This window comes from Sceloporus occidentalis, unplaced genomic scaffold (assembly GCF_023333645.1).
Source record: "Sceloporus occidentalis isolate IW3139 unplaced genomic scaffold, rSceOcc1.0.p SCAF_5, whole genome shotgun sequence".
In the NCBI taxonomy this organism is placed as follows: Eukaryota; Metazoa; Chordata; class Lepidosauria; order Squamata; family Phrynosomatidae; genus Sceloporus; species Sceloporus occidentalis.
Window position 1 is genome coordinate 9,490,311 of NW_028316985.1, and position 1,153,433 is coordinate 10,643,743.

The 1,153,433-nt window shown below is 41.2% G+C and overlaps 4 protein-coding genes and 1 non-coding gene across 31 annotated transcripts; 4 read left to right on the plus strand and 1 right to left on the minus strand.

The window, feature by feature from the left end:
- Positions 1-145,838: 145,838 nt before the first annotated feature.
- Positions 145,839-774,714, plus strand: LOC149311644 (CUGBP Elav-like family member 2). Of its 21 annotated transcripts, none has more exons than XM_089527529.1 (17): positions 145,839-146,011; positions 266,729-266,764; positions 571,731-571,927; positions 628,414-628,496; positions 671,360-671,408; positions 685,149-685,283; positions 704,578-704,607; positions 709,964-710,043; positions 717,234-717,392; positions 722,425-722,508; positions 722,621-722,684; positions 733,930-734,064; positions 753,360-753,491; positions 759,630-759,710; positions 762,563-762,760; positions 765,033-765,176; positions 771,162-774,714. In XM_089527529.1, the coding sequence occupies exons 1-17, from the start codon at positions 145,959-145,961 to the stop codon at positions 771,287-771,289; spliced, it is 1,788 nt and encodes a 595-aa protein (XP_089383655.1). In that variant the 5' UTR covers positions 145,839-145,958; the 3' UTR covers positions 771,290-774,714. The 21 variants fall into 21 exon arrangements, with proteins under 21 accessions (XP_089383655.1, XP_089383654.1, XP_089383653.1 ...); XM_089527528.1 differs by lacking the exons at positions 145,839-146,011; positions 266,729-266,764 and adding an exon at positions 356,198-356,336 and having other exon boundaries at positions 771,162-771,333; positions 772,800-774,714; XM_089527527.1 differs by lacking the exons at positions 145,839-146,011; positions 266,729-266,764 and adding an exon at positions 356,198-356,336.
- Positions 774,715-847,971: 73,257 nt separating this feature from the next.
- USP6NL (USP6 N-terminal like) lies at positions 847,972-1,019,007 on the minus strand. 7 transcript variants are annotated; one of them, XM_089527551.1, is made up of 16 exons: positions 1,018,914-1,019,007; positions 1,004,076-1,004,162; positions 989,298-989,333; positions 919,478-919,551; positions 918,423-918,505; positions 898,623-898,662; positions 887,793-887,873; positions 879,392-879,499; positions 876,909-877,018; positions 875,247-875,295; positions 873,755-873,875; positions 871,939-872,033; positions 870,405-870,470; positions 870,190-870,289; positions 868,321-868,473; positions 847,972-853,831 (listed from the first exon to the last, which is right to left on the minus strand). In XM_089527551.1, the coding sequence occupies exons 3-16, from the start codon at positions 989,320-989,322 to the stop codon at positions 852,351-852,353; spliced, it is 2,586 nt and encodes an 861-aa protein (XP_089383677.1). In that variant the 5' UTR covers positions 989,323-989,333; positions 1,004,076-1,004,162; positions 1,018,914-1,019,007; the 3' UTR covers positions 847,972-852,350. The 7 variants fall into 7 exon arrangements, with proteins under 7 accessions (XP_089383677.1, XP_089383680.1, XP_089383678.1 ...); XM_089527554.1 differs by lacking the exon at positions 1,018,914-1,019,007 and adding an exon at positions 1,018,492-1,018,530; XM_089527552.1 differs by lacking the exon at positions 1,018,914-1,019,007 and adding an exon at positions 1,004,386-1,005,053.
- On the plus strand, positions 982,192-982,347 carry LOC149311646 (U1 spliceosomal RNA). The gene has a single exon (XR_016281539.1). It is a non-coding gene; the product is annotated as a U1 spliceosomal RNA (small nuclear RNA).
- A 6,194-nt stretch (positions 1,019,008-1,025,201) lies between the features above and the next one.
- LOC149311647 (enoyl-CoA hydratase domain-containing protein 3, mitochondrial-like) lies at positions 1,025,202-1,036,899 on the plus strand. The gene is made up of 5 exons (XM_089527557.1): positions 1,025,202-1,025,401; positions 1,028,273-1,028,394; positions 1,030,986-1,031,083; positions 1,034,111-1,034,311; positions 1,035,515-1,036,899. The coding sequence occupies exons 1-5, from the start codon at positions 1,025,208-1,025,210 to the stop codon at positions 1,035,827-1,035,829; spliced, it is 930 nt and encodes a 309-aa protein (XP_089383683.1). The 5' UTR covers positions 1,025,202-1,025,207; the 3' UTR covers positions 1,035,830-1,036,899.
- Positions 1,036,900-1,062,449: 25,550 nt separating this feature from the next.
- Positions 1,062,450-1,105,540, plus strand: LOC149311648 (proline and serine-rich protein 2-like). The gene is made up of 4 exons (XM_089527558.1): positions 1,062,450-1,062,482; positions 1,083,475-1,083,713; positions 1,098,542-1,098,791; positions 1,099,935-1,105,540. Exons 2-4 carry the CDS (start codon positions 1,083,579-1,083,581, stop codon positions 1,100,954-1,100,956), a joined length of 1,407 nt encoding a protein of 468 aa, XP_089383684.1. The 5' UTR covers positions 1,062,450-1,062,482; positions 1,083,475-1,083,578; the 3' UTR covers positions 1,100,957-1,105,540.
- Positions 1,105,541-1,153,433: the final 47,893 nt, after the last annotated feature.

Here is a 1,153,433-nt window from a genome sequence, read left to right on the forward strand (position 1 = left end):
TGGGGAAACCTGACTGTGGAAATTCATATGTAGTGACAGATGAGAATTTTGTTGGGTCTGCATTTTGATGCAAATTTGCCTAGGGTGCACTTCACAAACAAAATTACGACTGTGCAGTTGTAATTCCAAAACTACATGTTCCCAAACATTTTAAAATTTACACACTAAAACACACACTTATTAAGTGATAATACACACAATACTAGTTCATGGTAGGGATAGAAAGAATATTCAGGATATTCAGGATATTCAAAGTATGGTTGAAAAATGTGCTTCTCAATTGTTAGTAAATCCTAACAAATCCTGATGACAATTTTCACAGTTCAGGACTCATTCTGTGCAAGATTTACACATGGATTTTTGCACGTGAGAGGCCTGTTGTCCACTAATGATATGATGCAGATAACAAAGTTATTGTGTCCAAGAGACTCGACAGATGGGCAGCTCTACACCGCCTGTCTTTGCTCCAAGTTGGTGCTGCAACGGCCGTGCTGCCAAAAGCGGCTTCTTTTTGGCAGTGCTACAAACCGGAAAGGGCGCCACTTCCTGTCTGTGATGTGCGGAAGCTGTGCCATCATGGTGGCCCCTGTGTGGACTGGAGGCCACCATGCTAGGGTTCAGGAGCATGCGGTTGCTGCGCACTCTTGAACCCTAGAATCGGCCCGGTTATGGTGCTCCCACCCATGTGTACCAGACCCAAGTCAGTAGTCAAAGTCCATAGAAAATCATTATCTGAGACAGCCCCAATAAGTACCATGTTCTCTTAACTTCTAGGGCTCAGCTGAGGCCCTTTATAGCTTTTGGTCAAGATTTGATTCTCTATAATCAGATCCAGAAAGAGTGAAGTTAAAGAACACTAAACCAACAATCATGCAAAAATACAAACTGAGGAATATCCCTTTAGAATTAAAAAAAAATGTACAAAAATAGATTTGCACTAATTGACCAGGTGTCAAAAGGACACTGGACTGAAGTTAGGGATATGAGAGAAGACATTACAAACCAATAAGAAAGACAAGCCTCACTGGATAACAGATTAAACCTTTCCTGCAATTAAGGACAGACAAGAAGGAAAAGGGAAAGGGAACAGAAATAGAATAAGGACCCCGAAGGCAGCTTTTCAATGACTTGTGCACAGGGACAAAGAGAACTACTGTAACAACCAACGCAGAGAAATAGAACACAGCAAGAAAAAAGGAGTAGAACAAGAGATCTCTTCCACAAGGTCTGAAAAATGAAAGGGAAATTTAAACCAAGAATGGGAATGCTCAGTGAACAACAAGGGGACACAGTGCATGATCAAGAAGAAATAAAAAGACAGTGTGCACAATACACTGAAGAACTATATAAAAGAGATGAAAGGATGACAGATTCATTCAAGGAAGAATCATTTCAAGACAAACCTACAATTTTAGAAAGTGAAGTGGAAGTTGCACTCAAAACACTTTGGAGAAATAAATCAACAGGGACAGCTATCATACCAACAGAAATGTTCCAAGCAACAGAGACAGAATCTGATCAAATTCTAACTAAAATCTGTCAACAAATATGTAAAACAAAACAATGGCTCACAGATTGGAAATGTTCAATATACATTTTGAGCCCAAAGAAACAGGACACCAGGGATTGCAGTAACCACAGGACCACTGCATTAATGTCCCAAACTAGCAAAGTGATGCACAAAATTCTACAATAAAGACTTTTACCATATATGGAATGAGAAACGGGTAATAGTGCAAACATTCATTGGTTACATTACAGAATTTCAGAAGAAAATCACTCTGTGGTTTATAGATTATAATAAAGTCTTTGATTGTGTACATGAAAAACTAAGGATCACTTGTAAAGAAATGGGTATGCCATAACATTTGATTATTCTAATTCACACTCTATACTAAGAATAAGAGACTACTGTTAGGAGAGAATACGGTTAAAATATAGTGGTTTCTAATTTAGAATGGGGTCAGACAAGGCTGCATTTTATAACCCTGTCTGTTTAACCTGTGCAGATGACAACATACTACTAGCAGAAAATAGCAAAGATTTGAAATGACTACTGAAGAAAGTCAGTCAAGAAAGTCCAAGGGCAGGTTTACAGTTGAACATTAAGAAAACACAAATAATGACCGAAAATGATTTACAGTGGATATAGACTCTATCACCTTCCGAGGAAGTGCATTCCACTGTCGAACAGCCCTTACTGTCAGGAAGTTCCTCCTAATGTTCAGGTGGAATCTCTTTTCCTGTAGCTTGCATCCATTGTTCCGGGTCCTGTTCTCTGGAGCAGCAGAAAACAAGCTTGCTCCCTCCTCAATATGACATCCTTTCAAATATTTAAACAGGGATATCATATCACCTCTTAACCTTCTTTTCTCCAGGCTAAACATCCCCAGCTCCCTAAGTCGTTCCTCATAGGGCATGGTTTCCAGACCCTTCACCATTTTTGTCGCCCTCCTTTGGACACGCTCCAGTTTCTCAATGTCCTTTCTGAATTGTGGCGCCCAGAACTGAACACAATATTCTAGGTGGGGCCTGACCAAAGCAGAATACAGTGGCACTATTACTTCTCTTGATCTAGACACTATACTTCTATTGATGCAGCCTAAAATAGCATTGGCCTTTTTAGCTGCCGCATCACACTGTTCACTCATGTTCAACTTGTGGTCTACTTGGACTCCTAGATCCCTTTCACACGTAGTTTCATTCAGCCAGGTGTCACCCATCCTATATCTGTGCATTTTATTTTTCCGCCCTAAGTGCAATACCTTACATTTCTCTGTGTTGAATTTCATTTTGTTAGCTTTGGCCCAGCTTTCTAGTCTATTCAGGTCATTTTGAATCTTGATCCTGTCCTCTGGGGTATTAGCTATTTCCCCTAATTTGGTGTCATCTGCAAATTTGATAAGTATGCTCCCAATTCTGTCATCCAGGTCATTGATAAAGATGTTGAATAGCACTGGGCCCAGGACAGAGCCCTGTGGGACCCCACTGGTCACTTCTCTCCAGGATGAAAAGAAGCCATTGTTGAGCACCCTTTGGCTTCGGCCGGTCAACCAGTTACAAATCCATTAACAGTTACCTTGTCTAGCCCACATTTTACAAGCTTGTTTGCAAGAATGTCATGGGAAACCTTGTCAAAGGCCTTACTGAAATCAAGATATACTATATCCAGAGCATTCCCTTCATCTACCAAGCTGGTAATTTTATCAAAGAAAGAGATTAGATTTGTCTGGCATGACTTGTTTCTCTGAAACCCATGTTGACTTTTTGTGATTATGGCATTGCCTTCTAGATGTTCACAGACTCTCTGCTTAATGATCTGCTCCAGAATCTTTCCTAGAACTGATGTCAGACTAACTGGACGATAATTGTTGGGATTCTCTTTTTTCCCCTTTTTGAAGATGGGGACAACGTTTGCCCTCCTCCAGTCAGCTGGGATCTCTCCTGTTCTCCAGGAGTTTTCAAATATGATTGCCAATGGCTCCGATATTACTTTTGCCAGTTCTTTTAATACCCCTGGATGGAGTTCATCTGGTCCCGGAGACTTACATTCATTTAGATTAACAAGGTGTTCCTCTACTATCTCTTTACTTATTCTGTGCTGAAATTCCCCTATTCTGTCCTCTGCTCCATTATCCTCATGTTGAGCACCCTTTGCCTTTTCTGAGAAGACTGAGGCAAAGAAGGTGTTGAGTAATTCTGCCTTTTCTCTATCTCCTGTTAGCATTTTGCCATCTTCTCCACGCAGTGGCCCTACCATTTCCTTCTTCTTCCTCTTGCTGTGGACATATCCAAAAAAGCCCTTTTTATTGTTCTTAACCTCTCTAGCAAGCCTGAGTTCATTCTGCGCTTTAGCTTTTCTGACTTTACCCCTACACATGCCTGCTATTTCTTTGAATTCCTTTTTCGTGATTTCCCCCTTTTTCCATTTCTTATACATGTTCCATTTCAAACTTAGCTCGGTTGAAAGTTCCTTAGTCATCCATCCTGGTTTCTTGAGACACCTCCTGTTTTTCTTTCTCACTGGAACTGTTTGAAATTGTGCCTTCAGTATCTCCCTTTTGAGAAAGTCCCATCCGTCCTGAACTCCTTTATCATTTAGTATTTCTGACCATGGAATCGCCCTCAATACTTCTCTAAGTTTACTGAAATCCGCTCTCCTAACGTCTAGGATGCGTGTCTGACTATGCCTGGCTTCTCCTTTCCACTGTATTACAAACTCTAGGAGAACATGGTCACTTCCACCTAATGATCCCACCACTTGCACCCCATTAACCAAGTCATCCTTGTTGGTTAGGATCAGATCTAAAATAGCTGACCCCCTTGTTGCCTCTTCCACCTTTTGGACCATGAAATTGTCTTCCAGGCAAGTGAGGAATTTGCTAGACCTTGAGGATTTTGCTGAGTTTGACTTCCAGCAAATATCAGGATAGTTGAAGTCGCCCATCACTACTACATCTCTCTTTTCTGACTGTGTGGTCATCTGTTCTAGAAAGATATCATCCAATTCCTCAGTCTGACTTGGGGGTCTGTAGTAGACTCCCACCGTAACACCCTTGTTGTTTCCCTCCCCTTTGATTCTTATCCAGATGCTCTCCACCTGGCTTCCATGATTGATGTCCAGGATCTCTTCACTGGTGTAAATATCTCTGACATATAGTGCTATTCCTCCTCCTTTCCTGTTTGGCCTATTTCTCTTAATAAGGTTATACCCCTCTATTTCCACATTCCAATCATGAGACTCATCCCACCAGGTTTCAGTGATGCCTATTATATCATATTTGCTTTGTTGTACTAGGAGTTCGAGTTCATCTTGCTTATTTCCCATGCTCTGTGCATTAGTGTAGAGACATCGCAGACCATGGTTCCCTTTTACTTGCTGCCTGTGCAAGTTTTTTGCCTCCCACTGTTGGGTCTTTGCACTGTTTGCCTTGTTTCCTCCATGTCAGTTTGACTATTTTCGCCATCCCTTTCGCCTTCCTTAATATTGTCTCCCTTCCCCTCGGAACTCAGTTTAAAGCTCTCCTGATCAAGTTCTTGAGACTGTTGGCAAAAACATTTCTTCCAACTGGCATGAGATGCAACCCGTCTGTTGCAAGAAGTCCCTCCTCATGGAACCGCAGCCCATGATCGAAGAATCCAAATCCTTCTCGGCAGCACCATCTGCGAAGCCAGTTGTTCACATCTGCTATTTTCCTCTCCCTTCCTGGACCATGCCCTTCAACTGGCAGAAGAGACGAGATGACAACCTGTACATCCATTCCTTTCAGCTTCCTACCAAGCGCCTCGTAATCCCTTTTGATATTCTGAATGCTGTGTCTTGCAGTATCATTAGTTCCCACGTGGACCAAAAGGAAGGGGTATTGGTTAGTAGGCTTGACCAGTCTTGTCAGCCTCTCTGTCACATCACGGATCTTTGCACCTGGAAGACAACACACCTCTCGAGACATCTTGTCAGGCCTACAAATCACTGCTTCTGTACCCCTCAGCAAGGAGTCCCCCACTACGACCACACGCCTCCTCTGAGGCTTAGCAGCGACTGTTCCCTCGGTTGGGACTCTCAGGCTCCCTTGCTCTGTCCCTGAAGTCTGTCCATGCTGCTCTTCTTCATCCTCCTTGATAAGGGAAAGAGCTTCGAATCGATTCTCTAGCTGCAAGCTCCCCGAACAATTCCTTCTTGGCTTACTTCTCTTTGTGACATTCCTCCAGCTGTCTGCCTCCTCTGTTTGGCAAGTGACCTCTTCCACCCTAGCATCTTCCTCTGCATGGTACTCATCCAAGATGGTTAGTTCTATTGTGTCCAGGAAATCCTCTTGCTCCCTAATATGCTGAAGTGTAGCTACTCTGGACTCCAGCTGCTGCACTTTCTCCTCCAAGAGTGCTACCAACTTGCACTTGGTGCATGTGAAGTTCTCCATATGCTGGGGTTTGGTTCCAAGATTCCCTGTGGATAACAAAATCTGTGGATGCTCAAGTCCCATTAAATAGAATGACATAGCAAAATGGTGTCCCTTATAAAAAATTGAAAATCAATGATTGATATTTAAAATTTATACTTTTTTGAACATTTTCAAACTGTGGATGCTTGAATCCATGTATAAAAAAATCTGTGTATAAGAAGGGCTGACTGTACGTAATTTTAAAGGAGACAATGAAGACTCTCTGATAGTGAAAGATTTCCAATACTTTGACTCAGTCATTACTCAAAATGGGGACCTCAGTCAAGAAATCAGAAGAAGACTAGAACTTGGAAGGGCAGTTATGATGGCACTAAACAAGATCCTCAAGTGTAAAGTTGTATCATTGAATACCAAAGTCAAGATTGTCCATGCCATTATATTTCCAGTTTCTATATATGAGTGTGAAAGAAGGACAGCGAGGAAAGCTGACAGGAAGAGAACTCATTTGAAATGTGGTGCTGGAGGAGGGTTCTGCAGATATCATGGACTGCCAAAAAGACAAATAAATGGGTCCTAATGCAAATCAAGCCTGAACTTTCCCTAGAAGCCAAGATGACTAAACTGAGACTGTTGTACTTTGGCCATATCTTGAAAAGAAATGACTAACTAGAAAAGACAATGATGCTTGGCAAGGTGGAAGGCAGTAGCAAAACAGGAACACCTATTACAGAAAGACAGATTCAATCAAGGAAGCTAATGCCATGAGTTTGGGAGACCTAAGCAGGGCTGTTGGTGACAGGGTGATCTGGAGGTCTGTCATTCACAGGGTCACCATAAAATTGAAGTCAAATTGAAACAGTTTGCAACAACAAAACTGCAGGAATGGTTGCCATAATCAGTGAACAACAGGAAAGAGCAACCCAAAAATGATCTATGTCCAACTTGTCTGATAAACAAGGATGACAATGACAAAATGTCTCTGGCAGATATTTTCTAATGACACAAAGTACCCCATGATATATATTTCTTTGCTCTCTTCATTTCACCTTCCTTTATTCCCTCTCCTTTCCCCTAAAGTGTTTTATAAAAAGTAAGGGAAGTCCAATGTCTCTAAAACAGATACCTCATTAAAATCCCAACAATAGTCCAGGACAGGCCATATGTAATTTTGTGAAGCAGGATTGATTGGTTCTCTAATCAATATTATATATATATATATATATATATATATATATATATATCCCTAAACCCACCAGCAAATGCCTGGAATGTTGACAAGGAGCGATATGACTTCAGCTTTATCTCTCCATGTTATTGCTCATGTCACTCAGCATCTTACTATTAAGATAAAGCAAGCAAGATATCCCGGTGGTGTGAACCACTGATTGAAAGCTGGATAATGATTTCTAGGTTTATTTATTTATATGCTTACTTACTTCTTTATGTATTAGGGGACGGAGCTATATTAGACAGAAGGAATGGAAGAAGATGGATTGGTGAATTGGAAAACTTGGTTGTATATAAAAGATAGAAAAGGAGAATGACAGGATAAATATTTATTATGGTCACAGACCAGCATAAAAACAGGGAATGAAAAAACAATTGAATATGTTTAGATACCTGTCCACACCAACTACTTTCTTCTTGTCCTATGAATATAATTAAAAGAATCCCCTCTGTCCTTCAATCTATCTACCCATCTATCTATCATCTCTCCTAGGAACATGAAGACTACTCACACACTTTATCATCTTCAGAGAGAAAGGATTTATCAATACATGGAGACTCCCTATCAAGAAAATGTTCAATGGTAACTGAGTGAAGAGAACTAGAGAGGCTGCTCAGGGAAAAGGGTAGCCAAGCAAGTGACATGAAGAGACATGCAGAAAGCACTGGACTGAAAAACTGGGAACTAAGGAAACAATTGGTAGCAGTGACAAGATAATCAAACAAGGAGGAGTTACAGAAATAGTAGAACTGAAATAAGGTTACGGAAGAATTACAGGACAGTAAAGTTGGAAGCGACCCCAAGGGCCACCTTGAGAGGTAGCCATCTTGCATGTTCCAATAGAGGAGCATCCATCAGCTTCTCAACTGGCGCTTCCAATTGCACTTTCAAACAGCCCTTACCATCAAGCTGCAGAGTTTTCAAAGAATATTCACAGTTTGGGACTTATTGTACACAAAATGTGAATATTATTTTGCATAAGAAGCAGTGTTTTCTGCATGGAAAATACATCAGTAAACGATTTGTGCCTAATTATTTAATATATTTATATATTTTAAAATAAATAGCTAGCAATAAATAACTAAATAATCTCGCAAAGATTCTCATCAGTCAAGGGTTTTCTGACACTAAAAAAACACAATTTTCAACCATTTTGGAAATATCTTTGAATATTCTTTCCATTCCTATCCTGATGTGTACTCAAAACCTCCTTTCTTGTAGTTTGAGTCCTATAGTATCCCATTTAACCTATATTTTTGAAGAACAAGTAAGAAACATAAAATGTTCCTATTGAGCATTGTTTATTGGTGTCCTTTGACCCTTTGCAATAAGGATAGGGCTGGTGGAAATGTGGTCACTGCAGGTGTTGTTGGACTCCATCTCTGTCCATGTCCATGTCAGTTGAGGGTGATGGAGGTTAGAATCCAGCAATATTTGGAAGATCATAGGTCCCTAACACTGTTTTGTAATACAGAATTCCCCTCTGCTATTTATGATACCTGAACAAGCTTGGTATAGTAGTTTGAGAGTTGGACTAGAACATTGGGAGACCACGGTTTGAATCCCCACTCAGTCATGGAAATTCACTAGAAAGCCACACTCTCTCAGCCTAAGAGAAAGGAAAAGGCAAATCCCAGTGAATAAATTCCTCCAAGAAAATCCTGTGATAGGTTTGCCTTAGGGTCGCCATATACCATAGGTCACATGCCGGCATACAGCGACAAAATTAATGACACCTATGGAAGTTAGAATGCCATTGGATAATATCCCACATCTCTTCAGCATTCTCTAAATATCTGGCAGCTGAGTTACACTATGAAAATCTTACACTAAATGCCAACACAGTGCAACACACATAGATTAACGGTCAACATGCATGGCTAACAAAGCACTGTATTCTTGCAAAGTGGCTTGCAGAAAGGCAATATCCATTCACATTCTATTCTGTGTATTTAAATGTGCTACCACACCAATAGGGATTCCAAATGAGCAATTCTTCTCATGCTATCAAGTGGATGCAACCATTGTGCATTGTCCAAAATTTGTTTCATCACTCTGCCTTTTATTGTTGTGTGCCTTCAAGTAATTTCTGACTTATGGCAACCCTAGCACAGGGTTCTATAAGGAAGATTTTTTCAGAGAGAGGTTGTAATGGCCTTCCTCTGAGGATGACAGAGTATGGTTTGCCAAAGGTCACCCAGTGGGTTTCCATTGTCAAGCCGGAATTTGAACCCTGTTCTCCTGTCATCCTAGTCCAGTATTCAAACTACTGCACCATCCTGTCGCTCCACCATGATGGCACAACTAATGCCTGTGTTTATCACTGTCAGGATGCCAGTTCTAATCAATTCTATTCAGTGGGGTATGTCTCATTGAACTCAATGGGTCTTACACCTGGCAAACATGCCCAAGACTTCAATATATATGTCTCACTGCATTGTAATGACATCTTTAGCTCCAGTTTAAAAAAATCAGCCCATTTTTATACAAAGTATTAGCAGAACGAATATCGCCAATAGAAGCAAGGAATGGATTTCATTTTTCTTGTACAAACTCTGGATTGACTTTTAAAATGGAGACAGAGAAATGTTAATATATACAGCAGAAGGAGTTTTAAATAAATATCTGTCATACAGAGTTAGACCATTGTCTCCCTCATGTTAATTATGGAGCAATCTGAAGATGACAAGGAGAAGAATATTTATCACAGGTTGAAAAGTCAATTATTTGGACTGTATCTCAGAAAACCACGTGGCACTGTATTCGGAATCCATCTTCTCAGACCAGGAAGTGAAGAATTTATGAATAATTGTGTCTCCTTTCTCCCCCTCCCATTCCCCCTTCATTCCATGTGCACACACATTTTAATTGGCAATTTTGATCAACCGACAAGAAATATCATGAAGTATTAGCAAAGAGATTTTACAGAGGACAAAATAACACTCAGTGTTAAACGAAGACTGACACAGCCTGAAGCCCTTCTGCTAAGATAAGCTCTTGTCAAGTGAAGGCAAGTTGTATTCATTGCAAAAAATGCCTTCTTCTTGAAAGCCTCCCTGTTGTTGTTGTTGTTATTATTATTGATGATGTTGTTGTTGTTCTATTTATTTATATCCCGCTTTCCTTCCCGTACAGGGACTCAAGGTAGCTAGTTTTACTAGTGGTGGAGCAAGAACGTGAAGGAAGGATCAAGCCGGGATGGAGAGCTGGGATGCATGAGGCAGCATAAGAAACATTGCCCCCTCTTTCCATGGGAGACCACTGTGGCCTGCCAATCCCAAACCTTCTAACATTTCATAGATTAAAACTGGGGTGCAGGGGGCCAACCATCATCACAGTATGGTCAAGATGGCAAACAATATTAAATGAGAAAAACATATAGGGTAGAACTGCAGTAGTTTGTGTTTGCCTGATCCTACAGGGAAGGACAAGATTTCACTGTCTTTTGTCCTCTCCTTCCTGCTGAGTTCATTGAGTGGAAGCTTTGCAGCAATTGAAGTACGCTGAAGACAAAGGTGGGACACAGAAGGAGGAAAGAGAAACTGAGATATTTTGAAAGATAGGAAAATATTAATTGGGACTGTCCTTGCCAAATTGGGACAACTGGAGGGCATGTGGCCCTAAACAGTTGTCCATCTCTATGGTGGTCCTATAAAGTGACTTTCCCCCTGTTCTTCCATAGTACCACTCTATTCTGCTTCCATCAGCCTCTACTGGAATACTGTGTTCAGTTCTAGGCACCAGAAAGGATATTGAGAAGCTAGAGTATGTCCAAAGAAGGGCAACCAAAACGGTGAAGAGTCTAGAAAACATGAAGCCGTATGAGGAGCAAGTTAGGGAGCTGGGCATGTTTAGCCTGGAGAAGTTCAAGAGGTGGTATGATAGCCTTGTTTAAATATTTGAAGGGAGGATAATATTGTGGATAGAGCAAGCTTGTTTTCTGCTGCTCCAGAGAATAGGACTCAGAGCAAGAAAAAGAGGAAAAGAGACTCCACCTCAACATTCGAAAGAACTTCCTGACAATAAGAACTGTTTAACAGTGGAACATACTCCTTCAGAGTGTGGTGAAGTCTCCTTCTTTGGAGGTTTTTAAACAGAGGCTGGATGGTCATCTGTTGGGGGTGCTTTGATTCTGTGTTCCTGCATGGCAAGGGGTTGGACTGGATGGCCCTTGGGGTCTCTTCCAACACTATGATCCTATGATTCTCCCCTTGCAGTACTGTATGTAGCCTTAAAACCTTGGGCTTTTTCATACAGTTATAGGACTATTAATCCATTTTAACTGCCATGGTTCTGTCCTACAAATATTAAAAGAAGGAGAAAGGCGGAGCAGGGAAAGCACAGGGAACTAAATATTCTTCCCCTACCCCCCTCAAAATACTGCTTTTGGAGAAGAAAGCAATTTTCTTCTGCAAAGTTTCTCATGTTTTCTGCACAGAAAATACACATGTATTTTTGCAAAAGAAGTCCATCTTGAGGTTGATGTTCTTTTGCTCAGAGAGATCTTGAAACACCCTTTTTCCCACTCAATATGAGAAAATTACTAGGTGTTCTTTACATCTCTATTTCCTTGTGATATGTTGGTACTCTTACCTATCACATCTCCCATTATGGTGTGTATACTTTGCTTCCAGATGCAACCAGTGGAGTAAAAAAAAAAGTGGAAACATAATTGGTAAATGCACATCTTAGGGAAAGAAGAGAGCTTGCTACCATGTTTAGAGCTAGCCCCATGTATGGTGTAACATGCAGTTCTGCAATAAACAAGATAGATACTTCAGTGTCTTGTTATTTGGCTATTGAAAAGGCCCTTCCAGCTATATCTGTAAATTTATTCTGGATGACACTTGTCTTGCTTGCCTGGAAATGTTATCATAATTTATTGCCATTTAACTACTGAATAGTTTGCTCTGTAATATATGCACAGGCAGGGATAGCTGCCTTGGCTACCAAAAAGCCCACATGGAGATCTAAAGGCATCATATCTCAAAGAATAGTTGACATATGGGTGGAATGAGTTATATTTCTTCCATTAATAAAGCAGGACATTGAATGCCAGGTGTGCTTGGAAGTGATGGGGTGAAGGCATCTTGGAAAGATTTTCAAGCCCACAGTACTTATATGGCCTAGACAGCTCAGTGCCATGTTGAATGAGCCTCTTCTCCTCCTGCCCCTCACAGCCCCACTACTCAATAGCTGCAACTCCAACACAGTAAGAGTAACTTTGGTGTGGGGAGGAACCAGCTCACATGGTCTCCCCACATATCTGAAGAGTTCTGATATTACTTTTCAGGCACAGACAGCATCCACATTTCAATACTTTCACACTGCAAAAGTAACATCAGAAAGTAGGTACAGGTTGAGTCATGGCAACCAGTAGCTTCCATGTGAGGAGCATGGTTAATCCACAAAGAATTTTATTCTAATGACAGTTCAAGGTGCTGAACCTATTTTTGGAAGCCACCAAGCACAACTGATTTCAGTCAAAATCACTTTTGTGATGATCACAGAATATTGGACATAGCTGCAGTTTTTTTTAACAGATTTTTTTATTTTCAATATCATTTACAACATATACAAGTTGCTTTGCTCATACAGATGTCTCCAATCATTTATGTTTTACGTAGCTGCAGTTTTAAAGCGTATGAAATCCTATCCCCTTCTCACTGAAAGAGTCAGAGCATCCACAACAGATATCTGGCCAACACATGTATGAAGACCTCCAGTGCACAAGAACCCACTATGCCTCTAGATAATCAGAAATATTTCTTGGTGTTCTCCAAGCGTCAAGAAGAGAGCCAACATGGTGTAGTGGTTTGAGTATTGGACAATGACTTTGGAGACCAGAGTTTGGATTCTCGCTTGGCCATGGAAATCCACTGGGTGGCTTTGGGCAAGTCACAGCCTTGGTAGAGGAAGGACAAAGACAAAGCCCCTCTGAACAAATATTGACAAGAAAACCCTGTGATAGAGTCACCTCAGGAACATCATAGGTTGGAAATGACTTGAAGGAAAACAACAAGGAAAAAGTATCAAGATGTAAAGTTGAAGGCTTTCATGGCCGGCATCCATATTTTTTTGTGGCTTTTTCGGGCTATGTGGCCATGTTCTAGCAGAGTTTCTTTCTGATGTTTCATCAGCATCTCTGAAGATGCCAGCCACAGATGCTGGTGAAACGTCAGAAAGAAACTCTGCTAGAACATAGCCCTAAAAACCCACAAAAAACTATAGTATCAAGATGTTTATCCTAACATTCCACCAATGTCTTCAGTAACTTAAACCCATTAGATCCTAGCCAGACAATACCTGAGCTCAGACAATACTTGAAATACTGAAGGCTGACCCATTCAAAAGGCAAAATGAAGTGACTGTTTCAAATGGTGAAGTGTTATAACTAGTGAATTGTGTTGGTTCTGCCACAACTTGGTGGGTCACTTCTGGGAAGAACCTTGATCTCCACAGTCAGCCAGGCAGAAGAGAATGACCAGGTCACCTGTGTACTTGCTGCTCAACCTGTTGCCCAGGTGCTAACAGTTGATGAATAAACTTAAGGCCCCTGCTAGGAATGTGAAGAATACACAGAAAATAAGTTGTTTTCTGTTAGACAGTCTGTCTTGACACATTGTGACAACCTGTCAAGGAATCACTGGCCCCTGCAGAAGAACAAGAAAAGGAGCACTTCTTGTTGCTGTTGAGAGTTGCACAACATGCCCCAAAATGGCTGTGCAAAGCTAGTGTTATTTTCCCTTTGTGAAGCAAAACACACACACACATATAAACACATGTGCATTGGGTACACACTGAAAGACTGACAGCTTGATCAAAACAATGCAAACTCATTCAGTGTTTCTAAAAGTGGATGAAATAAGTGCATAACAACTTTAAAAGGTTTACAGTAAGGTGGTGACAATCCTGGGCCAGAATCTTGTTGGTGACAGATGTGTATCTGGTGTCCCAATGCACAAACAACATCAATCCTGATGTGTATTGGTCCTGTTGTGGATCAGTCCCATTGTACATTGCACACCACTATCCTGTTATACAGGAAAACAGTACTAGCATTGCATCACCAATATTTCACTGAAGTAGACATTAGAGGGAGAGCCAGTGTGGTGGTTTGAGTGTTGGACTACAACTCTGGAGATCAGGATTTGATTCTCCACTCCAGCATAAAAACCCACTAGTAACTTTGGACAAGTCACACTCTCTCAGCCTCAGAAGATGGCAAATGGCAAACCTATTCTGCAGAAACTTGACAAGAAATAGACACACAAGAGGAATCTGAATTCAGTGTGCTATTAATAATGTTCAGGGCAAACAAATGCATTTTACCCATAATTATGTTTCTCCACAGTGTTATTGTTTATTGTTTTTGTTTTTCAAAAGAGAATCAAAAATACGACTTCCTTTCTCATAACAAGTAGAAGCTGTATTGTGTGATGACACCTGTGAACAATGGGTGAAATGAATATTAGCAAAATCGCATTTATCTTTTGCGATACTTCCTGATAGAGGTCCTTGTCATCAGGGTTATTAAGTGACCAGGTCTAAACAGACCATCCCATTAGTTCCTTTTATCAAGATTGCAAGGTCCCTTTATCAAGATTGCAAGGTCTCTCTTGCAAGTGATAACACATTTTAGATTCAATTAAACTTCCGTGTGTGTATATGATTATACCTCTCTTTCTGCTCTCATTTCTGCTTGGAAAGAAAGAGTGGATGGTTTGGAATTTTAACTGCCTCTGTTCCTTAACTGCTGCGAACAGGAATGTTAAAACTAACACCTACACTTTGTGGCTATGTATAGAACTAGTTATATTTGTATACATCCACTCCATTGCTTCACCATTCTCAAGCTGCAATATTGTGATAAACTATGAAGGGGCCCATCATGACAGTTCCCAAAGCCATGGTATCAAGTCCAAATATCAGATAGATCATAACTAGGTTTATTTGGTCCAACCTCTCCTACAGTGGAAATCTATAGTGACAGGATCCTTGTGAGGTGGTTACCCAACCTCTGTTTTGTATCTTCAATAAAAGGAAGTCCACTACTGTCCAGACTAATCTGTTCTTTCTTCACACTGTTCTTAATGCCAAGATTTTTTTTTCCCTAATGGTAAGCACACCAGGACCCCATTCACACTAAGAAATTATACTGCTGTTATTTTACTATAACTGCCATGGTTCCATGACATTTAACTGTCATGGGTGGGTTATAAACTGCCATAAAGTACGCGCTCTGCGCGTACTAGGGTTAGGAAGGGCCGTATTAGGGTTAGGAAGGTTCTTACCTTCCTGACGGCCCTTCCTCCCAGTATATGCGGAGCGCGGACTTTATAGCAGCGCCCATCCACATGGGCGCCGCCATTTTGACGTCCTGGACGCTGTGCGTCCAGACATGTCATGGCGGAAGTGACGCCGCAAGGGCACGCTCTGCCCCTCGTGGCGCCACTTATGCATTCCAAAAAGGAGCGCCATTTCGGCGCTCCTTTTTCGCTGTGCGGGGAAGCCTCACGGTCTGGCCGCTGGGGCTTCCCTATGCAGCAAATGGTGGCGGCGGGAAAATGGCCCCTTGAGGGCTGTTTGTAACCCGCCATGGTTCCACTGCAAGGAAAGTGACACAGAATCAGAGAGTTGAACTAGACTACAAGGACCATCCAGTCCAAACCCCCCCCCCCCAGCCATGCACAAGACACAGTCAAAGCTAACTTATGGCCATCCAGCCTCTGCTTTGTTTAAAGATCTCCAAAGGAGGGGAGTCCACTGCTTTCTGAAGGAGTGTGTTCCACTGTCGAACAGCCCTTATTGTCAGTAAGGTCTTCCTAATGTTGAGGTGGAATCTCTTTTTCTGTAGTTTGAACCCATTACTCCAGGTCCTAGTCTCTGGAACTGTGGAACACAAACTTGCTCCATCTTCAATATGACTTCCTTTTAAATATTTAAACAGGGCTATCATATAACCGCTTAACCTTCTCTCCTCCGGGCTAAACATACTCAGCTCCCTAAGTCTCTCCTCACAAAGCATGGTTTCCATATTCTTCATCATTTTTGTTATCCTCTTCTGGACGTGTTCCAGCTTGCCAACATCCTTTTTGACTAATGGTGTCCATAACTGGACATAATATTCCAGATGAGGTCTGACCAAAGCGGAACAGAGTGGCACTATTACTTCCCTCAGTCTATACATTATGGGTCTACTGATGCAGCCTAGAATTGCATTGGCTTTTTTGGTTGCCGCATTACACTGTTGACTCATGTTCAATGTGTTGTCTACTAGGACTCCTGGATCCCTTTCACGTGTATTGTAGTTAAGCCAGGTGTCCCCCATCCTGTATCTTTCATTATAGAAAAATACATTGTGAAGTCAAAGGCTTTCATGGCCAGCATCCATAGTTTTTGTGGGTTTTTCAGGCTATGTGGCCATGTTCTAGAAGAGTTTCTTCCCGATGTATCACCAGCATCTGTGGCTGGCATCTTCAGAGACGCTGGTGAAACGTTGGGAAGAAACTTCTAGAACATGGCCACATAGCCCGAAAAACCCACAAAAAACTATGAAAGATACATTATTGCTCATTAAGTTACAATCATAATAAGACTTATATCTTGCCTAGTGCAAAATGGAATTATGAATATCTCATTGTTTTGTTTATGGTTTTGTTACCAAAGCCAGCACAGTGCAGTGATCTGAGTGTTGGACTAGGACTCTGAGAAACCACGGTTTCAATCCTATTCATCCACAGAAACCCAGTGGTTGATCTTGAGCAAGTCACACTCTCCCAGCCTAAGTGGATGGTAATGGCAAACGTCTGAATAAATCTTGCCAAGAAAACCATGTGTGATGGGGTTGTCATAAGACAGAGCTGACTTGAAGGCACATAAAAATTGCTACCAGAAAACACCCAATATTACGTTCTTACTGGGGACATTTTGTTTGTGTCTCTTTTCCTTTATTCTTTCCCTTTTTTAAATAACAACTCTTTCTGAATACAGTTTGATGAGTGTTTCATGATGTTTCTTGTGTGAAAACTCTATATGAAATTCATTTGCATTAGTGCTGTCAAATTCGTAATTCTAGGGATCTTCTCCCACTTTGGGCAGGATTCTAAACACAGTGGAATGCTGGTAAGCAACAAGGTTTATGGCTATAAAAATAAGGAAAATGCAGGTCTGTTGCACCAACACATGGTATACATTATATCCATATTCCAAAATCAGTCTTCACTAGCATAATCTTTTGATCCCCACCAAGGTAAATTTTCCGATATGAGGTAGAAAAAATAATTTATAAGCTATAAAATCTTAACACGAATGACTAAAAATAGCACAATGTTTAGAATCAAATATGTGTCCATGCAAAAAAGGAAAAACATGCAGCCTGATTACTTGCAGATATGGTTACTTTAAAAACCTACACACACATACAGAACAAAGCAATTTTCTGTCTGGCAGTGTTGAATATATTTCTTCCTTTGTCTATCCCATTCCCAAGAATCTTCTCCACTTCTCTGACAACTGCTTTGAAACATTCCTTCTGTTGCCACCAAGGCAACGGGTGTGAGTGTCAACAAATCGGTAATGATTTAGAGCATGTCAAACAAAATTCAGCATCCTGGCTTCCATTCAAGAAATCATAGCGGCAGCTCGATTAAGATGGACAATGCTACTTTCTCATCTTAAATGTAACCTTTCTCTCCCCTCCACTCTTCCTTTCCTTAAAGACAGACTTGTGGAATTTAGATGCCAGAAGAACTGATGAGAAATAACAAATTGCAGCATCAATTGGGCCAAATGATTAGAAACCTCAGCCACATGTTGTATAATTACAAAACTGTTTCCAAGAGGGTGGAACAGAAGATCAGTCATTACAAAATACTGCATTGTTAACTCTCAGTGTGATTGTGAATTATGGCATTACAAGAGATCAGCTTTGATAAAATAACTAAAAGGTTTTGATGAAAATCCAAATGAATGGCTAGTCTGAGGACAGACAATGGCAGACAAGGATCTCTGATATGAGAAAACACAAGGAGGTATTTTGCAACATGGTTATCTCAGATTGTAAATCACTCGGGTTTCATTCATGATGTTTTAAAAGGAAAAACAGATAAACCTCACTTTCTTCTCTGAATTGCTTTGCACGTATGCAGATGCAGATGTGTATAAAATAAAGCATTCTTTTTTGGATCCAGATCACCTCAAGAGAATTGTATGCCTTTGAAAGGACTATTGTTAATTGCCGTCAAGTCAGTTCCAACTTACGATGATCCTATGAATGAGAAAACACAAAGCATCCATTATCAACAGCTCTGCTTGGGTCTTTCAAACTCAGTGCTGGGGTTCCTTGATTGAGTCTATCAACCAGCTGGAAATTTGTTGGGTAGTTATCATAAACTGACTTTTGTCATCATAAACTATTTTATGATCATATAAATTTGAATTTCACTGTTGCACAAGATTTCTTTTCTCAGGAGGGGAGCAGAGATGCAACTAGGTCTTAGTGGCCATTGTCCAAGTCACCATAACACCATGGGTCCTGTTGCACAATTTCATATTAGGGTTTCTTGCACTATGACATTTTGCACAGCAGGGACTATGCTTGTGTAATGAGACACTTCACAGAACACTAGGGATGCATCCACACTGGAGGAATAACCCGCTTTGGCACTGCTTTAACTGCCCTGGCTCAAGGCTATGGAATTCTGGGAGCTGGAATTTGTTGGGGGGCCCATAGCAGAGCTATGGGATATGCGTTTACAAAGGAGTGTAGAAGAGAGCAGAAGATGGCAGAAGCAGCCCCAGTCACAATTGCAGAGACATGCAATAATGGTTGCTCTGAAACTAGTATGTTTCCATTTTCATTAACTAATGTGATTGTGGTGAGAATGGGGCTCATGTGATAATGAACTAAGCTGTAGCATCATGATGAAACAAAGCCTCTGATGGAGGATCTTGACCTAAGCTAAGATCCTAAATCACTCTGTCTATAGTCAATCATTGCATGTGGATGTATGCATAGATTCTGCTATTCAAACCTTGTGTTGAATAACAACATTGCACAACTGAATGCACAACTAAAACCACACTAATGGTTAACTGCATGTACATCAACACTTCATGTGCAACTTTGCTTCTGCAAATTTGAACTGGATGAGGACACTTCACCTCCAATGAAATTACTCCATTGGTAAATGTAAGCATGGATATGTTACCAACATGATTATATATTAAATAATATAATAAATAGTTGATATTTTATGTTGGATTTTACAAAGGGATCTAGGGAACATAAAGCATCACTGCTGTCCAGATGAAAAAGATTGCCTGCTGCATACTTCTAAGTTGCATCAACAGGAGTAAAGTGTCCAAACTGGGGCAGGTAACAGTGCCACTCTATTCAGCTTTGGACAGACCTCACCTGGAACACTGATGGTGCAGTTGTTAAATGCCTGCAGTCACTCACTCGAAACCACGAGGTTGCAAGTGCAATACCAGCAAAAGGGCTCAAGCTTGACTCAGGCTTGCATACTTCTGAGGTTGCTAAAATGAGTACCCAGTTTGTTGAGGTAATTAGCTTACAGTTGTAAACCACTTAGACACTGTTAGTTCAGTATGAAGCGGTATATAAATGAAGCTGTTTGTTTTGTTTTGTTTTGTCTCTATTTCTGGGCACCCAATTTCAAGAGGCATATTGTCAAGTTGGAATGTGTCCAGGAGAGGGAAACCAAAAAGGTAGAAGTTGTGGAAACCATGCCCTATGAGGAATCATCTAGGGAGCTGGTTGTGTTTAGCTTGGAGAACAGAAGGCTGTGAAGGAACATGACAGCCATCTTTAAATATCTGAAGGGATGTCATGTAGAAGATAGTGAGCAGTGTCCTGCTCTAAAAACTAGGACATGGACCTATGAATCCAAACTATAGTGGACTCTTCCCATCTGTGGGGGGGTTTGGTTTCAGGATCTCCCCCACTCCCCACATAGATGGCAAAAATGAGGACATGTAAGTCCCATATTATTGAATCAGCAGTGACAAGCATGTGTCCACATCAGCACATCTGAATGTACATGCCTCCATTGAATAATATGGGGCATGACAATCTGCACTTGGTCAAATCCATGGATTGCTAGCTCTCCAATATGGCACCAATCTGATGAGCTCACTGTACAAGAAAAAGGTATTCCGTCTAAACCTTGGGAAGAATTTCCTTATGGTAGGATGAAAGACATCTGATGTATGGTCCCTAGGTAAAATCACTGTAGCCAGTTTCTGAAGTTTCTTATCTTGGCCTCAGAAATATTGGCAATCCCTGCTTGAAATAACATCTGAAAACTATTTATGGTTGGGTTTTGTTTTTAAAGAAAGAAATTCCATATTTTCACATGCTAATAATGGAATCAGTACAATGGAAATCATTACAATGATGTCAAAGGAAATGGTTGTTATTCATTGCACGTGGCAACTTTCATGTCAGTAATGTAGTATGTCTGCTCTGAGTTTGCATCCAAATTTTAAAGGAATTAAGAGCTTCAACATCTTAAGTTAGCACCTCTAAAGTTGGGTCTAAAATCCAGATTCACACCCACTGGCATGAAAGCCACTAGCTGCCATGTTGCTTTTGTTTTTGCTTTGGAATAATGATGAAACCCAGACCCATGAAGCAGTTTCATGCAAAGACCTCCCTGCCCCCAGCTCAGTCCATAGAGGTTATTCAGGAGCTGCAACATTAAGTTTTCATGTGATGTCTTTGTATGCCAATGGCCCTAATAAAAGAAAATCAAACTGATAGGAAACATCTGCTGCCAAATTCTAAGAGCATGCTGCACATAACAAATCTTTATCTATTTACCTTTTGGAACATTGGATTGATCTGTGACAAACTTTGGTCTTTTTGTGATGATAACAATTATTGTCTCCTATTCATTACGAGTGCCAAAATAACAGAGGGCCTGCTGATAGAAAGACCATGACCTTACTTATTACACCACCTGTGTCCCCTTGAGAGGCCTATAATTGAAATGTTACATATTGACTCACCTCTTATGATGTATTGTAACTTCTCAAGGCTAGAGCTTTCAGTGAAGGGTTTTTGTTTTGCTTTTTTTTCCTGAGTTGAATGGCTGGAACTGATTTCAAATCCTTTTTATTTTCTTATGAAAAGAGGTATTCTGGCTGAAGAAATGCAACCTCTCCCAGGTGCTATGATTCCTTTGGAAAGAAAACTCCTGGAAACTCAGTACTTTAAAATCCTATTTATTTTTGGATGAATAAATCCTCTTCTATGTTTGAAACAGAACCACTCTAGGGGACTAGATCCAGTTATAGCACAATAAACGCCTAGCATTTGCTTCGCAGTTAATAGACTCCAGATGTCTTCCTCTAAGGTAGACATTTTGATGTGCCATCATTAGATTTTTCTCAAGCACTCCTGTGTTGGGAGCAATTTCTTGTTATGCTCTTTCAAGTGAACCCCAGCTTATGGTAGCCCTGTCACAGGGTTATCTTGGCCAGACGTTCTTTGTTATTGCCTCCCTCTAAGACTGAGAAAGTTTGACTTGTTCAAGGTCACCCAGGGAGATTCCATAACTGAATGGAAATTCGAACCCTGGTCTCCAGTCCTAGTCTAACAATCAAACTACTGCTGAATTAATACTAGAAAACAATTGAAAGGACAAGTGGAGACTGGTGGCTTCCATGCGAGTAAGATGCGAGTAAGATAGGGTAATTTCTATCTTTAAGACCGTTTCCCATGATTTTAAAGAATTATATGCTGTTTTAAACTACTATTGTTTTGTTATGGTGCCTTAGAAGATTATTACATTAGCTTTGCTGCCAGGATAAACCCAGGATGTAACTTTCTTAAGGCAGATCTTATCGCATTCACCTATCACCAGGCAGTGTGCAGCCCTTTTGCAACTTGGGCTCCTCTCACAGCTTTTCAAGAATGGGATTTTCCCATTCTTAAAAAGATGTGGGACAAGCCTCATTCCACTGTGGTTCCAGAAGCCAATCCGGGTCTATCCTAGTAGCAAAGCTAATGCAATAATCTCCTTAGTTGATTGCATTTGCAATTTTTTACTACTAATTTCTAATTGATGCATCATGTTTTAATTTATGCATGAGATGGTCTAGATCCCATTGGGAAGAAAATCAGGATCTAAATTAATTAAATAAATAAATCTGCTCTGGGTTCTAGTTTGAATTTTAAAGGCAAGGTGCTGAGCATATTTATCCAAGGTGCTTATCCACGGTGGTGAGCATGTTTCAGAGATAGTGGTCAGCATCTTGGATAGTTTATTTAAAGTTTGATCAAAAAGCCAGAGAGGAATCAAAAGGGAAGCTTTTGGCAGTTTCTAGAACTGTGGAGCCCAGAAGGCTTGTTCATCACGATTTTGGATTCGCCTGGAGCTCCAGAGGACCCCATTCTGTAGTGGCTGCCATTTTGGCAGACCAGAGGTGATGTTTTGTCAATATCAGCCACCATTTTCAGTCATTTTAAGGCTGTTAATAAATAAATAAATAAATAAACTTTATTTGTATACTGCCCTTCGAAGCATCAGGGCGGTTCACAGCAAATATCACACAATTGTTAAAACAGCATTATTAAAACCATCAATACAATAAAATAATCTGTGCCAAATCACAGATGACTCACCAATGGCTAACAGGGGAACTAACAAAGGGGAATTAACAAAGGGACTTAACAGAGGGGGGGAAGGACTCTCAAGGCAGAGGCTTAGGGATAAGCCTGCCTAAAGAGAAGCGTCTTTAGCTCCTTCTTGAATTGGGCCAGGGAGGTTGCTGAACAGAGCTCAATAGGCAGCGTGTTCCAGAGGATGGGGGCCGAGGTGGAAAAGGCCCTTCTAGTAGTGTTGTTCAATCTAACCTCTGGAACTCTCAGTAATTGCTGCCTACTGGATCTGAGTGTGCGGGGCGGATTGTACGGAGAGAGGCGGTCCTTCAAGTACCCTGGGCCCAAGCCATTTAGGGCTTTATAGGTTATAACCAACACCTTGTATTGCGCCCGGAAGCGAATAGGCAGCCAATGTAGGTCCTTTAAGACCGGTGTTATATGACTGGTCCTAGGTGTATTAGTGACCAGTCTTGCTGCCAGGTTCTGCACTAATTGCAGCTTCCGGGTTTGGTACAAGGGTTGCCCCATGTAGAGCGCATTGCAGAAATCCAACCGAGAGGTTACCAGAGCGTGTACCACTGTTTCTAGGTCCCCCTAAGCTGATAACAGGTGCTCCTGACCGTCGCATCCACCTGAGATGTAAGGTGGAGTGACGAGTCATGGAGCACCCCCAGACTGCGTACGGAGTCCCTCACGGGAAGCGTGATCCCGTTCAGGACAGGTGGAACCACCACCATCCCCGGGCCAGGAGAACCTATCACGAGTACTTCCGTTTTCTCTGGATTCAAGCTGAGCCTGTTTTCCCTCATCCAGCCCATTACCGACTCCAGACAGGCCACAAGCGGAGAGATGCCATCCCCGGTCACTGCATCAGTTAAAATCGCCCTCCTCCAAACAAAACAAAACAAAACACCCAGCTTCTAATTCTGCAAACTGACCAACATGTGTTTCCCCCCCAGCAAAAAAACATGAAGGGGGATCGAAGATCTGGGGTTCAGGCTCCCAAGGGCTGCATAGTATCCCCAAAGGAAGATACAGGAGTAAAACAGACAGCCCCAAAGGGGTGGCTTGACACTGCCCTGTTCAGTGCCAGATCAGGCCCACAGCAATCACATACTGTGGGCCTGATCTGGTGCTTTTCTGCAGCAAAAAGAACCACTAAAATGCTGCTCCTTTTGAGAGCGGCAAAAGGGTGCCCTTGCCACCATGGCGGTGCAGTTGGGTGGGTGGCATGATGCTGGCATTGGGGTGAAGTTAGGGCATGTGTGTATGGTCACCACACCCCCATTCTGCCCAAATGCCACTGTTTTATGCCGGTCTCTTTAGCCCCACAGTTACCACTGTGGGTCTAGAAGCTAATGCAAAAAACATATGTCAAGATCTTACATCAAGGCTATGTACCATAAATCTCCATATGTGAAGTCATGAAGTCTAAGCAGTGAATTTGGAAATGTATATGGAGATCTTATGGATGAAATATCTAAAGGCATCCTTGTATTAGACCACTAACCACTGAAGGCTAAGGATGGTTGGGAATTGTTTTTGTATTAAGAATGTTCAGAACTCCACATGTTTCTTCATATTTGAGATGAACAGAATCTGGGTGTTGTTTATTGTAAAACAGAACATGTAAGAAACCAAAGCTTGAATATTTGAATTTTTAATACCTCAAAAATGAGGGAAAATTGCAAATTTTGGGTAGGTTTTTCCCGCCAAACACAGTGAAATAAAATTGTGCTTCATCTGCATTTGTACATCCAACTGTTAAAGAGTTAAACACTGAAAGCTCCAGAGCCATTTGAGTTTTATTTTCTAACAGGTTTAGTCTTTGTTTAAAAAACAAACACCTTCTACATTTCTTCTCAGAGCCAGCATGGCATAGTGGTCTGAGTAGTCCTGACTAGGACTCTGGAGACCAGGGTTTGATTTCCAGCTCAGCCATGAAATCCACTGGGTGACCTTACATGCTCTCAGCCGCAGGTGAAGGCAATGGCAAACCTGCTCTGACCCAATGCTGCCAAGAAAACACCACGACAGGTTTGCTTAGGGTTGCCATAAGTCAGAAACAACTTGAAGGCACACAACAACAACAACGTTTTCTGGCCAAAAAAATTCATGAAGTTTTCTCAGTCTGATAAAGTCCCAAACTGTAAATCTCATCACACAAGCTTCTCCTCATCAGATTTCCTCAAACCCATAAGCCCCTTTTTCATTTTTAGTAATCTTCTTTTCATCCTTACTGTCAAGTTAAACATCTCTCTTGACACCCCCCCCCCCCACCCCACCTCTGTTTTAGATACCCATCAAGTGCTAGGTAGTCTCAGGCTATTACATGATTTTTGTTTTTCATTTAGAATGTGATAAATGAGGGCAATTGCGGGGGAAAGGAGGGGAATATACTTGTGGATACATTGCATGACTGTACTGTGCAACTTCAAAAGAATTCCCCCTTCCTCCCACACTACAAATCAAACATTATTTGGCCAAATAACAATACCAGCAAATGAAGACTGTGTGGTGCCACTTAGGGCACAACATTCTGCATTAATCGCATTGCCTTCTCAGAGCCAAAAGCTCTCAATGATGCAGGACTTGTGGCAGTTTGGGGTGAAAATTTAAAAGGATTAGCAAGCATTACCTTGGTTACTGGAGCGCTGACGCTGAAATTCAACAAAATGAATTTGAGAGATTGACGTCTAAAAGGAACCACCCCATTTTAAATAATGGCTGTGAAGTTCAATAGCCTGGAGCAAGACCCATACATGGGCAATTTTATGACAGTTGTATTTCATTCACTGTGCATTTTTGGAGTATTTGACAAAAAAAGAAAAAAAAAACATAATAATTTCAAGGACCAGGATTCTTAGAGACTTGGGCCACGTATTTCTTCATGGTGAGGTGTTAAACCAGCATTCAGGGCATTTTCTTCTACACAAAGATTCAAAGAGAAGGTTAATGTATGCATAATAACATGATTGTGTCCCTGTGAACAAAGGCAAATGGAGTCAAGTAGTGTTCCTACAGTGGTTATTGGGAGAAAAGCCAGAATCTTTACTCTATCCGGTCAAGCAATGTCAGCTGAGTTTGTAATTCTCTATATCGTAGATAGCAAGGGTCCTGCTGTCCCCATACCCTATTTCTGTAGTTCATTTAATTTCATTTTGAATCATAGAATCATAGAACTGGAAGAGACCACAAGGACAATCCAGTCCAACCCCCTGCCATGCAGGAACTCTCAGTCAAAGCATCCCCAACAGAAGGCCATCCAGCCTCTGTTTAAAGACCTCCAAACGAGGAGAGTCCACCATACTCTAAGGGAGCCTGTTCCAGTGTCGAACAGCCCTTACTGTCAGGAAGTTCGTCCTAATGTTGAGATGGAATCTCTTTTCCTGCAGTTTACAGCCATTGTTCCGCATTCTAGTCACTGGAGCAGCAGAAAACAAGCTTGCTCCCTCTTCAACATGACATGCCTTCAAATATTTAAACAGGGTTATCATATCACCTCTTAACCTTCTCTTCTCCAGACTAAATATCCCCAGCTCCCTAAGGTGTTCCTCATAAGGCATGGTTTCAGACTCTTCACCATTTTAGTCGCCCTCCTTTGGACATGCTCCAGTTTCTCAACATCCTTTTTGAATTGTGGTGCCCAGAACTGGACACAATATTCCAGGTGGGGCCTGACCAAAGCAGAATACAGTGGCACTATTACTTCTCTTGATCTAGACACTATACTTCTATTGATGCAGCCTAAAATTGCATTGGCCTTTTTAGCTGCTGATTGAACTGTTGACTCATGTTAATCTTGTGGTCTATTTGGACTCCTAGATCCATTTCACATGTAGTCTTGTTCAGCCAGGTGTCCCCCGAATATTTATACCCCACTCTTCAGCCACGAAGTCTCCCAGAACGCTGTAAAGATTGTTAATTAGACAGTTCCCTGTCCACAGGCTTACAATCTAAAAAAAATGACAGGAGATGAGAAGAGAATGACAGTAGGGAAGAGGATCAAGTCCAGCACATACTGCCAGTTGTTCTCTTCTTCCAAGGCCAGGGTGGTGGCAATTGGAATGGAGGAAGGGCCTTTCATCTGTTTCTGGGGCTAGGCGTGGTGGTGCTGTGCCTCCCTCTTTTTGTCCTCTGCGGCCAAGGTGGTGGTAATTAAGATGGAGGGAAGTTTAGGAAGTCAACTAAATCTCTGGGTGAGCCCATATAATGAATAAGAAGTCTGAGCATTGGGTTCCAACTTGGAATGTATCAGCTCCCCCAGTTCCACAGTCACCTTAGAAGATGAGGTGTTTTCTGCAGTACAGCTTTGGATTGTTCATCAGACAATGACAAATATTGTGCCCAGTCTATGCTAGGATGAGTATTGGAATTGTGTTTCTTCTGTTCTTTGAAGTAGATGCCATCTGGTCCCAGGACCAGGCATAGCATTGCCCCGTCAGGTGAACATGGAAAATATTTGCTATCCTTGGGGCCATATTGTAGGACAGATGATCTTGTGACCCTTCAGATGTTTTTGAACTATAATTCACATAACCTCTGGCCATTGCTAGCTGATGCTTTCGGGATTTGTCCAAAACCAGGAGCTCACCAAGTTATGTACCACCATCATATACTGGGCACCAGATCCCAGTTGCCAAGCTATGTCACACAACTGCAACACCGAGAAGTAAGCATCCCAATAGGTATCTTAACTCCTGTGTGGTAGCCTTGTGAGAATTCTCAGACTCTCTTCACTTTGTTACAACAGATGTAGCTTGATGATAACTCTGATTATTTCTGACATTTCAATTTGTAGTGAGAATGAGGCAGTGTAGGTGGTTTAACATTAGAATTTTTTAAGTTGGAGAAAGATTTTGAAAAAAAAAATCTTGAACTTGCTGCTTGAACAAAAGGTTGGGTTAAATCCACCCAATATCTGAAATTTATCAGAGATTAACAGTCTGAGTAATCTTTAAAAGCAATGCCCTTTATGCTGTCAACATATACAGTTATTCCAGCCATGAAAAGTTTTTAAATTGTTTCTTGGGAGCATTGGAATCTACAATCACATACTTAAGTGTTTTGCCATTTTCAGCTGCATTCAAAAACAAAATGTGAAGACATTTCAATAATGTCAAGTTGACAACATGTCCTGTATTCTGTTCAGATCTTGGAAAGTTTCTTTGGGGGAACTACAGCTCCCAGAATCCCTGAACCACTGTTATCCATGTTGTCTGGGGGATAATGGAACTTGAGTCCTAGACATGTTTCCCTCCCCCTCCCTTTTCTGCTTACATTTTGTTCTATGCCATTATATATATATACATTCACAGTTTTGACTTATGGTAAAACTGTGAATGAGAGAACTCCAACAGCCCTGGTCCTCAGCTGCTCTTCTCAGGTCTTGCAAAAATGTGGTGCTTCCAAAGCTAAATCAATCCACCTACAGTGTGGTCTCTCTATTTTTCTGCTGTTTTCCACTTTACCAAACATTTTTGTCTCTTCCAGTGAGTCATGTCATCTCATGATATGAACAAAGTATGAAAGCCTCTGTTTAGTAATCGGCGGGGTACAGACCACCGCTTTGCGGCGCTCTGCCGCCGCCGCCAGTTGGTCCGCGGGGGAGCCGGAGCCTTCACACGGCCCGACTCCCGCGCGGACCGAAAAAGAAGCTCCAAAATGGAGCTTCTTTTTTCGTCGTGTTTGCGACGTAGCGAGGCGCCAGGGGCGCGCTCGCTACGTCACAAGCGGCGCGACGCGTATGGACGCTCAGCGTCCGATACGCAAAGATGGCGGCGCCCATGTGGAAGGGGCGCCACCATCTTGTACGGACACAGTCCGTACTAGACTCAGGGGCGTCTATAAGAGACGCCCCTTTTTTAAAATGGGACGTCCAGAGGACGTCCCAACTGCCTGTTTGTAACTGGCCAATATTTCTATTGAGAATTCAGTCCTGACTTGCTCTAATACCCCATTCATTTGTCTTTTTAACAGTCCGTAATATCTGTAGAACTCTCCTGCAGCACTATGTTTCAAATGAATTGATTTTCTTCCTGTCTGTTCTCATTGTCAAACTTTTGCAACCTTACGTAGAAATTGGAAATACTATGGATTGGACAATTCTGACTTTGGTAATTAAAAGCCAAGTCTAGAGTAAATCTAGAGATATACACCAAGGTATTTAAATGGGACAGGTGATTCAGTTTTCAATTCTAGTTTTGCCCCAAAATGAAATGTACGTGATACTGAATAAATCTTCTGTCAACTCATTCCACTCATCTGAATGAAGTGTAAATTCCCCTGCCTTGGAAGTATAAATTCTTCCAAACACAGCCAACAGTCATTCTGCAAAGTGAAACAACCTTGTGCCAGCAGCAGAGAAGATAAATGAACATAGTAACTGCTTGCTTAATAGAGAAGGAAATATTTTATATAGTAGGGATTTTAGATTCCACTTCTGATAGATTCTTGTTTGCTTGGTTTCTGTTCATGTACAAGGAAATTTTAGACAGATTTAGTTTTCTGCTCTGGGGAGTTCATCATTATTTATTTATCTTATTGAAAGCCTGACTTTCTCCTACCATGGGAACCAAGGCAGTTTTGAACAAAATCATCAACATCATCATCCTTATCATTGTTAAAGAAAATAAAAGAATAGTAGTAAGATTAACACCTTACTAAATTTCAAGTGTTTAGTCATACTTCTCCTCAACTGAAGAAGATCTCCTCAATCTCTTTGGAAATCTGAGGAAAAGATTGAGGCTGTAGAAACAGGGCCTTTAAGTGGTGACTCACCCAGAGCATGCTATTTATTAGCTTGAGGGGGAGTGATGGTAGGATGCCACTTCTGGCTGAAGGAGAGTGGTTAGACATCAGGACATTCCCAGGAAGCACCTGGCTGTACTTCCGTAGCTGAGAGAGAGGAGCTGCTATCATCTTCTTGGCTCTGCAGCAACTCATTCTTGTAAGGTGCCTGAATGACCTCCTTTGCAAGATCCAAAGAAGGATATATAATGTATCTGTATGTCACCCTAAGGATTCCAGACCATATCTGTGGGATTCCCTCCCATGGAAACTTATTCTGTTGTTATTCAAAGATGCTCAACTAGGTTTCAAAATGCTATACTGAAGGATTTATTTTACACAAAATTTACACGTGTTTTTGTTTGTTTGTTTTGTTGTTGTTGATGGTGGTGGTGTTTGCACAGGAAACAGCATTTTCTCCAATCACGTGTTAATTTTATTCAGAATAAGTCCCCAGCTGTGTGGAATCTCAACCATCCAGGATTCTCCTAATTGGGATTTTAAGACACTGGAGAAATAAGCACCAAGATCTGCAGCAGTTACTGATAGCAATAGAGGTCTGTTCTCTTATCAGTCTGGACATAGCAGATTGATGTTTCTACCTCCTTCACCAATGAGCTCCAGTGGGACAATCAGAAGCAGGCGTCTCAATTCCTCCTCGCACCAGAGATCACTTGCAGGTGGAGGATGAAAACATCAGCCTGCTGTATCTCGATGAACAAAACAGACCTTCTTTGCTCACAATGGCTGATGTCCAGTAAGGCAGGACTGGGAGACTTTTACCATCCTAAGTATTTCTTACAGTATTATCACAGCTGTGAATATGTTGGGATAATGAATACCAATCAGTTATGGATGTCTAACTTTTGGTTCTGCTTTTGTAGCTGTGATCATTTGTAAATGTAATCAATTCCAGCCATGTTTTCCAACCATGATTTGAATATTTTTGACTAGTATTTCCATTCCTAAACTTGGGACCTTTTCTACTTAATGTTTGTGTTCTATCAATGGGATATGAGGCTGTTCTTCAGCAACAGCAGCACATGGGATAACTGCTCTCTGAAGGCAGGAGTAAGGACGTCTTGGCCTATAGAATGCATCTGGGCCCCCAGGTGAGACCTCCAGGTGAGGTCTTTCTTGGGTTTAAAATGGTTCAAGGGGGGAAATATGGCAATGCTGCTTACTTTGCCTGGAAACCATGGGTCCCAAAGTTTGGGGATGAGGCACAGAGAGTATGTGTGCAGGCTTCTATGATTCCATAATGGGCCAATTACAACCTCCTGTTTCTGACAACTGCCCAATACAAAGACATGCAACATTTAAGACTCCTTCAATCTTGGCTGGTGCTGATCAGTTCTATGTTGTTTCAATTACAGTGCACCTGCATCATACGTGGGTGCCTTTTACACAGCTTTCAGCCTATGCTGAAAGCCACGCAATGGGAGAGAAATGGCATGTGTGCCATGCACGAATCCCATTATTTTCAATGGGGCTTACATGCAATTTGCCTTATGCAGAGGGGTCTGGAATGAATCTTCACGTAAGGTAAAGGTGCACTGTAATAACCAGGAGGTTGACAGCAACAAGTCCATGTTTCATAACTTTAATCAGGGGAACAATTAGAGGTTAAGCAAGTAGGGTTACAGCAAGTCAGTCCTTTCTATTTTCTTGCCTAATTATAAGACATTAATTAACACTTCCTATATCAAATGAACCTCCTTGCAAAATTAAATGGAAATGACTGCTACAAAGAATTCTTATGCCAGGTATCCCATGGCGGGATACAAACGGCCCTCAAGGGGCCGTTTTCCCGCCGCCGCCATTCGCTGCGTAGGGAAGCCCCAGCTGCCAGACCGCGAGGCTTCCCTGCGCAGCAAAAAAGGAGCGGCGAAATGCCGCTCCTTTTTGGAACGCGGAAGTGGCGCTGCGAGGGGTGGAGTGCGTCCTCGCGACGTCACTTCCACCGCGACACGTCTGGACGCACAGCGTCCAGTACGTCAACATGGCGGCGCCCATGTGGATGGGCACCGCAAAAAAGTACGCGCTCCGCGCGTACTGGGAGGAAGGGCTGTCAGGAAGGTAAGAACCTTCCTAACCCTAATACGGCCCTTCCTAACCCTAGTACGCGCGGAGCGCGTACTTTATGGCGGTTTGTATCCCGCCTAAGTCTGACATGTATAAAGTATATGGGAAGCTTTGCATTCGGCAGGCTTTAAATCACTTACTTCCTCACCTGCAATGAGAAAAAAAAAGATATCCTCCAGATGATGAGGCAAACATCCATTTCAGTTTGATTGAAGATCTAGCAGTCTATAGTCTGTTCAGCAGTTTTTCAATAAGGATAGGAAACAAAACAAAGGGCATTTGAATGTATGGTTGGGAAAGCTTCCTATTTACAAGTCTGCCATGTAGGTAACACCAGGCTAGATGGACCAGTGATCTCATGACACACAAAATCAGGGATCTGTGGAACCCTCTCTTGGGGGTGAAACAGATTGGCCAACAAAGCCGGATGCCAGCTGACTTGGAAGCATGGCATGCAGATGATACACCCCCCCCCCCCAAGATGCCTGATATATGGCCTCATGCTGCCCTAGATGTGAGCCAGCTTTGGGGCATTTAGACACCACATGCCACAGGAGCACTGTAAAGCGAAGGCAAGGAGGGAAACTATTCCCTATGAGGAACAACTTAGGGAACTGGGTATGTTTAGCCTGGAAAAGAGACAGTTAAGAGGTGATATGATAGCCCTGTTTAAATATTTGAAGGAATGTCATATTGAGGAGGGAGCAAGCTTTTCTCCTGCTCCAGAGAACAGGACCCAGAAAAATGGATGCAAGCTACAGGAAAAGAAATTCCACCTAAACATTAGGAGGAACTTCCTGACAGTAAGGGCTGTTCGACAGTGGAACACACTCCCTCAGAGTGTAGTGGAGTCTCCTTCCTTGGAGGTCTTTAAACAGAGGCTGGATAGCCATCTGTTGGGGATGCTTTGATTGTGAGCTCCTGCATTGCAGGGGGTTGGACTGGATGGCCCTTGTGGTCTCTTCCAACTCTATGATTTTCTGCTTCTTTTTGGGCTGGCAAAAAAGGATGATCGGGGCCATGGCATGCAGTTGTGGTCGTATGAATGAATGTGGCGTGCATCTTGGCTTTAGTGGGACTCGAGCATAAGTGGAAGTTCCCTTACCCATGGGGGGGGAGAACAGATCTCCTGAGTAAGTGAAGGGACCACTATATTTGGATGATATTCTGGAAAGTGACTCTTGCAATGTACTATATTGTGTTATGATACAGAACAATAGAGCCATTTCTGCTCACCCAGAGTTCCACATATACACCAGAGCCACATGGTGATTGGATTAAGGTCAGATATTCTGACTGAGCTAATGTATATTTTGGATTAAGGTCAGATATTCTGACTGAGCTAATGTATAGTTATTTATGTATATATGCAGGCAGAACTAGTCTTTCTTGTGTGTACTTGTACTTGACAGAGGAAGTGATTTAGTCAACATGGCTACTAGTTTTGATGGTTGTGTTACTTCTAGTGTCAGAGGCATTGTATTGTTGGGAAAGATGCACTATTGGATTCATGTCTTGCTTACAGGTTCCATATAGGCATCAGTTTGACTTCTGTGGGAATAACTAGACTAGTTAGGCCCTTGATCTGATGAAGAAAAGTAACTATGTTACTCTATTCTTCTTCATTCAGATGTCACTTGGAGTACTATGTTATTTCTTGGAATCATGGAAACATGTCCAGAAGACAACTAATATTATGAAGGGTGTGAAACTGCAATGTGAGCAACTTAATATTTGAAGAAGTTGGGCATGTTTAGCCTGTGGAAGACAAGACTGAGTGAAGATTTAATAGTTACCTGTAGACACCAGAAGGGCTAGAAGATGGGGCAAACTTGTATTCTGTGGCTTCAGAGGGTATGGCATTAACCAATTCATTCGATTTATAAGAAAAAAAGATTCTAACTAAGAATGGAGACTTTCAACAATAAAGCAGACTCCCTTGGAAGGTGGTGGACACTCCTTCATTGGAGATATGTCTCAACTGGTAGGGCATTGGGTTAGATGTTCCTCAGTGTCCCTTCAGAGTCTATGATTTTATGATCTTATATACTTATGTATATGTAGTCTCTCACCTGAAATCAAATCCAAAGTGTATATATGTGGAGCCCTTTCTAGAAAAACATTCCAAGGGTGTGGTATTCATTTCTCTGGTTCTCTTCTGTATTTTGACATCAAATGGCAGAACTGAATGGCATAATTTGTACTTTTTTGTGCATATTCACAGATGATGTGTGCAGGCACTGTGTGCCACATTGAGATCAAGGCCAAGTGTTTAGGACTGGACTATAAACTGCATGTAGTCAAGCTCCATTTAAAATTTACAAGACCTAGAAGATCAGTTAATGCCACAATGAATAGCTTACCTGGCTATGAACTTGTAAATACATAAATCTTTCTCTCCTGCCTTCAGTGACACAAGAAGCTCTAGGTAAGCCACAATGAAAAATGATTCCTTAAATACAGTAGGCTATTTATAGCATTTTCATTCATTAGAGTTTTTAATTTGCTTTGGTCTTTGTCAGTTTTCACGCTGTTTGTATTTCATCTTTTTTATAAAAAAAATCATTATAGTTCAGATTTCTCTTTGCAATATTTTAATCCAATTACTTCTCTCCGTAAACAAGCGTTCTCCCCATATCTGGGTAATGAGCTATGAGAAGAAGTGATTTCTGATTAGTCAAGCTAATTTCTGAAAAGGACAGAAGGAACAAAGTGGCAAACGGGATGGGAAAGATAATAGTGATGAATCCAGATATGCTGTGAGATGACAAAAGTGGAACAGATTCAGAACACAGGGAGAACACTTCATGCTAAGGTGTACAAAAGAACTGTTCTTCAGCTATTTGTTGCTCTACATTGATTTTTAAAGTAACTTATTCTGTACTATCTTCCTGTGCACGCTGACAGCTTATACAAACATCTGTTTTTATTACCATTTTACTCTTGGGAATCCTAATCTTCTGCTGCATCTGCCTCAAATGGGACTGTCTTCCAAGCATTTAAGTGCTATCTAATACAAAGCATAAGGTTAAGGCTGCCAGATTGGGACTCCCAGGACCAAATCCTGAAATTGAAAGACAACCCCATCTGACATCACAGGAAGTGGGCCCTGGTGATGTCACTAAGCATAATACATTGAGCATCACCAAAAGTTGCATGAAATATGCCCTGAAATAAAATAAAATAAAAAGATCAAGATAAACCTCTAACAAATGATGTTGTCACACTGCAGAATTAATGCAGATTGGCATTGCTTTGACTGTGGTGGCTCAATGCTATGGAATCTGGGATTCGTGGATTGTTGTGGCACCAGAGCTTTCTGACAGAGAAGGCTAAAGAGCTCACAAAATTACAAATCCCAGCATTCCATAGCATTGAGCCATAACAATTAAAGTGGTTCCAAGCTGCATTAATTCTGCAGTGTAAATGAAGCCTTTGAAATACGTACATACACACACACTTGGGCAATGATCAAAGGTCTTCAAAGCAAGCCTTATAAAGAATGACTAAGGGATTTTGGTGTTAGAATTCAAAGATATAGCCATGTTAGTCTGTAGAATCAGTACGAAAAAAGATCTTGTAGCACCTTTCAGACTAACTGAAAGAAAGAAATTGGCAGGATGAGTTTTTGTAGACTTCAGTCTACTTCCTCAGATGCATGTGGTGGTGTTGAAGCCAGGTACAGACATATATAAGCCATTGGTATGTGAGGATGTCAATTCCAATTACAAATCCTTTGTTTTTGGAAATGAAGTTGCAGGTCCAACTTTAACGATGGCCATTAGTGCACAAAGATATAGGAAGCTGGTCTTTGTGCATGGAGATGAACTGGCAGATCCAGTTTTGCAATGGGACTAGCTTGTGGTGAGGGGAATAGATGAATGAAGGGCACCCCCATGAAGATGGGGTCAGATAGTGTTGAAGTGCATGTAGTGTGTCAGGAAACCATTGACTTTGTTCAATCCATTGCTGAGGGACTGTAGTTTATGAACGAAATCCAGTTCTGCTGTTTCTCTTTCCAATCTATCTTTGTCATTCTTTTGTTGAATGACCACTGTTCTGATGTCTGAGATGAAATGCCCAGGGAGACTGAAATGTTCTGCCACCGTTTTTTCTGTATTCCCATTCCTAATATCTGATTTGTGTCCATTTAAATTTACAGCGCTTTATAAATAAAGGATAATAATAATAATAATAATAATTATTATTATTATTATTATTATTATTTATCCTCTGGCACAGGGATTGGCCTGTTTGCCCAATATAAAGTGCTGAAGAGCATTGCTGACACAGTATAGCATAGATCACATTGGAGGATGAGCACATGAAGCCCCCCCCCCGCCAATATTGTGGGTGATACCATTAGGTCTTGAGATTAGATTTCCTGGATAAATGTGTGGGCAGAGTTGGCATCTTTGTTTGTGCCAAGGCTTAGTACCTATATCACCATCTGTGTCGTGTGGTGTTCTGTAGCTGAGTACCTGTTTGATGTTTGGAGGTTGTCTGTAAGCGAGTAAAGGTCTCTCACCTTGAAAAAGTGGCATTATTGTCCAGCATAGATTGCAGTTCATTGCACCTGAGTGGTCCCATTTGGGAGCTGTATGTGACCATTAGTGGGGCTCTGTCATTTTCCCTCTTCATTTTGTTCTGTAATAGATCAGTTCTGGGTGCACATCTTGCCTTGTTTATTTGTTTTTGTTTTTGTTTTTTCACATCATGTGGAGGGTACTGTAGTTTAAGAAATGCTTGTTGTAATTCCTTGAGTTTGGCATCCCTGTCTTGTGGGTCTGATCAGATGTGATTGTATCAGAGAGCTTGGCTGTAGATTATGGATCTAGTGGCATGTTCATCATGGAAGCTGGAGGCATGTAAGTATGTGTAGCGGTCTGTTGGTTTGTGATATAGTGTGGTGCTTATCTGTCCGTTTTGCAGCTGTACTATGGTGTCTAGAAAGTGAACTTGTTCAGTAGATAGTTACAGGCAGAGGTTGATGGTGGGGTAGAAGTTGTTGAAACTCTGGTGGAATGTCTTGAGTGAGTCCTCTCCATGAGTCCAATTTATGAAGATGTCATCAATGTACCTCAGGTAGAGGAGCAGTTTCTTGGTGGAGGTGTTAAGGAATTGTTGTTCTAGGATGGCCATGAAGATACTGGCATTTTCAGGAGTGCTTTCTTGCATGTCAGGGCTTTGGATTAGGTGCCCGTTATGGTCTGTTCCAATTATATGGGTAGAAGATGAAGTATGGTGAAAAAAAGGATGATGAGTTTTAGGGAAGTGAAAATCGGTAAGGAAATACTGCTCCAATCAAGCATTCTTTCCAACTGCCCCAATTTTCTATTAGGGCCCTGTCTGAATGGGCTAAGTAAAATGGCCTCTTCCCCATCTGCTCAGTGGAGAATCTGGATGGCCTGTTGCCCAAACCTCAGTGCTGGTGCAAAAAGACCAGATGACGTCCAGCTCATTCAGCACCAAAGCCAGGGTAAACATCTCTTAAAATGGAGTAAAATAAGTTACTGTTTTCTCCGGAGTTTCCCAGAGAATCGACAGTCCTACATTCTGATGTGAGGCAGTTGTTCACCCACATGTGCCACTGTGCCACTGGGCGCCACTACCACTATGATGAGTCACTCACTATGAGGTCAGGTGTTCACCCATATGATTGAGACTGGATGCCTTGTTTTGACTTCAAAGTGAAGCTACTTATCATGGCAGTGCCCAGTGGCACAGCGAGACATGTGTGCAAACAGCCACCTGGCATCACAGTGGAGCACCCCAGGTAATGAGGAAGGGTCAAGGCACCTCTAGGGCCAGGATATTGTGGGCTGCTCCTTGAGTATCTTAACCTATGCAAATACCGCCTAAATCAATGGGGGCTCTAAGCAGTATAAGGCTTTCCTGCATGCCTTGGTTTTAGTCATACTTCTTTCAAGTTTTCCACATTTCCACAGTTACAGATTACAATGGATGGTCATTGGTAATCAACGTATTGAGGCAACCAGATCATGGGGCTCCAGAACCATCCAGACATCTGTGATGACATACAAAATCCTTCCCCTTCCCTTCTTCTTTCAAGATTATGAATGCCAACTCTGCTGAGCGCCTCCTCTACTTGAAATTTTCCTTTAATTAGTAAAGACTTAAGAAATCCAGATATACATGTTTAGAATGTGTTCTAAGGTATCAAGTGACTCTTTCATCTATATAACTTGAATATTGTTTGATTGCCTTATTTTGCTGAAGTTCGTTTCAGAGATTATTCAAGAGGTCAGCCCATTTCTCTGCAAACTCTGCTAAAGGAGACTGCCTTTCAATTGAACCAGTCTTCATCTTTCTCAAAAAGGGGCTAACACTCTGAGAAAGTACCCCCGATCCGATAAAATCTCTCAGCCTCAATTTGACAGCCTTTCCCTGAATGCCACCTGGCTTTTCTTCCCATCTTTTTTTTCTTTCTCATCTGGTTGCAGGATCTTGATTGTCTTCTTATGTGAAAACATGTGCATATGTTGGTACACACTTTTTAGTGTACATATTTTGTTTCACATTTTCATTCACCTATGTGTTTGCATATGCACTGTTCTTACTGACTAGGACATGTGTATGCACATTTGGCAAAGTTGCACAGTTTGTAGAGTGCATATTTATTTGTATATAATACAGAAAGAAAAGAAAATGAATCTACCACTTTCCCCCATCCTACCCTCAATGATGAGGACATGGTAGATATTGTTCTGATTTTGTTAATAGTCTTTTAGACCTCACATAGGATTTTAAAAATACAAAACCCTTTTCCATCTGTACGGAGTAACACAGGTGTGAGATGTTGTAATTTCACACTATAGTATGGCAACAATTGTGCAGTCCTCAGCATTGTGGGATGCTGTGAAAAATAAGATAAGTGACCATTTCATATGAGAGTATATTAAGATTATCTTCAGAGGCCCTACTTAGAGAATTCTACTTCCTAAGATAATATGGGCAACACTGGCAGAGAGGACCTTTTCAACTATGGTTCTACATCCACGGAATACTTCTATGGTGATCCTTAGATGTTGGCTACTAATACTGGTAAGTACAGAGGCTTATAACTGGACAAAGTATCCACCAAGTATGTCAAACTGCTTCTCAGTTTGACTGTTTGCCAAAAGTACATAGAGAAGATTCATTGAATCGATGGGAATTAGTAAATCAACAGTTAGGTGAGTTCTGTTGATTCACAACGTCTAGTGCAGCTGGGATTGCCAATTTAAGCTTGCAAGTGTTTGCATACTGACAACTCGGTAGCTTTGCATTCCGATACTGCCTTCTGGTGCTTGTGGTATATTTCTATGTGTATCACTATTGTAGTTTTAAGCTCCATTAGAAAGCAAGAAAGATACACAAATTGTGATGTTTTTTTTCCTCATTCAGGTCAAAGCTTTCAGCATAACATTTTCTACACTAGTTACTCCAATTAATCTTCACGCTAGTTATGATGTAGACTAGGAGTGAATAGTAACAGATTGAGATTTATAAGTAGATCTCTGGGTGAAAAAATGGACCAGATTTCCAACAATAACAAGAAAGAAGCTTCCCCTTTGAGTCCCTATGTTAGGACAAAGGCGGGAGGGCCTGAGGAGGGCACAATTCCTAGGCCACCAGTTTGCTGAATGCCTGCCCTCCACTACCAGTCCCCATCATGGAAAAAAAGAGGAGGAGTGAATGAGAAGCATGGTGGAGGAGGAGGCAAATCATCCACTAATGATCTCACTTGCATACAATCAAGAGAGAACTCAGATCAAACTCCATGATTTTGAATGAGGTGAGAATGGCATGGGGACCAGCTATCCTTGTAGAGCAATGGCACTATGGGATGGTGGAGCAAGGGGGAAAAATACACTCCACAGTTGTTTGGCTCTAGCAGGCATCCAAAACAATAGCCAGGCTCTACGTGGCCCTGCCTTGATCTCTCAGTGCTGCATGCAAGCAGTGTTGCTACCGTATTTTGCCTTCTCCTATGGCAGGGAAGGATGCAGTCAGAAATAGGTTGTGTGTGTGTGGTGAGGACACCAACACTGAGCACCAGCCCAATGCTGACTCTTAAAAAGAAAAAAAAAGTCGACCATCCTGAGTTGACAACAGAGGGGCAAGGGGGCATTTCATGCCTCTTAGTTAGCACTCCCAGTGCTCCTCCTCATTAAATTAGGTTGTGTGGAAAAGGAAAAACAGGACTGTATGAAAGGGTCTGCAGGTTTGGTTTTTGGACAAAGAACCAGTTCTTGGACTTCCCCAAGGAAAACAGACAGAAATGGTAATAGAAATTGCTTCTGGTTTGGTGTGACAGCATGGATGTGTATTCAAATGGGACAGTAAACATGGCCCCTGCCCCTAGCACAGTTGCCCATTCTTGGGAAAGGGCCACAAGATGATTTTAAGCAGCTTTTTTCATATTCACATAAGACCAGATAGTTCACAGGCCGGTCTCATTTATCAGTCACACTCTGCAATGAGCAGCTTACTTTCTTAAATGCCTCTCTCTTCCCTGACTTACTTTACTTTTGTTTCCTTTCTGGGTCTCTTTTCTATTTGCCACCTCTCAAGGCATTCACCCTCCATACCAGCTAACTGAGAGCTTCTTAATAACTTCAGCAGGGGACGGGGAACTAATCTAATTTAATTATAAATTATAAATTCTCATAATTTAATACATGAGATGGCAATGGCAGAATTCATTGTACCGTGTTTCAGACACATTCTAGCCCTGCGGAAACACTGAGAAGCATTTTCCTATGCAGGGAAAGAAGAGAAAAAAGGTTGTCAGAATGCATAAACATTTGGGGCTTTTGCAGGTGAGGGAGTATGTGTCTGCCACACACTTGGCTTTCAGATGTGACTATGCATCAAGGTTGTGGCTTTGGTGGGGGGGGGGGTTTCAAACCATATATATCTCCACCATTAATTCTGACTCCTTCTAAATGATATTTTCCTCCCGTCTCCAAATTTCTAGTCTTGCAGTAATTTCATCTGAGCATTTAGAAACTGAGTTTGGCTCCCAAAGGAAGAGGGCAGGCAAAGTGACCAAAGCAATGCAAACCCAACAAATGTAAGAGTTCTGGGTATTTATGATTATCAATTATAATCAAAATACCTTACATTTCAAGGCATTCAGTGTAATCAATGTTACTATCATTGTGCAATGCTGGAAATTTGGGGACTTGAAGGAAAATTGTATTTGGTAGGGCAGAATTCTTATTGAGGGAGCAAAGCCCTTCTTTTGTCCCCTCCTGCAGCTGTATACATACTTTAAGGTAGTGTTAATCAAAGTGATGGCCTATGGGCCAGTGCCAGTCCACCAGCCATCAGTTACCAGTCGCTAGAGTTTCTGGGAAAGGAAGAAACAATTGTAGTCAGAGAGTTCAAATATGGTCCCTGGCACATGATGGATGGACTCTGGCTCCCATATCTGATAGTTTGAGAAGCACTGTTCTAAGGGATCCCTATCAAAATAACTTTGGCTTTGTTCTTGGAGTTTATACCTTAATGGGAGGATAAGATTGATGTCATTGGAGGGCTTTTATTTTGATATAATGGAGTGGGCAACGTGCAGCTCTTGACCTACTTGTGGCCTTCCAACCCTCTTTTTGTCACCACTGACCACTCCTGATTCCCCAGGCTGCCCTTTTCCCAGAAGGAACAAAAAAGAGGAATTGCCTCTCCTACAAACTTCCAGAACTGGAAATCAACTTTGCAAATAGGTTGTAATGCAGATGTCTCTGTGTGTGACCTGTTGAAGAAATAGAAATTATTTTTCCAAACCAGAAACAGATTTGGGAACAAGGTAGGCAGTCTTGCTCAATATGAGATCTGGCACAGATTGAGACATATGAAATATGTGCTTGGTTGACGGGCCAATGGAGAAATGTAGGATTTGGGGCTTGTCTACATGGGCCACAATACTTGGGAGCAGCCTGGAGTCTTCTGGCCCTGAAGCTGCCCCGATGTCACCCTGTTACATGGGCACTCTGAAGCAACAGGGCATCTATTCACTGCACAAGCACAGTGCAAAATATATGTTTGTCTGCAAAACTTTGTTTTTTGTGCAAAAAATGTGCATTGTGCAATAAATCCCCAAGGTATTTTGCAAAAACAAATTTTGTGTAGCAAAGCCCCATAACGCAAAAAATAATTGAAGAATCCATAACGCTTCTTCCAGTCTCATCCAGTGGGGGAAAACATGAAATTATTCATTCTTGCATGTGAGAGTTGTATAAATAAATAGTGAAGTGAGTCCAGATCAAAGGTCAAGGTGTATCCCCAGGCAATGGAGAAGGCGGCTTTCATTAAATGAAGGGCAGTGAATCAGCATCAAACAAAGATGACTATTCAGTGATGTGAGGGTTTTCACCCTTATAATTTATTTGGCTGCATTAAATGTGCTACTTTGAAGTGAGAGTCAAAATGAAAGAAAATTAATTTTTTTCTGATTATGCACAACTAAGGCTTAGTTAATGTTGCAAGCCATGTTACTTCTTTCAAACTCAACATTTCTTCCCTTGAATGAGAACTTTGAGCTAATGATACTGACACCATATATATCTCAAGCAATATAGTGAGCAACTGAATGAAAATCTTAAAGAAATAATCAGTATAAATTAAGGAGTTGCTCTACTGACAACAGAAGCCTCTGTAAACCTGATATTGTCCTTATGTAAACTCATGAATGGAGACTTTTCTCAAATAAATTACTTAATAACATCAGAGAGCCATCGGCTGTGTAAATATATCCCAGAGCGCACTCAAAAGAGTTATGCATTTAAATGTTCATTCAATAGAATTTCATATTTATCACCTTTGCTAACGAGTTTTTTTTCCATTATAAAACTGTTATTAGCATGAAAAAGTTAAAATTCAGTATCTAATTTCTTGAATTAACACTCTTCAAAAGACCCAGAGGGTTTGAAAGTTCTTTAATGGGAATGCCTAATTTCCATAATTCCCATGGCCTCAACACTTTGATGCTACCAACTATGACTCTCAGATTGTCATTTTTAAAAAGAAATGCTTCCAGCAAAGTATGTCTGTTTATTCTTTCCCACTATGTTTCAAAACAATTGAAGAAACAATAATGGGAGAAAAAAAATTGCAGTCCCTGACTAAAGCAGACATACTGACTCTGTGGGATTATTCTGTCCACTTCATCCAAACACACACACAAAAGGAAAAGGTCTTGGCAGAACAAGCAAAAAGTGATGCATCCTGATTTAAAGCACATTTTAAATATTATTCATCACATGTAGTGCAGTCCATGTTATTTCTGTGGTTTGGGCTTCATTGCTCCTCCATGCTCAACTACATCATTTGCTAGTGGATAGTCTGGGCTGAGAGCTTTTATCAAAGCCTGGATTGATAGCAGAACTGTATAGATCTGCAAAGCTGGACACCATTCCCCTCCCCCCCCAAAAAAAAAATATCTAAAAATATTGGCCAGTATTCTCTATCAGCTTCATTGGTCTCCCATGCTCAGCCTGGCCAATAATGGTCTGCAGTCGACATAGGCCTGGCCTGTCTCACACCATATTTCATGGGTATCTGCAAATCTCATGGTATTTGAGCAAAATCTGGTGCAGGATCTTGTCCAGATATCACCGGAAATCTTGCGATGGCTGGGGCCACCACAAGACTTCCCCTGATTACTCCAACCAGCCACTTGAAATAATGCAACGATCCCATAACCAGCACCTATACTGTCCGAGCAGAAAAGAAACTCCTCTGGGAGTCATCAGATTTTGCTAGTGGACCATCTATGTTAAGAGAATATACAGAGAGATCTTGTAACAACTTTGAGACTAACTGAAAGAAAAAAGTTGGCAGCATGAGCTTTCATAGACTTAAGTGGCACATTGGCACACTGCACACATTTCAACACTATCTAACCCCATCCTCATGAGGGCACCCTTGACTTGTTCATCACATCACTCTCCTACATTCATCCATTCTTCTCACCTACAGGCTAAAGCGTCCACTGCCTTTGTTCACCATCAGGCATCAACAAAACTGGACTTGCCATTTCATTTCCATACACAAAGGATTTTGAATTTAAAATGCATCTGAGGAAGTACACTTAAGATTACAAAAGCTCATGCTGCCAACTTCTTTCTTTCAATTAGTCTCAAATGTGCTACAAGATCTCTCTACATACTGATTTCACAGACCAATACAGCTACATCTTTGTGCTAAGAGAATTTAACAAAGCCTGGATTGACACAGAACTGTATGGATCTGCTAAACTTGGAGATCACTTATTTTTTAAATATCTAAACATAATGGGCATTGTTCTCTAGCATCTATTTCTTGACCTGACACTCCCACCCCCACCCAAAACCTGATTAAAATGTCATTCACCTGTACTCTGGTAGCCACCATTAAAAAAAATGAACTGAGAGAAAGCATTATTATCTTTTCTAATGAATCATGCCTTCTCATGATGTAGCCAAAGTAAGACATCCTCAGTTTGATCATCTTGGCTTCCAGGGAGATTTCAGGTTTGATGTGTTCAAGGAGCCATTTGTTTCTCTTTTGAGTTATCCATAGTATCCTTAGCACCACATTTCAAATGAACTGATTTTCTTCTTATCTGTTTTCTTCACTGTCCAGCACCCACATCCATACATAGTGATGGGGAATACAATGGCTTGGATGATTCTAACTTTAGTGCTCAGTTGTAAACATTTACCCTTTGGGATTCTGTCTAGTTCTTTCATAGTTGCCCTTAACATTCCTAGTCTTCTTCTGATTTTTTGACTGCAGTCTCCATTCTGATCGATGTTTGATACAAAATATAGATTCTATTAAGTTTCAATCCCTGGCATTTCCAAGTAGGTCCAGAAAAGACTTCAGTGTGAAAATCTGCTGTTGCCTGTCAAAGAACCTTATTGCACACTAATTTTTAAGCATTTGGGGAACTGAAGGAGGACGCTCGTGTGTGCGCGCGTCCGGCAGAAAATGGAGTTTACCGCACACGAATATGTCCTCCAACAGGCCCCGTTCCGTCCCCCGGTGCACACCCGTTCCCATCCAGTCCTGACGGGCACCATTTTTGCCTGACGGAAGGTAGTCTGTCAGGCAAAAATCGCTCCCTTCAGGACTGGATGGGAACAGGTGTGTGCCGGGGAACGGGACGGGGCCTGTCGGAGGACATATTCGTGTGCGGTGAACTCCGTTTTCTGCCGGATGCGTGCACACACGAGCATCCTCCTTCAGTTCCCCAAACGTTTAAAAATTAGTGTGCGATAAAGTCCAAAGTCGTCTTGGTTGCTGCTCCCAGGATATGGAATCCTTTTCCAAGGGAGGCTAAGCTGTGCTTGTTTCTGCCGTTCTTCCATCAGTAAGTAAAGACTTTTATTTATTCAAGTATGCTTTTGGAAACTGACTGATCATTGAGGAAGAGACTTTTAACAAAGAACTGTACTTTTTCTTTGTCTTCCCCACAATTTGTTGTAAAATTGCTTTAAATTTGGTTGTTTTCATATGATAATCTGTTGATTGGAATTTAATAGTATAACCACTTGGCAGAGTTCCTATATTATGCCTCCATAGTGTAAATCTACTCTCACCACATTGTCTCTTAGGCCCGGTACAGACGGGCGGGAAGCACCATAACCGGGCCGAAACTAGGGTTCAGAAGCGTGCACCAACTGCATGCTCCCGAACCCTAGTGTGTGGCGGCGGCACCATCATGGCAGCCTCCGGTCCACACGGGGGCTGCCATGATGGCGCAGTGTCCGCACATCGCAGATAGGAAGTGGCATCATGGCGGTGCTCTTTCCTGTGGTTCTTTTTAGAAGCACATCGGTGCCACGTGGTGTGGCTGCTGCAGCACTGACAAGGGGGAAAGTCGGGCGGCATGGAGCCGCCCATCTGTTGAGCCCCTTAGTTGTGCTACAGCACCCTTCTCTTGACTACTGATACTGTACAACTAAGTGTGTACCTGCCAGTGTACCTGCTTATCATTTGCCTTTACATTGAAGACACTGTTGACTAGTTATGCACCATTCAAAAATGAGCAACTGCATGGCTGTGTTCTTGTTGGTTGGTTCAAATAAGAGCAGAGCCACTGAATCAGCAGTTTAAATGGTAAGTTGACACACAGGTAAATTGATCCAATTCTGTAGCCCATATAAAATGGTTTACACTTGAGGAGTTCCATATGAGCTGTATACACCCATTGTAGAATGGCCAAAAATGTACAACCACAATCTGACACCAAAAGGCTAAGGGGCTAAGCAGACCATGTGGTGCAGCACGCAGCATCACACCACCATGAGGGCGGAGTCAGGGTGTGTGTCATGTAGATGCCACACCCCAGCTCCACTCCCAGGTAGGCCTTAATGGCAGGTCTACACAGGCTGTAAGACAGCTTCTTATGTTCCTGTTAGCTTGATGGACAAATACTCTGATTTGGTATAAATCACTTTCTTTATGTTCCTCTGCAATGATAGAATCTTAGAGTTGGAAGAGACCACAAGGACTATCCAGTCCAACCCCCTGCCATGTAGGAATACACAACACAAATGGTCATCCAGCCCCTATTTAAAAACCTCCAAAGAAGGAGACTTCATCACTCTTCAAGGCATCATATTCCACTGTTGAACAGCTCTTACTGTCAAGAAGTTCTTCCTAATGTTGAGGCGGAATCTCTTCAGACAGTTTTCCTTAACACGTGGTTTTGGGGATTACTTGACATGGCTAACAATGCAATTTTCTTTGGAGAAAGTATAGCACTCCTGAAATTAGCACCACAGAATTATCATAGAATTGTAGAGCTGGAAGGGATCCTAAGGGCCATCCAATCCAACCCCCTGCTAATGAAATAATCACCTGTTAAAACAATCTTGTGAGATGGCCATCAAGCCTCTACTTAAAACCTTTTATCAAAGGAAGCTGATAACTTTCAACGAAGCCAGTGTATCTTCCACCCGTCCAGGCGGATGTGCGTGCATGTGAATCTTGGACATATATTGAACAATCCGTTCCAGGGACCTGACAGTTCCAGCTCAAGCGCTGAAAACAAGAACGGCATGTGTGACTAATTAAACGGCAGCCGAAATTAGCATATGGGTCTACTGTACTAGGAAGATCAAGGCTATTGCAAAATGCCAAGCTCTAACAGATGAGAAATTGACTGCATGTTTTTGCTCCCCACCGCATGCCAATATTAATGATCAGATATTGACTCCCTTCACCTAATTGGATGCTTAATGATAATAGAGGTTGACATTTCCACAGCAACACGGTTGGCTGGCTGGCTGGCGGCAGGCCGTATTGGTTTCCATTACATTATAAAAAGGGAGCATCGACAAGGACATGTTTGTACACAGCAGGCAGGGGTGTAAATTAGAAACCTGGAGGAAGATGCAGAGGGATGACAGCCTAGCTCTCCTCTATAGTGGATGAGACAGTCACAGAGCCTGGGAAGTTACTGTTCAAAAATGATGGGAATTACAGTAGGCCTTTGGTATTCACTTGCATTTGGTTCCAGGACCCACTGTGGATATCAAAATCTGTGGATGCTCAATTCCATTGTATCCAAAGGCATAGTTAAATTGTGTCCCTTATATAAAATGGCAAAATCAAGATTTGCTTTTTGGATATTTTTATTTTTTGGGGGGTAGGGTATTTTCAGGCCATGTACACTGAAATCCATAAATCCAGAATCTAATGGATATGGAGGATCAACTGTTTTTTTTCCAACCAAGCATTCTCTTCATGCCCCTTCAGCCATTTGTTTTTAGAGCAACAAGACTTTTGATACTAGGAGCTCCCTACATGCTCTACCGTATACATACTATCTCTCTAGAATTTTTCCCACTTGCTCTATCACTAATTGTAACACACAGTCATCAGTGTATCCATGCATCTAAGCAACCACAATGTTTGACCACAGACCCTTCCAGGCATCTCTCTGGCTACCTAAAAGACTTCTCTTTGTGTCTTCATCTCTCCCCTGCTCTTCTTCCTCCCTCAAAATGGTGAGTGCAAGCAATACTGAGCTGCTCTGTGTCTTGAAACTTTCCTCTAGTTACCCAGGGCTTAGGCACATGATGTACCTCTGTTTTGAATCTACATTTAAATGTAACTAGTAAGGTTTTAGTGAAGTAATTTGCAAGTGGCATGTCTACCTTATTTTGCTGAACCTCATCTTGGGGATAATCTGCACTGCAGAATTAATGCAACCTGACATCGCTTTGATTTCCACGACTCAGTGCTACAGAATTATGGAATTTGAAGTTTGGTGCAGAACTAGAGCTCTCTGACATAGAAAGCTGAAGATCTCACAAAACTACATATCCAAGAATTCTTTAGCACTGAGCCATGGCAGTTAAAGAAGTGTCAAACAGCACCAATTTTGCAGTGCAGATTAGACCTCTGAGAGACCCAAGAGATTCAGCTCCTTCACTTGAACAAGTCTTCTTCTTTCCCAGTAAAGGAACTAACACTCCAAAAATCTACCCCCTAATCTAACAAATGTAATTAATTCTTGTTACTTGTTAGCAGAAATGCTGGCAAACCATGGAAGCTGTTGGTGCCAGATGTTCCTCTTCAGAAGGGGTGGACTCTTGGAATGCTAGACTATTTCAGTGAAATCTGTGGCCAATTGGAGAGGATTCTTTATCTTCAAAACTTACAGGTATATTCAAGTATATGGTTGTGAAAATTGCCTGGCATCCAGTTAGTGGATTATAATGTTAAGTGCTTCTAAGTAATTTCTGATTTATGGTGATTCTAGGACAAACCTATCACAAGGTTTTCTTGGCAAGATTTGTTTGTTTCTTTTGCCTTCCTCTGAAGCTGAGAGAGTGTGACTTGCCAAAGGTCACCCAGTGTGTTTCCATAGCTAAGCAGAGATTCAAACTCTGATCTCCAGAGTCATAGTCCAACACTCAAACCACTACACTACATTGCCTTTCAAATTATAATGACAATCCCTCAATAATGGCTTAGTCCTGTCACATTTATGGAGGGGGGCATGTTGCACTGAGCCTTGGGCCGGCATTATTACTTCCAGGCCTGACCGAGTAGTTGCTGAATTTATTGGAATATACAAAGACCAGACTAATTACAACTTCCCATAAAGCGTTCACAGCCACGGCCCCCACACTCTGGAACAACTTACCGGAAGAGATCCGTCTCATCACCACCTTAGAAGCCTTTAAGAAGGCACTTAAGACAGATCTCTTTCCGGCGGGCCTATCCACTTGATCTTTTATAGTGGATCTTATAGAATTTTTTACACCTGATTCAACAGTACAGAAACAGACGACGATTTGGCTTCGTTGATTGTATTGCATCTTGGCGTGTTTTAATTGATTGTTTTATGCAGTATGGGTTGTGTAATTGTTTCATTTGTAATCGCGCCTCGATCCACAGGGAGAGGCGGGAAATATAAATTATTATTATTATTATTATTATTATTATTATTATTATTATTATTATCCTGGACAAGGCTTCATGATGGTTGAGACTTTGTGAGACTTCAGCATGAATCATATTCCAAAGCTTGTGTAAAGTCTTTGTGTAAAGTCATTGGGGGATGTAGTTACAGAGACATACTGTAGCTATAGGATGCATATATGTCTCCTGATTCAGGCTCTTTGCCACTGTGTTATTTTTGAAAGTTGTGGATGATGATGAAAGATGTGTCAATAAAAGGGGAGGCAGAAGAAGCACATTTTGACATATACGAATATATATGGGTGAATTTGTATTAGCACGTCTTTTAATATATTTAAGCAGGCATTCAACGTATTATTTAAGTAGACATTCAACATATAATCATTCCAGGGTGGTTTTATGAAATACATATGTTTTAGTTATGCTTTTAACATTTGTGTATTTTAATGTAATTTTATACTGTTTTAGATTATTTTAATCATTTCATATTTCATAGTAGTAGTTGTAGTTGTTCTTGTTACCATTTAATATTTTTATCTTTGAGTCACCTTGAGTCCCTTTTGGGAGAAAAGTGGTATACAAATGAAACAAATAAATAGATAAATAGATAAACTTTTAGAAAAAACGTATATGAAATGCCACCCAAGATTCACCACCATCAAAATAATCTAGAAAAAACACTCCATGAATAACAAGGCAGGCAAAAGTGCTTGCCTATCTGAAATACATGCAAGGAGTATTATATTTGATTTCATCACTACTCCTTAGTATTTGAAAACTAGCTGATTGTCATGCAAAGGGATCTTGTGGCATCTTTGAGACTAACTGAACAAAAGAAGTAGACCAAGGTCCAAAACACACTGCAGAAATAATCCAGTTTGAGACTGCTTTAACTGTCCTGGCTCAGTGCTAGGGAATCCTGGAAATTGTAGTTTATTCTGGCACCAGAGCTCTCTCACAGAGAGGCTAAATGTCTCACAACACTACCACTCCCACAATCCCATAGCATTGACCCAGGGCAGTTAAAGCAGTGTCAAACTGGATTATTTCTGCAGTGTGTTTTGGACAATAGTTTTTGAAAGCTTATACTACTTCTTTTTCTCAGCTCATCTCAAAGGTGCTACACGATCCCTTTGCATGCTGACAATCCAGCCTCTGTCTTTGAATTCAACCCCAATGATTGACATTAGCCATTACACTGTCATCAGAGTTACTTGTCATGCTACTTGTTGCACTGAGTGGCAGGTGGTGGTTTCCTTGAGAGCAGGCAATGAATTTGTGCTGGTTTTGGGTCTGAATTTTAAAGGAACTATTCAAGGTGTTAGACTGACACAGAAGACACTATTCAACATGTAGAAGGGTAAATTTCAATATTTCCAGTTCTGAACTGATGTCTGGAATAATGAAGCAGTATCTCATCCCATAGGTTTGGGACACAAAGGAATTTTTTGGCCCTGCAATGATGGAAAACTGTGCCCCTTTTCTATGAAAGTTGCACAGCTGGCCCAGAAAGCTGTGTAGTTTTCTGGAAATTATGCAGCTTTCTTTAAAAAAAAAAACATAATTTTTTTGCAATATAAAACAATATAACAGAAAAACTGTACCCACAAAGTATTAGTACAAATAGCTTTCAGGCTATGTGGTCATGTTCTGGAAGAGTTTATTCCTGACATTTCGCCAGCATCTGTGGCTGGCATCTTCAGAGTTGGTACAAAGTAGCTTGGAGGTGTAGAAATTATACAGCTTTCAATATGGAAAATGAAAGTCACAGTTTTTTCTTGTGAAAGGAAATGGTGCAACATTTAAACTGGCCAAGGTTGCAGCTTCATTCAGCCTGAGTTTCTTTTCCTGCCACATTACATTTGGTTTAAGCAACATTCAAACTGGGAAAGGCTACAGCCACAACGTTGTTGTTTTTTCCTTCATTATTATTATTATTATTATTAACCTTTATTTATGAAGCGCTGTAAATTTACACAGCGCTGTACATGCAATCTTTTTAGTTAGACGGTTCCCTGCCCTCGGGCTTACAATCTAAAAAGACATGACACAGAAGGAGAAGGGAGTGGTGGCGGGAAAGGGTAAGAGGTCCAGCAGTTCCTCTCTACCTCCAAGGCCTGGACCAAGGCGGATGGACTGGAGGGAGGGCTTGGCTTCAAAATGGAAGGTTAATCTTCATCCAGGGAAAATACATACTCTCAAGTAGGATAATACATATACAATACATAGCAATATAGGAAATGGTTCGATAAACAGGCAACAAAAGAACATCAGATAGTAAGCGACAATTATGCAATGCCTGGGAAGGCTTCTCTGAACAGGATCGTTTTCAACTCCGTTTTGAAGCTAGTTAAAGAAGTGATGGCTCTTGCTTGTGGGGGAAGAAGGTTCCTTCACTGCATTGTTTTCCTCTTTCCCAAGTACCTAGAGAAAAGGAATGTACGTGGAAGGGGAGGTCAGAAAGTTGTGCAGTCCTCTTTACATTGGAAAAAGACTGCAAAGATAGGATTTTATGGCAAAGATGTGCAGTTTCTCTGACTCCTCCATGGTTTTCAAAATTGCAACTTGCACGGGTGTATGACATCAAGAAGATTCCAGCCCAGTAAGTGTGTGTGTTTTTGTGTGTGTGCACATGAACACACACATGTACATGTTCTTTCTTTTCTCTCCTAACAAAACCACTAACGCCAATCAATGGATGTGTTATCCTGCAAATCACGGCACACACAAAAAAATGAGTGAGACTATATTGCTATCTCTTCTCTCAGATGGGGATTTCACATCTAGTATTAAGCTGAAGCCATCTCAGAATACCAAAGAGCACAATAAATTATACCAGTTAACTGCTGCCTATAAAATCAAATCTTAAACATAATAGATCTTGGTGGATGATAAATTAAGTCGATTAAGCTTTTACTTGGTAAAGATGAGCCAGGGAATAGAGAGTTCTCATTCGAGTCTGTTACATGAGCTTAGCAATGTTTGCCTTCTATGTAATCCATTGAAGAGGCAGTTAAAGGACTGGAATTTTCAAAAGGGTCTCAAATGCCTACGAAGTACTCCAAAGAAAGAAATCAGCTAACAAAAAGCTAACCCAATGGACGTGTGAAGAAAAAAGTTCATGAATCCACTTTCTCTGCATATTGTACAAAGAAGGCAGTCAGATATTCAGACACTGAACTGTCCCCCTTGAGAGACAAAACAGACCTTTAGAAAGTGTCATAGTTGAAGGAGGCAGATCCAGAAGATAAGATATGAAAGCAAATAATTTTATGTTGATTGTTTATTAAAAATCCTGAATGACCCCTTTCATGATCCATAAAATAAGAGGTGCAATCCACCACCAGTCCCATCTAGAATAGATTCATTTAAACTAACAGGGCTGTTAAAGGCGATGGAGAGAATATTCAAAGACAGGTTTTAAAAAATGGAAAAGCAGCTTTTTGAGTGTCAGGAAACTACAATGATCAGAATCCTAATGGAGGCCCTTTCCATCTCACACACCTAGTTTTTGACTGGACTTAAGGAATACACTCTTCTCCGCTCCAGAGTATTTTTCCCTGCTTGCTTGACACAGCCATCTAGTGGAAGGCAGGAGGGAAGAGTAAAGAGGATCACTACTGGCTATGTACTGATAGTACACAAAGACAGCTTCATCATCCAGGACTTCTGAAGAACACCAGGGAAGTCCTGGACTGGATACATGTGTCACTCCTGTGAGTGTTGGTCTGGCCTAGTGGGTGGAGAAACCCTTAAAAAGCAGCTGTATTTGCTGAATGAGTTCAGAAGCAGAGGGAGAGCCAGAGCCAGGGCTAAGGAGTAGGCTTTTTCCACCTTGAATAAGGTAGTGGGATTTTCACTTATGCATTTAGGAGGAAACAAAAGAGTAAATTCTTTGTGGTGCAATTTCTATATGGCATTGCTTCTATTTTATTTTATTTTGGGCTTTAAAATTGCACCAAATGTTGCAGTAACAGGCAAAATATTCCTGCACTCAGGATCTGCACTGGCAGCTCATTGGATGCATGGAACCTTCGGAAGAGTACACATGTGTCAAATTTAATATATGATTTGTATTGTTGTTAAATATATACACAGTCAGCCTCAGTATCAGCAGGCTAGCCATCCATCAATTGGAGCATCCATGGATGGTCCCACTTCATTACCATCAATGGCAGCACGTGCATACAGCTATGCTGATGCAGCCACATGTATGTCAGCATCGATTGATGTTAATGGGACTTGAAGTACCATTCTTTTTAGTATACATGGGGGGGGGGAGGCAGAACCTAACCCCCACCAATATGGAGGGCTGACTACCAAGAAAGAGAGATTTAAAGTGCATTTGTGATTGCAATATTCAATTATAGTTGGCCCCATAGAACCCAGAAAGAAGTGCACGTGCATTGTCATGTGCCAACTGTGAGAACATAGTCAGCAATGATCCGAGGTTTTCCCCTCCTCCTTCTAAGTACTACAGAAATGTGCCAGCAGAAGGGGCAGGAGGTAGCTGAGCAAGCCTTATCTATCTCCAACTATGATAGCCAGCAATAGGTGATCCACCATGCTCAGAAGAAGAAAAAAATAAGTCTGGACAGGAAATTTTCTTTCCTCTGTGAAAAAGTCTTTGAAAACTGTAGATTTTAAAGATGTTCCCACAGTGGGGAGAAAATTGCTGAAATAAGTCATTCTTCCCTGCTGGGATGAATAATTTAAGCAAGCTCTTCCCTCTTTGTTTGTCACAGTGCAGTTGATTTCAATGAGTATATTCGAGGCAGGATTAGTACTGAATTTAGCACACTATAAGCAGGGGATGGTGGATGCTGTATGGCACATCCTAGCAAGATGGCACTGAAATGGGAGAGGCATAACAATAGGAGAAGGCTTTAGCAGCCAGTAAACAGGGGTGGGCAGAGGTATAGATGTTAAAGCCAAAGAGCTGGGAAGAGATATCATTCCATGGTGGAATTGAGGACAAGGTGTCATTTCACCTTTCTGTTCTGTGAAAGTGGGAAGGTACAATCTGTGTCAGTGTTCCCACACTACTTAGTGCTCTCTACATGTGTTGGCTACACTACAACATCCATCATTCCTAACCCACACCATTTCTTTGCATGCTAAAACTGAGGACGATCTATTCACCCTCCCTACTTAAAGACAAATATCATAGAATCAAAGAATCCAAGTCAAAGAATTGTAGTATTGTATTGGAAAGGACTACAAGGGCTATCTACACGAACTCCCTGGCATACAAGAATGCACAATTACAGCACCCCTGAAAGATGCCCAATTACTTTTTCAGTCTTTAATCTTCCATAATTTCACTTCAGTCGGGTGATACCAGATTCTAGCATCATAAGAAGGGGAGAAAAATGTGACTCAGTCTATTTTCCCAGCAAGAATCATCAGATGTTTAGGATTTAAAAGTTCACTTGAAAGCCCTGACCTATCTTCAGGAAGTTGTGGCCATACTGCCTGCATGATTTTGAAAGCTGCAGCCCAAAGAAGAATTTGGCAGGCTGTGGTTATAAACACCCAGGACTCTAACTAAGCCTTGACCACTGGGAACAGAATCAGTGGTGGCTTGGAGTTGTCCTATCATCAGAGCATTGGACTCTATTTAGAATTTTAATTCAAAATTTTGGAAGCCACCATCTATGATGCTAAGCCCTCTCCCCAAAAGGAGGTTCAGCACCTTGCATAGTCTTTTAAAGTTTAGATCAGAAGCTGGAATGGATTGACATACAACCCTACTGACATGGAATGCACCAGCCATCCACTAGACACAAGTCACAAACTGACTGAACTGAGCATTTTCATGTTGGGCATGCTTTCTGCTCATCTTGGCTTGCATTTCTAAGGTCTCCATCATATATTCACTTCAAACTGTTTGCAGCGTCTGTTTCAGTCACATCAAAAGACTCTATCAACATTGTGGAACATAAAAAGCTGACACCCTAAATATGGGACACAGGCATCCAGAGTGTGTTTTTAATAATACATCTGTGCCACATAGTGAAAAAAATGAGCTGCTTTCATCATTTAGTAACGAAGTGGGTACATCTAGAATTTTGAACAGGTGAGGAGGATAAAGCATGCTTGTCTGAGAATAACAGTTTTTAGGCTGTTTTTTTCTTTTAAAAAATCAGAGCTCGGTGGGATTATAATGTATTTTTTCAATCTACACCAAATGTAGTAGCAGGAAACTGTTTTATAGATTTCTTGGTAATCTGAGCTGATGTTAAACCTGTTACAGGACATTTCCAGTAAAATAGAAACACAGCGGGATGAACAAAAAAAATGTGAGAGGGGATACAAATGATGTTTTTATACCAGTCAATAAAAGCACGGCACTCTAGTAATAGAAAAATGTGTTCATGAATTGTGAAGTATCAGTAACTCCGCTAGTAAAGCATTAAAATAATTCATGTCCTGTCATTGCGACTTTTGATACCATTATGTGAGCGTGTGTCATTAATTTCCTGTCTCTCCATTATTATGAGACAGGGACATGGTGAAAGGCTTTGAATTCACACAAACCTTTAAGAAACCTTATTGGCTTGTCAAAGGCATAAAAGCCCTGGAACGTATTGAGTAATTTTAATTATAAGCTTTATACAATTGTTGGTAGCAACTAGTGGGACCAATGTCAGGGGGATGCTGTCTTAGGGTTTAGTCATAAATTTAAGGGAACTATCCAACTACCCTGTGCCCACAAATGGGTTCAGTACATTGGACAGCACCCTTAAAATTAATAATAAAACCAAGAGTGCATTCATTGATCCACTGTCATGAAAGCCACGAGCCACCAATGGTCACTGTGCAAAATCTTTCATAGCAGATGGATTGGGGGAATGCTTTTGAGTGTGAATTTTGCACTTCTATTGTGTTATAAGTGTAGGCATATCCAGTGCACTAGTGTTTGTTTGGCTTTTCTGGAAATTTTTAAAATTAATTTTTCAACACTACAAAATAACCTAACTTTAAAACAAAACAAACAAAAAAAAAACAAAAACTACTCATGTCCAAAACACCCTGCAGAAATAATCCAGTTTGAGACCACTTTAACTGCCCTGGCTCAGTGCTAGAGAATACTGGAAATTGTAATTTCTTGTGGCACCAGAGCTCTGTGACATAGAAGGCTGAATGTCTCACAAAACTACAGTTCTCACCATTCTTCAGCATTGAGCCAGAGTAGTTAAAGCGGTCTCAAACTGGATTATTTCTGCAATGTGTTTTGGACCTCACTTACACAAAGTGCAATCTTATGTTAAGCTAAAAATATATATAATATGCTAAAAATGACATTGCCCACACTCTTCCCACCCACTCAATTCCCTTATATAAAACTAAAACATATAACACCTATAATAACACTTCACTAACTATAACTAACATAAACTACACTACACTTCACTTCTTACTTCCCATGCCTGAAAAAGTTAAAATTCAGTATATGTAACTTTTCAGTAATATAATTTCTCACAAAGTCAGCATGGAGAAGTGGTTTGGATGTTTGACTATGACTCTGGAAACCAGGATTTTATTCCCAGCTTGGCCATGAAACCCACTGGGTGACCTTGGGCAAGTCACACTGTCTCATCCTCAGGGGAAGGCAATGGCAAGCCTCCTCTGAACAAATCTTGCCAAGAAAACCACATGATAGGTTTGCCTTAGGGTTGCCATAAGTTGGGAGAGACTTGGAGGCAGAAAGCAACAACAATAACAACATATATAATTTCTCAGAAATACTATCTAATCTTTATGTTACTTCTGACCTAAATAGATAAACAAAATTGCTGCATGGCTCAGTTTCTACAACCAAAATTTTCCCTTCTATTTTTCTTCATATAAGACAGAAACAGTTCCTAGTCTTTTTTTTTTTAAATAATCCACTGATTTGCTTTATCAAAGTCAACCTTTTGTCCATCTTGACCAACACAAAAACATTAATACTCCACTCTTCTTCTGTAGGAAAATGATATTCTTTTTCAATTCAGAATTAGTTTTTGGATTAGCTGTGTGAAGGATTCTGATCCCCGACATGAGAGATTTCAAATGAATGTCTGAGAGGATGGTGTTCAAGAAGTACAGAAGGATGACTCTTTGTCCATGTCGTTACAGTTCTAACATATACAACATTATTTATTCTGGGGGCTTTACAGCTGGGATGTCTAGCTGTTTTCATGGAATGTATTTTTACCCAACTCAATAACTTGCACAATTTTCTTAAGTTGGCAAATAAAAGGATTTAAAAATAAAAAATAGCCATTGAAGGCACTGTTGATATTACCATATCTTGGGGAACTCTCTGCTTCAAATAAATAAAGCCTTGGGTTAAATATTGTTTTGTTTACTCCATCCTGAATACACCAGAGACTGGAAAGTTTACCTTTTTCACTTCAATTCCTAGAATTCCCAACATTCTGGGAGCCACAGTAGAAAAATATCAGTTGATCTCATTAAATAATTCCAAATTCTGGCAATATAAGGCAAGGAGATGAAAAGGAGAACTCTTTAAATTAAATTTCAGTTACATCACAGGAAAAATCTCTGGCTGGAACTTTGTTATTGTCTTCTGCACATGTAAATTCCACAGTGGAAGCGGTTGGACATTTTGGTCCAATGTCAAACTTCTATATTCCATTCAACATCATAGAAGCAGTGCCATTTTGCATACTTGCACACTGACATGCCTCTCACTCTCACTACTATCAGAAGCAAGGCTGGTGAGGATGTGAAACAGACTATGGAACTCACTTCCCAGGGAGGCCTGAATGGCCCCCTCCCCGCTGTACTTCCATCACCAGGCAAAGACTTTTATATTCTGACAGATATTTAAAATGGACAGTTCTTAAAGAATGGGCTGAGAGTGCTGTACTGTTTCAGACTGAACTGTTTTAATTGATTTTTATCTCTTAATGATATTCATCTTTTAAAATGTTGCCTTCAATCTTATTGATATCATCAGAATTTTAATCCCATTTCAATGTTCTTCTTCTTGCATGGTTTTACCTGATTTTTTTTGGGGGGGATGGGCTGTTGTTGATGTTGTTTGCCTTCACGTTGTTTCCAATTTATGGCAATTCTAAGGCAAAGCTATCAGGGCTTTCTTGGCAAGATTTGTTTGGAGGATGTTTGCCATTGCCTTCTCCTAGGGCTGAGAAAGTGTGGTTCTAGGATTCTGTGTGCTTAGAGAAATCTGTGGGTGGCCAAGTCCCATCATATACAATGGTGTAGTAAAATTATGTCCCTTCTATAAAATGGTAAAATCAAAGATTGATTTTTGGATAATTGTTTCTGGGGGGGGGGGAGGGGGATATTTTCAAACCACAGATGGTTGAATCCTTGGGTACAGAAGCCATGTAACTTGATGGATAACTGTCCCATCTTCAGTCACTAGGTGCCAGACTTCCTCAACATTCCCTAGCCAGCAGAGAGAAAACTGTAGTGAAGCCTGTTATATCCATTCAGACAGACAAATGTTTGTGGTGATTCTTTCTGCAGGGCGCTGAAACTTTCAAATAGTGGTGGGGGGGAGTCTTCCTGTCTCATATCCATGAGACAAACAGGCAGGTTCCACACCGCCAAAAAGTACGTGCTTGGCATGTACTAGGGTTAAGAAGGGGCATCCTTTCTGGACGCCACTAACCCTAGTACGTGTCAAGCATGTACAAAATGGTGGCGTCCATTCTACATGGGCGCTGCCATTTTGACATAGCGGATGCTTAGCTTCCGCACATCACGGTGCAGAAATGATGCCACAAGTGTGCCATTGGCGCCTTGCGGTGTCATTACCACACCACAAAAAGAAGACGCTTTTTGCGGCTTCTTTTTGTTGCGCCGGGGAACCATGCGGTTTGTCCGCTGCAGTTCCCTGGCACAGCAAACACCGGTGCCGGCAGACTCCTTTTGGGCAGTCTGTAAAGTGCCATAGTTTCTGCAGCAGAAATCAAGGCTAAATGAGCCCTGCGGTGGAAGGAAAGAAAAATCAGTGAGAAAGAAAGGGCATGGAGGTGGCCAAGAGAAAAGAAAGAGAAGAGTGAAATAGAAAGAGCACATGGGTAGGTAAGGGTTCTAACCACTGTCAAGCTGGGTACTCCTACTAGTAACTCTATAACCAAAATAGAAATGCAGCATGTCTTACCATTGTGAGGGAGTTTGTAATCAAGTGACTTGAGGATTTCCTTAGTAACATAAGACTATGCCCAGATTGTCACTGTTGGGGGCCAAAGCAAGACCTTCTTCCTTCTAATGTTATTATTTTTTTAAAAAAAATTTTTTTTGAATTAGACACAATGACAGCCTTTCCAGCAGAGTATTTCACCATCACCACTATCATCATCATCATCATCATCATCGTCATCATCATCATCATCATCATCCATTCATTTTTATCCCACTTTTCTCCTGATAATGGGACTTAGGTGGCTAACACCTAGTTTACTTCAGAGTAAAAGGGATTTATTTTACTCTCTTATTAAGAGGGGGGGGGGTATACCCGTGATTCGGTGCTAAACTGACTGGATGTTGTTTGGACTGTTTTCACCAGAACCGGGGTTTGAGACACACATCATCCAGACTGCTTGCTGTGAGGACAAGGAGAGAATGGTTTGTTTGGCCCATGCTGACAGGGTCTAGGACACAGTGCTCAAGAAGTAGATGGCAGCTGGAAGAAGAGTAGTAGCAGCGATGGCAAGGAAGAGATGGAGGAGGAGGAGTGCCAAAAATTGTTAGCTGAGATGGCACAGGCAATTTTCTAAGCTACTCTTCATTACTTTCTGTGTTCCAGGGACCTCAAAGCAAGGAATTTATAAAATAGGCAGCTTGGAGCCATCTACGCCTTCCTTGCTCCACCACTGATACTCCAGCAGGTCCTCCATGTCCAGACAGTAACTTATCAGGCAGTGAATCCTAAGTAAAAAAATTACTCATGGACACATACAGTCCCTTTGTAATTTGCACCAGATGCTTCTTGTGCCTGCAGAGCTTCATGAATCATTGGTAGCCAGCCACTGCCTCCATATTTGAAAAACATCTTGTCATGAAAAGAGACATAACTGGGGTGGGAGATGGGAGCTTTCTGTTTGTCTCTTTTCCCTTTTTTGTCCTTTCAAACCAGGCCTCTTCTCGTGTGTGTGTGTAGTGCATGGACATGTGTTTGAAATCTGTAAGAAATCTATTAAGTTATGTACTGTTACAGCACCATAACGCAGCATACTTTAATGATCATTTACAATATATAGCATCAAGGAGAACCACTCTATCTCTGTTACGATATCCCCAGGCTAGAAGAGGCAGCTGTTCAGCTACATCCAACAAAGCGGCACTATAGAACATATATCACAAAGTACATAAATGAACAAAACCCTGCTGGTGAATGTTTCAGACTATTGTGGGGTTTTCTTCCTCCCTCCTCACTGCCATTCTTATGTCATATATCAAAGCACTTGTACTCAAATACTTTCAGCTTGATCCATAAGCCACTTAAACTGGAATAAATGAAGTTAAACCTAAGGATATCAAAAAGGTCTGACAGCCCAATCCTGTGCTCTGTTGCACTGAGCCAGAGGTATATATAGTGCAGGGTGCCAAATAGCTACACTACAAATCTATATCCATTTTAGACCAATATGACAGCCATGCCTCCCCCACTCCCCAGAGAATTACAGGAATTGTAACAACAAAGTGGGTAAGAATGATCTTTTAGATGTAGTCATGAAGGCACACAACAAAAACAAAAATACCCTGCCAAAAAATAAACACTACAGGGCTTTATCTGTGTCATGATGAGCCTTCAGACATATCTCCATGGGCCAAATAACATCCCCCCCCCAGTCCTCATAGTGATCAGTTTGGATGATGGAGGGTCCAAACTCTGGTTCTGGTGCAAACTGTCTGGACAATGTTCAGCCAGTTCAGCACCAAACCCACTGTATACCATCCTTTGTTGTTGTGTGTCTTCAAGTCATTTCCAACTTATGGTGACCCTAAGGCAAACCTATCATGTGCCTTTCTTGGCAAGACTTGTTTATAGGAGGTTTGCCTTTGACTTCCCCTGAGTCAGAGAATATGTGACTTGCCCAAGTTCATGGCCAAGCAGAGAATTAAAACCTCATGTCTAGAGTCGCAGCCCAACACTTGAGCATAGTTATGCCACACTGGTTCTACCCTTAGAAGAGATTTTAAAACCTCATCTTTTACTCCAGGTCTTCCCAGAAGAGTGATGCCAAGCAGATGTTTACAATGGAGAATTTCACATAGTAGGCTTACCCTGTGTTAATCGCCATTAAATCATCAGAAATCATGCAAAATCCATGATCAGTGTTCACACCACCGTTTACTTCTCCCACCAGTAAATAGTAGTGGAAGTGTTGTCACTCGCTCATCCCATGAACAAAGTGTCCTTGGAGCCACCATTTGGCAATAATGGCATCTTCTGTTATTGCCAAATGGCAGCTCCAAGGATATTTTACTGAAGGGACTAGCGATCAATGATGCCCCCACTATGATTTATTGATGGGAGAAGTGTGAGGGGATGTGAACTCTGATCTTTGGTTTTGCATGATTTGTGATGATTTAATGGCCTCCCATGTGATATTCTCCCCAGTGTCCTGCTGTGCCACCCACTGCCACCATCACCAGTTCCTTTGAGCTCAAAATAAGATGCTCAAACATCTGATCAATGCTGGGTGACTTGTATTTGGCCTCAAAAGGAGAGTCCTACACTAACAGTGGGCAGCACATTGTGACGCACATGTAAACCCACCCCACACCATTTCAGAGTGTCCAGGTAACAAGGAAAAGATGGGACAATTTTAGGACCAGAATACTGTAGGCTGCTCCTAGAGTATTATTACTCATCCAAATACCACCTCAAATACAGCCTTTTGAGCTACGTCTGAGAGAGACACAAAGGAAGAGGAAAGACAAGTTGTTCCATTTGGGAGAGGAATTCTCAATAATTCTTCTGTGTCCATCTGAGTCCAAGATCACAACCCATTCAACATTATTATCAGAAGGAAGCTGACTCCTTCCAAATATCCCCATCCTAGAAGTCAGCTCTTGCAGAATCAGATAAAGGCACTTGAATACAACTCAGTTTCTCCACTGTGGTGAAGTCAGCTACAGCAGAAGCTTCCCAACCTCTGTATGTCTCAGTAACAGGAGTGCATGGGGAGCAGTCTGTGGTTCTTACTTCTACTTGGAGAGACTTGCCTTTGCTTGACTTTGCCTGGACCAGTTGCTGCTCTCACATCTCCTATGAGCCCCATACTCCAGCAGAATAGGATACATTTTATTCCTCCCGTTAAAAGATAAATCTTCCAGCCCTTCACCCTTATCCCCCTCATAGCCATGGAATACATTGCAGTAGGGAATGGAATAGAATTCTGATAAATACAAAAAATAGAACTCATATTTATATAACTCATCTCTTTACTTTAGAGGTTGATGTGTCTGAGTAAAGGATTCAAAAGTCCATACTATACATCATAGTCAAAGAAAGGTACAATGCCCATTCCCAAAGAACATCATTCATTATTTGAACCTACTTACAAGAAATCTAATGCCCACAGTAAACATTTAATTTTTCTTCAATGAGCTTCTGTCCATTTATGGATCTATCTATCTATGCACCCATCAGTCCTCCATCTGGCTTTCTCTCATCACCTTCCATATGGGAACATCCAGTTCAACTATTGGGGAGCATGGGAAATTTAAAAAAAAGGTTTCATTTTTCTGGAAACCCTGTAAGGCAGATATAATGCAGAGCTTTTGCACTGTCTGCTGGTATGCCTAGAACTCTATTTTGTTTTTGTTTTTATATACCTTTGCTCTTTGGAGAGACCAGTTTTATTCACTTTCAGACTGCAACCTTTACTCAGGACTCTGGGGTCTGCTTCCAGATGGACTAGAGTCTGAGCATGCATCTGCACTATAGAAATAATTCAGTTTGATGCCACTTGAACTGCCAGGGCACCATCCTACAGATTCCTTGGATTTATAGCTTTTTAAGGCAACAGCACTCTTTGGCAGAGAAGGCTAAATACCTTGTGAAACCATAAATTCCACAATTCCATAGGACAGAGCTACATCACTTAAAGTGGTCATCAAACTGCATCATTTCTACAGTGCAGATGCACCTTAACTTTTTTTTTTTAATGAAATCTTAGCATCAGGGCCAGCTAATGATCCCGACTGGTACCAGTACTGGACAGAATGTCAAGAATCTGGATTTAATTTGGTCAGTCTGGTCATATGGGAACTCTACAATATAAGCCTTGGATACCCCACCCCATCAACCTTTAAAAATCTCCATTGGACTCATCATTCTGCAGAGAAGTAAAGGCACTAAGAAGGAATATTAGAATTCATGTTTGAGGACCAGTAAAAAAAAAAAGGGGGGGGGAGGGGAGAGGGGGAAGTGGACTGATATCCACAAATGCCCACATAAAAATATCAATCCGTTCAAGGAGCTGCTGCATTTCTTTTTTTCCCCTCCCCTCCTTTTTGCTAGCAGGACTAGTTCTTTGAGAACAAGTAGTTTCATTTTCAAAAGGAAGAGGCACCTTATCCCAATCTGCTCCCTTGTTTTCTGCCTTACTGCCTCAGGGAAAGGCAATGGCAAGCCTCCACTGAACAAATCTTGCTAAGATAATCCCATGATAGGTTCACCTTAGAGTCCCTATAAGTCAGAAATGACTTGGAGGCTCACAACAACAACAAAAGAGGGAGTGAGGAATGGAAGAAGGAAGATAGACTACTCTTGATGCAGATTGTGTATTTTGCTCAGTTCATGTTCCTCACAGGTGATCCCTTTTGCCCTTTTCCTGAGCTGCAGTGAGGGAAAGGGAAATAAGGATCATCCTTTCCTTATTTTTGTCCTGCACCCCTTTATTCTTGAGTGCCCCCAACCTCCCATTAGAACATCACTAGTCATTTTTCAGGGGTGCTAGAGCAATGGATTTCTACATTATCCAGAGTTGGAATAGATGACTTTGGAGCTCCTTTCCATCTCCATGATTCTGTGATAACAGATTGTAGGACAGCTGTGTGTATTTTTTCCCCTTGCATATCTTTAACCAAAATTATGTATAATTACAGCGCTATAGAAATAAAGTTTAATAATAATAATAATAATAATAATAATAATAGATCAATGGCCTTCCTGGTTTTGAAAACAGTGTAAGAGGAGAGAGGGGAATTACAGAATAGGCTAAGAACAGATGGACTCAAGCTTTCAACAATCCATAACAGAGCAGGTGGGGTGGAATACCCAAAGGGCAGGTTTTGATTTAGCAGAAATGGTTGTCATCTGTGTAAGCAGTCAATGACAACTTTGTAGATTTCCTAGGGTTTCCTTGCAGGTCCCCCATGTGTGTCTCCATCAGACAGCTTCTACTCCAAAGCTTGTGATAATGGACTGTAGAACAGCCTGAGGTGCCATGGCTGCAGGTGGTAGGATATTGTTGAGTACAAAGAGAAAGAGAGATTAGAATGTCAAAACCTTAATTGTGAATCAAAACTGTGTACCACTCACTCAGAATATTAACTCCTAGCAGTGGGGTTCTTTTTTACCCCTAAGGATATTTTGGATTCTGTACTGACAAAGATCATTAGCCAGTCATTGCAGTTGATCCAGAGTTACTGCCTTGCCTTTGATCACCATTCTTAGCACAGAGCACATTATTAGCCATGGAACCAGATGCCTTTGTGCTCTCCATAATGATGGCAGACTAAAGGTTTTCTATTGCAAAAGACCTCCTGCAAAGTTATCCAATGCATCGATTACAAAAGTAACCTGGAACTGGCATGCTGAACTTTTATGGTCTCCAATTTCTTCTTTCCCACATTCCACAATTATTTCTTGAGGTTTTGTTTTGTTTTGTTTTGTTTTGTTTTGTTTTTTAAAAAAATAAATCCAAAGATTCCACAATTTGTTGGCAAGATTTCTGATCAAACTAATCACACAGAATGAACAATCTGTTGAAGTCCAGACCAAGTTTTATTACCTATGGCCAAGGGCCTTTGCAATAACCATGTATTCCTATGTGTGTCTGCTCAGACCTAAGCCCTAAGGACTTCAGAGAAATGTATTCCAAGATTTGTGAGTTAAAACTGCAGCAACTTTAGGCAAGGTGAGTCTTTTTTAAAAAGCCATTATATGTCCTAAACATTGATTGCTTATGACATCAGTTGAGCTAATAAGTACAAATTTGGTATCAATGATCTACTTTATGAGGTCAACAAATGTGCCAAATTTCAAATTCATCTAATCAAAATTACCAGGAGTAAAAGAGAAAAATTAAGAAATGCTGGAATTCAAACAGTAAGTTGCCTCCAGTTTTGGAAAGGTATTATGATGTATTTCTATATAATGTTGACCAAACCTACTGAAGTCCTTTATTCAGGTCTGTCCTGAAAGGAAACCCTTCATTGTTGAACTTCTAAGCAGTGGTTCAAAAGCTATTAGGGTTTTCATGCTCCATTAAACCCAATAGTAGCCACTGCTGGCAACGTTATTCTAGATGCATTCAGTCTCATTCTGCAGTAAGAATGCTGCCAATACTCTGATGTTTTGGAGGTATTTATGCCTTCCATTGACTATCACAGGAAATTAACAAATGAGTATAATATGTTTCCCTGTTTGTTAAAACTGGAGGAAATTTGGACAAAGAATGGCCTCTTCTAAGGGGTCAATCTGTCTAGATTTTTTTTCATTTGTGCCAAACATGCATCCACAAGAAAGATGGGAAAACTTCATAACAACAAAGTGAAAGCCTCATAAACTTGTGTATGTTTTAAATATTGGGGACAATGATGGTGCTGTGAACCTGGACAAGTTGTTGGGCTGGAAGAAAACAAAATGTACACCACAGATTTTCCTGAAATGTGTATTTCAGTGGGAACTGAAAAAGCTACCCATACTCACATGTCCCCATCTTCAATGAAGGGGCACATTTCCCAGCCATATGGGAAGCAGGAGCTGATGGCATATGTTAGCAACATAACAGATCAAGAGTGTTGCTGGTCAAAAAATTGTCACACAGCAAGCAGCATGCATCTTTCCAAACTTTATGCTTCCACAGAAGAAATTTTTAAATAGAAGCAAGTGGTAAAGGTTTTTTATTTTATTTTTTTTTGGGGGGGGGGATTGTGCCACTTAAAGTGGTGCTACAATTACTTTGCTACATGAGCTGAAGTGTTCAAACAAAGCCCTCTCTCACTCCCTCTAAGCCATCTGAATGCAGTGTTGATGATGACCCCTCTCTTGGATGGATTGAAAGGGAAATTAGACAAATGGATGGAGGATAATACTAACTGCAGCTATTTGTCTAGATCTGCCTTGCTTATGTATTATACACGATTCAATAAAGGAAGCCACAGCCCTGAATTTGCAAGACCTGAGCAGGGCTGTTAATAACAAGAGCTGTTAATAACAACCATAGTGTATGAGTTGAAGCTGACTTTACAGCACACAACAACAACAACAACAACAACAACAACAGCAGCAACAATGGCAGGTCGTTCCTGTGGACCTCCCCAGACAGTTTCCTAAAAGAAAGACACATGTTGTAGGTTAGCCCCAAAGATTAACTCTTTGGGGTAAGCCATCCCACACTCTTACAGCTTGGATGCTATTTTACTACATGTTTTGCAATATTTAAGCCCCTGAAGCTGTAATATTAAGGACATAAGTGTGTTTGTGTAGAGTCAAAAGTCTAAAATCTGCACAGGCTTACCAGCTAGTTCTGAGCAAGAAGCCACCTAATGCAGAACAAAGGAAAGAAGGAGAAAATAATAAACAAGTGACCAGCATGTAGAGAAAAAATTGAAAAGGCATACCACATTGGTATGCTGTTGGCAAATAGTTATCAACAGTCATCTGTTGGAATATGGCCAGAAGAGGGATACTTAAAGATGATTATCCCAAACCAGGGATTGGGCTGCAACCTCCAGTCCTAGAGGGGCTCACGCTCCCCTCAAATGACCATGTTTGCAGTCTGGGGGTGCTTCTTGACCCGTCGCTTCAGATGAGGAATCAGGTGAATGTGACAGTCAAGAGCGCCTGTTATCAGCTTCGACTGATATGCCAGCTGCGCCCTCGAAACTGTAATACATGCGCTGATAACCTCAAGACTTGATTTTTGCAATGCTCTCTACATGGGGCTACCCTTGTGCCTAGTCCGGAAACTCCAGTTGGTATAGAATATGGCAGCCAGGTTGGTCACAGGAACAGCAAGGAGTGACCATATAACACCAATATTGAACTCACTCCACTGGCTGCCTATCAGTTTCCGGGCACAGTACAAGGTGTTGGTTATCACCTTTAAAGCCCTACATGGCTTGGGCCCAACCTATCTAAGGGATCGCCTGCTTCCATATAATCTGTCCCGTACACTCAGGTCCTCTGGGAGGAATTTATTACAGCCCTTAAAGACCAGGTTGACAGCGACCACCCAGAGGACATTCTCTGCAGCTGCTCCCAATTTATGGAATGGCCTGCCGGATGAGATCCGTCAAATCACCAATCTGGAGAGCTTTAAAAAGGCCATTAAGACAGATCTCTTCCGGCAAGCCTTCCCAGAATAAAATGCTCGGCCACAAATAAGACTTCCCATCCAGTGAACTCTGCCCATGATGATTTTTATTTAGCAAAGTCAGTTTTAATGAGTAGTTTTTAATCTTACATTGTTTAATCTTGTTTTAAGGGGGGTATTATGTATATATGGATGTATTTTAACCTGTTGTACGCCGCTTTGATTGCCTGGCAAAAAGCGGGATAGAAATAAAAATATTATTATTATTATTATTATTATTATTATTATTATTATTATCCCTTTAGGGGCTTCATACAGATAGCCAGTGAAATCTTATGTCCCATTGGAGACGGAGATGTAGAAATATTAATATCAGTGCAGAAATTGTAAAAATGCTCTTTTCTGTGCAGAAAGGTCTGCCTACTGCACAAAATAACCCCATGCAAATTTTTCACAGAATAACACCTTAACTGTGAATATTCTCATCAGTTTAGGATTCTTTTTATCAAAGTTTCTCAACATAAAATGGGGGTTTCTTTTACTATTTTTTGAATATTTTCAAATATCTATCCATCCCTTATGTACATACATAAACCAGTCTATTTATTAGTGTGTGTGTGTGTGTGTGTGTGTGTGTGTGTGTGTGTGTAAAATTAGCCAGCGTGGTGTAGTGGTTTGAGTACTGGATTAGAACACTGAGACACCAAGATTCAAATCCCCACTCAGCCATGGAAACCCACTGGGTGACTTTGGGCAAGTCCCATTCTCTCAGAGGAAGACCAAGGCAAACCACTTCTGAAGAAATCATGCCATGAAAATTTCTATGATACAGTCGCCATACGCTGGAAATGACTTCAAGGCACACAGCAGCAGCAGCAGCAGCAGCAGCAAGAACAAATGTATAAAAACAATTCAAATTTTCTCATATTATGAGAAATATGAATAAACCCCAAGGGCCAACTGCACAATGAAAAAATCAAAATGATAAAAATTTAAATTTAAAACACTGCAACACACTTAGTCAATAATAAAAAAAAAACTTTCCATTTTAAAAGCCTGTTCGAATAAATAAGTTTTTGTCTGGCAACAGAAGGCCAGCAGAGAGAGGGCCATTTTGGCCTCCTTGGGAATGGAGTTCCAGAGTCAATAAGGCAATCAATAAATAAATAAATAAATAAATAAATAAATAAATAAATAAAAATTTTATTTGTATACCGCCCTTCTTTCAATCAGGGCGGTGAACAGCATCTATCAAAGACAATACAACACAGTGCAAATATTCAACACAATAGATACAATTAAAATCACAGTTAAAACCAATTCTGGCCAGCATAACAACTGCTGTCGGAGGGGGGAGATTAGCTGGAGCCTGAATCTGGGAATGCACACTTAAACAAGAAGGTTTTTAATTCCTTCTTGAAATGGGTTAGGGAGGTGGCCGAGCGGAGCTCTCTGGGCAGCGAGTTCCAGAGGGTTGGGGCCAAGATGGTAAAGGTCCTCCTGGCTGTGGAGGCCAATGTAGCTCCAGAGACCCTCAGTAGTTGCTGCCCAGAAGTTCTGAGTGTGCGGGGCGGATTGTATGGGGAGAGGCGGTCCTCTAGGTATCCTGGGCCCAAGCCATTTAGGGCTTTATAGGTTATAACCAACACCTTGTATTGCGCCCGGAAGCGAATAGGCAGCCAGTGCAGAACTTTAAGCACTGGTGTTATATGGCTGGTCCTGGATATGCCAGTGACCAGTCTGGCTGCCATGTTTTGTGCCAATTGTAGCTTCCGGGTTTGGTACAAGGGTTGCCCCATGTAGAGCGCGTTGCAGAAATCCAATCGAGAGGTTACCAGAGCATGTACTACCGTTTCAAGGTCCCTCTGGCCCAGGTAGGGACGCAGCTGGCGTATCAGCCAAAGCTGGTAACAGGTGCTCCTGACCGTCGCATCCACCTGAGATGTAAGGTGAAGCGACGAGTCAAGGAGCACCCCCAGGCTGCGTACAGAGTCCTTCACGGGAAGCATAACCCCATTCAGGACTGGTGGAACCACCGCCATCCCTGGACCAGGAGAACCTATCACGAGTACCTCCGTTTTCTCTGGATTCAGACTGAGTCGGTTTTCCCTCATCCAGCCCATTACCAACTCCAGACAGGTCACGAGAGGAGAGACGCCATCCTCAGTCACTGCATCAGTCGGAGACATAGAAAAAACTATTTGGGTGTCATCAGCGTACTGATAACCCCGCGCCCCATGTCTCCGGATGATCTCTCCCAGCGGTTTCATGTAAATGTTGAAAAGCATGGGAGACAGAATGGCTCCTTGAGGGACCCCAGATGTAAGGGCCCTCTTATCGGAGCACACGTCTCCCAGCTGCACCATCTGGAACCTCCCAGAGAGGTAGGACCGGAACCACTGGAGCGCAGTGCCCCCGATTCCCACCTCTACCAGGCGCTCCAGAAGGATACCATGGTCTATGGTATCGAAAGCCAATGAGATGTCCAAGAGCACCAACAGGGACACGCTACCCCTGTCGATGCCCAGACGGAGATCATCGACCAAGGCAACCATGGCCGTCTCAACCCCGTAGCCCGCCCAAAAGCCGGTTTGAAATGGGTCCAGATAATCCGTTTCATCCAAGATCGATTGAAGCTGGATAGCAACCGCCCTCTCGATCACCTTCCCTAGAAATGGCAATAGCGATACAGGCCGATAATTATTATGCATCAGGGGGTCGAGGGAGGGCTTTTTTAGCAGCGGTTTTACGATGGCCAATTTTAAGCTGGATGGAAATTGCCCATCCCTCAAAGATGTATTTATAATCCGGTGTAACAACGAGGTTACCACCGGTCCCCCCTGAGCCGCTAGCCATGAGGGACAGGGATCGAGGGAGCAGGTTGTCTTCCGTACGCTTCCAAGGATCTTGTCTACATCATCGGTACTAACCGACTCAAACTGATCCAGTTTAATGGAGTCCACGGAGGCCCTGGACGCCTCTACCCTAGGTTCTGCCCTAATGCCGGCGTTAAGACCCTCCCTTATCCGAGAGATTTTATCCGCGAAGAAGTTGTTAAACTGGTCACAGCAGGCCTTAGAAGGTTCAAGGATCTGGTTCGGGGCAGGAGGGAGTTGAGTTAACTCCCTGACTACCCTGAACAACTCTGCTGGACGCGACTCCGTGGATGCGACACGAGCACCAAATCCCAGCAGATACCATGGGCCTATTGTAGACTGCATAAACATGATGACAGTTCCTCACCATTCTAAATATACACAATTGGCTTACTTGGTGGCTATATTCATGTGATGATAAACTGGTCAATGGCATTTTACCAGCCTTGGACTAGAATTATGGAAGGGGTAGCTTGGCACTGAATAATACCAGCGCTTTCAGTAAATGGATATTGTTTTGTGTTCAAAATCCCTTTTTTTCTTTTGCTCTCTATTTGAAAATGTGTTCCCAACAAAGTTTCCCAGATGACTTGAGGACCATATACGACCAACCTCCCCCACCCCCTGAAAAAAATTGGCAATGTGAAATATTAATGCTATGTTTGCTTGCATTCAATATGATTTATCTTTGTTAAATGCTTAGGAGTCTGTACACAAACATCAAATATTCAGAAGTTGTTTAGGAAAATGGTAATTAGTAAAAAATAGAAACTGCTGTTTACACTCTTGGATTAATGTTTGCTAGTGAATGTTTGGAGAACAATATAATGCTATCATGTCTGCATTTTCTTGTCTTATAATACAAAGAAGGGAGGGGGGAAATGGCTCATCCCAGCTCCCATAAAGCTCCATAACCAGTTGCTTGGGGATTCTTGGGCTGTAGGGTCAGATTAACCATGAGGCTAAGCATATTCTTGAGTAGGCCTCCTGTGATCTCATAATTTTCTAAGAAACTCTCTGGATGGTTGGAACACCTCCTCTGTTTCTTATGACATCTCCTTAGCAGCTCCTGACGATTCAGAACATGTTGGGTTTTTTTTATTGTCATAATTTTAAATTTAATACCTTCTGTAGGATGCAGATTTGGATGCTGATGAATGGGCCAAAGCCTGTCCATCACATCAGATGCTAAGGCTACTATGAGGCCACCCTTTGGCTTCTCACATATCTCTGAAAGGCTGCCAGGTAAACATAAAACAGTTCAATTATTTGTGTGTGTGCACGTGCGCGTGTACGTGTATGTATAAATCCTAGGGATAAGTCACTTCAAGCTAAGGGATAATTTAGCTGTTTGCAAAAAGGAGGGGGAATTCCATGTGAAACAGGAAAAGAATACACCTACCTCTTCTTAAAGTGTGTGTGTGTGTGGGGGGGGTGTGTGTGGAATTTTAATGTCGCATTCTGGAAAGCTGCCTCCAGCACAACCTCTTATCAGCACTTTGAAGAAATGTGTTGGAAACTTGGGGGCATAATCTTCAAAGAGTGATGCGTATATATCCTGTTTGTACAGTTTTAGCAAATAAACAGCAATCCCATTAAGGCATTTTTCTACTTCCTGTAGAAATTGATGTTCTGTGAAAAGGAGCTTAAGCAAAGGAGCGCATTAACTGCTTCCAGAATTGGAGAGAGTTGCTTGATAAATTGACAATTTGTTGTACATCCTGGTCTATAGGCCTCCCAAAAAGGGGAGTAGCATTGGTTGTGTCACATGGGGAAGGACTGTGCCAATGAAGCACCATATGCATTGGTCCTTCCCACCAAATCATTACACTCAAAGGAGAACCAAATTAGGTAAGAAAGGGCAAGTACAGCTCACTGAGAAATGGTGGTCTGCAGGTGCCTGCTTTTACTCCGGAGGGACAGCACAACCCCCAAACCACATGCCATCACTCCAGAGTAAAAAGAACCCGGAAAAATTGGATTCTTTTTGCACCACCATTTTTACATCGTGAGTGTGCCAATGGTGCACTCATGATATAATGGACGCTATGTGTCCATTACATCAAAATGGCAGCACCTGTATACACAGGAAGACACCGTTATTGTGCCGCTGACACGTACTAGGGTTAGAGACCATGCAGTTGGTGCACGGTCCCTAACCCTAAAATTGGCACCAGCACGGCGCATTTGAATCTTCTCTTCCAGGTCAAAAACTCATATGATTAAGTGGCTGCCAATATATCTCTGGTCTGAATTCAAGGTGCTTGTGATGACATCTAATGTCCTAAATGTCTTAGGATCTCAATACTTGAAGGAGTGCCTGTCCCATATATACCTATCCAATTATTAAGGTCTGCTTCTGGAGGTTCTTCCATGTCCTACCAGTGAGATCAATATATTGTTTTGAGGCATGAGAGAGCACCTTCCCAGCTATGGTACCATAACTTTGGAATGTCCTCCTCCTGGAGGCTTGATTGGCACGAATATCTATGTTCTTTAGAGGGCAAATTAAAACTGAACTCTTCATCAAAGTCTTTGGGACTCATTAATTCATCTCAAATACAGTTGTACGTGGGTTTAAATGTGTTTAAATGATTTAAATCTGTTTTTAACTCAGTATTACTGGGAGATGCCTACTCACACACCAATGTGCCGCCCCAAACATGAGATTCAGTTATTGGACTAAATCCAATAGTTAGTCCCAGTCAATAGGAAACTGGTAAATCTACTCATATGTAAATTCCATTGTTTTAATTGGTCTTCTCTAGCTGAAACTAATGGATTTAGGTCATGGTGTCAAGAACCACTTCCTTCAAAAACCACCTGAGGAAGTTCATTTACAATTTTCAGTTTTTGTTACCCATCACCTCAGCTTAGGGATGTGACACCTAAGAAATTTTGTAAGTTTTATATTATACAGAAGGTTTGTCTTGAATCTCTAGATTTTCCCTGAATCATGTTTTAAGAATAATTTCAATGACCACTCCAATAATTGTAACTGTTGATTTTACTATTGTTACTATAATGATCTTTCTGTATAGACCACTTTTCTTCTCAGTGGCCAAAGCAGATTAATATGCATAATACAAAAACCATCAGCCAGTGGATAGAGATGTTTTCATCACTTTCACATTAAAAACTGAGCTCATCCAATGAAACTGATTGGCAGCCAGCTCATGAGAGACAAAAAGAAGCACTAACTCATACAATTCATAAGTAAAATTATGTGCTTTGGTCAATGACTATGCATTATCCATGATGACTCATTGAGCCCCACATTCAAGACAATAAGCTACTGAATATCTGCTGCTGAGAAAAATAATAAGGAAGATTAGTAGAAGTCTGCCCTGTTTGCAGACTTTTCAAAAGCATCCAGTTGGTCTAGGAAAGCAGTAATGGATGAGTATGACACTTTTAAGTCCATGTAAAGTCTCATGTGAGAAGGGCTGCTTACCAGGTTTCAGCATTCCTACAAGGTTGGAAATCTGACAAGACCCCCCCCAAAAAAAACAAAACAACCCGGGGGTGTTACACCAAGTGACACTATCGCAAGGGGTGACACCAAAATAACTCCCTATAAAATTTTAATGCAGTTATAACCAATGAATCACAGGAAAACAATTGTGTACAACTGGATGGATTTCATACTGTAGTTTAAGCAGATTCCAAGGGAGGTAATTCTTTGTGTTTTCAAAATTAATAGTTGCATAAAACATCTAATAATAGCATACAACTTTACCATCACAGTGGTAATGATTATTATGTTCTGGGAGAAAGTACTTTGTGTGGGTGCTTAGGATGATAGGACCAACTATCTAGGGAAACCAAGATGACATTACAGCTAAGTACAAGAGCCTGGACTGGTCATCTTTGTTTCCTATAAGGGACTGTACAGGTTTGGAGATGCAGTAAAGTCTCCAAATGTTTCTTTTTTGACTTCTAAAGGGGTAATTTTACATTTGAAGTGGTGGTAGTGACTTATCTATAGCAGAAGATTTATATACATTGGAGAACTCAACCCCAACTTCTGAAAACAAAAATTGGGATTTATAAAGCCTATTCTCCTATAGGACTCTACCGTCTGCACACAAACAGCAGAGTGCTGAATCAGTCCTGACAACAAAGTTAATAACAATGGGCTTGAAAGTAAATGCCAATTGATAAATCTGTCAAGGAAAAGCAAAGCTTCATTGCTTGATTCTGCAAATTTATACCTTAGTTTAATGTTCAGCCACAGCTTTGAAAGATCTTACGAAAGGATCAGGAAGTAACATTGATCCCAATTCTTCACATTATTAGCAATGTCCAGAGCCACTGAGAAGTTCAAACTAGAGCAGTGTGTAACTTGCCCCTCAGAATTGTTTTAATTTATTAATCAATTTATACCTCACTTTTCTCCCAGCACAGGAACCAGAATGACTGACAATGGCAGGATACAGACCTCCGCTTTGCGGCGGTCTCCCGCCGGCGCCATTTGCTCCGTGTGGGAGCTGCAGCAGCCAAACCATGCGGCTCCCGTGCGGAGCAAAAAGAAGCTCCATTTCGGAGCTTCTTTTTGCGGCGCCTTTATGATGTCGTGAGGCGCCGCTGGCGCATTCGCAACGTCATAGGCGCCACGACACATCTGGACGCTATGCGTCGAGTATGTAAACATGGCGGCCCCCATGTGGAAGGGGCGCCGCCATGTTGTACGTATTCTATACATACTAGGGTTAGGGGGCTGCAGAAGCACCGCCCCTTCCTAACCCTAGTACGTATAGAATACGTACTATATGGCGGTTTGTATCCCGCCAATAACATAAAAGAAACTTCAGCTAAAATCTTATTCTACAAAAGTTTTTAAAAACCAATTAAGCAAATTAAAAATAATCTCTATTAAAATAAACTCTTTTAAAATTAATTCTATTTTTAAATATATATATGTTTTTAAAAATAAACTCACCATGAAACATACTTTAAAAAAATACAAGATAAGAACACAGCACACCCCTTGCAAAACACTCATGATTTAGGAGTCAAGGGCTGTTTCCCAATTTTTTTGCCCAGCAACAAAGTGGAGGCCTTCATAAAGGCCTCCACTTGATTCCTAAAGGCCTCCACTTTGTTGATGGGCAAAGAATTTGGGAAACAGCATTTTCCACAGTTATTCCAAGGGGAGGATGGGATTTGCTACTGGTCCCAAGTAACAGTAATGGTGGGGTATGGTTAGACTAGTGGCCAATATCTTTCATATTGCCCTAGATCTAACAACATTCTGAAACATGGTGAGATAGGGATGGTATAGACTATTCAGGTCTTTTCCCAAGGGAAAAGAAAAGAAAAACCTCTGACTCTGAATCTTGCCCATTCACTCTCAGGATTGCTCCCTAGATTTGAGCCTTGGAGTGACATCTGCCTTGGGTCCTGTCTGCATTGATGACAAAAACTGGATCACCATCAAAGCTTCAAAATCTGTAAGGAGCATGAGCAGTCTGGACATCTGGCACCCACAATGGGCCAATATCGGTAGCACAATCCACACACATTGGATATGTGCTTGTGCAACTGATTTGAATTGGTGCACTGAACCAATGGTATCTTTATGCTAATGAGTGCTTCGGCAATCAGTTGGCCTATCTACAAAAAGAATAGGGCCAGAGGAACCACGTGAGCTCAAAACTGAAAGTGCTGTGGCTGGGAAACTGGAAATCCTCAGAGGGTAGAGGTCAGCAACTTCTCCACCATCACTGATGCTTCTCCTCCCATTCCCACAGTGTGGGCCATAGTCTGAATGCCCAGGGGATTCTCCAGAGTATGCTGCCTGATCCAGTGCAAATGGGAACTCTTTTTACTCCAGACATTTACCTTGGAGTGTGGATTAGACCCATGCTCCACCCATTGTGGCCCATGCATTGTTGAAACAAATGGGTGAAAGAACAGGGTGAGGACTCTTCTTTTTGCCCACACAGAGAAGACCATGGACAAGTGGATGCATTGATTAGTGGGCTCAATGCGGTAAAGCATGACCAGTCTTCCCTTTCAATTCTTACATGGAACCACTCAGCCACAGTTGCAGACAATAAAGACTGGTAAAGGTTTATTCTATAACATGTAAGTTAAATGTGAACTCCCTGAATGCTTTCCACATCGATTCCCACCATACCAACATCTCTTTCAGATCTTATCCATTCCTCTCTTGCTAACTCTCCCAGTCTCTATTTCTAACTGGCCCTATCTGATCATTTTAACAGACTAGCTTCTAGATTATATCATTTCCCTCATAGCCCTCCTCTCCAACATCCTGAAGTTTGTGAACAGCTGGCTCTTCACTTCTTGATTTACATCTTTTTCTCAGTACTGGGATATGGGAGATTTACAAATGATTAAAATCATTACAGATTGAGAACATACAAAAACATCACACATATCAGATAGATAGATAGATAGATAGATAGATAGATAGATAGATAGATAGATAGATCTACAGAGATAAAATTCATTAAATACAAATGCATTTTTTATAATCAACAAAACAGCACACCATTAAAAGCTGATCACAGCCAATTCCTGAAAGCTTGATGGAATATAAAACTTTTCACTTGCTGGTGGAAGATGAGCAAAAAGGGAGCCATTTTGATTATGCTGCTTAGAAATTCCCAAGCATTCCCAGCTTTCCTCAGTTCTATACTGGTTGTGAGACTCCCCCGCCCCCCTTTTCTCACAAAATTCATATGCATTTTGTGCATATTGTTTTAAAAATGTATGCATTTTTGTGCATATCTTGCTAATGTATATGTTTTGTGCCTTCTCCCCACTGACAGAAGCAGTTGTGCCCATTTTCCAAATGCAGTTTTATGCTAATTTTTCCATGGTAAAATCCGCCACAATCCTCAAAAACATATGGGTTTCCACATCTGGGCATGCTTTGTCCTGTTGTCAATCTCAAGGGAGGCAAATTGAATATTTTCATCAAGAAAAGAAAAGCCAACATCTCCCCCCATGTCCAATTCCTTGTGTTTCTAAGGCCAACACAATAGCAAAATCACGCAGCCCAAGAAACCGTGTATTTATTAGGTATTTAAGCAGTTAATGTTTCAGTGACTTCCAAACACAGATTATATGTGAGTTGGGGGAAGGGGAGAGAAGAATTATTACCATAAGAAGGTTTACTCCTCAACTGAACATATGTTCCTCATAATGTCACTTTCTAAATCAATGAAATTATCATTATGGAACATGTCGACAAATTAGACATGTAAAATGCTGCCTGTATGGAGGAATGAGATGTAATTTAGCTCCATAAAACGAAATTAAACAATAAAATATCAATGACAGATGTAGTTAAGAGAAAGACTCTTTTTTTGAGGTTTAAATACCAATTTGCAGGGGAATAAAATTATGCAGACCCAATCAAGGTGCAAGATAAAAATATCAGCCTTCGTGAAATGAGATGATTAAGTGTTTGGACCAGATGTTTGGAGACCTTCGCAGTGCCCTTTATTTAACTGACAGGCTGGCGGGAAGGTCTGTAAATGCATAAAATCCAAGTAGCTAAGGTCAGCACGGATGGAAAAGCTAAAACAATCAAATATCTGTACTTGTTTATGTTTGTTCATATTGGATCAAGTTGTAGTTTAGCAAAGCTGTTTTTCCTGTCACTGGTGCCAAAATTCTTCCAGAGGAAATGTTGGTTTTTAGGGACTCTTTTTAATTGAAAAGTAATCTATGCATGTAGAATGCACACACATGAAACCTGGTTTATCAGCTGTTTGTCTTCTTTCTTTACCATCCCTGTCCCCTTAAGGTTGACAGGTTACAATGCCATTAAGAGAAGAGAAGGCACAAATGATAGAGTTTCTTTAAAGGTAAAGGTAGTCCCTTGACATGAACGTCTAGTCATAACTGACTGTAGGGGACAGTGTTCATTTCCATTACTAAGCCATTACTGCTAGGCTAGTGGGACTAGTGACAGGAGCTCACCCCATCATGTAGGCCTTGGGCCTCGAACTGCCAACTTTCGATCATCAGAATTGGCATCTTAACCACTAAGCCACTGCACCCATCCAGAATGTCTGTATCAGAGTCCATTTCTAGAAGTCCTCCCCACTCTTGGCCCAACCCATATACTCAAGCAAGCAAACAAAAAATGTCAGAGAACTCAAAGGACATCTAAGGTGCATCTGCACTGTAGAAATAATGTTGACACCACTTTAACTGTCATGGCTCCATCCTACAGACTCTTGGGATTAGTAGTTTTGTGAGGCACCAGCATTCTTTAGCAGATGAAGGGAATGCTGTGGATATAATATATCTTGATTTCAGTAAGGCCTTTCACAAAGTTCCCCATGACATTCTTGCAAACAAGCTTGTAAAATGTGGGCTAGACAAGGCAACTGTTATGTGGATTTGTAATTGGTTGACCGGACGAACCCAAAGGGTGCTCAAAAATGGCACCTTTTCATCCTGAAGAGAAGTGACCAGTGGAGTCCGACAGGGCTCTGTCCTGGGCCCAGTGCTATTCAACATCTTTATCAATGACTTGGAGGAAAAAATTGGGGGAATACTTATCAAATTTGCAGATGACACCAAATTATGAGGAATAGCTAATACTCCAGAGGACAGGATCAAAATTCAAAATGACCTGAATAGACTAGAAAGCTGGGCCACAGCTAACAAAATGAAATTCAACACGGAGAAATGTAAGGTACTGCACTTAGGGCGAAAAAATGAAATGCAGATATAGGATGGGGGACACCTGGCTTAAGGAGACAACATGTGAAAGGGATCTAGGAGTCCAAGTAGACCACAAGTTGAACATGTGTCAACAGTGCGATGTGGCAGCTAACAAGGCGATTTTAGGCTGCATCAATAGAAGTATAGTGTCTAGATCAAGGGAAGTAACAGTGCTACTATATTCTGCTCTGGTCAGGCCCCACCTGGAATATTGCGTCCAGTTCTGGGCGCCACAATTCAAAAAGGACATGAGAAACTGGAGTGTGTCCAAAGGAGGGCGACTAAAATGGTGAAGAGTCTGGAAACCATGCCCTATGAGGAACGCCTTAGGGAGCTGGGTATGTTTAGCCTGAAGAAAAGAAGATTAACCGGTGATATGATAGCCCTGTTTAAATATTTGAAGGGATGTCATATTGAGGAGGGAGCAAGCTTGTTTTCTGCTGCTCCAGAGACTAGGACTCGGAGCAATGGATGCAAGCTGCAGGAAAAGAGATTCCACCTCAACATTAGGAGGAACTTCCTGACAGTAAGGGCTGTTCGACAGTGGAACAAACTCCCTCGGAGTGTAGTGGAGTCTCCTTCCTTAGAGGTCTTTAAACAGAAGCTGGGTGGCCATCTGTTGGGGATGCTTTGATTGAGATTTCCTGTATGGCAGGGGGTTGGACTGGACGGCCCTTGTGGTCTCTTCCAGCTCTATGAGTCTATGATTCTATGATTCTCCTGTAAGAGAAAGCTAAAGAACTTGTCAAGCTAAAAATCCCAGGATTCCATAGCATGGAGCTGCAACATTTACCGTGGCATCAAACTGCATTATTTCTGCAGTGTATATTCACCCATACTAGTTGAACCTTCTATCATTGGAGGAATCTATTGCTAATGCACTCCTGATAAGTGGGCATCTAACCTCGGTTGAAAAGCCTCTAGTAAAGGAGAGTCTACCACTTTTCAAGGGAGTGTATTCCACCATTAAACAAGTCCTAGTGCCAGGAAGTTCTTTCTAATGTTTAGTCAGAATCTCCTTTTTTGTCATTTGAATCCACTGGTTCAGGTCCTATCTTCTGGAGGTGTGAAATCTTGCTTCATCTTCTGCATAACAGTCTCACAGCTATTTTAAAATTGCTATCGTTATCATGCTTTTCTTCTGCAGACTGGATATATCCACCTGCCTCACCCATTATTCATAGGGTTGCATTTCCTATTTGGCAATTGTGCACAGTTCCTCCTATCTCTTTCTGTTGCTTTGCCCCAGTTTTTCTTGGCTTCTTTTATCTTCAACACTTTGTCTCCATCTAGTCTTTTCTCAGGTCCTTCTTCTGTAGGTTTCTGCCTAATTTATCCCTATACCAATCCTGCTTCATTTTAGCCACCTACCCTAGGAGTGATATGAAGGTCTCCTTACTTCTGGCTCTGCAAACTTTCTTCATTCAGTTGTTGAGAAGAGATACTGAAAGCAAAGGAACAAACCCTTCCTTCAGTTTTCTCTTTCACAGCTCATCATCTTTCTTCCTCCCTGGTCACTTATACCCCTGACCTTTAGCTCCTCAAACTCTCAAGATGGTTCCTACCTCTTAGCCATCCAATCTGAAGTTTTCATGCCAATCAAACTGACAAGTTTCCTTCCCTCCCAGAAAGAGGAATGCAGTCTTTTTTGTTCCTTGAGAAACTGAGTATCGCAAGCCAAACCACCAGTGTTGCCAATTTCTGGGGCATTCCCTGTTTTCCAGGTAATTTAAAAGCTTTCCATTTGATTTCCATCATGAGAAATTTCAGGGTAAATTCCAGGGAATCAGCCCTTCTCGCCAACCCCCCCAAAACAGCCTGAAAATACCTCCCATCCCAGAAGTCCCATCCCCTTTCGCCTTCCCATAGTGCCTTGCAGCAACCCCTGATCCAGATGTCCTGCCCCTGATCTGGAAGTCCCACCCACTTCTGGGGAATTTGGAGGCATTCTGGGAAGCCAGTCATGGGATTTCCTTCGAGGGTGATGGACAACACTGCAAACCACCAGCTTAGCAAATCTAAAATCCAAAATCCACAAAATAGTGATATTTTTTATCAGGCCTACAAAAATGCACAATATACATGTTGCAAGCTTTTGAAGCTCCACTGGCTTCATCAAGCAAAATTGTTAAAAGTCATACCGGAGAGAGGAAAATGATGATGTTAGTCACAGGCTTGCATTTTGTCAAGATCCGTCTAACTAAAAAGATTGCATGTACAGCGCTGTGTAAATTTACAGCGCTTCATATATAAAGGTTAATAATAATAATAATAATAATGTTGTGGCTATTGTCCTCAGTTCAGATGGTATGGAGGGGTATTCATGCAGGCAGGCTCATTCTCCTTCTGGCCATGTGGGTACTGGGAGATTTTTGAAGTCCAGAAAATAAAATGTAAATTTAAATAGCAAGACAAAAAGCTACTGCCTTTGAGATCCAGTTTGTGTGAAATTCTCTGTGAGGTTACAAGCCCATTTGTTAGGCAGAGAACACTGAATTTCTCAGGTAGCCTTGATGCTTTTGCATCAGAAAAACTTTTAGGTGTTGTTGAGGTAAAACATGGCAATGCAATCACCATTTGAAAAAAAATGTATTACCTTTGTTGAAGGTAGAAATCCAGTTCATTGATTTAGCAGCGTCTCCATTTGGGTACCAAAACTCCTTCATTTAGACTCCTATTTTTTATTCCTTTTTACATCTATTCATCCTAGATAGAGGCACTTAGAGAGCCTTGTCCCAAACGAAAGGTCACAGATTATTTTAACTAAGAACCTTTGGCTCATAACAATGAAGTGATTAAGGAGAAGCAGGCTTGCAGAAACATACACTCCATAATCACTAATTATAGATGGCATAGCCATATATATTTAAATATCTGAAGAGCTGTTGTATAGCATTTGGAGAAAGCTTTTCTTCTGCTTCACAGGACAGGAACTAAACCAATGGATTCAAATTTCAAGAAAGAAGATCCAACAAAACTAATGAAGAACATCCTGACGGGAAAATAGACATCCTTGGAAATTGATGGACTCTCTTTCATTGGAAGTTTTTAAACAGAGGTTAGACAGCCACCTCTCAGAAGTGCTTTTGAGGTGGATTCCTCACTGGCAGGGATTTGAATTAGTCACAGAATCATAAAGCTGGAAGAGAACTCAAGGGCCATCCAGTCCAACCCCCTGCCATGCAGGAATACACAGTCAAAGCACTCCTACATATGTCTATCTAACCTCTGTTTAACAAACCTCAAAGAAGGAGCCTCCACCACTCCCTGAGGCAGGGTATTCCACTGTTGAACAGCCCTTACCATCACAAAGTTCTTCCTACAGTTTAGGTGGAATCTCTTTTCTTGTAGTTTGAATACATGACTCTGTGTCCTAGTCTCTGGAGCAGCAGAAAAAAAAGCTTGCTCCACCCTCAATATGACATCCCTTCAAATAATTAAATAGGGCTCTCATGTCACACCTTAACCACTTCTTCTCCAGGCTAAACATACCCAGCTCTTCAGAGGGCATGGTTTCTAGACCTTTCGCCATTTTTGTTGCCCTCCTCTGGATTCACTAATTTGGTGTCATCTGCAAATTTGATAAACATGCCCTTTATTCCATCACCCGAGTCATTGATAAAGAAGTTGAATAGCACTGGACCCAGGACGGAAACCTGTCCCCCAACCCCACTAGTCCCTTCTCTCCAGGATGAAGAGGAGCACCATTTGTGTTTGGTCAGTTCTAGGAGATGATCCTTAGTCTATTTCACAGTTGAGTAGCTTTTACTGTTGAGAGTCCTTCCTAATATTAAGTACAAACCTCCTTCTTCATGATTTAAATCTACTGGCCTGGATCCCATTTGTTGGAAGAACAGAAAATAAACTTTCTTAATCTTCCACCTTGCAGACCTTCAGGTACCTCAGGACTGGTACTTTATCACTTCTCCATCTTGTCTTTTCCAGGCTAAATGTACCCAATTCCCTCAACTGTAGGGCTTGGTTTCTATGCCTTTTACCATTTTAGTTATAACCCTCTAGTGTACCCATGGGTCTTGGACACATTCCTGCCTATTGGTATCTTTCCTCAATGGTGGTGTGATGGAGCATGCTATCTTGTTTCACCACTGTTCAACAACCACTTCAGTTGGCTTCTGTATATGAAATGAAAGGGAATCTTGATTTTTACCTCAGGCACCAACACTGGAATCTTGTTTATATATAATACTAATCAATCTTCTTGGTCACTCCAGTGAAGATTTTTCTTACTTAGCAAGTACTTGTCATAACAGTGCACCTGCCTGCCTGGAAGCATCTCATTTCCTTGGCATATGGTATAAAGGTTTGGCTTTTGGCTGTCCAAGCCAAGGAGCTAGCTACCTTTGAAAGTAGTGAAAGCAGCAGCTTGGTTTCTTTGCAGATGATGACAAATGGCCATTTTAATTCAGCGAAACATAGTTGCATGGAAGACTCATGACTCCATTGCCTTGGCCAAATAGTTCTATAGCCCCTGGACTCCCCTTTTATCTCCTCTCTTTTCTAGCCTGGTTTGTGTAATTGAGACTGAGAAGAAATTCTATGCCAGAGTTTATCTCTGTTATATTTCCCTTCGTTATCTATAACTTTTGAATCCAGAGCTCACTGAAGTAGCCTGGAGTATAGAAGTCTGTGTACTTTCTCTTCAGTTAAATGGATGAATTAATATGTGATTAAAGACCAGTTCTCACATTAAGCAGAGCAGCTCTGTGAAACCAAACACACATCTCCTTCCACATTCTAGAGTAGGAGCCTTTCACTCTGAACAAGGCAAGAGAGAGACTGGAATACTGTTGGGCATTGCCCCAGTTTAACCTCTGGTTTTGCCACTATTTGTACCTGTTACATACCTAAGCAAGGAACATATTTTTTTAAATAAAAGGATATATTTCAATTGCACAAATTTCCCCATGCTTAAAAAAAAAGGCCAAGCAAACACAAATTCTGCTTCTTCCTTTTATTTGTTCCCAGTATGTTCACGGAAATATCACACCTCAAAGATTTCACAAACTGGGACACATGTCACAAACTGGGACACATGTTGCCAAGCAACATCAGAGTATAGTCAAGATGCCAAAAGTTGCCACTGAGGAAGAACACACCAGCTAGGAGAGGCTGCAGCAGGTTACATTTGCTTGAGGCTACAAGGAAGTGCAGGAGTCTGTCCTGCAACTTGGTTTCCATTTCAGTGGGAAGGAACTTTCCAGGTTGCTGAACCTTATCCCCAAAATAGGTACAGCACCTTGGGCGTGTTCTGCACATGCCAAAAGTATGTGCTCGGCACATGCTAGGCTTAGGAAGGGGCGTCCTTTCCGGACGCCCCTAACCCTAGTTCGCGCCGAGCACGTACAAAATGGCAGCACCCATTCTACATGGGTGCCGCCATCTTGACTTAGCGGATGCTTAGCGTCCGCATGTCTCGGTGCCATTATGATGTCGCAAGTGCGCCAATGGCGCTTTGCGGCATCATAATGGTGCCGCATAAAGAAGCTGCTTTTGGCGGCTTCTTTTTGCTGCTCGGAGGAGTTGTGCAGTTTGTCCGCTGCAGCTCCTTCCTGCAGCAAAGACTGACACTGGCAGACCATTCTTTTGGGCGGTCTGTAAAGCACCTTAGATAGCTCACATAGTTTGGACTAAAAGCTACATTGACAACATGCCCAGCCATTGCTTCACTCTGAGGTCTTACACCAACATGTAGCGTTAGATCCTTTTTGCCAAACTGGACAATTCAACTTTAGTACTCTTCTTGAGATTTTCTTGAAGAAATCTGCTCTTTGGTGATGCTCTCACAAAAGTACTCACTCAGATTAGAGCTGTGAAGATGGTGACATTGAGATCATGCTTTCAAAGCAGGGTCCAAGTGATGAAACAAAACATGGTGGACTCATTTGTAAAAATCATATCCCTTTAGGTGTGCTGACTGTACAGTGAAGGAGAACATTTCTATTCTTAGCATCACACTGGCTTAATTTTAATTGCTTTTGCCTGGACATGATTAAGAAGACATTAGTTATTTCTCTGAGGTGCCTTTAAAAAATAAAAGCTTCTGATGCTTCCTGGTCAATTCTGCAATTCACAGGAGAGGTGCATTTTATTCAAAGATATATTAAGTAGGGCAAGATTATTAATTATTTCATGCTTTGAAGAGAGGATGTCTGTGGCCTACTAATTTTCAGTAACTCACCTTTTGATTTTAACATTAGAAAAATTGTGAGGCGAACTTTACAAGAGACAGATGAATCAGTTTAGTTTTGGTTGATCTCAGTTTCAAATGCTGCCATAAGTCTGGGTTATCAAATTTCCACATCATTTTTTTCAAGCATCAACATGTATACTTATTCCTGTACACAGTGTTCCAAAGCATACACATTTTGCACACAACATGCAGAGGAAAAGGCAGTTTTGTCCACCATATTCCTTAATATGAACCTTCCCAAGCTCTCAGATCTTCAGAAAAAGCTCCTCTCTCAATCCCACCACCTTCACAGTCACATTTAGTGGAAACATCAGAAAGCCTTGTCTGTGGTGCTCTGAGCCTCTGGAACTTCCTTCCAAAGGAGACAAAGGGCCCGTACAGATAGGCTAAAATAAAGCTGCTTCAGGTCACTTTGGAGGTACGCTGTTTAAATGACGCACACATCTTAAGAGGCCAGAAGCCACACCAAAGCCGCGCTCCGATCCTTAGGAATGGAGTGTGGCTTTGGTGCGGCTTCTGGCCTCTTAAGATGTGTGCATCATTTAAACAGCGTACCTCCAAAGTGACCTGAAGCAGCTTTATTTTGGCCTGTCTGTTTGGGCCCAAAGTTACCTGCTATTTTGCTGTCCCCTTCTTGGCAGGTAAGGACTTTCTGAATTCTAGAAAGTTTTGGGAAACTGACGGGAAACATGTTTCCTGAGCATAAAACAGCATTTCCTATGCAGAACATAACATTTCCATACAGAAATAGCATTTTGCAGAAAACATATTAGCTGCACAGAAGGTAACATTAGTGCACATAAAATATTCCTTTCCACATGGGAAACTTTTTTTCTGCATGGAAAATAATATTCTATGGATAAAGAAACCATGGAAACGGAAGGCTGACTGCACTGTAAAGTCCACCCATAACTCTTCTCCAGAACATCATCCAACAATCCTAAAAGAAAGTCTCTGGCTTCTGCTGAATTTTTGTTTTAAAGTTATCTTCCAATGTTTTGTGTCTCAGAGTCTTATATTTCTGTACTATACCACAAATGCATCATGTCTGGGCTGTCTGCTATAGGACACAGGCTTTCAAGTAGTCTGCAACCAAGCCATATTGACCTTTATGGGTCATAACCAGTGCTTTGAATTGTGTCCAGAAATGGATCAGTAGCCAGTGAAGCTCTTTCAACAAGAGAGTTACAGTATGTGTTCCCTAGAACTATCTCCAATCAACAGAATAACCACAGCATTGCAGACTTGAAGATATTTCAAAATACTTTTGAAAGACAACTCCACGGAGTGTATTACAGTAATCCAAACAAGATTTGATTACAGCCAAACCTCATTATAGGATCGCCATAAGTCAGGATCTACTTGAAAAGTACACAACAACAACAACAGTAACTACCCTTTGTTTTATGTATGTAGTCTGGACTCAGGCAAAATAACTATCTCACTTCCATACTGGCAAGCAGGAATTTCTCAGACAATTGCCCTTGGGCTGAAGTCTACCTGGTGGAGGATGCAGTTTGCCACATGACAATGTAGTTGGAAGCAATGTTGCAAATCCCATCAAGCCTTTCAGGTTACCCACAGATCCCATAAGTATATGTATTCAAAGGTAATGACATACAATTTCCCCCCTTCAGCAATGGGTAAGATAAAAACATCGGTAAGGGTTTATTTTAACAGTGCTCTCTCTTTTTTATTTCTTCAGCTTTCAGGATTTGAATTTCAGAAAACAGCACCTTATAAATCATATATTGTTCACCATGGCATATTTCTCTCTCAGACTGTTCCCTGCTGTGTACCCGCCACTGAATTGTCCAGTCCAATTTTTAAATGACCAAACAGCAAAGCTCTCACTTCTTCTCTTGGGAGTCTATTCCAGCCTCAAATAGACCTGACCGAGCCGTCAGCCAAAGCTCCTTTTTTCTCTCTTTAATTCCATCCCATTACTCTTAACAGCTGCCTGCTACAACCTTTAAAACATCAGTTAAACTTGTGCTTTTTGTGTGTGTTGATTTATATGAATTTAACTCCCTCTTACACCTATCCTGTGCTGACCTTTCATCTTGACAAGATTCTGAATGGAGTGTCTGTTATGTGACAGAGAAACAGAACGTGTGGGCACAATAAAGTTTACTTAAAATAGTTATTGCCAAGTTTAACAATTGATTCCATAAACCCCTTCCCATATAACATCTGTTCTTCCTCACTCTTCCCCCTTTTCTTAACCAGAAAACCCAGGACAATGCACAGCTATACTCAACATGACTTTTCAATGGCTGCTGTCATATTGACGAAAGAAAACAATTTGACACCACTTGGCTCAATGCTATGGAATTCTGGGATATGTAGTTTGCTGGGGCACCAGAGCTTTCTGATGGGGAAGGCCAAGTATCTCACAAAATTACAAATCCCTGAATTCCATAGCATTGAGTCATGGTGATTAAAGTGAAGTCAAACTGCCTCATTTCTGTAGTGTAGACACACCCTACATATATGGCTAAAGCCAGGAAGGAGAACTTCTCCTGATCTAGATGGTTGGGTAGAGGATTTGAGAACTATTGCTCTCTCATGAGGGGGAAAAATTATGTGTTATCTCCAGTCAGTGATCAGAGATGACAAAAAGATCCCACTAAGTCAAGCTTGCAAGATTTGCAAGACTAGCTGAAAACTCATAATGCCTTCCTCCCAATTACTGCAGACTGGAGGAAGAAGAGGATGAAGAGTGTCATTCCTTGGCCAGTACTTCCAAAGGTTCCTGGAAATGCAGCCCAAGGAAGCACCAGACATAGCTTCCCTGTGAAGGGAAGGAAGATATCAGTTCCCACCATACCACGCCGAATACCATCATAGCACCCTGATACACCATCAGGAAAGAGTTTGTGAAATCTGAATTCACAAGCAAACCATGATCAGGCTTGGATAGTACTTGGAAGGGAGAGTCCTAGGGAACAACAACAAAACAACTTTTCTACAAACATTGCTATTCCTCACATATTTCATGCTATCATCATCATCATCATCATCATCATCATCATCATCATCATTTATATCTCCTCCTCCTCCTCCTCCTCCTCAAGGAGGCTATTTGTTTATCAGTGAGATGTAAAAATAGGATATTTACATCACTATTTGCACCAGCCTTTTCAGGTTTATGTTCCAACTGGTTCTTTGCAGATGGAAAAGCATTATTAAAAAAAAAATTATTTTTTTTTAAATCAAAAGGGTCCAGCCACGGAGGGTCCAAGGCTACACTTACTCCCATTATCCACTCCTTGAGCTCCCATAGTTTCTGATGAAACTGGAAACAACCAGTTATATATAAAGCAGTTTGATAAATGAAATTAGGTAAAGTTAAAGAGAAGATATGCAATGTTTTATCAGAGGATTGTACACCCTGGACACTTCTGGAGACAGGGTTCCGTTTTCTTTTGTCTTTTTAAAAAGTTGCAATGGCAGCTCAGGTAGGATACCTGGTGGGGGAGACTGGTATGGCTTTTGTGGGTCACACCACTTCAGATTCCATTTTACTTTATTATTACAATGCTCTCCAAAAATAAAACCCTTTAAAAATTCTCACAGGGTTCCCCATCACCAAGGCAGAGGGTTCTTAATTTAGCCCTTAAACATCTGCTGCTCTTTATCTATTATCGCTGATGCATCTCTACTGTAGAAATAATGCAGCTTGACACCACTTTAAGTGCTGTAGCTTCATCCTATGGAATCCTGGGATTTGTAGTTTTACAAGGTCTTTAGAAACTTCTATGCCAAAAAGTGCTGGTGTCTCACAAAACTACAAACTCCAGGATTCTGTAGGATGGAGCCATGACAGTCAAAGTGGTATCAACTTGCATTATTTGTGTAGTGCAGATTCACTCTTTATCAATTCAGGGAGCTGGAAGATGGGACTTAACCCTGGCTTGCAGCCCAGGCAACTCTTCCATTCAACTAAGTTGTTATGTGCAGCGCAAGAAGATGTTCCATGGAATGGCGCTCTGGTTTGCAGTCCACAATACTCTTCCGCAGCACTGAACTCAAGTCTGCAACTTGGGAGATTGTTGCATGGTACTGAGTTCTGGTTTGCAGCCCAGGATGTGGTCTATGGGACTGAGCTCTTGCTTGGAGTTTAGGATGTTGCTGCATGGAACTGAAATCAAGTTTTGGAGCTGTAGAACTTGGTACATGGGTTCTGGTTTGCAGCCCAGGAACTTGGAACATGGAACTGAGCTCTGGTTTGCAGCCCAGGAAGTTTGCATCACCATCTCTTGTTTAAGACTTCCAGTTGACACTGTAACTTGCAGAAACCACCTGTCTTTTTCAAAATTATTTCATGATGATTCTTGAATCGATAGCTGTGGCACCAGAGGCTGGATACTTTACTCCTTCCACTGCCAAAGCAAGCTGTTAGGAAAATGAACTGCTGGCTGGGTCTCTGCTGCTCTATAGCTCCATCTTGCTGGTGGTCAGAGAAACTTCTGTATCTTTGGCCTGTTACAGACAGCCAAAATAAAGCTGCTTCGAGTCACAGTGGAGATATGGTGTTTCAATGATGCATGCGTCCTAAGAGTCCAGAAGCCACACCAAAGCCATGCTCCAGTCCTTAGGGCTGGAGCATGGCTTTGGTGTGAGTTCTGGACTCTTAGGACGCATGCATCATTGAAACACCATATCTCCACTGTGACTCGAAGCAGCTTTATTTTGGCTGTCTGTAACAGGCCATAATGAGATCCTCCTGACCATGCATCCACAGAAAACAGTTAGATCCCATGTGATCATAACGAAGCACTCTGCCATTCTCTCTCACTCTCTATATGACTCAAGAGTCAAGCTGTTGCATAGTTCACATAAGTCCTCCTTAATCCTGTTGAAGTATTGAATACTGACCTATATGTCTGCTGCAATACTGATGGATTGTGACAATCTCAGAAGTCTTTTTGACAAGGACAAACATATTCCCGGTTATCCTCTAGCCATTCTTTATAGGCTACAACTATTGTCTGTATAAAAAGAAAGAGTTTCTGGCTTGTTATGGATCCTTCATGTGAGATTAGCTAGCCACATCAGTGTAAGGAACAACACAGCAGATAATCTAGACCATACCTCCATAGCCTGCTTTTTAAAAATTAAAAATGATTAAGCTCACAATGCACCCCACAGCCTCTAGGGAACATGAGAGAATTTTTCCATTTTAGACCTGGGCATTTTAAGGCAGGGGAGCCCTTCTTTTTTGCTATTTTGGGCAAGGGCATTTTTAGAATGGGGAGGAAGTAAAGCAGAACTTTGATTTGGGGGTGTTGTGAGGCCCTTGTCAAACTAAAATGGAAGAATACTCTTGGTTGGTTGTCAAAAGAATACTTCTGGCAGAATGATGTATGATGTTCCCCACTTAATGACTGCATCACTTAACAGGGATAACCAGTGAAGGAATTCTCTAGACTTGGCCTGCTAGACATTTAGGTTTGCAACACAATCCAATAATACTAATACTAACACTAATACTACTAACATTGGGGCGAAATAGATGGGCAGGAAAAAGTGTCTTGAAGCTGCCTTTTCTGAAGCCACATTGAAACCTCACCAACCACACCACCGGCTCCCAAGGCAGCTGGAGCGCTCATGTCATAGCCACATGATATGGCTTCAAGCCAGGAAGAAGCAGATATAAGCTGCTTCTTTTTGAAACAGCTTTTCTCTGCATAAGGAGCACTTTCCTGCTGGCTTCAAGGCATGTGTCATCTAAACGCCACACCTTCAAGTCAGCCTGAAAGCACCTCTTTTTGCCTGTCTGTTTAGCCCCAATAATTTCTTATCTGCCTTATCTCCATCTGCCCATGGACTGAAGCAAGGAAAAACAAAAATGAACAGATAAACAACATCAGTTAAAAGGGATCAATTAACACGTTTCAGCTTGTCAACATCCTTCTTGAATTGAGGTGCCCAACTGGACACAATATTCCAGCTGAGGCCTAACAAATCAGAATACAGTGGTACTATCACACACACACCCTGATCTAGACACTAAAGAACATCCATACTTTTCAGAATCACATCACTTCTCCTGTCAAGCAGCCAGTGATGAGAAGTCGAGAATCCACACACATGTGAACCACAGCCAGGCTGTTTTGTCTCTATTGTATGCAATCAGAAAAGTAACTTGTACTGTGATTGTATAATATTAGTCTAATTAAGGTCAATTAATCAGTCAGTCAAGCAAGTCACCAGTCACTTTGATCCAGTAGAGATGGAATCATAGAATCACAGAGATGGAAGGGGTACAATCATGTCACCCATCAGTCTACTCTTCACCAAGCTGAACATGCCCAGCTCCTTCAACCTCTCCTCGTATTTTGTTCTCCATACCTCTGATCATCCTCCTCGTTGTCCTCTGAATTCACTTCATCTTGTCTATATCATTCTTAAAATGGAGCTCCCAAAACTGCATGCTGTATTCAAGACGAGGCCAGACAAGTGTAGAATACACGCAAAAAAATTCCCCCTGTGAAATGCTGCATTGACTTTCCTCAAATTCTTTTGACTTTCCTCCAATTTGCTTTTTTCCATAACATCCACTTAACTGTGGTCCAATCTATGATTGGCTCTTTGTCCGTTTTCCCATCATCGTTATGTCTGAATTTGAAGAGGACCAAGGTGCTTAAATTCCAGCACAAGAAAAGAAGAATTTTCTCATCCAATCATTTTTTCATTATTGTGATGTTATCCATGCCATTACTACCTTATGACCTTGATTGGAATCAGCACATTTTTAAACAAAGACATAATTTATTGTACCTGCTCAATAAGGCCTATCATTTGGAAATGGCAAGGCAGATGGCATTCTGGGCAATTTTATGTTAATTGTCATAAAGGCAAGATCAATAATTCTGACTTTTTAAGCAATATCAATGGGCAACTTTCCATCCATTTGCATGACATTACACATAACCATCTGTAATTTTACTTTTAAATTATAATTTACCATGCAGAGCAATCACATTACAATACTATTTTTTTATGTAAAGCACATTTTGTTAGAGGCTCATTTGATTTCATAGAGGGCATGATGAAATCAAAGTGACAAGTCATACAAAAAGGTGCTACATATTTTCTTTGGTATAGTTTTTTGAGGTTTTTTGGGGCTATGTGGCCATGTTCTAGAAGAGTTTCTTCCTGACGTTTTGCCTGGCGTCAGGAAGAAACTCTTCTAGAATATGGCCACATAGCCCCCCAAAAAACCAAAAAAAAAAAAAAAAAAATGGATGCCAGACATGGAATCCTTCGATTTCTTTGGTATATTAAATAAATAAATAAATAAATAAATAAATAAATAAATAAATTGAATACTAAATGGCATGAAAAGACATTTTACCCAGGTGTTTTTTTTAGTTCAGAGGAAGGCAGTGGCAAATTCCCTCTGCATAAATCCTGCAAAGAACAACCTGTGATACAGTCATCTTAGGATCTCCTTATGTAGGAGTCAGTCTGAAGGCACCCAGCAACACAGCTGCTTGACATTCTCTGTACACCCATGGCCTAAATGTTATGTTAGTAACTGAAGTAGGATACAATGTCTCCTTAAAGGGAAGAATCAATGAGGAACATGTCTCAGAATTCACAGATTCAGTCAACCTGACAATGGGATAGTGGTGATGGGGAAATCGAAGCGCTGCATGAAGGTATGATCCTTTACATATCTGAGACATTAATGAAGTGCATGTGACACAGGCAACCTTTCTATTTTGGTGCTATGCTTGGGGGAAGACCCAAAGCTTAGTGGTGAAGAACAAGGAGCAAGTTCTGGTTTGATCCTACATATGGAGATCCTAAGATGACCATATCAATTGGGGCATTTTGTTGTTTTTTGTTTGTTTGTTTGTTTGTTTTGGGGGGGCAGGATTTATGCACACTGAGGCTTTGTCTACATGGGCAAATTACTCCAAATTACTCATAGCATCCTCTTTACACCTGAATCAGGCCTGGACTATCTTCATGACACCCACATCTGATTGGGAGATTCCTCCCCCTGACCTGCATTTAAATAATTCACCTTTGCTGTAGGTTTTCAGCTCATTTTTAGGGGCAGCAGTGGCTGCCATCAACAGTGGCACTGTTGGGTGAGTTGCAATGCCATTGGTACAGCTGTGAGTCACTTAGATGTCAGAAGAAAGTGCCCAGCATTGATGGCATGGCTAGGCACCTTGTGCTGACCTCAACACTAGTGCCAGGGGACAAACAGGGAACCATGTAAGAAGAGATCATTCACTGTGAGAGCTGAACACCTGCACCAAAGGAGAGCACACAAGGGGAAATATTTGGGGCCAGAATACTGTGGGGTAGCTAGGAATATTCTGACCAGTGAAGATCCACTTGGACACTCTGAATGACTTCGCCAGTATACAGAATACAGACTAAACAAAAAGGAGAGTGCTTTGTACAATGCTTTTGTAAAAATATGTTGCTTTTTCCCGCCCCAACTTGGCATCATCTTTTTGTTCAGTCTGTATACTGTACACTGTAGAAGCCATTTGTAGTGTTGCCATTTGCTTATAATACAGGTATTCATGCTTATATGTATGCTTATATAGTGGTATAATATACAGTGATATGGGTTTCACATTTCAATTTTTTGACAGTGCTCTGCACCATACCTGTCACATAAGTATGGGACTATTGTACTCTGGAAAGCTGCCACTCACAGACTCTTTACTGCTATTTATTCTAGGAGATGCATTATGGTAGGAAAGAAGATAGGGCTCTCAGAGGGAGCCATCAGGCAGACCCAGCAACATCAGGGACTGCCTGAAGGAAGAGGCCCCTCCCTCCTCAACTGTCATCTCGGCCTCAGAGGGAGCCATCAGGCAGACCCAGCAACATCAGGGACTGCCTGAAGGACAAGACTTCTCCCTCCTTTAACTGTATTTTGTATTGTATTACGATTTTACTGTACACCGCTATGATCATCGCGGAATAGCAGTCTATAAATAAAACATATTATTATTATTATTATTATTATTATTATTATTATTATTATTATCTTCCTCTAAAGTGGGAATATTGGTACCCAGGGTTGCCCAGAACACCTCAGATAGAAACATGAGTGCTTTCCCTCTAAGGAGGACAGCTCAGGTGTAGAGAATGAGGAATAAGTGATATCAACAAGACCTAGGGCCAAACCAGACTGGCAAAAAAATGCCAGCTTCAGGGTGGCATGTGAGCGTGGTGTATGCATGACACACACACCCAAGCCAGGGTCATGCTGCCCCACTGACCACACAGTGAACGTCATCGGCATTTGTGCACCATGGTGTTTACATGGGCTGCACTATAGAAACGCCAAAAAGCTGGCACCACAGCAAAGGTGCCCTTTTCCCAGTGCAAAAAGGCACAGCTTTCTGCCACTTCTTTTTGTGCTGGGAAAATGCTGGGTTGGAAGCATGGTGTGTGATTGCTGTTCCCCCAACTTGTTGATCAAGGGGGTGGTGTTAATCTGCCCCTTTACAGCCATCTGTTTCGGCTCCTAGTTTCACTTTAGAATAGAAGGAAGGTGAGCAGATGTTAGAGCAGGTCTTGAATAGCCTAAGATATGTGTGTGGGGGGGAGGGGGGACTGTGGAAGCCTAGGGATCTCCATTACTTGCAGAACATCTTGGAGGACCATATCCCCTGCCAAAAAAAAATATTGATGTCAAATGTCTTTTAGAGCAGTGGTCCTTAACCTGTGGTCTGCAAACTTCTGTAGGACCACAATGTCATAACAGGTAATCTATAGAGCCCCAGGGGGTTCACTCTCTCATCCTCTTTGCTTCTTTTTCCCATGGCTGCCATGCACATGGAAGTGGTGGGCACAGTGGAGAGAAGAAGCACAAGAGAGTGGTCCAGGTGATGGCAGGAAGTGGAGCCCCTTTCCTCCCTTCTCTTCCAGGCACTGCTGCCGTGCTCCCTAAGGCGCACGCTTGTCCACTCTGCCACTTTGTCCCACAGCTGGGGAATATATGGAGGCACCAAGTGCAAGAGAGAAGGAGTCTGAGACAGCAGCCCAGGTGAGTATCCAGGAGCAGAGTCTTCTCTGCCGGGTACCACTGATATGGTCATCATGTGCATGCTCAGCCTTCCCTGCCTCTTTCTCCTGCTTCACTATGTCTTGCAAAAAAGGCTGCCGCCCGACTCACAAGGCAGGCAGCGTTGCTGCCGGGGGCCTGGCGCCAAGGAGGTCTGGCGTGCCCCAGCATGCTTTGCTGGGGCATGCTGGCCTCTAATTGGCCGGCCGAGGGGGGAAAAGGAGGGACTTCCGCCTCCTGAGCGACGCTCTAGGAGGCGGATGGTCCCTCTCTACGGTTGCCCCAGTCCTCCAGGGCAGCCGATTGGCTGGCTGCTCCTGGGGGCAGGGCGACTCCCCTCCCAGCCCCCATCTTTGGAATAGGCCTATATATAGGCCATGCAGCGTCCTGCTCGGTGCCATTTCTGCTTGGCTCTGCTGTGGAGCAGAGCCGAGTTTCGGGGAGGCGAGCACAAGGGGCTTGCCCCCTCCTCCCTGCTTTGGAATTAGGTTCCCTGCGGCCCTGCACAAGACAGGTGGGGGCTTCCTTCCCCTCCCCCACCCTTACTGCGATCTTGGGAGATAGAGAGCTGCGACGGCTGCCATTTTGGGCTGGGCTCCCTGCCATGGGGCCCAGCTAGTGAGTAGTTTTGGCTGTTTTCCCTCCCCTCCTGTATTTGGATAGGGCTTTTGGTTTTGGAGAGTGTGTGGCTTACCCAAGGACACCCTGTGTTGGGCTTGCTTGTTTTTCTCTGTTCAAGATGTTTCAGCCTGGTCATACTCTCTCAGCCACCTGTTTTGTTTTTTGCTCTTTCTAACTGGCAATTGCTGACTGTTTATTCATCATGCCCGACAAAGCGGGGCACAAAAAGACATCCTCGGCAGTAGCTATGCAAATTACGTCTGGTCAATCTGGGGGACTTCAGCGTATGCCGGCCTTGAATTTTAATGTCACTTCCTCCTCTGATACAATGTTGGGCTCAAGTTCCAGAATTGTTTCTACAACAGGATCTTCATGTGTTGGGCCATCACCAGCTGTTCATTGTTTGTCTCAATCGGCAATGTCGCAGCTGTCACGTTCCATTGCTGAGCTGATTGCAAAAGCCACTTCACCTTGCCAGCTAAGTGATCTAGAATCTCCTTCACTTCCAACAGTTGCCAGATCTCCTGGAGCCTCATATTCCAGCCAAGTACCTTTGGCAGACCGTAACAAGACCCCTGTGGCAGCGAAGCATTCTATTGTCTTGTTGTCATCCAGCTCCAGTTCGACGTCGTCATCATCTTCCAGTTCAGACAGTGAGGCGTTCGGCAATGTTGATGGTGACAACAGACGTAGACGGCGCAAGAAAGGTTACAGAGCCAAGAAAAGACACCAACAAGCTTGATCCTCACAAGCTGCTCAAGATGCTTTCAATGCTGTTAACTCACCTTTACCTTCTGGCAGAGATTGCTTTTGGGTTGAGCATGCCTTGGCCCCAGGCCTGCTGCGCTGGGCCATCAAGTGTCGTAACTGGTGACCCGGTCTTCAGGGGGTTTGGGTCGACCAGGAAGCACAAGGGTTTCCAGTTTGCACACCTGGAGAGCACCCTCCTGCCTCTCATCTACCTCGCAAAACCAGGAAGCTGATTCTCAGAGGCTGTTTCGTTGATGTCTTTGGTTTGGTTCCTCCGACAGGTTGAACAGCTTTGGCGGGTACCTCGTCCAAGGGAAAAAAGAAGGCCCCCTTTTCCCCTCCAGTTGACCGCAATTTTGACAATTGGCTAGAAGGTTTCATCGTTTTTAGGGCTGTGGTTTCCATGGCCTTCCCTGAACGGGCTTGGCAGCTTGACAGCCATTTGCTGCATGTCCTTAAGGCCAGAGAGTTTGCTGGCGAGGCAGCGGCCATCGCTTACGATACGGCATTCCGCCAGCATGCTTCCCAGAATTCTAGAGAGCGATGGGATCACCTTCATTCCGAAATTTGGCTATTGGAAGTTGGAACTAAGGTTGTGCCGCCTGCATCTTCCTCTTGCTCTGCTCCTTCCAGTAGTCCGGGCCTTGTTTGCTGAGATTTCAATGTTGGCAAGTGTTCTCGCATGCAGTGCAAATTTGATCGCCTTTGTGCCTCTTGCAGAGGTCCTCATGCTAGGCTGTCCTGCCCTTTAACCCTTCCCAAATCTCTGGCCTCGCAGATTCCTTGCTCTGCCTCTCTGCACAGCGGGGGAGCTGGCCCTGCTCCTAAATAGCCATGCTTGAACTGTGATTGGTTCACCTGGTTCATGTGGGTGTTCCTATCCCTTACCTTTCTCATGGCATGTTTGATCACTGGATCTTTGTACTGTTTTGTTTGCTGTTTTGTACATTGTTCAGTTCTTTCACTTTCAGGTTTGGACCGAGCACTATCATTGCGGTTTTAGGCTGAGCCTCTGCCCAGGTGGATGACTGCGATTACTGGTTTCCACTCTGATGGCGTTGAGGTTGAACCTGGCTATTCATTGGTGGACATTATGCGTTTCTTCAATGTACATCCGCTAGGCTGAATGCATTGATTTGTTTGCAGCTTCAGCCAATTTGGACTTATAATTTTTGCATAGGTCAGGCCAGCTTGGCAGCTTCTCTGAAACTGGTTGGTGTTGCGTTCAGGGTAGGGTTGGCGGTGGCCTTTGTGGTGGCAGCAGAATCGGGTAGGCTTGGTCTAGAAGGTTGCATAGCACTGTATCGGGAGTCCCTATGGGACACGGGAGCGATGAGGGCATACGTTGTGGTCATTGCGGGGGCCATAATGTGACACCGCTTCCTGGTGACTAGGGGCTTTAGTTAAATGCAATCTGCAGGTTGCATGAATACGAGAGGGCGTTAATCTAGCCCCTAGCTCATCCCAATGCCTTGCTTTATATGACATGCCATTTATCCTACAATGGCGGGTTGTAAGATGATCCAGAACTCATGCTTTTGGCCAACCCTACCTTTTGCTGATGCTTGCGTTAATAAAGTTGTGGCCTTTCCTCCACATGCGGCTTTGCGTATTATTGTGGCGACGCCCTCACAGGCAAAGCCCTCTCCTGGGCTTAAATTGGTGGTGGTAGGAAAACATGGAAAACTTTCCCCTAGAGCAGTGGTTCCCAAATTTTGGTCTTCTAAATATTTTGGACTTTGGCTCCCAGAATTCCTGACAGTTGGCCAATCTGGCTGGGGCTTCTGGGAGTTGAAGTCCAAAACACCTGGAGGACCAAAGTTTGGTAATCCCTGCCATAGAAGGCTTTTCTGTGGGGCAAAAAATTGGAGAGGGAACACAAATGAACTTTGCCCATCCCTGATCTAGGAGGGCTGAGCAGTCTACCTACCTATCTGCTCATCTGCATGCATTGCTTGCATCTTCATTGCAAATTAAATCATAGCCTTTCAGTTCTAAGAGGGAAAGAGAGGTGAATCATTGTTTTGGCTGATTCCTGTCCTGGGAATGGGATGGACTGGCGTGGATGAATAAACTCTTGTTTTTCTCCCATTTCAGGATCTAAGGCAGTTTACAACACAAGTTGTAACACCAAATTCTGCAAAAGCCAAACCGCTATATAGAACTACTTAGATGCAATTAAATAAACTATGATGTTTAAAAACAAACAATGAAAAACACTTCAAAAATTCTTTATAAAATAGCAAGAAAGGGGAAAAGAGTACAACACAGAGACTCAAAAAGACTTTCACATTTCAATTAACTTTTCAAGTGTGTGCGTGTGTGTATTTCTTTAAGTCCCATCAAAAGCCCTCATTCTAGCTACATCCGCACTGCAGAAAAAAATCCAGTTTGACACCACTTTAACTGCCATTGCTTAATGCTATGGATTTCTGGGAATTGTAATTTTGTGAGATATTTAGCCTTCCCTCTCGGAGAGCTCTGGTGCTACAATACCTACTAATCCAAGAATTATATAGCACCAAGCCATGACAGTTATAGTGGTGTCAAACTAGATTATTTCTGCAGTGCACATACAACCTCTATGTAGCAGTAAGAATTTCCAGGGTGGTGGTGGTAGTAGTAGTAGTAGTAGCAGTAGCAGTAGTAGTAGCAGTAATCGTAATAGGCAGATATTGGCCTGTTACAGACTGCCAAAATAAAGCTGCTTCGGGTCTCTTTGGAGGTATGCTGTTTGAATGATGCATGCACCCTAAGAATCCGAAAGTTGCACCAAAGCTGCACTTCAGTGCTTAGGAATGGAGTGTGGCTTTGGCGCGACCTCTGGACTCTTAGGACCCATGCATCATTTAAATAGCATACCTCCAAAGAGACCTAAAGCAGCTTTATTTTGGCAGTCTGTAACAGGCCATTTTCTCTCATATCTTTTATTTCCAGATTGCAAGCAATTCTCATTTGCCACAAGGAAAGAAATGTATTGTCAGTGCCTAGTACAGTTGTGTGTGCCTCTCTGCATGTGTGTTTTAATTCCATTCTCGATCCTTTCTGACTAAACCCATGCTTTAAGTGAGCAAATATATTCAAATATTCAAAGATATGTGAGAAGTAATAACACTCTTGCTTAGTCTAATTCCAGAATCATCGCAGTGCAATAAACAGAACTCCCCTTAAAAACCTGGAGAGAATGAAACAAGATCAGACAGAAATGCATATAAATGAATAATAACCACTGATACATTCAGCTCTCAATCTCATATAAATATGGAGTGGGGAGGGGAAAAACTGAAATTGTCACACTAGACATTGGAAGACAGAAAACAACTGTTTGGAAAGTGGCCTGGATAAACAATTAGTCAGAGTGTAGTCCCCTTGGACAAAATGAGTATGGTCAGTGCATTTGTATCTCTGTCTCTTGTAGTTGTATCATCACATTTGGGGGCAGGGACAAAAACAGAAGAAAAACCTTAGCCACCAAAGCTGGTCCACACTCAGCCACAGCAAACTTAAGATATTAGTGATGGAAATGATGGCTTGAAGACAGAGGTGAAAATCCTATGACCCATGGGCCACAGGCAGTACTTCAAAACCCCCAGTTTGACCCCCAATGTACTAAAAAAAATTAATAATACAGATTTTGAACAAAAATGCATAAATGCTTTAAAAACTTCAAATTCTATTGGGGAGTCCCCTTGCAACTGGAAACTTTTCTCAAATACCCCAAGGTGCCTGGGAATGATGCAGTATCATTTCCATTTACACAAAATGGTGACGGCAGTGTCATGCCACAGCCCTGCAGAAAACACTGAAATAAGGGTGTGAAAACTAAGGGGCAGTACAGACAAGTGGCTAAACACTGCCCCTGTATGCCCCGGGTTGCTGCTGTAGCACCTGCACAGCATCACAGGTGCTCTGCCATCCCATGATGACACCCCTTCTAACCAGTGCCATTTGGGTGCTGCGCCACACGTGCGTATCATGGCATGCCCCATATGGACGGGCGCACGCCAAGATGGCACCCGCACATCGACAGAAGGACTTTGGGTGTGTGCACACTTAGCCCTATTTGAACCCTAATTAGGGCCCAGGCCAGCATAAAAGTACCAGTCTGTATTGGCCCTAAGAACCTTAGAAGTCAGTAAAGCTTGCAGACATCTGCAAAATGCTGTGCTTGAAAGTGCAACAAGACTGAGGGTGCTATCTACCTTGTACAAATAATGCAGTTGGACACCACTAACTACCATGGCTCCATCCCACAGAAGTTTGGTATTTGTAGTTTTGTTTTGTGAGGCACCAGCACTTTTTGGCTGAGAAGGCAAAAGACCTTGTAAAACTACAAATCCCAGTATTCCATAGGCTGGAGTTACAGTACTTAAAGTGATATCAAACTGCAGTATTTCTACCCTGAGCTTTTAACTTGCAGCATTTTTCCAATGTTTCAGGCAGGTTTCTTTCCTAGCCCTATTTTGATAATGTGATTAATGGGCTGCTCTAGCTCTGGATTTCCTGCAAGAAATCCTTGAGGATATCCTGGGCCTTTGAGAGAATGAGGCCAGAAATACCCCTGGAGGCCAAGATAATTAAATTGAGGCTGTCATACTTTGGCCACATCATGAAAAGGCATGACTCATTGGAAAAGACAATAATGCTGGGAAAGGTTGAGGGTAGAAGGAGGAGAAGAAGACTGTATGGCAAATGGATGAGTCAATTAGGGAGGTCATGGGCCTGAAATTACAAGACATAAACAGAACAGGGGGTCTTGGAGATGTCTCATTCACAGGGCCACCATGACTCAAAGTCAAGTTGAGGGTGGCTAACTACAACAAAAGCAAGCCAGATTAGGTAACCTACAAGTTTCCACTGCAGCTTTATTGTTTTATGAAACTGTGGGCATCATTTTGCTGCCTCCTGTATCTCTTGTTGATGGTAAAGTCTCTGAGAACTCACTCTCAAATGCAGAAAGAGTGAAAAAGGAGCTAGAAATTAGCTGGAAACTGGGGCTGGGTGAGGAACCCCAAATTTGCTTTGCCATTTGATCAAGTGATTTTCATTGGGTCTCAGTTTCATTCGGCTTGATTCAAACCCATGTCAAACCACTTTAGATCCTGAATCTGAATCCAGCTTTGTTGTTGTTGCTGTTGTTGTTATCTGCCCTTGAGTTGACTTTAACTCATGGACACCCCATGAATGAGGCATCTCCATGACCCCCTGTCCTCCATTGCTCTGCTTAGGTCCTGTAAACTCAGGCTTCCCTGACTGAATCTATCCATCTGGTATGTGATCGTCCTCTTTTCCCACTATTCTCTACCTTTCCTAGCATTATTGTCTTTTCTAATGAATCTTGCCCTCTCATGGATTTGTAATTGATTGACCAGCCGAACCCAAAGGGTGTTCAACAATGGCTCCTTTTCATCCTAGAGAGAAGTGACCAGTGGGGTCCCACAGGGTTCTGTCCTGGGCCCAGTGCTATTCAACATCTTTATCAATGACTTGGATGACAGACTAGGGGGTATACTTATCAAATTTGCAGATGACACGAAACTAGGAGTAGCAGCTAATATGATAGCCCTGTTTAAATATTTGAAGGGATGTCATATTGAGAAGGAAGCTAACTTGTTTTCTGTTGCTCCATAGACTAGGACCCGGAACAATGGATGCAAGCTCCAAGAAAAGAGATTCCACCTCAACAGTAAGGGCTGTTTGACAGTGGAACAAACTCCCTCACAGTGTAGTGGATTCTCCTTCCTTGGAGGTCTTTAAACAGAGGCTGGATGGCCATCTGTCTGGATGCTTTGATTTAGATTTCCTGCATGGCAGGGGTTTGGACTGGATGGCCCTTGCGGTCTCTTCCAATTCTATGATTCTATGATTCTATGATGTGGCTCATCATGTGGAATCAAGATTTGGAAATCCCTGATCTATGGAGCTCCTGTTGATGTACCCTGGGAAACTGCAATACATTTCTGAAGGTGGGAACTGTGGAAATAATCAAATTTAATAGGTTGAAGAGTAGAAGCCCCACATTTGGACACAGTGAGTGGGATTGCTTGAGAGGAATCCTCATGGTCAGCAGCAATGTGGCAGGTGGGTTTCCATCTTTATTCTGCCACATTGATACTGACTGTGAGGATTCCTCTCAGGCAATCCCACCCACTGTGTCCAAATGGAACCTACCGAAAGTGTCGTTTTTGTCCCCTTTACATTTGCTTTATTTTCACATTATTTCAGGTTTGCATAAACGTTGTATGATAAACCTTCCACATTTGCTGTTTTTTCAACTTTAAGTCTACTTTAAATCCCATTTCTGAGCTAGTGTGATAAGGTCCTGAGACTGAAATAAGAGTGTGACTTGCCTAAGGTCACCCAGTGTGGTTCCATGGCCAAGCAGGGATCTAAACCCTGCTTTCCAGAGACATAGTCCAACCCTCAAGCCGCTACACCATACTGGCTCTTTTCTAACTTCTTTCTGCTCAAATCCTAGGCTAACAAACTCCCCACTCAAACATGTTTTGCTCTGCAGAATAATTCCACATAGATATGGGGATCGTACTATAATTAAAAATATTCATTCCATCTATATTTGGATCTGACCTGAATCCATCAGAATTGGCCCAAATCACTCCAGAATTCAGGGCGTGTCCAAAGTGGTTGCAGATTTGTACAAGAAACCCTTAACTTGGGGAAAACCTGCTTTCTCAAACCCTCTTTTAAAACTGTAGCAGGTGTGCTGTTCTTTAGCCTTCCTTTCTTCAGTCCTTTCTTCATTTATTGGTGCTTCTGCCCTTTGTTTTATCTTCTTGTCAGGAGAAGAGCAGGGCTGTGGAGAATCCTGTTCATCAATTTGAATTTTGTTTTAGATGAAATTCAATGATAACTGTGGTTTTTTTTTTCTAAAAAGAAAAAAGAAAAAGAAAGAAAGAAACCAACCCTTGCTTCCTTCAAGTTGAATGAACATTTATTTATTTTTTACTGATGGCTCTGAATTACTGGTTCTTGGAGAAATCTGTATTCCCTTCAGCAGCTAAAGGGGTCGGCCCAGTGAGAAGGGTTATGCTGCCCACTGTTTGGTTTAATTGGTGTTAAGTAGATCTATTATGTGTGTGAGCATTCCCTATAGACTAACTGCTTATTTTGATTAATGCATCCAGCGTAAGGAGGGGATGGCCTTTTCTTTCTTTCCCTACTTCATGAATCATGGTTTAATTAAATATAAAAAATCAGTAGGAAATTTGTTAAAACTGACTCTCCTTCCCCCTCCCACACCCAAAAACATTACTACATTGGTGGATGTTACTTATGTTTAGAGTTGAGTTGAATTGAGTTGAGTTCCAGTTTTTATTCTTTGAAAAATATACAATAGAAAATAACTTTCTGGATATATTGCAACTTTTCAAAGATAGGTTAGCTGAGCCTATGTTTCTGGCAGTTTTGCTGGTAAAGATGTGCTAACACTACCCTTTCCATATTGAATTTCCCCCTCTAGCCTTATTTAAATTCTTTTCACTTTCTTTGATACCTCCTCTTCACAGGTTTTGCCCAAGGAAAATCCACCAAATCCATATCATAATTCATTGGAGGCAAAAAAAATAAAAATAAAAAAAAAATGGATAGCACTCTGGAGATATGTTGTTGCCCATTGAGAATTGTTGCTGTTTCATTAAAAAAATCCTTTGGGTTCTCTTGATGTTCCTTAGATGTTCTGCCTGAAGATACTCCCCTCTCTCAAAGTTACTTTAAATGTAATTCCATGTGAACATAAGAGTCATGCTGGATCAGGCCAAAGGCCTATCTAGTTCAACATCATGTTCTTACTGCAGCCAACAAGGTGTCTCTGGAAATCCCATGGGCTAGACATGACAACAATAGCACCATATTTGTGTTCCCCAGAAGCTGGTATTGTGGAGATGTATATTTTCACTGGAACTGGTGGTAAGGGGTGTATTTATCATCCGGCATCAGAAGGAAAGAAAGGCCGAGCCAGCTGTATCAGGCCTGGCCTAAAGTAAGAAGATGAGCCCTCCTTCCAGTCCATCTGCCATGGTGCAGGCCTCGGAGGGAGAGGAAAACTGCTGAATGTATTCCCCTTCCCCAATGCCATTCCCTTCTCCTTTTGTGTCATGTCTTTTTAGATTGTAAACTTGAGGGTAGGAAAATGTGTAATTAACTATCTGTAAGCCACTCTGAGAGCCTTTCTGGCTAAAGAACGGGGTATGGATACAAGAAATAAATGAATAAATAAATACTCAATAGGAGTGGGAGAAAAATTAAGGTGTTATTCCTCAAAATAAGAATTCTGCCCTCCATGAAATTTTTGTACACTCCCCAAATTACTAGCATTGCAGTAAAATATAAATGCAGGAGCTATACAGATGGGTGGCTAAATGCTGCCCCTGTATGCTCTGGATCAGTGCTGCCACAGCCCCATACTCAGGCACCAATCCACTCCCAAAAAGAAGCTGCTCTGAGCAGCTTCCTGGAAGGGGTGTTATTAGCACGCTTGCATGTCATGATGACACCCCTATCGACCAGTACTGTTTGGGTGCTGTGTGCCACGGATGCCATCATGGTGCACACCGTATGGATGGGCACGTGTCATGATGGCGGCTGACTGGTGGAACTAGGGTTGGGGGGGTATGGACCCAGCTTGTTGGATGCAATTAGCTTACACTTTGTAAACCACTTAAGGAGTGCTTAAGTGCACTGATAAGCAGTACATGAGAGGAGATGGCCACAATGATGGGTCCCAATTGGAGCCAGAGGAGGCTGGCAATCTTGCCATTGCACTAACAAGGATAGAATTGAGTCAATTCCACATGGAAACTTCAGATCAAAAGGAGGAGGAAGAAACACTTCGGCGAGATACAAACCGCCATATAGTACGTATAGGATACGTACTAGGGTTAGGAAGGGGCGGTGCTTCCGCACCCCCCTAACCCTAGTACGTATCCTATACGTACAAGATGGCGGCGCCCCTTCTACATGGGCGCCGCCATCTTTATGTACTGGACGCATAGCATCCAGACGTGTCGCGGTGCCTATGACGTCGCGAGTCCGCGCCAGGCGCCTCGCGACGTCATAGAGGCGCCGCAAAAAGAAGCTCCGAAATGGAGCTTCTTTTTTGCTCCGCGCGGGAGCCGTGCGGTTTGGCAGCGGTGGGGAAGCGCCGCAAAGCGGCGGTTTGTATCCCGCCTTCATTTTCCAAAGTGATGTAAATTAAAGCACTGAGAGGAAAACGTCAGGCTGTACTCTGCTCCACTTTAAATACAGTAAGCTGAGCTAATGAGGCCAGCTGTGCTAATTAATAGCTAGCTACAAACTAGCTTAGCCCAGACCATTCTGTTGGTGTAGAACAATGGCTATAGAAGAGTGGTCCCCAAACTGTGCCCTTTAAGATATTTTGGACTTCAGCTCTCAGAAGCCTCAGTCATGCTGAACAATAATGTGAAATTCTGGGAGCTGAAGTCCAAAATCTCTTAAAGAGCACAGTTTGGGGATCACCGCTATAGAATCTCTATGACATTCTACAGCAGTGGTTACCAAACTTTGGTCCTCTGGATGTTTTCAACTGCAGCTCCTGGAAGCCCTGGCTAACTTGGCCAACTGTCAGGAATTCTGGGAGCTGAGGCTCAAAACATCTGGAAGAGAAAAGCTTGGGAATTCCTGCTCTACAGAAAAAGAGATTCCACTTCAATATTAAGAAGATCTTCCTGTCAGTAAGAGCTGTTCGACAGTGGAACACACTCCCTTGGATTGTGGTGGAGTCTCCTTATTTGGAGGTTTCTATACAGAGGCTAAATGGCCATCTGTCAAGAGTACTTTGATTCTGTGTTCCTGCATTGCAGGGGGTTGGACTGGATAGTCCTTGGGGTCTCTTCCAACTCCATGATTCTTGCCTGATATAGTGGATATTCAGTATGTTCTTTTGGACTATTTTTTTTTCTGGGAGTTGCCCTCTCAGTTTTGGTTTCTACCCAGGATTGCTTTCTCCTGAAACCTTTCTGGTCTATGCTTCTGTTTGTTACTGCATTTGAGCATTGGGAATGGCCATGATATTTCCTGCCAGTTCTTGTGGACAGTTGATGTGCTCATCTGGATGCTCACTGGCTTTAAACAGGACATAGTGATAGGCTTTTGACCAGAATGTAAATTTACTATGGTAATTCAGGGTTGAATGATACATCTGTATTCTGTTGTGGTTAGTGTAAAATAAAGCTTGGCTGAGATGAAATAAGAAGATGAAGTAAACTCATCAAAGCAAAATATAGGATCAGAACAAGTAACTATTCAAAAACAAAACTTCCAGTTCAAGACATATTGCTCACTTTATGCCATTTCCCCTTTCTGTATGGCTCTCCTCCTGAAGAATGTGGGCACATATTCAACAAGCTGCATAGAGAAGTTTGGGCATTATGAAGCACATCTGAACCCCTGTTTAGTATGAGGAGGGTAATCAACACATTTCTATTGAAATCAATGAGACTGAGAAGTGTTTAAATTACAGGAGTACAAGTCTGTGTGAGGTGGGGACAAGGGGAATGGCTCAAGAGAAACAAAGAAGGAAGCCTTTATTATATACCCTCCAACATTTTACAAATGAAAGGTGGATGTGTGTTGCTATGCAACATCAGAGTGTGGTCAAGGTGGCAAAAGTTATTACTGAGGAAGAATACACAAACTAGGAGAGCCTGCAGCAGTTTGCTTTTGCCTGAGTCTACTGGGAAGGGCAAGAAATTCCATCTCCTTCTCTCCTCTTCTTCCTGTCCAGTTGAATACTAGCTATCTTTGCACTTTAAACTCAGTTTGTAGCACTATGAAGCAAGCTGTGGGCAAAGGGGGAAAATGAGAAAAATAAAGAAACCGTGGCGCTTTACAGAGTGCCCGAAAAGGGCGCTCTGCCAGCACCCGTGTTTGCTGCACCAGGGAACCACAGTGGACAAACCGCGCAATTCCCTGACACAGAAAAAAGAGCCCGAAAAAGCGGGTTCTTTTTGCGGTGCAGTTATGACGCCACATGGCACCAATGGCACACTTGTGGCATCATTACTGTCCGTGATGTCAACAAACAAACAAAAAACAAAACAACATGGCGGCGCCCATGTGTATAGGGCACTGCCATTTTGACATACCCAGTACATCCTAGGGGTGAGGCCTGATTGGACGCTGCATCCTCAGCCAACCCCTAGAACGTACTGGGGGTGTGGCAAAGACCCGTGTAGAATGGGCCCAGGATATGTTAAAAGAAGCTGAGTGAGATGACAGATGATTAACCAGGACTGTCCCTGCCAAATCAGGAAGCTGGAGGATATGTTGTTATTGCTGGAGGTTAGGACAGTGTCTTAGGATGTTAGACCAGTCTATATACTAAGGAGAGGATTGAAAAAGGATTGATTGGGGAAAGAAATGAAATATCTGGCAAGAAGCCATGGGAGTCATGCACATCCAATGTGCATCTCTCTTTCCCCAGCCCCTGTTCTTTTCAGACAAAGTAAACTCACTGGTCAACAGCATATATTGCTTCCATAAAGCATAAATAGTGGTAGAGTTCTAGAAGTCAGTGTGGTGTAGTGGTTTGAGGATTGGACAATAACTACACAGGCCAGGATCCAATTACCTACTCAGCCATGGAAACCGTTTGAATGACACACTCTTAGCCCCAGAAAACTCTGTGATAGGTTTGAGAAAACCCTGTAATAAGTTCACCTGAGGGTTGCCATGGTTTAGAAATGACTTGAAGGCACACACTGCAACGAGTTCTGTTATGAAATCTCTGTTGTGAATACCACTATAATGCAATGTATGTGGACTAAATGTTAATGTACTTGGCTGACTACCCATTCTCCAATTACAATGCACATTGTACCAAGGCAATGCAGATAAGCAATGTACATTTCTCACGCTGATATGTATCCTTGCATGTGTTACCACATATGCAGATGCTGCCATCTGTTGGACATGACCATGCAGGTTGTCTAAAAACATATCTAGCACAACATACACTCACATTTGTCTCTAACAGGATCTTACCCTTCTGTCTCTAGGGATTGATAGATTTAGAAAGCAGTTGAGAATGACATACATTACTTCCAATTCACCAAACTGGCACCCACCATGGGGTATTATGCCCCATTGAAGCTTCACTGGCTCTGGGGCTTTCTGTGATGTAGAACAGGCCATAAAGGTATTATTCTAAATAAGGAAGCATATCTAATGGTAGTTGCGTTGGCCATATAGCAAAATACAGTGCGCCCGTGCCATACGCGGGCGCGCCATACGCGGCCTTGAGCATAGGCGCTCAAGCCGTGGGGCACGTGCGGGGTGGAAGGGGCGGTGCGTCCCATTCAATTGAATGGGCGCACGCGCCCATTGCGCCCCGCGCGCGCCCACGCCACCGCGCACGAGCCCCATTGTTTCCAATGGGGCTCGAGCATAGGCGGAATTCGCCTTACGCGGAGGGATCCGGAACGGATCCCCCGCATAAGGTGAGGACGGACTGTACAACAACTTCCAAAATCCACAAAACAGTAAAACCTTTATTGCGCCAACCAAAAATGTACAAAATATATCATGTGTCATTCTACATCAGTGTTACTCAGAGTGGTGGTCCTGATGCCATTCCACAACTTACTGGTTTCAGGTCTGCTGTGACTAGCAATTCTAGTCAATAGGCACAAATAGAGTTCTGGTTCTTGGTAGATTGGAGGGGGAAAAGAATGCTGCCTCCACATCACATAGCTTAAGAAGCATTGGTCTATATGACAGAAGAGGCAGGTGAGAAAATTTGTTTATTTATATTTCATTTGTATGCTGCCTTTCTCCCAAAAGGGACCAAGTGGGAAATACCAAATTCTCCTTAACGGTCTGACTCCACCACTACTGCCTGTGCAGGATTCCTTGGTTCTTTGTAGTGCACTGTTGCACCATTTTTTCACTCCCAACAATAATTGAATTGAACTGTGTCATAATATTGAAGGTTCAGTTCAAAAGAGCATTTAGTGGCAGTTGGTGGTGCCCATATCAGTGGAGATGTGAATCCACTATGGGCTTCAGTCTGAAGATTAAAGGATGTAGCTAGGTGCTAAATCTTCTGTGGATATAGCGAAGAGATGCAAGTAGCTCAGTAGGGCCATGAGTTGCACAAACCTGGTCTAGACTGAGGCACAGGTCTCAAATTTTCAACAACTGCTATTTACTCAACTTATCATAATGCATGGCCAGAATACTCTGGGTTGTTCCTGGAGTATTCTGGCCCCGAATTCCCCATTATCTGGGCACTGCTCAGGAGCTCAGGGCAGCTGTCCATACATGCATCCTGTGCCACTTGTCACAAACCATTCTTTTTGAGGAAAAATAAATAAATGAGATGCCCACTGTAAATGACATAGATGGGAACCTTGTCACTCAAGGGAGTGACCCACACCAGCAACAGTGGTGGGCAGCACAGTGGGATGCTGTGTAAGCAGCCGAACAGTGTCCTTGCAAAGTGCTCTGGATATTATTGGAAGATCCAAAGCAAATTGTGAGTTTTTATAATCCACATTAATGTAGGTATGGCCTGAATTCACTATGGAACAGTCCTTTCCATGTGAAGATAGTCTGCAGTTGAATCAGGCCCAGCATCATGGAGACAGGTGGAACTAGTTCTTTTGGCCCATGTAGACATGCCCACAGTTTACTTGCTATTCATAGAAGTGACTAAGATTTTAGCTCCAAATCAGGCCAAAGCAACTGCAGGAAGCAAAAGGGAGCGGCAAAACACAACTCCTTCATGTGCCCTCTAAAGGGCTCCATTTCTGCCATGGCATGGCGTGGATGCCCTTTTGGTGCTGCATCGTGTACATGCAGCACCAGAGTGGCATCATCATGGTGCATGCTGTGTAAATGGGCGCGTGCCAAAATGGCACCCTGGGGGAGGAGTCATGGCATCAAGCTTGTGGACACTCTACTGTGACTCCACCCACAGGCCAGCACAAAATGCCAGTCTATATCCCTCCTAAAAATATGTGACTCCCTGGTGCAAGCAGATTTTTCAATATATCAATGCAAACTTGGATTTGCGGGGGGGGGGGGGGGGCTAATTCACAATATGCAGGGAAATGAATTGAGACATTTTGTCTGCCACAGCTTAACATAGGAGCTTAATTTGTATTTTCTATGTTTATTTATAGGTAGAGAGTTTATTATTATGTACAGGATGTTCATCTGATCCGATGCAGCGATGCAATTAAATTGCTGCTTGTTGAGACAGGTTTTTATGGTGCTTATTAAAAGTAAACATAAATAAATGTTTGGAGACTGGTAGATTTCTGTTCTGAAGCCATTTTCCAATGTTAGGTTGAAGTATGTTGAAAGATAAAAGATGTTAACCCCTCGAACCTATCCAAACAATAGCCTAATCCCCAACTGAGTGGATTAGCAAAGGACTGGTTGACATAATTTATTAGGATTCTTCTTCTTTTTTCTTTTTTTTTTAAAAGAGCTTCTGTCAAAAGTCCTTCACAAGAGGCTATTAAAGAAACAAAGCAAGTCACGGATGAGAAGGAAAGCACTGAAATGGATTAGGAGCTGGGAAGCAGATGCTGAAAGAGAAAGCCAAGCAATAAAAATATAAAACTGGTGAAGAGAGCAAGAGAGAGAAACCTAGCTCAGAAGTGACTAGAATGAGATGCATGGTTCAATTATTTTAAAAAGAAATTGGTAAAAAAGAAGAGATTGAAATCTTCTGGAAAGTTCTCAGATATACTGCTGTAGTAGTTGTTGAGAGTCATAGTATCTTACAGAGACCCAGTGTGGGGTAGTGGCTTAAGAACTAGACTAGAGATGCAGCTACTTTGAAGAATTAATACAGTTTAACACCACTTTAACTGCCAAGTTCCATCCTATGGCACCTTAGGATTTGTAGTTTTATGTCATCTTCAGCCTCCTATGTCAAAGAATATTGGTGCCTCACACAACTACAAATCCCAGGATGCTGTAGGATGGAGCCATGGCAGTTGAAGTGGTGTCAAAGTGAATTATGTCTACAGTGTAGATGCATCCTAGGATCCTGGGAAATGAGAATACAAATCTCCACTTGGCCATGGAAACTCACTGGCTGGCTTTGGACAAGTCACACTCTCTCAGCCTCAGAGGAAACCCACTCTGAAGAAATCTTGCTAAGAAAACCCCATGATAATTCTTCTTAGCATCTCTGTAAGTTGGAAATGAAGAAGAATATGTTAGAGGCTAAAAATATCTTAAGGCTAAGAATGAGCCAACTTCTCCCACTCCATTTTGCTGCCAGCTGGGGTTTCTTCTTACTAGTCTTCCTGATATTCTCTTGGAGGGTTTTAAAATTAATTTTTTAAAAAACCAACTCCATTTATGGGTTATTGGTTTGGGGCGGGGGAGAGATTTGTTCAGGGGGTTACCGTTACCTTCCTCTGAAACTGAGAGTGTGTGATTTGTGGGGCAAAGTGGGTCAGTCCTAGTGGTTCAATGGGTCTCCTCTGGATGGGACTACCAATTAGTATTCAGGCTCCAGGATTATGAGAAAATAAGAAAATATTTATTCATGCAGTCCCATTCTAAGGGCTGTTGTGTTTGTGTCATCAAAAAAGCCATCTAGTTTGTTTGCTTTAAATCAAGATGGATCTTGATGCCTTCTGTACTGCTGCTCATTCTTGCTTTGATAACCTCAGTTTTCCTGGGTTAATATGTATGCATATCAGCAGTGATTCTTTTTTAAAGCCTTCTGCACCATCACATTATTGACGCGGCTATTGGCAATGTGCAAATTTTTTGTTTTGAAGTCTGACAGGTGGAATAAAAAGTTGGAGCTGTTGCACTTTCAAGTCTGAAAAGATATAAAAGTTCTTCTTACTGATAACAGATAAACACCTGTGATTGAAGAATGCAGACGTTTATGTACCACCGCAAAAGAAAAGACCCCCCCCCCAAAAAAAAAAGTCAGACAGGATGACTTATTTTTGTTGAAAGAAAGAACATATCACAATTTTTGTATTCTGTATTCGCATAGATCCTTTAAAAATTTGGGAGTGAAAGGACAGGCCCAATGCTATCGGGCTTGAAGAGGAAGAGCCCTCCCCTCCCTCCTTCCAACTGTCATCTTCTGGCCTGGGAAGGAGTGAAAGGAGAGGCCCAACGGCATCGGACCTGAAGAGGAGGACCCCTCCCCTCCCCTCCCTCATTCCAACTGTCATCTTCTGGCCTGGGAAGGAGTGAAAGGACAGGCCCAATGCCATCGGACCTGAAGAGGAGGACCCCTCCCCTCCCCTCCCCTCCCTCATTCCAACTGTCATCTTCTGGCCTGGGAAGGAGTGAAAGGAGAGGCCCAACGCCATCGGACCTGAAGAGGAGGACCCCTCCCCTCCCCTCCCTCCTTCCAACTGTCATCTTCTGGCCTGGGAAGGAGTGAAAGGACAGGCCCAATGCCATCGGACCTGAAGAGGAGGACCCCTCCCCTCCCCTCCCTCCTTCCAACTGTCATCTTCTGGCCTGGGAAGGAGTGAAAGGACAGGCCCAACGCCATCGGGCCCGACCTCGATTAAGAAAAAGAGCCCTCCCTCTAGTCTATCTGCCTTGGTCCAGGCTTCAGGGGGAAATAAGAACTGCTGGAACAGATTCCCCCCCCCCCCCCACACACACCATTCCCTTATCCTTTTGTGTCATGTCTTTTTAGATTGTAAGCCCCCCGGATTCCCAGTGATTGGGCGGCATATAAATAAATCCTATTATTATTATTATTATTATTATTATTATTATTATTATTAACCCATTTATCCTTCCTCACCTATAGGAAGTTTTGGTTTTAAAAAAGGTACAAAGTTCAGATTGTGTCGCCTTTATTTTGGAATGCGCCCCATTTTTAAAAAAATAAATAAATAAATACATCCTCAGACTTCTTACCTTTCATAATGCAGTTTTACAAGGTCTTCAGCCTTCTCTGCCAAAGAGTACTGAGTGGGTCTTTAGAGTTGCTGGCCTCCATTGTCCAGTGCTCCAACCACTATAATAAACAGGCTCTAAGTTGGTATATGGCAACCCTAAAATGGGGAGGAGAATTACAAGGCATACTTATCAGGCAGTCTGTCAAACAATATTGGACTGAAAATTAATGCTCCTTTCATCATTGACTTACACCACATACAAGAAGGTCTTGATGATTCCTCACTTGGCCTCACATGTATTCATTGTTCTGATTCAGCCTGGATATGTGACATGTAAATGGCAGTTACGAGTTTCATCCAATCTTGCTGAAGTCACTCTGCTTATCAGTAAGAGTTGAACAGTTTATGTTTTCAATCTGTAAAACTCATTCTCCGGGAGTCTTGGGGACATCGTACAAGACTCCTATTTAACAAGGCATAATGATTTTCTTATCTGATTGCAGTTAACAACTGCAGAGACCCTCGCTGACCTAAATCTTTTGTTATAGGCCTGTAATCTGAAGTTATGGCCTCTCTAAACCCAGTGTTTTGTTTTGTTTTTCTGTTGTTGTCATGGTTGTTCTTCCACTTCTGCTTGCAAAAAAGAAAAGAAAAGAAAAGAAAAAGAAACGAAACAAGCAAAGAAAGATTTGACTATTCCACAAAGGGTAGAAACATCACAGACGAGGAATTTTCAACTTCTTATAGCACTGCGGGATGGAAAACTGAAGAGGGCTTTTGGACCTTTAATGGTTGCATAAATGGGAGAACCAGCATAATGTACTGGTTTGAGATTTGTACTATGACTCTGCAGGTCTGAGTTCAATACCCCACTTGGCCACGGAAACCATGGGCAAGTCACACTCCCTCAGCCTTAGAGGAAAACCTGCTCTGAATAAATCGTTCCAAGAAAACCCCATGATAGGTCAGTCTTTGGATCTCCATAAGTCAGGAATGACTTGAAGGCACAGAGTTACAACAAGAGGCAATTTCAGCAGGTGATGCTTGTTCCTGATTGTGTATTGCGCACAACCATATTCTGCACAGTCATTAAATGTGCAGGATCCCTCTCCAGTTTTTATTTGATAACCCCAACTTCTTAGATTCCTGCTTCAGAATTCTTGTCTTGCCCTATATGGCTTAGGCCCAGGCTAATCTGACAGACCATATCTTCTTATATGAACCCACTCGCACCATAAGATCATCAGTAGAGGCCCTTGTCTCAGACCCACTGTCATCACAACCACAGTTGGTGGGGACACAAGAGAAGGCCTTCTCAGTTTCTGTCCCTAGACTCCCAGGGAGGCCAGAATGCCCCCCCCCCATTCTCCTGTCTCATCACCAAGCAAAATCCTTATTGCATGTTTTTAGACAGATGATTTTTTTTTACACTTTGTTTTTAATAATTGTTACTGGAATTATTTGTAATTGCATTTGTATCTGTATTGTTGTATTATATACCCTGATGTAATCCCGCTTCAATCCATTGGGAGAAGCGGGAAAATACAAATAAAACGTATTATTATTATTATTATTATTATTATTCAGGCATGCTTTTAAATCCAGACGTTTTAAAAGAATGGGCTGAGGGTGCTGTGTTGTTTTATACTGAACTGTTGTAATTGCTTTTGAATGATCTCTTTGGAATATATTTTCTCTTTTAAATTATGGCTTTAAATCAGTTTAATACTGTCAATAATTTAATCCCATTTTAATATTCACTTAGCTGTATTGTGTTTTTAAATAGTAAGCTGCCTTGCATTCCAATTTTGGAAGAATCGTGGGATATGGATATAACAACAATAACAGCAATAGTCTAATTGTCAGCTATTCATGAAATGTCTAGAAACTACTGCTACTGGCTTCATCCATACTATAGAGATAATGCAGTTTGACATTGCTTTAGCTGTCATGACTATAGAATTCTAGGATTTGTAGCTTTATGAGCTATTTAGTCTTCTCTTTCAGAGAATTCTGGTGCCAGAACAAACTACAAATCCCAGGATTCCACAGAGTGGGCCCATGCTATTAAAGCAGTGTTAAACTGCCTTATTTCTGCAATGCCGATATAGCCATTGTAACTCTAAAAGCTATATTTGTGATAAATCAACTGTTCAAAGGAAAGAGAGGGAGGAAGAAAAATCTATTATCAAGGGAGTCATGAGAAGTTAACTTTAGACCAGAGTAATGTTGTTTTCCATTTATATACAATACCTTACAATATTTTGTGGAATAATGGCACACAAATAATGTTTTATTAAAATGCATATCTTTACAACTTTATTTCCAGGCGCTTGAAGTTGGCAGCATTTAAAAAACACCAGTGACTTAACAGCTTTGACACATGCTGATTTAGCATTTAGATAGCATACAGTATTTGTTGCTTTGTGTTGGAAATGGGACTTCTTTTGCTGTGCAATCAGTGCAAAGTATTTAGGGGGGGAAATGGAGAACAGGAATCTCGAAAGAGCAAAACGATAATCCTGAGCTATTTAAAATGCTCTGTGTGTGTGCAGGTGTGTCAGCATTTGGGTGTGAGCATTGTTCCAGGGCATAAGAGAGTATCGCTTTTCTTTAACAGCAATAATTGATCTTCTAGAGGGTTGTTGTTCTTGTTGTTTTGCAACATTTTGTCTGATTAAGTAACCTGGAGGTGTTGAAAACTTTTACCATTTTTAAAGTATTTTGGGTTGGCCTAATAAAAATGTCCCACATGCAACAAAGAAGGAGCAGCTAACATTAAGGTTTGGTAATGGAAAAGCTCAGAGCAGTTCAATCTGTAGATTAAGGATGAAAAGTATATTTAAAAATATTCCTCCAAAGGTCAACAAAGCGTTTCTTCAGTACTTAGAAATTTTGATGAGTAGAATCCTGCACTGATGAGAACAGTCAGAGTTCAGAACTTATTCTGGCAGATTGAACTAGAGCTTGGAAAAGTTAGTTGGGGACTGTCATGCTCAGAATCAGCCAGCTGCTATGGCTATTAGCCATGCTGGCTAGTGGATTGTAGTGGCTACTGTACCAAAGGTAACCTTTCCAAGTGCCATACAAATTTGTAAGACACTGCTCCATTACCAGCTACCTTGAATATTGATTAGGTTCTGGGCTCAACAAAGTGCCTATTTCAATACCCCAAGACTGGACAATACCAAGAAACTCATCATTTCAAGTAAAACTGAATATTTCATTCCACCTTCAAAACCCTTCTCCAGCACTGGAGAAGATCTGATGCTCTCTCATTTTCCAAACCCCAACTTTAATCCATAGCCCCTCTAGACATAGCTATAAACTCAGTAGTGGAGAGCAAGGAAAGGGATGCAGAGATGCACCTAGATCTGTTATTGTGCCTCTGCTCTTCTGGCAAGGCAATAGCCAAGTTGGGAGAGAATGGTTGCAACTTGTTCAAAAACGTTGGAGCTTGGAAGGAGAGGGGGGATAGGTACCTTCATCCCACTTGACAGAGTTTTGTGGTATTTCATCTTACTCAAAGCTCTCTTAAGGATTAAAGTTACAGGAATTTTGTCCCAGATCCAATCTGGCAACCCTAGGTGAGACGTACTGGTAGGACATGTTCCTTCTTATGCCAAAGTAATTCGGCAAGCTTTGAGTTTTATACATCTTAATTTGTCTTGGTCATGAGGGTTGTCCTTTGCTGCTCCATCAGAAGAACCCTCCATTCAGGCTGTAATCTTATACACCAGGAGTGGGACATATGTGAGCCTCATGGTGTCATTGAACTGCAACTCTCAGCAACCTTGGGCAGTGCAGCCAATTGTAAAGAACATTGGGAGCTGCAGTTCAAAACATCAGGGACATATTCTTTGTACTTCTGCTATCTGTACTTACTAGGAGTAAGCCCCACTTCAGTTAAGGGAGTTCTATTTATGTATGGGGCTGCTGTAGTGAGAATCTGCACAAGATGATTGTCAAAAAATGGTTGCTGACATGAAACGCCTGGTTTTAGAAAAAACCTCTTGGGGGTTTCATCTTTCTTAAAAGCAGTCCTACTCTTGGGGACTTGTTTAACAGCACTGTTATTATCTCAACACTGTTTAGATACTCATAGATAAATTGGCACCATTCTCTGGCAGACAGAGATAAAGGAGGAATGGAGGAGAAGAACCAAGGAAGGGCCCAATACCGCACTGACAGTTTTTGATAAAGCAGAAAGTTACAACCCTGACTTCCACCTATCTATGAGGATCACCCTGCATTTAGAGATGAAGCAAGACTTGGCCTTTCAAACCAGAAGGGAAGGATTTTTGTAGTGGTGGGGCTTTTGACTTCCTGCACTTAAATCAGGAGAAAAGACCTTCTTCAAAATATACAGCTGTTGAAAGGCTGTCTATTTCTTTGCCAGTCCAACATTCAGCCAAACCTTATCTATATCTTCTCTCTTGGAATTCCTCCCTTTGGAGTTCACCTGATGGTCAAATTTTAACCTCTACAGAACTTAATTCAGATGTTCCTTATAAAACAAAAAAACCTGTGCCCATTTTTGCCCATAAATTGACAACTGCTTCAGCACCCATAATTCAAAGTACTACCTTTGAAGACTGTTCATAAAATGGAGCTAACTTAGAATGAAGTAACCAGATCTGGCACAGGAACCAGAACATCTGGATGTAGGATACCAAGATCTCAGGGCCTGGAACTGAATACCATAGCCAGGTCCTCTTCTCTGATCCTCAGGGTTAAAGGGAAGAATCTCGGGGTGAGAGCACTGTTTTGTGAATTACATACATCTTGCTTTTCTTCAGCTCTTGTTACAATCTACTCTGAAATGGATACAGTACATGATAGCCATGTTTAAATATTTGAAAGAATGCCATATTGAGGATGGAGCAGGCTTGTTTACTGTTGCAGCAAAGACTCAGATACAGAGCAGTGGATTCAAACCACAGCAAAAGAGATTCCAGCTCAACATTAGGAAGAACTTCATAAAAGTAAGAACTGTATGACAGTGGAACATGCTGTCACAGTGTATGATGAAGACTCTTTGGAGGTTTTTAAACAGAGGCTGGCTAGCTATCTGTTGGGAGTGCTTTGATTGTGTGTTTTGCATGGCAGAATGGAGTGGGACTGGATGGCCCTTGAAATGTCTTCTAACTCTAGGGCTATACAGCCCAGCTTGAAGCACCGGTGTGGGGGTGGCATGGGGATGTGGTGTTTGGAGTACGTACACCTCAATGTCACCTCCAGGCAGGCATTACACGGCCTGCCCAACCGCATGGTGGATGGCATCACAGCACTCCTTTGGCCCAATGTTTGTGCCATTCATGCTGAAAGGAGCACTGAAATGTGACACAGCAGCATAAGGGTGCCTTTTTGCCAGTTCTAAAAGATGTGACATTTTGTCGTTTCTTTCAGAACCAGCAAAGCACCAGATCGAGGCCATGGCGTGTGGTTGCCACGGCCCTGATCCGGGGCTGAAAGGGGCGAATAAGACAGCACTCTATTGGGGTGATATGTAGAGCCCCTCTATGATTCTGTTCGGGCTTCACTGTGCTAGTTGCCAATCTGTTTCTGGCCCCAATTGAAAGCTAGTTTTAACCCATAAAGCCTTATGTGGTCCAGGACTCCCAATACTCTTTGGATGTAACTATTGCCTGAGATCATTATTTGAGGCCTTTCTTTGGGTGCCTATCATGAGATAGGCTTGGAGGGCACTGACAAGGGAAGATGTTCTCCCTGTCCATTCCTAGCATTCTCACCTTTTCAATGTTACATTTGGCATTTGCTAGGATATGATTGATTAATCTATCAGCCTTCAGCCAATTGATTACCCCTAATACTAATTCTTGCTTTTATTCTTCTTGTTGTTGCCTTGCTTGTTTTCAAGCACACTGTTTTCAGACACAGCCTGGATTCCAGAAGGATACTATAAATCTGAAGCTGATTTAATAACAATAACATTATTAAAAGCAGCTGTTTATAAAAAGCATCACACATTTCAGCTTTTCCTTTCCTGAGTGGTGTGAACTGGAGCAGGAGAACTAAACAGTGTCCATGGCACAGGCAAGAGGAGACCATTAAATTATCCTCTAAATTAAGGTCATACAGCATCAAGTTGCCAAGTCTGTAGATCCAGGAGTTTTCTCTTTTCTCAAGGATGCCTTGATCAGTAAGTTTCGCTGATGGAAATATAGCCATGCTGGAAAGTCTTTGTCCTTAAGAATTAAAATGTTTAGGGCAGAGCACATTGCAGATGTAGTGATTTGTAGATGTGGGACAAGAATATAGAGATTGGCTTTTGTAGCATGAAAGATTCATGCAGCTAAAGTAGTATAGAACTTTGGAGAATTACATAGAGCAGGGGCTGGCATTATGTTGTCCAGGGTCCAGAATGGCTCTGCTTTTGCAGCCCCTTCTCAAAGGCCCCTATGCCATGGCCATATTTTTTCAAGTTCGCAACATAAATGCTTTAGTCCTCCAAGTGTTTTGGACTTCAACTCCCAGAAACCCCAGCCAGGTTGGCCTAGAGTCAGGAATTCTAGGAGCAGAAAGGTTTTGCTTACTTTTATGCGCGCGTGCACACACACACGCACACATCAGCCCCTTTGCCATGGCTGTATTTTTGCAATTTGGCAGCAGCATAAATGCTCCATTTTTCTTTAGAATATAACATGCATCTTATTTGAAAATAGAACAATACTTCCAGGAAGTTTCAGGTAGCATATTCTACTTCTGTAAAAGGTACACTGCTCCCATGTACCTTGTACAGGTTGAGTCTTTGTTGTTTGTTGTTATGTTCCTTCAAGTCATTTCAAACTTATGGCAACTCTAAGGCCATGGGCTTTTCTTGGCAAGATTTTTTCAGAGGAGGTTTGCCATTGCCTTCCTCTGAGGATGAGAGCATGTGTCTTGCCCAACGTCTGACAATTGGTCTCCTGGCCAAGTGGCGAATCGAAACTTCGTCTCTCGAGTTGTAGTCCAACACTTATATCATTGCACCACCTTTATCTGAAATGCCTGGGACTAGAAGTATTTTGGATTGTGGAACATTTGCATATACATAATGAGATAGCTTGGAGATGGGACCCAAGTCTAAACATGAAATTCATTTATGTTTCATGCATCTTATACACATAGCCTAGAGCTAATTTTATACCCAATATTTTAATAAATAATATTTTTTCATTTCTTAAATAATTTTATGCATGCAACAGAGTGAGTACAGTAAACCATCAAAAAGCAAATATGTCACTATCTCAGCTACCCATGAAAATGTTTTGGATTTCAGAATTCTGGATAAGGGAGACTCAACCTATACTTACAAATTTGGCCCCTTTTGCTGCAACACAACCAAATTGTATCAGGATAGCTACAACAGTGGTGTGTGTGTGTGTGTCCCAGTGATTGTAATGTACAAATGGAAAGAATATTCAGAAAATTTGGGAAATGATCAAAAATTCATGTTTCTCGGGTGTTGAGAAACCCTGATAAGATGAACACTGGACTAACAAGATTCTTCACACAAAATTCACATGTGCTTATTTTGTACAGAAAATTGTTAGTTTCTGTGCAATAAATACTTTACTGTCCCCTTCATGGAAAATGCTGTTTTCTGTACAAATCAACTGTGTGCATTGAATAGAATAAGTCCTGAATTGAGAATTGTGTGGTTTTCAATGCCTTTCTTGTAGTGGGAAGAAAACTGCAAAAACTACTCACTGCTTTCTTCAGAATAAATGAGTGAATAGTTTCATCCCTGCTCTAATGAGGGGAACCCAAGTAGCCCATATATGAAATATAGAATCAGCATTCTGAAAGCAGAGCTCAGATAGGCCTTATTGAAATGGTTCCAACCAACTTTTGACGTGCCTCTTCGTCTTCAGCAAAAGGTTGGTATGAAAGCTTGAGAAAGTTCCTTTTTTTTTTTTTTTGATTTCCATTTCTGGAATCCACTGGTTAATATGGCCACTGTATTCCAACATTTGGAGTTATATTTCAAAAAGAAACCTTCTTAAGTTGTGGCAGTTACTCACCATGGTCTCCTATTGACTGGAGCTGACTCAGCTACAGAGGCCAAGTTCCTCAGGCACTGGAATGAAATCAACATCCTTCCCCTTGGCAAACTGGAGAAAAATTCCCCATAGGCTGATGAGTTTGCCAAGCTACCCTCCTACCATGATGGGGAAAAAAATCCCCCCGGAAGCTATTTCTTTCATTGAAGGAAAATAGGATGGTTTTACTTAACTCTTATTTAATTCAGTCTTATTGCCTTAAAAAAATCAGTAAAGGCCAAAGGAACAGTTAATGCCAATTTATTTTGAGCATGTTTTTGTTCGGTTTTTGTGCTTCCTAGATTACATGCAGAAAGTTGGGAAAGCAAGAGAGATATCTCCCACATAAAGAAATGGATGTCCATTGAAACAGCTATGGTTCTTCATTCCTTTCTGTGGGGTTTGGGGTCCTTTGTCAGCTAATCTGTATACTTTTCTTGGGTCCCATCATCACCTTTGTCCACTTAGACATCCAATTTGTAATCTGGTGAAAACTGGACAGGCAGAGTTAGCATCAAAACTTAATTCTTAAGAACTGAAACAAAATGATATTTATATAAGAAAATGAACAGGCTCTTTGGTAATCTTTTCAGTTATTTTTAATATGCAGTCACAGATATACATTCCTCCTAGGAAGAAACACAGATATGTCAATTCTGGCTGCTTTGTTTCATCACAGTACATTACATTGTATGTAAGGCATCATAAGGGTAAAGGTAGTCCCTTAACATGAATGTTTAGTCATAATCAACTGTAGGGGGCGGTGCTCATCTCCATTACTAAGCCAAAGAACCAGTGTAGTCCGAGGACTGCTCTAGTGGTCATATGGTCAGCATGATTGCACTGAACGCTCTTACCTTCCCACCAAAGTGGTACCTATTTATCTACTTGCATTTGTGTGTACTGCTAGGTTGGCATGTACTGCTAGGTTGACAGAAGCTCGGACTAATGACAGGAGCTCATCTCATCATGCAGCATTCGGGCCTCAAACTATCGGCCTTCTGATCTTCTGATCATCAGAATTGGCATCTTAACCACTAAACCACCATATCCCTATAAGGCATCATCTATTCATTATATTATAGGATATGGCGAGAAAGGCATTGAATATAATGAGTCTTGGGCACACCATTCATTGTATTGCAGTGTGGCCTACTCTCATAAGGACTGAAGCTCTGTCTCTCTGCATCTCTTTGACCGGCTTTTGTATTATGATCACATAGAACATTGGTTACCAGCCTTTGGTCCTCCAGATGATTTGGACTTCAATTTGGACTTCAGTTCCCATAGTTCCTGACTATTGGCCAAGCTGGCTGGGGCTTCTGGTAGTTAATGTCCAAAACCAAAGGCTGGGGAGGACTGACATAGAAGAACTTTAGCATCTTAAACAATCATGCTCAGCCTTTTAGTTATTAAGAATACTGGATTTTCTGTTGAGGAATGATACATCTCTAAACCGGCTTATATGAACTCACATGCATCCAAGGATTAACCTCCTTGAGCACTGTTAAGTCTAACAGTATGTACTGTGTATCTAAAAGTATCTTAATGGCCATCCCTTACAATCATAATGGGACATATATCTATTTTATCATGGCCTAGATGTTTCTCTTACAAGTATCAGCATGTCTGGGTTGTCTAGCAAATTATCTGCTTAAAACAGAACCTCAAAGGCTACATCATAGCTTTGTCTTCATCTGATTCAAAGTTTGACTTTAGCCTCTTCTTGGCTTCTTTTATTTCCCCTCTACCCTCTGCACAGCTATTAGTTGTCCTATCAAAACAAAGGCATTCACAGTACCTCATTTATGTTATCCAATCAATATGTTTATCCAATCAAAACAGAAATCTTAAATATGGCAATACTCTGGACCTTATTGGAGATGATAAACAAATCATGTAGAGCTGGCTTTTGGTTGCCTTCTATCAGATTACACCAGCCATTGCACCAGCTAGGAGGGTTACCAACAATCAGATCTGCTCATACAGTGAGTCTTTGGTATCTGCTGGGGTTTGGTTCCAGGACACACACACATCCCGCCCCCCGGATACCAAAATCTATGGATGCTGAAATCTCATGAAATACAATGGTGTAATAAATTTGCAGTTTTAGAAAATAGACAGACAGACAGACACACACACACACACAGATAGATTCAAGCTGAATCAAGCAAATGGCTAAACCCATGGACACGGAAACTGTGAATACAGCAGGTCAACTGTTTCTCAGTGGTGGTAGAAATTCAGGTGTTTTCATCTCTTTGTTCACATTTGAGTAGGCATTCTGCCTGGAATTAATCTGTTGTTAGCTCACAGTAATACACACACATGAACACACATATACACACACGCTAATATATAAAGCTTTCTGGTTTAGACCTTATGTTTTATCTATCTCCTAAACTCTTTATTTATATTTTTGGGGCTTAATTTTAACAAATTTCAACCTGAATTAGTACTCAGTCTGTACCACCATCAAATGGATGGATGGGGAGGTAAAACCAGACAAAAATCAGTGACCTCAGCAGTATCTGTTTTCCACAGATGCAGGAGAGTTAAAAGCCTCTTTTGTTTCCTCTTTATGTTGTATCCCATTTGACCCATGACTCCCCTAAATGGTAAGAAAGAGAACAAATTGTGTTTGTCCGATTAAGTTTAAGAAAGGCTGAGAAGACATAAAACATTTCTTTGTTTGCCTTTTCCCCTTTTTATATGGGAAGGCAGACCAGGGCAGTTACTAGCACATGAGAGTTTCTGGCTTCATCACAAATGATTTGAAAAGAATCCCATCTTTCAGATCCATCAGTGTTAAAAATGCTTTGGCCTGTATTCAGGGCTTTAGAGAAGCTCTTGGCATGGCAAAACCAGTGTCTGGGACTTCACATTTTATAAATATAAAAGATTAGTGATAACATAATCATGACTTGTCATAACTTGACTGAATCCTTGATTGATTGAATCATAACTTGATTGATTTCATTGTTATTTTAAAAAGAGAAAACCCCAGAAGACCCCCAGTTTTCCCTAACAACCCTCCCAATGCTTGTTACACCAGAGACGAAGTAATGACATTACCTATTATTTTATGCATAGAATAATGGGTAATGGACTGGAGTTTGCACTTGGTGTCCCTTGAGGTTTCTTCTATGATTCTTTGAGATGGAATCTTGGCCTTCCCAATCTGTTCAGGCAAAAGCAAACTGCTGCAGTCTCTCCTAGCTTGTGAGATCTTCCTTGGTCATAAACTTTGCCATCTTGACCACATTCTCATGTTCTTTGATCACATATGTCCCAGTTTTCATCCAGGAAATTTTGGAGAGTGGATTCATTTTCACAACAGCACTGTAAAATAGATTAGGCTGAAAACAGCATTTGTCTCAAGGTTACCAATGAACTTCAGGGCTAAACCGGGATATTAACTAGGGTTCTCTCTATGAATTAATTTGGTGGAGAAAAGCCCACTCTTTTGAACTGCAGTCCTAAGCATATGTACTCAGAAGTTAAATGGCATTCCTTCCCAGGTAAATGTGTATACGATATTTTGCAGACTTAGGCCTTGTACAGACCGGCACTTTGGGCTAGCTGGTGGCAGAGTAGGGGCATAGCGTGTCCATGACACATGCTCTGGCTCCACTCCCAGGTTGCCATGATGCCATGTGCCACTCCACATGGTGCATGGTGTCATGGAGCACCTCTGGCGCTGTGTCCATACGATGCAGCATTGAAGGAGCACTGTATAGATGCGGCGCCACTGCTATCATGCCCTTTTCAGGGTGCTTTTTGTGGGTCCTTTTTGCACCCTGGAAAGTTGGGTCTGTGGAGTACAGTTGCCACGGCTCCAATCCAGCAGAAGAAGGGGCAGCTGGAGGTTGCTTCTTTGGGGTGGTGTGTACAGCCCCTTAATTTCTGTTAAAGATACAACTAGTGTGGTGTAGTGGTTTCAGCACTGAATAACTATTGTGGCATAGTGGTTTGAGCAATGGACTACAACTCTGGAGATTCAAGTTCCCACTCGGCCATGGAATCCACTCGGCGATCTTGGGCAAGTCACACACTCTCAGCTTTAGAAAACCCAGGAAAGGTCACCTTAGGTTCGCCATAAGTCAGAAATTATTTGAAGACACACAACAATGGTACACGTGCAGAAAAAATGATGTGTGTTTTTAATGGGAGTGTAGTTTTAAAACTGAGCCTGAGATACATAAGAGGTTGGAAACCATAAAGTCCAAATTTTGATTCTTTTCCCCCTTTCCTATCCAGAGCAGGCTGAAGATTTCATTCTGGTGGATGGATCCCTTGCTGTAAAGTTTCTAATCAATTTGAACTTCTGTGCTATAGCAGCCGCAGCCATTAAAGATGTTCTGTTTTGACTGCAAGCTAGTGATTAAGCTAGGCAGGATTTTATCACCATTCCAGCCAGCCACGAAACAAGTTCCCAAGTTCCAGCGGTGCCTTGCCAACTACATTTGGCCAGCCCTCAGGAAAGGCAAAGCAGCTTTTCAAAGCATCGGAATGCATTTTTCAATTAGTCATTGCATGGCTTAAAGGGGCAGGCAGCATGGAGGGGGGAGAGCGAAGGGGTCGAGGATGTGAGAGGCAAAATGCCAGCCTGGGACAGTTGATGGAAGGAGAAGAAGAAGAAGAAGAGTTGTTATCTGGCAAGAACAGGCCAGAGGACAGATAGGTTTAAGACCACACTTTAGTTAGATAAGCTTTGTTTAACCAAGGGTTCCCTGGGGGAGAAAGAGGCCTCATTGGAAAGCAGAGACCTTTCTTTTCTTGCTCTTGCCAATGGCTTAATCTTTTCCCAAAATTAGGATGCAACTTCCGGAAGATGACTTCAGCAGCAGGATAGACGGCACTTCTGCACCAGCCTCCTGTTAGTGTGTTTAGAGGTCATCTTGGCTAGAAGTTATTCTCTCTCTTTCTCTCTCCCTCTATCTGGAGGAGGGAGGAATGAACACTGCTAAGTAACACATGACTTAATTGTATTTCTTGTATTTGAAGGTATTTTGGAGGCTGCAGCTTTCCCCTGAGTTTACAGGGAAGAGCAAGGACTTTATCGCACCACCTCTGCTGCCTGACTTATCTCTTCCAAATTGGGCTCAAATTCAGAAGTTACGCTGATTTTATCACATGGACATTTTCCTCAAAACGGCTTCCCATGGTCTCCAGTGTTGAATTTGGGCCCTGTAAGTCGTTCGGCAGCCATTTTTTTCCAATTCTGAAGCATCTGATTTGGAAAAAATGGCCACTAAAGCAACTTAGTGTAGGAAATGGGAAGCTGTTTTGAGGGAATTATCAGTGCAATAAAATCAGCATAACTTCTGAATTTGAGCCCAATTTGGAAGAGGTAAGTTGGGCACTGGAGGCGGTGTGATAAAGTCCCAAGTTTCTTCTCTGCTAAATTGAGTGCAAACTACTTTTCCATTTGGAACGTAGTTTGCAGTGGCTGAAGTAAACCAAGGATGAAGGAGGAAAGTGGGGGGAGGAGGGGAACAAACTGGGCCAGTTTAGAAACAGCTGAAAAAGTGGTATGCAATGGTGTCACTCGAGAGGTGGGGTGGGGTCCAGACTGCACAAAGTGACACCCTAAAAGAGAATGACCCCACTGCTCATGAAACATCTGCCTTTGGGCAGACATGGGCTACGGGGTTTGCCTGTGTCCCTTTAAAGTGCTGAAGAGAGGGCATGAGTGGGACGAGGCTTAGTGGGAGGCCCCAGTTTTTAAATTTTAATTTTTTAAAAAAAAAATCTTTAAAAACATCACATTTTCCCAAATTTTCACTTCAAGCACATGAACCTGTGTATATTTAAATGTATTTAGGCTGTGAGTCTGATATTGTAATTCCAAGGTATAATTTTAACTTTGCTAATTGTTTAGAGAGCCAATGTGGTTTTAGTATTGGACTGCAACTCTGGAGACCTGGGTTCAATCCCCAGCTTGGGTATGGAACCCACTGGGGGATCTGGAAGAAGTCACATTCTCTCAGCCTCAGTGGAAGCCAATGGCAAACCTCCTCTAAACAAATCTTGCCAAGAAAACCATGATCACCTTAAGTCAGAAATGATTTGAAGGCATACAACAAACGTTTACCATTGCATTCAATAAGATACAGGAATGATGATTAATGAATGACATTAGCACAAAAAGCATTACTAAGGATTCTGTATGTAGTAGTAGGGGAGGATGTCAGTGGGGTGTGACACTATGAGTGATGCCAAACCTAGTGATGCCACTGGTGGAATGAAAGAGAATTGGAACTGTTCCTCTGTTGGAGGGTATGTTCTGGATGAAGACTGTGAAATAAATCTCAGGGAGTGTGTCCAGCCTCTGAAAACACTCAAAGAGTCTCAGGGAAATACTTCAGGGTTTCATTTGGCATATAGTTTATTTCAAAGTAAGTGTAGGAATTATGGGGTATCCAGGCATTGCTGAATTGCAACTCTAGCATTCTACCCTATTGGCAATGGTGACTACAACTGCTGGGGATTGTTATCAAATAGGACCTGGAGGGGAACATGATTCACTCTTGTTTTTGAGTGCATTTGCACCATTATAGATGTTTGAAGCCATTTTAACAGGCATGGCTTTATCCTACAGAATCCTGGGATTTGTAGTCTGGGGAGATATTTAGTAGAATATTTATATCCTGCTTTTTATTGTGGGATTTCAGCGTGGCAGACAGAAAAATAAATGAGCAATTTAAAACAATTTAACATCAAAACAATAACATTGCTTTAAAAGGGAGAAAAGTATGTTCACCACCACAACAGTTAAAACATCTTAAAATCCTACAGCAATTTAACTTCTCCATTAAAGAACCCCAGTGCTCTTTCCCAAATACTTAAAAAAAAAAACCCTAGAAATTCCTAGATTTTGTATGGTGGAACAATGACAGCTAAAAGGTATCAAATCTGTTGCAGCTGTGCAATGTAGCTACACAGGGCTTGTCCCCAATACAAGGAGTCCAACTCTTTTTTCTTGTTTTACCTTGGGAGATGTAATTTAGGAAAGGGGTAGGGAAATTTACAGCATACTCAACTCATTGTAATTCTGTGTGCTAGCAATGTTACGCAGGCCACAGACTTATCATTGTGGGTCTCTGCTACAATTTGCCACATATGGGATCTGCAACAAAATGTTGCAGTGTTTCCTCATTTTGTGCTCAGAATTCATTTCAGCCAACAAACCATGCTCTCTTCCAGGATGTTATCAGGAGCTCAAGCATGCATTCCATTCCCCTCCCTTTCTATTTTACTTTTCCAGCTGACACTCAGCCTTCTGTGACTTCCCACTGTGCCAAGCTAGCTGTGTAATGTTCTTTATCTGAAAACTAAAACCCCACAGTGTCTTTTCAAAAGTTGCTTTATTGCATTGCCTCCACCAGTTTCCAAAAGTGAAATCAGAAAGTTAGAACTACAAGTAATACATACTCTTTAAGCCTGACTGTTTTAATTCTGTGGTTTGCATTTTTTAAAGGAATACACACTAGCTAATCAACTTACATATATGAAATAGTTTGTTTTGTTTCCTAAAGTGGAAAAGTACCAATTTAGGTTTTCTTTAAGATTTAGAATCCTGCCCTTCCCATCGTGCCAACATACTTTTGGTTCAAAATCATAGTCCGTTTGGTTCAGTGTCTGTTGGCACTCACCTCTAAAATGTTAGGTTTTGCTATACCCAACATAAAATTTGTTAAAATGCTGGGTGAGCATTTCTTAGAACCTCAGTACTTTGAAAGTGTGCCTCTCCCTATATTTGCCAGACTAAAACCCAAATACACAGGTGGGATACATGGCTCTACAATATTACATGTGAAAAAGACCCTAGTCTGCAACAAAGAAGGCAAATGCTATTTTGGCCTGGACTAATAGAAGCATAGTTTCTAGGTCAATGGTGCCAGTCAGACCTCATCTAGAGTACTCCATTCAGTTCTGGGCACCTACTTTTAAGAAGGATTTATAAACTGGAGCAGATTCACCAAAGGTCAACAAGGATGATAAGAGTTATGGAGAACAAAACCTATGAGGAAGGGTTGAAGGAGCTGGGCCAGTTCAGCTTGGTGAGAAGACTGAGGGAGTGATGTGATTGCACTCTTGAAATCCCTCACATGCTCTCACAGAAAGGAGGGGGGTAGACCTCTGCTAAACCCTAGAAGGTAGGACCAGATCTAATGGTTTGAAGTTATAGGAAGGTAGAATTTGAAGGATCTTCTTGGCAGTAAGAGTGGTTTGGGAATAGAACTAATTGCCTAGAGAGATGGGATCTTCTCTGGATGCTTTCAATACAGTCTGACAGCAACTTTCTGGAGATGGTTTTCATGGAGATCCTACATTAGACTCCATGGCCCATGAGGCCCCTTCCAACTCCATGAGTCTATGATAAACAGAAAATTCTTATATGCTGAATCCTGTTGACTTCATAATCTCTGCCAATCTCAGATTTAAACATGTGATAGATAATAGTTTCATGTATCCTACAATAGTTCAATGTATCCTACACTGAAATGAATGTGATACAGTACCACAAAGTTGCTTTATTGAACTTTTCACACAGTGGTGGTCACCAAAAGAGGAGTCGAAACTTGAAACTTGAGACTCTTACTGGACTGAGATATCTCACTGGACAATGATGGTTGAAAAAAAACCTTTGTTTAGGAGCTTACAAACTTAGATTATTGACTTCTTCAAACAGTATTGCCAATGCGGAGTGGACACGGTACCTAGACATAGGGCTATGCCAAGCATTCTTCAGTTTTGACTGTGAGCTGAAAATAGCAATTTTATGGAAGGTGAAATAGTTTTCATGTACATTTTAAAATTCACTTTTGAAAAATGAAATCATGCTGAGCTGAATGTTATTATTTCCCAAGCTACTGTTGCCGATCGTGACTGTTTCTTCCTCTTGCTTGACTTAGTCACCTAGATAATCGCAACCATCCCAAATTCACATGGTGAGCACAATGTGACATAGCCAATTAGGACTGGTTACATATTGATGACACAGGAGGGAAATGAAGTCATCTGAAAGTTTAAGCAATGCTTCCTGGATTAAGCACATGGGTGATTCCAGTCAATTAGCAATGCTACAGTGAGCACTATATATCGCCAGTCAGATTTGATGACAAGGAGAGATCCATAAATGCAGATACAATCAAACAGGAGTGGCTAATGCCGAGAAAGAGGTTAACAGATTTGCAAGTAGTGCCAAGAAAGTGTAAAATGGGGAAGGAGAGAAAGGTTTGACACTACAAAAATGTTCCTGGAAAATTTATTTTTTAAAAACTCCATCATACTTAGAAGTAATATCCATAAAAAAAACCCTCTATAGACTATCACATCAGACTCATGACACACCACAGTCATGTTGGTCTAGGAAATGTGAATGTCCTGGGTTGACGCACAGTTCTTCTAAATCACCATGGTGCTACTTCTGTCCTGGACTCTATCGTCTGCACACTGGCCTCCATAGTTCCAGCTCGCTGCCCTACGCCCTTCTTAGCATTGGTCTGTACAGTGGATCCTTGGTATCTGCTGGGGTTTCTTTCCTTGATTTTGGCATTTTATATAAAGGACACCATTTCACTAGGCCACTATATTTAATGGAACTTTAGTATCCACAGATTTTGGTATCCAAGGTGTCAAATATAACTAATAACAAATAAAAATAAACATATTTTTCCTTTAAAAATAATAAAATAAAATAAAATAAATTCATGCAAGAAGTCAATACTGAATTGTAGTTTTCAGTGTTTGAAGTTGTACAGAAATGTACAAAATCAGTCCTAAAAATGTGCACAATCTTTCTGAGACCATTTGAAAAACAAAAAAACAAAACACCACCCCTGGTTTTAATTCGATTAATTTATTTGGCGTTTTTCTCATTTCTCATACGATGATAAAGAAATTCCAGATTTATATCCCTTGCAAAGGACCCTCACACACCAGAGAACTACATCAAAATTTGCTTCTCCTTTCAAAAGTTTTCCAAACAGCCATTTGTTTGCCCTCAAATGGAGTGAGAATTCCTGGGAGGAAATGCAACATAAATTTCAGCTCAACACTAGCAGGGTCTCTGGCACTTAGATGTGGAATCTTTGGACCTGGCTGATGTTTTGAATTGAAGCTTCCACAATCTCATACCTTTGGCCATGCTGGGTAGGAGCTATGGGAGTTGTAGGCCAAACACCTGGAGGAGCAAACGTTCTCCACTCCTTCCCTCTAAGTGTTTATAGCTAATGTTCCATACTGGGCCTGTTAGATTTATAACAAATGTCTCTGGAGCCTGTCTGCTTTCACTATATGCAGCTGTCTAAATCAAGAGAGTAAAATCCTCTGACTACCTCTTTCCACTGGCCCCTTTGCTATAACTGAATGAGGGTGGGGATTCTGGCTTGTTTTCTTCTTCTTTCCTAAATGCTTTCTACATCTTGGACAACTTCCTTCTGCATCTGCAAGAAAATCTGTGACACCTTAATGACTGCTGTTCTTTGGGAATGCATTGTGGCCAAATAGAGGATGCATTTTTAAAAATTTGGTGGCCTTTAGTCCTTCCAGCCGGGAGTGGAACTTGCACAATTATTATCCCTTGGCCTGTTGGTAGTAAATCTATTCAGTAATGGGTTACAGATGTGTACATCTGTATCTTGGCATAGAAGCAGCAGTTGTGCAAAATTTCATCATCTATGCACATATTTTAATAAGGACTTTTAATAAGGACTGCAAGGAGAAACTAAACATTAAAATCTGGTTGCCAGCATGCATAGATACTCAAGGTTACAATGTAGGGTAGTTTTTGTCTGCTGGTACCCTCCAGGGGCTTTGGACTTATAATCATAGAATAGGAACATAGAGTTGAAAGAGATCTCAAGAGGGATCCAGTCCAACTCCTTGTCATACAGGAATATACAATGTACCCCCCAACAGATGGCCATTCAGCTTCTGTTTATAAACCTCCAAAGAAGGAGACTCCACCACACTTTGAAGCAGCATGTTCCACTGTTGAACATTTCTTATTGGCAGGAAGCTCTTCCTAATGTTGAGGTGGAATCTCTTTTCCTGTGGTTTGAATCCATTGCTCCATGTCCTAGTTTCTGGAGCAGATGAAAACAAGCTTGCTCCATCTTCACTATGATACACTTTTAAATTTTTAAACATGGGATACCATGCCACCCGTTAACCTTCTCTTCCCTAGGCCAAACATATCCATCTCCCTAAATTGTTCCTCATAATGCATGGTTTCCAAAGCTTTTACCATTATGGTTGCCCTTTTCTGGACATGGTTCAGCTTGTCAATATCTCTCTAGAATTGTGGTGTCCAAAACTGTACACAGTATTCCGATCAGCCTGGTTCCATCTCTTTTTGAGTTTCTGATAGACAAATAAAACTGTGTTTTGAATGGCTTTCACTTGTTGAACATGCTCTGGCTGTTTTAGCTGTGTGGTTTTAAATTATTTTTAAGAAGTGCTTTTAGTTTCCTGCTATGTCTCTTTTGGAAAGTTTTTTTTTTTAAATTCAAGTATGGTATAGTAGTTGGAGTATTGGACTAGGACTCAGATACTCACTCAAGCATAAAAACTCACTAGATGACCTTGGGCAAGTCACTCTCTCTCAGCTTCAGAGGTTGGCAATGGCAAACCCCCTCTGAAGAAACTTGCCAAAAAAAAAACTATGATAGGTTTGCACATCTATACACATATTTTAATAAGAACTTTTAATAAGGACTGCAAGGGGAAAGTAAACATGAAAGTTTGGTTGCCAGCATGCATAGATAGGGTTGCCATAAGTAAAGAAATGACACCACCACAACAACTTTTAGCATTTTGTTGCTTTTGTTTGATATACCTTGTCTTGAGGCCTGGTAGGTGAGAGATGACAAGAGAAATAAATTCAAATGGTTTGATAAACAGGCACCAAAAGAACATCAAATAGTATGCATAATTGTTGCTTACTATTTGATGTTCTTTTGGTGCCTGTTTATCAAACCATTTCCTGTATTGCTATGTACTGTATATACATTATCCTACTTGAGAGTATGTATTTTCCCTGAAAGATTAACCATCCATTATGAAACCAAGCCCTCCCTCCAGTCCATCTGCCTTGGTCCAGGCCTCGGAGGTAGAGAGGAACTGCTGGACCTCTTACCCTTTCCCGCCACCACTCCCTTCTCCTTCTGTGTCATGTCTTTTTAGATTGTAAGCCTGAGGGCAGGGATCCATCTAGCTAAAAAGATTGCATGTACAGCGCTGTGTAAATTTACAGCGCTTCATAAATAAAGGTTAATAATAATAATAATAATAATACAAACAAACAAACGCACTCCATAAAGAAGCCCAATAAGAACTAAATGTGCTTTGTGGTGATGGAATACTGGCAAGATCTTTCAGAGGGGAACATAAATCTGGATTAGAAAAGGATTGGAATGGAGAATCAAGGAGAAGGGCACAGATGATTAGCTGGCTAGAAAAGTGAACAGGAATACTCCACACTGTAACATGTGATTCTACCACTGTCTTCCTGGTAAATAAATGAGATCCTTTTAAGCTGGAGACCCTTCAACATGTGGATTCTCCTCCACAGGTTGGGAAAGTGACTTATTTGGTCTACACACCCACAACCCTGCTCCCCACCCAACAAAAATCTGGCATGTCCAACCATATCTGGAGGATGTTGAAAATTCTGGGAGTTATGTGGATGGGGAATGCTAGAAGATGTAGACCCAGAAAATAGTGCCCCTAAGGCCCATCTTCTCCCTGCAATGCATGCACTCTAGCAATGTGGCATGCCCCAACATCTAACTTCAACTTTTGCTGTTGTTAGCTGCCTTCAAGTTGACCTCGACTCATGACAACCCTGTGAATGAGACATCTCCAAGCCCCCTATCCTATACCTCTCAGCTCAGGTCATGTAGGCTCAGGCCCATAGTCTTCCTGATTAAATCTGCCCATCTGGCATGGGGTCTTACTCTCGTTCTATTGCCCTATATCTTCTTCAACATCAATGTCTTTTCTAATGAGCCATGCCTTCTCATGATGTGGCCAAAGTATAACAGACTCAATTTAATCATCCTGGCTTCCAGAGAGATTTCAGGCTTGATTTGTTCTAGAACTCAACTGTTTGTCCTTCTGGTCATGCATGGTATCCTCAGTACCCTTCTTCAGTATCACATCTCAAATTAATTCATTTTTTCCTATCTCCTTTTTTTCACCATTCAACTCTCACATCTGTACATGGTAATGGAGAACACAATGGCTTGGACAATTCTAACTTTAACCTAGTTTTAATTTTAACTTTAACTTCAACCTAGTTCTCAACTAAAGTGAAAAAGGATGCTGCAGCTTAAAACATACTGGCTTCCAAATAAATGTTTCCTCCACCATCTAATGACATTCCCACTAGAAAGAAAACAGGCATGCCAAGGCAAAAGACTCTTGCTGTCTTCTTGACAAACTGACTTTCTCCTTCTGTTTTCATGTTTTGTATGAAGAGACATTTCTTCCCCCACATGCACTATAATGTGGTACAGCCCAGATGCAGAATGACCAACTTGAGCAAGAACTAATTTGAAGTTGGTCACTGCCTTATGGCAACCCTAAAGTGAACCTATCACAAAGATTTATTGGCAAGAGTTATTCACAGGGGGGGCTACCTTTGCCTTCTATTGAGGCTGAGAGAGTGTGGCTTAACCAAAGTCAGTGGTTTCGATGGCTAAGCAGGGTGTGAACTCTGGTCTCCTGAGCCCTAGCCTAATGCTCAAACCAGTTCACCACATTGGTTTTCTTAGTAATAACTAAGCCAAGATGGAAATCTTGTGGCCTTTCAGATGTTCTTCAGTGCCAGTTCCCAGTTACCCATGATAAGGAAGGCTGGGAGTTCTAGTTCAGCAGCGTGACTCCTATCCTTGAAATAGTCAACTTTTCCAAGCTTTGGAACTAGACATCAGCAAGAGAATGATTTGCCCAACCACACTAGACATTTGTTTGGAAACTTGACTGTAGAGCATCTAACATGCCTTGAAAACTCCCTCCCCAGTTGCAAGTATCCATGTGCTACTCTTACCCTTTCTACTTTTATTTTTAGAACACTTGTACTCTGGTTTATTTTTTTTTTTTAATGTTTATTTTTATTTCCTCACTGTGGAGGAGTAGGCGAAATGTCAGGTAGGGTCAGGAGGAAAAAAAGGATAATAAAAATAAACACAGAGAAATGGGACAGAAATGTTGGGAAGGTGGTTTCATCATGGGAGAGAGGAGGAAATGAACAGAGAGAAGGAGCAGTATGTAAAAGTAGGGTTGTTTCTTTACTGGGTGAGAAGCTGAGAGCTGTGGAATGTGGGACTTTCAGGAAAGAAAAAGCTAAATATTAATATGCATGTTAATAGGAAACTATTTCCTGGAAAATATGTGGTATCTCCACTCCCACCATTTACTTGTTTAAATTATTATAGGCAAGACCCTGCATCACTTCCGTAGCCACATAGGCAGACTACATTATGCAGTCAACCCTCCATATGCATGGATTCTGCATCCATGGATTCAACTATCCATGGCTTGAAAATATTCAAAACTAAAAATTCTAAAAAGCAAATCTTGATTTTGCCATTTTGTACAATCTAAAAGCAATCCTGAAATCAATTTTTAAAACAGTAATTACAGAGCCAATGTGGTGTAATGGGTTGGGTGCTGGACTAAGATTCTGTAACAGTGAACAGTGACCAAATTATCAATGGGGAATTTAATTAGCTCAAGGTCACGAGAGGAGGCCTGTTACCACACCTCAGGGATCGCCCCTTCGATCTTTATACCAGGAACTAGAAATCCAGAAATGAGGGAGAGGCTCTAAGTACAATCAATGTCTCTTTTATTGGAAACAAAGATTCAAACATACAGGCACATACATTCATACAAGACTCAGGAAATAACGTGGTAAATGTGGAATAGATATTAGGCTTTCTAATGGAAATACTCACCTTATGTAGAAGTTCTATCTTCCAATTTGTGTGTGTGGGTTTGCAGGTCTGGTTAAGCAGACAAGTCAGAGAGAAAGACTGACTTTTAAACTGACATAGATAGCTGTGCTGCCAGCAGCAGAGAGAGGCTATCAGCAGCTAGAGGTACCAGCAGTGAATGACTGGCCCCAGCGAGTGGCTAACTGGCCCCAGTGAATGGCTAGCCGGCCCCAGCGAGTGGCTGGCAGCAGCGAGTGGCTGGCCGCAGCCCCTCTCTAAATTTAGGAGACCTTTTTAAGGGTTTAACAGGGTCTCTAGACAAAGGGTAATCAAAGGAAACTGTTTGAAGTGTATATCACATCCTAACCAAATGTTTTGATCTAACCCAAATGTTTCTGCCAGAATAGGGACCTGAATGGCTACAAATGCCATTCCTTTGATTCAAATGGTTCCCCCTCAATCACAAAGAGAGACACTTCCTTAAGACATTAGATAGCATCTTTCCTGATAGCACTTAGCAGCTCCTTGCATAATCTCATCCAAGCTGGGAAAGGAAATTCGTTTACATATCAAAAACTCATGGCTTCCCTTGTTTCAGTGGGAGATCACATGCTAGGGCCATTTGGCTACTCAGGTCAAGATGCACTTTTTGATATCAAGATGCAGGTCAGAGATTATCATTTAGATATATTAAAAAGGTGTAGATCAATGCCTATCATTTCGTAGATCAATGCCTAACAATTCGTAGATCAATGCCTATCAATTCTGAGGACCAGGGTTTGATTCCTTGCTCAGTCATGAAACCCACTGAGTGATCTTGTGCAAGTCACACTCTCTCAGCCCCACAGGATGGCAATGGCAAACTCCCTCTGAAAAAAAACTTGACAAGAAAACCCCATGATAGATTTGCCTTAAAGTCACCATAAGAAATGATTTCAAGACACACAACAACAACAACTGAACATTTTCATGACATGTGGAACAGCACTGTTTAGGCTGTGTGCTAGAAGGTTAAAAAAGCTGGAGCCAGCCTAACTTCCTTGGGCAGGGAGTTTCAAAGGTGGGGCACTACTACAGAGAAAGCCCTGTAACTTGTGCCCACAAACTAACTTCATGTGGAAGTTATGCTCATGAAGATCTGAAATTTCTGAGAGCTCTGAAGATCTCAAATTTCTTTCAGGTTCAAATGGAAATAATTGTGGCAGGACCCAAGAAGTCTCTCTGTGAGTGTCTCTGCAGAGACCATTTCTCCATGCCCTGACCTCCAGCACCTCAGAAATCCTTTGGTAAGGGTGCTTACCAGAGTCTGAAGAAAGGTTTTGGGGTTCATATTTGGTTGATCATGACCAGGACCATGAATCCCCAGCAGTTAGGATATTCTAAGTCCACTTTACAATATCATAACGGTTGAACAGGGTGCCAGACTATGTTTTTAATCCCGTTTCAGGCTTGGGGTGGCATGCACACCAACAGATCATACTCTACCAAAAGGTGACATGAGGCATTTGCCTCATTCCACCAATTCTTCATTCAGTCATGTGGCTGGAACTTGGGAATCTTCCTAGAGTGGGCACAGAACCTCCATGAAAGTGGAAAAACCACAAATAAATAACCCACTATTTTTTTAACATGAGAGAACACCTCTCTAGGAATCTCTGGGTCTTCTAGCACAACTCCCTGGTCAACATCTGCTGGACGTTGACCATAGACCCATGCTGGATGACCTATCAATGCTTAGAAAAGTGTTTTCTTTTGGAATCTCTAGGTCCTCCAGTGTGACTCTACAGTCAACTCCAGGAAGAGTCACGCTGGAGGATCCACCTATTAATCAAATCTGGGGATAATGAAAGCCACACAAGTCAAAGCCACAAATGTGAAGGGTTGACTGTATTTAGAACTACACTCCAGAATTCCACAGTAGGACCATGCTGTAGGGTTCTGGGAGATAGAGCCCAAATACACATTTATAGATAGATAGATAGATAGATAGATAGATAGATAGATAGATAGATAGATAGATCTAGGTCTAGGACAGACGTATGGGAAACAAATAGCTCTGATGAGGTGAAATCTGCTGGACCTTGTTCAGCACAGGCCATATTAAAAGGAATGGTAGCTGTGTAGGGGCTGAACAGAAACCTGAAAGAAAAGGAACATGACACTATATAAGGCAGGGGTCAGCAACCTACAGCCTGCGGGCCGCATCCGGCCCGCGGGCACTGTAGGAGCGGACCCAGGCCAGCCCTGCCGCTGATTGCCACCGCCGGCGCGCCCGTTCCCCTCCCCTCAGGACCGGCCTCTGCCCACTCTGAGGGGCGGGGAAAGCGCTGGGGCGGCCGGCGCTGGCCTTCCCCCGCCCCTCAGGGCTGGCCTCTGCCCTCCCTGAGGGGCGGGGAAAGCGCTGGGGCGGCCGGCGCTGGCCTTCCCCCGCCCCTCAGGGCTGGCCTCTGCCTGCTCTGAGGGGCGGGGAAAGCGCTGGGGCGGCCGGCGCTGGCCTTTCCCCGCCCCTCAGGGCTGGCCTCTGCCCGCTCTGAGGGGCGGGGAAAGCGCTGGGGCGGCCGGCGCTGGCCTTCCCCCGCCCCTCAGGGCTGGCTTCTGCCCGCTCTGAGGGGCGGGGAAAGCGCTGGGGCAGCCGGCGCTGGCCTTCCCCCTGCCCTGTGGGGAAGCCTTGGCCCTCCCAGAGCGCGGGGAGAGGCAGTGGCGCCGGGGGCCTGGGGAGAGGGAGGCGGGGGTCTGCAGGAGGAGGAGGAGGAGCAGGGAGGAAGGATGGAAGGAGCAGGAGGAGGAAGGAGGGAGGGAGGGAGGGAGGGAGGGAGCGAGGGAGGGAGGGAGGAGGAAGAAGAAGAGGAGGAAGAAGTAGGAAGGAAGGAGCAGGAGGAGAAGGGAGGGAGGGAGAAGGAATGAGGAAGAAGAGAAGGAAGGAGGAAGGAAGGAGCAGGAGGAGGAATAGGAAGAAGACACGCAGTCTTTCTGAAGGTGAGACAGTGTGACTTTCCAAAGTGCATTTCTATGTATTTTCAGTGCTTTCAATGCTAAAAGGCCTGTTTTTACAATGAGAGTGGTAGTGATGATATGTCAGTTTGTGGGACATGCAGTCTTTCTGAAGGGGAGACAGTGTGACTTTCCAAAGTGCATTTCTGTGTATTTTCAGTGCTTTCAATGCTAAAAGACCTGTTTTTACAATGAGAGTGGTAGTGATGATATGTCAGTTTGTGGGACATGCAGTCTTTCTGAAGGGGAGACAGTGTGACTTTCCAAAGTGCATTTCTGTGTATTTTCAGTGCTTTCAATGCTAAAAGGTCTGCTTTAACAGCGAGAGTGGTTTCGGCCTTCCCCTTCGGCCGAAAGGGCCCCTTGAAGCCTGTTCGGCTGAAGGAAGAGGCCAAGGAGGAGAGGGCAGGCACATGCCTCCTCCTCCCCATGGGGCTTTGGCAGCCCTGAGGTGTCCTTCAGAGGACACCTCAGGCCTGGCAAAGCCCCGAGGACAGGAGCAGGGGTCGTGCACCTCTTGTTCCTGCCCCTCATGGGCCCCTACTGGTTCTCTGGGAGGCAGCTGGGGGCCAAGGAAGGGCAGGAGGAGCAGGCGCCCGCCTGTCACCCCCTCTCCCAATCCCCCCCACTTCTAGCTGTCTCTCAGACAGCTGGAGGTTGGGAAAGGGAGCAGAGAAAGCCCCGCCCCAGAGGGTGGAAGCTCCGCCCCCAGCATGTGGCCCCGCCTCCAGAGGGTGGAAGCTCCACCCCTGGTACGCAGCCCTGCCCCCGGTGGAATCTCTCCCCCCCCGCTTCGGCCCCCCAGTTGTTTGAGGGAAAGCAACCCGGCCCCCGGCTCAAAAAGGTTGCCTACCCCTGATATAAGGCCACAGGTTCAATCTGTGGTGGCTGGTTGTTCCTGTGTCAGTAGGGCAATGAATCTGTTCCAGGTTTTAGCCTAGGTTTAAAGGGAGCTGTCCAACATGCTGAACATATTCCTAAATAGGTTCTGGAGCAGTTAAAATCTGGAATAGATTCATTGACCCCCTGACATGGGAACCAGCAGCCATCACCATTACCTGTTATCTCCATGTGGGGCTGGGAAAGACTCCTGCGTGAAACCTTGGAAAACCACTGAAAATCAATACCGACAACAGTGAGCTACATAGATCTATGGTATAAAGTAGCTTTACGTGATACAGTGCACTGCATTATACACGGGCGTGTTTTACATGGATTCCAGTATACGCTGGAAGCTGTGATGAAAGTGAGGGAGGTGCACGCTGGAAGAAAACAATGGTGTGTGCTCCCACGACGTGCACCCTGCATGCCGCCACGCCTCCATGGGCACGAGCCCCATTCATTTGAATGGGGCTTGAGCATCCGCATTTTTTCCTTTATGCAGGGGGATCCAGAACGGATCCCCCGTGTAAGGGAAGGGCGGACTGTATAAGGGTGTAGTAGGAGCCCTGGTGGCGCAGCGGTTAAATACCTGTACTGCAGCCATTCACTCACAAACCACAAAGTTGTGAGTTCAATACCAGCAAAAGGGCTCAAGCTTGACTCAGATTTGCATCCTTCCGAGGTTGCTAAAATTAGTACCTAAAATTAGACTGTTGTGGGCAATTAGCTTACAGTTTGTAAACCCCTTAGGGAATTCTTGAGTGCACTGGTAAGTGGTATAGAAATGTACTTGCTATTGCTATTGCTATATAGTAGATAGAATGATTGTGTGGATATACTCTTCTGTTTTCTAAATGTGGATTGAGGTGGCAGTGGTGGCAGCTGCTATACTGAAAAATTATTGCAGTTTGACACAGTTTAACTGTCACAACTCCATCATGTAGAACTTCGGGATTTTTAGTTTGTTGTGGCACCAGAAATGGCTGTCAGAGAAGGCTAAATATCACACCAAACTACAGATCCCAGGATTCCATAGCCTTGAGCCATGCCAGGTAAATCAGTGTCAAATTGCATTGTCTGCAGTGTAGATGTAGCCTGAGTCTTCAGCCTGTTAAACGTGATGACCTTTTTGTATCAGACTTTGCTGTCATGCGGGCATCATGTTTTCATTTAGCACACAGAGGCTTTCAAAGTTAGACATCTTGGGTCTCAAAAGGCAGAACTACATGTTACACTCACATTCTGTCTAGCAAGGTACCTGCTTCATAATGTGAGCAAAGGAAAGCCATATGGGGAAGGATGGTAGACTGATAATTTAAGTATTACCATGGACTGACAATAAGAAAAAAGTTGGGTTTGGAGCTAAACTAAGTCCTGTCATGTTTGTGTTACACATTTTTGTATATCTCAAGTGCCTCTTTTATGGGGTTCAAAGTTGTTGTTGTTGTTGTTGTGTGCCTTCAAGTTGTTTCCAGCTTATGGCAGCCCTAAGGCAAGCCTATCACAGGGATTTCTTGACAGGATTTGTTCAGTGAGGTTTTGGCCAGTGCCTCCCTCTGAGGCTGAGAAAGTGTGGCTTCCTAAGGTCACCCAATGGATTTCTGTGGCTGAGTGGGGATTCGAACCCTGGTCTCCAAGATCATAGTCCAACACTCAAAATACTACATCATGCTGGCTCTGTGGAGTTGAGGAAAAAAAGGGTTTCTTTCTTTTCTTTTCACTACTGCATGGAAAAATGCAAAGGTGCAATTGCTGCCACATTATAAATTGGAACAGAAGCAATTCAAAAAAAATCAAGCATCAAGTCATATCTCAGAACCTGCTTGGAAAAGTGAAGGAATCTTGTGGTTTGGCTGGGTGATCCTAGCCAGTTTCAAGAAATAAATAAACTATAACAGATATATGTATGATTATGACTCCTTTTCTCCTCCTGTTTTAAAATTTCCATGGTTTGGTTTAAAGCCTTCGGACCCCTTTTCTTGCCAATTAACTTGAATTATGCAGTGACAGGTTTGTGTAAGAGAGATGTGAATTTGGCTTTAAAGTGAGTGGTCCTCCTAGAGCCAAAGTGAAGTGAGCTGAAATCAAGGTGACAGGTCTATTTTCGTTGGTTTCAAGTGGCTGGAATTTATAGTGTGTTTTATTCTCTTGGGCTTCTGGAAAGGAAGCAACCATTTTGCCTGGTTCACAAACAATTATACTCAAGAGTTAGGTAGCCTTTGCTCATGGAGACATTCCTGAGAAAATAATGTGAAACCCTTTTAATGTTGCCCTATAAATGCTTGGTGGTAGTTAATGCATACCTTTTCACCATGAGCTCATGGCAACAAGAAGTGGTGACTTGCATGGGTGAATGTGCCATGACAGATCTAACACCATAGAAAGAAGAAGCTGATTTTACAAGGGAATCAGGAAAAAACATGTTCCATTTACCTTTTTAGATTCTATGCCATTGGCAGGTTTTAATGTTGAATTGATGATATCTGTAAAGTGCCATGTAAATTCATGGTGCTGTACAAGGAAATACTAATAGCAATAGCAAGTACATTTCCGTACTGCTTACCAAAGAACTAAGCGGTTTACAAAGTGTAAGCTAATTGCTCCCAACAAGCTGAGTACTCATTTTAGCGACCTATAGAAGGATGCCAGGCTAAGTCTACCTGGAGCCCCTGGCTGGTATTGAACTCACAACCTTGTGGTTTGTGACTGAGTGGCTGCAATACAGGCATTTAACCACTGTATCACCACGGCTCAATAATAATAATAATAATAATAATAATAATAATACCCATTATTATCTTCTCAATCAAATATAGAAACAGATGCAAGTAATGGTTGTGAATCCATAAATTTCCAAACTTGACATATGATCTATAAAGGAAAGAAAAATACATTTGTTCACATGAACACAAGCATGACCTAGTGATATGAGTGTTGAACTATGACTCGGGGCAGCAGGGTTCAGTTCTCATCTTAGACATGAAACTCACTTGGTGAAGTCACATGCTCTCAACCTCAGGGGAAAGCAATGGCAAATCTCCTCTGAACAAATCTTGCCAAGAAAGACCCATGGTAGGTTCACCTTAGGGTCACCATAAATTGGAAATGACTTGAAGGCACACAACAGGAACACCACACTTTAGTCAATTGGGACATGCACCCAATTGATACATTAATCTGTATCAAAGCAGAAGTACATACAATTTTTTCTTACTATGACAAACACTATGCATACTAGTTTTTTATAGCAGTACCAGAGTCTCCAAAGGAAATGCTACATTTCAATATTTTTTATATATATATTCTGTGAATTTTACATTCTTTTGGAGTGTATCTACACTGTACAAATAATGCAGTTTGATATCATTCAGACTGCCATGGCTGTATCCTACAGAAGCCTGGGATTTGTAGTTTTGTGAGGCACCAGCAGTCTTTGGCAGGGAAGGTTAAAGAACTTGTAAAACAACAAACCCCAGAATTATATAGGATGGAGCCATGGCAGTTAGTGGTGTCACACTGTATTATGTCTACTAGTGTAGATGCACCTCTTATCAGTTCTAAAACATGACCAGAGAATGGATGAGGAGGGAGGATGATCAGACTCAAAACATGGAATGGAGTTGTGTATATATATGCTGATGCTGAATCCATGTATTTTACCTGAAACACTTTCTAGACTTAAATCAAAGATGGATGCAGAATGTGTATCAGTATTCCTTCTCAAATAAAAATTGTACACTGAATGTATATACTGAAGGTGGGAATAACATGACCATAAAGATGTTGTTGAACTAAAATTCCTAATCATTATCTATCCTGCCTAGGACTAGTGGAACTTGAAGTTGAACATCATCTGGAAGACCTCATGGTTCCTTCCTTGATGTTACACCATATTTTGTGCCAATATATTTCTCTAAATTCAGTGACTTTGGCTGCAAATTAATGCCATTTGACATGGCTTTAACAGCCCTGGCTCACTGCTGTGGAATCCAAGAATTTGTAGTTTGTTGTGGCATCAGAGCTCTCTGACAGAGAAGGCTTAATATCTCACAAAACTACATATCCCAGGATCCCATAGCCTTTAGCCATGACAGTTAAAGCGGTGTCAAAGTGCATTATTTCTGGAGTGCAGATGCAGCTTTTATCAGATAGAAACCAACCAATTTACAAACAGGATGCCAAGTAGGTAAGTGAAACCAAAGGCCGCCCTTTCCTAGCCAATAATTAGACACAAAACACTCTTGAGTTTGTTGGTCCAGAAAATATTGTTTGCAGCCGCAAATGGCAACTGCGCCAATACCTTTTTTAAAGTGACGGCTAAGAGTAAAATGTCCTTTTCCCCTCCCAAATTAAACAGACACCTTTCACCTCCTGAGATTTTGAAGGCAAACAAGGCTTTTAGAATCAAGTGCTGCAAGTCATTAAGCACTTTCTCCCTTGTGCTTATTCTCTCTCTCTCATTCTCTTTGCATCCCCCTCCGCCTTCTCATTTCCAGAATAATAGCAATACGCTGCCAGAATCCGGGCTGTTTTGAATTGTGACTCTGAAATTAACAAATCTGTTACACATTGCAGAGAGAGAGAGAGAGAGACCAGAGTGAGTTTGGTTGGGTCAATTGTGCGGGGGGGGGGGGGGGGGAGAAGGAGGAGGAAAAGCCTCCAAAAAGAATAAAGGGTGGGAAGTTTGGGAAGAAAAGAAAATGCATTTTGCTTTCAGAGTGTCATAAAATCTTAACTATGGGGAAAAGGGAGGTGGGAATCTTAAACTCTGGGCTAAGTCTGAGAAAGCTGGAGGGGGAGGGAGAATAGCCAGCAGTAAAATAATCCCTCCACCCCCCCAGCCAGTGGATGATAATCTGTGTCTGCTTTGCAAACAGAGTCAGGAGGCATGAAAATTGTGATCTCTGCTTGTTTCTTTACGAAAGCAGAGGCGGACAGTGTTCAGCAAGCCAGATTTGGACTGCTTGGCTGCACAGTGGACCGCAGATGCAGGAAAGGTCAACACCGAGCCCCTTGCAAGAGATGATAAGAGTTTTCTGACTTCTTTTGTGTGTTTCTTTGTGTGTTCAAGGAGGGAGCGGGGAAGGTATTGGTGGTGGAGACATCAAGCTAGAAGTTTGCCAAGAGGTAGAACATAACCAGATTGACTTAGAGAAGGGAGAAACACAGAGACTCTCAAGTTCTTATCAGCTGGAGAAGGAGGAAGAGCTGGGAGGATATACTCCCCCCCCCCCACCACCTTTTTTCTTGTCTATCTGTTGTCATTCCTACACAGTAAGCCGAGAAGAGAGCTGGCTGTTTTTTCAGAGGCTGCAGTTTAGTTGCTTTTGCATTTCTCCTTTCTTTGGAAAGAGGGAAAAGACAGAAAAGAAAAGAGATTACAATGGTTTCTATCATCTCTGATCTGGACCCACTGAAAAGCTGGAAAGTTTTAAGGTAGGTAGGCCTGTTTCTTTCCTCCCCCACTTGCCTTAAACCACAATCCTATTTTTTTTCTTTATTGGGAACAGCCTCCTCTCTTTGCAATGCCAATGGGGCTTACTCTGGAGTAAACATCTGTACAATATTAGGATGGGAAAATCTGGGTTTAAGGTTCACTGGGGAAGACTTCACCCTACCTGAACTGTCATTTGAGAACCTTAGCCTCCCTGTGAAGTTGTGAGTTTAAGAGGCAAGAGGAGTTTGCAGTAAAAAAAAAAATCCTTTTTAAAAGATATACAGAAGGAGGGAGAAAGGGAAACTTTGAACAGATGTTTTAGCAGCGGCTCCAGGGAGAGCTTAAAATATATTCCTTAATGCAGGAAGGAACAGTTGATTGTCTTATTATTTTAAAGTGGGATTTATCTTAGAGGTTGACGCTGTAATAAGTTTAGCACCGGTGGATGCTGCTGGAGAGTTAAAATTTTGTGGCTTTCCTTCATTGGAGCGAGACTCTTGAAGGCAACTTTTGCATTACTGCTGGCTTAGCAGAGGGTGTATCATTAATTTTATTGGAAAGGGGAGCTATTTTTTTCACATTTTGAGCTTTGTGGCATGCTTTCTGGCTGTTAATTGTGTAAGATATTCTCTTTTGATTCTGAAGAGCAGTAAGTTCCTTACTATATGTATGTATATTTAATATAGTAGTTGGACAAGGGAAGAATACATCTGGTATCCAGTCCAAAAGGACACAGGCTGTTGCAGGAATATTAGAAATATCAGTTAACTTTGTGACAGTAACCAGCAAATTGGGGGGGGGGGGGGGAGGGGAATTTTCCAAAGTTTTGAGAGAACAAGAGATTTAAGAAACTGTTTGAGTAACTTACCAAGAAATTGAATGTGGTTAGATGTCAACTTCAAAATGCTTGCACTTTTAAGTACCCTAAAAAATTCATATATGTTCCTGTGATTAAATATTATTGTTTGGTGGTCTTTAAAAGAGGTCTTACTAAACTATTCCCTAACAGCACTTTGTAGGTGTGTGTTGTGAACATGGAACTAAAAGAGTACAGCCTTCTCTCCCACGCTTACACATAGTGTGTGCGTGTGTGTGTCAGTCTCACTGTCTCTGAGTTGCATTAGGTGGATGAGTACTATTTGTGGAATGTTAGTTTACTTGATAAAGGAATTCTGAACACTGAAACTCCCCATCCATGCTTTTAGTGATACAATGCATTCAGTATCAGGGCTGATGGTTTGAAGGTCTTCTGTATCTGCTGGGTTCTTTTATCTTGCATTGCAGAGACCACAGTGCCAAAGCTTAAGTGAAACTTTGGAGTAGTGCTGTGCTTCTACATGTTTCTTTCCATATGTGCAGACCTGCACATTCATGGCTTTCATCAGTGGGTAAATGTGAAACTCAATTTAGGCTTGACTCAGGGTGCATCTGCACTGTAGAAATAATGCAGTTTGACACCACTTGAACTGTGAGGCCACCATCCTACAGAATCCTGGGATTTGTAGGTTTGTGAGGCACCAGCACTCTTTGGCAGAGAAGGCTAAATACCTTGTAAAACTACAAATACCAGAATCTCATAGCATGGAGCTGCAGCACTTAAAGTGGTCTTCAGCTGTAGTATTTCTACAGTGTGGATTCAGCCTAGATTCATAGCCCTTTAAATCCTCATTTTTCCCCTGATGGGCCTGCACACAATCCTTCCGTAGCCTGCAATGTATTCCAAGAAGCTAATGAGCTTTTTTTTCTTGCAAAAGGTGTAAAAGCACAACCAGGGAAAGAAGTAGCAACCACATCACTTTCTCACTGACATAAGCCTAAAAACATTTATGGGGCTGACTTGCATTTGGTCAAGGGATTAAAGTTGCCTGAACACAAGAAAGGGAACTGTGCCCCTTAAACCTTCTAGATTTAAACACTAAGGTTGCATATGCACTGCAGAAATAAAGCAGTTTGACACCACTTTAACTGTCTTGGTTCAGTGCTGTGGCATTCTAGGGGCTGTAATTTTCTGAGATATTTAGTCTTTTCTGTCAAAGAGCTCTGGTGGCACAACTAACTATAAATCCTAGAATTCCATAGGATGGAGCCATGCAAGTTAAAGTGATGTTAACCTGCATTATTTCTGAAGTTCAGATGGGGCCTAAAATGCATCATGAGATGAGTCCTTATGAGAGCTTTTGGAAGCAACAGACTGTTGGAAAATGTGGTTGAGATTCTGAATCAGATCATAACATAAAAGTTCCACAGGTGTAACTATGCTACAGTTCTCTTCTCAACTCCACCAAGATAACATTTTAGCTCTGCAGGTGTGGTTTGGACTTAGACTATGGAGATTATTGCATGGACAAATAACCTGACTGCTCCCTAATGGGATGCAGCCGGGGTGCAGGATGCAGTTGAGTATTACTGCTTGTAATTTGTTGCTGCCGCCACTGGGTAAATACAACCTAACTGCATCCTGGGTCCCAGGCATGTTTCCGAGGCCACTTTTCAAAGATGGCAGGCTCCCAGCTTTGAAAAGCAGCCTCCAAATTGCATCTGAGACCTGAGATGCAGCCGGGTTGCACTCGCCAGGTGGAGTGGCAGCGAATTACAAGTAAAATACCCGCCTGCATCCCGCACCCTGGCTCCGTTAGGGAGCAGTCGGGTTATTTTTGTCCATGCGATAATCTCCTCACATATGTCACTAATAGGGTGTCAGCTAGTGAACATTTATGGATTAGTAAACTTGTTATGTGTGTCTTTGTCTACAGTGTGTAACTAGGTGCTTCTGAGAAGCCTACAAGCCAACCATGAGAGCAATAGCCATGTCCCATCCTGGTATTCAGCAATATCTTTCTGAATCTGATCACTTCTAGACACCATGACTACTAGCCCCTGGATAGACATATCTTCCATGAACTTGGCTAATCACTATCCACAGCTGTCCTGTTAGTGCCACATCTTGTGGCAATGAATCCATAAATTAATGTTGCTACACATTAGGTCATAAGCACCTGTACTAGTGCCTTGTTCCCATGGGATTTGGTGAAACCTCTGACTTTGTCTTCGTGGTTAGGTTTCCATTTTGTAGATCACTGGAGGCATTTTTACTGTGGCCCATGGAGATCAGCCACTGTATATGCATAGTGGGTATGTACAGCCAACCCTACATCTTTCTGTATAGTAATATATCTTTGCGTATTATGGCCAGTATTACAGCACTGTTTATGGATAAACACAGGCTATATCATCTTCCTCCCATTGCCAGAGTTGCGTACCCTCCAATATTTCAAGAGTGAAAACTCGATGAGTGTGGGGAACCAACAGAATGATTAAGATGGTAAACATTATTTATTTATGTATTTATTTAAAGTATTTCTGTTTCACCTCCCAGCCCACAAGGGCTCCAGGGGAAGAATTTACAAGCTAGGAGATGCTGCAGTATTTTACTTTTGCCTAAGCCTACTGGGAATGGCAAGATTCCTCCTCTTTCTTCTCTCCTCTCACCCCTGCTGAGTTAACTGAGTGCAAACTAATTTTGCAAAGTAAACAGCCATTGAAGTAAATTGAAGACTTCGGTGGGAGGAGGAGGGAGAAACTGGGACATTTTAAAAGCAACTGAAAAAGTGGGACAGTATAGAATTAATCAGGACAGTCCCCGACAGTTAAGGGGTGTGGAGTTTCAGTTTCATAGATTACTTTTGCTTTAGGCATGGTAGACATTAGCCATAGTGGAAAGTTTTTTTGAGAAAGGAAAAGACTAAATGTGGCCCCAGGGTAACCAGCTACTAATGTCTCATGTATAGACTTACATATAATCAGCACAGTCTTATAGGATCTCATCAAAGCCCATCCAGTCCACTGTGCTTCTTCCAGTAATAAGCAAGCAGATACCTCTGTATGCGCCCATTATCTTTCTCCTAAAAACTGTGCTCAGGACACAGCATTCAGAGATACACTGGTTCTGTATAGGGAGGGTCAATTTACTGACTGCGGCTAAACATTATAGCTAGCCAGGTGCAAGATTAATTTGTCTGAACTTCTGCAAAGGCTTCAGAAGCAACAAAAGGCAATACCTGGGTCATTCCAAATTAGGGAATACATGTTGAGCAAGAGTAGATAGGATTATAGAAGTATCCCCTTCTCTTGACTATAATGTGTGGACAAACTCCACTGGGGATGCAGTTCTTTGCTAACTTAACTCTCGAATGAAACAATGAGTAATTTAAACTTTTTTCTTCCTGCTTTCATTGAACATTTTTTCAGATTTCAAAGAATATTTGCAGTTTAGGATTTACTCTGCACAAAATTTGCCCATGGTTCTTTGACACAGAAAAATACCATATTCCACATTAGAAGTATTGTTTTTGTGCAGAAAAACAATTATTCTGTAGAAAATGAAGACTTCCTCCCAAAAATGCAGGACTATTGCACAGAATAAGTCTTGAACTGCAAAGATTCTTGTCATGGTTCTCATAAGTGTTTTCCAGCACTTGAGAAACACTTTTTTAAACCATTTTTTTCCCATTTTAAGGGGGAAAGAAATCTTTTCATCCCTAATCTAGATAAATACCAACTTTATGTTTGTCATCTGTCTATGTGTAACCCTGAACTTTGCAGAAAGTTTTCAGATAGTGAGAGATCTGTAAATATCTCTCAGTTTAGGAGCATTTAAATAATTCACCCCATTAAAATATTTTTTGTTTGTTTGTTTAGCAGATTTAATAAATCTTGAGTAAATACAGAAACAAGTTATAGTCATAAATCTACACATTTCTTTGCACTGTATTCTCTGCAAGAAAATGTAAAAGCCCACACATCTGAAAAATGTGCACATGTCATTGTGTACACTCCAACAATATTTACAACCATACTTTATCAATGTGTCTGCTTACAAAATGTACATAGAAATACGTGCATTTTTCCATTTAAAAATGGAAGCAGTGAAGAAAGGAAAGGTGGGAAATTTAAGCCCACTGATAAAAGCCCAATTTCTTCCTGAAGGAAGCAAAGAGTAATTTTAACAGTTTTCTTGCCACTGCAAGAACGCCTTCAAAAAACCACATAGTTTTCTAAGCCTATTTGCAGTTCAGGACTTATTCTCCACAAGATTCAAATATGGTTGTTTTGCATAGGAAACAGGATTTTCTGTGCAGAAAATAGTATTTCTACATATAAGAATTATTGCATGTACAGAAAATGCTACTTTCTGTGCAGAAATGTTTTTAATTTGTAAATCAATCATTTATGACTTTTACACCGCACAAGTTCTAGGCTGTGAAAATTCTCCTCAGTCCAGGATCCTACTCATCATGGATCTTGATACTTGGGGAAAATGTTTTTAACCATTTTCTGAATATTTTGCATATTCTTCCCATCCCTAAGAAACACAGAATGCCCTGTAAATGTGTATTTGGGTGATTCTGTGTCACACTTTTACATATGATTTGTGGCTTGCTTGTCACTAAGCCTCTGCTGTTCTCTAAAGCCATTCTTGTTTATTAAATAAATCCAAGATTGCCACCTGTTATTTTTCAGGCAGTTTTGGAGAGAATCCTCTGGGTGCTTCTATGATTCGTGCCTTTTCCTACGAGCTGTTCTCAGCATCCCATTTTCAGAGATATGCTGGTCTACTTCCTTCTGAGTTCTATGGAGCTAACTATAATTAGTAGTAGTAGTAGTAGGAGGAGGAGGAGGATTTATTTATATCCCGCCCAATCACTGGGAATCCAGGCGGCTTACAACAGTAGGGATAATACAAAGCAATAGCAATAAACAATAACAATAAACATAATAAACAAATGTAACATAGCAATATATAGCAAAAACATCATGATAATAATAATAATAATAATGTAACAATTCAATAATGACAAAAGCCTAACACAGAAGATTACATTCAAATCAATCATTATCAAAAATAAATCCCCATTTCCAACCCTTCATTCCAAAAAAAATAAAAAATAAAGCAGATGCCAATAAACAATGAAATAATAAAGGAAATATAGCACAACAAGTTACATTACAGTTAAGAAATTACAATAAAAAATTACAATCTAACACCCTGAAAAAAGGGGAGACAAATTAGCGACAAGATAATGTTCTCCTTAGTATCGCCGAGGCTTTATGGGTCGATGCCCACACTGAGTTGGTCCAGGGCTGGAGGGGGAGCAGGATGTTAAAGGGGCCTCCCTTTAACACAATTGCACCTTAAATCTCAACACACATATTTTTCCAACAATATAACAAATTGCAAATATTAACTTTGACACATATGCAGTGTCCCAAAAGTTTCATATATCCAAGGAGATGTCAGTGAAGGACTTGATTGTAGGACTTTTCTGCCTGTGCTACTCAGTATGTTATAATGTTTGGTGCAACCTTAAAGCCCTAAACAAACAAACAAACAAACAAACAAAGCAAATGTAATATAGGCTCTATCTGCACAAGGCAGGGTATTACAGGGACAGCCTGGACTATCCTGGCCCCAGAGCTGCCCTGACCTCTCTCCATTATTTGGCCCTCTCTTTCCATGCCAGGGCAGCTGTTTACATGTGCATCCTGCTGTTTGCACATCCAGCAGTGTGAACACCTCTGGATCCCTCATTCTGACCTCAAAAATGAGAAGCCCATGGTGGCTTTGTACACTCTGGAAAATCTATTGCCATCATGTGTGTCCACAGCCACCATGGGTCTCTTGTTTCTGAGATAAGAATGAGGCACGCAGAGCCCAGAGGTGATCACATGGCTGAGCACTTTGTTCTGACCTCAGAGCAAGCTACCAGTGGCAGTTGGAGATGCATAGGACAGCTCAGCAAGATGCCAGTGCAGACAGTCACCCCGGTGCAGGAACAGAGGACTCAGAATCTTCCCCGAAGATTCCATGGCAAAAAGTAGGAGGTTTAAACTAGTGTAAGGGTGTTATACCCTGGTCCTGGTGCTGAACAGCCTGAATATTGTCCAGATTTTTTGCACCAGAACCAAGGTATGGGCTGTGCGTTGTTCAAACAGGACACTGCTGGAACAGGGCGGGGTTGGGAACGGGCCTTTGGGCCCATGCAGACAAGCACATAGAAATCACACTACAAATAATTTACCCTTTTGTTCCCTCCCAAATTGTTGTTGTTGTTAGTTACACTTGAGTTGACTCCAACTCATGGCAACCCTGTGCATGAGACTTCTCCAAGACTCCCTGTCCTCCACTGTCTTGCTCAGGCCCTGAAGACCGATGCCTGTGACCCTTGATTGAGTCCATACATTTGGCATGCAGTCTTCCCCTTCTTCTTCTACCCTCTACCTTTCCTAGTATTATTGTTTTTTCTAGTGATGCATGCCTTCTCATTATGTGGCCAAATCTCAACATCCTCAGTTTGATCATCTTGGCTTCCAACGAGATTTCTGGTTTGATCTCTCCAAGGACCCTTTTTTTTTTTTTTTTTTTTTTTTTTGTCTTTTTGGCTGTTCTCTGTCTTCTTCAGCACCACATCTCAAATGCATTGATTTCTTACTGTCTGCTTCCTTTATTTTCCAGCTCTTTCATCCATGCGTGGTGATGGGGAATACAATTCTGATCTTAGTGCACAGTTGTATATCTTTACTCTTAACTACACAACTAAAAATGCCACTAATCTGATTCAAGAAGCAAAGGACCTACTTATGGCAACTCAATGACAGACTTTTCTTGGCAGAATTTGGTCAGGAGGTTGACCTTGTCCTCCTTTGAGGCTGTGAGAGTGTGACTTGCTATAAGAGTGTGCCTATTGCTAGAAGGGTCAATGCAAGGAATCTGAAGTATAGGTGTAAAGTTCAGTGTCTCCAATGCTTGTCAGTATCAGCATACACACACACATTAAGCTGCTGGTAAAAGCATAGAAACATCTTTTGCTTTTATTTATTATTTTAAAAAAATAATGGTTCTCTTTCTTTAAAAAAATATTTCTAAATTCAGTTGACTTTTTTTCTTTTTTAAAAAATGCAGTTTACGGAAATGATGACAACAACATAGGATGACATGCTAAGGGTTTTTTATTTTTGTGCTGAAAGGTTGGAACATAACTCAAGAGCATTTTTATCCAGTGATTTAAACAGGTCATCTTCAACATCATGATGCTAGGCAACAATATATATATATATATATATATATATATATATATATATATATGCAGCACGTGTTACAGAACTGCTATTCTGGGAACACTGCAGAGAATATATAAAAGCTTCTTCTTTTTTTAAATGGGACTGCATCTGTATCCAACTCTGTTAAGAAAATCAGGTTAATGCCCCGCTTCAGATGAACAGGAGGAAGAAAGAGAAGATTTCACAGCCCAAATATTTTTAACATTAGAAAAAGCCCCTCCTGTTCCAAGAGCTGAGTCACACCTCTCCTGGAACACAAAACAGGTATAAAATCCCACTTTAAAAACTGGAAGAAACAGTGGGTGTGTATTTTGAGAGCTTGAACATTAGCACATTACAAATAAATAGTTACTTCACAATTGTCCTCTCTTTCTTGTAATGAAAGTACAACTAAATTTACATTGCAGCTGCACTTAATGATGGAAAAGATTTCCTGTGTTGTAAGCAGCTTTAGTAAATTTTACAGTCAGGGAGTGTGTGTGGCCTTAGTAACATTTCTAACACAGCCACCAACTCATAGCAGTTGTTGTTGTTGTTGCTGTTGTGTGTCTTCCAGTCATTTCCAACTTATGGCAACCCTGAGGCAAACCTATCATGGAGTTTTCTTGGAAAGATTTGTTCAGAGGAGGTTTGCCATTGCCTTCCCCTGAGGCTGAAAGCATGCGACCAATGAAAGCAGGACAAATGTGGCTAAGCCAGTGTTACATAAACTTTTTACCTTTGAGACCCTCTCCCTTTATATCTACTTGTGGACATCGTGCCCCCCCTTCACTTGACATAGGATACAAATAAAAATATTTTATTGATTGATTGATTTGCGCATTCATGTGTATTCCTATTTTTACACTTTATAAGGAAACAACATTGTTCAAAATAGAACAATATTATTTAAGTAAATTTAATATTTTTCTCAACATACGTTTAAATTTAACACATAAAAAAGTTTGGGAGAAGGAGGGGGGACGGATAAGGGTTTCCAAGTCTCACAACCCTCCCCCCCCCTTTGAGCCCCCCAGAGACCCCCTGCCGCCCTCGGAGCCCTCCTGGAGGGCCCCAGGGACGGCAAAGGGCCCCCCAGAGGCCCCTGCTGCCCTCGGAGCCCTCCTGGAGGGCCCCAGGGACGGCAAAGGGCCCCCCAGAGGACCCCTGCCGCCCTCGGAGCCCTCCTGGAGGGCCCCAGGGATGGCATAGGGTCCCCCAGAGGCCCCCTGCCGCCCTCGGAGCCCTCCTGGAGGGCCCCAGGGACGGCAGCGGGCCCCCCAGAGGCCCCCTGCCGCCCCCGGAGCCCTGCTGGAGGGCCCCAGGGACGGCAGCGGGCCCCCCAGAGGCCCCCTGCTGCCCCCGGAGCCCTCCTGGAGGGCCCCAGGGATGGCAGCGGGCCCCCCACAGGCCCCCTGCCGCCCCCGGAGCCCTCCTGGAGGGCCCCAGGGATGGCAGCGGGCCCCCACAGGCCCCATGCCGCCCCCGGAGCCCTCCTGGAGGGCCCCAGGGATGGCAGCGGGCCTCCCAGAGGCCCCCTGCCGACCCCGGAGCCCTGCTGGAGGGCCCCAGGGACGGCAGCGGGCCTCCCAGAGGCCCCCTGCCGACCCCGGAGCCCTGCTGGAGGGCCCCAGAGACGGCAGCGGGCCTCTTAAAGGCCCGCCGCCGCTGCCGCCGCGGCCGCCCATCATGGCTTTTCGCCGCTCTGGGTGCCGCCATTTTGGGAGAAAAAATGGCGGCGCCCATAGCCCCAGAGGCCGCTCTGGGCGCCGCCATTTTTTCACCCAAAATGGCGGCGAAGTCTCGCGCGACCTCGCCGCCATTTTGCCGACCAAAATGGCAGCGCCCAGAGCGGCGAAAAGCCGCGACGGGCGGCCGTGGTGGCGGCGGCAACAGGAGGTAGGGGCCAGCCGCCAGGCCTCCACGGGCCGCATCCGGCCCGCGGGCCGGAGGTTGCCGACCCCTGTGTTAGGAGATGCTGCTGCAGATTGCTTTTGACTGAGTCTACATGGAAGGACAAGATTTTACACCCTCCTCTCCTCTTACCCTGCTGAATTAATTGAATGAAAACTACTTTGATCAAATGTTTGCATCAAAATGGGGGAATGTAGGAGGGGGAGAAAGAAAATTGAACATTTTAAAAGGAACTGAAAAAGTGGGTTGAGAGATAATTAATCAGTAGTATCCCTGCCAAACTGAGACAGTGGAGAGTCATCTTTTTATTGTCGCTTGCCCAGCTTTACCATTAAGTAGAGTGGTTTCAGGTAGCAGATACTGGGAGGAGTCAGTTAAATGTCAGAGAAGATATCTCTTTGCCACACTGTCTGTCCTGTGATTGTTTCACTAGCCTTCTCTGTTTAGGCACAGTTGAAAATGTTGTCCCATGACTATTGCTGAAGAATGACAGAGCTGCCAATTCATTTGCCTCTGATACATGGAAACCAGCAAAATGTCTTGTTTTGAACTATTTTATTTATTCCCTCTTCTCTCCTGCTTGGACTCAAGGTGGCTTACAAGAGAAAACTAATTATTTTTTTTAAAAAAGTTGTTTGTTGTTCTATGCCCTCAAGAAGTTTCCTAATTATGGAGGCCCTACGTTTTATTAGGAAAATTTGTTCAGAGGGGATTTGCCATTGACTTCCTCTGAGACTGAGAGAGTATGACTTATCCAAGGTCATTCAGTGAATTTTCATGGCTGAGTGGGGATTCAAGCATTATAGTCGATACTCAGATAACTACGGCGCTGTACAGATGGTGTGTCATCGTTACGTGCAAGGGGCGGCACTTCCAGACATGATTCACCCCTCACACATGACGAGGGCATCAAAATGGCGGCACCCTGTACATACGGGTGCTGCCATTTTGACTTGATGGATGTCCCGGCGCCTTTGTGATACTGCAAGTGCACCATTGGCAACTTGCAGTGTCACAAAGGTGCCACAAGAAGAATCCACATTTTGCAGGTTCTTTTTGCTCCATGACAGAGCCACTTGGTTTGTCCGTTGCGGCTCCCTCGCAGAGCAAACCAGGGTGGCGGGAGATCGCCCTTTTTGGGCAGTCTGTATCCCGCCTATGACACACTGGCTCAAAGTAAAAATACATGTAGCTAAAAAATTAAGACATTATGTTTACAAAAGCATTCAACTATCTATAGAACTGGATTATGGTTGCCAATTTAGGATCGTCCCAAGCCCTGAGGTTTCTGGGCCAAAACCTGAGACCTATGGACAGTCTGTAATAATGTCATTTAGCATTTGGCATTAACTGCAAACACAGTTCTTACAGTTTGTCATTCAAACACACACAGAGATAACATATTTTCCTGTTTGGAAATTAACAGGGAAATCTTAGCTAAAGGGGATGTTTCCAGAACAAGTATAATGAGGGGATTTCAGTTAGGTAGGTGCCAGCCCTCTAGCTTCTATCTGGAAGATGGATTCAGAGCAGAGTAGAGAATAAGACATGGCACCATGACAACTAATGAAGGAAGCTACGTAAAGACATAGACTTTCTAGGCAGCTTTTGCAAGTTGCAGCAACAAATGAATTAAGCCTTTCTGATTATAGCAAGGAAGTGACCCACGAAAACTGGAGACTCAGAACCAGACCCTGAGATCTGGCAGCCATAAATTAAAACAAATGAAAATATGCATTTAAAAGCAAAGCAAAGGATAAAAGAAGTATAACTCATTATTAAAGTTTTGGTGTTGTTGTAAAATTAAAAAGTCCCCCAAAGTCCATCAGGTGTTCCCTTGCTTTAAAAATGCCAGGAGTGAGCCCTAGAAAAAGAGTTCTGAAGCCTGGGAGCAGCCACCAAGAAGACCTTCTCTTGCATTTCCACTAAATGTGCCTGTAAGGATGGGAGGTTTTCGCTTCCCCCAAACATTTCTCCACCAGAACAAGCTAGCTCTGTATCACTCTCACTAGTAAGATAATCCCATTGGAAGAGGGCAGTACTATCTGGGGAAAAGATCACACATTGTCTTAGAACTTTCCATTTCTTCTTGCCTCCGCTTTGTAACATCCTATCCTTTTTGTAAGGATGAAGTTAGAGTGAGGGTGAGAAGACAGGCTTCTGAGCAACTCAGAAACTACTAGAAGTAACAATAGCGTTATCATATTTGTCTTCTGTCTCTTTTGTTTCCCCACCATTTAGAGTTCCATGAATGGAGTTCTGTGTTTTGTATTATATAAAATTGTTTGCTCATGTATGGTAAGAAAGTTTCTTGAGGGATTGTAGAAGGTCATTCAAGTCAAAACCAGTTACTGAGACAAAATGGGGATGGGAAGAGACTGTGTAAGAAGTTGCACCAAGTCCACATATCACTTTTTAAAGAGAGCTGGGGATTAGCAGTTGCTGAACTGCTTCTTACCATTCATGCGTTTCATTTGGATGAAAATGAATTATGCATTGAAGGATATGAGAGTTATTGAGCCATTTGTCAACAACAGAGGTGTCTTACTAATGCCTTCAGTTCTATTTTTGGCTTTCATCTCAGAAGGGTTCTTGCAGCACTAGGATCCCCCAATGAGTTAAGCCAGTATTGTTCTACAAGGTGTCTTACTCCAGATCTATCAAGCTTACTGTCTTGTTAAATAATACTCCTAACCAAAATGATGATCTGGATTTTGTCCAGATGCTTTTTTCAGAAGAGACTGGCTGACATTCAATAATGCAGTGATAGATGTGTAATCTAGAGTTAAATCATGTTAAAAGTATGATCAAAGGAAAGATTATCACACCCTCATGTGCTTATCCCATTCTTGTCCCATATGTAAAAAGCAATGGACACGGCATTTGGTATTAACGGGAGTACTGTTAATACCAAATAACTCCTCCATTACTGTACAGACTGGACAAGAACGGGATAAGTGCACGGGGATGTGATAATCTTTCCTCCCAATCATGCTATTAACATAATTTAATGGACATTTAATGATGGGAGGAGGATGCTTTCCTCCCGTGTGATAAAGTCCCTTGTCTAAGCCTCACTGCTGGCTCCTAAGGTGGGTTTGGGTGGTCAGGCCAGACGATGCTACTTAGTGACATAACACAGCATAACAGTATACATAACTAAGTAATCAGCGTAAACTATCAATGACTGCAATGTGAACATCTTGTTTTCTCATGGTGTTATAGAAGAGAGATTATATCTTGTTGGGTTTTTTTTGGGGGGTGGAGTTTGGAATATTTGCATATATAAGATGAGATATTTGCATATATAAGATGAGATATCTTGGAGATGGGATCCAAGCCTAAAACACGAATTTCATTTATGGTTCATGTACATCTTATACACATAGCCTGGTTGTAATTTTATACAATGCTTTTAATATTGCTGTACACTGAACCAACAGAAAACAAAGGTGTCACTATTTTATGTTAAGGAAAAAGCAACATGGGACATACAATGATTGAAATAAAACATGTATGTGAGAGTCAGGGTGACTCAGCAGAAGCAAGTAGCAACCACACAGGTGTATAAGGTAATACAATTAACAAGTCCTGAATGCCAAGGACAGAAATGTAAAGTGGATAATTGGAAACACCTGAGAATTGTTAAGTGGTCAAGGCTGAGATGATGAAATCATCAAATCTGGGTAGAAACAAGAGAGCCAATGAGAGTGGTTGTACACGCCCACTGGGTGGATACTGACAAGAGTGGGTGGTATGATCCAAGGACTATATTAATGACTATGAATCCCAATGTGTTTTGTGGGTAGTAGTTGGGAGTATTTGAGTAGTGTTGTATTGGATAGTTTTGGAGCTGTATATAGTAGAATAAAGTAGATCTTTTATATAAGACTACTGAGTTGTCTGGTGTCTTGACTGAAGATACAAGAACCAGCAGGATCCTGAAGAAGTGGGAAGACTGCTGTGGAAGCAAGAGTGAGAAGGCTTGGAGAGTTTGTCAGGGTCTTCAGCCTATTCTCTGTAACTCTGCTGCTTTAGAGCAAAGCTTTATCCACTGGCCAAAACTGGTCAGCGTCGGTGAGTTCGAGCCAGAGCCAGAGGTGAAGAGCTACAACTCCCATCATCCCTGACATTTTAGACACCCATGAAAAAAGTTTCAGATTTTGGAATATTTCACATTTTCAGATCAGGGCTACTTAATCTATCCAGGGTTGTCATAAGTCCGAATCAACTTGAAGGCAATAACAATTTAAAAGAGGACATAAGGCCATTTTATGTAGGACTCTGCACAAATTAATGTTGAAGCAAAGGAGGATGAATATTGTATGCCTTCCAATTACATCAGGAGCCCAGGTGGCACAGTGATTAAATGTCTGTACTGCAACCACTCACTCACAAACCACAAAGTTGTGAGTTCAGTACCAGCCAGGGACTCAGGGCCTACTCAGCCTTGCATCTTTCCAAGGTCATTAAAAAGAGTACCCAGCTTGTTGGTGGCAATTGGTTTACACATTGTAAACTGCTTAGGCAGTGCTTAAGTGCACTGATAAGTGGTATAGAAATGTACTTGCTATTGCTACTTGCTATTGCAACATCACACTAAGGAAATGTAAGACAGACTTATTGAAAAGAGTTGATCATTTGTTGATTTACTACATCCAATTTGATCTACCTGCTAAATCATAAGAGCGTTAATACAAGAAACTGTATAGTTACAGCATGTATTTAACACATTTCCCTTTCAGAAATGCCTCATTTTATTTTATTTTATGCATTTTTGAACCTGCATGCTTTAATTGGATTAATCTGTAGATTAATCTGTGAAAGCATTAGCTGTTTGAAGGACACCTTTGAATCAAGAAGGGCAGATTTTATTCTATGGGGCTTTGAGTTCAGGACCCACTTTAAACTTTTAAAGCTCCCCCCACCGCTCTCACTTTGGTGTCTTAATATCATGTTGAAGGTATTAAAATAGAAAGTAGACCTTGATTCTCAGATCAGGGGAAATTATGTTGATGAATATTGCAATAGAAAACTCACTGGATTCCTGGAATACAAAGAAGAGATTGCTAGAAAACATTAAAAGAGAACACTGACCCATTTTGGTACTTCTATTCATTTATTTTACCTAATTAATTTACCATCCTTCTGGAGAGCTTCCTGGCTGGATTAAATTAGTCACTCAGCAAGGTCTCTCAAGAAGCCAAGGTTAATAATTTGCTTTCCCATTTTCTCAGCTGGTCTTAAAATGTCCCAGTTTCTCTTTCCTCCCCCCTTCATCCTCAGCTTATCTCAGATGGTGAAAGCTGAATTCAAAGTGTTAAACTGCTTTTAAACGTGTAAAAGTTAAAAGTGTAAAAGTACTTTTAAAAAGGAACTCAGGGCCAAAACTGACCAGCAAAAAATGCCAGCTTCGGGGTGACGTGGTGTTGTGGCATACACACGGTGCATGCCCTGATGCTGGCCCCAAGCTGGTGTCACGCCGCCCCACTGACCATAGAGTGTGTGGCATCATGGTGTTTCTGCAGCATGTTGTTTACACTTGCTGCACCACAAAAATGCTGAAAAGCTGTCGCCGTGGAGTTAAAGGCACCTTTTTTGCCCCCAAAAGGAGCAGCATTTTGTCACTATTTTTTGGCCCAGAAAAGCACCAGATCTGTTTTGGCCCTCAGTTAATTCAGCAGGAGTTAACTCCAAGGAGAAGGAGGAGCTCTGGACTTCCCGGTAAGCTCATTTTAGTCCCCCCCCCTCCTTTTGAGGTTTTCCTAAACCCAGTGCACAAATTCCAGGGGTTTTCTGCTTAAAATAATAGTTCTCTGTGTGTTTTTGCGTGTTCTTAATAACTGTTGCCTTCTTGTTTCCTGGCCACAACCTTTTGCCCAAGCTCTGATGTTGACTGTTTACATGTGATCCAGTTTTCATCTATGAAATGCTGGAAGGTATGCAGTTGTCATCAGCAGACTTCCAGTATTTAGTGCTTCCCTTTCATACTGCCTATTTCTATAATCTCAGAAATACACCTATTGTGTATGCTGACCTATCCTGTGATTATTAGCTTTTATTCATTTTCTAGCTCTAAACAAATACATTGTGGCAGATTGGACTGTGATAGATACCACAAGGGATGAGGTGAGGAGGGTGTTTCTAACTGGCCACTGGGTCATCCCCAAGGACAAGTGGAAACCTGGCATTCTATTCTGTGCCTGAGTTTATTTTAAAATGTTACTTGCAGTTACTTACTCATGTGTGTGAAAATACAACAAGGAGATTCTCGTGGTTTTTTCCCCTTTTTCGGCTATAGCAGACTAGAGTAAGCAAGCTGAAATAATTGCTCAATTTGGAGTTGGGCCAGGGTAAATTCCAAATTTAGGCAATCATAATATTCCTGTATTGACATTGCAATCCAATGAAGTTAGTGTTAGTGATTATGAGACAGCAGTCTTGTTCTTCATCCAAACTGTTGGCCTCATAGTCCATGTAATAAAGTGTGTGTGTATGTGCATGTGTGCGCAGTATCCAGAGAGCTGATCTCATGTAGAGGGTGAGAGCATGAACTGTGAACAGCAAAGTCACTGGCTGAAAGCTTAGATCAACCATTTCTTGGTAGTACTTTTCATCATGAAAATTCAGCCTAAGTGGACTTACTTAGTAGCTTGGTTAATTGGCTTTGGCAATCCTTGAGCAAATAGGACTCCTTCATCTTAGCTCCTTTAATGTAGCATCTCAAGTTGCTTGTAGTCTCATGACACGGCTACATGTTTTCTCTTGCCATCTTCTTGCCCTCTCTAGCTGATCTTGTGTCAAGGGTCAGCAATACTGGATGCTTGTCAGAAAAATTTGTGCCTCATGGTTTTGACCCCAAAGGCCCTATGACCCACAGGTGCTTCTCTTTCCCATTACTCTCTCTTGTACTTCCCTCTCCAACTAGATAAGAAATAACACTTCTTTCAACTGGCCTCAGCCACTTTCTGGACAGGGATGTGAACTGGGCCCAAAATATGTTTCAATTTCTAAGTCTTCCCCTCTGTAGATCACCTTTAAAGCCCTAAATGGCTTGGGTCCAAGCTATCTCAGGGACTGCCTCCTCCCGTACAATCCTCCCCGCGCTCTCCAGTCCTCTGGGAGGAACTTACTGCAGCCTCTAAAATCTAGGCTTGCGGCGACCTCCCAGAGGGCATTCTCTGCTGTTGCCCCCAAACTCTGGAACGACCTGCTGGATGAGATCCGTCAGATAACATCATTAGACAGCTTTAAAAAAGCGGTCAAGACGGATCTCTTCCAGCAGGCCTTTCCAGATTAACCATCCCGGCCCAGATTCCCTGATTCCCTCATTCCTCCCGTGGCCCCATTTTAGTGATGGTTGAGGATCAACAGAGGGATATCAGAGTTTTTAGTTTTTAATTGTTGTTTTTATGCTTTGATATTGTGTTTTTAATATGTTATACTGTTTAATACTGTCTTAAGGGGGGGGAGGGATAAAGTGTTTTAATTGTTATATTTTATATTTTACTGTTGTCAACCGCCCGGATTGGTTTGCCATAGGGCGGTACACAAATAAATATTATTATTATTATTATTATTATTATTATTATTAGATAAACTGATCATTTTTCCCCTGAATGACATCAATATTGTATTTCCCTTTTGTGCTATTACTGTTGAACAACATTTTGAAATCATCAGATGTAAATATTTTGTAGAGAGCCAGCATGATGTAGTGCTTTGAGTGTTGGACTACAACTGTGGAGATTTGTGTCCTATTCCCCTCTCAGCCATGGAAACCTACACACTCTTAGCCCCAGAAACACCTAGAATCTTATAATCATAGAGTTGAAAGAGACCACAAGGGCTATCCAGTCCAAACCATGCAGGAAATCTCAATCAAAGCATCCCTGACAGATGGCCATCCAGCCTCTGTTTAAAGACCTCTAAGGAAGGAGACTCCACTACACTCCGAGGAAGAAGTGTGTTCCACTTTCAAACAGCCCTTACTGTCAGGAAGTTCCTCCTAATGTCAAGGTGGAATCTCCTGTGATAGTTTTCATCGTATGGTCGCCATATGTTGGAAATGACTTGAAGGCACACACAACAACAGCAGCACAGGAGCAGTGTGTATATGCCATGTAAGAAGTAAATAAGCAAAGCAAATAGGAAATGGTGATAGTGATAATAAGTTGGGCCCACTAAGGAAGAAAAGCTGTAGGGATGGGGAAAATATTCCAAAATATTTTTTAAAAAGTAATTTCTTTTCTCCTTGAGGGTGAAGAAACCCTGAAAAGAAGACTCCTGCACTGAAAGAGTATTATCACGAAAAAAGCATTTTTTCTGAGCTGAAATATTTTCTGTGTAGATAACCATCTGCAATGTTTGTGCAGCATAAGATTCAGAGTGTGAATAGTCTTCAAAAACTACATTGTTTTTGAAGAACATTGCTCATTGCTTGCTCATTACTCATTGCTTCCTTTGAGAAGAAAATGAGCAAAGTATTACTTCCCCCAAAATCTGCCAGATGTTTTGAGGGGGGAGGTATTTAGTTTTCATTTGTTGTAAGACCTGGAGATCATTTGGTTGAAGGGCAGGTTATAAATCTTTTAGATAAATAACTTCAACTTCTCCTGCTCATGATTTGTGCCTTTCCCATCCCCTTTGTTGTCAAACAGATTGCAAGATCCTCCGGGCAAGGATCCACCCATCATGTCAGGCTTATATAACTTTGAAAAGGTGCCATGGACCCTTTATTAGGCTGTAATCCTAAACACACATATTAGGGCTTAAGGCCCATTGGAGAGAGTGATATTTATGTCCAAATAAGAGTGTGTAGGAGTGTGTTGTTAATAATACCTCCATACAAATTATGACAATGCAGCAAATTTTTTGCTGAAGTATTTGTCATTCTCCTGTGAAGAACTTGTTCCTGGCTTTCTCTCTGGTGGATTGTTTTTGCTGCTAAGCAAGGGAGTCCTTTTGTGGGAAAGGAAAGACAGATTTGGCTCAAGTTCAACAGCTGCCAACGTTTCCCCCCCGATACCAAGTTCATCATTACATAAGGAAGAAGAGGCTTGTTGCCATCTTTGAGCATGTGCTTAAAATAGCCACCGCAAGGGTCAATTGATCTTCCATGCTTCCTCACACTGAATCTCTCTGCTGTCAGGATGGGTTATGGAGGAATTCAACCTCTACACTGAAAAAAGTGTGCAAAAATTACATGGAAATGATGAAGACATGAGTGCCGGCTTTGCTAACAATAGGCTTTGACAAGACAACTCTTGCCTTGTTTTCTTGAACAAAAATGAAATATGTGCATGGTTGTTCCTACTGCATTTTAATCCCAGGAATTACTTAAGGAACTTGGTTGTTTTCTTGATCTTTTTTGAACTAGGCTAGAATAATACTATGCATTTTGTGGCTGGAATCCTGTTAGTGTCATATGCATGTGTCATTCCCCTGACTTATTCAGTTCATGGTTGCATAAGTGGAGTTCTGCAAGTGTAACTCTTTCATAGTTCTGACTACAGTAGAGACATTGAACCAATTGGATTTAACTTTTGAATCACCCTTCAATAGATGATTGAATAGGTCTACTCAAGTTGGGACTAACCAAAAGGATCCCTGCCATTCAATTGGGCACTCCTGGCTGGTGCATAATTATTTGACAATGCCTTCAACTTACTATTTTATTTACTAGGACTGTACAAGCAGCAGGTGTACACTTTCTGTTGTGCAATGAGACAATGTAATGGCAGGGACATTGGCATATTATGGGTCCTGAGTAGAACCATGTAACTGCACAAGTATAGATTAATACTACAAAAGCATGATGTAGAAGCATAACTACTTATTGGGTGCAACTACACAGCAGAAATAATGCAGTTTGACACTACATAGGATGGAGTGATGTAGCGCCATTCTATGGAATCCTGAAATTTGTAGCTTTCCAAGATTTTAAGCCTTCTCTGCCAAAGAACTTTGACACCTTAGAAAACTACAAATGCCAGAATTCTGCAGCAGCCACAACACTGGATGGCATAGCAGGACATGTGTGTGAATAGCTACCCAATTATCCACCCAGCTATCAGAATGGAGGGACTCAGGTAACAGGGGGAGTTGGGGGCCACGTCAGGACTTGGATACTCCAGGAGTCTTCTGGCTCAGTCAGACACCACCTGAGAGCCTGACTGGCCATTTTCATGGTGAATTTCTTCTTAGCTGTAGGTGGGGGGGGGGGGCAGAGGCATGGGTGCAGCCTGCTAAGATCTAAAGGGGGACAAAAATTGTTCCCAATAAAACAGATATACAGGCCTGGTGAGTTATGTTCAATGTGTTGCATGCAGTGCTAGCAGGGGTTTCTCCCTATTAAACTTACCTACAGGGTTTTTCCTTCTTCGTTGTCATAGGACCTTCCACCTCCCACCACCAACACAAACTGTAGTATAGGTATGTTTAGCAATTCCTGATGGATACAGGTTTAACCTCCTCTCCTAGCCTACTATCAACCCAGTTGCAATTGTTGGGGTCCCAATAATAATAATAATAATAATAATATTTATACCCCGCCTCTCCCTTCCAGGATCTAGGCGGGTAACAACAGTCCAATAAAACAGATATACAGACAATAATAAAATTTCCCTAATTCCCTTAACCTTCCCTCCTTCTGCTAAAATTACACATGAACATCAAAACAATATAATATCCCCAGTACAGTGTACTTAGTTACAAATTTGGTAACTAAGGATCGACACAAGTCAAATTATTCCAAGAGACCATCAGGAGAGCCGGTGAAAGAGTAAATGGATCAATTTGGTTAATTCAGCTGGAGGTTAGTCTGGAAAGGGCCCCAGGAAGAGATCCATCTTTATCACCTTTTTAAACTCCTCCAAAGATGTCATATGTTGGATCTTTTCCGGCAGGGCATTCCATATTTTAGGAGCGGCAGCTGAAAAGATCCTAGAACTATTATAAAGTGGGCTCAATATTGGCAGACAGGTTGTTATTAATTTTGCCTACTCACTGGTACTTACATTGTTACTGAAACATTCTTAAACGTAAAGATGCTTAGATGCACAGTATATACTTAGAGGTATTCTGCATGCATTCAGTTTAGCTTTTTCCCAAGTAAATGTACCCAGTGTTAATTGCAACCAGTCATGATTATTCCTTGGAGGTCTTGATGACAGTTTTTGTGTTAATATTTCTTAGTGTGTAATCATTTGGTACATTTCTGAGGACTAATGTTGGAGAAGTCTCAGTTCCATAGGAGTCCTCATGGTCCACTTTTTGCCAGATCATTGAAGGAGAGCTCCAATTTTGGGAATTGCGCCTCTCAAAACCTAGCCTTGAAAAAGGCGGTGTACAGACTTCCCCTTTGGGTCGGCCTGTACCCGCCCCTTTTCCTGACGGATCGGGGCCTCAGCTGCCACAGCGGCAGCCCAGAGGCCCCGATTCGTCGCTTTTCCAGATCGTGGGGAAGTGGCAAAAGACCGCTTCCCCGTGGCCTGGAAAAGGGTGTCCTTGGGTATTCATGCCCCAAGGACACCCAACAGTGGCGGGGAACAAGAGAAAGGGGCTGCTCGGCCCCTTTCTCCTTTGTGTTGCTGGCGCAGCCATGTAAAGGCTGCATCAGCGACACAAACCCAGGAAGGAGCTCCAAAATGGAACTCCTTCTGGCACCGCAGAAAGGGTGCCACAGGCGCCCTTCAGCGGCACCAGGACGTCATATCCGTGCTGCTCCATTTGGAGGCGGCACGGCCGTGATGTCGTAATGGTGGTGGACATGTAGACAGGGCGCCACCATTTTGTATGTACTCTGTACATACTAGAGTTGCGGGCGTCTAAAAGTTTGTACAGGGCCAATGATTCCATTGACACCTCTCTAAGTGGTACATGTCATGTAACATCCAGTTCATCCTTGTTGTTGTTGTGTTCCTTCAAGTAGTTTCTGATTTATGGTGACCCTCGAGCAAATCTATCAGGGCTTTCTGGGGCTGGAGTGTGTGACTTGCTGAAGCTCACCCAGTGGGTTTCCATGGCGGAGTGGGGATTCAGATCCTGATCTCCAGAGTCGTAATCCAACTATCAGTCTACTACACCATACTGGCTCTCAGTTCATTCCTAAGTATCTGAAATATATGTTAGGTTTTGGTTTTATTAAAAAAAAGTATTTTCAATGTTTTCTTCAGGATGAAAAAATATGTTATTTCCTTTCCTTAAAAAAAGATACAATTACTTATCTTTATTAATATCACAATGTAGTTATAACAGGGTCTGTTGTTGCAGGATGTAGTCCAATAATCAGAGGGAAAAATGCTGAGAGTGGGATATGGCACCTCAAGGGCTGAGTAATAGGAACACATGAAAAATGTAAGAGAATGCATCTTTGAATGTAAAATGTGTATTCCCAGGCACAAGAGAATAAAACTTGAAAGAAGAGATGCTTTCCAAAGACCTCCAGAGTTTCAGACTGTGGCATGCCCCCCAGAGGGATTTTGGATGTGAATCCCAAAGGTGACATGATGTGGCTTCAAGGTGAATTAGAGATTATAACAAGCATCTCCCTGCCCGCACCCCCCCCCAACACACTCACATAGTTGGGCTCAGGTTGTTTAAAGATTAGTTTCCCACTAGTGATCATGTTGTGTGGCATTAAGTCAGTGCACCCTGATACATTTGCACAAGATGCATCCACATTAGAACACAAAAGTGAAATCATTTGGCTTTTACCCAGGGATTTACTAGCAGAATGAGTATTTGGGATTACCATATGGGATGGGGAGAGGATTGTCCGCATCCCCAAACTATGTCTAAAGTATATTTTTTGGGTTGTCTTGAAATTATAAAACATACAGGCTGAGATCCTGCATTGGGAGACATACGTGCATCCTGTAGTTAACATAGCTGTGTAGCTATATTCCTCAACACTACCCCTGCCTCCATTTAGCTTTTAAGTAGAGCAGTTTTCCCTCTGCTAACATGACCATTTCCATGTTACCAGAGAGCAGCATTTAAAAAAAGCACACAGCCAGTGGCATGGCTAAGCTAACTTACATCAACATTTTCATTTGTTATTTAGGTAGAACGCCAATTTGATTGTCAGCCCTGTGTATCGTGAATTTTGACTGTTCCTAACTGTGTGAGAATCTAGCACACCAAATGAGAGTCAGTTTACACAATCTAATTTGATTAAGAGATTGAGGTTTGTTGGCAGGGACACCTTTTTGTCCCATGAGTGGAAGCAATATGGTGTGGAGAGCATGAGACCCCATTTGTGGAATGCCATTCCTCTGGACACCCATTTAGCACCAACAATGGCTTTATACTGGCACCAAGTGAAATCATGACCTTTTAGTTAAGCCATTGGTCTTATTTGATTTCTTCCAAAATGCACATAGTTTAAAATCATTTTAGCTTTTTAAAACTGTTTCAGATTGTTAAATTGTTTAATGGGCTTTTTGCTTGTTTACATTATTTTTCTCGCTTTCTGGTTTTATTGTTATTGTTTACATTTCAAATTCTTTCAAACGGTTTTGGTGATTTTCTGTGTATGCTATCCTGAGAGCCTAGGATACAGGACTTGATATGCCTATTTTAATAAATTAAATAATTTCAATCAATTTTTAAAATATGCTATAAATAATTTAACAGCAGTTTATGGAGAGGGAGTTAACTTAATTAATCAAATTAATCCTGTTCTGCTGGAAGTATACATGAAGTACATACTCTCTTTTGGTCTTGCATCTCTTTAAGTTCAAAGATAGAAAAGATCAATGAATAGAGAAACTGGGGAGGTGGAGGAGAACTGGACAAGACGGAAGACTCTAGATGTAAAAATCCCTTTTGTTGATGAACTGAGAATAAATCTGAAAGCAGTTTTTAAGAAATTTCTTTATGTGTAGCTACTTTCTGATGACACCGGCACTCCTGAATATGCATCAAGGTTGTATGAAACAAGTATGATCTCTGTGAAAAAATGATGATTAAATTAAATCTTCCTCACTAGTGTGATTTAAGTCATTAAAGCTGAGTCCTTCAGAGAAGTGATTAAAATAATGATTGAGATCAATTTGATTTGAATCGAATCAGCTCTGATTGTCAGCAGGTAAAGGAAGGGGGAAATATAAATATTTTAACATAACTTATTCTTTCTGTCTCCCTTTCCATCTCAGCCTGTCTCATAACTTTATATTTCTCCTCTCCCTCACATATCCTAAACAAAAAGGGCAGCAGAGGGTCCTCCTCATGAGAAAATGTATCAAAGTGTATTATCTGCATCTGCAAATCATGATGTTTTGATTTATTCCAATGAGGCTTTTGTTTCCAAAAGTCAGAGAATTTTCAGGGCTTTTTTTTTAATCCAGGAAGTTTCTCTCTCAAAGGAGAGAAACCTAACTCTCTTCACTTCCATTCAGAGCTCTTGGTCACATAAAGGACTTTGAGCCTCTCCTGTGAGAAAGAAGGACATCATCTCGAATCTGTGGTTTGAATACTGTTTGCAGTATCCAGGTTGTAATGACAGTTTAACTGTTTTTGTCTTGAGAATGCAGCAGGTGAGGCAAACACCCTGCTTGGGATTGAATTCTTGCCATAAATGTTCACATGAAAGGGAGGAATATCTAGTGTGGCTTGAGGAGACACATTATCACTCTCTCTTGCTTTTGTTCTCATCTACACACAGTGGAAAAATCTAGGACTTCTCTTTCTTTACCTACACTGTGATAAGCTGGTCCATGTGTGTATGTTCCTTCAGGTTGCATGCCAGCTAAGGATGACCTCATGAATTTCACACGATTTTCTTAGGCAAGAAATATTCAGAGATGGAATGTTATCTACAGCAACTAGTATTACTTGCTGGTCTGCCATCCAAATATTAACCAAGGATGGACCTGCTTAGCTTCCAAGATCAAATAGGCTCTGGTGTCTTCAGGGTGTTTAGGTGACCAAACAGCCATTTGTGGACTGAAACCCATTCCCTGTCATGTCCAGGCTTCCTGATAGGATTTGAAAAATCTTCCATCTCAGAAATGGAGTGATATATCTCTTCCTGTCAGTTGACTTACACTTTTAAGACCTCATTCCCACTACCATTTAAATTGGATCGTGATTCCATACTGAAGCAATTTGGAAAGGGGGGCCATGCTTTTGAGCTATTTAACCTATGTCAAAAAGACACTGTTTTTTTCCACTTAAATAAATCGATTCAGTCCAAGTGGGAACCATGTGGATTCGAATCCACTCCTGAGGGGGGACAGCTGCAATGGCCCTGGCCTTCTCCTGTCACCGGCCTTTCCGTTCCTTGCCTCTTTGTGTCTGGCCAGTCCATCCACGGCTTCTGTGTCCCTGGCCTTCTCCCGTCCCTTGCCTCCTTCCCTTCTTCAGCTTCTCTGCTGCCTCCTTCCCTTCCCCGGCTCCCCTGGGTTCTGTGTTTCATCCAGAGTGGCTTCAATTGGCGCAAACATGGTGTGAACCATGTTCAGAGCTGAACTGAATCATGGATTTGGTTCAGAAACAGAAGTAACTGGTAAGTGGGAATGAGGCCTAAATAGACCTGTTTGTCATTCTGGTGTCAAGGTAGTCAAGATAATTGTTGAGCCACCTGGCTTTGTGTGTAGGCTCTTGTGGTCCCCACCCTAATTGGAGTGGAAGTGAGTGATTCAAGATATCCCTTGAAGCAATCTGGACTCGGGCTCTTTTAGGACTTTACAGGGGGAAGCCAAAATTAAAACCTTGTTGTTGTTAACAGTCTTCAAGTTGACCTCAACTCATGGCAACCCTGTAGATAAGGCATCTCCATGTCCCTCTTTCTTCAACTAAACTGCTCAGGTCCTGCAAGTTCAGGCCCGTAACCTCCCCAATTGCATCTATCCATCTGGCATAAGGTCTTCCTTTCTACAGTGTTCTATCTTTCCTAGCACTATTGCCTTTTCTGATGAGTCGTGCCTTAGAAGTAGTAACCAAACATTATGGGTTCACACTGTACAGAACAATGAATGGATCAAACTTTCCTCTCCTGTAATTTTACGTCCTTCTTGAATAATATGATTAGGCATAGAAAGAAAACCTTCCAAATATGGTAGAAAAACATGCTTTTCTAGTATTGAGAAATGCTCACAAGAAGAATCCTGGGCTGATGAGAATCTTCTGTGCAGAATAAGTCCCAAGTTGTGAATAGCCTTTGAAACCTGTGTGGTTTTTGAAGACTTTCCTGCAGTGGGAAGAAAATTGCTGAAATTACTCATTGCTACCTTCAAGAAGAAACTTAGTGGAGAATTACATCCTTACCTATAATGCAATTTTAGAACTGCACACATGTACAATAGATGCAATTATTTGAGAATATATATGTTTATGGATTGTCAAAATAAGTTTGTTTAGAACACTCTGATAAGACCTGCAACAACTGGATTAAGCCCATAGATAACCTAGCAGCATAGCATACCATTCAACACTTCATAGTGAAAACTGTGACACGTGTGGCCAAGAAACATTGGAGTATGGACAGGATGAACAAAACCCACAAAAAACTAAGGACGAACAAAGTTATTAAGGAGGAAGAGCACAAAAATAGGTGAAGCTGTAGCAGTTTGTTCTTGCCTGGACCTACTAGGAAGGGTAAGATTCTTATTCTCTTCTCCTCTCCCTGCCCTTGAGTTAATAGAGTTCAAATTACTTTTACGCTTTGAACTCATTTTGCAGCAACTAAAATAAACTATGGGCAAAGGGGGAGCATGGGGGGAGGAGAAAGAAACTAGGATGTTTTAAAGAGATTTTAAAAATTGGGATGACAGAGGATTAATCGTGACTGTCCCTGGCAAATTAGGAGACTTGGGGAAGATGCATCTGACCAGGCAGATAGAAAGTAGAAAGGAGTCCAAGTAAGTTAAAACTAATGTCATCCAAAATGTGAATATATGACTGTGCTTTCACCCTAATGTTCCTCTTTTTTTATTAATCCCATTCAGTTTGACAAACAATAAATGAATTTTGAGGGGGAACCACCAATGAATAAAAATGCTAATGAAAATTCTAATAGGTTGAGGATATGGGGGGTCTGATGCCTACCTTAGTTGACAGAGTGTCTTTGAAGGTCTTCTTTTTCACTGCACAATAATCTCACTGACAGTCTGCTGCCTTCCCAGCTGCAGTAAAAGCCCTGGCTGGGGAGGCATCAGATAATTTATCCCTTGTGGCTTTTGGAGGTCAGGAAGTGTGGTCAGATAAGAACGCTGCAGAGCAAGTGTGTGAAAGATAATGGGAAGAACAGGGGGAAAATACAAAGGTCTAAATATCTTGAAGACATCAGATTTCATTCAATCTTGGAAGCTAAGTAGGGTCAGGCTTACTCAATACTTGGAAGGGGGAGCATCAAGGAATACCAGGTGCTGTAGCCTCTCTTTCAGAAGAAGGCAATAGCAAACCACCTCTGAGTATTCCTTGCCCAAGAATACACTAACTGTTTCATGGGTTCAGGATAACTTGATATGTGACTTCAAAACATTTGCACAGGTGCACACCGAGAGAAATGATTTGTTGTTACCCTGCAACAATAAAGCAAGTTCAAATGCAACAAAAGAAAATCTAAAGTAACCTGAGAATGAGGCAGGACACCTGAAACCTATTTTTCATACTTGAGGTATTGTGGGCCCTTCCATACTATGCAATTAAAGCACTAAGATTCCACTTTAACTGCCATGACAACATCCTCTGGAATAATGGGATTTGTAGTTTAAACTTTAGAGTAAGGTATTTAGAATTCTCAGCCAGAGAACTCTAGTGCCGCCCAAACTACAAACCCCAATCCACAAGATATAACTATGGAAGTTGAAGTGGAATCATAATGCCAGTTTTATAAGGACAATTGCCACCAGATGATTACCCTTCTTTTAACTCAATTTTCAGGAGACTGATTTTATTTTATTTTTAATTACGCTATCTGTTGAATAATCAGAAGCAAATTTTTATACTTACAGTAGCAAAATTTTGCTACATTATCTGTACAATACATCTTCAAATGGTTAATAGTCACTGATGTTAAATGACAGAGGTTAACCTTGCACCTTGTTTTAATGATTGTACTCATTATTTATATACAGGTCAATGAATAAATTGTTGTTGCTGCTGTTGTTGGAATCATAAATCTATAACTGTACAGTGTGAACAGACCTCTGGTATGACAATGTTTGGGCCCATCACTAGTCTGATTGTCCACAGTGGGACAAAATATCTGTTGAGGCTAACTTGATACTGTTCTGATAGAAATCTTTATGAGCATAGTGGTTCTGAGTCTCCAACCTCCTTATCCCTTAGTCATGAATTTGGATCTGCTATCATTCCAAATGCATTATTTCACTGCTGTAGAATCATATTTTAATGAGACATTAGACATTCATGGAGCAGCTTTAAAAATAACAGAACTTGAGGCGTGTTGTGAAATGTCTTGATGTTGTCCTAGGCCTCTGTGCCGTGTCTCTCCTATGTCCTCCTTTGAATTGTTTCCATGCCTTTCAGTAAAATAATCTCTGGCTCTTCAGATATGTTGTAGTATAGCTAAATGGCTACAAATCAGAGAAACACATATATCCCCAGCTTGAAGAGTTCTCCGTGCAAACATAACAACGGCAATTAAAATGTTTCTACGGTTACGGTGATGTTTGGCAAAGCAGATTATTCCTAGTAATGTCATACTTGTGTGTCCTTCCCATTTTCCTTTCCTACAATTGTTTTCCTCCTCCCCTCTTCCATGCAAGCTTTGTGCAGCCAACAAAGATCAGCATACAAAAACAAAAAACAGCCATGTTTTCATACCTTAGGCTTTTTTAAAAAAAAAAAATCCAACAACAACATTTTTGCAAGACCTTGAAAGGGAAAGGAGTAAGTACAGTACAGTGAATGCAATGCATGTCAATTATAGATGTCTATAAAAGGGTTCGGGTAGTTCAGAAAATTTTCAAAGGTAACATGAATCTGAATTCTTCCTCCTCACTTCCAGATGCACACAAAATTCTGAATGCTAAATAACACATTTTCTTCTTTTATTTTAAAGAATATAAGATTTACTGATGTGGGCTGGAATTCACAAGGGCAGTTACAAATGAGTAACCTAGAGTTATGCATTCATAACCAATTCATATTCATGATCCCTGCATATTCATTAATGTATAGAATACTTTGGGATCATAAAAGCCCCCTAGTCCTGACTTACTGAGCAGCAGCTGTGAGCAATGGAGGTCTCTTCTCTTATACATTGAAATGCAACAGACTGACATTTCCATCCCATCCCATAAGCAATATCCAGAATATTCAGAAGCAGAAGTCCTGTTGCAATTCCTTCCCACACCAGAGATAGCTTATGGAAGGAGGGTGGTAACACCAGTCTTCTGCAACCCAATCGAAAAGAGGCTAGATCCCTGTTTTTCACAGCAGCTGCAGCACTGTGTCAGGATTGGGTTGGGTTGGCCCAGAGCTATGTAACATGGGCGGGTTACAGACGGGCAAAAAGGGGTGTGTTCATGACGTCATGAAGGTATAGCCTTCAGACGGCCCTTACCTGAATGCCGCCATGAACACGCCGCCCGCACGCCCCAAGCGGGAAGAAGCAGCATTAAAAAGGTGCTGCTTTTCCCCGCTTCTTTTCTATATACTGTGCAGCTGCGCAGCTCCATCTATAAGCTGCTGCATCGGTACGCCAGAATTGTTACGCTGCTAATTTAAGTTGCCCATTTAAAAGCTCCGTGTCTGCTGCGTCGCATAATGAGTCGGGGTCCTGGAACATGCACAGTTTGCACCGAGGCTCTAATTAGAGCGTCAGATGCCATGCAAATGTGGAAGCTGCAGCACAGCTGCACTCTATTTTAATGCTCGTAACCCTAACCCTAACCCTAGAGCAACATGTACGCATGCGCTGCTAGAATTGGGGAAAGTTTGGAATTTAAAGTGAACCCCTACACACATTCCTGTGCCATTTTCACCTAACAATAAAAAAAACCTAAAACTTTAAATATTTACATATGTACAAGGGAGGTGATGGGGGATGGCAGGGGGACAGAGGTGGCAGCGGCGACAGCTGTGGCTGTGCATTGCAGATTCAGCAAGAGCATGGGGACCAAAGGAGAGGAGGCATCCATGATGCTGGTGACACTACCAACGTGCAAGCGGACAAGGATGCCAACACCAGCTGATCACCAGCTGGCAGGAGACCACCATTGTTCTTGGGCAGGGCGAGGGAAAAAGTTTAAAGGGGCCTGGGCGCTTTAAATGTGCACATAGGCTTTCTGCCGCCGGTGCTGAGCGCCGCAGCTGCGCATCCGCCAGCCGGCAAAAGAAAAAAAAAAAAGCCCCGTTTTTGGCCGCCCGTGCAGAAGCTGCCTCTCTCTTTGCAGCGTCCTCCGAGGCGGTGGTATGGAAACTGCGGGTCAGAAACGGCCCCAGGTGAGGCGTCTTCACTGCCCCCCATGTGGAAGCCCCATACACCTGAGCCACGCCCCCGGGGCGGGCGGTCTGGAGGCTCCGTATTCAGCAGAATACACCTCCAAGACGTCTTACCCTGCCCGTCTGTACCCCGCCTAAGGTACTTATGTAACTAAACACTTGACCTAGAACCTCAGTCATTCTTTAAATTAGCTCTTCCTAAGGTATCTGATGTGTTGGACTGGCATATTTTTTCCCTCCAGTGGGACAGGGACTGACACCCTAATTTTGCCCATTGTCTACAACATTTTCTTTCTTTCTTTCTTAGAAATTTGTAGATCAACAGCTAATGGATCAGTATTGATCCATGGATGACCACTTTGAATAGCCCTGCTTTAAGTTATGTTCTGGAGTAACTTATATTTGGTTCTCTCTATGTTGAAAAATTCATTTAAAATGCAATGATGCCTTGAGTCACATTTTAGGGACAAAGTTAGGATTTACCTCTATTAAACAAACACATTTGGTTTGTTTATGTGCCACTCTGTTGGGACTTGGTATTGAATTCAAAGATATAGCCATGTTTGCCTGTAAAATCAGTATGTAGAGACATCTTGTAACACCTTTGAAACTGAAAGAAAGAAGTTGGCAGCATGAACTTTCATAGACTTCATTCTACTTCCTCAGATGCATTTGGACTTGTTACTGTTTGCTGCCAAATGGACTTCTCCTTATGATGACCCTATGGATGGGAGATCTCAACAAGACTCAGTCATCAACTGCCCTGCTCAGGTTTCGGGAACAGGGCCATGGCTTCCTTGATTGAGTCAATCCAACCATAGTATGGTCTCCTTTTCTTACTGCTGTCCGCTTTACAAGACATTATCTTCTCCAATGAGTCACATGTCAAAAATATGATGGCCTCAGCTAAGTTATCTTGACTTCTAATGAGAGTTTGGGACTTGATTTGCTGTAAGACCCATTCATTTGTCTGTCAATACTAGAGGGAACTTATAAAATGCAAAGCTCAGGTGAAATTCCTTCCCAATGATCATGTGCAATAGCCACTGGTGATATCTATTTTGAAAGGAAGAATTCCAAGAAGCAATGGCAGGCAAGAAGGGCTTAGTTATTTTTGGTACTTTCCTGATTGAAGGCAGCTGGTAGGGCCCATCTAAAGATGGGAAGGAGGACACTGAACGCTAAAAGCTAGGTTATGAATAATTTCTCCTGTTACATTGGTTTGTAAAAGATTCTACATGGCTTACCCATACAAAAGTTTTATGATGGACTGTCTACATACCTTTTTCAAATGTGATCTCTGTTAATGCCCTGGAGTTCATATTTGATCTTTTTTCTTGTGATTTTCCCTCTAAAAACCTATAAAGGCAGAAAAATTCTATGAGAGGTTTGCACTGGTAGGGTAGCTTTGAAATGCTGTAACATCTTTTCATTGGTGGATGGCATGGTCTGATGCAACATTAGTGTTGTCAGATCTCTAGCCCCAATTCTCCAATTTTCATATATCATCTGCAGGTGGGAAATGAAAATCTCCAGCTTTGGGGGGCACAGCTCTGGGCAACAGAAAATGGCTGTGTGCCAGTCTCCAACCCAGTTAGTAGGGAGAGTAGTTTGCTATAATTTTCCAAGACTTGATGGATTTGTTGTGAGGTTTATGTATTTACTTAGGGCCTGAACAGACAGGCCAAAATAAAGCTGCTTCAGGTCACTTTGGAGGTATGCTCTTTAAATGATGCATGCGTCCAAAGAGGCCAGAAGCTATTCCAAAGCTGGAGTGCAGCTTTGGTGCAGCCTCTGGCCTCTTAAGATGCATGCATCATTTAAACAGCATACCTCCAAAGTGACCCAAAGCAGCTTTATTTTGGCATGTCTGTTCAGGCCTTTTTGTTAGCTTTCTCCTTCCCTCCTAGTCATTGTGGTTCCAGGGCTCACCCTCCACTTTGTTCTACATCCACCTTCTGCCTAGACAAAAGTAAATTAGATTAAAGAGCCCTTACCTCATCTTCCTAAGTAAATGAGGAAGAAGAATCCCCTTTTTACCTTGATCTTGGAATACTTCCTTTATCTAAGTTTCTTTTAATTTCCAGGCAAGAAAATATGTTCTCTCTCTGTGTTGTGTGTGTGTTTCTATTTCAATGACAAGCTGTGAGCAAATGTGGTTGGTATTTAATGCTGAATGATATATCCAAGGAACATCCTTAGGCGTCAGGTTTTAGCCCAGGAAACTCAGGGCCTAGGACAATCCTGAATGAGCAACCTTATGCAGCATAAAAGTAATAGTCAGCCTTGTAGTCTGACACTCACAAGAGAAGAAAAATGGTTCTCTCTAGGCAAGATACATACCTGCATCCACTCCTCGCGAAAGCGGATGATATGTAGGTCACTGGTTGCTGAGCGCAAAGACCTTGGCCCATGCAGAAAAAGTAGGAAGTGAAGGGTTTGCTGTAAGAATGTTGCTTACTTCTCATCATTGTTTGAAAAACACTTGGGTGGGTTACAGACCGCCATAAGGGATGTCCTCAGGACGTCCTAGGTTTAAAAAGGGGCGTCACTTCTTGAAGCCCCCAAACCTAATACGTCCTGAGGACGTACAAGATGGCGGCGCCCCATCTACATGGGGACTGCCATGATGGCATCATGAACACACTGCCTCCAAATGAGGCGGCGCAGATGTGATGCTGTCGTGGCATGCGAGGGCGCTTAGTGCACCCTTTTGTGGGTGCAGGAAGGAGCTCCGAAACGGTTTCAAAATGGTTTTGCATTGCTGTCGCAGCCTTTAGATGGCTGCGCCCAGCAACACAGAGGAGAAAGGGGCCAAGTGGCCCCTTTCTCCTTCTCCCCGCCACCGCAGGGTGTCCTTGGGGCTTGAAGCCCCAAGGACACCCCTTTCCAGGCCTTGGGGAAGTGGCCTTTTGCCGCTTCCCCGCGGCCTGGAAAGCGGCGTATTGGGGCCTCAGCGGCTGCCGCTCTGGCTGCTGAGGCCCCAATCTGGCAGGGAAAGGGTGGGTGCAAGCCGCCGCTTTTCGGCGGTCTGTAACACGCCTTGGATTCACAATACTTCAAGGAAAAGCCCTCCAGTACCTCAGCTTCCTAAATACCTATGTCATAAAGCCACTCTTAGTTCCTCTGAAAAAAATGGTTAAAAATTGGTAATGCATTAGAAATCTGTACTGGAGAACTATTTCTTCCTCACTTGCTCCTTTTTCTTTGGAACCATGCTCAGACCACCCAACAAGCACCTTTGAATCTACCAAAGCAATGAAAGAAATTAAGAACATAAAATTAAATGGGAGACATTAACAGAAACAACTGGCTTGTGCAAAAGCTCCTCCTCAAAACTCACATGCACTGGCTTATTAGGATATAAGACTTTGTTTGCTGTTCTATGTTTGCTGAAGCATCTGCTTTCTGATAAGGTTTCCATGCAGATGCTTTACAAAGATAGCAGAACTCTGTTTTAAATAATGGCTGTCCCAAATACAGTTGACTGAACCCAAAAAGCATGGGAAATTGGCTTCATGGTCAGAGAGCTGGATGAGAGTCGCTGGATTTTTCCTTTTTTATTATTATTAGGAGAAAATGAAATCCAGTGAAATTTCTGGAAAGGAGAGTGTAGAAGTTTCCCTGTTTATATTCTGACCTATGGTGTGATCCTCATGGTAGCTACCTTTGACTTAAATAAACAACAATTCTCCATCTTCTGTTGTTACGTGGAACTAAAGTTACCTTTAAAGTGAAAGAGGATGCTTTTACTCTCCTTTCACATGGAAAGGGAGAGGATTCGAGATGCTTAAAGTTGATTCTCCACTTGGCCCTGAAAACCTACTGGGTGACCTTCAGTGAGTTACTCAATCTCAGCCCCAGAAAACACCAGGATATGTTCACCTTAGGGTCACCATAAGTCAAAAATTACTTGAATGCACCCAATAGCAATAACTACTTCTGATCCAGAAACAGACATCCAGCCAACTTATAGCTTGTCATGGATTTCTTTATCTCCATTGTTCAAGGTGATTTCTGGAGTCATCTGGTTGAACTTAAAGAATATGACTAGCATCCTGTTCAGTATATATATTGTTATAAGTTAGACATGTGATCTCATAAATTGGGGTATTCAGATATACAATTGTGGCACTGTAGATATGAGCTCAGATGCCCTGCTCAAGCCCACCTTGAAAACCAGCCAACTACACCAGCCAAAGGAATTCTATGGCACAGATGAATAGACCACTGATGGATGATGCACCCAACCAATCGGGGACCCCCAATGGTTTTAATAAAAGGTCTTCATTTGATTTGGCATTAGAATGACACCAAAATGGTGCTAATCAGGCTTCCAAGAGAAGAGTATTCTTCTTGGAGTTTTAGCAGAGACATAACATAACAGAGACATCACATAGTCTTTTGGGGAATTTGGGGGGTATAATAAGAGAGAATGTGCACTATCATCTCCTTCCACAAGGTATTGTCCCCACTGGTACACCCTCCAACAGACTTGAATTCTCAGATGATGTCTGGTCAGGCCAGAATACTCTAGGACTAGCTCAGAATATTCTAGCCCTGGAACTACCCTGACCTCCCCCCATTATCTGGGGCCCCCATTGCAACACCAGGTGGCTGTTTGCATGCAAGACCTGTTGTGCCAGCTGGTGTGGCTGCTGTGACAACTTGCTCACTCTGAGGTGAGAATGAGGTGCCCAGCATCAATTACATGGCCGGCTCTGACCTCAGAGTGAGTGATTTGCCATTGACATTAGCCGCACCAACTGGCACAGAAGGACACATGTGTGAACAGTTGCCCAGCAGCAGAGGGCTTCAGATCTCCAGGAAAATCCAGAGCAGCTAGTGACTTCATTTAATCCATCAAACAGGGACGTTTGGTGCTAAACTGGCTGGACGTCATTTGAACTGTGTGCACCAGTGGTGTCATGGGTGTCTGTGGTGGGCAGCCCGCACCAGATGACAACCCAGAAATGGGGTGACACTCAGTCATCACCTCCCTCCGCGCTCCCCCATGTGCTGTCCCTGTATGATGGATTATATGAAGTCACTAGCTGCTCTGGATTTTCCTGGAGATCTGAAGCCCTCTGCTGCTGGGCAACTGTTTACACATGTATTCTTCCATGCCTGTGCCATAACATCCCTGTGTGCTCTCTGCATATGCTCCCCTGTTAACTGTCCCAGCACTCCCTCATTATTTTCCTCATCAGGAAAAGGATGGGGCGCAGTAGTGGGAGGGAGCACACACCATCCCTGGAAGCCCCACCCCCAGAGGTCCTGCCTCCAAAAGCCCCACCCCACACACCAGGTGACACCCACTGCAGGGGTGCCACTGGTTTGTACCAGACTCAAGGATTAGGCCCTGTGTCCTCTGAACCCCCTAAAAGGGAGGATGTTTTATTTGGCCTGTGCAGAATGGCCTCAGTCATCTTTAGGCATTTCCTCAGGCATTGGGGTCCCAAGCCATTTAGCTATTCCAGGCATTGGTTCCCTCAGAGGAAGATCATCAGGACTAACAAAGCCAACTATAACTTAACTCCTCTCCTTCCAGAATATTCTCTTCTGAAACCTAAATTTTGACTCCTTTTCATTTCCCTCCCTTTCCATATCATGTCTGTTTTAAAACATAGACCATTAGTCCCTGAACTGTTTTCAGTGCCTTGGCAAAATAAATGTAATAAACAAGATTTGTGTTTTTCTGTCCACGTCATGCATCTCCTCAGCCCCAATGCCATAACATCTTCTCTGCACTGGAGCAATATTTATTTTGGGAAATGTCAGTGCTTGCTTTTGCTTTTGAACCTTATTTTAGTGGTAACAATACCGATGGCATTCCAATAAAGTCCCACTCTTGAGTTATGAGGTCCGGCAATGTTTACGCACTCGTTAGTTTATGAGCTCCAGTTTTGCCTCAGAAGAATGAGGAGGTCAGCTTTAAAACTAATACATTAATTTGTGCAAACATTAAAAAGTTGGTGTTTTTAGACTGACATAGCGGAAGATTTATTGTTCTGAAATATTTCTGGGGTGAGCAATTATCGCGTGCTTTCAGACTGCATGCAAAGATGTCTGTTTGTTCCTTTTGTTTGTCATAGTAATGCTGTAGCCAAACTAAAGACCTGTGTAATCCTCAAGGGTGGAGGGGAAAGAGAAGGGAACTCTCTGTTTAGCCTTTGTCATGGCTACGTTGCCATGCAAAATTGTGTGTCTTTAAAAAGAGAATAAGAAAGCGAAAAAAGGGGGAAAGTCATTGCTGCTTTAGGCCAGGTGTTTAAATACCACTTACCAGACAACTGTAGTCATCTGGCTGATGTCAAAGCTCATATTAAATGAATCCAAAGGCAGAGGGATCCATCCCTGCTCAACATTTAAAATACTTGAAATATTCTTGGTCTCCTAGCCTTCTTGCTTCATCTTGTCTTGTTGTTGTGTGCCTTCAAGTTGTTTTCAATTTATGGCAACTCCAAGGTGAACCTATCACAGGGGTTTCTTGTCAAGTTTCTTTCGAGGGGGTTTGCCACTGCCATCCTCTGAGGCTGAAACAGTGTGATTTTCATGGCTAAGTGGGGATACAGACCTGTTCTTCAAAGTCCTAGTCTGATGCTCCAACTACTATGCCACAGAGTCCATCTCAGCATATGTGACAGATCCCTTCTCCCAGGCTGGCCCCCAAAACCCCCAGGCCCTAGAAATCATGCCACCCTACCCTTGGTCTCCCAATTATTTCCTTTCTGTATTGGGTTACTGGACCTCAGAGGGATCCCTTAAATAAGTAGACTTGTGGTTGTGTGGTTTTGTGGGTTCCTTTGTTTGTTATGCATGATCTGATTCCAATTCAGTCTTGATAGCCAGCCAGAGACAAGTTCGAAACACCAACAAAAAGAGAAATTTGAGTTTTGGACTGCAATTCTGGAGAACAGGGTTATATTACAACCATGAAACCCATTGGGTGACTTTGGGCAAGTCACATGTTCTCAGACTCTGGGGAGGACCATGGAAAATCCCCCCTGAACCAATCTTACCAAGAAAACTCCATGATAGCTACACCTTAGGGTCACCATAAGTTGGAAAAGACTTGAAGGGACACAACAACATAAGAATATACTGTAGGCCCTTCATATCTACAGATTCTTTATCCACAGATCCATCCATCCATGGCTTGAAAATGTTCCAAAAATATAAAGTCCATAAAGCAAACCTAAACTTTGTCATTTTATATAAGAGAGACTATTTTACCATTGCATTGAATATAAAGGGATTTGAGCATCCTGGAACCAAACCTCAGCAGAAACCAAGGGCCCCCTGTGATAAATTCTAATATTCTATTCTTTAGGCTGCCCAATATAATAGACAGTTCTTTGTCCTCAAATCCACAACTCTGTCTGTCTCAGCTCAACACAGTGCCAGCTTCAGACCTTGACTCAAATCCAAACCCTGTCTCTCTCAACATCCAACCCTGTCTGAGAGGCCCCGTATTTGAGAGTTTGCCAGATCTTGATGATTATTTTTATGGATCACTAGGAGCAATATCCTGCAGCAAACAAAAGTTCATTATGGACACTGTCCTTATTTCTCCACCCCATGTCATGACTTATTTTTCATAAAATTGGGGGTGAAATGTGAATGCCATTTCTAAAGGAAAATTCCCGGGCAAACAAAAAAGTTTAGTTTCTTTCCACTGTTGCTGTCAGCTTTGGGAGCTATGCCAGTTGTGCTAACATAGACATGTGGTTCAGTGCGCTTTCATTGTTGGATCTACTCTGAGGAACTGGTTAACTCTGCTGTCCTGCACCTCTTGCACACCTCAAAAATAAATCAATTTGATGCCACTTTGATTGTCATGGCTCCACCCCATTGAATCCTGGGATTTGTAGTGTGCAGTGGTATTCAGCCTGGTCTGTCAGAAAGCTTTAGTGCCTCACCAAATTACAAATCCCAGGATTCTGTAGGATAGAGTCATGGCAGATAAAGTGACGTCAAACTACTTTACTTCTGCAATGTGGATATATACTTGCTCATGCTCAAGAAGCAAAGTATTCTAATAGGGTTTCATTAGAAGACACAAGGATATTTGAATTATAAATTATAGTGCTACTGAGGCCTTCCTCTTTAAATATTAGCCAGTTTGGTTGTCTTTCTGGTAGGTTATAAATGATAGAATTATAGAATAAATTGAGCTATAGTATGTGTACACATGCATTTGGGAGGGGAAAACTGAACCCTGCTTGTTTGTCCATCTTATTAAGTAACGTTGGAGCGAATTAACCTACCTCACAAAGTCAGTATTAAATAATAATAAAAATAGAGGGGCCATGGCAAATTATTGTAATTTCTTTGGAGAAAGAATGAATTTCTTTTTTAATGTAATAAATATTTAGATGTGGAGGGAATTGTCTTGGGCACTTTGCAAGGTGAAGGCTAGTGATGCAAATCTTTATTTATTTTGTTCCCATACAGAAGAATGAAACACATGAAAGGGTTTTTCTCTGCTAGCTGACATATTTTTGTGTATTTATGTGTGTGTGTGTGTTTTTTCACATTTCAGGAGTATTTCTATGGAAAATGTGCAATTTTTTTGTTTTGTTAACTCAGTATCTTGGCATGAATCCTAATGGTTAGTCCCAGTTAAAGCAGCCCTGCTGAATCCATTGTTAAATGGTGATTCAACTCATAGGTAAATGAGTCCTATGAGGAACGACTTAGGGAGCTGGGGATGTATAGCCTGGAGAAAAGGAGGTTAAGAGGTGATATGATAGCCCTGTTTAAATATTTGAAGGGATGTCATGTTGAGGAAGGAGCAAGCTTATTTTCTGCTGCTCCAGAGAACAGGACCGGGAACAATGGATGCAAGCTACAGGAAAAGAGATTCCACCTCAACATTAGGAAGAACTTCCTGATAGTAAGGGCTGTTCGACAGTGGAACAAACTCCCTCGGAGGGTGATAGAGTCTCCTTCCTTGGAGGTCTTTAAACAGAGGCTGGATGGCCATCTGTCGGGGATGCTTTGATTTGGATTCCTGCATGGCAGGGGGTTGGACTGGATGGCCCTAGTGGTCTCTTCCAACTCTACGATTCTATGATTCTATGGTTCTATGATTCTATAAATCCCATTGGCTTTATGAGTGTGATCGAGCTGGGAATAAGAATAACATTCAGACCATTATTTTTGGGAGGAAAGAATTATAAAAACAAAGAAACGAACAAAAGCTCTGGTCTTTTCACTCCCTTGAAGAAGCAAAATGTTCTCATAGTCATTGACAATGTTTCAACAGGATATCACAATGTATTTTGACATCTTTTCTCCCTGAAAACTAGAAAAAAATCCAAATATTTTTCATGCCTTTAGCAAATAAAGAACCTCCTCCCATAGTTTCTTCTTTAGGTAAACCCATTAGGTGAGCTTGGACCATCCTAACTTGCCTCATAGTTGTTGCTGTGACAAAAGTGCACCACGTATGCTCCTTGTAATGGTAAAAATGAGAGCCATTGTGGTGTAGAGGTTAAGGATTGATTCTGGAGCCCAGTGTTTGAGTTCCTGGTTGACCATGGAAACCTGTGGATAGTCTTGGGCAAGTTGCACTCTCTCAGCCTCAAAAGAAGTTAAAGGCAACCTGCTTCTGTACAAATCTTGCCAAGAAAACCCCTGAAAAGTTCGCCTTAGGGTTGCCCTAAGTTAGAAATGACTTGAAGGCACACATCAACCAAATGATTAAAATGAATGGTGGACACTATACCCTCCAACATCTCACAGATAAAAATTGGGACATGTGGGGCAAAGTGACATCAAAGTGTAGTCAGGATTGCAAAAGTTGTTATTGGGGAAGAACATGTAATCTAGGAGAGGCTGCAGCAGTTTGCTTTTGCCTGAATCTACTGGGAAAGACAAGATTTTGCCCCCTCTTCCCCACTATTCCCTACCGAGTTGAGTCCAAACTACTTGTGCACTTTGATTCTGTTTGGAGCAAATGAAATAATCTGATGACCAAGTTGAAAAGTGGGAGGAAGAGAAAGAAGAGACAGAAGACATTCTAAAACCAGCTGGAAAAGTGGGACAAAATTTTAAATTGGGACTGTCTCTGACAAATCAGAACAGTTGGATGGTATGACATGCTACCTTTATCATTTTATTTTTTAAGTAACAAACATTTGGGTGTGTAATGACTCCTCCCAGATTTCTGTCTAAATCATAGTCTCACTTTTCTCTGCAAAGCCAGAAACCTGCCCTTCTATTGTTACTAATGTTTTGCTAACATTAAACATGACCTCACTGTTTCATAAGCGATCTGACTTAGTTCCTTGAAACTGACCACTTTTGAATGGCTGCCTTCCCTTTTCCTCTCCAGGAAAGCAATGGTTTACCTGGGAAACGTGCCAACGTTTCTCAACCTCTTAATTGTGATAGAAAGATTTTGTGCTTTTACTAAAGATTAATGCTAATATTTACAAGCATGATTGCATGTGTTTGGTTTTTGAGGGTTTTTTGTGTGCGAGGGAGAGATGTTACTGAGAGAGGGAGAGCTGGGTGGAATAACTAGCTTATGAATAATACTCCTGTCCAACTGGGACTTTTTAATGAAATGTAGCAGGAACTCAACTGATTATCAAGCAAAGGGAATTGAAACAACCTAAAGCGCTCCCCCCCCCCCCCAATCAGTGGACCACTTCCAAGGATTGTTTTTTAATACATTACTTCTTTCATTAGAAGCAATAGGATACTTTCAAAGAAGGGCAAAGAAGAAGAAGGAGATATGATTCTGCATTGGACAGTGGCAAGAATCATTAATGTATTTGCATTAGAGATGGTCAGAACCGACTTGATTTGGGTGCATTTCATATTTCACCACTTAAGTCCATTCCATCTAGTTTTCACATGGATTTCCTGGGAAGGGCACTTTTAAAAATTCTGCACAGTTTATTCAGATCAGTTTCTTTAAACACTAACAAGATCTTAGTGTTATTTCCTTCCCACCCACCCCTTTTCATTTTCTAATTCAAGTTGGTTGATACAGGAAGAAAATGATTGTGGAAAGGTTCAAGAAAGTACCCGTATCACTTTCTGGATTATTGTATGGCATGGAAGATTTGTATGATGTACTGCTGTTGGCTTCCATTTGTTTTTCCAGATATGATTTGCATGACCACAATTATGGATGAGAGCTGAGGTATTAAGTTCCACCTAGGCAGAACTGTGTCTCATCCATCCCTATAACTCTCAACAGTCATCTGTCTCTTATTGTCCCCTTCTTTAACATGGCCATGTTATCGAGATTAGAAAGTAAAACAGGGGCTGTTGCCACACTGCAGAATGAGTGCAGTTTCAACTGTAATGGTTCCATTCAAGGCATCCTGGGATTTGTAGTTTGTTGTGGCACCAAAGCTCTGTCAGAGAAGGCTAAATATCTCACAAAACTACAAATCCCAGAATCCCATAGCATTGAGCCATGACAGTTAAAGTGATGTCAAACTACATTAACTTTACAGTGTAGATGCAGCCAGGGAGGTGGAGAAGCATCTGCCTTTGTCCCTATAGACAGACATGATGATGACATTGTCCTCCAAGATCCCTGGAGAACACCAGGGAGGTCAAGGACATTGGCTTCATCATCATGCATCTGGCTCAAGCACCGTTTTCCAACCAATATTGCTATAGGTTCTGTTAGAATTTTAAAAAAATCATGTGGATATAATAATTTTAAAGCAGGGATTCCTCGAGACCTGAACATTATATCAAAAAGCTGAAAAAAGCTAGGCTAAAGAGATACAACCAGGCACATGTAGGTCACTCCCCACACTCCACTACATGACTGTTTAATGGCAAACCAGCAAGAGATCAGTGGTTTTGAGAGGATGCAATTTGTTGAATGAGGGTGGTGTTGCATTCCACCCTCCACAATGACAACAAAGTTTACATTATGGGAACATCATGTTAGCATATGTCACTAACAGAATGCCAGCCAGAGGAAGGAAGGAAGGAGGACCATTGCCCATTAGAAAAAGTACATACACACTGACTTGCAACAGGGCAGGAAGAAAAAGGAGATTGGCTTCAGAGAAATTCAACATCGTCAAGTTGGAGAGATGTTCACATCCCTGTCTGTATCTATTTACTTTCAAGTTCTTTGAGCCCAGCCATGGATACAGACATTTATCATCCATCATTTAAATTGATGGCAATTTAAAACTTGAATCATGGAAAGTTGTCTTTTCACTATAGAATAACTCTGCTGGATTTCATGATGGTAAACTGCTGTGAAGGTTAGTGAGGGTAATAGGTTAAGCCAAGCTTGTACCACTGAAATATGTCAATGACCTAGTGCCTGCAGCAAACATTCATCCACTGGGTACTGATGGTGGAGTGAAGAACATCCAAGTTAGGTGGCAATGAACAGAACCGACTAATAGACATTTTCTTTGGTTAGCAGTGATTGGTACCAGTCTATCTAAACAGTGAGAATGTGGATTTTCAGCAACTGTACCTTTTAAACAAAAAGGATTGGGAGCCAATCTCAAATTTCTTCCATGCTGCTTCTTGGGTCAGAACATAAAACTAAAAAGTTTGGCTTGAACTGAGAAGCTTGGAAACTTTCCCGTTTAAAGAACTGAAAACTGTTTCCAGCGGTCCACTAAATAACTACAGAAACTTAAGAGAGGGAATGATTACCATTAGAAGAAAGAAATTCTGGGCCTTGGTATATATTACAGATTGTCCATAAATCTCTTTTCATCCAGCTGTGTTTGAGACCTTTCTACTTCTGTACATGTAGTGGTCTTTTTTCTTTTTCTTTTTTACCTCTTTCCCTATAAAAATCATTTTATGGAATCTTTGTTTCAATCTGATAACCAGGACATATCTTAAGAATCACTTCTTTATTGCTCTTGTCTTAATCTGTGCAAGCTGTGATTTCTTTTTAATAGCGCCGTGAGCATTGCAAAAGATCAGTTTATCTCTCCAAATGTCAAAAATCCTCGTACCGTGGAATTATATTTCCTGATAATAATGTGCTAGACCCTATTGTGAAACAGGACTGGAGAGTTTGCATATGTGCTTTGTAGTGATTCATCATTTAACCTAGGGGTCCAGAATCACTCTCCCCCTCTCTCTTTCACACCGGTGGTGGAATGTTTTTAAAGCATGTCTGTGGGCTATATTGGATTATGCATGTTTTAAAAGCTAAGTTCTTTTTTTTTAATGTGTATATTGTAATAAGATTAGAAGCAGAGATGCTTCCAGCTGTAAGTTTCTCTGAGTAATAGTCTACTGGAGAGGCAATAACTATGGATATAAAAGAATGCTAACAAATTTTGATCAGAGAAGAAGTCTAAGGCCTGTCGAGGTACCTTGTTGCAAAAATTGTGAACCAATTTGCAAAAATGGCAAATCATTGTGCAAATGGGAACTCATTGCAAAAATGGCAACTCATTGCTAGGCAGAATGAAGCCATGGTGGTTAAATTCACTGGTTGTCATCCTGTTGGGAAGTTATATCATCACAAACCAATCTATGATTGTGCAAATTCAAATTATACTATTATGCAATGTTTGTATTCTCAAGAGGGAAATATAGCCATGCCCTCAGAAACACAACACAAGTAGAGACAAGAACATGACCATTGTGCAACAATTTTAATCCACAAAATGTCCTGATGTGTCCTGTTGCACAATGATCCTAATGTCAAACATGTCCCAAAGTGCAATGTGTCCCATTATGCAATGAGAGATTCTGCCAGAGGAGTATAATGGGACATCTTGTATGGTGCTCTGTGGTTCATTGTTGCAGTTGACTAACATGGTTGTGTATTGTGTCAGGAACATCAGAAATGCAAAGTTACATATTGTAGCGCTTAATGCAAGATCTTAACCAAAATGTTACTATCCTTTATGTAAGTCACCACATGACCAAGAAAAGGGTAGCCTCCAACTACATTGAGATCCCTCCACCTAAACTACAGCAGAGACATCAATACAAAATTTAAGCCTGTAACTCCAATACCATCATTTTTCTTCAACCTGTATGATTTTTTTAAACATTTTTTTACCTGATGAAGAAACCAGAAAAGCTTTAAAAGCTTGTGTGATGTGTTTTCTGCATTTTAGTTTGCCAATAAAGATATCACTCCTTCAGAGATTTTGGATTTTTCAGTACTGAATGCCAGCCATGGCTTTTTACTGGGGCCTTTGGAGACAACTGATTTAATACAAACCTGCCCTTGCATGCAGTCTTAAACTATCAGTTAAATAATTGTTAGAGTAGATATTATTTATATGAAAGAAATAGTGCTTGAAATTATCCATTACAACACATTCATGCCATACGAGGACTTAGTGTACATGGATTTGAGCTTATACATATGGCAAGCCCAGGAGGAAAAAATGGCATGCGCGCTGGAGTGCACCACCATAGAAACCAATGGGATTTCAGCATACACATTTTTTCCATACATGGTGGTGGGGGGTCTAGAATGGCCCCCTGTACATTATTTTAGCCGAGTTTCAACTGTTTTGTTTTTACTTGCTGTTTAATATGTTTTAGCCCTTTTAAATTACACTTGGTGTTTTAAAACACACTTAGGTGCGTTACAGGTGCGCCAAAGTGGCGTGCTAGGGTTAGGAAGGGGCGTGGTAGGGTTGAGAAGGGGCGTCACTTCCTGACGCCCCTCAACCCTAGTACGGACCGAGTCCGTACAAAATGGTGGTGCCCGTCCACACGGGGGGCTCCATTTTGATGTTGCAGACGCGTAGCGTCCGGACGTCATGCAGCAGAAGTGACACCGCAAGTGCATGACTAGCGCCTTGCGGCGCCACTTCCGGGGTCCTGAAAGAAGCGCCATTTCGGCGCTTCTTTCTGGCTGCGCCCGGGAACCACGTGGTTTGGCCACTGCGGTTCTCAGATGCAGCAACCTGTGGCGGTGGCAGACCGCCCGTTTTGGGCGGTCTGTAACGTGCCTCAGTGTTTTAATTATTTGAAACTGTTAAAGTTTATTTTATTATACCCTGCCTTGAGAACTTTGAATATAACATATAAGTTGATCTCATGTTTAAGTCAAGGGCAGGTTTTTGGGGCCAATATTATGGATTTTGATATGACCTGTGGATGAGTCAGGGTAACACTTAGGGACATGTACCAAAGTATGCAAAGGATGAAGCAAAGGAAAATGATGCCAAGGAACTTGTGGCTTTATGCTCACCCTAAAGGCTGAATGGATGAAGAAGGAACTACAGTAACTTCTGGCTGTGCAGTCGGTGAGGGAGGTGACCAGGTAAAGGGCTAAGCATACATAAACATGACAAAAAGGATGAAAAGGCAAAGCAAAATAGTGGCAACTATGATAGTGATTATAGACTTTAACTGTAATGTAGTGATTTTGCCTGATTTCAACCCTGAAAAGCTGATAAACATTCACAGATGTCTTATTCAAATCATTTAAAGCCTGATTCCTCTTGACACTCCTTGATTCCTCCTAAGAGCAGCCACCATTGCCATTTTCTCACCCAGGCACACAAAAGGTCTAGAAGTGGCACTGTGGGGGAGAGAGTAGAGGGGGTTAGATTTTACCATTCTACCCAGAGAAGGGGGTGGTTCCTTTTTAGAAAACATGTAAAGTACAATATTAGCATTGACACAAGGATAAATCAACCCAGGTTTTGGGGGTCAATTTTTCAATAAAATGTCTTGACTTATACATGAGTGTATATATAGATAGAATTCAAAGATATAGCCATGTTAGTTTATGGTATTGTATGTAGAGAGATCTTGTAGTACCTTTGAGACTAACTGATAGAGAGATGTTGGCAGCATGAGCTTTCGTAGACTTAAGTCTACTTCTTCAGCTGCATTCAGTTGAATGCATCTGAGGAAGTAGACTGAAGTCTACAAAAGCTCATGCTGCCAACTTCTTTCTTTAGTTAGTCTCAAAGGTGCTACAAGATCTCTCTACATGAGTATATGCAGTAGGTTGTATTTCAAATAAATATACTTATATTTCAGATATGTAAATATATAAAAGTGTGTGTGTGTCTGCATTTTTATGTGTATGACAGCTTTAGGACAGTCTCTTAGGAGATGTAAACTCCCTTTCCTATGTACTTACAGGGAATAGGAACTGCCTCCACACCAGCATTAATGGGGGGAAATACCCCTTGGTGTGCATCCAAGCATAACATTTTGTTTGGTCATAACTCATTTAATGAAGGTGCTTGGCTTAAACATATGTCAAACATCTTTAATAAAGGCTGGCGTAGAAAGCTTGTGTGTGAAGGTTTGTTCAAGATGGTAATAAACAGACCAAACATGTCTCTTTTTTTGGGGGGGGGGGGGGTTGTGTGTTGGGTGTTGATTATCTTTTGCATACAAAATATTTAATCTTTTTCAGCACTGAATTTGGCAAAATGATTGAGGAGGAAAGAAAATAATGCTTGATCCCAGTCCAGTTTTGGAAGCGCTTTCTTAGGAGAATCCACAGCCGACTGGCTCTGTTAATGAGCAGGCAGTCCATGAGAGCGACTCAAAATTGATTAGGCAGGGATAATCTGGCTTCCTTGTATGTGACTTGGGTCTCTTAGGTCTGTTTGCCTGCTTCTTCTCCCAGCGCTATTTGGTGGCACAAAGAAGAGAGAATACAGTAAGAAGTTGAGACAGGGAAGAAAGTAATGATGTCTTTTGAGAACAGCTGGACTTTGATCAGTAGATTTTATGTTTCCCCCTTCAAAGTTGCATGGAGAAAGATAACTGTTTTCCTCTTCCTCCTCTTCCTCTTCGCCTTGTGGAATCACTGGTGCCTTTGTGACATTGGTCTTGCACAATTAATTGGAAAAGCAAAACAAAACAGGAAATTGTTGAGATGTTTGTCACTTCCCTGTTCTTCTGAACTGTGAATGGGTAAATAATGGGAGCCTTTCTATTGTTGCTATGGTTCCCTGATCTCAGGGCCTGAACCCTTTTCTCTGCTTCTCAAGGTAAAAGGAGGAAACTCGGGCAGAGTGCACTGTCTTGAAATGGAGTGTTTCTGTGTGCATTTTCCTGTAGACATGATCTTTTATAATTTGAATGGTGCATTCTGTGCTTCTAGTTGATACTTAATGTATCATGGGTATTGTCTGCATGGGCCAGGATACTCCCAGGAGAGGATGCAGACACTTCGCCCTGTTACCTGGCCCCTCCATTCCTGTGCCATTATAATTGTCTACACAGGCATCCCATTGAGCCAACAGTACATCTGCTGCCACTGAGGGTCACCAACTTCAGCAGTCAGAATGAGGTGTCCAGTGCTGATCACATAGCTGGGTACCTTCTTCTGACTTCAGGACAAGCATCCTCTGGCAGAAGTGGGTGTGCTGGGCAGCTCAGCAAAACACCCACACAAACAGCCATTGTGGCACAGGAACAGGGACCTCAGATCTTTCTGGAAGATCCAGAGCAAAGAGCAAGTGCATTATACTCTACGTCTGGTGCTTTACATACAGGATGTAATCCAGACTACTTGCACCAGAACAGATTTGGATACTTGCCTTGCCTGACAGGACAATGCCAGAAAAGTGGGAAGGGGAAGTGGGCCTTTTGGCCCATGTAGATAGAGCCATGCTTAATAAAATTCCTGGGGTTCTTTTTTTAACATCAGCCTTGCAAAATCACCAAATCCTGTGACCTGTGATGGGCTTGGCCCTATATCTCAAGGTTTCATCCTCAAATCTCAAAATTGTGGATAATCCTGACCTAGCATCCTTATGATTATGATTATCTTTGTGTCCCACCTTTAAGCCAACAAGTGGGACTCCAGTTGGCTTGCAAATTATAACATATGCAATGGCTGGTATCCTCTTCAATATATATGATCTCATAACTGTTTTGGATTCACATTTATGGTAATTATCAACCACACATGACCTCCAAAACCTACCTCCTTTCCCAGGCAGTGCCCTAACCAAAGGTTTTTCCAAGGAGCTGCAGATCAGGGCTCTGGAAGATGATGTCTCCAGTATTTTCCAGGTTGCAGGGTCCATTGAGAGAGAAAAAAATGCAGCAGAACCCCAAAGGGTCTCTTCATCTGCCTGTTTCAATGGGCCCTACAACCAGGAGCACTAGAGTTATTTTTTCCCCAGTGCTCTTATCTCTAGCACTTCAGAAACCCTTTGGTTGGGGCATACAATAATACAATAACCTTGTAGTATTGATATATATTTTAATCATGTTTTATTATGTCAATTTTGGGAGGGAGGGTTGGGTCAGGGATTTGTGGGTTTTATTGTATACTGCATAAATTCTGTTGTTACCCTCCTTGATCCCCAAATGGAGGAGGTGGGATATAAATATATTATTATTATTATTATTATTATTATTAGACATTTGAATGACTTAGGGAGCTGGGGATGTTTAGCCTGGAGAAGATAAGGTTAAGAGGTGATATGATAGCCCTGTTTAAATATTTGAAAGGATGTCATGTTGAGGAGGGAGCAAACTTGTTTTCTGCTGCTCCAGAGAACAGGACCGGGAACAATGGATGCAAGCTACAGGAAAAGAGATTCCACCTCAACATTAGGAAGAACTTCCTGATAGTAAGGGCTGTTCGACAGTGGAACAAACTCCCCCAGAGTGTAGTGGAGTCTCCTTCCTTGGAGGTCTTTAAGCAGAGGCTAGATGGCCATCTGTCGGGAATGCTTTGATTTGGATTTCCTGCATGGCAGGGGGTTGGACTGGATGGCCCTTGTGGTCTCTTCCATCTCTACAATTCTATGATTCTATGATTTAAAAGTAATAAAATGCTGTTTCAAAATAGTACAATTATAAACAGTAGCTCACCCAGTGAAAAGGTATTTCTTTAAAGACATTCAGTTTTCTAAAAGCCTGTTGGAATCTTTTTTTTTTTTTTTTTAAGTCTTTGCTTGCCAATGGAAATCCAGCTAAGAAGGAACGATTCTTTCCTCCCTAGGGCAGCATCTACACTGCAGAATTAATGCAATTCTTTAACTGTCATGGCTCCATACTATGGGATTCTTGGATTTGTAGTTTTGTGAGATATTTAGCATTCGCTATCAGAGAGCTCTGATGCCATAACAAACTATAAATGGATGAAGCCATGACAGTTAAAGCAGTGTGTCAGCAGTCAAGGAAAGGAGCTCCAAAGCCTATGAGAAAAATCTTCATCTTGTGGTCCCATCAGACATGCCTATATATATGGTGGAAATAACAAAAGATCTTCTTCTCAGAATCGCAGGACCTTGGCCTTTCTTTTAAAAAGAAGAAGAAAATCATGACTTAAATTAAAGATGGTGGCGAACTTACAAATTGCTTGTCGATCCATTGCTTTTAACAACCTCACTTGCTGCTGCTTATCCTAGACACAATCTTAATTTGAACTATGCCCCATGTGGGAAAATATCAAGAAGCTCTTTGGCCAATGGAAGATGAAATATTCAGTTGACTTCTGTTTATCCAAACAAACTTTGTCCACCTTTGCACTGGGTGATAAAACTATAGTTGAAATAATCCATAATTTTCATTCACCTTCTGATACTGTACTACAGATATTAAATGAATTGAAGCCGAAGCATTACACATACCAACAGATTTACTCTAAATCTGTCCCCAACCAGAAAAGAAGAAGAAAAAGTAAACCTTTATGGCTTTACTGTTTTCAGAGCAATAGAAGTAGTTGGGTGGTAGGGGAGAAATCATAAAAAAATGCTTTTATCCATGATGTGCTTGTTTAAAAGGGCAATTTTCTACAGAGGGAAGGAAATGAAATTTGCTCAAAGGGGATTTAATCTGTACAGATATGCGCAATACAGGACAGGAAATTGCAATCCTCACTTATCTGATAGACCTATATACCTCAAGGCTGTGGGGTGAATAAGCTGATAAAGTTTGGGCTGCATATTTTGGAATATTTCTATTTTAGACCCTTCCAAATGTTTACTTTAAACGAGAATGCCTAGTGCATAAGGCTAGGTTGTCCATAAGTCTTTATGCTAAAGGAAAATAAGAATGGCACATGTAGAACCCAATGGAGAATTGTAGCTTCCTTCGGAAATCCCTCATGTTGTTATAACTTTTCCTGCAAAGCATGGTGTACATTGATCAGTCATCACTATTAACAATTGCCTTGCTCTTGGTCAATTTATGTGATGTCATAACCTCCAACTGTAATGACAATGCCAATTGCTCCTCTGCCATTCCACATTTTCAACTGCTTTTAAAGTGTCCCATTTTCTCTCCTTCTCCCACCTCCTCCCTTCATCCTCGACTTATGTCAGTTGCTGCAACCTGAGTTTTGCATTCAAAAGTAGTTTGTACTCAGTTGATTCACTGAGAGGAGAGAGAAGTGGAGATGATGAAGCAGAATCTTGCCCTACCTTGTAAACTAAGGCAAAAGCAAACTGCTAAGCCTTTCCTGGCTTGTGTGTTGTTCGTCATCATTAATAAGTTTTGCTTATTAATGAACAGATGTGGTAGCTCAGCAGCAGATGGAGTTAAATAAATAAAATAAATGAAAACCCGCTGGCTGACCTTGGGAAGGCACAGTCTCTCAACCTCAGAGGAAAGCGATGGCTAACCTTTTCCAAACAAATCTTCTCAAGAAACCCCCATGATATATTGGGGTCATCATAAGTCCTACATGACTTGAATGCACGCCACAGTATTTATATGGTGATTATTTCTTTTCCCTTCGCATTGCCAGAATTAGCTTTGTGAGATGTTTCACCATCAAAAGTGGGCTAGAACCTTATACAGTCAATATAATTATTCCCATGCCTTTCTCCTCATTGCTTTTTGTAGAATTATGCTTAGAAGTACAGGTTGCTTCACATGCAAATAACATTGTAGGCTTTATGGCTGCTTGCCAAGGCCATAGCTATGAAGGGGGTGTGGGAAGCAGGGAACTGGCACAGTGCTCTCCAGAAAAACCTCTCAGAAATTTAGTTCACACAAGCCATTATTTCCCATACACCCCTGCCCCCAAACTCCCTGAAACCACTATGCCCTTGGAAGGGAACTGTTACTTCTGCCTTTCTTTTAAAACATCCAGTTTACTGTGATCAGATCAGGAGACTACCAGTAGTTCTCCCAGGAATTTCTGCCTGATACTTCCAGCAGAGATGTTGAACACACTCTCTTTGTTGTTATCCACTTTTGTTTTGACATTCTCATATCTTCTCGGTTCAGCTTACATTTGAATTCTTCTTATGAGAATGTATGATTTTAGACTTTTAAAGTTGGGATGCAACTTGATGCAAATAATGCATTGTGCTGTCTCCCTCCCTCCTCCTCCTTCTTCATATACATCCGCAGATTTGTTATCTATGGATTCAACCATCCACCATTTGAAAATATATTTTAAAAAATATTCCAAAAAAAGCAAAGCTTGATTTTGCTATTTTATATAAGGGGTGCCATTTTATTATGTCACTGTAGATACCTGAGCATCCACAGATTTTGGTATTTATGGTGGTCCTGGAACCAAACCCCAGCAGATATCAAGGGCCCAACATGGTACCATCAAAAAGCTGCTTGTTCTCATGCCCTCAAGAAAGCTATTGGGGGCTCCAGGAAAAAAGACAGCATGCTTCTTCCCAGGAGCCCACAACCCATAAACAAGCCCACACGTAAGTCTCTGATCCCAACATCTGATCCCAAACTCCTGCCTTCTAACAAAATCCTTGGATGTTTTATAGTGCATTTACTTTTATTTATTTTCATGATAAAAGGAAGTACAACTGTATTTGTCCAATAAATGTTCTATGTCTCCCACGTTTACAGCTGGGCCAGCTACCATTAATTCTATAACTGTAACAGTTTTGAAGAATGAAAGTTGTAGGTCATGCTAGTTGAAAGGATCATAGTAGTATCATAGTATCATAGAGTTGGAAGAGACCACAAGGGCCATCCAGTCCAACCCCCTGCCATGCAGGAAATCCAAATCAAAGCATCCCCAACAGATGGCCATCTAGCCTCTGCTTAAAGACCTCCAAGGAAGGAGACTCCACTACACTCTGGGGGAGTTTGTTCCACTGTCGAACAGCCCTTACTGTCAGGAAGTTCCTCCTAATGTTGAGGTGGAATCTCTTTTCCTGTAGCTTGCATCCATTGCTCCGGGTCCTAGTCTCTGGAGCAGCAGAAAACAAGCTTGCTCCCTCCTCAATGTGACATCCTTTCAAATATTTAAACAGGGCTATCATACCACCTCTTAACCCTCTCTTCTCCAGGCTAAACATCCCCAGCTCCCTGAGTCGTTCCTCATAGGGCAAGGTTTCCAGACCTTTCACCATTTTAGTCGCCCTCCTCTGGACACACTCCAGTTTCTCAATGTCCTTTTTGAATTGTGGTGCCCAGAACTGGACACAATATTCCAGGTAGGGCCTGACCAGAGCAGAATACAGTGGTACTATTACTTCTCTTGATCTAGACACTATACTTTTATTGATGCAGCCTAGAATTGCATTGGCCTTTTTAGCTGCCGCATCACACTGTTGACTCATGTTCAACTTATGGTCTACTTGGACTCCTAGATCTCTTTCACATGTACTTTCATTCAGCAATGTGTCTCCCATCCTATATCTGTGCATTTCATTTTTCTGCCCTAAGTGCAGTACCTTACATTTCTCTGTGTTGAATTTCATTTTGTTAGCTTTGGCCCAGCTTTCTAGTCTATTCAGATCATTTTGAATGTTGGTCCTGTCCTCTGGAGTATTAACTATTCCTCCTAATTTGGTGTCATCTGCAAATTTGATAAGTGTGCTCCCAATTCTGTCATCCAGGTCAGTAAAGCAGGTGAGAGAGCATTGCTACTGAATGCTATGGATTTATTCTGACCAAATATCCTCGCTGCTGCCACAACATGCCCTCATTACCTTAGCCTCCATTTCTGTGCTACTGCAGCTGTCAACATGGGAGTCTTACTAGGTCTCCTGGTGCTTCTGAGGTCAGAATGAGGCACCCAGTGATGCCCATACAGACAGCCACTGTAGGCAAGATAAAGCAACAGATATGTTATTATACTCTCTTTTTAAGGCTGTTAAACTGTGGTTGTAGCATGGAACATGTCTGATGTTGTCCAGACTGCCTGCACCAGTACTGGGTTTGTGATGTGCTTCTGAATGGGACTCTGCCAGAATTGGTGTGTGAGGGGGGGAGGAATGGGACTTTTGGTCCAAGCAGACAAGGTCTGTATTCCCCAAAGTTAATTTTAATGAGAATCTTTAACCAAAAGGGATTTTGGTTAAGATGTCAGATATTGGAAACACCTTTTCCTCCCAATAAACATCTTGTAAGATTCATTGTAAGTACCCTTGCTTGGTTTCAATCTGATTAAAGGCTCATCTTTGCTCAGAAGCTGGCATGCTATGGAGTGTCAAATCTTTCCACACATCAGTAGGTCAAAACAAATAAGATATCAATGAAATTATTTTAAAATCATTTGCTCTTCTTTTAAGAAGTATATTAGCTACGAAACCAGCCTAGTAATAGGCTCCATGGTGGTTCACTGTACAAAATCAAATCTTGCATACAATGACATAAGCCCATCTAAAAACATGATAAAATCACCAAGTTGAAACAACCTCAAAATGATGAATCGTGTCAGCACCAAGCAACAATGTCTTGCTCCCATATCCATGATATGTTTCTAATAGGGTTGGAAAATTCAGATTCCTGTTTCTCAACAGTTTTTTTTTTTTTAAGAAATCTGTGATCTTTGAGACTGTTAACAAAAGTGTGCATGTATTTCTGGATCCCCATCTTTGGGAGGAAACTAGAACTCTCAGATACATTGTTCATTCTCCCAATTTCTTGCAAATGAATATGTATGACTAAAAAATACATACACTTTTTAAAAAAGTGCATAAACCCTTTAGTCAGTGGAGAGAACACTGGAAAATGTTTGTACAGATACACCATAAAAAGAAGGCACTTCAATGCATTTCAACAAATTTTATTCAGGACTAACAACATGCCAATGTGAGATGAAACCGCCATGTCAAATAAGCCTTGCATAAGTAAATAAAGACATTTTAAAATCTTTTCCACACAACTGAAAAGCTTCTTCCAAAATGCATCCAGGGTGATAGTCAGTGGCATCACTGGGGGGGGGGGGGGTTCATGGGGTTCAGACCACACTGAGTGACACCTCAGAAGAGGGGTGAACCTGGCTGAGCACCCTGCACACCTCCCTGCCATGCACCAGGGCACGCAGCAGGGAGGAAGAGTGCACCCCTTCCTCCCTGCCCAGAGTGCCTTTACTTACATGTAAAGCCACACTGGATAGGGAAAGAGAGGCCCAGGGCACTCCCTGCCAGGCAGGGAGGTGAGGGTGTGCCCTTTTGGCCTGCCCCCAAAGCCCCAGCCCAATACCAGGTGACACCCTGGTGTGGGATACAATGTCTTTTAGCACATAATAGTTAGAATCATAGAATCATAGAGTTGGAAGAGACCACAAGGGCCATCCAGTCCAACCCCCTGCCATGCAGGAAATCCAAGTCAAAGCATCCCCGACAGATGGCCATCCAACCTCCGTTTGAAGACCTCCAAGGAGGGGGACTCCACTACACTCCGATGGAGTGTGTTCCACTGTCGAACAGCCCTTACTGTAAGGAAGTTCCTCCTAATGTTGAGGTGGAATCTCTTTTCCTGGAGCTTGCATCCATTGCTCCGGGTCCTAGTCTCTGGAGCAGCTGAAAACAAGCTTGCTCCCTCCTCAATATGACATCCCTTCAAATATTTAAACAGGGCTATCATATCACCTCTTAACCTTCTCTTCTCCAGGCTAAACATCCCCAGCTCCCTAAGGCGTTCCTCATAGGGCAAGGTTTCCAGACCTTTCACCATTTTAGTCACCCTCCTTTGGACATGCTCCAGTTTCTCAATGTCCTTTTTTAATTGTGGTGCCCAGAACTGGACACTATATTCCAAGTGGGGCCTGACCAGAGCAGAATACAGTGGCACTATTACTTCCCTTGATCTAGACACTATACTTCTATTGATGCAGCCTAAAATCGCATTGGCCTTTTTAGCTGCCGCATCGCACTGTTGACTCATCTTCAACTTGTGGTCTACTTGGACTCCTAGATCCTTTTCACATGTTGTCTCCTTAAGCCAGGTGTCCCCTATCCTATATCTGTGCATTTCATTTTTTCACCCTAAGTGCAGTACCTTACATTTCTCCCTGTTGAAGTTCATTTTGTTCACTGTAACAGTCTAAAGGTCTGAGCTCAGATCTCCTCACCATGTATCTTTGAGGCTGTCTGCACAAGCCAAAAGGCCTGTATTCCCTCCCCCTAGCCTCACATTGTCACACTGGATGATGTAGGCCAAAACCCTGGGGCCAGGATTGGGCTGGATCCTGGCAGACCAGATGCAAATCCGGTGTATCCAGTCCAATCCTGGGGTAAATGAGGTTTCACGTACATCAAAGAACTACTGTTTGCCATAGAGTTTCCGGAAACTCTATGGCAAACCCCAAATGATTAGGTGGCCCCATGACACACTTCTTACCTTATTCTCCAGTTGCCACTACTGGAAAGATCCCCATTGCCACCACATTCCTCATACTCCCTATTCCAGTGACTCTCCCAGCAAACCTGAGGAGATGTCTGCCTCCACTGTATTTGTGGGGTTGTTTTTCACTTTTGTGGGGGTCCTGTGCCCCTAACTTGTGCGAATCTGGAGGGTTGACTGTATTTCAATTTATCTTGATTGCATCTGTACTCTTATTCTGTCACATGGTGGGATTCTCGAGGCAGTCATACTGATGCATAGTAACTATTTCACAGCAGAGAGCTGGCACTCGCTCCTTTAATTTTAAAGCATAGCTTTAAAAGGGTGGAGGATTTTTTTCCCCTCACTGTTTGTTTGTTTGTTTTGTTTTCTTAATCATCTCTTTTCCATGTGTCCATTCAAGATGCAAGGGTGCACAAGGAAATAAATTGAATTTGCATGTGGGTTTTCATGCATGCAGCTCTTGCTGTGAATCAGAGAGAGAGAGAGAAAGAAACAGAGTTTCATCAGCATTCCAGGAAGGGAGAAAAATTAGAACCTGCCAGTGGCTAGCTTTAACACCTGTAAACCCGCCTGGATGTTAACCAAATGCTGAGTAGTTGAGTAGATAAAGCAGTTCTATTTCAAAGGCAGTAAATTCAAATCAAACAGTTGGGAGTTTCCTTTCCATTTTATCTCCCATGTCCAATCCATTATGGTGTTTTTCTACACTTGATATCTTTTATCGTCCTCAATAAGAGCAAATCTCACTAAAACACAGACAGACATCACTCGGATAGCGTGATACAACGAAAATATGCATACGCTATATTGAGCCTGTGATCAAACATAGCTATATATGATGAGCTAGGGTATTAATGGAATATGTTACTACTAAAATTTAAATATTTTTTAACATTTTGTTGTAAACTTTCTTTCTCTTTTTATATTATTTTATATGAATGTGTGGCTCAATGAGCTTTTTTTATTTAGAGCCATCCCTTAACTGATACTGTCTTATAGGCTTCAGACAGTTCCTCATTGCTTTGCTTTAGTATATTTTAATTTCTAAGATGCTAAAAACACTTTTTATTTGAAACAAGCACCAAAGTCTGACTCACATTTCATAGACACCCATTCTTAGGCTGCATCTACATTGCAGAATGCACTTTCACACCATTTTAACTGCCATGGTTCAATGCTATGGAAATCTGGGATTTGTAGTTTTGTGAGATATTTAGCCTTTGAGAGTTCTGGTGCCACAACAGACAACAAATCTCAGAATTCCACAAGATGACACCATGAAATTTAGAGCAGTGTCAAACTGCATTAATTCTGCAGTGTGGCAGCAGCCTGAGTTTGTTTCATATATTAAGAATAGATAACATACAGTTTCTGGTCCATAGCACTTTTGCACATGTCTATTTTTAAGCCTATTCTGTCCCATTTCAACATCATCTGCAATTTAACAGAAGGAAAACTGTATAATTTTAAACACGTTTTTCTTTGATTTGCTTCATGTTAATACTACAGATTTATAGTATATGCATTTCACTTCCATTCAATGATTTGTTATGCATTTTGATAGGTTCTTTGAGCTGCAAACTATGACCAAACAATTCTAAAATTAGTTTGCATATTAGTCCAGGAAATGTGAATCAGGTCTACTTAAATCTAGACTGGATGAAATCTCCAAACATCCTTATTGCATGCACAAACGTTTCTCACTTGATGGCCACAGACATGAAATTGTTTCTTGTCTTTTCAAGGTATGTACAAAGTTGGACAGCAGTTCAGTTTAAGTTATCTTAGCTACTAGGAAGAGTTGAGGCTTAATTTTTTTCTTGGATCTATTCATTTTTTGTTTTGCATTCCATAGTATCTGTAGAACTCTTCTCCAGCACCATATTTGAAATAAGTTGATTTTCTTCCTGCCAGCTTTCTTCACTGCCCAACTTTCACAACCATATGTAGAAATTGGAAATATGATGGCATGGACCATCCTAACTTTAGTATTCAATGAGACACCTTTACACTTGAGAATCCTTCATATTTATCCTTCCAAACCCTAGCCTTCTTCTGATTTCTTGACTTCAGTCTCCATTCTGATTTATAAGCCCACATATAAAACGCCTGTAACTATTATAATATCATAACTGTCCTCTTTCAAATGACATAAATCATCTGTGTTCATTATTTGTGTCTTCCTAATATGCAACTATAATCTTGCCTATGCACTTTCCTCCTTGACTTTATTCAATATTTGTGCCAAGCCTTTACATATTAGACTGTGCTTAAGACAGAGTTCCAGACACAGCTCTTGGTTTCTAAAGGTAGGTAGACTGTTCAGAGAAAGTAGATGAACTTTACGTGTTGACCAAGGCCTGGAGGACAGACCCACATGAAGATGTATTATCTTATTGTATTAAGGTATGTCAGAGCGCGTAACATATCTTAAAGAGCATGGGTAGGCTTAAAATTAAGGGAAATGAATGATTCGAAGTCCCATGAATCAAAGGAAGAATTGATTTGGGTCATTGAAGACAAGAAGATTGGTACAACGGGGTTACAAATACTGCATTGTATATATATTTGTACTTCTTTTTATGTTTGAAATAATAATAAAGAATATTTATGGAAGAAGATGTATTATCTTGTCTCAGTGTTAGGAAAGGAATAGGAGAAGCCTTGAAGGGCTTGCGGAGATGGTGACCAGTATATTTTTGAAATACATCTTGGTTGCCTCGGTCCATCTTTTCCTTTTTTAGAAAGTTGCATAGTAGCTGCCCCCCTCCAAAGAGCACCAACTCAGTTATTGCCCTGTAAATAATTGAATAACCTCTTCCAGGCAACATGGCTGAGATGCCGATTTAATTTACTCACAGGCCAGGGCTTAAAGGTGGCTACGTCAGGCCCCTTTGCTCTCTAGGGTTGGAAAGTCTGGCTAGCTGGACGAAAATGTTTTCTGAAGTTCTAGCTTGATCGTAAGGAGGGAATACACACATACTGTGTGGTTGGTTGCTTGTTATATAAAAATGGTTCCCCTCCAGCTCTCAAGCAGTGGGAAGCAATATATTTTCCCCATATTTCTATAGAAACAGGAGAGGTGGCATAATGAATCATATCTCGTAGCTAAAAACATTCTCTTCCTTCTGTTCCCCCACTGCCAACTCCCCCCCCCAAAAAAAAAAATTCAGGCAGGTTTTTCATATGTTCCACTTGAGCCTATGTTATCAGGTCAGCTTTGATTTCTTGACCCTCTTTCTTTCTAAACCTGTGTGTGTGTGTGTGTGTGTGTGTGTGTGTGTGTGTGTGTGTATATATATATAGTTTGTATCCCATGCTTCACCAAAAATATTTCTGCTCCTGGGGCAAATCAGGAATGATTTCCTTTTTAAAGAAAAAAAATCAGTCAACATAACATAAAATCAACACACAATAAAATTTAAGCACTAAAAAAAATAAGGAAAAGAAAGTAAGATGAGCATGACAAAGGGAACCTGAATGCCTTTTTGTTTTGTTTTTTACAGCTGTAAGGGAAAATTCATTCTATTCTATCTATTATGATATTTATATTTCACTATGCGTTACAGAACCTTAGGATGGCAATCATTTTAAACACTTCCTTATTAAAACCATCAGTTGTTTCAACAAAATGCAACAAATTAAACAAGACAGCCAGTAAAACAGCTTTAAAAACTACTACAGATTACAACCATGCAAATGCTAGCTTTGAAGTAAGTTCATCCCCCAAAATCTTTAATTAAAAGGCAATGTTTTGACTTGGCACTGGAAAGAAAACAGTGTTAATGCCCATCAAATCTTGAAAGGGAGAGCATTCCACAATCAGGGTGCCATAGACAAGAAGACCCTCCTCTGTATCATCCCACATGATGGCGGGATACAAACCGCCATATAGTACATATAGGATACGTACTAGGGTTAGGAAGGGGCGGTGCTTCCTTCCACATGGGCGCCGCCATCTTTACGTACTGGACGCATAATGTCCAGACGTGTCGCGTCATTTGTGACGTAGTGAGTGCGCCCCTGGCGCCTTGCTACGTCGCAAACGCGACTCCAAAAGAAGCTCCATTTTGGAGCTTCTTTTTTGCTCCGTGCGGGAGCCGCGCGGTTTGGCTGCTGCAGCTCCCGCGCGGAGCAAACAGCGGCGGCGGGGAAGCGCCGCAAAGCGGCGGTTTGTATCCCGCCGATATTTCTGCCCCACTGGACTTCAGTTATTGGGCAGGATGTCCTTCAGCTATCAAGGCCTAAAGCCAAATTCATCACCAGCATCTTGAATCTAAATGAGAAGAAAATTGTAGCATTTCATTTTATGCTATGTTATTCTTATAATCCCCCCCCCACACACACACACCGTCCAACATTTCACAGATGAAAACCAGGACCCACGTGACCAAACAATATCAGAGAGTGGGCAAAATGGGGAAGGTTATTAATGAGGAAGAGCACACAAGCTAGGAGAGGCTGCAGCAGTTTGATTTTGCCTGAGTCTACTGGGAAGGGAAAGAGTCCACCTTCTCTTCTCCTCACCCCCCACTGAGGGTGGGGTGGGGGGGTCTACACTTGCCAGAATACTCCAAGCTGCTCCTGGAGAATTCTGGTCCCGGAGCTTGTCTGAATTTTTTGTTATCTCTGTATTCTGGAGCAAAGTCTGGCAATTGTCTATTAACCTACGGCCATAAGACCAATCATAGGTTTTTCTTGCCAAGGTTTGTTCAGAGGAGGTTGCCATTCTTCTCCCTTGAGGTTGAGAGCATGTGACTTGCCAAAGATCACCCAGTGGGTTTGCATGTTCAAGCTGTGAATCGAATTCTGGTCTCCAGACTCAGGGTCCAACACTCAAACCACTACACCATGTTGCACCTACTCCACAAGAAATTGCAGCAACTATAAGACCATAGCACTAATCTCCCATGCAAGAAAAATCATGCTCAAAGTTTTGCAACATAGAGTCCAGCCATACATGGAGAGAGAAATCCCAGAGGTTCAAGTGGAATTCAGGAAAGGAAGATGCACTAGGGGCCACATAGCAAACATAAGATGACTAATGAAGCACACTAGGGAATTTCAAAAGAAAATCAGCATGTGCTTTATAGACTACAGCAAAGGCTTTGATTGCATAGATCATGAAAGGCTATGGAATGCCCATAAAGACATGGACATGCCAACACATCTAATAGTCCTGATGAGGAATCTGTACTCAGGACAAGAGGCTACTGTCAGAACAGGACACGGAGAAACAGAATGGTTCCTAATTGGCAAAGGAGTCAGATAAGGCTGTATGCAGAGCATATTATGAAAAAAACAGGCTTGGACACAGAAGAAGGAGGAGTGAAAATAGGAGGAAGGAATATCAACAATCTAAGATATGCAGATGATACCATAGTACTAGCAGAAAACCTCACAAATCTGGAATGCCTACCAAGGAAGATCAAACAAGAAAGTGCAAAGGCAGGCTTAATATTGAACATAAAGAAAACAAAAATAATGACCACCTTCACAAGTTCTACCTAGATAATGAAGAAATAGAAATAGTAAAAGAATTCCTATACCTGCGATCAAACATTGATGGAAATGGGGACTGCAGTCTGGAAATCAGAAGACAATTAAGATTGGGGAGGATGGCTATGAAAGAACTAGAAAAGATTCTAAAATGGAAAGACATACAACTGAGCACAAAAGTTAGAATCATACAAGCCATTATATTCCCTATTACCGTGTATGGATGCGAGAGCTGGACAGTTAAGAAAGATGATAGGAAGAAAATAAATTCATTTGAGATGTGGTCCTGGAGAAGAGTGCTGAGGATTTCATGGACAGCCAAAAGGACAAACAAATGGGTCCTAGAGCAGAACAAGTCGGAAACCTCCCTGGAAGTCAAGATGACCAAACTGAGGCTATCGTACTTTGGACATATCGTAAGAAGGAAGGACTCATTGGAAAAGACAATAATGCTGGGAAAGGTGGAGGGAAGTAGGAAGAGAGGAAGGGCACATGCCAGATGGATGGACTCTATTAAGGAGATCACAGATATGGCGTTGCAGGAAGTAAGCAGAGCAGTGGAGGACAGAGGGTTTTAGACATGTCTCCTCCATAGGATTGCCATGAGTCAAAATCGACTCAAGGACAGTTAACAACAAAGTGACACCTCTCCCCTTAGGGTGTCATCTGATGTGGCTCACACACACACACACACACACACACAAGTGATGCTCCAGGCCACACATGGCCTCTTTTTGTGTTCCTTAGGCATGCTACCACCTATGCAGCTAGTTATAGAACCAGTTGCACAGCTGAATATTGTTAGAATCCTCACTTGTACATAGTCATGAACTCCATATCTGTGAGCATAGTGCCGATTTTACTAGCAGAATCACAGTATTATAGACATCGATCTGAATTTCCAGTGGGAATTGCTTCTCTCTGGAACAGTTATGCTTCAAGTGTTATTTGTTGTGATATTGTGAATGTGTGTACAAATTTGTGTACATTTGATTGCGTGGGATTAAATGTGTTTGGTTTTATTTATGGATACAGTCTGGGGTGTGTTAACAGAGTCACAGGCACTCATGTTTGCAGGCTTACATAAAATCCACCGCAGCTGCAGGGCAGAAATATCAAACTTTCATGAGACACATAAAATATACAAAATCTTATTAATATTTAATAAAATTTGCAGCAGTCAATGAGCACAATCAATGTTTATTAATTAAGATATTGTGGTGTAATAGGAGCTGCTGTTTTTTTAAAAGTGCTTTGTATCAGAATTATGATAAGCTTCTTATGTTGCAGAAAAATTGTGATGCCTAAAGCAATTATATTGGTTGTGCCTCAATTAATTGGGACTTTTTCACTGAGTAAATAGGAGTGCTTTGTGGTGTGGGGACTGCAGGTATTTTGAATTATGTGTGAATAAAAGAATGAACCAACATTTTATTCTCCAGATTTTGGAATTGTTAAACAGTCTTTGTTATTTTGGCAAGAAATTTAGATATGTGCCATCGAAGGACACAGGCCAGTTGTGACCTGTATCTTAATGTAGATGAGCACTGGTTGCAATAGGATAAGACTTGTCCAAGTTTCTGATGCATGACTAACAAGAAGAAAGTCTAGACAGCAAGATATCCTCCCAGATGTATCATTCCCCTATTTGCATTATGCATAATCCTAAAAGAGGAAACAGATGGACCCCTTCATGGACCCCTTCACACTACTCAGTTATAGCACTGTATTCCATTTTAACTGTCATGGCAACAACCTGTGGAATCCTGGGATTTGCAGTTTTCAGATGGGTATTTGGAATTCTCAGTCAGAAAGCTATGTTTCCTCACCAAACAACAAACCCCAGGATTCCATAGAATGCAAACATGGCAATTAAAGTGGCATCATAGAACTATAGTTGTGTAACATGAAAAGCCCTTGTAACTCAGTGCCTTCTTGGCAAAAGGTTGTCAAAGGTCCGGTCCAGACGGGCATGATAGGAAGCCCTCGTCACGTGCGAGGGGCGGTGCTTCTAGACACCCCTCGCACATGATGAGGGCGTCAAAATGGCGGTGCCCTGTACAGATGGGCGCCACCATTATTACGTGATGGACACCTAATGTCCGCACGTTGCGGCACCATTATGACATCACGAGTGCGCCATTGATGCACTGCAGCGTTATAATCACACCGCAAGAAGAACCTGCTTTTTGCGGGTTCCTTTTGGTCCACAGGGAAGTCCCGCAGTCTGGAGGCTGCAGCTTCCTCGCAGACCAAAGCTAGGCTCTAGGAGACCGTGCTTTTTGGACAGTCTGTCCCGTGCCTAACCTGCCAAAAATGATGCCTTCATGCAGCCTGAGGTGGATAAATCTGCCATTTCCTCCTGTATTTGAACTCTTAAAACAGCACATTTTTACATCCCAAAATAGGACATTTAGAAAGATTGGATAAATTCTTCCAAAGCAAATGGGAGAAAAATCCTTTGTAATTTGTACTCACCAAATGCAATGGCTATTTACATATGGAGAACCATTTTCTATCTGTCTATCATATAGGGGTATTCAGAGATATACTGTATATACTCAACTATAAGTCAACCTCATGTATAGGTCAAGGGCAGGTTTTGGAGCCAAAATAAGGGATTTTGACATGGCCTATGGATAAGCTGAAGCTGAAACTTAGAGGCAGGTAACAAAAGATGTAAAGGATGAATTTTTACAGGCAAAACTGTTTGTGTTTCACCCTAAGGGCTGGATGGATGAGGAAGGAATTACCACCACCTTCTTTCCATCCAGGCATTCAAAAAGATCAGATGAGGCACTATGGCAGAGAGAATAGAGGGGAACAATATTTCTTTTCCATTCTGTAGGGACAGATTAAACTCTTGCATTTCACCAATCTTCTCAGAGAAGGGAATGGTTTTTTTTTTTCTGATAAGAGTTAAAGTACAGCACTTACATTGGTTCATCAACAAGCATTGGCATCTCTAGGAGGTGTGGGGGTGTGGGCCACACCAGGTGACACCCTAGAAGAGGGATGAAATATGGTGCCCATCTGCACCTTGTTCATCATTCTCTGGTAGCCCTGCTTCCTGCACCAGAAGCCCTGCCCCCCCCCCCCCCCCGCATCAAGTTACACCAGGGGCAAGGACACCACTGCAATAGATCAACCCGGGTTTTCTGTGCTGATTTTTAAACTATACAACTTATACATGAGTATATACAGTAGCTACCAGTGAGCAAAATAAGCTCATTGACCCTATATAAGAATTCTGTACTCTCTAGAAATTTTCTGCAGTGCTCCAATTTCTGGAATTCAAGTTCCTTAAAATTTAGTTGCAGATTCAGAGATACAGTTTTGGCATCCAAAGAAAATGGGCTGGCCAAATTTCCAAAGAAATTGAACACAGCAAATAGAAGAGTTCTAGATATGAATGATTTCCAATGTTTCACTCTCTGCAATGCTAGAAATTGGGAGACACAAGGCCAAGGGCAAGCAGGGATTCAAACCCTGATTTCTCAGAGTCATAGTTCAACACTCAAACCACTATACCATGCTGGATGAGAGTCTGCCAACAAATACCAGGTGCTGTAGGTATATTTTAGAGGAAGGAACTGGCAAAACCACCTTTCAATATTTATTACCTCTACAAACTCTTTGAAATCCATGGGGTCACCATAAGTCAAAAATCGACCTGAAGGCACATGCACACACACAATCAGTCCTAGCCAACCAAATTCCAGCCATGAGCTAAATAAATAAACAAATAAATCTGTTCTATTAAATTAAAATTGCAGCATTTTTTTTAAAAAATCTAGTGGAAAGCACCCATGCCTTCAGTGAACCTTCTGCTAAATAAGCATATGTAGAATGGCAGCTTTAGTAATGATCCACATTTACTGTGTTGTGCCTTAGAATAGCATTACAAAAGCATTGTTCTGTCAAGGCAAAAACCAAACTTCCCCAGGGGTAATCTGTTGGGGAGAGAACAAGTGTGCTATAGTGGTTCTAATGTTGGACTAGGGTTGCATCTGCATGCTAGAAGTAATGCAGTTTGACACCACTTGAATTGCCATGGCTTCATTCTACAGAATCCTGAGATCTGTCATTTGGTGAGGCACCAGCACTCTTTGGCAGAGAAGGCTAAAGACACTGTAAAATGACAAATAAATCAAGAACAGCCAACAGAAGTTACAGGTTATCTCTTCTCTACTGAAAATAGGATGGAGCTGCAACACTTAAATTGGTGCCAAACTGCATTATTTCTGCCATGTAGATGCACCCCCAGACTCTGGGAGATCAGGGTTTTAATTCCTGCTTGTACATGGAAATGCACTGGGTGAGTTTGGGCAATTCACACTCTCTCAGCCTCAAAGGAAAACAATGGCAAACTTCCACTGAACATGTCTTGCCAAGAAAACTCCATGATGGGTTCACCATAAGATGAAGGTAACTTGAAAGCATTCAGAGTATGGCGAGATATTCAGCCTGGTCTGTCAGAGAGTTCTAGTGCCTCACTGAATTACAAATCCCAGGAGTCTGCAATATAAAATCATGGCAGTTAAAGTGGTGTTGAACTGAGTTATAGAACACTTCTCCAATTGTTTCAAAAATTATGGGTTGCTCACCCCATCTTAGCAGTGGTGGCTGCAGTGTTTATTCCCTTTCTTCCCATAAGTGAGATGTGGTTGTTTCAGGGGGAAATGGACTCATTTGTGTCATTTCCATAAAGCACTATCCATAAATCTTACTTAAAAATCATTCACAAACTTAACATTCAAGAGCCTTGGTGAGTATTTGGTATGCTTTTTGAGTCCTAAATGACTTATGATTGCAATGGATTTGAGTTTTAATAACTTTTGGGGGCAAATTAAGCATATTCGCTGCTGCCTTTTTGGGGGAAGGTGATCGAGAGGGCAGTCGCTTTCCAGCTACAATCGATCTTGGATGATACGGATTTTCTAGACCCATTTCAAACTGGCTTCCGGGTGGGCTATGGAGTTGAGACCGCCATGGTTGCCTTAGTCGATTATCTCCATCTGGGCATGGACAGGGGTAGCGTGTCCCTGTTAGTGGTTTTGGACATCTCAGCGGCTTTCGATACCATTGACCATGGTATCCTTCTGGAACGCCTGAGAGAGTTAGGTATCGGGGGCACTGAGCTCCAGTGGTTCCGTTCCTACCTCTCGGGTAGATTCCAGATGGTGCAGCTGGGGGACGTTTGCTCCGATAAGAGGGCACTTACATCTGGTGTCCCTCAAGGAGCTATTCTGTCCCCCATGCTATTTAACATTTACATGAAACCGCTGGGAGAGATCATCCGGAGACACGGGGCGCGGTGTTATCAGTACGCTGATGACACCCAAATATGTTTCTCTGTGTCTCCGACCGATGCAGTGACTAGGGATGGCATCTCTCCTCTCAATGCCTGTCTGGAGTTAGTAATGGGCTGGATGAGGGAAAACAAACTCAGTTTGAATCCAGAGAAAACGGAAGTACTCGTGATAGGTTCTCCTGGTCCGGGAAAGGATATTTGTCCACCGGTCCTGAATGGGGTCACGCTCCCCTTGAAGGACTCAGTTCGCAGTCTGGGGGTGCTTCTGGACTTGTCGCTCCACCTTACTTTGCCTATTAGTTTCCGGGCAAAGTACAAGGTGTTGGTGATTACCTTTAAAGCCCTACATGGCTTGGGCCCAGAGTACTTGAGGGAACGCCTTCTTCCCTATTGTCCGTCCCGCACACTAAGGTCCTCTGGAAGAAATCTACTACAGCCAAAAAAATCTAGGCTAACATCAGTTTCTAAGAGGGCCTTTTCTATAACTGCTCCTAAACTATGGAATGACCTGCCGGAGGAGATCAGTCACATTCCCACTCTGACAGCTTTTAAGAAAGCACTCAAGATGGATCTCTTCCGGCAGGCCTTTCCAACCTAGTTATCCTCCCCAGAGATAGAGATATTTGTCCCCTCATCTGTCTATTTCTGCCTATTTTTTGGTTGTTCAATGTTTTTAATGTTTTTAATGTTTTTAATGTTTTTAATGTTTTAATATTATTACTGTTTAATTCTGTTTTAGTACTGGGAATGGGGGGTGGTGGTAGGTCTAGGGTTTGATTTTTTAACTCTATTGTAATTTGTTGTATTTTATTGTTGTAACCCGCCCAGATTCTTCGTGATTGGGCGGGCTAGAAATAAATCTATTATTATTATTATTATTATTATTATTATTATTATTATTAGCTTCAGCTGATACGCCAGCTGCGACCCTTCCTGGGCCGGGGGGACCTTGAAACGGTGGTACATGCTCTGGTAACCTCTCGGTTGGATTTCTGTAATGCGCTCTACATGGGGCTACCCTTGTACCAAACCCGGAAGCTTCAATTAGTACAGAATATGGCAGCAAGGCTGGTCACTGGTAGCTGCAGGACCAGCCATATAACACCTATTTTGCAAGATCTACATTGGCTGCCCATTCTCTTCTGGGTGCAATACAAGGTGTTGGTTATTACCTATAAAGCCCTAAATGGCTTGGGCCCAGGGTACTTGGAGGACTGCCTCTCCCCATATAATCCGCCCTGCACTCTTAGATCGGTTGGGAAGCAATTGCTAAGGGTTCCCAAGACGAGATATATCTCGTCTTCTCAAAGGGCATTTTCTGCCCCGCAGACCTGGAACTCCCTTCCCGACAATCTCCACTCTGTCACCTCCCTTGACCAGTTCAGAAAGGAACTTAAGACCTATCTCTTCCAACAAGCTTTCCCCCATGTGTCTTGACATCTGTTTTCTCCCTCGTTATACAGTTGCTATTCAGCTAGTTTGTTTCTCTGGTTTTATTTTTGGAATTTGTAAATGTTTTATTGGAATGTTTTTTATGATGTTTTTAACTTGGTATGTTTTATATTGTATACTGTTTGATGTATCCATGTTGTAACCCGCTTTGATCTTTGGAAAAGTGGGCTAGAAATAAACAGTATTATTATTATTATTATTATTATTATTATTATTATTATTCTATTTGGCATAACTGTGCTTACCAAACAGCAGCTTTTATTGAAGTATATCAGCCTTACCAGTAATATTTCAGACGGTTCTTTATTTGAGCAATATGGAATTCAATTTACCTGAAACCTGATATCCCTCTTGAAATGTTGAATTCCCAACAGCTATATAATTCAATTAAGCCCACAAGATTTAAAACAAAACAAAACAAAACCCTCTGCTGTTATTCTATATACATGATCTCTCTGTTATATTCCAAAATAAATGTTGGGAGAGGAATGCAGCTATTTGGTTCAGGTTCATCTATCACTTTATGCAGCTTATATGGTTTATACATGGAATTATATTTGCAGGGATTTTTTTTTTAGCTGCTCCCTTTTTGCTCAATTATCTGTCTATCTGTGAAGTAGAGAGAAAATTGACAATGTGCTCTTCTTTCTTCTCCCCCCAAAAATCTGGAATGTAGATCTTATTCATAACTGGTGTTCACTGTCATCTACTGGTGAGGTTCACTCAGGGTAAAAATGGGGAGCAATGAAACCTCTTCATTTGGAGAAAGGAAATGTCATTTTACCCCTACTGGAACTTGAAAGTTGCATCCTTCCAAATTTGATGTCTTTGGCCCCAAATGCTCCTTAGTGCTTGTCAGGTTCATGAAGTAATTCCACATTTTTTGGCACTTTCTGGTCAATTTCGAACCCATGAAAGCTTTTTTCCCAATAGGAGGTGAGCTCAAAGTCAACATCTAGAACCCTAGAGTTGGAAGGGACTCCAAGGGCCATACAGTCCAACCGTTGCCATGCAGGAAGACGCAATCAAAGCATGCCCAATGGATGGCCATCCATCCTCTGTTTCAAAATATCCAAAGAAGGAGACCCCACCACTGTCTGGGGGAGCATGTTTCACTGTCAAACAGTTCTTACTATCAGGAAGTTCTCCCTAATATTTAGTTGGAATCTCTTTTCCTATAATTTGAATCCATTGCTCCATGTCCTAGTCTCTGGAACAGCAGGAAAAAAGCTTGCTTCTTCTTTCATATAGCACCCCTTCAAATATTTAAATATGGCTCTTCATGTTACCCCTTAATCTTCTCTTCCCCAGGCTGAACATACCCAGCTTTCTTGGCTGGTCCTCACAGGGCATGGTTTCCAGACCTCTCTTTTTAACTTCCTATTGGAAAAATGGTCTCTTCTGGACTAAAACATCTGGAGAGGGGGAAAACCATGCCAAACTTTTGTCTGGCAACCCCTAGGGGTGTTTGGGATATTAGGGGGCAAAATAATTGGAAGGGGGCTTGGGGACACTTTGGGGTGCCAAACCAACCTTGGAAGATGAATGTGTCTCCTCAGTTTCATTTTCCCACCCATGCCTTAGTTGCTTCAAGCCCCAAGGACACCCCGACAGTGGCGGGGAAAGGGAGAAAGGGGCTGCCCGGTCCCTTTCTCTTTGTATCACCGGCGCGGCCATTTAAAACCTGCGCCAGTGATACACACAGCCAAAGGAGCTCCAAAACGGAGCTCCTTCTGGTGCCTCTGAAAGGGCGCCACAAGCGCCGTTCAGTGGCACCATCACATCTGCGCCACCCCATTTGGAGGCGGCACGGCCATGACATCATAATGGTGGCACCCATGTAGAAAGGGTGCCACCATTACAACATCGCGGCAATGTACCAGGGTTGCGGGGCATCTGGAAAGGACGCCCCGTGGCATCCCTAGTACGTGTGCAGGCCGGCGCTTTGTGCCGGTCTGTACAGTACCGATGCTGTGTAGTACTTGCAGGGGGAAGGTAACAGTGGCCTAACAACATTATTATTTGAAAGTGTCACAAGAACCTGTAACATCTGTACTATTATAATGCAATGAGTACCATTTTCTTGAATGGTAGCCAGAGTTCTGCCTGTTGGACAGCAACTCCTATTAGTCTTAGCTAGTTTTGACAGTGGTGAGGAATTATAATTACAGCACTCTAGAAATAAAGTTTAATAATAATAATAATAATGAGAGTTGCTGTTCAGCACTTGCAGCCCTGGTTTGCAAGTGAATTCTAAAACAATGTGGGAGGAAGGATTTGGGGAGATTTTTGCTCATTTTGTCTTTTTAAAATATTTTCAGTATCTTTGGCCCAGTACAGACCTCCCAAAAAGGGAGGTCTGCTGATGCCTCCCCTCTCCCCAGCAGGGAAGCCGCAGCCGCCAAACCATGTGGCTTCCCTGCAGAGAAAAAAGAACCAGTGAAAAACAGGTTCTTTTTGTGCTGCACCACTTATGCCCGAGTGCACCAATGGCGCACTTGTGACATAACTGGCATGGCGCAATGTGCGGACGCTATGCATCCATCACGTCACAATGGTGGCACCTGTATACATGGGGCGCCGCCATTGGTATAGCACTGCACCGTACTAGGTTTAGGGATCATGAGGTTGCCGTGTGGTCCCTTAACCCTAGTATGCCGCCATCATGGCGCCATCATGGCGCATTTGGCCCATCTGGATCAGGCCTTTGACAAGATCCTATATCAGTGATAGTGAAACTTTTAGAGACCGAATATCCAAACTCAAAGGTGTTCCTGCACTGAGTGTTACCCAGTGCCGGGGTGGTGGGACTTGGGGGTGGGGGGACTTCTGCCTTCCAGGGGAAGACTTTAGGCAGTGGGATTTCCCCAGAGACAACTGAAGGCCTGGTAGGGCAGAGAGAAGAAAAGGAACAGACATAGACCTGTTCGTCTTCTTCCTCCTGCCCTCTTGTGCCTTTAGCTGTCTCCGGGAAGGCAGCTGGAGGCCTGGGAGGGTGTGCACCTGTTGCTTCTCTTCCCCCGCCCTCCAGCTCTCTGCATGACCACAGAAATGGCTTCATGTACTAGAGAGGGCACACATGCCATAGGTTTGCCACCACACTCCTACATCATGTATGTAGTTACAAATGAATAACTATGGCTCATCTCCCAACCAGACTTCCCAAACCTGCCTTAACAGCCAGTCACTTCAGATCTGTTCTGCTGGTGACTGGGACACAGCAGGACAAAGTTTCCAACTCTTTCCCACCTGTGATCTCCTGTATAATGAGGACCTGCAACAAGATTCCTGCTACTGATTGTCCCACCAGAGTTTTCTGGCAGGAGAGGATTGGAAAATCATCCTGCTGAACCCTCATCTCCAACCGAACAGACATCCATAATTCCTTGTGGCTGTTAAGGTTTGTAACTGAGGCAATAGTGCCACTATTGTAAATATGGAGCTTGGCTGAATACTGAGTAATTACAGATCCATAAGTGCAATGTAAAATGCTGGCCATTTTTTAAAAAGAGAAATCCTCATATTTTATCTAATTTTTTAAAAGATTGTTTTCAAATGTAGATGCTGGTGCTATTCTGAAGATATTATAAGCCATCTTGAGTGTTTTCCTTCAGTAGAAACATGAGAAACAAATACTATAAATAAAGAAATGTTCCATAGTCAGAAATGTGAAATGTGTAGACTTCTCTGGTGAAGCTTGAAGAGTTATTTGTATGGAGCTTTGTTCAGCTGTAGCAGAAGTCTTTTTGCACCAAGTTGTTATATGAAATCCAAGCTCTGGATATGCTTTTGACAATTCTAAGCTGAAGCAACCATTTACACAGTGGAATTGTGTCCAACCTTTTAGTGGCAATGTGTGAAAAATGGAACTGTTGACCTTTCGGAAGGCTGGCTTCCAGTTCCACATTTGTGTAGTGGTGTGATGTCTGTGGGTGCATACCTACTTTCACAACACACACTCACAATGTCAAATCAAGAATTTGGCGTGTGCTACTTCATTTCAAGAATATGCCAAAGATATAGCCATGTTAGTCTGGGAAATCAATATATAAAGGGATCTTGTAGTACCTCTGAGACTAATGGAAAGAAAGAAGCTATAGCATGGGCTTTCATCTGAGGAAGCTGGCTCAAGTCTACAAAAGGTCATTCTACCAGCTTCTTCCTTTCAATCTCAAAGGTGCTACAGGATCCCTTTGTATCTGTAACTTATTTATATTCATGGTTCTTACATATTCATGATCTGGACATTATTGGCACAGTCGTAAAAGTATCCCAAGCCTACTTTATAGGACAGGAGTTGCTGTAAGCAACTGAGATGTATTCTATTGATCAGGGTGTAGCAGACTGATATTTCTAACCCTGTTCTCCCAGCAATCTCTGGTGAAAGGAGGAATTGTGGCAGGGAATCTGCTTCTAATTGTCACATCAGAGAGGGCTGGAGGAAGCGGATTGAAATATCAGTCTGCTGCACCCTGATTGACAGAAAAAACAGACCTCCATTGCTTGCAGTGGCTGCTGCTCAGTAAAACAAGGTTATTGGGGTCAGGATAGGAGATGCTGATCTATGATCTCGGTCATTATCAATCTGTATAATATAAAATAAAAGGATGCAAATATACACACACTACATTCACCATTTTAAAAGGATACAGCGGAGAGAATTATGCTTAACATACACATGTGTGCTATTATACAGTGGGTCCTTGATATCCATTGGGGTTTGGTTCCAAGCCCCCCTATGGATACCAAAATCCATGGATGCACAAGTCCCATTAAATACAATGGCGTAGCAAAATGATATCCCTTATATGAAATAGCAAAATCACGTTTTGCTTTTTGGACTTTATATTTTTTAAAAACATTTTCAAGCCATGGATAGCTGAATCTGTGGGCAAAGAATCCATGGATATGGAGATCCAATTGTATACTACATAGAGGATAAAATAATCTTCACTATATAACAGCAACACAGGATTCTCTGCACTTTATCTCCAGACCTTAGTTGACATCAATAGCTGGAAGGTAAGCCTCTTTAAATACTAAGTAGAAATCAACATTTTTGTGGCATCTCCATGCTAAATATCCCACCTTCATTTATGTCTGTGTTTAGGCCCAGAGCAGGAGAATCAAGTAGAAACATTTTTGCTAGATCTTCAGTCAGCATGATTGGGCTTTGGTGTCAGAAGTGTCCTCTGTTGTGGGAAGAACCTCCCTATAGAAAGCCAGCTTACTGAGAAGAAGGCATTGACCAAGACAGCTCTCTGACATGCTATTTTACCTTGTCTTTTCTCTGGTATGCAACCGACCAAGCAGCATCAGCTATCATCTCCTGAAGCTGCATTTCCCACTAAGATGAACAGGGGTCAACTTTTGGTGTCTTCATGCTTGCAGGCTACCCCTCTGTGCTTCATTTATATTCCACACAACCACATCTTGTGGAGGCAAAGATGGTTTTTAAAAATATCATAAATACTATTTCTGATGTACTGTGATACAACAATTTCACATGGTGCACAGTGTTCACCTGGTCAGTCCACTGAGATGTCATTAAACAGGGCTGTATTACCCAACTGCCTTGCAGTACAAGATATAATAATTATTATTTTGGCTCAGTTTGTGGGTCAGTTTTTAACCTCTGTCTGAACAGAATGACACTTTGTTATATAGAAGCTACAGAAAAGGGAACAACCAAAGCAAGCAAGAAAAGATACTGAGAAGAGAATAGAAACATTATGCCCAGTTAAATGGAACTGGACTCCACTTACCCTTGCGTAAGAGCACTTTTCCATTTTAATCTGGCTTCAGACCTGGCTATGACATGGAGACAGCTTTGGTCGCCTTGATAATAATAATAATATTTATGTTTTCCCGCCTCTCCCGACGGATCAAAGCAGGATTACAGTCAAATTATGCCATTCAACAATAATTCTAATAACAATTATTTAAAATCACAATATAAAACCATATACTATCTAGAAACAATTGATACAAGATAAAGATCTCATTATCATCCTGAGGTAGACTCCTATTTGAGAGGTAGAATCAAGATCGTTGACCTATGCAGGTAGTTGGACAAGGGGAGTGTGTCCCTGTTGGTTTCACTGGATCTCTCAGTGGTATTCAGTACCATCGACCATCCTTCTGGGTGGCCTCTCTGAAATGGGACTTGGTGGCACTGTTATGTAGTGGTTCTGGACTTTGTTGGAGACGTGTACTCAGAAGGTGGTGTTGGGGACACCCATTCGGCCTCCTGACTATTGGCCTGTGGGGTCCCTCAGGGTTCTGTTCTGTCCTCCATTTTGGGGTGAGATGTCACTAGTGTGCGGATGACACTCAGCTCTATCTCTCCTTTCCATTTGATTCCGAGGAAGCTATCTCTGTACTGAACCAGTGTCTGCTGTCAATAATGGATTGGATGAGGGCAAACAAATTGAAGCTTAATCCAGACAAGACTGAGGTGCTTGACCAGGGAATAGGGACCTTGCCTGTACTTGATGGAATACACTCCCCTTGAAATCTCAGGCTCACAGTTTGGGTGTCCTCCTGGACTCCAATCTGAACCTGGATGTCCAGGTCTTAGCAGTGGGCAGGAGTACACATGCACAGTTAAAACTTGTGCGCCAACTGCACCAATTCCTTGAGATGTCAGATTTGTCTATGGTGGTACATGTCTTTATTACATCCCATTTCGACTACTGTAATGCATTCTATGTGGGGCTGCCTTTGGAAACTGTTCAGAAACTTCAGCAGGTTCAAAACACTGCAGCCAGAATGCTGACTGGATCCAGTTACAGGGAGCATATAACCCCTGTATTAAAGCAGCTTCACTGGCTACTGGTTTGTTTCCAGGCACAATTCAAAGTGCTATAAAGCACTTCATGGCTTGGGTCTAGGCTATTTGAAAGACCATATCTCCCCATACAAACCAGCTAGAACTATAAAATCTTCCAGGGAAGGCTTTCTCCCAGTCCCACCACCATCTCAGGCTCATTTGGTGAGATCACAAGAGAGAGCTTTTTCAGTGGCTGTTCCCACCCTGTGGAACTCCCTTCCAAGGGAGGCTAGGCTGGCCCCCTCCCTGCTTGCTTCTATTCAAGCAAGCTTTTTAAGTGTTATCAAGAGAGGTGGTTTATATGGGTATGTATTTTAGTGTCATTTTTAACTTGGTATGTTTGCTGTGAAATTTGTTTTGTTTTAAATAGTGGATTTTAACTGTTTTAAATTTTTATTGTGAAGTTTTGTTTTTAGATTTTTTAGATTTGGGTCCCTTTCTGGGAGAAAGGCAGCATAGAAATTAAGCCAATAAATAAATAAATAAATAAATTTTGCACTTGGGGAATGCATAGAACAAAAAGGAATCTGGATATATACTGTACATTTCTCCATATATTCTGTGATTCATCAGCATTACGATGCAAAGACGATTTGAAAATATTTGAATAATGGGTTTCTCAGGTGTAGGGAATCTCTGACAAAGAGAATCCCAGAGGGGCAAGAAGATTTGCATTTCAGGATGTTTTCTGCATGAAAAAATAATGTGTGTGTGTGTGTGTGTGTGTGTGTAGAAAGCAACATTTCTGCACATCAAAGGATTTTCCAACACAGAAAGCAGCATTTTCCAAACATTTTCTATGCAGAAATGTTATTTTCTGTAGAATATTATTTTGCATTCAATACAGAAAATGTTATTTTCCACAAAAAAAGTGTTGTTTTCTGTGCAGAAATTATTAGACAGGGATTGTCTCAATGAATCCTCTGTTGTTGCACTTTTTCAAATGCTTTTAAAATGTCCCAGTTTCTATCTCTTCTTCTCATTTTCCCCCTTGGTCCTGAGCTTACGTGCATTGCTGCAAACTGAGTTCAAAATGCAAAAGTCATCTGTGTTCAGTTAGCTCACCTGTGGAGAAAGGTAAGGTGTGGGCAGAATCTTGTCCTTTCCAGTAAGCTCAGACAAAAGCAAACTGCTACACCCTGTCCTGCATTCACAACTTTTGCCATCTTGACCACACTCAGATGTTGCTTGGCTAAACATGTCCTAGGGCCCAAACAGACATGCCAAAATAAAGCTGCTTCAAGTCACTTTGGAGGTATGTTATTTAAGTGACACATGCATCTTAAGAGGCCTGAAGTTGCGCCACTGCACTCCAGTCCTGAGGACTGGAGCGTGGCTTTGGCTCAGCTTCCAGCCTTTTAGGACACATACGTCATTTAAACAGCAAAAGGAAAGCATGAACAGTATTGACTGCAGAGTGCTCAAGTGATGATATTTCATTTGTCCAACTGATAGCTGGGCATCCTAACCCTATTTTTGCTTCATTTCATCTGAGTTCATATAAAGCGGAAGTAACCAAATTATCAGTGTGCTTCTTGCCTTCCATTTCTTTTTCCACTCTGCATTTCCCCTCCTCATTCTATAGATATTCTTCTTGATAAAATGTCTCCCTCCCCCTTTCACATCTCCATCTTTATGGAGCTCCTAGCAGATCGTGATTGACAGAACATGTGTAGGAGGAAAATTGCTCACAATATGGTCCTTAACTGCACTCTTTGTCTTTCTCCTCTTCCTCAAGGTGGAGGTGGAGTTGTCACTTCTTGTTTTGACTGATTTCAGTTCACAGAATTGAGAGATGAATAGAAGGAAAGTGAGGAGAAAGATTTACCGGAAAGCACTTTTATATAACACAGGGTACTAATTGTCCAATGATGGGACCTAATCCAGTTTCAGCCCAAGGTACTCTGGATATGTATGCTTGCTTTGATTTGGAGGCATAGTTCAGTTCCAAAACAAATTCAAGTTGATTCTCCCTGTCCCAAGCTTTCACTACAAATGCAGAATGAAAATCAGTTTGCCAACCTCAAAGATTATGAAGGTTGACTTGGTGCAGTGACTAGATTGTTATATGCACAGAATAAAAGAATCCTACAGTTAGAAGAGACCACAAGGGCTACCCCATTTTGTCATGCTGGAATACACAATCTAAGGTGGTTTACAGACCGCCCTTTTGGGGCGGCCTGTTCCCGCCCCTTTCCCCGCCGGATCGGGGCCTCAGCTGCAACAGCAGAAGCCTCTGAGGCCCTGATCTGCCACTTTCCAGGCCGCAGGGAAGTGGCAAAAGGCTGCTTCCCCATGGCCTGGAAAGGGGTGTCCTTGGGGCTTCATGCCCAAGGACACCCGACAGCGGTGGGGACAAAGAGAAAGGGGCTGCTCAGGCCCTTTCTCATTTGTGTCTCTGGCACAGCCATGTAAAGGCTGCGCCAGCAACACAAACCTGAAAGGAGCTCCGTTTCAGAGATCCTTCTGGCGCCGCAGAAAAGGCGCCCCAGGCACCCTTGCACGGTGCCAGGACATCACTTCCCTGCCACTCCGTTTGGAGGCGGCGCGGTCGTGACATCCCAATGGCGGCACCCATGTAGAATGGGCACCGCCATTTTGTACATACTAGATACGTACTAGGGTTAGGGCATCCGCCAAGGACGCCCTTTCCTAACCTTAGTACGTACCTAGTACGTACATTTTGCCCATCTGTAATGCGCCTTTTTATTCCCTAGATATAGCCATCCAGCATCTATTTAAAAACCTCCAAAGAAGGAGATTCTACCATTCTCTGAGGCAGCATATTCCACTGTTGAACAGCTCTTACCAATCAGGAAGTCCTTCCTAATGTTTAGGTAGAATCTCTTTTCCTGCAGTTTGAATCCACTGCTCTGTCTCACTATGATGGACTAAGAGGCATGCTTTTCAAATTTGTATTTGGCACTAATCTAGGAGGGGTAGCTAGTATCCCAGAAGACAGGATCAGAATTCAAAATGACCAAAACAGATTAGAAAGTGGGACCAAAACTATCAAAATGATTTTCATCAGAGAAAAATGTAGGGTACTGCACTTGGGCTGTAAAAATGAAATGCCCAGATACAGGATGGGTGACACCTGTCTTGACAGCAATACATACCAAAGGGATCTAGAAGCCTTAGTGGACCATAGGCTGAACATGAGTCAACAATTTAAGGATATATCCATGTTAGTCTGTGGAATCAGTATGTAGAAAATCTTGTAGCACCTTTGAGACTAACTGAAAGAAGGAAGTTGGTAGCATGAGCTTTCATAGACTTTAATCTTCTTCCTGAGATGCTTTTGGTTGAGTGGAAGCCAGGGAACACACAGGCTGCATCCAAAGTGTAGAAATAATCCAGTTTGACACCACTTTAACTGCCATAGTTCCATTTTTGTGGCATCAGAGCCCTCTGACAGAGAAGGTCAAATGTCTCGCAAAACTAAAATTCCCAGAATTCCACAGCATTGAGCTATGACAGTTAAACTGGTGTCAAACTGGATTGTTTCTGCAGTGCAGATGTGGCCACCATATTCAAATAGTGTGTACCTGAGCCATATAGGACTTTACAGGTCATAACCAGCATTTTGGATTAGGGAGGTTGAAAGGAGCATAAGAAGACACATTCCTCTTCTGTCTAAATGCTGAATTTTGCCTGCTCAAATTTTCATCAGTGGAAAACTGTATAAATATTTATGCTTTATGAAAAAATGTGTACTATTTGGGGAGGATGTCACAAAAATAAAAGAAATTTTCACAACCCCATACAGAAGTGGGACGGATTGGGAATGCTAGTGGGAAAATGAGAAATCCAGAGGAATTGAAGCATGCAAATTTTCACATTCCTAGATAAGTCTCTTGAGCAGTCTTTCCTAGATTAGTATCTTGATCTTGCATGGAATAATTCTGGGTCTGTTTGGTTATTTAATTTTACTGTTGTTGTTTTCTGTCAGTCCAGTTTTGATTTTGGTAGCAACTTGTTTAGCATTCCCTGGCAGGAAATGCTAGAAACAGTGCTTTCCCTCCTTAGAACTGCTGCCAAGATTTGTACACTATTTAGTTGTTTATTCCTTCTGATGGTAATTCCTGGTCAATAATTTATCCACTTACTACAGCAACTGGGATAATAGGCACCATTAGAGGAAATGAGCGGGATTGCTTGATCTTATCTGGGTCTCCATAGAGATGGCACCGCAATGGTAAACATGTGTTTAGCTTTAGTATTATATAAGCACACTGTAAATTAATATATTTGTTCATCAGAGAATTTGAGTGGGGAATCTGGAACAAAATGGTATATGAGCAATACAAGAGTTCAGGGCTCTGTACAAGCCTTTATTTTGCTATCTCTCACTTCTCTTCTCTAACTGTCATATCTCTTTCTCTCTCCTGGCTCCCTCCTGGGTCTCCTGTTTCCTGCCTCTCTTTTTTTAAAAAATATTTTATTTATTAAAGCATACCCAGCCTGCCTTTTATCAGAGGATCTCAGGATAGCGTACAATATACACAATTTGAAGCATTTCCAGTTTTAAAACCTCAGCTGGAACCCTTTCTCATGTTGTATATTACATAATTTTATACTTACCTACGTAGCATAAGAAACTCTGAGTGAATTGCAATAATGCAAAAATGTGTAACAGCACACCAAGAGTGTCCCAATACACATTGGCAATCCCTAGTCCGTGTCCGAATGTGTCCTGTTCTTAACAATGAAAAAGGTTCAGAGTTTCCAAGTCAGTAAGCTATGAAAGCAAGAGATATCTGGTATAAACAGTCCAGGGTCAAGAAAGCCAGAAATCAAAGTCAGAATTCCAGGGAGTCACAGTAGTGGAGAACTTAAACAGTCAAAGGGTCGTAAATCTGATAGACACACTTTCACAGCTGAACTGTCAAGAGGAAGCCTGAAGTTGTACTCAGCAAGGTAGCTGGTGGTCCTAACTTCTTTTTATAGGTAGCATGTTCAGCCAACACCCAGGACTCGTGTCAGTAATTAAAGAGAGTGTTCAATTGTGGTGCTCCTCCCAATGTTTTGACTTTATTCTCTCACTTCATCTGCAGGGAAAGACCTGGACAATGGCATCTGGTGTAACCCAGAGCAAGGAGTGGGTGAACTGCCTTACTCTCCCCTCCCCACCTGGCCAGACCACTGTTGCCCCCCCCCTCCACAAGCCTTCAGAGTCCTGTGTGACTGCTGCCACATGGGACTCCAAAGGCTCTTCTGCTCCCTCCCCCCCAAGACTTCAGAAGGCTCCTCCTCCACCACCACCCACCAACCTTTACTACTAGCACTGTAGACTCTGGAGAGCCCACTTAGGGTCTGGTACAACTGTCTTCCCCTCCTTCTACTGCCTTCTACCTTTCCAAGCATTATTGTTTTTTCTAATGAGTGAGGTTTTCTGATGATGTAGCCAAATACAACACCCTCAATTTGATCATCGGCTTGTCTTCCAGGAAGAGTTCAGGCTCAATCTATTCAAGGACACATTTGTTCATCCTTTTGGCTGTCCACGGTATCCTCAGCCCTCTTCTCCAGCACCACATACCTCCTCCTATTTCCTACTCATAGACCTACCATAAGTCAAGAGTGAAGGGGCCCTATCAAGTCAAAGATGATGGAGAAGGGTCCTAGCACTGGCAGCTCCCCAGCTTTTCCTCTGAGCCTCCTAGTCATTCACCTCTTTTGGAAGACAATGCTCTATGTTTGTGAAGGAGGCCATAGAGAGGTGTAGCTACAAGGGAGGAGTGAGATATTGTCCCCATCTACGAATTCTGCCCTGTAAAATGAAATATTAGCCCAAAACCTAAGTAACACATTGAAAATTGTTCACACTTAGGAATCCAATATTTGTTGTTTTTGCTTTCTCTTGGAAACATGTCCTGCTCCTTTTCTTTTGATGCCTAACCTGTATCTCTAAATGTTCAAATGAAAATTTAAGATATTGCAATTCTAGAAATGTGGGTGGCTGATAGAAAATTTCATATTGGGCATGATTCTAATGGCAATTGTCTGCTTAACTTGGCCTCCATAAGTAGCTACATCTCTGGGGCCAATTTGGCTCAACACTACAACCAAAAGTCTGATATTTATGCCTTTTAAGGTTCTTTCTGCATTTTTTGTCAAATAATTGGTTCACTATCCCAACAAGTAAAGACTAACCTTGCAACTTAATGAATCAGTGCACATGATTTTGAGCCTCTATTTACATATTATGTTTTCTCTCCTGGACAATTTCTGGAAAGCATCCAGAAGCATATCTTGAATTCCTATGTTTATCCCCTTGATTTTCTCAACATGAGAAAGAAAGCTGGAAGGGGGGGGGGATTATAGAATTGGGGAGACCTTGGTGGTATCTACACAGGCCAGAATACTTCAGAAGCAGCCAGGAGAATTCTGACCCAGAGATACCCAGTATCTCCCTTTACTTGAGCACTCCTGAGTGATGCCAGGCAGCTGTTCATATGTGCATGCTGCTGTCTGCCCACCTCTGCCAGCATGGGTCACTCCCTCTGAGTTGAGAACGAGGTACCCAGTGTTATTCACATAGTTGGGCATCTTGTTCTGACCTCAGAGGCAGCAATTCATACCAGTGGCAGCAGGCAGAACAGCAGGACCTGGCATCACTCCAGGAGGCTCTGAATCTTCTGGAAAGATCCTAAGGAAAAACTGAGTTTATATAATCCATGTTAAGGTTCCACAGGTTAAGTACTGAACTGGCCATAGATGGTCCAGACAGTTTGCACCAGAACTGGGGATGTGGTCATGTGTCATCTGAACTGATCACTATGGGGACAGGGGCAGGAAGTGTTATTTGGCCCATGAGGACACAGCCCTTGACCAAGATAATCCTAGCTCTATGAAACTGCAGTACTCCTATCTGGTCATTCTATGGATAGTAATCTGGAACAACCTGTTCCATAATATCCTATGATAGAAAGCTGTTCTAGTAGAGAAAGGACGCAGCTGGGTTGGAGTCACCCACCATCCATGGTGCGAGGAACAAGTACACAAACCCAAGTTTCACTTCCAATATCATCAGGAAAATAGTCCCGGATGAGAGGCAATACCAGAACAGTCCTGTTTAAAAAGAAAGGCTATCTTAAATATTTCCTTTCTCATTTCTTATTAGAAGCACATATCAGCACAGCTTCAAAACCAAACAATGGTGCCCTTTAACTCACAGTCCTGCCAATTCAAGTTGTCCACCCTCAGCTTAATTAACTAAAGCTTTAGCAATTGATCTAACATTTAAACCTTGCAGTCCTTGAAGCAACATATAAGCATCTACCATTTTTAACCTGAAGCTTTTCTGATAATTCCAAATTATGATATTCTTCTCTTTCATGAGAGAGATCAAAGTCAGCGGGGATGCCATTTGGAATACCTTAAATCTACCTATCTCGGGTTTTTATCTTGCTCTCCCTTCAAGAAGCATTAGACAATGTGTGGAGGTGTAACTGTGAAGAAAAATAATGTTATAAGGGGTTTTCTTTATTTTTGCAAGGAGTCTCGATATTATGTAAAAAGTTAACACATATATATATAAAACACTTAATTTGTTCAAAATGACTGCTTCTGCAACAGTATATTTTACTAAAAGTTTGGTGCAAAAATGAAGGGAAAAAAAGGCTGGTCCTTTTCCTCTCACTAAAGGACAAAAGCCTCAGAGTGGCTGACAGGTTTTTCAGTCTTTATGTGTTGAGAAAGGCTTGTTTCTTGACAGTGATAATATTTGTGAATATTCTTTATATCAAGAGTTGTCTATGATCCCACCTTCAGACTCCATTCACATATACTCCAGACTTTCCAACCTGTCAGAGTATGTTAGTATGTTTGTCTGTGAAATAAAGACAAGCCCATTCTGCAATCCCCACATGTTCCTAATTCTATATTTAAAAACATAGTAAAGATGGAGCAGATGCTGTGCGGTCAACCAAAAATGCTGATACAACTTCAACCATCACTTCCTTGGAATATGTAGCCTTTCTCTGAAGGCTTCTTTCCAAGTAACAACCAAGATTTACCCTATTTAGTTTATGAGATTTGACTATCCCATGGCCGGAGGTTTTATGCCTGCTTTAAAGATCTCCCTATATACGTTGAAGAGGACAGATTGGGGTCATATTGATGAGATTAGAGCTGACTGGTATTTCCAGAAACTCAAAGGTCAAGTTGTAATGATCCACATTGGTGGTGTATCTCATAGATATGTTTCTGGCATCTTTTGAGTTTAGTAGTTCTGAGCCTAGGCCTGAAAACTTATTGTAGGTTAAAATGCTCACCATAAAGTCTACTGTTTTTTGGATATTCCATCAATTAGGGTTGCCAGTTCAGGGTTGTATCGGGCCCTGGGGTTTCTGATCCACGACCTTGCAATGGCTGTGGTGATCACACTGAGAAGCTTGTTGCACACATTATTTTTCCCGTTGTGGGAATGGGAAGGGGATGCTCGGGGCCTCGTGCGACTGAGAAAAAACAGATCTTATCGCACAGCAAATCATCCTCAAAATGGCCCCATTCCATCCCCCAGTGCCAAGCCATCCCATTCAGTGCTGAGGAGCGTCATTTTGCTCAGCCGGAAGTCTTCCAACTTAAAAATCTGATGCACCTCAGCACTGAATGGGGATGGCTTGGTGCCGGGGGATGGAACGGGGTCTTTATGGGGATGATTTGCTGTGCGATAAAATCCATTTTTTCTTGGTAACGCACAGCCCTGAGTACCATATTTCTAATGGTACTCAAAGCTTCTGTAATGTCCCCTCCCATTCCCATAACGGGGAAAATAATGTGTGCGACAAGCTTCTTAGTATTATGCATTAAGTACAGTTGTTCACATGTTGTCATTCAAATACACACACACACACACACACACACACAGAGAGAGAATGAACTGAGCAAAAGGGGGTTATTCTCAGATCAAGATGAATCGAAAGGATCATTCCTTGACCTCATCTACATGGGCCAAATAAAACAGTCTCATCCCATCCTCATAGAGAGCTGTCTTCACAGTACAGGGCTAAACCATCCATTCATGAGCTGACTATCTTCATGATGTACTGAATCTATGTCATACCAGACTTGCATCAGTTTAAGATAACGTACCTTTTGCTCCAGATTGTGGAGTAAAACCCAGTGATGCCAACTGGGTGTCTACATATTCATCTCCCTGTCACCTGACACAGCCACCACTGCCTTAAATTGCTCCATCTTAGGTCACAATGAGGTGCCCAGCCATGTGATCAACACTGGGCACCTCATTTCTAAACTCAGAGAGAGCAACTAGTGCCAACAGTGCTGGACATCAGTGACAGTAGTCATGCATAGCTGTCCTGTGTCACTGTGGTGTGCAGTGGTAATGGAGGAATCCAGGGCAGTTCTGGGGCCAGAATACTCCAGGAGTAGCCCAGAGTATTCTGATCAATGTAGATGAGCCCCTTCTCAATTCTTTAGGGAGACAGGATAAAGAACATTTAATCTGGCCTATTTGCTTTTGGCCAGAGGTGGATGCTGAATGTAGGGTAAGCCTGGGCACCACAATGACTAGAAGGGAAGGAGGAAGCTACCCTAGGTTGTATCCACACTACAGAAATAATCCATTTTGACACTGCATTTACCACCATGGCTCAATGGTATCAGAATTGTAGTTTGTTGTGGCACCAGAGCTCTCTGACAGAGAAGGCTAAATGTCTCACAAAACTACAAATCCCAGAATGCCATAACATTGATACATGGCAGTTAAAGTGGCACCAAACGCCGTTTCCACTCCTAAGGGCCCACGGGATCAGCTCAGAGGTCAAGATGCGGAGCTTCCGGGCGTTTAGACGGACGGGACCAAACACTGCTCCCAGAATGCACATGGGCAGGCCTGTCTGGATTGCCTCAAACCACTTTACCGTGACCTCCCCAAGCATATTGGTGGGCATCCCGAGGAGGGTATGCATCAGATCATGGACCTCTCGGTACCTCTGGATAATGTAAGCCAGTTCTTCGTCGTCAACAAATCTGGCAGGCATCCTTGTGTCTGGAGAAACCCTATTATCATCCAAAAAGCATCTGTGGTGCAGATGCTGCCTAAGTAAATACATAGGCCCCTGGACTTTCTACATGCCATCAAGAAATCGTGGCATCCAAACTGTATCAAGGTGCTGCTCTACTAGTTAAGCTGGAGATCTGCACACCATCCTTTCTTCTTGTCTTGAGCCAACTGCCCCAAGACATGAACTCTGCACCCTCATCTACTCCATGAAGATGACCCACAAAACTGGAAACTCAGGGCTGGGGTCTGAGATCTAGCAAGCATATTTCTAATGGTACTCAAAGCTTCTGAAATGTCCTAAAACAATTGATCCATCTTTCTTTCCCTTCTTGACCTCTGTATCCTTGGCCAAGGCTAATGTGGTGACAAATGTGGCTCCCTAGAGAGTTTGACTTACTTGTCCTTTTTATTAGCAAGAATATGTAACCTTTTGAGCTCTATATTCTGAGTCTGTGTTCTAAAAAAAAACCTACAAAAACAAATGATGCCCCAAGCCTGGGGTTGGTTACTTGGATCAATCTGCAAGTTTGGAATATAAAGAACTAAAGGGGCAATAGCAAACTAAACTAATGAGATCATGTAGGTCTAGTTCAGAGGTCTCTGGGTTTACGGTCCTTTTGCCAATAAAGGTGTGGTTGAAACAAGCTGGAGCATGACAAATAATCACATAATTCCAGAAGTTGGGTCATGCTGATAAACCTTCAGTTCAAGCCAAACAGACAAGCAAACAAAATACTACTTCACACAATCCAGAGCTTTTTAAAACAGGAAAAAACTTGCTTTGGATTCTAGTATATGTATTTGACTGCAATGCATTGACTTCTGAATTCTTTGTCAAAGTAGACACAATGTATTTTTTTTAAAAAAAAACTTTAAATTTTAAATAATTAATAATAATAATAATAATAATAATTCACATATAAATCAACAAAATTGCAACATGAAGTCAAAAAGTTGACAAAGTAAGTCTACAAAACTACAGAGCAATACAAACAAAATTTCATCTACAGATATAATGCAATCCCTCCATCCCAATTATTTGATACAACCACAACAACACATATTTGATTTAAAAGTTTATTTAATTTTTTAAAAAATAAATAAATTTTAATCTGAGCTAATGTTTCAGCTGAAACACCACCTCCTTGCTCCTTTTTATGTACGTGCGGAAACATGAGGCAACCTTTCCTCCATAATATTGATAGGACCTGACTCATGAATGCTTTCAAATCCAGATATAGCTCTACCCATTGAACGGTGCTGTCTGTCTGCATGGGTAGATGCCTGTGCTCTCATAAAGATGTAAGTCTGCATCCCATTGCTGTCCCTTTGTGGGTGATTTATGCTTTCCCGTATTTTAATAAATATCTAGAGAAAATGCTGCTTGGAAATTGAATCTTGGTTGATTTCTCTCTCTCTTTCTTTGGATAACAAAGGTAAAGGAGGGAGAACTTGTTTGATATAGTAGTACATATGTATGTTTATATCACACACATCTGCTGAAAGGAATTTCTGAAGGGCTTCCCTAGTTGCTTCTGCTTTTATCAGTGAATAATAGTTATCTCTGGAGTCTTTGAAACAGTGAACTCACATGCTTGGTTGCACTGAATGAACCACAATCACCACCTCACAAAGACTGATTTCTGCCAGGCATTTTAATGATAAGGTGGGTTGGCCAGGTTATAATTGCCTTTAATTTGCACTTCTAAAAGCTGCTGCATTTACCTGCCTTGAAAGGCTTTTGTAAAAGTGTGGATTTCTTGTTCCACGTGTTTGAAAAATATCAAGGAAAATGTTTCCTGTCCAATATTTGCACAAATAGCCTATTGGCAAATTAAATGGACGAATGCTGGAGACGGGTATTATCATTATTAATAGCACTTGAAACATAAGAACACTGTTGTTGTTCTCATTTATGTCTAAATATTTTTTATTTATGTTCAAAAGGGGTCTCGGATACAGACAATAAGGTTCCAGTATAAGAAAAGCAGGAAAACAGAGATGAAAACGGAGGCTAAATAACCACAGTAAAGTTTCTGTGAAAGCTGATCAAATGTCCAAATATAGTATATGTGTAAATTTCCTCTATACATCATTCTTTCAAATGTTGTAAGTGTTGTTAGAGCTTGAATCCACTGAAACACAGGAGGAGAGAAATTATTGTTCCAGTAACCAAGTACCAGTCCTTTTGCAGTCAAAAAATTGTTCTTCAATGTGTGTGCCTTCAAATTGTTTCTGACTTTTGGTGATTCTAAGGGTTTTCTTGGCAAGATTTCTTCTGAGGAGATTAGTCATTGTCTTCTTTTGAGAATGAGACGGTGCACCTTGTCCAGGATCACAAAGTGGGTTTCCATAGCTAGAGTTTCAAAGCTTGGACTTCCAGAATGCTAACAGTGTATAATATTCAAACTACTATGCTACACTCACTCTTAAAAGAAGATAGGAACCAAGGAAGTCCTCAGGATCTCTATATACCCTCCAACTGTTTAACTTTGGCAGGTACCTTCCTGATTAATCGTGTGTTGGCCCACTTTTCCAGCTGCTTATAAATGGAGTTTATCAGACTAGAGGAATTGGAAATATAATCCAATGGCAATCTGAACGCAATCATGTAGTTTCATGTTATTGCGTGATAGACTGCCACATGCAAATTTGGGCAATGGCATGCTATTTTCGGGCAGTGAGGAGCCAGTTCAAATGCAATGTGTATTCATGTAATTGAGCAAAACTAGTGACTTTAAGTGAATGCGTTTTGGCCCCACGTTCTTTTCATTTGAATTTAAGAGAAATTCCTCCCGTTTGATAAACTCCAATGTCTTAAAAGGCTACATCCACACTGTAGAAATCATTCAGTTTCACGCTACATTAACTGCCATAGCTCAGTGCTATGGAATTCTGTTATTTGCAGCTTGTTCTGGAATGAGAGTGCTCAGATAGAGAAGGCTAAATGTCTCACAAAAGTATAAATCCCAGAATTCCATAGCATTGAGACATGGCAGTTAAAGTGATGTCAAACTTGATTATTTCTGCAGTGTGGATGCAGCCTAAGTTTTTCTTTCTTCCGCTTTGTCCTCAGCTTATTTCAGTTGCTGCAAACTGAGTTCATAATGCAAATGTAGTTTGCCCTCAATCAACCCAAAAGGGATGGAGTCTTGCCTTTCCTGGGAGGCTTAAGGAAAAGCAAATTTCTACTTCCTCTCCTAATGTATGTGTTCTTTCTCATAATTTTTTGCCATTTTGACCACACTTGGGGATTGTCTGGCCACATGTGTCCCAATTTTCATCTGTGAAATGTTTAAGGGAGGGGGGTGGTATGCACCTAGCCTAACATTGTCAACTGTTACTGTCCACAATTCTCTGGGAATCTTTCCCTAACCCTATATGGAAATTCCTGCTTTGTCCTGGCAGTAGTCCATCCAGTACTAACTAGGACCAGCCTGCACTTGGCTTCTCAAATCAGGTAAGATTTGGTTACTTGAGGAGATGATGGTCATTATATTCAGGAGGAGGAGGATTCCTATTTTAATGTAATATTTTATTTTTAAACTGCATGGACTCAAAAAGACTGTTTAGGAGATATTGCTAAATTCATATTTGATGGTTCAAGGGTTTTGTTTTTGTTTGGGGTTTTTTCTGCCTGAGCAATATGTTGCAAGGAACATAAGGTTGCCACCAAAATGGCAGCTGGGTTGTCTTCTCCAGCTGTAAGATCTGAAATGAACTTGCCCTCTGTAATTAGAGAGTCATTTTATTTGATCACCTCTGCTCCCCACTGCTAGAGATGGATGCAATGATGTCTGACCACTAGCCAAGTTGGACTAGAGTTATGTTGGGAAATCTGGTTCTAGGATAAACAGTTGTGGCATTTTCTGTTGTACCCTTTCTTGGTTTACTGGTTTGGCATTACCTCTTATTTTCAAGATTGTTGAATGAGTTGTGCTATGAAACCTTGCCACATTCATGGAAGATGAAAGTATAGGTCTGTGTTTTAGAAACCAATGCCAGTGCACTGGATATATGATCTTTCTTCAGACTGATAGACTTCATCTTCCTACTTTCAAAGGCAGGGTTGTGTAATCTTTGTCCAGGATCATTGGCTATTCTGACCGGGGTTTGGGAAATTGAGGATCAGTGAAATCTGGAGGGATATGAATTGTTCATCCCTGGTTTAAAGTACCCAGTTTTCTGGCATAGTTAAAGGGAAGTTTGAATAGACCTACAGGATTCTGAAACTGAAGTTGACATCCTTTTCATACCAGTAAATTATCCATCATGATCTACTACCGTGATCAATCACTATTCTCTGTTCTTTGTTTTACCTTCCTGTTTTGGGCAGCAATGCCTGTTCGGTAGAGTGAGACATCTGCCTTAGATGGTGTAGCATGAGGGCAAGCAACATCAAAGTGTGGTCAAGATGGTAACAGTTATTAATAAACAAGAATGCACAAGCTTGGAGAAGCTGCTGCAGTTTGCTTTTGTGTGAGCCTACTAGGAAGAACAAGATTCCACCCTTTTCTCTCCCTTCCCTTTCTGAGCTGAGTGGGAACTGAAGTCCAAAATATCTGTAGAACCAAAATGACCGCTATTCTATGGCATTGTGGGTGGTGTGCCCTGGGAGATCATGTGTGCTGAGTCTAGGAAAGAACTGATCAGAAAACTGCATTGTATAATCTGGGGAAGGTCAGAAATCAAATGATATTCCTGTTCATATACTGATTCCGGAGGTGCTAATTAGGCCATTTTAAATTAAAATAGAACCAAATTCAGCCCTTACTACTGAAATGTGTAAATCACCATTCCTTCTTATATATATATCACATTAAAATTAACAAGTTGTTTTGGAATCATTTGGAATCGTGAGGCTTGCCAGCATCCAGGCCTGAGTTCCAAAATGGCTTTCTATAAAAGCAGGCAGCCCAATAAAAGTTTCACCTCCAATTGCTTGGTGAAATTTTTATGGAAAGTTGTATTGCAAGGCTAGCCCATTTAAAATGCAAACACCATATTACAAAGGTATAAATACCTTTTTGTATAACGCTTAATTTAATGACAAGAAAGCAATTTCACTGCAGGGCATGAAACAATAATGTTTTGTACTTTTTAAAGCATAGGGAAGGGGGCATAGGTTATAAAAATTTGCCTAGTTCATTATAAACCTTATTTGGGCCTTAAAATGCTTTTTTTTCTATTAAGTGACAAAACCTTCCATTTTGTTCAGGTTTCTTTGCAGATTTATGAGGTGACAAAGGTTAATGATGGGAATTTTATAGTGTGTTCTGTTGAAGGTGGATGGTGGCGGCGTTGACAGATAAAATGAAAATGGTTCTGGTGATACTAGAGTCAAACTAATTATTGGCAATGTTATAGCGATGTATAATTACATTCACCTTTTTTTAAAAAAACAGACTGAGGAAAGGAGGGAGGGAGAGAAGTGGTGAGTTTTATTACAAATGTGCTTTTTAAAGAACAAGCAGGCAAATAAAAGCTGTAATTGTTCTTAATTATAGCTAACTGTAATTGCACACAATTGCAATATGCCAAGTATCAGCAGTAGATTAAGAAACGCTGGCACATAATGCATACCGGTAGGTTGTGTTTTTAACTTTCTTCCTTCAAAAAGAGTGGTAGACCTCTATGGATATTATCTATAATTTAGCTCCTTTGCATATTTAAAATATTCTCTTTGATTTTTTTATTGTTCTTCCACAAAAAGTAATTTTCAATGGAGAAGTACTTTTAAATCTCTTTCTCTCTTTTTTAGTATGTGTGTGTTTGTGTGAATCAGCCCAATACAATCACAGAATCATAAAATCTTAAGAGTTCGAAGGGACCCAAAGGGTCATTTAATCCAACCCTGGCCTTGCAGGAATAAATAAATAAAGCACTCCTGCAAGATGGCCATCCAATCTTAGATTAAACACACACACACACCCCAAAAAAGATGGAGAGTCTATTACCCTCTCAGGTAATCTATTCCACTCTCAAACATCTCTTGCAATAAAAAAAGTTCTTTTAAATATTTAGGTGGAATCCCTTTTCCTGTCATTTGAATCCACTGTCACCTCTCAGTCTTCCTTTCTCTATATTAAACATATCCAGCTTCCAACAGTTGCTGTTACAGCTCCAGAAGTGTTTAACAAAACATACCAACCTCTTTTGAGGTGGGTTATTGATCAGTTCTCCATTCTAAATTATCACTATATCTAAAAGATCATGAGATCAAAGGATATGCGCTCAAGGTTTCTAACAACACTCTATTTTGTAATGCTCATGGAATCAACTAGCTCCATTTCATACCCCCCCCCCAAAAAAAAAAAAAAAACCCACAACAGTATCTTCTGGAAACATGACACTATCAGAAATGATAAATTTTATTCTGGTACAGCTTTCATTTACAAGATTATTCTTCACTGAATACCTCCATGGAGGCTCATGTCAGAGTAAGAATACATTCCAGATGTCTCAATTTGCCAGGAACAGTCTTCATTAATTCTCTGTTGTCCCACTTTTTCAGCTGCTTTTGAAATGTTCCAGTTTATCTTTCCCATTCCCACTTTCACCCTTTGCCTTCAGCTTATTTCAGTTGCTACACACTGAGTTCAAAGTGGGAAGGTATTTTGCATTCCACTTAGCAGGGTAGAAATTAAAGGAGAGGGTAGAATCTTGCTCTTCCCAGTAGGCTCAGGCAAAAGCAAACTACTGCATACCTTCCAATTCTGTAAGTCTCTATGTCAGTTTGTCTGACTATGGCTGGTTAGTGACATATGCAAACAGAAGTCCACTTTATGACTGACTCCTTTTGGTCAATGTGGAAGGTATGTTCTTTTCCACCCTCCACAGTCACCAAAGCATATCTCAAGACTTACAGTTTTTCCATGACAGCAACCCTGAACATCCATTCAATGGAATCAGAGAAGTGTCTGGCTATGTCACATAGCCAGATGCAGATTGATGAAATCATCAACCATGATCTCAGAAGAAGATGCCACTGTTTTGCATCTGGCTATGAGCAATAGCTAAACCTCTCTCCAGACCCCCAGTCCACCAACTATGGAATGGATGTTCAGCAGGGGTGGCTATGGCAGTAAAACTGTAACACCTGGGAGTGAAAAGAAGAGAACCATAGCAGAATTCCATCAGCAGAATTCTGACACTATGCTAGGCAGTGTTGGATCTCAGCTCATGGGTCCATACCAACCTCCAAACTCCCCACCCAAAAAAACCCCCACAAATAGTTGAAAATTGGTTGAAGATAAACCCAAGGTAAAGTCAGATGTGATGGTTTGTGTCTAGCTTTATTTATAGGGTTGATGGACTGCAGCCAAGAAATCAGAAGAAGATTGGGAATGGAGAGAGCAGCTATGAAAGAATGAGAAAATATCCTAAAATTTACATTTTAGGATCTTTTCTCATTCTTTCATAGTGAGCACGAAATTTAGAATCGTACAAGTCATTGTCTTTCCAATTGCCATATATAGTTATGAGAGCTGGACATGGAAGAAAGCAAATAGGAGGAAAATCAATTCACTTTTGCTGTGGTGCTGGAGAAGAGTGCTTAACATATTAAAGTCTTAACTTTCAGTTCTAATAACAGGAACAGCAGCCCCTTTTAAGTCAGCATGGCATTAGGTATATTCTATCTGAACATATCCAGAGGAGTTTCCTTTAGGGACCTTGAGGGGTCTGAATATGGGTTAGCCCACCATTACTACAATCCACAGGTGGCCAGATAGTGACATTTCTTAGAGCGGTTGTTAGCTGTCGACAGCTAAATCTTTCTTCCACCTTCTCAAGCCCATGCTGCTCAAGATTACCCACATATTGCTAACAAAACAGCCAAAGACACTAAAAATGGGTTCTAGAACAGATCAAACCTGAAATTTCCCTGGAAGCCAGATGATAAAGTTGAGGTAGTGGCATCACTAGGTGGTAGAGGGGGTGCTGACCTCACCAGGTGACTCCTTAGAAGAAGGGTGACACCTGGCTGAATGTCCCCACACACCATGGCACATGGCAGGGAGGGAAAGGCCCAGAGCACCCCTTCCTGCCTGTTTGACATGGCTTTACTCACATGTAAAGCTGCCAGGAGGGAAAGAGAGGCCCAGGGCACCCCTTCCTTCCTGCCTGGTGTGGCTTTACTCATGTGTAAAGCCACACCAGGTAGGGAAGTGAGAGAGTGCCCTTTTGGTCCTGCCCCCAAAGCCCCCTCTTCACTAAGTGACACCCTGTTGTGGGACACCACCAAGCTGATGTTGTTGTATTTTGGTCACATCATGAAAAAAAAAAAAACTTACTGAAAAAGATAATAATGCTAGGAAAGGTGGAGGGAAGTAGAAAGAGAGGAAGGCTTCATGCTAGATGGGTGGACTCTATTAAGAAAATCATAAGTGTGAGTTTTGGGGAACTAAGGAAAGCATTGAAAAATTGGAAGTCTTGGAGATGTCTCATCCACAGGGTCACCATAAGTTGGGATCTACTCGAGGGCAGTTAACAACAACAAAAGCCTACTGTAGAGTGTGTGTGCAGGGGTAAAAATTGGGCCCCACTCCAGTTGGGAGTAAGTATAGCTGAACTTAGTGGAATTTATTCCTGCTTAGGTGTGTGCATGACCTCTCAGTATAGCATCATCACAGATTTCTGTCCAGGACAACTTAACACTTTTGGAAATTGTAACATTAAATCTCGATATATGGTTAGAGTTACATAATCTGAAAGGTACACTGCAGTTGAGGAGAGGCAAGGTCTAATGTTGCTGTATGCCTATGCATATTTTAGATGTGAGACTTACAAGATAAGACAGGCTCCCTGTCGAAATAACTGATAAATTTTTGCACAATGTGGCATCTTTTTCTGTTCTACCTGCATTCTTCCCACTCAACTTCTGTGCTGGGAATAATATTCACATCCCAAACTTTCCAAACTGATATCAAGCAGCTGCCATTATTTAAAACAATCTGTCACCAAAAATGTTATTTGCCTTCCCCCTAGATTATGTTTCTGTCATAGAGGCAATATTTGGTCCAGGGAGGTAGAACAGGTTTACAATCTATTGTGTCATACAGATTTGAGTGGAGACACAAATGGTTGAGATCACCAGAGCAGCAGAAATGAAAACTGGGTTATATTTATTGCAGGCTATCCATTTCTTTCCGTGGTGTACAAAAATTGGATGATTGGGCTGCTTGTAACTTGAGCTGGCAAAATAACCCCAAATGCATCATTTTGAATAAATTCACATGTATAAAGAGTTCCAGATGGGCTGGCCAATATTCAGAAGATTGTTTTAAATAAAGAAAGAAAAGGAATGGAAATGTGTGTATTCATGTATTGAGAGGATTTTGATGAGAAATGGTATAAAGATTTAGGATAAGGACTTGATAACCCAGAATTCAGATGCCTATTCATTTATGGAAATCACTGATTGATGCCAAGAAAATCACCAGGGCTGCAATCTTTACAAGGGAGTAAGACCACTGAATACATTGGGATTTATTTCCAAGAAAACATAGCTGAACACATGTCTTGCTTTTTTTATTTCCCATGATCCTCTGGTTGAGCAATCCAGAAAGAGAATGCTGGACCAGGTAGACCTTTGGTGTGACCCATCACTTTTCTTTCATATGTGTACTCCTCAGTGTAGATCCTGTGTCAAGCCATGACTTGTGAGAAGTTATTTTCCCCAATGCTCAGAGGAAACATGACCAGTCTATGATGGGAGGGATGTTGTCAGCTGCTTTTTTGAGGGGTGCTCTGTTGTAGGACTTCTGCTCTAGAATTGGTCACACACTTCTTTTTGTCCATTATAATAATCTCAACATTTATGCATGGCAGGACTTAATAATAATAATAATAATAATAATAATTATTATTATTATTATTATTATTATTTATGTTTCCCCTCCTCTCCCGGTGGATTGAAGCGGGGTTACAGACTAAAAAAGCACAAAATGTTTACATAAAAATTCGATTAAAAGCAGCTAAAAACAATAAAATATACAACATGATACAGTAACAACAGCATCAACAAACAAGGCAGGGATCATACACAGATAGGACAAGTCATTCATATTGTTTTGATAGGGCTACAACTTCCTTTATATTCGTGTGGCATCCTACCCTGCCTCTAGTAAGTATTTCTTGGTAGCCCCCCAATCTTTGTGATTCACTGAGGCCATGAAGAAGATGTTGCTATGGTTCCTCAAGATCACACAAACCTCTATCCTCTCCACTAGAGTGGCCAAGCTTAGTTTTTTGTATTGTTTGTTTGTTGTGTGCCTTCAAATCACTTCTTTCTCATGGTGACCTGAAGGCAAACCTATTATGAGGTTTTCTTGGTAATGTTTGTTCAGAGGAAATTTGCCATTGCAAACAGAGTGAGAATGTGTGACTTGCTCAAGGTTGCCCAATTGGTTTCCATGGCCAAGTGGAGATTCAAACTCTGTTCTCCAGAGGTGTAGTCCAGTGCTCACACCACTACACCACACTGGATTATTTATGTATTACACGTATATCCCACTTTTCTCTCAAAATGAGATCCATGGTGTCCAATCCATTCTTTCATTTCCTCTCAGTTTGCTCCAAAGCAGCAGAAGGGATGGTGGGTTCTCTGGTTTAATGTGTGCATTGAATAAGTGTGATTCCTGCTGAAAATACCACTACCTTCAGCTAGTGGTGTCATTCAGATAGTTCGCATTGAAATTTGAAATATATGTTGAAATTTGTTGTGTTCATCAAACCCCTTGTTGTGAGGGCAGGACGTGAAGTTTTATCGTGCCCCCACCCCTCCAGTCGGTGTATACTTTGATCCATTCCCAGCCATCCTCTCAGGCTACAGCAGCACCAGCAAACAAAAAACTTTCCAATCCAGTCCCATCTCTGTCAAAGTGGCACATGCCACCAGGGAAGGGTAAGGAAGAGGAGAAAGGGGAATTCACCACCACCTTGCAGGTAGCCTCCATTGCAAAAGGAAAGGCAGGCAGTGCCAGAATTGACTCTCATAGCTCCCTCTGCCATGTTAAAGTTCGCCTTGCTTAGTCATGTTGGGAGCATCTGTAAGGGGTGAGCAACTGCTGGGGATTGTTGCCTGTGAACCAAGGTCATATAGCTGGCTGGCACTCTGTGGGAAAGGAATGGGAAAGGGAGGAGGGTGGATCCAAAATGGGTGTAGAAGTGAAACTTACGGTAGCTTGCTAACTCAGATCTGGCAAAGATGTGTTGCTGTGCTGATCTTTCTAATGAACTCTTTCTGGTTCCATCCATGAAGTGAGTTCATTGAGTTAAATAGAGACACAGTATTGCAGGCAGGGAAGAAGAAAGGAGAGAGGGAGAACAACAGAGAGAGAAGGAGGGAGAGTCATCTAGAGAGTGCCCAGCCTTGATCCCCCTCCTTTCTGCTGTAGGCAAGGGTGAATCCACACACATTATTCCAGTTATGGATCATAAAACAATTGAACTACTTTGGTTAGTATGTACACCCTTTGAGGAAAAAAAATAAACAAATAAAAATGTAGAAGGAACCTGTTGCTAATCATTTTCAAATGACTCTGCCGCATCCAACTCTACAAAGTTCCATTCAACTCTAGGCTAGTGCAGAACAACCATATATGTGTCAGTTCACTGATGACCACTCAAGGAGCTACAGTGATATAGGTGCATCTACACTGTAGAAATAATGCAGTATGACAACAATTTGGCCCTGAGCAGGCAGGACAGGAAAGCATGTGCTGAGCCCTTGCTATTCTGGTGCAGGTGCTCACCCAGTTCGGTTCCCAAGTTGGCACAGGGATGGGCAAGTGTTTATATGCCTGTTCCAGTGCAGGCCCAGGGTCCTGCTATGAGCACAGGCTCCGTACCTTTCTGCACCATTGATACTACTGAGAATGTGGGGTGCCTGGCTGCACCCATGTGGCCAGTCACCTCATTTCTACATCAGATGCAGTGATAGGGCTTCCTAGTAGGAGCAATGGCACAGAAAGGTAAGGATTGCATGGGGACAATTTAAACAGCCAGGGTTTGCTGTGGAATTTGCAGGAAACCCCACAGCAAACCACAGATCATTTTGACCAGCATTAACAATCTTGTACCCAAAGATTGGGCCAGGTCACAGGATCATGACCATTTTGTCAGAATCTGGCCCGATCCTGGCCCCAAGCTTTTGGCCTGCATCCTCTAAACACGATGACTCAAGACCAGGGGGAACACTGGCATTGGGGCTCATGCATTTATTTATTTATTTATTATTATTATTATTATTAACCTTTATTTATAAAGCGCTGTAAATTTACACAGCGCTGTACATACAATCTTTTTAATTGGACAGTTCCCTGCCCTCAGGCTTACAATCTAGAAAGACACGACACAGAGGGAGTGGTGGTGGGGAAGGGGCATCTCTAGTAGGATAATACATATAAAATACATAGCAATACAGGAAATGATTCAATAAAACAGACAACAAAAGAACATCAAATAGCAAGTGACAATTATGCAATGCCTGGGAACACTGCCCTGAACAGAATGGTCTTCAACTCCGTTTTGAAGCTGGTTAAAGAAGTGATGGCTCTTGCTCACGGGAGAAGAAGGTTCCAGGAGTGAGGAGCAGCGAGTGAAAAGGGGCGAATCCGGGATGGGGCAGAGGAAATCCTGGGCTGTGACAGCAGGCCTTGACTACCAGAACGGAGGGCCCTAGTGGGAAGGTGAGGAGACGGCCTCTTTAAATACCATGCTTCTATACTACCGAATCATGGGATTTATAGTTTTGCGAGGCACCAGCACTCTTTGGCAGAGAAGGCTAAAGATCTTGTAAAACTACAAATCCATAGGCTGGAGCTACGGCACTTAAAGTATCATCAAACTGCATTATTTCTACAGTGTAGATGCACCCTCCAAAACAACCTTTTCTTCTTGGGCATGACCATATTAGAAACTGTGTGTTTAAATGCTGTCCTTAATGTTAAATTGACAATTTTAAAGTTAATAATTCAAGGTGGAGGTATTTGTGCTAGTCTGGTGCAGGAAAAAAATAAACAAGGAGTCTTGCAGCACATTTGGAAAATGACAAATATTATTTAGCATAATGTTTTGCAGAGTCCAGCCTGCCTCATTAGATACAAGAAGGCTCCTTGTTGTTCTTAATGCTAATTAAGTAACTACTTTGTTAATTAAGTAACTTCCTAATTAAGGGCACCCTTCATGCAGAAAGTGGGCAAATATCAAAACACATAAATGCAAATACTACTGTATTATTGTGTGTATTTCATGCCATTTGTGTTCATTTTTATTGTACTGTCATTTCTCAAAACCAATACAACTTAAAGGTGCTTCAAGTGTTTGAAGAGTAGAGGACAGAAATGAATAATCCAAAAAACACCCACCATGAGATCCATTTCCTCATTACTTCATTATAACCAGACAAAATCCCTTGCACTAAATATCATTAATAGCATTGCTCACTGAGAAAACCTCTTTTTTGGTCTGAGTTTTTTAAAATCTGGAATTATTGATCTCCACATCCCTGTGCAGCATGCCCTCTGATACAAATAACTGCTGGCCAAGACCCTACGCAATTTTACATTCATGGTGTTATGTGGTAATTGTGTGATTCCTCCTCTGTGCATCTGAAGAAGTAGGCTGAAATCTACAAAAGCTCATGCTACCAACTTCTTTCTTTCAGCTAGTCTGAAAGGTGATACAAGATCCTTTTGCATACTGATTTTCAACACGACTATATCTCTGAATGCCTCCTTGTTAGTGAGTTTTGATGTTGGACCATCATAATTAATCAGTTATAATGTTGTGCATGCACATAGAACATCTACACAATGTACACCTGCATGTGTAAGGTGTGGAAGTGTATGTACCAGGGAACCACATGCACAACTACACTTCAGACTGTATGTGGATACAGTTACATACATATACAAACTGTTTATGGATTTTCTGGATCAGAAATGAAAATGTCCATCTGTTTCCATTAGGAAACTTAACACATATACGGATGCGACGGTCAGGAGCTCCTGTTATCAGCTTTCGCTGATACGCCAGCCGCGTCCCTTCCTGGAGCAGGGAGACCTTGAAACAGTAGTACTTGCGCTGGAAACCTCTCGGCTTGACTTCTGCAACACTCTGTACATGGGGCTACCTCATGCCAAGTTCGGAAACTTCAATTGGTACAAAATATGGCAGCCAGGTTGGTCACAGGCACATGTAGAATCACCCATATCACACCCATGCTAAAATCTCTCCACTGGCTGCTTATTAGTTTCCAGGCGAGGTACAACGTGTTGGTTATAATCTTTAAAGCCCTACATGGCCTGGGTCCAGACTACTTGTGGGAGTGCCTGCTTCTACATAATCCACCTCACACACTTCAGTCCTCTGAGAAGAACCTGCTGCAACCCAAGAAGACGAGATTGTCTGAAGTGACCCAGAGAACCTTCTCATCAGCCACTTGTAGGCTCTAGAATGACCTGCTGGACAAGATCCATCATATTACCACCTTGGAAGCCTTTTAAAGGGCTGTCAACACGGAACTCTTCTGGTAGGTCTTTCCAGATTTGCCTTCCTAGACTAGCCTCCCCTTACCGAAATTTTCGGCCATCCCCTATAAGAAGACTTTTTTGTGCCCAAATCTAACTGCACTTTTAGTGAATTTGTAATTGGTATGTTTTTAAATTATCCTGTTGTTTAATTTGCTTTTATGGTTTTTGATTACTATTTTTATGATTGGGGGAGGGTTGGGATATAGGGTTGTTCTTTTAGTTGTAATTTTTAACTGTATAATGTTTTATTGTTATACCTGTTGTAATCTGCTTTGATTCCTTGTGAAAAAGCAGAATATATTATTATTATTATTATTATTATTATTATTATTATTATTATTATTGCTGTCCAACCAAATAAGAGACCAGACACATATATGGGTTGTAAAATGGGCCACTTTATTCAATTAACCTGTTTAACTGTCTTCTTGAAAACCTGTAAAATTTTAAGGGAGCAACCTGGTGCGGGAGCAGCTGTGCCAGGTGGTCTATTCCTCAGACCTCCTGCTCGGCTTCCCCTGGGTGAAACACCTGAGCTCCATAGAAAAACCCATGACTGGGTTGCTCCCCAGCCAGCTCGCATCTGGAACGCCAACCTGAGATTTCCTCACTCAGCTCATAGGACTTGATTGAGGGTTACATCCCAGGTCAGCCCTAAGGAAGGTCTCTTTCCCTCTCTCCTTAGTCACAATAATAATAATAATAATAATAATAATAATAAATTTTATTTCTATACCGCTATTCCAGCGATCACAGCGGTTTACATCAAAGAGTAAGACAATTGAAACATTAGCATGAAATAATACAAAGTTAATAATTAAGAACAGTTAAAAAACAAACAAAAAAACCCTAACAACACGCTATACAAGTGGCTGTGTAGAATGGAATACACAAAAACATTGCCACGGGGAAAAGAATGACCACAAGGCTCACGGGGGGAAAGCCTGGCGGAACAAAAAAGTCTTCAAGTTCTTCTTGAAAGCATCGAGGGAGGTGGAAGTACGGAGCTCATTGGGGAGGGAGTTCCAGAGCTGAGGGGCTGAAATAGAGAAAGCCCTCTGAGCTGATACATATCGAGCGTCTGGAACTCTTAAAAGATGTCTTTCACCCGACCTGAGAGTGCGGGGCGGATTGTATGGGGAGAGGCGGTCCTCCAAGTACCCTGGGCCCAAGCCATTTAGGGCTTTATAGGTGATAACCGACACCTTGTATTCGGCCCGGAAGCGAATAGGCAGCCAATGGAGATCTTTTAGGACTGATGTTATATGGTTGGCCCTGGAACATCCAGTAACCAGCCGAGCAGCCATATTCTGCACTAATTGAAGCTTCCAGGTTTGGTACAAGGGTTGCCCCATGTAAAGCGCATTACAGAAATCTAATCGAGAGGTTACCAGAGCATGTATAACGGTTTCAAGGTCCCCCCGGCCAAGGAAGGGTCGCAGTTGGCGTATCAGCCGAAGCTGATAACAGGTGCTCCTGACCGCTGCATCCACCTGAGCAGTATTTTTATTTTATTTATATTTCCCGCTTCTCCCAGAGATCACAAGCCCTAAAGAGAAAGTTTAAGAGACCTAACCTTCACCCCAAGCGGTTACAAAAAAACCTGAGTTATATTTATTAAATATGACATGAACTTTAAAAGCAGAAGATGAGAAAAAACTGTGGCGAGTAATACAATACCTCATTACATTGGCTAGATTAATAATAGCTAAAAATTGGAAATCTGAGGATGAGCTAAATATCGATGAATGGTTAATAAAACTTAATGAAATCAGAGAAATGGACAGACTTTCATTCATGATTGTAGCTGGGAGATTAGACAAAGTGGAAGAAGAATGGTTCCCTATCGTAATGTACTGGGGGGAAATTTGGGGTATTGATAGAAACTTATTGCAATAAATTCCTGGAAAGTGATTTAATCATAATTATTAATTAGACAAATTTGTAATAAAATAAAAAATAGTAACAATAATAACAATAATAAAGAATAGATAATTAACCAGGAGGAAGTAAATAGTTGCAGGAAAATCAAAGTTGTTGGAAGGAAAAATAAAATAAGGAGAATACATGGTGAATACATTCTATTACAGATGAAAAAAACTGGATAAAAGATTTTTTAAGTTTGGACAAGATATAAAGATGTACTGATGAAAGATATAGGTGATATCGGAAAATACAGGTGTAGATCTTGTATATATATATATATATGTGTGTGTGTGTGTGTGTGTGTGTGTGTGTATATATATATATATATATATATATAATATTTTGAAATGATATATTGAGATCTGCTTTAAGAATATATATAAGAGTAAGGACCTAAATATTCTAGGCATGGATAATGGAATAAACAAAAGAAATGATAATGAAAATATAGTAAGACACAGTAGGATGTATATAATTACAGCAGGAATCAAGAAGAAAAGGAGATAAGTAACATATAAAGAACATTTGACATGGGAAGTACAAGGGAAAAGAAGAAGAGGAGAATGAAGAAAGAAAATTTAGTATGTATTATTATTATGAATTAGTACAATATATATTATTAATAAAGATATATTATAAAAAGAAAAGAAAAGGGTGACCAAAGTCTAGAAAACAAGGCTTACTATCCCTGTTTATTTAAACACATTCATGATGAGCTAGGCTTTTCTTTTTAAAAGCTCTCATCTTTAATGGGAATATGGCACGCAAGTGTAATATGGTCCACTCTGTTTTGGAAATTTGTTGTTGAGTTCCTCCAAGTTGTTTCTGACCTATGACAACTTTAAGGCAAACCTATAATGGGGTTTTCTTGGCAACATTTCTACAGAGGATGTTTTCCATTGCCTTCCCATGAGCCTGAGAGAGTGTGACTTGCCCAGAGTCACCCAGTGAGTTTCATAGCTGATCTGGGAACTGAACCCTAGTCCCCAAAGGTGTAGTCCAACGCTCAGACCACTAAACCATGCTGGCTGTACCTATTTGATGTGGCTGCTGCAGCCTGGGAAAAGATATTTGTATTTGGTTTTTTTGTTTTTTTTAAAATTATCTGAATGTACAAATTGCTTCATATTGGGGAAAGAAAGTACCTGAGAGCTACAAAATTCAAAAACAGAAAAATGCAAAACTGGAACATTTCTCTCTTGCTTCTTTAATTTTTTTAAAAACAAATCACCACTGGCATAAGCAGGCCTTTGCTACAATTTACATTTGAAAAGCATTGTAAGTTTTGTTTTGATTGTTTGTTTTAATCACCTAAAGGAAATTGATCTGTTCCTACAGTAAGGTAGAAAGAAAGGTCTCAGGAGAATGAGTCGGCAGACAGTAGCTCTGATGTTGGGCTGCTGCCGTAAGGCAGAGCTAATGCAGTTTGACACTACTTTATCTGTCATGGTTCTTTCCTATGGAACTCTGGCATCGGTAGTTTGTTGTGGAATCAGAGCTCTCTAACAGAGAAGGCTGAATATCTCACAAAACTACAAATCCCAGAATTCCACAGCATTGACAATGGCAGTTAAAGTAGTGTCAAAGTGCATTAATTCTGCAGTGTAGATGCAGCCTCAGTGGGACAGTGAATCAATTCTGAATTTATTTTGTAGATCCATTTTGACACTTTTGAGATAGGGTTAGGAGACAGCATTCAGCAGTTGAAGTTCAGACTAAACTCTGCAGTGGATTTGCTACCCAACCGACTTGGAGCCATGAGCCATCACTGGAAGCAGATGCTGGAGGCTGGAGAGCGGAGCTAGGCTAATGTTTGCATGGGCCCAGAATATCCTGGCCCTGGAGCTGCCCTGACCTCCTGCTATTATCTTGGGCCCTTAGTTCCAATGTTGAACAGCTGCTTGCATGCACATCTGGCACCGTTTCCACTATGGCATGTCACTTTGTCCTAAAATCAGAATAAGGTGCCCAGCCTCAGTCACATAGCTGGGCATTCTGACCTCACATTGAGTGAGGGACATGGTTTCAACAGCCACCTGGCATTGGAACAAAAGGCTCTGGATCTTCTGGGAAGATTCAGAGCAACTAGTGACTTGTAAAACTCAGTTTTAAAAGGGGTATACCCCAGGTTTGGCACTGATTGGGCCAGAGGTTATCTGGACTGTTCATGCCAAATTCAGGGATTGGGCTTGCATCATCTGGATCCCCTGCTGAAAGGACATTGGGAGGGCATTTTATTTGGCCCATGCTGGAGTCCCACATACCTTGCCTTGGGCCTCCTGAGTTAGCCTTCTACCCTGGGGTGCAGTGGTAGATACTGCTTGTCATAATGTTGAACTAAAATTCAACTCTCAGTCTCATTGGCATTTACACATATAATGCAGGAGGTGATATCTTGGCCTTTGCCTCAGGCACCAAACTGTCTTGGGCTGACCCTGGCTGGAAACTGCTCCTGAGTGAGTCTTGGTGGGTATTACTTTCCCCTGTATCTCTCTTCCCTTTTCGCTCCCCAACTTGCTTTTCACTTCTCCTTGCTTTTTTCTGTCTTCCAATATTTCTTGGTAAATGAAGCTTAATGTGTCATTTTCTTGAGCTCTCTGTGACACTCCTCCAGGGCTGGTTACATTCGCCATTTCTGAAGCCCAAGTAAGTGAGCTTCTAATGAGCACGGAGGCTCATTTAATAGTTGATTCAGGTACTTAGTAGTCCATGTTATTTAACGGTGGCAGCAGAATTACAGCACATAAATGGTGGCGTGATTAATAGACATACTGTGCTATCTATGCAGCGGCATTCTAAACGTTCTTTAATGGTGCAAACTATCTTAAGAATTTATTGTTGTTTGGGGAGAGTGGGCGGGGGGAGGTCTAGCTGAGTTGTGATGCATTGCTTTTGAAATAACCCATTGTGCCAGAGAATAGTGCTTTATTCTTGTGATTGGTGACTTCTCTCAGCTAAACTCAGAATCAGCACGGTGTGTTTGTAAGCTTTGTTGGAGAATTCTCAGGGGGAAAACCTCAGCTTCTGTTTGGAAGATGTTGTTCTGGCAAACAACAATGCTACACACATGCTAGTGGGGCTGCCGGCATGTCATCTTGCCCTCTGGGAGTCATAGTTTGGTTTCATCTGCACTTCATAGGGAAAGAAAGAATATTTGAAAATATTGGGGAAGGTAACTAGCTTTACTGAATGTCAAGAAACCTTGATGAGAAGAATCCTGGACCAATGACAATCACAGTTTTGGACTGGTTTGAAATTAAACTAGTGATGTAGATTCAAGTTAAGTGACTTGAACTTAAGCCAGACTCAACTTGCTTCCTTGTTTTGACCTAGGCTCAACTTGACAATAAATGATGTGCCGACTGAACTTGTGATCTTTATATTTCTAGCAACTGAATTGTTGGCAAACCTTTGAGCCTCAGGCAAGACCCCTCCCCCCCAAGAACATGGGGTATGTTTCTCAGAATATTCAGCCAAGGTTATCAGAGCGGCTTACAAATTGTATCCTTCTATCCTTGAGCTAGAAGGATCCTTCTAAACTTTTTGAAAAGCTTTAGAAGTCTCCTCTGATGTGCAGCAGGGACAGGCTGCCAAGCAGACCTGAGCTGATCCCTCAAGCCCATTACTTAATGGAATATGCTGTTCCCCTCTGAGAAAATGTGGCACACCTTTTTTTTCTGTTAAAAGTTGGCTCCTAGACTTGAAACTTAACTTGAGACTTGACTTAAAAGTATCCTCTAAGGACCTGAGACCTGATTTGAGAACTGAAGATAGAGTTGACTTGAAACTTGCAGTAAAAGTTATGAATATATCATTGGGTTAATCAATGTCAAATTAACCTTATAAAGATGTCAATGATCTTCAAAGTGATGCCAACCGAGTTGGTATATAACTGCAGTACTTAAGATCATCGATTGTGAAGCCCCTTAAAAATCTCTTCTCTCAGTTGTGTCCTTTCCTGTAAGCAGTCTTCTCCACCATCCACTCCTCCTTCTATTCATTTCAAGCTTTTGAAGGCTGATGGAGAACTCAAAAATAAATAAATAATGAAAGTGATCCAAAGTGATAGCGAGGCTGACAGTCATGGAGCCCTAGAAACAACAGAGCTCAGAGTTGTTTCTTTAAAATAATTTGCTGCTTATAATACATTTTAGCCTACATTAATTATTAGTGACAACTAGAGTTGGCCTGTTGAATAAAAGGGTTTTATATAAGTGTTACCATTTAGCCACTGATTGAATGAGTCAACACTAATTTAGACTAGGAATTGGATTGGGTCCTGTAATTCTTAACAACAACAACCCCCACATATTGTCATTATTATTGTTTTAATATCAACAGCATTAAAAGTGTGGATGGCTTAGTGGCTGGTGATTAACATGAAACATTATTTTTTTAAAGTAACCTATGGGGCCTTTGGATCCATTTTTGATCATTTTAATTGATTTTTTTTTTCATTCCAAAGTAATGCATCACTAACTCATTATGAATGATAAACTAAACTAACTGATTTTATAATGAGCAAGAAAATGATTAATGCTAACAAATTAATTTTAGAATTAACATTAACAGGAGTGTGTTTACTTTTAACATTAATGTGTTGAAATGGACAGAAGAAGAAGTGGATGGAGAAGATGGTTTAAGGGGAAAACCCAAAGTGAAAGGAGAAATTTTGAAAGAACTTTACAACTGATGATGTTACATTTTGCAGTTTAATTCTGACTTAATCGTGCTTAGAGTAGATCCATTGAATTTGCTGTTGGTGGTGTATGCCTTCATGTTGTTATCAACTTATGGGGGCCCTAAGGCAAATCTATTGCAGGCTTTCTTGGCCCGATTTGTTCAGAGAGGGTTTGCCATTGCCTTCCTCTGAGGCTAAGAGAGTATGACTTGCCCAAGGTCAGTGGGTGGCTATGGCCAAGTGAGAATTTGAAACCTAGTCTCCAGGGTCAGGGCCCAACACTCAAACCACTACTCCTTGCTGGGTCTTTACTTAATTTAGTCATGACTAATTTCCATCTCATTGATTTCAGTAGGCCTACTGTACAAACAATTTCTGCACTGAACACGTTGTTGTTGTTGTTGTTGTTATCCACTCCCATGTTGATCTTAACCCATGGCAACCGTGTAGATGAGACATCTCCAAGACTCCCTGTCCTTCACTGCTCTGCTCAGTTCCTGTAAATTCATACCCATGACCTCTTTTACACTGTCACCATGTGTTAATTGATTTTAACTTGTTATTGTGATCTATATTACTATGTGGTTTTATTGTGGTAATTTTATTCAAGGAGGGAGGGTGAGGGTTGGGGGGATTCGGGGGTTTGTTTTGTTTGATTATTTTGTATTGTATTCACCTCTGTTGTTACCCACCTCAATCCCCAAAAGAGAAGAGGCGGGATATAAATAAATACATTATTATTATTATTATTATTATTATTATTATTATTATTACACAGTCCATTCATCTAGCATATGGCCTCCCCATCTTTCCCTCCACCTTTCCTAGCATTATTGTTTTTTTCCAATGAGTCGTGCCTTCTCATGATGTGGCCAAAGTACGACAGACTTATTAGTCATCTTGACTTCCAGAGACATTTCTGGTTTGATCAGTTCTAGCAATGATTGGTTTGACTTCTTGGCTATCCATGATGTCCTCAGCACTCTTCTTCAGCACCACATTTTAAATGAATTTATTTTCTTCCTATTCACTTTCTTAACAGTCCAGCTCTCATATCCATACATGGTAACAGGGAATACAATGGCTTGTACAATTCTAAACTTCGTGCTTAGTTATATATCTTTGCATTTTAGGATCTTTCCTAGTTCTTTGACCTTTTGCTTTGAACTTTTCAGAAAAATCTGGAATACTCCATAGTGGTGTTAGGAGGCTATTTACACACACATCCTGCTGTGCCACCCATTGCTGCCACCGCTGGTGAGTCACTCCCTCTAAAGTCACAACAAGGTGCTCAGCTTTGTGATCAACTCTGGGCACCTTGTTTCTGACCTTATTGGGAATGACTCAGTGAGTTCTGGGCAGCAAAGCAGGATGCATGTGTAGACAGCTGGCCAGAGTCACTATAGAGTGTGGAGGTAACAAGGGAAATCCAGGACAGCTTGGGGCCAGAATACTCTGGAACCCTGCATTTCAAAATTGGCAAGAGTAGGATGTAATCCCCAGCAACACTTCTATCCTTCCCTTTGTATTCTCATTTGCCATGCTACTTCTTACATTTTAGAACTTTTTTCATTTCTTTATATGCTCTTTTTGTGTATGTGGAGATAGAAAAGAAAGTGGGTGCATGCTGAGAAAAGAAAAGATCATTCTCTGAGGAGCTTTACTTTGGGTACACTCTGGTGTAAAGGAGATAGGGAATAGCTACTGCAGCTAGAGGACAGATGGTTTTAAGAAAATGCAAGCAGATGTTAGAAGAATGCACTGGATGTGGAAAGCAGTATTTTACTATGAAATCTGATTTGCTGAATCTATAGAAGTGGGCCTGATATACTCCTCATAGAAAAGAGCTGGTGGTTTGCATAATGTGGTGTATGATAGGAAATCCGCTATAGGAAAGAGACTTTGGCACTTTCTCACTGGGAGTTGCCATAGAAAACATGAGACAGCAGCAAAAATGGAAGAGCTACATTAATTTAAAAGTTAAGCATCCATATTGAAGACAAGTGACTGGTTCTGTGTGGGGGATAAATATGTAACTAAAGTACACTTTCAGTTGCCTATAATGTGCATAGTATTTTCAGTACTGCATTTATTTTCAAAATGATTCTTGTTCTCAAATTATTATTCTCCAGATGTATCCATCTCAGTCAGCCATTGAGGGGGAAATGCTGATTACACTAGACATCTGCAACCAAATTGTTCCTTGGAACAATTTAATAAGTAAAATCCAGCATCTTCAGCTCTCTTTCCTCCATCACCATACATTCCTCTTGTCACTTGGCACTTATTCTCTAGAATTCATCTGTTTTATCATGCCCTATTTATGTCATGTCCTTAATATCTCAGCTTGGCGCCTCATTCCCCCCCCCGCCCCCCAGAGAACCCCTCTGGCTTCTTTCTTTATCAACGTATCTCTGCTCTATACCAATATGTGATATATAGGCATTCTCTGAGGCCAAATGGGCCCCAGCTAAACCATAATAATATTGTTTTTCAGCACCCCATGACTAGACTGATCCATCCCCCACTACTGTGACATCAAAACACAACAGCCAATGCTGATGCAGCACCTATTACAAATGAAAACATATTTAGGTCTTCACATATTATTGTGTGTCTTCAAGTCATTTTCAACCTGCAGCAACCCTCAGGTGAACCTATCATGGGGCTTTGCTGGTAAGATTTGTTCAGAGAAGGTTTGTCATTGTCTTCCCCTGAGGATGAGAGCATATCATTTGCCGAAGGTCACCCAGTGGATTTCATGGCCAAGCTGGGAATCAAATGTTGGTCTCCAGAATTGTAGTTCAGCACTCAAACCACACTGACTCTGAGCTCCACCTGCTTAGCACCTATAAATGTACCCAGAGAGTCTTCACCAATGGTTGCTCTTCATCCTAGAGAGAAGTGATTAGTAGGGTGCCTCAGAGTTCAGTCCCCAACCCTGCATTAATCAATGTCTTTATAAATGGATTAGATGATGTAATAGCAGCCATGGTTATCAGATTTGCAGATGAGACTCATTTTGGGGGGCAAGGAGGATGGAATAGTGAAAACCCCAAAGGATAGTATCACAATTCAAAATGATCTTGACAGATAAGAGAGCCAGGCTAAAATTAAGAAAAACAGTTTCAACAAGGATAAATGTTAGGTACTACATCTAGGCAAGAGAATGTAGCAGTCTTACTAGACCATAAGCAAAACATGAGTCAACAGTTTGATGTGGTGGCCAAAAAAGCCAATGCAATTCTAGGTTGCATCAACAGGAGCATAGTGCCACTATGGTCAAATAGTAGTGCCACTTTATCCTGATTTGGTCAGACTTCACCTGGAATACTGTGTCTAGTCCTGGGTATCAAAGTTCAAGAAGGATATCGACAACTTGGAATGTACCCAGAAAAGAGTGACCAAAGTCTGGAAAACAAGGCTTATGAAGAATGACTTCAGGAGTTGGGTATGTTTGGCTTGGAAAAGAGAAGATTGGGAGGTGTCATGATAGCCATCTTTAAATATCTGAAGGGAAGTCATGTAGAAGATGGAGTGAAATTGTTTTTTGTTGTTTTGCTGCTCCAGTAACTAAAACACAAACCAATGGATTCAAGTACCAGAAAAGATATTCCACTTAAACAGAAGGAAGAATATCTTTACTGCAGTAACCGTTAGACAGTGGAATAGAATGCCTTGGAAGGAGGTGGACTCACAGTCTTTAGAGATTTTTAACAAGAGGTTGGATGAGCATCTTTCAGGAGAGCTGTAGGCAGGTTACAGACCGCTGAAAAGTGGTGGTCTGCTGCCGCCGCCGGTTGCAGCGTCCGGGAACCGCAGCAGCCAAACGGCGCGGTTCCCGGACTCTGCAAAGAAGGAGCATGAAAATCGCGCTCCTTCTTGCACCCTGGAAGAGATGCCACAAGTGCCGAAGCGTGCACTCGCGGCGTCATTTCTGGGGTGTGACGTGCGGATGCAGTGCGTCCACTACGGAACGGCCGCCGCCATTTTGTACGGACTGGGTCCAGATTAGGGTTAGGGGCATAAGGAAGTGACGCCCCTTTCTAACCCTAATTCGGACCCAGTCCATATTTTCAGGCCTGTCTGTAACGGGCTGTAGTTGTGCATTCCTGCATGGCAAGAGGTTGGACAAGATGACCCTTGCGGCCTCTTCCATTTCTAAGATTCTATGATTCTGCACCTACCCAAGGAATCAAAATGTCCTCTGAATCTCACCAGTGGGAGCAATGTACTGTTTGAAGGCATGGGACTTTTACTGCAACAGTGCCCCAATTTTTGGAATGCCTTCCTTTAGGGGTCAGTTTGGTGCTGATGCTGGCTTCTTTCCAGTGCTGAATTTAAATGATTTTGAATTGTTTTTGAGCGGTAGTAACTGTGTCCAAATTTGTGCATGGCTGTGAACAGTTTTAATTTGTTTAAACCTGTTAAATTGTTTAATGCATTTCAGATGATTTCAACTATCTTTACTGCTTAAAATGTTCAAAATTGTTTAAATTGCTTATATTGAATGTTTGTGTATGCCTGATATAGGGGAGGATCTAAGTATAAGGAGGAGGAGGACAATTAGTGTCCTGCAGTGGTTAAGAGAGTGTATAATGGCCTCTTCTACTGTTGAATGTGGCCCTTGGAAGTTTACCGATGAAAGAATGTGGCCCTTGGGCTCAAAAAGTTTCCCTACCATTCTGTAAAGCATCTCCATTTTTATCTCCTCGGCTAAATCAGTGAACACATATACTGCTGGTTTCTTATTCTTTATATTAAAATGATATGCAATACTGTGTCTTATCTATTGATTGTACCTATTTTCTGGGGAGACTAACAATTCTCCAATTTTAGTGGCCAGTCTCCAAGACTTTGCAGTAATGAAAATTATAGCTTTGGGAACCTGCATTTTTGAATAGCTGCACACACACAGAGAGAGGTTTGTCTTGAAATACACACACACACACACACACACACACACACATATATATAAATCTGTTTTAAGATTAAGGTTTCCAATATTGTTGAACAAAGTATTTCAGCCAGAAAATAGGTTTTAGTTTCCTCTCATGAATTGCTCAGTTGTTGGCTTATTGTCAAAACCACTAGCAGCAAGTGAATAAGATGCACAGGTCAGATGTCAGGGACTCAGCTCTTGCATATCCTCCAACTGTCCTGATTTAACAGGGACAGTCCTGATCAATTCTCTGCTCCATTTTTTCAGCTGCTTTTAAAACATCCCTGTTTCTTTCTCCTCCCTCTGCTTTCCCCTTTTGCCCTGAAATTACTTCAACTGCTGCATACTGAGTCCAAAGTGTAAAGGTATTTTCTGTTAACAGAACAGGGAGAGAGCTAAGAAGAGGAGCTGGATCCTTGCCCTTACCTGTAGACTCAGGAAAAAGCAAACTGCTGCTTCTTCTTCTAACCTCTCCTAGCTTGTGCGTTCTTCCTTATTAATAACTTTTGCCATCTTGATCACAACCATGTTGCTTGGCCACATGTGTCCCAGTTTTTGTTGGCGCAGTGTTGGAATGTATTGGGATGGGAAGCTATGAAGGAACAAACATGCTTCTTGAAAGCCTAGACTGATTAACCTTGTTTGCCTTGAGAATAAAATAACACATGAGATACATGTATCAAGACTTATTGCTACTATTTCTGTTAGGTGCAGCCATGAGTAGTACTCAAGAACTGCTGATCATTTTTCCTTCTGGTGGACTGTGGTATTGTAGTTTCTCAGTTAAGAACTTCCACCTTGGGCCTTTTCACACTACACAGATATAGCAGTATGATTCCTTTTTAAATGCCATGGTTACATGCTTTGGAAGTCTGGGATTTTTTAGTTTAGAGATGGGTCAGAGGCATCACTAGGGGAGTGGGAGGAGTGCAGGCTGCATCAGGTGAAACCCTAAAGGGGAGGTGACATGACTGTTCCCCAAATGTCTACCTTTGGGCAGGAATGGTCTGTGGAGCATCCCTTTAAAACCCTGGAGCTCAATGGAAGAGAAACCATGAATGGGGCAAGGCTCAGTGGGCAGAAAAACGAGAAGCCTCAGGATTTTTTTAAAGTACTCTTTTAAAATTTTCTTTAAAAATCTTATCAAATTTTCACTTTAGCCACATGAAACTGTGTAAATGTAAATATATTTAGGATGTGTATGTGATATTGTAATCTGAAGGTAACCTTTTTTTAAATTTTGCTACAGTTGTTTATGCCACAATTATTGCCATTTCATTCATTGATATATGGGATTTACAACTTAAATGCGACATTAATATAAAAAATATGACTAAGGATTCTCCATGGTGTGGTATGGGAGGAGGTAAATTGGGGGAGGTAACATTAGAAGTTACCGTAATGGGTGACACCAGCCCTAGTGATACCACTTGGGAGGGGCATTTAGAATTCTCAGCAAAAGAGCTGTAGTATCTCAACATACTACAGATCTCAGGATGACAAAGCATACAGACATGGCAGTTGAAGTGGAATGTGTGCTATAATTGTATAGCTTAAAAGGATCACCTAACTGACCATTGGCTCTTCCTAAATTGAAAGTAATATAAAAGGACTTTCTCTGCCAGTGTGACTTGGTTTGCTCTCTGATCTTGCTCCTTGGTTCAAACTTGTTACCTTTTCTGCTTTACCCTGAGGTCTTTACTGCTCTTTAGTATTTACTCATTCCAGACTGCTTCCCACAGCCCAGCCTTGATAGCACCATTGTTACCACATCTTTAATGAAATGTGTTAGAGGCAAATTTGGCCTATGGACCAAATTATTTGGGACATCACCCCTCTAGAGGATAATGGATTCAATGAAAAATGTTTCCATATATATTTTTGTCTACGAGAGAGGCAATGTGGATGAAATATTATTTATTTGTATACACTTCAATGGCCGCCCTCTTCATAAGACCCAGATATTTTAGTGCTGATGTTATCCTTAAAATCAAGCAATAATAATGCCATGGACTTTTTGTGCAGTAGCTGTTAAGTAGATTTTCCTCTTGTAAATATTGAACTAATTTCTGGTTGTTATTGAAAAGTGGAAAGGAAAATAATGGCACTTTGGGGCATTCCATTACTCACCTAAGATATAAAATCAATATCTTCGGTCATTTGTGGTCATTAAAGATCCCACAGCAGTTCAGAAGGATTAACTTTGGTTCTCTGGTTAAAATCCATGGAAGTAATTGTGTGCTTAATTTCTTTCTTAAATGACATCACTTAATTGTAATTGTGTGACACTCAGTTTCCTAGAAAGAACTTTCAGTTGTGAAGGGAGAAGCCGAAGTAGGAAAGTACCAAGCTTTTAAAGTTATGCAAAGTAGATTACAAAAAGAAAAGAAGGATTTCATTTGCTATTTGATGTTCTTTTTTGTTGCCTGTTTTACTGAACCATTTCCTGTATTGCTATGTATTTTATATGTATTATCCTATTATTTCTTAGATTGTATGCCATAGGCATGTTTACTCCTATCTATTTATTGTTTGTATGTACAGCGCTGTGCAAATCTACAGCGCTATATAAATAATAATAATAATAATAATAATAATTTCAAACTAAAGATACAGGTTATACGTTTTAAGATCAACAGAAGGAGGAGAAGATTCAGTAACTAGTGACACCAAGTGCATGGAGACAGATAAAACTTGGTGTATAGTACATCTGCAGGTTAGTGACCTCATATATGAGAGGATGGTGACTTCTAATCATTAAAACAATCTAGATTTAAATTCAAGGGGGGGGGAGTGTGTACATGGACCAGATTTGGCAAACTGGCCAAAGATAGCCTGCTCCCAGCAAACCCCAAGGCACTTTGATGCGGGAGCTAAAAAGGCCAATGCAATTTTAGGCTGCATCAATAGAAGTATAGTGTCTAGACCAAGAGAAGTAATAGTACCACTGTATTCTGACTTGGTCAGGCACCAACTGGAATATTGTGTCCAGTTCTGGGCACCACAATTTAAAAGGATATTGAGAAACTGGAGTGTGTCCAAAGGAGGACGACTAAAATGGTGAAGGTTCTGGAAACCATGTCCTGTGAGGAACGACTTAGGGAGCTGGGGATGTTCAGCCTGGAGAAGAGAAGGTTAAGAGGTAATATGATATGTTTAAATACTTGAAAGGGTGTTGTATTGAGGAGGGAGCAAGCTTGTTTTCTGCTGCTCCAGAGAACAGGACCCAGAACAATGGATGCAAGCTACAGGAAAAGAGATTCCACCTCAACATTAGGAGGAACTTCCTGACAGTAAGGGCTGTTTGACAGTGGAACACACTCCCTTGGAGTGGAGTCTCCTTTCTTGGAGGTCTTTAAGCAGAGGCTGGATGGCCATCTGTCGGGGATGCTTTGAAGGAGGGTTCTTGCATGGCAGAGATTGGACTGGATGGCCCTTGTGGTCTTTTCGAACTCTACAATTCTATGATTCTATGTTTCTGTGAACAAATCTTGCCAAGAAAACCCCATGATAGGGTTGCCGTTAGTCAGAAATGACTTGAAGGCACTATTTTTCACTTATGCAAAGGAGGGGTTTAACTTTCTATCCCCTGAGCTTTTCTGCAATGACCCGAGGGAGGGGAATACCATTGGTATCTTACATCTCCTTTGAATTTTCAACAGTTGATGGGGATATCTCACTTTTAGGGCAGTCAGCAAAGGAATTCCTTGCCTCTGCCATGAATAACCATCACCAGGAGAGAAGTTCTGGTTGTCGTCAGTTGACGAGATTCATGGACCAGTGGTGCTACTGTCACTGTTCAAGCATCGTTGAACATTTTGTCTCAATGTAGTGGCTGATAAAAATGGACTGCTGCTGAACCAGTCCTTTATTCATGTGCAAACAGAGTGACACAGAGTGCTCTGGGTGTTTGGATTCATCATACTTACCTGAAGGTTGAACTTTTTTGAATAGCTGGCATTAAAAGCAAAAGAGAAGATACACTAGCCTTTTCATCTCTCGCTCTTTGCTTGTTTGATACAACACTTTGCTAGCTTGTGAACAGTGCTTTTGAATGTGACCATGATGTCCAAAGTCATTACCTGTCTACCAGATATAAAGTGAGAATTTGATCTACTAAAATGGTGACATTTTGATTTGTATGCAATTAAGCATATGAAAGGTTGCCACTAAAGCCTGTGAGTCAGCATCTCCCTTTATCACAGCAGCAGGTATGTGTCTTCATGCACACATGCAAGTTTTAATGAAATATCTATCTGGATAGCAGCCACTGAGACCCACATGGTTCCACAGAAGTTGCAGCACCACTTAGCTGGGAGTGATGGTGACAGAATTTTTCCTATCTTGGAACAGATGAAAGATGTATTTAATGGGTTTCCAGATGTAAAATCACATCTGTCCAGTTTCCAGACTGAGTTTATAAAGACAGGGCTTATAAAGTTATATTTAAGAGGAATGGTTATAATAACATGCCATCCACAGGTGCATTTACAATGTAGAAATAAGGCATTTTGACACCACTAGAACTACCATGACACCATCCTACAGAATCTTGTGATATGTAATTTTGAGAGGCATTAACATGCTTTAGGTGAGAATGCTAAAGACCTTGTAAAGCTACAAATCCCATGATTCCATAGGAAGGAGCTACAGGACTTAAAGTTAAACTGCATTATTTCTACAGTGTAGATGCACCCTATAAATGAGTAAAGGAGGAAATATGCTCTGGGTTCCAGAGCATCATCCTATCACTACTCAGGTTTGGATGGCTTCAAAACGTTCTACTACTGAATCTTCTTAAAATGTACAAGCTCTGTTTCCAAAATCCCTCACCACAGCACATGCTGGCTGTGGCTTCTGGAGGTTGAAATCCAAAAGCATCAGAGGAGTCAAAAATGGGAATCACCAATCAAATCCAGCAACCTTTCTCCACCAGAGGCCAAATAGCTATTCCTACAAAGCTTGGAGGCAGAACATAATGGTAATGGTTGTCCTGGTTAATTTTCAAGAAGTGTCAATTGTTACTGGTTTAGATTATAGATTTTTAAGACTGCAGATGTTCATGGAGGATCAATTTTGTTTTGTTTTTCAGCAATAGCTAAAAGTTGAACCTCTGTATTTAATAAGTATAGATCACAAACTACTAGAAGGTAGATGATGGCTATTATCATGATGTTGCTTAGATCACATCTGTTTAAGTGGCATCTCTGTGGTTGGTTTCACTTGGTGTGGAGGGGCAGCAGGGAGGCAGCAGCAGGATGGACTGCCCCACTACCCTCTCCCACTTACTCCCTCCCCCCCCATGCCTTGCTTGCCTTTCCTCTGACTAAGCTGCCACCATCTTGCAAGACTGCTTCTTGTGTGTGTGTGGGGGGGCGGAGTTGTTGCAGCCTCTGGAGGGCTGTTTTGTGTCTGGAATGGTTTCCCAGGGGAGCAGACACACTGGACCCCAGATGAAAGGCACTGGCCCTCCCAGCATTGGTACTTGAGGGTCGTGCTACAGCCTCTGGAGGGCCATTTAGAGCCCTGTGCAGTTGCAAGAGATTCATTCCCTTTGTGGCTTGCCCAGCAATCATGCCAGCCTTCCCAGTTAGGGTTGCCATACGTCAGGACCTCCAAACCGAGACAAATGTAGGATAAAATTTTCAAATGTAAGACACTGCGGTGGCGGCGGCGGCGGAGCCCAAGCGGGCAGGGAATCCTCCCCTCAGCCCGGGGGCGGGGGCAAACCGGGGCGGGACCGTGCGGACCCGCCCAAAAACAGAAAAGTCCCGCCCACAGGCGGGATATGGCAACCTTATCCCCAGTGTACCGGGACAGCAGGTGTACATGCACACACCCCAGGGTGTCATCCAGTGCAGTCTGCACTCCATGCATGTCTGTAATGACGCCAGTGAACTGAACTGATCTTTCTTAGGGAGAGGGCTTTTGACTAGATTAGTATTAGCCTGCTGGAGAGAAGTTTACAGAGGTGTTACCACACAATGCCATCTCATCATACATGATTGTTAAAAGAGATGCTAGAATCAGATAATCAGAGTACCATAGAGTTGGAAGAGACCACAAAGGCCATCCAATCCAATCCCTACCATACAGGAACTCACAATCAAAGCACCCCTGACAGATGGCCATCTAGCCTCTGTTTAAAGACCTCCAAGGAGGGAGACTCCATCACTCTCCGAGGAATTGTGTTCCACTGTCAAACAGCTCTTAAGGTCAGGAGGTTCCTCCTAATGTTTAGGTGGAATCTCTTTTCCTATTTCTTGCTTCCATTGCTCCATGTTCTAGACTCTGGAGCAGCACAAAACAAGCTTGTGACATCCTTAATATGACACCCCTTCAGGGTTATTGCATCATCTCTTAACCATCTCTTCTTCAGGCAAAGCATACCCAGCTCTTTCCTCATCAGGCTTGGTTTCCAGACCCTTCACCATTTTAGTTGCTCTCCTCTGGACATGCTCCAGCTTGTCCACATCCTTTTTGAATTGTGTTGTCCAGAACAGGACATAGTATTCCACGTGAGGCCTGACCAAAGCAGAATAGAATGGCACTATTACTTCCCTTGGTCTAGACACTATACTTCTATTGATGCAGCCTAGAATTGCATTGCATTGGCATTTTTAGTGGAATTTGATCCTTATGCATTTTCATCTCCCAGGCTAATTAAGGATTTGAAATTTCCAATTATCCTTAGGATTTTCACATCTCCAATTTTTGGAATATAGTTTTCAACTCCAGAAAATGTCCCTTTTAAAACATGTGCTGAAATATGTTTAAGAACCAGTGCACCTAGATAAAATACATTTATAAATGCAGGATTTGTGGAAAAGAATATTCAAAGCTGTGTCTTTCAAAAAGTATTTATATACAACATTTCATGGGCATCAGAAAAATAATGATGAGAAAATAGGATGAAACAAATTTCTGCATGACTGAATATAGGCAAAATTGACATGGATTAATCTGCACATGTAGTTGAGTCTGTATTAAAATCAATGTGTTATTTATTTATTTACCTATTTATTTATTTTAATAATCCCACATTTTTCCCAGTGTAGTTTACGGATCAAAATATGGATCAAAAGAAAACATAGCTAAAATCAATCATCATATTAAAAGTAATTTAAAATCAATTAAATCTATAAACTATCATATTTAACAGGGCTGTGAATCAAAAACTTTTTAAAAAAACATTTAAAATATAACAGGCAAATGTGAGATTAAAAACTACAACACACTCTTAAAAAAAACCTTTCCCTGTAACCATCCGAAATTGCATAAAAATGTTGCCTTGTGTCCTGTTCGGAAGCTACACTAATCTAAACTGATTTATGATCACATAAAGTTGAATTGTGCCATTGTGCAATGTTTGTATTCTCAGAAGGGGAGCAGAGGTATAGCTATCCTATCGAGACCATTGTGCAAACAGATTCAGCAATGTGGTTGTTGTGTAACATGTCCCAATGCACAATATGTCCAGTGGCATCACTAGGGTTGGTGTCACCCAGTGTGGCAACTCATGGTGTCACATGCCATGTACCTCCTCCCATGCCACACCATACAGAATTGTTAGGAATGGTTTGTATGAATGTTACTCATAAATTGTAATTCCCTTATATCGCTGAATGTAATGGCAATAGTTGTGATATAAACAACTAAAATTATATCTCTACATTACAATACACACAGCCTAAAATGTATTTGCATGTACATAGTTTTATTTGGTTAAAGTGAAAGTTTGGCAAGGTGTGATGTTTTTACAGGAAATTTAAAACTATAAAAATACATTTTTAATTTTAATTTTTTAAAAAACCTGAGGCTTTCCTTTCTTGTCCCATTGAGCCTAGCTCCACTCGCACCATCTCTTCTGCTGAGTTCCAGTGTTTTAAATGAACAAAAGCAAATACCACAGCTTGCTTCTGCCCAAAGGAAGATGTTTGGGGAGCAATGGTGTCATCCCCTCCCTAGGATGTCACCAGGTCTAGTCTGCATCCCCTGCACCTGCTTAGTGATACCTCTGAGTGTTTCCCACTGTACAGTGAGTCTTGTCCACAGTAGGAATGTCCATTAAATTAAAGGCCATCCTGGCTCAGTTATATAAACTCACTGGGTGACCTTGGGCAAGTCACACTCTCTCAGCCTCAGAGGATAGCAATGGCAACTGCCCTCTGAAGAAATCTACCAAGAAAAACAACTGATAGGTTCACCTTATTGTCACCATGTAAATGACTTGAAGGCACACAACAACCACAACAACATCTTGTGTGGTGCCCTGTTTTACATTGTCACAGTTCACTAACATAGTTGTATATCATGCTGGTCTCTTTGTAAAGTTACTCGTGGTAGCCTTGGAACCAAGTTCTTAAAAAAAATTCATGTGTTCTCAAACATTTCATGGTAAAAATTTTGCAGCACTAATGTGCAGAATTTCAGGTTGTTTAAAATGTGGAGTAATGTAGAATAGGTCCCAATTTTTATTGCTCTGCTAGTTGGGTGATGGGAGGAACTATAGTTCTATGGCACGACTATGCTTTCCATTTAAAGGTAAAGGTAAAGGTGTTCCCTTGACATGAATGTCTAGTTGTAACTGACTGTAGGGGGTGGTGCTCATCTCTGTCATTAAGCCAAACAGCCAGTGTTGTCTGAGGACTGCTCTGGTGGTCATATGGCCAGCTCGACTGTACTGAAGGCTTTCCATGTAGGAGGTCCTTAAAACCTAATTAAAAAGAATATATAGGAGGAGATGAGAATGAGTTTGCTCTTTTTGAGACCCTCAAGAATCGCTGCCATTCAAAGTAGATTGTACTTGGGTAGACGGATAAATATCCTGACTTCCTTTGTTCTGTTTTGAGTTTCTGTTCTATTGCTGAAGTGCAGGCATTTTAAAAATTAATACCAGAATGGCAGCATGCAAAGAGGGAGCTCACTAAATTTAACCTGGAGAAGACTGAGAGGTGATAAGATAGCTGGCTGACATGCTGCACAGAAGAGATGTAACATGACTTTATGCTCACAGAGGCATGCCCTGGTTGCATTTTACCACATCGTTACAGAATTACAATATTTCCCGAAGGTTCTTTCTGTGTAGTTTAAAAACAAAACAAAACATGGGAGGGCAGAGCAAAAGAAATTAGACAATTTTTTGGCTCGCTGTTTGGAACTGGATTAATAAATAGTTTCTCTCTTTCTTTCTTGGTGTTTTATCCAGGCAGATCACCAGCGATATTCATAGCAAAAACACAGGACAAAAAGAATCGATCCTTGGCCATGTGTACAGTTGCATTTAGAATAATAGTTATTCTTTAAAAAAAACACCTAAAAGCTGCAGTAAACTGCATGTGCACAATTTGGAAATTTTTTGAAACATGAAAGATTTCCTAATGTATCTGTTCCACTTTGGTACGTCAAAAATCTGGGGAGACATTTGAATGCAGAGAAGTTTGGAAGTGTCCCTAATTAAAACTGGCTGTTTTTTAAATATATGTCTTAAGTTCTTGTTAACCTTCCCAAAGTCATTAGGATTAAGCTTTTTCAAATACTAACGAAGTTTCCCTTCTGTGTATCTTCTCTCTTTTTTTTTCTGCAGAGAGACTGCCACAGAGTTGTCTGGAACATTACCAAGGTAAGCAAGCTGTTCTGCTAAAACCAAATCTGTGTGTTGGCTTTGGGGAGCTGCTGAAGGGAAGTACAGCTTCTCTAACTGAAGCATCCAAGACAGCTTGTCAGAGGTTTAAAGGAGGGGGGGGGGGGGAGGCCATTTGTATAAGAAACAATAGTTACAAAATATGTGTTAAAGAAAGAGAGAGAACGTTTGCCATGCCAGACAGAAGCAGCTGTGGTGTGGGTTCTTGGAATAGTACATGATTTTTAAAAAAATGTTTTTAATTGATGGTGCATTGCTGAAGGAAGAACATCCTTGATGTATTCTTGCCAGGTTAGGATTTGGAATGGTTAACTTGCAACTTCTGTTTGTTTTTGGATTTGCGTCTGTGGGTTTTTGTGCATTGTTTGAGCTGTTGAAAGAAGAGTGTTCCAAGATTCCTTTGTAATGAATCTTCTTCTAGTAGGTTGAAGGTGGAAGGATAGATTCATCACTGTTGGTTGTAGGTGTATACTGGGTCTACCCTACCATCAGATAGAATAAACCAGTCTCCTTTAAGGAAAAAATGCTGGAAAGCAGAGCAAGATGTAAAGAACTTGTACCATATGGCTTGCTGTCCACTGTCTAAACTATCCTCTTGCCCTTAGGTACAGGCATTCTATAGACTGTCTTATTGCTGTGCTGAAGAAATATCCCACTGTTAGACCAATTCAGTTGGTTCATGGAATGGGAGGGGAGAGGATCGTATCTTATGAAGTAAATTGTCTTGGCCTGGCCAAGACAATTTACTTGGCCTGATATACAGAAGGATTTTCCTGTCATCTCTGTTGCTTCTGCAGAGGTTATTTCCCCAGTGCTTAAAAAAATGAGTAAAATCTCTTTGACAGTGGATAAACCACAAAGAAATATGTGTGTGTTCACCGTTTGAATAATGACACTTGGATCATACCTCTATCTCTTTGAGGAACTATCATGGGTAGCCATCCTGGCAAAGTATTATTATTTTTTTATCAATATCACTGAGTGCTGTGCTAAGTGAGACCAACTTGATTTGATGGTTCTAAGACAGTCTACTCAAGGGAGCCACAAATGGAATTTAGCCATTATTTGGGTTCATTTCTCCTTTTTAAAAAATCAGGTTCTTATTATTCTTGATTTTTCTGTGTCTCAAACTGTTAAGGGGCTGACTAAAGAAAGAATTACTTTAGATGTAATTTAAGATGTCTTGCAGCAGAACACGTGAGGCCTTCTGTATTCAGTTTTTCATTTTACGATTCCTCTAACCAGCCCACGTACGATTATTCCAATGTAGGCATAGGCTGTAACTGGTGAAGGTGAGAGGTACTGGCACTGAATGAATAATTTCTGGTGGACTGATTCAGATCATCGCCGAGAAGGCCTTCTCCCATGTTCCAAGGCAAAGTACTGACCTCATCAGTGGGACAAAGGGGACCCCCACCCCAGCAGACTTGAATCCTTGGGCAGGCACACATAAGGAAAGGAATTCCCTCAAGTATCAAGGCCTCAAGCTCTTTAAAGCTTTAAATGCCATTACAAGCCATTCTGGCCAGAAGCAAAATTGTGTGTCTTCCTACTTGAGCGTGATAAGATATGCCATGCTTAAAGTAGAAGTTTGGCACATTTGGCAGGCTGGTTAGTACTTTTTAAAAGCATTGGATGAAGCCACTAAAACAGCAAGACACCTTCAGGCAACTATTCTGTTCATTTTTATTTCACAACATTCTTTTTCTGAAAGATGCAATTGGACAGAAATAAGTATAAATAAAGTAAAACACTGTGGCATTCTGGGAACTGTTTTTAACCAATGTTCATCAGTTGACTCAGATGAGTACCGGCAAAATCAGGAATCAGTTTTCTTCACTATAGAGGGAATGTGTAGGGTTCCATAAAATCAATCACATCCAATTATCACATTCATGTTGTCAGACTACTTTTTCTCCAAAAGAAAATCCTCCATCTTCTAGCTTTCTGTGGGTGTTTTATATTTTTTTTAGTAGTGGAATTTTATTCTTTAAAAAAATATGTTGCCCCCTTTTAAGAAGAATGATTTTAAATAGAAATTTAAAAGATTAAGAGGAGCCAGATATTTTATCTCCTCTAATTCACTGGTTCTGCATGATTCCTGAAACATATGGATTGTACCTCTTGGTAGTCCACTAGAAAGACTTCAATGATCTATTGATAAGTTTCTTCCATATCAGAATCCTTCGTGTACATCTTGTTGCTGTTCTAAAATAGCCTTCCACATCCTGCTACCCTCCAGGATTATTGAATGAACTAGAAATCCTATAATTCACCCCTATCATAGCTAATGATCAGGAAAGGCTATTGTAAATGACATCCTAGGAAGATGGATGAAGCTTTCTGAACTATGTTGACTTTTCTCTAGCTCTATCTATCTCACTTGATAAAATAAACTCACTGTTTACAGCCTAGGAAACAATATGAAATGTTTTAAAAGAAATTCTAAAAGGTAATAAATACTTAAAACACTCCAATATGTAACACAAATCAGATAGTAATCAACCCAATAAGGCCTATTTTGGATTTTTTCGGCAAAGGTTTAAAATGTACTACAGTCTCTGTTGCCTTGACCATGCAGAGGAAACTATTCCCAATAGTGGGTGCCACCACTGAGAAGACCTGCATTTGTGTTGTCATGTGATGGCATTCCATTGGTTGCAGAATGACCCATGAGTCACTGAAGATCTCAGCATTAAATGTGGAATATATAGGGGAAAGTAGATGTCTTGGTTACAGGGTGCATAGGGCTGGTCTTAAACATGGTTCAGAGGGTATTAGACAGCCAGTGCAATTCTTTCAGCATAGATGTAACTTGGTTCTTCATTAAGCATTCCATCTGCTTTTTTCTGTACTACTTGCCACTTCTGAACAAGATGCAACGGCAGTCCCATGCACAGAATTCTCCAGAAGTCTAACCCTTATTTTACATGAATCACAGTGGCAAGTATATCCCTATCCAGGAATGAGCACCAACCAAAGCTGATCTTGGACATTCAAGGCTACTGAGATTATCTGGATGCTCATGCTGGAGATGAAGCAACACTAGACAGGCTTACATGCCATGTTTTGCAATGTATAACCCTCCTCTTGTTCCAAAGTTCATATTATTTGTGTAATATCACTGTGTCAAGTATACACTGCACTTTATAAGCAGTAAATCATGATTGTCCAGCAGATCTGCAGCTTATAAATGCTCAAGTCTCCCATTGCCAAAGCAACCAATGATTTTTTTAAAAAATCATAGAATCACAGAAGCATTGGAAAGGACTGCAAAGCCCATCTAGTTCAACCACCTTTCCATGCAAGAATACACAGGGCAGTGATGGCACTCCTAAGAGATGATCATCAAACCTCTGCTCAGAGATCTCCACAGTAGGAAAGCTCACCAGCCTCCAAGACAGTACAGTGGTCCCTCCACATCTCCTGAGGTTAGGAGGACAGGATCCCCACGAAAGTGGAAATCTGCAAATAAAAACAAAACAAAACACACTTCTTCTTCTTCTTCTTCTTCTTCTTCTTCTTCTTCTTCTTCTTCTTCTTCTTCTTCTTCTTCATGAGAGAACCCCTCTCTTGGAATCTGTAGGCCTTCCAGTGCAATTCTATGGTCAATGTCCAGCAGAAGTTGATCATAGAATCATGCTGGAGAACCTACAGATGCCTAGAGAAGTGTTTTTTCTAGGAATCTCTAGGTCCTTCAGCATGGTCAACTTCCACTAGAGTCATGCTGAGTCGTGCAGAGTTGAGATTCCTAGAGAGAACATGTTAATCAATCCTGCGAATAATTAAATCTGCAAAAATCAAAGTTGCAAACGTGGAAGACTGACTGTATATTCTACTGTTGAATAGCTCTTATAGTTTAAAAAAATTAGTTATTCCCAATGTTCAATTTAAAAAAAAACATTTGTATGAACTAATATTTTTCTCTGTATCTGTTTTAACATTTGTAAGGCACCTTGAGTCCTAGATGAAGAAAAAGAGAGACTATACATATAGGAATAATAGTGATGGTGGTGGTGGTGATGATGTTTGCATGAATCTCTCCTTTTGTAATTTGAATCCATTGGTTCATGCTGTAGTCCCAGAAAAACAGAAAACACATATAAAAGTTTTTTATTTAAAAAAAAGATGTTTCATTTTGTGGCAGCTTAATAATTATGACTCCATCGGGCTATTTTTAATTAGCTTTGTGGATGTTGTGAGGGTAGGGGAAAGGGTGTCTGGTGAATATTGTATTTCAGATTAATATTTATTCAGAATGAAAATGTGTAACATGAAAACAATGATATCCTCATTGCAATTATACTACAACCTGTTTAACAAACATTTAGCAAGAATACTGATTAACCATCTTAGGTCCCCCCCCCCCCCCCGCTTCTCTTTATGCTGCAGTTCGGAGGAGTAGAACAAATCAAGCTTTTGATTAAAAGTTTGGTCTTGCTTTTGCTTTTGCTGAACATTTTGATTTTACCTGTCCTTTTTTTGTTTTGTTTTTTACTGCAGTTTTTTTTCCTCGAGAGCAGCTTGCTAGGCAAAGTCTTATTGCATACAAATTGTCTTTCTTGCCCTGGTTTTTCAACTTCTGAGTCTTTTGATAGCTTCATCTGTATCACAAAGCACTCTAGCGCAATTGGAAACAAGGCGTCTGAAGTTATTTCTGTTTATTCACCAGTTAATGATTGTCTGTGCATGACACCTCTCTGGTTTATTATTTTTTAAAATATATATATTTTGAGTCACAAAGGTGTGCTTACTCTTTTTCATCTAAAGGGGAGGATGGAGAGGGGAGTAAAGAAGATAATACAAAGCAGAAACAGTCTTTGGCTTGAACACAGCCGTATTTCTCCAGCACCATTTCATAAACATTTAGCAGTCTATCGGCTGATCTACTGTGTTGTGGGATAAAGCTTTTGAGATCTGTAGCTGATGATTCTTAATTACACAGGATATTGTTAATCTAATTTTGGCTGGCAATTAACTGGTGATAGATACAGTAAAATACACGCACGTACAGACACACAAACTGTCCTTTTTACATTAGAAATCAATTAGGAATAAAGTTCTCAAAGCCTTCATAAAAATGACATCTTCAAGCATTTCTTCAATATGTTCCAGTTTTCTACCTTTCATTTAATAAATTTAATCTCATTCTAAAGTCTTTCCTCAGTTTAAAATTAAAAGCTAGACACATGTTGCTAGGAATAAAAATGGATTTTGCAAGCACATATCTTCCAATTGTCCTGATTTTATTGCTTGTAAAATGTCCCAGTTTCTTTCTCCTCCTCCCACCTTTCTTTTTTCTCCTTGACTTATTTCAATTGCTGCAAACTTTCAAAGTGCAAAACTATTTTCTAACTTATGGGGCTGTACAGATGAGAAGAAAAGGGCGGCCAGAGGCCGGCCAGTTCTCCTTTGGATTGTTGCCAGTGCAATCGCATGGGCACGGCAACGATCCGCTCCCAAAAGGAACTGTGAAACAAAGCTCATTTCCATGCTACTGCCAAGGTGCCATTAGCACCCTCGAGTGGCGTGGTGACGTCTCTTGTGCGCCATACCATTTGGACATGGTGCACAAGGCATGCCATTGGTGCATGCAGCATGTGAACATGCACGTGCCAAAATAGTACCGGCTGAGTGAAGGATATGCGGACGCTCTGCTCTCCTGAGCCCTATTTTTGGCCCCAGGCTGCTGCAAAGTGGCAGTCTGTACTGGGCCTAACTCAACAAGGGGGAGGTGGAATTAGGGGGCTAAATCTTGTCTTTCCCTGTAGATTCAGGCAAAAGCTGACTGCTGCAGCATCTCCTACCTTGTGTGTTCTTCCTCATTAATAACATTTGTCATCATGACCATACTCTAATGTTGACTGGCCATATGTGTCCCAGTTTTCATCTGACAAATGTTGGAGAAGGTATGCAAGCAACATGTGATTCAGTGCCTTGAAATGTGAACCAAATAACCACCAGAGATTTATACAAACATTTTGCAGATTTGTACCTTTTGGCAGTATGCAGTAAGCCTTATCTGATGTGACTTGTCAGTTCCATTGCTTAAAGAGACAGTATTATTTCTCTGTGCTTGTGTTTCTGCTTAGTTGGTCATTCACTTTCTGCCTGGATAGATGCAACAGTGATTTTCGGATTATTAAAAATCCATTAGTATTGTGTTTCTCCTCAACCTCAAATTAACTGAATCTTGGAAGGACTGGTTCTTGAGAGAAAAAGAGCTGCTAGGAAGGTCTCTGTGTGTCAGCTTTGTGTTCATGATGTATACAACTTTCACAGTATTCTTCTGTATTTACCTCATGTTCTCTTTTTGCCATATTAAGTGTCCCTAACAGAGGTGTAAAGTTTTTTTGCAGTTTCCCTCCTCTTTGCTAAGAAAGTGATTCTCAACATTTTACAAGATTTTTTTTTTGTGTATTTCTGATTGTTTTCCATATTTTGAAACCTTTTTTTGCAAGAAAAGCTTTGAGAAGCACAAAACACTGTACCTTGCAAAAAAGATTACATTTTTGGACCAAAAAAAAGCCCCACGACACTGTACTGGCACACAGAGTTTGTATTTGGTACAAAACAACTTTTACACAAATGAAATGAGCCCTGTTTGGCTCAGGTCCCGGGACTGTAATTTCCCATGTCAGTCTGCCCATATATTGAGATCTTCTAAGGAAACCTTTCCTTCCATCACACCACCTTCACTGGTACCTCTGGGGGGAATATGGGAGAGGACCTTCTCAGTGGCTGCACCTAGGCTCTGGAACTCCCTTCCTAGAGACCTTAGACTGGTGCCCTCTTTGCTGCTTTTATACAGGCTGATGAAATCCTTTTTTACATTTGTAACTCTCATATGGTAACTTTTTAAACTACTTTTGTTTTTCCTGTTGTAAGTCACCTCAAATCCTGGACTGGAAAAATGATGATGATGATGATGATGATGATGATTGCTTTTGAAATGCATTTTTTTCCAAAATTACATAAATACTGTCAGAATCTTGCTCAGCATAGAGTAAATGTTCGCAATTGTTCATGTTAGTGAGAATTGAATAAGTGAATATTTACATCCTTAGACCCACTATGTGATGAAAATATGCATCTGTTTCAGCCTTCCGAGATGTAATTAGCAATGGATGACTAAGATAGTCTGTGGGAGGCAGGATGGTGTAATGCTTTCAATTTTGGACTAGGAATGAAATCCCACTAGGTGACCTTGGGCAAGTCATATCTCAGAGGAAGGCAAACGCAAACCATCTCTAAAAAAATATTGCCAACAAAACTGTAAGGTTGCCATAAATTGAAGTTGATTTGAAGGCACATTACAGCAACAACAAAATAGCCTATACTCATGTTTCTTTTTCTAGTCCACATTGTGAAAGCAAGGGATGGTACCAAGGAGCCCTATATAGTGGTGGTAGGACTAAACTAGAGTAACTCATTTATATTAGAATCATAGAATCATAGAGCTGGAAGAGACCGCAAGGGCCATCCAGTCCAACCCCCTGCCATGCAGGAAATCCAGATCAAAGCATCCCCGACAGATGGCCATCCAGCCTCCATTTGAAGACTTCCAAGGAGGGAGACTCCACTACACTCCGAGGGAGTTTGTTGCACTGTCGAACAGCCCTTACTGTCAGGAGGTTCCTCCTAATGTTGAGGTGGAATCTCTTTTCCTGCAGCTTGCATCCATTGTTCCAGGTCCTAGTCTCTGGAGCAGCAGAAAACAAGCTTGCTCCCTCCTCAATATGACATCCCTTCAAATATTTAAACAGGGCTATCATATCACCTCTTAACCTTCTTTTCTCCAGGCTAAACATACCCAGCTCCCTAAGGCGTTCCTCATAGGACATGGTTTCCAGACCCTTCACCATTTTAGTCGCCCTCCTTTGGACGCGCTTCAGTTTCTCAATGTCCTTTTGGAATTGTGGCACCCAGAACTGGACACAATATTCCAGGTGGGGCCTGACCAGAGCAGAATACAGTGGCACTATTACTTCCCTTGATCTAGACACTATACTTCTATTGATGCAGCCTAAAATCGCATTGGCCTTTTTAGCTGCCGCATCGCACTGTTGACTCATGTTCAACTTGTGGTCTACTTGGACTCCTAGATCCCTTTCACATGTTGTCTCCTTAAGCCAGGTGTCCCCCATCCTATATCTGTGCATTTCATTTTTTCGCCCTAAGTGCAGTACCTTACATTTCTCCATGTTGAAGTTCATTTTGTTAGCTGTGGCCCAGCTTTCTAGTCTATTCAGGTCATTTTGAATCTTGATCCTGTCCTCTGGAGTATTAGCTATTCCTCCTAATTTGGTGTCATCTGCAAATTTGATAAGTATTCCCCCAATTTTTTCCTCCAAGTCATTGATAAAGATGTTGAACAGTACTGGGCCCAGGACAGAGCCCTGTGGGACTCCACTGGTCACTTCTCTCCAGGATGAAAAGGTGCCATTGTTGAGCACCCTTTGGGTTCGTCCGGTGAACCAATTACAAATCCATGTAACAGTTGCCTTGTCTGGCCCACATTTTACAAGCTTGTTTGCAAGAATGTCATAGGGAACTTTGTCAAAGGCCTTACTGAAATCAAGATATATGATATCCACAGCATTCCCTTCATCTAACAAGGTGGTAACTTTATCAAAGAATGAGATAAGATTTGTCTGGCATGACTTCTTTCTCTGAAACCCGTGTTGATTTTTTGTGATTATGGCATTGCTTTCTAGATGTTCACAGACTCTCTTTTTAATGAACTGCTCCAGATTCTTTCCTGGTATCGATGTCAGACTAATGGATGATAATTGTTTGGATCCTCTTTCTTCCCCTTTTTGAAGATAGGGACAACGTTTGCCCTCCTCCAGTCTACTGAGACTTCTCCCGTTCTCCTGGAGTTTTCAAAGATCATTGCCAATGGCTCCGATATTACATTTGCCAGTTCTTTTAATACCCTTGAACATCTTGCAGAGACAGTGGAGGATACTTGTGCATGTGCAAATACTACTACACTCAGATTTTTGTGGGTTTTCTGGGCTATGTAGCCATGTTCTAGAAGAGTTTCTTCCTGATGTTTCGCCAGCATCTGTGGCTGGCATCTTGATTTCATCCCCAATTTTTCTTCGTTGCTTATATTTTGATATTTCAGCCCATAAATGGTAATAAACCTGTTATGGATAGAGTTTGTCCATTTCTTTGGTGGCCATGAATTCTGGGTTCAGCTAATTTATATTCTTGATAACTGCCAGAATATCTTGCCAAAAAGCAAAATTAATCAGCTATCCATTTTGAATGCCATGCAGACCATGCTGTTGGACATTTTTGTCTAACTTCAGTATAATGCTGCTTGACAAAGAAGCCCCTCTATCTTTGAAACAATGACTGCGTATATTTTGGTTGTGAAAACACTATTGGCATCCTATGACAGAATATTCCAATGTTTTATTCTCATTTGCTATCAAGTCAACTTTGATTTATGGCAGCCCTATGAATAAGAGACCTCCAAGTGCCCCAGTCATCAATAGTTCTGCTCAGATCTTCCAGGTTCAGGGCTGTAGCTTCCTTGATCAAGTCTATCCATTTGTAATTCAGTCTCCCTCTTTTCCTACTGCCTTCCACTTTACCAAGCATTATCATCTTTTCTAATGAGTCACATCATCTCATGATTGATGTAAAGTATGGGAGGTACAGTTTAGCCAATTTTGCTTTATATTATTATTAATTGTCATCAAATTGTTGTTGGGTGCCTTCAAGTCATTTCCAATTTATAGCAACCCTAAGGTAAACCTATCACTGGGTTTTCTGAGGGATCAGAGGGTGTGTCACCTACTGGGTTTCCGTGGTTGAGCAGGGATTTGAAATCTGGTCTCCAGAGTCATAGTTCAACACTCAAACCAATTTTTCCATGCTGGTTTATTTATGTATGTATTTATTTAAAGTATTTATACCTTGCTCTTCAGCCTCAAAGGCTCTCGGACAATCTTATCAATGGTTAATTTGACAGTTATCTGCCATCAGGCTTACAATCTAAATAAAACACAACATGCAAGGAAAAAGAAATGACAGTGGGGTTGGGATTATGTTCAGTAGATTACTCCACTTCTTCTCTTCCTCTGACCAGGGCAGCAACAAGTAGGATGGATGGAGGGCCTTTCATCTGCTTCTGGGACTAGCTGGGCTTGCCTTTTCTTCTCTCCTCCTGAGTTCAGGACAGTGGCAGCTGGGATGGAAGGAGGGACTTTCATTTGCTTCTGGTTTGAGATATGTTGAAGCTGTCGCTGCCTCTTCTCTCTCACCAAGGCCAGGGCAGTGGCAGTTGGGATGGAGGGAGGGCATTTCATCTTTTTCTGGACCTGGGTATGATAGAGCTGTGCCTGACTCTTTTTCTCTCCCTCTGAGGACAGGGCAGAGGCAGTGGGGATGCAGGAATGCCTAACACACGTAGTTAACAACTTTGGGATAGTAACTGTGGACCCAGAACAGATGGCTCAAAAGAAGTGGCTTTGGGGATGTGATGTTTACATGACACATACACCCAGTGTCCTGAAGCCACCGTGACGCCATGCTCTGGTCCTTTTGACCAGAGCAAAAAAGAGCCAGGATAATCTGGCTCCTGGTGGCATGGGTTGGGGCCAGTGGTGGAAACCTGCTTTGCCACAGTCCCCACCCATTTGTGGCTGGAGTGGCCTCAGGCTGCTCCTTCCTGCCTGTCTTCTCCAGGCCAAAGTTTCAAGGCTACAAACCATGGACTATTTCCTTAAACACATACTGAAAAATCATAGATCAGTTTGATAAGCCAAAGCTCAAGGAAGTAGATAGGGGGACTTCAGTAAGCGTTGCTTGATATGTGGCAAAACAGAAAATCTGAAACAGCAAATAAACTACCAACTATAGTTTATGTAGTGAAAATAGTTCTAGGCATGATTAATACAAATCATAATTTGTGAACTTACTCCAAGTGCTTAACCATGGTTAAGAAAAGTAAAGTATAGTCAACTTTGGTGTTGACAGAGAGCAAATGAATTGCTGGGCTGTCAGATTAAAGGATGGCAAACTTCCCTCCTTGATACTGATTCCTTTCTAGGGAAAACTTGTGACTTAGTCCATCTCATATGAGGGGGAGATTGGATAAAAACATTTTCTTGAAACTCTTTTTCTTTAATACCATGGATACCTCTCCCTGAGAACTCAGGGTCTACCATAGGTATGCCTAAATCTCATCTCTCCCTTCTCTGTTCTGCTTTAAATATTTTTTTGTATGCAAAGTAACAAACAGATTTCCTTTCCCCTTGCTGTTTTGACATGCTAAATAAGGTGAGTATTTTCCCCCACACAGGCATTTGCCTTTTCATATTGAAAAACTACTCCAGAGTCCTCATTGTAATTGTACAGGCCTATTTCATTTAGCTGGCACTGAGAATCGAACAGTGCCTGGGGTAAAGTGTCTATATATGTATGTGAGGAGACTGTGTACCTTTTGTAAAGTCTCATTTAAAAAGAGTTTCATTAGGTAAAGCATGACTTTTATTGTGAATTTGGAATAAGTATCAAATAATTGATGAAACTTAAAACTAACAGATTTAATGCATCTGCTTCACCTATGCTTGAGGGGGAAGCTTTATTATTATTATTATTATTATTATTATTATTATTGGAGATGGTGGAGATTCCCCTCCATTTCTTTCTTTCTTTCTTTCTTTCTTTCTTTCTTTCTTTCTTTTTTGAGGAAAGAAGAAAGATAAGCCACTGCTGTAAATGATGGCTATGGATGGATTAGAATTTTGTTTGATCTGTATGCCATGGCATTTTATTCTGATACACAATCTGTACTCAGGACAAGAGGCTACTCTCAGGACAGAATATGGAGGAATTGAATGGTTTCTCATTGACAAGGGGTCAGGCAAAGCTGCATTTTATTACCTTACTGTATCTGTTTAACTTGTACCTGACCATATCATAGATTAGACTTGGAGGAAGTAGAAGTGAAAATTGGAGGAAGGAATATCAACAATTTAATATATGCAGATAACACTCTACTACTAGCAAAAAATAGCAGAGTCCTGGAATGATTACTGAAGAAAGCCAAGGAAGAAAGTACAAAGGCAGATTTACATTAAGAAAACAACAGTAATACCCACAGATTATTTACACAACTTTAAAGTAGATAATGAAGACATTGCAAGTGTTCCTGCAAGTTTTCACAAGGAATCCAAGCACTAGGAACAGCTAGGGGAGCTGGGCATATTTAGAATGGAAAATAGAAGACTGAGAGCCAATATGACAGCCATCTTTAAGTATCTGAAAGGATATCACATGGAAGATAAGGTGAGATTGCTTTCTGCTACTCCAAAGACTCGAACCAAAACCAGTGGGTTCGAACTAGAATAAAATAGAGTCTATCAAAACATTAGGAAGAACATCTTGGTGGTAGAAGCTGTTCAACAGTGGAATAAACTGCCTTGGAAATTGGTGAACTCTGCTTCTTTGGAGGCTTTTAAGTAGAGTTTGGGTGGCTGTCTCTTAGAGATGGTTTAGTTGTGTATTCCTGGATGGTAGAGACTGGACTAGTTGATCCTTTTGCTCCTTTCCTGCTCTATGATTCTTTGATTATATGATTCATGTCCTCAATTAAAAAGGGTTTCTGTGTCCTGGACTGCGGCCAGCACACACAAACAACACCAATAAGGATGGCTCAGCTAGGTAATTAGCAAGCAACTGGGAACAGTCCACAAACCTACAAGGAGTGATAGTTAAGGAGCAAGCCGAAAGCCAGAGCCGAAGTCAGGAAAACAGAGGTCAGAGTAGTCAGTTCAGTCCAGGGTCAGGACAGCCAAAAGTAGCAAGAGTCCAGTCCGTTTCAAGGTCAAGAGTCAAGGCAACAAGGAGTCAAGATAGAGGGAGCCAGTGCAGGCAGCAATCACACCAAAGGATCATGCAATAAACTCTAGGATTGAATTGGTGTCTCCCTGCTTCTTAAGTAGGAGATTCTCTCCTCGGTGCCAGCTGAGGCTTGTTTGCCAATTGTCTCTCAACAATCCTCCTGGACCTGCATCTGCCAGCACTCTCAGCCCTGCATTGTTTAAAGGAGGGAACCTCCAGGCCTGGTTGCTCCCCACAGTCACCACTAGACTACTGTGCCACCAGAGGAATCCCACCAGCACTAGGACCTGGCTGAGCCTCCTCGTCTGGGAGATCAGGGCTGGATTCTGGCAGATCAGGATTAACACCTGGTGTAGCCTCAATTACCTCTTGCACTGGAGCAGGAAGAACACCTGGTGTAGCCTCAATTACCTCTTGCACTGGAGCAGGATGAGCACCTGGTGTAGCCTCAATTACCTCTTGCTATGGAGGAGTCCCATTCTCCTCCTCATCCTCTGAGACCTGCTCTTGGCTGGCCATGACATTCTGGAAGAAAATGGACCTACCATCACAAAAGACTTATTTTGTTCCCCTTTTCTTTACTTTCTTTTTTCTTTTTTTCTTTTTTGCATTTTGGGATCTCTTTTGCAATCATCACCATCACCATCACCACCACCGCCACCACTTCTGCAAAAGAACCTTGGGTATTTATGCAAGGAAGAAGAGGGAAGGGACCCACTCCACCTTATAAAAATGCAGTCTGCATACTTTCAAAAGTGTTGTGGCTTTCATGATCTTGTAAAGTTGCATAAATTTTCTCTACTACTTTTCTAAGAGACAAAGATCCTGTGGCCACAGGATACATGAAAGAGTCTGCACATTTTTGCACAATAGCCACTGTCTTTGGACCAAAACCTTGCTTTTTGTAAGCAAATGAATTTTTAACAAAGTCCAGAATTGCTGAAAAATGCCCCTAAACACTAACCTCACCCAACAAGGTCCTGGAATGATTCTTCAGTCTTTCATGCAAGAAGAAAATCAGCAAAAATCTGCTCAGTTTGGATCTAACTCAGCTCTTCCATTGTCCTGCTCTCTCTAATCCCTTTTGGCCTCTGCTGACCAAAGATCTTTGTTGGCAGAACAGTTCTCTTAGTAGATTGCTCTATTGGCAGATCTCTGAGATCAGTCAGCAAAAAAGGCTTCTGTGGTCAGAAGGGAATTTCTGTTGGCAGATGAAGCTTATGCCAACCCTCCTAACTCCCTACAGTTGTTGTATCTTTGAATTAGGAAACTCTCATGTCAGTGACCATACGTTGATCCCTATATAGGGATTTTAGTTTGCACCATTCATTTTTTTTTTCATTCCAGCCTCAGTGGAAGTTGGGGAAAGGGACAAGAGATGGCATTCATTCAAGGAAAGAAGATTTTAGATTTTATTTTTTACCTTTATACGTTTATGCCTGAAGGCCTGTTTTGTGTCTCTCCCTTTATCCCCACTTCTACAAAATACGTTTTCCTGCAGATACCAGAACATCAAAGGAAACATCTTGATGCAGCAAACCTTTATAGCATTGTGAAGATGTTCATTGCCTGCCCTATTTTGAGTACTCCGAATCTTCTCATTGTAGACTACATAATTAAATTTTAAATGGAACATGATAAAGAAATTACACTGGTGATCTCTAGAGATCTGTGTACCCCATTTCGCTCTTTGCAAGAGTGTAACAAAGGCATACTTTGAAGTTTCATACTGATCTGGCCTATTTTTTTTCATCCCCCTTCCTTCCCTCCTTCCATTTTCTATCACCAATGTTTTTCTGTTCCAAGCCTTTTATTGCAATGCTGAAGTACTTGCATCATCATCAACAACAACAACAATCAAATGCGTAAAAATGACAATAGGAATTTAAAAACCCATTATAGCCTTGACTATTGGTTATAGCCAACTTGTATAACAATACAGTAGTTATACATTTGGAAATTTGGAAACCTAAATCCTGTTGTTAGCACTATCCCAAGAAAAGGGCACTGATTTGAATCCAGAGAAAGAATTGTTACTGTGTGAAGTGATCAAAGTGTCCTAGAAATTGCCCTCTTGCTTCTTTTGATGACATCCACCATTGTTTCTAGGTGCAATTAGCCATTGCCCTGGTACCTGTAAAAAAAAAAAAGGAACTGGTCTTCAACTTCCCAGCAAACAGATTGCCTATGTGTGTTTAAATGTGTGTCTATATTGTGCCTAAATACCCTAAAGGCACCAGATCCTGTCTGAATTTGGAAGCTTTCATAGACTTCAATCTACTTCCTGAGATGCATCTGAGGGATTTTCACATCCTGAATTACAACCAGTTTCACCAGATGCTTTGGATGAAGTGAGCAAAAATCTGTACACACTTTTACCAAATAGATAATAGAAATAGGCTCAAGCAAAAGCAAACTGCTGTAGCCTCTCCTAGCTTGTGTGCCCTTCCTCATTAATTACTTTTGTCATCTCAACCATACTCTGCCCTTGCTTTACCACATGTATTCCAGTTTCTATCTATGAAATGTTGGAGGGTATGGTACACCTGTTGAATCAATAGGTACATAGTAAATTCCATGGATATGTAAATTCTATATATTTAGTAAGTCTTCTCTAGTTGGAACTAGCAACTGGATTTGGGCTTAACATGTCGCAGATCAGCTTCTTGTCAAGCAGGAGAACATTCAAATATACAGTCGCCCACCAACACCCTGCAGTGCTATTTGAAACAGTGCAGCTGAGGAACAGATTTACCACGTGGCACACTCTTTATGAAGACCAGCCGAGTTCTTAGAATGTTTCCTACTTTATCTTTTCAGCACATGGTAGAGTAAAGGGAATAATCTGGTATCACTTACTAACAGGATTTTAATTTTTTTCTTTTGCAACCATGGCTGTAAAGTTTTATCCCTGTTTGCTCTGCAGAGAAAAGCCATATTCCATAATTGTTAAAATTCACCTGTTGGTGAATTACCTTCTGAAGCTCTATTTATAATATTTAAGGAATATGAGAAAGAGAGAGAGAATTGCCTCTTAGAATTTAAAACATCTGGAGATGGCTAACTATATCCTTACTGTTCATTTCTCAGTCTTCAGATGTCTCTTGGCGAAGAGCCTCTAATTTTAGTACGCCATATAATTATCCTATCAAATTACCTGGCATTCAAATTGGCAGCCATTTTTACCACCTGCTGATGACTATTAGAACATTTTAGAAACACTAATGAATTTAGCCTCATGCCATCTATGTGAAGCCGGATAGTTTGGTTCTTCTTCTTCTACAATTGGAGTTACTAACAATGTATGGGTGGAGGCACACACAAAAGCAATCTTTAAAAAACCTAAAAAGAAAATCTGCAAAATAATTCTTTAAATATTACTGATTAAGAGAGACATCTGTATCCTACACCAATTTCACAAGGGGTCTTGTAACATGTATAGGCCTATGCACAATCTGAGATATGTATAAGAGATTTTTATTTCTTGACAGTAGTAAACCTTATCAGATATGTCACTTCGATATGTATCAACATAAATGTTCTCTCTCTTTTTTAGAGATTGAGTGCACTTTTGACAATCAGTTTCCCCATACTTTCCTCCGGTATCTGAATGTCTACTGTGTGCATCTGATTTCTGTATTATGTGTTTACTATGTATACATACCCACCAACATTTCATATATGAAAACTGGACACTTGTACCCAAGCAGCATCACAATGTGGTCAAGATGACAAAAGTTATTGATCAGAAAGAATACAAAAGTTAGGAGAATCAGCAGCTGTTTGCTTTTGCCTGAGCCTACTAGGAAGGATGAGTTTATATTCCCTCCTTTTCTCCCCCCCCCCCTTGCTGATTTTGTGCAAACTACTTTTACACTTTGTACCAATGGAAGTTAGATGAGGACAAAGGGAGAAAATGGGAAGAGAAGAAGAAAATAGAAATTTTAAAAGCAGCTGAAAAATTACATCAACAGAAGATTAATCATAAAATCATAGCATTGGAAGTGACCAGAAGGGCATCCAGTCCAAATCTCTGCCATGCAGGAATACAAAATGAAAGCATTCCCAATAGTAAGCCATCCTTAAAAACCTCCAAAGAAGGAGACCCCCACACACTTCGAGGCAGCACATTCCTGAAGTGTTCTGGGGAATTTGTGTTTTTACCACAAAAAAAGAGGGGATCATATGATAATTGGTATTTTCTGCACAAAAAACCCCCACCACTATTAATACTATTTACTGTGATGAAAACATTATTTTCTGTCGAGAAAATAGGTTGAGTATCCCTTACCTGAAATGCTTAGGACCAGAAGAGTTTTGGATTTGGGATTTTCTTGGATTTTGGAATATTTGCATATGACATCTTGGAGATGAGACCCAAGTCTAAACTTGAAATTCATTAATGTTTCATATACATTTAGCCTGAAGATAATTTTATACATAACATTTTAAAATAATTTTGTGCAGGGAACAAAGTTTGTGTGCACTGAATCATCAGAAAGAAAAGGTGTCAGTAACTCAGCCACCCATATAGGCAATGTAGGAATCTGGGGTATTTTGGAATTTAAGAAAATGGAGACTTAAACTGTACATTACTGTGCAGAATAATCCCCAGAGACACTTCAGGATGTTTAAATACAGAGCGACAACTGTGTAGAGATATCCATGGATTTCTGCAGCAAGGAGAAAAATATTGAAATTATTTATCCTTGCATGCAAGGATTTACTTCCCTGGGATGCACATTTATTTGCTAGTATGTCATCTTGGAAGCTAAGCAGGGTCATCATTGGTTAGTACTTGGATAGAAGACCACCCGTGAATAATACATGCTATAGACTATATTTCAGAGGAAGGAACTGCCAAAACCTCCTCTGAGGTGAAGTCGAAGACTTTCACGGCTGACATCCATAGTTTTTTGTGGGGTTTTTGGGGCTATGAGGCTGTGTTCTAGAAGAGTTAATTCCTGGCGTTTTGCCAGCAGCTGTGGCTGGCACCTTCACAGAATGCTGGCATGGAAGAGTGTGGGTTATATATACTGTTGGTTGAGAGGAAGCGATTTACATCTTAATTTGTGTATTGTTATGTTGTTGAATGGCCTCTACCTCTGAGGATTCCTTGCCTAAGAAACCCCTATGAAATTCATGGGATTGCCATAAGTCAGCATGCGTCTTGAAGGAAGGCACATGCACACACTGTCCCATACACACACACGCACGCACACACAAACACACACACACACACACACACACACACACACACACACACACACTATTCCAGTGAGTAGGCAGGCTGCATTCACTACCTTCAATTTCTGATTCATCTTCAAGGGCAGCCCCACATACAGCAGATTAAAGTAGTATATTCAGGAGGCCACCAGTGCATATACTGTGGCTAGGTGAACATGTCTAAATGAACAAATACTCACAGATCTAAACTGATTTCATCTGGCTCCTGTCCTGGAATACTCTTTAATCTTATGTCCAAGTAGTGTAGCTGTTGTTGTGTGCCTTCAAATCACTTCTGATATATGAGGATTCTATGGCAAACCAATCATGGGGTTTTATTGCCAAAGATTTGTTCAGAGGGCCTTTGCCATTGCCTTCCCCTGAGAGTGAGTGACTTGCCCAAGATCACCCAGTCAGTTGCCATACCCAAGTGGGACTACAAACTCTAGGAGACCTAGCTCAACACATAAATCACTACACCATGCTGGCTACTTATCCAATTCACCAGATTCCAAGCATTTTTGAAATCAAAGGATGGCAGCTAGCTCTCTTTGCTAGGTCCATTAAATCTGATTGCATTTCAAGCCTGGGCTGCAGATAGCAAGCTCAGTGAAAAATAAACAGACATTTTCCAAAGAGAGAGAGTTTTATTGAGCAAAGATGGATTATTTTTATTCATGCAATGAATAATCGAATCTCCAGATGTCCTCATTCAATATCAATGAGTGTGAACAATATCACTTGGTGGAGAGCAATGACATGAATTGATTGTATATGCATGTTCTCTCCTGACTTGGGTAAAGGTAAACATTGGATTTTTTTTCTTTTTTCTTTTATTTGTGTCTTTATTTAGAAAGCTGAATTACTAGGAACTGACATTACTAGCTATGCATCTCTAAACAGTGCCTCTTTTATTTTCCTCACTGAATACATAACACCTTACACAAAAATCTATATTGCTTTTGCTCTGCCATGATCGTGGTGGTGGGAAAACAAGCAAAGATATTCTGGGAAATATACAACTATCAAATTTGGAAAAACTATTTTTTCAGAGAGGTATTTTCCATTATCATCAAAGATGCTGAATAAAATGATAAAAAATTATATCTTTTAGTAAACATCCAGCAGTTACCAGCCCTGGGTGTCCTCTCTTCCTTCCACTTGTGTTTGGAATTTCCTCCAAGAGTAGCTGTGGAATTAAATGTGTATCCCCCCAGTTCAAAAACTTACACTTTCAACAAAGCTTTAGTTCTCACTTCCAGCCCAAATGAAGCTTTAAGCATAAAACTGGTTGTGTTACTGCAACCAGATCTATTGTCTCTAGAAACAGGTACACCTGGCAAACAGTAAATGCACTCTTATACAGCTTCCAGATTAAGGGTTGAATCCAGAAGTACACCAAAATTGTGAAGCTGTATCTTCAGAGACATTGGACCTTACTGCATTGCCCCCGGGACGTGATGGGGCTTGATGAACAGGAGCGGGATGAGAACAGAACGGGTGCTACCAACCATTCTATCGCACAGCAGAATGCCGCCGCTGCCACCGGAAGTTCCCATTGCATTTCACATCCATCCCAGAAGAGGCGATTTTCAGGAACTGTTTTCTTTCCATCCCTAGTGTGTGTATATATGCTTTCAAATTGCCTATCATCCTATGGTGACCCCATGAATTTCATAGGGTTTTGCTAGTAAAGGAATTGTCAGATGTGGTTTTGCCAGTTCCTTCCTCCGAAATATAGCCTACTGCCCTGGTATTAGGAGTCTCCCATCCTATTACTAATCAGGGCTGACTCTGCTTAGTTTTCAAGATCAGACAGGATTTGGTGCCTTTAGGGTGTCTGGGCCTTTCCATCCCTAGTACTGTTGCAAAAAGAAGTATGGTCATAAGTTGGGAAAATAATACTTAATTGTCTTTGTTTTCACTAAATCCTGTCTGCATTTTGGATCATCCTTTCAGCAAAGCTGGGAGGTGTGAAATGAGTAACTTTTACAACTTACAAAAAAAAATTCTCTGCATAGATGTAATCCCCTCTCTGTGAACCCTGGTCTCCCCTATGACTGATATCTGTAGGATATATAAGCATTTCCTGCTAAATGAAATTACATAGTTGGTTTCTTTTTCATATTCATCTAATGTTGGATAAATCAGTCTATTTCTGGGCTGTATTACTCTTGCATGTGTTCACTCGTAAGTCTGTTCCATCCTCATTAATTTCAGATTTTATTTTTTTACAAATAGGGCATCCAGTTCAGCAGTTAAGAGACATAAAAGGGACTTATATTTTTATAATTGCTAGGGATTAACATTTATGATTGTTAATGACTGAATGTGACACCAAAGGCCTACCTTTGAAACCTAGTTTTCCAAGTGCTTCCAGGGTGCTACAGACTGGAGCACCAAGAAAAAGGATGTCAGCAGAACTATCCTGGTCCCAGGGGATGTTGAGAGCTGTTCAACACACTGAAGGTCTCTCCAGTTGCCTGTTCTCAATGCACCCTGAAAATGAGAAAAGGCTACAGATGACATTTCCCAAATGTCCCAGTCTCCAGCACTTTAAAATGCTTTAGCTGGAGTGGTACCAGGCTGAAACATTAGGGATTTTGTTGTTGTTGTTGTTATTTTAAGGGGGTGGTCATCAGATGTAACTATGATGATGGAGCTCTGTTGTTGTTATGATGTTGATGATGAAGGGTGTATGCCTATGGCCATGTTCACATAGACCAAATAAAATGTCATTCCGCAACCTCACAGCAATCAGTCTGGACACTGCAGGGCCCAATCCCCAATGTGAATTATCTGGACAATGTATGGCTAGTTTGGCACTGAACCTGAAGTATACTACCCTTTATTGTTGTTATTTTGTCCCTTCAGGTTGTTTCCAGTTTATGGCAAACCCTATCATGGGGCTGCCTTGCCAAGATTTATTCAGAGGAGGTTTGTCATTGCCTTTCCCTGAGGCTGAGAGCATGTGACTTGCCCAAGGTCACCCAGTGGGTTTCATGGCCAAGCAGAAAATCAAACCATGGCCTTCAGAGTCATAGTCCAACATTCAAACCACTACACCACACAGGCTCCCTTACTACCATTACAAAAGATTTATAAAATTCACTTTTTGCTTCAGATCTCCCCAGGAGATCCAGAACACCCTAGAGCAACATTGGGTTGCTGTTTAGTATGTATCCATCTGTGCTACCCATTGCTGCCACCAGTGGCACAAGTTGCTCCCTCTGAGGTCAGACCATGGTGCCCAGCCATGAGATCTATATTGGTTGCCTCCTTTTTGATCTCAAAGAAAGTGACTTGTGCTGCCTCTGCCACCACTGACAGGTGGCATAGGGGGACACATGCACAAACAGCCAACCAGCATCACTTCAGAGTGCCCAAGTAATGTGGGGACATCCAGGCAGCTTCAGGGCTAGAATACTCCAGGATGCTCCTGAAGTATTCTGGTCCATGCAGACACAGCCTATGTTTACTCATAATTTCTCTTTAAATTATGACTGAGACCTTGGTATGGGGGACATACCATTCTGCACAGCTGAAATTACAAAATATCTCCACTCTCACTTCCATCAGACTCACCTTTTAGTTGATGTGCCCCCTCTCAATGACCAGTGCACAATAACCAATGCCAATTTACTGACCAGTGGGGAGCAAGAGAGAAGCAGGGAAGCATCCAGCTATGTTCCAACAGCTAGACACACAATAACAGGTCTCCTTCAGGACCTCCTGGAGATCCTTTGGAGGTCAAACACAGCTAGACCTAGAGGCCAACAGCTGGACACATGTGTTTCAACAATTGGACACATCTCTGCCACTCCCCTGCTCTGTACCAACCATAGGAATGTGACAAGATGTTTGATAAAATTGCCTTAAATTAACTCTTGTTTGGAATCCATCATTTGCCCAAACCTAAATTTGCAAAATGAGTGGGCAAGTGAGTGACACAATACCACACCCACACTTTAAACATCTTCCTTCCTCCAGAGGAGTGATTGAATGTAATAACACTGGCACAGAAGATCTTGTTAAACCAAACCAATCTGATGTGCTTATTGTTACATGTGTTCTAATTTTAGCCCTTAAATAAATGACATTTTATTAATTTGTCACACATAACACTGCCAAGCTTGCCAGGTATTTTGCAACAGATGTTTCACAGTGTGAAATATATGGCAGGAGCTGCAGGTATCATCCAGGACTGTCAGACTGGATCGGTCCAGGGTGCATCTTTGCTTCCTTGTATCCTGTTTCTAACCAGGGTGGGCTCCAGCTGTCTGGGATGACATGTGCAAAACCCTGCTGTTGTGAACCTTTGCTGGATGATTTCTCTGTAGGGAGAGGACTGGTTTGTTCTAATATACCATTCTCCTGAAGATCTTTAATTGAATACATTGTCAGTCTGGAAATGCCACTCAGGTCACAGATGTTATGACTGACCCCTTGTAAGTCTGCTTGTAATCTTCTTGTCTGAGAGAAAAGTCCAACCATCCTGGTTTAAAATGTATTCTCATGGATCCCAGCTAACTGATTCTTAGGGCTCATTCAGCCTGGGCAAAAGCCTTGGGCTTTTGTAGGATCTGTACCTGTAGCTACCAGAATATCCCCCCCCCCCCAGTACCCAGACATCATACCTCCTGTCCTGGTTTATTTCCTGTGAATTTCCAGGATGAGCCATGACTATTTAAAACCAATACGTCCTATATTAAAGTCCTATATTTGCCTCCATTGTCTCAGTTCCTCCTTTATTTCCTGAGCGGTCCCACTAATGATGTGTTGCATGGGGATGTGACCTTTCCCATGGGGATTGTCCTCTGAACTTCCAGGTCATTAATAATAATAATAATAATAATAATAATAATAATAGGATTTATTTATATGCCACCCAATCACTGGGAATCTGGGCGGCTTACAACAGAAGGGATAATAGACAGTTCCCTGCCGTCAGGTTTACAATCTAAAAAGACATGACACAAAAGGAGAAGGGAATAATGACGGGGGAAGGGGATCAGGTCCAGCAGTTCTTCTCTCCCTCTGAGGCCTGGACCAAGGCAGATGGACTGGAGGGAGGGCTCTTCTTCTTCAGGCTAGCCCTGATGGGGCTGGGCCTGCCTGGTCATCTCCCTCGCAGGCCAGAAAATGACAGGTCATTGCATTTCTGGGGAGGAGAAGAAATCCCACCCACATCACACTTCATCCAGGAGGTAAAAGGACACAAGCCCAGTGTATTTTGAACATGACTGGATGTAGAGCAGAAGCAACTATGCAACACATAGTTTGCAAGTAATTTCAAAATCAATGAATTGAGTCTTCTATCAATTTTATTTTTTTAAAAAATCCATGCGCCCATAGGTCACACCACAAGCACAAAGTCAATGTTGAGAGGAAGGGGTGGATCTACCAAAAACTGAGGCTGGACAGTAAATACCCCTCTGCCATTAGTCCCTCCCTTCCAGAATGATGCGATTCAGATCTATCGTTCCCACTTGTTGAACAAGCTCTGGAACTGATTCTTTCCAAAAGAACTGCAAGAAAACTATTGTCTGGAAAAACAGGTTTTTTGCATTTGCCTCACTTTATTGTGACAGAAATCGAACAAAGTAGGTTCGGAACCAGTCTCAAATGGTAATGACAGACATATAAACTGATAAGCAATTCACTTTAAAACTTAGTGGGAATGAGCCCTTAGAAGGCTTTTTTAAAGTATGGACTTGCAATTTGGAACTGAACATCTTACTGACACTGGTACCATCAGCCACCAGTGAGTGAAACAGCAGCTGTATAGCCAAGAAACCTGGGGGTCTGCATGTCTAGGTGAGAGAACACCAGAATCTTAAAATATCAGTGGGCTATGGCCATGTTACATCCTGGATTATACAAATTTTAGCTCTGCTGAACTTCTCTTTTTGTGTGTTCCAAATGTCACTTTGAGGGTCTTCTTGTGCAAATGTCTAGACAGTGTAGGTCATTTCTCAGAATTCTTCTTTTGAACAAATAGTATGTTTAAAATTGGTAGTGCATCAGTGGAGAAATGCACTGTTGGGTGTTGGAACTGGCTCTCAAAATAAGAGACAAATTTTTCTCCATCTGAGCTTTAGTTCTCACAGGTGTTGCACTGAATTTTTCAGCTATTTGTTTTTCAGCATGAAACCAAACCACTAAAACTGTGTCAAAAGAGCCCACAAAAAAGTAATCATCTTCAACCCTTTTGTTTTTGCTTCAAAGATAACTTTCACTTTAGCTTTTCTGACCCTGAGCCACAGTTGTTTAAATGCCACTTTTTGAGGGGAGGGAATTGACACTGCCTCTAAAAGAAGGAGTTCTCTCAACATTGTTTCTATAAGCTTATTCACAACCCACTGGGAAACTTGTATTAAAACTTTGTTCACTTGATGTCTATATGTGGAAAGACCAAGCAGAAAATCAATGACAGAATGAAGACTTTTTAAAAGACACTGTTTGATGTAACATACATGATGAAGGACATTCAAAGTCTAAAATTCTCGACAATACAATTATGAAGTACATTAACAAGGTAGACATAAAACTAGTACCTTCCACTTTTTCCTCTGTGCTTCAAGTGGTGGGTTACAATTTACATCATAATTATTAAGGCATTCTTCTAGTGCTTCTGTGTTCCTTGTATTCAGGGAGAAGGGGACATACAATGCAGGTAAACATTGGCTGGAATCTTATCAAAATAAATAAATAAATAAATAAAAATAAACTTTATTTGTATACCGCCCTTCGAAACACGGTTCACAGCAGACATCCATACAATTATTAAAACAACATATTAAAACCATCAATACAGTAAAAATAGTCTGTGCCAAATCACAGATGACTCACCAATGGCTAACAGGGGAACTAACAAAGGGACTTAATAGGTACTTAACAGAGGGGGGAAGGGCTCACAAGGCAAAGGCTTAGGGATAAGCCTGCCTAAAGAGAAGTGTCTTTAGCTCCTTCTTGAATTGGGCCAGGGAGGTTGCTGAACGGAGCTCAGTAGGCAGCGCGTTCCAGAGGATGGGGGTCGAGGTCGAAAAGGCCCTTCTGGTGGTGTTGTTCAATCTAGGCATTGCTTGTTCATAAGTGGGCTTGCATCTGTGGGAAACAAAACTATGAAGATGTATAGTATAAGATAATCATCTTTGCAAAAAGCGGTTGCCCGACTCGGCGGGCTGACCGCTTTGCCGCTAGACGCAGCGAACGACTACAAGCCCCAGAGTGCTCTGGGGCTTGCCTCAGCTCCCTATTGGTGCGTGGGGTGAAAGGGAGTCCCTTCTACCCCGCGACGCTCTGGGAGCTGGGCTCGGTGATCGGGAGTTCCGGTCCTCCAGGGCAGATGATTGGTTCAGCTGCCCTGGAGGAGGAGTCTCCTGGTCAGGTGGTACTGAGGGCGGGGCTTAGGCCTATATAGGCCGTGCTGCCAGCCCCAGCCCTCAGTCGGCGCTTGGCTCCGGATGGTTAGGAGCCAAGCAGGAAGGGAGGAGGAGCTGAGCCTTCTCCCACCCACCCACCGCTTGGGTTTGGGTTTTTTGTCACAACTTTGGGGCGGCAGCATAGGCCAGGATCTGCACGGTGTGGTACCAGGGCTACGGAGCTCTGGTTTGGGAGTCAGTCGGGACCCGGGGGCGAATAGGGCAGGCGTATGGCCATTGCGGGGGCCATAACGCGAGAGCGCCTCCCGGTGACTAGGGGCTTAGCAAATATGTGAACGCATGGCAGAGATGCGGTCATACGGTGTTCATTAGCCCCTAGGTCATCCCAATGCCTGGTGGGTGCCAGGTTGTGGTTAATCAGACAAACGTGGGGTTGTTTGATTTCGCAGATCCTGACCTCATGCTTTGTGCCAACCCTACCAATGGTTTGCTTAATAAAGTTGTGGCCTTTCCTCCAACACGGTCTCCTGTGGTTATTCGGCAGCAGCATCTGAGGCAAAAAGCCAGTGATTGCTGGTGCCAGTGAGAAAGGCTTAAATGCCCATTTCATAATGTAAAACCAGGCTTCCTCCACCTTCAGCATGGCCTGCCTTGAGATGCATCTTCCTGCTTGGGGAACCAGAGAAGCATAAGAATTCTCTGAAACTTTGGCACTTCCTAGCAGCCTGGTAAACCTGGTTCTCCCCAGTGCTCCTCCATTCATACATCCTGCCCTGGTCTCCCTACTACAGGGAAGTGAAAAGGATAAATAAATAGGTCTTGCCAATCTTATTTTAATTACATTGATTGATTGATTTTTATATTTCCTGCCTTTATGTCCCACCTTTCTCCTCAATACTGGAACTCAAATGTTAAAACAAATACATTTTCAGATTTGCATAAAGACATCCATAAAAACATGTAAAAGTTATTTTATTGCAATCAAACCATCTATATCACGGAATTCTCAAACTTTGGCTTTCCCAGTGTTTTGAACATTGGGTCCCAGAAGCCCAGCCAGCTTGGTCAACAGTCAGGAATTTTGGAAGTTGAAGTCCAGAGGATCTACAGGACCAAAGTTTGGGAATCACTGATTTATAGAATTAAAGCCATTAAAATATAAGTCAAAGGCCGGAAGACAAAAATCTACAAAATAGTACACCATTAAAAGCCTATTGGAGACAATCCCTAAAGCCTATAGGAGTAGCAAAGGTTCTACTTCTGACAGAAGGGCATGGAAGGAGTCATCCTAGTGACCCTAGCAAAGGGGTTCCAAAGCCAAGTGGTAACTGTCTTCTTTGTTTTCACTAAATATGCCTTTGATATTGGTCAGACTTTGAGAAGGGCCTCCTCTAAACATCTTAAGAGCCCAAGCAAACTCATATTGTATGATACCGTCCTTGAGACACCCTGGAGCCAAGCCATATGGTACTTTGTAGGTCATAACAAGGACATTGAACTGTGCCCAAAAACAGACACTGTGCCCAAGAACAGACCAGCAGCCACTGGAGCTGTTGCAACAGAAAAGTGGTATACTCCTGCAGATAGCCCCAGTTAACCATTTGGTCATAGCTCTTAATGCAAACTGAAAGTTCTGATCATTTTTCAAAGACAGCTCCATAGAGAATACTGTGTGTGTGTGTGTGTGTGTGTGTTGTGCTCTGTTATGCTGTGCTGTGCTGTGTTGTGTTGTGAGCCTTCAAGTTGCTTCTGGTTTCTGGCAACCCTAAGGCAAAAATTCAAATGGGCAAAACCAGAGTCCAAGAGCTAATCAAGCATTAACAGTCATTTGAAACCAGAATGATTAAACTGACCCTATTGTTCTTTGGATATATCCAATGAGTCATCACATGACTTACTGTATAAGATGTAATGCTAGGAAAAGCTGAAGACCTTAGTAAAAGAGGAAGATTATTTAATAGGTGGGTTGGTTTAATAGAGCTGTGGTTCCCAACTTTTGGTCCTCCATTTCTTTTGGACCTCAGATCCCAGAAGCCTCAGCCAACTTGGCCAACAGCCAGGAATTATGGGGGCTGAAGTCCAAAGCATTTGGAGGACCAAAGTTTGGGAACCACCAGAACAAGCCATGGCCCTGACATTGCAAGAACTAAGCAGTGCTGTCAAGAACAGAATTTCTTGGTGGTCTCTTATTTATAGGAGCACCGTAAGTGGAAGATGGTAGATAACAACAGGATGAAACTGGGAAGGAAACACTTCTTCCTGGCATCTAGTTTTCTATGTGAAGGTAATTTTATTCATGGTGGCATAGTCTATCGTGTGATCTCCAAACAGTATTGTTAAATTATATAATCAAAACAGCGGTTTAACACAACATCTGTGATTTGTGAGAGCTAAGCTGTTTGTAGAACTAGTTCCATGAATCTTTGGATCCCCTCCATAAACTTTAAACCTCTCTTTCTGTTGTATTCATAACTTCCTCCATTTAACATTTGGCATGTTTTCAATATTAACTTAGGGTGTTATTTCTAAGAGCCACGTATCTGGCTCAGGGGGCTCTTTTGCTATTATTGTCAAAAATTTAACATTGTTTTCTCTTGAACGAAAGAAAGTGTTAATATGCTACCTGGGGACAAAGAACAATATGTCAGTATGTTTTTACAGTACATCTGAATGTTCCCCTTGGGGAGTTTTCATTATAAAATCATATCTCAGCTTATCAAGTTTTCATAATCATGGGATGTGTACTGAATAGCTCAAAAATGGAATATTTTAGCTGCCACCAGAAAATATTACGACATGGGCTATGCAGAAGTCTCCCACAAAAGGTTTTGGTTTTTATCAAAACTGATTTTCTTTTTAAGCTTAGCTCCAACAGAGGTTAGATACCCACCTCTTATGGGTACTTTCATGGTAGATTCCATCACCAGTGAGGCATTGGACTGGCTGTTCCTTGGGATCCTTCCAATCCTGTAATTCTAGATATCTCTAAAAAAATTCCTACCCAACTCTTGTAATGAATATGGTAGTCATGTAGGAGGACAAAGGCAGATGCCTAACTAGCCTAACATCTGAGCAATTGATGGATATCACAGGCTGTGCTCTTCTTGATCTTGTAAAGCACCCCTGCCCCTTTTCCTACCCCAACCCCAACCAAAAAAAATGTGTTGCTGCATTCCTTCAAGTTGTTTACAACTAATGGTGATTCAATCACAGGGGGTTCTGAGCACAATTTGTTCAAAGGGGCTTTTGCCATTGCCTTCCCCTGTGTCTGAGTGTGTGTGATTTGCCCAAGGTTTCCATGGCCAAAGAGGGATTGAACCCTGCTCTCCCAAAGTCCAGCATTCAAACTACTATGTTGCACTGGCTCTCAGATTTGATTAGAGAGCCAATCCCTACTCTATTGTGAAAACCCACTGGGTGACCTTGAGGAAGTCACACTCTTTCTGCCTCAGAGGAAGGCAATGGCAAACCCCTCTGAAGAAATCTTTCCAAGAAATGCTTGTGATGGGTTCATCTTAGGGTCACCATACTCTGGAATTAGTCATTTTTGGACCATTAAAAATTACACTATAGTTCTCCTTGAAGTGAAAATTTAGCAGCAACTCTAGGAACGAGGTCTAGCTTGGGGCAGGAAACTTGGGGAAATCTTTCACCCAAGTTTGTAGGGTGCTCTAGATATTTGAAACATGAAGACATTCAGTACTGGTTCCCAAATAAGTTAACAAAACATGTTATTTTTCCTAACCTTAGATTTATGAGCAAAGGACTTTGATAAATGTTATCTTTAAATAACCAGGAAGCAAGAGATTATAGGACTTGACCCTCACAGCGTCACAACTGACAAATATATTTTCAGGCTGCCTCCTGAAAGACCTTATGCAGACAAAAACTTTGTTTTCCAAGTGTGTGCAGTTTTTCCTTTGTAAGATGAAGTCATAATAAATAAAGGATTTCCCTTAAATTTCTGACACTATCTCATTTTTTTAAAGGAATTTAACATGCAAGTCAAGCTGGCAGTGCTAGGAGAAAGGGGCCTAAGAACAACTGTCAAAAGTTATTTTTCTTTATTTCCAAATATTCAGCATTCTTGGATGATATTTCATCTCAGAAATCTTCATCACAGCCCTGAAAGGTAGATATTCACTCTTGTGAATGAGGAATTGAAGCTGAGAGAAAGAAAGGTGCTGTCTGTCCTATCCAAGTTACTTCAGAGGGCAGCCCAGAGTATCTTGGTCCCAGAGCTTCCCCAACCTCCCTCCGTTACCTCAGCTCACCATTCTGATGCCAGGCAGCTGTTTTCATGGTTGTCCCACTGTGCCACAGCCACCATCATGGCGAGTCATCCACCATAAGGTCAGAACAAGGTACCCAGCTTCGAGTATATGGCTGAGCATGTCATTCTGACCTCAGAGCAAAGTGATCTGAAGTTGTGGTAGTTGCACCAAGCAGCATGGCAGGATGGCCATGTCAACAGCCTCCCATCACAAGAACAGAGGGAAGATCTGGAGCAAAAAAGTTTTTTTAAAAAAAATCTGATGTACGGGGAATGTATTCCAGGTTTGGCTCTGAATGGGCCAGAATTGTCCACTCTGTACATGCCAGACTACAGAATTGGGTCCTGCATCATCCAGTCTCCCTGCCAAGAGGATGTAGGGAGGCTGGTCTATTTGACCCATGCAGGCAGGGCCAGAAAATCATGTGACTTAAGCCTTGCCTGTAAGAGAACTTTCTTCCTCTTGAAATCCTTTAGATGTTTCGTATTACAGTGCGCCCACACCATATGTGGGTGCACTATACACAGTTTCCTGCTTACGCGGAAGCCGTGCGATAATGTAAACAATGACGCACACACTACCTTGCCGCCGCATGGACATGCCCCATTGTTTCCTATGGGTCATGGGCATACATGGATTTTTCCTTACGCAGGGGGTCCAGAATGGATCCCCCGCATAAGGGAAGGGCCCGCTGTACTTCTCCCAGAATTCTTGACTATTTCCTATTTCTTTTAACAGCCATTACACAGAATTATTTTCCAGCCATGCAACAACCTAAAGTGTCTCCCCTAAACTCAGTGCAGCTCCTCAACCATTTCTGAAGAGCAGGGGGAGTGGGGGGGGGGGGAGTGAGGATGCACTCTCCATCAATATGGAAATGGTTGTATTTGGCAGGAGGCCCTGTGCTGCTTATAAGATAGGTTTGGGGTGGGGGAGTTGCATCGGGGAAAGGGCCTAAATACCCTAAAGGAAGCAGATCCCATCTGATCATGTAAATTAAGAGAGTCTGCCCTGGTTAATATTTGGAGACCGACAAGAAATACCAGGTGCTGTATGCTATATTTCAGAGAAAGGAACTGCTGAAAGGAACTGAGACTTCCTTGCCTAAGAAAACCCTATGAAATTCATGAGGTCTCAATAAACTGACAGAGGACTTGAAGGCACATACATATATCAGAGATGAAGTTATGCCTCCAGATACAGTTTTTAGTATGGTTTGTTTTACCTTTTGTACCAGCTATTGTTTTAACTGTCTTTTGTACTAATTCAAATTGTTACCCAACTTTGGGGGCCATACTGGGACAAAACCAACACATAAATAAGTAGGTATGGGTAGAGTGGGGTACCTAGAGGGGTGAAAGGCAACAAAGTAACCTTGGTGGCCTCATTGGCTACAAGCATAGTCATACTTGTATCACATTGCAGCAGGGGTGAACAAGAGCATGGGCAACAAGGCCAATCCCTCCCTGTGAGCCCCACCGTTCCCCATGAGGGTGACCAAACATATTTGATGTCATGTCACTTCTGGCCACCACTTTGTCCAGGAGATGGAGTATGGGTACTTGGGGGTTGAGGAGTGTTGATGTCCTTTTCATGATGTATTTGGAAGAGCAATTAGGATTTATTCATTTCTTCCTCCTCCTCCTCCTCCTCCTCCTCCTCTCTTTCTCCCTTCCTCTCTCTCTCTCTCTTTTTGAGTAAAAGCTGCCTGGAAAATCATGTGGGGAAACATCTAAAGATTGCAAAGTTGGAGAGATCTGACATGGCAAAAATGTCCCCATAGCCCCTAGAGGGTATTTGTTTTGAGGGGAGAGATTACAGTAGGGGTGCAGCTTTCCAAGGTCTCTTGGTGGGTTAATGCAACCTCCTAGCCTGCCTTCCGCAGTTGCCCATCCTTGTTCCAGGACATCAAGCAGGAATTTTTCCCAGCTGTCCTGCCAAAACTGTGGATGAGCTAAAGCTTGAACACAGGACCTTTGCAAGTTCTCTGCCACTAATCTATGATCTCTCCCTAAATTAAACTGACTCCATTTTTTTAAAAAAAAATGCTTTTCAAAAGGCAGTCGTTTATGACCCATGATGTTTTTTTTCTTATTTTACTTTTCATTTTCCCATCTCCCTGCCTTTCCTTTTCTTTTTGAAGTATCACCACTGATACATTACCAGCTGTTTTCACCACTTCAGCATAGTTCAGAGAGAAAAGAAACAGTTACTTGTAAAGGAAAACTGAGATCAAAGTGAAAAATGGATCATTTGGGTTGACTTAGAAGATCTCATGTGGGGATCAAAAGAACCTCAGAGCAATGCTGCTGGATAATATGAGAATTTCGGGGCTAAAGGGGAATGATGTTCATCTGAGGACCAGGACAATCTTTAGTGGCCCAAACATTGTTGACACACACTGACCAATTTTAGAAGGAAATATGGGAAGACTGCAAATAGAAGAATGGACAGAGCATAATTTATCAGCCCAGAGTGTTTCTCACTCTGGACTTCTACAATGTCTATTGCAACATGGTCAAGAGATACTTTTTAATTAGGGATGTGGAAGAAATTTGCTCCATTTTTAAAAAATGAATTTCTCCAATTCTTCATCTCCCACAAAGAATTTCCGATTTGCATTTAGAAATCTATATATAACTGGCCTTCTAATTCATTGCATGAAAGAAAACATACATTTATCTACATGTATATACAGTGGGCCCTTGGTATCCTCTGGGGTTTGGTTCCATTACATACAGTGGCATAGTAAAATGATGTCCCTTTTACAAAATGGCAAAATCAGGGTTTCCTTTTTGGAATTTATATGATTGTTAATGTCCTCAAGCTGTAGATGGTTGAATACATGAATAAACAAACAACGTATTTCTAAAATAGTCCCAAACATGCAACAGTCAATGGGATCATAAACCTATTAATGCATTCATTAATATATCCATTCCGTTTTTTAAAATGAACAAAAAATACATACAGATTCACTTTATTTTGCTATTTAATTTTTTTTATAGAAAGGATGAGATACTGTCTGTTCTGGGAAGCTGAGCAGGGTCAGACGTGGTTATCACTTGCAAGGGAATACCACATGCTGTGTAGGTTGTAATCAGAGGAAGGTCATGGCAAACCTCTTTTGAATAAATCTCACCAAGAAAACCCTATGATAGGGTTACCATATGGGATGTACTGTAGCTATGGAGGGAGCAAAGGGAGGGCTGGTCAAAATAAGAATACTGCAACCCTGCATGACATTTTCCTTCTGTTCCCAAATTTCTAGCATTGTAGAAATGTAAAACGTCAGTTTAGGCATCCAATGAAAAAGGGCAAATAAAGTTACCGAGGGACTTGGAACACAGCAAATGGAAGAACAATTTTCAACATCTCACTCTCTGCAGTGCTAGGAATCTGGGGACAGAAATAAAAAAAATCATTTGGGGGCAGAGTTCTTATTTGTATGTGGGAAAGCCCTCACTTTGCCCCTGTGCTACACCCCTGGCTTTCACACATAAAGTCAACCTGAAGGAACATAACAACAACATAAGCAGCAACAGAGTCTTTTAAATGAACAAAACTATGCAGAATTAGCATGGCTTAAACTGGGAAAAGAGGGAGGTCCAGAGAAACAAGTTTTGACAGATCTGTTCACCTTTTGTTTTATCTTCCTTTTGAAATTACAGAATATTAGTTGACTCTGAGGGGTGCATGCTCTGAGTTTGGGATTAAAGAATGTTGAATCATTCACACCAACCCTGTCCATCCTGAAATACCCTACCTGCCAATCTTATGTACTGTGTATTTTTATTTTCACTTTAACCCGCCTTGATCCATAGGGAGAGGCGGGATATAAATTATTGTTATTATTATTATTATTATTATTATTATTACCACTGCATAATTCCTCTTTAATCTAAAAGTGGTGGTGTGAATCTTCAAAAATAAATGCATCTGAGAAAGTAGACTTAAGTCTATGAAAGCTCATGCTGCCAATTTCCAACCAACCAAAATGATGTGCCTCAGCACTGCATGGGAATGGCTTGGCGCCAGGGGATGGAACGCGGCCATTTTCAGGATGATTTGCTGTGCAATAAAATCTGTTTTTTCCCCAGTCACACACAGCCCAAAGAGTCCCCTTCCTGTTCCCATAACGGGGGAAATAATGTGTGTGATAAGCTTCTCAGTTAAGTTGGGTTTGATAGTACACTGCCCTGAGATCTTCTGATATAGAACGGATATAAATATTTTAACAAATAGATAATAAAAATATAAAGCTATATAAATTAAAGTAATATAAAATAATATTAAAAAATAGATGTAAACTATTATAGAATCCTTGGTTTCATTAGGATTCTTCCTCCGATGACAAGAGAAGCTTAGATAGATCATGGTGTTCCTTAAGGTTGCTTGAGGGTTTCCTTGAGATAATATCAACATTGTTCTGTTTGGGAAACTCCTTTTCCTTTCCTCTTGTGAACTTCCACAACTGACAACAACTTTGGAACAAATTAATGGACATAACTGACCCAAGATCAACAAGAGGAATAATTCTCAAGTACAATATTTCTGGTAGATTTTATTTTTAAAGATCTGTGTGAGTGTGTGTGTGTGTGTGTGTGTGTTGAGTTTATATTATGACGAGAGTACAGGAATATCCCAGGCCCTGAGAATTCAAGGCCAAGATGCTAGACCTAAGAATTGCTTAGATGTTCCAACATTTCACAGATGAAAAGCAGGAGACATATTGCCAAGCAAAAGCAGAATGGGAGCAAGATGGCAAACAATATTAATGAGTAAGAACACATAGGCTAGGAAAAGCTGCTGATGTTTCCTTTTGCCTCAACCTACTAGGAAGAGCAAGCTTCTGCACCCTTCTCTCCTATCTTCCCAGCTAAGTTAATTACAGGCAAACTACTTTTGCATTTTGAACTCAGTTTGCAGCAGTTGAAGTAAACAGAGGACAAGGGGGAAAGTGGGAGGATGAAAGAGAAACCAGGCCCTTTTAAAAGCAGTTGAAAAAAGTGGGATGGAAAGTTAATCAGAACTGTTCCTGCTCAACTTAAATAGTTGAAAGATATGTACTTCTTAACCTCTGTATCTTGCTTCTCATCAGGAACCTCACTTGTGGGCAAATGTGTAAGAGAAAGAAATACTTTGTTCTTCCATCTCCCTCCCTCTGCCCAACAATATGAAAACAAGATAAAGGCCTGGGACAGACTGCCCCAAAAGGGCTGGCTGGTGGTGGCCTGTTTCCCTCCGGAGGGACAGCACAGCCAACAAACCGTGCGGTGTCCCTCCGGAGTAAAAAGAACTGAGAAAAAATGGATTCTTTTTTGGTTGCCAGACGGACATCACAAGTGTGCCAATGGCACATTCGTGATGTAATGAACATGCAACGCCATGCGGATGCTGTGCATCCCTTATGTCACAATGGCGGCACCGTGTGGATGGGACGCCACCATCAGGCCGCCGCCATTACATACTAGGGTCCATGCGGTTGCTGTGCAGTCAGGAACCTAGTAACGCCGCCACCATGCCCCTTTTGGTCCATCTGTCTTGGGCCAAAGTTAATGCACAGAGAATACACTCCATCCATGACCTTTATGTGCAAAAGGTTTATGTGCAGGGCCAGCCCATAATATTTTTCTGGCTGAAGTTGTACAGGGGGAAAAATACCCCTCTCCCCTGACCTCAAAGTTATGATACAAATTCTGCTGGGATAGAAAATCCTTTAAGAACCTCATGCCATCTCTTTGATAGTGAAAAAGACAACTACAGTATAATAGAATCATAGAGCTGGAAGAGACCACATCCAGTCCAGCCCTTTGACATGCAGGAACTCACAATCAAAGCACCCTCGAGAGGTGGCCATCCAGTTTCTCTTTAACATTCTCCAAAGAAGGTTTATCTGAAGATGCCAGTGACAGATGCTGGTAAATCGTCAGGAAGAAACTCTTCTAGAACATGGCCACATAGTCTGAAAAACTCACAAAAAAACTAAGGAATAAATAAATAGGAATAATTTATTAATAAATAAATAACCATTTGAACTTGCTGCTTTTTCATGACATCCCCAAATCTGCTACCAGAAGTAGAAACTACAAGAAAGGGGGATGGGGGCATTGTTCTTTATTCCCATAATTTCAAACATGGCAGTAACTTAAAGCTTTAGTTGAGCATTTAGAAATCCCCCCCAAAAGGGGGGGGGGACAGACAAAGTTATCAACGGAAGGTGAACATAGGAAATAAAAGAGTTCTAGGTAAGAACAGTTTTTAATATCTCAGTCTTTGCAATGCTGGAGATTTGGGGCTGAAGAAAACATTTATTGGTGAAGCAGACTTTTCAGTTGGAGAGGGAATGCCATCATTGTGCATCCCTCCCCCCGCCTCCCCCGCATCTAGCAATATGCCTGTTTAAACCCAGTGGTAGTGTGTAGGACTGGGAAGGGCAGCTATAAAAGAACTAGACAAAATCCTAAGAGCAGATATATACAGTTGAACACTAAAGTAAGGATAGTTCAAGCCATTGTATTCCCCATCATCATGTAGAGAACTGGACAGTGAAGAAAGCAGATAGGGAAAAAATTAACTAATTTGAGACATGATGGTGGAGACCAGTGCTACTGTAGGCAGCCACAAAGTCAAACAAATAGGTCCTTGAACAGAACAAGCCTGAACTCTCATTGGAAGCCAAAAATGATTAACTTGAGGCCATCGTATTTTGGCCACATAATGAGAAGACATGACTCACTGGAACAGACAATAATGCTAGGAAAGATGGAGGTTAACAGAAAGAGAGGAAGGCCACATACTAGATGGATAGATTTAATCAATGAAGCCACAGCCCCGAGTCTACAGGACCCGAACAGAGCACTTGTGGACAGGCGGCTTGGAGGTGTCTTACTCACAGAGTCACCATGAGTCAAGGCCAACTCCAGGGCAGTTAACAACAATAACAATGAGTCTGTAGTCTCTGTACAGAAGAACCAATCCATGTGCAAGGGGCAATCTCTTATTTTTTCTTGACCTTATTATATTATTAACTTCCTGGAACATCAGCGAGTCAGCATCCTTTACTAATGTTCATTACACTGTTGTACATTTGTGCCTCCATTCCAGGGTCTGGCAGAATCTTTGCTTATTTGTTGTAAGCATGTGAACCTCACTGCAAATTCCCAAATGGGTTTAGAGAAGGAAGGTTATTAGTATCAGATGCTAGAGAAATCTTGAAAATTGATAGCTGGCAATGACAGCTTTATCATCAAAAGAACTCCATGAAAATGTCATTGCTGTTTTGTGTTGTTACATACCATACGGGAGCCTGAAATGCAGCATTTATGATAGGTGGAAGAGTTAACTGTGTTACCGTAGCCTCCAGGTATAAGCAGTTTCTCATTATTAACATAAAGCTAATTAGTAAAGATCTGCTGTGATCAAATAGCTACCATGAGAGTCATTTTTAAAGCTGTCAGATTAAACTCAATGTGGTTAGGCAAGGGGGAATTACAGAAATAATTTTCTAAGGGCCTAGGTCATTGTCTCAAGTTAAGGCAAAATCATCTATTATGTCTGAAAAGGTAACTATATCTAAAAAGAAGGATGGAAGGAAAGTAGAAAGAAAAGCTTTGATTGTCCACTGAAATGCTCTATTCAGAGATTTAATTCTTGAAGACTTAAGGTTAAATACAATGTTGGCCCTAAAGGGAGCAGACCTATCAAAATCAATGAAGCTTACAGTGTTTGTGGATGCCCTGTTCATTTCAATGGATCTACTATCGATGTAATTCTGAGTTTATTTTGTTCTTGCATGGAAAAATTAAGAATTTCAAACCTCTCCTCCCTTTCTGCTAGGTGAGATTACTGGAAGATTTATTCATACATTTTTGGCACAATGTTTTGCACAAGCCTCTTGATGCTCCATACATATTTTTCACCAGGAGACAAAATGGCATCCTGGCCCATTTCCATGTACAGAAGCAAACAGTATCAGATGAAGGGGCAGCTTTCTTCATGACAGCTGGTGGTATGGAGAGGAAAGAGAGTTTCTCTGTGGATGACCACTGAACATAGATAAAACAGAGAGCCTGGTGTTTCAGCCTATTTGCCCAGTAGTCCCATTTTCATGGACTTTGCTGTGTTTACAGGGTTACATACCAGCTCCTGTCTCAGTTGCCAGAAACCTTGGAGTCCTGCTATAACTTCCATCTTTTGAACATTCATAGGGCCCATAGGTTTTAGCATTTTATAATGTTGTGTTTTATAGTCTGTTTTTGATTATATATCTTTGATGTTTCACCCTTTCATGGAAAGGGTGTTATATATTATTATTATTATTATTATATTATTATTATTATTATTATTATTATTATTATTATTATTATTATTATTAGGCACTTGGTTAGTATGGGGTGAAGTGGAGCCCTTGTGGCATGGTGTGTCAACAAAGTTATTTGGAGAGTTTTCGCTGCTATTCCCCAGTATCTCTCACCTGAAGCAGTTGACATACTTTGCATAACAATAGGACTAGCCTTTGAGCAAGATTCATGTTCATCTTGAGTGTGAAACCTGTATGATCCAGTGTATTTTGCTATGATGTGAGTCTTATGAACCATATATCAGCAGGGCCTTGTCTTACTAGTAGGCTTTGTGGGACAGTGTTTTCCTAGAGACTGATTTAATATTGGATGGAAAATTAATGTTTCTTCTAGTCTCATAAAAGCCATTGGTGAGAGAGCCAAAGAAGGCAGGTCCTGATTTGGTGTGAGTATTTTTTTTCTGTCCATACAGAGTGCCATGTTTTTAATCAAATGTGAAATATAGTCTTGGCAGGTTGAAATGGATTAGCCTCCTTTGCAAGTACCTTTGTCTGCTTTAGTCAACAGAGTAGCAATTTTTCCTGATGTTTCACACTTAAAGTTGTCGTTTTTAACTTCATCAGTTTAATGGGCCCATGGAAGTTTGGTTTGCCGAAAACAGCAGCTGTTTTTAAACAACACAGTGACACAACACAGAGAAAATGCTGTGCTGGTTGGGTTTTAAATGAAACATGTGGGAATCTCTAGGGACTCATTTTAGATTAGGACAAGCAAGGTGTGAAACATTGGGGAAAGAATGATATGCCACTGTTACAAGAGAGAATCAGTGAATGTCACTTTTTAACTGCTCCCTTAATCCACCATCAGTTGTACCAAGAATTCTGGTAGCAAAGGATCTTTGAGCGAAAAATGTAATACATAGTTATTACACAGTGGCAGATATTAGCTTTAGAATAATATTAGATTTATATTACAAGATTTAGAGTGAGGAAGCAACTTCAAGGAAGAGACAGTAGGAGCAAGTATTTGCAGAATGCATCTACACTGTAAAAAAATGCAGTTTGACACCACTTTAACTACCATGGCTCTATCCTGTAGAATCCTAGGATTTGTAGTTTTGTGGGGCACTAGCACTCTTTGGCAGAGAAGGCTAAAGATCTTGTAAAGCTACAAATCCCAGGATTCCATAGGGTGTGGTGACATCACATAAAATGGTGTCAAACTGCATTATTTTTAAGTGTAGAGGCACCTACAGAGGGAAGTGTAGGTTGGCATGAGAATGGCAAAGAATCTAAGGCTCGTGACCCTAGTGTTGGACTGTATTTGATTAGGCTATCTTGCCCACAGTAGAGGACAAGGGTATGCAAGACAGGGTTCTGTGCGTTGTGGACAATGGTATTTATTTATTTAAATATTAAAGAATTTGGGATATCCAGAATATAGGCGTATAAAGTCAGATGTTCGGTCAGTTTAGCTCATTATTACTAACTCTAAGCTGGCAGTAGCTATCTGGGGTTCCAGACACTCTAGACCTACCTGAAGATCCCCAGTAATATTCTCTGGCAGCCTCCCATCCAAATAATAATCTCACCCAACCTTGCTTAGTTTTGAAAATAATAATAATAATTATAATTATTATTATTATTATTATTAGTATTATTATTATTTGTATACCACCCTCTGGCAGACCAATCCGGGCGGTTAACAACAGTAAAATATAAAATATGACAATTAAAAACCCTTTATCCCTCCCCCCCTTAAGACAGTATTAAATAGTATAACATATTAAAAACACAATATCAAGCATAAAAAATCAGACAGTATTTGTGAATTGAGAGTGAAATCGTAGTGTCTAATCCTAAATTCACCACCCAATAGTACCACATTTATGATCTCGTTCTCCTGAATGCATGGGTGAAAAGGCACATTGTAACTTGGCAATGAAAAGAGGCCAAAGCACCAATTTGACCTCCAATGGGAGAGCATTCCACAATAAGGTGCCACAATAAGAAAGGCCCTGTCATATGTCTTTATGCAATACATTGTTCCTGGTGATGGGAAACAGAAGACAACATCCTTGTGCAGAGTCTTCTTCAGCTATCAATGATAAGGAGCCCAACTGTCCACCTTTACACCAGAATAGGAATCATGTAACTAATGTGCCACACACAGAGTGGGGAACAGCTCCAGTGTTAACCTTGCGATTTCTATTAACTCACTCATTAAAAGATCCTGTGTGTGCTGCTTGTCGCATCCTGAAAGGGCAAGATCTTCTCCATCCCCTGCCAAAAAAACCCAATCGGGAGTAGTAAGCATCCCTTCCTTTTTCCAAAATGGCAGCTGTAATGAGTTGCTGCAGCCCTCCATACTAGCCAAAATGTGTAGTGCATCACTGCAGGTTCTGTGAGCCCATTTCCACCAGTAGAACTATGGCTCTCTATGCTGCCATTCTTATAGCCTGCCAGTCAAGAAGACTAGTGTCACATACCTATTTTCCTTTTCGTACCCATAAAAAGACCCATTGTGTTCAAGGAAGGGATTTGTGCAGCTATTTGATTGCTTCCTGGCACAGTGCAGAATACAAACAGTACAATTCTCTCTCTCCCCCCCCCCCCCACCTTACTTTTTACTAGCCTTTGAAACTCCTGGCATGCCTCAGCTGAGCACCCACTAGCAGAATAACTCCTGCATGCTTGCTCTGTGATGATGTTTAGTCATTCCCAGGGCACTGCAAAGGGAAAGAACACTGACTACATTTTCAGCCAGGGTGGATGAACAAATCCATAGCTGGAGTAAAATCGGGGGCTTTTACCTTTGGGTAATAAATTGTGCATGCAGGCCCCAGGCATTGCAGAAATTAGGAAGGGAAAGACAACTCATTGAGTTTGACAGTCTTGATGGAAAGTAACATTTTTGCACCTGCTGAGGTTTGTTGTAAGAAAATGTACACCTTACCTTTAATATTTGTATACTTGTGTGGCTTGCAGGATGTTTTTCAGAATGTCCAAAATAATGTACACATGTGAAAGTGCTAACAGCTAATAAGTGCACAGCTGTACAAAAGAAATACATACAAAATCTTTAGTCACCATGGAATGTTGCATATATTAGATAAATTGTGCAAATCAATGCAGATATTAGGAAAATTCATTAAATATGTGTGGCAGTTTCAGTGCAAGAAGAAAGCACAAGTCTTATAATTCAATGCAAAACAAAGAGGGGAAAGAAATGCAGGTGAGATTCAGAGAAACTGAGAGATTCTCACATCCATTGTATGTATAATCTGAAATACATATGCCGGTGCATCCGAAGAGGACAGTTATATTCTCTAATGTTGAAAGGAATAGAGGCATAAATGAGGATAATGGAGATATGACAAATTTAAAGAGGAGAAATCTATCAGCATCTCCTGGCCATGACAGCTCACTTGAACATCTAGGTTCAGAACAGTTTTCCTCTGCATAGCTGCTGAGGATAGGCTAAGGGGGCACACTGTTGCATTCACACCCTCATCTTCTACATCATGAAAGCATCCAGTTGGCCACTGAGAGACAATAGCCTAATTCTCACATAATAGTAAGGCAGAATTCTGGCTTATTATGAATAAGCATGTGTGCTGGTACACACTGTCTAATCATTTTTACTAGGTTCTTCCTACCAATAGAGGTGGTTAAACAAACCAGAAACTACACCTGAGAGGTGTTTAATGTTATCTCCAAACTAGGATCTCGAGTTCCTGTCTCCTTACAGGAAAACATGATAAACCTAAGTTGGCCCTCCACATATACAGTTACTTTACCCACGGATTCAACTATCCATTGCTTGAAAATATTCCAAAAATATATAAAGTCCGGAAAGCAAATCTTGATTTTGCTATTTTATATAAGGAACACCATTGCACTCTACCATTGTATACAATGGGACTTGAGCATCCATGGATTTTGGTATCCATGGAGGGTCCTGGAACCAAACCCCAGCAGATAGCAAGGGCCCACTACTGTATATGTTTGGGCTTCACTTGTCACTTTGGCTTACTGGGAAAACAATAAGGTGGAGGTCTTGGTATGGTGTAGTGGTTTGAGTCTTGAATTAAGGCAGCCTTTCTCAAATAGTGGGGCGGGCCCCCCAGGGGGGGCGCGAGGCTCTGTTATGCAGAGGTGTACTTATAACAATTTTATAGACAATTGATACTATTTACAGTCGCACGGGGGGCGCGAAATGTTTTCTTCTTCCTAGGAGGGCATGACAGAAAATAATTGAGAAGCACTGAATTAAGGGGACCTCTACATGGGCCAAGTATGCAAGTATGAGGGATGCAGTGGCTTAGTAGTTAAGACTCCGATTCTGATGATCAGCAGATCAGAAGGTTGGCCGCTGCATGATGGGGTGAGCTCCTGCCACTAGTCCCAGCTTCTGTCAACTTAGCAGTTTGAAAGTATGCAAATGGAAGTAGATAAATAGGTACCACTTCGGTGGGAAGGTAACAGCGTTCGGTGCAATCATGCTGGCCACATGATTACCGAATTTGTCTTCAGACAGTGCTGGCTCTTTGGCTTAGTAATGGAGATTAACACTGGCCCCTATAGTCAGTTACAACTAGACATTCATGTCAAGGGACTACCTTTACCATTACCTTTACCTTTACACGGGCCAATTAAACTTGTTCCCCCCCCACACACACACACACCCTTTATACAACCTGTCTATATGGCACAGCAGGGCCAAATCCCTGGTTCGTGATTGGGCTGTCTTTACAGGGAAGGCCAGTTCCATACCAAATCTGCCCCATCTCTTCCTACATTGCTTTTTAAAAGCTCATCTTTTGTTCCTGATTTTGCAGGAAAACCCAGAGCACTCCATAGCGACGCTGGGCAGCTGTTTACACACAAGTCCCACTGTGCCACCTCATGCTGCCTCCACTGGCACAAGTCACTATGTTTGTGGTCACAACGAAGTGTCCAGCCATGTGATTGATGCTAGGTGCCTTATTTCTGACCTCGGAGGAAGTGACTCACACCAGTAGTGGCAGCAGCAGGTAGCACAGTGGAAAGCATGTTTAAATAGCCATCCAGCATCACTCAAGAGTGTGGAGGTAACGAGGGGAATCCTGAGCAGCTCAAGGGCCACAATACTCTGGAACCATCCTAGACTATTCTGGCCATATAGCCGAGCCTTAAGACTCTGGAAGATGAGGGTTCAAAACTCTGTTCAGCCATGGAAACCCAGTGGGTGACCTTGGGCAAGTCACATTCTCTCAGCCTCAGCAAACCTCTTCTGAACAAACCTTGCCAAGAAAACCTTTTGATAAGTTCACCTTAAGATCTAAAGCAGAATAAGAATTACTGAGCAGTGTGCATCAGCACATTTTGCCGTGGCTGATAAACAATCATTCTATATAACTGAGGCTGATAACTACATGGAAACTGGCCCATATAATGATGGACTAATATAGGTGTTTGATTCTGCACTATGAGGGTTGCTCTTAAATACTGAATGCTTCCCACACCAGTCTGCACTTCTGGCATCCCCTCTAATAATATCCTAAGGAATTGATTGGAGCTGACTGTGAAGACCCTTATCTCCTGTGGAGATGCAAACAATACATATCAACTTTTCATCACTAACTCGCAAAATCCCAAAACCACAAGTAGCAATACCATTTTGGGTCCAACATAAAGCGTAAAGCTTACATAATGTATTATATGCTTTGGAATTGGCCCAAAAATGGTATCGCTGCTTGTGGTTTTTGGATTTTGTTGGATTTTTCAGCATAGCCAACACAGTTACCCATGAATACATCTTGTTCCTGACTTTCAAGATATCAAATTCAGTTGCAACGGGGGAATCCTAAACTAGGGGGAAACAAAGGATTGGAATGTAACTCTTTGAGGCTTTCAACTTCCAACAAAGCTAAAACTCTTGCATTGGACTACAATTTTGGGAGTACAATTTGACAAGTTTATTTTTTTTTTATTTATTTCACTTCTATGCTGCCTTTACAAAGAAGGTATATAAAGATTTACAAAGGTTTTTCCAGATGTAACATTATAGAGTATCATTGAGAAATTCAGTGTTCTCTGCCTAAGGAGCAGTTAGTGTCACACAGGACAAGGACAGCTGGATCTCAAGAACAGTTACTTTACTGATGGAAGCTGAAATTTTATTGCCTCCTTTATTGCTCTTTTTTAGATAGTCCTCATATGGCTAATAAGGGTGTGGCCCCTGCCTGCATTGAAATCTCTCAAACAGCATCTTAACTGACAACTGAATTCCACAATCTTACTAGGATCATCAGTCCATCTAATCCAGCAGTTATTAGCAGATCTGGGCAAATTTTATGTGCTCATATAGCTCAAAACAGTATCTCTGTGTTCTTGTTGCTGTTGTTTTTCTCCAGGCGTCAGATCTGAGCATTCATATCTGAGCTTTACTTCTGGACAAGCCTGCCTCTCTCCCACCCCACTTTCTTTAGAAAAGAAATTGCTACATACCGAAAGCTGGGGATAATATTGCCAATGATTGGTGGTTACTATTAGTCACGGGTAATGATTCAGCCGCTTGATGTCTGGAACTTGGATAAAAATGAGATATTGATGACTTTTGGACTCAAAGCCTGGATTGCAATTAGTAGTGATGTTGGAGTGAGATTTTAACATGCGGAAAAGGGTTGTTTCTAGCTCTCCATCACTACAAGGGGGAGAGAGTAGAAGAAGGTCTAGTGAAGGAAGCTAATGGCTATTGACATCCCAGCAAGATACTGAGGGGTTTTACAAATGGAAGCAGCCATTTTCTAATGGGACATCTTGTGTGTACAGATTTTTTAAAAAAAAATCAGATAGCAGTCAGCAAGGACTTTTGCATCATCTACCAGGAGACAGTGCTTTCCTCTGAGCTGTGTTGAAACTCCCAAGCAAGTCACAGCATTGGTTTTCTCTTTCCAAATTCTGAGCAGGTTTTGAGTTTTACGTCGAGCCTGAGATAATTTACTGATAGTAATTGCTCTGCAGTGTCTCTGATGTACAGCATCTAGAAAAATTAACATAGCTACAAACAAGAGTTTGGGGAATCATCTACTGGTTTCATTTACCAAACAGTGAGTATGGAGTACCAAACTCGCAATCAAATCTTTGGATTTAAGAGGCTCTAATAATTACTGAGATGAAAGATAACAACAGGAGCTAAACAAAAGAGATACTCAAACAGAGTGAGAGAAAAAATATTCTCCAGTTTTGAGAGATTCAGTCATGTTTCAAGAAAAAGCACCTATGAAGTCCCTCAAACTCCAGGTGACTGTAATTGAGTTTGGCTTGAATTGACTCTCTGCTTATTATAATTTCCAGGTTAAGTTCTGACTTTGCTAAGTTAATGGCAGTACAGCCTTGCCTTATCTATTATAGGCTCACCATACTTTTGAAGGGGAAGTTTGGTAGGGTAAGAACATCAGAAAGGTCCCCCAGATCCCATGTCAATCCAGTCCAGCATTTCAGATAGCCTATAAATTTCCATTAGAGCCAGCATGATGTAGATTTAAGCACGGGACTACAATTCTGGCGAACAGTGTTGGATTCCCTGTTCAGCCCTTGAAACTCATTGGGTGAGTCACATATACTCAGCTCCAGAAAACCCCATGATAGGTTCACCTTAGGGTCACCATAAGTCAGAAATTATTTGAAGGCACACAACAACAAGGTGTTTCTATATGTTGCTAAGACTTGCTAATACCTTATTTAGTTTCACAGATCCAACATCCAGTAAAGGAGACCAGACACTAGGGAGCATTAATGACCTCCCATCCTTTGGAGAAAAGAGAAGCACTGGCTTCATTCCTGATGTCTGGACACCAATTGAGTCTACTAAACAGAAACTATGGAGCAGAAGTTATATCCAAACGATAGAAATTGGGGATAGGGCCTGCATTTACAATCTATAATAAGAGTTGGAAGAAATCTATAAGTCATCCAGTCCAATCCACTATTCAAGGCAGGAACTCCAGCTAGAACATCCCTAACAGGCAACTGTCCAGCCTCTTTGTTGAAGATGCTCCAAGAAAGATAGTACACCAACTTTCAAGATGATGAACCACTCTTACTGTCAAAAAGTTGCTTCTAATGTTCATTAGAAAATCTGTGCTCTTTTAACTATGGAGCTGATCTTATCCTGGAGAGACCAAAATTCACTAGTGGCATCACTACAGAGGTGCAATTGTGCGGTCCATATTTGGTGACACCCCAGAAGAGGAATGACACCCAATCAGACCATCCTTCCACTGGGAGGAGGGGCAAGTGCCTCTGGCCCTCTTCCCTACAACAGTGGTGGCAGTTCCTCACAAGGACCCACTGCCACTGCAGGGAACAAGAAGGACAATTGCCCCCAGCCCTGTTTTCCCATGGTGGTGGCAGTATCCTCATGAGGAAGCCACCATGGCGAAGGAGAAAAGGTGAGCTCAGCTTTTCTGGGCATGTCCCCTGGCAGCCCCACCACACCAGGTGCCACTGTAGTGGCAACACCACTACTCTTCACCAAGCTGAACATGCCCAGCTCCTTTAACCTTTCCTTATATACTTTGTTTTCCATGGCTCTTATCTCCAAACCCACTCCAATGTATCTATATCCTTAAAATGAGGCACCTAGAACTTAATTATTTCCTATCATCTGCATTGGTTATCCCCAGACATGATATCCCCTACATTAAAATCAATGAACCACTTCACAGTATGGATGGAGGTTTCACAAGTTTGGGAGTGCCCGTCAAGCTCCCAAATGCCATTTGATTCATCTGCGATTTTTTTAATTTCTTGATGTGTTTTTCTAATGTGTATACCAGGGAAAGAGGCAACAGCACAAAATACAAGTATTAAGAGCAAGGTCACCACTGAAAAATGTATGGGATTTGAAAGGAACAAGTAGCTGTCAGCAGGATATTTTTCCTGTAATGACAAAGAAATGACTTAGACACAAGAGCAGAAGTACTTTTATTTACTTTCACAGCAGTAATAGACTGCTGCAGACCATGGCAAGTATTCTTTCTTGCAGTTCTGAATATTACTCAGAGAAAGAGGCCCATGTAAATAATGCCAGCATGATCCATGCACCTTTCATTTGTTTCTGCTTTTAAAAAAAAAACCTGTGAGTGTCCCATCAGTGACATTAATCTGTAGTTAAAACCAAAATGGATACTGGCTAGGAGAATAGAGCAGAGACTCTGTTACTATCAACAATCTAATGTTGAAGTCATCTTTCTAGGGTGCAGAGGGATATTGAATCTCCCTTGGCACTATCCCCACCAAGATGGCTACATTGCCACTGTTGAAATTTGGCAACAACTGAGACAGATCTCTTTGGTGCCAAAAGGGTGTCCACTCCATGGACAGACCATCTGTTCAACAGAAGGCAGGAGAAGATTTTAAAAGTATTAATAAAAGTATTATTTTGCAGCAGCAAGAATTTTCAATAGGGTAAAGGAGACACAAAAATGACTTTTGAAGCCATGGTCACATTTTGATTACTCTGGATTGAATACCTAGGCCCCACTATTGTGTTAAATATGGAATGAGTGGTGAAATCACATTGATTCTGTTGTGCCCAGGATATTGTGAGGAATCGAGTTGTGATTCTTGACTACAGAACTGGTGCCATTGCCCCATTTTAGTTTTCTGATGGTAGGGAGCATACCCTGGGGTGACTCTTAAACTTTTGTCCCTCAGATGTGTTTAATTTTATTTCTCAGAAGCTCAATTCAGCATAGGATTCTGGATTCTAGTAAATTAAACCCAAAACATCTGGAGGGCCAAAGCCCAAGAATCATTGCTAAAGTTTGAACTTACTTATACTGACCTTCTGAATAGAGCCCAAAAAAGGCACCATATAAACAGCATCATATATATATACTGTTTCATACTGACCTAGCAGTGTCTAAGCACTTTATAACTGTAAGCTAGTTGCCCCCAACAAGCTGGGTACTCATTTTAGTGACCTCAGAAGGATGCAAGGCTGAGTCGACCCTGAGCCCCTGACTGGGATTGACTTCACAACCTTGTGGTTTGTGAGTGAGTGGCTGCAGTACTGGCATTTAACCACTGCAACACTAGGGCTCCTGATAGTTTCCCCTACCTGGTGCAATTGTCCAGTCCAGCAATTCTGTATGTAGATCTTGTAAAAGTTAATTTTGGGGACTACTACTTTCAACCCCCCATCCATTGTGTTGGCTGGGGGATTCTGGGTTACATTCCAAGGGGTTACTTTTCTAATCCCTGATTATATACTTTAAAGTGTCTGAAATCAACAGCTTAGGCCTAGAAGTAGGTTTGTTGCTTTGGTGCATTGGGACCTGGGATCAGTCTTTTTAAAACATGGTTTTCATGATGCTTTGTTTTCATTATCATGAAATATTGATTTTGATGCCTTTAGGTTTAAACAAACATAACACTGTTTTCCCTCCTTTTACAAAAAGAAAAGTGGGGGAGAGAGAAGGTAAGTTGCTTTTCTGAACGTGGAACATTAATTCAAAAGGGTTTTTTCCCATTAAATATGTAATAGTTTGGTGTTTACTAGAATGAAATTTATACAGTTGTTTACATCACATTTGTCTTCTCTTGTTGGTCAGGACTAAACTCGGCATTCCTCTATTGTGTGTGTGTGTGTGTCATTACATCAGCTTCAAGTAATGGCGATCCTCTGTTCTTGAAACAAAATGTGTCAAATATAGAATTAAAAAGTCTAAAGATGGGTTTTTTAAAGAAAAAGTGGGTCTGATGACATAAGGATCAACTTTATGAATGTGGTATCAAGTCACAATTATTCTCTTTTGACATTGTTGTTTTCTATAGAATAGAGAACAACTCTGACCTGATACCACTTTCATTCATTAGATACACTCTTTGTTTGTGTACATGGCCCTTCAATACATTTGTTGACTTATGGTAACCTTACAGATTTTATATGGTTTTCTTAGGCAAGGAATGTTCAGAGGTGCTTTACTAATTTCATCTGAAATATAGCTTACAGCACCTTATATTTGCAGGTGGTATCCCATCCAAGTACTAACTGGGTGATCCTGCTTAGCTTCTGAGATTTAATTCACCTCAAAAAACAACAACAAAAAAGCTTTTTAAAAAAAACCCTCATGTCCCATTAATGGTTGTGTAGAAAGGAGATTTCAGCAGGTGTTGTCTCTTCTACACAATTGCTACAGGGACAGGTGCTCTGTCCCTTAGTTCACCTTGCATCCCTACTGCGGATACACAAGACTCAGGAATGGTAAGATAATATTATATGACAAAGGCATTTTCAAACCTCATGAGACTGTTTGTGTCTGCCTTCTGCTCCAAAACATGGCGAATAATGGCGTGTTACAGACCGCCCATTTGGGGCAGCCTGTAAGCGGCCCTTTCCCCGCTGTATCGGGGCCTCAGCTGCCACAATGGCAGCCTCTGAGGCCCCGATCCGCCGTTTTCCAGGCCGCGGGGAAGTGGCAAAAGGCCGCTTCCCCACGGCCTGGAAAGGGGTGTCCTTGGGGCTTCATGCCCCAAGGACACCCGATGGCGGCGGGGAGGAGGAGAAAGGGGCCGCTCGGCCCCTTTCTCCCTTGCGTCCCTGGTGCACTCGTCTAAAGGCTGCGCCAGGGACACAAACCTCAGAAGGAGCTCCGTTTCGGAGCTCCTTCTCGCACCACGGAAAGGGCGCTGTAGGCGCCCTTGTGCAGCGCGACGACGTCACATCTTCGCTGCCTCATTTGGAGGCAGCGCTTTCATGACATTGTAATGGCGGCCCTCATGTGGAACGGGCGCCGCCATTTTGTATGGACTGGGTCTGTACTAGGGTTAGGGGCGTCAGGAAGTGACGCCCCTTTCTAACCCTAGTACGTCCCCAGGACGTACTTTTATGCCCGTTTGTAATGGGCCAATGTGTGTTAGAAAACTTTACAGGAGGGAGAAATAGCAGGTGGTAGAAAGAGTTTTTAACACTCACCCGTTCTTCCTGGTTTTTAATGGGAAACCTTTGCTTTGAACCCTATTGTTACTCCTGACTAAATTGAATTAACTGGATTTACCTATGGGTTGCTTCATCATTCAAGAATTGATTCATCCGGTCTGTTCAAGTTGGGACAAACCAACAAGATTCCAGCCTTTAGTGTTACCAGCTGCCAAGTGAGAGTTAGACTCTGTATTTTATTGAGTGGGTTTTATTTAATATGGTTAAAATGACGTGTCATTCTCATGTTTCTTCTTTTTGTTAAAACAAAATAATCCTTTAAGGTTGTGATCTTCAAAGATGATTTATGGTTAAATAAGTTGTTGTTATGTGCCTTCAAGTCATTTCCAATCCATGGTGACCCTAAGGGGTTAGGGTTTTAAGTGGTTTTACCTGCAAGCTACTTTAGGGGGGGGGGGGGTTGTCATTGCCATCCTCTGAGGCTGAGAGAGTGTGACTTGCCCAAGGTCACCCAGTGGGTTTCATGGCTGAGCAGGGAATCAAACCCTGGTTCTCAAAGTCACAGTGCAACACAGGTGGACCAGCTACAGTTAATTCTATAACTGTGAGAGTTTTTTAAGAGGGAAAGTTACAATTTATATCAGTTGAAAGTAAGGCAGGTGAGAGAGCACTGAGTTGGGATTTGAAGTCTAGTCTCCAGAGTCAATCGTCCAACCCTCAAGCCACTACACCATGCTGGCTCTCTAAATAAACAAGTTGGCTAATTAATTAATTAATATAAACAATGCTTGGCATCATGTTCAAATGTAAAATTTTTCTAAATTGGCTTACAAATATCAATAATAAGATAAAATTACCCTGTGTTTGGAGAACCTGTGACTAGTGGTGGTAGGTGATTTCCAAGCCACTGTGGCAATGAATGACTTTCATATTTTAAGCTAGATTTCAAAGGTTCTGATGCTGTTTTGGGGAATAATAATAATAATAATCAGTCTTACAAGTTCCAACTAAAACCCAGAGCAGATCTGGACTGACCACCAGTGCTGGGAACTCCTCATTCAGAACTCCCTGGTTAAGGTTACTGAAAAGAATAGCATTACTCTTGCTTGAAGTGCATCTCAATGCCCTTTTGACACCAGCAGCTGTTGCGGCAGTCTCCAATCTTATCTCAGATTTATTTGCATGCTTAGCAACCCACACAATTGCACAGAAGGTGAGGAACAGGTCAGTTGCCTTCAAAATGTGAGCTGATGAAACTTTGCAGGAATTCCTACCCTCTCTTCAAATGCAGTGGAACAGGGGGAGAGGTTATCTGCTGATGTCTTCCCCTTGCCACAAAACCTTCTTCTGTTTAGGCCAAGTAGGAAATGTATCATCCTCAGTCCCTGCAGATGTATATACAAAAAAGACATTTAAAAATGAAGCCCATTTGATGGCATGCACAGGCTCCTTAACAGAAACCACAGAATCTATGACGCTGAGATAGTGTTGTCTAAATAGGATGAGACAGGACTAACATCCCGCTCCTGGATTTCATCTTCTGGGGAACCGGTTACTGAAGTATGTGTATATGTGCAATAAACCTAAAATATTTGTTCAAGCTGTTCAACAGTGGGACATGATGCCTTGGAGAGTGGGGGACCCTCCTTCTTTGCAGGTTTTTCAACAGAAGCTGGGTGGCCATCTGGTGGGAGTAATTTAAACGTGTCTTTTTGCAAGGCAGGAGGTTGGACTGCATGACCCTTGGGGTCTCCTCCAACTCTGTGATTTTAGGATTTTTTTTAAAAAAAAACACTACCCTTTTCTTTCAAAAGGATTTTATTACAGAGTTTAAAGAGTTTAGGATTGCCTTGGTATAATTTATTCTCATTCATTTTTTTCATTAATGCATCTCCCAATCTGTGCCAAGGTGCAGTCCCCAATAGGAGTTAAAACAAAATGCAGTTAAAACAATGGACCAAGCAAAAGTTAAAAACAAGTAAACAAGTAAACATATTGAAACATTAATTTGAAACTGTTTGAAAAGGCTCTTAAAACAGAGCATGAACAGTAAAAAGTGCAAGGCACTTAGAGGGATGGGGAAACAGAAATGTCTTTGCCTTCTTCTGGAAGGAATTCCACAGCCCCAGAGCAACCATTGAAAATTCTCTCTCCTATGTCTTCACCAAACATACTTCTGGCACACTGTGCAGGAAATAATATTTCTGTATAAAAATATTTTCTGTCAGGTGCACATTTTGTTAAGAAAGAGGTTGTATCTACAAAGCAAAATTAATGCAGTTTGACCCCACTTTCAATTCCATGGCTTAATGCTATAGGATTTGTAATTTTGACTTCTCTGTCAGTGAGCACTGGTGCCACAACAAAGTACAAATCCCATGATTCCATAGGATGCTGCCATGACAATTAAAGCGGTGTCAAATTGCATTAATTCTGCAGTGTGCCAGCAGCCACAGCCCCAAACTGTTTCTCGTCAGTCCAGGATTCTTCTCATCAGGGTTTCTCTGTACTCAGCCCCCCCCCCCAAAAAAAAAAAATCCCCAAAGCAAGGTTTTGAATAATTTTTCAAAGTTTTTCAAATATTCATGCCATACAAAATCAGTGCCTCGTTGTGGGGTGAAACAGATGGGCAGGAAAAAGTGATTTGAAGCTGCCTTTTCTGAAGCCACATTGAAACCCCACCAACCGCACCACCAGCTCCCAAGGCAGCTGGAGTGTTCATGTCATGACCACATGATATGGCTTCAAGCCAGGAAGAAGCGGAAAAAAGCTGCTTCTTTTTGAAACGGCTTTTCTCTGCATAAGGTGTCTAGAGGGCACTTTCCTGCTGATTTCAAGGCATGTGTTGTCTAAACGCCACACCCTCAAGTCATCCTGAAAACACCTCTTTTTGCATGTCTGTTTAGCCCCTATGTTGTTAATTGCTATGAGGTCAGCTTCGACGTTTTAAGACTTTATGTAATAGAAACCTTAGAGACAACTTGTTGTTCTTGTTGTTAAATAATAGCCCTGCTAAGATCTTACAAACACAGGTGGCTTTCTTGATTGAATCTATCTCCCTGTATGATCTAATGCTTTTCCTATTGCCTTCTACCTTAGCAGGCATTATTATATGCAATTTCTGTTGTTGTGTGCCTTCAAGTCATTTCTGACTTATGCAAACCTTTCACAGCATTTTCTTGACATGATTTGTTCAGAGCGGATTTTCCATTGCCATGCTCTGAGGCTGAGAGATTGTGACTTGCCCAGGTTTACCCATGGGTTTCCATGGCTGAGCCAGGATATGTATGTAATATGTGCTTATAAATACTAACCTACCTTATGCTGTTTGGGATTATTAAAATAATATATGGGAAGCACTGTGAACATTTTGAAGTACTATATATCCAGTATCATTATTAGGTTTCACCAACAATACACTATTATGGTGTAGTGGTTTGTGCATGGGACTACTACTCTGGAGACAAACGTCTGAATCCCCAATTGGCCATGGAAGCCCTCTGGTGACTGTGGAAAAGTCACACACACTCAGCCTCAGAGTGAGCCAAAGGTAAACCCTCTCTGAACAAATCTTGCCAAGGAAATCCCATTATAGGTTTGCCTTAGGGTCACCATAAACTGGAAATGACTTGAAGGCACCCAGCAACAACTGTGAACATTTTAAAGTACCATATGTTCAGTATTGTGATTAAGTTTTACCAACAATATATGAATTGAAAATATATGTTTATCGACATTGTAGTTCCTGTTTAGAGGATATGGATAGGGATGCAGTGGCTCAAGTGGTTAAGATGGGGGCGGGTTATAGACCGCCGCTTTGAGGCGGTCTGCCGCCGCCGCCGTTTGCTCCGTAAGGAAGCCGTCGCAGCCACACCGTGCAGCTCCCTTACGGAGCAAAAAAGAAGCTCCAAAATGGAGCTTCTTTCTGCGGCGCCCTAATGACGTCGCAAGGTGCCGCTGGCGCACTCGCAACGTCATTAGTGCTGCGACACGTTCGGACGCACAGCGTCCGATACATAAAGATGGCGCTGGCCATGTGGAACGGCCGGCGCCATATTGTACGGACAGAGTCCGTACTAGAGCCAGGGGCGTCTAGAAGAGACGCCCCTTTTTTAAAATGGGACGTCCTGCGGACGTCCCAAGTGGTGGTCTATAACCTGCCACTGACTCTGTTGACTGCAAGATCGGCAGGTTTGCAGTTTGAGGCCCAGGTGCTGCATGATGAGGTGAGCTCCTGTCACTATTCCCAGCTTCTGCCAGCCTAGCAGATCGAAAACATGCAAATCCAAATAGATAAATAGGTACCACTTCTCAGTGGGAAGGTAACAGCATTCGGTGGAGTCATGCTGGCTACATGACCGCCAGAGCAGTCCTTGGACAACACTGGCTTTTCGGCTTAGTAACAGAGAAGAGCACTGCCCCCTACAGTTGGTTATGACTAGACATTCATGTCAAGGGACTACCTTTAGCTTTTTAGAGGATATGGACATCTAAAATCCTTACAAGTCAATCCTGTACATGTCTATTCATGTCTACTGTTAGCACGTTCAATGAACCTATATATCCAAAATATGGTTATAGAACTGCAGCCTTAATAGGTTACAATAACATTGCATGTCAGTATATTAAAACCACAAATGTTCTTGTTCTCTAACAAGGAAAGGTTTGATTATTTTTAGAACTTTGTGCACTTACTGAGATCCACTTTAAGTGTGGAAAATTGGTTTCGTTCCCCCCTCCCTTTCCATCCATTAATAACAATTAAGGTTTAAAATAAATGCCTGCACATATCATTAAACCACACTTAAGTAACTTAGAATTGACAATTAGCTCAGCATGGTAATACATTATCATAAGATTTTCTCATGATGAGTTTGTCTCTCCTTATTTAAAAGAAAAGAAAAGATAAAAGATTTTCTTGTGCAGAGCCTGTATTAACTTATGAGTTTTTTGTTGTTTGAAACATTGGTGGCTTTTATTACCACACCTTGGCAAAAGGTTGCTTGATGGAAACATAATTTGATGGTACATGAAAATTTTGACATTCAGTTCTAATGACAGAAAGCTGTTAAATTTGGGACAGAGAAACTGAAGGGGTTTTTAAAAGCAGAAGCAAGAAATCAAATTGCAACCACTAACTTTGTTAGCTGATCTCTTTGGTTAAAAAATAATAATCTCCCGTCACTTATGAAGAGTAGAACATTTATTTATGGCACGAGGAGTGTGTTCCTCTCTAAAGTGCCAGAAGACCTGTTGTTGTTGTGTTTTGATGAAGAGGACACCCAAGGCTGGCCTCTCCTATCGAGATAGGAGAATGTAAGGAAAATTTCAAATTGGGGCTTGAAGGATCCTTGAAGCTCTCAAGAATGTGTAGATCCAATATTTCAGGCCTGATGAGGACTCTGCAAAATATGCCACTTGAAACGAGAATGTTGGGAGGGAACTTTCTGTGACAGTTTTTCATCCTCTTGGAATTGTAATAAAATACAGTAGCATTTGAAGAGGTTAGAAACTGTTTAGTGTGTATATGGGTGTGTACATGTGTGTATACTCACACATGTGGAGTAAAAATGCAGATAAAGTCTGGGATCCTGGGGCCCATTCACACTGCACAATTATAACTCTATTATTCCACTTTAAATGTCATGGAATTCAAGACTGACAGTGTAGGAGGGGGCATTTACAATTAGAAAACTCTAGTCCATTACCAAACTAAAAAGCTCAGGATTGCTTAGGATGGAATAACAGCACTATAATTCTGTAATGTGCATGACCTTCCAATAGTGTCATATGCATCTTTGGCGCTCTGTAGACAGGGCCTTTTGGCCGCCATCGGTACGCGTGAGGGGTGGCACTTCCTGACACGCCTTGCCCCTCACACATATCGAGGGTACAAAAATGGTGGCGCCCTATACACATCGGCACCGCCATTTTGACGTGATGGACGCCTAGCATGCACACATCGCAGCTCCTTGATGATGATGCAAGTGCGCCATTGGTGCCTTGCGGCATCATAATGGCACCGGAAAAAGAAGCCACTTTTTGCGGCTTCTTTTTGCTGCATGGGGAAGCCGTGAGGTTTGTCCGCTGTGGCTCCCTCGCACAGCAAACAAGGGTGGCGGCAGACCGCCCTTTTGGGCGGTCTGTAAAGCACCTTTCTTACACATGTGACTCTACCTGTTTGGCCCTTGTGCAACAAATGCATTGTTTTATAAGCAGAGTTCCAAATATGCAACCGTATTAAATGGGCCTTCATCCTATTGTTAGGCCATCCTAGAATAGAGCCAATGTGGCGTAGTGGTTTGAGTGTTGGACCACAACTCTGGAGACTAGAGTTCAATATCCAGCTTAGCCATGAAACCCAGTGGGTGACCTTGGCTAAGTTATACGCTCTCAGCCTCAGGGGGGAAACCTTGCCAATAAAATCCTGTGATAACCTTAGCATTGCCAAAAGTAGGAAATGACTTGAAAGCACACAACACACACACACACACACACATAGAGTAGAGGCACTAAGTTAACTGGATTTGTCTATGTATTGACTCACTGTTCAACAATTGATAGAATGCATCTACTCTAGCTCAAACAAACCAACAAGATTTTAGCCATGCAGTTGTGACTTCTTGAATGATATATAACTATTTTATATAAGGATATACAACGTGTTTTCTGCTGCTCCAGAGAATAGGATCTGGAGCAATGGATTCAAACTACCTCAGTATTAAGAAGAACTTCCTGACAATAAGAGCTGTTCAGCAGTGGGACACATTCCATTGGAGAATCTTCTTTGGAAGATTTTAAGTAGAGGCTGGATGGCCAACTGTCAGTGCTTTGATTCTGTGTTCCTGCATGGCAGGGGTTGGACTGAATGTTCCCTTGTGGTCTCTTCCAACTCTATGACTCCAAGATTCTAGAGTTGGAAGAGGTACCACTCAATTCCCTGGGATTGCATTCCCCATGGCACAGTGGGGCAATACACAGGGACATTGGCAGATACATAATCAATTACACAATGGTACTCAGCAGAAGGGTGGTGCAGCACAACTGCAATAAATGTATCTGAATATAGATTTACACTATGGAACCATAATGCAGAAACTTATCCATGAAGTTGTAATTTAGAATGTAGGGAAATCCACTACTCTCCTTCCCCAATGTGACTCTTATTTCATATTGACCAATGGCTGTCAAGCAGAGAAGAGAGACTTTAAATATTACTATGAGAATATGAGCTGACACATACACAGACACACACTCATGTGCCCAGTGGGAATTAACTTTACACTGAGCAGGTCAGCAATGATGCAAGCACTACTGTCCTACAAAGTGGGAAAGGGAAACACTTTTTATCTGTAGCATTTCATTTGATTGAATTTCCATATATTGACTTATTTGAGCTGTAGTTAACACAGGGAGTAGATTTATCACTCTTCTTTAGAAATGAAAGCAGAAAGGCAGCTGTGGTCTGAAGGAATGCCAAAGCAATACTTTAGTGATGAAAAGAAGGAATGCACCGGGTGACACTCCAGAGGTAGGTGTCATCCAGTGGGGTGGTACACCCAGAGGGACTGGCATGACTACTGGATAAGCAAAAAAAGGTTGTTTCCACCCGCATTGGACCCTAAATGGACTCTCCAGAAGCTGCACTGCCAACACCCTCAGTAGCAGTGGCTGCTGGGAGTGGTGATGACTTGCAGGACTCTGAATGCCTTGGGGAGGGGGTCTGGCCAGGTGGGGTGAAGAAGTGACTTCACTGATATGGGAGATGGTCCATAAGATATAAATAATTTGTTGAGGCTGACCAGATTATTCATACAAAACTAAGCCAACTCATTTTGACTCATAGTCTTCATCAGTGACCAATGGGTTGTGTTACCTAATGTGTCCTCCAAACAAAAAGGCAACCCTAAAGTAAATATTTTTACAAAATAAAAATGCTTCTTCTCCTTTATTGCATCTACTTGCACACGAATGCATGGGCGCGTGCACACGCACACACATCCAGTCACACATTTTATATTGATACCCTAAAGGCATAAGATCCTGTGTGATCTTGGAGGCTAAGAAGGGTCAGCCCAGGTTAGTACTTGGATGGGAGACAATGAATGCATACCAGGTGCTGTGGGCTCTATTTCAGGGGAAGGTACTGGTAAAGCCACCTCTGAGTATTCCTTTTCTATGAAAACCTTATGAAATTCATATGCTTGCCATAAGTCAACAGGCAACCTGAAGGCAAATACACACATAAATAATTATTGAGATTAATGCTTTGAACGGTAACACAATATGTTTTAGAAAAGGGAAGAGTAGTTGTTCATCCCTCCTGGTATTTGTCTACTCTGACTAGCATTGACTCTCCAGAAATTTGATCAGGTTTGGTCTGGTGGTGAACATGTTGCTTTATTGGTTGGTTGCATGGGCAAGAAAACCAATGGCTTCTGGTACAACTACATGGAGTTACAATAGTTCTACCTAGAGTGTACTGGCTAGACCAGTTGTTGTATTCTGGGAGATGTTATCAAAAATTGTAGCATTACTAAAGTGTGGTCTAGCAAATGGCATTCCCCCGCTCTCTTCAACATGGGCACCAGGAGCCTGTGCTCCATTCTTGAGAGTAATTATTCCCCTATTATGTCTTGTCTGGTCTTTCTGCTCTGACATGAATGTGCAAGGCATCCAGACCTTAGCAAGGCTTACTTTCCACTCACCCATCCTTCCACTTTTAATTACTAATGACACGGATCCTTGCAGAGATGAAACGCAAACTCATTTAAGGATTCTGCCTGTGTGTGGAGGGCCTAGGTAAATGTAATGTATTGAATGTGCATAAAACAATTATGAGTCTTATTAACAAAATTAGCGTGAGCAAATTTACCAGAAAGAAACTGTTGCTGTTTAGCTCTCTAATTACATGTCAGTATTCTTTGAGCCCGGAAGACTTAATGAAAGTAATTTCATTTACTTGTTCTGTATATATAGAGAGAAACACAGAGAAGTTTCTGGGAGTAGCCGAATATCATGTTGTTTTATCTCCAGTGCAACTGCATCGACAGAAGCTGAAGGGTTCAGAAACCTTTTGGAAATAATTTTAAATGGTCAGCTGGAAAGAAGGTGTGATGCCAGAATATATATATTTACCTCAGATGCTGAGTGTAGCCCATAAGTAGAAAAGAAATAAAATGTTATTTTACAGTGCTGTAAATGCAATCTAACAGTTTGCTTTTGTGAATGCCAAGAGCCCTGGTGCTGTAGTGGTTAAATGCCTGTATTGCAGCCACTCACTCACAAACCGCAGAGTTATGAGTTCAATACCAGTCAGGGACTGAGAGTTGATTCAGCCTGGCATCCTTTAGCTGGGTACTAAAATGAATACCGACCTTGTTGGGGGCAATTCACTTACACATTGTAAACTGCTTAGGGAGTGCTTAAGCACACTGATAAGAGATATAGAAATATACTTGCTATATTGCTATTTGGGTGTGTCCTCCACTTTTCATTTTTTCCTAACTAGAGTAGGTCCACTGAATCAATTGTTGAATGACAAGTCAAAAGATAGGTAAATTCAGTTGATCTAATGGCTCTACTCAACTTGGGACCAACAATAGGCTTGAGGTCCATGTGAAATGATTACACTTATGGAATTTTAAGCAATCATAAACTGAATATATATGTGTACCAAGGCCAAAAGGTAGAACTGCATGTGGAAGGGAACTGAATATATATGTGTACCAAGGCCAAAAAGTAGAACTGCATGTGGTGCATGACTCTAACAGGATTCAAGATTGCTTGTACTTTTTGTATTCAATTTCATTTGGACATACTTCACAGTCCCTTCCTCACATGCAGATGGATTCACACAATGCCCATATTTATGATGACAAAGTGAACTGTAGTCAATGAAAGCTTGTGCTATAATCTTTTAGCCTTTTAGGTGCCACAGAATACTTGGTTATGGCTGCTTCAGCAGCAAACTGACACAGCTATCCCTCTGGAAGGTTTCTGAAAAAAGATCTTCCCACCCCACATCCCAGCCTTGAAAATCCTGTTGATAAATTCTGAAAAACCGCTGGACAGGCACAAATTTCAGGAAAGGTTGGTTGTAGAAGTCGAGAACATTAAACATGTGAGTTAGCACTCCCTTAAAACTCTTAGCTCAGCAGGTCTTAAGCCTCTTTGTAGTAGTGAATTCATTTAACTAAGAGATTATCTCATTGGCTTCATTATCTGCTTCTCACAAAGAGCACATCTTTTCCAAATGGGATTAGATGCATCTTGCTGAACCTGCCCAAAGTTGGACAATGTACAAAGTAATGTTCCTGAACTGGTTTTGTACATTTCCCTTGGAAGAGTCTGTGAGCAGAAATCCTGGATTTCATTCCAGGAAAGTCTAAACTAAAACCAAGGATTTTGATCACTATGCTTTCATTGTTACTGGCTAGCATAGGAAACCACAGTTAATGCAAACTAAGATCACAAATCCTAGGCTGAGCTGAGATTTTATTTTATTTTTTAAAATTGTTTCCATGTTTCCTGTCTTGGCTTAGAGTTTCAGACTTCCTCCAGATAATTTTTCTTTGTTTATTGTGGATTATTAAGTTGAACATGACCCAGTATTGTGATGCTGCAGCAAAGAAGGCAAATAATACTTCAGCCTGCATTTATAGAGCCATTGCCTCCACAACAAGGCAAGTAATAGTGCCACTATATTCTGCATTAGTCAGGCCCCATTTGGACTAGTGTGTTTAATTATGGGCACCTTATTTTAGAAAGGATAGTGGTGCTGAGTAGGTAGAGTAGGAAGATACAGACTCATACCGTGCTTTCCTGAACTAGGTGCTAATCTGGAATGGTCCCCAGGCTGGCACAGAGACAGGTGGATGTGTACATGCCCACCCGTACCCATGCCATAGACCTGGTACTGCCACATGCCTCTTACCTTATTCTCCCATTGCTGCTACTAAAAAGATGCCTGTTGCTGCATCTGACATGGAAGAGGGAATACCTGGCTACAGCTATGTGGCCAAGTGCCCTGTTTATACATCAGATGCAGTGATGGGGCTCTTTTCAGTAGTGACATTGGGAGAGTAAGGTAAGAAGTTCATGAGACTGTCCCATCTTCCATGGTTTACCACAAAGCTTCTAGGAAACCCGGCAACAAATCAGGGGTCAACTTGACCCATGTTAAGCCCCATTTACCCTGGGATCAGGCCAGATCCACTGGATCCACATGTGGTCTGCCAGGATCCAGCTCGATCCTGGCCCTGGGGTATTGGCCTGAATCATCCAAAGAACAATGATATAATACTGGGGGTGGACATGTCCTTTAGGTTCATGTGGACAACCTCATAGACAAGTTATAGCAGCTTCAGAGTAGGGCATGGATAACAGGCATAGAGAACAAAACATACAAGGAAAGCTTGAGGGAGTTGGGCCTGTTCAGCTTGGTGAGGGTTGACATGATTGTACTCTTTAAATATCTAAAGATCTGTTACAGAGAGGAAGATGCAGCTTTGTTCTCTGTGGCCCCAGAAAGTAGGATTCAAACCACTGCACCATGCTGGTTCCTGTATGCTTTTATTCTTGCTAAAAGACTTACATTCCAAGGCTGGAAAGAGAAACATTCACCATTTGTTACTCAATGATCAGAGGATCTTACTGTTTTAGCTATGTATAACTGGATATTGTATCGATGGCAACATCAACAAATTGTCATTGTTGGAAATATAATAAACTTATATTAAATTATATGTTCATATCCTATAAACTTTTCCACTGTTCTGTTTGTTCTTTTTTCCTCTTTCTTTTTCTCTGTTCTTTCCCCACTTCTAAAAATCCACTTTTAAAAAAATCCTTGTGAATTGACTACTACAGTAAGAGAATCAAATGAAATTTTCACCCATTTGAATTTGTATGGGTAGCTTTGGTCACCAATAGAAGCTAGATAACAGTGAGACATCACATCTGTGCTGCTATTTTATGTTTGTAATATTGTTATTAATAATATCCTGCTCCCCCCCCACCCAAAAAAAAAAAAATTAGGGCACAAAACTGTTTACAAAATTAAAAATACAATTAAAACATAGAGAAGTGGGAATTAAAGTGGAATTAAACCAGTGTGGTATTAAAAATGCTTGCTAAGGCTTGCTCTAGGGGTGAAAATATGGAAACTGTCAGAGCACTGGTGTGTATCCTATTGAGAAAGCATTTATTCTTTCCTTCCTTCCTTCAGTTGAATAAAGGGACCATGCCAAGGTACCCAGAGTGGTTTGTTGTTATTGTCATTATGTCCCTTCAAGTCATTACCAACCTATGGTGATAGTCTATGACCATAATGAAGATTCTATTCTATTTTATGGTGACCCAAAGTGAACCTATCATGGGGTTTTCTTAGCAAAATTTGTTCAAAGAAAGTTTGTCGTTGCCTTTCCCTGTGGCTGAGAGCATGTGACTTACCCAAGATCACCCAGTGTGTTTCACGGCCAAGTCCAACACTCAAACCACTATGCCACACTGTTTTACAGAATTTGAAATGAAAATTTAGCTTTAAATTGCACTATTACAAAAAAAATTAGAAAAATTAAACAGTTCTCTTAAAAACACATCATTTAAAATATACAAAATAAACAGAATGCACCATTTGAACATTGTTCTGCTTCATAGTTAAAATCGGTCAAAGGGCTGTTTAAATAAAAAGGTCTTAACCTGATGCCAAAAAGAGAGCAAGGAGGGGGTTAATTGGACCTCCCATGGGAGGGAGATCCGTAGTCTGGGAGCAGCTGCTGAGAAGGCTTTCTCCCATGTCTTCAAGAACTGCATCTGTCAAGGTGATGGGACTGAGGGAAAGCTTGTCCCCAAAGATCTTAGTGCACAAGTGGCAGATATGGGGAGATACGGTCTTTTAGCTAGTCTGACCCCAAGCTGAGTAAGGCTTTAAAGATCACAACCAGCCCTTTCTAACTAGACACAGGCCAGTGATAATATTATTGGCTTACAAGATTCTCTTGCTAACCTTGGTTGAAATCATATTGGTTATGCTCAATTAACATACGCTGCATCCACACTTTGGAAATAATCCAGTTTGACATCACTTTAATTGCCATGGCTCAGTGCTATGGAAATCTGGGAACTCTAGTTTTGAGAGACATTTAGCTTTCTCTGTCAGGGAACTCTGGTGCTACAACTAACTATAAATTCCAGAATCCCATAGCATTAAGCCATGGCCATTAAAGTGGTGTCAAACTGGATTATTTCTGGATTATTGACTCAATTGTTGAATGTTGAATCAATAAATGGATAAATCCCATTGATTTTATTGTTCTGTTCTAGTGGAAACTTTGAACCCTATCTCATGGGGCTAAAAGAGTGGCTTACCTTTCCCAAATTCAGCATTAATTTGGGAGGCAGCTGGTTCCTATCACACCTAAATCACCCCTGAATTGCCACCCAGGTCCATCCTGGATGCAACCAGGGTCATCTAACCCCCTTCCATGGCCATTTTTAGAAGCTGGAAGCTTCCGACTTCTAAAAATGGCCGTGGAAGCAGCTTAGACGACCCTGGCAGCGATTTGGCGGCGTGATAGGAACTGGCTGCCTCCCAAATTAACACTGAATTTGGGAAAGGTAAGTCACTCTTTTAACCCTTGCGATAGGGTCCTAAGAATCAGATTTAGGGCCCCTTTAACAGTTTCTCTGAAAAAACATCTCCAACCCATTAACCTGTGGCTTTTGCTGCATCTTCTTGAATTGCCAGAGAACCTCTGTTTTGGCAATTTGTGGGGCTCACTATGCATTTTAAAAGAAAATTTGAGCTATCACCTAAGCAAACAGCACCCTGATCTTCAGAGCTTGAAGAAGAAGCACATGTTTGGTTAAACAACAGTGTTCAAACAGCTAGTGCAGCAAATCTTACCCTATCCAAAGACATGTAATAGAATTATTAGTTCAAAGACTAAACAATACACTATTTATTTGGGCTGCTAGCCAGAAAGAAGCTTTAAGGCTTGTGTTATTTAATCTTAAGTGTATTAACACTGTGGTAATATTCAAAAGTACCTAGTTTTTCACATTTACTGTAACAGGGATGGATGGAAAATCAACTGGCTTCACAAAAAGCAAACATGAATGCTACAACTACTGTTAAATGTAACTAAGCCTGCTGCCACACTGCAGAATTAATGCAGTTTAACTCTGCCTTAACTGTCATGCTGTGAAATTGTGGGATTTGTTGTTTGTTGTGATGCCAGAGCTCTCTAACAGAGAGAGCTAAATATCTCTCAAAACTGCAAATCCCAGAATTGCATAGCAAGGAGCCATGGCAAAGCAGTGTCAAACTAAATTAATTATATCATTTAAATGCCACCTACCACTTTCTGGCATTTCTTCTAAGCTGAAACTTTGCTTCAGGAGAGATTGCAGATCATAATTTGGGAAGGGAGAGATCAAATGGTGCTCTCATGGGCAATTCTTTCCAATTTTTTTTGTTTTGAAGAGTGACTTCCTGGCTATGATCTGTGATCTGAGACCAAGCTATCTGAGTCTACTCATTGTCCTGATTTGGCATGAAGCCTGGAAAGGCACACTTGCCCTTCTTTGCCATGGCAAAGCTCACCCTCTTCTTTCAATATGGCAGCAGCCTCCTCCTGAGAAGGGAGCCACCACCACTACAAAACCTGGAAAGGTGCACTCACCCTTCTCCTTTGCCACTGCTACAGCTTCCTCCTGAAGAGGGAGCCACCAGTATCGCAGAGTCTGGAAGGGTGAACTCAACCTTCTCCACTGCTGGCATGGCTTCCTCCTGAGGAGAGAGCACCACCAAATAACCTGGAAAGGTTCATTCACCCTTCTCCTTCTTTGCTGCCATGACTTCTTCCTAAGGAAGGAGCCACCACTGCAAAACTTGGAAAGGTGTGCTCACCCTTCCCCTTTTCTTCCGGCACAGCTTCCTCCTGAGGAGGGAGCTGCCACCTCTGCTAAGCTTGGAAGGGTGTGCTCACTCTTCTCCTTCACCACTGCCATGGCTTCCTCCTGAGGAGAAAGCTGCTGCTGCAAAGCCTGGAACACTGTACTCACCCTTCCAGGCTTTGCGACAGCAACGGCTTCCTTCTCAGGAGGAGGCTGTCAACCCAGCAAAGCCTGGAGTGGTGTGCTTGCCTTTATCTTTTACCACAGCAGTGGTTGCCTCCTCAGGAGGGAGCCACCACCACAGAGAAGCCTAGAAGGGAACATTCAGCCTTCTCATTCGCTACAGCGGTGGCCTCCTCCTCAGCAGGAAGCAGCAGCGGTGAAGCCTGGAGAGGCATGCTCACCCCTTATCACACCGTCAGCAGGAGGGGGGTCCAACAGGTGGTTACCTCTTCTGGGGTATCACCTGGTATGGTTCACATGCCTCACACCCTTCTAGTGATGCCACTTAGTCCAACCTTCTGCCCTGTGTAGAAACTTCAGTTAAAGGATCCCCTACAGGGAGCTGTCCATCCGGTTTTAGAGGATGTGCAGCAAAAGAGAGCCAGCCTGATATTGTGGCTTGACCATTGGACTACAACTCTGGAGATCAGGGTTTGATTCCCTGCTCAGCCATAAAAACCCACTGGATAACCTTGGGCAAATCACAATCACTCAGCTTCAGAGGATGGCAATGTCAAACTCCTTTGGAGGAAATTTGCCTAGAAAACCCTATGATCGGGATGTCTTGGAGGCACATAACAACATCAACAATAAGAAAAAGAGACCCCCACTACCTCACTTGGTAATTGAGTGTGCTGCCAAACTGCTTTACCACCATATAATGCAAAACCAAAATCTATCATCCTATAACTTCAAACCATTAGATCCTACCCTCTGGGAAAGCAGAGAACAAACCTGCACCATGCTCTCTGTGATAATCCTCTAGAATCCTGTAGAATAGATAATCCTTTAGAAGCTGTAACTTCTTAGTTCATTTTAGTTACAGTTGGTGTGGCTTTGCTAAACTGTGAGGAGGAATATCCCATGTTGGTTTCTGCTGAGCCTCCTTCTGCTCTGCTGGGAGTGTAGAAGCCCCAGCAGGAGAGTTTGTTTTGTACTGCAGGCATCCAACCAGCTTGTAAGATTCAGATTTTTAAGAAGCCTTGATAATCCCACCTGCAGATCTCTGATATTTCCAGATGGGGGTCTGTCCAGGTACAAATGAGGCCTCCTTTAAAAAAAAACCTGAAAGCAACTATTAGCTTTGGAAGTCTAAATATAATTGATTACTTTGAAAAAATAGATTTCTAGTCTCTGGTCCTTCTACTGGAAGGCAACAACCCTCTTATTCTTGTAGGAGGTTGGCTATTAAAGTATGTTTCTAGAGAAGTAGTCTTTAACCAGGTGGATACAAGTTTTAACTGAATATTTGAATTTCTTTTTAACTGTCTCAAGTTTTAATCAAGATGTTTCTTGTTATAATTGTCCTTGTCTTCCTTGATTTCATGGATAACAGCCCCAAGCCTCACATTTGAGGTAGAAATGGGGGGGGGGGGTCAAATAATATATATCTGTACCTATAAATTAGCATGTGTCTCTTTCATGCAGATCTTTATCTTCTTTGTCACTGGTGCTTCTTCTCCCTTTTCTTCTCTTCTTTTTTCTTTCTTTCCTTTTCTTGTATTTGTTATGAAGCTACTCTAATTATTCAGCCCTCTACCTTGTTTGAGTCTGGCATTCCTAGTAACATTCTGGATCCATGGGGAAAGACCTATGTCTGACAGTTTTCATCCTAACGACCTTAAAAGAAATTTACTATGCTCTTTAATGCTCAGATTGTGTAGGAACGGAAACCATATAAATGACTTCTGGAAACAAGCCTGCATATTGATGACATAAAGAGATAAATTTTCTAGGATTATCCTAGAAAACCAACACACTCTATTCTGGGGATGGACTCCTTGATTTATATCATCCTTGCATGCAAAGATGAAGAATTGCTGTAGTTTTCTCCTTGCTGCAGGAGAAAATAGTTTTCAAGAATCCTGAACTGTCCCACAAAATATTTCTGCTCAGAAAAACAAGTGAGAAGGTTTTTGTACCCAAAAAATAAAATGTTTTCCTGTAGATAACTCTTGTGGCTTTTTGCACAACTAACCTATGCTGGAAATGTGATGGGTGTTTCTCCACCCAGTAAAATCCTCCAGAAGACTTTGGGATGTTCAGATAGTGGGAGAAAATTATGCAAAAGTCTTTTTTTTATTATTTCCCAACATGATTTCCTAAGTGGGATGTAAATAATGGAATATTGCCTCCTTACAAAAGTCTGTTGTTGTTAACTGCCTTTGAGTCAATCACTACTCATGGCAACCCCTTGGCTAAGACATTTCCAAGACTCCTTGTTTTCCACTGCTCCATTTAGGTCCTGCAGATTTAGGTCTGTGGCCTCCTTGGTTGAGTCTTGCCATTTGGCATGCAGTCTTCCTCTTTTTCTGCTGCCTTCTATCTTTCTAGGATTATTGTATTTTCTAATGAGTCATGCCCTCTCATGATGTGGCCAAAATATAACAACTTCAGTTTTGTCATCTTGGTTTCTAGCCAAGGCTTCAGATGCATCTGAGGAAGTTGGCTCATGTTTACAAAAACTCATGCTACTAACTTCTTTCTTTCAGTTAACCTCAACAGTGTGACAAGATCCCTTAAGATCTTTGTTTGTCCTGTTTCTTAGTTATCCAATTAAAAAACTAGTTCACATAGAGAAGGAAATGGGCACAGGAAGTCTGGGTGTACTTCCAAAGTGTACAGACACAAATTTATTGGCCCAAGATATTTCAAGCCAGTATTTGAAATATACTGAACCTCCCCAACAACAACAACAACAACAATAATAATAATAATAATAAAATTTTATTTATATACCGCTTTTCCATTGATCAAAGCGGTTTAACAGCATATATAACATACAATATAAATATTAAAACATGAATATATTAAAAATCCCTCCATATACAAATAACAAAACCATATCTCATGCCAGCTCAGCAGTGCTGTCAGGAGGGGAAGGAGAGCATACAGAAGTCAGGAGTCAGGGGTATGCCTGCTCGAAAAAGTGTGTTTTCAACCCCTTCTTAAATTGGTCTAAGGAGGTGGCCGAGCGGAGCTCGCTGGGGAGCGAGTTCCAGAGCTTGGGGGCCGAAATAGAAAAGGCCCTCCTGGTGGTGGTAGCCAATCTAGCCTCCGGAACTCTTAGCATTTGCTTCCCGGCTGATCTGAGTGTGCGGGGCAGATTATATGGAGAGAGGCGGTCCTCCAAGTACCCTGGGCCCACGCCATTTAGGGCTTTATAGGTAATAACCAACACCTTGTATTGCGCCCGGAAGCGAATGAGCAGCCAATGAAGGTCTTTTAAGACCGGTGTTATGTGACTGGTCCTAGATGTATTAGTGACCAGTCTAGCCACCATATTCTGCACCAATTGCAGCTTCCAGGTATGGTACAAGGGTTGCCCCATGTAGAGCGCATTGCAGAAATCCAAGCGAGAGGTTACCAGAGCATGTACTACTGTTTCAAGGTCCCCCCGGCCCAGGTAGGGACACAGCTGGCGTATCAGCCGAAGCTGATAACAGGTGCTCCTGACCGTCACATCCACATGTGAAGTAAGGTGGAGCGATGAATCAAGAAGCACCCCCAGACTGCATACCGAGTCCTTCACAGGAAGCGTGATCCCATTCAGGACAGGTGGAAATACCGCCATCCCTGGGCCATCACCTATCACGAGCACTTCTGTTTTCTCTGGATTCAGACTGAGTCTGTTTTCCCTCATCCAGCCCATTACCGACTCCAGACAGACAACAAGAGGAGAGATGCCATCCTTGGTCACTGAATCAGTCGGAGACATAGAGAAGACTATTTGGGTGTCATCAGCGTACTGATAACCCCACGCCCCATGCCTCCAGATGATCTCTCCCAGCGGTTTCATGTAAATGTTAAAAAGCATGGGGGACAAAATGGTTCCTTGAGGGACTCCAGATGTCAGGGCCCTCTTATCGGAGCACACATCCCCCAGCTGCACCATCTGGAACCTCCCGGAGAGGTAGGATCAGAACCACTGGAGTGCAGTGCCCCCGATTCCCAACTCTGCCAGGCGCTCCAGAAGGATACCATGGTCTATGGTATCGAAAGCCGCTGAGATGTCCAAGAGCACGAACAGGGACACGCTACCACTGTCCATGCCCAGACGGAGATCATCGACCAGGGTGACCATGGCAGTCTCAACCCCGTAGCCCACCCGAAAGCCGGTTTGAAATGGGTCCAAATAATCCATTTCATCCAAGATCGATTGAAGCTGGATTGCAACCGCCCTCTTGATCACCTTACCCAAAAATGGCAATAGCGATACTGGCCGATAATTATTATGCATCAGGGGGTCGAGGGAGGGCTTTTTTTAGCAATGGTTTTACAATGGCCAATTTTAAGCTAGCTGGAAATTGCCCATCCCTCAATAATGTATTAATTATATGGTGTAACATGGATGTTACTACCGGTCCCCCCTGAGCCGCTAGCCATGAGGGACAGGGATCAAGGGAGCAAGTTGTCTTCCTAACACTTCTAAGGATCTTGTCCACATCCTCAGTACTTACAGACTCAAAGTGATCCAGTATAACCGAGTCCACGGAAGCTCTGGATGCCTCTACTCCGGGTTCTGCACCAATGCTAGCGTCAAGACCTTCCCTTATCCGAGAGGTTTTATCTGCGAAGAAGTTGTTAAATTGGTCACAGCAGGCCTTAGATGGTTCAAGGATAGGGTTCAGAGCAGGAGGGAGCTGAGTTAGCTCCCTCACCACCCTGAACAGCTCTGCTGGACGCGACTCTGCGGACGCGATACGTGCACCAAAGAACAAGTTCTTTGCTGCATCTATCGCCTCTCCATAGTCCTCCAAAAGTCGGTCTAGGAGAGCCTTGTCGGATAAGCGCTGGTATCTCCGCCAGGCACGCTCTAGCTGTCACAGCACCCGCTTCCTTGCCCGGAGATCTTCCGTATACCAGGGCTTCTTTTTGGAAGCAGGCCTGAGAGGGCGCTTGGGAGCGATACTGTGTATAGCCCTGGAGAGATCAATGTCCCAGGTGTTAGTCAGGGCATCAAAAGAATCACCATCATTTCCAACCATAAACCTCTCTAGGGCTTCTTGGAACCTTTTGGGTTCCATCAGCCTTCGAGACTGGACCATTCTAATCGGTCCACCACCCCCGGGAGGGATCTGGGTAGATGCCTTGATTTTTGCCTCCACCAGGAAATGATCCATCCATGACAGGGCGGAAATATTAGTTTTTTCCGCCCACGGAATTTCCATGTCCGTACAAAAAAACATATCGAGTGTATTACCCGCAGAATGCGTAGGCCCCGAGACTAGTTGTGACAGGCCCATGGCTGTCATGGTATCCATGAATTCCCGAGCCGCACCAGATGGAATATAGTTGGCTGCAAAGGGGATGTTGAGATCCCCCAGGACCAAGAGCCTGGGGGATTCCAGCACCAGCTCCGAAACCAACTGTGTCAGCTCGTTAAGGGAATCTGTTAGCGCACAGGGTGGCCGGTAGACCAACAGAATCCCTAGACTGTCCCTGGCCTTCAGGGTCAAGTAAATACACTCAGTAAAGGAAGTTTGACGAGCGTGGTTCCTGGATAGAGTCAAGGTGTTCTTATGAACCAAGGCAACACCCCCCCTCCCCCGCCCACCTAACCTGGTCTGATCCTTCACTGAGTACCCGGCAGGTAGGGCCTGAGCCCACACAGCTTCCCCTTCAGGCCCAAGCCAGGTCTCAGTAATGCAAGCCAGGTCACAGTTGGTATCTTCGAGCAGGTCGTAGATAATGTGGGTCTTGTTCTTGATAGACCTGGCATTGCACAGGAGCAGAGACAGGGTTTGTGGTACGGTTGGAATGACCCTCAGATCTCTTTGGATAGAAGAGGGATAGGAAGGGGAGATAGATATTAAGCATCGATCTCGCCTTCCCCTGTAACGCTGATCCACTCTCCTACCGCCATACCTCCCCCTGCCTCACACTACCTGAATAGGAGCCCCGCTCATACCGAGAGAACTACCCTCTGCCTCCCCAGCCAAAACACTCCCCACATCCATACCCTCCACCTCCCCCCACAGTACAACAATGAAGGCAGAGAGAAGATACTGCAATCATTCTCTGCCGGGTAGCTGGCGCGGGTTTGTCTCCCCTGCCTTCCCCGCAGTCACAGATGTACGCAACTGCGCAGCTGCGCAAGTGCGCTGAGGTGGAGTCCGGAAAGCAGTCCGTGGGTGGCTCCTGGGCCAGTGCGCAGTTGCGCACCTCTCACAACCCAGGAAACTGCCCGGCAGCAAAACAAACAGCTCCACACAGCAGTCCAGGAGGCAAGGGCACTCCCCAAGTGCAAAGGAAGCAACAGAGAGAAGATACCCCAATCATGATGCTGGTAGCTAGAAGGGGTTGACCCCTTTCACCCACACAAAAGAAAAAAAAAACCTCTGGGGCTGCTGCTGGCGACGGCTCAGGATGCCGGGAAGCCGGCTTTTCAGAGGGGCCGCTCCCACCAGCCCCTCCCCCCTGGAAAAAGCCGCAGCAGTGGTGGAAACAGTCCTACGCCACAGGTGGAGCTGCTTGCCCAGTAGACAGGGGCCTTCCTGGAGCTGGCTGCCCGGTAGACTGGGGCGTCCCTGGAGCTGTTTGCCCGGTGGACTGGGGCTCTCCTGGAGGCTCTAGGGCTGCTGCTGGCGACGGCTCAGGGTGCCGGGAAGCCCATGTAGACCTCTTTCCTTTGTTCTTGTGATTGGTACTTATGTTTGTTGCCCACCTATCTTTCCTTCTCTGGTTTCTATTTTAAGAAAAAGTATGACACATTATACAGTTGGTTTTGAAGTATTTCTTTGGGCAGAAACATTGTATTAGCATTATTTATCGAAAGTGGCTTTGAGTCTCTGTGAGAAAATATATTCTAAACAATAGCCGTCATAAACCTTGAAAAACTGTTAAACTACTCTTGGCTTCAAAGGCACTGCAATATATACTAGGTACATGACGAATCCTTCAGTTCAGTTTAGGGAGGGATTGATCAATCGTTATTGTTGTGTGTCTTCAAGTTGTTTCCAACTTATGGCAACCCTAAGGCGACCGTATCACAGAATTTTCTGGTGCTCAGAGAGTATGACTCAGTCAAGTTACCCAGCGGATTTCCATGGTCAAGCAGGGAATCAAACCCCAATCTCCAGAGTCCAAGTCCCACACACAAACCACTACAGTGACTTGACCAATCATATCCCATGGTAATTTCACCTGTGTTCATCCATAAACTATTCATCCTATTTCTGCAGCGCTCTGCTGTTCTTTTAAATACCTGCATAAGTATCCACATTCCATACCCTCCAACTGTCTCAGTTTGGCAAGGACAGTACTGGTTAATCTTCTGTCATATCATTTTTAATCTTCTTTTGAAATGTGCCATTTACTCTCTCTTCCTGCCACTTTCCCTTTTTGTCATCAGCAGTTGCTGTCAACTGAGTTCAAAGTACATAGTAGTTTGTACTCAATTAACTCAGCAGTGGGGAGGGGGTCCAGAATGGTGCCTTTCCCAGTAGACCCAGGCAAAAGCAAATTGCTGCAGCCTCTCTTAGCCTGTCTGCCCTTATTAATAAGTTTTGCCATTTTGACCACACTCCAATGTTCCTAAGCCAGAGATGTCCTAGTTTTCATTTGTGAATCTTGGAAGGGATGACATTTCAATGTGTTTTACTCTAAAAAAATCTCAGGATAACTACATCCTGGTCCATATACAAGAGTCATAAGTGCAAATCAGGTCAAGCCACTTAAAATGTGAGCTGAGTAGAATCATCAGGCATCCCTAGTCTGCTGTTCAAAATTTGGTAAATGTGGATAATCTCAGACAAATTAGTGCATCTCGGAAGTTGGATCTATTACATTTCTGATTTATGTACATACAACTGTCTCATTTAGCTGCCATCAATATTCACAGATGTGTCTCTTGCGTTTTCTTCTTTCTTAAAATCGACCCTCCATATCCATAGATTATACATCAACGTATTCAACCATCCATGGCTTCAAACTATTCAAAAAGAAAACCTTGATTTCACACACACACCTCCATCATTTTACTTCACCATTTTACTATATCATTGTATGAATATAATGGGACTGGAATATCCACTGATTTTGCAATCCTATGGTGGTCCTGGAACTAAACCCCAGTGGATACCAAGGGCCCAATGTATTTTTTTTAAGGGGGTGGATAAAAGTGAGTTCCCCAAGATTGGCTTTTGCAACCTTCAAATCCTCCACACACCCGTTTCTACCCCTTCCCCAACAACAAAGCTCCAGAAAGGGGAATTCTCCTTTCTAATACATCCCAGCAACCTCCTTCAAAAAAATCAACACAAAATAGAATTCACTACTTGGGGGGTGCTCTTAGTTTGGGGAGATTTTGGGCCATCTGTGCAGCTCCTATAGGGTTCTAGACCCACCACAATTGCCCACTTCTGGTTTTAAATATTCAGAATTTTTTTAAAAGGCAATCAAATACAGTAATCCCTTGGTATCTACTTTGGCTCCAGGACCCCCAGTGGGTACCAAAATCCATGGATGTTCAAGTCTCATTAACTCTCTCTCTGGCTTTTCTTCATGAACGAAGATTCAGGAAGGACTCATCCCGTGCTTTCTACAAGCGTGTTGATGACTAAAAAGGCCAATCCGAGATAAACAAGTCCGGTTGCAGAAAGCACAGCAGAAAGTCTCCTTGGGTGATGTTTCCGGGTTGCGGTTCTTTCTGCATTGTCGTTTCTCTTCAAGACCCGTTTTTGAAAGTGTGAGCTTTCAAAAAAGGTTGCAGCATCGTGGATAGTGCATATCCATGCCTCCCGATACAAGGCCAGGGCGGGCCATTGTTGGTGATCACTTTGGCCAAGCCTGAGGTGTTGTTTCAGGGAGTCCTTGTATCTCTTCTTTGGGGCACCCCTCTTACGCTGACCTGTGGCAAGTAAGTCCCATTAAATACAATGGATAGTAAGATGGTATTCTTTATATCAAATGCAAAATCATGTTTGCTTTTCAGAATTCATATATATTTTTGAATATTTTCAAGTCATGGATGCTTGAATATGTAGATAAGGAATATATGGATGTAGAGGGCTGATTGTACTTTGGAGACAATGGCAAATGAGAAATCTTTGCATTGTCACAGATGTTAGCCAATTGGTACTGTCTACAACTTTGTACAAGCAACCCCACCCCCAGAGCTCAATCCTAGAGAGGAAAAGCTTCATTCATTCATTCATTCATTCATTCATTCATTCATTCATTTTCATTCATTCCTTTACTGTATAACAATTAAACCACCCTTCATCTCTATAAGTAAGAAGGCAATATGCCCATGCAATCTAAAAAATACAATAGTTAAATTGATAAAATAGTTAAAATGATATTTAAAAATGCAAATGTGCTTTTCAAAAATTGCAAGGGGACTTCCAAACACACATCACTGCTGTCACAAATGTTATCTGTGTATTTGCTCAAGTCTTGGTTTTTAAAATGGTACAAGCTATCCTATGCCTTCAGGATAGATCTGGATAAAAATACAGATAATTAAAACCATAGTTGGGTACCTCCAACCTATTTTTTTTTTAATGCTGGTGGGGTTTTTTTTAAGAGTACACCTTTTGAAGTGCATAGTGAAGCTTCGAAAAGGCAGATCAGGGGTGGAGGGCAGGAGGAAGAAGAATCTATGAATACATAAAACAGCAGCTTTAATCTTGAGTGTGATTGACATCAAACAAAAGTGAGAATAACTCCCTTTGTTCTCAACCATAAAGGCTGTGTGTGTTTGTTTGTTCAGTGTGAATGAATGCCTCCATGAAGTCCAAGGGAAGATTTTTAATGAAGTTGGCAGGCATGGAGTTGTCCCCTCTATGGAATAATTCTAACGACAGAGTCATCACGTACAATTTAACTGAGAATGACATGAGAATTTCTGCTCTGGAGAGAATGGAGTGTGGGAAGGGAGGACATGATGATTACTGTACTAAATGAACCACCCTTTTATGGTGCACAAAGCAGTGGGAGGGAGGTTTATATAGGAATGGGTGAGAATTTTATTTCAGTCATTTTTAATAAGAATTCATCCATCTAGAGTTGGGGTCTGGGCTAGACTCCATATGAATTCAGGTTTGGTCTGAATAAAGGTTACTAACTTCCCCCACCCTAGAGGCTGGTTGTCTTTAATAGTTTTATGTTAGGCAGGTATATCAGGGTTCTCTCTAGGGAAAATTTCTGTTCTCATGGGCAACAAAGAGTAATTTCACCATTTTCTCCCTTCCTCACTCATTTTTCCCCCTTTGGATGCCTAAACTCTATTTCTAAATGCCTGAGCTGAAGGGTTAAGATAATGCAGTCCTAGAAATTTCAGGATGGAAAGAGGGAAAATCATTTTTTTTTTTTTTTGAGAGAGTGCAAAGTTCTTACTAGGGAGAAATGCTCTTATTCTCCCTGCCCGTCCCCACTACACCTCTGCTCCCCCTAAATCACTCATGTGCTTGTTGTATCTTCTAATTTCCATGGGCAACACTTTTTCATATGGTTTACAATTCATTTGTCCTATATATTCTTTTGCCAGTCTCTGCCTTTATCTACATTCACCTTGTGTGAGCTCTCTGTTATCTTCTTCAATATATTACATGAACTTGGTGGAGAGAGAGGACAAACATAGATGGATTAGATAATGAGAGGCCCAAAATGGCAGTATCTTGTTCATGGCTCTGAAAGCTCTTGACATCCTTTCAGAAAAACATCAATGTGTTGCTTGGTACTGAGAGGCAAAACTCCTGCAGGGATGCTGAAAGCTATGTCGATCTTATTGCGCATGGGATGACTTAAAATCTATGAAGCATGTCAGCCTCTAGTCATGCCTCCTCCATGTGTTATTCTTGCTCAACCGTTAGAGGAATTCAGCAATGTTTGCTCTGTAAAGAGATCTATCCAGGCACCAGCAGTCCATATGAGATTGTGTCTCCTTGGAGTCAAACATTAATTGCTTATGACGGTCCAGAGAGCCAGATATGCTTCTAATTGAGTCATTTGCCAGAGGAAGAGACCCTACTTAAAGGTTTGTCCTATGCATTGGAGAGTTTTGCACCCTGAGCAGAATGTCAGAAGGGTAAACCTAAGTGTATCAGCTGAATGAGTGTAAACCAGGGGCAGGGAGTCTCTGAGGTCAAACCTAGCTATCCTGGTTTAGACTGCTATGGTTCATGAGAGGGGCATATCCTTTGCTCATGATATCATCATTGGTGGTTTTCCAGATTTTCTACCATTTTTTTCTCCTTCCAAAATGGTCAAAATAGACACACATAAAGATCAGTATACAGACTGGGCAGATTTAAATTCCTTCCTTCTGTCCCCTGTTCTCAGGGCAGGAGAGGTGAAAGCTCTTCTCCCATCAGCAGCCAGTTATATTCATTGCCAATAGAAGCTATTTGCAGTTACTTATGATGATGAAAATAAATGACCTTGGAAACCAGAAGACAGCATGGCAAGTCGATTGGCTAGAGCATGGGGGAAATGGGCTGGTCTCTCCAGTTTTGGAGCTTTCATAGACTTGTAGCTTCAGAACTGCAGGTTATGACTCCCTGACACAGACTACTTCTGCAGATTGTATTTTTAGTATCATTTACGAGGGGTTTGTATCCCCCTCCCCCGATGCTGAATGTTAACGCAAAAATGCATTTTCAGTTTAAATGTCAGCCACTCTGGAGCCTTCCCAAAGGCTGAGCAATCCCTGCCATTCTCTTTGATACCAAACTGATAGCCAAACAGAGCCCTGGTGAGCCATTAGAGCCTGGCCTGATGATTGAAGTTCTGACTTAATGGTGTGTATGATGCTGAAATAGTGTCTCGAGTGTGCTTTTTTGTTGTTGTTGATACTTGGCTTTCTGCCAGATTTGTCTTCCCAAATAAAGCTAGATGAAATGATTCTTTGTTCTATCTCTTTGGCTGCTGTGATTTAGGGGTTGAGCCCTGCTAGCTGTGTTTCTCAGTCAAGTGAAAGAGAGACACAATGAACCACCTGCATATGATTCCAGCTAGTGTCAGGGAGCTGCAGAGTGCAGGCTTTCATATCACTAGCTTAGTCCTGAAACAATACTTCTGGTTGTGGTGTTCGTTATGGCAGGGACTCCAGGACTTCAGAAGAAATGTCAAGTCTGGGCTTTAAACAGAAGCCTAAGGTGAGCCAGAAGGCATGGGATCACCCCATGGAGAAGGTGAAAGTACAAATCAGAGGTCAGTGTCAAGGAACAAACCAGAGCGTAAGACCAAAGAATCAAGACGATAGTAGCAAAGGAAGCAGATCTGAGAAACCTTCTGGCTGAGCTGGATTAACAATGCAAATTTTTCATGGATTTCATTGTTTCAGACAACAGCAAATAATTTTGCTCTTTTTCTCTCTTCTGCAAGAAAGTCCTCAGAAATTGTCATTTTCAAGAATTATTCATAATCCAGGACTTAAATGCACATGCAAAAAAAGTGGATGGGTTTTGTTTTTGTTTTTTTAACAGATTATTGTATTTTCTTCTCAGAAATATATTTACAATGAAAAACTGTTGGTGTTTTTTTTTTTTTTTTTGCACAGATAATATTTTTTTGCATAGCAAACTTGCTTTCTCTTTAGAAAATGCTGTCTTCTTTTGCTCAAAGTAGCCGCATGAATATTTAAAGCAGAATATATCCTGAATTGTGAAGATTCTTATTCATTCCACATTCCCCTCATCTGAGTTTCCCAACACATGGGATATTTCCCCCCCCCCCCTTTCACCCTGTCACTCAAATATCTTTGTATATTATTTCCACTCATGGGCTGGATGAACCTGTCAGTTTCGGCTGCCCCCTATTTCTCAGTTTTGCAGTCTTTTGTTAACTCTGTCCTATTTCTGCAGTAGTTTGTGACTTTAAAAAAATACATGAAATATCTATAAATTTTTCTGTTTATTTCTTCTAATAAACTTTTTGCATCTCTTCTCCATAGCATATGCATTTTAGAAAACACTTTTTCTTATATACTGTTTTTTTCTTCAACTGATATACACATTTTTGTATGTTCTTGTCCCTATAATACAAAATTTTGTATGCATTTATTTTGTTTGGAGAATAGCATTGCAACATTCTATTGAGAAATGCAAGTACTATAGGGAAACTGTGTCCCAATTCATATAGTGAGGGGAGATATTTTTTTAATATCAAAATGCAAACTTGAATGAAATTTTCCATGATCGCTAGCTTGAAGTAGGGAGGTAAAACTTAGCATGCAAGAACAAATAATTTCCAATGTTTTCTTCCCATTTGGTGAGATTATATGAGTTTTTGAGCATTTTTCATTTACTTTTTCACTTTGGGATTTTGGGCTGGAAAAATGTTTCTGTATTTTAAAAAATCTTGCTTTGAACCAAAACCACAAAATTGTGTGCAGAAAACAAAATCTTTTGCACAGTGATACTGTTTTCTCCACAAAATATCATTTCATCCCAACTACCCAGATTGTTTCTCCAAACAAAAACCCAATTTGCTCCAATTGGAATTTTAAAAAAAAATCTCATGCTAGTTAACTGTTTTCTATCTTTGAGATGAGATACCCTTTTTTCATAAAGAATGACAAATTTGCAAATATTCTTTGTACATCCTCAGACTAATGTCAGAATAAAAGAGAAACCAAGCATACACAAAGCATTGAAGACATTACTGCTCAAGCAAAGTTCAATTGGAAAGAAAATACTTTTATATTCCTTCTTCTTCAAGAAGATCCAATGGCTAGGCTGGGTATATAGTATGAATCCAAAGCCTGAATATATTGAGAAGTTACTGCCTGAAGTTCAGTGGTTTACCAGAAGAGGAAGCTATATTGAGAGCCGCTCCTGGAGCTCAATGATATTGCCCGGAACTAAAACCTCATCTAGTAACCTACCATGGGCTAGGTGTCCTTTGGTCTGAATATCATTCTTCAAGCCTTCATAAAATAAAGGTGTTCACAATTTTTAAGTACAGCAAGCACACCCCCACCACAAGCTTGCCCATCCGTGGATTTGAGCATCCATGGATGGTAAGCCCCATTGCATTTAATGGCTGCATGTGCATGCCATCCTGACAGAGCAGCTGTGCATGCTGCCATTGAAAACCACAGGAATTAAGGTCCCATAGTTGTTGTCATCTAGAGGTGAGGTCTGCAACAGAACCCTTGCAGATAAGAAAGGCCCACTGTAGTACACAATCTTTAAATTGGTTAGGCCAAGTGTGAATGCTAGGAGACTAACGTTTTACCCTTCTATGGTAAAACAGTACTTTCCGCATGTCAGGCTCTTTGAGTAACTGATTTTAGGAACCCTGGCCTGGAGAGCACAAATTCCAATCTGAATTCATCAATGTAGCCCTCAAAAAGCTTGTGCTAAAATTAAAGTTGTAAAAAAACATTTTCAAATTGTCTTGTCTTCATGGGGGGCTGGGGGAGTGTCTTGCCAAATCCAAACATAACCCAAGAGGTTTGGAACCTTTTTGGTGATTTTTCACATTTTAGGACTTTTTATGACAATTTTATTTGTGCAAATGACATTGCACTTTGTACAAAATGTATTTTGTGCAAAACATAAAGGTCAGGATCCTGTTAGTGATATACACGTTACCGTGGCTTATCCACAGATATGTCTCTTTTCTGAGAGGGTGCAGGCATTATTCTTTATCCCTTGAACTTGATCCAAACATCACTCTCAACAGCTATCAAGCCCTGGGAGGGCTGCTGGTCCTTCCTGGTAGATACAGGAGGGGAGAGGAGGCAAATACAAAGAACAAGGATGTAGCTGGCCTGGGCTCCAAGGAAAAGGGAAAAGGAGACCTCTATAGCATGCCCTTCTTTCTTCCCCCTTCCAAGCCAAGACAATCTGTTTCTGCACAGAGTGTGAAGTAGGATCTCAGCATTTAAAAAAAAATTCACACAAAAACATATGTTTATCTCAGTAATTTGTTGCACAAAAAGCTCTGAACTGCTTAAGATATTTGAATTTTTTCAGAAATTTTGCAAAAAGTCTTACAAACAAGCTTTTGCAAAAAAAAAAAAAAAATCACACGTGCAAGAATAAAATAAGTGAAGTTTTACAATTCCAGCTCAAATGTTTGCATGCCCAAATCTTTTATGCCAGGGAATTCAGCAGAAATAACAAAACAATAGGAATTTTCTGACCTCATTTCCGAACTCTCCAAAGTCCCCATGAGACATTCAGATGAGACATACCTAGTTATGGCAGTTCCAAAACAATTTTTTCCTCACACTCCTAAGTTTTGTTTCTCCTATTTTATCAGCAAGGATATAAAACATATATTAGGTTTTTTTCCATTTTAATCTTTATTTATTTATTTATCTCCTCCCCCCCCCCCCCCCCTGAGGGCAAAACAGCTATCTTCGTGGCAAATGATAGCACTTTCTTAAATGTAATTGCCTTGCTGTAGTGAGAGAACCTGTGTCATGAGCAGAAGGAGCAAGAAATGAGTTAATCTGGACAATGTGTGGTTAGAATCATCTCCCTTCTCCACAGATGGCAGCAGCCACCCTTAAGATACTCTGGGTAGCCACCAAATAATTTCTTTTACCTGCCCAACCAAGCCCTGAACAAGAAAATTAACTTATGAAAGGAAATCACTGCCAGTCAATGGTAAGCATGGCCTCAGAAACATCACTAGTAGGATTAGGTGAAAGTAACACGTCAGGAGAGCTAGATTTGGTTCTGCAGTAGGAGGAATGATGTTCTGGTTGTTAAGGAAGGATTATTGCCAGTCAAAAGAGGCTTAAGAGAAGCATGTGGCTTCTTTTTTATTTTACTTTAACGCACACACACACACACACACACAAACACACACACACACACACGTAAACCCAGCTACCAGATTTTGACAGGAGAGGATGCTGTAAAATTCTGGATGCTTTGCTTTCCCTTTGTCTTCCCTATCTGACATCAGGTGCTGAATGTGTTTTTACAAGCATGCCCAAAAACTAATAACAATTTATATTCAACTTATTGAGCAAATAGCAGGAGTATCTTTTTAACACCGTTAGCGAAAATAACCAATTTCGGGTTTGCATGCAAAGCTGCTCAGGCCAATTAGCGTGAAATTTAATTTGCATTAATCACCATGAGGTCAGCAAGAAATTAACTTGAGGTGTCTGAATTTCACAAGGATGTAGGGTAATGCTAGGGGTGGGGGAAGGTTATTTCTACTGAACATTTTGTCTATTCCATCCCCATGTTCAGGGTGCTCAGCAAGTTCATCTTGATGGTAGTAAACATGCTTTCTAGGAATATGTTTCCACTGGTAATTCTCAGCACTGGATTGTATGTGAAAAGGATCTGAATTGGTACAACTGATAAAGTCTTCTCCACTTGATACATTAGAGCCACTGCCTTAGACATCAATATAATATCTGCCTTAGACATGAATATAATATATCCATAGATCAGCACAAAGAGCTACCTTCATGAAGATTCTTATCAGCTTAGAGAAAAAGTCAATATATATTATGAACCTGAAACATATACCAATCTTGTTCAGTCATGATCATGAAATTAGTTAGCTATGTTAGCTGGAGACCTAAGTGTGAACATCTATATTTTTGCAATAGGACTTGGATTTGATTGCTGTATATTTTGCTGGGGCCTGCCTCTAAGACTCCATAATATCAAAGAGGAAAATACTAGACCTCATTCTGATTCTAGGTATGGGGCTAGAGTCTTGATGCTGTCATAAACATGGGTAAGTTTACTTGCATATGTTGTTTTACTTTTTTGTCCATTAAGCAACAGTCATAGTTTCATAATTTTTGTGAGTGAAGTTCTAAAAGTGTAACAATTTCACATGGGTCTAAATCCTATTGTTAGTGCTCACTGGAGTAAAGACAATAAATCATTTGGATTTACCTATGTGTTGACTCATCATTCAATTGTTGATTCAATGAGTTTATTTTGGTTGGGACTTACCAACAGGATTTCAGCCATGCAATTGTCTATTCTTTGAGGATGTATAACTATTGATCAAGCCCTTAAATGTACTATTTGATTCACTGGGAGTACAGATTCAATGAGCTTATTCTAGGTGGAGCTTACCAACATGATTCCAACCATGCAACTGCACATTCTTAGATGGTGTATAAATATTGGCCAGGGCCTTAAATATATACCATTTGATTCACTGGGAGAACAGATGTAGTCCCTGTGCATTGTCCCATTGCAGGATAGGGCAATAAAGAATTATATTAGGAGTTATACACACAATTGCACAACATCAAAATTCATCAGAAGAGTAGTGTAGCCCAACCACTATGTAATTACATATAGATTTATTCTACACAAATACACTGTAGGATCTCAGCAGTTGCATTCATGCTTGCTTTTCTTGGGTCATAGACATTTGTGGATATTCATGAAACACTCCACAAGGAAGACATTTCAAATAATCCAATAAGAAGCAGAAGGAAAAAAGACATAGGAGTTAATTGTCATTTTGTTTTATTTTTAATGCTGTGAAGTCAAGAATTTCTAAGGAGTTTCTATTACAGTTGCAATGTAAGTGCAAAGCTGATGGAAGATTTTCCACTCTTAGTTTCTCTGAACTCTCCCAACAGAAGTTCCATTCATCTCTTGAAGGATCCCCAAAGGTCTCTGCAGAAGTCACTTTTTACTCCATTCTAAAAGAAAGCCATTGTGCTCCTTGATGGCAATGCTGATGGAGTTTCACTCAATTTTTGGAGAAGAGAAGCAGCCCTGTAGCCAGAGCTCTGCATTCTTTCTCACACTTCTATATATTTTCAAATTGAACTATTCATGGGTGGGAGAGAAGAGAGCCTAAGTCTGACCCCTCAAATTGAATAGACTCTTATGCCCTAAAGTAAGGATGGTTGAAGAATAACTAGTGTGATAGAGTTTGGCCTTGAAACAGTTTTGCCATGAGGTGGGAATCCTTATCAAATGTTAACTGAGATTTAAGAAGAAAATCTCTGTTAGATCAGGCCAAGGGACTATCTATTCTGGCATTCTGCCACCACAAGTAGCCAACCAAATGTCTATGGGAAGGCCAGAGGCAAACAAATAAAAAACTAACACATGCACGCAAAGAAAGAAACAATAGCTGAAAATGGTGAGCAATTTCAAAAATAGCTTTCAAAATTTATACATAACAAAATGAATTTTAAAAAATCACAAAATAAGATCAATAGGCTTAAACCTATATTAAACTATTTCCTCTCTAAAAGTACTTGATGTTGAAATATATATGTGGGGGGGGGGGTCTTTAACACATCTTTCTAAACATTATTCCATTTGGGGGTATACAGTAATTCTGAATGGAAATTCTCAACTAAGATGGAGATCTGAATTTATAGAAGGGAGGCACTTTGTTTCAGATAGCCTGGATCCAAGCCAGATAGGTGAAGGGGAGGAGAAAGCGCCCAACAAATTTCAGGAGTTGGACAAGTGAACTGTTTCATGGGTACTTCCTATCTTTTCTCAGCAGGCACTCTTTTTGATAATTCCTGACAAGTCAACTTTAACTTAAGGTGACCCTGTGAAGGTCACTTCCAAGTCACCCTGTTATTGACAGACCAGGTCAGATCTTGCAAATTGACAGCCATAGCTTTACATGTGGGCCCATTTACTTATCTTTTTGTAACTCCACAATACCCACAAAACTCTCTTCTAGCACCATATTTCAATTGGGTTGATTCTCTTCCTTTCAGCTTTTTTTCACTGTGTCCAGCTTTCACAGCCATACATAGAAATGGGAAATATGATCCTATGGATAGTCCTGACTTTGTTATTAAATTTTATGTCTTTACACTTAAGGATCTTGTCCAGTTCCGTCACTTCAGCATCTTAATCTGATTTCTTGACTACAGTTTCTATTCTGATTAATGACTGAGTGAAGTCACGGAGAATCTTTAACTTTTTCATTGTCTTCATCACCTATTTTAAAGTTATATAAATAATCTGTGGTAATAATTTTTGTTTTATCTATCCTCAACTGTAAACCTTCTCCTTTGCACTTCTCCCTTGACTTTCTTCAACAGATATTCCAGATCTTTGCTTCCTCTTCTTTTTTTTCTAAATAGTATGGCATCATCTCTGGATCTTACATTGTTAATGTTACTTCCTCCACTTTTAACCCCTCCTTCCTCTGAGTCTAATCCAGCAGGCACTCTGTTAGGTTGCATTTTTTAAAAAATGTTCCCAAAGGAGGGTTGCATTGTGAGATGCCACCACTCTGTGGGACTTCTGAATGGACTTAGAACAGTCAGTCAAAAAGCAATGGTTCGTGGACACATCATTGTCTTTGACCTAATCAATTTATCTTGGATATGGCTTTCCCCTAACCTACTTTGTAGGATAGTAGAGAAAAATGGCATAAAATTAGGATGGCATAAATCTGCATTAACTATTAAATGTGTATTATTTCCATGCAGCCTTGATACACTGATTGTAAACTGAAGAGGGCACTCTTGAATACACTCGGAGATTTTGATTGCCTGTACTGAAATGTCATCATTGTAAAAATTTTAAAAGCTTTTAGATATCACCTTTCATAACTTGGTATGGACATCAAATTCGGATAAGCCCCAGTTCTTGAGACAAATTGGATAGATTTCCAAAGATCTAGGATTAAGGAAAGTCTGAATTGCTCCAAAAAGAACCTACCACCTCCTGAAGCAGGAGCAGGCATAGTGCAGCCTATGAGCCATACATGTGACCCCTATACTCAACCTTTGACACTCCCAGAAGCTTCTCACAAATCCTTCAAAGATCTCATTCCCCCCTTTTAAAAGTTGCAATATTCAGACTATTTGTGCCTTCAAACTATGCACAAAGCCCCCAAACATGTAAAAACACATGAATATACCCTACCCCACCTACACAAGCACCCTAGAACTCTGTACTACCCCCCCCCGCCTGAGTTTTTTTCCCCTTTGGTTCTTGTCAAAATGGAGACAGGAAGTGATGCAATGTCACGTCTTGTCATCATCTTTAGAACTGAAAAGGAAAATGGGCATTAGGTCTTGCAGGGGGTGAAGCCTATGGGAATGTAGGGGAAAGATTGCCCCCTGTGACCCTTGCAGTTGTCCCAGCCTTTTGGTTAAGCTTTGAGGGCCCTCTGCAGGTTGGGAAAACACAGACACTTGAACACTGAGTGCCTCAAAATGGATATATTTCCAACTAGCCCTCCATGTCTGAAAAATGCAAGAAGGTGAAGAAGGGAATGGCTGTGTGACTGACAGTTCTCGTTTTCTACCAGGGCTCTCCCTTTTCCTTCCAATCTTTGCATGGTTTTGTAAAGGGATATAGAAGGAACTAATAATTGGCACTTGGCATGTTTTCATGTTATGTTGTATGTCTCTGGCACCAAAGGGACCTGCTGGTATCCGTGTCCATGTGGTGATGAATCTGCTCCCTATTTTTGTTGGAACTGTAAGGGATCTAATTTTGAACTGCAAGATCCTGTTTTGAGGATAAGGTTCAGCACCCTGGATAGCTCTCTTAAGATGCAAACTAAGACTTGATACTTGTTTTATTTTATTTATTCAAAAATTTTCATTCCACCTTTTATGTTGAGATCTCAGAAGAGCAAAGAGAAAAACCGATTTGATCAATCCCTGAATAATATCAATGAACGTTGTTAGAAACATTTTTAAAAAAAAAAATATGAAAACTCGGCAAGTTAAAGAAGTATCAAAAGATTACAATCATTTAAAAAAAAACATGTGCAAATTTAGAAATAGATTAAGCCCCAAAGGTCTTCATAAAAAGCCATGTCTTAACATGTAATTGAAAAGAAATCAGTGTTGGCACCAATCAGGTCTCCAAGGAGAGGGCATTCCACAAGAGTCTCACAACCAAGAAGGCACTCTTCTGTGTCCCCAAACATCATATATCTCCCACTGGTAGAACAAAGGGGGACCCCTCTTTTCAGTTCTCTGGGAGACATATATAGGGAGGGGAGCTCTTTCAAGTATTGAGGTACAAAGCCATTTAGTGATTTGAATGTTATCATTGTCACCTTGAATTCAGACAGGAAGTTAATTGGCAGCCAATACAGTTCCTTTTGGACTGGTTTTGCCTGTATGGCATTCCAGTCTTGCTGCTGTATTTTGCATTTGCTTTAGGTTATGAATCATCTTCAAGGGTAGCCTCACACAGAACACCTTACCATGGTCTAATGAGGAAGTTACTAGTGTATGAACCAATGTTGCTAAATCCTCACTTTCCAGAAAAGACCATAGTTTGTACACCAGTCAGAGCTGGTGCCAAGTGCTCCAAGCCATAGAGTCTACTTCAGCCTGTAGTGACAAAGGTGGTTCTAAAACTACTCCCAAGCTATATATCTGCCCTATTCAGGGCAGGTTGCTTTCCCAGTTGCCAGACTCAAGGACTATCCAACCATAGAAGCTTTATCTTATAGGATTCAGCTTCAGTTTATTGGCCTACATCAAACCCACTGCAGCTTCAAGGCATTGGTCTACAATTCTAATGACAATGAGAAATGGCAAGGAGCTCAGTGTCATCAGCATAGTGATAGCACCCCTATCTCTCCAAGCACAGAAGCTTTCAGTACAGGGAAAGCAGAGTACCTCCTCCCTTCTCACTGTGAACAGGGCAAAACATAAACTTTGGACAGCCAGACTGCAGCTATATCATGAGATTGTCTTATCTCTGTTTGAAAATGACACTTCCTTTCTACCTGAAAATCACAGAGGTGGAAAGGACTCAAAAGGCTTTGCACACAGGCACTGTTGGCCGTTGGCTTCCATGCTGGAGGGACAGTGAATCTGCTTTAAGTTTTAGTATTTAAAGGAGCTATCCAAGATATGCTGCATTCTGTCTCCCAAAATAGTCCACAGAGGCTACGTCAAGTACAACTCTAACCATGTGTATTGCACTGTTGAGATTGCATTGGTGATGCTTGTTATGTGTTTTTTTGACTAGTGTCAATGTCATAGAACAATTTCTTGAGAGGAATAAAGCAGCGGAAGGTCTCTTCATAGAACTGTCTCATATGTGTGATGGGGGCAGGGAAAGAAGAACACGCCTCATGAAGGAGTAGACTAGGGATTTAATTCATGACAAATTTTCTTCTCAACAGAAGCAACAAGTAATGAGAGCAAATTGTTTCTGATTCTGAGAAAGACTGAAAACCACCATTTTCAAAAAATTATTCACAACTTAGGACTATTCAATGCAAATTGTGCACATGGTTGTTCAGCACTGAAAATAGCTTTTTCTGCGGAGAAAATTCTCTGCACAGAAAAAGCTATTTCCACTACAGGAAATGCTGTTTTCTATGCAAAACAAGTATGTGCAAATTTCCAAAGTTCCAAAGTGCAAAGATTTTCATCAGGGTTTCTTGATTTCCAAAACAAAACAAAACATTTTCAATATTATTCCAAAAAAAAAATAAAAATAAAGAAATCAATCATTTTTCCCTATCCCTAGAACAGACTCCTCTATTTGGCTCAGTGTGTGGCTGGATAGGTTTATAATATTACCAAAGTTCATAGTGTTCCTTTTGTGGGTCATGGAGGTCTGTAGTAGTAGTAATAATAGTTTCTCTCTCTCTCTCTCTCTTTTGTCTTAGAAAAGCAACATGCATCTGATACATGTGCCTTTTTTTCCTGTTCTTGGAGAAGATTTGTCCATTGTTGAGTTGAGTAGAAGACTGGTTTACTACATGAGGCTCTAAATTAGAGATTTCTTTCTTGATATTTCCTTCTTTGTTGTACAGAATACACAACATCCAGTAGTTCCTTGGAGAGAGTGCTACACCGTTTGTGGCTGTACTGAGTGTAGTACTTCATTATCCATTGTTGATCTTTCACCATGTGTCCTTTGAGAAAGATGTCCTTGCTGTTTGTATTTCTTAAGAATGGTGGTGTCTGTCTGTAGCTGGGCAAGTATCTTGAAGAGATGGATGGATTTCTACTCCATTTGGTTGAATTTGGTGCTTTCGGTTTTAGTAGCATTCATCTGTTTCAGCATTAAAAGATATAAAGAAGTCCTGCTTCATCTGAAGAAGTGGACTGTTGTCTATGTACAAAAATTTTTGCTAGAAATTTCTTTTTCTCCCTCATTTTATTTATCTGTTTATTTATTAGCCACCTTTCTGCCAGGCCAGGACTCAAGGCACCTTCCCTAACACATGAAAAACATTTACCAAAGGTTTAAGGCCAGTTTAAAAGCACCACATTAAAACACTTTAAAACTGATTAAAAATCATGCAAAAGTTAAAAAGAAATAAAACATACATCAGTTCATCTCACAGGTGCTTCTGGATTAATTTCCATCTTGTTATGCTAAAACAGAAAACACTACATATGTGTGAAAGACAAAGATAGACAGATGGTAATCATCATGATTGATCTTATTATTATTTCTTACTTCTCCCCTCAAAGTGTACAGCAAACAGTATACATAAAAATAATTACTTTCAAAAGGGAAAGCAAGAAGTTTCTTTTTTAAATATCCAATCATTACAGGTTGCTTTATACAATACATACTAAATGTGGGAAACGTATTTGTTACTGTTTGTTTTTTGGCAGAACAATGGCTTTTACAATACTTGAGAAAACCTTTCACAGTCTGTAAAGTCTACTCCTAAATATGCGGTAAAGCTTTGGGGCCGAGCTTTATTAAGGAGTAATGCTTGATCTTGTTTCAAAAAGAAAAAAAGGACAGCTATTTCCTTTTACAAACCTGTAGTGTTTCCATTGAACTAATTGCCATCCTAGCATACCAATGGAGTGTTTTATTAAAACAGAAAATGACAAGCTAAAAATGGCAAAAGGAGAATAACTTTAATCCCCTAAATCAAACTTTTGCTCTTTTTTCTTGATTTGTGTGGGTGCATCCCAAAAAAGCTATTCTTCAGTGTGCAGAAAATCCTCACGCAGGGAATCTCCAGCTTCAGAAAAAGAGTTTAGCCTCCAGTTTCTTGAAGTGTGCAAAACTTCTGTCTGGCTGTAAACATTCAAAATACTTGTGAAATCGCCAGTGGTTTCTCAGCCTAGGCAAATGAGACAAAAGAAAGAATGGCTCCTTGAGCTATTTTCTATCCTCTGTGTTTCCCCCTTCTCTGTGTGAGTGTTCCCTCCCTACCCATCTTTGAAAGATACTACATATCCTTTCTTTCATTTTCCTTAATGGCAATTAGAAGAAGAACCTCACACCAGCCAAGGAAGAGTGAACACAAACAAGACCCCTATAGGCAGCCTTGTGCATTAATGTAAAATATGCCCAGACAACATAACTTGTCAGAGAGGATTATTTCTGTTCAGTGAATCTGCAGGGGCCCCCTTGCTCTGCCACTCAGCATCTGGCAAGAGACAGAAGGAGAGAGAGAGAGAGAGAGAGAGAGAGAGTAGCCATTAGTGAGTAGCGACTGTGGCATTGATGTTTGAGCGCACTTCTGAACCAGCTTTTGTTGCAAAGATCGGTGTAGAAAGCATGCGCTGTCCCAAATCTGCTGTTACTATGAGAAATGAGGAGCTGCTTTTAAGGTAGGTTGATTCCTCCTTTGTTTTATAAGGGTCGTTCCCAGTCACCTGGGCCCATTATGGCTCAGAGGTGCACTTGCTACCAAGTGCTCTGCTCCCGCCTCAATCCTTTTTTGGAGGGGGAGGCGAGGGAAGGCTGCTTTTTGGATCATGCAAGGACCGTGCTTTTGTATGATGAATGGTGTTTATGAACCACTAGCCTCCAGCTCTGCACAAGCTAAAGCAGGACTGGCAAACAAGAAGTTAACCAAAAATAATCCCCACAAACCCAAACAACTGGTTTGTGGGGGCTCTTCTATTGTCTCCTTCGTTATTATCCATTTGGGCTTGGAATATGCATGGGGGGAAGTAGCTGAGCAAGACACCATATTAGCACCAGTGCCCTAAATACCACTTTAATTTGGACTTGTGTTATATAAATAATCATTCCACTTCTGCATTTAACCACTGGATGCTGTTTTGGGGGAGGAAGCAAGAGAGGAGAGGGAGATAAATGTGCTTAATAGGGGAAAACACATATTGCATAGATGAATGGATTTTTAATATTCTGGGGGTCTGGTGAAGAGCCAACCATGAAGAGAAGCTTTTCAGAGCAAGGAAAGGAGGCGGGGAAGAGCAAGCGAACAAGAGTGGCTGAATTCTGCTGAAACTGGCACTCTGCTTCAGGGCGGGGAGGGGGAACAAGCCTTTTGTCTATTTTCTAGCAGACAGTCAAGCGTGTGAATATATCTTTTTGACCAACAATGGGACAACCGAACAATAGAGCTGTCAAGCTAGCTTAATGTATGTCTGGGGTTCGGGTTGCTTTTTGTTTATTTGCAATGATTGTTTGCAATTATTTCCAATCTCTTTTTAAAATGCCTGTCGGTTTTTAATTTCCTCTTACCTTGTTTGCATAGACTGTGATATGAACTATGCTACTATTGTTTGTTTCTTTAAAAAATGGAAGTTGGGGGGAGAATAATGATATCCACTATTATTATTTTTTTGTTTCCCTCAGTGTATTGGGACATTGTCTACCGGGGAAACAAAGCTTGTGGAGACTTCTTCCTCAGTTTGAAAAAGGAAACGTATTGATTTCCTGTCTTTAAACATTTCAGCAGGACATGCATCTTGTTAATACATCTTGTTAATGCCTTCCTTGTACTTTTATTTTTGGATTATTTCACCTTTCTTGATTGTTTTGCAGGGATTCATTTTGGTTTGGGGAATATAATATCCAACAATTTAACATTTCAGGATACTTAAGGGGCAATGACAATAAAAATGCTTTCATGTTATTAATTCAGTGTCATTTTAAGAGGTTAGTTAACTTCATATCTTTTCATCTAGACACTTTGTTTTACTGTTCTGACTGATTTTGGCTGTTCCCTGCTTTAAGCGGAAAGATGCTGGAAGAAAGATGGAATACTAATTAATTAATTAAAATAACAAATAGTAAATATTCCACTGTCAGAGGTACAGCAAAATCCTATATGCATTCGCTCAGAAGTAAGTCTCATTTAGGTCATCAAGGACTTATTCCCAAAAAACTGAGTCTACCATTGAAGCCTCATGAACACAATCTTGAAGATTGCCCTGGTTCTAACCATTGTTCAAGAGTCATACAAAATACACAGCTCTGTAAAGATGCATCTGATTTGCAAGAATTTAAAAATCTGGGCATGCTTTGCTAGGTCTGTGAAATGGAAGATGCTGCTGCTGCTGCTTTTATTAACCTATGGGAGAACTTTGTATATATTTGTATTAAAAAGTTAGAGGATTTTCTATTAGTTAGAAAAATACAATGTTTTGTTTTGCTTTTCAGCTGCATGTTAAAACAAGCTTTCCTGCAAAGATTTGTCCATGTTAAGTGTAGAATTATTCTGTATTTCAACCCAGTTGGATTGTATGCTTCTGTCAACATACTGCTGAGCACAGAGGATGCCATAAGAATAGATGCAACAGTCCTTGAACAGCTTTGCAAAATCTTGAACACATAACATTTGATGGTGAGAGAATAATTCATTTTGACCTTAGTAGATTCTCAATCTTGAGCTCTCAAATAGGACCCTCTTCATTAGTGCTTCAGAATAAGTTATTATTTTCCAGACAAATGTTGACAAATTCTCTTCAACCATATTCCATAAAACCAGTTTTCTTTAGCTTCTGGCTTTTTCTGCCTTTATTGAGGGTGCGTTGTACTGGCTACTGTTACTCATGTTTGGCTGTGAATAGGCAACCTCAGTGTATAGGCCAACACAGTTTAACAATGGCCTCCTCTGCTAAGGTGGATGTGTCATTTCTTATGCCTGTCCAACTATGGTTTGTGATGAAAATGGGGCACTGTATCTTCCTTATAGTCCCCTCCCCTGACAGATGAATTTCTGCTGAGCTACCTGGGTCTATGTCTCTGTGTGTACAGAGAAAGTGTGGTGTTGTTGTTGTTGTTGTTGTTGTTAAATGCCTACAGGTTGCCCCTGACTCATGGTGACCCTGTGGATGCAAAATCTCCAAGACCCCCTCTCCTCCACTGCTGTGCTTAGGTCTTGTAAATTCATACCCGTGATTTCCCTAATGGGGGTCTATGCATCTAGCATGAAAATTTGGATTGCACTTGTGTTGTTTTCACGAAGAATTGCTCAGCCTACATCTAGTTACCTTGTTAGGTTCTTGAAGGGTTCTCAAAATCATACCTGTATTTCTGAATGTTATTCTATCTATGTTTTACAAAAGAAAGGCCCCCTCTTTGTGACCTTTTCTTCTGGAAGCAAAAGTCCTTAAATAGGTTTCTTCAAAGTCTTCAGGCATAAGAGGTTCCTGGTCTCTTTAGTTATAAACAGCTAAATGCATGCTATGCTTTTATGCTTCAACAGGTAGTTTTGTTTTGCACTGAACCATTAATTGATTGTTTGGATAATAATCAATGGAAGCCATCAACCACAGGTTGCAAATGTGGATTTTAAATCAGAATTTAATCAGATCTGTCAGTGGTTTTCAACAGTAATTGGGTTATTTCAGACAAACCTGTGTGCATGTGTTGATCAGATTAATGAGGATAATCTAACGTGAGTGTTGCATTTGTAAGTTTCTTTAATTGTTGGGGGAAATCTATTCATTCCAGTTGTGCTTGGGCTGAGTACAAATCTCTCTGCTTCTTTTGTTGAGAGAAACAAATGCATCCCTTGCCTGTGTTAGTGAAAATAGACAAAGTAATTTTTCTGTCCCATAATACTCAACCCAGAGTCAGCCAATAAAACCAATTGGTAATAGATTCAAGATTACTAACACAGTACTTATTCACACAATAAGCAATTTACTTGTGGAATCCACATCCACCAGACTTGCTGAATGGCCATTAATTTACAATTCTCAAACAAGAAGAGAATATAAATAAATATAAGATCGACCCATCAATATTTTTTCATATGGCAGGTAAATGGAACAGCTATGCAGAAAAGGCACTATACCTGTGAATGTCAACCAATGGGGAGGTGTCAATCTCCTCCAGAGTTTATGTTTTGCTCAAGATCATCCAGTGGGTTTCCATGGCCAAGTAGAGAATGGAACCCTAGTTTCCACAAGTGCAGTCCAAAGTTCAAACCACTACACCATGCTGGCTCTCTCTTGTTCTATCTTTATTCTGTTTTTAGTGCTAGAGAGGATGAAAGACACTCAGGGGAAACAAAATAAATTGGCAGGCTTTCATTACTTTGGCTAGTGTTGACTAGGGTTGATGGAGCACCATTTTTTGCTCTGTTTCAGGAAGGAAAATGGTTGGAGCAGCCCTGTATTATGTTTCAAAGTGCTGGAGGAATTTTGAAGTGAGCTCACCTGATCTACACTGTCCAAACAAATGTGCATGTGAATTAAAAAGTGGGTCTCTTTTGGATTCACATGTGAATGAATTCTGAAAGATGGTTTCTAAGAATGGAAGAATATTGAAAAAAATTAAATCAGCAGAAAGCATGTTTCTCACATGGGAAACCAAGGCAAGGACAATCTTGGACTGACAACAGTCTTCAGAGTGTGGAACCTGTTCCGCACAAAATTTGACTGTGGTATTTTTTTGCCAAAAACACAATTTTCTGCACAGAAAATGCTGTCTCCTATGTTTTTGAGCCAAAATATTAATTTTGCACAAATAAGTTCCAAGCTACAAATGGTCTCTTGATTTCAATGCCTTCATTTTGCCTCCCATACCCCTGACTCTTCTAATGAGCAAGGTCAATGAACACATAGAGCTAGACTTATTCTTACCAGGCACCAAACCCAAAAGTAGTTCAGATTTCAGCAGAATTTGGCTCCTCCTGAACTTTCCAGGTTAAACACTAAGAAGTGATCTGTGTTTCGTTTGCTTTACAAGTTTCTTTCCCACATCATGCAAAACATCTTTCTCTCCTAGCATATTAAAGTTCCTCTTGTGATATTTGAATGCCAGTGAAGTGAGCTTTACCCCCTCTTCTGGCACCCTCCCCTTATCAAATTGAAGTATATATAAAATTGTAAGCTATACCTCAGGGACTGAATGGGGCTGAGAGGTGGGAAAGAGAACATAAACAAAAGGAAATGGCTGGATTAATATTCATATGTGGGTCTTTACTTTCAAGCATAACTTGCACTTGGCTACTTAAGAAGTCATTCAGGAGTGAATCAATAGTAATTACTGTAATCAGGAAGGCTAATTAGCTGACGATGCGACTGATGGAAAGTTCATTGCTTTGCAGCCCTGAAAACACCTAAGTTGATGAAGTCTGGAAGCAGGGAGGGTACTGTAAATGGAGAGGTTTAGATTTTTGATTTGTTTTCTGAACAACCTGCAGTTTTCAAGAAAAAGGACTGAGTGAGATGACATTAGGAAAGGCTGTATCTAGGAATGGACAGATCAGTTAATATATATATATATTAAATAGCATTGCTGAAAATTTTGCCAGAAGTTTTTTTTTTTTTTACCACTGGTTTTGCATCTACAGTGCGCCCACATCATACACGAACACACCTTATGCACCTTCCAGCATACACTGGAATGCGTACCGGAAGGAGCAGCACCATGTGCCAAAAAAGACAATGGTGTGCACGCCCGTAGCACACTCACCATCACACATCACACGCCGATGTAGTGATAGTTGTGAAGTGTCATGGGGACAAAAACACTAATGTGACCTTTTAGGCTACATGGACACTAAAATAGTACAATTGCCCCAGAGCAGTTCCCTATCCTTATGATAATCTTTACAGTTTAGTACAGTGCGCCCGCACCAAACACGAGCACACTATACGTGGCTTCCTGCTTATGCAGAAGCCATGTGACAATATAAACAATGGTGCATGCTCCCCATTGTTTCCTATGGGGCGTGAGCATATGAGGAATTTCCCTTACGCAGCGGGGGGGGGGGGGCAGAACTGATCCCCCGTGTAAGGAGAAGGCAAACTGTATATATTTCCTAAACAGAGATTTGCATCATGCAGTACAGGGAATTGTGGAATCCAAAGGATTACTGGGAATTTATCCATACATTCATCTGGAAAATGTGAATTAGACTAGCTCACTTGAAAATGTGGGAGGTTCGATGCCTTCATCCATTTGATTCAAAGCATTTCTACATTTTTTTTTCTGGTGGTGGTTAAACAACAGTGGTTTTGTGGATTCCAGTTCCCAGGTTGACAAATAGGTTTGCTGACAGCCGGGAAGGCCCACCAGGACAAATGAAAGATCAGCTAGAATTTTCACCAATTTTATTTTGTTACTCAGTCATCCAAACAACAAAAACAGTCTGCTTTCTGTCTAGAAAATGGATCTCCTGTGCAGAAAACATTTTTTTGCACACACAAAAACCCCCATGTGCTATTCTGGTTTTGCACCTACAGTGCACCCGCATCATACGCGAGCACACCTTATGCGCCTTCCAGCATACACTGGAACGCGTGCCGGAAGGATGCTCCAATATGAGAAAACACTGGAGAGGAAGTATTTTGTTCTCTCTCACAATTGTTTTCTCCCACAATTATTTTTTCCTTTCATGTGAGCATGAAACAGTCCAGGATTTACCTCCCTAAGTTGCAGGGTAGCCACAGCACTTTTGAGTGTCTATTAGGAGGAGACAATGGAATTTGTGGGAGGAGAAAGTAGAATGGGAACGGATGTGATAACTGGGACTCTGAACAGGAACCCTTGAAATAGTGAAAGGTCTACCAAAAGAGTCAGGATAGAAATATATAATATAAATATATGTGTACTGTTGGCCCGTATCCATGGATTCAAGCATCAACAGCTTAGAAATACTATATACAGTATTTATTTTATACACACACACACACACACACACACACACATTTAAAAAAGCAAACTTGATTTCATCATTTCATATGAGGATACCACTTTATTCTGCCATTGTATTTAATGGGACATTGGGCTTCCACAGATTGTGGTATCCACAGGGGAACCTGGAACCAAACTGCAGTGGTTACCAAGGGGCCACTGCATATACAGTCCCCCTTCCCTACACTGGATCCACATATTCTGCATTCATGTATTAACCACCCATGGCTTGATAATATTGTTTAAAAAATAAATTCCCGTAAACAATCCTTGATATTGTATTTTATATAAAGAACACCATTTTACTATACCAATGTATATAATAGGACTTAAGCATCCACAGATTCTAGTATCCATGGAGGGTCCTGGAACCAAAACCCAACAGATACCAATGGCCTACTGTATATGTATATATGTAAAGGTATATAACAAATATTATGAAACATACAATAATCAGTAATTCAGATTAACACTACATGGTCCACACTATACATAGCAGTATGGGGAAAGGTCCATAAAACATAAATCATTTGTTGAAGGGGAAAAGTGGCCAAAAGTCTCAGCCAGTTGTTCATTTAAATGAATGTTAGATGCATTTTGACTATCACTTTTCATCAGGGTCCAATGTGAATTTTTTGTTGTCCATTACTTCCTCCAAATAAGAGGCAACACCAGAGTATAGACTTATATAAAATAAGAATGCCTCCTCTCCTTCATGCCCCACACAGTACAGTGTTAACTTGAATAACTGATTAATAATCATAAATAAATAAATAATTTTTTTATTTCTATCCCACTTTTTGCCAGGCAATCAAAGCAGCGTACATCAGGTTAAAATACATCCATATATACATAATACCCCCTTAAAACAAGATTAAACAATGTAAGATTAAAAACTACATATTAAAACTGACTAAGCTAAATGAAAATCATCATGGGCAGAGTTCGCTGGATGGGAAGTCTTATTTGTGGCCGAGCATTTTATTCTGGGAAGGCTTGCCAGAAGAGATCCGTCTTAATGGCCTTTTTAAAACTCTCTAGATTGGTAATTTGACAGATCTCGTCCGGCAGGCCATTCCATAAATTGGGAGCGGCTGCAGAGAATGTCCTCTGGAAGGTCACCGTCAACCTGGTCTTTAAGGGCTGTAATAAATTCCTCCCAGAGGACCTGAGTGTACTGGGCGGATTATATGGAAGCAGGCGATCCCTTAGATAGGTTGGGCCCAAGCCATGTAGGGCTTTAAAGGTGATAACCAACACCTTGTACTGTGCCCGGAAACTGATAGGCAGCCAGTGGAGTGACTTCAGTATTGGTGTTATATGGTCACTCCTTGCTGTTCCTGTGACCAACCTGGCTGCCATATTCTGTACCAACTGGAGTTTCCGGACTAGGCACAAGGGTAGCCCCATGTAGAGCGCATTGCAAAAATCAAGTCTTGAGGTTATCAGTGCATGTACTACAGTTTCGAGGTCACCCTGTTCCAGGAAAGGGCGCAGCTGACATATCAGCCAAAGATAGCAGGCACTCCTGACCGTCGCATTCACCTGATTCCTCATCTGAAGCGACGGGTCAAGAAGCACCCCCAGACTGCGAACACAGTCCTTTGAGGGGAGTGTGAGCCCTCTAGGACTGGAGGTTGCAGCCCAATCCCTGGTTTGGGGGCCCCTATCATGAGTACCTCTGTTTTGTCTGGATTCAACTTGAGCTTGTTTTCCCTCATCCAGTCCATTACTGCCTGAAGACACTGGTTGAGGGGAGAGATACCATCTGTCATTGTCGCTGATGACCGAGACATGGAGAAATATATTTGGGTGTCATCAGCATATTGATAACACCCGGCCCCATATGCACGGATGATTTCTCCCAGCGGCTTCATATAGATGTTAAATAGCATCGGGGACAGGATGGCGCCTTGAGGGACACCACAATTAAGCTCTGTTTTTGAAGAGAGACTGTCACCGAGCATCACCCTCTGAAACCTGCCCAAGAGGAAGGAGCGGAACCACTGCAAAGCAGTGCCTCCAATTCCTAACTCTCTCAGGCGTTCCAGAAGGATTATTGTGATCTACTGTATCAAATGCCGCTGAGAGGTCCAGCAACACCAACAGGGTCATGCTCCCTCTGTCGATGCCTAGACGAAGGTCATCAGTTAAAGAGACCATGGTAGTCTCCACCCCATACCCAGTCCTGAAGCCTGTTTGAAATGGATCAAGAAAATCGGCTTCATCCAAAACCGCTTGGAGCTGAAGAGCAACTGCCCTCTCGATCACCTTGCTCAGAAATGGCAGATGAGAAACAGGCCTATAATTTTTCATCTCCAGGGGGTCCAGGGAGGGTTTTTTCAAGAGCGGTCTAACGATCGCTTCTTTCAAAGTGGATGGTATATGACCCTCCCCAAGGGAAGCATTGATGATATGTCTAAGAAGTGCCATCAATGCCTCACCCCCCTGGACGGCCAGCCATGATGGGCAGGGATCAAGAGGGCAGGTTGTCTTTTTTACCTTTCCAAGGATTTTGTCCACGTCATCAGTACTCACAAGCTCAAACTGATCCAGTTTAATCTCACAAATGGGTTTACTGGACACCTTCAGTAGTCGGTTTTGCTTCAACATTGGCATCCAAATGGGCTCTTATCTGAGAGATTTTGTCTGCAAAGTAGTTGTTAAAAGCGTCACAGCAGGCCATTGTTGGGTTAAGTAGAGGGTTCTGGGTAGATGGTATCACCGTCAGTTCCCTCACCACCCTAAACAGCTCTGCTGGACGAGACTTTGCAGACGCAATACGAGCAGACGAGGAGGATCTCTTTGCTGCTTTAATTGCCTCTCCATAAGAATAAAGGAATTTCCTATGGTGAGCTCTGTCAGATAAGAGTCCAGATTTTCGCCAATCGCGCTCTAGTCGTTGTCCCACCTGCTTCATATTCTTCAGCTCTCCGGTGTACCAGGGCTTGCGATTTGAGGCGGGTCAGAAAGGACGCTCAGGAGCGATTGTGTTGATAGCCTTAGTAACATCGGTGTTCCACATATTCACCAAGGCTTCAACAGAATCACTGGCACTATCAACCAGCAAACCCTCTAGAGCTTTCTGGAATCCGATCGGTTCCATTAGCTTTCGAGGGCAGACCATTCTAATGGGTCCTCCACCCCCGAGGGAGCAGACAGTGGCCCTAAGTTCTGCCCTAACCAGGAAATGATCCGTCCATGACAATGCAGAGGTATTAACTACCTCTGCCCATGGATATTCCTGCCCCGTACTGAAGACTGCATCAAGAGTATGACCCGCACAAAGTGTGGGCCCAATGACCAATTGGGAAAGGCCCATGGTTGTCATGGCTTCCATGGACTCCCGAGCCGCACCTGTTAGATTGGACTCGAGTGGGATGTTGAAGTCGCCCAGGACTAAGAGTCTAGGTGACTCCAACAACAACTCCGAGACCAGCTGTGTCAGCTCGGATAGGGAGTCTGTTAAGCAACGGGGTGGACGGTATACCAACAGAATCCCTATACTATCCCTGGTCTTCAGGCACAGGTACATACACTCGAAGCGGTCCATCTTCTGGACAGGTATCCTGGTCAAGGTGAGATTGTCTCTATAAACCAGGGCCACTCTGCCCACTCGCCCAGTTTCCCTTACCTGCTCCATGACAGCATACCCAGCTGGGAGAGCTTGATTCCAAGTGATGACACTATTTTATCCCAGCCATTATTTTAGTGTTTTATTATATGTGTTATATACCTATACCTATATACATATACATACCCTGTCTTTTTTTTTTTTTGTTTACCTTTTATTCTGTGCACCGCAACATATGGGCAGTGATGATGCAAGGGGGGATAGATAACTTTACAAATGATACTCCTGAATGTAATATGGATAACCCATGCAGCATTTAATACAGATAAGCCATGCAGCATCCACACAATTAAAAGGTGTGGTCTATCTTCAGGAAGACTAGAGCCACAGAAAGTTTTTTTAATGCAACTGTCTATGGAGAGGTATGAATGGTTTGTTTGGTTTTCCTTGATGGTCATTTTACTGAGAATTATAGTGCAAAAGGCTTTGCCTGGTTTTACGTGAGAGCACAACCCAAAGGCAGTGGAAGACCATTTCAAGAAATGAGACATTTTCTTTTTTCTCAAAGTGTCATTCTTTGCGCTTTAATAGCATTAAGGATGATCAAGCGCCCGGTTGCTATTTATCTCTGCAATGGCTTCCCTGTGACGGTTTTACTGCTTCCAACACATTGACACATTATGTCAGCTGTATAAAAGGTAACTGGAAATGGCAGCTGGTGAGAGGGGATGTCGCCATGCCTGGAATGAAATGGATTATCAGGGCAGCAGGAGCTGCTGGCACCATAGCCCATTTCGACTTGACCTGCCGAATGATTGGCTGCCGGGGGGAGCAAGGAATCGCTCAACTTCATGAAAGATGGCTCCTGGCTCCCTCATAGAGGGAAGTCAAATTGGAATTTCCCCTCCTTAACACAATCAAAGGTGAAAAACATGGACCCTGCTTTCTGTTTGTTTGTGTTCATATCTTTTTCTTGGAACTCCTCCCTTCCTCCCGCTTCACCACATTGTTCCATTTTTTCTTCTTCCCAAAATACCTTTTTAACTTGGAGTTTTTACTGCCACCAGCTGTGGCAATGCCTCCGGGTGAAGACAGACATAATACTTAAGTTACAGTCTATTCTCCACCTGCAGTGTCAACCCAGCTTCCTTCCAACTTCCTAGGCAGCAGCAGTACTACTGCTTTTCCAAGCAGTGGCACAGATGCATTTATTAAGAACATTTGTTTCTTTGGAGAAAGGACAAGAGGCCTCCCCCAAGGAGGTGTAAGGAGTCTGCTCCAGCAAACATTTTGTGCATACTATTCTGTATCTGCAGTTTTTACTAGGCATGGGTCAGTTGCACCATGAGTCACAGGATCCACATCTTATCAGACAGCTAATGATTAGGGATATAAATCTTTACTCAGGTTGCAGCTACACTGTAGTAATAATGCAGTTGGACACAATTTTAACTGCCATGGCTCCATCCTATAGAACCCAGGGGGTTCTAGTTTTGTGAGGCATTAGCACTCTTTGGCAGAGAAAGCTAAAGATCTTGTAAAACTACAAATGCCAAGATTCCATAGGATGGAGCGACAGCACTTAAAGTGGTGTCAAACTACATTATTTCTACAATGTAGATGCACCCTATGTTTCCTCTCAAAGAAAGCAATGATTAATTTTGGCAATTTTCATCCCACTATGAGAAAGTCTTAGAAAGCCACAGTTTTTAAAGCCCATTTGCAATGTAAAACTCAGGACTTATCCAGTGTAAAATTCACACATGGTTGTTTTGCATGCACAGAAATGGCATTTTTCATTGCAAGAATCATTTTTCTGTTTCTAGGCATTTTAACACTCATAAAATATTCACTTCAAGGCAGAAAGTTTGTTAGGGGTAGTGGGAAGAATAAGACTTGTGGCACATAAGCACCATCCTTCAACATCTTGCCATCATTTTCTACCCCAGACCCATCTACCCAACTGCTGCCCGAGGAAGCCCCCTAACATTGCCTAAACCTGGATCTGTTTGTAGGGTTGTAGCTTTTTTGTGTACGTTTATGATAACAGCTGTATTTATTTTATTTTTTGTGGTTTTGGCAGCATTTTCTTCATCTTAATTTTATCCTAACTTTCTAATTTTATTTCCCCTAATATCCATATTTATACACATGATTGGACAAGAGAACCACAATGCACAATTCAGAGGAATGGGAATTCTGAAGGAGAGCTGCATTTCCATTTCCATATTTATTTGGGAAGTGCAAATTCAGTAGCGATTTCTCTCACTTTCTTAAGTAGCCACTGCTTAACATTACAGCCCAAAGGACTGATGGTAACAGAGTTTGGGGAGACATTTTTTTTTTTTTAACTTTTCTTGCTTGAGAAAGTATAGAGAACAGTTGGGAAAATACTTTCTGGACAACCACCAGCCATGTTGGCTGAGAAATTCTGGAAGCTCAAACTCATGCTGATAGAAACAAAATGTCTGGGTTAGCCAAAAATGGTCTTGTAAATGTAAAAACCTCTATGGAGAAAAACCAAAGAACCATATATTTAAAGGCAGAACAGGAGGTGAGAAATGTATTGAGCAGTCTAAGATATCTGAATCCTGGGGCAGGGAGATAGCTTTTTCCAGAGCATTTCTGTATCTGACAGGAGAAGGAGTAAGAATGTCTTATTTCTGAGTAGCATGTGAGAGTGCATCTTCAGTTTGAGAAGCAAAGGAGAAGCAAAGTCAACCCAGGGTCATAAAGAGAAGATCCAGAACATGCATTCAAAACAATTCAGGATCTACATACAAAAGACAGTCAAAATCCTGTCATAGAATGGGGGGAAACCCCAAAAGCAAACCAAAGTTCATGAAACATGAAAACAGGGACTGCCAAAGATAGTGGAGCTATTGTTCTGCAGCACAGACACAGTATTGGCTGTGCTAATTTATAGCCAGATGTACTAATTATTCCAATATTTCCTTTTAAGGTAGCACATACACTTGCCTATGCTGTTGTTTTAATCTGCAGTGCTCCAGAGGATACTCCAATACATTTTCTTCAAAGTCAACATCGGATGATCCAGGCTCTGCTTCCAGAGTAGGTCTACCAGCCTTTCCTAGCTCCAAGGCAGGGCTGCCAGCTTCCTGTGGTTCTGGCTGGAGTTTGTTATCTGAGTTTATTACTTCCCCTTCCACATCTGAAGAGGACTCCTCTAGGCAGGACATGACATCTCATGGTTCTTGATTAAGAGCCAAATGGGCCTGTAATTCTGTGCAGTTAATTGGGAACAGCTGTCAGTAAACTCCATTTATGCATTTATTTATTCATTTATCACATTGATTACATAGTAATATACAGAATATATGAGACTAGGTCCCTTGACCTAAGACTTTTGCAATGTAACATCACACAGCAAATAGCAGGGGAGAGGGAAGATAGAAAAGGTGGAGGTAAACAGGGAAGCAACCTGTGATTTTGCATCTAGCAGGGCCTCAGTAGAGCAAGGGAATTGCCAATGGTGCCAGACACTTTATGAGAATGGTGACTTTTGTGGCAGGATTTGAATGAAGCAAGAGAGATGGCATCACAAGCACCATGGGACTTGGCTGTTTATATCTCTGTACTTCCTACTTTGAATAGCGGTGTCACTCAAAAGCAAAGGACCTTCTGATCCATGTCTGCTGAGTTCTTTGTAGACGAAGATGCCTAGGATTGAACATGAGACCTTATGCATGCGAAACATGCACTCTATCACTATGCTCTGAGCCCACTTAGAAAATGCCAGCTTCTTTTGCCCAGTTGCATTGGCTTATCCAGGATGTGATCACAGCCCTTTTCATCATGCTCATAAATTTCTATCTGAGAGGGGCTGGAGGGAAGGCTTTTTCTCTCTCTCCACACAATGAGTGTGTAATGGATGTGTTGACCTGAGGGGCACCATCAAGATGACAGACAAACATTGCTGACACCTTGAGCAGATTCCCAGGTGAGCAGATCAGCAGGTTATCTTTGGTAAGCAGCCAGGGGGAAGGATGGCTGGGAAATGTTGCATAGCCTAAACAAGACAGAGATAATAAATGAGAAGGTGAGGAAATCAAAGGAAGGAATAGAGCTCTTCCTCAGCCACTGGGGGAAGGAAGAGAAAATTACATTCTTTTTAAAAAGAAGGAGCTCCTATTTATCTCTGCATAGGGTCTCTATGCCAAGTGGGAGCCAATATCCTTCACTCAAGAAGTAGCCCATGCACAATCTTGGGAGTCTGGCATGCCAGTGGAGGTATAGACATTGAAGCTTGCACCTGCCAGTTCTTAGAGCTGACATAGTCGCAACCGATAAAAGCTGAAATGTTCATTATGCTGATGTTGTTCTGGATTCTGTGGCATTTCTGGCATGATCTGATGATGTGCCAGGCCACTTTTCTTACCCAGTTCCTTCTACATGAACAGGTGAAGGCCTAGAAGTCGCTCTTGAGAAGGAAAAACAGACATGAACTGTGTGTTCAAAACTGTGAGGGAAGAGATCTGCAGAAATGAACACTTCCTTTTATGTAGACTTTGAATTTAAATTGATTTTCTCTACATAGGCTTGTCTTAGGTCAGCTAGTGGAGCCCTCATTTGTCTTAGGTCAGCTAGTGGGGCCCTCAGTCAGGACAATATGCTTCAGAGGACATGAAAGAGGGCCTTCTCTAATGTGACAACCTGGTTATGGAACATCCTTTCTTTAGAGGCCCAGTTGGCACCATGAATGGAAGAGCTGGGCAAACCTGGTTGGTGCCACCCAGAACTTTACCACACAGGACCTAAGGGACATCCTCAGAACAGCCCGGCAGGGGATGGAATGAGTGGGGGATGGATTTTACCGCACACCAGTCCCTCACTCGTTCCGTTCCCCCTCTCTTCCATTATCAAACCATTCCAGAAGAGGAGGATTTTTGAGAACTGTTCTGAACAGCTCTCAAAAATCACCCCCTCTGGAACGGTTTGAGAACAGAAGAGAGGGGGAACGGAATGAGTGAGGGACTGGTGTGTGCGGTAAAATCTATCCCCCACTCATTCCACATTCGTTCCTGCTCCTCCCGGTCCATTCTGAGAACGTACCAAGGAGGAACAGTGTGATAAAGTTCCCAATCACAGCTCAGAGAATGCTGTGAAGGCTAGCTATAGAAGAGAAACTATCCCAAACTCAAGCTTGTTTCTGGCAGTAGGCAGATAGGAGACAGATGGCATAGAGACAGGGTAGGATTACAGGAAGATAGGAGAAATATGGCATGCAGATAGGGATAAGATTGCAGGAAGATAGGAGAAAGGAGGCATAGAGGTAGGAATAAGTTTGCAGGAAGATAGGGGAAGGGTGGCATAGAGCTGTGACAGAGACAAGAGACAGTTTCTCAGGGGGAGGAACTGAATAGGATTTTGGGAGCTGTGAATGTTTAAATGGTTCATGGGTTAATGTTTGATCTTGCTGTGTATTAATAAACTTTTGATTGTTTATTCTTTATTACAACTGTGTCTGGTTGTTCCCTGTTAAATTCTGACAGGAGGCTTACTGTGAGTAAATCGCCATTAAATCATTAGAAATCATGCAAAACCCACAATCGGCGTTCACACTGTCACACTCTTCCCCCATCAGTAAATTCTAGTGGAGGCATAATCGCTTTCTTATCCCATCAGTAAAGCTTCCTTGGAGCTGCCATTTGGCAGTAATGGGATCATCCTCCACTACGATTTACTGACAGGAGAAATGTGCAGCGGTGTAAACGCCGATCGTTGGTTTTGCATGATTTCTGATTATTTAATGGTGATTTACACAATGGTAAGCCTTCCATGTGATATTCTACAGAGCATCTGATCACATTTACCACAGTGAACTCACAGAACAACACATCCATCTGTCCATATAGGAATCACCTTGACACCCATGTACTTGATCCAGGGAGGGATTTTTAAGGGAAAGTGGGCAAGGTGACAGGAGCCCAAGGATTTGAAGCTGCAGGTCCAGTCTGGAGAGGGTATCCCTCAAAATACCTATCCTTCTGACAAGTGCAAACAATTTTTTTAATTTTTTTTTAGAAAAGCCATTGGTTTTTTGGGGTTTTTTACAAATCCACATATGTGCACAGTTTTGGGTTGTCTTAAAGTGATTTAACTGGTTTTAATCTGTCTTCTTTTAACTTGCAAATTGCTTAATATGTGTTTCGCTTTTTAAAATCATTTTGTTTAGTTGTTGTTTTAAAGTGATATTATGCTGTAGGATCTCTCACTAGAGGGCTGAATGTAAATATTTTAAGAAAGAAAGGAAGAAAGAAAGAAAGAAAGAAAGAAAGAAAGAAAGAAGCTAGTAAATCTTTTTTTTAAAAAAAATATTATTTCTGCACATTACTCCACTATGCACGCAAAACTGAAAATATATGAAATGTAGGTCATGTGCACTGTGACATATTCAAATGCCTGTGGAAATGCATAGTTACAAAGTCCACATCCTCTTGCATTATCTCATTCCTACTTCCATGTCCTTTCAAATTCTGTTGGGTTTTTAATCTGGTATTTTGAGGGACGATATCCAGCCCTTTTGTGAATCTTTTCAATCTGTACATGCTTGCGCACATTTGAAAAACTGAACACATTCCTACCATTCAGGTAAGTGTGTTTAAACAGTGTTTTAGGCTTGAAATGTACACTTTGTTCAGTTCACACTTTCAAAATGTCTGTATTTAATCAATTAGATTTACTCAAGTGTTGACACCCATTCACAAGTTGATTTATTGGGTCTACTCTAGTTTGGACTTATCAAGACGCATCAAACTACAGATTCATCCATCGCTACGTCTGAATACAGCTACTATTATATTACTATTACTGTTTTATTGATTGTAGAAGGCATGAGAGCCTAGAATATTTTCAGCAAAATCAAAGTATATCTTTAAAAAGAAGAATGGATGGTTACAACTGAAAAGAAGCAAGCAAAAAGGGCATTGGGAAAATTGGCACTATAACTCAGAAGGGGTGCAAATATCATCACAGAATGATCATTTTAGATTTTATATATATATTTGTCTGCTCAACAATATGGTCGTAATTTCCTATTGGTAGTGGTTTTTAACCACTGAAAGCTTGGGTAGAAAATTGGCTTTTAATGGCTGGTTTTTGTTTTGTTTTTTATCTACTGGCCCTTTTCATACACTTCTCATAGCAATTAAAATTGTATAATAAACTTGATTGTTTTATTGCTGTATAATATGCTAAGCAACTTGTGGTCATTATAGTTAATGAAACTGTTTGTGATGATTAATTTGGAGTGGATGGAATTAAGGAGAAGAGGGAAAAAGGAAAAAAGCAGCCAAGAAAAAAAATGGGGAAGCCATCTTTGATTGGCTAATTATGCACACACACACACACACACACACCCCAGTATTGCTGGATAAGATTTATCCAATGTTAATTATCATGAAATTCTTCTTTTTTCAACAAGAGAGATCTAACCCTCATTCAAGCAAATGGGGCATTTGCCTAGCCCAGAGTTAAACTGTGTTGCAAAATTTACACAGAATTAGACCTACAAGGTAAGTGTTGTGTGACGCCATCACTGGAACAGATGTAAACCATGCCCCCAGATTTCAGCCACTTGCCATCTACCGTAGATATAGACCAAAAACACACAATAACAGGAAACAGTTTTTTCTGCATAGAAAATAATATTTCCACTCAGAACGCATGCCATTCTTATCATATTATGCTCAGTTTGCTCAGGTCTTGCAAACTGAAGATGAATAAGGAGCACCCATAAAAAGAATACAAAGGTATAGTTGTCTCCCATTGTTGTTCCCCAGAAACTGGTATTTGCTTTCTATAATGATGCATGATAGCCATCATGATCAGTAGTCACTGGTCTCCTAGTTGTTATTGTGTGCCTTTAAGTCATTTCCAATTTATAGCAACTCTAAGGCAAGCCTACCATTGGTTTTTAGGTTGTTTTTGTTTTGTTTGTTTCTCCCCAAGATTTGTTCATATGGAGTGTGTCATGGCCTCCTGAGGCTGAGAGAGTATCACTTGGCCAAGGTCACCCAGTAAATAACCCTGGTATCCTGAGGCCCTACTGGGCAAACTGTTGGAGAAATATGCCTTTAACCAACAGAGAAAATATTTTGAGTGATAGGTGACACATATTCTATGGGATAGTCATAACATGGTGAGTCAGAGCACATGGCATGAAGCAACCTTACTGCAAAGGTTGCATCATGCTGTGTGGCACCAGACAATGACTCATAGCCAACATATAAGAGGACCAAAAGACAGGTCAGTTGTTGGCTGCTTTGCTGGCTGGTTGGCTGGCTGGTTGGTTGGTTGGTTGTGTTGTTGTGATTTGGAGCTGTGCATTAGTGTAAAGCAGATGGAGAAGTTGATAATAAGTTGGAGAGGGGATTTTGTATATATTTGTATCATATTACAACTGAATGTTGTAATGACTTTGGATGAATCAACTGTGTTTGTGAGTTCTTCATTAAAAGGTGAAAGGTGGTCAATGCATTGCCAATACAAACAGATGGGAGTTTTTGTTTCCGTACTCTGCTATGATATTGTTTTGGCTGCGTCTGTACAGACTGTGCTATAAATTGGCTTAGTAAACTCCATGCCACACTGGCTTAACCTGCCTGAACCTATCTACTACCATTTTCTAGCCATGCAAGTTGATGGCCATCATTTATATGTGGTGGCAATACATTCCATGGTTTAGCTTAGGGCTATGTGAAGAAGCATGTCCATTTATCTGCCCTGAAACTCTCATATATCAGCTTTATTAGATGACCCTTAGGTTCCAGTATTATGAAAAAGAGGAAGGAACTCTCCTCCACCCATTTCCTCCACTATTTGATATCTCTATCATGACCCTTCTGGCCCCTAATGGTATAGTCTGGTGTAGTGTGGGCCACAGAGAGCAAATATAGCTAGTTTACCACAAATGTATTGCATGAATCAATTCCATGTGAGGGCATCTCTTGGTCCTCCAGATGTCATTGAACTCCAAGTGAATGTAATCAGTACTCAGGACCAATGGATGGGCCACAAGTTGCCCACTCCTGGTGTGATGAAAAACCAGGTGGAAAGGTCTTTCATAAAGGGCATAAATGCAATTGCTCATTCTAGTCAGAATAGACCAATGAAATCAATGAGATTTGCACAAAGGTTAATTTGCCATTCGACAGTTGATTCAGTAGTCTACTCTAGTTAGGACTAGGAATTGGATTAAATCCAGAGGTACTGAGTCATTCCAATTGAAAATATGCTATATGCTTGTGTCCAAAGGCAATGAGAATATACCTTCTTTCCCTTAAAAAAATACCAAACCCAAAAATGGTAAGGCAGCAGGAGGGATTTCCCTAAAGATGTGCTACACTGGTGACAAATTCCACAGTCCCACAGATGCCATGGAGAGCATGCAGCATTTCTAACTTTCATCAGGCTATTTCTCTGTCAGTCATTATCTATCGCCAAACCTCTGCCTCATTAAATGGGAAAGAGTAAATAAAAGAGAAAATTTAACAAGTACCAAGTGCTTGTGAAATGTAACTAAACACACATTTGACAAGCTTCAGAACTGCCATGCTTAGCACAAGCTATATGTATTTTCTGTTCATACTACTGACTCATAGCTTCCAATTAGTTAGATTTTCTCTATAGGATTGGGAATCCTTGTCCCCCCTCCCCCCAATAGTGTTTCCCTTTTTTTGTACTTTGGTGAAATGCAGTGTAGGTATTTATTCCTGTATTTGCAATATATAATAGAATCCTCATTTGCTTGACATACTGCACTTTTAAACCACTTAGCAGAGTTATATGAACTGTACACTATCTCTTAAAGATATAAAATATTTTATTTATTATTGTATCTATATAAGTCTGTATATCCCTTTTTACATTGAAAAAAATCTTGTGAGAAAAGCAGGATACCAATAAATCATCATCATCTTGGGGAAGGCATGCAAATAACGTCAGTTTAAATTATTGAAAACAGTTCAGTACATTTTAAAAACTGAGTACAACAATAATATATTAATGCATTAAAATAATAGGGATGGAAAATATATTCATAAATTTTGGAAAAATGATTGAAGTCATGTATCTCGAGTGGTGAGACATCCTGATGAGAAGAAACTTGAAATGTTGAGAATCTCTGCAATTTAGAACTGATTCTGTGCAAAAATTGCATTTGGTTGTTTTGCCCAGGAAACAGCATTTTCTTTGAAGAAAACTGCTTTTACAGATATTATTTTTCTGTGCAGAAAATGCTATTTTCAGTGCATAACAGCCACATCCTAATATTGCACAGAACAAGTCCTGCATTGCAAATTATGTTTTCAAACTCCTTCTCACAGTGGGAGGACAATTACTCATTACTTCCTTCAAGAAGAAAATTAATGATGAATTACATCCCTATGAAAACATTACCAAAGACACCAGAATATACAGCCAAGATAAAGCCAGCAACAGGGTAGGAGTGTAAAGATGTAGACGCATTTTACATTCATAGCAATGTAAATGATTCATAAGAATATTAATATTACTTTTGTGTTTGTTCAGATTCTTTGAGCTGTTCTCCCATGAAATATCATACCTTTCATTCCTTAGATCTTCCCACATCAATGCATGTCTTATCTGATTATCCTAAAGTTTTACATTGATTTATTCACTGAAGATATTGCTGGAACTTTTAAATAGCCCAAGTGTGCTCCCACTTATATGCTACTTTTCACAGCCACCTATCTGGGAAACTTAAGAATCATCACTACTTAAAGAAAAATAGAATGGTGGGATTAGGAAAGGGAAGATCAAATTTTTCCTCTGCTCAGCTTAAAAAAAAAACACTTAAGTTCTTTCTGCCTCAAAAATGCAACTTCATGTCCTCCCAACATTTTACAGAACACATGTGGCCAAATAAAATTCAAAGTGTGGTCAAGATGTCAAAAGGCATTAATGGGGGTGAACAAATAAGCTTTGAGAGAGTGCAACAGTTTGTTTTGGCCTTAGCCTACAGCGAAGGGCCAAATTCTGCCCCCTCTTCTCCCCATTGCTGAGTTAACTGAATGCAAACAACCTTTTCACTTTGAATTCAGTTTGCAGCAGTTGTGGTAAGAAAAAGGGGGAAGGTGACAAGAGGTGAGAGAAACGGGAACATTTTAAGAACAGCTTTAAAAGTGGGATGCTTGAGGATTAATCAGTGCTGTCTCTGACAAATCAGGACAGTCAGAAGATATGCAATGAGTGCATTTTATTGGGTTCTACAAAAATGAACAGAAGGAATATGCACAGACCAAAACCAGTCCCTAGCATGAAATACTTTTTTTAAAGCTGCCTACCGTAGTGGTTTTAAAGAAGATGAGCCTCTAGGAGAGAGGGGGGAAAACAAGAAAAGGGATGGCCTTCTTAATTCTGAGTCAACATGGTCACACTGTTATGAACACTGGCGGGTTACAGACCGCCAAAAAATACGTATGGAATACATATTAGGGTTAGGAAGGGGCGGTGTTTCCGCACCCCCCTAACCCTAGTACGTATTCCATACGTACAACATGGCGGTGGCCCTTCCACATGGAGACCGCCATGTTTACGTATCGGACGCATAGCGTCCAGATGTGTCGCAGTGCCTATGACATCGCGAATGCGCCAGCGGCGCTTCGCGACATCACAGAGGTGCCGCAAGAAGGAGCTCCATTTTGGAGCTCTTTTTTTGCTCTGTGCGGGAGCCGCACAGTGTGGCTGCTGCGGCTCCTGCACGGAGCAAACGGCAGCGGCGGCAGACCGCCTCAAAGCGGCGGTCTATGACCCGCCACTGTTAACAATGATTCAAGCCCAGACCTTAAAGAGTAAAGTTCTCAAGAGCCTGGGTGGATGAATGCATCAGTCTCGGTTTCTCCCTCATTCAGTTTTTTTTAAATGTCCTTCCCATCTTGAATATTTAAATGTTTTAAAGTAAGCTGAAACCAAATTCTTACCCCTAATGATGTAGGAGGCCATCTCACTTCTTTTCTGGGAGATGTAAAATCATCCCACCATCTTTTCAACAATTTTAATTGACTTTGGTTTTGTTTGAAATGAAAAATACTCTCATCGCATCCGCTCACTCCTCCTACGTTATGCTCAAAAAGTAACTGTGGGTATTTTGAAAAGACAGCAGCCAAAATGCTCTATTCTCAAACTCTTCTGAGGCTCCTGCCCATGTTCCCCACTGCCTGCTTCTCCACTATTCTCGGGTGGGACACATGCAGCCTACATCTCTAAGGCAGCCTTCTTGTTTCTATCAATGGAGAAGGAAACTTTATTTTCTTGCATTGGCTATTTCATCACCATCTACCTCATGTCTAACAAGGGGTCTGGCCTCTACTGGCATTCACCTGCCCTCTGAGATGATGTTCCACAACACTTTTAACGTTTCAGGAAGATGTAGCTCTGGCACTTTCCACCACCACATTTTTTGGCTAAAATTGAATTTTAACACCTGTGTCTGATGAAGCTTTCAAAGCTTGTGTAGTGTATTTTGTGCCTTTTGGTCAGCCTAATAAAGCTGTTCAGCCAGCATCATGTTGTGGTTTGAGTGTTGGATTAGGAACTCGGAGATGAGGGTTCAAATCCATGGAAACCCACTGGGTGACCTTAAGCGAGTCACATTCCCTCAGCCTCAGAAGAAAGCAAAGGCAACCCCCCTCTGAACAAATCTTGCCTAGGGAACCCATGATAGGTTTGCCTTAATTGCCATAAGTTGAAAATCACTTGAAGACATAAAAAGACAATGACAACAACAACAAATAAAGGTAACACCAGAAAGTATATTTTGGATTTTGTGATGGTTTGTTCATTGCCCAACTCAATCACCCTTGGATATGTATTCCTCTGAAGCTGTTTGTGATTTTATTTTTCATTTGCTACACATGATTGTTGAGTAAAAACATTGTTTTTCCTCCTGCCCTTCCACTAGCTATACTTTGAAACCATTCCAACAAATCTGCTACCATCACAGAGCCTCTTAGCAAAAGGTATCATTTGCTTATTCCATAGTTCTAAAAACACACATAATGTAGCATGATTTTTAGGGAACAGGACATCCACCTGTTAGACAAAACCTCTTGCAAAGTTTTGTTTCAAGTCCTGCAATGTATGGATAAGTCTTGGAATGACTTGTTTGTATGCAAGCCTCCCTTATTTGAATAGATGCCCCATTTCTACATGTCCAGGAATAGTGTACATTAATTGTAAAATGGCACTAGCCTGTGGAATCATGGGATATGTAGTTTCTTTGTTAGCAAGCTATGGTTCACACTCATTAACTGTACGTACCTCTATTAGACCTCTATAGCAGAGAATACTAATTCTAAGCACCACACCAACCTACAAATCCCAGGATTCTTTTAAGATGGAACCATGACATCTCGTCTGGCATCAATCTGCTATAACTGTTGGGTATATAATAATAATAATAATAATAATAATAATAATTTTTATTTATATACCGCTTTTCCACAGATCAAAGCGGTGTACAGACAATTAAAACCATACAATTACAGAACTCTAAGCACAATCATTCGCCTTCAAGGGTAAGCAGGGAATTGATGGCAACAGGGTAGGTAACTTCATTCTTCAGGGGGGAAGGCTTAACAAAAAAGAAGAGTTTTAAGCCTCTTTTTGAATGTTTCTATGGGGGTTGTCAGACGGAGGTCCTCAGGTAGATCATTCCACATCCGTGGGGCTACCACTGAAAAGGCCATCTGGGATGTGGCAACATATTTGGAAGGTGGAATTACCAGTAAGTTCTTACCAGATGTTCTGAGTGTGTGGGGCGGATCATATGGGGAGATGCGGTCCCTCAAGTAACTTGGGCCCAAGCCATGTAGGGCTTTATAGGTAGTGACCAACACCTTGTATTGCGCTCAGAAGCGAATGGGCAGCCAGTGAAGATCTTTCAAGATAGGTGTTATATGGTCAAACCTGGATGCACCAGTGACCAATATGGCTGCCATATTTTGTACTAACTGAAGCTTCCAGACTTGGTACAAGGGTAGCCCCATGTAGAGCGCATTATAGAAATCTAATAGAGATGTTACCAGAGCATGTACCACAGTTTCAAGGTTCCTTTGGCCCAGAAAGGGCTGCAGTTGGCGTATCAACCGAAGTTGATAGCAAGCACTTCTGACCGTTGCATCTACTTGAGATGTCAACTGCAGAGACGAGTCCAGAAGTACTACTAAACTGCGAACTTCATCCTTCAGGGGAAGTGTGACCCCATTCAGGACAGGTGGATAAATTTCCTTTCTAAGGCCTGGGGGACCTATCACCAGTACTTCTGTTTTCTCTGGATTCAGGTTGCCTATTTGGCACATGTACAACCCCTATATTAGTTTATTATGGTATTGTTTTCATTTCATTTATGCTGTAAAACATCTAGCAAGCTTGCAAGAATTTTAACTGTGATTTTTCATTTGTCTGTCCCCACAAGTTGTGGTTTGATGAACTTGACAACTTTTAATAACCAGTTTGGCTGAACCAATGCTAACCAGTGAATGGTACCACTTTTCCAAGTCAGAAATCTGATACTCTGTTAGTCATTTTTCATAAGACACCTATTGGGCATCCATGAATGTAATGTTTAATGAGTCTATGCATTTGTTAAAATGTATTTTCACCAACTGTTTCCCTATCTGAAAGCCAATGGAATTGGATTAAAATGCTAAGATGTGTTCCCTTCCTTAAAGACTTCCAAAAAGTTTCACCATCACCACAACTAAGGAGTCATGTAGAAGCATTCTGTTTCTCTTTCTGAAGAGCCTGTCTTCAGCATTTCAGCCCACATTTAATTTTAATGAGAATGTTACATAAATCCTTTTTAAAAAAAATCTGAAAGACTCATGGTTGATGAACTACAGCAGAACCATTAGGCACACTTCAGGTTTTTCTGGACCTAGATCAAGACAATTCCTTTGAATGCAGGCATATTGACTTCGTTTCTCTGCCCCTACTCCAGCACAGTTTGTAGTTTCATTTAAGGTGAAAGCTAAAGCCTAATTCAAACATGCATTGCTTGACTTCTCTGTACCAAAATTCTGTGCTTCAGTCTGGTTTATACATGTACGCTCCATCCATCCCTGAGTGACAGGTACCAGGTTTCCCTTATCGTCCCAAGTAAATCACTAGCCTTGTATCTTGTCCCTCTATTTTACCTTTCAGAATATTGTGATACACAGCATACCTCACCATTTAGTATACTGATTAAGACTGCTGGGACTTGTGATCCAGCTAGCTCTAGAAGTTTAATTTCTGATATGAGAACAGGATCATCTTGTCTTTAGTACACATGCATATAAATGGGTGCACATGAGCATAGCATGGGAAAAAGTGAGCAATGGGTATTGGCTCAAAAACTTCAAAGACACTATTGATAAATAACATAATTAGTTCATAATATTGCTATTCAACAGAGGTGTGGTGAAGTACAGTCACCATAGAACTATGTGCATGTAGTTTAACACTATACAACTACAACTACAATGCAAGAGCTAGATCTCTGGTGTGCTGACCTATACCAGTGAGACAAGAGATCCAAATACTGACCAGGTTTTTGGTTACTTATGTTCTTTTCCCCTCCATCTCTTGCAAATCCTAGAGTGCACTTGATAGTTGTGCCTTTAGCATTTTTTCTGTAGCCTGTTTTGAACTCGATGTTTAACCTATTCTGTGAAACTGTAATGGAATGTCCTTCAAGGATCCCCTTTGCCAAAAGAAAAAGAAAAAAAGTGGAGTATAAAGTGAAACAAATAAATGCTGAAAATTGCTTGTGATCGTAAGGCTTTCACAACTGAGAAACATATGTGGCTTCTGAGCCTCACCAGGCTTGGAAATCATGCCTGGTGACAACTTACACACGATAGTAATCTTTGTTTGTTTATTACATCCTGCCTTTCTGTGCCAAAGGCAAGCTCATGGTGGCATGCAGAATTATTTTTTTAAATGTGAATAAATCAAACTAAAGTACAATTTTAAAAACAAAAGCAGCTCAGGAGGACACACCAGAAATGACAAATAAAAATCCATCCTTTAAGCGCTCTAGGATTTGGTTTTTTTAAGCTACCTAAATAATATCATATTAAAAGTCTGTTTAAAAGTAGATAAAGAGAAGGCAAAATTGTTTTGTAAGGTAGGTGCCACAACTGTGATGTCCTTTTTCTTTATCCTTTCACCAGTGTACTTCTCTTCAGTGATGGACATCTCAATCTGCAGATCTGTAGCTTAAAGACTGTCTGGTGTAAAATTATTCAGAATCGCAGACAAATTAGGTTGAATCATAGAGCTTGACTGAAGACAGTGGATCAAAAGATGTGTAGGCATGTATTATGGTCCAATAGGTGCCCTGACTGTGAACAGACTGGCTCAGCTTAATGGTGAGATTCAAGTCTAGGGTCCAGATGCTAAATTTGCATCAGTGTATCCAGTGCTGACTGGTTACTCCTATGTTGGGTAGGGGCATGAATCGTCACCAATTTCATTCCCAAAGGAATCAACAAGAAATATTTAGCATTTTATTTCCCAGCTTGACAAAGTATTTGGAAATGTCACAGTTTTCAAAGACTATTCACAGTTCTGTGCAAACATGAAGTGCAAACTTCACACATGGGCCAAGAGCATGTGACTTGCACTGAATCCAAAAGCATGTGAGTTGTCCAAGGTCACCCAGTGGGTTTCATGGTTGATCACAGAAACGAATCCTGATCTCCAGATTCATAGTCCAGTACTCAAACCACTATGTCATGCTGGTACTACTAGATGCCTAAATCACATTGACAGTTCTGAACACAGTAGAGCCACTGCATCAAGGATTTGCCGATGTGTTGACATATCATTCAACAGTTGGCTCAATAGGCCTATTCTACTTTGGACTAGATACTAATAACAAACTAAATAACTTTTAGAAGCCTGAATATATGGATAGCAATAGCATTTTCATTTCTATACCATTTCATAGTGAACTCAGTACTCCCTAAGCAGTTTACAATCTATAAGCCAATTGCCCCCAACCAGGTGGGTATTCATTTTACCAACTTATGAAAGGATGGAAAGCTGAGATAACCTGGAGCCCCCTGGAATGGAACTCACAAAGTTTTGGCTCCAGTGCTGACATTTAACCTCAGCAACACCAGGGCTCCCTTGAAGGCAAGAGATCTTGATTCATGCCTTCAAATCTAAGTAGGATCAGATCTGGTGGTACCTAGAAGAGAGACCACAATGGAAAACCAGATGCTGTAGCGTATAGTTAGAGAAATACAATGGCAAACTACCTCCGAGTATTCCTTACCTAAGAAAAATCCTCTTAAATCAATGGGGTTGCTATAGATCAACAGACAACTTGAAGGCACTGTTACTACTACCAAGTAGTAACAGTACTGTTACTACTACTAATGGTAGGAACAGCGAGCACTGTTCCTGCTAAAATGGAGGAGGGCACAGCAAAGCCTTTGTCTGCTTCATTTTCTCTAAGCCCTATGAGAGGAACTTGCATAAGGATTCCAAACAAGAGAAATGAAACAACTGTGCGGGTTTTATCTGAGTCTGCCTTCCCATTAGCCTCTGAACAAGCCTAGCTGAAAAGCCAAGTACCTTTGGGGGGGATGTTTAAAGTTTTGAGTCAGCTATTGAAGAAGCCTGCATTTTGTCTCAGAATCTTGCCTAATTGTTTTTGGAAATGCTGAGTTATTACTCAGCAATCTCTCTGGAACATGAGGATGAAAACATCTTTTCATCTGTGCCTAAAACAGGAAGAGAGAGGAGTTAAAGTCCTCTATAGCAACCGAGATTGCAAACCTCTTCCTCTGTCATCCCCCCACTTTTGAAGCAGAACACAGCAGCAAATCTTTATTCTAGTCACCTTTTCTACTGTGCTAATTCTGAGCAACGTTTACTTCTGCCAATCATTAATTAAGATAACAGCCAACTCTAGAACTCAGGGAAATAAAATTATAAAAAAACCACCAGTGCATATATAAGCAGTTTCAATCAGCTTCTGAAAGAGATTGCCTAGGTCAGGGGTTTCTTAAACTGTCTACATAAAGGGATCAAGTACATTCAATGGAAGTAAACATGCTATGCTTGAGGCTCTGGAGAATCTGTACCAGTCAGGTCAGACAATACTGGATTAGGTGGGTGAAAAGACCGAAGTGGTATAAGATGGTATCCTGTGAAAAAGGTGGCATGCAGATGCCAGGTGAGCTGCCAACAGATTTATGCTTAAATGAGACCCATCAACAGAGCCAGCTGCAATTTCCTATGTCATTGCTGGTGAATCCACTCTGGGGTTTCATCTAAACCTTAAAAGGTCCATTTCTGTCTCTCATGTAGCCTCGGCACTTTGGACAGCTCCTTTAAAAATGAGTCCAAAACCCAAAAACAGAGTTGTCCTACTTTAACCACCATGGCTCAATCCTATGAAATTCTGGGGTTTGTAGTTTCGTGAGATATTTACCCTTCTCTGAGGTCCCACTAAACTACAAATCTGCCGGTACCATAGCATTGAGCCATGGCAGGTAAGTGGTGTCAAACTGCTTTATGTACGCAGTGCAGGTGCAGTCTGTTTCTCATATTCCTTTGGTTTACCGCAGTGACCATAGGTATGGTGCCCAGTGACACATCACCCAACAAGAGGACAGGCATCACTGAAAAAGAAGATTAAAATGTGCCTAGTCTAGTTTAAATTAAATGTATTAACATTATTTATGGAAATAATGATTTTTAAAAAATATAATAATATTTCATATTAGAGTAGTATAGCTAAACGCAGACCTTGTTAATTTAGGTATAAATGCAGTGCAATATGATAACATTCACCACAGTGGGAAAGACTAGGAGCAAGTGATTTGTATACTTACTCTGACCTAAATCCTAAATGAATGGGTTTTACCTACGTGTCAACATTTGATTCAATGAGCCTTCATTAGTTGAGATCCTAGCATCTGTTAGCTGTCCATGGACTGCTGATGTTAATGTGTTCATTTGTGCTAATGCAGGTCAAAGCATCAGTATATAAGACTCCCTGGATCAAATTAGGCATCACAGATAATAAATACAGCTGTCCAAAAGTAATCCAATGTACATTTCCTGACTAGAGTTGTTACGTTGAAGTTGTTGGAGGGAGTTAAAGGGAGAAGTTGGTGAAGATGGAGGGAATATTTATATAGGCCAGAATCCTGTATCATCTACTTAGTTAAGAATTGTTAACTAAGTAACATCTCCTGGGCTCACCTACAAAACCTGTCAAAAACTGCATTCAACCATGCAGCCATCACTGGCAGAAAGGATTATTATTATTATTATTATTATTATTATTAAACTATTTATATAGCACTGTAGATTTACAAAGCACTGTACATACAATAAAAATCAAAATAAATGAAAACTGCCAATGACATACATTCTACAGGATAACAACAAAATACATAGAAAACAATAGATAGTAATACAAGATAGCATTAGATAAAATAAGCACGCAACAAATTAAAAACATTGAATATCTCACATCAAGCAAATGTCAAATAACAGATAACACCCTTCTCTTCATGCAGCTGATGCCCAGTAAAGTAGGTTGACGTTGAGGTATGATCATAGCAATAGTGTCAAAAACATGATTATGTAGCAATTGTGAATACAGAACAGTTATTCAGACTGACTCATCCATAGCTCAGTTATAACATAATGAGTTCAACTTTACTGCTATGGCCACAGGTCTATAGAATTCTGGGATTTAGTAGTTCAGGTTGGAGTATCCTGGCTCAACCATGGAAACCCGCTAGTTGACTTTGGGCAAGTCACACACTCTCAGCCTCAGGGGAGGGCAATGGCAAACCACTTCTGAAGAAACGTGGCAAGCAACCTCCATGAAAGGTTCTCCTCCTTTTGGGAATGACTTGAAGGCACACAACAACACCAACTTTAGAATACTAAATACCAGCATGCCAGCATGATGCAGTAGTTTAAGCATTGGACTGTGACTCTGGAAAGCATGGTTCGAATGCCCGCTCGGCCATCGCAACCTACTGGGTGGCCTTGGGCAAGTCACACTCTCTCAGCCTTAGGCAATGGCAATGGCAAACCCCCCCTCCCCACGGAAGAAACCAGTAAAAAAAAACATGGTAAGATCACCTTAGGGTTGCCATAAGACAGTAAGGACTTGAAAGCACACAAGAACAAATTTAGAATTCTAAGCCAGAGCCTTCTAGTGCCTCCCCAAACTACAAAGGCCAGGATCCAATAGGATGCAGCCATGGCAGTTAAAGTGGTATCATAGTGCTATAATTGTGCAAAATTGTGCAAAATCTGCTGCCTGAGATGGATGCTTCACTATCCTAATGCTAGTGTCATCCCTGGCTTTCAGGGCATTTTAACCAGCAAGCAAGTTAGTGAGATATGGCAGTCCTTGGGATAGCTCCACATTTATGAATTATGGTCACCATAATAGTGATCTTTGGAGCAGTATTTTCCTTCTTTACCCAAGGCCTACGCCTTCCTTTCATTTTTCCAGGCCCTATTTGTTTTTTTGTATTTTTAAGAAATGGCGAAAGCAAACATGTTCCGAAGAGCACACCGCTCTGTGAGTTGTTAAATAAAGCAATAACCTATGCACTTGTAATGCTTTCACTATGACCTACTTACATACTACTTCACCCTCCTTATAGTATGATTAAAAGCTCCTTTGAATCCACTATTCCCTCAAGGGATTTGAGGCTAGAATTTAACAAACTGCTCAGAAGGCTTAAGTCGGTAAGAGGGCTTTCCCTACAGTTTCTCCTAGCTAATTCACATGTAATTAAACGGGGAAATAAATATTGCAAGAAAAAAGGGACCCTAGTTTGAAAACAAAACAAAACAGCCATTTCCCCCAACACTTTTGCTATGTGGGAAAAAGACAAAAGAACGGACAATGGGGGAGCTGATTTCTGTGAGTGTTTGTGTGTCTAAGGTTGCCCTCGGTTGTGTTCCTATGCTGATTCTATCTACATATGAGATGGCCTTTGTTGGCTCCAAAACCGACCTTTTCAAAATGAGGCCAAGAAGTTAGGTTTCTGGCCTATTTCTTGAGAGGAAAAATGGACTACAAAACTCTACTGTCTTCTGCCTTTCTCCTGCCCTATTTCTTCAGGGGAGAAAAAAATGAAATTTTAGAAGAAGATCCTGGCGGGTTAAAACCAGAGGATGGAGGCTTCTTATTTAAATGAATCTCTTCATTTCTCCTTCTTTATTGAGCTCTTGTCTCCTTCAGTGGAGTACTAAAAGCTGCCCTTTTCTTCAGTCACAAGATTTTTTTTTTAAATTGAAAGTTAATCCTCCTCTACTCTAGGCTGGATTAACCACCATGGAGGCCTCGGATCAAGAATCAGGTGGCAGCGTCCATCTGGAGAAAGTTGTAATGACTTTTCCCTCCCTCCCCCAGCTTCATTTTCCTCCTCTCACATTTCTCATAAATGTTTGCAGGTATCTTGCAGGGGAAGGGCACACAGAGATAAGAAAGCAATGCTGAGATATTTGTGTTAAAAGCATGTTCCAGAATGTTTGTGTCCACCTTATCTACCCCTTCCCCACTCAGACTGTGTCCATGCTACTAGTGGATCTTATTCCCTACCCATAGATTGAGTAAAGCGCCATAGGACTTTTCCCAAAGAATAAAAATAGTAGACTGAGTTGTAATGAAAGGTGGTTTAATTTTTAATGCATTAAACATTATGCAGCAATAAAAGAAATGCTAATTTATTTATTTTATGGGATTTCTATCCCACCTTTCTCCCAAGATGAAATTCAAGGCAGCTAATGATAATTAATAGATGAGACTGATAATCGTGGGCATATCCAGAGGAATTCCCCCCGCTCTAAATGGCAGAACCATCTCCATTAATAGATTCAGGGGCCTGCTCAGTTAGAATTATAGAGTTGGAAGGGACCTCAAGGACAATCTAGTCTAACCCCAGTCATAGAAAAAAAAGGCACTCCAAAAAGAAGCCTGTCCACCCTCTGTTTAAAGAGCTCCAAAAGAGGGTCCATCAACTTATTTCATTCATGAACAGCTCTTATAGTAAAAAAGGTCTTCATAACATTGAGCTGGAATCTCTTTTCCTGTAATTTGAATTCACTGGTTTCTCTTCTACTCTGTGAAGCAGCAGAAAACAAGCTTGTCCCATCTCCCTGATACCCTCTCATGTACATTACAGGGGAAGGGCACACGGAGATAAGAAACCAATGCTGAGAGATTTCTGTTAAAACCTTAGATCATCTTGGTCACTCTTCTCTGGACACATTCCAGTTCATCAAGATCCTTCTTGAATTGTGTTACCCAGAAATGGACACAATATTTCAGGTCTGACCAAAACACAACAGAGTGGCACTACTATTTCCCTTGATCTGGGCCCTATACTCTCGATGCCACAGTCTAAAATTTCATTCACTTTTTTGGCCACTGCATCACACTGTTGTCTCATGTTTAGCTTGTGGTCTACTAAGACCCCTAGATCCTTTTCACATGTACAGCTTTAAAGCCAAGTATCATTCATCCTACAATTGTGCATTTGGTTTTTCCTGCCTAGATGTAGTACTTTATAATTATTCATGATTAAATTAATTTTATTAGTTCTGGCCCAGTTCTACAACCTGTCAAGCCTATCTTGTAATAACCTAATTCAGTGTCAGGTTGCAAGATGTCTTCTTCCCCTCCCTTTATAATATTGAAATATATGCATATTTTGGTATGCATGTTTCCTAATATATGTATGTTTATGATTTGTTGTCATTGTTGTTCTGTACCTTCAAGTCATTTTCAACTTATGGCAATCCTAAGGCAAACCTATCACAAGGTTTTCTTGGCAAGGTTTATTTAGGAGGTGTCTTTGCCTTCCTCTGAGGCTGAGAAAGTGTGAAGTGCCTAAGGTCATCCAGTGGGTTTTCATCATTGACCAGGGACTGGAACCATGGTCTTTAGAGATATAGTCCAATTTTGAAATCACTATACCATGCTGGCTTTATGAATATATTTCCCCCCATTGACTAAAGCCTCTATGTCTAATTTTTTCAAATAGACATATTTATAGATGGGCACATTTACTGGTGCATTATTCTAAAGAGCATAATAATAATAATACATTGTTCATGGTTTGGTATGAATGACAGGAAACCAAAAGATATCCACATACATTTGTTAAGACTCTTGCAGACTATGGATTGGATAATTCAATCCATTGGGTAATGCAATTGGATAATGCAATCTCAGTTAATGAAAATGTCTTTCCCATCCCTAGGCATGACACCATGATAGGGTTATAATTCTTTGCTAATTTTGTTCTTGAAGGAAGCAATGAGTAATTTCAGCAATTTTCTTCCCACTGCAAAAACTATGCACTTTTTGAGGACTATTTGCAGTTCATAAATTATTCTGTGCAAAATTTGCACATGGAATCTTGGCGAAGAAGAAAATGCTGTAATTGGGGATTTATTAAGTGCAAAATCTGTGTGGTTGCTTTGTGCAGAAAACAGCAATTTCTGTGCAGGTAATAGGAGTTTCTGTGCAGTGATTTTTCTGTATAGAAGGTGCTATTACATGCCTAGAACATGCCATTTTCTGCTTAGAAAGTATGAATTTTGTACAGAATAAGTCCCAAACTGGTCCTGTATTCTGTTTGTCAGTGTTTCCCAATATTCAAGAACATGCTTTGCAAATGCTTTTTTGAATATTTTAAAATACTCTTTCCATCGCCTCAACCTGAGCACCTCTAACAAAGAACAGGACAGAGTTGCAAACTCAAAAATTTGCATGGTGCCATTTTCTCTTCTTGAATACTCTGTACAAACTGAAAATGGCAGCATTGTTACAATCTTGGCCCATCTGATGGTTTGTGAAGCCCAGGAGGGGAAAAAACCCAACCTTGCCTCCCTCCAGAGCTAATTTTGCCCATGCATCATATCCCAAACTGCTTTTGAAAGCCACCTCCATTTCAAAAGCAGCCTGGCAGATGGCTTGAGAATCACAAGCCCAAAGCTCCTCTTTGGTATGTGGGTCTAGTTTCACAGATCTTTGGATAACAGTAGTGACAGTAATTTTCACACGAACAGTTGCTGCTTTTGCTTCTATGTATCCAGCTTGTGCCTAATCAGTTAGCTGTCAAATTTATACCAAGTCTTCATGTGTAGTGTCATGATGACTATTTGAGATGCTTTTGGAAAGGGCTACATAAGAGCTAAGTCTTATGATGTTACTGTTGATTTAAAAATAGAAACTCCAATGTGCATATTTATCTAATGGAAGAACAGCTTGAGACTATGTTTCAGAACATTTCTTACTTACCTGTTTGGTAGTTGTCACCAGGGTCCAATGAAATAAAAGAAGAGCAGTGCTTGACAGGGAGGACTGCATATTTTTACTTCGGTTCCAGGATTCTTCATCCAGAATGGCTCCATCTGTCCAAAAATGCCACTTTTCCAAGTTCTGAAGAGTGTAAGAGCGGGAATGAAAGGTATTGCCTACTGCTTTCACTTTGGCCATACGGAAAGAATATTTGAAGATATTTGATAAGTGGCAATAATAATAATAATAATAATAATAATAAGAAGAAGAAGAAGAAGAAGAAGAAGAAGAAGAAGAAGATTTATTTATATGCTGCCCAATCACTGTGAATCTGGGCTTACAACAGAGGGGATAATAGATGGTTCCCTGCCCTCAGGCTTACAATCTAAAAGACACGACACAAAAAGAGAAGGGAATGGTGGTGGTGGGGGGAATCAGGTCCAGCATTCTTCTCTCCCTCTGAGGCCTGGACTAAGGCAGATGGGCTCTTTTTCTTCAGGCTAGCCCTGGTGGAGCTGGGCCAGCCTGTTCTCTCCCTCATAGGCCGGAGGATGGCAGTTATAGAGGGAGGAGTCTCTTCTTCCAGGCTAGCCCTGGAAGTTTTTGATTGTTGAGAAACTGTGACGTGAAGAATCCTGGACTGATGACACTCTTCACAGTTCAGGGCTTATTCACAAAATTTGTTGTGAAGTTAACAGCATTTTCTGTGCAGGTGAAATGGAAAATATTTCAACACACAAATATTAATTCCTGCACAGAAAATGAATGTTTTCAGCACAGACAATTTTGTTTTCTATGCAAATCAAACATGTGAATTTTATGCAGAACAGATCCCCAGTTACACAATTATTCCACACAAAACAGCAAAAAAAAAAAAAAAAAACTGCATAGGAAACTGAATTATTGTCTTCCATGCAGGAAAGACTCTTTCCTGCACATGAAATACTGATTTCTGTGCAAAGCAACCATATGGGTCTCCTCACCCACAAAATAAGTCCTGAGTTGCAAATAACCTTCAAAAACTGCATTGTTTTCAACAACTTTTTTTTTTTAACTGCCGCTAGGAAGTTGCTGGAATTGCTCATTGCTGCCTTCAAGAAGAAACTTGGTGAAGAATTACATCCTTTTGTGGGAACAAGCTGGACTTGCATAGAAGAAATATATAATTAAGAAGCAACAGAAATATTCGAAGGAGATCCAGTGTGGGTCATGCTTGGAGTGTTGGACTAGGACTCTGGAAGACCTGAGTTTAAAATTGTACTTAGCCAAGGAAACCCACTGGGTGATTTTGGGCAAGTCACAGTCTCTCAGCATTAGAGGATGGCAATGGCAAACTCCCTCTCAACAAATCGTGCTGAGAAAACCCAAAAATAGGTTCACCTTAGGCTCATCATAAGTCAGAGATGATGTGAAGTCACATAGCAAGAGCAGAAATGAAGGAAGTTGACATATAACCAGACAGCGTATCCTATATGGCTATATTAAACTTGTCCATCTAATTGATTATTTGCTATCCAGTGTTTTAAATACTAGCCCTGTTTGGAAATGGTGGGCTTTGGGGCCTTTTAGATGGAAAACATGTGCTCTACCATCATCTACTATGGTCATTACCACAAATACATTCCCCTCTTTTTACTCTGCTGGTCACACACCCATGTGCCAAAATATGCCCTTCTCCTATTTGCAGACTCTAAGCAGGGAAAATTCATTTTGAGTGTGCATTTTAGCTTTGCACTGGCTTTAAGAAACTGTTGTTTTATGGGATTACTGCTGACGGATCTTCTTGACTGCATAATAATGTGCGTGTTACTGTGTTTTTAATTTCAGAAACTCTTTGTGCCTTTTTAGCCTTTTAAAGAAAATAAATAGAAATCTTTCAGCTAGGCTCTCAAAGAAGCAGCTTATTTTGAATGCTTCTTGGTCTCCCACTACCAGGAACAATTACTCTTTCACATGAAATAAAACAAGAGTATACCTAATGGCATCTGACAAACGTTGGAGGGCATGTGCTAAGTTTAATGCAGCTGTACTCTGGCACATCCGCTAGGCATGCCGCTTCTCCTTGAAAAGATAGTAGCCTCCTTGTTCTGGAACCAAACTGAGTGACCTTTGTAGTATACACTGGACATTTTTTTTAAAAAAAATAAATTACATAGTATTTGGAAATGAGATTAATATGTCATAGTTTAAAAATTCAGATGGATGGTGAGTTTCTGTTGTTCTATGTTTTCTTAACAAAAAGTATTTTCCAGGGAACAGTGAATTGTTGAGGGATCCTGATATTTCATGAATGCTTCATCTGAAAGAGATATGGTGCCACTTTACGCCCCACAAATGTAACACTGTGATTCTACTTTAATCTCCATAGGTCCATCCTATAGAACCATGAAGTATGTAGTTTTGTGCTAGAGCTCTCTAGTGCCTCATCAAACTAAAGCTCCTAGGATTCCATAGGATAGAGCTAGGACAGTGCTGTACTGGTGTCTTATGAAAAAGCTCTTTGATGGATGAATAAGAGCTCCCTTAACCTAACTTTTGTTGTTGTTGTTGTTAACCACCTTCGAGGTGATCTCAACACATGATGACCCTGTGGTGAGACATCTCCAAGACACCCTGTCCTCCACTACTCTGCTTAGTTTCTGCAGATTTATACCCATAACCTCCTTAATAGAGTCCATCCATCTAGCAAACAGTTTTCTTCTCTTTCTACTTCTCTCCACCTTTCCCAGCATTGTTGTCCTTTCTAGTGAGCCATGCTTTCTTAGTATGTGGCCAAAGTACAATAGTCTCAGTTTGGTCATCTTGGCTTCCAGGGAGTTTACAGGAATGATTTGGTCAAGGACCCATTTGTTTGTTGTTGTTTGTTGTTGTTGTTTAAAATGGGGACATTTTAAAAGGAGATGAAAAAGTGGGGTGACACAGGATTAATCAGACTGTCCTTGCAAAATTGGGACAGTTGGGGGGTATGCTGGATCTGTGGCTCCATGCTATGCCAGGCAGGCCTTTCTCAGCTGTATCCAATAAGGTTGCGGCTATTTTCTTTCTACCTCTGATGCTATCTTTGTTTTGTGTATCCCTGTAGTGCCCAGAATGACATCTCAACTTTAGGACTGAAAATGCTTGCCTTGCTGTAAGCTTCATTGAATAATCTGAGTTATGAGTCCATGAAAACATGTACAGGATTGTGTCTCCTTCTTTGGAGGTTTTAAACAGAGGCTGGATGGCCATCTGTTGAGAAATAAGTGCTTTGACTGTGTATTCCTGCATGGATTTCCTCCCTTGAGGTCTTTTCCAACTCTATGATTCTATGATTCTCAGTGTTGGAAGGCTAATTCCTATTTGTAGAGCAAGACTCTGCCTGCTATACAAAAGAGATATCAGTCTGAGCCAGGGACTGGCTCTAACTCACCCTGACACCTGGTGCTCTCCACATGATTTAGACTATAATTGCCATTCAGTTCTGCTCACATAATGCCCATGTAGGCAACTAGAGCTCAAAACATTTGGTGGGCACCAATTTGGGGAAGGACACACTGAAAGCATATGGAACATGAGAGTTTAGAAAATGAAATGGGTTTTGGGGAAAGTGGGTGAGGAGTATATTAGGGTAAGCCAAGGGAAGTAGGTGAGTCATCCTTATCTTTATAAGAGTCGAGAACAAGGAAGCTATTCAAATGCCAGAGAGCAGCAGGTATCACTGTATATGAAGTGATTCTTAAGTCCAAGAAAAGGGCAGAATATGTTGGGTGCATTTCTTCTAAATTTTGTATTTCATTCTTTTCTTTTAAAAAAAAGTTTCTAGTTCTCTGGTGGTAAAAGGGTGGGCAATGTTTGCTGAAATATCAGAAGTCAGCTTCATATCTGAACCAGATTTTCAATGGACAGAGTGAACCGCCATCCTTTCAGCTCATAGTATCTGAGGTCCAAAACACACTGCAGAAATGATCCAATTTGAAACCACTTCAACTGCCCTGGCTCAATGCTAGGGATGTCTGGGAACTGTAGTTTTGTGAGACATTTATCCTTCTCTGTCAGAGAGATCTGGTATTATAATAAACTACAATTGCCAGCATTTCCTAGCATTGAGCCAAGCAGTTATAGTGGTCTCAAACTGGATTATTTCTGCTGGATGTTTTGGACCTTAGTTCATTGCTATTTCTTCCCTTGCAATAATCATCCCTTACCTAAAACTTTTCCAAAGGTATCTTGCTAGCAATTGATCTAAAGAGAAGGGTGCACTTATTGGAGAATTGGGCCAATCCAAGAGATCTTTTCTTAAATCCCTATTACAGCCAGAATTTAAAATAGTTCCTTCTAAATAGCAAAATTATGCAAAAGAATGATACCAGTAGTTTCTTTTAAAAAGCAAAATTATGCAAAATAAATATACTATATTTGCTCAATTTGGATAATTGGCCCCAGCTTTCTTTCTTCAGAATGGTAATACTAGCCAGGATGAATAATAATGTCATTGTTATTATTAACACTACAATAAATTTGAATAACTTAAAAATAAAATAACACAAGTAAAAATAATACCATAATAAATACAACCTTTTAATTCTAATGATTATATTCTTTTAAAAAGTTAAAATGCCAGCAAAAATGTTTTCTTCTTAATGTCTTTATATAGCTGCAGAATATACCTCAGTGCAGAAACTTTGATTCCTTTCTTATATTTTTCTTTAGCATGTACAGCCTTAGCAATGAGTTGTAACAGAAAAGTACAGCTTTTTGAAAGGAGCAGGGGAAGAATCAAAAACTAAAAATGCTTTGAAAACAGAAATTCCTAAAATGGGAAGGTTATAAGCTGGAGTATAGAAACATAAAAGAGAAGAAGAAACAATGATCTAAATATATTTGCCATATTTTCATTGGTAAGTCCTGTCAAGCTTAGCTCATGATTGTGGCAACATGCTGAGTGACTGGTTCTATCCACCATTTTAATATCTCACAATGTGCCCCAAATAGCACAATACCTCAAGCACTGTGGGAAATTGAAAATGGTGGCTACAGCCCATCCATTGTTTCTTGGAAAACACCAAGCAACCAGCATATCTCCCTGAATACAATGTATTTGCATTTGGAAGCTAAGTTTTGTTATGCCTGGCTAATAAATTTGGATGACAAACCAACAGATCAAACCAAGGGACAGTACACACTATAGAATTATAGCACTATGATTCCTGTTCAATTGCCATGTCTGCATCATATGGAATCCTGGGCTTTTTGCAGATGCAAGGACCAGTAAATATAGTGGTTTGACGGGCAAATTCCGTCTTTAAAAATTCGACCAGAAAAACCACATGATGACAATCTTAGCTTGCCATAATTCAGAAATGACTTGAAGGCACACAGCAATGAATACCCTAAAGGCACCAGCTCCCATTTGATCTTGGAAGCTAAGCATGGCCAGCCCTGGTTAGTACTTGGATGGGAAATTGCTGATGAATACCAGGTGCTGCAGGCTATATTTCATAGGAAGCAACTAGCAAAAACACCTCTGAGTATTCCTTGCTTTAAAATACCCTTTGAAATTCTTGGAGTCATCATAAGTGACTTGAAAGCATATACACACACATGTTAACACAATCAAGGATATATGTGTTTAGAGCACCTTCAACCGATCTCTAGATCAGAGCAACAGTGCCAAGAAATCTTAGGATATTGTATGTCCATCTCTAATAGTCATTCGTGTTATAGATTGTGAGGTTTTTCAAGCAATTGCAAGCAACTGAACAAAATTTGTTACAAGCGTTTAATAACCAGGAACAACAGCAATTGCAAGCATATGTGGAACTGCATATGAGGTCACCTCGAATGCAAATGAATCACAAATATGATGGTAAGAGAATTTAAAAATATGACCATAGCACTCTAGAGATTTGTGAGCTGGTACATGACGAGACTCTGTTAAGAATGGGCTTTTGCCAAGGACAGTTCCTCTATTTCTTGTTAAAGATGGGACTCTCCTTTGACCATAGTGGGATGGTTTTGAGGTAGAGGCCCTAATGACTAATGGGTTCCATTTCAGTGAGTCAGTGAATCAGCATTAGTTGTAGTCTGAACTTTGCAAAAGCTATTCGGGTGCTAAATCCTATCCCCAAAATAGGTTTTGAAAGTTCATGTAAAATTTGAATTAAAACCCTGTTATGAATTAACCATGTCCCACTGACATGAAAATTATAATCTCAGAAAAATGTGGCTTTTACTCTTCAGGTGTTGCATACATTCTTATAAATATTTTTCATAACCAGCTAGGATGGCCATGCTAGGGGATGATGATGAGAGTCATAGTTCAGCACATCTGGAGGAAACCCATTTGAGGAAGGGTGAATTATCCTGCCTTGGCTGTATGTCACTCTTCTAACATTGCTTACTTATTTTGATTGCTAGAATATAGCAATGATATATAAAATATTTGGAGTGGAATAGGTCTTATGAATGATAAAGGTAACCTGACTGTTCTTTAGAGTGTAATATCAATGTTAGGTTGCACATGTGTAATGCACATTGATTCAGTGGGTCTATTTAGTTAGAACAGACTATTGGATTTATATCAGTACCTAGCACCTGCCTTTAATCATGGGGGGGGGGGGGGGGCTTTGCTGGAAGTGACACTTCCTTTGGATCCCTAGTGGTGGGTTTTTTTCTATTGACATAAGCAGCCATTTAAATTGCCCAAAAAAGTGCCAGAGTGATGCTACATTGTTGGCATTTTGGACAATTAAAATGACACCCCCACCACTACTTCCCTCTTAATCTTGTGGCTCAATATGAAATGAATTCAAGAGCTCTCAAACCTACAGCTAGCCCATTTTATAATATTCCAAAGAAGTAAGAATGGATGAATCATCCCATTCCTGTTCCATGCCATTTTTGCCTATGTTCATTCACTTATTCATAAATAACTGCATTATCTAACAAATTACAGTGTGAATGATTTTTTTTCTTGAAATATCTTTGAAAGCAATTTTCACATAAAGGTTAAATATTTAAAATGTATTTTCTCCCCAAATATACATTTTTTACATAGACTTTCCCACAAAATATGCACTTTCAAATGCTTTTGGGTACATTTTTCAAGCTGACCACTGCATCAAGCTGAAGTGTTTCCAAAGAGGGTGACTAAAATTGAGAAGGGTCTGGAAACCCTTCAGAGGCTGGATGGCCATCTCTTGGGGATGCTTTGATTGTGAGTTCCTGCATGGCAGGGGATTGGACTGGATGGCCCTTGTGGTCTCTTCCAACTCTATGATTCTAGGATTCTAGGATGAATAATACCTTGCTTGATGGCAGTACATGCAAAATGGATTTAGGAGTCCTAGGCGCCTTGAAAGGGAGGGCTGGAGGCATCCATTTTTCTTCTGGAGGGATGCTGCAGCAGCCAAACCATGTGGCATCCCTACGCAGTAAAAAGAACCAGAAAAAACGGATTCTTTTTAAGGCACCCAGCATATGTCACACGTGCGCCATTGGTGCACTGGTGACATAAGCGACACACAGCAACATCTGTACGTTGCACATCGCTTATGTCATCATGGCGGCGTCCATGTGGATGGGATGGCACCATGATGCTGCCACCATTACACACTAGGATTTGGGAGCGTGCAGTTACTGTGCGCTCCTGAACCCTAGTATCTGCGACAGCACACCACTTTTGGTCCGTCTGTACCAGGCCTTAGTTGACCACAGCCTGAACATGCATTAGCAATGTAATGTAGTAGCTAAGAAAGCCAATGCAATTCTAGGCTGCATCAATAGAAGTATAATGTCTAGACTGAGGTAAGTAATAGTACCACTCTGTTCTGCTTTGGTCAGACTTCACCTGAAATATTGTGTCCCATTCTGGGCACCACAATTCAAGAAGGATGTTGAGAAGGTGGAGCCTGTTGAAAAGCTGGAGGGCAACCAAAATGGTGAAAGGTCAGGAAACCATGCCCTGTGAGGAGTGGCTTAGGGACCTGGGTGTGTTTAGCCTGGAAAAAGAAGATTAAGAGATGACATGTTAGCCATGTTTAAATATTTGAAGGGATGTCATATTGAGGAAGAAGCAAGCTTGTTTTCTGCTGCACCAGAGACTAGGAAATGGAGCAATGGATTCAAGCTAAAGGAAGAAAGATTCCACCTAAACATTAGGAAGACCTTTCTGATGGTAAGAGCTGTTTAACATTCAATACATTGCCTTGGAGAATGGTGGAGTCTCCTTCCTTGGAGGTCTTTAAACAGAGGCCATCTGTCAGGGATGCTTTGATTGTGCATAGCATGGCAGGGGGTTAGACTGGATGGCCCTTGTGGTCTCTTCCAACTCTATGATTATATGATATAAATGCATTAGCTAATCCAGATCTCCTGGAAACATTAACCACCATTCTTTCCTCTCAAATCCTCATGTTGCTTTCACCAGTTGCCAAAGGTCATTTGATAGATTCCTTGAGGAAGCCAATAACATGTTGTTTATTCTTAGGTAACTGAGTAAAGCCATGGGTTCATTGATGGTATGAGATAAATACACATATCACAGGATATAGCTAAAATGCAACATTTGATAAAAGCAACATGGTTCACATAGCCCTTTGTGTACTACTCAATATAAATTTTTAGAAAAGTGTGACAAAGAAGTGTAAAACAAAATTACATGTACAAATTTGTTTTGTATTGTTGTATTTAAGATTGAATAACTTCAAAAGATTTGACCCTCCTAGGTGAAATTATGAGATTTTAATGCTAGGGGTGCACATGGTAGGATCACTCTTTGTGTGTGTGCGTGCGTGTGAAAAAACTATTGTGCAACCATGCTTTTTGCACAAGAAGCACAATATTTTGCACTGAAATAAAAATCCTCTGTACAAAATACACTCTTTTCTTTGCAAAACATTGCTTGTGCACAAATGTTGTAGCTCCACCCTATGAAATCCTGGGATTTGTAGTCTTGCGAGGTCTCTAGCTTTCTCAGCTAGATATTGCCCATGCTTCACAAAGCTACAAATCCCTGGTAGGATGGGGCCATGGTACTTAAAGTGGTGTCAAACTGCATTATTTCTACAGTGTAGATGCACCCTATGTTGGTTTAGTATGTGATGAACAGATTCTTTCTATATCATTCTGTGCATTTTTCTCTTGTATATGTATGCTTCTGTATAAATCTATTCCTTTTCCATTCCTTTTTTCTATTCTGTTCAGTGTGATGGGCTGAGACAATGGGGCTGTACAGATCACCCCTGAAAGGCAGCCTGCAGCCATCCTTTTTAGCCCCAGATTGGGGCCGCAGCAACTGCACACCACAGCCCTGATCTTGCCTTTCCATGGCACAAAAAGGAGCAGCAAAAAGTGACTCCTTTCTGCATCACAAAAAGGGCACCATAGAGTGCTGTGGCATTTCTACACTTCTGTGGTGCTCCGTCATGTAGACATAACACCAGAGGAACACCGTGACTCTGCCCACCATGTGGTGTGGTGCACGACATCACGCTGGCCTGGGGACGGAGTCGGGGGATGCATAGTGTGGATGCCACACCCTGACTCTGCTCCAGGCCAGCCTTAATGGCCAATCTGTGCACCCTCATTGTTTTCAGGAATGTCATAAAGTGCTTTCTTTCACCATCTTTCTTCTTCTTCTGACATTCATGAAGATACTTGTTTGATGCTATTCACTGCCCTCCAGTTCACCTCACTTTTGCTTTTCTGTGTTCCATTCTCCCTTTCTTTGCTATCACTGTCCTCAGCCTCATTTGTCCTCACTGCTTCTAATCTGACTGGCTGTTGCAACCCACATGTTTTTCCATTTAGGCATCAGGGGTGACATGATGTCAGAGGTTGAGTGATCAAGTAAAAACAAAAGGGTGTCAAACGACACTCCGACAATGTGAATGCTTGGTAAGATGGGCAATTCTTCATTAATCTCTTCAACGATAACAGTCAGTGTACTCATTCCAGTAGGTATGTATAAATTAGGTGAATATTCTCTGTAAAACAAAATATATGTAAACCTCTGCTGGATGGGACAGGAAAAACAATGTGGGTGTTACATTGTGCTTTATCTCTGACTGAGAAAACATTTCTGGATATTGCTAGATGATGACAGCAGTGATGGTGATGGTGATGAGTTTACATCTGTACTCATAACATTTTATACTAATTGAAGAGATGAAAATATTTGGGAACACTTGCTTCTGCCACAAGTTCTTGCATAACCTAACAGTTTCTAAGTCCCTTCCCCAGACTACTGTGAGATCTCGATCCACACACAGCGTTTGATGGAAATGAGATATATGTTTTTATTTTATATAGCTTTCCTCAGCTGATGTGAATGAACAAGACATCTACCTTGAAATGATTACTGTCTTTTTGTAAAAGTGCCTCATTTATTATAATGACTGGCATAAGATTGCCTCATACTTCAAATTCCTAGGGAGTTGGTATCAGGTATCTGAATTGGCATTTAAGTCCCTTGGATACTGAGGCATAAATACATAAAACCTGAGAGGGTCTTTAATCATATTTTTCCTCTCGACCACTAAATCCTAACCACTTCAGTTTCATAGCCTGAATTTCTTCCCATAAGAACATGATCTTTCCTTCTCCCCTCCTGCACCCATTTTTTTACTCTATTGTGATTTTTTAAACAGCAATAAATATACTCAAATTTCAGAGAGGGGTTAATCCAAAAAAATGCAATATTGTTGACAGTTTCGCAGAAACCACAATTAACTGCCTTTTTGTGTCTGCATGTTTTATTATCTTGGGGAGGGGGCAGAAGAGAAGGAGACATTCATTACAGCAAGTTCAGCCACAAAAAAAGCATTACATCCAATTTTTATTAATTTGCTCCCTGATTGCCTCCTTGTCTTATCACGTCAAGGATCATTTGTTTCATTGGATTTGTTATTGCGATAGAAAGTGACGTCCCTCCCGAGAAATGGCATCTAGCTCAAATCACTCTTGGGTACAACAAGGGATGCATTGGCGGGTTGTTGTTCTATAGCTTGTAAAACTATATTTATCAACTTAAAAAACACTGTGACGGTCAATCTGAGCAGTCAAAGTGAGTTTGACAAAAGCCACATTGGAGCTGAGAAGGAGGAAGAGGATGTTGATAATTGCTCCATTTCCAACCAATCTGGGTGGCCAAACTCATGTGCTGAATTTAATTTTTTTTTTTTAAGAAAGTAAATATAATGATTGTCCATGTTGCTTCTGGCCATGCACGGTCCAGCATGTTGGAGAGGCTGCCTGGGACTGTAGGAGTTAAACACTAGCTGCAGTGGAAAAAAGAGAGAGCTCCGCCTCCAGTTTCAGCACCTGGCGCTCTATAGACAGTTGCCTCAGCAGTAGATTTCAGAGGGGATTGGAGGAAAACAAGAGGGGGAGAGAATGTGACAACTGCCGACTCGACTGCTGCCTTGGGGAGGCCTCCCGCACCTGTCCCTGCCTGTCTCTTGGCCAGCACAGTTGTTGAATCAGACAAGCAAGAGAAACATTCGTATTTGCCAGACCAGAACAGTGTGCAGAGGAGAGGGGGGCAGAAAAGCCAGTGAGTGAGAGAGAGAGCGAGAGAGAGAGAGAGAGAGAGCAAGAAAGAAAGCCAGAGCGAAGAGAGAGCAAGAGAGAATATGACTTCTTCATTCAAGCTGGATTTTCTGCCGGAGATGATGGTAGATAGCCGTTTGCTAGTTTCCGACAGAATGTAAGTATCAATTTGCTTGCCTGACACCATGGGAACCTCAGCCCCAGGTTTTGAATGGCTGATGGTTGATCATCGTACCATTATTATTATCATCATTCTTTTCCTAGAGGTTTTGCAATGGTCTAACAAAAGCGTTATGGGGTTGTGTGTCTTCTCTTTTGGAGAGCCGACTGAGTTGCTCCTTGGAGTGGCTGTGTGGCACAGCAAGGATTGATTCCCCCTCTCTTGTCACTTGCAAATTCTTCTGTGGTCTCGTGTGTGGTGTGTGTGTGTCCATTTCCTCACCCATCAAGAGGGCTGTTAGGTTTGATCGGTAACATTCTGTCTCAGGAATACTGCTTCAAAAGGTAGCTAGGGTGGAAAGCGGAGAATGATAAGTATGATTTATATTCTACTTAGATAATGTGGGGAAATGCATGCAGCGCCTTGCAGGGGGAAAAAAAGAATCATTTTTTAATGAAATGCACATTCTCAATATCCATTGGAAATTCCTCTACAGACATTTTTTGTCTTCTGCACAGAAATTTCCACTTGGTCAGGGAGTGTGTGGCATAACCTGGTGAGATTAAGAATGAAAATTCACTTAACAATAAATTAGTCACAGGGATGGACTGTATGCAAATAGAAATGCAGCCAGGTTTTGTTTTGTTTTTGTTATTGTTTTGGTCATGTCAAAAAGGAAGGAAATTTAATCAGGTGATTCCAGGCTGCTGAATGCATGGAAAATATAGCATTAATTATTATGAAGATGTTTATTCTACATTAGGATGAAAATGCTACTGAGGTTGATGGGGCAAAGCTGCATGCTGCTGTTTCAGGAAAAGAAACATTATTTGGTTAATTTTCCTGCTTTTCCCATGAATCTCCAAGTTTCTATTGCTATATCATCTCATGAGGTTAGGCACTTTCAAGAAAAGTACTCTATTTTGGGCTTTCCAGAAATGTGGGACAAATCTATGTTTTCAAAATTTTAAATCACGGCGGGGGGGAAAGATGTACAGTAGAGGCAAACTATAACATTGTGAGTAGAAAACTACTCAAGATTTCATGTTGTAATAATAATAATAATAATAATAATAATAATATCAAGCTGATTGTTATGAACAAAAAGGAGGAAAGGGGATTGCAATATTGGTATTTCACTTTAGAAGAAAGTATGCTTAAAGCGTAAGGATTGTTAGAAGTTTGTACATGGTTTTCAAAACTATGGTTTTAATGTCACTTTCCTCCCCTTTTGGTTTGGCATTGGTCACACCGCTAACTGTAAGTCCTAGCATCTCATTCCTCACCCCACCCCATCCCTTGTAAATGGTCTCTTGAGACGTTTGATTTCTTGTAGCTCATGAAAGTGACTGAGAAGAGCTATTCATGAAACAGCCATCTGTTTCAGCTGCTGTGGATTAATATATTATGGCAAGGGGGGGATCGTATTTAATATCAGCAACCCTTTTTGTTGTATATATTGTGTGTAACTGGCTCCTTGCAAGGCAGAATGTCATGTTTGTGGTTGGAAGAACAATAGACGCTATAGTTGCATACCCTCAACACACACTTTTAGGTAACACTTCCTTAGCTCATTAGAGTGTCAAGTACAAGGCTTATGCTCTCAAGCAGTTCATGGGATGTTCTTGGAGGGAGGGAGATGAGTGTTCACATCCCCCTCTCTTTGGGCTTATACAATCTCCCTCCTGGCCCTCCATTCAGTCAGAAAATATCTGGCTAATAAACATCTTGGAAGGCTGGGGCTCTGAATCTGGTGGTGACTTGGCTGTCACTTAAGCTTATTGGAAATGATTCCTGAAACCAAGCATTGCTGGACAAAAATCAAGGCAAATTGCTTCTTTCGAATTTTACTTACCGATCTTTCATGGGGTACCAAAGCTATGACGGGAGGCCAGCTTTGTGCTGTAACACACAGTTCTTCTACAACAGTTGTTGTCTTTTTTATTATTATTACTGATATGAGGAATACCCATTCTTTGCCTCTTGTCAAAAAATTATATTTAGAAAGGCTTTGATATATAGCTTCATATTGACTGTGACGGTCTTCCTCCCCCAGTAAAGAAACCTGAGGGGTAGCAGCAATAAGTCTTCTACATTGTCTGTCTAAATGATCATGTTAAGAGAGGTCATGACAATGCAGAAATACAGCTTTGCAAAGGGTCTAAATAACCGCAAAGGCTATTGCTTTCCAGGAATTGCGTATCATGTGTGCCCAATGGATGTAAAATACTTGGTTGCATTCCCAGGGGTACTCTGTGTGTGTGTATGTATGTGTGTGTGTGTGTGTGTGTGTTTGCATGTGCACGTGCTCGTGTGCGTGTGTGTGTATACCAGTGTATATCTATCTCCTTAAATGAGGTTGCTTGGTCTTGCAATTCCTCTGAAACAGAAAAAAATTGTGTCACTACTTCAACAGCACCCTCCTCCCTACCTGCAATACTGCAAATTTGCAAATGATCTTCTTCAGGAAGGCTTGGGAGTCATCAGAACTGATCAGCAAACAGTTCTATTGCTTCATTGAACTCAGTGGGCTGCGGGTCATGCCAGCTTGTTGCCCTTTTAGGTGACCCAACCCAGGCACCCAAGTATCTGAACCAGTTTAATTTTGCAGATATTCCCTTTTGAGTGAGCTGCTTAAAGGTTGTCGTGTTGTGTGGTTCTTACTTTTTTAAACAAAGGACACAATGATTGTGTAATTCTTGTGACAAAGGACCTATTGACAAGTATGAGAATGTGCTCAGAGGACAGACTATGGGTTGCATCTCCAACCTTTAAGGTTATCTCAAATAGCTAGAATATCATTGTCTTCTAATGTAACTTAATGTTTTTGAATGTGATATAATGGTGTCTGGGTGAAAATGAAAAAGGGGAAGGTTATGCACTTTTAGATCTTTTCTGATATTAGAAAATATATTCGCTGTGGTTCTCCTGCTTTTTATTTTGTCAATGTAAATTCTTTGCTCAGGGAAAAAGTATCATAGTATATGTCTGTCAAAAGTATTACATACATTTCTGGAGCAGCTTTATTGTTAAATGCTGTAGGTTGGAAATGTACATCATTTTTGTCAACACTTTTGGAGCTTTATTTACAACATAAATAATCAACAGGAAACCAGTGGATTCTTTCCCTGCTTCTCCTTAAGTGGACTAAGTTTTTATCATTTTCATATTAATAAAATTATAGTTGGGTGATACAGTTAATAAATACTGAGCAACATTTAAATAGAGTTGTTATGCTCTAGTACTTGATTTATTTGTCTGTCTCCGCTCATTTTAAAAGCATAGGCATTCAATTCTGTCACTCTTGCTGAAGTTGTTACTGCCCCAGCCTGGGCAAAATAAACAGGACAAGGCAATTTTATAATACAACCTGTTATGATACTGGTCATAAAACTTGCCAAATGTGAAGGAGGAGAATACCAGAACTGGGTGTTGAGGCTAAAATGGCAATAACAGCATGTATGAATCTTTTCTTTGCAACAACCTCTGTGGACTTTACTTAGCTTTTTCAATCCCAGTAACCTCAGATGTGATGCTTTGGCTTCCCATCCAGTGGTAGCTATCCATCTGGAGAAGCCTTTGGGCCCACCTCCAGAAGGTGGCACAAGTCAGAACACTAAAACTTGCAGAAGCTGCCACCATCACCTGAGATGACCATATATATTTTTTTTACTGTGCATGGAACACTTGGAAAGGTCAGCAGACTTTTAGTCTGCCTAACTGAGTTGGGGTAAGAAGATTCACTGAGGATGTCTTGACCAAAGGCTTCTAAATCTGTAGCTGATGGTAGAAGCACTACTTTGCCTTCTGTTTCTTCATTCTTGGACCAGCTTACAATATTAAGAGTTCAACACAAGTTATAATTGCATCTCCTACCATCCTGACCCGTTCTTTACTGGCACAGCCATCCCTAGGACCAGATGCCATCAACATATTTTCACCATAGTCTTAGCCATTTCTACCATTGTAGCTGAGTTTCAGATCAACCTATGCACAATTATCCTGATTGAAGAAGGCTCTTTCATGCCTCTTCGATTGTTGGATTGTGCATGAAGGAATATCTATGCGCAGCTTTCTCCTCGTTTAACGTGGATAGTCCTTAGCATCTGAAGAGCTCCATGTAGTCACTGGAGTTCAGATGGTGACAAAATGGTGATTCAGACTGAGCATGTTTTACTATAGTTTTTTTAAAAAAATACAAGCTGATGTTTGTAACACCATTAGTAATGACAACAGACTGACATCATTTTGCATATTAGAAAGCTCAGACTGATGGATGGAAAGCTAGGTCTAACTGCCCTGATTAAAGGAGCAATATGTTTCCAGGGAGTAAAAAAAAAGTTTGGACAATTCAAGTGATGAAATGAAACATATTTGTTTATTCATTCGTATATATGAATGCATGGACAATGACCTCTGCTATATGTTAAAGAAGCCTCATGGAAATCAATGGGAAGCATGATGCTTAGTGGATTTCACTCCTTCATCTATCTAGTGATTTCTCAGAAGTGTAACTCACTCACATCAATGGAGTCCAGAAGTCCATTTGTCGTTCTATATGTGGATCTACTGTTTCTTTTGAATGGAGGATAACATCTTGTGCTCCAGATGGATTTGAATGTGCATTGGAGCTTACATTTTGTTCTAGATTTCCCTTTCAACTAGTTGGATTACCATTGTCCATTTTGGTCAGTGAGCTCCAGTGTCTCAGTTTGTCAGCTTGGCAACTCTATATCCTAGCTTGGATCTCATGGGACAAGAATCACCCCACTCTGTTGGAATGACTTGAAAGTTAATGACCGGAGTTCTACAGACAATGAGTGGATGTTTCTGTGACTCAGAAAAAAAATCATTGAAGTTGGGCATTTCTTTGAGAGAATCACATGCAGCTGATTGGGTGCCACAGAAAAGTGCCATGAGTTATCCAGTAAAATTAGTCTTTGAATTATCTTTCTCATCTCTGTGATGAGTCAAATTCTCTCACATGTATGCACAATGTGTTAATTAAGTGGTGGTCAAAGATTTATTTGAAGTGATGGCATATTTTTCTCTTAATACAATCACTGCGCTGCAGAATTTAATCTATATAGAATTTGATTGTCTGTGAAGCAGATTTCTAAGGGTGGGATATGGAAGATCTTTCCAGACATTCCTGTGGAGAGGAACCCAGCTTTTATAGATTTCCCCCCCTCTTGTTCTGTAATCTACAAAAGACTACATTAAAATATATTAAAGCATGAAATATGCATTGCAAAAACACTTTGAGAATCCCCCACCTCCCAAAATGTCCCTCCGTCTATTGATAGTAAGAAACCACATTACCTTATTTCTTGGTTCTTCTTCCTTATCAGATATTTGTGTTTTGGCAGTTACTGTAGGTCTAACATTGATTTGCCTAGCTGCATCATCTTAAATTGTTGCACGCTAATAGTTGTGGGTTACTCTATTCATATTCCTTTGGCAGCCATTGATGGAAAGCATAAAAATGAAAGATTTTTTACAATGTGCTCAATGAAGATTAACAGCATCAAAACAGAATAAGGATTTTCAGTGGTATACACAGTAATTAACATGTCGAACAGGGGGCAATTTCCTTTTTTCCCCTCCCCTGCCCATTCTTAACAACTGTTATAAGATAATAAAGACCACAATGTTAATTTTCTATTGTATAATGCCCCAATTCACAGACAGTTATTATGATGATTACAAAGCCTGTGAAACGACATTGTACAAACCATTAAATAAACCGAATCAGTCCCCAGGTTTTAATCTGTTAGAAAATAAACAGTTTTCTGAAAACGGAAATGCCGGAGATTAGAGTATGATGTGACTCAGTCAATAAACTATTCCCATTTTATTATTAATAATCATAATATTACACTGTTTTTTCACCATATTGGCATCTGTTTGTTGGATTTGTCACTTTTTTGATTTAATCTCACATCTTACATTTGCTTGCTTCTCTTCATCCAAATTATAAACAAGTGGCTGATACGGTTTACTTCAATTTTTCCCTGTTATTGAAAAAAAAGTCTTCTAAATATTTTTAAATGGGTTTCAGTTATTTTTAATGGTTATTGTAAAGACCTTTGGCAAAGGCAGCCAGGTTTCATAATTAATCCCTTACGTTCTTGAAATAAATAAATGCCCATGAATGACAGACTAAGGGAAACTATGCAGGCATATCTTGGCTCTTTACAAATTCATGGAATGTTAGGAATGTATATCAGCAAGAAATGACCCTCTATAGCTTGAGTGAAGCCATTGATGCCCCTCAAAAAATGGATGTCACGCAGCTTACATTCTAACCTTTTCCCCCTGTATTATATTGTCTGTAAACCAATTATTGCTGTAGGTATTTTCCTGAGCGGGCTATCTTTATGTGATGGGTAAATTCATAGGAAAATTCTAAGGAGCAAACGCTTTAGTAAGACGCAACATAATTCCTCGCAATGTTGGTGGGGAACAGCTCTCGAAGAAAAAGAAGACACAGGGAAAAGTCTGTTTGGGAGAAAATATAAAATAGTAATTAGAGCAATAAAAGGCACACTCTAAAGTAATAGTGGAATAATTATTCCCATTTAAAATCATCAGCCTTTAATTGTTTTAACCTGCATTCCCTTGATCAATACGCTTATGTGAAAGAACAGCACTGTATTTCTTGCAAGATGAAAACCTTCTAATGTTCTATAAACCCTATATAACCCCATTATATTTTGCTTGCAAAAGGCCTGAGGTCCGATCTGTGCATCTCCAGATCCAGCTGGGAAAGACCCTTGTCTAAAATCAGTGTAAACAAATCGGATGGACAAATCAATCTGTTTCGATCTGTATAACCCTTGAGTCTATCTTTTCTATTTCTGCATTCATTTGATGATTTTTTTTTAAAAAAAAAACTCATTCAGGCATACATACCTCCCTGCATTTAGTGCCTTAAACAGAGGCATTTTATGACCCCAGTGAGAATTCCAATACATTTGTGGGTATTTAAAAAAAAATGTCCACAGACCTGTTTGTGGATTTGGAATCAAAGGTATTCCAGAATACACAAATACAGAGGGCCAGAAAACACATGTCCCTATAAAATGAAGCATTTGTTTCAACTTGCTGTCAGTCCTCATTGTTTTGGCAGGGAGGTAACAGAGACAAATATAAGTTGTTAAGACAGTTTTTGTCTTAGCTAGTTTCTATCCGTAACCCAAAAATTCCCCCGAACTCCCCTGTACTTGGCAAGTGGCTGAAACTCTGGGACATTTTCCTTTACCACTCTTCATGCAAAATACCTGTCATATAGGTCTCATTTGGTTTGAATTGTGCAACAAAATGCGACTCCAATGTAATAAAATGTTACTTCTCATGGATGAGAATTAAACATAGAAATATATACACCTAAATGTGAATTTAAAAGCATTTTTAAATGTAATTCCATGTACTTTGATATATATTTTCTTTTGAAGCAAAAAATCATCAAAATATTTATGGGAAAGCTGGAGGATACCTTGATTTCCCGATAACTAATTGGCCTGGCTGGTATAGATTAGATCAACTTGTATTGCAATTAGCAAAGACTGAATTCTAGATGAGCTAGATGGACTAATGATTTGACAAGACTAAAGCAGCTTCTATTGTTTCTATGAGAGTTTTTAAAGAATGTACTCACATGTTGTGGTTCAGATGGACATTTCCCCTTTGCATTGTTTGGGAAAGATGCTGACAGCTGAAGAGCATAGTCCACACATCGGCCTTGCTATTGCTGCGCCTAGATATTTGTGGTTCCTCTTTCGATCATTCTGTCTCCAGAGGATCCAGTCTGACAATCAATTTCTCCTCATAATACAAGCATATATCATAGAAATGTGACACTCCTCGGCAGCATAGCCTTTTGTTCGCAGCTTGATCAGATAATACCTTTAAAATTATAAGAGAGGCAATATGATTGTCTGGCATGTAAAACACCATTCCACAGTAGCTTCTGTTTTATGTGCAGCCTTAAATATACAGTCTTCTGGTGATGAACCAGGTGAATCCCTTGAGAAATTAATTGCCCTCACATATCCCAATCCAGGAGAGGTGTGTGGTAGCTCTTGGCTTGGTGACCTCTGAAATGTGGCTTCAACTGAGATAGCAGCACCAAGATTGGACTGATGGACAGAAAGGAAGCCAAAGAAACATTTTTGCAGCAATAGGTCACAGCAGGTCAAGTGTATCACTCACCTGCCCATCCTCAGTATAAAGACTGATTCCCCTAATCCTGTGGTTAGAAGATGGTTCTGTCAGCATGTCTTGAACAAAGCCTTCTGTAGCCCAATATTATCCAGACATGTGGGACTGCAAGTCTCCATCATTCCCAGTCAATGACCAAGGATCTGAAAAAGCCTTATGAGAAATGTTTCCTTATGACATCTTGCCCTAGACTTTATTTGAAGTGTAGGAAGGGGGATAGGCTTCACAGCACCAGGGAGATGGTTGTAAAATAAACATAGGCCATGCTAGGTGAAGATTATGAATCTTTTAGGTTCACACATCTGGGTCAAGGACAGATGTTTTGGATGGAGGAAATTACCTTCTGGTACTGAGTCTGACAATTTATTCATCTAACCCATTTCTATAAGTTAGTGGGAACTAGCAACAAATCATTTGCCTCATCCACAATCCTTTAATTGGTGATGTCAGGATATGGACCTGGATTGGGACCATACCTGTGTGAAGCTTTTGATTCACCACTGAGCACAAGGCTCTTCATGTTCTCCTCCCTTCCCAACCACGGACTTGTCTGAGAATTAGTACCAGGATTTCTATCTTATGTATAACCATAGTCCACAAGACACCTTCTCTTGTGCTTTGCACTTTAGCTTCACTGAGGACTACCTTGGCATGGACAGCTTAACAGAACCCAAGACTGTGTTCCTGGAACTGGCACTGCACTCACTGGACACTAGTGGCTTCTATATCAGTGAGAACAGTGAACCCACCATTTAAATCTGTACTCTATCGGAGCTCTCCAAGGTGATGAACTCTGTCCTGAAAATTGAGTTAGCACCTAGCATAGCTCTTTTAAAATTCAGAGTAAAACCCAGATTGACATTGCCATTTTACTGACATAGGAGCCACCACAGACTATCAACTGTCATGAAATGTGTTTTCAGTTTTTTTTTAAGTTTTCTTACCCCACAAAAGAGGATTCCACTTTCCTGGAGTGCTTTACAAATTGTTTTGAATTTGTTTTCATGGTGGTTTTGAGTTTATTGTATCACTCTGAAGCAGCCAAAAGTGTGTGTGTGTGCCCTTCTTCATCTCCTCCTCCTCCTCCGTTTCCTCCTTCTCAACATCTCTTCACACACACACACCAATGCCTATGTTTTCTGATCTAAAAAAATATCCATGGAAGGAATGACCTCATTCCTCCAGGGAATTAACTGAAGTGTAGGAAGCTGGAGAGACTGGAGATCACTGGAGAAATATTGGAACAATAAAAGACAGGACACTGGCAACCTCCTGCCAGCTCTTAAGTAAGGTAATCATAGGCATCTCACCTACATGAATTTCATCAGAATTTTTTCGCCATTGAAAAGATTATCGGAAATAATATTTCTTTTTTAACTGAAATGCTTGGAGATTGTTAGAAACAAGTAAAAATATCTCATGAGTAAAAGCAAAAATCAGGATGGAATATGAACTTTCTTAGATTGCTAATGGGTTGCAAATAAGGCAGGTTTTCAAATTCAACTGAATTCTTCTTCAGGTTTAGATAGTATTAAATTCAAAAAGTTCAAAATCTGGCCAAATTTACTGACCATGTAGAAACACTGACTTGCAAAATAAGGATTGGAGACTCATTGGAAAAGTAAATTGTTAAACTATCTGTTTGTGATTTCTCTTTGTCGATAAAATCCTATGCAACTCAAGAGTAATGACAACAAAATGTTGGTTCCACATCTCTAAGAAAATCAGCCATTTTCACATGAAAGCTATGGATTGTTTTACTCTAGAATAGAGAGTGTATGTTACTCTCAGTTTAAACTATGGAGTTCATTAAAGATGTATTATTTCTGGTCCCATGACAGAGATGAATGCTAAAAAGAGATGACCTAGTCCAAAGCAAACACAATAGAGGTAGATAAGGAAACGGAAGATGTAGTGTTTTGTAAATTGTACAAGTACTGATATTCTGTTTCCACAGATACCATGGCATTTCCAAAGCAAAGCAAGGGAACATAAATAAGGGAAAGATGAGTAGGAATGGATGAATCTCTGAATGTTAATTTCACTCACTTTTTCATTTTCTCAGTCTTAAATTCTTTCATCCTCTTTCTGCATCAGTTTGGGATTTCTTCTTTTTTAGAAGACCCCTTGAAACTTTGTACACCTTTTTCTTTGCATGCTTTCAAAATACTCATTTTTGTGCACAGTTTCCTCTAATATATCCATTTATCCAACCATTTCACCCTAATATATTATATTTTGTACATTTTCAGAAATGTACACATTTTTGTTGACATCCTTCCATTATGCATATTTTTAATACATGTGTGTCCATCTTGGATCCAATCCTGGGAGACAGGCAGGCTGTAAAATTCAATAAACAAACAGACAGTGTCACAAAATCTAGGGATCCATGAGCAGCAAAGTATTCTTTTAGTATGAATATCAGTTCAAGGAAGTATGAATCATGCAAATTCACCTTAAAGTACAAACTGAATACGTTTCTTCCCTAACTCAAAGAGCTAAATCATAATATTTGAGAAAGTGAGGTGCATCATCATTCTTGTTGCTGCTGTTGTTATCCTGCATTTCTATCAGACTGGGACTGAAGTGGCTTGCAACCATTTAAAAAAAATGTTCAAAATTTACAAGATACAAATGTTAAAACACTATTACACAATCAGAAAAAAAATTAAAACCTGGGTAAAACATATATCATTAAAGTGCACACACACACACACACAATACAACAATGAACAAGATCCAGGGTATTATGTGAGAAGTGCCTTATATAATCACTCATCAAATGCCTGTCAGAACAGAAAAATATTTACTTGCCTGCAAAAACAAAGCAGGAAGGGTGCCAGTTTAACTTCTCTAGGAAAGGAGTTGCAGAACCTGAGAAGGCCCTGTTTCCCTTCTTCCCACCTGATGCAAATCTCAGAGCATGGGCTGACTCATGATGGAGGATATATATAGTGTGTATCAAGAATTACTTGTTCTGATGACTAAAATTGTTCTAAAACTAAAATACACTCCTGGTGAAATGCACCCATCAGACGGGGCACATAATGGTGACGTCACAGCCGGGGTGGCGCAGCTGTGACATCACCGCGCCAGCTCTGGCGCTTTGTGGCATTGCAGCGGCACTACAAAAAGGAGCCGGTTCCAACAATTTGGTTGCTGCAGCACTTCTGCGAAGCAAATAGAGGCACCAGGGAGGCGCCTCTTTCTGGAGGTCTGTACACCGCCTTAGTTTCTTAGCCTCTCTCCCTTCCCCCTAATCTTTCATATTGGGATTAGAGCACCTGGTAGGATAGTTATAAGCATGATTGGAGTAATGCCTGTGAAGCATTTGGAGTCTTTAGAAATACACCTGTAAAAACAGAAATTGATTAATAATAAGGTTGGGAAGAATATTCAAAACTATTCTTTTTTTAAAAAAAAAATGGTTGAAAAATATAGTTCTTGAGCATCAAGAAACCCTGACCGACGTGAATCTTCGCAGTTGCGGACTTATTTGCTGCAAAATTTATACTGGGTTATTTTGCACAGAAAACAGCATTTTCTGAATAGAAAATAATATTTCTGCACAAAAAAAAATGATCTTCAAGTCCATAAAATGCTGTTTCTTGTTCAGAAAATGCTGCTTGCTGTGCAAAAAAAAAATATGCAGATTTTGCACAGAATAAGTCTCCAACTGTGGACAGCCTTTGAAATCTTCTGTTTTCAAAGCCTTTCTTGCAACCAGAAGGAAATTGCTGGAATTATTCATTTTCCCCCCCTTCAAGTAGAAAATTAGCAAAGATTTGCTTCCCTGGGTAGTACCTAAAATGATATCTGCTTAGAGATAGGGCTTTGGAATCACCTGTACAGAAAAGCTCTTCAACCTATTATAATTAATAATAATAATAATTTGTTTTATTTATATACCGCTATTCCAAAGATCATAGCGGTGAACAGCAAGTAAGCTAATTAGCAAGTAAGCTAATTTGCCCCCAACAGTCTGGGTACTCATTTTAGCGACCTCGGAAGGATGCAAGCCTGAGTCGAGCTTGGGCCCTTTTGCTGGTCTTCAACTCGCAACCTTGTGGTTTCGAGTGAATGGCTGCAGTACAGGCATTTAACCACTGCGCCACCAGGGCTACATTATGCCACCGCTTATGAGTCTACACATATTTTTCATCCCCAGTCTTCCTCTGTGAACTTTGAGATACAATCTATTTTGTGTGTTAGCATTACAGTTGCAGCTGCCATTTCACCCTAATTGCCCAGAGAGCTTTCCACTCGTGCTGGTTGAGGATGACTCACCATGTCAGTGGTAAGCCTGCACTTTATCAATTAATTGATATTAAAAAGCTCCAGCAAATAACCTGCCGATAGTATTTCAAAGGACGAGTGCTCCACACGTGTCCTGACACTGCATTAATAGCAGCAGTCTATCTTTAGATGCCATGCATTAGTTGCTGGTGTCCAGAGAGACGGCGGATCAATTCTTGTTCGACTCATCCATCTGCTCAGAAGTGGCGCTGTTAAACCGGGATGCTAACACATCCTTTTAGGCTGTTTTCCATTGGGAATGAGTACACACAGCAGCTGAATAGATCTGTTCTTTCAATCCCAGTTCTACCTGGAGGAATGCACGCATTGTTAGCTGCACTGAGAGTTGTCCTGAAAGGTGTGATAGAAATGCTTTAGTAAATATAAATCTGCTGTGTGCATATATATGTCTAGGGAAACTTGGGACAGGGCATCATAAATGGTCTATATATATCAGAGTTGCCATTATTGTTATTTTTTAAAGTAGAAGACCCTCCAAGCAGACTTGAATGGAAAAGAATGACTTGGAGGAAGGAAAGATTCACTTGCGTACTCCAAGTGCTGTAAGTTAGGATGATCCAGAAACACACATATGATCGTACACCTGAGCTACTGAAGATATGAGAATCTATCAGCCTTTTTTATTTTATTTTATTTTGACAAGAAAGTCTTTTTTTGTTGTTGTAGTTGTTAAGCAACTGGGAACCAATAATTTTTGCCACTCTGTCAGAGGATGCCCGGGGTTTATCAGCAGTGATGTAGACTCAAGTCGAACTCAAGTTGCTTCAGTGACTCAACTCGGACTTGACTTGGCCAATAAATGACACAGTGACTCAACTCGATTCGCAGCTTATATATTTTTAGCAACCGACTTGCTGACCTAACATTATCCAAAAACAGTAAACCCATTAGGCAATGTGCCTGAGGTTTGCTCAACAATCTGTCCTCACTACACATTGGAGGAAACTTCTAAAGATTTTGAAAAGTTTTAGGAAGATCCTTCTGTCTCAAATGGAACATGTTTGCTGTTCCTCTTCAAGAAATGTGCCCTTCTGCTCCGTGCTATGGAGGCAAGTCTTGTCAGGTGCTGCTCCTAGGAAACATTTTACAGTGGACCTTTGTTATACGCTGTGTATAACAAAATCTGTGTATGCTCAAGCCCCATTAAATATAATGACATAGCAAAATGGTGTCCCTTATAAAAAATGGAAAATCAAGGTTTGATATTTGAAATTTATACTTTTTTGGAACATTTTCAAACCATGGATGCTTGAATCCATGTATAAGAAGGGCCAACTGTACACGGCTCAATGTTCAGTGGGTACAGACTATCATTTTAAGACTGGTCTCATCAGTGGCAGCTGGTGACTTTCATGTCAGTGGGCCACTGAATCCACTCCAGGATTCAGTCTGTACTTTAAAGGAGATATCTGAAGCTCTTACCCTATTTGGAAGACATTCAAGATAACTATTAGAAAGTTCATGTTAAAGTTCAAAACAGATCCCACCAATATGGAAGCCACCAGCCACCATTGACTCTTGGAAATCACATGATTCCTTAAGATATTAGAAATTCCTAAAGTGTTTGGGAAGAAATTTGGGAAGGTCAAATACTGCAGCATGCTGGTTGTTTCTAGGGCTTTACATACTGTAACACTGAAGCCCAAAAAATATATGACATGAACTGAGGAACACTGCCTCAAATCTCTTGCAGCACAGTAAAGTTTCAAGGCACATATGAAAAAGGTTCCTGGAGAAACTGGTGGAGAAAATGTTATCTGGGACATAAAAATCTGAAACCTACTGGGTTTATTCATAGAATCAAAGAATTGGAAGTGACTGCCATGTAGGAATACAAACTTAAAATACTCCTGAAAAATGCCCATTCACAGTCTTTGTTTAAAGATCTCTAAAGGAGAGTCCACCATCCTGTGAGACAGTTTACTACACTGTTGACAATAAAGAATTTCTTTCTAATGTTTAGATAGAACATCCTTTTTTATATATAATTTGAATCCACTGATCTGTGCTCCCTGCAGCAGCAGAAAACAAGCTTGCTCTGTCTTCTGTGTCATACATCTTCAGATATTTAAAACTGGAGTTCATGCCACCACTCAGTGTTCTGTTCTCCAAACTAAACATACCCAGTTGTCTAAGTCATTACTCATAAGGCTTGTTTTCATTGCAGATAACAACCAATGTTCATCTTTACTCACCTATTTTTTTCTGTGGCTAAAGTGTACATTTTTTTTTATTTTTATAAAATAATTTATTGAATTAAAAAATACATATAAACATACATGCACACAATACGCAAAACCATGTATACACAGTTAGACCTGCACATTAACCTCCTTACATACTTACTTACACCTAGAAATTAATACTTTTCTTCATCTACTTCTACTAACTTCTTCCTATATCTTCTATGGTCTTCTATTTAGCTCTTAAACTTCACTCTATCTTCTCCTATCAGCTTGAATTATCTAACTTCTAATAACATTCAGTCTTCTTACTATCTTGCTAACATTCACACTACTTCCTTCTCCTCCTCACACTGTTTATATGGATAATAAGTAAAAGTGACTTTCTAAAGTGTACATTTATTGACCACCCCAAAGTGGATTGCCCCCACTTCTTCATCTTTTCCCTTTGGCAGCTTTCTAAGTAGCAAGCACAACACTGATCCACAAGTTTACTTGACCTGACCATTCAGTTCCCTCATCGACTTTAGACCTCACTGATGCATGGCAGAGCAGTGCTGAGACAGTGTGGCCTGGTTCCAGATAAGTGCACTTCATTTGTCTGAAATGGGTCCTGGTAATTGAGGGTTATTAACTTGTGGTGAAGGTTGAATGCTATTTGAAAATCTGCAAAATTGAGCCATTTTTCCAAATGTGTTTTCGTAACAGTCTAGTCTTGTCTGGCTGCTTGCCTCTAGATCTTTAAAAGCAATGGATTGTTTGACAACAATCACTTGCTAGTCCCCATACTCACCGTTGAATAGATCTAGGAAGTAGGTTGATGAGATGTTTGGCATTTCAGCTGGAATCATCACTAAGCAACAGTCTTTTTTCTCTGGTTACTCCCCCCACCTTATTTTTTTATCCAGACCTGTAGTTGAGAAGATAGATGTGTGTCTGTCCAATGCAAGGGAAACTGGCCAGCCCATGGATGAACATCTCCACATAACTAGGAATGCTATCCTTCAATATATATGGTTTGAACTTTTTGACTGTTCAGGGGTGCAAAATTCCATACTCAGTATCAGATTTGGGATCTAGCTGCTAAATCTGTTTGTGTTAGCTCAGTGGCTAGCACACAGGGGCAAAGCTAGTCCTCTTTAAAAATGTAATACACACCTGCATTCTGGGGAGAGGGGTGGCCCGATACTGTTCCTATTAAAATGGATACACTCAGAGTGCATTTAAATTACAGAAGGGGAACGTAATGAGGTGATTTGCAGGTGGAAAGAAGTGAGACTCATTCTCATAGCTGGGTGTGTGTAATGCATCGTTTCTTCTTCTGAGCTCTGAAGTAGGTCAGTGCTGAACATGCAAAATGAACAGAAGCTAAGCTTTATCTGTTTTGTAGCCCAGCAGGCTCTAGGTTTACTGATTTTCCCCCCTTGAATGAGAAGGAGCTAGGGCTGGGAAGTATAGCCTTTCTTAAGAAACTACATTACAGATGTTTAGAGGCTGTTTAGTGTGTACAATCTGGGGGTAATTTTTCATCTGAAAAGAAATCCAGTTTTGAGGGGCATGGGGCATTTGGTCAATATTGGGGGATTTAGGAGGCTCCAGTAGGGAGAGTTGCAGGCCATATGTGGCCTTCAGACTACCTGGTGCTCCCTCATGGTCTATAGATTCTCCATTGCATGTATACTAGTTGCACCATTTTGATAGCACTAGAGAAATCCATCTTGAAAATCCTACTTAACTATAAATCATTTGAATGATCCTAGTCTGGTCCCTATCACTTGGCCTAATGTAACTCACAGAGTAGTTATGCAGGTGCAATCCATCCTGGGAGTATGGGAATTGATGTACACTGGGTTGAGTTCTCTCAAAGAAAAATAGTCTATAAATGGAATCTATAAATGGAAACATTTACATTGTAATTTTATTACATCCCAATTTTGGAGGGAAAGCAGGATACACGTTGGTGTTGTTTTTATTGCTGTTGATCCAGTTTTAAGAGTGTCCCTCAGTGTTTTGGATAGATAAGTCAATTAGAGAAGGAAGGAATGAGACGATTATAGGCACAGGTTGGTATCTCAACACACCGGCTGGCTTCTGTCAAATGTTGGTAGAAGGCAGACATCATAACCTAAGAAGGACGTGGTTGGAGTGGCATTTTCATGCCCCATGTGCTCATTGTGTGCATGCCACTGATGCAAACATTATCTATAATTACATTTTCAAGAGACTCAAAATTGCAGCCCTTTGTTACACAAAATTACTGCTAAATAATGGAATGTATATCCTTTCCACCCTCTGTAAAAAGACTTCAAAGAGTAAGCATATAAGGCCCCCCAAAATGGCCCTAAGCTAGACAAAGCTGGGCTCAGCCAGCTATCTGGAAAAGATGTAGTAAAACAAATATTTTAAAATACATCTCAGCTTTTCTATGATAAGCATAAATTACAGCACTAATGACTGTATTGTATTGTTTAAACCGACAACAGTGGCAACGTTAACTCTTCTCCTAATGGCTAAATGAAGGTGGTAGGTTCCTTGGGGCAGAAACTTCTCTTTTGCTTAAGGTATTTCTTCAAGTACTGTGCTCATAGATGGCATACACACCTCCATAATAATGACCTCAGTGAGATTTCAGCAGCCTAGTTGGATGCAGGATTGCTGCCAATATCTTTAGTGATGCCAGTTGTACCAATTCTTTCTGAATACCCAGAGCTAGCACATGTACTGCTAATGCATTCTCTATCTCATAGAATAAGTTTTCCTGCTCTGGTAACAAGTCTGACAACTGTGGTAGAATATGCTGAGCTTAGAAAATCAGAAAACGTGGGAAGATTTATGCGACCTGCCAGGTGCATGAGAAGCTTACTGAAGCAGGGTTTTGCAGAGTCTGGTTTCTCACTGAAAGGATTCTTATCCCATGTTCAGGTTTCTGTTTGCATGCCAATGTAGCCTGGGTTTTTTAACCAGAGTTTGCTGGCATGAGAATGCCATGAAGGGGTGAAAACCTCTTTAAATAAGACACCAAGTCATATGGAACTGAGGAAGGACATGCCCCACAACACACACATATCCTCAAATTGTTTGACATTTTTATTGACTTATGAAAGCTACCAAGTAGCGGAACTCTGTAGCAGCAACTCCAAGTGGGAGAGCGGTAGTATTTTGAGATGTTTGCCATGTAGCTTCCCAAGTCACATGCCATCTCTTCACACCACTCTTGCACATTCCTAGAAGTGGGTGGTGCTGATGTGGTGACACTCCACGTGATCTAGGATTGGTACACAGAAGAGCCCATAAATACACTGTTGTGTAATCAGAAGCCTCCAAATGATTGTAGCAGTTCTAGATTTTGACAGCTAGTACAGGCACCCACAGTTGTTTTTTTCCAACTTGCTCTCACAAAATTTAAACTTAATACCTCCCTTGGAGAAACACGTATCTTTGAAAAATTCATGCAGATAACACATTTGCCAATGAGAAAATGGATACAAAAATGTGTACATTTGAAAAATGTGCATCAAAATGTGTTAATGGAGAGAGGGGGGGTTGCCTAAAAATACGTAGACATTTCTTCTGAACACAAAATTCACAATCCTATATGGACCCAGATGTAACAAGTCTGAGTTAGAATATAGAGTATTCAACCAATACTACCGTATTTAAAAGATGTAATTAAACTTGTATTATTTCGCAAATAGTAGACCTTGAGTAGTTGTCATAAACCTCCAGCTTCCTTTAAGCTTTTCGGGAGCAAAACTAGAAAATTCTGCTTTCAGTGTCACAAGTTTTTGGTATTAGATATAATAAGGCAGATGTATGGAAATGGAGATCCATGTGTAAAATTCATAATGAGTTATTTTTGAGAGTGGACCAATTGAAATATATGACTTCTTCTCCTTTGGATTTCTCCAGACATGGAAAACATATTTTTCAAATATTTTTCCCATGCATGTGCAACAATACAACAAAATCTAGAGGTCTCTCGGTTTCAGTTCATAAGCCAGGTGGAAAAATCATATCATATAAACCAGCTTCATATCGGCTAAATCCAATGTTTGTCCCAGCTAAAGTAGACCCACTGAAATATAAGGGACTTACTAAACACCATTTATGTACATCCCATTGATTTAAGTGGATCTATTTTATGTGAGATAAACACTGAATGTAGTTCTCAGTGATACTGTAGCAAGCTACATGTTTGTTAGTACTGTTTGAATGCCAGCAAAAGCAACAGATACACACTTGTTTGCTTGCGCATATCACAGTATAAATGCATCCTGTATGAACAAAAATATTGGGCTGTTTTATTCATGTCAGAGGTGCTACCACTGACAATATGGCTGGGTGTTGTTGTTTTTTCTTAGTCTGGAAGCTGAACTTGGCTCCTCAGGTTATGTTCTGAAATGCTAATGGTTCCTGATACACCATTTATTGTGTTGGAGGCTGCTGAGATACCACACAAGCATTTCCTTGTGATTTCCTGATCTTTGCATCTCTGCCCAGCTGTTTGTTATTCAGTTCAGCCATCAGCATCCGAGTCTCAATGGACCATGTAATATGCAGCTGTAGCCAGATGTAATGCTTCCACTTTCAAAGTGTTTCTTTTAGAAGCATGGAGTGGCAGGCTAAAGACGACTGCAATAACTGAGTTGCTTGTGCTAATTTAGACTCTGGAGTGATGCTGATTCTGTTTGGGCAAATTTATTCTATGGCCAACAAGTAAAGCATCTTTCCCTCATCTCTAGCGGCACTAGAAATGTTGACATTAAATACGCTGGCATAGGCCTGCACCAATACAGTTACATTGTTAATTCAAATAGCAGGATGATTGCAATCTACGTAAGTAAATACATTTTGAGCATAATGTTGAGATGAATGAGCAATGCATGTACATATGTGCAAGCAGAACTTAACAATATCCCGTGAAGCTGAAAAGCATCCTTATCTGGTAGTACCACCAACTGGAAACCAGTATTGTCTCTCACATGAGGGAACATTAGGGCTAGTGAGATGAAAGTTGTTGCATGCATGCTTGATTTTTTTTTCCTAATTTGAGAGAATATGTAGAGCAGGGGTTGTAAGTAAATAATTTCAAACAGGTTATTTGTGCAATGGGCCCTTGGTATCCACTGAGGTTTTGTTCCAGAACTCACATGGATACCAAAATCCATGGATGTGCAAGTCCCATTAAATACAATGATATAGAAATGGTACCCCTTATTTTAAAAAAAGACAAAATCAAAGTTTGCTTTTTTGGAATCAAGGTTTGCTTTCTTGGATTTAACTATGGATGGCTGAATCCATGGAGATGAAGGGCTGACAAAGGTGCGGTACACACCAGCCTTTTGTGCCGTACCGGTGCCGATTCTAGCATTAAGGACCACACGATCCCTAACCTTAGCACAGCGCAGCGGTGTAACAATGGCGGCGCCCTGTGTATATGGGCACCGCCATTGTTACGTAAGCTCCATGCTGCATTCGCACGTTGCCACATGGCGCTTATATCACAAGTGCGCCATTGGCGCACTCGCGACATCATTGCAGCACCAGAAAAAGAACACGCAGTGACGACGCGCCATTTGGGGGCTCCACTGTCCCTCTGGAGGAAACTAAGCCACCAGCAGGCTATCATTTCTCTGAAATTGCATTCTGATGATCAGTTCACTAAATATTACTTTACTCCTTTCGTAGTGCAGCTATAACTTTTTATTATTTTTCTAGCTATCAACATTTGGCCTCACTAAATGGTGGTAGAGGAATGTCACAGAGTTCAAGTCCTAGCTCATACTCTGTCTCATGCTACTAAATGAAAAGCTTTCAAATAGTTTCCTTTTTAAAATGTAATACAAAGTAACTCTTTTAATTAATTTTGGGAAACTTGAAGCTAAAAAGTTACCTTTTATAACAGGATTTCTGTTGTTATATTGAGTAATACACATATGTATGTGTGCACACCTTGGAACAATAATTAAAACTTTTTAAAAGTAGCTTTCCAAGCTTCAGTCGAGGGAAACATGCAACTTTTGACAGAAGGGGGATTTTTTCTTGCTGTTTGGTGTGTTCATCTCCCACTCACCCTTCTCAGAAGTTTTGCAGCTGGAAAAGAAGTGGGAAAGGAATGGTAGGCATGTGTGTAAGGGTGTGTTATGCTCTGCCTCCAGCCAAATTGGTCAGCCAGGGAAAAGCTAGACATCCTCTAGAAGTCTACAAATATGTTAACAGAAACTTTAGCTAAAATAGGTACAGGAGTGCTCGGGGTTCCACTGTTGACCTTTGGCACTGTTCAGTAAAACACAGGAAAGCAGCATACAAGGTAGATTGCATCATACAATAATAAAGTTGGAAGAGATCCCCAAGGGACATCCAATGCAACCCCCTGCCATGCATTCAGCCTCTGTTTAAAAACTTCAGAAAAAGGAGACTCCACCACTCTCCAAGGGAACATATTCCACTGTCAAACAGCTCTTACTGTCAGGAGGTTCCTCCTAATGTTGAGGTGGGATCTTTTTTCCTGTAGCTTGAATCCATTGCTCTGTGTCCTAGTCCCTTTAAATATTTCACTTCCCTCTGAGGTCCAAAAGAGGCCTTGGCAGTGTCAAGCTGCATTAATTGTGCAGTGTAGATACAGTCTTGTCTCAAAAGTGTCCACAAGAGCACTTTTACTTTAATTCTTCCTCCTCTTCTTTTTAAAGAACCATTTATTTATAAGTTTGGCAGTTCTTGGCTGTTGAATCACCATCCCTCTTTATGTCTGAATCTGCACTGCAGAATTAATGCAGATTGATGCTGCTTTTACTGTCATGGCTCCATGCTATGGAATTCTAGGATTTGTAGTTTTGTGAGCTATTTCATTTGGGTGTCATAACAAACTACGGATCCCAGGATTCCATAGCATGGAGCTATGGCAATTAAAGTGGTGCCAAACTGCAGATTCAGCCTATTCGTATTTAAGGGCTCCCCCCCCCCCCCCCAATCGCCTCCTATTTTGAATTATATATTCAAGTGTGAGCGTAGCACATCTATCAGAGTTCATTTGTCAGGCACACATTTTAGAAGTGTTTAGTAGAAAATGTTCTGTGCTACTTTCCCTTTTTTGCTCTGGTATTTATACAATCCACCAAGTAGGAGGGTTGTAACTTTTTGCACAGGGTGGTTGAGTGTTGGCGGGTTGTGGGCGGTATGTGTGTGTGTTTCTGCTGTTGCAATGAATTATATAAGAGAAATGGGGGTGGTTGGTTTTTTTTTAAAATCAGCACCATTAACTCCAAGGCTTAACCATTGCAAAGTCAACAGTTTTCCAATTGGCCGGCACCAAGCATCTCTTTCAGAGGAGAAGAGAAATACTTAATGGGCTGTTTAATTGGGTGGCAAAAATTGTTTACAGTCAGCAATCCCAAGGTTTGTCATTTTAATAATGGTTAAATTCACTCTTTACTTCTCTCTCTGCCTCTCTTCCCCTCCCAGCTCTGTCATTGTTTCATAACCGGCTTATGTCTAGTTTAATTTATTTGTGTGTATTAAAGCTGAATTTCCCTCGTGTTGGTTTAATTGTGATATTGCCATCATCTGAAATGGAGACTGACTGCTGGAAAATAAGAACTGTTATGTATTTCAGAGCTGGAAAAGGTACAAAGAAGAGATAGCTAATTCAGGAGCACCTCCCGATTTGAGGAGAGCCCTATACCGGATGCAGATACTCCAACTGAAGCCACGAGTAAGGGCAGTTAGTGGCAGTTACCATTTAAAATTCCCACCATGCCCTAGAAATATGTTCTATGACAGTCACTGTAGGAATTTTGGATGAAATACCCAAGGCATGCTTCAGTGGGAAGCTCTAACAGAATTCCTGTATCCTATCAATTTCCCTAGATTATTGCATTGCATGACCCTGAGCAAAGCCACCACAGTCTTTGCCATTATCAGAGTAAGCTGTTGTGGGTCTTAGGGTTGCCAATTCAAGATTGTCTAAGGCCCTGAGGTTCCAGACCAAATCCTGAGACGTAGGCACTGACGGAAAAATCGGACTTACCATCAGGGTTTCCAGGTCCACAGGGAGGACATGCTGTGTGCATAATGAATACCCACAACAAGCCAATAGAGGCAGCACTGCCTGCACACTACCCCCCCCCCCTTGCATCCTGGCCCCTATACACTAGAGGACCTATTTGATTTTGGAAGCAGCAGTGCTATGGCAGGAGCTGGAATTGCCAGGGGGAAAGAGGTCAGCGACTTACCTTGCCCACGACACCTACAGACTTCCTCTACCTGCTTGCCTGCTGATGGTCCTCCCCCCTCCCCATATCAGTGTGAAGTCCTTATGCTCAGGTGATTCCCCTGAGTTTCCAGCCTGATTCAGAGCAAATTAGGGTTCTTTTTACTCAGGAGAATCACCCTGGAGTGTGGATTGGACCTGTGTTTTGTCCATTTTGACCTCATGCATAGTGTTGCCAATTTCCAGGGAAATTGGGAACCCGGGGAATTTAATCACTTTCCATTTAATTCCTGTGTTTGCAAAATTTCCGGGGAATTTCCAGGAAATTCAACCTTCCCGCCCAAACAGTGGCCATTCTCTCTACCTGCAGCCAATAGAAAGTGATCAGGAAGTGCAGTTGAAAAAAATTCCTTACGTGTCCCAGAAGTCCCACCCCCTTTAGGCCTTCCCACACTGCCTTGCGTCCCCCTGTCCTAGAAGTCCCGCCCCTTCCAGGTAATTTGGGGGAATTGCGGGGAACCAATCTGGGGAATTCTCAAGGCTTGTTGGCAACACTGTTCATGCATAATCTAAACAGGTCAGTACAGGAACACAGTTGGAACATTTCTTTTCCTGTGTTCAGACACAACCTCAGGGATGGTGTCTGGTGATGCTATTAGATGTTGTGCATGCAGTACAAACCACAGTTGCACATAGCCTATCATTCAAATACACACACATACAGAGACAGACTAGATTTTCCTGTTTGGAAATGAATATACAAATCTTAGCTAAAGATTATTCATTCTCACAAAGAGAGATGGGATAAAGAGCATTTAATCTAGCCTGCTTGATTCTAGCAAGGAGGTAGATGCAGAACAGAAGATAGGGTGAACCCTGGTGTTACAATGACTGGGAGGGAAGGGGGGAGCTAAGTAAATACACAGAACCCCTGGAGAGAGTCTGCAAGTTGCAGCACATGATGAATTAAATCCTGCAAATTGCATGGAGATTTGCACCTGGAGTGAAGCCTACCAAAACTGGAGAGTTTGCATCCTTGTCTCCCACTTGGGGATAGACTATGAATACCGAAGACTCAAGGCCAAACCCTGAGATCTGGTAACCCTAATGATAGTTAGAATATCAGAGTAAGACTGCAGAGATTGGGGTACAAAAATCCTCACACTGCCGTAACTTGTCATCTTGAACAAGTAGGCCCCAACCTATATTAAAGGATTATTGTGTAGATTAAATGAAAGTGGGGAGTCTGAGAAGAATTATGTTATCCTCCCTAAAGTTCTTGTTGAGAGACTATGGCCCAGTACAGACGGGCCTTAGTAACGTCCTTGTCACATGCTAGGGTTGCCTCAGGGTGCTCCGCTCACATGCGGCCTAACCCTAGCACATGATGGGGGCGTAATCATGGTGGCCTCCCATCCACACGGGGGCCACCATGATTACATCACATGTGCACCACGTCCAAACGGCGCAGCGTGTGTGTGATGTCATCGTGCTGTCCCAGGCTGCTTACGGCAGCCTGGGCACGGCGCATGAAGGACCTCTGAAACGGAGCTCTTTCTGAGGGGGTGTCTCATTCCTGCAGCCACCAAACGGCTGCGGGAGCAACGCCAGGAGGAAAGGGGCCAAGCGGACCCTTTCTCCCCAGGCTGCGGCTCCTGGGGTGTCCTGGGGAATGAAGCACCAAGGAAACCCCTTTTCAGGACCAGGAAGAAGTGGAAGTTTGCCTCTTCTCCCTGGTCCCAAAAAGCACCGGATTGGGGCCTTTGGGCTGCCAGTGTGGCTGCCCTGGCTCTAATCCATGGAGTAAAGGGGCGTGTGCAGGCCACCCCAAAGGGGCGGTCTGTACCCCGCCTGAGTTCTTAGTGTAGAGTAACAAAAACACGTTTGTGTGTTTTCTCAACTGTTAAGAAGGCTAGCTATCCATGGTTATTTAAAGCAATCTACTCTTTCTAATCAGGCTTCTTATTGCTAACTATATGTTGCGATGACTTTACATGGTGAACTCCTTAGGGATGGATTGAAGATAGATGGACAAGTAGTGCAGAGGGGAGAGAGAGAGATTTAGCAAAATAAAATGATAGAAATAATTAATATTTGATAAAATAAATGTGAGATTAAACAAATAAGTCTTTTCTAGTTTGGAGTTTTAAATATTCTGCCTACCCCAGCAAATTATCTGGCAGAATCTTTTGATCCCAGAAACATGAATGGCATTCTAGACATGACTGGCATCAGCAAAGAGATCTCTTGTTCTGACATGTTCCAAAGATACAGTATCTTTGCAGCATACAAGATGAACCAAATACATTTTGTTGTCTGAAGTAAGATGATGCTTCCCAACTGCTCTGTTCCATGTACAAAAGGCAAATGGACCAACTGTTGAGCCATAGGGTAAAACCTTCCACTGACAGCAGAGCAGTTGGGGAAGGCATAGCATATCACACCCAGATTGTCTTTGTGTACCTTCCTATTTGCTTCCTGTCTTTTGGCACCCATTGCCTAATGTCCTTGCCCTATCTGCCTAATGACAAGGACCAAGGTTAACTGGACCATAATTCATCCAATGTGCTTGCTTTTGGTTTATAACTTTAGCTCTGACTGTGGTACTAGACAAATTATGAGACTGACACATAGAAGAGGTGGTGATGGTGATGACGATCCAACTTTATCTATATTCTGCTTTTCTCCCAAGATGGGGTCTCAAGGTGTCTTACAAACAAGAATAATTTGCAGTGTAAGTAAAAACATAACAAAATGCCAACATTAAACTAGAATCAAACTCTTTACTAGACTTGCAGAGTCAGACCATGCATCGGGTAACCATAAGTCAAAGTCGACAGTACAGCAATTCACAACAACAACAGCAACAGGACAGGGCTAAATCTAGACCATTTAAACAACAAGATAAGAATGGCCTCTGTCCATTGTTCAAAGCAGGCTTTTATGTGGAGATACAGTCTGTCAGATAACCTGTATAGGGCTTTATAGGTACAGTGGACCCTTGTTATACGCTGGGGTTTGGTTCCAAGATCTCCCATGTATAACAAAATCTGTGTATGCTCAAGTCCCATTACATATAATGACATAGCAAAATGGTGTCCCTCATAAAAAATGGAAAATCAAGGTAAATTTATACTTTTTTTGGTACATTTTCAAACCATGTATGCTTAAATCCATGTATAAAAAATCTGTCTACAGTATAAGACGGGCTGACTGTAATCAAGCACAAATCTACAACCAATGAAATTGTTACTACAAGGGAGTAGGTAGATACAAGTGCATCAGGTCATCCAGTAAATTCTATATGATTTGAACCCAGATCTTCATGGCCCAGGTCCAGAGTCATTTCCACTGCATCACATCTTTTATTTCTTTTGTAATGTTCAGTTGTTTCCAGTTCAGGAGTTGATGGGTCATAAATAGGGAAGGGATGATTTTACTTCCAACCAACTGCATCTATATTTGCCTTATAGCAAACAGATGAGCATAACTAGATTTATCCTATTGTAAGGGTAATGATATGTGTCCTGGATTACAGTGAAATTTGAATGCATGCTGCTTTTTCTGACATATTTCTTGTTCCTTTTTTATACAATAATTTTGTAGGAAATGGCTTTGCAATTGTATAAACAGAGATGATAAAACCCTCTTTAAATGTTATAATCCAGCATAACTATATTTTAAGAGAGCCACGTAATGGACCAGCTATAGATAACATTCTTTCAGTGTTTTCCTATAACCCTAGTTGTAATGGTATATTAAACAGCTATTAGACTTAATTCCTGCCTGAATTTGACATTACCCACTGTAATAAGTGCAGCAACAGAAAAAGAGGCAGAGGAAAGAGGGAGGGAGGGAGAAATACTTGGTGAGTGGAGGGAGGAACAAAATGTAGAATCAGATAATTGGATGGGACTTTCAAGGCCTGGTCAATATAAAATATCCAGAGGTAAAGCACCCCTAAAACATGCCTAACAGCCTCTACTGGAAAGACATCCTGCAAGGAAGACTCACCACCCTTGATAAATGGTTATGTTATCAAAGTGCTCTTATGTTCCCAGTGTTTCTCATAATGTTCAACTGAAATCTGCCCTCTTGTAGTTTAAGATTTCTAGATCCAGCCCTGCCCTTTTGTGCTGCCAATCCATTTCTGAGCAGAATTCAAGGTGCTGGTTATGATGTTGAAAGCCCAACACAGCTTGGATCAGGACTATTTGAAAAAAAATGTATCTCCCTATATGAGCCCGCTTGAGCTCTAAGGGGTCATTCAGACGTCACTTTTTTTTAGCACAACAATGCAAATCATATCACTCACGCATTCTGGGTTTATTACTCACACTATGGAACCACATCAATGCACATCTCTGGAACTTTGGTTGCTCACACATGCAAGCATTCAAATAAAGATGGAGTCGACAATGCAAATGCCTTTGGTACACGTTCGAGCATGAAGCGTTTTATCCCAGGTCTATTCAGGTCTATTCTCTTTGGTTATTCACACTACCGATGATATGGATCTTTTAAAAAAAAACAACTCAAGGGAAACCTGATACCGATTATTTTGGATTAAGTGGGTCTTTTGGTAGCTTAATTGGTTGCATTCAGGATGTGTGTGAATAACAGAGATTCAACCCAGATTCATCCTGGATTATTTTTACAGTGTGAATAACTCCTACAATCTGCAGTGGAAGTCTTTCTCTTAACCCCACTACCGTCACAGGCAGATCTTGTGAGGACACAGGAAAGAGCCTTCTGAATGGCTGCTCCAAGGCTGTGGAACTCTCTTCCTTGGGAGGTCCGATTGGACCGCTACCTGCTGTCTTTCCACCAGCAGAGAAAATACTTTTTTTATTTAAGGAGGTGTTCTGTTTTGAATATGTTGTGGCAGATGGCACATTTAATGAGGATGTGTGTTTCCATTTTATTATGTGGGGTTTTTTTAAAAAAAAACTGCTTTTAACCTATATTTTGAACATGTGCTTTTAAAATAGCAGTTTGTTTTTATTTCTGTATTTAATGCTTATCAGTTGTATCAAGTTTTTAAAGGTTGTATCCTGCCTTGGATCTCATGTTGGGAGAGAAAGGTGGGATGTTAAATAAATAAATAAATAAATAAATAAATAAATAGATAGATAGCTTGTACAATGGGACAAGAACCATGAATGTCAGTAGATGCACACAGTTGGTTTCACAATACATTTGGCAGAAGGGTGATGTAGTGCAATCACCATGATAAATATATCAGTGTATGTTTACACTCTGCAAGCATAATGTAGGACCTCAGCCAAAGCTAAAGGACAATATGGTAAAGATAGTTATTGCCAAAAATCTCTCTCTGTGCATCAAAACATCCTTTTAAGCTCTTCTCCTGTTCTGTCTGAAATAGAAGGTGCTTCTGAAATGAAAAGTCAGTTGCTGTGCCTTGAGAATCTATTTGTACTTTCCCAAAGAACACACAGTTGAAAATGTCTTGACTACCCAGCATCTTTCAGAGGGCACTGCTAATCCTGGACTGTTCTTTGTGAATGGTAACATCACAGGATTTATAAATCATGAAGTGTTCAGAGGGGGAGCTCTTTCACTCTGCTATTTTAAATCTGAATCAGTTGTTTGAAATAAGCCAAAAAAAAAAAAAAAAAAAAAAGAGTACACACACCAGCACTGCTCCTGAGAGGGTCAGAAGATGCTGGCCACACTCGAGTTCTACATCAGTCACTGTGGGCACAGCCTAGGAGTGTGAAGAAATCTCAGTGACTTAGACTGCATCCACACTGCAGAAATAATGCAGTTTGACACCATTGGAACTGTCATGGTTCAGTCCTATGGAATTCTGGGAATTACAGTTTTTGGAGATATTTAGCCTTCTCTGTCAGAGAGCTCTGGTGCCACAACACAACAGAAATCCCATTATTCCATAGCATTGAGCCATGGCAGTTAAAATGGTGTCAGACTAGATTATTTCTGCAGTGTGGATGCAGCCTTACTCACTCCAAACAGGGCAGATTTTTTGAGATTTCTTTTCTCCTGTGTGAGGGTGAGGCAGGGACCACTTCTTTATGTCAAAGGTCTGTGTGCAAAACTGTTTTGCATAACTCAAGGGTTATTCTCTACTAGCAATGGAAAGACTTTATTGCAGTGCAAAGGTGAGTCCGGGGATTATGAGAGGGGATCTGTAGCTGAGGTTCTATGCTACACTCAATTGTGTAGGATCTTGGCTGTTATTTGTCACTAAGGTGTTTGTCGCACAGCCATTTTTGCCTGATCTAGGGATGGGATGGGATTGGGCTGGAACGGGGGGAAATGGGTGTTATCACACAAGAAATTGCTTCTGCACACCCACCACCTGTCCCCGAGCTGGCTAATTTTGAAGGATGGAAAGTTTCCATACTACCAAAACCGGTGGGGTAAGGACAGCTTGGAGATGGGTGGTGGTCAGTGGGAAGTACAGTAATAATTTTATGTGCAGTAGTACCTGTTTTCCCCTCTTGCAGCCTGATGCCATCCTGTGCACAGATCGGGTAAAAAAATATGCATGCGATAAATTCCCAAGTCAGATTCCACCTTTTGGTGACCCTATGAATGACAGACCTACAAGAGCCCTGGTCATCACTAGCCCAGCAGACTCAGGACTGTGGCATCCTTTATTGAACCAATCCATCTGTAGTGTAGGCTTTCTCTTTTCCTACTGTCTTTCCACCTTACCAAGCATTATCATCATAGTCCAATAAATCACCTTTCTTTTACCATATAAGCTGTAAAAACATACAAAACTTAAAATAGAATGAAACATTCAGTAGAATTAAAAATAATTGCAAACACACTCTCAAAGGTGAAAGAAAAAAGTTTACTATAAAGTTTACCATTAATATCCTTTCCTCATGAACAGCCAAAGGCCTGTCAAAATTCAAAGTAAATATTTTTCACCCAATGATGGAAGACCACCAACGAAGACGCTGTCTGGCCTCCATAGGAAGAGAGTTCCAGAGCATGGTACTAGCCACTAAGAAGGGCCCATTCCCACATGTGCCTGTCTGTATGGTACAACTGAGGTTCAATTGAGCTGTGTCCTGGCTAACTGCCATGGCAAAACAGATATGAGGAGTGTTCACATGTTGATCTTCCTCCCACACTCAAAGAGAAGGCTGAGCATCCCTTGAGCTAAGAACCACATGCCCTACAGCGTAATTCATCAGGTAGTACATGCTAACACTGGGTAGGGCTGAAACCAGTGGTGAGCAGGGATAAAGATTCTAGCTATCTATTCCACTCTCTTTATTCCCCCCAATTTTCTCCCCTTTCTTCTTTTCCCTCCATACTCCACACCTAATGGGCTGTTAGGAAAGGACAGAAAAGGTCTTAGCTGATAGTTGTGTTATTGTTTTTGTGCACTTTCAAGACATTTCCAGCATATGGCAACTCTAAGGTGACCCTATAATGGGGTTTTCCTTGCAAAATTTGTTCAAAGGACATTTGCCATTGCTTACCCCTGAAGCTGAGAGCATGTGACTTGCCCATGTGGGTTTCATGGCCGAGTGAGGAATCGAATTCTGGTCTCCAGAGTTGTAGTCCATCACTCAAACCACTATGCCTTTAGCAGAGGGCTTTTGAGAGCACAGGTTGCTCCTAATCTGGCAGGCCTTACCCAAGGGGATAGCAACATATCTTCTAAGAGTCCTGATTTGGTGGGGACAGTCCTAATTGATCCTCTTTCATATCTCAGATGTTTTTAAAATGTCTCAGTTTATCTCTCTTTCTTCCACTGTCCCCATCTCCCTCTGCTTACTTCCATCACTGTAAACTATGCAGAAGTAATTTGCAGTGAACTAACAGTGGAGGAGAGGAGAGAGCTGAATATTGCCCTTCTCAGTAGGCCCAGGCAAAAGTAAAGTGCTGTAGCCTCTTAGCTTTCATATTTTTCTTCACTAATAGCTTATTTAATCTTGACCACATTCATGTCCCTGTTTTACCTGCAAAATGTTGGGGCATTTGTAGCAGAGCACTGGCTGATGTCTATTGGCTAATAACTGAAGCAACTGAGGACATGCTTATAAATAATGGAGTAGCCAGGATAGATAGGACCCCTGCACAAATGCTCCCAGAAATGGCAAAGTTTACAGCGGTGTTTTATTAGTAAAGCTTGAGGAACTCAGAATTCTGATACAAATTGAACTGATCTGTATTATGGAGAACTGTACAGATCAGCTCACCAGCAAAAGGATTTTCCATTTCTTCAAATGTTGTGCTGTTTAAAAATGCATATTTTGAAATGTAAGGCACTTAGTAAAGAGGGGTTTTTTTTTCATTTTTTTAAAAAAATTCCAATCAGATTAATATGGAAATAGTGCAGAATGACTATGAGAGAACACGTACTGTAGTTACATAGGGAGAAAGTGAGGTATAAATAAAGCAACACAGTGCAATACAGGCAGATCTATCCCAACCTTGCTTGGAAATGGCTTATACATAAGGAATTCCATCTATGTAATAGGGAAGAGACAGTCAGTGTGGTGTAGTGGTTTGAATGTTGGATTATGATGCTGGAGACCAGGGTTCAGTTCCCTGCTTGGTCATGGCAACCTATTGGATAAGTTTCATTTGTGTGAGTCACACACTCTCAGCTCTAGAAACTCCTGTGATGGGTTCACTTTAGGGTCTCCATAAGCCAGAAACAACTTGAAGGCATACAACAACAATAATATGTAAAAATCTTACATGCTTATGTGGCCACTGCATTTCTCACTTGAGCCAAAGGCATAAGTAGGAATGAAGATCCCTGCTCATCTCTTTCTCACACACAATAACAACAATATTTTGCTTTTCACCTGTGAGCCAATTTCTGTCTGAGATATTTTCTATGAGATATTTTCAGATAAGTGTTTTCACATTCGTGAGAACCACTTTTGCTCAAATTATATAATTTCACAAACTGTGCGGCTAAACTTTGGTGCATGAACATTTTGGTGCATGGACCTCATGGAGTGGTTTCCAGATCTTTCTGGCTTGGTTGTTTCTAGACCTTTCACCAGTTTGGTTGTCCTCCTCTGGACACATTCCGTCTTGTTAACATCCTCCTTGAATTGTGATGCCCAAAACTGGGCACAATATTCCAGGTGAGGTCTGAGCAAAGCAGAATAGACTGGTACTATTACTTCCCTCAGTCTAGACACTATATGTCTATTGAGGCAGCCTAGAATTGTATTGCATCTCCTTTGCCCTTTATCAGGCACATGGTAGGGCAGCTATACAGCACAATGATGAGTCCGGGGGCAAGGGGGCAGTCTGGTCATTGTGGAAGGAGGAAGAGAACACCATCTTCCACAACAACCCCTAAAATGCAGATGGCTTAAGATGGTCTTATGTCTCCAAATATCACTAACAGGATGGCAGCCAATATTTTTGGAGATGCATATTTTTATCTGCATCAGTTTTAATTTTCTTAAGCCCCCTTCAGTCCCAGTGCTGGGGACCAGGAAGGAAACAAAGATAAACACCAACAACTTTGTGTCAGAAGAAGTATAGTTTTAAATAGCAGATACTTGAATAGGAATTGAAACCATGAGTGGAAGCTATTATGTGCATGTGTCGGCTTTTTGGAAGCCTTTTGGCAGGCTGCTGAAGGCAGCTGGATGTGAGACAAGACGTGCCCTTCGTCTGAAGCAGTTGGGCTGCTTCTGTGTCCCTGAATTCACAATGTTCTTGTTTTGGAAGGTGTATTTCAACTGCTGACATTTTAATGCACTGGTGCTGTGAAAAGGTTTATTCTGAATACTGGGTTTTGGTTTATGTTTTGATTGTTATAGCTGTGGCTGTTGCTTTCACCATGACTGCTAGCTTGGTTTTAACTGTTGTTCTGTATGAGCAGTGATGATCCATGCCTTTAACTGTGGTTTGGACTGACTAGAGAAGTTTGAAGACTGGAAAATGCAATTATCACACCTTAATCATAATGATAACAACAACTGGGGCAGGGTGTTGCATCTCAACAGCTGCACAATGACCACTTGGTGCACAGGATTTAGTGGCCTCTGTCCAGCTCATAGTGAGAATGAGTCCACACTGAAAGAGCTCTCTGGTATTTGGTGGTATCCTGTCTCACTAGAAAGGCCAAAGACTGAATGGGCATAAAAGAGGAATGACAACTCCTCCCTGGAGGAATGTGGAATGACAGCCTTCATTGACACAGGCTATTTGTGGATTGGCCAGTCTTCAGCACAGCAAAACAGAGGTTTCCCTATTCTTAAGCTGATATAAACACAGACTTTGCCTACTTTATGAGAAACTGAGAAAATGCCATTTATTATGGGTCATCATGGACTCATCTGGCATGCATATGTGTCAACAGCCGTGTTCTGAATCACCCATTAGGGGCATGCAAGGAATTTTCTCTGGTGGACTTTAAATGCAATCTCCCAATCTTCACTGCTCAGACTGGACATGACTTGACCCAAATGGTTGACTATGAGGTGTACCTTTCTTTGAACTGCTGTTCTGGATCTCTCCATCTTCCCTCTCTGGTATCCAGAATGCAACAGAAATGCATTTGTAGAATGTTATAGTTTCTGCCAACTTCTTAGATAGCACTGCTCAGACTGGACACGAACCAAGTGTGCTTGAACATGGCTAAGATCCCAACTGTCTAAAAGATTGCAACTTTCTAAATGAGGCTGCCCAAATTTTAACTGCCTTGAGAGACGACTTTCATTTCTATCACCCTAATGGGCACAATTGGTAAAGACCCAGAAAAGATCATTCTTTGTGGCTAATGGCTATGGAATTCTCTCACATAAGTGCTAGAATTAATGGAGAATTAATTCACTGGAGAATTATTGCAGTTTGACAGTTGAGCACCAGTTTAACTGTCATGGCTTCATCTTATGGATTTCTGGGGTTTGTAGTTTGTTGTGGCACCAGAGCTCTCTGACAGAGGAGGTTAAATAGCCCAGAAAACTACAGATTCCAAGATTTCATATCATTGAGCCATGGCAGTTAAAGCAGTGTCAAACTGCAATAATTCTTCAGTGTAGATGGAGCCCCAATAAAGCTTTTCCTGGAGTTTACTTCTGGCAGTTTAGGTTGTCCCCTTTGTGCTCTCCTTCTGCTGGCACCTTTTTATTTGAAGAGGTTTTTGGCTGGACAAAAGGGTTTTTTAAGGGTGTGTGTGTGCTCTATTTTTACTGTTACTGTAATGTTTTTAGATGAGGTGACATCATTTCAATGTTCTACATTTCAATATGGCAATTTATGTAATTGTCTTTAACCTTTTTAGCATTAGGTTCCAGATGTGCCTTCTTTTTATGCACGTTGTGAGCTGCCTTGAGTCCCATGTCAGGAGAAAGGTGGGAAATAAATAAACAAATAAACAAAATCTCCATAGTGTAAGACAGCTGCAGGCAAATCTAAGAAAACAGGTACATTTCAAATGCATGTGCAGACATGCCTTATTGGGGGACGGGGTGCATGCAAGCAATGTATACCAGCTGAAAAATGTCCACATTCTTTTTTTAAAAAAAATATGGCAAGGAAAGGGACAGATTCAAATAAAATAAAAGCAAAAAGGGATGAAAATAGTAATTGCCCTGATGTGGAAGTGGAGAAGGGAGGAATTCTGCGGAGGTAGACCTTATAGATGCAATTTCCCTTTCTAGTCACACAAACTTCAGGACATTAGGACATTGTTGGAAATTAAAATCATGCCCGCCAGGCACCCAGCATATATTTGGAGTGAAAGGACAAAAGGGAAAGAGGCTGAGAAATGGTCATTGGTGAACAGTTGCAGCTGGAGAGGCCCATGTCAAGGGAAAGTGAGTCCACTCCAGGTTTTAGACCAGATATTAAAGGAGTTATTGGCATTCTCTTAGTGACATATACACATATAAGCTGAATTATGCATGCAAGGCACAACTATAGCACAACAGAAGAATTCTGCTCACAGCAGCAGAAGTGAAGTTGTGCATACAGCCAGTGGCATCACCTGGTGTGGTATCTCCCCCGCATTGACCTCCTCCCAAACCACGCCATACAGAATCTTTAGTACTAATGTTATTTATAAATCGTAATTCCCAGGACATAGAATTCTAAGACACATAATTGTGACAGAGAACTAGCAAAATTAAAATTATACTTTTAAATTACAATACTATACGCAAAGGCTAAACACATTTACATGCACATAGTTTCATGTGGTTAAAGTGAAAATTTGGTGAGATGTGATGTTTTTTAAAGAAAATTTTAAGATATAAAAATCCACTTTTTAAATTATTTTTAAATATATATATATATATATATATATATATATTAAAAACTGGCGCATCTCCTTTCTACTCCCTGGAAGCCTTGCCCCACTCACATAATCTCTTCAGTATTTTGAAGAGATGTAAGCAAACAAAAGTGGTGTCACACACCCCCTTGGGGTGTCACCTGATGCCATCTGTGATCATAGCACCCCAAAGTGACATCCCTGCATACAGCTACTTTGTGCATTGTGGCTCCATGTTGCAGTTGCACATAGCACATTGTACAGTGGCACCAATATGGTAATTGACATGTTTTGCAGTGTTACTGTTCTGCATGGGAGTTGCATAGTGCTGGTGCAGTGTATCTCTGCATGCTGTGCTGGGGGAATGTTGGATTTCAGCCATTCAGTTCAAGAAAAGCGCTAGGCAGTAAAAGGAACAGCTGGTGATACTGAAAGCAAGGCACTTCCACCTATCCAGTACCACCAGCACCATTCAGGGAACCACAATGTTAAGCAGCAGCAGCCATCCCCACCACCAATATCGCTGGGCCATGAACCATGGCAGTAGGTGTGTCTCCAATTCTTTTTACTATTTACTATTCTTTTAGGAAAATACCTCTCTAGGAATCCTCAGCTCAACTCTATGGTCAGCATTTATAAGAAGTTGATAAAAAACATTATGTTGAAGGACGCAGAAACAACTAGAGAAATGTTTTCCCTAGGAACTTCTAGGTTCTCCAGCACAACTCTATGGTCAACCTCTGTCAGAGGATAGTCCTCAAATGCACTGGACCTTTGGCTCCACATTGTAGACAGGGTGTTACGAGGATGGGGGGAAACCAAGTCCTGTGTAGACGTGGGAAAACACAGAGTTTAGGGGAAAATGAAGCTAAAAAATCTGTAATTTTATTAGAACAATATGTTAAAAACTAAACCAGAACTGAAACCTGCTGTGAGGCTTGTTCTAGCCTATAAGCTGCACTCTGTAAGTTGATAAGCAGAACTGGGCTTGAAAACTGCAATTCCCAAAATAATACAGAACTATGACAATTCCTCTGCGAGGATGGGGGGAAACCAAGTCCTGTGTAGACGTGCCCTAAAAGATAGAATGGAGTCACATCACCACTGATCATGAAGGCACCAACTGTCATTGGCCTCCAGCAGAATAAAAAACCAGAAGAAAGACCCAGGTACTGTGACAAGGAAGGTAATTGTAGTTATTGTTACCTGGCCTAAAATCTCATTTTAAAAATAATAATAAAAAAGTGGTGGAAGCCAGTGTTAAATGTGGTAATTTGCACCACGTTGGGTGCTAACATCAGACCAAGGAGGACATAGTTGCCTCCTTCTTTTGAGGCAACCAGACTCCTTCAGCATTGAGAGGTTCACCAACGGTCATCTGTGCAGGCTCAACAACCTCAAAAAATGACATTAAAATGATTAGCCTTTTTTGGACTTAGTCACATCAGAAGCAATTTCAAATACCTCTTAAGCATTTCATAATCATTCAAGGAAGCAGAAATTGCAGGACTCTTTCTCAGTTGGAACGTGAAGGAGTCTGTGGATTAATATAGGCTGCTACTCAGCGATTTGACCAGGAGCTACTGCTGAGCAAGAATCATGCTGCCTTCTAGAGTCTTTGGTGCTTCAGAAAATAATCACATTCTTTAACAACGCTGTAAATTTATATGGTGCCCTGAGGGGGTTGCTTTATTTGCATGACAGCATGACTCATTAACAACTCTGGTTTTAGCCTGAGAGACTATCAAGCAGAGTCAAGTGGTGCAGTCCTGGGCAAGCGACATAAGAAATTGGCCTGAAATACCAAAAAAAAAAAAAAAAAAAAGCAGGCACACTGAAAGAATAAAATAATATAAAATAAACTGTGGTGTCCTTGAGGCATCATTTAAAAACTGCCTTGAGATATAAAGCAAAGTTTGTTCTTATGGGCCTTGTAAATGCCTCTTAGCTGCCTTCATAACCTTCCCACTTGCAACTGTACAGTTTTGAAATGAGAATGTGAGACATCGAAGATTAGTTCCTTGGTGCAGGAGTCAATTCCCAAGACCTCAAGTTATTTGGGGTCACAATGGCCCACAAAGCTCATCAGCTACTTGAGCTTAAGTGCTGTGTACTAGAATGGGGAAAAAACCCAGGCCAAAATCCAATGGTGCACAATCAAGCTGATTAGCATTATTGGTCTCATGCCAACCAAGTGATGTACCCAGCATTCTGTTTAATTTGCTAGAAAGGGTAGAATTCAAAGATATAGCCATGGTAGTCTGTAAAATCAGTATGTAAAGAGATTTTTAGCACCTTTGAGACCACTTAAGTCTACTTCTTCAGATGCACCACTGTAGACATAAATCTATGAAAGCTCATCCTGCCAACTTCTTTCTTTCAGTTAGTCTCAAAGGTGCTGCAAGATCTCTCTACATTTTTCTAGAAAGGCTATACATTAAGGGGTAGCCAAAATTCTTAAGGAATGTGCATCAAGTTGGGCTGCAGAGCAGATTCTTCACAGATCTGGCAACCAAGAAGAGGCTCAGCCCATGCTTCTACTTTCCTCACGCCTGTAATCTACCTACTCCTCGGCACACACAGCCTTTCAGAGTTTCTTCCTTTCAACTAGATAACAAACAACAACTATACAATCATAGAATCCTAGAGTTGGAAGAGACCACAAGGACCATCCAGTTCTACCTCTTGCCATGCAGAAATACACTAAGGGGTGGTTTGATAGAGTATTCCTGCATGTCAGAGGATTGGACTTGATAGGCATGAGGTCTCTTCCATCTCTGTGATTCTATTAATACACAGTCAAAACACTCCAGACAGATGGCCATCTAGCCTAGTTTAAAAACCTTCAAAGAAGGGGACTCTGCCACTCTCCAGCATGTTCCACTGTTGAGCAGTTTTTACCATCAGGAAGTTATTCCTAATGTTCAGGTAGAATCTCTGCTGAAGCTCCCTGTTCCAAAATGAATAAAAGTTCAGAAGCCCTCTCCAGTTTTAACTTCAGCAACCTTTTCTCCTAGAGTCCTCATCCAATGCTCAAACCACTACATCAGGCTGGCTCTCATAACATTAGCTATGACTAGTATCTCATTGCAGGCCTTTATCATTTAAAAAGTTATATAATTCTCTCTAATGCAATTGCATTTGGCGTTTTACTCCTTAGAAAACCTTTCCTCTTAGCACCTCCACCCCTCCCTTTCTGGATCAGCTTGGCCAGATAATTTATTAAATGCTTGACCATTCCTTGACAATATTGAACTGGCCAATCAAACAAATGTTTTATACATTTTCTCAGGCTAAGTCAAGTCAACCTAAACTACTGGGCTTTCTTTAATTACCTCGGCTCTCTCTCTTTTCCTCTCTCACTTGCAAACTGCTGATTCATTTGGCTGCACAGGTGGCATGGAGAAGTTTGCTTTAATTGCAGCTCTCCAATCAAGCAATACAAATGGGTGCTTCTGCAGTAGGCACACACTGTTTTCACAACCAAGATTCAGAGAGTTTCTTTCTAAAATTAAGGTGACGAAGAAGCCCCCACCGCATCACATCGCATCGCATCGCATCATGGTTATAATCCTGCATCTTGTTCTCAGCAGTAACTAGCAAAGAAAAGAGGAAGCCTCAAAAGCTGCTTGAACCTCCAAGGGTTACTATACCAGATAGCATAAACAGAATTGCTTCAGCGGTCTTTGTGAAACTGGGTCAGCAGCCCTGAAGAAGAGTCATCTGAGTTGAAACACACCAGCCGTAATGCATTGTTTTGTGTACATCGGCTGTAATCCAATGCCCCCTCAGCGTAGTATAAAAATCCACATGTGGACCTATGCTAGGTGGAGCCACATACCCTTCCTCTGAGTTTCTAAAAAGCCCCTGAAGCTGCTTTGCATGACCATTCCTTGCTTTGTAAGAGCAGGCAAAATGTCAGGCTTGCGCATGATGTTTTTCACAGTGCATCTAATACAAAGAAAATAGCTTGATACTTCTTTCCTCCTCCCTCCCACTCTCCATCAACACAGCAATGGCTGTCTGAGGGGCTACCATACTGAAATGCTGGGACATGCACTGCCTATAAGACTGGGATACATCTCTCATGCAGGATCATGGCTTATGATTTTTCTGCTTCCAACCAAATTCAATTGGCAATAGCGCAGTATAATTCCCGGTGGGTTTGGATGGTCTGGTGTACCCCCTCTTCACTGCTGAGACATTGCTCACCCCATAGTAAGAGTTATGAGGTAGTTGGAAAGGATTTGTAGCACTTTTAGACTGCAGCTGGAAGAGCATATTTTTGAATGTTGCCTTGCACAGAACAAAGAAAAGCTCTCAGCAAGAAGACTAGTAGCCAAGCATTAATCTTTATTCTTGATCTGCTAGTTTTTAACCTTTCAAAAGTTCTTTTCACATGGGGACTCACTCAGAAGTGAGATTTCCTCCCCCAGTCTAAAATAGGAATGTCTAATTTGTGTGGGTATGTGTTTTCAAGTTCCCTGTGCCCCATGAATTTCATAGGGTTTTCTTAGGCTTGGAATACTCCAGAGGTGGTTTTGCCAGTTCCTTAAGCTGAAATATAGCCGGCAGGACCTGGTAGTCATTGATGGACTCTCATCCAAGTACTCACCAGAGCTAACACTGCTTAGCTTCCAAGATCAGACAGGATCTGGTGCTGTTAGGATATTTAGGCCAATGTCTAATTTATCCTACTAGTGTTCTGCCATTGCCTTCTGCTCTCCACGTGGTCTGGAACTAATTCATCCAGTGGTGACCTAATTCATTTGGTTCATGTAACCAAACGAAAGTTTTAATTTACTTCAAAGAGTTGTAATTCCAGGATTACAAACCATGCAAACATATAAGGATCACATGGTAAGTGGTTGCTGAGCTTCCTGGAGACAATTAATACACTCACAAAATCATAAATAAAAACATATCAAAAGTTATTCTCTAAATGCAATTAAATTAACCATAGAAATTGAAACCCATTAAAATGATGCTGTTAAAAACATCCAGATCCATTAAGAACAGCAAAACAGCACTCTAGTAAAAGCCATAATACTCAGTTTATGAAATCCTGTAAGGAAAGTAATGGTTTCATTTGTTGCAAGGGCATCACTAGGGGGGTGCAGGGGATTCAGGGCACAGCAGGTGACACCCTAAAAGGGGGGGGGCGTGACACAACTGCTCCCAAAAGATCTATCTTTTGGCAGAAAAGGGCTGTGATGTTTGCCTGTGTCCCTTTAAAATGCTGGAGCTCAGAGTAAGTGGTTTGTTTTTGTTTTTAAATAAGAGGACCCAGGGAGTTTTTTTTACATAAAAAAACATAAATTTAAATTTATTTATTTTTTTAATTTCATCTTTAAAAACATCACATCATACCAAATTTTCACTTAGCCTCATGAAACTATGTGCATGTAAATACGTTCGGGCTGTACATATGGTATTCTAAATTAAAGGTATACTGTAATTTTATAGGTAACAATTTCTTGTCTTCAGGGGGAAAAAGCGTGGAATGTCAGGACAAAAGGATTGTTCTGGAAAAGTGTGAGTGCATAGATATTTTCACAGCTTTAATTGCCATGGTTCCATGATATGGAATTCTGGGATTTGTAATTTTGTGAACAATTTAGCCTTCTCTGTCAGAGAGCTCTATTGCCAAAATCCCAGGATTCCACAGGATGGAGCCATGACAGTTAAAGCAGTGTCAAACTGCATTAATTCTGCAACAAGGCAGTAGCCTTGGTGTTTTTGGCTTGACTGGCAAACCCCATGCAGCTGAGGTTGATGCTTAATGCAGAATGCTTAATGAAATCATCAGGGGATGCCAGCTTGTAACGCTCTCATAGCATTGGCATTATTTTATTATTTTATTTTATTATTTTTGTACGCTTTTAATTGTACTTTTTTTTAATGTTGTGAGCCACTCTGAGTCCCAGTTTTGGGGAAGGGCAGGATATAAATAAATATAATAATAATAATAATAAGATAATAATCAGCATGGGCTGTTTTGTGTGACATCACAAATGGGGTCATCTCTAGGTCTCAAGAGTTTTGGCACCAGGCTGGGATAGTGTTGACCTGGCAACCCTACACATACATGTGTGATTGAAGATTGTAATATTAATGAATACAATCTAATCTTATTTAAAATGTACACCCGAAAATGCAAAATGTCAACACCAGAAGTAGATAGGGACAACAGGCATCATACATTCTAATTAGGGAGCTGTGGTTCTCTTCTCTAGTGTACGTTGAGAAAAAACATAGGTTTTTACTGTCTAATATGCAAAAAGAGTGTATCCAGATCATGTAGTCACCTGGGGGCCAATTAGGCATGACATTTAATGTGCCTGTGCATGCTCAACACCAAAGCAAGATTGCTTCCCAATACAAATAAAAGCTTCAAAGGAACCTTCTTTACTGATATATGAAAACAAACATCTACACAATATTAACATTTACAAACTATTGACTGACTGGCTTATTTATTTTCTTGCTAAATTTGTATAATCTTCCCCATAGCCCAGCTTGACTGGTTGGCTCACAAAATATCAACAGTTTTGAAAAACAAAATCATAGCAGCTATTGCAATTTTTAAAAAAAATACCCTCTTACAAATAGTTTATTTACTTTTATCATCTGATAAAACCAAGACCATGTGATAAGATCACTATTCACAATTCATTGAGTCGGAAGTAGTTGGCACTAACATATCCTCCAACTTTTCACAGATGAAAAGCAGGATATATGGGGTCAAGCAACATATGAATGAAGAAGAACACACAACCTATGCAGCATTTTTTTTCCCCTTAGTGTACAGGAATGGGTAGGATTCTGGCCACTCCTGTCCTTTTCCCCTTTCTGAATTAATAGAGTGCAGACTCTTTTTTGTATTTTGAACTCAGTTTGTAGCAACTGAAGTAGAGGGAACGTGGGTACCTTTTAAAAGCAGTTGGAAAAATGGGATGGCAGGATTAACTGGGGCTATCCCTAACAAATTGGGATAACTGGAAGGTATGGATTAAACAACCTAATTTCAGCCATATATACACCAAAATAGTAGATAGATAGATAGATGATAGATAGACAGACAGACAGACAGACAGACAGACAGACAGACAGATGATAGATAGACGGATAGATACTACATACAAACCATTTTGCATACTTTTGTTTACTGCTAAGAAGCTCATTTCTTATACATAGGGTTAAAACATTACAATGGAAATTTCAAATATCTTTTCTGGAATTAAACAAAATTACATTGCACACTTAAAAGATGCAGTGGGCCCTTAGTATCCATTGAGGTTTGGTTCCAGCCTCTCCTGTGGATACCAGAATCTGTGGATGCTCAAGTCCTGTTAAATACAATGGCATAGTAAAATGGCATTATATAAAATGGCAAAATCAAAATTTGCTTTTTGGATTTTGTAATTTTTTATATATATTTTCAAGCTGTGGATGGTTGAGTTTGTGGATATGGAATCCATGGATACGAAGGGCCAACTATATAACCTTTTACCTTATGATTCACCATGACAGGAAGAATTCTAAGTAACAGGTAGGAAATTAAAGCCAGCACTTTAAACTTGGCCTAGCAACCAAAATATATATTCAGTGTTAAGATCGACACTTCATATATAATTATTTTATGAAAGCACACAAAAATATTGTTAAACCTAATTGAACTATTAATTATGAAATAGTGTAGCATGAATACATATTGACTTCCCCCTTGTAATTTGTCCCCCAGTATTCAGTCAAATGATTTCTATAAATTCAGGGTTTCTCAGTCTCCCATCTGTTGATCTTGTTATCTCACAAAATTTTAATAAATGCACAAATTGCCAAAAATTATTTATCAATGATTTATATCTGTATACTTTTTTGCGTATTTCAGTTCCTTTTTAAAAAAGTGAACAGCCTTTCTGTTTTTAATATGCTACAACTCAATGGTTGGTGTATTTTTGGAACACGGGAATCAGAATGCTCCAGCTATAATGTTTTTTAGTCAAAGGTTAAAATCATATCCAGTTATTCTTGCAGCATCTCTTATAACTTGTTTCTGGAACAGCTTGGGTGCTTCCCAAATTGATGGTTCCTAGGTCTTCCAGTCAAGAGAGATCATACAGCTATTTTTCTTCCTCCTCAACAAATTGTTTTGTAGAATGTAATAAAAGATGGAAGAAGCATTGAAAAAAGATGGGAGGATTACATGTGAAAATTTACATTACCTGAGCCTTTAGACAGGGCATTTGGAAATGAAAGCTTCACCTGAAAACACTGCTTTGGTGGCATGATCACTACCAGCTCATATACTCAAGAGTCCTGTTGATGTAAGAATGCAGAACATGGGTAGATCAAGGAACAGGCCTGAGTATTCTTGTCCCAAAACTGCCTCAGAATCCCCCTGTTACCTGAGCACTTTGGATTGATGCTGGGCTGTTGTGTATACATGCATCCCACAATGCCACCTGTGCAAGTCACTCTCCCTGCAGCCAAAAATGAGGCACCCAATGTCAATCACATAGCTGGGTGTCTCACTGTGACCTCAGAGGGAGCAACTTGTGCCAGCAGTATCAAAGCCAGATGGCAGACTAGGACATGCATTTAAAGAGCCATCACTACAAAGTGTTTTGGATTTTCCTGCAAGATCTAGAGCAAAAGATGAGTTATTTAAAACCAGTACAAGGGATGGATGGGTTGGAATTGATGCAGAATTGGCCTTACACCCAAACTGGGGTTTAACCCTGCATCATGAAGATTAGGCAATTCAAGGCTGGGGAAAAACCATCTTAAATGGCCCGTGTAGACAAGCCCCAAGAATGGAATCCCAGTGGTATTATACACATGTGTTGTACCTGCTTGGACATTGTACCATGAATGAGGTCAGTTCATGGTTGTGTAAACAGAACCATTTCACATGGGCTGAAATACTGTTCTAATGGCAGCCTCTTGTCCTTCTTTTTATGTATTCCTAAAGGTGTCTAATACCTATAGGAAATCAATTAGTAGTAGTTCTTCCTTAAATTGACACAAATTGAATTTGCCATCTTTCCTGTAAATATTGAATTCCATTCATCTTCACTAATGTTTGACCCTTTCATTGTCCCTCAATATGTCTTATTTCCTGTTAAGAAATGTCTTCCAGCAACATGTGCTACACAGTACATCAAACAGATAATCTAGGCAGTCTTGATACTGTGTACTCTTAACAAGCTTTTAGAACATTTCTTTTCCATAACCAATTTTTAAAACATTGTAAACTGAGTTCTTAAAAGGCTGGGTTTTTCCCCCCCAGCGCTAATATAATTTCTCATCTGCAAACATTCAAGTCACTGGGGACTAGGATGTTCCATTTCTCATTCTTTACTCAGTCAAGGTTATATTTTGCCCATACCCTCCCAGTATACTCTAATTTCACGTTTTACTCACAAAATACACTAGCAATCCCCTTCAATCAGTGTAAATAAAAGGAGATAGAGGAGAAGTTCTCATAATTTGCCATCAAGTTAGCTTCAGTATATGGTGACCCTATGATAACAACAACAACAACGGTATCTGTATAACTCTCTTCTAGTAACAGATCTCAAATTAGCTGAATTTTTTTCCCTGTCACCTTTCTTCACTGGCCAGCTTTCACATCCATACAGAAAAGATGTAGTGCATCTTAAACCCATGTCTACTGTTAGACATATACACACACAATTGCAGTCCTGCAGAGAGAATGAATAATAATAATAATAATAATAATAATAATAATAATAGGTTTTATTTATGTTTTCCCACCTCTCCCAATGGATCGAAGCGGGATTACAATCAAAATGTACAAATCAGCAATACAACAGTAATTCTAATAACAATTATTTAAAATCATAATATAAAACAGTATGCTATTTAAAAACATTTAATACAATATACAAACATCCTGAAATAGATTTCTATTCAAGAGGTGGAATTCTTTATAGAAAATCAGAGCAGTATGCTTGCTGGAAGAGATAAGATTTCAGGGCCTTCTTAAAGGCATCCAAGGTAGAAATGAGTCGCTTCCAGGAGATTGTTCCAATGCGTGGAGGCCATAGCCGTATATGCTCTTTGGTGAGTAGATGTTAATCTCACCTTGGGATGCTCAAGTAGTCTCACTAGAAACCAAAATGACCAAACTGACAGTATTCTGCTTTGGACATATCATGATATTATCACATTTTTTTAAAGCTGAATTTTCTTCTGTATGCCTTAAATAATTTTGAAAGTATTTTCTGTGTGCATGTGCCTTCAAGTTGCCTGTCAACTTATAGTGACCCCATGAATTTCACAGGGTTTTGTTAGGCAAAGAATCCTGAATGATGATTTTTCCAGTTCCTTCCTTTGAAATATAGCCTACAGCACTAGGTATTCATTGGCAGTTTTCCATCTAAGTACTGACCAGGGCTGACCTTCTTAGCTCCCAAGATCACCTAGGATCTGATGCCTTTAGGTTATTTAGCAGAGGCTTACCCAAAAATGTCAAAGCCTCTGGCTTCTTCTACTTCCTAGATATGTTAAACACCAATGATTGTATAAACATTATTCCATTTCTCTTTAGCGAGTCATTGGATGTGGGATCTTTAGCTTTCTTATTCAGGGCCATTGCCAGCAGTTTGAACAAAAAGGAAAGTGCACAGAAAGTAGACAGGCCACAGGGAAAAGCTCAGTGCCAGACTACATGCTTTGCGTGCACAAGGTCAGACACAAGAGTCGGTGGAATAAGGCCTCAAATTTATTAATTTCTGGTGTGGCATTTGCTCAATGGCTGGGAGAGGGCAAAAACACTCCTGTCATATGGCTGGGAAGTGCAATTTTCATCTGTCCAGGATTCTTCTTGTCAGGGTTTTCCAACCCGCAAGAAGCACATTTTCACCCCTAACCAAACAGTCCTCTTAAGTAGGACATGTGGCCACCCTGTCTTACATCTTGAGATCCTTAGAAGAGGCTAGGAACATTCAAAATTACAAAAGTTACTGGACATACTGGGAATTCTGAGAGCTACAGCCCCCAAAATAGCATTTCCAAGCTTTGAATTTTGCACGTATTCTACTACTGAGCTACGGCCCTCCATGGTGTTTGAAGCTTTGAATTCCCTCTCCAAATAGCTTCACTTAGAGAACAGCTCTGTTTTCTCTCTTAAGTGAATCAGCTTATTTCCCACACCAGAGCCAGAAATTTCTGCAGCATGCTATCCCTTACTAATTACAAACAGAAGATGCTGAAAGACTCAAGCCTGATTCGTAGCCTTTATCTTCTGCCAAGGCCTTGGGTTAAAGCTTCTGCATATTTTCCCCCTGCTGCAGTGACATCGTAAACACCTGAGACAATGTGAGAAATGCAGAGCCTGTGTTTCTTTGGCCCATTTTAGTTGTTAGCCATGTCATTGTTGCTAGAGAAACCTAGGTACTTGGCCTGGGATGCTGGCAGGGAAAAGAAGAGAGGCAAGCCACATACCTTTAGGCTCCCTTTAGTGTTCCAAAGTATGTGTACATAGGTGGTTCTTACATGCAGATGTGCAAACACCTGGTTTGTCCAGTAGGGATAACAAATTCTTCATATTTTAAAGCTCATAATTGTGTCATAGGACACAGTTAGCTGGCTTTGCTTGTGAAATGTCCATTAAGGGCATTTTTCTTTGTTTTTTTCAAGGCATCAATCATTTTTTAAAAAAACCCTTTAGTGTCATTCCTGGAGGTGAAGATGTTGCATTGAGCAAATTGAAAACATGTTTGGACACAATTGAGAATGACCTGGCTGCACATATAGTTCAACAATCGGCGTGGTATAGTGATTTGTATACTGGGTTGGGACATTTAGGACATTCATAGAGGGCCCTTGGTATCTGCTGGGGTTTGTTTCCAGGACCCTTCATGGATACTAAAATCCTTGGAGGCTCAAGTCCCATTATATACAGTTGCATAGTAATACAGTTGGCCTTCTGTGTCCATGTATTCTTTATCCATGGATTCAACCACCCACGGGTTGAAAATATTAAATCTACATGTAACCCCCAAAAAGCAAACCTTGATGTTGCCATTTTATATAAGAGACACCATTTCAATAGGCCATTGTATTTAATGGCACTTGGGCATCAATGGATTTTGGTATCCACAGGTTGGTCCAAAACCAAACCCCAGCAGATATCAAGGGCCCACTGCATTCTGTCCCTTGTATAATAAAATGGCAAAATCGAAGTTCACATCAGTCTTTCTTATACATGGAGTTTTTATACATGGATTCAAGCATACATGGTATGAAAATGTTCAAATAAAGTATAAATTTCAAATATCAAACTTTGATTTTCCATTTTTTATAAGGGACACCATTTTGCTATGTCATTATATTTAATGGGACTTGAGCATCCATGGATTTTGTTTTACACGGGGGATCTTGGAACCAAACCCCAGCGTATAACAAGGGCCCACTGTATTTGGAAGCCATGCGTGGCTGAATCCATGGATGCAGAATCTGTGGACATGCAGGACCGACTGTACTGAAATCCCCTCTTCTACACAACCATTAAAGGTTCAAGAACCCTCTTTGTTTTTCAGCCTGGCAATTTCCAATGTGGAAGACTAAGGTTTGAATCCCTGGTCAGCCATAGAAACCCACTGGGTGACCTTGGACAAGGCACTCTCTCTCAAACTCCTGGAGGAATTTTGCCAAGAAACCCCAGGAGAGGGTCACAATAAGTTGGAATTGACTTGGGAAAGTTAGGGATGTAATTCTTCATAAAGTTTTCTCTTGAAGGAAACTGAATGAGTAATAAAATTTTCTTCCTGTTGCTAGAAAGTTAAAGAAAAATAACCACTTGCAATAGCCTTATGCATGCAAAAGTTCCCCTACAGATGCAGCTGGGCATTTTTGTCAGAAGCAGACTGTTTACATTCACTTCAAGGCTGGGGAAACAGAGCTGTGGATTCAGTGCCATTGTAGATTGATGTTCATTGTACTTTGTAGACACATGTGCATGGATGCACATTGCACATAAATGTACATGTGCCTTTGGGTGTGCATTTCATTGCATATTTGTTATCCAGTTTTAGTTGACATTCAGTACAAGGGCTGCATGTCGTAATTAATATACAATTGTGCCTGCAGAGTTGTATGCTACACAATTCCAAGATAAGATTACAGCCACTGTTTTCATATGGAAATTAGTGTGTATTTTGGTAGAAGTGTTTTCTTCTGCATTCTTCCCAGAGCATGCAGTTGAAAATACATTTTGATTGACTAAAACGTGTCTGTATAATTTTTCTTTAAAAAAAATGAACAAACCTAGTTTTAGTCATGTGCGTTGCTTGTGTAGAATTCAAAACACTACAAAGGAAAAAACACAGTCTGATGCTCCTTGTTTCCTCCTGGTGACATAAATCTGAAAGATAACTGTACAGTGTTGTTAACAGTCTTGCAGATTGGAAATTACAGTAACTTTTAAAGAATTTTGGTTAATGCAAATTTCTTTGCAATCCCTAACTCCAACAAGCTTCAATTAAGGATCTGTTTTTTTAAATATCTGGAACCAAGTTAGTTTCAGAATCATGAAAAACTGGAGTTTGAAATACCAGGTATGCTTTCTGTCTAAAGACCCTTGAACTTCATTCATTCCAGGAGTTATCAGAATCAAGGACCCTTTGTACCAGATAAAAAGCTGAAATTTGGTATATACATAATGCTCAGAATCCTGCTGTTGCTATGTATAGGTATAGATTCCTTTATACATAGTCATAAGTTTTTCACTTCTGTGCAATGGACATTTTTAGTTCAGGCTTCTGTAAACAGAATTGCAGAGGCTGTAGCTGTTTTTCATAGACTTCAGCCTTCTTGTTAGTCCCGACTAGAGTAGAACTATTAATTCAACTGTATTTAACTATGTATTGACTCATCATTCAATAAGTGATTGAACAGGCCTACTCATCAGAACTATCTTGTACCATATCCTTCAACATTTCACAGATAAAAACCCCGACATTTGCCCAAGCAAGCTCTGAGTGTGGTCAAGATGGCAAAAGTTATTAATGAAGAAGAACAGACCAACCAGGAGAGGCTGCAGCAATTTGCTTTGACTTGAGCCTACTGGGAAAGGCAAGATTCCCCCTCCTCTTCCCCCATTGCTAAATAAAGCCCTATCTGCATGGGCCAGCATACTCCGGTGCCAACCCTGAGCATTGTAGCCCTGGAGCTTCCCTGACATCCTCCCATTACAAGGCCCTCCATTATGGTGTGGGGTGGCTGTTCATACTTGTGCCCTACTGTGCCACCTGAGGTGCCAACTATCAATCACATGGCTTGGCACCTCATTCTGATCTCAGGGTGAGTGATGCACAGTGGTGGCCACCATGTCAAGAGGCACAGCTTGATGTTGATATGAACAGTAGCCCAGTGCCATAGTGTAAGGCTCCAGATCTTCTGGGAAGATCTAGAACAAAAGGTAAGGTTTTTAAATATGTTATAAGGAGTATACTCTGGTTCCAGTGCTGAACAAACTGAATCACGCCTGAAATGGATACTGGGCCATGCATGGACTCTCTGCCAGGAGGAGGGCACAGGACATTTTATTTGGCCCATGCAGACAGGGCCTGCATCAATTACTTTTGCACTTTGAATTCACTTTGCATTAGTGGAAGTCAGCTGAGGCAAAGGGGGAATGTGGGAGGAGGAGAGAGAAACTGGGACATTTTAAAAGGAGCTGAAAAAATGGGACAATAGAGGGTTAATCAGGACATTGAGTTGAGCATAACTATCACCATTGCTTTCAACATACTACCTGGTTCACAGAAACGGCAGAGACAGCTATTGTGCCTTCTCCATTCCACAATGGGACAATAAAGTGGCACATTGGCTTATAGAAAATTGGTTGCCAAAAGTCAGTATTCAGGAGAAGGGCAGTGTAATGAATGAGTGTAGATTTACATTATGCAAGAATAATGTAAGAGCTTGGCCATATTCTAGGAAATTTTTTCAGGGATCAGCCATGTTTCATACACACTTGCACACAGGTGTGTGGGAGTTCCCTGTCTTCATTGTTCATGACTGAGAGAGCATGGATTTATGGGAGGGAGGAGCCAAAAACAAATGTGCATGTGCAGAATGCAAAATGAGGAAATATATCTCAGTTCTAGTTTACAACACATTCATCCTTCCGCCTTCTCTGCCTGCCCTTTTTTTACATTCCATGGAAACGCGAGGCATTCAGATAAGCGTCATCCTATATCAATAAAATGTGACACAAGGTGGACCATAAATGAAAGGCTTAATGGCTTGTGTGATGCTATTTCTGCCAGTCATTTATGAAATGTGGCCCTGCTGTCTGTTATTTATGTGGCACTCCAGGAGTGCATTGAGATTTACAGGAGCCTTTGTGCCCTACCATCAGATTTCTCTAGAAAAGAACTGTGGCACTCAGGCAGACTTGTTGCATGCAGAATCAGACATGGTCACTTTACAGCTTCAGACTGGCAGCTTTTAGCATGTTTACGTAATGGAGCAAAGGGATTTTTGTTTTGTTGTGTTTTGGAATTTAGCCTTTCAAAATCAGCAGTCTACTACTCCCTTGTGAAAAGAAATTAATTGCCTTTTTCAGGGCCCTACCCTACACTACACAGTTTTAGCACTATTATTCCACATTAACCTCCATGGCTGCATTCTATGGAATATTGAAATTTGAGGAGGCACTAGAGCTCTCTAGAGAATTCTAAGTATCCCTCCTTAAACTGCAAATCCCAGAATTCCATAGGATATTGCCATGACAGTTAAAGTGAAATCATAATGTTATCATTGGGCCCCTAGAAGCTTCCCGGAATGGCAATTCACCTTTAAAATATATTGAGCTCTTTCCTCAATGTTCAATGCTATTCCCTCCTCCACGAAAACAGATGTAGACTTTTGAGCCATTTCTTGGGTTTTAAGGGGATTATTATTATTATTATTATTATTATTATTATTATTATTATCCCACCTTTCTCCCAAAGTGGGACCCAAGCCGGTTAACATACATAAAACACACTAATTAAAATTGTACAATTAAAATCAGCATGGCCTCTAGAGTCAGCATGGCCCCTAGAGAGCCCTAAGGACAGAATACTGCCAACCTGATAAACATGACTGAAAGACAGGAGCAAAAAGGCTTCTTGTTTCTTTCGTTCTAGGTCTGTCAGAATTTTTCACCTCTGTTACAAGTCAGATCATGAAGTCTATGCAAACCTGAGAACCAGCTGGTAAAGCTTTTCCTGGACTGTACTATTTCAGATTCCCTTTGCAGAGTGGGAGGAGATTCACATCACATGCTTGAACCCATACTTCTTCTACATGCAAGGAGCTATGTGGAGAGAGATAGTGGAGAGAGAAGGAATAATAGTCCATCTCCAATTTACAGTTCAAAATTATACAATCCAGGGGAATATTCACTATTCAGTTTAGCTAGCATTTACCCTGAGTCTCCAGTGTAACAGTGTGGAATTCATTTTAACAGCAAACAGATACATTAGCAATTTTTCCAGAAGATTAATTAGGTTAACGTCTTTAGTTCTTAACTGTTTCTGTAGTAGGCTTATATGTAAATAAATGGTGATAGATGAAACCCGGCATGTAAAATCAGATCTAAGGAAGCACAATGGGCCCAGTCACTTATGGGTAGCTTTTGTATTGTGATTTTGATTTATTTTTCGTTTTTGTAGTGTTGGCACCGTACGTATGTCAAGCAGATAAATCTCTATATCATATCATTTAGAAGTGGCAACATTAACTTCTGGGACTAATTAGTGCTCGTTCTTTTGACAGCACATTGAGACTGCTCAGATCCGCTGAGCTATAAACAGCACCATTAAACCATCTGACTTCAAGAATGCATTCCCTGCCCTCTTTCCCCCTTTTATTCAGGAACATCATTTAGTATCAAGAACTATCTTGATCAAAAAACATACCTAAATTAGCAGTGCAACCCAGCTTTGTAATTGTTCATTGACTCCAGGAACTGTTTTCTTTTAGAAGGGGTTAGAGGTCCCTAGATGAACAACCCCCCAAACTACACTTGTCATAAATTCTTTGAAAGATACTATAACTACTGAAGTCCTAATAAAGCATGGCCTAAATTCTTAGTTCCACCTAGAGCAGAGCCATTGAATCTGTTGGATTTACATATGTGGTGGTTCACTAGTCAACAACTGATTCAATGGATCTATTCAAGGGGGCAACTACACACCCTTCAACTGCCCCAGTTTGGAAAGGATGCTCCCTATTCATCCTTTTCTCATCCCACTTTTTTTTCAACTGCTTTTAAATTGTCCAAGTTTCTCTCTCTCCTCCTCCTTCCTTTGTCCTCAGCTTATTGCAATTTCTGCAAATGGAGTTCAAAACACAAAAGCAGATTTGCACTCAGTTAACTCAGCGGGGGTAGATGAGAGGAAAGAATCTTGCCCTTTCCATGAGGCTCAGGCAAAAGCAAACGGCTACGGCCTTTCCTAGCTTGGCATGCTCATCTTCATTAATAAATTCTCTGATATTGCTTAACCAGATGTGTCGCAGTTTTCATCTCTAAAATGGTGGTGAGTATGGCACTAAGCAACAGATTTTAGCTGATATACAGTGAGCTCTTGATATCTGCAGGCTTGCCATCCACAGATTTAAACATCCATGGAAAGCAAACCCCATTGAATTCAATGGGCACACGTGTCATGCTTACTATGGGACTCAAGGTCCCTCTTTTTTTACCCATAAAGGGGGTTTGGTACAGATCCCCTGCAGATACGAAGGGTGGACTGTATTATTATTATTATTATTATTTGTAATTTCCTGCCTCTCCCTGCGGATTGAGGTGGGATTAAATCAACACAGTACAGATATAAAATACAATCAATCAAACACTGACATTATTATTAATTAAGTAAAACAGCTAAAACATCTAGAACATCTAAAACATTTAGAAAACTTACATCATAACTATGTCTCTATTTCTATCATGCTTCCCAACTGACCATACTAGCTGGTGTTGAATTTGTTCTAACAACTTCTGGAATGTGGCACGTTCTCCAGCCTTGGGTTTCCATGGCCATGGGGGGAATCAAACCCTAGTTTACAGAGTTCTCATCCATTGCTCAAACCACTACACCACACTGGCTTTCACTAGTATCCTACACAACCTTAATAAATTAACCTCTCTCTGTGTCCTTGGATTTTGGGGGACACTATGCTCCCTCTAGAGGTTAATTTATTACAGAATTGTAGTTGATGGGGCTGAGGAGTAGGCCCCTGAATAAGGTAGCAGAATTTTTGGTTGCATTTAGGATAGAACAAAAAGGTAAATTCTTTGTAGAGGAACTACTACTGGCATCTATTCTATTTTTTTAGTATTATTATTTAGGACTTTAAGGTTGCACCCAAATGTTGTTAAGCTACTTAACAGCATAGGCAGAAGAGTCTGTAGTCAAGTCCTGCACTTGCACTTCATTGGAAATGTTTAAAAGTGCATATGTGTATTTAATATACAGTCTGTTGCACTGTTGTTAAATAATAGGCCTGGACTTATATTATGATTGTGTTTGTAATATTCAGTTATAGTTTGGCCCCATGGGACCCAGAAAGAGTTATATATGGATCTTCTTAGATGAGGAGTCAAGATAAAAATGTAATACATAAATGGACATTCTCAGAGATAATTATACCCATTCTCTCATCTGCAGATCCCACAAAATAAATGTCAATGGCTTAGTAGAAATCCATGTGTAAAATTTTATGTCTTTAACAGGGAGGGTTTCATGGCTTGAGTCATGTTCTTTTTCATCACTCAGCAAACAGTATGCAGTCTCCCCATCGCCTAGGATGAACGCATGTACAACAGCCCTGTTCAAAGTTTATAGCATAGGCTATAGATTTTGCATCGACAACAGGCTATGAGGAGAGCAATTGGCAACAGGTCTACATAGCCCTTAGAATGAAGCAACATTTCCCCAGCTGGCTGTTGCAATTGAGATAAATATGTAAGTGAGAAGAAGGCCCTGCCAATTACATAAACTCTTGAGGAGGCCATTGGGTGTAACCCCATTACCCTGCATTGCTGGCAATGAAAGAACACAGCCTGTTCACTTTGCCTGCCGTTTTCCCTGTAACGTGGTACAAATTGTCCTTTTGTAAGATGCTGAAGGTTCTCTTTTCCTTCCCTCCTCTTCCCTTCATTAGATAAGAGGCTCATGCATTGGGGATTAAGTGTCATTCCCTTACATTCTCAAGCAGCCAGATTTTTGGACACTTGAATATTAGCTCTTATTGAGCACTGCTCATCTTAAGTAGAAAGGTGTTGAAGCTTTGTGGTTGTCTTGTCCATGAGATAGTTTCAATTGCAGGGATAACTGATTTTTTGCCCTATGCACCTCTTGACCATAGATCTTCAGCAGTCTGAGAAGTCTCGCTTTGATGGACCTGGTTTGCATGTCATTACTACATGGCTTGGGCCCAGGATACCTGGAGGACCGCCTCTCCCCATACATTCCGCCCCGCACCCTCAGAACATCTGGGCAGCAACTACTGAGGGCCCCAGGGGCCAGACTAGCCTCCACAGCAAGGAGGTCATATACCATCGTCGCCCCGGCCCTCTGGAATACGCTGCCCATAGAGCTCCGCTCAGCTACCTCCCTGGCTCAGTTCAGGAGGGAGCTAAAAACCTTCCTGTTCCGGCTAGCGTTCCCTGAATCAAGCTCCAGCTAGTCTTCCCCCCCCCACCCTTCGACAGCGATGGTAGCTGGTTGATGGGGTTTTAATTTTGGTTTTAATATTGTTGTTTGATATATGTATGTGTATTTTTATTGTACTGAAATCTGTTGTTCACCGCCCTGATCATTGGAAGGGCGGTATACAAATAAAATTTTTATTTTATTATTATCATTATTTATTAGCATAGATGAGTTCAGGAAGACTGGCATGCAGCAGTGACTGTCCAAGTGGCTGTATTTAAATCAGGGTGGGCAACTGTGGAAGGCTTGGGGTGCACATTAACACAAAACCCAGTGTCCCCATAAGTAAGACAATTATGGGTTTCTTGGCCTTTAATTAAAAGCCTCCTGCTCCTAAGTTCAGACCATTTTCTTATTTCTTCTTGCACAAACCAGTAGGAAAGAAAAAGCTTGTCTTGATTACCTTTTATAGCCAGTTTCTGTTGACAAGAGAGTGGCATTGGTGATTCCCTATTTTTGTTTTACTTTTCATATAGCAAAATGGGCTACTTTGTTGTATTAAAGTGAAAAGAAAACTGGTAACTAATAGGTGGCTTTAATCCCCAAAATGCATTCAACAGAAAGTAATAAAATAGACACACAGAACAGTTTTAATAAACACTGCAAGAGAACTTTGCTGAATAGAATCCATCTATGAGTAAACACTATGGAAGGATCTTCATTGCTGTGAAGGGCTTGGATAGATAACACAGTAATGCATAAATGTTGTATGGAATCTCTCTTTACATTCTGCATCCAGCTGATTGCAGAAAAGCAATGGTTTCATTATCACTGCAAAAGGGCTCTAAAGTGGAAGTAACAAAATTCTGCTATAGCTTTACTCATTGGTAAGCTTGTTTTTAACCATGAGGTTCCACATTTTGCTTCCATGAGTTTCTCCCTCTGCATAGGTTCTTCTTTCTACATCCACCACCTTTTCTCATGGGAACTGGGAGCAGCTTCAGATGAGGAGGGTGGAAGTTGACCAAAAAGCCAATAATTTCAAAACACAGTGTGACTTGCTTTGGTTTTCCTGTATGGCTTCTGAAGCCTAAATCCAATTATTTGTTTCAACCCAATTTCAAATCAATAGGGACTTAGTAAATAAACACATATGTAAGCTCCACTGAGTCAGTGGATCTACTCTAGTTGGGACTAACAACTGGATCTAGACTTAAAATATTACAGTGTCCTGGAAAATATTTTCAAATAAATTTAGGTCAGGAATTGCAAGCCTGCACATATCTATGTCATCATATGTGGTCTAAAAGTGTGTGTGTGTGTGAGAGAGAGTGATAATCTACTATTATCGTGGAGACAGGGGGACATGCTCTTTCTCACTACTGACAGCCAGATTAGTTCTTTCCATGCTTCTTCTTCAGAGAGAGAGAGAGAGAGAGAGAGAGAGAGAGAGATTGATTTGTTAGAAACAAAACTGGGTATTATACAATTCACCAGTTCACACTCACCCTAGGTGCAAATGGCAGTTGGGTTGACAAGGGATGCTCACCTGGTGCCCACTCTCATTTTTTTTCCAAGCCTTTAGAAATGCAGACCTTTTTTCTTCTTCTTAAGTAGTGTTATACGTGTTACCTTTATGACTATTTTAATTTATTTTGGTTTCCTTTCTCATTTGAGTCCATAGGTTTGCATTGTATCTGATTAGAGCTACAACAGTGAAAACTGGCTTCTCTGCTTTTAATGTTTATAGCAAAGAAGAAATTTCATCAGGTGTTGGTGGTTATCTGGTTGTATTATATGCAACACCTGCTGAAATTCCCTTTTCTACAACCTTCTGCTGTTTTCAGTGTTGCAATCCTATAGAAGCTGATGGAGTGAGCTTGGATTCTGCTGTTTCAGAGTATAGGACCTAAGCCAATTCAAATCACAAGAATTGAGATTCCAACTAGAGATTAGGAGGACATCCTAGTTGTTGTAAGAGCAATTTATATCAATGGAATAGACTCCCTCAGAAAGTAATGGACTCCTCTTTGTTGTTGGTTTTCAGACAGGAATTAGATCCCCATTTCTGAGGACAGGATGACCAGATATCCTCCTTTTCCAGTACATATCTTACATTTGAACCCTCTGGCCAGGAGGAATTCCAAAATGTCCTCCATTCTGAGCATGAATTTACATTTCAAGTAATGTTTTTAGCTTTTATTTGGCAATGGCTTACATTTTTCTGTAGTGACTTGTCCTCCTTTGCGGTTATGACATCTGGTCACCCTGTCTAGGGCATACTTTAGCAGTGGATTCCTGCACTAACAGAGGCAGAGATCACATTTTCTACAGCATTGTGGTTCTATCATAATTGTTAGGGTTGCAAGCTGCCCTGAGGTGCATCTACACTGCAGAAATAATGCACTTTGACACCACTTGAAATGCTGTGGCTCCATCCTACAGAATCCTGGGATCTGTAGCTCTGTTCAACACCACCATTCTTTGACCAAGAAGGCTAAAGGCCTTGTAAAATGACAAATCTTAGCATTCGATTGGATGGAGCTACAGCACTTAAAGTGGTGCCAAACTGCATTCTTTCTACAGTGTAGGTGTATCCATGGACAAAAGATCAATAAGACAGGATAGTTAGAGAAGAAATAAAAAAGAAGAAAGGTTCTTGTTGTTTTGCATGTTTTGCAATAACAAGCTTTATAATATACCCAAAGCTGGCAGCCCTGAGCGCAGGACAGACAAATGGGGAAACAGCTGACAGAGAGGTTTTGGAGAAAGAAAGTTTCACTTCAGTACTCCGGATGTTGAATTGAGCCATTACAGCTTCTACACGCCATGCGAGCAGTGACCTTTACACAGGAAGTACCATTAACTGAACAGAAACACAGCTGAGTATGTTTACTGGAGGTGATGTTTCTCTTATTTGCTCTCTCACTTTTGGACTGAAAATACAGAAGAAGTGAAATGATATTTTTTTAATCAAGACGGGGGGATTGGGAGCAACTCAGGATCCTTATTCTCATCTGCAGCTGTACTGCGTTGTTTATATGTGTTTTTCTTTTTCATGGTTTGCTTTAAATGGCTTAATTTTCTTAGTCATTTAATTATATAGTCAACTTTGGGGGGTGGGGGTCAGGGTTAGTTATAAACTAAACTGTTTTAACTTTTGCAAGCTGCCTTGTGCCCCAGACTGGGGAAAAGGTGGGATACAAACAGATATAAATATAACAACAGCAACAACAAACAATATGTAGAGCTAGCATGACTTGATGGTTTGAGTGTTGGACTGGGACTTTAAAGACAAGGGTTTGGTTCCCCACTTGGTCACAGAACCCACTGAGTGACATTGGGCAAGTCACATGCTCTCAGCCTCAAGGGAAGGCAGTGACAAACCTCCTCTGAACAAATCTTGCCAAGAAAACCCAAAGGTCAGAAATGACTCAGAGTCACAGAACAACAACAGAAACCTAGAATGTTTAGCCTGGACCCAAATAGCCTTGCATTGGAGGAAAAGCTGGGAATTATTTTTCATTCCCTAATGTGACAGGTCTTCTATCTAGGTTCACTGCAGCAAATGCCTAATGTGTTCCCTAAAGTGCATACCATACATGCAATTTAGGAGAGTTATTTCCTAGAAACGAATGGTCTCTCCTCAGTCTTATGCGTCTGCTATGGGACATTTGCTGTAAATGATTGTAGTGTCTGATGCTAACACTTTGCAGTGCACTCACAGGTATTTTACTATATAATTAGTACAGTAGATGAAATTCTGTTGGGGTTTTACACTTGTGCAACAGGTAGTTGTGCAAATTGTTCAACTTTGTTTTTTATCAAGACCTCCTTACACAGTTGTTCCCCTGGTTAATGGAGATTTCCAGCTGCACCAGTAGCTTTACACTGTGCCACTCATCAACAGTATTCTGGAGAATCTGTAAACTTTACTCTAAAGATAAATGTAGCTGTTTTTTCTTTGCTTGTTTCTGTGCTTGTGTATATGCATTCACATGCACACACAACATATAGCTGTTCTTTTTTTAAAAAAAGAGAGACATGAATATATCTAACCCATGCATTTTTGCCTTGGTATCCTGCCACTTCTTTCAGGAAGCTTGTGAGAATGTACATGGAGCAGCATCAGCATGTGGTCAAGATGGTTAATGTTATTAATGCAGAAGGACACACAAGCTAAGAGAGCATCCAGTTTGCTTTTCCACGAGCTTCCTGGGAAGGGCAAGCAAATGCCTCTTACACTTTAAATTCAGTTTGCAGTAAATGAAGTAATCTGATGACAAAGGGAGAAAATGGGAGCAGGGAGAGAAACTGGGACATTTTAAAAGCAGTTGTGGTGCCTTATGAGCCTGGTGTGAGTAAGTCATTAGCCATTTTGCTATTTCTGCTACTAGGTTAATGATAGTCTCAGCATTAGATTGTTCCATTTTAGGTGAACAAGGAACTGTTTACTTTCTAAGAATGTATGGAGATACAGCACTTCTGAGATACAAAATTTCTTAACTAGAAGGCAGGAAGCTGTTTTACAACTATCAGCACCTCTATGCCTAGTCAACATCTTATCCTTGGATTGTGTCACCTTTGTATAGCTAGGATCTGTTAGATGAGGTGGGCAGCAGATCAATATCCTGTGTGTTGTGCCAGTGTCAGAGATATGCTTGATACCAAACACAACTTTCTTTTGAAGCACTGTACCATCAGAAAGGGGAACTGAATGTTCTTCTGCAGTTGTTCTGTTCAGGGATATAATTAATAGTCACTTCTTTTAAAAGATCCTCAATGAGAAACAGTGTTTGAAGGAGTCAAGACATCCTGGTGGAAAAATTGTCAACTGCTGTGATATAATGCATATCTTGTTTTGATTTGCTGTAATGTTGACTTAGGCTTAGGCATAGGTGACCCCAGATATGTGAGCCCTTCAAGAACCCCAGACATCAAGAATCCTCTTCAAGTCTTGCAAGCTCAGAGCCACAACTTCCTTTATTGGAACAATCCATCTGTAATAAGGTCTTCCTCTTTTCCTACTGTCTTCCACTTTACTGAGCATTATTGTATGACTCACCACACTTGATAGCAAAAGGACAAATGCTTGCTTCACTATCATCAGCTGTAGCAATGATCAAACCAAGAAGAAACCCCTTTTACAAAAAATATTGTGATTTCTGCAAAAAATATTTTTGCATCAAAAAAAACTTATTGGTTTGGTTTTTTTGAGGGCAGACTCTCTTGAAATGCTAAAAACCATTGAAAAATGGACAAAACATTTCATAATCTCACCCAGCAGGACAAAGAAATACTGTGACTTCTTGGATGAGACTGAAATAAGCAAAAGTTTATTTATATCTCTATTTGTGATGCAAGAAGCATGGGACAAGGTTCACAACAAGGTTTGAAGGCTTCTTTGTAAAAGGTTACCTGGCAAAATTGCAGGAGCAGGCACTGAAGTAGACTCAGCAAAATTGCAAAAGATCCTGACATGTCATTTTAGTGTGTCCTCTTTTCTTCCTTCCTTCCTTCCTTCCTTCCTTCCTTCCTTTCTTTCTTTCTTTCTTTGAGGACTGTGTGGCTCCTGTACACAAGTTTAGAACATTCTAGTCCATTGTGTCAATTTATTTATAACAATGATCAGCAAACTGGTAAAGTGATAAAAAAAAAATTGCCAGCAGCACCCAGCTCAGTATTTCGTTTGACCTGTTGTAGCTTGCTAAAGCAGGGACAGGAAAATCCAAGAACTGTTTTTCTACTCCAAAGACCTTCCAGAGTCCACCTTCCATGTGATACTGGAAGTGATTGGAAAGTCACTTCTATTTGGAGGAGGGGATGACAAAACAATTTGGGAGGAGGAGAAATCAAGTATGATGGCACAATTCATTTTAGAGGAGAATCTCACCAACAAAAGGCATAATTCTTCCCTTCTTTTAATTCATAAGATATTGAGGGTCTCAGGGGCTTTGGAGGCCACAAAAACAGCTTTTGAGGGCAAATGCAAACCACAGACTCTGCTGTTCAGCTTCAGACTGGAGGCTTTTCTAGCTATGTTTGAAGATGCCTGAAACTGCAATTTTGAGCTCCAGTTTTCAAAATCCTTGATTGACCACTGAAACCTGATTCCTTTGCTTACCTGTTCCATGCTATATGGTGTGCATTGATTCTCCTCTTCCTAGTTCAAATTCTGTTTTGTATGCATGTGTGTGCATCTACTGTGAGAAATTATGAAGCACAGTATAGATTGAAGGGGAAACTGTTGTTGTTCTTGTGGTTGTTGTGTACCTTCAAGTCATTTCTTACTTATGGCGACTTACTTATGGCGACTCTAAAGGGTTTTCTTCAGAGGGAATTCTCCATTGCCATCATCTGAGGTTGAATGAGTGTGACTTGCCCAAGCAGGGTTTACATGGCCAAACTGGGTTTCAAACTGATCTCCAGAGTCATGGTCTTACATTCAAACCGCTGCATCATGCTGGCTGCTTTAAGAGGAAGAGGTGTGTTCAAAAAGAAGTATAATTACAGAAAGCTTAGAAAAATATTGAAACTCCAATTGACAGCATCAGCAAAAGAGCACCAGATCGGTAGTTAACAGATCCTGAACCTTTTAAGGAAAATTGTTTTTCAGAATGGTTTTTTTTTTTTTAAAAAAATGATCACTGTTGTGTTGTTGTTGTGCCTTCCGGAGATTTTCAGCATACAGAAATTCTAAACCAAAACTATGACAGGATTTTGTTAGCAAGATTTGTTCAGAAGATGTTTGTCATGGCCTTCCTCAGAAGCTGTAAGAGTGTGACTAGCACAAAGTTACCTAATGGATTTCCACAGTTGAGTAGGGTTCTGAACTCTAGTCTCCCAGAATCCTAGTCAAAGCACCAGGAATGATGTAAGCTTAGATTTTCCAACCCTGTAAGCACTGGAGTATGCTCATGATTTGCAGGTGATGTGGTTTTCCCTCCAGTGAATAAGAATTAAAAAGAAATGACCTATATAGAAATCGTAAGACATCATGCAGAAGACTATTTTAATTAGTGACAGGTGAACTTACTCCATGAGAAATCATAATTAGTTCACCAAGCTATAAATCAATTGTCACAAATTCAGAGAAAAGTTGTTACCTGGAAACTTTGAAGATGTCTGTGATTTTTTTCCCCATGTGCATACACACCATCAACATGAATTATGGAAGCATGGCTTGAGCATTATATGTGTTCATCCACACATACTGCTTTCTGTATACTTTTTTTTCTACTATTTTGTTGTTAATCTTTGCCATCAAGTTAACTTTGACTTAATGGCAACCCAAGATACCTGCATAGCACCTGTTCTGCTCAGGTCTGGCAAATTCAGGGCTGTATCTTCCTTGGCTGAATCAATCCAGATATAGTGGGGTCCCCCATTTTTCCTACTGCCTTCCACTTTACCAGGTATTATTGTCTTTTGCAATAAGTCATGTCATCTCATAATGTGACCAAAATATGACAGCCTCAGTTGATTAATCTTTACTTTAGAGTGAGAGTTCTGGCTTAATTTGCCCTAAGACTGATTTATTAGTCTTTTTAGCAGTCTACAGTATCCATAGATTTCTTCTCCAGCACCATATGTCACATGATTTTCTAATATACCATTTTAATGGACAACCCTGCCCCCCCTCCAAAAGGAGACTTGAGCCATTCTTCTATGACAAAATCTAACAACAACAACAACATCAACATTTAGGTCTCTTGAGCTTTATAAAAAGGCAAGCAAAGGCTGTATAAAATTAGGCATTGCCTGAAAAAAGTGGATCATGGGAAAGTTTTCATTCCCTTTCACAAAACCTGTTCAAGCTGAATGGTTGGATATTCAGGACAAATGAAAAGGAGTAACTCCTGAAACAGCACCAAGTTAAATTGTGGAGTTCACTATCACAATCTCAACTTGGACCACTTGCAAAAGTCATGAGAAAAAGGTATGAGGATAAGACTGTTGTTATTTGTAATCTGTGTGTGCGTGTGTAGAATTTGGAAAAGTCAGGTTTTGGATTATAGCTCCCAGACTCCATGTATATATTTAAAGCTGACTGGGGAGGGGGGATTCTGAGAGCTGTAGTCCAAAAAAGCAACTTTTCTAAGCAGTGTGTGTGTATATATGTATACCAGTATGCATAAAGGCAGCCACTTTCTAGACACTTGGTACAGTAGAGATGGATAATATCAGGAGAGTGAGAATAACTGTCCAGCCATTTGCTGTTCACAGCTGGTTTTTAAGACAATAAATGGAGGTAAACTGATCAGTGAGGTTGAAAGGAGCAAGCAGCAGGCCTCCACTTTGAGCATCAAGAGGCTGTGAACTGATCTTGTCATTTTTTCTCTCCACCCCCTGTGAGCACTCAGAGATGGATCTTTGAGGAATATTTTAAGCTGACTGCAGTTCAGCCCGGGGTCTAGAAGCTTGAAACGGCACCTGTCCAAGAGCAGCTAAACACTAACCAAAGCTCTAGGTGACCTCACCGAGGTGAGAGGAAGGACAGGATGGCCAGCCTCCCATTTTCTTTCTACAGTATATACCTATAGAAACCCAACCATGGTGGAAAACAGATAGACAGAAGACAATAAGAAGCCACTGGAGTCTGAAGGAGAACCCCAAGAGCCAGGAGATAGAGGGTTGTTCTTTCCTTATTCTGTTTTCTTTGCACATAACAATATAAACCAGGGTGTGGTGGGCTTGTTTGTTCTGATATGACCCCCTCCCTCCCTCCCTTCGAGCAATAAATTAGTAAAATCTTCCTGACTTGAGAGAACCACTGTGATGTAATGTTGGACTAGGATGCTGTTTCCATGGGTTACAATACTCCAGAAGCAGCCAAGAATATTCTGGCCCCAAATCTGCCCCAACCTCCCCCAGATTATCCTATCAGCGGGGGTCCTCTATTCCAATGCTGGGCCAGTAGCATCCCCACCCAGGTGCCACTTGATGCTGGGGTAGGGTTGCCATAATTGGCTGCCACCAAACAAACAAATAAAATTAAACAATGCGAGGAGACCCAGGCCAAAGTGAGGAGTGTTGCCTCCGAGGCCTCCCTGGGGCTGGTGGAGGCCACACAACGCTCCGCACTTTGGCCTGGGCCTCCTCCAGCCACGGGGAGGCCCAGGCCAAAGCGCCGAGCCCAGCTCAGCAGCAAAGCCTTCTCAGAGGTGGAGGATGCTCCTCCGCCTCTGGAGAAAGCCTTGCTTGTCCTGGGAACTGAGGGAGAATGGGACAGGACCGTGCCCTCCTCCCAGAAAGCAGGGTAGTTCTGCCAGTTCCTGGGATTTGGTAAGCTTATGCTGGGGGGGGGGGGGGGTTGGGTGGCAGCAGCAGTCAAATGGACATGCTCAGCCCTCTCTTCCACTGCTGTGGCAAAGCCAAGAGAGGGGTGCTCAGCCCTCCCATCCACCACAGTGGTGGAAGTCTCCTTTGAGGAGGCCCCCACCACCGAGGCAAAGCTGGGAGAAGTGCACTCAAGTCTTTCTTTCACTGCTGTGGCAAAGCCAGCAGGTGCACAATAGGAGGAGGACCCAATTGAGTATCACCCCCCTTCTGGGGTGTCACCCAGTGTGGGCTGCACCTCCCACATCCCTCTATTGAAGCCACTGCACTGGACTGCTATTCACGTGCATGTTCCACTGTGCTGCCAGATATAGCCACTGCTGTGGCACATCACGTGCTCTCAGGGCAGACTGAGAGGTGCAGCATTGATTAAATGACTGTGCCAGGCAGTACAACAGGATGCACAAGTAGAACAGCTGCCCAACATCAGAACAAAGAGCTCTGGATCTTCTGGAAAGATCCAGAGCAAAAGGTAGGTTTTTAAAATCTGGTGTAAAGGGGTTACACCCTGCTTACAGTGCTAAAAAGACTGGATGCCATCCAGATGTTTGCACTGAAACCATGATTTGGACCATGAGTCAGCTGGACCCCCCACTGAGAGGATGGATGGGGCAAAACATGTTATTTCACCCATGCAGAAAGGGCCTAATAGTCAAGACCAGGGTTCAAATTCCCACTTGGAAGTGAAAAAAATGCTGACTGGCTTTGGGCAAGTCACACACTCTCAGCCTCAAAGGATGGCAATGTGAAATGACCTTTGAACAAACCATGCCAAGAAAAACCCATGATAGGGTCACCCTAAGTCAGAAACAACTTTGAAGGCACACAACAGCAAGAAGAATCTTGGGTTGGTTGAATTAAAGAGCAAACTCAGAGAGCAGAGCAAATAGAATTCATTTTCAAAGAGAAAGCAGTGGCTATTATAATATATCAAAGAAAGTATGTATTTGCTATATGGGGTATATTCCAGACTTACAGTACTTCCAAAGTAGTGATAATATCTTGCTGAACAAATCCAATTTCACCTAATTTCAGAAGCTAATCAGGGTCAATTAGTACTTAGATGGGAGACCTCCAGAGAATATCAGGAGTCTGTAGGTATGGCTAAGAAAGAATCCTGTTTAAAAACATACCAGTGATTGCCAGTCAGAATTGATAATACTGAGCTGAATGATAATACTGGTCTGACTCACTATAAACAAAACAAAACCCGAAACAAACAGCTTCATTTATATGCCGCTTCATACTGAACTAACAGTGTCTAAGTGGTTTACAACAGGGATATAAGCTTTTGCCTTCTTCATGCTCACAAAGATGAATAGTTTCCAGTAGTATTCCATTACTGCAAGAGGAAGGGGAAAGATTCCTCTTTGCAAACCTTTTGTGGGTATTTGGTCTTTGCAAAGCTTTGTAGGGAATTGTTTTGCACAAAAATACACTCTTTTCTATGCAGAAAACATATTAGAAAATTATAATTTTTGAGAATGGTAAAAGTTTGAGAATTATAATTTGAGAATGAGTCTGTGAAAAAAGAAAGACCACAAGATGGGAAACACAGCTTAGTCCTCAAACTAGACCAGGAGATGTTTGAGAAATACTATTGGATTTTGTACTATTTCATAACAAAAATCCAAATATGTATGTACTGCTGTTCTGAAACACGTTGACCTAACATTGCTGTGTCAGACTGCTGACCTGTATAGGGCAAGAAGAATGAAATGATGTGGCTGAGTGCAGAGGAGCTAACTGTGAAAGTATTTAGAGAAAGGTTGCGGAAAAGACTGTTTGCTCTCAGGAAAAATCCACCATCTTATTATGCTAGCTCCCAGGAAACTGCATCTCCACGAGTGCCTTTAAAGTGGAGCTGAGCTATTACCTACAGGAAATTTTTATTTCAGTAAGTATTATCAAGGAGAAAGGATGAATAAGAAGAGAAAACAAGCCTAGAAGAATAGTAAGGGGCTGACTCACCCAGAGGCCAAAGAGATCCAGCTGATGCGTGGTGGACAATGGACCATTCAGTTGAGGGTTAATTCTGCATTCTTTCTAGTGCATCTGAAGACCTTGAAACAGTGCTAGGTATGTCATGACACACTCATTCAGTTTCTAGCCATTTTTTTTTACTTCTTGAATAACATGGTTTTTTTGTAAATTGGTCATCAAATATATTTAATTTCCTCCAAGCTCAAAAAAAAAAAAAAAAAAAAAAAAAGGAGGGGGGGAGTTTCTACCAATGCTGAACCAAAACTAACTGCCTTGAGGTTCAGACTATTTTTATCAGGCTCTGGAAGTGCAATCCCAGTTGTTTGCAAAACTGGTTTCTCCTAATCATTTTTCTTTTTGCTTTTCTCCCAGCTTTCTTAGCCTGATTTTCTCACATCAAGGCTTAACTTCGTTAGCTTTTGATGCCCATACAATTTGATGGTTAAGGATATGACACAATGCCTTTGTGCTAGGGTGTGACTAGACTAGGACTCCACAATACTAATACTAATGCTGTCCCTAAGCATAGGATACCACCACACCACAAAGGGCTTCAAACAGTTCAACTCAAGCTTTGGATGGTTAACAATGAGGGCAGAGTGTGATTGAAGAAGATGCAAATTTGGACATACTTGTTTCAGATTGAAGCCTCTGGTCCTGATGTTCTACTCCAGTTGGGTGTAGGCAAAATAGCTGTTGTATTTGAACAGGGTGGCAGGGTGACCCCTATGAGTTATTCATTTGGTTCAGTGTGTGTAGAGTTGAGTTGAACCCTAAGCTAGTTGAGTTCAGAAAGAGAGGGGAGCTGGAACTGGAGCAACAGCAACCGGGGCTGCAGAGTAAGCCCTTTTCACCTCGTGGGACTTTTCAGTTATTCATTTAAGAGGGGACAAAAAGATAAATTCTTTACAGTGGAACTTCTGTATTGCATTAGCATCTATTTTGTGGTGGTGATGATAATGATGATGGTGATGATGGAGAATTTTAATCAAACTACAGGAAAAGAGTAGGAATACGAAGAACTTTCTGATGGTTGGAGCTGTTCAACAGTAGAATATGCTGCCTTGGAGAGTGGTGGAATCTCCTTCTCTGAAGGTTTTTAGCAGAGGCTGGATAGCCATATGTCAGGAGTGCTTTGATTGTGTCTTCCTGTATTTCAGGGAGGTGGATCAAATGGTCCTTTAGGTCTCTTCTATAATTCTATGATTTTGAGATTGTATACAAATATTGCAATAATAATAATATGATTTATTTATATTCTGCTTTTTCACAGAGGAATCAAAGCAGATTATAACAAGTATAACAATAAAACATCATACAGTTAAAAGTTACAATTAAAAAGAACAATCCCATATCCTAACCCTCCCCCGATCATAAAAGTAACAATCAAAAACCATAAAATGAAATTAAACACAAGGATCATTTAAAACCTTCCAATTACAAATTCACTAAAAATACAGTTGCATTTGGACAAAAAGGTGTCTTCTTTGAGGGGATGATGGGGCCAATGATACTATTGAGTGCACAGGCCCTACAATCCTATATTTAAGTCATGCACTTATACCTCATTGGATGCATGCAACTTTTGTGGCTGTGCATATGTGTCAAATTTTCATAGTTGTGCTCTCAGCCTAAGGAGAATGGCAAACCTCCTTTGAATAAATCTTACTAGGAATTCTCCATGATAGGTTCACCTTAGGGTTGGCATAAGTTAAATGTCGTGAAGGCACACACAACAACAAAGTGTTGATATATATATATATATATATATATATATATATATGAATGATCATCAAGCAAACCTATTGCAAACCTATTTTCTGTAGCTCAGAGTGTGTGACTCACCCAAGTTCACCCAGTGGGTTTCCATGGCTGGGTGGGGAATTGAATGCTGATCTCCTCAGATTCATAGCCCAATGCTCAAATCAGTACACCACAATAGCTCTCGTGTGTATGTGTATGTACACATGTGCATGCAAGTATGTGTGTGTATATGTGTGTGCGTGTGTGTGTGTGTATTTAAATTGTGACCATGTTTTTAAAGTGGGCCCTGTAGAGTCCAGGAAGAGTTATAGCAGGAATTCAGTTCATTTGATATTGCCAAACAAATTAACCTATATTGAGTTTTTGTAATACAGCAGTGTATTACAACACATCTAGTAAATCAGGAAAGTGGAGATGATGAATTAACCTTAATGGGTTAAATAACTAGATTCCAAGTATATCAACTAATAATTTGTTGACAACTGAATAAATAAAATGCCCCCAAATGGTAATATTTTGAATCGACATTAAATGACCTGCCTAGTCTGGAGGAGAACTTGCTTGGAAAGAAGGAAGTGAGATGAAAAGAGGGTAAAAGAACTGAATGTCAATGTTAAAGAAAATCATCCTAGCTTCTTCCTTCCTGTGGCTCCTTGATTTGCTATGCAAAAAAAGGAAAGAATATTATAATTCTCCACAATCAGTTTGAGAGGGAGGGTGGAATAGATGTCCTTATGTCTCTGCTTTACAAAACAACAACAACAACAATAGCTGGAATGACTGTACCCCCTTATTTCAGTTCTGAAACCACATTTGACATTATAGTATTCACGTTTAATGTATACAAGCATTGCTAATGTACTAGAATTAAGACACTGAATGCTGCCATACCCTTAGCGCAGCCATTAAAAATACATTAATGTTCTGTTTCCTGCAAATTGGCCCCCTTTGTCTGTAATTTATTCAGCAATAACGGCTATTTTTATACATATATTTCCCTGGAAAGTTAATAGGCCGCCTCTGAAAGCTTTTTGAGTTGTCGAACATCCACAGCATATGGTGGCATCGCCTAAGCTTTGCTTTTAGTGCTGGGTTGGGTTTTGTGCGGTGGTTGTTGTGGATTGCCATTCCTTCCCTTACCATCCAAGATACTGCAGCCTATCCCTTGGCTATGGACTCCCTGATCCCCCAATGTTCATCTAGTTATTTAACCCATTTTGTCAACACTGGAGAAGTAGGTTTATTTACCCTTCTCACGTAGGCATACATTTTTAATTAAGCCAATGACTATGGAGAGAAGGAACTGGCCTCTTCTCTGGGAGAAACTGTGAATAGTAGAGCAAGAGTGTCTTTGAAAGCTTAGCACTGCTGAAGGACGAGGATTATTTAGCCCCCTTGAAGAGGGGGCATTTCTCAAGCAAAGATGTCTCCATCCCTCTTTCTGTCCCCACCCCATACCCTCTTTTTTTTCTGGTGTGGATTTCTAAAGCTGGGTGGGGGTGGAGCTTACCAGGCTCAGAATTGACTAAACAGAGATGCTGCATCAAGGACAGGGATGTTTCTGCTGTACTCTTCAAGATAACAGCTGTTTCAGACACAGAGGATATGAAGATGCTGGGAAGCATAGAGGGCTCACCCCTGGGCAATATGCTTTTGTCTTTGGTGGCTGTAATTCCTCCAATCCAGGCAAGTGCTTTGAGGTGGGGGATAGAAGAGAGTATGTGGAGAAAGAGAGAAAGGCATGAAATCCCTTGGTGCATAGGTGGTAAACATTGCAAGTGTATCCTCTCCCCTTCCCTCTTTCCTGTGCTATGACTCTTTTATGCAAGCTTCATCTTTTGCAATCTCCATAGATGTTGTTCCATAGGTAGGTTGGGTTGTGTTCATTTCTTCTACAGCCTACACCTTGCCTTTGGAGCATCAGAAATGACCAGCACTAAAACCTCCTCTGAACAAATCTTGCCAAGAAAGCCCCATGATAGAGTCTCCTTAAGGTTGCTTTAAGTTGGGAATGGCTTGAAGGCACACGACAACAATAACAGAACAAAGTAAAGAGATTAGGTCTGTATCTGGCTGGATGCGAAAAACCCAGTTTACCATCAGGGCTTCCAGATCCATTGGTGGGGGGATACGTTGTCCACACAACCAGCATCCACAATGGGCTGATGTCCACAGCACTGTCCACACTCCCTGGGATACTTCTCTCCTTCTTTTCCCATGACTCATAGGGCATCAGCCATACTATTGCGCATCAGTGCACTGTACTGATGGTATTGTTGTGCTAATGTGTAGTTGTGCAATCAATTTGTACATCTGCAACAAGAATAGTGCTGGAGGAACTGTGTAAACTTGAAAGTGAAAATGCTGTGGTGGGGAATTGGATGTTCTGACTGGGAAGAAGACAGTGGTTCACTTGCTCACTGATGCTCCTTCTGCATCCCTGCACCAGTGTGCAGTTCACATGTTCTACCCTGATCTGGAGTAAAAGGGGACTCTTTTTACTCCAGAGAATCAGAGAAGCATGAATTAGGCCCTTGTTTCACCCATTTTGGCCCCATACATAATCTGAACAGGTTGGTGTGGGAACAGAGTGGGGACATTTCTTTTCTTCTGTGTGAACATCCAACTAGGTGGGTGCTTATGCAATTTGTTCTTTAAATAAAATTGCAAGAATTTCATATATTTTGAACAAAACTCTGTGTGCTATGACCAAAATGAATGCTTAATTGGTTGTGGACCTAGTCCAAGATATGTATCTATCAGTTACGAATGCAATGGGCTTCCATAACCAATGCCTGCTGCAGCCTTCCATGGCACCAACCTTCCCTACTCAAGTTGTCTGGTCTGTTCTCCCCTGTCTCTGCATCCATCACATGTGTACCCATGTTCAAATACGGCCATAGAATTCCTCTTTGTGATAAAATTACAGAGATGTACTAGCAGTATTCTACCCAATGGGTTGGTTTGTAGGTGATTTTATCTCTTTGTAGAAAATATTATTGGCTCAAATTATAGGAAATACTGAAGTTCTGATCAATGATTGCCAAGAGAGCAGAGAGACTGATGAACTTTTAGAGAGTTTTCACTTTGAAACAATCAAGCTATTTGTATTTGGTGTTTCCCTGTTTTCTGTTGCTTTATTGCCTGTCTGTTTCTATGTATCCTTAGCTCCTCCCACTACAAAATTTCTGGCTTTTGATCTTTCTCCTATTGTAGTAGGGTGGAATTCTTGGGAAGTTACTTTTAAGGGGATTGAATTGAATTACAAGCAGAAGCCATCTATAACTGAGCTAGTTTTAGGATGCAACTGGGGACCTGGAGCATCACTCTTCCTCAGCTGAATTCTGCATGTCATTCAATCCATTCATCCTGAAAAGTAACTTTCTAGGCTCTTGAGTTTGGCAGCGAACCTGTTCCAGTCAATCATCTCCCTCCTTTTCTGACCAAAGAAGATGATGTTTCCTTTAGCTCCAGACAGTCTGTTGTGCCAATTTCCTCTTGAAGTGCCTGGCATCTTAGCAAATTTGGGACTAGTTTAGTATGCAGTCAGCCAACTGTTAGAAATGGACTGGGCTAAGGAAACACACACGGACACAGACACACACACACAGAGGCAAAAGTCCCTGAGCTAGTGGAATTTGATTGCCTTAAGGAATTGAAAATCTTAGCTTTTAAAGTAATCCAGGCAGTCATTGTGGGGCTTCCTCCTTGCCAAGTGAAGCTAATTTAATTCACAATGTGTTTCCTTTCCACTGGGGAGCATCTTGACAACAGCACCATCACACACACACATATACAGACACACACTTGCAATCAAGCCAAATGACTCCAATTTAATCCCAGGTCTATACCTATCATCTTGATCCACCATAGATTTTCTTAGTGCTTTTAGATACAGATACTTCATTTTCAGAAGAAAGGAATTGGAATAATGGCATGTGTGCACATCAGTGAAAAGAGTAGGCACCTCTCAGACAAAAACAGTACCTTTCATATGGTGACAATCCTGATCATACATTAGCCAGGCAGTTGTAAGTTTGTGTCATGTATCAGAAATCATATTTCCCTATGATCTCTCCTTCAAAATAGCATATATTATCAGTTGGAACAACACTTGCTTGGCTATCCACAGAATTGATGGTTTGCTCTAAGTGTCCTGTGCTTTCCTTGCTTTTGGCTTTTCATCTGTTTTTTCCCCCTTTGCTTCTGAAACCTCATTCTTTTATTCCCCACCCCATTTGCAACTAAAACTGGAAAAACACATACCAGTAAATCAAAGAAACAAATATGAAGTAACACTATTCTGGGACTATAGGGCTTCAGACTATTGGTACATAAAAACAACAACAGTAGCATCTAAAAATTGGCCTACATAATGAAAATTTTATACTAAACATTCTAAGCTTCTGTTGCTGTTGCATGCCTTCCAGGTCTCCAGAGTTGTAATACAGTACTCAAACCACCATGCCACTCTGGTCCCAGGCTTCTACCATATTGGTAAATTTTATAGGGTAAAAGATTTGTGTTCCTCCTTCCTGCAACCTGAAATGATATAGTCCAGTATAGTTTATCATTTCATTTTTTGTTTGTTTGTTTTTTGTTGTTGTTATGTGCCTTCAAGTCATTCCCAACCTATCACAGGGTTTTCTTGGCAAGATTCATTCAAAGAGGGTTTACTTTTGCCTGCCTCTGAGGCTGAGAGAGTGTGACTTGCCCAAGGCCACCCAGTGGGTTTCCATGGCTGAGTGGTGATTTAAACTTTGATCTCAAGAGCTGTAGTCCAATGGTCAAGCCACTCTGGAAATTATTCATATAAACAAAGGCTCAGCTTTGTTTTGGTTTGTCTCTCAGATTGCTTCAGTACAGCCTAGCGTCCCCCTCCTGTCTCCCTAAGTAAATGAGAAGGAACAATACACACACACACATATGTCCAGTCTCCATCTCACCTTAATCTGGGAACAGCACTTTTGGCTAAGATTTCTGTCTTAATTTCCAGATGGGTAAATATGTGCTCTCACTGTATATGAGTGTATATTTCAGTGAAAATCTGTGATCATCCATGGTTGGTTCTTAATGCCTAATGACTTCACCAAGGGCCATCTCTAGGACTCCGATTTTGATCAGGAAGCCTCAGGGCCTGGGATTATCCTGAACTGGCACCCTCATGGTCAAGCACATGAAGGTTCACTTCCTAATATGTCTGATTAAAGGTTCAGATAGCAGGAGATGGGGAAGACTTCTGCCAGAGAATCTTGATCACTCTGAGTAGACTCTACTGAACCAGATTGGCAAATAGTCTGAGATGATATAAGGCAACTTCCAACGTTACTAATCTTTTTGGGTTTCCAGAATAATAAGATAGCAATCACAGAACACACGGATTTCCAAACAAGGATGAGAAAAATGGAAAATCTGTCTCCATCAGTGATCTACCAGATGCCTCCAAGAAGCCCCCAAGAAGGTCATGATACACTGACTCTGATCCTGGAGTCTCCATTTTGTTATGTTACAACTTACAAATCATTGTGAGCCCAGCTTTGCATGAGTTGTTAAATCCTTGGCCTGTTACAGGCGGGGTACATACCGCCGATTTGCGGCGGTCTGCCGCCGCCGCCAGTAGGTCCGCGGGGGAGCCGGAGCCTTCAGACGGCCTGACTCCCGCGCGGACCGAAAAAGAAGCTCCAAAATGGAGCTTCTTTTACCGTCGCGTTTGCGACGTAGCGAGGCGCCAGGGGCGCGCTCGCTACGTCACAAGCGGCGCAACGCGTACGGACGCTCAGCGTCCGATACGCAAAGATGGCGGCGCCCATGTGAAAGGGGCGCCGCCATCTTGTACGTATAGAATACGTACTAGGGTTAGGGGGGTGCGGAAGCACCGCCCCTTCCTAACCCTAGTACGTATTCTATACGTACTAAATGGCGGTGTGTATCCCGCCACAGACTGCCAAAATAAAGCTGCTTCAGGTCTCTTTGGAGGTATGCTATTTAAATGATGCATGGGTCCTAAGAGTCCGGAGGTCACGCCAAAGCCACACTCCATTCCTAAGCACTGGAGTGCAGCTTTGGTGCAGCTTCCGGATTCTTGGGACCCATGCATCATTTAAACAGCATACCTCCAAAGAGACCTGAAGCAGCTTTATTTTGGCAGTCTGTAACAGGCCCTTGTTTCAGTCAAGCCCTTTTGCACTGCTTGTCAACTTCTGCTGATATTAAGCACAAGAGCAGTTGCATGCTTTCCTTCTCTCTCGTAATTGTGACATTAAATCAACAAATGGCTAGTTAAGCATTTTGCAAACTATATGTGGAACACTCCCTAAAGGCTCAGCTCTGTAACATCATATAAATACAAGCATGACTCAGCCAGTTTGAGAATGAGACAGAAGCTAAGCCTTCATCTCTGTTTCTATTTCAGATCCAAGCCAGGGGTAAGCTGACCATGTCTATCCTGTATCCCATTATATTACGGACAAACACCAGAATTTTTGAATTTTGTTATTATAATTAAACTGCAAACATTAATGGGCTGAAAGTAAAAACTAAGACATTTTGAATTCAGATTTGTTCACTGTCAGTGACGTCAATGTCCAGTTATTATTGCTTTTAAAACATGTTCACAATTACATCTTTGATTCATATAATGAATTAGGGGTGTGACAATTCACTTATTTGACTCTTGCATGCAAGAATGAATAATTTCAACAATTTCTCCTGCCCCACTGCCTGAGAATAAGAAGGTTTCTGCACATTTTGTCATAACTTTGTTGTAGCATACCTTCAAGTCAACTCCATTTGGTTGACTTTTTCCTAACATTTTCTTAGCAAGATTTATTCAGAAGAGGTTTGCCACTGCCTTCCACTCAGGATGAGAGTGTATAACCTGCTCCAGACCATCTATTGGGTTAATAATAATAATAATAATAATAATAATAGTACTTTTATTTTTATCCCATTTTTCTGTATCTAGACAATCAAAGCAGCTCACAACATATTAAAATATCCACATTTATAACATTATATCCCAAATTCCCCTCCTTAAAACAGGATTAAACATGTTACAATTAAAATATCTATTAAAAACACAACTAAAAAACATAATAAAAATATAACAAGGACAGAGCGGTGGGCTAATACATGATGTGGGGGCAGTCATTCTGTGGCTGGGCACTTTAATCAGGAAAGGTTTCCATGGCTGATCAGATATTTGAACCTTGGTCTTCCAAAGTCTTAGGCTTCATCTACACTGCAGAAATCATCCAGGTTGACACTACCTTAACTGCCATGGATCAATGCTATGGAATTAAGGGAATTGTAGCTTTGTGAGACACTAGTCTTCTCTGTAAGAGAGCTCTGGTTCCACAACAAACTACCGTTCCCAGAATCCCATAGCATTAAGCCATGACAGTTAAAGTGATATCAGTCTGGTTTATTTCTGCATTGTGGATGCAACCCTCATCCAACATTATACCGCATTAGCTCTTTTCATAATATCCTCACTTTGGCCCGGTACACACAGAGAGGAAGCGGTGTAGCGGCACTGATTCTAGGGTTCTGAAGCACACAGCAGCCGCAGGATCCAGAACCCTAGAACATGCTGCCATACAGTGGCTGCCATGATTACATACGTGATGCGTAGCATCCACACATCACACACAGGAAGTGGCATCATAGGGCTGCATTACAGACCTTATGATGGGGCAAAGAAGAAGCTACTCTAGGAAGCTTCTTCCTGGCTGCGTATCGTTCCAGTGCAGTTTGACTGCTCTGGGAACAATCCGCAGCAAGGAGGGGTGGCATTTCCCTGCCCGTGTGTACCAGGATTTTATTTCAAGAATTTAATCTTTGCAAAGCAATCTTAAAATAAAACAAGATAAAATTTTTATAAAACAAGATTAGAATGATAGATATATTTATTAGAGGGGAAGGCCATTCAATACAGTATTATCTATCTGTGATATTAAGCTTGCACTGGTGTGTGCTGTACATTTTTACTCCCTAAGGACTTAATTATTTACTAATTTTGTTCTCAAAAGAAGCCATGGGCAAATTTCTTCCCACTATAAGAAAATTTACAGTTCAGCCCAAAATTTTTGCACGGTATATATATATATATATGTGTGTGTGTGTGTGTGTGTGTGCAGAAACAGTATTTTCTGTAAAGAAAATAATAGACTATGCGGAAAATTCTGTGTCCTTAGGAGAAAATGCTGTTCTTTTGCCAAAAGAGTGCATATTTTGTGAAGAATAAATTCTGAACTGCAAAGATTGTTGTCAGTCCAGGATCCTCTTCATCAGGGTTTCCCAACCACTTGAGAATAATGGTTTTGACCATCGTTCAAGTATTTCTGAATATTCTTTCCATCCCTGGTACCTACTCCATTCCAATAATTTGGGACATGAAGACTCTTAAAATGACCCAATAAATCTAGCTTCCAGTCCACATTGTCCCTTTCTTACTGCTCCCCTCTCCACCACCTTGCTTCTCACCCACCCCCCTTTTTATCATGAATGCTGATATCTAGGGCATGAATGCCATTGCTGAAACGTGCATTCAATTAGGAGACAGCTCTTAACTGACCTACATAACAGTTCATTCATGAGATAATATGACCTGCAGCCATAGAGATAAAAAAAAAAAGAGTCAGTTGATTGAGCTGGGCCGGGCCGTACGCGCTGCAAACTCTCTGGTGACCAGCGAATCATCTAAAATTAGAGCGTGCTACGCATTACCGAGAGGGGCTTTCAGCACTTAAGTTTCTTTTTGCAGTGATATTTCTTTTATGAGATGGGCATAATAATTTGTCACTTTGGCTCTCCCTGTAATCCTTAAAGGCTTAACTTTCATTAGCAGGATGCACTTAGGTAGCCAGCAAGATGAGCAATTACGTGCTTTACTGTTAAGGTTTAGCAGCCTGTCAGCCGTGGTGAAAGAGAGAAGGTATGTACAGTCAATAAGAGAATACCAGCTGAAGGTTTAATGGTTGTACAGGAGTGGATATAAAAAAAGGTCCATGGTTCAGTACCTGCTGTATTTGTAGAAGCTGAGGTATATTTGCAAGTTTGTCATTTCGTTTTTTTAGAATGGACTGGGATAGAGACTTAACTGTCAGACGCAGTAGCCTTTGCACAAACCCTCGGTGCAGTAAATGAATGTATGGAAAGGGAATAGAATTTGCTATCTAGCCTTTGGCACATGACGTGTGTCATACATTTGGTGAAATCAAGGGTGGTTATCATGTGGCCTCCCTTATCATTGGTTCTTCTGGATAAGGCTGTTGGAACGTGTAGTCCAACAATGTCTGATTCCCAACTCTGAACTAAACGCATGAAAAACACTCCTACATCTTTGCAGCTGTACACAATCACTAACCAAGACCATCATGAGAAAGGCCTATCAGTCCTCCCTCTCCTTGATCAAGCCATGGTGCACAGCATGCAAAATCTTCCAAATTATTTTATCTCATCAAGTAAAAATACCTAAGCAACTTTAGCCATCCCTCAAAAATATTACACACACACACACACACACTAACAACAAAGTAAGTAACTGAGAATTTGCTACTAGTTGTTATCAGATGCTGCTGCCTGAAGCCACTGCTTCACTCTGCCTTATAGGGTTGGTCCTGTCAACAGCTCTATATGATCAAGATTTCTGCTAGAGATGGACTAATCTCAATCTCAGAGGAAGCAATGAGTAATTTTAGCAATTTTATTCCTACTATGAGACAGTCTTCAAAAAAATGTGCAGACTTTTTCACAGTTCAGGACTTGTTCTGTGCAAAAATACATGTTATATTTTTTTTTTTACAAAGAGAGCAATATTTTCTGCAGAAGAAACAACATTGTAAATCAAACAGCATTTTCTGTACAAAGATATTGTTTCCATTGCGGAAAATGCTGTCGTTGAGGATTCCTTCTGTGCAAAATTCATACTTTTTTGTGTTTCTTGCACATACAAAAAAAACCCTCACATGCAACTTTTGTACAAAAATTGTCCTGAGTTGCAAAGATTCTTATCAGCCCAGGATTCTCTTTGATAGGCTTTCTGACATTCAAGAAATACATTTTTGACATTTTTCAAATATTTCTTCAAATACTCTTTCCATGCCAAATTTCTGATCACAGGATGCCTCCACATACCCCTTGTCATATGCACAAAAGAAGATTAGCCCAGTGCTTTATTTTTCCACAGTGGCATCTAATACCCATGGGAAGCTCAGAAGACTTTTTCTGCTCCCATTCTCTGGTGGCTAGTGTTCTGAGAGTTTGGCTTTCACACATTCAACCAAACATGGAGATGCTAAAGCCTGGGCATGTGTTGATCTCAGCGGTCCCACTCCTATCTCATGTGTTTCCTGACCATGAGATGTTTCTGTGAAGAGGGTGAATGAAGCAGCTGCATGCATCCAGAGGATTCTTGAAATATTTTAGACTCTATTTCTGTGAATGTTTTCAAAGGAGGGAGAGCAGTGTTTCTTTCTTAAATGGTGATGCTTAGGCCGGCATTATAGCCTTACCATTTGCCCTATAATGGAGTCCAGGTGTAAAGAGATACAACTAGATATTACCTTGGTGAATATTTGTAACCCCAGTGCTCAGCTTGCTGAGATATAATGTGGAGGATTTCTTCACCAGTTATGTGTGGGCAGGAGAGGAACATTCAACCTTCACCAGTGTTTTAATTCTCTCTTTCAAAGGGCAGCAACTCAGAGTCCTCCCTTTCCCTTGAGTTGGATTTCATACAGTGTTGGAGTCCTACATAGGTAAAAATAAAAGGTGGGGAGAGATAAACACAACCAAGGGGATATTCTGGGGAGAATCATCATGGAAGATTTAAGCACCTTCTTTATTCTTCTTTTCAGGGTTGATCTTCCCATTAGGCAGGGTGGAAGAGTTGCCTCAGGCAAGAACTATTATGAAAAGGTAGCAAATTATTCAGTATTTAATTTAATAGTACAATTTGGGTATCTTTTATCCAGAATTTTGAAATCCAGAATACTCCAAAATCATCCACATGAGTAGTGGAGGTAGTGACACCTTCACTTTCTGACGGTTGAGTGTACACAAACTTTGTTTCATGCACAAAATTATTTAAAGTAGCATATATAAAATTACCTTCAGACTATGCATATAAGGTGTATACAAAACATAAATGAATCTTACTGTATGTTTAGATTTTAGGGTCCCATCTCCCAAGATATCTCCTTATGTATATGTAAACATTCCAAAGACTCAAAAAATCTGAATTTCAAACTGCTTCTGTCCCAAGTATTTCAGAAAAAGGATAGTCAATCTGTGTTTTATTTTTACAGACATGGAGGGAGGAAAATGCTTATGCAGATTTCAGTCTCATGTATACACTTAACAGCTGGCATTGGATACTTTTCACCTTGCCTTGAGAGAGTGAGGAGTGCCAGCTGGAATTGTCCCTCATGCAACAAAATGGAGTCGGCCCTGCCTCCCGATTCTCCTTTGCAAAAAGTTCCCCATTCTTCTTAGCATAATTCCCTACTCATCTGACTGGCAGAAATTTCAAAGTGGCATCTCTCTCTCTCTCTCTCTCTCTCTCTCTCTCTCTCTCTGCCCACCTATTTGCTGTTTTTCAGAAGGCTCCCAATTCAAGAGGATGGCGCTCTGCAGATACTTTGCTGTTACTTGTAGTTGTTTCATTGTTGCATAAGATCCGTTTTAAAAAACTGAAGGAAAGTGACCACAGTTGGGAGAGAGTTAAATGAAATGGATGGGAGAAGTTACAGAGCTAAGACCCCCTCTTTATTTTATTTTATTCATCTAGTCTTCTGATATAGATGTGCACATGCTGCCCCCCCCCCTGTTTTCACAACAACTCTGTGAAGTAGGTCAGGAGGAGAGCGCGACTGGTCTAAGGTCATCTAATTTTCAAGATTCATGACTGAATGGGGGCTTAAACATAATTCTTAGTGAAATCTATCTGATGAACTAGAACCAGTCTGTAAAAATCTTATGCTTCAGACATCTTTCTTTCAGTTAGTGCTCCAAGATCTCTTTGCATACTGAGGCATACTAACACAGCTATTTCTTTGAATAGATATCTGTGGTCACCATAACCTGAAAGAGATACTTTTTTGCAACCCAGTGATTTCACTATCTATTCATAAATTAGCTTGGGCTGTATCCACACTGCAGAAATAATCCACTTTGACACCACTTTAACTGCCATGGTTCAATGCTGTGAAATGCTGGGAATTGTAGCTTTGTGAGATCTTTACCTTCTCTGTTAGAGAGCTCTGGTGCCACAGTTTCCAAAATTCCATAGTATTGAGCCATGGCAATTCAGCTGATGTCAGACTGGATTATTGGCGCAGTGCAGAGGCAGCCTTGGTGGCCTCATCTGAATAGATGACTGGGTGGGTAGATAAATAGTCTGATGTAGTAGACATCACCACACAAACTACATAGTAACTGGGACTGCAACTGAATGCAGAACTACTATATTGCATCTACCACTTTCTTTGAGATCTGCACAGTGTGCATGTAAACTAAAACTTGTTTGGAGTAATCAATGGGTATCTTTTAATGAAAAATTGTTTCATGTGGCTGTAATGAATTATGAGACAACCTGTCTTCCATCCTCTTCTGACCCGGTTGTACCTTAAACATAGTTATAAATTGCTAAAACACCAAAGTGTTTTCTTAGAGCAGAAATGGCAGTTGGGGGGGGAGAGAGAGGGTTTACTGCTAAACGGATGTATTAGCAAGTTGCCAAACCACAAAGGAAACTGAGAAATAGGCTTGAAGTCTGTTTTTTAAAAACAAAAAAAGCCCTACACAACTAGTTACAAAGCAGGAAGTGTTGCAGAGGATCAGCCATTGCTTTCAGGTCTACTTGGAGCCATGAGGTATTCTTTTAAAACTTTTGTTGTTGTTGTTAACCTGTTTTCCACCTTGTCCTAGGAGAAACTTCAACAGGAGGGCCCAAATGGTGATGCTGAATGGCTTTTCTTTCTGTGTGGATTTGAGGGCAGATGTAGCTTTGCCAAACCAGATTCTTTTGTAAACGTGACTCTTGTCAGGAAAGGAGGTCAGCGAAGGAACAGAGTTCCAGGGGAGAAATAAAAAGGGTTTCATTTGAACCGGCTTGCACAGAGTGTGGTGGAGATATTTGAAATGGACACAGAGAAGAGGTTTTTAAGCTACAGAAAAGAACCTATAGGTTCATAGCTTGGTTGGACATTGCTCTCTTTCTTTCTTATTTCTTCCTCCTCTCCCCCCCCCCCCAACACTACTGTCTTTTGTGGTATTTTGGAGGTATTGTACTGATTCTTCTTTTCAAGTTATTCCCTTGTGTGCAGAAAGTTTTCTGTGCATTTCCAACTCTTGTTCCAATAGAAAGATATAGCACATGAGCATAGGGCACCAACTGTAGACAGGATGCTGGGTTTTTTTGTGCTATGTGCTCCATGGTTGAAAGTGCTATAGAATTGCCGCTGCTATTATTTTTATCATCAATCATCATCATCATCATCGTCATCGTCATCATCATCACCATCACCATCATCCTGCCTTTTCCCCAAAGCCTGAACTGAAGGTTACTTTATTGTTGTGTGCCTCTATGTCATTTTTTACTTATGGCAACCCTACGTTTCTTCAGAGAGGGTTTACCATTGCCATCCGATGAGACTGAAAGAGTGAGACTTGCTAAAGATCATCCAGTGGGTTTTTATGCTTGAGCAGGGAATTGAACCCTGATGTCCAGAGTTGTAGTCCATCACTCAAACCATTAAACCAGTTGGCTCCATGAAGGTGACTTCCCTATTAAAATAAATTGAATGTGTCTGTGAGAGAGAGCGCACATGACTTCAAGTCGCCTGCTGACTTATGGTGACCCGATGAATTTCATAGGGTTTTCTTAGGCAAGAAATACTCAGAGGTAGTTTTGCAAGTTCCTTCCTTTGAAATAAAGCCTACAGCATGGGCTGTTCATTAGCAATCTCCCATCCGAGCACTGACCAGAGCAGTACTTCCAAGATCAGACAGGAACTGTTGCCTTTAGGGTACTGTTTTTAAAAATACAAAAGATCATCATCATCAACAACAACAACAAAAACATAATTAGTTTAAAGACTTTGAAAGCACCAGATCTTGTCTGACGCTAAGTGAGATCAGTTTTTTTCCCTCTGAAATAAAACTTTTAAGTATGTGAGTGCCTATAAAAGTAGAGCAAGGAGGGTCTCATTCTAGCTTACCTAGGAAAGAGTTGCAGACCCTCAAAAGCTTTTGCTTGAGATTTCTGGCTGATCACTGTTGTTCTGAGCCAGGAAAGGAATCTTTACCTCCAGCATCAATCTGCTGATAGTTATATTTGGTTCTCATTTTCCCTTCCCTTCTTCTTCCTATCCACCCTCTGTAGCCTTCTTTCCTGAGTTACATTTTAGATTGCAATCTCCTTAGGGCCCAGAGCTGTTTGATGGATACTATATGAAGTACTATGAACTGGTTGATGGTGTGCTACAAATCTTGATGATTGGTGTGCATCTTGCAAGTTTTTATTTACTCTTTCTTTTCTGTCTGTATTTGCAGTGGCTCATTGACTTGACAATGGACACATGGGAAGGCAGTTTGTCAGCAATTTTCTTACTAGGAATGGAAAGAAAGAAAGAAAGAAAGAAAGAAAGAAAGAAAGAAAGATTAATTGGGAATAAAAAGAGAACAGCTTGCTGTTTTCAACTGGTGTTAGGATCACGGTCCAGATATGGTCTCCCCATGCTTAATTGTTATAGTGCTTAATCTGACCACATGTAAATGTGGGATGATGGATTATGATGTCCTACAAGTGAATCTGGGAGAAGTGCAGATTGTGTATTAGGTGCACCCTGGAATAACAAGCAGATGTGTGAGGAGGAACTACTAATTGTCTGATCATTTCTTGTGGGAATCCATAGCTTGGTACAGAAGGGAAAATAAGCAGGGGCCAGATCTGGGGAAAGAGTATATTTTTAAATGCTGACAAATGGGATGAAGGCTTTTGTAATGGGTGACTTGAACTCTAAACATACTGGTGTAAGTGGGGGAAGTTCCTCAGTCCTGACAAAACTATGCACTATGATTTTCTCTGCTTACTAAATAAAAGTCTTATGAATCTACTGAAGGTTTCTGTTCCTGAAGCAGGGGTAGCCTGTACATTACAGCTGGAACTCAAACATCCCAAAGTGTTCTGTGCATAAATACGCATATTTATCTGTGTAAGAAAAGGCATGTTTTCTGAGCAGAAAATGTATTTCCCTGGAACACTCTGGGATGTTTGAATACAGGGAGATACTAGTCAGCAAGGAGAAAAATATAGATATTGTAAATCCTTACATGCAAGGTCAACTTTGGTCCAATCTGCACTGTGGAAATAATGCAGTTTGGCACTGTTTAAACTGCCATGGCTCAGTGTTGTGGAATTCTAAGATCTGTAGTTTGTTGTGGGACCAGAACTGACCAAGAAGGTGAAATATCTAACAAAACTACAAATCCCAAAATTCCATAGCATTCAGCTATGACAGTTAAAGCAGTGTGAAACAGCAACATTTCTGCAGTGCAGATTAGACCTCAGTCAAAGATTTGCACCCTTAGTTCTTAACCTACCAGTAACAATCTCCTTGAAGCAGAGGATCTGACCTCTGGTGTTAGAGGTTGAAATCTACACACCATCCAGATGGCCATACTAGCTCCAAGAGAAGATCCAGGAGCTTTACTGGAGTTTCTTAGGGATCTGTAGGAAGGCTGGTCTCACCCTTGAGCACACAGGCTTTATAACATACTTGCCTGGATGTTTTATTCAGCAGCTTAGAAAATTCAAGGAAGGAAGTGTGGAAGCCACAAAGCTGGAAACTGATAACATCTGGGAGTGAATGGGAGGTGCTTCCATGAGCTAGGAGAATCAATAAGATAAGACATGACATTACCAATCACTTTTTAAAAATGTGCCAGCTCTATTAAAATTGATGCCATTGTTGCATACCCTCCAACTATCCCAAACTGGCTGGTACAGTCCTGAAGAATCCTTTGTCATCCCATTTTTTCACCTGTTCTTTAAATGCCCCAGTTTCTCTCTCCTCCTCCCACTTTCCCCTTTCTCCTCAGCTTACTTCCATTGTTGCAGACTGAGTTCAAAGTGCAAAAATAGTTGGAGCATATTTAGAGGAGGGCAACCAAAATGGTGAAAGGTCTGGAAACCATTCCCTATGAGAGGAGCTTAGGGAGCTGGGTATGTTTAGCCTGGAGAAGAGATGGTGAAAAGGTGACATGATAACCATGTTCAAATATTTGTGTTATTCCAACATAAAAACATACATTTAATTAAAACATATACACATACATATACATTATGATTATTATCACAATCTTTTCATCATTTTCTTTTATCTCTTTTCTGATTTGACTTCTCTTCTATACAAAGTACTCTTAACCCACTCCCTTGTCATCTCAGTCCTTTAGTTTTGTCCATTCATAGCCATGTTTAAATACTTGAAGGGATGTCATATTGAGGATGGCGCAAGCTTGTTTTCTGGTGCTCCAGAGCCTAGGCCACAGACACATGGATTCAAACTGCAGGAGAAGAGATTCGACCCCAACATTGGGAAGAACCTCCTTACAGTAAGAGCTGTTTGACAGTTGAAGACACTGTCTCAGAAGGTGGTGGAGTCTCCTTTGGGAATTTTTAAACAGAGGCTGGATGGCTTTGACTGTGTCTTCTTGCATGGCAGGGGGAAAGACTGGATGACCATTGGGATCTCTCCCAACTCCAGGTTTCTATTATTCTAGTTTGCACTTAATTAATTCTATGATGGGGAGAGAAAAGCAGGGGGCGCAAATGTTGACATTCCCAGAAGGCTTAAGCAAAATCAAACTGCTTGCTTGTGTGTTCTTCCTAATTGATAACTTTTATCATCTTGACAACCTCTGATGTTCCTTGACTACATGTGTGCCTGTGTTCATTTGTGAGATGTTGGAGGCTTGAAGCCAGAATCTGAGGGCAAGGCTTCTCTGAGCAAGTGAAGGATTTCACTGAGAACTGTTCTAGCGAATCTTTAAAGAGTAATATGAAGTTCCATTACTTACTGTCCACACAGAATGAAAGGCAGACAGTTCCTATGTACTCTGGATACAACAGGCCTATGTTTAGAAAGAGAGAGAAAGCCACAGCCACAACTCTGAAAGTGCAAAAAGCTGGAGTAACTGTACATTTTCAATAACTCAAAGAGCTCATGTGTTTAAGAGTACCCACTTTACAGAGATTCTTAATGACAGTCTGGAGGGATTTTGGCAGCACACAGAGGGCCTAAGGGGTGGGAGGGGGGAACATCTTTAAAGTATCTCTTTCATTGCAACTGGATAACACCATGTTATAAGTTCCTTTCATTTCTGTAGGTGATAAAAAGCAATGTAGCAGGAAGAAGCCTCTTAAATATTACATGTGTCAAATGGTGAAATATTTTATCTTGGGATTATGGGTTTTAATATTTCCTGCATTTTATTGCCTGCTTTCTGTCTCATATTCTTAAATCTGTCCTCACTCTTCATTTCAGTCTAGAAAGATATTCTGAAAGGTTTTGCACATACAGTAGAGTTGATACTAGTATGAGTAGCAGGGTGGGTGCAATATATTTTGATGCTTGGAGGCCAACAATAGGCAGACATATTTTAAGATCCCTATGTACTGTGAACAAAGAACTCTGTCAGCAAAAGAAATAAAGTGGACCACCAACCTAATTCCAGACAGATGGCCAAAAAAAGCAAATGGCCAGTCTACAGTTATGCTCAATTGTACGTCCTGTACAGGTCACTCTCACTCTCTCTCTCTTCCAGTCCTCCATCCTACTGTCCACCTTCTAGTTGTCACCATTTAAAAACAACAACAACATCCAGGTAGCATTTTCTTTAGTAGTCATTTGCTCCATCCCAACCCAAATTTGATGGCCATAAAATTTGGAATCCCAGGTCCTTGGGACCTTTCACATTACCCAGTTAAAATGCTATGATTCCACTTTATCTGGCATGGCTACATCTTATGGATTTCTGGGGTTTGTAGTCTGATGAAGCACTCGGTCTCTCTGGTTGAGAATTCCAAATCCCCCAATATGTGTTGTGTGTTGTTTGCCTCCAGCTCTTTTCCAATTTATGGTAACCCTAAGGTGAATCCATTGTGGGGTTTTCTTGGCAAGATTTGTTCAGAGGAGGTTTGCCATTGCCTTCGTCTGAGGCTGAGAGCATAGCACTATAATTGTGTAGTGTGAAAGGGCCCCTTAGCAGAAGGGGGGGGGGGGAGAGAATGCTAAAGTGGAAAAATTAGATACTGTCCAGACTGAAATGGGACACCTGGCCATCCTACTCCAGAAGCCTCCCTGGGGCATCTGGAAAGCCTGAATGATGGACTAGGAGGATCATTGGTCTGATCAAGCCAGGCTCTTCTTTATGTCTTGAGCTGCATGATCAACTTGATCAGATTTGTGGGTGGCCATATCTGAATGCTGTCATGAGGACAGTGTTTTCCTGTTTCCATGGCTTGGTTTGGGGAAGTTTAAAACAGATGAAGGAAGCAGGCCAAGTTTCCAACAATAGCCTGGCTAATCCAGAGTCTCCGCCCTGTCCTCCAATCACATGTCAGTATGTTACACACACACACACACACACACACACACACACACACACACACACTCTTACTTCTGCAGAAAGCTCTGTGATCAAGATATGAATAAGACCTGTAAACCCAAGTTTACAGCAAACCCATGTTTACAAGGTATGTCTAGGGCTATGCCAAATAAACGTCTCCTCTAAGCTTCCAAAAGTTGTATCCCCTCTCTGTGCTCTGTGTGTGTGTGTGTGATTTTTCTATGTTGTTCTCAGAATTTTTTGGAAATCTTGTTGAATTCCTTTTGCTGGTGTTTTCTTTTTTTCCCCATCTTATCATTGTGAGATTGCTGGGTGTTCTAGGTGTGTATTCCTGTTACATATCTCTCCACTGCTTCCTGTTGCCTACACTTCCTTATTTCAAAAAGTACCATGGGAGGAGTTATCTTGCAATATCTTAGCTTGGTTTTTCTTGTCACAGTGACAGAGAAATAACAATATAAAGAAGGCAGGACACACACAGGGTGAAAGTAAATAGTAAAGAGAATACATATCCCCTGCTGTTAATTTGCTCCCCTCTCAACAATAGGATTTCCTCAGAGATATGTGCTTCAGCAATCAAACTTGCAAAGTAAACCTGTGTTGACCATCCATTGGTGAGCCAGCATGGCATAGTGGTTTGAGTGTTGGACAAGGACTCTGGAGAACAGGGCTTCATTCCCACCTCAGCCATGAAAACCCACTGGCGGACCTTGGGCAAGTCACATGCATGTGGCCTCAAGGGAAAGCAATGGCAAACCTCCCTTGAACAACTCTTGCCAAGAAAACCCCATGATACGTTTACCTTAGGGTCACCATGAGTCAGAAACAACCTGAAGGCATACAACAATGACCCTCCATTATTATACAACAAAGCAGGCGGAGTGCAAGATAAGTAGGTTTGGGGAAATCACATTGAATAGCAAACTGATGTCTTTCACTACTTCAGAGAGCACTGCTGAAAAAAAAGGGGGGGGAGCTTAACTCATACTTACAACTGACACACAAAGTGTTCTTATTCTTTGATTCCCCATCTCCCAAACAATTTCTTTTCTATTAATTGCATGAAAGTAGTCAAGAAACCATGTGGAAAAAATTTGCAGCCCATTCCTAATGGGGACATCAGCCTAAAACTTTTCCTGTTCCTCATCTCCTTAGTGGGATGGAGAAATTCCAGACCATAAGCACTTTCCCTTCTTTTCTTCCATTACAATACAGCCTTGTTTTCTTCCCACTCCCAAATAGTTTTCTACAGCCTCTCTTGAGACAACCTGGCCCAAATGTCAGCATTTCCCAGCCATCCGCAAGTAACATCTGCCTCATGCCGCAGCCTGACCACCTGCTTTTCTTCTAGTTACTCTAGGGCTTGAGTTGCAACAACATCCAGCATCCGTTGGCTTTCTTTTTTCTTTTTTTCACCCTTCCCAAAACAATCTCTTTTTGTTTGTATATTTATTCCTTGTATTCTAGGCTCTGAGAAAGTTTATAGGATCTCTTTGCAAATGTTTTCATGCATGGAAGATAACAGGTTCATTCTATGGTTCTACTCCTGGTTTATAGAAAGTGGGAGAAAACTGTCACCTTTAACACTTCTATTCCTTCCTGATAGAGTCTGATTCATTACTATGAAGTAGCCTTTCTGAAACCTGGTGCTCTCCCAGTTAGGCATGGAATGAACATTTGTGGAAAATATTGGGAAGAAAATGGTCAGAAATGTGTTTCTTGGGTGTCAAGAAACCTCGACAAGGAGAACTATGGACTATGGAGAATTTTCACAGTTTGATACTTATTCTGCACAAAATTTGTGCATTTTTAAAACATGCTAAAAACAGCATATATTCTGATTTCTGCACAAAAATGCCACATGTGAATTTTGTGCAGAAGAATCTTCAACTACAGTATTTTCGGTGCATTAGAAAATGCTTGTTTTCTGTGCAAAAATCCCATTCACAAATTTTGTGCAAAATAAATCCCAAACTGCAAATAGTTTTTGAAAACTGCAGTGTGTTCTCAGACTTTGTCAAAGTGGGAAGAAACTTGCTGAGATTATTCATAGCTTCTTTGGAGAACCAAATTTGTGAGAATTACATCCTTGCTCTAGATGTACTGGAGCACAGCTCCCATCAATCCTAGGCTTCATGGCCAGATGTTGGAAAAGATGGGAGTTATAATCCAAAATATCTGGATTTTCCTGGCCAGACTTGAGTCCTAAAAAGATACCTTTAAACTGGGCTAGTAAAGGAGTAATTTATTTATTTCTGTACAAGTTCCTGGATTTCCACAGAGAATTTAACTTCATTTTAAAATGCTGTAAAAAAAAGTCTGATTATGGTAAGTGCAGCATATGATCTTTAAAATTGCTTTATTCACAGCAGAATGCTCCATAGAAAAGTAACAGGACAAAACAACTCCGACATTAATAATAGTTTTCTCTTTCTTGGAGAATTTTTTTTAAAGTAATAATGGCCCTAGAAAACATGTAAACACTTCTAGTTAATACTTTCCCTCCTGTTTTAATACACTCTGAAAACAGGGAAAGGTAGAACCAGAGAGGAGATGTAATGGTTGTAACTGTTTGGCATCTGAGGTGTATATACATTTCCCCTTTGCTTATGTTGTCTGGGGTAACTGCTTTAATCCAGGGTAGTTTCGTTCCACACTTATTTTCAACACTGGACATTGGGCAAATGAGAAAAGAAGAATGCTAGATTTATTTAACTTTATTAGGAAACTGAGAAAATGGGGGAATGATTTGAAGTCGAAGGCTTTCATGGCCAGCATCCATAGTTTTTTGTGGTTTTTTCAGGCTAGCTGTCTAGATGATATAAGACAAGATGCCAGCCACAGATGCTGGCGAAACATCAGGAATAAACTCTTCTAGAACATGGCCATATCACCTGAAAAACCCACAAAAAACCAAGGGAATGATTACTTGTCTTTAAGCAACTCAGTCCAGGGAGAAACCAAGAGGATTTGATGCCTGTGGTAGGAAATCAAAGCTGTGTTTGCCTCTCGAGTTGGTAAAATATAATAATCATCTAAACAGCTAGCAAATTCTTACCTTTTGATAGTACTCCAAAATATTTCTCTTGAAGCAAACAACCTCATTCTTTCTAACAATCAGGCTAGTACTATCTTTAAAATGATACATCCTATTTGCTGCTGCTGCTTTCTGATAGGAATGTAAATATCCTCTTCTGTAAAATCTGCTGGGCAGGATTGTGAGAGTTTTTGTGCCTCCTGCCCTCATCTGGATACATGTTTTGTGAAAAATTCCATTTCTGCTGTCCCTCCTCTCCCTTCCAGAGAAATGTGCAGCATGTAGTGGTTGTTGTTGTGGTTGATATTGTTATATGACTTTAAGTGATTTCTGAGTTATGGTGACCCTAAAGGATTTCCTTTAGCAAAGTTTGCTCATAAAAGGTTTGCCATTGCCTTCCTCTGAGGTTGACAGAGCATGGTTTGCCCATGGGTTTCCATGGACAAGTGGAGATTTGAACCCTATTTTACATCAAAACCACATCTTTTTTAATATAAAACTGTTGGTTTCCATGAAGAAGATGATGAAGATGAAGACAAAGAAAAGGAAGAAAAAGTTAGTTTTGTGCGTACACACATGCACACACACAAACATCCCAGAACGAAAAAATGTCTCATGATAGTTGACCATTTTTCAACAGGATGTTTCAATATGTCAAGACACCTTTTCTTGTCAATGACAAGAAAATTTGCAAATATACTTCATATCAATACTTTCTGGCCTCTAAAGAATTAGCTTATCAGAACTCAATGCAACTGTTGACTTTAGGGAAAGCTATAGGGAAAGCAGCCAGCGTAGAGTAATGATTTGAGTGTTGGATTTGAATTCCCACTTGGATTTGAAAAAACACTGAATAACCTTGGGCAAGTCAATATCTCCCAGACTCAGAAGAAGGCAATGGCAAATCCCCTCTGAACAAACCTTGTCAAGAAAACCCTGCAATAGGGTCACCTTAGGGTCACCAGAAGTTAGAAATGACTTGAAGTCACACAACAACAACAATGGGGAAGCACCTCACCATAGTTTACTGTCACACTAGTGTCTAACATAGCTTAGGAAAGTTACTTTTCCAGATAACTTCCCAAATCTTTCATCCTGCATCGCCAGTAGATTTTTCAAAACTCCAGTTGCTGCACAGCTTCAAAACACAGAGTCAACTCAACGGATTATATTGGGTTGGGTAACGTTCAGGGAAAGGACTCTAGTTGGATAGATAGTTTGAGAACTGGCTGTATTTGTCGCCTGCCCGTCTTTTTAGAATGCTTCAGCTCGCCACATCTATTTTGGGTTGGGCATCTCCAGTCATATGCTGTATCGAGTTTGGGCTCTCAAATTGCAGCCTACCATTTAAGTTGTGCCACATCATCATAGGCTATGGCACCTGAATGACCTTACTGGTGACCTTTCATGCTTGCCAAGTTATGGACGCAAGCAGACCTGTTCATGTTCGCAGCTGACTTTCCTTTGACTGCCCCCTTCCTTCACTTTTATGGAAGATCTGATGCAGCTTCCACATTGCATCTGAAGTTGGTTTGGATGTAATCTCAATCAAGTTGGGCTCTTCAGCAGATACTCTACTCATTTGTTGTTGTTGTTGTGTCCTTTCAAGTCATTTGGGACTTATGACGACCCTGAGGTGAACCTATCACAGGGTTTTCTGGGCCTGAGAGTGTGTGACTTGTCCAAGGTCACACAGTGGGTTTTCATGGCTAAGCTGGAGAGTTGAACCTTGATCTCCAGAGTCATAGTTCAAATTGCATAGCTACATACTTGGACTCAATATAAAAACAAAGATGCTCTAAGAAGCATTACTTGCTTCCACCCACTAACCCTCCAGCTTCATTTCCTCAATATTATTTATTTGGTTGACTCAGATGGTGGTTATTGGAAGACCAAGTAGCAGTCGAAGTAGGAGAAGTAGTAGTTATCTTCCTATTTCCGAGTCCGGGACTCCAGGCAAACAGATATGGCTAAAAAAATGCATATCATACAAAAATTAAAAATATAGGTCAGAATATTGTATGGGAGTTAGGAATGCATAACCTGCAGTTACAAACTCATGGCTATTATGTATTCACAATCCTTTCTTAGCCACTAGTTTAGAATTTAAAACAGTTAAAAGAATGACTAATAAAAAGAAAAGTTGCAGTTCTTTTTATGGCACTCCCAAATGCAAATCATTAGGCTAGGTGTTGCTTAAAGTAACTGTTCTCATAATAAGACCCAGGAAAACACTGCTTCTTCAACTTTGTTTGTTACTGTAATGTTGGATACAACACAGTAACAGAAATGTATTGTAAAATTAGAAATCCTGCCTAATGATATAAAGAAAGCACAGTAAAAGCTATTAGCACAAAATATGCTTGTCAAGTCTTAGGTTGCACATTCTTATAAATCTAGTAGTAATGTTGCTTTTGGCTCCAGTCTTTTATTCAAATGCAATGGGACTTACTTCTGAGTATAAATGTACAGGGTTGATAAAAAGAACCAGTTGCTTGTGTGTAACATGCTCTTTTTATCTGTTATCTGTTCTTCATATGGTCATCTGTGAACTTTCACCAGTGTGTCTTGAGCATATGAAGAGCCACACATGGAACATTTTAGAGTTCTGTAACTTTAGACAAAAACTCCACTCCTGCACAACTCTAGTACTTATGCCTGGGTACACCAAGATAGTCTTCCTCAGTTTCAAAGTCCAGTGCCAAGGCACACCTCAACTGAGGGGTGGATGGTATGTTCTATGTCTTCAAAGATGACCACCTGATGAACCACAGTTAGGTGTAATCAGTCTGGTTGTCCTCTTCATGGCCTCTATGATTCAAAATTGGAATGCAGAGACATTACATCAACATGGAAGGAAAAATTGTCTTATTTTATCTTGAAGGACCCAAGAATAGTTTTTAAAGGGGGCTCAATATTTGGTGGGCAGGTCAAGGCCTCCCCAGTTCCTGTCTCTTTGAGCCTATGGAAAAACTACATTTCCCAAGGATGACTTGCAACTTTTTTCACCCTGGTGTCCTACAGCGAAGCAGGGCAGGAACTGGAAAATGGTGAGGAAACCATTCTTTTCCCCTTAGTTTGTCACCACTGCCACCTGAGTTCCACCTACACTAGTCAGGGCTGCATGTATACTGCAGCAGAATCAATACATTTTGATACCACTTTAGTTACTATGGCTCAATGCTATGGAATTATGGGATGTGTAGTTTTGTCAAATACTCTTTGCCAGAGATCTCTGGTCCATAACAAACTACAAATTCCAGGATTCATTGGGATGGATCCATGACAGTTAAAATCAAGTCAAATTGCAGTATGGCAGTATGAGTGAGATTCAAGAGGAGAGGAGAGGAGAGGAGAGGAGAGGAGAGGAGACTTGTGGGGCCAAACAGGAAGAAAATTGGTTGGTTGAAATGCCTTGAGAATTAGCGAGATTGGAAAGATAAGGATGAAAATAGTTCTCCATCTCAGATTAAAATCCAAGCAGGGGGGAAATCCAGGATTCCTTATGCTTGCCTTGGCCTTAGATTAAGCAGTACAAACCCTTTGTATTTTGAGCACCGGAATGAGAGTCTCAAGAGTTCCTACTTAAACTTTCTTTTTGTTTAAGTCAATCTTAGAAGTGAGGTTTGAATTGTGGTATTAAAAGGGGGTGAAAGACAGTATTGTGTCATTAATCTAGGTTTTGCCATCACATATCTCACTGTCAAAATAATAAGAAATTAACATTAAGGCACTACCTCATGAATTTCCTGATGTATGGAAGTCTGAATAGGTTTCTAAGTCATACTTTTGTGTCAGGAAACAACAAATGAGTGGCAGATTCTCAAAGCACAACATTTCTGTCCAGCAGAATTGTCTGTAAAGGATTTGCCAACCTTCCCAGTTTGTATCTGTTTTCTGTCCGCAGTCACAGTTAGACTGCCCACATGCACTTTAACTGTGATACTTCTGAAAGTGATAAGGTTATTGGAAAAATATTTTAGCCTTGTCAATGAGACTAGTTATCATTGGCTATCTTCTACTCTGGCATGTGTATTACTGACTCAGAGGTGCATGTCATTGTTGTACTATCTGTGTGTATGTGTGTATGTGTGTGTGTATGTGTAAAAAATTACAATTGATTGCTTCACTAGGTCTGATTTTATTCCTCCAAGCCCTCTTGGTCAAAGCTGAGTGCATAGCAAAGTTCTTGAAATGTACAGCATAATCTCTGGCAATGCCACTTCTGACCTATATTTTATTTCTTGGTGCATTTGTTTATTTTTAAAACCTAACACACTGCTTTATTTTCCGCCATGCTAGGTGGCTTAAAGAGACTACTAAAAGCCTAGTGTTCCACAGCTTTGGCACTGGGTGCAAATCTTTTACATCAGGTCATAAATCAGTTTGAGAGGTAGAAGTACTTTCACACATGAAAGACATTTGAGCTATGCCAGAGCTCCTTTGGCTCCAGTCAGTGGGTTCAAAAGGGAATGCATATTTTTATCATTATGACTTGCTTATGTGCCTACATTCCCTAGGAACAGGTTCACTAGTCCTCAAATAGCAGTATTTGGTGACATACAGTAGGAGAAATCCAAGATGGCAGCTTTCTTGATGCCAAGTGTCAGATTATTCCAGCTTCATGTAGCGTTAGTATGTTACGTGGTATGTCTCCAGTTGGCATGCATGCCTCAACTGCTTGGCTGTTAATTCAGCCCTCTTTCCTTCTCTCTTTCTCACACTGTTCTTTATACATAGGCTTTCATAGTGGGGATATTTAAATGATATTCCTTTCAAGAGGAATGTTGAGATTGTAGCATCAGAATTTTTGAATATCAAGAGACGTGGGATGTCATAGTCCAATGCCTTACTCAGTTTAGGATCTACCCATTTAGGACTTTGTGGCATTCTGATTTGTTGCAAATGCAACAAAAGCATCCCTGACAGATGGCCCATCCAGGCTTTGATTAAATACTTCCAGCAAGGGAGCCCATGACCTCCAAAGGCAGTCTGTTGTTCCATTGTTGAACAGCTCTTACCATCAGGACATTTTTTCCTGGACTTTACCTGATTCCCTGCCAGTTCCTCTGATAGGTTCTAATCCTGTTCTCCTGCAACAAAGCACAAGTCTGCTCCATCTTCTGTCTGACTGAAAATACCGTATCTCACCTCTATCATGTCCCTGCTTCTCTTGTTTACAGCTGAGTATTATCAGCTCATTCAACCACTCCTCTTAGGGTTTGGTTTTCAGACTCCTCACCATCCTCTGGACACTATTTAAAACTATGCTTTAATTTAAGGCCCACCTTTAGAGAGGCATTTTGATCTTTAGCACTGTAGATTTGGCTAGCAAGGCTTCCTACAGCTTCCAAAGTCTGTGTCTCATTCCAGTGTCCCATTTCACTGGTCAGTATTCCAGCGATAAGTTATAAATAGATAAATCCAGTGCTGCATCTAATACTGATACATTTTTTATTGGTCATGCCAGTGGAGAGGACCATAACATTGAGCAATGTTCCCTCTCATTTCTGTCTCCAGTATTTGTGTCAACCAAGGGTGGTGCAGATTAGGCTTGGTGCCACCTCCAGCCCCCAGAAGATATTTTTTTGGCATCCAGTCTCACCTAGTGTTGCCTAAACTACCCATCCATTAGAAGAAAAATGGTGAATTGCTTCTTCCTAAAGCCACTGAGGCCAGTGGTTCACTTTGTTAAAATTACTTGCCGACCCTTCCCAGCACTTTTAATGTTTAAAACAAAACAAAGCAGGTTTATTTTTCAGAACCAGAAGCTGATACCTAACTAGATTTGAGACTCCCCCCCCCTTCTCCTTCTTATCCTCCTTGTTGTTATGTGTCTTCAAGTTGTTTCTGACACATGACAACCACAAGGCTTAGGGTTTTCTTGGCAAGATTTGTTCAGCGAAGGTTTGTCATTGCCTTCTACTGAGGCTTAGAGAGTATGACTTGCTCAAGATCTCTCAGTAGACATCCATGGGAGAGCAGGGATTCAAACCCAGGTCTGCCAGAGATTCAGTTCAACAGTCATACTATTCCATCACCCTGGCTCATTTTCTTGTTAATTGCCAGCAAATCAACTTCAGGTTATGTTGACCCTATGAATGCGAGACCTCCAAGTATTCCTGTTATTAACAGCTTTTCGGAGGTCTTACAAATGCAGAGCCATGTCATCCCTGATTGAGTCTATCCACCTGTAATGTGGCCTTCCTCTTTTTCTAGTGCTTCCCAATTTACCAAGCATTATTATCTTTTCTAATGAATTTTCTTTTTGGGAGGCCTCCCGGGCAGTTTTGTAATCCCCAAAAAGTCCCAGAGAAATAAGTTACTTGCCCCAAATTTAGATCTAAGATGTTCTGCTGACACATTGTAGTGTTTCATCTTACCCCTGTTAGCACATTTCTCTGCTTTTGCCCATGATATGAAGGGCATGTCAACATGGGACAATTACACTGCTTTCTCCCTGCCCTAACCACAACCTGTCTGCATGACATATATCCAAATTACCAATTTGAGTGTAGGATCTCTTTATGAGAGAAGGACTGTTCCATGTCAAATCCAACATATCTCTGTCTAAATTGGATTTATGCTGGGTGCTTGGTTTCTGACCTCAGACGGAACAACACATAGCAGTGGTGGCAGTGTTGAATGACAACAATGGGATGCATGTGTAGACAGTCACCCAGAGTCATTACAGAGTGAAGATGTAAGAGAGAAAATTCAGGGCCAGAATACTTCAGGAGTAGCCTGGAGAATCCTAGTTGTTGTAGGTGAGTCCAAAGTCCTCTTTCTTTATTCCCTCAAATGATGGATCTGCACTTTACTGGGGTTTGTCGTCAAAGACAAAATAGCTCAGAAAAGTTCTCTGAAGATGCCAGCACAGCGTCAGGAAGAAAATCTTCTAGAACATGGCCACATAGCCCTTAAAACCCACAAAAAACCATGGATGCCGGCCATGAAAGCCTTCGACTTCACCTCAGAAAAGTTCCCTAGATTTTTTTTTAAAAAGGAAACAACATAGTTTCAGAAGATAACATCCTGTACAAATTCACATAGACTTCATCCGCACTGCAGAAATAATCCACCTGTTTAACTGCCATGGCTAAATGCTATGGAATTCTGGGAATTCTTGTTTGATGAGACATTTAGCCTTCTCTGTCAGAGAGCTCTCATACCACAACAAATTACAAATCCCAGAATTCCATAGCATTGAGCCATGGCAGTTAAACTGGCTTATTTTTGCAGTGCAGATGCAGCCAACACCAGAAACCTTTACATCTGTATATAGAATATTTGCTGTCAAATGCTCATATTTGTCCTACAAGGAGCTGTGCAGGGTGTGTGTGTGTGTGTGTGTGTGTGTGTGTGTGTGTGTGTGTGTGAAGAATGACATTCATTCCAGAAGAGTTTTTCTGAACTTTTTCTTTTCGGATGGTATATTACTTTATTCTAATCTGCCTGCTAGAAGGGGTCAAGGGTCACACTGACCCTTCTGTTCCTAACATTTAATCTGTTGACAGCTGACACCACAGTGGGAGAAGAAAAATGTGGCTTGCTAAAAGCACCATTATCAGCCTTGACAGCTGCTCATTGTGGTCGGCCATGGCAGGCTTCAAAACCCTTTAAAAAAGAAAGAAAGAAAGAAATCCTTGTATTGCTCAGGGGGAAAAAAACTTCATGTCGTTCAATCTTCCTGTGACTTTGTGGTGGGGGAGAGCATTTCTCCTTTGTGATGCAATTTATGTAGAGAGTGAATATCAGCATAATACTGTATTGCTATTTTCAACTCCTCGCTTCACAGTGGAATAGGAATGAGAAATGTCAGGGAAACATCGGTTTGGATTTTGCAAAGAACAGGTTGGAATTTCATATCCTCCAACATTTCACTGATGACAGCCAAGACGTGTGTGGCCAAAACATCAGAGTGTGGTTAAGAGGGCAAAAGTTATTAATGTGGAAGAACACACAAGTGAAAAGAGAATGAAGCAATTTGCTTTCACTTGAATGTACAGGGAAGGCCAAGGTTCTGCCACCTCTTCTCCCCCTTTTTTTTCTGCTGAGTTAATTGTGTTCAGACTTCTTTGCAACTTTGAACTCAGTCTGCAGCAATTGAAATAAGATGAAAACAAAGGGGGGGGGAGAAAGAGAGTGAAACAGGGACATTTTAACAGCAGGTAAAAAGTGGGATTGTATGGGATTAATTAGGTCTTTCCTGACAAATTGTGAAAGTTGAAGGGTTTGGAGTTTATTCTCACTGGCAAGGCCTTTGGACACATCGTCGTCGTCGTCATCGTCATCATCATTCCTCCTCCTCTTTATTGACATTGTTGTGTCTTCGAACTATTTCTAACTTATGGAGACCCTAGGGTAAAGTGTCATGGGGCTTTCTCAACAAGATTGGTTCAGAGGACATTTGCCATTGCTCCTGTTAAATGTTGAATAATGTCGTTTATTATGCCTAAGTAAATAAAGTTTGTTTCTTTATTGTATTTATATGACATTCCTTACTCATAAAAGTGCCAGCCCATAGCAATATTGAATAAAACGTACAATTTTGCAAGATGTCCCATGTCTATTTTCCCATATAGTGGACCCTTGGTATCTGTTGGGGTTTGGTTCCACACACACACACACCGTGGATATAAAAATCCATGGATGCTCGAGCCCCATTAAATACAATGGCATAGTAAAAGGGTGTCCCTTACATAAAATGGCAAAATCAACATTTGCTTTTTGGAATGTATATATTTTAAAAATATTTTCAAGCTGTCAGTGCTTGAATCCATGACTAAAAAATCTGTAGATGTGGAGGGCCAACTGTATAAGCCTGTCCCAAGTTCTGAGATCTTTGGAGGATGTGTTTCTTCCAGCCCCACCAGCTTCACAGGTGCATTTGGTGGGAATGTAAGAGAGACTATTTCCAGCCTTTAGGGGTACAGCCATACAGCACTGTGTGATACCACCTTAAATATCATTGCCTTGTCTTGTTAGAACCCTGGGATTTGTAGTTTAATGTGCACTCCCCTGAGCTGAAGCAATAGAGCTGCCTAACACAGAATTATGCATCCTTCACAAAACTACAAATCCTGGAATTTATATGGGTCAACATGATGGGTGTACACATGACAGGGCTTTCTCTGTAGCAGCATCATGACTGGCTACATCCTTTTTTTAATTCCCAGCAGGCAATATAGACTGTGCTATTTCAGTTGGCATCTGAATCTTAAATTTTAGAGGTGTCTCCTCTAGTTTGTTTGTTTTTTTTAAAAAAGAAGACTATTCTTCAAGAGTAGCCTCCAGTGTTTAAATTAGTTTTTATTTCTTTCCTAATTGAAAAGCATTCTTACCTATTGTAAATCACACCTGGGGCCCTGGTGGCTTTGCCAGGCAATAAACAAGTGCCATAAATTAATTAATTAAATAAATAAACTCCAAATTAATGCCTTTGACCTAGGCATTGCCCAGATTCCTCAACAGACTATAAATTGTAAGTTCGCTCCCTCCTCCAGAAATCCCAGAGACCTATCCAGGCTCTGTTCTGCATTTGCAATTAATCCATATCTCTATTTGCATTTGTTATGGCCCTTTTGATGGCACCAGTGCAAGAAGAAAAACGAACAACCTGTGTAATAAATCTCTGGAGACATTCCCCAACTGCCACAGGGCTCATTAATCTTGATTATTTCCCATAATAGATAACGTCACAAATCATCCATTATCCCCAATCATTCACCGAAAGATAATGTGTGTATGTGTCTATAAATTTAGAGAGAGATCTAGATGGGTATGTAGTATAGATGTAGATATAGATATAGATATTTACTATTTAGCCTGTCAGCCCCTTGTGTGGTGATTCCAACTATTTTGGAAAGATGTGCATCATGACAAAAAGATGAAAGTTGGATTTTTAAAAAATAGAAATAGAAAAGGGTGGAGGATGATTCCAATTTGGAAGATATTATGTGAAGACAAAAATCTGCTGTCACTGGGACTATTATGAAAGAAAATATGATCCTGTTCTTATTAGCTCTGTTTTGTTTTCAGTCTCCTGATATCTTTATTTCAGTTTTTCATTTATATCCCGACAAAGAGTTTGGTTTCAGGGAGGGGAAAAACAAGGAGATCTACTCAGGCAGAGAAGGGACTTATGGGGCTCAACAGACCTTGGGAGCAGCCTGCAGCTGCCCCTTTCCTCACCAGATTGGGGCTGTGGCAACTACACACCTCAACCTGATCTAGCCTTTCCACAGTGCAAAAAGCAGCAACAAAAAGTGACTCCTTTTTGCGTTGCAGGAAGGGTGTCCTAGCCACTGTGGTCGTGATTTTTCACCGCTTCTTCGGCGTATCGCATGTAAAGGCTGCACTGAAGACATGGTGTGATGCCTCACACTGTCTGGACAGGCAGGCGGTAGGAGGTAGAGTCGGGACGGCCAGCGTGCAGTCACCACACCTCCCACTCTGCCCTCATGCCGGCTCTTTATGCGGATCTGTTGAGCCCCTTAGGTTTGACATGTCCCAACTATTGTTTCAAGGAGTGTAAAGAGGGTGAAACATGTGACACAGCTTCTTTACTGAACAGAGTACAGTATTTTGTCAAACCTGGCAGCTGAGAAGTTGATTTGTGTTGCCTGGAATTTTGTTTGTGCCATGGCTTCTCTCTCCAAACCTTCAGAATCCCACCATGAAATTTAGTGTATTGTCTTCAGCATGGTGTAGTGATTTGAGTGTTGGACAATAACTCTGGAGACCAGGGTTCGGTTCCCCATTTGGCCATGAAAGCCACTGGATTACCTTGGGCAAGTCACACTCTCTCAGCCTCAAGAAAGACAATGGCAAAGCCCCTCTGAACAAATCTTGCCAAGAAAAACCCATGATAAGTTCTCATAAGAGTCACTATAAGTTGGAAATGACATGAAAACACACAACAATAACAAGTTTCAGGACACATCACTGGTGGGGTGCCACATCAATAGGGATGGCAAATCTGCTCCAGCTTTTAGCCTCAACTTTAAAAAAAGTTCTCTAGAATGCTGAATGTATTTTGGGGAAAGGTTTTAGTGCTTGGATACTTAAAGGTAAAAGCCTTGTGATAGAATATCATACAATTTTATTTTGGGCCTTGCAAAGGAATGTTTCCTTTTATCTTCCAGTAATCTCCCAAAAGCAACTCTCAAAACTTACTCTCAGAAGTTTCTTTGAAATCACTGTGAAGTTTCTTATTGTGAACACACACACACACACATTGACCCACACCACCTCAAGTTCATTTTCTTTCATGGACATGTTCAGAGCCATTCCTACTATAGGGCAGTCATTGCAGGCAGCTGATCCTGCAGTTCTTGCTGTTGTTGTTGTATTTTTTACTTCCAGGAAGAGATGAGAATGGTGTCTTTTTTTCTCCCATATGCTCAAAAAGCTTGCTGTTGTTGTGCAACTCCAAGCTATTTTGGACTTACGGCAACCCTAAGGTGAACCTATCACAGGGGTTTCTTGGCAAGATCAGTCCAGAGAGGGGTTGTCATTGCCTTCCCCTGAGGCTGAGAGAATGTAACTTTTCCAAAGTCACCCAGTGGGTTTCCATGACCAAGCAGGGGTTTGCACTGTGGTTTCCAGAGACATACTCCAACACTGAAACCATTTACACCAGGGGTAGGCAACCTGCGGCCCTCGGGCCATATACGGCCCGGCAAGGTCTTGGGACCGGCCCCAGCCCAGTCCTGCCGCCGATTGCCGCCGGAGCCTTTGGCCTATCAGGAGGAGGCGGGCAAGGGGGGGCAAGCGGCAGTCAAGGGGGGCAAGCGGCGGGCAGGGGGGGCAATTGTCTATAGAAGCCTCCGAAACATGCATTTATATTAACATTTTTTAAAAAATCAGCAATTTTTTTAGCATGTCCTCCATATTTTAAAAAGTGTCCTCTATTTGAATTTTTGTCCTACATTTGTCCTGGTTTATTTCTTTATTTAATTTTTTAAAAAATTATTTAATTATTTATTTTTGGGCTTCGGCCCCCTAGTTGTCTGAGGGACAGCAACCTGGCCCCTGGCTCAAAAAGGTTGCCTACCCCTGATTTACACCATCTAGGCTACAATACAAGGTGGAGGTGGGATTTGCTTCTCAACCTCACTCTGCAAAATGTGGCAGATTGTTGTGGCTGGCCTGTAAAGAGATCTTCTCTAGCTATCTGTGTGCTACCTTATTCCTGCATGTACCACTGTGTGTGCAGTTAAACTCTATTTGTTGATGTAATCCTGCCTCAATCCACAAGGAGAGGAGGGAAAATACAAATTATTATTATTATTATTATTATTATTATTATTATTATTATTCCAAGTTCCAACTTGGATGGAAAAATAGGATTATTATTATTATTATTATTATTCAATCACTGCCACTGGTGATAATTCCTGACTCTGTTAAGAAATTAGCACAGTGATGCACATTCTATGGCAACTCTTCTCCTCTTCTGCTTTTTTCGTGAAGTTGGTATTGCTGACCTATGGCTTACTATAGATTTCCTTACCTTACTATGCTTTTCAGACCTTTATTTCAAAATTCAAAGACATGCCTTTGGAGAAGTGAACATCTAAATGTCTGCTAAAGGTCCATATTTCTTTATTGCTGCTACCATTCCAGCTGAAGACCAAACCTGTGCAGTACCATTTTAGTTGAAAGCATGAGACACAATTGAAATATTCTCATTCTTTGGTATAGGAGTGAAAGTTTTGGGTTTCTTCTTTAAAAAAAAAAACCACCCAAAATATCTGAATATAACCAAGCCAGGCATAATATGCTGAGGTGATCCTATGATGTGAAAGGCATTTTTCTCCTCCTTTCTTTTTAATTTTTTGCCCTTAGGTAGATAGTGTTAGAGTGCAAAAGTGTCACTCACTGATGCAGTATAACTCTAAGGGAGAAAGAGAAAGAAAGAAAGGAAGGAAGGAAGGAAGGAAGGAAGGAAGGAAGGGAGACAATTTTGTTCTGATGTATCTCAGAATTAAAAGAAATCCATTTGAAGGTGGGGAAAAATGCTGCAGCTGGAGCCCAGTTAAACTATAGAATTATTACCCAATTTAACTGCCATGGTTCTGTCCTATAGAATCTGGAGATCTACAGTTTAGGGAAAAAAGACAGTGTGGTGTAGTAGTTTGCATACTGGACTACAAATCTGGAAACCAGAGTTTGGATCCCCACTTGACTATGTAAACCCACTGGGTGACTTTGGGCAAGTCACATGCTCTCAGCCTCAGAGGACGGAAAGGCAAACCCCTTGTGAAGAAATTTACCAAGAAAGCCCTATGATAGGTTTGCCTTACAGTTTCATTAGTCGGAGACGACTTGGAGGCAAACAACACACATGCATTTAGAATTCTCAGCCTGAGAGTTTTAATAATATAATAATAATAAAGATTTATTTCTAGCCCGCCCAATCACAAAGAATCCGGGCGGGTTACAACAATAAAATACATCAAATTACAATAGAGTTAAAATTTTAAAAAAATCAAACCCTAGACCTACACACACACACACACACACACCCATTCCCAGTACTAAAACAGAATTAAACAGGAATAGTATAAAAACGTTAAAGACATTAAAAACATTAAACCAAAAAAAAAAAAAAATAGGCAGAAACATAGGCGGGGAAGAATAGACAGATGAGGGGACAAATATCTCTATATCTGGGGAGGGTAACTAAGTTGGAAAGGCCTGCCGGAAGAGATCCGTGCCTCACCAGACTACAAATCCTAGAATTCCATAAAACAGACTCATAGAAGTTAAAGTGAAATAATACTGCTATAATTCTGGATCCAGTGTAGCATAGTGGTTGAGTGTTGGACCATGACTCTGAAGACAAAGGTTCGAGTCCCCACTTGCCCATGAAATCCACTGGGTGATGTTGGGCAAATCACATGCTCTTGGCTACAGGGAAAGGCAAACCTCTTCTGAACAAATCTTGCCAAGAAAACCCCATGATAGGTTTGCCTTAGTGTCTCCATATGTTGGAAACAACTTGTAGGCAAACAACAACAATAATTCCATAGTGTGAATGTCACCTTGGGGTCAGGAACTGCCAGAAAATAGTTCAGGATAACAGAAAGGTTATTTGAATAGTTTTTTGTTGCTAGAGCAAAATAATAATAATAATAACAACAACAACAACAACAACAACAACACAACCTCCCAATGCTTTGGACCTGTCTAAAAGAGCCCATAGATGTGATATAAATGTGGAAAGATGCAGATATGTAGCAATAATTGGTGTGGGCAGTTCCGTAAGCCAAGACAGAAGAGCTATGTCTTCTATAAATATTTTCCAAATTTTAGGCAATATGACAAAATGAAAATACTACTTCTTTGCAAAGATGAGAGTCTAGTAATTCACTTGGTGGTGGTGGTGGTTGATGAGGCTCAATTTAGTTTTAATAAAGTTTAATTCTAAATTATGGCTGCATCCAAACAAGATCATTATATGCATTTCCAGCACTATACGCCCTCTTATAATAGCTTCACACAGATTGTGTGAGAGCTATCTTGGGGTGTACAACATATGCTCGATCTCAATTGTCTAACTGCAGAATGGATTTTCATTCTTTTTCCATTTTTTTTTCTATTTCAAATTGTTGTCAGTAAAAATAAAAGGTAAAAAGTGACTGGGAGGAAAGTGGGGAGTTTGTATAAGGCTGTGTCATCTCCATAAATCTAGACTAATTCCATCCCTCCCATTCATCACACATGCAAAAAAATAAAAATGCATTTGGCATCAGGCAGGCAAGCAAGTTATCATTGCTATAAATATTCTCACTGGTTCATTTCCCAAGGTTTAGAATATTATTTGCACGTCAAAAAATGATGCCTCATCCTTATGATTGCACAGAAAGAGATCTAATTTTGCATCTCGGGATGGCCCTTAAAGAAGGAGAGATTTGTTTTTTATGAAGTGTAAAACTCAATTTGTAGTTTTGTGTATAAAACATGACTTTATGGCAGATTAGCTTGCAGAGGATTTTGCTATTGCCTTGACAGTGCATTGAGGGGGGAAATGCATCTGAAAGCAGCATTATTGGCAAGGAAAGGGCTTCCCCATTCCATTGGAAGGCTGAATAGACAAGAAACAAAAACATCCTATCTTATACCCAATTTCATGGGTCACCAAGAGCCAATGTGGTGTAGTGGCTTCAGTGTGGGACTGCAAGTCTGGAGACCAAGGTTCAAATCCATGCTTGTCCATGGAAACCCACAGAGTGACCTTGGGCAAGTCACACGCTCTCAGCCTCAGGGGAAGGCAATGGCAAACCTCCTCTGAATAAATCTTGCCAAGAAAATCCCATGGTAGGTTTGCCTTGGGGTCACCATCAATCAGAAATGAATGCACACGGCAACAACAACAACAAAGGTAGATAAATAAGCAGCAGAATTAGCTTGGAGAGGAGAAGGCTCAGAGATGGCATGATCAGCATTTTTAAATACACGAGGGGATGTTATATAGTGGGGCAGCATGATGGGGAAAGACCTGGGAGAGAGCTTTCTTGTCTGTGGTACTCAACTTATGGAATGCCCTCCCTTTTATGGTCTGACTGGCACCAACATTGGTTTCTTTTCAATGCCCAGTCAAGACATGGCTTTTTAAAATCAAAACCTTTGCAGTGTAATTGACTTTTAACCATGTACATTTTTTAAAAAAGAGAAAAGAAAACTCTTTTAATATATTGAAACTGTTTAACATGTTTGAGTTGTGTAATACTATATGCATTTTGCCCATCCTATCTTTGCCCTCTACTGAGTTGATTGAGCATCAAAAACTTTTGCACTTTGATCATGCAGCAGCTGAAATGAGGTGAAGGGGAAAGTGGGAGAAGGAGAGAGAAACTGGTACATTTTAAAAACAGTGAGACAACAGAGAATTAGTCAGACTGTTTCTCCCAAATTGGGACAGTTGAAGTGTATGAGCTCAAGGTGTTTGGACTTGGCATGAAGATAGTATTGCCATGAGTCAATAGGCATCTGTCTTCATCACAGAAATGATACAAGGAATGCTTTTGATGCAGTGTTTGTAGCGTCGATTAATTCCATAAGGTGGTAAATAATGATGTGTGACAAGTGCATAATTATATTTTCTGCCAGAGTAATAATAGAATATGATCAGTTTCTAAATCACTCAAATTACACATTCATGCTAGGTTTTTTTTATAGTAGATATTCCTCCAGAATAATTTCTCTGCTTGCATCCTTAGCAAGCTACCATTTACACCAGGCGTTGGTAACCCCTGGCCCGCGGGCCATATGTGGCCCGCGGAGGTGGCAGGACCGGCCCCAGCCTGGTCCTGCCACTGCCGCCGCAGCCGCCGCATCCTCCTCCTCTGGGCCTCCAAGCTCCCCTTAGCCCTTTAAGTGCAGCAGTGAGGAGGAGGAGGAGGCCTGGCTTCATCCTCCTCCTTGCCGCTGCCCTTAAAGGGCCAAGGGCAGCTTGGAGGCCCAGAGGCCTCCAGGCTGCCCCCGGACGTTCCTCCGAGGCGGCGGGGGCGAGGAGGATGAGGGCAAGCCTCGTCCTCCTCACCCCCGCTGCTCTTAAAGGCCAGGGGCAGCATGGAAGCCAAGAGGGCTCCAGGCTGCCCTGGCCCTTAAGAGCAGCAGCAGCGAGGAGGACGAGGCCTGGCTTCATCCTCCTCCTCCCGCTGCTCTTAAAGGGCCAGAGGCAGCCTGGAGCCTTCTTGGCTTCCAAGCTGCCCCTGGCCCTTTAAGAGCAGCGGAGAGGAGGAGGTCCAGCCCGGTCCTGCCTCTGCCGCCCAGAGGGCAAGGAAGCCTTCCCATGGAAAGGCTTCCCTGCCCTCTTGGGCTCCCAGGGCGGCCTGGGCCCCTGGCTGGAGCCCGGGGGGGGGGGGCAAGGAAGCCTTCCCATGGAGAGGCTTCCCTGCCTTCTCGGGCTCCCAGGGCGGCCTGGGCCCCTGGCTGGAGCCCAGGGGGAGGGCAAGGAAGCCTTTCCATGGAGAGGCTTCCCTGCCCTCTCGGGCGCCGAGGGCTCCTCCTTTCCCTTTTCCTCCTCCTCTCTTCCTCCTCTTCTTCCCCTCTTCTCTTTCTGCTCTTCTTTCTCCTCTTCTTCTTCTTCCTCCTCCTTTCCCTCTTCCCCTTCTTTCTCTTCCTCTCTTCTCTTCTTCTTCCCCTCTTGTCTTCCTCCTCCTTCCTCTCTGCCTCTTCTTCTTCTTCTTCTTCTTCTTCTTCTTCTTCTTCTTCCTCCTTCCCCTCTTCCTCCTCTTCTTCTTCCTCTCTTCCTCCTCTTCTTCTTCCTCTCTTCCTCCTCCTCTTCTTCTTCCCCTCTTCCTCCTCCTCTTCCTCTTCCCTTCTTGTCTTCTTCCTCCTCTTCTTCTTCTCTTCCTCCTCCTCTTCTTTTCCTCCTTCTTTTCCTCTTCCTCTCTTCCTCCTCTTTTCCCCTCTTCCTCCTCTTCTTTTTCTGGAGGGAGGCCTGGGGCCACAAGGGCCAAAAAGGAGCCTGCAAAAGCGGCCTGCTGCCTCCATGGACTCCCCCCAGGACCCTTGCGGCCCCAGGCCTCTCTCTGGAGGGAGGTCTGGGGCTGCACAGGTCGAGAAGGGGCCCACAGAAACAGGCTGCCGCCTCCTGGGCTCCTCCATGGCCCTTGGAGCCCTTTCGGCCGAAGGGAAGGGCCTGGGATGGGTGCCCGAGCCCTTCCCTTTGGCCTCCCTCCCCTTCGGCTGAAAGGGCCCCTTGGAGCCCATTCAGCCGAGGGAAAGGACCGAGGAGGAGAGGGCGGGCACACGCCTCCTCCTCCTCCCCGTGGGGCTTCAGTGGAAGCTCCGCCCCCGGTGTGCGGCTCCACCCCCAGAGGGTGAAAGCTCCACCCCTGGCACGCAGCCCTGCCCCCGGAGGGTGCAAGCTCCACCTTCCCGACTTCGGCCCCCCAGTTGTCTGAGGGACAGCAACCCGGCCCCCGGCTCAAAAAGGTTGCCTACCCCTGATTTACACTGAAGGTGTTGAGTTCTTTTAACTTGGTTACCGCATGACCTCTAGTCACTAAAGTCTCTTTCTCTCTTTCTGGCCCTACACAGACCAGCACTTTGTGCCATCCTGTGGGCGGAGTTAGGGCACAGCATCTGCACACTGGATGCCATAACTCTGTCCCCAGGGTGCCATTTTGGTGCACGCTGGTCCACATGGTGTGTGCCATCATGACCCCCCTCTGTTGCTGCATCCACATGATGCAGCACTGAAGAGGCAATCATAAAGTTGCACCGCTGTAGCTATGGCGTCCCTTGGAGGGCAAAAAAAGGACCCGCTTTTTGCGACTCCTTTTTGCACTCTTCAGAGGCTGGATCAGGGCTGCGGCGTGAGGTGGCTGCAGCTCAGATCTGGCTAGAAAAGGGGTGGTTACATGCCATCCATCTGTACACCCCCCCCCCCTTTAAAATGAAGCTTTGCCATTTCTGTCTGCCTCCTCCCTCCTTGCTCTCTCTCTTCCTGCCTTATGGCAGAGCTTTCAAATCATAGCCAATACTCACTTTTTAATTGCCAACAAATCACCCCCTTTTTCAGACACACAGCATTTAACAGCAATATCATGACAGCCACGGATTCTTCTCAAACAGAATAGTGCTCAGTGTTGGGAATGTATTCAGAGTGTTTGTTGGTATGGTTTTTTAAAAGTGAAACCCAGATTTTGTAGACATAATTCTGCAAATGTGCCCAAAGGCAACTTCTCTTTCTGTAAATATATTGTTATTATGTCTTATTACTATCATAATTATTGCCAGAATTACTGTAGTTATTGGAAACGGCAGATGAGATGAGGCTGGGAAGGATGAGGCTTGACAAACACATGTTTCCAACACCACATTTTTCTGAAATAATTTAAACAAGGGAGATAACAGGACAAGAAAAATGAGGGCATGAGGGAATGATACCTCCCCACCTCCATTCCAATAAATTCTTTACCATTGTAGCAAACACACACTCTCATAGGGAGAGAAAGGACTGTTTTCTCTTTAGCTGAACTTGCTTCAGTTCTTGCAATACAGCTAGGAGGAAAAGAACTAAAACTTAGAGGGGGTCAGTTACATGGATGAACCATTTCTTGAAAGAAGGATTAAGAACTCCCTCTCACCCACCATTTCTCCCAGAAGCATTGTTGTTGTTGCTGCTGTATGCCTTCAAGTCACTTCTCACTTGTGGCAACCCAATTACAGAGTTATTTTTTGGAAAAATTACTTCAGAGTGTGTTTGTCATTGCCCGAGAGTGTGTGATTTTCCCAAAGTCTCCCAATGGGCTTCCCTGGCCTTGAAGGGTTTTGAACCATGTTTCCCAGAGTCCCAGTCCAACATACAAGCCACAACACCACAGTGGCTCTGTCCCACAAGCATTAAGTTTGCTCTTCTTGATCATGTGTACATGTAATTATTATTTTTTAATGACAGGGATGATATTCAGGTGGACTTCCCCATGTTATTGGACTGCCAGTCCCAGTAACCTTATCCATAATTGTCAGTCAGGAAGAATTGAGGGAATACATTAGGATGATCTCATGATTCCTTCCCCTGATTACTACAAGCAAGTTAAATGCTTTCAGAGAGTGGTAAATACTAGTAATCCATCCCTATGATTGGTAGTCCGATGGTAGTGTACAAGTAGAAGTGAATTCATATGTGTTGTTGTTATGTACCATCAAATCAGTTTCAAATTATGGTGACCGTATGAATGAGAAACCTCCAAGAGAGCCTGTTGTTAACAGTCCTGCTCAGATCTTACAAACCCAGGGCTGTGGCTTCCTTGACTGAGGCAATCCGTTCATATTGTCATCTTTTTCTTTTCTGCTGCCTTCAGCTTTTCCCAGAATTATCTTTCCATAGATTCATGTCTTATTATATGCCCAAAGTACAACAGAATGTGTTATGTAGCCCCAAACCCAGTTGAATCAAGAGTTGGGGGTTTTGTGGGGAAGGGGAAAGAAGAAAGGGGATTAAAACATCTTAAAACTGATTCACCAAAGTGATGGGGATATGTAGAAAAAGACGGCTGCCAGACTTACCTGGCAGGCCGTATTGCCACCAAGGAGGCCCGCGCTGCCATGGTCCTGCTCCCAGTCATGTTCGCACCCCAGCATGTTTTGTTTGGGTGAATGGGCCCATGATTGGTTTCCGAGAGGGGAAGGGGAGGGACTTCTCCCTCCTGACGGGAAGCTCTGGGAGGCAGGAGGACCTCTCCATTGTCGCCCCAGTCCTCCAGGCAGCCAATTGGGCGGCTGGTCTGGGGGTGGGGCTCCCTCCTTCCCAGCTCCTCCCTTTGCTTAGCCTATATAAGGCCACGTGGCTCTCAGCAATGGCACCATTATTGCTCGGCTCTCCCTCCCTCCCTCAGGTCTGTGGTTTATACTGTCACAACTGTGGGGGCGGTAGCATAGGTCATGGATCTGGTGGGCGTGGTTTCCAGGGCTGCGTAGCACTGGATCAGGAGTCCTTTGGGACCCGGCTGCACTGAGGGCATGCGTTGTGGCCATTGCACATTTTAACTAGAGATTCCAGAGCCTGACTTATCAATTGATTTATTGATTGGTTTTAAATGAATATGCTTCCCAAATGGCAAATGCCCTTTAGGTGGTTTATATTAATAAAGACATAAAATAATCAACCAAGTCACTAATGCATCTTTACTAATAAATTATTGCTGTGCTATTTTACAGGCATTAGCGCTAGCACGGTGTAGTAGTTTGAGTGCTGGAGTAGGAGTCTGGGAGACAAAGGTTGTAATCCCCGTTCAGCCACAGAAGCCCACTGGGTGGCCTTGGGCAAGTCATATTCTCTCAGCTTCAGTGGCAAATTTCTTCCAACTAAATCTTGCAAAGAAAACCCTGTGGCCTCCATAAGGCCTTCTTAAGGCCTGCATAAGCTGGAAATGACTTGAATGCACACAACAACACGGTGTTTTACATGTATATTTTTTGGATGTGTGATTGTTACTTGATGCCTTTATATTAATGAAAGGGCAGAAAATGAAGAGATTTTAGTTCTCTTCCTCTTCCTCTTTTTGCACATTGGTATATTGTTAGTTTGACTTTTTGTTGAAACTTCAATTGGTATACAGAGCATGCACTCTGAATCTCAGGTGTAGCTTCACACATGCCTTGTGTGTTTCCTAAGGAGCAATGTACTTTTAGATGAATCAGTGCATTATGCTTCTGGACATATCCTACTAAGAAATAAGACAGCTATTTTAAGATGGCACAATATATACTCTCATATTATTTGGCCTTATGTTTATTGCAAGGATATTGTCTTGGTTCTGCCGAATAAAACCAAAAACCAGATATGGAGGAAAGACCACAACTTTATTGAACAAACAGCAAATAAGGTGGGGTTGGCCCAAAGCATGAAGTCAGGATCTGGAATATTGAACAACTCCCCAGTCGTTCAATGAACCAAAATGCCTGGTCACGGCCAGGCTTCAGGATGACCTAGGGGCTAAGAGAACGCCATCTTGCAGACATGCAACCAGCTGATTGCATGTTCTCACATAAGCCGGGAGGTGCTACCATGAACTTTACAAATTCATAGCTGCATTGCAGAAATACCTGTTAGTGAACTGAATTGTGAAGATATGCATCAAGGCACTGGCAAGAGTGTTCCAATGCACATTAGATGCTCTTGATGAACACTGGGCACTCTCGATGAGCATCAAGCAATTGTGATGCATACTGGACAATTCTTATGCACATAAACCACTTGTGATGCATATCAGACACTTGTGATGCCCATCTAGCACTTGTGATCCACACTAGGCACTTCACATTCACATGTGGTTCTTGTGATGCTCACTGGACATTTTGAATATGCATCGGGCACTTTTGATGCACATTTGGCACTCCTGTTGCTCTCTGGCATTTCCTGGGCAAATGTTCAAATGTGTCCAATTTCCAGTGTCCAAATGTGCATTGGAAGTGCCCTGGTCCTTATATTGGTGCCCAGTGCACATCAGGGTCATGATGCATCAGTCACTGCACAGGTTATGTTGTAACATCACAGCAGACCCTAGGTGAATATGGACATTGTGAAACAACTCAGTACTGCTTCCTGGACGTGCAAGTCCACTTACAAAGACATAACTCCTATACTGAATTCCAATATTCGAAGTGATCCATAGGTTCTGTTGGACTTCAAAAATCACTTCTTTAGTGAGGAAACTAAGCAACCCCCTAACCATATAAAAGAAGGAATGGATAGGCTAGGTAGCTCTGTTGGAATGTTCTGAATTTCAGCAGTTGTGCTCCAGTAATTAAATTCTGGCAAACAGATGAGCAAACAATCTCCAGGGGTAATGAGGCTGAGTCAATGAACCACAAGTGTTCACAAGTACTAACAATAAAAGCAAAATACAAATGAAACCACCACCTGTGTGTTAACAGGAAACACAAGAACCGATAAGAGGCAATTGTGTTTACCTTTTGTATATTATCTAAATTTAGAAATCCAGTCTCTTCATCATGTTAAGGTATTAAGCTCTCTTGACAGTGAGGAGAACACTGTAAACCCAAAATGTGATTTTCTATATAAATTATGTATGTCCTCATGAAATTGCATCATAATCTCTATTTCTCTACTCCTGGGTGTTTTCTTTTCCGTTTGAGCATGGAAAAAGAAAGGCCTGGGCTGCACATGACAGTGATCTCACAGGTGTGATGGTGTTCACTCATCCCATCCCTACACACATTTCTTTCTCTCACAGACACACACACACACAGAGAGAGAGATTTCATGGGATATCATCTTGGCTGTGTTTTGTAAAAATTTATTAATCTGCCTCTTTCTTAATTTATTCCCTCCCTCACTTTTTCTTTCTTGAAGGAAATATCATACCAATGTAGACAAAATATCTCCAGGCCTCATATATGGTGCCTGCATGATGTGTACTTAGAATTATAGAATCATAGAGTTGGAAGAGACCACAAGGGCCATCCAGTCCAACCCCCTGCCATGCAGGAAATCCAAATCAAAGCATCCCTGACAGATGGCCATCCAGCCTCTGTTTAAAGACCTCCAAAGAGGGAGATTCCACTATTTGTAAAAGACCCACTGCCTTCATCACCACACAAATGGAATGGTAACCACTGGTAAGGTGGAACTCTGTTTCCTTGGAAGCTCACCAAAGTCTGACCCACTTCATTGAATTTCTCACAGTTTGCCCTAACCAATGTCAAATAAAGCACAAAAAAGAGTCCTAGGACCAAGGGACTATTCCTATTCCCCAAATTTCTACATCTTAGATAGTTGATTTAAAGTGAGAATTAATGCCTGGAGTGGATTCAGCAGGTGAAAGATCTGGAAAGCATGTCCTATAAGGAGCAGCTTAGAGAGCTGGGTGTGTTTAGCTTGGAGAAGAGAAAGTAAAGAGGTGACATGATAACCATGTTTAAATATTTGAGGGATGTCATATTAAGGATGGAACAACCTCATTTTCTGCTGCTCCAGAGACTAGGACATGGAGCAATAGATTCAAACTGTGGGAAAAGAGATTCCACCTCAACATTAGGAAGAACATCCTGATGGTAAGAGCTGTCCAACAGTAGAACACATTCCCTCAGAGAGTGGTGGAGTCTCCATCTCTGAAGAGTTTTAAACAGAATCTGAATGGCCATCTGTTGAGAGTGCTTTGATTGTATCTCCCAGCATGGCAGGCCCTTGTAGTCTCTTCCAACTCTATGATTCTATGACTGACCTAGGAACCTACTAGCTGTTACTGATTTGGCATTTTGTTGGCAGTATTTTGTTCAGCAAATTTCAGCCAGTCATGAGAAGAATGAACTTCAGAGGGGTACAGGAGAGAGAACTGTAATCACTAAATTGCATTCACTAAACTCACTAAACTACAAATTCCAAAATTCCACAGAAGCATTAGTAAAATTGTGTCGTGGAAATAATTGAGCTTTTGTAGAGAAAGAAGTCAGGATGTTGGCTTCAATAGCATTCAACCTGGAGATTTTTGCAATTCTGGGATATACTTGTGCAACTTTCATTGGTTGGATGTGCTTTTGTCTGTGGGTCATCTGTCAATGCAAGAAAGACCTTCATTTTGTAGGGAATGGGGGGAAATGACATCCGAATGGGTTTTCTCAAGCTTGGCATCCTTTGACAGAACTGGCAAAACAGTTGCAACCTGTTTCATAGTGATTTTTGATTCCCTGACTGCTTTGTTCCTTTGAATGGTTGTGGTTTTCATTTCCAGTTTCTGTTATGGACCATTTTATATGTGTGTGCACACATCAAACCGTTCATCCATTTTCTATTTGGTGAAATATTTTCACAGCATATTTTCACACAGGTCAACAGCAAAGGCTGATGAGATGAGCGTGTTTGGGGATTTTGTGTTTTGCTTTGATGGGATCATTGGTGTTTCATCTCAACAAAAATAGTACCCATAACCCCTAGCTTTATATCCTCTAATGATTGTGTGTGATAGTGACCAAGCAAACAGGTGGGAGTTATCTGTTACAGTAGAAGAAGAGGAGAAAGCATGTGTGCAAGTGAGTGAAATTAGTCTCTTATGGTCTGCAGTTGGACTTGATCCTTATACACCTTATGCTCAGCATCTCCCAAAGTTCAGCTTCCTAAAATCATGCACAGTTAAAATCAGGGACACAGTTAACTCTTTAACTCTTTTACCTAAAAATGTTCATGTGTTTTTACAAGTGCATAATAGTAACAGTAATTTACCACCACCATCATATTTTTGAGATAGATAGATATCATCAACATGTCAATAGTATGCTTTTTCTTTGAGATGGATAATCATTTTGATTGTAACTGTAATGCAATTATGCTTTGATTTTTTTTAACAAAAAATGGTAGGGATGTATTCTTAGATAAACAAAGAAAATTGATTATAGAGATGATTCAGAAATATACATAGCATGTGAATGTGTGATTTTATATATTTCGAAGTAATCTAACCACTCAATGACTAAACAGGCCAAAATTCAATACAACCATAAAATCAAGCCCATACAATAATTCCTACAAAACTAAACTGAGATGGTGTCTGCATAAGCTAGTATACTCCAGGAGTAGCCCAGTGAATCCTGGCTCCAGAGCTCTAATTCCAATGTCAGAACAAGGTGCCCAGTGTCACTCACATGGATAGGAGGCTTGTTTTGACCTGACAGCAAGCAATGGTGGCAGCACTGCCCATGCTAGGCATCACAGTGAGACAAATTTGGAACAGCCACCCTGCATTGGAACAGTGTGCTCCAGATCTTCCAGAGCAATTGAGGCTTATTTTACAATGTTTTAAGAGAAGTATGTGAGCGAGTGTGGTGTAGTGGTTTGCATGTTAAACAGAGGCTGGATGGCCATCTGTCGGGGATGCTTTGATTTGGATTTCCTGCGTGGCAGGGAGTTGGACTGGATGGCTTCTTGATTCTATGATTCTATGTTAGAGTACAACTCTGGAGACCAGGTGCAATTCCCTGATCAGCCATGGAACCGACTGTGTGGGTTTAGGCAAGTCACATGCTCTCAGATTCAGGGGAAGGCAATGGCAAACCTTCTCTGAACAAATCTTGCAACAACAACAAAAATGATAGATTTGTCTTAGTGCCACCATAAGTCAGAAATGACTTGAAGGTACACAATACACATATACCCAAGGAACAGGGCATATGTTGCCCTGACTGTTTGCTCTAGAGCGAGGGACAGGTCCCTGTGTCAGCCAGACTCCTCACCAAAAGGATGAGGGAAGGTCGGTTTATTTGGCTCATGCAAATGAGGCCTAAAATAAAACTCATACAATTGATATAACTTTGCTGTAAAATGTAGACCTCCTAAAATTGAAGTGTAGCATAGAGCAATAAAAGCTCAGCAGAGCAGTAAAGTTTTTAGCAGCCATCTAAAATAGAGGTACACAACATTTTGGGTCCTGGGAGCCATACAAAAGATTGCTGAAGGGATAGCAGCATCAGATATGCAAGCACATCCATGTATACCCACACATACCTATGGTGTGTGGGTGTGTGCTAATGAAAACCTCTGCCATGCCCAGATATTTCCACCAAGATCACAGATTGCAGCTGTTCAGGAAATCAAATGCACCCATGCAGAAGGCCCTATCAGTCAACCCTACTTTCACCACAGAACATGGAGACCTTGGCAGAAGACAGGCTGGTGTATGGGAAGGGGCAGTCAGTAATATGACCTAGTATCAATCCATTTATGGATTTAAAGATAATTTCAGCTGAGCCTGCAAGAAACTTGCAACCAGCACAGCTATGGCATTTACTGTTTCAGAGGTGGCATGGTTGGAGAGAGAGATATAGGTATAACTGTGTGTATGTGCCATCAAATTGGCTGTCAGCTTATAACAGGGGTAGGCAACCTTTTTGAGCTGGGGGCCAGGTTGCTGTCCCTCAGACAACTGGGGGACCAAAGCCCAAAAATAAATAATTAAATGATTTTTTTAAAAAATTAAATAAACAAATAAACCAGGACAAATGTAGGACAAAAAATTCAAACAGAGGACACTTTTTTAAATATGGAGGACATGCTAAAAAAATTGCTGATTTTTTAAAAAATGTTAATATAAATGCATGTTTCGGAGGCTTCTATAGACAATTGCCCCCCTGCCCGCCGCTTGCCCCCCTTGCCTGCCGCTTGCCCCCCTTGCCCGCCTCCTCCTGATAGGCCAAAGGCTCCGGCGGCAATCGGTGGCAGGACTGGGCTGGGGCCGGTCCCAAGACCTTGCCAGGCCGCATCCGGCCCGAGGGCCGCAGGTTGCCTACCCCTGGCTTATAACAACCCCATGAATTTCATAAGTTTTTCTTAGGCAAGGAATACTCAAGAGGTGATTTGTCATTGCCTTCTTCTGAAATATAGCCTACAGCCCATGATATTTCTTGGCAGTCTCCCATCCATGTACTTCATCAGACTTACCCTGCTTAGCTTCCAGAATCAGACAGGATCTGGTGCATTTAGGGTATGCAGAAATACAATTTCCTTTGTAGAGGAAGCTGTGTACCACACAGAAAATTCTGTAATTGCGGGCTTATTCTGTCCAAAATTGCCACATGGCCTATTTGCACAGGAAACTTCATTTTCTGTGCAGGAAACAGGCTTTTCTGCATAGAAAATAAAGTTTTATGTCAAAATATTATTTCCCTTGCAGAAAATACTATTTCCTGAACAGAAAAATGCTGCTGTCTGTGCAAAAAAAGTCATGTGCAAATTTTGTACAGAAAGAAGCCTTGAAGTGTAAATCAGCTCTAAAAACTTTGTGGTTCTCAAATGCTTTCTTGCAGAGGGAAGAAAATTGCTAAAACTAATAATTGCCTCTTTCAAGAGGAAATTTGGGGAAGAATTACAACCCCACCCACCTTGGTGGGACCCTTTTGGAAGGCAATACTAAATATTTAGTTCCATGAGGTCTGAAATGGTGCATACTACAAGTCATTTACACCACCAGGATTCTGGCCATTTACCATAGCTATAATCCCCATAGCTACAACATAGCTTTACGCCATGAGGTTCTTATTGTTCCTCACATCTCAAGGAACAATCAAAACAGGGATGATTCTCCCAAGAGAAGAAGGTACATTTGCAAAATATTTCCAATTTGCCCACATGGTTCCATCACAATATATTATTGTCTCATGGACAAAATCCTTGTTGTCCCAATATCATCTTTGCTATCCCTTACCCCCAACACACCAATTTTTCTGGAGTTGCATCAGTCAACAGTAACACCACTGCAGTTATGCAGTTGACAGCACTGTTTATTGGAGAGCAACTGTGACAGTTGGGAATGTCTGCGTGGTCATTTGAAAAGGAGTGTCAGATGTCTATCCAAAGCACAGAAGACCACATATCCTGGTGATTTGCTACTCTGTCACCTGTTACCATCCACCCACATCATAAATGAGGGCGACTGTAGGATCAGCATTAGCTCTATAGCACATACCAGCACACAGCAGAAGAAAGTTACTTGCATTGATCACTGCTTGTATTTATGGATTCTGTATTGGCAGAACCATTGGCTAAACTATTTTAGCAATGGTTTAGGAAGTGGCTGTCTCTTTGTCTGTTCTATCTCCACTTCGTGTCACAGTTAAACCCTCCTCTCTCTCTCTCTCTTTCTCTCTCTCCAGTAAAGTATTCAAATGAAACCTCTGTGTTCTCCCCTTTTCCTGGAATTGATTTGCTTTTGATATGATCCTTTGGGGCCCATAACCTGCTTGCTATTACCGTGTTACACAGCTTTGTAATGATCAGTGCCTTTGTTGACAATTTAGGATAATGATGGAAAAACACAATAATTGCTGATATACATCTTGTTTTAAAGCAATTTCCTGTGGGTGAGATCAGCTTCCCAAATAAAAAATTATAGTCTTAAGGTAATAAATTAAATTCCTTAAAGGTGTAATATCTTTTCCTTCTCCTAGGCAAGCTGCCCTACAATAGAGTAGTTGACGATTTGCTCTAATTAGTGCAACGCCTGGTACTGTTGCTATAGCTACCTTTTTAAGAACAGCCAATATAAAGCTTGACTTTGAGAAGCTTATTAATTTGGTACCCATTAAAGTCAATGGCAGTCAGAACTGGCTCATAAACAGTTGAGGACAGACAGAGGTGAAGATGTTCTGTAGCTAGTAAGATTAAGTCTCCTTCTTGTTCCAACCAATGGTGCAGTCTTGATTCAGAAGCTTTTAACTAGGATTAGAAAATATCAGTTGTCCTGCTTTGGCCTACTGATGTAAATCAAGCTTGGGCATCTTCTTCTCTTGAAAGCCACACTGACTTAGGAATAGTCTTACATGGTGGTGGGGACAGTAGTGAACCCAAATATCAGCGAGGTTGCAGCCAGAAGTGGGCAGGGCTACTCCTTCTCTCTCTCTCTCTCTCTCATTCTCTTTCTCTCTTTGCCATCAGCTTTTCGCGATATCACCATTCTTTCTGACATGGTAACCCTTTTCCTCACCTCTCCTACCTTCCTCTCTGCCCAACTGGTTGCCAGGAGAGGGAACTGGTCACTGCCACATGGCTTTGGAAATTTGGCCAAGGATTGCATGAAATTAGACTGAAGGCCACATGTGGTCTAGAAATGAAGATTGCTCACCCCTTGTGTAAATTGATGTTAATGGCTGGTGTGGCTTTGGCAACTATACTCTGGGTCCAGACCTGGATGATGGTGATACATGGACCAAATTCTCACCTCACTCATATATATATCAGGGTATTCCTTCAAGACTTTTTGCAAACTCAAACTCTGGCACTAGACATGATCAAGAGATGTTCATGCTGCAGCAGGGTGTATATGAAACTGGCATAGTGTTTTGAACAACAGCATGAAGCAACACTCATGCCACCACATCTTCAAAGAAATGTATAAGAAGGTGCATCTTCGTCTATCTAAACATTCACACACACAATTTGTCCTCTTTTTGAGCTTTGCTTGATTTAGTTATGTGTAGTAACATCCAGAAATGTTGCAGGGAAAGAAGAAGAAGATCTCTACATCTATTCTTTTTGAGTTGTTGGATCACATAGAAATGTTCTGTTTTCCTCTCTACTGGATATGAACATCTGACTAAAGTTAAATATAGTCTATGGCAGGGCTCTATGGTAGAGGAGGGCAGACCCTTGAAAACCACTTTTTAAAATTAGAACAATAAGGTCCAATGACTGGGGCCTTGTGTACAGTGATGGGAGAAGGATGGAGCCAAATGAAGAAGCTCAAGTGAAAAAGCAAAGTACTTGTTGCTCCTCTTTGCCTGTCATTCAGCTTTTTCAGCTGATTGTTAAAGTCCAAGTTTCTTTGTCCTCTTTCCCCTTTTCCCTTTCCCCCTTCATCCTTAACATATTTCAATTACTGCAAACTAAGTTCAAAGTACAAAAATAATTTGCACTCAGTTAACTCAATAAGAGAAGACTTGGAGAATAGAAGGTTAAGAAGTAATATGATAGTCCTGTTTAAATATTTGAAGGATGCCATATTAAGGATGGAATGTCCTTGTTTTCTGCATCTCCAGAGAATAGGACCAGGAGCAATGGACTCAAACTACAGGAAAGGATGTTCCTGACAGTAAGAGCTGTTTGACAATGGAATATGCAGTTTTGGGAGATTATTGCATGGCCATTTTTGCCCTGGCCATGTACAGGACGGGATCGAGGTGGAACGGGGGAAAAACAGGTGTTATCACACAATAAATTTCTGCTGCGCTGCCGCCCAACCATCACCCATTCCCTGAACACTCTCTGCTGGCCAGTTTTGGTGGTAGGAAAGCCTTACGTACCATCTAAATTGACCGGCAGAGTTTGCCCAGGTGATGGGGGGTGGTTGGGCAGCAGCAATTTACTGTGTGATAACTCCCATTTTTTCCCATTCTGCCCTGATCCCACCCCATGCATGGCCAGGGCAAAAAAAGGCTGTGCAATAATGTCCCTGGAATGTGGTGGAACCTCCTTCTTTGGAGGTTTCTAAACAGAGACTGGATGACCATCTGTCAGGGGTGCTTTGATTGTGTCTTCATGCATGGCAGGGGGTTGGAGTGCATAGCCCTTGAGGTCTCTTCCAACTCTATGATTCTATGAGGAGGGGAAGGGAATCTTGCCCTTCCTAATAGGCTGAGACAAAAGCAAACCTCTTCAAGCCCCCTTCTTCATTCATAGCTTTAGTCATCTTAAATACACTCTGGTATTGTTTTACCCCACATGTCCCAGCTTTCATCTATGAAATTTGAAAATTACAACGACACAGATTTCTGATTCAGTGATTTGGGCTAGCAGATCTGGAGTTGAATGAGACAACCCTTCTTTTTGTGTGTGCTGAGGTGTGTGTCTATGTGACTAGTGCAGAAGGCCTGTGTTCAGATGCGATGGAAGGACGTACATATCAGGAGAGGAGCCTGAAGATGAGCGATTCGCATACTAGGGACTGAGCCAATAGCTGCTTTAAATTAAATATGACATTTTCAGGTCAGATTCATGTAGGGATGGGTTTTCAGCTTGCTAAGTGGGGGGAAGGGACCTTTGTGTGCACTGGCACAGGGAATATTTCTTAAGGCTGTGGTGGCGCAGACAGTGGCGGGTATATGCCAATCGCTTCCTTTTATCCCTCTTACGATGCATACCATGAATAATGAAAAAGGCTCAGAAAGATATCAAGAGCCCGTTCTTGATCAATTTGATGCCAGCTCTCTAAACAATTGGTGATTGGGCCTCAACAGTTCCACATGTATCCCTGCCTTGATCAAAAGAAGTCAGAGGGGAGAGCACCTAAACATAAATCATGCCCCCCTTGTAAAGACAGAAGGCGTTTTCAATTGCTTTATTTGGGGCTTATGTCTTTCCTAATCAGGCAGCTCTGATGAGACGGCAGCTGGGAGCATGTCGAATGCCTGCCACCCCTTTTGACATTGTTGGGAGAAACAGATGTTTGGGTTGAAGAAGCACCCTCTTAAACCAAACCAGATCTTTTAAGCAAGAGTGAGAAGGGAAAAACATCCCCCTGCTTAAAGGTTAACACAATAAAAACGTTGCTTAGAAAGAGAATGATGGGGAGAAAAATAATTTATATATATCTGAAAGAGAAAAGAGAGACTCTCCCCAGAAATTCAGTTCTGAAGAAGAAAAGGCGAGTTGATGTATGAAGAATTTGAGCGATGACACCAAGATCAATGGCTGTATTTTCACGCAGTGAAGCATGAGAGTCTCGGATAAGGGCAGTTAGTCTATGAAATACTGACTGGCATTGCTCTTTTACTGTTGGCATTTGGTCTCCAATATTGATCTCTACTGTCACTTGCCAACAAAGGACAATGAGAGCGAGGTTTTGTGCTTTGTGTGCGCTTGTAGATAATGCCACTTTTGATGGCTTATGAATTTTTCACAGTCAACCACAGAGGGCCCGTAAGGGGTTAATTCTGGCAGCCTCTCTTCTCCCTTTTGGTTTGATTGCATCTTGTATATTGCTGCAGAGCAATTATAATCTTCCGCCATTCAGCCTGAAAGCAGATAACCCAATGCAGCCCAAAAAAGAGGCTCTTTTTAAAAAAAGAATTCCCACAATTCGACCATCAGTGAGCTGTGCTTTGCTTCCTCTCTCTTCAGCAGCCATACATTGCTATTTTCTTGGGGGGTGGGAGGGTGGAATTTAAATCCTTAATTATTTCATCCCCACATGCAAGGTTGAATAATTACTGTAGTTTTCTTCCAACTGTGGGAAATAAACTTGATATTTTTATGCAGTGTTCTCCATATATTCAAACATCCTGAAGATCTGCTCAGGAAAAAAAGGTGTGTTTTGATTTGTTTGTTTTTTCAATAACAAAAAAATGTTCCCTACACACCCACACATACATACACTGTTTTCCTGCTTGGGAGAGACAGTTTCTGCATATATTTGTTTTTGAGGCAAAAAAAAAAAGCCATGTGTTTCTCTGTGCAAAAAAAAAAAAATCTTCTGGGATGTTCGAATACTGGGGGTTTTGTTTGGTTGTTTTAAAAACCCTACATAAAACTCTTGCTGTTTTTAATTTCCAAAAGGGTTTCCCTGCCATCAGAAAACCCATGTTTGTCAACAGGGAAATGCATAATAGAGAATATTTCTCCCATCCCTAGTGGAGATGGGAGAACAGTGGAGGGCAGAGCAAATCAAAGCTAATTGTTGCAGGGATAAAGATGGGGAAGGAAGGAAAGGAGGGCCGAAGCAGACTGTATACAATAAGAGCATATCTCATGGCAGTGGGCAAACTTGGTCATGAAGATCAAGAATCATGTGATCCATTCTGACCAGGGGGTCTATTGCCAAGCCTGAAAGGCTTAGGAGCAGCCACTGCGGTGTAGTAATTTGAATGTTTTGATCAGGATTCAGGAAGCCCAAGGTTTCAATCCTGGCTCAGCTGTAACCTAGGGCAAGTCACATTTGTTCAGCTTCAGAGGAAGGCAATGACAAACCTCCTCTAAAGAAATCTTGCTGAGGGTCATTTTTGATTAGTCATAATTTGGAAGTGACTTGAAGGCACACAACAGTAGCATCATCATCAACAGCAACAACATGGTTCAAAACAAGAACTTTCAAATATCTGTGCAGCTGCCCATGTGTGCACTGAAGTCCACATTGCCTTGTAGGGGCACCGCCACACTAATCACAGAAGCATATCTTGGAGATAAAGGCCACAACTTTATTAATTGCAAGCAGCAATAAAACAGCATAGGGTTGGCCCATAGCATGAGGTCAGAATCTGGCAAAATCGACCAACACCCCGGTTGCTCGATACCCAAGGCCTGCACCAGGCCTGCCGTCGGGAAGACCAAGGGGCTATGGACCACCAGATAGCAACCAGCCGATTGTCCATATTTCCACCAGCCCCTAGTCACTGGGCCGTGTCAAACGTAATGGCCCCTGCAATGGCCATACGTAACCGCTCAGCGTACCCAGGTCCCTAAGGACTCCCGCTCCAGTGCTCCGCAGCCCTGGAGACCATCCACCCCAAATCCTGGCCTTTGCGGCCGCCCCTGGTTATGACATCAGGGAGGGAGGGTGGGGAGCTGAGCGCAAAAGGCCCTGGGCTCCGCACCTCACAGCCTTATATAGGCCAAGTCCAGGGCAGGGCCAAGCTAGGTCGCTCCTCCCCCTCCAAGCAGCACCAATCAGCTTCCTTGGAGGACCGGAAGGAGTGACCACAGAGAAGTCCTCCAGCCAGCTAGAGCGGCCACTCCCGGAAATTCCACCTCCGGCCCCGCCTGCTGCCAATCAGGAGCCTCGGCCGCCCCACAATGCATTCTGGGGCACGCCGAGGCCCACATCGCCGGCACTCCTGCCGGCGGCAACGCGGCTGCCAATTGATCCCGGCAGCTGTTCTTTGCAGCACCTTCCTAAGCAGCTTAGGGACCCACATCCCCCCCCCTCACACACACACCCCTGAATTCTCCTGAACAGGAATCAGTGTAAGAGACCTTCTTCAATTAAGCTTTGCTTGGTGAACAGGTTCTCCCTGAGTTCTGTTGTACAGTTGACCCTCTGTATCCATGGATTCTGCACTAATGGATTCAAACATTTGTGGCTTGATTTTTTTTTATTCCAAAAAACAAACCTTCATTTTGCCATTGTCTATAAGAGACACCGTTTTACTAAAGGTAAAGGTATTCCTTGTTGACAAGGTTGGCAGGTCATGTCCAACCATAGAAGTTGGTGCTCATCTCTGTTACTAAGCTGAAGATCTAGCATTGTCAGAGACTACTCTGTGATCATGTGGCCAACACAATTGCACAGAATGCTGTTTACTTTCCCACTGGAGTGGCACCTATTTATCTACTTTCATTTGCATGCTTTCAAACTGCTAGGTTGGCAGAAGTTGGGACTAGTGATGTATTGATGTAATCCTGCCTCGATCCGTGGGAGAGGCAGAAAATATAAATAAACATTATTATTATTATTATTATTATTATTATTATTATTATTATTATGCAGCACCTGGGCTTCGAACTGCCAACCTGCCAATCTTGCAATCAACAGAGTTAGTGTCTTAACCACTTGAGCCACCACATCCCTCTATGCCATTGTATAAAATGGGACTTGAGCATCCATGGATTATGGTACCCTGGAACCAAACTCCAGCAGATACCAAGGGCCCACTGTATATCCTATATGATTTGGTCCTGGATTTTGGCATACCCCTCTGCCATGCCCCTCTGATTTGGATGCTCTCCTTATCTGTACTTTCTGGATTCATTCCTCATTTTGTGGTTCCCATCTCCCATCACCATAGCCTAGCCTGGATGAAGAGTGGGGCAGCTGGCATTCTATGAACACTGTTTTGCTCTGAGGCTGATTTCTGGTAGGTTGCATCAGCCACAGTCTCTGAATGCTGTAAGTAGCCATTCCCTCCCTTCTCTCATCACCCCACCTTTCCCCACTCTAAAATAAAAACCCAGTAGCAGTCGTGAAAAGCTTCCCCTGTTAAAACTCTCCCAACAAGCATTCCCCCTCCTGCCAAATCAATTATTACTGAGAGTGCATCACTAATCAGGTTAGGCAAGAGCTCGGCCAGATCCAACAGAGCAAGCTGATTCATTGAATATGACAAGCTGGCTTGACTGGGATCGAATCGTATGTGTGGATGAGCACGTGGAGGTGGATGTGTGCTAGAAGCATGCCTGGCACTGGATGAAAAAACTGAAGTAGGAGAGAACCAAAGCGCACCAACAGTGGGAACCAAGGCATGCTGACCATGAGCTGATGGGTGTCCAGTCGCCAACGGGCTTCTTTCCCCATATTCTTTCCAGAATTTTGCTTGCTTTTTTTCCCCCGTCAAAAGCTGGCCAGGGACAGCATTATTCATGATGTCTTGCCAGGCTTCATCCAGGCAGGGAGAAAATAATAATGCATGAAAAGAATTGCAAAGGTTTTGGCTAAAGCTACAGCACTCTCAGTATTATTCTGTAGATCTTCCTAAGGTAATAGAGGGAGTTATCAAGGGACATCATGAAAACAGGAGTATGGAAGAAGCAATTCTGCCAAAAGCTACCTACTGACCCTGCTGGTTGTAGGATTCTGGGAGCTGCATTCCAAAATACGAATTCTTCCAAGCTCAAATTTTAGAGCCCTTGACTAGGACCAGGGAGAACTGGTTTGGAATCTTCATTCAGAAATGCAACTCACTTGGTGACTTGGAGCCAGTTGTTCTCTTTCCTCCTAACTTGTGCATGGAGAAATGTAGGCAATAACTTAATTAAATAAATAAATAATCTACCTCACAGGGCTGTTGGGGAGATAAAATAGGTTAAAGAGAACCATGCTCACAACCCTGAGCTCCATGGAGATAGTGTGGGATAAGAATGTAATGAATGAATAAATGAAATGTGATGCAGACCCAATGTAATGTAGTGGTTTGAGTGTTGGACTCAGCTCTGGAGACTGGGGTTCAATTCCCCACTCAGCACAAAATCCACTGGTTGATCTTGAACAAGTCACATACTCTCAGCCTCTGGGGAAGATAATGGCAAAACCTCCTCTGAACAAATCTTGTCAAGGAAACTCTGTGATGGTGCCTTAGGGTCACTGTAAGTCGGAAACAATTTGAAGGCACACAAAAACAACAATGGAGACCATAGTCCAATCACACTATCAAATTATAACACCATTATTCTACTTTAACCACCATGTTCTCATCTCAAGGAATCATAGGATTTGTAGTTTGGTGATGAACTGGAATGCTCTGGCTGAGAATTCTAAATATCACACCCTAAAATGCCAGTCCCAGGATTACCTAGACAGAACCATAATAGTTATGGTGGAATCAAAATGCTATAATTTAGTAGTGTGTATTGGACCTCAGTATTTGATTCCAGATAGTTATGGGGAGGGCTAAAATGCTGTCAAAGTGATAGCTGCAGCAACCACTGCCAAGCGGAGAATACTGTCCTACAACTACTTCTTTAAATTTCCATCATTTGCATCACTTGCCATTCAATAGATTAAAATTTACTTCTGTGACACTTTATAACCAAAGAGAGAACATGTCTGCCTACTCCTTTTACATGTGATACTGCAGCAAGAAGGAGTAACCAGCATTTTGGGAGGTATGCTGCTTTAAGACACACACTAATGTTTCTATCCTTGAGATAAAGGATTAGAGGCTGACAGTGACCAATGGCAAAAGCTATCTCAAGAACAATGGATATTCTAACTTGCACTTTACCTCCTGCCTCCCCTCCCCTTTCATGTAACTGCATTTTATGTCACTCCTGGGAAAACTTTGTTCCTATTCTGTCTGCCTACTGTAATAACTTGACTCTGGATATAATTATTTCACATCGCATACGTTCATCCTTTTTTTCTTTTTGCTGTGGACTCTGGTATACTCCTTCTTGAAAAATAAAGATGGAGCAGTGCTTGAATTATGAGAGACAATTTAGGAAAACTGTTCACTGAATTGGCATGTTCTTCCTTTTCATTTCCCCCATAATTATATTATTATTGGCTGAGTCTCCCTTGTCCGAAATGCTTGGGACCAGAAGTGTTTTGTAGTTTGGAAAAATTATAGGTACATAATGAGATATTTTGCAAATGGGACTCAAGTCTAAACATGAAATTCACATATTTTTCATATACACATTATAAACATAGCCTGAAAGTAATTTTATACATAGTATTTTAATAATTATGTGCATGAAACAAAGTTTGCATACAAAGCAAAAGTGTCACTATCTAAGTTACCCATGTGGATAATTTTGGATTTGAGGGTATTTTGGATTTTGGAATTAGGGATAAAGAAAATAGTCAACCTATATTATTATTATTATTATTATTATTATTATTATGCCTTTTTCTCAAAATAGGGACTCAAGGCAGCTTACAATTTGGAACAAAAGCAATGGAACTGAAAACATACAGAAAGTAGGCACTGAAATGAAATTAAACTATTCACAATATTAAAACAGTGTCAACATGCACTTGGAAAGATAAAAGCAATTTAAAAGATAAAATGTAATTAGCCATTATTGCCTCAGTCTCAGGTGCTACTGACCGGGGGTTTGGACCATCAATGATTCAGATTTCAATCCAAGATCTAGGAATCAGCGAGGGCTTGTCAGAAAAAGTGCTATGTTCCAATCAGTGTCATTTTTTGTAATTGTGCTATTGTGATCCTAGCTATTGGTGATTTCATTTCTATGTTTTGTTTGCCCATTTGGAATTGTTCCCAGAGCACCTATCACCACTGGGACCACAGCTGTTTTCTTTTCCCAGAGGTACTAGATCTCAATTTGAAGATCTCAGTGTTTCAAAATCTTTCCCTTTTCTTTCTCTGCAATCCTTTTGTCCCCTGGGACTGCCACATCTAAAATACACATTTTCTTTTTCTTACCACACTTATATCTCGCATTCTATGTTCAAATTGTTTATCAATTTGAATTTAAAATCCTACGAGTTGTTTACCTCATCATTTTCAACAACTTTTTCAATCTAATGTTCCCAGAGATGGTAAATCATAATTCTGCATAGGTTCTAAAATCTCACTGCAGCCACTTTATGATGACACTTCTTCTATCCAGTCTGTGTAATCTGTTGTTGTTGTTGTTGTTGTTGTTTTACAGATTGATAAATGATTGTTAAAGGTTTTGATAAAATGATTGATAAAGCTTTGATTGTTGGACTCTGACTCTGGAGACCAGACTTTGAATCCCAGCTCAGCCACGGAAACCCACTGGGTGACCTTGTGCAAGTCACATTATGTCAGCCTGAGGGGATTGCAATGGCAAACCCTCTGGAAAGAAATTTGCCAAGAAAATCCTGCCTTAGGGTCACCATAAATCACAAATGACTTGAAGGCACACAACAACAACAACATTCACCCTTCAAGAACTAGTGTGTCTAGGAGTGGTTAAGAGGTGATATGATAGCCCTGTTTAAATACTTGAAGGGATGTCATATTGAGGAGGGAACTAACTTGTTTTCTGCTGCTCCAGAGACAAGGACCTGGAACAATGGATGCAAGCTTCAGGAAAAGAGATGCCACCTCAACATTAGGAGGAACTTCCTGACAGTAAGGGCTGTTTGACAGTGGAACACACTCCCTTCGAGTGTAGTAGAATCTCCCTCCCTCCTTAGAGGTCTTTAAACAGAGGCTGGATGGCCATCTGTCAGGGATGCTTTGATTGAGAGTTCCTGCATGGCAGGGGATTGGACTGGATGGCCCTTGCGGTCTCTTCCAACTCTATGATTCTATGAAACTATAACTGGCTTGATTCATTGCCATTTCTGGATAATTTGTTAAAATGTTGCTAGTGTGGTTTGCCATATTTTTCCAAGATCTCCAGAGATTTGCTCTCTTGTTATTTATTTTCAATGCTGAGAGAGAGAGAGAGAGAGAGAGAAAGGAAATGTTTCTGTTCTTTCCTGACCATGGAATAAATGCTGTGTACCAAACCTTGGAAAAGTTTTTTGAGAATTCCCCAGAGAATTCAAGGAGTGGTTATCCCCCCAAATGAAACCTTTTGCAAGTTCTGACCTGTGCAAACAAAGGTGTGAAGAGGTTGCAGTTTCAAGACAAATGTTCTGATTTAGCAGCTTTCTTGGTTCCTGTATCAAATAAACGCTCTTTCAGAAACTGAGGTCTCAAAATGTCTTCCTATAAGAACAGTGTGGTTTCGAGCATGCATGGAGTGTTGCTTTTTGTTGGAGCCTCTTAGCTTCCCTTAATCTGTTGAAGTGCTGTCAGATATGACAAAAATTTAGAGGCCTCCATGCCCTTTAGGTATTCATCATCAGTGGCTGGAGCTAGTGGTAGCCACTTTTGAGGAGAGAAAATATGGAGTGATGTTTTATTTCAGATACTGACCATTATATGGTCTGTTTGCAGAAAGCCTCTCAGATGCGCAACCCAACACTTTCAGTTGGTTAGAAAGAAAAGGAAAGAAAGAAAGAAAGAAAGAAAGAAAGAAAGAAATTAAACAGTGAATGGGGTGGGTGCTTTTGTGTCCATCAAACTGACCTCAACCCATGGTGACCCCATGAATGAGAGACCTCAGTCTGTCATCTACAACCTTGCTCATTTCTTGCAGACTCAAGACCAAGGCTTCCTTGGTTGAATCTATTCATCTGGAATGTGGTCTTCCTCTTTTCCTACTGCTTTCCACCTTACCAAGCATTATTGCCTTTTTTAGTGAGTCTTGTCTTCAGAGGTTATGTCCAAGGTACAACAGTTTCAGTTTATCCACCTTGGCTTCTATGGAGAATTCAGGGGTGATTCGATCTAGGACTCATATATGTGTCTTTTTAGCAGGCCACAGTATTTGTAGAAATATTCTCCAGCACCATATTTCAAATGAGTTGGTTTTTTTTTATCAGCTTTCTTTACTGCCCAGCATGATAAGCATGTTTAGTTTTTACTGGATTTTTTTTTTTTTTTTTTTTTTGGTTATAGTGTTTTTCCCTTAGAATTCTCCCCAAAATATTTTTTTTAGCTTCTGCAAACCTGTACATTCACCCAAGCCTGCTAAAGCTTGTATGTGGTGTCTAATATTTTGATGGTGGTTGCTGGTATATTGATGATGCAAGTGTCCAAACTCAGAGAACATGAGTTCTCTCTAAATAAATGTGCTGACAGTGGCCTGTTCACAAGTTGCCTGAGCTCTGAATAGATGTGCTATAGATGAAGCTTTCTTATTATGACTGGTTGGGAACTTTAGGGGTTTGTCTACATTGCTTATATACCCAAATTTCCCATGTGCTGACTGCATGCTGATTACACTTGTTGTTCTTGTTGTGTATTCAAGTGCCTTCAAGTTGCTTCTGACATATGGTGACCCTAAGGCTACCCTATCATGGGACTTCCTTGCCAAGAGTTGTTCAGAGGAGGTTTGCCATTGCCTTCCCCTGAGGCTGAGAGCATGTGACCTGTCCAAGATCACCCTGTGGGTTTCATGGCCAAGCTGGGAATCAAACCCTAGTCTCCAGAGTCATAGTCCAACACTCAAATCACTGTGGCATGTGTACAAAGCTCCCAAACCCTGAATTGGGTCCAGACTGATTACACAATGTCTGGAACAGATTCAGGGTTTCCACCCATTGTCCTGCATTAAAAACACTTACCTTTTGCTCCAGGTATTCCAGAAACCCCAGAGAAAAACATTGCAGTCACAGGGAGCTACCTATGAACATCTGTGCTGAAATGTTGGGAGAGTATATGGATGCATTCTGTCAATGGCACACAAGCTGTGTGCATGGTCCGAGGCCCCCGTTCATTATCACTTTGAGCTTTGGAGATATTTTCTGACAAAAAAAAAGCCATTTCAAAACTGCAAAGAAGTTGTTTTGCAAACATCTGTACTCATTGAGTTGTTATTATTCCTTCAGGGAAAGTCCATTTAGTTTAATGCTTGTTTGAATGGCATCTGTTTAAGACCTCCGCACCCTAATGATCTTTCAAAGACATTCCATGGTGTCACGGCAGTCAGAAGACTGCAATTTCCTTTGACAGTAAGTGCTTGAGACCTTGCCAAAATTGTTCCTTTTCATGCCCATTGTTGAATTGCTTGCTATTTTGATGTAGTGTTCTTTGACTACTTATCTAGACACCAGAATGATGCCCTGTGCTTTCTTTATCACCCCTACTTACTGTTACAAAGAACAAAATTAATCTGCAATAGTTCATCCCATCTTGAATTGGATGGCATTGAAGAGTAAAGTAGACAGTTGGGGTTATTGTCTTTCTCATCACATTTTTGCATGGACCTTCTTGATGTCATGCTGTTCACTTAGCTGTGTTTTTAGGCAGCCAAGTAATTATAGGTTTGCAATTCTCTCTCAGGGTCCTTGTCTATCGTTGATGTTCTATCTATACAGTATTCCAAGATGCACAGAGGGGAGTTGTCTTAGAGGGTGGTAAAACAAGGCAGAGGCTATGACTGTCAGTGCCTTGCTTATACAAGGATTCAGATTTCATCTCCAGGGTAAAGGGATTTCACTTAGCAAGGCCGGCCAATTGGAATAGACAGTGCTGACGAAGGTGAGTCAATGATATGACAGCAGGATCATATGACAGAAGTGTCACAGCAAGATAAAGGAGATGGGGACTGGAAGTGAGTGCATATTAATCAGGTGGATAATGGGTTCTACACTGAAAGCCCAGAGCTTGGGAACCCTAACTTTGTGGACTATTGCTCCTAGAATTCTCCCATTGGGATAACCTGCATAGGCTAGTAAAGACTGACTCTTTTTGCAAAAGATTTCCCGAAGGCTGAAAGTCTGGAGGGGAAAAAATGAATTATTCTTCTTGACTGTAGCATCAGTATGCAAAGGGATCTTGTATCACTTTTGAGACTGACTGAAAGAGAGAGGTTGGTAGCATGAGCTTCTGTAGATGTGAGCCTACTTCCTCAGATGCATGTTAGGCTCAAGTCTACAAAATCTCATGCTACCAAATTCTTACTTGCATTTAGTCTCAAAAGTGATACAAGATCCCTTTGCATACTGATTTTCCAGACTAATACAGCTATGCCTTAGAATTCTACCACCTTGGACTGTAGCATCAGTTGTTTTCAATATTTTGTTTGTGGTTGATGTGTGTGTTTGTGTCAGTGAGTGTATGTGTGCTCGTGCGCATGTATGTAAGAAAGCACTGCTCTCTGGAGAATGCACCAATTGAGCACTGCTATTGCCAACCTCTAAGCAGAGAGATACTCCACTTCTAAAGCCTCAAGGCTCACAATAAATAGTATTCATCTTAGCTCCTAGTTCTGATCTTGTAAAAGCGAACTCATGCATGCACAACATGATAGACCATGTCACGCCTCAAAGACTTTCTCAGCACTATCATCCCATACATTTTTTATAAGCTGAAGAGTGCAACTCTGCCTCAAAAGGTATTCCATTTCTTAATGGCTTTGGAAAAGAAAGGAATAAATACAGAACATTTCTGAAGACAACGGAGGTTATGGTTCGTATGTGAATGCAGTATGTATTTCTTTCCATTCCATCCCATCTGCTTTAAAATTCTTGCAAAAGCATATCTATGTAGATATAGTTGGCTCCTTTGTGTTGTTCTGGTACCAGAGGAAAAAGAATTCGCATTGAGGATGTATTCCCATTATGCAGTTGTAGCAGTTTGATCCAATGTTAACAGTCATGGTTCCATTTTATGGAATATTGGACTATATCTGTAACTGTTCCATATTCATGATTGTTGTTTTGTCACAATTGTGACATTTAATGTCACAGTTGTGACACTGCTGCCACAATTGTAAATCTCATCTCCCAATCTACTTTATTGGGCATCAGCTGCATGGGGAGAAGGAGGTGATTGGAGGCTGAGCAAATGTCATTTCCATCAGATTTGGTGGGGTGGTTAAACCAGGAGAGGTTAAAAAGGTTTAATTTACACTGCAAAATAATGCAGTTTGATACTGCTATAACTGCCATGGCACTATGCTATGGAATTCTGGGATTTGTAGTTTTATAAAACTTAAACCTTCTCTGTCAGAGAACTCTAGTGGCACAACAAACTACAAATCCCAGGATTTCATAGCATTCAGCCATGATAGTTAAAGTGGTGTCAAACTGCATTATTCCTGGAGTGCAGATTAGTGAACCTTAATTAGAAATAATCCAGTTTGACATTGCTTTAACTGCCTTGACTCAATGCTCTGGTATTCTGGGAACTGTAGCTGTTGTGGCACCTGAGTAGAGCTCTGGTGCCACAACTGACAGTTCCCAGAATTCCAGAGCACTGAGCTAGGGCAGTTAAAACTGTGTCAAACTGGATTATTCCTGTAGTGTGGATGCAGCCTAAATTAACCTTAACTAAGTAGCTGGTAGAGAATACTGGCCAATAGTTTCCTCACTATTACATTTCAATGGTGTGGCTACTTACTTCCATGGATCACACTGATTTATAAATACAACAGCTAACAGTTATGATTCTCCAACTTAGTGCTTTCCAGATGTGTTGGCCTGTAAGTCTCATCATAGGATAGTAGGAGTTGTAGTCTGGCTCATTTGGAAAGCAGCAGGTTGGGGAAGGCTGGCTAAGATGAAAATCTACTGGCATTTACTGGCATTTGGTGTGTTGTTGTTTTTCTATTATCCGGTACTGTGAGATGAAGTCAGAAGTGCCTATGCAAGTTCAGAGCAAGGGTTCATCATCTGATCTAGCAGTTATCTGTAACAGTAGCTAATGGAAGTCAGTGAAGCTGAGCCAAGACTGGTTTCATATGGTCTGCAAAACACATGGCTGGTTACAATCTTGCTGCTGTGATTTGCACTGGCTCTAGTTTCTCCTGAACACTTTGCAAGGGCAGTCTTATTGGTGAGTATCTTACAGTGCAAACACACTGACACGTAACAGAGATATGGAGGTGTTAGCATCAAACCATTCATCCTGGCAAGCCAAATATTGTCTGTTCTGGCCAGTGGCGGTTATCCATGATCTGTAGAAGACATCTTTTGCATCTGATGATAATAAATAAATAAAATAAAACTTTTATTTATATCCTGCTTTTCTGTTACAAGACAATCAAAGCGGCTCACAACATATTAAAATCCACATTTACAAAATTATGTCCCAAATTCCCCCCCCCCCTTAAAACAGGATTAAACATGTACAATTAAAATATCTATTAAAAACACAATTAAAAACACAATAAAAATATAACAAGGACAGAGCGCTGGGCTAATCTATGATGTATGCAGATGTGTCAATACTGAGGTGTGTGAGAGAGAAAGGGTTTTCTGCCTCCATGGAAATTGTCTTTCATCCCCCATATTTATAGATGTGCAGAGAGTGAAACACTGAATATCATTCAAATCTACAAGTCTTCTGCTTGCTGTCTTCTCATCCCCTTTTCTTTCAACTTCTTTTCTTTGGATTTCTAAACTGTACAGTGAACCCTCTACATCTACAGATTCTGCATCCACACCCATGCTTGAAAATATTTTTAAAAAATACAAATCACCCCCCCCCAAAAAAAAAAACCAAACCTTGATTTTGCCATTTTTATAAGGGACTCTATTTTACTATGCCATTGTATTTAATGGGACTTGAGCATCCACATATTTTGGTATTCACAAGCAGACCTGGAAGCAAACCCCAGAGGATACCAAGGCTGAGTGTATTTCTAAATGCTCAACACAGGCTTTATGTTACTGCCTTGTAATGTGGGGACTGAAGGAAAATCTGACTGGGGGGGGGGGAGTAGAATTTTTCTTTTGGGGGGGGGGTGGATGCATTATTTTGCTCCCCTTGTAGATAGTTTCCTGAGGTTCTACCACTGAACTATGGACCTTTCTGTGGAAACAACACAAACAGAAACAGGACACTATGAAGTCAAAGGCTTTCATGGCTGGCATCCATAGTCTTTTGTGGCTTTTTCTTGCTATGTGGCCATGTTCTGGAAGAGTTTATTCCTGATGTTTTACCAGCATCTGAAAATGCCAGCCAGAGATACTGGCGAAACATCAGGAATAAACTCTTCCAGAACACAGCCACATAGCCCACAAAACCCACAAAAAAACTATTGAAACAGGACAGTGCAATGGTATAACCAAGCCCCACAGCAGCTGTGTTGGCAGGGAACACCTTGCAAAGCTGGCAAAAACAGCCAAGTCTTTAAGTGAGTTGAGGGATTGTGGTTTTAGTTAAGCAATGACAGGACCCAATGAAATTGTCTTCATGTTATCAACGTTGAGCTGAAGAAAGTTACAGCTCATTCGCAATCTAATATCCCTAATGCACTCTGACAGCAGCAAATTCATTCTACCTTCAAAAATGAACAAGCTTAAATGAAAAGTGGTGTTAAATGCTGGGAGTGTATGCAGCAAAGTCCTACGGCATCAAGGAATGAAATCAAAAGACTCCTGACTGCCAAGGGATCCTGCGTGTACTCTCCATTCCGAGAATGGTTCTGCGGTTTCTGACTTTGATCGGAAGGCAGTCCAATTAAGTGCAGCACTGCTAAGCAAGACAATACGATTTTGATAGCCATAATGGTACCACCCACAAGGACAGGAATCAAAAGCTGCTCTGGAGTCAGGCTGTGTGGGGACAGAGTCACAGCTGGTGGACATTTCTTTCATATTTTTTGAGGAAGCACCATTCCAGGCTTTAAAACGATGCCGCACCTTGACCAGAGTCTTCAAGAGAAAAGGTCCAGTTTTAACAAACCACGGATGAACAATGAGATGTTATCTCCTGGTGGGTCCAGAGTTGGATGCTTCATTTTTTGTGAAAACTCCAGCTGTTAAATAATGTGTGGAAATATTACTGCAGTAGATCCTTACCCAAAAAAGAGACAGAGAAGAGAAAAGATGAGAAGTGATAAATTTAGCTCCTGGTTCTTGTTGCTTAGCCGTTTGGGATGGTGATTATTAAAAAAATGTCATCACCATCATTTATGTATTTATTTATTTGAAGTATCTACCATGGTATTTCAGCCTACAAGGGCTCCTTAAGGTAGCTTGTTGTAAAAACAAACATGCAGGGTGCTGAAAATAATTAAAGCAATTAAGTCCCGCCTTAAAAATCAAAATACAGCATTTGCAGACGGCATGGTATATAAAAGCATTTATAAGAGACTGCAGCATGCAGATTAACCATTCCCACATGCCCAGCAGGATGAAATTATCTTAGCCTATTTTGTAAAAACCTCAATGGGCCAAACCAGATGAGCTTTCCACAGCAGGAGATTCCACAGAGCTGGCACAATTGTAGAAAAGGAATTTTAAGCACAGTACCAGGAGATACACACAACACACAGAGAAGCCCTTTTCCGGCATTCTTCCTTTAAAAAACCTATGAATAGGAAGAGAGTTGTAGACCCCATCTGCATCCCCTCCAACTGTTCCAATTTTGGTAGGGACAATTCTGATTAATCCTCTGTGGTGCTACCTTTTCAGCTTCTATTAAAATGTCTCATTTTCTCTCTCCTCCTCCCACTTGCCCCTTTTCTCTTCAGCTTACTCTGTTGCTGCAAAGTGGGTTCAAAATGCAAAAGTAGTTAACATTCAGTTAGTTGCAGGGCAGGAGGGAGGGATTGCATTTTGCCCTTCCCAGTAGGCTTAAGTAAAAGCAGTCTGCTTCAGCCTCTTCTAATTTATTTTTTCCTCCTCATTCAAAACATTTGCTATCTGGACCACACTCTTTTGCTTGGACAAAGATGTCCTAGTTTTCACTTATGAAATGTTGGATGGTGTGCATTGCGACTGTGTCCTATATTTGGTGCAAACAGCCCACACATTAAGGAAATGCCTGTGAGGTGTAATCAGTGCTATATCAAATGTCAGGAGTGGGGTTTTCTACATATTCTGACTTTACACAGAGTCAATGCTTGAATGAAATTAAACACAATAGAGGGGGAAATCTGATCTCTTCTGACCTATGACATTTTTCACAAGTAAATAGTGGCACCATCCAGAGATGCAGTTGGACTACAGTTCCTTCCAGCTCTGATAGACTTGTAACACATCATTTAAAGGAACTGGCAAAAGCACCTCTGAGTATTACTTGTGTAAGAAAACCACACGAAATTCATGTGGTTGCCATAAGTCAACAGGTGGCTTGAAGGGACATACGCAGACACCTTGATTTACCACAATGCTGTCTTTGCATGTTGCTGTTCTCACAACACAAAACCCACAACCAGGGATGTAAGCCTTTGTGTTCCTCAGTTTTATAAGAAGAAATAAATAATTTGAAAGAAGAAGTAAAGAATAAAATTAATTATTATTAAAAAAATATTTGCACATATTCCCAGCACTATTTGTGCTTTGGGAATTCACAACTACATGTGGTAAGTTAGATGGAAAATGCATTTTCTGTACACAAAACATGTTTCCTGCTCAAGATATCATGATTTCTGCACAAAATACCCTGCTTCCTGTACAGGAAGTACATTTTGTGGGCTGAAAACATATTTTCTATGCAGAAATTTCACATATACTTCTTTAAAAACTTCACAAAGAATGAAAAATGTAACAGCAGCCATTATTCTGCCCAACTATGTTTCTTGACTGTCAGGAAATTGAATTAATAAATGATTTTCCCCCTATCCCTACCAATCTCATGAGTTCAGATACAGTCTTCTATACATCTAAGACTTGGAAAGGCATCTAGATAAGATCCTGAAGTGCAAAGATATATCATTAAATACCAAGAATTATGAATTCTGCAGGTCATAGTGTTTAGTATGACTAAACTGGGACTGTCATACTTTGGACATGTCAGGAAAATACATGACTTATTGGAAAAGATCATTCTTGGTAATGTGGGAAGAGGTAAGAAAAGAAGAAGCGCACATTATGGGTGGACAGGCTCTATTAAGGAAGACATAGCCTTGACTGCAAGACCTAGCTAGGGATGTTGTTGACCTTGCAGGTCTCTCCTTCATAAGGTCAGCATAGGTCAAAGTTGTCTTGTTTGCCAAATGACAACAACAACTTCTAGACAAGAATATAAAGGCTGGTAGAATTCTGAACTCCTGGTTGCAGGTGGGAAATAGGATTTCTAAATGCTGCACTGGATTCAGAACAAAAGAGACAAAGAAAACCAACACCCTCCTTTAAACAAAAAAAGTTGGGGAGGCTGCTGCAACACTGCTGAAATTAATGCAGTTTGACATCACTTTAACGATTTTGGCTTCATCCTATGGAATCCTGGAATTTGTAGTTTGATGTGGAACGAGAGCTGTCTGAGGGAGAAAGCTAAATATCTTACAAAACTACAGATCATATAATTCCATAGCATTGAGCCAGGGCCATTAAAGCAGTGTCAAACTGCATTAATTCTGCAGTGTATCAGAATAAAAATTCAAACAGACCTCCCTGGGTTCATGTGGGTACATGTTTAATCATAATAACAGGGCATTTTGAAATGAGCCCTTTTTTTCACCTACATTCTGAAAACCTACAAACCTCTTTCTCATTTCAGGACTTTCAATACTCCTTACTTACTTTATTGTACAACATGTGCACATTTACCCTTTAAAATAAAAATCTCAAGAGAACCTCCTGAAGTTAAAAATAAAAAAAAAGCCTCAGATGCTTTAGCCTTTCCTTGCCGAAGTACAAGGAAAGGTCAATGTGTATAAAGATTTTTACATTAGGTGTTGGGTGTGGGGGGAGGATGCAAGCAAGGGGGAATATAGATGTTTGTGAACAAATGAATGAAGAGAAGATGACTTTTATTCCTCTCTCATAATATACTCAAAGGGAGTTCATTGTGCTTTATACAGTGGTCTGCTTCAAATACAGTGCTGTGCTTTAGATACCATCCAGCATTAGAAAGATGAAAACCAGGATGCCTGTGGCCAAGCAACATCAGAGTGTGGTCAAAATGGCCAAAGGACTGGTAAGGAATGGTTTGGAAGATAAAACCACATGTGCCATGGCACAGCCACTACTCCTGCTGCTCCTACTATTACTTCTACTTCTACTACTACTACTATTTACTTATATCCCACATTTCCCCCACTATAAGGACTTATCCCGTGCCTTCTAAACTAGCCTTCTGTCCTCAACATGCAACATAGGTGGTTGTTGTGTCATAGGTGCTGTGTATAGCTGAGGATGCTGTATTTAATAAGATCCCACTGCCCTTTCACACTGCACATTTATAGCAATCTGTTCCATTTTGAGTGTCATGTCAACATCCTATGGAATGCTAGGAGGAGACTCCTCCACCTTCCAAGGCAACATATTCCACTGTCAAACAGCTCTTACTGTCAGGAACATCTTCCTAAAATTTAGGTGGAATCTCTTATCTTGTAGCTTGAATCCATTACTCCATGTACTATTCTTTGGAGCAGCAGAAAACAAGCTTCCTCCATCCTAAATACGACATCTCTTCAATAAACATGTGGCTATCATATCACCTCTTAACCTTCTCTTCTCCTGGTTAAATTTACCCAGTTCCTTCAGCCACTCCTCATAGGGCATGGTTTCCAGACCTTTCACCATTTTGTTAATGGGTCTATGTGGTACCCATTTCATTACATTCACTGTCATTTCTACACATGTATGCAGTTGACCCTTTATCATAGTACCTGTGTATTTATCTTACTATCTATCCAATTCAGAGGCACATGCACTGAGGTTTGGACAAGAAATGTATTGATTTCATGGAACTGTCTTCTGTATTCTTCTGAATCCTTTCTTACCGTATTCTAGTAGAAGATGTAGCTGGTTCCATTCCAGTTAGTGATGCGATGGTATTACATTTTTGCATATTGGTTTCAGCATTGCATTGTTTGAGAGGGTATTAACAGTTTTTGAGTAGGATTTAATAACAGGATAAGCTGATGAATGGTTTGCATTTGGGGATGTAGCTGATTCTCTCTAACTACAAGGGTTTTTTCCCCCGCTTCTCTCCCCAATCCCATAAAATGCTCCTGTGATTTGTGGAAAGCTTAGCAGAAGCTTAGTTTATGTTTAAACTCTTTTTTTTTTTAAAAAAAATGAAGACATTAACCAATATGCTAATGAAATTCATTACTCATAGTAACAGAAGCAGGAATGGAAGAATATGCTATAAAAGGGAAGACTGATAGAGTTTGGAGTCAGTGGCAGGGAGTCACCTGAGAAGTTTAGTTAGAAGTGGGAGCTAAGGAATATACAGATATAACTCAGTTATCAAAGTACAGTGGACCCTTGTTATACGCTGGGTTTTGGTTCCAAGATCCCCGTGTATAACAAAATCTGTGTATGCTCAAGTCCCATTAAATACAATGACATAGCAAAATGATGTCCCCTATAAAAAATGGAATATCAGGGTAAATTTATACTTTGTTGGAACATTTTCAAACTGTGTATGCTGGAATCCGTGTATTAAAAATCCGTGTATAAGAAGGGCCGACTGTAGATGTGTTCCTGGACATTATTTCTTTAATACACAATTTAGTACAGTAATGCTGCTGTAACACAGAACTATTTTTATAATGTGAATTGGCAATAATATGATTAGTTAAAAGAGGAATTCTATTTGCAGAACACAAATTCTTAATTGGCTGTAGCACAATTCCATCTTGAGCATTCAGAATTGGCACCTCTCCACATCTTAGCTGTTAAGTGCCAATCTCACCTCTCATTTTAGCCTTTCAGTTCATCAGCCATGTGGGTCTGAGAAGTGAAGAATTGAAGTTAGGTTGATGTAGGACAGGGGTAGGCAACCTTTTTGAGCCGGGGGCTGGGTTGCTGTCCCTCAGGCGACTGGGGGGCTGAAGCCGGGGGGTGGAGCTTCCACCCTCCAGGGGTTGGGTCGCATGCCGGGGGTGGAGCTTCCAACCTCCGGGGCAGAGCCGCATGCCGGGGGCGGAGCTTCCACCCTCCGGGGGCCAGGCCTCCTCCTCTTTACCGGCTCCTGACGGGGCCCCAGGCCCCGTCAGAGGCCGGCAAAAAAGCTGGTGGGGGCCGCCAGTGCTGGAGGCCTCCCCCTCTTTGCCGGCCCCTGACAGGGCCCCAGGCCCCATCAGAGCCCGGCAAAAAAGCCAGTGGGGGCCACCAGTGCTGGAGGCCTCCTCCTCTTTGCCGGCCCTTTTGCCATCACTGGGGCCCTCCAAGAGGGCTCCGGTGGCGGCGGCAGGCCTCTGGGAGGCCCTTTTGCCATTGCCAGGGCCCTCTTGGAGGGCCCCAGCGATGGCAACTGGCCTCCCAGAGGCCCCCTGCCGCCATCGGAGCCCTGTTTGAGGGCTCTGGCAGCTGCAGTGGGCCTCCTAGAGGCTGCCGCCAATGGCGGCGAAGTCTCACACAACCTTTTCTGTGGTCGCACGAGACTTCGCCTCTAGGCCACCACCATTTTTTTCCCCCAAAATGGTGGAGAAGGTCGCGCGAGACTTCACTGCCATTTTGGGGGGTAAATGGCGGCGCCCGGAGCGGCAAAAAGCCTCAATTGGTGGCGGTGGCGGCAGCAGCCAGCGGCCGGCTGAAAGGCCTCTGTGGGCCGCATCTGGCCCGCGGGCCGGAGGTTGCTGACCCCTGATGTAGGAGCAGGAGGAAGCATCTGCAAGACAGGGATGAGATTTTAAGCCAGGACAGGGGTGATTAAGGTAAATGGAAGAAAGGTTGGAGTATTTGTGAGTGATGAGATCTCATTTTGGCTTTCAGGGATTCCTGCACCCCAAAACACCTGAAAAATGAGGCCGCCCAACTCACTGAGGCGGCCTTGTTGCTGCTGGGGTGATGAAGCCTCAGCCTCAGACTCTACAGCATGCTTTGTGGGGGCAGGTGGGCCCACTATTGGCTGCCCAGACAGGAAGAGGCAGAAGTCTTCCCCGATTGGCTTCTCCAGTCCCTGGGGCTGCTGATTGGCTCATCAGGGCCAGGGAGGAAGGGTCTCTTTCCTCTCCTGGCCCTGGTTGGTTGACTGGCCTATGTAAAGCCACGTGGCATTGCTGCGGCACACCATTATTGCTTGGCTCTCCCACCCTCCCTCCCTCCGGTTCAGTGTGTGTTTTGTCACAACTTTTGGGGCGGTAGCATAGGTCCTAGATCTGGTGGGCGTGGTTTCCAGGGCTATGTAGCACTGGATTGGGAGTTCTTCAGGACCCTGGAGCACTGAGGGCATGCAGTGTGGCCATTGCAGCACCTCCCGGTGACTAGGGACTTAACTGAGGACATGCGACTGGCAGGTTGCATGTCTGCGAGAGGGTGTTTCTGCTGCCCCTATGTCATCTCGAAGCTTGACCGTGTTCAGGCATTTCAGTTTATTGACCAACCAGAGGGTTCACCAATGTTCCAGATCCATACCTCATGCTTTGGGCCAACCCTACCTTTGTTGCTGCTTGCTTAATAAAGTTGTGACCTTTTCCTCCACTTTCAGATCTTGGTCTTCATTGGCGTCTTCCCTCCACAGCAATAACTGTCAGGCATCCAGTGTGTTCCATGAAGGATCTGGAGGAACAACATATCAGTCTGTAACCCATAGAGTATGCCCATCCTAGAGTTGGGATATAAGACTAAACCATTACTTGGCATTCTTTACTTGTTCTGGTTGTTGCTTTCCACAAAAACATATATTTACTTATTTAAATTCATGAATATTTTCTGGTCTGGTGGATTCCAGAATAACCCATTTCATTCAATCTGCTGGGTTTGATTTACACAGCCAAGCGTTGCAAAGGAGAATCCCACTCTTTTCCATGGCTTGGTCGATTGTGGCAGCAGATTATTTGGCAGGCAGTTAGAATTAGTCTGGAGTCAGTGAAGAGATGTATCCAGTGCCCTGTGGGAGATCTCTGGAATGCTACATTCATCGTTTATTGCCTTCAGCTGGCTAAATGGAAAATGTTGCTTTCATCTTATGGCGATGCCAAGTCATCTGGTCATTCAGAAACCAAAAGCTGGCATGTATGAAATATAAACATGTTTATAGCTTTATGCAGGACCAACTCTGTGAAAGTATCTTGCCACCATTTACATGTTTGAAATGCCAAGACAGTTGGGAAGCTTCAATGATTTCAAAATATGGTTGCAAGAGTTTGGAGCCAGTGCATCAGGTCATACTAAACCAATCTTTCAACAAGGTTCCTGAGCTTTCAGTTTCTCTACAGGTCCAGTTCAAACTGGTTTTAACCTTTAAAGTCATAAATGTAATGAGAACAGAAAAATCTCAGGGATCAGTGTCCTCTCTGTTAACTGCTTTCCTTTCATTCCAAAGCCTTCCTTTGAGTCACTCCACTATCAGAGGGAGGGAGAACTTGGTGGAATTTATTTTGGACTGCAGCTCTCAGAAATCTCAATGCTGGAATGAAAGGCTCTGGGATTTGTAGTCCAAGACAAACTTCCCACTGAACTCAGTGAAAATGTTGAATGGCTTACTCTATGGTCTGTTGCACAAGTCATTTCATTCAGTAGGAACCTGGCCCTGAAAAGAACATGGGAGAAACTGAAAGATTTGCTCCCTGGCCCAGGGTTTGGCTTTATTATTAAAAGTCTCCGTTTGAATCCCTACATATTCAAAGATGGTAATTGCCAAATGAGGGTTGCCACCTCTTTTTGCCCCCATTGTTAACAATCACATAGCAGGCGGATACAGCATAATACTCTCTATGCTGAAAGCTGTATATACATCTGTTGAATGTGACCACTGCAAATGGAGGATTTTTCCCCTCATTCAATTACTTTTTGAAAAATGTACCAAAAATCATGAATGTTGTCATATCTGGAGTGCAAAGAATTCAAGGTTTGAAAACGCTGACTGTGGGAGAAACTGAAACTGGCAGATTTTGTTCCTTAGTTGCCATTGCAGTTATGAAAATGTGTGGTGATGCTGCATGCTTTTAAGTCTAATTCTTAAGCAGAAGGTTTGGGGAACTAGATAAAGCATTTGCCACTTTGACCAGCCGCCTTAGGATCAGTGACACATCAAGTTTTGCATATTACGTGAAGTGAAATGAATATGTTTACCTTGGAGAAGAGAAGATGGAAAGGTGATATGATAGCCAGCTTTAAATCTGGAGGGATGTCATGTAGGGGATGAGATTAGCTTGTTTTCTGCTTCTCCAGAGACTAGAACAGGAACCCATGGGTTCAAATTACAACAAACAAGATTCCATTTAAATTACAAAAAACAAAATTCCATTAGGAATGGTATTTTGTGTGGTGTTTTATTATATATGTGTTATGTAATGTCAAATGTATTGTTAAATGTTTAAATGTTATAATCCTCAATAAAATTTCTTAAAAAATTAAAAAAAAAAAAAAGGAATGGTGTCTTGACTTTAAGAGCTGTTTGATGCTGGAATAGTCTGCTTCAGAATGTGATGGACTTTCCTTCTTTGGTGGTCTTTAAACAGAGTTGACTCATAGAACAGAGGTTGGATGACCATCTTTTAGGAGTGCTTTTGTGGTGTATTCCTGAATGCCAGAGGATGGGTTGCATGGCTTTTGCAGTCCCTTCCATCTTTATCATTCTATGATTTCCCCTCCTAGTTCAGAAGTAATGTTATATCTGCTTAGCTGTGGAGTTGTTTTTGAAGATGGAAATCAACAAATAGCATGGAAGCCACTGTAGCAAAATTCATACTAATGAATGTTGACATCAGTAAACAACATAATGTGATATATTTTCAAGCACTGACATGGACTTTTGATCCTGAATTGTCTTTGGTTTAGATCCATCATTGGATTGTGCATTGCCCTTGCTCACCCTCCCTCCCATAGTTAGCTCTGATTTAAGGAAGGGTGCATTAAAGGTGAAGTGAAGAAGGGGACATAATTCAGCAAATAACAGAGAGGATTGCTCTCACTTTACCTCATTCTCCCTTTAGTTTTTTGTTGGGTTTTCTTGTTCACACTCAGTGCACACTCACTGCATAAAAAGATTGGGAATGCAGTGAACTGTGATTGAGCTGGAGGCACTCATATATATATATATATATATATATATATATATATATATATATTATTTTGAGAATATTGATTCGGCAGCAGCTGTTATCCTAGTTTCATCTGTTTGATGGCATTATAAGTAATTAATTAACCAGCATCACATAGAGGTTGATTGTCCTTTTAAATTACTAGTAATAGTGAGATAAGGCGTATTGGATATCCATGCTGGGTGAGGAATAAAATAAAATTTGAAAACAGCAACCAAAGGCATTTTTAAGGAATAGCCATATTTTATCACTCAGTTTTTCCATCAGCTAGCCACAATGGTAAACACTGGGTCATGTCATATTTTCCCAGATTTCAGTCAATTAACCTCACACAAATGAACATGTGGTGGAAGTGGGGAATGTTGCAGTTTTCAGCTTGTGTCTAAATGTAACCTTGCTGGCCAGATGTCTCCCTTGGGCTTTTGTGTTCTCTCCATTCCCTTCTTTTGTCTTTAGCCAAAATTCCTTTTCCATTCCCTTGGCTGCCATAGTCATAGTTAACCATTATATCTCTGCTATGATTATTACTTGGTAACTATGGTTACTATACCGCATTAACCCCAATTTAAAACCAGGGTTTGAAGTGGGTTTGTAAACCTCAGTTCAAAAGGTTATTGTTAAACTATAGTTAACCTTGTTGTAGATATAACATTAAACCATGGTTAAAAAGCCAATTAAAGAGGAGGTTATTGGGAATGACAGAAGAAAGGTATAGGTAGAAATATGCATTTCAATCACTGACTTTCATGTTATATACCATTATTTGCAGAAATCCATAGTTATATGTGTACTAGCTGAGTTCCACGCTCCACTGAATTCATCAAGTTTGACCCCTGAAAACCCTTGGGTCAACCAGTTCTGGTCAAACATTGTGTATTGCCTTCTATTTAAATTTTCCTATTTATGTTTATAGATGAAAATGTGTCTCATACAGTCTTCTCAGAAAGGGCACATTGTTTCTTGTATGCCTCCAATAAAACATTGATTAGAGAGGTTTTCTAGTCAGATAATCCTATTTACTGTATATACCCGCCAGAGGTGATCTCTAAACAGTTGCAAGTAAAAACTAAGAGTCTTTGAATGTGGTGGTGGGGGGATGAGTGATAGAGAGTGAAGAAGCACAGAAGGTCAGCCTAAGTGTTCAGCAACAGCAATAGTCCGTTTGAGGCCACAATGTGTTTAAGGATGCTAGTGAAGTTGCATGCAATAGAAGAGATGCATGCCAAATCCTATGCACTGTCACAAAGGATTCTGGAATGAAGCAATGAGATGAGAATGCTCTAGGATAAGAACTGAGACATTGACAGGGGAAAGGGGCTTCAGTTTCATAGAAAGGTGTGGTTTATTTTGTACAATGGTCTAAGGAGAACTGTCTACAAGCAGCTGTGGTAAACAAAAGCTGCTATAGTCTCTCCTAGCTTGTGTGTTCTTCATTTTTGCCCTCTTGACCATGTTCAAATGTTGCTTGGCCACATGTATCCTAATTTCCATCTGTGAAACATTGGAAGGCATAGGAAAACAGGAAAAATAATAGTCTATCATTTTTATCCCAAGATTTCCTCCCCTTGCCCTAAGGATCAGAGTACAAGGGACTGACCCTGCAACCTGGGAACTCTAAAAACCACTCCAACAAATTCATTCTTCTATTCTCTCCTGCACATATAAATTGAAATCCCATTAGCTAAAGGCCTAATTCTTGTTCCTTTGGGAGGAGCAGCTTCTTCTTCTTCTTCTTCTTCTTCTTCTTCTTCTTCTTCTTTTACTCCAGCTCTCTTTTTCTGAACTATACCTCTGCAAGCATTCCTCACTCACTGGGCTAAACCAATTAGTTAACAGGAGTCATAATTACATACAATTATAAGATGAGTGGTTGAAAGACTGCACTATCAATGAGAAAGTCTTTTTTCTCCCAAAATATAATGTCTCAGCTCTTTTTTTAAAAAAAAAATTAAGGTGTTACAGACAACATTCTGCTTTGTAACACACTTCGAAGCGCTGGGATCTGCATTTTTAAACTTCTAGTAGTTAGCAGATATGCCCGGAGATACTTGGTGTTTATCCCCATTTTACAGACTGATACTGAATGGCTCACGGCTGCTTTGCGACCCAGCATCTGAGCTGGGATTTCAACCTCAGCTTCTCAGGTGCCAGCCTGGCATTTAGTCTATGGGATTACGTTGGCATTGAGAGATGGAATGCATGCAGGTATGCAGGCGTGCACACTTCCTTTGTAAAGGTTATTTTGTTTTAAGTATACTCAAGCAACATAATGATTAGACATGACAGTTTGGCTGCAGGGCCTTGCTTTCAGTTGTGGAAAACAGCGAGCATAGCTGTGTTGTCCTTTCCTAATAAAATAAGGTCATTAGCAATGCAGTATATGCAGTTCCTTGCAGCAGTAGAATAAACCTAGAGGGTGGAAGGATGGGATAGATGTAGGTTACAGTGCTTGTCATTGTACCAAAGTTGGTATCTCCCACTCAGAAACATGCCTATCTACACTTTTCATTGAAATCTTCTCTATTCTAAGTGGGGAACAGAGGGTGTGTCCTGCACAGTAGTATACATTCAGTAGCAAGTATTTTCTACATGTTTGAGAAAAACTTTTGTGTATTGGTCCAACGTGCGCATTCTCCAACTGTCTCAGTTTGGCAGGGACAGTCTCTATTAATCCTCTGCTGTTTCACTTTTTCAACTGCTTTCAAAATGTCCCAGTTTCTCTCTTTTCCTCCTACATTCTTCTGCATACTTCAGTTGCTGCAAACATCAATTCAAAAATTTCAGTTCAAAACAAATTCAGAGTGCAGAAGCTACAAACTTCAATTCAAAAATTTCAATTTCAATTTCAAAGTGCAGAAGTAGTTTCTATTTGGTTAGCTCAGCAGAGGAGAGAGGAGATGAGTGGAGAGGGCAAAACCTTGCCCTTCTCTGTTTTGTGAGGCAAAAGCAAATTGCTGCAACTTCTTCTAGTTTATGTGTTCCCCTTCGTTAATAACTTTTGCCATCCTGACCACACTCTGATGTTCTTTGTTCCAGTTTTCATCTATGTGAGATATTGACAACTGTGATAACTTCCTCCACACTTAGGCTTGCCATAACCTGGCTGCAACCGGGATTTTCCTGGTTTTGGTGGCACAGGCCCCTCCCGTCCCGGGTGCCGCCAAAAACCGGGACAACCCCGGTTGCAGCCAGGTTGGCCGCGGACCGCAGGGCCTCGCTGCCCTCCTCCTCCTCCACTGTGCATGGCCGCGCAGAGGAGGCGAAGGAAGAGGAGGGCAGCGAGGCCTGGAGCAGAGGAGGCGAGGTGGAGGCGGCGCCTCCTCCACATGGCCACGCCACCCTCCTCACCACCCCACAGCCTCCTCCCTCCTTCCCGGCCTCTGAGGAGGCCTCAGTCCCCTTAGAGGCCAGGAAGGAGAAGGAGGCTGCCCGCGATCGCGGCGATTGCTGGCAGCCCCGCGGGCTCCTTCCTGGCCTCTAAGGAGGCCTTGGCCCCCTCAGAGGCTGGGAAGGAGGAGGAGGCTGCCCGTGATCGCGGCGATTGCTGGCGGCCCCACGGGCTCCTTCCTGGCCTCTAAGGAGGCCTCGGCCCCCTTAGAGGCCAGGAAGGAGCGCGGGGGAGTGTCCTGCAATTTTTTTTAAAAAAATGTCCTACATTTTAAAATGTTGTCCTACATTTGTCCCAATTTGGAGGTCCAGACTTATGGCAACCCTATCCACACTAAACAGTTCTTCCATTGAGAAAGTGGAAAAAATAATTTCATTGCAAAAGGAGTTATCCCCTTAAAATTTGGTTGTGTCAAAAATTGTGCTATTTGAAAGTATAATGCTTTTGAGGCCTGTCACCATATGTTTGAGGTATGGTTGTTTTTTAAATCCTGCTATTGTTTCATGGGTGACCACTCAACACCCTCTGTGTTTTTCTCAGTAGTCATGAAGCCAAGAAGCTTTCTTCTTGGTATTTATTTTTCCACAGCATTTTGTGGCCTAAAAGTAGAACTTCTGAGCAACTTTTCTGGTATTTAAAGAGGAAGGTGGTACTTTCACCCTCTGAGGGGCTGTCATTCTAAATTAGTGTTTTTCCTCAATTAACCTTTCCAAACCTTTAAATACGTGAGAAGCTGGGCTTTTCAAATACATCATGACACATTTCACGCTAACATAATGGAATACAGCACTGTGGGATCTATGGCTTCTGGAGGTTAGGCAAACCACAGCGATTTTTTGCTTGAATTCAAAAGACAAGGGGGAAAACTTTGCTATGACATCACTAAAGGCTTTGCTCCATGTGTGGCCATTTTCAATGCCATGTGGTTCTCTCAAACCTCTTTAAAAAAAACTCATGTTTTCTATTTGCATGAAATGAGGAAAAATGGTAAGCAATTCAGGCATACGCTGTTCCTCATAATATATAATATATAGAAAGCAATAATCTGCATGCTTGTGATGAGAAACAAGAAATGACTTTTTATGGTGTGCAAACTGGGGTGCAAGAAATATAACACACACCATCCTAAAATATAAAGTAATAATACATAATATTTACTGCAACAAATAATCTGCATGCTTGTGGTGAGAGAGAAGTTACTTTTCATGGTGCCCAAATTGGGTTACAAGAACAATAACATATGCCATCCCAAAATATATAGCCCCTGTGTGGAGGAACTTCTTACATCATTCAATTTAGCTTCATCTCGTTTTGCATGCAGAATACCCCAGGTTCAGTCCCTCAACTATCTATTTTTGTTTGGGGATCTTTAATGGAAAAGGAGATTAGAAACACTTTTCTCTATTGGAAATCTTACTGCCATCAGGCTAGACAGTACTGAAGTAGATGAATAGATAGCTTGTATTATTATTATTTTATTATTATTTTTATTATTATTTGTATACCGCCCTCTGGCAAACCAATCCGGGCGGTTAACAACAGTAAAATATAAAATATCACAATTAAAAACACTTTATCCCTCCCCCCCTTAAGACAGTATTAAATAGTATAACATATTAAAAATACAATATCAAGGATAAAAACAGCAATTAAAACTAAAAACCCTGATATCCCTCTGTTGATCCTCAACCATCACTAAGATGGGGCCACGGGAGGAATGAGGGAATCAGGGAACCTGGGCCGGGATGGTTAATCTGGAAAGGCCTGCTGGAAGAGATCCGTCTTGACCGCTTTTTTAAAGCTGTCTAATGATGTTATCTGACGGATCTCATCCGGCAGGTCATTCCAGAGTTTGGGGGCGACAGCAGAGAACGCCCTCTGGGAGGTTGCCGCAAGCCTAGATTTTAGAGGCTGCAGTAAGTTCCTCCCAGAGGACCGGAGAGCGCGGGGAGGATTGTACGGGAGGAGGCGGTCCCTGAGATAGCTTGGACCCAAGCCATTTAGGGCTTTAAAGGTGATAACCAACACCTTGTACTGGGCCCGGAAGCTGATAGGCAGCCAGTGGAGGGACCTCAAAACCGGAGTAATGTGGTCCCTCCTAGATGTACCTGACACAAGTCTGGCTGCCATGTTTTGAACCAGCTGTAATTTCCGAGTCAAGCACAGGGGTAGCCCCATGTAGAGTGCATTACAGAAGTCAAGGCGTGAGGTTACCAGTGCGTGCACAACCGTCTCGAGATCCCTTACTTCCAGAAAAGGGCGCAGCTGGCGTATCAGCCGAAGCTGATAACAGGCACTCCTGACCGTCGCATTTACCTGATTTGTCATCAGGAGCGACGAGTCAAGGAGCACCCCCAGACTGCGAACACAGTCGCTGGAGGAGAGTGTGACCCCATCCAGGACTGGAGGTTGCAACCCAATTCTTGGTTTCGGGGCCGCTACCATGAGCACCTCCGTCTTGTCTGGATTCAGTTTCAATCTGTTTTCCCTCATCCAGCCCATTACCGCCTGAAGACATTCATTGAGAGAAGAGATGCCATCGGAATTCGAGGCCGACGAACGAGATACGGAGAAATAGATTTGGGTGTCATCAGCGTACTGATAACACCCAGCACCATAACTCCGTATTATCTCACCCAGCGGCTTCATATAGATGTTAAATAACATCGGGGACAAAATAGCCCCCTGAGGAACCCCACAAGTGAGGTACCTCTTACTGGAGCTACAGTCCCCGAGTAGCACCCTCTGAGACCTGCCCGAGAGGAAGGACCGGAACCACTGCAAAGCAGTGCCCCCAATACCTAACCCCTTCAGGCGGTCCAAGAGGATGCCGTGATCTATAGTATCAAAAGCCGCTGAGAGGTCTAAGAGCACCAACAGGGTCACACTCCCCCTGTCAATGCTCAGACGCAGATCGTCGGTCAAGGCAACCATGGCAGTCTCAACCCCAAAGCCTGTCCTAAAGCCAGTTTGAAATGGGTCTAGATATTTCTCTGGTGCAACATTTTTAAGACAATGACTGATTATAAGAGCTTACTTTGCTGGTGTGTGCCTTCAAGTCATTTATGACATTTGGCAACCCTAAAGTATCATGGGGTTTTCTCGGCCTTTTTTTTATTTTTTAGAATGGGTTTGCCATTGCCATCCTCTGAGGCTAGGAGAGTGTGACTTATCCTGAGGTCATTCAGTGAGTTTCATGGCTGAGCTGGGATTCTAACCCTGGTCTCCAGAGTCCTAGTCCAACACTCAAACCACTATGTTATGCTGGCTCTCTAAAAGAGCTTAAGCTGGAACCAAATGTGTGGTGATCAAAAGTTGGCTACTACACTGACCAAAGCAGAAGGAACAGGATCCAAGTATTTATGCTGGGATTCAATGTAATCAACAATCACAGATTTACTTATCCTTAGTGAGAAAGCGGAATCCATTGAGACACCGGGACCAGCAATGGTTAGGAAAGAAAGAATATGGAAAAAAGTCTTGTATGGGAGGGTTTATTCTACTATGAAGCTAACTGAAGTGGCTTTCCTACTCTGTTGTTTTGGGGGTTTATGAAAGGGCAGCAAATTGGTAGATATTTAGTTGATCATTATTCCGTTTTTACTGTCAGAAAGAGAGAAATGTTTTTTGGACTTTCTGCTTCAGATGGCAAAATAACCTGATTGATCTTGATAACTGCCTTGGGTAGTTTGAGTTAGAGGGAGGGAAGGAAGGAAACTCCAACTCAGGCAGCAAAATGGAGTGGAACAGCCCTAATTCCTGGTTTCGCATAGATAAAGATTGGTTAAAGTTGGTGACTGGTACTGAAAGAATAAAGTGGGTTTTAAGAAGAGATTTGAAGGAAAGATGGTGAAGCACAGGCAAGCCACCACATGGTCCAGGCACACAGTTCCACAGAAGAGACAGCAGGAAGAAAAAATTGACAAAGCAGTTAGTGTCAATGAGCTTTGAGAAAAGAAACTGGGGGAGAAAAGAGAAGTACCTGTAATAGTTGTAATTCTATGGCAGTTAGGTAAACTCTGGGAATTTCCTCTATTTTAGAATCGGAAGACTTGAAGGAAGGGAAGTTAACTTGTCTCAGATTGACAAACAGCTGCTGTGCAGAAATGCAGTAGACAATAGTCTGTCCTTCCTATCTTAAGGTAAAGGTTTCTCCTTGACATGACTGTCTAGTCGTAACCAACTGTAGGGGGCAGTGCTCATCTTCGTTACTAATCTGAAAAGCTAACGTTGTCCGAAGATGACTCCAGTGGTCATATGGCCAGCATGTCTGCACAGAACGCTGTTACCTTCCCACCAAAGTTTACCTATTTATCTACTTGCATTTGCATGCTTTCAAACTGCTAGGTTGGCAGAAGCTGGGACTAGTGACAGGAGTTCACCCCATCACATGGTGCTTGGGCCTTGAACTGCCAACCTTCCATCCTTACAATCATCAGAATTGGCACCTTAACCACTAAGCCTCCACATTGTCAAACCTGAGGTTACCATATGGGGAGCAGAAGTTGCAGAATTGCTCTCCTAAGTGGTAAAAGCTGTCTCTTTGTCATAGCAAAATGTATCTTGTATTTATCTTCTTCTTTTTTGTGATTGGTGGCTGGATGCTAAAGACAGGCTTTATTTGCAAGTCTGACTGTTGAAGCAGATATCTCTGGGGACAAAAATAAAATCAAAATCTCATTGTGGGAAGAGGGAAAGGGTTAATCACAGGAAATGCACCTTCCCCCTAATATCTACTTTGAACCTAAAAAAACCCAAAAGTTTAATTTGCCCTAGTTCACATGGTTCTCCTTTAAAAAATAAAATCACTTCAAAGTGCCAAGCAAAACAGATCACTCCAGTATAATGTAAAAAGGTAACAAGCACCACACTGCATAAAAATGTGCTCCATACCTGCGCGCATGCAAGCCAAGTGACCATTGGGAGAAATCACAGAGTGAGACCATTTCAAAAAGAACTGTACAGTTATATCTCCCATGGACATCCTTACTCCTAATTAGGAATTCTTTGTAAGGCTTCCTTTGAAGACAGAGCCTGTACGAGCATGCAGCGCTGGGTCTTCAGATCTGCAACTGTGTAAAGAGGAGAGTTGGTGTAATTAGACTTACCTATTTCTTTTTTTAAAAAAATAAAATCTGATTTTCTTGGAAAGAGGAAGTATGAGTGGTTTCATGTATATTTATATCCATGTACATGTGCTGCAAATGGTTGCTGTTTGATATAAGCCAGAGTCTGTAATACAAGTCTTTAGAAAAGATAGACCTTTGGATATAGAGTGAAGCACCTGTACATACTAATATGTGCGGATCAGAATCAGAGTAAGTTACTCTTGGGACAGGAGTTGCATACTGATGGCAATGGCATCTCTATTCTTCTTCCTCATACTACTGTGCCATGATCACTTCTGATTCAATCCCATCTATGCCACAATATGGCATAGGGGGAGGTATTATTATTATTATTATTATTATTATTAGTGTTGGAACTTATCTTACCTCTAATTTCCCCCCTGTGATTTTATTCAGTCAGTTGCAAAGATAATTCTGCCTTTCTTCCAGTGAGCTCAAGGCCATGTACATGACTCTTCCATTCCCACTGGGGAACACAACTATCATGTTGCAACAGCTCCAGTGACTGACTGTCCAGGAAACAATGTCAAGTGCTGGTTTTGACCCATTAAGTCTGTATGGCTCAGGTCCAGGTTAGCAAAAGAACCAAATTCTCTCATACAAACCTGCCCATGTTTTGAGATCTTCTGAGGAGGCCTTTCTTTCTGTCCCATTACGTTCACAAGTTCATTTGGTGGAAACATAGAAGATGGCCTTCTCAGTGACTGCTCCCACACTCTAGAATTTCCTCCCCAGAGAGGATAGACCAGCATCTCCTTGCTGTCTTTCTGCAGGCAAGTGGAGACTTTTTTATTGTTCCAACAGACTTTTGAGAATTGATTCCTTTTTAAAAAATGAGAAACAGGCTTTGCATAATGTTCTGGACTATTATTTGTTATTGTTGCTGCTGCTGCTGCTGCTGCTAATGGTTTATGTTTTTAACTGGTACAGATTTGATGATGCTTTAATTGCTTTTTAACTTTGTATGTTGCAAATTTTAAGTACATTTGTTACAATTGTGGTAAGCTGCCATGAGTCCAAAACTGGAGGAAATAAGGTGAATGAATGAATGAATGAATGAATGAATAAATAAATAAATAAATAAATAAATAAATATTCACTGCAATCTAGTAAAGTTGGGTTAGGCTGAGAAGGAGTAACTGGTCCAAGGTTGACTAATGAGTCGGTGGAGTGATTCACATTAACTCATAAGCTTTCATAGACTCAGCGTTCATCTATACTGTACAAATAATCCAGCTTGACACCATTTTAAGTGCTGCAGCTCTATGCCATGGAATCATGGGGTTTGTAGTTTTACAAGGTCTTTAGCCTTCTCTATCCAAGAGTCCTGGTGCCTCACAAAACTACAAATCCCTGGATTCTGTAGGAAAGAACCATGGCAGTTAAAGTGGTGTCAAACTGCATTATTTCTGAAGTGCAGATGCACACCTTGCTGCCTCACCCCACTATTTCCTGGCCTGCCAGTTCATTGCTGTTGCCATGATTTAAGGCTGCTACTGTTTAAATCTCACTGCAAACCTGTTCACAGTTTATTTGTTTTATACAGAGATCCACATAGTAGCATCCCATTAAAAGATAGTCTGACTATGCCTCTGGAGCTGCACTGACAGTCCATGGCCCAGAAAAAATACAAAGGTGGTGCTTGGACTGCAGAACTGGTGTTTATAAGGAGGTGGTGAGAGCTCATTATAGATTGTTCTACAGGAAGACACACTGTATGTTCATGGAAAAAATGTTGCTCAGAGATTGCTAGGATTTTGCCACATGGGTTGGAAAACGTAGAGGATTACTGTTTTGCTCTCAAATTGATGCTCATGTACAGAATGTGTGTCTGTCTTACAGCACAGTGCTCTGCATGTCTGCTCAAACATAAAGCCAATTATGTTCAGTGAGGTTCACATCAGAGACGTGTATAAAGGATTGGAAGGACATTGTACTGTTTATAGAGAACAGATGTGAGAATTCTTCAATAATAATAATAATAATAATAATAGGCGTTATCCTAATTTCCAAGGGTACCTAGGAAATGCAGAGCCTTTTTGGTGGTTGCCCCTTTTTTCTGTGAAATGCCTTCCCTAACAAAGCCTGCCACATTAACTCTAAGTGAACCTTTAGGAAGATGACAGAAGCTCTTATATTCTTCAAAGTTCTTGACCAGAAAGTCTTTTTGTTGGTAACAACTCACATGCATGTGGGAAACAGTCTATTGGGTACACTGCTTTGTAACTGTATGAACTGCTATTTGCAATGCATGCTTCTCTCGCAGCCTCAAAACTCAACATAGTCAGTGAATAAAAAAATTTCTCTACTTATTTGTGTTGTCTAGAAGCTGTAGGGGGAAATAATCACACAGAACCCCAACATGTAAAGCTGAATAAACCACATCTCATTTTTTAAAAAATATTTATCATCATCATCATCATCATCATCATCATCATTTGGCAACAGGACCTACCTGAGGCAGAGGAAACTACTTTGGGTTTATATTTGCATAAATCATCAGTTCCATTTACTATAACCGCACATGCATTTTAAATATTATCTTTATAATCCCATTTCAACCCTTTCCTTGGTCAAGATAGGCGTCCTCGAATAGAAATGTGCTTTTTAGAGAAAGATTATTGCTGTTTGCTGATGCAGCTCCATTAATGATGCTATTGCTGTCTGATATTTATCTTATAATTTTCTGGAGCTGACGGTTATGTCTCTGCAGAAACCCAAATTTTAGTCGAAGCAAGTCAGATAATAAAGGTGCCCATTGAGAGTGGCTCCCTAGGAATCTTCAGGTCCCCAAGCACAACTTGTGTTGTGTGTTGACAAAAGAGTAGCACTGGGGGAACTAGAGATTCTTAGAGAGGACATATTAATCAAATCTGTAAATAATCAAATCCATAAAAGCTAAAGCCACAAATGTGGAGAGCCTATTGTATGGGCTTCACCCACATATTCTTCACACTCAGAGAGAGAAGCTAAGAGTCAGTGACTTGTCCAAGGCCACCTAGTGGGTGAGTTGGGATTTAAGCCTGTTTTTTTTTTTCCAAATCTGGGGAGTTTATCGCGTGCACTTGAAAACCAGCTCAAGCCTCTTGAGCTGCAACCGGGACATGGGATGGAGGTGGGGATTATCACATGCTAAATTACAGCCATCAGCCCAGGTCCAAGCCAGGTCCCAGCCACACTCCACCAGCACTTTTTCGAAGTTGGAAACTTTGCGGCTTCTAAAAAGTGATGGTGGAGCACAGCTGGGACCCAGGCTGATGCCGGATGGTGTTTAGGTGCTGATTTAGCATGCAACAATCTCCGCCTCCATCCCGTGTCCTGGTTGCAGCCTGGGAGGCTTGAGCCAGTTTTAAAGTTCATGTGATAAACTTCTAAGTCTAGCACCCTAACCACTATACCATACTGACTCACAACTGATGTTAGTTCATCCAAACAACCATAACATGTTTGTAAGTTTATCATTCTCTCATAGGCAGTTTTATTGCGCCCTTACAATAAAAGTATATTGTTAGAATCTAAAACCTGAGTTTTCAAATAGAATTCCATGTGTGTGAAAAGAGAAAAACTTGCAAAGGGATTGCTGGTGTTGGCATGATGGGAATGTCAGCTGCAGTAGCTAACAGTTGCAGCTTTCTTTCTGCATAACTGTACTTATCCTCACACACCCAATACCTAAGTACTCAAGCTCTTTTAAGTTCATGACTGTAAATCAATTTAGATAGTGCCTCAAAGCATAGAGTCAAGAAACTGGCATTAGTCCAGAGTGAATTAATCTGAAATTAATTTGATTTTGAAAGGCTCCATCTGGCTGTGTTTGGAAAAGGCAGTTAGACAGAGAGAGAAAGATATAAACAAACGATCATCTGTATTCTTTGTGCCAGATGTTTTGTGGGATTTTTTTCCACTTTAAAGAAAAACTAGATTTTTTTGTTTGTTTGTTTAAGTGATGGAAATGTGGATGACATTGGGTATCTCTTGAAAGGACAATCCCTTTGTAAATTTGACAAAAAACTATTTTCTTTCTGTATTCCTGGTTTATAATGGAAAGAGATTGAAACAAAGGGGGTACAAAAGGCTCAAGAGTGCAACCCAAAGATGAGCAGGCCTGGAAATTGACAGCAATTTCATTGTCATGATTCCCATGAAATAAACATGGTTGAAATTGCCAATACAGTGGGTCCTTGGTATCCACTAGGGTTTGGTTTCAGAACCCTCCATAGATACCAAAACCTGTGGATGTTCAAGACCTATTAAATACAGTGGCATAGTAAAATGATGTCTCTTATATAAAATGGCAAAATCAAGCTTTTTGGAATTTATTTTTTAATATTTTTAAGCTTTCAGTGGTTGATAAAGTGGATAAAGAAGCTGTGGATACAGTACTGACTGTGTTTATTTAAAACTGGGGCATTCAAACTGAAATAGATGAGAAGATCCACCACCACCCAAAAATCTGTGGTTATAAGATTTTCCAGACCCCTAAAGTTGTTATTTGGATTTTGGAAAACAAAGGTGCTTTACAGAGTGCCCAAAAAGGGCACTCTGCCGGCGCCCATAATTGCTGTGCGAAGGAGCTGCAGCAAACAAACCGCGCGGCTCCTTTGCGCAGCAAAAAGCTGCAAAAAGTGGCTTCTTTTTGCGGTGCGGAAATGGCGCCACAAAGCACCAATTACGCACTTGCGGCATCATTTCCACCACATGATGTGCGGACGCTAGACGTCCACAATGTCAAAATCACGGCACCATGTAGAATGGGCGCCGCCATTTTGTATGCGCTCGGCACGTACTAGGGTTAGGGGTGTCCGGAAAGGATGCCCCTTTCTAATCCTAGAACATGCCACACACGTACTTTCCGCCCATGTGGAACGGGCCATAGATTGAATCTGTATTGTTATAGAAACCTATATTATTTTAAGGTATGTTATAATTTTTTATTTTAATAAAAGTAAAGTTTTTATAAACATAATTTTCCATACCCCTACTACACATACACACAAAAGCAGATATTATCTTCTGTGATTACGGTACCTCTCCAACCCAATATGCTAGCCTTCCAGACCTTGCCTGAAATCCTATGTGGTTGAGAGAAGAAAAAAACTACCACATGCAGAATTGTGATACAGTTTCTTTCTCACTACTCCAAAAGTCATTTGTCATACCTCCCTCTGAGATATCAGCAGAACTGGAAAGAGGCTTTGGGTCAGAACACCTGCAGCTCAGGTGGTAGTTTCTCTACAATTCTCATGGAGCCCAGATACAGCAGCCAGCAGACACTCATCAATTGCTAGAAGCAATGTCTGCACCCACTGTGTGGAAAACCAGTTGTGCTAGATATGTGTTTTGGTTAAGGTCATGTGCTCTCGGGCCTTACTAAATTTTCTTCCTGCACTTTTTAAACCTGGCTGATATGCTGTCCTGCGATCCTGAAACATGTTGTATTCTGATGTGTTTTCTGCTCTTAATTTTTTGAGATTTAGTTCTCAGGAGTGGGTGCTTGGCTTCCATACCCAAGCTTCGTACTGTCAACTCCTCTTTCCCTTTCTTTTTTCAGCCATGTGCATGATGAGAGCACAGGATACTCGTTACAAAGCTTAAGCTATAAAATAGCAATAAATGTGGAAAGCCCTTTCCCTCTACATGCAATTTTGCATTAGGAAAACCAAATCACATACATGCCATCCAGAGAGAGAGAGAGAGAGAGAGAGAGAGAGAGAGAGAGAGAACACAGCTGAAGCTGGGATTAGCAACCCTGTTAATGCATTATCTCTTCTCCCCATTATACACATACACACATAACTTACAGCAACACAGTCTTCCCCTCTTTAAGCTTTCACTCTACTTCTCTGCGTCCTCATCAATGTAAAACTCTAATCTTTTTAAAGCTCTCCATCTCTCTGCATCCATTTTTGAGCCATTAACAAACTCAGAGCCTGGCCATTTAACTTCAGGAGGATCCGCTCTTCTTAACATTTCTTTCCCATCAGTCCATTTATTTGGCTCCTTTTGTGTCTCTCTGATGTAGGATAGAGATGTATGTAACACAAGACCTGTACCACAGCCCCTAAACTACTGGTATATTTTTTCTCATAAGTATGGTGGAGGACTAAGACCATGAAGAGCACATTTGGGCCATGGTAAAAATATTTTTCAGATCATAATAATAATAATAATAATAATAATAATAATAATAATAATGTTTTATTTATATACCGCTATTCCAAAGATCATAGCGGTGAACAGCAAGTAAGCTAATTAGCAAGTAAGCTAATTTGCCCCCAACAGTCTGGGTACTCATTTTAGCGACCTCGGAAGGATGCAAGCCTGAGTCGAGCTTGGGCCCTTTTGCTGGTCTTGAACTCGCAACCTTCTGGTTTCGAGTGAATGGCTGCAGTACAGGCATTTAACCACTGTGCCACCAGGGCTCCATCTTGGAAGTCTGCTGCTTCTTCCTTCCAGGTACTAAAGTATTTGTGGACTTGGAGAACACAGAGTCACTACCATCCATAACCAGCACCCTTTCTCCTGACCATTTGTTCAACTTTACTTTTTTGGCCTACATCCTGAGGTTTCCTGATTTCACATCACATGCTCCTCAGACAGGAAATCTTTTGGAACTGCTCTTGAAACAAACAAACAAAATGGCAAAGAATTTGGAGAACCGTTCAACCAGACTCAGGAGATGGAGGCACTGCAAAGACCATCACCTCTGGGTCTGTGGTTCCCTGAGTCTCCAATTTTCAGCAGTCATATCTAGGCAGGAGAGAAGGGTTCAAATTCTCCAGTTTTGGTGTTATCAGTTCCGGGCAAGAGGAAAGGGCTGTGTCCAAATCTCCAGCTCAGCTAATAGATCAACAGCATGCTACAATTTGTAAGACTTAATTTAATTGGTGCTCCAATTTACAAGGACTATACAGGGGACCTATGTATTTTACTTACCAGCTTCCTTCCAATGACCCTCCTACTCACTATGACACCAAGGAATACCCTCTGTTCTGCATCTACTTTCTAATTAAAAGCAAAGTTGTTGCTTTTTCTAACTTATGGGCGGGATACAAACCGCCGCTTTGCGGCGCTTCCCCGCCGCCGCCGTTTGCTCCGCGCAGGAGCTGCAGCAGTCAAACCGCGCGGCTCCCGCGTGGAGCAAAAAAGAAGCTCCATTTCGGAGCTTCTTCTTGCGGTGCCTCTATGATGTCGCGAGGCGCCTGGCACGGACTCGCGATGTCATAGGCGCCGCGACACGTCTGGACGCTATGCGTCCAGTACGTAAAGATGGCGGCGCCCATGTGGAAGGGGCGCCGCCATCTTGTACGTATTGTATACGTACTAGGGTTAGGGGGGTGCGGAAGCACCGCCCCTTCCTAACCCTAGTACGTATACAATACGTACTATATGGCGGTATGTATCCCGCCATGGTGACCCTAAGGCAAACGTATCATAGGGTTTTCTTGACAAGTTTCTTCCGAGAGGATTTGGCATTGTCTCTGAGGTTAACAGATTGCCCAAAGTCATCCAGTGGGTTTCCATGACCAAGCAGTGATTTGAAACCTGGTCCCCAGAGTCATAGACCAACTCTCAAACCACATAAGCTATATTAAATATTCTTTATCCCATCTCCTCTAAGTGAGAAAACATAATTTTCCCATGTCACCTTGACCTGGGAACAGCCCCTTGGGCTAAGAACTCTGTCTTAATTTCTGACAGGAAAATGTTTTCTTCCTGTGTATCTGTGTGTATTTGAATGACAAGCTACAAGTAACTATTGTTAGAACTTAATGCATAACACTTAATGGCATCACCAGGGACTGTTGCTTGGTCTCAGGCTTTGACTTAGAACTTTATCACACACAGCTTTTTAAACGTTCCAAGGTCCAAATGCTAATAGAACGGAACGGATTTTATTGCATAGCCTCGTTAGCGAGACATTTACATCCGGTTCCCTTTCCATTCCGTTTGCGTCAAATGTGCCCGACGATTGTCTTCCATCCTCCCTTTCCAGTAAAGGTTATGAGACCGTGAAATCCTCTGTGTGCGATATCCTAGGCGTCTCAATTGCATCCCTGTCCAATCTCTACAGTTATGACGTGCCATGAGACCTCTCCTCCGGACATCTCTTCCCTTGCCAATTTCCCTTCCAAGATGTGATAACGATTTGATTTCCTCAAAATTATAGAACATTTTGTATTGTAGACATTTCTTTATATCAGGGGTAGGCAACCTGCGGCCCGCGGGCCGGATGCGGCCCGGCGAGGCCTTGGGACTGGCCCCAGCCCGGTCCTGCCGCCAATTGCCACCAGGACCTTGGGGGGGCAATTGTCTATAGAAGCCTCAGAAACATGCATTTATATTAACATTTTTTTAAAAATCAGCAAATTTTTTCGCGTGTCCTCCATTTTTTTTTTTAAAAAAGTGTCTTCCATTTGAAAATTTTGCCCTACATTTGTCCTGGTTTATTTATATATTTAATTTTTTAAAAAATATTTAATTATTTATTTTTTGGCTTCGGCCCCCCAATTGTCTGAGGGACAGCAACCCGGCCCCCGGCTCAATAAGGCTGCCTACCCCTGCTTTATATCATAAATACAGCATGATTCAGTACATGCTACCAGAAAAAGATTTTATGGAGGTAGGGTTGCCATAATTGTCCACTAAAACCTTTGACAAAATATAGGACAAAACTCAGCCAAAAATGTAGGACATTTAAGGAAAATGTAGGACCTTACCTTAAATGTCCTACATTTTGGTCTCTCTTTTGTCTTGCAGTTGTCCTACAGTTTGGTCTAGATTTTACCCTACATTTTGTCCCAGGTTTTAGAGGACAATTATGGCAACCCTAGATGGAGGGCTATTTTAGAATAGATATTCTACTATGGTAAAGTTCTTATTTGTCCACCCCCCCTCCCCTTTTTTTTTTGATAACAATATTCTGTTTGAAGGGAAAGTTACTATTAGAGGATGAAACATGGGAAATGAAATGCATGGAATGTGTATGAACAGAACACACAGGGAATGAGAGTGCCCCAAGCTCCCTTTGAAAATTGCGCTAGATTTTCTTTCCAAAGTACGCATGCACAGAGAAAGGGGATGGTCAGGGTGCACTCGGGATGGGACCTGGCTGTGCGGTGATATCCATTCACAGCAAGGTCCAAAAACGACAACAGGTCATATTCTCTGTTAGCAGTGTGCGATAGCAATCGTTCTTTTCGCGTTCACATACCGCTAAGAACACTTAATGCGATAGTGTTCGTCGTCAGCCCGTTTCATGATCCGTCTGCCTCGTTAACAGGAACGCTTGATAGTTTGTAATGCAGGATTTTGTATATTATACAGAATTCAATGCATGCAGTTCCTTAATCCAGCTCAAGGTTTTCAGGGCAGAGCATTTATTTAAAAAAAAAAAACCTAACAGGTAATACATTCTCACATTTAAAATATTCGTGAGTGGAAACTTCTCTACTGTATACAGCCCTGCCATTATAAAAAGCCTTATTATTATTATTATTATTATTATTATTATTATTATTCAGACTGTGTTGAAAGTGATTTAAAAAAACAAAGGAGGAAATCAGTACAGAGCTGCAAATACTTATTTGTTGTTGTTGTGTGTCTTCAAGTCATTTCCAAGTTAAATGCAACCTTAAGGCAAACCTATCATGGGGTCTTCTAGGGTAAGATGCTTTAGAGTGGGTTTGCTTTAGAGTGGGTTTGGCTTTGCCTTCCTCTGTAGTTCAGAGAGTGACTTGCCCAAGGTCACCCAGTGAGTTTCCATGGCTGAACGGGGATTTGAACCCAGAGTCATAGTTCAGCACTCAAATCACTACAGCATTGTGGCTGTCTGCAAATACATATAAAAACATTAATTTCCTGTCATTTTTTATTATTATCAGGTCCACACCAGAAAATACCTGAAATAAAAAAAAAGAAAAATCCTTAAAACATTTATCAAAGCTTACAAAAATGTGGTTAAAAACACAACTGATCTTGAATTGCCAAAGACATAAAGTTGGAGATTATCTATATATTTTTTATTTTTAGTAACTTGGAGAAGGCATTAAAACAGCTGTAGGAATCATGAGGTTCACTGATTAAATTGTATGTGTCCATTTGTCTCCATTGGTTGCCCTAAAGTCAGGACTGGGTGTCCAGTAGGACACACCACTGTTACATCCCCCCCACTCCATATCCACGATCCTTTACCCATAAATTCAAGCATCCACAGCTTGAAAATATTTAAAAGATATATAAATTGCAAAAAGCAAAACTTGATTTTCCTATTTTATATAAGAGACACTATTTTACTATGTAACTGTATTTAATGGGTCTTGAGTATACATGTATTTTGGTATCAATGGGGTATCCTGGAGCCCACCCCCAGTGGATACCAAGAGTCTACTGTACTCAAGTTTCACAGAATCCCTGAAAGGACATCTGGAGCTTCTTCCTGTTTTGTGCCCCTTCTCATTTTATTATTTTCCTCACCACAATCCAAATGACCCAGGAGGAAGAGAGAAAGTAGCATCAACGTGCCTAACCGGTGGCAGAAGGAGCCAAGGTTAGGCACGTTGCAGAATTGGTGATCAGACTTTTCATCATCGGTTTTGAAAAGTGCCTTTCATGTTCTCTCGGCTCCCTCCAGGACCTGGGAAAACTGCAAAAATAAAAAAGTTAATTGAGGCATATTAATGCGTTCAGGTGTGCTTATGCTACAGAAGAGATGAAGCAGAGATGCCTAAATAATTTCCCTTTGCACAAGTTTGTAGCCTTGAGGCAAAGAGTGTACACATGGTCTCCCTGTTACAATATTTAATTTGTTCCATTTTTGTGACTAAAGTCCATCTTCTTGTGTGTTTTAAGGCTTGCATGTTAGCAATGTTATGGAGATAATACCACCACTTGGGACAATTCCCTGACCTATGACAGGAAGTTCCCCACCTTTTCCTGACCCCTGTTCCATGTTGCCAGCTTTTCCATGTGCCTAGTTTTAAAGGTTTGCTTACAGCTGGGCTGCCTTAAGCATGATCAATATGCAACTAGTGGACCATATGTGCCTCTCTTTACTGTTTTTGCAGGTCCCAAATCCCTGCTTCTGCCGAAAGATCTGCAGAGATCTCTACAACTCTAACAACTAGCTTGTTAAAAACAGAGACATAGCCATGTGCATCTAGAATATCAGTATACAAAGGGATTTTGCATCACCTTTGAGACTAACTGTGAAAGAAGTTGTAGCATGAGCATTCATAAACTTAATCTGGGTACATTTGAAGAAGCAGACTTAAGTCTACAAAAGCTCATGCTTGAACTTCTTTCACACATTTTGTTTCAAAGGTGCTGCAAGATCTCTTTGCATATAGTAAAAATCAATTCAACTTGGAATTTTGCAAATAAAAAAGGTCTTTAGGGCCTGTTCAGACTATTTAAACACATACACATACACACACATGATATTGCATGACAAAAAGCCTCATTTCTTACCCTTTAGAGAGAGGAGAAGCATTTTTAATCCACACAAACCTCTCCAGCTAGCAAAGAAGGCAGGTAGAAGAGAGGTAGCTGAGTAGGCAATTTCGCCAAAAACATTCAGATTTCATAGACAATTGGCCAATTTTGTGTTTTTGCTCTGGACACCCAGTTGAGCATGCTTTGTAAGGTACAGTGTTCCAAATATTGTATTGTTCCATAATAAATGCCCTGTGCTTCTCTGCCTATCTACTGTAGAAAAGGAAACTTCCTTTATTCAAAACTAGCAAACAGCATCAGTTGAAAAAGTGGAGCTTTTTGCTGCAGTGTATCCTGCAAAGAACCCAGCTTTTAAGTACAAATAAAATAGTTCTATTTATTTTGTGAAAGGAGGAACATCATCTTGTTGTTTAGAAAATAAAAAACAAAAACAGGAACTTTAGCAACAGATAGAGTGAGAGCCAGAAATATTTCCTCCATCTGTTTTCCCCTAGCATTACATTTACTTTTCAACTAAAAGGAATGCCTTAATTGGAAATTTCATCATGAACCTAATTCCAGAATTGAGTTACAAAGCAATTTATTAATTTATTAAATTTATTAACGCTAAAATAATGCTAAAGAGCCAGCAAATGTTATGAAATTTAGTTCATTCCAAGGGTTAAATGATAAGGGCAGTTCGGAAGATGGGTGGTTCTCTTTCTATCCGTGTGGTTTTTCTGTGTTCTGCATCATACACCACAAAGAAGTTCTTCACCTGTCCTGGGAAATTAAATTTTTAAGCATCTTACCCTAGAACTCTCACTTGGATGCATGTGGAAATAAGTAATAAAGGAATAAATCAGTAATAATCATGCTTGGCACTTTTCAGCATCATTCTGGTAAGCCTTTTAGTGCAAGCATTTAACGTAAATCTGAATGGACATTTAACATAAACATAATAGTTATTTTCCCCCATCTAATATAAATGCAATTGAATGAGAGATGTTTTAGATGATTAACAATTAACTAAGCCCATTAACCATCCTTATTAACTTTTCCATCTCAACAAATTTGCTGCAGAGATGGAGAAAAGCCACTTTTGCTGTCAAACACGGTGCATGCTCACCATGCACCTTAATTACAAAACCAATTACAAAAACAGAAACCTCAACAAAAGCACAATTCTCCTTGTAAACAACTTGTGTCAGTCATCTGCATCTGGTTTTAAAGGAGGGACTTTTTTTAACCGCTGTTTCTACAGCAAATTCAGCAGTATGGGGAATGCAGTTAATTAAGGCGAGGCTGTTAATGGGTTTTGCGATGATGATGAACCCACTGGCTGTACTGGGTAGTACTAAGGCTTCTGGATGGGACAGACCAGCAACATCTGGAAAACCATACTTTGCCTACCCCTTGTCCTAGAGGGATAAATAGCAATAGTATTTACATTTCTATACCGCTTCATACAGAACTCAGTAGTCTCTAAGCAGTTTATAACATGTAAGCCAATTGCCCCCCACAAGCTGACTCCAGCCTCATTTTAGTGACCTATGGAAGGATGCCAGGCTGAGTCAATTCTGGAGCCCTAAGAGCGAGCTCACAACCTTCTGGCTGCAATACTGGCTCCAGTAGTGGCACTTAACTACTGCACCATCAGGGCTCCCTGTGCAGTAGATCAGACTTGCAGAAACAACTGGGAAGGTCATATGTTGATGAGATTTGCAACATTCTAAACAGCATGTTGGATTGGTAGATTTATCTCCCTGCACAAATTAAATAATTGTGTTTCTTTGGACTTGTTTTGGTTTTGTAGAGTCAATGAGTTCACTGGTCCCTAGGGAAGCTCTCCTCAGGTACATTCCTCTCTGGCCCCAAAAAGGTGGAGAGGGCTTGCTCCATAATCATTCCTTCATTAATATGTGGTTGTTTGGACCTGAACAGGACCTAGTCATGATGGTATCCTCTTTGCAAACTTCCTTGCTGAGTATGCAAAAGTATCTTGAAGCACCTTTAAGACTATGTGAAAGAAGTTGTAGTATATGCTTTTGTAGACTTGGGCGGGGTACAAACCGCCGCTTTGCGGCAGTCTGCCACCACCGCCGGTAGATCCGCGGAGGAGCCAGAGCCGCCAGACGGCGCGGCTCCTGCGCGGAGCGAAAAAGAAGCTCCAAAATGGAGCTTCTTCTTGTGTCGCGTTTGCGACGTAGCGAGGCGCCAGGGGCGCACTCGCTACGTCACAACCCCCGCGACACGTACGGACGCTCAGCGTCCGATACGTAAAGATGGCGGCGCCCATGTGGAAGGGGCGCCGCCATCTTGTACGTATAGAATACATACTAGGGTTAGGGGGGTGCGGAAGCACCACCCCTTCCTAACCCTAGTACGTATTCTATACGTACTAAATGGCGGTATGTATCCCGCCTTGGTCTACTTCAAATGTAGGGAGAGCTATCAACCCATTTCCTTTTTCTTTTCTTTTTTCATACCTCTCTTTCTCTCTTCATTACTGGGAGAAAAAGAATGTGTAAGATGTTTTTCTGGCCATAAAAGTATCAGTGTTCTTTCTGTTTTATTTTATTTTTTCCTTATGGTTTTGTATTAGCCTTCCTCAACATAATATCCTCTAAATGGTTTACAGTACAGCTGCAGTGTCCCAGAAAGCACAGCTAATGATCATGGGTGGTGGACATTGCAGTCAAAAACATCTAGAGGACACCATCTTTGAAAAGATTTATGGTTCTGAATACTTATTAGCCCAAATACAATTTTGTGCTTGAGGTCAAAAATCCAAATGGTTCCCCCATACTCCCCCTCTCTCCACCCCCAAACATACACAAACACAAACAAACAAACACAGAAACATACACAAACACAAACAAACAAACACAGAAACTCTTATCAGAGAGCAAATCCCTCCAGAAGTTGTCCTATGTGAACATAGCTGAAATGAATAAAGGACTTCTATTGAGTACAGTACAGCATCTAAATGGAAGCTTCCCCCTTTGAGTTGTATTCTAAGCATCAGCTGTGGCTATCCTCCATTTTGCCATCCTAAACAATGACCAATTACTGATTTGCTTCATCTTCCTCAAGATGGAGTTTTAATACTCCTTTGTGTTTGCATGCTTGGGGGGGGGAGGTGTTAAAATATTTATTTATTTATTTATTTATTTATTGGCACAAGAGGTGTTTTAAGAACAGCTTTCAAGCAGAGAAACACCAATTACCAACTGAATGGCCAACATCTGGGCTGAAACTATGGTGTTCACATATCTAGCTTTAGAGTTGACTGTCTTCTTTTTGAAGAGGGGCCTGCCCATACCCAATTTAGAGATAAAGAAGCATAAAAAAGAAGTTCCACCTAAACATTAGGAAGAACTGTTTGACTGTAAGAGCAGTTTGACAGTGAAACAGGCTGCCTTTAGAGGGTGTTGGACTCTCCTTTGAATAGAAGTTGATGTCCATCGTTCAGGAGTGCTTTTATTATGTATTCCTCCTGCATGGCAGGGGGTCAGACTAAATGGACCTTGTGGTCACTTCTAACTCTATGAATCTATTATTCCAAGAAGCAAAATGCAGGCAGAGGCCTTGAAATTGCCCATCATTCACACCTAGACAATGGTAGGCTGACCAGGCACATGGGTCACCTAGTAACAATCCTCCCTGCCATGGTGAGCTGCATTGTGTCTCTAGTTAAATTATAGTAATTATTTCTAAATGCAAATTCACTGGAGTAAATTTTATGCAAATCGTTTTCTCTTTAGCTTCATGTTTCCATGGTCTATCTCTGCTTTTAGACAGGGTGTGGAGTAAGTGACGCCTTTAACTGGAACACATTGTTATCCCAACTTTTTATAAGTGTAAGCAGCTTACCGGCGGTGGCTCAAGCCTACCATGTGGACTACTTCAAGCAGAGGGATTTAGACATATAGAGGAAGGCATGGATTGATGTCTTGATGGTGTAGCAAGACATTTTAAAGAACTCTCTGTAGCAGGGAGCAATGTTATTTGAATTCCACTGCATGCATTCAGGTGTTTTGGGTCATTCAGTGCATTAGCAGCAAGAGATCGACATGGCTAGACTATTTTCCCATTTTATGTAGAAATCTGAAAGCACAGGGATGGGCCTGTGCTTTCTGCAATCTCATCACAGGAGTTTTGCACTGTGAAATAAGTAGCTTGCCAAATGATTGGTATTCCTTATATGTGGCCTTCTAAATTTACAGCCAAAACACATTTGCACAGGGAGTAGGCTGGGAAATCAAAACCCAGTGAACATTTCAGCAACGGGGAGAAATATTCATGCTGGTGGTGCTCTGTTTTGCAGAAAGTAGTGGAATGGTAATGTTAGCCCCCAAGCTCCTTGAAGTGAATACCCTCTAACATTTCACAGGGGGAAAATCAGGATACATGTGGCCTATCGCCATCAGAGTGTAGTCAAAATGCCAAAAATTAACAATGAAAAATAATACATCAGCTGAGAGAGGTTGTAGCTGTTTGCTTTTGCCCGAGTCTCCTGGGAAGGGCAAGAGTTAATTAACAATAATTAATTAATTAATTAATTAATTATGTTATTCTGTTAATTAATTCACAATGAGTTAATTGAGTGCAAATTACTGTTGCAGTTTGAACTCAGTTTGTAGCAGTAGAAGTCAGTTGAGCAAAAAGATGGAAGGTGGAGGAGGAGAGAAAAACGGGGACATTTTAAAAGTAACTCCAAAAGTGTGATAACAGAAAATTAATTGGGACTCTCTCTGCTAAATAGGGACAGTTAGAGGGACTGAAAATAGTTCTTTCTTTTGTAATCCATGAGCACTGTTGATGATTCAAATTTGCTGCCCTCTTTGTATGTCATGGATTGAAGCAGCAGCTTGCTGAGAATGCTTGTTGGAGAATAGCGTGATGACAAATTTTTAGAAGTTTTTGTTCATGGCATTAACATGCTATTTTGTTGATGGTAGTGATTCATCACTCTGGAAGGGGAAGCCTTTTGCTTTTTGTTTTCTTCTTGCTGGTCAGAAATGGCATTATTTCAAAAATGTTCCTCCTGATAACACTCGCCTGCTCTCATTTGTTCTCTAGTAACGGCACAGCTAACAAGATGAATGGAGCTTTGGACCACTCAGATCAGCCAGACCCAGATGCCATTAAGATGTTTGTTGGACAAATCCCTCGTTCGTGGTCAGAAAAAGAGCTAAAAGAACTTTTTGAGCCTTACGGAGCTGTCTACCAGATCAACGTTCTCCGAGATCGGAGTCAGAACCCTCCCCAAAGCAAAGGTAGGATAATATTGACATGGTGGGATGAGAATATAGTGGGTGTGCTTGGAGGGAGGGAGGGAGGGAGGGAGGGAGGGAGGGGATGCTTCTACTATTAAAACTGTTCCTGGTCTCAGTTTTTTCTAAGGATCTCAGAGCCTAGGGAGGGTAGTACTTGGAACATATTATACCACACAATCTTCTAGCAGATTTTATGAGAAAACAAAATATTGACTAAGTTGCAGATTTAAATGTCTGTGCTTTGTTCAACCGGAGTATAAAGAACTTCTGCAATATTTCTTACCCACAATGAGAAATGGTGTCCTGAGGTGTTAAGACACCTCATCAAAAATTGTCACCTATCATAAGATCTTTTCTCTGCTATGAGAATGAAAAACAAGCACATTTTTTCTCCATTGACATTTTTATCGCAAATAAAATAAAATAAAATAAAAATATGTATTTGGCTCAAAACAATTTTTGTACAAAATCCCATGGCTGGAATTGTGTTAGCTATTCTCTACTAGAGTAGACCCATGGAATCAATTATTGATTGATGGGTCAACATCTAAGTAAATCCAACTGATTCAATGATGGTTCTTGTCAGAATGCACAACAGGATTTAGGTCAAAGCTTGTGCTTTCTACAAAATGCAATCAATTTGTGTTTAAAACAATTGCAAAAAAGTCCCCAGAGTTAAAAAAAAATCATTTTAAAAAATAGGAAACAGTTGCATAACCTCATCAAGAAAAACTGAAATATTTTGTTCTTATGTACTCTCATTTCTGCTCAAGTGAGTAGGTACATGATTCATGATTCATGGTCCATTAAGGTACAGGATTGACAGAATCGAAGCATTCACTATTCTGTTGCAGAAATGAGAATTAACCAAAAGGCATGAGAACTTGAACAGCTGCAACTCCATGGTCAGCTTATGAAAACCCAGTTTTTTCCCTTGATCTCTTGGGGCTGTTTTTCACAATGTACAGCAAGAAACCTGGTCTGCCACCAAATGCATTGCCAGGGAGCTATCAAGTGTATCTGCAAGATGTGTGTTTCCAAATATCTATTTTGTTATACTCATGTTTGTTGGTTTATAGACACACTTTAAAAAAAAAAACAGCAGGAATTGGATCCATGATCTACATCTTGCTAGTAACATGACTTCTCTGGTGGGAAGTTCCTCCACCCATATTTTATGAATCCTTCCCTATCCCTGCTCACACTGTAGCTCAGCTCATATCACCAGGAAGTTGACATTCCTGGTTATATGAGCATTTTCTGAGCAGCATATTACATAGTCACCATTTACCATGGTTCTCTCCTCATTCATCTAGCCTTTAGGGTGAGCACAAACAGTTATGCCTGATGGAGTTTTGTCAGTTCTTTGGCATCATTTTCCTTTGCCTCATCCTTTGCATCCTTTGTTATGTGCGCCTAGCTTTTACTCTCAGCTTAACTACTGCTCAGATCAAAATCCATAATTTTGGCCCCAAACCTGCACTCAACTTATACATAAAGTCAACTTATACTTGACATGAAGTCAACTTATAGTTGCTCGGTGCGTACAAAATAGTGGCGCCCATTCTACACGGGCGCCGCCATCTTGACGTCGTGGACACCTATCGTCCGCACGTCGCGTGGCAGAAGTGATGCCACAAGTGTGTGACTAGTGACTTGCAGCGCCACTTCCAGGGTGCAAAAAGAAGCCACTTTTTGAGGCTTCTTTTTGTTGCGTCCGGGAATCGCGCGGTTTGTCTGCTGCGGTTCCCGAACGCAGCAACCAGCAGCGCCGGCAGAGTGCCATTTTTGGGCGCTCTGTAACACGCCTTTATATGGTAGTTTGCATCCCTGACATTCCTACTAAGCTACATACTGAGAGGTTGTTCCCTCCCCCCGCCACCCAAGTTTTATGGTAGTAGTGCTGACTCTAACACACTGAATCATTTCTTTCCTGTAAGAGAAAAAGAGTTTGTTATTGACTGGTTGCTTTTTGTTGCCGTATTTTTAAAAAATATTTCTTACCTTCTCCCAGGTCTTGTAAAGATCACTGTTAAAGATAAAGTTTAAAAAGCAACAACTTGGCAGCATGGGATGAAGTAGTGATATGATTACTTGCTCTGTTATTATCTTTCTGGGATGTTGCCATAAGGCTATTGTGGGAAACAGTCATATTGTAGTAGACTCAATCATAATATGGAGATTCAGGAATTATTGGAGTGGGCTGAAACAGATACAGTTGGCCACCCATATCCACAGATTCTGCATCCATGGCCTCAAATTAAAAAAAAAAATCCAAAAAGCAACTTCGAAGAAACACAGGCAGCTCTATATAGGACACATTGTAGTAATGTAAATGGGATGTAACTGAGGCATGTACCACCATGGCCTAATGTGATGGAGTTGACTTGAAGGTGCATAACAACAACACCACTCCTTTTCTAATTGGTATCAAAAACACCTAATTTATTCACTCACTAATATTAACACATATCTGAGCTTCAGTGATAGAGAAAGCTACACACACACACACACAGAGAGAGAGAGAGAGAGAGAGAGAGAGAGAGAGAGAGAATATCCAAGGCTGGATCCTTTCTCTCTCCTTAAAATTCATACTGCCTGCATGTTTTTATTCTTTTAATGTGATCCAAGAGACAGTCTTAAGTCAAGGCTATGTACTCTTTCTGGTCCAGCTGCTATGAGTGACCAAAGTTCAGTTTCTTGAGGTCATTCAAGTGCTAAATGGTGCTTGTATTTTACTTTTTACAAATCAGAATTTCTAAGTTGCAAAAATATTTCCCCATTATTAAGAAATAGTTTTAAAAAAAATAGGGCTGAGCTGAAATGCATATCCCCCCCATAGAATCTTCCCCCCAGTCCCAAATTTCACTTCCATTTTGGCAATCTGTCACTGGAAATTATGAAAAGACATGGAATATTGCTCTGTTGTGCAGGAGAGAGATAGAATGTGTGTGTGTGAGGAGGGGGAGGGTAGGGGATTTGTTGCTGTTGCTTTGACAACTAGACCAGTGCCTTTTGTTTTAGGCGTCACTACTGGGCAACAAACAAAACAAGCAATGCAATGCAAGTTGACTTGTGTTGTCTGGAAGGATGTCTCAGCGTGGTTTGATTTCTCAGTCCTCCCTTGTCCTCTCTCCCAAATTAACAGTGAATGTAAAGCAAAGTCTCCAGGTGCCCTTCATAGTATTGCAACACAATCAAGCCCTATTGTCTATAGGGTCATCATCTTGATTATTTGTGGGGAAGCCTCAGCAAAGAAGGAATAAGATAAAGCCTTGGCCAAAATAAGGAAAATGTGGAGTAGGGTGTCCACTGGAATAAGTTATCCAAAACCTACAAGAGGACATGGTTTTAAATGAAATTATTTTATTGATTGATTGATTGATTGTGGCTTTTTCAGGCTATGTGGCCATGTTCTCGAAGAGTTTATTCCTGATGTATGAAAGACTTTAACTTCATATTAATTAATTAATTTATATGCCACCTTTCTCCCAGAAAAGGACCTAACATGGTTCACAGTTATTAGCTGGAAGCCCACTGGTGTCATGTACTCGTAGTAGTTTTGTTCGTTTGGTTAGTTTTGTTTTGGTTTGGTGCATTGTACAACAGATGTATGCAGTTCCTGGTTGAGTAAGAAGATTTTCATAACCATTTTACATTAGCCTAACTCCTATTATGAATCTTGATTAGAGTAGATCCATTGAATTAAAAGGATTTACAGTGTGCTGCCTCATCATTCAACAATTGATTCAATGAGTCTGCTTTTGTTGGGACTCTCAATATGATTCCAAATAATCCAGTTATGAGTTCTTGAATGGCACATAACCCTTATCGGTGCTTTCAGAGTGCCACTTGATTCACTGGGGTACAGAAACAGCTGCTCTGCATCCTCCAGTACACAATGGGACAAGAAGCAGAAACACTGACAGATACACATTTGGTTGCACAATGTATTGAGCAGAAGGGTGGTGTGGAACAGCTATGTTGTAACTTAAAAAAGGAGGAAGGAAAGGGGAGGAGGGGAAGAAAAGGAAACATGGCATCTCCTTTAAACTGTTGTGTGTCTTCAAGGCATTTTCAAATTATAGCAATCCTAAGGTGAACCTATCATGGAGTCTTCTGTGGCTGAGAGTGTGTTACGGCTACCGTACTTGATAACTTTTTCAGAACAAAACTAGAGATGTATAACATCAGGCATGGACTGTATTATTAATGTCTGAGTTCAGACATCATACCTACTTATAATCTATGCAGCTAACCATTGTCTAGAAAGAACTCAAGCCATGATTTGATTCCATAAACATGCAATGACCAAATTTTAGAATGGCTTGCCATCTTTGTTTTTCATATACTAAGCATTCTGTTTCATGCATCCAAATGGGACCCCCCCCCCCCCATCATCATGGTGCAACAGTCTATGGAGACTGAGTTATGATGTCAGTTCAGACATCACTGCCAAAGAATGGTGAGCTCAAAATCTGGTTTCCAAACTCACTTCAAACCAGCATTACTAACTGTGTTATGCTAGCCAATTGCAAACCATGATTTAAGCAATTTAGATATCATACCAAACTACCGTTGGGGCTAATAATGATTAAAAAACTAAACCATGGTCTGAGTTTCTACATTTTTTTCATGCAAACCATAGCTTAGTCCTCATTGTCAGTTTTCCTTAGCTCCCGTGCTTCTTTGGCACAGTAATCTCAAAATGTGAACTGGTGCCATACATGGTTTGTCAAGACATCTGATCAAACCAAAATAGGCCCAAACTATGGTTTGCATCAAAAGAAGCAGTGGTTTGAGCATTGGACTCTGGAGATCAGGGTTCAAATCCTGGCTCAGCCATGCAAACCTACCCGGTGACCTTGGGCAAGTCACACTCTCTCAGCCTCAGAAGATAGCAATGGCAAGCCCCCTCTGAAGAAACTTGCCAAGAAAACACCATGATAGATTCTCCTTTGTGTCACCATAAGTTGGAAATGACTTGAAGACACAAAACAATGACGACACCAACAACAACCAACATGGTTTGCAAACCAACCATCATTTTTCAATGCCAGCTTCATGCCACTCTATAGTTATTGTTCCTTTACACAACATTTCTGATTTGGTGGGTTTGTTGGGGTGTGTTAACATGAAAGAGCATTTAGAAGGATCCAAGATGTGGGTAGTTGCCAAAGGGATGTATTCTAGTTGGTTTTACCACCTTGCAAGCATTTCAGGTCTTCCCACTATCTTACATTTCAGAATATTTGATTACTTTTGTGGGCTTGAAAAACAATAAAGGCTGATAAAAGGATCTCCTTGAGTTCTCATGTGAGGTTGTTGCTTATGCTCCTTACAGCCCTTGTCAAAAACAACCGGCGGCTCCCATTTTCTCCTCTGCTGTCATTACCAACTGCCTCTTCTACCCTCTAACTACAAATGTCCTACTTCACTTGTTTTCCTGGAATCTCTGTGCTGCTGCCAATTCTGTGTGGCAGCTGACGGCAGAAGCAAAGTATTTTCTTAGGCACTTATCCTTCAGCTCTTTCTCTCAGAATTGAGCTGAAAGGTTCTCAGGTCTACAAACCTAACTTCTGTAATTGGAACAGGTTTTGCCATTTTGTCAAATGTGAACTTTTTAATTTGTCAATTCTTTGAATTTAGATCTACAGTACAACTTTCATTATTCTTTGTTTCTCAACTGGCATGTTGTTGTTTTGTTTGGGGGAGAGGAGTTAGGTTTTATTTAAATGCTCCTTCCTCATTTTGAGATTTAGAATTATTTTGGAGAATTCATATTTTTGTAACTTTTGTATTCTTTATTCTCACACAGTAATGACATTATACCATTCTGTCCCTGGCTTTCCACTCCACCAAATGCATTTGTGGAAGCAGACGTAAATTTACAAAAGTTCAGACTGCCAACTTCTTTCTTTTGGTTAGTTTCAAATATCTCTTTACATACTGATCTTACAGTCTGACATGGCTATATCTTTGAATTCTATTGATTTTTAGTATTGAGAAAATAAGACAAGAAGAATCCTGAACTGATGAGAATCTTTGCAGTTTGGGACTTATTCTGTGCAAAATTCACACATGTTTGTTTTGCACAGAAAACAACACTTTTTGCATAGGAAATAGCATTTTCTACATGGAAGATAATGCTTCAACCCAGAATTAATTCCTGTGCAGAAGATGTTTGGGAATTTGTTCTATGTAAAATTGACACATGGTTGATTTGTATAGAAAACAGCATTTTCTGCTCCAGAATTAATATTTGTGGCTTGAAATATTATTTACTGTGCAGAAAACTGTTTCCTGTGCATAAAATACTGTTTTCTGCACAAAATGACCACATGCGGATTTTACGCAGAATAACTCCTGAAGTGCAAATAGCCTTTGAATAATACATGGTTTCAAAGACTTTCTTGCATCAATCAGAATATTGCTGAAATTACTCATTGCTGCCTTCAAGAAGAAACTTACATCTTATTTATAGCATGAGAAGAAGAAGAAGAAGAAGAAGAAGAAGAAGAAGAAGAAGAAGAAGAAGCCGCCATAATGGAGTGGGACAGCAGTGGCCTTCTCTGTGCCTCTCTGCATATTGCTGTAGCACTTCCATTATATTCCTGAAGGAGATGGTCATAAAAGCCTACCTTTTGTCCAATGGATTTTTCTAGCATGGCAAAGGGCTTGCTTTCATCTGTGAAATGGTGGACAGTATAGCAGGAAGAACTGCTAAGGAATACCTGTGCTATAAGCTATATTTCAAAGGCAGGCAATGGCAAACCACTTCTGAGTATTCTTTGCCTATGAAAACACTAAGAAATTATTGGGGTCACGATATGTCAACAGGCAACTTGTAGGCACATATACAAAACTCACACAGACACACACACAAATATATGGGGAATTTTAACCCACATTAGGAATAATTACCCTAAGGCATGCTTCTTCTCCCCCTCCCCCCCCTACTCCTTTTTGCTATTCTTTGCTAGATAAGTGGAAGTGTGATCTTCTTAAAAGTAGCCCAGCAATACTGGAGTTAAATACGTTGTCTTCACAATGTTGAAGCATGGACAAGGTTTTAGAGTAACTAGTGAATTCCATCCCAGCTGCAGGCTGCCTATTTTATAATTGCCAAGGCAGAATATTGATTGTAGACTTATTAAAACCAAATGCACATATTTGCACAAAATAGAATGTGCAAAACAAACCTGTCTAATGAAGGTCTCCCCCCACCATCACTTTGTTGCTCTTGCCCTTCATTCATGCTTGGTTAACCACATCCTCTACACCTTTCTCTGTAGAAGCTGAAGGGGGAATAGATAAGATTGCTTTTTCTTTTCCTTTTTATTGGGTAAACCTCTATTGCCATTTGATCTTCTCAGATCATTTCATTCCCAAATCTTTCTGTTTAATAGTTCTCGGTTTTTGAAAGAAACAAGGCAACATCTCTTTCTGCTCAGGGGTCTTCTTTCTCCCATTCTGTGTTGTTACCATTTGACATCATTGTTCACTGTCTATGATATCACAGAACATCTGCAAACATACAGGCTAGCTGGAAGACCATATTTCCCTTTATGAAGTCTTTAAGATTATCTGGAAAGACCCTTCTCTCTGGCCCGCCAGCTTCTCAGGATCCTTTGATGGAAACAAAGAAGAGGGTTTTTGTGGTGGTTGCTCCCAAATTTTGAAACTCCCTCCCTGGAGAGGCCAGGATGGGCCCATCATTGCTCTCCTTCCATCAGTTTTCGAGTAACTAGCCCACCTGTTTTATGATTGCCAGAGCACAATATTGACTGTAGACTTATTAAAACCAAATGCATATATTTGTACAAAATAGAATGTGCAAAACAACCTTGTCTGCTGAAGGTCTTCCCCTCCACACTTTGTTGCTCTTGCCTTTCATTCATGCTTGGTTAACCACATCTTCTGTACCTTTCTCTGTAGAAGATGAAGGGGGAATAGACAAGGCTGCTTTTTCTTTTCCTTTTTACTGGGTAAACTTCCATTGACATTCAATCATCTCAGATCATAACAGAATTATTACTTTGTTATTTAAATAAGTGCACCTACAGTCATGGAAACAAAAATATAGGTTGATGTCCCAGTTATATATTTTCAAGTGATCTCTGACTTATGATTATCCTATCCTAGTGCTTTCTTCAGATTAGGTTTGCCATTGCCAAGGTTACCCAATGACTTATACAGCTGAGTTGAGATGTAAACCCTGGTCTCCCAGAATCATCATCTAGCACATGAACTACTACACCACATTGGTTTTATAGATGCTACATGATTCAGAGAGATTGGGAAGAGAATGGGTTTTTTAATGCTATGAAGGGGAGAAGGACCATTAAGGAGAATGGGAGTAGGATGGAGAGAATTCATGAGTTATCAGGGATCTGAGATGATGAAGTCAAGAAGTAGAACCCAGATTCCCTGTGTTAATTCGTGGGACTTGCTCTATTTTTCATCTGACTCATCAGACAAAAAACACACTGCTCAAGCACAGTCTCAGCAGATATCAAGGCCTGTCTTGTCTCCCCTTAACATCCATATCTGTCTGTTTGCCTGTCTGAATGATTGCTATCAAGGACCACATGAATTTGGCTCACACCAACTCTGAACACTGCTCCATCAAGGTCATTATTGTGTAGACTGAGGTAGACCACCACTGGCCATCCAGATGGACATGACTGCATCTCTCAGGCTTCCTCACCACTGGATATGCTGGCTAATGCTATTGTAAGTCAAAACCATCTGAAGGGCCACAGTTGAACATCTTTGGTTTAGACTGGCTAGCACAAGTCTCCATGATAGATGCTGGAGACTTAATGTGAGACCTTCTTCATGGAAAATATTGTTACAGAACTACAGTCCCTCACCCTGTCTGCTTCCCCATAGGCTCATATTTTATTGAACCTCCATTGACTCTTACACAAGGGATTGGGTGGTTTTGGTAGTAAAGTTGAAGGAGCTGGAAGACTGACAGTTAGCGAGCCAATATAACAGGAAACCCAGGGACATGTAGAATACATCTTACATTTCACTTGTACTTAATCCCAAAGGGCCTCAATGTAACTATAGCAGTAACAGAAGACAAAGAAGGACTCATGTTTTTTCTCCTGGACATTTAGTGCTAGATTTTTGCATTTTTGTGAGCATTCCTCCTAATATTTTTACAATTTTGACTAATAAACCCCTTTTCTGACAGCAATTTTGCTAATGTTGTGTTTTTGAAATGTCATTTTCATGAGTCTATTCATTTTGTGTGCAATTTCCAGTAATATGTCCCATTTTTTATCCCCTCCCTTTTATTTAGAGAACTCAGATGACAAAATTGTACATGTGCAAATTTCAAAGGCTAATTAGATTTCAGTTTATGAATCAGTTTGAAGGGTTGTTAGGGGGCATTTGATGCAGAATGCAAATCATTGAACTATTTCTCTCATCCCTAGCTTGACCCTCTCCTGGAAGACAGGTAATATGAAAGGTATTGAAAAAGTCTGGTCCTGGGCAACACTTTCTTTTATTGCCAGCCCAGATTCATTTCTTTTTCAGTTCCCCATTCCAAGCAACTTTGTGTCTATCCTGCTTACTACTCAAAGCTTGAGTAAATTATCTATGATATAAAATTCCCATAATCCACCAGTCAGTATGGTTACTTGCCATGCTGGCTGGGGCTGCTGGGAGATATAATCTTTAAAAAGTAACTTTTCTGAAATCTGTTTTCCATCCCACCAGCTTTCTGAGTCCTAGCATCACAAGACCTATTGACTGGTGGAATTTTGAAACTGGGTAGATAAGAGGAGTGAATGGGAGCCGGCAGAGGTTATAGGTTAGGCTGGTGATTGGAGCTGCACAGCAATTGGCATTGGAGATCGATACCATTTCACTCTCTCCCTAAATGACTTTTGTAAGAAAGTACTACTAATGCGTAATGCAGGTTTATGGATAAAACACGATGGGTTGCTGAGGGAAGAATCTACGAGATGTGGAGGAACGTGTTCACCTTAGTGCTGGATAGAAATGACCTTCAGAGGAGAGGGGGGTGAGAATAAATGTGAGGTTTCAAGTCAAAGGATGCATTGAAGATGTTCTGCAGATTAGGGGAGCCATAGATGTCATGAAAAGGCAGAGGCTTTGAAACAAGCTGGAATAATGTACAGTGTGAGCTGAGACATATTTGGAACAAGGCATTTTGAACCTCTGTGAAGGAAGGAGGGGAGAATGATAGCACACTTTTTTTCTAATTGCATTCCTCCTGCTGTTCCCAGCATTCAGATCCATTCTGTAGGAAACCAGGCATGCAGGAAAGGGGGGAGATCACATAAAAGGACCATAGGAAAGCAAATGGGAACCCTCAAAGATCTGCCAAGGTTAACCTGTGGTGAAAGTCTTGCTATAGAAAGGTCTTGTTGCATCAGCTTTGAAAAAAAAAGGCTCAGAAAAGAGCAGCTTATACTTGCCCTGAGATGTGAAGGAAAGAGGATGTGATTGAATGACTGAAAGGTATGTCTGTGTGCTCTTTCAATTATTTTTAATACTTGCCCTACTGATAGTGAAGCAGCAGCCTTTTATATGATTCAAGAGGGAAAAGAAGCATCACGGAGTAGTTTTCACCTTTCTGGGCCTAATGTTCACTGTAATGGTGCCAGCATTTGACATGGGCACCTGGCATTTGCAGGAGACTGTACCGATTCTCATGATCTGTCTTAAAGCTTGCCCATACAAAGGAAAGAAGCAATAATCCTGATGGAGAAATCAGGCCTAGGGAGAAGGTTCTAGTCAAACCTTTCCCTGAAATGATATGATTTTTATAATTTATATTTTTTTAAAAAAAAAAAAGTGAGGCACTTTGTTGTATTGAAGGCACACAATCATTCTTGAATCACAATCCAAGGGAATTGATCTTTTTTGAATCACAGTTCAAGAAGGATATTAAGAGGCTGGAGGAGGGCAACCAAGATACCAAAAGGTCTGAAAACTGTGAAGGAATGGGTAAGGTAGCAGACAGTTGCTAACTTTAAATACCAGAAGGGTTGTCATGTAGAAGACAGAGTGAGCTTGTTTTCTGCTGCTCCAGTAGGTTCACATTACATGAAAAAAGATTACACCTAAACATTAGGAAGAACTGCCTGATGGTAACAGCTGTTCAACAGTGGAGTAGACTGCCTCCTCTTTGAGGATCTTTAAAACAGAGTTAAAAAGCCATCTTTAGTTGTGTATTCTTGCATGGCAATTCCTTCATGCCTTTGCAGTCCCTTCCAACTCTATGATTCTGTGTGATCCACTGCCTTCATTTTACCTCCTCTCCCATAGCTACTCACTTGAGACAGGTTCGTGGGAGGTGATGGCTTTGAGTCGAATGTTGTGCAACTTCCAGACTTGAATCATCATTATCTCTCTAAAAACTACCCACTTGGGTAAAAAACAGGAGATGGCTATTTTAGGAGCACCTAGATGGCTAGAATCAAAGATCCATCTGCAGTTTTAAGTTACCACAATGCTAAGAAATTTCATGACAGCCCTACCCATCGCCAGTCAGAATAAGGTCCTGTCTACATTGGCCAGAATGCTCTGGGGGAACCAGAATATTCTGGCCCCAGAGATGCCCTATCCTTCCACAGTTACCTGGCACTCCCATTGTGATGCGGGCTGGCTGTTCACATGAGTGTCCTGCTGAGGCACCCAGTGCTGATACCATCACCACAAGTTGTTTGGCTGGGAGGTCAGAACAAGGTGCCCAACTTCGATCACATAGCTCAAGTGACACATTACAGCAGCAGCGGCACCACTGGGGAGCTCAGTGGGACACACTTTAAATAGCCTTCATTGCAACAGAGAGCTCTGTATTTTCAAGGTCTGTTTACACCAGAACCAGGGTTTGGAATGTGCATCATCTGGACTCCCTTCCAAAAAGGTGTGGGGAGGATATTTTATTTGACCTGGGCAGACAGGGCCTCTGCCATCTTCAGGATAGGTGACCAGTGAGGGTTGGGGGGATTTCTTCCCAGTACTGTACCCATGCTGGCCAATGACTGTCATGTTCTTTAAGGAATTGGGTCATATTATAACAAAGAGTTCTTGGAGGGGAAAGAGTACATAAATTAAAACAGAACATTTCCATTAGATTGTTTCAGCTTTTCCCTTGCACCTCATTATTGCCTAATCTATGCCCATGAGTATGTAGTTTTAAGTGGGACGTGTCAGTCTTTGACATCATAGATTAAACTCAGTGGTGCATAAATGTATGATTATGTGAAAAGGGAAGAAACAGAGGAGAATCTACTATCTCATCTGTTAGAGCTTGGATTTTAACTAACGGATGTTCTGCAAGTAGGGCTGTGTCTTGTGGAAGAGTAAAATTAACTATAAAGACAAGGGTATTTGTTTGTATAATAAGCTGTGCCTTAGCAGAATTAACACTGAGTGACTTGTATTTGAAAGAATAAATGAACTGTAAATTGTATTGGGAAAGTTCAGGCTGGCATGTTTCTGTTGCATTGCTTTTAATGAGCCCATCCAATTAGTGATCTTCAGGAAAGATACCATAGATCCATGATTAAACTTTTAATTACTTTTTAGCCATAAAGCAGAGATGCAAACAATTGCACATGGTAATTCAAAACAAACTTCAGCTTATTGGTGGGAGAGAGAAAAACCCAAAGAGTATAACGGTTGCCTTCTTTGGATGAGGAGTTTAAATGAAGAAATTGACCTAAAGGCCTGTGCAAATGTTGCACACACCTGGAAACAGCCAGGAAACTGGGGACTTGGACTGAACATATCACAAGATGGAATTTGACTTGGAATTATAAATATCTTCTCCTGAGCAGTGCTGTGATGATAAAAAGGGAATGGATTTGTGTGGAAATTTCACTGGAGCCTTTCTGTAAATGAATCCTTAAAGTAACAATTGTTGTTAACCTTTTAACTAAGCAATTCTTCATTACGTTCCTTCTTTAAAGAAGCAACAAGTAATCTTAACAATTTTCTTCCTACTCTGTGAAAGTCTTTGAAAACTGTGCAGTTTTCAAAGCCTAGCTACAATTTCAAACTTATTCTGTGTAAAATTCACACAGAATCGAAAACAGCCTTTTCTGCACAGGAAACAGCCTTTGCTGGGCTGAAAACAATATTTCAATATTATTTTCTGCACATAATGCTTTGTTCCCTGTACAGAAAATATTTTCCATGCAAATAAACCATGTGTGAATTTTGCATAAACTGTTTCCCAATTATAGCATTATTCTGTGCAGGCAACACCATTCTCTGTGAAGGAGATGATATTTTTCCATATAAATAATATTTTCTGTGCAGAAAATGCTGTTTCCCATGTAAACAAACCACATGCAAATTTTGTGAGAATAAGTTCCAAATTGCAAAGATTCTCATCAATCCAGGATCCTTCCCCTTGGGATTTCTCAATATTTGAAAAATGTGTGGTTTGGTTGTTGGTTTTTAACATTTTGTAAATATTTTTGAATATTCTTAACATTCTAAGGCCACTGCCATTGGTTTCTCTGTTTCCTACTGCTTTGGTGTTCTTTCTTCGATTTGGGCCATCTTTCTTCTTCCTAGAATATTGTCCATTCGGGATCTAGTAGTGCATGGATGATGCTGTAAAACCACATAGAGAATTAGATTTGACTGAAAGGCCATATCTTCCTATGTGAGCCTGTCCATAGTTAAGATCTTCAGGGAAACCACTTCTCTATCTCTCACTGCTTTCACAGGCATATTTGGTGGGAATGCAGGAGAAGCCCTTCTCGTGGCTGCTCTCAGACTTTGGTATTCTCTCCCTAGGGAATTTTGAAGGACTTTTTCATTACTGTCTTTTCAGTGACAGCAAGCCTTTAGGAATGGATTGTTAACAAGAGAGGGGCTTTTTCAGTACTTAACCATTTTTAATCATTTTAAAGTGATATTATAAATGTTTTGAATTCTGTTGCTAGTTTGTTGTCATTTCCAATTTATGGCAACCCTAAGGCTAACTCATCATGGGGTTTTCTTGGCAAGTTTCTTCAAAGGGGGTTGCCATTGCTGACCTCTGAGGCTGAGAGACTATAACTTGTCCAAGATCACCCAGTGGGTTTCCATGGCCAAATAGGGATTCAAGCCTTGCTGTCCAGAGTTATAGTCTTATGCTCAAACTGCTAAACTAGATGATAGTAAACTAGAGCCCAGGTTGGCTCTAGTTTAGTATCATCATAATCTCAACTTTTATATGTTTTTAAACTATGGGGTGAAACAGACGGCCCCTTTGTAGTGGCTTCCCAACGGCTTGTGGGGGGGGGGGTTACCATGAAACTGCCCACCTGCCCACACAGCAGGTAGCTTTGTGATGGTGGTGTTTATACGCCTCAAGCCACAGGAGTAACAGAAAGCTGCGGAAGCAGTGGAAAAGCTGGCTTTTTGCAGCTTGAAAAAGGAGCAGCTTTCTGCCGCTTCTTTTTGCACTGACAAAAAGTTGGATCAGGGCTGCGGCATGTGGTTGCCGTGGCTCCAATCCAGCGATCAAAGGGGTGGCATCAAGTCACTCCTTTGAGCTGGTCTGTTTTGGCTCTATGTATGGTTTTCCTATACCTTCCTGTCTTTTGTAAGCTGCCTTGAGTCTAGGAAAGATGCCTAGGAAAAGGTGGGTTATATATAAAGGGAAGAGGGAAACTATGTGCTGATGATGTCACTGAGGACAAACACATCAGGGCTTTCCAGACTGCTTACATAGATGATCCTTATCAATCAGTGGTCACTATGTGCAAATAAAACCTATTTAGAGTGTAGGCAATATTCTTGAATATTATTTCCCAATAACTCTTCCAAATCACCAAGAACTGTGTTCTCATTTAATGCTGAAGCAAATATTTATGGCTCTTGCTTCACAGACAGTATTTGCCAAGATAATTGTAGACTAGTAGCATGATTCTCATACAGTGCATCCGCATCATACTCGGGCATCTTTTATGCGGCTTTCAGCTTACGCTGAAAGCCACGTAATGGGAGAACAAAAGCGTGCATGCCACGGCACATGCCGTGCACGAGCCCTATTATTTTCAATGGGGCTCGAGCATACATGTGATTTGCCTTACTGTGATGATCCCTGAGGGCAAAGCCCTGTGCGTGACTATTACTCTCAGGGGATCCCTTTAAAAAAAGAACTTTTCGCTGCCACCACCCAGTGAATGAACTATAACTATATTTATATGTAGCTCCACAGCTACCCCTTCCCCACACACACTGGGACTTGTGAGGAATAGAGAGAGAGATCTAGTTTCCTTTCTTGCTAACCCAGAGCAATCAGTAGCCGAGTTAAGGCACATGTATAGGAGCAGAGAGACAGTAGATGCTTTTTAAGAAAGAAGTTTATTTTAAAAAGGGATAGAATAGGATAGAAAGAATTTATATCACTCTTGCAAAGCCCCCTTGCCTTGCAGGTCCAAAGAACATAGTTATTGAGTTCATTCCACACAAGCCATTGTTGAAAATAACAAAAGGCCTAAACGCACTAGCTAACATGTTTCTAACTACTCACGGAAGATGGGATTTGTAGTCCTTTTGAGTTCCTGGATGCAGGGAGGGCCCCTTGCCTCTCGACCTGCATTCCCCTGAGTCTGCGTCTCCCAGACTCAAAGAGACACCATCTGGTTCCCCCTCCCAAGAGAGAGCAAAGGGAGAGACAAAGGACCGCATGGCCGCAAAGGGCCTTTTAAAGATTTCCCATAGAAAGTTCTTGAATCTCGCGGTCCTACTCTCTGATTGGTCAGTTAGACCTTACATCAGCTATGATGTCACAGCTCATTAGCATGTGATGTCATCTCTCATTAGCATGTACCTCCTCCCAGATTAACCCTTTGTAGTTCAGGAGAATTCCTCAGGTGACTGGAGGACCAGTCATCACACTTACGCTGAGGGGTCCAGAACAGATCCCCTCATAAGGCAAGGGCGTGCTGTATTTATTTTCCCTCCCTCTCTTGGTCCTTTCTCTTTAATAAACACACACATGAGACCATCACATTGCATTCACATTATGTGTTAAAAGGGATGGCAGTATGATGGCATCTTTTTCTACTGTTCTTTTTTCTAATACTTTGTTCCTTGCAATTTCCTCCGGGTTTAATGTCAAGATATTTAAACAGAGCTTTTCTCCTTTTCCCCCTATTTGCAGATCACGAGATATAAAATTATTGTTGTTTTAAGTTGGACAGTATTAACCTGTGGGATTCCACTGGGGTTCTCTGTTTTTGTAGCAGAGTGTTATGTGTTATCTCTAGTTGAATTAGATCCATCCTCCACCCCACGGTGCCAGTTTTAATTCATTCTTTTTCAATGAGTGTGAAACTATCTATGGGGAGAACTTTTTGCCTCCCCTCTTTGAAAGGTCTGGTGGTAACCTGAGTTCCTTCACAGTTTGTGTTCATCAGCTTAAAGTCTTTAGTGCTGCCTTTTTCTTCTCCTGATATATGCTAACAACCACTATAAAATTTGAAATTACTCTGTGTGAAAGAGTAGGTGGATTAGAGTTCCTGTATAGTGAATGCAAGTGATGTAAATATGGGTTGGCTGTCTGTAATCAGTAATAGCATGTCTCCTAGGCTGTATCCACACTGCAGCAATAATGCAGCTTGACAACACTTTAACTGCTATGGCTCATTGCTATAGAAATCTAGGATTTGTAGTTGTTTTGGCACCAGAGCTCCCTGACAGGGAAGGCTCAAGATCTCACAAAATTACAAATCCTGCAATTCTGTAGCACTGAGACAGGGCAGTTAGTGTCAAACTGCATTATTTCTGCAGCGCAAATGCAGCCCTACTTGCTCAGATGAAGAAAGTCTTTCCCAAGGTAGAGTCCCCCAATAAAGCTAGACCACAGCTACCATCAACCCCTTCTAGTATGGTCAATGATTTGGGGAAGTTTATCACAAAGGGGGAAACTGAGACTTTAAACAGTGATTAACCTGAGAAAATTGTACAATTGACATTAAAACACGATTAAAATGAGATTCACGCAAGAGCAATTCTGTGAATAAGCGGGCAATAAACAGCAAAAAGTCATTCACGAGAAAATCCTGTGAATGATGTGTTGCTGTTTCTTGCCTGGTTATTCACAGGTTAATGGCACTTTAATCACATTCACCTCAACGTTGTGTGAAAACCATTAGCGCAATTGTGTGATAATAAAGGGTTATTTGCGAGATAATATCACTGTAACCATGACATTGTGTGAAAACCATTAGCACAATTGCGGGATTATCACAGGTTAATCACCATTTATATTTCCAATTGTCTCCCATGTGATAAACTCCTGGGAGTTGAAAACATCTAGAACAGGAGTGGGGATGGTTGTTTTTTGGTGTTATCAAGGCTCCTCAGGGCTCCAAAATGCTCCAGAGGGTGCAGAGGGCATTCCCACTATGTATGAGATAGATCTGAGGCAATTTAGACCCAGGAGAGGGTTTTAAAAATAAAAGAACTGAAGAGAAAGTTATTTCCTCTTCTTTTTTTGTTAAATAGGCCTTTCCTGGGTCTAAAATGTTCAACTTGCTCCTTTACCCTTCCACAGCCCTTCTTTTGCCTACTCAGGCCCTGTTTGCATAGGGCAAATAAAATGTCCTCCCCTCTTCTTTTGGTAGGGAGTCCAGGTGATTCAGGGCCCAATCCCCAGTTCTGGTATGAACAGCCTGGCTGGGTAGTTCAGCACCAAAACCAGAGTATGGCACCCTTAGAATGGGGTTTGAAAACTCAATGTTTGCTCTGGATCTTCCTGGAAGATCTGTAGCGTACTGTTGTGATGCTTGGTGTTTGTTTAAAATGCGTCCAGCTGTCACACCTGGTATGGTTGCCACTGTGGCAAGTTATTCGCTCTAAGGTCAGATCAAGGTGCCCAGCCATGTGATTGATGCTGGGCACATTGTTCTGACATCAGAGTAAACAACTTATGGCGGCAATGGGTGGCACTATGGGACATGTATGCAAACAGTTGCCTGGATTCACAATGGAGGACCCCAGGTGGCAGGGCACATCAAGGTAACTTCAGGATCAGGATAATCTGGGCTGATCCTGGAGTATTCTGGCCCATGCAGACACCACTTCAGATCTATTCTGAACCCAGTCAAGTTTATTTCGTTCTTGTGTTCTCTTGGAATTTTGTACTGAGTGGTAAATTTTTTCAGTCTTACTTTCCAAACCAGATTATCTGAATTCCCCTTTTCTTCAACCACACCTCATTGCCTGTAGTTTGCTGGGCCTGCTCGAAATTATGCTGCTATTTTCACTTTCTTAAGGAGAAACAAAGCAAATCCTTTATTCAAGGGCACACTGATTATGCTGTTGTTCCATGGCTCCAAATTGTGCTCATCCATTGTTTTGAGTCTTACAATGGCTGTGAAAAACCTATGAAATTTCTGTGGGGAAAATATTCTGGAGCTGTCTGACATATCCAACTGTATTATGTCTGATGTCTGTTCTCTGCCCATCTGTGCAACTGCCATTACAATGGGATTATGAGTATATAAAATCCCCAGTAAATTTGTATCAGGCATCAAATAAATCATGTACTTGGGCAACTACATAATGTTGGCCATTAAACTGACATTCTGGAGATTCCATCATATGTACATGTTTGCAAGGGGAAGCCTCTCAAATACAGGCATTGGTTAGCATCTGCAGCAGAGTCCAGTGAGAAGAGACAGAAAGAAAAAATATTGCTATGCTTCTTAACCAATTACATAGCATATCTTACTGATGCTTCTAGGAGGTGAAACACTGTGTGTGTATCTTGCCCAGTTTCCACATACCTCCAAATGCAATCCTAGAATTTTCAAATGTGTCCAATGCAAAACAAAACAAAATCTGTGATTGCTGGTTGGTTAGTCCCAATTAGAGTAGACCCATTTGATTGAATGTTGAATGGTGAGTTGCACAAAGCTAAATCTCATTGATTCAGTGGGTCTACTCTTATCAGGTCTAACAGGATTTAGGCCAACATTTTCCAATTATAAGATGTTGTTGTTAACTGCACTCAAGTCAGCCCCAACTCATGCTGAACTTGTAGATGAGACATCTCCAATACTCTCTGTCCTTTAGTCCTTTGCTTAGTTCCTCCAAATCCATGCCTCTGATCTATCTCATTGAGTCTAGCCATCTACTGTGGTCTTTCTTCTCTTTCTGCTGCCCTGTATCTTTCCTAGTCTTTTCTAGTGAATCATGCCTTCTCATGATGTGGCTAAGGTTTGACAGTCTCAGTTCAATCATCTTCGCTTCCAAGGAAATTTCTGGCTTTATCTGCTCAAGGATCCATTTGTTTCTCTTTTTGTATTGAGATCTAATTCTAGAAGGTTACCCCAGGTCCTTCATGTCCACAAGATTTCTATTTCCTCCAATTTTTTAAATGGATGTTAATCACCAAATTTTAGACAACTGATATTTTATTTGTTGCCTTTCAAGCACCATGCTCAGTAAGGGTGGCACATCACTGCATAAATAACAACGCTGCTTGCTTCTTCCTATCTATTAAAGTAATTAAGTGCTGTATTTCCTGAGGATCAAGAGAGAAGGAACACTAATGTAAAGGCAAAATGTTCTTCAACAAAGGCTTTTTTTTTCAAATGGAAGCAAACTTCCCTTGAAGTCTAAACCGAAGAAACAGTTTGTGTGTGTACTGCTTTTACTTTCTTCTTAGCTGGATGGCATTTTGAAAGTTGCTTTCATCCTAGACGTCTAATATTTTAATGATCTCCATTTCATTCCTAAGGTTCTCTCACCCTGGCTTGTGAAATTCCTACATATTCGTAAGGAGTAATGCAAAAAAGTCTATTTTGGATTGCTAGATTATGGCCTCATTCACACTGGTGGCATTGCACTGGAATGAACTGGTCAAATTCGGGGGGCTCCCTCCCGAATCTCTCCAGAAGCAAGTGCTGACTACCAATCAGGGGCATTTTAACACGAATGCCCTCTTGGAGAATTCGGGTTTAAGGTGAAGGTGCCTGGCTGTCAATCAAAGTTAGTTCCGCAATGGTCATAGGTGACGTTTCCAGCACTGATTGGGGCATCAGAAGTGTGCTTTCCACCCCTCCTTTTTTTTTTTAAAGGACCAGGCACCACTTGTCAAATTTAAAAACCTCTGGTGTGTGTGTCTGTATGTGTATGTTGTGGGCATTTGGGTCAGTGTTGTAGGTTATGATCTGCCCTTGGCCCCATTTTCAACCCCAAAATGCAAGCTAGTGCCATCTCTGTAGCCTGTATCCCACTCCCCTGGCACCCCAGAATGCCTCATACACAGGTAATAATAATAACAACAACAACAATAAAATTAATTCCTCACCTTGGAATGCCAGAAAAGGATGCATATTTTTTCTTTCCCTAGGCTACCCCTGAATTCTTTAGAGACAGTAGCAAAAGCTGTATCAATTTGCCAATTTGTCTAATTGGAAAGAGAAGCATTACATTCAAATTGTAACATTCATTAGCATTGCAGCAGTCATTCCAAAGGAAAAAATAGGCAAATTTATTAAGACAAAATAGTTAGTGATGAGAGATTATAGGTATTTCTGTCTGACAACACCTGAAAATTCACCTTTCCCCATTCCAGTTTTAACTTGAGATGTCAGGGTTTTAACCTTGGACTTCCTATGTGCAAAGCATGTGATGTATCACTACCATGTTATGGCTCCTGCCCATATTTCAGTTTTATTTTTATATATGTGTACATGTAGATACATGTATGTATATGAGGAGAAATCTAGAATGTTTAGGAGCAGCTAAACAGGCAAAACTGTAGGACTTAGAGAGGCCACTGATGTTGAGGAAACAAGCGTAGAGGTCTCAAGTTGGAAAACAATTTTGGGAAAGAGGAGCTTGTGAAAAAGATGGGTGCCACTTGATCTGCAATGGAGCCTGCCTGCAAGCATTTCAAATTAGTGAGTTGTACAGTATTTTTTCTTCAACAGCCTCCTGGGGCAAGAAGAGAGTGAGTGCTGAGAAGCATCTGTTTCAGATGATCCCTTCCTTTGGGATGATGACCTCATTGTCTGCCAAGAATAGACAGGACAGAAGCTGATCCTCAGAGCACTCAGATGTTCCTGAAGACTAAAACCACCATAATTGGTAAACTTGGAACCCTGGGAGGATGTTAGAGAAAATCTGCATGGAAATCATCCAGGGTTAGAAAAATTACTGAATAGACCAGAGTATGCACATACCACACACACACACCAATCTTTCCAATACTAAAATGATTCAGTATTTGGTGCAAATGTCTTTTTGGGGTTGGCCATAGTTCCAGTTAGATTCTCTTGATATTCACATCCCAAAGGTTATTCTTTGCTCTTATAGTCCCCAAAGCTGCCTCTGTATAGTGAGTTATCTTTTAATGATGACTGTCCCCCCATATATTGTGTCTTCTCTTCTTTTTAATCCCTCATCCAGGTAGATCAATATGACAATTGCCATCAAGTTGACTTCAACTTAATGGCAACCATATGAATGAAAGACCTCTAAGACACTCTGTTATTAACAGCCCTGCTCAGGCCTTGCAACCTCAGGGCAGTAGCTTCCTTGACTGAGTCTATCAAACTGTAATGTGGTGTCCCTCTTTTCCAAGTGATTCCCACTTTACCGAACATTATCATCTTTCACAATGTGTCATGTCGTCTCATAATGTATCTGAAGCACAATAGCCTGTTTAAGTCATTTTGGCTTCTAGGAAGAGATCAGGCTTGATTTGTTCAGTTCATGCCCCATAATTCCCCTCTAGCACCAGAATTTAAATGAGTTGTTTCTTGTCAGCTTTCCTCACTGTCCAGCTTTCACATCTGTGCATATATGCAGATAGCATAGATGACCCTGATTTTGTAATTTAATTAGGTATTTTACACTTGAGGATATTTAGTTCCTTCATAGCTCCTCTCCTAAATGCTAGTCTTCTTCTGATTTCTTGACTACAGTCTCCATTTTGATTTAAGACTCAGCCATGGTATTGAAAATCGTAACAATTTGATGCCTTCATCATCCACTTCACAATTATGTGAATCCTCTGTGATCACTGTTTTCATAATGTTCAGCTGTAACCCTGCTTTTGGACTTTCTTCCTTAGTTTTCATCAATAATTATTCCAAGGGCAGGTCTACATGGGCCAAATAAAATGTTCTTACCTACTTTTTGTCAGGGATGATGGGAGTTGTAGCTTTTCACCTCTGGCTCGAACTCACCACCTTGTTACGTACCGGCGCTGACCAGTTTTGGCCAGTGGTTAAAGCTTTGCTCTAAAGCAGCAGAGTTATAGAGAATAGGCTGAAGACCCTGACAAACTCTCCAAGCCTTCTCACTCTTGTTTCCACAGAAGTCTTCCCACTTCTTCAGGATCCAGCTGGCTCTTGTCTCTTCACCCAAGACACCAGACAACTCAGTAGTCTTATATAAAAGATCTACTTTATTCTACTATATACAGCTCCAAACTATCCAATACTCCTCACTACTATCTACTACTACCCACAAAATACATTGGGATTCATAGCCATTATTATAGTCCTTGGATAATACCACCCACTCTTGTCAGTTTCCACCCAGTGGGCGTGTACATCCAATTTCATTGGTTCTCTTGGTTCATCCCACAATTAATGATTTCATCATATCACCTTGTCCACTTTAACAAATCTCAGGTGTGTTCAATTATCCACTTTACATTTCTGTCCTTGGCATTTAGGACTTGCTAATTACATTACCATTTACACCTGTTTGGCTTCTAATTGCTTTTGCTGAGTCACCCTGACTCTCACATACATGTTTTATTTCTTTCACTGTATATCCCATGTTGCTTTTTCCTTAACACTTTTCACATTGAGATGTTGAAACAAAATACAGGAATGAAGCAGGATCTGAGACTTCAGGGCTTTAATCTGAAGGGGAAAAATAGGGATTTATCCCAGTTTTGAATGGAAAATCCAGATATTCACACATGTGTTTGGACTGCACACCAAAGCAATATTGGTGTGAGGCTGGGGTGAAGATTTCAGAAATACATACATTTGCATGTGTGAGGGACAGAGAGGAAAACCCCAGAGAGGCTATGGCCATGTGGCCACACATACTGCATGTTACTGAACCAGGGTGTGGTCAACAGGAAGAACTGTGTGGACAATCCTGAACTCACCTTGGTATGTGTAGACAAGGCCCTGGTTGCTGCAGACTGGGGTAAACTGAAGGTAAGGTGGATTTTCTCATCACTGTAGATATGCCCCAAGTCTTTGCTGTTCTCTGGTAGTAATGTGGTGTCATCTGCACATCTTAAATAGAATAAGTGTTATATTCTGCAGTGTGTTTTATTTAGCCCCAGTGAGAATTTGAATGTACTGTAGGACATAGGATGTGTTAAAAGTCCCATGGCCACAACTTGTCATCCTCCATGGCTGCATCCGCACTGCAGAAATAATCCAATTTGACACCGCTTTAACTGCCATAGCTTAATACAATGGAATCATGTGATTTGTAATTTGTTGTGGCACCAGAGCTTACTGACAAAGAAGGCTAAACATTTCACAAAACTACAGTTCCCAGAATTCCATAGCATCAAGCCATGGCAGTTAAAGTAGTGTCAAACTGGGTTACTTCTGCAGTGCAGATGCAGTCCCAGATTTTTAGCAGCATGAACAGTCAACTACTAGATCCTCAGTTCAATCCCCAGTTCTGCCCTGGTGCTGTCAATTCCTAACAGTGCCCAGCTCTGTCATGGGAACTCTCAAGACCAAATACAAGAATGCCACCAAGAATGTCACCATGCCAGGATGGCTGGACCTGTGGCACCTTTGGGAAGATGTCATGGAAAAGGTGGCATCTAAACATCTTGTGCATATCCAGATGTGGACCAGCCATGCTGATTTCCTGAATAATTTATTTTTATTTATGTATTTATTTAGGTATTTATATCCTGCCCTGTTATTTAGCCCTGTTAAGCATTCCCTCCCCCCCCCCAAAAAAAAGTCACCCTCTTTAGAAATAAAAATTCAGTTGTCCAAAATAATTTCCACTAATGTTGATGAATGAAGGGGTCTTCATTTGTGTCACATTAAAATAATACAAAGCAAAGGGAAATTCCACCTAATAGCTTGTCTGGGTGATATGAATGCACATGTTTATGCACAAGCACACATCTCTCAAAAATTATCTCAAAAATTAATTTGTCATTACTCAGGTGCAATCTGTTAGGCCGTATTGGCAGAGAGAAAGACAGCTTTCTGTATGTTCTCTGGGAGACACACAAGTCATCATGTAGTCAGTGAGACAGTAAACAGTCATTTCCAATCTGCTAATATTTTATGTGAACTGGCACTGTATGTTGTATATCATTTATCTTCCTAATCCTTGTTCCACATTGCCTCCCACTTGAGGCCAAAAACATTACAGCTGGGCTAGCAAGTGGGTGGAAAAATAGCCTTATTATTAACCAAGGTTGAAAACATAATGGATTTTTTAATGTCTTCATTCACAGATGCAGTCAGGCTAAATACTTTAAGGACTTTAAGTATGACAAAAAACACAGTCAGTTCTTTATTTAAAGGAGAAAAATGTCATTGTCCATGCACGTTGCAGGAGCCGACCCCTGCTGGAAGAAATTAATATTTTGTGGGAAAGGATTGTGTATTTAACTTTGCACATTTGACAGCATCTCCAGTTGCTACATACTTTGAAGTCTCATTATTTCAGCCATTGAGGAGCTGATAATTGCATGTCTGCAATTAGTATTTGAGCATCAAGATTCTGAATTTGAATCCATCCTCACACATGATGTTGTTATTACTGTTATTATTGGCTGGTATTCAGTGTTACAGGGACGGTCCCAATTAATCCTCTGTTTTCCCAGCTTTCCAGCAACTTTTCCCCTCCTCTTTCCCCTTCCGTTCTTTGTCCACTGCATACTTCAAATGCTACAAACTGTGTTCAAACTGCAAAAATGCACTGAATTAATGCAGCTGGAAGTGGGAAGAGAGGAGGGTGAACTGTTGCCCTTCCTTCTTGGGTCAGGCAACAACTGTTGCACCCACTCCTAGTTTATGTGCTCTTCCTCATTAATAACCTTTGCCATATTGACACACGTCAATGTTGCTTGGCCACTGATGTCCACACATGAAATGTTGGAGGGTACAAAGGACTTGATTTATGCACGTGAATGTCTTAGACTTTGTATCTCTGATTGCTGAGCTTTGGTCTAGGGATACAGTGCTGCAGGCCTGGCTCAAGACATTTTGCTGCCTGGCGAAAAAGACAAGAACATACTTCTCTACCAGTGCAATTCTATGTACATGTGTGAATCTGACTATCAATAATAGAACCTGAATAGTTCTTAGGGTCCCTGACCACTCCTTTCCCTGATGATTATCTTGGCTTTGGAAAAGCATTTAATCTGAGAGTATCTTTTGACAATGGATGAGGCAAGTACTATGAAAGCTGTTTCTGAGAGCCTGTCTTTCACTTACTAGTGCACAGAGCGTCCACACTGGAAAAATAATCCAGTTTGAAAACACTTTAATTCCCATGGCTCAGTACTGTGGAATTCTCTCTGACAGATTAGACTAAATATCTCACAAAACTACAATTCCCAGCATCCCATAGCATTGAATCATGACAATTAAAGTGGTGTAAAACTGGATTATTTATGCAATGTGGATGCAGCCTTCAATGGTTTCAAAAGAGGCATGCCAGTTTTGAATTGGTTTCTCCTTGTGTGATAAATGGGAGACAAATGGAGGAAGGATTTTCCTCATGGCAAAGATTTCAGGAATTTATTGTGTTGAGCCTGGAGTGATTTTGTCTTTTCCAAGGCTGGTTTTAGCACGTTTCTATAGAAAATAACTGTTGTCTTGTTGCACAAACCAGTAAAACTTCATGGATTGTTTGTGTTTTAGGAGATTAGCACACAGCTAAAAAAAAAAAGTAATTTACCGCTACTGAATTCAATTCGAATTTGGGATACATCAGGATTTTATCACATGAATTTTTGCTGCTGACACCACCGGGCAGGCGCATCCAGGGTAACATCCGGCTAGAATCTGAGTTCAGCTCACCTCTTTTGAAAGCCGGGAGCTTCTCAGCTTTGCAAATTGGCCAGTCGAGCTCGGATTCTAGCTGGATGTTACCTGGGATGCACCTGCCCGACCGTCAGCTACAACAATCCATGCAATAAAATCCGGATGTATCCTGAATTCAAATTCAATTTGGTAGCGGTAAGTCGCTTTTTTAGCTGTGCACTAATCTCTTTGGTGATCATTCGTTCAATCCCTGTTGTGTTTAGTGTGTGTGTGTGTGTGTGTATGAGAGAGAGAGAGTTAGCTTTACAAAGTGGAATGGCACAAGCCGTGCTCAAAGTGGAGAAAAAATAATACCATGATTCTATATAAACCCAATGTGGGATTTGAGCAAGATAGAGTTTGTATGTTTTTAAGCAATCTGTTCAGCTGAAGAAGTTGAATGGTCACCTCTCTGGTATTATGGTGTAGATTATCAGTTTTTGCTTAGATTTCTTCACTGACAGGAGCTCAGTGTCCCTTTATGTTCAAGTTTCATTTTTATTGATTTGATCATTTGTATGAACAGCACTGTGTACATTTACAGTGCTATAAAAATAAACTATAATAATCATAATACCGTGCAATTCTATAAGTCTATGAATTTATGACATTAGCCTTGATGACCATCAGTCTATAGCAAGTAGCAATAGCAAGTACATTTCTATACCACTTACCATATTAATAACAATAATATTTATTTGTATTCCGCTTTTTCATAAAGGAATCAAAGCAGATTTCAACAGTATAAATAAAACAACAAACAGTTAAAAATTACAATTTAAGAACCCCCAAACCCGACCTCTCTCCCCAATCATAAAAACAGGGATCAACCCCTAAAAAAAGATTAAACATCCAAAAATTTAAAACTGTCCAATATGAATACGCTAAAATTTCGGGCAGATTAGCACTAGAAATGAGCCTTCCTCTAGAAGCACCCCCTAAGCGGTTTACAATGTGTAAGCTAATTTCCCCCAACAAGCTGGATATTCCTTTTAGCATCCTTGGAAGGATGGAAGCCTGAGTCAAGCTTGAGCCCTTGGCTGGGACTGAACTTGCAAACTTGCACTTTGTGGATGAGTGGCTGTAGTACAGGCATTTAAGCGCTGTGTCACCAGGACTCTCCATTCATTTCAGTAGGCCTTTGGAAGGCACTTTAGGCACACACATCCCATTGAAAATGATGGACAAGGAGAAACCTGCCTTAAATTTTGGTTCTGAGGATGAACTGAATAAAAGACTGGAAAATATTTTTGCACATCAGTGGTTATTATATAAATGGCCATGTGTTTGTCTTTGTTATATCAGAATGTTGTTGACATTCATAAGTGGTTTGTGACTTTATACTGGGCTTGATAGATATTTAGTTTTATGGCAATGAGCTCAGCTGAACTAATCTGGAACCTGCTGTTGCACACAGAAAGCTTATTTTCTTTTAAGACTGATGAAATTAGAAAAATGATGATGTGCTCTCATTTGCATCAGCTTGGTGGATCAGAGCTTAGGATTTCCAATATCAGGAAAGCCTCTCGTTATGACATTCGGAAAAAATAATAATTCAGATATACACCTGCCCATATCCTTCCCCTCCTTTTACTGTCGAGGGAAAAATATAATCAAAGAGGAAGTATTGCCAACTTTTCTACAGCTGGTAAAACAGAGACAGGGCTAAGAGAGTTAAACTTGAGTAGAAAAAAAGAAGAAGAAAATACAAAACATTTAAAAGATGTATATTAAAAAGGCAGATCAAAGGCTTTTTTATACATAGCGGTTTTCATATTAAAAATACATTCTTCTTATGAAACAAAAGGGGTTATTTTATCTTCTTTGGGTTTTGACAAAAGGTAGTTACCATTCAGTAACTATCAAGATACCATTTCTTTGTGAAAAATGGACTTATCTCTTAGGATTTTTTTTTCCTTTCATCTCTAGGATAGCTTTAGGGATGCATCTACACTGCAGAATTTATATACTATGACATGGCTTTGACTGCCATGGCTCAATGCTATAGACATTGGGATTTGTAGGGTTTTTAGAGATATCTAGCCTTCTCTGTCAGAGAACTCTGGTGTCACAACAAACTACAAATCCCAGGAATCCATAGCATTGAGCCATGGCAGTTAAAGCATTGGCAAACTGCGTTAATTTTGCAGTGTGGCAGCAGCTGTAGTCAGGGAAAGAGCAGGGGCCTTTGAAAGCTTTTGTCTTCTACTCGCAACATTCTTCTTTCTCTCGGGATCATCATACACCTGGTTTCTGTGTAACATGAATCAATGGGTCAGTTATCCCAGTAAGCTGGTTGGATCAATGCTGATCCAATTTCAGTTAGAGGAACTGGTGGTCCATGGTACAACAACAATATAGGTGTTAACAGCAAGAGTAAAAGGGAAGCCACATCTGTCAGTACATGTTTATCCTTCTGCAACTCTAAAAGAGTTTTTTGTTTATTTAGACATCTTTCCCTGTTCGGTGCATCCAACTGTGAGCGCAGTTGGAGCTATGGCAGTTTAGGCCAGATCTTCAGCCAGGGTTATTTGATGCTGAAAATGCAGCTGAGCTCACAAGCATATTCAGCCCCGAATTCATAGCTTTGGGAGGAACACTACCTAGGAGGCCTGAGGCACAGGTCCATTGGATCTGTGTAGCTCTTGTCCCACCATGTCCCATTAAGGGCAAGGAATGAGAAACAAGAACTATTCCCATCATAAAGTTTCAAGGGCCTATTAAAAATGCTAAGCAGAGCTTAGAAATACAAAAAAGATTACAAGTTATCTGTAATGAGTTCCCTTTCCTGTGATGAGAGCATAACAATACTGTATAACATTTCAAAGGTAGTGCAAATGCAAGCCCTCCAACATTTCATAGATTAAAACTAGGACACATGTGATCAAGATTCATTGTTGTTACTGTGTGTCTTCAAGTCGTTTTCAATTCATGGTGACCCTAGAGTGAATGTATCATGGGTTATGGGAGGGGGGGTGAGAGAATATTACTTGCCCAAGGTTACCCAGTGGGTTTTACAGGCTGAGCAGGCAATCAAACCCTAATCTCCAAAGTTGTAGTTCAATGCTCAAACTATTACAGCACAGAAGCTCTCCAGATGGCAAATGTTTTTGAGGAAGAACTCTCATGGTGGGAGATGTTGCAGCAGTTTACTTTTGCCTGAACCTACTGGGGGTGCAGCGGTTAAATGCCTGTACTGCAGCCACTCACTCTCAATCCACAGGGTTGTGAGTTCAATATTAGCCAAGGATTCAGGGGCGACTCAGCCTGACATCCTTCCAAGGTTGCAAAAATGAGTACCCAGGTTGTTGGGGGCAATTAGCTTACACATTGTAAACCACTTAGGGAATGCTTAAGTGCACTGATAATTGGTATAGAAATGTACTTGTTATTGCTACTGGGAAAAGCAGCCCCCTCTTCCCCTGTTGATCTAATTGAATGCAAAGTACTTGTGTATTGATGCAAACTACTCATCTGAGGTGAAAGGGGGAAAGCAGGAAGAGGAAAGAGAACCTGGGACATCTTAAAAGCAGCTGAAAAAGTGGGACAGCAGGAGATTAATCTTGATTTTCCTTGCCTGATTAGGACAGTTGGTTGGTATGTAAATGCATGGGAACAAAGTTACTGTATTTTTGTTAGTGTAAACTTCCGCCCATTTGGGGCGGTCTGCACCTGCCCCTTTCCCCTGTGTATCGGGGCCTCAGCGTGCAGCATGCGCCCTTTTGTAACCCTAGTGCGTGCTCATCACGCACTAAAGTGCCGGTCTGTAACCGGCCTTTGTCAGTTAACTATTTTGCTCTGTGGAGTCTTGCACTATGTCACTCTGTACGATCAAGGACAAGAAAATTTTGTGAAATATTCTTAACATCCCTAATTGAAGCAGATTTCTTTTTATTTAAAATATTTCTGTATCACCTCCTGAGGCGATGAACAAATAAAAACCAATTAAAACAAAACAACAATAAAAATGTTTTTAGAAACACATTAAAATTCTCTTTAAAAACTCATTAAAGCAGTCTAAAAACAATCCTAAGTATTATTATCCTGTTGAAGGAAATGAACATCACTGCAGAGTCCCAAGATACTGCCGGGGTAGAAAACTTTTGGCTGTCTACAAGATATAGCAATAGCAATGGCATGTATGTTTCTTTACCACTTATCAGTGAACACAGCACTCTCTAAGCAGTTTACAGTCTGTAAGGTATGGACCATAATTCCCATAATAACCCCTAACAATTTGCCACTATGCTCAGTTGCCACCTTTCCTAATATGGCAACTTCAAAGTGTGTTGAACTGTAACTCTGTGTCCATAGTCAATGAGGCTAACATGTTGTCTGTGGATGATGGGGACTGTAATCTAAGCTTTCTGGGCAGCACAGGTTTGAGGAAGACTGCCTTATTAGATTGAACCCCTCTTGATTAGGCTCTTAGATGGAGGTCCAAAGAAAAATATTTTAGGTTTTTAAATTATGAAAGATCTGGGATTCAAAGAGGGGAGGAGTATCTTTCTCACCTTTTCTGAGCAATCTTGCTAGAAGGAGCAATAGCTGTTGTAATAAAGCAGAATAGATTTTTATGGTGTTCTTACGTCTTTGGTGTTGTTTATTGTTAAAACCTGCTTTAGCACATCGCACATTGTAAAAAAATAAATAAATAGCTGAGACGTGTCAGAACAAGTGTCTGTCGCCCCAAATGACAAATATGTTAACCTTCACCTAGGAAGGTGTTGTTACTGTGAGATCATGATTATGATTTTTTTAACAGACCCAAATTATGGTTAAGGCTTTCTGAACTTGTGCAGAAGTGAGAGTTCAGTTTTCATTTGCATTTAGCTTAAGGCCAAACTAGACTTGAATCCAACATGACATTAATTGTGTTTCTAAAATGTTTTAAAAATGCAAAAAGGACTTGCAAAGCAGTAGCATACCCAAAGGGGGTGAAGAAAGAGTTTACCTCCCTGCATCCCCCGCAATGGTGGCAATGAAAATAATTGTCCAACTTGATGCAGGGATACCTTAGTTAACAAAGCCTCTGAGGTCTAATCTGCAATGGAGAAATAATGTATGTTGACACTGCTTTAACTGCCATGACTCAGTGCTATGGGGTCCTGGGATTTGTAGTTTGTTCTGGCACCAGATGTTTTTAACAGAGAAGGCTAGATAACTCACAAAACTGCAAATCCTATGATTTCCTAGCATTGAGCCATGGCAGTTAAAGCAGTGTCACACTGAATTATTTCTGCAGTGCAGATAGACCTGTCAAAGAAGTTCCTTGTTACATCTTTTTACACCAGCTCTCCTTGACTTCTCATTCTTTGTTTGGATGGAAGGTGTTTTTTTAGCAGCATTGGCACTGGGCAGATGGTGAAAGAGGTCTTGAGAAACAAAACCAACACTGATATCCCTCCAGGCTATTTTAACTGAAAGTAGAAGTCACATCTGCGACAAAATGTAGGCCTGTGACTCTAACATCATCACTTTTCTTCCCCTGTGTGTTTTTAAACATCTTTGCCTGATGACGAAACCATTGTAGCTTCAAAAGCTTGCATGGTGTGTTTTGTGCTTTTTAGTTGGTCCTATATCTGGCGCAGCTCGGGAGTTCATGGTCACCATGACAAACATGGGCCTTTCACAGATGTTTATCACACTATACTCTTAAAGTGCTACTATTCCACTTTGACTCCTCTAGCTGCCTCCTGTTGCATTCTGGGATTGGCAGTTTTAAGGAGGAGTATTTAGAATTCTCAGGCAGAGAAAGTCTCTGAACCCATGCATTGCACAGGTCATACTCTCAATGCTGTCTTCTGTACGGAGGAGGCATATCCATGGGCGGAGGTAGTTAATATCTCTGCATTGTCATGGATGGATCATTTCCTGGTGAAGGTTGCGCTGAAGACAACTATTTCCCCCCCATCGGGGGTGGAGGACCTATTTGTATGTTCCGCCCTCAAAGGCTGATGGAACCCACTAGGTTCCAAGAGGCCCTAGAGAGTTTAATGGCTGGTAGTACCGGCAATATTGTTGAAGCCTTGGTTAACACTTGGAACAACAATCTCATCAAGGCTATAGACACTATCGCTCCCAAGGGATTTAGGGATTTAGGGATTTAACTCAATTACTACCCACCCTGAATCCTTTGTTAGAACTGACAAAAGTCTGCTGTGAAGCATTTAATAAGCACTTCACAGACAAAATCTCTCAGATAAGAGCTGACTTGGATGCCAATTTTAAAACAGAGTTGTTAGGAGAGGTATCAAGTGCCCCCACCTATACTGTTATTCTGGATCAATTTGAGTTGGTTAGTACCAAGGATGTGGGCAAGCTTCTTGGTTGTATGAAAAAGGTGACTTGCTCTCTCGATCCTTACTCTTTCTGGCTAGCCGTCCAGGGGGTGACACCATCAAGTTATTACTGCAGAACATAATTAATGCTTCCTTTAGGGAATGCTACCTCCCACCCTGCCTTAAGGAGGTAGTGGTTAAGCCACTTCTAAATAAGCCTACCCTTGACCCCCTGGACAGAAATAACTATAGGCCTGTTTCATTGTTACCATTCTTAGGCAAGGCAATTGAGAGGGCAGTCGCCATTCAACTCCAAGCAGTCTTGGAAAAAACGGATTTTCTAGATCCATTTCAAATTGGATTTAGGATGGGCCACAGAGCTGAGACAGCCTTGGTCACCTTAGTCGATGATCTCTGTCTGGGCACCGACAGGGAAAGTGTGACTCTGCTGGTGCTCTTAGACTTCTCAGTGGCCTTCGATACCATTGACCACGATATGCTTCTGGAACACCTGAGAGAGTTAGGAATCGGAGGCTCTGCTTTGCAGTGGTTCTGATCCTATTTCTCAGGAAGATTCCAGGTGGTATCGCTTACAGACAGTTATTCGGCCAAGAGGGAGCTCAGGTCAGGCATCCCTCAAGGCGTGATTCTGTCCCCAATGCTGTTCAACAATTACATGAAGCTGCTGGCTGAGATCATCTGGAGACATGGGGCATGGTGTTATAACTTTATCATCAGTTAAAGAAGTCATGGTCAGGAACACATCTATTTCATTAACGGTGGTCTACCAGTTACTTGCTTCAAGAGGCAAGTCTCTATTGGTGAAAACTTTCCTCCTAGTGGTGTTATTTAATAATAATAATAATAATAAATTTTTATTTCTACCCCGCCCTTCCATAGAAATGATCAGGGCGGCTTACAAAATTATAAAAACATTACAATACAGGTTAAAAATTCAATAAGCAATTAAAACCATTACTACAAAAAAGGAACAGGAAAACAATAAAATAAGAGATACAAATATCAGGGGCAGAAGAAAAATGCAAAACGTTCCATCGATCCAGGGTCAGAAAGGAAAAAAAGGGGGCAGGAAAGATAGACAAACAAATTAAGGTGGGAAGGCCAGCCGAAATAGATATGTTTTCAACTGTTTTTTAAAAACAGCTAATGAGGCGGCGGAGCGAAGCTCTGCAGGGAGCTTATTCCAAAGTAAAGGGGCAGCAGTAGTAAAAGCCCTCTGTGAGGTCCGAGTAAGATTAGACCTAGGGACCTCCAACAATTTAGTCCCAGATGTTCTGAGTGTGCGGGGTGGATTATGTGGGGAGAGGCGGTCCTCCAAGTACCCTGGGCCCAAGCCATTTGCACCAGGATAGTGTGCAAGCAGCAATATCAGGTGAATTAGTCTAGGCAAAGCCTAGAATTTCTTTCCCTAAAATTTCCAGAATCCCCCTTGACAGAATGGATGACTTTGGGAATTCTGGAATTCTAAAATCTGAAATACTCCAAAATCCCAAACTTTTTTCATGCGGGCTGAGATAGTGCTTTCTGATGGTTCAATATACACAAACTTTTCTTGCCACATGTAAACTGGGTCACATCACAGGAAAAATGTAAGATATACATTAATATATACAAACTTCTTAAGGAAGAAAATGTCCTTCTAACAATGCAGAAAGGCTCATTCCTCCATTTTAAGTCTGACATTTTTGACAAGTGGTTAATTTCTTGATTTGCCCATTTTTAATCTTGAATTTCTTTGTCCTGTTATTCCCCTCCCCCCAACACACACAAAAAGAAACAAGCCTTGCATTTGTTAGAAGCATTTCTATTTTTCCTGTTTCTGTTGTTTTTGCCATTCTACCTTATTTTGTAAGCTACGTTGAGCTCATCAACTTTATTTTTTTTTTTAAAAAAAAAAAAGGAAAAATGGGATGGAAATAGTTGTGATAAATAAATGATCAGTAGCTTGCAGCTGCACTGAGCTGTTTTGACATCGTAGCAACTATGCCAATAGGAAACAGAGCAATTATTATTCTTCCTCCAACCTAGCTTTTCAGCCCTTCCGCACTATACAGTCATAGCACTATGATCTCAATTAATTCTCATGGTTCCTTTCCAGGGAATCCTGGGATTTGCAGTTTAGGGAGAGATATTTAGACCTAAATAACCTGAAGGCATCGGATCCTGTCTGATCTTGGAAACTAAGCAGTTCTAACCATGGTTAGTACCTGGATAGGAAACTGCCAAGAAACCCCACGGGCTGTAGGCTATATTTCAGAGGAAGGATAATGACAAACCACCTCTGCGTCTTCCTTGGTTAAGAAAACCCTAAGAAATACATGAGGTCTCCATAAGTCAACAGATGATTCAAAGATGCATACATACACATGTAGCTATTTAGTGTCTCCCCAAGATATCACAGGAGGCAGCTAGGACAGTCAACATTGAATTATTGTGCTGCAATTAGGTAATGTGGAAGGAACCCTGCTTATCCACACTGCAGAAATAATACAGTTTGACACCCCTTTAACAGCCATGGCTCCATCCTACTAAATCTTGGGGTTTGCAGTTTTGTGATGCACTGGCACATTTTGGCAGGAAAGGCTGACATTTAAAATGGTGTCAAACTGCATTATTTTACAGTGTAGCTGCACCTTGTCACACTGGCACAAACCAGCCATTCACTGCCCTATCACACTCGCAGTCCATCAGTTTGTAAAATGCTAGTCACATATCCATTGCATTTATTTATATTTTATTTATTTTATTTAGAATGATTCCATTAAAGGAGGAATGAAATGTGTTCCATAGAGCCTTTCCATAGATGCTCGGCAGCATGTTCAGGCTTTTTAAGCAGAGCCTAGCCTGCTAGCAAAAACTAATGGCGCTCGGAGCTCACTAAAACTTTTGAGCATTGTTTGTTCCAGCATCAGATGTGTGTTTTCCCACCCACCCTTCCTCATTAGGAGCCATCATTAATTTGTGTGCCAATGTATGGCTTTATTGCTAAAGTGTTTTGTTTGTCTTTTGCATGGCTGCATTCATTTATTTTCGCTCACATCTAAACAATTAATTAGGTTCTTCGAGTGCCACATGCACCGGTTCAACGGTGCACTGAATTTCTTTTTCCCACTCCCTTCTCTAATCATATCAAGCAATAAAAGTGAATAGTTTTTTTTAAAAAAAAGCAACCTTCAATTGCAGCAAGAGCCTTTCCTCCCCTAAGAGGGGTGTGTGTGTGTGTGTGTGTGTTTTCTGCTCTTGGTTTGAAGCTTCCAAAGAGAGGAGTTTTTGAAGGATTTAGGTTCTGTCGTGGATTCAAAGCAAACTAAAGGGCAGCCCTTAAAAAGTTCAAAGTCCTGCAGGGTTTAATGTCTCCATCTGCATAGAATTGTTTCAGCTGAGAAGAAGGATTCTATCTGGCGTTAGAAGCCAGGTCTCTTTTTCTTTCTCTCTTTCTTCCATTTTTTAAAAAATCATTTCTTTAATCCCTGCACTTAAAAAAAAAGCAAAAAGAATGAAAGAAAGGAAAGGAAAAAGCTTTTTAAAGGAACGACATGCCGCCATTAACAAGCTGAGGGGAGAAAAATGAAGCTGCGTAGATCAAACGCTGCTTGAAGATGTATGTAACATGAACTAGATATGACATACGCAGCAACCCTTCAGGAATAAAAAACTCTGAATGTCTTCCAATCAGCAGGTAGTCAGAGAAAACTTTGCAGTGGCATGATGTAGGAAATGCCGTTTTACATTCCCATTTTGATCTTCAGGCCACCTTCTTGAATCACCTTTTAATGGCACAGGGGCCCTCCAATAAGCCATGCCTGTCAATGTTTTTTATTATTATTTTATTTACAAAATTTTCCTCTCTCCCTATTTGTTTATGAATGGGGTGATTCAAAAAGAAAGATGCATAACCTTTACTTTTTCCCCATCCTTTTGGAATCACCTTGTGTTTAAATCTTTATATTTAAATTGAAAGATGTAAATAAATATATCTAAATGAAGAAGAACTTGAAGACTTTTTTGTTCCGCCAGGCTTTCCCCCCATGAGCCTTGTGGTCATTCTCTTCCCCTTGGCAATGTTTTTGTGTATTCCATTCTACACAGCCACTTGTATAGGGTGTTGTTGGTTTTTACTGTCATGCTGATGTTTTAATTGTCTTACTCTTTGATGTACACCGCTGTGATCGCTGGAATAGCGGTATAGAAATAAAAATTTATTATTATTATTATTATATAAGATCCATTTATAAATACATAAATATATCTGTGGTTCCAGTGAAGAACAGTTTGAAACAATGACTGCATCCTGTTGGGTATTTATGTCAATGCAAACTGGCTTGCGATCGTGTAAAGGTGAATTGCAATGTTGCAAAATGCTCATATTTTCAAAAGGGGGACAGAGACAAAGCTGTATCTCTAGGGCAATTGCACAAAGGAAACCTGTAGTGTTTGCTCTATTTTTAACATTGTAATAGTTTAATTCCATGTTAATTTCACTGTTGTAAATTTTTAATTGTACAGTCACCCCTCCGTTTTTGCAGTTTCATACCCATCCCTGTGAAAATGAAAAATTGCCACTATTCAAGCCCCATTGGCTTGAATTGCGGTGCACACCCAGGGGTACCAGGGGTCATGCGCCATGGGCACATGCCTCATTTTGTCCCCCTCTATTTGCCACCCCCGAATAGGCAACGGATGCAGACTCTGAGTCTGCAAAAACAGAGAGGCAACTGTACTGTGTTTTTAGGCTGTAAGCCACTTTGAATCCCAATTTTGGGGAAAAGCAGGGTAGAAATAAATATGATGATGGTGATGGTGGTGGTGGTGGTGTACTGTGTCTGCTGTATAACAGTCCTTATGCTTAATGTGTCCCAATGTGAAATGTATTCTGACATGCAATGTATTCTGATACACATTGGGAGGTCTTCTAGAATTAGATCCCCTGCTGTACCTTATCACAATTGACATTCATGGCTATGTATCACATATCTGATGGAGCTCCTCCTAAGTAATCTTGTGCACAGTTTCATGTGGTTAAAGTAAAAATTTGGTAAGATTTTTTAAAAAAAAAAAAATAATAATAATGATTTTTTTAAAAAATGGTTTTTTAAAAAATAATAATGATTTTTTAAAAAAACAATGATTTTTTTTAAAAAAACAATGATTTTTTAAAAAATGATTTAAAAAAATACAATTTCAATTTTTTTAAAAAAAATCCATAGAGGCTCTCCTTTCTTCTTCCACTAAGCCTCACCCCACTCACAACATCTCTTCCATTGAGCTTAAGCATTTTAAAGGAATGCAGGTGAACACCACAGCCTGTTTCTGCTAAAAGGCAGATGTTTGTGGAGCAGTGGTGTCACATACACACACCCCATTAGGGTGTCACCTGGTGCAGTCTGCATCCCTTTATTCCCACCTAGTGATGTCCCTGTAATCTTGGAATTTGTAGTTTGGGAAGGGATGTGGAATTTTCTACTGGATAGCCCTACTACACTACCCTGAACTGTAGCACTTGAGTTCTGCAGCAGGGATTTCAAGGTACCTGTCAAGCCAGGCAGTTCACCTAGTTCAGAAACTCAGGCTTCAGTAGTTAAAACTCAGCTAGATGGGACAATTCTGAACTGACAACAGGCATCACTATGGGGCCTGGGGAGTGTGGACTGCACCAGGTGACAGCTCAGAGTAGGGGAAAACCACCTGGTGAAGTGGTCTCACCCACCCTCCCATGCCATTGCCATCAGCCAAGGCACCTCTGCAAAAGGGGATAGGGAGGAGCATGGGAAAGTAGGAGGATGCCATCATTGCAGAGTGTTGCCCTGCTCTCACTTCACTCTTGCTGCTTGCCCACCCTTCCCTCCTACTGTCTTGCCCTTCCAACCAGCCACCCACCCTTTCTTTCTCTGGCTAGGCAGCTGGGCAGCTGGGCAAGTGAGCCAGGCAATGGTAGGTAAGGGAGACCACAGAAATCTGGTACTACGGCTGCTGCCTGGCAGCTCTTTCCAATCCATGGGGGTGATGCCATGAGTTATCACACTGGGTGACACCAACCATAGGGATGCCACTGACTGGCAACCCTAGCTGGCAGAGGCAGAGTGGAGAATGCATGGGGGGAAATAACAAAGAAACTTGGCTGCTGACTGTGAACTACTTCTGTGTTCTTGGAGTTTCAGGGGGCCCTCTCCAGTTTGAGATAAACATTATTGGGCAGAAGCAGATCTGATGGGATGTGCCCTTTTGTTCCATGCCCAGCACATTGCCATACAATCTGATTAGCTGTAAACCTCCCATTGATTATGCATTCAGCTTTCAACAGCTCAGGAACCTGCTGAAAGCACCAATTGTCCTATATGAGAAAAGAAATGTACATTAAAATTCCTTAGATACCTTTTTTAAAAAAACATACTGCTATTAGGCATTTAAAATTGTTTAATATAAGTGGCTTATTTCAGAAAGGAGGGGAAGCAGATTCTGGCAATTTTGTCCTTGATACTCTTCCTCCTCCCCCTTCCATGTGTAGCACTTTAGTCATAATTTACATAATAAAGGGGGAAGACGTGTTGCAGCACATAGAAACCAGTGTGTGTTAGTCCACTGTTTTCCCCCAAAAGGTTTGAAAATGAATCAGATGTAATCTAGGTCAGATGTGGGGGGTGGAGGGTGGAAAGGGGTAGAGAAGAGGCTGCAGTTTACCACACAGAGGGCATTTCTAGTGAGTGCCTGTACCCACAAGGGTATAGGAATGACAGACCATGGTTTCTTTGAAGGCATTCCCCAGTGAAACTAAAGGCTGACAGGAAACAGCAAGTTCTGGCCAATTAACAGAAATGCCGACATAACCTGAATGCAGAGCAAAATGCAGTTCCGCACAAAGTTTAAGTTTTTGTATCAATAGCTTTTTACTTGTACTATGGTTTTAAAATGGTTGTAAGCTGCCTTCAATCCTGTGGCAGGAGAAAAGGTGGGATATAAATAAAGCAATAAAGCAATGCAATAAATAAAAACATAAACAATAAACAATAAATATATATACGTTTTTATGATGTGCATATTTCCCAGTATTTTCTACTCTGGGAAGAAGAGGTACTTCCCAGAAAGTCAGGTACAGCCCCATTCCCACTTACACATAAGTTGGTGTGTGATCCGAATTGATGGATCAATTCAACAGCGGACCATAGTTCCCACTACATTTGCCCCAATCGCATTTTTGCCCTCCAAAATAATCCACTTGTGGTTCACATTCAGGCATGAATTGATTCAAAATGGACCCACTCCAGATGGACAAAGGGCAAATTTAAATCGATTCTGATTCACATGTGGTTCACACTTGCTCAGATTTGATTTATCGAAAAATAAGCTGAAAAAATCAGCGTCAAAAAGACATGGGTTAAATGTGTCTAGCTCATTCAGAGGAGGATGATCAAAATGGTGCATTTAGAGGAGGGTGGCCAAAATGGAAACTATGTCCTGTGACAAGTGACTGTGGGATCTGAGTGTGATCAGCCTGGAGAAGAGAAGGTTAAGATGCAACAAGATAGCTATGTTTAAATATTTGAAAGGATGCCCCTTTGTTCTCAGCTTACTTCAGTTGCTGCAAACTAACTTCAAAGTTCAAAAGTAGTTTGCACTCAGTTAAATCAGCAGGGAGGAGAGGAGAAGGTGAAATCTCACTCTTCCCAGTGGACTCAAGCAAAATCAAACCACTGGAGTCTTTCCTAGCTTCTGTGTTTTCCATCTTGACCATACTCTAATGTTGCCTTGCCACATGTGTCCTGGTTTTCCTCTGCGAAATGTTGGAAGGTATGCTTATCTGATTGTTTTAGTTCCCTGTCGGTTTCTTTTTTTAAAAAATCCTATTTTTATAAAGTTGTTTGTGTTTATTTTTACATAATAGTTTTATATGTTGCATCTGTTTTTATTTCCTGTTAATCCCTTTGGGGACACTGGCAGGCTGGGATGCAGTAAACAAATACTTAAATACATGCACACATACATAAACAGTTCCATATCTTTTGGGGGTGAAACATCATTTTTATTTTTAATGTTAACTATGCTGGAAACATTATTGCAGGGGTAGGCAACCTGCAGCCTGCGGGCCGGATGCGGCCCAGCGAGGCCTTGGGACCGGCCCCAGCCTGGTCCTGCCGCCGATTGCCGCCGGGGCTTTTGGCCTCTCGCGCGCAGGGGCAAGGGGGGCAATTGTCTATAGACGCCTCAGAAACATGCATTTATATTAACATTTTTTAAAAAATCAGCAAAAATTTTTGCGTTTCCTCTACTTTTTTAAAAAAAAAAAAGTGTCCACCATTTGAAAATGTTGTCCTACATTTGTCCCAGTTTATTTATTTATTTAATTTTTTATAAAATTATTTAATTATTTATTTTTTGGCTTCGGCCCCCCAGTTGTCTGAGGGACAGCAACCCGGCCCCCGGCTCAAAACGGTTGCCTAGCCCTGCTTTATTGAAATAAATAACCTGTGATTCTGCCTAACTTCAGCCAGTGATTACAAAAATGACTTCCAATTTTTAGTTTTTAAAAAGTAACATTTGCAAGCTCTGCTTCCTCTCCCACCAAGATGGTAGCTAGCTTGATTAACAAATGGTCTGCTTGCTCTCCCATAGACCTCAGAGCTACCACTTCCCTTAAGCAGGGAATGACATTTACTGGTCACATAGGGAACAGTTGACTCACGGAGCCAGGTGTGGCCATCCTACTTTATGTTTATTCTTTATTTTATTTTATTTTTATCCTGCCATTCTCCCAAAAAGGGACCCAAGGTGGCTCACAATATAAAAACATGTTAAAACAACATTTTTTAAAACGACTAAAGTAGCCGAATTAAAACAGTAAAAAGTTAAAAATTGTAAACATATAAAATGTAAAACATGCAAAGGTTAAGAAATAATCTAAACCACCACCACCACCATCCTAATAAAATCAGGCCTGCATGCATTTAAAAAGCTTGCTTGAATAAAAATGTTTTTGCTTGCCGGTGAAAGGCCAGCAGGGAGGGAGCCAGCCTAGCCTCCTGTGGAAGGAAGGGAGTTCCACAGGGTGGGAGCAGCCACTGAGAAGGCTCTCTCTCGTGTCCTCACCTGGGATGGTGGCAGGACCAAAAGAAATCCTTCTCTTGAGGATCTTAGGGCTCTAGGTGGTCCATATGGGGACATATAGTCTCTCAAATAGTCTGGACCTAAACCATGTAGGGCTTTATAGGTCATGACCAGCACTGTGAATTGTGCTGTGAAATGAACCGGTAGCCAGTGAAGCTGTTTCAATACAGAAGTTATATGCTCCCTATAACTGGCTCTGGTCAGCATTCTATCTGCGGTGTTTTGGACCCGCTGACGTTTCTGAACAGTTTCCAAAGGCAGTACCACATAGAGCAGTGATGGCGAACCTATGGCACACGTGCCAGAGGTGGCACTCAGAGCCCTCTCTGTGGGCACACATGCTGTCGCCTTAGCACAGAGTTTGCCAGTTTCTTACTAGAAAGCCAGAGGGACGTGGCACTTGGCAATAAATAAGTGGGGTCTGGGTTGCGGTTTGGGCACTCGGTCTGTAAAAGGTTCACCATCACTGACATAGAGTGCATTACAATAGTCCAAATGGGATATAACCAAGGCATGTATCACTGTAGCAAGATCTGACATCTCAAGGAATGGACGCAGTTAGCACACTAATTTTAACTGTGCAAATGCACTCCTGGCCACTGCTGAGACCTGGGCAGCCAGGCTCAGAGTGGAGTCCAGAAGCACAGCCAAGCTGCAAGCCTGAAATTTTAGACAAAGCCCCAATTCCCTGATCTGCCTTATGACTGACCAGGAGCACCTCTGTCTTCTCTGGATTAAGTTTCAATTTGTTTACCCTCATCTAGTCCATTACTGACAGCAGACACTGGTTCAGCACAGAGACAGCTTCCTTGGAGTCAGACAGAAAGGAGAGACAGAGTTCGGTGTCATCCGCATACTGATGACACTGCACTCCAAAACTTCAGATGACCTCTTCCAGCAGTTTCAAGTATATGTTAAACAACATGGGAGAAAACACAGAACCCTGTGGGACTCTGCAGGCCAGCCACCAAGAGTCAAACAGGAGTCCCCCAACACCACCTTCTGGGTCAGCCCTGCCAAGAAAGATCAGAACCACTGCATAGCAGTGCCCCAAGGCCACCATAAGTCAGAAATTGTTTGAAAGTGCACAACAACAACATTTACCTGATTAGCTGCCAAATGGCTTCCCACCTTAAAAGAACTGCCTGGCCAGGACCTCTTTTGATCCAGAATGGTAGAGTCAACATATGAGAGAATTTGGGACTGATGCAATGTAGAGAATAGGGATGGTTGGAACATTTCAGACAGACATGGCTATGCCCTTTGTGTTGCTTATTGGCTCTCTTCAAAAAACTTGTAGCTTACATTATACATTAAAGCAAAACAGCTAAAACAATCTATAGTGCAAAAAATTAACATGCATTAAACAAAAAACCACTTAAAACCATTAATTTAGAAAAACTAAAAGCTGTTTCTTTCTCTCTTCCTCCCACCTCCCCCTTTGTCCTCAGCATACTACAGTTGCTGCAAACTGAGTTCAAAGTGCAAACATTAACTGAGCAAGGGGAAGAGAAGACAAGGAGGAGTAATCCTGCCCTTCCCAGGAGGCTTAGGCAAAAACAAACTGCTACATCCTCTCATAGCTTGTGTGTTCTTTTTCATGAATAACATTTCCCATCTTGACCACACTCTGATGTTGCTTGGAGACTTGTATCCTGGTTTTCAACTGTGAAATGTTGGAGGGTGTAGAGATGTTTTAGCTAACTCGAATGGATGATGAAAGTTGCTTCTTTCCTGGGCTTTATTTAACTGCACAGTAATTCATTTTCATAGGCAAGGGGTGCTGGAGACCTGGAGAGATTTGGCCTCCACCAGGCCCCAGCCCAATTAGCAGCATCATGCCATCCAAGTTTGTACCAATTATTTCTCCATTGGATGAAAAAGTTCAAACAGGGAACACTGCAGTACAGGAAAGACAGGGAGGTGGTGGTAGGGTATTACCTTTTTTTTAAATGGGAGAAGCTTATCTAGCTCTCTTTTCCTTCTGTAAAAAACAAACTGTCTGTAGCATCCCCATTATTAAAGTGTTGGCGGTGTTCAGGCAGTGCCAAGCCATGTTACAGTCAACCGGAGACACCAACTGACATATGAGTTCTCTTACCCTTCCCTCTCTCAAGAGTGTTAAAAATCATCTGCTCCAAGTATCAAGTACACTAGGTATGCCACTGATTCAATTTGTCCTTCCCAGTCTTACTCTATCTGCCAAAAATGCAGTGATGTAGTGGGACTCAAGTTGCTTCAACAACTCAACTTGGACTCAACATGGCAATAAATGACGCACTGATTTTACTCAACTTGACTCATGACTTGTATATATTTTTTGCAACTGACTTTATTATTATTATTATTATTATTATTATTATTATTATTAACCTTTATTTATAAAGTGCTGTAAATTTACTTTCTGGCCTAACTTCATCCAGAAATATTACAGAATGAAAAACGGTTTTCCTTCTTTGAACACTATTTCCATCTCACTGCTTTTTGCCTACCAGTCACATGACGATAGCAGTATTTTACATTTGCTGTAATTTCTACAAAACTGCTTCCTTTAGATCCCTGCCTCAAGCCCATTACCACATGCAGTCGTTCCCAAAGTTTGGTCCTCCAAATGTTTTGGACTTCATCTTCCTGAATTCCTGGCTGCTGGCCAAGTTGACTAAGGCTTTTAGGAGTTGTAGTCCAAAATATCTGGAGGATCAAAGTTTGGGAATCACTGGCCTAACACATTTTCTCTTCTCCTCCAAGAAACACACTCCATGCTATGAGGTTGAGTCTTGCCTTCTGCTCCTAGGAAATGTTTTAAAATGTGCAGTGGGGAAAGGCTACTGAGTAGACCTAATTTTTCTAAAATGCAATCTTGATAAATTACCTATGATAATTTAATTTTTTTCACCTAACTTGGTGCATGTCTTCTTGATTTTCTAGTTATTGATACTCCCCCTCACATATACCTCCTTTTTTACTGTTGATGTTGGCTCCGAATCTGGAGACTCAACTTGAGTCTTGACTTGAAAGTATCTTGCAAGGAACTGAGACTTGGCTTGAGACCTGAAGGTGGAGACTTGAGACTTGACTTGCGACTTGGAGTAAAAGATGGAATATATCACTGCAAAAATGCAACCTACTATTATTTATTTTTCACAGGTACCTTTTCCCCTCTCCCCATAGCTGAGATGTATGCTGCATTTTCTCTTAGTTGTTGATAGCTATGTCCTTCAAAATGATCAAGAAATATCCAGCTAGGCAGAGATCATCTCTTGATCATTAGTTTCCCACCAGTCTCTAACTCTAAACTGGTAACCAGTCATCTCCCGAATGAAGGAAAAATAGTAATAAATCCACCAACATGAAATAGGAATCTAAGCATCTTTGTGCAGGTTCAGGAAATGTTTTCTTCATCACTACATTGACAAAGCCTGCATCTACACTACAGAATTAATGCAGTCTGATACTGCTTTAACTGTCATGGCTCAGTGTGATGGAATACTAGTATTTGTAGTTTTATGAGCTGTTTAGCCTTGTCTGTCAAATATTTCTGGTGCCAAAAACAAACTACAAATCCCAGGATTCCATAGGATGGAGCTGTGTCAAAGTGGTGTCAAAGTGCATTAATTCTGCGGTGTGGCAGCAGCCAAAGTGAGTTCCTGCATAGCAGAAATGACAAGAAAGAGATTCTAGTTCAGAGGTGAGAAGAATTACCTACCCACACACACATACACACACACACACACACACTGGCTGGGGTATTCCGAGAGTTGTAGTCCAAAAGTAACCTTTCCACATTCTGCTCAAGGTATCAAGTGTGGCTTTCCATCAAACATCCCAGGATCTTTAGTTTTGTAGAAATTAAACATCATCTGTAAATTTCCAGTAACTGCTATTCAAGGCGCGGTACACATGGCGCTACAGGGCTGTGCTGGTGCTGTACTAGGGTTAAGGGACCACACATCAACCACACAGTCACTAACCCTAGTACAGCATGGCACCATAACAATGGCAGCGCCCTGTATACATAGGTGCTGCCATTGTTACATAAGCGCCACGCGGCGTCTGCCCATTGCCGCGTGGTGGTTAGGTAACCAGTGTGTCAGTGGTGCACTGGTTACACCGCCCTTGCAGCTTTAAAAGAACCGGCTTTTTTGCGGGTTCTTTTTCCTCCACAGGCAAGCCACACGGTTTGGCACCTGTGGCTTCCCTGCAGAGGAAAAACAGGTGCCGCAGACCGCTGTTTTTCAGCGGCCTGTACTGTGCCCAACTTCCCTTTACAAGCTTTGCCCCAGAATGCCAGTTCCCCAAGTGCATTCCTAAATTAAACGTCCCAAATAGTAATCTTGGTGGTTTATTTGCAAGAGAGAGGGTGGGGAAGGAGGGGGGGAAACTTAATTGCTTTTGTAGAAATTGAAAGCAAAGTCCTTAAGGGAGGGCAGCAGTATAATCTTCCCACATGCCTTGGTTTGCATCTGGCATTTGCAAAAGGAACTTACCGTTTTCTGGGAAGTTGTTTTCAAAGGTTCTCCATGCAGCTCTTCCAAATGGTGCGTGCTCCACCAATGTCTTCATATTTCAACAGCTGTGTGGCATGAGATTTCCACTATAAATACCAGCCCCATAAAGTCATAATGGCACAGGAGATATGGAAAGGTGCCTAATACCTGGAGCCAAGCCTGGTTTTGACTTTAAACTCATTTGGATTTGACCGCTTTGGCAAGCAGCCCATGCTCCCCAGCCTCCACACACGCAGTTGAGATTTCAGGCCTGTGCAAAACTGGCACCTGTTCTGTTTGCAAATGAGGATAGGAAAGAGAGCTTCATTCATGGAAAGAAAGTGATTTGGGGGGGGGGGGGGGGCACATACAGAACTTCACTCATTTATCCTTCCAGGGCCTTGTGTTCCTTGATCTGTCCGCCCCTCAGAATTCAAAGGCAGCCTTTAAAAGAATTTTCAATTCACAACATGATGACTCTGTTGACGTCCTGAATGTGAATGTAACTTGAATTGAATTTGTCGGCTAGGATTCTTGGGGTTTTTGCTAAAAGAATAGCAAGAGCTCCATCATCAGATAATCATTAAAGTCTCCTACCTTTTTTTCATATGAGGGTTTTTTTTTTTCCATATGAGGTTTTTTCCTCTCCTAATCTTTTATTAGGCTGGAAGCTAAACACAGATTCCATACACTTTTTTAAAAAATGGTTTGTAGCCTTTGAAGATTCAAAGCGATAAGATCATGTTACTCCTATCCCATGTTGCCAGGGTTTCAGTGCCAAAAGCAGGTGTAGATTTGCAACTTCCGAGAGCCCCAACACCCCCCCCCTTTTTTTTTTTTTTTTTTTGGTCTCAGCGGATGGAGTGGGTGAAAAATAACTGAAAATGACAGATGTTAAAAGATTAGGCAGCAAATGTTACAGCTGGTGATTTTTTAAAAACTTCCCAGAAGCTTGTAGGACTAAAATCTTTCTCCATCAAAAACCAACAATAACCCTCAGACTTTGTTCATAAGCTGCATATCACTCTACTATAAGGATGGAAAGAAAATTCATTTCTTGTTGATTTTTTGGCTGAGAATGGAATTTTCTGACACTGAAGAAAGCACATCAAGAAACACACAAGTGGCCATAAGGTTACTGCAAGATTTTTATTTTATTTCTTTTTTTGTTGTTGTTGTTTATTTATTTTAATCCCACCTTTCTCCCAACATGGGACCAAAGGCAGCTAACAGCAGCATTTCAGTACATATTCTTCTGCATAGAAATACATCTGTGCTTTTTTTCTGTGTAGAAGTGTGTGGAGTTAAGATAACAGATGATATTTTTAGAGCAATGTATTGACCTATAATGTTGGAATTGTATATATTTGTATATGAATAATGTCAATAAGATTATTTTATAAAAAATACAAATACAATAAATGCTAGCGCTTAGAAGTTGCCAGCCAAGAAGAAGGAGACAAACTGGAGCTTCAGGCAAAGAGGTCCAAACCTTGCTCTGATGATGCAAACATCAAGGGATGAAGAAGCGAGTCTGGTTAATCTTATTTTCCTGGGAATCTGGACTGCTGCTCAGTCCTTTCTGAGGTCAGGATCCAAGGAACCAGAAAGCCTGTGTGCATGACCCTTTCAGCCCTTTAGGATATTGGCTAGAGACCAACGTGATCAATTGCTGTGAGAGAGTATAGCTGGGTTCCCATTTCTGTTTTCTCAGCAAATCGAGACTAATAAAAATTGTATGTAAAACGATCGCTCACAGTGCTCTTATTAACCATTGCCCAGATCACTCCAGAGACTCTTGACTCATACATCTGAGAACTGTAGAATTAGAATAATGGAGAAAGTTTCCAAGATATGTAAAAAATCTTGCACTTGGGAGATTTTGGGAGGGGCAGGGAGATCATGCCTCAGATTATTTATATCTTTGGAAACCACATTCTTGGTATACATTCTACTCCTTCCTATAAATCACTACAAATCCTATAAATCTACTATAGCAGCTGCCTTAATCAGTTCTATCTTTATTGTGCAACAGCAGCATCCACTGCCCCAGATACCACCCTTTTCCAATAGAGGTTTGCAGATTTCCTATGATCTGTTTGCATATATCATATGTGTACGTCACATTATTGTGATAGGAGTAAAGCCATTCCAGACTAAGACACCAGAACCTAACTACCTGCCTAAACTTACACATACAAAGTGTTAAGATGTGATTCCTGACTCATACCCTCCAACATTACAAAAATGAAGACTTGGGCCCGGTTCAGACGGGACTATTGGGCTCCCTCATCAAGTGCTAGGGGTTGGCCAAAGGTGCTCCTCCCACACATGCCTCAACCCTAGCATGTGAGGAGGGCATAACAATGGCAGTGGTGCCATTGTTACATGCAGGACACCTAACGTCCACATGCCATGACGCCATTATGACATCATGAATGCACCATTGGCGCATTGCGGCGTCATAATCACGCCGCAAGAAGAACCTCCTTTTTGCAGGTTCTTTTTGCTCCATGGGGAAGTCCCACGGTCTTGAGGCTGCGGATTTCCCACAGAGCAAAACTAGGCCACCCGGTCTGTACGGGGCCTTGGACATATGCAGCCAAGCAACAAGCAAATGTTTTTAATGAGGAAGAACACACAAGCTAGGGGAGCTTGTTAAAGAGGTATCAAGCTGCATTATTTCTGCAGTGGACATGCAGCCTAAGTAATGCATATTGAAGGATTACTTAGCTTTCACATTGCTTTTCATAAATGTTCATGGCTTTAGGTGAAGGTGTGTGGGTCTTAGAACTAGAATGGCACCATTTGAGTCTGTCTTTTTGAATGGTATTACTTGTTTCTTTCAAAGGAGATACCAAAACAAAAAAAAGGATATAGTACTAACACTATTGGTAGCAGTGTGTTTTAAAGCAGTGAGCATGTCATGCTACTCCTGTTAATCCTACAACAAGCAATCACTGTGCCAAACATTTTCTCTAGTCCAAAGGGATCTTCACTGCCCTTTAGATGAACCAGGAAGGAAGCACAAAAAGCAGATGGCCACATCTTTTTTCAAAGGGAGAAATAACTTGCCAATAGAAAGGGAAGGAGGGAAGAAATAAAGTAAAGGAGGTGCATTCTGGTAGAAGGAAGGAAAATTGTGGTTATTACATCATGAGAGGGTGATGAGGGGGAGCTGTGACTTGGATAACTACCCCTTCTAGGAAGATAAGCTGCAGCTGAGAATTACTTTGAACAGTTCACCTTTGTTTAAAGGCACTGCAGTGCCAAAATAAGCAGATGGGGCATGAAATTGACTGGGGAGATGTAGTTTTATGCTCTCCCAAAACTAAACATTTTGCTTGTTGTTCTTACACTTCCTATCTTTCTGGCTTCAGAGCCCATAATTTTAAGACTACCAATTATTTGGTGGCTCATGCCTCAAGACAGTTTCACATATCACATAGCAACAAATTCAAGGTTTGGCACAGAACATCTGTTCAACAGTGAGCAACCAACAATCTTTCTGATGAGTCCACCTGTGTAGTAGGGGGGACCATACATCAGTGGTATGCAACACATGATTTAAATTCAGAAGGTGCAGATCTTGGTCTCTCCAGTTGCAATGGGATCAAGCAGCCCAAGGGTGGGTAAAATGCAGCCTTTCATAGGTTAGTTGGGTTGTGGCATACCTCAAACATTTCACAGATGAAAATTGGGACACAGGTGGCCGAACATCAGGAATATGGTCAAGATGGCAAATGTTATTCATGAGGAAAAACACACAGTCTGGGAGAGGCTGTGTCAGTTTGCCTTTGCTTGAGCCTACTGGGACAGCCAAGATTCTGCTCCTCTCCTCTCCTTCCACTCCTCCAGTTGAGTGAAAACTAGTTTTGCACTATATTTGCAGCAATTTGAGTAAGCTGAGGACAAAGCAGGAGGTGGAAAGAAAAACTGGGACATTTTCAAAGCAAAGTCGAAGGCTTTCATGGCTGGCATCCATGGTTTTTTGTGGATTTTTCGGGCTATGTAGCCACGTCCCAGAAAAGTTTCTTCCTGACGTTTCACCAGCATCTGTGGCTGGCATCTTCAGAGAATGCTTGCCTGGAAAAATTGGGTGTATATATACCGTGTGAGCCTGGGAATGCAGGAGTGATTTGCCTGTGTATTGTTCTGTGCTGATGGCCAGCCTCAGGCTGGGAGGCTAATGCAAAAGAGGATTAATGTCTGTTAATCAGTTATCATTATCTGCTGGGAAAGCCCCTGACTCTGAATTGTTTTCCATTTGTATTTGCTGAGTCCTTATTTTGCTATTCCTCAAGACTGGTAGCCAAATTTAGGCCCGTTACAAACAGGTGTAAAGTACGTCCTGGGGACGTACTAGGGTTAGGGTAAGTGCATGCCTTACGCACACACCTAACCTTAGTACGACCCCAGGACATACAAAATGGTGGCGCCTGTTCCACACAGGGGCTGCCATTACGACGTCATGAACACGCCGCCTCCAAACGAGGTGGCACGGATGTGACGTCTTTGCACCGCGCGAGGGCACATAGAGCGCCCTTTCTGCGGCACACGAAGGAGCTCCAAAATGGAGCTCCTTCTGCAGGTTGCGTTGCTGGCGCAGCCTTTAGACAGCTGCGCCAGCGATGCAAAGGAGAAAGGGGCCAAGTGGCCCCTTTCTCCTCCTCACTGCCACCGTCAGGTATCCTTTGGGCTTGAAGCCCCAAGGGCACCCCTTTCCAGGCCGTGAGGAAGCAGCCTTTTGCCGCTTCCCCACGGCCTGGAAAGCAGCGGATTGGGGCCTTGGAGGCTGCTGTTGTGGCAGCTGAGGCCCCGATCCGGCAGGGAAAGGGGCGGATACAGGCCGCCCCAAACGGGCAGTCTGTAACCCACCTTTGTTCACTTTAAGGGTTTTGTCATGGCCAGCCAAGAGCCGGACTCAGAGGATGAGAAGGAGGATGTAGTTCCTCTAGCGCAAGGGGAAATTGAGGCTACACCAGGTGCTAATCCTGCTCTGCCAGATCCCAGCAGCTCAGAGTCACCACTAGGCTGCTGAGCCTCAGGAGGAATCCCTCCAGCACTAGGACCTGGCTGAGCCTCCTCCTCTGGGGCTGGGAGGTCGCAGCTGGGATCTGGCAGAGCAGGATTAGCACCTGGTGTAGCCTCAATTTCCCCTTGCGCTAGAGGAACTACATCCTCCTTCTCATCCTCTGAGTCCGGCTCTTGGCTGGCCATGACCGTTTTCTTCTTTCCGGTTGAAATTATCCAGATGTTTGTGGATTTCAATAGCTTCCCTGTGTATCCTGACATGGTAGTGGTTGGCATGGTCCAGAATTTCAGTGTTTTCAAACAGTATTTTATGTCCAGGATGGTTAGTGGTATGTTCTGCTACTGCTGATTTTTCTGGCTGGCCCAGTATGCAGTGTCTCTTGGGTTCCTTGATTCTTGTTAGCACACTGCATTTGGTGGTCCCTATGGAGACTTGTCCGCAACTGCATGGTATGTGGTAAAATCCTGCAGCTGTGAGGGGTCTCTCTGGTCCTTGGTTGAGCGAAGCATTTGCTGGATTTTCTTCATCGGTTTGTAAACCATTTGATGGTTGTGCTTCCTCACCACTTTGCCTATACTGTTTATGACTCCTTTGATGTGTGGTAAAAATACCTTCCCTTTGGGGGGGCTGCTTGTCTTCACTCCTCTGGGTTTTCCTGGGCCTGACAGCCCTTCTGATGTCTGAGCTGGAATAACCATTAGCCTGTAGAACCCAGTTGAGGTGCTTCAGTTCATCTTCCAAGAAGTGGGGTTTGCAGATGCGTTTTGCTCGGTCTACCAGTGTTTTTATTGTGCTTCTTTTTTGTCCTGGGTGATGGTTGGAGTTCTTGTGCAGGTATCTGTCTCTGTGTGTGGGTTTTCTATATACTGTGTGACCCAAATGTTGGTTCGGTTTGCAGATGACTAAGACATCCAAAAATGGCAGTGTCCCTTCCTTTTCTTTTTCCATAGTGACTTGGATGTTGAGGTGGATGTTGTTCAGATGGTTCAGGAATACAGCCAGGTCTTCTTCTCCATGGCTCCAGATAGTGAATTTGGATGTTTTGCATTAGCTTCTCAGCCTGAGGACTACCATCAGCACAAAACAATACACATGCAAATCACTCCTGCATTCTCAGGCTCACACAGTATGCTATAAGAACCCTTAATTTAAAAGGTCTGTGTACATGAGATCAGTGTGTGTGTGTGTGTGAATAGAGATATCTCTCTATTTCTGAACTTCAGAAGTAAGTTCACTGCGCCCTGGTGGCGCAGTGGTTAAATGCCTGTACTGCAGCCATTACTCGAAACCACAAGGTTGTGAGTTCAAGACCAGCAAAAGGGCCCAAGCTCGACTCAGGCTTGCATCCTTCCGAGGAGGGAGCTAAAATGAGTACCCAGACTGTTGGGGGCAAATTAGCTTACTTGCTAATTAGCTTACTTGCTGTTCACCACTATGATCTTTGGAATAGCGGTATATAAATAAAACAAATTATTATTAATTATTATTATAACAACTCCTCTCAGGAGACTTGTCACTGGGAAGCCATCCCAAGTGGTTTCATTTCAGTGGAGTAGTGAATCCTCTCTGAGGCCTGTTACAGACAGCCAAAATAAAGCTGCTTCGAGTCACAGTGGAGGTATGGTGTTTCAATGATGCATGCGTCCTTAAGAGTCCAGAAGCCACACCAAAGCCACGCTCCAGTCCTTAGGGCTGGAGTGTGGCTTTGGTGCGATTTCTGGACTCTTAGGACGCATGCATCATGGAAACACCATACCTCCACTGTGACTCGAAGCAGCTTTATTTTGGCTGTCTGTAACAGGCCTGAGTTTCAGTCTGAACTTGGGATCTACCCAAGATGCTCAGTCCTACCCCTCAAAGTCTAGGCTAAAACCCAGATTGGATTCAACCATTCTGAGATAGGTGAGTGACCTCACATTTGCCCACCTATATAAATTCCCCCTTAACTTGAAATTGCTAAGATTAACATCAGAGAGAGTGTGAGAGTGCTGAAGGAGTTTTGTTTTTAAAACGCAAAAGGCAATGCAGTCTTTGGCTGATTTAATGATCCTTTACAGATGCTGATAATGATTCTTTAAGGGCTGAAATAATTGCCAAATGGTCTCTCTTGTCAACTGTGAAAATTTAAGGGTGAACCTGTTTGCACTGGTTAGTTAAAGGCCTTTCTCCTGACAGCTATTCAGTAAAGTACATGGAAACAGTGGCATGTTGCTCATTTGTAATGTATATGATGCTTCTTCCATGTATTACAGCTGCAAAACAGGGATGTAGGTGTTTGCATTAGAAGAGAGGGGCAGCAGCTATTGTTACTGAAAAGCTTTTGTGGATAATTATGAACCTAAACCTCATGCCTGCATAGGTAGTTAGGAATAAAGGGCAGCAGGTGGGCTGGGGCAAAGCAATGTTACCTGTCAAATGAAGGCAAAATTGTACTTTTTGCACCACTGGTTCCCAGTCCAGTGTTTTGTCCTCATGTTAAAGTGGAGGTAAAGGAGACTGGCAGTGGAAAATTTGCAAGCTGGATGGGAGGGGAGAGATTTTTTAACTCTTTCCCTGCCCATCAAGAGTCAGGAATGATGGCATTTATAGCCTAAAGCATCTAGAAAGTACCAAATGGTTGTTTTGAGAAGATTGCATTCCCCAGAAGCCCAAATGTGGGGCTCAAAAATGGTTTTCACAGACACCCATCTGACTTTTCAGTGGATTAGAGCCCCACCTGGGAGAAGGTGAAGCCAGATCCAGAGTTTAGCCTGAGATGCCTCAGAGTCTTTGTTCCTGAGAGAACACCTTTCTAGGTCCTCCAGCGCAACTCTGTGGCTAACATCCAACAGAGGTTGATCATAGAATTGGACTGGAGGGTCTACAAATGCCTAGAGAAGTGTTTTCTGTAGAAATCTCTAGGTCTTCCAGTGTGCCTATATGGGAAACAGCTCACAAAGTCATGCTCGAGAACCTAGAGATTCTTAGAACGTATTAATCAAATCTTTAAATTATCAAGTTTGCAAAAGTCAAAGATGCAAATGTGGAGTGCCAAATAATTGATTGGGCAGGCAGGCAGGCCTTCCAAAATGTAAACAAGCCCTTAACGTTTTAATTATCCAGAAAGCTTATAGGGCAGTGGTGGCAAACCCATAGCATACATGCCAGAGGGAGCACTCACTGCCCTCTCTGTGGGTATGTGCACCGTCACTCCAACACTGCAGTACATTGGCTTTCTGTTGCTGCTCTTGTTATTCTGTGCCTACAAGTCATTTCTGACTTATGGCACCTCTAAAGCGACCCTGTCATGGGAGCTTATCACTTGGCTTATTAAACTGGCTTACCTCTATCCAGTTTAAGGCTTAATTCATGTGGCATCCTGAACTTATCACAAGCTTTTTACCACTGAATTTGCTGCCCAAATACAGCCCGGGTCCACTCAGTCTCTAAAAGGGTCACCATCACTGTTAAAGGGTTTATTGTCTCACAGGACCCTGGGATGGAATGGCCAGGGCAGTGTGGCACAAAATGGTGAAGATTATGTGGTGTTTCCTCAATGGATGGTAGTTGGAAAGCTTTGGGGCCAAGGAGAAATATTGCACAGAGAATCTGCAGTACTTGGTGGATCCTTAAAACTAAGGAAGAATTGTGAGGATGTCACCTCCTCCCACTGAGGCCCTTTCATTCCTTATTTGATCAATCTGTTTCCCCAGTCTCTGGTCGCCACCAATCTAAGTTCATCTGCCATCCAGCAAAGACTCCATTAAAGGAGTACCAGTGGTGCAGTGGTTAAATGCCTGTATTGCAGCCACAAGATTGTAAGTTTGATCCTAGAGGAGAGCTCCATGGTCCACTCATCCTTACATAGGTTGCTAAAATGAGTACCCAGCTTGTTGGGGGCAATTGGCTTACACATTGTAAACTGCTTAGGGAGTGCTTAAGTGCACTGATAAGTGGTATAGAAATGTACTTGATATTGCTATTGCTATTCATCCTGCCTTATGAAAAGAGTGAGCAAAGCACAGCCTACAGGTAGCTTTGCTGACTCCTAACATGGCCACAGCAGCCCTCCCAAGATTTCCATTTGCTTTATGCTCCCTAAAATGATAGATTCCCCTCCTTGCAAGTTAGGTGAAAAATTGTCCAACCTCTATCCTCGCATGTCTTAGAACCCCACAGGCCTCCCCGCCCCCCCCCCCGCCCCCCCCAAAAAAACAGAATAGTCCAAAGTAGGACTGTCCAGTTGCTTCCAGTTTTTGGAGAAATGGCACCTACAGGCCTAAGTGAGTTGAAGAGCCTGAAAAAGAGGCACTGTTGTCATGTCACGTCCTCTGTCAAAACTTTGGTCATGAATGAACATTAACAATTTGGAAATACAGTTGTCCCTTCAAATTCAGAAGGGATCCATTCTGGACACCCCACCCCCAAATGAATTGTAAAAATCACTGATATTGGGATCCCAATTATTATTATTATTATTAGCCTACCTCTCCCATGCAGATCGAGGCAGGTTACATAAAAATGATAAAAATACATGGTACAAATACAATAAATCATGAAGTTTATAAAACCAAGCCCACCCACCAATATAAAAATAAAAAGAGTTAATTACAAATTCAAATAAAGAAACATACAATCACAAATTCATTTAAAATTAATTAAAATCATGAAAAGGTGGCAGAAGATAAGGAAAACTATGGATAGATGGAGAGGTCTTGTTTTCGGAGGTCAGTCAGGAAAGGGCTGCCAGAACAGATCTCATTGGTTTCAATGGCTGTGTGTTCCTGCCTCCAGCGTGCACACCATTTTGTTCCTTCCCCACTTGCCATCCATGAGTAATCAATACTGCAGATTCCCAAGTCCACAAACAGTGAGGGACAACTGTAGTATGAAAATGAAGGGTTGCAGCTTTCCAGTGTTCTGAAAGGGGACCACTGTGTCCCTTTCTGTGCCCTCAAAGTTTCTCTCATATGCCCTGTGACTTCCCCATGTCTCTCTTAGAGGGGAAATATTAGCTTAGTATCTGAACCTGCTGTCCCCATATTTGCATCTTGTGTAGTGCCTTGGGTATGTCTTCCTAGCTCCTGAGCCATAAGCCAGATTTCTTTTTCCTAAGTGGCTTATTTTGGTAGCTTTCAGCTCCATCAAACCATGGCTAACTTTGCACGAAAGCTTTCTGTGAAATAGGGATCCCTCATTGTTTACGCTGTGGTGCCATTTGAACTTTTGGCTAACTTAATTTCCGAGCAGTAACAGCTTGCCTAAACTGTAGGTGTGCTACCTGGATACAGTGTGTGGGGGATGTTAATCTCTCTCTTTTCCCGCACCTCTCTTTTAAACAATAAAAGCATGCCTCTTTTTCCTGCTGCTCATTATAATTCACTTTTTAGCCCTCTTACAATAATGTTGTTCAATCATCTGCTCCCTCTCCTAACACCCCCCCCCCCAAAAGAAACATTCTTTCTTTTCTTTTGTAGCTGAGCAAACTGTTCTCAGTAATTTCTGAAAGCTTTTCAATTTCTCTCTGTAGGTTGTTGTTTCGTAACATTTTATACAAGAAAAGCTGCACTTGAGGCACAGAATGCACTGCACAATATTAAAACTTTACCTGGGGTGAGTACATTTACTTTCTTTTACTGTAATAATTTTGGAGGAATGTGGGTGTTGGGGGAGAGGGAAGGAGAATGCAAAGAAATAGCTCCCTTTTGAGAAGGTGGTACTTACAAGCACTTCATGTACAACAGCTTTCATTCTTTCAAGGAAGGTTAATGACCTTATGGATCAATGTAAGCTAACCCTGCCAAATAGACAGCCCAGATGTGGTCTTGTTAGGATGACTGAAAACTACACATAGCATTTTATGGATGCATACGTGAATAGGAGCAGGGGTTCGTATTCTGCATCAACACATCCAACCAACCACACTTTTTTTTCCAGGTCCGATCATGGTTTAAAAACCACATGTAGTAATAATAATAATAATAATAATAATAATAATAAATTTTATTTTTACCCCGCCTTTCCATAGTTATGATCAAGGCGGCTTACAAAATTATCTCCTTGATTTCTGGTGAGACTGCCCTGGGGCTGAACAAGATATTTTCTGGGAAACATTTTTTGTATGAAAGGAGATTTAGGGAAAGGCTGCCTACTCCCCACCACCATTCTAGAATATTTCATTCATTCCTACCAGTTGGAAACCATTTTGTTGCTCCGATCACTTCTTAAGAGGAATGCCACTGAAGTTAATCATAGATTATATGATTCTGTAATTACCTTCAGTGGCATTTCTCTTTTGCTTTCTATTTTCTCTTTTGCTTTTCAAGACTTTCCTTCTTTTGGGCCAAGTGATGCCACCATATATCCCATCTCATTACTAGATAATGGACTCTCTCTGAAGACAAACGAAGCCACTTCAATTTTTTTTTTTTTTTATTTTGCCTTTAGTGATATTATGAGGTATCCAGATCTGATTGGCAACTGTGACATTGTACACATGAATATGTTTTGGTTATCTTTTGAGGAAGGAGGTGGAAGCATAGCTGTATCCTTGTAACAAATGCTTTCACTTCCTTTTTGATCCACTCTGAAGACCTACTAACCAAAGTTTTCTCTAAAGAACTGTTGCCCAAAATTTCTCAAGACGTACAGAACAAAGTGACCAGATATCCTAACTGTAAAGGAGGACAGGAGACCGCAAGATGTAGGACATTCAAGAAGAATGTAGGGCATTACAACATAAAAGCTAGAAACAATAATGTAAGTTCGTGCTTCTTAGTCGTGATCAGAATAGAGGACATTTTGAGATTCCTCCTGGACAGAAGGTTGAAATGTAAGACATGCCCTGGAAAAGAAGGACATCTGGACACAGAGGAAACTTCCCTTTCAGCTATTTTTCAGAGTGGCTCAAATGGGAACTTCAGCTTTTGCTGCATGGTCATATTTCTCAACTCAATCCTGGACCTTTTTCTAGCTTGGCCATTCTGGCTCGACCATGAAACCCATTGAGTGACCTTGGGCAAGTCCCATGTTCTCAACTTCAAGGGAAGGCAATGACAAACCTCCTCTGAACAAATATTGCCAAGAAAACCCCATGATAGGTTTGCCTTAGGGTCTCTATAACTCTGAAGTGACTTGAAGGCACACAACAACAACAAGGAGGGTATATGGCAAGTTCGGTGCTGAACTGGTTGGGCATCATCTGGACAGTTCACACCAAAACTAGGGATTGGGTCCTGTGTCATCCAGAATACTCACTGTGAGGATGGAAGACAGGGCATGGTATTTGGACCATGGGGACACGGCTTAGGACTCTGGAGATGTCGGCTAAAATGCCTAATCATTTAAGAAATGCACTAGGTTTGAGGTGCTGCTACCTCAACCCAAATTGATTGGGGCTGGGGATCATGCATCGCAGTGCTATTCAAAGTATAGTCCATGGATTGGTGCTGGTCCGCCAACCATTAGGTGCCAGTCCCTGGAGTGCTTCTTGGAAAGAAACACTTGTACTCAGCAGATTCAGATATGATACCAGTCCCTGCCACACTGGGGTGGGGGAATTGCCACCTATAATTATGCGGTCACAGACTCAACAAAAGACTTACATTGAGGAAAAAACTGAACTTGAAACTAAGGCCCATTACAAACGGGCCGTTTTGTGCGTGCGGAGCGCGCACTAGGATTAGAAAGGGGCCGCCGCCATGAGGACGTCACGACCGCACCACCTCTATATGGGGCAGCGTGGAAGTGACGTCCTTGCTCCGCGCCAGGGTGCAAAATGCACCCTTTCCGCAGAGCAGGAAGGAGCTCCATTTCGGAGCTCCTTCCTGGTTTGGTCCGCTGGGCGCAGCCTTCAGATGGCTCTTTAAATAATGAGTAATATTAACAAGTCTCTCTCTGCATAACGAATAGTGAATTACCCTTAAAAAAATGACTCAAGTTCAAGGATAGAAACATAGTAATGTGAATAAAATTAATGTTTGCACGGTTTGTACCTGGAAAAGCCATCGCCAACAGAGGTTAGATAATAATCCTCTAATGGACAAAAAGAGCAAAGAAATGTGGTCTGTTTGGTAAGCACATTTACAATGTAGAGATAATGATTTGTTTATAACAAATAATGTGTAGATTTAGTAAGCTAGGCAGAAATATATGCTACAGAAGAAGGAGAATATTATATGAAACACAGGAAGGCAGTGACATTATTGTCCACCTCAGAGCAAACACAGGCTGCTACCACACTGCAGAATTAATGCAGTTTGACACTGCTTTCACTGTCATGGCTCCATCCTATGGAGTCCTGGGATTTGTAGTTCATTCTGTCACAAAGCCTAAATATCTCACAAAACTATAAATCCCAGGATTCCATGGCATTACGCCATGGCAGTTAAAGTGCATTAATTCTGCAATGTAAATGCAACCGCAAAAAGGAATCAAAAGGCAAATTAGGAGTGGCTATGGGTCCTTTGCTAGGACAAGAGAAAGAGTCCTTGTTGCTGCCAACATGTTGTCAGTCACACTGTCTAGGACTGACCTTGAACAGGTGGGTGAGAGCTTGTTGTTACTTGCTATCAAATCAACTGTGATTTACGGCAACCCTATGAATGCGAGATCTCCAAGATAGACTATGTTCAAGAATCCTGCTCAGGTCTTGCAGAGTCAAGGATGTGGCTAGAATAGGGCAAAATGAGGACATTGTCCCACCAAATACTGTATGAATTCTGCAATCTCAGTTGAGCATTTAGAAATACAAGTGCAGGCATCTGGAGAAAAGGAGCAGGCAGAGGGACCAAAAGAATGCAAACAGAGTAAATAAAAATTGTGTGGATTATTTTCCAAGACTCACTCTCTACAATGCTAGAAATCTGGGGACTGAATAAAAATATTTCAGGGAAAAGAACTCTTATTTGGGGAAACAGTTTAGGGACCTCATAGCAATACCTCTGTCTCCAACTCTTGTTGTATATTAAGGACAGTGCTGATTTTCTGATACCTCTCTGAGTTATTTTTCCATTCTTTGTCATTTTGTACTATTTTGACTTTGAAGGGTACCATGCTAATTCTTTTTTTACTACAAAATGTGAAAGGCACCATTCTTCTGGTTTCTAGTCTCTTTCCCAAGTTTCTAGAAAGCTGAACTTTCAATGCTCGGAGAATCCGAATTCAAATCCACATACCGCTAAGTGAACATGCAGGGCTACCGTGTAATCTGCAGTTGTTACTTTTGCACAACTGCAGGTACTGAATTATGTTTTGAGCTGTTAATGATGCTGGAAGATAATTAAAACAAGATAATTATTATTCGTTGCCTCTAGCATGGTTTCTTAAAGGAAGCTGTTTTGGTTTTTTTACTATACAATTAGTATATGCAATTAGAGTATTAGTGAAAATCAAATCATTTGAGATGAGGTGCTGGAGAAGAGTGCTGGGGATATTGTGGACATCCAGACAGAGAAACAAAGGTGTCCTTAAAGAGATCAAGCCTGAAATACCCCTAGAAGCCAAAATGATGAAATGATGCTGTCATAGTTTGTATTTAAAATAAATAAATACTTTGGCCACAACATGAGATAAGACAATAATGCTAGGAAAGGTTGAGGGTAGTAGAAAGAGGGGAAGAACACACAGAAAATGGCTAGACTTGGTTAGGGAGGTCAATGAGGCCTGAATCTATAAGAGCAGTGGAAGACAGGAGGGCTTGAAGGTGTCTCATCCACAGGGCCACCATGAGATTGACTTAAGGGCAGTTGACGACAACAACAACAACAACAACAACACATTTAGTGTGGGTACAGTGGAGAAAAAAATGCAGCAGGGGCAAATGAGCCATAGAAAAAAATGGGCCATAGTTTGTTGGTAGAACACACATTTTGCAAAAAGAACATCTTAAGGTCAATCCCTGGAATCTTGGTTCAAAGGAACAGGTAGCAGATAATGGGGAGAACCACTGTTTGCAATCCTGGAGAGCCACTTCCAGTCAGACCAGACAATAATGGGTTAGATGAACACATATGTTGATCTAACATAAAGCATTTGTCAATGAATTAAAGTGTACCTGTAAGAAAAGAAGTTAGGCAGTTTTATCATAGATATGAGAATTGGGTCATTATAAGCATGTCCTATACTCTCAAGCTGTATTGATCTGCCAAGGATAGTCTTAATTAGTCCTTTACCATCCCACTTTTTCAGCTGCTTTTAAAATGTTCTGGTTTCTCTCTGCTCCTGCCCCCTTGATCATAGAATCATGGAGTTGGAAGAGACCACAAGGGCCATCCAGTCCAACCCCCTGCCATGCAGGAACTCTCAATCAAAGCATCCCCAACAGATGGCCATCCAGACCTCCAGGGAAGGAGACTCCACTACACTCTGAGGGAGTGTGATCCACGGCCTTATTTCAGTTGTTGAAAACTGAGTTCAAAGTGCAAAACTAGCCGATCTCTTCAGATTAAGTACTAAATGTGTTGCCATCAAATGTGGCTCATACATCCAGATTTCTACTTACATTCATTTGTTCACTTTATTTTGCTGGACTCTTCAGGGTGAATCTTATTGATTTATTTTTCTGATTTATTATTTCAGTGTGAGTTAGTTTTATGGGCTCTGTCCCAACTTTCCATTGTTAAAAGAGGGAGCCAACAACATCAAACATCTTTTCTGTACATATACAAAGCTATGCTGTTATTTCTTCTCTTCCAACATTCATGCGAAAACAGCATTGCACTTTTCCTCATGTTCGATTTCCATGAGGGATACAGATGGCCTGTGAATGATTTTGACATCTATGTCCAACAGCAATCTTGTGGAGAAGTCTTACATTCTTTTCTGTTTTGGTTTTGGTTTTGGTTTTGCAAGCACATGAGTCTATAGTGTTAGATGTCTTCTTAAACCTCAGGAATCTGTGTTCCTGGAAAGTGCTGGCAAGTAGCTTGTTTTTCACTGATTTCATTCTCTCAGTGGAAGGCCTGGAGTTCATCAAAATGTAGGGGTGGTATGAATATTTGTCATTATTTGTTTCTTGGCTAACAAATTGATTTCCCAACACTTAGAAATCCCAGTAAAGGAAGAATAAATCAGAAGCGAGAATTTTGCAGTTTTTCACACACAAAAACACGATTTTCAAAAACATATTTTCATGCAAAGGTGGTGTTCTGTTCACAAAAACATGGTTGGTGTTTTGCACAAAAAATATGATTTTCTGGAATCACCTTTCTTTGGGGTGTTTTGGCACGAAATTGTGCTAAAACCACTGTTTTTGTATGTACAGAGACATAGGAGTCTTGTGTGAAAACTGTAGGGGTTTTACACAAAAGACTACAATTATCATGCCAAGCAAAATTATATTTCTGCACAGAATAATTTGCTGGAAAACTTTGATCTGCAAATACTGGGCAAAAATTGCATAAAAGTATTTGCAGGAAGGAAACTCTGGAAATTATTTTCCTCATGTGTGAGTATGAAATAATCAAAGATTTCTTTCCCCAATCAAAAGTGAAAATCCAGAACGGCTTTGTTAGCTTTCTTCCTTTCTCGGCTGTGTTTTTTGTTGTGTTTACATTTCAAATGAAGTAGGTCTCCATGTATGCTTTTATGTATGGTGCTAGCATATAATTTACCCACCCTCACATACTTCTTAACAGAGATACAAACACATTGACACTCTCTCTGTTCCTTTGAATTTCAGCCTTTCCCCCTCTTTTTTTTTTCTTTTTGGTGGCCATGAAGAATATGTTGCTAAGGCATGAATGATTAATGTTGCCTCTTGGAAGGAAATATTGCTTGGATGCCTTGCTGTTTGATTACAAGCCTTGGAATTAGTCAACATTTCCATAATTCTAAACCAATATACACCTGTTTTCCCACTGTGATGTGAAGGCACAACTTAATTTAACAGAAACCCTGCTGTGTTAAATCTCTCATTAAACAGTGAGCTGGGTCTGTAATTTAAAGTTGCAGCACCACTATTTTAAGAAAATTGTCAATTTTTGTGTGTGTGTGTGTTATGAAATTAATAAGAAGCTAATGGTCCATTTGGCAGCAGTACTTTCCCTGGAAACTTCTAGAAGGAGGGGGAGAACTACAAAAGAGTAATTGAACATTATTGCTTGCTTAGAAAAGCAGGCAAGATGTAGGAAGATTGGGATTAGAGGCTATGAGTGCGAAAAGACTGTTGTTATTTGATATCAAGTTGACTTTGACTTATGATGACCATATGAATGAAAGACCTCCAAGACCTCCAGTCATCAACTGCCTTGCTCATTTCTTGCAAACTCAAGGTTGTTGCTGGCTTCCTTAACCAAATCCATCCAAGTGTACTGTGGTCTTTCTCTTTTTCTATTACTTTCCACTTTACCAAGCGTTATAATGTTTTACAGTGTGTCATGTTGTCTCATGAAGTGCCCCAAACACAATAGCCCCAGTTTAGTCATCTTCACTTCCAGTGAGAGTTCAGGGTTGACATGTTCTAAGGCCCATTCAATTGTCCTTTTAAAACAGATTCTATATATGGTTAAATTATGTATGTATGTATGTGTGTGTGTGTGTATATATATATATGTGTGTGTGTGTGTGTGTGTGTGTGTGTGTGTGTGTGTAGCATCACACATTCTAGTGAATGTTGCTGGGTAAGAAATCAGGACGAAGGCTAGGAGAAGTTGGTTTTTGGACTGGGAAGTCCCAGAATCCCCAATCAACATGGTGGGATTCTGGAAGTTATAATCCAAAGGAATAACTTTCCCAAATTATGGTTAGGGTGATATGATATAGTTGCAACAGATGACTGAGACATTTGGCATCAATGGCTTTTTGTTTGGGAAGACATGGCTGTCCTGAAACAAAGCCTCACTGTTCCATCCTTGCAAGTGATGGGCTGTTTCCTAGAACTGGCAAATCATTCAGTGAAGCTCCACAGGAATCTGCACATCATGTCTTAAAAGGTATGACTTTAGGTGACCAAAAGAAAGTCACTCTGGACACAATTCCCAGCCCTACTAATTGTACCTAATGTTGCTCTTTTGTTGGACTTATTGAGCTCAAAGTAACTTACACTCAGAGCTTGACTACGTTTTGTAGTCCAAAACATAGCTATTCCAAGCTGCATATAAAACTAATAAAATGCAATAAAATCAGACCACATCCAATATATCCATTAACAAGGAACACTTAATTTTTTAAAACAATAACATGAGAACAAATCCATTGCACCCACTAAGAAAGAAAGCTACTTTTTAAAAAGAGTCTACATCCAATTGCTAGTCCTGAGTAGACCTGTTGAACTGACAGGGCTTACTTGAGTGTTGACTTACTAGCATTTGACTTAAAGGAGTTACTCTAGCTGAGATCAGTGACTGGACTGAGGCCAAAAGCTTTTGTTATGTCACAGAACTATTCCTTACTCCATTCATGGCATATACTAAAAAAAAAAAAAAAAACATTTCCAGATAGTTACTGATATATAAAAATCTATAACTTCTTTCAAAATAAAGATGTTATTAGTTTCAAAGGTACTTTAAAAGATGTACAGTCAAAATATCTGCATCTCCATAGGAACATTCTCGTTGTGATTTCTACTCCTATATGCTAGAAAATTGATTCTCGGTTTCCTAATATAGTTTGATCTGATTGGCTTTTTCTGTACCATCAAAAACCTGATGAAATGTATATACAGCACATCCCAAATTCATTTCACCCTAATCTCTAGGCAGGGGCTTTATGATTGTTTCTTTTGAAAGACTATTTCTATTCATGTGGTGTTGCAGCTGTTGCTACTCTTATAGTAACATTAAACTACAGAAATAAAAATAACTGAGGAGTGCTCCCCCCATAATAGTTAATCAGCTCATCAATCTGAGCCTTCCCTCATCTCAGCAAATTATTCTAACCATCTGTCTGAAATTAAAGATTATTCAAAGATTGGGCCCTTTCACACTAAATAAGTATAGCACTATGATTCCACTTTAACTGCCATAGGTTCCCATTCTATGGACTCATGGAGTTTAGGGAGGGGTATTGAGAATTCTCAGCCAGGGAAGCCATCTATTCTCTAACCAAACTATAAACTACAGGATTCCATAGGATGCAGCCATGACAACTGGAGAGGAATTGTAGTGTCATATTTGTGCCCTATGCACCCAATCTGCTGTCCTTCCTAGGTAATGAGTTTCAGAGAGAATCCACTGGCTGCTGAGCATTCTTATTTTCCTTCCATCACCATCCATCCCCAGAATCCAGAAGCTACATTACAAAAATGTGATATTTTTTCAAGCTCTGGATATATACTCTTCCAACACTTCATGAGTGAAAACCAGGACATATGTGGCCAAACAACATGAGAGTGTAGCCAAGATGGCAAAAGGCTCTTTGATTCCCTTATGGGAGAAAAGTGAGTTATATTTTTAAAACAGTTATTATTGAAGAAGAACACACAAGCTAGGAGAGGCTGCAGCAGTTTGCTTTTGCCTGAGTTTCCTTGGAAGGGTAGGCTTCCACTCCTTCTCTTTACTCACCCTCCATGCTGAGCTAATTAGGTACAAACTGCATTTGCAGCAGTTGAAGTAAACTGAGGGCAAAGGGAAAAAGTGGGAGGAGGAGAGGGAAAATGGGACAATTTAAAAGAAGGTGAGAACACAGAAGATTAATTAGGATGGTTGCTCCCAGATGAGTAGAGTTGGAGGGTATGTTTTAACTGCCCTAGGATGGGATCCAGTGGAATCCTGGGGCTTGCAATTCAGGGTTGGGTATTTAGCATTCTTCTCTAGCAAGCTGCTCTAGTGTTTCCTCAGACTTCATGAAAATATGCTGTCATGGAAAGTCTCCAACCCCAAACCAGATAGAAAACTTCCCCAAAACATCCAAAAATGTTATCTGGAATTATACAATGTTATTTATGGTGGCCAAAATGGCAGCAACACCTGGGCAGTATCCTCTGAAGTTCTACAGGAACTGAAATTGACAGTGCAGCCTGCTGGGCTCCAGGGCATTCCCAGCCATGGCCTAAAGTAACCCCTTGGAACTGGGGGAAATGGGTCTGACCTCCATTGCAAAGGCTCCAGGGGACACCAGCCACCACTGGCTTCCTTTAGTAATGCTGGTTATTTGCCTCTGCCTAACATGAAAAGCAATAAAAAGTTGATTCTTTGTAGTCTGGGACATTGCACCATCTGCTTTCCTTGTTACTAACTGCTGTCAAATTGGCTTCAATTTATGGTGATCCAACAAATGAAAAACTCTCAAGACACCCTGTCATCAACAGACCTGCTTAGTTCCTGTAAACCCAGGACTGTGGCTTTCTAGACTGAATCAGTATACCTCTAAGGTGGTCTTCCTCTTTTCCTACTGCTTTCAGCTTTGCCAAGCATTCTTGCCTTTGCTAATGAGTCATGTTATCTCATGATATGGCCAAAGAACCATAGCTTAGTTTTGTGTTTTTGGCTTCTAGGAAGAGTTCAGGCTTGATTTGCTCTAGGACTCATTTAGACAGTGAAACTCTCATCAACAAAGAAGAAATAGAAATCGTAAAAGAGTTCTCATACTTGGGATTAAACATTGATAGGAACAGGGATTGCACCCAGGAAATTAGAAAAGGTTAAGAGTGTGGGGAGTGGCTATGAAAGAACTAAAAAAATACAAATATATACAACTGAGCACAAAAGTTAGAATCATACAAGCCATTCTATTCCCTACTGCCATGTATGGATGTGAGAGCTGGGCAATTAAGAAAGGAGCAAAACTTTTCGGCAATACTTTTGCACTGGTGGGTGGGTGGTAGTCTTTGGGATCATTTCAAATACTATGGTTCTATGAATTTATGAATCTTCTTTCTTTCTTCATCATAATTTTTGGTGTTTCCTTAGAAAGCTGAGACGCCCATCTCTTAAATTATACCTAATCTGACCCTCTACACCATATATTCATGTCAGCTGATTGGAATTCATCCTTCTTAGCCTACTCTCTGGGCCCCAAAGGTCCATAACGCTTGGAAGTTCAAAGTACTATTAACATAATGTGGTCCAATAACATAAAATATCTTAGATATTGCTCTTAAATGGTCCCTAATTTTTATTTTATGTCAGGCTGACTGGCTCTCAAATGCCCTACTGGGATTCCTTGGGCTGGTTAATGCTAAATAAATGTAACATGATAATGGCTATTAGTCTTTTACTTTTATGGGCTTACATAGCCAAATGCTGGGTTTAATCCTCAGTTAAACACTGCCTTGCTTTAGTTCTGCCAGGTTCCCTCTTTCAGACTGACTCCATTTATTGCTGTGATCTGAGGTCCTTGATACAGAATTGACTGAGGCCTTCTGACACTACAGCTATTCTCATTGGGGAATTCCCTATGTGAATACATTTAATTAAGGGTGTAATAACTGAGAAATATAGTGTTCAGAAAGCTCTTAAAACTTTAACAGCAAAAAAGGGGGGGAAATGGGCAGAATCCTAATGTCTTGTAAAATATTAATAGCCTCTTTCTGCCAGATGTCATCTGTGAACATGGGTTTATTTCTCCTTCCACCTGTCTTTTCCTGCTACCCCTCCCTCTCCTGCTGCCACACACAAACTCCAATTTTCCTAACGAAAATATTACTGTGGACTTTTATTAAATACACTGTATACTGGATTACAAAGGGAATTGTTTTCATGGGGAAACATTTTTTTCAAAATATTCAATTTTTAACAATAGCAGGGAAACACAATGTGAAGGAAGAAGCTAGGGGCAGGGCTACAGGGGAAGGATATAACCTAGAAGCTTGTCTGTAAAAATGTTAGGTAGGACCAAGTAGAGATGGAGTTAGGGCAGTCAGAAACAGAGTGAAGGCTACTTAGGAGTAACATAATGGAGGAGACCTGAGTAGGGTTTCTGGGAATTGAGAATGTGGAAAGACCTAGAATAATAGAATCAGAAAAAAACAAAAGACAGGGATACTCAATCAAAGCAGTTTTAGTAGATGGCCATCCCGTCTCTATTTACTCCACCACACTCCAAGGCAGCATGTTCCACTGTCAAACAACTCTTATCACCAGGAAATTCTTCCTAGTTTAGGGAGAAGTGTTACTTTTTCTGAAACTGAGATGTTAACTACATACTGTATGAGGAACCTACCTAAGGCTAGATGTTTATTTTATGTTTTATTTTCTACATCTCTTTCTGGATGTTTAAATGTAATAATTCACAAGGAAAACTGGCTATGGTGTTTATCACACTATACTCTTATAGTGCTACCATTCCACTTTGACTGCTCTAGCTGCCTCCTGTTGCATTCTGGGATTGGCAGTTTTAAGGAGGGGTATTTAGAATTCTCAGGCAGAGAACTTCTGCCTGAGAATTCTAAATACCCCTCCTTAAAACTGCCAATCCCAGAATGCAACAGGAGGCAGCTAGAGCAGTCAAAGTGGAATAGTAGCACTATAAGAGTATAGTGTGATAAACATCTATGTTTCACAACATTGAACTCAGTGATCAGCACATCCTTCTGTCCACTGGTCACCTTGAGGTCTGAGTACTAAGGCTCAACTTGAGAGGGGTTCCATCACCTAGGATCTTGTATAAGGCCTTATTATCATGTGTACAAACCTGGCTGAACCTCAGTGCTTGATCATCAAGGTAGAATTCAAAGACATATCCATGTTAGTCTGGAATATCAGTATGCAAAGGGATCTTATAGCACCTTTGAGACTAACTGTATAGAAGAAGTTATAGCATAAGCTTTCATAGACTTTGTCTATTTTCTCAGAAACATCAGGGTGTTAGGCAAAATCATGATACCTTCCACATGACCTAGAACTGAGATTGCCATTTGGGTGGCTCCAAAAGCTGTTTTTGCAGCCCAGACTCCCTAGACCACTCTTTTTCTGGCTGTTTAAAAAGAATTGCCTTTCCTCTAAGTATCCCAAAATTTACCATTTAAACAGGCTACAAGGAACACACAACTCCCCTGTTGCAACAGCTCCACTGGCTGCTGGTATATTTGAGGGCACAATTCAACATGATAGTTATGACCCAGGAAGTTCTATAAGGCTCAGGTCTAGGTTGTCTGAAGGATTATATCTCCCTGTATGAGCCTGCCTTTGTGTTAAGACTTCTGGAGGGAAAACAGGAGAAGATCTTCTCCATGACTGGTCCCAGATTCTGGAATTCCCTTGCTAGAGAGATTGGACTGCTGCCCTCCTTGCCAGCCTGTTGTAGGCAAGTGAAGACCTTTTTGTTGCAGAAGAACTTTGAGGGACTGAGAGCTGTTTCAGCTAGGAAATTCTAAGCTCTCTATAACCAGCTCCAGTCAGCAGTCAAGCCAGAGCATTTTGGACCTGTTGAAGATCACGAACAACTTTCAGTCATTAGTGATATCTTAGAGGCCATGTAAACTGGCATTAATTTTTCCTTTGAGACAAGGAAGAGAAAATCAGTGCCTTCAACTGTGGCTCTCCTTTCCTTCTCAAATTCTTTTCGGTCAGTTCCACAGTCAAGGTTTGGACAATCTACAAAGATGATGAATTCTTTTAATATTGCTTCATGAATCAGCTGCTTCAGCAATACTCATTTTAGCTGCTTCTTTCCAGGTTCTCTTTTTAGTCTTCCTTCTATTGACGATGGCATTCTGGATATCATTTTCACCAATGTCCCATTAGAGGAAGGCTGTAAAAATGATATAGGACAATGTATTTTATGGTGTGGACAATTATAACATGATGATACTGTGATCAAGGAAGACGGAAGAGAAGTGTTGTTGTTGTGGTTGTTTTTAAAAAAGCTACCCAAAGAATATAGGGAATAAGGTACTGACAGGGTTAGGATAGATGGAAACTGCAGTATAGAATATGGTTGTAATTAGCCTGGAGCAGCAACCCAGTTTGGCACTAAAAGTATCCTGAGCCAGAGGGGCATGGCTATATATTTATCATCGAACATAAGGAGAATTTGGGCCTCCTTTTATAAAAGGCACCTTTACTATCCAGCCACACTTAGAAGACTTTAGAAAGGTCAGGGAGTGTAATCTGCTGTTCTGGCCCATTCACACTACGCAATAATAGTGCTGTATACAGGACAATCCCATATCTGTGGGACTGCTATCCACAGTCCAAAAATTACATCCAAAAAATGTGTTCTCTGGCAGCAGTTGAGCATAGGGTGACACAGGAGAATCTAGAAATGCCAAGAGAGGTGTTCTCTCTAGAAATCTCTAGATCCTCCAATGTGACACTATAGCTAACTTCCTCTGAAAGTCATTCATTTCTGTAGGGTTTTCTCTTCTCTGCATTTTCATATTTTCATGCTATGTCTAGGAGCATATCTCCCACAGATACAGAATGTATTCCACATTATTCTGGCAACATCCTATGGATGTTGGATGAGTTGATGCCTAAACCAAAGATGCTCTCTGAATCTAGGGTCTATCTCAGCATAGAATCATAGAGTCATGGAACTGGAAGGTACCACAGGGGCCAGATAGTCCAACCTCCCATCCGCCACCATTCAGGAACTAAAGCACATTGAAAGATGCCCATCCAACTTCTGTTTAAAGATCTCCAAAGTTGGAGAATACACTACTCTCTGAGGCAATGTGTTCCACTGTTGAACAGCTATTACGTTTTTAAAAAGTTATTCCTAATGTTTAGGTGGAATCTCTTTTCTCGTAATTTGAATCCATTAGTTTGTGTTCTAGTTTCCAGAACAGCATCATGTATGTAACCAAATGAGTCTTAGAATCAGAGAATGAAAGCATGCGCAACCATCTCCAAAAAGGTCTGGATGTGAGAACATTAGGAAGCTTGGCTTTGCGCTCTCAGGGTGTTTACCCAACAGGGGCAAACTGGTGATGTCCTTAGCTATATCTTTGTCCTGATTCTGGTATTAGCCTTGTTTTGATCCAAAGTAGAGAAGTGCTGAACTTTTGCAGCAAGCTCATTAGCATGATGACATACACTATTAAAAGTGTTCAGTTAATGAGCGGTTATTTGAGACAGCCACCCTCGATGCTGTTTCGTATGCCTTTCCAACATCAATGAGATTAGGAAGGCAAATGGTAAACAATATTGCAGGCATCAGAAATGGAAACGGTGGATGGGGACTGCCCTCAGATGACACTTGCCTTATTTAATTAAGCCTTCCACAAATTAGGGTATGGAAAAACCTATACTAGGCTGCCAATGTGATTTTTGAGAAGTGTTTAATGACAAGAGGCATGAAGGGTGTTAGTGGCAGCAGGGAGCTATAAACATCTCATAAAAATGCTTTACAAGTGTATTTATATGTCTCGTAGACAGATGCTTCCAAACCACAGACTCCTATATGAAACAGAGAGGGGAAAGAAATAATGTTTTATAGATTGCATTTTGATCTGGTGGCCACTGTAAACTGTATCTCCAGCCTTCTGCTACACTCATGTAAGACAAATAATTGATATTGGCACCAGGGGATGTGTCTTGACCAGAGTTTGACAACATTACTGTCTGGAGTCCAGCTCCCAGAATGCCCCAGATGGCATGACCAATGACATTTCTGGCCAAGAGATTCTGGGAGGTGTACTCCAAAAAGTCAGTTTCACATGCACTGGGCTTGAGCTATAGCTTGGTGTTAGATTACATTTCATTGAAAACCACCAAGAGCCCTATGACAGGTTCAAGGCTAATATAGTTAATTGAAGCATGAGCTTTGTGGATCATAGCTCTCACAGAAAAAGAAGCTGCCTTCTGCTGAGTCCATCTTACTGAATGATGCCAACTCTGGCAGTGGCTGTGCACAATTTCAGGCAGGACTGTTGCTTGGAGATATCTGGTATTCCTTAGTAGTCTTCCATCCAAATACTATCAGGATCATCCTTGCTTAGTAGAAAGAACTTCAGATGCATGAAGTACTAGCTAAGATTTGAGGGATATGTGTTCTCTCTCTCTCTCTCTCACACACACACACACACACACACACACAGAGAGAGAGAGAGATAGAAAGAGAGAGAGAGAGAGCATTTGGATTGGAGTGGGATTGTGTAAAATGAGACCAGAGATCTAGTTTGCACTGCAGAAATAATGCAGTTTGACACCATTTTAAGTGTCTCAATGCTATGAGATTCTGGGATTTGTAGTTTTGTGAGATAGTTAGCCTTCTCTGTCAGAATTAATTAATAATAATAATAATTTGTTTTATTTATATACCGCTATTCCAAAGATCATAGCGGTGAACAGCAAGTAAGCTAATTTGCCTCCAACGGTCTGGGTACTCATTTTAGCGACCTCGGAAGGATGCAAGCCTGAGTCGAGCTTGAGCCCTTTTGCTGGTCTTGAACTCGCAACCTTGTGGTTTTGAGTGAATGGCTGAAGTACAGGCATTTAACCACTGCGCCACCAGGGCTCCTTGTGTTGTGGCACCAGAAAGCTCTGGTGCCATAACAAACTACAACTCACAGGGATCCATAGCACTTAACCACTGAGTTATAGTAGTTCAGACTGTATTATTTTTGCAGTGCTGATTAGACAAGAGAGAAAATAAATGCAGAACTGTCTACAGTCCCACCCCTACAATTATAGTATTACCATAACATTACCAGGGCACTGGTAGTGACATATATAGCAGCCTTTGCAACCCAACATGATGACGGTGGTGGTAAACCTCATCATCCACAAGTAGAACTGAAGACTAAGAGAGGAAAGATTATGAAATATCAAGACCTACAAAGTGACATGCAGCACCTCTGGGAAAAGAAAACAGATTGGTGATAGGCACTCTGGAAGCAATTCCCAATAGACTGACAAAACATCTGAAATATATATCAGTGGATAGGGTCACAATATCATAATTACAGAAAGTGGAAACAGGCCATTTTATCTGATGATATCTCACTGATCTCTAGATTCTTATATAGCTTCCAAATCAGCAATGGTCCCAAACTTCAGTCAGTAACATCTGATAGATTGTGCAACCAAGATGATGATGATAACAACCATCATCAGTGTTATCATCATGACACAATGAAGACTGCTATCATACAAGTCCCACATATCAGATATGCTGATGTATTCATCCAGGTGGCAATACTCTGTCAGTATTACTAGCTGTGCAGTTTAGCCATGTAGGCTCTCTCTGTCCACCTTGCAAGATCCACTCCATATAATCTTTACCTTTGTTGCTGTCTGTTGAACTGAGTGTCCTCAGATCTGAAAAAGTGAAGCCTAAATGCTACTTGGATGGGAGGCTTTGAAGGGCAAGCCAGGCTGCCGCCTGCTGCAATATGAGTGAATTAGGACCTGGCACGCTTCCATATGCATCGGCAATGAACCAGTGCCACAGCATGGTGTTCAGGAACAGTGTGCTGCCGGAGGTGTCATGCCCTGGATGAGGAATAGAATCCTTTTCGTGTTCATTTGTTAGTCATTGTTTAAGATCCCCTACTGCTTTTTGAAAGGGCAGAGGTGTTAATCCCAGTCTAGTGCTGTAAATTCTATTTGGGGTAATTAATTTGTGTTTCCTTTTTTCTCTCTAATGTGTCTAAAATGTGTGCTGCACTTCCAGATTTTTTACAGTATGGGTAGAAATGTGCATGTTCTATTGTAGATCTTTAACAGGTGCAGGGCCAGACCTATCTTTAGGCAGAATGAAAATAAATTCTCAGGCAGCACAGTTTAGGAATCTTGAAAGGGTAGCTATTGCTTTTTAATTGGTAGTTATTGCTTTTTTCCAGGGAGAGCTACTTATAGGATTTTCTGTTTCATGTTCTGAAATAACTTGCCTGGGTTTTTGATACCAGGGTGAGGGTTTCATTTGCTGCTCTGCCTCAGGTTGCAGAATATTTTAGACTAGCCCTAATCAGTATGTAGAGAGATCTTGTAGCATCTTTGAGACTAACTGAAAGAAAAAAGTTGGCTGCATGAGCTTTCGTAGATTTAAGTCTACTTCCTCAGATGCATTTCAGAAGAAGACTTAAGTCTTGTGGAAACTTTATAGGAAGCAACTGTCTAGTTATCAAACTCTTTCCTTTGAAACCTGGCTAACTGGCAGTGAGCTACTAACAATGTTGCCCTGAGGAATCTGGCTTGTGATTATTTTGAACAGGGCAATCATTAAAACCATGTCACTACATTGCTCTGGTTTTTTAAGCATCTTGTAAACATATAGGCTAGTCAGAGTTAAAAGAGACAGAGGGGAAAACACAAAGACCACCAGACAGAAAACTGCAGGCTAAAAACCTAAGAAAGTATAAACAAAGTGAAGTTTCCTTTGTATTTGAGCCTTAACTGGCATTGAGCCGAATATCAAAGCAATATCAAAGGAAAGCTACCCATTAATTAATTCAGACCAGCTCCACAAAGCATTCCCAAGTCTTTACTGATATCTGATTCCAACAAGTTCCTAATCTTCACAAGCTGTCATTAAGGATGGCATTAAACTTGCCAGCAATCAATCCTCTGCTGTTGTCCCTATTGTAACTGGGAGATGGACTATCGCAAATTGTAAGAGAGTAAGAAAAAGAAAGCCTTGTGTTGTTGTGGTGGCGGTGGCGGTGTATTCCCCCCCCCCTTCTCAGAAAAGAATGCATGTGTGACACAAACAATTTGTTAAGGCATCTTGCAAACAGATCGGCCTCTGTCATTTCCTTTGGAATAGAGCACAGCTGAACAGCCTCCCTATTTTCTGATATAAAAGGATCCTGTTGCAATGATTAAGTTTCTTGTAAAATGCCAACAAAGGGCTTTGGAAGCAGAAGAATAAGGGCCAAATTAAACAGGTTGGAGCCAGCATGGTGTAGTAGTTTGATCATTGGATTACGACTCAAGATCTGGGTTTGATTCCCCACTTGGCCAGGGAAACCCACTGGGTGACCTTGGGTGAGTCACACACTCTCAGCCCCAGGAAATCCCTTGAGAGGGTTGCCTTAGAGTCGCCATAAGTCAGAAACGACTTGAGGGCACACAACAATAACAACAATTCTTTCTGGATGGATCTGCACTATATAGTTACATCAGTTCTGAACCTCTTAAATTGTCATGGCTCCAGCATATGGAGTTCTAGAATTTATAATTTGGTGTGTTGTTCAGACTTCTTTGAGAATCATAGGCGGGATACAGATCGCCATATAGTATGCACTCTGTGTGTACTAGGGTTAGGAAGGGCCATACTAGGGTTAGGAAGGGTCTTACCTTCCTCACGGCCCTTCTTCCTAGTACGCGCGGACCGCGTCCTTAATGGCAGCACCCATCCACATGGGTGCTGCCATTGTTACGTTGTGGACGCACAGCGTCCAGACATGTCGCAGCGGAAGTGACGCCGCGAAAGCGCGCCTTGCGCTTTGCAGTGCCACTTCTGGGGCCCAGGAAGGAGCGCGATTTCCACGTTCCTTCCTTGGAGCGTTCAGGAGCCGCGCGGTTTGGCCGCTGCAGCTCCTGGACGCTGCAAACAGCAGCGGAGGGAGACCAGCCGCCAGAGGGCAGTCTGTAACCCGCCAATATTATTTCCAGGTGGTCAAAGTTGGGGTTTTTTTTCTTTTTTGAGATCTCTGATTAATTTTATTACACAGTACATAATACAAATTATACAATTCCCATTTCATAATATACTTTTCTCCCCTCTCCCCCTCCCAAAAACAGCATTGAGGGAAATACATTCCAATCAAGTTAACAGTCATTATCGCAGATGTGGAAAATATCATTAATTGTATTTTTTACTTCTTCATATACCATTTTATCTTCCACTTTCTTAATCACAATTTCCCATTTATCTTGCCATGATTCTTTATTGCTTTCCCCAATATATATCCAGGTGGTCAAAGTACAGCTTCTGGATCCCACTTTTGTGGCTCCTTGAAAATTCCCCTCCTGCAAAATTCCCCAACCATTCCCAATTTTTCATTTTAAAAAAATTGATGTAACTTTTATACTTTTTCGTGGGTTTTTCAAGCTATGAGGTGATGTTCTAGAAGAGTTTATTCCTGACGTTTCACCAGCAGCTGTGGCTGGCACCTTCAGAGAATGCTGGCATGGAAGAGAGAGGGGTATATACAGTATACTGTTGTTTGAGAAAAAAAATCCAATTTTTTTATACACACACACACAATTGTGGCATATTAGCATTTTCTTTTCCTTGTCACAATTCCAGTGACCCAACAAAGGCTGCTGCTACACTGCAGAATCAATGCATTTGGACACTGCTCTAACTGTCAGGGCTCCATCCCCATGGAATCCTGGGATTTGTAGGTTGATGTGGCACCAGAGCTCTCTGACTGAGAAAGCTGATTTCACAAAACTACAAATTGCAGAAACCCATAGCATTGAGCCATGGCAGTTAAAGCAGTATCAATGTGCAGTAGTTCTGCAATGTAGAAGCAGCCATAGTGTGGCTACCAAAAGGGAATTACCACTGATGCCACTCAATGGCTTCCTTCCTAGAAGAAATAGCAATGGAGGGAAACAATTTTCTCCAAATTATAATGGGATAGGATAGCATGAGAATAAGGAGGAAAGCTAGCCTCGTTCGCTGAGTAGCTCCCTCTTCCATTATTATTATTTGGGGGTCATTTTCCATTCAGGTCAGTTACTCACTCCATATCTTTGCAAGCAGGAGAATCCTCTGTCCAAAGTGACAGGAGGCTTTTAGGCATTGTAGTTCAAAAAGTTACTTTTCCAGGGTCTACAAAATATGTAAGATCTTTCCCTCCAAACTTGTGAATTTGCACAATTTCTTTGCATCCTGTTCCAAACTGGACAGAACATTTCAAAGACAGTAAAATACATTTGCTGTGATAAAAGAACTTACCACCCAAGTCAAACATAACCTTGCTTTGAAATTGGGTCAGAATCAGTTCAGGAAGAGGAATGTTTTCAAGATCTGTTGGCATCATTAGGCGCACAAAACACTAGGACTCCAATGGGTGGAGTTTGGTTTACCTTGGAATTATGGTCTGTTCGTACTTTGTGCTTGATGTCCCCGTGTTGACTGTTTTTATCCATTAGATAATGAGCTCTAGCAGTCCTTGTTGACAAGCTGATACTGTATTCATTTAATATCATACAATAAACCAAGACTCACTGAATGAATTATTTCCCAGTGTGGTGTAGTTTCTGCTTCTCAGTGACTGAATCCCACACTAAGCAGTGCAAAAAAGCATCATTACTTATTACTATTTTTATCTGTTTTTCTTTACTTATTTTTATTTATTTATTTTATTTTGGGACAAGATTTGTTTCATTTCCAATTATGGTTTAAATTCATTTTATCTTAAGTTTCAATTTTCCCCTTTATTTCATTGGGGACCTACTCCATCTTCTACCATCGATTACTTTAATGTTTTTGGCCACATGTCAGGCTTTCCTTCTTTCAGGGCATCAGACCTGCAAAACCTCAGGAAAACTCGACACATAGACCTGATTTTAGATGGATATGTTTTTAATGGAATAACATGAAAAATATACCTTTAGAGTGCCCCCATGCAAGGAGAGAAATCCCTAGAAGTTGCAAGCTTTGTTCTTCAACAAACAAATTTTGCTTTGGAGATCCACATGACATTTTCTTCATCCTGAAGTATTTCCTGTAACTTTTCAGGATTACCAAGGACTTTTCATTCCCATTCCCCCAGGTCAATTTAAATTAACCCATTATTTTCCTAAATGAAATGAATTTCTACTTGGCTGTATTATCCTGGAACTAGCTAAGATGGCTGCTGCTAGTAAACATACAGGTTGAGTTCCTTACCAAGAATTCCAAAATTGAAAATACTCCAAAAACCAAAACTTTTTCCATGGGTGGCAGAGCTAGTGACTCTTTTGCTTTCTGATGCTTCAGTGTACACCAACATAGTTTCATGAACATTTTTTTTTAAAATGTGCTATGTGTATAACGTATATATGAAACGTAAACGAATGTTGTGTTTAGACCTGCATCCCATCTCCCAAGATATTTCACTATGTACATATATGCAAAGGCAGTCAGCCCTCCATATCCACAAATTCTTTATCCACTGATTCAACCATCCATGGTTTGAAAATATTTTTTAAAAATAAAAATTCCAAAAAGCAACGCTTGGTTTTGCCATTTTATATATGCAACATCATTTTACTATGCCATTGTATTTAATGGGACTTGGTCATCCACAGATGTTGGTATCCATGGTGGGTCCTGGAAACATACTACAGCATATACTAAGGGCCCACGAGGTATTTCAAAATCCAAACACTTCTGATCCCAAACATTTTGGATAAATAATAATAATAATAATAATAATAAATGTTATTTCTATTTCCCACCTCTCCCAATGGATCGAAGCGGGATTACAAGCATAAAACCACAATAACATCTAGATTACAATAAAATATCATCACTTAAAAATACAGTTCAGAACAAGGGAGGGAGATTCAGCCTGTAGCTACTGTTTGCAGGACACATATTGAACAGAGATCAAGAAAGATTGTTTGTACCAAAACAAAATGATCTTAATGTTTAAGTAGTGTAATATTGCTAAAGCACTTTAACTATAATTCCTGAATCTCTGATAGGAAAGCTCACCAGAGGTTTTGGTGCATTTTTCAAAGACTGGGCCTGTACAGACAGGCCAAAATAAAGCTGCTTCAGGTCACTTTGGAGGTATGCTGTTTAAATGGCACACACATTTTAAGAGGCCAGAAGCTGTGCCAAAGCTGCACTCCAGTCCTTAGGAGTGGAGCATGGCTTTGGAGTGGCTTCCAGCCTCTTATGACACATGCATCATTTAAACAGCATACCTCCAAAGTGACCCTAAGCAGCTTTAATTTGGCCTGTCAGTTCGGGGGCCCTGTTCACATTTTTGTCCTTTCTGTGAAAAAAAACTGTGTGAAAAAAGCCACCATTTTTTTAAAAAAAAAATATTTCCTGCAAAATAAACAAATAAAATTAACATTTCCTTCTGTTCTTGTTTTAACCTTGTTGTAAGCCTCTGTCGGTCCCACTGTCAGGTGAAAAGTGGGATAATTAATTAATTCCTGCCCATCATATGAGCACTTGTCCTTTTTGTGGCTGCTTAGTTATTTTGTTGCTAAAGTCTGACAATCCCTCAGAGCAAAGGTGTTGCTAGAATATTGCACATTATCAACTGCTCATTTCAGAGAGTTTATTTGAGGGGCTCACCCAGCTACACAACTGCAAAAATGTTGACACCATACTCATTTCCTTGAGGGCTGGATATATATATTACACAATCACAGTAATAAAGTTACAAGAATGGTATCTGTCTGTGTCTGGCTGATATTTTTTGTTGTTGTTGTGTGCCTTCAAGTGATTTCTGAGTTGTGGTAACCGTAAGACCTATCATGGGTTTTATTGGCAAATTTTTTCAGAGAGGGGGTTCCCATTGCCATCCTCTGAGGCTGAGAGAATGTGACTTTCTGAGAGTTACCAAGTGCATTTCATAGCTGAGTAGGGATTCAAATCCTGTTCTCCAGGGTCATAGTTCAATACTCAAACCACTGCACCACACTGGCTTTCCCATTATTTTAAAAGTTCAGATGAAAGCAATCCAATAGATGTCTTGCAGGGGAAGATGAAATGTGTGACACCAACCTGTGCTGGATGAATTTGGTAACCTTAGTAAAAGTCTTTTTAAAATTCTACATGATGCTTCATCTGAGGAGGAGTCTCAAAATGCACCTTAAATGTCATTTTAGATTAAATGAAAAATCTTTAATTCAACAGGGGTTGAACTAGATGGCCTTTGCGGTCTCTTCCAACTCTACGATTCTATGATTCTATTTTTCCAGGTAGAGAAGGTAAATGGCAGCCCCTGCCAAACAGTGATCTGTCCTGGGTCTGGGAGCTGACTAAAACTTCTGGCCCCTGCCTGCCCCTTCACCCCCAAATCCAGCATGAATCTATGGGACACATCAGCACACACCAGAGTTTCTTGGAACACATCCACAACAAACTATGCATTGTTAAAATCCATTTTAAGGCATTTTTACTTTGAACTTGCTGCTGATTGGGCCCTACATCATGTGTCCTGATAGTGCCAGATTCAGGGGAAATGCCATGCATCATATATGGTGATCAGCATAGATTGGGGGGGAGGGGATTTTTTTCCCCCCTTGTGTAGACAAACTCTGAGTGTTGAGGATTCTGGGAGACCAGGGTCTGAATCTCTATCCAAGTCAGTGGGTGGCCTTGGCCAAGTCATGTTTCCTCAGTCTTAAAGGAAGGCAATGGCAAACCTCTTCTGACTAAATCTCACCAAGAAAACTTTATGCTAAGGTTGCCATAAATCAAACTGAATGGATTGATTCAATCAAGGAAAGCATTGCCCTGAGTGTTCAAGATGTGAGCAAAGCAACTGATGATCAGGGAACTTGGGTCTCTCATTCATTAGGGCACCATAAATCAAAGTTGACTTGATAGCAATTAATAACAATGAAGTGAAACGGCTTGGAAAAACATAACAATAACAGCTAAGGCAGCTTCATATCTTTGCATGTCCTCAACAATATCCAGGTTTTAAGGGAAACAGTGTTAAAAAAATAATTTGGGGGAAAGTTCCTTTTTGACAACAACTCTGAGAACTCCCAAACCAAGGGGTAGTTGGGGATTTGGGGGGCAGTAATCAAAAAGGAAAATTTTCTGGTCTTTGGGAAATACTGGAGTTATAGAAAAGTAGAATTTAAAATTCAGCTAGGTGTAGTTAGCTTCCAAGTTATTAAGCTGCACTTCACAGTTTTCCTTCACTGGGCATGTATTTGGTTTAATCTTAGCCAAACTGGCAACTATTACTTCTTACCGAAACTAGGTATTAATCTCTTGTTGCTTACAGTTTTGTTCTTGGAGTATGCTTAGTCCCAGTGGTTCTTAAACAATTGGGCTTCAGGTGTTTAGTACTTCAGTTCCCAGAATGCTTGCTATTGGGCTATTCTAGCAGGAACTCTGGAGAGCTGAAATTATAAACATCTGGAGGACCAAAATCTGAGAAACACTGCAGTCTTCCACCACAGCTGCTATAAAGATAATTTAATGCATAGGGATCTTGTAGCACCTTTGAGACGTTGGTGCATTACAGACCACCGAAAAGCGGCGGCCTGTACCCGCCCCTTTCCCCAGGGTATCGGGGCCTCAGCGGCCAGAACGGCAGCCTCCGAGGCCCCGATCCACCGCTTTCCAGGCTGCGGGGAAGCGGCAAAAGGCTGCTTCTCCGCAGCCTGGAAAGGGATGACACCCCACAGTGGTGGGGAGGAGAAGAAAGGGGCCACTTGGCCCCTTTCTCCTTTGCGTCGCTGGGTGCAGCTGTGTGAAGGCTGCGCCCAGCGACGCAAACCAGGAAGGAGCTCCGAAACGGAGCTCCTTCCTGCTCCATGCAAAGGGCGCACTAAGCGCCCTGGTGCAGAGCGACGACGTCACGTCCGCGCCGCCCCATATAGAGGCGGCGCGGTCGTGACGTCGTCATGGCGGCCCCCATGTAGATGGGCCACTGCCATTTTGTACGGACTCAGTCCATACTAGGGTTAGGGGGGTGCGGAAGCACTGCACCTTCCTAACCCTAGTACAGACTGAGTCCGTACTAAAAGTGAAATGTGAAACATGTTGGAGCATAAGCTTTCATAGACAGTTCTATGAAGTAGATGAAGTCTACAAAAGACCAAATCTACAAAAGGTTATGGATTCTGTATGCATGGGATCAAACATCTACTACTACAAGAAGCAAACCTTGATTTTGCCATTTCATATAAGGGACACCATTTTACTTAAGGCATTTTATATCATGGGATTTGAGCATTCACAGATTTTTTAAATACAGTATATTCTGGCGTATAAGACTACTTTTTAACCCAGGAAAATCTTCTCAAAAGTCAGAGGTCGTCTTATACGCCGGGTGTCGTCTTATAGGGCAGGTGCTGAAACTTCTGAGCCAGACTGGAGAATCTGCGGTCGCTGCATATGGTAGGGGGAGCTCAAAAACAGCCGCAGCCACATCCCCGCCGTATGTGGCAACCGTATGAAAGCAGCAAGGGCGGCGATGTACAAGTATGGTAGAAGAAAATCTTGGAGACAGGGAGGGCTGGGCAGGCAGAGAGAGCTGTCCAATCCAAGCAGGCTTTGTATACAACAAGTTTTCCTGCTAAGTACCTGCATGTCATAAGCATTTGAATTAAAATTACCATATTGAAATAAAATCTGAGGTTTTTTAAAAAATTTATTTGGAAGAGGGGTAGTCTTATACGGCGAGTATATCCCAAACTCTATATTTTAGGTGGAAAAGTTGGGGGTTGTCTTATACGCCCAGTCGTCTTATATGCCGGAAAATACGGTATATATCCATGGGGGTTTTGGGGGTCAGGGAGATGAAATCAATCTCCAGCAAATACAAGGACCCACTTTATTACCCTAATGGATATAGGGCTCAACAAATGAAAATTCTCCATAATACTTGCTGTTGACTCAGATTTGAAAAGAGGCATTTTGAAATGTGGTGTTGGATAAGAGTTTATATGAATATCATGAACAGCTAAAAAGACAAATGAATCGGTCTTAGAGCAAACTGAGCCTGAACTCTTGCTAGAAGTGAACATGACTAAAGCATGGCTGTCATACTTGCAGCATATCATGAGATGATGGGACTCACTGGAAACGATGGTAATAGTTGGTAGAGTAGAAGACAGCAGGAAAAAAGAGAGTCCACAATACAAGTTGATAGATTCAATCAAGGATGCCACAGTCCTGAATTTGCAAGACCTGAGCAGGGCAGTAGTGACAGGGTTGTCTTGGAGGTCTCTCATTGATAGGGTTGCCGTAAGTCGGTCAACTTGATGGAAAATAGCAAAAACATGAACTGAATGCTTTTGCTTATTACAGTCAGCCTTCCTTATCCACAGATTTTTTATCCACAGATTCAAGCATCCACGGCTTGAAAATATTTTTTAAAAAGTGTAAATTCCAAATAGCAAACCTTTATTTTCCATTTCATATAAGGGACAACATTTTGCTGTGCCATTGTCTTTAATGGAACTTTTATTTTTTAGCATCCACAGATTTTGTTCGAGGGTCCTGGAACCAAACCCCAGCAGATAACAAGGACTGTATAGGCTTACCTTGATGGTACACCTTTCATATTTTGGATGCTCTTTGCTGTGATATAGCAATGGAAATCTTTATCGCAATTGCAACAGAAATTTTAAAGGGTTTGTTGGAACCACAGGAGGGGGGGAAGCCTGGAATGTGGTTAAGCACAATCCTTTGTTCACAAAGAACAGACTGCATGAATCAGTGGTCCGAAGTTAGCTTTCTTTGTGGGAATTGCATCAAGCAGAAAAATATGCTGGAAAGGTGAAGAAATGTCTGTCAGTGTATAAAGAGCACCAATAGATGATCAAACTAGAGTGGGGCTTTTTATTTAGAAAGGGCATAAGCCAAGGAGAAGTCAACTAGAACTTGGCTTCTCTTATACACAGGAGTGATCCCATGCCCTCATGGCACCAATTTTCTGCTCTTATTTTTGAAGGAAGGGGAAATGTATCCTAAGAATGTTTGTTGAAAGGAATGCAAGAGATTTTGAGTGCCACAGAGTTTTTTTTGTTTCTGTATATATAGCCAGATGGCTTTCAAAAAAACCCTCTCATAGTAGGTCACAGTGCACAGTCCAACATGTGTTAGACAAGACAAGTTATTTACTATACAGAGAGAGCAAAAACTCACAGCAGGAGTGTATTTTTTGAGGGAACATTACTATTTGTTTGGCACATTCAAACAAAATGCAATTTTTCACCAGTTTATGAACAACTTTACTCAGTTGTAGAGATACAGAAAGACATGGAAAGCATAACACTTGTATCAGCTGGATTTTATGCAGTCCACTGCTAAATAGAAGCAAGATATCAGTAAAATCTGTATTTTTCCTAAGCTTTGCTCTATGAACATCAGGACTAGAGGCTTAAGTGCTGTAACATTAAGCCTGCAGTCTTGTCCTCACTTGCCTGATAGTGAGACCCATTGCACTCAGAGTATCTGGGAAAACATGAAAAGAATTGCAATTGAAATGGCAGGAGAGCAGTATAAACTATTAATTATATTTTAATGCCCACTTTCGGATGTTTTTAACTGTATTGTGGTGAAAACATCTGAAGGGCAATACTTGTACAACATGCTATATTGTTTATTTAAATATTTATATATGACCCTGTTTCTAAAAGTCTCAGGACATCAAGCAAATGAGAAATAGCATAGTGTAGTGATTTGAGCATTGGACTATGACTCTGAAGAACAGGATTCAAATCCCCATCATGAAAACACTGGGTGACCTTGGGCAAGTTGACATTTACTCATGGTGACCCTATGGTTGAGGATTATCCAAGCCTCCATGTCCTCCACTACTCTACTTAGGTCTTGTAGATTTGGGCCCATGATCTCTGTTATTGAGTCTATCCATCTTGTGGTCGTCCTCCCTTTCTGCCTTCAACGATTCCTAGCATTATTGTCTTTCGGTATTGTCTTTCAGCGCACCTATTACATTCTAATTTAACATTTGAAACCATGGTAAGATGCATGGTCCTTCTCCTGGCACCGTTAATTATGCCACCTTAAAATCCAGGCAGCTGTATCAAGGGATGGAGTTCTGGTGCAACAAGTTGGGCACTGAAAGATAGGCATCCAGTTCCATCCAGCCCATGAATCATGGTTTGATGAAGCATTGCAACAGGACCCTGCAGTACTCTTGTTGCTAGCATTGCAGAACTCTGCCCCTCAGTATGACTATATGGATTTTAAATTGGGTTTAAGTTGTTGGATCATGGGTTATAGACATGACATCACAGCTACATGTTTGATGCAGGGACTCAGCCAACAATTGCAATTATATGTTCTTTCCAACTCAATATTCTTTCCCTGAGATTTCAACCCCTTCTCCTGAGGTCTGGGGAAGGGAAACAAAGCCCTAAGATTAAGAATCCTGATGGTGAAAGATTTGCCAGATTGAGGGGTGGGGTGAGGGGACATCTGCCAATTTGGTTAGATTTGTAAATTAAATAAGAGGAGGTATCATCTTGTTTTTTGCCTCAGACAGCAAAATAATCTTCAGTTGGCTGTATGGGGGAAAAGTTCTAATAAAGCCACTAGAATATTGTCAAAAGTTGTCACCATTGTGGGTGAGATGAATCGGTATTACCGTGTTTAGCTGACTTGTTTTTAATGGCTTTATATTTTGCATGGATAATATGAAATAGCCTGAAGGCATTGTTTCCAGTGAGATTGTGGAATCTGACTGAATATCTATTTTAGGATTAAATGAATTTTGTAAAGGCTCATTTGTTTGAAGAAATGATAGTTAATCATGGGTGTTTACACATGAACGTGAAGTGGGGAATTTCAGTCGCACTATCTTTCTTCGTTTCCATACTTCTCTTGTACCTAACCTGCCTATGCCCTAGAGCCAAACTGTTTGGGTTGGAGGAAAAGAGAAGATTAAATGTCTCAAATATGTTTGCTTAATAGAGCAGTGTAAATCATTAAATGAGGTTGTCATTTCTCAAAGACGGGGCACAGGTTTTTTATTATAAAAATGAAAGTCTTTATCACTTCTTAAGAAAGCCCAACTGCTGCATAGTAGTGAACACGTATCATTGGTGTGCAATGCACTTGAGGCAGTAGCTTCATTTGGATCAACCAGTACGAAAACTTGTAGGCGCAAGCTTTTGAGTACACAAGACTATTCTTTAACCAAGAGGGTTGGGATTATTGTAGCTGGGGTGGGGTGAGGATAGCTTTTGCTCAGGGCTTGGAAAACCTACGTTTTAAGGCTACAGATTCCATAAACCCAACGAAAGCCTGGCTAGTGTCTCTGCTGTCTGTGGGATTCTGGGAGTTGAAGTCCGAAAGGCAATATTTGTATGCTTTTCTTTTTCTTTTGTCACTTGTGATTCTGAAGCTCTCTGACAGGCAAGAGGCCTGATGAACATTTAGCTATGACCTTTTTTTGCTGCTTTTTCATTTCCCCCTGCTTTTTAACAAGCCTAGATAACAAGCAAAAAGAAACTGTCAAAAACGCACAGGTGATCCCTTCCCTGTGAAAGTAAGCCCAAGGTGTGGTCTCTGATGGAGAGTAACAGCCTTAAATGTGCTACCATTTATATAGCTGATTGCAAGGGAGCCTTTAGAAAGCCAGATGGGATAGGTAAGTCTTCTGTAGGTAAAAGCATGATAGAACAATGGCTGGATCCATGGGCTGAACTGAGCAACCTGATTGGATTGTGCAGTGTTGTTACTCGGTCATCTTTGCCTACTTGTTGCTCTTCACTTCTTTGATTTGCAAAAGCTGTCTGCACAGCTGTGTGTTTGGGGGCCCTGATTCTGTGCAGTGACAGGAAGAAATATAAGAGGAGTGTCAGATCACCAAGACCTGGCAGGAAGCTGCCTTATATGTCACACACACTGTGAACAGAACTGTGGCCAGAAGCCTGTTGGATGTCTTATGCAGGAAAAAGCACCTCTGCAGAAGTGGCTGGATATTTTTATATGATGTGAAGCATCCATATTCAGTTCAAATTCCAAGCACCAAAACATGGTATCTAGGGACAGTCTCTACTTATGTTTCAGAGAGTGGGAGAGGAGTGGAGAAACAGTGGCATCAATAGTATTGGTGTCACCCCCACTCTGCCTGGCACACACTCCTGCCTCCCTCCTCTGCCAGACAGATTGCTACTTGGCAGACCCTTCCAGGTCTGGTGGGGCTACTGGCCAGATGGGAAAGGGAGGCAATAATGGCAGGGATGGCCATGGGTGCCTTTCCTTTTGCAGATGATGTGAGGTCCATGGCCACCATTGCTACTGCCATTGGCATCTCCTGTTCCCAGCCTGGCTAGCAGCCCAGCCAGTCCAAGAAGGGGCTACCAGATGACAGCAGCACCTCACCTCTACCAGTGTCTGCAGCCAGTGGACAGCAAAAACTCCTAACTGGCAGAAGGGAGCAGCTGGGAGGGTCTTGGGATTGATGGTGGGCAACTGCCCCACCAGGTTTTCACCCCTCTCTGAGATGTCACCCAGTGCAATCTGAACTCCCTGCACCCCCTAATGACGTCCCAGAGGAGAAATGTGTCAAATAACCTCCTGCGACCTTACAGCAGCCATTCCAAAGCAGTCTACAGAGGGACATCTACACACATGCACATTTCCTTAAAGCTTTCTGCTTTTTCTGAAATTCATCCCCATTGCCCAGAGGACCAGAGAAGAATTGGCAGGCCCTGAGATCCTGAACTGGCCTAGAACTTATCGCATATCTTCTAGCGTTGTATAGATGTAAACAGGGACATGTGTGGCCAAGCAACATCAGAGTGTGATGCAGACTCACCTTGCTCTTCTGTCCCAGTGCCATAATGAGTTCCTGGGCAAAATTCAGAATGCTGTAATACCATAACTTCCAAAATTTCTCAGATAAAATTGGGACATGTGTGGCAAAGGAACAGTAGAATGTGGTCAAGATGGCGAAAGTTATTAAGGAGGAAGAACATACAAGCTGAGAGAGGCATCGGCAGTTTGCTGTTGCCTGAGCCTATTGGGAAGGGCAAGATTCCATCCTCTCCTGTCACTTGCCCCCAATAGTTAATGAGTTCAAACTATTTTTGCAATTTGAGCAAAGTGTGCAGCAGCTGAAGTAAACCGGAGACAAGGGGGGAAGTTGATACAGGATAGAAAAACTGGGGCATGTTAATAGCAGCTGAAAAAGTGGGACAACAAAGGAATAATTGGGACAGTCCCTGCCAAATCTGGAAAGCTTGAGAGTATATTATTTTAGATGTTGTTTGCAAAGATATCCAGGAAAGCATGGATGACACTGCTTGATGAAATGGCAGAAGATGGGGATTTCTGAATAAGAGTTTTCATGATCAGGGAGGTCAGGGTTGCACAGTGAAAGCCATGCAAAATTATAAAACTGTATACTATACAGGACATATAATCTAGGTTTTATGATCACAGAATTTGTGTTAGCTTGCTGTAGAGTCTTTATATATTTATCTTTTGAGAGTATGCCCAGCACTGATTATACATTATGCCAGTTCTGTCAGTCTTCAGAGAATGCTCTATTGTGACCAACCATGAGGCCAATCCCATTTTTGGTGCAGTAGACCCCAAGGACAACCAGTGTGGTGTAGTGGTTTGAGTGCAGGACTACAACTCTGGAGATAGAGTTTAATTCCCACTCAGCCATGAAATCCACTGGTGACCTTGGGCTGGTCACATGCTCTCAGCCTCAAGGGAAGGCAATGGCAAACCTGCTCTAAATGAAATCTTGCCAAGAAAACCCCACACGATAGATTTGCCTTTTGGTCACCATAAGTTGGAAATAACGTGAAGGCACACATCACACACAGGCTGGTATTAGGTCTAAAATATTTCATCACTGTCAATAGATAGATAGATATAAAACTTAAGGTATGAGATAGCAGGGATGTTTATCACATTGAGAATCAACAAACAGATGGGAATGGAAGCATGATGTTTACTGCAAAATCTGCATTTGGATGTGCTAGCCACTTTATTTTAAAGTGAGGCATTGTGATGCTGTGTATGCAAGGTGTTGTTTTTAAGTCAGTCAAGTTAATGTTCAATTTAATTCAAATTAGAACCAAATGGAAATACAACGTGCCGCAAATGGCAGGTTTGGAGAGTCTCTAAAAGCCTTTGCATTTCCAGCAGTGTTTTTTCCTCTTTCTACCCCTGCTTTCCCCAGAACATCTGCCCCTCCCTCTAAAAGAAGCAGCTTGTCCAATTGTAATACAAGCTCACTCTGGGCAGAAAATAATGATGTTCTTCATTGTGGCAGGGCCTGGTACTTAATGATCTCTGATGCCTGAACCACCTTCCTAGCAGGGCTGAGGCTGCTAAACAAACAGCAGCATTTTGAGTTATTTTGTCCACAGCACTATGGGTTATGATCAAAGGGCACCTTGCTAAGTGGGACATTAAAATAATAGAAAAAGAAATTCTACACCAGGAAGCCCAAATCTGTGCCAAGAAAAGTTGGACTTGCACAACCTGTGCAAGCCATGTAAATTAGGAAATGTCTGTTGATGCTAGATACTCACCAACATTTCACAGATTAAAACTGTAAAATATGTGGCTGAGCAACATCAGAGTGTAGTCAGAAGGGTGTGGCCATGTAAGAAGAGGGCAAAAGTCATTCATATTAATTAATTAATTAATTAATTAATTAATTGTACTTGTTGGAGGAGACCACAATTCCATCTAGTCCAATTCCACTTCCAAATTAGGGTCTAAGGCTATTGCTTTTACTCTTTTAAGAAAAGAAACCCTGGAATTCCTGGGTACAGGAAGGGCAAGGCTAAATTAACCGAATCTCCTCTTCCCTCTGCTAGGTTAATGCAGTTTGCAATGTATAATGTAGCCTGTATGTATGTATGTATGCATGTGTAATGTATAATGTAGTCACATGCAAACAACTTTTGCACTTGGAACTCAGATTGCAGCAATATTGATTTCAGTAAGGCCTTTGACAAGGCCCCCCATGATATTCTTGCAAACAAGCTAGTAAAATGTGGGCTAGACAATACAACTGTTAGGTGGATTTGTAATTGGTTGACCGTCCAAACCCAAAGGGTGCTCAACAATGGCTCCCCTTCATCATGGAGAGACATGACCAGTGGGGTGCCACAGGGTCTATTCTGGGCCCTGTGCTATTCAACATCTTTATGAACGACTTGGACAAAAGAATTAGAGGGCATGATTATCAAATTTGCAGATGACACCAAAGGAGAGGATCAACATTCAAAATGACCTTAATAGATTAGAAAGCTGGGCCAGAACTAACAAAATGAATTTCAACAGGGGGAAATGTACTACGGTAGTGCACTCAGGCAGAAAATATGAAATGCATAGAAATAGGATGAGAGACACCTGGATTAACAAAACAACATGTGAAAGGGATCTAGGAGTCCTAGTAGATAAATCAACAATGTGATGAGGCAGCTAAACAGGCCATTGTGATTGTAGGCTGCATCAACAGAATTATAGTGTCTAGATCAAGGGAAGTAATAGTGCCCCTCTATTCTGCTTTGGTCAGGCCTCACCTGGAATCCTGTGTTCACCACAATTCAAAAAGTATGTTGAGAAACTGGAGTATATCCAGAGGACGGCAACCAAAATGGTGAAGGGTCTGGAAACCATGCCTTATGAGGAAAGACTTAGGAAGCTGGGTATGTTTACTCTGGAGAAAGAGAGAGAAACCAGGACTGTTTAAAAGCAGCTGAAAAAAGTGGTGGAGCAGTTAATCAGGGTTATACCTGCCAGACTGGGACAGTTGGAGGGTATGCTGTTATTCTTGTTATGCAACTTCAAGTTTGACTCTGGTTGCCACACTGCAAAATTAATGCAGTTTGACACTACTTTCACTGCCATGGCAACTGTTCCTCTTTGGCAGGGACAGTCCCGATTGATCCATTGCTTTCAGATTACTCACCTGAGGTTAGCATTTTGCTCTTCCAAAGAATTCTTTGAGAAAGGCCAAGGAAAATACAAAAAGGGAAAGGGTGCTCCAAAGTCCTCTTTGCTGCTCCCTGCTAATATGCAGAATATAATCAAATCTAATGACTCTGATAAATGCCAGGCTGCATGTAGACCTCTGTGTGTGGTGTTTATTTTGTATACAGAATGCTGAATATCTTGGATGCCAAGTTACAGATGGGGTTGCGGAATGTTATTTGACAGCTGATTAGAGTAATCTGATGGAAATGATGACTTAATCACCACAACAGACTCCAAATTCCCAGATAGAATTCCACCAGGTTAATCTAATTTTCCTGCCACATTTTCCCCCTTCCTTCCTTCTTTCTCTCTCTCTCTGCATGTGGCTGAAATAAACTGCTAACCCTGCTTGTGGGCCCAAACATACAGGCCAAAATAAAGCTGCTTTGGGTCACTTTGGAGGTATGCTGTTTAAATAATGTATGTGTCCTAATAGGCTGGAAGTTGCGCTAAAGCCATGCTCCAGTCCTAAGGATTGGAGTGCAGCTTTGGCGTTGCTTCTGGCCTCTTAAGATGCCTGTGTCGTTTAAACAGCATACCTCCAAAGTGACCCAAAGCAGTTTTATTTTGGCCTGTCTGTTCGGATCCTGTCTTGTTTCTAATAAACAGTACATGATTGCCCTAAATTAACATTGTATGTAAGCGAAGTACAATAACATCCAAAAGCCACAAGACAACTACACTTTTATTGGGCTAGCCAAAATTCACAGCATACTTCATGCAAACTTTTGAATCTCCACTGGCTTCTTTATCAGACAAAGGTTTCAAAAATCACCTGTTAAAAAGGAAATATCCTGTATCAGGCAAAGGTGTTAAAATTGTTGTTATATGAAATGTTATTATGCTACATCCAGACTTTAACATCCTTCCTATCCCATCAACCTCCTCCATCCCACTTCTCTTCCTCCCAGTTTAATTTCTTCTATCCCTCTAGGACCACCAGCCCATCACTCAACTTTCTAGTTTATCACCATGTTGCCTCATCCAGATTTTAAACCCCTTCCTCTCTCATCAACCTTTTTTCTTTTGCAAAGGTCTTCCACCCCTAACCCTCACAAATATGGAAGGTGGACTGTATATTTTTCCTTTCTTCCATGATAGAACTAAAAAGGTTCAAAGCACCAGTGGCTCCTGGTCCAAGCAGAGTAGTGACAGTGACACAAAGGAGCTCCCAAGTCCATATAGGGGGATATAGGCTGCATCCACACTGCAATAATGATGCAGTTTGACAGGGCTTTAACTGCTAGGGCTCAGTCCTGCAAAATAATGGGATTTGGAGCTGTATGGGATATTTAGCCTTCTTTATCAGAGAGCTCTGGTGCCACAACAAACTACAGCTCCCAGGAGTCCATAACATTGCGCCATGGCAGTGAAAGTATTGTCAGACTTCATTAGTTCTGTAGTGCAGATGCAACCATGGCCTTTTAGGCCTGGTACAGATGGGCCCCGAAGGACGCCCTCATCACGTGATTGTCACCATGTTTGTCACCATGATGCCCACACTCCCCTCGACCCTCGCATGTGACGAGGGCATCTTCTCTGCATCACGCTGAATAGACGGCGCACACAGCGATGACCTCCAGATGGAGTCGTGCAGCAGCGACATGCTTGCACCGCCACCAGCTGTTTGCGCAAAAAGGAGCCACTTTTTAGCAGTCCTTTTTTTTTTTTTTTTTGCGTAGCTGCACCATGCAATTTAGTTGCTGCAGCGCGGCTTCAGCCACCTCTTCTTGGCACTCTGTACCACACCTTAGCTAACCTGGCCCTAACCTGCATAGGGCCATGTAGAGTGTGCTAAAGTAGTCCAAACAGGATGTAAACAAGGAATGTGTTACAATACCGTGATCTGGCTATTCTGGCTGACTTCCACAGCTACCATTTGCCACTATCTCTTGCTGTTACAAGAATATGAGCATACTACAGTGGTCCCTCCAATTCACTGATGTTAGGGGGAAGGACCCCTGTAAATGTGGAAAAAACATAAAATCAAAAACACTATTCTTCTTACTTAAGCTATCACCTCTCTAGGAACCTCCAGGTCCTCCAGTGCAACTCTGTGGTCAACATCTGCCAGAAGTTGATCATAGCATCATGCTGGAGGACCTACCAATGCCTAGAGTAGTGTTTTCTCTTGGAACTTCTAGTTCCATAGCGCAACTCTATGGTCAATTTCTGGCATAGTTGTGGTGGAGGACCTGGAGATGCCTAGAGACAACATATTAATCAAAAGCACAAATAATCAAAGCTGCAAATGTCAAAGTCACAAATGTGGAGAGACAACTGTATTTATCTCAAAGAGTACCCTAGAGAACCTGCCCTGACATTCCTAGTCCTTTCCTCTTCTGATTTAGTGAAATGCAGCACAGTCCTGTCTGCCTTTTCAAGACAACATTGGGAGGCAGTGCTCAGGTGGGGAGAACCCATCCTTGGCTAGGGGTGTGTGTGTGTGTGTGTGTGTGTGTGTTTAGCATGACAGTATCGCATATTGAAAAATCACTTACCTGGAGAGATAACCATAAGTGTATTGCTTTATGATGTAGAACTACAATAACTGCTTTTTTGATAAGACTTGATATCTCTGTGACACACTTCTGGTTGGTGGCATCTAATCTGAAGCCAGTTTTATATCATCTGTAATCGCTTGTGGAGGACCGGGAGAAAGGGAGTAGACTATTTTATTATTTTATAGCCTACAGGAAGACAGGAAAGATATAAAACGCTTGGGTTATTTCCCCATTGCTTAGCGCACAGTGCAAGGAAAGCAGGGACTCGCCCCCTCTGCACTCTGCCCTGTTAATTTTCTTATTCATTGCACACCTTTCTTAGATTCTTCTGACCCTCCTTTTCTCTTCACTGCCTGTCCCTATGTTTTGCTTAAATATTTTATTGGCAGAGTACTTGGAAAATGTACTGTCATGGTTGCAGTCTCTAGAGGTCATCCGTGGTGGGTTTAATAATAAGATGTGAACCAGTGACTCTGTTAAAAAAAATCTACTTTGGGTTCTCAATGGCACATGTTTTATTGAATCCAATGTTAAAGGCAGTTAACTTATCAATTGGTGATTGAGAAGGTTAAGAGAGCTTGTAATGTGAATCCGCTTATGTAAAGAAATAGAGGGCAAATTTAGGAAGGACAACTGCTCTGCAAAGCACTGATAAAATAATGCCTTATCCTCAAAGGAGCTCCAATCAGCCAGCAGTATGATTGGGTCCCTTGGACATGCAGTGGCCCATGCTCAGGCAGCATTTGCACACTGGGTTGCAGGCAGCAGCTCTGCTAGTGCCTATTTCGATTAGGTAGGATAAATATCCTTTCAGTGTTATATGGCTGCCTGCAGTGGTAGCATTGTCACAGTTAAAGGCAATGGCAGAATCATCTTGTAGTAAACAATGTATAACAGCATTCTCATAGCCATTCAAGAGTGTCCATACTGCAGAATTAAAGCAGTTTGACACTTTCAACTGCCATGGCACTATCCATGGGATTTGTAATTAGGTGAGATATTCAACCTGGTCTATCAGTCACCAAACTACAAATTCAAGGGTTCTGTACGATAGAATCATGACAATTAAAATGGTGTCAAACTACTTTAACTCTGCAGTGTGGGTACACTCCCACACTTTACAGATGAAAACTGGGACACATGTGGGCAAGCAACATCAAGATGGCAAAAGTTATAAATGAGGAAGAACACACAAGCTGGAAGAGTTGGCAGCAGTTTGATTTTGCCTGAGCCTGCTGGAAAGGGCAAGATTTCTGCCCCTCTTCTCTTCCCTTCTTCCCTCCCCCTGCTGAGATAAATGAATGCAAATTACATTGTGCCCTTTTCTTACACGGGGGATCCATTCCGGAACATACACACACACACACACACCCCATGTAAGGCAAATACCATGTATGCTTTAGCACTATTGAAAATAATGGGGCTTGTGCACGCAGCATGGCATAGCATGCACATCATTACCTCTTCCATTGCATAGCTTATGCACAGCATAAGACAAAAGCCATGTATAGTGCACCCGCGTAAGATGTGGGTGCACTGTACTTGTGCACTTTGAATCAGTTTGCACCAGTGGAAGTTAACTGAGGAGAAAAAGGAAAAGTGGGAGGAGGAGGAGGGAGAAACTGGGACATTTTAACAACTGCCGAAAGAAAGAGGATTGTTACCAAACCCAGACAGTTGGAGTACATGTGTTCCTCTGCAGAGATGCGGAGCAACCTCTGGGACACTGCAACTTCTAGGGGACATTTTGAAACCATGTTGAGTCTTGTGGTAGAAACAGAGTGGGTACTATGTGTGTAATGAATACATTCCAGATCAGACCTAGCAGATTAACATTCAAGATAGGGGGCGAATCTTTGAAAGTACCTATTTGAACATATCTGTACTATCAACAGTTAACACAGTAGCTAAGCAGAGTTGGGACTGGATAAGACTGGATAAGAGCACTGAGGAGTAACAGGGAAGGCAAGGAAAGAATCCTACCTGAGAACCTGGAGAGTCCTTGCTGCCAGTCAGTTATGACAATATAGAGCTAGATCACCCAGTGATCTAACTGACTGCAGCAGTTTCCCATGTTATTCTGTATCATATTAAACTGATTTACTACTGATTGCCTCTTCCCATCAGCTGCCAATTAGCTACTGAGCCAGGTCAAAGAGGCTACTCTTGATTTACAAGACCCTAAGCAGCTCAAGACCAGGTTAAATAAAAGATTACAGTGCTGTGTGGGAAAACCCTACTTACTCTGCTAAGGCCTAGTGAACCACACTAGGATGGATTGCATGAGAAGGTCTTCTCCATTATGGCATCCACCAGATGGAACAATCACCTTACTGAGAACAGGCAGTCTGTACTTGCTCCTATGCATTTTCATGATCAGCAGCCTAGGCCTGGTCCAGACAGGTACGATAGGATGCCCTTGTCACGTGCAAGGGCGGCACTTCTAGACAGCCCTCATATGTGACGAGGGCATCAAAATGGCGGTGCCATGCCTAGCATCTGCACATCGCAGTAACATTATGACGTTGCGAGTGAGCCATTATGACATTGCGAGTCATAATAATCATGTCATGACGTCACATTAATCATGATAATCGCGCCGCAAGAAGAACCTGCTTTTTGCAGGTTCTTTTTGGTCTGCGGGGAAGTCCCGTGGTCTGGAGGCTGCGGCTTCCCCACGGACCACAGCTAGGTGCCGGAAGACTGTCCTTTTGGGACAGTCTGTACTGCACCCTAGTCACTTATCTCTGGTAAATATAGTAATTATAATCAAATGTTTAGGGGGTGACTATTTAAGAGGGGTGAATGCTCAGTTAGAATGTTTATATAGAATCATAGAATTATAGAGTTGGAAGAGACCGCAAGGGCCATCCAGTTCAACCTCCACCATGCAGGAAGTCTAAATCAAAGCATCCCCAACAGATGGCCATCCAGCCTCTGTTTAAAAACCTCTAAGGAAGGAGATTCCACTACACTCTGAGGGAGTTTGTTCCACTATTGAACAACCCATACTGTCAGGAATTTCCTCTTAATTAGGCTTGCCATATCCCGCCTGAAGGCGGGACTTTCCCGATTTGGGGTGGGTCCGCACGGTCCTGCCCCGGTTTGCCCCCGCCCCCGGGCAGGATGTGGCAAGCTGAGGGAGGCTTTCCCTCGGCGCTTGGCCTCCGCTCCCCGCCGCGATTGTGGTGAGGCCGGGGGCCCAGATGGGGAGGGAATCCTTCACTCAGGGAGGCTTTCCCTCCCCACCTGGGCCCCGGGTCTCGCTGCGATCACGGCGAGGGGCGGAGCCCAAGCGGCGAGGGAAAATGTAGGACAAAATTTTCAAATGTAGGACACATTTTTGTGTGTCCTACATTTAAAATTTTGTCCTACATTTTTCCCGGTTTCAAGGTCCGGAGGTATGGCAACCCTACTCTTAATGTTGAGGTGGAATCTCTTTTCCTGCAGCTTGCATCCATTGCTCCGGGTCCTAGTCTCTGGAGCAGCAGAAAACAAGCTTGCTCCCTCCTAAATATGACATCCCTTCAAATATTTAAACAGGGCTATCATATCACCTCTTAACCGTCTCTTCTCCAGGTTAAACATCCCCAGCTCCCTAAGTCATTCCTCATAGGGCATGGTTTCGAGACCTTTCAACATTTTAGTTGCCCTCCTTTGGACATGCTCCAGTTTCTCAACATCCTTTTTAAATTGTGGTGTCCAGAACTGGACACAATATTCCAGGTGTAGCTTGACCAGGGCAGAATAGAGTGGGACTATTACTTCCCTTGATCTAGACACTATACTTCTATTGATGCAGCCTAAAATTGCATTGGCCTTTTTAGCTGCCGCATCGCACTGTTGACTCATGCTCAATTTGTGGTCTACTTGGACTCCCAGATCCCTTTCGCATGTAGCCTCATTCAGCCAGGTGTCACCCATTCTATATCTATTCATTTCATTTTTCCGCCCTAAGTGCAGTACCTTACATTTCTCTGTGTTGAAATTCATTTTGTTAGCTTTCTATAACAGCATATGAAAACAAACATGGGTTCAAGGCCAGGCTGTACGTAGAGCTACTCATATCAGCAGTTGACCAATTATCCAAAGATGAGGTTCTAAAACTCTTGATCCAAAACTGACAGAACTTTGGCTGAGTAGCCATTCTGAGAAGTGACTTCCTAGTTCAGGCATCTCTCCAATGGAGCCAATCATCTCAGCCTGACTCATTTTAGTCAACTAACACAAGATCACATCTAATCTTATGTTTGACATTATGTTTTGACCTCTAAGTGTAACCTCAATAGTCTTAATCACATTTGTTGTGATTATCCACATTTGTTGGTACCATATTAGATCACTTCTTCTCTAGATCCAGCATGTAATTTATCATAATCATCTTTTATTTGTATCTTGTCAGGTTCCATAAATTATTGTGATTAGAAATGGCCTGATGTTTATCATGGTGGGGATCATGTGATTGCTGTGCCTCAAAGCACCACTTAACTGTGACCTGATTTTGACAGACCAGTTTGGCTAACAGCTTGCTGGGTACCTGTTAACTGGTGTTTGGTGTACCTGTTTGAACATAGGAAAGAGAAAGCTTGCCAGAAGCCTATGCCCTCACCATCCGCACCATTATTCATTGGTTCATATTGTTCAATCTAACATGTGGGGAAAATCTGTTCTGTTGAGGATCACATTCTTTCAGCTGTCATTAGTTGGGGGAGGTCACATGCTAGTCCAAGTCTCAAGTATAATCTCAGGTCTCTGCCTTCAAGTGTCAAGTTGCATCTCAAGTCCTTGCAAGATATTTTCAAGTTGAGTCTCAAGTCTGGGAACCAATTTTTAACAGAAAAAAAGGAGGCAAGATGTGTTTCTTGGAGGGAACAGGAGCATTAGGCCATGGGCGTAAGGCAGAGGTCGGGGTCTCCTTGGCAACTTGTCTCCACTGCACATCAGAGGAACCTTCTAAAGTTTCTCAAAAGCGTCAAAAGGATCCTTCCTCCTCAAGCCCATTGCCTAACTCATTTGCTGTTCCTTTCTGAGAAATGCAGTACGCTCTTTGAGGGTGAGTCTTGCATGCTGCTCAAAGTGAATGGCACCAGCAAGTAAGTCACTAACAATATAAAAGTCTCAAGTTAAGTCAAGTCAGTGTGTGATTTCTGCCAAGTCAGGTCCAAGTCACGTCATTGAAGCAACTTGAGTCTGACTTAAGTCAGAATAGATTATTTGAGTCTGCATGTTAGGGTTGGACTGGTGGCTGAGGCCAAAACCAATAACTAGAGCTAAAAGTGGTTGGACTATCCACTCCTCTCTCTTTCTCTTCCTCCCTCCATCTTATGGGCAGAAAGGAGAAAGAGAAATAACTTTTTCCAGAAGCTTGACCAAATGTGCCATAAAAACCCCATGATAGAATTGCTTTAGGGTCACCATAAGTCCAAAAGAACAACCTCTAAGCATAGTGGGTAAAGTTGTGGCACGGCAACCCACGTATCTGCTTGGTCTGCTGTCTAGGTGTTAATTACAGACAAGTGATTTCAAAGCCCCAGATTTCTCTCTTTTTTCATACTAGATTTGAACTGGATAGTTCTATGGAGGACTATCACCTCACACAGACACCAGAATAGTAGAACACATGACCTCCTAAGAATTAGAAGATCAAGTTAATATGCTCTTGAGATTCCTTTCTTTCCCAAACTGCTCCAAAACACAGTCCCCAGAATAGCCAGTGGATATTCAAGGGGGTGATGACACAATGAATCACAAAGCTGCTTAGGCACATGCTAAAATCTGTCCAGCCTCCTTCCATCTGCAAGTCCTAACATGCCAATTTCCTTGTGCAAACAGACCCAGTATTGACCCTCAGTGTGTAGTAATAACAACAAGAAGAATATTGAAAAGCGATCTGTTAGGATGAGTCCTATGGGCATGATAATGTGTGTTTTTTAAAAGCATGTTAGCTGTAAGACCAATCTGTTAATGTTTCCTGCTAGCCAAAAAACCAATGGTTTGGGAAAGTGATGTTTTTTGGATTGCTAGCCTGTTAATAATCTAGGCTGAGCATAATTTGGATATATGGGCCATCTAACTAAATAATATGTATGCTGATGAGTAAAAGCTCTTTAGGGACCTAGGAAGATCTCTTCCTTAGCAGGGATGTAGCCGGGGGGGGGGGGTTCTTGGGGTCCAGACCCCCCCCCTTCCATTAGAAAAATGAATGGTGCGTGCTGCTGCACTGCTGCACCCAAGCCCCAATATAATGGTGGCACTTAGTCTGGACCCCCCTTTCCTAAAATCCTGGCTACATCCCTGTCCTTAGTCTTGTTTTCCCAAATCGAAGACTTTTAAGGGGATGCTATGATTCATGGAAGATAAGTTTCACAAGCAAGGACTATGTTTTGCCAGTGAGTTACAACCCTTCCTCCCTAAGTATTGATCATGCCTTCTGCATAATTCCACCATGAACCGTTCTTGTCTTGTGTCACGCCAACCTGCTTTACTTTCTCTTTTCTTCTTGTTGTCTGTTGTTTTTAGATGCATCATCCCATTCAGATGAAACCGGCAGATAGCGAAAAGTCCAACGGTAGGTGGTTAATCAGCTTTGTATATCAATCTCACTCACTCTTACCATTTGAAAGAGAACAGAATGCCACTTATGCTTTTTGTCTCCTCACACTCTTGTTGGACTGTTTCATGATGCTGTGACAAATCTAGGCAAAACACTGACCTTCCATGAACTCTATTTATCTTATACACAGAAGAAGAATAGATTCAGAAAAAATTATCGCTCTCAGTGATGAATTGTATACCATGTCCATGTGGAAAACTGTAGTGCTGGTACAATAGCATTCTATTCAAGGGCTCCATTAGTGGTCAAGATGAATCTAGAAAACTGGATATTGATAACAGTGGAAACTAGGCAACCAGTTAAATATACACCTGGTTCAAATGCTATAGTTACCAACTAAACTCGGAGGGGGAGGGTGATAGCAACAAGTAGATCTGGGACAGAATCTGGAGTTCTTTCACACTATCCAATTATAGTACTATAATTCTACTATAACTGCCATAGTAAGAACCTATGAAATCCTGGGATATGCAGTTTCAAGAAAGGCATTTAGAATTCACAACTAGAGAGAGCTCTAGTGTTTCAACAAATCAAAACCCCCAGGATTCCATTAGATGTTGCCATAACAATTAAAATGGATATTTTACTTCAACTGTAGCATGAAAGAATCCCTGGTGGTATAGACGGAGATAAGGGCCAAGAAATGTAACATATATTTGAATTTTAAAAAATGAGTGCATATGTTAAAATAATTTAATAAAGACTTAAATATTTTTTTAAAACCTGAGTGCATCTTCAAACCACAATGATATAGAGCCTTTCTATTGGCTGGGCATGCTTCAGTTCTGTTCTTTAACCACTTAGTGGCTGATTTCATAGCAGAGCAGCAAAGGTTTTGTAGGCAACTTTTGTCGGCAACTGCAGTAGCTATCACTTGACAGGAAATCACTTTGTTATTCTGTGCAGTAGCACTTTGTTGTCTCAGTGGCAACCTAGCCCAGGCAACCTACCACTTCTTAAATCAAACCAGTGGAATGGCAGCTAGACCTAAAAAAAGAACTACTCAGATGCCTAAGGTAGGGTTGCCATATTTCAGTCCCTCATATCTGGTTATGTAATTTACATATTGTGCAAATTGTTATAATTATGCCTGTTATTAATTTGCATTCCGGTTATGCAAATTCAACACGTTAGTCATTTCATTTTTTCTAACATGATGTTTCAACCTCAGTATCAGTACCAAGCTAAGATCTCTTTTTAATTTTTCCTTCTTTTTCTTGCTAGCTGGTGTGAAGAGAAGGAGGCTTCAAAGCAGCCCCAAGAGAGTAAAGGGACTTTACTCTCTCAAGGCTGTTTGGAAGCAAAGTTCTGCCATACTGCCTAGCCCTAGGCTCAAGCTCCCTACACAATCATCACACAACACAAGGCCATCTCTGCTTGCCTCTTTCCCTTTCCTGCTTTCTGGGCCTGTTGGTGGAAGGGAGGAGTGAATGGAAGAACAAGCAATAGCGATAGCACTTACATTTCTATAGTGCTTAACAGTGAACCCAGCACACTCTAAGTGGTTTACAATATGTAAGCCAATTGCCCCCAACCAATTGTTGGGTTACTCATTTATCAGTTTATGAAAGGATGGAAGGCTGAGTCTACTTTGGAGCCCTAGGATTGAATTCACAACGTTGTGACTGCAGTAATGGCATTTAACCACTGCGACAAGATGACAATGCTACACCTGCGCAGTAGCAACCTGAGCCTGCAGGGCAGGATGAGGCTGCTGCCAGTGCCAGTCTTCTTGCATAGTTTCCGGCTTCATTGCCATTACCCATTTTAACCTATTGGTAACTATTGGCCTGCAAGGAAGGAGAAATCCTAGACCCTTTAATCCAGGATTTTCCAAGTTTTCCAGGACAAATGGCAACCTGACCCAGGGGACTTCATAATGGAGAGGAGATGGGAGCAGGTGAAACACTGAAGGAACTATGATGCTAGTCTAAGGCGGGATACAGACCGGCAAAATGTAGCATGGTGATGGCAGCGGCAGTAGGGTTAGGGAGTGCACACCATTCAGATGCTCCCTAACCCTAGTACGTACTAGGGTTACCCTAGTACATACTGGCGGTGGCAAAATGTCTACATGAGTGCCGCCATTTTGACACGATGGACGCTTAGTGTCCACACGTCTCGGCGTCATAAGGATGTCATGAGTGCACCATTGGTGCACTGCAACATCCTTATGGCACCGCAAGAAGGACCCACTTTTTGTGAGTCTTTTTTGCTGCGCGAGGGAGCCGCGCGATTTGTCTGCTGCGGCTCCATTGCACAGCAAAGCAAGACGCCAGCAGACTGCCCTTTTTGGGCGGTCTGTATAGAACCTAAGTTAGAAAAGAGTATTCCATTTCATTACACCTACTTTCAGATTCACTTTTCTTCAGCTTTCCCAGTGCCACAAGGAATCCCCAAGATCAAATTCAAGGTGCTGTAATAGTGTACCCCCTGACATTTCACAGATGAAAATTGGAACATGTTTGGATGAAGAACAGCAGAATGTTGTCAAGATGGGGAAAGTGATTAGTGGTGAAGAACACTAGGAGATGTTACAGCAGTTTACTTTTGCTTGGGTCTGCTGGGAAGGGCAAGATTCCATAACTTCCTCTACACCCCCCCCCCCCCCTGAATTAATTTAGTGCAAACTCCTCTTGCCTGTTGAACTCATTTTGCAGCATTTGGAAATGGAAGGAAAGGGCGAGAAAATGAAATATTTTAAAAGCAGCTGAAAAAGTGGGAGAACAGAGGATTGATAGGGATGGTTAGATGGTATGTAATGCTGTTAATGAATGAACAAATAAACAAACTTTGGATATTGTTTCTATGCATGGACGCACAGCTATTTTTGCTATGTTCATTTGCTTGGGACAGACATTTGAACACTTGCTTTTTTTTCCTAGAGGCAGCTGTATTGATTCTCTGTGACATGCAGGGAGCTCAAATGAACCTGAATTGTGCCAAGCAGGTTTTTTTAAAAAATTAATTGGAGTCACTTAAGCTATATACCTTTTTCCTATGGGGTAAACCCCACTGAATTCTGTTTAATTTGCTTTTCAGCCCATGTGTTTTAGTGGCTTGACAGTTAAGACTATGACTCTGGAGACCGGGATTCAAATCCCTACTGAGCCATGGAAATCTACCGGTTGACCTTGGACAAGTCACACTCTCTCAGCCTCAGAGGAAGGTGAAGGCAACTCACCTCTGAAAAAATCTTGCCAAAAGCACCCCCTGATAGGTCCACCTTAAGGTTATCCATTAAGGTTGGAAATGACTTGAAAGCATAATAATAATAATAATAATAATAATAATATAAAACTTTTATTTATATCCCACTTTTCTGTTACAAGACAATCAAAGCAGCTCACAACATATTAAAATCCACATTTACAACATTATGTCCCAAATTCCCCCCCTTAAAACAGGATTAAACATGTACAATTAAAATATCTATTAAACACACACACACACACACACACACACACACACACACACACAAACCGAGGACAGAGCAGTGGGCTAATCCGTGATGTGGGGGGCAGTCATTCTGTGGCCGGGCACTTTTATTCAGGAAAGGCCTGCCGGAAGAGATCCATCTTGATAGCTTTTTTAAAGCTGTCTAAGCTGGCAATTTGACGGATCTCGTCTGGCAGACCGTTCCATAGTTTGGGAGCAATTGCAGAGAAGGCCCTCTGGGAGGTAGCAGTTAGTCTGGTTTTTAAAGGCTGCAATAGATTCCTCCCAGAGGACCTGAGGGTGCGGGGCAGATTATATGGAAGCATATAGGTTGGACCCAAGCCATGTAGGGCTTTAAAGGTTATAACCAACACCTTGTACTGTGCCCGGAAAGCATACAGCAACAGCAACAACAACAACAACAACAACAACAAGGCTTTTTCAAGAACAGAATCCAGCATTTTGGTTTGTTTAGTTTTTAATCAAGTCCTGCATGGCCTTTTGATTCATATAATTTGCTAAGTGGACAGTCAGAGGAAATCCCCTGCTTTCTTTGATTGCAAGAACTTTACTTTTCCCACCTGGCAAAAATAATCATAATGCTTTCCTTCCAACAGGCATCTTTGCTCTTTATTAATTAGTAATCAGGTCAGAAGCCATGCACTTTGAGATTTTAATATCTGCAAATGTAAATGATGACGGAGCCCCAAATCTCTCCACAGTGCTAGAGGGCTTTTCTTTTCTTTTGTTCGCTCTTCATCCTTTTTTCCTTCCTTCTCTTGTGCATCCCATTTTTGATTCCTCCCTGGATTCTACAAAGCTCAGAGGAGAATGAAAGCATTGTGATGTTGTCCTTTTGTAAAGAGTGCTGGAATGAAAGAGCCCCAAGAACAACAAAATCAGAATTAAGTATGGTTTGTTTTCTAACCCTCTAGTATGCTTCTGGCACTGATCAAATGTTAAATGTTGTCAATTGACTGCCGTATTCATTAGCAGTGGTCAAATGTGTTTAAGTATTTCATAAAGTATTATTTATTATTTGATTTCTCCCTATATGGACCCAAAGCAGTCACAGTTTTTACTCTTGCCACATTGAACTGATGTTCTTCCATTTGTTTTTATCCAGTGCTTCAGAATCAAGTTATTGTTCTTGTGTGCCTTCAGGTCATTTCCAACTTATGATCACCCTAAGGCAAACTTACAACAGAGTTTTCTGGGACTGAAAATGTGTGACTTGGGCAAGGTCACCCAATGGATTTCCATGGCTGAGCGGGGAATTCAATCCTGATCTCCAGTCATAGTCCAACACTCAAACCACTACATAATTCTGGCTCTGAATCAATTAGAGCTTTAAATATATTTGTAAATGTGAATATAGTTTATTGAATATTTGTACTGATATAGAAAGAGTTAACTGCTTTCATGTAAACAAAAGGGTGTATATTCTAACAACATACATGGAAAAATGAGGGGGCAAGGAAAAAAGAATTTTTAAACCTTCTGTAAGGTTAACACCCCCCCCCAAAAAAAAAAAACACCAACACCCTAGTGTACAATCTGTCTGTGTCACACCTGAATCTAAGGCTGTCTGAATTCATTAGCAACTTTTTTTTCACAATGTGTTAGTGCTAACATATGGCATGCAATTACTATTTCTAGCTCAGCACTTCATTTCTTTATCAACTTCTAAACCTTTCCTTCACCTTTACTGGAAGACAGAAGATGACTGAAAGGCAGGGCTTTAACACTAATCTCTATGATTTTTCCTTTAGATGCTTCTGTGATAGGGTACACTGCTCTTTGTTTAGATGTCACAGTAAGCTGTGGTTTATCAGGACATGAATGAGCCTGTGAACCTCATTCACCCTGAGGCACAATCCCATTCCTTTGGTGCATCTACATGTTGGAAACTGGATGCTTTTTCTTCTGTTTTGGATGAAATACAACCTGGAATGATATCTGAATTCTAAACAGGAGCTAACCTTACAATGTTTTTTAAAAACAAAATTCAAAATCCATGTTTTGAAACCATATTGTTTCAAATAAGCCATGTTTAAGATGACCAGATACACACAGCTAAAACTAGTGCTCCAGTTGTGTCTGTTCCTTGAGACATCAGTTTTGGCTAGTGTGCCAGCTGCGCCCATTCTTCAAAGAATGGGCGCAGCTGGCACACTAGTTTTAACTGAGCAAAAGCCCTTCTGGCCATTGCTGAAACCTGGGTATCCTGGCTCAGAGATGCATCTATGAGAACACCCAAGCTGTGATCTTGAAATTATAGGGAGAGTGTAACCCCATCCAGCACTACTGCAATGCACTCTACATGGGTCTGCCTTTGGAAACTGTTTATAAACTTCAGTGGGTTCAAAATGCTGAGGCCAGCATATAACTCACTTGTTAAAACAGCTTCACTGGCTGGTCATGACCTATAAAGTCCTATGCAGCTTGGGTCCAGATTATTTGAAATACCATATCTTCCCATACATCACTGCAAGAGTCCCAAGATCTACAGAGGAAAACTTTCTCTTGGTCCCGCCACCATCACAGACTCCCTTGGCAAGGACATGAGAAATAGGTCTGCCAAAAAAACCACATAACTCTGGATAATTGAACTTGGGTTTTTTTCAAGTTTCTCTTAAAGATTTGCATTGTCAGCTGTGTGAATAATCAATGTGAATAGACCCAGGATAAACTGGGATAAAACTCTGCATGCCTTAAAAATGCTTCAAATACAGCTGCATCATCGACTCCATCTTTATTCGCAGTGCTGACATGTGTGACCAACAGAACTTGCAGAGATGCACAGAGATGCTATTCTGATAGTAAAAAAAAAATAGCGTGAACAACAAAACCAGAATGCATGAGTGAAATTATTCACATAGTCCGGCTAAAAAAACACGTCTCAATAATAATAATAACAACAACAACAATAGTAAAGTTTATTTGTATTTTCCCACTTCTCCTAATGGATCGAAGCGGGATAACATCCAAAAATCTCCATACAGGCAATCATATGTAAAATACATATCATAAAAACGGCACACAGTATAAAAATTTCAATTACAGTAATCGCAGGGCAGCAGGCAGTTATGCTGTTATGACCGGAAGTGGCGTTTCCTAAGTTCTTTAGAGAAGGTCAGGTAGGTATGCCCGCCAGAAGAGATCTGTCTTTAGTGCCTTCTTAAAGGCATCTAGGGTCATGATGAGATGGATCTCCTCCGGCAGATTGTTCCATAACCTGGGGGCCATAGCTGTATGTGCTCTTTTGGAAGTAACTGTTAGTCTGACCTTTGGGTGGTCTAACAGATTCTTCCCTGTTGTCCTGAGGGTGTGGGGCGGATTGTGTAGGGAGAGGTGTTCCCTCAAGTAACTCGTGCCCAAGCCATGTAGGGCTTTAAAGGTAACAACCAACACTTTGTATTGCTCCCAGAAGCTAATTGGCATCCATTGTAAGGATTTTAGGACAGGTGTTATATGATCTGACCTGGAAGTTCCAGCGATCAATCTGGCTGCTGCATTTTGAATTAATTGAAGCTTCTGAACCTGGTACAAAGGTAGCCCCATGTAGAGCGCATTACAGAAGTCTAAGCGAGAGATTACCGGTGCGTGTACCACTGTTTCAAGGTCCTTTCGGTCCAGGTAGGGACGCAGCTGGCGTATCAACTTAAGCTGGTACCAAGCACTCCTGGCCATCGCATCCACTTGAGATGATAACTGTAGAGATGAGTCCAGGAGTACTCCCAAGCTGCAAACTTTGTCCTTAGGGGTAAGTGTGACCCCATCCAGGACTGGGTGACAAATCTCCGTCCCTGGACTTGGGGTGCCTATCACGAGTACCTCCGTTTTTGCTGGATTCAGCCTGAGTTTGTTTTCCCTCATCCAGCCCATTACTGACCCCAGGCAAGCATCCAGAGGAAAGATGCCATCCTTAGTCACTGTATCAGTCGGAGACATAGAGAGATAGATCTGGGTGTCATCAGTGTACTGATAACACCATGCTCCATGACTCCGGGTGATCTCTCCCAGCGGCTTCATGTAAATGTTAAATAGCATGGGGGACAGAATGGCACCTTGAGGGACACAAGATGTCAGCTCTCTCTTAGACCCCCAAGTCACCTTATCCTCAACTATACCAGTCAGCTTTAGAGAGAAAGTCCTCCCCTGAAGATGGTAATACTTGGATAGGCTCATGGGCAACAGTACAGTCTTTCAAACAGTCTGAATCTTAGCCATGTAGGGCTTCATAGGTCAAAAGCCACACTTTCTGAGTGCCCTGGAAACAAGACAGTCAGCCCATGAAACTGTCTGATCAAGGGAATTCTATGTTTCCTATAACAGTCGATAGGAGGTAAAGTCTGGCATCATCTGGATGGTCACTGGTGCCCTATTGCTGGCTTAGTAGAAAATAGGTAACAGAACAGGAAAACCTGCTTTTGAAACCAAGAAACTAATGTTTGTGGTGAAAGGGAATATTCTCCAGCTCAAGTTTCAAATCTGCAAATGGCCCTGCTAAGCTGTCAGTGGTTTGAACTGCTATTAAGAGCTGGATTTGGTGGATTCCAGTTCCTTTCCTTGTTGATATTGTTCGCTTCCTGGCATAAATACTACCAGTTGCTTCTAGAGACTGAATGGCAGTTTTTGCAAAACAGGGTAGCAAACCTGTACAGTTATGTATTATTTTGAGGTTGTTGTTGGCTTTTTTAAAATCTCCGAGTCAATTCTCTAGATGCTTAATTTAGTATAAAATCAGCCTCCAGCTGAAAACCTGTGGAATCGTTTTAGCTAATTTGCTATATTTATCAGTTTACCAGCAAAACCTGAGCAAGCCAATAGGGGATCTGTCATCTGCAGTAGTTTGGAAAATTAAAAACCAAGGCTTTGTTCTTGATGTTTCCATGGGGCTGGGCTGGGGAGTGAAATCAGTGAGTACCTAGAGTTATGGATCTATAAGTGCTCCATACTCACTAACCCACTACAGAGTCACAATCGTGGCACTATTATGACAGTTGCAAATGTTCTCCCAAACATATTTTACGAGGCAGCAGCAGGATAACAAGAGGACACGAACATTTTGGTACATGCCACAAATGGACAGGCTTCTGGAAAACTCAGTACAGGGCTGTCACTGTAATGGGGAGCCATTTTCTCTTTCTTATAACATATGCCTCTCAAATATACTCACTTCATTTAAATGTAAATGTTTTTATGTCTGAACACAACCAGTCACTTCTTTGACCCACTGAATCTGTGATTCTGAAGGTGCATCTACACTGAAGAATTAATATAGTTTGACACTGCTTTAACTGCCATGGTCCAATGTGATGATATTCTGGGATTTGTAGTTCTGTGAGATATTTAGCCTTTTCTGTCATAGAGCTCTAGTGCCACAATGAACTACAAATCCCAGAATTCCATAGGATGGAGCCATGGCAGTTAAAGTGGTATCAACCTGTATTATTTCTGCAGTGTGGTAGCAATCCAAGTGATTTGAAGCCCAGCTTTAAATCCAACACTGTGTTGTTGTTGTTGTTGTTGTTGTTGTTGTTGTTGTTTTCTGAAGACACAATTTCTACTGAAATGAATGGAAGCTGAGCACAAGTATCAAATCTGGAGTATTTGATTGTGGAGAACCTCCTGATGGACCATACGGTACACAAGGTTCATTTTCATCAGCAACATCAAAAAAATCTGGAAGTGTTTTCCTTGTGTCAGCTGATATAAAACAGCAAAATAACTTTGCTAGCCATGCATAAAGAGGGCAAGCAAAATTATTGCAGACAGATGGCAGTCCTGGGATCAATAAAGAGTCAAGTTTGACAAGTGCCATTATCCTGCCTCCCACATATACACACACTAATGCTTTTCCTAAGGATGTACTAAAGATATCAAAGCAGTAAGACTGATAAAGTAGCAAAACAATCAACTATTTTTCTCTGTGCCATGTTGCACCATGTCCTTACCACCATTGCCAGTGCTTGCTAATAGTCCACGATGGGGTGAAAGCTGATGGCAGGGAAGTGAGTAGACTGAAGGAATGTTTTTAACTAGTTTCTACTCACAAGCCCCCATTCCCTGGTGGAATGAGGAGGAGAAAAAGAACTCCTTCATTACTAAAATAATTTGCACAATAATAGAAATAAATAACTGCATGGCAGATTCTCTGGAGTAACGATGTCTATGTGCTTCCCTACCATCTCTTACTGTGTGCTCATTAACAGCGAATTGAATTTGCATGCCATTTCCAGAGCCAAGGAAGGAGCATGGTGCTTCGTGTATAATAATAAGTACGCAAGGTTTTTGCAGGAAGAGAGGCACTGAACAGTGACTTGACAGCCTTTGAAAAGATCTAGCATGATGTCTAAGTCTGATGGTCAAAGTTCCTTGTGATACATCTCCCTTTCATGTCCCCTTTCATTCAATGCCACCTTCCCCTTTGGTTGCATGTGATCTCAGAAGAAGAAGAAGAACATGACTAGACTAGTGGTTTTCAAGCTTTCTGCTTCCAAGGAATTCCTTTCACAGCAGCCTGTCTACTGGGGAACCACAGGTCATGATATACCAGGGTTGGATAAACTGTTGTTGCTGGACTTCAGTTTCCATCAGCCCCACACATCACGGTCATTGGTCATGGTAGGATCTGCAGTCTAGTAGCATCTGGAAGTCCATAGGTTGCTCATTCACATTGGAGAGGTTTGTGGGAAGTCCCTTGTGGCACATACTCAGTTCAGTGGCCAGACCATTGGCCAAGGGTGATGGGATATGCAATCCAACTATGTCTGTAGGTCCATAGATTGTTCACCCATATTGGAGAGGATTTGGGATGTTTCTTGTGGCACCTATGCCATCCATTGGCCAGGCCTATCAACTTTCACTGTTCCACTTTTGATAAGAGAGCACAGACAAGTTCCTATGGCATGCATGTGTAGAACAAATCTACACTCATGTAGTCAACCACTGGTTCCACTGCCCTACTCTTCTTTGAATATTGTGAAGCAACTGCATGCCTGTAAATGTGCTTGCTCTTTCCACAATCCCAGTGAATTAGATAGTAGACTAAGGCCACTGATGAGTAATTACACACTGTCCAAAAATTCACAACTGCATGTGCAACACTTACAGAATTCCATTTACACACTGAGAATTAAATATAGATGCTGCACCAGAACAAAAGAAAAAACCCACAAAGGGAACCTACATCTGTGTAAAACATCAACAGGCTATTGGCTCATGGCAAATAATATATACAATGTTGTTTTGTTTTGTTTGCAGTGTTGCTTTGTATATGCTGCAGAGAGGGTCACTTGCAATGGGCAAGATATTGTTCAAGAAAAAACACCTGACATTGCTGGCCTTGACTCATAGAGAAATTCCCAAGAGATATCCAAAGAACATCAGAAATTCTCAGCATAAAGTCTAGAAATCAATGAGCGAGAATTTCAGAACAACACTACAACTATAAGCCCACAAGTCTGCAAGTCATTTCCATTGAAATCAATGGACCTCACATCCCTACACCTTCTTCTCCCCACTGACCTATCGTAATTTCAGTAGACAGTTGAGAGCGTTTTTGGAACAATGCATCCATGTAATGTTTTTTGAATAAAGAAGGCATTTGTTTGGAATGGGCAGTGCATGTATTTGGTACTTTACAAAGAGTGGGAGGGCAGCCCTATGCTCCACAACTTGCTTTTTTTATGCTAAATGGCATGAAAGCAAATACTTGTAGTTATGCTAATTAAATAGAAAAATGGAAATGAGTTGGAGATGTTAGGTCCATTAATAAGGCTCAGAAATGGGTTGGTTAGGTCAGAAAGTGAAATATATGCGTGTTCAAAGTTAAGAATATAAAAGAGATGTGAGCTAGTTAAGGTCAGTCAGATGTTTTGGATGTTTTAAATAAGTCATTTTAATTGTCTTAAACCTATATTGAATCAATGTATCTTGGTATTATATTTTGTACCTCTGAGAATGCTTTGTAAGGGTTGTTGGAATGCTTGAGTTCAGACACATGGTTTCTGTGGTGGCAATGGTTATTCAAGGCTGATAGTGTCCAGTGATGGGATTAGACAAGTAACATCTTGCATAGGACCCATAAGGGCATCTAGAAGTTCCCCACATTTGATCCCATAGTGGTGGGATCCCCCTGGCAGAACTTTCTGAGCACTTGCACCAGGTGACACCAACCCTAGTGATGCCACTGAGGAGAAGGTGTCATTGCTGTGCATCCAACTATAGGAAGATAGCTGGAAGCTTCTCCACATCTCCTCCCTTTTCACCCACAAGTAACTGCCCACACTGGGGAGCTGCAAGAGCTTAAGAGGTACATTTTGAGGGCACTCCAATGTCAGCAGTAACCAAAAGGAGTGAACTACATAGGCATAAAAGATGGGTCCTTGGACAGATCAAGCCTGAAATCTTCTTGGAAGCCAAGATGATAAAACTGAGGTTGTCATACTTTGGCCACATCATGAGAAGGCATGACTCACTGGAAAAGGCAAAAATGTTGGAAAGGTAGAGTGATGTAGAGAGAGAGGAGGACCACACACTAGATGGATAGGATCAATCAGAGAAGCCATGGGCATGGATTTGCAGGACCCAAGGAGAACATGAAGAACAGGGGGTCTTGGAGATGCCTTGAGGGCAATTAAAAATAACAACAGCTTGCATTTACACCTTCATAAGTCATCAACAGGATGCTAGCCATTGTTTATTTGTCCACCACTCTAAAATTCCACAATGTTGGTCAGGATATACATTTTTGAATAAATAAATTCAGAGGTGTATATTAATCAGATTCCAGGGGGGTTCGCTGTAGTAGCAAACAAACAGAGTGCTATTACACACACATACCTTGTGGCATGAGCTCTTTTAGACCAGAGCTTAGTTCACCTGGTGCGTAATATGGTTTCTTAACTTGCTAGATGCATATACACAGATCAGTTCAAAGATACAGAATGGGTGAGGGGGGCAAGACAATACATGAAACAGCAGTAACTGTGTCACACTTCTGCCTGGTGCACAAATGAATAAAAGACCCCATCAGTTTCAGCTTGACCTGCTCCCAGCTGGTGGTAAATTAGCATTGCAAGATAACATGAACATATCAAGTGGAACAATTAACTTTCTGCAGTGAGAACCTTGTTCCCTCCAGTGTTTGTTGAGTCTAAACTCTCCACAGTATCAGATTTGCCAGCAGATTCTTCTAACCCCCATTTCTAGCCATTTCTGGGCTCTGTAGCTTTAAAGCTTCTGAACGTGAGCTCGCTTAAACTCAAGCCGAGGAATACAGCTGCTGCCTTGACCTACTTTTTGTGTGCCTCTACAGTAAAGGGAATCATCTAGCAATAACTTGAGCCCACCCCCCTTTTTTGAAAAAAAAATCTTTGCAAGCCCAATATTACAAGTCCACCGGGGATTTGGTTTTCCCAAAGTAATCTTGTAACGCCTTTCATTGAAGTGCTGCCCTAGAAGGGAAATTCTCACTAGCTGGGTCTGCTTAGAGTGGGAATTACTGTATCATTATAGGTAAAGAAAGAGGAAATTCAGTGTTAATATTCTGACATTGGGACAGATGCTTCTATTTTGTTTTGTGAGCTCCCTTTGTTCCAGCCAGTTGAAACTGATGAAGAGGATACAGTACTTGCATGTCTTGTAACCCTTCATTCAGCATGTTTTCTCTCTTAACCCATTTCATTTCACATACTTTGTCAGCATCTGCTCTCATTTCTCTTTCATATATTAGCAGTTGGGATGGATGGAATTTTATCTAAATTAGAATCTACACATTCTGCCTGTTTCAGTCCACCAACATTTATTCTTGCTTATCTGGGTTTTTCTTCCCTTCTTAAGACAGTGAAATTGGGGGAAGTGATGGCAGAGACAAGCAAGATCTTCTCATCTCTGTGTTACTCAGACAGCAAAGATCTCTAGAAGGAATGTTGAGGGATGTTGGGAGTGGCAAGCCATGGAGCAACCTCAAGCCAGGGGAAAGGCAGGCAATTCAAAGAGAAGGGAAAAGTGTATGTATGTAGTGTTTTCCCTAGGACTTGTCATCAGTTACAATGCCATAGTTGCAAGACGGATGCTCAGTTTGATATGGTAATGAAGAATTGATCACAGATGGGGTGGGGAAGAGGGAGGGAATTGTGTGTGTGTGTGTGTGTGTGCGTGTGTGTGTGAGAGAGAGAGAGAGAGAGAGAGAGAGAGAGAGAGAGAGATGAGCTACCCTTTGGTCATTCATTATTTTTTATCTCCTAGCTGTGGAAGACAGAAAATTGTTCATTGGCATGGTTTCGAAGAAGTGTAATGAGAACGATATCAGGGTGATGTTTTCTCCATTTGGCCAGATAGAAGAATGTCGAATCCTCCGGGGACCAGATGGGCTGAGCAGAGGTGAGTGTGAGCAGTCTATTAAACCCTCTTCTTTTAAAGTGCTAATTGGAGCTGGAAGACACAGCGGAAAGGGGGGAAGAGAGCCAGGGTTGGCAACTAGAGGCTATGCTAGGAAACACGCCACATGAGCAAGTATAACCCTGTGGATTTTTTAAAAAATATATTCTTAAAAACCTGAAGTGATCAGCTTTTATTTTAAGAGGTTTTCTATGATGATATAATATGTCATGTCACTAAAAGATTCCAGTGGGCCCTTTCTCCTATAGTTTACAGGCCTTAACAAGAAGCAATACATGTTGCACTCCCTTGTGAAATGTTTGTCAGCAGTGCCCATTTAGTTGTTCAGGTTTTGTTCTATGGAGAGGACAGACAGCAATCAATGAGTTAAACTGGAGCAAGTACAAAGGAACACTTGAGAACAACAGGAGCTTATCCCTTTCCCATGTGATCCCTATATTCCAGCATGAATTTCAGCTGTTTGGCCTGTACAACAGCACTTCTTCATCTGCATAGCTCCATCCTGAGTTTTGGGTCTTGGTGACACTGGAGTACAATGTAATATTCTGAGCTGGCATTTACATATCCCAGCTAGAAAAAGTTATTTGCAGACTTGCAGAGAGCTTGGAAAGTCATTTTCAAAAGAATTGTGTTTGATGACTGAGATCCTACATTAGTGATTTAGTTATGAATGTGTACCTAAGTATCACCTCCTGGTCTGATCTGCCAAAGCTATTTCAACAGCCAGCAGCTGCACTTGGTCATGGAGGTATGTTCTGCTGGAGATCAGGGTGGAGCAGGATGACATTTGCAGCCCCTTCCTGCAAGTGAACTGCAAAGAATTGCAACATGGCTGCTTTATCTGATTGTCACAGGCTTCCTGGCTGGTGGTACGGGACTGGAAACATCATCTTGCTGAGCTTTGATCACCAGCAGAACAAACCTACATTGCTCAGAGCGGCTGCCTGGACTTTAATATTTGGGGGACATCTGCAATCATGGCAATAGAGCCACAGCCATAAATACATAGTATACCTGAATACAGATCAGTTATGGATCCATCATTCTAGGTTACAAATCCATAACTGCAATACAGAGTGTCAGCTTTATTTTTTGACAAAAGAATTAAAAACTACTCACTGGATTACTCGTTGTATTATTAGTTAAATTTTTGTTTTGCTTTTAATAGCCGTTAAAACAGTTAGAAATGGCCTAACTTTATAACATTCTCAGCAAATACTCCCTAAAACGCTTTGCTTTCTCCCAATAATAATGGATAAAATTCACAAGTGTTATTAGTTGCATGGAAAATATATATAATAGTCTTAACAGCCATTACTTTGCTTTCGAAAGGAATATTGTTGTCCCCTCACTACCTTAAAAAGCAATATGTGACAGATAACACCATTACCTTTAATGCAGTATTCCCAAGCTCTGCAGATTTGTAGCATGGCATAAATGTCTAGTAGTTAAACTGGCCATTGTTAAAAAGAATTGTCCCTGTTGCAAATTTTTAAATGTAATGCAAGCAGGATAAGCGATAATAATGCACAATTCAGAGGAAATTAAAAAGTAGTTTAACTCCAGTGTGACTATAGGGATGCTATTGGGCATGAATGACAAATAGCATGATCTGATGCATGTCCATTCAGACATAAGTCCCATTGTGTTCATTAAGGCTTACTTCCATGATAACTATGTATAGGATTGTGCTCCAGTCCCATGTATTCTACCAGCAGTCTTCCCTGTCTAGGAAATAGTTCCTGTAAATTTATACATTAAAGTAAATGTTAGAAGTCTATGGTTATTGAAATTTACTGATGAATGTTGGCATCTAGTCCATCAATTACACACCTGCAGTCCTAGTGCTACATATGGCCCTCAGTCTGATTTTAGAAGCCTTCTGCCAGCAGTGAGTTGAGACCTTTTCCAAAAGCCATGAAGCAGGCAGGCAGGCAGGCAAGGAAATAGAGTAGGAGCAAGCCAGAACACAAGGAAATGCTGTGCATATCGCATATCTTGATTTCAGTATGGCCTTTGACAAGGTTCCCCAAGATATTCTTTCAAACAAGCTAGTAAAATGTGGGTTAAACAATGCAACTGCTAAATGGATTTGTAATTGGTTGATTGGTTCAACCCCAAGGGTGCTCAACAATGGTTCCTTTTCATCCTGGAGAGAAATGACCAGTAGGGTGCTACAAGGTTCTGTCCTGGGTCCAGGGCTATTCAACATCTTTATCAGCAACTTGGATGAAAGAACAGAGGGCATGCTTAAGAAATTTGCAGATGACACCAAATTAGGAGGAGTAGCTATTACCCCAGAGGACAGGATCAAAATTCAAAATGACATTAATAGATTAGAAGGCTGGGCCAAAGCTAACAAAATGAATTTCAAAAGGGAGAAATGTAGGGTACTACACTTAGGACAAAAAAGTGAAATGCATAAATATAGGATGGGGGACACCTGGCTTATATAGACTACAAGTGAAAGGGATCTAGGAGTCCTAGTAGACCATGGGTTGAACATGAGTCAACAGTGTGATGTGGCAGCTAAAAAGGCCAATGTGATTCTATGCTGCATCAGTACAAGTATAGTGTCTAGATCAAGCGAAGTAATAGTGCCACTCTATTCTGCTTTGGTCAGGCCTCACCTGGAATCCTATTTTCCAGGTCTGGGCACCACAATTTAAAAAGGATATGGAGAAGCTGGAGTGTGTCCAAAGGAGGGTAGCTAAAATGGTTAAAAGTCTTGAAAGCATGTCCTATGAGAAACGAGTTAAGGAGCTGGGTATGTTTAACCTGGAGAAGAGAGGGTTAAGAGGTGATATAATAGCCTTGTTTAAATATTTGAAAGAATGCCATATTGAGGATGGAGTAAGCTTGTTTTCTGCTGCTCCAGGGAATAGAACCTGGAACAATGGATGCAAGCTACAGGGAAAGAGATTCCACCTCAACATTAGGAGGAACTTCCTGACAGTAAGGGCTGTTCGACAGTGGAACACTCCCTCAGAATGTAGTGGAGTCTGCCTTCTTGGAGGTCTTTAAACAGAGGCTGGATGGCCATCTGTTGGGGATGCTTTGATTGTGAGCTCCTGCATGGCAGGGGGTTGGACTGGATGGCCCTTGAGATCTCTTCCAACTCTACGATTCTATGATGGGATATTTCTTTTCTGCTTAGGCTTGATGCCACTCACTGCTGGCTTGAGCCACACCTACCAGCATCCTTCATCCTCCCAAGGCTGGACAGAAGGTTCCTATCTGGGTTACAGACAAAGAAGATTTTTTTAAAAAAAACAACCTCATGTTTGTATGAGCAGCAAGCTAAGAGAACAAAATGGTAGTGTGGGTCATTGAATTATTCAGGTACACAGCAGTGTATAAGCGATAAGTACAGTAAAGGAGTACAAATGTGTTGAAAGCAGTTCATCCTAAATAGTAAAATCCAAAACCAGAAAATAAATAGAAATTAGACTAAAACAGAAAAGACTCTCACTTACACACACACACATCAGTTGCTACCAGAGAGACTACTATAATCTCCATACAGGCCAATTTCATTCCAGCCTTCAATCCTAAAGGATCTGACATTCTGAAAGGGCTATGGCTGCATGAGGTCCTCCTGCTGGGCAATAAATGTTATTACTTGCCCTCAAATCAACTTTGGCTTAGGGCAACCCTATGAATGGCATACTGCCAAGTCTCCATGATATCAAAAGCCCTGCTAAGTGCTTGCAAACATGGGGCAGTGGCTTTTTTGACTGAGTCTATCCACTTGTAATATGGTCTTTCTTTATTCTTATTGCTTTCCACTTTACCAAGTATTATTATCTTTTCACTGATCACTATTTCTTCTCATTATATGTCCAAAGTACAGCAGTCTCAGTTTAGTCATTTTGGCTTTTAGGGAGAGTTACTCTTAATTTGCTCTAAGACCCACAAATTTGTCTTTGGATGTCCTTTGTCGCCCAATAAAACTGAACCCAGTGATGACACGAGTTCCCTAGTACTTAGAAATGTTACTCACCCCGCTGTTATAATACGCCATGGAGAATGTAGAAATAGGCATCTGGGAGGGAGGCAGATGACATCAGAGGTGCTGCAGGATGATGTGATCACACTCCTCCTGTCAGTGTGCAATGCTGCAATGAAACGTTGTAACATGGGTTCCTGCTTCTGCTTCCAACAGGATTGCTCACAAGCGGAAGGAAGCTGATCATATTATCCTGTGCCAGTAGCACAGACCACTGTTGCTCCAAATGAATGGGTGGCTTTTGGGGTGGGTTTCAGAGTCATTCGCAGGCATGGCAATAGTCTTACTATTGCAAATGGGAATCCAAAGCAGATACAATAACTGAAGGCCAATTTAGGATGTCATTACTGAATAACAGGATGCCAGTCAATATTCCTGTGTACATATATTATGTTCTGTCCAGATAATGCTGTTTTCTGAACGTAAAGTGCTGCAGATTTTCACATTTGGATTTTTCTGCACAAACTTGCATATACAAATATTATGCTGAAGTCCCAAACTATGGTCCAGAATTTCTTCATCAGCATTTCTTGGCACTCAAGAAGTATGTTTTCCTTATAAAAAAAACTATTTTCTAATATCTTTTCCATCTCTACTGAAAGGAATGTCAGATAATTTTAATAACAGGGTAGAGGGCATCCTTATCCAGTTTGTTGCAGATGGCACAAAACTAGGAGGGGCAGCCCACACATTGGAAGATAGAAACAGAATTCAAAAGGATCGAGATAAACTAGAAAATTGGGCAAAACTTAATACAATGATATTCAAAATGCAAAATTCTACATTTAGGCCACAAAAGCACGGGTATTGGATAGGGGATACATGGATCAACAGTACTACATACAAAAAGGGCCTTGTGATTATTGTTGAACATAAATTGAACTTGAGCTTGCAGGGTGAAGCTGCAGCAAAGAGGGCAAAGACTATTTTAGCCTGCATTAATTGAAGCATAGTTTTCAAGTCGAGAGAAGTATAGTCAGCTCTTCATATCTGTGAGAGTTCTGTTCTGAACACACACACACACACACACACACACACACACACACACTGTGGATGCCAAAAACTGTGGGACCTCAAGTCCTGTTGGTTTTAACTGTGGCACCCATTGCGGTGAATGGGGTGGGGCCATACACGAATGCTCAGATCTACAGATGACAAGCTCATGGTTGGGGCAGACCGACTGTAACAGTCCCACTATATTCTGTGCTGGTTTCATCTGGAGTACTGTGTTCAGTTCTAGATGCCTTATTTTAAGATGCTGGAACAGAGAAGGGCAGCAAGAATGATAAGTGTTATGGAAAACAAAACATATGAGGAGAGGTTGAAGAGAAGATTGAGGGGTGACATGATTGCACTCTTTAAATATCTTAAGGGCTGTCATGAAGAAGAGGGGGCAAGTCTAAGAGTGGTTCAGCAATGGAACCAATTGCCTAGAGAGGTGGTAGGGTCTTCTTCTCTCAACGTCTTCAAAAAGAGAATGGACAGCTACCTACTGGGGATGTTTTATCTGGAGATCCTGCACTGGGCAGATGATTGGAATGATGATAGCCCATGAGGTCCCTTACAACTCTATGACTCTATAATGTCATCACCCTTCTTTATCATAAAAGACTTGGCACTCTGGCCTTGTGAGCCCTGGCTTCACTTACATGCTGGGTCTAAGCTAATGAGAAAAAAATCGATCCTGGGAGATCAGAGAATGGCAAGTTTCAGGTCAAAGAATGTCAAATCCCATGCAGGTCACTTCAAGCTGGGGCTGTCCACAACATAGCTGAACAGGATTCATGGAATAATTGAAAGCTAGCAACCTTCTCCTGCATTCAAGCACAAAAGAAACATCGCCCCAGAGCCTGGGAATGTTACTTGTTGACTCCAGCGAGCATAACCAGTGGCTGGGGATTTTGGATGCCATAGTCCAAAGTAGCAATTTTCCAGTTATAACTCTCAGGGAAACAAAACATGCCTGTTGTGGGGGAAGGATGATTAAAAACCAAGTTGTAGAGATGGGTGAAAAAAGGAAGAGAATGAGAACTTATGAAGCAACACAGCAGGAGTGGTGCTTGTGATCCAGGCAGCATGCCAAGGTCTTAACCAGAAATAAAACAGGCTGATTAATTAATGCTCAAGTTGTGCTTGCCTATTGAACAACTGGCAGACAAGAGCAGTTAACAAGCTTAGGGAAAATCATAATGCGGCCAGAAAGAAGTCTCCAGAGAAGGAACCTGCTCACTAGGCAGGCTGGACAAGATGATTCCTAGTGGCACGTCCTTTTCTTCCCTACCATCTCAAAACAGCATCTGCTAAATTTGATCAAGGAATATATCAAAGATAAAAGTCTTAATGCAATTAAAGACTTCATCCCTTTGATGGTGATTCCAGGATTTGCATGACCTGGTCAAAGAAGGATATAAATATGTGTTATAGATCAGAGCTTTGAGGGAAAAAATTCTAAATACAAACTCCCTAAATCTGGAAATCTCTCCACTGTGGGCAAGGAGGAATAAGAAAGGCAAGGTGCTATGAAAGGACAATGCATGGTGATATGAGTAAGATTGTACCTCTAGGGTCAGTTGTATTGTATTGATATCTGGCTCTGTAAAACTGGTTTTGATTTGGCTCTGTAATGGATTTTTACATGGAAATTGCTACGTATTTCCATCTGCATTTTTCAAAAGATATGCCTTCTTTGTGTCCAGTTTTGAAGTGTATGCACTGCACATTGTAAAGATCTACATTTATTGATTTTTGATTGCACATTGCATTCGTTGTCTCAGCCGATTCTGGGAGCTACATGTTGAATCAGTTCATAGAAATACACCAATTGGATAGAAGTGCCACTTGTCTTATGTCTTTCTAAATGGCTAGGCAAGCACCCTCCTCGACAATAACCAGCTCTTGGATTGTTTCTCAAGACAGATTTATTGAAAAGAAAGGAAAACAACATAGCAGGCACTCTGCGACTTCTATTGAAGGATCTAATGTTACAGTTCAAACCATAAGCATTTATACAGTTCATTTAGGATCCCACCTCCTAATTCTAACAGCAGCCACCATTGCTGACTTTATTTCAAAAGTTAAAGCTCAGACAACTTTATCACCAGAACAATGTTTACAGTATTATGCCAAAACATCAAATTCTTTCACATAGAAGAATTGTGTCATGTTCTACTTCTCACTGAGGCTAGATGGCCTTCAAATATTTAGAACCATAAACGTATCTTTCTTCTCAGACTAACAGTTTTACACATGGCTATATTATAAACAACCACAGGCTCACTAACACACACCTTTAGCCCAAGGATTAAAGTTATAAGAGCTTAATTCACTAAATGAATTAAACACATATATTTATCCAGACTTTCTTACTAGAAAGTCAGAGGAACATGGCACTTTGCAATAAATAAGTGGGGTCTGGGTTGCAGTTTGGGCACTCGGTCTGTAAAAGGTTCACCATCACTGATATAACGTATATCAGTCTAACATTAATTCTCTTGTTAAACTTCATCAAACAATTAACAACCTTCACTTAAACCATCCTCCCATCATGTTGGTTTAACACATCCTTTTTTGCACAATTGGCTTCTTTTAACACACTCCATTATATATTCTACCCATTTATTAAAAAAGCACTTATTATACAGGTTTGTTCTAATATGTGGTCATCATTGGCTTTATAACAACCAAAACAAAGAACATTTCTATAATGCCTAACTTCAAATGAAACAATACATCTTGTCAGCAGAATCCATATCAGTCAACAAGTAACTCAACATATTAATCCTTAATCAAGACAACCTATCTCACAACTAAATCGTAAGACTCTATCTGTGTATCTTAACCATTAATAACATCTTTCCATAGTCCATCACTCATGACTTGGCACAGACCAGTCCTGACCAGGCCAGCTCTCCCAGAGCTGTTCTAAGGCCAACCATATTCAATATTTCCTTTGAATCTTCCATTCAGTCTTTGATTGCAATGTCCATGAATTCAATCACAGTGTAACACAAACTTTAATCGAACAAAATGATTCTATGATTCTATGAAAACTCAACCATAACCCCAGGGTTCTATAATCTTCTAATATGGCAAGATCAATAGGAATTATTGTATGCTGACACTTATGTGAGTAAAAAACTGAATTCAATAATTTCACATCTATATTCACCTATGAACATCCATTGTGAAATGGTAGCCAGTGGAGTGTATGATGCACCACAGCCCAATGCAAAATGGGCATTGATGCCTATTGGGGCACTCCCCAATGCACATCTGGAAACTGGCTAGGAAGCACCCAGTATGCATGAGAAATGCTTGGTGTGCATCAAGAGTGCCTGATGTGCATCAGAAATGTCTAAGGTGCATCAGAGGGGCTAGGGCACAGTGGTGCACTGTTGACATTGCCAAGATGCATATTTTCCTAATTCACTAGCAGGGTTTGATTGCATTTCTGCAAGATAGCTATAGATATGTAAAGTTAAGGAAAGAAGACTGTGATTTGGGAACTCTGCTTTTATTTTTACAATTGTACTTCAAACCATATTGTAACCCAAGCACTGACTACAGCCAGGCAAATTAAACATTTTGATTTTCCATGTTAATGCGATCAATAGGATTAACTATACAAACTGGAAATGGATGAGCACAGGTATCTTGGCAATTAGTTAAACATTCAATGTAGGTAATAGAAAGTCAAGTGTTTTCACTTCTGGAAGAGTTATTTGAGTCATCCCGGTGCAATAAAGACAAACACCATTTTGGATTTACTCACTTGCTTGGCTGAGGTGAGGCTTGTGTTGTTTCAAGGCACGAACGAGTCCCTGGCCACTGTGAGCCATTGACAAATGATGGGATTTGGCTGTGTGTGTTGATTCATCCTTAGATTGCAATCACACAATGAGCCACAAACTGATGAAGTGTAGCAATGCAGTGCCTTGGTCAGATGACAGTTATTACTCTGGGTCCTCCTCTCTGCTGAGCTAAGATCAAATTTTGATTGAACACAGAAATAGATATAGGGAGCATACTGGGTTAAATATGAAAGCCCAGAAACCATACAGGCTTTTATGGCCTATGATCAAAGATGTCAAATCTGGCAGCAAGTAGAACATTACTTGGAACTGGATTAGTGGATGTGCAGGTGTAGTAAATAAATATACAAACAAGGTGACTACCTCTCCCTTTCTTTTGTTAAAAATGCCTCTCCTTATGCCTAAAATGGCCTGGTGAGGCTAGAAACTTGGGAGCTAATGTGGCCTCCCAGCTTTCCACAGTTGTCCACCCCTGGGCTATGGGAATATATAGTCTGACACTTCCCTGATTCCCGTCTCACTTTCCATCAGAAACTAAATAGTGAGGGAAACGTTGAGAGCACAGGTGTAGTGTAGCGTAGTTCCACATGCAGAACTATTATTTTGCACTGTGTTGTACAAGATCTAGGGCTCTGTTTTCTACTGACAAGTTAAGATGTGCTTTATCCTTTCAGTCTATCAACCTTGTTGATACACAGAGCATAACAACGACAGTGGGCCAAAATGGGCAGACTGTCAGGTGGAATCAATCCAATATTATTAATTTATTAAGAGTTATGCTCCTGCTTTTAAGTGATTCCACATGGCGGTGCTGGTGGGATTGCAGTTTTGCTTCATGGGACTTGTAATATTCTGCAAGGTTCTTTTTTGAGCCCCATGGTTTTAAACATCTACATGAAGCAATTGAGAAAGGCCTCCCAGAGATTCAGGCTGGAGTGTCATTTGTGCATGGATTTGATTTAGCACTATTTTGCTTTTATAGTGGAAGCACTTGCATTGAAGGAAACAGGTACTTATTGATACAAATAGGCTAGATGAGCAGATCATTAAACTTAAGTTCAGTCTAGTTAAGGTGGAGATATTATTAATGGGTGGCCAACTGATCTGGGAGTTCACAATTCTTCTTTGGAAATGAAATCTTGGTCATCTTAGGAAAGTTACTTTCTGAATTTCACTGCTTGGTATCCACCAGGCATTTGTAGGACTTGCAAAAAAGTAAGCTCCAAATGGCCTAATACACAAGGTCATGGTACTTCTTGATCTGGCATTATTCTTAGATTCTCAAGATGGCAGTCATGTCAAAGATTACCTTTTACCTGTTGAGAGTGGTAAGCAACTAATGCCACCTTTCCTAGATGGTGATAACCTGATAGATAATTACTATTAACGTATTATCCATTTTGGCCATGTGTTCTGATCTACATAGGAGGGAGGGTCCCTGTCAATTTACAAGTACTGAAGTTCTTTCGTAGTGCTGACAAACATTAACACTTCTCGGTTAAGATATCATTTCAGCTATGATGACAAGTGTAATAGATACATCCTTAAATCTGTTTGGCGACAGTTCTTGCCATTCTTTCTTATCCAGTCTGTAGGAGGAAATTGCTTTGAGAAACCTTTTCCTAGTCTATCATTTATGTGTTCTGAGGGCTAGAAGGCAGCCTTACAGGGGGGGGGGGGGGGGGGGGGAGGAATGTGAAAACTCACTCCCTTTTGGCTTTACTAGTGACCTCTGACATTCTGGAAGCAGACTTGATAAATAACTAGATCAATAGCTACTGAAAGACAGCCCCAGGAGGAAAGCTAGCCACATTTTACATACATCACACATATATTTTTAGCATTTATGGATGTATTTGCATTTCTAGCCTGACCTATTTTCAGGATTTGTGGCAGGATACAATGGCTAGAATTTTTTTGGTGATCTAGGCGAAAGTTACTCAGGGTTGTGTGTGTCCTTTTTTTAAATTGCACAAGCTAGTATTCATTGCCTCCTTGTGCATCATTCAAGCACACCCCTCAGGCAGGTATTCGCAAGCTCCAAAGGTCCTGCTAAATCCATTTACTGGCTGGGGAGGAAGAAACCATTGGAGACCCAGTAGAGTGGACTCAGTTCTCTTCTTCCAGCTGCAAAAGTGCAGCTAGGATGGTTTTTCCTGGTATCCAGTTAACAATTAACAAACAAACAACATCAGTTAAAATAGATATCAGTTTAAAAGGACAAATAGGATGTACACATCTTAAAACAATCCACATCTAAAATGTATCATTTAAAATTCACCGTTTCCAGTGCCTGCACTACCATCTGAGAGCTATGTGTGCAAAGTGTTATACTTTTTAAATATCCTGATACAGGATTGCAGCCTAACCAATGTGAACGAATAAGAAAGGTCTTGATACAGACTGAAAGTTAATGGCCATTCAAATGACCATTTTGCAACACATTCTACCCAGAATCTGTACTTGGAGACAAGTCCCATCAAATGAAATTTTTTGAATTTCTCTTAAAATTTAAGATGTAGCAGCATGATCATATTCACCTTTTCTGTACTCCACTTTTATTATCTAATCCACAACCTATTTGAAACAGTAGCCAGACAGCATTAACTCAAATCCCATGCAGCCAGTTAGATAAAAGAGAGAAAGATCTGGGCATGAGAATCAAAAGCAAGGGTGGGGAGACTAGGGCACAATCTCCATTTCTTCCAATAATATGCCTGTGATAAACCCAAATATCTGCTCCCCTAGATCAGAGATGGTCTGGACTATAGCTCCCATAAGCCTCAGCCTTCATGAAGAACAGTTAGGGATTGCAGAAGTTGTAATCTAATACATTTGGATGGCACCAGGTTGCTTTTTTCCTGCTTTTGAAGAAGATGTGATGACTTTTTAATTCCCGCCTCCTAAATTCTTGCAATTTATACTTATAAGGCTGAGACTTGATTAATCCTGTTTCACTGTGTGTAACTACCAACATTGTTAATGTCCATAAAGTTATTTCAAATGAGTGCTAAGAACTCTGGATATTGTTATTTAAATTTATTTTGGAGATTCAGGGAAGCTTCCAGTATTTTAAAAGCACTCCATGTCTTTCTAAAATTCTCCTCCATCCCAGGCCCTCTCACCATGTTAGTAGGTGGCATTGATAGAGGTTGCATGGAAAATAGCAAGTCAGCAGAAGTTTAACAATTAAGTTTGTAAACTATGTTTTCACTGTAGTTGCATATCCTTAAGAACAAAGAAATCACACAAGGACAAACCAAATAACCCCTTCCTGCCCTGTTTCAAAGGTCGTTTCATTATTCGGAGTTGTGATGAATATGGCTATAGGGATGAATATGTGCACTTGTTGTTGTTGTTATGATTTATTTATATAGCACTGTAGATTTGCACAGTGCTGTACATACAAACAATAAAATAGATAAGAGTAAACCTGCCCATGGCGTACAATCTAAGAAATAATAGCAAAATACATATAAATCATACATAACAATACAGGAAAGGGTTCAATAAAACAGGCAACAACTTAAAAACATCAAATAACAAATAATAGTCACGCAATGCCTGGGAATGCTTCTCTGAAGAGGATGTTGATGATGATGATGATGTTGTTGTTGTCCTGTACCTTCAAGTCATTGTTGACTTATGGCAACCCTAAGGTGAACCTGTCGTGGTGGGGTCTGAGAGTGTGGGCTGAGAGTGACTCACCCAAGGTCTAACGCTTGAACCACTACATCATGCTGGCTCCCACTGGCAAGAACACACTTACCATGACATAAAATAGGGTGATGGAGATAGTGACCACTTGCTAGGATGCTTTAAAATGTTGTCTGGCATGCTGTTAGTCAGTTATGATCTTGTAAGATAGGCGTACAACCACACAATTTTTTTCTGTCCACAGTTGTCCACACTTACAATCATGGTACCAGTGCCACAATCATAAATGCCCCTGAAGCCCACCATAAACCCACCATAAAAGCCACACAGCTGTCCCAAGTCACACAATTGTGGTGAGCTGGGAGGCTTCAAGGTGACCTGAACAGCTCCCTCCACTATGGATGGTGTATGGACCAGAAGCAGGGACACCTGTAGAGTCCAATCAGAACTCTTTGTCACACTGTCACTCACTGGGAGAGGTGGGCTGAACACATCTTCATGCAGCCTCCCACTTGCTAATAGCACAGATCTCTATTGCTCAGGATAGCTAACTGGCTTTTAAGATGGGGTTTCAGGGGCTGATACAGACAGTGGAAGATAGCTACAACATCATAACTATGCCTTTGATGCAGGATCTCAGGCATGAGATTCTGCACCAAGTTGCATTGGATACTAATAAACTTTCAGTGTTTAAAGTGCTCGTGTTAACTTTTAAAATGCTATACAGCTTGGTGGCAGGACATCTGAAGGTCCACCTTTCATCGTACAATCTTGCTCATACATGTATCCACCCTTACAGTAGGTCAAGATGGCAAGCACGACAGAAAACGTCTCCTTAGTAACGTCTCTCAAACTGCAAAATTCCCATCCTTGTACCTTGATCCTTTTACTACAGACAAGGCTTGAAGATCTTCCTCTGCAGTTCTGCCTTTAGCCTAAGATTCACTTAAGTAACTGAAATCCACTGCTTAATGTACCCTGTTTGTTTGCTAACTTGGCAATTTTTATCTTTGTTTCTTGACTTTTCTCTTGAGCAAATGTTGCTTTGTGGGAGAATAGCCCTGAAAAATGTACTTTTTGGGTCTGCAAACAGGATTAGGTGCAGAAAGGCATGGAGGACGATTGGAAAATATATGAATGGGACTGCGATCTGTGGAGACACAGCCAGAGGATAGTGATCTGGGAGCAATCCAGCCAGAGAGAGAATGATGAGGCAGGAGTATGTTAACAAATAAATAGTATTTAAAGAAAAGAAAAGAAACAGAAGATGAACACAGTAGCCAAGGACAAAATGAGCTGGGAGTAATGTCTATGTACTGTGGTAGATTTCAAGTAGGCAGCTGCTCCAAGAGTTGTGGACATATGTTCTCTTTATTCTTGCTTTTAAAAAGCATTGGGTGAGGAACAGTATGCCAGCCAAAGCTAATGAAAATAGTATTGATCTATTATCTGCCTTTTTACCAAGCAAACGTATTGTTTTAGGGTGTTTGCCAGTTCCTTTGGATTGTTTTGCCTCCCTCTGAAAGTTCTAGTTTTTGGAGCTGTTGGTCCTGGTCCAGGAACGCCAGGGGGAAACCCATGGAGATATGAAAGATGCAGTTTACCATCGTGTCTCAAATTTTAAGTATAGCTTCTCCATCCCTGTGCTACATCAAACTCGCAACTGCTGGCTGTCATCCAAACATTTCAATCTGAGCATTTTGCTGGGTGTTCCAGAGATTTAATGAGAGACATGGAAGTCATGAAGGAATGTCTCCCGTGAGACGTATCTAAATAAGTCATAAGGAACTTTGCTCTGTCCTTGGGCTTTCCTTGAGCCTCAACTCTCAAATAGGTGATCATGGAATGCCATGTGTTCTGGCCTATCCCCAGCAAGAGCCCATGACCTAGGCAAGCAGACTTTCAGTACCTTGGATAGCTCCATGTACACAGCATGCTCTTAAAAAGCTAGAGACTCAGCTAGGCCTTACAACATGTACTGGCATCCTGTTAGTCAGTTTCAATGCTGTAAATTAGCCCTAAAACCTTGTAACCATTCCTTGTTCACATTTTCTATTGTGGTAGCATTGCCTCAGTCATAAATGCCCCCCCCCCCAAACTGTACATATACATATATTTCTGAGGTTGTATATATTTCTAGAATCTGATATCCACCTGGATTCAAATCCAATCAATTATATTTCCATCCCCAAAAAACTGAACAATATGTTGACAAAATTAGGTTATTATTTAACAAATACATCAATCGTAATATTTCTCTTCAATTATGTTTCCCTTAGTCCTTTCTAATCAACTGTTTTCAATACAAAATCTATCCAAATAGATATCAATTTTATCAGTATTGAAATCTCAATAGTGTTTTGACTAAATCTAAATCTGAATACTCTTTCTTTATCTTTTATACTTCTATCTAGTCAATCTATTCAATTCCTATAAAGTACAGGTCTATATGAATATATTCTGTCCATTCAAATCTATGTAATCCATAACAATCATAAGAATAGAATCTAAGCAAATATGTCTAACCCTTCTAAATGATCTTTTAATTTCCTGATTATATTTCAACAATAGAAGGTATTAGGAATGATAATAACCATAAACCCAAGTTTTTTTTATAAATGCAGATATTTAGTTCACTAAGTATTTAACTAATAAAATTAATTTCTCTCTCCTGTATCCAGCAAAATTCAGTAATCCATTTTCAGTAAATACATTCTCCCACTAATCAGTAATACAAACTAAATAATGTAATTCTATTTGTCTAAATGGAATTTCAGTCAGTCAATCAGTCAATCAATCAATCAATCAATATTGCATTATAAATTAAACACACTAAAAAAACATATTTTATTTACCAGTTTTTCAAATATTCTTGAATTTATTTTCTCTGCCTAAATCAGATACGGCAGTCCACTATATAAGCTGAAACCATATAAATACCCAAATGTTTGCAGACATCTATGCAAATACGACAAACAAGCAAAATGCATCAGGCCTTCCACACTTGCTGGGATTAGGGGCACAAGACCTCTATGAAAGTGGAAAAACCATAAAGCACCTTTTTTTTTTTTACCTTCGAGAACACCATTCTAGGAATTGCTAGGTCCTACAGTACAACTCTGTAGTCAACATCCACTGGAAGCTGACAATAGTATCATGATGGAGGACCTACAAATGCCTAGAAAAATATGCTCTGTAAAAAATCTCTAGGTCCTCCAGTGGGTCTCTATAGTCAGCAGGAGGACCCAGAGGGAACATATTAATCAAATACATGAATAATTAAATCTGAAAAGGTTAAGGCCACAAATGTGGGAGGCCAGCTGTCTCATGCAAGGACTATGTTCCACTGAAGAGCGTATTGCCATTCCTGCCTAAGAAACTACAAGGGGATCCATTCTGGGATAGGAGATCCATTTGATTTACTTTCTCTCTAATATTCTGCACATGCACAGCAGCCATAGATAAGGAGTAGGGTAAGATATGGCCCTAGGTTATGTCACATGACCTGACTTTTGTTTAGTTTTCCCTCTGCAGATGGATAAAATAATGCACACGTCTGTATTCATGGGACATTAACTGTGAGTTGTAGCTTCCCAGCTTGTAAAATTTATTTTGATGCTAGTGTTCTATTATTTTATTGCTAAAATATCAATTATACATGGTTTCTTTACATTTTTTGTATCAATTCCCTTAAAAGATTTTGTATCACCTAATATAAGTAGCTACAACTCACAGTTAATTTCTCATGGATACTGATGTGTGTATTATATTATAAACCTGGCATGAAAATAATATAATCTCATCCAGAAAATTAGTTTTAATTATTCCAGATGGTGATGTACAATGTACGTTCATTCAGTGTGTCCTCGTTTCATGCACAAACAAGTATCTTAGCACATGGTGTTTCTCCCAATCATTTGCACAAACTGTTTCTCTTCAGCAGCCATCAGTTTGTTTATTCAAAGGAGATTGAGGCAGATATCTGGGGAAATGTGTTTCAGGGGATTTTTTTTTAAATGGACTACACGATTGGCCTTATTCAGGACAATAACCATTTTTTATCATTATAAGAACACAAGAATATCTATTGCTTCACTAATTCTTGTACAATCTGCCAAATGCAGTGTCTTTCACTATCTCACTGCTGGACTGAAATCAAACTAAATACATAAATCTTGTCTGGAATTCATTGTTTTAGTTATGGATTAGTAACCTAAAGTTAGGGATCCATGACTGATTTATATTCTCAAAACCTATGGATTCATGATTGTAGTACTATTGCCATGATCATAAAATTCCCCAGATCCTTCTTTATTAGGCATCAGCTACTTTATGTTTATTATTTATGATATGATATTATTATTTGTTTCATTTTTATGCCACTTTTCTTCCAATGGAGGATAGGGGTGTTTGGCGATGTCTCATCCATAGGGCCACCATGAGTTGGAACCAAGTTGAGGGCAGTTAACAACAATAAAGTGGATTTATATCTGTGGGATTTAGAACTGGACAGTTCTGTAATGTCTGTATCCAGTAAAGGGCTTCTGTTATATTATTATGTAGGGCAGCCACCAAAGTGATTGGGACATTGACCAGGGGATACTAATGTCCATTCAGACACTCTAGTTGGTGTACTGTTACACATCTTTGCAATTCACTAACAAGGTTTATTGAAACCTCTGCTATGTTGTTAAATATGTAACACCATGATAGAGGATTATGGCCAATATTTGAAACCACCTAATAGATCAAATCAGACCATTGGTCCTTTGCCTGGTATTGTCTACTCTGATTAACATCTCCTGCCAGTTTCAGGCCCAGGTCTTTCCAAGTCCTATCTGAGGTGTCTCCAATCAAATCTGAGACCTTTCACCATCTGTACTGTGCTGTACTACTGAGCTATGGCCCTTCAAATATTGTTAAGAGAGTTTTATTTTGCCCTCACTAAAATCTGTATAAACAGAAACAATCAAAGTTTTGTATACGTAGCATCTCAACTACTAGAGCAAACCGATAGTCTTGACCAAAAATGGTTCCAAGTGGCTAGAGAAATTATTTGCTCAATCATCTTTTGAAATTGTTTTCCAGCTTGTGAATTTCATTGTTAGGACTCCCAGGGTTACACACCTACAGTATAGGATGGAGATGTCCAAGCACATATCAGACTAACAGTGAATGTCTATCAATCTCTCTTTGAGACAATGAATACTTCAGTGGTGATGATGGGAATCAGCATGGTTTTTTAAAGGCTAGGCATACCTTGTCATAGGTCTCATTTCTATGTTACAAAAATGTCAATGCTGTTTCTGCTGTCTGTATGCATTAGTCACAAATAATTTACCAGCAACGTCTGCTGAGAGCATGATCATTTTCTACATGATGGTAGTACCCTGTGCTGTGAACCACTCCATTTGTTATGACGACAGTGTGGAGTAACTTCAAACAAACAGGACATGTGGCTTTTGGAACATGTAAGACAATCCTCGTACATTGCCTAATTTGGCTAATGTGCTGTTTGTAGCATTGTCATCGCAACAAATCAATTTAATTTATTTATTTCACAGCACACTTGGTATCTCTTTCCTTAAGGGGTGGTGCTAATCTTGTCTACATTTACTCAACCACCACAGACAGATATGTGTCCAGATGCTGTTTCTTCTCTGTACACTTTTCTTCCTCTGTCATTTCCATAAATAAGGGACAGATGAACAGGTCTCTGTTCTCTGAAGCATTGTGGGTAGAAATTTACATTTTTTGCCTGTTGGAAAAACAGGACCTGGGGCTTCAGATGTGATGGGCTGGATGTTAACCAGGGCTAACATACAGTATTTCACTATTGATTGTTGAGTGGTCATTGGTGATGGTTTGCACGTTATACAATGGTACTAATTCCATTGTTTAGAACCATCACTCTATGGTTGCATCTGTACTGCAAAAATAATGCAGTTTGACACTGCTTTAGCTGCCATGGCTTAATGCTGTTGAATTCTGGGAATAGTAGTTTTGTGAGCTATTTAGCCTTCTTAGTCAGAGAATTCTGGTGCCACAACAAACTACAAATCCCAGGATTCTATAGAATGGAGCCATGACAGTTAAAGCTGTGTCAAACTGCATTAATTCTGAAATGTAAAAGTAGCCTATGATAATCTAGGACATTTGCACTTGTTTCCCGAGAAGAACCAACAAAGGGGTCAAGAAAAGTTTTAGAGCTTCCAAGCCTTCTCCAACGTTGCTCCTTTCAGATATGTTGGACTGGAACCTCCATCTTCCGCATACTGACTGGGGATAATGTGGCTAATGCATCTTTAAAAAGCACTGGCTTAAGTATGGCTGCTGACATTTGGAACAGTTGAACTGATCTCACGGTGCCAAGGGAAATAGAGGTGACAGAAGTTGGGAAACTGGGCGGGAAATGACCAGTTTATTGAGAGAACCTGGAAACTGTTATATCAAACCTTGTGCAATGAGAGAGGCTGCTGTCATACTGCAGAATCAGTGCAGTTTGACATCATTTTAACAGTCATGGCCGCATCCTGTGCAATCCTGGGATTTGTAATTTTTTGTGGCACCAGAGCTCTCTGGCAGAGAAAGGTAAATCTCTCACAAATCCCAGAATTCCATACCATTGAGCCAAATGTGTCAAACTGCATTAATTCTGCTTTGCAGATGCAGCCAGTGTCTCATTTACTGCAGATGAGAGAAAAAAATCTGATAATTCTTGTTTAACTGCTTACAATGAGTAATGTTTTAAAGACATGACCTTGAGACTGATGGTAAATTTGGCCCTCTTTAATTTTAGTGCCCAGCCTCAATATGGAATCTAGCCGAGGTACTGTAGACCATTTACCATTCTACTACTACACCTATTTGTCTAGAATAATTTATATGAAGTCTTTTTGCTTTGCTTTGAATATTTTTTCATTGTCCAAAAAGAAATGTTTCTTGGATTATGACTGCAGAAATCTATTATGTATTGAAACATTTAGAATATCAACCATTGTTGGATCTAATAGAAAAAGACAAATTAACTGAAGAAATAAATTTGATGTTTAAAATTTCTGGTAGTGATAAGCTGTGCTATTAAGTCATATAAACTTCTTATTAACGTTGTCTTCTTCGGTACTGAAGACTGTTATGTTAATAATAAAAAGAATTGTGTGATATAAAAATGCATTGATATAATTTTAATGAACCAAGGTAATATTAGCACTGGATTTGGGCAAACAATGCAATACAAGCACAGCGCTACAAAGCATCATTTACAAATTTGGAGTTTTTCTATGTAATGCATGCTCCTGTTTCTAGATTAAACCCATTCTTCCTTCCTCCTTTCTTTCTGCCATGGTAAAAGAGATCCCTTCTTGACCAGAATTTTCAACCAAGCTTGGAAATGGTTTTGAAAACAAAAAGAAAGATCATGAACCCTGGTTAGTGCTAATCATGGTTGATGATGCAGTATTAAACAGTAATGTGTAAAGGAGCATATTATTAAGTGTGGTTAATTCTAACCAGGTTCCCTGTAGACCAAGGCTTGCAAACACACAGAGAGAAATAAAAGGTATGAGAAATCTACTCCAGTGAATGCAAGAGAGATCTTTCATTCTTAAGTCTTTTGTTTTTGAATTATTCTTGTTGTGTGACTTCAAGTTGTTTCCGACTTGTGGCAACCCTAAGTTGAACCTATCGTTGGATTTTCTTGGCAAGATTTGTTCAGAGGAGGTTTACCATTGCCTTCCCCTGTGGCTGAGAGCATGTGACTTGACCAGGGGTCACCCAGTGGGTTTCATGGCCGAGTTGAAAATTGAACCACCCTGGTCTCCAGAGTCGGAATCCAACACTCAAAGCACTGTGCCACGCTGGCTCTCCCAGTTTGAATTACCATTTATTTAATAAAGCTACTTGTTAATTGTTTCACTGCCTACCAGGATTCACTAAATGGTGTGAAACAAAATAGATTTAAAATACTGGCTGGCATCATGTTAGCCAGTTACGCTATTAGACTTAGAATGTCGTAACGGCTTCATTTTCTCATTTGCAGTTATGGCACTATTGCCAATGTAGGACCTTGATACCTGCCTTAAAAGTGGTCCAAAGCAGGAGTGATCTGTGCTGCTGAAAAGCAGGGTGCTGCTGGGGGATCTCACCAGCCTCCTTCCATTAGCAAATGGGGCTGCTAGGAGCAAAAGAAAGGATCTCTGTGGTGACCAATTGCAACTCTTCATCACAACCTCAGTCATTTGCGGGAGGGAGCTGGTCATGTCATCATGCAGCACCCTGCTCACCAACAGCATAGAATTCCATTGCTCCAGATGGCTGGCTGGCTTTTACGGTGGGTTTCAACATCATGACTATATATTTGATGCAAGATCTCAGACATTTTTTTTCAAGTTTAATAACCATTTTTAAAGCCTCCCCCCCCCCTTTTTTTTTTATTTTTATTTTATTTTTATTTTTTTTGCAAGCCATGGTTAGCAGGGTGCCAGCATTGTTCTGTTGTTCAATTAAAATGTTAATGCATTTCTGACTTGATATTCCTACCAGGTAGGCATGGGGAGAAATAAAAACAAAGCAAGTGGTGTTTCAGATTCACAAAATGATTTCCATAAAACAAACGAACTGGCTGGAAAATGTATGCTTTGTTTTGCTCATTGACCACAGGGGCAAGGATATTGCAACTTAAAAAAAAATAGCCTGGGCTTGCTGCAAAGTTTCATGCCTCCGCTCCATAATGACAATGTGATTCAGCGTCTGTATTTAGATGTGCTTCATTTGGAAACCTTTTAAAATCATAGCAATCATAATACTAATGTTTGGGAGAAATTGAGTGGAACATGCTGTTATTTTATTTATCATTTTTAAAAAAGCAATCTTCAGCCAATGTCAGGATAAAAATAAATACACTTTTAATGTATTTAGAAATCACTGATAAAAATGTGGGTAACACTAAAATCCTATATCCCACTTTCCTGAGAGGAGGGCCCATTGAATTCAATGGTATTTACTTCTCAATAGGCATCTATGAGATTGCACTACAAATTGTGTTAGCTAAGCTTTGTCTGAGTGTTGCTGTGAAATTGTCCTGAATCAACATTACTTCACAGCCTTTAAGGAATCCTTAAAAATGCAAATTTTAAAGAACATTTTCAAAATCTGTTTAAAAGGGTGAGAAGTTAAGCAGCTCTATCCTTCACTATTATGTCATCTGATCTAAATAGTGCCACTTCACCTTCTTCCCCACTAAGTCCTAAGACATTTAGCTGTTGTCTTGTCCATCCAAAATCAAAAACACAGTGTTTTTCTTTCATGTGCACACTTCATTTCATGTGGAGTGCAACTAGTGTGTAGGAGTTGAGTCTCCCTTATCCAAAATGCTTCAGTCCAGAAATGTTAGGGATTTCAGGTTTTCTTTTCCAGATTTTAAGCAACTGCTTACATGGATAGGGCAACTAAGCGGGCAAATTATTTTATCTTCACATGTGAGGATGAATAATAGCAGGGATTTTCAGCCTCCTTGGGAAGAAATGACTATTTCTTGTCTTTTCTGTCCAGTTTTCACACATTCCAAAGCAATTTAGACACTATTCTGCTCATAAATACACATGGGGAGGCTACATGAAAATTGTAGTGGGGCCTTTTTTGCACAAGGACAAAAACCCCCAACCAAAACCACATGTTTTTGTGCCAAATCTGTTGGGTTTTCACCCTCACAAAAAACAAAAACCCTCATCCCATCTGCATGTATTTCTGGAGACAATAGTTGGTGTTCTTTGGGAAGTTACAAATTGACTTTTATGATCATCTAAAGTTGAATTGCAATACTGCACAACATTCATATTCTCAGGAGTTGAGTGGAGACATAGCTACCCCCATAAGGACCATTGTACAAATGCAGCCAACAGCATGATATTACACAACTTGTCCCAAAACACAAAGTGTCCTGATGGACAGTGTGTCCTGATTCACAGTGTGTCCTGCCAGACATGTTTCAATGTACAATGTGTTCTGTTGAGCAATGCAAAACCTGGTTGAGCAATGACAACTCGTCTTCTGCAATGGTAGACTTTATATAGCTATTGTGCAACATCACAATTCACTAGCATGGTTGCATATCATGCACAACATCTCCATTTTCCACCTGGGAAATGAATAACAGTAAATATTGTTTCCATTCTAGCAGGTGTACATTCTTCATAACACTTGAGGTGGAAGTTAATGCATACCCCCAAATGTCTTGGTGTAGTCTGCCATTTTCTTTTTCATCTGGCTCCTGGTTCTGAACACCATTTTCCCCCTCCTTTTGCTTTTATTGTCCTCAGCTTCATTTGACCACACTGTCATTTAACCCAATTGTGTTTGCCAACCAATATAAATGTGTTTCCATGTCTTTGTGAAATCATCACATGAGATGCAGCATCATGAATATCACAGTGTGGCATACTGTGATGGTAGCTGCAATCAGGGCAGCGTAGGCAGAGAGTTAGGGCAGACAGGGGCGGACAGCTTGTATCCCTTGTCTAAATTTCAAAAGCTTTGTTGCCAAGACACTGTCTGGAAAAAAGGTGACAGTGCCCTAGCAACATTAGTAAAGTGTCATGCAGCAATTCTCTCTGCTACTGCAGTGGTTTCTTATCCCAAACATGTGGTAGCCTTGCTGCTGAACATTGTGCTCTCAAGGCATTGCATGACTTTCATGTCTTCGTAAAATGGTTATGAAGTAAAGCAATCCCCTTGCCTGAAATTCTGGGCACTCATGCAAATGTCCCAGACTTACCCAGTCACCCCCTGATTTTATTTCTGGGGAAAAGGCCAGGAAACCCTAATTCTATATCATCAGCAATGATTCAAGTAAACAGTAAATATCTTTGTATTTTTTTGTGCAGACCAGTCTGCTACCATCACTGGACTTAACTAGCCGGTATATCCACATGGTAGATTTATATGCACCCATGAACATGGGGTATGCATGTATCAAAGCTACTGTAATAGATTTAAAGATTATGTGTGGCTCTTTGCTTAGGTCAAGGATCCAATGGTGTACCACCATATCGAATGTGCTACTTCTGTACCCCATACCAGTACATCTAGGACTGCAGAACTAAAAATATGGTGGTGCCAAAAACCTACTGAACAGTATTACTGAAACTTTTGGATCTAGTTTTTAAGGTGAAGTGGGAGGAGGCTGCATGAGTGAGGACTGCTTGCTAATTCTAGTAGAACTGACAGGATCCAACAGAAATACATGATAGGATTCTTGCCACAATGCAGAATCATTTATTAATTTAAGCATCTTCCTCACTTCTGTGCCACTGTATAATCCTTTAATTTGTGGCTATATAATCTATTTGACCAGTTTAAGTGGAGTAACAAGCACTACTTCTGACATTTACATTAGAGGAAGTGTCAGCAACCAGACATAAAACCAGTGGCTCCAAATTTTTCTGGTTGCATTTCTTCAGTAGCATCCCAAGCCACTTTCAAGTCATACCTAATGGAAACAGCCATGATAAAATTTTGCTTAAAACAAACTGTAACCCTGGGCTGTCTGTACCCAACTCCCATGGATTTTTGCACAGGCCTTTATCCTTTATCGCTTGATTTCCCAATTTACTTATTCTGTAGATTTTGCAGTGCTCTCAACTGAGATTTAATTTGATTTAACTCAGGCGCTAGACTACATATTACCTAATGAAGCAAGCAAGCAAGCTTTTTACTGTCATTTTAAATAACTATCTTTAAAATACCTGAACATCCAAAAAGTGGAGGAGGGACAGTGAGCAAAGACACAGTAACTGAAAGTTAAATCAAAAAGAACCTTAAGTGTCTTCAAACCTGGTGGCTTAGAAGATTGGGAGACATATGCTAACTGTGTAGTGTGTTCTTTTTATTCCTCATCCAAACTCAGTTTTTCCCCTTTCTTCCCTCTCTCTCCTGCCTTCTCACCCACAATCTGTGGTCAGATTAGCAAATCGGCTTCTGCTGAACCGGCTAAATTAGGGAAGTGGGTTATCTTGGTTTTTACTTTTTCTTGTTTTGGTTTCTTTCTTTTTTTATTTTATTTTATGTACTACGGAGAACAGTGTCGTCTTGTGGCCGTTCTCGTAGACTGTGTTGGTTTAACAAGCGTCCAACCCTTTTGTCTTGTTGTTTTTTTGTCTTTCCTGCTCCCTGTCCCCTTGTTCCCACAGGCTGTGCGTTTGTCACGTTTTCGACAAGGGCAATGGCACAGAATGCAATCAAAGCCATGCACCAGTCTCAGACCATGGAGGTACAGTACTGTATCATCTGCCCTTTCTTTGTTTTCTTTGTGCAAATGATTGAGAATGTAAAGCCATGCTCTCCTGGAGAAGATCAGACGCATGACAATCACAGACGTAAACTTCCACGGATTCCCCACCCCACCCAAACTCTCTCTCTCTCTCTCTCTCTCTCTCTCTTTGTTTCTCCATCTCTGTGACATTTACTTCCCTTAATTGTCTGAGAACACAGGATGATCTCTCTGTTTTTATTCATATTATGGTGGCATTCAGGAGAAAATGAAATAGTTCATTGAAATGCCACCTTGCCGTCTGGCAGAATGTACATTTGGCATGTTGAATTGTGTCCTCCCACCCCCCCCCTTTTTTTTTTTTTTTTTAATGTTGCAGAAACAATCTGAACTCGGCAGGCCACCATTCATAAATTCAAAGTGGACAAGCGAGATCAAGGAAACCAGGTGGTTTTCTTTTTCCTAACCTGTAAAGCAGCACCAATTATTCCAAATAGCCCGTAAAAATTTAAATTATGATTGGCTGCCCAGGAGAGAGTGAAATTCAATTTCATCTTCGGATTGTGTTTGTAAATGAACCCAAACATTTACATTTACTTATGTAAATAAGTGATTTTTTTTCCCCCCAGTCTGTGATTTTTGTCATGGTATTCAGAATTTTGCACAAAAAAGCCTCACAAGTCAACTGTCTTATTCTGGATCTTCTGATTTAATAATTTGAGAGTGCATGTTATATTGTATTATGTATACTGTATCTGTGTATTGATTATTTCTTCTGAAGCAGCATTTTGATGTGCACTTGTTTCTTGCTTTTAAAAATTATCTGTATTTTCTTTCTTTTGAAATAAGGATCGTTCAACTTTCTGAAATAATATTGTTTTCCTCTTTTGCAATGCTCTAATCTCCCAAAGCATGCTGGGTACTAAAAATCAAATAAACCCCAACATTATTGTGTCTTTGTCATTGAACTGCTTTGTGTAATGAGCAAAGTTTTTTTTTAAGTGCATGAAAATGTCACCGTCTCTTGTATTATCCAGAAATATTGATATTGGCATTGGAAAGTCTATTGTCTCTCCAATCTCTCCTACCTTTAGTTGAGATTATTTTTGATATTTTATAATCAATGTGTTTTTCTTTTCAGTGCTATCCATTTTTAGGCATTCAGAATATACATTGTTAGATGCGATACAAAGTGAGCCAGAGAAAGAAATCAAAATTATGTTCACCATTAAATGACATTGGAATAGAAATATGTCTCTGTGTGCACACCTTAAAAACCACATACTTCTGCTCCTTTCATGTGGCCTTCCTTTTATAATATTAGAAGTGCATTTGATGACTCAAAATGAAAGAGGAAGGGATTATATTATTTACTCTTTCCATATATTAGGACTTCAGAGGTGTGACAGCTATTTTAGAATCTACTGATGATTCTGTCTTTGCTAAAATTCAGAAAGCATTGTGTAGAGTGGTTGCTACACTCTAGGATCCTCTGGGTCTCTTAGGATTTGAACCATGGTGGTAAAGAGATCTACATTAATACCTAATGCACAGATTTGCTGTGAGTAAATAATGCCAATCAGCCATACACTTGGTCATTCATTTGTTGGCTATCTACAGCCTCCTAAGCAATATGTGCCCTGCAATGTTGCCTATTTAATTGGTACCATTGTTACATTTGACAATGCCAAGTCCCATAATTCCATCTATCTCAGCTGTGATCTCTTGTAGGAGCAAGCATGCCAAAATTCAAGCACTTCAAATACAAGCACTTCCTCGGAAGGCTGTTTCTCTTAAACCATTCATCTGACACACATATTCACAGTGGTGGAGAATATCATAGTAGTGAAGCTGATATCAGCGCAGAGTCTAAGTAGGTGACAGTACAGATTAGCCATCGCCTGTGCAACAAAATCATTACTGTTGTGTTAAAGAGCAGCATCACTGGTAGTATTCCCAAGTTATATGTTGGCCAGGTTTTTTTTTAAAATTTGCCCCATTGGTGTTAAAATTTTGATCGTAAGTTTTTTCACTTGCACTAGTCTTTGGGCACTCTAGAGGTAGAATCATACAAAGCTTGCCTTTCTAGGAATCTAGGGGCCCAAACAGACAGGCCAAAATAAGGCTGCTTCAGGTCACTTTGGAGGCATGCTGTTTAAATGACACACACATCTTAAGAGGCCAGAAGCTGAACCAAAGCTGCACTCCAGTCCTTAGGAGTGTGGCTTTGACATGGTTTCCAGCCTCTTAGGATGCATGCATCATTTAAACAGTATACCTGCAAAGTGGCCCAAAGCAGCTTTATTGTGGCCTGTCTGTTTGGGCCCTAGAAACACACACACACCAGATCAAAGAGTGCTTCAGAATTAAAGTGAAGCAACTCCTTGATTCAAAGATAATTACATATTTGATGAGGAAACATAAAAACTGGAATTATCAAAGTGTCATGGAATAGTAGATTCATCTCACCCAACTCTATGGACATGGAGGATATCCAGATCTTGGGCGGGTTACAGACCGCCAAAAAATACGTATGGAATACGTATTAGGGTTAGGAAGGGGCGGTGCTTCCGCACCCCCCTAACCCTAGTAGTATTCCATATGTACAACATGGCGGCGCCCCTTCCACATGGGGGCCGCCATGTTTACGTATCGGACGCATAGCGTCCAGACGTGTCACAGCGCCTATGACATCGCGAATGCGCCAGCGGCGCCTCGCGACATCACAGAGGCACCGCAAGAAGGAGCTCCATTTTGGAGCTCCTTATTTGCTCCGTGCGGGAGCCGCGTGGTGTGGCTGCTGCGGCTCCCGCACGGAGCAAACAGCGGCGGGAGACCGCCTCAAAGCGGTGGTCTATAATCCGCCAGAGTATCCCCAACAGCGCATCCAACTGCTCTAGGTAATTGGTTCCATTGTCCAATTGCTATTATCATTGATTTAAGAATATCATCATCGGTTAATGTTCTTGAACTGAAATCTACCCTCTTGTAACTTCAGCCCATTATACAGAGCCCTGCTGTCTAGAGCAGCATAGTTTTTCCCATCTTCTATGTGTCAGACTTTAGGGGATTTGAAGGAGGCTATCTGTTACAAATGAGACATGTTTTCACGTTCTTATGCTTCTAGCGTAATGTTTGAAAAGGGGACAATGTATGATTCTTTTCCTTTTTGCTTGATCTTAGAAGCATGAAACAAGTATGATTCAGGTCCAAAACACACTGCAGAAATAATCCACTTTGAGATTGCTTTAACTGTTCTGGCTCAATGCTAGGGAATTCTGGAAACTGTAATTTTGTGAGATATTTAGCCTTCTCTGTCAGAGAGCTCTGATGCCACAATAAACTGCAATTCCCAGGTTTCCCTAGCACTGAGCCAGGGTAGTTAAAGCGGTATCAAACTGGATTATTTCTGCAGTGTGTTTTGGACTTCAGTCACACTTCCTAGTTTGGTGCTACTCACTTTGACATATAAAGTTGGCTCAGCTGTATTCATTCACTGAGCCAAATCCTGTCAGATACCTAAAATGAACTATATATCCCCATCACCCCAACTTAGAGATATCTGCGCTGATGCCATCATTTCACATCTAGCTAAGGGGACACACGTCTGAGATCCTTCTGATTCCCACAAAGCAGGGAATAGTTATGTAGGGGGATTCAGAGGCTTTCAGTACTGTAGAGGAAGGAAGGGAATATGAACCTTTGCAGAGCTGAAAAAAGGACATACACAAGCATAAGGAAAATTAGATATACACTGGTCACTAACAGGATGGCATCCGATTCATGTCCTCAGCAAATGCATGCAACCCATAGCCAGGTACTGCACATCAGTAGGCAAAATATTACTAATGCACATTGTTCTTGCTCACCCCTGCATCACTTTTCCAAGCCTCCACTTACACTTTTTATGCACTTTTTACGGTAGAATGAGGAAAGTGCAGCCCATAGCTTTATGCTGCTTTTGAACCCCACTTTTCTAGACCCTGAGGGCCCCCTGAGGGCTGCTGGCCCCAAGAGTCTTGAACCTCTTGCATTTTTCACATTTTCACTTGAAAATTGTTCCCAATCTGCACAAAAATGCAAATAAAAAAAAACACTTCCCAACCCTCCAAACCACCACACCACCTTAAATATTTATTTATTATTTATTAAGAATATTTTATATCCCGTTCTTTAGCCAAAAGGCTCCCAGAGCATCTTACAAATTGTTAATTAGACATTAATTAGTCAAACATCTCTGTTTTTCCTCCACTTCCCTTTCAAAATGGCAACAAGAAGTGACATGGCATCACTTCCAGTTGCCATTTTTGAGAAAGAAAGGCAAGAAACAGAGGTATGTTGGCACACTGGGAGGGAGTGTAGGTTGTAGGGTATTTGGGGGCTATTGGCCACACAGTTGCCCACATTAGAGCTTGGAACAGGGAAATGTTGTTTGGGAACTTTTGGCCACAATTTAATTTACATTTAAAACATCCATGATGTCGCAGGAAAATACCACAAAAATGTGCTCTTGCATTGTTCCAATAGGCATTAGAGACTTAAAAAGCAGGAATAGACGAAAAGGCTTCTCATTGTACTGAAAAGGGTGGTGAGCCCCAAGGTTTCTATCAAGCCTGGGGGAGCCTGGCCAAAACATAACTTGTGAATATGGGGTTGCCTCTTAAACAATATATTGTATTCTTATGAATTGCATCTGTGTCTGAACTTCTTTCCCCCAAAGGATGCTCCCATTCTGATATAATTCTTCTGTTGCTTTCTTACCTATCTTCAGACATGGTTTTGAGTCCTGAGAGTATACCATTGTCTCCAGAAAGGAACCTCAGAAGTGGCTTTGGTGTGCTACTGAAACGAAAAGCACAAAGGATGGATTTGACACAGAAAAAGAATTAATAACAAAGAGGCTGCTGAAAAAACATAGAATTAAGGAATAGGAAAATGCCTGCTCATCTTAAGATAGTGAATTGGGATAGGGAGAGCAAAGAAAGAGTATATTGGTTTAGGTCAATATACTCTCATGTTTCCTTTTCCATGGTTATTAATGTCAATGCTATTATGGTAAAGAGTTGACTTTCAACAGCTAATATTAAATCTGGACACTCAACCAGAAACTATAATGCCCTTGGGTACTCTGATTTCATGTTTAATGCAAAGAAAATTTCTTTTCAAATGGAAGATTATATATTATGCAATCAGGCTTCAGTTGAAACAGTGATGTTACTTTCTGTCCCTGATTTCATTATTTTCACTTCTACAGCATTTACCAGTCAGATGTATTTTTTTTTCAGTGTGAGCACAAAATCCAAAATGATGAGAGAGAAAATGTTCAGAAGAATAAGTGTCTCCTAAAATTAATGGCTTCTTAGATTGCTATTTACACTCATATGCTTTCTACTCACACGTTTTAGAGACCTGTGCTCGCCATCACATTTTAACCTCTCATATATATCATTTTTATTATTGTTATTGTAGAACAAATTAGTTATGACAATAACAGACCTTTTCTGATATGAAGCCACTTTCATATGTATGATTTCAATCTTTGCGATGTTCATTCTCTTGAAATTGCTGCCCTGGTGAAATATAAAGCAGATGGGAGGGGGAAGAGAATTATAGATTCATAAAATGCTGCAATATTGTTTTATACAATTTACTGCCAGTTAAGCATTCATAAATACAAGAACGGTTGCCATGTTGAGCTCAGATCTGCAAGGCTGTGAGACTGGATCTGTTGTTTCTTGTCCTTGAAATTTATTTCTGTATATATACTGTATGTGTGTATATATATATATATATATATATATATATATATATATATATTCGTTCACGTGTATGTTAGAAGCATGCAGTAAACAGCTGTGCTTCTCCTCCTACATGAAACAGAATCCAGACTTGCCACATTACCTTTTCTGTGCTTTAAACCAGGGATGCAAGAACACCTTAGTCTAAACCGAGCATAAGAAGTGTGTTGTTGTTCTTGTTTTTACATCAGTGTTTCAAATTCTTGGGGCAAATAATGATGATGCTATGATGAATCTCTATAGATACTCCCTCCACTACATCTGTCTATATATCAACGCACACAAAGCTTGATTACCCCAAAAATTACCCCCCAAAATGAAGCAAATTAAAAAGCCAAAGACTGGAAGGCACAATGCTATTGCAGAGTCGACTCTAGATCCATTTAAAGAAGTGGATGTAATAGTGCAGAACTCAATGTGACCCCACATTATCAGTTTCTAATCATTGTTATTGAAAACCAACATTCATACAAAATGGATTGTTATCACAATCTGTCTCATAATATTTTTACTGTTAAAACTCTAATCAGTGTTCAAATGTGGATCTCTTCAGAGAAGATGTTGCATAGTCAAGTTCACTGTAGTTGTTGTTTTGTAGTTTAGTTACTGTGTTGTTGCACACAAAAGAGTAACCAATCTGTTACTCAATCCTCAACATAAAAGTTCAGTGGGAGTTATGCTCCAGTAAGAGTGGCAATGGTGTCATAATCATGACTGAGCAGCGATCGTGAAAAAGGAATTTACAGAGGCAATCCGTATTCACAATTTCTACTTACAATTGTAACATTATTGCCTCAGCTTAGTTTTCTGGGCTTCAGCTGAATGCTGAGAAGCAAGCCCATTTAGTGGGCATAGGTGAATTATGTTTCTCTCATGTCACAGCAGAATTGGGCCAGGAGAGGTATACTGACATAAGTTTTGATCCAGGCTAATTTCCAGTATCTATTGCTATTGAGAGTCCTCCATTTGGGGTTCAGATTGTAGGCAATTCTGGTTAGTTTAAAAATGCATTTGGTTTTTAGGTATGAATGTAAAAAATTACAATTCTGCTTCTTTTCTTTTTCCTTCTTTTCTTTCCTTCCTTCCTTCCTTCTTGCGCAGGAGAAAAAAAATAATGAAAAGGCTAATGATAATTTTTAAGCAATTTTTATCTTGTCATCTTCAGTATAGTGTTGGATATTTGTTTTGAGGGTAGGGTGAAGTAATTACGAATGGTGAGGGATCTTTTCAACAGACACCCTAACTCTTGCACACCTTTACATGAGTCACATGGTCACCTGAAAATATATATGTATATACAGGTTGTGTTGGTGGGGAATCCTCAGGGATGGAAAAGACTCATGTAAATGTGTGCTAGAATGATTTTTCCCCCGACAATCTATCCAATCGCAGGGTTGTTCTTCACCAATAGTCGTGAAGTTTGCTGATACCCAAAAGGATAAGGAACAGCGACGTTTACAACAGCAGTTGGCACAACAAATGCAACAGCTCAACACTGCCACCTGGGGGAATTTGACAGGTCTTGGAGGACTGACACCACAGTACCTGGCTGTAAGTATTCATCAAATTTGATTACAAGCACTTTCAAAGGAAATGTATTATACTTATCTTAAAGGAATATGTTGTAAATTTATCAGGGAATGTATCTTGCATTAAGATGTCATGCAAATTATCACAGTGAGTTAAAGGTGCTTCTTAGTAACAGGCAGATGCAAAGGCAAGGGTTAAAGTGAAATGCAAGTAAACTAGCCGCACTCGTTTCCTTAAAAATGTACACCAGTGCTTCCCAAAATTTGGTCCTCCAGATGTTTTAGATGTCAGCTCCCAGAATTCTTGATTGTTGGCCAAGCTGGCTGGGGTTTCTGGGAGTTGAAGTCCAAAGCACCTGGAGGACCAAAGTTTGGGAATCATTGGCCTGTTACAGACAGCCAAAATAAAGCTGCTTCGAGTCACAGTGGAGGTATGGTGTTTCAATGATGCATACGTCCTAAGAGTCCAGAAACCACACCAAAGCCACGCTCCAGTCCTTAGGGCTGGAGCGTGGCTTTGGTGCGACTTCTGGACTCTTAGGACGCATGCATCATTGAAACGCCATACCTCCACTGTGACTCGAAGCAGCTTTATTTTGGCTGTCTGTAACAGGCCATTGATTTACACTGAATTTCTAAATCCCAAGGTCATATGTCTTTCCTTCAATTAACTTCTGAGTGACTGGTCATTTTTTGCGGTTAAGTAGCTGCAAGTGCACCAAATGCAGCACTGCAGAAAGTTACTTGTTTGGAATGCAGGATTTTGGAGTTGGAACTCAAAAAAGTAACTTTTCCATGCTCTTCAAGTTTGTATGCGTCAATGTTTGGGTAACCCACCCTGCTACCTATTCCAATGTCAAATTTCTCATAGATTCACTGCATTGTGATTTTTTGAAATAGTGTTTTATATATGTTTCTTTTCTTCAAATCGTATAAGCTTTTTTTAAATCCCCCAAAGCTTATTCCTGAAAGTGTGACATCCACCTTTCAAAGAAAGTGAAAAGTATGTGAGGCTGCAATCCTATATACCCATTCACCTAAGAATAAGCTCCATTGAAATGTTTTACTGGGATTTATTGGGATTTATTCCCAAGTAAACACATGCAAGATAGTATGTGAAGTATTTCTCTGTGATGTTCGTAATTAAACTTCCAGTTTTAGAACATTTTTTGTATTTCAGAGCATTTCTGTTTGCAAGCCTGCACATTTCACACATTCCCCTTGTTTTCTTCATTTAGTTTGGAAATATTGCTCTCTTTCATCCCAGCTTTATATTTGGCTATCACTCGGAGGTTCTATAAACTATGTTTGCTTCACCCTGCATGGTCCACTTTGCAGTGCAGAAATGGAAGCAAGTCTCCAAAACTCCCAGTAGATTCTCAAAAGTTACTTTGGGTTTTTGAAAAGAAATGTATCAAAAACATATTTCTTTTTTTAAAAAAAATACCTGTTAGTGGGTATACTCAACTTTCTCACTTTATTTAACAATTGATTTAGTGATCAATGGCTGATACATTTGGAAATGAGGGCTCACTTTGGCATCAGAGTTTTGCAAAAGATGATAGTTTAGGGGGAAATCCACTTGTTCATCCTGATAAGAACAGGCCCACTGAATCAATAGGACTTACATATGTATTGATTTACAAAGTTCCGCTGGTTCTGTGGGTGTATTCTAACTGGAACTACCAATTGAATTTATCTTAGTCAGCTTTGCACATGCGTCCCTGTTAAAAATATATATCAACAGTTAAGTAACCTCTCCTGGCCTGATCTGCCCATATCTGATGGAAAAGCCACTCACCAATGTTCTGATCACCAACAGAATGGACTTCCTCCTTTCCCATGCAATTGATGCCCAGTGAAGTACTGGCAGGGGGTTTACATTCATGGCAATAGTGTCACAGCCATAACTAAGTAGTGATCATGCATCTGGAAGTTACAGAGGAATAAATCCAGGTAACTCTTCTGCACTCGTGATTGTACATATTGCAACAATCGTAACTCTTCCACCCTAACTTACTAATTGAGCGTTAGCTGCATGAAGAGAAAGAGGCCCATTCTTAACTATACTTATCTAATCTGATATAGAATACTTGTCAAGCTAAGGTAACATGGTTAGATAAACATATAAAATATTTTACACTCTTCAAAAAATGCAACAGGTGAAGTAGATGTCAAAAGATAAACATGTTCACATTTCCAGCCATTTTGCTAAAGCTGTAAAAGCCCAGGAAGTAGCTTCTTTGCCTGCCTCTGACAAGCAATATTTTTACTCTCTTCTCTATAAATATACTACCCAGCTTTGTCCTACATGAAACTGAAAACCGAAACTTTCAGTAAAAAGTTTCAAACCATGGTTTACAAATCAGTTACATCAGAATCATCCTTATGAGTACATTTCAACACTCATAAAAAGAACAGCCAGAATTGTAAAGCTCGGGGCTGGCTTTGTTACACACTGTAGAACCATACTGGAACAGCTGCTGTGCTGCAGAGTTAGGACAATATATATTTGGGGCAGGAATGCCCTACCCTTTGCACTACATCAGCCTTACCCAACCTGATGCCCTTCAGAGTTTTAGGTTCCATCTCCCATCAGCTGATACCAGCAGTGTTGATGTGATGGATGTTGTAATCCTAACCATGTAAAGGGCACTTCTGTGGTGAAGGCTGTCCTATAGTATAGACTGTAAGAGGGTGTACCTTAATTATCCTTGTCTTGTGCCCTTTAAAATGTGCAGGTTGAGCTGTCAGGAAGGGCAAAGAGTTGCACAGAATCCTGGCATGCCCTCACCCATATCCTCCCACTGGAGGTTTTGCTCAACCACTCCTTGTCACTGCCACTACCGTCATAAGCACCACCTCAGATTTTACTAAACATTCCCCTGACAATTTTATGCTCACAGTGTTAAGGACTAGAACCCCTTATTGCACACCACCAACCCACTTAGGGGCAATGTGAACTAAGTTAGGTCTCCTGGCCTGACCCCCCCCCCCCCAAACAAGCAGCAGCCACACTGAGAAATGGAGGTCTCTTCTGCTGGTGATAAGGATTCAGGAGCAGGATGTTTCCAGTCCCCTCCCACTAGTGAGCAAGGCTGTGACAAGATGGTGTGAATGAGTCCTGCTTCTATCATCCCAACCTCACTTGCCAGTGGGAGAGACTTGGAAATGTCACGCTTCTGCATCCCAATAACTAGGTGAGCAGACCTCAGTGTGGCTGCTGCCTGGTAAAACTGCTTTGGGAGAGCATTTATGATCATGGCAATAATGTCATGATCATGATAAGTAGTGTTAGTGAAATCGAGGTAATTGCAGGTCTGCAACTATGCTATAATCCATAACTGCAATACAGAATCAGTATGTAGAGAGATCTTGTAGCACCTTTGAGACTAACTGTAAGAAAGAATTTGGCAGCATAAGCTTTCATATATTTAGGTCTACTTCCTCAGGTGCTTTTGGAAGTCTACTTAAATGCATCTGAAGAATTAGACTTAAGTTTATGAAAGCTCATGCTGCCAACTTCTTTCTTTCAGTTAGTCTCAAAGGTGCTACGAGATCTCTCTGCATACTGATTCTACAGATTAACATGGCTATATCTTTGCAATACAGAATGCCAGCCTTATTTTTTATTTAATATTTTTAAGTGCATGCATGGACTATGCATAATGCTGCCTGGAATTAGGACTACTTCACTTTCCCTCATGTTCAGATTGTGGTAGATATTCTCTTATCATGTCAAGAAAGAGGAAGCAAAAGAGTTTGGCAGTATCTTTGTAGGGGAAATTAGCTTACCATTGATTTAGAAGATAGCTTCAAGATGAAAAAATGTGTGCCCTTTGACTACAGCTGTTGCAAAACTTTGGCCCAATAAAAAGATATTGCTTCACCCGCCTCACGCGGTATCTCTCTCACATGATGCAGTGAGCTATATTTCTGAGGAATATTACAGTGGCAGTATACTGCTCACTATAAGTAAAACACAACCAAGCAGGATTGGATGCAGGGTGGGAAACCTATGTTATGGATGTCTGGCTGTGTATGTATACATTTGTATGACTGAAGTCTGATTTAGACATGCCTAAACATCATTTGTTGGCTGCAGAGTAGATGATAGGGATGGGAAGAAAATTCAAAAATGTTTGGGAAATGGCTGAAAAATCTGTTTAGTGAAGAAACCATGATGAGACGACTCAGGAGAAACTTCTCAGTTTTGAGTCTTCTTCTAAGCAAAAATTGTACATGGTTGCCTGGCAAAGAAAACAGCATTTTTCTGTGCAGAAAATATTTCTGTGCATGAATATTATTGTCTGCACAGGGGAAAAAATTGCTGGGTTTTGTACAAAACAACCCATTCAAATTTTGTGCAGCATAAGTCCCCAACAGCAAATACACTTCAAAAACTATGCCATTTTCAAAGACTGTCTTGCAGTGAGAAGAAAGTGGCTAAAATTACTCCTTAAAAATAGCCAAGAATTATATCCCTGTTTGGGTAACTGGCAAATGAATATATGAACTGCCTCTATTGAAAAGTAATGTGTTTTAATACTGATGGGAATGATCTATGACATTCCCACATGCAGATCGAATCACCACTTGGTGTTGTAAATCCTCAAATAATGAACAGGCATGTGTGAGCTCAGCCTTGCTATATGGGTCCTTTGTTGTGCCTGGATGAATACAGCAATGAGTAGAAACAGAAGTGCTTTGGGTAAAGAAATTCCAGACATGATTTAGCATCAGGGTCCCTCATGCATTTTGACTCAACATTGCCCAAAGACACACTGATAATGCAGAGTATTGTGCGCATCTGAACACACAATGCGAGTGAGGGCAAAGGGAGGGGGGCTGTTTTAAGTGAGAAGGTGGGAAACTAGGCTGTGATTGACAGAGATGAGTTATGGTAACTGCTAGACTGCAGAGGGCAATGATTAGTCATGCTACGTTGGGCTGAAATAGATTTAACACCTGGCTGTTAAAAAGAGTAAATTGATTAATTGTTTTAAAGCAGCAATGTTATTGAGTTTCCCCAGTGTCTGTGTGTTTCTTAATAGAGATTAGACATTAATATGGATTTACAGCATCGACTCTGGGGACCTTCATTCCAACACCAGGCAGAAGCAAGAGACTGTATAAATGTAAAGGAAACTATAAGTATCCCAAATTTAATTTGATTCAGATAATTTTGCTTTAATCTTAACTTGTTGCGTTATTAACCTCATTAATGTTGTTATTGTTGTTAATTTGCAGCTTCTGCAGCAAGCAACCTCCTCCAGTAATTTGGGTGCCTTCAGCGGCATTCAACAAATGGCTGGTGAGTTGTAAGATTCTTTGGTTACAGTCAGTTTCTACCACTTCTGCTCAGTATTCCTAGGGCTCTGAAAGACATCAAGCCATTTAATTCAAGCATGTGGCTTAATTTCTGAGGATGTGTAAAAGAAGCATAACCACCTAGGTACTGCACTGAACCAGGTTTTTAAACATTCTGTTGGACTATATTCTGCATTCAGCTGTTGTATTTTAGCATTCATTACTAAGAGGATAAGGAGAATCCTGCTGGATGTGGTTGAAGATCATGCAAACCATCTTCCTCCTTTATACAGTGGCCAAAATTAACCAGATACTTACAGGAAGTTTTCAAATAAAGCTGAAGGGCAAAAGTTTTTTCTACTATTGTTATTGCATTCCCAATTAGTATTTTTGAATTTGTGGTTTCTACTGAGGCATCATGACTAATAAACACTGGGAGACATGTCTTCAGCCATCAACTCTTTTAAAGCCATATCAGTTGACAGCCTTCATAACATCTTCTCATAAGATTTCAGTGGGAGAAGTCTCATAGCTTTGTAATGGGGATCTCCACCAGTCTCTCAATATCCTCCTGACTCTTATAATGACAGATCTCTTAAAGGTATTGGCTGGGGGGAAAAGAGTGCCTTTAGGCAGGGCTAAAGGCTTGGGAATGCTCTGTGGGATATTTTTACTTCCTTCCTTTCTTCAAACAGCAGACCATGGTGCTGTGTTGACTCTCAACTTTGGGAGGAACATGAGATATAAAACAAATAAATAATCAACTAAATAAATGTATTACAAATCTTTTTGAAGCTGCACTGCTTCAAAAGAGGATTGGCTACCAGAGCTTAGAACTGAATTCCTGCCAAACTGACCCCTCTCCCGAATCCTGATAAGATTAATGAAATTTGCCAGGATGAGTGAGAAGTATGTGTAGATTTCTAATTATGATGTACATTGTTTGCACTTCCTTTCCACAAAGTGAATTATGGCATAATTCTTCTCAAATGGTCCTCCTTACCAAGAAGTTCCCTTTTCTGGACCATCTCTTTATCCCTCCTTGGCATTGTAATATCTTTCATTCTCTTCTTTCTGGCTTTCCTAATGGCTCTGAAATCTGTCGTTTGGCGGGTGCCATAAACTGTAGACTCTTTGTTCAGCTGTTTCTCTATGAAACCCAGTTTCTTTCTCTTCTGTTAGAATTGCTGGGCAGTGAGTGTCTTTTAATGACAGTGTGCTAGAGAGATTTTGATGATGAATGGACATAAGAGCCAAGTGACATGGGAGAATATTGGCTTGGAAGAAAGTGGTGGCAAAGACCTATCAGAGGTTTCACAGTAAGAGGACTTTTTAGAAATTGATATCAAACAGCGAGTTCCAAGCATTTGCTAGGATGCGATAAGCTTTGATGTCTAAGACACCTTGTAAGACTCCAGTTTATGGTGAGGCTGAGAGAATGTTACTTGCCCAAAGTCATGCAGTAGCCAACCAGGATCCAAACCTAGTCAGTCTCCCAGAATTCTAGTCTAGCACTCAAACCACTTGGCAGGTAATAGGTGGATTTGCTGCTTAGGTCTGTCTATTGTGAGTGCAGCTGCCCTGTTCCTCCTCCTCCTGACAAGTCCAAGCAGTGTTGTTCCTCAAGTAAGCCAGATCAAGAAGAATTTCTCCATAGTAAATCATCCTGGGGCTCTTTTGGATTTTCAAATATGCACAAAAATCAGTAGAGAAATATTCATTTTCTACACCATTGAACTCTATTGAACTACATTACGTAGCCATCCTGGCATGCAAGAGTGAAATAACGGAGGATTTACATCCCTATTCCAGTCACTCGTGGTCTTGTTTATAGGTCCTTTTGGCAGCCTGTGGGGGGTTACCACTTAACCTACCACTTTTCCACAGATGTGAGGCTCTGCCTAAGCCTCCACAGCCACCTAGTGTGAACACCTCCACAAATCTCACTCACAAGAGTGAGGGCTTTCCCTTTTCTCCACCTCTGTGACCAATGTAAGGACTTTCTTCTGTCCTACTCCTGTGGCCACCAACTGTGGGAATCTCCTAGATGCCCTCAAAGCACCCTTGTAAGATATAATGCAACTTATGTGCCCGGTGGGTACCACCTCTCTTTCATCAGTGCTGCCACTGCTGTCATTGAAGTGGCATTACCCCAACATTTCATAATTAATGCAGTGCAATGTCAGTGACAGGATAATGACAGGATCAACGTGAACGATATGAAAGGCTTTTGTGCAATCCCAACATAGATGGGATAAGGACGGGAGAGCTATCCTGACCTTGTCTCGTTTGAGTGTGATAATCTCACTTGTCTAAATCCAAGCTTTATAATAGACGTACATAATGAGCTATGTTGGAAACAGGACCCAAGTCTAAACACAAAAATCATTTATGTTTTATATACACCTTATAAACATAGTCTGAATGTAATTTTATACAGTATTTTCAGTACTTTTTGTGCACAAAACATAGTTTGTGTATGCTAAGCCACCAAAAGCAAAGGTATCCGTATCTCAGCATTTGTTGTGCATGTACCTTAAAAGAGGAGGGTGTAAAATAGTTTCTTAGCTACTTGTCCATGTTAACCATTGTTAACTATTGGCCAGAGAGCTCTTCTATCCTTCTTGCTATTTCATAACCTCATTAATATATATGTAGCAGCCAACCAGTTGTGAAATGCCATTTCTAATCTCCAGCGAGAAATGCCTGTGTGTACAGTGCAATCAAATTAATAGCAGCCCTGGAGTATTTTCCACTAATAAGTATTACCTATAAAAATGTCATGATGTTCTTAAAAACACCTATGATTACAAGATCTGCTTTTTGATACGGGGGCATGAGTTTCCTTTCAGAATCACTGGAAGGTCACCAACTGCCTTTTTGACTTTAGAGTAACTTAGCCAGTAATCTTACAAAGCGGGCTTTTATTTTTACTTTAAGGTCTATAATCATTTCTTCCAATTCTGGCAGGGGACATGGGAACAGGGGAAGATGCAGAAAAAGGAGTTTGAAAAGCAGCAAAGACAAAGTGTTGCAGTGCAGGAGGGAGTGGCTTTGAAAGGCAATGAGTTGGACAACTCCTCGATAATTAAAGTTGTACCAGTAGTAACTGATGTGTGATGATTAATAAAAGGCCATTCCTGCTTGGCAACCTACTATGCTGACCCTCTAACTTAACACACTGTGAGAGAAGGCAGCAAATTTATGCACCAATGCACATTATGCCAGCCCATGGTGTACAACTGTTTAACCACCTATTCCTACTCCCATGCTTGATTTTTAAAATTTCTCCTAAAAGCGCCACCCCTCTCTCTCTATCACTCACACACACACACACACACACACACACACACACTGTTGTCATCAAATTGGCATGTTAGTTTATTTTTAATTACACTCTCACTAAATCAGCAAATTAGTGGTGCTTTCCTCCAGCCTTGCAACACAAAAGGGTTTAAGCTATCCATACGTTGCCTTTGTGTTTCCTCCTTCTTCTTTTTATTAATGCTTAGCTTTTGAATGGATCTTGAAGTACGCCTATGAAAAAGAGATGAGCTACTCCCCATAGGCATTATGTGCTTCATCCTTACAATATGCTATTATTGCACTGGCACCGGAGACTAATGCAGAAGCTGCTGTCTGACAATATAAATTGGCCCACAGATGACAATATCTCTGAGTTATTTTCTCTGACTCAGATTCGTTGGCAAGCAGTTGCAGTTTCTATTATGTTATGCTCATAATCTACCAGGAAAAAAAACCCTCCCCTCATCAAAAATATATCTTAATATGATAAACAACATTTTCACAGTTGGCATTTTTTGGAATCGGCTTCAAGATTTAACAGATGCTGATAATATTTTGCTTTGGTTATCCCTGAAAGATGAAGGGAGGAATGGAGACACCAGAGGGAAAGACTGTGGAAAGCCTCTTCTTATACAAATGAATGTACCTGTGTTAAGTTGTCAGAACTGTAATGTGTTGATGGGTCAGTCTGGGACTGTCCTCCCCATCCCTTCCTTACCCTACTGCCATCTCCACAAGTAAGCTTTGTGTGGTCTCTTTAAAGTAAGAGGACATTTAAACTATAGAAATAATGCAGCGTATCACCACTTTAAGTGCTGTAGCTCCATCCTATGGAATTCTGGAATTTGTAGTTTTACAAGGTACTGTACTGTGTTTAGCCTTCTTGGCCAAAGAGTTCTGGTCCTTCACAAAACTACAGACCCCAGGATTCTGTAGGAGGGAGCTATGGCAGTTATAGTGGTGTCAAACTGCATTACTTCTACTATGTTTCCTCATTTAGGTTCCAGTGATTGGAGATGAATTCAGATTGCCATTGTCCTCAATGCCAGTAGATCACAATTTTTGCTGTAGGGAAACATTGCTGAAATTAGTCCTTGGTCTACTGGGGAAGAAACTTAGTGAAGAACTATATCCATAATATTCAGCACCATGCTATATTATGGGATCAAGTTTTTTTTTTCCATTAAAAAACATTTAGATATGATTTTGTTTTTGCGTGGCGTTTTTGTTTTCTAAATAAGGTTAGAAATCATTAGAAGTAATCAATTTACTTAGCGAAGTGGGAGGCAGTAGGAAAAGAGGGAGACAATATTACAGATAGGTTGACTCAGTCAAGGAAGCCAAGTTTGCAGGACATGAGCAGAGCAGTTGATGTCCGGAGCCCTTGGAGAATTTTCATTCATTTATGTTGTTGATGTTGTTCTTGTTGTTGTGTGCCTTCAAGTTATTTTTTGCTGATGGTAACCCTAAGGCAAACCTGTTATGGGGCTTTCAGGGTGTGAAAGTGTGTGACTCAGCCAAGGTTACCCAGTGGATTTCCATGGCCAAACGGGGAACTGAACCTTGGTCTCCAGAGTCATAGTCCAGTGCTCAAAGCACTACACCAGGTAACCATAATTCAAAGCTGACCCGACAGCAATTAACAACAAAAATCAATTTGGGTTGGGATTCCACTCATTTGTTTTTTAGAGCACGTCTATGTTGCCTTCTAAGGCAAAGCACTTCCAAGATGGCTTAGAGAAGGTAAAATGAATCTATTAAACATTTTAAAAATACAAATGAAACAACCCAGTAACCAAAACTAACTGAATCAAATATGTTTTAAAGTTCTGTTTTAAAAGCAACAAAGATTGGGCTGATCTTATTCCTTTTGAGAGAGGACACCAAAGAGATAAGGCCATGATTGGAAAGGCCTTTTCGCTAATGCCTGTTAAGTCTGTTGGGTCTCCAAGCAAGACCTCAGAGGCCAATCTAAAGGCCTGGGCACTTTCTTATGAGTAAAGCCTATCAGATCATATTCATTTAAAGACTGGTCTTTGTTTGTTTGTTTGTTTGTTTGTTTTATGTACAGGGGCAAAACAATGGATGCATGAGCCAGGAATTCCATAGTTCAGATTTCATCTTGTATCATCTGTTCTAACTGTCCCAATTTGGGAGGGACAGTCTTGATCATCTTTTATTCTACTTTTTCAGCTATTTTTAAATTGTCCCAGTTTCTGTCTCCTTCTTCCAGTCCACCCTTTGTTTTCAGATTACTGAAATTACTGTAAATGAAGTTCTGAGTACACTCCATTGAGTCAAAGCAGGGGGATAGCTGCTTAAAGCCTACTTAAATGAAAATACCTTGGCTAACTTGTAGAAGACTCTCAGTTACCCAAATTCTTCTCTTATAATGGACAATATCACACAACATTGTTATAGTGCTGTTATTCCTGTGGAATTCTAGGCTTCGCAGTTTAGTGAAGCCTAAGAGCTCTTTGAGAATTCTAAATGCCCTCTCTAAACTACAAATCTCAGGAGGCAGCCATGGCAGTTAAAGTGGAATAGTAGCAATAACAGTGTAGTGTGATATTGTCCAGTCTCCCTGCTGGTTTTTAACAATTTTCAGTTTTCTGCATTCCCCCCCCCCCCAGAACAAGGAGAAAGAATGGATGAAGGGCAGAGAAAATGATAGAGCTGGGTAAAATGAAAGAAATGTCATTCCTGAATTTTTAAAAACAATCTTGTCCTTCCCAGTAGGTTCAGACAAAAGCAAACTACTGCAGCCTATCCTAGTTTGTGTGTTCTTCTTTATTAATAACTTTTGCCATCTTGATCACTCTCTGATGTTGCTTGGCCATATGGTATCCTGGCCTTCATCTATGAATTGTTGATGGTATGCAAAGGTTGCCTTGGCCATGAATCCACTGGGCAGCCCTAGGCAAGTCACTCTCTTATCCTCAGTTCCAAATCTGTCATAACAAGGCTGTGTCTTCATTGCAGAAATAATGCAGTTGGACACCGTTTTGATTGCCCTGGCTCAATGCTATGGAATTCTGGGATTTAAAATTTTGTGAGATATGTAGCCTCTGTTGGAGATCTCTGGTGTCACAACAAACTGCAGATCCCAGAATTTCATAGCATTGAACCATGGCAGTTAAAGCAGTGTCAAACCGCATTGTTTCTGCATTGTCAGATGTAGGCCAAAATAATAATAGCTCTAACCAAATTACATGGTTATTGCTGGTGTTCTTAAAATAAAGTATCTGATGGCTTTCTAAAATTTAATATAAATATCAAGCGTTATTAAGGGGGGGGGAATCTAAAGGGATCTTATGTTTTATGCACTCCTAGATCAATGTGAATGAAGGACAGTTTAGAAATATGGAACTAAATCCTGTTGTTAGTCCTCACTAGACTAAATCAGTTGAATCAGTGGGAATTACCTATGGGTTGACTTGCCTCTGTGTTTGGCTCTTCTTTTTCCAAATTCTGAAAATAAGGAACAATATACATAGAAACTAATCTCTTTCCTTCTGTCCCTGCAGTTTGCATTTCAAAAATGCTTTTAGTGAAAATTTCTGGAGAAATTTGGCAGCCAGTAACTGGTCACTCCCTTGTTAGAGTCCTCATTGGGGACGGATGATTGATGGCTTCAAACAGGGCAAACATGTTTATTGTGGGAAGGTTTGCCCCAAAGGCTTTACACATCATGCTGTGAAATGGAAATCTCAGATCTCCAATCTGCGTCTGTTTTAACAGGCCCACACGTGTGACTGTGCAGTAGTACTACATGGGTTTCCCGTGAATGTGCTAATAGGCCTTACGAGAGGGTTCTGCAACCATCCATCTGCTGGTTTTTAACAGGCCTGATTGGCAAGCGGATGTAACAACTGACATCTGTTCTTGCTTATTGATATGTAGATTTATGGTAATTGCTCTGAACAATAAGACATGAAATTACCTAAGGTGAACATTAAATTAAATTTTCATGGCCTCTCTCCTTATAAATATGCTTTTTTTAAAAAAATTCTTACATTTCAAACAGGCATATTGTGCATCTGTTATGAACATAATTTAATTGTATTTTTAATCTGCCAAGCAGAGAAATCAAAGTTGGGATTCTTGCTGTCCAGAATATTAGCCAAGTTTGATAGCTGACTGGTATATACAGATTACAGAGTCAAATTCCACTTTTATTCACAACGTTTTTCTCCATCATAAAGATTAAGAGTTATTTCGTTTCCAGCAGCTCATTCCCGGCAGAGCAATTTTTTTTTTTTGCGAGTTTCTTTCTTCTTCTTCTTTTTTAATGCCACTCTGTCTATCAGGCTGTGCTTTAGAGTTTAAGTGATTTGCATTTCTTCAGAGAGCATTGCATTTGCAGAATGTTCAACAGTTTCAAAGGAAGATGATCAAATTATTTTCTGTCTGGGTCTTGTGTGGGATGTAGAAGAGAGAGAAACAGCAATAACAACAATAACAACCTTGTGTAATGTGAAAAAATGTGAGATTCAGAAATGGTGACAGACAGCAGGTGAAGCCTGCAAAAGTACAGTGTTATCAATTGCAAGGATCTGGGAGGAATTACAGTGTCTTAGAAATTATAAAATGGCCCTTTTAATCCCCCTCTTTAATCAGCTCTAAATTTTCAGTCAGATACCAAGACCATGTTTTTTCTCTCTCTCTAGAATCAGGATTCCCAAATATTATCCTAGCTGAAATTTTAATGAAACAATATGACGTAGGGCAGGTGGCAGCATTAAACTGTAGGTGACCTACTGTAGGTCTTGTAATGGAAATAAGAGTTCTTGCTTTATTTCTTTTTGGAAATTTCTGTCAGTCCCTCTGGCAGATTGAGGGCTTCTTTTAAAAAAATATTATGTAAGAAACATTTAACACTTACAATACATAGAAAGCCAAAGAGGCTGGAGAGCTACTGCTGGCAATGTTTTTGCTCCTGCATTGGATTCAGGGATGCAGTGGCTTAGCGGTTAAGACTGTAATTCTGACGATTGGGAGATGAGAAAGTTGGCAGTCCAAGGCTCAAGTGCTGCATTGGGGTGAGCTCCTGTCAGTAGTCCCAGCTTCTGCCAACCTAGCAGTTCAAAAGCATGTAAATGCAAGTAGATAAATAGGTACCACTTTGGTAGGAAGGTAACAGCATTTGGTGCAGTCATGCTGGCCCCATGACCATTGGAGTAGTCCTTGTACAGTGCTGGCTCTTCAGCTTAGTAATGGAGTTGAGCACCACCCCTTACAGTCAGTTACAACTAGACATTCATGTCAAGGGACTATACCTTTACCTTTGCTGCATTGGATTGAGCAGGGGCTTGGATTCAATGTCCTATGAAGCTCCTTCCAACTATCATTTATGAAATGATACCAGAGCAGGTCAGGACTGAGGAATCTGTGATCCTCCAGTTGTTGATGGAGTTCAATCCTGCCATCAACCCCAGCCAACATGGCTAATAGTTAAGGATGACAGGGGGTGTGTTCCAACAACCTCTACAGGTTCCAATGTGCTAAGCAAGCCTACCTGGGAAGATGGTTGGGATGCCACCACTGGAGGTATGGATGCTCATGTCCCATTAAACACAATTGGCTCTCTGTATCCACTTATTTTTATCCATGGATCCAACCATCCACAGCTTGAATATATTTAAAAAATATATTTTTCTAAAATCAAACCTTGATTTTGCCATTTTATATATGGGACACCATTTTACTATGCCATTGTATCAAATGACACTTGAGCACCCACTGATTTTGTTATCCATGGAGGTTCCTGGAGCCAAACTCCAGGATATACCAAAGGCATGCTGTACAATGGCATAGTAAAATGGTGTCCCTTATATAAAATTGCAAAATCAAGGTTTGCTTTTTTTATTTTCTTTTTTTAAATTCAAGTTGTTGATAGTTGAACCCATGGATAAAGACTCTGTGGACAAGGAGGACTCGACTGTACTGTCATTTCTAACCTGCCTTTCAGGGCACATTGCTCTCACAAGGTGGTTTCTAAATGTGTTTTAAACCACATGCAAAATGGCATGAATCATCAACAAACAAATGCAGCAACTTATCATTTGAAAACTATCCCATTAAAATAAAGGCTTTAATCGTGTTGGCTCAAGTTTCATGTTGGACTGGAGCCAAGTCTCATTTGCACAACTCCCAGTTGTTTTCCCTGTCTGCACCCTCGCATCACACATCAAAACTTCCAAGAGCCTTTTGTGTTGTCTCTGTTCTTGCCCCAGTGTACGTTGAAAGTTCATTATTTCTCAGTTATTTAAACTGCACTGTGAGATCTTCATCGTCTAATTTTCCTGCAGGTTTCTGTTAAAATTCTCTCCTCTTAAGTAGCTTAAGAGCTCTAGCCAAAACATTATTGAAAGCCTTTGGCTCCCCCCAGTGCCCAAGACATTTCAAAATTTGTCTCTGGGATCTTTATAATAAGTCTTTTCCCCAAAAGATTTATACCATCAAGTATTGTTCATCACAGTCAGTGCTGTACTCATCTATCATAAGCTGATGGAGCTGATTCTGATTTGATACATAACAAAAGCAGTGTGTGTGTGTGTGTGTGTGTGTGAGAGAGAGAGAGAGAGAGAGAGAGAGAGAGAGAGAGAGAGCGCAAGCACATGAACAATGCTTCCATATGTGAAATTCATATGGACTGTAAATAGACGGTCCATCTCTGTTCAAAACTCAGAAAGATGCCACAAAACAGCTTTGACTGAGACTGTTAAACTAGGCTGGCAAATGTTTCAGCATAAGGCAGCAAGTGAGAAGAAACTTTAGGGGATATGACAGGTGTGTAGCTATGAAACAAAATGAAGACATGGCCCTTTGAAACAAGAATTCTGCCCACCCAAAATTATTTCACTCCCCAAATTTCTAATTTTGCAGAGAGTAAGACATAGAACTCTCACATTTTCTTTGTTCAAATTTTGTAGGCAAGTTTGCCTATCCCTTTTCTTTAGATATCTAAACTATATTTTTAAATAATAATAATAATAATAAGATTTATTTATATACCGCCCAATCACTGGGAATCCAAGCGGTTTACAACAGAGGGGATAATAGACATTTTACTGATAATAGAAGTTTTACATTACTGCAATGGTAGAAATTTGGGGACTGAAGAAAAATTTCACTGTGGGGACAGAATTCTTATTTTGGTGGAACAATGTCCTCATTTGCCCTCTTGCCATAACTACACTGTGATTTGTTATATTCCATGATGATACCAGTTGAGTCTCCCTTATCTGAAATGCTTGGCATCAGAGGTGTTCTGGGTTTTGGATTATTTTTTCACATTGTGCAATATCTGTATATAATATTATAATGTATATGTAATACATAATAATATACATAATCTTGGAGATGGGATCCAAGTCTAAACACAAAATTCATTTTATGTTTTGTATACACTTTATACACATAGTCTGAAGGTAATTTTATATAATATGTTTTATAATTTGTGCGTGAAACCAAGTTTGGGTACACTGATCCATCAAAAAACAAAGGTATCACTGGTTTTAGCTGCACTGCAGAAATAATGCAGTTTGTCATCACTTTGACTGCCATGTCTTAGTGCAATGGAAATATGGGGTTTGTGAGATATTTATCCTACTCCGTCAGAGAACTGTGTATCACAACAAACTGCAAATCCCAGAATTCCATTGGCTGGAGCCATGGCTGTCAAAGTGATGTTGAACTGCATTATTTCTGCAGTGTCGATTAGATCATTATCTCAGCCACCCAAGTGGACAGTTTTGGATTTTGGAGTATTTTGGATTTCTGAATTCCAGATATGAGAAATTTGAGCCATACTCCACTTTAGAGATCTAACAGTAGGATAGGTTGAGGACTCCTGACTAATTCGTTTAAGTAAAAAGTAATGGTTTGGATTTTGTAAATCATCCTCACTGCTGCAGTTCCCCTTTATGTTTCCTCTGCAGGAATGAATGCTTTACAGTTACAGAATCTGGCAACTCTAGCAGCTGCAGCTGCCGCCGCCCAGACCTCAGCTACCACCACCAATGCAAATCCTCTCTCCACAACAACTGGTGCCCTCGGTGCACTCACGAGTCCAGGTATGACCAAGTGGGCTTGTCGGTTTGTTTGTCATGTCTTCAAGTAAGGAGAGAAATTATGAGAAGGGCATAGCGAGATGCCAATTGTGGACCTGGTGAATACGTTAAAAGCTTTTTTTGAAAGTGCTCTCATAAATTTCATGTTAAATAGCTTTCTAACAAAACAAGTCCACCTGTTAATTCTCCCTCCTGAAATATTGTGCCTTCCAGACGTTGCACTATAAATCCCAATGTAGAAAGATCTTGTAGCAACTTTGAGACTAACTGAAAGGAAGATGTTGGCAGCAGGGGTTTTCGTAGACTTAAGCCTACTTCCTCAGATTTCTCTACATACTGATTCTACAGACTAACACAGCTATATCTTTGAATTCTACCAACTCCAACATTTGCCATTCTATGATTGTTGGGAGTTGTAATCCGACACATCTGGAAGGCACTATATTGGAGAAGGCTGTGTTAAATATTCTTCTCATGTCATCTATGTCAAGGCCTTTTTCTGCCTGTCAAGTGGTAACCAAAGCACAGCCTGGCCCACAGAAGAACATTTCAAAGCACAATACAAAATGAACTTTGCTTGTTTATTCAGGCCCACAATTCCCACTGTCCTATGCAACCACACAATTTTCTCTTGTTATGACTGTTTTTGCAATGTTCTTTCTTTACTTTTTTGATTTTTTTGGTCTGTCTTGTTTTCCCCTCCTGCTTCCTTCTTGACACATCTTCCTGAAAAGATATCTTTAGGGAAGGGGAGAAAAGTGTTTTGTTTTTTAAAAAAAAATGCTGAGAAGAAAATTGGATTAGCGTCTCACTTTGGCATAAAACCAGATGTCTGTGCTAGGACAATGTGCAGCTGCTAATGTTGTTGTTTGTGGTTTTAGGTTAACTTAGTTGTTTTTTATGTGGGCCTTTCAGATTTTAATCTGGTTCTGTGATTTTGACAAGGCCCATAAGGACTGTGAGCCAATGCTCATGGAACAACTGATAACACTACTGCTAATTATTAAAGGGCTAAATTTGAATGATCAGAAAAATTAAACAATATATACCCTGTATCTTCTTCATCGACTGTACTGTACTCAGCTAATATTGGCCTAAATCCTATTAGCCCTGACTAGAGTAGGCCTATTTGATCAGTGGGATCAGGGGGGTACTTATATGTTGACTCACCATTCAATAGCTGATTGGTCTATTCTAGTTGAGACTAACCAACAGAATGCCAGCCACTGATTTGTAAAGATGATGAATTCTATATTATTTATTTGTTTACAATGCAGTATTGTGATTTAATATGGATATTTGTTTCACATGTCCTAATATTATGTTTCTGCTTTTTTATGTCTTAGTATTCAAAGGGATCTTGCTTTTGAGATTAACTGTGTAAAAGAAGTTGTATCATAAGTATAAGCTTTCATAGATTTGGTCTACTTCCTCAGATGCGTGGAATGAACTGGTGCTTATGTCTTAAGTGCTTTTTGTTTATAACTGACAGTTGATGCAACTACAGTGCGCCCTTGCTTTATGCGGAGGATCCATTCCAGACTCCTCCACGTAAAGCAAATTACGTGTATGCTCAAGCCCCATTTAGATTAATGGGGCTCGTGCACGTGGCGGTGCGGCAGCAGGTGTGTATCCCATTACTCTCTATGTGATGTGCCACTCCTTCCTCCCCACATGGCTTTCAACATATGCTGAAAGCCATGTATGACGCGGGTGCACTGTACGTGCATAATATTACTGAAGGTTTCTAATGCCCAGTTCTTCCCTTTCGGTCACTAAACCACTTATCAACACTAATTTCCAGACATCGTTTCTGCCAATCGTCCAATCCAGCAAGTCAATTTTTAATCAAGATTTCCATAATAGATAAGTACAAATTAAAAGCATCACAAATGACATTTAATTTTTTTTAATGTTTTTAGTGAAACACTTACTTTGCACATGAACAAACACAAACATACAGCAATTGTGTTTGGTTAGAATTTCCCCCTGCATGCATATATTTTCTTTTTCTGCATGTATTCTTTTCAAAATTATTAAAATTATTAATGGGTGAAACAGTCTGAATGCAACAACTTTGCCTGACAAGTCTAAACACAAAATTCATTTCTGTTTCATACGCACCTTATAGACATAGCCGGAAGGTGATTTTATAGAATATTTTAAATCATTTTGTGCATGAAACAAAGTTTGTGTACATTGTGTTCACTGAACCATCAGAAAGCAAAGATGTTACAATCCCAACTACCCATGAAAAATGGGTTTGGTTTTTGGAATATTTTGGGGTTTAGAATTCTAGATAAGAGAGAATCTACCTGTAGAACTACATGCAGAAATATACTGTTGCTGGAAATTCATCAGCCTCCAAACTTACCATAGAGACATTGCACCCTTCCAAACACCTTGACCATTGTATGTCTGTGGAGATACACCATCCTCTGAGGTCTGTCCTGCTCCTCTGGAGGTCTCTGTAGATGATGTAGTCATTTTGTTTCTGGCTGTTGGGAGATAGCCAGATGCTTCTCTGATCCTGCAACTCACCCTCCACCAGGTACAGAAGGGGGGACTACAGTAAATCAGAAGGCGTTGTTCATTGTAGTGGGAGGAAGGAAATACCAACCTCCACAACAACAACAAAAGACATATACTGGCATAAAATTGAGTTACACTTTAGTATGCTAGCAAGTGGATTTAGAACTGCTGATCAAAACTTTGAAGCTTTAGCAGCTTTTCAGCTAACCAGCTCCGGTGCAAGCACATTCATCTTTCTCCTTGTTTGCAGAGGACGAAATTAGAAGAGTACTTGGATCCTAATAAAATGATGCCTTAATCAGGACCAGTCAGAAATTGCCATGTTCAATGGCCTTTCTATAATTGCCTCCAGAACAGATGCAGCCATTGTATGGAGGTGCCATTTGAATTAACTGGTGTGTTGTCTTGGTTTGGTATCCACCCACAATCACTATGCGTCCTGTTTTCAAGCCACAGCCATCTTGAAAATCAGATTAGTCCTGGAAACATGATACCCATAGTTGTATGCAGTGGGATTTTGTAGCATCTTTGAAAGTATATGAGTGAAAGAATTTGTAGCATTAGCCTGCAATAGATTTAGTCTACTTCGTCAGATGCATGGAGTGAACTGATGCCCAGGAAGGGCATTTATAATCAGACTGTATGAATGATCCCTTTGCATACTGATATTCCAGACTAACACAGCTAAGTGTCTGAATTCTACAGATGTGCCAATTTATACAAATGGCCATTCCATCCCGGCCTCAGCCAGGATGTTACCCTACCCTCGGCACACCTTTACTTCAAGTTGATCATATGGGGGCTGCTAGATGCAAGAATAGACTGCCCCTTATTTTTGAAAAAAGAGATATTTATGGTCATCTACAGCAGAGTCCCTTCCTGTCATTGTTTATTTCTATGCTGCAAGGCTTCAGCACAGTTGTGCAAATTTATGATTCAAGGCAGCTGTGCAGAAAACGTATGTCTGTTTCCTTTTCATTTGGGGAATGCGAATACATACTGCTGCTGTAGTCCTGTCACAGTGACGAGACAAAGGATTCTGTCTCAAGTGGGTCTTGGTAGTCACTGGAAGATGGAAGTTCTTTCTAGTCACTTTCCTTCAACCCAGCAAAAAACATTTTCCCTTATCTCTTTGCTCCAGAGCTGGACAAATGTTCAATGACCAGTAGAGCTTGGTATTTGCAGATTTCAAATGCCCAGTTGTGAGACTTATTTTTCTTCCCTTGTCTGCCTTGACTGACCGGATTTGTGGCGGTTCTTTGGCTGCTGTCTCAGAATTTTAATGGTATCTGGTGAAATGGACTCTAATGCTGATGCAATATATATAGAGAGAGGGAGCATGCTATGTTAGGATCTGGAGCAAGGGCTGGGAGGGAATAAAAGTAGCTGGTGGTGTCTAGGACAAAACAGGCAGGAATCCACAAGATAAAGGTTATGTTCAGGGATCATGAAAGATAAAACGATATGGACATATTTTATTACAGCATATCAGAGATCTTCAAACAGCCATAAAATCATATATGGATTCTGTGTACTGGACTAGAGAAACCCAGTTTCAAATATTTGTGCCAACATAATGCTCCCTGTGTGACTTTGGGCCTTTCAGCTTTCCTCACAGTATGGTTTTGAGCTCAGAAGGCTGAAATGATTGTGAATGACATTTTAACCTCTTTGGAAAGGTTGAGATAAAAATATAGTAATAGCGGGAGTAATGGCGATGTGGTGGATATGATTAACATTATTACTAGGTTGTGTACAAAGTAAAAGGCGGTGTGTAAATTAATTAAATAAAATTACTTACTTACTTAATTAATGTATCAGAGGCAAAATATTAAAATAGTTCCAGTTGTGCAGCAATTCATACCTTGCTGACTGTCCCTGTTTTCAGAAATCTTACTATTTGCAACTGATAATTGGGGATCACACCCTTATAACTGTATATCTCTTGTTTGTCTCTTTGCTTGTTTGTTTAAAGGGGATAATGTCTTGGCCAATGTCACAGAATAACTATTGTTCCCACAGAACCACAGTTCCCATAGAATCCAAGTATTTATTTTCAGTGTTATTCTCTTATAAAAATAACCCCTGGTACATTCAAAGAAAATCCCAGATCTTTTGCCATTATAGAATTTAGTGGCTGCTGTTCTGGTTAATTTAACATTCTTCCTTAATATGAAAATTGTGTACAAGAGAAACACAAGCTCCATTGACTTTAATGAAGCTGCTCTTGATGAACGTGTACTAAGCATTATTAAACTCCGGAAATGTGTTTAATGGCTAGAGAATGGCCCTAGAGCATCATTGTAAATTTATATAGAAGCCTGGGGTTATTAACTTCCATAAATCAGCTGTAAAATTAGAATGGAAAAGAACTCTGGTATAGAAAAGAGCCCACTGTCATAGGATTGAGTGTATTACTCAAAGTACTGCCATCAGACTGAATGCAAACCTAACTGTAATGAGTAGCCAGGTTGTAAGAAGATGGTGATGGCAGAAAAAATACTTGGTCTTAAGCTGGCTGACTCAAAATGTTATTTATTTACTTCATTGATATGCCACCTCTCTCCCAGGCTAGGACCCCAGAAACAGAGCCCCAGAAACACCACAGAATCCTGCAGTTAGTGTGCAGAGTCGGCCATCCTAAAGATGGTATGACTCCTCCACTTGCAAGCCATTTCCAATATGGAGATGCCCACTCGTATCGTGGCACCACAATTGTGGCATCCCTAGCTCTGGTCCAAAAGTTGTCCTTTATATTGATTGTGGAAGTGTCAGAGATATAGAGAGCCAATACAAGCAGCATGTGTGTATGTGCCTTCAAGGTGCCTGTCGACTTCTGGCAACCCCATACATTTCATAAGGTTTTCTTAGGCAAGAAGGTGATTTTGCCAATTCCTTCCTCTGAAAAAGCAGCAGTACCTCTCTTTAAGACTGTTATCAAGCTAAAACATCAGTTTAATCGCCTCATCCCTCCTTATAAAACTCTACTACTAACCCAGAAACAACCCTTGTTAAGATGTTCTTTGATTTCAACTTTCTTATCTAGCTCTACATTTTCCACTCCATTAAATACTTTGTAAACCTGAATAAAAGCTTTTCCTGGTTGCTCTCCGCTCTGTGGAATACACATTTTGTTCTCTAAAGCTTCATGTACTGTCTCAAAAGCACTTCCATTTAAACTTGGACTGTAATGGAACATTTATATTTGCCTTTCAGTAATGGCGGGGGGGGGGGGTGTCCTTGTTTATTTATTTAATTATTTGTGCTTCTTTTTTCTTATAGTCAGGAGGGATGTTTTTTGTATTGAATTGTTTTAATATAAGATTACATTCTCTTGCATCTAGAGAAAATACCTTTTATTATGTTATTACCAAAGTGGTGATGCACATAAGAGAATATGGCTTACTGACTATCTAATGTCATAAAATGAACTATGATTAATAATAAATATGATTAATATGGAGATAAGGTTAAAATGTTGTTTTATAATATTTACAGGTGTGGGTGGTGATATCCAAATTCCATAAAAAGCATAAGGCTTGCAAGTCAGTCAGCAAGCAGTTATTGAACATGCACCCACCTCCATTTGTTAAACATAATTGTTATGGCAAACAATTGGCATCTGGATTGTTTAAAATATTCAGAATGTATAGCAGTGCAGAGAAACAAGGGTAAAAACTGGCACTGTTTTACAATCTTAATTCCCTAAACCCAGTCCCCCCAAATAGCTGTTAAGACTCCATAGAAATTGGGATCCAAAAGCTGAAGGGAACTGAGAGTCTCTGGCCCATTACAGACCGCCCAAAAGGGGCGGTCTTGGGCCGCTGCCAGTTGCAGTGCGGAGGAGCCACAGCAGCCAAACTGCGTGACTCCTCCGCACTGCAAAAAAGGAGCACGGAAATCGCGCTCCTTCTGGCAACCCAGAAGAGACGTCGCAAGTGCCAAAGCGCGCACTCGCGATGTCTCTTCTGGCGGAGCCCATCTGTATAGGGCGCCGCCATTTTGACGTATCGATTACTCGCAAGGGGCAAGGCGCATCTGGAAGTGCCACCCCTCGTGCATAATCGCAGTGCGATGACGGCACCTCTTGCTTCCATCTCTAACGCGCCTCTGCTTCCTCCTGAATTTGGATGGCAATAATGAAGATGAGGGGAAGCAAAGGAAGCTCATAGGTTCATCATCATGACAATGGAAGATCATTTCCACTTTCCCCAGAGATTGTCAAAGGACTACTAGCCCTAATATCTATCCATGGAGACCCATTCCTTTGTCTCATGAGATACGGCAGTCCTGTGGAAGCTGGGAAGGAATCAACAAGTGATTGTTAGGTGTGAAGGAAGGAGAAAGTAGAATGAGAAGCAACTGCTGAGGACTATTGGCACCCAGGTCATGGAAAATCCTGCAAGAGGTCAAACATGGTTCCTGGATACTGAGTCTGGGATGAAATGAATGCTATTGTCCTGTCTGTCAGCTGAGTCACATCCTGTGAGTGCCATAAAATGGGGCCTATGGTAGAATGAATTTCTTTTCCTGCGTCTATTGTGGGCCCTTGAAAAATGGTGTTCTTTGTATAAGATAACAAAATCAAGGTTTGTTTTTGAGATTTAAAAAAAAATATCATCCAGAAAGAGACATACATGCATGCAACCCACATTTACAGGCACATAAGTCAAGAACAGGATTCCAGTCACTATTTACAAACATTAGTATATCAAGATATCTAAGATATGGGGACAACACCATACTAGTAGTTGAAAACTTCACAGATTTGGACAAATGACCCAGGAAAGTCAAAGAAGAAAATGCAGAGGCAAGTTTAATGCTGAACATAAATAAAATAAAATAAATGACCATGGAGGATCTACCTAAATTCAACCTAGGCAATGAGGAAATTCAAATAAAGACTTTTCATACCCAGGATGAAACGTTGATCAGAATAGTGAATGCAGTCAAGAAATAAGAAGACTAGGAATGGGAAGGGCAGCTATGAAAGACTTAGATAAGATCCTAAAGAGTAAAGATATACAACTGAGCACTAAAGTCATAATCGTCCAAGCCATTGTATTCCCTGTCACCATGTATGGATATGAGAGCTGGACAGTGAAGAAAGCCAATAGAAAAAATATCAACTAGGTTGAGATGTGGTGCTGGAGAAGAGTGCTGTGACGATACCGTGGACGGTCAAAAAGACAGACAAATGGGTCCTTGAACAAATTAAACCTGAACTCTCCCTGCAAGCTGTCCTGGATGGGGTCACACTTACCCTAAAAGACGAAGTTCACAGTTTGGGAGTACTACTGGACTCATCGCTACAGTTGTCATCTCAAGTAGATGCAATGGCCAGGAGTGCTTGGTACCAACTTTGGTTGATACACCAACTGCGTCCCTACCTGGACCAAAAGGACCTTGAAGCAGGGATACATGCATTGTAATTTCTCGTTTAGATTTCTGTAATGCGCTCTACTTGGGGCTACCCTTGTACCAAGTTCAGAAGCTTCAATTGATTCAAAATGCAGCAGCCAGATTGGTTATCGGTACATCTAGGTTTGACCACATAACACCAGCGGTAAAATCTCTTCACTGGCTGCCAATTAGTTTCTGGGCACAATACAAGGTGTTGGTTATTATCTTTAAAGCCCTACATGGCTGAGGCCCGAGTTACTTGCAGGAACGCCTCTCCCTACACAATCCGCCGCACACTTAGAACATCTGGGAAGAATTTGTTGGAAGATCGTAATACTCTATTAATCACAACTTCCCATAGAGCATTTACTGCCGCAGCCCCTAAATTATGGAATAGTCTACTGAAAAAGATCTGTCTTATTACACCTTCTATGCCTTTAAGAAGGCACACTTAAGACAAATCTCTTCCGGCGGGCTTATCCATCGGATTTTGTATAGAGACAATGTTTAAGGCTCCATATGATTTGATGATTGGATGTTTTAAGGTACTAATAGGGATGTGTAATTCAGTATTAGTATATTATTGATTGTCTGGATTGTATTGTATTATTTTAATGATGTAATCCCGCTTCAATCCTTGGAAGAGGTGGGATATATAAATAAAAATGATGATAATGAAAAATGGCCAACTTACAAAGATATTACAAATATGGAAGTTGGACAAAGAAAATTAAAAATTGAATCAGAATTAAACAATGAAGGATACAAATGTAGTTGGTTTTTATATAGAAGAATAAAAGAAAGATTTTCAATAGACCAAAAAACAAAAGGAATCAGGAAAGCAGATGTGGAAATCGAGAAAATAATTAGAGAAGAAGAAAAACATGAGATTTCCCGCCTGTACAAAATATTGCTTCAACGTGATTTAGAACAAGAGGTGATAAAGAAATGTATGATCGATTGGGCAAAGGACATGGGCCAGAATATTGTTTTATCCCAGTGGGGAAAAAATTGGAAGAAACGGATGAAATATACACCCAACTATGGCTTAAGAGAAAATCTACTAAAAATGCAATATAGATGGCACTGGAGACCACAAATCCTGGCAAAAATAGATAAAAAGTGTAAAAATGTATGCTGGAAGTGTGGAACAGAGGTGGGTTCCTATTACCATTGTTGGTGGACATGTAAAAAAGCAAAAATATTTTGGAGAATTATCCACAAAACAATGTTAGAAATACTACAAATAAACTATGTTAAAGACCCCAAACTATATTTATTGAATATGCTAGAACAAGAACAATTGGAACGAAAGCATGGCAAACTTATATTTTATATGGTCTGCGCTGCTAGGGTAGTTTATGCAAGTATGTGGAAAGATAATGAAACTCCAAATTTAAATCAATGGTTATTAAAATTGTATGATTACATGGAAATGGATAACTTAATGTCATTGAAAGATAAGTCAAAACAGGATTTTTGTAAAACATGACAATTTATGGACATTTATTTCACTAGGAGAAAGATAAGTTAGAAATAAAGAGCTGAAAAGAGAATACAACAAGCAACTGAAGAGATATATAAAGGAAGTAAGGATGTAGTATACGATTGTGATGACATACATGATTAAGAAGACAAAGATTATATTTACTTATGATCACACGTATGAAACTGGAAAACTTGTTTTTTTGATTTTATGAATGAAATTTAATAAAAAATATATTTTAAAAGATGATGATGATGATGATCATCATCATCATCATCATCAACATCATCATCATCATCATCAAATTGAGGCTGTTGTACTTTGGCCACATCATGAGAAGTCACAACTCATTAGAAAAGACAATAACGCTAGGAAAGGTAGAAAGAGAGAAAGACCACACACTAGATGGATAGATGACGAACCTATGGCACGCATGCCAGAGGTGGCACTCAGAACCCTCTCTGTGGGCACATGTGCCATCGCCCCAGCACAGAGTTTTCAAGAGTTTGTTACTAGAAAGCCAGAGGGACAAGGCACTTTGCAGTAAATAAGTGGGGTCTGGGTTGCAGTTTGGGCACTTGGCCTCTAAAAGGTTCACCATCACTGAATTAGGGCCTGAGTTTTCTGGAGCAGCTGAGGAGAAGGGGTCTTGGAGATTTCTCATCTACAAGGTCGCCATGTGTTGGGGTTGACTTGAGGGCAGTTAACAACAACAAAAAACTAATAAAGTATGAGATTAGCTTGGCACTCTTCAAAGTGCTGAGTGGATGAGGATGAGGTATATGTAAACCTCTCTCTGCATCTTGGTTCCATGGATCTTGTTTGCTGCAGGTAACCAAATCCTCACTTCAGACATTGCACAGAGAAAAGAAATAAGGTCTTACACTTCTCTTCTTCCCAACCCCCATTATAAAACATACAGTGTCAGTCCAGATATTATAAGAACAGAAATCTTACAGCAAAGAAAGAGAACAAAAATCTCTTGCTTGTCACAGTGCACATTTTTTTCTTTTCAAAAATTACTTTTCAGAAAACAGGTCCATTGCCAGCGACTTCAATTTCAACTTTCCAAAAAGCTTCAAGACAATCCAAAATGATTAGAGACAATACAACACCCCTATAATTATATATTATAATTTTTATTTTTCATAGCCATTGACATTTTTCCACACAGAATCAATAGATTTCTAACATAAATAATAAAATAACATTTCCTCTTTTCTTTTAAATCCCTCTGGCAAGTTTAAAAAGTTCTCTTTTTTGCACTTTTAAGCAGAAAAAATATTAATATTGCCCATGGCTAGAACTGTTTTTAACGCATCAGATAGCACTGAATACAAGTACAAATAAAAATCATAACAGAATAAAACCAAACAAGAACATATTTCTTTCATAATTTCCTCACTGATCATCAAAAGCCTCATATGCTCATTATTATTCTTTTTTATGTTTTGATAATATGTTATTTACTTTATACACCTTTGTTTGCCAACTTCATTATCCGTTTTTTTTACTAACTAGCTTTTCTGGAATATTTTATTTTCTTTAAAGAAGCAGCAGTGGCTTCATATGCTGTGTAAACATATTTACATATAATGGGAAATATGTGAAAGTGTTCCCTTCCACGAACAGGGGATGAACCATAGAGTGAGGCCACCAAGTTCAACCCTCTGTTCAATGTAGGATCTCCAGCATAATCATAACCATTGTACTTTAAAGAGAAATTCAAAAAATTAGTTTCAGCAGCTTGGATAGCTCCTTTGAGATTCAGAGTAAAACCAAGAGCACATGAAAGCCACCAGCCCCCTTTGCTGTACAGTCTATTAGTCCATGTCCATGTCCATGTCTACTATAAAAACCAGGAGCTATAAGAGCAGAAAGCAAGCCAAGCCCCTTGAAGTTGCCATTACCACTACAAACAGAGGATTTTCATTTCACAGTCCTTTCAAACATGGCTTCAGAAATCCCTTCAGATAGATGAATCTCCTCTGTAAAGTTGGGCATGTGGTGAGCCTAGCTTCTGACAAAGCACGATAGTCTTGCACTGCTTTCTTTGCACTGGATGCTCTCCAGGTTGCATTTGGTTGAGCAACATTCTGCCATTCAGAGTTCCTCAGACACCTTCCAAATTTTGCAGATGAAAAATAAGACGCATGTGCCCAAGCAACATCAGAGTGTACGCAAGATGGCAAAAAATCAATGAGGTAGAACCCATAAGCTAGGAGAGGCTGCAGCGGTTTCCTTTTCCCTGAGCCAACATGCAAGGACAAGATCCTGTCCCTTCTCTCCTACCCCTGCCTAGATAACTGAGTGCAAACTAGTTTTGCACTTCTAATTCAGCTTACAACTGAAGTAAGCTGAGGACAAAGGGGGAACATGGGAAGAGGAGAGAGAAACTAGGACATTTTAAAAGCAGCTATAAAATGGGACTACAGATTATCGGGACTGTCTTTGTCAAATTGGGACAGTTGGAGGGTATGTATCATTCCAGCTGATCACTAGGGCCTGATGTTCCTGTTGCTGGTAACTGCCACGCATCCACTCTCTCCTTGTAGCTAGTGATGGGACTTTGCTACGTCCTCAACAACCTTTCCACTTTCTGGACAGTTGGAATTTGCCTAGAAGGAACAGGAAAGAAAGTTGCAGATGATGGTGATGGTGATGAGAAAAGAGGCTCATTGAGGGGATTATGGTTGATGGCCTCCTAAACCTGCAGTCAGCACTGGGTGTTAAGGATCATGGTGGAAAAGAGAGAGTTTTCACTGGGCAAGTGACTCTTGCCTACAGCTGTACTTCATTTCCCTGAAACTAAGAGCATCAACTTCCTTGCCAAGTCCTGCAAGCAGCAGCCAGAGATGGACACTTCTGGTGGATTACTCTGGAAGCCCCTAAGGGCAGCAGATAAGGAGACACATAAATCGAATGAGGCATAATTGACGAGAAACATTTCTTGCTTGCCAGCTCCATTGATACAAACAGGTGCAGACAAAAACACAGTGCTTGCTAATTGAAATGGGGCTTGAGTTGGAAAATGTGCAAATGGAATGTGCCCCCTGATAATCAGTGGGAGCGTGCATTTTGGATTTTCTGCCTCAGGCACCAAAATGCTGTAGACCAGCCTGACGTTAGCGGCTGTAACTAGAAGACTGTGCTATTGCCAGAGACAGTATGAACCTGACAGCCTTTCCTGCATCTCGCAGGGATGCAGGAAAGATTAGAGGTACCACCCCAGCATAGACCTTAAATCCATGGACTTTTTCTTTTCTTTTCCTTTTCCCTCCTTTAAATACTTGATCTGCTGGACAACTATTCTTTAAAGCTTTGTGCAATGTTAATAAAAGCAGCTGTTGCCTGTTTTGCTACAGTTAATTTAGTTGATGCCCCAGACAAATGCAAAGGATTGTCTCTGGCATTCTTGACCAGTTTGTCATTTGAAAAATCTATTTACAGGGATAAAATGTCTGTTCTTTATCCTAGGGATGCGGTTAAATGATTTATAGGTTATTCATTATGTTATCCGTACTATAAAAGGTTGCCTTTGTTAGGTAAAAGCATTCACGTTTAGAACACAATTGTTTGAAACCTGGCCATTTTTATAGAAAATTTCAGATGCTTCAGCAGCGAAGCATTACAAAGTGTCTATGCCCAGCATCCTTTAAAAGCTTTTTGTCTGCTTGTTCACTTCACCACAATGCACATTTCTCCAATAGGCAGTTCAAGCCTTCTATGGTGACATTTTGTTATAGACCACTACACCCACTGCGCCATCTATCATTTCCTTCCCAAAATGGTCTAAAAATAGCTGTATCTGTTGGACAGGTTTCTGAATCAATCAATGTAGATGGTTCATCTTCAGAGATCCTGCATTTTATTCCTCTGAATATTCACAATATATTTTGCTATATAATTATGTTAATTTCATTGTTCTTTGTTATATAAATATACCTGAAAATTATTCATCAGTGTATCTGTAACAAAGCTACTGTCGATAACAAGCTATTTTGAACATGCAGGCGGGAAGGCAATCCACTTTTCAAGATTTTCTCATTTGTACCAGACTCACCCATGACTTTTTTAAATTGCCCTCTTCTCTCCCTCTCTCCAATTGGTTTTAAATTTTAATTCATTATTAACTTTTAATTCATAAGCCATTAAAATGTATCTGAGGAAGTAGACCAAGTCTATGAAAGTTTATGCTACAACTTCTTTCACACAGTTATGCTGCATCTACACTGCAGAAATAGTGAAGTTTGACACTGTTTTAACTGCCATGGCTTGATATTATGGAATACTGGGTTTTGTAGTTTTGTGATATATTTGGCCTTCACTGTCAGAGAGCTCTACAGATTCCAGGATGTCATAGCATTGAGCCATGGCAGTTAAAATGGTGTCAAATTACATTATTTCTAATGTGAAGGTGAAGGCTTTCATGGCCAGCATCCATAGTTTTTTGTGGGTTTTTCAGGCTATGTTTCTCCTGATGTTTCACCAGCATCTGTGGCTGGCATCTTCAGAGAATACTAACCTGGAAGAAAGTGTGTGTGTGTGTGTGTGTGTGTGTGTGTGTGTGTGTGTACTGTGTGACCCTGGGTGAGGAGGAGTGCTGGCATAACTGCTTTTTTGGACATTGAACAGGCAGGTATCTAGTACCTCCTTGCATGATGTTTTCTCCCTGACTACACAACAGTTGCCAGATAATAAATAAATAATAAAAATAAAATTTTTATTTATATACCGCCCTTCCAACAGATCAGGGCGGTTAACAACACAGTTAAAAACAATACAATAAAACAGCAATACAAATCCAATAACAAACAGAAAAGCCCCGAGTTAGCCTATCCCCTTGCCAGTGAAGAGGAAGGAGGCCCATTGGATTTTAATCGGGGAATGCAACACTAAAAAGGAAGGTCTTTAAGTCCTTCCTAAATTGGGCCAGGGAGGTGGCCGAGCGGAGCTCTATGGGCAGCGTATTCCAAAGGGTCGGGGCGGCGATGGAAAATGTCTTCCTAGTGGTGGAGACAAGCCTAGCCCCGGGGACCCTAAGTAACTGCTGCCCAGATGTTCCCTGCGTAAGGCAAGGGTCCACTGCATTTCTGAGTTTCTAACTCAGATTTTCTGTGACAGTGATGGATTGCAATACAGCATATTGTATTATTAATTATTATTATTCACGTTATTAGCCAGTGTTATGCATCAGCCAATCAGTTATTTATACTTAGCTAAATAATTTCTCCTGGACCAACCTCCTCTCCAACCCGACAGAAACATCATTCACACATATTCCAATCACCAGCAGAATAGACCTCCTGCTGCCTTTGCAGCTGATGCCCAGTAAAATGGTCTGGGGAGTTAGAATTAATTATCATGGCAATGGCATCATGATCATGACTAAGTAGCGATCAGGAATGCAGAACAATTAAGGAAGAGTAAATCCAGGTAACTGTTTCTTAATCAGGGTCACAACTCAGACTGGCTTACAGGAGTTAAAACATAGTTAAAATTCACAACATAGAAAAATTAAAAAGCGATTAAAGTATTTTAAAAGTTAAAATTAAAACCTGCTAAAACAAAAGCCATTAACAATAACAAATAAAAGAGGGGGTGGCGCTGAATGCCTATAGGGCCCCTTCCAATTCTATGATTCTTTGAAAATCCAGTACATTATGCAGAAAACTCTCCACATCCACAGATTCTTTATCCATAGATTCAAGCATCCATGGTTTGTAAATATTTTTAAAATACACAAATTCCAATAAGCAAACCCTGATGTTGCCAATTTATATAAGGGACACAATTTTTCTATGCCACTGTATTTAATGGGACTTGAGGATCCACAGATTTTCGTATCCATGGGTGTCTTGGAACCAAACCTCAGTGGATACCAAGGGCCCACTGTATAAGGCCTGTTTCCTTTAAAAAAATAATCAGTTCTCAAAGCGCTGTCAAAATAAAAAGGTCTTCCCTGGGCTTGGAAAAATCATAAGGGTGTTGGTCTAATCTCTCTGGGAAGGAAGTTCCAGAGCTTGGGAGCAGCCACTGAGAAGGCCCTCTCCAATGCTCCCTGTAAGTGTTCCTGTGAGGGTTTGGAACAGAGAGACCTCAAAACACAGGCTGGTTCATATGAGAGAATGTGATCTTTCAGATAACCTGGACCTGAGCTGTATGGGATTTCATAGGTCATAACCGTAACTATATTCTAGGCCAGCTGATAACTGTTTCAAATCTATGCAGCAAGCTCCCTACATATCTGCATTCACATAAAAACACTGGGCCCAAAGAAAAACTATAAGCAAAAGTGCCATGTACAAACTAGATCATAGCGTTATTTCTGGCTTGCTCAGTTTATTGTCTGCCATGGAGTTATCAAGTGCTGCTGTCAACTTGGTTGCACACAAGGTAGACATGCTTCCTCATACGCTTCACTGATTTACAAAAGCACTGGCCAGGAGCAGATGGTGAGTTCTAAGTAGTTAAAATTAATTTAAAGCTTAATAAAATGCACACCTCGAGGAGTTTTAATCTTAAGGTGGCTCATTGCAGCTGCAAGTGCCAAGTGTTCACTGTTCTTTCGGTTGGTTGGAATTCAGCCAAAGGGGGGGGAGGAAGGAAGAAGAGTATTTCGTTTCTGTGGGTCAAGATGTTTTGTGCCATATTAAAGGCTATCTAATCCATCAAATGCTAATTAACTAAGTGCTTAGGAAGAGGCTATAATGTAATGTTATTTATAATATACCAGCAGAAAACCTGAGGGAGTCTACCCAATAAGGTTAGCAACATGTCTCTTACTTTTTGTAGAATGTCCAGTGACAAATGTAAGTGAAAGAAGCACTTTTTCATTTAATGTGCAAGCTGACACATAAAACCAATTTACATCAGATGTTGTAAAGACAAGTAATCCAGCTTGATTTTAAAAATAATAATAGATGAACAGTGAATACAAAAGAATCATTGTATCAGCCACTGTTAACCATTACCAATGTAATCTTCAAATAAGGTAGAAGCAAATTATCCAGTTATTGGCCATTCCAAGGGACTGGGCAACCTATGTTGAATATTTTATTTCATCTTTATTTTTTATTTCAGCATTTGGAGCCTGTCACAGTTGTCTTACAAGCACAAAGGGCTTCTTTGCCTGCCTATTATCTCCAAACTGATAAATACCTGCATGGAAGATGAAGTCAGCAGGAAGACTTTTCTAGCAGACAGTTTTCAGCAGTTTTCACCTATTTCTTATGCAAAGTACAGGAGCATTTCTTCCATAAAGGAGGGGACCCTTACACACCCCCAGATATTCTTGGACTGCAGCAACCTATTCCAGCAAACATATTTATTAGTATGCTGGGAGCTCCAGTGCAAGAACATCTTGCTTCATGATTCCCACCCTCGCCTCTATGTTGCACATTTGTCTTGGTGATATACAGTACTGTATGAACATAAAAGTGCTATGCAGTGCATAGGCTACCCCCATACCTTCTTTCTCACATTGCAACTGTATGTATATTTTTGGGGAAAGTTAGGGCGTACAGGTAGAACACATATTTTGCAAACAGAAAGACACATTTTAATCCCTGGCATCACCAAATCAGGCTGGGAAAGCCCTGGAGAGCCTGTGCCTGTCCGGGTAAACAGTACCAATGATTTGACTCCTTATAAGTCAGCTTTCTATATTCCATTTTTAAACCAGCTCATGCTTCAGCACTATGAGATCAGGAACCTCTGATATTTGGGAGAAGGACCATATCTCAGTGGTAGCACTCATGCTTGGCATGCAGAAGGTCCCAGATTCAACTCCCTAGCATTCTAAGAGGAACTGGAAAGTACTTCCATCTGAGGAAACAACAATGACCAACTCAAGTGTGTTGGAAAACTCTCATTACCCTCTGTTTGGTGACAGTGTAGATGGACCAATTTCTGGAGCTTCGTAGAACAAAAAATGAATGCAAGCTACAGTTAACATAGTACAGCAATCAGAAATGCATACTGGAGAGATAAGATTCAAACCATGATTTTCTTTGGCATGGTGTGAGAATAGGAGTTTTATACATGGTTGTTGTTGTTTTTTCTGTCTGTAAAGTTCTAGAAGTTAGATTTTCATTGCTGTTATTCCTGCCATGATAATACTGTTTACCACAGTTTCTTGAGCATCTTGTGGTTTACCTCCTGTGCTATCCTTAGTGGCAGCAAATCAAGTCAGCTTTCTTTCCTTAACTATGGGCCCAAACAGACAAGCCAAAATAAGCTGCTTCAGGTCACTTTGGAGGTATGCTGTTTTAACTACACATGCATCTTAAGAGGCCAGAAGCTGCAGCAAAGCTGCGCTCTAACCCTTAGGACTGGAGCGTGGCTTTGGCACAGCTTCTGGCCTCTTAGGATGCATGCAGCATTTAAACAGCATGCCTCCAAAAGTGACCCGAAGCAGCTTTATTTTGGTCGGTCTGTTTGGGTCCTATATTTTCATTCTATAACTGACATGTTCTAGTTTTGTGCATTTTGTGTGTTTTCTTGGCCTCTATACATCTTCTTAATCACTCACATTAAGGAAGCAATATACTATTTTTAGTCCAGTGCAGGTTACCAAAGTTTTATGATATTTATACAATTGCACAGTAATAGTATTATCTTCCAATATCCTACTTAGAATCAAGAAGTTACTGCTTCTTTTATCTGTCCACATCTGTCTAGCATCAAATTGTTGCTGGTCTGTGGTAAGATTTAGATGAGGTTTTAACAAGTGATTAATCAGCGTAGGTGCTATATCTTTCACTACTTTCTTTTCTTCAGTTCTGGAGTGGTGATGCGTAAATAGCGTGCACATGTATGTCTACTGCAAGTCCATTTGTCCTCAAAGAGGGTTTCATGTGACTTGATCCTCAATTTCTGTTGTATGCTTTCTGTTATGCTTTCAAAGCCTACTAATCCAATAAATTACCGGGGTTATCTAGGGTTTTTATATTTGCAGCATGAAAGTTGTGACTTTTCATTGCAGGATATGTAGCTGAATCTGTACCACAGAAATAATGCAGTTTGGCACCGATTTAACTGTCACGGCTCAATGCTACAGAATTCTGGGATTTTTAACTTTGTGAGATGTTTAGCCTTCTCTTATCAGTGAGCTCTGGTGCTCTGGTGCCACAACAACCATAGGATGGAATCATGACAGTTGAAGAGTGTCAGATGGGATTAATTCTACAATGTGGTAGTAGTCACAGTGAAAGTCCTAGCTCAAAATGGCAAAAATTGGCCTGTTACAGACTGCCAAAATAAAGCTGCTTCGGGTCTGTTTGGAGGTATGCTATTTAAATGATGCATGCATCCCAAGAATCCGGAAGCTGCACCAAAAGCTGCACTCCAGTGCTTAGGAATGGAGTGTGGCTTTGGTGCGACCTCCGGACTCTTTGGACCCATGCATCATTTAAATAGCATACCTCCAAAAAGACCCGAAGCAGCTTTATTTTGGCAGTCTGTAACAGGCCATTGTTTTGAATGTGTTTCATTCACCTCAATATTGGGGGGGGGGGGGGTTATTTCAATCAATTAATCCACAAAACAGAAAAAAATGAATAAGCATTTCCTGCCAAATCCAAAGATACTTTATTCACAAGCAGATGTAAAAATCTAAAAGCTGTCTTCTGTCATATCCCAGGCCAAGCACCAGAATCAGAGAATAACAGTTCAATCCTATGTATGTGTGGTCAAAAGTAAGACTGAATTCACTGGGATTTGCTTCCAGATATACATACTAATGTGCATAATTAGTGAAAATAAAAGGTTCTTCTTCATCAAATCATTGGGTCAGTGTAATGCATTTCCTCACCAGCTCTTTGTGACATTTATGGTGGGACATTCCATTTACTGATCTTTTTCTTCCCTCTTTTAGTGGCTGCATCAACGGCAAATTCCACAGCTGGGGCAGCCATGAATTCTTTGACTTCTCTGGGGACACTCCAAGGACTGGCTGGAGCCACTGTTGGATTGAATAATATAAATGCACTTGCAGGTACCGTAAACAGTGAGTATTTATTGCTGTGGTGGACACTCCAGCAATTTCCCTGCAATCACCGTAGGAACATTAGCCACTATAATATAGTGAATGTGAACACATGTACAAAATCTCTGGGAAAATTGGCATAATTCCGTTCTGGGCATCTGCAGTGCCAAGACCTAAACCACTTTTTTTAAATTAAAGGATCATAATACTTTAGAATACAAATGCTAATAATTGTTCGCAGTTCTGGACCTTTTTGTATAGGCTGTGTACACATTATACGGCCTTACTTAGATAGACTGAATGGACTCCCAAGAATCCTGGCATTTTCTTCTGGTTCAAGAGATTATGAAAGCAGATAGTTTTAAGTTGTAGCTCCTGCTATTGCTACTTGTAAGTAGTAACTGCTAGTAGTTAGTACAAAAAATAGTGAGAGCAGCAATAGCAGCTCACTTTTACAGTAAACATTTGATTAACCAAAGAGGTTATGTAGGATGCCCTTGTTAGTCCTGGTAGTTGTATTTATGGTTTTCAAGAAGCAATTACAGTATGACTCCCATATCCACCAAGAATACATTCCTAGACTTACTGTGGAAATGGAAAACTGTGGATAACAGTGAACTCTATTGAAATGAATGACTTCTGGAGGAAGTTGACCATAGAGTTGAGCTGGAAGACCTAAAGATTCCTAAAGAGAACACCTCTCTAGGCCTTTCTAGGTCTTCTGACTTGACTCTGTGGTCAACTTCCACCTGGAGCATATCATAGAATTGCATCGGAGAACCTAGAAAATGCCTAGAGAGCACATATTTTTCAGATGTATGTCAATGAAACACTTCTTGTGCCTGGAAGCCATGGACATGCACTGGGTTAATGTTACATGGTTGAGAGATGAGCCCATGGTAGAATTCTTTTACTAGAATCAGGATAAAAATATAAGTCATTCTAGAGAAACAGCCCTACATGTACAGTATATACTCGTGTACATGTCGACCTCATGTATAAGTCAAAGGAGGCTTTTAGGTCCAAAATCATGGATTTTGATATGACCCATAGATAAGTTGACGGTAAAACTTAGGGGCATGTCACAAATAATGTAAAGTGTAAAACACCATTTCCATCCCTCCTCCTTCTTTTCTGGACCTCTCCCAACCACCTAACACCATTTCCCTGGTGCTGGAGGAGAAGGTTTTAATACTGGATTGAGAAGGGAGGGAAATGGAGGGAAATGGGGTGTTTGGTGGAGTGAGAAGGTTTTAACATTGGATTGGGAAGGGAGAGAAGTGGAGTTAAATGGGGTGTTTGGTGGGGAGAGAAGGCTTTAACATTGGATTGAGAAGGGAATCACCTCTCTTTCGCTCGTTCTCTCTCTCTCTCTCTCTCTCTCTCTCTCTCTTTCTTTCTCTCTCTGTCTCTCTCTCTCTCTCCTGCCTGGACAGCTCTTTCAGAAATCAGTGCCCAGACACACGGGGTGGTTCTTCTTTCAGGACCTTTTTAAGCAGTATTACTATGGCCTGTTACAGACAGGCCAAAATACAGCTGCTTCGAGTCACTTTGGAGGTATGGTATTTCAATGATGCATGAGTCCTAAGAGTTAAAAAGCCGCACCAAAGCTGCACTCCAGTCCTTAGGACTGGAGTGTGGCTTTGGTGCAGCTTTTGGACTCTTAGGACGCATGCATCATTGAAATACCATACCTCCAAAGTGACTCGAAGCAGCTGTATTTTGGCCTGTCTGTAACAGGCCTATATTAACCTATACGTAAGTCGACCCAAGATTTTAGGGTCAACTTTTGGGCACAATTTTTGACTTATAATTGAGTATATACAATATATTCAGGTTTTTGGTTTTGTAGTCCTGTTGCTATAACTATGGGCCATCTCTCCAGCATCACCAGTATTCTTATTTATTTACTATTACATTTATTTGTATGCTGCCTTTCTCCCAAAACTGGGACTCAAGGCAGCCAGTAGAAGAGATGAATGTGGTTTCAGATCAAACCACATATTCAGCCATAAATTTTACTGATAGTCACAAATAAAATAAACTCACTGAATCAATTTGATTTTAATTATGTATTGGCATGATATAGTGGTTTGAACATTGGACTACAACTGTGAAGACCAAGATTCAAATCCCCACTATGCTATGGAAACCCACTGGGTGACATTGGCCAAGTCACACTCTCTCAGTCTCAAAGGAAAGCAAAGGGGGGGGGGGGACTTCTGAACAAATCTTGCCAAGAAAACCCTGGGATGGGTTTGACTTAGGCTCGCCATAAGCTGGAAATGACTTGAAGGTACACAACAACAACATGTGTTGATTCCTCATTCAACAATTGATTCCATAGATCTATTCTAGTTGGGAGCATTTTCTGTTGAAAGCAAAAAACCTGGAAAGCACTGTAAGCAGTAACAAAATCAATTTAGCAAGAACAGTCTCAGAAAACCAAAATAGTTTGATCCACTAGAAAAGGTGGGCTAAAAATAAATTGTTGTTGTTGTTATTATTATTATTATTATTATTATTATTATTATTATTATTAAAATAGTAAGTTACATTATGTAATGCAGAAGGAGATAACATCACCACCACACATAATACAACCAATTTGAATTAACCCATGCTCCCATAGTGTAATAGTAAGTCCTAGGACAGGGGTGAGCAACTGCAGAAAGTGTGGGAACCAATTTTTGCCCATGTGCCCCCCTCCCAGTGGGCTGCACCAGCACACTCAGCACAACTGAAAGTTATGTCATATTAGTTCCAGTTTTGATTTAGGCAATATTCAGCCTTTTTTGCTTTGGAGGTATCAAAGGAAGGCTTTGGAATGGGCAAAAATCTCTGTGTTTAAAAGGGATGTTGAGTAGCCTGAGTGAATGGTATTGCTTGAAACTTTTTTAACACATGGTGGTGCGACTAGGGAGCTTTAGTGAGCTTCAACAGCCACACTTAAGGGGCCACAAGGGCTACATGTAGTCCATAGGCCACACTTTGTGGCCCCATCTTACAGTACTAAATCAAAACCTATAAGCCCAGCACACAAGTTAAAATGTCCTAAAACAATCCATATTGCATCGTTGCCTAGACATGAATGAAAAGGACATGCATCTATTCAAAACTGTTAAAACAGAGGTCTACAAGCAAAGGTCTCTAGCACACCTTTCCATATCCCAATGAGACCATGCAGAGATCATCTCATCTGCTCATGTCAGACATCTCACTAGTTTTTAATTCTCACTGTGCTTCCAAGATTAAGAAAACAGAGGCAGCAACTGTTATGAATTAATCCCTGATACGTAGTGGGAGACATTTCAGATAATGGGTTTACAATGGGCCTCTACCATATCTGGAAAACTATTCTACAATATGCCAGAGTCCAATTTCCTCTTGTTACTAGGCCTTAAACAATGAAGTATAGGTTTTGTTTCACAAATACATTCCGGGAGGCTAGCTGTATTAGTCCTTAGTAACATTTTTCAGAAAAGCTGTGATATTGTCTTAGAGATTTACTGGTGTACAATGGGCCCTTGATATCCGCTGGTGTTTGGTTCCAGGATCCTCCATGGATACCAAAAGCTGTGCATGCTCAAGTCCCAGTAAAATAGTAAAATGGTGCCCCATAAATAAAATGGCAAAATCAAGGTTTGATTTGGGGAATTTATATATTTTAAAAATATTTTCAAACCATGGATGCTTGAATCCTTAGATAAAAAAACCAGTGGATACAAAGGGCTGACTGTATTTGACATAAGGCTATCTAGGCATGACCATATTTTACAATCAATATGGTCCCCAGGACTCCAAAAGGCCCACAGAGCCCTTGCTTTATACCTTTCCACCACCAGAGCTAAACTACATTCTGTGGATTAATTTGGCAAGAGAGGGAAGAGATACGCATTGTCTCCCTGTGCACTGCATTCTAGGTACAAGCAGCCCTCCACATTTATGGCCTTGAATTTTATGGATTTGATTTTTTGCAGATTTGATCAGTATTTTCTCTGTAGTAATCTCCAAAACATCTGGAAGACCAATGGTTGGGAACCACTGTTTTAGCCCAACGAAAGTAGTTGGTGCCTACAGTGACATTTTTTAAGCATCAGAGATTGCTAATTGGGGAAGCGAGGGAAGAGATAAGTCCTATCTTTCTGTGAGCTGGATTCCAGATTGCTCTTCCATTTTCAATTAATTACAATTTCAGTCAATGTCTAGTTTGGCTAGTTCCATGTAGTTAGGGTTGCTGGCCCTGATACTACCTGAAATATTGTTTGAGGATTAGCTGGTAATCAGAAACTTTCTTTGTCAGATGCATGAAGTAGGCTATGTAGGTAGTAATGTATATAGACATGAAAGGAACATTAGACAACTGCATTTCTAACAAATGTTCACAAAACTGGTCTCTCATTTCTATCCACAGTAGTAATTGTGTAGAGTTGGTGTTTAATTTTATGGCAATTGTCTGAGTCTCATTTTGTGTTCCCACAACTGAGGGGGAAAATTGTGTTCCTATTCTATTTAGTTCTTACCTTGTTTACTTGTTTTCACCGCACATCGTCTCAGGGACCTCAGTTCACGTGGCTATATATCTACCAGCCCCTCAATTGTTTCATGCCTCTGATTTGGGGTATTGGCAGTGAAGGCCTTTATAGTTGCTTCATCCCGCCCCTTGAAAATAAAAAACGTCTGCATGGATACATATTGGTTCATACATTACTTTCTATGTGCCATCGCAGATATGGAGGGTGTGTGATCTGAGGCTCTTTTCCATTCTCATGATGGGGATACAAGCCACTTTTTAATAGCCTGAAGAGGTACTTTGGTCAGCACAGTACTGACTATGCCAGCAGGCAAGCAGAACAGTCCTTATATTCTTTGCTACTGAACCCAACAACAGTCAATGTTTTTAACTACAGAAAAAGTGGATCCAAACCAAAGACTGAAGTTAAGGGTGATTTAGTTTATTTTTCCACTTCCTTGGTAACTTCTAGCTGCTGCTGTTCCTTGCATTTCTTTCTGCAATGCGGGGATTGTATTTGGCCATCACCAGTCTTTAGTCTATCACGGTGTATCCAGAGGAATGGATGTCCTCCCCAGTATAACTTGCTTGCTTCAGTTCTCTGCATGACAATCTTCTTGTCTTTGTTATCTGTCCTTTTTTGTCTTGTAAACCTCTTGTGAAGACTTTGGAGAAGGGTTCTGTTAATGACAGAAAAAATAATGGGAAGTCACATGGGGCCTTGTATAGAAAAGATCTTGCTTCTGGCAAGGGCTTCACAAAATGCAAGTGTTAAAAGTCCAAGCATAATATGGCCATATAGAGAGGCATAATGAAAAATATTGCATTCTAATGTTTCTCTTATTACTTGCTACTTTGCTCCAGCTGATATTTTGCAAATGATTTTCATCATGCTTCAGGTGTCTCTAGCTGAGCATCAACACCTAGCAAGGGGGCTATCCTTCTAAATGAATCCATAATTGTGCTGATATCTGCCCTGGGTTAACTAGGTTTGAGCCACAAAAGTTTCTACATGATCCCTATTATAGTATCATTTCAGGAGACTGTAAAAAAATAAAATGATGGATAAAGCCCAACCAACCAATACCAATTGCAGTGTTTCTCTTCACTAGCATAGGAAGCAGCCTTTCAGAGGGCACTCTGCCAAGGACCCCTTAAACCTCAAGCCCTAACATTGCTTGCCATGGTTACCTCCTCTTTCTCCCCCCAAAGAATTCTGGGAAACTTGGTTTCTAAAGAATTCTATGAGAGAATCCTTGTGAACATCTTTCACTGAACTGCAGTGGTTCCCTAGGGAGAGGTAAATAGTATTAATTTTAGTCATATGGTGTTTGGGTATCATTAAAAAGACTAGTGTGTTTGCATTGCCCCATTTGATTTGGTATTTTGATCAGTAAATGTTACAGAAAGAATGTGTCCCTTTTTATGGGATTCTTTTTCATCTTTACCATGACCCATAAATAAAGAAAATCATAGTAGTTTTCATATTATCTGGGTAGTCTGGAATAAATGGAATTAAGATTAAGTTTCTGGGTTTCTCACCAGCAAGGGTTTAATACCCTTAAATGTTCCATGATAGGGATACATGCCTTATCTGCCTTATAGGATCTCATTTCCTTCTATCTCTTCATCCCTAACCTTCCCAGTTGCATGTGGAACTCAAAATCTGGGCCACTGTAGGCTGAGGACAACAGTAGATCTCCCACAACAACAGAGGCTGGGGAATGGTAAGGCTTTGACTGATGGGATCAAAACTACCCTTGGGGGAAGACATGTATAGAGACATTGGAGAACACAGCATTGACTATGGATCTCCAGCGCTTCATTTGCTACAGTGCCCAGATCTGCCTTAGGAGTTTAAGTGCAGGTTGGCTGTTATGCATCTCTCTACAGTGCGGCTTACGCGTGGAATTGGAGAAGTCAAGAGTGGAAACATAACTGCCAATATTTTGGGTTGTCCCCATATGCATGAGAAAGAAATTATTCCAACAGCTCATTTCTCTAGAGAGAAGCCTGCAATTCGATTCTACAGTTACTTTACAGATTCCTTAAGACACAGCTTCTAAATGTGTCCCTAATTAGCTATTAAGTTGTTAGTTCTAAATTAAAAATTCCCACAAGGCTGTGGGCATAAAATATGTTTTTCCCTATTTGTTCCCTCTTATTTGCATTATGTGTTAATATTGTCAAATACAGCAGCATTTCTTTTCCGACTCACCCCTAGCCCTCACCCTTTCCCACAATTCCAGAAATATCAGGTGCAAGACACCTTATTTTTAAAAGGTTGTGGGATATCACATCTCTACCAAGTGATAACACTGTCTAAATGATGCTTATTTTAAAAAGTACAATGTATGCACTGAATTGAAAAAGACTGTTGTAGATATGGAAGGAAGACTCCTGTGCGGGTGTCCTAATTATCAAAAAATCATAGGAGTACACTGTCGTAGAATATGTATTGTTTAATCAATGGGGAAGGAGAATTATTAGGTCATCTTATTTCTTTTCTCTCTGCTAGGGTTGGTCCCAAGTGTTTGCTGTCAGTTTCCAGTCCTATTTTAAAATATTAAGTCACTGCTCTCTCTCTCTCTCTCTCTCTCTCTCTTTTTTTTTTTTTTAAGAGAGATTGAGAGAGAAAAACACATCTTGACACTCTCCCTCAAGGCATTTCCTTGAACATTCTTTGAAATATTGCCCCTAGCATCACTTTCAATGTAGCTGACACTTAATAAAATTCAGGAACCTCTGAGGTTGCCTTGTAGTGGGGCAGACACTTGGTTTATGAAGTCTTATTGCTATTCCAATCAGTAAAAGGTGTGCAGGGATTTCAGGCAAGAGGGAGCCCTTTCCCTGTTACCTTTATAACTGGATATGCAACTTCTGTCCAGTTCAATTTCACCTGCATTCTGATTTTTTCAAACTTCAACTTGTTCTTTATATTAAATCAGACCATTCATCCCTCTAACCCAACTGTGTCTACCCCAACTGGCAGCAATCCATCATAGTTTCACAGTGGCATTTCACAACCCTTCTGCCTTGAGAAGGAGAGAGCTGTTGGCTGAGCCCTTACATAGGCAAAGCCTGCATTCTACCATTTATTCCTGAATCCTACACGTGCTGTTCTTCCCAATATCCCAAATCATCTTGTTTGTTAGAAGCCTTATTCACATGACCAAAAAGGATATTGTGGATTTTTAAAGTGGGAAGCAGAACAGTTAGGTTGTTGGTTTTGTTAAATTCTATTTACAACAAAATTAACCTACATAATAAACACAGTAACAACTGCCAGTGTGGATAAAATGTAAAATGAGAAGGCAAAATCATAGACTGAGTTGGAGAACATACCATTTCATAAACTAACATGAGTCCTTGGTAGGTGGATAGATTGTGGTTGTAAGCTCCATCCCCTACATTTTCTGGGTCTTCCACACAGAACCTAATTCCAGTGGATCCTTGGTACCCACTGAGGTTTGGTTCCAGTACCCTCCATGGTTACCAGAAAGCAGAACGGGAATGCTCAAGTCCCATTATATACAATGGGATAGTAAAATGGTGTCCCTCATATAAAGTGACAAAATCAAAGTTTGCTTTTTGGAATCTTTGAAAATATTTTCAAGCCATGGATGATTGAATGTAATGATATGGAGATCCGACTGTATGTGAAACTTATACACATACACAGGCTATACAAAAGAAGGTGATGAGCACACTGAGATTACAGTCAGGATATTCAGTTCTCTAATGTCTCAGGCAGAGAAAGTTCCTTTTGATCACCTGTCATTTTCATCCTTTTAACTGGAGATGCCAGGGATTAAATCTGGGATCTTCTGCATATAAAGTACATGCTCTACTGTCGCACAAGCTAAACCTGAAGCTCATGTGCACCACTTCATTCTCAGATAGACCTTCCATAAAAAAATCCTCTCTCTCATTGACATGCTAGTTTTCAGAATTCAAAGATATAGCCATGTTAGTCTGTATAATCAGTATGTAGAGAGATCTTGTAGCACCTTTGAGTCTAACTGAAAGAAAGACGTTGGCAGCATGAGCTTTTGTAGACTTCAGTCTACTTCCTCAGATGGGGTCTGACATCTGAGAAAGTAGACTGAAGTCTATAAAAGCTCATGCTGCCAACGTCTTTCTTTCAGTTAGTCTCAAAGCTGGTACAAGATCTCTCTACATACTGATGCTAGTTTTCAGTTATATATAATTTTGCTTACTGTCTGCTCAAGCACAAATCTACAAGGACAGACACAGATCTGTGAGGACAAAGATGTAGTTAATGAGTTTTGTGGTGGGTCTATCCAGGTGATGCCAGTACTGACCAGGAGCAGCTAGCATATGAAACTGAGTTGATGCTAAAAGTCATTCTTAACCAAAGTCTCTGTGTGCTCAGTTTTTTGTGTGTGTGATGCTGTTACTGTTGCTGCTATTGTTCTCTCCGTGCCATCTGGTGAAGTGTCCAAATTTTTTGCATGAACAGCCATTGTCATTGGTGTCATATTAATGCCAACAACATTTGGAAAGCACTAATGAATAAGTGCAATTTCTTTTCTCTATTGTTGGGTTTTTTGTAAAGTTGCTCAAATGCTCTCAGGTATGGCCGCCCTGAATGGAGGACTTGGTGCAACAGGCTTGACGAATGGTACAGCTGGCACAATGGATGCCCTCACCCAAGCCTACTCAGGAATCCAGCAGTATGCCGCGGCGGCACTGCCGACACTGTACAGTCAAAGTCTGTTACAACAACAAAGTGCTGCAGGCAGCCAGAAAGAAGGTAAGAGATTAGGTGATTAAGAAAAGAAAAGCGCAAAGGAAGGCAAAAACAAGTTCAATGATAACAATGTGAACATCAACAGACTTGAAATTTAGCCAGTCTCCAAATTTATTATATTATCATTGTCATTATTATTAATTAATAAAGTAATTAAGTAGAGTTATACCCTGCCCTTTCAGGGCAGTCAAAACACTTACTGTAATTTTCAACAAATTAAAAACAATTATAAAAATGTGTGACTGAAAAATACACAAATGTTTCCTTTAAAAACAATAAATCAGATTAATCTTTTTTTTTCATTTCATTTTGCTTAATCTCATTTCCCAATGTTGATTTTTGCCACATTTATCATTCACCATGGCAAGCATGAGAGGTGGGGGAAAGTGATATTCACTTGAACACCTGCCTCTCAGTGAGATCTATATATTCATCATGATTCATCTTGAAAAGAGCAGTGCTGCTATTCTGTCAGACCCAACTCCTGCAGCACTTCTCATGCCAAGAGAATGGGCCAGACTTCTCAACTTTTTCAAAGTGACAGATGATGAAGGTGATAAGACCTGCATGTTTGTATACATGAATGGACGCATAGGCATGGAGTGGGTATAGGAAATCAGTAAACATTTTAAAGTTTTCCAGAAACCTTACCACCTATTCTTTATGTGAACATTCACATAATGTTGCTGTGGCCCAATGAAGAAGGTACCCATAGTTAAGACTATCCATAAAATGTGCTTACTTGAAAAATGTATTTCTTGTGTGGAAGGAGCTCCTCTATCTGAGTTCCATATATACTGCAATCATGTAGCTTTTGCAGCTAGACGATGCTTGGAGGTTAATGGCAAGACCTGTTGTCATCACATTGAAGGGTTCTTTATTTAATTGTGGATCTTGATGGGAAGCAAATAAATGATTGATTATTTCATGCTTAGTGCCACTAAAGCAAAATATATCCCAGTAAGTTAACAATGAGAATAAATTAAGACTAATTGCAAGGTGAATGGAAGGCCTTCCCTCTCCCTTCCCTTGCCACCGTTCCTTCCTTTTTCCTCTCCCTACTCTCAAAGGAATTCTATAGTTTTAATAGGGATGGTGTACCCGTTGCATAATCTGTAGTTAATTTTAAACTGGCAAGTAAAATTATCAAATGTGTTGTGCAAAACTGTATATTGTAAAGCAGCAATGGACCATTTAAATGTCACAGAAGCCTGGCTGATGACTATGCATATAAAATGCAGATTGAGTCTCCCTTATCCAGAATTCCTTAATGCAAAATTCCCCAAAATCCAAAATTGGATTTGAACTTTGTTTCATGCACAAAATTATTTAAAAATATATTGTGTATAAAATTACTTCAGGCTATTTGTATATAAGATGTACATGAAACATAAGCAAATTTCATGTTTAGACTTGGGTCCCATTTCCAAGGTATCTCTTTATGTATAAGCAAATATTCCAAAACCTGGGGGAAAAAATCTGAAATTCAAAATGCTTCTGGTCTCAAGAATTTCAGATAAGGGAGACTCAAGCTGTACTTGTTGTTTTCTTTTTTAATTGTTTGTTTTAAACTGCTTTTCAGTTTTATTGATAGTTTAATTATAAAACTTTATAACATTTTAAAATGTAAACATCTTAGCTGTGTCTATTTTATCATGTCTATCAGGCAGTTCTGCATGGAGAAGTTACTCCCCTCCCCAATTATGCCAGTTCCCCGCTCCCACTGTCTGCACATCCCATGCCAGTCCAGAAGGTTCCTTGACCAGGAACAGCAGCTTTTTAGGGCTACTGAGGGAGGAGTCAGGAAAGACAGGCATCCCCAAATCCAATCCAGTAAAAATGGTCACTAGATTACAAAAATTTGACAAGATTTGTAAAGTTACAGTATCGATTGAATTTCCCTTATCTGGAATTCTGAAATCCAAAATACTCCAAAATTCAAAACAGACACCTTTGCTTTCAAATGGTTTATGTCCACCACCTTTGTTTCAGGCACAAAATTGTTAAAAATATTATATAAAATTACTTTCAGATGATGTGCATAAGGTGTATACAGAAATGAATTTTGTGTTTAGACTTGGGTCCCATCTCCATATATGCAAATGCAGGTATTCCAACATAAAAAAAAAATCCATATACTTCTGGTCCCAAGCATTTTGGATAAGGAAGGCTCAACCTGTAGTAAGACATGATGTTGTGGTAAGAGGAAGGGCAAATGACATTGCATTGCTTTTGTTAAAATTCATGTCAACATTTGTTCTCCCTTTTCTTGAAGGTCCAGAAGGAGCAAATCTTTTCATTTATCACCTTCCACAGGAGTTTGGAGACCAGGACATTCTGCAGATGTTCATGCCTTTTGGGAATGTTATTTCTGCTAAGGTCTTCATTGACAAACAGACCAATTTGAGCAAATGCTTTGGTATGTAGTGTTTAATGCACAAAGATCCCCCCCCCTTCCCAGATGCTGGCAAATCAAGTGCAGAATGTGTGGAAATGCTGTTTTCACAATGCCTGTTTTAATTAGGTCTTCATTTAACTGAAGATGATTAACTGAACAATTGCTTATCTGATATAATTCAAAACAAAACCATGCTATGCCTGTGTGTTTGGTTTAACACCAACTAGCACATCCATTTGCATTCTTTTTAACTTACCTGATAACTATCATTTCATTTCTTCAGCTTATATGAGGTCTTGCCCCCAGTAACAAATATTTGCACTCTTGGTTTCTAACATCAGGAATGGAAATTAAATTATTATGGTATCTTCCCTAGCCAGTAGATAAAGCAAAGGCACTATTCACCATTCAAGATTCACTGGCCTAAATGAGATGAGTGTAAGACTCTTTCCATCATTTTGTACCTGCATCATTCTGTACTCCTCATAAAAGTATTTCTGTATTTTATGCTCTGTAAATATTACATTGAAGGAAGAAAGGGTGGTGAAAGCTCCATGAGAAAGGCAAGTCTGTCATTCCTCCACACACACAACACCACCATCCAACAGCAAATCTCCAAAATGTACATGAACATGAAGATGAGTCAGTTAAAAAATGGAAAAATTAAAGCATATACCATGTTTTCATTTCTTTTCTTTTTTTATTTAACTGAAAACTTTACTAGTTACATTGAAATAAATATTAAGAACATATATACATAAATTGGCTAGGCACTGGCTAACCATCTTTTCTGACATGCACAGCAAAGTGTCTGCTTCATAAAGCTAATTACATCCTATGTGGAGGAATGCCATTTATTATGCAAGCAAGCTACCTTATTACGGACACCTAATTATTCTCTTTTGTGTAAGAAAACTCTCCATGTTTAACTCATTACTTGCAAATTGCATTAAACTCTCTCTCTCCTGGATTAAGAAAAAAACTAAGCAATTAGATTTTTTCTTCTTTTTCCCTTCTTTTTTTCTGGCTTCCTCACAAAATTGACATAGAATACCTGACAAATTATGATTCCTTCCTATGCCAATTCAAGGTTTCCCATGCCTGTGCAAGTATATTCCAAAATGCATAAACTTTGCATAAGAGGAAGTGTCAGCCGGCATGGTGAAACCCAAGGTACACAGCTCTATGAAGACTTTTGAGGGAGGAAAACTAAGGAGGAATTCCCACCTTTAAAAAAATCATTACAGTAATAATTCAGTGGCACAGAATGTTGACAGACTAAGAAACAGAAAAAACTAACAACTAGGTCAGTGATGGTGAACCTATGGCACACGTGCCAGAGGTGGCACTCAGAGCCTTCTCTGTGGGAACATGTGCCGTCGCCTCAGCACAGAGTTTGCCAGAGTTTCATAACAGAGAGCCAGAGGGACATGGCACTTTGCAATAAATAAGTGGGTTTTGGGTTGCAGTTTGGGCACTTAGCCTCCAAAAGGTTCACCATCACTGAACTAGGCAAAAGTGACAGCTGAAGGGAGAAAACAAGCATAGAGAGAACAATCTCATACTCTAGAGACGTCAATTCCTGGTTTACACTGAAAAGCTATTTTCAGTTGTCCCCAGAAATGAAAGTGAAAGGTTGGCCATCAAAAGAGAAATAAAGATTTTAATCTAGTTGGGACTTGGCTGTTGTGTACCTATCCCACCTGGGGTAGGTACACAAGGTAGGAAAAACACCTGGAGTGGTTGGAACCCTGAACAAAAGTATTCCATACTTCAGTGACTTAAAGTATCCCACTTGCAACATCCTAATTTAAGATACACAAGGTTTTCCATTCCTCTCGTCTCCAAGCAACAGGAAATTCTGAGTCTGCCTGTTTCAAGTTCAGTTTCCTTAGAAAGGGCCTTAAGGGAAATTTTGGATCATATTCCAGAATAAATGAGTAAGTTGCCATCTAGCATCTCACCCAGTATCCCACTCCCAAAATTTTCTCTGTTACCTACATCTTTAGCAAAGGTTTCTTGAAACTATAAAATCAAACTGGCTATATTTTCTTGTTTTCTCATATTAAAACTGCAAAGTATAATGTTCCAGTGGAGGCGATGTGTACTTGTAGTTTTAATCAAGAACCTACTGTAAACCATCCTATACCCTATAGAAAAATCAATGAGAGAAACAGCCATGCTCATAAAAGTCCCACTTTTAATTTGCATTACTGTCACAAAAATCAGGAGCCAACTCTATTTATTCAGGATGAAGATGGCTTTTGAGAGTTATTTGAATAATTGAAACCATTTGATGTTTGACATAAGAAGAAGATAGTCAAAAGTCTGGATGTCACTATCGCTTTAACTAATGGATATGTCTCCCTTTGCTTTTAGGATTTACAGGAAGATTTGGGTGTGTTTTGGTCTGTTTCAGTAGCCTCAGCTTTTAAGTAGAGTTTAGCTGCTGCCATTGTTCCTGCTCTCTAATTTATTTAAATTATTTATGTACTGGATCTTCTTTACTGTTTTGATAGTTTGGAATAGGTAAACATCTCCCAGTATTCCTTGCCTAAGAAAATCCAATGGTATTCATGGGGTCACCATAAGTTGACAGGCAACTTGAAGGCACAGACACAGACACACATTTGAAAGTGCTGTGTAATTCACTTACTGAGGATTGCAATGGTGCTTTTCACCCAGAAGAGCATTCTAGAATTCTGTTAAATAAATAAACACAGCAGAATCTGGGTAGATTTATCAGAAATTATAATAGCAACTGTTATGAAAGTTCTCAAAAGGTCGCTGACATATGTAAGATTTCTTGTTTGGAGAAAATATCAGTTAAGAGTAGTATAATTACTGCATACTCTCCAACTGCCTGATTTTGACAGGGAGTCTTATTAGTCCTTTGCCATCCCAATTTTTCACATACTTTAAATATGTCCTATTTTCTCTCACTTCTTCTCACTTCCCCACTTTCCCTCTTTGTCCTCAGTTTGCTCCATACTAAATTTAAAGTGCAACTTCTCTGTAGGGCAAAATGGAGAGGACAAGGCAGAATCTTGTCCTTCCTTGTAGACCCTTGCAAAAGCAAATTTCTGCAGTCTCTCCTAGCTTGTGTGTTCTTCGCCATTAATACTTTTTGCCATGTTGACCGCACTATATTACTCAGGAACATGTGTCCCACCTTTCATCTGTAAAATGTTGGAGGATATATTGTTGTTTAATTTGGGCTGGATATTTTTATATTTTGAATGACAAATTTTAAAATTTTATATAAAAGTAAATGGATTAACCTTAGAGGGAGACAATTTCAAGTGAGGGGTTTTTGGGGGAGCATGGGCACCATCAAGGCTTCTAAATTTCTGTCACCTCTTTTGCTATATGTATAGTCCAGAGTTAATTCAGCTGGCACGGATAACACATTGAATCATAGAGTTGGAAGAGGCCACAAAGGTCATCCAGTCCAACCCCCTGCCATGCATTAGTTTGGATAAATTAAAATATACCTGGCCATAGTTTTTTGTGGGTTTTTCAGGCTATGTGGCCATGTTCTAGAAGAGTTTATTCCTGATGTTTCTCTTCTAGAACCTGGCCACATAGCCCGAAAAAACCGCAAAAAACTATGGATGCCAGCCATGAAAGCCTTCGATTCACATACCAGGTCATGTTGGTACATGACTTGGTTACATCCCGTTTGGAGTACTGTAATGCACTCTGTGTGGGGATGCCTTTGAGAAAAGTGCTCAGGAACTTCAGTTGTCCCAAAATAGCTCTACTGGGGCTGGCTACAGGGAGCACGCAACTCCCTCGTTGCATCAAATCCAATGGCTGCAATTTTGGGGCACAATTCAAAGTGCTGGCTTTGACATATAAAGCCCTGTATGGATTGGATCCAAATTATTTGAAAGTCCGTATCTCCCTTTATGAGCCTCTTAGAGTCTACAATGATCTGGAGAGGCCCTTCTCTCTGTCCCACCATCATCTCTTCCAACTCTATGATTCTATGATTCTATGATCCCAGGCTTTTTGGTGGACCAAAGGAAAGGGCCTTTTTGGTAGCTGCTCCCAGAACTCCCTCCCTGTCAAGACCAGGATGACCCCAACCTTCCTCTCCTTCCATCAGCAAGTCAAAAAATTGTTATACTATCAAACTTTTAAAACCTGACTAGGGTGGGGTTTAATGCTATGTAGTGCTGTTTCATTAGGTTTATGTGGTCACAATAAGTTGGAAATGACATGAAGCCACACAACAACAACAAATATGATATTTTAATTCATTTTAATGTTTTTAAGATGCAAAGGGATCTTGTAGCACATTAGAGACACAGGGGTGAAACAGACAGGCAAAATACAGTGGCTTCCAGTCACCTTGAAGGTGAGGGGATCGGATGACACACAAGGCAAAAGCTGGTTGAAAGCAAAACGAAATTGTGCTCCGGGGCTAAAAACCAGAGCAAAATGAAGTTGGGATACTCCAACTCAAGGTGGAAAATGCGCATCCTTGCACCAGCATATAAATGGCCCGTTGCTAGTGTGGGGCTGTAGGAAAGCAAAAATCCACTCACCAATAATGCAATGGATGTAATTACAACATATGCAAAACAGACAGTCATCCCACAGGGGAGCATGGAGTATCTCCATGATTGTGCTTTGCCAATGTTTTCGGGGACACAACGATGCTCCCGTGAATGGCATTGGCAGTGCATCACACCTGCAACTGTGTGGCCAACCATATGGGTGGGCATCCAATGGGGTGTCATCTGGGCAGGAAGAGGAACATAATTGGAGGTTGCTGGTGGTGTGTTTCTGTGATGGTACATATGCATGGTGGGCAGGTGGCCAAAAAACATTAATCGCATGATGCCATATGGTACAGAGAGCCTGTGGGTGTTCAGGACACCTTTGGTGTGGGCAGTGCACCAAAGTGGATTTGGACCCACTTTCAGATAATGCAGGATTGAGCTGCTTTTTCCCGTCTGTCTGCTCTGGCTCTGAGTGAAAGACTGAGTTTCCTCAGTTAGTCTCAACAGTGCTACAAGATCCCTTTGCATACTAATATTCCAGACTAAAACAATTATGTCTCTGAATGTTTTTAATGTTTACTGCTTTAACTTTATAAATCATTTCATCGCTTTTGAAATGACCTTTATATTTATACTTTTATTAATTGCTTTGTACAGTTTTAATTGGTATTGTTTTTAAATATGTTGTTAGCAGCCTTGCTTCCCATTACAGAACGAAAGGCAGGATATAAATAAATAAATAACAACTAGACATATCTTTCAAATGACTGGATTGTAATGGTTGTATTATGGCTTTATGTTTCTCCTTCTCTGTTTCTTCCTTTAAAGTAATTAAGTTTTATTGTTTTACAGTCTTTCATTAGCATTTTAAATCATATTTTTACTGATATTTTTCATCTTTGTTAGTAACTTTGACATTTCTGGAAAGGCAGGATATAAGCATATATACATATATAACAAAATTGCCATTGCTTTGGTGAATGAGGTATGACAAGAATGCCCTTAGGTTGGTTATACAGTATTTGGGATATCTGAAGCATGAACCAGTGGGAAGCTTAGAGAATATCACCCATTTTAACTGCTCATAAAATGGGGGCTATATGTCCAATCTCTCTGAAAATTGGCAATTGTGTCTCAGGGGAGTAATGCAATGCCTGAAAATATGAAAAATAGACCATTTGAACAGAAAACATCAAAGTTATAGACATTAGCAGACAGATTGGGCCTCCATTGTAATCAGTACAGAAATAAATGGGAATTGAAAAATGAATGAAACATTAACAAAAATGGGAAATGAAATGAACTAACAATAGTAAATAGAAAACCAAAGGAATGTGTGTGGTAGAAATGGGAGAAAAATATGTATAAATCTTTATTCTTTATGTAGTACAAGAACAATAGGAGCAATTATTTAAAATATTTTATGTTTTTCACTCATTCTAATGCTGTCCCCTCTTCTTTTTTTTAACCCCAACCCCAATTTTGTGTATTGTAGGTTTTGTTAGCTATGACAATCCTGTCTCTGCACAAGCTGCTATACAGGCTATGAATGGCTTTCAGATTGGCATGAAACGCTTGAAAGTTCAACTGAAGCGCTCCAAAAATGACAGCAAACCTTACTGATCATTACCCCAGAAGCTTACTGCTATTAATTTAGATTTCTTAGGGTAAGTCCCTTGAGCGAACCCACCCTCCCTCGCGGCGGCGGTGGGCGTTGAGAAAGAACGTAACAACACATTGCCAACCACCGCCAAAAAGACAGCTGTTTTTGACAAGACTGCTTCCATTTTCCCCACCTGCCATTAAAGGAAACTTGGCTATCCTAACTACATAAGTACTGAATTGTGTACTTAAAACAAAATTAATTGTCCTTAAAAAAGAAAACTTGCACATGCCCCTGAAATCTTAATAGCTGAAATTGTCAAGAATGAAAAATTACAGTTCTCACTTTTTCTGCCTGGTGTCCTAATTCTTTTGATGGGGACAATGAAAGCGGTTGTACATCTGGACCTAGACTTATCCAAAGGGCACCAGCAGTTTATAGGCTTATACAGTGGCCCTGGGCCAGGAAAGGAACTCATTCAGAAATGACACCAATTCTTTTCATTCAGTTTGCTTCTTATTAAGGGGCTTGAATAGTAATCTTATTCTTATTCTTATTTTGGTCCTTAGGGCTTTCAGATTGACATTATGTTATGTTCTCCTGTTAAAAACACTGGTCGTCTTTATATATTTCACTCGTTGGTTTTTTATTTCTATTTTTTTTTTTAAGTTCTTAGGAGGTTTTGTTTTTTTAGAGCTAGTGTAAAAAAAAGACATAGAGATCTGTTTCTAAAGCTACAGGGTTTAAAATAAATAAAAAGAGCAACAATACTTGATGTTTCTTGAAAGATAAACATTTAATAATGATAAAAATAATGATGATAATAATAATAATAATAATAATAATAATAGATAACAAAAGAAAGCCACAGGCCTGTAAATTTTATTTGTAAAAAGCATTTCTATTTTTATACAAAAATTTTTACTGCCTCAGAAATAATGGAAGTTATTTATTGCCTATTGTTAACTTATTGGATTTACTAAAGAGCAGCTCTCTCTGCTAGCTAGATTCTTTTGAAGTAGTCTTGGGAGTATATGTGCCAAGAATGGGTGCTTTTTCACCGTTGAATCCTACATCTTTTATGGTCCATACTTTTATATCCTCCTGTTTGTATTTTGTCTGGTTATCTTGTTTGTAGTTTCCATTACCTAATTTAAAAGTTTGGTCGTCTTAGGCTATTCTTTCTCTATCCCACTCCCCTTTCCCAACCCGCTCCTGCGCTGCACCTTTTTCCTTTTGTGACATTTGTTGAAACTGGTCCTTTACCTCCCCTCCGCCCTCCACCTCTCCCTCCCCAAATAAAACTGGAATCCATCTCCTCTAACTCCTTCTGGATGGATTCCTTTTGGGGGTCCCCTCATTGTGCCGTCGTTGACCGAGTGTACAGTTAATGCAAATTGCGCGAGTGGCTGAGATTCTAATGATGAAAGATTTGCATTAGTTTTTTCTCCTGCACCCATTAAAAGTGATTTTGTGTTCTGCTGCATAGACTCTCCGTAACTTTTTTTCCTCTCCCTTGTTTTTCCCTAGACATCTTCATGCCCGTTAGCTTCATCGTTTGCCTAGCATGTCCCTGTGGCGTCTTATAAAAAAAAACAGTTTCATCGTCCCGTCATTGTTTCTGATGTCTTTCTGACCTCACATCATAATTTGGTTCTCCTACTGACCTTTGATCTATAGTTTGAAATTTGCATGTGACCTCATCTAGCTATATGAATTCTGGGAAGTCAATGTGAAAAGCATTGCTGCATTTATGCAAGATTGAAATTTATTATTAGTCAAATTAATGATAGGATTATTAAATACACACACATACATACACGCACGCACGCACGCACACGCACACAACCTGTGGCAAAAATGTTTTGTTAGGGTTTTTAATTTGTTCCTTTTCCTTTCTTTCTTTCTTTTTTTTTTCCTTCTTTTCTTTTTAGTGTTTAAATAAAAAAACAGACTTGAAAGTATTATACAGAGATTGGCATTCTGGCTGGTCACTGATGACAATAGCAATATGTGTCCAGAGGCACAGAATGTTGGTTTCTAACAGACTACTTCCAAAACAGTTTTGAAATGAAGAACTGTCTGATTTTAAGTCTCTAGAGGTCTGTAATAGTTTTTACATTTTTCAGGCAGTGTAAAGTTTTTTGATAAGGCCATTTTAGGTGGCTCACTTTCTCATTAAGAATATATATATAGAACCACTTTTTGTAGATTAGTATAACAGAGAAAAAAAAGTTTTACCCTGTTTTAGGGCAAATGCTACCTATTTGTGTCACCTTTTGCTGAACTGACTCACAAGTTAGACAATCCATGAATTAATGCACATGAGAAATTACCTATATTTTATACTGTTTCAATGTACAGGAGAAAGGTTTACTGTAAGCTGTCGTTCCATTGGTGCTTCTGTGAATTAAGTTGTGGTTTCATCATGGGTCTTCTGTTCTTTAAGTGTTCTGTGTTTATGAACAAGAGGTTTGAAATTGGTTTTTACTTGAACATCGACAACAGAACAACAACAAAAAACGAATTTCAAAAAACAAAAAAAGTCGTTTGCTTAAAATTTTAAAAAAATAAATAAAATAAGGAGAAGGGTTTCATGTGAAAAATAAAAAACTATTCCAGACTAAGTTTGTGTTGGCTTCTGTGACGCATTGGTGTCAAACCTTTTTTTAAAAATTATTATTGTGGACAATTTAGATGTGTTTGTGTTCAGCAAAATGTGATCAGTTTTTTTCTTTTAAAGAAATGATGATGATAATAATAATAATAATTAAAAAAAAAAGAAATCAGTGAAAAAAAATCTTAGTGCCAAACTCCAAAGGTACTTTTCTTCCTAGAGCTTCAGTGTGTTTCTTGTGTGAAGTAATTTGATAACATGGGTATTTTACTATGTGTTTTGTATAAAATCCCTAATATTTAAAGGAAAAGAGGTTAAAAAGTTTGTTAACTTGCTATCCTGTGGTCTTGTTGCCTGAAATTGTTGTTGTTTGTTATTTCTCTTGGATGTTTTTTGTAAGACATTGTATAAGTGCCCATGTTTCACTTTTCTAACCACTCTGCACATCAGCGCTGTGAAAGCAAACCTCACAATGTAATTTCTTCATAATGTATGGAAACCTCTAAGGTGAGAAAGTTTTGAACTTTTAACCCTTTCCACCCAGAGCTGTCTTGAGTGTTAATACTTTTATACATTCACCATTTTGCTGTTTATTTTTATATATACATATATATATATATATCTATAGCTATAAATATATATATACTTAATTTTTGTGGTTTATTTAATACATGGTTGAAATCAGAAAAATGCACAGGGCAGACCTGAAGGACAAAAAATAATAATATTTTACTGCTGTCTAAATTTCTTCTGTATCTATAACTTAAAAAATATTTAAAATAGTTATTGTAGATCTCCTTTTTAGGTCTTTGGGGTTTTTTTTTTTTGTCTTTTCTTAAAAAGAGCTTTTAATATGCTGCTGGGAAAAAATGCTATTCAGTATTAATAAAATAAAATAAAAAATAATTCTTTAATTATGTATTGTATGGCCGCTCCTAGGCAGGAGAGGTAAACCCACGATTTGAAATCATTAAGGAAAAAAATATTTTTATAATGAAATAAAATGAACTTTTGCTTAAATCCAATGCACTAGAACTTCCTGGATGAAACTTTATTGTGCACTGCAGTTAAAACTACATTTTATGGGTGAGCTTTACACATGTCGTAATGCTTTGATGTGTTATCTGCCATTATCCGTAGTATATTGATCCGGATCTAATAGATACAAAGTAGGTGTGGCAATATCTTTTAATAACTTGATTTCTGTTGATAAGGGAACATGCAGATTTTTGAATTTCAGCAAACTCACTGAATGGCTGAAAGGGAATGATGCTAGTTATTCAGCTAGGATGCAAACAAACCAGGCATAAGCAAGGCACCCTTTCCTGGGGAAAGGTCTTAGTTGCCCCTTTATGGAGGTTATCAGGGCTAAGCAAAAGTAGACCATGCACATTGTCCTGGGGAAGTGAACTCTTACAAGATGTACATATAGGGCAGAACATGGCCAACAGAAATCACCCAGAGCAAGCAATACAGAAAGAAAGTAGGTTTTTAATGTCTGTCTACATGTAGCTTATTCCAACTAACTTCACCATTAGTTCTGGTTTTATCTTAACAGACCTACACACACACACACACACACACACACACACACACACACACACACACACAGAGGCTATGTGGCACATTAATATTTTTATGCATCAAAAAAGTATAGGATGGAGGGAGAGTGGCTCAAAGAAGAATGAAGCATCTTGTTGGACAATTAGGAACCACTGGAAATCTCTGAACTCCTAGATTTGTGGGCCAACACAGTTCAGTGTTATTATGTGCCGTTTCAGGGGCACATCACATTTTGGACCACAATCCTTAAGTGGCATTCTTAAATGTTGCAGAGTTCACCAGTGTGTTTTCCCACCTATTTAGGGGCATTGCCTGGCATGTCCCTTTCACATTTGGCATACACTTTGTCTTTGCTGCAGTTACATTGGCTTTCCCTGGAGTGGATTTGCAAAATATGAAGGACAGATACTTTCCTAAACAAGCAAGTTCTATGTATCAGGGAGCTGCCATTAATCAGGGCTACCTGGCTTGTGTGCTTTTAAATGTTTAGGAACCCACACCTGCCATTCCTGTTTCACAGATTTGCCATGGAGAGTATTGGTAAAGTATCAGAAACACAATTTTGACTGCTTTGTGGAATGGCTATCTGTCAGATAGATTTCACAGAAGTGACTAAAATAATACATTCATAATCCACTTTGCACTCTTGTTTACCTGATTAATAGCAACAGATTTCCATTTACTAGATGGAATTATTCTGCGTTACTCAGAAATGTGCATGCTCCATCAACAGAAAGTCATCTAATTTAAAGGTGTTGCCTTATCTATTTTGTGTCTCTTATTCTCTGTTGTGACAATATATACCTGCAAATATTTACCACAAATAAAGTTATTCACAAGGATCAAGGGTGGCAATCATGCAGCCCCCTCAATACTGCTAGACTACATCTCCCATCAGTCCTCCCTATTGGCTATACAGTCTAGGGCTGATGGGAATTGGACTCCAACATATTCTGGAGGGCTGGGTGACTGCCATCCCTGACATATAGGGATTCTAAGAATCCTCAGTGTTTGCAGAACATAGCCCAAAAGAAAGAGAAAAAGAGATGCTGATAACCCTTCACTGCCTTGTTAAAAAGTTGGATTGGATAGCATTCTTACTCATAAACCAAATGTGGGTCTTCTGTACTGGCAAATAAAACATTCCTCAAGCCAATACATTTCAGCAGCTTTACATGCTACTGATAAAATCAGTCCTCATTGTCTATTCCTCTTTGATTTCATTCAAGACACCTCCAACCTTCTTCCTTCCCCCAAACTCCCATGTAAATTATCTTTTTAAAATAGAGATGATCTTCATACACACACCCCTTTGCTTTAAAATGATTGTTTTCTAGAGAAGCCCTGGGGTGGAAAGGACTAGAATCCAAATGATGTTTAAAACATGAAATAAATTTTTTAAAAAGTTCCTTATAGCACACGCACTTATAGGTAAAATGCTCTGTATTATTCTCATGTTTTTACTACTGCTGGGGCCTTCCTAAACCCTTTGAGGGCTATTTTGTACTTCTTGCAGCAATTATTTTGCCTACAGAATTATTACATACATAGATACATACATGAGACCATCATTATGCTTTTTTTTCTCCCCAAGACATATTGTGTTTAAATTTCCAAATAGTTGTGCTTTAAGCAAAAATCTAACAGACAAGAAACCCCACCTCAGATCATTTTTGATGTAGAGGAACTCAATAAGGACACTTGCTCCAAACGTCTGTTGCTCAGCCTGCTTATGCGGCCTGCTCCAGAGCCCCATGCAAGCCCTGTTAAAATGGCAGCAATGTGTGATGGATTGCACCAAGTACAGTAAGTCATGCCACTAGCTGGTGCTAAGTTCCGTATATTTGTGAACTCTTTATTAACCGCACCTGCTCAAGCTGGCAGGTATCCCTTTCTTCTCATTCTTAATTTATTTTTCAAGCACATTCATTTTGCAGTGCAAAGCAATCTTGACTTCAAACAACAAAAAATATTTTAAAAAATCATCTCAGTCCGATTCCTTAGGGATGGAGAAAGGGATCCAAACAAGGGAGATGCATATGGGATACCAATAAAGCTGAAGCTTTGCTAGCTAGTTGCCTTTCTCAATCCCTGTTGCTGAAGAGAGTAACTAATGTGGTACTGGAAACCACTTTTGCAGTGGAAAACACTGCAAAGAATATACGCCAGCAAAGTTACTGTTTAATAAATGAGGAACTTTACTAATGCACTAAACTCACTTGCATACATAATTTCTTCTTTTAAAAAAAATCAGAGTGTGTATTGATTGCTTAGTTATAAAATATCAGATGGGGGGGAGCTGCAAGAGTGCAAAGGGCTTATTAACAGAGGAGGGGGGGAACTAAACAAGGGAATTTGCTTTTGAAAATTCAACTCCAAAAGCACAAAGTAGTAGTTTTCCAACCAAATTAGCAAATGTCAATGAAATGGCCATATACAAAGGAGTAACAAGTTCATCTTTCTTTCACCATAGGGGTTAATTATTCCTTGGCTTGTGCTACTCTCTGGAATTATTTTACTGTTTCTGGTTTTATTAACTTAAGTGCTAATTAACAAAAACAAGGTTTTTTTCTTTTTAAAAACAACAACAACAATAACCCTGTAGTTTCATTATCTTTCTGAATGATGTCATAACAACAACAAAAGTAATCCTGTGTACCTGGGCAGGGGTGGGAGTGGGGTATTGTGCTGTGAGAAAATGTTGTTTGTAGATTAATAATAATTCTTTTAGTTGAGAATGTCAAAAGCATAGGACATGAGCCTCTCATGCTGCAGGTGTAAAGTCCATATGCAGAGGGTTTCCATTGGCTCAATTAAAGCTCAGTTTCCCTGCCTGCACCTATTTGTCTCCCATATGCCACTCCAAGCCTCCATCTTGGCCCAGTGGAAGTTATTCATGCACAAGTTACTTATATCAAGGTAAGAAGAAGGCTGGATTGGAATATGGAAGGCATATTCAGGCGCAAACATCATGTCACTTTCTATGTGAGAAGGGAAAGAGGGTTCTCTTGAACACCAGGCGAGTCTATCTTCCACATATGGATATTGCACCTGTGGGGCAAAAGGACAGTGCCCTAGGTTTTCGTGTATTTTTTAAAGTTTTGTCAGAGAAAAGCCAAAGTTACTGCAATGTAGTGGAAACTGTAAGACCATTTGAGTATTGTTTCTGTTTTGTTGATGCATTTGGATTTTGCTGTTTGATGGAATTTGAGCCAAAAACAAAACAAAAAAGAAACCCACAGGCTTTCCTATTTCTAAAACTTGATTGTACTTATGCATTTTGTACCAGTGGAATTTTTTATACTGGAGATTTTAAAAAAAATGGGGGGAAACGTGGCTTACTCTTGTAGGCCCCCAGATCATGGCTGATTTTCAAGTTTGATTTCCAGTTGATAGAAAGAAAGTTGGTTTTGTTTAGAAAATTTAAAAAAAACAAACAAACTTTGGCTTGGTTTAATTATTTCCCTTTGCTTATATTTAGTGTTTAGAATTTTGTCTTTAAAACAAGCGGTAAGTTTCACTTTTTATTCTGTATTGTGCAGTTACACAATATAAAAATAAATTAGAATTTAGGAGTACACAGTCACTTTACGTGGATAAATGTATTAGTTAAAATAGGGTTTTGCTTTTTTGCTGTTTAGATCAAAAAGTTTTTTCTGATTCTTCTGTCTTCATTGTGAACATAACCGTGTAGTTGAAACAGTCAAACTTATTTTTGTAACGTATGTTATTGTGTGATGCAGTTTTTTGCTTCTGTCTCCAATATTAAACCATTTTCCTAATACTTGTCTCTCTTTCTCTCTCTGTGTTGTAATGTTGGTGGTCATTCCGTGTTGGTAATACATCTGCACACCTCACTGTTTCACGTCCCTGTTGATTTTTTTTCTATTTGTTGTGTACAAAGATACAGTCGATTCCAACTAAGTGAACCTCTGATTGGAGAGTGAATGCAGATTTGTAGATACCCTTGGTCTATTTTACCTCCCCCTTTCCTGCCCTCCCCATGCCAGCTGCCTTTGAACATTTTGGTGATAGAAACAAGTGGTCATTTTAATTGCTAGCCTGCAGTCATATTGGAGATGCCTTTTTTAAAAAAAAAATGCACACATGCATCTATACACAATTTTTAAAAGTGACAAGTAAAGATTTTCGCTGATTAGTGACCAAAAAGTTACGTGAATCTGCTTTGCAGGAGCATTTTAAGTCATTTGATGGGAACAGAGACAGGAAAGGGTTGCTGTTTCTTTGGAACAACTCAGTGCCCTGGCAACGTGTGGAGCTAGTCCACCAGTTCTTAGAAATAATAAAGTTTTAACTCCAGGTGGAGGAGCAGAGCCCAAACCCACAGGGTGAACAAGCTTGTTATAGACTAATACAGAGCTACGTGAGCTCAGGGAGAGCTTTAAATTATTAATACTAGTGTAAGGTGTTTTTTTAAAGGTAAAAACAGCAACACCACAGGTGCTGAACTGGACTGTTTTGATCTTAGCACACAAGGCAGACATATTTCAGCGATGGGTAATAAAAGAACACACATCTCTAAGGAGAAAAGTGACTACTTCATTATTTAGTTCCCTTAGGTGGGGGCGATACTCTTTTATTTTTGTATCAGAGAAAATGAACTACTAAAAATCTAAATTATGAACAGGCATGTCACCCTGGTCTTCGTTTTTTAAAAAAAAAAAACTAATTCTACTCAGTACTCTTACAAATTCTATCGTTCCCACATCAACCGTTGACTTTGGTGGGATTTATCTTGTTACTGTCGATACGAGACATCAGAATTTTAAATCTTATCAGGAGGGGGAGGGACTATACAGAAAGAGGAAGTTCCACCCCCATACTCTCTGGGACTCAAGCCATACATCCATCCCCTGTGTTCCAAACTCAGGAATTGAAGCCCACTTAAAAGTGCTCTTATGAGATGGAGTCCACCAATTTTTCTTCTTGTTTCTTTTTCTTTTTTCTAGTCAGTGCTCTGGTTTTGACTTGCGCGCGCTAGGCACGCACGTTGTCCAAAATGGCAGCTTCTTCAGAACAAAAGCATCGTTGCCCTGGATGTTCTCTTCTCATTTATTCTGGCAATTGTTTCCCGACAGTCCACGTGGGACGTGGCTTTGCTTTTCTCCTCCATTTACAGAGCTTGTTTCACAAGCTTCTGCCTGTGGGTTTCAAAGATGGTGCAAATTGCCAAGGGAATTGCTATCCTCCTTTGGGCCTGTTCTTGATGCCTTTTATGTGGCTTCACTGGTGCCTGCTTCCCACAATCCCACTCCCTGGTTATGTTTTCCAGTTACCTCATCAGTACAGCTGCATCATAGGAAGGCCTCCCATGATGCAACCATGTGCCTGCTATGTCACAAAAATGTAGACCCTCTTGCAACAAAACAAAAAAGAAAAGCTGAGAAAGAGATCCTCTTCCCAGGAGGATTACTTGAGCCTTAATTGTGACAAGTGCTGACAATCATTTTATTACAGTGTAAAAATGCAAGGGATTTTTTGGAAAGGAAAGGAAAGTCTACTTGTTACACTTTTTCAATCCAAAACCAAGAATAGAATAATTGGAAACAATATCATTCAGTGAACAGAGTGGCAGACACACATGGGTCATATGGGTCCAAATCCCGCCATAACTACTCAGTGGCTGTGGCCAAGCCATTAACTGTTTCTCAGCTGCATATTACATTTGTGACATATGAATCATAAATAAACTGCATGGGCCATTTTACACAGTGCGCTATCCTGGTATAACAGTCGCTGAGGTCATATCAAAATCTTACCTGTACTTTCAAATTAAAAAGCAGAGTTTGAGATGAACTGAGGGCTCACCAACTCTATAGACTTACAATTATTATTTATTTCAGGCTTTTCTAGTCTACACTGCTTGCCAAAGGACATTCAAAATACAATTTAAATATATATATATATAAGTGCCTTGCTGTTATCCCAGGATACGTGATTGTGTAAATAAAACAAAACAATGTGGTTTATCTCTAATAAGAGGAGTTCCTGCTTTCCTTAAGAAACATGGAGATGTTGAAGGAGTCAGGATGCTTGACTGAGAGTTAGTTCTCATGTCTCCAAGTGAAGAAGATGCCCAAATACATGCCCTTTCTGCTGCACTGTCTAAAGTAGACCTGCACAACATGTGTGTCAACAACCTAAATGCAGCCTGCCAGCTATGTCTTTGTGGCCTGTCAGATAGCTGGCAACCGGCCTGTTTTCATAAGAAGTCCTCAGCAGGTTGAACAAATAGGGCACTGGGCAACTGTTGACAATCATAGAGTGGGTGGTCTTTATTCACCTTCTCTTGTTGAGCCAGCCAACCTAAAGCTGGTAGGCTGCATTCTGCTTAAGTCCAAAAGACACTGCAGAAATAATCTAGTTTGAGACCGCTTTAACTGCCCTGGCTCAGTGCTAGGGAATCCTGGAAATTGTAGTTTATTGTGACACCAGAGCTCTCTGACAGAGAAGACTAAATATCTCACAAAACTAAAGTTCCCAGAATTCCCTAGCATTTAGCCAGGGTGGTCTCAAATGGGATTATTTCTGCAGTGTGTTTTGAACCTTAGATGGTTACAAGTGATACAGGCCGTGGGCATTATCACACATCTATGTCAAGCCGGGAGGGATGCAGGATCTAAAACACATAAACAGATCCTAGATGGACTTAAATTGGTAGTTTTGGAGCTCAGTCGGGGGGGGGGGGGGGATAGCATTTTAAATGCCTTGGGCGCAGATTTGTAAGGAGTAGCAGCAGAAGAGTTCAGCACTCCCATCGCACCCATCAATTCTCCCATGCATTCACCTTTGTATCCTCACATTTTCCTTACAAGGAAAACATAACTTTTATAAAGCTCCACCACTCTTTTGCAACATGTATGCCAACCTAGATTAATGAACTGCAGTTTTAGGAGCTTCCAACACTCTCATATGTAATTCCTTGTGTAACCATAAGGATATTTATAAGTTATTTGCATTCCTGCTTTTATTGCCACTGTGTTAATGTGTACATTGGCACTGAATGTCCCAAAATGCATGCCGATGAGCTTTTTGGGGGTGGTAACTTTTGTAATTTGACTGTTACATATAGTTTCCATCTTCTACTACTCGGACACAACAACCCAGTAGGGGCCAATTTACATACCTTCCAGATTGAGGTGCTAGTATCTCAAAATTGTTCCTCTACAATTCATTTTTCAGAGGGAAAATTTTCATAGGGTTTTTGAGGCTCTCCTACATCATGGAGACAGTAAGGATATCAATCTAAGCTAAAAGACCACACAGATATATATACATATACTAATGTGAATGAATTAGTTGAGGAAAGCTAAGGAGTTATGAGAGATTGCAAGAAAGACAAGCCACTCCGTTTAACGGTAAAGATACACGTGCTTTTGTAAGGACAACCCTTCTAGTTTTAAGATTTCCGTGTGGTTATTTTTCACATCAGGAGTAATTCAGAATTGAACCTATGTCAGTAGCAACCCATTTGTGATGTTAATAGCAAAGGACTACAACACTAGTCTTTATGTTATCATAGGAGCTTTATGTTCAAGTCCAAAAGATTACTAAATATATTGTTGGAGTGAGTGCAACATATTTAATCCCAATTTGGCGGTCCTTAGGTATCAGGATATTTGGGGGGGGGGGGGGGGGACAGTGTACTGTGTTTCATTCCTGATAAGTGAATAAAGTATTGTGGAGATACAATCAGGTTATTCACTTATCAGGAATCGACTGTACTGCTGGTTTGGCTGTTTTCGTTCTTCATTCTCTGTTGTAATTTCACAACTTTGCTGTGTCCTGTTTGTTTCTTTTTCTTCTTTTTTTCTTACCCCCTTTTCTTCCTCTCTCTCCCTTCCCCTACCTCTCTTTCTCTCTTTCTCTCTCTCTTTCTCTCCCAATCTTTCTCTCTTTCACCCTCTTCCCCTTTCTTTCAAATGCTCTAGCACAATCACTGGGAAGTCTCCCTTCTTTTGACCATGAAACATGCTCTCAAAGCGGGGAACAAAAATCTTAACAAAATCTATGCACTTGCTATCAGGAACACAGTATCAGATGTGTCTTATATCTATTCAGTAAGTGATTTCTTAAGTAAAGCTACTGAAAGGATGCTTTTTGTCTGTAAAACTTTTCTGAGGGATTAAAAGGAAAGAGTTTTTAGGGTCTGGGCTTTATTTTTGTTAAACTGAAAAGGGAATACAAAGTCTTAAATTCCTCCATGCCAAATGATTTTTTTTGTATGGTATTTTAATCTATTCATGGAACGTGGAAAAAATGGATTTATAGGGAAGATGGGAGGTGGGTGTTCACAGAGCAAAAATTTCCTGAAAGCCAAGATTGTTATCAAACATGTTCCTTTTACAATGTAAAGGCTATATTAAGGAGAAAGATTATTTTTCTTACTAAATATGAAGCCATTTTGGACACCAGAGAAGAGTTTAAAGTGTCTGATGTTTGCCATATACCATAATAAACTTATTATGTGTCTGAACCTTTGTTTGTGTGTTACTATAGCATATACAGAGAAAATGCCTACCTTTCATTGTTAACACAGCTTGACAGATTGTAGCTCTTTTTGGAGAAAGATTTAATACTATGCACCCCTGTCAACTGCCATCTATCTGCAGAAAACAAGTGAGAAAGTATATAATCAGTGATGACAAAAACTATGGTGATGATGTGTTGTTCAGGACATTTTGAATTGATTTCTGTTGTCCAATCATCCTCCTGACTCAAAGGTTTTTAAAACTTTGATGAATGAATTGAGGGGAATGACATCTTAAAATTCAGGAGAAAATAAAATTAAAAGATCTCTCTCTTCCCAACCTCAAGCTCTAATGAAAATGCTCAGAGACACTTTATTTTCATCACAGGATACCTGCAATATACTTAGCAGTGGTAGTCACTGTTCTAAACATCAGTCTTAATCTGCTAGAGTCACTTCCCCCTTCATTATATTTGCTACTGCAGTTATGCATACTTTATGAATATACCCTGCAGTGATAGCCTCACAAATAAGAACATGCTGGAAAGGTAAATACTCTGGGAGAGATGGCTTTGGTACAGCATTTATTACAGAGAAATTTAGATCAAACAGAAGTTGAAATAGACCAGAAAAACAAATGTGGGAGGTTATCAGAAAGGGGACGGGATGTTCTTCTCCCATCCTTTTCCCATCCTTGTCCCATCCTTCCCACACAATTGCAGGAAGGACTTTCAGACGATGTCAGTCTGATTCTGTCATTATCTTGTCCAGGAACCATGAGTGACAGCGATCATGTGAAAGCCTTTCAAATAACGTCGCACTGATCCTTTCGTTGTCCCATCAGTGAAGTGGAATTGTCTCATCCTTGTCCTTCATTTTGCAGTAACAGAAAAACGCATTCATACAATTCCACTTCACTGACAGGTTAATGACAGGATGAGAGCAACATGTGAGAATGTCTTTCGCACAATCGCTGTCACAGACAGGCTAAGGATGGGCTTTGCTCCCATCCCCCATCTGATAACCTCCATGGAAAATGGAGAATGACTGAAGGTTTATCTAGATCAGTTTCCCCTTTCTTACCTAAGAGATACTTTTGGATATTTCAATCAGGGATGACCAATTTAATTATTTATGGGAGTTTTTGTATTTTGTATGCATCATGTATATACATGAGTGGGCAATACCTTGCAAATCATGATTAGAAATATGGTTTGCTGGCCTAATCCTAGCAAAGACCCCAAATGTCTGGTGAAATCAAGATTTATCTTGCTCTGACAAACTCTGACAGTGAAACTGCCTTAAACATAGCTTAAAACTCCATTTCATACTGTGGTCTCACATCATAGTTTTCAGACAATATTTAGCCGTGTTTTAAACAATGCCATTTCAGTTTTCAAAAGTGGTGTTGTTAGGCTTCAAGTCATTTCAAATGTATGGCGACCCTAAGGCAAACCTATCACAGGATTTTCTTGGCAAGGGGGTTAGCCATTGCCTTCCTCTAAGGCTGTAAGAGTGTGACATGCCCAACATCATGCATGACTGGGTGGGGATTTGAACCCTGGTCTCCCAGAGCCCTAGTCCAAGAAGCAAACCACTATACTACACTGGTTCCCCAAAATGTTGTGGTAGAGGTTAAACAAAACAATGAATCTTCACTGAAAACTCAATCCCATTATCTACTGATCTCTAATTACAAACTTTTATGGACATGCTCTGCAGATTTTTCATTCCTCCTCAGTCAAATCTTTCATCCTGTATAGAAACGCAAAAAAGAAAAAGTCAAGAAAGTTTATAATAAACAGGCCAAGTAAGTACAACTATCATCATGGCTGTCTAACGCTCTCTACAGAAAGTGGGTATAGCAGAACCAGTCATTTTAGTACTGAGGTCCAAAGATCATTACAGGATTCCAGCAGCAAGCTGATCATAATCATGAGAAGTGCAGCACAAGAGAAGTTTCCATTAGACAAGGAATGAGATGAATAAATGCTCCAGGTTTCTGGCACTGATAGGACTCTGCTGTTAAGTCAAAAGCTCTGGAAAGCACACTGGGTATTCCTGAAATGGAACAGAAGCTAAACATTAGGTTGATTTTCTTTGGAATTATTCTATTAATGCTAATCTGACTGAACAGATAGGAACACACTCACCTGCTCATACCTGCAGCTAAGCCCTGCTTCTCTGGAAGAGCACATATATACACAGAATACTAGGTGGCAACCATGCAAACTTGACTGGAATTAGATTCTTAAAATGGCCATTACTTCTGCACATAATGGTTTCCATGGGCAGGATCCTTAAGTAAGTGCAGCATGAACATTCATCTTTCCCCTTTCATGAAAACCCCCACCCCAAAATAATTTATGTGCTGGCCAAGGGCAATGGGGCCATCTCATGTGACATGTTTATGCTGGCCACTGAAACAGAAGCCAGGTATTTGCAACAGATTTTTTTTGATGTCTGAACTAAATTCCAGCTCAGGACACTCAGGCCAATGACTGTTTCCATTCACAGATGCTTCCTAGCTGGATCAGCACATTAAATCAAAATGAATGTAATGAAGTTGAAGGAAAAGAAAAGAAATCAGAGATTATTTTGCCAAAGAAAGTGCCCAATTACACTTTTAAATGCTGTTCTTGATGGAATATTCCATCCGCTAGATCCAGCAAAAAGACAATAATTAGTGTACACAATGATAGTATAAGAACTGATTCACACCGGTTTAATTAGTTTCTACAGTTCACCAGATACCTATGCTCACTTGGTCTTTCACTCATTTAGGAGGTCATCAGCTCACAACGGGGCCTTCCACTTGCCTTTCTGCTGATTTTTTCTTCTTCGGTAAACAGCCTTTGTCAATGTTTGCAGTGTAAATCTATAAAGAATGATTTATTGTTTTTAATCTGGTACCTTGGTCAGTGATATCCTCTTTAGGGCCATGTAAGGTTTTTGTTTCCTGCTACACCACCATCCCCTTCAGCCATCATGCAAGACTTCTCTTAGTAGCACAGCAAACTAATACCTCAAAATGTCCCTGCATTTTGTAACTGGAGACGTGAGCCTCAGGCTACCTTATGATATTGCAGTGGTTCCCAGGGCACACATATAACCAAGACAAGAGTTGCATCCCAGCCTCATATGCAATGCCATGGGAGACACAGGGTGTGACTTTCAGTTCAACCCTGCTACAACAGGCATTTTGATTGCCATCGCACAATCCAAAGTTCATACTCTGGCATCCACAGCAATGTTACAAGAGGTTCTGACAAGGGATACTCCTGGAACACACTATATGTTTAATGTCTAGAGTTTCCTATACTTAATGTGTCCAAGATCCTGTACTTCTGCTGGTACAGTTATGCTGATGGAGGAGGCAAAGACAAGAAGAAAAAGATGGCAATGGCAGTGAAGAAAGAGAGGGAGGTGGAAAAAAGAAGGATCTGAGCCATCTCTTTCTTGAATCCTTGGCTTACAGGGTTGGGGGCAGAGGGCATAGAGCCCAACCACAATGGAAGGAATGTCTTTGGACAATCACCTGTTCCTGTAGTTTCCATACTCCCAACATTCCCCCACACATTCCCAACCCAAAGCCAGGCATTCAAAAAATAGGGTGGTTAGAGCCAAAGGTATTTTCCTCCATTTGCTACTTCTACCTACTTTACTTCCCTGTGCAAGCACTGGAAAAAGTGACACCACTCACATAACCAACCGTTACATAAGTCATGTGCCAGTAAAGGATACTGGTCTTTGCCATTTAAGATAGTTAATGGATCAAGTATTTATTTATTTATTTATTTATTTAGGTATTTATATCCCACCCTTCAGCCCTAATGGCTCTCAGGGCGGCTTACAATTATTATTTTTAATCAGACAGTTCCCTGCCCTCAGGCTTACAATCTAAAAGACACGAAACAAAAGGAGAAGGGAATGATGGAGGGAAAGGGGATAAGGTCCAGTGGTTCTTCTCTCCCTCTGAGGCCTGGACCAAGGCAGATGGATTGGAAGGAGGGCTCTTCCTTCTTCCAGGCTAGCCCTGATGGAGCTGGACCTGCCTGGTGAACTCCCTCTCAGGCCGGAGGATGGCAGTTAAGTAAGTAAGAAGAAACTTCTACATTTTGAGTCTTCTACGTTTTGAGTCTACTGACTAGCAACTGTTGCTCCAAGATGCCTTATTGAGTTGTTTCGGAACTATCCATTGTTTGCTGAAACTCCTGTCGTGTTGACTGTGGTCACTCTTGCTCTCAATTTGCTATGATCACAGATAAGTACCATGGCTGATGTGTGAGTGTGGTGGTTCTTGTGGTTTTTGAAAGCATTACCTGAGCTTTTCATTTTATGAGAACTTGCTTGTTTTTTTTAAAAAAGCACCATCTAGTAATTTTTAGTTGATTCACATAATTAGGATTCCCCTTAAACTTTTGTATATGTGTGTGTACACAAACAGCTTAATCCTGTGTGTGGCAATGGCTATACCTGAATAGAAGATGCTAAAATGTTATAATTGCAGTAGTTTAACTGCAGGGAATTTTAACAAAAAAAAGAAAGAAAGACCAGAAATCTATGATAATTTTTTTTAGGGTGCTAACATTTGGATCCCCAGTTACTCCCACAGCTCCCAGGATTTTGAAGTATATATGCCCATTTCAAGTACCCAACACAAGCCTCAAGTCACATGAATCAGCTTACCTAGCTGTGCCTTGCTTGTCTTTCACTATTCTCAACAAAAGTTATATCCAATAGTGTGGTGGTGAGACATGAGTAGGAGCAGATGCTTTCCTTGAGAATTTCCTGCTTTCCTTGAGAATTTCCACACTGGTACTAGCTGAGGGAAAATAATTAGCACTGGCACAACCTAAGAGATGCAGTAATTACGCATAAAACTATCTGATTTTTAAAATGAATTACCTGCAAAGAACCTTTGGTGTAGTGACTGAGCTTGCAGGGCCAAGACTCTGGGGCTTTTTGATTGATGGGGCAGCACCATCAAATCTAGCTGGCGCACTGGATTTTCTCAGCACCAGCATAGTAATGAGCTACCATTGCTAATACACAAGGGGTTTAAGAATGGCTAGGTCTGCAATGGACCATTAAGAACCTTTATCGGTTCCTGATGAAAACTTCTAGAACCAGTTTGTTCTGAATGTGGATCAACCCAGCTGCCTTCCTTGTTGGGCCCTCCTTGAAGATATGACTACAGGTACTATCTTTAAGATTTCCTATACATAAAAATCACCACTCAGTCATAGCTAACAAGCAGGTCACATAGATACCTGAACATACCGTAATTATTTCTTCCATTCCTGAATTGCTTTTAAATGCTGTCAGCCCTCTGTATCCACTGATTCCTTATCCACAGATTTAACCATACATGGTTTGAAAATATTCAAAATACAGTCGTCCCTTGTATCCACGGGGGAATCCGTTGTGGACCTCCACGTGGATAACAAAAAACTTGGCCTCAAGTCCCATTGTTTTCTATGGCAGCACAATGTGAGCATGGCCCCTGGAGCCTCCGTTAAAAACAACAAGGCTTGCTGTCTGCAGAAGCTCAGATATGTGGATGGCAAGCCTGCAGATAAGAAGAGCCTACTGGTTATATATATAAATGCCAAAAACAAACCTTAATTTTGCCACTTTATACATTATACATTTAGATGCCATTGTATTTAATGGGACCTGATCATCTACAGATTTTGGCATCTATGGTGAATCCTGGAACCAAACATATCATGGTGGATCTTGCAGAAAATCCTCCTAAAATCAAGATACACTATCTTCACAGCATTCCTCAGATCTACCAAGACTGTAATTTTTTCAAAAGAGGGAGAGAAACAGAGAGAGTTGAGAGAGACAAATATGATTAGTATGTTTTTCCAAACCCATGCTGGTCTTACCAACCTACTTGTTCTTTTCTAAGCACTCAAAGACTGACTGTTTAATTATTTATTGCAACACCATTCCTGGTATCAACATTAAACCAACTGATCACTTGTTGTCCACCTCCTATTTTCCTCCCTTTTTGAAAATGGGAAAATCATTGGCTCACCTCAATACCCTTGGAATCTCACCTGTTTGCCAATAATTCTCAAAGACAGAGACTCTAAGATTACTTCTACAAGTTCCTTTAGCACCTTTGGATGTAGTTCACTCTCCTTGCATTAACATTTGAGGCTGAAACAAACTCAATCCCATACCCTGACCATGGAACATCCCAACATTTTAAAAATATAATTTTGAACAGCTAAGATGAGACAATGTTCTGTGTAACTCAAAAGCTCATGTGCTGTGAACAGTAGCATGATTTTCCTAAAGTTAACAAATGGCGTGATTTTGCAGCTTTCTGCGTGGGTTAATGTCACGTTAATGCCCAAGTCATGCAACATTGTCTGAAAACAATCCCGTTCTTGTGGGATATTGCTGAGTTTAAACCCTGATTATCCACAGGATTTGGGTTCTTACCTCCTGTGTGATAAACTCCTAAGAATAATATTATTTTATTGCCCCAACAATGTTGTGATGTGCAAACTGTTCTGCATGAGCAGCTTATCTCATGAGTCCTTTTAACCACAAAAAGCTATAAAAGGTGCCTTGAAAGAAAGGCATGGGATAACCAAAATTAAAATAAAAGAAGTGCTTTGGAATACCATGATGCTTGGTGCTATACGTATTTCACAGCAATTTTTTAAATTTGTAAAAAATATATCTTTTCATCGCTATGGCAACTGGTGGATTTTCATTGCCCACTCAACACAACATGGAAGAAGAAGGGAATAAGCTGGTCCTTGACCCCTCTATTATTCCTGAAATGAAGCACCACAATCCACTGCGAATACTCCACTGTAGACACATGCCAAAACAAGGGGTTGGGGTTTGTTTTTGTTTTTAATATGGTACTGCTTACAAAGACTCAAGTCCTTTTTATCCCTATGGTAACCGCCAACCATTTATTTGTGGAACACAATGACCTAAACTGCAAAACATTGTTGTGAAGTGCCAGGCTCTATAGAAACATGACAGCCACCTGAAGTAACAGGTAAAAGAATAGTGTGTCTCTCTCTGTGCGTGTAAATAATCTACTACAACTTGGCTATAGACAAAGACATCCTTTCTGAAATTTCCACAGGATAATCATTCTTATGACTTAATATTCATTTGGGCACCATTATTTGGAAAATTAGATTAAACAATTAACATGATTTAAAATGTGCCCTCAATTAATCAGGATGAAGCTTTTTTTAAAAAATGTTAATTATTTTTTAATAAATGTACTCACAAGTCTCACAGCTGGTAAGCGACATCTCAAAAGCTGGTTGGCACCATAATCTCTCCCACTCAGGAAGCGATGACTGGTCTCAGGTGGTACCTGCTGTGAAATGATGCATCGTCAGAAAAGAAAAATGCATGCTCTTTTCCAGAATTCCTATTTTATTCATGTGCAGATATACTGAGCAAACTGTTCAAATGCCTAATGCAATACCATTTTCACTATCAGAAGCCTCTTGGGAGGCATGTGTGGACACAACGGGATCTGATTTTGGAAACACCGCTGTGTTAAGCAACTTGTGTTCATAGTGGGATGGCCATGTGTCCTAATTTACAGCCTTCTGTTCAAAAGGAGTTTAGATCTTGAAATTAGACTTATCAACAGTTAGCAGTTTTATACCCTTGGAATGTCCTGGAGTGGCAAGGACAGTCCCAATTAATTCACTGTTGTTGCATTTCCAGCTGCTTTTAAAATGTCCCCATTTTCAATGTGAAGTCAAAGGCTTTCATGGCCATCATCCATAGTTTTTTGTGGGTTTACTCTCCTTTTTCCACTTTCTCCCTTCATTCTCAGATTACTTCAATTACTGCAAACGGAATTTAAATTGCAAAATCCGTTTTATGTTTTTTATTTATGGTTGTCTGTTTTCATTGTATTTTTCTCCTTAGTTCACTAAAAACAAATATGGGATTTGCTATAACTCTGCAGGGGAGCCAGCATGGCATAGCGTTATGACTACGACTTTGGAGATCTGAGTTCGATTCCCAACTCGGCCATGAAACCCACCTTAGGCAAGTCATATACTTTCAGCCTCAGGGGAAGGCAATGCAAAGCAAAAACCCTATCACAAGGTTGACTTGGCAGGTTTCTTCAGAGGGGGTTTGACACTGCCATCCTCTGAGACTGAGAGAATGTGATTTGTTCAAGGTCACCAAGTGGATTTCCATGGCTGAGCCAGGATTTGAACCCTAGTCTCCAGAGACATGGTCCAATGCTCAAACAGGCTCTCACAAGGTACAACGATTCAAATGTTAAATTAAAAGCAACATGCAATAGAATGCAAATTGTCATGATAGCAACAAAAGCTTTTTGATATGGTTTCTAGAAAATCTGGTATGACCCAAATGTTTAGAACATGTTTGCATCTCATCTTTCTTCTCCTGGGGCAGGTAACTAGATAGAGAGAGAGAGAGAGAGAGAGAGAGAAAGCATTTTAAAAACACTAAAAAAAATTGTTATTGCCTTGTTATGTGTTGACAATTTCAATTAATTACCTTGAGTACCCTGAGGGAAAGATGAAGTATAAATGCCACTAATAAATGAAAATGAATAACTGTAAATTTTAAACCTCCAAACAAAAAAGGGGGGTGGATGGGTGGGTGGGTGTCCCATTACTTAGTCACTGTACTTGCTAGTTGGCCATTATGGAGACAATCTGAAACACTCAGGAAAATAAGAACACAAAATTGGGCACAGGCTTGTGTAAAACTAAATACCTCTTTCTGAGTTTTATGAGGGCACATATAAATATTTTTCAAAACAAAAATACAACAAATTATATATTAAATTGAATTCATACCAATGTCCCCAATGTTCCATGTACTGTAGAACAATGTGAAGATGAAGGCCTTCATAATTGGCATCCATAGTTTTTGTGGGTTTGGGGGGCTATGTGGCCCTGTTCTGGAAGAGTTTATTCCTGACATTTCACCAGCACTTCTCTGAAGATGCCAGCCACAGATGCTGGCGAAACGTCAGGAATAAACTCTTCCAGAACACAGCCACATAGCCCGAAAAACCCACAAAAACTGTTGCAGAACGGTTCTGTATTGGCTGCTCACTAACATAGCAGCCTTGGAGGCAAATCTTAAAGCCTTAAATAAGAGATACAAAATAAGTGGAAAACATGTAATAGAAACTACACTAAAAGGAATTTATCCCTTTGTCACTTGCTTAAAACATAAAACGAAAATCCTGCTACTTTATTCAAAGTGAAAGAGGCCTAATCCTTATCCCTGCAATTGCATTTCCTCTCCTTTCCTGCATTTTCCTCTCTTTCTGAACATAACAAGAAGGAACAGCCTCTTTGGGGGAGTTTCTTCATCCAGATCATAATTCATAAGGGTTACATTAATTTACATTTATACATATTTATAATATATATATATATATAGGGAATGACTTGAAGTCACCCATCAAAAACAACAACTGTAGTTGTTGTTTTTGTTGGGTGACTTCAGGTCATTCCCAACTTATAGTGACCCTAAGATGAATGTGTCAGGGGGTTTCTGAGGTTGAGAGTGTGTGACTTGCCCAATGGTTTCCATGATTTCCATGGTCCAGCCATCGAAACCTGGTCTCCAGAGTCATATGCTCAAACCACTATGTCACACTGGCTCCTTTAGAAAGTACATATTTATATATAATATGTTATGAGGTGGTGTAGCGGTTTGAGTGTTGAACTGCAACTCTGAGAGACCAGGGTTCGAATGTCTGCTCAAACATAAAAACCTACTGGGTGGCACTCTCTCAGCCGCAGGGTAGCAATGGCAAAACCCCTGTGAATAATCCTGCCTTAGGGTCACCGTAAATAAAAAAATGACTTGGAGGCCTACAGCAACAACAATTTTGTATATATTAATACATAATATATAAAGTATGTATAAAGTACATATTCAAAAGAAATGGTGCAAAACCGAATAAGAACAGCTTTACTTTTACCACTCTTTTTGAACCACTCTATAACTGCAATAATTTAAACAGAAGGGATAAAGACTATGTGCAGAAAACCATTGTGCCTCAGGTGAACTCGGCCTGCTATCTACTAGCTGGCAGCGCTATGGCCCTTAATGATGCCATTGGGGGTGGGTAAGATGTTGCTGTCGTGATTATTTTAACCACCTCACACCCAAAAATCTGAACTTTTTCCTTCTCTATCATCACTTGCCCAGAGATCTATATCTCTACTTCACAAAACATAATAATTCCCTGTGACTTCAAGTCAGCACCCTGAGACCTGGTAACCTATTTATATATCTATATTCCGTTCTAAGAAACCTCTGGTTAACAGGTTAATTATTGTCTTCCCGGGGGTCTATAATATATCAAGCTTTCTTGGCAGCCAGTAATTTTTCCCTGTTTTGCTTTCTGGCTATAAGCCACCGAAGTCTTACAACAGTCTGGATCAGAGTTCACAAAGTTACAACTCCCAGAATCTCCCAGTTAGCAATGCCACAAGCTATGCTAGCTGAAGGATTTTGAATACTGTAGTCCAATACAGTCGATTTTGCAAGATGTGGGCTGAACACAGCACAAATGTGCAAAAGATGGATTAGGAGTTTCTCCATCATTTCCGTAGCCCCTGCTTCCTTTGCCATTTTTCTTAACAGGGAATTAAACCTGCTGCTCCCAAAAAGCAACTATGATACTAATTAACATGCAGTTCCAGACCGCATTGAGATTCAGATGTATATATTCCCATATTATGAAAAGATTAAAAAAAAAAAAAGGATGAAAGCTGGCACTCAGATGATGAAAGGATGGCAACAAGAGCCAAGCTGCAGCCGTCACCCCTACAACTAACGTTTAGTTTTAAAAGCTATCACAGTGTCTACTCCAGGAAATTCAAAATGAATAGTGCACCAGCTAATGAATTAAACGAAGATAAATTATTTTCTTTGGTTTGGGTAAGTGGGAAATAAACAAAGAAGGTCTCCCTTTAAAAAAAAATACAATGTAATGATTTTGAAAAATTGTACCATGAAGGCTCAGTCGTCGTGTTTCTTGGACAGAAAATATTTATAGTAATAAATAATGAGCACTGGAGAACACACTATGAGGACACCTTTAAACAGAATTACAATGGTATTGTAGCATCATGAATAGCTGTAGCGTTGGGCGTGGGAGGTGGAATCAGCTCACTCAAACAATTTAGTATCTCAGTTCATTTGTTCCACCTTTGTGTTTTAGCTCTCGCATAATAAACACTCTTGTTAGAGGAGGAAAAATAGCATTGACTGATAAGAATGTAGCATCCGTTTTTTCTGTCTGAGAGGCCTTTTTAAAAAAAAAAATAATAATAAAAACAAATTCTAGCACTGCATCACAGTTCCAGCTGCAACACAATTTACATTATAATCAGCATCTGAAAAGCAGAAGCACCAATTTCACATAAACACAGCATAGATGAATACCCAGCAGCAGTCATGTTGCTACAAGAGATTTAGCTCAATAGATTGCAGGTAAATGGTTTGCAGTTACTAGCAGCTGGGGTTCCAGATGTCTTATTTGAAGGGATGGGGCTGTATCTGATCCACCCCATGCAAACATTTCCTTTAAAGTAGGCTTCTATGTAGGCACGCACCAGGTCACATGCGACAAGTGAGAATTGCTTCTAGCAAATGAGACGATATTTGTAAAGTGGAGGAGAGTTGAGAGATCTGCAGGTGACACTTGTGAGAAGAATGAGTGCATGGTGCGGGGAGGAATGCAGCAACAGCTGGAGACTACACACATTCATTTAAAGGTCTGAGAAAAGAGTCTGTGAATGTATTGTTTAAGTTAGCTAGAGGCTGGCTTTTAAAGGAAAATCTCACAAGGCTGTTTACAGAAGTTTTTTTTTAAAGTTTTTAAATGATGCAATAGAACAATGCCATTAAAGCAATTGCTTCAGATAAAAATGTAAAGGGTGACAGTAGTGAAATAGAAAAAAAGAAAGCTTTGGAAGAATACAAACAGCTTTTGAGGATTGCAAGAGAAGAAAGCTGACAAATTTCTTGGGACTACAACTTCCACAGATGCGGGGCTACCATTGAAAAGATTTTGTCCCTGGAACCTGTCAATCTATTCAATTTTAGCGGCAGACCAAAGAGCACAGCCTATAAGGTTAATCACAAGTACAGTCAGCCCTCCATGGATGTTTTTTATCCACGGATTCAAGCATCCACAGCTTGAAACTGTTTTTAAAATATGCATAAATTACAAAAAGCAAACCTTGATTTTGCCATTTTATATGAGATACCATTTTAGCATACCATTGTTTTCAATGGGACTTGAGCAGCATCCACAGGGGTCCTGGAACCAAATCCCAGTGGACACCAAGGGCCCACTGTACATTGTATCCAAAGATGGCACTGCATGAGCAAGAGTAGTAGCTCTGCTTGTTAGAGGTGGGTAAAAAATTAGGACCACGCTCCCCAAACACCAACATTTGGACATAGGACCTCCCATGAAAAGATAGTCTATGGTCCAAAACACACTGTAGAAATAATCTAGTTTGAGATTGCTTTAACTGCTCTGGCTCAGTGCTAGAGAATCCTTGGAATTCCAGTTTATTGTGGCACCAGAGCTCTCTGACAGAGAAGGCTCAATATCTCACAAAACTACAGTTCCAGAATTTCCTAGCATTGAGACAGGGCAGTTGAAGTGGTCTCAAACTGGATTATTTCTGCAGTGACCTATATGAATCCACAAGAAGGAGAACAAGTTAAACAATTTGTCATTACCAGGGTGACCAGATGTCCTCCCTTTCCAGGACATGTCCTACATTTCAACCTTCTGTGCAAGGAATTCCAAAATGTCCTTCTTTCTGAGCATGACTATAAAGTCAATTGAGTGGCATCACTTTTGCTGTTCCCCTTCAAGAAATTCATCTACTTGGCAGCCTGTCCTTAATGCAAATAGTGGGAAAGCATGGAACCTTCTAAAGTTCTTTTTTCCTAAAAGCAGCAAGAGACAAGACATGCCCCCAAAGAATTTGTTTCTTGAAGGGGGAAAAGGACAGCAAAGGGATTAGGCAATGGCCTGCTTGAGAACACCATGCAAACACTGAAAGGGTTTTTACTTTAATTTCAGCACAACGGACAAATGAAAGGAGAAATTTAAATGTAGATTCAGTCAAGGTTTTCTTGCTAGTAATGTACAAGGTTGCATTTGCCTTCTTCAGAGTTCTATAAGTACATTGCAAGCCAACAAGGCATTTTAACGAAGATAAATTAATCCGAAAAATACGACTGAGTACAAAATAAAATACGGTATATGTAATAAAGCTGTAAATAAACTGTATGAAGTGAATTTATATGAATGGTTTTAGCTTTTATTTTGTAATGGCCTAAATTTTCCTGAATGTGCTACATTTTGGGATGCCTTATCCTCTTTTGCAGTTATGACATCTGGTCACCCCGGACATAACTTCTTTAGGAGTGTATGTGGGACCAAACTATGCCAGTAACAATTGCAACATATGTACCAGGTCACACAAGTGAACAACTGTTGCAACTTTATTTTTCCACTTTAATCTCCTTTTTTTGTTTTGTTTTTTCTCTGTCTCTCTCTTTTCCCTCTTCTGACCACCAAGACCAGAGTCGTACACACCTGGCACTGGGGGCATTTCCCTGCCATTTCAGAGCTTTCAGGTGACCCTTTAGCCACCAGTGGTGAGCACAAGACCCTCAGGACTCTTGGCTAATCAGTTCTGCTATAGCTGCATTTGAGTTCACTTCAGAATTGCTGATTATCCATGAGCAAAACCCCATAATCTGCTCTCTCGGGTCTCAGCAGAGTTTTACATTACTGCTTATTTTGTCCTCCTCGGTAGCCAACCACTGACATGGCACCTGCAGGGCACTCTGAGTTGGCGTCTTCTTTTAACCTTTATGCAATACTTATTCAATGAAAGAACCTTAACGGTAACAAATATCTCACACGTAGCTTCCATCTAGCATTCTCCACCTCAGCAAGAGCCCAGATTTCAGACCTTAATCTTTTACATCAGCCAACATACCCCAGGTCTGGTTGTCTAGGTGACTGGATGGCCCCCATCTCTTGTACTTTCCAGCCTTATAATTAGAGATGCTTTATACAATCTCTATTTGGAAATCCTAAATACATAGACTCAAGTAGTCTTCTACTGTATTTTTCTTTCCTTTCTCTACCTTGCCCCTGCAGACTTAACCTAAGTCATTAAGATACTTTTCCACCTATATATAATTATTTTTCTTTCCATTTGTTAGAGAAAAGTTATTTTCTCTAACGAATAACACCCATTCTAAAATTTCTTCACTGGCTGCCTATTAGTTTCCGGGCACAGTACAAGGTGTTGGTTATAACCTTTAAAGCCCTACATGGCTTGGGTCCAACCTATTTGAGGGATTGCCTGCTTCCATATAATCCGCCTCGCACCCTCAGGTCCTCTGGGAGGAATCTATTGCAGCCTTTAAAAACCAGACTAACTGCTACCTCCCAGAGGGCCTTCTCTGCAATTGCTCCCAAACTATGGAAAGGTCTGCCAGACGAGATCCGTCAAATTGCCAGCTTAGACAGCTTTAAAAAAGCTGTCAAGACGGATCTCTTCTGGCAGGCCTTTCCTGAATAAAAGTGCCCAGCCACAGAATGACTGCCCCCATATCACGGATTAGCCCACTGCTCTGTCCTTGTTATATTTTTATTGTGTTTTTTAATTGTGTTTTTAATAGATATTTTAATTGTACATGTTTAATCCTGTTTTAAGGGGGGGAATTTGGGACATAATGTTGTAAATGTGGATTTTAATATGTTGTGAGCCGCTTTGATTGTCTAGTTACAGAAAAGCAGGATACAAATCAAAGTTTTATTATTTATTATTTATTATTTATTTAAAACTATTTTAAAAATAAATATATATGTACAAGAACCAGCTCTGGAGACCAGGAGTCAAATCCCCTTTCAGCTATGGAAACCCACTGGGTGATCTTGGCCAAATCACTCTCTCTCAGCCTTAGAGGAAGGCAAAGGCAAAAGCAAGCTCCCTATGAACAACGATACAGGCCCTCCATAGCCAAGGATTCTGCATCCACAGATTCAACCCTCCATAGTTTGAAAATATCCCCCTTCAATACAAAAAGACAACCTTGATTTTGCCATTTTATATAAATGACACCATTTTACTATGCTACTTGACATCCACTGGGGTTTGGTTCCAGGACCGCCTATGAATGCCCAAATCCATGGATGCTCAAGTCACATTAAATAGAAATGGCATAGTAAACTGCATCCCTTATATAAAATGGCAAAATCAAGGTTTTGTGGGGGAGGGAGAGTGTTAATATTTAAGTTAATATTTTCAACCCATGTACGGTTGAATCTATGGATGCAGAATCCATTCATATGGAGGGTCACCTATATAATGGGACTTATGCACCTATGGATTTTGGTATCCACAGGTGATCCCGGAACCAAAACCCAACAGATACAAAAGGCCCACTATACTTCTATGACCTTTTTAAAAAAGTTTTGGTCATAGTGAACAAATCTTGCCAAGAAACCCCTGATATAGGTTTGCCATAAGTCAGGAACAACACAAAAGCAGTTCCCTTCAGCTCTCTACACTGGGCAAAGAGGCCAGGCCAGGCCCTGTGCCATAAGATAAATAGACATAAATCAGACATTACAGATGGAAATACACAAAAACTGGTTAAGGAACACTTCAGTCTCCCTGGGCATTCCACCTCAGACCTCAGAACAGTGGTCTCTGAACAAAAAAACTACCAAGGAAGATTAGAAAGAGAAACAGTAGAACTGGAATGTATCCCTCAGCAATGGGTTGAGCAGAGATAATGGTTTCCTGGCGCACTATACACATTTTAATGCTATCTAACCCACATTGTCATGAGGGCACCCTTGACCAATTCATCACACATCCTTCTCTGTTTCCCACACTACATTCCAATACTAATTCATATGATTATCTACTTTCCCTGACTTTATGAAACAGTCTTCCTCCTGCCTTTGTCCCCAATGAGACAATCATTAAAACTGAACTTGTCACCTCATCTTTCTACTCACAAGGTTTTGAATTTAAATTTACCTTCTCACACACAAACAGCTTACAGTATATAGATCTGTCTCTGGATTGTCCATTCCAAACATGCATCTGAGGAGACAGGCTCAAGCTCATGCCACCAACTTCTTTCTTTCAGTTAGTCTCAAAGGTGTGCTACAAGATCCCTTTGCATGCTGGTTTTCCAGACTCAGAACTTTATCAGACACATTTTTCCCCATTAAGGGCACAGGAGGGGGACACTCAGGGTCACACGAGTCTGAGAAAAAGCGCATTTTATCACACCTCAAAATGGCCCCATTCCATCGCCTGGCACCAAGCCATTCCCATTCAGGGCTGAGATGCATCCTTTACTTCTGTCGGAAGTCTTCCGACCGAAGCAGAGGATGTTCCTCAGTCCTGAATGGGACCGGCTTGGCACCGGGTGATGGAATGGGGCCATTTTGAGGACATTTTGAGCTGCAGTAAAATGTGTTTTTCTCAGACTCGCACAGCCCCGAGCATCCCCTTCTCATGCCCATAACGGGGGGGGGGGGGGGGGTCTGATAAGGTCCTAACTCAGCAATGTCTTTGAATTGTAATTTTTGTGTTGTTTCTTGTTAATAAGTTTTGCAATCTGATGTTGCTTGACCACATAAATCTTGGTTTTCATCTGTGAAATGCCAGAGGCTATACATTGGGGGGAGGATGAAGGAAGGCTGGAGAAACACATACTTTTGGTGTTAGTTTGCAGAACCATGTCTGTAGTAACATACTAAAGCTTAACAGACTGGGATTCTTCTCTAGCAGATCCTACTGTAGCCATGTGTAACTTCCTACAACAGGTAAGGTAAGCAGCAGTTGCCTCCCACATCCCTTATGTGCATGTTTGAACAGCAAATGAGAGAGAAAGGGGGAGTGCAGATTCTTCAGTGAGGAAATTGAAATGGCTGAAGATCAAATCCGAAACATTGATCAAAAAATATACTGCAATCAAGACATTAGAAGACTAGGAACGGGAAGGGCAGTGATGAAAGAACTAAACACGATCCTAAAGAGTAAAGACATACAACTGAGCACTAAAGTTAGACTCATCCAAGCTATTGTATTCGCCATCACCATATACAGGTGTGAGAGCTGGACAGTAAAGGAAGCAGCCAAGTAGAAAATCAACTAATTTGAGATGTGGTGCTGGAGAAGAGTGCTGAGGATACCATGGGCAAAAAGACAAACAAATGGGTCTTTGAACAGATCAAGCCTGAACTCTCTCTGGAAGCCAAGCTGATTAAACTGAGACTGTTGTACTTTGATTACAACATGAGAAGGCATGAATCACTGGAAAAGACAATAATGCTAGGAAAGGGAGAAGGCAGCAAAAAGAGAGGAAGACCGCATGCCAGATGGATAGGCTCAATCAGAGGGGTTACAGGCCTGAATCTACAAGACCTTAGCAGAACAGTGGAGGAGCAGTGGGGGCTTGGAGATGTCTCATGCACAGGGCCACCATGAGTTGAGGTCAATTTGTGAGCAGATAACAACAGAGATAATCTTCATGAGCTACCCCCAGCAAGTTAAAAAACCAAACAAAGCACTGTATATTTGGCCACTGAAATGGAGATCATACGGAAAGTGGAGGCTTCAAGTGTTTTTTAAAAGGTTCAAGAGGCCTTTGTTGACATATGGAATGTTTGCCTGACCTGGTTGTTTCATTTAACCTAAGCATACATGTTAGGAATTGCATGTGCACCTTGCATGTTATAATATGTTAGCATTTGATGTAATGAGTTATGTAGTGGATAATGGCATTGCTGAGACATGGTGATCTCACTTCGAGTCAAGACATTCAATGTCATTTCTGTGGGAGAACCTTGCTGTAAGAACTATGAAGGCACAGTATCATATTGAGCAGGACTAAATGTGTTTATAAAATGTAATAAGTAAGAATTCAGCCTGACATGCATTTGAAACTGTGCACAGTTTAATTAGGCAATGTTAACACTCATTATTCAGTTCTAACAATGAAAGTCTCTGGACTGGATCTGTAGTTTCTTAAAGGTTTTCTGAGTTTTACCTACTGAAGCCTGGATTTCTGAACTTGGTATCCTGCCAGTACTGACAATATGGTTAGTTCTGTATTGAAAAGTTTGCTGTAGCATGTTGACCTGCTCTTCTTTTTTGTGTTATGTGGGAACCTATCTCTATGCTTTTGGCTGTGCTAGGAAAATTCTGTTAAAAAAGTAATGTCCAGGAACACATCTACTATGCTAATTGTGATATCTTATAATTCAGGATGGAAGGGAGCCAGGAGAAATGTAATTGGCAGGAATCTGGTGAAGTTTAGGAAAGGCCAAACAGGGATGATTTTTAGATCAGAAACAAAGACTTAGGAGGAAATGACCTGTCATGTTAACTATGGCATTGGTGGAAGATGCAAATCTTACATAACTCCTCTCCGTTCTGCCATGCTCTCTTCTTCTCATCCCTCTCGCCTGGTTGCTCTTTCAAAGGGAGGCTCCTTTCCACTGTCCAGTATCTCAAAACTGGTTATCTTCTCCTTTGATTGATTAATTGGCTTTCCATTCTTTTGATCTCCCCTCTCCTCCATCAGTCCAAAGATTTCTCTGTAGGTGCCACTTTGACCCATTTATTTTATCACTTTTCTCCCTATTTCTGAAATATAGTTTTCAGCCCTTTCCCCTGTCTATCCTCTCTTTCATCTTTCTCTGCATAATGCCTTCCAGATTCTCTCCACTGAACTTTGTTCGCCTGTCTAGCAGACCAAAAGGGGGAAACGGAAAGCTGCAGGCTGACCTTTCCTTTTGTGTTTATTGGTACTTTTCCAGTCTCAAACAGAAAATAGCTTGAGATCTATTCCACCTATCTCCCTCCTCAGCTTCAACAGATGCCAGTTGCTTCAGCATCCACTGCCCTTCTGGATGGTACAGCTTTCTTCTAATAATATTTATGTATTAATGAACTTGGATTTTATTTTTCAGTGGGGCTGGTTAACAAAATTTTCCTGCTTGAGGCAAAGGGCAAGGTAACATTCCCCTCCCTTGTCTACATACATATGATAACTGGTCAGATAACTGAATCTTACTTTATCCATGGTAATGAGATCAAATCTCCCACTACATCTGAGATGGTGGGCTAGTTTAGAGCAGTGATTCCTGAACTTTGGTTCTCCAGGTGTTTTGGATTTCAACTCCCAGAAGCTCCAATCAGATTGGCCCACAGCCACCAACTCCTGAAGTCAAAAACATCTGGAAAACCAAAGTTTGGACAACCACCAGTTTAGAGTAGCCAGGAGAAGAAAAGAGATTCCATCTAAACATTAGGAAGAACTTCTTTATCGCAAAGGCTGTTTGATAGTGGAAAAGACTGCCTCAGAGGGAGATGAACTCACCATCTTTGAAGGCCTTTAAACAGAGGTTTGGTGGGTATCTTTCAGGAGTGCTTTAGTCGTGTATTTCTGCATGTCAGAGATTGAATTAGATGGTCCTTTGGGGCCTTTCCAATTCTGTGATTGCCCTCACTAAGAAAAGTTGTCTCAAAATATTGAAACACCCCACTAGGTTAAATATGATCAACTACCACAATAACTCCCCCCGCCCTTGGAAGCTCTTTGGGGGGGGGGATCATTTGTGCAAAATAGCCTTGGGTATTTGTACAAAACAATATAAAAAATATTTATGCCCTAAAATTTCCGCAAGGTGGCATAGGACATTTCAAATATTTTTGATTAGCTGGGCCATTTTAGGCCTAGGAATGGCCTAAGATGGGTTGTGGGTGTGAGACTGTGGTGAAAAAGCCCTCACATTCTCTAGGGACCATTTGATGGTGGTTTGGCACATCAAAAAAAAAATATCAAGTGTTCAACTCCTGAGATCCCTTGCAACTTAGGCGAGTTACAGGCCACCCAAAATGGGTGGTCTGCCGCCGCCGCCGGTTGCTGCGTCCGGGAACCGCAGCGGCCAAACCATGTACTTGGTCCATACTAGGGTTGAGGGGCATCAGGAAATGACGCCCCTTCTCAACCCTACTACGCCCCTTCCTAACCCTAGTACGGACTTTAGGCATGTCTGTAACGCACCCTAGTTTCTATGGACCAGTGTTTTCCTTTGGTCTTTCAAGTGCCAATCAGCTGCAGTTGTTGAGGAACACTGAAACTTCAGGCACCATTATCATAGTAATGATTGGTCTGTGTGGATGGTAGGCACAAGAATGACGTGCGGAGGATGCAGGTAACACAGCAGTGGAGGTAGATTGGTACTGGGACTAGTGTCTATATCAACAACAATTTCACTAGTTACCAGGTAAGCCCTGTGTATTGGCCATATTTGCAATAAATATTTTCATATTTAAATTGACGTATTCACAGCCGTTTAAAACAAAATGTTCACTAAATACATTAAAAATAAACATTACCACCAGAGTCAAAGGTATTGATCAGTAAATCTACACCTTTATTTGTAACTCAAAAGTCAAATAAGTGATCACTGGAAATTGGAAATGTTAGTGGGGTTTTTGTCAGTGGCCATGGATGGGAGGTTCCAGAAACTATTATTTTTAAAGTAGTAGAAAAGAGAAAGAGGAGGAATATTTGTAGACTTTGGTCATCATTGAAAACACTGTGACAAATGAGTACTTGATGACCTGCCACAGTGGTATCTGTGCTTTTATATTGTTTGTTTAAAATGTCATATTCTGCTTATTTTTTAGGTGTGTGATGACTGTGGGCAGAGTTCCACCCATAGGTCTCTCCCTGTGAACAAACAGGGCAAAGCAATTTCCCCTTGAGCCCTCTGTGATCTCTGAAAAGCTCCTCTGGAGGACAGATGGTCTTTCTCCAGAGCACTGCAAGAGGTGGCTCTGGGATTGCCAAGGACTCATCACAACTGTGGGTCTTCCTGCTCCTTTCTCCATCAGGACCTTGTGATGTATTTCAATCTCTTCTGCTGGTTGAGGGAAACTTTTCATGCTCAGAAGATCAAGTCTATGTCCATCTCTGCAACATACCTTGAATTTTCAAGCAAAGACAAGGTTACAGTAAAAAACATAAATATAATGTTAAAAGTTGTGGGCCTAAATCTACTTGCTAGTCCATGCTCTGTTTTATCAATTCTTTAATGGTAAATCAAAAATGAACATGCATGTGTGCGTGCTGTCAAGTCACCTGTCAACTCATTTCATAGAGTCTTTCTTTGGCAAAGAATACTCAGAGGTGATTTGGCCAGTTTCTTTCTCTGAAACATCCAAGTACTAATTAGGGATGACTCTGCTTAGCTTCCAAGATCAGATGGGATCTGGTGTGCCTTTAAGGCATTTAGACACTGAAAACCTCATTAATCCAATGGTGCTTTCTAACCAGAACTAAAAACTGGATTTAGAACTTGATGTTTACTGATGTTAAGGAGTAAGAACTATTTGAAAACAAATCATCAGTGGGACAAGACTGGAGTCATAAATGTATGTGCTGTGAGATAAGGCCCATTGGATACAGTGATGCTTACATGCAAGTAAACTTGCATAAGATTGTTGCTGCAAAGCTATTTTCATTTCTCATATTTTCTTCAGTGTACCCGTTTATAAAGGAGGTAATTACAGCTGCCCCGTTGGTGAGACTATATAATTACTGGATTCACTTATCGAAGAAGCATAATTAAGGTAGCTTGAACTATGACAGCACAGAGGCTGAGCCAGCTAGCTCAGTTCTTCAGCAATTTAATGGCCAACAATGTGTTCTCCTACAGCTGTTGGCTTACCAGTGGGATTTAATGCCTTTATTTTTCTCCTCCAGGAAACCATGCCTGGATAATGAACAAGTCAAAATTCAGTGGCTTACAGCTTAGAAGCTCCTGGGTCCAGTGGTTGTCACTTTTGCCAAACTCCTGCGACTTATGCATTGCAGGACACAAAAGCCAAAATTCTGTGAAGCCAGAAAAACTCAAACCTGGCAACAAAGGTGCGTTTGGGAGATTCTGGGAATTAATGGAAATATGCTTAATTAACAACACCCGATCTCCTTTTATAAAATAAAAAACCCTCTGCTATGGAATAAAATTTGGAATGTAGTGTCAACACTGCAACACAACATTGGACATTACAGAGGTTATGAGGTATGGAAATTTTCTCAGGGAATTGTCTAAGAATTGCTTGTACTGTGTGGTGAATGAAGGCTCACGAATGTAAAAGAGGCTGTCAGCTGCCCATGAAAAGAATGCTCCAGTAATAATAGTTGCTACTGTACTTTTAAGATGGCTGACTGTAGTTAGACTCCAGTCCTAGGTTTGGATAATTCCATAAAAGGTAATAAGTTATAGTTATACTTCCAAGACCCGCAACGTAGATATCATTAAAATTACGCTTAAAACTAACTCATGCATCTGAGGAAGTAGAGACAAGTCTAAAAAAAACTCATGCTACCGGCTTATTTCTTTCATTTAGTCTCAAAGGTGCTACAAAATCTAATTGCATACTGATTTTCCAAACTAACATGGCTATGACTTTGAATTCTTTGTTTTCTTATCTATCTTTTTCATTAAACATAAACACAAACACGTTTTATAAGTATATCTAAAATACAAACAATAATAAGTTTGTAAACAAGCTAGTAAAATGTGGGCTAGACAATACAACTGTTTGGTGGATTTGTAATTGGTTGACTGGCCAAACCCAAAGGGTGCTCAACAATGGCACCTCTTCTTGGAGTGAAGTGACCAGTGGGGTGCCATAGGGTTCTGACCTGGGCCCAGTGCTGTTCAACATCTTTATCAATGACTTGAATGAAAGAATAGAAGGCATGCTTATCAAATTTGCAAATGACACCAAATTAGGAGGAGTAGGTAATAGCCCAGGAGACAGGATCAAAATTCAAAATGACCTTAATAGATTAGAAAGCAGAGCCAAACTAAAAAATTAACTTCAACAGGGAGAAATGTAAGATACTGCACTGAGGTAGAAAAAATGAAATGCATCGATATAGAATGATGGACACCTGGCTTAACAAGATTACATGTGAAAGGGATCTAGAAAGATTTTCAGACCAGCATTTACCTTGGGATAGGTGCTGGTAAATCGCTGCTAAAACATTGAGGAAGTGCATGTGTGTGAAAGCCTGGTGCACTTCCTAAATATCAGGGAATCGTCAGCCCCCCTCCAGCATCCCTGAATCATTTGGGGAGATGCAATTTCCTCTGAACGCAAAGTTTCAGCTGGTCTGAAAATCTCCTAGGAGTCTTAGAAGGTCACAAGATGAATATGAGTCAACAGTGTGATGCAGCAGCTAAAAAGGCCAATGCTATTTTAGGCATCAATAGAGGTATTGTGTCTAGATCAAGGGGAATAATAGTGCCACTATATTCTGCTTTGATCAAGCCTCACCTGGAATACTGTGCCCAGTTCTGGGCACCACAATTCAAAAAGGATATTGACAAACTGGAGCATGTCCAAAAGAGGGCCACCAAAATGGTGAAGGGCCTAGAAACCATGCCCTAGGAGGAAAGACTTAGGGAGCTGGGTATGTTGGAAAAGAGGTGATATGATAGCCCTGTTTAACTTTTTGAAGGGGTGTCACATTGAGGATGGAGCAATCTTGTTTTCTGCTGCTCCAGAGACTAGAACATGGCACAGTGGATGCAAGCTATAGGAAAATAGATTCCAGTTCAATATTAGGGGGAAATTCCTGACAGTAAGGGCTGTTTGACAGTGGAGCACACTCCCTCGGAGAGTGGTGGAGTCTCCCTCCTTAGAGGTCTTTAAACAGAGGCTGAATGGCCATTTCTTGTGTCAGGGCTGCTTTGACTGAGATTTCCTGCATGGCAGGAGGTTGGACTGGATGGCCCTTGTGGTCTCTTCCAACACTATGATTCTATGATAACAGACAAACAGTAACTAAACAAACACAACTAAACTATTAAACAAAAATAAACGTACACTAGTCACTCCCCCCACAAGTGATGTGAGGGTTGAAAGGCCAGGATGACCACATGTCATACCCACAAAGGAGGACAAGGCACTGCAAAATGGATGGCATCACAAAATAAAAGCTAAGAACACTAATATAAATATAAATTCATGCTTCATAGTCATGGTCAAAATAGAGGACATTTTGAAATTCCTCCTGAACAGAACATTGAAAGGTAGGACATGTCCTGAACAAGAAAGACATCTAGTCACCCTGTGGAAGGGTCCCAAAGACTACAGCACCCCAAGGCCACACATGACTGAGACTGAACAATTCCCACTCTTCGTCTAAAACTACTGTGGTAAAGTATGAGACAATGTGGTGAACCAGCCTGGTGTAGTGTTTTCAGAGTTGGACTATAATTCCGAGAGATCAGGGTCTGAGGCCTTCTCAACCATGGAAGCCCTTTGATGACTTCATATCCACCAACTGTCCTGATTTGGCAGCGACAGTTGTGATTAATTTTCAGTTGCTTCATTTTTCCAGATGCTTTAAAAATGTCAGAATGTCTCTCTCCTGCTCCTAACCTTTGTCCTGAGCTTATTTCAGCTTATCTCTGTCTAAAGCATCCCCAGCAGGTAGTCTCAAAATGCTAGTCTCATTTTGAAGACATCCACTGAAGTTAGTTCAGTGGCATCAATAGGATGGTGTCCCAGGCTGCCAGGCATACACTCTTCTATAGTAAGGGGTGGGCTGCTGTTGCTGCCCATCAGCCCCTTCCAGGTCTGGCAGGGCGGTGGGCTGAGAGGGAATGGAGGGTGATGGTGGCTAGAGTGGCCACAGACCCCTTTCCTTTTGCAAAATGGAGGGGTCCGTGGCTGCCCCTGCCGGTGCCTTTGCCACCAGCACTTTCCTCTCCAGGCTGTGATGTCCTGTCTTTGTCTTAACTCAGTAATGAGACTTTGTGGATGAACCAAAAAGAGTTCAGCACAGGAAGACAATCTTTGCTCAGACTAAAGAGCTATCAGAAGTTTCACTATTATCACCACCACGATACCCCTCCCATCCACACATTCCATTCCCAAGCCAGACAGCCTTGGGTGTCTGTCTCTACAATCTCCTCCACATTCCCAGCTACACTAGCACCTGCAAATTACCAAAACAGTGTACATACTAACATTCTATGTCCTAATATAACATCCATGGCAGAGGGACCCCAAAAAGAGGCCCTTGACACCAGCATGGCCAGCAGTCCTCCAAAGCCAGAAGATGCTGCTGAGTAGCAGCAGTCCACCCCCAACAGCAGCCTCAGTCAATGGATGGCAGCGTTGCCCTAGCTAGTGCGGCGGCAGTTTTGGAATGAATGATGAGTGACCACCCCATCAGGTATTTATTCCCCTCTGAGGTGTCACCCAATGCAGTTCACACTCCCCTAGTGATGCCTCTGAGTTAGTACAGAAAATTTTTTGTAGCATCATGGATCCCTGTTTTGGGTGAAAGGATGCATATATATAAAACACTGGTCTGCATCAGCTAACAAAGGCCTGTTACAGACTGCCAAAATAAAGCTGCTTCGGGTCTCTTTGGAGGTATGCTGTTTAAATGATGCACGCATCCTAAGAATCTGGAAGCTGCACCAAAGCTACAATCCAGTGCTTAGGAATGGAGTGTGGCTTTGGCGCAACCTCCGGACTCTTAGGACCCATGCATCATTTAAATAGCATACCTCCAAAGAGACTCGAAGCAGCTTTATTTTGGCAGTCTGTAACAGGCCATTGCCTCTGATGAAGGAACTACTTTTTATAAAGTCCTTTTATGCCTGTTCTGCCACCTTTTCCATTATTAAAGTCAATGGAACGTTCTTCTGAGTAAATCTATACAAAATTTCAGCCTATGCTGTGTTGTTCCTGTTGATTTACATCACAATCTGATGTGTGACTAGAAATCCCACCTGTTGAATTCCACAAAGTAATACTCGCAGGTAAATGCATCCTTCACTGACTCTGCTAGCCATTTTTAATCAGTAGGATGTCCAGAGCCTAGAAAAGTTACTTTTTCAGACTGCAACTCCCAGACTCACACAGACAGCATTAGAGATCCTTGGAAATACAGTTAAATAAAACAAGTTCTGGGAATGTCAACAGTGAATCACTGCCCAGCAGAAGAACTAAACTCTATGTTGTTTGTTGTTGTGTGCCTTCAAGTCATTTCCAATTTATGGTGACCATAAGGCAAACCTATCACAGGGTTTTCATGGCATGATTTGTTCACTATGACCAACATTTTAAAAGAAAGCTCATAGAAGTATCTTCTCAGAAAATGTATATATCATTTGATATTTTTACCCAGACATTGTCAGTGGATTGCAACAGACAAAGCACTTGTACAAATTGCAGAGGCAGACGTATCATCTTGTGACAAACCCATGGAAGAGTGGATGCTGAACATGTTGGAATGCTGTGTTTATTGCTTAAGGAGGTGGAAGTGGCAGTAGAAACTAATTTATCTGAAAAATATAAACCTTGTGTAAGAGCAAAGTGCTATCCTCTGAAAAAGCAAGCAAGACCAAGGAAGAGAAGATCATTCCTGGCTATTTTTCAGAGTGGACAACAAGGCACAAAGGTGTGAGCACTTTGCCCTCCATTTGCCATCTAACTGTGATTAGAAGGTAGACTCTATCTACCATTTGACAAACCTAACCCAGGCCTATCATTAGACAGAACGAGGTGCTCCCTTGAGTGACAGATTGTGGGACGTAAATTGTTGGTTGTTTAATAAAGTGTTATATTTTTCCCAGAAAAGCCTGCACCACTTCCATTTTCCATCTTAGGCTTATGATGCCATGGGCTTTTGACCCTTTTTAGAATTTTCCATGCTGAATGTTTTGGTTTGTATGTTTGTTTTTGTTTCTTGAGACCTCTACTAAGAGATACGATGGAAGCTTATTACCTCTCTTTCACTGTGTAACTTCATGTGAGTCAGAAGAGTATACATCCCCACTATCCAGGAGGTTTCCATTTTCTTCTCATGCCTGCCTTTCAGCCTAAAAGGCTTTTCTGAAAGGGTCCAAATAATATTATATAATAATTGTATATTATACCATAGTATACAATAGAAGGTAATCAAGAACATAACCAACAGAGAAAGAAAAGTTACAGAATAGAGTCACAATGTAACCCTATTCCTCAGATAGACTCAAACTACATCCCTCCTATACAGGATGCTTCAGGGCCTTTTTCCTACTAAGTAAGCAAATCAACTCCATTTCCATTCCAAGCCTCTTTTTTCTCCTCTTCTTTTATCCTTCTTTCCCAAACGTAGCTGTTCTGCTCCACAGGACTAGCTATCTGATCTCAGCTCCAAGGAATTTCTGTCTGTCCTTTCTTCCTCTCTATTGTCTTTTCAAAGAAATCATACAGATTAGCCTCCCTCACAACAGAGCCATGCAACACAATTCCTCCAGTTCTAATATATATTTTCCTGAGGCAGTTGACCTTCTTGTTTTACTGAATGTGACAGAGGAAAAGGTATTTGCGCTAACAAATTATAACAGCCTGATTCACAAAAGTCTTCGTCCATCAAGTTTATTCTGCATTAAGCAACCAGGCTTTTGTATGCAATGATAACAACCAATATTATATTCAAACATAGGTAATGTAAATAGTTGAATTGGTAATAAAACAAAACACGTCTGAGATTATATCTTGTCATGAGACAGGTTAAAAGTTTCTCTTGTTGGTGTTGTTGTTGGGTGCCTTCAAGTCGTTTCTGACTTGGTTTCTGCTGCTCCAGAGAATAGGACCTGGAACAACGGATGCAAGCTACAGGAAAAAGATATTCCACCTAAACATTAGGAGAAACCTCCTGATAGTGAGAACTGTTCAACAGTGGAAAACACTTCCTCGGAGTGTGGTGGAGTCCCCTTCTTTGGAAGTTTTTAAACAGAGGCTGGATGACCATCTGTCAGGGATGTTTTAATTGTGAGTTCCTGCATGGCAGAGGTTGGACTGGATGGCCCTTGTGGTCTCTTCCAGCTCTATGATTCTATGATTTTATGATTCTAAACCCTCTTTACTGTAAGGGCATATTTTAAACTTCACCATCAGTCAGAGAATCTAGAAAGCTAGATGAAATCTATAGGACAAAAATGGATGGAATTAATCAGCAAATTAATTCCAAACTCTAGACTGGCTTTAAAACCAATGGTGCAACCAGGAAAATAGCATTTATAGCCTCCAGTAACACTTGTTCAGCTTTGCCACAATGTTCATGCACAATTGGCATGTGTGGTCTATCCCTGACATAATACTAGGCATTTAATCATGATAATAGTGATTGTCATTTCCATTATGCAAGTCAGTGTTGCCAGATTTACAAGCGAAGCTGAACAATCTGTACTGTTTATTTCAGTAGATGAGTAGAAAGCTGGCTAGATAGCCATTGACAAGAATCTGGCACCATCCAAACTTGGTACTGTTGGTGGCAAACTGTGGTGCCTGCTCCTAAATCTGTTCTTGTCAATGTTTGAATCCCCCAAACCCCATCCTAGCCTGTTCTGTAACCTGTCTCATACACACAGTGGGTAACAATAGTTCTGAATAAGGTCTACTTACAGAACCCTATAATTTCAGTGTCCACTTTGCACAGTCATTTTTCTCATTCCCTGCCTAATCCTTCACATACACACACACAAATGTTGGCAAGATGTCATAGGGATGGAATATGGGATCCTCTGTCTTAGGAAATATGATTCTACAAATGACCTATCTGTCCACTTTCTTTTCCTTAGATGGGCCTGTTCAGATCTAAGGGTAAAGCCAAGGGGAGGAGGAATGAATGTATTGTCCGCACATAAAATTCTGGCCCCTAAAGGAGATTTTTCTTCAGTCACCAAATTTTTAGCATCACAAAGAATGAAATATTCAAAACAATCAGCACCTAGAATGCTTCTGCTTGCTATGTTTCCATTCCCATGGTACCTTTTCCTGCCCATTTTCTTTGGATGCCTAAACTATATTCCTAAATTTTCAACTGAAGTTCTAGCATTTTGGCAAGAAATCTGAGGACTGAAGGAAGATTCCACAGCAGCAAGACAAGATTTATATATGGCAAGGCAGTACCCTCATTTTGCCTTCATTCCCCCCATAGCTTTATCCCAGATCACACACATTCTTTAGTTCAGGATGGGAATCATATGGCCATCCAAATCTCATTGGATTCCAGTTCCAATCAGCCCTAAATGGTAAGGAATGGTGGGAGTTGCAGTCTAACAACATGTGGGGGGCTTCAGGATTCCCACTTCACTTCCTTCTAATGCCATCTCTACTTTACGCTAGTGTCAGGAGCTTTTTGGTCATTCAAAAACGACCCATCCTATGGGAAATTTCATACATATAAAAGGGCAACTCCTTCAATCATGAATCTAGCTTGATCACTGGATTTCAGTCACTGTCTGGGAATGCTGCCAACACACACTCACACGGCTGCTAAGAGCCTGCTGGGCAAAAGGTAAACACGCTGAGCTGCCACGAAGCAGTTCCTACAGCAACAATGGCAAACGAAGTCCAAAGAGAGTAAGCCATAAGCCAGTCCAAAGATCAGAATTACAGAGAGCAACTCTACCAGTCCAGTCTGAGGTCAAGAATACCAGAGGGTTGGTCAGCGAGTCAGGTCCGAAGTCAAGGATTTCAAGGCTGTCAAAGGTCTAGGAGGCAAGGAGTCAGATCCAGCAACGTTCGCTAATGAGAACAAATAGTCTCTGACAAGAGAGCTCAGCATCTGCCAGGTGCCTTATATCTAGCTCCCTTATAACAACTGCTGATTGCCTAATAAGCATTTCTCAGCAAGCCTCTTGGAACAACAAAGGCACGCCCTTTCTGATCTCCTCTGGATAAAGGTAGGAACCTCAATGCTCTGCTGCTCTATGTCTCTCAAGTCTGGCACTTCTACTGGGGCAAGGTTGGGCTGCTGAGCCCCAGGCTCCACTGGAGGAGATCCCACAGAGCTAGGGTATGGCTGAGCCAAATCCACTGGGGCTGGGAGAGCAGAGCTGGGACCTGGCAGGGCAGAACTGGGGACTGGCACAGCCTCAGGTTCCTCCTGCACCTGAGGAGCTGAGTCGTCCTCCTCAGGGCTGGCCATGACGGTCACACTAACACACACACACACACACACACGTACACACATTAATGTATGTGTGTGTGTATTAGTGTGACTGAAATCCAGCAATCAAGCTAGATTCATGATTTAAGGAGTAGCTCATTTATAATACATATGAAATTATATGTATATAGTATATTTGGGTGTGTACTGGAGCATCTAGTTCACACATTGCAGTGATCCTGGGAGAAACCTTACTCAGGTTAAGATCTGAAAGGTTTGGTGAGCTACCTATCATTAACAAACAAATACATTTATTATTTTCTATCCTACCTTCCTCCTGGTAAGGTACGCAAAGTGGTTTACAGTGGGGTTTTTTTGTAAAAGTCCAGCTATAAGTTTTATTTTATAAAAGTTTAAAAAAAAACCTTAAACAGGTCATTTTATTTTTATTTTAAAAGCATCCACTTAAAACAGTTTAAAGCACACTTAAAGCAGAATTAAAAGATAAAAAGCACCTCACATCCTGGCAGAAAGAGAGCAGAGCAGCGGTCCACTGAACCTCCTGTATTCTACAAACTGGGAGCTGTCACCAAGAAGGCTCATTCCCATATCCTCACCAAACATGCTTGTGGTGGTGAAGGGAATGAAAGAAAGTTCTTCAAATTCAGGGCTTGTACAGTGAGCCTTTGTTTATGCGGGGGATCTGTTCCAGATTCCCTCGCGTAAAACAAATAATGTGTATGTTCAAGCCCCATTTAAATTAATGGGGCTCATGCACGTGCCGCCCCTTCCTCCCTGCACAGTTTTCAGCATATGCTGAAATCCGCGTAAAGCGCGCCCACGTATGACGCAGGCACACTGTATAAGATAACACAGTCTTTTAGTAATCTGGATCCAAACCATTTGGGGCTTTAAAGGTCATAACCAGCATGTTGAATTCAAAGGTTTCACTGTAGCTACACACATGAAGAAAATAGCTTTCCATGTCCACGATGAGTGGCCGAAAAGAAACCAGCCCTCTATTTCTTTAAAAGGACAACAGCAGGAATTCTGCCTCAGCAGCTTCGTTGCCAAGTGTAATCCCCTTGTTAATTAAAATACCCAGCCTCAAAAGCCCTTTCAGAAACCAGGCTTGTGATGGAAATGCCAACCAAACAGACCCTCTGCTGCAATAATGCCGCGGGCAACTCCAGAGCATAAGTGCAAAATGGCAAAAGCCTGTTGGCAACCCTCTGCGTAAGCAATTGAAATATTTGCTTGGTGCCATCTCTCCTTGTTAATTGCTGTGTGGCAAGCGGTCCCCTTGCAAGCTCTTTATCTTTCTGCTTCAGGAGCATTGCCTGTCTCCACAATCGTTTGTGAGGCTCAGTCAGTTGGGCTGCCAAAATCCAAATGACAAGGCCTTCGAGAAGAGGAAGAGGTTGCTTTCCTACCTCTTCTCCAGCAATGGCATCTGGATTTTTTGTTTGGCTTCTCCTCCAGCTTCTTGGCGGTCTTTGTCCCTGGCTCTGATGGGAGAAGGAAACAGCTTGCGTGTTTCATCTTTGTAAAACTTCATCACTGCTGCTGCTAAAATTTTGTTTCAGGATTATCGACACCCATCCTATCTTATTATTTTATTAACATGTTGGCTTTGTGTGAAACAGGAATGATGTGAAGATCATAAATGCTTGCAATTAAGATGTTTAAGATTACTTGTATTAAGGTTCCATTTCATTGCCCCCCTCCCAGAATTTTATTGTTGCTGAACATGTATGAATTGAGGCAGATAATCTTGTTGATACCCACAAGTGGGTATATGTATCTGACAAACAATTATTATTATTATTATTATTATTTTAAAAATATAGAATTAGAATTAGAGAGATGGATGGGATTCAGTGACTCACAAGAAATGCCACAAGCATTATTATTTTATTTTTTAAAAAGTAGGTTGTTCAACAGTGAAAGGTTCTTTGAAAACTCAAAAGGAAAAGCCCTACAAGTGTCTAACAATACAGTATGACAGAGCATGTCTTACAAGCCTGTTGATCCAAAGTGTTATTAAAAAGAGGATTCATTGCGGACTTCCTGTGGGCGTGGCAAGCGTTAGCAGCGTTTCAAAGGAGCTCCTGAGAAACGCTGCTCTGCCTTGTGAAGGGAACAGCAGACCCCCCCGAAAACAACAAGGGGTGAGTGACAGAAATCCTCTTGGAAAGAGGTGTCCGTGGGACCCGCAGAGGCTCCAAGGCTGGGGGTGTTCTCCGAGAGGAAGAGAGGTGTTGGAAGGGAGACCACCCAGAGATAGCACTGGAGCCACAGGGAAAAGCCCCAGCAAGGCAGAGCTGCAACGGCGGGGAAACCGCAACGCAAAACGCCCTGACTATTAAGAACAAGAATAAGTGGAAGCCCGGGGCTGTTCCCCAACCGGAGAAGACCTATCTGAAGTAATAGGCTTCACAAGCAATAAGAACAAGAGGTCTATAAGAATAAATAAACAAAGATGAGAGGAGGAGAAAGAGGAGCGAGGAGTTGGAAAAGAGAAACTGATTAAGAGAATAAAAGAAAGAAATCCCAAAGAGCGCAAAGGGCTTGAATCCTCCAAAAAATAAGGGCCATTGGAAAAAGTCACCAGATAAGCTTTGTACTTAAAATATAAAAGAAGAGGTGAGAGATCTGGGAGACTTTGTTGATATTATTGCCTTCTGTTTTTTCCTGACCGGGACTCTAAGTTAAACAAGGAACGGATCGGGTTGCAGCAGGAGAAAGCTAAATCAGCTGGAGGTAATTAGCTGCAATCCGCATAGGCAGAGATAAACTTTCCCTAATCTCTTGACACATTGTTGTTTTGAATTGCCCCTGACTGTGAAACATTATTGCTTCGGTCAAGGAAAAAGATCATATAGAGGCAACTGGAAAACTTAGAGAATACTTTGAAGGGAAAATAAAAAGGACTGAGGAGAAAGTAAAGAATGGCGACATCCAGAACTTTTACAGCAACAACACAACAGCAGAAACAACCTCAAAGGAGACAGTCCTTCGACCAGATGTCGTTACTGGAAGAATTAAGGAAAATGCAAACACAAATGCAGACAGAAATGGATCAGAACATGAAGAGGGAGATTAAGGCGCTGAGAGCAGACTTAAAACAGGACTTTAGATCCCAAATGTCAGAACTACGGGAATCTTTAGAAGATATATCCAAAGATATGAACAGTGCCAAACAAAGAATAACAATCTTGGAAGACAAAACAGAGTCTATTGCAGAAGAAGTAGCAAAAATGAAGGAAAAAGACAAAGAGGAATTGGAAAAAAGACTTGATGAAAAAGCCTTGGAAGATTGGAAGGCTAGGGAGAATTGTCTGAAAGTAAGAGGATTTAAAGAAGAAAAAGGAGAAAATCTTTATGATCGTTTGATCCCTATTTTAGCAGAATATGCAGAAATTCCAAGACAGGAACTACACTGGGATGTAAGCAAAATCTTCAGAGTGAATTCTGTAATAGCCAAAGAAAAGGAGTGGCCACGAGACATTGTTATTTATTTTCTGAGAAAAAGGATAAAAGATCAGATATTGGAAACAAGCTATAAAAAACCACTTTTGGTGGAAGAAGAGGAACTTAAAATCTTTAAGGACATCCCCAAGAGGATTTTGAGGCGGAGAGAAGAGTACAAATTTTTAACCATCTGGTTAATTGAGAATGGAATAATCTACAGGTGGGAGAAGCTTGATGGACTGTCAGTATTGTATAAACAGAAATGGCATAAACTAAATTCTGTTCAGAAAGCAAAAGATTTCTGGAAAAGGTGTAAAAAGGACATTAAGAAGAATACCGGAAAAAACGACTCCAAAAACTACAAAGAAAAATTAAGATCCGCAAACAAAACAAAAGAAGGAATGAACCCAAATGAAGATTTGGAGAAAACACCAGACGAAGCAACTGGAAGTGGAGGAGAAGAAGAAGAAGAAATAGGCAGCGAAGGAGAACAGGGACAAAACTCAGAGGAAGGAGGGATATAAGACTCATTAGATTTTTTTGAATTTTAATAGATTTAGCCAATAGAAGGCTAATTGCAATGACAGAATTTAAGGATTTATGTTTTCTCTCATGGAATGTAAAGGGATTAAATGATAAGAAGAAAAGGAGGGAAATTTTTCATAAATTAAACAGTTTGAAGTATGATATTGTGACACTGCAGGAAACGCATGTAAGAGAGAAAGATAAAAGGATATTAAGGAACCCTAAACTAGGGAAGGAGTTTATTTCAGCATATAAGGAAAAAAAGAGAGGAATTGTGATATATGTATCAAAAAAATTGGAAGCAAAGGAAATTTTTAACGACTCTAATGGTTTTTTTTTAGGGTTAGAAGTGAATGTGCAAGGAAGAATAATAATTTTTGTGGTAGTTTATGCCCCTCAAGAGAGGAAGGCAAAATTCTATAAGAGATTGGGAGATTTAATGCAGGAATACAATGGTAAAGATATTGTATTATGTGGTGATTTCAATGGGGTATTAGACCCACAGATGGACAGATTGACAAGCAAAAGAGTAAAGATAAGGCAAGGAAAATTACCGAATACTTTCTTCAATCTGATGAATTCAATGAATTTGATTGATATATGGAGGTATAAAAAAGGAAATGTCAAAGATTTTTCTTTCTTTTCTGAGAGACATAAATCATTTGCCAGGATAGATTTTTTCCTAGTTTCGACAACACTCTGTACAAAGGTGAAAAAAGTTGATATTCAGGCAAGAACACACTCGGACCATAACCCAATAAGTTTAAGATTAAAGATAATAGAAAGTGAGTACAATTGGAGATTACAGGATTATTTACTGGATAATGAGAAAGTAGTTGAAGAAGCAAAGAAAGCTTTGAAACAATACTTCAGTGAAAATATGCATAAAGAAGTGGGAATGGAGACAGTGTGGGATGCCGCAAAGGCAGTTATTAGAGGGTTCTTTATACAAAAACATAAACAAATTCAAAAGAAAAGAAGGGAAAAAATAAGTAAAATAACAATGGAAATCAAGCGAAAGGAATCAGACTTAATTATATGCTCTAATCAGGATAAGGAGAAAATAATACAAGAAATAAAAATCCTACAAAGACAATATTCTATAGAAAACACCGAAGAGATAATTAAAAGTATGAAAAAACTAAAAGCTAAGCAATTCCAGGGAGCAAATAAGGTAGGGAAATGGTTAGCTTGGAGGCTAAAAAAGGAGAGAGATAAGAAGGTGATAACAAAAATTAGGAAAGATGGAAAGACCTTTACTGAACAGAAAAAAATTAAAGAAATCTTTTTTCAATACTTTAACAAATTATATAAAGACAAAGAACTGAAAAAAGAAGATATGGAGGAATATTTAAAGAGATGCAAATTACCCAGAATAGAAGAGGATCTTAGTCAACAATTAAATCAACCAATTACTAAAGAAGAAGTAGAGAAAGCTATAAGGAACCTTAAAAATAATAAGAGCCCAGGTCCTGACGGTTTTACTTCTAAATTCTACAAAACCTTTCAAGATGAAATAAAAGATCCTTTAACTCAAACTATGAATAACATCAAAGAAAGAAATATGCCTAGAACATGGGAAGAGGCCAATGTCTGTTTAATATTAAAGGAAGGGAAAAATAAGGAAGACATGAATAGTTATAGACCTATTTCTCTTCTGAATGAAGATTATAAACTATTTGCTAGTATTCTTTCAAACAGACTTAAGAAAATATTAGAGAAGATAATTTCTAAAGAACAATGTGGCTTCATTCCCAACAGGCATTTAAAAGATAACATTAGACAAATTATCAACATAATAGAGTACTATGAAGTTCATAATCAAAAACAAATGGCCTTAGTTCTATTGGATCTTGAAAAGGCCTTTGATAATTTGGACTGGAATTTAATGAAAATGATACTAAAACAGATAGGATTAGGGGTGGAGTTCCTTCAATGGATAAATGCAATATATAGAAAACAAACAGCGAAGGTAATAATCAACGGAAGCAGAACTAAAACAATAGAAATAAAAAAGGGAACACGGCAAGGCTGTCCCCTTTCCCCACTTTTATTTGTGATCACTTTAGATATTTTCATCAGGCATATAAATCAAGATTCAGAAATAAAGGGGGTGAATATAAAGGGTGATTTCTATAAAGTCCGAGCTTTCGCAGATGACATTGCAGTATCAATAGAAAATCCCACCACTTGTATATCAGTTTTGTTAGATCATATTAAGGACTTTGAAAAAATCTCAGGATTAAAGATAAATTTAGATAAAACAAATGTTATCACCAAGAATATGAGGAGAGAAGAAGAGATACAATTAAAGGACATGACAGGATTTAACATGACCAAAAAAGCAAGATATCTAGGCATTATAATAACAAATAAAAATGCAGACTTAATTTGGAACAATTACGTTAAAAAATGGGAGGAAGTGAAGAGGGAGATGAAAGAATGGAAAAACCTGAAGTTGTCTCTCTTGGGAAGGATCGCAGCAGTTAAAATGAATTTAATTCCAAAGATATTATTTCTATTTCGTACCATACCTGTGATTAAAAATGACAAACTTTTTGTAGAGTGGCAAAAACAGATTTCAGAATACATTTGGGATGGCAAGAAACCAAGGATAAAACAAAATTATATGCAAGATTCAACAAATAGAGGTGGGCTAGCAGTTCCTAATGTGAAAATTTACTATGAAGCATGCACTCTAGAATGGTTAAGCGCTTGGGCTAGATTAGAAGATAAGAAATTACTAAAACTAGAGGGTCATGATCTTAGATTTGGATACCACGCCTATATGTTTTATGATAAAGCTAAAGTACATGCTGCCTTCAAAAATAATTTTATAAGAGCTTCCCTATACAAAATATGGGAGAAATATAAAAGATGGATCAGTTCAGATATCCCCCTCTGGTTATCCCCCCATGAAGCATTGTTTAATACTGATGTACAAAAAAAAGAAAATTGGTTGAGGTATAAAGATGTACTAACAAAAACGGGTAATGGATTTGCAATGAAACCTTTAGAACAGATTAAAGATGAAGGCTTTAAGTGTAATTGGTTTTTATATTATCAAATGGAAGCTAGATTTAGAGTGGATAAAAGTACAATGAAAATTACAGATAATCTCTCGAAACTAGAAGAAATAATGTTGAAAGAGAAACCAGCTGCCCTATCAAGATTCTATAAGACATTATTGGATTACCAGATGGAAGGAGATCTAGTTAAAGAAAACATGATCAAATGGGCGAAAGACTGTAAAAAATCACTGGAATTAAGACAATGGGAAATTTCGTGGGGACAAAGAATGAAATACACTGTAAGTCAGGATATAAAGGAAAATTTTGTTAAAATTATGTATAGATGGCATTTATCTCCGGAAAAACTGTGTAGAATCTATGGTAATGGTCAAATCTATTGTTGGAAATGTCAAAGGGAGAAAGGTACGTTTTATCATTTATGGTGGAATTGTATATATGCAGAAAATTTTTGGAAAATGATAGTTAAAGGAATTAAAGAAATATTGGATATAGAGTTAAAGCACAAACCTGAAATTTTGTTATTAAATATGTTGGAGGATGAGATAGAAAGAAGATTCGGCAAAATAATTTTCTACATGTTAACAGCTGCCAGATTAACGTATGCAAAATACTGGAAAAAAAAGAAAGACATTATGTTGGAAGAATGGATTCTCAAATTGTTAGAAATGATGGAAATAGATATAATCTCAGAAGGATTAAGAGATAACTTAGCCATAAATGCCGAAGCTAAAGAAAAAAGGAAGCAGGATAGAAAGGTCTGGGAAAAACTGTATAGTTATATAAGGGGAAAATGGCCTAACATACAAGACAAAATCTAACAAGGTACTTACGTAGGTAAGTCAGTTTAAAAGAAAATTAAACGTTTAAGAAAGTAATATAAACAAGGAGAATGAATTAAGATCAGGAAAGTCAAAAGCATTATAGGTGAAGTCAAAACAAAATCAGTTACTACTAACAAAAAGATAGACAATTAGAGTCAATAAAATAAACGGTAAGGGTTCAGACCAAGGAAGTCAGTTTTGTGTTGTCTAGTCTAGGGAATGTATGAAGAGGAGTATGGAAGGTATTTTAAGTTTAGGGGAGGGGGAGGGGGGAGGGAAGGGGACGATAGAGACGAATGTTATTGGTTTATGTTATATGATATATGTTACATGTTATGTATGTGTACTTTATTTGTAATAAATAAAATTAAAAAAAAAAAAAAAAAAGAGGATTCATTGCAATCCACTGCAAGCAAAAATGTAGCAGGAAACATCAAGGGGAAAGCTGCTGTCTCCTTTCCCTGTGACCCTCAGGATAGGTTCCAAGAACAGAAATAAGTCCAGCTATTTCTAAGAACAGTCAGGCCTAAATATCCTAAAGGCACCAGATCCTGGCTGATCTTGAAAGTTAAACAAGGTCAGCCCTGGTTAGTAGGGGAAGGGAGACCACCAATGAATACCAGGTGCTGTAGGCTATATTTCAGAGGAAGGAACTAGCAAAATCACTTCTAAGCATTCCTTGCCTAAGAAAACCCTATGAAATTTATGGGGTTGCTTAAGTCAGCCATAAGAAATATTCAACATTGAGATGCACTGATTCAAAGAGTGTTGTACTTTTTATCTTTGGAGCCCTTTAAACATAGGTTGGATGGTCATCTTTCAGGAGTGTTTTAGTTATGTATTCTTGCATGGCACAGAGTTGAACTAATGACCCTTGCAGCTGTAAGATTCTATGATTCTATGAAAGCAGGAGTGGAAATCACACAGCTTTCCAGATGATGATGTACTTCATGTCACAACAACCTGTGACAGCCTGGCTAATGTGGATGAAAGCTGGAAGTCACAATTCAACAGCACCTAGGATGCCTTGTGCTTCCCCCCTCCTGCCCTAAAGACGGGGGAAAGATAAAGCAAAATTTGCTTGACTATGACTAACCACCAGGTCCTGTTTTTTTGCAGGTCCCTTTAAGAATAAAATTGCTTTACACTTACTTGATTTCTACATTTGTCAGCCTTCAGCAATGAAATCCTGACAATTCTTCCATACCCTCATCAGCCAAAACCGAGTATAATTGATCTCCTGCTGAGGTAGAGCTGGGCTGTTGCCTGCTCACAGCCTCATTCACTTGTTCTCCTTGAAATTCACCAAATTTAGAATGGAGTTATTTCAAAGATATGTGAAAACAAGGCAATCTGTTCCATGTTAAGTGTGGTTGACAGACAGAGGGAAGCATCAACATCTAAGAGTGATAGATCAGATGAAAGCCAGCAGCTCCTATCACAGAGATGCAGGGAATCTGCTCTAGGTTTCATTCCAGACTTTTCAGGAGCTATCCAAGGTGCTAAAACCTACCCTCAAAATGAGTTCATTGCCTGAGCTATCTCCTTTAAAGTCTGGAATAAAGCACAAAGCAGATTCACTGTATCACTGACATGAACGCCTCCAGCCACCCCTTAGAGGCTCCATTAGTAAAAATTATGATTTCAAGCCAAACATTTGTTCCCTGGTATCTCCAGCTGGACTACTGATGAGTTATTGCTGAACACTCTGGTTAGTGCTGAGGTGGATGGACCAATGGTCTGATCCAAGCTTGGAAAATATAGTATTTGGACTACAATTAGCCAGTCCCTTGGCATGCTGGCTGGACAGTTCTGAGAACTGTAGTCCAAAACAGTTATTCTCCAAGCTCTGCCTCTTGCTCATTGTAAGGCAGCTTCATATGCTCTGAAAATAGATGCAGTTCTTTAATTTATCTTCCACCTTTTTCTGGAAATGAGACCCAGGGCATTTCACATTATGAATTTTAAAAATTGTCTAAAAACCCAATGATAAAAAAATAGAAAACAGTTGTTAAAACATACCATATTAAAACATCAATGTAAATTCATTTTACAACATGATAGAAACAATAAAAGTACAGCACAGGTACTACATAAAAAGGCCATGCTGCATACCCAGTTAGTCACTAATCATTACTTCAGATAAAAAGGCCTGGAATCCTGTTGGGGACTTATGTCTTTTTAAGTTAGTGATGTCCAAACTCTGGCCCTCCAGGTGTTTTGGACTTCACCTCCCAGAATCCCAGACTATTGGTCAAGGTGGTTGGGGCTTCTGGGAGATGAAGTCCAAAACACCAGGAGAGCCAGAGTTTGGACATCACTGTTGTAAGTGGACTTAAGTCTGCAGGAACTAGAATTGGGCACTTTCGTAACATCCGTAATCAGCAAAGGGCTGCAGTTACATTACTACATAGGGGAGCCAGCAAAGTGTCCAATGAGCAATGGGATCGATGTATCATGGTTCTGTTGCACATTGGAACACCGACTAGGGAGTGCCAAGGCTCAATGGTAGAGACCAATGGACATTGGGACATTCTTACTGGTGTCTGGTTATGCACCTTCACAACTCACCAACAAATTCCTTAGTGCCTCTGCTATGTAGCTAAGTAAAGTTACCTGATGTACACTGTGATTCTGGCCAAGTCTTTACTTGCTGATGGAAGGAGACCAGGGAGAGGTCCAGCATGGTCTGTAGTTAGAGGCAGTTTCACAGAGCAGCCACCAAGAAGGCTGTCTTCCATGTCATAGAATCACTGAGTTGGAAGAGACCGCAAAGGACAACCAATCCAACCTTATTCTGCCTTGCAGGAATACCCAATTCAAGCACTCCCAACAGATGACCATCCAGCCTCTATTGGAAAACCTTCAATGAAGGAGACTCCACGTCTCTCCAACGCAGCATGTTCCAATGTTGAACAGCACTCAAGCACCTCTGGGCTGCAAGCTATGGATGCTACTCCAGTAGTTCTTCTGAAGCCAAGAGATTATCTGTATTTCCATAGTCACTAAGGAAGGGTGGGAATCATGAGGCCCTCAAGATGTTGCTGGATTGTAGCTCTATGCTGATGTTGTTAGCTAGTACTGCTATATATGATATGTATTTTTGCTTCATTGTCTGATTGCTCACATTATTTGCTGACATCTGGACCAGCACTGCATCATTAAATAAACTCCTGTCTTCAACTCTTAAAATCAGAAGTAAGTACTTCTCATGAAGTTCCTTATAGACACCCACCTGCCCAATCTTTCCCATCACCTTTATCATCAGGGTCTGAGGACAAGACTGTGGCAGGCACAAAGGCCACTTGTTCCATAAAATGTCAATCTGCTCCCACCTCCTAGTGTGCAAGAACACTATAATCTTTGTTAAGCATTTGAATTGTATATTTCCATTAATTCATTTAATGTATTAATACCTTTGTGTCAAAAGCCAGTGTAGCATAGCAGTTTGAACATTGAAATATGACTCTGGACACTAGGGTTTGAAAGCCACTGAGTGACCCTGGGCAAGTAACACTCTCTCAGCCTAAGAGGCAGGTAATGGCAAACCTCCTCTGAACAAATCTTGCCAAGAAAATCCCACGATTTAGTGACAGGGTTGTCATAAGTCTGAAATGACTTGAAGACACACAACAACAACAACAGGCCAAAAGCCAAAGAAAACTACATCTATTAGATAACATATACACAGAGTTTCTCTTAATTCAAATAGACATCTTTAGCAGACAAAGGCCAAAATTTCTCTATATCCTCAATAAGATGTTAACTTGCTCCCAGTTCCTGGCATGCAAGAATATTTCATTGTTTGCCATCTTGATAAATATATTTCAGTCCACTCACTCAATTCATTAAAACATTTATTTCTCTCAAAATCTACAGAAAAATGACTGTATTAAGTGATCTATTGTTAGAGTTTTTCCTAATCCATACTGATTTAGGATATCCAGTACATCTTTAGCCTAGCCTGCACCCTCATCACAAGATTTCTAACTCTAGCCCTGGAAAAATTCTGGGTGCCTGAAAATATCCTTGACCACCTGCTTATGAGAGAAACTTTTCAAAAAAAGAAGAAAAAGCACAATATCATGCTCCAAATATGCTTCCCCCTGCTATTATGATATATGCAATAATTCAAGCCCAAGCAAAGAGAGATAAGCTTCCCCCCTGCTGTTCTGAAATGAAACAAACTTGGGCTGAACAGCAGTGATAATTTAGTCTCAATGTTGTGTGTATCAGAAAGAACTAAATATGCTCATCTCTGGAAGCTTCCGTTCATCTCCTGCAGCCCTTAATGTGAAATTTTCAAACATTCCCCCCCTCCCTTCAGACTTTTGTTTTCTAAAGGAAAAACAAAACAGACCAACAAATAAATTTGGGATTGCCTGATACATTTCTAGAAGGTTTTGCAATGCAAACATGCACATGGAATGTCAGACAGCAGCAATGAAGCTAGGCATTATTAGGAGGTTTTTAGCTTCCTTGATGTACAAGTAGAAGAAAAGTTCTACCTGGTTGGATCAGTGATCTCTCTAGTTCATCGCTGGTTTTCTGACATTTTGGACCAGCTCTCGTAAACTCCAGCCAGCAAATCCAATGAACAGTGAGTCGTTTGGGGGTCTGAAATCCAAAATAGTGAGAGGGTCATAGCTTGAGAACCACTGATTTGAAACTGGCTTTTAATCCTAGCTTGGCCATGCAAATCCACTGGGTGAATTTGTGGAAGTCATACTCTCACAGCATCACAGGAAGGCAATGGCAAACCCCTCTGAAGAAACTTTCCAAGATAACCCCATGATAATATTGCCTTAGGACCACCATAAGTCAGAGATGATTTGAAGGCACATAACAACAACAACATTCCTTGACGACTATCAAGATGCTGTTGAAAAGCTGAGAATCAGCATATGAGCACAACAGTCATGGTACTCCTTTCCAACCTCTACTTTGCAATATCATATTAACTGAAACTTTCATTTTATGGCTAATATCACTTGGTAGGTTTAGGATGCATCTACTCTGTAGATATAATACAGTTTCACCCCATTTTAACTGCCATGGCACCATTCTACAGAATACTGGGACTGGTAGTTTTGAGGGGCACTGACACTCTTTGGCAGAGAAGGCTAAAGACTTTGTAAAACTACAAATCCCAGAATTCCATAGGATGAAGCTACAGCATTTAAAGTGGTGTGAAACTTCATTATTTGTGCAAACCAAATGCACCCCAAGCTAGCTTATCTTTCCATACTGACTATTTTCCTGAAGACTAGAAATTTATTCTTAAGATAACAGCACTATCTGTGGACCTGGATTGTCTACACAGGGATGGGTAACTGCTGCAGGTTGAGGAGCCATTTTAATGTCCTGGTACCTTCTTGGAGCCACATGAACTACCAAAAATAAAACAAAATGGGAATAAATCCACTTCTACCTCTCAAAAAAAAAAAAAGGTTTGAAAACCAAGTGTTATGAAGAATGACTTCAGGAGCTGGGTATCTTTAGCTGGTAAAAAAAACATAGAGGTGGCATAATAGTCATCTTTAAATGTCTGAAGGCATGTCTTGTAGAAGATTGAATGTTTTCTGCTGATCCAGAAATTAAAATGAGAATGAATGGATTCAAATTACAAGAAAAGAGATTCCATGTAAACATTAGGAAGAACTATTTGACAGTAAGAACTGCTTGGCGGTGGAATATGTTCCTTTTTAGGTCTTTAGACAGAGGTCAGGTGGGCATCTTTCAGGGACTGCTGTTAAGTGTGCATGGCAGGGAGTTGGACTAGATGGCTCTTGTGGCCCCTTCCAGGTCTAAGATTCAATGAAAATGGGTCTTCTTTTGATATCAAACAGGACAGAAAGTCTATGCAACCTTTTTTTCTTAAGGCTAACTGTTGCACAAGGAGGCTTCCAAGATAAACTATTCATCAGCTCTGGTCTATCCAAATTGTAACAAGAGCCCTTCATTTACCTAGCCCTTCAAATTTAGGGCCCATTCACAGGTTGTTGTTTTTTTAGTGCAACTATGCAAATAATCGCACTCACACATTCCCGGTTTGTTGTTCACACTACGGAACTGTGCCTGTGCACATCTCAGCAAGTTCATTTGCTCACACATGCCAGCACTCAAATAAAAATGGAGTCCAATATGCAAATGTATTCGAAGTACATTCAAGGCATGCAGAGTCTATACACATCCATTATTCACACATCAGAGAATCTGAATCTTTTCGGAAAAAACTCGGGGGGGGGATCTGACATCAGTTATCCCAGGTTAAGTGGGGGGGGGGGTTGGCAGTCCTACCCCACCCCCTACCCCCAAAATCATGATCAGATATATTCAAAATGCATGTGAACAACAAAGATTAAACCCAGATTTTACTGGGATTATTTTCACCATCTGAATAATCCTCTAGTCTGCCTGCTAGCAAATATTCATTGCAATGGATTTAAAACTGGCTCAGGCAAAGCAATCCAAGATTCTGTTTCTTTAAAAACACACACAAAGGGGGGGGGGGGGAGAATGAATGTGTTTTCCTTAGTAATACCCTACACAGAAAACATACAATAGCCTATGCATATATATATAAAATCAATGCTGTTTATAGGACCCGAAAATACCAACTATAGTAATGAATTAACGGTAAGCATTTTGTGTGGTATCTGTCTCAACAACACAAGAAGAATGGAGGGAAAGGGACTGTTTAACAACATCTAGGCAAAGCAATGGACAATGCAATGAATAGCACCATTTGCAACTTTAGAAGAGAAGTGGTTGGAGCCTGCCAGAAGGAATAAAGTAGATGCACATAATTAACTTATGGATTGTTAGGAAGAGGTGAATAGAGCAGACAAGGAGATGGATAACCATGTAACATGTCCCTCCAGGTATCTGAAAAGTCACCCATTTCTGTCTTGATTTTCTACCGCTGAGAGGTTGCACAAATTATTTGGGGGGGGGGGGGAGAGAAATTAAACAGAAAAGAGAGCCAGCTGTAAAGGCTAATTTAATCTAGAAATTTGCTTCTGAGACTGGCAAATCAGATGTATTTTCTCATAGTACAGTGGCGTCTTGGAATCCGTTGGGGTTTGGTTCCACCCCACCCACCCTCGCTCCCTCCCCTCAGTGGATATCAAAGTCTGTGGATGCTCAAGTCCCATTAAATGCAATGTCATAGTGAAATAAAAATGTTATCCCTTATATAAAATGGCAAAACCAAGGTTTGCTTTTGGAATTTATGTATATTTTAAAAAATGTTTTCAAGCCATGGATGGTTAAATCAATGGATAAAAAATCTGTGGATATGGAGGGCCTACTGTAGTAGCATTGGGGTCATCCACAGAAGCTGATTGTTGAGAGATCTGGGACAGATAAAAATGTACATCTTTACACAGCATACAGTTAAAGTGTAGAATTCACTGACACAAGATGTAGTTATGATGGACTATTTGGAAGTTTCTAAAAGGCAATTGGATAGCTTCATGGGAGATGGAGCCATCAGTTCCATATTACCTCCACTAGGAGGCACTAGGAGGCTGTTCACACAGGCCAAAAAATCTGGATTCCTCCCAGCCTCATGTCATCCTGTTTGGACAACCCAGGCTAAAACCCTGGGGGCAGAATTGGGCCCAATGCTGCCAGATTGGACACAGATCTGGAGGATTGCAAAGTGTCACTTAGGCATATCAAAGATTTGGATCATTTGGGCACAATTCCCTGGATTTTGCTCCAGGGCACAAATTTCTTATACAGCAGTGAATCTTTCCTTTGTTTAGTTGGATTAACTTGGTTTGCAGACAGAGGTTCTGCCAGTTTTTACTTTGCTAGACCCTCTTTCACTCACCAAACTCTAGTGGCCTCGGGAGTGACTGAATTCCTTTTTTTCCTGTCCTGGAATGTCATCAAGAGGAGCAGCATCCAAACAGGTGTTGTATCTCCAGTAGAACACCTAAGTCTATTCCAACCTAACACCTTTATTTCTCAGTTCTTGTGTGTTTATGTAAGTGATTGTTAAGAGTATGTGTTGGTTTTCTCCTTTGAAATAAAATACAGTACATTGAGGATTTGCCTCCACTGTCCTTTGTGCCATCTTGGTATACATAGGGATGGTCCCAGGACTGAGTAGCCCAGCCAGTAATTCAAGCTAATATTTAATTCTCCAAAGTGTGAGCTGACCTTAAAGCATGGCTCCTAATCCTGGTTACAAAGTACTTGTGCCATTCTATTCTGCTTTGGTCAGACCCCATTTGGAATATTATGTCCAGTTTTCGGCACCACAGTTCAAGAAGAATATTGGCAAGCTGGAAGATGTCTAGAGAAGGACAACCCACATCAGCAAAGGTCTGGAAACCAAGCCCTATGAGGAATGAGTTAGGGCACTGGCATGTTTATCTTGCAGAAGAGAAGACTAACAACTGGCATGATAGCCATCTTTAAATATCTGAAGGTGTGTCATGTAGAAGATGGAGCAAGCTTGTTTTCTGCTGCTGCAGAGAATAGAATGAGATCCAGTGGATACAAATTTCAAGAAAATCAATTTCACGTTATTGTTAGTAAGAACCTCTTTACCATTAAAACTGTTTGACAGTGGAGCAGATTCCTTCAGAGGATAGTGATCTTTCTTTCCCACCTGGCCAGCAGCCCTGTCTTCCTTAGAAGAGGCTGCCAGGCAGCAACAGCACCCAGTTGCCACCACAATAGAGGTGGCCTGGCTGGCAGAGGGGTGGCAACCAGGGTGTGTGCCAGGCAGCCTAGGGTTTATTACCCAAAGAATAGGAGGGAGAACTGGGGGGGAGAGTCCCGATGAACTGTCAGCATTACTTCAAATGTTGTTTTTGTAAGCAACCTGGATAACCTTTGGACCATTTGCACCTGTTTATACCAGTAAAAACTGAGGAACGCACCAAGTTCTGGGCAAATTAAGAAGGTTGTATTTAGAAAAATGGAGAGTACAATCATATATACAAGATAGCAATTCAAAAAGACACAACATAGAGAGCTAAACGAAATGGAAATATGGAAACAGGATAGCAGAGCTTTTAGGGGTTTGCAGTGGGGTTATAATTACTTGTCTGATGAGAAGACCACAGAAAGCTGGAGTGGCTCACACTGAGGGCTGAGGGCAACACGGAGCATACACTATGTGTGAGGAGGGGAGGGGGATGTATGTCAGCTACGTGCACAGAGGTTAGGTTTTGAATCCCTATTATACCTTAAAATTAGCCCTAGGTGATATAGGCTATCTGACCATGTAACAAAGGCTGGATATCTTTTCCCAGGAATCAACAATGAGATTTGGGACAAGTTGATGGCTTTAATTTTGTGTTTGGGTGAGTGATTGGATCAGGATATCTCTGAGATAGGTGGACAGGGAAGTTTGAGTGGGAATGCAACAGCGGTAGGCAGAGATATTCGCTTACTGCTTTGAGTGTAAGGAAATCCTTTGTCTCAAGTTGTAAGAAGAAATACAGATTACTTGGGGTAAGGAAGGAGCTCTGAATTCACACAATTAAAATTTGATGGTCTTGTTTACCTGGATGTACACATGACTCGGAATATGCTCCTTTTCTCCTAAGAAGCAGGTCATCGATCTCTCAAAAACATGCTACCTCCAGATATGAGCTTTGAAAATACGGAAACCCAAAATTCAATGAGGAGTATGCAGAGGTACTAACACAGTGACAGCATGAGTTACCATAATGGGGTGGCACCAACCCTAGTGATGCCACTGAGGGCTGTGATCTTCCAAACTGATTTCAGTTTGGATTAAAACAAGTATTTGTGGGAGTAAAGGGGTTAAACCAGGGGAGGGATACTGTGCAGTGGAGCTGGAATACAACCCTAATGTTTATGCAGCCTCTGTGTGGAATAGCGTCAGATGTTTGGCTTTGTAACTAACACACACACACCAAGTCTTGTTCATACAAACACACACAAAATCATATTCAATAAATCTATTGTCCTTGGGCATTGGGACTGTAGCAAGAATAAGAATTGTCAGTTTTCAGAGGCAATTATCAATGAAGATCGTATACTGGAACGGAGGTCTAAATGCAATGTTCCTCTTGTTCTGCTTTTCAGCTTTTTACCACTGGTGATTTCAAAATAGAATATATATATATATATATATATATATATATATATATATATATATATATATGAGAGACTAAAATCTATTGAAATGGAAGCTGAAAGTATGCAGCATTCAATCAAGAGGGTTTGGGGGGGAACTGAAAAGACTGCTGTCTTCCCTATGTCTTTGTCTGAATCTTTATCCTTGATTTTGATGCTTCTTTATTGCCAGCGACCTCTGAACCACAAGCCGTACAGAACTTTTCAGAGCTGCAAGTTTCTTGAAGTCAGCTGGAATTAATATAATTCATTTCTTCCCTTCTGCTACAATCAGCATTGTATTGCCACTTCAAATGCAGGACCCACTTAACTTGTTCTGGAAGGCTTCAGATGTCAAGGCTGCGAGAGTTCTCTAAGACTGCTGTGGAATTGACAATGCTCTTCTGTTGCAAATCGTTCTATTTCTCACCCTCCATTCTTCAAAACTGTGTCTTTTTAAACATACACACACACACTCACACACACAGAGAGAAAAGAGCTATACCCCATTTCTGTCACAAAGCAGTTTTGCATGTTTGGGGTAGTCTGACTTCTTTCCTCCAAACAGGGAACCGCTAAGGTTAGGAAGGCTCACAAGCAAGTGGGTTTGTTTCTTTCTTTAGCCAACTAGAAAAGTGGCAAGGGAAATAAATCTCAAGCAAGAATAGGAACAAAAGAAAATGCTATTGAGTATAAGACTGCAGTGGGCCATTGGTGTCTGCTGAGGTTTGGTTCCAGGACCCTCCGTGGATACCAAAATCTGTGGATGCTCAAGTCCCTTTAAGTAAAATAGTGTTCCTTATATAAAAGGGCAAAATCAAGGTTTGCCTATTGGAATTTGTATATTTTTAAAGTATTATGAAGCTGTGGATGCTTGAATCAGTGGATGAAAAATCCATGGATAAGGAGGTCTAACTGTATACTCAATGGCATAGCCTCTAATTGTCCTGATTTGGCAGTCTCTGTCTTTCCACTTTTTTGACTGCTTTTAAAATGTCCTAGTTTTTCTCTCTTCCTCTCATTTTTCCCCTTGTCCTCAACTTACTTCCATTGCTGCAAACTGAGTTGAATGGGTAAAAATGTTTTGTAGTCAAGTCACTCTGCAGGGAGGAGAGGAGAGATGATACTGGAATCCTGCCCTTCCCAGGAGACTTAGGCAAAAAGCAAACTCCTACAGGCTCTCCTAGCTTGTGCGTACATTTTGCTTCTTAACCACACTCTCATGTTGTTTTGCCCCACATATCCTGGTTTGCATTGGGATGATGTCGGACACTACGTATTCATTAGAACACTGACTAGCAACGCCTGCACTGTCTAGGCCAGGGCAGGAAAAATGAATCCCCAAATACATTTTTGAGACCCCCCTCCAAATATTTTGGAAAAAATAATATCCCAACAATATGTTTTGCCCCCAAATGCCCCCACAAGGGGCCTAAAGAGCAATTTTGTCACATTTCCCCTCATAGGCCCAAGAGGATGTTTTTCAACCCAATGTTTAAAAAGAACCAGTCTCTCTTGGGCCCAGAATGGCCCAGGAAAGGCAAAAAATGTGGCAAAACGCCCCTTGATACCTTCTAGGGGTGAAAAATGGGTAATGAGGACCTCTTCAAGGTCTCTTGTGGGCCAATGCCACTACAGAAAGGCAACTGTAAGAGGCTAGAGGGCTGCAGCATACCCTACCACCACCATGTTGTTGTTGTTGTTGTTGTTGTTGTGTGCTTTCAAATCATTTTTGACTTATGATGACCTAAGGTGGGGTTTTCTTGGCATGTTTTCAGAGGAGGTTTGTCATTCTCATCCTCTAAGGCTGAGAGCATGTGATTTGCCCATGGTCATTTAGTGGGTTTCATGGCCAAGAAGAGAATCAAACCCTGGTCTCCAGAGTTCAGCACGCAAACTAACACCATATACATACCACAATAATAATAATAATAATAATAATAATAATAATAATAATAATGCCTCAAGTACCTCAGGGGGCGGGGGCATTTTTGCTGTTCTTTCAACTCTCCAGACCAGAAGTCTTCTACAATTGATTGGATGATTGATTGATTGGGTCTACTCTATATGGACCTAAAAACCAGGATACCAGCCAATGACTGTTAACAATTGCAAGTACAGTCCTCCCTTTGTTCTCATGATCACAGACTTGTATCCCTCAATTATATGCAAGGGACAAACAGAGTGGAAATGAATGGGGTGTGCGCCTGTGCCTATATTCAAGACACTTGGGCTTGAATATAAGCAAAGCTCTGTTTTTGCAAGATGATCCAGAACAGTTCCCCCATGAAAAAGGAGGAGCGACTATATTTTATTATATCCTCCAAACATTTCCATTACATTGTAGTGTTGGAAAGTGACAGAGCCCCAGATGGTTTATGCAGATGGTCCCCAATGTCCTCATTTCTTTAGAGGAGGGGGTGGGAATTAATCCAGAACACATGCAATGCAACCCTCAAGACTTTGTACAACTGCAATGCCCAGTACACCTCAGTTGTGCTAGCTAGAACTGCTAGGAGCTGCAGTCGTACAGCATCTGGAAAGCCACTTGATTCTCAGCCCAGTGTAGCAATTCCTCTTGGTTTTATATAATAAAGTGGGGTTGAAAATTGGAATTTGGTTGCTCCTTCTCATCCCAAGCATGGGTTATAGCAGTTTTAATTCTCCCCCATCCACATTGGGAATTGTCACTTTCATCCAAACATGTGAATGACTCCCACTCATGAAGAGATACGCACCCTCCTGCTCAGAGATCATCCTCTCCATACACCCCACTCTCATATACAACATCTGTTGGTTTGGATCTGCCAGTTGTGGGGACTGTGGGTGATGGTTGTGATGCAATGGACTGACAAGAGTAGGTCCAGAGCAGGGCAACCAAGATGGTGAAAGGTTTGGAAACCATGCCCTGTGAGAAGTGGCTTTGGGAGCTGGATATGTTTAGATTGAGAGAAGGTTAAGAAGTGACATGATAACTATGTTTAAATATTTGAAGGGATGTCATATTGAGGATGGAGCAAGCTTGTTTTCTGCTGCTCCAGAGACTAGGACACAGAGCAAAGGATCCAAGATACAGGAAAAGAGGTTTCACCTAAACAATAGGAAGAAATTCCTGACAGTAAGAGCTGTTCATCTGTGGAATACGCTGCCTCAGAAGGTGGTGGAGTCCCCTTCTTTTGAAGTTTTTAAACAGAGAATGGATGGCCATCTGTCAGGGTGTTTTAATTGTGTATTCCTAAGGCTAAAATGGGATTGAACTGGATGATCCTTGCAGTCTCTTCCAACTCTAGGATTCTATGATTCTAAGAACTCCTTGCCTAATTTTTATTGAAAATTTAATCATCACAAGAACTCTCCCCAGACCTTTGAAAGGCCCTTAGAAATAACACAGTCTCCCAGTCTTGGGTCAGACCAACCTTCTTCAATAAAGAAACCACAAAAAATACATTAAAAAATAAGAAACATGCTCAGCCTTTTTGACACAGTTTAAATAACCAGCCAAAATGGAGAAGGAAGAAAATGCTAATAACGCATAACTACTTTACAGAGGCGTAGCAAACGGATTTAACCTTGGCAAAGTGTCTTGTGAATAGAAGCAATTAGAAGCCCAGGAGAACTACTTAGCTGCTAAATGCAATCACTAAAAAGCTGTAGCCCAGGAAATATCTGGAGATCAACTCTGAAGGCCAGCCTCCCACTCAGCTTCCTTCACCAGAGAACCTTCTCTAAAGTCTTTTTCATGCCAATGGAAGTACCCTGATCTAACAAATGTTCCAACTCGCCTACACCACTCTTTCATCCTGAGTTCACCCTCCCAATAATCCAGAGGTGGCCTTTGTCAAAACTATCCAAATAAGTTATCACCATGAGAACCCCTCCCCAACAAATCCTAGTAAATCAAATACAAGAAATAAACTCAGAGGAACTTAGAACATTAAAAGAACAATTTAGTCCAAAGACAGCTCACTGCTCACGTCTTTCTTTGTGTATAGTCACTTTCTTGCTAATCCATTGACAGATAAATGTTATGGTCCATTATCCCAATTTGGAGTTAATGATACATATGGAAAGCTACCTCTCTAAGGCTGATGGGCTTTCCCCCCACCACATCTTTATAGTAAATAAGTTTCCCACCAGGTCCATGAAGCCAAGCAACAAGGGAAATTATAGTGCCTTCTCTTTAGACCTCTCCCACGTCCGCAAATGTGAACCTGAACAGAATTCATTTCTAAATGAATGTGGTGAGCAGCCAAACCAACCTTTAGAGAAAGCACATAGGAATATAATTACTACTAGTGAACAAAGGGTACTTAACAGATCCAAAGACGTTGGTGTGAAACCACTTGGATGCAGAGAGGAGAACTGCCATAAGGCCAACCCTGGGTACAGAATAAAAAAGTCTCACAGTGAAAGGGTCGCTCAAGCTCCCAACAGAGCATTTTGCAAGTCTGCAGGTATGCCTTCTTTTAAAATGTCAGCTTGAAAAACACTCCAGACATTGTACACATGTCAAACAGGAACACGTTGGCTTGGGGAGGTACTCATTAAGTGGAAACAAGCTATTCTCTTTGAGGCACACAAGGAGAACATCTAGCTACTTATGCACCCAGACTTGAAAACTGAAACATTATTCCTGTTGGAAGCAAGAAAAGGGCAGAAGGATGAAATCGCATGTGCATCGCCAATCTGAGAGCTTGAAGAAATTGGAAGGTTTTCATGCCTTGGCAGGATTCTCTGGCTCTATTGATATATCTGTCAATGTCTCCAGAAAAAAGAAATGTAGCAAAAAGCAGGTGGGGGGGAGGGGATAAATGAAATCCTGGCAGGCCAATTAACTATGCACAAAACCTGCAGCGTAGCAATGCAGTTGACATATTCAAGGGATGTTTAGAGGCATCCAACTGGTTATTGCCAGTGTCACTCCTACCACTTAACAAAATGCATCGGGCACCTCAGATGGCAGAACTTGGAGGGAAAGGAGGGGGGAAGCAATGAGCAGTTGGAAAGCCAGAGCTGTAAGTGTTACACAACCTGTTTCTTGGCTTCTTGTCCACTACACTGTGGTGGACAACACTGATCCATCTGCATTGTCGAGGCAAGATTCCATTATCTGATTGGCTTCTATTTGTGCAAGGTTATTGTTAACTACTGACAAGATCACTTTGATTAATGGCAACTGTATGAATGAGAGACCTCCAAGTCCCCCTATTAGGTCTTACAAACCAAAGGCCATGGCTTCCTTGACTGCGTCTATCCATCTGGAACACGATCTTCCTCTTTTCCTACTGCCTTCTATTAGACCAAGCATTATTCTCTCTTCTATTGAGCAGTGTCTTCTCATGATATTTCCAAAGTACAACAGTCTCAGTTTAGAATTCAGAGACACAGCAGTCTGGAATATCAGTAGGCAAAGGGATCTTGTACCACCTTTGAGACTAACTGAAAGAAAGAAGCTGGTAGCTTGAGCTTTCATAGACTAGATCTATTTCCTCAGATGCATGACTATCAAATACTGGCAAAGTGCTACTTGTCCACCACACATGCTGAATTACAGCAGCACATTTTGACCTACTTACTATTCCTCCCAACTGGAGCAGACCTATTGAATTAATGGGATTTATCAATGAGTCTAATTGGGAGTAATCAATAGGATTCCAATTGAGGGGGAGTACCGTTGAAATCTGAAAATTTCAGTCAGAGCAGAATTCAACTTCAAAGTATTTAGTAGGTACATGACAATTGACAATTTTATTATCTCTCGGATAAGGGTTGATCTTGACTCCATTATTAGTTCAGAATCTAGAGTAGAGGTGTCCAGAGCCTCCGTGGACTTGGTTAAACTGGATCACTTTGAGTCTGTCTGTACTGAGGATGTGGACAAGATTCTTCGAAGTGTTAGGAAGACGACTTGCTCTCTCGATCCCTGTACTTCATGGCTGACAGCTCAAGGGGGAACGGTTGTGACTAATATGTTGCACCGTATTATCAATACATCCTTCAGGGATGGGCAGTTTCCATCAACTTTGAAGACGGCCATTGTTAAACCTTTGTTGAAAAAGCCCTCCCTTGACCCCCTAATTTGGAACAATTATCGGCCTGTCTCGCTGCTGCCATTTTTAGGGAAGGTGATCGAGAGGGCAGTTGCCTTTCAGCTTCAAGGGATCTTGGATGAGATGGATTATCTGGACCCATTTCAAACCGGCTTCCGGGCGGGCTATGGAGTTGAGACTGCTATGGTCGCCTTAGTTGATGATCTCCGTCTGGGTATGGACAGGGGGAGCGTGTCCCTGTTAGTGCTCTTGGACATTTCAGCAGCCTTCGATACCATCGACCATGGTATCCTTCTGGGTCGCCTGAGGGAGTTGGGTATTGGGGGCTCTGCTTTGCAGTGGTTCTGTTCCTACCTCTCGGGCACATTCCAGATGGTGGAGCTGGGGGACTGTCGCTCCGATAGGAAGGCCCTGACGTCTGGGGTCCCTCAGGGAGTGATTTTGTCCCCTATGCTTTTTAACATTTACATGAAGCCGCTGGGAGAGATCATCCGGAGACACGGGGCGTGGTGTTATCAGTACGCTGATGACACCCAAATAGTTTTCTCTTTGTCTCCGTCTGATGCAGTAACTAAGGATGGCATCTCTCCTCTTAATGCTTGCTTGGAGTCGGTAATGGGCTGGATGAGGGAAAACAGACTCAGCCTGAATCCAGAGAAAACGGAAGTACTGGTGATTGGCCCTCCTGGTCTGGGTAAGGAAATTTTTCCACCTGTCCTAAATGGGGTCACGCTTCCTGTGAAGGACTCTGTTCGCAGTTTAGGGGTGCTTCTGGACTCATCGCTTCACCTTACTGCTCAGGTGGATGCAGCGGTCAGGAGCACCTGTTATCAGCTTCGGCTGATACGCCAACTGCGACCCTTCCTTGGCCGGGGGGACCTTGAAACCGTTATACATGCTCTGGTAACCTCTCGATGAGATTTCTGTAATGCGCTTTACATGGGGCAACCCTTGTACCAAACCCGGAAGCTTCAATTAGTGCAGAATATGGCTGCTCGGCTGGTTACTGGATGTTCCAGGGCCAACCATATAACATCAGTCCTAAAAGATCTCCATTGGCTGCCTATTCGCTTCCGGGCCGAATACAAGGTGTTGGTTATCACCTATAAAGCCCTAAATGGCTTGGGCCCAGGGTACTTGGAGGACTACCTCTCCCCATACAATCCGCCCAGCACTCTCAGGTCGGGTGAAAGACATCTTTTAAGAGTTCCAGACGCTCGATATGTATCAGCTCAGAGGGCTTTCTCTATTTCAGCCCCTCAGCTCTGGAACTCCCTCCCCAATGAGCTCCGTACTTCCACCTCCCTCGATGCTTTCAAGAAGAACTTGAAGACTTTTTTGTTCCGCCAGGCTTTCCCCCCGTGAGCCTTGTGGTCATTCTTTTCCCCGTGGCAATGTTTTTGTGTATTCCATTCTACACAGCCACTTGTATAGGGTGTTGTTAGGTTTTTTTTTAACTTTTTTTTAACTGTTCTTAATTATTAACTTTGTATTATTTCATGCTAATGTTTCAATTGTCTTACTCTTTGATGTACACCGCTGTGATCGCTGGAATAGCGGTATAGAAATAAAATTTTATTATTATTATTATTATTATTATTATGCAGTAAAATCATAGAATCATAGAATCGTAGAGTTGGAAGAGACCGCACAGGCCATCCAGTCCAACCCCCTGCCATGCAGGAAATCACCATCAAAGCATCCCCAACAGATGGCCATCCAGCCTCTGCTTAAAGACCTCCAAGGAAGAAGACTCCACTACACTCTGAGGGAGTGTGTTCCACTGTTGAACAGCCCTTACTGTCAGGAAGTTCCTTCTAATGTTGAGGTGGAATCTCTTTTCCTGTAGCTTGCATCCATTGTTCCGGGTCCTGTTCTCTGGAGCAGCAGAAAACAAGCTTGCTCCCTCCTCAATATGACATCCCTTCAAATATTTAAACAGGGCTATCATATCACCTCTTAACCTTCTTTTCTCTAGGGTAAACATCTCCAGCTCCCTCAGTCATTCTTCATAGGACATGGAAAGAGATTCCACCTGAACATTAGGAGGAACTTCCTGACAGTAAGGGCTGTTCGACAGTGGAATGCACTCCCTCGGAGGGTGATAGAGTCTCCTTCCTTGGAGGTCTTTAAACAGAGGCTGGATGGCCATCTGTCAGGGATGCTTTGAATTGGATTTCCTGCATGGCAGGGGGTTGGACTGGATGGCCCTAGTGGTCTCTTCCAACTCTGTGATTCTATGATTCTATGATTCCAGACCCTTCACCATTTTAGTCGCCCTCCTTTGGATACGCTCCAGTTTCTCAATGTCCTTTTTGAATTGTGGTGCCCAGAACTGGACACAGTATTCCAGGTGGGGCCTGACCAAAGCAGAATATAGTGGCACTATTACTTCCCTTGATCTAGACACTATACTTTTATTGATGCAGCCTAAAATTGCATTGACCTTTTTAGCTGCTGCATCACAGCTATTCTGGTTACCAATTCAAAGTGCTAGAGATTGCCCTTAAAATCCAAAGCAACATGGGATCAGAGTTTTCTCAAAGGCTGTCTTTCCATTTACCAGATCTGTCTGTAGGAAGAGTTCAGCTATTTGGTATGAAAGGGTCTTCTTGATGGCTATACCAAGGCTTTGTCAAGTGTGTGTATGGCCTCTTTCTCCACTGCTTTCCATTAGTGATGGACACTTTCCTGTTTTGGTAAACTTTCAGCTGGACAGTCATTTAAAATTTTATACAATGAAATCTGTCTGCCACTATTACCTGCATTTCCCTACTTGCATTTCATATCAGCTTGTATTGTGCTATTGTTCTCTTGCTACTGCTCAGTTCTGTATTATGCTATTGTTCTTGTTATAGGATGCTCGGTGTGTAATAATAATAATAATAATAATAATAAAGCTTTATTTGTATACCGCTTTTCCGGTGATCAAAGCGGTTTACATCAAAACACAGTTACATACAATTTACAAAATATAAAAACTTCATATATCAATAGCATAATAAAAATACAACCATAAAATCTATCAGTTGTAAAGTGAACTTCTATCAGGAATGATATCTACAAGGAGTCAGACGGGTATGCTAGCCTAAATAAATGTGTCTTCAAAGCCTTCTTAAAGGCATCCAAGGTAGGGCAGACCCGGATTTCGTCAAGGAGATTTTTCCAGAGAGTCGGTGCTGTTGTCGCAAATGATCTTTTGTGAGTTGTTGTCAATCTCACTCTCTAAGAGATGTTTCCCTGTTGTTCTGAGAGTGCGGGGCGGATTGTGTGGGAGGAGGCGCTCCTTCAAGTAGCTCGGGCCCAGGCCATATAGGGCTTTATATATGAAAGACCCAGAAGGGCAGGGCATTTGTTTCCAAAAATATAAAAATAAATAAAAAATAAAATAAATGGAAACAAATAGTTTCCTTTTCAGAGAGATCTCAGAAATCTCATCTGATGGAGGTGGCTGACCTATTCTGTCTAATGGTAAGGCTAGCGCTGTCTGATTCACATTGATAATAGCATGATAGACCTGTGATAAATACTAGTGTGCATGTGAGCAAAATCAATGCACTCCTGGATTGTCTGCTGTGGTTACTTGCTTATACATCCAGTATCTTATCACAGTATTACTCTATTAATAGTGAGACAGAGCTGGCCCTATCATTTGGAAGAATGAGTCAGCCATCCCAGTCAGGAATGATCAGGAATGAGAGTAGTGGAGCCCTCTGGGTTGGTGGACTTCCATTCCTTTCAGCCCTAACTGGCATAGTCAATGGTGAGGGATGCTGGCAGCTGTAGTCCCAAATCTGGAGGGCTGCCTAATTCCCACCCCTGCTGCAGAGCAGCAGCAAAGTGTGAGAAAGCAGAGTGGAGTGTGCCATGTGTTTTTTCCTGTGCTTTATAAATTAGCCCCTGTTGAAGTAAGAGGCAGTCAATGCAGCCAATGTAGCTTGGTTTTGTACATGGAATAGGCAAATGTGCTCCTTTCTTTCTTTGTGTTTTGCCACAGCCAGCCAAGCTGTGATCCTAAAAAGAGAGCCTCTCCCTTGTCTTCTTTAGTGGAGAAATGGACTTTTATCCTCCTCTTGGGACTCCTGTTGTTCCCTAGCATGCCTCAGCTGCTGAAGCACAGGTATAATGTATAAGGGTCATAGTGCCTCCATGCTATACCTTTGAACAAGAAAAACATAGATCCATGCCTTTGAACTGTCCCAATTTGGCAGGGACAAACCCAATTAATCCTGTCATCCCACCTTTTCAGCTGCTTCTAAAATGTCCCAGTTTCTCCTTCTTCCTCCCATTTCCCCCCTTCATCCTTAGCATACTTACGTTGCTGCAAACTGAGTTCAGAGTGAAAACACAATTTTTCACTCAATTAATTCAGCAGGGAGGAGAGGACTGTTTGCCCTTTCCAGGAGACTTGGACAAAAGGAAACTGCTACAGCCTCTTCTAATTTGTCTATTCTTCCTTCTTCATAACTTTTGCAGTCTTGACCACACTCTGATATTGCTCAGCCATACGTACCCCTGCTTTCATATGTGAAATGTTGGAGGATACATAGAAGATGGATTTCACCTAGGGATAACTTGCAGTTAGATTAAAACAGAAGTGTCAGAGCAAGTAAAATATGAATGAACATTTAATATTAAGTAATTCTCCTAGAATTGCTTCCAGCAGCTGCTTCTTCAGCTGGCAATAACTAGCACTGCCAGGTGAGGGCTGGCCCATATCCTGGCACTTCAAGTCCAAAAGTGAGACCAAGGGAGATTCCTTGTGATACCACAGGAGGCAGGCTCTGTTGATGGGGCAATGGAAATTTAAAAGTGGTAGCCACAGTATGATGCCATTAAAAACAATATGCCTTTAAGCACCCACAAAGCAGGCCAGTTAAATAAAATATACCGAGTCTAGAATTCAGAGACATAGCCATGTTAGTGTGAAACATACAAAGGGATCTTGTAGCACTTTTAATTGTAACTGAGCATTGTAGCATAAGCTTTTGTAGACTTGGTCTATTTCCTCAGAGGCATGGAGTGAACTGGTGCCTTTATAATCAGACTATATGAATTGCCATAGAAATGCAAAACTTGTGGATATGGTGACGAGGTGACATGTTCAGTTTTAGCAATGGTCACTGAGGTATAAAGGCAGGAGGAAAGATGATGCTTGAGGCCAGGTTGGGTGAATATCAATGGTGCAGCTTTTTGGAATGTGGTGTGTGCAGGCTGGGAATCAGAAAGGAGATATGAAACATCCTTGTGAGGGTGGGGTGTTAACCATTGTTATGATACATGTAATGTGCCAGGAAGCCATTGAAAGATGAAGGTGCTATAAGATGCCTTTCCATACTGATATACTAAGACTAGGTTTGCCAAGTCAGGATCACATGAATCCCTGAGGTTTCTGGGACCAAACCTGAGAGGTATCTCCATAAAGGGAGATATGGTATTTCAAAAAATTTGGGCCCACGCTGTATAGGGGAATGGTGACTAAACATTTGGGGGCTTTCGCCCCATTTCCTCTTAAGTAACAACCCTAGCACCTCCAATGTCTATTTCTTGATATTAGATCTACTGTTTATGCACCAGCCACAGGCTAGAAGCATCTACCTCAGCTATGCCCAGCTCACCATCACCTCTTTCTCCACCTCAGCTTCTCATATGTGAATATAACAACAGCAGCAACCCAGGCTGCTCCTCCCTTTTGTTCATGCCAGCACTGCAGCAAATGGAAGGCCAGCTGATTGCTTCCTTTTGCTCGGTTGCTGCTCCTAGGGTGACAGGATACAAAGGGAGCAGCACCCAAGCAGTCGATTGAGCAGCAACCAGGCAGCTGGACACCTTGGGTGCAGCAACTGAGTAGCTGGCTGAGCAGTGACCAAGAAGCCTCTTGCTCATGCTGGCCTCCAGTCAGTACAGGTAAGAGGTTTCTCAGTCACCCTGGGAGCAGCTATCTGAGCCACGATCAAGAAGACTCTTAGCTATACTGGCCTTCCAGCAAATGGTTTGTTCAGAGGTGGCTTGCCATTGCCTTCCTGAGGCTGAGAGAGTGTCGGATTCCATGACTGAGCTGGGAATTGAACGTTGGCCTCCAGAGTTGTAGCCCTGTTAAGAGGTCATTTCACTATATGACTGGAAGGTTTCCTTATTAGACCCCACTCTTATTTTCATGGCACATCTCTAATGTTGCAAACCCTTATTATAAAGTTGTCATAAGGAAGTATAGTTGCCCCTCTACATTTTCAGCTTTGACTTTTGCAGTTTTGATTAATATGTTCTCTCTAGGAATCTCATAGTTCTTCCAGCACAACTCTGATGGAAGTTGACCATTGAGCTGTGCGGGGGAACTTAGAAGTTCCTAGAAAAAACACTTCTCTAGGCATTTGTTGTCCCTCCAGCATGATTCTACAATCAACCTCTGGCATATTGACCATAGGGTTGCACTGGAGGACCTGGAGATTCCTAGAGAGGTGTTTTCTTGGGTAAAAATAGTGTTTTTTATTTGTTTTTTCTACATTCATGGGGGTCCTTCACTCCTAACCCTAGCAAATGTGGACAGACCACTGTGTGTGCGTGTGCGTGCGCGCGTGTGTGTGTGTGTGTGTGTGTATATATATATATATATATATACATACACACACACACACACACACACACACATATATATATATATATTAAGGGAGAGAGCAAATACACAAAAAAACTTGTGGGTTCTGCTTGTAGTGGTGGCATAAGGAAACTCCTGGAAGCATTGATTTCACTCCAGGAAATATAAGAAACATGGCAGCTGTTGCTTGGGCTGCTGAAGCCACTGTTCCCATGCTTATGACTGACTGGAGTCATCTCCACAGGATGACTGTACATTGACAAACAACAGATCTGGCTTAATCTCTCCAGCTGTAGAAGTGCCAGGACAAAATGTCCAAGAACACACTGAGCCTCTTACAATTTAAAAAAAAAAAATGAAAAAGGCTTCTTTTAAAAGAGGAATCAAACTGGAACTTAGGAAATGGACAACTCACTAAAGGAACAGGTCAATAAAATTAAGTAGTTTTGCTCACCAAAACACACACAAGAGAATTCAAAATGGCAGGACATGCAAAAATAGGTGTGTGTTAGTATATGACAATGAGCACAAGATCTATTTGCAAATGGGGCATAATAGAGATTTGTAGCAGATAAAATACACACGGCAATTTGCAAGTCACATTAAAAATAAGACATGGTTTCTGGTTAAATGCTTTATGAATGAGGGGGGCTTCTGGCAATGTCTGGTGGCCTCACAGCTGTACCATGTTATGAGTACGCATTTTGGAAAGTTTGCACTATTTATAAGTTGAATTTCTTGAGCTTTTCCTTATCAGTTTCTTTGACAAGGATTTACTACTAATGCTGGCCTTTCCCATTGCTTCTATTGCTTGAAGAATCAAGGCTGGACTCCACACTTCTTTAGATTTATTCAAAACATACTAGTTTCCCTCAAGTTGACCTGCATCTCCCCTGAGGCAACTATTAGGGTTTCCCCCAGATCTTTGTGGTTGCCTCTTCCAAGGAAGCCATACTGTACTTTTATCTGCTCTGCTAGCTCAACTTGATCTTCTCTACTTTTCCATGTTCAACTCCCATTGCCTTCTGACATTTTACACAAATTTTAAAAACAGATTCTCCCACTGCAATTAGGCTTTAGTACATAAAGTTCAACTTCCCCAAACTCTGCCATCCCACTTTTTCAGCTACTTATAAAATGTCCCAGTTTCTGCTGCCTCCTCTCACTTTTTCCTTTTGTCATTTTAGTTGCTACAAACTGAGTTCAAAGTATAGATATAGTTTGTACTAAATTTACTCAGTGGGGAGGAGACAAGGGAGCAGGATCTTGCCTTTCCTAGTGTGTGGGCATGTGCCCTCAAGTTGTCTGTCAACTTACGGCATCCCATGAATTTCTTAAGGTTTTCTTAGGCAATGAATACACAGCAGTGGTTTTGCCAGTTTCTTCCTCTAAAATATAGCCTGCAGCACCTGGTATTTGTTGATGGTCTCGCTTCCAAGATTAGACAGGATCTCGTGCCATCAGGCTCAGGCAAAAGCAAACTGCTGCAAGCATCTCAGCATCACTGCTGCAGCATGATTTTCCTCAACACATTTTATCTGTTCTTCCTTATTCACGTTTGTCGTCTTGACCACACTCTGATGTTGCTTGGCTACACGTGTCCTGGATTCTACCTGTGAAACCTTGGGGGATATATTAGTATGATATTATTTTAGTATTGTAATGGGGGAACACATTCCCCTAGACATGTTTGTACAAAATATTCATCACCTTTCTGGCATCATAGAATGCACAAGATACTTTTTGTATTATAATTCCTAGAAGGCTATGCTGATTGAGGAAATCTGGAACCTCTAACCCCCAAAAGGCAACTTTTGCAAGCTCTGACATTTATTTAATGTTTGGGAAATCTAGACCACAAATGGGCAACTATTCCCCCGAGTTGCCCTTGGACTGCAGCTCTCATCAGCCTTGGCGACAGCCAGCTGAGAGGAATACTTGAAACTGCTAACCAACATCTGGAGGGACACATCTGCTCACTTCTGCTCTAGAGGACTTTAACTGTTCCAAATTTTAAAATGTACTGCACAACAGCTTCTTTTATTCTTTAGTAGTTTCTCCAGCAAAGAGAAAGCCAGAAACAATGGAGAAGCGCAGAATTGTTGGAGATGGAAGACGCTGTTGTCTGGATATCCCATTAATTTTGATGAAGGAGACAAAACCAATTCCATGGTAACAACATCATGTGGAAATACCCTTTGTCGAATCTGACTGGCAGTAGCTCTCCATCTCCTGTTCTCTCACATCTTTTTTTACAGTATTAGGGGACCTTTTAAATGGCCTTTTACCAGCTGAGTTGACTGTGTTGCATTATTTTAAGTTCTGGTTGCACTGTAGCGCAGTTCTCTATATGATTGTCTCGTTTGAGACCATTTGCAAAAAGAAAAGAAAAAAGCAGGCTGCAAATAGATTATTAGGGAAGACACAGCTCCTTTAAGCCATGAAAATGAGGAAGGAAAGGAACACAGCTCACCATAGATGCTGGAGTGATAGACAGTGTGATTATGGAGTTAGTGTGGCCTAGTGTTCTGAGTGTTGGACTACACTTCTGGAGACCAAGGTTCAATTCCCAACTCAGCCGTGAAACCCACTGGGTGACCCTGGGCAAGCCACATGCTGTCAGCATCAGGGGAAGGCAATGGCAAACTTCCTCTGGGCAAATCTTGCCAAGAAAACCCCATGATAGCTTCACCTTAAGCACATTAGGAATGCTGAGAGCTGCACCTCCCAAGAAATGGAGATGCATTCTTGCCCATCCAATGCACCAGGAGAGCTGTGGGTTCTTTGCTCCACTAGGCTCTATTTTGGGCTGACAGATAGTGCTACACTACTGGGGAGGGGGGTCTACAATGATTCATTCATCCAGGCAGATCATACTTGTTGTTGCAATGCTGGAGAGATTGATGTCTATTGTCAGTGGTCCCACCATTTGCTAATATGGAATGCCACCACGAAACAGTAGCCTTCCTTCCTATATGCTAAAAAGTAGCTCTTGAAGATGACAGAAGAAAAATCCTCTAAGACACAGAAGTGACATGTGCTCACTGTATTAATACAGTTGAAGCTTGAAATCCTTCCATGTTATTCAAACTTTTGCTCCAAAGCAGTAACCTTGATGATTTGATCTAGAGGCACAAGAGAGTGTTTCAAGTTGACAGTTCTTGGTCTGTTCTGGTTTGGAGAAAAGAGTACTTGGCTAGTTTTTGCATTCAGGTGGGCTTTGGCAGTCTACTAAAAATACCGGTATGAGATAGTCACACAGAACCCATAGACTTAATGATTGTTTTTAACATGTTATAAATACAGGTCGCAACAAAATAGGAAAACACAATTTAAAAAAAAAAACTGTCAAAGATGATTTAAGAAAAATAGCATGTATATATTTTATATATAAAAATCTACAGTATTTACTAACTCCAATACATACTTTTAAGAACAGCTGTCTTTCTGATGCTAGCATCCAGTAAATTGTACAGCTTATATTTTGTATTATATTTATTATGAATCACAAAGCCATGGTTTAAACCTTGGATTACATAACCACATTATTATATACATACATTTCTATGCGGCAGTTAATAAATCAGAATGAAAAGGTGAAAGACCAAGTACTGGTTGTCAGTTTAGAACTTGGGAGGGGTGGGGGGAATTTGTGGCCTTCCAGATGTTGGTGGGCTACCATTCCCATTGTTCCTGACCACTAACCATGATGGTTGTGGTTGATGGAATACAGCAACATCTAGAAGGTCAGAGGTTCACCACCTCTTGCTTCCTTCTTTCTCTGCAGAGCAGTATAAACTGTTATTTCACTGTGTTCTGCACATAATTATTTTTTTAAAAAATCAGTTGCCAGGCTAATTAAAAATTACATCCGATTCAGTATATACACAAAACATCCACCTTGTTGGCCAAATGTTGCTTTTGTTTCATTTTTAAAAGACTCTGGTAGCTTTTCCCAACTTGGAATCCTCTAGATGTGTTGGGATTACAACTCCCCAAAGCTTACTTAAAGTTTAGGGGAGGTGTGGTCCAATACATCCCAAAGTCCTCAGGTTGGAAAAGGCTGGCTCAGTACCATAAAATTTCATGGTGCTGACTTTCCATGAGCATAGGCACTAAAACACGTTGCTCAGAGCAAGACTGTGCAACTTTGTTACTTCCACAGCCAAATGAAACCCACCAACCATGCAAAGGGCTGGCTCAGAAGGGACTTGATTGACATCCAGGTTGCATCCAGCTGGATGGTTCTCAAGCTATGCAAACTTGGTTTTGAGGTGGGAAATATATGTTCTGGGCTTCTAAGTCAAGGGTGGACAAACATGAGAGGCCAGGGGACTGCATAAGCCCCCTCGGGAGACCAAAGAGCCCCCCCCCATGCCTCTTAATGCCCTCTGGGGACTGAGGGGTCATTTTCATGTTTTTAGATACACATACCCTGGGCTTTTTAGGTCCAGGAGAGCCTTTCTTCAAAACAGGAAGCAACCAGAAGCTTCCAGATTTACTACTACTACTTTTCTCAAAGGCCCTCCCTAGGCCTAAAATGGTGCCTGGGGTGGGTAGATGATGTGGCAAAAATGCCTCCAACATCCCCTAGAGAGCATTCAGGAGCATATCAGGGTTGTTCTAAATTATCCTTAAGTTACTCCTGTTCTAAGTTATTGTTATCAGTGAGCCATATATCTTTCAACAAACAGAGTGCCCAATGAAAGGTCACTTCCATTTACAACATGCAGCTTACCAATGTTTTACATATATACATTCCAACATTTTTAACTTGCAGCGGACCAGCATGTAGTCTGAGGATCTTGGTCTAGGCTTTAGACCAAGCTACATAATGACTATGAGAAAAACAATGGCAAAACAGTGCCCTGACCCACACAAATGCAATGAATTTTGCACAACTGCCATTGAGAGATCAAAACTAAAAATGACACTGCAGAACATTTGCTGGATTGGATTCAGGTCTTGGTGGAGTTCTTGTGGTGTTGCAAGTATCAGGGATCAGTTATGCAGCAACCTTACAGCTGAGAGAAGAGGACAGTGCATATGCCATGTTCCCTGGACATCTTGTTTTCAAAAAATAGACATGATAGGCATATTAGTATATCCCTTGACTTTAAACATATGCAAACCACTTCCCTATTCAAAACTGTCCCATGATTTGAGGGGTAAAGAGATAACACAAACAACTGTTGTCTCTCTCTATCCCAGTGCTGTAACAGCTTAAGGTGAATGGTTTCAATCCAGAAAGTTATGGAAAGTTTAGATGCTTCATCCTCCAGCAGTGCTCTCCTGATATAACCCAACTGTGTCCAATCCCCTACATGCTTTTAATTTTAAAAAATGCCATTGTGGATCTCCTGGATCACATCTGCCTCTGCCTTTATAAATCTCAGCCTAGAGTAGAAGCCCATCTCAAATGAAAGCAAAGATTCAGAATCCTGAGCATTTCTACTGTAAAAGGAAAGGTTTCCCTTCCAGACACTTCTCATGCAGAATGATGTGCTCAGCCTGGAGTTCTGTGGCGCAATGGACATGACTGCTCAGAATGACTTTCCTCACTCCCCTAAATCAAGGCAAGTGCAACTTTCCCCCCTTGGATATTTAGCTGAGCTGCCCTCTTCCAACTGTCTTTGCCCTAATCTACAAGATAAAAATAAGATAAAAAAGCAAACACCCCAAGGTTGCAGGCACTGATTACAGAGCAATGAATTTGTTGGCTTCCATTTTACAATGAGGGAGCACTTCAGCCTTAGACTTTATACCCACAATCATCTCTTAAGGGCCTAACGGTACAGCAGCACCAGCCAATCAAGGCCATAACTGCCTATTGCTCTCCAGAAAAATAAGATGCTCAAGCACATTAAAGTACCAGAGAAAAAAGCATATGAGGGACAGGAGGTGGGGAAGATGTCAGATAAACAGAATTACAGAGCAAAAGGACAGAACACAGAATACAATCCACCAAAGGCCTGATGAGGCTCCTGTCTATAACAATGTAGCTTGCACAGGTACTGGCTAAGTGAAAGGAGGAATTAATTCTGGTGAGCTACAATACAGAATCCATAAGCTTTCTTGGACTTGGTGGAATATAGACTATGAAAGAATCTTTTACATTCCACCAGAAACCCTTTCATTCCCTCCTACTGGGCAAGCCTCAGTAAAATTAACAGGATTTGAACACATCAAATCCACCTGTATTGTCCTCAAAACAATTCTTAATTCACAAAACAATTCTTAGTGGTCCAAAGGGCATCCCCAGTACAAGATGCAAAGGCACTCCAATGGTGCATGCAACATAGTGATAAAAAAAATCTTTGTTTCTCAGATATTTTTTTTATGAAAGCATACAACACATACAACAGAATAACCAAAACTTTTCAAGGAATCAAACCTTCTTTTGTCAAGGATGAAACAAGATGCCTCTATGAGAATTACACTTGAAAGACTCTTTTTATCCTTCTGTTGCATGCAGTTATTGTCAACCTTTTGGGTATTTACAAAAAGACTTTACATGAAGCCACTGTCATCAAAAAGCAACTTGTTTAATAGATTGTGCACAGGCCTTTGTAGAGATGTTCAGAATGCATGTAGGGTGTAGCATAAGCACTGCCCCAGGCCACTCGCACTTGCCACACACTTGCTAAGTTCATATTTGCACAAAGTTCTACATGCATAGTGTCCATATCAACTGGAAACCTATGCTCTACAGACCAGAAAAATTGAGACATATCAATTGTATGGTTTGTGGCTCAATGTGCAGAGGCAATAATGCAACCCAACATGCAAGTGGCAGCAGGAATGGGATGCGCCAGCACGAACTCAGCCCTGCCACGTGCATGCTCTCTGTATGTGCCCTCAGTAAGCACTCATGGACAGATACATTAGCATTGCTAAGTGCTAAAAATGTCCATGCTGCTTTAACCACTCCTCTAACCTTACCCCATTAATATACTTATGAGAGACTTTTAGAACAAAGACCACCACACTGCAGATCTGCCTTTGGCTACATGAATGTGGATGAGGGCTCAAATATCACTGGCACCCTAGATCCGTGCTACAATTCATAGGCAGTCCTGATTTTAGAAGCACCACATATTGGCTGCATCATAATGCTTTCACTTTGGATGCTAAACCAGCTTCTTTCTAGCTGAGCAATAGGCAACAGCATCCTTGTATGGAGATTGCATTGGATAACTGGGAATTCTCATTCCTAGGTTGCTGAGGCAGTATATATAAAAGAATGCCAAGAGAAATCCCATCCTAAATGAATGAGATGTTTATAAATTAATTTAAAATAAAAATAAAATAAAATAATGAAGTACTTTGTGGACACAGTCCAAGAACACATACATTTCCATTTTAGACTATATAACTCTCTTGCCCCAAGGGGGCACATAATGAATTGTACTGTCAACTCAACAAGCAGCTTACAAAGGCATGGGACCTTACAGGATTTAGGCAAGGTCATTTCCCAAGTCAACTACTTAAAATGTAACAAACAACTGCCACAGTAGTTACAATGAACATATAAAGCTATTGCTATGTTTATGAGAATCCAATCTTTTTGTAGTATTCAAGGCTCGTTTGAGCTTTTGTCAACATTTAAGCACAGCTACAGAAAAGTGTCATCTGAATTGTTCCATATAAATGAGTACTAATACTCTTGCGCTGGCAACAATAAACTCAACCTTGCACATTCTTCTCCTGGTCTTTCAGATGAGCAGACGTTATTTCTCACAGTAAGACTGATTCATGCATGGACAATCCATCGGTTTGATGTCTGTAGTGGTGGGTGGGGCCTGAGGGCCTTGCATATTGATAGAGCGGTGAGCCAAGTTCTTCTGGAATTGGGGAAGTCCTGTATTTTATAGGACTATCCACAGAAATGGTGGGGCGGTTGTGGTCTTTAACAGGCATTGCCTGAAACAAGTTACCCAAATGGTTTTGGCTGCCATCTTGTCTCCATAATTGCCCATAAACATCCTGTCTATACATATAAGCTGGATCTCGCCACTTTCTATTGTCTGGGAAATAATCTGCTGGAGGAATATCAAATCTGATGCCTGTCGTGGATTTAGGACTGCTTGCAGAACTGTTAACTGGGAGAACTTCTATTCGACTAGAAGGTTTCACAACAAGATTCTGGTGACTGACTGAATAATTTCTATGTGATTTATTAGGCAACATCTCTGTTGGAAAGTCAGAGATGTATGGTTGATGCATGGGGGAGTTGGTTCGATTCCCGAGATTATACTGTGTGGCTGTGAAACTGGAATGAACTATGGTGTTAACATGCTTTGGAGAATTTCCATGGTAAACAGGTGGATTGCTGTAAGAAGGTGGAGGTTGTTTAATATTATGTCCAATGTCTGCCCCATCAGACTGCGAAGAAAATCTGGGGATTCTTGGTTGTGAGCTGAATGCATAACTGTTGGAAATTTTTGGTGGACTAGATGTTTTCTCTGCCAGCTTTGCTGAACTACTAGAGTAAGCTATGTTTCTTGGACTTTGCAGGATAGCCCTTTCAATTGCCTCATCTACCAAGTTGTCACTCTCTAGGTCAGCACCAGGAACATTGTCATACTGTGATGCGTTCGACCCTCGCTTACCTTCGTCGACATCCAAGACTCTCATCTTTTGCTTTACATTAAAGGACTGTGCCTCACCACTAGGACTAGGAGGCGTTCCTGAACTGGTAAGATTTGCAGATCGGCTCTTGATCTCCATGGTGAGTTTTGTAGTTTTTTCAATAATTTTCATATCGGAAGGTTTAATCCACCTGGGCACAAATTCCTTTCCTGTGTTTAAAGTAGCATTGGAATTTTGGTTAGCAGATCCATTGTGATTCTGCTGGGAATGAGACTCTGACTGAACTTCATGTTTTTTTCTGTGGCTCTCAGGGTCATGCTTTGGCAATCCACTCCGCACATTTGCTGTTACAGGCTTTTGTTGTCTCAAAGAAGGCCTCTTCTCCAGAGAATTTTTCCTTCTTTGGTGGTTTGGTGAGTTTTCTTGTGCTCTCTCTAGAGCTGTTCTTGGGGAGCTTTCTTCACCTCTTTCTGAAGGCACTTTGTGTCCTGTTCTCTGGCTAGCCTGGATATTGTTCGACCCGCTCGTGCTACTCTGTCCATTGAGCAGATGAGTAAGATTCAGCATGGCAGGCTGAGATTCAGGTGGGAATTTCCCCAACTTCTTTGGGATTTCATCATCTTTACCTAGCAAGAGAAAAAAAATAGGGTAAGCATCCAAGATATACAGAAATTAAATATATCACCACAGACACCTTACACAGTAAAGGATGCATGTTAATGGTTTATTTTCATTCGGAACACATGCCAATGCATAAACAGAAAAGCAAGAGCTGAGCTGGGGAGCTCAGAGCTGAACTCAAGTCTTAGAGGTCAGAGATTATGGCTGATTTAGTTTAATGCCCAGTACACACACACTTTGACAGTTACAGGAACGGCAGGTGGTCAGCAAGTGTGATATAAGAAGCACTCATTCAAGCATGCAAGAACTGTTTTAAGAATGCAAATCACATTTGGAAACTGTTTTTCTGATCCTGTATGGATTCAAACATGAGGACAAGATATTTTAAGTCAAGCAGGTATGTATGGCTGCAGCTGCTCAGGGTCACATTTAGAAGATTATTCAATCCTAAAATTGAGATTTAGGTGACTAGAAACTTGGGAGTGTTCGCTGGCTGGCTTTTTTTTTAGCCTGGTAAGAGTTTGTATGTCCACATCCCCTCCCTGTCAATATAGTATGATGAGCTGGATCATATTGGCACTGTTACACCAGTTACTGTTAGTGGAAAACTCCACTTTACTAGTTACACAATTTATAATATAGCAAGATTTTCAATACTAAGAGAGAGATCGGCTGAAAGTCACTGTGATATAACAAAGAGAAACGGGGAGGAGTGTTTTTTAAAAATTAGATCCTGAATGGTTTTCACAGTCTTTCAATGTTCTTTGGCTAGGCGCAGGTGTGATGAGAGTTCATCTGGCTGCAACTAAACTCAGCACCTGCACCAGCACCTACACCTGTATCCCTGAGCAACTTCCCTGTGTCCTAACATCATAGTATCACCACACACAAAGGTTTACTCTGAAGGTTTAGATTCAGTGTGGTTTAGACTCAGAAGGCCTCTCACTGTGCCAAGCTACTGTTCTCCAAAGAAAATCTACTCTTGCAAATTATGTTGCCCTCAGTACTAACAAATTAATTCCATATTAACACAAGGAAGCTGAAACCCTAAACTGACTGAGCAGTAGCTAGTTTTGCAGGGTCCACTGAGACAAAGCAGGAACTTAAAAAAAAAAGTTATGTGTTCATGATCCCTGGCTTAGACTGCTTTAAAAGGGAAATAGACCAAACCTCTGAGGATATAGGTGCATCAATGGCCTGCAAGCATGGTGGCTATAGAGGATCTTCATGTTCAGAAACAGTATGGCTATGAATACCAGTTGCCAGAGAGGCGAGAGTAAGAGAAAAAAGGACCTTATTGTTTTCAAACCTGATTATACCTCCCCCCAGAAAAATCTCAGAACATGGGAAGCTGCCTGATGTATAGTCAACACTATTGGTCACAAGAACATAAGAGGAAATTTGCAGGGTCAGATCAAAGGCATTCTGTTTCCATAGTGGTCAAACAGTTGCCCAGCCGAAGCCTGGAGGCAGGACATGGGGACAATAGCACCCTTCTGTTTGTATTCTGCACAACCAATGTACACAGGCAAACTGATTTTGGTCCTGGAGGGAACATAGATCCATCACAACCATTAGCGAATGATAGCTTTATCATCCATAAATGTATCCAACTCCCTTACAAAATCTTCCAATAGGATTGCTATTTTCTATATGACCAATTTATGCATTGTGGGGAGGAGTGTGGCCTTTTACCCTTCTTGGCTTTCTCACCTTCTGCTTCAATCCTTGTTGTTCAATATTGTCCACAATGAAAAGTTGCACCTTTCCAGCAATTCAGACAGGAATTCTGCCCAACCCTACCTGAGGTTGCCCAGGGTTCAACCTGGGAGCTTCCCACACATCATGCACATGTGCGCCCTCTGAGCTCCAGTGGCCTTTTCTAGACGGCCACTCTTTAAAGCAGGGTGCTGAACTGAACAGCCCACTGATCTGTCCTCATGGGGCTCATGGTATGTTCTTATGTAAGTATTAATGTAGACCTCTTGCTCTGTATTGCATTTCACTGGGCACCTAAGTGTCTATATTGTGTATGTGAATGCAAAAGAGCTCTGATACAGAGATATGCTTTTGGTGATTCGAAACAGCTTCTGTTTTAATCTGTTGGGGAAAAACAGGCTTCTTTTTCACACTCTGTTCTTTAATAGCCCTTTACCCCTTGTATTCACAGCCACAAGTGTGCATCTGTATGCTTCCATCCCCAACCCCACCAGAACTTTTACTGGTTCTCCAGATTATCACTGCTCTTTCTAATTATCCCCTCTTTTAAAACATCTGGATTCAATGCATAGTTTCTCCAAGAAAAAAACAACAACTCTAAAATGGACGTAGGTTGATTAATAAGGCAGCTTTTATTCTTTTTAATTTGGCACACTTGTCTCTTAATTACCATTAAGCTTTCAAGACACCCAAGTGAGACTACTACAGACATTTTATTGAATTCTTTGTTGCTTTGAAGATTACTCTCTGTAATCTCTCTTCCTCACATGTCAGAGAAAGAGAGAGTGCATTAGGCCTGGTGTGTATGGTTCAAAGCTGTTTAGATGTAGCAGGCTAACACCTGAATTTTGAGCATTTGAAGGGGGGAGGATGATGTCAGAATGACCCTACACTGCCATGCTAGTTCTCCAGTTGAGAGCCCCAGGTTACAAATGGAGAATTAAACAGAAATACTAACAGCCAAGTATTCCAAGGTCACAAGACTAAAGCCATGCACAAGCAGGGCTTGTGGGTTTCTAACAGATGTGCAAAATAGCTGGACAGAGATTGCATAAGGAACAAAGGCAAAAGAATAGGACAAGGAATGAAAAGACCCATTGCTTTAGATTGTGATCATGTGGCCCCAGTATAGTACTAATGAACTTTCAGCCCAGACTCAGATATCAAAGGAAGGACAAAATAACACAAAGTACATCATTTGCTTAGATCTACTAATTTTGTTCAGACTCCCAAATTTTAAAACAGCTATACAATCCAAAGAATGCTTGGGCCAGAATATATTAAGGTACCTGCTTTTTCTGTTGAAACCCATAGCTGATTCTTTGCAGAATGACATCTGAAAAAGGACAGTTAAGAGGTTGTTTCTTTAAAGGGGGGGAGAGGTTATTGAACCCTTCTTCCATTTTTTTAAACATTCTCCAAGCAGAGGGGAAGGATATGAAGAACAACTCATTGCCACATTTTCTGGCTGCCCACTGCTCCTGACATGATGTTGGTTTACATGGATCTTGCCCTGGAGTGAGATGTGAACATGAGAATTAGGCCAAAATTTTACATGCCACCTCTTTCAGATAATATTCTGTGTGGCACTATACATTTGACAGTGCCCTGCCTGCTCTTCAAGAGCTAAAAAGGGATGGCTTGGAATGAAATCCCCTTGAATTCAGTAGAGTTTCCTACCACAAAAATATGTTTATGATTATGGCATAAAGGCTGTGCGCTCCCATTATGTGTTTTGTGCAATATCAAGTGCCCAATTTGCTACCCTATAATTATGGCAGCATTGCTTTAAATACAAAAGATTGCAACATATTATGCTTATAAGGCCTCCCTTTTTCTTCTTCTTTTTTCTTTATTGAAAAAAACACACAAAAAAACAAGCCAGCTGGTTGCTTGAACTGCAGGGCTGGAGCTGAAACCTGGAGCGGAAGGAGCCCAAAGTGTGGTGGGAAAGAGCAGATCTGTTTTATTGATGTAGAATCAAGTTGGCAGCAAGAGTCCAATATTTTACACACAACCTAGCACATTCACCTTCCAATCACAGGGAACTAATATTGAACACTCCCCTTTAGAAGAATACACAGCTTAAAAGTAGTTGTGCAAGCAGTTGCACCATCTCAGAGACTATGGAAGTGTATTCCCTAATGCAGCCAATTATACTGCAAGCAGCCCTCTCTCACACTTTTGTCTTAGTATGTGGGGAGCTATTTGAAACTTGTGAAGTGGATAAGCTCAAGGCCTTGATGTCTGTTGCACAGTCGCCTGTAGAATTGTGGGATAACACAATTATGCTAGTTATGTCATGCTAACATTATACAGCATATGATGAAAGCCATGCCAGAAAAAGCCCTTGAACCCCCCGGAAGAAGTAATGGGGCTCTGTGCGTTGCAACGCAGGCACAAGCTCCATTATTCCTGATGGGGCTCCAGCATACGCTGGATTTCCCTTACGTGGCAGCGTCTGGAACAGATGCCCTGCATAAGGGAAGGACTGACTGTATAGGGCATTCCCAGTTCAAACGCAAGAATCACTGACACCTTGTGCAAGAAACATGCACACATGGTGTGTGAACAAGTTAGATGCATTAACATAACAACTGAAGCTTTTATAGAGGAAAAGTGGAAGTGGATTTGGGAAGAAGCTGCTTAAGATGACTGACCAGGTAGGTGTCTCACAGAAATCAGAGATCAGATCCAGCTTACCATCATCACTCCAACCCAATTTCATGCCCAGAAGCTGTGTCTCCAAGAAAGCACTCTGCTCCAACTTCCAGTTACCCTGGGAAGGTGGAAGTGAAGGGAGGCAAATTTGGCTTCCACCACTGGCTGAAGTAACAAGGGTTTGGGGAGGGATTGTCTTTCAGATATTATTTTAATACAGCCTTTCCCAATTAGGCATCTGCCAGATGTGTGGAACTATCACTCCCATCATTCCCAATACCACCAACCAAATGGCCATGCAGGCTTGGGGTGATGGGAGCTGAAATCCAACATTTCTGCAGTACACCAGGCTGCTCTAAGAGGGAAATAGTTTGGACACAATCTTTAAAACAAATAAACTAGCTTTACATGTTTACCACTTTCTACAGGTGCGCATTATCATGACCACCACCACCTCCTTACCTAGTCACACTTGGAGGTTATTATTTCTCATAAAAGGCAATCATGAGAGTAGACTGGTAAAACCCAGTTTCAAAGTATATTATTACCTGCCCTTGCCCCAGTCCAAAGCTCTTCCATACATAACACTCATTCATTACAATGATAATGGATAGGTCTGCATGCTTATATTTAGACATTGCCTTCAGAAATGTATAAAAATGTAAGCAGGGTGCCAAAAATACTACAGTACCATTAAAACAAGAAAGAATCTGAATTACCCAAGTCAACACATTGCCCTGGGCAAAAGTTTACATGCCCATCAACCATGCCTGTTAATAAATAAAAGCAATCCTTGCTCAAACCACAAAGAACAAGAAAGAAAATTGTGAACAAGGTGGGGCAAAATACCAGGAGACACTTGGGGGATAGTAGCGAACAGGAAGGCCACGATATCGGGTGCTGGCAAGAAAGAGGAAAAATAAATTTGTTATCATCTTCATAAAACCTCTCACAATCTCATCTGAACTGCTCCACAATCCCAGTTTAAGCCAAGCATGCAGACAACCAAAGCAATCAACCAACATAAAAGGGGGGCTTGCAACTGTAATTCTAGTGGCAAGGATGGTGGAGATAACCAAGAAAAAGTACATGTACGGATAACACAACATACTAATGCATGGAACTGAATGTACCATGATGGTTTTAAAGAATGAAAAAGAGCCCTTGCTGAAGTATACCAAAGATACAAACGACAGCTGTGGTAGATACAGAAAACCCAGAGTATGTCATGGGTTGAAATAAACTCAGCATACCAAAGCACAGTGCTAGTTGTATTACCAATGATGGATTTTAAAGACTGAGGGATACGCCACTGTGAAGTACACCATCCACACAGGACAAAAAGAGAAGCATTAAAGAAGGACCTTGGAAAATGGCCTTTTAGTCTCCAACTAAAAAAAAAATCTCACCAACCAGCAGAATCACTGGGAGTTTTAGTCCACCAAACCATTCAACAAGGTGGAATGCCACTTTCCAAGCCATTTATTGATAACACAGCTTTCCCTTGTATTTGTTGTTCTGGAGGAAGACACTAAAAATGTCTTAACTGTAGGCTTCCTATGTCTCATTGTATTAATAAATTGGAGAAGGCATGATAGATTGGCTCATTCAGGAAATCTAGAGCTACAGGTATCCCCAACAAATGAAAGCCTAGCCTCATTTCATGGCCTCCAACCGCAGCATGAAAAAGAGCTCGATTTGTAGCATGTCCAGATACTATTTTCAGTATGGATCTGTTCTCAATGGTGTTTGTTTCTCCTAAAATTCTTCACCTCACAGTGGTTCAGTTCCAATTCTTATCTTCTTAGGACAGTCTTTATGGTGGAGGAATAGGTACCTATCTCTCTTTCTTCTTAGCTATAAACTGTGGGTTCTTCGCACAAAAATATATAGGAATGCCAGATTCATGCAATGTCTTCCTCCATGACATACTCTGAGGAGGAATGATACTGAAAATTGAGCTCTCATGCTGCTATGTGGAGTTTCTCAATCAAATGCTGTTTTGGAGACTGTGTAGAAAAGGGAAACAGGTAGCAATGCCCACTTGATCCTCCAGTCTTTCCTTTGCACATAGTATCTGAACATGATATGGGAAGCAGGAATTATTCTTGCCATCTGTTGGTTCTGTTGGCTCAGCCAAAGTTAAGCAGTCCCACTAATTTCAATGAGAGATATTTACACATTTGCATATATAATCAATGAAAATATGATAAAAGAGTTTAACTTTGACTGAATTTTATCCTCTGAGTTTCAGTTTTTCTTCTTTGAGCATCTCATATTTTTGCAAGGTCTTTTTTAGGGGCAATAATATCCCTTGCTTCTTGAGTGTGCTTTTCAGCTCACAGTTGCTTATAAATTACAAAATGTGTTCCTTTTTTTTTCAGCATCCCAAGCTCTCTCACAGACATGCACAAAAAGGGTTCAACCCCAGATTAAATGGATCTAGTTTGAAGAAGTATGTATGTATGTATTATTATTATTATTAACCTTTATTTATGAAGCACTGTAAATTTACACAGCGCTGTACATGCAATCTTTTTAGTTAGATGGTTCCCTGCCCTCAGGCTTACAACCTAATGTATGTATGTATGTATGTATGTATGTTCTAATTCCTACCAATGGCATTTTAGAAAAATTCTATTGTGACTTCTGCCATTCTGCAGGAATAGGATTTCCCTTTACTTAGTTCAACTATTAAAGTTACCATATTTTAAGAAGTTTGTTTAGCAAAGACAGGAAAACAGAAGCTGTTATGATTTGTTTTTAGGCAGAAGAAAGGTTAAATTCAAATGGGGAAAAAGAAATGTTACTGATTTATTCTTGATCTTTGTCACCACCCAGTGGAAATTAATCACAACTGCAAAGCTTTCCAGGTTAATTGTTCCAAGATGCTTTGACATCCAGTTGCTGCTGTGAACCAAAAGCAACATGCAACTAGAATGAACCATTTTTGGTACACACTTTGGTAAACAGTTTTTTCAGAACTAGACTATGTTATGTCATGATGCAGTGTCAGGAAAACTGGACAGTAAAAATGACACCATATTTGCAGCTTGTCTTCCAATCCATATTTTTCTCCCACTTTTATATCTAAGAACTGTCCTGAACCAAGACCTGAACAATGGGCAAGTAAAAAGCACAAGATGGAGCCAAAACAGGATGTTATTTTAAGGCATGCATTTGGTGAACCTAACTTCTTTTAAGCCCATTTAACAACTAGCATAACATGTAATGAGAACATGGCTTATTACTATTCTTTACTGCCATCAATGATGAGTAGTCAAACAATTAAAATGATCATGGAATGAAAAATGCAGGCTGATTAGATAATGGGAGGAAGGGAGAGAACAGATGTGTGGATGATGCTTTCAGCAGTTATATCCAGGTGCTCAGGATAACATCTGGTTGAGATGGGAAACAGGAGTATTTCACCAACCTTACAGAAGGACCAAAATATCAGGAAAAGCTATACCCATCCCACCAATCCCTGTTGAAAGACCTTACTTCATTTTTTCTAATCCCTTCCTATCTCATTTTCCTTTTGTGCTGTGCTTTTGTAGATTGAAAATGTGCAGGCAGGAACTTTCTCTTTTGACTTAAATATATAGGTTGATCCATGAGCATCCTTGGGCTGATGAATTGGATAAAAATGCTAAAATTAAGCAAAATGAATAAATAGCTTCCCTCATCGGGATAATAAAAGAAACATAAAAATATTGATTTTCCAATTTTGGTTATACTACAAGAGAATGTCTGTATATATTTGCTTCAGAAACTCCTTAATATTAAAACAAAAGTGTCTGAAGACAGAAGTCTGCACATTTACTTATTCCTGGGCTACTGAAATACACACATACACGCCAGCCCTCTAGCGCAGACAAGGAATTTCAAGCTATGCCAAACTTTACAGAGTCTTAGTGGCTAGTCAGAGTAGTCACAAGGACAACAAGAAACAGTGCTTACATCTATACGGATGCAAGGAAACAAACTCAATGGCACAGGCTATACAGCAAAAATAACACAGACAGGCATGCTGCCAGAGGGAAATAAAGATTCCATAGCAACCTCAAACTTCATCACATTTAGATGCACGTGAAAAATCAGTGGGAAGAAAAACATCAACAAGAAAACATATCAGAGAGTTAGTCTGTTAATGTACTCAAGTGCAAAATGGTGGGAGGGAGAAAAACATGTACGTGTGGGTTCTCCAAACGTATAAGTGGAAAATCCCATATTCATCTGGAAGGGAAAAAAAGAAAGTGAAAAAAAAGAAAGTGGAAAAAAATTATGCTGAACTGATTCTATTGTATTGTACTGGTTCCCTTAAAAACATAACAGCCTGTTAGACAAAGAAAATGGACAGGTATTAGTCAGAGAAGACTTATGAGAAAGGAAAACAGAAAGTTAACAACCAAACTCTAAACTTGTTGAAAATACCAAAAGGTGATGTGACCTACTGAAAGAGAGAAGAGAAGTGAGCACACAATAAAGCCTGCTTTCTGCATATTAAGTTTGATATAATGATCCTGCCACAATTGTAAGGTAAGGCCATTTTTTTAAAAAAAAATCATTTTCATTTTCAGGTTTTTTTAAAGCTGATCTTGTTTTAGCTTTGCACTTTAGTCCCCCATTGTAAGAAAGACAGCAAATAAATGGAATGAATGAATGAATAAATAAATCTCATGCATACATGGAATATCCTTCTAGGCTGGGAGGCCTACCTTCTTCTCTCTGTGATAAGACAAACTCAAAAGGAATCCCAACAAGCATCTGGGTTCTCTGGTTCATATTCTTTACCTTATTGTCCTGCCATGTGACTTATTAATATCTATTGGTTTGGTATTTTATATGGCCATATGAGGCTTTATGAATAAAATTTATAAATTAGGCTACAACCCTGCCTGAAATGAGAAAGGCAGGGCATTTGAAATGAGAAAGGCAGAACATGAGAAAAGAACAGTAGTTGCCCTTGACCTAACCAAAGACTCATCTGGTCCTGCATGCTCTTTCCCCCATAAACTGACCAAACTTCCACAAGTACAACATGAAACCAATAGCTATTTTTGTTGTTCCTTCCCTGGCAGTTCAGTCAATCTTGAACCAAACCAGAATGCAGATAAAAAGCTATGTATTATTATTATTATTATTATTATTATTATTATTATTATTATTATTTCAATTTCATACATCTTGCATTTCACCCAACTCAAGGCAACAACACCTTTTGTGACTTATAGTTATGAAGGAGATGGTGCATATATGTATAACAAGCAATATCTTCTGCTTAAAATGCTTTACACTAGGGGTAGGCAAAGAGCAGCCTGTGGCCCACAGGGCCATTTTTGTGGGGGCTCCCAGGAGCCCTAAAATGTCCAGAAATGATCTGCAAGGGGTGGAGACAGCATTCCCACGTGTCTTAAGCCTGCTGGATTTCCTAGAATCCAAATGAAATTTTGTGAAATTTTTAAAGAACTTTTTTTGCCTCAAAACACTCTAGCATGCCCTCTAGGGATACATGAAAGCCCCAAAAGATGACCCCATCTCCCACAGATGGTTTTCATGGAGGGGATTATTGCTGGATCACTTGGAGGGCTAATGTTGTCCACCCCTGCTTCATACCCATTTAAGTACTAAAAATTCAGAAGGGGGATGGAGGGGAAGAGTGGCAGAAGAGAATAAGCAGTTTGTGAAAAACATCACAAAAGCCCTAAATTCTAGGAGGTTCTTAGGCCACTGTTCTGCACAAGATAGCTGGACAACCACAAAAGGTGATTAAAGAATGCTGGGAGTGGAGAGGAAAAAACCCATTGGGAAGCCTCCTAGTGTTTCCATTATGACCCAATGAATTTCAGAGAAAAGTGGAAATCTTTAATTGGGGAATTTATGGAGCTCTTTGCCCGTTCTTCTTCCCCTATTTGCCCAGCAGAAGACATCCTATTCTGGCTAGGAAAGCCTTTTAAGATTTATGTGTCTCCCTTTTATAAAACTAACAGCTCTTTTCTCTGTGCTGGAATCAGTTGTTGAGCAGCTCTTTCTGCCCACAACACTAGAAACACAGATGCTGTAACAAAGCAATTTAAGGTCTTCGCTTCAATGTCTGTAAAAACAAAAAACACCTCCAAGTCTTCTGCAAACTGGTAATGAAGTCAGACCACAAGCTCTTCCAGTCCATCTCATTCTGGAGAGGAATTTAGAAGAAATCAAGGCAGAGTACCCTATAAATTCTCATCCAGATGGACTGCTATTTTGTTCTAATGCTGTGCAAAATTATCATCTCTGGATAACAGACCAAAGCATGCCCAATTGGCTCCAGAAATCCTAAGCAACCTAAACAAAACATACCAGATGGAGACTTCCACCATGTTTAATTAGCTTTCCAATTTACACAAAACGAGAAGTGCCTGAATTATCTGTAAAATGGAGAGGCTAGACCTGCCGTCTCTTTCCAGACAGATTTTCAGCCATAACTTTTAAGATATAATTACAAGTTGGGGCAAGAGGAGGAGACATGGCTCCACTCTACCATTTGTAGCTTCACTCTATAATTTGATAACATGTTTACTCATAAGAAAACCCCAGAATCTTCAAAATGGCTTACTACCTGGTTAGCCCACACAGCACTGCAATCTGTGACAGGGCTTATAATTTCTAATCCCCCAAAGACAATGTCACTCCTGTTGTTCTTCAAGAGTAACATCTTACTTATTCCTCATGAATACTGAGTAGTGTAAACTTCAAGGTTACTTACTCCCCCCACCCACAAAAAAGAAATGCTCCTGAAACACAAATAAAAGCTACTCCCTATGTAAAATAAAAATAAAAATCTAACAGTGATATTATTATAAAAATGTTTTAAAAGTAATGACGTTAGTCCTTGTTACAAAATAAAACAAATATTTCTGATGTAAGAATTTTTCATTTTGTTAGACACTAAGAACAGTCAATGTCTTAAGTGTTAGGTGCTTAAAATTTAACAACACAGGAAACCATAGAAGAAAAGCATGGAGACATATCTCTTCTATGCAGATCAGGAAAGTATGCATTACCCATCATTTGTGTGCTTTATTCTTACAACAGCTCTGTAAGATAAGTGGGGGGAAAGAAGAGGCAAAAGCCACTTCTACGCATGGCACTGAGGTTTCCCCAACCCTGGTTTCCTTCCAAACAACAGCAGGAGTTGAGTGCCTACGTCTAGAATCCTTTCTTCTCCTCCCTGCCCTGCTGCATCACTTCTGTAAGAAACTTGGGCACAGATTTTTATTCTAACTAGTTCTGTAAAACAGCTTTCAATTGAACTTAGGGCTTAGGTTTGAGAACCTTCAAGTCATTCCCTTGGACCAGTGGTTCTCAAAAGGGAGGTATGCATACCTTTGGTCAGCGACAGAACTAGTCTTGGTGGACCGTGGGGTTTTCATGACAATTACTAAGAATTTACTCTCTCACAATGCCCTTGTCCTCCCATAAGTGTGACAAGGCATCTCCTACTGACTCTGTCTGCAATGGATTACCCAACCCTTTTGCCATGTTAGTGGTAACTCTGGGCAATTGATATTTCTCCTAGCCTCCTGTCTCCAGCCAACCAGCAATGGTCCCTGTCCCTCCTCTGTGCCCCATTGTTAGAACACATTCTGAATTATAAACAGCACCTGTAAATATACACACAATCCTCTTCTAAATACTGGGTTTTTCATTTCTCTCCTAGGTTCTTAGACAGGGGAAACGATGGGACACAAGACACATTTTGTATCCTAGACACTCCAACATGCCTGTTATGAGAATGCAAACACTAAAGGCTGTTATTGGCTGAAAAGCATCCTTGCCCCCAAGATCTCTTGTTCTCTCCTCTCTCATCCTTTGTTCCTCTTCTCTATAGTGAAACAGCCTAATGCTTTTCCTAACTATCTAATCCGCTGACCTTGTCACGGATGTGCCAAAGGGAGCCTTAGCTTGCAAGCAGAGCTCCTCAATGAGTTCTCTTGAGACAGGATTAACCCTCTGCCTGCTTGAGAAGAGGCTTCACACCTCCAGCAACGGCATGGAATCAAGACAGACAAGGCACATCACAGTGAGGTAATGTCTGGAAAACACAGAGCAGGAGCTCGGTGACAAATAGCAATGCCTGAAGACAGTGATTAGAAAAACAAGAATGAACAGCGGGTGGGGAGATACAGGCTCAAAGGCTGATGAAATTCAGATGAAGAACAAATGAGACATCCATTCTGAGCTAAAGAGGGAGAGAAGACAGATCGGATGGACTTTGTGGGATGAAGTGTTGTGCAAGTGTTTGGGGAGAAAGAAAATCCCCATTTAAGGGTTAAAAAAATCTCTTGAGTAGGACATCTTATGCATAGACATCCTAAGACATAAAATTGAGGGGGTGGGGCCTGGTGGATCTCTCTTAGTGGAAGAAAAGCGCTGAGGAATCAGAAATCCCTCCTGTCTCTGAGGAATACGAAACTGGCCCATGGTTGCTGCTCACTTTTGTTGCTTCCAGAACATCTTAAAAGTTCCCTCTCTGCTTCAGTCAATACTTGCTGTGGAGCTTTGATCTGGACACTAAATGAGTTTTGCAGGGGGATAGACAGTACAACTATCTTCCTCCTGCAGGAAGCTCTAGGATGAAGTCTTAGTCACCTGTATTACAAGGGCTACTGAGAGACTGGAGAAAGGGACAATTGGAGTGAGGATAAGAAAAAGTTTAAAACAGAGGGGATTAAGAAATGGGAGCTAAGGGGATACTGGTGTGTGTGTGAGGAAGAAATCATAGGAGATAAGAGGGAAGGGTTTTCCTTTTATAGTTCACCCCCAACACACACCAGAGCATATACAAGAACATCATTTTTAAAGGTCCCAACTGTATTAGTACTAATTATATTGCTACTGTGAATGAGTGTTTATTCTTAGTGCTTGCAAAATCTTTCCTGTACAAAATCCCAGTCTTACACACTTGTCCCCAAGAGGAAAAGGCAAGGCAAGAGGATAAAAATGGTGTGCTTGTACAGAGTGGCACTAATGAAAACAAATTAGACTAGGGAAAAACTGCAAACTTTCAGAACGGAAAGAGCCAAAAAAAAAAAAAAATTAAAAGGTGCTGGGAGGGGATGTCTCCTGTAGTTCCATACTGCGAACAATACCTGATGGAAAATAGGGCAGACAGTTATCAATAATGTCAAACTGTTAAACTGTATCATTTTTCAAAATATGTGAGTATTTAATCTAATGCAGCTCCAACATGCACCCTGCACAATTTCCTCTCCATCTTTCAGAAGAAGAATTGGTACCTAACATCTCTGCTCACTCTCTCATGCCACACTTATAGAAAAAACAGACAGACCACTCTCATGGTGAAGAACCAAACTGAAGGGTAAAATTCAGTTCCTGCTCCCAGCTTGCAAAACACTGTTTCTCCACTGAGTGGTACAAACATTCCTACATGAGTGCAGGGCACTGGGTGGGGAAAGCTAATAATCCAGGAAACCTCCTCCTTGTCTCCTCTGGCTTTCAACAAGCATTGATAAGTCTGGAGAAAAGCATCTCTGACAGCTACTTTTCACTCACGGCTCAAAATTGTTTTCTGGGGCCTCCCATCAAGCGGTGTAAACTACCAACATTTTAGGCATGTGGCTTTCATTCTGTCAACTACAACAACATGCAGACTTTGCTTCTCTGCCTTCCTGGATGTGTCAAGAAACATGATGACATGCAGCCTATGTTTTGTTTTGTTTTTGTTTTTTTAAAAAAGGAATGTACATTCTGTCTGACAAACCTTACAGATTTCTCTACCCTGGTCAGGTACAGATAACAGCTTAAGGATGAACGGCACTATTTACCTAGTCAGCATCCTACCATTGAATACAGGTGTGTTTCAGGAGGACAAAAATCATACTTGCTCTTCCCAGAAACCTTTCTAAAATGGGAGCACAAATGGATGTGCTCTTTGGGAAATGATGATGATTGCTGAGGATAGGATACAAATGCACTAAGGCCCCTGCATATTTCCTGCACTGAACTGAATGTCTGCAATATCTGCCACAGAGATGTGGCTCAGACATAACAAAGGAGGCAACATGGTCTAACAGCTTCCAGAGCAGTCTAACTGTATGAAGTTATGTACCTGCTGCCGGGAGGTCCAGCTTTGCTCGCTTCAGCTCTGCCATGGAACTCTGGAGCTGGTCTATTACGAAGTCATCTTCAAAGAAGAAATCTTTGGCAAGTGTCTCCTGAAGAAATTCTACAAGTTCTTCCATTTGCAATTTCATCAGATGTTCTAGGACAGCAAAAGAGAATACAATTTGTGGAAGACTAGGAAAACAAGTAAAAATGTGTGTGTGCACACACGCATACCTTCAAGGCATCTGTCAACTTATGACAACCCCATCCATTTCATAGGTATTCCTTAGGCAAGGAATACTCAAAAGTGGTTTTGCCAGTTCCCTTCTCTGAAATACAGCCTACAGTACCTTGAAATCATAGCTATCAATTTTTTTTTCTAAAGATGCCAAAGATATTCTTTACAAATATACAGACGTTAATTCAGATCTATTTATTAGTTACATTTATATCCCACTTTTTTTCCCAGGAAGTGCAAAGCAGCATACATAATTCTCTCCTTCACCACTTTACCTATACAAGATACCTGGTGAGCAAGCCAGGTTGACAGCAAATGAATGCCCTAAGATCCACAGCATTTGTTTGGCACAGTGTTTAGACATGCTGTGCCAAAGAAATGCAGTAAAAACACTGCCACCACAGCAATAGCGGGGTTTTGCTGGCTCCAAAAGAAGTGGCTTTCTGCCGCTTCTTTTGGAGCCAGCAAATCACTGGATTGGGGCCATGACATGCAGTTGCTGCAGCCCCAATCAAGCAAAGGAGTGACGGCAAGCCGCTCCTTTGGGGCCATCTGTTTAGCCCCTAGATCTTCCCAGTCCAAGAATTTTGACTACTATAATCCTACTGTTCCTTCACCAGTTGTTCCAGTACAGAAGTATGTCTAGAATCCTGTGTCACTCAGGGTGAAATGGTTTGCAGGTCGCAGTTTAACACCTGCCACGCCCATTCTATGACAAGGACTGAGAATGTGAACCATTCTGTTGACAACTCTAACTCCCACTGTCCCTCACCAATAACAATGCTGGTTAGGGATGATGGGAGCAGCACTTCAACAGCTGGAGGGCTATGCAACCCCCCCCCCCTTTTCCAGTTCAAGCAGATCCTGCTTTGTGTCACTGCTGAGCTATTCTCCTTATCCCCAGAGAGTCCTATTTGAATTTGAATAGCTTCATTAATTCTGTTGGTTCAATGTGAGGACAGCCACCAAATTAATCCACTGAAATCTAACTACTGTATATACTCTACTGCAACTCAGCCTCATGTATAAATTGAGGGCAGGTTTTAGAGCCAAAATTATGAATTTTTATATGACTTGTGGATACATCAAGGGTAAAACCTAGGGGCATGTAACAAAGGATGTAAAGGCTGAAGCAAAGGAAATCAATGCCTAAGAACTTACAAAATTCCAGCAGGCATAACTGTTTGTACTCACAGTAAAGGTTGGATGGATGAGAGAGTAGAAGGGGTTCAATCCTTCCAGGATAGATTATATTCTTGCCTTTCACCAGGAGATAGTTCCATTTTTTTATTAAGAGTTAAAGTACAGTACTTACATTGACCCATGGATAAGTCGACTCAGATTTTTGGGGTCTTTTTTGACTAAAATTTTCTTATACACAAGTATACAGTATGTCTATTGTAGCTTCTTCTTATACATAAGAATCTTCATAATACTTAACTTACTGTACCTTTCTAGAGACAAATATCCACAACACTTTCCCCCTAAGCTAAACAAGAACAAATAGAGGAAAAAGCACCAATATTTTCTGAAGAAAATCCAAAGACTATCCAACATTTTAAAAAGAAACACTGTTTCCATTTGGCAGCTGATCACTTCATACAACAATTTAAAAGACCAAGGTGGAGCTTTTACTTCTGTGCAGCTTCAGGATGGTGTAAGACATTGCAGTGAGAACACGTTCTCCTTCAAGTATGTAGATATCCCAGATCCTGAGGGTTAACCTAAAGGGAGTCTGCAAAAAGAGAACCATTTCATTGTGTAAGAAGAAAACAAACTACTCAGGTTTTGCCCCAAAATATTGAATTTGGATGAGAGGAACTCAGGGGAATCAAACTGAGAACACTCACACGGTCAAGGAAGCACTGGAAAAACCACTTCATTGTGTAAAAGCTTGTGTGGATCTCCTGGGAGTCCTGCCAAAATGAAACAGTTTATGAACCTTAAGGCAGAATGAATAAAGCCTCATGCCATCTGGCATCCAAGAAATAATTAACTCAACACTAAAGGGCAATGTAAATTTACACTGATCTCATAGGAACTGTACCTTCCTCACTCCAGACAAACATGCCCTGCTTAGGGAACAGCCTTAGCTGATTACCTACAATGGAAACTAGGTATGAAAAGTGCATCATACACAAAATTAGAGATGGGCAAAGTGTGGCCCATGGGTGACAAGCAGTTCTCTGTAAGAAAGGGTTTAGTAAGTAGTGCTGTGACTAAGGAACTTTTCGGCAACCCCACAATGGACACTTGCATCCTAACGGGGCTCTCCTGAGCTATTCTAGCCTGCTCTAAGAAATTGAAGAACAGACAAAATTGCCCACTTACATAAATATACCCAATGTCACTGAAATCCATGAAACAAACAGTGTATTTGTATAGCAGCCTGGCTTAGGCTGCATCAGCACTGCAGAAATAATGCAGTTTGACACCACTTTAATGGCCATGGCTCAATGCTATGGAATTCTGGGAATTGCAGTTTGTTGTGGCACCAATACTCTCTAACAGAGATGGATAAGTGTCAACAAAACTACAAGTCCCAGAATTTCATTGTATTGAGCCATGACAGTTATCGTGGTGTCAAACTGGATTATTTCTGCAGTGTGGATGCAGCTAGGGTGACTTGGAAGTATCTCATTCATAGGTTCGCTATAAGCTGAAGTTGACTTGACAGCAGTTAACAACAACAAAACCTTCTTAATAACTGTGATCTCTAGTCTGCAGCCTATGGCTACTGTTGATCCAATTTCTAACAAGTTTATATCTAGAGAGTTCAGGCCAAAGCCCTTGAAACAGAAACTGTATTTCCAAATAGAAAAACACTTTATGTTTTACAATCTCCCAGTTACAACTAGCAAAATGCCAGGTTGAAATCTTGCATGAAACTGGGAGTACGTTCAGTCCTAGTAAAAATCAATAATACTGTTGTGTGAATGTGCACAAGAATGCCCAGTGAGCATGTTATAGTGAGCCTCCTGCTAAGAGCTGCTCAGCTCCAGAGCTGTCCGTATATTGCTCTGGGCAGACACAAGACTCCAGTGTTTGAACCACAGAGACTAAAAGAAGGCCAGTACTCTGAAGATCCAAGGAATCTAAACAAAAGCATGTCAATCCCTGTGTTGGGGAGGGAGGGGGATCAAATTTGTTGCATGTGAAACACTAATCTATTTCCTAGTCTCAGTTAAGAGATGAGAAATGCTGCATTATGGATATTGGAACATATCTGGAAAGAACCAGATTGAAGAAGCCTGGTAAAGAAAAACTCCACAGGATCTCTATACACTAATATGAGCACATTAGTTAAGCATTAAATTCCACACTGGATCTTCTGCCCATGAATAATACTCTTCGTCAACTTCACATGTGATAACATTTACTTACAAAATGCTGTTTAAGTTTAGACAAAAATTTCTTCATTATTTTTTCATGGTGCTCTTGAAACCTCAACAGCTTGGGAAAACCAGGAATAAAAAAGCCTAGAGCATAGGAGAATTAAAAAAAAAAACAAACAAAGAAAGAAAGAAAAGAAATACTGTTAGGATCCCACAAAATATGTTTGGAACATTTGAAACTTGCTAGCTTTCAAATGAATAAAATCTCCAAATAGTTAAACAAATTAAGAACTCTACTGTGAAATGAATGCAGCACTATCTAGTCTCATGAAAGCTGGTAGGACACACACGTAGGGCTTCAGACTTTTACACAACGGCTATTCAGTTGCAGTGTTAAATCATGGCTTGGCATTTTCATGAGAAAGCATGAAATGCAAACTCATTCACTCTCTCCTGCTCTCTCACACAGAGATCAGAAAATTCCAGGATATCATAATGTGTGGTTCCATCACAATCTGCAAGGCTGATCATTTGTAAGTGCAGGTTTCTAATCTCTTACAAGGAAGGGGAAGAGAGAGCAAATACTTCTGGGACCATTCTTTTAATGTTCAATGGAGGTGGGTAATTTCAGATCAAGGAGCAATTTTGCAGCCCCTCTCAGATCCCACTGCAAGTTGGCCTTCCACTTCAGCAGCATGGCAACAACCAAAAATGTTTTTTCTCCATATCCAGTTTTTAAAATCATTAGTTTCACATTGGAGGAAAAATACACTTCCCAGAGGGTTCCATGGGTTTCTAAAACAATAAGGCTGCCTTGTTCTAAGGCAAAATGCATGTTCGGTATTTTGCCATATTGAGAGGCCTCGGAGCAAGAAAAAAAAATCTGGAGAGAGGCCATTGGTGTTGTCCATACCTATACTCAATCATGTTTTTGTTCTTGTGTGCCTTCAAGTCATTTGCAATTTATATCAACCCCAAGGTAGATGTATCATGGGGTTTTCTTGGCATGGTTTGTTCAGAGGGGCTTGTTTTTGCCCTCCTCTGAGGCCAAGAGAGTGATTTGTCAAAGGCTACTCAGTGGGTTTCCAGGACCAAGTGAGGATTCAAACCCTGGTTTTCCAGAGTTCTAGTTCAACACTCAAACCATTACACCACCTGGCTCTCACTGCTCAATCACAACTTGATGTTATATATGAACAACCACAAGAGGCAAAAGAGATATTAAACAGCAGTTGTGTCCCAATCATATGAACAAAGATGAAGGCAGGACTCCCCCCCACACACATTCAACATACATGGCTCAAGAGTCAACATCTCGTGGCAGCTAATGTTACTGACACTGAACACTAAAATGTATTCTAGCTGCTGGAAGTTACCAACTAAATCTTTAATGATCTTTAGGTATTTATAAACATATCCATAAGAATAAATGCAAACACTGCATGTTCCATGTAGACAATGGACTGACAATGCTCAGAAATATGTTAGGACAAGAATATGCTATACATTTTTGATTTAGCTTGGAAATCAACCTTTTAATCCTGGTGTTCAATTTCAAGTATGGATTCAAATCAAAGCTAATTTACACAATCACGTGGCTTGTAGTAGCCCCTTGAAGTTGCTGTAATAGTCGTCTTCCTAACCAGAAGTCATGTGCTGAGCTCAACTCTTTTCACACCATTACAATGTCCCTCTAAGAAGTTGAGATTAATTATCCTGTATGTTGCAGGATTTAAATGCAATATTCTATGTCCACCAATCTGAGATATTATGAAGCCAATCCTGCCCTCAAAGAGATCTGTACAAAAGTAATAGCTGGGTTAGTATTAAATGGCACCTGTATAACAAGTTCTGAAGTGGCATACCATGCATAGCATGCTTGGGTCCTGACAGCAGTTTCACCAGGGCCCAGAAGGCATCTTCTTCGTTCATATACATAAGGAGCAAAGCTGTGATCTGGCTCATTCCCTGACAATAACCAACCTCCTGAGGGGAAAAATAGTTAGGCAAAGAAGAAAAAGTTTATGAGCTTGCAAGAAAAACAAAAAGAAGAACCTTGCACAAGTACAATGGCAGCAGTGAGCTTTGTGGCATGAACAGAAACTGTTAAAGACAATACAAAGATGACCTAAAGAATTACATCGTTGTGAATCTCCTCTCTAGCTACAGAAGAGAAAAGAAAGGAAAACAGCATTTGGTACAAGTACTGCTGCTGCAGGAAGAGCTATTAAGCTTTAAGCCTTTGCCTTCGAAGTTTGATAAGCTTTTATATACCTGTTGGTCTAATGGGGTTAGGAAACTGTGGGAGGCTAGAGTGCCACATTAGGTCTCTAGGTGATCTTTGGGGACATACCCTCACCCCCACAAAAAAAAAAAAACCAAAACTTCCCCCCCAATCATTTCTGGTTTACCTCTGGATTATTATTTTTTTTAAAAGGCCTTTCCTGGGCCTAAAATGGGGTGGGTGGGTGAGTGGTGAAAAAGCTCACCATGCTCCCTAGAGGGCATTTTGTTAAGCATCACAAAAATATTTTTGACCTGCTGGGCCTTTGTTGCCACAAAAAATGGCCCTGGGGGATAGCATGCAGGCAGTGGACTGCACTTTGCCCACCGCTGATCTAAGTGGTGCATGTTTCTTAACTAAACTTTCCATTGGCAACTACCCATTCAACTTGTTCAATCTATTTAAAAATTTATACAGCCCTCAAATGAGGGGCATTCATTTTAAGAAGGGATACCCAGGACCCCTAATGTGAACAGACAACTACTTAACTCAGTGAGATTTATCTTTTTGAGTAGGAATATATAGGGCTGCACTACTGCGTCAGTAAAAGAGCTAGACGCCAACCCATGAAAACATATGTTATAATAAATTCAATTTGTCTTTATGATGCCATAGGGCATTTTGTCCATTTTGATGCAACACATGTACAGCAATGAAGAGCAAAGGAACTAGACACAATTTCTCCACCACAGTTATCATTAATAACTTTCTGTTCCAGTATCTCATCTCTTTTCCCATACTACCCCTTTCTCTATATTTCTTTGCAAATCCTGGTTAATAAGTTGTTGTTCTTTACTGATACTGTCACACTTTTCTCCCAGTGAGTTTCCAATCTTCAGTTTTAGACAAAAAAATCCAAAAATATATGTTTTGGCATCATCGTGTCATGAATGAGCAACACATTCTTTAGATTTGCTAGATGAAATGGGAAATACCCCAGCTGTAGTCAAAGACAGAATTAAGCCTCTTTAAGCCCACTGATTCCATTTTTGCCCTTTAGAACTTCTGCTTCCCTATATACAGCCACAACAAATGAATGTATATATCCATACATGTACACACAAATGGCTTACCGTATTATACACAGAATATGCAGCTAAAACATGGAATAGAGATTGCTGCCTGAAGGGGAGAGAGAAAGTAAAGTAAACCTGCTAAGAATACATATTAAAATTCATCAGAATACCACCACAAACACAGTCAATCTCAATGGATTCTGGGCACTAGTATTTAGATGGGAGATCACCAGGAAATACCAGGTATCTTCAGACAGGGCAAGGAAAACCTCTACACCTGAAAGCCTGGACAACCACTGCCAGTCAGAGTTGATAATACTGAATGGACAAATGGTCTGACTCAGTATAGGGAGGGAATACTAAATTCCTCAAGTGACTGGTGACTATACCAATATTTGATACATATTTGATGTCTGCATAACCTGGCAAAATAACAAATAGACTGTATACTTTTAACAATGAGAAATGAAGCACTCTAAAGGCAAGGGAATCAGCCACCCTGCCTTCATTGTGTTAAACTAATTTCAATTTAGTTTTAAGCCTAATTTTAAAAATAAGTTCACAGTAGACATGAGAAGAACAAGCCAAATCTACTGCAATAGTCTAAAAAAGAGTTTCCTTATACTAACATGCATGTCATGTAGTATTTATGTTTACAAGGCTAAAGGCTCTGTAGTCAGGCCAGTTTGGTTTCCTCTGCAGCATAACATGACATGCGGATTGCTTTTAGAACATAGTGCTTAATGTGAAATAAACTGGAGTAGATAAGCCTAATGAGGCATTTTATTACACAGCCTTTGCTTCCCTTCCCATGAAAGGCTAGTCCTGAGTTTGTGTTTTACATAATGAGAAACATGATGAAAACACACTTTATGGGCATGAGGCTTATGCACTGGCCCAGTGAGTCTAGACTCTAGAGGGGTTCTACTGTGCATGAAGAAATAGATTTTAGAGATTTTAGACATGAGTTGCACAAGGAAGAAGTCTATGTACTGTAATTACTGTTACAAGTTGAACCTACAGCAAACGTTGCAGCTTGGAATGCAGCTATTCAGGTTGCTGGTCACTCCACTCCATTCCTTCTTCCTTCCCTACACACACTAACCATTTATTTCCACAACAATAACACAATTTAATAATTCATGTCCTTATGTGTGTGATATATTAATTTAAAAAGACATTTAAAATCATGGTTAATGTTTTCTTTTGGATAAGGGTGGGAAACTTGGCACTCAAGATGTTGGACTCCCAACTTCCATCAGCCCTAGCCAGTTTATGGCCAATGGTAAGAAATGATGGAAAATGATTTTCAACAAAATTTGGAGGGCCTTATGGGAAATGGAAGAAGGTTTAGCAAATATATTTGCTGTGTTTTAAATGTCACCATTTAAAAGCTCTGACATATTTTGCCAGATTATGCTCTGCTTATATTTCTTCTATATGGAAATCAAATGCAAAACCTGAACTTTCATGATTTCATTAGAAATTTCTGAGAGTCAAAGTGGTATCCATGTGAAGATCTGCTGCAGTAGGGACACAACATTGGAGGAAATGGAATCTCAATTGTTCTCCCTTACTGTTTTAGAAGTCAGCAAGGGTGCTGAAGGGAGTTTAGGAAGACAGAATTCTGCCACACTTTAAGTCTTTTGATATTCTGAGGATATAAAGTTATGAAATACTACAAACCGAACAATAAGGATAGATTTTTGTTTTACTTACTTAACTCCATATCTGTCTCTGAACATGATATGATCTCGATACGTCCGATTCACATCAAGATCAATCTGTCTGATGTCTGGAGAGCTCCCTCTTGCTTGAGTTTTTAAGGTCTAGGAAGGCAAAAGAATGTGTAAACAAGTGTAGCTTCCCATCATAACCTCACTGTTTATTATAAATTCTTAAACCACTGTGATCTGCAAATGATAGAGATACTCTAAGCCTCGGGTGAGCCACTTGCAAGGTCAGGATGGCGGTGTTTTTTTCACTGCCTCAGCCTTACCTTCCATGTTATTCATGCTGAGTTTTATGGATGACTGCAAAATGTACAAGTTCTCTAACTTGTGTAACTGAAAGAGCTTTTGCATGCAACACAATGGCAAATCCGTTGCCTTTTAGCATTCCACATATACCCACAATTTATCCAAAAGTACATTTCAGCTTTCATAATGCTTCATATTAGATTTCCAATGTTATTATGCTGTACATCAAGAATTCTATAAAGTCTTTGGCTGGAAGCATCAATTTACCTACCTCTCTGAACAATTTAAAGGGAGGGGGGAGTCTAAGCCTCATTTCAGAATAAAGACAATTGGCTTTTGTATGCCCTGGTAGGGTCGTTGGGTGGTTGGGTGGACCTGCTTGTCCACCTGCCTGACTGTCTTTCATCCTTCTGTTTTCCAGCACACATCACTAAATGGCATCCATAATCTTTGAAGACAAATCCACTTCTCTCCAAATCATTTTATTTTGTTTTGTTTTTCTGGCTGGCTCATAGTTTTGGTTAAGAGTGTTTGAGAGTCTTTTTTTAAAAAAGAAACTCCTGATACACAGATTACTGCTGGCTTATTTAAAGTCCATTATGTTCACAGATTTTGGCAATTCAACCTGCAGATGGGGAATGCCAATTTAAAAAAAAAAACTCCCAGTAATAGAATCTACAGCTAAAAGAAACATCCTTGCTACATACCATGTTAGTTTGCTCTTTACAGAGAGCATTTTCGGTGCTTGTGTGTGTGTGTGATTGCGTGTACACATATGGCTTCACATCACCTGTTGACTCATGGGGACCCTATGAATTTCATAGGGTTTCCTTAGGCAAGGAATACTCAAAGGTGGTTTTGCCAGTTCTTTCCTCTGAAATATAGCCTACAGCACCTGATGTTCATTGGCAGTCTCCCAACCAAGTACTAACCAGGGCTGACCCTGCTTAGCTTTCAAGACTAAACATGTTAAACAACACAAGGGGACCCTGCAACCTATCTTAATATAGATCTATTACCATTCCTAGAAGGTTCTGGGACAGAAAAAATCCGGAAAAGGGTGGACTGGGGAATCTGATGGGCCAGGGACCACAAAATAGCCTTACGGGCCACATGCCCATCACATTTTCCCCTTGATATAAACAATACTAAGTTAGACTGGCTGGATCTGTACAAGGCTGTTCCTATGTTCTGAAGCACTGGAAGGCAAATGTGTGTGTTAATTTTAAAGTAGCCATTGAGAGTTCTTATTTTGACTGGAGCTGAAGCTCTGGAAGAAGCAAGATTTAATCCCTCTGCTCTCCCAGTGTGACACTGTTAGACCTAACTGGGGGGAAGCTATGTTTGTTTCGTGCTTATTCCTGTTCCTCCCCTTTGTAGGACCAAAATAAAAATAAAAATCAGTGGAAGCCAGGGGAGAACAATTTCAATAAAGAAACCTTATTTCTCCACCGTGGAGAAAGAGATGGCAAACTACAACCTTCAGGAACGCTATAATCACATCTATAGTCACTAATTGGTTGAGTTTCCTAGACAACCCCTCATGTATAAGTGTCTACTGGAAAGATCGTAAATCAGCAGCATTTGAAAAGCCATTTCTTGAGTTCTGAACTTCATCTAATGATGATTATAGCAACATGAGAAGTTTTCATAAGACTGTGACGCAATCAAGACTGCCTGTTGGTTCTTGTTGTCTGTGTGAACTGTTTGTTGCTTGCAAACTCATATATTTACTTATACTCATATATTTACCTTTAACAGGTAACCTGAGAGATGTCTCATGAAGTCCTAACCAGAACATAAACTGGTGCCAATACTATGGAAATTTATTTGCTGACTTCTGCAATTAATGCTTTCATTAATAGCTGACTGCTTATGGTGCAGTCAGCTATTAATGAGATTTCAGGAGTCTATAAGAGTTTCCCCCTTTCACATGGAATTAAACACTTTTCCCCTTTCATGTGGAATGGGACAAGGGAGAAAATCTAAGGACCTAAAATGGTGAGACCATGGTGGAGTCAACCAACCTCAGATCTTGGAAGAATTATTTTTTTGGACTACAGCTTGAAGAATCCGCCTGCCAAAGATTCTGGAAGGCATAGTCAAAAAAGGAAAATAAATAAATAAGTAAATAAAATACCTCAAAGTCAGTGATATTTTAAAATGTTAAGATGTCGGAGCACAATTTACTTCCAGACATTACTTCCAGATTTGGAAACTCACATTATAGTAGTCTTTCATTTCTTCTTTCATCTTAGGGACATCAAGCAACAAAGACCAGACTTCACCTCTCAGCTGTAATGGAATCCCTTTATAAATTCTCCTATGAAACTATGTAAAAAGGAAGAAAGGAAGGAAGGAAGGAACAACAACATTAGGACAGGCAAAAGTCAACCAGATGAGGTGCAATTTTACCACTGCTTTTGCTTCTGTAAACGAAGAAAGCAATACCCTAGATAAATCAACAGCATTATTCAACTGGCGAGTCACAATATGTGTTAACAGCTTCCAAGATATTTTTGGCCCATTAGTGAAATTACTCAATAGGTATGTCATGCACTAAAAAATGTAGTAAAATGAGGGAAGAACAACATGAGAACTGGTAACAAGGGAGGATATGTTTTAAAGAAGCATGACAGTCTACAAAAAGGGAGAAGACTGGACATACCAGGTGGACCAGGAGTGGTTTTGTAACCAGTCCCCAGTTAGGCACTCCAAGTCATTTCTGACTGTGTGCCTTCAAGTCATTTCTGACCTATGGTGACCCAAAGGCCATGGGGTTTTCTTGGCAAGATTTGCTCAGAGGAGGTTTGCCACTGCCTTCCCCTAAAGCTGAGAGAGTGTGACTTGCTCAGGGTCACCCAGTGGGTAGGCAAACATTATGTGAGGCTAGAACTGCCAGTAAGCTGTTTGTTTTTTTTATTTCTAAGACAGAAAGATTAACCCTGTCCTTCCTTCATTTTTACTGTCAGGAGTCCTGGAGGGTGCTAGATATGTAATATATTCTGACTTTAATGCATCTCAGGTAGGAGAGTATGCATCACTCTAGGACGGGGTGGGCAACTGACAGGTCTTGGGGAGTCACACTGCCCCCGATAAAACCCTTGAGGGTAGCAGCCCACATTTTTGCCCTAACCCACCTCTCATATTTTTGGGGTCAAACCAAAACTGGTTTGCTCCAAAAGGCAAATGTTGCCCCATAGGCCCCTAAGGGGATGCTACTGGCTATTCTGCTCTGTGTTGAGGTCCTATGTGCCCCTGCACCACAGTTTCCAGGCCCATGCAGGCTTTAGTTCCAAACAGCAAGTAACTAGTGACTACATCACTGTCGTAGAAGGCATCAACTCAATCTATAGATAGGTTGCACTATGAACTAACTCCACTGCTCAGCATACAATTCCTTCCCACAGTTGAAACTATGACAATTCCTCTCCTCCATGAAAAATGATCTCATTGTTGAGCTTGTGCCCAAAATTTGTTTACTCCATTTGGAATGTATGAGAAACAATGCTGTCTGCACAGTTTGTGATATCAGCTAACATAACTGTTTTCAACCTTTGGTCCTCCAGATGCTTAGGACGTCAACTCCCAGAATTCCTGACCACTGTACACACTGGCTGGGACTTCTGGGAGTTCCAGTACAAAACATTCAAAAGACCAAAGGTTGAGAACTACTAAGCTAACAGAAGCATGCAAACACAAATACGCGTAATGTATGCTGTTCTATGCCAATTTCCAACTCTACCTACTCCTCCTGCCAGCTTCCCAGTCTCATAAGCTTCCTTTTCTACTCATGAGGGGAAATACTCATCTCTTTTCCTATATGGGTAGAAAATAGCTCAAGGGGAAGGTCTATGACATAAATGGGACTCCTTTTCTCATGCTCTCCTACAGTCTATTACAACTTCCAGAATCCTACTCCATTTTGTTTCGTAGCCCTTCAGAGCAGGTTTTTAGGCTGCATGAGGGCTGCAAGGGAAGAGGATTACTCCATTGTGATTCAACTGAGAGAGCTGCTTCTGTCATCAGAAGCAGACTTTTGAATCCTTGACCTTTGAATAAAAGGCTGGATGGAAACAAAAGGATTAAGCTCTCCCACACTCTCTGCTCCCAACTAGCAGCACTGTGTGGCTACTTCTTTTTTAAAGCACCAGGCGAAAAAAATCTCCTGTGTAGCATCTGATCCTGAACTGAATGCTAATGCAGAACAATGGGTGTGTATTTTAGATGAGCTCTTATCACAAAACAAATTATGATTTTTCAAAAGATGTTGTTAAACAAATCAATAAATGATCATATGCTTAATATCCTGGCTCTGGATTATTATTTACCAATGAAGCGAATTCATTAAGAATTTCACAGTGATAAACTTTCAGCTGCCATTTCAAATACTGCATGGAAAATACAAGTGGAAGATTTTGCAAGCTTGCTCTGCGGTTGAATTCCATTATGTGGCGTGACTGTGTTTCCTTTTAATCTTGCAACGAAAATTAAATCCTTCAGAGCCATGCTATCTTTTGCATCCATGAACACGAGAATGAAAAAAAGTATTTTGATACTTAAAATACAGAATTATAGTAGGTAGTAAGTGATTATGACTTATCTTTGCCTACTTAAACTGTAGCACCTGGAACATTTCTACATTTAATGTGCAACAGGAATAGTAATTAGTGTGTTCAAGTACAGCGCCAGTTTGGGAGCTTAGCTGGACCAACATGATCTTGTTCTTACAATAGCTTGGTGCCCCCTTCCACCAAATTCTTAACCATAGCTTGAAAAAATTAACATTTGAGCACCTCCAGTTTTCCCTATCTAACACAGCCAACTCTGGGAGCTGCAGACCAGAATCCTGTTAGTGACATGTCTTATGTACGTCTTATGTATGTCTCTTTTTGGATGGAGCACAAGGTGATATTTGGTAGCCCTCTGCACAAGGACTGAAACTCCCTTGTTCTCTGCAGCTGTAAGGCCTCAAGAGAGGTTGCCAATACTGCTCCAGCTATCAGGTGGGAAGGAAAAGAAGGAAGTTCAGATGATGGGGCTGTCAGGAGAAGGAACAGTAGGATGCACACTCCCATTTCCTCCCCTTCTGAGATCTCAATTGGTTTAATTGCCTGCTCCACTTCTTTTCCACCCCATAAGTAAGCAGTGCCACTAGCAGTAGGCCCTCCTAGGGCTTGAAAGTTGTGGAGAGGAACTTGGATGGGATAGCTCCTTGTGCCCCATCCAAAAAAAAATAAAAAATAAAATACATATGCAGAAGGTGGACATGGAACTGCCACAGTAAATAATTATGTTCTGCCTACCTGAGGTATGATTTTGACTCTAGGTCAAAAAAAGCTTTTTGCAGCTCCTTTTTGTACCCTGGAAAGGCCAGTTTGGGCCCCCATCTGACTAGGAAAGGGGAGGCATTGCGCTGCCCCTTCAGGGGGTCTGTTGAGCCCCTCAGTTCTCCCACTTTGGTCCAGGCAAGTATATGTACCAGAACATGGATGATCAGACAAATCTCTCTTGTTCGGTCTTCGATACAACCTTGCAAAATGGAAATACCATTTTACAGGTAATGATTGCAGAGATGAATGAGATAAGGAAACAGTATTTCCTGCTGTGTACATATGGGTGAAGAAGATTTAAGAGCAGATAAATAGCCCTTGTCTGATGGAATTGTAAATGATCAAGACAGACTGAGGAAATGGCAAGACACCATGAAAACAGCTGCAACGGCAGCTGCTCTGCACTCCAGGCAGGAGGATCTTGGGCCTTGTGGGAATATGCCAGCTGTGAGTGTTGTAAATCTAGAAAGTATAGGGTGAATGGATGCTCGTTCCTTAAAAAAGGAATTTGTGAAGTCGCAAAGGAACTAATTAGGCTAAACTAGTAGGGAGCAAAATCTGTAATGGTGAACAGTAATGATATGTGTGTGTGTGTGTGTGTGTGTATTTTAAAATAGTGGAAAATGAGAAAACAAAAATTCTATCCATTTATAAATCTAGCTGTTCTTTATGCCCGGTATGCTTGGCAAAAACACAGTGAGATATGATCCGCCCCGCACACTTAGAACATCTGGTAAGAATTTATTGGAAACACCATCTTCCAAATATGTTTCCTCATCTCAAAAGGCCTTTACAATGATGGCCCCAAGGTTGTGGAATAGTCTTCCTGACGAGCTGCGTCTCACGACCCCCTTGGAAACATTGAAAGAGACTTAAAACCGTGCTCTTTCACCAAGCTCCCCCCCCCCCCCCGAGGAGTGATAACCAATCTGCCTGTCTGACGACGATAGTCTGCCCTTGCCCCTGGATGTCTGATGGTTTGATAAGCTATTGATGTTATATTTATTCTTCATATTTTATATGATTGTTGTATGTATTCTGATTTTAGTAGCCTGTAACCCCACTTCGATCCATCGGGAGAGGCGGGGAGACACAAATAAATTTTTATTATTATTATTATTATTCCCAGTTTGACACACAAGAGCGAAATACTGAGACAGTGACAGTATTGACTGTATAGTATAGCCTTCCTCAACATTTTTATCCTGGAGGAGCCCATGAAATAATGTTCAGGTCTTGGGACCCCTGTATAAAAAATATTGTATCTACAGCTCAAAAAATGTTTATTTATTCTTCCATCATGCTCTATTATGGAACTGCTAGCAAGCTCTTGCAGAACCCAAAGGTTCCAGGAAACCTGGTTGAAAAATCCTGCCACAATAGGAGCAGGGATACAGTTATCTCAAGTCCAAAGTTTTCTACACAAAATCATACTTGTTTCTGACGCCTGCATAAAAATTGTTGTATCTACAGCTCAAAAAATGTTTATCTATTTTTCTTTTTGAGTGAGTCATGCCTTCTCATGCTGTTACCAAAGTACAACAGCCTCCGTTTTGTCATCTTAGCTTCCAAGGAGAGCACTGGTTTGATCTATTCTAGGACCCATTTGTTTGTCTTTTTGGCTGTCCACAGTATACTGACATGCTTGCCCGCACCACATGTCAAATGAGTTGATTTTCCTTTTATCTGTTTTGTTCACTGTCCAGCTCCCACATCCATACATGTTATTAGGGAATACAATGGATTGGACAATTCTAACTTTAGTGCTCCGTTGTATATCTTTGCTCTTTAAGATCTTGTCTAGTTCTTTCATGGCTGCCCTCCCCTTTCCTAGCCTTCTTGTTTCTTTACTGCAGTCTCGTTTCTGATCAATGTTTGATCCAAGGTACAGGAAATATTTGAACTATTTCGATTTCCTCATTGTCTAGGTTGAATTTATGTAGCAGTAAAATAACTTCTCTTGGGATCCAGGCTGTCTGTTTCCTGTGTGAAATCACAGGTCCCTTTCTGAGGCAGAGAACACTGAATTCCTCAAGAAGTCAGTGTCCTCAAGTAGTCAGTGTACAGTACTGCTAAATCAGGAAAAAAGCTCTTGTTTAGGATTCCCCTATTGTGGCTGGATTTGAACTGAGTACAGTCATCCCTCCTAACTCGCGGATCTGGAATCCGCAACCTTGAAAATTCGCAGAGGGGCAACATTCGCTATTTTCAATAGGGTGTGTGCCCCACCCACGCACACAGGCGCACACACATGTGCCCCATTCAAGCCTAATGAACTTGAATATGCAACAGCCTGCGTTTTCGTGGGGGGGGGGGGAGTCCAGAATGGATCCCCCACAAAAACGGAGGGCCAACTGTACTACAAAAGGCAGCTGTGTTGCTATTGCCTTCTGAATTTTAGAGGAGCTTTTATTGACTCTTTTATTGAAGTGACAATTTGACACCAATTATCTTCATAAATTCTGAAATAGATCCATCCACCTATGGTTGGCAGGCCGTCCCCTTCATCCTCCTCTCCCTTCAGATAGCTGCTCAATCATCAAGACAGTCAGAAAAAAGCAAGGCAGAAACACACTGCTGAAGATATTTGAATGTGAATACAGCAAATGACATTTTTATTCAAGGTATCTTGAATGCTATGACCATAACAGTGCAAGCAAACCTTTCCCTTCGCGGTGATTGATAGTTTGATATGCCCTAATTTCAATGCAGTGAAGAACATAATTAAAATGCAGGTCAAAAGAGACATCAAGTGGCATATGGAGAAACAGAAGTGGTAATATCTTAGGGAAGAAAAAAAATCAGGCGGAAATGAGTTACAGGTTGGAGATGGGGACTGAACTATGACTTCTCTCTCTCCACCATTTATGTATGCAGCTACTGAAATCTGCAGTGGTTTAAATTCTTAATCATTCTTGTCCTTTCAAAAATGTTATGGGGTTAAGGCAATGATGGCCTTGCCCCAGGGCTGCACAACAAGCAGTCTCTACCCCACATGTGCCACCCCTACACACACACACGAAGCTACTTTTGCAGCATCATCACTGCAAGGCGCCATGAAAACTGCTGCCAAAATTTGGCTCCAAGGTACTACAAGCAATTTATTTAGGTAAATAGGGGATTATCAGACCACTACTCAAATTTTATGACTCGTTTGCCCCAGATTGACACAATAGTTGGAGGAACTGGTCCCCCCAGATTCACTGATAGTGCTCATCCTCAGTACCCATTTTACAGAGGGGGTATCATAGAATCATAGAGTTGGAAGAGACCGCACAGGTCATCCAGTCCAACCCCCTGCCATGCAGGAAATCCAAATCAAAGCATCCCCGACAGATGGCCATCCAGCCTCCGTTTGAAGACCTCCAAGGAAGGAGACTCCACTACACTCCGAGGAAGGAGTGTGTTCCACTGTCAAACAGCCCTTACTGTCAGGAAGTTCTTCCTAATGTTGAAGTGGAATCTCTTTTCCTGTAGCTTGCATCCATTGTTCCGGGTCCTGTTCTCTGGAGCAGCAGAAAACAAGCTTGCTCCCTCCTCAATATGACATCCTTTCAAATATTTAAACAGGGCTATCACATCACCTCTTAACCTTCTCTTCTCCAGGCTAAACATCGCCAGCTCCCTGAGTCGTTCCTCATAGGGCAAGGTTTCCAGACCTTTCACCATTTTAGTTGCCCTCCTTTGGACACGCTCCAGTTTCTCAATGTCCTTGAGAACATTGAGGTAGCACACACTAGCCAAAGGTACAGAAATTATGCAACATATATATATACACACACACACACACTTTTCTTCAAAGGTAAAATATGTACAGTATGTGAAGGTTTGTAACTTTTTCTTTGATTCCTTAATGCTCTCTCTCTCTCTCTCTTTTTTTTTTTTTTACAAAATCAGCTTTACCAGCTTAAGTGCTTTAGCCAATACTTCTCTTCATAACCTTTTTAAAACAAGAGTGATCATAAAGGAAGAAAGAGGAAAGAAAAACAGTCAAACATTTTCTATAATAAAAACTTCCAAACAGAAAGGGTCACATCAGAAAATGGCAAAAAGTGCTTTGCTCCAGAGGCTCTTTTTCACATAACAAAAAGCTCACATGCCATTTAATGCAATGGCTGGTGTAGCAATGGGAGAGTGTTTAAAATGTAGTATTAAAATCATGTTCAACATAACAAGTGTACATTTTTGTACCTTACAGAACAGCTGACAAGTGTTTCCGCCCGGATTCCTAGTGATTGGGCAGCATATAAATTATTATTATTATTATTATGAGGAAAAGAGAAGGCAACAGGTAAAAGCAACAAGTACCCCAACAGTTAATAATAATAATAATAATAATAATAATGTTTATTTATATACCACTTTTCCAAATTAGATCAAAGCGGTGTACAACAAGGAAGTACAATACAAAGTTAAAATAAAACATAACAGGCCTCTCTCCCCCTCAAGATGGTGGTCGGAAGGAGGGCTTTTTCTTCTTTCAGGCAGGCAGTTGGAGCTAGCCTGCCTCTCTCCCCCCAAGATGGTGGCTGAAGGGAGGGCAACGTAGTTGAAACGTATATGTAAAATTATAGTGTTCAGCTCCTGTAGTGAAACTGATAGTGACGACTATCCAAAATAGGATGCAATTTTACTCCACTGATGTGTTTTGGTATCCACTGAGTAATAATTAGAATTCTAAATTTGGTTCATTATTTGACGAGGGAAGAGGTCACTTGCATTTTGTTATGAATCTGTACCTATCCCACTGATATACCACACTTTCCTTATGATCCTGCTTGGCCTTTAAGATCTTTGTGGGAGGCCCTTTTTTCAGTCCCACCACTTTTCCAGGCATGTTTAGGGAAAACACGGGAGAGGGCCTTCTTGGTGGTTGCTCCCCAGGCTTTGGGATGACCTTCCTAGGGAGGCTTGACTATTAATAATAATTTTCCAATTATGCTTATGGTTTGATATAATCTGTATATCACTATACTTTTTAAAAAATCCAGTCCTTTTTGTATAATTTTTATTTTTCTCCAAGTGGTCATGAAACTTCTTTTTGTTGTTTAATTCTAGTTTCAGCTTAGATAACCAGTTCTATTCCTACTGCCCAGTTACTGTATAAATTAAGTATTTCCTAAGGAATTATACCTCTGGAACTAAGCTGTCAATAGCAAGTAGCTCTCGGAAACTCTCTGAAAACCAGGCTCTTTATAAATTTGTATTTAAGAAATGCTATGATACATCAATTCAATTAAATACTGTTGCATTCAATAAATGCATCTACCTGCAGAAACACTTAACTTTACCTTTTCAGTGTTCTTATATTTCTCCCAGCTCTTCAACATCTTCAGCCATTTTGTAGTTCTTTCAATTTCAAGTTGCTTTTGCTGAAATAAAATTATTAGAGCCCATTATTATCTCTACCCTACTTGCATCCAAGTATTTTTAGGCATTTACAAGCATGTATGAGCTTACACAACAAGCCATTTAATATCACCAAAGATCTTGGTAAGTATTTTAACTCAAAATGCAAATGTTAAAGGAATAATTTCTTTTCTTTTCTTAACATGTCTTTTCATTGCTCAAGTCTGCCCAATTCAGATGGCTTAGGAGAAAAATGAGTTTCGCATGTGAATTAGCCCATAAAGCCCATTCATGCATCAAAACAGAACAAAAGTTGAAGTGATATTCCTTCAAAGTACAGCACAATGCTTTTGTTTTATATGTGCAGCCTACCTTATCCAACACAAATAAACATAGTCCTTTTTCAGACTATGTGTTGGGCTGTCTGCAACTGATGTCTCTTGAGGAAGGAGTTATGAGGAAGAAAAGTAACGATCCAGTGGCATATGCCCAGGCTTCAACAGATACACTCTATCACAGGAAGTGTGGCGCAACACACTGCCAAGCATGACACATGCCCAAATTTCCACCTGACTCTGAACTTGAGAGTTCAGGAAGGGATCATCCAGCCTGCTATATGGTGATATCAGTGACCTCCCCAGCTCCAGAACTAGGAAGAAGCCTGTTGTCATCTTTTCTCCCCTGGCAATGTAATTGGCAGATTCCATCTATCCAGCCATTTGTATGGGGTTGTTTTGTAGGGTTTTAATTGTTTTTAATTGTTAATTGTTGTATTTTTATGATATGATGTATGTTTTACTTGCTGTTGTACACCGCTGTGATCCTTGGAATAGCGGTATAGAAATAAATTAAATTAAATTATTATTATTATTATTATTATTATTATTAAAGTTTTCCTTCACTGTCCAGGTAAAGAGCACTTAGGACCAAACTGAACCCAACCTTCTGTTCCTCACAGATGTCTTTCCTGCTCTGGAGAAAGAAGGTCAGTCTCTCTGAACTCTGATTCAGGAAAAGTCCCAACAGAAATATGTTTCGGACTCTAAAGGTATGAATTCAGGCAGCAGAACAGTTCCCATACTCTGGCAAAACATTCCATTAAGAGAGACCAGGTGAGACCTCTGTTGTCTAACTGAGCCCACGAACTGAGGCTGGTCTCTCCCATCAGGAAAGACCTGGCAGAACAAGGGAATGTTAAGCTTGGTTCCCTGAAGGAGCATGAAGTGATTTTATGTAGTGGATTCCCCTAGGACAAGCTTCCTCCCCATCCCATTTTTAAAAAAGGAGATGTCAGCAGGGTTCAGTCTTGTCAGGATGGGCATGGGGATGCCCTGGACCAGTTTAAAAAGGGGCTTAAAACTTTTCTGTTCCAGCAGGCTTACCCCTAACATTCCAATGTAACCCTCTTCTCTCTCCTCATTGTTTTTGTAATTCTGTGCTAGTTGGATAATTCTCAGCTGTATTTTAATAGTTGTTGTATTTTTGTAACTCCTGTATTTTAATTTTATTGTTTATTGATTGTATTGTGTTTTTCGCTGTTGTAACCAGCCTTGTTCCCAGGAAAGGCGGGCTAAAAATAAAGTTTTTATTATTTATTAATATTATTATAATTGTCTGCTGTTGTTGTTTTGTGCTTCAAATCATTTCTGATTTATGGCGACCATAAGGCATATCACAGGGTTTTCTTTACAAGATTTGTTCAGAAGAGGTTTACCATTGCCTTCCCCTGAGGCTGAGAGCATGTGACTTGCACAAGGTCATCCAGTGACGTTCATGGCCAAACTGGGATTCAAACCAACATTACAATCCTAGAGAACTTGCTAGCATAGAGGGATGAGGTAGGTCTCCTCAGTGCCAGTCATACTAAAGTAAGTTTGGCAGTGCACAAGGTTTATAGTATATATAACATCTTCCATATTCTGGCCACACAAACCAGTAAAACTAAAACTGAGAATTATGCATCCTGTTCTTCTGTTACATCCTTAGGCAATGTACAGTTTTAGCTCAAATGCCACTATAAAGACTAATCGTAGAATTGTGTTCAAGGAAAGTCATAGTAAGTTACAACAGGTCATTACTGAAGAGGCTTCATTACAATAAATAGAAGCACCATGCAGACTGTAATCTTTCCTCCTGCTAAAAAAATAGCTATGGGAAGTTTGCATTCATTCATCATGTTTCATCCTAGCAGCATCCATCCAAGTTACCAAAATTTTTGCAAAGCTGTGTAATAAAGGCTTTCTCCGACGTTCTACAATTTTCTAGCAACTTTTAATTATGTTAGTAAGAGACCATTGTCCTTAATGCATACCCAGCAGATTAAGACACACTTGATGTCCTCAAGAGAATATGTTGGAAAACATGCTGGGAAACAAGAGGCGCTGCTGGTGTGTGTGTTGTGCCCCAGGACTGTTTGTTTGCCATCCCTGCACAGCAGTGCAACTCCTGAGGAGCACTCTAACAACTGCACCACCACATATTTGCAGTTGCGCAGCTGTGCAGTTGTATAATTGTTGTTGGGTGGTTGATATTGGGGCTATACTTGGAGAGACTCCATCCGTGGTGGAGGACTCCATCCGCGCTGCCCAGCTGCCCCAGCATCCACCGCCAGGGAAGGTGAGCGCAGGTGAGAGCGGCGCTACAAAAGGCCCTCCCCTGGCCTGAGAAGACGCCAGAATTTCACCACCTGTGGCACAGAAGCGTGCCCAGCGGGACTCCATCCGCGCTGCCCAGCTGCCCCAGGGTCCACCGCCAGAGAAGGAGGAGTGCCGGTGAGAGCGGCGCTACAAAAGAGGACGCCCGGACCATCTGTAACGCCGCAGCTGCGCAGTTGCACAGTTGCGTAGCAGGGATTGAGGGGTTGGTGTATTGCTAGCTGAGCTATAGCAGCAGGGGAATGACGTCGATGCTAGTCTTCCTCTGCTGTGGTTTTTTGATGTCATTAGGGGGAGAGAGAACAGACATGGGGTGTGGATTGCTTGGGGAGGTGGTTGGTGATTGTGATGGTGTAATCGGAGCTCCTATTGGAGTAGTGTGGGGCAAGGGGAGATACAGCGGTAGGAGCGTGGAACCACAACGGAAAAGAAGGCGAGATCGATACTTAATATCTATCTCTCCTTCCATCCACCCTCCTAGCCAAAGAGAACTGAGGGTCAGTCCAACTGTACCACAAACCCTGTCTCTGCTCCTGTGCAATGCCAGGTCTGTCAGAAACAAGACCCACATAATTTACGATCTCATTCAGGATAAGAACTGCGACCTGGCTTGTATTACTGAGACTTGGCTGGGGCCTGAGAGTGAGGCAGTGTGGACACAGGCCCTTCCAGCCGGGTACTCAGTCAAGGACCAAATCAGGTTAGGTGGGCAGGGGGGGCGGTGTTGCCTTGGTCTACAAAAACACCCTTCCCTTAATCAGGAACCATGTCCGGAAAACTGACTTCATTGAGTGTCTTTACCTGACCCTGAAGGCCAGGGACAGACTGGGGATTCTGTTGGTCTACCGTCCACCCCGTGCGCTAACAGACTCCCTAGCCGAGCTGACACAACTTGTCTCGGAACTGGTGTTGGAGTCCCCTAGGCTTCTTGTCCTAGGGGACCTCAACATCCCTTTCGAGGCCAGTCAAGGTCCAACAGGTGCGGCTCGGGAGTTCATGACTACCATGACTGCCATGGGCCTGTCCCAATTAGTCTCAGGGCCCACGCACTGCGCTGGTAACACACTTGATGTCGTCTTTAGTATGGACATGGGCACTCCATGGGCAGAGGTATGTAATATCTCTGTCCTATCATGGACGGATCATTTCCTGGTTGAGGCTCGACTAAAGGCTTCTACCCAAATCCCCCCCGGGGGTGGAGGACCTACTAGGATGGTCCACCCTCAAAGGCTGATGGAACCCAAAAGGTTCCAAGCCCTAGAGGGCTATATGGTTGGAACTGACGGTGACTCTGTTGATGCCCTGACTGACACCTGGGATAAAGATCTCTCCAGGACTATACACAGTATCGCTCCCAAGCGTCCTTTCCGGCCTGCTTCCAACAAGCAACCCTGGTACACAGAAGATCTCAGGGAAAGGAAGTGGGCCGTGCAACGACTAGAGCGCAACTGGCAAAGACACCAGCACTTAGCCAACAAGACACTCCTTGAGTCTCTTTTGAAGGTTTACGGAGTGGCAATAAGTGCAGTAAAACATTCGTTTTATGCTGCACGTACTGCGTCCGCGGAGTCGCGTCCGGCAGAACTGTTCAGGGTAGTGAGGGAGCTGACACAACTGCACCCCTCCCTGAACCCTATATTAGAACCATCCAAGGCCTGCTGTGACGAATTTAACAACTTCTTCGCGGATAAAATCTCTCGGATAAGGGTTGATCTTGACGCCAGCATTTTTTCAGAACCTATAAGAGAGGCATCTAGAGCTTCCGTGGACTCTATTAAATTGGATCACTTTGAGTTTGTGAATACCGAGGATGTGGACAAGATTCTTAGAAGTGTTAGGAATCATAGAATCATAGAATCGTAGAGTTGGAAGAGACCACTAGGGCGATCCAGTCCAACCCCCTGCCATGCAGGAAATCCAATTCAAAGCATCCCTGACAGATGGCCATCCAGCCTTTGTTTAAAGACCTCCAAGGAAGGAGACTCTATCACCCTCCGAGGGAGTGCATTCCACTGTCGAACAGCCCTTACTGTCAGGAAGTTCCTCCTAATGTTCAGGTGGAATCTCTTTTCCTGTAGCTTGCATCCATTGTTCCGGGTCCTGTTCTCTGGAGCAGCAGAAAACAAGCTTGCTCCCTCCTCAATATGACATCCTTTCAAATATTTAAACAGGGCTATCATATCACCTCTTAACCTTCTTTTCTCCAGGCTAAACATCCCCAGCTCCCTAAGTCATTCCTCATAGGGCATGGTTTCCAGACCCTTCACCATTTTTGTCGCCCTCCTTTGGACACACTCCAGTTTCTCAGTGTCCTTTCTGAATTGTGGTGCCCAGAACTGGACACAATATTCTAGGTGGGGCCTGACCAGAGCAGAATACAGTGGCACTATTACTTCTCTTGATCTAGACACTATACTTCTATTGATGCAGCCTAAAATAGCATTGGCCTTTTTAGCTGCCGCATCACACTGTTCACTCATGTTCAACTTGTGGTCTACTTGGACTCCTAGATCTCTTTCACATGTAGTTTCATTCAGCCAGGTGTCACCCATCCTATATCTGTGCATTTTATTTTTCCGCCCTAAGTGCAATACCTTACATTTTTCTGTGTTGAATTTCATTTTGTTAGCTTTGGCCCAGCTTTCTAGTCTATTCAGGTCATTTTGAATCTTGATCCTGTCCTCTGGGGTAGTAGCTATTCCCCCTAATTTGGTGTCATCTGCAAATTTGATAAGTATGCTCCCAATTCTGTCATCCAGGTCATTGATAAAGATGTTGAATAACACTGGGCCCAGGACAGAGCCCTGTGGGACCCCACTGGTCACTTCTCTCCAGGATGAAAAGGAGCCATTGTTGAGCACCCTTTGGGTTCGGCCGGTCAACCAATTACAGATCCATGTAACAGTTCCTTTGTCTAGCCCACATTTTACAAGCTTGTTTGCAAGTATGTCATGGGAAACCTTGTCAAAGGCCTTAGTGAAATCAAGATATACTATATCCACAGCATTCCCTTCATCTACCAAGCTGGTAATTTTATCAAAGAAAGAGATTAGGTTTGTCTGGCATGACTTGTTTCTCTGAAACCCATGTTGACTTTTTGTGATTATGGCATTGCCTTCTAGATGTTCACAGACTCTCTGTTTAATGATCTGCTCCAGAATCTTTCCTAGTACTGATGTTAGACTAATTGGACGATAATTGTTGGGATCCTCTTTTTTCCCCTTTTTGAAGATGGGGACAACGTTTGCCCTTCGCCAGTCTGCTGGGATCTCTCCTGTTCTCCAGGAGTTTTCAAAGATTATTGCCAATGGCTCCGATATTACATTTGCCAGTTCTTTTAATACCCTTGGATGGAGTTCATCTGGTCCCGGAGACTTAAATTCATTTAGATTAACAAGATATTCCTGTACTATCTCTTTATTTATTTTGTGCTGAAATTCCCCTATTCTGTCCTCTGCTCCATTATCCTCAGGTTGAGCACCCTTTGCCTTTTCTGAGAAGACTGAGGCAAAGAAGGTGTTGAGTAATTCAGCTTTTTCTCTGTCTTCTGTTAGCATTTTGCCATCTTCTCCACGCAGTGACCCTACCGTTTCCTTCTTCTTCGTTTTGCTGCGGACATATCCAAAAAAGCCCTTTTTATTGTTCTTAACCTCTCTAGCAAGCCTGAGTTCATTCTGCGCTTTAGCTTTTCTGACTTTACCCCTACACATGCCTGCTATTTCTTTGAATTCCTTTTTTGTGATTTCCCCCTTTTTCCATTTCTTATACATGTTCCGTTTCAAACTCAGCTCAGTTGAAAGTTCGTTAGTCATCCATCCTGGTTTCTTGAGACACCTCCCGTTTTTCTTTCTCACTGGAACTGTTTGAAATTGTGCCTTCAGTATCTCTCTTTTGAGAAACTCCCATCCATCCTGAACTCCTTTATCTTTTAGTATTTCTGACCATGGAATCGCCCTCAATACTTCTCTAAGTTTACTGAAATTCGCTGAAAGGAAGACGACATGCTCTCTCGATTCCTGTCCTTAATGGCTGACGGCTCAGGGGGGGGTCTGTGGTAACATCTATGCTGTGCCGCATAATTAATACATCGTTTAGTGAAGGGCGATTTCCATCTAATTTAAAATTAGCAGTAGTTAGACCTCTGCTAAAAAAGCCCTCTCTAGACCCCCTGATTCGAAACAACTATCAACCTGTTTCGCTGCTGCCTTTTTTAGGGAAGGTGATTGAGAGGGCAGTTGCCTTCCAGCTTCAAGCGATCTTGGATGAAACGGATTTTCTGGACCTATTTCAAACCGGCTTCCAGGCGGACTATGGAGTTGAGACTGCCATGGTTGCCTTAGTCGATGATCTCCGTCTGGGCATGGATGGGGGTAGCGTGTCCCTGTTAGTGCTTTTGGACATCTCAGCGGCTTTTGATACCATTGACCATGGTATCCTTCTGGAACGCCTGAGGGAGTTGGGTATCGGGGGCACTGTGCTCCAGTGGTTCCGTTCCTACCTCTTGGGCAGATTCCAGATGGTGCAGCTGGGGGACTCTTGCTCCGATAAGAGGGAACTTACATCTAGCGTCCCTCAGGGAGCTATTTTGTCCCCCATGCTATTTAACATTTACATGAAACCGCTGGGAGAGATCATCCGGAAATACGGGGCGCGGTGTTATCAGTACGCTGATGACACCCAAATATGTTTCTCTGTGTCTCCGACTGTTGCAGTGACTAGGGATGGCATCTCTTCTCTAAATGCCTGCTTGGAATCGGTAATGGGCTGGATAAGGGAAAACAAACTCAGTCTGAATCCAGAGAAAACGGAAGTACTTGTGATAGGCTTTCCGGGTCCGGGTAGTGAAATTTCTCCACCTGTCCTGAATGGGGTCACGCTCCCCCTGAAGGACTCAGTTCGCAGCTTGGGAGTGCTTCTGGCCTCGTCGCTCCCATTGACATCTCAAGTGGATGCGACGGTCAGAAGCGCCTGTTATCAGCTTCGGCTGATACGCCAGCTGCGACCCTATCTGGGCCAGGGGGACCTTGAAACGGTGGTACATGCTCTGGTAACCTCTCGATTGGATTTCTGCAATGCGCTCTACAAAAGTGCAACCCTTGTACCAAACCCAGAAGCTTCAATTAGTGCAGAATATGGCAGCAAGATTGGTCGCTGGATGTTCCAGGACCGACCATATAACACCTGTTCTGCAAGATCTTCATTGGCTGCCCATTCGCTTCCGGGCACAATACAAGGTGTTGGTTATTACCTATAAAGCCCTAAATGGCTTGGGCCCAGGGTACTTGGAGGACCGCCTCTCCCCATATAATCTGCCCCGCACACTCAGGTCAGCCGGGAAGAACTTGTTGAGGGTTCCAACCACGAGATATGCGTCAACCTCACAAAGGGCCTTCTCCATCTCAGCCCCTAAAATTTGGAACACTCTTCCCGATGAGCTCCGTTCCATCACTTCCCTGGATTTGTTCAAAAAGAAGCTTAAAACCTTTTTTTTTTCCACCAGGCTTTCCCCCATGTCCCTTGATACTATGTGGCTTCCTCCTATATGTACTGGCATCATGGATAAACAATTCAGCTGGCTTTGATTTGGGGTAATTGGTTTTATTTGTTTAATGTAATGCTTTAATATAGTGTTATTGCTATGGTTTTATTGAAATTTTTATTCTGTATTGTTGTTTTTATTGCATTTTCTGTACACCGCTTTGATCATCGCGGAAAAGCGGTATAAAAATAAAATTATATTATATTATATTATTGATTCTTACGGAAATGTTTCCCAAACATTTGGAATCCAGAGAAGGTGCCAGGCTTAAAATTGGATAAATACTTCCAGTGAAAACTCAGCTAAGTATGTATTCTCTCAAAAGACCTCAAAGCATTAGGCTAATGCCTTTCTTATATAGTCCAGCCTTGCCAAATGCAGAGGATCCATTCTGGATCCCTCCCCCATGTAAGGCAAATACTGAGTGTTCAAGCCCCATTAGTCTGAATGGGGCTTCCCCCCGCAACACATGCCCCATTCACTCTACCAGGGCTCGCCGTCCATGTGACTTTGAGTCCTGTACGTTCAAGATGGCAATACAATATATATTTTTGACCAATTAATCTGAAATCAGTGGTAAGTCTGTACTTTCTGCGCAGTGTGATATGTTTTTGGTTTTGTCTAACCCTAGTACATTCTTTCTTCTTTCATTTTTTCAAGACAATAACTTCTTACACATTTGCTGGAATGTGGGGATGTCAATGCTGAAAAGGGCCTTCAGACTCCAAAGGACATGGGTACCAGATGCACTGAAGCTAAATCCAGACAAAACAACAGGTGATCATTGTCAGTTGCAAGGCCGATCAGGGAACCGGGATTGAACCTGTGCTGACTGGGGTTTCAGGTCCTCTGTAAACTCAGGGTCATCATTTGTGTATACTTTTAAATGCAGTCTTGAACTTTGATGGTTAGATTTTGAGTGTATAGGTGCTAGGAGTGTATTTCCACAATAAAAATTAATGCATCAAATTCAGCTGCTCCTAGGGACAACTGACTTGGCCAGAGTGACAAATGCCTTAGTTACATCCCATTTAGATTATTGTAATGCACTCTGTGTGGGGCTGCCTTTGAACAGTCAAGAAACTTCATCTAGTCCAAAGAACTGCTGCAAGATTGTTAACTGGGGCAGGCTGCAGGGAGCACACAACTCCCTTGTTACAACAGCTCCCCTGCATGTCAGGCCATTTCTGAGCAGAATTCCAAATGCTGGTTATGACCTATATAGCACTATAGGGCTTCAGTACAGGGTATCTCAAAGAGCCTGCCTTCCCATATCAGCCTGCCCGAAATCTAAGATCTCCAAGGAAGATGCTTCTCTGAATTCCACCACTTTCACATGCACATTTGGAGGGAATGTGGGACAGGGACTTTTCCACTGGTGCTTTTGAACTCCTTTCACAGAGAGGTTAGACTGGCTTTCTCTTTGTTATCCTTTTGTCTTTAGGTGAAGACCTTTCTCATCTCCCAGGTGTTTGTTTTACATAATGGATTTTCAGTTTTAATGTCATACTGTTTTTAATCGATGCTTTTCATTAGATGATATGGTTGTAATTCTGTTAACAGTTTAGTATTATTTTAATCTCACTTTTTGTATGCTTTTAGCTATATATGGTTTTAATTGCATTTCTTTTATTTTGCAAGCCTCTTGAGTTGCATTCTTGGGAAAAGGCAGAAGATAAATAAAGTGATTGATCAAACCCTAAATTGCTTCAGATGGGGATGCTACACCTGATTTTTTAATTTTACACATCAAGGGATGGCTACTTCTTGGAAACTCTTCTTTAGATATCTCTGTTTCAGGATACAAGCCCATAATGTATGTATGAAAAAACAGTAAATCTTTCCTAGTCATTTCCTTATCATCTTGAAAAGTGAAATATCCTGAGATCTGTCTTAAAGTTGATAGATATGCCATTAGTGTGAGTAGAACAGCTATACTGCCTATGTGTTTAAAAAATATTAGCAAGGGAAGATGATATAAAGTTGGCCCTAAAGATCACTCTGTTTCAGTGCCTTTTTGAAGCAACTGAGACACAAGCATGAAACTATATTTTATAAAACTCAGTTCAGTGCAGAGTTAGGCTAAGAGCTGTAGCTAGACGGTCATGTCCTGTTTCCTAAATTCAACTTTCATCATCTCCTAGTTTAAGACTTTGTGTGGAATGACTTACATCTTAGGCTGCATATGCACTGCAGAAATGATGCAGTTTGACATCATTTTAACTATCATGACTCAGTGCCATGGAATCCTGGGATTTGTAGTTTGCTGTGGCACCACAGCTCTCTGACAAAGAAGGCTAAATATTTCACAAAGCTACAAATCTGAGAATTTCATAGCACTGAGCCATGGTAATTAAGATGGTGTCAAACGGCTTTATTTCTGCAGTGAGGACAAGGCCTTAGAGAACCATTTCCAGCAGTGGTTTAGAAAGACTAATGTTCTGAATACAAAGGAACTCCAAATGTGAGATGTTCTAAAATACAGAAACTCAACAGAGTTGCATGTGATTAGCTTCTGGGTTTCAACATGAGATCCAAGGACATTCATTGATAGTTTACAAGTGAGAAGGACAACTTACCCTTTCTGATGATGCATCATGGAAAGGTAACTCCTCTTGGCTAAAAACAAAAAGGGAAGGGGAGAAAAAACTATGACTTCACTTGTATTAGAAAAATATAATAAATTGTTACTAATGCAAAATTTGAATTATGGAGGAGAATCAGAAAGGTTAACTGTAAAGTATTATGTCACAATAATATATGAGATAATAGGGAATTTTAACGTTTGAATATTTATAGGGGTGCCAACCCCTTGGATTCAGTGAGACATGCTGAACAAACAGGCACAGAATTGGGCTATTTGTACTGGCCAAAATAATCAAAAAGGCCTTTAATCAGAAATGTTCACAGGCCTAAAAAGAGAGAAAACATTAAATGAAATAAAAATACTGGCAAACATTAATAATGTAAAACAGTCAAATATTTATTTCAATTATATCGAGAATCTACTTCTTCTCTGCTGTTGGATTTCTGTTAAATTAGTTGCCCATTGAAACACTGACCAAATTTTGGGGCTTTTCACATTACACAATTATAGCATTATAATTCCACTGTAACTGCCATGGATACATCCTATGGACATCTGTTGTGTGTAGTCTTGTGTAGCCGTAAAATTATTTGGATGGGAACAGAAAGGAACTTTAGATCTTACATGTGAGATGTGAGACATTCACATTCTAAACTCCCTAAACTGCAAAGCCCAGGATCCTATAGGATGGGACTATGGCAGACAAGGAGAATCACAGTGGTATTATTGTATAGCGTGAGGAGACTTTCTTTTTCAGCCCTACACTTGGTAGAAGCTTGTATCTCTGACATCAGTGGCGTAGGAAATCTACCTCAGGTTTTATCCTCGAATTGCATAAGACTTGTTGCTGCACTGTGTGCTTTCTGACCATAGAACTGAGCTCTTACCTCAAATTAAATTTACTCTTGTCACCAATACATCATTGCAGTATAATGCTATGTAAACAATAAGTGGCTCTTCAAAAGAGGCTACCTATCACCACAACTGCACCTTGCTGTGCATCTTATTATAAGTGTAGGCTGTTTAGTATGAGTAAAGAGTCTTGCTCAAGGACAACCATAACTAGCAGTACAGGGACAGGTTTATGTAACTGAGGCATGTTTGTAGGTTAGTAAATAGAGCTAACATTATCAGTACATGTTTGTAAGTGCTATGTGGAGGTTTAATGAGACTACTAAATAGCCACTGAAGTAAAAAAAAATCTGAATTGCGACTACTTGAAAAACAACTATAGTATGATTCAAGGACACGCAACTGATTTCAATTTAATCCACCCCAATCTCTACAGTGATTACAAACTACACATATCCAGATAAGAATTAGATTGGAAACGAGTCAAAACTAAAATATTAGGTACTTAAACACTTAATGTTGCTCATTAAAAAGGGAGATAGAGTGAAAGAAGGCATGGCAGGGGGTTGGACTGGATGGCCCTTGCGGTCTCTTCCAACTCTATTATTCTATGATTCTATGATATTTGCATAAAAGACTACATTTCTGGTTTTGTCTACTGCTGCTTCACTACCTGTGCTGTATATTGGTGCAGATATAAGATTACTTTTAAAAAACAAACAAACTCAGGCTTGTAGCCATCCTCCTGAAGATGGGACCCAACCAAGGCATTAATATCAAATATTAAACCAATGAATACAAATGAAATACTGAAGAGGATTAACTAAAAATTCAAGTCTTTTGTTTAATTGTTAAACATAATTAAATCAAAAGCTCAGTTTAAAACACTATTTAAAACCACTGCATGAAAAGTATAATAATCTGCTGGGGACAAGTTCCTTCTTTAGCAACTGGGCAGTTGCCAAAATTCTGCCTGAATAAAAGGATATTTGCCTGTTCCCAGAAGGTTTCTTGCAATAAATTCCAGATCCTGTGAGCAGCCATCAAGAAGGCCCTTGATGAAGTCTACACCATTGTGGCTGAGACTCACTGATGTGGCGGTCTATATTCCCCCCCCCCTTTTTTTTTTTCAAGTGTCATGTACTAGTATTATATTTGAGCTCACTGATTATAACTGTGTCCTTTTTTCCCTGGAAACTCATTATGGACCAGCAAAAGTCCACAGACCATTGTTATGACTATAATGGACCAGCATTCCCCCAAACCATTGTTATGGACTGGTCTATACCAAATGTACCCATGAGGGTGGGAGGACCAAGCAGAGAACTACCCTACCCCCCAAAAAAGCCCAGGGAGATTTATATGAGATGAGAGCCTTCAGATAGCTGACTAGTATCGGTAGCAGTCAGATGGAAAGAACTTACAGAACAGTTGGAATGAGAGATGTTGCCACTCTTTAAAACGTATAGAAGTGGGGATTGACCCTTTTCTATCCATCTCTTCTATGTAAAACTTGTCTTCTGAACATACCATGTATGAAGAGTCATTTGCAGATCTCCACCATGTGTCTGCTATGTATGCTTCCAAATTGTTTCTGGAAGCCAGCACCTCCCAAGTTCCCACATGGCATAAAACTTCCACATGTGAAGTGGAAGTAAAATAGTATTTGGGGTGAGGAGACCTGCCAACTCCTAGTTAGGATCTTGCAGTGTCATCTATGAATAGTGTTTAGTAGGGTGAAACACCTCCAATTTCCCCAGTCTCCACAGCCAAATTACTGGAATTTGAGATTTATTTTCCAAACAAATAATCAAAAATGCTTATGAAAGCGTTCCAGACCACACAATTTACTACTGCACTATTTCTGGCATTTCTTCAGAAGCAAATAAACAGTTGCACAGAAGCAGAAAGATAAGAGTGCTGCTGTATCAATGGAAAAGCCTGAGATTTTTTTTTTTTAGATTTACCCTGTCATCTAATACCAGCCTTTAAATCTGCAGTATTTGGAGAAAGGAAAGGATATTAATTCCCTTCCATCTCATCTTGATCTCCACACTCCTTCCCACACCAAACTCCCAAGTGACTTGTGTGTTTTCAGGCAAAGCCCACCTACATGAATTGAGCTTTGGTGCTGAAGCTTATGAATATACAGCATCAAATTTCTGCCTGAATCTCTGAATCATTCAAACTAATCTGTTGCATTAACATCAAATATTGTACAAGGCCCAGCAAGAGGAGAAAAAGTTCAACATCCTCCCATATCTTTCCAACAAAGTTTATTATTTGCCATCTAGGAATGAGAGACCTCCAAGAGCCACCCTTCCCCATTAACATCAGCTCAGGTTAGCTTCCTTGATTGAATCAATCCTGCTGTACTACTGTCTTCCTCTTTACCTACTGCCTTTCACTTTTCCAAACATAATCATCTTTAGTTTTGTGGGTTTTTGGGGCTATGTGGCCATGTTCTAGAAGAGTTTCTTCCTGACTTTTCGCCAACATCTGTGGCTGGTATCTTCAGAGAATGCTAACCTGGAAGAGATCCTAGATACTGTGTGACCCAAGGAGAGGAGTGATTCCCATGTTAATCTGTGTATTGTTCTGTTGCTGATGACCTTGAGGAGGCTATCTCACAGAAAACCTGTACTTCTAGAAAGTCTAAGGGCCCTGCCAACTAGGAAAACGACCACAATGTGGTGACAGAGTACACACTTTCAGTGCAGAAGACCTCTTGTCACTGAGGTCTATAGTTAATAGGATCAGCTAGCAGATGATGGGGAAGACCAAAGCCCTAGGGAGAGTCTGCCAATCAGAGTAGACAATACAGGATTAGATAGATAACAATCTGGATTAGCATTAAACAATTTTCTCTGCATCAAAGTGTTGCAAAGATTAAAAAGGATTATGTATTATAATTATGTGTTACTATAAACATATATTAAGTATTCCCAAAATCATGATCAAGAGAAGCTCTTCATCTCAGGGTCTTTCCCACTCTTATTCTCCAAGATCCATATTAGAGATACCGGAAACACACATGGCAAAGAATCTGTTCTGATTTTCCTGTCAGTAACATCCACTCTGCATAAAAAAGAGGGCAGATCTTTTGCATATCTTTATAACCTAATGGTTATTTGAAAGTAGAAAACTAGCACAGTAGGAATATTCCTGCTATGCTAATTTTCTTCTTACAAGGAGGTTGTTTGTATGCCGGAGTATACCAAAGGAGTACACTCAAGTATAATCTACCTATGGTCTGAACAATTCCAAATTATTTCTCTGTATTCTGGTGCAACTGTACCCCAGGGTTATGTTTATCTACCCAGAACTTGTGGCACTTTGAGTAAGATTTCTGATATTCTATGTCTTGCCAAAATGTGCAAAAGCCAGATTTAAAATATCACTCAAGCCAGGGTTTGTTATTTAATACAGTAACTCAGCTATACAATGACAAAGCTTAACTAAAGAAAGACATCCAACAATTTTAGGATTCTAGGCTCTTTACAAATGTTACCTCTAGGAAACTGAAGGAAAATGATTAAGAAACTCACTAAAGAAGTCCCAGCATGTCAGTGGAACATCTTCTAAATCTTGGTAAGAAGGAGGCATAACTACAAATAGCATGTATAGGTTCTGTCTACTTGAATCCATATACATCCAACATTTTTGCTTTAAGGATCTGCCACGGATTACATTTTCAATGTCCTTATAATGAATTTACTTTTTGAGAAAAGAAAATTTGTACATAATGTACCAAGTTCCATTGGATGCAATACATTTTGCACCGGGCAAGTCAAGTAATATTTTGCACTGGGCAAGGTCCTTCTCTGCCACCGCTCCAAAAACCTGGAATGACCTGCCGGAAGAGATTCACCAATTATCCCCACTCGAGGCTTTTAAAAAGGTGACAAAAACCTTTCTCTTCTGGCAGGCCTTCCCCGATTGATAATGTCCAGAACCATTTGAATCCCCCTCCTTTTATTATTTTCCTTTTATTATTTTTCTTATTTGCGGTTTGTTTTTGTTTTAATTTTGATGTATTGTTATGTGCTTTTTAACCATGTTTTACTGTTTAATTTGATAGTTGGGAGGGAGGGTTGGGACGGGGTCTTGTGTTTTTATTATCGTGTATTGTATGAACTTTGTTGTTACCCGCCTCTATCCTCAAAGCGGAAGAGGCAGGATATAAATAAATAAATAAATAAATAAATATTATTATTATTAAGTGTAATAAATGGCAAATAAAGCCCATCTCAAAATTAGAATATTATTGCACCATTCTAACATACACAGGAAAAGGAGTTGCAAAATTACAAAGGTTTCTGTAGCACAGTAAATGAGTTTCTGAAAAGGCCAGAATTCCAAAAAATGTGCTTTGTCGAGGAAAGCACATTTATAATAGATTTGAGGTGATGAATGGAGCTGGATTTTTAAATTTATTACACACACTGAGGCAGCTGGTGCTGGTTTTCACACATCTCCCCCCCCCCCCCCGCCGCCACCCCTGCCCTGGAAAAAAGGGCTGGAAGAAACATTGTCATTACTCATCAGTTAAAATTATTACAGAGTTTGGCTCAGATTTCATAACATCCAATTGTGTAGCTCATTCAGCTATATGCTTATGGCCATTATTACAGGGGTCATGTATCATAATTAAGGGTTTCTATCCCAGCAAGTAAAACTACAAAGTATATTCTATCAGAAAGAAGGGCAGAGCCTCTCTATTTCTATCACATTAATTATACTCAGCTCTTATTTCAGAAGGCCAACTGCCAACACAGAGACCCATATGTGTCCAAATACTCTTTACTCCAAATGAAGGGGCCAGTTCTGAGCAGACATCCTCCATCCAGTGTGAATATACATCTGATCAATCTTATGTCCAGCCATGTTTCAAAACTGGTTTTAGACCTTTTTTAGGAATACTTACAAAGCATCATAATGTGTTTTAAAAATGCTTTTATCTTTGTATTGTTTTAATTGGTTTTTACTTGTTCATCGCCTTGGGAGCACTTGTGGGCTGGGAGACATTGCGGAAATACTTTAAATAAATGAATAAATAAAATATGAAAGCTTTCTTCTTTTCAGCTTAAATTGCTGAGAAAACTCCCTAGGGCAAAGGTGGGCAACTGCAAATAGGGCAGGAACTCCCCCCCCCCCCCCGCCGCAGATGTATAGCAGGCCACAGAACCATGACATGTGTTACTTCTGACTGCTATTTTGAGTTGATTTACTTCTTTTTCCTCCGGTTTGGGGGTCTGAGGAAGGGTAGAGTTGCAAACTGTTGGCTTTTTAAGAGGTTTTGGGATATATAGGTGGTTTGGGGACCAAAAAAATCACCCCAAAATCTGCCCTAAAAATTGTGGGAGGGATTAAGGGGCTTTGAGTGGCTTCAGGGGGGGTGTCCCATGGATCCCCACAGAATTGCTCATCCCTGATCTAGGGAAATCAGGGTGATGACTGAGTATGGCAGGTTCGCCCCAAATTAGAACTCTTCCTATTCATAGAAAAAGAGCCTTAATGCTCTATTGCTTACTAGACAAGTTTATCTATTGATCTGTGTGCATATTGTTTTAGGGTGTGTTTTAATTTCTCTAGTTTCTTTATTCTGCAGTCTTTATCTTAGTCCTACAATGGCTACCTCTAGTCAGTTCAGAGATAAAACATAGTAACATTAAAACTAGTCACAATTTTTAAAAACTGAGCAGCAAAAGCTGAATCAACAAGACATGCATCTAATTAGGTTTATCTAGTGAGCCCATAGAATGGCAAGCTAAGTACTCTCTAAAAGGGACCCTAAAGCATGTGATACTTAGCATTGTGAACTATTCATAAACAGCTGGGAAGCAGCATGATATAGTGGTCTGAGTGTGGGGCTCTGACTTTGGAGATCAGGGTTGGAATCCACACTCGGCCATGGAAAGCTGCTGGGTGACTTATAGAATCATAGAATCATAGAGTTGGAAGAGACCACAAGGGCCATCCAGTCCAACCCCCCTGCCATGCAGGAAATCTCAATCAAAGCATACCTGACAGATGGCCATCCAGCCTCTGCTTAAAGACCTCCAAGGAAGGAGACTCCACTACACTCCAAGGGAGTTTGTTCCATTGTCAAACAGCCCTTACTGTCATGAAGTTTCTCCTAATGTTGAGATGGAATCTCTTTTCCTGGAGCTTGCATACATTGTTCAGGGTTCTGTTCTCTGGAACAGTAGAAAACAAGCTTGCTCTCTCCTCAATATGACATCCCTTCAAATATTTAAATAGGGCTATCATATCCCCTCTCAACCTTCTTTTCTCCAGGCTAAACATCCCCAGCTCCCTAAGTCGTTCCTCATAGGACATGGTTTCCAGACCCTTTACCATTTTAGTCTCCCTCCTTTGGACACGCTCCAGTTTCTCAATGTCCTTTTTGAATTGTGGTGCCCAGAACTGGACACAATATTCCAGGTGGGGCCTGACCAAAGCAGAATACAGTGGCACTATTACTACTAGTACTGTTACTACTACTTGGGTGATTCACATTCTCTCAGCCCCACAAAAACCTGTGACAGGTTTATATTAGAGTCACTGTAAATTGGGAGTGACTTGAAGGCACACATCAACAACAACACAACAGAAATTTTACTATATAGCAATGGAATTAAGAGTAAAACATCACAGTCCACCAGTTTGGACTACAATTTCCATCATCCTAAATAGGCTGCCTTAACTGGGACCAACAGGAACCATAACACAAAATGTGAATACATCATTGTGAGGAAACCTGGTCTATACTAATCAAAACTGTATAAACACACACAGAGAAAGGGGAAAATTCCATTATGGTCATCAAAACATTGTTTTTTAAAGGTAAGATTAATTCACTGACTTCATATGAAGATATTTCATGCAGTTCAGATTTGACAGAAACTTATTTCTTTGGTTCATTATTTTCATTTTCCCACCTGCTGCTAAAATATATTACATTTAAAGAATACAGTGGAACAGAAAAGAAAGTGTGTTCTAGCTTCTTGGCAAGGCACAGAATAGTGATTTTGACTGTTTGACGTCTCCCCGGGCCAAGCAATAATCCAGAGTATACTAAGCTCCTCTCGAAACATGTTCAGCACTTTAACAAACTTTCACAAGCCAGTGAACAAAATTACAATCGCAATGATCAATGGGAGAACAAGGAGGGCTCTGCCAAAAATGCTGGAGCTGTGCCTGTTGATACAAACCAAGAATCTGTGTCTTTGGGGAGTGAGGAATGAGGGGAAAAAAGATTGTGCTAGCCAATAAAACATCAAAACTGACTTCACATAAATTTGTTCCTGCTGTGAAAATTCTGCACATCTGACTTTCTGATGCAAAGTATTCTCAAAGTCATGAGGACATGACAATATTCTTCAAATGATGAGTTTCTCATTCTTCCAGACCAAAAATATAACATTCCTGTGTATCCTCTTCAGTTGAAATTTCTTTTTCTTAATCTTAGTTCAATTCATCGATCTCAACAACTGAGCAGAAGAGCACAAGAGCTCTTGGCCAAAAAGAGACAGTGGGGGAGGAGTAAATCTCTACCACTTCCAAAAAACAAACACATCACAAAAGTTATCATTTAAGCAGCTTTAATTTATCTCATTGAAAAATAAATCCTGACCTGGACCCAAAAGTAAAGGTGTTTCACTTTTACCAGTCTCATTCTCACTGGATTTCTCATTTTTCCACTAGTATCTGCCTATCACCACAGCAGATTTCAAGAGCTTTTTTTCCTACACAGAAATCTATGCATATATTCTTGTACATTTAAGACTATATTTTCTATTCTTTGCATATGCTGCACACATTTTTGCCTCTTATTCTAAGTGTGTTTGTGCACATGTTTAGTGGTACACTACATGATCACATTCTCCTAATGTATGCATGTTTTATGACTTCCCTATAACCTCAAAATATGCTGTAAATCGCAACAATGTTGTTGTGTGCTTTAAGCCATTTTCAAGTTACGGGGACCCTAAAATGATCTCATCATACAGGTTTTTTGGCAAGATTTGATTAGAGAGGGGTTCTGAAGCTAAGACAGTGTACCCAGTGGGTTTCCATGACCAAGGAGGGGGTTTGAACTCTGGTTTCCAGGGTCACAGTCCAGTACTCAAATTACTACATCACAGTAACTCTTGGAAAACTGTATGGAAAACATACAGTATTCTAAGTCAAGATGTGTTTTGTTCAGCTCTAGTGGTGCAGAATTGACATTTCAACTCCAAATGTCAAGCCGACCAATTTCACACTGAACTCTTCTCAAAAGCAATTCAGGCATGTACAAGTGTATAGTTAGGCTTGCATGTTCTACTTCCCAAAAATGCATCCAATCTGAAATTATGTTCTCTACATACAGTAGCCAATGAGATGCTGTCAACAAGCAGGGCATGGACCACAGCCATTTTTTGCTATTCCCTCCATCCCAGAACTGATAGTGAATGTCATCCACCACTTCTGTACATAAGGATTCTATATATGCATCAAGACTAATTGGCACAGAGATGATGCCTAAGCATCTAAATGCCACCTGACCTAGTGACATTGACATGTGACTCATATGTCTGGGTAGAAGCAACTGGTCACAGCTCATACTGTAAAACAAGACAGCTCTAACCTAGAAACTTGTATGTAAAAATTTTACGGTAGTCAGAGACCGAGTGGAGACCAGTTAGAAGAGTTTGAAGAGCTTAGTTTGAAGAGCTAAGAATGTAGACAGAGTTAAGAGAGTTTATGGTTAACTTATCTGTTACACAGCCAGACATCAATATCCAAGGTTTCATTATCCATGGATTCAACCACCCAGGGCTTGAAAAATTCCCATAAAATATAAACTCCAAAAATCAAATCTTCAATTTGCTATTTTATATTAAAGACAGCATTTCACTACAACATTGTATTCAATGGGATGAGCATTCACATATTTTGGTATCCATGGAGGGTCCTGGAACCAAACCCCAGCAGATACCAAAAGCCCATTGTATAATAAATTTTTATAACAGTCCCTGACTCTTGACATTTAAGAATTGAAAGGAAAGACTGGTCATGTTTTACTGCATTGAACCCACTGATCAACACAGCCAGTCGTCCAAGACAGAGGTCCCCTTAAGGTCTGAGTACCACGTCCAGGGAGAAATATTGAAGTATGAGGGCAAAGTGAGTGACAGAAGCCCAGGACTAGATCCAGGGCCAACCTAGATCACAGGCCATCATAACCTCTTAGCTTTATGAAGTTTCCATGAGACAATTATGAATCACATGAGAGGTCAATCAGAGTTGCAACCACTTGTGAGTTGTCATCCAAATAAGTAACTTTTCCCAGCTCTCTGAAATATGGGACTCATGCATTCAGTCCTGCTCCATATCTCATAAATTCTCTGAGAAACAGCAGTTAAATATTCATCTTAAACATTAAAATTAGGCTTTGCACTGTTGTAGTGTTTCTATGGCTGACCTGAAATCTATCCAGAGCCAGTATCATTCCTGACTGTGTTCTTACATGAAGGAGAGGGAGAAAGGCTTCTCTGTCCACTGTCCACACAAAAAGACTTACTCAGCCAGATGAACAAAAGTTTCCAAGTTTGAGTGAATCTACCTGGAACAAAGCACTTCTGTAGTATGACCAATTTATGGGCAGAAGCACATACAGTAGGTTCTTTGTTCTGAAGGAACCTGGTCTGTTTCTTTTTTGGAATCTTCTCTCCCCCTCCACCCCAAAATCTATTTCAGTCTCCTCATTTATAATTTTACAGGCATCACTGGATTCTGGGAAGCAATGAACAGCTTTGCTAGAGGCCAGGGTGGTTCCGCTGTTATGGGAAATGCCTGTGCTTCAGAGTCTTAAAAGAGAGAGTGACGCAAAAGAAGCAAATGCACCATGGGTGTCAGTTAAATTCAAAATTGTAGAGGATCTGCTCTCACCAAGTTCAAGAAAGAAGCAAAAGGTTTAGTGTCTGCCATCCATTCTAAAACTGCTATTTGATCAGCAGAGTGAAATAACCAGTATGATGAGCACAAACTATAGAGCCGAAGCATGTGTTTCCCTTGTTTGGACAGAGAAACATCCTCGGGGAATCTTGAGGGATCAATGTAAGAAGCTTGTGGCCTACAACTAGAATTCAAAGAAGTGCCTGATTTTTCACTATATTATGATTGTTGAGGTGTTTGCCACTCCTCTTAGCAGTTGTGTAAATATGTTATTACATACTTAAGTTGAGTGCCCATAAAGTGCAAACATGAACATTCATTCCAGAGGTACCAGTCTCCTTCTTCCACATAACCTGTGCTTATTGGAATGGTAAGAAATAAAGGTCAGGATGGGTGACTTTGGTAGATCTAGGGGGGCAATATTCTGCCCTAGGACCTCGAAAAACAAAACACAAACTGGAAATGGCCAGGAATCTCCTGGTTTTGAAAAAATTGATTTTTTTAATGTTCAACACTGTAAAGGGCCCTGTGATTTATTTTAAAAGGTGACTCACTGCTCCTTGCTAGAAAAAAGGTGGTTTGGGTGAAAAATGCAGAATCCCAGGCAACATCCCAGCCACTCCATTTAAGGCAGTGGTGAGCAACTATGAAGGGACACACCATCCAGCACACACACCCTTAGAGGGCCATAGCCTGACTATGCATCCCAAAAAATCAAGAGGGTTTTTTGTTTTTGTTTTTTTTTTGCTTCCAAACACTCTCCAAAAGGTGTGGTGACATTTTTGCCATGTTTTCAGGGCCAGGGGAAGCTTTTATTTAAACAAAGACAATAACAGAAGTGTAAGTTATTTCCTTACCTGTTTTTTTAAGGTCTCTACTGGGACTAAATTGGCTTGGGGGAATAAAAATGTGTCACCCCACATCCTCTAGCCTAGAGCAATGATTCCCAAACTCTGGCCTTCCAGGTGTTTTTGGACTTCAGCATCCAGAATCCCAAATTATTGCTGAAGATGGCTGAGGCTTCTGGGAGCTGAAGTCCAAAACAGCTAGAGGGCCAGAATTTGGGAATCACTGCCCTAGAGAATATTTGGGGATGTTTGGGGGGCCCTGGAAGGGGGGGGCACAAAAATGGTTCACCTACCCAATTTAAAACTAAGCTCCTGAATGTTGCAGTTCCAATCCAGAAGGAAGGAAAAACACAGAGAGAAAAAGTAAGTTGCATGCTGGCTGGGAAACAACTCTGTTCCTAACAGTGTTACTGAAGCTGTGCCTGTCTAGAACATCCACTATGCACAGTGGATATACTAGGATGAACTCCCTGTGCAACAGCTCTTTGGATACTGGACATGCAGCTTAACATCACAGCTTTGCAGCAATCTAGTTAGCATAGAGGTCACCACTTTGATATTTATAATTAGCTAACATGAAGATGAAAGAAATAAAACTCAGCCAAACAGGTATCTACTGATGGATTCTAACTAGGTGGAAGCAGTAGGTTGGGATAAGAGCCTACACAGCTGAAGCATCCCAGGGCACTGGATCCTTTGAGAATGAGAAGGTGCTCTGGAGAATTGGGCACATACCAGATGTTACAAGCTATGAATATAAAAAACACCCATAGGACAACATGACAGAAACAGAACTTTTACATCACATCTCAAGTGCATTATGCTAAGCTGTAAACCTCCCCTATTCTTCCACAAAAATATGTGTCTATTTGTGAACCTCATGGCAATTTTAAAGAAGCAACATCAACCATATCTCAGAACACAGGGAAATGCAAGCCCATAAAGATGATAGTCCCAAAGGAAGCATAGGAACAGGCTAGTTTGTTTTTTACTGCCCTTGAAAGTTAACTAATGGGACATGCTGATCTAAAGATCATTAAGCAGAATATTACATAGAGCACAAAGCAACCAGCTTGACTGTGTCTAATTTTAGTACAGGACTTATGAGTGTTTAACTCTGCAATGCTGACACACTATTAGCATAATAGATTTCTTCATTTTAAGAGCAAATATGCTTGACCTACTTAACAGTCCTAAGTTCTAGCAATGCATTCCACAGGTTCATTTTGAAATCAGAATGCCAAGTACGACAGGATGACTTCTTTGCTTTGCCCACCCATCCAGCACATCCAAATTGAGCACTATCGCAAAATTAAATTTTAATAATTTATAATATTGCAGCATCCAGTTATTTACAACAGCGAACAACAACATATTAGACACCAAACTTTGCAAATAAGAACGTTTATACAAGTCCAAGCACCACAGGCATCATTACAATACACATTCCACAGCAGTTTTATAGGCAGCACTTTCAAAAACAAAAGGAACTGATCTCTCCTGTACTTCTCCAACTGTGAACAGCAGAGATGGGCAAAAGGTGGACTCTTGCTGGACTGGATTGTAACTGATTCAATCCAACAATTTCTGCAGACTACACTTTGCCCACTGGTACTGTAGAGGACAAACAAAAATGCAATATGAGAGCTACATTAAACAGTTAACAACTCCTGTAGGTCCAAATTATCCATATTATCTATGATTCTATAATTCTATGATTCTGTAAGTAGTCAGTCAAAGTAGAAAGAACCAGCAGACAGAATCCATAGTGTGGGGACTGGTTCCCATGGGAATAAAGTGATATTTCCATGTCTTTGTACATAAGATATGGCTCTTCCTAATACATTCCTGGACCTTTTGCCTTTCCTGCTTCCTGCATCTCTGCATTAGTCATTGCTCTGGTTCTACTTCCATGAAATCAGGAGGTACAGCTAGATCAGTGTCCTGAGCAGAAAACCAAGATGTGGTTTCATGGACCACATTCAAACATCCCACTGAACCATAACTTAATTTAAACTACCTGAGCAGGAATCAACAGTAGCAGACCTCGGGGTTGAACACTTCTACTTGGTTAAACAAAGCCAGGAGGTATGCCAAAGCTAGGGTTGAACATGTCTGGATTGAACATAGACAGGTGGCATGCCAAAGCTTTTCTTTCACATTCCATTAACTGTGGCTTTCTGCACCATCTAGAACCAGGATTGGCAACTGTGAGAGTGATTTCTTCTGTCACGGGTTGTACTGTCAGTCCCTATGTGTTTCATCAAGTTCTGGGAACTGGTCAAAACACAACTGACTTTTGTGGCTTGAGGTAGATGGAAGGGTGGGGGGAATGGAACTCCAGCTGCTATATCTGAGTATACATAAGCTGATTAAGGTATTTTTCTCTCTAATTTCATTTGAATTTTCTGCTGATTTTTTAAAAATAAAATAAATATTGTGAACCTTGGGGCTTCAGTGGTTTCTGGGGAGGGGGGGGGGGTTAGGGACTGAAAATAAGGCTCCAGGTGGCCACATATGGCCCACACATTCCCCACCCCAATCTAAAATGGCAAACATTAACTTGTTGTTGTTGTGGTTGTTGTTAACTGCTCTCCAGTCGATCTCGATCCATGGCTACCATGTGCATGAGACATCTCCATGACCCCCTGTCCTCCACTACTCTGTTTAGCTCCTTTCATATCCATGACCTCCTTAATACAGTCCATCCATCTAGCATGTGGCCTTTCCATTTCCCTCCACCTTTCCTAGCATTATTTTTTCCAGTAAGCTGTGCCTTCTCATGATGCATCGGAAATACAACAGCCTACATTTTGTCATCTTGGCTTCCAGAGAGATTTCTGGCTTGATCAGATCTAGGACCCATTTATTTGTCCTTTTGGCTGTCTATGGGATCCTCAGCACTCTTCTACAGCACTACATCTCTAATAAATTGATTTTCTTCCTATCTTCTTTCTTAACTGTCCAGCTCTCAGATCCATACATGGCAATAGGGAATACAATGGCTTATATGATTCTAACTTTTGTGCTCAGTTGTATAGCTTTGCATTTTAGGATCTTTTCTAATTCTTTCATAGCTGTACTCCCTTTAATTTTCTGATTACCTGGCTGCAGTCCCCGTTTCTATACGTGTTTGATCCCAGGTATGAGAACTCTTTTACAATTTCTATTTCTTCATTTTCTAGGTAAGATGTCCTGCAATTTCCAATTTTTTTGTTTTGGTGTTGTGGTTTTTTGTGTGTGTGTGATTCATATTTTAACTGGTTTTAATTTTTTGTAGAGTTCAATTTTTGACTTTTATATTTTGTGAATTTCTAATCATTTTTTAACCTGTTGAAGGCTGCCTTCAGTGCCAAACTGGGGAAAAGGATGGAAAGAACAACAGCAATCACGATGGAGACAGACAAATGCTCCTACCATTAGGTGGTATTGAGGTAATCAACGTCCTGCCCCTGGGCCACATGTTGTTTTAAAAAGGGTCTAAAATGTCCCATGTGAAGACACACTCAACTAAAGGTGGTGGCAGATTTGGGTGTGCAACGCCGGTACCCTGGTGAAATCAAACTCTTTTACCCAAAAAAGCTCTGATGCTGAATGTAAAGTTCCAAAAGGGGGAAGTTTAATTTAAAGAACAAAAGTAAAGAGTTTTCTCCTCCCCAGCTCTAGATAACCTGAAATAAAAGATACTTTACAGTTTGACTTTCAGCAATCTTCAGGGTGTCATCTCTCTGGGTTTGATCTCACTCAATGGAGCTGGTGCAGGGTCTTTCAGCTCCTGATTTCTTTGGCCTGTTACAGACAGCCAAAATAAAGCTGCTTCGAGTCACAGTGGAGGTATAGTGTTTCAATGATGCATGCATCCTAAGAGTCCAGAAGCCACACCAAAGCCACGCTCCAGTCCTTAGGGCTGGAGCATGGCTTTGGTGCGACTTCTGGACTCTTAGGACGCATGCATCATTGAAACGCCATACCTCCACTGTGACTCGAAGCAGCTTTATTTTGGCTGTCTGTAACAGGCCTATGACTTGTTTGTTGTTGGTAACTAATTTGGCTAACTTGTTCCTGGTAAATAAATTGGCTAACTTGTTCCTGGTAACTAAATTGGCTAACTTGTAAGAAATGCCCTTTCCGGCTGTCTGGGCCTGTTTGCCACCAAAAGACAGCTCTCTGTAAGCTCACAGCAAAGACTGCCTAAAACTAAAAAGCCTCTAGCAAAAACAGAGCTTGCTGGGAAAGGGCAAACCAAACCTAGAAAAATGCAGGGAATACATACAGCTCCTCCCACAACTAATACAAAGAACATTTTCTGTACTAAAACATACTATGGCCTGAACTAATATGAAAGAAAATGTAGGGAGAGATTCAAACAGTCCTGGCTGGACATCACATCCCGGGAGGGGTTTAAAATGGTAATAATGCCTGCATGCTCTCTACAGGGTATTCAGAGGCATTTTTTAAATTACTGTATATACTCATGTATAAGTCTAGAAATTTAGATTAAAAAATTGATCCAAAAAACCTGAGTCAGCTTATCCATGGGTCAATGTAAGTACTGTATTTTAACTCTTATTTAAAAGAAGGAACCATCCCCTGGTGAAAAGCAAGAGTATAATCTGTCCTGGAAGCACTGACCCTCTGTATTCTCTCATCCATCCAGCCTTTAGACTAAGCACATATGTTTGTTGGAATTTTGAAAGTTCTTTGACATGGTTTTGCTTTGCTTCATCCTTCAGATCCTTTGCTGTATGCCCCTAAGTTTTATTCTCAGTTCATCCATGGGTCATAGCAAAATCCATAATTTTGGCCACAAAACTTGCCCTCAACTTATACATGAGGTCAACTTATAGTCAAGTATATACGGTAATTGTTTTATAGGTCCAAGGTCATCTGATGCCACCTCTCAGCCAAGTTGCCCAACCCTGGTTTATACGGATGAGAACCCAAAAGAGCAATTAATTTCCAAGGACATCATGACTAAGTGTATAAGCAAAAGGTCTGTGTAATTACTAAGAGCTTACCTGAAACACTTCCTTATTTTAGTCTTGGGTTTGATCCCTGAAGGCTTGTTACTATCCCAATGAAGGGATGCAGACACTACTTATATGTGGGTGGTATTGGACATTCTATGGAAATGCTGTGGGAGGAAGAATGACTGGCTTGAACCTCTCTTGTTAGTTTTAGTTCTTGTATACACATCACCCATTGAGGTTCTCAGGCACCAGAAGACATGAATCTCCTTGTGGGAATGTCAAAGTAACCTTGTGTTTATGACAGATTCCCAAGTGCTTCCCATTAACATTCACAGATATCTAACTCTGTTTACAGTACTGCCTTTTTGCAAAAGATGTACAACTGAACACAGAAGTAATAATAATAAAATAATAAAGATTTATTTCTAGCCCGCCCAGTCACGAAGAATCCGGGAGGGTTACAACAATAAAATACACCAGATTACAATAAAGTTAAAAAAAAATCAAACCCTAGACCTACCCCCGCATTCCCAGTACTAAAACAGAATTAAACAGTAATAGTATAAAAACATTAAAAACATTAAACAACCAACAAATAGGCAGAAACATAGGCGGAGAAGAATAGACAGGTGAGGGGACAAATATCTCTATATCTGGGAAGGGTAACTAAGCTGGAAAGACCTGCCGGAAGAGATCCGTCTTGAGTGCTTTCTTAAAAGCTGTCAGAGTGGGAATGTGACGGATCTCCTCCGGCAGGTCGTTCCATAGTTTTGGAGCAGTAGTAGAAAAGGCCCTCTGGGAGACAGATGTTAGCCTAGATTTTTTTGGCTGTAGTAGATTTCTTCCAGAGGACCTTAGTGTGCGGGACGGACAATAGGGAAGAAGGCGTTCCCTCAAGTACTCTGGGCTCAAGCCATATAGGGCTTTAAAGGTAATCACCAACACCTTGTACTTTGCCCGGAAACTAATAGGCAGCCAGTGCAGGGACTTCAAGACCGGTGTTATGTGGTCATTCCTAGAAGTTCCCGTGATCAATCTGGCAACCATATTTTGCGCCAACTGAAGTTTCCGAACTTGGCACAAGAGTAGCCCCAAGTAGAGCGCATTACAGACGTCCAATCAAGAGGTTACCAGTGCATGTACTACTGCTTCCAGGTCCCTCGGCTCCAAGAAGGGACGCAGTTGGCGTATCAGACGAAGCTGATAGCAGGCGCTCTTGACGGTCGCATCCACCTGAGCTGTCAGTTGGAGCGACGAGTCAAGTACCTCTGGAATTCCTTAGTTTGCACATGCTATCTTCTGAATACACACAACCCACATACACCATGCTCTGTAGTTTGTCTGTTTATGAAAATGTTACATAAATTCTCTACTTATGATTTAGCCTTGGTAGAACTGTTAACAAAAGAACTCCCCACTGCCAGCTCTCTAAAATAAAAGCACACTGAACAATACCATACATTATATTACTCAAGCCAGATGTGTCAGCTTCACATGTTTAGTGGAGAAGGGACACAGCTGTGTAGTAAAGCCTGTGCTTTGCACACACAGGATCCCAGTTGCAAACAAGATCTCATCCAGTATGGCAAGAGGAAGCCCAGACAAAAATACTCTAAAGAACTACTACCAACCACAACAGACTCTGTTAGGCAAGACCAGGAATGGGGAAATTCCATCCCCTCCAGATAATACTGAATTAGTACTCTTTTCATGCTTCTCTAATGACCAGGCTGCCTAGGGCTGATGGGAATTATAATCCATCAACCTCTGAAGGACGACAGGTTTTCAGGGTTTAGTGTAGATGAAACTGATCTGACCAGTATACATGTACACATGCAGAAGCTCACCTTGATGTGATTTCATAAACAACCCAGCTGACCTGGACAATCTATTCCCCAGTTCATATTACCCGCTGAAGAAAATTCAGCACCGTCAAGGTTTCAAACAGTGGCCATGAAAACTCTGGAAAAGAACTTCCAGGATATGTTTCCTCTACCAACTATAGGTACTGTAGTACTGGTTTGACTGCAGACTTGCCTTCTTATCTACCATGCTTCCTTTTGCATGCAGCCAAGAGACTGAAACAGTTTTAGTTAACAGTGAAGAGAAACTTTCACTCTTGCTAAGAACTTTTAAAAAAATGGTACTAACCAGAATCACTGTAAGCCTGGCCCTGATTACCATTAAGGACATTTTAAAGTCACTAGACTCATGAACCAGTAAGAAATTTAATTTTTATTAATCACAGTTGCAGCTCTAGCTGCATTTTCTTGTTTCCAAGTACCATCTTTAAACATGGTTTAGAAACGTATTACTATCTGCTTTAAACATGGTTTTGAAACTATTATGCAGCAAGCTTGTATCTTCCCTTCTTCCAAAGTAACCTCCCCTTTAGTATGATGGTTTGCTTGACCACAATGCACTGTCGCATATACACGGGCTTTCAGAGTAGTTGAAAAGGAGGATTGCCCTTGGGGTGACCTTCCAACCCTGGAATCTGGCTAACATCTGGTAGGAAAAATGCAACACCATAGAAAAATGTGACACAAGCCACAGAAGAAGGGGAGGTAATTTATATAGAAGAGGGAAAGAGGGAGTGGACAAACCTATACAGACTGGTTCTTTAATTAGAGATAGGCAACTGGGAACAATATATCTGTAACATTGGAAAGTAAAGGGGTGGCACTTTCTATTATTCCTTTTTTATATCCAATGGTTGATGTAAATTAAAATTTAGTTGCATACAACTATGATAACTGATCAGAAAAAACCCTACTTTTTATGGAGAAAAAAGAAATATCAATTGCACTCCAGAAGCAAAACTTGCTGCTTATCTTTTAGTTCTTTTAGCTTTTACAGAGTATCACAATGACCCACGTTTTGTTGCAGAGTACTGTTGCTTTTACACACAGAAATGGCAAAGCACTGCTACTTCTTCTATTATCAAGTACAGATCAATTTCAAATCACTGAGAAAGAAAAGTGCAGAATATAAATAAACGAAGAACATGGTGCAACACCATTTAAATTTTATTCACCAAACATAATTCTATTTGCAAAGCAATTCTGCACAAAGTAAGTGGTCAATACTTTGACCAAACAAGCATACTGAAATGAAAATCGAAAATGCAAGTGACAAATTTTCAATGTCATTCCCTTGTCAAGCTTCACAACTTACTGTAAAAAACCGAATCTATCAGTGACTTTGTAAAGAAGGTAGTCTGCATCTTCCCAAGGCTCGATCTGTGCACCTTCTCGTCCCTGTAGAAAACATAAAATTAAGATGAGCAAGAATATATTTGTTACAATATGATGATGTTTGTTAAGATGGGGATAGAATTATCTAATATGTCAAACTAGACATAAATTTCCAGTTTCAGCAACACTGCATGGCTGTTAATACAGAGAAGCAAAAGGGCAAGATCTGTTTGGACAGTTCAGTTTTTGGTTTTTGCTTTTTTAAAAGCGGCTCATACAAAAACCCAGTCTGCATAGGCATGTGAAGAGGCACTCCAAAGGACAGCAGCACATACTTTTATGTTCCCCAGCAAAGCACTGTGTCTACAGTACCATTTTCCTACTGTTTAAGCACCATTAACTACCACTACAATTACTTGTACTATTTCTCCAGTGGTAATTATGCCTCCCAGGTTCAGCTAAAAGTTGAACATTTTAAAAGGCAACACCATTGATGGCTGATTAATGATTGAGAACTCTATGAAATAATGGATATTAGCTATATTAGCTGAATGGAACCTCCAACTACAAGAGAGTGTCTACTACCAACACTGCTATTACCATAATAATATTATGCTTGTTGAGTTTCTTAGAAACATTTGCCTGACCACTGCTGGACATAAATATAACATTCTAGAGACCTTTGGTATAATCCAACAAGATAATTCCTATGTTTCATGAAAAAGTAGTGCTTGCCCTACACCTCATCTTTCCATACAGAGTGCAGAGGTACTATCTCATCTCTAGAATTGGAGTGATTTTACAGTTTTCCTCCTTTTCTCCCCAAGAAAAACAGGTTTGTGTAACAGTTTAGGAGGAAAGCATCATGTGGCATTTCTATGGCTGTGTAAGAACTGTGCAAAGGGAGCAGGTAGAAGCATGGACCAGAAACATTTCTTTGTCAATCCTCTGCTCAGTTGAGACAATTTTTAATCATCCAAGAAAGGAAAGAGGAATAGCACATTGCAAGGATGCACAAGAACTACAGAAGCTTACTCTGTCATACTTGGCAACTATGTCAGCTCGTTCTTGGGCAAGTTTAATAGCAGCATCCTGCTCAGCATCTGAACCTGGAAAAACATAAGATGGACACAGAAGAACATATTATTACTTTTTGCGGGGGAGGGGGCAGAATGGGTCAGGAGGATAACAGGAGTACTGTTTATAAGTATAAAGGAAAAACAAAAGCTAACAACACAGATGCAAAAATTGTTTGAAAATTAATGCTACATATTTTAACAGATCATTTTACTTCACAGTAGTTATGAATAGAGAGCTAGTGTGGTCTAGTGGCTGGAGTGTTGGACTAGGACTCAAACCCTGCTCTCTCAGTCTGAGTGGAAGTCATTGTCAAACCTCCTCCTCTTGCCAACAAAACCCTATGATAAGGTCACCACAAGTCAGAGCCAACTTGGAAGCACATAACAACAATAAAAGAAAAGCCCATGATAGGTCCACCTTAGGGTGGCCAAACGCCAGAAAGGCTTGAAGGAAACAACAACAACATTTTGAATATTTGTTACAGCACCGATATACCTAAAACTATGTTTCCAGGACATTAATAATTGTCAGCCCAAAATACATCAAAGTTAAGTCAAATTAAAAACCTGAGCAAGATGTATTCAATAATGGTCCCAAGGAAGAAATGGAAGCTAGCTGACAAAATCTCAGCCTGATAGGAGCTTACTGTTATAAAGCCCAGGACACATTTAAACAGCAATTTATCTTACCCCACCTCTTAGAACCATATAAACAACATGCAAACATTCAGCCTGTTTAAGTACAGCTAAAAAGATAGAGGAGAGAGGCCTACATGCAAGTTCTCACCCACAATATCCCCATCTTCTCCAATTTTCCACTCTGACAATGTAAACTGAAAGAGGCCTCAACACATAGAGAATCATCCAAGTAATCAAAAATATGGCTTTCTCATGATCACACAGAGGCTCGTGTTGAAACAGAAGCCTCCCCATCAACAAAGAGGAGAAGGGGAATAGCCAGGCATTAACAGAAACACCAGAATACAGAATCTAGGTGAACCCTCTCCCACCACCATCTTGTTACCTCAAACAAGGTCATGCTGAACACACACAGGCCATCAAAGAAATATTAACCAATTTGCAATAAGTGTAAAACAATTTACAATAAGTGCAACACAAAATAAATAAATAAGGAGGTATAATCAATAGCCTACATACCATATTCACGTTGAACTATGCAGACACAGATGATTATAAATAGTGGAGCAGCAAGTCCCCAAAGATTCATAATTGGCTGCTTTTTGTTCTTTTTATATTTGTCCTTCATCTACATTTTCACAGGCTCTAATAGGTAACTCGACAACAACTATCAGCTAAAATCATAACACATAAACTATTGTTTTGTTGTTGTTGTGTGCCTTCAGGTCATCTCTGACTTATGGTGACCCTAATGGAAACCTATCATGGGGTTTTCTTGGCAAGATTTGCTCAGGGAAGGTTTATCATCAACTTCCCCTGAAGCTGAGAGAGTGTGACTTGCTCCAAGTCACCAAGTGGGTTTCATAGCCAAGCAAGAAATAGAACCCTGGTCTCCAGAGACATAGCCCAACACTCAAACCACTATGCCACAACTATTATTATTTATAATTTATTTTGCCTATATGTTGCCACTTTCTCCCAATGGACCCAAGGTGGTTCACAAATGATGCTTAAAAACAACAACAACAACAACAACAACAACAACAACAACAACAACTCTTTTGAATTTAGAATTGTTTTCAAATTATATTGTTTTAAATTTGCTGTTAGCTGCGTGGAGTTCCTTTACTGGGAGAAAGTCAGGATATAAGTAAATAAAAGAATATTAATAATAACAACACTAAAACAGTACAATTTTAAAACACAATGAAAACACCATATTAATATAATATGTCAAAAATGTAAAATGCTTCAAAATACTAGATTAAAAAGATAAAATAATTAAAAACATAACAAAACTAACACACTAATAAAAAGTCTCCTTGGGTGCAATTACGTACTAACAGCCTGCTGGAAAAGAAAGGTTTTTGCCTGCCAGCGAAAGAGAACAGGGAAGGGACCAGCCTTGCATCCCATGGAAGGGAGTTCCCAAGTGTGGGAGAAGCCACTGAGAAGGTTCCTTCTTGTGTCTACACCAAATGAATTCATGATGATGGCGGGGCCAAGAGAAAGCTGTCCTTTGAAGATCTCAGGGTTCTGGCAGGTTCCGAATCACATTAAAGCTGCTATACATTAGACAACATGGAACAAACTGACTCATGGCAGTGAAGTACATGAAGCATGAAGCGGCACAGGTTAAGGCAGTGACTTTCTCACTGAGCTCCTAGCAATGTAGGGGTTTTGTTAAGGGTGGTCAACGTGCATCCTTCCAGATGGCGTAATAATGCCAGCATTAATAATTGTGAAGAATTCTGGGAGCTACAGTCTGACATCATATTTGGTTGTGCTTCTCCCACTTTCAGTTACCTGCAAGTTCATGAAGGACTCTTAGATGAAAAGAGCAATAATAGTGAACACACTGACCACAAGACATTTCTATTACCTGTCTTTCCTCATAAACAGGGCTAAAAAGTAATTATGCACATTAGCAAACCCTTTGGATTTGTGTCAGGTGAGGAACCAATAAGCCTGGTCAAAGATCTTGCCACAAAGATTGGAAAAAGTTATTTTTTGGGACTGCGACTCCCAGAATTGCTCAGCTATCATACCCAGTAACCGTGACTCCACCTTGCAAGTACTCGGTAACACCCAAAAGGTTGTGGGGTTAACATGTTGTTGTTCCCCGCTTCAATGCATGGGGAGAAGTGGGTAAGAAATCACTGTCGTCGTCATCATCATCATCATCATCATCATCATCAAAGGATTCCCCCTTAAGTCAAATTGCAATGGAAGACTCCAAATACATGAGGAGATTAGAACTACCAGTATTAGAATTCTGCATTCTCTCTGCCATAAATTTTCTGCCTCAACAATAGGTCTCATACCTTTTAATAGGCATTTGATTTATTCTCAGCATCTCCCCTGGTTACTGTTAGGGTGAGCTTACCGAGATACTTAAAGAGCAACATAATAACTACTGTCCACATCGAGATGTTACAGCTCCTGAAAATTGCAAAACCAGATCAGATTCGCAAAGTGTGAAGATTAGAAGGCATTAGAACAGCTGAAGATTTTCCTGTTGCTTTGCTTTCTCCCTTGGGAAAGCTAAGAAAGATCGAACATGCTGTCAGAGAAAGCACAGGTCATGTACAGAAAAATAGCAGGGGCAAGTAAAAGCAAGCAACAGAAATAATGGCTTGATTCTTCGACAGGGCAGGTGGAATGAAGGAGTGACGGAGTGAGAGATTATGAGGTATAAAGCTCAGAGAAGCACTGTGAATACTAAACGGATTTCACTACTTCAGTGCTCCTTGGGTAAAGACTACGCTTAAGTTTTCTGGCAAAGGGAAGCCCTTGGACTCAATCTGGCTCCTGGAAACTGATCACTTCTCCCCTGCTCTCCATTGCCACTACACCATGCTGGCTCATTATCCATAGAATATTCAAAAAAATCTGAAATAATTCAAATTCAAATGGATACAGCACAATAAAATTTTCATTTCCACTGCTACCAAGACAGGGTGTAAACTAAATAAAGAAATAAACCAGATGCAAAAAGTACAGCGGGCCCTTGGTGTCCTCTGGGGTTTGGATAACAACATCTGTGGATGGTCAAGTCCCATTAAATACAATGATGTAGTGTAGTGGAGGGACAGTGTGGTTTTAGTGTTGGGCTACAACTCGGGAGACCAGTGTTTGATTCCCCACTCCAGCATAATAATAATAATAATAATAATAATAATAATAATAATTATTATTATTATTATTATTATTATTCATTTGTAACCCGCTTTTCCAACAATATGATCAAAGCGGCGTACAACCATGGCGTAAAACATACCAATAAAAATTATTAAAACAACGTTAAAAACAGCATAAAAAACAACAAGGGCCAGAGGTAAAGGGGAATCGGAAATAAATAAATCCAGGGTCGTCAATAAAAGGCTAGGGATAAGATGGTTTCACGGTGGAAAGGCCTGGAAAAAGAAAAACGTCTTCAAGCTCTTTTTAAAAAGAGCTAGAGATGTGGCGGAACGGAGCTCATCTGGGAGGTTATTCCAAGTTTTAGGGGCCACGATGGAAAAAGCCCTCTGTGAGGTCCTCGCACAGCGTGACGTAGGGACCTCCAACAGTTTCATCCCTGTTGTGTGCGGGGCGGATTGTATGGGAAGAGGCGGTCCTCCAAATACCCTGGGCCCAAGCCATTTAGGGCTTTATATGTTAATACCAACACCTTGTATTGGGCCCGGAAGCGAATAGGCAGCCAATGAAGATCTTTCAAAATAGGTGTTATATGATCAGACCTGGAAGCACCAACGACCAGTCTTGCTGCCATATTCTGCACTAACTGTAGCTTCTGGGTTTGGTACAAGGGTTGCCCCATGTAGAGCGCATTACAGAAATCCAATCGAGAGGTTACCAGAGCATGTACAACAGTTTCAAGGTCCCTTCGGTCCAAGTAAGGGCGCAGCTGATGTATCAGCCGAAGCTGATAACAAGCGCTCCTGACCACCGCATCCACCTGAGAAAACAGCTGGAGCGAAGAGTCTAGGAGCACTCCCAAGCTGCGCACAGAGTCCTTCAAGGGGAGCGTGACCCCATTCAGGATTGGATGGCAAATCTCAACACCCGGAACTGGGGAACCTATCACCAGTACTTCCGTTTTCTCTGGATTCACATTGAGTTTGTTTTCCTTCATCCAGCCCATTACTGACTCCAGACAGGCATCCAGAGGAGAGATGCCATCCCTGGCCACTGCATCAGTCGGAGACACAGAGAAGACTATTTGGGTGTCATCAGCGTACTGATAACACCTCGCCCCGTGTCTCCGGATGATCTCTCCCAGCGGTTTCATGTAAATGTTTAATAGCATGGGGGACAGAATGGCTCCTTGAGGGACACCAGATGAAAGGGCCCTCTTATCGGAGCACACGTCCCCCAGCTGCACCATCTGGAATCTACCCGAGAGGTAGGAGCGGAACCACTGGAGTACAGTGCCCCCGATACCCAACTCCCCTAGGTGTTCCAGAAGGATACCATGGTCGATGGTATCGAAAACCGCTGAAATGTCCAAAAGCACTAACAGGGACACGATTCCGCTGTCCATGCCCAGGCGGAGATCATGAACTAAGGCGACCAAGGCAGTCTCAACTCCATAGCCCGCCTGGAAGCCAGTTTGAAATGGGTCCAGAAAATCCGTTTCATCCAAGGTCGATTGAAGCTGGAAGGCCACCGCTCTCTCGATCACCTTCCCCAGAAATGGCAACAATGATATAGGCCGGTAGTTATTGTGAATCAGGGGGTCTAAGGAGGGTTTTTTTAGCAGGGGTTTAACCACAGCTAATTTTAATTTGGATGGAAACTGTCCCACTCTTAGAGATGTATTAATGATGCGGTGCAACATAGTTAGGACCGCATCCCCCCCCCCCCGAGCCGCCAGCCATGAGGGACAGGGATCAAGAGAGCATGTCGTCTTCCTAACACTTCGAAGGATCTTGTCCACTTCCTCGGTATTAACAAACGCAAAGTGATCCAGTATAACAGGGGCCACGGAAGCTCTGGACACCTCTACTCTAGAATCTGAGCTAATACTGGCGTCGAGATCAGACCTTATCCGAGATATTTTATCTGCGAAGAAGTTGTTAAATTCGTCACAGCAGGCCTTAGATGGTACCAAAATAGGGTTCAGGGGAGGAGGGAGCTGAGTAAGCTCCCTCACTACCCTGAACAGCTCTGCAGGACGTGACTCCACGGACGCAATGCGTGCAGCATAAAACGAGTTCTTTGCTGCACTCATTGCCACTCCGTAGGCCTTCAAATGAGAGCCCAGGAATGTCTTGTCGGCTAAGTTCTGGTGTCTTCGCCATTTGCACTCTAGACTTCGCAGGACCCGCATCCTTCCCCTGAGGTCTTCCGTATACCAGGGGTGTTTCTTGGAAGCAGGCCTGAGAGGATGCTTGGGAGTGATACTCTGTATACCCCTGGAGAGATCGATATCCCAGATGTTTGTCAGGGCATCAACAGAGTCGCTGTCAGCTCCAGCCATATACCCCTCTAGGGCTTCTTGGAACCTTTTGGGTTCCATCAGCCTTTGAGGGTGGACCATCCTAATAGGTCCTCCACCCCCGGGGGGGCTAATGGTAGAAGCCTTGATTCGAGCCTCAACCAGGAAGTGATCCGTCCATGACAAGGGAGAGATATTAAAAATCTCTGCCCACGGAGATTCCATGTCCGTACTGAAGATCACATCGAGGGTATTACCAGCACAATGCGTTGGCCCTGAGACTAACTGAGACAGGCCCATGGCTGTCATGGAACTCCCAAGCTGCACCTGTTGGACCATGACTGGCCTCGAAGGGGATGTTGAGGTCCCCTAGGACAAGAAGCCTAGGGGACTCCAACACCAGCTCCGAGACCAGCTGTGTCAGCTCAGCCAGGGAGTCTTTTAGCGCACGGGGTGGCCGGTAGACCAACAGAATCCCCAAACTGTCTCTGGCCTTCAGGGTCAGGTAAATACACTCTATGTGATCCATTTTCCGGACAGGGTTCCTGGTTAAGGAAAGGGTGTTTTTATAGATCAAGGCAACACGGCAGTGGGCAAGTCTTGGGCAAGTCACGCTCTCTCACCCTCAAAGGATGGCAATGGCAAAGCCCCGCTGAAGAAATGTGCCAAGAAAATCCTATGATAGTTCGCCTTAGGGTCACATAAATAAAAAATGACTTGGAGACAAACAACAACAACCATAAAATGGTGTCCCATATATATTATGACAAAATCAAGGTTTGCTTTTTGGAATTTATATCTGTTTTGAATACTTTCAAGCCATGGATTGTTGAGTCCATGGATAAAGAATCTGTGGATATGGAGGGCCAACCATATAAAGAAACTATGAGCTATCTAAAAGCCATTTTAAAATATACCATTAAAAATTGCATCTAAATGCTTAGTAACATTTTTGACCGTGCACCCTTTAAACTATAAGTGAGAACTATGCAGCACATGACACATTTCCAGGCAGTCCCAAAGAAAATCAGAAGAATACTGGGAGTTGCCTTTCAACATCTAGAACAGGCTTTGTTAACCTGGGTTCCTAGGAACTGTACGGTTCCATAAGAGGTTGCTAAAGTTTCTATGAGATATTGTGGATAGGAAAAAAAGTTTGTTTCTTTGTTCGTTTTTTTGCTCTAGATACATTAATTTTTATGGAGGGTTTCCCTGAGACCTGAAAGTTATTTTAATGGTTCCTAAAGGGGAAAAAAGAGCATTGGCAATTAACCAAGGGTATTTAAAGAACATCAAAACATAAGGAACCTGAACCGATTTTATTCATTTATTTTATTTGCTCATTGTATACTCCACCTTTCTCTCACCAAAGTACTAAGGCAGCTTAGTGCAGTATCCAGATCAGCCACAACGATGAAGCCCAATGCAACTTATAGCAAATGCTAAATAAATGAAAGGAGGTAAGGCAATTATTTACTATTTATGCGGCACACCTATTGCTAAAAGGAACCTGTAGACAATTAGGATACAAAAATATATTAGGCAATCAGAACATTTTAACCTTTGACTGCTACCAAAAGGAAAATCTTTCATAGATTCTATTGCTTTTGAGATATTCTTTTTCTTCACTTTGGACTGCATGCTGGAAGAAAACCTCTAACAGGAAGAGCTGCTGCCTGTAATCTGGCTCTCCAAAGATTTGTTAGCCGGCTAAGGTATTTCATCATAAATGGACAGGTCAGGTTTGGAAAGGATGATGAAAAGACAGTTACTACACTCCACTAAAACAAAGTGCACCCATATTCAGAGAATAAATTTTACCAGTATGTCCGTCTCCCATATCCATCTGAGTCGTCATTATGCTACTCTTCAAAGTGTTAATTCCAGAATAATAGCCATTTATCTTTGTCCGAGATGTTAGTTTGTTTGGTGTGCCACAAGACTAACCAGAACAAATTCTGACCACACAGCTGGAGACAGCTGGAAGAAGCTCCTGTTGAGAACTGATTTAGAACATGTAGGCAGGGAATGAAAAGGAAGCAAACATGCCTAGGGCAAGTCAGCAGTTTTATTCCTTCAGGAAATGGAAAGTTCACACCATCTGCTTTCTAGGGTCAGTTTTCTTTACTGAAGTTTTTCTATTTAGGAACAAATGAACATGGATGGAGGAGTTCAAAGCAAGTAAAACTGTTCCCAGAGAAGCATTGGAATCTTAATGTCAGAGGCCAGAATTTGAATGGTGTGCTATGTGGGTGCAACTATATTGGGGCAGGTGATGATGGTGGTAGAAAAAGGCTGCATGCACAGTGGCCATGGAGGCAGGAAGGCACTGGAAAAATAGGTTGCTTGAAGCTTTCACTGTACAATCATGGAAGAAGTGCAAATGTGTTACCACACAGAACGGCCCTTCTTCACCTGTACTTCATCTTTGATATCAACGTGATATTAAAAGGAATATTTGGTGACATAGCCACCAGAGACACCCCAGTGTGAGGACAACAGTCTGCCCAAACAAGGAAGATCCAGCAGTCTTGGTGCTAGCCCACACATGCACATAAGCAGGATAGGTCTTTTGAGGCTGGAATCTGCATAATCCCTTCACATAGGTGTTATGATGGAGGGCAATGCTTTCAAAAAGGTTGGAAATCAAAGGGCACTTCCCTCTGGAGATGGTCTCTTTTTCTGTGAGATGTGGACTGATTGCCCTGTCATTTCTCCAAACCTTTGGCTATTCTTCCTCCTGGAATAATCCAAACTCCCGAGAAACTGCCTCAGGTCACATTTCTTCCTATAAATATGCCTGCTTGGGGCAGTCCTAATTTGGTCTTGGTTGAGTACAGACAGCCACTCTATCCTTTTCTCCTTTGACTCCTCCTCAGCACACACAAGCAACTCAGGTCCAAGCTGTGTGCTAAGACAGACTCATCTATGCACCCCACCACCATTCAGAGCTCCATGCCTGAATCCAGTAAAGACTGCTGCTAAAACCCTCTGAAATCGCTATCAGCTGCCAGATATTACATCATTAGTCCTTGAGTATGTGTGTGAGAGAGTGTGTGTCTCTGAGTGACAGTTGAGTTTCTCTTACTGTCATAAATAATACTAAAGCAATTTGGAATCTGTTGTCTGGAATTCTTGGTTTGAAACCATTATATATAGGCTAGAATCCCAGCTTTTAAAGAGTAACCCAAGCCCTTTCACTGCTTCTTATCCCCCCCTCCCCCAATGAACAATGAAACTGTTTAAATATATGCCTTTAAATATACCCCTAGATTTTTCTAGCTTGGGCTTTTATACATTACAAAAATATTCCTCCAATGAAGTCAATTGTGGGTGCCCCCCCCTCCCGGGATGCCCGCATTTAGGGGTAACACATGGACCAACAGGATTACAGCCAAAAGCACTGAAGACTGGGCTGTACTTTGTATGTCTCATGGCTGATGTCCAAATTAGTAAGAATACCATTGCACTGCCCACTAAGATTTGGACTTGCCCACATTCTCTTACTCCTGCCAATTCCAGAAAAGCGGCCCTCAAGTTTCTTTCAAAATTGACACCTTAGCATCAATATAAATTTCAGAAAGTTCAAATTTTTATTTTTTTTAGAGAGAAAGAGGAAGAGAGCGCGCGCATGTGCACAATCTGTCACTAAAACCCCGCAGCATATAGACTATAACTGGTTTTTTCACCTTCAGTTCTTTAGGAATGAGATCCTCTGTTTGAATTTGGTTAGAAAGTTGGTATCTCTCTCTATCTGGGAAAGTTTATCTGGAATGGATTTTCAATCTGTATTGATAAATTTAGAGTCTTCCACTGTAGCCATTTCCATGTTAACACCACCCAAAATAACTTACTGCACAACTTTTAGGAAATCCAGTACAATACAGAAGACTGTACCTCAGTGCAACACATATCTCAATTATGACAATTTGTTTATTCATTAAAAAAACTATTAGTCTCATTCTTTACTTTCAAAGTGCCTGAAGCAAGGTACAACATAAATCACCATCAAAATAATTAATTGAAACATCAGCAACTACACTAAAGCACCAGCCACAGCCAAAGGTGTAAGACATAAATCTTAAACCAATTTTCAGGCTAAAATTTAAGGGGCAGCATTAGGTAATGAGATCCAGCAGCGCAAAAATGCCTGGCATTGCTAAAAAGCTCCCCCCCCCCCCTTTATGGGGTGAGCTTGAAAATACTGTAAGAGCATTTAGCAGGTTGTTCCCAAGTAAGGGCCAGCATGGTGTAGTGGTCTGAGCACTGGACTATGATTCTGGAGATAGTGTTCAAATCCCTGTTCAAGCATAAAAATCCACTATGTGATCTTGGGCAAGTCATATTCTCTCAGCCTTAATATCCATAAAGAGAAGAGGAACAATACAGCTAATGGGTAGCAAATTAACAAATTCACTTGATATGCTTTTAAATTTACCTCCAACAATGCCCTGAGTGAACATAAACCTTCCTTTTAATTCTGTACTAACCAGGACCACACAATGCACATTCTGTCCTCTTCCTTGCCTGATACTGTCAGTTTTTGAGTCTCTCTTTGTTGCTGCATTCTTTTCCTGCAAGACTGTGAATTCTTTTTTCAAAGATTTTCCATTGGTGCAGTTTCAGAAATAATAGTGCCCTTTTCCTGAATGAAGGAGGCAGAGGTTAAGGCTCAAGCTCACTCCATTTTGTAGCAATATATCCTCTCAAGTGACAAGTCTTAGATTCCCCTTCATGTAGAGTCAAGTGGATCATGAAATAAAGTCAAAAGCACACTGCAGAAATAATCTAGTTTGAGACTCCTAGTTTTAACTGCCCTGGCTCAGTGTTAGAAAATCATGGGAATTGTAGTTTATTGTGGCACCAGAGCTCTCTGACAGAGAAGGCTAAATGTCTCACAAAATGACAGCTCCAAAATTCGCTAGCATTGAGCCAGAGCGATTAAAGCAGTCTCAAACTGGATTATCTCTGCAGTGTGTTTTGGACCTAGGTTAACACTACTGTATCGATTCATGTTCTGGGTTTTGTTCTCCCTATCATACTCCATGAGTGTCAGCGTGGCATAGTGGTTTGAGTGTTGGACTACGAATCTGGAGCACACGGTTCAATTCCCCATGCAACCATGAAACTCATTTGGTGACCTGGGCAAGTCACATGCTCTCAGCCTCAGGAGAAGGCAATGGCAAACCACCACTGGATAAATCTTGCTAAGAAAACCCCATGATATGCTCATAAGTCAGAAACGACAACAACAAAATCATCCTCCACCCACAGTGTCAGCCAGAAAAATCACAGGTGAGGCAACTGCTTAACTCTGCTTAGAAGAATATACAGTTGGCCCTCCGTTTTCATGAGGGATCCATTCTAGACCCCCCTGCGAAAATGGAGGCTTGCACATATAATAAAATAATAATAAAATAAAACTTTTATTTATATCCCGCTTTTCTGTTACAAGACAATCAAAGTGGCTCACAACATATTAAAATCCACATTTACAAAATTATGTCCCAAATTCCCCCCTTAAAACAGGATTAAACATGTACAATTAAAATATCTATTAAAAACACAATTAAAAAACACAATAAAAATATAACAAGGACAGAGCGGTGGGCTAATCCATGATGTGGGGGGCAGTCATTCTGCGGCCGGGCACTTTTATTCAGGAAAGGCCTGCCAGAAGAGATCCGTCTTGACAGCTTTTTTAAAGCTGTCTAAGCTGGCAATTTGACGGATCTCGTCTGGCAGACCGTTCCATAGTTTGGGAGCAATTGCAGAGAAGGCCCTCTGGGAAGTAGCAGTTCGTCTGGTTTTTAAAGGCTGCAATAGATTCCTCCCAGAGGACCTGAGGGTGCGGGGCGGATTATATGGAAGCAGGCGATCCCTCAAATAGGTTGGACCCAAGCAATGTAGGGCTTTAAAGGTTATAACCAACACCTTGTACTGTGCCCGGAAACTAACAGGCAGCCAGTGAAGAGATTTTAAGATGGGTATTATTTGGTCACTCCTAGTTTTTCCGGCAACCAGCCTGGCTGCCATATTTTGCACTAGTTGAAGTTTCCGGACTAGGCACAAGGGTAGCCCCATGTAGAGCGCGTTACAGAAATCAAGTCATGAGGTTACCAGTGAATGTACCACAGTTTCTAGGAGTTTACTTCCAGGAAAGGGCGCAGCTGGCTTATCAGCCAGAACTGATAGCAGGCGCTCCTGATTGTCGCATTCACCTGATATCTCATGTGAAGCGACGGATCTAGGAGCACCCCCAGACTGCGAACACAGTCCTTTGTGGAGAGCATGACCCCATCTAGGACTGGAGGTTGCAACCCTATACCTGGTTTGGGGGCCCCAACTGTAAGTACCTCTGTTTTGTCTGGATTCAGCTTGAGTTTGTTTTTCCTCATCCAGCCCATTACTGCTTCAAGACACTGATTGAGGGGAGAAATGCCATCTGTTGTCATAGCTGCTGATAAGGACATGGAGAAATATATTTGGGTGTCATCAGCGTACTGATAACACCCTGCCCCATATCATAGACTTGAATGGCACGCGCCCCCATGTACACACCCCATTGGAAGTAGTGCAGGTTGTCCCTCCGCAGATATTCAAGGTCGTGGATCTCAGATCCACAAGTTAGGAGGGGCGACTGCATAAATTACAAATATAAATAAATATAAATTCTGTTAATTCACATTAATTCATGTAATATAATTCACAATGGAAGATTTGACTGAGCAACATTTGTTCCAGGGGCTTGGATGAAGTTCTGTGGGACCTAAATCCCTTCTGCAATCAGGATTACTCTTGTTTATTGAGTAGCACCTTAGGATACAACATATTGTGTCTTTAAAAACTGTTTCAAAACAAATACTGTATATACTCAAGTATAAGTCTAGAAATTTAGGTCAAAAAATTGACCCCAAAAATCTGAGTCGACTTATCCACGGGTCAATGTAAGTACTGTATCTTAAAAGGAACCATCCCCTGGTGAAAAGCAAGAGTATAATCTGTCCTGAAAGCATTGACACCCCCTCCCTTTACTCTCTCATCCATGGTAAGCTCAAAGTCATGTCTGCTGGAATTTTGTAAGTTCTTTGACACTGTTTTGCTTTGCTTCATCCTTTAGATCTTGGCATATGCTCCTAAATTCTACCCTCGACTTATCCATGGGTCATAGCAAACTCCATAATTTTGGTCCCAAAATTTGCCCTCGATTTATACATGAAGTCGACTTATAGTCGAGTATATATGGTATACATTGACACAAAACACACAAATTACAAATTGGGAAATTTTATTGAAAGTAGTTCATTTGCTAGATGCTAAAAATACTCTGTCCAAAAGCATATGATAAGGAAAAGGCTTGAGTAGACTCACAATAACGCAACTCCCAAATATCTGTCCAGAATTAGGAAATAGGGAATTTAGAACTTGCAGCCTTTTCACTCAAAGGTTGAAGAACTTGCTTTATTTTATATTTGTGTTTGTTTTCAAGAGAAGGACAGATTTATACCAAGTTTTGACCTTCTTTTCCCTATGGGATCCAAAACACTAATAAAATCTGACATGTTCCATAGCTTTTGATAACATGCTACGTTTGTTACATAAAACATTGTACTTTCCTGGACATGAAATAATCCTCCTTACTTTTGACAATCATCTTAAGCCTTCTTGCAAGCCACTTTGACAGTTTAATATTATGTTAATCCAGCCTCACATGAGATATATTAGAAGCAGCATGAAATGGACGGAAATTAAAATAGGTATTAGAAATGAGGGGGAGGAATCTCATTCTAATTTATGAGGATGATTTATACATTTTCACATTTGAAATTAATCATTTCTTGAAGCACCAAATCTAGATATCAAAAGTCAATTATTAAAACTTTTTGTTTTACTTTCTGACTGGTGAGCTGGAGTGAACAAGTGATCACAGCTGTCACACTACAGTTGATTGCTGACAGTTTTGAGTAAGAGAAAGAAAAGAAAGTTGTAAAAGCACAGCAGGGTGAAAATTATTATATTTTTTATCATTTATGTAGAATAAGAAATTTCAGCAGGCCCTAAATTCTCTCACCCCTTTTCAATACAGTCAAGCCCTACATGTTTGCAGCTTTGACTTTTGCAAATCTGAATGTTCACAAAATTGATTAATATGTTCTTTCTAGGGATCTCTATGGTCAATTTCCAGTGGATGTTGATCATGGAGTTGTGCTGGAGGACTTAGAGATTCCTAGAGAGGTATTCTTGCAGGTTTTTCAACTTTCATGGGGATCCGGCACCCCTAACCCCAGCAAATGTGGAGGGTCCGTGACATATTGCCAAAATTTCTTTAATGGATAGGGCTATTAAAAAGCTATAAGATCCCTATTTTCCTTTATATCCGTTAACCCAAGAAACTGAAGGAAAAAAGGCCAGCATATAAAGAGCCTAAACAGCTTAAAACCACCATATCCCATCTGATCTTGGAAACCAAGCAAGGTCAGTTCTGGTTAGTACTTGGATGGGAGAATGCCAATGAATACCATGCGTTATAGGCTATACAGAGGAAAGAATTGGCAAAAGCACTTCTGATTATTCCTTCCCTAGGAAAACCCTATGAAATTCATGGGGTTGCCATAAGTCTACAGGTGACTTGAAGGAACATACACACCAAGTGAAGGAATGATATCAGTTCTGAAGCTGAAACTGGGTTGATGGTGATATTGTATCATCCTTTTTCTCACTGTATCTGATATATGAGATACCAGATCAACTCCCCCCCCCCCAAAAAAAAAGCTTGACCAAAATTAATGTACCAGTAACTACAATTCTGAGAACAGTATACAAAAGATCCACAGTTCCTAGCTTGGCAGCTGTATGTAGATACTGCAAAAGTGATCTCACACCCTCCCACACACAGACTAGGTATTCCAGGCCAACTTTGGTTTTCCAAAACTATTTCATAGACTGAAGCAAGATGACTGAACTGAGATACAGTATTATGAACATTTGAGGCTCTCTTTCATCTCACAGTTTTTATTTTAAAATGAGACTCTTAAGTTTATTTAGAATCTAATGAAACTATTTGGAAATCACAAGGAGATGACACACTTTTCAAAGTGAGGGCTTCAGATATTGCCTTAAATAAAATCTGTGGAGAAAGGCCTTTCCATATGGATTTACACTCAGAATAGATATACTAACAATCTCAACCATCAGAAATATATCTGTGCCAGCCTTCTGCATGTCCTTGCCTGTCACCATTCTTATCCTGGCATATCTATGATATTGCTTTATTGTCAGAATAAAATATAAACAGTTGTTATTATTATTATTATTATTATTATTATTAACCTTTATTTATAAAGCGCTGTAAATTTACACAGTGCTGTACATACAATCTTTATAATTAGACAGTTCCCTGCCCTCAGGCTTACAATCTAAAAATACATGATACAAAAGGAGAAGGGAATGGTGGTGGGGAAGGGGATGAGGCTCTTCTCTACCTCTGAGGTCTGGACCAAGGAGGATGGACTGGAGGGAGGGTTTGGCTTCTTAATGGATGGCTAATCTTCTACCAGGGAGGCCTGTTGGAGCTAGCCTGCCTCTCTAGTAGGATAATACATATAAAATACATAGCAATACAGGAAATGATTCAATAAAACAGGCAACAAAAGAACATCAAATAACAAGTGACAATTATGCAATGCTTGGGAACGCTTCTCGAAACAGGATGGTCTTCAACTCCGTTTTGAAGCTGGTTAAAGAAGTGATTGGCTCTTGCTTGCGGGGGAAGAAGGTTCCAGGAATGAGGGGCAGCAAGTGAGAAGGGGCGAATCCGAGATGGGGCAGAGGAAATCCTGGGCTGGGACAGCAGACCTTGACTACCAGAACGGAGGGCCCTAGTGGGAAGGTGAGGAGAAATAAGGTCTGATAAGTAAGGAGGGGCGAGCCCATGGAGGGCTTTAAACGTTGACAGCAGGAGCTTATACTGAATGCGGAAAGGGAGGGGGAGCCAGTGAAGGGATGCCAACACAGGAGAGATGTGGTCAGAGCGGTGAGTGGATGTGATAATGCGTGCAGCTGAATGCTGGACAGAAATTAAAGGACGGAGGTGAGAGAGAGGAAGCCCAGCCAGGAGGATGTTGCAGTAATCGAGTTGTGAGACCACTAGGGCATGGACCAGGATCTTGACAGTAGAGGCAGAGAGATATGGTCTGATTTTGGCAATATTGTATAAAAAGAATCTACAAGCCTTGGCTGTGGTCTGGATCTGAGGGATACATGACAGAGAAGAATCAAAGATAAAACCAAGACTGCGGGCTTGCTGGACTGGTTGAATAGAAATGTTGTCCACAGAAACAGAAAAGGAGTGTTGAAGGCTGGACTTAGGAAGAAAGACAAGAAGCTCCGTCTTGGACATGTTGAGCTTCAAACGCCGATGGCGCATCCACCGCGAGACAGCCATGAGACTAGACGAAACTTGCTGTTCAAGTCTTGGAGAAAGGTCGGGGTGGAAAGATACAGCTGGGTGTCATCGGCATATAGATGGTAGGAAAAACCAAAAGAGCTAATGAGTTTACCTAAGGACAGTGTGTAGAGAAAAAACAGAAGAGGACCCAGAACAGAGCCCTGGGGAACTCCAACAGATAAGGGAACATGAAGTCTGACCACCTGCAACCACTGCAAAAGATCTGCCAGACAAATAAGATCTAAGCCAGTCGAGAAAAGTTCTAGTATTAAAGTAAGGAGAACCTTTGCAGGTCTTAATAGAGCTCCACACATTAAAGGTGGGAAGCAAACAGATGGGGACAACTGTAAAATACGCACAAAATTACTTCTGTCAGTGTGAAATATGCATATAAAATATATGTACATTAGGAAAAATGAATGCAAATCAATGTGCATGGACACACTTCCATGCAGAAAGAATAAAAAAGGTCAAATCTGAACTAATTGAGGATGGGGCAAGAATGCAAGTAAGATTCACAGAAACACGGTATAATAAAGACAGAACGTTTTTCACATCCCTATTTATGAGACATCCTAACTTCTCTCACATTTCCAATCTGTTTTCCATCAGGGCAGAGTGAGTAACTTGCAGCCCTCCAGATAGACTGGTGACAACCCCCATCATCCTTCATTATTGACTGTGAGGGATTAAGCTGTAGGGAACTGTTGTCCAACTTCAGGAATGGTACTACAATGCAATCCAACGCTTTGACAAAGCAGAAAAATTCTGCAGAAGGAATAAATGAAAGCCAGTGTGGTGTAATGGCTTAAATACTAGACTCTGACACTGGATACCAGAGTTCAAATCCCCATTCGGCCATGGAAATCCACTGGGCGACCTTGGGCAAATCACTCTCTCTGCCTCAGAGAAAGACAAGGCCAATCCCCCCGCTGAATAAATCTTGCCAAGAAAATCCTGTGATAGGTTTATTTTAGGGTCACCATATGTCAAAAATGACTTGAAGGCACACAGCAACCAAATAAGCTTCTGGGTACCCAATACACACACAAGAAGCCTTGCCTTAACCCAGATGGAAAGAGTGTTGTCTGATTCTGGAAATAAATAAAGTTAAACCTGGTTAGTACTTGAGTCATCCAGTAGCCAGTTACATCTGGGAATGAATCATGCCTGAAATTCTGGGAAGCTGCAACACGTCTGAAATAACAATACAACATGATTCCCAAACAGGACTTTTGGCTGGTGCAAGGTCTGCCTCTATGAGATGGAAAAGATACAGAAGAATCATTCCCTAAGCAGGAGCAGCAAGCATAGAGCTTAGGAAACAAAAGAACATAAATCTAATACAATACAACTAACCTCTGGAGTCCTCCAGAAACTAGCTTACTAAAGAAATGGGAGAACAATATAGAGTCACAGAATCATATATTGCAAGAGACCATGAAAGCCATCTAGCCCAACCCTCTGCCATGCAAGAATTCACAATCAAAGCATCCCTGACAGATTACCATAATTCTTCAAAATGGGAGACAGAAACTGGCCTCCTAGATTATACTCAAAGTCAAAGGCAAGAAGACACAACTGACACTTTGATTGGCATGACTGCCAAACCTATCAGTGTACAAACTGCCTCTAAGCATGGAAGTTGCCATCTTTAACTTTGAGAAAAGAAAGAAACTAACTACTAGTGAACAGCATATTTTTCCCATGTGAAAGACAAAAGGAAAAGTATTGATTTGGCTCTCTTCCACCTGTGACTCATTTGTCTCTGTGGGGATTACCTAGCAGTGAGGAAACTGTAGGTCACAATTAGTTTCCATCACATCATTCAAATTCTTTCTTGTTTCCACATTCCACTCCACAAATGTTCAGCAACATAAGCTGCTGACTGTAGGCAGTAGCAACAGATGTTTGTCATCTGCAACACCACTTTTCAAAAAGAATTCCATATATACTGTACCATCTTCCCCCTTAAGAACAGAGGAAGACAGCTTTCCAACCTGCCAGATCCACTTTGCTGTTTTTTTTCCTTGCACCACAAAGAAGCTAGTGCAAAATAGCAGCTACTGCCAAATGCAAAATGGTAGTGAGGATACAGCCAAATGCATAATTTGCACACTCAGATAACCTGCATGTAAAAGTAGAACGCTACAGCTACACTGAATTTGTTACAGAACAAGGATTTATAGACAAACCATCAACACTGGTCAGCAGAACTACAGAAAGGGCTTACCAAAGGTGGAGTATTACTTTACTCATACTAAGTCTGAGAAATAAGTGATCAGTATAACAGAATTGATAACAATAACATTTTTTTTACAAAATGCTGGCTAAAACCCTCTGCCAATGTACCACAAATTATCCAGCTGTCTAAAAAATAGTTTAAATCTCCACCCCCACCCCCCACTCCACAACCTAAATGTTTAGGGGAGAATGACCTTTGTACAACAGAAATGTAAAGTAGTCCTGTCTCTGCCCGACTTTTAAAAACAGTTAATATATAACCATGTTTCAGCATTAGAAGTACTGTACTTATTGCTCTCTAAAACCACAGCATTAAACACCATATATTGTATATGTATTATTTTAGCTAGATTTTTAGTCAATTCAGTCCCATGAAAAATCAAAATTCAGTAAATCAGACAAACAAAAAGGTCCCTTGTTTGTTTAAACTGGATCACTGAAGGCATTTCACTTAGATAAAATCTCTTTTTGTTTCTGCAGTACTCATTTTACCTAGACATTTTTGTCTAGGTTAAGTTTGATATCACAAACATGCATGCTGTAGAGCCTACAGACCATTAAGTGGTTATTTTATTTACAACTTTTAAAAAGAGTGTTTCATCTGAGGTCAAGTAAAAAAAAGTTGCATTTGCAAACATAACACCAACATAAGAGATACTTGTAGGATAATTCTTTAGAAATTACAGGAAACTCACTAAAAATAAAGACAAATAACTCACATGCAGATTAATCTAACCACATTTACTTGAAGCAAATTCAATTTCAAAGGTGATAAATGTTCATAAGCAACAGAGTACTAGGCCCTACAATATCAAATGCCTATTACCTAAAACATACAGAACAAGTAAGTATGTATTTTACAACAATACCTTACCCTTCCTTAATTTTTCTTTTCTTGTTCCACCATGAATGCTGTTTACAGATTTGGTCCTCATTGAGTAAGGTCCTGTATTTTTCAGGATCCTGTATTTTTAGATGACTACAGAGTAAATAAAAATAAAGTCCTTGTTGTGTTCACCAAACTAGCAAAATCCAAGATATATGGGCAAAATATACATTTCATTCCTTTGTTGAAAACCAAAGCTTCTGATAACTCAGTCTGTTTAAATTCTCATCTTTGCTGCTGCTCATTGTCTTCAAGTTGCCTGTCGACTTCTGGCAACCCATCTTTAGTTCTTTACATATTTTAAACACTGAGCCCAATGTCACCACAATTTACAGACTGCAGATTTTACCAAACAATGGTGCTATCTGTTGAACGCAAAGTGTCTTTCCCAGGAGACGTACAAGTGTTCTCCACAACAGCCTACACTCCCAGCATTCCAAACCCAAAAGAAACAAGAAGATTTTTATGTACTGTTTCACAAACGACAGATGAAGCATATCAAGGGCAGCAGTGTTTGTAGCAGAGAATACAAGCTGGCATTGGTTACAGAGCATTTTAATCAAAATTGTGAAATGTGAATACAGACCAGGATGTTCCTGTTCAAAGCAAGCAATGTTTTTTTGAAAGAAGCTCAACAAGGAAGAACTTATAGGATTAGAGACCCACTTCCTAGCTCTGTTTTAAGTGAAAATATCCAAACATTTCATGTTCGACATCACAGCACGATGCTCAAATTCTGCTATTAATTTTTATGGATTGCATCATACTTGCTTTTCAACACTTCTTAAGCATCTGCCTTCTTGAGCTTTAGGGGGAGAGAGGCCTGGCCTGAAAGACTAAGAGCCCTCTTCCAACCACCATCTTGAGGGGGAGAGAGGCCTGTTATGTTTGTTTGTTTGTTTACTTTGTATTGTACTTCCTGTTGTACACCGCTTTGATCTAATTTGGAAAAGCGGTATATAAATAAACATTATTATTATTGTTGTTGTTGTTGTTGTTGTTGTTGTTAGGCTAAAAGGCATGACAACACAGTAAGAAAAGCTCCATTACAGTATACAGCAACTTCAGTACTAAAAAACAAAGCAAAGAACAACCATAGTTTTAGGTATATAAGAGCACATTGACAATCAAGAAATGTGACCCTGGCATTCAGCAGCACACAAAAGCAGTAGGCAATGACATAATGTGGCCACAGTTGTGGGATCTGGAACTTGTCTGCCTCACCAAAAAAGACTAGCAGTATGCTTTGTGGTTATGTTAGTGGTCCTGAAAATATGAGTTGGATGGTTGGCATCAGCCTCTGGAGGTCAATGAAGTGATGGTGTCTAGTATAATATCCACTGCCACATACAACAATTATAGACAGAGTCTTATACTAGTCAAGGACAAACAGTTTGCAGTCACTAAGTCTTATCATTTACCATGAATGGGAATGGGTAAAATATCCCCTAGGTCAATGCTTAACTAAAAGGTTACTCAAAAAAGGTGGTTGTTTTAACATGCACACAGAAAATTACCCAAATGTTTCAGTTACAAACCCCTGTTAACTGCCTTGGGTCACTAACCGGTAAAATAGCTCTACCATTTTTTTCCAGACCATTTACAAACTGTAATTTCTGAGGAGATAACAAAACACCAAGTCTTAAGGATTAAGGACACTCTACCACCCACCCAACCGCCCTTACTCACTTCAGCCTCTGGTCCACCACTTAAATACACTAACAAAGTCAAAACATGAAATGAATTCAGTTTCCTGTCCCAGGATAACCAAGAGCACAGACCAGTTGACAACAGACCAATAAATTAATTGTATAATTGTATATTTAGCTCCACTGCCTGGGATACATGTGTCTTTATTTCCTGTTTCTATGTTAATGCTTACATATTTAGGAAGTCACTTTTCTACTCCCCTCTACTCCCTATCATAAGCTAAACATACTTAAAGGACTTTGTAAATCCTGCTTCATAAATTCTTCAGATATGGATACAACAAGGATAATGTGATCCCTACCAGTGCACCCTCTTTTATAAATAGAGCTGCTGTTAAAAATTCCATGGAATGGAAAATTAAGTAGCTGGAATGTACATAACGGTTTCTCAACAAAACAAACCCAAAAATGTGTTCACTCATTTAATTTTTTCATTAATTGTATACCCCTTCCCCAATTTTTCTGCCACGGTTTCTTCTCCTGTCACAAGCCCAGCATTCCCGATGAGCCTTTTCCCCAACTTAAATACTCAAAGGCCTGTTACAGACAGCCAAAATAAAGCTGCTTCGAGTCAGACTGGAGCATGGCTTTGGTGTGGCTTCTGGACTCTTAGGACGCATGCATCATTGAAACACCATACCTCCACTGTGACTCGAAGCAGCTTTATTTTGGCTGTCTGTAACAGGCCCAAGTCTTAACCTGAGAATCTTGTGGAGTCAACACTGCTCTACCTGCATCCTTATCCTAGCAAATAATCTCAGCTTCAGTTGTATCAGGAGGAAAGACAGGCTAAAACTGCAGTAATCCATTAAATGGAACCCAGTTTCCAATTCTCCTTCTAGCTCAGGCCAAAGAGCAAACCTCCAGCTGGAACTAGATCAGCACAAGCAAATGGGCTGTTGTAAGAAGGAGGGAACAGAGGCATCCACTTCTAACAGGTCCTCCAGGCTCCCTAAAATATTACCCAGATGGTGAAGGGGATTCTAGGGAATGAGAATGGGGACCCCCACAATTCAAATACAGCAATTCTGTGCTAATAAATAGCAGATTCCAGATTCCACAATCAGGAAATGATTTACAATGTATGTGAGGAAAGTATAGCCTGCGAGCTACATGTGGCTCTAAACTTGTTTCTGAGGGACCAACAGCCCTGCTAAAACTGCCCGCCCAAACTTCTTTTTAAAACATTTTGACCAAAATGTCTCCATTTTCTAAAAAATAATTCTTCTTCTGGGTTTAAAACAGCCCAGAAGTTGCCCAACAGATGCTAAAATTGCCTCCTAAGTACTCGGGGGGGGGGGGGGGGGGGCATTTTTGGACAAAAAAAATGGGGAAAAGAAAAAAGCAGAAAACAAGGGGAAAATGGGGATGGAACAGGGCACAATGGGGTCTCCAACCTTACATGGAAGGTCGATGTAACCCCCAACTAGGATGGCAATTGCCCATCCTGGATTGTTTTTAAGCAGCTTCCCATAGTGGCTAGCTTCCCTGTAGTTCCTTCCTCTAGTGAGACCTAGAAAAGAAAAACACAGGCTGAAACTCTTCCCTGACACACCTATGGCTCATGACCACTGAACCGACTAGAGTCCCATCACCAAAACTTGCAGGTCCAAGCTTGGAGAAGACAGTTAGGAGGATAAGCCCTTCTGATTTGCACTGCTGTGGTGTAATAGTTAATGGCAGAGGTTGGCAACTGCAGTGAGTCTAAGGGCCAATTTTCTATCCCCAAGACCTTCCAGGGGCTGCTGGGATGTACAGTATAAAATTCAGTCCACTTTCAGTTCTGAAAAGGAGAAGTTGTTTGGGGAAAGGGGAGGGTCCCAAATATTACTTAAAAGATGAGTTACTATTCCTGGTGATTTCACTCTCTTTTGTGATCAGCAAAAGAACAGTCTTGGAAAGTCTGGAAAGGTTGAGGGCCATAGAAATAGCCTGTGGGCCATAATTTGCCTTCTGCTGGTTCGGAGTAGTACTAGGCCAGCAGAAAACCACATTAGAAATGAGATACTGTAACCCAGATTCCCCATTCAGCCCTGAAGCTCACTGGATGCCCTTGAAGCTCACTGGATGTCTATTCACCATGGTCTAACCTACAGTTCAGGGCTGTCGTGAGGATAAAAATATGGACAGAATATATACACCAGCATGAGCAATTTGGAGAAAATGTGATAAAGAAAATAGGGGGGAAATTATCTCAATCTACAACTGAATCTCTGTTTAAAGTGTCTCCAGTGGCTAAATACACAGATGTGTGCAGTGAAGACTTAGAAGACAATTTAGGAATGCTAAAAACAATAAGCAAGGGTGGAGTAGGTGAAAAGAAGGTGAAACTGTATATAAACAAGGGAAGGTGGTGATTTGGATCTGCCCACAGGCAAGAAGGCGCTGCTCGCTTCCAAGCAAAATCAAATTTTCCAACAGCAGCAAGTTGACAGGTCTGAGATTCCCTGGGAGATTCTGCATATTAGATTGTTGCTAGAGATACACAATCGCTGGAACTATTTAATAATGTTATTATAGCAATATGTCAAAGCCTTCACAGTATATTGCCAACAGTGGCTTCAAGCTTGCATGAAAAAAAGAACAGCTCACATAAACAATCAGTTATTTGGTAGAGCAGGGGTAGGCAACCTTTTTGAGTCGGTGGGCCGGGTTGCTGTCCCTCAGACAACTGGGGGGGCCGAAGCCGGAGGGTGGAGCTTCCACCCTCCGGGGGCGGAGCCTCCACCCTCCAGGGGGCGGAGCTGCACATGGGGGTGGAGCTTCCACCCTCTGGGGCGGGAGCCACATGCCAGGGCGGAGCTTCCACTATCTGGGGGCGGAGCCACATGTCAGGGGCGGAGTTTCCACCCTCCAGGGGCAGAGCCGCATAATATTTGCAAGAAGCTACTAGGGCCGGCAATGCCATAACACAGGAAAAACGCATGCACACTGTCTCAAACCACAAAAGAGCAAGCAAGTCCATGTGGGGGGGATTTTACAAAGAGAATACCAAAGGAGAACAACAACAATAATAAGAGCAATATTTGCAAGAATGGAAGCGACTAGGGCAAGGCCACAAAACAGCAAAAAATGCATGCCACTGTCTCAACCCACAAAAGAGCAAGCAAGTCCATGTGGAGGGATTTTGCAAAGAGAATACCAAAGGAGAACAACAACAATAATAAGAGCAATATTTGCAAGAATGGAAGCGACTAGGCAAGGCCACAAAGCAGCAAAAATGCATGCCACTGTCTCAACCCACAAAAGAGCAAGCAAGTCCATGTGGAGGGATTTTGCAAAGAGAATACCAAAGGAGAACAACAACAATAATAAGAGCAATATTTGCAAGAATGGAAGCGACTAGGCCAAGGCCACAAAACAGCAAAAAATGCATGCCACTGTCTCAACCCACAAAAGAGCAAGCAAGTCCATGTGGAGGGATTTTGCAAAAAGAATACCAAAGGAGAACAACAACAATAATAAGAGCAATATTTTGCAAGAATGGAAGCAACTAGGCAAGGCTACAAAACAGCAAAAAATGCATGCCACTGTCTCAACCCACTTTCTTTCTCTCCCTCTCTCCCTCCCTATCACTCCCACCTTCTCACCTTTTCTCTCTCTCTCTTCTCCCCTCCCTCCCCACCCTCTACCTCCCACCCACACCACCCACCCTTTCTCTCTCTCTCTCTCTCTCTCTCTCTCCTCCCCTCCCTCCCTCCCTCCCTCTCTTTCCTCTCCCTCCCACCCTTTCTCTCTCTCTCTCTCCTCCCCCTCCCTCCCTCTCTCTTCTCTCCCTCCCACTCTCTCTCTCCTCCTCCCCTCCCTCCCTCCCTCTTCTCTCTGCCTCCTCCTCCTTCCCCCCCGCCCCCTCCATTTATAGGAGGGAGGTGGGCGGGGCCAGGAGGGAGGTGGGCGGGGCCAGGAGGGAGGTGGGCGGGGCCCATTTGAAGGCCCAGTGCGGCTCCTGGAGCCCCAATTCAGGGCTCCAGATGCCGCATCGGGCCTCCCAGGGGCCCGGTGAGGCTGCTGAAGCCCCGTTTCAGGGCTTCGGCTGCCGCATCGGGCCTCCCAGAGGCCCGGTGCAGCTCCTGGAGCCCCGATTCAGGGCTCCAGAGGCCGCATCGGGCCTCCCAGGGGCCCAGTGAGGCTGCTGAAGCCCCGTTTCAGGGCTTCGGGCTGCTGCATCGGGCCTCCCAGAGGCCCGGTGCGGGCTCCTGGAGCCCCGATTCAGGGCTCCAGAGGCCGCATCGGGCCTCCCAGGGGCCCGGTGAGGCTGCTGAAGCCCCGTTTCAGGGCTTCGGCTGCTGCATCGGGCCTCTCAGAGGCCCCGGTGCAGCTCCTGGAGCCCCGATTCAGGGCTCCAGAGGCCCGCATCGGGCCTCCCAATGGGCGCCGCCATTTTGCCCCTTCAAAATGGCGGCCGGAGCGGCCGAAATCGGCGGCGATTTCGGCGGCAGGAGGGAGCGGGGGCCGGCAGAAAGGCGCCTGCGGGCTGCATCCGGCCACGGGCCGGAGGTTGCCGACCCCTGTGGTAGAGCAAGTTTCTAAGAGTGGGTATAAACGTTGTGGCCCCCACAAAGATGGGATCAGGGATTTTCAGGTTTCCAATGGAAGAACAGTATCACAGTGTTGAAGTAGACAGACAGCTAGAGAGGCTGTAGGACTTCTCATGCACCTTTTCCTTTGGATGCTGCACTCCTGGATGACAAGACAAAGTAACTCCATGTTTAACTGGCTATGTGAGAACCTACCGTAATGCTACTGGCTATGTCACAACAGGATTTTTCAAATTATTTTCCTATTTCTCTCGCAACAAACCTTCACACCTGCATGTATACCATTAATATGACAAACATTTCAGGCACAGTCAAGAGTACTAAATACTCTGAGGAAATCTACACTGCAAAATCTCAGTAGACATTTCAAGAGGTCATTCTGAAACAGTTCAAACCTATTCAAATACATTAACTCTGCCATCTATACAGTAAGAATGCTACCATATTTGAGCCCCATATCTATGGGTTTTAGTTTTTGACCTGCTATCTAAAATTTTCTTAGGCTTGAACTGACCTCGCTGGGATGTTTTGATAAAGAACTGTTAGAATGCAAGTTTAGATATAACCATGTGGAAACTGGAACAAAAATTACCAAGAAACCAGAATTTTGTTTTATTAAATGCTCCACATTTGTACAGAACATCATGAAAAACCCATTTGCTCATAAAAATGGGGAAAGAGGGAGGGAGAGGGGGAATCCAACAGCATCTTTAAAATCAACTGCATAAACTTTCATGGATTTTGATCCACTTCTTCAAATGCATTCATGAAGTACAAGATTATAGCCACATGTAATATTGCAGATAAATATTACAGATTAAGAATGCTGTGCATCTGAAGAAGTGGATTAAACTCCATGAAAGCGCATAATAAAATGTGCTGGCCTTTAAAAGGCTGCTGGGTCCCTTTCTCTTCCCTCTCCTCTTCTTTATTTTCTTTCTTCTTTTTATGCTGAAGTATACAAATATTCCTATCACTTTCAGAACTGCTACATGGTCAGAATTCTTAAAATGCAAACCTTAATATGGCAACACGTCCAATCCACTAAGATATCAGAACATCTGCCAACATATAATATATGTAGTGTGTACCTGCTATGATGCTTCCATAGGGTGGAAATATCATCATATTAACTTCTTGATCTACAGTAGCAGGCCACTTTCCTAACAAGCCAAGGGTCCTGTCAGAGTTGCTAAAGTTTGTGGCATGGATCCCTTCTTGCACTTCCAGAAAATATCCCAGATGCTACAGAGGCTTCAAACAGAAAGGCAAACAGCCTCATGTGGTTCCTGGACTACACTCAAACAATAACAAAGGACAAAACAAAAACTTGACCAGGGTGTGATACTGGATTTGCCAGTGTCTCTGGACCAGTTTGGCCTGTGCCACAGCCTCTTAACCTACTCTTCAGTACTACAGGGATTAGGTCATTGGTTACACCATTTCACTCTTGTAAAATGGGTGTAGCCTCAGTTTGCCCATTCAGGAGTTCACTCTTTCCTGCCAAACATGTACATGAATGACTTGCCCTTTATGAAGTAATCAGGTATCGTTTCCTCATTTTTTCTTTGCAAACAGAGAAGGATATCTCAACCACCTCTATAGATGGTCAGCTTATAAAACTCACCAACACATTTTAAACATGTGTATGTGGCCTGCTTTATGTTTCTTTTTCATTTTTATACATGTATTTTTGCTACGCGGAGAACAACTAGAGTTAGGTTTACAGTTTGTGTGTGTGTTTATATTAGATTATTTCATTTGCAAGATCTGAAAAGTCTTGCAAGACCTCCTCTGTGGCAGCCTCTGTTCTAAGGAACCCTCTGTTTTAAGGAATCCTTACTTTAAATTTAAATAAATTTAAATACACCGCACTCTTCCCATCCATGGGGGTTTTCTCCAGGGGAAAAGAATCTGAGAAGAAAATGTGCATGGTCAAGAGCCCCATAACAGTCAATGGGCAGCAAAGTGCGCACGGCTGCATCAATGTGGCTTTGTGCATGTGCCTCCACTAACAATAATGGGCCAGGACAATCCACAGATGTCTGAGTCTGTGGATGGCTAGCCTCCCGATCTGGCAGTCCAATTGTAAATAGAGCTCTCTTTACAAAGTCAGCATCTGCAATGCAGAAATAATCCAATTTGATGCCACTTCAACTGCCATGGCTGAATACTATGGAATTATGGGAACTGTAGTTTGTTGTGACACCAGAGCACTCTGACAAAGAAGGCTAAATCTCTCACAAAAGTACAACTCCCAGAATTCCATAGCATTAAGTCATGGCAGTTAAAGTGGTGTCAAACTAGAATATTTCTGCAGGGCCAATGGGGCAGGTATTGGGACCAATTCTGGTTCTCTTTTGGTGCCGAAGTCAAATCAACTGATTTTATGAGTACACTTTATCACAAAGTCCTATAGAACAAAATCATGTCAACTCCAAGAAACACATCAAGGCCTTCTGAGCACTCAGTTTTTGGATCCTTGACTTAGGCTAAAGTGTTTAAGGATGAGACAGTGGCAAAAAATCAATTTGCACAAGAGTGGAAAACATAAGCAAAGAAGCCATGGGAAGATACTGGAAGAACATGTATTTGTACTTAATTTCCACTCAGTTCATATGAATGCTTATGAGTGAAACAGATTGTACATGCACTGAAGAATCAGTGAACAACTCTTATAGAACATGGCCAGTTGACCACATAGCCTGAAAAACCCACAAAAAACTATGTGACCTTTTTTCCTTGTCAACATAGTTCCTCACATACATCTTAATGTTCTCAGTGGACAGTCTGTAGAGAGAACTTGTAGCACTTTTGAGACTAACTGAAATAAAGAAGTTGGCAGCAGGAGTGCATCTGGTGCCATCTGGCCATGGAGGGAGAGATGCAGGCCCAGCTGCATTGGGCCTGACCTGAACTAAGAAGAAGAGCCCTCCCTCCAGTCCATCTGCCTTGGTCCAGGCCTCAGAGGGAGAGAAGAACTACTGGACCTGATCCCCTTCCCCACCACCATTCCCTTCTCATTTTGTGTCATGTCTTTTTAGATTGCAAGCCTGAGGGCAGGTAACCATCTAATTAAAAATAATAATAATTGTAAGCCGCTCTGAAAGCCTTTACGGTTGAAAGGTGCGGTATAAATACCGTAAATAAATAAATAAAATGAGCTTTTATAGATTCATTTAGTGAGGAAGTAGACTCAAGTCTACGAAAGCTCATGATGCTAACTTCTTTATTTCAGTTAGTCTCAAAGGTGGTACAAGATCTCTCTACATACTGATTCTACAGACAAACATGGATATATCCTTGAATTCTCAGCGAACAGTAAGCATTGATTAGAAAATCTACTCTTTTAGATTGGCTGTGCTGGCTGTAGCATTTTGGGAGTTATAATTTTAAGGGGGAAAGAACTCTTCCAAATTCTGATTTGATGCCACTTCAACTGCCATAAAAGCAGTGAGGTCATAGTACACCCCAAATATTACAATCAGATGAGTCTTTCTTTTTCACTGACCTGTTTCCATAATTCAAATGGTGTTGGAAAATGGTTACAGCCAGCCAACAGAACTCAGGACTCTGAACAAATCTGGTAGATCTACATGATTACTACATGACTACTTGGATGAAAGAATAAAGGGCACGCTTATCAAATCTGCAGGACTACCAAATTAGGAGGAGTAGCTAATACCCCAGAGGACAGGATCAAAATTCAAAATGACCTTAACAGATTAGCAAGTTGGGCCAAAACTAACAAAATGAAATTCAACACAGAGAAATGTCAGGTACTGAACTTAGACAAAAAAAAAAAAAAAAGGAAATGCATAGATATAGATTGTAAGCCTGAGGGCAGGGAACCATCTAATTAAAAAGATTGTATGTACAGCGCTCTGTACATTTACAGCGCTTTATAAATAAAGGATAATAATAATAATAATAATAATAATAATAATAATAAATAATAATAATAATATGGGATGGGGGACACTTGACTTAACAAGACTACACATGAAAGCAATCTAGGAGTACAAGTAGACCACAAGTTCAATATGAGTCAACAGTACAATCCAGCAGCTAAAAAGGCCAATGCAATTCTAGGCTGCATTAATAGAAGTATAGCATCCAGATCAAGGGAAGTAATAGTGCCACTCAATTCTGCTTTGGTCAGGCCTCACCTGGAATACTGTGTCCAGTTCTGGGCACCATAATTCAAAAAGGATGCTGGCACGCTGGAGCATGTCCAGAGGAGATGACCAAAATGGTGAAGGGGCGTGAAACCATGCCCTATGAAAAGAGACTTAGGAAGCTAGGTATGTTCAGCCTGGAGAAGAGATGGTTAAGAGGTGATACGATAGACCTGTATAAGTATTTGAAGGGGTGTCACATTGAGGATGGAGCAAACTTGTTTTCTGCTGCTCCAGAGAACAGGACACAGAACAAGGGATGCAAGCTACAGGAAAAGAGATTTCACCTAAACTTTAGGAGGAACTTCCTTACAGTAAGAGCTATTCAACTGGGGGTGGGGGGGGGGGGCACACTCCCTCAGAGTGTGGTGGAGTCTCCTTATTTGGAGGTTTAAACAGAGACTGGATGGCCATCTGTCAGGGGTGCTTTGATTGTAAGCTCCTGCATGGCAGGGGGTTGGACTGGATGGCCCTTGTGGTCTCTTCCAACTCTATGGTTCTATGATTACCTAGACTGAAGACTATGTTCAAAGGAGGGACATATGCAGAACGACATGTTGCATGTTTTGAAAGCTGTGACTATTCCATCAAGTTGCATTTTCAGCGGGGAGAAGAAGGGAGCTAAAGTTTGCCATCAGCTGTTAGGATTTGACCAACACTGCACCTTAAACAAGGGAATTACATTCAATCAAGGATGGCTTCAAATGTTGGGGAGGGAAGTGCAGAATACATAGCACATGAAGCTCCCTTATACTTTGAAGGTAGAGGGAGTCAAGAAGTACATTCTCACCTGCACAGAACTTTCTCAGGATCCAGTTATACACCAGTTTGAGCAATCCAAAGTCATGCTATTGCTGGTTACACCCTGCTAAAATCTCTCCACTCTTCAGCTGAACAGTCCAATTGAGAAGCTACCAAATATGTAACTGTTTGGCCTGCAGAGCTTACCACCTTCTTGATGTTAACTGTTGACTCCAACTGCAGCAGACTAAATACTCAAAAGAGATATTTAACGATATGTGCAAAAGCACACACATATGCAGGTTATATCCTTGGTGTGTCATCTACAGTGCGCCCGCGCCATACGCGGCCTTGAGCATACGCGCTCAAGCCGCGGCACGCGCGCGGGGTGGACGGGGCGGCGCGTCCCATTCAACTGAATGGGCGTGCTTGCCCGTTGCGCCCCGCGTGCGCCCGCGCCGCCACGCACGAGCCCCATTGTTTCCAATGGGGCTCGAGCATAGGCAGAATTCGCCTTACGCGGAAGGATCCGGAACGGATCCCCCGCATAAGGCGAGGACGGACTGTATTTAGCATGGGGAAACACAGCTGCAGAGGTCGTCAGTTAAGTACCAAGTCATATTTTGCTTTCATACACAAAAGGAGGGGAAAATATCAATACATTCACTTTTTCGCCTGTTATGGGGGGTCTTCCATTTGTGAGTTGCTTAGCGACTGGGCCATAAACATTTTACTAGCCATACTAGCATTATTACTTATGACTCGCCATATAAAAGCAGTTCCTGTACTTTAGACAAAAATACAGTTCTCTGAAGATATCTTACACACATCTGTTCAGCGTACTGACAGAATTAATTGCAAGTAATAAAAATGGCAGACAATTGAGAGTTAAAGGTTTAAAATTTGTAGTCATGTTCATGCTGTGAATAACAAACACTCCATTATTCAAGATCAGAAGTTGGTTTTGAACACAATTCCAATTGTCACTTCTATTTGCCTGAACGGGTTTTAATTCAGTGGCATGCATTTTTTGCTGTTTTGTGGCCTTGCTTAGTCGCTTCCATTCTTGCAAATATTGCTATTATTATTGTTGTTGTTATCCTTTGGTATTCTCTTTGCAAAATCCCCCCACATGGACTTGCTTGCTCTTTTCTGGGTTGAGACAGTGTGCATGCATTTTTCCTGTGTTATGGCATTGCCGGCCCTAGTAGGTTCTTGCAAATATTATTATTATTATGCGGCTCCGCCCCTGGAGGGTGGAAACTCCGCCCCTGACATGTGGCTCCGCCCCCAGATAGTGGAAGCTCCGCCCTGGCATGCGGCTCCACCCCAGAGGGTGGAAGCTCCACCCCAGTGTGTGGCTCCGCCCCCGGAGGGTGGAAGCTCCACCCCCCGGCTTCGGCCCCCCAGTTGTCTGAGGGACAGCAACCCGGCCCCCGGCTCAAAAAGGTTGCCTACCCCTGAACTAGTCTCAAAGGTGCTACTAGATCCCTCCTTCCTTGCTTCTTCTTACACTTTTGTAGTGATAAAGATGTCCCCCTTTGGCAGGATTGTCTAGTCATGTCTGACTGTAGGCATGTTACTAATTTAGTGAATGCTGAGTTCACAGCCTTCTTCACCTGATTTTCCCAGATTACCAATAACCACAACTCAATGATACATTTCAAAGTGTGTAACAGTTACCACTAACATGGTTAGTTTTAATGCAGAGACTAAAAACTGTTGTCAAGCCCTTTTCAGTGTTCTTATGAAACATTAGCTAAGGGCAGCACTTTCTGTAGATATGCCAATCACACATAATTCTAGTATACTCCATTGTATACTAGAAAAGCGGACTTCTACATCACCCCAGTACGTGCAGCACCCAGTGACTTTTGTGAGCATGTACTTGGCATATAACATATAAACTTTTCATTAAACACAAAGCAGAGTAAACTTGTGCACCCTATCCTAGAAACTCCAACCAGATCAACAGCACCTAGGCTTCCTATGGGCACAAATGAAAATCTGTTTCTACAAGATTAATGTTGAATATAAAGAAAACCAAAGTTATGCCTACAGAAGAGATACATAAATTCAATCTAGACAATAAGAAAATTGATAGCGTTAAAGAATTCCTGTATTTAGGATCAAATATTGACCAGAATGGTGACTGCAGTCAAGAAATAAGAAGATTCAGAATGGGAAGAGCAGTTATGAAAGAACTAGAAAAGCTCCTGAAGAGCAAAGACAGACAACTGAGCACAAACATTAGAATCATCCAAGCCATTGTATTCCCCATCACCATGTATGGATACGAGAGCTAGACAGTAAAGGAAGCAGACAGAAGGAAAATCAACTCATTTGAGATATGGTGCTGGAGAAGAGTGCTTAGGATACTGTGGATAGCCAAAAAGACAAACAGATGGGTCTTGGAACTGATCAAGCCAGATATCTCCTTAGAAGCCAAGATTATTAAATTGAGGCTGATGTACTTTGGCCATATAATGAGAAGGCATGGATCACTGGAAAAGACAATAATGCTAGAAAAGGTTGACGGTAGAAGAAGGAGAGGAAGACGCTTGGCAGACTCAATCAGCAGGGACATAGGCATGGACTTGCAGGAACTAAGTAGAGAAGTGGAAGATAGGAGTTCTTGGAGATGTCCCTTCCACACAGTCACCATAAGTCAAAACCAACTCAAAAGCAGATAACAACAGCAACAAAAACTTTCTTCTCACACTTGTAAAATGTTATGTTGCTCATTACAATAGTTCCCTGCTTATTCTACAGGTTAGGGACTACAGAATTGTGAAAAAGAAGAAATTGTCAAAATGTGAAACCGATATGACTGTTTATCATAAGCACACTATGACACCATGAAAAACTTCTACAGTACGTAGACTGAATGAAAATATAGTGCCGAGATGCAAATCAAGAAGTGTGTGGTCGCAAAAACATTGGGCAAAGTTTCATTCTTTTATTCAGTTTCTGTGCTGTACACCACAGAAATTGTTTGTGGTATGGGCTAGACAGTTGAACAGTGCCCATTACCCCCATGACATGAGAAGAAAGGACATGTACCTTTTAAGCTACAATTTTAGATTTCAGCTCTATGGCATACCATGGATATCCAGATTCCATCCCTGGCACCTCCAGTTTTAAAAAGCAGCACACAAGTGATAATGAGACCTTTTCTAACTCAGACCCAAGAGAGTCAATGCCAATCAAAACAGACAGCTCTGAACTGGGTGGACAATTAGCCTGACAGCGAATAAAACAGCTTTCTATGTTCCCAGAGGAAATAAGCATCTTAGACTTTTACCAGACCTCAGGATATTGAATGCTGATATGCCAAAACAGCATGATGAAAGAAGAAAATATCCCGTATATTGATTTCTCTGAAAAATGAAAAAAGAGGCTTGCTTCATATTGATAAATCAATAAAGGATTTGACTCAGCCTATTTTTGATTAAATGTGGGAATGTATCTGAGGGAAAAGGATCGAACTTTTCATTATGTGTGCAAGAAAATAGAATGCACACAGCATTTTCAATACTATGTTTTATTATGCCTTGAGACGTCTCAAATAAGTATTCTAATTTTTTAAAGGTGAATAGTAATTTGTAATTTTTAGCAGGAGCTGCTGGCAATGAATTAGATCTAGCACCGTCCTAGCAGAATCTCTGACACTTAGGTAGAATGAAGGCTGCCCATTTTTAAGAGATTCCCCCACTCTACCCCCAACTTCAGCCTCCTACATTGCAATTAATGACATTAGAGGAGATCTTAGGATGGATTGGGAGTCCAAGGCTGCAGCAGAAAAGAGGAGATTCCTGAGTATGTGTTATTCTGCTCCACTTTAGGGAACCAAGCCTACAAAACTAACACTGATGGCATTATCTCCCTCCAAGTCAACATCTACCATTCTGCCAAGGTCTCAGGTAAAGCAAATGCAAACATCCACACTGCCAAGGATCAAATAAACAAGTAGTGAGTGACATTTAGACAGAGGTAATTAGAATAGAAAGCCTATGGGGGGGGGGGGGGGGAATGGATTCAAGAGGGACAATGTCTTAATGTCAGAATGACTTTAAACCAGATAAGGAACGTGTTTGGAATATATTATGAGAAACTAATATCTTGTAACATGATTTTGTCAATCACTGTTCTAGTTTCAAAACTAGGATGTTACCACTGGAATATTTTTACAACCCTACCTTATCCTATATGAGTAATTTCTGGCGTTGTTGTTGTTGTTGTTGTTGTTGTGTGTCTTCAAGTCATTTCCAACTTATGGTGACACTAAGGAGAAGCTGTCATGGGGTTTTCTAGGGCTCACAGTGTGACTCGCCCAAGATCACCCAGTAGGTTTTTATGGCTGAGCAGGGTCTCTAGGGCTGTAGTCTGACACTCAAACCTCTACACTACATTGGCTCTCAATTTCTGTCATTCTGGTGCTTTACAAGATGCCAAGAACCAGCACTGTTCTAAACACTTCCATGATGGTCTGCTGAAGGTAATTCTCACTGAGATGCTGTTTACAAACTAATAGGGTAAGGCTGATGGGTAAGGCTGCAGATGGTTTTTGCTTCAAATTTTCCCGTCTTTTACCAACAGTAAGGCCTGCTTATACATAAGTCAAGTGTTCTATAAAAGCACAATACAATATGAATATTCCAAGACAGCTTCCAGAAACAACCTGCCTTGCTGAGAGATGCACCATCAGGCACACTTAGCTCAAACAACATCATTTGTATTTCAAGCATCCAATGTCTTCTTGCCACTGTCCCATGACACCTATATTTCTGAAAGGCAAAGCAGATTGTAGCAAGTCATTCTCCACTGACACAAACCAGAGGTTGCTAGCTGGTGACCTGACTGTCATCTCCAAGTCTGATAGTGCATTTATTTGGCCCCAGGGTTCCAGGATACAACAGTATATGTCACAGCCTTTTCCATATGGAAAAAAATTGTTAAATTTGAATATCTATTTTGAAAGGGGAGAGGTCTGTGTTGCCTCTCTGTAAAAGAGAAGAGATAGACATAAATCATATATTTTAAAACAGCAATACTTAGATAACTTGAAGCAAGCAATGTCATCCTCATGGATATTGAAACGTATGGCTGGAAGTATGGGGGGTTGGTTCAATAGAAAAAGCTAGTGTAAAGGCGAGAGCTAGCATAGTATAGTGGTCTGTATACTGGACTACGACTGTGGAGACCAGAGCTGAAATCCATGTTCAGTCACACTTTCTCAGCCTCAAAGTAAGGCAAACTCTCTCTGCACACATCTTGCCAAGAAACCTCTGTGATAGCGTCACCTTAGGATTACCTATAGGTTGCAAACAACTTGAAGATACACCATCACCACCACCATCTCAGCAGCTATAGGGCAAAGCCACTGAATTGGGATTTGCTTGCAAATTGGTCACCATACTTTTTAGGCTGAATGCAGGCTCAGGTGTCTGGCTTCCTACAGCAAGCAGTTACTCCTATTGAGTTGATTTTGAACCTTATTTTTCTTTGTTCATTCATCACCAGCTGGAATTAGTGTTGCTGACTTTTGTATGTTTTTAAAAATCATTCTGATCAGATCATATTTCCATTCTAAACAATATTAAAACAGCTCTCATTTTTTTCTCCCTCTGGCACTCCTGATCTCACTTCAACATCATCCTTCTACATCTCTGTCTAACACTACTTACAGCCCTTTTCAGACATTAGAGCACTGTAAAGTGTTATATTGCCTTGTCCAATTTTTCCTGCTGTTTTCATGCTTTTGATCTGTTTTTGCTGCAATTATATTTTACTATTTTATCGCTTTAGGTTGTAGCATGTCTCCTATATCATGGCTCCTATACAGCAAGAGGTATTTTAAATTCAAATTTAATAAATTAAATTAAATGATTAAAGAATAAATGGAAGATATGCAAGGTGAGGAAGCAGCACTGTAGTAGCAGGCTCCTTCACTGACCATCAAATGTCCAGGGAACCTGGAGATGTGTTTTAATATTACTGAGACATCACAAGGCAGGACCTAATAGGGATGAGCGCTTTTGGACTGAACCCTGCCTCCTGTTCTGTGGGAGTGGTTATCCTCAAGATCATAGAACACCTTTCAAAATATTCAGAAACGTTGGTTCTGGCCACTTATTCGTGTATTTGAAAACACAGGACCAAACCTTTCTCCTGTACTGCTCCCATGATGGGCAATGTACTCCCCTCAAAGCTACACTCCGTTCCCACTCTCATTGCTTCTACAGAGATTTTGAAGACATTTCTCTTCAAAGAAGTCTTTTGAATTGCTATTTTAAGTGAAAAGGGAGAAAATCAGATGTATCATGAGCAAAAGAAACAACCAAGAGAAATAGTTATGGAACAGACTTTGGACCATGGTTCCTTATGTCATAATAACTATGTTGTAATATTAAAGCACCAGAGGATCATTTCTCCACAATATACTAACAAGACTCTCATTCTAGAAAAGCTTAACAAGGGCATATAACAGGGGGAAAGGATTCTTCAGTCTCTCTTTGCAAACACTGACCTCATCACAACCAATCACACATTTCCCTTAACTATGAAACCCTTATTAGAGCTAGCATTATTATAGGGCTTGGTGCATATACAAACGTTTATCCTTATGTAATCAAAATGGCATCACTCATGCAGAAAAGGGAGCGCTTTGGAGAACTAGTAGGTTAAATTAAATACTCATCATAAGGGCAACACCCTACACATACACACAATACCCAATTGTGTGACTGAACACGCTTTGTGGACAAGGAATTCCAAGGGAGGGGGAAACAATGGAGGGCTCTGAAAGAGGGCATGGCTGACTTATTCTCTGGATAGGGACACTTAATGCTGCAACATTTTGTTGTAGTCCTCACTTGTTCTGCATTCGTAGTTTACCCCAAATACTTGATAACAGCATCCCTGTGCACTTGCCCCGAGGCTCCTTATTCTAATGTTAAATGATAAACCAAGCAGGTACAGGCTTGTATTTCTGAAACCCATGATCTGAAAATAATCACAGAACATTTCAACAGGACGGACTCTCAGGAAGGACTGCAAAGGAAAACACAATCAGGAATTTGGTTGTGAAAGATAGGGCTAGGGTGAGGTACCAAGAAGATCAACAGAGAACTGAAATCCCTCCCTGTACTGGGATCAATCTTGCACATCTTTCCAGGTTTTTGGTTGAACTTACATATTATCCTTTCAATTCAAGGGTAGGTAATCCTGAAGACTGTAGGTGGTATTAGCTGGGCACTCAGCGGCTAAATGAACATGAATAAATACACACACACACACGCACGCACACAGAGTACACACCATAATCACAATCTTGATAGAAACTGCTTGAAACAAGACTGTTTATTCTTGAACTCTTCCCAGCAATCTTGCAGGGAAAGGTGTGTAGGAAGTCCCTCACACATGGACACATACACAGCTTCTTTCCTAGCAAAATCACACTCTGGCCTGCCCACCCAATACCTCAGTAGTAAGCACCCAAGAGCACAACCTTACAGACTCTCCTTGCACTTCCCTTTCCCTTTCCCAGCCCTCTCTCTGTTTTGTCTGGAAATGTCTGTGTGAAAGACTGTGGATATCTGATTCTACAGGAAAACCAGGCAAATCAAAATGATTTTCCATATAGATCCTATGTGGTTTAAATATGAGAAGTCATCACTCTGGCAGAAATGTGCTGCGTGCCGCAAGAAATCTACTGAGACTACTTTCTCCTTTTGTAAGCATGACATCTACTATGTGATTAAACACCATGGTATATCCACTCTCATCTTCATCTTTCCTTTGGAAAGATGTTTCATAATTCCATCTTGCTCTCTGCATTATTTAATGTGAAACTATTGGGAGGGGAGGGAGATAATCCAGATGTTTTGGATGAAGTGTCACAGTGTGCAAGTGACACTCAACTCTCTACTGTCATTTCGACTTGTCCACAAATCTTCTAAAGGCACAAGGTCTGAGCAATACGTTTCAGTAATAACTTTTAAAAATTCAAAACATGAGGTAGGGAACCCTTCAGGGCCACAAAAATATCTTTGAGGGCTGTCCTCATCCTTCCTATGAATGATGCTGGTGTACAATGTTGTTGTTGTTGTGTGTCTTCAAGCCATGGCAGTCGTAAGATGAACCTATCACAGGGCTTTCTTGAAAAGTTTTGTTCAAAAAAGATTTGGTTGTACCTTTCTCTAAGGGTAAAAAAATGCTACTTGCCCATAGTGGGCTGTAGTACGTATCATTTTAGGGCATAAAGACCCTAAAAGCACCAGATCTAGTCTGATCTTGAAAGCTAAGCAGCATCAGCCTTGGTTAGCGCTTGGATGGGAGACCACCAACCAATACCAGGTGTTGTAGGTAGGGTTGCCATAACCCAGCTGCAACCGGGAATTTCCCAATTTTGGCGGCCGCGGGCCCCTCCCTTCACGGGTGCCGCCAAAAACTGGGACCCCCCCCCCCCCGGTTGCAGCCGGGTTGCTGCGGACTGCAGGGCCTCACTGTCCTCCTCCTCCTCCTCAGGGAGGTGGGGAGGAAGAGGAGGGCAGCGCCAGCGAGGCCTGCCTGGGGTGCAGGAGGCGAAGCTGGAGGCGGCGCCTCCCCGCGCACCACCCTCCTCCTCTTCCTCTACCCCCTCTCCCCCAGGCCGCACGGCCGCGTGGAGGAGGCGAAAGTGGACGGAGGCAGCGCCTCCTGCGCGCGCCCGCGCCACCTTCCCCCGCCTCCCCGCACAGCCGCGCCACCCGCCCCCTCCGCGCGGCAAATGGAGGGGGAGGAGGAAAAGGAGGAGGTGGTGAGTGAGTGGCCAGAGGCCTCAAGGTGGGTTTTTTTTGGGGGGGTGCTTTTAATGCTAACAAATCTCCCTTGTTTTGACAGTGATAGTGTGGTGATGATGATGAAGATGAAGATATGAGTCAGCTTGAGAGGCATGCATGCACTGTTTCAGAAGCCGAGAGAGTGTGACTTTCCAAAGTGCCTTTTCTGTGTGTTTTTGGTTCTGAGGCATGGTCAATGTAAATTGCTGTGATTTTTACAAACTCATGCGCAGTGAAGAAAAACTACTATTTGTTGTTGTTGTGTGTCATCAAGTAGCTTCTGATTCATGGTGACCCTAAGGTGAAACTATCATGGGGTTTTCTTGGCAAGGTTTGTTCAGAGGACGTTTGTCATTGCAATCCCATGAGACTGAGGGCATGTAACTTGCCCAAGGTCACCCAGTGGGTTTCAAGGTAGAGCTGGCAATCAAACCCTGGTCTCCAGAGTCCTAGTCCAACACTCAAACCAGTACACCACAGTTTGTACTGTTCTGTTTCAGGCTACAAATGTGGAGTGTTGCTAAATATTTTAATTTTGGCCTGTCCTTTTGGCCAGGCACCCTCTCCCTTTATATAACAAACCAGGACACATCAAGGTAGCAGTTGTGCTGATCCCTTCTCTTGGGAATTTTTTTTATTGTACAGAGGCCTCCGAAAAGAAGTAGTAGAATCATCTGAATGTATGTAAAGTTCATGACTCCTTTATCAATGTGCATGCAATGTGTAAGCTCCACAAATGCTGCTGTTTCTACATAATGAGATGTTAAATTTGTCACGAAAGCTATTCTGTGCACCCTCTCTGCTTGATTTTTAAAATATCCAGCAAGCACATGTCAACAAAACTTTACACTAAAGGTGATATGGTTGCTGTAATATTTTCCACAATTAAAAAAAAAACTGTTGCTGGAACTGGTAAGGACACTGTAAACATTTTCCGCTTCCCCCTTTAAGAGGATGAGGTTAATATTAGCCTGTGTGTTAAAACCAATTTGCCTGTGTGCTAATACTAAATCTATTCTCTTCCAAACTGTTTACTGTAAACCAGCCTAATGCCAGAAATGTGTCAGCATAAGAAAGTTTTAAGAGCCCAGCCCACATTTTCATGCACCATTCTTTGTGCAACCTCCATGCACACAAAAGAACATTTGTTGCATTACTAGAGCTTGGCTCTCAGACACAAAACACCCTTGGTACTTATTTGCCTGCATAACCTGAAACAACAACAGAGAAAGCTGCAAGATTTATTTAAAATGATGTATTTAGCCTTCCAAGTGCAACAAAAAGATCAAAACTAAAATTAGAAAAGTAAATACATGAACAAATGGTTAGCCAAACATTTTAAGTTTTTTGGCTGCAATGCATCCTCTCAGACATAATAGAGGACACTGGATACTCTTCCCCAATTATAAGCTTTTAAAGGCTTTCAATACTCAGAAAGTGCACATTTATAATTCATGTATGTATTTTTACACCTGCTTTCTTCAAAGACCTGCAACAGACAAGTATGTTTTGCAAGTCAAAACATGTTTAACTCATACAAATGAAAATATATCCAGGGAGCGCTGGGTTGGCCATATAGCAAAGAACAATAATATTAAAAATCCATAAAACAGCTACACTTTTATTGTTTTTATTGTTGTTGTGCACCTCCAAGTCATTTTTTACTTATGGAGACCCTAAGGCAAACCTATCATAGGGTTTTCTTGGCAAGTTTCTTCAGAGGGGGTTTGCCATTGCCATCCTCTGAGGCTGAGAGAGTATAACATGCCCAGTGGGTTTCCATGGCAGAGCCAGAATTCAAACCTTGGTCTCCAGAGTTGTTGTCTAGCATTCAAACCACTACACTATGCTGGCTCTCTAGACCTTTATTAGGACAACCAAAATCCACAAAATACATGGTGCAAGCTTTCAAACTCCACTGGCTTCTTCATCAGGCAAAGGTGGCAAAAATCATACAGGAGAAATTAAAATATGACAGTGATAGAGTCAGGCCTACGTTTTGTCAAGATGTTGTTGCTGTTCTCAATTAAAATGGTATAGATGGATATCTATGCAGACAGAAACCATTCCTTCTGGCTATGTGGGCTCTGGGAGACATGGGCTCCATACAGACTGCCAAAATAAAACTGGTTCGGGTCACTTTGGAGTTATGCTGTTTAAATGATGCATGCATCCTAAGAGTCCGGAAGCTGCACCAAAGCTGCATGCCAGTCCTTAGGACTGGATCGTGGCTTTGGTGCGGCTTCCGGACTCTTAGAATGCATGCATCTTTTAAACAGCATACCTCCAAAGTGACCCAAAGCAGCTTTATTTTGGCCTGTCTGTATGGGGCCAAAGAGTTTTAAAAGAAATTTGATACCAGCCACAGATGCAGGCGAAATGTCAGGGTTAAATTCTTCCGGAACACAGCCACATAGCCCAAAAGCCCCACAAAAAAACTATGGATGCCAGCCATGAAACAAATTCACAATAAATTTAAACTCCATTAGCAACAGAAAAAGAAATGCTTCCTTTGAGATCCAGGCTGCCTCTGCCCTTTGCCAAGCTACCCACCCCCTTATTAGTCAGAGAACACTGAATTTTTCAAGTCACCTATGCTATTGCATTTAGAAAACTTTTATTGCTAGCTCCAATAGGCCTGCCTGGAAGAAGACAAGCCCTCCCTTCATCCACCATCTTGAGGGAGAGAGAGGCAGGCTAGCTCCAACAGGCCTGCCCGGAAGATGATTAACCATCCATTAAAAAGCCAAGCCCTCCCTCCAGTCCATCTGCCTTGGTCCAGGCCTCGGAGGTAGAGAAGAACTGCTGGACCTCATCTCCTTCCCCACCACCACTTCCTTCTCCTTTTGTGTCGTGTCTTTTTAGATTGTAAGCCTGAGGGCAGGGAACCGTCTAATTAAAAAGATTGTATGTACAGTGCTGTGTAAATTTACAGCGCTTTATAAATAAAGGTTAATAATAATAATAATAATAAATAAATAAATAAATAAATAAGGTGCTGGTAATGAGTGAAATGTATAAGGGGGTGCACATGCTATAAAATCCTCCTACATAAAAACATACCAGAATGTATGCAGGGGGTGTCAGTGCTTGAAATACCTCCAAGTAAACATATTCTGAAGTTCTGCATCTTTTAAATCAAAGAACAGCAAGGTCAGGATTCTATTGGGGCACTATGCCAAGGTTTGACAATTCGTTGTGCTAGAGGTTTAACTTTCTAGGTGCTCAAGTAGAGAGGAGCTGGAGGCAATAGGAGGGGATGACTGCCAACTCCATGGCATTTTCTTTGAATGGCTTCCAGTGGGGAAGTCCACTGAACCAAGGCAGGAAAAGAGGCTTGTGCAATCACCTGTTCCATAGTGTAAGTGACTGTCCAGGCTACTGCATCTATACTGCCTTATCTCTGCTAAACCAGATGAGCATTTGGGGAACATTTGGCATGAAGCCGCAATTTCCTTCTCCACCTATTATTGCTGGCCATTTCTTCTTTTACTTACTGACATTGGCAGCAACCAATATAACTATGCCAGAGGATCCGCAAAGACTCTCCTTGCTCCCAAGCATCTCCCAAATCAAGCTCAAAAGAGGGCAGAGGCCCTGCATCCGAAGAAGGATGAGCAGTCCTCTCTCTGAGGTCTCATCGAGAGACCTCCTTATTGCTTCCAACAATCATTCAAAAGTTTATCACAACATCATGAACAGAGGGAGAGCAAGCCTGGCATCTAATTTTTAGCCACCTGTCCACGTCCAAGCTTTGCTGCTTCTATTAAAACTTTCCAGTTTGATGTATAGAGTATATGGTGCAGTGGCTTGAGTGTTGGGCTACAACTTTGGAGACCAGGTTCAAATCCCTGCTCAGCCACAGAAACCCTCTGGGTAACCTTGGGCAAGTCATGTTGCCTCCGCCTTAGAGGAAGGCAAAGGCAACCCCTATGAACAAATCTTGCCAAGCAAACCCCATGAGGTTCACCTGAGGGTGACCATGAGTCAAAAACAACTTAAAGATGCACACAACAACAACAACATGCTACCAACAAAAGAACTGCATGTCCCATCCTATTTAGGCAACTACTGTGAATGCCTTGCTCTTTGCAAAACAATCTTCTACTTGTCTGTTGTTGTTACTGTTGTTCTATGCTTTCAAGACCACCACTTTGAGTAGCACTGCTTTATTGTGTGAAGAAGAATATTTGACCAGGCAGAATTTAAGACCAAATGAATTTGTTCTTTCTTAGTTTCTTGACACTGAAGTACTGAATGAATACAAAAGCTTCTCTTTCTAATAGCTTTCTCTTTCTAATAGTAGAATTTATTTGTATAGAGACAAATAGCTGCCTAACTTACACTCTTCACAGAACTGCTCTTTTCTAGCTAATATAAGTCTGGCCCTGGTTTGTAGCTTTTCTGGGAAAGGCAGGACAGCAACAGACTCAGCTTGTGAAATGGAACCTTTGTCTCTTTCAAGTGGTGTCCTTACCAGCAGAATAGAACCTCTGTAGCTGGTGAGAAAAACATCTTCCTCTCTGAATGCCATGTTTTAATTTTGCTATAGATCAAGCTGTTAAACAATCGAGACCACTGTCCTCACACAGTCCAGCGAACAGTCTTAGCCATTTTCAGAAGATGGGGCCACCTGCAAATGATAGAGCTACTCAAGATGAAAATAATGTAGAGAACCAGCCTATTGCTAATCCACATGTTCAATGGGGTAAAACTTATACATGCCTTGTGTTCATAGTATATATCAAAACCATCAACAGGTTATACCAGATATAGAAGTTGTCGCTACACCTATCTTTAGGAATCAAGAAATTGTTTGCCAATCACTGTTTCAGACACCCTAGGAGGCTCAGTTTTCTCTCATTCTGTTCCACAAAGGGAAATGTACTACAACCGTTTGAATTTGGTAGACAGCAAAGAGGATCTTACAAGGAGAAAGAAAAGATAAGCACTGATTTCTGTGGGAGAATCACCCATATGAACCATAAAAATTAAATCTGAGTTGAAAGGGACTTTGGAAGAAATCTAGTTTAACCTTCTGCTCAATCCAGGATGAAGCTACATAATCTCTGATACCAGGTTGTCCAGTTTCTGATCAAATACCTCCAATAAAAGGGATCCCATCACTTTCTGACTGCTGCACTGCCAAGCATTTTCAATAGGTAGAAGTTTTTTCCTAATGTTTAGCCAAAATTTGCTACCCTGAATTTTCCACATGTTGATTCTAGTTCTGTCTTCTGGAAAAACAGAAAACAATTCTGCTTCAGTGTGACAACCTTTCACAGCTGGCCACTGTTACATTCTCCAGATATATTCCAAATAATCCAGAGAGGATGAAAATAGTCTTATTGTATCTGTTGCTGTTGTTGTGTGCCTACAAGTCATTTCCAATTTATGGGGTGTTCTTAGCAAGATTTGTTCAGAAGGGGTTTTGCCTTTGCTGTACTATCCCAAAACAGAAAGGCCTAGGCAGTTCTCATGAAAATGCACATATACATACACTTTTTGCCCCTTCAAGTAGTAAAGGAAGAGGCGCATTGCCTTTTACTAGCTAGGAACATTCAGTTGTAGGTTTTTACTTCTGAAGCACATGGTAAGAAAGGGCAGGTGAGTAAGATCACATTCCTAAGACTGGTCTGAATTATATTCTTTGGTTGTGGAACTATTACTGTAGTACATTAAGAATTAAGCCAAACACTTGATACTTTTTGACGTGAAAACAAAGAACCCATAATGGTAACTGGGTTCCGCTGAAAACATGCCTGCTTTTCTGCTTTGTTTTGAAAACTCTGTATAGCTCTGAGTGCTGGAACCCTATTTCTCCTGCTATGTATTTAAGCTTGTCAGACATCTAGTAAGAGACTATGAGCCACACAATTGAACCTTAAGAGGCATGTGTTCTGGAGCATTCAATACCAAACCAGTCCTGAACATGAATAGAAGGCAGGTTTTGTACACTGTTTTAATGCTCCAAGAATTAGCATTTTTTAAAAAAAGTCAACTTATAACCAAAACACACATGTGAACAGATAAATGTATGTTATCTAGTATGCCATACTGTGACAAACAAATTAAGACTAGAGCTCTTAAACAGAATATAACAGGCACAAACTTCACTGTATGATGTTGGGGCAGGTACTATCTTTCTGCCCAACTTGTCCCACAGAACAGTTGTGTGAAGAACCACAAATGCCATCACTAGAGTGAGAGAGAGTAGAAAGGCACTTCAGGGACAAATAGGATAAGAACAAACATTCTAGCAAGAAAGCAGTTTAAGATTCACAGCTTACTTCCATATACTAATGCTACCCTTCAAATATGAATTTTTAAACAAGCTGTAAATGAATCATTAAAGCCTGAAGATAGCCTTAGTATTAAATTCCAGACTACACAAGCATTGTCCTGAGACTTACGATAAGATGAACTATTGTAAAATTTAGGTTATCCCCAGCCATTTAAAAAAATTGATCTCTAAGGAGACAAGATAGAAGAGTCTTGTAGCTTTTTAATAAAAAAAGCTATTACTGCAAAAGTTAGTTGTAGTAAACATATGCTAGCCTTATACAGATATTTGCTTCTTTGTGTAATTATCATTATATGGAAAAAGCAGGGACAAGTGTGCTAGCTACCCCCAAGCCATCCCACACATAGGTTTGAGATACAAGCATGTAGAATCCAATGGGACTATGATGGAGTCAGCAAAGCCAGAACTCTCCTCACCAAGCATTTTCCTTATAATGTTCATCACAGGGAGAAAGGAATAACTAAAAGTAGGGCTACCAAAAACTCAACACACACATAATACAAGGCAGAAGAAAGGTCAAAACATACAGCTTAACATTCTTCTTTCTGTGGCAAGAATACCCAACACAGCTCAATTCTTCCAGCAGTAAAAACGCCCTGGAGAAGCATGCTCAACTGTCAGATGTTATGTCCACACTACAGATGTTAACATCTGTTTTGCAGTCCAGAATCTGTCGATCCGTTGCTCAATAAGGAGAATCACTTTAAAAAGCTGTTCAGACTGGGTGTTATATAACTGAGAAAGAACCAAAAGTCAGAAGGAAAAAAGAGGATTACGAGATGTGTAGGGATGGTGCAATGAACATTCCCTCTTCCACCTGTTTATTTTTCCCTGCATCTGCCCCCATTTAATTTTTTTCCCCTTTCTGCCAGGATCCAAATCCAGACACACCATACTAAGGAAGTGTGTCATGTTCTTCCTTCTGTTCCAAGAGCACATGATATTCTAAGAAAATACCTGTAGAAATATTTTTTCCAGGTGTGTCCAAAGGTTGACTTTCCAGCTGAAACTACAACCAGTCTCCATCTAACTCAGTGGCTGCCAAATTGCAGGACGTGTAGATATTATATTGATTTAAGACCATTCATCCATCCAGCTTTAGAAGTGTTTACACTAACTGGCAGGGACTTTCCAGAATTTCAGACTGGAGTTTCTCCAAGTCATGCCTAGACACTAAATGCCAGACCTTTCACGGGCAAGGCCAATGCTGCCCTGCCACTAAACTATAGCCATTCCTCCAAATTTTATCAGAAGATAGGCTTGGTTATGTAACCAAGGTCTAATACAAGGGTCATATTCCACAGTATGCTAGCCATGGCTGATTTAAGTCAAAGTTTGTCATTTAGAAATATTTAGAAAAAATGTGTGTTATAATACTCCACCAGACCCAATCTATCCACTCAGCCAAGACCTTTTGGCTACCTCATTCCCAGAACTATCTCCTTTAATATCTATACCAACTGGTTGGAAAACAATAGTTATCTAGGGTTATGAGAACTCATTACCTCAGAGCACCTCAGAAAATGTTTCAAATCCAAGATAGGCTACTATGGCAAGTGCGAGGGCCCACCAATTGCCATGTGGATTGTCAAAAATACCAATAAACAAATGAACAAACAAAAAGACCAAGGCAGTTAAAGTTCCATTTTTGCTTTTGAAAAGTGTACATTTCAAAACAATTGTAAGTAGTGAAGAGGGCCATGCAACCTGTTGTTGGCAAACTGCTGTTCTTGGAGACTTCCAGGGAACTCTATTTGCCTTCCCTTTTTGGTCAGAAAAGGGGCAATCCTGGAGAATCTGGAGATTCAAGGGCTACAAAAACAGACTTGGGAAACATGTGCAGCCCCAGGGCTAAACTTTGGCCACCCTACTTTAGGAGTTTAATCAATAAAACAAGTAAGGTTCCCAGAATAAATTGTTATGTCTCCATGGTATAGGCTACTTGTTGATCAAGGAAAAACCCAAACCCAAACATTACCATCAAAGACAGAAGTCACTGATCTAAATTTACACTTCCATGTGCCAGATTTAGTTCAGTTTTGGTTTGAACAGTTAAAGTCTATGAAGACTGCATGTAAGCATCCTGAAGCTTCCACATGCAAATGAATGCTTCATTTGATCTGAGAGACATTGGGATGGGAGTCATTTAGTTAACTGTTGTTGTTAATGAAATGTGATGATGGAAAGCCACAGAGCTGCATCTTTCTTGAGATGTTAACACTGACTTTAAGGTGGTGCTGGAGGGATGTTTGATATAGGTAAAGGTCACACTTCTCACTGGCCATGAGGCATTTGGGACATGAAAGCACGGGAAGCAGTAACTTTTCTCTGTGTGAAACTGAAGTACATTGCAGGACAGGTGTATATTATTCCTTTGACCCCATCTGCAACATGAGGATACAATGTGAGTAAACACTAAACTGAGCTCTTATAAACAACTTTCTCAGCATCAGGTTCAATTGCAAACTTGCAACTAGGATTCAATACCTTTAAATATGGTTGTAGGGGGTGTTGCAAAATGCTCAGTGTGACCATGAGTATTCACAGAACTACACTGCAGGGCTGTCAAATAAATCTATTCCAGCTGCATTCTCTTCTGTCTGAAATATGTGCCTTAGAATTTGCATTAGAAGAGAAATTTCCATTTAATACTATGTAAGAACTGAGTTAGAAACAGCAGAATTCTCTTTGCTACTACCTTTGGGGTTGGGAGAAAAGGCAATGGGACCCAAACCCTATTATATATATTTTTAAAATGTTGAGATATCTTCATTGATTTCTACAGGCTTCCATCCCAGAGGAAATTTAAAAATAGCTTTTCAGTGAGAACAAGGAAATGAGCTATCTAAACAGCAAGGTTTTTTAAAGCTTTCATTATTTGTGTATCCATCCACTTGGCTCATTCCTCTTAGTGAAAAGATAATCAAAGAAATAAAAGCAATAGAGTAAAGAACTATTTGTGGTTATTGTGTGCCTTCAAGTCATTTCCAACTTACAGCACGCCTAAGACAAATCAATGGGGAGAGTTTCTTGGCAAGATTTGTTGATGGGGATTTGCCTTTGCCTTTTTCTGAGGCTGAGAGAATGTGTCTTGCTCTAGGTCACTCAGTGGGTTTCCATGGTTGAGCAGGGAGTCAAACCCTGATCTCCAAAGTCAAAGTCCAATGCTCAAACTACACCACTATGCTGAGAGATAAATGGACATCAAAAGAAGCCAATGAGGTGGTGAATTCCACTTGCAGTTCCTTCACCTATGTGTGAGTAGGAGCCTCCACCTCATAACAGGCCATTAAAACCAAGTGGGGCTGGATAAAACAAGCCTTTATCCCCACTCCCATCATCCTCAGGAGGCCTTACCTGCTGAAGAGCTGGATAAAAATGCTAAGATATGTAATTGCCCATTGTCCAATACTCTCTGTTCCTGCCTTTCTCAACTAACCTCTCCTGCTAACTGATCTCTGGACACAACTACAGTATAAGCAAGCATGTATGAGATTGCCCTGTAGTGTCTTCCCCACAACTGTTATCTTCCACACTTGCCTTATCCAAATCCTTTTATTTTCAGCATTAATTGTGGCTCCACATCAGACATACATCAGACATACATACTCTAAACCCAATTGAAATTTAAACAAGCATTTGTGTCTACTTGGACGGAAATCACACTCAGAATCATTCCACTGGAGCCTCAGTAACAGGGTGGAAACTCCACCACAACAGCATGGAGAATGAACACGTGCAATGCATGTACACACAAATGACATCCTATCCTCTATAGCAGGGGTTCCCAAACTTTTGTCCTCCAGATGTATTGGACTTCAGATTCCAGAATTCCAGACTGGCAACATTGGCTGCGGATTCTGGGATCTTAACTCCAAAACACCTAGAGTTTTAGGACTACACTTTGGGAATCACTGCTCTATAGTGTGTATCATTTTTAATCACTGAGCATCAGTGCTATGCATAATGAACCAGTGGTGGTCCCATAGTCACTGGTTGCCAGTTTCTGGCAAGCTTCCAGAAAAGAAACAATTGCAGTTAATAGACAGAAATATGGTATTGATCCCTGGTACAGTGGAGGAGGATGCCATCCCCTCACACTCACACACACCAAATAGCCTGAGATACTCTTACTAGATTGTGCTGAAGATGAAGTAAGCTCTCCCCTGTTATACTCAAAATCCTCCACATCCACCTATCCTAGTTCCGTGGGATTTCACATCAACAAAATGTACAGTCTACCTAACCTATCTGTAAAAGTGTGGTGTCAGTTCTGTCTAGCAACAAATTAAATGAGTTGCTCTCTGTGCTTGGGAGAACAACTGTCTGACCAAGACTTAAGAGGCAGCTTCCCTCTGTCTCTCATTTATGATCAAATAAGTCTCTCCAATACAAAATTTAAGCCTGCAAAAACATCACAGTGGGGTTCAGATGGTCAGGATGGGGAGAGAAGGACAGAAAACATTCCTTCAATGGCTCAGTCATACACAGAGATGAAGGGAAAATACATGTCTATGCAATACTTCAGAGACCACACACCAAATCTGAACATCACTCAGAAGTGATTTTTGCATGGGTGAAGATTCCACATCTGCCAAGCTGACACTAACTGAAGCTAGAATCTAACTTTAAATACCAAAAACCTATATCTTTCCAGGAAACATAATTCAGGTACTATTTGTATTTTTCCTTAAGATAACAGCACAGCTAGGAGTATCCAAGGAATTTGCTAACCTGGACAACTGGCTGAGACGATGCTGACTTTTTTCTTCCCTGGTATCCGAGAATATGCACTCATTTTTTTACAGATTGAGTATTCCTTATCTAGAATTCCGAAATCCAAAATATTCCAAAATCCAAAACTGTCCACATGAGTGGCTGAAATAGTGACACCTTTGCTTTCTGGTGGTTCCAGTGTACACAAACCTTCAGGCTATGAGGTATATATGACAAATAAATGAATTTTGTGTTTAGACTTGGGTTCCATCTCCAAACTATCTCATTATTTATAGGCAAATATTCTCCCCCAAAAAATTCAAAATCCAAAACACCTCTGGTTCCAAGAATTACTAATACTACTACCTGTATTACTAGAAGCCTTCAATCTAGTAACTGGCTGGCTCAAATCAAGTTGTGAAATTCAGCCTGTTGCCATCCGTTTAGGACTGTCAAATCACAAAACTGCCATAACAGCAGAAGCCCCAACTGGGTCAAATAATTCACCAAAGTCAAGACCAGGTGAGTGATTCATGCACCCTTTTGGGCTGCAATTCCTAGCATTCCACACCACTGAATACCTTGGCTAGGGCTTCTAGGTGATGCAACTCACCAACATCTGGAGGAACACATGACTTCCACCCCTTTTCAAGACTCTAGAACAGCCATTGCCAGCCTGGTATTCACATGTGCCAGACTACAGCTTCTATAAATCCCAGCATGGTTGCCATTCCTCCAAGCTTCTGGAACTGGCTGTATTCCCGATACCTGCCCTTATTTATCAGCTGCCACCAGTGGGATAGGAATCAACAGTCCCTTCTCTATACTTTGATATGTCTCCATGACATGTTGAACTTTACAATCAAGATCCCAATATCTGGCTCTTTCCTTTCTGTGTCCTGTCTCTTACCGACTGTAGGCCTGAAGGTAAGGAGTTCCCCACTCCTGGTACCTGTAAACTGCTCTGGATGAAAAGTAGAGTAAAACCATGCTTAAAATATATTCATCAGCTCTGTTCACTTGAGATAATAGGAGCTGGAGAAAGACACATGTGCAGAAGCAACAGATTTGGAAAGGCTGTTCCAGAACTGGGCAATTCTATGCCCTTTGAGTCCCCAGTTTCTGGATTCACTTCCTTCGGGGCAATATTGCATAGGCTTCCTAGCATCTTTTTACCCTGAAGTATAAAGAAAGAACTTAATCAATTGCAGCCCACACTTACACATTACTTAAGTCATCACTGCCATGATATTTGAGGGCCCGGCATGCAAAGGTACAACTTTCCAAATGAAGTTGGAGTGCAATTCCCATCCACCCTATCCAGCACAATCAAATTGAAGAATGCTGGGAGTTGCACATCAGCAACATTTGGGGTTTATGGTCAAGCTGGGCATAAATAGTTGCATCTTTCAAAAAAAATAAATAAAACCAATAAACCTCCCCCCCCCCCCTGCAAAAGGAAAGAAATCATTGGAACAATTAAGTTGACTACCAAAAGTGATCCCTGGAGAACAGAAGCTTCAAGCTTCATCAATGCATTTCCAAACACTTAACAGTAGCTTTGCAGCCTTGCAAACACAATAAATGCAAACAATAAATGCATGGATACTTACTGGCAAGCTTCCTGCCTTGTGCCAAGAAGGTAAAATGAACAGGTCAATAAAACAGATGAAGCATAATTGAATTTGGCTGCTTTATCTTTGCCAAAGAAAATCCACTAGAGTTATTCTGCCCTACAGAAAGTATGGAACATTTCTAATCATTCAATTAACAGAAGAATAACATCAAATTATTATATTTTTAATAAATAAATTGTTAAATATATAGGCCCAAGCTAGAGGAAACACTGCACCATACTTTGCTGAATTAAAAATGAAGACTTTTTGCTCAGGCAAATATATTGGCTTCTTGTGTCACCATTAGTATGTCCACAGTAAGTAGAGGAAACAGTACATATCTCCCTCCCTGCAGGCCATCGTGGATGAATCCCTTAAAACATTTGGAAAGAGTTAGGAATGAAATATTTAATCAGATTCACTGGTAGATTAGATTGGCGAAACACCAATTTATAGAACATTTTGGCTCTGTGGCATTATCTGGAAAGGGGGTGAAAAAATATCCAGTGATTTTCCCTTTTAATAATACACCTGTGTTTGTTTTACTAATGCTTTCACATACTTTCTTCTCTCTCTCTTCCAAATGGAATTACTGAAATTTCTGATAGCATGCAAATTTATTTAAACTAAATTGATTTCTCTTTCATGTAATCAATCTGGAAAACATTATATAATCAGTTGGCAGCTCAACAGTTTTAAGGTCTAGTGAAGTCACACCAGGGAAGGAGAAGCAAAACAGGGGGAAAGGGGAGGATTTAAAGTATACTACATCAATTTAGGCACCCATTTCATTTCATGATTTCTTTTCCCTCAGTGAAGAGCTAAGCCAACACTACAACAGGGCCTAATATAGCTGATTTAAGCCCGTGGCAACTCACTTATTTTCATTAGAGCACTGAGTTACTGCTTTTCTTTTTATTTCTGACTGCCATTAGACTAACTTCAACTTGAGGAAAAGCACTTTTCCCTAATACAGGTATAGTATTTTTCCAGTACTCAGAAGGACACAGTGAGAGTACTTCCTTGAAATGCTTAAGTTCTTAATTCTGCTGCAGGAACTGTGGTCAGTTTGCTTATCTGAGAGTCTGCCCCACTAGCTGGAGGGTACAACCAAAGGTCATGGGGCTGCCCGCAACATTCTCAGAAACACTATAACCCCTAACCCATATTAGACCATGAAGTCAAGTAGTGACACACAGGACCAGGCAAGAGAACATCCGACTTAACTTATTCTTCTTCAAGCTAAACATACCCAGCTCTTTAAGCCACTTCTATAGAACAGATGGTAGCATTTCTCCTGGTTCTTTCATCTCTCTTCCCTCAATCTGGGCAAGACTGCACCCCCTGGGAGAGATTGGTCCTCCTACCCTTGCCTCCTTCCAAACTGTCCCCAACCCCAAGGATAAGTCCAGCACCCTTTCCATAGGCTGGCTGCTTCTATTTCCTAGCACCTCCCTTCCCGTGACTACAGTCCTGCTCTTAATGGTTGGGTTGCCCCATACCCTCGCCTGCTGAGCTTCTATGTCTCTCTGGGGCTTATTAATTGCTCTTCAACACAGCCAGCATGGCGTAGCGGCTTGAGTGTTGGACTGAGGCTCTGAAGAACAGGGTTTAATTCCCCACTTGGCCACAGAACCCACTGAGTAACCTTGGGCAAGTCATTTGCTTTCAGCCTCAAAGGAAGGCAATGGCAAACGTCCTCTGAACAAATAGTGCCAAGAAAAGCCCATGATAGTGACGCCGTAAGGTGGAAATGACTTGAAGGTCCACATCAGATAACACACACACACAGCTGCATGCCTTTTCTTGATTAATGGTCAGCACTACAGTTGCCTTTCCTGGGTTTGAGAGAACCAGAAGAGGAGGAGGAAGGTAACATGACAATCTCTAATACCTTCTCACAGCAAGTCACACTTTCTCATACTCAGAGGAAGGCAATGGCAACCCCCTCTAAACAAATCTTGCGAAGAAAACCCAGTGATTGGTTCACCTTAGGTCATTGTAAGTCAGAAATGACTTGAAGGCACACAACAACATAAAGTCAAATCAACCCGTCTCACTCAGTACTGTCAAGTCTGACTGGCAGCAGTTTACTCTAGGGTTATCCCTTTCATTTAAGATGCTGGTAACCAATCCTTCTACCTGTCAAGTGTTCACTTTAAAACGGAGCTATGGCTTGCTACCACTTCCTAGTGAAAGGAATAAAATACAAGTAGTTAAGATAACATTTCTTTTACTGTCTTTTTTTTTAAAAAAAAAAACCAACAACAGACTCTTTAGCAACATAGCAATTTATATCCTCTGCAAAAGAACTGATATTAACAGCAAAAAAAATGCCAGCTATTGCTACCAAAATTAAAGAAAAATTAATTAAGAACAAGCTCCCTCAATAAATCTAGAGAAGCAGTTGCATTGATGCAATGCAACAAAAGCTAAAGATATTTTTGGAACCCTGAAGATTAAAAAACATTGTGTCATAAGGTTTTGTGGGATATAGTAAACTTTATCAGACACTTGAAGTATTATTCTGGGACACACATACATGTACACACACAGAGGTGGGGAGTATGTAAACTGAGGTCCCAGGCAAATGACCTTAGTGTTCAAAACACAGAAACCCATATATGCAAACGTGTGTATCTGTATTTTGGAAAACTATATAACGCTGCTGATAAAGTGCACTGCAGTATGTGAAAGTTTATGCCATAATATTTTTTTTACTATTCAATGTACCATGAGACTAAGGCATTTGTTTTAATTTGCATATGACCAAGTTGTTTAAATAGCAATAGTAAATCCACACAATTAAACCAAGGATGTGTATCTAGCCCCAAATCCTGGCAAGAAACAAATTAGAACACCATAATTTTTGAATGCTGGAAAAATATTCACAGAATTGAAGCAAACAGATTCATCCCTCTCTGTTTGCTATGCAAGTCTAACAGCAACTGCAGTTCTGCAAAATTGGGGGGGGGGGGGGAGGTTGACTTCATCCACCCGTCTTAAAATCTCAAAAGAGTTCATAAGTCAATGAATTCCTCTGACATGCTGAACACATTATCAAGAAACCTTTCAGAGACGCTGAAGAAGGGGAAGCCCAATTTCAGTCTTCCATCTGTATATAGACCACAAACCTATTTACAAAATGGTATACTTTTAGTTATATTTCAGTACTCCAGTATTATATTTTCAGGCTGCCTAAATAGCTTGAAAACACCAAATCCTGTGTGAGCTGGGAAGCAAAAAAGGGTCAGGCCTGGTTAGTACCTGAAACTGCGACCAGTGGGGAATACGAAACGATGTTGGCTATATTTCAGGAGAAGGCAATGGCAAACCACTCTGAGAATTCCTTTCCAAGAAAACCCCATGATAGTGTCACCATAAGCTGGATCAGTATGAAGGAATATAAAAACAATGAATATCCAAGAGTGGATGTTAAGTCCATCTGTTTCTCCTCAAACTTTCCAGGAATCTCAACAGACTTTTTTTGGGGGGGTGGGGGCTTCACCCTATAAAAAAAACCAGGAGGTTTCAGAGAAGCTAGAGACCCATGGGCTGGACCTTCCCCACCTATTTCAGTGTCTGCAGGATGGCTGTAATCCAGAGAGCTTCTTCAGATATGCCAAATGCTGAAGTATACCAAATCAACTTTCTCTCTCTCTCTCTCTCTCTCTCTCTCTCTCTCTCTCTCTCACACACACACACACACACACACACTCACTTATTTATTTATTTTATTTATTTATTCATCCATTCATTCATTCATTCATTTCTCCTCCTTTCTTTGACACTCTTTTTCTGAAACAACAGATGCCAAATGATGCTTTCACCATAAACTCCTTGGGAGACTGAATAAAAGGAGAGATGCAATACAAAGTATGGGAAGAAGGGATTGTGGGGTTTTTTTGTAACACATATACAAAGCTCCCTTCAGTTCATGGAAAATAAGCTGTATGGAATTTTAGATCCGGGCTTTTTTGTTGTTGTGTGCCTTCAAGTGGTTCCCAATTTATGGCAACCTTAAGGCAAACCTATTCCAGGTTTGTTTGGTTTTTTGGCAATACACAAGTGTATTTGCTCGGGGGGGGGGGGGTTGCAACCTGAGGCTGAGAGAGAGTGACTTGCTCAAGGTCACCAAGTGGGTTTCCATGGAAAAACAGTAATATAAGCCTAGTTTCTCAGCATCCTAGTCCAACACTCAAACCACTATGCCATCCTGGCTTCCTACAACACAACTATAACAAAGTGTCTATGCACACCTGAGATCCATAGGGACAGTGGGATCTCAACAGAAGTTACTTTTCTGTTGCTAATGTAAGTTTTATTACCTTTCTTTTATTGCCCTTTGTCTCTAGTCCTCACATGAGCATAAGGGGATTGGATCCTGCCTACACTTAAATCCCTCAGTACCATCTTAATTGAAACCATCTCAGCAGGAACATAGGCCTATGACTCTGACATCATCATCTTTTTCCTCCTGTATGATTTTTAACATCTTTGCCTGATGAAGAAGCCAGTGAAGCTTCAAAGGCTTGCACAAAGTATTTTAGGATTAGAGTTGGCCCAATGAAAGTATTACTGTCTGAGGAGTCAGACTTGAAAAGCATCATTTTGCACAGAAATGCCATAATTTGAGAGCAGAACAATGTTTATCCTTAAGATGCCAGTTTGTTGCTACTAAATTTGCTTCAGACACAGGACCTATAAAGTCATGTATTTAAGGAAAAAAATCACAAAGATTTTATATAATACAAATGCTACCATATACGAGTTTCATATTCATTAACTGCATTTATATGGCATCTTTCCTCCAAATGCAGTCAATTTCATCACTCAATGGGGACTAAAACTTAGATCTCCCAAGCCCTTATCCTATAATATCAAAGCATGTAGCATAAGCCCTCAGAAAAATCAGCAGGAGACCTAGGAGGGAAAGATCCATAGATAAATAATAACTTTTAAAAAGTCATCAACGTAACTTCATGTCTGCTATAACTGATTACATTCACCTCTTGTTCTGGGATTCTGAAGAAAACATCATTTATAATATTTTTCTCCCTTCCACTGAATAACAGTTAACAAGACTGACTCATTCTGCACAATATTGTCTTGACATACAGAATATGCCGAAGGTTAAATTCAATTACAGCTCTGATAAATATTGAATCTCTAAGCAGTGTTTAGAAATCTGGTTATAAGAACTTTTATTTCACTTCTGCTAGTATTCCTTTCAAATTGTTTTGCAACCATCACAGAGAGCTAAAATTTAAGAATAAAATGTAATAGTTAAAAGTGATCAGTTTGAATATTTCAGCAAGGTCCTAATGTTCCTTCATCAGTGGACATACCACATATCAGTGGTCCCCAAATTGTGCCCTTTAAGAGATTTTGCACTCCAGCTCCCAGAAGCCTCAGCCATGTTGGACAATGGTCTGGGATTCTGGGAGCTGAAGTCCAAAATCCTTTAAAGAGCACAGTTTGGGGAACACTGCTATGTATACTCATGTATAAATTGAGAAATTTTGGTCAAAAAATTGACCCAAAAAACCTGGGTCAACTTATGGGTCAGTACAGTACTTTGACCCGAGTTTCTCCCCAGCCGGGCTACCTCCGCAAAGGACAGCACAGCTGGGGAGACTCTGGGGAAGGCAACTGATCACCCCACAGCCTCTTCCCAGCTGGCCTTTCACCCCAGGAGAAAGACCAGTTGGGAAGAAACTGGGGAGGATGACTGATCACCCTGCAGCCTCTCCCTTTCTGGACTTTCTCCCCGGGAAGAACCCCAGCTGGAAAGACGCTGGGGATGGCGACTTATCACCCTCCAACCTCTCCCCAACTGGACTCCCTCGACTTAGCCACAGGTCATATAAAAACCCAGAATTTTGGCCCCAAAGGTTGGCCTCGACTTATACACGAGGTTGACTTAGTTGAGTATATATGGTAAGCTCATCAGTCAATAATGCTTAGTAAGACAGCAGAAGAAGAAGAAGCCCCCATTACAGATAGATATACTTAACTGAGGAAACCATGACCCTGAGTCTGCAAGACCTGGGCAGGGTTCTTGATGATGACTTGGCGGTCTCTCATTCATAGGGTCGCCATATATCGAAGAGCATAGTATTGACTTGAAACATCCCTATGATACAGTATATTTCAAGGGAATTCTGAAAATCAGTGTCTCGCTTCACAAAACATTTCTTGGGTCTTACTCAAGTTGCTTGAGAATCCTATGGCTCTACAGACAGTAGCCAGTAGCAGCAATCCATCCACTGAGTTACCTGAAATCTGATTGCAGGTTAACATTCAATAACAAAAAGTAGTCCACTTAATACTGATTTTGTGATGCCAGAGTTTTTGTTGCTTCAAGTCATTTCTGACTTATGGCAAACCTAAGGCAAACCTATCATGGGAGCTTTCTTGGCAAGATTTGTTCACAGTAGGTTCGCCATTGCCTTCCCCTGAGACTGAGAGCGTGTGACTTGCCCAAGGTCACCCAGTGAGTTTCATGTCCAAGCAGGGAATTGAACCCTGGTCTCCAGAGTCATAGTCCAAAACTCAAACCAATATGCCACAATAGTACAGACAGCAAAAGGCCAATACAGGAGTGGCCAATGCAGTCCTGTTTATAAGACTCCAATCAGTTCTAGTCAGCACTGTCAATGGTGAAGAATGCTAAGAGCTACATTTAAACAACATATTCTCATGCTTTCTGAAATAAATAAATATTATCTGATATACACAGGACATGATACAGACGGAGTTAATAGTTTAACACTGCTATCTATACATATCCACATAAACTTCAACCAAGCTTACATTCAAATAAGTTCATTTCGGTGTTGAAATCCAATTAATTTTAACAGAGTTAAGCATATGCTTATGATTTAACTCTCCCAAGTGAGAGCTCAACTGTGCTCACATTCAACATTTACAAAAAGCAATATATTCAAATCATATCTAAACTTAACTACTAGAGATCACTGAAGTCTTGTTTCTTCACATGGAAATAACGTCAAGCTTTCCTGTCATTCAATGACAGCAGACTAATCTCGACAGTCAATATTCTCTTTTATTTCAACACATGTCCAAATTCCATAATAGGCAAACACCAACTGAAAGAATAACTCACATTGTCCTTCTGTCTTGTTTATAATATAGAACTACAGATCTAAATTTTTAAAAAAAGAAGGCAGCTGGTTCAAATTCAAAATAAAGACCTTAAACATGTCTTGGCTTTATGATATCATGATTAAGGATCCAAAACCCAAGCAAACTGATCTTCAAAGCAGTCGGTTTAAACTATTTTGTGTCTGCAGATTGATTCATATAAGCAAATTGGTGTTTTAAGTTTGCAAACATGGGCATACTTGCTTGGGAAATGAATTCAGGGGCTTAGTTCATATGTGGAAGAGGGGGAGGGAATTCAAAAGCAGGAGCTTCTCTGACCCACTGAACATGCAATCAGTGCAAAGATAATATATGGTTTATATTTCATATAGTCAAGTAAAATTCTATAAACATGAAACGCCTTAACATTTTCAGGGCTCTACCTGAGAGGACAACATTGAAATACCAACACATACAAAATAACCATGTAACTTTTGAAGCTGGCTGTGTTAAATATTTAAGTAAACCCTCATATTGGTGAAACCAGCACAAGTATATTGTAAGAATTTTACATTTTAAAGGTGATAAACACAAAATGGATTTATATCAAAACATCTCAAGTAGTATAATAAGATGAGGGGAGCGCTTCTCAGCAACATTTCTTTAGGAGATGTAATCTTAAAGTTGAACATGATATATATAACCCACTTTTTAAAGAAAATGAATGCACACTGGGCTTTTAAAGCTTGTATTACCAAGAAGACACCAACAGCAAGTCTCTTTCATCTATTGAAATCCAGTAAGAAGATATCTGCAGGATATTCTCGCATACCAAGATTATATTAATACAATTACATAGACAGCAAAATCTTTTCCGCTGGAAGGGAAACAGAAAAGAGCATATGGTCCTTAAAATAAAGCATCTACTACATACACAGCAATTCTATCTTCAGTTTTGGAAAGTGCTCAGAATTCCCTTTCGGATTGCTGATGATCACACAGAATTTATCACTCCTCAAAGCAAAGCAGTAGCAGCTGAACGTCAGTGCCCAAAATGCAAACTTGAAATAAAGATAGAATTTGCTTCAGGCAATCACTCAAGGTTAACGCAAGAACAGATTACTCAGATGGTTAAAGATGAATGTTTCAGAGCTTCTCCTACCTTTCTTTGCAGTATCTGTTCTACGTCGCGCTGGTGACACCAGCTCTTTCACAATCTGCAAGACTTGAATCATTGCTAGTTAGCAAAATCAAAGCTACCAGCTGCTTCTCTGGAATGCCAACAGGTTTCATCCCTACAGAGCATTACACGTCCGCTTCAAGTAAGCTGGAGCAAGAGCGACACAGCAGCAACTCCCATTACCTTTCCTGGGAGACGCTTTGGGTGCCTGACAACGGTACAGCGAGAGGTGCCTTGAGCACATGGATGCAAAGGCAGTGCCAGCCGTACGTTTCTTACTGCAACTCTATAAAGCATTTTATTATGTGAGCCAGATGTTAGCATGGCCTCTTTTCAGTTAAGACTTGAGGCTACAGATTTGCCCCTGTTGAAAGCATGGAACTTGTGCATGGCAGAAAAAGAGGCTTGGTCATTTCAACCATGAAGCCGGTATGAAGTCAACCAACAAAGGTGAAATAAAATAACCTAGCCCCACAGCTTGCTGGATTTCCTTAGCAAATAATAATAATAATAATAATAACAACAACAACAACAACAACAACGTTCTCAAATTATCACAATTACGCCCCCTTTTTCCCCTTGCCTCTGAGATTTCTGCATATAAGCACACTGTATGCTGAAAATCTTTGGAGTAACTCAGATACTACTTGGATGTACCACCAGGGGCACAGAACTTACACTGAGCTGAAGCTTTCCTATTGCTTCTGTCAGGTAATTTTAACAGTCGAGTGTGAGAAATTAAATGTTCCAGAACATTACAATAAATGTACAGTGATTATCCATGACACCTACTTATCAGAGTAGCCCACAAAACTGAACATTACAGGAACTCTCTTTACCACCCAAGATCCTGTAAAATAAAACTAGTTTGCTCCTCTGCCCATAGAAAAGGAAAGTCAGGTGCTTTTAAAGAACTGTACCATTCCAAAGGCTGAAGTACCTTTAAATCAAGGGTAGTGAATGTGCACCACAAGGGGCTCATGCAGTTCTCTTTTTGAAGGCCCGAAGAATGCTCCTCAAAATCTTCTGGACCCCACACCCAAATGAATGCAAAACAAAACTAGAAGAAATTCTAAGCTTTGTATTACTTTATTTCCATGCTGGTGTGACCTGACCAGCGAGTATGGGAGCCCAGCCCCACATCAGATTCTGAAATAGAGAGCATGTAAGTCAACAATATTCCAGGAAAAAAGAAACATAACACCAAGATAAAATCTCCAGTCATAACTACATCACAGCAGTACTGATGTTCCTTTGCTTTTCTAACCATTCTCTCTCACACACATGCCAACCTACTCCAGTTGAAAAGTTTGATTTTGAGTGGTGGCACCTCTCAGAAAGCTATTTCCCATTCATGCATGTACACAGGAGCCAGCAAATCTTAGACATGAATCTCACTCCACAGGAGTTTACCGTATACTGTGCAGCTGCAGACAAGTCTCCATAGGGACCATCAAACGCAGCATCCAAACACGAATCAAGGAACACAAGAGACACTGCAGACTGGGTCAGCCAGGAAAATCAACAGTAGCAGAATATGTTATAAACCATTCAGGGCATAAAATGCTATTTGAAAACACTGAAATCCTGGACCATGCCGACAACTATCAGGTCAGAATGCACAGGGAAGCCATTGAAATCCATGAACACCTGGACAACTTCAACAGGAAAGAAGAAAACCTTAAAGTAAACAAAGTTTGTCTACCAGTCCTGAAAATACCAAAATCAAGACCCAGCAAATGCAAATGAAAACCACCCAGGGTCAGGGGGTTTCCCAGCAGACAATGGATCACTAATTAAATAGATAGACACCCTGAGGTCTTGCCATTCAACAACAGACCAACACAGAGATTAACATGTAAATCACTTCCTCTGAATCAAAGGTCACACAGTATATATATACCCCACTCACATCCATGCCAGCATTCTCTGAAGAGGCTGGCCACAGATGGCAAAACGTCAGGAATAAGTTCTTTCAGAACATGGCCACATAGCCTGAAAACTCCACAAAAAACTATGGATTCTGGATGTGAAAGCCTTCAACTTCACAAATCTTAGACAGCCTTATCATTGTTGTTGATTCCAACATTTGGCAACCCTAAAGTTACCTGGCAGGGGAGATACCATGATCACGAAGGTGGTTTGCCCAGGGTGAGGCTCATCCATTGCACTCCGGGTGTGCTGACCCCTGCGATTTCCCCAAATGCGGGAAACTCGACTGCATAATTTGTGGTAGCGGGGGAATGCGTTCACACTAAAAAAAATTGGCAATTCCATAATCACAAAAAGTCAACATGGGTTTCAGAGAAACAAGTCATGCCAGACAAATCTGACCTCTTCCTTTGATAAAATTACCAGCTTGGTAGATGAAGGGAATGCTGTGGATATAGTATATCTTCAGTAAGGCCTTTGACAAGGTTTCCCATGATATTCTTGCAAACAAGCTTGTAAAATGTCGGCTAGACAAGGTAACTGTTACATGGATTTGCAATTGGTTGACTGGCTGAACCCAAAGGGTGCTCAACAATGGCTCCTTTTCATCCTGGAGAGAAGTGACCAGTGGGGTCCCACAGGGCTCTGTCCTGGGGACAGTGCTATTCAACATCTTTATCAATGACTTGGAGGACAAAATTGGGGGCTTACTTATCAAATTTGCAGATGACACCAAATTAGGAAGAGTGGCTAATTCTCCAGAGGACAGAATCAAAATTCAAAATTACCTGAATAGACTATAAAGCTGGGCCAAAGCTAACAAAATGAAATTCAACATGGAGAAATGTAAGGTACTGCAATTAGGGTGGAAAAATGAAATGCACAGATATAGGATGGGGGACACCTGGCTGAGTGAGACTACATGTGAAAGGGATCTAGGCGTCCAAGTAGACCACAAGTTGAACATGAGTCAACAGTGTGATGCGGCAAGCTAAAAAGGCCAAAGCAATTTTAGGCTGCATCAATAAATTTATAGTGTCTAGATCAAGAGAAGTAATAGTTCCACTATATTCTGCTTTGGTCGGGCCACACCTGAAATACTGTGTCCAGTTCTGGGCACCACAATTCAAAAACGACATTGAGAAATTGGAGCATGTCCAAAGGAGGGAAACTAAAATGGTGAAGGGTCTGGAAACCATGTCCTATGAGGAATGACTTAAGGAGCTGGGGATGTTTAGCCTGGAGAAAAGAAGGTTAAGAAGTGACATGATAGCCCTATTTAAATATTTGAAGGGATGTCATATTGAGGAGGGAGCAAGTTTGTTTTCTACTGTTCCAGAGACTAGGACCCAGAGAAATGGATGCAAGCTGCAGGAAAAGAGATTCCACCTCAACTTTAGGAAGACCTTCCTGACAGTAAGGGCTGTTCGACAGTGGAACACTCTCCTTCCTCAGAGTGTAGTGGAGTCCCCTTCCTTAGAGGTCTTCAAATGGAGGCTGGATGGCCATCTGTCGGGGATGCTTTGATTGAGATATCCAGCATAGCAGGGGGTTGGACTGGATGGCCCTTGTAGTCTCTTCCAACTCTACAATTCTATGATTCTGTATCATGGGTTTTTTGTGGTATGGCTTGTTCAGAAGGTGTTCCCGAGGCTGAAACAATGTGAATTGTCCAAGGTCACGCAGTGGGTTTCCATGGTTGAGAGGGGATTCGAACCCTAGAGTCCCAGCATCACAGTCCAATACTCAAACCACTATTACACACTAGCTCTCAACAGTTTTATCAGCCAACCAAGAATATATTGTTGCCAGGATCCCATTCCCCTCTCATTTAAAAGGCAAGCTGTTGTCCGGTTGTCACACCACACCCATGGCACTCCCTGCAAAGGTAGAGAGATATCTGCCCTTCTAATTGTCAATGTTTGCAGAGGGTTGCTTTGGTTTCCCTCTTGTCTGGCAATCAGAGCACTTCTCAAACCCCATGAAGTCTGTCCCCTGTTCTCCAGCTCAGAGCATGAGAAAAGTGACACAGGTGGCTTGTCGCAGTTCTACAGGATATGTACCAAACGCAAAACCAGAGAAAGGCAGAGTGCAGCCGATATCTGTGGCTGAGAAACAGGAAGTGTTCATCCCTATGCTCATTCACTGAAGCTCCATTCTCTGTCATAGCATTATTTACATGTGAAAAGTCCCAGATTCAAACGTCAACATCCTGTTTTAAATCTCAGAGAGCAGCTATCAATCATGAGTTAGTACTGAGCTAGATTAACCAAAAGTCTGACTCATAGTTGAGCAAAGAAGGCAACTTTCTTTGATCCTAGTTAGCATGGATTAGTGAGCCAAACAAGCAAGGAATTCCAAGTATTAAAGTAATCCATGGAAAACTATGGACATGCCATCTAAGCACTCTGCTTGTGACAAACATGAAAAAAATGAGTGAAAGGATCAGCATGAGGTAAGAGCAAAGCAACATTAGTATTCATGGTAAACAAAGTGATGAATAATTTAGGCATGCTCAGACCCAAGCTTTGCAGAATCACACAATAGCTTTATAGCACACTGCTTGCTGGAAAACAGCAGCATCACAAAACAATCTATGACCAGTTTTCCATGGTTCCTGTTGTTCACAGTGTTAAGGGTATAGTGCATGTTTTTAAACAAGTCAGCAAGAGGAAAGAAGTTAAAACCAGTCAGTGAAGTAATTTCTTTTCAGTTAGCAAATGTAGAATACAAAACACATAGTACCATTCAGCTCTATTTGTCTCTATTAAAGTCCTCCATCACTGGTACAGTAATTTTCCTTGAAACATATATGAGGTACGAACAGACATAAATGCTTGTCAGAGTACTAACAGACAATACGGGAGCATACAAGAGAAACAGAATATTCCAGAGTCAAATGGGTTGTACTCAAGGAAAATAGTTTTCGTAAATTAGAGGATGCTGTTAAATGTAATTTCACTGGAACCCTAAAACCCAAAAATACGTAGTGTTGATGCCAGTTGTAAGAAGTCACAAAGCATGGTTGTTACAGGCACTTACAAGCCAAGGTCTTATATGTGATCCACAAAACTAATTCCAGGGGAGGAAATCAGCATGTGCTCAATAAGCTATAGCAAAGCATTTCACTGCATAAATCATGAAAAATGAGGAATGGCTCTTAAGGATATGAGAGTGCCACTACATCTGATAGTCCTGATGAGAAATCTGTCCTTAAGACAAGAGACTGCTGTTACAACGGAATAGAATGGTTCCCAAATGGCAAAGGGATCAGGCTAGGCTGCATTCTTTCACCATATCTGTTCAACTTCTATGCAGAAAGTATCATACAAATAGCAGGTTTAAACTCAGAAAAAGGGAAAGTAATGATGGGAGGAAGGAATATCAACAACCTAATATACACAGATGACACTATACTACTAGCAGAAAATATCAGAGACTTGGAACAAATAATAAGGAAGGTCAAAGAAGAAAAGTACAAAAGCAGATTTAATGTTGACCATAAAGAAAAGAAAAATAATGACCACAGAAGAAGTACAAAAATTCAATCTAGACAATGAGGAAACCAAAACAGTTAAAGAGTTCCCACACCTAGGATCAAACATTGATTAGAATGGCAACTACAGCCAAGAAATAAGAAGATGAGGAAAGGAAATGGCAGTAATGAAAGCACCAGAGAAGAGCCTAAAGAGTAAAGATATGCAACTAAGCACAAAAGAATTGTTCAAGCCATTGTATTCCCCATCATTATGTACAGATGCGACAGCTGGACAGTGAAGAAAGCTGTGAAGTCAAAGGCTTTCATGGCCGACATCCATATTTTTTATTTTTTTTATTTTTGTGGGTTTTCCTGATCCTGGGTGGTTTTCATTTGCACTAAAAGCAAGACCCAGCAAAATGCAAATAAACACCACCCAGGGTCAGGGGTTTTCCCAGCAGACAATGATCACTAATTAAACAGACACTAATCCCCTTTGCATATCCACCCACCCGGAGGCCTTGCCATTCAACAACAGAATAACAAAGAGATTAATATAGAAATGACTCCTCCCTACCCAGGGTCACACAGTGTGTGTATGTGTGTGTGTATGTGTGTGTGTGTGTATGTGTATATATATATATATATACACACACACACACACACACACACACACACACACACACCACTCTCTTCCATGCCAGCATTCTCTGAAACACCAGCCACAGATGCTGGTGAAATGTCAGGAATAAACTCTTCTAGAACATGGCCACAAAGCCTGAAAAACCCACAAAAAATATAGTGAAGAAAGAATATAGGAAGAAAATCAATTCATTTGAGATGTGGTGCTTGGGAAGAGTGCTGAGGATACCGTGGATGGCAAAAAAGACAAACAAATGTGTGCTTGAACAGATCAAACCTAAAATCTCCCTGGAAGCCAAGAGATCAAACTGAAGCTGTTGTACTCTGGCCATATCACAAGAAGGCAGGACTCACTAGAAAAGCCAATAATGCTAGGAAAGAATGAGGGAAGTAAAAAGAGAGGAAGACCAGACCGCACACTAGATAAATAGACTCAATTAGGGAAGTAACAGGTATGAATTTACAGGACCTAAGCACAGCAGTGGATGACAGAGGGTCTTGGAGATGTCTTATCCACAGGGTCATCATGGGTTGGGGTTGACTCAAAGGCAGTTAACAATACAGTGGTTCTATATGGAGTGAAAGGACAGGCCCAAAGCCATTGGGCCTGAAGGGGAAGAGCCCTCCCCTCCCTTCTTCCAACTGTCATCTTCTGGCCTGGGAGGGAGTGAAAGGACAGACCCAACGCCATCGGGCCCGGCCTCAATTAAGAAAAAGAGCCCTCCCTCCAGTCCATCTGCCTTGGTCCAGGCCTCAGAAGGAGAGAAGAACTGCTGGACCTGATCCCCCCCCCACCATTCCCTTCTCCTTTTGTGTCATGTCTTTTTAGATTGTAAGCCTCAGAGCAGAGAAGTGTCTATTATGCCCTCTGTTGTAAGCCGCCTGGATTCCCAGTGATTGGGCGGCATATAAATAAATCCTATTATTATTATTATTATTATTATTATTATTATTAATAATAATAATAATAATAATAATGGATGGATGGATGGATGGATGGATGGATGGATGGATGGATGAATACAGTGTCCCCTACATATGCTTTACCCCTTCTGTTCAGTGTGTCTCAATCGAGCTTTTCTGATACAGATCGGAATTATAGCAATTTAATTCCTGTGCTTATATTCATCCAGCTTCAAGCCATTTTTTCCAATGCTCAGTTTCAATCCCAAAAGTTGCTAAAAGAGAGTGGATTCAAATGCAGCATCAAAACATGATTTAGTTTCCTGTGAGTAAGTTTTAGGCTAATAGTTTCCCTCCTCCTTTTGAATAGCATGGTTCCTTACTATCCTGTTTTTGCATGTTATGTGTACAAATTATAATTTACAAGTACATATAATAAATAATAATAAAATAATAAAATTTTATTTATATACCGCTTTTCCGAAAAGATCAAAGCGGTTTACATAGAGTTTAAAACCAAATACAAAATACAGCATAAAATAGATAAAACGAAGAGCACTAAAAACAATATACAAATCTAAAAACAATCATTCAATCAATCCATCAATAGAGTGAGGTAGAAAGTCAATGGGATCAGAGTACATGACTTCATTTTCCAGGGGGGAAGGCTTGACAGAAGAGGAAGGTTTTAAGCCTCTTTTTAAATGTTTCCAGGGGGGTGATAAGACGGAGCTCCTCGGGAAGACTATTCCAGATTCGTGGGGCCGCTACTGAGAAGGCCATCTGGGAAGTAATAACATATTTAGAAGGTGGAATTTCCAACAAGTTCTTCCCGGTTGTTCTGAGTGTGCGGGGCAGATTGTATGGGGAGATGTGGTCCCTCAAGTAACTTGGGCCCAAGCCATGTAGGGCTTTATAGGTAATAACCAACATCTTGTATTGCACTCAGAATCGAATGGGCAGCCAGTGCAGATCTTTAAGAATAGGTGTTATACGGTCAAACCTGGATGCACCGGTGACCAATATGGCCACCATATTTTGTACTAACTGAAGCTTCCGGGCTTGGTACAAGGGTTGCCCCATGTAGAGCGCATTACAGAAATCCAAGCGAGAGGTTACCAGAGCATGTACCACCGTTTCAAGGTCCCTTTGACCCAGGTAGGGTCGCAGTTGACGTATCAACCGAAGTTGATAGCAAGCACTTCTGACCATTGCATCTACTTGAGATGTCAATTGCAGGGACAAGTCCAGAAGTACTCCTAAACTGCGAACTTTGTCCTTCAGGGGACGTGTGACCCCATTCAGGACCGGTGGACAAATTTCCTTCCCCGGGCCAGGTGAACCTATCACCAGTACTTCCGTTTTCTCTGGATTCAAACTGAGTTTGTTTTCCCTCATCCAGCCCATTACCGACTCCAGGCAGGCATTCAGAGGAAAGACGCCATCCCTAGTCACTGCATCAGTCGAAGACACAGAGAAACATATTTGGGTGACATCAGCATACTGATAACACCGCGCCCCATGTCTCCGGATGATCTCTCCCAATGGTTTCATGTAGATGTTAAACAAAGTGGGGGACAAAATAGCTCCTTGAGGGATGCCAGATGTAAGTTCCCTCTTATCGGAGCAAGAGTCCCCCAGCTGCACCATCTGGAATCTGCCCAAGAGGTAGGAATGGAACCAATGGAGCGCAGTGCCCCCGATACCTAACTCCCTCAGGTGTTCCAGAAGGATACCATGGTCAATGGTATCGAAAGCCACTGAGATGTCCAATAGCACCAACAAGGTCACACTTCCTCTGTCGATGCCCAGACGGAGATCATTGACTAAGGCGACCATGGCAGTCTCAACTCCGTAACCCGCTCTGAAGCCAGTATGAAATGGGTCCAGATAATCAGTTTCATCCAAGACAGCTTGGAGTTGGAAGGCAACTGCTCTCTCGATCACCTTCCCTAACCACCAAGCTAGCCTTTGCACAAACTGTAAGTCATCTAAAAACCAGAAACCATGACAAATGATAGTTTGCCCATTTTATAGCTTACAAAATCAGGGCTTATAAAATCAGGGAGTGAAGTGATAAGTAAAAGAACAATTAAACATTAGGTATCATTGACATAGCCACAAACTATGTGTTGGCATTATACATGCACAGGAGCAGCAGCTGTGCTTTTTGTTCAACTCTTATTTTATGTTAACATAAGCTGAAACCCATCTCTCCAGTATTAAAACACTGCACTGAACAAGAACATACCTCTGATCAAGTTGAGAATGAACATCTTTCTTTAACCTAAATAGAAGGAAAAAAAGACCCTGAGATTAAGGGGATCTTAAAATAACTCTATCAAACTATTCAAGATACCAATAAATTACTACAATTTTAAGCACCCCTGTGTTTTAGTACCCTGAAGCATAAGTGACCTCAATTCTGATTATTCAGCTGTCATCAGTTAAGATCAAAAATGTTGCCATTAACATAATTAGAATTAGCTGTTCTTTGGGAAAAAGCAGTTTTTATGGATACTACTGCCAGAAGGCAACACATTTGTAGCATAAGACAGAGCCAAAAATCTGCTACTCAAACCCACCACTCAATGGGCATCTGTTTCTAATACTTGCAGGGCTGATTTTATATCTTGAAAGGCATCCCAACAAACCTCTTGTACTCTGTCTCCCCAACATCTGGGAAGTTTTAAAATAATTGTTTATGTTGTCTGAAATTTTGAAACAAGAACTATCAAAGGTCTCATCGGAATACAGCTAGCCTGAAGAAAGCAATCTGTCACCTACTACTGGGAAGATAAGAAAGAACAAATGTACTGTATATTATTTCAAAGAAAAGGAGCTGCAAGAAAAATCATTCTTAAACATGTAAAGATTTTAATTTTTCTAATTTCTAATTTGAAACCAAAGCAGCTCACTAAGAATGGACCAAACCTTCCCATTCTAGAAAGTGAGGTAACTGTAGCTATACAAAATCTACCTTTCCAACACACCATCAAATAAGCTCTTAAATATTTTCATGAAGTCTTTTTCACACAGATGACAGTGCATACACAAGCACATGTAGAAGGCTCAATAGAGTCATTTCCTAACGTCAAATGCATGAAAAGTCCTAATTACAACAGGAGGAGACATAGCTAAATGGTATGATGAAAATATGGAAAATTATGGTGGTGGGTGAGTGGCAGCAGGCTTCCTCCCCAAACTAAATATTCAGAGTAGCTATCGATGGCTTCCTAAATGTCAAACCCCAGTAGAAGACCCTACAAATTACCATGCCACACTTATCATGCTGAGTGTCTTTTTTTTTTCTCTAGCTAGTATTTCCAAAGTGAAACTGGGACAAGATCTACTCCCTACCCTTTAAAAAAAGAGAGGGAAAGGAGGGTACAATGCATATACACATCCTCTTGCTTTGTGGGGTAGCTATGACAGCCAAATCTGCCTTCCTCCTAGCCAAAGCTATCCGCTGCTTTCCTTCAGGCTGGTTTCTGCCCTTAGACAAGGCTACGAAGGCAATTTAAGTGCCTCCTATGCCCAGCCAATTAAGTTGCAATTAATAAAATACTGGCATTGTCTGGCTTGCTACTGTTTTGAAGAGGAAAGTAGTATCAGATAAGCAAGTACTGAGAGATAATAATAATAATAAATAAAATAAAACTTTAATTTATATCCCGCTTTTTGTTTCCACAATCAAAGCGACATACAACCTTTAAAAAATACATTATATACAATTCCCCCTCCCTTAAAAAAGGATTAAACAATTCCATCCATTAAAATTACAGACAATAAAAATCTAAAAACAATAATAAAATAATGGTGGGCAGAGTCTTCGCTTGTATATGACTGTGGGGGGGAGTGTTACATGGCTGGGATCTATTCCGGGAAGGCCTGCCGGAAGAGATTCGTCTTGACAGCTTTCTTGAAGCTCTCAAGGTTGGCAATTTGACGGATCTCATCCGGCAGGCCATTCCATAAAGTGGGAGTGATCACGGAAAAAGTCCTCTGGGAGGTCGCTGTCAATCTCATCTTTGTGGACTGCAACAAATTCCTCCCAGAAGATCATAGGGTACGGGGCGGATTGTATGGAAGGAGGCGATCCCTTAAGTAGGTTGGGCCCAAGCCATGGAGGGCTTTAAAGGTAATGACCAACACCTTGTACTGTGCCCAGAAACGAATAGGCAGCCAGTGGAGTGATTTTAATATAGGTGTAATATGGTCACTCCTAGTTGTTCCTGTAATCAATCTGGCTGCCATATTCTGTACCAGTTGAAGTTTCTGGACTAGGCACAAGGGTAGCCCCATGTAGAGTACATTGCAAAAATCAAGTCTTGAGGTTACCAGTGCATGTACTACAGTTTCTAGGTCACCCCGTTCCAGGAAAGGGCGCAGCTGACATCCGGAGCTGATAACAGGCACCCTTGACCGTTGCATTCACCTGATTTCTCATCTGAAGCGACGAGTCAAGAAGCACCCCTAAGCTGCGAACACAGTCCTTTGAGGGGAGCGTGAACTCCTCTAGGACTGGAGGTTGCGGCTCAATACCTGGTTTGGGGGCCCCTACTGTAAGTACTTCCATTTTGTCTGGATTCAGCTTGAGCTTGTTTTCCCTCATCCAGTCCATTACTGCTGCAAGACATTGATTGAGGGGAGAAATGCCATCTGTCGTCACTGCTGATGAATGAGACATGGAGAAGTATATTTGGGGTGTCATCAGCATACTGATAACACCCCGCTCCATGTCTACAGATGATTTCTCCCAGCGGCTTGATATAGATGTTGAATAACATCAGGGACAGGATGGTGCCCTGAGGGACACCGCAATTAAGCTCTGTTTTTGAAGAGCAACTGTACCTGAGCATCACCCTCTGGAATCTACCTGAGAGGAAGGAACGGAACCACTGCAAAGCAGTGCCTCCAATTCCTAGCTCTCTCAGGCATTCCAAGAGGATGTTGTGGTCTATTGTGTCAAATGCCGCTGAGAGGTCTAATAGCACCAACAGAGAGACGGCTAATCTACTCTATTTCTTCTGCCCAGGAAGGCTGTAACAGTGTACCAAGTCAGTGATTATCCAGTCAAGTGATATTGTTATGCTCACCCTATTTCTCTGAGCGATCTGGAGGCCAACATCTGTTGCTCCTCCTCCAACATCCAGAGAAAAAGAGGCAGCAACCAAGAATGCTGTTACCTTACAAAGGGACAAATACTCAACACTATGTTTTACAAGAGGGGTATGCAACCTGTGGCACTCTGATTACAAAAGCCCTCTACAAATTATTCATTCAGAGCTTCACAAGAGCAATTCATTCATATACTGCCTCACAGTATGGTGCAGTCACCCTCATTGTAGGTTTATAAACAGAGGCTGGATGGCCAACTGTCAGGAATGCTTTAATTCTCCTGCATGGCACAAGGTTGGACTGGATATCCCTTGTGGTCTCTTCCAGCTCTAGGATTCTATGATTCCTCCCCCAGCAGCAGCCTAATAAGTAAGGTGGGAAGACTAGAGAATGGAATAGAAGGGTCCATCCAGCCCTTCCAACAGATTACTTCTGAAGGAATTTGACCCTGGGGGGGGGGGGGTTCTCTTTTGGCAAGCCTCCTTTGAACCAATCTTGCCAAAAAAAAAATCGCACGACAGAGTTGCCTTAGGGCCACCATAAGTCAGGAATGACTTGAAGGCACACAACAACAACAACAACAACAACAACAACAACAACTTTAGGCAAGCCACAGTGTTAGACCTATTCAGAGAGATCTAGAAGTAAACCCATAATAATCTAGCAGCATACAAAATTCGGCAAATATGCCTCAGTTGCAAAATTAATGCAGTGCAAATAAATCCATGCAAGTGATCAAACAGGACTAGTGGAGAAAACTTTGGAGAAAAATAAATGGAGAAAAAAATAAAAGCACCAGTAAGTTTACCATAGGCAATCAAACCAAGATGAGTTGGTGGACAATGCTTTCCGGAAACAAATCTCAGAAATTTCCAAGAAGTAAGAATTAGTAGTCATGTGAGACTTCAGTTTTCCTGATATCTTCTGGGAGACTAGTTCTGCTAAATATAGGCTCCCCAAAAAATTCCTGATGTGCCTTGCAGATAATTTCCTCTTTCAAAAGCTGGAGGAAGGAACAAGGGGGTCAGCAATTCAGACCTGATCTTAACCAATAAGGAAGAGTTGGGTTACTGGAATCAAAGACACTGGTATTTTAAGAGCAGTAACCATGTAATGCTAGAATTCATGACTGTTCAAAGATAGCTCTATTATGCTGGTACTTCTTCACTAATGCGAAGATGGCTTTATACCAATGGGTTTAACTCTACATTTAGAATGAGGTTAATATATCATGTGGACAAATGTTTCCTGGAAGACTCAATCTATCCTCTAAGACTTAAGTTATCCAATCAAAACAGACTTAATTTAGTTCGATATGGCTGAAGCAGTGCTTCCAAACAGAGAACAATCACAGTTAACTATCTGAAGCCATGCATAAGAAATGACTGACATAGGCCACTCAAGAAACACAAACCACTGAAACTTATTTGAAAGAGAGATATAACCATAAAGTTAGAACAGGCATGGTGACTGTATGGTCCTCTAAATATAACTGCAGCTCCCATCAGCCATAATAGCCAGCACAGCCAATACACTCGTCCCCCGGGTTACGAAATTAATTCGTTCCGGCGCCATTTTCGTAACCCGGAAGTCTTTCGTTAGCCGAATCCCCATAGGCGCTAATGGGGAAAAGCCGCGTTTTGGTGCGAAATAGCGCCGAAAAGCACCAAAACTTTTTTCGCAAGCCGGGGAAACCTTCGTAACCCGGAAATAATTAATTAATGATTTTTTTTTCGTAACCCGAAAAATTCGTAACGCGGCGCGTTCGTATCCCGGGGGACGAGTGTACTGAGGAAACACATGAAGTGCTATTCAACAACATCTGGATGTTCCCACCTCTGCCTTAGGAGCTCTTCAGATGAAACCCATAAACAACAGCTTGCCCTATCCATGCCCAATAACCAGTCCTCGCTTTTGAATAAGGACTATTGACCACTCAAATAGAGTTTTTGTTGAAACCAAACTACCAGACATTGCTTTCTGCTTAGGCAAAGCAGTGACAAACTGCTGTCCGGGGCACCCGATATCAATTTATGACATTTCAAATAACTGGAATATTGTGGGGTTCTTTTAGGATCAAGAGCTAATGTGGTGGCTAAGTAATTGAGACATCAACCAGAGTAACACCAGATGAAAATTAACATCTTCTCGTATCTTCTCAGGAGCACTTGCAGGAGGAGGGGGAGCACAGGATTTACACATGTACAAATTAATGTTTCATTTATTTAGTTTATTTTTATGTATTTTAAGTCATGTATATACTTTATATGACAACACTCTCTGAGGGCAACTAATAATGCAAATAGTTTACAAGGGACATTTTGATCACTCAAAAAAACCCCCAATATGAATGCTACATCTATTTATTTCAAGATACAATGCAATCCTATATTAGATCCAGAGCCAATGTAGTGTAGTATCTACACAATGCAGTGGGACCTTGGTATCTGCCAGGGTTTGGTTCCAGGACCAATCTCCCACCCTCATGGATACCAAAATCCATGAATGCTCAACTCATTAAATATAATGGTGTAGTAAAATGGAGTCACTTATACAAAATGGCAAAATCAAGGTTTGCTTTTGGAATTTTTGGAATTTACAGTGGGCCCTTGCAAAATGCACTTATGCTTGAGCCCCATTATATCCAATGGGGCTCATGCACACCCCACAGCCACGCGCGCCATTTGTGAGCCCCATTAGATATAATGGGGCTTGTGCTCACTGTGCAGCTATGCACGTGCACCGCACATTCTCCCATTTTCCAGGTGGCTTCAGCATAAGCTGAAAGTCGCCTATAACAAGCCCACGTATGGCACAGGCTCACTGTTTACCTTTTTTGAATATTTTCAATCAGTGGATAGTTGAATCCATGATAAGGAATCTGTGGATAACCAAGGTTCGACTGTACTCATCTATTTGGGAGTAACTTAGGAGAGATAATGTGATACAGTGGTTTCAGTTTTGGAACAAGGCTCTAGGAGGCTAGAGTTCCAATCCCTGCTTAGCCGTGGAAGCCCAGTCAGTGATCCTGGACAATTCATCCTATCAGCCTAAGAGGAATAGCAATATAGCAATAGCAAGTACATTTCTATGCCACTTATCAGTGAATTAACACTCCCTAAGTGGTTTACAATGTGTAAGCCAATTGGAAAACCTCTTCTGAATAGATCTTGCCAAGAAAACGGTAGGATAGAGTCATCATACATTTGAATTGACTTGAAGGCACATAATAACAAAAATTATAATGAACCTGTGTGACACAGTTGTAAACAAACCTGCTTAGCAATGAAAAGTGCATGCTGCACCAAGACATACTAGTGAAGTAAGGGAAGAGGAGACCCTCCACACAATAATTTCAAGGATGGCAAATCACTATTAAATGCCCCATGCTGACACTGAAAAGAAAGTAGTTCTGTCAGAAGTAAATGAATCAGTTAAACTTTGTGGTTTCTTTTCACCTCAATCCAATTCAATGAGACAGCACAGAGAGCAGTTTGCTGCTTCCCCTATATATCAACCTTCTTCAATTTTCTTCTAGGAAAAAAAGACATGAATGATACAAAATTACTCACTTTCACATCATGCAGAAATGTGAAGGTAACCAAACAATTCTAACTGTCAGAGTTTGTTAGCAAGATCAAAGACTCTCCAGCATGCAAATGTCGGTGGTGATATTTAATTCAAGACACAATGGGATGCAGGCACTACAAGGCGGACACTGGCCCTTATTTAACCACTGGAAATAACACAGATTCATTAGGAGCACAGAGCAAACAGACAGCAGTAATAAATTCTGCCTACTAAAGTGCACGTTTTGTTTTATCCAATAAAACCTAGTGCATTAAGAGACATATTGTCCAAAGCCTTCTCTATAAATACATTGTCCGCTAAGCTCTTGGTAGATGATAGAAGTTTCTCTTTCAACAGTAATTCAAATGCTACCACTAACTTTGCAAGACCATAATAAAAGAAATGGGACTGAGGAAAATGGGCGAAAGTTACGGGTTTTATCTAACCTAAAAAGAACAGATGGATGGTTACAATGAATGGTCTGGGGAGCAGGGGAATCACAGATGCTGTAGCATCTGATTAGTTTATCAGGATGGGAAACTACAAGGAAACCCATGTGAAAGCAGGATACATACATATTTTAAAAAGCTGAAAGAAATAAAACCATAAAAACTGAAAGAGTGATATACATAATTGATAACCAGAGTACAGCATCCAGAATGACACACAGAGAGACTTCAAACATTATAATGTATGCAGAGAGGGCAAGCTTTCTAAAAGTCATTATTTCATTTCTAACCCTTAAAGTGTGAAATGAAGAACCAAGAGATGACTCTTGACTTCTCTCTGTTTCTTGCCTAGCAACAATATAACTTAAATAATATCAGTGTTCGATTCCCAGCTCAGCCATGAAATCCACTCAGTACCTTGGAAAAGTCACACTTTCTCAGCCTCAGGAGAAGGCAATGGCAAACCTCCTCTGAACAAATCTTGCTCAAAAAAACCCGCTTAAAGTTGTCATAAATTGGAAATGACTTGAAGACACACAACAACAAAGTATATCCCATCCTGTTTGCAAGATATGCAAACAGACCACTGCAAAAAGAAGAATTAGGTTTTAAAACAAACAAATATGGTTAGAAATACAACAGACCACAACAGGAAGAGGAATTAATTTAAAAATAAAGAGATGCAGTTAAAAACTAAATTTAGTGTCAAGAATACCAAATTCTGTAGCGTGAACAGATTTTTCAGGATACTGTGTATTTTCTTGCTTCACGCCATGCATTCTGTTTATCTGGCAAATTTTAAGCAAGTAAAGTCACTAGATAGTTTTACAGCAAAGCAACAAAATATATATATGTGCCCATACGCCTTGATCTTTCCAATGTTCAAGTCATTCTTTGTGGACCACTACAATCCCTAGGTAGCAGCTTTATAGATGCTTGATTAGAGCGCTGCAGAAGAATATGGCGTAGACTGGGGGAAAATAGGAAAAAAGACACAATATCTCCAGCTACCACTTCTGAGATTCCGGAAGAAAACTCCCTTGCAGGAAACAAGGAGTATGCTTGTGAGAGATTTAACAGGCTCGCAAAGGGGCTACTGAAATATCAGACCAAAGTGACTGCATTCAACAGACTCCCCATCTGGGGGATTCAAGTGCACATTTAAACAGAGGTGCTGTGTTAGAGAGAGCTATATTACAAGCACAAGCAAGAAATCCAAGAGAAGCACTAAGCATTCCCTCATGTTACTTACTGATCCATTACAAGTCATTTACTTATTCATTATAAACATTTCAAACAGCCAATATATAAGTCAGTATCATTTCTCGTCCACAATATGATTTCTGCTATTATTACTGCTATGCTAGAAACCTAAGATTTTTACAAGGAGCTAATAACACTATCCTATTTCATCCTACAAAGTGAGTTCGGACAAACATTCTCTCTCACTCCAAATTCCATGCAACAGTTTTATAGCTGTGTAAATAGGCACCAGCATGGCATAGCGGTTTGAGCGTAGGACTACGACTTTGACCATTGAGCGTAGGACTAGGACTAGATCAGGGTTCAATTCCCACCACAGCCATGGAAACCCACTTGGTGACCTTGAGTGTGTCACATCCTCTCAGCCCCAGAAAGCCTGTTATAGGTCCGCCTTAGGGTTACCATAAATCAGAAATGACTTGAAGGCACACATCAACAACCACAACAAATATGAGTATGGGCTGCATTGGTCCAAACCCAACACTTGATCAGATTCAACATTCATTTTAAAAAGGCAGGAGAAGGAACAGACAATCTCACCATTCTGAATATCTCTAAATCCCTTTTAGGCAAATAGAGTTGCTGCATTACTTTTGTAGCTTTTAAGATAAAGAGTCTGATAGGTTTGCAATTGGCTGGTATGTGAAGATTCATATATATACTATTGAATCAGAGCTCCATAATACAGAAATATTTGCAAACAACAAAAGTACAGATAGCAGCTTAGCCTGCTTCAGCAAAAAAAGATAATTTTAAAACAGCCTCCACAGACAATAATAGAATCCTGGTATAATTATTTGGTAACATAGGACCAGTCTGTCAAGGGTTAATAGCTGACAAGAAATGTTTAGATGTATGGTGGCCATGAGCGATTAGCAGCCAGCATCAGTTGCAGCTGTGTGGCATAGCAACACAGAGTGTGCAAGGTCATTCTAATGCCAGCGTGCAGGAGGCCTGTAAGATAAACATGTGTCTGCTTAGATAGGGGGACAGTTTTCTGGGTGGCACAGGAAACAGTTAACAGCCATGAATGGAAGAGGCTGGGTTTTAGGACCGCATGGCATTTGGTCTATATAAACTCAGAAGCTTCTGGGAGTGGGTTGTTGGATTTGTGAGAAGGAGTTGGATGTTAGTTCTGTATTGGATAGCAAAGTCACATTGGATAATTGGTTTGCACTTGTAAATAAAGATAAGCACTTTCGGGAGCTCCGCTTGTCTGTCATTTATCATCAGAAGCCTGGTGAGAGCTGGACAGCTCCTGACGACCTGCGTTCCATCATTCCGGAAGACAACCATCCGCTGCTACCTTTGCTGCTGAGGGCTGAGAACACGCTTCCAGGATTCGTCAGATTGCTCTGCTATATCCTGACACAGTCCTCCAAGAATTTCCATGTGTTCTACTGATCAATCTGACTGTTTTTGATCAGAAAGGACATAAACTTAGAAACACTGAAAAGCCACAGAAGAGATTTATCTAAAACATCAATTACCTTGGCTGAAAATAGCTATAAGGCATTTCACATGGCCTTCTGAAAAAGGAAAAAGAGATAAGCATTTGAGATTGAAAATAACTCCAGCCATGTACTACTGCACACAGGCATAGGAAATGTCCTATCCAATCTGCACAACTCATATCTTTCCCTTCCCACAAGACTGGTGTTCTACATAGCTGAAGCTACCAGATAGGAAACTATTAATCTCTATCAAGCTCCAGATTCACATCCAAGATACCTAAATGAATGTTATAAATTTCCTAGGGAGAGATTCATTCAAATTTGAATTTTCTCTCTACTGTATGGTCAGCAAACGGGGAAATATCGTACCAGCCGCTGGAATAATGGAGACTGTCCAATGGGCAAAAATGAATGTACCTATATTATAGCTATTCAGCTAAGATTTTTTTGCCTTTTTTAGATCAAGGACTATAATTAGGAGGTTTGACATTTAGAGAGGACAAAGTTCCAAAAACACAATTACTGAAACATTGGTACAGTACCCACTTCATTTTTAAAGGCCACTTCCCATGTTCTTGCTCTTGATCTTTTAATAGCTTTTTTAAGGAGACAAATCTTATGTCTAGCATGGTGCTCTTTTGCACAAGCAAGTAAATAATACGGAAGCCCACAGTTAGCTGCAGCTTCTTGTTAAGGCCAAGCAAGCTGATAGGGAGTCTAAAAGTCAGGATTCAGAACACAAAATGAAACCATGGCTTCAAAAATTGGCTTGTTTGAAAATCACTTATGTAGCCCCTTAGTTCAAATTTAACAGGATGTTATGTCAGCATCCTGGCTTGTTTCCTTCCTCATGCAAAGCAGAAGCAAAGAAGTGCATGTGGGACAATCCAGTCAATGGAAAACCAACTGCACAACCTAAGCCAATGAGAACCAAATCAATTTAGAAACACGGGGCCCAAAAAGACAAGCCAAAATACAGTTGCTTTGAGTCACTTTGGAGGTATGCTGTTTAAATGAGGTATGCATCCTAAGAGGCCGGAAGCCGCACAAAGCCACGCTCCAGTCCTAAGGGCTGGAGCACAGATTTGGCGCAGCTTCTGGCCTCTTAAGATGTGTCATTTAAACAGCATACCTCCAAAGTGACCCAAAACAGCTTTATTTTGTCCTTTCTGTTTGAGCCCACAGTTATCAATAAAGGTTTGAAGAAAAAAGACCAACTCTGCCTGTCAATGAAAAGTTAACAAAAAAGATGCCAGGTAGTTCTCCCTGCAGAAACTGTTCTGCAGTTGATGCATAGCCACTTCCCAATCCCATCTCCCTCCGACAGCTAGGTTCTAACTGCAATGAAGATGTCAGTTAATACTAGGCCACAGAAAAGCTAGTAGTCTCCCAGGCATATAGGTACCTAGACATTTAGGGTTCTCAAAGTTAAAACTAGCACTCTTGAGTTGTGTCCTAACCAAACTTGGAAAAAGTAGATATACGAAGGGTTAGTTAAACAGAAATAACTGTGATTGAGTTAGAATCATAGAATCATAGTTGGAAGAGACCACAAGGGCCATCCAGTCCAAACCCCTGCCATACAGGAACTCTCAGTCAAAACACCCCCAACAGATGGCCATCCAGTCTCTGTTTAAAGACCTCTAAGGAAGGAGACTCCGAGGGAGTGTGTTCCACTGTCGAACAGCTCTTACTTTCAGGAAGTTCCTCCTAATGTTGAGGTGGAATCTCTTTTCCTGGAGTTTGCATCCATTACTCCAGGTCCTACTCTCTGGAGCAGCAGAAAACAAGTCAGATCCCTCCTCAATATGACATCCCTTCAGGTATTTAAACAGGGCTATCATATCACCTCTTAACATTCTCTTTTCCAGACTAAACATCCACAGCTCCCTAAGTAGTTCCTCATAGGACATGGTTTCCAGACCCTTCACCATTTTAGTTATGTGGCAGTGTTAAACCCAAAAATTCTGCTTGGGGTCACAATTTTGAAAAGCCTGAAGAAGTTACTCATATGGAACTAGGGAAAGAAGGCAGAGCAGAGGTCAAATACATTGTCCCCTGTAGTATCCCAGCCATCTTTGTATTCTGAAAGAACTACTGTCCAGCATTTATTCTGAATGCTAGGCAGGGTCAGATTCCCACCAGCTGCTGGTAGCCAGAAGAAGAGGTGACAGGTTGGGATTGAGAAGGACCATCTTCCTTCTGGTTGAAGATCATACCAAGTTATACTGGGTTGGGACAGGCTATGGAATTAGCAGAAAGTTGAAAGGAACACCACAGGAGAAGTTTGTTGATAGGTTCACTTAGCAACAAGCTGTCTAGACTGAAAGGCAGCAGGAAACCATGAACCTAGACAGCAGATAGGCAGGGTCATGCATGGAGAACTCATTTTCTCATCTACAGAACAAGTTGGCTAGACACAGAACAACCTCATTTAAACATAACATCTAGCAGTATATGCGCTCAAACATACATGACCAAGCACAGAAAGGTTTTTCTGTTTTTCCTCCTCTCCACAAATCCAGATTCATGATGTGTCCTGAAGGATTCAAAAGCTTGTCTTTTTAATATTTTTGGGATCTAATAAAGATAGAGTGGGCCATTGGTATCCAGTGGAGTTTGGTTCCAGGACCCCCCATGGATACCAAAATGCATGGGTGCTCAAGTCTCATTAAATACAATGGCATATTAAAATGGTATCCCTTATATAAAATGCCAAGAAGGAGGTTTGCGCCTTTGGACTTTATATATCTTAAACTATTTTCAAGCTGTGGATGCTTGAATCCATGGCTAAAAAATGCATGGATACCAAGGGCTGACTGTATTATCAAATCCTGTTTTTAAAATTTTACTTTTGGACTACACAGCTATGTCTTTATTAATTCATCCAACCACCTCCGCTGATAAAGCCACATACACAAACTGTATAGAATCACACTAAGGTACAGCGAAGGCAAAGAAATAAGGTAAGAATGACATGAAGAAACCATTGCTGTCACCATATTGTACAACTTCCATCTCTGCATTCATCAGTAAAAATATTACAGATACATGTGGATCAGCATGTACTTAAACAGACATTCTTTATTTGCCATAAACTGGGATGCAAAACAATGCTGTGAAATAAGTTCTTAAAACTATGGTCTCCATTAACTGTGGTTAACTGTCCACCTACAAACTGCAAAGCAGAGTTACCATTGTACGAACCAGAGAGATTGGAGGCTGAGAAAGTTAACAAGAAGGACCAATGCTGTTTCTGTATGTACGTCCTCCAAGGACAGGGATTTATTCAGCACCTGAGAATGGTTCTGAAGTAAGCTGGAAACACAGTTAAGGCAACAAACCATGGCTAACGCAAAAGATAGCCAAATATTCTGTCTGTGTGTCTAACATAATGAGAAGGATTTACTGCGGTTTACAATATGCAGAGATGCTCTAAACAATATCGAAGAACGCCACATCCAAGCTGCCAGTGCTAGCAAATAACACTTGCTCTTCTGACTCTTATTCCCCTATTTTGTATGGCTCTCTTAGGAAAGACATTAATGAACATGACAATGGCTATAACGGAAACAACACAACCACATCATTCTCTTGTTTAAATGTTTGCAATTAAATCTTTCATAAACAGTCTAGCAAGTTATTAAAATTTTCATACGCTATATAATTATTCCACAAAGGCACTCTATCGGAGGCTATGTGTCTGCATCTGTGCAGAACCAGTGATAATGTATACTAAGAACTGACCTTTCCATGAAGTAACTATGTCTTTCATATTCCAACACAATTTTAGCTTAGGCTATTGTTCTTGACTGAAAGGTCACAGAGCATGGCAATGTTTTATTTTGCATTAGAAACTGTCACTGTGTTCCTGAGTATGTTTCCTTTCATTTCTTAGCCTACAAAAGAATGATCACTGTCTACTACTTCTTTCTGACAAGAGAATTCTGTGATTTATGTCAAAGATGCTTTGTTTAGCTACTTTGTTTTCTTTTTATTTGCAACCAATAGCTTCCCAATCCAGGACCAGGATATTTATCCACAGAAAGATGTAATGTATCTATTCTTTAGCTAGTGAGCTAAATAGAGAAAAAAGTCTTCATCAATGTAATTTCATCTGAAAGTCAAAGATCACCTCTCTTTCAATACAGACTTTAATACACAGCAAGCTGAACACAAGCTTCCTTCTATTCCTCCACTAACCAATCTCTCCCCTATTGAAAATGGATGCAATGTACCCTAGTTTGTTTGTTTGTTTTTCCTTTAAAGGGCCCTTCATCCCCTTAAAAATTCACTAACAGCAAGTATTGATGCAGATGCAAACTCCAAACAGCCAACAGGTCTCTTTCTAGTTAAAAGTAAATGCTTGGAAGCTGCTACAAAAACCACAACACCTTCCTGTGCTGCTTCCAAATTTTGGTGGAACAAGTCTATTTTGCAGCTCATTCCCATGTAAGAATCCTTTTTCCTGGAATCTCAGAAATGATGACAGAGAAAGTTGCTTCCTAACACCTGGAGATTTCTGATATTATTAAGCAGCAATTAAAGCAAACACTATAGCAAATCTTATGCCACTAAAGCAGTGGAAACCTGGTGGTAATTGATTTGCTTATAAACACCAGACAAATAAAGAGGACTTAATCTGATTACAAAAGAAATGACAGCGCTAATGCCAGAAATATCTCCCTTAGGAAGATATTCCAAGAATTGGGTGCAACCACAGGGAAGGTGAGTTCTTATTCAGGACTCAGCAATGCACTACAAATGTTTGCAATCCCAAACTAATTATGAGTATCATAGCATGGCCCCTGTTCATTTCAGTGGGTTGTCTACTCTGTAGAGTTCTGAGTAGATTTTGGTCCTAGTCAAACAAACCAAAGTGGGGAGATCACCTGAAGCTGAGCAAAGCAAAAGATAAGGCCATAGCCTACCCTTCTTTTACTTACCATCTATGTCTGGGAATAAAGGACTGAAATACAAAGAGTTGGTAGCTTGCTATCACAAGATTTGAAATTGCTAAAAATTGGGAAATAGGGAATATCTCAATGGACATGTACAAATTTTTGTGATGCAGAAACTTCCAAACACAACAGTAAAGGCAAACATTTGATACATATATGTTTTGCTTTGAGAGGCTGCACCCTGATCATTCTTCAAAGAATTTGTACTCACTCATGACTGGTAAACTCTTTGCATATAATCCCAGACAGGTATTAAACCAAGGTATTTCGTCCAAGATCTCTCAGAGGTAGACATGTCCTAGCAAAAAGAGAAAAACACAAGGGAAGCAAAATCAGTCACTGAATGTCATTAAGTAAGTAATTTTAGAAGCAAAACACTTGTAAATAGATCTCCAAGACGTAATTAAGGGTATAAAATAAATCAGTTTTCATAAGTGAGACATAACATTTTGCAATGACTATGCTGATGGAAAAGGAAAAAAAACTATCAGTAGTAAATGTAAGTCTAAATATAATCTTACCCAATAATTCCTTAGAATTCCCACATTCTTCCTGGACACAGCACCAGGAAGTTGCTTCTCCTCTCCCCAGGGACATTTCAGACCCTCTTTGTGAGTTTTTTCCCAGCTTTCATTTAAAAGAGATTCTGTGTCTTTGTATACTTTTCAAAAATTGAGCAACTGTATACTGCTCAGTAAACAGAAATATGTTCAAAATGCTCCTTAAGCACCAAGTGAAGAGGGGTGAACCTTAAGCTGGAGCCAAAACTAATTTATTTGTATGACCCATAAGAGGCAACTATCAAGACATCATCTGGTCTCAACCATTCTTAATAGCCATTTCAGGGTGAAACATGTGAACCATATTGTTCATAATAGATTTCTTAAAGATTTAAGAACACAGCGGAAACCAGTGATTGGGCCAGGCTGAAGAGTGCTGCCCTCTTATCCCCTATGTATTTACCCTGGGGTGGGCAAAACACAATTCATGGGATCCCCTTTGGCCCAGAAACCCTCCCTCTAAGCCAACTGGTACAATTTTATGTCCCAAAGCTGCCCAAAATGTTCCAAACCCTAGCAGTTTGCTTTACCTGATCCTCTGTAGACACTCAAAGCTCCTCAAAACAAAAGTAATAAGAAAAAATAGCCAAAACTAAGTGAAAATGGTAGCTGGAAGTGGCACCACATCACTTTGGTCATTTCAAAATGTGAGGGTGTGGTCTATCAAGTAGGCACAGCATAGGAAAATGGCCCCCACCCCCCTGCTTAGGTGCCCACCTACCCCAAGCATCTTCTCCCACCTGCAGAGAAAATAAAAGCAGCCAGAGGGTGAAAATACATCTCAGATCCTGCAAACAAATCCCTTGCTCCCATAATTGCCACAACTGTGTTCTCAGCAAACATTTCTAATACGAGAGGGCAATTATTGGGGGCACAGTGCATAGGGAAGATCTCTGATACCCTTATCTGATAGATCCTCCAAGCAAGAAGAAATGTTCATCATAATTTAGTTTTATGTAATCTGACTCTGGAAGTCACCATAGAAGTGGCATAAAATGTCAAACACAAATAACAGTTATCCAGCACATTTCTATGAAACCATTTTTAACTCCCTAGCTAAGCAACATTGAATTCCTCCCCATGGATTACCTATTTAAAGCATTTCTACCCAACTCTTCAGAAAAAAGAGGTCACACAGTAGTTTATATGGGATCAATAAACACAAGACAGTCCAAAACCTGTAGGCCTTTAGTCTGAAATGCATGGCACAAAAGGGAAGAAAAGGGATTGAAAAGGAAGATAAACAAACTTATCAAGTGATAAATTTAAATACCAGTTTTTATAACTTAACTAGAATGGGAACAGTTTGAGCGAGGTGCAGCCCAAAGTGGGTAGTGTTTCACCAAAGCTGACTAAACAGTCCTGCTTCCCACCTCCTTCTTCTACAGCTTCTGATGAAATGGATTCATTCCCTTCCTGTGATGTAACACCAATATCATGCTCTCCAGTGGGCAGGTAGGCACTTCAGCATGCCTAGAAATAGGACCTAAATGCAAAAGAGTCCTCCACTGCTGATCCCTAATATGGGGTACTACCTCTGAACATGAATGTTTCTTTAGCTGTTATGCTTAATGATACTGGTGACCATCATACCACAGTTTGTAAGGCCATACATTTATCTAAGATATTAGACATCACCAGAACTTGTCCCCATAAATTGTACCCTGGGTAAAGTAATTCCTTTTGTCTCCTCTGAGTCTACTCTACAACTATTTCACTAGGTCACACTAATGTCTAGCATTTCAGGAGCTGAAAAGTCCCCTATTCACTTTCTTAGCACCATAAATAATTCCATAAACCAAATCACTGAGATTTTTTTCTCCTATACAAGAGTTCCCCAAATGCTTCTGTTTCATTTGTATTTAGTAAGATTTTACCCAACTGTTCAAATAACATAAAATTAAAAATACCAACTGCTGTAGAGAAGCAATACAGAAGAAAACTGATCTCAAAACAATTTTGGCTAAACAACTACCAGTATTCAAAAGCTACCTATAGTTAGGGTTGCCATAATTGTCCACTTTTACCAGGGACAAAATGTGGAACAAATTCAAGACCAAACTGTAGGACAACTGCAGGACAAAACTCAGCCCAAAATGTAGGACATTGAAGAAAAATGGTGGACCTTAAATGTCCTACATTTTGAGCTGATTTTTGTCCTGCAGTTGCCCTACAGTTTGGTCTTGAATTTGTCCTACATTTTGTCCCTGGTAAAAGTGGACAATTATGGCAGCCCTACCTATAGTTTCAGTGCAAAACTCAATAACATTACTATCAGTGAGGTGCAGCCAATCTCAGAACTGATCCATGAAAAGCTCCCATGGCCACTGCTGCCTTAGTGAGAGAGAAAAAAATTAGTTGAAGCAACCATTTCTACCCAAGTCTAGAACAGGGTTCTAGTTCGCCAGAGGCATATCAAATAAGAAACACTGCCATCACCAAAGTATGATCAAGAACAGCAAAGTACCAACCAAACCAGGAGTAGGGAACATGTGGCTCTCCAGGTGCTGCCAGACTTACAGTCCCCATCAGCCAATATTCAAGAATAATGGGACTTGCAGACCAGTGTCTGGAGGGACATGTGTTCCTTATTCTTGAACTAAACCATCTGGACCAGCCACAGGTCACATTTTACAACGTGTCCCTTATAAAAGTTCCCAAGCCAGGTTTGCACTCTAGTTGGAAGGAAAGCAGAGACTCTGGTAATTGTCTCAATATTTGTCATGGACCTACCTTGCTTTACTTAGTCACTAGCCTGCTCTCACATCAGGTCAGTCATCCTTGCTATGACATTCAGGGGAAACCAAAGGATGCACCCTCCTGGCAAGGGCCTTCTGACCAAATACACTCGCCCTTGAAGAAGTCTCACCCAGGGAGGCCTACTCACAAAGCCTATGAACCCAGCAACAAAGCTCAGTTGCTGTATTTGGAAACTGACATTGTACAAAACAAGAAACATCTACCCATCTGGTTTTCCTTTATAAATTGACCAGAACTCCACCATCTGTGCTAACCTAGCCAGCTGATTCCATGCTGCATTTCTCCTCCCTGATTCCTTAAGACTTAAGAAGGATAAGACGAAAGAGAAAGTAATTATCCAACTTTCTTAAAATGTGATTGCACATAACATTTGCAGATCCAAAGCAAATCTAAGAAAGAACGCTGGAAAGCCACTCGGCTTTTCTACAAAAATGCCAGTTAATCTGTTGCAAAACAGAGGAAGTAGGCTCCTACTGTCTCAGAAACAAGGTAAATATAAAGGGGTGATTTTCTGGAAAGGAGAGCAATGAAGAACAGTTTACACCAAGAATAAACTGGTAGCTCCTAAAGAAATTTTATCCACCATCAGCCCAATATCATGCTGGATTTTAGTTATGGAACATTTGTCCAGTTTTGTGCTCAAGGAAAATGTCCTCTAGTTGCAAAAGAAAGCTATATCACTGGTGTGGAATGTATCTTGGGACTTTCCAGGGCTGGCTCCATATCCAAAGCACAAAACAAAGATAACATGCTATTTGCAGGAGCCAATTAACTCAATGCCATGGTAATGGAGGCATGAGTCCTTCATGTTGTGTGTGGTGGAAACAGCTCTATTTCTGGTGATAAAAAACACAGTCCCTTAGTATCACAAGATATGGTAGTCATGAGAGATTTCTCCGCATATTCCTGCAGTACAGGGATGAGCAACTGCATGGGAACTGGGGGCTAGCAACCAATTCCTCCCCAGGGTCCCCCAATGGGCAACATATAGCCCCACAACAAGTCCAAATACACCTGTTTTCCTCTGCAGTCCCTCTTAAGATGGCAATTGGAAGTGAGTTCTCACATGGCTTCCTGACACCATTTTGAGGGGGAGTGCAGATGAAAAATTGTATTTGAGAGTAATATAGGATCCTGAGATGCTTATAGAAATGGGAGAAACAATGTTTTCCCATATTTGGAGGGTGTTGTGTATGGTTTGGGCACAAAAAGTGCCTGAAAATCCCAATTTATTTTAACTGAGGGTCCCAAATCTTATTAAAATTTAAGGGGTTTGGAGGACTGGTGTGGGACTTCAGAAGAAGTGGGGTCCAAGACACATGTCAGTTCCTACCCATGCCACTGTAAAAGTATCTGCCACTTGAAGTGGAAACGTTTAGGACTAGTGACAGCAAAGTCAGGAAAGATTTCTCTGGAGCTAAACTGGGTATCTAGAAGCAAATCCAGGCAAGGAAAGCAAGGTTCTGGTTAGTGCCCTACCCACTTCTCAGCCCAAGAGAAGCTCCAACTCAAGAATCCTGTACTTCCTAATAAGTCCTCCCCTATATTTTATATGCAACATGTATGTGTACATATTTCTACTGCACCTGAAATATTAGATGGTGCTTATGTAATTTTGGAACCTGGCCATTTGTGAAGGGGTCAGTTTGTGTGGCAAAGCAGCACTTTACCGAATGCCTAGAGAACAATGAGTTTCTCAAAAAAATGGATGTTGGCTATGTCTGGTTTATGCCAGGAGTAGGCATACAGGTACTTTATAGATATTCTAGAGTACATATCCTATAAACCTTGATGGGGCCATGGTACTACAAAACATCTAAAGCTGTCAAGTTGCTTTCCCCGGCTTATGCAATCACATGTAGGAAAAATGAAACAACCCTTTTGATGTAGCACTCACAAAACAGAGTGGGAGGCTTGTCAAGACTGATAGCGTAGCAATCAAAACACAGCATATTGCTTAATCAGTGACAGAAACACTATGTATAAATTTACTTGATTATAATGATGATCTTTTCACTTGACCAATGCCCTCCAAAGGCAACTTTCATTGCTGTCAACTATTTACTATGCTAATTGCCATCATTACATAATTGGCTTACTGTTGCAGCAAAGTGTCTCCAGCAGAATCAATCTGTTTCCTACAGGATGCTCTGCCCAGGAGCATGCTACAAGTTCAGTACACACCTGCAGCTTATCCTGTGTCTCTACTCAGAGGGATCCACATCAGTTTCCCCACCCCATGTCATGTAGCACAGAAACACATCTGTTTGGTTCCTGGAAGCAGGCTTCCAATGGTCTACTCATAGCTGCTTCATATATAAGGCAACGGCTTTCAAACCGAGCTTTGTGTGAGACATACTAAGAAATCCTCAATGAGATGATCAAAAACAGCAGCTAACATAACTTTTTATATTCTCAATGAGAAAACAGAAATGACAAATATCCTTAAAAGACAACTTTGTGCCCATTATTCATCTGTATTGAGAGCACAGCACATGACAAATTCATGGGCTCTGTCAGTGAAGCACTGACATAAATGGTCAATGTCTTGCATGAAGTAAATCTGTCAAAGAGGAGACTGTCTATTTATCACTTACATCTACTTTTGCCATGATGAAGCATCCCTAAAACAGAGGCTTCAAGTTTGTTCTTCAAGCCTCGGAAAATGCATTTAGAAAGCATTTGGAGGATGTCTCACCATTTCCCCTAGACCACAAGAAAACTGGGTCAGAAAATATATTTACATATGTATACAAAATCTGTAGCACAGACACTTTCAAGGGCAGTACTTTAACAACTGGGAACTCCTTCCATTCCAAATAGCATCTCCTCCACTCCAACATAAATCACGTATGTTTGCCTTGGATGTTCCATTTACCAATTTGCACTACACTTCAATGGCAGTCAAATCAGAAGTTAGGCTCCTTGACTTCAGTGAGGTTGACTGCAAGATAAGCAGGTCAAGGAGTACAACCTAAGTGAGGTAAAGTGAGACCTTAGAGATAGAAAAAAAGGACTTTATGCAGCTTCGGCTCAAATCCCACCGCAGCCATTAATTAAGGATCTCTGCTTTCAGAAAAATGAACAGAACAGTGGCATACTTTACAGGCCATGAGATGATGTAAATAAGAAAATATTAAATACATATATGAAGTAGTAGTACTAATAATAATAATAAAGTTTATTTATATTTCGCACCTCTCCCAAGGATCGAGGCGGGATTACATCAATAAAATAATACACTAATACAAATACAATTGACAAAACACTAATACTGAATTTACCACATTCCTATTAGTTCTCTAAAAAACAGTTCCTCAGTAGCCAATAATCACAGTTGAGAGTGGAACATCATCGTAAGTTTTTATATGGATAAGCCCGCCGGAAGAGATCCATTTTGAGTGCCTCCTTAAAGGCCTCATTCCTCCACATTTGTGGCTTTGACATTTGGAGATTTGATTATTCACAGATTAATATGTTCTCTCTAGGTATAGCTAGGTGATCCAGAGCAACCCTATGGTCAACTTTAACCAACAGTCACACTGAAGAACTTAGAGATTCCTAGAGAGAACGCTCCACTAGGCATTTGTAGCTCCCCCAACACAATTCTATGGTCAATGTCTGGCAGATGTTGACCAGAGTTACACTGGAGGACCTAGATGTTCCTAAAGAGGTGTTCTCTCAGGTAAAACATAGTGTTTTTGTTATTTGTGGTTTTTCCACATTCATGGGGGTACTGTGCCCCTGACTCCAGTGAATGTGGAGGAATGAGTGCACTACAAAGTCCACAAAACCTCAGTCTGGGATTTTTAAAAAAAATAGAGTCTTCCATTGCTCTTCAGCCAATGTTCAATGTACAGGAGAGATAATGAAAATGATAAGAAATCAGCTGGGACAGACTTACTCATCAATTCCTTCAAGTCTACATGGAATACAGTATCAGAGAAGGACTAGAGAAATGCATTTTAGACAAGGAATCTCAGCTCCTGAGATAATTCTGCTGTTTCAGTGAGTAGTGTTTTATGGGGTTTTTTTAACATTTTAAATATTAAATCACATAAATAATAATAATAATAATAATAATATGAGTTACCTGTTTTAATATTATAATAGTTTAATTTTATTTTAATTCTCACTTTTGTATGTTTTAAATTGTACTGTTCTTTTAAATTACAAGTTGCTCTGAGTTTCAATTTTGAGACAATAGCAGGATATTAACCATCATCACCACCACCTTGAATACACTGTCAAAAAGGTGATATAGAAATGTAACAAATAAGTACTGTAAATCACATTTTTGGAAGTGTTCCTAACCACTACTTCCTTTACTTGAAGGCACACAACATACTGCTTAAAATGCAGCAGACATTCAGATACTAGGACTTATAATGGTTTATGTATTACTGTATACACATGGGTTTAAGTGACACACTGATTATGCTCTGGACTTTGCCTCCACAGCTGCATATGCACTACAGAAATAATCCAGTTTGACACCACTAACTGGCACGGTTCAATGTTATGGAATTCTGGGAATTGTCGTTTGCTGTGGCACCTGAGCTCTCTGCCACAGAAAGCTAAATCTCTCTCAAAACTACAGATGGCAGAATTCCATTGCATTGAGCCATAGCAGTTAAAGTGGTGTCCAACTAGAATATTTGTGTAATGTGGATGCAACCCATATGAGGTTAAATCCAAAAATCTCTACAACAGAGGAGTTTTTTCTATAGCAGCGTTGCTCCTATGGAATTTCAAGGAAACCACACTAAAGAAATAATCCAGTTTGAGACCACTTTAACTAACCTGGCTCAGTGCTAGGGAATCCTGGGAATTGTAGTTTACTGTGGCACTAGAGCTCTCTGCCACAGAAGGCTAAAGGTCTCACAAGACTACTGTTCCCAGAATTCCCTAGCACTGAGCTAGGGCAGTTAAAGCAGTCTCAAATGGGATTATTTCTGCAGTGTGTTTTGGACCTTAAAGGTGTCAGATGACCATTAGGCTTTAAATATTTTAACACTGTCTACAGCATTTTTGACAAAATCTTTTCAACAACAGTTTACTTCCTGCAATTTACAAATACTGGTACAGTGCCTTTATGGTTGACTATATATTTCCCCTGCTAGGTAGGTGTTCTTAAGTTGATACTTGCCAGAAACATGTGCATGGTTGGTGTGTGTATGTGTGTGTTTTAAGCGGGAAAGCACTGGAAAGCTTACTAAAAACAGAGTAACATACTTACTATAAGGCAGGGCTTTTCCATAACAAACTATGGGAATCAATACAAGTGTAGCAACAGCATAAGCTGGGATCTGCTACCAGAAAACAGAGGATTTTCAAGAGTGTTTACATGACAAGAAATTATTTAACAACACTGCTAGGCTTCAGATATTAACATGCAACTGAGATACACAAACTGTTTATCTAAAGCCCAGGTAACCACAGCAAATTCATATTGCAACACTTACCTAAAGGCTACTTTATGAATCCAGCAGAAATAAGATGTGAAGCTTTGCCAAAATTACAGAAGTTCCCTGAATATGTAAAGTCAAAAGCTTTCCGGCCGGCATCCATAGTTTTTTGTGGATTTTTCAGGCTACATAGCTATGTTCTAGAAGAGTTTACTCCTGATGTTTCTCTAAAAATGCCAGCCATAGATGCTGGGGAAACTTCAGGAATAAACTCTTCCAGAACACATAGCCCAAAAAACCCACAAAAAAACCATGCCCTGGATAGTTTTTTGATCTAAAGCTCTCCCAGCACTTTCAAAACTAGCATGCTGGAGAGATGGCTTCAGCTAAGGCCACTGTCAGCACCCAGTATCCTTGGGCAGCTGCCAGGGTCTTTATAGGACTTTCTGCTTACTAGACTTTGAGAATGTTACCTTTTTTGGACTCTGACTCCCTGTATCCACAAAGGCCATGCTAGCTCAGACTCCGGGAACTGTAGTCCAGAAAAGTAACTTTGCTAAGTTCTGACACCGCCACTGCCCCCAATGATATTCAGATGTCTGGTCTGTGAACTGTTATCCATTTGTAATTTAGATCCCAGCCACCAATGGTAAGACAGACATGAGAGTCAGCTTGTGCAGAAACAGCTGATCAGAGACTACTTGGCCCGTGAAGGGGTTTTAAACTTGGAGGCAACATTGTTTGGGCTGGCATTCTCCTTGATAGGCAATTTCTGTATTATGACATCAAAGGCTTTCATGGCCGGTATTTCTCTGACGGTGCCAGCCACAGATGCTGGCAAAACATCAGGAATAAACTCTTCTAGAACATGGCCACGTAGCCCGAAAAACCCACAAAAAAACTAACTTCTGTATTTCTACATGACATGAAGTGTCCTCCTCAGACACCACAATAGAAGCACCATGTATGCAACCCATCTGGGTATAATGTAACACAATGAAGCTTTATCATGAGTTCTGCTGAACCTCTATACAGTGGACCCTTGGTATCTGCTGTGGTTTGATTTCAGGATCCCCTCTGGATACTGATATCTGTGGATGCTCAAATCCCATTAAATACAATTGCAGAGATATATGATGTCCCTCACATGCAAGGGCACAATCAAGGTTTGCTTTTTGAAACATATATTTTTATTAATATTTTCAACCCATGGATGCTTGAATCCATGGATATGGAGGGCTGACTGTAATTAAGTCTATACTTGATGTATATGTAAAGCATTTACCATGAAGTCTAGCCACCACTGACCTACAGCCAAAGAAATACTGTATATACTTGACTATAAGTCGACCTCATGTATAAGTTGAGGGTAGGTTTTGGGACCAAAATGATGGATTTTGATATGACCCGTGTATAGATCGAGGATAAAACATGGTGGCATGTGACAAAGGACCTAAAAGATGAAGCAAGGAAAACAATGCCAAACAACTTACAAAATTCCAGCAGGCACAACTGTGTACCCATCCTAAAGGCTGGATGGATGAGAGTATAAAGGGGAGGTCAATGCTTCCAGGACAGATTGTGCTTTTGCTTTTCACCAAGGCATTGTTCCTTTTTTTAATAAGATTTAAAGTGCAGTACTTACATTAACCTGTGGATAAGTCAACTCAGGTTTTTGGGGTCAATTTTTTGCCTCAAATTTCTAGAGTATATACAGTAAGCTGCTCTCCTGATAACTCCTATCAGCACCCTGCAGCCCTCGATCATGTTTTATCAGACACCACCCAACACCTGCATCCGTATTTATACCACCACGTCTTCCCTGAACTGTAATTTTAAGACAGACATGATAAGTGTCGTAAGACTTCCAGCTAAATTATACGATGCTCAAAATGTGCTCAATGGAAAGCTCTGGCTCCTATAGTTATAGTTATTAGAAAGTCCATTCTAATTACAACTCCACCCAATATGAAGACAGGTGCTATTTTAGGATGGGTGCTGATTCTTTGCAAGCAGTAGCTTCAACAGGAACAGCAGTGTACATTCTCATACCTCTAACCACTAAGGAGTTTATCAGACAAGGGAAATTGGAAGTATAATCCAATGGCAATCTGAACGCAATCATGGGGTTTAAGGTTATTGCGTGATAACCCACTACACGCAAATTCAGGCAATGACATGCTATTTTCAGGCAATGGGAAGCCAGTTCGAATGCAATGAGCATTCACATAATTTCGCTAAACTAGCGACTTTACGTGAATGCGTTCTGGCCCCACTTTCTTTTCATTCGAAATTAAGAGAAATTCCTCACATGTGATAAACTCCTAAGATGCCTTTTTAATCATTTTCTTACTTTACGCATAATAAAATCACAGCACCTCCACAGTATATTCACCACAATAAGTTAACTTTAAACAGGAAAGCTAGATTCTGCAACCTGTATAAACTGTGCAAACAAAATAAAAAAGCTGAGCCATTTTGCATAACCATTTCATTTTGCATAACCATTTGTACTGTGGGACCCATTAACCCACCCCTGCATACAATATAGTGTGAACTAAAGCCCTGCCTTTTCACCACTGGAAATCTAATTTGGCAACCTCTTCTGAGGCTGACCCAGGAGGAGCCTGTGTTTTCAAGCATTACTTTCAGAACTAGGCTAGCAAACTGCCTTTTCTTTAAAAGAAAAAAAACTACAGTTCAGGCGAATTTAGATTCTTTCAGGCTAGTAGACTTTGCAGCAGGTAGCCTACCTGGGGACTTAAAAAGAGGTAAGGAATAAGGAGTCTTGCAAAACCTTTAAGACTATGGTAACCCATTTATTTCAGCAGAAGTTTTCAATGCCTATAGCCCTATTCAGATCCATGCTACAGATTTGTTACACTAGCTCTGGGCATAATCATCTCTGCCTGAAAAGCCATAAAAGAAATAGCAAGCAGCACTTTCTCCTGAACAACAACAACAACAACTGCTCTGTTCTGACTTAATTCCAGTTTGCTTCATATCTGTTTAATTTCTTCTATACAGATATGGCATTGCTACAGTTTTGTATCTCAAAAATCCTCCCCAGAATAAACCCTAACCATGAATCAGTATGGAGACATCTCTGTAAAACAAGACCTTTTCTGTTGCCTCCAGTTCAATTTTGAGACAGTGAGTTAGACAAACAACCTGCAGGAAAACAGTACAAAACTTGGGGGGAGGATCTGTGCCACTCTGTTAGCCCTTCATTTTTTCCATCTTGGTAACCCAAGAAATGCCCCAGCTTACTGCAAAAGCACATAACTTCCTACGATTTAATAACCTTTCCTGACATGCTGACAAATGAGAAAAGGAATAGAAGAAACACAGATCAAATATTTGCAGGGACACTCCCTCTTCCTCATTCACAGTTTCAGTGTATTTACACATCAAAGAGTCATTCAGCAATCCGCTTCCAGTGGTTACTGGTTTGGAGGTAAAAATGAGAAATGTACTGTATCAGGTTTTCACAACTATCATTTAACTTACTATTCAAATAAATGAATGCCTGCTCTAAAAACTGCAATACAGTATTACCTTATGTCCCAATCTTATGTAAGTGCACTCAACAGCAAATCAAACGAGTTTAACCATTCTCAAGAAAAAACACCTACGACTCCAGCTGTGTTTTGGAGCAATTATGTCAAATTTTGTACCTTCTGAATAATGCAGGACCAAGCTAAAAGAGCTCTTTGTGAAACTTTACAAAAGGCAATTCAGTTCCACCTCTGCACAATATAAGACACAATCCAGCTGGCTTGATCTGATCAATTTGGGTCCAAAACACACTGCAGAAATAATCCTGTTTGAGACCACTTTAACTGCCCTGGCTCAATGCTAGGGAATTCTGGGATCTGTAGTTTCTGAGACACTGAGCCTTCTCTGTCAGAGAGCTCTGGTGCTACAATAACCTACAATTCCCAGGACTCCCTAGCACTAAGCTAGGGCAGTTAAAGCGGCCTCAGTCCAGCTTATTTCTGCAGTGTGTTTTGGACCCCGTTTTCAGGGACTAGTCTAAACTTTTAACAAAGAAAATCGTCCTGAACTTATGGGACTTGTAAGAGGATACAGCGTGTCTCTCAGATCAGACACTTAATCAATAGTAAACAGTAATTTCAGACCCTTCCAAGGAAATAACTATTCAGTTTTAACAACCAGTTCTTCACAGCTTCATATCTTAATTCTGCTTAAAGCATTTTGACAATCAGTAACCATGCAATGGGTGGAGAAGCCGAGTAGCACTGGAAAGACTTTTGACCATGTCGTAAAGTGCGTTGTCCTCTTACAATAGTCCTCCACAAGTCTGCCAGGCTGTGTCACCCACACACTCCAAAGATTACACTTTGTGCAGAGTCTTTTGTACCCAGAGTCGGACTCTCCTTTTTCTGCCTTACACTCCTACATGGATACATGGCCAAGAAATCCAGGGCAGTAACATGAGGCTATGAACTCATTATTACCAGCCTTTTTCTTTCCCAAGAGTTTCATAGCAGGAGAAAAACAGTTCCACGTTTTTGTCCCATTGCAGCAGCACAAAAAGTATAGTGGGACTTCTTCATTCCTCTGCAAGCTCTGGAAACAAGGCAAGGAGAGTCTCTAACCCACTACAATGCTGTCATCACCAAGAGTGGATTCAGAGACTTCCACAACTTTTCACAAATCTCCACTAACCCACTGCAATGCTGTCGCCACCAAGGGAGGGTTAAGAAGCTTTCACACGTTTTCATAAATCCCCACATTATCAGTGGGACACATTTCAGGACACACACTTCCTCCAAGCGCCATACGATGCCACGCCTTGTCGCACCTGGAGCCCTATGCCTGCTCACCTTGGATTGAAGCAAAACAGATCCATCTCACCACTTTTAAAAACAATGGGACTTACCCCTGAGCAAACACCCAAAGATAGGAGTGGGGCTGCAAGTCTAGCAGAAGCTGGGATGATTTGGGTTTTTTTTTTGGGGGGGGGGGGGTTAAAACCTTATTTTTCCTGCATCCATTCCACACCTTCAATTCAAGGTCCCTTGCAAAACCGCCCTTCACCTTTCCACCTGCCCAACCACACACTCCCACTTCTGGGAGACCATTGTAGGAGTCCCTCAAAATCCCAGACCCTCCCCACCCTCCAAGTGCCTTTTAGTCCCCCTTAACCTCCCCCCAGAAAAAGAAATTGCTTTATTCCCACACCACACATTCAGGAGAGACCCCCCCCCCCAAAAAAAATAGGGGGATGACTGTTACTCATCCCACCATACAAAAAGGGCCCTGACCCTCACTCCCTCGACCCACTTTCAATTCAAGCTCCCTTTGCAAAACTATCTTCCTACCCACCTCCCAGCTTTGGGAGCCCATTTTGAGAGCCCCTTGTTTGGTGTCTCTTAAAATCTCACTCCCCACCACCACTTTCAGCAAAGGCCCTGAACCCCTTCCCTCAATCCACCTTCAATTCAAGCTCTCTTTGCAAAACTTCCCTTCACCTTCCCACACACACAATTTTGGGAGACCATTTTGGGAAGTCCAGCCATGTGGGAGGGGAGGTCTCTGATTCCTCCCACCAAAGAAAATAGAGACCCTCACCTCCTTCCCTCAACCCACTTTCAACCCAAGCTATCTTTCCAAAACCATCTTCCTACCTACCCCCAACCCCAGCCTCCCATTCTGGGAGGCCATTTTGAGAGGCCCAGCAATGGAGGGTGGCAGGTCTCCTGACCCACCTTCAATTCAAGCTCCCTTTGCAGAACCTTCCCACCCACCCTGAACCCCCATTTTGGGAGACCATTTTGAGAGGCCCTGCAATTGTGGGAAGGGGGCAGTGCCTTCTTCACCCCCAATAAAGAGCCCCTGACCCCTTCCCCACCCCCCAAAATAACCAACCCACCATGAGTCCAGCCAGGAGCGCCTCCCCTTTGTCTCCCACACTGAGAGGGTCCCTCCAGGCGCCCCCCACAAGGGCAGAAAGGGGCGGTCCCTGGTCCCAGCCCCCAAACCCCACGCCTTCCTAACACAAGAGGGGAGGTCCCAGCCCCATTGGCACGCCTATTGCCTCCAAGCCCCTGGGGAGGAAGAACGGACCCTCTCTCCAATTATAGCCCCCTTTTGCTTTGCTCCCCCCGTTTAGACTTAGAATGAGCCCTCCCGGCCACCCCCATTTCGAGAAAGAGAAATGGTACGTTCCGCCCACCCCCGTTTAAGGAATGGAATGGCCCGAGAGCCCTTTTCGCTCCCTGGATGGAAGGGTCCATTAGTGAGGGTCCGGGGGGGGTTCCTCTCTCCTCTTCCTTTCTCTCTCTGCCCTCTTACCTCGGCTCCTTCAGGGGCCTCGCTCTACTTCTCCTTCCTCCTCCTCCTCCTCCTCCTCTTCCCAGCTTTACTGCCCGGGACATTGGCCTCCAACCAGGAAGTGGCCCGGTGTGACACCTACTCCTCGCTGCCATGGCAACGCTGCCCCCGCCCGCCGCCGCCGCGTTCCGAGTCGGGACACAGGCCGAGCAAGAGGAGCAGCCGCCTCTCTCCCAAGCTCACGCCGGGCCAAGGCGATGCATAGGGCGCTCCCAGGACGGGCGCCATCTTGAGCCTAGAACGAGGCTGCGACGGGGCCCGACGGGGGACATGGGGCTTCCGAAACCGCGGAGGAACATGCTTCCTCCTCCATCAAAGGGCTGTATAGGGCTTTCTCAGGAGCGCCGCCATTTCGGGGCGAGAGCGAGGCCAGGCTCCGCCCACTCGGCTTCAGAGGAAGGGCAGCTATTCTTAGGCTCAAGGGCTGGTTTTAGGTTCTGCTTAAGGCAGCGCCTCAGGATTGCTGAGTTTACAACAGCAACCAGGATATATATATATAGTATATATGTGTGTGTGTGTATATATATATATATATACATACACACATACTTCCACCAGATATTACAAGATATATAAGTATAAACAAATATGTACACACACACACACACATATATATATATATATATATATACACACACTTCCTCCAGGTATTATAAGATATATAAGTACAAACATATAGATATATACTTCCACCAGGTGTTACAAGATATCATATAAGTACAAACATATGTGTGTGTACACACACACACATATATATATATACTGCCACCAGATATTACTAAATATAATGTAAGTACAAACACACACACACACACATATATATATACTTCCACCAGATATTACAAAATATCATGTAAGTACACACACACACATATATATATATCCACCAGATACTACAAAATATCATCTAAGTGTGTCCTTCTTTTGCCCCCTCTGTCTCTGCAGCTGTTTTTGGCTCCTGCGCCAGGGGACACCAACCACAGTGATGCCCCTGTTAACCACACTCTGATGTTCCTTGGCCTCATGTCTCCCAGTTTTCTTCTGTGAAATACTGGGGAATATACTAGATCGCAGCTCCGCTTCTGCCTTGCCTGAGTCTATACAACCCTGGCCCAAAACACACTGCAGGAATAACCCAGTTTGAGACTGCTTCAACTGCCCTGACTCCATGCGAGAGAATCCTGGGAATGTAATTTATTGTGGCACCAGAGCAATCTTACAGAGAAGGCTAAACTTAGTCTCACAAAACGGCAGTTCCCAGAATCCCCTAACATTGAGCCAGGGCAGTGAAAGAGGTGCCAAGGTGGATTATTTCTGCAGTGTGTTTTGGGCAACTGACATTAACTCTGGGCCTTCCTAAAAAGGCTTCTCACATCCCTCCTTGGAGATGCCGGCAACAGGACCTGGGGCTTGCATGCAAATCATGCACTGAACCACTAAACTAAAGCACTTCCCTTCATTCATGAGCCACACTTTGAATCCCTGCTGCCTAGTCCTATGAAGCTATATACCCACACAAGACATTACTTTCTAATTGCATGTTTTGGTACCTCACTTGTGCTTTCGAGTTTGCATTTCAGGAAATCTGCCTTGTAGCTTGAGAAAAGCTTCAGTTTTTCTATATGGTTTAGGATTTTTGTGCATAGTAAGTGCTTGCTTGTTTCCTATTGTATCTGCCTGCTGGATAGTGCTCCTTGTTGTATTTGTGTGCCTTCAAGCCATTTCCTACTTATGTTGACCCAAAGGCAAACCAATTAGTATTGTGTTTTCCGTGGCAAGAGTTCAGAGGGGGTTTGCCTTTGCCTTCCTCTGAGACTGAGAGAGTGTGACTGGCCCAAAGGCACCCAGTGGGTTTCCATGGCTGAGAAGGGAATTCAAACCCCAGTCTCCAAAATCATCGTCTGACACACAAACCAGTACACAGGGTTGGCTCTCATTGTGCTTCTACACAACACTTTCTTCTTGTAACGAGGTCTGAGCATTATTTTTCCTCGTTCTGGTAAATGTTTCTCCAATTTAAAGTTGCTTCCGACACTTTCAGTCTCTTAACCCAATGCTGGTCATGAGAAATTCTAAGAGTTATGGTTCAAAAAACTAACTTTTCCAAGGCAGCTTTTGCTTAGAAATGTAATGTTCAGTTCCCTTGATCTGGGCCACTGTTCTTGTTAGTTCCTGCCTTCTGAATCCATTTTGAATGCAGGCTGTCAGATGGCCTCTCTTGACCAGCTGATAAAAAAGCTATTTCTGTCAATACAGACATCTTCCATCTTAGTGCCACCTGCTGCCCCCATTTTCCAATTATCCCTTTTCTCCTGGCATTGTCTGCATTAACCCACCTGCCTCCTTTCCCTTCTTCCCTCCCCTCTGAGATCTCTGCTTCACACAATCTCTCATTTCTACATTCTTTTCAATGTCCCATTAGAGTTCAGTGCTACAGCGTAAGTGAAATCTAAAGCCAATGGTAAGATATAGCAGAGTCAGAAAGAAGGGATGTGATTCCATGCTGGGACAGGTAAAAGAAGCCTATAGAATCAATAAATAAAGAAAGAAGCAGAGGGATAGCTCAGTCTTTGCCTATATTTATTTAAGAATACACACACATATTGCCATTAACTAAATACAGTACCTTTTTAGAACAACCAGCAATGAAAAGTAAGCAAACATTATCTAGAGGGTTAAAAGCAGATCTTGGTACAAAATTGGGTATTTTATAAAGCCCTGGAAATTGGAGGGAAAATGTTTGCTTAGTCCAGAAGAAAAATGTATGATAGCACCAGAATAACCTCTTAAGAATCCTATTGCGTTAGGCTGAAGCTCTATCTAATCCAGGGTTATGGTCACACAGGCTGCATCTGCACTGCAGAAATAATCCAGTTTGACACCACTTTAGCTGCCATTGTTCATTGCTATGGAATTCTGAGAACTGTAGTTTTATGAGACATTTAGCCTTCTCTGTCAGGGGGCCCTAGTGCCACAACAAACAACAATTTAGCAACTAGAGAGATCTTGCAGCACCTTTGAAAGAAAGAAGCTGATAGCAGGAGCTTTTGTAGACTTAAATCTACTTCCTCAGATGCATTAGACTTAAGTAGACTTAAATCTATAAAAGCTTGTGCTACCAACTTCTTTCTTTCAGTTAGTCTCAAAGGTGCTACAAGATCTCTCTACAGACTAACACCGCTATATCTTTGAATCCAATTTAGCAAGTTATACCTGTTTTTTTCATTAACAAGATAGCGGCCAATGCATGTAAAGTGAAGTTCATGCTCTCAATGAAGAACCCCCGTGTTTTGTCTAAATACGGGCCAGTGTTTCTTGGAACAATCAGAATATGTTCAACATGTTGTCTGTTTCTAAATATGTTATATATAAAATATGTTTTTATAATGGGAAGAGCTGTACAGTATATACCAACAAGTTTGTCTGCTGTAGCATACCTTCCAAAAATTCACAGATGACAGGATACATGCGGCCAAGCAACATCAGTGTGTGGTCAAGATGGCAAAAGTTGTTATTGGGGAAGAACACATAGCTAGGGGAGGCTATAACAGATTACTTTTGCATGAGTTTAATGGGAAGGGCAAATTTTGTCCCTGCTTAGACTTGAACTTATTTTGCAGACATTGAACTAAGCAAGGATAAAGGAGGACAGTGGGAGGAGGAGAGAGAAACTGGGACATTTTAAAAGCATTTGAAAAAGTGGGACAAAGGATTAATCATGAATGTCTTTATCAAACAGGGACAGTTGAAGAGGATGGTACTGATAGCCTATTGCAGCTAGGGATGGAGTGAAAGTAAAACTGATCCTTCCTGGTGTATGAAAAAGAGCAAATACAGACACATCAGGGGTCTATAAGGCTACTATTCTCTGCCCAAATACTCAGGAATAAATGCCACTGGACTCAAATGGGATGTTCTTCTGTGTAGCCATGTACTGAAATGCACTCTAAATGTAGCTGGAAAAGAAAGTGAGAAGAAAAGCCCTAAAGAGAGAAATATTACATGCTGAGCAACATCTTGTTTCCTTTGGCTAAGAGTGAAGTCTTCTTTACAGTCTGTAGCAAAACAGTGAAAGAAAAACTCCTTTGGGCTTTGTGGGTTCATGAATCAGTGGGAACTGAACCTGTATAACAGAAAGAAGATTCTCGCCCTCTGGGCAAAACCTTTGGCACATTTCTCCATGTGGCCCAACTCCTGACTGCAATGGAAACATAAGGGAATGGTGCAGGAAGTCAGCGCCGACTTATTATACCGAGTCTCGATTAGATCACTATCAGGTTCACATTTATTTGTGGCCTAGTTCTCACAGCAGCAACACAAGAAGCCGTTCTGGTCTGTTAGGTAGGGAAGGCTAGCATGCTTAAAATACTCCTGTATGCCAGAGAGAGAAAAGGGACTGTCAGGGAGAAGAGTTGAAACCTAGCCTTCTCCCTGATACGCTAGCTTTTTATGTGCAAGGCTGTGGATTGTATGCTCGTTGTTGTTGCGGGCCTACAAGTCATTTCTGACTTATGGTGACTTTAAGGCTGCATCCACACTGGAGAAATAGCCCGGTTTGGCACCGCTTTTAAGTATCCTGGCTCAAGGCTATGGAATTCTGGGAGTTGGAGTTTGTTGTGGGCCCTGAGCGGAGGCTGAGAGCATGTGGTTTGCACACTGGGTTTAATTGCCGAACTGGGAATCGAACCCTGGTCTCCACAGTTGTAGTCCAATACCCAAACCACTATGCCACACTGTCTCCAAATGAATGAATATATACATAAATAAGACCTACCAGCTGTTTGAATTCCTCCTGTCAAAAAAGAGAGAAAGAAGTCTACTTCTGCAGACCTTTCAGTTTCCTGATTAATTCTGCTCATCCCCTTTTGTGGGTGGTTACAGGCATTTTGGTTCCATAAGGATTGACACTCATGCCCAAACATTGGGAATGCATGGTAACTGGTGGAATCTGCAAGTAAATTCAACATATGATAGAAACCAAAACACATGGTGGGCAATAAATACTGTGCTACTTATCAGGTTTGTTTTCTAGACAAGCTTTAGAAGGATGCTTTGCCCCCCTCCCTTTTCCAAACTGAGAGAGAAAAGATTGGCAGCAGAATGGCATCTCTTAATCTCTGCATATCAAGAATGCACTGTTTAATTTCCATTGCTTATTCAATGTTCCCTTTGGAAACAAATAGAAACAGCAGACTGCTTGGCAGGATGTTTCTCTATCTGATCACACAGCTGTGCTGCATCTGTCTATCAACCTTTCAGGAGGGCAGTGGTAGGTGATGATTTAATATGGATGGAAAGACAGTGGCATTTCCAAGTAATCTTAGCCAATATAGTGGGACTGATAGGAGAGTAACTGCTATTTAGAGCTGGGAGAGATGTGTTACCGAAGCTGGTCCCCCCAGTACTGCAAACATTTCCCCTAAATATTAAGGGGTAGCTGTGTTGGCCATTAACAAATCCAAACAAAAATCCATCAGTGATACCTTTATTGGCCAACCAAAATACACAATTATTTTTTCCTCCTGTTTGGTTTGTAACATCTTGCTTAATGAAGAAGCCCATGGAACTTTGAAAGCTTGCAACAAGTACATTGTGTATTTCGGTTGGTCAATAGAAGTATCACTGATGGTTTTCCCTAAATATTTAGCTGATAATGATGATAATAATAATAATAATAATGCTTCCAACAGTTTTACCTGACGAGTATATATGGTCTTGTGCTGCATGTTTCAATGGCTGCATCCACACTGCAGAAATAATCCAGTTTCAGATTGCTTTAACTGGCTCAATGCCCAGCTTATTTGCAGAGTTATATGAAAAACCAAGCAAGCAGCATTGTACAGTCGGCCCTCCTTCTCCGTGGATGTTTTACCCACCTATTCAGGCATCCACAGCTTGGAAATGTTATTTTAAAAAGTATAAATGCCAAACAGCAAACCTTGATTTTTCATTTTGTATAAGGGACACCATTTTGCTCTGCCATTATATTTAATGGGACTTCAGCAACCACGGATTTTGTTATCCAGGGGGATCCTGGAACCAAACTCCAGCGGATAAAGAGGTCCTACATACCTGTACATTGGGGGCGGAGATTTCAAGTAATAGTCGCTAGGCGGCGGCAGCGAGCAGAGCCTTATATGTAGCTTCCTCCCTTTGCTGAAAAGGGAGCTTTCAAGTAACAGCGCCTGGCACCACTAGGCGGCAGCAGCGAGCAGCGCCTTCTGAGAGTCCCTTGCCTTTGCTGGAAAGGGAGCCATGGCTGCTACTGTTGCAGCTTCTTGCAGGAAGCTTTGGAGGCCCAAGAGGGGTCTGCCCCTTCTCTGGATCCTCCGAGGGGCTTCTGCCAGCAGCATCGGAGACCCCAGGGCCCCCGGAGAGCAGCAGCCAGAGGCAGCAGCAGCTGGAGGAGAGGAAAGACTCACTCGCATGTGGCAAAGGGATGGCATCAGGTGGGGGGCAGAGAAAGACCTGGCAGGAGGGCAAAGGGGCTCTCTCCCCAATCTTGGCTTCCCTTGACATTCCCCCCCCCCCGAGATTCATCTCCTCCCCTTCTTATATTTCCAGATTTCCAGTCCAACAACACTGTGCCTAATGTTGCAGAGCTTAGAAAAGACTGCAACTCCCAGAATCCCCTGCCCAGTATGGCCCCTTTTTGGCCTTTCTCGATTATCCCTGGCCCTTATTGGCAAAGTCCTTTTTTGGAATCCCAGAATCCCCCAGCCAACATGGCTGCATTCTGGCCTCTGTCCAGTCAACAGAACCTGGGAAAGTTTCCTTTTTGAACTACAAATCCCAGAACAGGATTGCTGTTTTCAGGCCTCTCTCCATGCAGTAGCCCTAATTTGCAAAGTCCATTGTTGGACTACAGTTCCCAGAATCCCCTAGACAGCATTGGTGCTTTCTGGCCTCTCTCCATACAGTAGCCCTAATTTGCAAAGTCCGGTTTTGGACTACAGCTCCCAGAATCCCCCAGCCAGCACAGCAGCATTCTGCTCTCCCTTGAGTCACTCCATCTAAAGGGCAGAGCCTGGGAAAGTTCCTTTATTGCACTACAACTCCCAGAATCCCCCAGCCAGCATAGCTGCATTCTGGCCTCCCTTATTTAGTTGTTGCTGTTGGGTGCCTTCAAGTTCTTTCTGACTTATGGCAACCCTAAGGTGAACCTGTCATGGGATTTTCGTGGCAAGATTTATGCAGAGGTGGTCTCCCATTGCCCACCTCTGAGGCTGAGAAAGTGTGACTTGCTAACTCTCTCTAATTAGCAGAACCAGGAAAGTTCCCTTTTTTGGACTACACCTCCCAGAATTCCCCACCAAGCCTGGCTGCTCTCTGGACTGTCTCAGTATACAAGACTGGCCTTAATTCACAAAGTCCTTTTTTTGGACTGCGACTCTTGTTGAAACTGGAGGTAACCCAAATTCCTCATCTCTCCCATTGCCCTTTGCCTTGTCAACGTTTCCCAAATATTTTCCTTTCTGGGTGGTTCAACCTTGACTATTGCCACGTGTACTTTTTTTACCTTTAGCTCACGAATTTCCTAAAATCCGAGAGGATTCTTCCGCAACGCAGCTATCATGAAAAGAAGAACAAAAACAGATGGATACAGATACTGGCTTTCTTGAAACAAACTGTTAGAATGTGGCCCAAGGCAATGTTTCCCACATTTGAATCCTTAGGTGTATTTAAACTCCAGTTTCCAGAATCCCTGACCATTGGGCATGCTGGCTTTGGCTTCTGGGATCGGATGTCCAACAACATTTGGAGAGGATCTGGGCTAAGGTCCTTACCTTCAGCACATTACTCTATGCGCTTCATGGGTTTCCAGTGACCTGGATCTGCCCTCCAAGGCTGCATCCATATTGGAGAAATAACCCAGTTTGGCACCGCTTTAACTTTATCTGGCTCAAGGCTATGGAATTCTGGGAGTTGGAGTTTGTTGTGGGGGCCAGAGCGGAGCTCTCCGCTCTGGGCCCACAACAAACTCCAACTCCCAGAATTCCATAGCCTTGAGCCAGATAAAGTTAAAGCAGTGCCAAACTGGGTTATTTCTCCAGTGTGGATGCAGCCAAAGTCATTGCAATATGCGGAAGGCTATATGGAAATATCAAAAATATCCAAGCCAAGACTGTTAGGGTCTAGCTTTAAAACAGCGAGAGTAGCCGAAATGTGCCTTTTTGTCTAACTGCGCTTCCCTAAGAACTGAGACCGACTCCAAAAACAACACAAGTTGCTTGAAGTTCAAACAAAAGTTTACTAGTGGCTTTAATCCATATTTACGTAAAGGGCTGTATCCTTAATGTAGAATAATTCAGGTAAAAAGAAATCTTCATCTCACCATCTTCCCAAAGAAAGCTGAGAGAGGAGGAAGATGGAAAAGGAAAAGTTCAGTTGAAAATCTTGGGAGAGAATGTCTGTTAGTCCCAAATGAGGGAGTGACCTAAAACAGATGGTTAGTTTGAATGAGAGAGAGAGAGGAGTTTGCATGCAGGAAATCCCTGTCTATCTAAGTGTCTGTGCTATTGCTACTCTTGCAGACAAATTTTAGGGAGGGAATTTAAACAGAGAAACATTAGTTGTAGCTATGAAATTTTAACATTTTACCTTCCTCCGTATTTAATTTTGGGGCATTAGATAGCAACTGTTAGACATCTGTATTCAGTATTTTATGAATTTTAGCTGTTTTTGTGTGTTGTTGTATGCATTTTTATCTATTTTATTTTACCTTATAAATGAATAAAACGAAAGTGGAACTATACCCTGATTGTGGCCAAGTGTGAATAGTATTTTTTTATTCGTCTCTTTTATTTATGTGCTGCCTTTCTCCCACAGTGGGACCCAAGGTTGCTCACAGAAGGAAAGTTACACGCCATGTATGTAGTAAAATGTTTCCAAAACACCCCCAAGACGGGAGACTGGTGCTCTAGATTGTAATGCTATCTGGAACGCATATCGATAGATAATATTGTGGTGTAGTGGTTTGAGTGTTGGATTATAACTCTGGCAACCAGGGTTCAAATTCCCATTTTGCCTTGGAAAGCTACTGGGCTGATTTTGGGCAAGTCACAGACTCGTGGCCTCAGACAAAGGCAAAGGCAACACCTCCTTTGAACCCCTCTTGCCAAGAAAACCCAGTGATGGGTTCACTTTGGGGGTGGCATAAGATGGAAATGACTTTGAAGGCACACAACAACAGTCCCTTTCACCTTTGTATCGGAAGTGTGTGTGAATACAAGTTGCCCTGTATCCATAAATCTTTGCCATTTTGATTTTGACTAGCGTAATTGGATTCCTCAGCCCCAAGTCATCTCTTGTCATTCCAGGAACATCGTCTTGAATAACCCTCGGAAAAGAAATGCTCTGTCGCTTTCCATGCTGAGATCTCTCCGTGCGGATATTCTGCATGATATTGAAAACACCAATCTGCGCGTCATCATCATTTCAGGTACTTGTTTTCTGCCATCTTGACCTCTTATTTGTAGTCTGTCATTTATTCATTTATATCTTTCTTTCAAGAAGGAGATTTGAGGTGGCTAACAACATACTTAAAAACAATACAGACCAAACTGCTGTTTCTTCTGACTATAAAATAACTAGGAAAGTCTGGTGCTACCGACTGCTAAAAGTGTAACAGTTATGTATTCACTCTTAGGAAGTACACCTGTTCCCAAATATAAATAAGTAATAATCCATCTGAAACAATATATTCTGTTATTCTGTCAAAGACAAAACGTATAATAATAACTCATAGTCAGTGACAAGACAAGCCATACCTCGTATTGGATTTCTATTATAATTGACACCACTATATGATTGTTTTTGATTGGTGTATTCTGAACCTTAAGGATTTCATTATGCCTTGCGTTGTTATTGATTTCAAGTCATTGGCCTGTTACAGACTGCCAAAATAAAGCTGCTTCGGGTCTCTTTGGAGGTATGCTATTTAAATGATGCTTGGGTCCTAAGAGTCCGGAGGTCGCGCCAAAGCCACACTCCATTCCTAAGCACTGGAGTGCAGCTTTGGTGCAGTTTCCAGATTCTTAGGATGCATGCATCATTTAAACAGCATACCTCCAAAGAGACCCGAAGCAGCTTTATTTTGGCAGTTTGTAACAGGCCATTGTTATGTGTATTTTCTTTGACGGAATAAAGAAATATATTGTTCCACTTGGATTCTTGTTTTCATTTGAGAACGGGTGTAATTTATAAGGGTTAACGCATAATTGTAGCATAGTGGTATGAGCATTAGACTATGACCCTGGAGACCAGGGTTCAGATCCCGTCTCGGCCATGTGACCCACTGGGTGAGTCTGGGCATGTCGCACTCTTTCAGGCTCAGATGATAGCAATGGCAAACCCCCTCTGAAGAAACCTGCCAAGAAAACCCTGTGGTAGGTTCATCTTCACCGTAAATCAGAAATAACTTGAAGGCACACAACAGCAACAGAATGCTGGGTTGCAGTCACACTTTGAGTAGTTCCTATGAGCATTATAAACTAGTTGAGAGACCTGCTGTGCAAAGGTTTCTTGCCCTAGTTTACTCCTGTTTCTTCAGATCTCAAAGCTCCTTCCATTGCAGCATCCCTCGCCACCCCAAAGGAACAGGGGAATTACTACTATTTTGCCCCTTTCCTTTTCAAGTTCTCTCCATTGATTGGACCTCAAAGTGATCTTTATATGGACTGGTGGAGCCGGCATGGTGTAGTGGTTTGCGCATAGGACTATAACTCTGAAGACTAGGTTTCAATTCCCTGCTTGGCCATTGAAACCCACTGGGTTGTCACATACTCTCAGCCCCAGAAAACCCTGTGATAGACCTCAGGGTTGCCATGAGTTGGAAAAAATTTGAAGACACACAACAACAACATTGTTCAGCAGGTTCGCCGTTGTAAGCATGACCATCCTCTCCACCAAAAGCCTGGAGAAATGAAAGTCTAGAAACATTTCAGAGACAAAATGTTTTTTTTTTCCCCCTTTCTTTATTTTTTCTGAATGATTCTTCCTTCCTAGAAAAAAAAATGGAATATGAGGAAAAAATATTTTAAGACATAGGATTCATACATTTACATTAGGAAAATAATATAGCAGGTAGATTGTAAAGGAAGATTTTGTACTTTATCTTGAAATGTAGCACTTCCTGGTCTTGGTTTCGTTTTCTCGGTTCTTTGTAAAGGAATGAGTGGGTTATACCTGCTCCACACAACCGGGTAAAAAGCATTCCTTCGAGAACCTTGTCACTTCATGTACAGTGTGTGTGTGTGTGTGTGTGTGTGTGTGTGTGTGTGTGTGTGTGTGAAAGGTTAAAAAGTAAATTGTAGTATTTTCTGAATAAAGTGTACTTTAAATATATCAAGCATGATAATTTTATGCCTAACCAAGTTATATATAGTGGCGTTTATGTTGCTAAAGTGAACATAGCAACTGTTATTGTTGGCTGCCTGCAAGTCGACTGGTGCCACAACAAACTACCATTCCCAGAATTCCATAGCATTGAGCCGTGGCAGTTAATGTGGTTTCAACCCAGATTATTTCTACAGCCCTAGGCTTACAGTGACCCTATGAACGTGAGTCCTCCCAGTCACCCCAACCTCAAGAGCCCTGCTAGGTATTACAGACTCAGGGCTGTGGCTTCCTTGGCTGACTCTATCCATCTGGCCTTCCTTTTCTCCTGCTTCTTGACCTTTCCTAGCATTATTCTCTTTTCTCATGAGCCATGTCTTCTTCAGATATGGCCAAAGTATGGCAGCCTCCGTTTAGTTATCTTGTGCTCTCAGGAGAATCCAGCCCTGATTTATTCTAGGACCCATTTATTTGTCTTTTTTGCAGTCCATAGTATTCAGTCTGAAAAGGGTACTAATACTGTGAAGTCGAAGGGTTTGTCGGGCAATGTGGCCATGTTCTAGAAGAATTTATTCCTGGCATTGCACCTGCATTTGTGGCTGGCATCTTCGAAGGATGTTGGCATTTATGTCTTTCGCATTGAATGTCTAATACTCTGTGTGTTTCCCTTGTTTTCCTGAACAAATATCCTCAAAGGTGAAGGGCCTGTTTTCTCCTCCGGACATGACTTAATGGAACTGACTCACAAGGAAGGTGAGGACCACCACATGGAAGTCTTTGAGACCTGTGCCCAGGTGAGTCTCCCCACCATTCTCTCCGGGCGGAAGGTGTTGCCTCACTCTTTATAAATTGTTTGATTATATTCCCAAATATTAATTGATTAACGGATTGCATCTCATGCTTTCTGCAAGAGTCTTAGGAAACTGGAATAGAAGGAATTACATACGGCAAAATGTTTGCGAATTAAAGGAAAGGGGTAACTCCACCCCAAAAGAGCACTGCTGCCCTTTCCCTAAACACATATGAAAATAGAATACCAGCTAAGCTCCACTCCCAGAATAGAATAGCAGCTATTTATTTACTTATTTCCATTTATATCTTGCTTTTCTCCCTGGAGGAACCCAATGTGGCTCACAGATAAAACCTTTAAAATTGTTATAAAATTCAAACAATTAAAACATCTATATATAAAATCACATAAAATATACACAATATAAAATATAAAATCACATAAAATATACACAATATAAAATATGTTATAATTATGGTATTATTATAAAATCACATGAAATATACACAAGCTCCTCCCCGAAGTAGAACTGCCAGCTGAGCTCCATCCCAGAATAGAACTAGAGTCCTAAACATGAACGGATTCACCAAAGAATATGTTCCTTATGGTAAATTCATTGGAGGCTGTATCTGGGTGGCAGAGAAATGCTCTGCCTGCAGATGGTCCCAAGGTCAGTCTTCAGGAGCTCCAGTTAATAGGATTTGGGGCACTTAATCCATGGAATGATCCGCTTGTGATCCTCAAGAGCCACCGTCACTGATGCTGGGGACCAATGGTCTGATTCAGTATAAGGCAGCTTAACACCAGGATATTGCAAGATTTAAATGGAAACTTGATAATAGCCATCTCCAAATATTTGGAGGGTTGTGATGGAGAAAAGTAGTCAGTCTTGTTCTCTGTTCCTTCAGGGCAAGAACCAGGGAGTGGAAACTCAGGAAAGTGGTCTCAACTAAATGTTAGGAAATGAATGGATATTCAGCATTTTGCCTTGGGAGGTAGTGTGGTTTCCTTTGCTGGGGATATTCACCAGAGGCTCAATAGCTGGGGATCCTCCTGTGGTTGTAGTCTGCTTTGCAAATCCCGCATTGAACAGGAGGATCAACTAGATTACTTTCAAGGTGCCTTCCAACTCTGTTGTCCTGTTATCCTCATTCAAGATCCCTCTGCCATCACCAGTCCTTGGGAAAATGTCTCTGTTCCCCGATTTTCAAAGATGCATCTCATCTGTTGGTGCTACCCTTTTGGTATCAGGTCATGGTTTTGTTGTTAGTGATGTGTGCGTTCCAGTGGTTTCCAACTTATGGCAAGCCTATCACGGGGCTTTCTTGGCCAGATGTTCAGAGGAGGTTTGCCATTGCTTTCCCTTGAGGCTGAGAGAGTGTCACTCAGTGGGTTTCATGGCTGAGCTGGGAATCGAACCCCGGTCTCCAGAGTTGTAGTCCATCTCTCAAATCACTATGCCACACTGGCTCTCATAAGGTTTTATTACCCTAGGCTTTGGTTTTAGATTAACTCGGATGGTGTTATGTAAATTTTAGAGACATTTTTCCTAGTTTTTATTTTCATTCTAAATGATGCTTTTTTTCTGGGCTGTGGCAAATTGCTTTGCAAGGCTTTCTGCATCAGATGAGTAGTGTTATCAGTCAGCCAACCCTACATTTAGACAGCATGAAATATAGTTACCCCAGATGTTGGGAGGTGGCACCAAAGTATTGAGAGCCAGCATGCTGCAGTGATTTGAGTGTTGGACTATGACTCTGGAGACCAGGGTCTGAATCTCAGCTTGGCCATGGAAACCCACTGTCAACCTTGGGCGAGTCACACTCTCTTAGCCTCAGAAGATGGCAATGGTAGACCCTTCCGCTGCAGAAACCTGCCAAGAAAACCCCATGATAGGGTCGCCTTAGGGTTTCCATAAGTCAGAGACAACTTGAAGGCACACAGCAACAAAACAAAATATTGGAGAAGGGTGTTGCACAGCCTGTTCCATATGTTCCTTAAGCAAGCATGCTGCCATCAACAGTGTTGAGAAAATATTCAACTGCAAGTCCAGTCAGCATTTGTATATGGAATGGGAGAAAGTGGCTGTCATGTCCTGCCTGGAGGAGGACTCTGATTAGTAAGAACAAAAATTGGTAGTGGTGCCCTGAAAGCAGAGTCAGGACCATTCCACGAAGGCCCTGAAGGATAAATATCAAAGCCATTGCACCCTTCAGAACGACAGGGACTAAACTAGGAGGAACAGAAGAGCTGGAAACACTGTGGTGTGCTTTAAAGAAGGGTGCACTGAGATAATAAGGCCACCTAGGCTATAAATTAGTCTTCCTTATCTGGAATTCTGAAATCCAAAATGTTCTAAAAACCAAAACTTTTTTCATGGGTGGCTGAGGTTGTGACACTTTTGCTTTCTGATGTTCAGTGTGCACAAACTTTGTTTTGTACCCAAAATTATTAAAAACATTGTGTGTAAAATTACCTTCAAGCTATGTGTATAAGGTGTATATGAATCATAAATGGATTTTGTGTCTTGACTTGGATCTCATCTCAAAGATGTATCATTATGTCCATATATGCAAATATAGGTATTCCAAAATCCAAATTATTCTGAAATCCAAAACACTTCCGGTCTTAAGCATTTCGGATCAGAGAGACTCAACTTGTACATCCAAGACAGTCTCTTTGCTACAAGTGAACATCTCTGCTGGTTCCATTTGACACTGTTTGACATTTGCTGTTCTCTTGTTTTCTGCACTTAGGCTTCCCTCTTGGACTATGGCCTTCATTTCTCCCTGTTTTTAATCCTGTTCAGACTGATTTTCATGCTCAGACCCTAAACTGCACTGAGCACATTTCTGCTGTTACAATCCATTTGTGCATGACCCTGGAGTGGCTTGATTTCTCTATTTCTTGCTCTCTTGAGCCATAGTTACAGAGCAAGATGCTATAGCACACTTTTGTTTTTACCAGCATGTAAGTGTTGCTTTCTTCCTTTTAAAAAAATTCTTTCTTTTTTCCAAACACTTTCTTATAGATCATGACTTTGCTTCCAAAGCTACCTGTGCCAGTGATTGCTAAAGTAAATGGCCTTGCCACTGCAGCTGGTTGCCAGCTTGTGGCCAGCTGTGATATTGCTGTGGCCAGTGAGAAATCGAAGTTTGCCACTCCTGGAGTGAATGTTGGGTTGTTCTGCTCGACTCCTGCAGTGGCTGTGGGGAGATCGCTTCCTAGAAAGGTAAGCTCACAGCAGAAGGAGGATGAGCCCCCATACCTTATTCAGAAGCTGCCTACCCCTTTAACACTAATGCTTTGAGAGCAAGATCAGCATGTGTGCCACATGTTGTTTACAAAAAAAATCCCACATAGAACATTGGCTGGCATTAAGTATTGCAGTTATGGATTCATAGCTTAGAGTTACAGATCCATAACTGCTCTGTATCCAATAAAACTATGTAGTTTTACTATGTACATGTGTTGTGTACCTTCAAGTCATTCTCAACTTGGCAACCCTAAGGCGACCCTTGGCATGATTTGTTTAGAGGAAGCTTGCCACTGCATTCCCCTGAGCAGAAAGCATGTGACTTGGCCAAGTTTCATGACTGAGCTGGGAATCGAATCCTGCTCTCCAGAGTTGTAGTCCAACACTCAAACCACTATGCCACGCTGGCTCTCTAGTTTTATTTGTAAGACTATATAAATGTCCTCTCAGCCCACCTTAAGAATCAGCAGCTGGATCAGGTGAAGGCTGATTCACCTTTCAATTGGGCATCAAAAAGAGTGATGTTTCCACTCTCACCAGTGAGCAAGACTGTGACAATAGAAAGCAGGTCCCCTGTCACAAGTCCTGTTTGAGTCTCACTTGCTGGGAGGAATAGAGCAGAAATGTCCTCTTCCTTGCACGCTAATTGTCATCTGAACAAACTACCTTTGCTTGATACGGCTCCTGGCTCTTAAAGTGGGCAAGCCGTTCTTGGACACATATATCCTATAATATGACAATGTATTGAACCATCCATATATATATATCTATATATATGGATGGTTCAATACATTGTCAGTGGGGCACTGAATTGGTCCCAGATTTTTCTCTGAATTTAATGGTTTGAGTGTTGGACTACAACTCACAGCTCACCCATGAAACTCACTGGGTGATCTTGGGCAATCCACATGCTTTCAGCCTCAGGGAAAGGCAATGGCAAACCTCCTCTAAACGAAGCCCCATGAAAAGTTCACCTTAGGGTCACCATAAACTGGAAATGACTTGAAGGCACACTACAACAACAACAGCAAATAAAATGTCTAGCGACCCTGTCCCCTAAATAGGTCCACCACCTTGGGTCACTGAAACCCAGAATGGAACCCAGAATTCACACCAGCCTACTGATGTGAGAGCCATTGGCCTGAAGTGAGTCAGTTTCACATAATCCTTTTTTTCCAGGTTGCACTAGAGATGCTCTTGACGGGAGAACCCATGACTGCCCAGGATGCACTTCTATATGGGCTCATCAGTCGAGTGGTACCAGAGGACAAATTGGAAGATGAGACATTGAGAATTGCACACAGAATCTGTGAGAGCAGTCGGAATGTCTTGGCCCTGGGGAAAGCCACCTTTTATAAACAGATTGAGCAGGACACTAATACAGCCTACAGAATGACCTCGCAGGTCATGGTGGATAATCTTGCCATGAAGGATGGTCAGGAAGGGATTGAGGCCTTCATCTCTAAACGCAAGCCTAGCTGGTCGCATTCCTGAAGCTGAGTTTCCCATCCTCTACCTTTATAAGCCATACCAAATGATGATCTTGATGGATTCTCTGTCTGAAAATCACATGGACTGTGGACTTTCTTTGGAGTAATTCCTCTTTCATACAATGGGTGCTTAGTGCTCCTCTTTTGCCTGCACAGAGTATAGGTCTGCCAGAGTGAAAACTGGAGAGGGCTCCTATCCCCTGAATAGTTTTGTAGAAGATGGAATTTCAGCAAGTGTTGCTTTCAACCCATTTGTGTGACAAGGAACACTTGCTAAAATTCCTTCTTCTTACAAGACCATCCAAAGAACAGAAGTCCTCTCTAGTTTTCAATCTAGCAACCTCACATGCAATGTTCAGGAAAACATTGCCAATTGTTGTTATTGTTGTGTGCCTTCAAGTTGTTTCTGACTTACGGTGACCCTAAGGCGATCCTATCAAAGCATTTTCTTGGCAAGTTTCTTCACAGGCAGTTTGCCATTGCCATCTGAGACTGAGAGAGTGTGATTCGCCCAACGTCACAGTGGGTTTCCATGGCCGAGCTGGGATTCGAACTCTAGTCTCCCTGTGTCTTAGTCCAATGCTCAGACTATTACAGCGTGCTGGCCCCTATGCATTGCCTATTAAGATATCACAAAATAAAGCAGGTACTCATGTTGGCTGAATTTGATTCTGTATTAATTGCTGATTAAATATGAATATGTAAAGAATGGCCTTTATAACAAGCCAGATTGTTTGTCTGTCTTGACTGATTGCAGCTTCCCTTTCTTTTTCCACACTTAAAATTCAAAATTAATATCAAATAAGAAACCTTCAAACAAAATAAAAGGAGGCAGCCTTTACGTGATGCTTATGGGCATAATTTTGTGCCCTTATATTAATATTTTTTTTTCTTTTCTTGAAATGTTAAAGATATGAACATTATCTATTGGCAGTTTGGAGATTTTCCACAAATTGAGTTGAACCCCCCCCCTCCCAATCTCAGACTGAGGTCACTACATAGATCCTTAATTTCTGGGTAAAATAAAATTATGATACATTGTGTAAGAATCAAATTGTTTTGGTTTGACTTCAGCTAATTAAAGTTGATGTATTCATTTTTCTCCCATAGCTATTGTTAAAGCCCCATATATCATGTCAGTGTTAAAAAGTTTGCAGTTTTCCACCTTTCAGCTATTACTCTGACAGCTGCCATCAGCAGAATCATCATTCATTCTTTTGATGCTATTCTTGCATTTGGTCCCTTCCAGGTGTTTAATAGTGCCTGTGCTGATATAGCATATGACATGTATATTATGATGGCCTCTCATGTGTTCCTGCCAGATGTACGTATGAGGGTGGTAGGACAGAAAAAAAGGCATCCACAGAAGATTTCAAACTACAGAGAGGCTCATCTAGGGAGACAGAGTCCATCTATAGGGCTTTATAGGTCAAACCAGCACTTTGAATTGTGCCTAGAAATGGAGCCAGTGGAGCTGTTGTAATAGGGTAGTGTGCTGGTTGACAATCTGGTTCAGAAGGCTGCATCTTTCTGAACCAGCTGAAGTCTCAAAACGCTTCCAAGGAAGTCTCATGTAGTGTAAAGGAATATTGCAGGGTAGATCTCAGTCAATAAAACAGTGACAAATGAGCCAAAGACTTTGCATTTTCAGCAAGAAACCTATCCAGCAATATCCGCAGAAGGGCAGGGCTCTGAAAATTATTTGCAAAGGGATTTTTGAAAAGTGAAGCAGTTACGAGGTGGTGAGCCATCTCTTGCCTAGATGTTTAGTGGCTTCTGGATGAACTACTGGGTAACATTTACTACCAGTAGTTTTTCCTAGGTGTAGTCTTTCTGACCACCCAAGTGCACCAAATTTTCCCAGAAATTCATCCAAAGATACCAATCTCCTCCACAAAGTTATTTCTGTAGCTAACCTTTCTGTAAGCCTATGTTTCAGCTAAAGGGGAAAACTCACTGTCATTTCAGAAAGAAATAAAGAAGGCACAGTGAACAGGCTGCTGTTACACTGCAAAATTAATGCTGTTAGGCATCATTTTAATTTTCATGGCTTCATTCTATGGACGTCACTCTATTATCCACAGGCTTCCTTGACTGAGTCTATCCATCTGCAATGTGGTCTTCCTCTTCTCCTACTAACTCCCACCTTGCCAAGCATTATTGTCTTTTCTAGTAGTCTTCCCATGATATGGTCAAAGTATGGCAGCCTCAGTTTAGTTATCTTGGCTTCCAGTGAGTACAACAGCCTGATTTGCTCTTGGACCCATTTATTTGTCTTTTGAGGAGTCCATGATAGCCACTGAACTCTCCTCCAGCACCACATCTCAAATGAGTTGATTCTTTCCCTGTCAGCCTTCTTCACCATCCAGCTTTCACAACCATACATAGTGGACTGCTTTGTGTTAGGCAAAGAAACTGAGCTATTCTCCATATAACCACGAGAGGGCAATGCATATCCATGTCTAAGTGCGCACTATCTTTTCGTGTCTTATACACACTGGATGGCACACCACAACCTTTCACCAATGTCTCATTTGTACCAGAGCCACAGGATTGACCAGTCAAAGGACCTTACCACACGGGGGCTTTTTGAGCGTCAGTTCGCATTGGCCAATGTGTATTCGCGTTATATAGCATTGGAGTTCCACACCTGTGAGCTCTGAATACGCATTGACCAATGCGATATAACGTGAATATGCTTTGGCCAATGTGTATTCACGGCTGGGTTCCGAACTGAAGGCAGCCGGCTCCTCTGTTTTCTGAGTCCGCAAAATTAGGGGATCGTCTGGATCCGCATTGATGGCCAGTGCGGAACCTCTGCTGCTTTGGCTGGTGTGTACATCCAATCCGCTGGTTCTCCTGATGACCATCGGTTACAAATCTCCCATGATGCTGCGCTGGAATTTCCCCCTTCTCCTTCTGGTGGCCCTTTCCCCTTTTAGCACAACTGCTGGGGCTGGGGAGCGTTATTTCCACTGAACGAGATAAAGCAGAAACCTTTTGTGTCCGGGGAGGGGGGAATGTATATATATGTGTGTGTGTACACACACACACACACACACACACACACACACACACAATGATGTGTGTGTAAGCATATACATGCAGCATTACACTTTCAACTGCTCCACAGTTTGTGTGTGTGTGTGTGTGTGTGTATATGCGTGTGTGTGTATGTATGTGTGTATATATATATATATATACACACACACACACACACACAAAGATTTGTGTGCAAGCATATACATGCAGCATTACACTTTCAGCTGCTCCACAGCTTGTGTGTGTGTGTGTGTGTGTGTGTATATATATATATATATGCGTGTGTGTATATGTATATGTATGTGTATATATATGTATACACACACACACACAAAGATGTGTGTGCAAGCATATACATGCTGCATTACACTTTCAGCTGCTCCACAGTTTGTGTGTGTGTGTGTGTGTATATATATATATATATATATATATATATGCGTGTGTGTATATGTATATGTATGTGTGTGTGTATACACACACACACACACACAAAGATGTGTGTGCAAGCATACACATGCAGCATTACACTTTCAGCTGCTCCACAGTTTGTGTGTGTGTGTGTATATGCGTGTGTGTGTGTGTGTAAGCATATACATGCAGATGCGCATTGGCGAACACACATTGTATTGGGCTGGTGTGGTGATCCAATCTGCACTGGCCTCGCTTTGCGTGAATACGCATTGGCCGATGCGCAAAACCTCGATCCGGAAGGCCGCCCAGGTGTGGATGAACGATGCGATATGACGCGAATACGAATTGGCCAATGTGAACTGACGCTCAAAAAGCCCCCGTGTGGTAAGGTCAAAAGTCTGGTGCATAATGGTAGCTGGGAGATCATACACCTATGGTCAAGAACAAAATGGAAAGTAGGAACTCAAACACTTACGATTAAGGAACAGAACTGGGTCTGTAGAACTTTCACATATTAAAAAAAACCACTCTGACTTTCGTCATGTTTGTTGTTGTTAACCACCTTTGAGTTGATCTCAACCCATAGTGACCCCGTGGATGAGACATCTCTAAGACACCCTGGCCTCCACTGCTCTGCTTCATTCCTGTAATTTCATACCTGTGGCCTCCTTATTAGAGTTTGTCCATTTCATGTTAGTATCCACATTTAGGAATTCTGCACCCGAGGTGGGCTCAAGTATATTGTTGCTATTGATGAACAGCTAGAAGTTAGGATCTTTGCTATCTATTCACACAGAGACCCAATCTAGATCCTGACTGACTACCTACCCACCCACCCCCTGTTGTACAGCTTCATCAACTTTATTGTGAGCCCATAAAATAATGAAAATATACTTTTAATGTGATTGTTGGATGTAAAAAAAAAACCCTGTTATTTCTAGAATGTGGCTGTAGCTAGATTCCTGACTGGGACTGGTTATAGGGAAGAGATAACTCCCTTGCAACAACATTACTGGCTATTGGTTGTGCACTGACCACCTTTGTGTGGAGTAGTTAGGATTAGACAAGTCTCTTTTGCCAGATGATCTCAGAGATATACCAGCAGAGCAATCTCCCAACAGAGCTGTTCTACTAGCTAAGATTTGCCAGAAGAAGAACCCAAAAAGGGAGCTGAAAAGGAAGGAGTCAAGTTATGCCAGACTGAAACTTCCTCACACCCAGGGACTCAGTTACAAGGCTGACACTAAGGCCAAAATCAGTAATCCAAAATGATTTCAACCATTCCTCAGCTGAGTAATACATTCATTACAGCTGCATTGGCTCAGCTGGTATTTAGCCATCTTTACCAGTAAGGATAACATGCTTTGGCATTGGCTTTGATTCTATGACTACTGTCAGGAAGTACAGTATCATGAATGCCCATGTCATAGATGTTATGTATTTAGTTGAAATCTCCTTGGTGACTTACACTGGCATGACTGTGGAGGGAGGGGGATTATGCCAGTGTGAGTAATTTCTCAAGCATTGGATCAGGAGGTATCCAGCACCTCCTTTCACAGTGCATTTCTCCTGACTGGATAGTAGCAAGTGGTTGGCACCTGTACATACCTCTGCCTGGTCTCTAATTGCTACAGGATTGTGCCCTGCTGTTGTCTGGCTGTCAATGCACAAGCAAGGAAAAAAGTGAGATTCTTCATCCTCTGAGTCTCCAGCGTATATACCGGGGGGGGGGGGCGGGGGGGGACAGGACGTTATACTCTGCCAGCATCCAATAGGATCCCAGCCTGAGTTTCTCAAGTCGATAATTTTTTCCCCAGTGGCAGGCTAACATGGCTACACATCCAAAAATTGTTACCTCAGGCTTGTCCCGTTAAACCTAGATGAGGCACCTGAGAATACAAACATCTTATTGAACTCTTGTAGTGATAGAATCATAGAGTTGAAAAGGATCACAAGAGCCATTAAGTCAACCCCCTGCCATTCAGGGATACACAACTAAAGCACTTCCAAAAAGGTTACTATCCAGTCCTGTTTAAAACTTCTCCAAAGGGGAAGAAACCATCATCCAAGGCTGTCTGTTCCACTATTGAACTACTCTTACCATCAGAAAGGTCTTCTAATTTTTAGGTAATTTTTTTTCTCTTATAGTTTGAATCCATGCATTCATGAACTGGAGCCACAGAAAACAATCTCCGTCCATCTTCTACATGACAACTCTGACAATATTTAAATCTATCATACCCACTTCAGTCTCCTCTTCTCCAAGCTAAATATACTTAGCTCCTTAAGCCATTTCTCATAAGGCTTGGTTACCAGACCCCTTGCCATCTTGGGCATCCTTTGGACATGTATTCATAGCAACAATTCTTCAATTAAAATTGCTTCCTTAGAGAGCAGCAGGTAAACTATCCCTGAAGATCTTACTGGAGAAGCCAAAATGCACTTAGCTCATTCTCTTTCCCTTCCCATCCTATCATTAGCTCAAGAAGGAACAATGCTTGGTTTGTAATTCACATTTTCTGCAGAGTCACCCTCAGGTCTGCCAGGCAGGTGGAAAATTTTCTACAACCTGTATTTGCAATCATCTGGTTGCTGCAGATATAAAACAATATGCACTTCGATATCTCCAAATCTAAGCCGGAACTTCTTTCCTTATGTACCATAAACAAACACTAACCAGATTCTTTGATTGACTTTTGAACCATTGATACTGGATTAAAGTTGCATAAGAACATTGGTGGTCCAACGAATGTTTTAAATGGAGTATGTACAACTCCTCTACAGGGCTGCTAACACAAGACTGTGGCAGGGTGATTCTAGAAGAAGATGGCATTTCAGGGGAGGCTATGCACTGAATTCCCTGAGCCTGAATGCAACGGTGGTAACAACTGATCGTAACAACGGTGGTAACGATATTTATTCTCTGAAGATGCCAGCCACAGATGCTGGTGAAACATCAGGAAGAAACTCTTCTAGAACATGAACACATAGCCCGAAACCCCCACAAAAACTATGGATGCCAGCCATGAAAACCTTCGACTCCAGATTGATATTTTATTTCAAATTACAAAGTATGACATGATAAACTGAAAAAGAAAGAGAAATAAGGATACAATACTGTATTAACTCTATGTACTTTAATGTGCTACTGAATATTTGTTGTTGTTAACCACTCTTGAGTCTATCCAACTCATGGTGACCCTATAGATGAGACATCTCCAAGACTCCCTATCTTCTACTGCTTTGCTCGTTTCCTGCAAATTAAGGTGTGTGATCTCCTTAATAAAGTCCATCTGTCTATCATGGGGCCCTCCTCTCTTTCTACATCCCTCCACCTTTCCTAGCATTATTGGCTTTTCCAGTGAGTCATTCCTTCAATGATGTGACCAAAGTACGACAATCTCAAATGTATCATCTTGGCTTCCAGGGAGATTTCAGAGTTAGAATGGTTCTACATGCGCTACTCCACTTATGCCACTGTCAGCTAGATATATCTGTTGCATTTGTCCCCAAAAAAATCAATCCGCATAGCACAACTTACAGCTGTGTATGTCACACAGTGGATGCCAGCCACCATTTTAGATGTGGATACTGCCACCCAAGACACTGAAGATTTTGCTCTAAGAAAAAAAAAAGACTGTCAAATTTAATAATCTCCATATCTGGCCATTATGTTTTCTCTCCCAGCTTCCCATTTGGCATTTCTAGTACTTTGGGGAGGTACTTGAAATCCTTTTCTAGGATTTCTCTAATGTTGTAACTAGAGAAAACAACTGGAGATCTTGAGCAGAAAATTCTAAGTATCTTACCAAACTACAAATTCCAGGACACCAAAGGAAAGAGCCATAACAAAGTGGTATCAAACTGCCATTATTGTGTAGGATGGAGCTATCCTTACTAGAACAAACAAACACATCTACGTTTCTATAATTTTTTGTTTTGTGAAAGAATGTGAAAGATTTTTCATAACATTAAAAAAAATAAACTATGGCCACAATTCTATATTGTGGTTTTCACTGTGTAACTTTAAGCACACTTCTTTCTAGTAAATCTTTCTAGTAAATTGCAAAGATGTGTACCAGGATACCAGCAAGTGTGTTTGGTATTATTGGGCTTTATTTGCAGTCCTAACCAATGGACATCAAGAGTGCCCAGTGCACATTAGAACCCTTTGCACATAGGTCCCAATGAGCATTGATTTTGATGCACAATGATCACTTTGCTGCTTCCCTTCCATAGTAATGTTTCATCGAACACTTGCTGAATACAGATGTTGCAAAATGTTCAATTCTATTTCCCCCAGACACAAGTCTACTTATGTAGATATAAATCCCATACTGAATCCCAGCCAAAATTTGTTGTTCTGTGTTTTCAAGTTATTTCCAACTTATGGTGACACTGATACACGTGGTTTAAGACTTGGAATACAACTCTGGAATGACTTTAGTGAGTGACTGAGAGACCTTGGGCAAGTGACACTACCTCTCTGCCTCACAGGAAGGCAATGGCAAACCTCGGAACAGATCTTGACAAAAAACCCCTATGATAGGTTCGTCTTGGGGTCGCCATAAGTAGGAAACAACCTGAAGGCACACAACACACAAAGTAAAGCTATCATAGGGGTTTCTTGGCAAAATTTGTTAAGAAGTAGAAGAATTTGTTACTGCCTCTTTCTTATTTCCTTTGCCTTCCTCTGAGGCTGAGAGAGTTTCACTTGCCCTAAGTCACCCAGTGGGTTTCCATGACTGAGCAGGGATTTCAACCTGGTCTGCAGAGTCATAGGCCAAGAACCTTATCGCACTCAAAGTTTTCCCGTTCCATTCCTGTTGACAAGGCGGACAGATCAGAAAACGGGCTGACGACGAACGCTATCGCATTAAGTCTTCTTAGCGTTATGTGAACGCGAAAAGAACGATCGCTATCGCACACCGCTAATGGAGAAAATGACCTGTTGTCGTTTTTGGACCTCGCTGTGAACGGATATCACTGCACAGCCAGGTCCCATCCCAATGACGCCCCGACCATCCCCTGTCTTTGCGCATGCGCACTTTAAAAAGAAAATTGTGCATGGTTTTCAAAGGGAGCTTGGGGCATTCTCGTTCCCTGTGTGTTCTATCCTAAGATGGATTCTCATGTTTTGGTCCTTCTCCATACCATCTCCCATTACCTGATAATGGAGCAGGAACGGAGAAGAAGGAGGACACTTATGTACCGCTTGTTTTTTTAAAAAGTTGCTCTCAGACATGCCCTTGCTGAGCTCATGGATGTAGAGGACGCACCCCCCACAGATCTCCTTGAATGGCTATCCACATTTCCATCACCTCAGAGATGGTGGTTATGTCCAATTCTTAGGAAGAATTGGTGGCGTGAAGAGGTGATGACTTTGTGGGATGACGACATGTGGGAGACACATTTCCGCATGAAACTTTCAATTTTTTTTGATCAGGTAGAAGTACTCCATACCTACCTGAAATCTTTTTCTGGTATCAAACACTGTTTCCTGCTTTATTTTTCATATAGAGACATGTCTAGATGTTCTATAATTTTGAGGAATGAAAGTCGTTAAAACATCTTGCAAGGGAACCTGATAAAGGAAAGATATCATGATGGCCCGTCATAACTGTAGGGATTGGATGGGGATGCAATTGGAGCGCCTAGGATATCGCACACAGAGGATTTTCTGTTCTCATAACATTTACTGGTGAGGGAGGACGGAAGAGAATCGTCGGGGACATTTTACGCGAATGGAACGGAATGGGAACCCATTGCAAACGTCTCGGTAACGAGGCTATGTGATAAAATCCGTTCCCTTCCGTTACCATTGAGATCTCGGAACGTTTACAAACATGTGTGCGATAAACTCCCAAGGCTCAAACCACTACACCATGCCAGTTCTAACCATAGTTACTCAAAGTATATCTTTTATGTGATTCTGAAAAATGCATGCATGTTCTGTATGTCAATTTTAAAAAACCTGCTACAAAACCAAAACCAAATCCTATGGGTAGTGTAACACCTTGGTAAAGGTGTTGTGGCAGGAGGTATCCAACCCCTCTTTGAGCAATGTCTTTCTTTCAAGATGCTCCCAGTTACTGATTGGTTGCAGAGGAGCATCTGAGAAAGGAAAAGAAGCTGTTACTACCAGCACTTGTGTAGTTTTATGCTCCACCAGGAGCCTCATTTGGTTTCAGCCCAAGCATGCTGCAGTTCACCAGAGTGATTCCTGAGGTTATAAAAGAAAACATAGGTATCCCATTTCCCTAAGCTGTGCATTATGTTGTATTCAAATACCCTAAGATGCCAAGCTTTCAATGAATCAAATCTTTGGAAAATAAAGGTGCGGTTTGCTGTTGTTCAAGTTTAGTCAATCTCTTGCCACGGTAATGTTTGTTTTGGTGCAGAAAAAGAAGCTGATAACTAAAGATAGCACATTAAAAAACTATAATTGAAAGTTCTGTTCAAACAAATCATGGGCATTGGGTGCCACATGGACTTGTGATAGATGGGGTTTTTTCATTGAAAAAAAAACCACACCTGGATATTTGTTAATGTTTCTTTAAAATACGAATTCAGCTTTTTCAAAATACTCTGGCTGAGATTGTTCCCAAGGGTGGCACAGCATGCTCATAACCATGCTGGCACGGGTTCATGCACACACTGCCACTGGGATGAATGGGACAGGCTATCCATGGATGCTCAAATCCACAGATTGCAAGCCTGCAGATGGCAAGAGCCAACTGTATCTGAGAATTTCTGAGTGATGTACAATTAAATCAGTTTAGAACAGCTTAAAAGAAAAATAATAGCTTTAAAGGGCTAAAAACATATTAAACAATTTAATCCTTAAATTTAAAACCAGGTAAAACAGTTTAAAATAATTTAAAACCATTGGGTGTGCATTTGCCTTCAAGTCACCTTGTCACCTCAATTTGAGAAGGATGTTGACAAAATGGAATGCATCCAGAGGAGGGCATCCAAAATGGTGAACCATCTGGAAATGACTTAGAGAGCTGAGTATCCTTAGCCTGGAAAAGAGATGGCTAAGGAGTGACATGATAGCCCTGTTTAGGTATTCGAAGGGATGTCATATTGAGAACTGAAACTGGTTTGCTGCAGTTCTAGAGAATGGGACACAGAGCAATGGATTCAGACTACAGGAAAAGAGATGCCACCTAAACATTAGGAGGACGAACTTCTTGAGAATGAGAACTGTTCAACCATGGAACACACTCCCTTGGAGAGTGATTGCATCTCCTTCGTTGGAGGTTTTTAAACAGAGGCTGGATGGCCATCTGTTCGGGATGCTTTGACTGAGAATTCCTGCATGGCAGGGGGTTGGACTAGATGACCCTTGTGTCTCTTCGAACTCTATAAATCTATTGAGTTACTGAGAATTATGTAGCCAAAATGGCACTACCCATGCACAAGAGAAAGCCATTGTTGGGGAAGACACCAAGGTCTGCAACCCAGGGGAAGGGGAATTAAGTCCAAAAATAACTAAGTGAAAATGAAGTTCCCATATGGGGTATGGAATCCTGATGGACTACATCATCATCATCATCATCATCATCATCATCATCATCATCATCATCATCATCATTATTTTATAGAGCACTGCAGGCTTTACACAGTGCTTTATGTTGTGGGGGAAAGAAAGTAAGGAGGGGAAAGAAGGCACTAGAAAAGAGGGGAAGTGAATGCAATGGCTGGAATCCAAAAGAGAACAGCCGTCCAATACTACAAGAGTTTGTTGCAGGTCCAACTTGTTCTTCTCCTGTGTGGAGTAAGTCATTAAAATATTTAAGTAGGAAATAACCTGTTAGAGAACCTCCTGCATGGCCTTTGGGCTCTTTAGCAAGGATGATTAACATGAGTGGCACTCCCATCCCATCCTGATAAGACACTAAGAAGCAAAGAGAAAGGCACCAAGCTCTGTTTCCACTGCATTCCTTTCCTCTAAAAAGCTGTCTCTGCAGACCAAAGAAACCCCGGTGTTTACTGACCCACCCATGTTTGTACTGAACAAGAACCGTGCCTGCCCTTAGCCTGAGAACAAGCAATGCTTAGAAAGGGCAGCTTAGAGAGCATTAGGCAGCTGTGTGACTGGCCACTAGTGCTACTCCTGACACTGCCACCACTTACACAAAGTGAATACTCCATTAAACAATTAAGCAACCAAAAATCCACAGAGACAACAGTTTCCATGTTGTAATCTGTAGTTATATTCCAAAGTGTGATGGAGGGAGAGAGACCAAGAGAAGGATGGAAAGAATTGCTGCTAATCTGCTTCCAGGCAGAGGTAAACCCATCATCATTCAGACTCACAGCTATTGTGGAGATTTGTGGGATACTGAGAGGTTTTTTTCCCTCCAACTATTTAGCCTCTATGGAAAATAACACACTTCGGACCAAATACTATTGTTAGTCCTAACTAGAGTAGATTCCTTGAATCAGTGGGATTTACCTATGTGCTGATTCATCATCCAGCAATTGGTTCAATGGGTTTACTCTGCTTGGGGCTAACTAACAGAAAGTTTCCAAAGAAGTAGCCTTGTTAGTCTGTTGCAACATAAAAAGAGAGTAATGGGGTGAATCTACACTGTAGAAATAATGCAGTGTGACACCATGTTAACTGCCATGGCTCTATCCTACAGAATCCTGGGATATATAGTTTTGCATGGCACCAGCACTCTTTGTTAAATATCATATAAAACTCCAAATCCCAGGATTACATAGGATGGAACTATAGCACTTAAAGTGGTGTCAAACTGCAGTTTTTCTACCATATAGATGCACCCAGGGAGAAGAGGCGGGGGAGATCTATCAGCACTTTCAAGAGTGATTTGTATTTTTGCATGAGTTTTCATAGATATCAATCCACTTCTTCAGAAGCAATATAGAGTGATATTAAAGCCTCCGGTTATTAAGCATATTTATATAGTTGAGGGAGTGGGACAGAATATTAAAGGATCCAGAAAGGTGCATATTGTGACTCCTACACTATGTGTGGCTGTGTAGAGTGATACAGGTCTTTCAGATCTTTACAATGGTCTGTTACTATTGAAAGCAACAAATCTGCTTACCAAAGATCAGTTCCCTCGGGGTCAAAACCTTCTCAGAGAATATTCCTTTTCTTATATGTGCAGCAGTGAGCAGTCATGATTTAATATACTGTATGTAGTGCATCATGAAACCATTATCTTTGTTCATACCTCTGCTAATGGATTGGATATGATTCACAAATACAAATTTCTTTGTGAATTTGTGAAAAGTTTCTTTTTCTAGTCCTTCATGGTAGTTTCTTTGTTTGAGGACTGTGACCTATAAATCCTGTATTGTAGTTCCAGGAAGGTTGGAATGTTCTGCAACTGCCAACTGAATACTGTTGCTCTTCTTATTGTTGCAGCTTTGCTTTCAAATCAGCTCTGACCTATGGCCATCCTATCTTAAGTTTGGCAAGATGTATTCAGAGGAGGTTTGCCATTGCTGCCTTTTGAAGCTGAAATAGGACTCACCCAAGGGCATGCAGTGGGTTTCCATGGCTGAGCAGGGATTCGAACCCTGGTCTCCCAGAGTCCTAGTTCAACACTCAGATCAGCTTATGATGCTGCCTTTAATGTGATGATGGGAGAAGGGCAGGATAAGAATAGAATAGAATAGAATAGAATAGAATAGATAGAAGTCAGGCCACAAATTTACCTATCAGAAGCTTTAAAAACCTACCTATCTCCCTACTTTCCTTTCTTCCTCCCATAGCCCTGAAGTCAGCATACATGTTTCTTCTTTTCTTAACATTATCTTCACAATAGGATAGATGGAAGTAGATAGGTAGGTGAAGCTGAAGAAAGGGACTGGCTCCAGGTCACCCAATGAGTTTGATGACCCAGTGGGAACTTAAACTTGGATCTCCTGAATCCCAGACTGTAAGCGTCTCATTGTGCTGTGTCTCTTAACCGACAAGCAGAATAACATAGTTTGTTAGTTTCTGGCCTAGAGGTGATGAGAGTGAAATAATGTGACCAGTGGTGATAAAGAACTGCATTATACTGTATCATACTAAAGCTAGGGAAAGTTACCTTTTTTGAACTACAGCTCCAAAAATCCCCATGGCTTGGATGGAAGTTTCTAGGAGTTGTGGTCCAGGAAGTAGGGATACATTTTGTCTGTATTAAAAAAACATTCAGGAATAGCCATGTTGGCCATAGAGCAAATCAAAAATCCACCAAACAATGGTGCCTTTATTGGACCAACCAAAATGCACAATTACGTGTTCCAAGCTTTCGAAGTTCCGTTGGCTTCTTCATCAGGCAAGGTGTCAAAAAATTTGTTTGTATGTTTTGGATTGGTTTGGATGAGATTTCACCCAAATTTGAAAAATTCTTCATTTCTGGGGCAGAAAGCACTTCAGAGTCCACATTTAAAAGTGACTGAGGGGGAAAAAAATCCAAACCTGACAAATTCATCCATCAAGGCTGAGGACTTTGAGTTCTGAGCTGTGACTTTAAATCTCTTTATTTTCAACCAGGTTGGGTGCTAAACTGGTTTTAGTACAAATTCTTAAGAAACTATCCAAGCTGCTTGATTCACTAGTGGGATACATTTGAGCACCTTCAGCACACCTACTTTAAAGTTTGGACTAAAACCCAGAGCAGATCGGCACTACATTCTCATGGGAGCCACACTAGCCTCCATAGGAAGGACCGTCAACATGTGTGTATGTGTTTGTGTGGTTTGTTTGTTTGGGGGCAGGGAAGAATAGCAGATAATATTAGCTTCCATTGGAAACAACGTGGTCTATTACTTTAAGATAATGGAGGAATGTATGAATTCTTCCACATTCCTCCACTGGTTAAGCTGCTCTCACAAAGGCCACTTTGATGAAAAAGCTGACATCAATTAATAAAGGTGCCAAATCCAATTATTATGCCATTTGGCTCCTCATGAGAAGCTTATGCATGGAATCTATATTTAGACCCAGCTCTGGATGGATCCTCTTCTTCTGGGAAAAGAGGGGCAGAAATGGAAGCAAAGCTAGAAATTTCAGCATGTCACTATTTCCTCTTTCTCTGGAAGAAAAAACAAAAAAGGAAACATTAACACATCCAGCATTAAAAAGCAAAACAAAAACAGGGATTTCCTTGAAAACAGCTAGCAAACATCAGCTTTTCCCTCTGCCATAAAAACTGGTGACTCCCATGTCAGTGGAGTAATGGATGACACTGTTTGGCCAAACTTTATGAGAGTTGTCCAAGGTGCTGATCCATATAGTTGAAATAGGTTCAACACTTACCTAACTCCTTTAAAATTTGGACTAAAACCCAGAGTAGATTCACTACCCCATTGACATAGGAACTACCAGACATCACTGGGAGTTTGGGCAAAGACTTTTAAACTTCAACTTGGAAAGTCATTTTGATGAAAAACAAATGAGTAGATTGACAAGGTGAAGCCACCTGAAACTGGTCAGTGGTAGGACAATCATCCTACCATTGAGCAGTTGGTGGTGTATCGCTTCAACATGTCAGCATAGTCATGTGTTCAGATGCTTTTAAACTGTTTATTTTATTTTTTAAAAGCCAAAAATCCACCCAAGCAGCAATATTTGAGGATGACATGTACAGTTCATGTGGTGCACTTTTTTAAAAAAAGGTACTGATGTTATAAGACATCCATCTCTGTCATACTACACACTTAAAGTGCTTCAGTACGACTTCAAATGTCATGGATGCAAACTATGGGATCCTGGGATATGTAGTTTTGTGAAACACTAGACCTCCCTGGCAGAGAATTTACCAGACTATAGATCCCAAGACTCTGTTATTATTTAAAGTGGTATCAAAATAAACATAGTTAATATATAATTCAAAGACATAGCCGTGTTAGTCTGGAAATCCAATATGCAAAGGGATTTGGTAGCATCTTTGAGACTAACTGAAAGAAAAAAGTTGGTAGCATGAGCTTTTGTAGACTTGAGCCTACTTCCTCAGATGCATAGTTTATGTTGTTATGAATGAACCTATGGAATCAACATAGGTTGAACATCCACAAAGCAATGGTACCTTTATTCTGCCAAGCAAAATGCACAAAATACACAATGCAAACTTTCAAAACTCCACTGGCTTCTTTATCAGGCAAGTGGTAAAAAATCACACAGGGGGGAAAATGTGACTAACATTTATCATTTTATAATTTATCATTTTATCATTTTTTTTGTTTCTCCTGTATGATGTTTTTTAACACCTTTGCTTGGTGAAGAAGCCAGTGGACCTTCAAAAGCTTGTGACATGTATTTTGTGCATTTTGGTTGGTCAGATAAAGGTATCACTGTTTTGTGGATTTTGGATGTCATGGTCCTTTGCTATATGGCCAACCCCAGTTTATGACAAGGTTTGCCAGATGGCTTGAATAAAAGCCAAACACTCTGGGTGTAGTCTAAAGTAGCTCTTTGAATCTTGACTGAAAATTTAGGGACAATCGCTACACATTATGCGTGCTCAATCACCCATTTCAGTCATTCATTCCTTTGGAATGAATGAAATCTTTAATTTCACAGGACACTAGTCCTCTTAGGTCATTTGTTTGGTTAAAATTAAAGCAAGTCTATTGGTGTTGGCAGTGGGTGCTTCGTGCAAGCAGGCACACAGACACATTGGATGCCCCCCAGAATATTCTCCTGATTGTATAAAAGTTAGAAGAGCCAGATGTAGCTCTGCTTACCAACGAACCAACAACTGAATAGGACTTGCATCTCATATGTGGGATGTGCAGGAAAGCATTACAATATGAAACACTCTTGTTGGAAATTCAAACTAGCAGTAGTCTCCATCCAATTGTTGGGGCGAATACACTTTCACTTGGAGTTTCAGTGTGAATCTAAAGAGCATATCAAGGTGTCATTCTCTTTCCCCAAATAACGTCAGCAGCATGGATAGCTCCTTTGAAGTTACATACCAAAAACCTGGAATGGATTCACTGCCCCATTGGCATGGGGGCCTACAGCTAGGCACCCATGTTCTTTTACAGAACACTCCATTCCATACCATCTGCCACTTTATTTTCATTTTTTTCTTCCACATAAAGGGTAAGACAAAAAAAAAATTGTGGCCATTGGACATCAGTTTTCCTTGGCCTGTTTTGGGATTTTCCCTCCCTCTTGGTGTGTGCGTGTGTGTGTGTGTGTGTGTGTGTGTGTGTGTATATATATAGAGAGAGAGAGGGTGTGTGTGTGTGTATGTGTATGTGTGTGTGTATATGTGTATACACACACACACACACACACATATATAATACTTGACTATAGGCCAACTGAGAGCCAGCATGGTGTAGTGGTTTGAGCGTTGGACGACTCTGGACACCAGGGTTCAAATCCCTGGTCAGCCATAAAACCCACTGAGTGACTTTGGGCAAGCCACATTTTCTCATCTTCAGAGGATGGCAATGACAAACTTCCTCTGGTCAAATCCTGCCAAAAAAAAACTCATGATAGGTCCGCTTTATGTCACCATATAAGTCGGAAGTGACTTAAAGGCACACAATAACAACATACGTTGACCTCATGTATAAGTCGAAGGCAGGTTTGTGGCCAAAATTATGGATTTTTGATATGGGTCGTGGATAAGTCAAGGGTAAAACGTAGGGGTATGTAACAAAGAATCTAAAGAATGGACAAAGGAAAACAATGCTAAAAAACTTACAAAATTCCAGCAGGCATAACTGTGCTCATCCTAAAGGCTGGTTGGATGAGAGAATACGAGGAGTCAGTGCTTCCAGAGTATCTTACATTCTTGCCTTTCACCAGGGAATGGTTTCTTAAAAAAATAAGAGTTAAAGTCCAGTATTTACATTGACCCATGGATAAGTTGAGTCAGGTTTTTGGGGTTAATTTTTTTGACTAAGATTTCTAGACTCACACATGAGTATATACAGTAATGTACTTTTGCAAAAAGAGAGCCAGTGTGGTGTAGTGGTTTGAGCGCTGGACTATGACTCTGCAGACCAGGGTTTGAATCCTGGCTCAGCGAAGGAAACCCACTGGGTGACCTTGAGCAAGTCACATTCTCTCAGCCACAGAGGATGGCAATGGCAAACCTCCTCTTAAGAAATTTGCCAAGAAAACCCCATGATAGGTTTGCGTTAGGGTCGCCATAAGTCAAAAAGGCACATAACAACAATTTTGGCAAACTTTAGGGTTGCCCCCATACCTCCTTGTGTGAGAGCAGTGATGTTTTCAGACAATTGGATCTATACTAGAAAAATACATTCACTAATAACATGCCATATAGCAGATTGTGTGCACTGAGACGATGAGGGGTTGGTTTTTTTGGTAAGTATACTGCTTTTGAGTCATTCTCTCTCTTTTTCTCTTCCTCCAACTGACCCCAGGCAGGATTTTAGAAAATGCTGTAGAACTCGCTCCTTCATGCTCTGTTTTGTATTTCCTTTTTCTTAGATGTTCTTCATAATCTCACTTACTGTTTCCAAAAAGGGTGGATGTTGCTCACGGAAACCAGTTGAGTGTGAAGTTGTGTCATTCGCTTGGTTTCCAAATCCAGGCTGTACACTTGCCTGAAGGGTTGCCCTGTACTTGTACACCAAATAATTATAATAAAAATTCCTCACCCTGCTTTCAGAGAGACTGGTTAGGCTGGTTTTTAAAAGCATGTGAGGCATGCACCTCTTTCCTGTCCCACAGACTGCCAACAGCCCCCGGGGCACCAGCTGGTTATTACTAAACCGCTCATTATGGCCTTTTGCATGTGATTATGGGCAGGTGGAACTTTTCCAAGCAAGAAGGAGAAAAGATGCACTGAACCCTCTGTGGTTTCTCCGTCACAAAGAAGTGGGCCTGTCTTAGCCAAGCTGATGGAGAAATATCACTTGATGTGGAACCAAACAATTTCCCATCTGAGCTGCTTGTGTCATGTTTCAACTGTGTTTTCTTTTAGTCTTATACAGTGGGCCCATAGTCTCCACTAGGATTTGGTTCCAGGACCCCCGTGGATACCAAAATCTGTGGATGCTCAGGTCCCATTAAATACAAAAGCACAGTAAAATGATATCTCTTATATAGAATGGCAAAATCAAGCTCAGAGACTGGTGTCCGGTGTTAAGGCTACATTTTTCTGTGGAAAAAACATAATGCCCTTGCTGAGGACATCCTCCTTCTTCCCCCAGGCCAAATCCACAGAGGCACATGGTACATGACAGTTCATGCATGCTCATTGTGTATGGTACACAGATGCTCATGCATGTTTGATTGTGCATTTGATTCTATATTTTAGTGTCTTAGAATAAAAGAATCTTAGAGCTGAAAGGTGACACTAAGGCCATATAGTCCAACCCCTGCCATGCAGGAATACATAACTAAAGCACTCATGAAAGATGTTTATCAACCTCTGTTTAAAGACCGCCAAAGAAGGAGAGTCCATTACCCTTCAAGGCAGTCTATTCCACTACCAAACAGTTCTTACAGTAAATAAATCCTAATGTTCGTGAGGAATCTCTTTACTTGTTATTTGAATGCTTTCAGTTGCATTCTAGTCTGTGGAGCAGCAGAAAATAAGCTCACCCCATCCCTACAGATATTTTAATGACATGGCAAGAAATGGACTTCCAAACAGATTTAAAACAGAGAAATGGAAAAGCTATGCTTCCTGGAATATAACTTCCAGAATCCTCCAACAACTATCTGCCAAATATCCAGGCCAATTCAGAAGAATACACAGGTACAGTACATCCAGGATTAACATGAAGGGAGCATTTCGTTGCACAATATAAACACATGGAAGGCATTGCCATGAGACATCTGAAGGGCTCCTAAGGTTTAAAAAAGGATTGGGGAAAACCACAGAGAATGGTTACTGTTTTAAACTGAACGGTTTTAATTGCTTTTTATCTTTTCAATTACATTTCATCTTTTTAAGTGTAGCTTTCAATCACTTTAATATAGGTTCATTTCATTTTAATGTTCACTTTTTGTATGTTTTTCATCATTCTGTTATAAACTGTAAGCTGCCTTGATTCCCAATATTGGGAGAAAGGTGAGAGATAAATAAATAGGTAATTCCACCACTACAAATGTGCTATTTATTATATCCCATGTCTCAGGACAAGGCATCGCAAAATGTTGGGCATTCAAGAAAAGTGTTGTACATTTCAAAAGAAAAACTAAAAACACTCATATAAATGCAAATTCATACTTCTTAGTCAGGCACAAAATGGAGGACATTTTGAAATTCTTCCTGAACAGAAATAGGACATATCCAGGAACAGGAGGATGTCTGGTCGCCCTGCCCAAATATAATACTCTACTGGCTATACCACTTTGGCTCTCAGTTTTGGGACAGATGGAGGAAGGAAGTGTTTATATTAGCTTAAGCCATTTGTCCATCTGTCTAGAATTGTCTGCTGTGACTAGCAATGGCTCTCCAAGGTATCAGGCAAAGAAGGTCTTGCTCATCATCTGATCCTTTTTAACTAGAGAGGCCACGGACTGACCCTGCAGCTTTCTGAATGCAAAATACCTGTACTATCATTAAGCTAAGTTCTATACCCATTTTCATTGTAGGTGGCCAGAGCCATGTGAGCAGAATTGGCATCTGTACTGGAATTGGGAGACACAGCCAATGCATTTATACTGTGTTTTTTCATCAATCCTCTTTGGATTATTGTAACAAGCTCTATTTGGGCATGACGTTGAAGACTCCTTGGAAACTTCAGTTGGCCCAAAGAACTGCAACTGGATTGCAACCAGGGCTGTCTATAGGGAGCACACAAGTCCCTTCTTGAATAAATTTCCCCCTTGATCTTGAGTCCATTTCTGGGAGAAAGGCGGCATAGACATGAATAATAATAATAATAATAATACAAACAACAATAACAATAACAAAATAATAACAATAACAAAAGAATAAGAATAACAAAACAACAACAACAATACTGTCAGTGGCTATGATGTACTGTATAAGAGCCTATCTGCATTGGAGGTTAAATTTATTTTGAATTGGCAACGGATGTTTGCGGTGCTGAAGCTACAATGCAATACAAGGTGTTGGTTATTACCTATAAAGCCCTAAATGGCTTGGGCCCAGGGTACTTGGAGGACCGCCTCTCCCCATACAGTCCGCCTCGCACTCTCAGATTGGTCGGAAAACATTTATTAAGAGTTCCTAAAGCAAGATATACTTCATCTCGGAGGGCATTTTCCATCTCAGCCCCACAGCTTTGGAACTCCCTGCCAGACGAGCTCCGCATTGTCACCTCCCTAGATGTATTCAAGAGGAATTTGAAGACCTTCCTATTCCGCCAGGCTTTTCCCCATGTGCCTTAATGCTATCTGTTATCTCCCCTTGATGATGTATACTATTCAATCCAGCTATTTGTTATGGTTTTAATGTTTTGTATGATAATTGGTTTTAGAAGCTGTATAGTTTTTAATTGGTATGAGTGGTTGGTTTGCACATAGTTGGGGATATATGTTGTTTATAATTGTTGTTTGTTGTATTTTTTTGTTGGAAACTGCTATGATCTACACAGGAATAGCGGTATATAAATAAATATTATTATTATTAATATTATTATTCAAACATGAAAACCATCTCTCTGAGCTAGAATGACCCTTGAGCAGTCTTGCTCCAGGTATTGAATGACCAAGTAATGTACACACAACAATCAAGATCCTACTCCACTTCAATTTAATAACGAAATCTGCCAGAAGTTATGTTTTGCATCCAGAAGTTATATATTGAATACCAATGCAGTGTAACATACATGGGTCAATGATCCATGTCCATGTCATGTGGAAAGGCACAATTGCAATGTGTCATGTGCTTCTTTTGAGGTCTTTAAACAGAGATTGGTTGCATAGAGGCAAAGCACATTCATGTGCTACTCTGTGTACTGTAATATAGAATCATAGAATTGAAAGAAGCCTCCAGGTCCATCATATCCAACCCCTTGCCATGCAGGAAAGCACCTCCAACAAAGGGCCATCTAGCCTCAGCTTAAATACCTCCAAACAAGAAAACACCACTGTCTGAGGCAGCAGCTCACTATCAAACAGCTCTTACGTCAGAAAGTTCTATCTAACATTGAGGTGGGATCTATTTTTCTTCAGTTTGAATCCACTGCTCCATGTCCTGTTCTCTGGACCAGCAAAAAACAAAACAAAACAAGCTTGCTCCATCCTCAACACGATATCCTTCAGATATTTAAACAGGGCTTTCATGTTAATTCATAACCTTCTCTTCCTCAGGCTAAACATACCCAGCTCCCTAATTCATTCCTCATAGGGCATGGTTTCCAGACCTTTCACCATTTTCATTGCTATCCTCTGGAGAGACTCCAGCTTCTCAACATCCTTCTTGAATTCTGGTGCCAAGAGCTGGACACAATATTTCAGGTGAGGTCTCTGACTAAAGCAGAATGAAGTGGCACTATCACTTCCTTCCATCTAGACACAATATTCCTATTGATGCAGCCCAGAATTGTATTGGCTTTTCTAGCTGCTGGATCATATTGCTGCCTCATGATCAGTTTGTGGTCCACTAAGCCTCCTAGATCTCTTTTTGCATGTACTGACATGAAGCCCGATATCCCTCATCCTGTAGCTGTGAATTGCATTTTTACTACCTAAGGCCCCATTTACACTATGGAAATAGCCCGGTGTGAAACCGGGTTATTTCTGTGACATTCCCACTGCCACTGACACCATTGGGGGAGGGAATGAAAAAAACTGACAAACGGATGTATTTGTCACTGGGTCCTTAAGTGCGTCTTTTTTTTTTAAGAATCGCACCAATCCACATCTTTGGTAGTGTGAGTAAGCTACTGAATCAATTTGGATTGTGCTGTATTGTTCCCGAACAAGGAGGCGTCACCATTTTAAATTGAAACGGTGGCTAATGTGAATGGCAACAGGGTTAAAATGCCATGGAGAGATTTGGAAATGGAAAATGTAGTGGGAACCACTGATCCGGTATTGCGTCACTGTGGAGATTCAGATCGCCTCAGGACAAAAAGGTAAGTGTGAATGCCCCCTAAGTGTAGTATACTGCATTTCTCCCTGTTGAAATGAATATGCTATTGCACAGTCAACAGTCTGAAATGTGCAACCCTGCTTACACCACTGTCAGCTGCTTATGACCATTGAACTTAGCCAAAGAAAATAAATCATTCCATATGTACTGCACAACACAGGCTTGTGTATGTCACTCACAGGATCCCAACTAATGTGTGAATTAGTCCTGACTTCCAAACAAAGTGTGTATTTCCTCCTTTTCATCCCTTCCCAGCCTTGTTTCAGCTTCTTCTGTTCTCTTCTTTACTGTCAGATTTAAACTATACACTTCCTGAGGGCACAGACCCATCATTTGGCACCTATTGATTTCAATTTCAGCAGAGAAGATGGTGATTAAGATCCAGGATCTTGTCAGTCAGTAGCCCTCATATCTGGGGTCCCTCAAGGAGCCATTCTGTCCCCCATGCTCTTTAACATTTACATGAAACCGCTGGGAGAGATCATCCGGAGACACGGGGCGAGGTGTTATCAGTACGCTGATGACACCCAAATAGTCTTTTCTGTGTCTCCGACTGATGCAGTGGCCAGGGATGGCATCTCTCCTCTGGATGCCTGTCTGGAGTCGGTAATGGGCTGAATGAGGGAAAACAGACTCAGTTTGAATCCAGAGAAAACGGAAGTACTCGTGATAATAATAATAATAATAATAATAATAATTTGTTTTATTTATATACCGCTATTCCAAAGATCATAGCGGTGAACAGTAAGTAAGCTAATTAGCAAGTAAGCTAATTTGCCCCCAACAGTCTGGGTACTCATTTTAGCGACCTCAGAAGAATAAAAGCCTGAGTCGAGCTTGGGCCCTTTTGCTGGTCTTGAACTCGCAACCTTGTGGTTTTGAGTGAATGGCTGCAGTACAGGCATTTAACCACTGCACCACCAGGGCTCCCCTGGCCTAGGGATGGCGGTGATTCCACCTGTCCTAAATGGGATCACGCTTCCCGTGAAGGACTCAGTACGCAGTCTGAGGGTGCTCCTTGACTCGTTGCTCCACCTTACTTCTCAGGTGGACGCGACGGTCAGGAGTACCTGTTATCAACTTAGGCTGATACGCCAGCTGCGTCCCTACCTGGGCCGGAGAGACCTTGAAACGGTAGTACACGCTCTGGTAACCTCTCGGTTGGATTTCTGCAATGCGCTCTACATGGGGCAACCCTTGTACCATACCCAGAAGCTGCAATTGGTGCAGAATATGGCGGCAAGACTGGTCACTAATACACCTAGGACCAGCCACATAACACCAGTCCTTAAGGACCTTCACTGGCTGCCTATTCGCTTCCGGGCGCAATACAAGGTGTTGGTTATTACCTATAAAGCCCTAAATGGCTTGGGCCCAGGGTACTTGGAGGACCGCCTCTCTCCATACAATCCGCCCCGCACACTCAGATCAACCGGGAAGCAATTGCTAAGAGTTCCGGAGGTCAGATTAGCTACGACCACCAGAAGGGCCTTTTCCATCTCGGCCCCCAACCTCTGGAACTCGCTTCCCGATGAGCTCCGCTCGGCCACCTCACTGGACCTATTTAAGAAGGGGTTAAAAACACACCTTTTCGAGCAGGCATACCCCTGACTCTTGACCTCCGACTCCCAATGTGCTCCCCTCCCTCGTCAGCATTGTTGGGCTGGCATGAGATGGGGTTTTAATGTGGTTTTAATTGTGGTTTTATTATGGTTTTATTGTTGTTTATGTATATGCTGTAAACCGCTTTGATTTTTAGAAAAGCGGTATATAAATAAAAACATTATTATTATTATTATTATTATTATTATTATTACAGGGAAGCTGGATAAAGAATATACTGCTGGAATTTGTATTCAAGTAAATAGAAATAACCAATGCTGTGTATCATTGGTGCAAAACATGTGGGCCTCCTGATATTTCGAATCTCCAGGTCCTACCAGTGCCAGGCATCATGGCCAATGATCAGATGTTGGGAATTGTAGTTCAACAACATATGGAGGGCCACAGGTTCCCTACCTGGGCTGTACACCACTGGTTTACTGATTTCTGAATGAACATGCATGGGATTGGACTACAAGACCCTAACACAACTTGAGGACACTGGTTTGGGGACATCATGTTTCTATCATCTGCAATCTGTGGAATTTTCCACTCTCTTCCAAGGCAATGTCTGTCAGAAGAATAATGTGATGGATTAGGCCTTTGGATAACAAGAGGGAGAAGGTAGGAATGAGAGCATTAGTTTGGGTTTCATGTCAGCTTTTTCTGTAAATCGTGAGAAGTCAAGCTGTGTGTTTGTCTGGATCATTATCTCTAGCAACCTGTGAGATAGGCACCTCATCGTTCCTTCCCACAAGAGGGTTGACTCAGCACCAGCATATGCCTCTAATGTATCTGAATAAGCAGCACATGACAATGACACCTGTCCCCCATGCCATGGGAGTGACTCATGCCGGCAGAACCAAGATTAGATCATGGAGGTGAAGTGATGGAAGAGTCATCATGGAAGCTTTTTAGTTGTTACACTTTCTCTTCACATGTGGCTTCAGGACGTTGTCACCATCACAGTCACTCTGGTGTGCATGTCTCCAGTGTTGGTGCATGAGCACACATGGGACCTCGCTGAAGGAGAGGCAGAATATAAACATGGCTAAAATGACTAAAGGGAGGTTATTATACTTTGGGAGCATCATGAGAACTGTAGGGAGAGGTGGGATATAAATAAATTATTATTATTATTAGAGATGTTGTGACTCACTAGAAAAGACAATAATGCAGAGGACAAACCATGTTACAGATAGATTGATTCAACAGAGGAAGCCACAGCCCTGAGTTTGCAAGGTCTGAGCAGAACTTTTGGTGAGAGCACAATGCATAGTCCCTGACCATTGTTCATACTGTCCAGGTGTGATGGGAGACCTAAGGACCGACACATTAGCTTAAATGTGAAGTTGAAGGCTTTCATGGCCAGAATCCATCGTTTTTGTAGGGTTTTCGGACCACGTGGCCGTGTTCTGGAAGAGTTTATTCCAGACGTTTCGCCAGCATCTGTGGCTGGCATCTTCAGAGAATGGTGGCATGGAAGTGAGTGGGGTATATTTACTGTGTGACCCTTGTTTGGGAGGAAGTGACATACATGTTAATCTGTGTGTGTTGTTCTGTTGTTGAATGGCAAGGCCTCTAGATGTCTATTTAGTTAATGATCCATTATCTTCTGGGAAAGCCCCTCACCTGGGTGGTTTTCATTTGCATTTGCTGGGTCTTGATTTTGGTGTTTTTCAGGACCAGTAGCCAAACTTTGTTTACTTTCAGGGTTCCTTCTTTCCTGTTGAAACTGTCCAGGTGTTTGTGGATTTCAATGGCCTCCCTGTGAATTCTGACCTGATAGTTGTCGGCATGGTCCAGAATTTCAGTGTTTTCAAACAGCCTTTTATGCCCAGGATGGTTCATAATGTGTTCTGCGAGTGCTGCTTTTCCTGGCTTGCCCAGCCTGCAGTGTCTCTCCTGTTCCTTGATTCGTGTTTGGATGCTGTGTTTGGGGGTCCCTATGGAGACTTGAGGGTATGCAATAAAGTCCTGCTGCCCTGAGAGGGTCTCTCCTGTCCATCGCTGAGAGCAGCAGTTGCTGGGTTTTCTTGGTTGGTTTGCAGATCATTTGGAGGTTGCCTTTCCCCACCAGTTTCCCTCTTCTGTCTGTGGCTGCATCCACACTGGAGAAATAACCCGGTTTGGCACCGTTTGAACTGCCCTGTCTCAAGGCTATGGAATTCTGGGAGTTGGAGTTTGTTGTGGGCTCTGGGTCCCACAACAAACTCCAACTCCCAGAATTCCATAGCCTTGAGCCAGGCCAGTTCAAGCGGTGCCACAGTGGATTATTCCTGCAGTGTGTTCTGGACCAAGGTCTGCCCACCAGCCGGCCCCCTGAAAGCGGGAGGGTCCGGAGATCTGGCAGCCCCAGCCTGAGCAGGATTCGCACCCAGACCCCGCCACTCCCTGCGCCTTTCAAGGGCTGGGAAAGAAGGCAGGGCTCCTCATGCTGCCTGGGCGCTGATGTCAGGGACGGAGAGGCGGAGTCCCCGCTGGAGTCCGAGGGCCTGGAGCTGGGGGTGGTATTTGGCTCCAAGGTTGGCACCTGTCTGCACCTTCCTCTGCCCGGGCATCGCGGTAAGAGAAACTCCCAAGACCCGCTCTCTTCCCTCCCAGTCGCTCTTCTTAAAGTTGGGATCCTTCTTAGACTCTTTGGATGGGGGCGAGCCAAAGCCTGCCTGCCTTCTCTCTCTCTCTCGCTCGCTCGCTCGCTCTCCCTTCCTTTCCCTTCCTCCCTTTCCTTCCTTCCTTCCTCCCCCTTCCTTCCTTCCTTCCTTCCTTCCTTCCTTCCTTCCTTCCTTCCCTCCCTCTCTCTCCCTTCCTTCCTTCCTTCCTTCCTTCCTTCCTTCCTTCCTTTCTTTCTTTCTTTTTAGGCTGGCTTTGCCTTGCCTGCAGTGGAGATGCGCGCCTGGCTGGCCCCTCCTTACTCCTGAGGAGTCCCACTCTCAATGAAAGGCTTTCCCCTCCTCCTCCCTCCCCTGGATCTGTGTTTCTTCCTCCTGGGGAGCGATCCATGAGCTGCTTACGCCGGAGCCCTTGCTGGGGAGGGATCGGATGGTGCAGGGATCATGGAGACTTTAGTAGCAGCAGTAGTAGTAGTAGTATTAATAACACTTGTAAAACTGCCGCAGCCCTTTCCACAGCAGAGCTCAGTCAAAGACGAGGAAACAGCAACAACATAATACTAACTAGTATAAAAGGAAGGCAGAGAAACAACAAATGAACAGCCACTGATTTGAAATGCCTCCCGGAGCAAAAGGGTCTTAGCCAAGGTCCAAAACACACTGCAGAAATAATCCAGTTTCAGATCCCAGGGTACCAGAGGATGGAGCTAACAGTCCTCGAAATGGCGTCGAGCAGCATCATTCCTGCAGTGCAGATGCGCTTGAGTCTCTTGCAAGGCTTTTCCCCCTCTTTGCGCTGGAGCAAATGTTCTTCATGCTTCCACTTGTAGTATGACAGAAGAGGCTGAACTGATCGCAATTCTTGTATGTTTCAAGCCAGGTTTTCTTTTGGGGTCTCCACTTTGGTATTGCTGGCTGTCTTGAGTATCTGTTTTGGGTGGAAAGGTGGTCTGGAAGGAAAAATAAAGCTCTTTGGCACTTAAACGTGGGGTTTTCCAAACTTTCTCCCACCTTATTGCGTCAGTCTACTTCTTCAGATGCATTTGCGGAGTGGAAGATGTATCTGAGGAAGTAGACTGAAATCTACAAAACCTTATGCTGCCAATTTCTTTCAGTAAGTCTCAAAGGTGCTACAAGATCTCCCTACATACTGATTCTAGAGACTAGCACGGCTATATCTTTGAATTCTACTGTTTGGGGTTTGTTTTGGGATTGCTTTTTGTTTTGCCCAAGTTTGTGCACACAAACTATATGAAATAAAACATATATATATATATATATATATATATTCTGCCCATGTGGATCCATTTGACAACTTGGAACCCAGTCCTCAAAAAGTAGAGCTTGGGTCAGCTAAATATTTTTCTGGACTGCAAATTCCAGAATTGTGGCTGTGGGGTTTTCTATGATTTGTAGTTCAAAATGTAGCTTTTCCATGTTTTGCTCTAATGCTTGTAAGAAACCTGGTGATCTTGAAAGAGCTCTTTTAAAGACTTTCTTTCTTTCTTGTAGTCTTAAGGTGCATCTACACTGTAGAAATAATTCCCCTTGACCGCCGTTTCGGTGCCTTTCCTCCATCCTGTAGAATCCCGGGATTGGTAGTTTTACAAGGCCTTTAGCCTTCTCTGCCAAAGCATGCCAGTGCCTCACCACACTATAACTTCCAGGATTTTGTAGAACGGAGCCATGTCAGTTAAAGTGGTGCATTATTTCTACAGTGTAGATGCACCTGAAGTACATTAGATAGATGTTGAAATAACAGTGGGCATTCTGTATCATTTTGGACTCGATCCATTTGAACAAACAGGCTTAAATAGTGCCAGGATAGAGCTCAGTGTTATAATTCAAGATATAGCTATGTTAGTCTGGAAAATCAGTATGCAAAGGGATCTTGTAGCACCTTTGAGACTAACTGAAAGAAAGAAGTTGGTAGCATGAGATTTTGTAGACTTGAGCCTACATATGCATTATTATTATTATTATTATTATTATTATTATTATTATTATTATTATTTCAGTGTCCATCAAGCTGGATCAATTCAATTCAAGACTCAATATTAGCCAGGCTTATTCAGAAGAAAACCTGAATTGGGTGGGACTGACTCCTGCGTGAGCCATGGGGCAACAGTTATGCCCATGCTTGCTTGGGAGTAAACCTTGGTTGAATTTCATGCCATGCGCTATGTATATCTGAGTAATCAGAGGATTAGGTCATCTTCTTTGGCACGCTGAAAAGGTTGTAGAATCAGACTTGTTCAATACTATTGGCGCCAAGATTCAGTAAATTGCTCTGCTAATTTCGTACGTTCAAGAATGCCTTGGGCTTGTATTGCTTCTTCCACCTGATAGTTGCGGTGTGACTTCAAAATGCTTCCCACTTATGAGGACTCCAAGGTGAACCTATCACAGCGCTTTGTTGGTATGTAGAGAGACCCTTGTAGCACCTTTGAGACTAACTAAAGAAATAAGTTGGCAGCATGAGCTTTCAGAGAGTTACGTCTATGTCTGCAGATGCATTTTCTTGGCAAGAGGTGTTCAGAGTAGGGTTGCCATTGCCTTCCTCTGGGGCTGAGAGAGTGTGACTTTCCCAAGTTCACCCAGTGTGTTTCTATGGCAGAGCGGGGATTCGAACCACAGTCTTAGTTCAACACTCAAATTACTACACCATAATGGCTCACCCCAGCCTGGCTGATATACACAGTTTAGCAAAAAACAAAACAAAAAAACCCTTGATTTTTATGGCAATAAGCAAAGCAATTTGCAGTATGTCGGACATGAAGACATTTGAAACTAGAAGTCCCACTGTGGGAGTAGCTAAAGGAATAGCTTAAAGTAACCTTTTTAGATCCTGGCCTTGTACACAACTCAGTTTTTAAAAACCCACACATTGAGGTTGGGGAGGGGCAGAAATGAAAATGTACAACAAGAGTCAACATCTCCCATTATTTATTTATTTGATTTATATTCCCCTTTTCTTCTGGCGTGGGACTGAAGGCAGGTTTACATCAAGTGATAAAGCAATTACACAAACCTATTTGATGCAAAGGTTGTTTTTTCTTACAGTAAATACACAGTTCTGTTAAACATGAAATTGCGACAGTGGAAAACAGGTTAAAGTGTAGTAAAGAGATAAGAGCTTAATACAGCCCATTAAAAAGATCTTTCTGCTACTGTAACTTAAAAGTAACGCCTGTCTTAATTTTTAAGTCTTTGCAGTTGGCCCTCCATATCCATGGATTCTGCACTCACGGTTTCCACCATCCATGGCTGGAAAAATAGTATTTTTAAAAATTCCAAAAAAGCAGACCTTGGTTTTGCTATTTTATATAATGGACACCATTTTACTACGCCACTCTATATAATGGGATTTGAGCATCTCTGGAATTTGGTATCCATGGGGCTCCTGCAACCTTGAATATATATATTTTTTAAATTCCCAAAAGAAGACCTTAATCTTGCCATTTTATACAAGGGACACCATTTTACTATGCTATTGCATATAATGGGGCTTTAGCACTCCCTGGTTTTGGTATCCACAGGGGGTCCTGGAACCAAACCACAGTGGAGACCAAAGACCCACTATACCTGTTTCTGTAAAGAAAGTATACCAGAGAGGGGGCAACCAGGCCACTGAAAAGACTCCTTCATCCTCACCCAGATCACCTGTGATTCTGGCAAGACAGAAAGCCTTCCCCTGAAGGAGTCCATCAGTCATTAAAAGTCCCTTTTAATGGCTTAGTAGCCCACATGAATCAGCCATCAAGCAGGCCCGCTCTTGCATCCTCACTAAACATATCTGTGAAGAAGATCTTAAAACCTCCTATGACTTTAGGTTTACCATTTTTCCAGTTGACTTTCCTCTTAGAGCACCATTTGGGAGGGTGCATTTATATCCCGTTTATGGCTGCATTTGCTCTACAGATATAATCCAGTTTGATACTGCTTTAACTGCCATGCTCTAGAATTCTGGGATTTGTAGTTTTGTGAGATGTTTCAGAGAGCTCTGATGCCACAAGAAAGTACAGTTCCCAGAATTCCATAGCACTGAGCCATGACAGTTAAAATGGGGTCAAACCGAGTCATTTCTTTAGTGCCAATGCAACTACTGTATATATATAAATAAATAAATATTTACTGTGTGTGTGTGTGTGTGTACACACACACACACACACACACACACACACACACACACACTATATATAGTTTCTGGCTGGCCATGGTGGGAACTGAACATGGAACTAGATAGGCCTCTAGTCTGATCCAGAAGGGATAAGCTTACGTTCTCTTGGATCAAATTTGAGGATTATAATTTTAAAGTGTGCGGACGGTTATCATTGTGGATGAAGCAAAAAGAGATATTGAACCAGGGATTTTGTGTTTGACGTTCTGGGGGCTGTTTTAACCAACAAGGAAATGAGGTGGCTTTTCCCCCCATAGTGCTCAGCTCTTAAAAACAATTATTTCTTTGTGTCCTATTGATTTCACTGGTGGCTCAACCGGCAGCCTTGAAACTCTACACATGGTAAATCTTCTTTGCAGGATAGAAGTGGGCGGCAGCACTGTAATAATGACCCTTCTGTGTGTGTCTGTGTGTGTGTGTCTGTGTGTGTGTCTGTGTGTGTTAGTCTTTTCTGCGTTGCCGATCAGCCTTTTTGCCTTGTGTAACCTTTGTTGAGTTTGGAAGCACGCTTACCTTCTCTGACCAGGTGCCACTTTTCTTGATCACGCATATATCAACAAGGCTATATGAAACCAGGATAGATGGAGATGGTTCCGATATCTGTCTATAGTGCTTTTCTACATCTAGTATATATTGTTAGTTTGGTACAGCTTTTTAAAAAGCTCTCAATAGTTTTTTTGTGGGTTTTTTGGGGTATGTGGCCATGTTCTAGAAGAGTTTCTTCCTGACCTTTTGCCAGCATCTGTGGCTGGCATCTTCTGAAGATGCCAGCCATGAAAGCCTTCAACTTCACAGCTCTCAATAGCCTTCACATGCATTACACCAGTAGTCTGTACAGTCAGCCACCTAGCAGGCAGCTGAAGCAATATACAGATATAGCAATATAACCCAACACATCATAAAATCAAGGGGGGGGGGGGGGGGAGAGACTTCACCACTAGAAAAATATAAACAAAGAGATACAGCTCACAAAATGGTTCACATACATTACATCAGTAATGTGTACCATCATCCACCTCGCAGGCAGTTCAGGCAATATACAAATAAAACAATGTGTTCCAACACATCATAAAATCATTAAAAAAGCAGCCTTCAGCACCATAGAAAAATAAAGAGATACAGGTTTTTAGCTCTCAGAATGGTTCACGATCACATCGGTAATCCATGCAGTAATAGTACAGGTCCAGTGTTAAAAGTATAGCTTGCAGTTATTGTCCGAGGAGCTGCTATATGGCCCATCCTTGAAAGAGGAGAGGTTGTTGAGGACTTAACCCAGTGCTGTTTCAGTAGTGGCACCTCGAATGTGGAACTTCCTCTTGAGCTTTTAGTGGTCTTTAATGTCACTCTGTAATTTTATTTTTCTCTCTCCCTCTTTATTTATATATCTATAGAACTGAAGGATATTTGTTTGGACTGATTTTATGATGTGTAGAGTGTTATTGCTCTATTTGGATACTACTACAAATCCCTGCTAGGTGAAGGGTTGATTTACAAATGTGTAACACAAGATACAGCATGGTGTAGTGGTTTGAACATTGGACTATAACTTTGGAGCTCAGAATTTGAATCCTAGCTCGGTCATGTCCTAGTCGAATGCTCAAACCACTACACCAAGTAGGGCTGCCACAAGTCAAAGTCAACTTGATGGCACTTAACCATGACACAATATAAATTTAATTACTCACATTGAAACAGTTTAGGCAAGATTTGAATTGGGGTCTGCACAAGCTCAGTAAGCAAGCATACACTATAAATTCACAATTCACCTAGCTGCTCTGCATTCTGTTTACTTCTTGAGAAAACAATCTTGCTTGTAAATAGACAAATCAACAACCTGCGATATTCAGATATGTAAATGGACATTTGCTATTGAGCTGATAGGCTTATACATACTGTAAATCAGACCTTTGGATGTTCCTTTTAAAAAGGAAATTAGTTACTTGTTGGTTTTCAAAAGTAAGTTGTGGCAGTTATTCACTATTAAACATACTTAGTATTAAAAGAGCGTTCAGTAGTGGTATAGAGTTGCTTAGAATTTAGAGGAGTTCCCATCTTTAGAAGTTTTTAAGCAGATAATGGGTGGCCATTTCTTGGGGTGCATGGATTCCTGCATGGCAGAGAGTTGGACTAGGTGGACCTTACATGCTGCATACACATTGCAGAAGTAAAGCAGTTTGACACCACTTTAACTTTCATGGTTCCATACTATGGAATTCTGGGATTTGTAGATTGGTGGTGAAACAGAGCTTTCTGACAGGGAAGGCTAAACATCCCACAAAACTATAAACCCCCAGGATCCCATAGAACTGAGTCATGGCAGTTAAAGTAGTGTCAATCTGCAGCAGCCACACAGTCCTTTCCAACTTTATGGTTCTAAAATAGTCATCTGTTGTGAGCACTTCTACATACTTTTTACAGAACACAGCATAGATTGATTGTTTGTTCACTCATCCAGCTGATTTAATATTTAACTCCGTAAGGCATCTGGATCCGTGTTTGGTACGTCAAAATCTTTTGCACAAAGGAAGCTTTTGGGGGAGTGAAATTTCCGGTAATCCGCTTGGCTGGAGAAAGTTATTCTTGCTCAGGTTCCTTGTATATCATTTTAAAAAATCATAGCAGGGATGACAATTATGGACACATCCATCTGTTAGCCCTGTTTCCCCTGCAGCCCAAGAACCTTTCTTGGAATTTTGCAGGCTGTTGCTTTGGGGGAAAGATGTTTAAGTCCTGGTGCACCAGCATGTTCAAGTACTGAGCCATGTACAAGTGATGGCACAGCTTTGGCAAGGGAAAGCTGTTGGCTTGGCAAACCCTAGAATGGGTGATGGTTGTCTTAGGGTCCACAACTGTGATGTAGCAAATGGCCTGGGACCTCAATATTTGAAAGTACACATGCCCAAGGGCGAAGGTCTGCAATAGAGGCCTTGTTCAGTATTCCACCAGTGGAGCAATTCATTTTGGAAGAATGTGGGGGAAAGCCTTCTCTGTTGTGGAACCTGATGGTGAAATATCATTCCCTTAGAGGCATGATTGTGTGCGTCATGTGCCTCCAAGTCATTTCTGACTTATGGTGACCCCAAGGCGAACCTATTACGGGGGTTTTCTTGGCAAGAGTTGTTCAGAGGAGGTTTGCCATTGCCTTCCCCTGAGCTGAGAGTGTGACTTGCCCAAGGTCACCCAGTGGGTTTCGTGGCTGGGCTGGGAATCAAATCCTGATCTCCAGAGTCGTAGTCGGACACTCAAACCACAATGAGTGCCCAGTTAAACATAGTGTTTTAATTAAAGTTTTTGTTGGAAGCAAAGGGACCGGGAGGCTTGTATAAAGTGATGAGTGAGAGTTGTTGTTGTGTGCCTTCAAATCATTCCTGACTTCTGCTAACCCTAAGGTTGGGGCTCCCTTGGCAAGATTTGTTCAGAGGAGGTTTGCCTTTGGCTTCCCCACGGCTGAGAGCATGTGACTTGCCCAAGGTCACCCTGTGGGTTTCGTGGCTGAGCTGGGAATCGAACCCTGCTCTCCAGAATCATAGGCCAATACTCAAACCATTATGCTATGCAGGCTCTAGATTAGTGAGAGTGGGAAGTCTAAATACTACCTGCCCTTTGTTTTTCCCTTTCTGTATCCTTCTTTGAGAGCCATCATGGTGTAGTGGTTGGAGTGTTGGACTAGAGACTGGGAGAGCAGGGTTTATATCCCTGCCCAACCATGGAAATCCCCAAGGTGACCTTGGGCAAGTCACACACTCTCAGCCAACCATTCTAGCTCCTGAACACTCAACCTCAGAGAAAGGCAAGGGCAAACCCCCTCTGAACAAATTCTGCCAATAAATTTTGCTTCTTTCTTACCTGCAGAGATAGCTTCCACCTTCTCTGAAGCAATTAGTAAATCTCCTTGTTTTTCCTTTTTCTGGGAAGGAGCATCCATGAGGCTTCAACCCAACAATAGATGCAAACTTATACCTCCATATGAGGGCCAGCTTTTAGGGTCCCTTGTATAGGTTAGTTTCTTTTGTCTGTCTCTATTCCCTTACGATGGATTTTATGTGACATTAAACATCAGTTTTTCTTTTTCTTTTGACCTTAAAAGAGCATCCTGAGCAGCGTTGCCAATTTCCAGGGAATTCAATTTAATTAATTTTTTTTCTGGGGATTTTGACCGAATATTCCAGTAACTATTGGGGAATTCTGGGAATTTTAGATTTTGGTAAAACATTCCGGAGAATATCTTCGAGGCTTTTTGGCAACATTGATCCTGAGTGATTTCTCTAGTTCATGTTCTAAGTTCATATTGCATCAGCCCTGCTGCACTTTGCTTCATATAGATATCGAATATTCCTATGGTTTTGGGGGTCTGGATGGTTTTTATCCAAATCTGAACATGCATATTAATTTTCAGTTCTCTTCACTGATTTTAATTGTCTTGTTTTTATTTGGCAAGTTGTTTTAACATGCTTTTAGTCAGTTGAAATTATACTCTTTAAATTGGTCAATATGATTTTATTGTGCACTGAAGGTTGTATGATACAGAATGTATGATACATACTCTAAATAAGAGCCAGTTTTGTGTAGTGATTTGAGGATTGAAGAGTTTGAATCCCTGCTCAGCGCTGGAAGCCCACTGGGTTATCTGAACTCCTCAGATTAGTGTGCGGCAGGTAAGTTTCAAGGGATTTGAACATGGGATATGGATATGAACTCCCAAGCTTGTCTACAGTATTAAAATACTCTTCATTCTATTTGAATAGAATGTGATCTCACCACATGCGATTTGGAGGAGCTCAGGCTCTTTTGGAGGAATTTGGGCCAGGGAACTCTACAAACTCCACAGAATAAAGGGTTCACAAATTTTACAGGAGTATCTGCGAAGATGCACATTATGTGATCATTCGTCTGCTTTGCATTGATTCAGATGGCTGCACATTTTTGGCAGAGGGAGGGCAAATAGATGCCAATTTGGGCAAGAAAGTGAAGACAATTAAATGTCAGCCAAAATAACCCCAGAAGAGGATTACTAAAAGTCAGCCATCTAATTAGAATAATAAATATATCAATTAATAGAAATATATTATATATTTTATATATAATATATAAATATATTAATTAATAATTTGAAACTAACTAACTAAATAAATATATTTATTAATTTGGGACTTGGAGGACAGATGAACCAACCTTGCCTTCTCCAAGCCCAGACGCTATACAAGAAACCGGGGAGGAGGTTTAGGATTAGTTCAAGTGACACAATGGGAAATATTGAACACACTAGCCTTTAGTATTAGGATGCTTCTGCTGGCTTTCCCAATGACAGGAGAGGGGCATCCTTGGCCTTCCAGGTAAAGTTTCTTCACCCAGAAGCCCCACCCAGCAAGGCCAAGGCTAAAGGATTATTGGAGCTGCAGTCCAGAACATCTGGAGGGAGAAAAGTTCCCAACTCTTGCATTAGACCTTTAAATCAACTGGGGAGGGCATGGCGCAGGGAGAGAAACTACTTTCTGGAAGCACATTTTCTCTTCATTGCCAAATCCAACTGTGTTCTCTTGAAAATATTCCTGGCCTCCTCAGAATGTGCCCTGCTTCATTTTTCTTGAGCAACCCAGGTTTGTTTTACTGAAAAATGTTTTCTTTGCCTTTGCCTTATCTCTTTGCTCTGCTCTTTCCATCACAGTCTTTTTAAACATTTGTACCCTGCCTCTATCAGTGACTCTATGCCATTTGTATGGCATTGGGCATTTGGGAGGGCCATGGGTCGTCTGTCTTTGTTCTAAAGTCTAACGCAGATTGCACCTCCCATCATCCCCAGTGTTTCCAGTTTGGCAAAGGCTGGTCTAGGAGTGCATATCTGGTAGCAGTATGCCGAATTTTTGTAGAAACCTCTATCTAATCCCATTAATGTTTGCTCCCACTTCATTCAGTGGGGGTTACTCCTAGGTAAATGTGTTCATAAATGTGAATATGAACATGGGATATCGATATAGGTCTATATGTGAATAGTCATAGTTGCCTTCCACTTCCTCTTTCCCAATGGATAACAGTAGTAGTAGTAGTAGTAGTAGTAGTAGTAATAATAATAATAATATCCCATTTCCCCCAAAATTAGGACACAAAGCAGCTTACAAATAAAAAAATACAATTAAAAACACACAAAAGTGGGCATTAAAATAGAATTAACCTGTCTCTCAAGAACTGCTTTTGTGGTGGTGATTTTAATGACCAGGATGAAAGGATGCAGAAGATGCTATGTCGATTCAAGACAGACTTTGCTAAGCAGACCTAGAGAAATCCCAAGTACCAGCCTGCTCTCTTTTTCGTTTTGCTTTGTTTTTCTTTTTTAAAAAATATTTAAATTAAGACCAGGAGTTAGGAATGTGCCAAGTAGGATTATTGCATGTCTGAATGAGATCAGAAATCACTTCTGCAGACTGGTTTGCTGGGTGTAGATTTCCTGAAGCTTGCTGCCTGAAGGAGGATTCTGTGTAGCTTAAATCCTTGCTATCTTGCCAGCATCATCCTCATCAGGGAAAATGATTATTATCTTCTGTTCCTCCCCCTATTCTTTTTCTTTTAAAGTCTTGTTTGCCTTTAAGTCATTTTAACAGAATTCTATTTTTAGTAATTGCTGTGTTTTGCAAACATGGTATTAACAGAGACAGACACCTAAGAAAGTTAGATCAGATTGTTTGGCTAACTTCCCCACTTCAAGAGTGACTTAGTATCAAGTGTGACTGGACCAACTCACATTTCCTAGGTTCTCCCTGTGGTTTAAGAATTATTATTTTATTATTTTATTTATTTATACCCCTCCTTCCTCCCAGTACAGGGACTCAAGGCAGCTAAAAAGTACTGGTGCTGAACTCAGGCTGCTGCCACATTGCAGAATTAATACATTTTCACACAGCTTTAACTGTCATGGCTCCATCCTATGGAATCCTGGAATTTGTAGTTTTTTGTGGTGCCAGAGCTCTCTGACAGGTCTATGTTCCATTGGGTTCTAGCATGCAGTTTCTTCTGTTCCACAGATTGGCCTGTTACAGACAGCCAAAATAAAGCTGCTTCGAGTCACAGTGGAGGTATGGTGTTTCAATGATGCATGCGTCCTAAGAGTCCAGAAGTTGCGCCAAAGCCATGTTCCAGCCCTTCAGGACTGGAGTGTGGCTTTGGTGTGGCTTCTGGACTCTTAGGACGCATGCATCATTGAAACACCATACCTCCACTGTGACTCGAAGCAGCTTTATTTTGGCTGTCTGTAACAGGCCATTGTGTTTATCTTAATTTGTGTGCTCATTGTTGGGAACAATGTCAGAGGATGGCAATGGCAAATCCCCTCTAAAGAAACTTGCCAAGAAAACCCTGTGATAGGGTCACCATAAGTCGGAAATGACTTGAAGGCACACAACTACTGTACAACAAACCACAAGCAGAGCTTCACTGACTGAGTCAAAACGCCATATACTCATTAGGAGTAACTAGCAATGGGATCTTTTTGGAGTTGGCCCCATGGTGCCTAGGCAGAGAAGAGTTACCTTCTCTGTGGGGGTTTAACTCTCTTATGCTGGTAGGACTGAAGCCAGTTGCAGATGAATGCAGAGTCCAAGTAACTGAAGCCACCTTTTTTCTTCTCTTTCTCCCTGTCCTCTTGTGTATCTGTCCGGGTCTTGAAGAATGGATGCCTTGCTCTTGAGTCTGAACTAATTTGTGGAGGGTTTTCAAAATAGCCTGAGAACCTCCCCATTTAAAGCCCTTCGTATTATGTGCCTTTCAGGGAACTGCAAGAAAACTCATTTAAAAAAAATGTATACCAAGGCTTTGGAGAGTGATGAAATGTGGTAGCTTTTATATATAAATCCCCTGCTTCGTAACGTTTCTTGCTCTCTCATGATGCAGGAGTGTCTGCTAGTCATTTTTAAGAAGCGATTTTTAAGAGCCAGCATGGTATAGTGGTTTGAGTGTTGGACTAGGACACTGGGAAACCAGGGTTGGATCATAGAATCATAGAGTTGGAAGAGACCACAAGGGCCATCCAGGTTGCCATAAATCCAGTCCAACCCCCTGCCATGCAGGAAATATAAATCAAAGCATCCCGGACAAATGGCCATCCAGCCTCACATTCTCTCAGCCTCAGGGGAAGAAGGCAAAGGCAAATCTCTTCTGAACAAACCATGTCAAGAAAACCCCATGATAGGTTTGCCTTGTGTGTGTGTTGGTGTGTGTGTTGTGTACCTTCATGTTTGACTTATGGTGACCCTAAGGTGACCATATCATGGGGTTTTCTTGGCAAGGTTTGTTCAGAAAAGTTTTGCCATTACCTTTCCCTGAGCCTGACAGTATGTGACTTGCCCGAGGTTACCCAGTGGGTTTCATGGCCAAGCTGGGAAGCGAACCTTAGTCTCCAGAGTCATAGTCCAGCACTCAAACAACTCTGCCACACTGGCTCTTAGGGTTGTCATAAGTTGGAAACAACTTGAAGGCATACAACAACAACAACAAGTCACACGAGACAGAGACCAGTTTTTTCCTTTCTTTTTCTCTTTTAAAGATGCGATGTACAGTTTACCCCTTCCCAGGGGAGGGGATGAAACATTTGAACGTGAAACACAGAATTATGTGCTGAGTAGGCACACCAGTGTCCATTCAAAAATCTGGTGCTTGCAAAAGTGAAATGATTTTAAACTAAAGGCCGCTTGGATATTCATGGCAAAACAATTCCCCAGATACTAATTGCAATTTTACTTGAAAGGAACCTCCTAGTTATGTTGGACTACAACTCCCATTACCCCTAGCAAGCATGGCCTTTGGGCCTGCTGGGTAGGTGGATGAAGAGAGGTAGAGTGAAGTACATCTGGAAGTTGTGAGACAATTTGGAGAAGACGACTTTAATTCTGCCATTTAGAAGAGAATATATTTGTGCAAAGTTAGGGCCTATTATTATTATTACATGTTGAGTGTCCCTTATTTCAAATGCTTGAGACCAGAAGCATTTTGGATTTTTATTTATTTATTTATGGATTGTGGAATATTTGCATATCCATAATGCGTTGTTTTGCAGATGGGACCCAAATCTAAACATGAAATTCATTTATGTTTCATATACACTTTATACACATAGCCTGAAGGTAGTTTAAAATTATTTTTATCCATGTTATACATGAAACAAGTTTTGTGTACACTGAACTATCATAAAGCATATATACCTTACATACATAGCCTAAAGGGAGTTTTAGACCATATTTTAATTTTATGCATGAAAGAAAATTTGTGTACATTGAACCATCAGGATGCAAAGGTATCACTATCTGAGCCACTCATGTGGACACAATTTTGGATTTTGGAGCATTTTGGATTTTTGGATAAGGGATACTGAACCTGTATTATTATGTTATTCATTTATATCCTGTATTTCTTCCAACATTGGGAGTCAAGACAGTTAACAACATATCTAAAACAATACAAATTACAACAAATTACAAATTGCTTTTGCCTACAAATTCTGTTATGCTGTTAAGTTATGTGAAGTTAGAGATGGGAACCTGAGGACTTGCTATCATACTCTCAAAAGGAATAAAGAGGTAGCACACAGTTGTCTTGAGGTCAGGCCAGTTTCTGTTGGCTTCTTGGTACTGTTAAGCTGCATTAAAACCAATGACTTCCTAGAATACCCTGTATCCAAATTCTAAAAAAAGTACTTGGCCCAGCCGTATTTCCTCTGCAAAGGTTGAATTAGGGTAGCGAATAGTAAACCGCATGCTGGAAAGTACGATGGACAATGGTATGTTTGGATAGCTGTAATTCACTCTCTGTGGGGCTTCCCTTGAAGAGGGCTTGGAGATTTCAGTTGGCCCAAAGAGCTGCAGCTAGGTTATTAATATAAAAAAACAATAGGTGACTTTGGGCAAGTCACACCTTCTCAGCCTCAGAGGATGGCCCTGACAAAACCCTTCTGAAGAAATTTGCCAAGAAAACCCTATGATAGGTTCGCTTTAGGATTGCCATAAGTCAAAAATGACTTGGAGGCACACAACATCAAAGTTACAGGGGGCACATAAGTCCTTCCCCTGGCTGCCAGTATGTTTCTGAACACAATGCAGAGGGCTGGTTATAACCTAAAAAGTTCTATATGGCCCAGGTCCAGACTACCTGCATCTTCCCATATGAACCCATCTTCAAGGGAGGGGTGGATACCATGGACTGCCAAAAAAACAGATGAATGGGTCTGACAACAAATCAGGCCTGAAGACTCACGAGAAACCTTTGGACTTACCACAGCACTGGAAAAGATGATAAAGCTTGATAAAGTGGGCGGCAGTAGGAAAATAGGGAGACTGTAATACAAGTGTGAGAGACAGTGTGGTGTAGTGGTTTAAGTGTTGGACTATGACTCTGAAGGCCAGGGTTTGATTCCCTGCTTGGCCATGAAACCCACTGGGTGATCTTGGGCAAGTCACATGCTCTCAGGCTCAGGGGAAAGCAATGGCAAACCCCCTTAAAGGAACTTGCCAAGAAAAAAAAAATGATAAGTTCACCTTAGGGTTGCCATAAATTAGAAGTGACTTGCACACAACAACAACAACAACAACAACAACAACAAAGCTGGTGAGGGAGGCTTATCTTGTTGTGTGCCTTCAAGTTATTTCCAGTTTATGGCAACCCTAAGGCCAACCTATCACGGAGTTTTCTGGGGCTGAGGGTGTGTGACTTGCACAAGATCACCCAGTGGGTTTCCATTGCTGAAGGGAATCAAATCCTGTTCTCCCAAGTCATAGTCCAACATTCAAACCACTACAGCATGCTTGCTTTCTCTCTCTCTCTTCTTTTCTACTTTGGGATGGGCTAGAGCAGAATCCCATGCTTTCCCCGCTCAAGCTTTATTGCATCATTTACTGCAGATATGCTGCTGCAACCCTGTATTAAAAGTCTGTGTTTCTCCAGCCCTCCTTTGTTATCCTCACAAAGCCAGTGCTGCTAAAAACACTTTAAGCGAGACAGAGGATGAGAAAAAAAGCAAGAGCTGGACAGTTGTAAAAAGGCTTTGTAAAAAGACTTTCCTTCATCAGAGGCTTTGTTAACTGTGGTATGCATGTAAAACATTAAATCAACACATTAAAATGCCACATTAGAAATAATCGTGCTCATGTGCCAAAGATTTGCACTTTATGAAGAACCTCTACATTCCTCACAGTTGGATTCCAGCTCTTGATCTTCTGAAAGAATGCTCCCTGGTTAGAGAAAGCTGACTTCCAGTCTCCACTGCAGTTTATTTTTTAGGTGGAGCAGTAACTGAATGCACTTAAAAAAAAATCTCCATGCAATTGCTGCCAGTGCTGTTCGTAAGCCCTATATCTGAACTATGGTGCAATGAGGCCTCTGGCAGCTGCCTTATTTGCTTTGTGGCTGAATAAACTACTTTTGCGAGGTTAAAGCACCCCTTGGGAACATTAGGGCACCAGCACCAGCAGAGCTTAGAAAAGGAACATTTGGGGACTGTAGTTCCCAACTCCCCCAGCCATTCTGGCAGTGCATGGTTCTGGGAATTGTAGTCCTGAAAAGTACAGTACTGTTTCCCAACTTTGGAGAAATATACCATCAACTGAACGAAAGGACTGGTGATTGGGGGTTGCCAGAGTGAAAACTGGAAAGGGCTCCTGTGCTTTTAATGTCAGTGTAGAAGAAGGATTTTTAGTAGGTCTTGCTTCTTACAAGGTTGTGTGATAAGCAACACTTCCTGAAATCTTCTTTTACATAACCATTAAGGGAACAGGTGTCCTCTCCAGTTTTCAATCTGGCAACCATTTTGTGATCATATTATGCTGTAGTTTTATAAAACTTTCCACACATTAATAAAAACATCCAAACAGTGTAAAACTTTTAACCCATTTAATCGATCATTGCTGTTTACCTTTCATTTTAAACATACGGTATCTATTAAAATGCTTTCTATACAATTGTCGTTGTTATTAGGTATAGTATGATTTATCTTAGTCCCTTTTGCATTTGCAATACCCAATACTTTATTTATTTTAAAAGTTCCCCCTGTGCCTCAAGATCATCAGAGGCAACTCTTCTTTTAGCAGAACCAGTCAATATGTATTACATATATCGAAGATGAGGAAAGTATAGTGTACAAGTTGCATGCATCAATAGTTATTTTTGTGAGGCCCCAGCAACACTCCCCCACACACAATTTTTTTTTGGGGGGGATGCTCCCCCAAAATTCATTAGCAGCTATGGGAGGCAATTTGCAGTGTTTGAAATAAGGGTCTCTCCTGGGGAAGCAACTATGGCATATTTGCCTCCAAGCTCCATTTTGGTACCAAAATAACAATGGGGTGAGTTTTGTTTTGGGACATAGTGGCTGGCAGAATGGCAAGGGCCTTTCCAACCTCTGAAGTAGTCCACCCCACAAAGGATACATTGTTGTGATGTGGCTTCCCAACTTTGGAACTTCCTTCTTGAGAAAGTTTGGCAGAGAGTGGCAATGGTTACATTCTGTTACCAAGCTGAACCATTTTTAGTGCTCAGGAATTTTATCTGACTACCTTGCTTCTTGAATGGCAAATGTGTAGTTTTTACCTGCATTATGGTTAATTATTTTGGTGGTGGTGTTTTTTAAACTACTACTTTAACTACTTTATTATTGTGCACAGACTACCTTGGAATCCATTACTGAGGAAAAGCCAGCTAGGTACCGAAGCAATGCAGTGGCTTTGCAACTCCAGGGGTTTCTGGATGAGATGGATTATCCAGATCCATTTCAATTTTTCTAGTATGATCTAGAAGACCATACTAAATTGTGACAACCAAATAAAGACAATACATTAGAAAATGAGAATATATTACACAACACATATAATTATAGTCAGCCCTCCACATTTGCGGCTTTGAATTTTGCGGATTTGATTATTCATGGATTTGATGGATTCCCTAGGAATCTCTAGGTCCTCCAGCTTAACTTTGTGGTCAATATCAACCAGAAGTTGCACTGGAGGACCCATAGTTCTTAGGAAAAAAACACTTCTCTAGGCATTTGTAGGTCTTCCAGTGTAACTCTGTGGTCATTGATAAAGATGTTGAATAGCACTGAGCCCAGGACTGATCCATGTGGCACCCCACTGGCCACTTCTCTCTAGGATGAAGAGAAACCATTGCTGATCACCTTTTGGGTTCGGCCGGTCAACCAATTGCTTTTTTTTTTTTTATAATTTTTTATTGTTATCACAAATATACAAAAATATGGATCACAAGCATTAAAACATACCAAGACCAACATTACAAAAAACATTTAACATTTAACATCATTATATTACATTTTCACACTAATCTATTAACAAAAGGCTTCCACAAAATTTTTGTATTTATGTCCTCTCTTTAACCTATATCATAAGCTTTTTACATCTTAATTCTAATTCCCCTTAATACAAATTCTTTTTCTGTAATTCATAAATTCATTATTTCTTGATTTTCTTAATCCAAGTCCAACTTAATAAATCTTTTTAAATCTTTTTAAACACTCCCATTCTTCCTCTCTTTCATCCATCTTCTGGTCACTTAAGCGTGCTGTTAATATATCCATTTCCATTGCCTCTGTTAAATTTTCTACCCATTCCTCTATTGTTGGTATCCTCTGTGATCTCCAATATCTGGCAAATGTTATTCTTGCTATTGTAGTCATATATAATATTAATCGTCTATATTTTATTTCTACTTTTTTCTCTAGTATACCGGTCATATTCAATAGAAACAATAATGGATTCAATGGTATATCAACTTCTAAGATTTCTGACTGTAGGCTATATTTCAGAAGAAGGAACTGGCCAAACCACCTCTGAGGATTCCTGACCTCAGAAATCCTTATGAAAAATTTATGGGGTTGCCATTCCCATGAAGGCACACACACAGGCATAGATACACACACACACATTTTAAAACACATTCAGATTTGAAAACATGGTTTATCTCAGTTTGCCATAAATTTTAGATGCATTCCAGTTGTTCAGAACCAGTCTGTGAGCTATTGAAGGTGGCTTTTAAATGCAAAGGAATTTTGTGTGTTGTGTGCCTTCAAAACGCCTGTCAACTTATGGTGACCCCATGAATTTAATAGGGTATTCTTAAGCAAGGAATGCTAGCCTCAGAGGTGTCAGTTCCTTTCTCTGAAATATTTGATGGTCTTCCATCCAAATACTAACCAGGGCTGACCTGCTTAGCTTCCAAGGCTCCGCTGCCTTTAGGGGCCCTAAAAGGATTTTGCTGTCTTTATAAAAACATTGTTTTCATTAAGCTTAACTTAACTACTTTCTGTTCAGTTTGGGGTGTTTTCATTTCAAATCCATCATCGTTCTTGGATCATTTTATAATATGCTGGGGAATAGTTGCTTGGTTCTGCAAAGCTTTTAATCTTAGTTAGACCCGATTTTTTGTCTTCCAGGAAGCTAAGAGTAATTTAAGAAGTCGTGGGAGATCTCAGGTTGGCCAGATTCAAATGTCATTTCAAAAGTGGAAATAAACACTTGGTTTGGCTTCTTTTATATCATTTTCCTCACACCAATCTTTTCATTTCCAGTAATTGTGAGCCTGTTAGAGGCATAATTATTAACCGTTAGAAAAACTAATATGAACTGTTTTGAGCCTAGGGAGAAAAGAAGTGTATTAAATTAATAAAAGCAGGAATAGTCATGGGCAATACCAGCCTCATTACCTCTTTCTTGTTTAATTATATCTTACTTTTACCTCACCTTTCTTCTGATTTGGAACCCTGTGCAGCTTATTAAAACACAGTATTGCTACTATCCTCTACCCCTTTCCTCAATAGTTCTTGTTTGCAATTCATTGTTCTTTTGCTCTTCATAGTAAGCTGCTTTGTTTTGCTGTGTGTGAAAATAAGCGCAGTACAGATTTCTTAAATGAATAAGAATTTAGAAGCTACTAATGATTCATTTTTGAGACATGGCACTTCTAAAAAAAGTATCATGTGCATAATAATCTTCACAGTGCAACTTTAAAAATCAACAATTAGTGGGCCTTACAGTGTGGCCTCTCTTCCTCATTCTGGTGCTTTCAAGGTACTTTGGACTTTGACTTCCATTATCCCCAGCCAGCATACTGTTGACATAATGGGAACTGTAGTCCACCATATCAGCTGCGGGAAGGTTGCGCTAGAAGGATCTATTCACAGACATGCAACTGTTTGTATGAACAAAACTGCTAGCCACCAGGAAAGAGCCATGCAAGAGGAACATGTAAAACCTGTTGCTTCACCTGATGCTCTCTTAGTGTGCAATGATGCGGCCTTGATATTCTGCTGGAAATTGAACAGTGAGCTGCTCTGACAATCAGCCTCTTTTCTGCCTGTGTATACAGAAGCCTCTAATACCTTCCATTAGAGCCGTGTGGCTACCCACTGCTTAAGACCTGTTGTGAATAATGTTAATTTTGAATGTGATTGAAGGTCAAGAGGAGAGTTTCCTGCCAGCCTGCTGTTCCATCACAGAGGGATGCTTTTTATTATGAACCAGAGCTGGTTACCTAGGCAATTTCTGCTGGCATCCCATCGAGGTCACTGGAGAGGTTTTTTTCTCTTGTGAGCCTTCTCTTGTGGTTGTTGTGGTTGTTGTGTGCCCTACAGATAGTTGGGGGGCCTCCAGTGCCTATCAACCCCAGACAGCATCACCAGTGGTGAGAGATGGAAGTTGCAGTCCACAAGCATCTGGATGACCACAGATTGCCCAACCCTGGCATAGGCCAACATAGAACCATCCACCAATTGTTGTAGAATGTAATGTGGCTCATGGAATATTTGAATAATGTGGAATTTGGGAGAGATGACATGGAAATTGAGTTTTTGTTGCATACCTTCAAGTCATTTCCAACCCAAACCTATTTATACTTTTATTTTATTATATTTATATCCTGCCATTCTCCCAGTATAGGGACCTATCATGGGTTTTTCCTGGCAAGAATTGTTCAGAAGAGGTTTGTCTTTGCGTTCCTCCAAGGCTGAGAGAGTGTGACCTCTCCAAGGTCACCCAATGAGTCTTGAAAGCTGAGCAGGGATTTAAACCCTGGTCACCAGAGCCATAGTCCCTCACTCAAGCCACTGCACTATGCTGGCTCTATGTCTTCCCTTCTGGTGGATTTTAAGAACAAACACCTGTTTGTGGCAAGTGAGCACAGAGATGGTGGGAAACTGCAATGGGTCTGGGGAAAACATTTTGCCCCTAGGACTCTCTGGAGGCTGCATGAATCACACACACACACACACACACACACACACACACACACGCTGCCCCCCCCCCCCAAAAAAATGCCAGAACTTGCCAGAAGTCAACATTGCTTTGGGGGGGGGAGAGTACTTTTTATGCCTGTAACATTTTAAAAATATGAATCTCAATTGCTGGAAATATAGTTCACCCCATTTTTTGGTGAGAAAAAGGGCTTTCCAGGAAGGCAGTCAGGAGGAGTCAAGGGCCACAGAAAAAGCCTGAAAGGTGACATATAACCTCTAGCCATAATTTTTCCACTCCTGCATTAGGTCAATATGGATGACTGGTTTGGTTTGTGAGCAGAGAAGGAATGGGAGCCAGCATTAAGGAAAGTATAACCAATTAGCCAGGCACTTTCGTGGTGGAGTCACAGAGTAACTCACTGAAATTGTTCGTAATTTCATTTTATTACGGTGAACATTGGAAGTTCTGCTTTCAAACCATTCAGTGATGTCTCTCTCCTCTCTTCTCCTTTCCTCTTCTCTCCCCCATCCCTGCCCTGTTTTGTACAGAAGTGCCTGAGACATTTACCATGTGAGCTGTTGGAAGTGTTCCACGCCAACGGACGAAGGTCTCTCCTTTAAACAGAAGTGCTTTCTCTATCCGGAAGGTTGGGATGCCGAGAAATATGATGTCGGACTTCTCAGGAATGGTGTGTGAAATTCCTCCTGAGATTCAGTTTGGTAGCTTTGAAAAAAACCATCACCTGGAGAGTGGAAAGAGTCGCCCAAGGCGAAGAGGTTCGACTTTGGTAAGTGTCTTTGAATTCAAGCTTCTTTCAGCGTTATTTCATCTGTTTTTGTTGTTGTTAGCTGGCGACCCTAGATGGGACATCTCCAAACCCTGCGATCCTCCACAACCTTGTTTAGGTCTTGTAGATTCAGACCCATGACACCCCTAATTGAATTGGTCCATCTGGTGTATGGTTTTCCTCCCTTTCTGCTACCTTCTACTTTTCCTAACAGTATTGTCTTTTCCAGTGATTCATGCCTTCTCATGATGTGATCAAAGTACAACAGACTCAATTTAATCATCTTGGCTTCCAGGGAAAATTCAGACTTGATCTGTTCATGGACCCATTTGTTTGTCTTTTTGCCTGTCCATGGTATTCTCAGCACTCTTCTCCAGCACCACTTCTCAAATGAGTTGATTTTCTTTTTATCTACCATTTTCACTGCCCAGCTCACGCATTTGTTTGTTTGTTTGTTTGTTTGTTTGTTTGCTTTGAGTATTTATACACATGGTGATGGGGAATACAATGGCTTGGATAATTCTAACTATAGTGCTCAGTTGAATATCTTTACTATTTAGGATCTTGTCTAGTTCTCTCATCACTGTCCTTCCCATTCCAAGACTTCTTATTTCTTAACTGCAGTCTCCTTTCTGAACAATGTTTGATCCAAGGTAAAGCTACATTATTGTATGACCTGGTGGCACAGGGGTTAAATGCCAGTACTGCAGCCACTCGCTCACAAGCCACAAGGGTTGTTAGTTCAGTCCCAGCCAGGGGCTCAGGGTCGACTCAGGCTTACATCCTTCTGAGGTCTCTGAAATGAGTACCCAGCTTGATGGAGGCAATTAATTTACAGTTGTAAACCGCTTAGAGACTACTCAGTGTGGTATGAAGCAATACATACATGAAACTGCTATTGCTATTGTTGGATTTCTTGGCAGCCATGAGACACATCGTGGACTCCTTGTATGCAACTTGCATGGCTGACTGGCTACCTTATCCCTGTTACTTCCCCCCCAAGTGTGTCTGTCCCAAGTACACTTTATGAAGAGATGTGCAATTCTTGATGTGGGGCTGGGATCATTTTGTTTGGAGTTGGGTTATGGGATTGTGTTATTACTCAGTTGCTGATTCTTGGTCTGAGGCAAGGAAGGGGCTTCATAGATTAACAACACAGTGATGAGTATATGCAAACCAGTATGCTAATGTAGCTGACTATCTACATCATGTATGTTGCAATGTACCAAACTGCCCTGTGTCTCACTGGACAGCATGATAGCATATTTTGATTAGCAGTAGCAATGGTGCAATCCGCTCCCACACATACACACCACCTTTTATGTTCTCTCTGAGTTTAGTTGTCATTGACACAGTAGTTTGTGGGTAGTTGTTTTTCTCAGCAGTTATACATTGCTGTGAAGTCTTCCTACAGTAATGCAACGTATTTTGCTATGGCTTGGTCTTGAATAGGCAATTAAGACACAGTAGCTTTACAAAAGATCTGCTTCTAGTGGATATGACAATAGCTAGAATGTTGATATGTTTGAATCTCCTTGGGGGCATGGCTTTGGGACACTATTGTGAAGGGTGTTGCATTTTAAAAATTCAGCCTGTAACACTATCCCTCTGGTGGTACAAGCTGCTGTTGTGATACTTGTGATTGAAAGGAAACTTGAATCCCATTATTTTGGGAATTCCAAGTTTTCCTCTAGAGAACCAGCCTGATGTAGTGGTTTGAGTGTTGGACTAGGACTGGGAGATCAGGATTGAAATCTCCGTTCAACCATGGAAACCCAGTTGGTGACCTTGGGGAAGTCGTACTCTCTCAGCCTCATGAGAAGGCAAAGCCAATTCCCTCTTGAACAAATCTTGTCATGAAAACCCTGCCTTAGCATCTCCATAAGTCAGAAACGACTTGAAGGCAAACAACAAGTATTCATCTAGGCCAGAGGATCTTGGAAATCTTCACTTTTTAAAAAGCACTTTCTGCTCTCCTCTTGGGAAGCCCCACTTGACTCTGGAGACTGTAGCTTGACCAGTTTAACCATGTAAAAACAGCTTCAGTGCACTTGGTCCATTTTCTAGAGATTTCTGGAGTTTCAAAATTCACTAGAAGGAAAAAATGTGCATTTTTGGATCACTCCATTGATGTGTTTGGGGAAAGTAATCAGCTGAGTCTACTGCTCAAGGATACAGACATATGGCAAAAGACACCCTTCATATCCAGTTGTGTGTGTTGGGTACTGGTCACATTATGAGGACCTGATTCTCAAAGGCCCCCCACCCCAGACTGGGATAACATTTGGAATCACTTGAAATGCTAAAGTAATACAAAATAACTTGAAACAGTTCTTGGAGGGTTGCACATGGAGAGAATGGGTTGGAGCATAGCAACCGTAAGAATTCAGGAATATTCTGCCCAAGCAAAGGATGAGCAACTGTGCTCCTACAGATGGATGGTTTTTGTTGTTGTTATTTTGTTTTGGATTACAATGTCTACCAACCCCAGCCAACATAGCCATTGGTGAGAGATGATGGGAGTTGAAGTCTACAAGCAGCTGGAAGACCACAAATTGCTCAACCATGGCATAGGTCAATATAGAACCAGTCCATGTCAAATGTAATGTGGCTCATGGTATATTGGAATAACGTGAAATTTGGTAGAGGTCGCATGGAGAGTGGGTTGTTGTATACCTTCAAATTGTTTCTGACTTATGGAGACCCTAAGGTGAACCTATATGAGATTTTCTTGGCACGATTTGTTCAGAAGGGGTTTGGCTTTGCCTTCTTCTAAGGCTGAGAAAGTGTGACTTGGCCGAGGTCATCCAGTGGGTTTCCATGGCCAAGCAGGGGTTTGAACTCTGATCTGCATAGTCATAGTCCAGCACTAAAACCACCACACCATACTGGCTCTCCAGAAATTGGGAAAGAGATAGAATACTTGGAAGGTATCCAGCTTTACTCTTGAATGAAAACAGGCTTTGTTTGTGCACAATGGACATCTTTGTGGGTTTGTGTGTTTATGTAAAGGGGGGGAGCTTAACTACATTTTGCTGGTTGGTGTGTTTGATAAGGAATGGGCTCAGAAATGAATATATGATGCTACATTTTACCTCTGTATTTATTTATTTACTAATAAAGAAGTCTTTTTGTAGTGAACTTATCCTTCATTGAAATATCTGTGTGGCTGAAAAGCTCTATTCTTGTTTGTACTGTCCTTTGTAACTCAGTGTATGTGCAATGTCTAATTATTGTAATGATTTGTATGTTTCTCAAATTTGCAGAAAGAGGGGTATTATCCACCTTCTAAGCATGTGGATAGGGATGAGCCAGTATGAGTAAGAAGGTAGCGCTAAGCTGGAGGCAAACATAAGATGACGATGGGATTCTTGTTGTATTCTTCAGCCATGCTGCAAATTTGCCTCTGTCACTGAACTGTCAGATGTGTATTGTGCTGGACAAACAACAGATGGGAAGATAGCACACAGCATAATATAACATTTGTATATTGCAATCACAGCCTATATGATATCACATACAGTACAAGAACAGGAAAAGACAGTATACTACATTCTGCATTGAATACCACAATAACTGAAATCAGACATGTGCAGTTGGAGTCAGTAGACAAATTTTCCACTCTGGTATCAGAATAAAAACTTCTAATGGCTATTTTGTTACATATTTAACTCTCATAGGAATTTAGGAAAGTTTTCTTGTTCAGAAATGTTAATCAAATTAATATGTTTTATCTTATGTCAAGAGCCAGCATGGTATAGTAGGCTGAACGCTGGACTCTGACTAGAGACCAGGGTTCAAATCCCTGCTTGGCCATGGAAACCCACTGGGTGACCGTGGGCAGATCACACTCTCTCAGCCTCAGATGAAGGCAAAGCCAACCCCCTTCTGAACAAATGTTGGCAAAAAAACCTCATAGTTGTGAGTCCACTATATCTGTAGGACATCAAATTGTGGAAAACTGTTATCTCAGATCAACACTGGAGTAGTTAAGTTTGCAAAATGAAAAGCAAAGCTTTATGATGGCGATAAACTGGATGGGAAACCAGGCTTTACAGAGCAGTTTGTGTGGATAGCATTGTAGTATTGGCAGCAATTCCCAGGTGCAATAAACTCTTCAGATGGCTTTACTGCTTCTTAAATAGCTTTTAATATGTGTCTCTGTGTATGCAATATAGTTGTCGAGGGAGGCCAGTTTCTGTTCCCAGCCAGAGTGGGTAGGTTATTTGGTTACTCAGCCAAGTCCTCAGTGTGGAATTGGTGAAACCAATATTTAAAAGTAGGCCACCGAGTCCAACCCTCTCCTCAGTACAAGAACTCTAGCACGAGTAGAACATCTCCATCAAGTAGCTGTCCAGCCTTTTACCAAAGATGTCTAAAGAAAAAGACTCCACCACCCTCTTATGTTGAGTGTACTGGTTTGAATGTTGGACAGTGACTATGGAGAGCAGGGTTCAAATCCCAGCTAAGCCACGAAAACTCACTGGATGAGCTTGAGCAAGCCATACTCTCTCAGCCTCAAAGGAAGGCAATGGAAAACCTCATTTGAAGAAACTTACTGAGAAAACCCTGTGATAGATGTGCCTTAGGGTTGGCATAAGTTGGAAACGACTTGAAGGCACACAACACACACACATATACACCTTCTCAGGTAATTGGTTCCATTGCTGAACCGTTCTTACCATCAAGATGTTCCTTCTCATGTTCAATTGAAATTTGCCCTTGTGTAATGTAAAAGCACTATAGTGAAATTATATAAAGTGACACTACTTGGACCATTATCCAATGATACCTCAATGATTTGTAGGTTCTTGGATAGGATCTCAATCATGGATGATCCAGAAATTCAGTCAATAACACATGGTATGTGTGAATTGTCTAGAGAGAGCCAACATGGCGTATTGTTTTGAGCATTGGACTATGACTCTGGAGACCAGGGTTCAATTCCTACTTGGCCATGAAACCCACTGGGTGACCTTGGGCAAGTCACCTCAGGGGAAGGCAATGGCAAACCTTTTCTGAACAAATCTTGCCAAGAAAACCTCATGATCGGGTCACTATAAGTCAGAAACAACTTTAAGCACGTGTCTCTCTCTCTCACACACACACACACACACACACCCCTGGAAGAGGAGAAGGATATCCTCATGTTCCTGGGGTAATGAGTGGTAAAAATCAAGTATAAAGTAGTCAAGGACTGGCCAAAGATATTTTGCTGCCAAGACAAAGCCTGTGCCCAAAACCCTTCTAGACTAACATCTGAATCTTTCTTCAACATCAGTGAAAGGATCCCACATCTCAATAATCTGAAAGTATCAGCCTGTGTGGGTCATACAGCTCATCTCCTACACTTCACCATTGATTCTTGTCTCCTGGCATTTACTCCTTCAAGTAGATACCACTCAGCTGGTTGGGCAAATAGCTAATTGACAGTCTATATTTCATCTCTTTGGTCCGGTATTTGGTGGAAGCAAGTGTGTCACTGTGTCATTGAGAGACTTATTTTATCATGGTGTCTTTGTTATGTTTCTAATAGTTTTCAACTATTTTCAGTTGTGTTCTCATGACCAAGATTTTGATGTTTAACTTATATTAATCTATATTTTATCATTATTATGATTAACTGCCTTGCAGAATTCTTTTGTTGCAAAAGGGTATAAATAAAATAACAATTGTGACATGACACCATCTTGCTTATCGTAGAAACATGGGATGTGATCTGGTTCTCTCCCCCCCCCCCCCCAAAGTCATTTTTTGCTGAGGCCTCGAAACTTTCTGAGTTAGTTCATTATTTCACTGGAAGAATTTAATTTGTTTTATGGTTACTATGAATGCTGATCCTAAGCTTTAAAAGTCTTCTGCTTCAGCCAGTGCTTTTAAAAATACTTGACATTGGATGACCTGCGTGGTGAACTTTATTCCAGAGAAAATGTTTGGTGCAGAAATACTCTGAACATTAGGTGTATTTTTCAAAACTAGTTCAGATATTCAGCTAAACACAAGGACTGAAATTAGAACAAATGCTGTGTGTGATATCTGTCAGAAAAGCAAATCTGCAGGGATTTATGAGATGAAATTCCAGAGTTTAATTTCACTTAGTAGTTATGTGTTCCAGGCAAGTTTCTGCCCAGCCTTCTTTCTGTCTTACCCTCTTTAAAATAGTTAAAGCCTTGAAATATGCCACAGTCAAGTTATATCAGGGATCATCTTGGTCAGTTCTGTGCAATTTGTCTTAAAGAGCAGAAGCATAATAAAAGTAGCTGTGGTTATGATGAGGAACGCTGTTCTTCTAGTTCTATAATCCTGTATAATTACATTGCATTTCCAGATTTTTTATTTATTTATTTTTGTAAATGATGACAGGTTTATGTGTGATTTTCCTTTTCAGGTAGTGTTTTAATGGGTGGGAACATTATAATTGTCCAATTCACTTTGCAAGCTCAAATGACAAGTGTAATCATGTAAAGATTCAGTCAACATGAATCCTAAAAAATGTGGAAAAAACTTGCCTTCTTTAACTGAAAATATCATGCAGGGAGGGGAACCTGTAATCCTCCAGAACAATGGTTCCCAAACTTTAGTCTTCCAGGTGTTTTGGACTTCAACTCCCAGATGCTCCATCCAACTTGGCCAACAGTCTGGAATTCTGGGAACTGAAGTCCAAAACATCTGGAGAACCAAAGTCTGAGAACCACTGCTCCAGACGATATTGGACTACAGCTCCCAGATCATTTCATGTGGAGTCTGGGAATGATGGGAGTTGTTGCCTTTGCTGAAACAGAGTAATATGGCTATCCTCGAAAAATCAAAAAGAGGTGATTAAAATATTAATCATGAATAGAATTGCTTCAGTGAGGATAAATTTGTAAAATATGGTAGAATCAAGTAACACAAACACTTTGCTATCCTGTACCAATTCATGGTGACTAAACTGAATCTGTCATACTTTACATCATGAGAAGACAAGACTCATTTAAAATGACAGTAGGGCTTGGTAAGGTAGAAGGCAGCAGGAAAAGAGGTGTGTGTTCTATAGGCAGATACAGCTCAGTCCAGATAGACATGGTCCTCTGTTTGCAAGACCTAAGCAGGGCTGTTTATAGCAGGGAGATCTGTTGGGAGGTCTCTCATTAATTTGTTGTGTACTTTCAAGTTGTTTCTGACTTATGGTGACCCTAGGGTGAAGCTATCACAGGGTTTTCTTGGCAGAATTTGTGCCTTCCACTGAGGCTGAGAGAGTGTGTAAAAGATTTACCTACATAAGTCAGAAACAACTTGAAGGCACCCAACAACAACTCATGCCCTAGTCCAATACTCAGACCGCTATATCATGCTGGCTCTCTTGTTCATAGTCTCTACAAGTTGAAGTTGACTTGATAGCAGTTAACAGCAACAACCCACTTCATGCTCCACATGAGTTGCAGGTCTGAATACTCCTTCCCCAAAGCCTCACTGCATATTGAAATGAAGGGCTTAGTTTAAGGCTGGAGGGAGGCAGCTGCCAAAGGCAGCAGATGCTGGTCAGCATAGAATGAGTAGAACTGGATGGGTGATGTGACCTTGGGCCCTTTTGCATGACACAATTATAATACTGTTACTCCACTTTAACTGCCATGGTTCATTCTTATGGGATCCTGGGATTTGCAATTTCGGGAAGAGCAATTAGAATTCTTGCAAGAGAGTTCTAGTGCCAGGAACAAAAGGGGCCAGGCAGCGATGTATTTTGGTCCCGTTATTGGTCATGTATATATCAAATATATTGTTGAGCACTTGACATTTCCTACTTATCATGCCCCTCAATTAGCTGTGAAAGCTGAATCCATTCCACTATAGCATATGCAGATGATGTTACACTTCTTTCCCAAACTAGAGTTGAATTGAAAAGACTGTTAAGGGTCTGGTCCAGCTATTGCTCAAGGAACACCTGATGGTGAATTACAATGAAACTAAAGCAATACTGTTCTGTGAGCCAGCATGGTATACTGGTTTGTACTACGACTCTGGAAAACAGGGTTTGCATCCCCACTCAGCCATAGAAATCTGCTGGGTAACTTTGAGCAAGTCACATTCTCTCAGCCTCAGAGAAAGGGAAAAGCAAACTCCCTCTGAACAAATAAATGACTTGAATGAGCATGGCTACCTGAGAAAAGCTATGAAAAACAGATCATATTACAAGGAAGAGAGTTCATAAAGCAGGCTGCACAACTGTTAGGCCTGCATCAACTCACAAGAAAAACAGCAGCATAACATCACCCATCATCCCAGGGGTGTAACCACATGGAGGGTGGTGGCAAAATGAGGGCATTGTCCCCCCATAAGAATCCGTACCCCAGATGAAATTTTCCTTCAGTCTCCAAATTTCTACCCTTTCATAAATGAGACTCTGAAAATTATTCACACCTAGAACTCTTACTGAGAGCAAGCATGATGTAGTGCTTTGAATTTAGGGCTCATTTGAGTTTGGAGATCAGAATTCAAATCCCTGCCTGAGCATAAAAAACTACTGGGTGACCTTGGGCAAGTTACACACACTCAGCCTCAGAAGATGGCAATAGCAAACTCCCTTTGAAGGAATTTACCAAGAAAACCCTATGATAGGGTCGCCATATGTCAAAAAGGACTTGGAGGCACACAACAACAGAATTCTTATATTCTCTGTGTTCAGATTCCCTTGGTAACATTGCCTGCCTCTTTTCTTTGGATGCCTGAACTGTAGTTCCAAATGCTCTCCTGATGTTTTAAGTTGCTGCAATGCTGGAAATGTGGGGTTGTGGAGGTTGCTAACAGCCCTTAAGTTGACCTCAGCTCATAGAAACCCTGTGAATGAGGCATCTCCAAGCCCTGCTGCCCCGAACCACTCTGTTCAGGGCCATGGCCTCCTTGATAGAGACTATCCATCTCCATGCTGTCTTCCACTCTTTCTACTGCGTTCTACCTTTCCTAGTTTTGTTGTCTTTTCTAATAAGTCATGGCTTCTCATGATGTAATCGAAGTATGACAGCTTCAGTTTCGTCATTGTGGCTTCCAGAGATTACTTGATCTGTTCTAGGACTCATTTATTTGTCTTTTTGGCCATCCACAGTATCCTTGTCACTCTTTTCCAGCACCATATCTTGAATGAGTTGATTGTCTTTCTATCATTTTTCTTCATTGTCCAGTTCTTGCAACCGTACATGGTGAAGGGAAATACTATAGCTTGGATGATCCTAACTTTAGTGTTCAGTTTTATATCTTTGCACTGAAGGAAAAAATATTTGGGGAGCAGAATTCTTATTTGGGGGAGAATAACTTCTTTTTTGGCTCCCCCCTCTTTGCTTTGTTGTTGTTGTTATATGCCTTCAAGTCATTTCTGAGTTATGGTGACCTTAAGGTGAATGTATCACTAGATTTTCCTGGCAAGTTTCATCAGAGGGGGTTTGTCATTGCCATCCTCTGAGGCTGAGAGAGTGGGACTTACCCAAGGTCCCAGTGGGTTTACATGTCTTCTTTCGGGTTCCACCCCTGTATTGCACCCAAAGTTGCTCCAAATTTAGCCAATTCCATGCCTATTTTGCTTTACCAAAATTCAGGACAACTTCTTTTCTCCAGTATACTTGGCCTGTGGGCAACATTGGGATTTTGGACTTGCCCTCCCAAGTAATTAATTGTCCATTGCAGAAACATCCCATGTTTTTTTAGTTCCCACTGAGGAAATACCAACTGATTATCCTGGCAGTTAGTGAGCAATCCAACAATCAAAAGATGGTCTCTAGACAGCTACTGCAGTATTCTCAAGTAGGGAAATCCACAACTGAAAGTGATTAATGGTTGCAACTCATGGCTCTGAAATGCAGTTAAGAAAGGAAATTGAGGTTTATGGAAGTTGCAGTAGGAGTTAGCCAATTTATCCTAAATTGGTTCGGGAAAAGCCTGGCCATAAACTCAGCCACCCTTAAAAGTGAAGCAAAGTGTGCAGCAAACTCAAAGTGGCTTCTTGAAATGTTAAGCTTGAAATGGAAGTTTACAAAGTTATCTAGAGAGGTATTAAAAAGTTGAAGTTGTGAAGGGTAAATGATATTCCTCTCTTTGCATTATGATAGAAAAAAGATTCCACCTAAATATTACAAAGAACTTCCTGACAGTAAGAGCTGTTTGACAGTGGAACATGCTTCCTTAGAGAATGGTGGAGTCTCCTTCTTTGCGATTTTATAAAGAGTGAATGGCCATCTGCCAGGAGTGCTTTGATTTTGTACTTCTGCATAGCTGAGGATTTCACCATACGGACTTTGGGGTCTCTTCCAGCTCTGGAAGTGCTGTTAGTTATATTTCAGGGGAAGGAACTGGCAAAGGCACCTCTGAGTATTCCTTGCCTAAGAAAACCCTATGAAATTCCTGCAGTCACCATAGGTCAACAGGTGACTTGAAGACAGATGCACACACTGTGGTAGAAGACAGTGGTGTGCTTGGGCTAGGGAGACATGGAGCTATATCCATTGTTCGTTCCACCCACCATAATACTAGAGTCAGTTCATTGAAATTAATGGCTCTTGTACATTGCAACTGACCTAAATCCCATTTATTTTCATAGCCCAAAATGAAATTATTAGTGCAAATTAAAGTAGACCATTGAAGCAATGGGATTTACATGGATATTGACTTGCTAGTCAGCAGTTGATTCAATGAACTGGAACACCCGTCAATTGGTTCAGTGGTTTGGATAATTGATTCAGTGGTCAGATGGGTTGGTTTAATTGGGACTAGCAAATTGAGAGCCATGTGGTGTAGTGGTTTGAACGTGGGACTACAACTCTGGAAATCAGGGTTCGAATCCCTGCTTGGCCATGTAAATCCACTGGCTGACCTTTGGCAAGTCACATTCTCTCAGCTTCAAAGAGAACCCTCTCTGAACAAATTCTGCCAAGAAAATCCCAAAATTGATTCGCCTTAGGGTCAGAATAGGTCAGAAACGATTTGAAGGCACACAACAACAAGTAAACAAAATTAGGTCCATGGGATCATTTCTGACAGGGAACTAACATTGGTTCAGCCTGTAATTTGGCTGTAAGCATTAGAGACGTCTGGATCTGTGTTCAGCAGCCCTTGCGTTGTGCACTACTGAAGTTCAGGCGGGAGTAACACCTTACCACAATTTGCAAGGCATAATTAGTTGCTGTAACTTGCAAAGACTCTGCAGGGGGTCTATATATCTACTTGGTTAGCTTCCTCCTTCTCTCTTAGTTGTTGTGGCCCTAGGGCTCACCTTCCATTCTGCACTGCATCCCCCATCTGTCTAGAAGCAGGTTGGCTGAGTTAAATGTTCCTTATTGCATCTCTGTAAATAAATGAAAAGGAACAGAGCCCACATTTCACCTTGATCTGAGAACATCCCCTTTAGCTTAGATTTTTATCATAATTTCCAACCAGGAAATACATGTGTGCATGTGTTTGAAAGGCAAAGTTTGTGAGCAATTATGGTTGGTACTTAATGCATAACACTTAATGGCACCACCAGGGGCCATCCCTAGGTTGCAGGTTTTAGCCTAGAAAACTCAGGGCTTGGGAGGATCCTGAACTGAAAATCCTAAGAGGGAGGGAGGGAAAGGGAGAAATACAGATATGAAATACCCATGGTTATTATTGTTTGTACCTACCAGTCAACTCTAACACATTAGAGTTTTCTTGGAAAGATTAATTCAGAGATTTGTCATTGCCTTCCTCTTAGGCTGAGGGATTGTAACTTGCCCAAATTTCCCTCTGGGTTTTCACAGCTCTGAAGAGATTTGAACCTGTTGTTCCAGAGTCCAGTGTTCAAACCACTGCACCATACTGCTTCTAAAAATAAAGATACATACTAGAAAATTTATGTTTAAGTGCCTGGGTTGATGCTGACAATTTCACTTATGTTTTGAATGAAATAAAAGCTTGGTTGGTATTACTTGAATTTAGGGGTGACATCCTTAGTCTTTAATATCAGTTTTAGTCAAAACAGGTTCATAAATATGCATTACAGAGTAGAACAAAACAAGACGAAATCCTGCAAAAAACTTTGGAAGTGTTTATTCAGGAGTATCTGAAGGAGTTGATAGGTCCATTTTGGTCCCATTAAATTTGGTGAGCAAACCTGTGGATTTATATTAACAGTGTGCATTTATATTTATCTCTTTCAATTGAATATTGCCTTCTTTTTCTTGTATTTCAATAGCTTATTACTGCTGCAGAAACTAAGGAGTTTATCACAAGAAGAAGATTGAGAGTTTATCCCATGAATATCCCAGAAAAACTGTGTAATTATGCGAAACGATTTCACACAATGTCATGCAAAACCCGCCATTCAAGTGGTCACTAAGAAGCATTAACATGCATCTTTTTACTTTTGGGATTTCAGTGACAATGCATTTCCGATATCACTTTGTTTGCACAACTGTGTGTGATAATCATTCGTGCAATTACTCGACATTTTTGCTTTATTTGCAGAATGCTTTAAATGCACTTTAATCCCTTTTCAATGCCGAAATTAGCCCCAGTGTGACAAACTCCTAAGACAGGATGAGCCTCAAAAAAAGCATCATTCTTGTAATTGGAGTTTTTATGTCCTTTGCTCAAGAAGCAAAATTTTGTATGATTTATATAGAGCACACTGGACCAATAAGTATGGACTGGCAAAGGAATGATGTCCAGCATCTTTCCAATTTGAAGCCTATCAGGAAGGCCTCTGACATTCACAGCAATTATACTATTTGGGGGCCAATTCCAAAGCATAAAATATGTCTGCAAGTTTCAAGGCTTCACTGGCTTCTTCCTAAGACAAAGATGTTAAAAATCATACAGATTAAATATGGTGACCATCTTAGGCACTATACACCGCACGTTCCGGTGTCATTGTGACGCCGCAAGAAGAACCCGCTTTTTAAGGGTTGTTTTTGCTGCATGAAGGAGCTGCGCAGTTTGTCCGCTGTGGTTCCCTCGCGCAGCAAAACAAGGCGTGGATAGACTGCCCTTTTTGGGCGGTCTGTATCCTGCCTAAAAATCACAGGCCTAGATTCTGCCTGAAATGTTGTCACTTAAGGTGGTGTTGGAGGAGTTCAGTGCAGATAGAGATCACTCCCCTTATTTACCATGTGAGGACTACAGACAAAGAGCAATAAAAGGCAGGTAATACAATTTCAGCTCCCATTAGCAACAGAAAAGTAAATTCTCAAGAGACCCAAATGTTCCTGTTCTGTGTGAAGCTAACTGATCTTTTTCAAACAGAGAACATTGAACCTGTGACATTCCCAGGTTTCTCTCAACAGTTTTTTTTACACCTAGTTCTTCCTGCTCAATCACTTTTGTAATGTACGTCACAAGATGGGATGGGTTTATGTACCAATGTTGATTCATGGTGGCAAATATCTCTGAGCTGAGCTATTCCCGCATTGGCATCACACCCATTTCTCAAGGAAGAAGGTGAACATTTCACATGACAGGAGAATGAAATGTGTCTAAAAATAGGCTGTATATAGTGCTTACATGCACAGACACACATGCTCATGCACTGAGGATACTGGTAGTTTTGGTATGAATGCTGGACCTCTCTGGGGCTCTCTGCCCAAGACCAGATGCTTGAATATCTATCTTTATCTCAATGAATGTCTTCGGGCAGTAATGGGCTGGATGAGGAAAAACAGATTGAGGCTGAATCCAGACAAAACAGAAGTGCTCACGGTAGCGGCCCTGAAACCAAGAATTGGGTTGCAGCCTCGGGTCCGTCTACTTACATCCTTAGACAGCTTTTAAAAGGCTGTTAAGATGGATCTCTTCCGACAGGCCTTCCCAGAATAGAGAACCCGGCCTTAGAAAAACATCTGGGAAAGATACTGCTGGTCCCACTGGTTGCTTGTTGGTATGATGTTGTTGACCTTCTGGTCAGTTTTTAACTTGTATGTATGTTTGTTTGTTTGTTTTTTGTTCTGTTTTTTAAATATTGCATTGAATTGAATACTTTTTTAAGGAGGGGAGGGTACCAGGAATTTTATGTTTTGTATTTTTAACTTTGTTAGCCACCCGATTGTTCTCAGAGAGGCAGGATACAAATAAATTTTATTATTATTATTATTATTATTATTTGTTAGGGGAGTTCACTTTTTGGACTACAGTTACCAGAATCTCCCACCTAGCATGCCCAATTGTTATTCAAAAAAAAAAAAAAACCCTTTTCCAGTTTCTGGCTGTAATGGGGTATTGAAAGTTGCCAGTGAATGGAGAACATGTTTGAATGTTACCAATACAATACGAGAGCCAGCATGGTGTAGTGGTTTGAGTGTTGGAGACCAGGATTCGATTCCCAGCTCAGGCTTGAAAACCAGCACTTGAATAGCTTGAAGACCAGCACTGGTCCATGGACCATCACTTTGAGTAGCACTGTTCTACATGACATCTCTTCATACATTTAATGATGGATATCATCTCTTTTTCTTTACTGTTTTCTTCTCCAAGCTGTTGTGAAAAAATGTACCCAGTGCTTTCAACCATTCCTCATTTACTGAAAACATGCTGTCCCCAGCAGCCTGAACCATGTTGCTTTTTTTTTTAAAGCATGGCCTGGCTAACTAGCAAGTTTTGGGAGTTGTTGGGCGAAAATTATTTTTCTAATCTCTGCTTATAATTTTACCTTTGGTTGAAATCCTCTTCTTGGAAAACAGAAGCTAGATCTGAGGTAATCTCATTGACCTGAGAATGAGATGACTTCTGATATCTTTGAAAACTAGTGCAGTGTCTGAGAGTTGATTAGAATTTTGGTTCAAAGAAGAGTTTGGGAAGATATGCCTTAGCCTTCTTTCTGAATACTCACACTTGTTATTAAATCTTAGGATGATGATGAGACTCTGAAGTACCTAACTCTTGAGGAAAAAGATGTCCTTCTCTTCTTTGAAGAAACCATTGATTCCTTGGAAGATGACTTGGAAGAACAAGCTCTCCATGACAGTGGCATCCACTGCCACTCTCCAAAGTCAATGGAAGAAAATATGTCTAGCCATTCAGAGTCTGAAGACATCATAGACTTGGTGCAACCAGGACAAGAGACACGAGAGTCTGTTCCTAGCAGAATCACAGATCCAGGTAAAGAATGAGATCTCTGGTTTATTGTATTTAGAGCAATGGCAGCTGGTGGTTTCCATGTCAGTAGTGTAGTGAATCCACTCCAGGTTTTAAACTTCAAAAAACGTATCTACCGTGTTGAACCTATTTGTGGGATAGCTAAACTAAACTCCATATTTGCTGTCACCAGCTGCCAGTAATCTGTGTTCTAACCACCAGAAGTTGCTCTGTCTTGATGCACTCAAAGGCTGTTGCTTATTTATTTATTTATCTACCTTTTTGTTGGTTTATATCCCACCCACTGCTAGCTATTCACATTGTTTTAAAAAAACCCACACAACTCATTCATTTATTAATTGCTTGAATGGGGATACATCTAGTTGTTCCTTCAGGCTTCAGTGTTATGGCTAACTGAGCCTTATCTTACTCTTGCAGTGTGAGAATCATATCAAATTCCAAATTGTAAATTCAGACTGTTGTTCCTCACTCACTCATTCTTTGGGTGAAATAGAGATTACGTAAATTCCAGATGATTAGCTTGAGCTTCTCACACCTGAGGAAGAAGACTTACATCTATGAAAGCTCATGCTGCCAACTTCACTCTTTCAGTTAGTCTTAAAGGTGCTACAAGATCTCTCTACATACTGATTCCACAGACTGACATGGCTATATCTTTGCATTCTACCACTGAAGGACTTTGTCAGTCATAGCAGCCACATTAGGAAGCTCATAAAGCCTGTTGTAGCATTTAAGGGCAAGATAATAAAAAGGCATTTTAAAAATTCCAGCATATTTTAGGGGTGAATTGTAGAGTATTACTGATCTGAGAATACATGACTGATTAGAAAAGACAATAATGATTCATAAGGTAGAAGACAGTAGGAAAAGAGGAAGATCACATAACAGGTGATTCAGTCAAGGAAGCCATGGCCCTGAGTTTGGAAGACCTGAGCAGGGCTGTTGATGAGGGAAGCCTCTCATTCATAGGGTCACCATAATTTGAAATTGACTTGATAGCAATTAACAGAAACAACATTGATCTGTTATCTTGCAAAGCAGCAGGAGACCCCTTTCATGATTTGGAACTGCCTTATTTAAGAATAATGTTAGCTAGTACTAATAATCTGCTGTTTTCTTTTTCTCCCTGCACCCCTCCAATTCCAGCACTAGATGAGGTTTGGAAACCAGATAAATCAAAGCTGGACCATATCAAGTCACCTGATGAAGAGGTCTGTGCTGATACTGTTCCTGTGCAGCCGTCAGCTCCCCCATTGCCAATGTATGAGGTGTTTCCTCCTCCGCCCCCAGTGCAGCATCCAAAACTACCTCGCTCTATCCCCACTCCGCTTGTCATAGCTCAGAAAATATCCGAGAAGCAGGCAGAGGGTAGCTCTTTTTCACCCACTTCGCCAAAGGAAGGGAAGTTTGTAGAGAGGAGGAGCATGCCAGCTTCTTCACCACTGCACAATGGAGAACGTTTCACAGCCTTCAAGCAATCTACGCCACCCCCGACTGCACCCAAACCTCAGAGGTTTCCAAGCAACATCAGCATCACCAACATTGGTGAAAGGGAGTTCAGCAAAACGATTTCCAATGCAGCAGTCAATGTCCAAGAACGCAAGGCTCGGGTGTTGGCCAATGTCAACGGTTCACCCTTCCTCACAAGTGAAGGGGAAGAGAGACTTCAGAGGTATGACATCTCAGGTCATGGTAGAAGCTCATCCCTACGAGATTTGCCTTCAGAGCAAGCAAGGCAGGAAGCCTTGAGCAGACTTGGCCTTGTAGAAGATGGTTTTGGCCAAGCCCAACTGGACCACTCTGGAAGCGTTCTCAGATCAAAAGAGGACAAACCTGACCAAGGGCAGGTTGTGTCAAATGGTTATCGCAATATCCATGAAATATTAAAGAGGGAATCCAGCCTGTTCCCAAGTATAAGCAAAACAGTGACTTTCAAACCGGACTCTGATCTCATGGATGGTAAGCCTGCTCGACAAAATGCAACCAAGAGCTTTTATGAATATAGGCCACCACCAGATTTCAGCCTAGATATAAGGAGGAGATCTGGTTCATTGCCCAGGCCCTCCGGACTGAGACCTCAGGGCATCACAGTACAGTTTTCTGGCCGCGGGTCAACAGAAGAAGCTAGGAGGGAAGCATTACGAAAGCTTGGACTGCTCAAGGAGTAGTTGCGGGACAGTAGAGGGAGGGATATATTATCCCAAAAACAAAATCCCAGGGAGATTAAATGACAATTCTTTTCTTTTCTCCTTGAAGTGAAGGAAATATTTAATAGCAGAATGTCAGAAATATTTCTGCTAGCATTTTGTCATGGATTTCATTATGATGGTCAGTCATATTGCTTATCAAAGCCTTCTGTGGGATTTCAGAAAGACCCATGAATTCATAAGAAGCCTGGCTTTCAATGGAAGACATCATGTTAAATGAAGTTTAATTGTGCAGTATTTGTGCATATGGATGTATGTGTGTAGCTAGCAAACATGTCTGAGTGCAATGCATTTTCCTTGGAGTCCTACCATAATGAAGCCAAAAAAACCCTAACAAAATGGTACTAATAGGAATAAAAGATTATGTACGTATGTATGTATGTATGTATGTATGTGTATATATACTGGAGAGGTCAAATATATAATAAAGCTGCTGTCTCTCATTATTGTGAACATTTAACTACACAAAAACATTGCCTACCAAGTAATGCTTTCTTCTGTAGACTGAATAGTATAGAACTAGTCAAGGTGTAGACATCTTTTTCATTATATTCATCTGTAAAGAAGGGCCTAAATACTAAAGGCATCTGATCCTGGAAGCTAAGCATGGTCAGCCTTTGGTGTGATGGGAGACCGCCAACAAATGACAGATGCTGTCAGCTATATTTCAGAAGAAGGAACTAGCAAAACCAACTGAATATTCCTTGCCCCTCCAAAAAAACCCTATGAAATTCACGGGGTCACTGTAGGTTGACAAGCGACTAGAGGGCACCATATACACACAATCTCTATAGAACTGGTTAGAAGTCACAATTTTGTTTTATCTGGAGAGAACAATTTTGTGTGGGTCTTGAGACATGGATGTGCTTCCTCAGAACTCTCAAACCTTTAAAAATTAGTTTGTTGGACTATGGCTACCTACTCCCAAATTCCCAGCCAGCATGACCAGAAAGTAAATTTTCCAATCTCTGTTCATAACATAAAAATATCTCTGATAGATTGGGCTAAAAGGACTGTCTAATCCAGCATTCATTTTCCACAGTGGCCTAACATGCTTTTAGAAAGTGCATGAGCTGGACATGAGCACAACTGCAGCTTCCTTTACATGCTCCTTTGCTAGTGCTGTTCAGAGGCATACACTACTAAAGATAATGTGCAGCTATCGTGGCTAGTAGTCCTGTTTCTCAGAGTGGCTGCCTGGATGTCCAAATGCCTATTGTGTCAAAATTTAGAACATACAATGGCTGCTCTGTGGTAAATGCCACCAACCTTAGTAGCATTCTTGTTCAGTAAACTTGATGGAAGATGCTCTTTTAAAGGCTAATATAGCTTTCTATAAATCTACAGCGCTATATAAATAAAGTTTAATAATAATAATAATAATACTAATAATACTTCTCTGCTGGCTCTGCACCAGGCACAACCCTTCTCTTCTAGGTGTACTTCATGAGTCTAGAACAATGTTTCGCTATCTTTGGTCCTCCAGAGAATTTGAATCACAGCTCTCAGAAGCCCCAGAAACATGTGAGGTATTATAGGAGTTGAAGTCCCAAGCATCTGGAGTACCCAAGTTTGAAAATGACTCTCTAGAAGAGCCTTCTCAAAGTTGGTATCCTTCAGGAGTGTACCAACAGTGCTGAGTTATCACATTTTAACTATTGTGGCTTGAGCCTATGAAATTCTGTGATTTGTAGTTAATTCCCTAGAACTACAACATCAGAGTTTTCTGGCAGAGACGTCTAAGAACTTGCAAAACTATAAATCCCAGGATTCCATAGGATTCGAGGCATGCCAATTAAAACGATGTCATCATGATGTAACTATATAATTTGGGCAGATCCCAAGTGTTTTGGACTTCAGCTCATATTACTGTAGCCAGCATGAGCAACCATTCAAAATGCTGGGCGTTTTAGTCCCCCCACTTGCCTCCTGAATTTTCTACTAGGACTGCTGCCAGACTGCAAAATTAATGCAATTTGACATTGCTTTAACTGTCATGGCTTCGTCCTATGGAATTCTGAGATTTGTAGTTTGGTGGGGAACCAGAGCTCTCTAATAGAGAAGGCTAAATATCTCACAAAACTACCGATCCTAGAATTCCTTAGCATTGAGCCACAGCAGTTAAAGCAATGTCAAACCGCATTAATTCTGCAGTGTAGATGCAGCCCATGTTGTAAAAGGCTGCTCTACAGCAGTGGTTCTCAGTCTTTGGCCCCCCAGATGTTTTGGACTTCATCCTCAAGAAACCCCAGCCAATAGGACCAGGAGTCAGAGATTCTAGGAATGGTATTATTCTTGAAAATTGGGTGTCCAGTTACCCAGTGCTTTCAGATGAGTAATTTTGTGATTAATCAATACTGAAACAAAGGTAGTTCCAGCATTTTTTTTAAAAATAAACAAAACTCTACTGTTGCGCTTGAAAGAGGAGCATCGGGGAGAAGCTTTATCATCCAGTGAAATTCACCTTCCAGAAATTGACAAGTGTGTACCTTGTAAACAGAACTGCATGTTGACTGGTATGACTACATTTGCCTAGATCAGTAGAAATTATATGAGTCAAGCTTTTAATGGCAGGGAACCTTGCATTATGTTGTTGTTGTTGTTGTTGTTGTTGTTGTTGTTGTTGTTAAACCCTCTTGGGTTTAAAATGGCTCTGCTTCATGGCAAATTTGTGGCGCATTACTGTTAGTCTGCTTTAGATCAGATCTGAAGATCATGAAAATAAAGTATACCATAGATGAAACCATTCTATAGTAATCCATCAGTGTTGGTCTTTGCCACCCCAGCTACCCAGGATGAATTGAACTGGATATTGCAGAGATCAAACCTGGGACCTTCATGATGCCAAGGATTTATTTGACCAGGTCAGTTATGATCCCCGCTCTGTGGGTCACTGGAATACAAACAATATCTGCGAGGGGACTGTTGGAATATAAGTTAACTGAAACACTGACCAAAACAGAGCCCTATAAGTAAAGGTTGGGTTTTTTGTATCCACATTGCTATATACATTAGTGGTTCTTGACAGCGTGTTCTCCAGATTCTTTGAATTCCAACTCCTAGAAATCCCAGTTAGCATCGTAAGGGATTTGAGGAGTTTAGAGGAACAAAGGTTAAAAACCACTGATATAAAGCAGCTCTTATTAAATACTGTTTACTCTGTTAACCCGAGATGGTTTTGCTTTTGCTTAACATTGTCATCAAGATTTTTTCCTGGTAACTAAAGTCTCCAAGAAAACATTAAAACCTCTTAAATGTTTATGTGTTTCTAGCAAAACACTTGCAAATGGGTTTCCCCAGTTATAAACTCTGTTCCTAGAAGTTGTAGACTGAGGTCTAATCTGCACAGCAGAAATAATGCAGTTTGGTACTACTTTAACTGCTATGGCTTCCTCCTATGGAATCCTGGGGTTTGTAGTTTATTGTGGTACCAGAGCTATCTGACAGAGACAGCCATCTCAAAAAACTATAAATCCCAAAATCCCACAGCATTAAGGCAGTTCAAGCAGTGTCAAACTACATTATTTCTGCAGTGCAGATTAGACTGGAAAGATACAGAGTTTGGAAAAAGTTGCTTTTGGGACTAAAGCTATAGAACAGTGATGGTGAACCTTTTAGAGGCCGAGTGCCCAAACTGCAACCCAAAACCCACTTATTTATTGCAAAGTGCCATGTCCCTCTGGCTTTCTAGTAACAAACTCTGGCAAACTCTGTGCTGGGGGGAAGGCACATGTGCCCACAGAGAGGGCTCTGAGTGCCACCTCTGGCACCTATGCCATAGGTTCGCCATCACTGCTATAGAAGCTCCCATCCAGTATGGCCAGTGGCCGTGTTAGTTGAGGAATTTTGGGAGTCATAGTCCAAAAAGGTAACTTTCTTATGCTCTGTTCTAAACTAATTTTGAACCTGAAAAGTAAGCAATTTGAATAATCCTACTGTACTTGCAGTACCAGAAATTGTTCCAAAATGTCATGAGATTTCACCTTCTTTGGCCAAATAATAGCAGCTCAATGTTGTTCTAATTTAACAGTTTCTCCATACCGTTCTCAAACTGTTTAAAACTTCCTCCCTCTGTCTAGAAAGCCCTAGGAGCGGCAGTTTTGAGAAGGGGATTTACCTCTTTGTCTTCAGATTACCTTTCCTTTCCCTGGTCTAAAACACAGGAAAGCTATGTATATGTCACCACAAAAGCACTGTGTGTGAGAGAGAGAGAGAGAGAGAGAAAGAGAGAGAGGTTTGGCATATTTTTGCAAATTTGCATATTTCTTGCAATTTGCATATTTTCCCTATCGGATGCATTGCTTGTGCTCAAGGAAGATCTTACAGATGAAAGCTGTTATGAAGGAATTTAATATCTCATGGTTTGGCTCATTAATTAGTTTGTAAAAACAGTATTTAATCCTCTTTGACCTCTTTAAAATGGAGTATATTTGGCTTTTGTTACATGAAGCATTCCTCTCAGTGCTAAAGATATTTATACATTTATTATCTCATTTCTCCATTGATGATTTACGATGATGTAACATCCATCGGCTGAAATAAACATGGTTGTCTCAAGACTCAGATCTAGTCTTTCAATAAGGCTGTGTGCTGCAATTCTGCTTTGTTGTTATGTGCCTCCAATTTAGGACTCCCTGGTAAGGTTTATTCAGAGAAGGTTTGCCATTGCCTTCCTCTGAGGCTCAGAGAGCATGACTTGCCCAGGGTCGCCCTTGGGTTACTATGGCTGAGGGAGGATTTGAACCCTGGTCTCTTGGGATCATAGAGTTGAAAGAGACCCCAGGGGCCACTCAGTACAACCCCCTGCCATGCAGGAATACAAAATCAAAGCACCTCTGACAGATGGCCATCCAGCTTCTATTTAAAAAACCCCAAAGAGGGAGACCACCACAATCTTAGTCCAACAATCAAGCGCCACTACACCATGCTGACTCCTTACTGTTCTCTTGTTATTGTGTGCTTTCTAGTCATTTTTGATTTATGGCAACCTAATGCAAACCCAACACAGGGTTCTCTTGGCTAAAGTTGGTCAGAGAGTGTGGCTTGCCTAAGGTAAGCTTCCATGGCTGAGCAGGGATTTGAACCCTGGTCTCCAGAGTCATAGTCTCCAAGACTACAAAGGAGTCATAGTCCACTCAAACCACACCACTAGTGTAGTGCAGAAAATATGTCCTTAATTCCCAACTTCAGCTTCTGGCATATTTCCGCCTGCATTTCTTTTCCCACTGGGATTTCCTTTTTGAAAAAGGTCTTTTGGCCTTTGATGAAGATATAGGGCCCCTTTCCACTCTCCAGATGTTTTTGGCCTATAGTTCCCATCTGCCCCACCCAGTAAAGTCAATGGTAAGACATTGTGGGCCAAAACATATGTTAAATCCAAAAAATTCCCCACCCATGACTTTTAATGGCTTATAAAGAAGAGCTTTGGAAAGTGTAAACATATAAAAAATGAAATGAGCTAATCATGATTCCATCTTAAATATGAAAAAGGGAGACTGAGTGGCTGTTTAGGAAGCTGGAATAAAGGACTTGACTATCCCTTGATCTTTTGGGGTATGAAGGGAACTGAAACCTGTTTAGAAACATTCCTTTTTTCCAGTGTTAAACTTTACCAGTAATAACACAGCTACATTCATGCTCTCTGTAGTGAAATTACAAAGCTACTGTCTCCTATTTTACCCTTCCCAGTGGGTTTTAAAGTTGCAAGAAATTGCCTCTAAGCATCATCAGCTTTTATTTGTTTGCTTCAGAATAGCTTCTTTCTTCCCTTCTTTCCAAAAAAGGAGCTCATTCTTAGCTAAAGAAACAGAAAACAACACATTTTAAAACATTTATCACCCAGTACTCCTACAAACAACAGTTGTAAAGCCTGATTCTTGACATAACAGATGAACAACAAGGAACGTTTCTGGAAACAGTCACAGTGGGAATAGCTTTGGAAAGTAAACAATGGAAGATTTGGTCAAATGTGTTTTAAAAGATAGAGCGTTAAAATCCCCTTGCCATAGTATTTCTGACTATAGTTGTGAAAGTTGGAAAGTTAAGAAAGTGGATAGGATAGAAAGTTATATTTCTTGTAACTCATTTGGTTACAAGAAATATAAACAATATACATATAAAAAACTGGAAAACAACAATTTGAATATTCTGTGAGAGACAAACATAATATAAGAATGATAATTTGTATATACAAAAGAAAAAAGTACGGAAGAATATTTTTGGTTATGGATTTAAGTGTAGTTGCCTTTTACATGATGCAAAGGAAACCATGAAGGATGTATTATGTAGATAGAAAATGTTCATATATAGCTATGCTATAAAAAATTATTCATATTGGGTATATGGGGAGGTGGGTTTTTTTAGGAAGGCAATATATTCTATGTCAAAGAAAGAAGAATGGGAAAGTTATATAAATGTTCAATGTAACTATATATTCAGAAAAGCTATGTATGATTGAAAAACATTTTATATTAATAAATTTCAATTAAAAGAAAGACAAATCTGGGTCCTGGAGAAAATCGTGCATGAACTAATGAGAAACCAAGGTGACTAAACTGAGGCTATTATACTTTGGACATATCATGAGAAGACATTGAACAAACAATGATTCTTGGCAAGATAGAAGGCAATAGGAAAAGAAGAAGACCACATTACAGATGCAAAGGTATCTTGTAGCGCCTTTGAGACTATTGGTAGCATAAGATTTCATAGACTAAGGCTGCCTCCACAATGCAGAAATAATCCAGTTTGACACCAATTGCCATGGCTCCATGCTATGGAATTCTGGGAATTGTATTTGGCTCTGGCACTAGAGCTCTCAGTCATAGGGTCACCATAAATTGAAGTCCACAGCAGTTAATCACAACAATGTCTTTTCTTCTATTGTGTTGCATGAGCAATTTTATCTTCCTCCCCTTTGTTCTTTCTGGAATTGTATGCCCTATTATTGGGATTGCTTTCTGAGCTAAAGAGGAGGATGGAATGCTTCAAATGAATAAATTGACAGGAGAAAGAAGAAGCCTGCAGGCACAGGTCCCTTTTCTAGGAATGTGTTGACAAACTGTGGTGCTACTCTGATCTAGGCTCAAATCCTGTGGGCATCATAAAGTTAGTTCATTCCCTTACACATGTGGCTATATATTTTTGACCTCTGAGTATTGGAAGTATTTATTTATTTTACGGTATTTATACCCTGCCCTTCAGCCCTAAAGACTCTCAGAGCAGCACTTCATGGTTACAGGAGTTGAGCTCCCTTAGCATAACCATTTCACACAGGACAAAATCCCATTTTTCTCCTGAATACAGTAGAGCTTATTAAATGAATTAAATTGACCTGTGTGTTGACTCAGTATTCAACAATAGGTCTAGTCTAGCAAAGATTAACTGAATGGATTCCAGCCATATGGTTGTGCATTCTTGGGTGTCAATGCCTTTAATGTATCGTTATATTCACCAGGATTACAGAAACAGTCCCTGTGCATTCCCCATTGCACAATGATCAGTGCACAGTGTTGGTATTCAGTAGAAGGGTGATGTAGCACAAACATTGTGTAGCTATGTGTGTGTAGACAGCACACTACACAAGCATGATGTAGGATTTCAGTTCAACACTTGGTTTAGTTGAACTATGCACCATCAGCAGATACTGCAATTTTTCTTTCATGACGTTTGGTGAGTGGAACACATGAAGAAAGTGGTAAACTGAAGATTTAGAAGAGACAAAAGGAGGCATTTCTTTCCCCAAAATAGGTCTGTATTAGCCACAATAGCTAACTGTGTCTCCATTAGTGGCATGAAAACATGTCATGTTGTGAGAGAATGTATGTTAATTGTTTTATATGTGTTTATTTATGTTTTTATATGTGCATAAATGTTTAATAATATTTTTTTAAAAAAATTAGCTGAGCCCCCAGTACAGGGGCAATATATCTCTGAATACCAGATTCAGAGCCCCAAAGTGGCTGCTTATAAGCTCCCCAGCAGCATGCAGCTGGCAGGTAGAAGTAGGTAGTCCCAGTGAGAATCCATTGAAACAGCTATTGGATGGTACGTCAACACTTACGTAAATCCCACTATTCAACAGGTCTGCTCTAGTTGAACTATCAGTTGGGTTTAGATCAGAATACTGAACTAGATGGGACTTATGGTCCAACCTAGTAGCATTTTTAATACCTTTTTTTAACAGTCAAGAATGATGCTGCTCATTGGAGTTAATCTCAGCTGCAAGTGTGGAGTTCAGAGTGATGCTTGCTTTTAGAAACGCAATTTTTTCAGCCCAGAAAACTTGGCCTTGGGAACAACAGAAAAACCCAATCTCTGGTGCTCCCAGATGAACTCAAGATGCTTCCCAACTGAAGTCACCCAGGTGAAAGCCACAAAACACATTCCTTGGCTGCTGTCTTCAAATTCATCATTTCTGTTGGCAGGAAAAGAGCCAAGATATCACAGAATGTAGTGCCCTGCCCTCAGATTAAATAGAAAACCTCAGGCTCCAGAAGTGCTTTCAGGAAAGTATGGGGAGTGGGAGGTGAGAGGATTGTTGTTGTGGTTGTTGTGGTGGTTGTTGTTATTGCACACCTGCCTCTTCCTCTGGGGAACAACAGGTTTAATAATTACATAAATGAAAAGAGTATATTAAACCAAAAGGTATTGAAATTCTTTATTCTTTTAATAACTATCTGTTTTAATACCGTAATAATTTAATTCCTTTTTAATGTATTTTTTAAATGTTTTAATTGTACTGTTTTTAATGCTGTGAAGCTGCTCTGAGTTCCAGTCCTGGGAAAAGAGTGGGATACAAATAAATAAATAATAAAATAAGTAAATAAATGCTTAATAATTTATAATTTCAAAAATAATCTGGATAGGCTGCTGGAGGAGACTGGTTTTCACCGCTGCTTTAAGTGCAGACATGATCTCCAGCTGACTAATCTCCTCCTGTAAGGCATTCCAGAATCTGGAATCTGCACACAGTGGCATTGAACTTTGGAAGGTGGGAGAAGGAACAGCCCTGGCTGCCAACACCTTTTCAAAGCTGGCTGCTGTGTCCACATTCACACATCAACCAGCTTTGGGAGGGGGTCCACTGCCACAACCACTTGTGTCCCACGTACTCCTGGAAGGTGGTGTTTTGGCAGTGCGGAAAACGTATCAAGTGACTATAGATTGCCAAAGAGGAAAAGTACTGGAGAAGAGTTCTGCACCAAGAAAAGTGCAATGAGAAATGAAGCCAAAGCAATATGCTTCCATTCTTAAACTAGCAGGACTGTGAGGGGACAGCAGGCTGGTGTGATAATGTTAGTCTCAAAGGTGCTACAAGACCCTTTTGCATACTTATATTCCAGACTAAGATGGCTATGTCTCTGAATTCTACCCACAAAATTAATATTTGTAATGAACCAAGGTAGCCTTAAATGGTCAGTTTCTTCTCTTCAAGAAAAACTGTGAAGCATTATCCACAGATTTGGGCACCACAACAGCAGCAGTGGTAGGAGGAAAAGATACCCCTTTGAAACAAGGTGCAGGAGCATGGCCACTTCTTTCTAAGACAAACAGAACTTCTGGAAGTCTTTCAGGAGTGGTATTCCTTTTGAAAAGAAGGCATACGATCCCCATGCACCACATTTTGAAGAGAAGTCCTACTTTTTTGTCACTAGCATGACAAATTTGACAGCAGCATGTGGAGATATGGGGAAATGAGAAGCATGAGACTCTAAAATGAGGAGAACAAACTGTATGGATTCCCAGCCCTCATCTTCCACCCAAAGATAGCCACTTTGGCTGCATATGGAACAGCCAAATACGGAATATATTCAGGGGCTACTTTGTTGGCCATACAGCAAATTAAAACAAAATTTAAAACCCACAAAAGAGTGATAGCTTTATTGGCCAACCAAAATACACAAAACACATCATGCAAGCTTTTGAAGCTCCACTGGCTTCATCATCAGGCAAAAGATGGTTAAAAATCATCATATAGGAGAAGAAAAATGTGGGTGTTGGAACTATGGGCCTACATTTTGTATCCAATGTTGTTTCATTTGTCATTCAGTTGGTTTGGAGGGATCTCAGTGTATGAGGAGGCTACTCCCATCTTGGCCATGTGGGAACTGAGACATGGAACAACATTCACCTTTCAGCATCAGAAATCAGTGAAATTGTTTGATTTCCAGAATTTATAAGTTGTTTTCTTCTGAAATGGCATTAGTATCAGCACAGGCTTAATATTATAGACAGATCTTGTATCCCAAGAATCTGAGTGCAACCTCAGTGTATATTCGACACCTGGTGTGAATCATTTTTTAACACCCCCTCTTCTCTTCAACAATCTTTTTCCAGGTCTGGTGGAGCTGCTGCCTGGGCAACAAAGCGAGAAAACTCACTTTGCTACCTGGCCACTGGTGGAAGTGGGCTGCTGTTGCCATCACATAGCCTTTCTGGATCTGGCAGAGCTTCTGGCCAAGTGGCAAAGGGAAGAGACTTGTTTTCCTGCCAGGCTAGCACAGCCACCAGATGTAGGAGGCTCCCCTTTCCAACAGCACACCAGATGATACCCCTACTGAGGTGTTGTTCAGGGTGGTCCGCATCCCCACAACCCCTAGTTACACCCCTGTGCTATCTAGTTATATATAGCAAGAGTATGAGATTGCTAAAAGCAACAGACGTTTCTGGCAAGATATGCTATGAATTTAAAGAGTAAAGATATACAACTGAGCACAAAGGTTAGAATCATCCAAGGCACTGTAGTCCCCATCACTACATACGGATGTGAGAGCTGGACAGTGAATAAAGCATACAAGAAGAAAATCAATTCTTTTGAGATGTGGTGCTGGAGAAGAGTGCTGAGGATATTATGGAGATCCAAAAAGATGAAGAAATGGGTCTTTGGACAGATTAAGCCAGAAATCTCCCTGGAAGCCAAGAAAATGGATTAAGTTGTGGCTGTCGTACTTTGGCTACATCATGAGAAGGCACAACTCATTGGAAAAGACAATAATGCTAGGAAATGTGGAGAGTGGTAAGAGAGGAAGACTCTATTCTAGATGGATAGACTCAGGGAGGTCATGAATATGAATTTACAGTACTTGAGCAGAGCAGTGGAGTCTTGGAGATGTTTCATCCACAGGGTTGCCATGAGTTGAAGGTGACTCAAGGCCCAGGGTAGATAACAACAACACCAAATGCTATGATTCTCAATTGTGGGTTTGGTAACCAATGCATCTCTCATCATGTGAGCTAAAACCAATAAAATTATGCATAGTCAAATAGCTGCAAATCTTATTTTTAAAATACATATTGAAGTATTCAGCTTTGCCAACACAAAATATAAATTATGTTGGCACTAATCTTTTTAATCTTTAAGAGAAGAGTGTGCAGATTATATTTGTATGTCTTTCACAGTAGAGTTGTAGAATTCAGTGGCTCCTCTTCCTTCCCCATTCCCAGGAGGAAATTTGGGGGAGGAAAGGGGAAATATTTTCTGAGTTATAAACATTTCAAAGTCATAAACAACCTTTGCCACTGATGTGTTTATAGCTCTGGAAGGCTGCTGTTGTAAGATCTGCTAGCTATAACCAAGGGAGTACACCAAGGAAAGTAATTCTCACCCTTTCTTGGAATGCAGCTGTGATGTTCTTAACAACTTGAATTTTATAAAATGATTATCTATGTTAGTTTTACTGTTCTTTCACTTAAAAAGCTCAGGGAAAGCACAATGTCTTTGTGTTGACTACCAAGCCTGGGTAATGAGTAGAGTCAAGGTATATATTAAAGAAGACCACAGGAGGAAAGTCTTGCCCTAATGTGGAAAATAAAAAGGAACATGAACTTCCAGAATGGAAATGTGGACAATAAGGGATGCAAAAAGAGATTACGAGGAATGTATGGTTAATAACATTAAAGAGCTGTTCCCGCATTTGCTGCTACCTTTCTATTACTTTGATCATATTAAGGCCAACCCTAAAGCAATAACTTGAATTATTCATACGTACTGGCTAGAAAGGTGGCTGGCTGATTGTATAAAGGACGGGTTGTTCCCACTTAAGATTTGAAACGATTTAAAATACAACATTTTTAATAAAATCGATTCAAAATAACACTGTTCTTATCCCACTATCCGAATCGCTTTGTTCATCGTTCCCATCTGGTTGTTTAAATCGAAGTTTTTACCTGCAAGCGTTCCTACTTGGCATGAAATCGGTGTTTAAATAAAGCGATTCTTCTCCTCCATACCTTATTTGGAGCTGTCAATCAATAGTACGTCAGAATGACGTAACGTTAATCCGGAATATTTGGAAGCGATTTATCTTTTGGCATCGTTTCCATTTCATTGACAGCCAGGGAGAATCCCTTCAGAGAGCACAGAGATCAATGGGAGAGGCTTCTGGCAAAAAGCGAAGCTCTTTCCAGAGGAACTATGGAATAGGTTTTGGAGGGCAGCATCCTGTCTCCCAAGACAGCCAGGGAGAATCCCTTCAGAGAGCACAGAGATCAATGAAGGAGGCTGCTGGAAAAGCAGGGAGGGAGCACTCTTCCCAAAGATTCTCTTTCCAGGGTTGGAGGAGAAGGCAGATTCCATTTGAGAAATGGAGGGAGAAAGGCTCTATCCCCCCCCCCCATTGATCAGAGCCCTTCCTTGCCTGGGTGAGATCAGATGCCTCCTCGCGAGGAGGCTTCCCTTCCCTGCCTGGGCGAGATCAGATGCCTCCTCGCGAGGAGCCTTCCCTTCCCTGCCTGGGTGAGATCAGATGCCTCCTCGCGAGGAGCCTTCCCTTCCCTGCCTGGGCGAGATCAGATGCCTCCTCGCGAGGAGCCTTCCCTTCCCTGCCTGGGCGAGATCAGATGCCTCCTCGCGAGGAGCCTTCCCTTCCCTGCCTGGGCGAGATCAGATGCCTCCTCGCGAGGAGCCTTCCCTTCCCTGCCTGGGTGAGATCAGATGCCTCCTCGCGAGGAGCCTTCCCTTCCCTGCCTGGGTGAGATCAGATGCCTCCTCGCGAGGAGCCTTCCCTTCCCTGCCTGGGCGAGATCAGATGCCTCCTCGCGAGGAGCCTTCCCTTCCCTGCCTGGGCGAGATCAGAGCCCAAGCGGGCAGGGAATGCCTCTTTGAGAGGAGCCTTCCCTTCCTGCCTCTCCTCCGTTAGAAATGGGCTCTCCCCACACAGAGGGGAGGTTGCAATCCACCGGGGGAAGCCTTGTACTCCTTTGGCAGATGCAGGTGCTTGAGCAGCCGGGACTTCAGGCGCTTAAAGCGCTGAAGAGATTAAGCGCCTGTAAACCATTAAAATAAAAAATAAAAATAATCCTTATCTCTTATTGAAAGACCACAGCGGACAAAGGGGTGAGGGAAGCAAAAATGGCGACAGCCACGACGGATGGGGACAGAAAGGGCAACTCCCCCAAGGACAGCCCCATCGCACTCCGCTCCTCCCATTCATCTAACACAATTTCAAAGGCTGTCGTTCCTATTTAAATGCTCCAGTTCCTAAATCGAATCAATGGAAAAACGTAGGTCAGACCCTAGTGTTTTTTTAACACGCGTTAAATGAGGAAAACTCGAATCAAAATTTTATTCCGCTCTACAATTCGATTTGTAGTGGAGACGATTGCGGGTTGCTCTAGAACCGTTCTAGGTTTAAATCGGATCCTAATAGGAACGCCACTCCTTGGATTCGATTCAGAACGCGGGGTTTCACCTAGTGAGAACAACCCCGGAGTTACTTGAGTAAGTGTTTCCTCTGAAACACTTTGACTGGGAGTCCATCAATAGTTGCACAAGGGGAGTGTGCATTTTTGTCATATAAACTGTACCATGAGTTATACAATTGTGTGATGCAGTCATATGGATGGTATAGGACAACTATGCATAGATTATACAGTCAGCCCTTAATATCCATGGATACTTTAGCCACAGATTTAAGCATCCATGGCTTGAAAATACTTTTAAAAGATATACATTCCAGAGAGCAAAACCTGATTTTGCTGTTTTATCTAAAGGGCACCATTCTACTATGCCATTGTATTTAACGGGACTTAGCATCCATGGATTTTGGTATCCATGGGGGGAGGAGGTCCTGGAACCAAACCCCAGGAGATACCAAAGGCTCATTTTATTGGCATACCTTTCTGCTATGCAATACCTCTATTGGACTGCGGCTTATATGACAATGTGAGTAACCTCTTTTTTGTGTGTCAGTGACTACTGGGATGGTGGTGGATCTGCCAGGTGCTACACGCTGCTGGGGGGTATGCACCCAATCCAAGGTGAGTGGACCCCAAACCAAAAGTGGCTAGAGCTACCTCTCCCTCCCTCTTTCTTGGGTACATGCACACTGTAGAAATGATGCAGTTTGGCACCACTTTGACTACCTACAGAATCCTGGGATCACTAGCATTATGAGGCAAGCAGCACTCTTTGGCAGAGAAGGCTAAAGACCTTGTAAAACAACTAACCCCAACACTCCATAGGATGCAGCTACAGCATTTAAAATGGTGTCAAACTGCATTATTTCTACAGTGTACATGCACCCTTTATTTCTTTTTTAAATTTATTTATTTCTGGCCATTTTCGTTCTTTCTTCTCACCCACCAGGTTGCCAAATTGGGGAGGGATAATTCAATCTCACCAAAGTGAGATTGAATTTGTAGAGGGATTTTTGAAATGAGGGTCACAAGAAGCAGAGACCCTTTAAAAGATTTAGTTCCAAATTGATCTGGGAAACACTGGGATTCTGCATTAGCCAACTCTACCATAAATATGTATGGCTGTCTAAAACAGGCAGGATAAACAGCAGCTCCCTCCAGAACCAGTTACTCAGCATGTGTGGATAGCTAAACTAAGCATGTTTTTAAACTAAGCCAAGCATGTTTTTAAGGCATAGATCTGTGGAGGCTGGTGAAAGAAAGCAAAAATCACTCTTCAGTGCATTTTGGAAGAAACTTTCAGGTGATCTTTAGAAGGTTAAATATATTTTTATTTACTTATACAAGGCTTACCTGACCTGGTTGTTTAATTTCACACATGCACATGCTAGTTTTGAATAAAAACTTTGCTGAAAATTGGTGTAGGAACCTATCCCTTTTCTTTCCATGTCGGGTCTGCATCTGGTACCAAATTTTGTAAGAAGTATTTCCCAGAAACACATCTACTTTTTTAAATGTGGTATACCTGTAATACAAAACAATTCATCTTCACTTATAAAGCTTAGAGAACCACTGATCTGCATGCATTGCCAATGTTGTTAAGGTGCTCTTTTTATGAAACAATTTACAACTGTATCCCTCCCATAAACAATGTGTGCGTGAGTTATTGCAATCACCCGGCGCATGAACCTTTTGTTTGGCAGAGATAAAGCATTTGTAGAAATATTGCAGTGTAGCTGTGAATGGGCTATAAAAAGCAAAATGCAATAAAAACCAAAGTATTCAAATGACAAACACCTAGATGGAGTGGAACCTTTCAGCTGAGAGGCCTTTTGGTGTAGGACTGGAAGTAAAGGACCTGTTATAGAATCATAGAACCATAGAGACCACAAGGGCCATTCAATCCAATCCCCTGCCATGCATGAATACACGCCTGATAGATAGCAATCTAACCTCTGTTTAAAAACCTCCAAAGAAGGAGACTCCACTACACTCCAAGCAAGGCACAGGAGACGTTCTCTGGCTAAGAATTCTAAATGCCCCTCCCTAAAATCTCTTATAGGTGATCTTTAAGATAAAATGCTTCTCTTCTGGGTTCCAGGGTTACAAGCATGAAAATTGGAGAAGGCTGTTATATCTTTAATGGGTTCATAGAGTTTGATTAGCTGTTGCTTGTTACCTGCTTGCATGACAAGCAGAACTGTTGAAATTAACTCTTCTACATAACCATTAAAGGTATACAAGCTGCCTCAAGTTTTCAGTCTGGCAACTCGACTAGGGCCCCTCAAGAACAACAGGCTCTTAGAACATATATAAAGAGTTATTTCTGTTATCATTGAGGGCTTTCTTTTGGAGTGCAAACAGCATCTTCAGGGCTCAATTTTGTCAGGACTAGGTCAGGAAGAGAAAGAGTTAAAACACTGACTACATATTCCTGCAGAATTCAGAGATATAGACCCGTTAGTCTGTAGAATCACTATGTAAAGAGATCTTGTAGCACCTTTGGGACAAACTGAAAGAAAGATGTAGGCAGCATGAGCATTCATAGACTTAAGTCTACAAAAAAGCTCATACTGCCAACATCTTTCTTTCAGTTAGTCTCAAAGGTGCTACAAGATCTCTCTACATATATAATCCTGCCATTGTACAAGTTTCCCTACAGCTGTTTTCTGCTGGAAACCTTCACCCCCATAATGGAGTTGTGCTTTGTCCGCATAATCCCTCTCTTCCATTTTAAGATTATTATAAACCTCAGACTTTGGTCATGTCTAGCAAGACCTTTCCATTTTAATTCAGAGCCGCCGAAGACAGAGGAAGCCAACACTTCTCACTAGAGCATTTTAAATATTTCTGTTTTGTTAGGCACGCTAACAAATATATGTTCCAGGTGATTAAGTGCATCCTTCTGGGATCCAGAACAATCTTCTTTGGTGATTGTTAAATGCACACATACAGACACCAGAAGTCTGAAGAAGGTCCTTTTGTGTTTGCAGCATGGGTTAAGCTCTGTAGGTTGGTATTCTCAGGCCACATAAGGTAAGCAGCCTAGCCTCCCACTCACTAGTAATAATCCTGGAGTTTGCACCCTCTTGCCCTGACTTTTGATGACTAAGCTAGTCTTTCTAAAAGACAGACAACTACCATTTTTAACATGTCTTTCTTGAAGTATTACATGGACTATTTCTGTCATCTAAACCAGGAGTTCACAACCTCTTTACCCTCAGTGTGATGCTGTCTTAGGAGCTGCATACTTGTATGTGAACATACACTCAGGCTGCATCTGCAATACAGAATTAATGCAGTTTGACACCATTTTAACTGCCATTGCTCAGTTCTATGGAATTCTGGGATTTGTTGTTTAATGAGATATTTAGCCTCCTCTGTCAGAGAGCTCTAGTAGCACAACAAACTACAAAGCCCAGGATTTTCCACAGAATGGAGCCATGACAGTTAAAGTGGTGCCAGAGACTGCATTAATTCTGGTGGAAGCAGCCTAAATGAGACAAATGTACACACACCAATGGTCTTCTTTTCACTCTGGGAGGGAGTGTGTGACAGTGATCCTGATACACATAGTTGATATGAAATTGGTATGAAAACATTGGAAATTGGGAAAGACAACGGTAGGGAATTAGGGTGCTCCTGGGGACCATATTTAACACCTTGATTGCACACTGTCTGCCACAATCTAAACTACAACAGGGAAAAGATATACAAAAAATAATCCAAATCCAGGACAGATTTTAGAAACCAACTGTCCTGCTTTGGCAGGGACAATCCAGATTTAATCCTCTATCATCACACTTTTTCAGCTGCTTTTAAAATATCCCAGGTTCTTTCACCTCCACCCACTTCCCCCCTTTGTTCACCTTACTTTCATGACTGCAAACTGAATTCAAAGGACAAAAGTATTTAGCACTCAATATTGTAAATAATTTTGTGCATGAAACAAACATTTGTGAACACTGAATCACCCAAAGGCAAAGGCGTATATTGGAATTTCAGATAAGGGAGACTCAACCTGTAGTATTTTATTTCAGATTGCTTCCTGCCAGCACTTAACAGTTGCTAGTTTCACTGGAACATATTTTGCAGCATTTGGCTTTAAGTAATATGCCCATTACCTTCCAGAAGTGGTTATCTATTGCTGTAGCTTCTCAATGGCTGAGAAATATAAAATCTTTGAGGATTTGTGGTTGAATGAAGAGATACTTGATGTGTTTAAAATGTCAGCCTAGAAGAAATTCAGCCAGAAACCTTGGGCACACATGGTACGTACAACCAATATAGTTTCCTTCAACCTAGCACCATTCAGGTGTGTTAGACATCTCCCATTATCCTCAGCCAGCACTGCTATTGGCCATCTGGAAGACACTAACTTGGGGAAGCTGGTCTAGTATCTCCATATAACTGGAAAATATCTCTAGGCACAAATTCTTTATTTACCACTGCAGGAGGAAATTGAATTGCTCAGAGGAAAGACTGCTTCATTGCACCATTTCAGCAGGAAGTCTTAGATTAAATAAGGGTACATTTAAACCTTTATTAGGAAATAGTTGTCAAATGCATTTTGCTTTCTGGAACAAGTTACTGCTAGAAAATTGGTCCATTAATGCAATCCTCCTGCTTGACCATTCATTAAACCTCCTGAGCCTCAAGAACATTTCCTATCTTCTAAGAAAGTGTCCTTTCAGTCAGTAAGATTTAATTTCCCTTTTGTTTGAGCTATGTTCATCCAAAAACTCAGTGCTAGAGGAAGGACTACTTTATTTATTTATTTATTTATTTAAATCAAGATTGCCAATATTTCAAGCCGCTCTTGTAGCTGCATCTTTTTAATAACAGTGTAGAGTGAATGTGCAGGGAACAGCAACTGCTAACCATCATCACTATTCCATAAAGCTTTGGCAGATGCATAATGACCTACAGCTAGAGGCAGAAGCCAAGACTATAGATCTTCAGCCAGATCATTTGTCTAGTTATCCCCACTCCTGGGATTAGCCCAGTAGAAGCACTGGCTGGGTAGTCTTGCCTGGAAGTTCAGCTGTGGAAGAATAGAAAGAGGAATAAAAGTAACTATGCCTGTGTTCTTAAAATGCAGCCATTATACTGCTGTACTGCTGCAACAAGCTTCTCCAACACATTATGCTCAAGATGTTATAGGTGCAATTCCCATAATCCCCAGCCAAAAGTTATCTGAAAGACCATCGGTTTCCCACCACTGATTTATGGAATCTTGATGCACAAAAAACCCTACCTGTACATCACCTGTAACTTAGGGTGTAACTACACTGCAGAAGTAAGGCAGTTTGACACCACTTTAACTGACTTATCCTACAGAACCCAGGGAATTATAGTTGGTGAGATATTCAGCCAGGTCTGGCAAAGAGCTCTGGTGCATCACTAAACTACAAATCCTAGGATTCTGTAGGATAGAGTCATGGAAACTAAAGTGATTTGAAACTACATTAATTCTGCAGTGTGGCTACATCCTTACTGATAGTTTCCTCTTTCCAGCTATATTAGTCCTTGGTATCATGACCATCACCCTGAAAGTATGTGAATCTCCCAGTTCCAACTTTCAGAGCAAAGCATGAGATGTATGCTTTTTCCTTCTTAAAGCGCACACTTGAATTTACAGTTAAAGTTCAAACTGGAATTGGAAGTGTTCAAATAAGTTGGAAAAGAGCATGGAATGCATTCCCAAGAAATTTAGTGGGCTCTGCCTTGCTGGTGATCATAGAATCAGTGAGTTCAAAAGATCCCCAAGGGTCATCTCAGCCAACCCCCTGATCTTCCAGCAGAGGTTGGACAGCTCACCACTGTGAATGCTCTGACTCTGGAGTTCTTGCATTAAACAGGAATGAACAAAGGCCTAAGACTATGGCGGGTTACAAACCGTCAAAAAATATGTATGGAATACATATTAGGGTTAGGAAGGGGTGGTGCTTCCGCACCCCCCTAACCCTAGTACGTATTCCATACGTACAACATGGCGGCGCCCCTTCCACATGGGGGCCGCCATGTTTACGTATCAGACGCTGTGCGTCCGCACGTATCGTGGCGTCTATGATGCCGCGAGTCCGCCCCTGGCGCCTCGCGACGTCATAGAGGCGCCGCTTAAAGAAGCTCCATTTTGGAGTTTCTTTTTTCTCCGCAAGGGAGCCGCGCAGTGTGGCTGCGGCGGCTCCCTTACGGAGCAAACGGCGGCGGCGGCAGACCACCTCAAAGCAGCGGTCTATAACCCGCCTATGTGGCCATTCACAAGTCATTGAACTGAAACTCTTATAATCCCATGTCATTGGTTATGCTGGCTAGGATTGATGGGATTTGCAATCCAGCAACATCTGGACACCACCACTGATTATGCTGGCTAGGGAGTCAAGGATATACCATCCAAAAACATCTGGAGGGCTGCACGTACTTATACAGAGGAACAGCTCAGATTCCTTTGTATGCAACCTATTAAGCTTATTTTTTTTATTGATGTTGCCCAAACAGCACATTCTGTGTCAAGGAAACTATTTTGTAACTTGTGCTGCTGCATTTTTTTTAGCTCAGGAAAAAGAACACCGTTTCTTTGTGATTTGGCCCAAATGGATGAGAAGGAATGCTTTTGATATGATTCAGTCCATCAATAACTATTAGCTGCCAAGGATAGACTGGGCCAGGTTTGGGAAGGTAATAGAAGATTGCTCACAGATATAACTGTAAAAAGAGCTCTTTTTGGAAAACAAAGTATAAGATTTCTGAAACAGATTTCCCATTCATCCAGAGTCTGATATTCAGCCATTGTGGGAAAGGTGGATTTGGAATACAGTAACATTTTACAGTCTCAAAGGCAATGTTCAGTTGTTTTTAATTTGAGTGGGCTGTTTGGGTAGTGGAGATTCCAGGTTGGCAACAAACTCATCCCAGGTTACTTAATAAAAAGGGAGGGTCAAGGGAGGGGGAGACTAGAAAAGAAATGTGGTAGCACCTTTAAGACTAACTTGACTTTTGTTTTTGCATGAGGGGTGTCACTAGGAGTGTCAGTGCTGTCACTAGAGGATGCAGGGGGTACGGATCACACAAGGTGACAGCCCAGAGGGAGGTGTATAGTGGGTGAGGCAGTACACCCGATGGGACTAGTGCAGCTGCTGGGCAAATAAGAAAGGGCATCACCTCCCTTTCCTGCTTGCATAGAAGCAATGTCGGACTTTAAATGGGGTGTCTGGAGGCCCCAGAAGTGACTGCTGCTGGAGGAGTGGTGCCTTTCATTTAGGATCTAGCTGTCCAGAGGTCATCTGTTACTGTAGGGGGCATGCCTTCTTTTCAGGGTCTGGCACAGCTGCTGGGCGAGTAGCCATGCCAGACCATGAATGGGCTGTCTAGAGGCCACAGCACCACTCCCCAGCAGCAGCCATTAAGAAAGATGACCACTGCTGCCCCCCGCACCCTCTCTGGAGACAGCTGAAGGCCCAGGAGGCTGGGAAGGAGGGCAAACAGGCATGCGCCTGTTCCTCCTCTTCCACACCCTCTGCGTGCCATGAAAAATGGCTTTGCGTGCCATCTCTGGCATACATGCCATAGGTTCATGACCACAGGCTTAGGACTTTCCTGATGCAGGAATACAAACAATTTTGAAGTAAACCTCAACCAAATGTGTTGTATGGCTCATAATGGCCCATGAACACAAAGGTTACTCTGGGCCTTGGAACACTGACTTGGGAAGTAAAGATAAAGAAACAGAAAATAAAGAAGTAGGGGTGGGACGGAGTGGCTGAATCCTGCAACATTTTGCTGACATTCTCATGGGCTGTCCTCTGTTTGCACTAGGTTTTCCCTTATCATCAGCCAGTAAATGGGCCATTCCAAGTGTCAGGTTCTAGTGCCACTTCATTGATCAGAGAGCCACACACCTAATTATAGAGCATGGAAACATGTCTTTGAGGCATCAAAGGTTACAGCAGAACAAAGGATGGAATGACTAAAATGAAGACTTACCACACCTGTCTTTCTACTCTGGGATAGTGTTTTGCATTTTCACTTGATTCTTTTGAGGGAGTGAAAGAATAAGAACTTTTCTTTTGCTAGGATCAGAAGTTCAGTCAGAGCAAACAGAAATACCACAGCTGTTCATGGGCCTTTGAGATTTGATTGATAGTTAACTTTGGTAGTTTTTAGTGTTTTTTTTGGGTTATGTGACCATGTTCTAGAAGATTTTCTTCCTGCAGTTTCACCAGCATCTGTGGCTGGCATCTTCAGAGAATGCGTGCAAAACGTCATGAAGAAAATCTTCTAGAACATGGCCACATAGCCCAAAAAACCCACAAAAAACTATGGATGCCGGCCATGAAAGCCTTCGACTTCACAGTTATCTTTGATCATCATAAGAAAAATATCATAATTATGATGATCACTAATATTTTATGTATGCTACATAGTTATGTATGCATAACTACAATCAGGGTGCAAGATATATGGTGTTTCAAACCCTCTTCTGCCAGCAGAAGGCTGTGTCAAGGAATTGTGATGGGTCTTGCTCATTGGTGGAAAGGAGCTTGAAATGTTATCCTTTTGCATTTCAACCAGTAACTGAACTGAACAGACCTCAATTGCCTAATTATTACTATTATTATTATTTTATTTATATATATCCCACCTTTTCCCCAACATAGGGACTCACAGGATTTTCATCATGCAGCTGCTGGCTTATTAAGGTGAGCTTGGGGACATTTACACAGTTTCACATTAAGACTAAGTAGTCTTACTGAGTATGGAGTAGGTTGCAAACCTGTAACTGCATCACAGAATGCCAGCTGATGCTTGTTATTGTTGTTGTTATTGTTATTCAACATGTAGTTTTAACTTTTAGTCATGTAGTTAGCTACAGTAGCATGGAGCCAGTGTGGCATAGTGGTTTGAGTTTTGGACTCTAGAAACCAGGGTTTGATTCCCAGCTCAGCCATGGAAACCCACTGGGTGATCTTGGGCAAGTCACAAGCTCTCAGCCTTAGGGAAAGGCGATGGCAAACCTCCTCTGAACAAAATCCACAAAAGAGCAATACCTTTACTGGCCAATCACAATGCACTAAATATATCATGCAAGCTTCACTGTCTTCTTCATCAGGCAAAGAAGTTAACAAATGATACAGGAGAAGAAAAGTGGTGCTGTTAAAGTCACAGTCCCACAATTTATTTATTTTTATTTATTGCATTTATACCCTTCTCTTTAGAAATGCTCTCAGAACATTTTGTCTCAGATGTCATCTGATCTACCTGATCTATCATGTGGTTCTTTTGGCAAGATTTGTTCAGAGGAGGTTTTGCCTTTACCTTCCTCTGAGGCTGAAAGTGTAATTATGCCAAGGCAATCCAGTGGTTTTCCATGGCCCAGTGAGGATTTGAACCCTGATCTCTAGTCATAGTCCAGTGCTCAAACCACTATACCATGCTTGTTCTCATAGTGATATGCTTCTTATAATATATTTTAAATAATTTGTTTTACTGAAAATAGCCAGATTTGTCCCCAAAATCTAAGATTACCCTCCCCAAAATAACAAATTCAAGTAATATGATGAATTATTATTATTATTACTAACCTTTATTTATAAAGTGCTGTAAATTTACACAGCGCTGTACATGAATGAATTGAAGTAATATAATGTGATAACATAAAAAGTAACAAACTGTCCTATGTCAGAACAACATAATGCTGGTAATGTTAAAACAATTAAAATAAGCATCAAAATTGTTAAAACGTAACAAATTATTGCTTGCAAATTAATTTTAATTATTTTTTTCCTAATCTCTGTTTAACACATACACGTGTATGCACTAAAAATGAACATAAATAGCAAACCCCACATGTTCACTCTAAAGCTGAACCTATTCTTCTACATGGTAAATGCATGCATGCTTAGACAGTAACATCACAAACTCTTCTTTTTGTTTCACATACTGTTCCTTACACACAGGCACAGAACTACTTGTCTGGGGTTAGAAGTACACAGGTGTATTAATATTCTGGGAGGGGACCTTAAAATGTCATCTCGAATTAACATTTTGTGTGGGGCCGAAGAAAATATGTACATTGCTGAACCCAGCAAGAAGGTAAACATCATACCAGCTACTTAGAGAAATGTTACTTGGAGGATGGGAAACATAGACACCTGTGTCTCACCTACAGATGTTTATCAGTCGAAGTTAATCTAAGCCATGGTTGCTGTTCTGCAGACTTTGGAAAGTTAGGGCAGAATCCCGTTCAGTAGTTTCAAATACGTAACAGTTATGCATTTGTAACTACTACATATTCACAGTTCCTATGTAGCCCCTAGTTTAAGGGCTATGTCAGGACTGTGAAAGTCCCCCCCCCAAATCCCACTTACTGGTAAACAGCTGCTGGGATTGATGGAGGTCTGTTCCCCTGTCAATTGAGAGGTTGCTACATGATGTTCCCACCTCCTCCTGGGAGCAATCTCCTGTGCGACCCACAGAAAAATGATCCCTGTTGCAAATTCCTCTCATGCCCAGAGATCACTCATGTGGGAGTGGGTGGGAACATCAAGCAGCCGCTTCTCAACTGAAGGAGAATAGACTCCAGTCAATCTCAGCAGCTGTTTACCAGTAAGTGTGGTTTGGGGGACTTTCACAGTCCGTACATAACTCCTAACCTTGTTATCTGCTCTCAAGTTGACTTTTACTCATGGCAACCCTGCAAATGTGACATCTCCAAGATCCCCTATCCTCCACTGCTCTGCTTGGGTCCTGCAAGTTCATTCCCATGGCCTCCCAGATTGGGTCCATCCATCTGGCATGCAGTCTTCCTCTCTCTCTACTATCCTCTATTTTTCATAGCATTATTTTTGTTTCAAGTGAGTCATGCCTTCTCATGATGTGGCCAAAATGCAACAGCCTCAATTTGATCATCTTGGCTTCCAAGGAGATTTCAAGCTTGATCTGTTCAAGGACCCATTTGTTTGTCTTTTTGGCTGTCCATGGCATCCTAAGTACCATATCTCAAATGAGTTGGTTTTCTTCCTCTCCGCTTTCTTTACTGTCCAGCCTTAAACTAGGGGCTACTTAGGAATTGTGAATATGTAGCAGTTATACATGTATAACTGTAGGTTACATATTTGTAACTGCCCAAAAGGATTCTGCTCTAACTTTCCAAATTCAGCAGAACAGCAACTGTGGCTTAGGTCTCTAAGGTGGAGAAATCATCTCACAAAATCATTTTACATCCTTTTACAAAAGCTGAGCATTTGTCAAATGCCATGCACCACATGGGTTTTCATTCTCATTTTTGTCCAGCCCCCAACCAGAGTTGCTGGTACAGAGCCCACCAGACACCACTGTATCCAATGGAAAGGAAGTGGCAGTGGCTGTGTCTGCTTTGGCGCTGGCATCAGCTGGCACATCCCAAATGACTAGATCCAACTTTGCCAGGACCACATTAAACCCACTGTCTAGACAGTTAAAAAAAGAATAAGTACCATTGTCAAATACTGTGTGATGCTTTTTCAGTCCTCGAAACCCTCACCCCCCACAAATATCTCACTCTTGGAAAGATGAATAGTCAATCTGTATTGTCCATCTCTTATTAATGCCGTGATTGTTTTGCATTGTTACTTCTTGGTCTATGACTCTTGCCTTCATTTCAGTGGAACGGAATATGCCACAATAATGAGAAAAACATTGATTCAGTTTAAAACAGTGCAAACAGGGAGGTCATTAATTTTGGAACAATGGGACCTGGTGTTGCTTGTATATTCACACAGAAGCTATGCCTGGTTCGACCACTCTTTTGCTTCTAATCAGCGATGGATTATCAATGGTTCAATTGGTGCAATTGATCTAGGTCCCTCACTGGCTAGAGGCCTGGTGCAGAAGAACTTTCTGACTCTCCCTATATTTCTGTTGTCTTAAAAGTGTGCTTAATGCCAGCCACTTTCTATTTGTATTATATTATGTTATATTAATTCTTATGATGGCTAAGGCCAATTATTGATATTAGATATCAAGTGTCTCCAATACTCCATGGTGCTTTACAGTTATGGCTCTCATATTGTCAAGCGGTCTGGAACCACTTCTCAGGGCTTTTCGGCAAAAGGACGGAATCTCAGGGCAAGAGCATCATCTTGAAAAAATCTCTCTCTCTCTCTCTCTCTGTGTGTGTGTGTGTGTGTGTGTGTGTGTGTGTGTGTGTCTATTTGTTCTGGGCTCCTCTGCTTTGGAGTAGTTACTATCGACTGTTTTCTGTTCATAACAGACCTTGGAAAACTTTCTTTGATTGGACTACAACTTCCAACTTCTTAAAATCACTGCTAGCAAAGATGTTCAAAACAACTGGGGAAATGATTTTTGTCCCTGGCTCAATGCTAAATTTGGAAAACATAATTTTCATCCAGAAAAATACGTTCACATTCTCCCTTGTTACTCTTAGTGTCTATTGCTTTAATAACATCATACCCCCACCAGATGAAAATTGGGATACATGTGGCCAAACAGCATTGGAGATGACAGAAGGTATGAGTGATGAAGAATGCACAAGCTAGTTTACCTTTACTTGAAATTACTAGGAAGGGCAAGATTTCCCCCCTTCTTCTGCCATCTCCCCACTGATCTTATTGATAGCAAACTACTTTTCAACTTTGAACTCAGTGTGTATCAACTAGTGTAAACTAAAGGCAAAGGAGGAAAGTGGAAGGAGAAGAAAGAAACTGAGACTTTTTAAAAACAGCTGAAGAAGTGGATGACAGGTGATTAACCAGGATGCAGCTGGCAAATTGGGATAGTTGGAGGGTATGTGACATGGTCTGAGCAATTGTGGCTAATGCTGAATGTGTCCTACTCAACAGCATCACCAGGGCATGCCCTTGTGATATTAATAAGGGCTGTCCTTAGGCTTTGGTTTTGGCCCTGAAATCTCAGAGCCTGGGGTCCTTCTTATTTGGTAATCCTCAATGCATAAGGGGAAAAACCCCCACTCTCAAGTTTACAATATAATGAGAGAGGGATGGAAAGAAACTTTTCTTTCCAAATATTCTCCTTTTCCTCCTCACAAAATTACTCAGGTTTTCAGCTATGTAGCCTGAAACGAGCAACGAGGAATATTTGCACAGGGAGGTTTTAGTGCCTTGTCTCTTTTGGCATGCCATGAGTGAAATGAAGGATTAACCCCTGCAAGGCCTTAAACTGAGATCTTTTGCAACTGCTCCACTTTCATTGAGTGGCAGTGGCAAGGCCAACATTATTTGACAGGGACCGTAAAATCCAGAGCCTGTTAATGCCACTGTAAACATGCCTGAAGACACCAGTAAAACATAGTTTCGCCTTCTCTCGATGTTTGCAAATTGATTAAAATGCAACAGATATTCTCAGCTAAATATTTATATAGAAAGAGCAATTGGGCTGGGAGGCTAATGTTGTGCCTAGTTCTCACAAACCCAACTGAGGAGTTTGACTGGTCTGTTCAGGAAGTTGTGGGCCTGCTACATAATAGCTTACTTCACATGTACAACCTTGCAAATATGCTTTCCTTTCCTTTATGCTTTTGGGAAATCTTATTTGTCTGTCACATTGTATGAACCAGCATGTGGTTTGAGTGTTGGCCTAGGGGGGCATCTACATTGTAGAAATAATGTAGTTTGACACCACTTTAAGCATTGTAGCTCCATCCTATGAATCATGAGATTTGTAGTTTTACAAGGTCTTTACCCTTCTCTGTTAAAAAGTGCTGATGCCTCACAAAATGACAACTCCCAGGATTCTGTAGGATGGAGTCATGGCAGTTAAAGTGATGTCAAACTGCATTATTTCTACAGTGTAGATACATCCTAGAACTCTGGGGAACACGTTTTTGAATCTCCTCTCAGCCATGCAAAGCCACTGGGTGACCTTGGGTAAATCACAATCTCTCAGCCTCAGTGGAAGACTCAGGGAAACCACCTCTGAACAAATCTTGCCAAGAAAACCCCATGATAGGGCTTCCTTTGGGCTTCTATCAGCCAGGAATGGCTTGAAGGCACAGAATAAATGCTCTTTCCTCCAGCTAGCTCAAGGCAATGTATATGATCCTTCTTTTCCTTCTCATTTTATGTTTGTCAGATCAGGTAGCAGGAGTGTGATTTACTCCAAGTTGAGTAGTCTGTTTCATAGCTCTGTGGGAGATGTGAAGCTGGCTCTCTCATATCTTAACCGTTATACACTCTGGCTTTCACTAACCCACACTGGCACTCAGTGTAAAGGGCAATCCAGATTTGTATCCTGAAGAAAGCACTTCTGCATTCCTCATTGCACAGTGGGACAATAGGCAGACCCATTGGCAGATACACAATCAATGACACAATGTTGGTAATGAACAGAATGGTAAAGCAGTGCATCCACCATGTACCTACATGAGCATAGATTTACATTATAGTGCTACAATGTAGCATCTCAACTGTAGTCTTTTATAAAAACGATTTGCCCAGATGTTTTGGGCATTTGTCTTAAAAATTTTCACACTTGAGGGAGCATGAATTAAGATAGTAAATGACTTCACTCTCACCATACAATGTGAATTTTTGTTTGTTTGTTTGTTTGTTTGTTTGTTTGTTCGTTCATTCATTCATTCATTCATTCATTGCTTTTGCTTGCATCATAGTGATTTTATTCATCTATCAAATGTTGGGAAATAGGACAAGAGAACTTAAGAGGCCTGTGACTGTCACAGCCAGTAGCTGCCCAATTTGTTAGTTAACATCTTCCTTAGCATCCGGGTAGCAGGCCCCAATGCACATGACACAGTGATGGTGCATGAATAGGTTTCATAGAAAGTGTTTCTGACAGCCCACCTGGGCATGTGTGGGCTTGGCTCAGTAAAGTGGAACAGATGGAATAAATGAAGGGGAAAAGTGGAGTAAGCTGTTAAAGAGATTACTCTGGATCGCCCGCTCTGTCTGGTTCTTTAATCTCCCGTAATCGCATTCAGTACACATGTCTCACATCTGCTAGAAAGTTCAGCTCCGATGCTCTCAGTGAGATTAGAGTAATGAAAAACCCATGTTAATCAAGCAATCAATGAAACCTGAGTGTCTGTATTTACTGGAGAAGAGACTTTGATGCGTGCATTCACATTCTAAGGGCTGTATTAGTCTTTGCCATTCCAATGTTATTACTGACGACTGGGGAGGGAGAACCATTAATAGTTGTTAGAGGTGTTAACAGAATGCCAAGAATGTGCTATGCTTAACAACAATGGCCAGAATCCTGTTGGGGAGTTACATATGTGTAACCTAGAGTTATACATTCATTTGGTATTCACAATTCCTACATACGATTGTCCCTTTGTATCTGCGGGGGATTCATTCCGGACCTCCCCACAGATAACAAAAAACATGGGACCTCAAGTCCTGTAGTTTTTTTATGGCTATGTGACATGTGTGCTGCCGCTAATGCTTGCCATCCACGGAAGCTCAAATCTACAGATGGCAAGCCCGTGGATAAGAAGAGCCCACTGTATTCCCTAGTTTAGGGGGGAAAGAGGGAACATGACACTCCCCCAATTCTCACTCACCAGGAAACTGCCAATATGATATGTCACTTGGGAAGCAGCTCACTAATATTCGCATCCACCCCTCGCACAAGTGGCCTTGTTTCTGCCTGTTGCAATGGAGTTCTCACACAGGAGTGGGTGGAAACATCAGTCAACAGCTTCCTGAGTAGATCTCCATAGACTGCAGCCACTGCTGCCCAATAAATGGGGATTGAAGGAACTGGGGTGGGAGTCACTGTGTAACCAGGTAACTTGAGAGGTAACAAATTTGTAACTTCCAACAGGACTCTGGTCAATAATAGCAACAAGGATGATGATGGTGGTGATGATAATGATACATATAATCTGTCCCATACACTCAGGTCCTCTGGCAGATATTTGTCCCCATCAGCCAGGGCTAGGTTGGCAACTGTCAGCCAGAGGACCTTTTCTTCAGCCACCCTTAGACTCTGGAATGAGATTTGGCAGCTGAATGCATTGTCTGAGTTTAAAAGAGCAAGTTTATCCAGATTACTTTTAAATTGTGAATTTTAAATGATGAATTTTAGATGTGGATTGTTTTAATATGTGTACACCTTATTTGTCCTTTTAAATTGATGTACCATATTTTTAACTGATGTTGTTTGTTTATTCATTGTTGTTGTCCCCTGCCTCAATCCATGAGGAGAGGTTAGTAAGAAAGGTGGGGGTGAGTAAGAAACAACAATTATTGTTGTTGTTATTATTACAACATAGCATTTGTATAGCACCTTCAAGTGCTGAAGGGTATTTTTACAATCCTTACAACAACCAAGTAAAGAAGGAAAGCATTATTATCCCTATACAGAAGGTGAAGAACTAAGGTCGTGGTTTGACTCAGGGAAAGTGAAGAGTTAATCTATGTATGTTTATTTATTCATTTATTTGTTACACTTATGTCTTGTCTTTTCACCAACGAACTCAAGGTGAGATGTGTGTGTGTGTGTCTTCCCCTCATCTTTCTCCTTCTTTGTCTCATCATAACTTTGTTGTTGTTAATCGCCATCAAGTCAACTATGGTGACCTTATGAATAAGAAACCTCCATGATAGCCTCCTGTCAACAGCTCTGCTCAGGTTTTGCAATTTCAGTGCCATAGATTCCTTGTTTGAGTCCGCCTATCTGTAATTCTTCCTCTTTTCTTTTTCAGTTCAGCCTTATCCAGCATTATTGTTTTTTCTACTGTCTTCTCATGATACGTCCAAAGTACGACAGTTTAGTCAACTTGGCTTCAAGGGAAGTTCAAGTCTGATTTGCTCTTAGACCCATTTATTCGTCTTTAAGATCAATCCAGTTTTTCATGTGGGTTGAACATCGGAAAGCTACTCTGGAGATCAGTGTTCAGTTCCCCACTTGGCCATGGAAACCCTGTGGGTGATCTAGGGTGAGCCATACACATTCAGCATCAGAGAAACCCATGTTAGGTAAGCTTTAGGGTTGCAATAAATTAGATCACTTGAAAGCCCACAACAACATCATAATTACATATGATTTTTTAAAACCAAGGTAGGTATTTTTAAACAGTGAGCATACAGCATGGTGTAGTGATTTGAATACTATGACTCTGGAGACCACTGTTGGATTCCCAACTCAGCCATGAAGCCCACTGGGTGACTTTTAGCAAGTCACATACTCCCTCAGGGGAAGGCAAATCTTACCAAGAAAACCCCATGATGGGTCACCTTAGGGTTGCCATAAGTCAGAAATGACTTGAATTCAGCATACAGTGTCACCAGCATTTTATTAACATTTACTGTCGCACAGTCCCCTTCAAATTTTAGCAAGTGGTTCCTTGAGGCAAGATGACCAAGAAGATTTTCCAAAGCCTTGTTGAGACTAATTTAGCCTTCCAGTGGCCCTATAGGAGACAAGGGCGGGATACAAACCGCCATCTTGTACGTATAGGATACGTACTAGGGTTAGGAAGGGGCGGTGCTTCCGCACCCCCCTAACCCTAATACGTATCCTATACGTACAAGATGGTGGCGCCCCTTCTACATGGGCGCCGCCATCTTTACGTACTGGACGCATAGTGTCCAGACGTGTCGCCAGGCGCCTCGTGACGTCATAGAGGCGCCGCAAGAAGAAGCTCCGAAATGGAGCTTCTTTTTTGCTCCGCGCAGGAGCCGTGCGGTTTGACTGCTGCAGCTCCCGCGCGGAGCAAACGGCGGCGGCGGGGAAGCACCGCAAAGCGGCGGTTTGTATCCCGCCAAGGTGAACCAATGTTCAAAGACCTCCCATTCCTGAGCACTTTGTCTAAGTTCTAGGCCATGCTTATGGTCAAGAAACAAAAAGGCTGGGCATCCTGTTGGTTCTTCACATGTTTGCATAGAATCATAGAGTTGGAACAGAACACAAGGCCATCCAATCCAACCTCTTGCCATGCGCTCCAGGATGCCAAGAGCTTCCAAGGATAAAGTTTGCAGGAAGGTTGCAGTGGGTAAAATTGTAGACTTATGTCCACCAGCATGTTCTTTTTGTATGTGTGTAAGACAACTTTGTTCCCTGTCTTGGTGCAAAGCAGTACCATTAAGGTCAGATATGAAGTCCAGACCTTTGGCTTATTTTGTTCCTGTTCCAAATGTTACTAGTTCGCTGTGTTCTCTTTCCTTTGTCAAACTGTGCACATAGTTTGGCAGAACTGAAAATGAAAGAAATGATGAAACAAACTTAGGTGGCAGGTTCTTGTCTCTGGTGTCAATATTCCTTTTAGAAAGAAAGCTGAAATGTAATTACTTGTTTGGTAGGCTATATTTCAGAGGAAAGAACTGGCAAAATCACCCCTGAGTATTCTTTGCCTAAGAAACCCCTTTGAAATTCATGGATCACCATAGGTCAACAGGTGACTAAAAGGCACGCACACACACACACACACACACACACACACACATTTTCCAATATGACAGTTTGAAAATGACTGTTTTATCTCCCAGAATCTATCTGCAAATACTGCCGTGTGGAGGATTCAACTTCCAGAACATGATGGGAAGAACGCTAAGGCAATGTTCTCCAATAAGTTCAGAAGCAGCCATCTGAGCACATGTTAGCTATGAGCAGAGTTTGGAAAACTGGAGCTCTGCTGGCTAAGGAACTCTCAGAATTGTAGAACCAAAAAGAAACTTTTCCAAGTTGTGGTCATGGGGAAGCTTTGTCCAAATGACACTCAGGCTGTAGTCAGTGGGGTGCTGAATCCTTTCTGGATCTTAGGGTGCATCTACACTGTAAATATAATGCAGTTTGACACCATTATTTGTAGGTTCTGTAGGCCAGAGCTCTGACCAAGGTCCAAAACACACTGCAGAAATAATCCAGTTTGAGACCCCTTTAACTGCCCTGGCTCAATGCTAGGGGATTCTGGGAACTGTAATTTTATGAGATATTTAGCCTTCTCTGTCAAATTGCTCTGGTGCCACAATAAACTACCAATGCCCAGGTTTCTCTAGCACTGAGCCAGGGCAGTTAAAGTGGTGTCAAACTGGATTATTTCTGCAGTTGTTTTGCACCCAGGACAGCTAAATATCTCACAAAACTACAAATCCCAGAATTCCAAAGCATTGAGCCATGGCAGTTAAAGTGGTGTCAGATTGCATCATTTTTGCAGTGCAGATACAATGAAACTATATTGGTTGGACTCCCCTATGATGGTCTATATTATGTAACTTTACATCTACTTTGTTACATGGCAGAGGTTCTAAGAAACCCTGTTAGTGAATTGCAAAGATGCATAACAGGAGACCAGCAAGAGTCTCCCAATGCACATTGAGCTCTATTGATGTGCATAAGCCATTCCTAGATGGTGTTCCAATGCACACTGGTACCAATTAATTCTTCCATTTTAATTCCCACTGGCATAAGTTCACCTAGGAAGACACAAGTCCCCAACAAGTTTCTGGTCAATGTTTTAAAATTTGTATACATCTTCAAATGGGCAAAGCCAGCTGTGCCATTGTGCAGCAGATACTGGGTGACACAAAACAGCTGCTAGCTATCTAATTTGTTATTATTTGATTTTTACTGCCAAAAAAGAAAGGCAAGGTACTTGTGTGGTCATCTGCCTTCTGAACCAAAATAACTTGGCATGCTTTAGATACTTTGGGCCTTGATTTTGCATGAGTGATTGTGTCCTTTGCTGCTCTGCATGTGGCAAAATACCTTGGAACAGCCATGAAAGTAAGCAATCCTCACTTTCTTCCAATAAGATGGAATACCTCTTCTAGAACAATAGCTCTTCTCTCTACATTAAGCGGTCATCAATTTCTCTCACACATGATGGAATGCCTCTTTTAAGAGGTTAGGTCTTTCCTCATCAGTACGCAGGCTTTAGTTTCTTTCACACAGAGTGGAATGCCTCTTTTAAGAGAGTAGCTCTTCCCCCAAAAGTAAGCAGTCCTCGGTTTCTCTTACATAGGATGGAATACCTCTTCTCAGAGAGTAACTCTTCCCTCAGCACCCAATCTATGGGCTGTACAGATGGGTGGTTGGAAGCCCCAGATTGGTGCCACAGATTAGTGCCGCAGCAGCTGCAAGCTGTGACACCAATCCATGCCCCCAAAGAAGCTGCTCTGGGCAGCTTCCTGGAAGGGGCGTCATAGGCGCCACAGAAGTTTGGGCACTGCACTCGAGGGATATTATCGTGGTGTGTGCCATCTGGATGGGCACGCACCATAATGGTGCCCCGGCACAGAAACAAGGGCTTTGAGCATGTGAACGCTCAGCCCTACTGCGCACACAGGCCGGCATAAACTGCTGGTCTGTACACCCTCTGTAATATGAAAGGAAAGGATTTTGAACTCCCTCTTCAACCGTTATATAAATGTAATCAATAAATAAATGGCTCCACCATATGATAGATCTGCTTTTTGAGATTTCTGAAGATTTCTTGGCCAGCTAGTAGAGAAACCTGGAGATGATTATGATGATGATGATGATGATGATTTATTTATAGCCTGCCTTTTCACAGGGAATCAAGGTGGGTTACGACATCTAAAAACAGTGTATTACATATCAAATCTAGTTAAAAATAATCCCCTGCCCAACCACCCATCCCTGATTATAAAACTAAATTAAATTATTTACAATACAAAAACATTGTGATGATAAGATCAACAAAATTGGGGGGAAATATAGGAAGGACTCTATGAGTGTTTGCTAGAGCTTGAGTGTTTGGAATCGATGGGAATGTAATTAGTAGACTCTGATTATTTCAATTGTTTTAATGTTAAATCTTGGCATGTTAGTATTGCATTAGGTTGTTAGATAGTTGTGTGACAGATTGGAGGTGTAGAAATTTATTTATTTTTAATGTGGGTTGTTTTAACTTATTGTATTCACTTAAGGTAAAGGATGACTTAGTGTATATTCGTTAATATATTTCTTTTGTTTTGTTTATGTATTTTGTTAACCACTTTGATCTATGGAAAAGTGGTATATAAATAAAATTTATTATTATTATTATTATTATTATTATTATTATAGGAGGGAATAAGCTGCATCATCCTCGGGGAGGGGAGGCTAGTTTGGAAAGCCCTGCCGGAAGAGATCCATCTTAATGGCCTTTTTAAAGGCCACCAGGGTGGTAATGTGGTGGATCTCCTCCAGCAGGTTGTTCCATAGCCTTAGAGCAGCAGTGGAGAAAGCCTTGTGGGAAAAGGTGGACAGTCTGGATTTTTTAGACTGACGTAAATTCTTCCCAGGAGACCGCAAGGGGCCGAGTGGACAATACTCCCATAAGTAGTCAGGACCCAAGCCATGTAGGACTTTAAAGATAATAACCAACACCTTGTACCGTGCCCGGAAACTAATAGGCAACCAGTGGAGGGATTTCAAACCGGGTGTTATATGATCAGTTCTTGAAGAACCCGCAACCAATCTGGTTGCCAAATTTTGTACTAATTCCGAACTTGGCATGAGGGTAGCTCCATGTAGAGTGTGTTACAGAAGTCGAGACAAGAGGTTACCAGAGCATGTACTACTGTTTCAAGGTCTCCCTGCTCCAGGAAGGGGTGCAGCTGGCATATCAGCCGAAGCTGATAACAAGTGCTCCTGACCGTCGCATCCGCCTGAGCTGTCAGCTGAAGTGACAAGTCAAGGAGCACCCCCAAGCTGCAGACAGAGTCCTTCAGGGGATGTGTGACCCCATCCAGAGCTGGCTGACATATCTCCAATCCTGTATTTGGGGTCCCTATAGCAAGTACCTTGTCTTACCTGGATTCAATTTGAGGACTGGAATCACACAGACGGTGATGGAGAAGCCATTGTTTCCTTTCCCCATATCAGATGTTTACTCTTCCCCACCCACCATTTTCTCTTTTCTTCCCTTCTTGACTCTGATGAGGAAATAACCACTAAATAAAAGGAGATAAACTAATGGGGAATTCTCCAATGCAGAAAGCCAATGAGTGTTTAAAGAATATGCAACTGAAACAAGGTTCTCATTTAAACCTCTAAGCTACCTTGAGTCCCAGTGTTGCTGAAAAGACAGGGTAGAAATAAAGTTGATCATCACCATCAGCATGATCTTATGGTTCTCCATAAGACAACGGGTGACTTGAAAGCACATATACACACACAAGGAATATATCATTATCCAGGCTTTGAGTTTGTTGTTGCATCCACTGTGCATGAGGAATTCTCTTCTATCTCTCTTTGCTGGACTGGACAACTCTCCTTCAAATTGTGCCTCTTCCCTTCAAGCTATTTGTCTCTTATTAACTGGCTACTGGCGTTTATGGATTTTTGTAATGCGAGTGTGTCGACAAAGAAGTCTTTCACTTATTCATTTAGAAAGAGAGAGAGAGAGAGTAAAGCATTCTATGAGAAAATATATTTTTAAAAAGATTTCTAGGATCACCAAAAGGAATTTTGCCAGGAAGGAGGGTTACACCCAAAAGCAAATATTGGGGTAAAGAATTCTTAGAACAAGACCTGCTTTCTTTTGGAAACCATTAAAAAAACAGTAATACATTTCTTTCCACTTTTTAAAAATCCATAATTAGACACCATTTCTCAGCTACTTCACCAAAGAGCAGCCAAAAAGCCCATGCCTTTCTTTGGAGGTGTACAATTATTATCTCATTGCTCTGAAGGTAAAAGACAGACCTTGTGGGGAGACCTACAATGACTATGAGGGTCAAAACTTTTATGAAAGCCACATCTATAAATATGAGATTCATGAGAGCATGAAAACAGTCAGCCTCTGCTATGTTGATAGATATGTGTAAGATTAGGTGACATAATAGGTCATATAGGATTCTGGCAATTATTTTTGGACTACAGCTCCCAGAATCACTAGGAGCTCTTGGGAAATATATTCTGGAGGTAATCCACAGAAAGTAATAGAAAGACACTCTAATATATGAATTTTTCTACCAATAAAAAAAAATTAGACCATAAGGCCAAAACCCCTGTTTGTGCAGTATGTTAACAGTTGCCCTTTTACCAGGATCACGTAGCACTGGCTAAGGAAAAATAGAATCATCTGGCTGTAAAAAAGCTTATTTCTCCAGTGCCATATTGCCTTCATGATAATCATCATCATCATCATCATCATCATTGCACCTGTAGCCTTTTTCTCCTGCCACCACTGTCTACGTGCTGCACTACAAAATTAATGCAGTTTGACACCGCTATAGATGTCATGGCTCCATGCTATGGAATCCTGGGGTGTGTAGTTTGTTGTCGCACCAGAGCTCTCTGACAGAGAAGGCTAAACATGTCACAAAACTGCAGATCCCAGAATTCCATAGCATTGAGCCATGGCAGTTAAAGCACTGTCAAGCTGCATTAGTTTTAACATTACTGTGTAGATGCAGCCTACATAACTGGAGTTGTGCTGGCATTGTGCATGAACAGGAGTCCAGTCTATTTCTTTAAAAACAAGGTTCAGGTAAGCAAAGCTAGGTGCTGGGCCATTAAATGCTAGTTTAGGTGGAGGTGGCCTGTGACTTTGTTACAGTCGGGAGGTAAAATTCTGCACAGCCGGAAGGAGGGGGGTGACTTTTCAAACAGTATAAGGGTCAACCATTCAACAATCTGCCCAGCTAGTTAACACTTGAAAAGGAACGTTGGGTACTTACCGTGACACGTTCATTTCCTGCAGAGAAGGGTCCTGTCCTCATGTAATCTGGGTTTAGCTCCTCCTATTTGCTCCTGTAGGCAGGGACAATAAACAAAAGACCGGCCCCTATATAGGGAGGAACTAACCCCCTTGAGCCTCAGTCTTGTTCCTGCCTAAGCTCCTAGCAGGATGTTCTCTTTGAGCCAGCAAAGTTTTTCCTTTCTACGAAAGCGGTTTGAGAGTTTTCTTGGCCAGCAATCTGCCCAGCTAGTTAACACTTGAAATGGGAAGCTCAGGTTATTCTGCAGATCACCTCTCTGTAGAAAATCACGCATGAAAAGTAAATGGGAATCCATTGCATGCTCAGCATTCAAACTCCATCTATTTACATACTTTGACTGTTTACATTATTTTGCTCTTTGTACTTCAGCAGAAATCTAGACAGGCTGTTCTCTGGTAATAAGCACCTGCCAGGAGAGTTGGCCTACGGTTCTGGAGACCAGGGTCCCATTTCCAACTCATTGGGAGAATTGCGGGATATAAATCCTTGAAATAAATAATTAAATAATAAAACTCAGCCAAGAAACCCACTGAGTGACCTTAGGCAAGTCACCTACTCTCAGCCTCAGGGGAAAGCAAAGGCAAACCTCATTTGAGCAAATCCTAGCATGAAAACCCCATGATAGGTTCACCTTAGGTTCACAAGTTAGAAATGACTTGAAGACATACAACAACAACAGCAACAACAACAACATATAGTGTAAAGTCTAAGGCTTTCATGGCTGGCATCCATAGTTTTTTGTGGGTTTTTCGGGCTATGTGGCCATGTTCTAGCAGAAAGAAACTCTGCTAGAACATAGCCACATAGCCCGAAAAACCCACCAAAAAATATAACATATAGTGTCACCAGCATGTTGTTAATATTTACTGTTACACAGTCCTCTTCAAATTTTAGCAGGTGGTTCCTTGAGGCAAGATGAGCAAGAAGATTTTCCATAGCCTTGTTCAAAAAACGTCTTTCCAGAGGTGGAGTTAGAACTCCTGTTGCCCTGTAGAATTGCCTATATTCATAAGGAAACAAAGGGAAACCAAGGTTCAAAGAACATTCATCCATGAAGAAAATCCCATGATAGTTTTGCCTTAGGGTCGGCATAAGTCAGGAATGACTTCAAGGCACACAACAAATGTAGTAAAGGTGCCCACATGGAGCAACTTTAAGAAGCATAAATACTGTGGGCCCTTGGTTTGGTTCCAGGACTCTCTGTAGATACCAAAATCCATGGATGCTGAAGTCTCATTAAATACAATTGTGTAGTGAAACGGTGTCCCATATATAAAGTGGTAAAATCAACGTTTGCTGTTTGGAATTTATTTTTTTTCAATATTTTTATGCTACTGATGTTTGAATCCATGCATAAAGAATCTGTGGATATGGAGGGCCATCTGTATCAGTTATTTTCCAGGTCCAAAAGGTGGTGGTCAAGTCTTTCACAACTTGAGAGCATCAAGTACCTGGAAGAGAGGCAAAAGCAAGGAGAACTTGAGGATTGAAGTAACTTTGTTGGACTAAAACCCAGTGGCTTTGATCCAATCTGCACTGCATAATTAATGCAGTTTGACACCACTTTAACTGCCATGGCTCAATGCAATGAAATTCTAGGATTTGTAGGCTTGTGAGATATTTTCCCTTCTCTGTCAGAAAGCTCTTGTGCCACAACAAAATACAAAGCCCAGGATTCCATAGCTCTTTGTACTTTATGGCCATGGCTGTTAATGCAGTATCAAATTGCATTATTTCTGCAGTACAGATTCAGCCTTTGTGGGATCATGAAAAACCACCTTCACTTTAGCTACTGTGGCTTTACTCTTACCTAACTCTTGGCCACTCTGGCTGGGTATGATGGGAGCTGTAGACCAACGCCTCTGGAGACTGTCATCTTAGGGAAGGCTGTGGAATTGATCCAACTGAGTTCTCCATATGCTCCTTCTTCAGGCAGAGGCTAAAATGAAGTGTTTTGTTTCTTTGCAGTTGCTTCACTGAGGCACAGTCCAATTCAGAACAGTTTGGCCTGGCTGGCAACACTCTGAGAATGTGTGTAGAGTGTGGCTGTGATTGAAATGCATGATTTAAGGCCAAGTTGGGTGGAGATGCCTTGGCAGACCTTACTCAAACTTTGCTTGATTCCAGATCCTGACGTCAGTGATTACCTGCCTCCACAGAATTGGCTGCTGCTTTGAATCCATATGAAATTCATCATAGTCTCCTGGGTGAAAACTGGGCAATGCCACCTGCAGGGCATATTAGCTAAAGCAGCCCTCTACTTGGAGGGCTTTCAGAAGCCAGTCTTCTCTTTGAAGAAATCATGAAAAGCAAATGGAGCAATTATGCACTGGATATAAAAGCATGCCTCGATTAACAAAGCCTCTCATAAAGAAGCTCCTTTTTACAAAGTCTTTTACAAAGTCCTCTATCTAGCCGGAGTGTTGTTGTTGCTATTGTCATTATTGTTGTTTTAGCAGCATCAGGTGAAGGAGGGATGAAGAGAAAAGGACATTCAAGATCAGGTTGCAGTAGTGGGTCTAAAGCAATGCCATAAAGCTCTAGCTAGTAAAGAATGGGATTCTCTTTAGCTAATCCCACTGCAGCTGTATGTGCCAGTCTAGAGCAGGCAAGGTAAACATCAGCTGCTTTCAGAATGCCTTGCTGACCATGCATGAGCAGGAATGCAGAGAGAAAAGGAGAAAGAAGATAAACCTGTCTCACCAGCTACAACCACCATGTGGGGGGGGGGGGGGAATCAATAAATTTGGCCTCCAAAATGTAGAGAAATGTGGAGGCTGGTGAAATAAAAAGTCATCCCTGAATGCATTTTGGGGAAAGTCCAAGTTGGCCGGAAGCCAGTCAAAAAAGGAATGGCAAAAAGCTGCTCCTTACCAGTGGCACATTTAGGGCCATGGTAGCGGCTTGCTTCGGGACCATGGCATCCAGTCACTTCAGCCCTGGGCTGATCGGGGGCCGCTCCAAGCTGCCAGTCTGTTTCACCCCTCTCTTACACATAGGTAACCAAGCAGCTACTGTAGACAATTTGTGATTATCATTAAACTTAGGGCAGTTCTTCAAATGGAGCATGCTTTTGATGCAGCCAGTCTGCTTCTGGCCTTACCAGGGAGGTATAGATAGTACTTCAGTCTAGATTGGTTTCCTAGCGGTCTGTCCATTATTTCCCTGTCTCCTCTTCCAGTTTCCCCTAGACTGAGGTTTCTTTGCTTTCCTGCTCCTGTATTATTAAGAACCTGGACTACAGAAATTTGCTGGAGGAGCATTTTCTAGGGACCCATTCACACTACAGTAGTACTCTTGTATCCATGGGGGTTACATTCCAAGATCCCCTGCAGAAACCTGAAATGTGTTACCTGAAACTGTGGATAATTGTTGTTAACTGCCCTTGAGTTGACCTCGACTCATGGTGACCCTGCAGAGGAGACATGTCCAAGACCCCTGTTCCTCACTGCTCTGCTCAGGTCCTGCAGGCTCATATCCATGGCCTCTCTGATTGAATCCAATCATCTGGTATGTTGTTTACCTGTCTTTCTACTGCACTGTACCTCCCCCAGCATCATTGTCTTTTCCTCCTCATGAATTATATATTATTTTCAATCAGACAAAACTACTTCCAGTCCAAGCATACCATAATCACACTGGAAGAGCTACAGATGCCTAAAGAGAACACTTCTCTGGGCAATTCTAGGTCCTTCAGTGCAATTTTATGGTATGATTGAGCTGGATGTTGATCATAGAATCACACTGGAGGACCTAGAAATGCCTAAAGAGAACTATTTTTTTCTGACATGGATAGGTGATATCTACTTATATGTAGATAAAAAGGTTGTACTGTATAGATGAAGTGGTGCTATTAATCCACTTTAACTTCCATGATTCCATCCTAGGTAATCCTGGGACTGGCAGTTTGGTGAAGCCTGGAGCTCTGTTTGGGAATTCCAAATGTCCCTCCATAAACTACAGATCCCAGATTTTTATACAATGAAACTGTGGCAGTTAAAGTGGAATCATAGCGCTATAATTCTGCAGGAGAAAGGTGTTGTCTATGTACTCATCTCTGTGGGTCATGCTGCTATTAAAGGCATAGATAAGGAACAAGGACTGTCCAATAAACAAAGACATTTGGAGCTGTTTTTCTGTGACTACTAGGATCTTTTTTTTTTTTTTAAAGAAATGTCTAAATTGTTTTAAAGAGCTCCTGTGTTTTTACTGGCAAACCCATGCAGAAACTGACCAGGTAAGTTAAAGAAGTCTGCAGTCATGCTGCACAAATATTCCAGTTTGACACCACTTTAACTACCATGACTCAGTGAAATCGAATTTTGGGAACTATAGTTTGTTTTGGTACTAAAGCTCTCTGACAGAGAAGGCTAAATGGCTCACAAAACTACAATTCCTAGAATTCTTTAGCGTTGCGCCACGGCAGCTAAAGTTGTATCAAATTGGATTATTTCTGCAGTGCGGATGTAGCCAAAGTCACATTTCTCTTATCACGTGATTTCTTAGCTTCAAGAACCTCTTTTAAAAATGCCAAAGTTGCACTACAAGATAAAAAGGCACAAGAGCAGGTTCAGGAAAATGATGGGCACTCCCCCAAAACTCTGTCTATCTCTGTTGGACCACTACCCATCATCCTTACTCTGAGTGGGTGATTTCTATGGAGGCTTGGAACTGTAGTCCAGAAACACTCAGCAACTAGAAATCTCCAGCATTTCCAAAGGGCTGCCCTTGCATTTTAATTAACCAGTGAACATTCTGTGAGCAGAAGAATAATAAAACATACAGCTATCTATCTTGGAGCAAAATGATCTCTTGTAATATTATGAATTTAGATTGGAGCAACATTTAAAAATGGCCCAGGCCTGACTTTGCCATTTAAAGAGGGTTTATTACCATAAAGTATTACTTGCTATATCAATCACTATTCAATTACGAGCCAGGGTTATTGATCGCTGATAGAACAGGGAGTGCAAAGGAGCAATTCTTTCTGGTAAATTATGAAGCTCTTCTGTGAAATATGACACTCTTGCCTAGTGTGCAAGAGAGATTTCCATTTAAATACAGATGATTTGATTAGTTATTTCTTGTTTTCCGCATCTCTTGTCTAAAATGCAAATCCATCTTCATAAGCTAAGCAAACAGTGCATTTTCTTTTCCACTATACAGTGCCAAACTTTGGAGTCAACCACATTTTATAAGAAGTTGCCATTCAAATAACTGTTCCATCAAACTCAATAGCAGTGCTTGGGAAAAGTTCCCTTTCTTTCTTTCTTTCTTTCTTTCTTTCTTTCTTTCTTTCTTTTTTTGGGGGGATGACAGCTTTCAGAATCTCCCAGCCAGCATAGCCACTATTGGGGAATTCTAGCAATTGTCCTCAAAAATGTAACTTTTCTAAGTTCAGTTAAGTATCTTGCTGACCAAAAAAGCCAATGGCTGAGATAAGTGACAGAAGGTAACTTTAGGTTCACAGAGATAAATGGCAGTTGTATAGCACAGCCATGTTAATGAACTGCAATGCTATGCAATTAAATGTACACTGAGCATTGGTGCAAAATGCCCAAGGTGAGCACATGCACAACTGCAATGCAGTATGAAGCAGTCTATAAATGAAGCTGCTATTGCTATACCAATAAGCAATTGGCCCCGGTGTGCAACAGCACCACATGCAAAACTATACTTCTGCACCCAAAACATTAATACTTCCATTGTGCAATGGTATAAAAATTCAGTCCACAGCATAGTAAAGCAACTTATGCTTTTGTATATCATCTGCACAACAGGGAGCCACTGTGGTGTAGTGGTTTGTGTACTGGAGTATGACTCTGGGAGACAAGGGTTCAAATCCCCACTCGCCCACAGAAACCAACTGGATGAGCTTGGGAAAGTCAAACTCTCTTTCAGCCTTAGAGGAATGACAAACCTCCTCTGAATAAATCTAGTTTAAAAAAACCCCACAGCATGGGGCAATTATAAGTCGGAGTCGACTTGAAGGCATCCATGCATGCACATCTTTTTCCTTGTTTGAATAAAAAGTTATCTGGAAGAGAGCAATTTTCAGTTGGCATAAGACTAGCAAGTAAATTGTTAAAAGCCCATCCCTTTGCCAACCCAAAACACTCACACACAAACACACCCGTTGTTTTGAATGAGGAGAGAGCTGTCAGGGACGTAGCCAAGGGGGGGGGGTTCTTGGGGTCCGTACCCCCCCTTCCATTAGAAAAATGAATGGTGCGTGCTGCTGTGCCGCCGTGCCCAAGCCCAATTATAATGGTGACACTTAGTCTGGACCCCCCCCCCCTTCCTAAAATACTGGCTACATCCCTGGACTGTCCTCACTGGGGGGGGGGAGTTGAGGAGAATAATCATAGAATTGTCCAGTTTGTCCTTGTCCCCACAATTATTTTTTAGAGGAATTAACAGTGCAATTGAATCTCAAGAAATAAATGAAATTCTGCTAAATTCTAAAGGACCCAAAACATACATCCTTATTTCCAAATAACTTAGAAAAAAAAGTAGATCCTAAGGAAAGAGATAGTCTGGAGAATTTATGAATTACATTATTGTATATCACTTATTCTGGCTCAGTAGTGCTGCTGTAAGAACCATTAGATACCTTCTCCCAGTGTTGGCCAAAGCTGGAAGCGACATCGGTTTGCAAAAACCACAGTCACCACAGAAATAAAGTAGCTTCACAGATGAAGGATGAAAATGCAAAGAATCTATGAATGAGCAGTATATTCTAGAACATTATTTCTGGGGAGGGGTCTTTATTGGGCGGGTGGGTAGCTCATGCCAAAAACTCTACATTTTTCCAGTAAGCTAAATGAAAGCAAACATTTTCAACAGAGATCAGTTCTTTCAGTTTTGTTGACTATCGAATGAGCTGTTTCCTGGGAGGGTGGCAAAACGGCTGCTACTTAGAGGACTCAGATAAGCAAAAGGTGGTGACAAGAAGCAAGGTTTGGAGCTGATCTGCCACAAGTGAAGTCCAAAATATAAGAGAGTGGATGTCATTCATCTACTCATACACTAGTACCTAAGTAATGCTGGATCGGAGCTGTGGAGGCCATCCAATATGGTTTCATCATTGTGGAGTCCCAAACTGGAAGAAACTCAAGATGCACAGGTTGCACCACATTTTCTTTGATGCTGTTATTGCTATTAACTGCCCTCAAGTCGGCCCCGATTCATGGGGTCACCATAGGTTAATAGGTGACTTGAAGGTAAGTCCAACATTGCTCAGGAAAATCATTAACTGTCATTAAATATTATTCGGTTTCAACGGCTTTGGAGGATGAGTGCCTATCTCCACCCAAATCTCCCACATGTTGCACATCAGTCTCAGTTGCCCTTGAGAGAGAGCATGCCTCTCCTAATTGGTTGTTGAAAACACTTCTCTGTAAGAATGAGAAAAATTATTGTGATGCCCCCAAGTGAAACTGGTATATACCACATAACCTATATGTTAAACCACCCCATCCCAAACATCCCCTCCAAATTTGGTGAAAATCCCCTCATCCCCTTTTGTGTATTTCTATAAAAAAAAAACAACAGGCCAACAGACAGGAACTTAATTGTATTTATATAACTATCTGCACTTCACCTTTCATCCAGGAAACTCACGGTGGCACTCATAGTTCATAGACAGATAATTAAATCTGCTCTTTTTCTGCCATTTTGCACCAATGATGAGGAGCGCCAGGCCTGGAAGCCACTTTAGTTTCTCCCTATATCTGGGATTTTAGTGTGTGGTGTAATGGTATGAGTGCTGGACTGAGATTCCAGGATACCAGGGTTCAAATCTCTGTCTAGCCATGGAAACCCACTGGGTGACCTGGGGCAAGTCACACTCTCTCAGGCTCAGAGGACGACAAAAGCAAATCCCTTTTGAACAACTCCTGCCAAGAAAACCCCATGATATGTTCGCCCTACGGTCTCCATAAGTCTGAAATAATTTGAAGGTACACAACAACCACCACCACAACAACAGGGACAGAGAATCAATCCAAGGTTTTGTGGGAAATTTAAACAGTGGCATTTGGACACAGTTGGTTTTTCAAAGAAGGGGGTTAAAATATATATCTACAATGGGCACTGCCAGGGCTTGACCCCAGCCCAAGGATACTAGATGTTCACATAGCACCAACTTTATATATTCACCTGACAGGAACAACAATGTCAACAACTACTGTGAATTTCATGAGTTTTTCATTCATCAGCATGAAGTGGAGGGGAGGGCAGCTGGAGAACAACACTGAATCTTCCCCAAATCCTCATGAAAAAGGCACTTCATTTAGCTGCTTAATTGCTTTTATTGTCTATCCTGTTAAACAATAACCTAATGGTTATTTACATTTTCAAAGCTTGCCTGGAGCCATCCGTCAAGAATGACTAGTCAGACACTAATTATTTACAAGACTATTAAATGGTCTATTGATTAACTTCCTAAGCAAGCAGCCTCTAGCAGCAGCTATTTGTTAAAGTGGGCTGAATGGTTATTCTGTGCATCTTGGAGAAATGAATTACTGGGGGGTGGGTAATACCCCTTCCAAACAATGCCAGTGCTGCTGGAGAAAGTTCTGGGAGTCACAGTCCTCCAGAAATTGCTTTAATTTTTAATAAACTCAGATTCTGTGTAAAACACTGTGGTGCTTAGTCTATACATCTCCTAATCTTACAAAAGTTATCATTTAGGCCATAGGAACAATCAAGGATGGGTAGATGGATGGACAACAGACAGACAGATCTTGGCCTAAATTCTAATGTTAGTAGAAAGACTGAATCAATGAGATTTGATTCAGGCCGCATCTGCACTGCAGAAATAATTCAGTTTTATATTGCTTTAATCGCCATGGCATAGTGCTATGGAATCCTAGGATTTGTAGTTTATTTGAGCCACCAGAGCTCTCTGGAAAGGCTAAATATCTCACAGAACTACAATTCCCAGAATTCCATAGCTTTGAGCCATGGTAGGTAAAGTGATGTCAAACTGCATTTTTTGCAGTGCAGTTGAAGCCTGGGTTTCAGTCTAAATTTAAAGGAGCTATCCAGAGTGCTGAACACACACTTATGAGAGCAAATTTCAAATTTTGGATAGCCCCCTAGTCTAGTTCAGACTAGAACACAGGGCGGACTCATCATCCCACCGATATGGAAGCCATCACTGCCTAAGTGAAGCTACAAGAAATTCTTGTATTCTTGGTGTATGGACTCCATGGTCATGATTTTAATAGGCTAATCTTGTCACACTGTCAAATGCCCAAACTGTTTTACCTGCACAGTGATAATGACATGGCACTGAATCTAGCCATATTAACACCTCCTGAATCTGGTGATTTAAAATCCCTCCAGAAAATTGTGGGACAGGTAAATTTGCAAGGAGCAAACAAGTCCTCAGTGAGCAGCAGTGGGACGGGAAGGAACATCTTTGGGATTAGACTGAAAACATTATGGTAACAAATGCACACAGCGGGAAGATTTGTGGCACTCCGGTGGTGTGGTGTTTATATGCCACATGCTGCAGAAGCACTGTAAAGCTGCGGTGGCAACGGAAAAGCCGGCTTTCCTTGGCTGAAAAAGGAGCAGCTTTCTGCCGCTTCTTTTTGGGCCAGCAAAAAACCAGATTAGGGCTGCAGCATGTGGTTCCCACAGCCCCAATCCAGTGATCATCAAGCCGCTCCTTCAGAGCTGTCTGTTTCAGCTCTAACATATGGCCACTTCCTAGAGGGTTTTTTGGGGGGTGGGGGAGTCCTATCCTGGGCAAACATAGAGAAAATGCCCCACAGCCCTTAAAGATCTAGGTTTTGTTTTTTTGCAGGTGTAGTGTGGTGGAGAGGTACAGCCCCCCCCCCAGGTCTCATAGGGGTCTAAGGTGGTCATCTAACCTATGACAGTTGGCCACCTCTGTTCCAGGTGCCATCACTTTCATAGAAATCATTCCATCCCAAGCGTTCTAAGATGGAAACCTTACCTATCCCTTCTGCATTAACTGATTTTGCTTAGCCTGCTAGAGAACCTGCAACTAATGAAATTCTCATTATTATTATTCTTTGCAACAGGCTTGCAAATGCATAATGTTATGCGCCCCTTAAGGATATCCAACATAGGTACAGGGTGACTGTGAGAGAGGTCATGTCACTCCCTGCCACTTCCTCTGGGAATTCCAAAGCCCTACAGAGGACAAAAGTTGTTTTAGCAGAAGGGAAGACAAACACAAGCATGCCTTTCAAAACATGAACAGGTAATAGGAGAAAAGTGGGGGATACGCAGGGCAAAATAATCAAACTCCAGAGAGCCAGTTGTTTTGTAGTCTGTTGTTTACTCACACAACATCCAGTGGGCAATAGCACCATCTGGTGGCATTATATGTCACACGGACTTGGGAACATCACAATCCCTACAGCATTTTCACATATGGTACCTAAAGGAACCAGATCCCCTCTGATCTTGGAAGCTAAGCAGGGTCAGCTCTGGTTATTACTTGTGTGAGAGATCACCAATAAATACCAGGTATAGTAGGCTATATTTTAGAGGAAGGAACTGACAAAACCACCTCTGAGTATTCCTTGTCTAAGAAAATTCTATAAAATTTATGATTTGCATGCAAATCTCCACCTCAGGTTCTGTAATATGGAGAATCTGGAATATGATGTAGGAACCTGAGTTTGGAAATGTTATCTTTTGGACTACAGATCCTCCCAGAATCCCCCAACCACTGCTGGTTGGGGGACTGTGCAAAATAAGCTAGAGTAGGAGGACTTCTCCAAACTTTGGTCTGAATAGAGCTGATAAGAAAATATTGTCCACAGCTCTTTTTCGGGACATGCACACTCGGGGCTTGCATTCTCAAAAAGGTAGTATACCTAGCAGCCTGCTAAAGAGATTAGATTACTCCTATTAATCATTAGCTGGACACAATTGTTTAAAGGGCCGCTTGGTGTTATTCATTTCAGTGCAAGCACTGAACGGTATCAGATGGTAATGGCCATGAGAAAGGCATGCGCCTCCCAGCTGGAGTTTGCTTAAGGAAAAGGTCTGGCAGCTGCTGTATTGATCCCTATATCTCTGTAGCAATAACCAGCCAGATGACAGCAATACAGAGACGGTGAGAACTGAGTGGATAGAATCTGGGGTATATCCACACTGCAAAGTTATAGCACATTTAAGTGCCATGGCTCCCTTCTGTGTCAACGTGGGATTTGTAGTTTGTTGGGACCTTTAGCATTCTCAGTGAGGCAGTTCTAATGCTGTAATTCAGAGAAATTGATTAGAAATCACATCCAAGAACTGACCCTGTTTAGCTTCCAGGATCAGACTGGATATGGTACGTTTCGGATATTTAGGTATTCCATATCAAGTGCTACAACTAGAATTCTGATGCGCTTGTTAGCACAAATTTCTGGATTGATGAGAATCGATTCTGTCAGTGCCTCCTCTGCTTTGGTCCCATCCCATATGCTTAACTGCACCCATTGCTGGAATTCATCCCTTGGGTGAAACAAGGTCCACTAGTCCTGTATCACATCAGATCTGGCTATGGTCTGGATGCAAATACAAATGGTGGTGGAGTCACCTTCTTTCAAGTGTTTTAAACAGAGGCTGGATGACCATTTTTCGGGAGGGCTTTGATTATGTATTCCTGCATGGCAAAATGGGTTTGGCCCTTCTCTTCCAACTCTAGGATTCTATGAGGACACATGCCTTGATCACATCCCATTTGGATTACCATAATGCACTCTACATGGACCAGCCTTTGAAAGCTGTTCAGAAACTTCAGTAGGTTCAAAATGTTGCAGGAAGGCTGCTGACTGACTGGGGAGATTATCACACAGGGATGGGAGAGAATTGATCTCCCATCCTTATCCCATCCGTGACTGTGATCACATGAAAGAAATTCACACGTGTCTCGTCAGTAAAGTGGAATTGTATTAATGGGTTTTTCCATTAATACAAAATGATGGGAAATGAGGACGGGACAATGTCCTGATTGGCACAACATCATGTGAAAGTCCTTCCGGCAATTGCACAAGGGCGAGGAAAGGACAGGACAGGGACGTTCTTTTCCCCACCTGATAAACTCTTGGGTCAAACTATATGACTCATAAAATCCCCTCATTAAAACAGTTCCACTGGGTGCCAATCTGTTCCAGGCAGAATTCAAAGTGCTGGTTATGACAATTAAACAACAACAACAGCAACCACAACAACACTTATTTCTTTCCCACCTCTCCTTATGGATTGAGGCAGGAAACCACAACAATTAGAGTAAGTCACACTCTCTGAGCTTCAGAGAAAAGCAAAGGCAAACCCCCTCTGAACAAAGGTTACTAAGAAAACCCTTTGATACGGTGACCATAAACTCGAGTCAGTCTAGGAGAGCTATTAAAGTATAGTATAGTATAGTATAGTATAGTATAGTATAGTATAGTATAGTATAGTGGTTTGAATGTTAGACCAAGATTCTGGTGGACCAGGATTCAAATCCCTGCTCAGCCGTGGAAACTGGGAGATCTGGGGCAAATTACACTTTCTCAGCCTCAGAGGAAAACAAAGGCAAACCTCCTCTGAATAAATCTCAGCAAGAAATCCTAGGACATGGTCACTGTAAGACAGAGTCAACTGGAAGGTACATAACATAGCAACAACAAATTTTGAATAAAATGCAGCATGTAGTTTTCTTTTTTTAAGGTGGTATGGGAGTTAAAAATTGTTCTTCCACACCTCTGTGCCAAATCAGATGATTCTGAGATCATTCCACTTATCTCCTCTTTATCCTAGCTTCTTTTGAATGCTTTTAACGCAAATGAGTCTAGCAGGTTTGAAAAAATATTTGTACCAGGAGAGGGTGCTCTCTCACTAAAATCCCAGACATCTCCAAAAGTTTGTCAGATGATAAACACTCCATGCTAAATGATCTCCAAAGAAAATAAAAGAAAAAAGCATCTTGGGGAACCTGTATGTTTTTTAAATACCTTTGTCTGATGAAGAATCCAGTGGAGTTTTGAAAACATGCATCATGTATTTTGTGTGTTTTGGATGGCCAAAGAAAGCTATCACTGTTTTGTGGACTTTGGATGTTATTGTACTTTGCTATATGGCTACCCCTGAATATGTTTCCTGGATGTGAAGATACCACATTGTAGCCACTACAGGGAATCCTAAAGAGAGAGCCAAAGGACTGGAACTTTATTATTTGGGGTTTCCAACTCCAACAATAGTAAAACATTTTAAAAAATGTACCTACATTTGACATGTTTTGCCAAAACAGCACTTAACTAATGTGAAAGCATGGAGGCTTCTCTTGAGAGATTCAGTGTTCTCTGCCTAACAAAGGGGGCTGTGCCGTCACAAAGGATGGATACATCTGGGAACTCAGAAGAAGTACCTTTTTGTATTGCTAATGGAATTCAAATTTTATCTCTTGGACTTTGGAATGATTTGTTCCCAAATTCAGGTTAAGACAGTTTTCAATGTGTTCTTTGGAGGGTGCATCTACACTGTAGAAGTAACGCAGTTTGACATCAGTTTAAGTGCTGTTGCTCCATCCTATGGAATTCTGAGATCTGTAGTTTGACAAGGTCTTAAACCCTCCCTACCAGAGTGCTGGTGCCTCACCAAACTACAAATTCAAAAAGATTCTGTAGGATGGATCCATGGCAATTAAAGCACAGTTGGCCCTTCTTACCCACCGATATTTTTATCCATGGATTTAAGCATCCACAGCTTGAAAATATATTTTTTAAAAATCCAAATAGCAAACCTTGATTTTCCATTTTACATAAGGGACATAATTTTGCTATGCCGTTATATTTAATGGGACTTGAGCATCCACGGATTTTGTTATCCACGGCAGATCCTGGAACCAAACCCCCAGTGGATAATAAAGACTCACTGTAATGTCAAACTTCAGTATCTCTACAGTGGAAATGAACCCTGAGAATCCTGGCCATGTTTAGTCAGAAGTATGTCTCACTTAGCTGAAGTGATTTTACCCTCAGGTCCACATCTACATATGATGGAGAGAGGGAAATTATTTGGTCCTTTGGATGCCATCAGATTACAATACCCAGCATCCCTGGTGCGTACCCTAAGTGTTAAAGAATGCATGAAGCTGTGGTTCAACAACATCTGGAGGACCATACTACTCTCACTCCAAATGTATGACATTGCACCAGCCCACACCAAAACTGCTGAGAACTTCCCTGAAGTACAGTCCTGCTCTGTTATGCTCTTGTAAAGTCTGCAGAGTTTGCAGTCTTTCAGACGTACAGTCGAACTATCTTAGCCTATCTCAGTTTCCCCCTTCTTTCTCTTTCCCAGACAAAATGTATATTTGTAAAATTCCTAAGGTTTAGGGTGGGGAAGATAAATAAAGGTTTCAGTGTTGTGGCCATGAGTGGCGTCATCACTTGTTCTGCGTATTGCCACACAGAAACCACAGTGCGGTGCAGGGCTTAGTGAGACATGGGGTAAGGGCTTGGCAGAGAGATTCATGGTCATTGGGAGGAGTTTCTGCTTTGCTTTGATCTGTTTTCGGTTGAGCAAGTGTTGTGCCCACTGCGTAAAGATCTGCCTGTCTGGGAAGGAAATATCCATGATCTGCTACCTACTGAGCCATGTCATTCATCTGGTGATCACTGGCTACTTGCTCTTGCTCAGCCAGATTTACCTTCCCAGATTGTTTGAGGACATGGTGTAGTGGTTTAAGTGTTGGATTACAACTCTGGAGACCAGGGTTCAAATACCCACTGACCCATTGGATGCTCTTGGGCAAGTCATCCCCTCTCAGCCTCAGAGGATGGCAACAGCAAACCCCCTTTGAACAGATCTTGCCAAGAAAACCCTGTGATAGGTTCACCTTTAGGTTCGCTGTAAATCAGAAGCGACTTGAAGCCACACAACAACAAAATATGAAGAAGAGAACCATTTACCATCTTGGGAGAAAGGCAGAATAGCAAGATAACTGAGGAACACAACAAATAATTCCACGCATCACAAATTTAGGTATATGTCTAACATTTTAAAAATGTGTGGAAACAACCCAGCATTGGGAGATGTAGATGTATCACATAGCTCTGTCCCTGTATCTACATCCCCAAATGCTACCCACCCAAATGTACCCTGCAACAGTCTCGATTTTGCAAGGA

Bases quoted from the DNA above. Each gene is read 5' to 3' on its own strand.
- LOC149311644 (XM_089527527.1), top strand. From the start codon at position 356,230: ATGTTTGAGCGCACTTCTGAACCAGCTTTTGTTGCAAAGATCGGTGTA. The intron at 571,928-628,413 runs GTAGGATAATAT...TTCTCTCTGTAG, and splicing joins GAACCCTCCCCAAAGCAAAG to GTTGTTGTTTCGTAACATTT. The intron at 722,685-733,929 runs GTGAGTTGTAAG...TTTCCTCTGCAG, and splicing joins CGGCATTCAACAAATGGCTG to GAATGAATGCTTTACAGTTA.
- USP6NL (XM_089527549.1), bottom strand. From the start codon at position 980,146: ATGATTCAAGTCTTGCAGATTGTGAAAGAGCTGGTGTCACCAGCGCGA. The intron at 877,019-879,391 runs GTGAGTTTCCAA...TTGCCTTCCTAG, and splicing joins AAATGAAAGACTACTATAAT to ACCTTAAAAACTCAAGCAAG. The intron at 853,832-868,320 runs GTACATAACTTC...TTCTCTTGCTAG, and splicing joins GCTGGACCTCCCGGCAGCAG to GTAAAGATGATGAAATCCCA.
- LOC149311647 (XM_089527557.1), top strand. From the start codon at position 1,025,208: ATGGCTGCTACTGTTGCAGCTTCTTGCAGGAAGCTTTGGAGGCCCAAG. The intron at 1,031,084-1,034,110 runs GTGAGTCTCCCC...ACTTTCTTATAG, and splicing joins TCTTTGAGACCTGTGCCCAG to ATCATGACTTTGCTTCCAAA. The intron at 1,034,312-1,035,514 runs GTAAGCTCACAG...CTTTTTTTCCAG, and splicing joins GGAGATCGCTTCCTAGAAAG to GTTGCACTAGAGATGCTCTT.
- LOC149311648 (XM_089527558.1), top strand. From the start codon at position 1,083,579: ATGCCGAGAAATATGATGTCGGACTTCTCAGGAATGGTGTGTGAAATT. The intron at 1,083,714-1,098,541 runs GTAAGTGTCTTT...ATTAAATCTTAG, and splicing joins GGCGAAGAGGTTCGACTTTG to GATGATGATGAGACTCTGAA. The intron at 1,098,792-1,099,934 runs GTAAAGAATGAG...CTCCAATTCCAG, and splicing joins TAGCAGAATCACAGATCCAG to CACTAGATGAGGTTTGGAAA.